Source organism: Dryobates pubescens, chromosome 16, assembly GCF_014839835.1.
Source record: "Dryobates pubescens isolate bDryPub1 chromosome 16, bDryPub1.pri, whole genome shotgun sequence".
In the NCBI taxonomy this organism is placed as follows: domain Eukaryota; kingdom Metazoa; phylum Chordata; class Aves; order Piciformes; family Picidae; genus Dryobates; species Dryobates pubescens.
In genome coordinates, this window is record NC_071627.1 from 9,597,505 (window position 1) to 10,615,120 (window position 1,017,616).

Consider the following 1,017,616-nt stretch of genomic DNA (forward strand, 5'->3'; position numbering starts at 1 on the left):
AACACCATAGTTTTCTTTTGTGTGCACTGCAGTTGCAGAGTGAATCTTCCTAGGGTTTGGGTCGGTGTTCTTGCCCCATCACAGACACTTCTTTGTTCTTTGAACTTAGTAGTGCTGTCAAAGGAAGTAGGAAAGTGATATGTTATTTAGTTTAAATCACATTTTTATTGCATGGATTTTTGTTTGAAATAATCTTAGTTCATATTTTAGGGTATTATGTAAAAATGGTTTGTTTATTATGACAATGTTCAACAGTACATTGTATTAATCATTGAGTGAATGAAATGCTACCCTCACAGTCCGCAGATGTTTACAGCTCTACATCTTTATTGAGTTTAGATCAATGTTTATGACTTGAGAATAATAAGATGGAAAATCATAAGCAATAATAACAGGAACTGAAATATTTGCTATTCTCAGTGAAGTTTCCTCACTGTAAAGGGGATTTTCAGAGGCAAGAAGGGCAGTTAAGCATCCAGTTGTGGTTGAAAGCATACTTTCACTTCCTTGTGCCTAGGAGAAGATTCTGGTTGACACCTTGCCAGGTATACTGGGAGCCACAACAGCTTTGAAGCCAGCTTCCTTTCTTAAAGGTGAACCCATGATGCTCATTTTGTCTCCCACTAAGATTGTGTGTTGACATGGGAGGGAAATGGGGAAGGACAGTGGTGCCCTGTCTCTGCTACATCAGGGTGGTTCACTTCTATTTCAATTCTGGCAACTGAGTCTGGAAGAATATCCTAAGGAAAAACTGATTTTGTTCTGTATTTGAAAAATTCTACAGTGTATAAAAAGGACCTTAGACTCTTGACTGGTTTGTGCATCTCTCCTGTCCTTAGGAAAGGCAGTATCATTTGAAAGTATCAATTGAAAGACAAACAGGTCTTTCCTAAAGGGCTATTACACTATCTGCTATGAAAAGAAATTATGCTTGTAGCAACCTGAATTCAGTTGAGCTGAGATGATGCTTCAGACAACCTGAGTTCAGCTACCTGCAGGGAAGATGCTACTGAGCTGGATATTGAAAGCACCTCAGGAAGCTCAGGTATGAAAGCTGGTCTGCGTATTAATCCAAGTTATTCTGAAAAGAAAGCCACAGCTAACATCTCCACTTCACTTTCTGCAGCCAATGGTAATTTTGAAATGCCTTAGAACAGGAGCTGCCCTTTTATTAATTTACTTTTTTGAGTTGTAATGGTAAACCAGATTTAGGCATAGTTATGAGCAAGTTTTATTGGAATAAGAAGTCTTGGGCTGGCTGGTATTTAAGTGGACTTATTTACATTTAGAGAGTTTTGGATAGACTTGGTGATAGGCACATTTGTTTCTCTTCATCCTGTTCTTACAGGCATTAGCTCATGTTAGTGAAGAAAGAAATAAAAAACAGGTTAACAAGACTCTTGTTTAAGAGACTGAAAACAGCAGAAGTATTGCAGAACTGATGAATACAGTAATGCCTGTCATCTGAGAGATACACATTGCTTCTACCCTGTTTTCCCACCCTGTTCATTCAGGGTGAGATTTTGTCTGGCACATATGCCTGTTTACTTAGTGAAACACTCACATGATATGCCTGCCTCTTTAGTATGCAGAGTTTAGAGTTTCCTGGCCTTTTCCCCAATAATTTCATGTTACAAAATCTGCTGTATGGATCTGCCTGTATACTATTCTGTTCTCAGAGATGCCATGCTCAGCAGAGTTACAGACTGCATCTGAGTAGAGCCTTGGCACATGGTGGCCCTTACAGGCTTGGGTAGTTAGGCATTAGTGCCATACCGAGTAAAAGATGGTGGCAGCCTGTCACTGGAATTAGCTGCAAATATTCACAATATATCTGTTTAATGATCTCATATCTTCTGTGGGATCTCTTACAATATTTTTTTTTAAGGAAAAGAGAGTAACAAATACAGTGCATCTCCCTATTAAGGACCCAAACTTCTCCAGCTTCCAGATTCTATTAGGAACTCCAGGTCTTTCAGTACTGTGTACAATCTGTTAAAGCGAACTTTTGAAATTTTCTGCTCAGGGCCAAATAAGCTCTTCTGGTAAAAAAATGAAGTAAGGGTGGTACTCCCTCGTTTCCACCCTTTGGGATCGAAGTGACTTTATATGCTGCATGCTGAGCTATTATAGTTGGGTCAGTGCAAGGTTAGATATCTTGCCGAGATTACCGACAGTGATTTTTCAGAAAGTGAATTTAACATGGCAGTCAAGAATAAAACAGCATGAAATATTGTAATTTGTCTCACCAAAACATGCAGTTAAATGGAAGAGAAATATATGTCATTAATTAAGTATAGTTGATTTAGCTGACAGTGGTAGAAATTTGAGAATACCTTTATTATGGTCTAATTATTTTATATTCATTCTTCAGTGCAAGTACTGTACATGGAACTAATTTTCATCTATTACACATTTCATAATACTATTAGTCTGATTAATTAATGCATAATACATCCTGGAGACTAATTTGTTTACTCCTAGCGGGCTCATTAGAACTTGCTGTATGAATGTGAGATTAGGTTTTCAAGTGAGGCACCTTCTAAAGATTGAATCATATGTCTGCTTTGCAGTAAAGCGGCAAATGAAAATCTGGTAATCTGCATCTCTTAGTGATATGCAGAAGAGTGTTAAAAGTTTACTGAAGCTAGCTGCCTAGCTAAAAAAAAATGTATTAACATAGGTATACCTTTATACATTTTGAACCAAAATGCTGATTTATTAGGACCACTTCCCACTACTGCAAACCTGAATGGTGTAGTACACAGAGACTTATTTGCATTCAGCTGCACACTGTAGTCTCATAGGGTTTCACCTTCATTATTTTCCTTTTTAGTGATGTTGTCTAACCAGAATGAATGGATAACTCTACACTGAAGCTAAATATCCACCAAATGCAGTCAAATCTGGAGGATTTTCTTGTGGGATGTTATCCTTTTGTGTCATTCCAGAGGCACCCAGGGAGATGTGCTGGAAATAGTCCCATTGTGCCAAGGAAGTGTAAGGAGTAGATTGATTGCCTAGTTATGCAATATGGCTCGAAATCTTGCGTTCGGAAAATCCCCTCACTGCCTCCAACCTCCAGATTCAGTGACAGAGAAATAAAACCCCACCTCTGCTCTGAGTTTTGAATTTGTACTTTGTAACTGTTGTACTATACAAATGATCTTGATAGGTTAAAAACCAAGCCTGGGACCAAGTTTCTGCACCTCTGATACAGTGGCAGCTGTCCAGCAAATACATCAAGAAGTGTGTTCACTCTTTTAGATGCCAGAGTAGGCGTTGCAGAGGGAAACACATTTCTCAGATGCTTCTCCTTGACAACACTGTCAGAAACACTTAGAGTTAATCTTGATCCCTGAATGCAGTACAATTTTGCTTTTGACTTCAGTGGGTAGTGAATGTGCCCCTGAAAGCAGTTAGTGGAGTACCCAGGGCAAGCTAATTTGGTTTGCTAACACGGCTCAGCTATGTTAGAAAACAATTTTCAGAAGGGATTAAACTTTCATCTGGTACGGACAGGACTAATGAAACTTCTTTCAGAGCCCATCAGCACCATTTGTTTATAATCAACCAGAGGGACTGCTGTCTAGTGACAGGAGTCACTGTCCAATCCTAATGGAAACCAGTAGCATATACTGTGTGGGTGAGTAAGCAAATATGACAAGTTAAGATGTCTTGAGGGCTCTTTTGCAGCAGCAGATATTTTCTGTGATCCAAAACAGGGTAGGCAAAGCTTCCCTTGATGAGTCTTCAGTGTCTGACCTTCTCTGTAGCTTGATGGGGCTGAGGAATCTCGCTTACCTCAAGCAGTACTGCTGCCTATATGTTAAGTAAGATGACTGGGAATATCTCGTGTGATAATTTTAAAGAAATTAATTGTTTAGTGTTAAGCATTTGTTTACAAACTCTCTGGAATTATGTAGAGGATAAGAAAAACACATAACTGTCCTTCAGCACTGTTGATTAAAGTTTAGATGATTTCAGCTGGTTAAAACTATTTGTCTTGCCATTGATATTCCTGTGGCAGAGACCAGAGCTTACATGCAGAAAGTGACTCTGACATCTTCCAGGTTATGTACTCAACACTTGGTACTCTGCTGGGCTCCCTGCAAGCCATCAGGAAAGAACAGGAAATTCAGCACTCTTCTATTTTACCAGTTTGCACTCCATTATTAAATTACATTGTATGGAATTATTGAGCAAGGAATGCTCTTGTTAAGTGGCTTCAGGAAGTACATATATGTGTCACCAGCAAACATGCTTTAGCAAGCTGCAGTTTTCTGCACAGATATATATGCCTTCATTGCCAGCCTTTGAGTGGAATATTTAGCACCAGTAAGAACAAACAGTGCATAGAGACTGGAGATGTGGAGTCACTGAGAAATGCACAATAGTTAGAATAAGTATAATTTACTGGGTCCTGGTAACTGACCTGGAAAATGGAAGGATCCATAAGCAAGTGAGTATACTGGGATGTAAAACACTTCTGGCAGTTGCTAACCCATTGTGTGGCTTAATGTCATATTGGTTCTGCTTCTCATTTTGTTGTGCTTAGATTTACCTCGGAGACATATAGTAGGAATAATAACTCATAATCTGCTTTTTCTTCTCAGTTATAATTAAAATGCACTCACTCACTGACAAATTCTTCAGCTTTTTCCATGATTCCAGCTAACAAAAAGGCATGAAACACAGATAAAGTTTAGCACTACAGGATTTTACTTTTTATTTTTGGTTAACATTGTAGATAGAAAGTTTACTCCACAGCTAATTATTTAGAAGCTTGTCCAGTATTATTTCCAGACTAGCAGAAGCTGGGAAGCTATATTCATCCTTTGGAAGAAGAATGCAGTGGTTAAGTGGGGTGACAAAGAATTTGAATATTTTTTTAAGTATATTTAACAAATCTGAGATTTGGATTTGATGCTATGGCAGTGGATGTCCACTATACTGATGGAAGCTGAAAGCTAACTGTCTCTTCTGGGATGGAGGTACTGAAGCAAAGGAAGGAAGGAGGAAAGGAAGTATGCATTGTAACATATGCAGTAGTGATGCTGGTTTAAGGACACTGTTGTATGTTCTTGGAATTCTAAATGGCACATTTGATTTAGACAACCACAGTCAGTAATCTGCTAACAGCAGTTCCTTTTTTTTTTTTTTCCTGGAAGATCACCTATGCACCTGGTCAAAGCATTTGCAAAGGGAAGTTACTCTTTGCTTTTTAAACACAGACTACAGAAAATTGTAATGAGCGCGGGCACGCTAAACAGTCAATTTAATTATGCTTCCATAAGCATAATGCAGGACGAGTTCAAGGATAGTCAGCATTACCTCTGGCTCATTTTGGATATGCTGCATAAGATTAAAAGGACTTGATGTTTTCAATAGCAAGATGTCTTAGGTCATGGTTTCAGCACTGCTACAGAAAAAGCATTATCTGGCCTCTCCTCTCTGTTTTCCAAGCTGGCCTTTTGTCTCAGTCTTTTGCTCTTTGCCACTACAAGCATCTGTGCAGCTGTTTCATGAAAGGGATAAGGGAGTTAATCTAGATAAAAAAAATAATCTGGCATCATCTAATTTCAGAAAGCTTTCTTTTATTCATTTATCTTCTTTAATGATAGCAAGACCTTAAAAAGACATTATCAAATGCAGGAGTACTCTTCCTGAGCAGAATCCTTTCTACATTCTAGATTATTTGTGTGATATTGTTAGAAAACCTGTTGTTTAAATCATCCTTTGACTTCCCATCCTAGTTTGCTTTGTGCCGTTAGTTTGTCAGCAGTTGCTTTTTTCTCTTACCAGAACTTCTAAAAGTTTCCATATATCAACTGCAAACTGCTCCAAATCATATTTCATAGCAGGCAGCTTGGTGTCCCTTGACACAGAGTCACAGTGCCCAGCCGTCAGTGTTGGTGCTGGATTCCTTCCAGGAGAAAGTGTGCAGTGTGCCTGGCTGTGCTGCTTGGTGTGATGTGCACTTCACAGCAAATGTGCTGTAGTTCACCTTTTGTCTGAGATCTGATAATCTCATAAGATTTTCTATAGAATTAGCATGGGTTTAATTAATGTGTTCTGAATTCTCTCAACTGCCTTACAGCAATTTCACCCAGAAAAGAAGGTAATGTGAGATGAATCCACCCAATATTGTCGCCACAGGGACAAGGTAATAGATGAAAGTAGCACCACAAAAAGATTCTTTAGATTCAAGCATGTTTTGTACAAACTTCCTGATAATGTCTGTGCCTTTTATGGATCAGACCTGCTGCCATGCAGATTGCTGCTCTCACTGTCTGTGTGTATAGTCTGATGAAAGACACTGCCTTTTTTTGCTAGTAGAAAGTAGTGAATGGTGTTGTTCATGTAATGGGTATTTCAGAAACACTGAACACCATCAATTTGCTCTGGGGGAATAGTGTGGTCATTTGAATAGCTGCCTTCCCCCAAACTGCAGAACCTGTAACAGGTGAATTGCTGTGGCAGTGAAGGCAAAATCTTTGGTTCGATGTTATAGTGAAGTCAGGTGTAACCCTGACTGACTAAAGCCACAGCAAACATGGCCATTTACACCAAGAAAAAGCAAGACTTTTCCTCTAATCTTTTAGTCCGCCTACATAATTAAGATGAACTCTAAATGGTGTAGCTGACAAGAAATCGAAGATACATGTTTCTTTTCATAAGAATAGTCAGCTGGATCTGCTTTATTGCTTGATTTGCATCCTTTAATTTGTACTGTAAATTAAAAACTTACTCTATTTTATTTTAAAACTATTGAAATCCTTTCTTGTTCCCTGTATTTAATACTTTTACCTTCTTCCCAGGCCACTTGATGTTTGTCATTGTGTGCTTTGCACAAGGACGGTTTCAGACAAACAATATTCCCAGGTTTAAACAAGAATCTGCTTTAAAATTCTCTTTGAGGAAAAAATATACATGGAACATCACCTTTCATAATCACATCAGTAAGAGACCAAAGTAATTTTTTATTGTCTTTGCAAATTAGGTTTTTGTTAGCATGCTTTTTATTTTCTCCAAAGTTTGTCTTACTGAATAAACGAATCTCAGTTAGTAAGGGAAAATGGTAGAAATGCTGTTAGAAGAATTTAATTACACTGAGCAGTAAGTATATGTGCTGACAATAAATTTAGGGGGTTTTGCAGATAAACAGTAGATCTTGAGGTCATGAGAAAAAAAAAAAAGTGATCCTGTTGAGAATGATTTTTTTTTTCTAAAGATTTTTGCACTTAGGAAATGTGAAAGTAGGCTGTAATTTTGCTTATCAACTGGATCAATAATCCATTGCTGAAATGATTTCCGATTTCCTTTACTGTGATGCTGATCTGGGGGGAAGTTGGCAGGAGTAGGGGAAGGGGAGGGAACAGGGGAAAACAAAGTAAATCATCTGTCTGCTGATAGGTACTGATCCCTGAATCTTCAGTGAAGCTGCAAAACTGGAAACATAACAGGGAATGTTCACATTTATTCATTTTGTCATGTACATGATTTGTACAAAATTGTTAGGATTTTTAAATAAACCTTCTACCCATTAGGTTGTGCGTCCTATCTGTGCCAGGAATGCCCTGGTAGGATATTTGACCACAGCTAAGCTTTTCCTCATTCTTCAGACATTGAAAATTAGATGCAAATTATCTTGAAGCCCCAAGACATGTATTTTCAGATTTTTCTTCCTTTTCCTCCCCCCAGTATGACAGTATCTCAGGAAGTTGCATGATAGTTTGCATAGCCAGATCTAGTTTCTTATGCTAGGTAAGAGGATTTATCAGCTGATTAATTTGGACACTGGTATCAATCTCCAGAACCATAGCTTTCCTTGCATTTGTGTGGGTCAAATCTGGCAGGACTAGATTCAGCTACAGTGCTTACAGTGAAAAGAGTGAATATAGAGCATGAACAGAGCTTCCCAGGCTCCTCACAAAAGTGCTTTGGGTTAATAACTCCCTATGTCTGGAGTTCTTGCTAGTTTAACAGTGATTCTCAGAAAGTGCTTCTTCCCAAATCTCCCATATTCCTACCTGCATTGTAGCTTGTGGAGCTATATGGGAAGAGCATCCTATTCCTCTCTAAATATTTTGGTAATGCTGAGTTTCCTCAAATACTCTTCTGAAGTGTTTAGCTAACCGGTTCTTAAGGATTGCTGCTTAGGTAGCATTAGGTCTCATTTTCTGTTGTTACTGCTTCTACTGATAAATCATTCTTATTACAGACTGAAATAAATGCATTTATTTATAAAAATTGAAGCTAAGTCATTGAAAAAATGCTGTTGACTAGGACTTGCAAGACATGCAGTTAAACTATGTTTATCCAGAGCCTGATTTTAAGATGCTTCTCTCTGTCTTTATCGTTCAGAGCACCCCTGTAGTCAGACCCCGTTGTGGTATATCCATACCATGCATCCGCTAGTTGTGTTCAGGGGATAAAATCACACTAGCTGAGGCATGCTCACCTTTGCATCCTCTTAATTTCTTAGTGTCTTTGTCATGTTTCACTTCACTGGTAAATATTTTCCCCTTTCTCCAATTTTTTTTAATCACTCAAAGATTTTCTTAATCTCTGTATCAGTCAAAAGGATTTGTTCCTTTTTCTTCTGTTGCCCCCTCCTGGAAGTGCTAACACCCCATGAGCATGTTCAGTTGCAGTATTGCATTTTAGCCAGATGTGAAACAGGATTAACAATTAATTGCTCATGGGCTAATAGGGCTTTGCAGTGGCTTAGCCAGCTGTGCAGCAGAGTGCCCTCTACACAAAATTGGGTAGTGCTGAATTCAAGTCAGGTCCTTTTGCATTCCATTTGTGCCAATAATTTCTTTATCACACTTTACACATTAACATCTTGAATTAACAGTAAATTGAGATCTGCTCTTACATATATTGTGTCGATGCAGATGTCTAAACAATGTGAAATGACGGGAGAATTGCTGGGACATCTGTATGATAAGAGCTTGTCTGGACAATACAGCCAGTAACAACATTTAGTTTTATGCGAAGGGAAAGTAGAAATCAAGTAAATGATCTCATACTATGAGTATTTTATCTGGAGCTTACCTCAGAGAAATATGGAAAGTCAAAATATAGACACTGCAACAATAATAGAAAAAAAAAAAAAAATAGATTTGGTGCTACAGCAGCATTCCATTGAGCAAAACCCTCTGTTTCCAAAATGGGAGCTTTGCTGAAAATCCAAGGTGAATGACAGACTGAAGCATGCAGCCTGCTGATCCAGTGCTTCAGTGAGAACAGATGGTATTCTGAAACAGTCCATTTGTGATCATTCCATAATAAAGATTAAAGTTGCATATTCCCCAACAGAGGTACTTTTGGCAGCCTGCCAATTCATGAGCAAGTTCTTGGCCTTCCTCTTCCAGCTTTTGACTTCTATATATATATATTAAAAAAAAATTACCCAAATCCTATATTTTTTCCAGTGATACTTTTTTTTATACAAAGTCAAGATAAAGAAAGGAATTTGTATTGCCATGTTTTCCTGTTACAATAGTCTATTAACTACAGTAGAAAATTGTTCTGTTGTTTTGTTGTTCCAGACCATAATCTTACAGTAATGTTTTTAGTCACACACATGTTAGAGCTGTACTCCACTTTCAAGGTATGTGAGGTTGATAATTACACAATGAATGCAGGGTATTCCCTTATTGAATTTGTCTTTGTGAGCTAAGAAGTGTGAGGGCGTTGTAACAAGGCAGCAGCTGAAAATTATATTCCAATCACAGGTGTGAGTCTGGTATAAATATCTTCCCTTTTCACCTCTTTCCCTGCTTCCCTTTTTCCCCTTTTTTCCTCCTTCTGAATTCCTTCCAAAATCCAAATTCCTTCCTTATTTTCTTCTGAAGGTCCCTGGCAGCTCTGTTGAATTGTATTCCTGGACCTGTTAGCACATGAGCTGTGTTAGGGAAGCAGTGTGTGCTGACATTTATGCAATATGCAGCTCTCTGTGCACACACACATTTTTATTGTTAGGTGGGAAACTGATTTTTCCATTCTAGAGCAAATTTTGCACATCTTCATATTTCCTTTCTGCTTTTCTTTCTTGTACTTTTAAACCACCATTAAACTAAATCGGGGGACCCTTAACTGCACTGGGGTCTGAGCAGCTGGAGAGCAGCCAGGCAGAGAGGGACCTGGGGGTACTGGTCGATGGTAGGCTGAACATGAGCCTGCAGTGTGCCCAGGCAGCCAAGAGGGCCAATGGCATCCTGGCCTGCATCAGGAACAGTGTGGCCAGCAGGAGCAGGGAGGTCATTCTGCCCCTGTACTCAGCACTGGTTAGGCCACACCTTGAGTACTGTGTCCAGTTCTGGGCCCCTCAGTCTAGGAAGGATGTTGAGTTGCTGGAACGTGTCCAGAGAAGGGCAACGAAGTTGGTGAGGGGTTTGGAAAACAAGCTTAGCCTGGAGAAGAGGAGCCTCAGGGGAGACCTTATTGCTGTCTACAACTACCTCAAGGGAGGTTGTAGACAGGCAGAAGTTGGTCTCATCTCCCAGGCAACCAGCACCAGAACATGAGGGCACAGTCTCAAGCTGCGCTAAGGGAGGTTTAGGCTGGAGGTTAGGAAGAAATTCTACACAGAGAGAGTGATTGCCCATTGGAATGCCCTGCCCAGGGAGATGGTGGAGTCACTATCGCTGGAGGTGTTCAGGAGGAGACTTGATAGGGTGCTTGGTTGCATGGTTTAGTTGATTAGGTGGTGTTGGATGATAGGTTGGACGCGATGATCTTGAAGGTCTCTTCCAACCTGGTTTATTCTATTCTACAGAAACAGAGAAAGCAGTACTGCAGGATCTTAAGTGTTATGCTTGCGTACAGCAGTGTTCCCAGTTTCTGGATTTAACATTCTACTTTTTTTCTCCATTTCTCTAGTAGAAAACATTTTCTTTTGGAGACAAATGTTGGTCCTGTTGGTATCACATAAAATTTTAAGTATGGCAATATTGTTACTGTAATTCCCAGAGGTGTGTGCTATTTCTAAAGCCAGCAGGGATCTAAACAACTCAAACCTGGATGGGAGCATGTCTTTGAAAATAGTATGTAAGGGTAAATAGTTGACACAGGCTCTCTGGTGAATGTAAAATCAGTTACAGAAAAAACACAGTATCATAGTATCAGTCAGGGTTGGAAGGGACCACAAGGATCATCTAGTTCCAGCCCCCCTACCATGGGCAGGGACACCCCACACTAGATCAGGCTGACCAGAGCCTCATCCAGCCTGCTCTTAAACACCTCCAGGAACAGCGCCCCAACCACCTCCCTGGACAACCCAATCCAGGGCTTCACCACTCTCATGGTGAAGAACTTCCTCCTCACATCCAGCCTGACTCTCCCCACCTCCAGCTTCATTCCATTCCCCCTAGTCCTATCACTACCTGACATCCTGAGAAGTCCCTCCCCAGCCACTGGAAGGCCACAATTAGGTCACCTGAGAGCCTTCTCTTCTCCAGACTGAACATCCCCAACTCCTTCAGTCTGTCCTCATAGGAGAGGTGCTCCAGCCCTCTGATCATCCTTGTGGCCCTTCTCTGGCCACATTCCAGCACGTCCATATCCCTCTTGTAACAGGGGCTCCAGAACTGGAGGCAGTACTGCAGGTGGGGTCTCACCAGAGCTGAGTAGAGGGGGAGAATCATCTCCCTTGACCTGCTGGCCACACTTCTCTTGCTGCAGCTCAGGATCTGATTGGCTTTCCGGGCTGCAAGTGCACACTGAGAGCCTCATGTTGAGCCTCTCGTCCACCAGCACCCCCAAGTCTCTCTCCTCAGGGCTGCTTTCCAGCCAGTCACTGTCCAGCCCGTATTTGTGCTTGGGATTGCCTTGACCCAGATGCAGGACCCTGCACTTGGTCTTGTTGAACCTCATGAGGTTGGCTTGTGCCCACCTCTCCAGCCTGTCAAGGTCCCTCTGGATGGCATCCCTTCCCTCCAGCATGTCTGCTGCACCACACAGTTTGGTGTCATCAGCAAACTTGCTGAGGGTGCACTCTATGCCACTGTCCATGTCACCCACAAAGATGTTGAACAAGACAGGTCCCAGGCCTGATCCCTGAGGGACTCCGCTTGTCACTGGCCTCCACTGGGACATGGACCCATGGACAGCCACTCTTTGGGTGTGGCCATCAAGCCAGTTCTTTATCCATCTAGTGGTCCAGCCATCAAACCCATGTGTCACCAGTTTGAAGACCAGGATGTGGTGTGGGACAGTGTCAAAGGTTCTTAACTATTTATTTGGTTTATTTAGTTAATCTTTATTTTACTCCCTTTCTTCGTACTTCACCTCGCTCCTTTTTTGACCAGTTCATAACTGGTGTAATTAATATCCCAGCTGACCTCATGGTGAGAATTTTTCTTTATGCCTACCTTTCAGTTGCTGAGGATAAGTAGATGTAAAAAATCTAGAACAGATAGAAACAATGGAAAGGGATGTTTCTGACTGGATTTAATATTAGGCAAATGTTTATATAAAGAATACCTGTGTTCCTTCTGGGTTTGCGGATCTATGTAAAATCAAGACTGGAATTTCTCAGGACCTTGAAGCAGAGACTGATTATCATAAACAGTGTTTGCTAGGAACTTGATGTGAAGCTTTGCCCTGTGTGCTTCTGTTCTTTGTATAACAAGCATGTGACTAACATTAAAGCAAAGTGCAATCACTGGGAAGGGCAGACCCAAGCTTACAGTGGGAGATGTCCTTCAGGCAGTCACCCAGAGCACTAAAGAGTAACTACAAGTAGATGGATTTGGTTGCCTTCGTGTTTTATGCTATTTGAGTGCTAGTTACTGCAAGATGAATGGCAGTAGAGACAAGACATTCCCTGCTGCCTCTTTCTTTTGAAAGCTGTTAAACAGCTTTTGAATGTGCCTGCATCATTCTTGGTTTGTTTCTTTTTAACCTGGGCTTGTTTCTCTCATTCTGTGAAAGCGTTAATGCTGTGCAAAGGCTGACTTAATACATGGAGGTAGATCTTCATCTGGCATAAATCTGCCTTTAATGTTCTTGGAGTTTGATTGATTTACATCAGATTATGAGCCAGTCTTTACCCTCCAGGCTTCAAATGTCTAAGCTAAATAATTTATATTACAACCATTTCACACTGGTTTAAATAACAAATATTTTCAATCCATTGTCTCCTTGAATGCTAGTTTTTGGTAAAGGTTTTAGTTATAGCCAGGCAAATGTCCAATGTGTTACTGATCATGTGCTTTTCCAGACAGATTTTAATTTGCAGAGTTCCATTAAACCAAAAAAGCATCATGTTGGCTGCTGCATGATGTTTGCATAAGGATCTTAGAAGAAACTTCTTCACTGAAATGGTTCTCAAACACTGGAACACACTCCTCAGGGAGGTGGTTGAATCCCCATCTCTGGAGGTATTTCAAAGATGCAGATATGTGGTGCTGAGGGATATGGTTTAGCACCAGAGAGTGTTTGGGCTCAGTGATCTTAAAGGTCTTTTGCAGTCAAAAGGATTCTATGATTCTGTGTCTCTGTGAGTCTTAATTTCTAGGTTTTATTTGAAGTTCTGGCTCTTGTGACAAAGTGGTGATGAGCAGTGCTACAGGTAGTTGTTTGGGAGAATATCTGTTAGGATAAAAATGTGGTTCAAGCTCCAAAAGTAACAAATGATAAAATCTCTGTGTCCAATTCCGTGCATGGTACTAGTGTATTATATTATACAGAATAAGAAAAAACAGCCTCAGAAAATAGAATGATAATTAGTTTCCCCAGCTGTGCAGGAGAATTCAGCATTTGTCAAGCAGGGGACATAGACTGGTCAATCAAAATCTCCCGATGATCAGTGTCCTTAGGATGTGCATTTTTACTACTGGATTCAGTCCCAGAATTATTTGGCTCTGTTTGGTGTAGCACAGAGAACTTCAGCTCCCTTGTCCTTGGTATAATAGAGCCGTACGGTTTCACAGCTTTAGCTGATTAACCGCTAGAGAAAGGGAAGGGGCACATTTCATGAGTATCTAATTGTATCAGACTTGGTGGAACTCAGTAAAATGCTCTGCAAATTAAGCCATCACTACTTTTTCTTGTATACTGGTACTGGTTTTGAGGGTGCAAAAGGAGATGATGAAAATAAGTCCAATCCGTAGTTCCTAGCATCTAGCTGGAGTTTTTCCAATATGTTCTGAGTTGTAGTGGGATGTGAAATGGGAGCTGCATAAGGGGAAAAGTAGAACAAAGGAGGATGCAGCAGGTCTTGAACAGCCAATACAGATTGATAGGAATACAAATTAGCTCAAAGTTAGAGCTGGGCAGGATCTTAAAAGCTATGTACACGAACTCCATAAAAATTCCTTCTGTGTTTCAGTAAGTTCCTTTGAAAATCATTCTGGCGTGAAGTATATACTTTTAACACGTCACAGTGAGAGCAAAATCAGAAATATACAGATTTATCACTAATTCTTTTAAGGTCACATTTACAAATGTTTCAGGCTCCTCAAATAATCACACATTTATTAGAAATCTATTTAAAACTTTCCATTGTTCTCCATAAATATTCATGTTTATTTTAATGAGTGCTTTACAGATTTAATTCCACCATTCCCCCCCCCCCCCCCCCCAAGTGACTAGAAAACTTCATATTCAAATCCAGGTGTATGCACAAATCTGGAAAGTATTTCTAAGATGTTAGAGCATAGCTATTAAGAATATTATTAATTACAGCTATTTTTGTTGTTGTTTTTGATTTCCACAAGAGAATAGAGAAGCTTGCAGCTGGGATTCTTTGAAGCAACATTCTATTCTTTAGGGAACTGTTATTTCAATAAAAACAATGAAATCAGTTAGCATAGGTAATAAAATAATTATAGTAATTTATTTTGGCTATTAAGTGTTGAATCCCCTTAGCTAATCATCCACTTAAAGCTGTTACTCAAAGTGCCCTGATTGCTTTTTCTTTAAACATCATGAATTCTTATTCACTGATAAATCCATTTTTAATAAATTCCTGCTGTGCTTTTCTACTCATGATAATCTGAACACTATAAATAATACAATGTATTGTTACCCAAAACTAGTAGAGGACATTTCCCACTGTCCTATCAATAAGAACAGTCATTCCTGGACTACTTTGTACCTGGTTACAACTGCACTTAAAGCTCACCTCCCTGCAGATAGAAAAGTCTCATTGCTTATGAACAAGAGCAGCACTAGGGGAATGTTTCTTTGTGGGGCATTCTTTGGCTGGGCATACTTCCTTCCAGCACATCCATTAACAGAAGCATCCATCTTGCAGTGCACAGGGAGCACAATAATTACTGCTATGAACCCAATATAAATTGCTGTCTTGAATTAAAGTTTGTTACATTTTACTTTGTTGCTTCTATAAAGTCCTTCAAATGTGAATGGTCCCAATGTGTAAAGCAGTCTTATTCCTTTTCCTTAAGTCAGAGCCTTATGAGCATATGACAAAATGAAAAATCCCTCAGTCAAAAGCTGTGTATCAGTGGCAACAATCTATGTTAAAGTTGGTACTTCAATGGTAGTTTTAACTACTTTACTACTATATTTTATCTCCCTGGCCCACCAAACCAAAAAGCTTCTACAGTAATGTCTACTCAGGCAATCTAGAATGTGATTTCTTAGATGTATGGGCTTCATGACGATCATAAAGGTTTAGAGAGTTTGGCATCTTGTAGAGAGGTATTTGGAATGGGTATTTTTTAATGTTTATTATGCTTTATAGTGGTGACTATTTCAGGTAGTTTTACTGCTTGGTACTCCTGAGAAATGCAGGGACAGTGCTTCCCTCATGAGGCCTCCAGAAGTGAAAAGAAAATATTGGCACAGCCTGAATGTTTTAAGGAAAAAGACAAGTTGTCCTCTTGTTAGGTACGGTGACTTTTCATAGAGTCACAGAGTGGTTTGGGTTGGAAAGGACCTTGAAGCTCACCTAGTTCCTACCTCCCTGGCATGGGCAGGGACACCTTCCACTAGATCATGTTCAAGGTCACATCCAACAGAGGGGGGAATCCATCACCTTCCTGGGCAACCTCTACCAGTGGCTCACCATCTTCACTGTATAGAATATCTTCCTAATCTCCAGTCTAAATCTTTCCTCCTCAAACTTTTACATCCCAATTATATTTTAAACAATCTTCCAAAGCTAAGCAAAACCTGTGTTAGGCTATGATGGAATAGATATGTAATTGAAACCATACCCTAGAACTCTGCTTTTTCTTACTGACTGACTTAAAACTCAGGATGTTGGGAAGGCTATTAGTGAGGGATTCAGAAATCCACATTTCTCTTGTTTTTGACGGAGTGCTTATTGTCTTCTCCTGGGAATTTCATTCAAGGTGTTAATAGGGGTGTAAACTCAGCATTCTGTCATTTTATTCTTTTAGGAATCACATGGTACTCATAGTGAAGTACCAAAATTTGCCATCTTTAATGAAAACATTAAATTTAGCTGTGCTGCGTAAGATACTTTGGCAATTCCTATCGAAGATTTTGGTAAATGTTGGAAATGAGAAAGGCAGTAGTACAAGGAACAGGAATTTTCAGGTCAGAGAGTGTGTTTCTGTGGTGGTCAGTTCAGGGATATCCCTGTATAAAATCTTACATTTGAAAAAAAATTAGAAGACAAGACACTTGAAGCTCACAGTCAAACAGTACAGTACGCACAGTCTTTTTCAGTCACCATGAAGCTTTTCCTCTCTTAAAATGCAACAAAATCTGTTCACTTAGAAGCAAGAAAAAAAATTCTCTAAGTGATGGATTTAACACACTGGATAACCTTTTCATTAGACAATTACGCGTTTCAGTCCATGGGATATAAAGTGTATATTTTTTGTAGTACGTTTTCAGATGTCAGTGACCCTATTTCATGGAATATAAGTCACACTGTGAGTTTAAAGATCTGAAGAAAATCAATAGATGAGACATTGAAGACTCTCGTATCAACTGAAAATATTTTCTTTTGCCATTTTTTTCTTGCTCTTTTTTAATCTTCTTGCTGAAAGCTGAACCCAAACATCAAAAAATCATTGAAAGACTTGGATAATAATTACTAGAGTCTTGGGTTTCACTGCAAAAAGCTTTTGTATCCTAGCAGTATTTGAAGTACTAATCCACTAGGTACAATACCTCTGGGTAAGACACAAGTAATGTAAAAGAGAGTTAATCCATTGAGCAATAGAAACTATTGCTCTACATCACTTTTGAAAATCTTCTCCTACCTTCACAATCAATAAAACCCAAATTGTACAGGCATAATTCACATTAAACTAATTAGAGTAATTAACATAATTACATTTACTATTACATATGCATGCATTTGGTGTTAATAGCACAGCAGACATTTTCACAAGCATACTTTTTGCTAGCACTTTAATCAAAATTAAAGAAAGTAGACTGTCCTTTAATGTGCTTTCCCCCTGTAATTCCCATAGATATTCCTGTTTATTTCTCACATTTCTCAGAAATTTGGAAGTTCAGTTTTGGACACTGGAAATGTTGAGAGTAAGCCTCGTTCTCAGAAATGCATGACTAGGAATCTGAAAACATGTTTCTCAGGGAAAAAGAGGCTGGATCTCCATATGCACTAATTCTATGGAATCCAACAGTTTTAATCCTGAAAAAAAGATGCCCTTTATGCATACTTCAGTGATGGTAGAGATACCGTTTTCCTTTCTTTTATTAAAGCTCTTTAGGATTTGCAAACAGGCAGAGCTTTGGCATTCTCTGCTTAATTGTCTTGTATGCATGAATAAAAACTATGAAAATCACGTTAATAGTGAAATATACAGCCCCAGTTTAACAATGACAAATTTCAGAGAGACATATCCTGCCACTTAGTCAGGGTTGATAATTATTTAAGCTTTTTGAATTTCAAAAAATAGCAGGAAATGGTAATTCTTAATGAAATACCACTTGAAATGGAAAATAGAACTAAAAACTGGTGCAGGAAACAGGGATTATTGGTAGGCTCTCAAAGACACACGTGGATAAATAATCATTTGTTTTTGTGGGAGAAAAAAAGAGACAGTTTATGGTGTTATTTAAAAAGTAATCACATTTATATAATAAAACCTCAAAAGTCATTGCTCATTTTCATCATTGCCTTTTTTTTTACTTTGTTTTTATGCTTTTATGCTTTGCTTCTAATGATGGTTAGTTTAAAGAAACTATTCCTAGTTGCCTTCCAGGTTTAATGCAGTATTGCAACAATTTGGTTCATTTCATAATTGTGCCATCCTGCTTTCAGGTACTTCAGACAATATCTTAGAGGCTGTGGGGTTTTTTTTGATGAAAGGTCACTAGAGTTACAGGTCATGGTGGGAACATTGTGGAGAATGTGGACTGATGCAAGACATACATCATTTAGTGCAGCAAATAAGAGATTCACTTTGAGATTCAAATTGCATACAGGTTAAAAAAAAAAAAAAAAAGTTGTCCTAGATTTCTACATGCCATGAGGAACAATTTCAGTATCATATAAAAGTGGGTAATACTAAGAATATCTTAAACATCTATGTGGGTGTGACAGCTGTAACCTAGGAAGATGCGACTTGCTGAAGGTCAGAGTAGCAATGGGATTGCTTGTACATCATTGTTACTTATATTTCTGTATTTCTCATACAGTTCCTAACTCTCATATGCCCACATGACCCACTTTTCACAGTATCACCAAGGTTGGAAGAGACCTCAAAGATCATCGAGTCCAACCTGGAGTTTTGCTTATTTGGCTGATCTAATGAAATCTGTGTACTTTCCGGTATCGATTGGTGTAAGTGTGGCTTAATGGTGGAATCATTACTTTTTTAATCTTGGAACCTCCAGCCCTTACCTTTAACTGAAATTCGGTGTCTTTGATTAAGGGCTGCCATTACTAATTGCTTTTAAATATTGCTTGGATGGTTCTGGTTCAGAAAGTTTAGTTCTTCAGCAATATCTTGTGGTTCTATGCTTCTGGTAATTTATTAAAACTTTATGCTCTGTGGCATGTCCAAAGCCAGGAAAGGGAAGCTGATAGAAAATCCTGGAACAAGAGCTAGAATTTAAATGATAGCTTTTGGAAAATCGGGGCTTAATAGCTTTCCTGCGCTGCATATGAGCTTCATCTTTATGTCCATTTATTCTTTGCATTAAACTGATGCATGTCTGGTGGCAACCATAACTGAGTTTGCCTACCTATCTCACATCTATCCATGCAGTTCTGAAGGAAAGGTCAGATAAGGATAATATGTCAAAAGGGTATAATTAAGATTCAGAAAGATTAATACCTGTGGTATTTAGTGAAATTGCCTTCTAGTGGAATGCTCATCTATTACTTTCATATTTAACATTTCTGCTGTTAAAATGTTAGTGCTTGTAAAAGTACAAAATTGGTGGCAGACATTTGTTTTATATACTCTTTTTATACCAAAAAAGAAGCCCATAGGAGAAGCAATCAGGTTGAAGTTTTTTTACCTTGAATTCTTATGTGTAATTATTTCCTTATTTCCACAATAAATTTGTCTTGAGTAAGGTTATTTAAGTTATGTCAATCAGTTTGACAGGTGGTGTCAATTTGAGAGGGTGAGAGAAAACATACTAGTAACAGTAGCTGAGATATGTGGAACAGTCTCTCGTGAAATTAAAATGATACATTTGTAGAATGAAGAGGAATAAATGTTATTTAATTCAACATTAAGAAGAAAAGATCTTTTTGACATGATTCAGCACATACTTAATACATAATTGAAAGCAGATGAGCAGCCTCTCTGGAGTTTGTGGTACATAGCTACTACAGCTCCTTCGACTTTTCCAGCTACTATGCAAACACATAAAGAATAGCACAGTTCCCAAAAAGTTCCATTAAGACGTGAAGCCTAGTGCAAACTGACACCCCCAAGCAGGGAAAGTTATAGTAGCCAAATAGGTATGAACATAATGAAGTCATGACTTCTTTTTCCTCACTCATTATAAAAATTGCAAATACTTTCTTTCTTATGCACCTTCCTTTCAAGTGTAAAACATTATGCCCAGGACGGTGTCAAAGTTATAGCCAAATAAATTTGAATGGAAATGTACACTGTTTTCCTGAATCTCATCCATTTTTTTAATCTTTCATTTCTAAAGTAAATGGAAATTTTGCTTTATTGAGAAATAGATCCTGCAAGACATTTGCATGAATCATCCTTCTACAGATGGAGTTGATAATTAAATGAGTCACAGGCAGAGAACTTCTAGATTTACTCAGTAAAACTTCTGCATGGCTTTGCCACAGATATAGCAAGTACCAGCATCCTGAGGTCTGCCACTACTAGATATGCTGTATTAAATGTAAGGCACAGCATGTGCTACCCCTAAATTTAAAAAAATTCCAATTAGTGTGACCATAGGACCTCAAACTGCATTCAAAGCAAGAAAGATCAGAGCTGACACCAGCATCACCACTGGTGAAAGTCACATAAGAGTTTATGACATGACACCCCAACATTTCTGCAGTTCTGAAGAGTGTAGTTGATTTAAGTGTAGGTTTACTTTTATATACAGAATTAGAAATACATTCACTTAATGTAATTAGAAGTGTGCATCTGTCTGTCTAGGCCTGGGCCTGACTGTACTTCCAGCTGAGCACAGAGGGAGGTGTGGAAGGTGCAGGATACTTGTGGTTTAACAGAGCTTTCACTAGTGGTCTCCCAAAGCTTTGGGAGTGACTTTACACTCAATTATCATGTAGGCAAATTCTGCATCTGTTCGTAGTGCCACAACAAAACATTTAGGAAAGAGCCAAGGTGGATATGGACTAGACAAGGTGCTGGAGGAGTTTAGGAGACCATATCTCTAGGAATTTTTAAACAAGTACCTGATTTAGCTTACTGAAGATTTCACTGTGTAAATCTGACAGTTGAGTGTTATGTGATAAGAAGTTCTTTTTCTGATCACTGGAAACAGATGTGAAATCAGGAACCAAAACAATTACTTTGATGGCTGTAAGACTCTGGCAAAGCTAATAACTTTATATTCATGTAAAGGGCAAGGTTGTCCTTCAGGCTATTTTGAGAAACACGCTGTTTGTTTAGAAGTGTGCTCAGGGTCCAGAAATGTGGGGAGTGTTTTTGTGCTTAAGTGTGTAGTCCTGCCGAGTCTAGTGGAATTGTGGGGTCACACAAGAGTTTGGGGGATCACACCCAAAGATCTTTGCCCTTTTGCGTAGTTGCAGTGCAGGTTAAATTCTAGGCTCTGCTTTATTCTCTGTCTAAAGATAGACCTTGATGTAATCTGCAAGTATTCTCCACATGTTAGGCGTTGCAATTTAACCTAAGAACTGCATTTGTTGTTACTGTGTAGGGCTGCACTTTAGAAAGTATAATAGTTTTAGAGCATCCTTCGGACCCACAGCTGCCACATTCACAGGAGTCAGTAACTGAGCCCCCAATCAACACATCTCATGTAAAAATACCCATTAAACAAGAGTATGTTGTTCTGTAACTACTAGACATTGCTTTGTTTAAAATGCATGGTAATTACTTATTTCTCTTTTATGGCTTACTGGAGGAAAGCAACAGGAAGGGAATGAGTATTAAGGGGTAAGAGAAGACTGAAAGGAAGGAGAGAGGGTAAGCTGAGAAAAAAGAGAGATGGAAATTTGGAATGAATGCAGGTGTGCTGTTCAGTATTCTTGCAGCTGGGTGTAATGGAGCATTGTGACTACAAGGGCTTAAATGGAGATCACAGCTGAGTGGCGGAGAAAAAGTAGGAAAATATTGGAGCTGGGGAGGCCGCCTATAGCTGGAAAGGGCCACGACAATCATTAGAGCTCAAAGTACAGCTGATTACAGGATGGCAGGGGTTATCCACCAGGATTCCCAGGTTCCCCTCCACAGGGCTGCTTTCCAGCAGATCACCTCCCAGTCTGTACTGGTGCCATTTATTATCCTCCCCAGATGCAGGACTCTGCACTTGTCCTTGTTGAACATCATTTGATTCCTCTCTGCCCAGCTCTCCAGTCTGTCCATGTCTTGCTGGATGGCCGCACAGCTTTCAACTGTATCAGCCAAGCCTCTCAGTTTGGTGTCATCAGTAAACTTGCTGAGCAGACACTCTGTTCCCTCATCAATGTCATTGATGCAGATGTTGAACAGCACTGGTCCTAGCACTGATCCCTGGGGGACTCCACTAGTTACAGCTCTCCAGCTGGACTTGGCACCACTGATCACCACTCTTCAAACTCTATCTTGTAACCAGTTCCTAATCCACCTCACTGTGCTCTTCCATCCCACACTTTTGAGCTTGCTCACCAGGATGTCATGGGAAACGGTGACAAAGGCCTTGCTAAGGTCAAGGTAGATCACATCCACTGGTCTCCCTGAATCTACCCATTTAGTTATGGCATCATAGAATGCTATCAGGCTATCATGATTTGCCCTTGGTGAATCCATGCTGACTACTCCTGATACCCTTCTTCTCTTCCAAGTGCCTTGAGATGCCCTCCAGAAGGAGTCACTCCATCATTTTTCCAGGGATGGAGGTGAGGCTGACTGGTCAATAGCTCCCTGGAACCTCTTTCTTGCCCTTTTTGAAGACTGGGGTGACATTGGCTCTCCTCCAGCCTTTCAGGCACCTCTCCTGTCTGCCACGATTTGGCAAAAATGATGGAGAGGGGCAGAGTGATAACATCAGCCAGCTCTCTCAGCACTCTTGGGTGCATCTCATCAGGGCCCATGAACTTGTGAGTATTTGATTTGTGTAACTGATCCTTAATTCAGTCTTAACTGACCAGTGGGGAGCATTCCCTCCTCCAGGCTTCCTCTCCTTCATCCAGAGTCTGGAGTGCATAAGGCAGTTCCGTCTTGGGTATAAAGCGACATTCAGCAACTCTGCCTTCTCTGCATCCTCAGCTACCAGGGCTGCCTCATCATTCAACAGTGGCCCCACACCTTCCCTATTCTTCCTTTTCCTACTGATATATTTGAAGAAGCCCTTCTTGTTCTCTCTTACTTCCTTTGACAGTTTCAGTTCCAAGAGGGCTTTGGCCTTGTTGCCTTCCTACATGCTCTGACAACTTCTCTATAGTTCTCCCAGGTGACAACCTCCTTCTTCCATAAATTGTAAGTTTCTTTCTTTCCTGAGATTTCCTTCAGGAGTTCCTTGCTCAGCCATGCAGGTCTCCTAGCACATCTACCCAATTTTCTACTCAAGGGAACACACCTAGCTTGGGCTTGGAGGAAGTGGTCTTCAAAAATTAACCAACCTTCCTGGGCTCCTTTACCCTCCAGGGTGTTAGCCCATGGGATTTCTGCAAGTATGTCTTTGAAGAGTACAAAGTTACTCTGCAGAAGTCCAGGGTTGTAATTCTACTTATTGGTCTGCTTCTACCTTGTGTAATACTGAACTCCACAATGTCATGATCACTGTCACCAAGGCTGTTCCTGACCTTAACGTCCTCAACCAGTTGTTCTTTATTAGTTAATATGTGGTCCAGCACTGCCCCTCTCCCTGTTGGTTCCTCCACTACCTGCATCAAGAAGTTATCACTGAGACACTGCAAGAGCCTTTTGGATTGACTGTGCCTGGCTATGTGAGCCTCCCAGCAAATACCAGGGTGATTGAAGTCACCCATGAGTATCAGGGAGTTGATGTGATGGGTACTGAAGATACAAGGAAGGTTAAAGGATTTGAAGGCTGCCGTGCTGCCATTTATGGTAGTAATTTTGGAACAGGAGGGAGATATGAGATGGGGTTATAGCCTGGAAGCTGTTCCTGGACTTTGTGTCACCCCCAGAGTATTAAAAAGGCCAGACATGCCCTTTTCTCTCTGCAGCTGGCCAGAAAATAATGCTGGAATTGAACCTTCTGCTTTACATTTAACACTATGCTTCTCTGGAACCGACAAATGCACAGTAACACAAATGATTAAACTCTCTGTTGGATTTTAATTTATCAGCATCTAGTGGGAAAACATAAATGTTCAGTGCCATAAATAGCTCATTTTTAAAGAAAAATAGACTGGACAAAACAACTGAAACAAAAAAGGTTTAAGATTCTTTCATTCAGTCTTTACTCAGGCAGAATATCCAATGAAGTGGGCAGTTTAGTGAGGACAGAGAGAAGTAAAAAAAGTATTTTAGTGAATGTGATCTCTGAAAAGCAGCTGAAGTAGAAACCCAAACTAAGTTCATAATTGAATGTTAAGCTCTATAAGTAAACCTCCCAGCATAATGTGGGCTTACCCCTCCCTTTGAAGCAGAAACAAGAAATAGGCATGTTGTCCCATGCATCTCATCCATTTCAAATCATATCTGCTTTACTTGCAGGGACTGAGAGTTTCCAAGTATGCAGCCATTGCTCTTTGAATTACTTGAGCCTTCCCACTGCCTCTATTATCTACTTAATTAACTAGTTGTGTCTCTCAACTTGCTATCAACTTTTTTATTTGGGGGGGGGGGGGGGGGGGGGGGGGTAGGGGGCAGGGAATTGGGGGGAGTGGGGAGGGCTCAACAAAAGCAATTACACTGAAGACTTAAGAAGCATGCAGAGGATTTTTGTAACTTATGAAGGCATGATTTGCCTTTGTAAACTGCAGGTATCAAAGCAGCTTTTCTATTCTGTTTGGACACACAGTGTAGTAACAGGGGGATGAGAGGCAGCTGTGCTTCAGACCACATGAGGTAATTTGCAGACACATTTTAATTGCCTTTTAGAGAGCATGAAGGAGTTCCAAATAGTCTAATGAGTTCCAGCAAACACCTGTGAAATGCTTTTAGACCACCATGTAAAACAGAAATTAAGAAAAAAATGCAGCCCGAATCTAGCATGTGTATTCTAATGGAAGTTAAAGAGGAAAAATACAATTTTTTTAGGTACTTACCACATTCTCCAAGACAAAAATGAAGAAAACAACAAATGATATTTTTGTACCAAGAGACAAATTTCAGCAAGTGGTCTTTCTGGAACACGTAATAAAGAAGCTTTAACAGCAGAGGCTTGTTTGAGATAGCACTATAAGTAGTCTCAATATATAAACTTATTTTTTATCATTATGTTGTAACTCTGTGGTCACTCTTAACTTTAAGTGCAAATCTCATTGCAGAGATCTTCAGTGAAGCTGCTCCTTGAGGTGGGGCCTTAGGTGGTGTGAGTTATTTATCCCTGTAATGCTTCAGCTCTATAAAATGCAACTTAGCTATCCTATCAAGAATGTCGTGAGATTTTGAATTTGCAAAGAAAAGAGCTCTTCTGAAGTTGGATTGCTCAGAGAAAATGTTCACAAATGCAGAAAAATTATTCCCAAGCCAATACAATTGTAAGCCCTGTAGAAGGTAGACACTGTGGACATTGTTGTATGGTGGCTTATTGTTTAAAGCCTATACCAGGACGATTTGCAGCAAGAAGTAGTTCTGCAAGTTCTTTCTTTTGCCTTTGAGAAATGCCTAACAGTAGCTGCCTTTTTGCCTTCAAGAAATACAGCAAGTTGATGGAAGTTATCTAAGTTGTACATTAAATACATGGTAGAAGAATATCAATTTGACAGGGAAAAGTGTATGTTTGACATTTTGCATTTCATCATTTGAACCTGCAAAACTGATTTGTGGCATGCAATAATGTTGTCTTAGGCCTCTTTGGAAATGTTACAGTTCTCAAATGATGAGAGTGCTGAATGTTTGGCTTTATAGAGAAAGGAAGGAAAGTTTGCTGTTTGAATGACATGAATGAAATGACAGTTCATCTCTAGAAGAAGACATTGTGCTGTGAGGCTGCTATATTATTACTTCCTTAGCAATGAAAAATTCCATTAAAAATCATCTCTATCGCACACTTTGTCGTGCTGTATATTCTTCCTCTCTGGCAAGGACAAAACTGTTCAGACTATATGAGTTGAAAGGGAAAGCTTTATATGCATGATGCATCCTGTGGCTTAGAAGAGATACAAAACTGAGGGAGAAATGTAGAGTGTCCATTCCTCACTTTGGACTATCTTTAAGGGTTAAGAATGTCCTCTTTTTTTCAGGTGAAGTTCAGACACGATTAAGGGATAGATGAATTAATTTTCTATTTCTGATGCAGTAGAGGCAGACTTGAGAAAAATACCAATATTATAATTTACAAATTATGCAATGTCTTAGGTCTGGTTTTTTTTTTTTCCTGGAACTATCCGAGTTCTCTCCTGTTGTGCAAGGACTAAAAGGACACAATAGATGACATCAAGGAAATAACAAAGTAGGATTAAATTAGCTTTATGACAGTCAGCATGTTACAGAATTTGCAGCACAGCGTAAAGAGCTGCCAGATAAAGTTGCTGGGTAATCCAAAAATATTGAGATGGCATGGCAGCATGTGGTGACATAGGGCTGAATTAAGGATATTACAACTTAACTACTGTCGCCTTCATTAGAATTGCTGTTAAACAGCAGCACACACTACAATATTGAGAATCCTCCTTCATGAAACCACAGAAACTAAAGGCGAGCCTCAACACATCAGGTATCAGTACATCCAGTAAAACTTAAAGAGCCTAGCAAGTGTGTGTATTACTTTCAAAAGTAAAATGGCATCTCCTCTTGTGAACATAAAAGAGTTCTGTATTTAAGAAAGAGAAATGTTGTTCATTTTTATTGACCATTGGAGATGATTAATAGTGTAGGAGCTATGTATTCATACAGAGATATTTAAAAACAAGAAGTTTTTCAATTATAAACCTCAAAGAATCCTCATGCATTAAAAAAAGAGTAAATGAAAGCTCAGTGTTTCACACTGAGCAATTATTTTGTGAGGTTTGGAAAAGGAACAATTAATCTGAATCACTTGCATTCTATTTAATTTCAGTGTTAAAACTCCTTATTTTATTTGATAATGTAATTATTTAATATTTTGTCTCCTGTTTCATATTATAATACTTCCAAGTTAATTCTGCTCAACATTTGAATCCTTTGATAAAGTTAATTTAAACCTGCTGGCAAAAATGCTGTTAATGATTTAGTCATAAAATCCAAACTGAGCAATATGGAAGTTGCAAATAAGAAAGTAACATAATAAAGGTCTGCTAAGAGTGTTGTAAGTCCTTGAAGTTAAGGCTTTGCAACGTATGTTCCAACTACTTTTAAAACAGTGAAAACTGGTGTAAACAATAATAGCTGGGATTAACTTTTATATACTCATTCTCTCCACATCTGCCTCAGGTTTTTGTTTAGTTTAGTTTTGTTTTTTCATTTTTTATCTACTTATTTTGTCTGTTCTTTTTTATCTCTCCTTCATTCCTTCTCTATGCTTTGAAACAATCTAGTGTATGAAGGCTGTTCTCTCTGTTACTGTTTGAGAATTGAGGAACTGTTATGCATGATTCCATTCTTTCATCCATACATTTCTTTTGTTTACCCCCTCCTTCTCTGGCATGTCTGAACATCTTTCACCATCTTTCCTCTACATTGTGTAAAGCATCACAGCAAACTTTGCTCAAGCCATGTCTCTATGTATCTTCAAGAATTTTCACCCTTTTGCTCTTATATACTTTTAAAAGGTAAGTACTGTGCAACCATTAAAGCTCAATAAAACCATTATTCAAAATTTCATTCTAAAATTATTCTGATTCCAAAGATGATGAAACCTGTTAACCCACATAAGGAAACTGAAGCACAGTGAGATAAATTCCAGGTTTAGAATTTCTGTCACTTTGCCCCTATAAGGCATTTTTGGTATGACTTTTAAAAATATTTAAGACTTACTCATCGTATTGATTTGTGCTAGAGATTTGCCTAATCATCAGCTCATGGAATTATGCTTTCACTTGTTGTCTCCCTGATATAGTTTTTGATCAAATTGATAAGCTGGAATATTGTAAAATATGAATATGATTTATTAAATATAAAAAAATCTTTTCAGAGCCAATTTGATTCAGGTTCATTTGCCTGGTCAATGATAGGTTAATTACACACAATAGGATGCTAATAAACCGTGGAATAACAGTCTAGAAAAATCAGAACTTGGAATACAGAGGAAACTGGAAACTCCTTATAAGCACAAAACAAACAGCAATGCTGCACCAGGCAGCAAGAATGGACCAGCTCAGGTTTACAATGGAGCTAACCAACAGGTAAACAAGCAATAAATCTCAGAAATAACCAGGTAAATTATGTAAGTTACTCAAGAACCACCAAGCTGTTAACTACCAAAACCTTTGCTGGATGAAGTGATGCTCTGAGTTTGTATTTGTAATCCATTGGGCCGGAATAATCCAAAAGGTAGTATCCAAAATTAGAGGAAGTGAGAGAGAGGGAGACAGCTGCTGTGGTGGAGACCTAAACACTATGCTGCTAGGACAAAAGAAGCTAATTGCCCTCATGACAGGAGCAAGAAGTAGGTGCTTGTCACCACCTTGAATCCCATTAACGAATGGGGTGGGGGGGAAGAAGACAAGAGATAAGAGACAGAGCAAAGATGTGGGCTCTGAAATCTTCCCCTATAAATTCCCTCTTGAAAACTGAACAGACAAATGGCACATTAGTTATTCATATCCCGCCAATCAGTTCAAAATGTTGTCTGGTGGGCAAAACTGCACATGCCTTCTCCCATAGCCTGTGACATGCAGTTGTCTCTCTGAAACGTGAGGCTCGGGGTTCAGCTTCCACCCCCTCCAGGCAGCGTTAACGGCGCCTGCCTAATGGCTCCTCGACCTCAAACCTGGACCTTGCAAACGGGGAGGGAGGAGAAAGGGCAGTGGCCCAAACAAGTTTAGCTGACTTGTTATTGCCTTCTCCAGGACACTCACAGAATCAACCCCCCTTTTTTTTTAAGAAGTGGTCTTTACAGTTCATAAAACATGGATAAAAACTGTTCTGTATATGCCAAGGTCTTCTGATAGGTTTTACTTTTATTCTGCAATTCTGTATGATTCTTCAGAAGGGGAAAAGACTGCAGGGGAAGACCTTAGAGCTGCCTTCCCATACCTGAAGGTATTGCTGCCCATAGCAGGGGTGTCAGAGTAGATGATCTCTGAGCTCACTTCCAACCTAAGCCACTCTATTATTCTTGCTTGCACATGATTGCTCATTATCTCACAAAGATCACAGAAGCATGATAGAGAGATAGAAAGATAAGGGGTCTGGCTCCAGGGTAATCCTGAGATTCTGTAGAAACTCATAAGATCTACAGGATTCACAGGCATGTCGGACATCTGTAGAGATCACGTGGTTACATTTGGATTTCAAAGATAACTGTTACCACTTCTAAGGTACTTGAGAATAGACAGTTTTCTGAGGTAGTTAGAGTCTGCTTGATGGCAATGAATTATTTAAATAAATACACTTTTGATTTTCTTTTTTCCTATAGTAGCTTTTAAAAATTAGTGGTTTCTCTCATTATTGTCATATGTACCCTGTGGCATTACAAAACACCGTTCAAAAAACATTACCTCCCCTTAATTCCATTTTTGAGAATAGCTTGAGGAGTTCCTTGAAGCCTGAATGTGATGGCATACTAGGGAAACTTTTGCTTTGGTCTGTGTTTGCCAGCAAATTCTCTGAGTATAGTGACTTGAATTATTTTTTTAGGCTGCCCATGCTTAGTGCGTGGACAGTCATAGAGAGATTTAAAGGATTCTCTTTTAAAAGTGGTTGATAACTCCTAGTCATGTTTGTGAATAAAAATAGGAAGTTTATTTTGAAACTTAAGCTTTCCCTTAGTTTTTCCTCTGAAATTACAGTAGAATCTCTGTCAAGTGATCCTTACTTGAACAGCTGCAAAAAGGCTAAATTTTACAGTACATGAAATATAAACACACATTGTGCTTGTTCTGGCCTTGCAAGGGACAGTTTAGGCTGTGCTCTTCAAACAAACAAGCAAAACACTAAACCAGAGCAATGTCATTTGGAGTAATTTCTTATGACAAGGATACTTTGAGTTTCTTAGTTAAGTCGATGTTCAAGTCTTGTTTACATTAGTTACTACTGTGTAACAGAAGGATGGTCCCCCTTTCAGGAAGATGTTGGCACTGATGGTTCCCTAAAGTACAGGGACTGTGAAATTCAGTCTGGGAAAAAATTCAAGCAAATACACATTTGATAGGTGTTGACCGTGCTCTTCACAGTTAAGCACTCAAGAATTGCTGTCTTGTACTGGAAGCCTGATTTAGCAAATCTCTCTGTTCCTGCTAACTGGCAAGTATATCTGTTCTGCTTCTCAGGTCTTCTGAAAAGTAGAGATGATTTGAGAGGATGGTGCTTTTCTGTTAAAGGAGGAGATGAAAAAAAGAAAAATTCACCACAGCCCAGTAAAGCCTTAAGTAAAGTATAACTAAGCAAAAAGCTTCAGGATACAGTACTTGACTGAAATTATACCAGTAAAGGACTTGTAGCATGAGGATCTTAAGAGTGTTCAACTCATAATGAGATGTAGAAAGTGGGCAAATAGATGGAAAAATATAACAAAAAGTAATAGCCTGGTTTTATTTTAAGTACTAACCTAGAATAGTGAAGGGTGCACCAGACCAGGGGTGAGTGAGTTGGATGAAGTGTAAAACCATAAGATAGTGAAGTTTAGGTTGATCTAGACACAACATTTTATATATATATATGCATGCTTAAATAGGATTGAAGTACCTGATGGTAGTGCACAAACCCAAACACAGTCTGGAGTTTTGCACAGCTCCAATGACAGTATAAGAAAAAGCATGTTAGAATCAAAGTTCTGTCATTCCTTAGCAGGCTGGTTTCAGGGATGAAATTTCTGTTTGTGGTAAACTCAGAAAAATCTGCATTAGGTGTTAGGAGCATGTCTCACTTTTCCATTTGTTTCTGTATTGTGGTCTAACTACTATGGAGTGGCCCAAAAAGAAATCTTAATGGACTATATGAGAGAAGAGGGGGGAAAAAAAATCCCTATTTGTTCCCCTTTTAAGATATGTTCTCTATTTGGCTCCCCTTTGGCTAGAATGGATTTTTCTCTGCAGGGTTAGAGCCTGGTGTAAAGAAGATCCCATGTCCATAGTAAAGAGTGAGCTGAGCAAATGACTGCTCGGGGTGTCAATGAAAAGCTGACAGTTTGCAAAGGCTTATAGCGCAAGAAAGGTAGAAAATTAAGCAGAAGCTATCTGTTTCTCTTTACCATTTATGAAACAAACCGATATAAGGTATAACCTTGTTTGCCTATTCATACCTTTCCACTCCCTACTTGACATTTTTGAGTATGAAGTAAATAATACGTTTTCCTGAAGATCCACATCACTGCAGACTTGTTGTAGACTCCTGGGAGGAAATCCTTGTGGATGCCAAAACCCAACTGAAACCTGTTGTCACAGACACTGTAGGGAGGTATCTATGGATGCCAAAACGCCAACCAAGATAGTGTCATTAACAAGCCTGGGAGCCAGACAGGTGTATTCCTGCACTGGAGGGCACTTGGATTACACAGACGTCTGCTGAGTATGGTATATGAAGCCAAGTGTCATTCCTCCACCGAAATGGAACCAGAGAGATGCAGTTTAGAGAGAAGCTGCTGTTACACAGTCAGTCTCCATTAGGAATAAGACAGAAATATGAATTAGTAATCATTCATCATCCTTACTAAAGAGTTCATTCACCTGTTTTTCTATGAACAGCCACTTCTGTCACACACAATGTTTATAGCAGTATATTTAGGAGGTGAATTCTCTCTAATTATTTTTGGGGGTGGTTGTTTTGTTTTGTTTTGGGGTGGTGTTTTTTTTTAAACATACTGTCATTCAGAAGACAAAGTAAATGGTAACAAATGTTCTTAGTGAGAGCAAAGTAAATGTGGAAAATTCTTAGCGTTATTTTACATTTTCATCACAAGGACTGCATGAAATGTTAAAAGCTGTAGCACAAGTAGAGCCAAACCACAAAGCAAGGTGAATTTTATTTTAATCCAAGTAGAAAATTTGAGCTTTTTAAATCACATGGGTAATATTGTAAAATCTTTGTGAAAACAGGTCACCAGTGTTTGAATTGGAGTCAGACCTCTGCTGCTGGCCTTCTACCTTCAGACTTGTGGAACATATTATCAAGAATTCACAAATAATTAAGTCAACCCAAAATATAGTCTTACATTGTGCAGAACATGAGCCTCTATGGTCTTTATTTCTATAAAATAAGCTGTCCACATATAGTCCTCTACCCACCATTGATTACCTAATTACACAATCACTCCATCAGTAAATCTGCACAACATCTGTGACCCTGCATGTCACTGCAGTAGCCCCCTCTGATTCCCCAGGAGCTGTGCTGAGGCGGTTCTGCTGACATAATGTATTCATCATCCATTAGATCTGGCACACGCTCTGCAGTGCTCAATTACAATACAATCGAGCGGAGGGCCCTGTGTCAGCCAATGTAATGACTTTCTGATTATCTGTCTTTAAATGATGAATGAAATGAAAATGTACTATTCAAACCAAATGTAAGATTGCTAAAGATGCTAAATGAAATTTTTACATAACACTTTATGGAAAGAGGAATGAGGTTAGAGGGTAAGGGTTTGCCTCATTCAAAAATAAAAAGGTAGAAATCTTTAAACCACAATGATACTGTTTGGTGGAACTATGCTGCCTTTTAAGTAAAGCACAAGTTTTGGTGTTGTGCCCCTACAGTTTCTAACCATCTCAGATCATAGAATCATTAAGGTTGGAAAAGACCTTTAAGATCATGAAGTCCAACCATGACTACCATGACCACTAAACCATATTCCAAAGCACCACATCTACAGCTTCTTGGACAGTTTCAGGGATGGCAGCCTCACCACCTCGCTGGGCAGCCTGTTCTAATGCCTCACCTCTCTCTCAGTAAAGAAGTTTTTCTTAGTGTCCAATCTAAACCTCTCCTGGCACAATTTAAACCCTTTTCCTCTCATCCTATTGCTGGTTACTTCACTCCAACCTCTTATCAGGTAGCTGTAGAGAGCAGTATCCCTTGAGGCTTCTCTTCTCCAGACTAAACAACCCCAACCCCCTCAGCAGCCTCATCGTTCTTCTCTGGATATGCTCCAGGACCTCAGTGTCTTTCAGTCTCCCAATAATTCATTCAAAGGAGTTACATTTCTATCATTTTTTTTCCCCAGTAATTTGCATCTTTTCTTTTTGTTGTTGGAGAGACCTAGATACACGAGCTCACTTTGTGTGTCACATTTCTTTAGACTGAAATTGTTTGTAATAATAACTCACTTCCATCTTATTTTTTTAATTTTATGAATTATGTAGGGGAAAAAATGCCCTACATGATCTCACTTTAAACCACATTTTTATGCAGAACTCTATTTCACAGCTTATTGTTAAAGAGGTGCTCGGGAGCAATAGTCATGGTCTCCATTTTATATTCATATAAAAAGATAGAAGATGTTTATGTTGTGCAATACCAATCTGTAAACCCTCGGATAAGGAATGATGTAGATGTGGTTTCTTACATCATTTCTTAAAATGACAGCTTTAAACAGCAGGTAACCAAGTCTCCAACAGCAGGTTATTATCTCATAGAATAAACACAACACATCAGTATGGGGAATGGTATTTTAACTGAACAGTATCCTTCTAAGTAGACTAAACCAAAATGAGAGATGTCAGTATATGCCAGGATTATAAATAGATGGGAAATTCATAATCATTCTGCTGTTCAAATAATTTTGAAGCAGATGTTTGATGGTACAGTGAATTCTGTCTCTGTTTACATATTCAGTTATTTTAGCTATAATTGAAAATCCCACAAAACCATGTGTTGGAGTGTTCTTTAACTCTTGCTTTAATTATAACTTCCCATTTTACACCCTTAAGGTGAATTTCTAAAAGCTTTTGAGTGGTGTGCAGCCTTTCTGGGAAATGTAGCTCTATTTTTTCCAACCACACTGTAACCAGACGCAGGGCTAATATTTTGCCAAAATACCATCATGGACCTTCTTTTAGATCGTTAGAATCCATCCTAGATTACTTTATCAGCATCCTGCTATCCCAGTTCTAGTACTGCTTTTAATACAAAATAATTTTGACCTGAAAAATGAATTTTGTTGCTTGTAAACCTTGTGTTCGTATTCTAAGTATGAATAAATACAATGGCAATACAGACATCTGTAGTGAATGAAAATGAAGAAAGGCAGTGGCAACCCTCTGGAATTTGTAAAAGTGTAGAATCACAATATGTTATGAGGCACAGCAGCTGAAATTAATTTGTTTTTACAGATGTTCTCCTGTTTGGGGAGCTTGAGGAAAGGAGTTGAAAGAAATGTGGGTATCTTACTGGTGCTTCTTGATTTATGACAAATTTGTGATTACACATTAGATCAAAATCTGAGCTGAAAGTGAGAGAATGTACGTGAGAATTCCTTCATTACAAGACATTTCTTTCTGTTCCTTTCTTTCTTCCTTTCCTTTTCACACTCGGGCTTTTCCTCCCTGGGACAAGGTGCTCCCCCAGGATCTCAACCCACCGACGCACATCCTCTGTGCCAGCGTACAGCCAGTGATACGTGTGATAGATGAATTCCATGGAGTGAAATTAGGAGATTTAGTGTACATGCTGATTTGACTGTAAAGCCCAAGGGGGTTGGCAGCTGTGGGGAATTAATGGAGTAAGCCTGAAGCAGTACTGCTCTGCACTCCAGGTCCTGACACTATATCCTCAAAAGAGTTCAAGCCCATGCCTTTGTTTTAAAGGAAGGTATCTGATGCCTGGTTTTATCCCAGCCTGGGATCAACTCCCCCTGGGTTTTGAATTACCTCAAGCGATTTACAGCTCATGCTGAAAGGTTCTATTATATTCCCAGGCTTTTTTAGTAGCATAGGCTGAATGATTTAAGATGGTGGTTATCAGAGGTTATTGTGTTATGGAGGAGCTTCCTGCTTGTGTTTCCCACTTAGATAGTTTTTTCAACCTTTTGTAAACAGGGCATATAGACTTAGCTTTCTAGGAAGGAAAAAACCAACCAAACAAACAAACAATGCAGACAGCATTGTGAAACCAAGTAGAAATGAGACTTATCTTTCCGTTGTCAGTTGATATTTCCCTCCTTTTGGTTTAATCACATGCATGTAGAAATGTACCACATAAATATATTATTTATTGCCTCATGACCATCTTCTGACATCTGACGGGCGATGCTGTGCAGACGGGCTGAGAGGTACAGTCTTGGACAGTCTGGAAAGCCTGCGGCATTTGCTTTCCATGATGTGGTTCTAGTCTCCCATGAGTAGCTTGAGCACTGTTTTGGTGCTGTTAGGGGTTGTCTGCTATCCCTGTTATTCTGCTTGCTAGTCGTACAAGAATATTTATGCAAGTAAAAGCTACATCTCTAAGGCCCTTCCCTGATCTTTGAGTGATGTGCACATTGCTGATCAATATGTGTGGGCATATCTCAGATACCCAGAAAAATGCACGGGTGCTTACCAAAGGAATTGTCAGTTTCTAGTGAAATGTGCTCTTAACTCTGGGATACAAACATGTTTCTAATGAGAAAACTTATATTGCTACTAACTGAAAATATAGTTTCAAGTCTCTTACCAAAAATAACAACTTACTCTCAAGCCTCTTAGAATACTGATCAGTAGTTTAAATACTTAATAACTGGAAGCCAAAGTTTCCCAAGTTTTGTGTTTGTTTTTTTTGTGTGTGCGCATAGTTAATAGCTGTTCTCAGCAATCAAAGCCACGTTTAAAACACTGTGGTTGTGAGTCTAACCTTTCCTCTCATCTTCATGTTTGATCACTGGCTTGCCTGAGATAAATTACTCAGACAAGTGGGCCAAATGAAGTCTTCTAGTTTCAGTACAGAGAGCACAACATATCTTGGTAGCTTACAAAATAAAGTTGTCTCTGTTTTCAAAGTAGCAGAGATTCCAGCCTTTCTCATTTCATTGTCAGGTTTTGATTGACAATGATTTTCCTACAGTTTTCCCCTGCTTCAAAATATCATGGGAAGGATATTATGCATTCCCAACCTGTCAGCTTTGGCTGCCTTACAGAGTGTTCAATTATGCTCTAATCGAATAGCTGCCCAGTGTAGGCCACATAATGACTTCCTGATTATCTGACTTTAAATGATGGATGAAATGAATATGTAACATTCTTTTCAAATACAGGATAGCCACCGAGCCAAATGAAAACTGATTTTTGTGCCCTTTTGTGTGAAATATAAAACAAAATTTTATTGTAATTCCATTCAACAATTACTCTGTTTCTTGGTTTGCCTTCATTAAGATAAACATGGAATGAGTTGTCTAGGAAAACATTAGTCTTCATTTTTGTTTTCAAAGAGTTGCCAAAGGTCTTAAACAGTGTTTAGATTTTTCTCCTTCCTCTCTTTGCATTGACTTGTTTAAAAATCAGTGTCAGATTTATGTGATCAGTTCCCATTGGGAATATTTCAATACATGCTCGCACTGCAACAAGTCTGTTTGGAGTAATGTAATATACAGGCAACATTAAGGTTTGAATAAAATATTTAGTGATGGTAGTGCTAGATGTTTTTCATTTCTAGTCTGCAGTAGTAGTACTAAGCAACCAATATGGCATTTGAAATTGAATATACCTCTACCTCCTCACTGGAATAGCATGCATTCTCTTATTCCAAAGTCAGAGGAGTATCTCATAATGCTCTTTGAAAGTCTTACCAGGGAGAATCTCCAATCTCCCTGCCCAACAGCATATGATAGGCATTCTTCTGAAGCCGGTTTTCTTGGGTTTAGATCTGATTGCTTGTGACAAAGTTATTTGTGAAAAGTTGCCTTGCTCTAAAGACTTCAGATAAAGCACCCCTTGATTTTTTGACACATAAACCAAATATTTGTGGTTTCTAAACCATTAGGAATATCAGGTGACATAATGGATAAAAGGAATACTTGTGGTGAAATTCAGCTCATTTTGATGATTGTTAATTGGCTAAAGCACGGGCGGTCCAGGACAGCTTCTACATGAAAGTTGTACTTTGACCCCATTGTGAGAAATCCATCCCTGGAGTCAATTAAGCAGCTAACTAGAGTCAAATGTGAAGATACAGTGGCCATGTAGAGGTCTCCAGACTGGCTGCAGCATAACTATCTTTTCGGTACATTCTTTCTGCCACTATCGTTCTTATGAGGCAGGTCATGGCTAGGAGTCTCAAAGTCCACTTAATTATTTCATGAAAATGCTGCAGTGATTGAAATGTATGAAACATCCCCTCTTCATAAGACAGCATTTTGGGAATGAACCCCTTCACTCAAGGTTAAATCCCTTACCTGAAGGAAGTTGATTAAAATTGTGTAATGGGAGATTAGTGATGATCCAGTCACAAATGATGTCAGAAGTCTGCATGCACACACACCTACACTCTGGCCACTCTTTCCTATTCCAGCTTCCAAGCATGAAAAAAATCAGACTGACCTGATCAGCAGATAATTTCTGCAAACCAGTGGGTCTGCTTTTGAAATCTCTCCTATATGCTTGGGTTGTCACCCCGAGTTTTGTCACCCACATTTTGTATTTCAGCAGGTAATGGATGCATTTTGGCTGCTATAAAATAGTGTAGTTATTGCGACATTGCATCTTTACATCATGAGGGGAGCTCTGACGAGGAGGAATGCAGTCTGGGAGAGAAAAGATTAGTGACCATTTCTGTTATGCTTTTGAGAGTAGGTAAAGGGGGGAGTGAGCCAGAAGAATTTGGTCAGCAGACAGAACAGCACTAAGAAGATATTTTAAAAAGCAGGCACAGTCTACAGATGTTGGCAACAACTTCATCAAGTCAACAACTTACCATTAGGAGACGACAGTCCAGCTCAGCTTAACTTGAAGGGGCAGGAGTGCCTTTCTGTGTAGTACAGGCCTGCCAGAGTGCTTAAAGTTATTGCAGCTTTAGACTTGGCTGTATTGCTGTCATTGTTTCCCAGTTACTCCCCCTATTCCTCTTCTAGTGGCTGGTAATGTGTTTTACCAAATCTATTTTATCAAAACCAAATTACTTCAAGAAAGTTATTTGAGGTTTGAAAACAAGGTATTCTCACGGCTCAGTAGATTGTGATTCTGGAGACCAAAACTCATGCTGTAATTTTTTTCTCTTGTGTGACAGAATGACTTCAAAGGAACTAAAATTAATTTTTAGACATGAAATAACGTGTTTTGAAATTAATTTTAAAAGTTCCCATGTTTTGGGAAGACATGGAGTTTCTAATTAAACTTCTGGGGGCTACATTTTAACAGACTTTCTAACTTCTATCTCAGAGCTTTAACATGCAACAGAACTAAAACTAAGGGTACCTGATCTCTGACACGGCTCAAGTACTTGCAGTTGTGCAGGTCTTCCTGATTTCATAATGCTGTGCTTGTGATTCTTGAAATTAGCTACAAGTGAGCTGGCTGTAGCTAATGGAGAATTGTGAGCCTGGTTATTTCCTTAGTAAATCTGAAAAGAGAAGGATGATATTTCTGTTTTCTGATGAGGTAAGGCAGTATTTATACCTAGAATGGGCAATTTTAATTAATTTTAAATGTCTCCTTTTTATTTTCTTTTTCCTCCTTCCTTTTTTTTTGTCTGCTGCAGTAATTGTTATTATGCCAAACTGAGGTAATTATGTCTGTACTGATGCAATGAAAATTCTTACACTTACAGTGCAGGCTTGCTAGGTCAGTGCTCCTAACCCCTTTTTCCACTCTGCACTTCAGTACACTCAACTACCTGAGCATTCAACACGGGCATTTTCTGGTTGCTTTCCTCCCTTTTCCCTTTCCCATTTCCCCTTTTCCCCTTACCTTTCCTTCCCTTCCAGATAAAGTGTGCTGCTATGTAGCTACTGTGTTAATTTTAGCAGTGCTTGAGCTGCCTACTTAGAAGTGATGTCTGTATGTCACAGTAAAGCAGATATGCCTTTTCTTAATCTCTGGAGTTTAAAAAAGAAGCAAGAAATATTTTCTCTGTGGTTTAAAATGTATTTTGAAAAACCTAAATAATGCAAAATTAAGAAGCAAGAAAGCTCATTCAGTTGGTTCTTAGTTCATCTCTTGTAAACACTTTTTCACTGAGAGCATTCTCAAAGCAAGGAGGACTGTAAATACCATTCTGATAAATATGTTTATTAAACAGATGAGGGGGAAGAGGAAATTGATCCAAAATGCACTCTGTCTCATTTCAAAATCTGCTGTGGCAACAATGTGCCAATATATTTGGCTATGCTTTATTGTTCCTACTTTTACCTCTCTTCAGCTTTCTTTCCTCCCCCTTTCTCTGGGGTCTACAAAAAGAAAAAAATGATGGTATGAGGGGCACTCTTAGATGGATCTGAGCATGAAGAAGTGCTCCTTAGTAAATACTAGCTGCTGCATGTTAATAGTGAACTCTGACAGAGAAGGAAGATAGACAAACAGAAAGTCAGGAGTGTGAAAGGGTCATGACTCTTCCTAGAATTCAGACAGAAAAAGAGGTATTTTGCCTGTTTGCTTCCTAGTAACATCTTTGCTATGAGCAACCAGGTGCAACTTGCCCATAGAGTGAAATTGGTAAAATATTTTTTATAGAAGGGAAAGTGTTAAAATGACCTTGCTGTGGAATACAGCGTTTGAAATCTGGGGTTTTTTTAATGTTAAATAAGTAGGAGGGGGAAAGGATAGGTCACCTACTGTACAATGGCAATTAAGATAATGGGTAAACTGTCATGTATATGAGTCTAAAAGGCTTTTAATCACTGGGCCTGCATGTAAAGGGATCTGAATTTATAACTATTTGTTATAAATGCATTAAGAATTAATATTGGGAAAGGGAAAACAACTATTTAATCTGAAGGAAAATGTTGGTAAAAGAACCAAAAGTTGCCATCTGACCATCATTGAACTGGTTTCTGTTCTACCTACTGGAATTTCTTGAGTCACCTTTGAATAGTTTAATGGACTCAGTGGAACTGACTTATTTTAAGGCAGAGTATAAAGACTATAGCAATGGGAGTAACAGCAAAGGATTCTCTTAGTTATCCCAAATTTCTTTTCTGTCTAAAAAGCTGGATCTCGATTGTGGCATCCCACCACCTTCTACAAGACAGAAGTGTAGCCTTGTAGTTGTGGGAGATTAATGGGCAGTGCTAGCTGGGAGCAGAGAGGGGCAATAAATGATCATGACTGTCATGTGAAGTGGAAAAGATTTAAGAAAGAATCACAGAATGGTGGAGGTTGGAAGGGACCTCTGGCTATCATCTAGTCCAACCACATGGCAAAAGCAGGATCACCCAGAGCCAGTTGCCCAGGACTGTGTCCCAGTGAGTTTTGAGAATCTCCAGAGAAGGAGAATCCATCACTTTTCTGTGCATCCTGTTCCAGTGTTCTGTTGCACTCAAAGGAAACAATTTTTTTCTTCTGTTTAGGAGGAATGTTGTGGTTCTAGTTTGTGTCCTGTATCCATTGTCCTGTTACTGGACACCACTGAAAAAAGACTGGCCCCATCCTTCTTGCACCAATTCTTTATTCCAATGTTCTGTGCTTCAAATAATTCATGAAAATTGTTCTACTCAGAACTGAAAGAGATGTGGCTGTTCTTATCTGGGATATGAAAATATCTGAGTAAGGTAGAATTAGTACAGAGATTTTTATTATTTTTTTTTTCTGAAAAATGTGTATTTTTTGAACCATTTCTGCTTCTCTTATCCTGGCTTAGCAAAGTTTAAGAGGACTCTGTTTCATTAAAAACTCCCATTTTGATTACTGGGAATGAAAATCAATTAAGGGAGGAAATGCAGCTGGGATATACATATTGAAGACTTTCTAGGCAACCCAAAGGAAATCTGCCAATGCTAAATATATGTATTCTGCCTTGAGACATTTCTTCAGAGAATGGGATGTTGTCTGCTAGTCCTTTGTAATATATACACATTGAGAAAAAGCCTGAGCGCCCAGACACATAGAAAAGAATTCCCAAATTACTGTGATTTCAGAATTTCAAATTAGTGGGAAAAGAAGAGTTAGCAAAGCCTTTTGATCTTATTTCCTGAAGAAAGTGGTAGCAATGCACAGGTAGCTGCTACTAGCGAAGTTTGAGCTTTGCACTGCTCAAACCTGGGCCCTGGCTCTGCTCCAAGACTCTGCCTGAGCTGTCTTTCAGCATCTGCCACCAGATTTGCCCCTGGATGAAGTAGAAAATCAAACTGGCATGTCCTGTTTGGTTACAGGGACTTGGAATCTAATTCTTATAAAATTTCTACAGATCTAAGAAAAGGATACATGATTTAACACTGAAACATTTGCATACCTCCTCCTTTTCCCCCCTTCTCTTTCCCCCACCCTTGCATCCCAGCTTTCCGGGTGTACGTGACAAATGGCAGATTCTCTCAGATAATATTCATGTGGTACTCCAAAATAATTCTGCAGACATGGTAAAAGCTTTTAGAGACTGTAAAACTGATTATCTCTTCTGTAGTTCTTTTCATCTTCAAAGCACTTACCAACATTAACTAATTAATCCTTGCCGTGTCCCTCTGAGTTAGATATCATTGCCATTATACAGATGAAGGAATTGAAGTAAACACTTTGTGACTACCTCATCAAGACAGTTGGTGACAGGGATAGAATTAGAATGCACAAGCCTCTACTTACAGGTAGAAACACCATGCTGTTCCTCTCCTGATAAATGTACATATAGATATCAGTACCCTCACTATGGCTGAGAGTCAAGTTTCTGTTAATGAAATCTTGTTAGGAATTGCTTTGATGGGAAATTTCTTTGTAGTCAGACAATTATCTTTTTAAACCTCTCTTATGCAACCTTTTCCTGAATGGTCCTGAGTACAAGCACAAATGGTTTGTCCCAGAAACATTTTTCTTTGGATATAGCTATAGCTAATTTTAAAATGCTTCAGGTATTTACTGGAAATATTAGACTCTCCAGAAAATAAAACTGGCATTTCTTGGAGGTGCACTCAAAAATTTAAGTGAGAAATAACATTTAGGATCTGTTTCTATTCAGCTGTCTATGCTGTATTATTATTAACATGATGCTTAGGCAAGAGGAAACTGAAAAATAAGCCTCAGCCAAAGAGTCTGACTGCAATGGCAAGTTTATGGCCAGAGTGAAGTCTTAAGACTTCTAGAAGTGTGGATCACAAAAGTTTCAGGTATGGTTGAAGACTCTCCTATCTCCTAAAGGGATTTGTTTTTTAACCATCTCTGAGGCTGATGAGCCTCATGAAGGCTCATGAAGTATTTGCCATTCGAGGAAACATTTGCTGTGAGAACACCTGTTGAGCTCTCTGTGAGGAGCAAATACAGGCACTGGGAAGCAGGTGTTGCAATGGCTGGTGCCATGACTTTTGCTCTTTCTGGTTGCCAGCTATTGAGTATGATGGCTGGGGCTATAGGTGGTTCCCACCAGAGTGGGTGGATCACTTTGCTTTTCTGTTGAGTATAGAAGGCTGCTCTGGGAAGGAGGGTGGAGTAGGGCTCAGGTGCTGTCCGTAAATAGTGTTTAAAGTTCAGCAGACATGCTCTTAAAAAATATAAGAAGTATAAAATTAATATTTAACCAGATTACTACATTTTATCTGCCACATTAATTTTTCATTCATTTATGAAAATGCTGTTGATGGATGTAATATTGACAGGATGTGTTGGTTTGGTTTGGTTGTTGGTTGATTTTAATATCTTCTGGTAAATGGAAACTTATCTTCTGTGTGAACATGAGCCATCTTATAAGCCATATTGGGCAAGTGCTCTAATAAGATGATAATTATTAGGGCTTGATGCATTAATATTTTATGTTGTTCATAACTCAGCTTTAAGAGATTAATAATGGAGATGTGAGGGGAATGCTGTCTTAAGTGTTTATGATTATGTTAACATTAAGAAATACTGTAGGAAAGGAAATTACTTTCAGGTAGTTAGGCTTTTTGTTTGTAGAGAGTCCTCTGAAGAAAATATCTTCCCATTTTCTTTCAATAATTCTTAAGAAGTTCTGCTGAAATTAAGTGATAGGAGCAACTCTCCTTGACTACAACTCCCTGTGAGCCTATTGCCACTGTACTGAAAGAATCAGAATTTGGAGGAAGTATTTAATTATAATTTCAGTGTGAGCATGTGTAGTAAGGAGCAAAAAAAGCATTCATTCATTGTGGAAATGAGCATACAGGAGAGTGGAGTTCTGTAAAACTCTTCAAGTATTTGTGGGCATGGCAAAATCATTCTGATTGCAGAGTTTTTTCCTGTCTCTTTTGCTTTGTTTTGGTTTTGTTTGTTTGGGGTTTTTATCTTAAGCAATTGCCAATTATCCTCCAGAAGTCACAGAAGTGCTTTTTATAGGAGATGAGAATTCTTTGAGGTGTATTAGAAACCAAAATGTCTTTTAATAGTGGTGTTGTGTCACTGTGACACTGTTGGTTGAATGAAAATATGGGTTTCATATTTTTATACTGTGTTTCTGTCTGGCCCTGTTTTGTCGCAGTGTATGTATCTATGCAGTCTTCACTTGACTCTCTTCTTCACTGTTCAATTTTTCCTCTCTACCCCTTCCTTTCATATCTTTATCATATTGTTTAATCAGAACCTGAACCCAGCAACAGCTGAGTTGAGCTTTTAAGACCATGAAATGAGATAGAAGTAACACAAGTTCACCTATGCAGGATTCTTACTACCACCATACCATGAGCTTGATCAAACTTGCAAATACATGTGTGTTTTTGTCCTGCTTTTAAGTGCCTGCATCCATACTGTTAATACTCATACCTAATGTGTGAAACACACGACTGTTTATCACAGCCCAGCAGGCAGGATACAGATATTTTCAAACAGCACTACTGTATCCTTATCTCAATAGTGCTAATATTATCCACTGTCAAAACAGGCATGATATATTGAAGTCTGTAAGCGTTACAGGATCTCTGCATATTCTTGAATTTAGCCTGCAGCAAGCCTGTCATCCATGGTGATCTTGATGTTGCAGCTGATGTTGCAAGAAGCAGCAGCTCAAAAATATTGTCAGAGCCTTCGTCCAGACCTGAAAGCAGTGTAGCCTCTACTGGCCTCAGAACTGAGACACGTTGGTTAAGCCAAACTGCCTGCTTTTCCACAATTACTACCTTTTCTTTATATTCTGGTAGTACTCCCCTTTTATGTTTGTAATCCTCTGCCTGATAGAGATGGGGCTGAGGTTGTAGCCATAAGCTAGCTGGAATCCTAGTTAGAGGCCAAACTCACCTAATTGTAAAGCTTAACAGTAGCTAATAAAATAGGTTCTGATCCACCAAAGTCTGAGTTTTGGGTGAAGTTTATTTCCTTTATTTTTGCTGACTGAATTAAACCTAACACCATAATGCAGGGAAAGGACGGGTCCAATACTGCAAACCATGTCCTGGTTCGTGGGGGTTTTTCACAATGTTTGCATACTGCAGCCATCAATTACACCACAATTGTGTGGATACCATCTCTGTGATGTAATGACTTCCCAATATCTGTCTTTAAATGATAAATAAAAAGAACATGCCACTTTCCTGATGCTTATATGGCAAAGCTTATTGCTACCTGAACCTATTCTTAGTTCCTTGGACAGATGGGAAGGTGGCAGAAGGAAGATGAAACATCCATGTTACAGTCTTTTCTAACCAATCTTCTTCTAGTTGTGTAATTTGGTTATATTTGGAGTCTTGTTCAACCTCCCTGAAATAAATCTGCCTAAAATTCAAAGGGGAAAAGTGGCTTTATGAGGTTAATCTCAGGATTTTACAGCAGAGTTTAGATCAAATCAAAACCCTTGGCTATTGGTGAACCACAGGTTCTTCTTGATCATGTAAGTCCTTCCATCACCCACTCCAGCATGGCACTTTTGAAATGTGGAAATCTGTCACTTCTGAGATAAACCCACTAATCCACTTCTCTCCTTGGCACATTCTCTGTTCAGTGGACAGATTTCTTATATGGATATTTTCTATCACTTTTGCCAGTGCTACCTCTGTCATAAGCTGATGGCTTTAACTAGTGATTTTCTGTTTTTCAGATTCAACGGAGGAATCCAAATATATCTCTGTGAAGTGTTTTTGGAGTTTATCCCCTGCTGAAAGTCTCCTCTAAGGTAATAGTTACGAATGACAGCAGGCATGTTGTAAACAAAATTTCTGAAAATTGTTTCTTGCCCATCCTAAGAGATTGGGAATTCTGCACTCTGCATAATTCCTCTCAGCACTAGCAGCAGACTCTCAGTCTTGCTGGATAAATAGCCATACAAGTCTTTGTTCTGGTTATTTTGGATGAAATTTTTGAAATCATAATTCCACTTTCCATGCTGTTGTCCAAATTTTGCACTTTCATACCTCTGCTTGTGCTATTTTTATCTTTTCTGCAGTTATCTGATCTCGGTATCCTGCTTGAATTTTTCTTGTTGTCCTCTCTGAGAATTCAACTTGACAAGTGTCTTCAACTCTTCTTACTCTTCTTGCCACATCAACTCAACTATTTAATTTCCTACTCTGTTAAGAATATTTTTGGTGTTCATTGTGTGTATAGTCATGCTAATGAGCTTGTGCGCTTTATCTCTGAACTAATACTCAGTGTAGTTACAGTGCTGTTTGTAGGGAAGCTCATTGCCTGTCTGAACTTTCAAAGGGTTTCCAGTCTAATGATTACTGCTCAGTTCTCTGGTGGAATGTTTGTATGTCCAAATACTCACAATTGTGTCTGTGTGTATACATTTGTATATACATTTATATATGCCCAAACTGCATCTGAGCAAGCAGGTACAGGCTACAGTCATGAAAAGTATTGAGTCTCTTCAGCCTGGAGAAGAGAAGGTTCCTGGGAGATCTTATAGTGACCTTCCAGCACCTAAAGGGGGCTACAGAAGGGCTGGGGAGGGACTTTTGACAAGGGCTTGTAGTGATAGGATGAGGGGTAATGGCTTTGAGCTGTAAGAGGAGAGATTCAGACTGGATAAATTCTTTCCAGTGAGGGTGGTGAAGAGCTGGAACAAGTTGCCCAGGGAGGTTGCAGATCCCCCTGCCCTGGAGGCGTTGAAGGCCGGGCTGGGTGAGGCTTTGAGCAACCTGGTCTACGGTCCCTGCCCATAGCAGGGACGGTTGGAACTAGATGATCCTTGAGGTCCCTTCCAGCTCAAACCATTCTATGTATACACACCTGCAGTATTCATTACCACACTTTATATAAATATGTGTATGTCTAAATCACTGAGTGAGATTCTGCTTTTGAGAAGAGAGGATGTTGTGATGACTTTAAGATCATTATAATCTATTGGTTTGCTTCTTGAGTGTGTTGATAGTTTTGTGCTTGACAGATTAAACAACATCTTTTGTGTTTTGTATTATAGCATGAGCAGTAATCACGGTGAGTTTAGATTCCTACTGACATTCTTGCAGCAGTCTGCTTCTCCCTTATGTGGCTGCTTTTATGAGGAAGTATTTGGGAAAATATAACTAGGTATGTTGTTCACAGTGCCTTGGCTTCTTGTTGAAAATTAAAGACGTAGGACATAATCATGAGTCTTTTCAAGTGCTTGTATTGATTACTATTACTGTGTTGTTTAAATTAGGATGCAGCTAGATTGTAAATTGCTAGCCATATATCACTGGTTCGTAGTTCACTGTTGTAAGGAATTATTGAGGAGGGTTTTCTCTGTTCTTCTGTGGTACCCTAGCACTTAAAAACCCCATTCTCTAGGTGTTTAATGGTGTGTTTTACAATATGGTTCTTTTTTGCAGGAAAAAAGATCTCGTCAGCAGAATATATGGCACATATAAATAGGTGATGTGAGGGGTTGTATCTTTCTATAGCTTCCCTTTGCACTTTAAAGAAAGACATTCACTTGAAGACTTATAGCATAAGGATGCTGCTTCCATGATTTCGCTCTTTGTTTGTGTTTGGGGAGACAAGTTTGGTAGTTACACTTCCTTATACACACGCATTATGTAGAACTGCCAGATGAAAAATGTGCAGCCTGTATATGGCACAGGCAGGCAAAACACTGTGTTGGAGGGCTGGAAAGTTGAGACAGTGATTATTCTAGAAAACTTGGTAGTAGTCAACTTAGAGCAAATTACTCTGGTTGTCAGGGAGATGGTATGGAGAAACACAGAGTTACACCAATTGGCAATTGAAAAAGATAATCCTTCTCTGTCAACTGACTTCTTTCTGTCCCCCAGTCATCTTTGCCTAGTGACTACCAAGCCTCTGGAATTTGTTATGCTAATACAGCATAACTCCTGAGCAAATTGTTGGATCTGATCTGTCACTTTCTTAGCAGTGACACCTGAAAGGTTATTGGGCTTTAAGCAGGTATCAGATATTCAAGTGCAGTTTTTATCTATGAACCCAGATTTTATGCATACATTAATTATTCAGCACTGGAAACTAGGGGAAAACAACAACTTGAAATTTGACATTTTGTATTGTAGGTCATGCCTTAAATTGTATTCATGACATTAATTCCTTCAAGTCCTTAAATGAATTGGTGAGTTTGCTCAAGAGGACAACAATTTGGAATAAATAGTTGTACAAACAGTTTTCAAATAGCTGTTTTAAAAGGAAGTGAATGCAATCCAGAGGGTACACCCCAAATAAGTGGATTAGAATATATAGTAGTGATCCATGGGGTACTTTTGCACCCTGGATATTGACTAGGTGTGTCAGTGCAGCTCTGGTGAGATGGTAAATACACTTCAGGAAAATGTAAGGTAAATTCCACCAACTTTTCCTGAGATTCAGGTAACTGAAAAGCTCCTGATTTATTCAAATTTCCTACCTTTCTTCTGCATGGGGATACTTTATTTGCATATTTAATATCCCCAGATCTAATCATCTTGGTTTGGAACCAATACCTTAGTTTCAATCCCAGAGTTATTTTTGTGGTCCACAACCAACCTTGGAGCACAAGTGAGGAAGGGAATGGGTAGATGGATTCTTTTGTCTCTAGAAGTTTCCGCTACTGCTGTCTCGCTTTGCTGCCTTGTATAATGCATCAAAGAACACTTCAGAAAGTTGCATATTTATGGCATTGCTTTAAAATTGAAACTATATTGTTTGGAAGCAGTTGTACAATAGAAGAAAATTTAAATACGAATGCAAATACCGAAGTCAGTATCTGGAGGGATTGTGAACCAGGATTTTGCTAGTCATTAGGCATAAGCAAAGCTGCTATAATGGTTGGTGTCCTGTGAAAACACTGGTTGGGAAGAATAAAGAATCACTGAAGTAATTCTGACTTCTCAGTGGCAATCAATATTTACTCATTAGTGGTGTTGGGACTCTTCGGGTTTTTTTGGTTTTGCAGGGGTTTGTCACAGCTTTATTGTAATGTTCAGCTAACAGCACTTCAGTTCTGTGGTAAAGCATCTGGTTGTATTTTCTCCTCAAAGCTGCTGCTTTTATTTCACACACACACACACCCCCCACCATGTATATAAGCCTTTGGGAAAATATCTTGGTTCTGTTTGACTCCTGCATGCATACTACCATTGGAGGAGGGCATCCACTTTCAAGAATTTTGATGAGAATACTTCACAGCCGGCTACAAATATTTATAACCTTGAGGTTGCCTTTGAGCCTAAATCCGCTTTCAATTTCCATTACTGGGAAAAAAAGAAAAAAAAAAAAACACAAAAAAAACCCCACCACCAGCACATTTTATCATTTCCAGAATATAGCAAACTCAGGCGGGTGCAGTTGTATTGAGGCTTCTATTAGTAATTATAGCTAACTTATTAGCATACATTGTGGCTGGCCTTCCAGAATGTCTGTTTATATGGAATTCATCAGCTACTGGATTAGTTTCCTGAAGTTTTACATTGACCATTGCACGAGGGTTGATACAGTCACAGTATTGTTTATTAGAAAATTGTGAATTATGTGTAAACTCTCTTCCTTTCTTACACAAGAGAGTGTGAATCCTAAGATATGTATTTTATGTTATACTGAATGTTAGATACAATTTTGTATTTGTTGTTTGGGTGGGGTTTTTTGTTTTGGTATGATTTTTTGGGGTTTTTTGGTGTGTGTTTCAGGATGACAATATGCCTTGAAATTCTCAAATGTGATTCTTAGCAGGAGTGTTTTGGGACCTCTGTAACCTCACTTGCACTGTCCATGTTAAATGCATCAAACAGTTCTGAGTGAATTAGGCAGGAAATTTTTGAAAGTGTGTCAGTGTGAATCTGTCATAAAAAAGACCTTCATCCACTCAATTTCTAGACTCATTTTGCTACTGTGATCTTGAAGAAAACCTTGTATGCATTAAAAGTAATGTATCTATTTTGACAAATAACTTAATGTCATTTTAATTCATTCTTTATCTGTGCATATTTATTGAAAACTTAAATGCAAACTGAAACTGAGGAACTAAGTGATCAGTGCCATCAATTTCTTAGGTATTTCTGTTTTTTAAATTGTTTTCCTTTTTGCTTTTTTTTTGTTGTTGTTCTTTCTCTTTTTAGTGTGTGTGTGTGTGTGTGTTTGTTTTGTGGGGGTTTTGTCCAACAAGTGTCTTCTGTGCTCTAATTTCATGCAAATTCAATTGATCCCCAAGATTCTCTTATTTACATTTTGGTAAAAAACCAAACAAAAAGGGATAAATCTTTCCTCTATGCAGTTGGCATCATTCCTAGGACTGCAAAGTGAAAAGCAGACAAGGGAGTTAGTATTATGCACACACATGTAAATTAATTGCAAGTTTCTTACTGAGGATAGAAAGGCATAGAAGAAAAGATTGATCTCTACTGACTCTAGTTCCTGCTCACCAGAAGCAGGCAAACTGTCGGTGTGATAGCAACTTGCAGACAGAATAGAATATTCTCCTTTTGGAGAAGGTTATCAGTCATGTCTGAATCTCTGTTTTGGGATTAGACAGCTATTGTTCTATTTGTTTTACCACTTAGCATGGTCTAGAATTGGTTCTTTCTTTAGTAATATATGACTTGAATTTGTGTTTGTGTTGTGCTTTTTAAAAATTCCTGCAGTTTGGCTATTGAATGCTGTCAGATACTCCTTTTGTAAATGTTAATTGAAGGCCAGGGGGGAAACTTGTGGTTTTTTCTTTAGCTGCCTTATGTTCCTGTTCCTCTGATAGTAAACAACACAAAAGGAATCCAGCTTGATGTTTTAACTTCCCCATATGATTAACCTTTTCATCAGATAAGTGCAGTGAAAATCTAAATGAAATAGTTGTTCTTCTCCCCAGTATAGTGTCCTATATTTAATGCCAAATCCATTCTTGTGCCAACATCTTTAACAAAATTGAAAGGTGGGGCTGCCAGTGTAGCTGTGGATTTAACACTGATAATAGCTTTTGCCATTTTGCCAGTGGACTACTTATGAAAGTTACTGCAGACTAGAATCTCTCTGATACCTGTGACAAAGTCTGCAATGGTTATTCTAAAAAGTACTCCATCAAGACACAGTGATGTTGTGTGAATTTGGAGCCTCCAAACTGTTTAATTCTCTCCCTGCATTGTCTTCTGGTGCAATAGTGCTTCAGTTGTGAGCACTTTGCATACAGTGTGCATGTGCATTCACAAACATGCACGTGTACAGAAGGGCATGGCCATGTGGATTTCTAAATTCAGCCATCAGTTTTCCAGTACCAGGAGAGTACATCTGTGTTAAAGAAGCAGGGGGAACACCCTACTATAATATTTAATATTATTTACATATTAGTTCTTCTTTTATACAAAGCTGGAAGTTTTCTCTAGTGACATTTAAGTATTCAGATAAAATTCTCTTTGTATGTAAAAACCTCTTCAGTTTCTTCACTTTGTAGGATAAACTCCACCTTGTAATTCTTTGCTCCAAAATCTCCTACACATAGCTTAGCTGCAACGTTGGTCATACCTCATCTTCTGTAGGGGTTGTTTACACAACCAGCTTACTCATTTACCTATTTATAAATATGGTTTGTGCAAATGATGAAATAAATATTTGTTCCATTTATAGTACTACTATTTCTATTTGCATTAGTGAAATAATTAATGCATAAATAACCTTCTGATGACACAGAATAAACTTTAGATTTGCAGAATTTCAGATTAATACCCTATAGTCAGTACAGGCTGATGTTTATTTTAGATGTCTAAAAACTATAGATTATTGCTGCTGGATAATAAAGAATGAAGAAGTGGCATATGACTGATACTCATGTGTACAGGTTATTATACTGCCAGTGAAAGAAACTGCTAGAAACAAGGAAATACACCCCAGAGATATAGCATATTCACTTTTTTGATGAAGATCTTGCAATTTATCCATTATTCAAGAGACACTGTATTGCAGTGCACTGGGTCTTTGAGAGACAGCTCATCATAATCTCTGGGGCTGTGACCTAACAGATTAAACAGTGAGTTTGTATGTCAGTGCAATTCTGTCTAGAGGACAAAACATTTTATTTAGGGTCCAGATTGATAGGATTAAAGCTTTAAATTGATTTACTTTACAGACACAAATTTACTATAAATTGTTTTTCATTAAACCAGCCACTGGATTGTTAAAGGAATTATTTTAGGACAGATGAGTCCATTTAAATCAAGAGCAAAAGCTCAGATCCCCAGAATTTATTAGTAAACTCAGTCCCTGCAAATTTTTTTGCTGAAAAGCAATATGATCTTTATTTTATGTTTATTTTAACTTGAAGACTATTTAGAAGAGCTGGAGGCATATAATTCTGTCTCTTTGTTCCTTTTCAACACTGAACAAACTTGGAATGTTACAAGGTAGCCAAATAATCAGGAATTCAAATAACAGATAAAATGAAGGGATGATGTCTGTTTTCTTTAACACTTCTCAAAAAATAGCATTAATAAATAGTATCTATTATTTGTGGTCCCTTGATTTGTTGTAGCTACACAACTCTCAAAGAATGAACAGAGAAATATGCTCTGAGGGCATATATGCTTTTCACAAATGCAATTCTTCACTCTAAGAATATCACGTAAATGTTGAAATAAACAGTTTACAGTGAGAGCCTTTTTGTTGTCTTCCCCCTTCCCTGTAATGCTCAGCAGGTGTTTGAATGTGATTTTTTTTCCACTTCAAACTATCAGTGTGAAGGAATACCAATAAACGTGTTAGTTTTAGATAATCCAAAATTCCCTTTGCTCAGCTTCTTAGTTTACAGTTATCTGTGTGAGTTAGAAATCTATTACCCTGTGCTCATCTTCCACCCAAATCTGTTCACCAAGCATTAAAACTCATCAGTGAGATGGAATAATGCCATTTAATTAGTCTTTGATATACAGTTAAATTAGGTCTTAATAAGGGGTAGTGCATCTAAAATCAATTATCTCGCTCTTCTTAATAAGAGCAAGTAATTAGTAGGTAAATCGCCACAGTTCCCCTTTTATCCTACAGATTTTACAGTCTTGTGGAGGAGATTAGGTTGAGAAAATTACTCCCCAATAGCTCAGAGAAATTTTAGGGAATACCTCAGAAAATGCCTTGCCAATCAAACTGTGGTACAGAAAAGAAACAACAACAACAATAATGACAATAAAAAAATAAAATCTCATCAAAATTGCTTGATTTCTGGATAGTTTTACCTGAATTCTTTGTTAGATCACCTCCTGATAAAAGCAAATGGTAACTAGATATTGACCTTCCTGCAGCTATCTGTAAATGTACAGTGAGTGTCTGTCCTAGGGTTCATTTCCACACAGTTGTCAATTAAGCAAAATATGTGGTTTATCATGGAAAATTGTGCAGCTGCAAACAAAGAATACCTTATGGGCCTTAAATACACTCTTTAGAAAATAGGGCTTTATGTGGAGAATGACTTCCTTTTACATGGAGAATCAGAATCCCCAAAAGGAAAATGATTGCCACGCTGTATGAAAGAAGAGCACAATGGACATAGAAGTCGTCAACATTTATTCAGAGGTAGCAGAATTGTTCCATGTTTTAAGGACATAGATATTTCATTTAAGATTTTTTTGTTCTTCTTCTTTAAATGGAAGGTTCTCCCATTTTTTACACTTGTATTTCCAGTACCACAAACTGCTGGACAAAGCTTGTGAGTACAAGGAGAGTATTAGGAAGGGTGCTCAGGATATCTTTACAAGTTGCACTGATTTCTAAATGCTGCTGACTTTGACAGCCCCTTATTTCATCCAGTCATATAGCCTAGTATACCATATATTGCCATATCTTTGTCAAATTTGACCACACCGTGTTGAGTTTTGGTTGTCACAAGATGGTGTCATCCTTTTTCATTGGATAGTCTTGAGGTTTGGTTTGTGGTGGGTTTTGTTGGTTGGGTGGTTTTTTGTTGGTTGGTTGGTTTGGTTGGGGTTTTTTAATCATGGTCAAATGTTTGATGGGAACTCAAGGACATGCTTGTTGATTAATCAACGAATGGGGAGGCTTTTTTTTCATTCTTTTTCTGCTACTACTACATCCTGCATATTCTAGTCCCTTCACACTAAACTCCCTTGCCAAGCATGTCAGAGAGATTTTATAACTGTGAAAATGTGATGTTATTGCTTCAGTTTCCCTTATGCTTGTTGCAGTTTTTCTAGACACTTTCTAGTGTTAGTCATTAATGACAACACAGTGCCCCCATTTAGAGAGTCTGAGGTTGCCGTCTGTTCTTTGTTTTTCCTCCCTGCTGCATTACTCATGCTTTTTGTGGAAGGAAACATTTCGAAGACAGCCATTCCTCCCTGAGGAAATGATGCATTCTTTGATATCTATTCACAATTCAAATGCTTCTCCCAGTAATTCAGTTCATGATCTTAACAGTACCAGAAGGCTGTGAGAAGCAGTCTGCCTGTTTGACTTTTAACTGGTCTGGGACAGGCAATTTTAGAAGTGAATATCTGAGTCTCCAGACAGCAATGCTCACATCAGTCTGCTCTGATAATATATCAGTGGTCTTTTTGTTGGTGGTTTCTTAAGCAGCAGAGAAAACCAAAGGTGCCATCCAGTTTCCTTGCATGTTCTGTAGCTGTACAGAACCAGTGCAGAATCTTCAGATTTCCCAATTTAGTGCAGACACCAGTAGCTGTGCTTTCTACACCTGCTCAAAATGAATCACCAACTTGCTGAATGTTTAGAGTAAATGCCTGTGATGGGCAGGGAAACCAACAAAAATCTAGTGATGTCAGTACTTTGGGCTTGCCCTCACTGCCTCAGATGTATTCTCAAGCTTCTAGTTCTCTAGCTTTTCTGACCCTCTCCTAAAGATGGGGAGAAAATTTTAGTAGTCCACAATCCATGCTCACTGCAGTTTAAGCATCTATGTTAAACCTGCTTCTGCCAATAACTTCACATATAACTGGACCAAAAGAAATTCAACTAATTGTATGGCTTCCTAATCGTTCTTTTTATACATGTGGGTATTAAGTTTCTGGATAGACATTAGTGGCAAGTTGTAATCTATTTTTAAAGCATATACATTATTTATTTTTCTTAATTGAATCTGGAATGGTGAATTAGACAAACTTGTAATTAGTAATGAAACACGGGGGGCCATTGGACAAAACCCATCAGGCGTGCTCCAAGCATTCTTGTTTGTATATTCAATTTCACATGCATGTAATTTCTTTTAAAAATACACCTTTCTGTTAAAAAAAATAAGCACAGTTGGAGAATGTAAAATATCAGGAATCCTAATGCTGATCTCTTCAGATTTTAGATCTGCTTCATAATAGTGACTAAAAGGTCATCATCTCCCAGTCTCCCTTTTGCCCAGCTGTACATCTTACATGAAATCCAAGTTGGAATCCAATGGGGTCACTACAGCTTAGCTGGGTTTTGGAAACAGCTGTGCCCCAATGACCCCAAAGAAACTTTGTATTTTAATATTTTTTGACTTGCAACACTAGATTTGGATTGAAGTGTTGCCCTAATAAGAGCTAACAAGCTACTTAAGAGGTAACAGAAGGTCATTTTACCAAGAAAAGACGAATATTGGTTACTGATTTTTTGGTTTGGGTTTGTTTGGGGTTGGGGTTTTTTTTTCATTTTTTTTAATGTAATCCTGACAAAATTATCACGCCAGTTTTGTGTTCTATTCCACATATCTCTTTGACTTTCACAGTTTGCAGTGGACCTCTGTGATGGGACAAGGGGTGATGGGAATAAACTACAGCACAGAAGGCTCCACCTCAACATGAGGAGGAACTTCTTCTCTGTGAGGTCACAGAGCACTGGAACAGGCTGCCCAGAGAGGCGGTGGAGTCTCCTTCTCTGGAGACCTTCAAGACTCATCCAGATGTGTTCCTGTCTGACCAGTGTTAGATCCTGTGGTTCTGCTCTGGCAGGGGGTTTGATGATCTTCAAAGGTCCCTTCCAACCCGTAACATCCTATGACTTGGTTCAGGTAGGAATCTGTGTTGCAAAATATTGACACGTTCATAGCATGTGAGTAGGTTAAATGAAGTTCACTTTTCTTTCATGAAGGACGGCTGAAGAGAAATGAAAACTACCTTTGTCTTCTTGTCTACTCCCTGTTGCAGTATCCCTTATCCCTGTTAAAGTCCCTGATGGACCCAGATCAAATCACCAAACAGGACAAAATTTGATCCACGGATGCCCTTTTACTTTATTCTTCCTCTGACAGTGTTTATTGTGTGATCCACAGTTGAGATGAGTTCTTTTCAGCAATATCCATCAATTATATTTATAGATCATTGGTGTGTGTTTTATTTAGAATTGAAAAAAAATATTGGCAAAAATTGGCAACTTGTATTCAGTGTCAAGGAATTAACAATTGAGCAGGCCTGTTCTATTCCCTGTCATCTTGTCTCCTCAAAAGAGCTTGGACACTTTGTTGCTGTCACCTTGCTGTGGTTATATCATGATTAACATCTGCAGCTTGTAAACAACACTGCAAGCAGTTTGACAAGTGGCAGTTTCGCTAGTAAACAAATCAGAGATGCACTTGGAGTGATTAAAAGGGATTGCCAGCATTGGAGATGGAGTTGGTACCTGAAACTGAATTACAGAGATTCCAGAACTGAAGACTGAGGGTGTCTCTGGAACAAGTTCTTTGTGAGGCAGGTAGATGTTCATTTTGATATGGAAAAGAAGATGTCAGCCTTGACTGAAGTTAAAGCACTGACTTGATGTACAAGATGGAAGAGCAGGCAACTTTCAAATTCTGTGACAAACTTGCCCACATGTATCTAGTTTTATTCTGCTTCTGATTATTTGTCATTTTGATTCTTTTCATACATTGGAAAGGTAACACTTCAGGCTTTTGTACATGTTATCTGCTGCTACCTGGAGGTAACCTTTCAGAGCCTCACCCCAGGTGTCAGAGACATGTTTAACAGAATGCTTTGACTTAAAGAAACATTCAGGCACTGAACAAAATTAAATTTGAATCATTAAAACAAAATCTCCCTGACCTCAGGTTTAAATGAGTACACCTGTAATGGCCTATGAAGTTGCTTATCATGAACTTTTCAGATTCCTACTCTTAACCTTATTACAATTCAAATTAAAATGTTATTTAAAACCACCAGACCTTTTTGCAGGCAAAGACCAGTGACTTTACTGTCCTTTTCCTGATATGACTGTTAAATCGTGCATCAGTGCAAAGTGAATATAAAACACTAATAAGGAAGGAAGACTATTCAAGTATTTAAAATTGACTTTTGTTGCTATAAAGGACTACACAGAGTAACTGGTGATAAAGATCAACTGTAGGGTGGCTGCATCCTTGTATTTAATATTATCAAAGTGTTGTTTCATGCAGAAATCTGCTTTGCTTGATTTGCCGCTTCCCCATACATACCTGTGTGATTCGTCTTCCCATTCCATATCTTCTCGTTAACAATGAGCTGTGCTGATCTAAATCTACAATTGCAATCAGAACGATGAGGTACAGCAGGTTGAATGTTTTTACTATACATCTTTTCAGCAGAAATTTGATTTCTCTCCTCTCTCTCTTCTTTAAGATAAAGTCTTATAGTCACTTCAGGAGTCTGGGGAAAAAAACAAAAATGTCAGCAGCTGTACAGCAAATTATAAATTTCACCTGCATTTAAAATTTAATTTAAAATAATCTAACCTTGTCTTATTTTAAATGCCAGCAAGTTTGATATTTCTTTTTACATGAACTTGAATTTACTTCCTGGAATGATAGATGGTTATAAATATTCCTTCCTCCATCAGCTGTTAATCATTTTATGCTTCGTCTCTGTGCTTTGGGCAAACAGAATCATATAAAACAGTAACTCAAGAGTAACTTTCTCATCTTGTTTGCTTTCTTGCTACTGCAAGTATTTAATTCCCTGGGATTTTTTTTTTTTTTACTCCTATCACCTATCTCTGTTTTGTCTTATTCCTTTCCATTTCTCTTCATCTTCTTCTTTTAGCTCTCAATTTCTTTGTAATTTTACTGCCCTCACTTCAAAACAGACCCTAATACTGGGAGCAAAATGGAGCAACATCCTTTCTTCTTCTGTTCCCCATTTCCTGCCTCAAGCTGGACATTTGCCTTTCTCCAGAGGCAAAACTCATAACCCCAGCTGACGGCAGCATGAAGCAGCTCTGGTAAATGCATCACTCTCCTCAGCCTTTGTGGCTCTAGCTCTAGGGAGAGGAAGCTTAGCAATACATTGCTTCACATGGCACAATTATAACAATCTGCCACCCTTCTAGAACTCATCTGCGCTGCAGAGGATCCTGAGGAGGTGTGGGGGGGGGACAAGGTGGAGGGTGGCACAGAGCAAAGCTGGGAATGGAGGTGGCTGCAGCGAGTTACCAGCTTAGTTTTCCACTCCAAACAGCCGTCTCCCCTTATGCAAGTGTGTGCTTCACCTACGAGCACAGCTGTCATACAGCTGGCTAAATGTGTTAAGTAGTAATTGACTTATTTTGACCCATTGTTCCATTTTAGAAAGAGGTTATTTAACAAATGAATGTCAAATGCCTTCCTCGATTTCTGAACTGCACTGCTACTGCATGGGAAGTGTTATGACTTCAAAGTTAGTGTTTAATAACAAAGGCATTATGTTTATGTTGCCATCCATTATCACCCCAATTAATTCTGTGTGAATACTACACTGCCACAGGGGAATCTTGGATTTTGCAGCTGGATTGTTTCTTCTTCTTCTGGACCATTGCTCTACATTGTCCAATCCTGCTGGATGTCATAAGGATTGCGAGAATACTCCATACAGTTGCCATTGCTATTTTAGTTTAAATGTTTCCTGTAGTATTGTGGAGCTTTAGACTTTCATTTGCAGAGAAACGCTTATCAGTGTAAGTGATTTATTCAGCATTTATCACTTCACATTACAATTATGTTCTCTGAAGACAGGGTTACATAATGCATTATCAGATATGAATATGGATTGTTTTGCTGCAAGTGGCAGATAGTATGTGTGTATGCTTTCTTCCATCTGATATGGGAAATTCAAAAACAAATGTAGAAGGGCAAAAGTACCAGATGTATAGCTTTTATCTTGTTAAGGAGTTCAGAAAAAAACAACCAAACAAACAATGATTAGTGTCCTTAGTCTGATATATTTCCATTTCTGTCAGTAGCCAATTTTATCCTCTGAGCTCTGAGACCAATTTGTGGAGACTTTTCAAAATAACATACTTTTAAAGCATATTGCTAATCTTTTGTTTCTTGAAGATCTCAGAAATGTTCCAAAGGAACAGGGGGGTTGGGTCTATTTTCATAGGAGGAAGTCTTCCATCAGAAGGTGCTACTTTTCCGTGGCCCATGGTGGCCTAGTGCTCAGTTGGGCTCATGCATCACTGGCAAGCTCTAATAAATATTGTGCATCCATTGATTTCATATTAATTGCATGACATTTCTGCTTTTAAGTTTTCCAGGTTTCTACTTTTTTAAAGAAAAAAAACCTTCTGAGTACAGATGCAGATTACACAGCTTTCCACTCTGTGCAGGTTCCTCTTTGTGCTTGCCAGCTTTGTGACAGCTCTTGTCGCAGGAAAGACCTTTTTAACCTGGCTGTACATATCCAAACTCAGTTCCAGTTCTGATGACTTTGAATCCTTTTTGCTGAAGCTCACCCTTTCTTGCCTTCTGCCTTGTTCTGCCTGTGCTGTTTTGTGGGCTTCCTGGTAACAAGCAATCTTTCCTAAGTAGTAATTAGTTTAATTGATATTTTTTAAAAATATTTTTTCCATTGATTAATTTGTCTTAAGGTGTGCCTATGAGGTAGGAAGATTATACAACACACAACTAAATACAGTGACAGAATTTTGTAGGCCAGTGAAAGACAGTCTCTCTTATGTTGCTGTAATGAAAAAAAAAAATAAATTCTACCTGCACCACTCAACTGGCTGCAATTACAGCATTTGCTGTAATTCATTTGAAGAAATGTGTTTTTCAGGTGATTTACCACTATAAATTATGACACAAATATTTATGAAGCTACTTAAATAGCTTGTCAGAAATTTGTCTCTTCTGATAACGGGAAAAAAACACATTATTACAGGGAAATTTATGCTGTGACTTTTAGAGTCTTCGTTTTTAGGATCTTTGTTCAGGAATTTTGTTTAAAAGGAGTGTTTGTTGCCTTGTCTCATTGACAGATTATCTTAGTAAAATCTTATAATGAACATAGAGAAGTTCATCAGGGGAAAATGAAAACTGATACAAGTGAGTGAAAATGACTGTGGAGAAATAGCTCTGAGAGACCTTGAGGTGATAGTGGGAAAACAAATTAGACATTAATCTGCATTAAGTCGTCAGTACTAGCAGAGGCAATATATACAGGCATCTCAGTTTTGGATGGGGAAGAAGGGTCCCTTTCAGTAAAGCTCATGAAATAATAAACTTAAGATACTCACCTTACCCACAAGTAAGATCAATTATAATCTGCTTAGAGATAAGCAAGATAGGTAAGGGCACTCGAGTCAGATCTGAAGAGAATTAATGCTTGAGAAATGCTTGGAAATTTGCAGTTTCATTTGACATTTTAAGGGATATATTGTTCATCTACGCAACTGCACTGTAACAAAACTTCAAGCTTTGTTATTTCAGCAAGAAGATGCTGAAGGTCACATTTTTAAAGCTTTAGAGTGCTATTTAACTGATGCTGAGTATTTAGGAGACATTGAGTTTCTTACAGTTGTGTAAGATGAATTATGTAGTTTATACTATTTTAATACCATGCCCTATGCACAATACCTTGACAGTTTTCCTTTCATGGACAAAACATATATTTGATGTTGACTGTCTGGGCCACTTCTGAACAAAACTAGGTAAGTAAAAATCAAAATGAAGGCAACTTAGATTCTAAACCCACACACACATATATTTTACAATGTGGAAAATAAACTCATGATCACTCTTTCTATATGCAATATCTTCTGCCCTTATTGGAATTCCAGGTCTTGGGAGTGCCAGATAACAAGAGAATGGAAAAAAACCAAGCTCTTAAACTTGAATCCATGAAAATCCTTCAATTTACAATAAGTATGTCACTAGGAGTATTTTAAATCTCCTAATAAAGAACTTAAAACATAGGGCAATAGGAGCAGTTGTTACCTATAAGAGACAAAATATTTCTGAAATTTTTTATCAGCTGTCTCTTGAAAATAACATTGATTTTTCTGTGTTATTAACAAGAAGATTTAATCTCTTGGCACTATCTCTGATAGCTTGCTAGGCATTTCATCATGTCTTCAATAGAAATAGAAGTGGATCTATTTAACCCTCAATTTGTCATATCCCATATTAGACACACAGTATTGGAGTTGCCTAGTATTGTGTTATTAATTATATTCATTGTAATCTAGCAATAGTAAACAGAAAGTGTATTCACAGGGGATTCAGCCTCAGTTGGAGTACCATAAAATGTTAGGTAAATGATCACAACAGAGAAGCTCTGGAAACAGTAGAAATGTAGCTATCAGTTCAGGTTCTGTTTGCCGTGAGAAAATGCAGGCTAATAAAACCAAGAGCAATTATAGCGAGTATGACATCCATTTTAGCAGCCATCCAGAAATGCTTCTGTTTGGATATCGGTTATTGTGAGGAGACCACATACACAATGTTCTGAAGATGAGCTAGGCCTTTACAGGAGATATTTTTCCCGCTGTATTTGGTTGTACCAAGAGTGAGACAAGAAATCTGTATAAACTTAAAAAATAACTACAGAAGCAAACAGGGTTTTTGTGTTTTTCTGTTTGAAAACTGAAGCGAATGCAGCATTTTCTCAGTCAGTGTTTCTGAAAAGTAAAAAGAAACAAAAACCCCAAGAAAAAGAAAGTATGAAAACCCCAGTATACAACGTGACTAAAAGCATGTATACAAAAACTTTCCATACAAGAGCAAACAAGTGCAGATTTCCCTTCTGTTTGCTGAAGTGATGTGTTAGGTAAACCAGTAAGCAGATTTTGTAGAAATCATTTGAGACGTAGCTGTTGTTTACTAAAATACTTCTCCAAAACAAGCTCGCATTATATAGAATGGACCTGTAAAGAACAGAGCAACTGTTCAACAGGCTCGATCAGAAGGTAAACAAGAGAGCAAATGAGCTTTGTGTTCATACTGTTCTAGAAGAACTTGTTCTGTCTAGACATTGAGTTTACAGGATTTTTTAAAAATGGATTCTGACAGTGTAGAAGAAAAAGTGAACACTGGGAATAAAGGTCTACACAGTACATTACAGTTTATCCTGGTGTTCTTCTTTCACCTGGTGTTTGTCTCTCTCCATCATGTTCCATTGACATTTTATTACAATGTTAATCTTTGCCAAAATGAGTGCAGCATTTAATCTTTCCAGCATTCCTCTTCCTCCTCTCCATTTTTGAGAAGACAATTCTGGTTCAGGTCTTCAAGCTACCAGGTCTTTTGGACTTCTTTTTGCTCATTACATCAAAATCTCATACTGTCTCTTTCAACAAAATGTTTGGTATCAAACTTAGTTGCCTCATCCTCATTGTCAACTTCTTTACTGATACAACAATTTTTTTGTCTAACCTGGCAATTTGTTGACGTTATCTCTGTTCTGCAGATCTTAAGCTGTATGACAGCAAACTCAGCCTTCTCAACTCTGTTACTATTCAGGTCATTTATTTTTCTTTCAAACCTACTAAATCTTGCCTCCTGACACTTTCTTCTTGTTTGCTCTTTTGTTCCTAAAACTTTTACTGTTATCTTTTCAAGCCATTCAGTATGAAGGACCACTTCTTTCTGAGTCTTTGGAAAATATTGGTCATACCACACAGGTTTAGCAGAGACAAACAGCCCTGGCTCGTCAACTTTCTGTTGCCTTTGCCAGTTTCAGATAGAAAAGCAAAGCAGCATGTTGTTTGCTTATGAACAGGTTCTATATTTTGTATCTGGAAGTGTTTTAGGATAGCAAATCATATCCCACTGAATTATAATTTTTTTCAGTGTAGCCATAATAGATCAACCCAAATTGATTGTTTGCACTCTTATCAAAAGGAAAGACCTAAGATTACTGCAGATTGAAATCATATAAATCAATTTCAGAATTTTAAAATGAAAACAAAGGAGTGGAAGCAGGCTGTGTGTAAGTATCATTCAGTAGAACTGAGGGATCACAAAGGAAAAGAACCTCATGAACAATACTCTTTTATCACATTTCATTGATCAAGAATTACACTAATAATATTTTTTTTTTTTTTAGAAAAGAAACCCATGAGCAAGTTAGTTCTAAACACCTTTTACTTTCTCCTAATTTTCATGTGCTATATCCATTTTGCTTACTTTTTCAGAGAGCTGAAGATAAGCTGGGCTGAAACAGGTAAAGCCTGGGTAACAGCCATAAAGGAGGTAGACCCAATTCAAATGTGTGACCTACAATCCTGTTTCACCCCAGTTTCTTTGAGGTTTTGGACATTCATGCTCCCTGTCATCTTCCACATCAATCCCAACTGGTCTTAAACAATAGTTTAGGTTGACATACTAGACATTTCATTTTCTATAGAGAAACCCAATTATGCTAGAAATTAATAATTAGAAATTATAAATAGAATAGAGAAGAAAACATGAATATTATATCCTACGGCTACATTTTTAGCATAGTGTGCAGGGAATTAGGTGCAAAAATCCCATTTATGTTAATGGAGCTTGCGCGTCTAATTCCTCATACACTACAGCGCAAATTTACCCCCTGGTGTCTTTGATGGTACAGAGGACCAACACAGAGAGGGAGAAGAGAGTGATTTATTTGATGATCTGTCAATCATAATGGCAACCAGAGAAAATTGCAAAGCTGATTTTAACCTCTGTAGAAACAGCTAGTTCAACCATATGCTTTTTTTCTCTTGCCAGATGTCATCATTCATCAATTTCTCATTAAGAAAATGGCACTTAGGAAAAAAAAAAGTTTGTCTTTTTTCTCTTCCTCCCCACCCCCCTTTTTTTTTGGACAAGTCCTTAAAATCAAACTGTAAACACCAGGATGAAGTTGCTTTATTCATAAAGGCAACTACTTTATGCTCTACTGCTACTACAGGTTCAGACTGTCACTATCTAGATTTTAAAGGGGATTTTACGTATTTACAATATTTTCATTAAAAAGAAATAAAAAATTCATTTACTCTAATGATCTTAATCCTGCAAAGCAATCCAGAAATTTAATGTGTCATCTGAAGTTTTAATTTTCCCTTTCTCTCTTAGAGCTGGAGGTCACATTTATCTACTTAAGTTCATTCAGTCTACATGCATTATAGTGGTCTTCTGGCTGCTGTTGTGTGGTATTTAAAGACAAAACCAACCAACAAACACAAAACACTGACAAGTAACGTAAATTTTAACTTCGGAATAAGGCATTATTTGTACTTATTTTGTTGAAGGCTGCCAGGCGTCAGTGTATGAAGAAAGCTTTTCAGCTAAGTTGTCATTTTGTTACTACACTGGTTAAATTTAAATATAGTTAAATAGTTCTTTTTTTCTTCTTTTTTTTTTTTTTTTCCTCTCTTTTCTGTCTTGCTTATTTTCTAATGTGTGTTCAAGACATCCTGGAGAACCGTAGGATATCATTTTCCAAATGTGACATACCCTCTCGTATAAATAGCATCAACACGTTGTAAGTGTTTGGTAGGCTGCTGTTAAACAGCTGTTTTGTTATTAATATTTTATTGCCTAACGTTTTCCAAGATATTTTGACACTTGCTATTATTTCAAATGCAGCTTTTCTTGGAGTTTTTAATGGTTTGTGTATATCTCTAGACAGTTTCAAGATCTTGAAGCTGTCACAACATGTTAAGTAGGCAAATCAGCTAACACAGTAGTTTCAAGAAAGATAATTTTCTTTGCATAACTTCAATCTGCATCATTTTGCATGACTTATTAACAGGAACTGACTCATTGACAAACAAGGCATATAGCTTATGGAGCAGAGAATGTTTCAGAGTAAATGTATTCAAAAACCTGATCAAAATTTTTGAATTTCCTGTTGCTGACAGATATTTCAAAATTTGCAGGGACTGCTTATGATTAAGATTGCATTGGAAACATTCTCTAGGTATTGATATGTATATCAAATGTTTAACTTTACAGCTGTCCGACTTCTAAGCGCTCAGCTTCACTCAGTAGTTAGTATCTAAATTTCTAAAGGGCATTTGTGGGACTTTAATTTTTTTAACATTTCTCCCCCCCCCCACCTTCATTTACTTTTTCCAGTCTGCGAATGAGCAGAGTAACAAGGTCAGAGTAATAGTGAAAATCTGACTTTTTACTACTATAACCAGATACTGTGCATCTGGTCAAAAACAGACATGCTAGCATTACACTGCATGGCTACTGACATCCACTCCTCCTAGGAGAAGAGATTATTCACAGCCTGTGCTAGCTTAGTGCTGTGTCTCTCTGCCAAAGACTGCTGATTGTTCTGAATCCTGTGATGATCAGTTTTCTGATATGAGCTGCTATCGCAAAGCAGAGCACCAAATTCTGTTTGTTTAGGAACCTGTGTTAGACAAAACAGCTGTCCGAAAGGTAAAAGGATTAGTGTTTTATCTACTAAAGCAGGCCTCCGTTCTACCTTTTTCTAAAACACATTATAAAGCCAGTAAAGATTGAATAGTGTTTTTACTTCTTGTGTTTTATAGCAAAACAAAAGTTTGAAAGGACTATCGCTGTTCTTTTCAATCTGGGTTATTTGTCATGTGCTGTGATAGCAACTTCAGAAGAGAGTCTGGCTCTTCTCTCCAATTCTTAGTGGATGATGGTTGTTTTGAACACTCATACAAAGCTTTAGAGACAGCTGTCCGAAGTGTGTTTTGAGATTTTTCATGAAGAGCAAAGAAAAAGCTGCCTGCATGCTTTAAAAGCAATCAAGAAGCTGGAAGTCAATGCTGAATCTTTGTCCTTTTTCAGGTAAAACTCTGTATTAATTTCAAAGACTGTGCCAGAGTGAAGTCTTTAGGATCAAACTTTTAGCAAATAAAGATGTTGATATGTAAATCTCTTTTTGTAACCATTATTTTGCTTAGTGGGAAGAAGGCAGCTCTTCTCACAAAATAAGATTTATCAGAAGGACTTTGAAGTTTAAAAACCATGAATGAATACGTTTGACTTTTTAAATATTTGAACAGTTAACATGACTTCAACTGCCTACATGATGACACTTTGACTAAAGAGAGGTTATCTTTTTCATATGTATGCATTCTAAGAACACACACAGAGTCCAATTTTTCATTGCTGTCTGGGTACAGTGTGCTGCCGCACTGACACACACAAAAAAGGTCCTTTGGATGTTGAGCAATTGAAGGTATTTTTGCTTTATAAAATGTCTCTGCAAGCCCCAGAGCAGAAAACATTCTTCAAATAGAAGAGTGTTTAAGGTACTACACCATTTATGCCAGAATGGTCACTTGCAGCTGTCAGTAGTTGCATTCCAGATGTGTAGCAGTGTGGGCTGGACTAGTTCTCAGCCCTCCTCAGGTTCATGCAGACCACACAGTCCAGAGCGTCCTCTGTCATCCCTGGTTTCTGACCCAGAGCCCAGCAAAGATGAGGGCTCAGGTGTGTGCTCATGAAGTGTGGAACACAAGAACAGTAAGAGAGTTTTCTGCAAATGAATTACTGTATTTCATCAGTTGAAAGTATTTAATCTCTTGCAGTTACTGAAAAGGGGAATTACAGAGCTCAGAAAATTGTGATGTGAAAGAGCATCTCACAAAAGTTTGTCGGATGTTTCCTTCCATCAAATACATGTCTAGAGTTCATGATGTAGCTGAGTGTACGCTAGTAGAGACAGATTTAACAATTGACTTGGTGGGATGATTTTACAAAGTATCAAGTACTGCTGGGCACCCACATTTGTGTTAATTTAGGAGTGGAGCACTACCTTACCACGTTTTATATTCAGGAATGTGCCCTCTTGGAACTAGCTCTGTATACTTGTAATGTTTTTGCTTATTCATCTTGAATCATAAAGTCATAGAATGGTAGGGATTGGAAGGGATCTCTGGAGATCATCTAGTCCAACTCCCTCTGATAACACAGGCATGCTTACATCAGGTACTCTTAGATCAGGAACGTGTCCAAGTGGGTATTGACACTCTCCAGAAAAAGCAGATCCACAACTTCTCAAGGCAGCTGTTTCAGGGCTCCATTACCCTCAAAGTAAAGAAATTGCTCCTTAAGTTCTAGTGAAATCTCCATGCTCTTCTCTTGTCTCAAGAGGCACTGCTACAAAAAAAAGCTGGTTCAAATAAGCCAGGTAAATATTCAGACGTATTCTGCTCCCTGGAGATTAAAGAGCAGAGGTAGTTACTGCTATAAATTTTGCAGGAGTTTTGCACCTCCTTGGTGCACTCATCTCTTCATCTTTCTCCGGCTTCCTCTGCTTCTTCAGAGGCCTATGTAGGCCAAATGGCTGCGGCAAAAAACTGCTGCTCAACTGCTCTCAAAACACTTCATGAAGGGTGAATTGGTCAAACTGTCTTTGTACATAACTAGACAGAGTGCTTCACCTAGCCAGAAAAAAGTGTGCTTTGAAACCTGTGACCTAAAAAGTAGGTGAACAGCTTCCTACCTATATAATTCTAGAGGGATGTAGGAAGAAAAGCTTTCTGCAGCATGAACAGAAGGGTGTGAACAGAAGGGTGTGAATAGAAGAGTGCACTTGCACTGCAGAATAGCTGGGGCTGGACTCTGGGCCTGTTGGTTTCAATGAGCTGAATCATAGCAATCAGCTGCTGTACATGATGAAGACCATACTTCTAGTCCAAATCTAGCAACTCATGCTAAAGAGTGATTCCTTAATTTAAGTTATGGGATGCATTTGTAGAAGATACTTCTATTCATTATTAGTAAAGATATTTTACATTTTCTGAAAAACACTGTTTGAGGTAAAAATGTGGCTGCAAGTACTATGAACTTTTTTGCCATTCCTTTTAGAGTTTAATAGAATTTCATCAGTCATATCTTGAATCTGTTCTGCAAAACAGTTACCAGGAAATGCATTTTGTTACAATAAAATCATGTCTGTTATTTGTAAAAGATGTGGATAGTGGTTACACAGCAATAAAAGGTATTGTGAAAACTTTATTCAGAATTAGAAAATGCTCCAGATGAATCCTATGAACTGAAAGAAAATACTAATATATTTTACAGAACTATTTTTCTATTTCCTAAGTAGCTATAATCATTTCTTACCAATCCAACACTTAAGGTTCAGAAGGTCTCTAAGAGAATTCCTAAATGGCAAGTTCAGGTACAAGATTCTTAGTGGTAGCACTGGTCCCATTGTCCAGGCATGGTCACAGCACCAATGGTATTGTGCTGAGCTCTGTGCCATGACCAGTAGGCTGATTATATCTATTGGCTCATCAAGGCTTTTGATTCAGAATATGATGTGGTATTGTGTCCTGTGGTGTGATTATTACCATGCTGCCTTTCTAGGATACCTATGGTTTGTCTGCCTTAAAATAACTGTCTGGCTTTTGTTTCTTTTTCCTGATTTTTTTATGGTATTTATTATGGGCAAGTAGGATTTTGTCTTTTTGATCCTTGAGGCTTTTTAAAATTAAATCATTATTACTAAGTGTAGGTAAGAAGAGAGGAAAGGGCAAGGAACACAGTTTACCTGAAAGTAATGTGACAGGCTCATAGAAACATTTATTAGACTTCTAATAATCAATTTATGGAAATGGCATGTTGGCTTAGTGCAGTAATTACAGGATCACAGGATGTTAGGTGTTGCAAAGGACCTTCAGAGATTATTGAGTCTAACCCCACTGCCAGACCAGGACCATAGAATCTAGCACAGGTCACACAGGACTGCATCCAGACAGGTATTGAAAGTCTCCAGAGGAGACTCCACAACCTCTCTGGGGAGCCTGTTCCAGTGCTCCGCAGTCCTTACAGTGAAGAATTTTCCTTTCATGTTAAGGTGGGACCTCCTGTCCTGCAGTTTATATCCATTGGCCCTTGTCCTACCATAGGGTGCAACTGAGAAGAGCCTGTTCCCTCCCTCTTGACCCCCAGCCCTCAGATATTTATAAACATTAAACCCCCTCTCAGTCTTCTCTTCTCCAGACAAAAAAGCCCCAGGTCTCTCAGCCTCTCTTCATAGGGCATGTGTTCCAGTCCCTTAATCATCCTCATAGCCCTCCATTGGACTCACTCCAGTAGATCTGTGTCCCTCTTGAATGGGGAAGCCCAAAATTGGATGCCATATTCCAGGTGAGGTTTCACCAGGGCAGAGTAGAGGGGGAGGAGATCTGCTGGCCACACTCCTGTTCATGCCTTGATAAAATGATTTCCAAAAATTGGAAGGAAAAAAGGTAGCAGCAGCATTATTGTCTTTTCCTGGAACTAGTTGTGCAGAGCAGATAAGCACCTCACAAATATACATAGAGCAGTTGTATAACAAAGAACAGTGGACTGTAAGTACTGTCATGTCATTTTGATGTCCCATTCATTCCACTTACTTGCTGTGCAAGAGATTAAAGCAGAATCAATACAGTGGAAATAGAATATTTTTTTTTTTATCTTTTATCCCAACTCTTTTTCATTCTCCACTATTTCCAGTGAATCACTTCCGAAATTATATTCTTGAAAACAAGAGAGATTTTCCCTCTCATATTATTTTGTGAAGGTCATTGTTCTTGGCAATTGGAAGATTCAGAATGCTATGAAGAAGAATATTACATAAGTTGTAGACAGAGATAATAAATTTGGCTCTATTTTATTTATTTTCTTTTAATGAATTTTGGGTAGCAACACTAGGACTTGGAGCATAAAGATTACTTGATTGTTTTTTTTTTCATCATCAGTGACTCTTGAGCAGCTGTGAACAAATGTGTATGTTCTTGCTATTCGTTAAGGCTGTTTTGTGATATGAATTATTTTTGACTGGAGTTTTCAGTTTTAAGAAGTCATTTGATGTGAGAAGAGCAGATGCCAAGAGTAATGAAGATACCTAATAAATAACAAAGATTTATTCAGGCTTTTTTGGGGGGGCTTTTTCATGCGGTAATAGGTGCTCATTCATTCTGGACATTGTATCTCATGATCCTGAGGGTCATGGCCACCACAAAGGGGTTATGAAGTATTAGCTGCAGTCAACAGCAATTCATTTCCTCTTAAGTCAGCAGTGGTTTAATTCCCTTAAGGAGAAGAGAGAAAACACACTGGAAATGTTTACTATTTTTAATTGCTCTTTACAGGTGAATTTCTTCTAAATGGAAAAGCGTAAATACTCAGCTGATGTAGAGCCATGTTTTGTTGCCCAGCACTGACGGAACTGGTTTCACATAAAGACAGACAAACCACTACCAAAAAAACCCAAACAAACAAAAAACCCCAAACAAAACAAAACAAAACAAGTAGCATGAGATATCTTTAATAGGATATATCACTGGTCCATGATTGGGGACACTTTCTGAACATCCGTCAGTATCATACTGGTATAGCTTTAGTACCATTCGCTGGTTTACTCTTCTTTTTCTGTGTTGGGGATTTGGCTTTGAACCTGTGCATGATGTTTTCTGATGGTCCACTTCCAGAACTGTCACACGCTGTGAAAGCCTTAAGGCTTGGCTTCCTTGTGAGAAGCTGAGTACTATCTCAAATGTTGTCTCAGGGTGTCAGTGCACACCATCTTAGATAAAGCCAGGTGATTCTTAAGGTGACCAGACCTAAAGCAGTCCTGCATTACTTCTTTCTGCCCTTATGCTGTTTTTCAACTTTCTTGTATAGTGACCTATGGTGCCTCTATAGGGTATGGAGGGAATTTAGAGAATGGGTGTAATGAAAAAACTAACGGAGGTGGAGAGGATGAACTAGGCCACTATGTGTTTCTGAAAGCACAAAACTAGCCCAAGGGGAGGACACAAAATGTCAGGGAAGGGTTGTCCAGTGGAATCCTTACTTGAAGTGACCAAACTCATTGTGTGATCTCGTGCTCTTAATGTCAGTCCTCATATGCATCAGTTCAGTTTTAGCTTGGTTCTCAAGGGTGATGCAAGGGCAGAGCTGAGGACTGCCCATTAAGAAGATGAATATCGTTTCACACTATACAATGTTTAATTGCCACCAACAGAATAACATGTTTCAATAAAAAACACAGAATTTAACTCCTCCAATACCGGCCCTGTACACAGTGCATTGCTTAAAGAAGCAAAGCTGTTAAGAGACAGAGAACAGGAATCCCCTGAGAAAATGAATCTCCAGCTAAACTGTAAGCTACAAGAATAAATCAGCAAAGCTGATTTGGATGAATGTTATAAATAAATATATAAATAAGTCCTCATTTCTAATTTGCATGAGGGATTAAAAAAAAAAATCCAAAGAGCACAGCTTTCAAAATATGAGGCATAGATGCAATTTTATATCTTGGGATTATAAAATGGAATACAGAAAGGAATGTCATCTAAAATATTTCTTTCATAAGGAGATTCAGTAATGTGCAATCCTTTCCAAACCACATCATCCTAGCTTTGGAAATATCATACTCACATGGCTAAGCTATTCATGCTAGCATTCTGAGCTCTTACCTGTGTTCTAATAATGCATTTGATTGAGAATAGTGTGGAGTACTCTTTTTTTATTTTCTTTTTTTTTTCCTTCTTTATTAAAAAAAAAAAAAAGGCAAGAAAACAGTCTTTGCAGAACTGGTGAATGAAAAGTAGAGTTTTAAATGGATTTACACTGAAACAGAGATGGTGCTCTTTTCAAGTACCTGGATTGATCTTTGAAGGACAATATGAAATATCTTATTTTTAAATGCTTTATTTTCATCCTAAATTAACATCTTTTTCTATACTCATCTGGACTATTGAATGAACCCAAGGGTAAAATGCAGATTCTGTTTTAATATTATTTTGCATAATACATTTGCACATAGTGAGTAATGGTACCCAGAAGGAAAAAAGCAGTCTTTAATTACATAACGCTGCAATTCTTTCTGTTACCTTTCATGTTTTCATACTATGTAACCTGTTAACAACAAAGCCATGTTTAGAAATATATTTGGGCTAATAGACAGTTCTACCTTTCAGGAACAGTCTTAAGTGTTGGTCTTCCAAAAATGCTGTGCAATTTTTGATTATCCTTTTTGCAGCCAGACAAGATCAATGACTACAAATATAGAGGTGTGTATCTTAAGCAAGCCTCTGCATGCATATACGTATTTGTTCTGTATGAGATTTCTGTAGGTAAGATTTTTTTGATACAGTTGGTGCAGATAGATTTTTGGATTGCTTGATCTGATTTTGGACGAGCACAAGAAAGTGTGAAGCTATATAAATGCCTCTCTTAAAAGCTTTCTGTATTTCTGAATGGCCAGTGCTAGTTATATGCTTTTGCTGGAATAAGTGGCTGCACGAGGTGCAGAATGTTGTCTCAGGCTGTGCTGTTGGCTGAGAGTGTCTGACACCTCATGCTCCCTCTTTGGTAGTGTAAATGCAAAGACTGATGTGATTGATGGGATTCTAGACTGTTGAGGCCAGTGGGACTTCATTACAATGTACTGCCTCTTGCAAAGCTGACTCAGAAAAAGGGGATGCCTTTGCCTAATAAGTAAGATTAGGGTTATTCATGCATCTATGTGCATAAATGTAAACATGCTACAGGCACTGAAACCAAAAATATCTTGATCTTTTTCTGTTTCTTTGTGACTTTCCTGAGTGGTCTGTATATGATTTAATCTTGCATATAATTGTGGGCAATTTTATCTAATGCAAGTTCCAAACCAGTTTGTCATTATTAATAATGGAAGTCATTGTGTCTAGAGTTCTGCATGCACACGTGTGTACACATACAATTTTAAAAGTTACCTTCTCAGTATGCTAGGTTTCTGTTCAGGAAGGACCTAAAGAGTTACTGTAGACTGATTTAATGTAGAAACTCCTAAAAGTGAAGTTTATATTGTCTTGAGCTGTTGCAGTGGTGTTGCTGCCATGACACTGCAATCCAAAGGACAGAATATCAATAAAGCTCGGATGTACAGGAATGTAAACAAGCTTTAGGAACAACATCCAACCGTTTGTTAAATAGACCACAACAAAACAAGTCCATTATCATTGCAAAAATAGCTCTGAACTTAGTATGTCTAATTAGCTGAATAGCTTGGAAAAACATAATTAATCTATCAGCAACATTCAGTATTGTAACTCTGATACTGGATGGTGAGTTTTGTTTATTTCTATCCTGTCAATACATTGGCATCTCCTAAAGATGGATAAACATGAGATTTGTTTTCTTCTTATATGATTTTTAGTCTGACTGAGTTTGGGAATGTAGTCCAAAACCCAATCTGTCTCTTTTTTTTTTTTATGCAAAATGATATTTTTATTTAATATTGAAGAAACATCTACTATTGTTACCGTTTCAGGAGGCCTTCCCAGCAAATTTTTTGCTGCCTCTCCAAACATAGTAACTTGCATTTGTGTGTTGAGTGTATAAAAGCAATATACTTTATTTAAATTTTGGACATGTTGTTCTTGTGTGAGCCCAGATGTGCTTGAGTGACTTTTACAGGATGGCACCATACACTGTTGATTTCTGTGAAATCTGGATTGCCTCATGGAGTCAGTTCAGAAAGTGACTGAGCGCAGGGTTCCCACCACCAGGAGTGCTCCTTTTCAAAGCAATGTTGGAACTCAGAATGATTAACCTGGTTCCAAGTTCTCTGTACGTATGCAGGCAGAGTAGTATTTGAGCTAAGTTCTGGAGTTACTGTGGTATCTGCAGTAGGAGCTGGGTGGATCAGTTTGGCACTCTCCTCCAGGTGGGGATATGCTACCAGGGTGGGATAAGCCCTGCTGTCACTCACTACAGCCTTACCAAGGGCCAGCAGAGGAACACCTGCAAATAGAAATCCATCTGTCATCTCATCCAAAACTTTTACTTTGGTCTTTTACTTAGTGTTGGCATAGGGCAGGATGAAGAAATGGGAATGTATGGTATCTTTTTGGAGGGAATATGTAATTTCCAGGAGCAGAAATTGTTTGCTAGCTTTATACATACTTATTGAGCCTCTTTATAGGTCTCTTTAGATCTAGTTTGTATTTGAGGCAGTACATTTTTTACTATTTGCTCTTTCTGTTTGCTAAGTTTTCATGGCGATAGTATTGAAATGCATTGATCTTTTAAAATATAAATAAATTACTTTGGAGTTTGTGAATCAAATAATATTTGGGAAGAAATCAATGGTTATGTTTCTCTGAGTCACAAAAAAAAAAAAGTGCAAATTAAACCAGTACATCTTAAACCTCTTCAAAAGTAGTTTGGGGTCCTTTCTTCATTTTCTAATACACCCACAGCTTTGCCTCTACTATATGCATGTTATTGAATCACACTGTTCTAATGACAGTAAATAAGCACGAGTAGAATTATTACAGAATATAAGTTTATTGTGTAAATTATCATTCACTTCACATTTGGTATTGATTACTTCAGTTTGGCTTACCAGCTATGTTTTTTCCATCTTCTGATATGATTGGCTCTGTTCTGTTTTCCCTGAGGTGTGTGAATTTCATAGCCCTCAGCACGGTAGGGTGTATAATGGATAGTTAGAAGAGAGAGCAGCTCAACAAGATGCAGCCTCTCCAAAATCAGCCAGCCATGGAACTGTGTGTGGTGATGACACTTCATCTTAACAAAGTGTTTTCCTAGTGGTTTACAACTCTCATATCTGTAGGAAGCTTATCTAATTGCTCTGCTCAGACTCATTGCATGTGTATCTATTTCTTTCACCCCAAATATCTTGGCTGATGGCTAATCCTTCTCTGCCTTCATAGTAGAAATGACTGCATATTTTTTTCCCTTTACTGCTTGTATGATGATTTGTTTTCCTGTGAACTTTCTCGCTGTTGCATGTATAATATCTTTAAATCACAAACCTCTGAGAGGCCTGTGAATTTGTGGAGGCCATCCAACATTAAAACAAGCTTTTGTGATTTTATGATTTTTGGGGATTTGTCCCTCTCCTTTTGCGTTTTGCCTCTCTTTGCCTCTCCTTTTGCAGTTTTCTTCTTCCTTTTTTGTAGTTGTTGTCTGTTTGGGGTTGGTTTTTGGGTTTACTTGGCAAAGAGGTGGTTTCTTTTATTTTGTTTTGGGGGTTTTGTTTGGTTGGTTTTTAGTTTGGTTTCTTTTGGTAGTCTTTTGGGGTTTTTATTCTGGATTCGTTGTTGACGTTTCTTCTTTTCTTATTATGTTTTTTCCTTTCCAGAAACTGTATCTCTCTTTGAGTGTGTGTCACACCTGTCCTTTTTAGTGTTGTTAATATAGTAAGAGTGATCATAGAATAAAAATCTATACCATGAATTGATTGGAAAAAAAAATAGCTACCTTCTTTATAATGAAGATAACCTTGCCATTTTTTTTAACCTACAGTCTGCTGTTAATAACTCACTTGAAGTTAGCTTTTCAAGGGGCAGATTTATTAATTATAGAAACCATACAGGTGTCTAAATGTAGGGATGAGGACTTGAAGTTTTGTAGAACGGCTGTAAAGTGGAAAAGCATCCCCACTTTGTCAAACTTTTGAAAAATAACGGTATGCACCAAAAATTATATGTGTCTTACCCTGTAGCCTGACCCCTTGCAGCAGTTTAATATTGTGGGAGTAAAGCTTTTAATCTAGATACTGGATTAATGATGAAAGTTTGATTTAATTTAATTTCACTTAAAATGATGACTCAGTAGGCCAACTCTGAAAGATCTTCAGGAGCTGTTGAGTCAGTAGGCCTACTCTAAAAGATCTTCAGGAGGTGTAATGAAACATGATCAAAATAATTCATTAACGTATTTATCTAACAGTTTAACATTTATATTTAATTGATTTTCCACTGAAATCATATTAATATGATAGCATGTCCAGCTTTTTCTTGACTTTCAAAACCAAAATAACAATGAGGAGGCAGTGCAATGGGTTATTTTTAATTATGACAAAGGAATGAAACAGTCTGTTAACAGTATATACTGTGTTATTTTATTAATGGTGACTGTTACAGAATTTGTCTACACATTATTTACATTGCAAGGTAAAGTTATGTTACCCTTGAGGACAACAGGAGTCTCTGTGTATTTCAGTGTTTGTGCAATCTTCCATGGAAGAAGTGTTTAGATTTTTCTTTTGCTGAAATCAAACAAAATTAAATTCACTAAATGTCATAGGAAAAATGCATCCATGCTATGGATTGTAGAGCTCACTATTTTGCATGTGTTTGCAGTTAACTGTTAAAATCTGATATCTCCAGGACTGGAAAGGGATGCTTATCAGTAGGGTTTTACACCTGTGGTGAACGTTGATAGAAGAGCTTTAGTCTTTTCTCCTCAGTTTAAATAAAATTAATCAGTAAAAAAGAATTGCAAAGTAAAGTGATGCAAAGGAAGAAAAACGAAGTGAAAAGACTGGACCACAGGTCCTTATATGATTAATTGTCTGAGGCATCTATCCCAAAGACCTGAATACATTTTAGTTTAATATAGTAGTGGAACCAGTTACATATAGTCTAGCCTTGTCTTGTCTTGTTAGGAGCTCATGTAGCCAGATGCACAGATGAACTGAAAAGTGGTTGGAATTTTCTAGTACTTTTTCTTCAGAGTAGACCTTTAAAGTACAGCCCTAGATAGAAGATGATTGTAAATCAAGACATTATTGTTCCACATGACATATATTCTGCTTTCTGCTGATCTTTGAATACAAACATTTTAGGATAATACCTGTTTTGTAAGAACTCATTGAAATCATCAGTAAAATTATATTTGATTTTAATTGTAACAGAGTTGCTCATAAGATGCTTGCATTGTTGTGCAAAGAGAAATCATAAGAGCATGGTGCTCGGATCTTTTGTTTTCACAACAGCCTGCTTCACTGTTTGGTTTTATACCAAAAAATTAGGAACAAACCATTCATTCAGTGAAACTGAAGAAAATGCTCAGCTTTGATTATCTGAGTATGGCCACATACACAGTGGAATGATCCTGCTGTACAGTAATGCACTTTTTACTAAGATTTTGCTTTTTTGCAGTTCACAAGTGGCTCTTGCTGGCTAGTGTGAGTTGTCCTGCAGGAAGATTTGAGCAGTCATCTGTTTCATAAATGCCATTCTCTCCTAAATCATCTGCATCTGGGCTAGAGAAATCCTCCTTCCCTCTAAATCTTCTGCAGGATGTGCGATTTAAAATCAGATATTGTCAGGTTAAAGTAGAAATACTCTCAAGTGAATAAGAGCATCAATTCACTCTCCACTTCATGGCCCATCACATAAGATTTACATAGCAAAAATCCAGGATTTCATGGAGCCTCCAAATTAAAAAATAAACAAAACATAAATTAAAGTATCCACCAGAAAACAAAGGAAGTGTCTGCATTATCCCTAATTATATGCCATGTACTGTGATAACCACCCATAAAAATATCACACTAGAATTATAACAGAAACAGTTCTCAATAGCTCTTTTATGGAAATGGAGAAATAGCAGTTTGCTCAAAAATGTACAGATTTTAAACATCAAAAAGGAAAAAGCCAACCAACTTTCATGTTGTGATATTCAGAAATTTAAGAAAATTGAGAAGAAATTATTTCCCTTTTTTGAAACTATGATTATTTTTCAAGTGACATGTGTATATATACAAAAGTAAAAATCTACGGTGTGTAAAGGGATGGTTAGTGGTTTCTCTGAAGTGCTCATATACTAAATTCATTTGAAACATAAGTAGTCTGCTTCTTCAGAACTACCTTTGAAAAGATCTGGTCTGTGAATCACAGAATCATAAAATGGTGGGGGTTAGAAGAGACCTCTGCAGATCATCTAGTGCAACTCCTGCTGAAACAAGGTCACCTGCAGCAGCTTGCCCAGCATCACAATGCTCACCCAGTTTTGCAATATCTCTGGAGATGGAGACTCCACAACCTCTCTGGGCAGTCAGTTCTGCTGGTCTGGAACTGTCGAAGTAAATAAGTTTCTCCTTAAGTTCAGGTGAAACATCCTGTGTTCTGTCTCGAACCTTACTGCTTAAGTCATTTAGGAGACAAGGGGAAGTGAATGCTTTTGATTTATTTCTCTGTGTCAATATGTACAGTCCTCAGATCTTCCTCGGCAATACAGTTTTTTTCTGACTTTCCCCCCCCCCCTATTTTATTGAGTCTTGTTCTCAAAAAAAAAGCAGCGTGGAAACTCTCTGTTTACTACTGGCCAAGCTGTCAGCTTGTGGCTTGGACAGCAACACTCAGCACTGGATTAGGAACTGGCTGGAGAGCCGAGCCCAGAGAGTGGTGGTGAATGGTGCTACATCCAGCTGGCAGCCAGTCACTACTGGTGTCCCCCAGGGATCATTTCTGTGCCCCATCCTCTTTAATATCTTCACTGATGATCTGGCTGAGGGGATTGAGTCAGTCATCAGCAAATTTGCAGATGACACCAAGCTGGAAGCAGATGTTGGTCAGTTAGAGGGTAGAAGGGCTCTCCAGAGGGACCTTGACTGGCTGGACAGATGGGCAGAGTCCAACAAGATGACATTTAACAAATCCAAGTGCCAGGTGCTGCACTTTGGCCACAACAACCCCATGCAGAGCTACAGGCTGGGGTCAGAGTAGCTGGAGAGCTACCAAGCAGAAAGGGACCTGGGGGTGCTGATTGACAGCCGGCTGAACATGAGCCAGCAGTGTGCCCAGGTGGCCAAGAAGGCCAATGTCATCCTGGCCTGCATCAAGAACAGTGTGGCCAGCAGGAGCAGGGAAGTCATAGTGCCCCCGTATACAGCAGTGGTTAGGCCACACCTTGAGTACTGTGTCCAGTTCTGGGCCCCTCAGTTTAGGAAAGATGTTGAGTTGATGGAATGTGTCCAGAGAAGGGCAACGAGGCTGGTGAGGGGTTTGGAGCATAAGCCCTATGAGGAGAGGCTGAGGGAGTTGGGGTTGCTTAGCCTGGAGAAGAGGAGGCTCAGGGAAGACCTTATTGCTGTCTACAACTACATGAAGGTTGGTTGTAGCCAGGAGGGAGTTGGTCTCTTCTCCCAGGCAAGCAGCACCAGAACAAGAGGACACAGTCTCAAGTTGTGCCAGGGGAAGTTTAGGCTCAAGGTGAGGAGAAAGTTCTTCACCGAGCGAGTCATTCGTCATTGGAATGTGCTGCCCAGGGAGGTGGTGGAGTCACCATCCCTGGAGGTGTTCAAGAGGGGACTGGACGTGGCACTTGGTGCCATGGTTTAGTCATGAGGTCTGTGGTGACAGGTTGGACTTGATGATTTTGAGGTCTCTTCCAACCTTGGTGATTCTGTGAAAACTGTATTCACGTTGCACAACAAACTTCACAGTGTAAGCCTAGATTGGAGCTCGGGAGCTTCAATAGCCAGCAGTAGAGCTTCTGACTTCTGTGTTCCTGACTATTCAGGAATTCATAGCCCCAAGATGTTTTAGGAAGTTCCCCACTCAGGGCCTGAAGAGTCAAACACCTTGGGAGGGGCATTACTGGGGACTCCTACACTAACTAAAAGGTGAGGATAAGATCAGCTGCTCTGTCGTCTAACAGAGTGACAGTGTGTATTAAAGCCAGTGTGATACGTGCCTGGTTTTGTGATGGGCCCGGGATGATGAACAGCACTTTTGGTGAAAGCGTTTTCTTCCTCTTCTCCTATGTCTATTTAACATAGAGAGTTGTTGTTTGCCTGCTCTTGGACTCAGGTGTAGCCAGGAGAATTAATGAAATAAAAACCTAGGAAAAAAGCTACAAGACTGAAAATGTAATAATTTAAATTAGAAGGAATGTTTAATTAGGACATTTTTATTATTATTCTCTTTGGCAACTCTTCTATAATTCTGATGCCCTGGAAATACTGAAGAATAGTTTCCCATTAAAATTCCCATTAAAATAATAAAAGAAATTCAGGTAGTTCTTCAGCAGAATTTTAAAAGCAGTGTATTCCGAGGAAACAAAATTAACCCTCCCAAACTACTTGTTGAGGAAAAAAAAGTAACAGCTTTATATGCCTTCTTTGTTAAACATAGGGAAGGGGGAACATTCATTTGACTCCATTACTTTATGGGCTGTTATTTAAAGACAATTTCAAGATTAAACTAATCTCATTTTCTCTGAAACTCATTACTGTTTTCAAGTATTTGTGGTTTTCTTTGCCATGACCTAATTCTCAGAAAGAAATCACTGTAAAGTCTCCTGTATTTTTTTCCAACTCGAATTGTGCTCCTGTTTGTTTATTCAAAGATGTAGTTGCTGAAGGTTGGCTCTTTCCATTGAATACCATGAGGCTTTCAGATAATTTAAAATAACAAGCTTATTCAAAATTTGAGCAAGTACTCCTGCAGTGTAATAAAGGATGTGCAAATAATGCAAGGGTGATTCAATATTCATTGATCTCTGACCATGACACTTAAGACTTTCTCTAGCCAGTCTGGCTTCAAGCATGCACATCTGTGAGTTTTAAATTTTCACCCTTTTTCCTTTCATTTTTTGTTCTTTTCTTTCCTCCTCCTTTCGTTCCATTAACAACTAAGATAGTGTAGAAAAGTCACCTTTCCTCTGGGCTCTCTGGGATTATCTGGTTATAAGAAGTAAGATTGCAATTTCTATTGAGGCTTTTTAGAACTGGTGAAAATTATCAACATGTCACACAGCTGCATTTCAGTTTTGTTTGTCAGAGCCCAGAACAGAGTTGATTTTATAAATAGATCCTAAATGTGAGTGCAGAATATGCATACTGATGAGTTCATGATAAGACTTTGTTTAGAAATACTTTTACAATTTACTCATGAAGAGGAAAAGGAATTATATGTTAAACAGAATAGTGTAAAGCAATTTTTTCCTGAAGTGATTTATGCAACTCCATATCCTTCACAAAATACACTACATAAGTGCTTTGTCCTTTATGCTTGTTGATGAGATAGAAGAAGGTTTCATGTGTGTTAGAAAGAAATCACGTGCTCTGGAAAATGGAACATCTTGTTTTGCTGTAGCACATATTCAATGAGTCTGACGGGTGTTTTAGATGAAGTTAATTAAAATCAAACTGATCTGAGATCCTTTTCCCTACTTGAGGCTTTCAGCAGTCATATTAGTGATGGTGAAGGAGGGGAAAACAAAGGGGAAAGAAGCTCTAGTAGGAGGTTGGGTGTTTCCTACATGCTAGGAACAGCTCCTTTTCTGCCAGTAACTTTCCTCAGCAGGGAGATGTTTCAGAGGCTAGTTCTGACCCCAGGGGTCGGGGCTGGGGCCACTACTAGATGAGTGATAGATGCTCTCTATTAACCCTTCTCCCTTCCCAGCAGGGGAAGAGAAAGAGAATAAGGGGGAGAAACATAAGGACTGGAAAAATAAAACATCCTTCAGGAAAATAGTAACACTAAACTGAAACATATATGAACAGATACAAAACCAATATCCAACCCAACTGTCTGACAGCAATCATCATCTCCAGGGATGCTGCAGGCAGGCACTGGTGAAGCATCAGACTGATCTCAGTGCTAGAAGGGAACCCACTTCAGGGGCTGAAATCTGGAACTGGCTTAAGGAACACATTAATCAATATTGAAAGCAGAACAGACACTGGCCTTTGAAGGAAACTTGACCCTCATGATCCCTCAGCTTTATTTTGGAATGGAATCCCTTGTTGGTCTGTTTAGGATCGCCTGTACTGTCTTCACCCCACAGATGCCACTCTATAGTTTCTGCACCCTCAATATAATACATGAGCTTTAGCAGTGACCGTAGTTTCCACAGGAGCAAGTATTAGCAAGAGCCTTTCTGCACACAACTCCTTGGCACTAAGTCTATAGACACCAAACATAATCACTACAAGAAGCAGTCTGTCTGCAATAACATGCTGTTAACTTCAGAAAGTGCAGCTACTTAGAAGAGACTGAGCTGAAAATTAAATCACTGAACAGAATTAGTTCTGTTCTAGCTCAGACTAGGACACATCTGAAGAGCAATTGCTCTGTGATGATTCAGGAGGCTGCTCAGCTAGTCAGGTAGCTTATGAAATGTTCCGGTCACACCCTCACGTAAGCCTTTTTTTCTCCATTTGCAAACTGCATTGAGCACTGAGACTTTTTCCTAGTAAACTGAACTCTGCAAGTTCAGAACTGACAAGCACTTTGCAGGTGTAAGTAACAAGTGGCTCAGAGGCTGGTGCCACCCACAGAATTTTGGGGTTTTCGCATCTTGGAGAACTTTCTATGGCAATGGGTCTGCTAGCAACAGATGGAGTACATCCAGCCCAGAGGGGGAGAAAAATCCTAGCACATGAGAACAGCCTATCCCACAGAGGGAAAAGGGTTCTAGGAAGGGAATTGGCAGGTCTCATTGACAGGGCTTTAAACTAGGTTTGAAGGGGGAAGGGGCTGAAACCAGTCTTCCCAGACAGGAGTCTGAGGGTGGTAAGCTGGAGTCAGGGGTGAAACCAGCAGCCCAGCTGAAGTGCATGTACACTAATGCACATGGTATGGATAACAAGAGGAACTGGAAGCCTTGTTACAGCAGGAAAGTTATGATGTAGTTTCCATCACAGAAATGCGGTGGGATGACTCACATGCCCGGAGCACTGTAATTGATGGCTACAGGCTCTTCAGGAGAGACAGGCAAGGGAGAAGGGGAAGGGGTGGAGGGGTGGCCCTGTACATCATGGAGGTTCTAGATGCCATGGAATTATAGATTGAGGATGATCAAGTTGAGCGCCTGTGGGTGAGAATTAGAGGGAAGGCCAACAGGGCTGACATCCTGGTTGGAATCTGTCATAGACCACCCAACCAGGATGAAGAGGTTGATGAATTATGTTATAGGCAGCTAGAGGCTGTTTCAAGATCACCAGACCTTGTTCTTATGGGTGACTTTAACCTGCCTGATATCTGTTGGGAACTTAACACAGCAGAGAGAAGGCAGTCTAGAAGGTTCTTGAGTGTATGGAACTGCTGAGTGAGCCTACTAGGGGTAAGGCTTTGCTTGATCTTTTTGCAAACAGAGAGAGGCTGGTGGGGGATGTGGTGTTTGGAGGCTGTCTGGGGTCCAGTGACCATGAGATAATTGAATTTTCAATTTGCAGACAAGATAAGAGGGGGCAGCAACAAAACCTCCACTCTGGAATTCCAGAGGGTGGACTTCAGATTACTTATGGAACTAACTCAGAAGCCCTTAAAAACAAAGGGGTCCGGGAGGTCTGGACCTACTTCAAGAAAGAAATCTTGAAGGTGCAGGAACAGGCTGTGCCAATGTGCCAGAAGACAAGCCGCTGGGGTAGACGGCCAGCCTGGACGGGCAATGAACTTCTGAATGGATTAAGGGAAAAAAAGACAGTGTATCATCTTCGGAAGGAAGGAGAGGTTACCCATGAAATGTTTAAGGATATTGCTAGGTCATGTAGGAAAAAAATTAGAGAGGCAAAAGGCCATTTAGAGCTTAGACTAGACACTGCTGTGAAGGACAACAAAAAATTCTTTTGCAAATATATTAATGGCAAGAGGAGGGGCAAGGACAACCTCCACTTCTTAGTGGACATGGAGGGGAATATTGTAACTAAAGATGAGAAAAAGGCACAAGTACTTAACACCTTCTTTGCCTCAATTTTCAATGGCAAGATAGATTGTCTTCCGGAAAACTGGCCCTCTGAGCTGGCAGATGGAGTCAGGGAGCAGTATAGTGCCCCTGTAATCCACTCAGACCTGCTCAGCCACTTGGATCCCCACAAGTCCATGGGACTGGATAGGATCCATCCTAGGGTGCTGAAAGAGCCAGCAGATGAGCTGGCCAAGCCACTCTCCATTATTTTTCAACAGTCCTGGCTCACTGGAGAGGTCTCAGATAACTGGAAGCTGGCCAACATGATGCCTATCCAGAAGAAGGGCCAGAAGGAGGAACCAGGGAATTACAGACCTGTCAGCCTGACCTCAGTGCCAGGCAAGATTAGGGAACAGGTTATCTTGAGTGCAATCACACAGCACTTCAGCACTTACAGGATGGCCAAGGGATCAGGCCCAGCCAGCATGGATTTAGGAAGGGTAGGTCCTGCCTCACCAACCTGATCTCCTCCTATGATCAGGTGACCCACCTGGTGGATGTAGGGTAGGCTGGGGATGTAGTCTACCTGGACTTCAGCAAGGCCTTTGACACCGTCCCCCACAGCACACTCCTGGCCAAGCTGTCAGTCCGTGGCTTGGACAGCAGCACTCTGTGCTGGGTTAGGAACTGGCTGGAGGGCCAAGCCCAGAGAGTGGTGGTGCATGATGCCACATCCAGCTGGCAGCCAGTCACTAGTGGTGTACCCCAGGGATCAGTGCTGGGCCCCATCCTGTTCAATATCTTTATCAATGATCTGAATGAGGGTATTGAGTCCATCATCAGTAAATTTGCTGACGACACCAAGCTGGGGGCAGGTGTTGATCTGTTAGAGGATAGGAGAGCTCTGCAGAGGGACCTTGACAGGCTGGACAGATGGGCAGAGTCCAAGGGCATGAGATTTAACACATCTAAGTGCCAGGTTCTACATGTTGGCCACAACAACCCCATGCAGAGCTACAGGCTGGGGTCAGAGTGGCTGGAGAGCAGCCAGGCAGAAAGGGACCTGGGGATACTGATTGGCAGTAGGCTGAACATGAGCCAGCAGTGTGCCCAGGTGGCCAAGAAGGCCAATAGCATCCTGGCCTGTACCAGGAACAGTGTGGCCAGCAGGAGCAGGGAAGTCATTGTGCCCCTGGACTCAGCAGTGGTTAGGCCACACCTTGAGTCCTGTGTCCAGTTCTGGGCCCCTCAGTTTAGGAAAGATGTTGAGTTGCTGGAACGTGTCCAGAGAAGGGCAATGAGGCTGGTGAGGGGTTTGGAGCACAAGCCCTATGAGGAGAGGTTGAGGGAGTTGGGGTTGCTTAGCCTGGAGAAGAGGAGGCCCAGGGGAGACCTTATTGCTGTCTAGAACTACCTGAAGGGAGGTTGTAGCCAGGAGGGAGTTGGTCTCTTCTCCCAGGCAAGCAGCACCAGAACAAGAGGACACTGTCTCAGTCTGCACCAGGGGATGGATGTTAGGAAGAAGTTCTTCATAGAAAGAGTTATTTGCCATTGGAATGTGCTGCCCAGGGAGGTGGTGGATTTACCATCACTGGAGGTGTTTAGGAAGAGACTGGATGAGGCACTAAGTGCCATGGTTTAGTTGATTAGATGGTGGTGGGTGATGGGTTGGACTTGATGATCTCAAAGGTCTTTTCCAAGCTAGTTAATTCTATTCTGTTCTGTTCTATTTTTGCCAACCACCAGCACTGCTAGCCTGGAGAAGAGGAGACTCAGGGGTGACATTATTGCCCTCTACAACTACCTTAAGGGAGGTTGTAGACAGGCGGATATTGGTCTCTTCTCCCAGGCAGCCAGCACCAGAACAAGAGGACACAGTCTCAGGCTGCACCAGGGGAGTTTTAGGCTGGATGTTAGGAAGAAGTTCTATACAGAGTGATTGCCCATTGGAATGGGCTGCCTGGGGAGGTGGTAGAGTCACCATCATTGGAGGTGTTCAGGAGGAGACTTGATGGGGTGCTTGGTGCCATGGTTTAGTTGATTAGGTGGTGTTGGATTGGTTGATGGGTTGGACGCAATGATCTTGAAGGTCTCTTCCAACCTGGTTTATTGTATTCTATTCTAATTCTGCTGAGTCTGGACATGGGGTGGCATTACAGCTTTTATGGTCATGTGATGCCCCTGCTCTTTGTATTGAAATATTCCTCTCAGGACAACATCACTATAAGCAGGACTTTATTTAATTTGCACTTGTAAGAAATTTGGCATGTTTATATACTAAGCCTGCAGAGGAGAGTAAAAAGAAACTGAACGTGCTTCCTGGTATTAAACCCCAGTTCCACTCTTCACATACCTGCACTCTTTTCTTTTTTTTTTTTTAAATTTTACATCTGGAGCAGATCTTCTCTTGAGACTTCCATCACATTTCTCTGCTCTTTGTTTCTATTATCATGGAGCCTGAAGCAGACTGTGTGTAGAGCCCTATTGTAGTCCACGGAGAAAAGTTCAGAACTCCCTGGGTTAGAGAATGATGTTTAGCTTTTACCAGAGCTGTGGAGATTTCTAAACTATTAGCTGGAGCTGTGCTTCCATTCTGAAGGAACTTTGCAAAGACAACAACCCCCATCATTCTGGGGCTTCAAAAGGCAAGATATTACGCACTGAAAAAATTGCTGCAAATGTAGAGGCTGTGAGTGTGTGTGTGTGTGTGTGTGTGTGTGTGTGTGTGTGTGTGTGTGTGTGTGTGTGTGTGTGTTCAATGTGTTGTGAAGAAGTTGTTCTTAGATTAGGGTGGTTTTGCTGGCACTCTATTACATTGATGAATGTGGCTGTAGTCTTTGCATTTACTTCTGGTGTTAGGTAGAAGTGTTACATGCAAGTGCTTCTAGGTTTTGTACTTGAATTCATTAAATCATTGCCCTCTGCAATATATTAAGTTAGATTTTGGCCGACTGGTCAGCCTCATTTGAGAAGCAGATTGGTATATCCAGCTCACCTTGGATCTAACTTTGTAACCTTCTTTAGTTTTTTTTCCAAACTAAATTATTCCATGGCTGGATAATTCCTAATGCTTGTTGAATTATTTAAATAATTCTAATTTTTAGTAAGTGGCAGAGGAAGATGAATACTGTTCTTCCAGAGCCTGGAATATGCTGGGGTCTCTGGTGCATTCTGCTCAAGGTTAATACACAGACTGCTACACTTTTTTTGGTATAACGTTGGGGGATGTTGTTAGGATTATCCAAATTCACTGCCTGCAATGATCAGGATGTATTTTCTTTCTAATTTCTTTATAATTATCAGATTACTTTGATCATGAAAATATGAAAGCTGTTTGGATCATGATAATTTGATACTGGTTATTAATGCCATTTGTATTGAATGAAAGCAAACAAAAAGGCTCGGATATGTAGCACACTTTCCATCAAGCTGAAATGTGCTTTGTTGTTTTGGGTCAGGTGTATCAAACAATTGTTAAGGTATGGCTTCACTGAATACATAAAATATTACTTTCAGGAAACTGCACATGATCAACCTAAAAATGGCATGGCAGCACAGGTGAAATCAGTGGGGTTGTTCTGAGGAATGTGTGCAATCCACCTGATGCTGAGTGGCTTCTAAAGCTTGATTGACATTAAAATATTGTTCTCTAAATCAGTGATTGTAATAACCATTTGGGGGGTTGATGTTCAGAAAATAACATATGTGCTATAGAACAATTGAGGATATAGCTGAAAAATCAACATTTGATCACTTAGGGGAAAATAAAATCCCCTGGTTAGGTTGCTAGGTATTGATTATTTGTGTTGAGCATACCCACTGTGGCTGATATTACTAGGAATTACATCAGGAGCCAAAAATTGAGGTATATGAAATATTTCAACAGAGCTGAAATAATGCTTTTAGCACGCATGACTGTTGCAATAAATAATTTTGCTGGGGAGGGGTTGTTTATTTTAAAAATTCAAACAGCTTCTTCTATTTTCCCACTACTTTCCATATTATCCTAGCAAGAAGAGTCGGTCATTTTCCATTAATTTGTCAACTGTAGTTCTCTACCAGATTATTTTATCGCTGTGGTGCTCCATACCCCTCTTAAAGTGATTTACCTTTTTAGTGAAAAAAAACAACCAAACAGACAAAAAAAGGCAGAAAAAATTTGATTCAGCCACTCTGCAGAAGTAAGCATCAGCCATGGCTTTGGTTTTGACAGATTAATACTTCTGCCTTCATGTCTCTAAATCTAGTGTTGACAACCTAGCTGATAGATTAGCCCTTCCCTTAATTATTTTCTGAAAATCTCTTTGCTAGCTATGAATTTTTGTGTTGTACAAAATTAATATATAGAACAAAGGCCTCCAGAGCACAGGTGCTGGCTAAAGACCTATGCTGGTCCTTTTACTTTAGCTTGGCCGGATAAAATGCATCTTTTATTTTTGAAGGAAAATTATTTGTAAGTGTTAATCTGCATTCCCTTATTTTAAGTATCTCATTCTTGGTAGCTTAGGCCTGGATGAGTGAGGGTAAATAGATGTACTGGTGCAAATCCATGGTTTGATTTCAAGTTGGATTGGACCTTGTAATTCTGTGCCACAAATTTAACAGAAGGTGCCTTATACAAATTACAGCTTGTTCAGAATATAGCTGCCAGAATATTAATTTGAACAAAATATTCACAACCCACATTTCTTCCAACTTCTGGATCTTTTGCTGAGTTTTCCAATCTGTTGATTCTGTGCTTCTGTGTGTTTCCTGATTAACTGGCAAGTTCTTGCAAAAAGCCATCTTAGAGATTCCTTGTGTTCCTCTGAAGCCAGGCTGATTTCTGGCTTCTTTGTCCTGCTCTTTTGAATGTCTGCTCATTAGTCCAGCACATAGAAATGAGTGGCTGGTATGACTGTGTTTATTTGTGAGTTATTTCATTCTGATACAGATTGAATCAATTCATTCTGGCTGCTATAGAAGACATCTTTCCAGTTTCACTTAACTAGACCTGATGGCCTGACTTTAGATTTTCCATGAAATTAAAATACTTTAAAGTGGCATACCGTGGAAGTAGATGCAACATTCATATCTGGGCTGTACACAGTTCCATGTTCTCTCAATTCCACATGTTCAGAAGTACATTTTCCTGCACAATTACTCCAAGCACAGACCAGGAACTGCTTCCTGCCTTCTTGTCTCCCCAGGTGTTCAGGTGAGAATCCTCTCTTGAGGAGGGCTCATACCAAGCCTGTTAGAGAGTAAACTGAAAGCATAAAGAGGTTAAAGATAAAGAATGATGTCTAAACATCCATCATAGCCTTGCAGAGGGATATGCCTGTCTTCCACAGCAAACTAACATAAGGTATACCAGAGCTGCCCTAGTGGGATGTGATGGATTGCTACTACCTCATGTCTGTGTCCAGTTTTGTAGTCGCTCACAAGATAGAGCTCTAAAACAGTTTCAAAGTTGAAGACTACCCTAGCAGACATTAATATACTGGTTTGATTGTATTTGGATTGCTTTCTAAAGAGAAAATGTTATTTATATGATAACTGTCAGAGAATGGAAGAAGAATTGCATTAACAAACGCATTACATCTATGTGTTTATAGATCCAGACTCCCATAGGGAATGCTGCCAAATATGATATTCCTCACATTTAGTTTGTAACTTGCATTTTACAGTAGAAAAATATATGCTGTAAATGCATTATTAGCCTCATAAATGCAGCCTTGATTAAATAGAAAACACATCTTTAAATCTCACTAAGGCCAAGGAGGCATTAAAATAAGCTGCAAGTTAAGTCTTTGTTCAATATCTTTAATGACTTGACTGTATTATGTGGACCCAGAATTTTAAGAAATGTATGTTTGAATATATTCTGATGTGGTATGGTATATTTGCATAGTAAACATATTTTTTCTTCTTTTTTTCACCTTTTTTTTTTTTCTCAAATACATTCATTTCACAGGATTTGTTCATAAAACTAAGTCTTTTGACTGTGCTTTAATAATGTCCCAGCTTTCAGTAAGAATAAGATAGGAAATAACTGCATAGAAGTCCTTTCTTTAGGCCCAAATCTGATATCATCATATGTCAAAATGTGACCTACTTTTAATAGCATCATATTAAATTTATCTTATTATCATGGTGAAATATTTCTCAGTGTCACCAAGGACAGAAAATATGATGTAAGCATTGGGAAAATAGTACATTCTTGGACAATTTCAGTTATTGTACTGTAGAAACGCAGGCTGGTTGAAGTGACCGTCTCAAGCCCCTAGTGCTGTGGATGCCAGTGTCAAGGTCCCTGGATTTAGTTTTGCTTTTCTTATTGCTGCCCTTTTAAAATTAATTTCTGTGAGGGATATTTCCAAAGAAGATATTTAGGGAATGGCAGCAGCTGCTAATGTTAAAGCTTTGTGTTGACAGCGTGAGTCTTAGTCTCATGAAATGTTGATGCAGTTTTCCAAGGTGCACTAAAATCCAATATTCAACTGAAGTAATTTTCCACTGTGAGGTGAATACCAAGCTAAGGAAATATACATCAAGAAATCTTTTTATAACATATAATTCAGAAATGTTCCTTACATAATTGATCTTTCCACATTGTTTAAATAAGGTTTTCATATGCTTAATTAAAATGAAGTCAAGTTTGAAGAAAAATTATTTCAAAAATGGAATGTGAGTTCAACACTAGCTTGAGTGAGAGAAAATCATATTGAAACTGAAACTAGAAATCCACTCTGATGTAAACCTGTATTCTACCTGAAATAAAAATCCACCCTTTACAGAAATTGCGGAAGCCTCTCTGCTGATTTTCGGTCTTTCATAGCCTGTGAAGTAATCTAACAGAATTAAACGTTAATCTAATGTGTATATTTGATATAAAAATAACTGTTTTAATCCTTGTCAGGAGCTGCATCTCTGGAGGATAAAATGTTTCTGAAAAAGAGCCCTGATCACTTGAAACAGGTTGCCCCAAGAGCAACAAAATAGTGAAACAGGATTTCTTCTGTGCTTCTGCTCTGGGTCCCCATGCCCTCCCTCACAGTAATTCCTGTCATCTCATTTGTCCGCATGTGCATCACACTGTTTCTCACTGGCCACACACCGTCTCCTTTGCTTGGCCACAGGCAATGGGCATGCCTACTGCCATGCAGCCATTCTCTCACAAAGCCACTCATGTACATTTTCCCCTTGGTGAGACATAAAACTTACAGAAACATGCTTTCATTTGAAGCTTCAAATTTAGTCAGGCTTGATTCAAGAGGCAAGAAATTTTTGAGGAGTAGCAGAAGTGGCTGGCAGCTTTCTGGAGCTTGGTCCCTATGCATTATTGCTTCAGCAACCGAGATTAAAGTAGTACTTTCCCACCCTTTAATTAGGAAGTTGTTATCTGTATCTGCATAAAAAAGAAGCAGCTCTCAAACTGTGTTCATCTACCCAAGTGCTCTCTTTCCTATTTCACCAAGGTTATCATCATAAATGTCCATACAAGTCATATGAAATCGTTTCTTAGGCCAACAGTGATGTATTACTGGAGACAACAGGTGAATTTTCATGCAGTGCTGGGTAGTTTAAGGTGGAAGGAAACTTTCCACAAAGCCCTGCAAGGAAAAAAGTACAGAGCCTTACAGCAGCCCTTGAATTTAGGAGTGGAAGATGTTGTTGGGAGCTCTAGTCTTTAGCAACAAGGCAGATGTCTTTTTTGTTTATGGTATGAAGTGTATTTCAAATCATGTGGCAAGTGTTAACTGATAAATATATAACTTTTACCAGAAGTTTTTAATGTGAAGTTTTGGATTCTTTATTACAAGCAATGAAAATTTCATAACACTGGAATGCAAAAAGCAATGTACCTTATAAGCTTTTGTGGAAAATAAACCATATTACATGTATTTACACTAATTGTATAATTAGACATTCAAATTACAGTATGTAAATACTTAGTAATCAGCTGAAATTTGCTTTGAAAAACAAGATAATTCCCTCAACACAGGCTACCTTAAAAGAATGCTAAGTTAGGAGAAACCCCATGAAAGTACAATGAGAAAATTAACCTGCAGTAACAAAAACCTCAATAACTTGTGAGCAATGTGTAATTCCATCATTTCCTTTTGTGCAGTTATATTTAGTGATTTGAAGCCTACTCAGGTGATGTGCTGAGCACAGCAAATTAAACAGGAGTTCTTAAGAGTCTGTAATGTTAGGGCCCAGCTCACTTTAATCATTTGCCTTACTATTCTAAAAAGGAGGGGATCTTGCTTCTCTCTTTAGAAGACCTCTTGCTCGTTGGAAGATCTCTTAGAAGATGCACAGGCTGAGAAGTTAAATGAGTCAATCAGCCACTTAGCAAAACTACAGCCAAACGCACTTAATAAGGCAGTACTAGGTCTGAGGAGTTTTGCTGAGTTCATAAACCCTTAGTATTTTTTATGGTTATTCCATTTCAGCTTAAACCTGTTCTAGATACAGTAAGTAAATAAAAACATTTCTCCCCATGGAACTTTACTCTTTCAGTTAAATAACTGAGTATTTTTTTTGTAAGTTGCTGGTGGTGGTTGTTGACTGACATGTTTACTCAGATAATGTAACAGTTTTTCTCCAAAAAAGCTACTTAGTGCCTAGATGACATAAACACGGGGTTTTTTGGTGTTCTTTACATTTCTGCCTAACTCTCTTTCAGGCTTATAACTTCATTTAATATTTTCTTTTCTTTAGTACTAGCTCAATTTCAGTCTGTATTTGCCTCTATCTGTAAAATGTGCATTTGGTGTCAGCTTAAGAAACATCTTCCTCCTGTGTAGACTGAACCTCATGAATTAATTATAGCCTGCACTGCTGCTGCTGTGCTGGTTTTGCTGGCTGGCATGAGTGGATGTGATAAGCCACACACTTTGCTTGACACTGATCTTCCCTAATGCTAGCTTGCATTGCTTTTGTAAATGGGGCCCTTGCGGTGGTGAAATGAGACATGAGGATCTGGAGTTGCATGGCACAAATTGGCATGGCTTTCATATGAGAAAGTGTTCTCCAGGGCTGGCAACTTGGGAAATGATGGTTAAATTCTGACCTGTGTGCTAGCACGTCTTCACTGCTGTGGTATGACACAAAATGTAAGGAGTGAAGGGCTGGGATAATGTGAAGACTTTGAGAGTTTTGGGAAAGAGAGGAGGCTACAAGACTGTCTGTGATGGGTTGTCCCCCCATGCCAGGTTTTCTTAGCAGATGGAGAGCTTGTAAAATGTAGTTCAGTATTACACTGAAATTTGAAGCACTAAAGCTGAGCCAGTGCAGTAAACAAAGAGTAGTAGTGCTTTACTAAAATGTTTCAACTGTTCTGAATTCATCCTTATAAATTTATACTAACATAACATCTAACCAGTTATTATAATTGTTTATATGTAAAACTTTTATCTTATTGGTTCCCAAGACCTAATTGGAGAGGTTTTGATTTTTATGAGGAAACTGTTTGTTCTCAGAGTATTTAAGAGGCAGGGAACAACTGTATATTCCTTCCTGGCTATTCACAGTAGGTAAGAGAGATAGGAGATAAGCTGTTCAGGTCTATCATCTTATTACTTGAATTACTGAGGAACCCCTGGCAGATACTGCAATGAAGTTGGGTTTTCAGCCACTGAAGGGCAGTGTGCCAGAGCATGGGTTTCTTTCTCAAACATAAAGTGTGCTGCTAAGGAAATTCAGCAGTTGATGAGAAGTGCTGCTTTACACAGAATTAGGATGGCAAGTTTGTCACAACCTGGAAATACACACAAGAAAGTACTCCAATAGCCATCAAAGGTTTCTTTTAAATTAACAACAGTTCAACATTACAGCAGCCAAAACTTGCTGTAGTGTTTTATTTCTGAGTAGGAAACAGGACCTAACAGAACAGTTTGGTGTTGTCTTATTGTGTCATTCAGGATAATGCTTCTGTGTTGTTTTCCCTTATCAGAGGGGATATATTTGATTAAAAAAAAAAAACAAACAAACTCTTTAAACATATTTTTTAATAGGATTTTTTTATTAACCCACATATATGGATGGTTATTGATGGGTTTCCCTTGAGCTTTGCTTATTTTTAACATAACAAAATGCTTTGAATGATAGTAATTTTAAAAATGCCTATTCTTTTTATTGTAATTTGAATTGTTTTCTTGTCACACATACACTTGGTCAAATACTGCTATGAATTTGGGTTCAGATAGGTTCTGTGAGAAGCAGGGTCTTTAAAATTTCTCCCAGCACTGTTGCTCCATTACCTATTGTGTGTTTCTTCATGTACATAGCTGTCAATGTGGCTGCTGCATGCTTCTTTAGAGAGACTTGATTAAAATCAATAAGTTATTGGGAAGTGCTCAATTAGCAGTCTTTCACTTCTGGTAGTGATCCCTGTTAAGCCTCCTGTGCTTTAAGCACAATATTTCTGCATGACTTTTCAGTGCAGATGCACACATTAATCAGATGAAGGAATAAAACAAGAAACCCTGAGTATATTCCTGTGTCTTGCAATTAGGACACCCAACTGGACTCTTGCAGGCACACAATGACAGGCACAGACGTACACCAAGGTGGCAGGCTGAAATGTTGTTAATAGAAGATACCAATCAGCTCAGTGGATCAGCAAGAAAAAAACAGATCCCCATAGCAAAATAAAAGAGAATGAAAGGAAACCAAGTGCTTTACTCCTCACTTCCAGTTCAGTCTTTATGCATCTCTCCATTACTTTTTCATCCTTGCTTGTCCTGATGATACCACAGAAGTTTTCGTATAGATCTAAATTGTTTTTCTTCCACTAGGATCAAATCCACTGTGAAATCCAGGGGTTTTCTTTCCTGCTAGATTAAGTTTTAGGATTTAATTTCCTTGGCCATAACCATAAGGTGATGCCACAAAAAATTCATGCCAGCTTTTTATGTTAATGAATAAGCCCCTTCTGTGTCACTGTGTGCCCATGTTGCAATGTAAAATATTCCTTCCCAGTTCCTCTTTATTAACCACACCCTAAATCTCACTCTGACTAAACAAAAAGGACGATGCAGTCTCTGTCAAACTGTTAAGCAGTTACAGGAAGACAGCAATTAAGAAAAGCTAGAAGCAATTTGAAGGCAGAATTTCAGATCAATAAGCAAAGGAACAATTGGCTTTCACAGACCTTTGGCTGGCCATGAGATGTTAACACTCTGCAAGGCAAGATCCTGCTTTACATTTTTAAGCACGCACTTTCCTTCCATACTTTTTGAAGATGTTCATCACCTGGTATCAGTTCTTCTATTTCATGAGATGCTTGGTTGATGCACTGTTATTTTTTCAAAATTTGAGATTATATAGTACATATATGAAGCTTGCCATACTTGAAGGGGAAAAACAGAGTATTCAGAATAGCTCCAGCTGTTTTTCACAGCACTGACTTTTTTCTCTTTTTTTGAGTATCTCTTCTTACCCCAGACACAGTGAGAGCCACTAACTACTGATTTGTTGGTGTGGTGCAGACTCACTTCAGTAGCATTTATTGCTAGAAAGTACATGGAGCTTAAAGAAAGACACCTTTTTGGGGCGCTATCAAAAATTTAATGAATAAAAACAAAGGCTTTCAAGCATCTACATGTACTTGTTTAGCTTGTCAGAATGTTAGCATTGCCCTGGGTTTGGCAATTTCTGAATACACTACTGTGAAACGTGTGCCATCTGCTCACTGTTTTGTGAAGTATTCCAGTGAAATGTTGAGATTGGTTGGTATGAAAGGTCTCAGCTTGACTTCCCCAGCACCACTGCACCCCAGCACTGCTTTTCTCTTAGTACTTCTCCAGATCTCCCTGCCAGCCTTGTGGCTTTCTAAGCCTATTAGCTTACCTGCTCTGCTACTTCTTGAGTGGTCTCATGACTGTGCTTGTAAATTTGGGTAAATTGGGGACTGAGTGAAAAGTGCCAGACTAATGAAGAGCAAGTGTCCATTATCCATTCTTTGACCCAATGTGGTTTATCCTGAAAGGCAGTAACAAGGACAGTGTACATATATTCTTCTTGGGGTCCCACGCCTAGGGTCTACAAACAGCATTCCAAGAAGTGTTCCTGATTGCACAATCTTGGCAAAACCCAGACCTCAAAGCCAAAGAAGAGATCACACATTTCAGAGTTGTTGTTGCAGCATAAAAAACATACAGATATGTTCTGGAAGGCTCAGGGCTATCCCCCAGGTTTTCTCATGGCTGGGGGAAAGTCACAGTTTTCTGTGACGATTTACATTTGCACTTCTCTATTTGGAAAATGTGAGATTATATGTAGAAAGAAATCTTCTGAGAATTTATGCTCAGTGGAAATGACTGATTAGGTAACATTGTGATTTTTCTTGGCCACTCCCTACTTCATTTCCCTGTCTTTCTCACTTAGATGTTGAACTTCCCTGTTAAAACTTTTAGGGTTTGTTCTCTGTTCTGTGATAACCTTCAAATATTCTGTCATTTTCTAAATTGATTTTTCTTTCTTCTTCGTTACAATGCAACACTGTTTCTTTGTTGACCTTATTTTTCGGTTTCTCACCATCCTTTTTTCCTTCACTTACCATGTCTATGCCAAATGTTCTGTAACATGCTCATGCTCACAAACACTCTCTCTGTCTCCCCTTGTTTAATTGCTGTTCCTTCTGAACTATTCCAATTCTCACCTCCCTATTCTGGGTCCCACATTTCATCTGTGCCAATTTTTATTACTGCCACTTTTATCTGTGTCTCCTTCAAGCTTCTATTACCCTTTGTGTTACCACAAACTAATGATCAAGTGGGAAGTGTATCTGCGACTTTATTCTTTCTTCTTTCAACACCAGTGTGATTAATCCTAGTCTTCCTGATTGGTCCATGCAATGATGATTGAGCTGTCGCTCATACTTTCACCCTGTCTTACTACTGGTATGAAATTGAGCTTCAAACCGTGAGAGCATTCAGCGCCATCAGAAAAATGTGAGTCAGTAATTTACAAAGTGGTTCAGTGTTTCATACGCTATCCCAACTCACAAATGCAGGAAAGACTCTGTAGGGCTTATTAATGAATCAGGATGCAGCAATGCCACTACATTACGTAATCCTGCATCCCCTGAGAGGAATGAATTATGGATGCAAAACCATTATGAGTCCCTTTTGGCAACATTTTCACTTTCTCTTGTACTGTATACCTGTGACTTGTTGGCAGTGCTTTATCTCCTCACTCCTCCAGTATGTTACAAAACTCCTGGAAGCTTTGTGGTTTTATTATTTTTGCAGAAATGCAATCTTTTTTTTTTCCCACTGAATTCCCTTTCCTGTTGCTATCATGCCATTAACCTCTTAAAGCTTACATTTGTTATTTTAGTCTTTCTAATAATTTCAGTTCAGTGAATGCAAGTTGTTTTCAAAATCACTGGCAAATAAAACTGATACCACTAAGGTTCTTCTGTATTTATATTGAATTTCTAATGTGAAAAATTCAGAGGTTCAGAGAGACCACGTGGAAAACTGCCTGTCTCAAAATTGTGGGTAACTAATCTGAAATACAAGCACATGGCCTAGGTCCCCTTTTAAATTCTGCTCATGGTACTTGAAGAAGACTCCTACAAGAATGAAACTTCCTTAATTAATAAGGGAACTAAATTTTTTCACGTCTTCAACTTAGACTTGAGACATTTCTTCTTTCAATGCAAATCTCCTCTTTTTCTGATCAGAAGGCCTATATACCCTCTTCATGTATGAAGTTCCTTTAATGGCATCTTTTCAAATGTATCATAGTGCATATTCAGTATAATTTATAAATAATGGTGTGTGTTAGGTCAAATCATCCTATAATATTACATCAAGAAATGGGCATGTGGCAACCTTTAAGGCAGAGCAGCTGTAGAGGCAGAGTACTGTATTAATCTCTTTTATCTTTTTGATTTCTGCTTGTCCTTCTCCTGCTTTACAATCTACTTTCACAAGTGGAGTAACTAAAATGAACAGAGAATGGGAATATAAAATCATAGAATTGTTAGGGTTGGAAGGGACTTCAAGGATCATCCAGTTCCAACCCCTCTGCCATGGGCAGGGACCCCTCACACTAGGGGTGTGAGGCTGCTCAGAGCCACATCCAGCCTGGCCTTCAAAACCTCCAGGGGTGAGGCTTCTACCACCTCCCTGGGCAACCTGTTCCAGTGTCTCACCTCTCTCATGGTGAAGAATGTCTTCCTAACATCCAATCTGAATCTACCCATTTCTAATGTTTTTTCCATTCTCCCTAGTCATATCACTACCTGCCTCCTTAAGATACCAGAAGGCCACAATTAGGTCTCCTTGGAGCCTTCTCTTCTCCAGACTGAACAGCCCCAACTTGCTTAGGCTGACCTCATCCTGCACCAGCTTAGAGACCAGCATGTGGTGCAGGACAGTGTCAAAGGCTTTGCTCAAGTCCAGGTAAATGACATCAGTTGCTCGGCCTTCATCTATTAATGTTGTGACCTTGTAATAGAAGGCCACCAGGATTGTCAGGCAGGATTTGCCCTTGGTGAAACTGTGCTGATTGTGCCCAATCACCTCTTGTTCTTCTGCCTCAGCAGTGCCTCCAAGAGGATCTTACTGGGCACAGAGGTGAGACTGACTGGCCTAGAGTTCCCTGGGTCATCCCTCTTTCCCTTCTTGAAAATGGGGGTTATGTTCCCCTTTTCCAGTCAGTGGGGACCTCCCCCCACTGCCATGACTTTTGGAACATAATATGAAGAGGTTTAGCAAGCTCATCTGCCATTTTCCTCAGCACCTGTGGGTGTATCCCATTGGGTCCCATGGATTTGAACACTTTCAGGTTCTTCAGGTGGCCACGAACCTGATCTTCACTCACAAATATACCATTCACTCACAATATACCGTTAAAAAGCACAGCGAACTGGTTTCTATTAAACCTCATTGCTTAAGAATGGGCCAGTGAAACTAGCACAAAGTCAGATGAGAGAGATTAATTCTTCTGTCACTTCTGAGAGCAGGGTTCAGACCAATTCAAGAGACAAAAAGGCCCTTTTGCATGTGTGCTTAATGTGTATAGTTGTCAGCAGTGAGGTACTTCAAACTCCTTTGCCCTACTTTCCAGTTTATTGAAGTATCACAATCCCAAGTGCAAGGCCATGGTTTTGGGAACAGCCCAGGGGCTTTTCTTGACAAGCTGGTACTTTGTTAGCAGCACATGGGTAAGCTAGAGGATTGTTGGAAGGGCCCAAATAAGGGATGCTATACCAGCAGATGCGCTTATTCTTTCCATCTCCAAAAGTGTTGTCTGGGAGATGGTTTGGATGTTCTGTATTGGGAGGATGTCTCTTTTATAGAAAGCTCAGAAGAAAAGCTAAAAGTGGTGTCAGACATTTTCTAACTGTCCACTTGGAGGCAATGAAACATAAATTTGGTCACAGACCATTTACAATTTCTGACCTCCATTGTGACTACAACCCATTGCTTTGGAGGAGTTAAGCAGAGGCTTAATGAGCCCAGAAGGGTCTCCTGTGGCACAGGGTGCCTGTGTCATCTACACTGGCTCTCAAAATGGAGCAGTGGGCAGCATGGCTCTCACTGCACCTATGGTTTTTTACATGCAAGACCAGCCTGGAGAAGTCAGTACTATTATCAGTGCTAGGCTAATGCAGGCTTGTGCACAGAGATTATTTCTGTTCTCAAAAAAAAGTTCTTGAATGTGTGTATATACAGAAAAGGTTACCTGTGTCCTCCAGCTTCCTTGGCTGCCAGACAAGATCAGGTACTGTCAGTACACACAGGAATTGCCTCAGCACTGCTGAAATTCAGTTTATTGCAGTTTTGTGATAGAGTCCTACAGAAATTAATATATCTTAACCAAGTAACATTTGATAAAGTGCATTTGGTAGTTTTCTGTAAACGTTTCTAACACCTATGGAGAACAATAGGAATATTATTTTAACCCTTTGAACCACAAGATATTGTAATATCACAAAAGCAATTTATTGAAAGTTTAGAAGTAACTCCTGTAGGTTTCATATTTTACCTTTTTTTCCCGTTGGCATTTGTTGAATGTTCTAATAAAGGCAGAGGGGGAGATGGCCACTATTTATATCACAGAATTGTGGAATGCCACGTTGGAAGAGTCCTCAAGGATCATCTGGTCCAGCCTTTCTAGGTATAACAGTAGTATGGCTGTTTAGAGGAAAAATAAAGTGGAGGATATGTCAGTAGAATTTCAGTGCACACCATGAGTAGCAGGTTAGCTTTTCTGCAGCAAAACAAAGGAAATGAGGCTGATTGTTTTGCTCTTCACTGAATTTCTGTAGCAATTTCTGATAACTGTTATTTTGGTTAAATCAAAAACCGAGCAAGAAAAATCAGATTTGCATAGTGAGCCAGACCAGTGGAGCTGGACTGACACAAAGCACCAGCACAGCTCTCATTAGTGGTATGCATGAAGATTGAATAATTGGTGTGCTAGCGGATACTGTTAGTCACAATTATCACCAATGGGTGATGATTTTCTTCTTTGTCCCTTCTGTTTGGGGTCAATGGAGGGTAAGTCTGCTAAGAGGGGCAAGAAATGCTGGATGAGAATCATTTTTCACACAGTCTATCTCCACTGATTTCACACAACTGCTCTTCATTTATATCACTGTAATTCAGAGAAAATCAGTCCTTTAAACTATACTCTCTGCGTGGTTCATTTTGTGTTTTGTCATCCTAGAATGTATATGTGGTGGGTTTGATATTAAGCTACGCATCTTGCTAATCACATTATATGTAAAGTCCTAACTACGCTTCTGTCTATCGCGATGTAGTGGTATTTCTTGATATTTTAGACCTTTGTATGATATGGTTAAAAAAAAATTATAGTCTTAATCTTTCTTGTTTTCTGTAAGGCTTGAGATTTTAAATACATATGTATATTTCTCATGCTCCTTCAGCAAACTATTTCATTCATTAGGCAATCTGACTGTGGAGAGCAGTTTGGGCCCTTAAAATGTGTGGTCTAATAGACTTGATAGTGTAGAATGTAATACAAATATTGTTAAATGAAAGTAGAAGTTCACTTTGCAGAAACAATAAGATTTCTAAGCAGCAAGAATATAAAGAGAGCTTCATGGAATTTTGTTAAGATTCTGTAATTGGTGAAAAACACGTAATCTGCATTTGTAGATGAGTAAGTAAACAATTGTTGCACACAGGACACAACCCCCCACACCACTCCCCTTTAGGTTTTACTCTAAAAGCAATTACAGAGGTTTGGGTGTGAACTTCAGCTATTGCAGAAAGCTTCAGAAATAAGAAGCTTGTGGAAAGTGTATTCAGCTTGCCTTTTTCAGTAGCATAGCAGGGTTTGCATAGGTGTTTCATTCACACATGACCTCGAAGTCCTGAAGATTCAGGTTACTTTATGTTGCACTTGAATTTAACCTTGAGTCTAGCTTTGCTTTCAGACAGGGTCTGGACGATGGTGATTTCAGAGGCTTTTCCAATTATTCCATATGATAATATGATGAATTATTCCATATGATAATATGATGCAGAGACTTCATAATCAGCCTCTGTTGCCAAATTCTACAGGCAACATAATTATTAAGGTGCAATGTCCTACTGAAGAGCTGAGTACATAATTAAAAACCTAATGATTAATTCACAAATTCTTTCTGAAATACAAATTGCAAAATACCACTGTGTGGCTGTTAATGTACAGATGTTCCCAAACACTTCTTGTGTTTGTTGAAAAGCGTGTCCTGATCCTAAAAGCACTAAATTTTAGCATAGTTAGAAAAATGAAAGTGTACACAAGCTTTGACCTTAGATTATTTATTTAATCGTGTGCTTATAAAACAACAAAAAAAAAGTCATATAAGAGAAGTGACTGGCTACTGAAACAGCAATTATCCTAGTTTGAAAAATCACAAGCAGCTTATGAGTGGTGAGGGATACATTTTGGAATCATCATCCAAAAGCATTTTGACAGCTCTAGTAACAGGAAGGAAGTTATATTAAGGATAAGAGTTACACTGAACCAGTGTACTATATTTAACCTGGGTTCCTTATTCTTTTTTTCACCAAAAACCCCCAAGCAAACCAACCAACCATCCAAACCAAAACAAACAGACAAAAAAACCTCAACCAACAAAACCCAAAACACCAACTAAAGAAAACAAAATTCTTCGGTATCTTTAGAAAACTAAAATTGTGCCTGCAAGAGAAGAGAGTAAAATTATAGGAGGGAGGATTGAGTGGCAGGGATGAATCTGAATAAAATGTCAGAATGGAAAAGGCTCCAAATGAGGTACCATTAGCAAACTATGTAAAAGCCAGAAAGAGCATGCTTTTAAAATGCATAAGAAGCCAGAGAATAATAAAAGGAATTGTGGTCCTCTGCTTAAGAGGATGAAAGAAAGAAAGAAAGGAAAAAAGTATGTAGAATATGTAGAAAGCTGAAAAGCTTAATAGCTACTTAGTGTTAGCCCTTCACTAAAAAGATAATAGTTACAGGCTTAATGCACTAACAGTGGTAATATAAAGACGTGATGGAATTGGGAAGGAACAGGTTAAAAAGTGCCTATGAATTTAAGATGGAACACATTAAAATAATCTCTGGAGAGCCAAGCAAAATTCTCCCTGTAGTGAGGTAGCATCAGTGGCAAAGCCATTGGCAATTTAATTAGTGAACTCATGGAGGGGAGGGAGTTTCACTGGGGCTGGAAATGAATACTACAGAATGAAATGTAGCAGGTGTAAGATGCTCATAGTCAAATTCTGCTTTTTCAGTTCAGATCTTTAGGCCTGAAGGAATATTCTGCTACTCTCAAAATCCATTGTTCAATAAGGTATATGGCCCTGACTGCACAGCCTGTGAACCTGGCTTGCTAATTAATACTTCTTATGGCAGTGGTCATTGTATGGTCAAAGGCCAGTGGGGACATGGACTTTGGGTGGCAAACATTGTATAATATAATTTCCTACAACAATAAGTCAACCTTCCAGTCTGCAGCAGAGTGCTGATTGATAAGTCACATTATGTTTTTTTCAAGTTGAGGGACTCAGCAATATTGTGCTAGATACACATGAAGAGGAAGCATGAAATCACTGCGGTTGCTGCCCGATCTTTTCTTTGTAATTATTTCGTAAGCTGCCATCTATAATTAAGTTCAAACTGTCAGCAGTTCCATAGCATAGTGTTGTCATTGATAACTTGTACAGAATTATATAATGGCAAGGAATATAGAATATTTTTTTCAAACAAGAGAGTAGATAAAACAGAAATTTCAATGGACTCTTGTAACCCCACATTCCTATTGTTATTCTTCCCTTTTGATCTCTGCAAACAGGATATTTTTGGATCTAGAATATTTCTACGTTTTCTTTGTTAAAAAATCATCCTCAGTTAAGTTCAGATTCCAGTTTTAGAATGGGAAAGCAACCACCAGCAGAATGCAGGTAGGATTTCCTTTCAGAGTATTACATGTCTTTTGTTCTGTGAAGTCACCTACATGCGCCCTTTCCCATTTTCCTGAAGGGGAGAAGCTATCAAAACTTGTCCCTCCTTTGGGGAAAGCTTATGTCACCAAGCACGTGGTTCTTATGACCCTTTAGGCTGTCTCTGTTAAAGTGTTCCATCAAAGCTGTGTATCAAGCAATGGCAGAAGCATAGCAGCAGCTCAGAAATGTTGTTGGCCCTCCTTAGACAGTAACGATTTTCTCCAGGCACTCCACACACTTGATGCCCCTGTGCGAAGTCTGCTATGCAAGAGTGGTTCTCCCTCTGAGGGCAAATCCCCCAGATGATCAGTAGAGCAGAAGTGGTAGGAAGTGCAATTTGCTTTGCTCTGTTTCTAGAAAATATGACTTAAACATCCTGATTTTAAAGCATCTGCATAACATGCACAGTAAACAATCTGTGGTCTGTATGGGTAGATATTAACCATATATTTGCACAGCGGCAGTGCTTGCAGTCTATTCAGTAGCTACTGAAACACCTCTATCTGACATGTGATACTTCCTGCTCCTTCCTGCCCTCTAAATTTCTGGCTAAAACTATTTGTATTCATCTCACCCAACTGGAAGGGCCACATATTGTCGTATCCCATAGTTGTGATTCTCCTTGTACATGGGAGAATTTATATTCCCTGGCCAAATAACAGGAGAGGAAAAAAAGACTCCTTCCAGGCTCTCTCTAGTGACATCTCAGTCTTGTGTCCTCTTCTCAGCAATCATTTCTGTCTGCCTGTCATTCTGTTTGTGAACCCAGCTGGGACTGTGCATTATGTTAACATAACACACAGTTATATGTGTTCCAAATCCTTTCCAATATTTCTGTAAGTGATACGATAGATTTTCAGCTGTACGGCAGCATCTTGGGACTAGATGAAATGCGGTCAAAGATGTGGAGGAGCTGGCTTGTGTCATTATGAGGCTGCTGCTCACTGTCCTTGAAAGGTCACGACAAATGGGTTCTTCTTTGCAGGGAAAAGCAAATGTTGTGCCCAACTTGGTAAAAGAAAAGGAGAAGGGTCCTCCAAGGAGGATCTGGGGTTCCCATTGGAAAGGAATTTGACTGTGAGACAATTCAGTTCTTTTAAAAGGAGATTTTGGCAGATGATGTCCAGGTGACCACTCCTAATATGTTTTTTCCTATGAGTTTTTGTTTTTCTCTGACTTTGACTTTGGTATGCGCAGAATTCCCAGCTCTGTCCTTTTATGACCTCATGAGTTCATCTGTCCTTTATGCCCTTGTCCAATAGCTTACAATTAGCAATCCCAGAGTCGTATGTGCTGCACAGAGGAGTCCTGCAATGGGTCGCTCAATTCGTTCCTTGCTGCCCAGCAAGGCTGCAGGGTTCAATGGAGATGGCATCAGCAAGTTGCCCGTGGTTTTGCTTCTTTGTACAGTTTTGCTGAAGGTGCTGGAAAAGCCTGTGGCATTTTTCTCTCAGCTGGGCGTGGAGGAACTGTCATCACCTGCAAATGGCCACTCAAATAGCAAGGTGGGGGAATGCTCAGTCATTTGTTGCTCTGACTGGATTCATCTGTTATTCACATTTGCCAGTACCATAAATCCAGGCTGCAGACATTCCACTCTTTACTGCTACTTGGATGAGCGCTTGTATTGCACAAGGGGAGTTGGGTTCCAGAAGAGAAAATGTTTGAAGTTGGTCTGTTTAGTGTTTGTCAATTTTTTCTGCCAGCAATATACCATTTTTGGCTAATTTCACTGAATATTTGTGGAGTCACTGTAGTAATGCTTAATGTTTTTTAAAAGAGGCAAAAGCAAGATTGTACATGGTACTAGGTATGTGAGTTACATGTTGCAGTGCAAATTGCAGTTTCTCTGAAGACAGAAGGGGTGACTGAGGGCAGAGTGGTCTGAAGATAAGAGCTATCTACTATCTTGCCATGAAATATTAGTAGCAAGCATTTAATGTGGTTTTGCTTTCCCACTTTATCTTGAAAGCAGAATTAAAAGGATTTTGTTGCATTAAAACAAAACCTTTTGTAAATTAGTAACCCTGTCAATGCTTGCACTTCACATAACTTTTGCAGTCTGACAGCAAATGATGACAATGAGGGCAGATAGTTTTTAGGAAGTTGCTTTAAAGAAAAAGCAGAAAAAGAAGCCTTTGTTATTATAAATCCTGATTATGTAAAGTAGCCAGATATGTTGTTTGATTGTTTGTTTGTTTGTTTTTTCTCAAGGTGTATATTTATCTTTTAAGGTGTCTTGTTTTGAAGTCCAAGTGCTAAAATGGAGATTTTTCACTTAACATTTAAAATTAAATCAAGTATCTGCTTCCTTATTGTGTAGCTCTCTGCTTCCAATCCTTAGTTAGCTTATTTTATTTTATAGCAGCATTCCTGTATGTTGTTTGGCTCTTTGAACCTCATTGCTCCCCCATCTTATTGTATTATCACGAAATTCAAAATACTTGACAAAGCAAAGATCTTCAGAGAGAACAGCACGGTCATAATTGCTTGACATCAAAGTGAAAAGACAGTGATATGAGCCATCTTGACCAACATGAAACAGGACTTAGACATTGTCAGGCATCAACATCCCTCTCATTTAGTTTGGGTTTTTGTTTTGTTTTTAATTTAGAAGAGTAAAAAGAGGATATCCTAAGACACTAAAGAGTTTCACAACCCATAAGTGAGCAAATGTGTTAAAAGCATCTGTAGCCCCACTTTGCTTTGAAAAGAGAATCTAATCTGCCAAACAATGTAAGGATTGTCTGACTGAATATCACATACAATGCTCAGTGCTCTGATGTTTCCTTGCTGGCCACACAATTATAAAATAAGAAATTGATTTATTATACCAGCTTAGCAGCAAATAGGCAGCACTCGATGCTCATAATACACTGGAACCTAAAAGCACACAAGCCGTAGGGTATAGCAAAAAACCTCTTTTTAAAAAAATCTCTTTTTAAAAAATACTTATAATAATCACAGGGGGGAAAAAAGGCAAAAAGAAAAACCCTGTTGTTTAGTACCCTAAACTCAACTTCTGTAAGCTAATGGCATTATTACTGAAAACTAGTTCCTTCGGTATGAGTTGGGAAATAGTTATTAGACTCATAGTGTCGTTATAGGAAAATCCAGTTATTCAGAAGTTGGGAAATACATGTTTGAAATGCAGTTTGTGGAAGGCATATATTTACACACTTAGGAAAACTGCTTGTAAAACAGGTAAGTGCTTTTGTACAGTACAGCTTGTAATTTCTTAGCCACTAGAAGTTTATCATAAGTGAAGTTTTGTGTTAGCCTGCCTGAGGACAAGAGCACTTTGCTATATTCAGAATTATTTGACCTACTGTGCTCAAATATATTTTGTTGTGATTATTCAATAGATTAATATGCAAAATTGATTTTTATCCTCAGTGTGACACTGATAAACAAACTATGTGCTGTATTTTGAAAGTGTCAAAGTATTTACTCTGTTCTGGTGAGAACCCACCTTGAATACTGCATCCAGTTCTGGTGTCACCATCATAAGGACACCAAGCTGTTGGAGCGAGTCCAGAGGAGGGGCACAAAGATGATCCAAGGGCTGGAACACCTCTGCATGAGGATAGGCTGAGTTCAGCCTAGAGAAGAAGAAGCTTCTGGGGGACCTTAGAGCTGCCTTCCAGTACCTGAAGGGATCCCTCAGGAGGGTGGGAGCAGGACTTTGCATAAGGGTGTCTAGAGGCAGGACAAGGGGAAATAGTTTTAGTCTGAGGGAGAGCAGGGTCAGACTGGACCTCAGGAAGACGTTCTACAGTTCAAGAGTGGTGAGACACTGGAACAGGTTACCCAGGGCAGTTGTGGATGCCTCCTCCCTGGGGATGTTCAAGGACAGGTTGGATGAGATCTTAGGCAGTTGAGTCTAGTTGAGAGGCATCTCTGCCCAAGGCAGGGAGGTTGGAGTAGGTAATTTCTGAGGTTCCTTACAACCTGTGATTGAAAGTAACAGTAAGTTTGAGGGGGAAAAAGGGTAAATAATTAAAAAAAAAAAAAATAGGCAAGCTGAAGTATGTTCCAATGCTGTCTGCATCTCACTGTGATGTGCTGTTACTTTTGGTAGGATTTGAGCAGAGCTCAAATGAAGCAAAAATGAAGTAGTTACATCCAAGGTAAAATTTTGTAAAAGCCAATAAATTTAGAATTATTGTAGCTTCAATGCTTGTACATGTTTTAACCCTTAAGAAATGTGTGTAATGAAAATCTGTCTCATTGATAGTGCATCTTTGAGCTAACATATGTATTTATAGACATAATTGTGTTTTCTGACCATTGGACTGAAGGCACTAAGGGACATCGTCTGATTGGTGTTTTAATTAGATTAATATGTTCTATTTCTCTTAGATTCCCAAGTATTTTCCTTTTCCTTTTCCTTTTCCTTTTCCTTTTCCTTTTCCTTTTCCTTTTCCTTTTCCTTTTCCTTTTCCTTTTCCTTTTCCTTTTCCTTTTCCTTTTCCTTTTCCTTTTCCTTTTCCTTTTTCCTTTTCCTTTTCCTTTTCCTTTTCCTTTTCCTTTTCCTTTTCCTTTTCCTTTTCCTTTTCCTTTTCCTTTTCCTTTTCCTTTTTCCTTTTCCTTTTCCTTTTCCTTTTCCTTGTCCTTTTCCTTTTCCTTGTCCTTTTCCTTTTCCTTTAAAAAGGCTATTTTTAATGACTGAAATGGAAAATTCTTTTTAAATAGTATATGGTGTGCTGTAAATTCAATATGAAGTAAAAAATATTCACAGTAAAATATGAATCCTTTAAATAAGAACATAAATAGCCATCTTAAGTCAGCTTTGAATGCAGAGCCCTTATATCAATATCTGAGGTGGGTTTTCCTCAATTGCTTTGTCTCTGGATGCATGAGGCCATTTCTCTAGCACTGTTATGATAAGTAATTATCTGTTGAATCCTTCAGAGCTGGTGCAGTGAAAGCAGCCCATACTGTACTTACCTGGCTAAGCTGATAGCAAATGCTTTATAAAAGACATTATGCAGATGTTTATATTATCCTGTGCTGTAACTGAGACACAATGCTGTACATGATGACAGGCTGGGAAAAAGAAAAAAAAAAAAAAAAAGGCATTATAAGGGTGTGAAATTAAGACAACGAAATATACTGAAAAGGAGAGCACACCTCCTGTTCTCTGTGATGTAGTCAGGAATCAGTAATTTCTGGTGTTTTTCTGAAATGGGTTGCCAGTGTGCATGGAGAGAAGACAGGCATGCTGCTGTATAGACAAGTGGTCACTGATTTTGCTTTACAAAGGAGTCAGAGCAAGCAAAAGAGGAAAGTCTTTTCCTGCAGTAATGCACTGAAGTCTGTTGTTGCTATGGTCTCAACTGGGTGCCTGGAAGCACTCATGTATGTGTGAAATGTTTTCATATCACAAACATATTAGCAACTTACTTGATATGAAGCACAGAAAAAGAAACCCATACTGTTTGTGCATATCCTTGTTTTCCTCCTTTTTTGTACTATAGTAAAGTGAGGATGTTGTTGGCAGCAAATTTGGTGTCAGGTCTTTCTGTGATTCTTTCTTAGTGCTCATCGGGGTGCCAGTAGACTAAAGCCATCCAGCATGAAGAGATTTTTCACATCACAGTTGCAGAAGCAAACTACTTCTTGCCAAGCACAGAAAATACCAATAAACATTACATATTCACATTTCCCTTTTGTTGTTTAATAAGGAAAAGGTGTTCTGGTGAATGCTTAGCCATCAAACAGGAAAAATTACAACTTCTTTTCTTCTCTTTTTGCTCTTTTGTCAATAGTCTCCTTTCCTCAGCCTTGCACTGTAGACTATAGAGAGCATATTGAGAGTCTCAATTGGAATCATAATAGGAAATATGAAATTGCACTGCTTGGTAGCCAGTTGCACAGGAAGACATCTCTCCTCTTGGCTGTATGTGGTTTTCTTTGTAAGCAGGAATTGTTTCCCTTATTTGCAGAGGCCTGTTTATATATTTGAGACACATCTGCTTTTTCCAAACACTCTCCTGTAATTTATTGACAGTTGTATGAGTGCAACTGAGATTTCCCCCTTTGTACCTCTCCTGTTGTTTCAGGTGGTGTATGGCTCTGCTCTGCAAAGCACTTCCCAAATACAGAGTACTCTGAGCGTTGCCTTTGAAATAACCAGTTAATACTCTCTGTGTGTAGATTAAATTATTTGCTTTCAAGTCTTGTTTCTTGATGTTAGTGCCATGAACAAGAACTGCCCTGCTGTCCTTCTCACTACTTACACTGGTTTTGCTCAGTGTAAGACATATATCTGCTCAAGATGGATTGTTGGGGTGTTTTTTTTGGTTGGTTTGATTGGTTTGTTGTTTGGGGTATTTTCTTCTTTTTCCCCTCAAAGATGACAGAACCCAGACTCTTGTGCAAAATAGCTGTGGAAATTCCTCCTTGGTAGGCTTGAAATATCTTTACTAATTGCTAAGTCTACTAATTTACTCTGTCTGCCAGCATGAATTTGGCACAGTTCCTTTACATAACACCAAACTAACTGACTACTAAACTACTACTGTTACTGTCTTAATCTTCCTTGTATAGTAATATCCCAACATGATTTTATTTTTTTTAAACTTTGTTCATAGTAACAGAGATGAAAACTGAAATAAATAAGTGAATCCTTCCTATTATTCTGAAATGTTGTGCTCTTTGCCTTTCTCTTTGCCTTTGTGGACATTCAGCCTTCTCTGTGGTAGGTGTGTACTTTACTGCCTACATACCTGACCTGAAGTGTGCTGTAAATATATAGACTTTGTCTTTGATTTAGATGGTGACTGCAGCTTGAATTGATGTGGTCCTTTGGTGCACCTGGTTTCTTTCATAGTACTTTGAGGTTAATCTATACCTTACAGATAACAAATTGTAGATGTACAAAATAAGACAATGTTCCAGCAGTGCTGTTCATGAACAGTATTCCAGGATTTTACTTAATGTGCTCTCCAATAGCTCCTTAAATGTGCAAGGCAGGCACCACACCACATCCATTCCTGTCAGACCCTTTGGAGAGTATTATAACATAATGCTTGTAAAAGTACTGACATACTTTTGAGGCTGTAGGAAATGCAATATATTGTACAGAAAATAAATAAAACGTAATGTTTGTCTTGTAACAGCTGTAACAAAAGTATCTTGGAAATAAGTAAAACACTTACAGATCAGCTCTCAGGGAGTAATCCAGTGTGCTGTATTTTCCTCAAAGTCCAGTTATTTCCCCAATAAATTCTGACAGTAATTTTAGTTTAGTATGCCTATTTAGAAAGTAATCATACAAAGATAGTATATAGTAGTTTATATTTAGAATACTGGGAAGGATCCTTATGTAGCTCTATATTAGACTACAGACTGATACCTCTTTTCATTCTGAGATATGAATTTATATGACTGGCTGCTCTGGGAAGTTCTGGTAAGAGTTTTTAATATATTGCTTGGCAAAATAATCTTACTGTATTGAATGAATTCATACATTAGCATGACTCACATACAAGGCTGAGCAGTTGCACAGTTAAGCCAGCTACTTCCCGTAAACAGAATTCAAAATCTCATGTTTATTTTAATTTTATTTACTGTATTGCATATGCATATTTTTTATGTTTGGGGTTTTTTTCCAAGAAACAAGATTTCTCCTCCCAGCCCTTGGACCAATCCCTAATTAGCAGATAGGAGTGACATCTCTCAGATGGCTAAAAAAATCCTAACTTTCAAATGCTGGAGTTGTAATTTTATGAAACTATGTATCTTGTGGAAAACAGGTTCCTGTGTGTAAAATGATAATGCTGAAAACCTGCCTGGTGGGAAACATTTAAAGCTGTTTGACCAGGAGAGCTTATCAAAATATTATTTTGATGTTACAGATTTGTGCATTAAAATAAATAAATAATAAAGTTAACTGGGGGGGGTGGGGAGAAAGAAATATTAAGAGAGAGAGCACATGAAATCACATTTAGAGTCTCTGAAACTGCCCTGATGTCTTTAGGAAATAGAGTCCTTTCATATCACTGTGTACAAAGAGGATTTGGATTTCAGGCACTGAATTAAAATTGAGATACAGATCTTGGTTTTCAAGATACACTTACATTGGATCTTTTTAGACTCATTTCTCACATCTTAAAATTTCTGATTTAGAAAATTATTTTAGAATTTGGCGTAAGCATTTTACTTTGTACATTTCTCCTTCCACTGAATTGGGCACGAAGGATTCTCCTCCAGCTTCAAAGACCCTTTTTTTTTCCCAGCTCATTATCCTGTACAAGGTGGGATATTTATCTTCTTGTCATTCACTCTTACCACCTGTCATGCTTGAAGGAGAGTTATGGGCCAGTAACTACCAGTTCACTAGATGCAGACTCAGGTAAAATTCTATATTTTGTCTTGGTAAGTATAGTTAGCGTGGGGGGGAATTAGGGTGAGGTGTATGTCATCAGACAGCACAGCATTGTTGCTGCTCTGTGATTACAGCCATGCAAATTTGTGTTTTGGTTTTCAATAGTTAAAGCCAAGAGTAGTCAGAAGGTGACCTTTAACCTTCTGTGATGTTTTCCATTGTACTCTGCTGGGATTTCTGCATGTCATTCTTCTAATGGACTTTTCCTGCTGTGCTAGAAAAGCAATCTTGTTAAATAAGATCATAGAGAAATACAGGACAAGTAGAAATTATTCTGTAATTCTTTTAATTGATGGGTAGGAAGAATCTTTCACTGTAACGCACTCTAGAACAACATTGTGGAGTTTATGACACAATTCCTAACTGATGAGGAGGTGCAAAATATCACTGGAGTAGGGGAATCTGTAAACGTCAGGGAAAGGAAGGCTTTCCTGGTATAAATGTCTCATTGTTGGGGATTAGAAACTTGGGGGTTAGTGTCCAGTCAAGCCTTGTTTTCAGTTCAGCTGCAGGAAAAAGTAATTTGGAGCAGTAAGTGCTAACAAAAACATTGATTTCTTAAGCCTGCATCTTTCACCATAATATCTGGCACCTCACAGGGGTTTTTGTGTCTATCTTCACAACACCAGATAATAGCATCATAGGATATTTTAGTCTGGAGGGGACCTCAGGAGGTTGTCAAGTCCAAACCTCCTGGTTAGAGCAAGGGTAGCTCTAAGGTCAGTGCAGGTTGCTCCGGGCTTTCTTCAGTCTGATCTTGAAAATCTCCAAGGACAAGGACTGTAACCTGTTCATGCAATCTGTTCAATGCCTGAACATCCTGTGACCCGCTGAGGTTCTGCTACTCCTGTTGAATAAGGGTGAACAGCAGAGTCTTTGCCGAAACTGACTCAAGTTACAGTGTTGCCTCTAACTGCAAACAAACCCATATTTAACAAAGCAGTTGCATCAGGGAACAGAAGATGTGGATCAGCTTAACAGAGTCCAGTAAAAATATACCATAGAGCAATCAAATCAGTTTCTGTAGGGTGTTAATTTACAGTGTGGCTGCTTCATTTGAACTTAACTGCACTGGAGTTATTTGGATTCCATCTGTGGTGAAGTTCTAGTTCAAATGAATAGTTCTGGATGATCTAGAAAACCAGGGACAGAAGGGAAAACACATTCTTCAGGAGTCTGGATTAGGCATTTTAGCCAATGAATCAACATACTTCTTCACAGTAGGAGCTCTGACGAGTTTTGTTGAGGTTTTTCCTGACATATTTCAAGCTTTCTCTTATCAGCAAAATTAGGAACAATCCAGTAATTCCTAAAGGAATTTGTACTATGAATTGATAAAAGTTGTAACGCATTAGGACAAGAGAGGAAAGAGGAAGAATAATAACTAGTAGCCTAAGAACTATGCAAATAAAAGGTATATGTGAGAAGTGGATTCCATGCTAAATCCATTAGAAATATTTAGGATATTCTTATAGCTGCATCCTTACAAATTATTTGTTTTTTTCCTATGTTTTAGTCTATTATTTTTTCATGCCAGGAACTCAAAATGGATGGACCACTTTCTTATAGCAGGGCCCACATCACTGTGTATTAGAAATTAACTAGCTGGAGGCATCCATCCTTGGCTCCAAGTCCCAAAATCCACCCAAGATGATTTATGAGCAGCCAGTTGATACAAACCCTTCAGTGGGTGCATCTCTGCTGTAGCACCGGGGCGTGAGTTATCTGCCAAGGTAGTTGTCCACACTTCACCTGTCAGCAGCTGGTGCTTCAGTATTTCTCTTTCATTTTCAGACATATTAAAAATTTATCACAAACATTTAAAGAAGAAAAATGCATTGACTTTTCTGAAAGCAATTTGTTAATTAACATCAAAGAGATGAAATTTGCCTTGCATTGCCTGGTGAGTGGCATTCTTCCATCGTCCTGGTTGCTATGGCAATGAAGGAAACTCGTTTGTTCCGGGTCACTCCTACATTTGCACATGAAAGCATTAGAGATTACTGCTGTCTAATCAAGTTATATGGAAAAGTTTAAAGGGAGGTACAATGTTTTACAGCCAGCAACCCTCAACAGAATAAAACACAATAGCTGAGAAAAAGGATTATCTCCTGCTTTTAAAAACATACTAGGCAAGTTCAAAATGGCATGAAAGCTTTTTTAGCCAAACATCTTGATTTTTTAATGCTATTTTCTAAATGAGGAATGTAGAATCACATTTCTAATAGAGAATTAGCGTATACATTGCCCAACTCCAGGACTGGATTCAGCATGATGAATAAGGCATGTGCTATGCATTCATTAAATGATTTTACTTTTGAACTCCAGGTTCTTTTGTGACACAGTCCTTGGTATCGTTGCATCGCTACTGAAGTACAAAACCAATTCTGAGTATGAATTAAATTCTCAAAAGCAACAAAGTCAGGACTGACAGCAAACCTCCAATAGGAAGCCTCAGCAGAAGCTCACATCTTGCTGCAGGTACTTCCTGGCAGCACATGTGGGCTATGTCTGTGCGTTTGAAGATATTCTGCAGTGCTTTGGGAAATACCAGGTGCATGCCATGGCAGAGATAACATTTTTGAATGAGCTCGTGTTGTTGTGTTTGGGTGAGGCTTATTCTCCTTTCTTGTGTATGTCCCTTATTTTTGTTGATTATTAGATTTTCATGACTTGCAGTTTCCAAATAATGTGTCAGTCATATTCAATGCTGCTTAAATGGAAGAGTCTAGAGCTTTAATAGCAGTTATGAAAGAGCTCCATTAAAGAACAGAACATTAGGTTACCTTAATTCTTAATATTTATGATTTAAGAGTACTATTCAGAGACCACAATTGAAGAAACTTAATGAGTTCTTTGAGTTATCTTTTAAATTCAATATTAAAAAAGCATATAATATCCTGCATATTAATTATTTATGAGGATATTCCTGCTATAAAATAGCATCGTTGTCATGGAAGCAATCAAGACTCAGCAACAAGGAAACGCTGTTTGATTGACCAAGGCTGTTTTGACAATACAAAGTAAAAATAAATAAATAAATCAAATCCATTTGAAACCAAACTACTGAAGGAATATATCTGCTTAAACGTTGATTTGTTTGTCAGCACTGAACAGGCACTTTTCACTAGTAAAGCAAATAATAAGATAGGTCTTGTGATGGTGCAAATCAGTACCATGAAAATGCAGAGGGATACTTTCTACATACGTGCTACTCGAGTAATGAACAATAGCAGCAGAACTTTGAGGTATACAGGCATGCTTGCCTATATATGCAGAAGGAACAATTAGGATTAATTGTTTTAATACACAGTAAGATATATTACATACATTTGTTAATCTGTATAATTTTATCCATCCCCTACTGCCAGGAGACTCATATCTATACCTCTCAGTGTTACTTCTTGACACTTTATTCTCAATTTGAGATTTTTAGGGTGTGATTTTCACTCCTCGCATTTTCCAGTGGATCAGAAATACACTTGTGCTATATACTAGTCTGTCTGATCTATGTGTCTAGGCCCTGATACCTGATGGTGTTTGAGGAACACATTCTATAAACATGAGGGAGAGTGTTAGTATGTGTGAGAGTCTGAAATTGATGAGTTTTTTTCATGTCTCAGGTGAAATAGAAGATTACAAAGCCTTAATCACATACTTTGTACTTACTTTATTATGTTTTGATCTGCTGTCTTCTACTTTCTACTAAAAGATTTGTCACTTCCTAAGTTTCTAGGTGCTAAGGGAAGTGTATGTATAAGAACTTATGCACGAATTATATAAATTCATGTAGGACTGCATGTGCTACATGGAAGTCTATGCTGATAACTGCCTTACAACCTGCAGGAAAGGCTGCTTGTTCTTGCCCTCTGCTTTGCAGCAGAGGCACGCAGGACAGTGGAGAACTTGTTGAACATTGGTGCTCTCTGTTACTTTTCAACTAGTCTAACTGTTAGTCAAAGATTTTTAGGTTCTAATATATGTCAAAAAGAGCATTTTACTCAAGTCAATAGTAACCTTTCCAGCAAAGTGATTAACCATGTGTTTAAGTGTCTCACTAGATCAGTATCTTCCATATCACTCCAGTGGAGCCACGATAATCCTCATGTGCTTATATTTATGTGGATGGGGACTTCAGATTCATAGTTGTTGAAAATCAAACTTGAGTTAATGAGAAAAAAAAAAAAAAACAATGTAAAAAGTAGGTTGGCTATATAAATTTTACTCTCCATGCTTAGTGGTGACATTAGCTATCACAGAATCACAGAATTGTTTTGGTTGGAAAAGACCTCTAAGATCATCAAGTCCAACCATAGACCTAACAACACCATGGCCATTACACCGCATCCCAGAGTGCCACGTCCACATGTTACCCTCAGGGACAGTGACACCACCACCTCTCTGGGTGGCCTGTTCCAATGCCTGACCATTCTTTCTGTAAATAAATTTCTTCTAATATTCAACCTAAACCTCCCCTGGCACAATTTCAGGCCATTTCCTCTTGTCCTATCACCTGATACCCAATAAATTTTCCTAAAGCAGTGACAGAAGGAAAGTTGGCGTGGGGAGAGGGGTGGAGGAAAAATGAAAAAGAGAGCTTGTGACAGAATGTCTAACAAAACCCCCCAAATGACACACATGATGTTACCCATTTTTTAGGACTCATTGTTATATAGAAAATCATAAATTAGGCTCATCAAATACTGAAAGAATTCAACAAATATGATTTGAGTTTGTGAGGGCTTTTTTATTCTTCACCTTATTGGCTATTTTTGCTGGTGGAATGACTGTTCTTCATATAAAAACAGCTCTAACCACTTACAAACAAAGATATTTACACATCAGTAGGCATATTTTCTATTCTTCCGATTAGAAGTGTTGTCTACACCATGAATAAAAGTGATACCATGATTTTAGCTGACCAATTGCACATCATGAATAATGCAGAGTAGAATGAATAACTCATCAGCAGCTCTGATGCTGAGATACGTTCTCATCGAGGGTCCACTAATTGTGATCTGATTCATAAAGTAGCCTGCTTATAAATGTGTGGTGAATGGAAAAAGGAATACATTCTGAACAAACAGTATTTTCAACTACTTTAACAGTTTCAGCCACAACTTTTCATTTCCACTCCAATTCCAGCTCCTTGTTTTGATCTAAAATGATAAAATTAAATTCTTTCCTTATTCAGCATTTTAAAAACATCCATTTCTAAATTCAGCTTAGCAGCAAATCTCTCTGTTGGTTATTTTTTAAGCATACAAGCAAAACAGTACTTTACGAAAATGAAGTTAGCATCGGAAGGACTAGACATTTGCTGTGATTGTGCACTCTTTCTCTAACTTATTGAAGGGAGGAAAAGAGAAAAAAGATAGTGTTCTTTTTAGCCCTTTTCAAGTCCTTTAAATATACAATTTTATATAATAAGCAATTGGCAGTTTTACAAAATTACTGTGGTTGTGGTTGATGAATAACCATGGCGTTATGTCATGTTTTCATTTTTATTTTAGAATTGTGATTCTACACTCAAAAGTGAGTATAGAGTGGACGTATTGATAATTTAATAGGGGATGAAAGTAGTGTTTTTCTTCTAAATCAGTGCAAGTAAGGAAGAGTTGTTACTTAACGAATGACTTTTAGGAGGTGCATTGTGAAGGATGGAACCTGAGCAGCTTCCTAAACAAAGAGAGAACAAAAGAAATAAAAAAGTTATTGAGAAGAAAGATGGGGTTTGAAATGTTAGGAAGAGGAAGCTGACAGCTGAGGGCCCAGGTTTTTCTTCGAAGAGCCTTCCACATGTGGCTTTTTGAAGACTCGCATGGGAGAATGAACGTGAGCTGAATGTCATCTCCCTTCTCTCTCCCTGTGCTATTTTCTGTTCACAGCAGGACATGGGGAGAATGTTGAGATGTGGGAGTGGTTTGGGGGTATCATTCACAGCACCTAATGGCAAGGGACCTTGCTGGTGAGTCTCCAGAGAGATTGGTCAAGCATCAATGGAATGAAGCAAATTCCTCCAGAGGTCATTCAGAGTATCAGTGCTTGGCTGATGCAGGCTCTTGCACTGAAAATGGGCAATCAAAATACATCTCTTTCCACAAAAATTTTAATCTCCTTTCATTTCCACTTGTCCATATTCAGAGCTGTTTTGACAATGTTGTTGTGGATATGTCAGTAGAACAAAGAATGAGAGAATGAGAGGATCTTGTTTCTGTGCTGAGCATCCTCTGCTGTCCTGTCTTTTCAACCCCTTTTGGCTGCCACAGCTGGAGAAGGTCAGAGTGTTTCATATAGATGGTAATGTTCCCCACACTTGTCCTGTTCTGAAAATAAAATTAAGTACAAGTAATGTTTAGAGATTTTGGTGACAAGTGACAGGTAGCAATGTAAGGACTTTTGTTTTAAAGCTGGTATTGTTTTAAAGCTGGTACAGGTTTGCAGCAATGTAAAATTCATTCCTAATAGGCAGGTGCTCACATCTCAAGCTTCAGGCTACAGTCAGATATAATTAGCACCCTTTGACAGTCTCAGAAGGGAGTACAAAGACCATGTAAACTGGGGAGGTTTTAAAATCCCAGTTTGGTTGCAACTGAGATCTTCAAGGCTGAAGCACTTTGCTGAGGGTAGCATAGAGATGTCAGCACTGCTGATGTCTGAGCTTTAGGTCTTCTGCTGATAGCTTGGATATTGGGGACTGTAACTGTGGAATCTTTCAGGAGCCTAAAAAAACCCCTTTGCCCTAATGTTAAGTGAAGTATTAGAAGAATAAAAATGTGGCATATAAAGTATCAAATGCATGAGAATGTTCACAGTTCTTATTTAAATTTGTTTTGATTCTCTTAAAAGAGAGAAAAAAAAAAAGGGCAGTAAAAATAGAAAGAGCCCTGTATTACAGCGTGAAATTTTTCTGGCATCAGTGGAACAGTCTGTTTTCCACCTCTCCCTGTACTCATTGTTTGTTCCAGATTCGTTATAGTAATATTGCTTTTTCCAGTGCTATATTGTTGTGATAAATGCATGCGTATTTTCTTCAGCCCTGAGTTTTGGCTTCAAGGAATTGATTCAGACTGTTATTATAAGCTATTATAAGAACTTCAGAGAGAGAAAATAATTCTAGCTTTCAAAATGAATTGACTGCTGAGATCAGGTGCTGAAAATGTCAGGTGTGGCACCTGTAGTTACCCTGGACTTATGGGGTTACGTGCAGGCATGGAAGTGAGAGGGGGCCTGACTTGCAAAGACACTGGAATTCCTGAGAGTCGTTAGCATTTCTGATTATTTTACCTGGTTTAGTTCTGGTGGTTATTTTAGCACTGAATTTTTATCTTTTGAAAATATTTTATGTTCAAATTAATTGTTGAAAATAGCATATAATTTAGTTGCTCGATTTCCTCTACATGTTAATGAATTTTGTGAGACATTACAAACATTCCTGAAATGCTCAGAACACAAAATAGTCTCCAGCAGCTTTTTAACCTTCTAAAACAGTCATTTACCTGCTGAAAATAGGTGGACTGTCCAGTTTTCTAAAGGCTTAATGGAATGTAATCATTAATGATTTGCCAATTTTTTTCTCTTAAGCATTTAGTTATACTTCAGGGTGTAAGAATAAAATCAAAGGCAAATGAAAATATAAGGGAGTGCTCTTAAGTAATAGCTGTCACTATACTGTACATGTTCATGTTGCACATGCTGAGTTCACTGTCTGTGGTTTCCCTGACTTAAGTTACAGATTTCAGTTAGTTTGGTTTCTGTTGTTTATTGGTCTGCAAAGTGGAAGTAAAGCATTGAGCTTTACACAGTGGGAACCATAATTCTAAGTTGCAACATACTGCACTAAGTTTTGCGTGAACTGTCACATATATATGCATCACGTCAGAGGCAGCCTGTATTTTTTTTTTTTCTCCAAACTCTTATGAACTCATTCCTAATGAAAATCACTAGAAGTACACTCATAAATGTTAATAAAATACAGTAGAGTGCTAAGAGATGATCCAGTTAAGTCTCCCCTAGAATCTATAATTCTGTTTGTCATTCACACGAAAGCAAATTTTACTGACGTATCTTTTTAAATGCCTCAGGTTCATTTTACACTCTTCTTTATCTTGTACCCTCAGAATAAAGAAGGAAAAGTGCTGGTGATGTAGACAGAAATTAAATGTGTTTGTTTCTTTCAGCTTTTTTCTGTACTGCGTGGCTCACAAACTGCTGTGTACTTGGCACTAAATCCACATGAGAAAGTAGAGTTATATTGTGAAATGGCAGCAGTTACTGCAGCATGGTTTCAGGACAAACTCACAGCTGTCAGCTTTTGGATCAGTCAAGTGTGGAGTTAGTGCAGGGAAAATGTTTAGCCTCAAGGGGGAGAAAGCCAGCTGCCATGTCCATTAGCACCCTTTGTTGACCATCCAAGAACACCGGCGGCATCCAAGGCAGCTTTGTCCCTGCTCCCCTTGCTGGGGGGAATCACTGAAAGATGCCCAATATGTGAGCAGACAACAGTGTAGGTAAAAATAAGGCAGAGGCTGAAATGCATTTAAGTTCTGAGGTATAGGTGGTTTGATTCTTTGGATGTCCTCAAGTAGATGCTTTATTTGCAACTGTCCTTTAGAAAAGAAAGGGATTAATGCAACCCGACAGAAGAGGAGAGAGTTAGCCTCTTTGCCTGCTATGGCCAACACAGAAAAACCAGGACACTCCAAAGGATAATCAATGGAATGCAGTAATATTTGAGCCAGCACTTTCAAAATCCTCAATTAATTTTAGGGCAGAGGATATTGGGTGCTCAATCTGAGCACTCCAGCTGCACTTGAATTATCTAAAAGTGTAGATGCTTGGGATCTCCTAAAATGAGATCTCAGCTGTTTCTGGTTGATAAGTCTAAAATTAGTAATCACTTTTGACAACTTTATTTTAAATTAAAAATTAAGTGCTGTCATTCATTACTTGTATTACATCACAGCACTTGGGAATCCAGTCACTAATCAGGACCCTGCATTATGCACTACACACAGACAAAAAGCAAAAGATTTTCCTTCTTCTGGAGATTTTACAGGTTTACTACAAAACTGTGTATAAAAACTGAAGGGTACAAAGGTACTACGAGATACTATCCATCAGTATTATCTCAATACAATCAGCAGCCTAAGCAGTGCAACTTGTTGCTTTATTTGTAAATGTTTGGGGTTTGGTTTTGGGTTTTGGTTTTTGTTTTTTTTTTAAGGGAGCAAAATTTTAAGGAAGGATTAAAAAGAAAGCTTTTGAGTTACCTGTCAAGCTGTGCACTTCACATCTACTGAACATATACTGCTGCAGTTGGTATGGAAAGTTACTCATATCTTCAAACGTTCCTGCTCTGAAATTATTGTTTCCTGTTGTTGTTATTGTTATTCTTCCTGGGACTACAATCAACAGATGAAGCATTATTTCTGTATAGATTATAGCTGCTGAATTGGATAATAACACATAATAAGGCAAGACAGAGAAAGTACTATTGATGTCCAGCTGGATATCACCCAATGAAAATTCTTGCCTTTAAGAGTTAACAGAAGTTAAGCACTAAGCAGAAAAAGGTACAGTTGACACTGCTGAGAAGTCACACAACAATGCAGTGCATTTGTATTTTATACTAATTTTCCCATCTAGGCTTTGTGTGTGTGTGTGCATACAGTTGTGTGTTTTCCTGTATTGCATGGATGGATGAAAATAAAACATAAAGGAGAAGCCTGAGTACTTTGTTCTCCTTTTGTATGTGCACTGCTATTATTCCCTCACTAATTCTCATGATAAGACTGAAGCATTGTATTTCAATCTGTGTAAAAATTGCCATTGTTCAAATAAACAATGGAGAGGCAGGAATTTGTTTGAGTCATTATAGAACGATGCATACACAAAGAACAAAATCTTTAGCAGGTAGCTTGAGCTTAGTTATGCCATGTCTCCCTAGCATGGGTGCGAGTACACAGTAGAGAGAGTATTTGAGTGTGTACTTAGCCATGGCAGAAGAAGAAATCATATTGGCAAAGCAGGCAAAGAATTTTTGAAGAGTGTTTGCGGTTTGCTGGAGTAAATGAATACTACAAACCCAACTATGGGATAGTAAACCCTTACACTCACCGCTTCTGTCAATAGTTTTGCTTTTTAGTTTTTTTTTAATGATGCTGAGCCAAAATTCTGAATCAAATCATCACATTTGGATGAGACTAGGAAACAGATGTGAATTTCAGCTTTCAGATATATCCTAGATATCTGACTGGCTGGCTGATGAGGTTTTTTTACAGCTTTAATCACTTCCTCAAGTATATGACATATTCTTGTTCTGGGCCATCAACATTCTTCCATCTTGACATTAAGCAATACAGAATTATTCCTCTGTATATGTAGAGGTGCAATGAAGAATTATCCTGACTGCTTATGGCTTTCTAATTGAAATGAGGTAATCATAGAAGGTTGTATAAATCCACTAACACCAAAAATATCCATGTAAGCATCTTACAAGGAATGGCCTCACATGGACCCCAAAAGAGATTTATTAAAATCAAGAAGTATTTTAGAAAGCACAATTAAAAATACTATATTTACCTCAAACTTTCTTGTCTTCTGCTGGGCCCTTTAGCCCTGCAAACCTTTCTTATCCTCCTACACTCCATATTCAGCTTGTTCTTGATTACAGTTATTTTACCACTGTAAGAATTCTACTTCCAAAAATACATATGAAAGCTTTTATTTCTGTGCTATTCAGCAGAAAATAACCACAGCATGGAGGCCACGGAAAATTGTGGATCTTGTTTCCTGCCTACTTGCATTAAACAGTAAAGAACTAAGACCACCAAACCATTTCCATCCATCTCTGTGTGTATCATCTCATCTGGAGACCTGGCGTTGAGCTTTCTGTTTGTGATAAGCCCTTCCGCTTGATTTACAAAGGCTGGTCATCTCCACTCTCCAGAATATTTTGTCTAGTTACTCAGGTGAAACCAGGCTGAATGTTTTTTTCACACTCACTTCCAGTGAGGCATTTGTCCTCTTAGAAGGAAAATTTTTTTTAAAAAAAAGGGCAAGCAGTTCTGGCTTTAAATTCCTTGGGTTTACAAGTAAGATGGTCACAAACATGTTAAAATCATTCTCTCATTCTCTTCTAGATTGTCAAGGCTTTTCTTGCAGTCATGGGTAGGGAACCTTAAGCCATTCTTAAACCATTTCTAGGAACATTTACCAATACTGTTTGTTTTGGTCAGTCCCCCAGAATTTCCAGCGGAGGTAATAATCCTGGCTGCTCTCCATTCTTGGACAAGGGGACAAGCATTGCATACAATATTGAACAGCCAAAAGGGCAGATTGATTTGATTATTTTTTTCCTTCAGGAATTAACATTTCCAGAAAGATCTTTAGCTGGTGAATCAAGAAGGAACACTCTTGCAGAGCCTCTTACTTGAGCTGAAGGAAACCATTCTGTGTCCTTGATTTCCAGGGAGTGGTGGTTATTGCTCAAAATAAAAGAAGTGTTAACAAGAGGACAATGTGTCAAAAGTTGGATATAATTCTAGTGATAATTATTTTCAGTGAGGTGATTGAACTGTTTTAAGTCTGGGTACACTTGAATGGAATTAGACTTGTGAAGGTGCTGAGGTGCTGATAATATAACAAATGAGAATGAATATGCTGCTATAGTTATAATAATTAATGTTTTTAGAAGGACAAGACATGGTTAGTAGGTATACTTCCTTTTCTTTTCTTTTTTTTTTTTTTTCTTTTGCCAACCAACCCTCAGAGCAAACCCAACTCTTTTAAACTTCTAAAAGGTATCAGCCTTATGCAGCAGGAAAATGAAAGTGGTGTTTTTCTCTGTGGAGTTTAATTTTCCGTGATTTTGTAATAGTGGATGGAAGTTCTCCCTCAGCATGGATCTTAAGCGTCACTGGAGCCCAGTTTTGAGTGCAAACATGATTTGTGACATTTACATTTCTTAATATGTACAGAAATTTTGCATAAAGATCATTTGCTGCTTCTACTTGCATCATTTTGGATGGAGCATGCTAAAGAATATTCCTTGTTCTACAACTGTTTGGCAGCATTTCCAGAGAGTTAATATTCTCACCAGCCTCACACCACTTCAGCAGCATCTCTCCAGCCATCAGAATCCTTTCAGAACACATTCACTGCTCTGTGTTTCACAAATTAATGTAGGTGCCACAACAACGCAGGGGGGATGCCAAGTGAGGCCTTTCCTGGACTTCACTTTTCTGTACGCTCTGTTCTCATCTTGTTGGCGTTAGAAATGTGAATTCATGGCAGACAGGTTATATAATCTGATTTCTAGATCTGCTCACAGAGCTCTTTAATTGCACCCATCTAAGAGGAATCACTTTTATGAGTAGAATATTTTGGAAATCCATACAGTCTGGTTCTAACAATCTTAGGAAATGAGAATATACAAATTCACTTGGTAGTTCTTTCAGTGGTTAATTGATGTTAATGCAACATGTCATGGCACTAGAAAAAGAGGAAAAAAGAGATTCTAACATGGCTATAAAAAGAAAATTCTCAGATTCAAAAATGAAAGATATTTCATTGTGTCTAATTTTCCTTTCATTTACAAGTTTCTGGAAATTTGCTGATAAACTGAATTGGAATAGTGTTGAATAGCTTAAGTATTTCAAGAATGCTAAAGTCTGTAGCTATTCTGTTTACTATCAAACATAAGAACAAGGCAGCTGTGGGTAGTTTTTTATTTTATTTCTGGGTTTAGACTTTTGGGTTGTGGGGTGGTTTTTTTTCATTTTATTCTGTATAATAGGAAAACTAAGTGATATCTGTGGGGGGGGCTCTGTATTTTCAATGCAAAGATGCACATATACAACAACACAAGATGTATATTTAGGAACCTCAGTTTCTGCAGACCCAAAGTCCTCTGAGATTTCAAAATCTAAGTCAGGTGTTTCAAGTAATGCTTAGTTTTGAATTAAGTCTTTGCATAAGATAAATTTCACTGTCAGAGATATGGAACTCCAGGTAGAACTCTGGTGTACATCTAGAAGTGTTTCATAAATAGCATAAAAATTGCTTATTGTGCCACTCATCATTTAGAGAACAACAACAACAAAAACCAAAGCAAAACAGCCCCACACCAAAAAAAAAAACCAACCCAAACCCCAAAATCTGTACTTTTAGGAGACTTTATTGCCTTAAATTTTATGATGCTTTCCTTACAGATTGTTGTTTTTTTCATTTGAATGAAAAAATATCATGTATTTTCCCAATTCAAAGCATGAGACTAAGCAATTTTGTGGATTTCCTTCATCGTCTCATCTTTTAATAATTTTCTTACTGCTGTAGAGAAGATGGTAATATAATGGGCAAAATATTAAGAGGAAAGCATATAAAATTTCAAATGCTGTTAGAAAACCCCTGAGGAAAAATATTTCCATCACAAAGTGTTCTCTTTTCAAGGGATCTTTGAAGTCTGTCACAGACTCCACATTGAAAAATCTTCTTGCTTTGTTTCTTTTTTAAATTAATCATTTGAATATTTTGGGGGCCTTCAAATGTTTTACTGTGTGGTTATTAAGTCACTGAAGTACTGAAGAAGGCTCATGAGGGTACATATTCACCCTCATAGCCTCTTTTTTTTTTTTTTTTTTTTGACAAATCATCAATTGGAATTTTAAATTTAAACTATTCTCAAATGTTACAGCATTTTTAAACAGTATATTATAAAAATCTCAGGTCCTTCGATAAGGGTAATTAAACATGCCAGGTTTGTTTCTCTACCCCTAAGTCTGCAATTGCTCAGTCTCTGGTTATGTGACATGACTTACTGCAGCTCACACTATTTACAGCAAGGCCAATGGCAGTGCTCCATCCATTTCTAAGGGGTGGTGTGTTCGTCATCAATGGTAGCTACAGCATAGTCTTTTGGAATATACAATAAAACTCTGGGCTTTAGAAAGTGTAGTCGCAGAGAAGTAAATGTCAGTTTTGCAATGACTGTTGACAGGAGTTTTGTACGTGTCCTTTGGGAAGGCAGAAAAAGAATTTAGCAGGGTATCCCTATTTCTCAGGGAAAAATGTTTTAATGGATTATATGAAATAATGTCTAAAGACAAAATAAATGTGGTTTGTGGATTTTAATGTAGTGTAGATGTAGGTGTGGCAGCCCATACCGTAGTAAGTGTCATGATTGTCATGTCCTAACCGAATCCGAAAATGCCACCCCAATGAATATACTTGCTTTTGCACCCTCTCCACTGCTGAAGCTGAAACATGTGGTCTTCCTGCATACAGCTTCTGTGACTGAATCTGACTTTGGAGAAAATTCACTTTTCAAGTGTTCTTCACTAATGGTTACAAGAATAAATCTCTTCTTTGCAAAACAAACAAACAAACAACAACAACCAAAAAAAAACCAAACAAAAACCTTTGAATTAGAAATCCAGTATTATGGTATTAAGATAATTTTCCCTGTCCTCAATTGGGCACCAAGTAAAGGTAGTTTTCTTCTTTCTCTAGACAGGGAATGAAGTGGAAGTATCTTCATATTCTGTAATTGTCTTGGTTTCCCAATACCTGCTTTGTGATGCACACACTGGCTGATCGTTTTTATTTCCTTTCTCTTTGTCTGAGAGTGCAAGAATTTCTGAATGTCAAACCTTTGATTTTGTCTTTGAAACGCATCCTAGCAGACATTTCAATTCACAGAGCTAGGTCCTTTTTCTTTTAGATTTGTGTAAAAGTTAACAAGTTACAAGCATTTTAATAAAGGCAGTAGTGAGAGCTTAGGAGTAAGATTTAGAATTAATGTCTGTGCCAGGGAGTACATTAACTAGTGAAAAATAAAAGCATGTGAAGTGGTATACTACTGACATGAGCTGATTATGATAATGCCTTAGTACAAATTTCTGAAAATCAGATACTACAAAAATATACCATTAACTTTATGTTAATAAAATATTTTGCTTGATGCCTTTTAAATTATTCATTTGAAGTAGTCTAAAAATATAAAAGAAGTCTTATTATCATTCAATTTACATGATTACTTTAAGTTCACTTTTTTGGTTTAACATAAACAGAGTATAAAATTCACATCAAGCTTTTGGATGTTTAAAATGTATCATTTTTATGCAAAAATTGGAGCCTGTTAGGATGTTAAGGTTGTCATTAGTATAAATATAACTTCAATTTCTGATTTGAAGCTATTTTACACATAGAAATTACTGCGTTTGCTGATTTAATTCATTATTTCTGCTTTGATTATTCATGTGTGCTTTTGAAAAACAGAGTTTTTTAAAAATGAAACTAAAAAGCTCTATAAATTGACTTAAAATCCTATTATGAGCATTTCTTGTAAGTCACGGAGAAATCAAGATAGCCATGGAATGGAGTGTGGCTTATTAAACATGAGAGTTGTTCTTTTTTAAGTCCACTGGGCTTTGTATGAACACTGGCGTTACTCTGGGTAAGGCACTTTAGGACTCTCCTGAGTGTATCACGTGAAGCAGGTCTTTTCCTGCCATGGAAACCTCCATCAGTCCTTGCAGGGAGGCTGAGCAACCTCTGTGTCATTTGCCAGTGACTGAGATTTGGAGAAGGTGTTCCCTGATCTTCTGCTGTCCTCAGTTGTGCGAGATGACAGATTTCATACAACTTTGTGACCTTTATGTTGTTTCCCAGAAGTAGTGGCAGCTTCTAGAACATCAGATGACTTCGTTTTCCCTCATCTCTTTTGATTTGACTGCAAAGTCTCTTTCCCTTAACTGTAAAGGCTGTTTTGACAGTGCAGACTTGTCATCAGACTTGTGAGCCTGGTTCAGCTGTCTTCTTGAACACATGGCCCAGACGGAGACTCCACCTCAGTGCCACATTTAAACATACACCTGAAATGAGCTGCCTGACTCAGCTATCTGCTACCCAGGGCTTCAAGTACACTGTGCCATGTGAATCTTAAAATGGTGGGAAGAGATGCTGGTTACAAGTCAACTCTCTGCCCATTTTGATGAAGGGAATTTTATTTGGGAGTTTCTATAAAGTTGTGGACACAAAGGATTGCAAGGCTGGGGAGAAAAAGCCAGCCTTTCAGTCATTCACAAGGGATGCAGCCTGAAATCAAGTCAGCCCTGGATCACCACCCACCAGCATATGCAGGGGATTCTCTGCTGCTGTGCTCAAGCCTTGTTTACTGTAGGAGGTCACAGAAAATATGTAGTTTCATTTCTTATTTCTAAGAGTCATCTCTGTTTTCTGTGCTATACACTTAATCCATACCAAAGCCACTGGCTGAGAAACACTAGACAATATTATTTCCCTCTGATTAGCACGTTTTCCCAAATGGTTGTTTAATCTCCATATCTGGGTTAATTTGAAATAGCAACTCAGAACACAGGGACTTCCAAGAAAGAAGGAAATGTTGTATGGCTTTGCTAAGAAGAGAGCTTGACAACATGAAAGCATGGGGATGTACTCTCTTTGCTATTAAAATGTGTTTTCCATACATGACAACATTTGCACAAGTGCCATACAGTCTTAAGCTCTCTTGTTAGAGTTGCTGCTAAAATGGAACAAAGTTAATATAATGGAAATTTTGCAGGTAGTCATTGAGTCTTATTTCAGGAATTCAGCTGATACTCCCAAGATAGGCAGCTTGTGTGGTTGGCTATCTGTATTGACAGGGGCAGGAGAGGAAGAAGAGTTTTGAAGCAGTTCAAGGAAGTCTAAGTAAAGTGAAATCACTAAGCTAAGGATTTTTGACCCTTTTCAATTGCTGTATAGGGGACCAATGGGTAATTTAGGTATTTCTCTTGGATGAAAGACTCGGGAGTGTAAGCACTTCCCCACCCCTTTGTTGCAGTTTAGCCACGAAACACAGTTAAAACGGCTGATTTTTTTTCAAGCTTTTGTTACCTTCAGGAGCTTGCAGAGTGCAGAACAAAGCCAATAAGCATTGCAGATTATCCTGTTTATTTTCTGTGTAATTATATCATTGTGTTTCTGTGTTGCTTAATGGCTGCTGGTTTTGATGACAGGCCATACCTCAGAGGCATCAGCTGCTACAATGCAACTTAATTTACAGTTGCAAGGTATTGAGAAAGTTTTTCCCCTAACTTGTAAATAGAGGGACCATAGTAAAGGGATGCTTTTTTCCTTCTAGGTACCATTATGTAGGCATCCAGGTAAGAAACTCTCAGTCAAGTACCTGAGAGTGGCTTTATTTCTTTTTTTTTTTTCATGTTCCCAAATTATGTAGCCCAAACCACACAGTATAAAAGCAATCCTCCTTGTCATCTCAACAAACAAACGTATTATACAAAAATATCTCTGAAACTTATTGTCTGTTTTAATATTTGAAGATTTAACATAACCCAAGTGTGGGGGATTTGAAAAGATTTGACTGAGGTATAACAGTCAATATTTTTTAACTAGTTAGCAGTTTGGCATGGTTAGATTTTTTGCTTTTTGAGATCCATAGCTTTGTATCCAGTGTAGACATCAGTGTGTCCCAGCAGCCAGAATGCAAAGTATGTTTGGTGCCTGAGACAGTAATTACTCATGAGAAGTTACAGATAGAGCAAGTGTAGCCTAAAACTTCTTTCAGGAAGGAATTCCTTACAGAAGGGGCAAAAGCAGGTTTGTGTAATATATGAGGCTCTGAAAGCGATAAGCCCATTGGGGATGTTTTCTTTCTTTAAACTTGTGAATCATCTTGTGCTGTGTAGTATCAGGTCACATCAAGCAAACAAAAGTAGTGGTACCGAGGTACTTTAAGTCTTTTATAAAGAACCAGACTCATTTTTGTGTAACAAAATTTACGATAAGTTTATTAGTAGCTTCCATAGTTGCAGAAATTGCTTGCAATGTAGCTGTGCTACTTGCAACCATAAAAAAGTACTTAGAGATTATTGATTAATAGATATGCAACAGGTGTCTGTTGAATCAGCTGAAGGAAATGCTGTGACGTACCAAGCACTTGTTAATATAATTCTCCTGACTCCTTTCCAAACATACACATCAGGAAGAGGAAACAAGTACAACTCTTTTGTCTCTTAAATCCATCTGTACTCTTCATTTACAAATGTCAGATTTTGGTGAAAGGTGTGCCACAGAACTCTTGCCTCTGAGTTCATTGGTGTCTGCTGTTGAGCTGATGTGTGCCCCTGGGACCTCCTGGGTAGCTTATGTCACTGTGGCGAGCATTTGTCCAAAGTACTTAACTTTTCTGGAGAACTCATGATGGGTCTTCGAGGCTTACAGAGTAGGCGCAATCTGGGCAGTCAGACATTTGATGCAGTGACAGACCCATCCACTAACAGCAGCTGGAGTGGAGCTCTTTCTAGAAGCAGTTCCTCCCTCCTCTTCAGAAGCATGGAAATTTGGGAGCTTTTACAGTTCTGACCCTATACAGGTTCATTATTCTCTGTGATACCAGTTTGTACCCATCAGAAATTCTTTAAAAAAAAAAAAAAAAAATTCTATCATTAGAAAAATAAGAAAACTTGAGCAAGGGAACTTCATACTTATTTCCACATTCCATTTTTATCTTGTATTGTACAAATGCTTTAGGTGAAAGCATGCGATGCTAAATTGCGCACTTGTGCACTTACTGCACGGTCTCTTCCAATATGTAACCTTAGTAGCTGGAGACAAAGCAGGTGTTATGCAACAAAAGTGTTTTTACTTAGTATGTTAGTCCCTAGCTTTAAGGGATTTAAAGCATTAGTTTAGTTTCCTTTTTTAGATCTACTTTCTGCATTACTTTATTCTCTGTTTCCTTTGGTCAGCTCTCGCAAGACTTATACACCAAGGTGTAAAACATTCTGGGTTTTTTTTTTCAGCAGCATTTTTCTCTCTGGAAGGAATCAGAGTTTGTTTCACTGGCAACTGTGAAATCACCACTGGGTCTGTCATGTGGTTATGCTGCAGATGGTTTGCATGAGTTGCTTGTTTCAGCTGCATGAAATGTCCCTCTGGATTCTGCTGTGATTCTGATATGCACTATCAGTCACATGAAAACAAAATCATGTTTTACTTTTCTGTGACATTAATTCTCACTAGCCATAAGTTTACTTATACAGTGCAGCTGCTTCTTCAGGTGAGAGATGGAAGGTGCACCGGTGGGATGCAGTAGTAAGCTATAACGAACCTTTCACAGGCATCACACAGCCTGGTTTAACCTCAGGAGATACCATTTCTCATAGTCAGGGATGGATGGGAAAGAAAATTCTCACCTAGAAGCTTATGTCAAATATTGTAGTAGAAAGGAAACTTTTTTCCCCTCAACCAATTGCCGATACAAAAAGGTTTCAAATAAATGTACTAAACAGTTTTCTTCTTTCCAGTAATTTCTAAAAGATACATTTTCTTTTTCAGGATTGTGTGTATAAAACAGAGACTGTGGCAGTCAAGCTACTCTCTCTTAACAACTGAACATTTTTATATGCAGCCATGCTTGATGTGAAAGCCACAGGCAATGCTGCAGCTTGTTGATGGTTTGTCACTCACCTAGTTTCCCTGGCACAATTTATGTATATGCAAATACAAAGTCTTGTCATGCCACTAGGTATTTTAAATGTCAAAAAACTCTGGTTACCCTGTACAAGAGTAGAGACTTGCAACAATTGTATGCTCATCATGGTTCAGAACGAGATTACAGATCAGCTGAAATTATAGTAACACTTCACATAGAAAATGCTGAATACCTTGAGAAGAGATTATTGTCTTCATGAATTTAAGGCTGTTCATGAAACCTGTTCATTATCACTTCTGAAGTTTCATATATAATTATTGTTAGTCCCAGACATTCAGAACATTGTGGTTAGAGCCAGCAGAGCAATGGTTTCTAAAATTTTGTTCCTCATTTAGATGCTGAAAGAAATGGCTGCACTGTCAATTATTCCTATTATGTGAGATACTGCCTGCCCTCAAATGTCTGGATAGAAATGGCACGGGGAGATCTCTTGAGTGCCGAATTCTTTGGAAAATCTCCCATTTACTCTCATGTCAAACTTAAAATGCCCTCAGTATTCCCTTTTTGTTACTGGGATTAGTTAGCACCCCGCAGATTTTAAAATTGAATATATTTTATACTATTTTTAAAATGCTGAATAATGTTTTATATTCCAGAGATTGACACTGTAATTGAATATTGGGAACTCATTAAAATGGGTTATTTATTTTGACATAACTTGCAAGGGTGGTCTGAACAGTAGGACAGAAGGCTAGACCAGTCAGCCTCTAGGAGAATAAGATAAGGAAACTATAAACATCTCTGAGGTTAATAGGACTTGGTTATGTCAATCTCAAGCTGTAGATGAGATGCAGAAGTCTATTACTAAAGAGTTTGGTTCATGAAAATGCAGCAGCTTTGGGGTGAGAAACTGGAAGCCAGCATTGTAATAACTGCTGGCTTTCCTGCCTTAAAATAATATCACTATCATCTTGTGGCACAAGAGGTTGAGAGTCACGTTCGCTCTTCATTCAAGCCCCAACCTGATGCCTTCAGCCTCAGGTATCAGTTGTCTGTATCAGAAGGCAAAGCTTGTCAGCTGTCAGACCTCTGTGATGTTCTGGTGAGAGCATAGAAGCCATAGGCTGTAACAAATTGTAAGATACAAGTGTTCCATCTTCTCTATTTCTTCTTTTTCTGCATTTTCTTGTTACTTTCCTGTCTTGGGCTCTTTAGTTTGTGAAAGGAGTGTGGGGTGTGGAAGTCACTTTGAAGTGTGAAGCTTTGTCTTCCTGGGGAGTAACTATATGTAAAAGCAGAGCTGTGATACTGGCTTGCCGAGTGTCAAGCCACCTGCTCTCCACGTTAAGTGACCTTGGGATTGTAACACAGTCACACAGTGGTAGTCTGACACTTCAGAGCGGGAAGTGTTTGCCGATGGCAGCTTTCTTGTAGTTGTGTGGAAATTGCTCAGCTCTGACATTCATAATGTGATTGTTGCTCTGCTCAGATCTTTCTCCAATCTATTGATCTGTGCTTTCATTTCTGCTGTCAAAGTATTCCATACTCACTTAGAAATCCTAGAAATTAGCAAAAGTCATCACCATATCTTTTTGTATAAATAGGACATTCATAAATTGCTGAGAGGTCATGATGCCAGTAGGAAAAAGATGTGTCCCAATCCCCAATCTTAGCAGCATTCATCCAAAAGCAGAAGTACCTTGGGTATAAGCATACAGTACTGGCTCACATCCTGCATTTTTGGTTTCACCTTTCATTAGCAGCATTGGAAAAGTGACCAAATTTATGAAAAAGCTGTCCAGTGCAGTGCTGGAGAATGTAATTTTTGATTCTATCCCTCAATCTCTGGATGTTAAGTATGAGAAGCTGATACACATTAGCTGTGTTCAGCTAGTAAGAGGCTCCTGTGCTGCACTGCCGCTAAGCTCAGCAAGTCTGTCCTGAGGAAGAGTCCCTGTACTTCTGACTTCTGCACCAGACAGAAATATAGAAAAGCAGATTATGAGGAATTAAACTAGCAGTTTGTCTGTCTATAATAGTTATACTGTTAAATATAACAGTAAATCCTAAATAAGTTTTTAATTGATAGAAGAATTGATCAACAAATGCTTGCAGAAGTTGTTAAATGCAGACCAAGCTGGCAGCGGCTAAAATGTTATCATTTGAGTGCTTTAAATGTTTAGTGGTAACTTGAAATTGTTTGGGGAGCTATTGTCAGTTATAGCTATGTTTCAGTTGATACAGGCCTATACTACTAATCATAATGAGACATAATTTTTCATATTGGCCAAGAATAGAACCAGAAAGGCACTCAAGAGTCAGAAAATTATTTCAATTCTAATGCACATACATTATCCTTTCACTTCATTTGGAGAAGAGAAATTTCTCACTCATAAGAGACCAGGCTGTTGGGACATAGAAAATCTGTGCTGATCGTGGTGATAACATACTGTGAGAAATATTTTGCTAAAAGCTAGGGAAAAAAGAGCTTTACTTCATTTATAAAGTTTCAGACCTAAGACACAACTAATGTTCTCTTAAGAGAAGAGATCGTGTTTGAAATCCAACACAGATTTCTTCAAACGACAGGAAGAGTTAAGATGGTAGGAAGAAAAAGAAGTTTTACAGGAACTATTTATTTATTAACTAAGGCACATAGCCTGACTCGTGTACTCTGGAAATAGATCAGACGTGCTGGCAAAAGATCAAGGATCATATAGAAGCCTAATATGATTTGCCATTTTTATATAGGATTCTGTCTCATAACTATTGAAAAGCAGTCATTGATTGTTTCCATAAAAGAAAAGAGCAGCCACTGCCCATGAAGCACAAATTAACAGTAATATGCACAAAATAGTGGAGTTCATGTTGGATGCCAGCAAGTAAGAATAACAAAAAAAGCGTGGCTGCATGAAAAAGAACTTCTTACTGTTCTTTAAAGAACACTTTCAGAGCAATTTGGAACTGAGTCAGTGGAATGAAAAATGCTTCCTGAAAATAGTCAAAACTATTAAGATTTCTGTGTTGCTGTTTAAAGATGTCTGAATTTTAAGGCTAGAATGTATATATGAAGAGATGAATAATTCAATAATTCACGTACAGAAAAAATTACCAAAAGGTTAAAATCAGTAAACTAGTGCTGAAGAGATAAAAACTTGTGAGAATTAGATTGAAAATGATCTTTAGCATTTACCATTTCTCCTAGGAACTTACCGTTGTTTCCAGCTGGTGTTTTTATTGAAGGCTTTGCATAATGCAAAACATTGGGGAAACTTGCCATGTATTTTACCACTCTTTGCTCCTCTTAATTTCATTGTTCCATCTTCAACAGAAACGAATGCATAAAATGTCTTCATACTTAAGATATAACAAAAAAAAAAATGATTGGGAAAATTGTCATAGAGTTTCCATCCTACATCCTCAATTCCAGAGGAAATACAAGAATCCAGTGGCTACTATAATTGGCCTTAAAAAGACTTTTCTGATTCTCTGTGACAGAACTTATTCATTGCCTCAGTGACTGTCAAGTGTCACGTGCAGAACAATTTTTCTGTTTTTCAGACTAGCATCCACTGCCAACAGTTGCTGTTTGTGGAAGGAATATAGTCTGCAGCTATGTCGTGAGTGTAGACATTCCTCATCTGGCTCTACAATTGCCACTAGATCTTAAAAACTCAAGTCCAGGATGAGCTTTCCCTGGTGCACCTCACTTTGGGGCATGCTGAGGGACACCAACTCTCTGCTTTCAGTGATAGCACAAACTTTTCCTCTGTTACATTGTAATGGCAGGTTTGGAACATAACTTGTCATGAATGAAATGGGTGGATTTCGTGAGTGATGAGTGTTATCTATTGCTTTGGAAAATCTGATTTGTCCTGCCACCCTGTCTCACACACCTGTGCATTGTTGTGATGCTGTTCTGTCTGCAGTCACTTCTGCTGTCATTGAATTAGATTTGTTTGGATGTAAAATAGTTTTAAAGGTGTTTTCATCACCTTGGACCAAATGGTCCATCATGGGTCAGAAAGGGAAGGCTTTTTATAAATAGCAGTAGAAGATGGAACTGTCACTTGAATAAATTCTTAAATCAAAATATTTTAAATTACACTTGGTGTTAGCTACAAAATACTTCCTCAGCTCTTAATGTTGAAGTTCAGCTACATATGGCATTGTCGTTTCCTCAGAGAAGATTCTCATTCCTCCAGAAAGAATATGTATTAATTTTTAAAGTCATATTTACAAGTAACCTACATAAGACCTGCTGATGTCTTGAATTTTCATGAGGCATTCTTTTATGAATTACAGATTCATAAAATGTCTCGGTAATTGTAGCCTGGGTGTTTGAATGTATCATGGCTACTCCTGGTGTGATGCACTTTCAATTATAAGTAAGATTCTGCTTATAAAGCCTGTCCCCAAGTAAACTGCAGAAAACCAGAGGTTGTCCCCATTTGAAAGACACTCAGCTTCAAAACAAAATGTATTATAGCGACCTGCTCACTCTGCTTTTGTTTTTATAACTGACAAAAAATTTTTATGCCCTGTTCCTCATCCACTCCTTGTGTACTCTACTATTTTAATTTATTTAAGCCTCCTAGAAATATTGAATAGCACAGTGTTCAGAATTTTTGGCTGAACACAGCGAGCAGAAGGCTGTATTTGATATATAACTGAATATATGCTGCTAAAACAGTAGCAGTCAGGTGAGTGTGACAACCAAAAATGACTTGTGCTGTTACAGGTCATAAAGTCTTAGTCATCTGTTAAGGAAATCTTGATCATTAACTTAATACAAGTGGAATGTAAGACATTGAACATTACTCATCCCTTAAATGCACTTTAAAGCATCTGCTCCTTTAACTGTCTTGTGTCCTGAATCAGAGTTGAACAGCCACGCTCACATATCTTCAGTTTCTGCTTAGCATTTTTACTCAGTATATCTGAATGTGGTCTATATATGTAGTAAATTAGGTCATAGTAGGCTGTTTATCATTTGTGATCCTATTGAAGGTTGGGGTTTTCTTTCTCAATTTGAAAGTCAAGTATGTTGAGGAAAGTCAGCTTACACCACATGAACACATTTACCTCCATGCTATTGACATCTACTTGCATGCAAGTTAATTTGCAAGAGTAGCGTTAATTTGCAGTAGCAGTTTGAACTTTTTTAACAGATTACATATGCTGTGTGTATGTCATAAAAAAAATGAAAATCCTCATTCCAGTTCTGGGGGAGCTGACTGTGACAATCTGATTCAGATGGCCCAGTTTCTCACATTTGTCAGAAACCTTATGAAATCCTCAAGTTTTTCTGTAAAACATCACAACGAAATTTTGGACTAGTAATTTTTACATGAAGAAATCAGAAGCCCAGGTCTTTGGCCTTAATAAAAGGACACTAACAAATTTGGGTTACTAAAATATGTGAGTTTATGAGGAAAAGCAGATGAGTTCTAAGTCTAAAAACAATCAAAAGGGACTTCAAGGCACTGGGAAACGTAGTTGAGGGATAGGGGGCACAGATAGTTTTTTCATCAGGTAGGAATGCTGAGAGGAACAGGAAATCATGCCTGATTAACAAAGGGCTCAGAGGCTGGCACCACCAACAAAATTTTGAGTTCTTTGATCTTGGGGAACTTTATACATCTCCGCGTCTGCTAGTGACAGATGTGGTACATCAGAAAGATTCTGGCGCATGAACTGGTGGGGCTTGTTGAAAGGGCTTTAAACTAGGTTTGAAGGGGGAGGGGGTTAAACACAGCAATACTATAGATGAACCAATGGAGGCTGAGGGTGGTAAGCCAGAGATAGGGGTGAAACCAGCAGCCCAGCTGAAGTGCATGTACAGTAATGCACGCAGTATGGGCAATAAGAGGAGCTGGAAGCCTTGGTATAAGAGGAAAACTACAATGCCATCACAGAAACGTGGTGGGATGACTCGCACAACTGAAGCGCTGAAATCAATGGGTACAGACTCTTCAGGAGACACAGGTGGAGGAGTGGCCCTGCATATTAGGGAGGTTCTGGATGTCACGGAAGTAGAGATTAAGGATGATCAGGTTGAGTCCCAATGGGTAAGAATTAGGGGGAAGGCCAAAAAGGCTGACATCATGGTTGGAGTCTGTTACAGACCACCCAACCAGGAAGAAGAGGTTGAGTCATTATTTTTTAAGCAGCTGGAGGCTGCCTCAAGATCACTTGCCCTTCTTCTTGTGGGCAACTTTAACCTGCCAGACATCTGCTGGGAATTCAACACTGCAGAGAAGAGGCAGTCTAGAAGGCTTCTAGAGTGTGTGGAGGATAGCTTCTTATCCCAGCTGGTGTGTGAGCCTGCCAGGGGTGTAGCCCTGCACTTAGTGCCATGGTTTAGTTGATTGGATAGGGCTAGGTGATAGGTTGGACTGGATGATCTTGGAGGTCACTTCCAACCTGGCTGATTCTTTGATTCTATGATTCACTGTCTCCATATTTATAGAATCCCTTTCTTAAGAAGTATCCTTCTCTGTTAAGATAGATCAGGCATAAGAAAGAGCAAATCATCCAAACCCTTCGTGGGTAGTTAGAGAGGAGAGATCAAATTCTGTGAGTTCCAGACTTGTTATTAAATTTGTTAATGTATTCTCTGTTTAGATGCTTATAAAATAAACAACATATAAAATTCTCTCTCTATATATATATATGTGTGTGTGTGATCTGATAAAAACTGTAGTCTTTATGCCAATTTTCTACACATTATTTCCACTTTTATAGTTATGCTCTGTTCTCCATTGTGAGAGGGACACAATAGGAACTCTGATGTTATTAAAAAAACCCTAAACTATAGAATTTGTAGAACAATGATTCACTATAGTTGCCTGCAATCTTCTGGAATCTTATTTTCTTTGTGTGTAGATACTCTCTTAAAAAATACATTAATAAAGAATAAATCTAAACAGGAGAAGAAGAGAAAATTGGAAGCCTTCTCAAAACATTTTTTTCCCATAGCAGGAATTGCAAAATAATTTTGTTTCTTTTTTCCAGCTCTTTGCTGTTGCCCAGCCAACACCTGAGGGATCACGAACAAACCTGGTAGTAAGTAATTAAAATTCAAAGCTTCAGTATTCAGCTACTTTTTACACTTTCTTTTGCTTCCAATTAGCAAGAATTTTTCCAGACAATCTTTTAATTAATAGGTGAATTTAACTGATATGTGAATTTCCTATAAATGGAAAGGACATCAGTGAGAAGTATGGGAGGACTCTTTCATACTCATGGTATTAGGATTAAGACTGTTAGTTTATTTGCACATTGATGTTTTTGTTGAAGCAATTTTCCTTAGTGACTAAATAAATGGAAGATATAATAACTTGAAAGAGCTGAGGAAGAGTCAACCAGAATGATGGCTAATTTTGATAGCACCTCCTAACACAAAAGTGTGCCTCAACTATAGCTGACAGAGATTAGCCTGTTATATCAATTAAAAACCCAAGAGTTATGGAAATTCATAGGCAGCATAAGCAATCTGCTGTGCTTAAATAAACTTGATGTGATTTCATTAGGTTGGGACTAATTTTACCTAGTTTTGCCATCAAAAATACAGGTGCTGGGCTTCTATTCCCATGAGTGGAGGGTCAGAAGCATTGCTTGAACTCGCCTTAAAATGAGAAGAGTCACCTTCTTTTGGTGGCTAAAAGGCCGTCTTCAAAACGCCTTAAATTAAATAAAAGAAATAATTTCCTAACATTTAAAAAGCATCTTTCTGACTGCAGTTTAAGACTGTTGGGGTTTTAGGTGGGTCTTGAGTTTTGGTTTTGTTTGTTTGGGTTGTTGGTTGGTTGGGTTGGGTTTTATTTGTTTTATTGGGGTTTGGGAGTTTTCTTTGTTTGGTTTGGGTTTTTTCCCTCATCAGGTATACAGAACTGTTCACGAGGGTTGGGATTTTGGGGGGCTTAAAAATGGTTAACTTCTGACAGCAGGTCAAAATACTGTGAAGTTTGATAATGTACTCTTTGTTCTGAAGTCAGCCATTTTAAGGGACTAAGCCATGCTGTGCACTGGAGGTATTTTATGAATTAGAGAAGCAACCAGACAAAGAGTTTCTTCTGATTGAGATAGCAGGAGGACAGCACTCACATTCCTTCATGGAAAAAAATGTATTTCCTCCTCCATCATTACTGCTCTGGGTCCATGTGAGCCTGGTGGGAGAGCTGGGAAGAAAACAGAAGTATACTGTAGTTAACATGCTCTTAACACTGAGTTCTATATTTTCACCTTCCTGCCACTCTTTTTGAGTATTGTCTTACTGATTTGACTCGGTATACTTGCAGGTATGAGCAAGTGATTCCTACCTTGAGAAAAAGTGACCTAATTGGGTATTCAGTATAAAAATTGTATTGTAATTGGATTGAGCTAGCTCCTACAAGAATATTTATGAATTCTTGCCTTCATATAAAGACAGCCTAGCCGTTCTCTGAGAGTATTTGCCATGTTTTTGTGAAATATGATCTTTCAAGGAAGAAAAATGTGGAACTTACTGGTTTTTTAAAATTCTGATTTTCGATGAGGCACATTCTCTGTAATAAACATTAAAATTACTCCAGCACTTCAAATAATTTTTAGAATTTCCCACCTCATGAGCATTATGTAATTCTTTACAGGTGGAGCTAAGGATATGATTACTGATAACATTTATGGTATTTGTAAGGAGAGACCAAGCAGTTTTCACCTGCAGAAACTACCAGGCATACATTTTAGGAAAAATGCCAAGCTGCCTTTCTAAAGCTGTTGGTGTCCCTTAGAAAATTCACCTGCCCTTTCTTACACAGGCAAAATTAAGAATCTTTCTTGGAGGATATTTGATATGTTGGAAACAAGAGAAAACTTTTCTCTGTGTGGTTTGCTTAGTAGAGGGCTCATATACAGGCTATGTAGGACCTCCTGGTATGAGATTCTGACTGTAAGACAGACTTCCTGTTGTTTGCACCTGGCAAACTGCAGCTTCACAAGTTATGTTTGACAGTGAGGCAGGGTTTGTGTTTCTTTTAGGTTAGGAAGGGGGGCAGGGGCTGGGGTTTGGGTTTTGTTTGTTATATTTATGGATAACTTTGAGTAAGCAAAAATGAAAAATATGTTCATTTCTATTTAAGTCTTCTGGAACAGAGGTTTAGGATGTTGCCTTTCTGCCTTGATGGCTTTCTTTTTTGAATTTTGATATCAATTACATTTCTTTTTTCCTATTCAACATGTATTACACACTGCTTAGAGGAAATGATTTTTAAGAAGCAATGAAATGTGGGAGGTGAATGGCTGCACAATGTAATGTGCTGATGATCCTTTACTCCATTTCTCAGCATATGCAAACCTGCCTGCTTCATGAAAAAACCCAACACATTTTATTAGGCTCCCATTTCCATGAATCCCAGAGTCCAAATGTATCCTCTTGTCAGATGATCTTGCCTTTATAACCTTGCAATATATCATGGCAATGTCAGAGGAAGGGAGTTTTACCTAAAGAATCATTTTGTTCTCCATTTCCTAGCCCCTATTAAACCAATTTCCATATTTTGCATTTGGTACATGTATTTATTTCTTCAGAACTGAAGAAGATCACTTATCCCTACAACAAAACAGTATGTGTATAATTCATCTTGTATTCAAGAACCTAAACTTACAAATCTGAGGTTCAAATAGGAACTCAAGAACTCAACTACCCAGCTAATTACCAAAACACTTGTCTCCATACACTGACCAGCTAGGGAACATGCCTCTTTTTTCTTCTACGACAGATGGTGCTTTCAGCATACTGTAAGGTCACCAAATTCAAGCTGTTACAAACCAAAAACCCATTCCAAAGTTTTGCAGCTCTTGCAGAGATGGCTGTGCCAAGCAACCCACTCTGTTGTAATGTGGAGGAACCAGTGCACTAGGCACAGTAGTGGCAGAATGTCACCGAGCATCCGGGAGGCTGATCTAAGTCACTCTTTGGGACTGATCCAAGGATCAGAGAGTAGAAGCTTAAAGCCACCTTTAACTTCCCAGGAGCTGAATTGGGCATTATAATACTAACCCAAAGAGCTGGCTCAAAGCTTTATGAAATTGTAGAATATGTGAAAGCAAGCTGTGAAGACTTAATCCAGATAATATCACAGTGGTATAACAATGGGCTGGGGCAGCAACTGGGAAATTTGGCAGGGGCTATGTTGCAAACCAGCCAGCATCTCCTTCTTCAGGGTTATTATTTCTTTGTTAAAATAAAAGATAGGTGGTTAAAACAAATATTTTCAAAGTATTTCACTGTATACTGAACAGTGAGCACTGGCTGTATACAGAGAAACAAATTAATGAATCAAACATTTCAGCATTATCCACAGGGGCTCGTTTAAAAGCAAATGCATGACAGAGCTGGATAGCAGCTTAAATGCAAATGAGGCAATGTGATGAAATCTGTAATGTTTGATTCATTAATTTGTCTCTCATTGTACAGTAGTGATCATTGTTTAGTGTGTGCTACTAATGAGAAGCCCTTAAATACAAGGATTTCCAACTTTCTAGATGAGCTTTACTTTAATAGGGAAGTTCTGACACAAAACCTTTTATGAGAGATTCTTGAAGCATCTGCACCAATTAGTTTCCTAAAAAGTATTATCTGATATATATTTTCATTTTCTCATGATGCAGGCTAGCAGATGGAAAGAGGGAGAGCCAGCATCATATGAACCACTAGCTTTCCAAAGGCCACCAGCAGCTAATATGGTATACTTAAAGGGAGAAATTAGTGGGGGAAAAAAACCATCTTGGCTATGTGATGAAACAGAAAAGCCACACACACACAGTCCTTAGATTCAGTTACTTTCCAGAAGATTTTAATCAACTGAAAAAAACCACAACTGAATGCCCCAAAAGGGAATGGGTGGTCAAATTAATTGTTTATGGTTTTTTAAAGTCAAATTATTAAATGTTAGATTTGATAGATATTCTGATATTCTCTACATCCTTGTAGAGCAGTGACATCGCCCTCTGCCATCTCCCTAACTCAGCCTATAGTTGTGTTTCTGTTTTCATTCACATGACCATAAAATTAGGTGAGAGAGGACAAAAAAAAAAAAAAAAGGATTATCAAATTAAATGGCATAAAATATAGCAACCTGGGCTCCAGTGACAAAGACAGTTCTGCCTCAGTCAACCTCAGCATTTACAGCCATAAATACAGAAATTTGCATACATTCGGTTCTGTTAGGATTCATCAATATGATGATGACTTTTAGTAAGGATCTCTTATTTTTGAGAGATGGGTGGCACTAATCACAGTGTATCAGAAAAAAAAAAAGGGAGAGAGGTCTCTTCTAGCTTATCAGCAGCACATAATAAAACATTGGCTCGGTTAGGATTTGCATTTTTAAGATTCGTGTTGCAGAGCCAAACACGCAGTAGGCCGATCTCTCTGTTTATTGCCATTCTGTATTTGCAGTGGGGAGACATTTGGCCAACCACAGTGCTAACTGCAAGGGCAGGTACCTCTAGGTGTTGACACAACAATTAATCACAAAGCAGGTACATTCTCAATTCAGACATACCAATTTCTATGACATCACCACAGAAACAGCAGATTCAAAAGCTTTTTCTTTTTTCTGATAGGACATTTTCTATTCCCATTGTTTTCTAAGATTGCAAACTGAGGTGTCAAATATTTGCTGCTGCAAATCAGATCAGTCTTGAGGGCAAGTAGAGAAGGTTGTAATGTCATTAGAAATTACACATAAAGGATCTTTGGGGGGAGGGGGGGGGGAATGACTATCTAAAATAAAATCTTAGAAAATCTGGCCCTGCCATAAACAAAATTCGGTTTTCACAGCATACTAAACACCAAACAAAAGTGATACACACTTTGCCAGTGTCTACAAAAATCACTTGAAAGTGGGGGCGAGGGATTGAAAGAGCTGTTTGGAAGTGTGCAATTCATGTTCTTAGATGTGGTGTAAGCTTCCAGGATGAGATTTTGGAAAAGCAGTCAACCAAAGAGAAGGAACTCATGTGCAAAGACATTAGAAAGTAAATTCCACTGAAGTTTTATTTTGATTTTGTCTTGCACTGTACATGTGTTAAACTTTGAATTTTTGCTTAAATCTCTTTTCCTATGCATAGTTTTCTGCGTGGCAGCCACTTAGTTTTCAGCTTCCCCACCATCATTTAAACTCAATTTCTGCCTACCATCCTATCTTACTGCAGATTAATGGTGTTATATATACCTTGTCGGGATTCAAATGTATTTTAAAATTTGCAGGAAGAAAATCACTACATTTTTTAGTTCTTTAAAGGCTAGTTCTGTTCTGTTCTGCTAAAGCCAGAAGTCATTTTTGTGGCTGTTTTTGAATTTAGTAAACAACTATCTCTTGTAATATCAGCATCTTCTACCCTAGAACCAGTAGGACATTTAATTACATATTCTGTGTCCCTCTTTTGAATCCTGTTCTCTGTGACTAGATATACAATATCAAATGGGCTTCCCACCCAGGGCACATTGATTTGTGTGGCTTCTTTCTGACAAGACAATTGTGCATTCTGTGTGTAGGCATGGGAGCAACAGAAAGAGCTGGGCAAGGTAGCTGTTGTGCCTTCCAGCCAAGAAGCAAGCTGCAGGTGTGCTTTTGAGATATATAGTGGGGTGAAACACAGGATGGAGGGTTGAAGAGGCAGGCTTTGGAAGGGAACTGTAAAGCTGATTTGAGACAGCTAACTGCTGTGATGTTGAAATACTGATTCTTTTTAATCACTAAACTGGTTCCACAGTTTTGGCACCAAAGGGTTGACAGAGTAATACCAGGACACTGTAAGTTGATCTTGGCCTTAGTATGTCGGTTTTTTGGTCTCTCTTCTGTTGTGTTTTGGGTTTTGTTTTGTTGAGGTTTTTTTTTTATTTTGTTATGGTTTTGTTTTTAATTCATTTCTATCTATTAGAACTTTTCTAATCTTTGAAGAGTTACACAGCTTGCTGTTTTTCTTCTTCAAACCCAATTTTTGCTTATCATGATATTCACAGCTTTGTTACGACTCTTACGTCAATGAAGCATCTTCCCACATTTATGTTTATTTCCATTCACAAAACATTGTGGGTCTATTGCTGCACTTTTGAATGTTATTCCATTTCTTATCAGCCTCTTTTCTCCATCTCTGTTTAGCATGTCTAATCCTTTACATCAGTCTTTTGAGTTAATTCCTCAGTTCTTTAACTGACATTATCAGACCTGTTTATGTTACTAGGCACAGGCAGAGAGTTCTCCCTTGTATGCGACGTTCTGCTTCATGCACATTTATTAGCAAGCGAGTAATGTTGTAAGAAGTTGCACTAGCCTTTGCCTGATGTAGTGTACCAAAATTACTGTAGAGTAATTCAAAATGTGTTATCTCCAAAGAAGTTTGTGCTTATGAACTTTCACTTTCTATTCAAGCTACAGCAGGTGGTTTTAGCTAGAGGAAACTCTGAAAACTTTCTCTCTCTGTAGGTTATTTTAAGGGATCTTGGAAGCTTTACAAATCAAAAGGTGTTGCTAAACAACTGAACTAAATACTTCACGAGCCACTAGAGATTTTATTTCAGCATTTTCCAAAGCATTTCCATTGAAAACAAAATGTTACTCCTTTCTCTTTACTCACATTCTAGTTTAATGATATGTAAAGTAGCTTTTGAAAGTGACAGTCACTGCTCCTTGTCCACATTCTATATCCAAGAATGGTTTTAGTTTTTCCCTTAAGTGTTTGAGAAATGATTTTGTAGTTTAAGTAGAGGCATGAGAAAACAAAAGAAAGTGGAGATAACAGAACAGATTCAAAATTAATTAAAAAGTTGCACTTGCTTAAAACTATTGCCAGGGTCACTGACTTGTATGTTTAAGATCTTGAAAGAGCAAACACTGGTGTGGTTTGAAGGCTCAGCTGTGGTCTGAATAGTGCTCCTACATTAGGAACAGGGTTCCTACATTACCCTGTAGATGGGGTCAGTCAGAGGAGTGCAGTGCAGGGATCTGTGAATTAACTGATTGGGTGTGGGTGACTACAAGACAGGGTGAGATTCCAGCTGGGGCTACAGCTGCCTATGTGCTGCGCTGTCTGAGTGTCACTGTGCCTCAACTTGGGTATAGAACACATTGTGTAAGCTAACACTGTTGCCCAGAGGTCCAAATGGAACAGAAATTCTTGTCACCCCTGTAAAGTATTGGGAAATTCTGCTATCATCGCCACCTTCTACATAGCCATAGACATTCCTTGACATAAATAGTCCTTGCCCTGAGGTCCATCCAGCACTGGAGCAGGTTGCTCAGAGAGGTTGTAGTCTTGATCCTTGTCTTTTTCAAGTGTGTTGAGCTCAGGGTTGGGAGAGAGGACTTCCTGAGGTCCCATCCAACCTCTGTTGTTATCTTCTTCTCTGCTTGTAAACCCCCTACGTTAACCATGCTGCCTTTTTCAGTAGTGAACTATTCAGAAACAATGATGCTGCTTAACTCTAAGCACATTTCCATGAATCAAAGTCTCTCTCAAGAGAGATAAAGGTGATTTGGGGGGGAACTGGGACAGGCTGAGCTGAAGCAACTTGTTAAACGTTACCCAGCCAGGCGGTTCTGCAGTTGATAGCTAACAATTCTCCTGCTTTCCAACACTCTTGCCTTTACACATTGCAGTTACATAATTGTAGAGATGTATGATCTGTCTGAAGACATATTCCTGACCCACATGGCATCATACGAGAGACCTACGAGGAGAGCAACATCTGACATATTATCCTGTGTCCGTGTTCACACACATTGCTTCTCAGCAGTGCTAATGGGTTTGGAGGCATCATCAAGCTGTCACAGGCAGATTGGTTCTGGGGCTGGCTACCTTGGTCTGGGGATAACATGGATCCACTGCACTGTACTCCTTTGTATGTCCTGGACTTGCCTGCTGCTTTTCTGACAAAGTAGTTTTGTATTTGTATCATACAGAGGTTATTCGATTTTTTGAAAAAAATATTTTTTACAGAAAGTTTTCTGAGAAAACATGGAAACTTGCTCCTGTCTGTCAGAAAAAGTAGAGCAGCTAGTACTGGCCTCTGAACCAGTCAGCTGAGAAGCTTAAGCTGCGTCAAGAGAACGCAAAGTGAAGTCTTCCATGAAGTTCATAAACCTAGGTGAGCTGTAGCACCCTATTGCGTTATTCTTGGTGCCTTCTTGATACTTCAGCACAGTCAGAGGAGCTGCCCTGTGACTATTACCAAACCAAGGAGGTGCTCATGGCATGTGAGGCTGTTAGGATCACTTCCGTTTGGTCACAGGGCTTCTTAAAAGCCAGTTCAACACTTACGTGTCTTACTAGCAGCCCAAATTGATCCCGTGAAAGAAGCATGACATAAATAGGTAAGTTCTGAAGACTCCTTACTGGGATAAGTGAATATCATGCATTATGTTTTGTAATGCATTCTTTTATTTCTAAGTACTGCAAAGCTGATTAATCAAAAAGCACTACTGCTGTCCATTTTACATAAAATTGGATTTCATTGCTGTGAATAATCTGTAAGGAATAACATCAGGAGCTGCAGTAAATGTTAAAAGGCATTGTACAGAAAAATCTCACAGATTTCCTAGTTAGTCAGCTGGTCTTTCTTTAGATCTGAGTTTCCCCTCTATGTTGTAAGACATATGACCAATTTGGTCTGTAATCCACAGAGCATGCTGTCATTCTCCCCTGTTTGTTTATGTGTCACTGCTTATTTGACTGTCATTACAGATGTGAAAAACTGAATAGTATTAAGTCTCACAGTTATATGAGATTTGTGGGTTTTTTATTTGATTTTTTATTTTGATTTACATGTTTTATGCTATTTCCACATATGCATTTGCTGAGAACTAGACTTTGTAATTACTTTTTATTTATCTAGACTTTCAAGTAATATTTCAATGATGGCTGAACAGAGACATTTTAACAGTTTCTGAACAGGGTCTGAAGAGACCTCTCAGTATTCTGCACCATGCCAAAGAACTCCTTCCCTCTGAAAGTTTTATTATGTAGGAGGCATGAGTAAATCCTGAGTCTTACTGATGATGTCATTATAGTGGTCAATAAAATACACACAAGCAAATGCTTTCCATGATACCAAGATCAACTAACCAAATCAGGATACATGAGCAATTAACTCTTTAATTAAGATGAATGGGTGACATTAGCCCTCCTTAAACCCTGCTCGTCAGCATTTGCAAATAGAAAAAGAGGGATGTCTCCTTCCCAAGAAATCTAGCTTTTATTTTTCATTCTTTGACAGCATCTCATTCTTTCCATTTTGTAAACAAATTCACTGAAGAACACTGCCAACCACAGAGATTTAAATAGCCCTGTTCAAGCAGTGCTGTTTCTCATTGCTCAGAGGTAATGTATATGAATTTATTTTCTGGGCAAGTTGCACTGAATCTATGTTTCTAATTAAGACAAATAAATGTCTTTTGACATCCAAATATATAAAATCATATGAATTCAATCAGCATGACATGTTAAGAGGCCGCTTAGTTAAGTACTATGAAACTTCTTGCCTTTGAATTAGGTTATTAGTTCTGACAAAGGTGTGTGTACATGGAATGAATAAAATCTCCCCGTTCTCTGCCCTTGCAAATCAGAATAATCTGTCTGGAAGCAGATAGATCATCTCTCCCTACATTTAATACACATATTGTGGTGACTGAGCTGTTAGTGCCCTTTTGTCGTCCTACAAAATTACAGGTTTATCAGTAATGAAGTCAAGTGATTGCGACTTTCTATTTTTAATGTTATATGGTACATACACAAATTCTGGAAAGGAGTAATTTGGTTTTCTGCTGCTTGTATTCAAATAGTATACACACGTGTAGGACACAGACTAGAATCAACCTAACTGGTAAAAACGGGAATTTAGTATTGTTTCCACTGCTAATTCTACAGTAATGTGTAATGTTTTGGGTACATCTTTTGTCTGTATTGATGTTATTGTTAGTAATTTGTGCAAAGCAGAATTTTTCAAGGTAATCTCAGGACATTGCTTTCTACTTCTTATTTCAAAGAGTCAGAAATGCAGAACATTGATTTAAAGCCTTTTCTCTGAAGGAGTCTGTATGATCTTTCCTCCTGCAGTTGCACTATCAACTAGGCTGCACCTATTATGTTCTTGGTACAGCAGTGTAGGGTTACAGTGAAGAAACAAATAAATTCGTCTTTGAACATAGATTTTTTTCATGGTCACTTTTTAAATGGCAGTTAAGAATAACAATGTGTTCAGCTTTCATGCACACTTACCCACACATTAAAAGCAGTCCAAACGTTTTCCTTAAACATGTTAGCTCTCTGTCCTGACCTACCCTGTCTATATCCTACTGGTTGTGGCAGGCATGTGAAATTATCCAGATAATTTTGTCATTCGTGTTGCACAATGTTCTGTTAAACACAAGCCCCACCCACAAGATGATCATTATGAGGTGCTTTGCCAAGCCTGTTTTGGTTTCATTTTATTGAAACTGTTAATAAAAAATAATTAAATAGGTTGACATATGTATAGGAATGAAGTGGAAAGTAGAAAAACTAAGGCCATAGCTAAGATTAAAATTATGATTGCACAATATATGTCTATGCCAGGTCATGGAGACAGTGATAGGAGTCAGTGTCCTGATGGCTTAATCGTTCGGGAAGTCCTTAATGGTTCAAATGCATCTAGAGAACTGGCTTTAACTTTGCTTAGCTATGCCCAGAGAAGGAGAATCAAAGTTCTGCCCCAATGTAACCAGCAGAAACAGAAAGGCGTGGTAGCAGTAGAATATTCTTGACTCCCTTTTCTAGGTCTGAAACCTGTGGAGCCTTTTATGAAGTCACATGGCTTTTTGACATGGTTACCTCTAGGGAAACTAGGCAGGACTTGGGGGAAGGACAAGACAAGGTGGGAAATCGTGTCATTTGCAAGGTGTAAACAGAAGTTTCAGTTCCCATCTCTTCCAGGGTGTTTGTTTCCCCAGCACTCTCCCCTGCAGTGCAGTCTCTAACCTGCAGGGGAGCAGATCCTTCTTTTCCTTGCTAGGTAAGCTGTGGCTCCGGCGTTTTTGCTTGCTTGCCTTGCACGACTGGGACATGGGGACATAATCTCTACAAGGTATTTTTGTCATGCTGTACTCATGGCAGAAAGCCCAGTGGTAACTGTGATATATATGACGTTGTTACCAGAGCCTGAGGCAATCACCCAGCATGTTATCCAGTGGTGCAGTCTTCAGTAAGACAGCCTCATATACAATCAAAACATCCTCACTTTGCAGTTTGTAGTCTGCTCACTCTTAAAGAGGAAGGTGCAAAAGCTGTGTGAAAACTGTTAGAAAGCATGAAGCTGAAATGGTGAGATTGGATGAGGAGCTAGATGATGACCAGGAAATAGCCATCTGTGTTTCAAGCAGATTTTTGGCTTCTTGACAGAAGATGGAATAATTCAGCTATTTGAACTGCACATGACTGCTTTACCCACAAGTCAAGTCAAATAAGATACTCCTTCAAAAGCTTCAGATGAAATCAATCTAAATGTATACAGAAAGATACAGGAATGTAATGTTTAAGGGCATAAGCCCAAACAACACAGATTTCATAAGCGAACTCTTGCAGTTATTAATATGTTTTGGCTTTGTAACAGAGTACAACTCTTCAGTTTTGCCGAAACCTAGATACAAGGGCTCTGTGGAGGTGATACTGTAACTTCTTAGAGCTTTGGGAGCAGTCTGGGATATGGGATGCCTGCCTGTCGCCCAGCTGATGTGGCTTCATTTGCATCAGAATGGTGTGGTTGGCAAGGGCACCTGGGGGCTCCAGTCAGTGCATACTCTGTGCTCTCTTCTGCTGTGCCATGCAGTACAGACTACTGACATTTCTAGCAAACTTTCTAAAAGGAGGAATGAAAACTATGTTTTATGAGTATTAGTCACACGGGTACTGAGGAGGAAACATAACAAAGGAGCCAGACAGGAGGTGGTTAGAGCATGCTGCAATCAGCAAGGCTGCCACGTGTACTAAATCAGCACATGCTGCTCTTCATGTTGCTCCAGCCGGAGCTGCTGCGTGTACCCAAGCAAGATAAAGTTGAGCTTCTCCTCTCTGTGCAGCCCTGCTGCTTTCTCTTTGATGCACCCTCAGAGCCTGAGCCAAGTCCCACAGACTCCAGTGCAGACTGGATCACTGGCTGCATAGGTGTGGGAAATCATGCCTTGAAAAGTACCTGCAGTGGAGAGGTGAAGGGGCAGGCCCTGCCACCACTGACCTAGGCTGGATGCTGCATGGCCACTAGGCTGCACAACCATGCTGGTGGCAGCCAAACTGCAACTTCCCAAACCCATGGTGGGAGCACCTGGGAGCCTTCACCCCTGCTTCTCTGCCCAGTACTGTGAGGTCAGTTCCTGTTCTCTGCTCCACTGCCACCAAGCAGGGCCATTTCCATGATAATAGGCCCCTCTGTGACCCTCAACTCCCTTGGAAGCTTACCCACTGCACAGGATGGTTGATGGCAAGTCTTTTACTTAGTCATTTTTTCTGGTGTAGATGTATCTTCACGGTGTGTTGGTGTGACAGCATTCCATATTTTTGCTGCTGATTTATTATTAAACTTTCCAGTAAGTTCCCATGTTTTGATTATAATTTTAGTCATTTTGGTTTTAGAAGGTTTGAGTGGATGCTTTTAGCCTCCAGGTCAGCCTTCTAGGGTGCCTCTTAACCTTCAAATCACTTCTGTGTTTGCAGGGGTTCTCCTTATCTGCTGGGACATGTTCACTTCTGTTGGAATGATAGGCTGCCCCACTTGCCACAGAGCTGTGCTTATCTGCATTGATATATTAGCTTTATTACTGATGGCTATAAATAATGCTGAAGGCACAGCAGCACAGGCTGCTGCAGAGCACAGGCTGGCTCCCCCAGCATGCAGCAAGGAGCCCTAGTTTAGGGGAACTGCTGCTAGCTCTGGGTGCCTCCAGGTGCTCAGCTTGTGCTGCCCACTTGCAGCATAAACATGGACCAAGGGCTGATTTGGTAAAATAATTCTCTGTCATTGTAGCTTTGCTTTGAATATGAAATACCAGTCACTGCTTTGAGCAAGGACCATACTTTCAAGATTAGTTTGCAACGTTGGGCCTCCTGTATCCACGTAGATATAGAATCATAAAATTGGTTTGGTAGAAAAAGACCTCTAAGATCATCAAGTCCAATCAGACTGCTAACTTCTAGGGACTGGGCCTAAAATTAGGGGTCTAAACATGAAATTAACTCTTTACTATTTGAATTTTAAGTCATTCTGTGCCTTAAAGTCTTAATAGAAAAGCTGTTGGAAAATTTTACATGGAAACCTTTAATAGAGTATCATTGCTGAAAAATAAGATGGAGATGAGACCGTCAAAGCCTAAGCCATTTAGGTCATAAAATCTGTTAAAAAAATGAACGTAACTTATGCATCTGCATCTTAATCAGATGTTGGCAATTCCATAAGCATATGTTGATATATAAAGGTGTGGATGCAAAATTATTTTCAAATACATATATATTTCTGTAGTTATGGTAGAAAAACCTGAACTTTTCAAATACTGCATCCAGCTGGCTGAGAAATTAGTGTTTATGAAAAGGCAGCACTCACCGCTTATACATTTGTGAGAAAAAAAAGGAAAGCAGTGCTATTTTAAAAGATAAGAGGACATTAAGATGAAAAACATGAAATAAATAAGAAGTTCACAGGGGAAACAGAGTATAATCAAAAAGAAAGTTGATTACTTCATTTTACAACTGACAGTTCAGTGAAGTTTCTGTTTTAATATTATGTGCAAGCCAAACTGCCAGGTTTTATTTATCATCTGATATAACTCTAGCTCTAGTCCAGGATACTGGAAAACCTCTCTTGTAGAGTTCTACCTCTTTAACCTCAAATGAAAACTGGCGTTCCATCTGGATAGTGTCCAATGTGTCACATTTTGGTAGTCATCAACCAGCTCGCCTTATAAATCAAGAGCACTGATTAAATAATCAAGATTTTTGAAATGCCTTGAGGGAGATGTACGGGTTTTGCATCAGTGATTAGTATTCACTGGTAATACTGAAATCTGTTTGAGCTGCAGATATAAAACTGCATTTTGCATACTAGGCATAATCAGAGAGATTATATTCAGAAAGTGTGCTTCCCCTAAGACAGCAGAAGGTTGTGACTTTTGCCATGGCTCCATTGTTAGTTTAAGTGAGCTTTGTCTTTGCTATTGTACAGCTCTTCCTTCACCAGAATAAAATCTTTTCTGCAGCTGTGTACTGGGAAAATGAAAACTCTAGGTGGTAACTTTCATAGGGCAGTTGGTTAACTAAAATTCTAGCCCCTGAATGGAAAGCAATTTTAATTAAAGATATTTTTCAGTTATTAAAGCTAAGCATATATTGTACCAGTTCTTTTTGTTCTTACAAGTAAGCATTTTGTCATTCCCCTAAAACAGATATTACTGGCAGTAAGGGGGCCTGAAGTTTGCAAAATAGACAAGTTACTGGTTGCAAAAGAGACTGGTTAAGTAATACATTATTGTTCACAACAAAAACTAGGGCATAAGACTCAAATGCAGTAATGAACTTTAAAGTGTAGGAATATAAATTGAAAACTGCTTTCCTGAAAACCCATGCTCAGATTATGCCAAACTTTGCAGGTTGTGACAGTTGGTCTTACCCTTCTCTCCCTTTTTGGTGTGTGGGTTCTGCATCTGGATACCTGCTTAGGTCTGAGTGGCAAGAGCAAACTGCACGAGGTATAGCAGTGCTTGAATGCTAAGCTACCCGCAGCATGTGAGCTCATGTGCATTCTCCACAGTCCTGCTGACAGCTGCTGAGTTCTCCTGGGCAACACTGAGCAGTGGGAGACTCTCCCCTTGCAGACTCATCTTCCTAACTCCCAGACTGGCAAGTTTTAGTTAAATGAAAGCGTATTGTGTCACCCTTTACACAGGCTCAAGAGAATGCCTTGGAGAGCACTACATTTCCCCAGGTTTGAAACCACTGCTTTGTTACAATGGCATGCCCTGATGTTTAGCAATTATATTTGAATTATCCTTGCCTCAAACAAACAAATAATCCTTGCAACTTTTGAAAGAATGCTTGAGCATTGATGTGGAATCTTGAATCTTTCCATAGATCAATCCATCTACTTCATACAACCTTGCAGTGTGATGTGTAATCATGCTTAATACTTTCTGCATAAGTGGGCTTAATGCATGCTCATTACTGGTCTGGAGGTGATTAGAGATGATGACGTATAATCATTTGGAAGGGGAAAAGGAATGATGATTTGGGGTTGATCTCTCCCTCTTCCTAGCCCTGTCCTTGAAGGGTGATGTGGTAGACTTCCATATCCTTTCATAGCCCAATGGAAGGCAGTGGTAGCAGTACAAATGCTCATCCTGCCTACCAAAAAACCTCCAGATTTGTTATAAGATGGAGGTTTGTCTCATTGAATCAGTTAGCCTTCAAAAAATAATTTTTCCTTCAAACTTTGCTTGTAGCTGTAGACTATCATGACTATAACAGTACTGTTGCTTTAATTGCTATCTCAGGTGCTTCTCTCCCAGGAAATGGAGGGCCTGAGTTCATGCTCTATTTTAACAGGGTATTTCCCTCTCATATTTATCACACACTCCAGCTGAAGTTCTGCTGTGATGCAGAAGGCAATTTGAGCTTTATTCTGATGGTGAGAAAGGGTACAAGATGTAGCACGGAGCCTAGCGCAGGAAACCATTCCCTTCAGCTTTCCTATCTCTGCACTGTTTATTTTAAATGGTTATTTATGCAGAATGGTTAATGGATAGATGTGCACTGAGTGGGGATAGGAGTTTGTACAGTACAGTAAATGGGGCAGGATCTGGAATGGCAGCAGCTAGATTTTCCTATGTCTATACCAGGCTGTGTGGGAGCAGTCTCTGGCCAGTGATATCACCATAGCTGTGTGTGGGAGAGACAGCCCATGCCTGGCACAAGTACAACCTCTACCCTCCTGTCCAGTGAAATCCTCACAAATTAGGTGTGTAGATCCTTTACTGAACTTAGCCTTAAGGCAGAAAGCACTACTGCACATACTTCTGTAGATGTGAGGCTAAATTAAAGTCCATGGAGTACTTTCAGATTCCTGGATGGAAGAAACTGTGTAACTGAAAGGTGGTGTTGCTGTGTTCAGATAGGCATAAACGCATAAAAACATTGATGTGGACACACACAAAATACTGCCTGAAACCAGAAAATGGCTAAAGAGAAAAGTGTGGCTCTTAATAGCCCTCCCTTCTCCTTGTTGCATGTTATGAGAGGCATTGTCTACTAAGCCTAGTCATGGTCAAAATCCTACAGTCACTGTGATCCAGTATCTACAGTGCTGAAGCAGAATTTGACATTAGGCAGCAAACAAACAAACAAAAACCAACACACAACTCTCCCCACCTCCCAAAAAAACCCCAAAACACACCAAACAACAAAACCAAAAACTTCATTTAAAAAAATATATAAATGTAGGTATTATGTAATTTTAAGCACATACTATTTTTTCCTGGGTCATATTCATAGCTAATTCCACTGACATTTAATGTGCTAGAGTATGTGGAATGTGATCTCTGCATGTTCCAAATGAATGCTTCTTCATTTCATACAGCAAATTGGAGATGAAAGATTTTTGAACCCATGCACTTATTCTGGTGTTCAATGAATACACTGTCCTTCAGTTATCTGTTAAGGACACAGGGTTTGTTTGTCTTACTTTTAAAGATGGCTACATTTTTGCCCTCTACTTCTAAATAGGAAACCTTGATAGTTCAGCTGCTTACTTTACAAGTTCACTACTATTCAACTCCTTGTAGGGTACTGCAATTACCAGGTTTCTACTGATACCTTCTAGTGTGGCTAAGTCTTCCTCACCTTTATTTTCATGAAAATAATACTGTAATTTGACCCTGGTTCCTTTAGTTCATTTCATCCTGTTGCACGCTGTTGGCATCAAGCAAAAGGTTGGGACCATTATCTCTGGAAGTATGTATTTTTTTCAGATATTTTTGGTCGGACTTCTGCAGACCTGTCTTTGAACTGGTCTGCAATGCCACTTTTCTTATATAGTGATTCCTTTCTGTTCCTCTTGGTCCAGTATATTCACAGTCTGCTTCACAAGCTTGCTGGTTGGTAGTCTGGAAGCGTGTCTTACTGGTTGCTTTATGGCTGTGACTAATTGTTTTTCAAGTGTTTCCACAGGCCTCTAAATTTCAGTCTTCTATTTCTCCTGAAATAGAAGCACTTCTTATTGGCTTTATTTGAGTCTCTTTATTAAAGGCTAAAGTTTTGCTTTGCCTTAAACTGTGATATTTTCTTTCTTTGGATTTAATAACTGTAGCTATGTCTTGGTATATATGGAGAGGTCGAGCACGTGGGCAGAAGAATCTTAGCAGAAGAAGGAGAGAAAGACAATTTTGTGATTTGGCAGACAAAAATCAACTGTAGAGATTTAAGGGCTCATTTGCAGGGCACAATACATTATTAGCTGATCTCCTCAGGAAAATTCCCTGCTGAGGTTTGTGAATGTTGGGGTGGAAGTGAGCAGGGAATACTGAACAGGGCCCATTGATGTGGGTATTTTAATCCATGTTCCTCTTAGCTTACTACAGAACATTAAATTACTCTGCTGAATAATTAGGCATTTGTCAAGGAAAATAGATACTTATTAATGGATGATTTGCCATTTTCATCTGCTCTACAGCAGACATGCTTACTATACTGTTATTTGGAGAGTGCAAAAAGTTCCCTGTAATCATCCACTCAGTTGCAAACATGAAATCTCCTTCCCTTCATTTAGTGATGTTTGTGTGCAGAAACTTCACTTTTATTTATTTTTTAAAACTGTATGTTCTCATAATTCTTTTACATTATGCTTTAGTTTATGTATTAATATGAATAAATGTTTCCCAGACTTGATCCTTGCAGTATCCGGATCACTGTGTCTGGTTCTGGGCTCTCTAGTATAAAAGAGAGCTATAGAAAAGAGTCCAGCAAAGGGCCACTAGGATGATGGACTGGAGCATCTCACACCTAAGGAAAGGCTGAGAGAGCCCAGGCTGTTCAGCCTGGTCAGCCTAGCAAAGAGAATTGCTGAAGAGAGGGTGGAAAGAAAATGGAGTCAGAATCTTTTCAGTGTTGCCCTGAGCCAACAGATACAAACTAAAGCACACAAGGCTTAGCTTTGTCATAACATCAAGAAATGCTTTACCGTGAGACTGAGCACTGAAGCAGTCTGCCTAGACAGGTTGTAGAGTCTCTATCCTTGGAGATATTCAGAAGCTGTGTGGTCATGGTCACGGTCCTGGACAAGCTGCTCTAGGTTGCTTTGTTTGGGCAGGGAACTTGGAAAAGACGAGCCCTAGAGATCCCTGCCAACCTCAGCCGTTCTGTGTGATTGTCATGTGATGATGGTCAAATTCACCAGACACAGACAAGCATAATAAAAAAAGCTGATGACACCTGTACATGGCCATGCATGACTATATTGGGTACCTGCAATTCTCAGTAAAATATGGCCACACTGCAGCTGTAATTTAATAAAATACCTGCTGCTTACATATAATTTTCTCCAATGAACAGAAAAGATGTGATGCACTGTAACTAAAAGCATGTGAAAGCCTTTCACAATGATATTATAAATATGTCTTGTTACAGAAAACAATTTTTTGCTGACGCTAGTGGTGTAGCAGAAGCAGGAGGCAATAATAAGACTTGAAGGAGTTGAAAAGGAAAACAACAAAAGTAACTGGTTTGAGGGTTTAGGATATTCTATGTATTGGTGGTTACATGTAAAGAATTATCTAAGAAGTAATATATTCAGCAAGTGACATAAGTAATTGAATTTTACAAGGATAAGTGTTCAGTTTCATCAAGGGTTGAACTCTGTGCCCACTGAATGCAATAGCCAGACTCTCATGGGGTTTAGATCAAACCTCAGATAAAACAGTTTTGAGTAGTGCTGTTTGACCAGTTTAATAGCAAGTCTGTCTGAATTTAGTCTCATGCTGTGTTTTTAGCGTATTTAAACTGATTATAACGTAATGACCACTGTGCTGTATGCCTTCAGTCTAATAAACTCAGTGTATGCCAGTTTTAATTAATGAAAAAGCCCTCTTGCACTTAATTATCAGTGGATGCTTGGAACTCCTTTTTTAATTCATATGTTATTAATTTATATCGCCTTGCACACCCATGTTCTCCATGATAACTTGTCAAGATAAATTGTGAATGTTGATATAATGGGAAGCTTGTCATACATGTAGCTGCTCAGGACACAGTTCCCAACTTGTTCAATCCCCTGGCAGAACTGGGAGAAAATTCTGCAGGTTCTGCCCAGATAATACAGTGACCACACATCTGAAGGGAGATCACCCAGAGTCATCACGCTTAAGATGGGAAGAAAACTACCCCAACAACTGATAATGTTTATCAAAAGGTTGCAATGATAAAAGACTAAACTTTATCAGTGTGCTCCAGACTGGCCAGTCATAAATCTGGCAATACTGCCATAAAAATAGTCTAATACATTTCTGTCTCTGGGAATCATTTCAGGAACAAAATACCATACCATTTTGTGCATTTCTGCTCACTTAGCTGCGTTGTTTCACCACATGGAGAGGAGGGATATCTCACCTCCCTCTTAGAACAACTGCACTCCAGCTGGCAGATACTGACCAAGCTGAACAATTCTGAGAAGTATTTATAATAAGCCACTGCAGCTGCTCCAACTCAGTCTTTGCTTTTGTATATCAGATTTTGCATTTAGTGTTTTCTTTTATGATTTTGTTTGTTATGCTAGCTAGCTCCCTCACAGATTCACTCCAAATAGTAGCAACCAATTACACTACCATTAATAGAATGGTATTATTTTTCTACTAATAATGAAATATTTTTTCACAATTTAAGCTATGTATGGTGGAATAAACAGATATTCTGCTTTTCCTTGGTGGTCTTGTTTCTGCTCTGCAGGAGGAAGGCAGCAAGTCTTTCATTTCAGCATGCTGTCCTCAAAGTTCATGCCATTTGGAGGCTAAGCTGTGGATGACAAACTGCAAAGCTGACAGGAAAACATGCAAGGTTGATATATACAACAAGCTATGCTGCTCATGCTTTGACTGCCACCACTGCTTTCAGAAAAATAAATAATACTCCCTCGCTTTGTGCAGTGCTCCTCAAGAGTTTCTTCAGCTTACAAAGGGAATACTGCAGAATTCTTTTCTATAAATTCAGAATCTAAAAACTGTAGTTTTCTTTTTAAAAAGGGAGGAAAAAATCAGATAAATATTATTTTTCAAACAAATTCATAAAACTAAAAAGGCTCATATGTCTTGTTCCCAAATTGAACAAAGCTAACAGAAGTGATAGTCCCTTTCATGAACTGTGAAAAATGCTGTTGGTATTTCTCTGGCTTAACAGCCAAATGAAAACGTTCTCTGCTCACTACTAGCTCTGCAAATTTTGCTGCAAGTACCAACAGCTTTACACCAAGAAGACCCAAAGGAATTTTCCATCAAAGCAGAAATGTGTACCACATGAGCAGGTGCAAATGTGATGGAGAAAGGTGTGATGTCTCTGTGTTCACTATAAGCTTAACCCATGCCAGCCTTCATCTAACATACGATATTTTGTTTTGTGTCCAGATTCCTGTGGATTTAGTAGTTGAACATAGTTCTTGTGAAAATTAATTGGCATTCATATGCATACTGATATGCTAATATATCATTGAAAAAAATATCAGAATTCATCTTGTGTATTAACACTCTGCAAAACATACATGTAACAGAAAGGGATATTTAAAACATCTTTATTTTATTATCTCATTTATTATGATGTAGGTTGGCAACTAATTAGTATAGATATTTGAAGTTACAGATTGAGAGAAAGTAAATTACTGTTCTATAATATAATTACTCATAGAAAACTTTTGTTGAGCAGCTAATCTTCTATTAGCTACTTCGCTTCTTGTTGGTACTCATAACTTTGATTAAGATTTTTGGTGCTGTATCTAGCATCATAGCTTATTAGTATGAGATTCAGTGAAGTATCTACTTCTTCTGGAATAACATTCCCAGAAAGATCTGGAATGAAATTCCTCTTGGCACTGGACTTCAACAGGAAATAATGTATATAAACTACAAAGGGTCACAGGATGTGAGCAGTCCATTGGAGAAGCATGCCTCCGGGTATCAGGCTTTCTTTGCATTTATGCCCCTCCCTCAAGTTAGTCTCCTGTTGTTTTAGTTATATAAATTTATTGTCTGGAAAGATGATAAAACATTAATATTATTTATGAAATATCAAAAATTGTTTTCCCAAGCCCGGTCGATGATAGGTTGATTACACAGGCTAACAGTAGAATAACAGTCTAGGACAATCAGAACTTGGAATACTGAAGAACAAACTGGAATCTCCCTATGTGCGCGAAATCAAACAGCAATACTGCCTCGAGTGGCGTAGATGAATCACCTCGAGTTCACAACAGAGTTAACCAAGAGGCAGCAAGCTATAAACCTCAGAAACAACCAGGTAAAATAGCGTAATTTACTCACGACCTACTGAGCTGCTAACTACCAAAACCTTTGCTGGATGAAGAGACGTTTTGAGTTTGTAGTTATAGTCCAATGGACAATATCCACAAATTTAGGGGAAATGAGAGAGCATGCTGCTATAGTGGAGGCCTAACTCGAGCATGATGCCGCTAAAACAAAAGAAACTAACTGCCCTGAAGAAAGGAGAAAGTAGGGTGCTTATCCCCACCTTGAATCCCATTAACGAATGGGGGAGAGAGGTAAGAGAGTAACGAGCATGCGAGGGATGAATGTAATGAGCAAAAAGTATAGGAGGTCCTCCCCTATAAATTCCCTTTTTGAAACTGGAACGGCCCAATGGCACATTAGCCATTCAAATCCTGCCTATGGATGACGGAGATTGGAATCAATACAGCTGATCAATATGATCTAGTATTGTTCCTTTATTGCTTCAGTGTTGTTCGATTATAATGCAAGCATTATACAGGGCGGACAGTAGAGCTGACAGGCTAGTAAGAAGTGCATAGAAGAAGTCCGTACTAAGAAAACCTTTACAACTTATATAAACTCGGAGGGCATTGCTGGCATGGCTTCATTGGTCCCTCACGAGTGACCACAGACTATACTACTATTGATTATTGGTTAAACTAGTAATAATACGTGAGGTTGTTGATGCACGTGTGCATCCTGTTACTCCAAGATAACTCTCTGTGTTTATAGCTACCAGTGCCCTGCTTTGGTTACACGGTGCAGGCACAGCACTATTCTGTATACTGCTAGCCACTTCCACACCCATGCTGGACACGGCCTACCACCACGGCTCTAGGCCTACACTGCCAGATTGCTCACACTGCTTATTGCACCCATTACCACACCTGCCAATCAATTCAAAATGTTTATGTGGCGAGTGCCTTCTCTCATGGCATCTGACATGTGCAGTCACCTCTCTGAAACATGACGTTTGGGGATCAGGTTCAACTTCCACCCCCCTCCAGGAGGAGAAAGGGGCAATGGCTCAAAACAGATTTAGCTGTCTTGTTAATGCCTCGTCCAGGACACCTGTGCTTTCAGATCTTCACACTATGAAATACAAAGCCACAGTTAGAAGTGATGGAAGGAAGTGGTAATCCAAGCCAAGACCAAGATTCTTGGAAACCTGTAACAGAGATACTGCAAGGGTGGAGGTCAGGGTCATTGCATGACTGTCTTTGAATGGTTCTCATGTACATGAGAGCAGGACTGAGTCTGCATACTCTACCTGATTCAGTAGGATTGCAGTACCTCATCTTAGATTACTCCTACAGTCGGCACACTTGTTCAGCACTGCATTCTATCCTTTCATTTACAAATTATCTCTGAGAAGCAGATCTGGTAGGATTTCAGAAAGGAACATAAATATTACAATTCAGTATCACTACCCTGTTGCGATGAAGGGAGGGAAGGAGAGAGGGAGGGAAGAGGGAAGGAAGGAACTGGGAAGGAAGGAATTAATTACCAAATATCATTATACTGGCATTAATTATAGTAAAAAGTAGGAAATGTTATATGAATAACAACTCTGTACTGGTGAATAGCTTCAGGTGTCTTTCAGGATTTTATTTTGAAAATTTGATGAGAAAAAGCTGTTAAAAACTAACACCCAAAATACTTGTAAGAGCAGAAGGATATACATAGCATAAATGCAAGATTTTTCCCTTCTATATATTCTGATGGATTTTTTAATTGCATTTTTTTCTTACCCCAAATGAAAACTTCGTGTTACAAGTTTGTGACACAGAGATTTCTTTAGACACCCTATGTCCCTACAAAATGAAATGCACAAGTGTAGAACACTGGACTCTCCTAAGCTGTAATACTTTCTGGTTAGTGCTCTACTGTATTTCTACAGTAATTTACTACGTTTCATGTTTTCTTAATGATGCTTGAAAACAAAAAGCCAGCTGCATCATTTCATGAAGTACAAAATAAATGTCCATTTGACAGAATCAGGAATCAGAAATCTGTGAGCTCTGAGTTGTGGTCATGCTGTTTTACATTGATTTCTTTTAAAAATATGTTTGATTTGCATGGAGATCATCTGTAAATCATTAGAAGGCAACACATTAATGGCCTTTTTCTTACCAAAATTCCCAGTGGTATCACCAATGCATGTCTAGGGAGAGGTATGATAGGAATTTTAACACATTGTCACAGTATTTGGTGCGAGTCTCTGGAGATATCCCCTTTTTGGGATATTACATAAGGAGAAACTTTTTCACTGCAAGGATCATGGAGCACTGGAACAGGCTGCCCAGAGAGGTTGTGGAGTCTCCTTCTCTGGAGCCATTCAAAACCCACCTAGATGTGTTCCTCTGTGACCTACTCTAGGTGATCCTGTTCTGGCAAGGGGGTTAGATTTGGATGATCTTTCAAGGTCTGTTCTAATCCTTTACATACTGTGGTTCTGTGTTACAGGGGCAGTACCTGGAACTCTTCTGTTCCAGCTTTCTGTGGTTACAGAGAAGATGCACTGATAATAACAAGAATGTGAAACAGTAAGCGAAACAAAACAAAAAAACCCTCATCACTTTATGCTTTCCCTTTAGGGGACTAATATACCTGTTCTCCTCCTTAGGCCTTGATCTCAGCATGAAATTGAAAATATGCAAGTCATACTTCTTCTTAAACACATTTTTGCTGACATAATTCATGGACAAATACCATGGATAATCAGGCACAGGTATTATTACTGTGTATGGTCTCTTATAAATAAATCAGTAGTAGTACATGAATTACAGACTTCCAGCAGGAGAAGGGTTTCATAGAATCACAGGCTTTAAGGCCAAAGGGGATCATTAGATTGTGTAACCTGACCTTCTCTATAGCATGTTGTATAATTTCATCCATTTGCTCTGTACTAAGTCCAATAACTTATGTTTGACTAACACCTCTCTTCTGTATTTGCCTTTATATTGAGTTTCTTGGCCAAAAATCCATTACCATTTTTATCAGGTCTACTATCACTTATGAGAACTTTTGAGGATTCCTTTTACTATATTAGAAACTTATCACTGGGAATGTGGTGCTGTTACTTTAAATGGCAGTGATTAGTCTAGAGTGTACAGTTTTGCATGATTGGTACTGTTTGTGTTGGGCTTTGGGATTCCTTTGAGTGAAATATGCATCAAAAATATACTGTTGCCTGTCCTAGTTTCTCATTTGCAGATTATCATTAGGAAACTTGAACAATTTTTTAAGAGACTGGTTACACTAGTAAAAAAACCCTAATACTTCTGCCATTTTTGAAAGAAACAGTGTGTACTAAAAATGCAATCTAACACCATCCAGACCCTTCTTCTCATTTTTATTTTTATTTAATCCTATATGATTCACAACAAACAGTATCTGATACCTTCCTGCTAATTTTGTAGCACAGATGATTAGAGAAGTATTTTTAAGCAGGGAAGTGAGATTTGGAAAAACATGCATTTGAATGGTGTGGCTGTTGCTCCCAAGGTGGACATTACCAGCACTCTTCAGCCTCCCAGATGTAAATTAGCTTGCTGAAATAACAGTACTGTATTTAAATCATCCATCTCCTCCAGGCTGTTAAAGATTTACATCCCCAGAATTTATTGTCTGTTTGTATTCAGCTATTTTTTTCAATAGATGTTTAAAGATATGGCTTTACATCATAGATTATTCTCAGTTTTTTTCCATGGGAATTTTAAGGCTAAACAAAAATTATTTTGAATCATCAATTTATAATGTAGTTCTGCAGAATTCTGTAGTATTTCCAAAGGCTGGAACACCTCTATTAGGAGGATAGGCTGAGGGAGCTGGGGTTGTTCCACCTAGAGAAGACTGTGGGAGGATCTTAGAGCTGCCTTCCAATACCTAAAGGGATCCTACAGGAAGGCTGAAGAGGGGCTTTTCATAAGGGTGTCTAGCAACAGGACAGGTGGGGAACAGTTTGAACCTGAGGGAGATTAGGTTTAGACTGGATCTTAGGAAGAAGTTCTTCAGTACGAGAATGGTGAGGTACTGGAACAAGTTGCCCAGGGAGACTGTAGATGCTAGGTGTTGAAGGCCAGGCTGGGTGAGGCCTTGAGCAACCGAGTCTAGTTGAGAGGTGTCCATGCCATGGTGGGGAGGTTTGAGTAGATGATCCCTTCCAACCCTGACTGATTCTATGATTCTATGATCTCTAAGGTCCCTTCCAACCTAAGCCATTCTATGTTTCTATTATTTGATTATTTTAGGATGTTCCTCAATATCTTCCTTATATTCCTTGTTAAAAAAACATAGCCACAACCCCAAACAAACATAAAACCTTCCTCAAAAAAAAACCCAAAAAGGCACAAATAATGGATATTCTTCTTGTAGATCTCCCTTTAACTGAAAAGAAGAGGCTTTTATCTGACTGGTTGTCTTAGAGCTCTAAGAGGACTCCCTATAAACATAACAAAGACTCAAAAATACAGTTGGGTCATTTAAATTAGGAGCCTTATTCTCTTCCTCAAAGTATAGTTCATATTTCCGCAGGTACTTCAGTCCAAGTCCAATGTTGTGAATAACCCTGACTGTTTCTGACCACATTCCGACATCACCCAGGCCCAGCTATATGAAATATACTGAAAGCATGAAGCCAAGTCCATGAACTAGCACTTTTGTTAGATTCTTTTTACCACCATTCAACAGCTGCATGATGTTTTCAACAGCAGGAAGGAAAGCAGTGGTAACTTTATGCACAGACAGTTTCATCTTCATAGATTAGTATGTGAGATTTAACTGTCTTGTAAAATTTAATTGGAGGGGAGCTAATGGTTTCTGAACAATTCTCATGTCCGCCATTGCTTCCAAGATTTTGTTTTGTTACTTATTTAAAGGTGATCATACCCTTTTTTGGCACACCTAGTACTTTCAGATATTTTTATTAAAAATTCACAGTACAAAGTGTCTGAAGTACAGAGATTTTATAATGAGCAGCAAAAGTGAGAGACACTTGATTAGGCTGTGTAACTACTGCTTGCCGATTACTTTTAATTGGTGAAATAACAAATCGATGTTTTATCTCTTTAAGCTTTTGACCTAATAACTGCACTGTTTTTCATGAGCCATCTCATTTGGATACAGCTCGAGGCTTTCTCAGTGGTTTTGTTCACAAACTTGTAAATAATTCTCTGGTCTTAGTTCATGGAGTCATAGAATGGTTTGGGTTGGAAGAGACCTTTAAAGGTCACCTAGTCCACCCCCCTGCAGTGAGCAAGGGGGTCTTCAGCTGGACCAGACTAGTTATTAGTTATTATACATTCCTAACAGGGTACTTAGGAATCTCTTGTAACATACTGCTGGTCTGGGGTTTTGTTTGTTTGTTCATTTTTGTTTTAATACAACACCTGAAGTTTTAGTCAAACAAAAGATTTTTCTCTATCCAGTCAATCTATGCAAGTGCTGTAGAAGTTCTGTGAATAGAGGGATTAGAAACAAAATTCAGGTGTCCTACTACTGAAGCACTAGCATCTGTTTTGTATTCAAGTGTTGCTGACCAATTAAAGGTAAATTATTTATTAATTAATTTATTTACCAGTCCTGGGAGAGCACTGTAGGATTTCCTTATGGAAGTGCTCATTCTGAGGGAGGTAATGCATGAATTTGTAATCTGTGTAGATATTAGTCTGCTGATATTTTGTCACTAGAAGAGAAATATTAGTACAAAATAAAAGGAATAGACAAAACATGCTGAACCCACGCCATCAACTCTTGCACTTGTAAAGAACAGAACAAACAGAAGAGAACAGATACCTATATATTTTGTTAATATTTATAAGGAATCAAGCTGCCTTTCAAATTTTTACTGAAGTAATGACTGGTTTAATGGATGTAAGAGTGAGTTTTAAATTATTTTTTTTGCTACCCCTTTCCTTGTGAATTTTAAAGAATAGAATGCTGTTTTGTCAGCATTCACTACTGATTGGGTATTCCTTGCATGGCCAAATTCAGCCCTTGGGTGATTGACATGGATTCTTCCAAATGAGGAGATTGCTCATGGATTTGTAGCTGCTGCCAGCTATGCTGACCTGTTTGCAGCTATATGTGATGTTCAAGCTAGAGACTAAAACATCTTGTTGAACAGTAATACAAACAGAAAGAATCATAAGAAAAATTCTTTCTAGTATCTGAGAAATACTTCTAGTAATGAAAGAGCAGGATATTATCATGCTAGATGCTTAATCTGATTTCCAGCAGCTCTTCAGATCACAATATATTTAGAAAGTTTTCCATTTACAAACAATGAGCAATCAAACATTAGCTAATTAAAATGCTTTCAGTGGTGAAGGAAAATATAAAAACACATAAAATTATCAAATAAAAAACCCCAAGTGACTAATTTGTCAGCCTCACCATCACTTTACATGTAGCAATGGCCAAGTTATCCCTACACTGCATATTAATCAATTTTACTTTTAACAGCTGATAAGATAGTCTCTAATTAAATTATGTTTTAATTGCCTTTGACTTCTAATGTAAGGAAAATGACAATATGCTTTCCATTAAAATACTCCCTTCTCATTTCTGTATACAGTGATTTTCATTATGCAGCTAAGAGTTGTTCCACAGTGGCATCAAGGCTCTGCATTTTCCCCTTAAACTACAGTTCTGAAACAAATGTGGGGTTATTGTCTGTATCCTAATATATCCTTTTAACTGTTGTCATTCTCAGAGTTATTCAAATAGCATCTTTAGAAACATTTGATTCCATGTGACTGCATTTACAATTAAAATGCCAGTCCTGGAAAACAACTCCCTTTTATTTTTTTTCCCTACACTGATTTGCTTACTAATTACTTTTCAAAGTATTTTTTTTAACAAGAGTATCATGAAGTTCATAGATAGAAGTTGTATTCCTGCTTTATGATAAGAAAATTAATCATAGCACAGAAAAATGTGCCAGAACTAGGACTGTAGATGCAGTTCAGCCTGTCAACATGGGTATGGTTGTCCTGTATGTGTTAACAAGCACACAAGGGCGGTACCGATAAACAGACCAGATACATGACATAAAAATCAAAAAGGACTCTTCTCTAAGTATCCCTTCTGCATCAGCAAAGTGAAGGGTGGGAAAGCAGCAGGTAATTTCTTGGTAGTTCCTTTTCTTCAAAATTCAGAAAATACAGGAATGTTTTGGGGACTGGTATTTCGGACGAGTTAAACCATACTTCACCTTAATTCAGCTCCAAAGTAAAGAAAGGTAAGCAAGCTATAAACAGACACTGCTGCAAGATAGGAAAGCAAAACCAGAAAAACAACAACAAAGAGACAACTTCTTTCTCTGGGCTTTGAGATAACCAGACTGGAGGAAAAACTAAGTGCAGCACTTAGTTTATTTTCTGACCCCAAAATTAATTTCTATAGCAGCTGCAAAGAAAACATCACCTCTGGGCTGTACACGAAGATTTCTGTCACACAATTACTCAATATTTAGCTTTCACTCAGTCCCCTGTGGACCTAATACTATGCCCCTTGCACCTGGTTTACAAATAAAGAAATGCAGGAGCCATTCCTTCAATGAACAGATAATGATACAGCCAATTCTGAGATATCTGATGTGAGTATTGGACATTTTAGTCCCTGCATGAGTCCTTAATCTCCATAGAATCCACAGGAAGAAAATTATTTGATATGAGAACCTTTGATATTACAAGTTGTATTTAACATTTCAAGGCTCATTTGAATCAGCTCAGCTCACTGAACTGTTAAAGCATACAGGACAACACATCCTGGAGAGAGGAAAAACCTATAGATGTGTTTTGTAGCCTAAAGGTATATTACCAAAAACAGTCATGAAAAAATTAGTTGCTGAAGAGAAGGCCCAAAATTTTATCAGTGCCATTCATTTCAGAAGTCATCTGACTTCTGTAAGGCCTGGTGCCTTACAGAACAGACGGGTGGATGGACCAGAGGCAAAAATACTGAGATTTTTGTGACACCCAAGGGAACTTCTTAAGGCAGAAATTCTCTTATTACACACCAATACCTGCAGAGTCAATTAAATTTTGTATAGATGCGAAATATCATAAAACTGCACCATGATTCCTTTTCCCCTGTTGTAATCATTAAGATTTTAGAACATCTGAGTTTTCAGTAGAGATGCACAGGCAATAACATCTACCTACTGTGCCTTGGCAATGTACTAATGGCTATTGCAAAACACTCTCTGTAAGCATTAAGCCAGGTTTCTGCCCGCCGCAGAAATAAATGAATGAATGTGCTTTTACCCAGTTGTGCTACCCACGTTAACACATTGTTTTGTAACCTCAGTATAAAATGGGAAAAAAAACCAACAAACCACCAACAAATAATTTCAGGGGTTATATATTTTGTGGTACATTGAAGACAGAATTCTGAACTGAAGGTTTTATGCCATTAGGAAAGTGTATCTTTGCGCCACTCAAAGTACTTGGCTTCTAAATATAGCAGTATAACAAGAGTGCTTTCTGCAGATCTGTCTTTTTAATTAAGTATATATGCTGATAACGAACACATCCTGAGGCTTCACTTAGGTGACATTCTCAGTGACCCAGTGGGACACAGTTGGCTGGGGATAGCATTTCTCTTAATAGGCCTTAAAGATTAAACTTGCATTTAGTTTCTAAGATCAGCACAGTTTTTGACAAGACGCATATTTCTATTGGTGGTATGAGGCTATGGCAAAGAAAAGGTATGATATAATGTGCACATTTTCTTCTCATGGTCAAAGAATCAAAAAGTCAGAAAATTCAGTGGAAACAAGGCATGTTTTAAGAGGAAACCAAACTACCTGATGATTAAGCTTGTATTTGTAGAAAGAATAATTATATACAACTGGAGTGGTACCTCCTAGGGAGCACAAAAGGATACAGGGATTACTATAGAGGAAAGTCTTGCACAGGGTCTCAAAAGCCAGTAAAATTCTGTGTTAATTCACATTGAGTGTGGGTCATGTCCTTGAAAGAACTGTGATTAAAACCAAACCTGAGCTTTTCAATAGGTATCAATACAGGGGGAATTAACACATACCTTACAAGATCTTTCACAAAGGCAGTCAATGTGCATGCTTTTAATGGTTCCTCATTTTTTTTCTTGCATTTTTTTTGATGCTAGGCGACACTCCAAATCTAGTGGAAGAGGTTGCAATCTACAGAAAGCTGGTAGGTCAAATTTCAAAATTATATAAACTCTGGTATAATTATACTGACAAAAAAAGACATAAGCGGTAAGGTAATGAAACTTGCATTTACTGGGTATTCAGAGAATATGCAAAATCACTTAAATTTACATATTGAGGGGGAGAAAATGTGGTTTAGCAGAGGCAATTAACATGAGAAAGTAAGACAGATGCTGTGCAAATAATTCATAATGAATAATTTCTTTGCTCCATTTTGTGTTTGCAAGTTTTCCAAACAAACCAGTTTTCTGATGTATATGTTCAAACTGTTTGCTGAATAATATCTGTGCATAATTTTTGGCTGTAATTCATTCATAAGCAGAGCTTTTTGAATATTCAAGCTTTTTTATTTTTTATTTTTTTGAATGGGTTTGTAGGTCGTACAACACATTTCTCTTTTCGAATTGCAGAAACATAACTTATAGGTTCTGCTATGAATAATCACAATATTTAACAATATTTGCATCATTATTTTACCAAGCATTCCTGCTGGTAAACTCATTTGTTAAAATAATCATGGAAAAGGAGATGCAAACAAAAGCAAATAAATTAGCCAGGCATCCTCCCTTTTGTTTCTCACTTGAGAAAAATAATTTGTGCTGTCCGTAATTCTGTTTGTCTTTAATTAAAATCTACGAGAAAGCTGAAAGCACAAACCCATGCTCTTGGAGACACTCATGTTTTATATGGCTGTAGCATAAAGTTACAGTTAAAGACACAGAGCTCCTTGACAGAATGGGTGCGCTCTAGCTTACTCCATATGTTCTTGTTTGCTGTTTTTCTGCCAGTTGTGCAGGTGCACAAATGACAAAGCAGTGTCTCAATTCAGGTCTGCTCTTTAGGATCACCTTTTGAGGAGCTGACATGATGGACAGTTTGTGCCTCCACTGATGTTTTGGCTGAATTTCTGTCCATTCTGTAGCCAGACGTCGTATCAGCTTCTGCTGCACAGCATAAAGGAGAGACTTACACGTAGGAAGATAATTAAGATAAATATACTATTTGCTGGCAGTCAAGGTGATTAATTGTGAGAAGCAAAGCTTCATTATGCCGGTAGTAATGCTTGGTATCATGGACGGACACCAAGTGTTTTTATGGCCTGTTGTTAGAGAAGTGTTGATTTGAATATGAACAAATTAATGAAAAAAGGCAAATTCTGTCTTCTCCCACGACAGGAATATATTCTTAATTATATTACAGTCATCTTTATTTGGAATGCAGGAAAAAATCAGTTTTTACTTCTTCTGTAAGTGTAGCAGGTTATCAAACCTGAGAGACTGCAGCATGCTTATGATAAATTTTGTATGATGAACTCAGTGATGAGCAAAGTCCATTTTTAGAATCTTATTAGCAATGGAAAAAATCCTTTGTATTTTTGTTTTATTTTGTACATATCTTTCTACTGAATAAGTTTCTTTTTCTATTTACTATTTCAATAGTGCTAATTAGAAAGTATTAGTAAGCAGAGTTTCACATTTCTAAGAAAGCAGTGGGAGAATTTTGAGTTCTCTTTTTGAGGTACCTTTATATCCCATTTATGCACTGGCACTGAGGATTTGACAGTCTCAGCTTACACTTTTTTTTCTTGGGATCAGAAATTAGCCTGGGAATAGCTTATGAAATGAGAAGTACAAAGTATCCTCCAAACTTTTCTAACACTAATAGGACAGGAGAATGCAGAGAACATATAAATACAGTTTCACAAATGTCAGTTTCAGTGTGAAAAGTTCTGCCATTCACAGTTTCAGTGTGAAAGTTCTGCAATTCTCCTGTTTCACACCGAATAATATGAGAGCAGCAAGAAATTATTTTAAATAACTTAAGTATATCTCTATGTCTTTGGAAGAGAATGGAAATGACAGAATAATTTGCTTAATAAGTCCTGGTGTAGCAGTGTGTTAACCAGCAATTAAAAGGTCCTTTGAATACAAAGAAAATATGTCTTTAATGAGCATGGCAGAGTAAACAATTGTTTGAAAATACTGAAGCATAGAAATGCAGTGACATGAAAACTAGAAGGAAATTGTATTTTACTAGTTTGATAGAATCTTTATAGTAAACATTACTTCATTTTTTTTTTTTAACTGAAATATGTAAATTAAAGTAAGAAACTAACAGAAAACATCCATTCAACTAAGTTAGCTGACTATATATTCTCATTTTCCCTCGGGTTGCTTGCCTTCTCCTACCACTTTAAATTCCAACGTTATAAAACATGCAGATATAGTAAACCTTACAGTTATAACGTTTTGTTGTCATCTTTCCTATTTATCTGCAGCTTAAAAGAACACGTTATTGAATATAGGTATTTTGGTAGAGACTGCTAGAATATGTTACTTTTCTAGGCATTCTAGATTATTCATCCTTGCACATATAATTCCAGCTTTAACTTCCCATTCTTCTGTGGCTGTCTTCATTTCTCTTTGCACTGCAGGAGTTCTTACTGGCAGGAGTGATAAATGAACATGTTTCTTTGCATTATACATATTTACCGCAAATAAACTGTGTATACCCTATCACTTTATAAATCTATTGCCCAGTGCTGTTACAGCCAATCCATTAAATATGGGGCTTCTCATGGACTGCTCACTGCAGTTTAACACAACAGATAATGGAAGGAGATCAGGCATGAAAACTTCTCCTGTATCTTGCGCCTTTTCTCACACAAAGTAACTGGTAACAGCTAAGCTGATCATCCTCATCCTTCTTTCATACAATATTCAGGACATAGGTATTTAAACCATGACCTTGGCAGGACTGGGCCATCTTATTTAGGCAGTAGCAAAAATGGGGCCCTGATCCTGAATCAAGTAGTTGGATTTTGTTGGAAGATAAATGAAGTGAATGCTTTTGTGTGATTGTGTAGAACTTTATTTCAAGGAAAATATTTTGCATTAAAAGGGGGAAGAAGAAGGCATATAGCATAAAAATGACTCAGGAAAGATGGAACTGAATTGTAGTTAAGCAAACGCAGATTAAAATTGTTTAACTAATAGCTTACTTAAAATAACACCAATAACATAGTCTCTATTATTTCAGTATTGGTAAAAATGCTGTGCAAAATCACAGAATTTAGGCTAGATTTTGGAAAAATGTTACTCGAATTGAGTGAAATTTATCTTGTTCTATTATTATTACCTATTCCTCAAAATTAAAACAAAATATTGTTCTACTATATATTCTAATGCCAAGTGACCCTATGAAAGTTAAAATATCCACTGATATATCATATTTTTAGGTAACAAATTCATTGAGGTAACTAATTCCTCCCCCAGTCCCCAGAGTGGGCTTATTTATAAAAGGCATAAGTGCTGTTAGTAAAGTTTGCAAGGGCATGTTATGTAAGGATAGAAGTGTATCAGCTAGAAAGAAGAATGTTGCAAATTTCATGTCCTATTTTGTATACTAGACACTTTTATTTTGACTGTTTTTTGGTCTTCATTACTCTTTCCCCAATCATTGGCTGTATTTTTGCTCACACCTTCCAGTAGATGATATATCTGCATCTGTTTACATGCCTATTGCTTAAGCATACCGCTAACCTAATACTGCTTTGGAGTCAGATTTTAAATCTTGTACTGACTGACACATTTCACTATTATGCAAATTTTCTACTGCAATCTTCACACTTTGATAGTTTCTTTTTTCTTCCCCCCCCCCCCCCCCCCCCCCCCCTCTCTTTCTCTGTGTATAATTCTAGATATATTATTTGACCCTATCTTGTGGGTAAACCAGTTAAACTGACTTTTTACCTTGACTAGATAACTAGAACTGTCTGTGAGTTGTTTCCATGGTCTAAACTTAGTCTCATTTACTGTTGTTCAGAGTATGCAGCTGTGGTATACCCCATCCATACCAATGCCACATCACAGAGGGCTGGAGAAAAGTATTCCTGATAGCAGAAGTAAATGTGGATTTTATCCTTAGCTCACTTAGTCAGTGAAATCATTGCTACTAACTGGAATGGTCCCTGACTTCCAGAGTTTTGAAAATAAGCGCCTTGTAGCATTTCCTCCCAGACCAAACATGCAAAGGTGTTTCTATATACAGACAACTACATAAAACATGTACTTTTTCTTTAATGTGATACAGCGTAACCTCTCAGTAATTGCTGCAGGAAGACAAGTGAAACTGTTTATCCTCTGGTGTCAGAGTCATTAAATTGGCTAAGAGAATTAACACTGTTATAGCTTGCAGTTGCACTCAGTAGTAGTCAGTAGCTTGCAAAACCAAACTGAAGACTAGTTAGCAACTGTATCTTCCATTTCTGTTACAACAGTAATGAGAGTACAGACTTCAGTGCTGGGGAACTGGAATCTAAAACATGCATTAGAATCAGGTGTGACTCTAGTAACTGGATGGGGCAGAAGAAAGTAAGACACCCACTTCCTGATTCAAATAAGTAGGAATCGTGCTGATGTTGGTGTATTTAGTTTGACATTTGTATTAGGGGGTTAGGATTATCATGTCAGCACTCTTAGCACAGTAACTGCAGTGCATCTCACAAACTCTTCATCAGTGATCACCAAGCGTTGTTTCCTGTGAGCTGGACAATTTGAATGTAGAAAATTCTTTTCAGAGCTCAATAAATTCTCCTCTTGATCTGCCAGATGAGCAAAGGCTCATCATTTTCTTAGAGATGCCACTTCAAGTTGGCAGCCAGATTCTTCATAATTCCTTTGGAATATTTGTGATGAGTAAAGATCTTGTAGGGAAAAGGGGCTTAGGTGTGTTAGTCTAGAGTTTCACATATGTAGAACATAGTGTAGGCATGCATCATAGCAGACAGCAGGTATTCTGCTGAATTGTGCATGGGGAGGGGGTTTCATTGGGGATGGCTGTGCACACCAAACAAGCTCATTGTTGGACAGCAATTTCTCTATAGAAAAATGATCCCTCTTTCAGCACAACAGTGCTTTGTTGCCTATAAAATTCTTCACATTTTCTTTACTTTCCACTGAGCGGGTATTACCCACAAAGACTTTCCATCTTCCCCCCCCCCACACCCCCCTACTTCTTCTCCTGGAACTGCAAACTTGTTGATGGCTTTGAATTGTTCGGAGCCATTCAAGCATATAGCAAGTAGCTTTCTACCTGCTCAGTACTTCCACTTGAGCCATTTCAAAGACAGGCTGTAATTCTTACAAGGTAGAAGGGCTGGCTGTAGAAGAAAAAATAATTGCTGAAGGGACTACCTGAAAATACTCATACAATCTCAACACCTTTCTCTTTTTCTTTGACAAATTACAGGCACCTTCAGGCAATATTTAAGAGGTCAAACATGCACCATGTTTACTGAATTACCAAAGATGATAATTGCAAAGTGTTAAAAATCTTGATCCTGCTGCTCCCTCTTTGTTGGTAGCTCAGTGCATGATACTCCTGTTCCATTGTGTGGTTACTTCCTTGGAACAGATGCTTCCATGCATGGGGTTTTTTCCTACTTTTTTTTTTTTTTTTTTTATAATCCAGACTAGTATTTGGAGGCTGTGTGTCTGCAATTGCAGCATAGGATTAAGAATGAAAATAGGGCATCTAAATGAGGTGCAGCTAATCATATTCCAGTACGTATAATGGGGGAAATTGTACCAATTAATTAAAATAATCCTCTTTAGAATGTGTTAAAGCATTTGAGAGGCATTTCTCAGTAAGATAAGCTCTCTGTTCTGAAGAGTTGAGTCCTGCATAGTTAGAGTGGATCATTGCATATCATGATTTACAGCTTACCCAGCTGCAAAAACTATGCCCATCATCTGGTGTGACCTCTTGTGTAATGGCAGCCCGTAAACATCACCTGAACTTCACCCAAGAAACCACTTTATCAATCCCATAACTTGTGTTTGAGAAACATTCAGAAACATTGACAGTTCTATTTAAAGACTCCAAGCCACACAGAATTCTCATTCCATAGGTAAAATGTTTCAGTCATTAATTAGTTGCAGTATTAAAACTTCACCTTCATTGTACAATGCATTTACAGAGCATCAGCTTCCAGAAATTGTCTTTAATTAGGCCGGTTTGGATCAAGTTATAGCAATGTGCACGGTGGAGCAACAACATACTAATAAAGGAATGATGATATATAAAGACGCATTGGAAAATCAACAGTTCCAGGTTATAAAATTCAAAGGCTTAAAAGGCAAAGGGACAAGCATCTAGCATTTTTCTCCAGAAAGCTGCAAACCTTTTTTATTGTCTCCTCTTTTCCTCTCCTTTCAAATCACACTGAAGGTCAGTTTTTCAAATAAATGTGGGAAAGAGAACCATAGCTCTTCTGAAAGTGGACAAGACATTCTTATGTCAGCAGGTGCTGTAACTGAGAAGGTGATACTGAGAGAAACTCCAAAGATACTAGGGACCACAGGTTCTAGGCTGTGCATCACAGTCCTACCTTTAAAGCACCTCAGGCATGGAGCAGTAACTAACATAGCCAGGAGGAAATAGGGCAGTGATACATCTGCAGTCCCATTCCTCAGTCACTAAAATCTGAAGAAATGCACTTATATTCACTTGGACATCACTGCTTGCAATTTGTTCTTGAAGACAGCCACTTCCATTATTTCCTCCAAAGAAATAAACAGAGCTAAAGGATTTGAAATATGCTAGAGGAGTAGCCTCCTGTGGTCACCATTTACTTACTAATCAGTGGTTAAAGAAGTCTAACCCAAAAAATCAGGTATTTAGTTTATCCTCTGCAGCCTCATGCATATTCTGCCTCATGTCTCCTATTCCCAGGAGAACAACCTTACCACCAGATGAAAGGGATGGGAACAAAACTCTCTCTCGTCAAAGCTGTAATACCACACCTAAAAGAATCCAAGATCAATTTAAATTGAGTATAAGAGGAAGGGAGAGCATGGTTCCTTGTCTTCTGTTATGACTCTTACTTTAGGGAGAAGACATGGTTATCCTTCTAAAACATTAATTGTCTCTCAGATATTCTCATTTTTATATAGTGTGGACACAAAGCCAGTATTCTCACACTGATCTTAGTAACAATGCCTAGACATCTAACTTCTGTTTATTTTGGCTTTGTTAGTCTCTCTGATACCCATCCACTCACACCTAATCCTCTTTACTAACCTCTGCCAGTGGAAGCATATATTCAGTTATTCACCAGGACATACTCTTTTCTGTAAACTGCCTTCCAGAAACAATCCCCTAACCTGAAAGGTAACCTGTGTTCTTTTTCACTAAATCGCTGACCTTGACTTCACCTGTTCTGTTGAACAGATGAGGCCCTCTTACCAAGGTGTCTGGGTTGGTCGGTGCCATTAACCTGTATCCATCATAACTGACCATCAACAAATCTTTGTTGCATGGTATTTAATGAGCCATTTGCTTATTCTCTCTCAGATCACTGATATATTAAGTAACTTTGTAGTAGTCTGTGTGTCACTGCTAGAAATACTCCAGAGAGATGAAGACTGTACAGGCTAAACATATTCTGGTTTTTGCTAATTTCTGTTTAACCATTATAAGCATCAAGCCACCTGCTTTATGGACTGCTATTATAGACCTTTTCCACTGAAACTTGCATTGCATCAAAATGCAGTTTAACGAGATTTGTTTTCCATCTGAGTGTAATTTCAGTCTTTCTTCCTAATACGGACGAGTCATTACTTAACTGCAACAATCTTTTTCATACATCTCTAACATCCATTTTTGCAGTCTACTTTATTTTCAAGCAGAGACATTATTTCCAGTAAAGAAGCCATCATAGCATCTCTACAGAAGTCTCACTGCAGAATCAAGACATCACTATGCATATTACATTAAAATTTAGACCATAGCATTTGAGACAAGAATGCATCTTGAAGTTTGTGAAATGCCACAGAAAAAGATGAGGCCAGAGAAAAGTGGCTACATAGATCTTCTTTACCCCTGTGAATAGATGCAGTCCTCAAGCTACAGCATTACATGCAATTTACCAAGTTCTAGTAGTATGCTCAGCTCTCCCCTCTTCTCAATTAACCTTGAAAAGCTGAGAGATACTTCCCTGCTGATATCTGGATTGCCCCTTAAAACTCCTGCTCTTTGTTGACAGTTACAAAACTACAGTTGCAGTTGGAAAATTAACTCTGCTGTAGTTTGTCTGTAATCAGACATTTACAGTACACTTCTCTCAGCTACAGGTAATCCAGAATGCTTTACTTTATTTATCCATACAGATTTCCTATTTTATGGAATACAGACATGAAGATTGTTACATTTGGGCAGCATTGCTAGCCCTGTTACTGTGCCTTACCCAAAGCTCTTACTACCACTGTTCTTTCTGTATATCCTGGTGAAAATAAGTTGCTATTTTCCTCTTGGCCTTGCCAAGAATCTATAGTTTTACAAGTTGACAGCTTGTCTCTAGCAGTTCACCGTTCTCTTGTTTCCTGATCTACTCTGCTGTAGTGCTCCTTTTCTTCGGGTTGCTTCCATAGATGTGTAGGCAAAAGGGAATACTTAAATATTAAGTCAACATTTAATCATACTTTGCAGAAGACGTAAGTCTTCTGCACAATATTTGGAAGTAACGTTATAGAGAATGTGCCGTCTGAGGCTGACCCACAGCCAGGTCATGAAGAAGAATATGAAAAGTAAAGTGATTCTGTTTTGAAGAAGTGTGAAACAGTTTGTAGAAACGTTTCTAAGTTGTGGCAAGAAGGTGGAAGCAATTTTCTGAATTTTTTCCCGTGGTGAGGTTTTGTGGATGTTTTGTTGCTGTTAGTTGCCCTTGCCCGCTCGCCGCGCAGGGCTCGGCCGCTCGCAGCAGTAGCCCTCACGCTGGGCTGGCGGCGCGGCAGGAGGTGCGGGACTGGCAGTGGGACCAGGCACCCTGCGCCCGCCGCTGCCTCCTCACGGCGGCTCTGCCGCCGCCTCCTCATGGCTCCAGCGGGAAAAGGCCGGCAGAAGCTGCGGCCCTCCACCAGGGTAGCCTCTGTCCTTCTCTTCCTAGTCCTCAGCTCCAGGCTGGGGCGAAGGGACAGGTGTCCTGACGCCAGCTTCGTCTGCCCGGCACCTGCCCCTATCCACAACCAGCGCCGTGAGCCTGGCTCACCCAGCGGAGGTGAGGGGCCTCCCTTGGTCCTGCGCCTCTGCGGCAGCTCTCGGCTGGGGCAGCCGCTCCGCTGGGGGCCGGGCGCGGAGCACTGACGCGCGCTATGCGCAGTGACGGTCAAGGCAACAAGGACACCCGGGCAGCGCTGCGGGAGATCGCGAACCCGAGCCCGCGGCGTAACGGTGGAAGGGCTACCGGGGCTCACGGAGGCGCTGCTCGTGGGCTGCCAGGGCACGCCGGGGCACTGGCGAAACGCTGCCGCTGCCGCCCTCAGAGCCGCGCCGACCCCGGCAGCGCGCAGGGGCCCCGAGCGCGCGCAGCCGGGTGCCGAGCGCCGGGATTGGCTGGCGCGGCCGGCCACGGCGCGTGCAGCCGGGTGCCGGCGGGGCTGCGGCCAGAACGCGGCTGGCGCGGGCGGCTGCCGGGGCCCGCGCTCCCGCCCGTCTTCAGTCGCCTCGCTCCCGCCCGCCGCCTAGCTCCCGCCCGCCGCGGCCGTTCCGCTGCTCGTCGCACCGCGCCGCTCCCTGGGGGCGGTGGGAGGCTGCTGCTGTTCCCGCTGCTCCGCTCCTCGGGGGAGGGACGGGACGGAAAGGGAGAGCAGAGCAGAGCAAAGCAAAGGAAGGGAAAGGAGAGGAGAGGGGTGTCCCTGCTCAGTGAAGGAATCCGCACCGGTGCTAAGTTATCTCCCAGAGACGGTGTGAGGCTCTCGGGCTGCTCAACCTGCTGCTGCTGGTAAATGCTCTTCACTTCTTACTTGTCTACATGCTCAGGGCTCTCCTTACTGCTCTCCATTCGGCAATAGCGCCTAAAGCTGCAGCATTTCTGTCTCTGTCGCTCCCTTCCTTTCTACCACCCCCCCCCACCCCCCCTCGCGCCCCCCTCTCCCCCTCCCCTCGCCTTTTCTGCAATTGCGTTAGCGGAGTTGACAACTTCTGGTGTGTGCCTTAAAACCAGGCAGTAAGTGTTTTCTTTCCTGAAGCCGTATATTTCAGCAGTTGGAGAGGTCATTAGTTGCATGAGTTCCAACGAAGGATTCTCTGTGCCTCTGCAATAAGTGCTGCTGCTTTTCTGCCCGTTCTCATCCCTAATCGCTGGTACTTCTTTTATTTTCGCGGTGTTTTAACGTTGTCTTTGTTTTTTTTTTAGCTACTTCATTATTTTATGTTTCTCTCGCTTCTTTTCAACATTTTTTTCTGGGATTGAAGTACGACGTCTCTTGCCCTCCTCCCCCCCTCCCCCCTCCCCCCGTTTTTGCAAACGGCATGGGAAGGTATCGCTGATTCAGAAACTATTGTCCACAGTGCGCCTTGGTTAGGAGCAGGGAGCGATAAGAGAAGGCAGGCATTTGTATTCCGAAAGGGAATTAAAAAAAAAAAAAAGGTTGCTTTGCATCATTGCTGTAGATATGCACGAAGCAGTAAAGGACAGTAATATGGTGTTGTTTGGAAAGGTAATAAATGTAGAAGAGCTTTAGTGTTTGATGGTGCAGCCCTGCGATTGAGCTGTTTCAGAATTGCACTTAATAATAAATTCATAGCTGTGGAGGAAGAGACTGCCGGCATGTATCGCGTACCTTGCTGAGACAATGTACCAACGTGTGCTAACACCAGACCAAGTCCCTGCTAGACCTCGTATGGAGTGGCAGTTTGACAAGATACTATTCTGCTTTTTGCGTGCGTTCAAACTGAAATTGAAATAAGGCAGCTTAATGCATGTGAATTGAGCTCTTAAATCTTTATCTCTGAACCAGACTCCTTTTTCAACACTTCTTGTTAGGATGTTTGTAAATTCTAGTGTAAGCATTTATCTTCTGTAGCAATTTCAGATGACTTGATACTTGTAACGTGCTTTTTCTGTCGTTCCCCCCCCCTTTTTTTTTTTTAATGTCCATGCTTAAGTGTCCTGTCTTCTTACAAGGCTCAAAATGTAATGGCAAGTATTGTCTGTCTCTGTGTGTATGTGTGTACATAAATACTCATATAATTATATATACAGTCTTTGACTTGTACTTGAAAGGTACCAAACTATGTATTACATAGTGAAAAGAGGCATTAGAGTTGAAATGCCAGAACAGAGTTAAAGGAGACTTTGTTTATAATCTTTAGTTGTATAGGTAAAGGATTATATAAGGGCAAAGAAATTCAAAATGTGTATTTTCTCTAAAGAAGTCAAGTCTAGAAGTAATAGTATTGCACTAATTTTAGAAAATAAAGTTTCACTGAAACAGTACTGAATGCAAGTTGTCAATAAGTATTTTTAGTTGTCTAATGTCCTCTCAGAGCACTGTGTTAATGCTGTTTGAAATGTGATGTGTTTAAAAATGTAGTCTGTTAAGTGCAGAGTTAATGGAAAAGTGCTTTTACCTGTTAGTACAGTTACTCTGTACATGTTAGTAGTCAACCTTGGTTGCAGAGTCTCAAAGTTTTCTTTCAAACTTCAGCAGAATTTAGAGAAAGGTGGTTCTTTGTTCAAGACATCTGCATTATCATTCAAATTATACTGATTTGAGAACCTGGTGAATCTCCACCATGCAGAAAGATGACAGGTGCTTTTCTAAGGGGCTTATGTAAGTGGTAGATAAAGTGGATTTTTACAGGGGGCTGACAAGCTCGAGATAGGTGGCATTGTCAAGGTTTAAAATATGTATAAAGTGTGATTGTGTTTGGGCATCATTCTTCTGTGTACTGGCAAATCAGTAACCAGGTTGACAATTAATTAGCTTGGCCCATGTGCTGAGGTTTCTAGTCACTGAGTAATAAAAACTATTCATTTCATATACTACACTGGTGTAGCTTGTGTGGTACTCAGAATGCCATCTGCGAGGTCTGAACTTTAATTCATTTTGAGAGGAAAACTTTTGTAGCTGACTCACAGAAGCAAATTCTCCCCAATTATTAATAGAGGTTCATCATATTTTTTTCCTACAAAAAGAAAAACAAAGTTTTGATCTAGATGTTTGAATTTTTATTCTGCTTCCTTTTAAACATGTCCTGCTAAGACAGTGCTTCTGTGATAATTTTCTACATACTTATTTTTTTATGTAGATAATAAAAATAAAAGAATCTTGTTTCTGTGTCATCAGATTTCAGCTGTTTCTGTAGCTTGGGGAAAATTAACACACGAGTACCGCTAGTGATGTTTTCCTCTAATTAAATTGGACTGTATTTTAATTTTTAGTATTTTGTAATAAAAATCACAGAGCTGCATAAGAAAATACAGGAGGCACTTTTCCTTGTTAGGTTACAGAGATTGACAGAAGCATTGATTTGAGGGGGCAAATAGTTAAATTGCTTTGCCCTTTAAAGACCCTTTTTTATTTCTGGGTAAACCAGCAGTGTATGTATATACACATATATCACCTTGTGATATATTTTGGTCATGGCTTTGACATTTTCCTGTCAAAGACTGTCATTTTGGATTTTGCAGGCAAAGAAGATTTATTGTGAACAGTATTACTGTTAGAATAAATAATGGTGTAAGCTGTTGTAGTGATCTTGTGCTTAGAATTATTTAGAACAATACAGAAAAGGGAAAATATTTGTTCAGTTCAGTCAAGGTCAATGTCTAGACTTTCTTGTCTGCGAGGTCAAACTAAGCTGAAGGTCGAATTAGATGGAGACAAAGCTCAAGCCACTGTGAGACCACTCAAGTCAATATACAGATGTTTGAAAAGCTGGTTTGTGTTTGTTTGCAGTTTACTGTGAATTTAATCCCTCAGTCCTTAATGTGTTTAGCAAAAGGCGCATGTAGGAGTAGCACCTCTGAAGTCCATGCTTAAAGATGCGACAAAATAATATTAATATTCTTTTATGTAAATGTATAGTTCTAAAGGGTTTGTCCTCCCCTGCCCCAGGTCCACAACAGTAAATGCAACCTTAGAATAGGCATTACATTAATTTCTACTAAAGAGATTAAGATAAGATCTTTCAGTCCCAATTTGGTTTTTCAGAAGGTTAGAATTTCATAGAAATAGCAAGTTTCCTCCAGGCTAATTTTTCTTTTCTTTTTAACTCTACTTTACTTAGAATTTTACATGGAAGGAAGAATATCAGGAAGAATAATTTTATATGATACTTACTGGGCTACAATAGACAAGGTATTTTTGCTGATACAAACATATGCAGAACTAGTCCACACTTTCTGACCTGAGGTGTCACATCCCAGAGCCTTCATACCAACTGATAGTATCTCATCTTTCTAATATCTTGCTGCACAAAACAGCTGCTCTTTGCTTTTTGTTTGTGTAGGAGGTAGAGTATGAGATGACTCTGCCTGCATCAGGCTGTTACAATGACAGATTGGATCAAATCTGTGTCCTGGTTGTCTCTCTAGCCTCAAAGAGCTCCTTGTCCTGATCGTTATTCAGTCACTTAGACGAGTGGCTACAGCAACATGTAAAGTGTTTTCTGCAGTACAGTCTCAGCTAATCCGTGTATGGATTTAAAAGGTAATTTGGGGCATTCTCTGGTAGCTGAACTATATCTCACAAATTTTGGTGTGCATTGGGATCTCATAACTCTGTTGACGTTCAAAACCATTGTTTTAAATCCACCTTCCTGACTAATTCACTATGATCAGATATAAGCAGAAAGTGCACTAAGCTTACTCTCCATTTATGTATTTATTTAATAGATTCTTTTTGGTGGAATTGATTGACATTCAGTACCAAATAGTAATACATTCTCTACTTTTATGTTTATTGCTGAATGTTAATAACACTAGTCATCCAAACAGGGATGTAGTCACAAGTTTTTCAGCAAGAAGCTGCACAACTGTGCATTATGAACTCATGTTTAGCTGAGCAGGTTGCAAGTGGATATGTGATGCATACACCAGTGGCAGCGTTCAGACAGGTTCTGGGGTCATAGTCAAAGAAACAACTGATCTTAATTCATCCTTCTTTCTTTAACTCAGAAGCAGGTTTCATAGAAAATATTTTTGTTTAATAAATGGAAAGTGAAGTTGCAATGAGGTGGGGAGTTGGCTTTGACTTTGGGGATTTTTCATTTGTCAAGTAGTGTGGGGAAATTAAGAACAAGGTATCACCCTCTTTGGGTAATAGTCTTCATTCTAGTTTTGTTCTTAAGGGACTTCTTTGGCATAGAACTATGTACATTTAGGCTGAACACTAACCGTAATCCTCCAGAACTATGGATGTGTATTAAAATTGTATAAAACATATGAGTAGCTGCTCTTGAAGGATTTTGACCATAGTTTGGAGCACACCATTTATGTCTTCATTAGGAACTTTAAAAGCTTTCGGTTGCTCTCAGTTCTCCAGATTTATATGGTTTTTTTCGCCCAACACAGGCAAGGGAAGCACCAGAGACCATTCTGAGGGGCATGTGAGTCTATCGAATTTGTTAATTAATATATCAGTGAAACACTGTATGGAAATAACTTCTATATACAGTCCTTCTGGAAGTTTCTGTGTTAAGTATGTGAAGAGACAGCAGTTGAAGCCCTGTACCGTGGCTGCGCATGCAGAGCAGGCACAGTAAGCAAGAACAACTTATGGTTTCATGCTGATGGGCTGTTTGAGGGAAGCAGTGGAAGTGACAGGAACAAAATGGTCTTCTCTTGCTCATCCTTATTCATGTAAGGCTTTTGTGAGCACAGGTAGGGCAAATTTTTTGAAGCACATTCTGAGCTATTCAGAGCAGCTTTTAGTGTGGATATGAGCTCAGGTCTGCCAAAATTTAGCACAGCACCTTAAACCATGCAAGTCATTGTTTTACCTCATTCTGCATATGTACAAGAACAAACAGCTTGTCTCCATGTGTGTACTTCTGTGGTTAGCTATGTAAGAATCGAGATGCCTCCTGAGGAGTTTTATGTGTGTTTTCTTTAGTCTGATCATAAAAGATCTATTTTACATTTCATTATTTTATTTAAGAAGAGAAAAATGAGAATGTTTAGGAAAGTCACTTTTCCTAAGCTAATGAGACTGGGAGTGTTGGTTCTGTTGTGGTTTTGAATGGCTCTGTAGAGTGCTACATGTAAACTGTATGGTGGATGATGTAAGTTCAGAGGTGCGGATAAATATATGTAAGTGGAAATGCATTCTGCTCTGAAGCCATTATTACAGAGTAGTATAGGGCTCATGTGTAAATACACATAAAACAGTAAAACCTAGAAAGTCCTATTAAATGGAAGTAACAGATTTTCCCAAATCTTTTTGCAAGTATAGATTGCCTAGTGGCTTTTCTAATCTCTTTGAAACACAGCTGTCGACAGCTCCAGTATTGTACTGCATACTAAAAAAATTGGTAAGAACCTATTTCAGATAAACAAACAAAGTAGTTGACTGTTGGACACTGAGATACTTGAACATGTCCAGAGAAGGGCAACAAGGGTGGTGAGAGGTCTTGAGCAGCAGCCCTATGAGGAGAGGCTGAGGGAGCTGGGGTTGTTTTGCCTGGAGAAGAAGAGGCTCAGGGGAGACCTTATTGCTCTCCACAACTATCTGAAAGGAGGTTGTAGACAGGTGGAGGTTGGTCTCTTCTCCCAGGCAACCAGCACCAGAACAAGAGGACACAGTCTTGAGCTGTGCCAGGGGAAGTTTAGACTCGAGGTGAGGAGAAAGAATAATTGGCCATTGGAATAGGCTGCCCAGGGAGGTGGTGGAGTCCCTGTTCAAAAAAAGGATTTGATGTGGCACTTGAAGCCATGGTTTAGTTAGTCATCAGGTGTTAGGTAATAGGTTGGACTCTGAGGTCTTTTCCAACCTGGTTGATTCTATGATTCTATGATTTAGAAAGGTGAAGTACTTGATGTTGAGATAGAACAGTGACACTAGAGACAAGACTTTTGGTCTTGAAAATTGCGTTCACTTTACTTGTTACCATGATCTTGCTACAAGATTGTCATGAGACTATGCAGGGAGAAAATTAGAAGGGCCAAAGCCCAACTGGAAATTAATTTATCTTTACACATTAAAGAGAACAAATAAAAACAAAAGGAGGACTTAGGAAAATCTCTGTTCCTTGTTGGATTCATGGGAGAACATAGTGGTTAAGGATGAGGAAAAATCCAAGGTTCTCAATATCTTCTTTGCCTTAGTCATTAATATTAAGACCCATTGTTCACTGGATACTCAGCCTCTTGAGCTGGAAGATAGGCATGGGGAGCAGAATGAAGCCCCCATAGTCCAAGAGAAGATGGTTAATTACCTACTGCACCTACATGTACTTAAGTCCAAGAGGCCAGATGGCAAACATCTGAGGATACTGAGGCGCTCTCCATCTTTGACCAGCAGTCCTGGCTAAATGGGAAGGTCCCAGCTGACTGGAGATTGGCAAACTTGATGCCCATCTACAAGAAGAGATGGGAAGAGGACAACCCAGGAAACCACAGGCCTGTCAGTCTGATCTTGGTGCTGGGGAAGGTCATGCAGCAGTTCATCATGCAGCTGTACCATTATGCAGCATGTGCAGGGCAACCAGATGATGAAGCCCAGACACCATGGCTTCATGAAGGTCAGGTCCTGCTTAGAGAACCTGATCTTCTACAAGATGACCCTCTTAGTGGATGAAGGCAAGGCTGTGGATGTTGTTTATCTGGCCTTTAGTAAAGCCTTTGACATCATTTCTCACAGCATACTCCTGGAGAAACTGGCTGTTCATGGTTTGGATAGGTGGATGATTTGCTGGGTTAAGAGCAGGCTGGATGGCTGGACTCAGAGTTGTGAGGGATGGAATTAAATCTAGTTGGTAGCCAGTCACAAATGGTGTTTCCCATGGCTCAGTATTGGGGCCAGTTCTCTTTAATATCTTCATCAATGATCTGGATGAGGGAATTGAGTGCACCTTCAGTAAGTTTGCAGACAACACTAAATTGTGTGGGAGTGTTGATCTCCATGAGGGTAGGAAAGCACTTCAAAGAGATCTGGACAGGCTGGATCAATGGGCTGAGGTCAACTGTACAAGGTTTAACAAAGCCAAGTGCTGGGTGCTGCACTAGGGTCACAGCAGCCCTATGCAACACTACAGGCTTGGGGAAGAGTGGCTGGAAAGCTGCCTAGTGGAAAAAGACTTGGGGGTATTGGTTGACAGCCACCTGAACATGAGCTATCAGTATGCCCAGGTGGCCAAGGCCCACAGCGTCCTGGCCTGTATCAGGAATTGTGTGACCAGCAGGAGCAAGGAAATGATTGTGCCCCTGTATTCGGTACTGCTGAGGTCACATCTTGAATACTGGGTTCAGTTTTGAGCCCCTCACTTTAAGAAGAGGTTTAGGTTGGATATTAAGAAAAATTTCTTTCCTGCAAGAGCAGTCAGGCACCAGAACAGGCTGCCCAGGGAGGTGGTAGAATGGAGGTGTTCAAGAAATGTGTGGACATAGCACTTTAGGATAAGGTTTAATGGCTATGGTGGTATTAGATCAGTGGTTGGACTTGATGATCTTAGAGGTCTTTTCCAACCAAAACAATTCTATGATTCCATGAAATAGTGAATCCTCAGTGGATCGCTGTTTGCTCTCTTCCTCCTGCTTCTTCGGAGCCATTCCCTACTAAGGTTCTATCTCCTGCTTCAGGAGTCTGGTTACAAACAGCAGTCAGTCTCTTTCTCTCTGACACATGAAGCAGGAGTAGCAGGAGAATAATGCCGGAAAAGTAACTGGAATATTCCTTCGCCTGCCCTGGGGTGTGTCTTTGCTCTTTCAGAAGTGTAGTCATGGCCTTTTGCTCCATCACTGTTACCAGGATGAGTGCCTGTGAGACCTCGAGCCCTCTGTTCTGTCTTGGAGCAGTAGCGGGAAGGGCTGGCAGCTCCTGTGGTACTGTGTGCCTTGTTGTATTACCAGTGAGGATTACTAACTAATGAGTTGAATGAGAGAGACCTTTCACAAGCAGCTGTCACCACTGAAGAGAAGTGGTGAGAGGTGAGAAGAACCTGTGGATTGCCTGTGAAGTATTTATTCTTCTATTGAAGCTCTAATTACCTAACTGAAACTCTTTTCCACCTCTCCAGCAATCCCAGGGGCCTCTGTAGGTTCTTATAGTTCAGCTGGCATTCTGTATCAGCTACCTCCAGGCTTAAATTGCCTTTCTTTTTCCTGCACTATTCCTTTAAAGGAGCAGTAATCATTCCCCACCCTGTATTTCTCGAACCATCCAAAATATAAGTCCTTAATAGATTGCTCTTTTACAGAGCAGCTTGTGAGTTTCCTCAGTGCCTGTCACTGTTTGCCAATAACTTTTTTTAGCTGCAAGTATGGGAATTATGTGTTACCAGTTCTGTAGGTCTTGAACTTAGCGTGTGTTGCAAGATTAAGATTTAATTGCACTCCAATTAGTTGCATCCCAGCTTCTGGGTGGCCTTTCCTCTTTGCACAGGAGAGCTGTTTCATTCTGTCTCTGCAGTCTACTTGGAGAAAGTCAGAATTCAGATTCTGTTGAGACTTCCAGCACAGGTGGTCATTGCCTTCTTCCTTGGTGATGCCATGTAAAGAAGAAAGCCACAATACTTTTCCATTCCCTTGCTCTAACAGACCAGAAGTGGTGTGAGGTGTGGGGTTTAGATCTTTTGAAAAGCTGCTGTGATTGCTGCCTTCTGCTGCCTCTTTGCCAAATGTTTTCCATCTAGTCTTGGATACCAAAGAGTCTCTTGCTATTAACAATTACCTGGTCCCTAGAAGGATGTGATATAAGTCCTGTAGGTTAGTCCTAGTAAGGCTGAAACCTGCTGGGTATTGAAAAATCTTTAGACATCTTCCATAAAACCAAATAATTAATCCCTGTGAATTGTGGAGTAGAGGTGTCTTTACATTTGCAACATAACAATACTTAGGTATAACTCAGTTAATCCTGAATTAGCTATGTTTGACTATTCGAGTCTGATCCTGTGAACAGTTACTGCTGTGTAAGAAAGGATCACTTCCTCAAGTCAAGCTCCACTAGAAAGTGGCTTTCCCACCGCTGTCCGTTTGCAATGAATTTCAATTGATGCTGTTGGAAGAAGGACACTTAAAAGATGTTTGGATGTCACTTTAATTGTGGTAATGAAATGCTGTGTAGTCCTTAGGAAGCCATAATATTGGGATTGATGAACCTATAATTTATAGCTAGCAAGTTTTGTTTTCCAAATAGGCAGCAGCAAGCATATACATGAGCTTGAATTTGTGGCAGATAAAGTTAATGGATGCTTCACCATGATTGTGGTGGCTTTGTATCAAACCTAGCATATGCAAGGGGAAAAAAAATATGGTCTGGCACCACACATTACACAAATAATGCCAGGTTAAAGAAAAACACTCCATATTTGGTTTAAGATTGCTCTTTATTTAGGCAGTGTGAAGAGGAGTAAAACTAGGCATTCTCCTGTTAGTTCAAGAGCAGTTATGTGTTACTCCATCAGTGTCCTACCTTGTTTGCACAAAATAATATTGAAAGGCATGGCAGGCTGGAAGAACTATGCCTAGTGTGCTGCTTCCTGGGTCCAGGTGGTGAGCTAGCAAAAATGTGGATTAAAATCTTTCTTGCTGTCTTCCTTCTGACTTCACTTATCTGCTCTAAAATTAACTTTGCACAGCTGTATTTTAAGCCGCAAGACATAAGCTCCATGACCAAGGGTTATTTGACTTGGTTCAGTCAGTTCATGAATATTTGGAGTATAATTCCCCAGATTTATTAGGAAGAGGTCTGTCAGTGTCAGAAGCCACAGTATGCATATCATTGAGAGTTTTAGAATAATGCTTTCTGTGGCAGGTTGGTGGGTGGTGAGTTCTTCACATTTATGCCATAACCCTTAGAAGAATCTCTTTGATAGGATGGTGGTACTTGTTGTCCCTTCCCCCTTCCTTCCTTCCCCTTCCCTACCCTGCTTCCATCAAGAATGACCTTGATGGGGTGAGATTTTATAGATACAGTTTTAGTGTTTGTAGTTGACCGATTACCTTATTGCTAGATACTGTACAAGTACTTAGTACCATTTCTTCTGTTGCATGTGAAATCTGTACTTGTGTCTATTACTAGTAGATTATAGCTAAATGCTGAATGTTACAAATGAGTGTTTATTTCCACTTGGATTACTTCAGAAGTCCATAGTGCTATTATTCATCTTCCCTACTTAGCAGCTATTCAACGTATTGGTTTGCTCACATAGTAAATCTATAATAGCTTTTTGTATTTTGGAAAACAATCCTTTCTTTAGTACAGAAGCAGTGGTGCAGGCTAAACTAATGCACTGAATAATAGGTTTATTTTCCAGTTAGAAAAGGAGCTGTTGCAGTCCCACAGGTAAGGGTATGGATCTGTTCCCTCTGAACAGCAGACACAATTCTGTTGATCACTTCACCCACTCATACAATCTAAACTTGCCTTCCAGACTTGCTGTAGGAGATTCATTTGGGAGGTGGATTTACTGCCTGGAAAGATGCATGTCTTTTAGGTTTGCTAATTGTGCACCTTTCGGCATCACAGTTTTATTTTTTTTCATTGCAAATGTTTCAGTTAGAGAAGTATTTTGGAAGATGATAGAAGTTGCATGAGGTTCCAGTAGCATAGGAGGGAAAGAAAAACTAATCCAATTTTTAATTTCAGATAAACAGCTTTATTATAGAAGCTATCTTCTCCTTTTGCGATTAGTCTGAACATGGACAAGAGAAAAGGCTGTGTTTTATTGGAAATATATGCTAGCTAGGTGGCTTATTTACTGATTGATTTTAGCACAGCATGGAACCATATTATTTTTCAATTACTGAGGCTGAGGTTCAGTAGAATGAGTGCCCAGTATGGCCCTTCTCTTCAAACTTTTACAAGATTGAAATCTTCTGGTGAGCAGGGCAGATGTACCTCACTGGTGACCATGACTAAGCATCTGCACTTCTGAATGGAAAGTGGGTGGCAGCACTGAAATCCAGCTGTCATCTTGTTTCCCATTTCCTTGTCATCTTTGAAGATCTGTGTTGACTAAAAGCTGACATTTTGGAATACAAGGGCTGAGCTGCTTTTACTCCTGTGACACACCTACAAGGACAGTTTCAGTCTTCTAGTCTAGTTTTGACTTCTCAGACCTTTTCATCTTCTTGGTTTTCCCAAGAATTCCAGCCTAGAAAGATTATTTGTTCTTTCATATGGTCTTGACTGTGCTTCACTTCAGGTACCCTTTGCACAACCCTGCTCTCACTTAGGACTTCCCTGAAGGTTGAATTGTTTTCACCAAGAGAGATTGAGGTTAGAAATCAGGGCAAACAAACTACATTGAAAGCCCAAATCCTCTTTCAAATGATAACAATAATAAAACATTGAAACAGTGTATCTGCAGGGGCTGTGAAATCCTTACTGTTAAAGATATGACAGCACAGAGTAGACAACCATCCATCTCGCCTGATTGCGTTACCAGTGATAGTGTCTTGCAGTTAGGGGACAAATCAGAGAGCTTTTCAGTGGACATACCTGCCAGCTGTATTTTTCTGCTGTGTGCTGGACTTGCACTTTAGAATAGAAATAGCCGGATCTAAACGCGTCTACTAAAAACCCTCCAACTTTTTCAAGCTATGTTTCTTAAAAATGTAATGTATATTTCAAGCTATTGAGCTGGAATTTTGATACAGGACAACTGAAAACTTGGATAATTTGAAAATGGGTTTTGGCAGTCAGTGGTATCTGAGATTAGATAGGTATGTGTATATATGGCTGTGCACGAGTGTGCAAGGGTTTGCAACTTGGGTGCAAAAATCCTTGTGACTACAAGGTGGAGACATTGCTTTGTATTTTGTTAAACTGTTTTCCCCTTTTGAGGCTTCCTGTCTAAGCAAGCTCTTCATGTATAGAAAGAGGCTAAGATCATGAGTAAGACAGATGATGTGCTGAGCTGTTCTGTAAGTGCTGTAACAACCTCCTAACTCCATAGTTGAAATTTCGCATCTAATGAGGCTGCAACAAATATGGTGTAAAGAAAATGGAAGTGTCCATATTTAGTAAATGAACCTGTCATGAAAGAGAAAAGCACCCAAAAGGAGATCATGCTTTAGATGATACGGAAAATCTGCGAGGAAAGGATAATAGGAGCAAAGTCCTCATGGTAGTCCCTAGAACACAAATGAAATAGAATGAGATGAAAGATTTAAGCTATAATAGCTTTGTGAAGGAATGCCCTGCCTCTCTCCTTGTTTCCCTGTATTGCATCAGCACTGATCTTTTAAAATGTGGAAATAGGTGCCCTCTGTGACTGCCACTGTATCAGCACTGCGGAACAGCTCCTTGAACTCTGAATTCCATGGAGCTATCCCCAGATGCCCTAGATACTATTGAGGCTTTCCCTAGAAACAAAATGGCTCAGAAAAAATGACCAATCATCTGGGCTGGCATAACCTCCCTGCATGCATTTGTAATATAAATTACAGTGGAATTAGCAAGTAAAATATTGAATATTGTCTCTTTTAATGCTATCTTTTGAAATTAATGGTAATGATGATTCCCCAGTTTGGGGAACATGGTAGTGGCTTTTTAGTGATTAATAGCTTCAGTCAGTAATGTAATAGATTTTTGCAACACGATAATGAAAAAAATTCTAATGAAGGGCAAATGGCAAGTGGCTACTGAATCGTTAGTTTTAAAAATCCCTCAAACTTGGCAATAATTTTTTTGAGGTTTTGTTATGAAGGCTTTTCCACCCCTGGTGACAGAGCTGTGATCCTTACAGATATTTCGGTGAATTAGCTGGGAGAACAGACCTAGTCTGCTAGGCTCTTGAAGAAGACAATTGATGTGTGATGTCAAAGCCCAGTTCAGCTTTCAGACATTTTAGGTGAGATGTCATTGTTGAGCCTGACAGTTAGAAAGGACAGTGCAAAGTCTCATTTGCTGTTTTGCTTAGTGCTTGAATAACCGTCACAGCCAACCTGGTGGCCTGATGCAAACAAACGTGTCACTGCGAAACCAGTAAAGGCTTTCCGCTATATGTCTTTGCTGTAGATGACTAAATCAGTAGCTCAGTGATGCAAGAATAGCTAAGTTTTAGTTTTAAGTTAAATTTTCTGAGTTAGTAGGGTTTTTGTTTGTGGCATCCTTAGCTCTTGCAGCACTGGTATTCTGCGGGGCACAGTGGTGGCTGTGTTGTTCTGGGTTAGCGGATAAGGCTTTCCGTGTTACAGGGCTAGAGGGCTTTTACAAGGGCATTGGAAGGAATGTGTTGTCTCTTAGAACATCTTGTAAACACATTTCTAAATTGTGTCTAAAATCAAATGTGTATTCTTTTTGTGGAACATTTTTTTTTTTCACATTTGTATTTCTGAATCATTCATCTGTTTTTTCATCAGCCAGTGATATTTCTGTAGGAAGTGAATTTCCATTAGCTACTCACAAAGTACTTTTTTCTTGTTTTTCCTTTTGCAGTATAGTGATTGTTATTTTGACCTAGTTAGATTAGCTACAAAACATTAATCTATGAAGCATTAGATAGCTGTGATTATTTTTCTAAGTAATAGAAAGTAAACAACAACCAAAAAGTCTCAGATCTATGAGTATTGAAAGAAAAATAACGCAGCTGTCTTTTCCTATGAGTCAATAGTTTAAAGTGATGGTAATACTACAAAAGTATAGTTCAGGTTAAGACTTGGCAAACAATCTCACATAAATTTCTAGCTGCTCAGAATCTATACTGGAGAAAGCACTACACCATGTAGGCTATTAGTTTGCTCCTGTGTTGAGAAAAGTGGGAGGATATGCATGTATACATAGCATTTCCTTCAGAAAATTAAGTGTGGGAAGTTAAGTTTCTGATTACTGGTTCCATGAAGTCTGAAATGAATTCTTAAGAGGAGGCATTTAACAATAATACCATTGAATTAAATAATTCCTGTACTATCTGTTGAGCTTTCTCATACCAAAATATTGTTTCCCAGTGTAAGATCTGTATGTGAAAATTGGAAAGAAGTACAGATACTGACTCCAAATCTTTGTTGGGTACTAAAAAGCTTCTAATGACTGATCTCTGACAGACTGAAAAGAAATTTTTTTTCAGAAGAGAGTTATGTGTTGTTATGAAACTCCAAACCAAAACACATTATAGTACAAAGTGCAATATAGTACTTGATTGTACTACACATGCATAATATAATTTTAATATTCAGTGGTTTAAAATTAAAAATAAAGCAGTTTAGAACTGCTGTGGAAAAAATATATCTGTGTGTACCTCATTAGGTTGCATTTAATTGCTCGGAAAAAACTCTAGGCATATAAATATATGCAGTCTGCAAGTCTTAAATTTACTGTGCCAGAGAATGTAAAATACCCCAACCTTTTAAAGCGTTCTTAATTTATTTTTGCATTTTCTAAACCATTTGTCTCTTTAATTTGCTTCTCTGTTACACTTTTACAATATGCATTTTTGGGGCAAAACCTATCCTAACAGGTTTCTTATACATCTTCAGCCTAGCGATTCTTTCTGTGCAATGACTGTTAAATCCTTGATTATCTTGTGGGAAAAATGTAATAAAGTTATCTAGCACCTCGTTTGAGAAGGAAGAGCTGTTGTGTTGTAAATACGTGCAGTGCAGTGCATATGGAGCTTTCTGAGGTAAGATGTTGTGGAGGAAATTTGTTTATTGTTCAGCTGCTGCACTGAAGGATACAAATTCATAGCTGATGCTAGCTTGCGGCCATGCAGAGTGTCAAGAGGGCAGCTTAGAGGGCAGAGTTAATGGTCCTGATGCCTCTGAACTGGTTGTCATCCTGAACTATATAATTTTTCTTCTCTGTGATGCAGAAAATCACGGAAATTGTTTTGTCTGTTGAGCAGTTCACACAGCTTCCTAATGACCAAGGCATGTCAAAACCAATTGCATAACATGATGTCATCATCTAATACTTACCTTTTGCTGGTGCAGCCTGAGCCAGGCATGGGTGTTGGCAGAGTTGCTGGAGTCAGTTATGCGCAACAGCAGGATTCACTTGGTTTTGGTATCTGTTGCCTTTATAAGACATGCCTGTCCTAAGAGAAATGGCTGCCATGCTGCAGCTGGGGTTCATTCCTCTAATGGAGCTCTGATGTGACATACTAAGTGAATGAATTACACTGATTCAGAAAGGTAGGAATTCTTAGATTTTGTTACTGGGGTGAGTTGTTTTGGCCTCTCACTTGATGCAGTATTACTGTCCATCATCCTTTTATTGGCATGGCACCCTGTTTGAGAAATTATAGTGGGTGTCTAATACCTGAGAAAAGATTTTTCATTTTGTAATCTGTGACAAGCTGACAGAACATGAGAAAACATGATGGCCTTTCTGCTTCAGACATATTTATTTGTCTGGGTGGGAGTACCTTGGGTGGGAGTACCTTGTCTTTGACAGCAGTGAGGAAAAAGAATGTGTGATGGCTAGGAATGGATGGATATGCCTCTGCGTCTCCAAATTAGATGTATAAAGTATTGTGGACAAACTTTCTGAACCTAAGTGTTGTCACAGGCCTTTTCTGAAGAGTTTGAGTTTTCATATTTGATCTCAGTCTTCTGGCACTTCAAATTCTGGGCTTTTCTAAGCTGTCAGGAATGGTGAAGCAGGATTTATTTCACGATTCTCACTTCCATATTCTATGGCAATGGGCTTTTTATTTATGTTCTTAGAAATGAAATGTTGAAGCCTAGATGGGTGTACTCTGTTACCCTTCCACAACTGAAAATGCAAGTTTCCTGTTGGCCATGGTTTCTCTCTCACAAAGGGTGTGGTAAATGTAGCAAATAGCATAAATGGACTTAAAAATCTAATCTTGCCTGCACCTAACTCTTCTGATAGATCTGAATAAAATGAGGTATTTCTTTATCCTAGTCACTTGCAAATGTCACCTTAAATTTGCATGGTAACGTAGCATTTCAGAGGAGTGTGGTCATCAAAGGTGGGTGGTTTATCACCTTTGTTAAAGGTGAAGTAGCTCAGAAAGAAGAAGTTACAAGACATAACAATTCTCTGTGTGATTCAGACTACAAGTGCTACAGATTTCTTTCATTCTTTTACAGTTCACATAAAATATATCCTCAAAGATACTATATTTCATAATACTTAAAAAAAAAAAAAAAAAAAGAGAGAGAGAGAAAGCCATGATGGCTATATTGGATTTTTAAGTCAGCTTTGATTCCTGCCCTGCTGAATAGAAATGAGCAGCCTAATGTGGAGTCTTCAGAATGCTTAGCAAGTGATGTTCAAACACCTGGTGTTACATTTAAATAGATGGCAAATAGCTCTGCCTCAGACTCAGGGAAAATGGATTAAATGCAGTATTACATAAAACTCTACAAGATTGGACTTTCTTGTTTGTGTATGATCAGTAAGGGCTGGATCTACTCCCTTCTTGTAAATTCTCTGTTGTTTTCTTCTCAGTTGTTTCTCTTACATTGTTTTCTTTTTTTTTGCAGCATTACCAGTGTATTGCACTTCTAACCAGTCTGTTGATTTAATAGAAGTAAGGCTGCATCTGGACCACTTCTTGGCAGCTTGTACCCCTTTGATAGCTAGGAACTGTGAACACTATGTTAAAGTGTTTTCTTTTATAGCCTGTGCTTTGTGGAGCTCCATTACTCCATGTGGTATATGTTGCTTCTGACTTCATCCACAGAGATCACCATTAACTGGAAGATGTCTTTACTTATGTGACTTGCATTCATACAATATCAATGCCTCAGTGTTTTTAAGTAATTTTATTATGTACAACCACATTTTATTTCTCTCTTTAATGGTAACAATTGGCTCTCTTCAGCTCTTTAATAGCACCAAGAAACAAAGCAGATGATGTCAGGATTTGCCATTCTGTTCTAGGTTATGTAGACTCAGGATTCCGGCAGATTTCTGCCATATAGTTCTGTGGGTAGGAACATTTCCTGGTATAACTTGGGAGGAACAGTTCTGCTTCAAGTCCATTAAGTTACAGCTTTGAGAGCAGGGTAAAATCACCCATCCTGATCATAGTTTTCATATTATATGGGATAAATTGATTTTTAAAATCTTTCTTGACCTGCACATGTCAACAGATGATAGCATTGTGCTCAGGAAAGTGGTGCTCTCACCACAGACAAGAAACTTCACAGTTTAATTTTAGAAAAGATAAAGGTTTTCTGAGTCACAAAAGAGAAAACAAACAAATACCTATTATTTGTTCAAAAAGGATATGTTTTGGTACAGTCTCTTATGTGTGACTTTGGAGAAATGTTTGAGAAGGTGTCCCTCTTCCAGATTTTCTTCCCAATGTTTACAAGACAGATGATGGAGAAACCGATGTTTCAGGGTCCTGCTACATTCACTATTGTAGAAGATTCGAGGGGTTGCATTTCCATCTGGTCATTTGAAGGAAACTTTTTGAAGCTTTAGCAGTCGATTTAGATTGTACAACACATCATAGCTTTGAGAGATCTTCCCCAGCATTATTGTGCTATTTGATTGAGTCTGCATTTACTAGAGATTACAGCTGTGATTATATAACCAAGAGATACAGGCAGATAGACAAAGATGAAAATCCTTTGTATTATTTGGCTTTGATTTTGTTTTGTTGTGGGTTGTTTTGATTTGTTTTTCCCTTTCAGATTCGAGTTGAATATAGAAATGTGAGAGAAAGAAGTAGAACACAGACTTGGGAAAAGACAACAGTAAATTGCAGTTAGAAACTGTATAAATGAGGCTTCTGGAGAAGATGTGTTGCCTTTCCCACATACATATATGTGTGTGTGTGTGTCTGTGTGTATGTGTCTGTACATACCTATGTGGAAAGGAAAACAATGCAGATGCCCTTCCTATGAAGTCAATAATAACAGTAAGAGTATGTTTTCTATGAAATGTAGGCTCCACTTTGTTTTATCTGATCATTTTTTATTTGGGTGAAGATGGTAGTGGTAAGTAGTTTTGTAGTGGAAGAATTCAAACTTCATTAGCAAAACGCAAAGCTATCTTCTTTGCCATCTTACTCTTTATGATAGTAGGATTTTATGCACAGCCACATTAATTACAATTAACTATAGCGTTTCAATTTGTTGACTTTATTTATTCAGAACGCTATTAGTGTTAAACAAATAATGGTAAGTTGGACTTCAAAGTGGATAAGAACATCATTCCAAGCTGTAATAGCTTAGTGGATGAGCATATTGTCCTAAATTGGCTTATCTGCATTGTTAAATGTTTGCTGTATACAGTGCATGTAATTATATGATGACTGAATGCTATGAAATGAATCATTCTTTAGGTGCACATCACATTATTGTAGCAACTAGTTGTAGACATTTAAGTTATGAAAAAAATGTTTCAAGCACTATCTTTAAGCGTTCACTGGATGAATTCTAGATCAATTTACAGAAACACACAGAACAGAGAATTTGACTTATCACCTACACCTGGTGTGTTTATTTTTTGGTAACATGGCTTTTTCTGTGTTGGTAGAAAACCAGCTTTAAACTTTGCTCTGTAGTTCACTGCTCTTTCCATGCATTTTCACATATAGAGGCTTTGCATTCACACCACATTTTTCCATTTAACATGCTTTACATTGTGATAGGAAGTGGAGAAGAGAAATTGGCAGGCTGTTTAAAAATTCAAATAAATGTTTGTTTGCCCTGTGAGTTACTTTTTGTTTCTGCGCTGCTCAGTGCAGTAAGGACACAATCCAAAAATGGAGTAACCGGTTTTCTGAAATAAAATTGTGCTAGCGTACACTTTAAAATAAATGTGTGTAGGAAGGGTATTTTCTCTTTGTTTCTGCATTAATGTATCTGGGAAGGGTATCTTCTCCTTACTTTTTCCCAGATACAGTAATGCATCTGGGAAGGGTATCTTCTCCTTACTTTTGCATTGCAACCAGCTGCGCACATGCACACAATCCCAACTCTTTATCTCTATTTATAAATACGGGCTTTTCTTTTCAAGCTGTAGTAAGGCAGCATTACACAGTGGGAGCAGTCCCAAGCAAAAACAGTGTGACTGAAAACAGCTGTTGCATCCTGGTTCCCGCACTTGCTCCCTGGAGAAATAATATGTTTTTTATCTCCAGACAGTAGTTGATTATTTTCTCCTACGCGTTCCTTGGCTGTTAGTGGGCTCATGGATGAGACAAGGCAGAATCACAGCACCACGTGTCTCTACTTAACCGGGGGAGAGGAAATAGTGTCCTTTGTAGTCTGTTCTTCCCCATCACAGAGTGAGCCCTGGCCTACATAGGAGAGTAAGTAATTCGTGCTCTCTGACCTTTGGCATGTAAGACAAGTGATACTATCATCCTCATTTGCACTCCTTTATTATTTACCATAATGATAAAATCAGAAGTCCGCAGACAGGTTTGAAATGCTGTTGTTTTGAGTTCTGCATACGTAGATACTGGTAGTGGTTACCAGGAGGACACTGAGCTTTCACCACTGATGTGACAAACTCGTGTGGCAGTCTGGAGCTCAGGTGTGCTCTCTGCTACCTTGCTTCAGGCCCCAGAGCTGTGGTGCTTCACCCCTGCTCTGGCTGCTCTCTTGTTCCCTGGGATGTCAGCTCCTTTCCTGGCCCACAGGGCTCCTGCACAGACACATTCAGCCTCCAATTTTGTGGATTACCCTGTGGAATATCATATAGTAGGGAGTTAATAGATGTCTTACCTCCTGCCTCATTTCAGAGACTGTCACAGTCTGGAGAGGGGATTATTTTGTGTTTAACCTGCTATCTTGAAATCACCCTTAGATGTGGTCAGCCAAAGGACAAAATGCCAGCTGAGAGTAGTCACAGCATCCAAACTAAACAACACAAATGTTGCTGCAAAGGGTGTAAGTCAGGAAAAAAACCCAACACCTTAATCAGGTTTTAATGAAATAAATTTGGGAAGTTTTCCCTTACCTTCTCACTGTCAGCTGACCTGGCAGTTTCTCCTTTTGCATCCAGTATGTCTTAAGATGTCTGTTGCCGAGAACAGCTTCTTGGTGAAATGTAGCATTTACTGCCAATTCTGTTGCAAAGTCCTTGGCCTCAAAGGAGAAAGCTGCTTTCTTTCTTTCCAAAAGTAGTTTATTTCTTATACCACAAAATAGTGCAGCTGTTCCTATAAATTAATGGGTTTTGTCACTTTCTTGAAGATCCCTTTCTGCTACTCTGTTTTGTTCCTTGTATGCACCTGGTGGTTGGTGACTCCTCCCTTCCCTTTTTGGTGATTCAGTGTTTGCTCCCCAGCATGAACTCTGTTGTTTGTTTGTTTTTTTCTGGACTTAATATTTCTGCATCTGTTTATCCTTAAACAAGCATAGTTGGCACAAATGTCAAAAGTATGTGAGTGGAAGTGGCTCATTACTGGTTCCAGACTGAGACTGAGTATCGTGGTAATCACCATTTTGTGGACACCAGTGGCTTGGAGCAATTGGCCTCTGTCATCTTGCTTTCAGAAGTACAGAAACACAAGGTTTGAGAGGCAAGCCAGAAGCACAAACCAATGGGTCTGATTTAATTGCCATTTCAAATGGCCTTTGAAAATTTTCATTTGAATCTGACCCTCCCTGGATTTTGTTAAGCATCTATCCAGAGTGCTCTGTCAGTGTGATTAATAACGTCAAATGTGATCTTTACCATTGTGATTAAATTGATTATTATGAACCTATTTGAACAGTTCACCCTAACTGAGTTCAGAGGTCTGGCAAGACCACCTTTAGTAAGCAACCTTTTTTGTCAGGGTTTTAGTGTGGGGTTTTGCTTGGCTGTTTACAAGTGCCACAAGGGCTCTGCCTGTAGCATACTGTGTAAAAAGAGATTCTTAAGGTTTGAGATCGACCTGGTTTTGTCACATTATAAGTATTTTGTGGTTGAAAATCAGTTTCTGTTGATCCCAAATCAGTCTGTGGGTTTCCTCCGTGGATGCAGTTTTGGAGGAAAAGGTTGGGACCATGACCCCACACTCCTTTATTGCATAAGAGGGAGAACTAAGCATGTGTGCTCGGAGGGAACAGATGTGGACAGTTAATTCTGTTGCCCTGACCAAGTGATTAAGGGAATTAAACCTGGCCCATTCCATTATGCTGAGTGTCCTTACACCCACTCCTGTTCAGAAGCAAAATGCTGCTTAAAGTGAAGAGTTATTGAAAAGCAGAGCACAAAACAAACAGTATCAATCACAGATGTGACATCTAACCTCTGTGCCTAAACACATGCCGTCATGAATATGAGATTCCATTGCTGTGATCAACTGAATTAGACTATTCAAAAAAAAAAGAATAGTGTGAGACACCCATTTGAGTTGTGTGTTGTGCTTAGATTGCATGAAACTTTCATCTACTGAAAAGGGTTAGGGTGATAAATGCACACAGAAAAATTACAGGGTATTTTCTCTATATTGTTGGGATCTATTTTGTTACTGGGTTTAAAGAGTCTTGTTCCACACTTTTCCATCAAGCTTTGCCCTGGGGTGATGGTTTAGAATTTCTAATTTACCTTTGTGTGTCATGATAAATGTAGAGAACCAGACAGCTGCGAAACAGTCAAAGTCAGTTTAAAAGGGAATCATCAAGTCCCTCCACTCCAGTGATTTAGCAAACCAAATATTACAAAAACACTATTGATTATGCTTGGCGAAGGAAGAGCACCGTCTTATTTGTAAAGTATGACTATGCTAATCATTACTAATTTTTCATAATTACAGGACCATAATGTTCCAGAACTGCTCTCTTCTAATATTAATAGAAGATTAAAGATGGGCTGCAACCTTCAACTTGAAGCTTCAGTGTTTTGGACTTTGTATAATGTGGTAAACAGAAAAGGAAAGGTTACTGAGAGCTTGATTGGGTTTTCAGGACCTGAAATGATACTAGTTAAACCCTAAATTGCAGTAAGTGCATAATGTATGAGGTGCTCTTATTAATTGGGATAGAAAATTGACATAGCCAGTCAAAAATGGATGAGAGAGGAAAAAGGTGAAAATGGATGGCAGGTAAGTTCAGAAGCAATGCTTTATAAAGAATTTCACCCACTCTCCCACCAGAAGAGAGCACACTGTGGTATTTCTACCATACTACACCCTTGGACATCTCTTGTACTGTCTGTAAAGTGAGAGTTCAACTTTTATACCTGCTTCAGGCAGGTAGGTGTTCAAAAAGTGTGATGGTTCAAGGAAAGCACAATGCCCTTTCCTACTTCATCTCAAGAACTGTGAGGATGCAAAACTACTGTTCTGTTGTTACCCTCTCCTTCAAAGTCTCCTGTCTATAGGTGAGGGCAAGAAAAGATGGATAGGCTGTTCTGTTACTCATACTCTCCGTTTCTCTCAAGGAAAATTTTGAGTCCAACCCTATGACTTTCTGAAGCTGTAGCTGCAGCATGAAAAATAAATCATAAAACCTCCCACATGTTTCTGAACAAGACCTATGAAACTAGTCTTTGCCAGTTAGTTCATTCTAGTGTTCATCAGTATCCCCAGCTACAGAACTGCTGGAACTGCCCACAGACTGAGGAAGGCAAAGCTGAACTGTTAACTAAGTGCTGTCATTGAAACTCTGTGGATAGAGGTGTTGGTGTTAGAATTTTACAGAAGCTGATAGTTTAGACTGTTCACTGACAGTTTACACTACTCACTAGGGAAGGATGTTCAAGTGTATTTTTCAAGTGTTGATATATCAGATTGCTTAATTTTATGGTCCTGTGACTGAATTTAATTAATATTTTAAAATCAATTTCAAGCAACCTCCTTAGCATTCTATATTAGTAGGAATTAAAGCTAGTACCTATTTTGGTTTCGTATGCCCAGAATATGTCTGTTTCTCAAAACTGGAAAAAGTTGTATGAGGATTTTTAAACAAAAACAGTATTTCAGCCTTAAGAAACTTCTTTTTTCCCCCCTTGCTTATGATGCACTACAGAATATTTAATTTCTACTGGTTGTTTTTTTCAAGTTTTTGAATGATTTTTGTTCTCTTTCACTATGACAGAGCCTACAGCTTCCTTCTTTAGGGCATATCTTAGACCTCTTGTTATTGCCATGTTAGAGAGCTGGTTTTCTTGCCTTTTGAGCTCTTGAAGGTACAATGTTATTTGTGAATCTTTGAACCAAAGTTTTAACTTTTATGTATCAGTTGCAAAGATAGATGGGTGCTTGCTGATTTTGGGACTCACTTCTCTTGGTTCTGGTTATCCTTTATTTCTGCAAGTTTTGCAGCAGCACATATGTTCTTACTTGAACTTTTGGCCTGCTGCTTGAAGAAAACCAGCTAGGGGGAAAACTGAATTAGATAATGACTGGAAATGCAATGGGCTGCTCCTCTCTGTTCTGAAACGGAGGATTTGCGAGACTGAATCAGTTCTTCTATGCTCTTCCTCTTCTTTCTCTTGCTGTACTTGTGTCTGGAATAAAACAGAGAAAACCTTGATTTTTCTCCCTTGGGACACACAGAATGAGCCATGACTACCGTTGGTTTCTGACACTGAAGCCATCTGAAAGTTGCATTTGTTACTGCTTCCAAATCAGCCGAATTTGCTGCAGCCAGTAGTCTGTGGTGGTGGTGTTAGTGAGAAGACCTGGGATGCTACCCAAATTCTCTCTCCTCTGTTGCTTGTGTGAGGACTGAAGAGCAGGCAGAAGAGTGGTGCAGGGGATAGATCCATGTTTTCCTTTCTCCTTGTGTAGTGTTTTAGATAATATTCTGGGATGTTTTCCAACAGAGTAGGATGACCCGGTAAGCCTGACGGTGGCCCAAGGGGCACATGCCTTCCAGTTTCTACATTCCCTGGGAACGTAGGAGTGTCAGTGAAGCTATATGTAATGGTTGATGTAGGAAGGATGGAAATACATGTAGGGCAGATTTGTTGTGTATCACAGTACTTTAGAGGTTGGAAGGGACCTCCAGAGTAAATGCATTTACTTCTGATAACATGAGTTGTCATGGAAAAGGTTTAAATTATCTAGTATAAATTCTAGGTGGTTTTGGTTTAATTGCCGTATTTATTTATTTTTTCTGATTTTCTTTGGCTTTGAATTACTTGTCCAGCTGATTTTACACAAGGATGGTCTTTCCCAACTTTAGTTGCTGTGTTTTGCCATAGGATTGTTGGTGTGTTCTATTAATCTTGCCCTTCTGACGGTGTGCTGTTTGATTTGTATCCTGAAGTCTGTTGGAAAAAATGATAGAAAGAAAAACAAAATGCAAAGTTGTAAGAACAAGATGAAAGGAGAATTTTGGATCAAATGCTGCAATAGCAAGCAGCATTTTCTTTTTATGTCATCTTGAGTCAAACACAGGATAGAAATAGCTGGGATGCTTCTTGTCTAATAAACTAAACCATGAAACCAGTGTGGATCTATTAATCTGCTGCAAAGAAACTTCTCTGCTGGTTATTGTTACTATAGTGGGAAAAGGAAGGAAAAAGAAAAGAGAAAATACTGCCTTTTTTTTTTTTTTCCTACTGCTGTCATCACTCATCCTAATGAGGACAAAGAAGGTTACCTCTACTAGGAGCGTGATGCTTTCATGTACTCTGAAACCCACCTGCTCACTTCTTAATGAGAATGTTAGGTTTGGAGATGCTGTGATCGTGTTAGGTTATTTCTGAAATACATTACACAAGAAATAACTGTCAGCTGCCTATTTGGGATTAGGGATGAATTTTTAAATTCAGGCATCTTATGAAATGCCTTTGAAATAAATGTTGGAATCCCTTCTTCCATCTGTTTTAGACCTTGTCAAGTGTCAGACATCAGCAGTATCTATGTCTTGGAGGCTGCATTTTGCATTAATATATTTCAGCATCTGCACATATAGCATGCAATATATATGTATGTATATGTAAATAAATATCCAGATCAGCACTGGGGCTTGAATTGAGAAAAGATCTGACAATGCCTATGAGCTTTCAGAGACTATTAGTAAGAGGAAATGGGTTTTCATAAGGTATTTTTGACATATCTGACCCATAAATTTCACCTACTGTTCTGCTTCTGACTTCGTCTGTGTACCTTGAAGTGTCATTGCCATCCTGTGCTTTACAGCTGGGGTGTAAAGGGGAGTCTAAAGTTATTAAGATGAGGAACGAGATGGTTTTATTTTGAGATAAAAAAATGCAGGTAAATTTAGAGGTGGGTTTTTTCCTTACCTTTGGAAATACCATATTTCATACACTAGAAGACATACAGCTTGCTTTTTCCTATACCTACTTGTTACTTTATTTGCTGCTAAGTGTATAAAATAAGAAGTGTATCTGCAAACTTCAGTGGTTAAAACCTCCTCGAAACTGATAGAAACAGGGTGTTACTGCTTCATTTGTGGTCACTTGAACAGAACAGAGAGAAGGCATCAGTTTTCAAGCTTTGTCAGTGATCATGAAGTTAAGCAGCTTTCTCAACTCCTGACAGAATATATTGAAGCACAGGATGTTTTGCTCCAGTCTCTCCATCTTGTTCATAGGAGTACTGCTGCTGTTAAAAGCTGTGCATAGGGGGAGAAACAGATCCTCTATCTCCAGCTGCCAAATAATGGCAATATTTCTGGGGGAAAAGCAACACTTGGACTTCCGTATGCATTTTTACTTGTAGGATTAAGTAAGTACAACTCACAGAACATGGGACTAATTAATATCTTTACATCTGTAGGTCATATAGATTAGGCAGTTCAGGGTTGCTTGAGTATTTATATTTCATTTAGTTTGTGCTTTATCATCTAACCTTCTGACTTTCACTAAGACAGAAATTTTGTTCTGCTTACTTGATACCAGATAGGCTTGGCTGTCCATAGGCAACATCTGGGGGTTCTGTTTGCTTGCCTTTTGGTTACTTGTATTGTTCATGAGAAGAAATCAGCTTGCCTGGGAGGCACAAGTTTACAGCAGCAATCAATTACTTCCTCTAACACAATACAGTTAAACTTGATGGAAGAATTGCTTAAGTTGATTTGTGCTCAATAGCTGTCCGTTGTCAAAAATTCATTATGGTCATTGGTCTGCTAATAAAAGTAGCTCATAGAGCAAAGTAATTTTGAATCAGAGGAACAGATGTAGGCTCATTAGTGTCAAGGAGTTCACCATCAGGAGTTCAAGCTGAGTAATGATTAGCCAATGGAAAATATGACTTAAAATCTTTAAAATTCTTTTAACCCTTACAAGTACAGATCTTTTGAGGACCAAACTGACTTGCTGTTGAGGAATATCAGACTCTACAAAGTGCAGGAGAGCTAGCAAGTGTGGTTAACAGATCCTTGAGGAGACTAAGTTAACACTCAGCAAGGAGGACAGTTTAGATAGCCAAAACCCTCAACCACTTATTGACTTGCCCTATTCTATCAGCCCTTTCGAACCCCTTCCCCTTTACTGGGAGGACTGATGAGAAGAGAGCATGTGCTCCCAAGTCCTTCACTGCTGCTCCCAGTGCTTTGTAGTCCCTCTTGATGCTCTGTGTCATTGCTGCCCACATGAAACACCAGCAGTGGACAAGAGTGGGACATAGGAGGTCAGGTGACTTCTCCCTTGCAACCCTGAGCAAGCCCCCAGTAAGCAGCACACCCTTCTGGCTTCTTGTTTGGGACAGCAAATGGATGCCTCTATCACCCAATGCTTTTCTTTGTTGCTACAGTAGTTATACAACAGGGAGCTGATCTGGCCATCTTGATTGCGTCTGTGGACCTACCAGATGCAGGCTTCTTGTCTTCCTGTCTGCAGAGCCATGAATTGATTCTGCAGGGTCACCTTGGACTTTGATGGAATTTCTTCCTCTTGCTAGTTGTAGCTCTTGCAGTTTGCAATTCCCCACCCTTGCTGGCATTCCCTGTTTCTGGCTGTGCTGGTGGGGGAGTTTGGGGCTGTTTGGCCACAGGCAGTGGGTTCAATGTAGATGGCACTTGAATCCTGTTGTTTGTCGCCATTTCTGCTTCCTTTATACCTCACAACCTTCTGATTGTCTCCTGCAGCTCAGCCACCTGCTGCAGGAGGTCCTCTACCCAAGCAGACCTTTTGCAGGCAAGCTTGCCCCCATCTCCACCCAAAGAGAGGTGTTGCCACAGCTCAGTGTCTGCTACCTTTGGCAGCTCAGTCTAGGTAGAGGCATCGGTCCTCACAGGGGTGTTCGGTGTGCACCCCCCTCGCTCTCCATCGAATGCTCTCCATGGTGCCCCAGGTGTCAGTCAGGAGCAACTGTCTGACCTATGTAGCTGAGATCTTGCCCTTCCTTCTCACATGACATTACCGCGCAAAGTGTCACCCTGTGTGTCAAAACAACCGCGCTGCATCCCAGCGCAGCCCCCTCACCGCCGCGTCAGCCACTCACGCCGGCAGCTGTGCTTCCCAACCCCTGCCTGTAATTAGCAGAAAAGGCCACAAATTACCTTGATCTGGCTTTGGATCTTTTCCCCCAATACTACCATTGTTGCTTTCCGACATCTTCATCTCGACCGCTCACAAACGGTGACGGTCTCCCTCCCCCCATTTTATCAAGAGTTGGGAGGGGGATTCATATTCCTTATCCCTTTAATATGAGCTAGCAGTGTGCCCAGGTGGCAAAGAAAGACAGTGGCATCCTGGAGTCTCTCAGAAATAGTGTAGGGGTAATGACTGTTCCCATTCACTCGGCATTGGTGAGGCTACACCTCAAGTATAGTGTTTGGTTTTAGGAACCTCAGTACACAAGGACATTTAAGAGCTGAAGTGGGTGCAAAGAGCAGCTAAGCTAGTGAAGGACCTAGAGAATGAGTCTGATGAATAGTGGCTAAGGGAACTAGGATGGTTTAGTTTGATGAAGAGGAGGCTGAGAGGAGACCTTGTCACGCTTTATAATTACCTGAAAGGACAATATAAAGAGGTAGATGCTGGTGTCTTCTCACAGGCAGTAGAACAAGAGGGGACAGCCTTAAGCTGCACCAGTGTAGGTTTAGGCTAGGCATTAGGAAAATATTTTTCACTGAAAGAGTGGTCAAGCATTGGAACAGGCTGCCCAGGGAGGTGGCTGAGTCATCATTCCTAGATGTGTTTAAAGGTCCTTTAGATGTGGTGCTTAGCAACATATGGTGAACTTGGTAGAGTAGGGTTAATGATTGGACCTGGTGTTCTCAGAGGTCTTTTCCAATCTTAATGATTCTATGAAAGGTGCTCAAGCAGCAGCTGTGTTCTTTGCCCAAACTCTTCAGGTAATCTGTCTGTGTGCTTTTGAATTTTCTGCTTTTTCATTTGAAGGCAATTGGAGAAAGCATGCTTACATGGCAAGAATTGAATTGTAAAGAGTTGAAAATATGTCCTTGTCATGGTTGCTATTATTTAACATCTTGTAGCCAGATATTCCAGATTCTTTATCTAATGTTTCTAGTACAAGAGCTCTTCTGTTGCCTCTTGAGCCTTTTACTATCTGTCCAGCATTTAGAAGGAAGCATGCCCTCAGTGATGGGGCTCCCATTGACTTACTGCTCCATGATGGTGTGACTTCAGGATAACAGTGAATGATGATACTACTGCCATAACCTGTGTCAGAGGGTGATGGCTTCTTCCAATAAAAAAAAATGTGCTCTTGGTCTCTGTAGGGGAAGCTGAAAAGGCATGGCATAGTGCCCATTAGTATTTTTTTATTATTGTTGTTATTTAACTCTGTTTAAACCAAGACATCATCTTTGAATTAGTGAATGAAGAAACAAATGACGATTTCTAGTATTATTACAGTATATTCCCTCGGGTCATAATAGAAAGATTAGCGTTACATAAAGACTTTCATCATGAAAATTCATACTCTGATGAAAAAGAGGTGATGTTAATGACATGAAACTACTGGGAGATAGTGCTACACAATCATGTGTTACAGAGATGTAATATTTTATCCTTCAAATTGTTTTCCTTCCCGTTGTATGTTGTTTGTTCACTTGCACACAAATATTTCCTGTAGGTAATGAATAAACTAAAACAAGATGTTTGATAGCTATTCATTGGACAAAAAAGCTTGAATTTCTGTAACATAAACATAACTCTATCTTCTCATCTGCCTTTTAGCTGTGGTTTAGTTGAGAGTTGAAGCGTTCTTGGTTCCATTAATCAACACTAAATCAAGTCTGTAAGCTTTATACTAAGATTTAAGCGTAAAATCCTTTATTTTAAAGCTTGCCAAACTCCACCCTTGAATTTTCTTGTAGGAACTGATAAAATCACTAGCACCTAAGCAGAATTGCAGCAGTATTTCTTGTGGTGTGATTTAAGTGATAGTGATAATCTCTCTTCTTACTAGAGAGAGAATGCTCTGAGCCTAGGTCTGCATGTAAAAATAAAAAGAATGTTTCATATACATAGTTTGGAAATACGAGATTTGTTTTAAATTTTTCTGGGTGAGGATTTAGTACAGTTTTTCTACTAATAGAAAGTTATTTTGGGTTATACAGGCTATAAACCAGTGATGGAGGGTGGCACAGCAATGGGAGGTTTATTTGGTACTTCCTGAAAATGGAAATTATTATGATTCCCATTATTAGAAAACTGCAAAATGAAGCAATAAGTATAGCGCAAAATGCATTTGCTAAAAACAATGCTGCTGACTGCAAAGTAGATAAATGTTGAGGGTAGTTGTAGGTAGAGTTTGACTTTGCTTTTTTGAGAAAAAGATTCCCTTTTACCTCAGAGATGTGACAAATGACATTATGATTTCCTCCTCTCCACTGAACTGGTACATCTGTATTTCTCTTTGTGAATGTGTCTGCAAATATCACCTTTCTTGAAAAAATGGGTTTGGGGCAGAAAATATAGAATGCTTTCTGCACACTTGTGTCCCAGTGTGGTCATCCACATATCTTTGGAAAGCGTTTGATGTTTCACGTCTGTAACACCCATCTATACTGATTTATCATCCAAAAAAGGTGATGGTTTCGTAAGAAGTGTCTGTTCTTAAGTCTGCTTTATCGGCATGGTACAAATTAATTTTACATTTCAAAAAAGGCCATTTGTTGGCCCAGAATAAAATTGTCATGAGCACAGATGGTGAAAAGCATCTTTGAAAAAATGAGGCAGATCTTGCTGTTTTCCACCTAGCCAATGAAAGCATCGCTCCATTCCATTCCACTCCACTGATCTCCAGGTCTTCTTTCTGGTTTCTGCTGTACGAGTATAACAGGATGGGAGGCTTATAGGACAGACACCTCATTTTCTATTTCACTCTGTTTTAACTTTTAGATATGCAATGGGGGAGATGTTAAGGAGAAGAAATTATGGGGGGCACTGGAGAAATTCCTGTGCTAGGATTGTCTGGTGTGAAGAAGTACAAACCCATCGTCTGCCAGGCATAACAAAACTCAGGAGATAAAATTGACTAGAAAGAAGTTGCTTTACTTTTATTCTTTTTTTAAATAATTTATCTTTTTTTTTTTTTTTTTTGTCCTAGGATCTTCTGGCTTACACATCATAAACTGTTTAACATGAAGAATAGCATTAATGCATAATATTATTAGAATGTTAAATAAATGGGTCTCAATAAATGAACTGTTACCTACTACTGTAGCTGTAAAAGACAAAAGCATTTTCACCTTCTGGTTTGTCTGAGGTGCTCCAGGATCACCGTGTCCAAGTTTTTAATTTTCTGTTTAGGGGTCTGAAATAATTTAAAAAGAAAGTGTGAGTACATTGATGTTTTAAAGCTATTTTTATAGAACAGAGCTTCAGCATAGTCAGGCTAACATTCTATAGTTACTTTTCCATTTTTATTAAAGCAGAGAGGACTGTGTAAGCCACAGTTAGATGCTCAATTTACCCCTGTAAGACCACTACATCACACTGAAGTGCACCTGAAATCCATATGCACTGTGCTTCCCTGCTGACGCTGTACTGCTATTTGTAATGTCTGTCTTGCCTGTGACATTTTATTTAGTTCTTATCCCTGCTATGCTCACCTTGGGGCTGCTGGGCAGATGGGAACTGACTCAATTTTCAAGGGCACACAGATACAAGAGAGCAATCCCGCTCACAGTTCTGGTCTTTGTGTGGAGGCCCAGCTTTTAAGGATCTTGCACTTTGTAGAACAGCCAGACTGCTCAGTGACTAAAAGGGCAGGCTGCAAAATAGCTTAGCTTTGGAAAGCTGGAGTTTTGTTCTTGAAAAAGGCTTTTTATTTGGTGATTGGCAGATCTAGTGAATAGATAGTGTCAGGAATATGCTTCTGGTCATCTAAAATCCATCTGTGCTTCATGAGTATTAATAAGCTTTTTGAAAAATTGTGCTGTGGAAGTACAAGCTTGAGATATAAAATTGTCAAGGATTTGCCAATCAATCCCACTTGACTTTCTTAGTCTTGGTAGCATTGTATATGTGCCATGTTCCTTGGGCTTGGACTGTGGCTGCTCTGAGGTGGCTGTTTCCAGGTGCTCTGGACTGATAGAGCCAGAGCTAAACCCCACTTCTTCTGCAGCTATGGATGCTGGAGATGACTGTGACTGCTGGCTGTAGTCGGGGAAGCAGTGGTGGGGCAGTATGGAGCTCCTTCAGGGTTACTTTCTGTTATTTCTTTGAGAAGGATGCTGTGCTGCTGTGCTTCAGAGCAACTAATAGCGGATTTAGATGATTTCAAGTTAGTATTAGCTACACTGCACTATAGGCAAACACTGCTGGAATTATTTCCTGCATTCCTGGTGTCAGACAAATGCCTGTTGTGGCTGCTTAGCCATCCACCATAAAGAAGCGATGGATTCTGAGAGAAGCTGTCATTTACAGACTGCATTGTTCTACATGGTGGACTCATTTGGGGTAATACATAATGCTTTCTTTTCCTTGGTTTCTTCCCTCTTTTAGCTGTCTCAGTAATACTTTCTGCATAATTTTATGCTTGTCAATTGTACTGTGCTGCTGTTTCACTAATACAGAAATGAATATTATTCTTGGTACAAAGAGAGCTGAAGTCTTATATGGGTCATAAATCCTGTTGCAGTTTCCAGAATTTAAACCTAGTTGTCAGATCAAAGCATTTAAATTCTACCAAGGTACTCCTCACCTCCTTAGCTTCCTGACTTTGTTTTTGCAAAGGCTGCATATATATACTAGAGTGTCATGCTGGACTATTTGGATATTCTTTCACTAAATGTTGGCAGGGATCCACATTAGCTGATACTCACATTTGTATTTAAATGTTGGTGATAATATGTCTTGTTCTCTCTTAATCATTCTACGAACTAAACTGAAAACTCTGTCTTAAAGTTAGTTTATTTACATCCTTTTGATCTTTTAATATTTATTTTAAACATTCTTTGCTCTAACAGCACAAAGGTATAGAAGTATAAAGCTAGTTAGGTTATCCCAGTGCAGTAAGCCGTGAAAATGTAAGTTCTCATTTTCTATTGCAACACTTTCTTTAAGCTGTTAATAAACAAGTAGTATTATGGTGTATTCAGTAGTGTCACAGATTCAATGGCACAGTTCAAAGTCCCTCTGGAAATGAGTAGGGATAAACACATTGGAAATATGAAATACTGGAAATCAATTGAAGTCAACTAGAAGGAAGTGTATGCTATTAAATTGTGTGTGTACATCTCTGTAACCTTGTTGATGGTTGTCATGTGAAGAAAGTATAGCTGTAGAACAAGTTTTTAAACATATTCTTGACTACTGTTTTTCTGAGAAGTTGTTTTTGTTAACTTTAGGAGAAGAATAGGCCTTTATCATGCCAACTTGATGATGATCTTCCTTATTGTGTGTGCTTTAGAAGAAGTTTAGTATTGCAAGCACTGAGTTTGCCATCTGATGGTATGTTGCCATCTAATGTAGGCTGTCATTGCATCTTTCTAGAATGGTTGTCTCATGATCAAGGGTTTGGGGCTTGATATGTGAATGTTAATATGTGATATGAAGCAATTTGACGCTTTTTAGGCTGGAAGTTAGGAAGAAATTCTACGGAGAGAGAGTGATTGCCCATTGGAGTGGGCTGCCCGGGGAGGTGGTGGAGTCACCGTCATTGGAGGTGTTTAGGAGGAGACTTGATAGGGTGCTTGGTTGCATGGTTTAGTTGATTAGGTGGTGTTGGATGATAGGTTGGACACGATGATCTCGAAGGCCTTTTCCAACCTGGTCTGGTCTATTCTATTCTATTCTGCTGCACTCAGTGCTGCTGGTGACTCTGTGTATAACTAAGAATTATACACAAAGGACAACAACATTCACAAAAACCCTTACAAATGGACCCTTGCCACTACATGCCAAAGACCTGTGGAATTTGATTCTTGCCACTGAAATGAAAGATGCCTCAAGGATGGTTTTTAAGGCAAAGCATATTTGTACTCTCCCTTCCTCCATTCAGATATCCTTGTGCACTAGTTTGGACAGTGCTTTCAGAGGAAAGAATGGCATTGTTAATATTATTCCTAGGGCTAATAGAAAATAATCATTTCATAATTACAATTTTTTGCTTTTTGACTTCAAATGCCATTTCCCGGGTAATAATAAAAGGTATGAGGTGATCTCTAAATGAAGCAAAAAATGTAATTTGAGGTTGATATTTGATTCACTTCACACTACTATGAATTGTTACTTTTCCCTTTTGTGTAATTGCAGTGTTTAATTACAGTTGGAATCAAGACTGACCTTTACCCCCACGATTCAAACACTGACCCCCATCATTCCTACCTGCCTCCATGGAATTGTTTTTCTTACTGACCAACGCAAAAAAGGCTTTAGTTGCTGTATGGTACTCAGGAGAGCAGCATGCTGGATTCTGAGGGAAGAGTTGTTAAGGATGTTGTTTGTTATTCAGACTTGCCTAGAAAGTTTGATTTTTAATTAAAAATTAAAATCCAGGGTTGATTGTTCATAATTCATTGTTCACCATCACAAGGAACAACTGAAGGAGGGTACTTTTTCAAGTCATGAAAATTTAGGTTATCTAGAGGAAGAAGATATTTCAGTAGCTTTGGCTTGAATAGAAACAGTTAGGATCTCAGCTACCTCCTAGCTTGCTCTTTGTGTGTTTCTTTAGCTGTGGAGGTGAAATTCTTAAAAAAACTTTCAACTGGTGGCAACTGAATTCCTTCATCTCTGTATTTTCCTTTGATCAAGAGTGCATACGGCTCAGAGTCTGCAAGCTCTTTCCTTCCCCTTAGTGACAGAGCTGGCTGTCCATTGGAAAGGAGGATGGAACTCAGTCAGGTTTTGGTATAAAATGATTTCTGTTTCTTAGCTAGTTTCTGAGCTATTTGTCTCTAATACTGTATTCACACAAGTATATTGAAGTTAACAGAAACAAATCTCAAAATTAAGTGTAGATTACTGATTAACAATTCTGCAATTTATGTTAATAGTTGAAGGCTGTAGGTGTCTAGGTAGCCAAGAAATAAATGATATAAATGAGCATAAAATGATTGATAGAGCTCTTTATCTGAATACTGTGGGAACATGTGTGTACATTTTTCAGAATGAAGTTTTTTTCCTGATGAGTTAAGTCACTAGATTTCTTTGGGATTGCAAATGAAGTATCTTACTATTGCTGCTAACACAATGTGCCGAATTCTGCTCTGACAATGTATTGTACACTTCTGCGGTGCTGAATATTTTTCTCAGTATTTTCACATCAGTTATGCTGTTATAAATTTCATCATAAATGGTTATGTAGACATTTCAGATATTCAGCAATGAAAAATCAAATTCTTGAAATGCCTCAAAAGTAGATTTAGCTCACATATGTATATTTTACATCTTTCTAGCGAATTAATACCTCTGTGCTAATGTGTTCATTAATGACATTAAAAATACATTTTATATGTGGATATTTTACACTCCTAGAGTTTTCCTTTGTATTGTTCTCTACATTAACCTTGTTAAAAGCAATTAATTATGCATAACAGTTCTATTACTGTAATGTATTGAGTAATAAGTACCTTTGTTTTAGAGCTGAACTACTAACTGTAGGTAGCTTTCCAGGGTGAAGTTGCCAGGGTACCTGTGTATATGGCAGCATACCAATATACAGTCCTCAGCCTCATAATCTTAGAATTCGGTGTGTTAATAGGATCAAATGGGTAATTACATACAGCTCAGTCTGATGCCTTCACTCACATTGAGTCACAGTCTACTGTAAGGTTGATTACAGGGGAGGAAGGTGCTAAGCAGCATTAAAAGGGATGGCATGTTTTGGGGGTCTTTGTTTAAAAATTCAACAGCAGGGGGTAATAAAAATGTGTTTGTAACGATTAGAATCAAATTAATCAAATATGGATAGTGTCATGGTATTATTTTTTTTTCTTTTCCTTATTAATGTTTTCACTGAAAGCTCTTTGTGCTGTTCCCTTGTTGAGCTGGAGGCATGTGTAGTTTTTTTGGGTGAGGTAGAAAGACAACAGCCTTAGCTCTGTCACAGAGCAGTTTGATTTGTAGATTGAGGGTGTGAATAGCCAAGTACCGTCATCAGGATCTCTACTGCTAACCTTGGCTACTACCTACAGTTTAAGACAGGGAACAGAGCTAAGTGTGCTTCTATTTATAGTTTTTAGTTTTAGGTGGAATGTTACTTGAGACACTTTGCTGGAGTTTTGGCACATGCCTGACACTTTGGATGGCCAATACCCGTAGGCAATGTATTTCGTTTGTGGCCTTTCTCTGAACATGTTCCTGCTTTATCTTTTATTCGTGACTTTTGCACAATTTAAGGTGTTTGCTTTGGCAATTGCTTCACTGGGATTGTCACAGCAGTATAGAGTGAAATACAGTGGCACAAAATGAGTGAATGAAAAATTATACTAAAAGGCAATATTTGGATGTTATTCAACATCTGAAGTTCAGATTCTTACAGATTTTATTGCTGAGTTACCACACTCTCCTTTTTAAAGGTACTGAAATCCTATAGCTGTCTCTGTATAAGGTTCAGAAAATTAAATCAGAAGGGCAAGGAAAACCTGTTTTGTTTACGGTAGGCATACAATGAAAGGCATTTTTGTGTATCCTAATATCGTACCAAAACCACAATGGCATTAACTGTATTAATGCATCAGCACTTGCGCCACAAACTATTCTTGCCATATCTATTTCTGCTCAGGAGAGGACATGATAAGAATGGTTAGTGGCAAGATCACATGTCTGTCTGTGTTCAGGAATCTTCTGTTCTGGAGATGAACATGGAGAGATTTGGAATAACTATGGATAGAACATCCCCAGTCCTGGGAAGGATTTTGAAGTCTTTCCAAAGTCTGATTTACAAAGAAATCAGCAATAGGGAGGCAATTTTTGGTTTGTGTAGCTTTACGGGAAATAAATCTGAGCGAGCTTAATTTCAGTATTTAAAGAAGTTCAGAGGTTTGGCTGATAAAGGTGAAGGTATAGCTGTAACAGCCCATTTAGAAAGACAGGTCCTTGCATTTCATGACATTCCAGTTTGAGAAATAGCACTGCTCTGTATCAGTGAAGCACAAGTTAAAAGGATTAAGAACTGGCCAACTGACAAACCTAAAAAATGAGTCATAATAATAGAGTGCAGCTTCATAGGGATCAGCACTGTGCTTGACACCATTTAACAGTTTCATCATTGATCTGGAGCACATGGAACTGTGATAAAATTTGCAAATGACACAAAGATTACCAAAATGGTAAATAATGAAGTCAGGGAGTAATACAGGATTAGCTATACTGATCCTGCCTTCATTCAAACATAATGGATTCCAATTCAGTCTGATGCTAAGCTTTACACTTAAGAAGTAAAAAGCATATTAAGTGAAGTTAGTAAGAAATGGAATAATGAGAAACTTCAGATCTCAAACTGACAAGTCGGCACTACTGTTCTGTGAATACCAGAGAGAACTCAAATAATCCTTACCTATGAGACAGACAGAGTGAGTAATGGACTGATCTGTAAGCATTAAGATCAAGTACCAAAGGAAATGGTGAATTATCCATCTCTGAACCTTTATATTAAGACTAGAAGTTCTGTCCTAGTTCAGCATAGATTATTGGGCTCAAACCAGAAGTAATCAAACGAAATGCCAAAGCATGCTGATGTACAGGAGGTCAGCCCTTATGAAATAGGGTTGCCCCTTGACCTGTATCTATGAGAAGTACTAAGTTGACTTGCAGAATCATTTGAGAGACTTCTCTGGAGAAGCAGTTGTGCTTCTTACGGGAAATGACTTGTTTCTTTAATTTGAGGTTGAAAGTATATTTTTAGGCTCCACCGAAACGTGCAGCTTCCCATATGCTAAATTTAGACAAATTAAATTGTCAATTTTTCTGGCACAATAACATGCCAGTATAGATTGTTTGGGATTTTCTTTGGTTTTGCTTTCAAGATTGAGGCAAAATGCATATAGCAATTAAAGGCTTCCCAGAAGGAGATATGTTTTTCATACTGCTTTTGTGATTTATGGTAAGAAGACCTTTAGGCCTAAGAATGAAGCTTATTTTTGGCATAGGGAGGGAGCTTCTTTCAATGCTTGGAAAGCAGGAATATTTGTTTTAACATATTTTAAGAGCAGATTGAGAGTTGAAACCTGAACACCTGTTGTCAGGCTTATACTAATTACCTGTGAACTTCTAAGTAGGGTGACACAGTGCTGTGTTGTTATGTTTATGTTATTAAAGAAGTGGTTAATGTCCACAGGGACTAAAATCCTGTTGTGGCAATGCTGGAAGTGTGAAGACTCTTTCCTAACATGTTTTGCTCCATGGTCCCTGCTCTTTCAGTATTTTATCTCTACCATGCACTTTCTGTGTACCAGTTCCTGTAAGGAGCCCTCATGGAGTTTGGGACTCAGCAGCATTGCTGAAGGACTGGTAAGTCCCAGGCAAGTGAATAACTTCCACAATGCTCACCATCTTTGCAAATGTAGAAATGCCTTCTGAGGAATACAGAGACAGGGTCTGTAGCCTTTCCACTCCTTTCCAGTTACTTTTCCTAGTGTCCTTCAGGCTTGTGATTCTCATTTTATTGTCATAGAATCATAGAATGGCTTAGGCTGGAAGGGACCTTATAGATCATCTACTTCAACCTCCCTGCCATGGGCAGGGACAGCTCTCAACTAGGCAAAGGAAAAAACCCTGTTGCTCCTTAATTCTTAGTACTGGGAGGCATTCCTAACAAGTCCCCTAATAAGAAGCTGCCAGCTTAAGTGCCCTAGCCTAAGAGATTGCCTTCTTTCCTGTAGTAGGTGAAATTTCAAGGGTGATTCAGACTTGGATGTAGGTTAAGGGGAAATATTCTTTAGAATTTTTAGAAAGTTTGAGTGTCTGCTAATGCTCCTGTTACCATTAAATACAGTAGAAAAAGTTTTCTGTTAAAGTAGGAGTTGTATTTTTAGATACAAAGATAAAATCATTTCATCTTGGGCTTGATTTTTTTTTTTTTTGTAGTCATTGAATAAAGCAAAAATACAAGCTGTTGCATTCACCTTTCTGCTTGTTTTGTTTTGTTGTGGGATTTTTTGAAGTGTGGCCTGGATTTCTGTTTTCCAGCCCTGCCATAATTTTAATTTCTTTTTTAAGTTAAATTGCAGTGTGCTTTCAAATCAACTTCCAAAAACGAGTTTAGCTACAAAGCAGCTCTTCAGAGAGTATCTGTGTGTGACAGTGGTGTTTGTGGAAGGAGGGAGAGGCAGGGTGGGGACAGACGTGTTCTATTTTTTAGGGAGTTCCTTTTAATTGTTGGTATAGGAAACATTCCATTAAATGTCATGAATTGAGCTGCTATGCAAAACAAAATGGTGTTTATGTATTGCAAGACTGTTAGCAGTAAGAGGGTATCCTCCTACTGAAAGCACAGGTGGGATACTGCAGAGATCATCACCTCAGTAGCCTTTAAGTGTACAGTAATAAGAGGTGCTTTGTTTTCTGTAGAAAGCATGGATGCACAAAAAAGTATTGGAAGCCCTAAGAGTGACATGACAAATACATGATGAGATTAGTATTATGTTCAGAAGAACAGCAAAAAAATAAATCCCCTCAGGAAAATTGGAGTTGCAGAGTGTGAGATTGTAATACAGGCATGAAAAAGCAGAGTCAAGCTGGAATTTTCTGCTTTCATGGAATAGGGCTGCACAGATCTTCTGTCTGGATTCAGGTTCAGGCATATGCTTATTCTGCTGACTCACTGGGTAGTCTGTGATGTGAGGCCTGTCAGTAGTAACCCTGATGGGTAAAAAATGTGAGGTTTTTTTAAGGTAAGGGGGACTTGGGACATAGAAGCTGGTAACAGCCAAGCACCAACTGTAGGATGAAGCTGTAGAATTGGGTGGGAGAGGCCAGAAGTGTGTTCTTGGTTCTTTTGTATGAGTTTGGGCAAAAAGATACAAAATCTTGGAAATAGGGCACTGGGAATTAGGGTTTTGAGAAGAGTGTTTTTAATGGTATTCCAGTTAAGATCATAGAGTAACACTGAGGTGTTTGGAGTGTAGTCTGAGAAATGTGTAGAATTTGTGCCCAAATTTGAAGGTCAAGTACACCTGACCATCTGAAAATAAAACACACAGCACAAGTGCTGATGATGAGACCACATGTAGAAACCACAGATTAAGAGAGCAAATGAACCTTGTATAGGAGGGCTGTACTACTGCAGCACTAGTTCCAAGTGGCTTGTCTCTAATTTCAGATATTACATAATTCTTGAAAGGCTGAGCGCAGTATTTCACTCCTGACTACTTGAAAACCAGAAATAAAGCAGAAACAAACCAACCAGTGATTCACACCCAGTGCTGTTGTATTTGCTGTTGCAAAGGCATGCAGTTGAAGAGAATGTAGCTGTGTGCTGGTGCACAACTGCCTTCACGTCCCTACATCAAGGGTGTGAGGAAGTGAGCTGCTATCGAGTTAAAGTTATAATGATTCTGGAAAGAATTAATAATATATTCTCCCACTGATTAAAGCTAAATACTTACAGTCAGTGGGAAACAATGTGTAGTTTTTATTGCTATAGTAGCTTCTTTTAACCTAGGGGCTTTCTGATGGAATAATCTGAATTGTGTGGTGGACCAGACCTCACGTGAGGTGGTCGAATACATTGGAGTAGACTGAATTCTTTACTAGGTGTGCTTGTAACTGAACTGATTTGATCTGAGACGCATCTTGCCAAAGCCTTCACCAGTGTAATACAAATCATTGCAGGAATTAAGGGAAACAAGGAGATTTTTCAAAAATACTATAAAAGATTCAGTCTCTGCAGGATTCCCTTCACAACAGAGAAATGTGATAAACCTTTGAACCTCCTGCCATGTGTATGCCCATACCACACTTGGAGATGGTATAAAATCCTCCTGCTGAACATGAGCATTTGGCTAGTCTCTAGATCAGAGCTGATCCAAAATGTGCGATAGTGTATTTTACCAGCCAGCACATTTCTCTGCGTTTTAGGATGTGGTGTTAGTGGGCTTTGGATTGGACTTTACCCATTAACCTCTCTCTGCATGAGGACTGCCGCTGGTTTATTAGGATTCAGGTCATGCTTGAGTGACACCAAAGGCATGAGACCCACTGTTGGGGGTAAGGATTCTAAGGGCAGTGAGTTGCAAGCACAACCAAATAATGCTTGCAGTTATAAGAGAGTCATGCAATGTTAGATAACATTTCAACCTCCAGCCAAGCAGAAGTGATAGGATCATACAAAAATAGGACTGGAGATGACTTTAAGAGGGACTCTGGTTAGTTTCTTGCCTGAGGACAAGATACAGTCTCTTTAATGTCATTCTTACCAGGTATTTGACTGAACCATTTTTGAAGTCTTTGAATGATGGCGAGTCTATCCCACCTACCTAAATCTGGCCTGCCTGCCAAACCCATTCTCTGTCTTTATCATTAAAAAGTATTTCATAATCTGAACCTTTAGTTTGGGTAGTGCAGTTAAATTTCTTACTTTTGTGAACTTAATGACCATATGATAGTAGTCCCTTTCCTTTTTCTTTCACATTATCTACAGTTGGAAAGTGTGTTGTCTTGTCCTATTCCCCTCCTCTATTGCGTCAACTCCACTTTAGACTAAAACCATCTAGTGTGTTTTTTTCAGTCTGGTTTTAAGTAGGTCATGTTTTCTCTGATTATCCTTGTGGCACTCTTCTGGACCTTCCTTATTCTTGAACCACAATGCCACAAACTATGTGCAGAACTGTGACGAAGCAGAGTTGCAAGGACTATTTGAGTCTGTTTTCTTGTTTATACAGCCATATATAAATACAAACATGATGTATACTTAGAGCGAGGAACAGAATGATGTTGTTGATTCATGTGCAGCTCGTGATCTGCCACAACCAACAGCTTTTGTGTTTTGCGTGTGTGTTTTTTTTTTTTTAACTGCAGAACTACTTGTATCTCATCTCTTTGTGTGCAGTTGAATACTGCATAAAGGAAAAATCCTGCCCTTTCCCTCACTGTCGTGAATGCTTTTTTTTTCCCTGAAACATTTTGCCCATATGTCAAACTGAATTTTAATTTGCAACCTGTCCGGTAGCACATTGCTTTCTCATCCTCATGTTGTTTCTAGATTTAAACACTCCAGATTTTAGTCTGAAAATGATAGAATAATTTAGTTTGGTAGGGAATTTGGGATATCCTTTGGTCCAACCCCTTGCTGCAGCTTCTCAATCAAGATGTTTGTTGCACTGAATCCAGCACACATCCCTACAGATCTCGACACAGTGCGTTCTTGTATTTTGACTGTGATCCCTTAAGAGTATTCTGAGATGGAGTACTCTAAAAATAGCTTTCTCCCTTTACTCTTTGCTTGTCTAGCTAGACTGTGCCTTTGCTACTTTGGTCAGCCTGTCCCTTCTGTTGTCAAATAGAAGGTCAAACTGTGAGATTTTCAAAAGGAAAAATTCCTTAGATTCTCAGTACTTCTTTACTTAATGCTTACAAGGACTACCTGAAGATTTTGTTTAACCCTTAACTGGTTCATAGTGGAGGTTATTGATTTGGTTTTTCCTTGAAGCGGTACCTTATTGTTAGTTGCATATTCTCAGGGCACGGTCTTACTATTTTGAGACACAAGGGAGTTTCAGCTGCAACTGCCTCTAAGCTGGGAGAAGCCAGTTCCTTCAGAATCCCAGGTTTGGAAAAAATGTATTATTGATGGTTGTTGCTGCTGAAAGTCTCTGTCTGTGGTGAGCTAAGCTTGGGAAAATACACAAATCTGCATTTTGATCAAATGTCTGTTAGAGGTAAATCAGGAGCTGCCTGATGACTTTGATGGAATTTGGCCTTTAAGAGGTTGATACCATGTTCTGCAGGAGGTATGTCAAAGAAGAAGAGAGAAGCACAGCTGCATTTAGATGTGTTTCAGCTAATGCAGCAAGGAGAGGCTTTGTAACTGCAGGAAAAATTGTCAAATGCAGTTAATGACTTGAGAAAAGATTTCACCACATCTGCAATGAGTCAGAGTCTGTGTCAGGATTTGGCCCTGAGGTTGTAGGAGACCATGTGACAGGTTTTGCTGGTGGTATTGGGCTAGGTAAGCAAATTCAGTTAAAATCAGGATTTCAAATTTCTTTAACATAGTCCAAGTGTTTTCAGCACTACTTAAAGGATTAAACCAATGTCTACTGATGTTTTTTTGGTTTGTTTTTCTTCTTTCCTTTTTTTTTTTTTTTTTTTTTGGTACAAGATGTTCTGTGTGCTAAGCATGCACAAGGAGCTTAATGGCAAGGTTTGACTCTTTTTTAATTTAGTTTTTTTAATAAGGTGTGATTCATCCTTGCTCTGCTCCAGTCTAATTAAAGATTAAAACTCTGTAACAGAATACAGAATTGTAACATCATTCTACAATTGCATAAATTTGTAGCAGCTTAAAAAGCAGCATTACCAGTTTTTACCCTGTAAGTAAAGTGTTTGGATGAGTAAGAACCTGTACTGCCCCATGATAAGGCCAGCCGTGCTCGTGCTTTTCTCAGGCCAAGTTCCCGGGTAATGTTGATGTCTGTTTAAGTCCAGTGAACTTGTTGGAGAAGGTTTTAATCACCCGGGGAAGTTTTGGGTCAGGTTCAAAAAGTGCAACCCTTAATTGTGCATGTTCCTGTGTGCTCAGAACAAATGAATGTTTGCATTTCTTAGAACTTGGAAAATTCTTGCCAATGCAGGGTGATAAATGCTGCCTCTGGGAAACTATGATTTTATCAGGTGATTTCACTGTGAAACAGGAGCATGACATACCAAGACCTTTAACAGTAATACCTGCAGATTTAGCAAAGCTCCCTATTGATGTGCATTCAGATTGGGGAGAAATGCTCAGAAGAGCAAAGCTTAAGTGTTCTAGTGAAATTATTAGTCTTTACAGCCTATATCTTTCTTTGAAAGACTGTTCTGAGAAACTTGGCTGTGTTGCGTATGCAGTGCTCTGTTCCAGCCTGGTCTTTTAAGGAGATCCTTTTCAGCTAATACTGAAATACTGAATTTCAGAGGAGGTCATCAGTCTTTGTCAGATAGAAGGGTTTTTTTGATGGCTGAATTGGGCAAAAATATTTTTTTCTTTTGTTTGCTTGCTTGCTTGTTGAGTTTGGTTTGTTTTTATGTCACAGATAGCAGTGTTATTCAGCCAACCAGAGTGCCTTTCTATAGACATCATAGCAAAAAGCCCTAATAATGTTTTAAAAGCAGATTAGAAATAATCTTCCTGTATGACCTTGCTTGAGTGACCTCCTGGTTTGTTGCTTTTCATTTGGGCACTGCATCATCAAAGCAAGGTTTTGCTGTTTAATATGGTGTACGTGAAGTGGCATTGTATCTTTATCTATACTTCATCACCAGGGAGAGAAGCAAGGCAGTGGAGCTCTGCACAAAGTCTGCCTGCTTTGTGTAAAACATCTTTCGAGAGCAATGTCACTCGGATAATGATATGCTCAATGACACTGCAGCAAACAGGAGCAAAAGAGAAAAATACAATACAGAGGATCTTTAAAACTTCTTTTACTTTAATTTAATAAGAACTCAATGTAGAATTATTTAGTATGGTTCCCTTGTTTACCAAGTAATTATAGCTTTAAAATCTGTTTGGGTTAGCATTTAGCTTCTCTCCATCCAAGGGGATCATAATATTGATGGAATATGTATTAGCCTGTTCTTGAGAGCAAAAGTAATTAAAAATATATCTTTATTATTCTCGGTCTGATAGTAACCTATAATAAATTTTTAAATGAGCTGTTCAAACAAAATATCAAAGTAATGTGCTTCTTTTCCTTTGCATATAGAAAATGAAGTCAAACCTGCTTAGTTTTACAAGGTTTTAATTAAATTAAGGGCTTCTGAAATGACATAAATTATGAAAGAGAAGCATGAGTGGTTTAGCATTGGGGAAAAAAAAGTCTTGACACCAAAATTTAAACAGTGTAACACAAACATTAAACTGGACTTCAACAATTACTTGAGGATTAGAACTATAGATGTCAAGAATTAAAGAATTTTAAAGGAGCAATCTTTCTATTTAGATTATTACAATCTAGTACTGATATATTTGACCTAAAGGAAAAGCTTTTTCCTTCAGCCATGTACCATCTAATAGCTTTCATTGTTGTTCTCATTATAAAGAGAATGTCTGTAAATGAGTGCTTGAACGTTTGCTGCTTTTCTGATTTGGCTGCAGCAACACTGGGAGATAAATACAGAAAAGTAATTATTATTCCAACTTAAAAGTACAAGCCTATTTTTAATGTACATACTTTCTTGATTTCAGTAGATGAAGATTGATACTCTGAATTGTAAATCATCTTTTAAGGCTTCAAACACAGTATGATGTGTAGACAAAATGGGAAACTATTTAATTGTGTTCTAACTTACATTGTAAGGAGCTGAAGTGATAAGGTAGGATCATAGATGTTCTTATCTTTCTAAGCTCCTATAATATATGGATTTGAGTTCCTAAACTGACAGTAATTGTTTTACAATAATGTTTATTTTAGGCTTTCTGAAGTGAGATATTTGATTACCCCACCTCTGGGTATTCAGAATTACTAGCATGCTGTAGGAGAAAATTCTAAATAGAAATGGTAATGAAAAAATGTTATAGAATGGAAAAACAGATGAAGTCAGTTTCTGGCCATTAAAACTGAATGAGAATTTGAGACTTGAGTTACAATTCTGCATATTTTGAGGAAAGGAGAGTGTGATGTGTGGCAGAAGTCATGCTAATTTGCCAAGTTTTTTTACAACTTCTATGGCAGTTCTAGGTTTCCTGTGTTGTTTGGTTTCATTCAGTTGTGGGTTTTTTTGTTGTTGCATTTGTTGGTGTGTTTTTTCTTAAAAAGAATTCACTGCTGTTGTTACTACATTTATACATGTGTTTTCTATAAAATATAGCCAGACAGAAATGTTTAAAGAGACAATGTTTTGTTGTATCAAGAGCATACTGAGTTCCCCGCTCCAGATGTACTTTGTTCAATCCTAATGTTTTGAAAAAATTGGATTATTGACAAATGAGTTTAGTGTCTCACAGTTCTGCAGATAAGTTAATTTGTATAATGCTTAAAAGACAAAAAAAAATTAGGAAGTGACATTGTACAAGGCTTTCTCTTTTCTGTTGTGTTCTTCATGTGGTGTCACACTCATGCATAAGAAATGCTTAAGCAGGTCCCAACTGTGAGCACAAGTTGTTCATGTTGGGAAGTTTGTATTGTATACAAAAAGTTGAATATTTTGGGTTGACATGTTACCTCTTGCTCTAAGACTGTATGACCTGATGCAGTAGAGATGCCTTCAGACAAGGGCACATGCTGGCCACATTGACCATCCAGCATTCAGTAAATACATGCGTCAGATGGGTCTCTGATGATGTAGAAGCTTGTGAAGATGAGACTGTCTGAAGGCGCCATGAACAGGTGAGAAGGATCTTCTTGGGGCAGCAGATGTTCTCCATGGTAACTGGGTAAAGGAGATGATGGAAATAGTTTCAGGTGGCGAAATGCAGGCAGAGTTGTGCTTCACTCCTTTAGTAGCCAGACCATGTTGTTGACAGCTGGCTGAACATGAGCCAGCAGTGTGCCCAGGTGGCCTGGAAGGCCAATGGCAATCCTGGCCTGCATCAGAAATAGTGTGGCCAGCACGAGCAGGGAAGTCATTCTGCCCCTGTACTCAACACTGATTAGGCCACACCTTGAGTGCTGTGTCCAGTTCTGGAACCCTCCAGAGAAAGGCAATGAGGCTGAGGAGAGGTCTTGAGCACAAGCCCTATGAGGAGAGGCTGAGGAGCTGGGATTGTTTAGCCTGGAGATGAGGAGGCTCACGGGAGACCTTATTGCTCTTTACCAACTACCTGAAAGGAGGTTGTAAACAGATGGGGGTTGGTCTCTTCTCCCAGGCAACCAGCACCAGAACAAGAGGACTTGGTCTCAAGCTGTGCTAGGGAAGGTTTGAGCTCGAGGTGAGGAGAAAGTTCTTCATAAAAAGAGTTATTGGAATGTGCTGCCCAAGGAGGTGGTGGAGTCACCGTCCCTGGATGTGTTCGAAAGAGGATTGGCCGCAGCACTTGAAGCCATGGTTTAGTTAGTCATGAGGTGTTGGGTGCTAGGTTCGACTCGATGATCTCTGAGGTCTTTTCCAACCTTATTGGTTCTATGATTCCATGTTTTTGGAAGGAGTGACCCAAGTGATTTTGAGTGGGTACATAATTGAGTCTTTGTGTTCTTTTTTTATTTTATTCTGGAAAGAGCTTTTCTCTTTTGCTTTTGTTGCCCATGATGAAGGTGGTTGTTGATTGGGGGGGGGGGGGGGGGGGAATAACTTCCATGTGAATGTCATAAGAATTAATAAAGTAATTACAGTTTCCAGTGAGGTGGCACTTAGCAAGTAACCTTAGCTTGCTGTTTTGGTTCTTTTTTAAAAATTATTATTTATTCAATTTTCTCCCATGGGGGGAGGTGGCAGACACATGGACATTCAACTGTTCTCTTTCATGATTATGCAGTACCCAGAGGAGTGCTCAATAACTCTCTTTTTTCTTCTTCTGTGGCTTCCCCCTCTTCCACATTCCATAATGATATTCAGGCTGCAAAGGGGTTGAAATATCCACCTCATATCTGAAGACAAATTTACATTTCACTCCAAACACCATAATTTAATGAAGGTTTTATGCTGTTGTGGATACTTAATTATGCTAGAGGCAGAACTGAAATTTAATACTGTTCCACATGCAAGGAAGATTTACTTGTAGCTTATTTTCAGAAGTCCTCTAAGAGAGTGTTACTTATGCAGTCTACTCTTGTTTTTTAAAACATACTGGAATAGCCCAAACTTTCAAAAATAAAATTTAATTTTAATTGCTTGGTGAAGATAGTCTGTGTATTTGTAGTTTATGGCTTTTTGAGGAGATACCTGCCTTTGCTGGCTTCGCAGCAATGATCAATGTAACATTTACTGCCCTTAGCAGCCAGACTTTGGTTTTGACATGTAAAGAAATGTAAACATTTAGGACTTGTAATGGTGTATGTGCTCATCTTGCACAGAAATCAAGATGACAATTTAAAAATAAGTATAGAGCACACCTGTTGGTCTGTCCAGTAACATGAACTTGCCTTTTCAATCTTAACCTACTGTATTCCTTGTAATAAAGGAGAGGACACTACTTTGAGACATGGCTTTCTCAGTGTTTACTCACAGCACTGTGAATCAGTGGCATAGCAGATGTTGAAGCTGTTGTTATTGGGAGACTGGGGAGTCACTGTGATGGGAGATTTCTGAGAGACTCAGACACCAAAGACATTTCCAGACTTCAAACAGGTGTGTGTTTATGTACAACTGCCAGGCACTCTATCCAGTAATAGTGAAGTTACAAATATTGGTTAGTAATTACAAATATTAGTCAAGCCTGAGCTGTATTAGACCTTGTTGTCTATGATGGGTTCAGAATGTCCAGGCTGGGAAGCCCTTGAAGAGTTCTGGAGCCAAGGTCAATGTCATTGCTCTGCTGCAGGCTTCACTGCTTGGCATAGCCATCTTCTGCAGATCGAGACCAGTCTTTCTCTTTTCATGAGTCAGAATCAGTCTGTTCATGGGTGTTACCTCCTGACCATCGATCAGTTCCACCTACTGCAGGTGAGCACTACCAGCTTGCGGACTGAGTGCCAGTCATCTGAGTCCTTTAAGTGGATGCAGACTGGATACTGCTGTAACAGGTTTCCTGTGTTTATACGCCTATGCCAAGGTTAATTTACTTCTGGCACCAAATGAAGCAATCTTGAGGTAGGTCTGGGGCCAGGGCAACCAGAAGGTGTTAGATTATGCTACAAAGACACAGATTAAACATACAAAGGATGGTACTGTGAAAATATGAACTGGAGCTGTAATAGTAAATGTATTTATTAGTGGGATTTATTGCTGGCATACAGGTGATGTAACTAAGAACTCATTGAATCAAAATTTTGATGTGATTAATGTCAGAAGTTAGTAATTTTATCTTAATTAAAAATAAGAATCTCCCCTGTGCATCAAGATATCATATGGAGTTGTTTGGGTTCTATGCTGCACACCTTGGATGCTGCTACTCTGTTAGCCAGACAGTGAGATGGCTGGAGTCTCTGCTTTCCTTTGTTCAGCTGATTATTTCCTTTGATCAGAACTGATTATTTCTGCAGGTCAGACTTTTTCTAATGATGTCTTTAAAACAAAATCTGCTACCCTCTTTTGGGGAAATTCTTATTATTTTTCTTCAAAGCTATCATCTCATTTAAATATGTGACGGTTTCATGCCCAATAACTTTTCTAGTAGTAATTCCTTATTACTCAGAACCTAAATATGACAGTTCCTGAGTCTTAGATGTCTGATTTCTTGTCACTGGGTAGAAGAATTAAACTGAGTGGCTTCAGCTGGGGGAACATCTGCTGTAGTTACGAGCTGATCGTTGGGTTTTGGCTAAGCTCTACTCTAAATCATTCTATAGTTAAACCATTCTGGTTATTTAGAATTGAAATCATTACATGGGTGTACCAAGTTATAAAGTGTGTGTTTGGTTTCTGTTTGTTGGTGGTTGTTTTGTTGTTTGTGGGTTGTTTTTTTTAATATATTTTGGAAGGTGAGAAAACTTCCTAGCAATTTCATATGTGTTTAATTATGATAGAAACTGTTGATATTTAAGAATTTTCTTGGTAGAAGGCATTTTTCAGCGCAGCAGAAACTTGTAGTCAATGTTTCTCAGCTCACTGTGAGAATCTCTGGGTTTGTTTACAGCCAGGGGAGGTGCTGTTTTATTTTAGCCACATACCCCCTACTTAAAACCATACTTTTGCCTTCTGCCAATTGGGGAAGCAAATAAGTTTTCTACTAAATGTTTGCTTGTTGCTCCCAGATGGGAAGTATATGCTATGTGTTTCAATTAAAAGAAGCCCTGTAGCAAAACGTGTTAGTCACAGGCAGAGGCCAAGTGTGTCATTATTCTGTAGGAACAGCAGTGAAGATAATGAACGGCTAAGGACAGTGGGCAATGGAAAGTGAAGCATGTCGTGTCAGTGCACTGTCAGTGGAGTCTGGGCATGCTTTGCATTAGAAAGTGCTGTGAAGTTGCAGGGATGCAGCTGGTCTGTGGAGAAAGAGTAAAAGGTTGCTTAATGGCATGTAGTCATTTTAAGACTGATTTACTGAACTGGGTTTGTTCAGCCTTGAGAAGGCTTGGGGGAGACCTTATTACCATGGACCAGTACATAAAGGGTGGTTACCAGAAGGGTGGAGACTCCCTTTTTACAAGGAGTCCCATGGAAAAGACAAGGGGTGAGGGCAACAAGTTCCTATTGAAGTCCAAAAGAACATTTTTCACAGTGAGAACAGATAGAGACTGGAATCATCTCCCAGGGGAAGCAATGGATTCCTACACATCGGACAGTTCTAAGACTCAGCTTGACAGGGCCATCTCGTTTTAATTACACTATCACCTACAACGGTTGTTTCGGATGATCCTTGGGGTCCCTTCCAACCTGGCATTCTCGGATTCTGTGATTAATGCTTTTGCCATCATAATCAAAAGACGTAAGAAAAGACTTTTGTGTTTGATTCTTCCCTTGCTTTGAGACAAACAGAAGCTTTTTTCTGAGCTTTCAATGCATTTTACATCCAAGACAATTATATAATCCTCTCCTATGAGGAATATCCCTTAGGTGAGAAGCATGCTATATTGGAGTTGGATCTTCAAAAACTAGACAGGAGAAGTGGCAAATCTCAAAAACATTATTATGTACATGAGCAGCCTCATAAATACTGGGCTCAGGATTCTGATTCTGTGTTGCAGCTGTTGAGCATCTTTTAAACTCAGTACTGCAGAGCCAACATACCACTAGTGGGAGAAGGGAGGAGGGCAGCATGTAAGGGGTGGATGTTGCACAGGGAATGAAACTGGTGAGTTTAGAAGAAAGAGTGAGATGGTCAAAAGCTGAAGGAAGAGAGTAGCAAAGTGCTTATTTTGAAAGCTAAGATGTGTTACTTGCCAACCATGTATATTATCTACAAATATGAAAAAACATGGAAAGTGAAGGAAAAAATAGGTCACAAGGAAGTAGCTGATAGTGCTGAAAGAATACCTATTTTAAAAGTGTAATTTTAATTTTTTTTAATATATTGTCATGCAGATTGCCAGAGCATGTGGTGTGTTTATCTGCTTGCCACTTGTCTAAAGTAGCATGCTTTTCAAAATAATAACAACAGATTTCTATTGAGTTTCTCACTGTTGTAAAGCTGTATTTGAGCATTGTTACAGTTTAAAACAGAAAGCAAAACAACTGTAAGATGTATTTTCTGTTCTGCTTAAGGAAAGCAGGAAGGAAAATAACATTCACCACAGTTCCCTGCAGATGTTCACTTGAATATAGGACAATGTGGTGCAAAATAGATACTTCTGAAATTGATACTTGACAGTGCCACCTATTGCTACAACAGCAGAACTAAAAGCAGTGTTTTGGGTATGTATATGTCTAAACTGCACAGAAAAATGAAGGGTACCTCTTCATCTTGTCATTATTTCAAGGTTGTTTAAGTGATGTGGAAGTGTAAAATTGACCTCGCTTTATGGCTGTGAAATGGGCTACACTTTAAAAAAAGAATTTACTGGATGGTAGCATCACAGATGTGTGGTAAGATTCTGTTCCAGAAAGCTTGGAACTATTGGCATGTGATTGAAAGCCAGCGTCTGTATTTTGGCTGAACTTACTCAGCTTGGCTGTCCACCTCCCCCTGCCTCCCCCCACCTTTACTGATGACATTAAAGTTCCTGTAATACAGTAGAAGAGTCATCCTAATAATCCTAAAACTGCTTTGGCAAACACTTTTTTTAGCAAAACACTGAAAGTTTTCTAGAGCTTGAGTTTTAAGTTAAATGTGAACAGAATAAAATGTTTTGTAGCAGAGATAAGTAACTGGTAATGATGAAAATTCTTCGTAGACAAAGACTTAATGATCTGGACGCATCTTAATACTTGGTGTCCTTTATCGGTTCCTTCAGTTAGGAAGCATAAAAGCAGATTTCTTCTCCTGCCCTTTGAGGGATGATATTTGTTTTATGATAGAGGTCAAACTAATGCTAATGGTAAGGATAACAAAAGATGTATAGGGGCAACCTGAGATCAATTTTAGGTTTTAATTGTGGTTCTTAGCATTACTGATCCTTCTTGCCGTCTCAGTCCTATTTTTGTTTCTACTAGTGAAACACCCTGCCCTAAAAGAATGCGCACTTTTTGCTCATAATCTTTAAGAGCAAGAAAACATGTGTTCCCTGCATTGTTTTCTTCATGAAGGATTTCCATGGTGAAGTAAGAGCAAGAAAAGATGGAGCAGCTTGCAAGTAATTTATTCTTTCTTAGGTCCAGGTAGGTATCTCTCAGGAGTTTGTTGTCACTTCACATAGGTAATATTCTTTGTCTGAAGCTGTTCTCTTTCCTCAAAGATAGACAGGTCTCCTGTTACCCTTGCTGAGCTTCTGAAGAGCTAGATTGCTGCAACACTTAAGGCAATCAAAGGAAGCAGCTATGGAGTGTGTAGATATCTCCAGGTTCAGAAGGAGAAATAAAGGGTGACTTCATCATCCTAGTTAAGTTCAGGGCTGAAATCTAATTTGGCTAAACACAAAGTCTTTGAAATTATTTTTTTCCTCCCTTCAAATGATACCTAACTTCCTTTTCTCCTAGTTGTGTTCTGGACCTCTATTTGTGGTTGCCTTCATTCTCTGTGCCTTTCTCCACTGATCCAAGGTATACTTACAGGTTGCAGATCAGGTTTAACATCTTTTTCCCAGTGTATTTGTTTTCAGTCCTTCTGTCTCTCTCCTTCTGAATGATGTGGCTGCCTGAAGCAGCACAAAGCCTTTAGTAACTACATTTTGCAGTATGGAGAAGAGGAAGGACGTAGCTGCCTAATGGTTTACTTCATGGTTGGATTTTGTTTGCTCTCTCTTGGGTCTCTATGCTGAGTCTCTTCTGCTTTGTTCCTATAGATTTAATCTTCTAGTTTGTGTTTGTAGCTACCTGCTCTCTTGGTGTTCCTTAGCATTGCTCCTGCTTCAGTTTTTCTTGTTTATTTCTCTGCCTGTCATCTAGCCACAGAAGTAAAACATCTGTGCAATGCCAACAAAGTTTCAATTTTTTGGCGCAAAGTTTAACCCCCCCTTTATAATTTTCCTTAATTCAGATAATCCTGGTGCAAAAAAGAAACTAATTTTCAACAGTTCAATTATTTGCCTTTGCAGCAGTCTGTTTGCCCTCTTCTAACGACCTTTCATGTTTAAAACCCGTTACCTATGAAATGTGTGAGCCAAGACACCTGCAATCGTGGCCAGCAGAGGGCCCTTCAGCTTGAAAGTCAGAGGGGTGCTGAAGGCTGTCCTCTAAATAGGTTTAAATGGGCTGTGCGAGAAGAGAACGTTCACGAGAATCATGTAGTCCAGAGTATTTGCATTGTGATTGGTGATTTGTTGGCATTGTGTTCTACAAATCTGCGTCAAATCACCATTGTACCATGGAAGAATTGGGGAACTGAAGGAGAAAACGTGTTCCCCTGTACTGTTTAAGGTGTGAATTTACTGAAAGAAATGATACCTTTGTTGTGACCTTTTATTATCTAATATGGAATGTAATGGTGTAAGTTAAAGCCATCCTTTACAAACATTTTCCCCAAAGTGAATGCTTCTGACTTCTTTTTAGCTGTGATTTGATTTATTCTTTTAATTAGAAAGTAACTGAAATTGGAGAACACTGCCACCTGTTAATTGATTTTTGTGAATGATGGTGTAAATGACTTCACTGGAAATAGTAATCTATCTCCCCTTTCAGTCCTGTGCCGATATTGTTATCATGTAACACGATGCTAACATATGATTATATCTGCCATTAATGTGTTTAACAGCAGATGACAAATTTTATTAATATAAGAAGGGCCTCATGCTCTTCTGTTTGCCCTGGTGTAAATCAGAAGTTACTGCCTTGAACTGAAAAGATTTATTCATGTGTGAGAACTTATTGGTGTAAATTAGGAAAGTCAAGCCTGACATGTGGTGATGTACCAAATTATATTACAGGATATTTAAATTCTGTCTCCCACTGTGAACAGCAGGATACTGTTTTTATCCTTCCTGTTGAATGCAGAATCACTTTTCCATTTATAAATTGAACCTGAACAGAGTGCTCTCAGTATTGGCTGTTCCTCTGTTACTCCACATACAGAATATATTAAGACACCTGTTCATCCTTGTAAGGCAAACAACAAACAAACTAAAACACTTTCCTGTAAACAAATTGGTCTGTGATTAGTGGGACTAATGAAGCTTCACTGCCTGCAGATTTTTGCCATTCATCCCTGATGTCAGCAACCATCACCAGAAGAATTATCACTTTCTGTCTGCCCGTATTTCCTATGATCTTTCTCTTGTCCTTTTTTCCCTGCAATAATGCCAGTTACCATGTTTCTCCATCCTTTAAATCTTCCTGCAATACCTTCTGCAGTTTCCTCCTGCCTTCTGTAGCCATCAGCAGTGCTTCTGCCTGGCCCTGGGTGACTCAGGTGCTGAGTTGCAGCTGGTCTGCTAGCAAACAGTTATTAGCCTCAGATTTCTCTTCTCAGAGGTAATGCTAATTCAAATCTCTTGTTTTACTGTCTGACAGGTTTTCTCGGTGCTCAAGGGAATTTAAGGTCTTCAGGAACACTGGCCTCTGTTAAGTTTCATAGAAATGGATCAACAGATATTAAAAGTGTGTCTTTATTCCGTCTTCCTTTTCCAGTGATTCTTTTTTGTTAGACTGATTTCAGTTTGGTTTTGGTAAACTGTTGCTCTTTTCTTATGTTGCTTTCTTGTTTCTCAATTCAAGTGCAGTGGTTGCCACCCTTGTAGTGATATTAAATGGATAGAAAGCAAGCACAACTCAGGAAAGGAGTTAGCCCCTTATTGTTTTCAAGGGCATATATGTAACTTTCATTAATAGTCTCCTAGATCAAGTGCTTGAGGACAGTGTGAAATGGTTGCCTTTAACATACCAAAAAGAGGAGAATGAATACAAAAAATCTTTAGCTTCCAAAAAAGAAAAATAGCAGATTGTGTTATTACAGCCTATAAAAGATACTGAGATTAAAATAATAATGGAATATATGAGGTTGAAAGGAACTTCTGGAGTTGTACCAGTTCCTCCTACTTTCCCAGTCCCTCTGGACTCCCTGCTTAAGCCAGGTCAAATAGAGCAGGTTGCTCAGAACTGTCTTCAGTTGAGTTTTTAGTATCTCCACTGCTGCTGACACCACAGCCTCTCTGAGCAGCCTGTTCCAGTGTTTGACCACCTGTGCTGGAAAGCAGCATCTAACTAGGATGTCCTGTACCTCAGTTTGTGCCCCTTTCTTCCTGTCCTGTTAGTGGGCTCTTCTCAGTTACACCTTGCCTTCTTGGATATGTGCATGTCGGTGAGGTCTCCCCTGAGCCTTCTCTGCTTCAGGCTGAGCAGTCCCAGCTCTCAGCCTCTTGTCATGTCGCAATCCACACAAGTGTGTGTGATGCACAAATGTGTCCTGAATACAATTTAGCCACCATAGTATTTAGCAGTAAATGTCGCAGAATAAAGATTCTTATTTGGGTAAGAAAAGTTCTGAATAATAGCCCACATGTGAACATTTCCTTCCTTTACACCAGGAAAAGGTATAAAAATCTGGGATGCTCAGCATTACTGTGTGAGAATAGAAGTTGGGTGACAGTCTGTCCTCAAGATGGTTTCTTGAGGATTCTTTGCAAGCAGCATGATAATGTAGAAAATATTTTAGAAACTTAAACCCAGCAGGCACTCAGACAGAATTTGTGAGTCACAGCTACAGAAGGTACCATGCAGCTTTTTTCTTTTTTTGGTTTCATGTTGCAAATGATTAGCCATTGTCTTTATATTTTGTACTTATTTTGGGGTTTTACATCAGCAATATTTGTTTGGGATGACTGAATGCCTAGGTGCAACTCCCGGTGCTCCTTTTTACAACACGTATCTTTCAGAAGGTCATTTGAAATTGTGTTCTCTGAAATTTAAATGCTAGTTATGTTTTCCAGAGATTTGCCACCTAAAAGTTGTCCTGCCAATGTGTGTGTGGATATTTGAGGTTACTCTTTTCATTGTAAAGGGGAAATCGTTCAAACCTCTTACCAATTGCTGTTAAGTTAGTAAAGCTAGGAGCAATCAGTGTCCATTTGAAGTTCTACTTCTATCAGTGGCTATGTATAACTTCACACTCTCTTAGCTCTTAATACCTGAAAATCCTTTCTAAGTGTGTTTATGCTCACTTAGGTGCTATCCAGTACCTGAAATCTGAATACCAGTACTCTCAGTTGAGGCCTTTAAGCTCACTTGTTGCATCGAGTCTTTTCTGTGCTTTGCAAAAATGAAAGCATGTACAGTGTATTTATCAATGTGTATGTAATGAAAATGTCTACAAGTTTGGAAATTGGCCCATTTGCTCAGTGCAGAGCATTGGCAATAGAAATATCTGGGAGCACAGTAATTATACTGTGCTTGGCAAGATGGCTTTTTGCTTAGCTTCACAGCACAGTATCTCCGGGTGAACATAAAGTTGCTTTCTCTATGCATTGCTTTCACAAGGGTGTGTTAAAAAAAACCCCACCACAAAACCACAACAAACCAAACAATTTGTTTGTTTTGTGGGGATTTTTGTTTGTTTGTTTATGTATTAGTAAATATATTTTAAAAAATTTTAGACTGTAATGATTACCATGTAAATAGACTGAGCAGACATCTTTTGTGAATGAATACACCACAGTCATTGAATCTTGTGCTGGCAAAGAATGTACACGTGGCTCTCCAGGAGCTAATGACCAAATCAAATTATTTCTGTTAATGAGGGACTAGTGATAAGGCATAAGCATTTCCAGATATACAAGCTATGTTGCTGCGTTGTGTCAAGGTCTTTGCTTAAGCCCTGAACTAAAGAGTTGACGGGTATTGAGAGAGGCAAGGGCTAGAAATAATAAACAGGACAGTCATTAAAAAAGCAAATCTGTATTTAAATTACAGTTTCTAAATGTAAATTGCCTTCAGTCCTGTGATAAATATAACTCTTACCTAAAAGGCAACTGGTAACCTGCTTCTGAATTGTCTGAATATTTGGTGCTGCTTACTTTGCAATTATTTTGGAAGCAACATCCAGTACATATGCCACATTTTTTTAGTATTGTTTTGTTGTTTGTGGTTTTTTAATGAAATGTGATGGCTCTTGCCTTTTCCGCTTTCATAGCTGAGAAATGATAGCAGTTGAAAAAATGTAATATTAAAATAGTGTATGATTTAGAAGTACTGTATTTTTATGTATTTATGTACATCATTCTGTAAAGGTAATTAGGTTTTAAAAAAAAGGACCAAATCAAAAGATGTATGAATTTCTCTAAAGTGCTTAATGAGGCCCAATACAAATCTGCATTTCGAATCACATTGCTGCTGTCATATGCCCTGATTTCAAATGACAGTTCTGGCTTGCCACTCAGCTGTCCTTTCATTTTGTGTCACAAATTAACCAACCATGTGGTTTTATGTCACTGTTTCATTAGAGCAGTGCTACACTTAGAGATGGGAAAATTTCATTACAGTAGTTTTGCTATAAAGCAACTCGCACTTCAGGAGGGTATCAAGGCCATATTTAGATATTTTCAATATGGATAAATATAGAGGAGTGAAATATTCCTTCCAGCTTTTCACACTTCCTAACAATACTGCTCAATGCAAAGCGGTTTATGCTCATTAGCAGCAATGTATCAGCACCAAGGTGCTACATTGCTCTCCCACAGCCATTGCTGCTCATGGATAACTAATACTGTATACAGCAGAGAAGGTATTTACAGGTGAAACCCTTCTTGGCAATGCGTGGTCTTTGTGCCATTTAGTAAACCAGAGTGGCTATTATCCATAATTAAAGAAAGAGGATCTACTGAAATCATGAAAGGGCAGAAAGGAACTGTGTGGGTTTTTGAATCTTCTGTTTGCTGAAGGGGTTTAGAATCTCATAATGCCTGTTTTTTAAGTTCTGTGGCTTGATTCTGTGTTTCTTAGTCATACCATCCTATGGGGCAAAATATGTAAGTTAACACATAGAGTTTGAGGCACTGATTTAGTATTCTGTAATTGGATTAACAATCTGGGGAACGGTGTAAATACAACTTTGTATTTGCCAGGGCAAAAGACATTATCAAGATGAACTGGTGGGTATCAAGCCAAATAATTATTTTCTATCTCTGGCCAGAGGTAAAGAGATGCTAGAAGGAACAAGAAATAGAATCTAGGCCATACTGGTTCAGATCGATGGCTGTAAGTGGATACCTGGGGACAGTAAAAGAGGCAATCATAATTGAAATGCCACTTACTCTTTCCCAGGCTTTCAGCCCTTTTGGTCCCTGGACCTCCTGAGCTGGATGTGGTCTCAGCTGCATGGGAAATCTCAGTGGGGTTCTCTTCTGTGGATCTTTCTTGTCTTTGCTTAGATCCATGTAAACCTGTGGCCTCCCCAGCAAATGTGCATTTGCTTTGTAAAAAATCACCTTTTCTAAGGAGGGGGGCAGGAAGAAAAAAACCAATGTTTTGAACCAGACTACTGCTAGTTCTATTTGATGTCCTCTCATTTTTGTATGGAAAGAGACAGGGAGGTCGGGATAACATACCTGGCAGCTTTCTCTGTGGTATCCTTTCCTCTGAGTGGTATGATTTTGTCAAAGCGGAATTCGTTGAGTGCAGGGCCCACTGTTTGCTGTATTGCTGTTTTCAGTGCTGTACACAGGGTGGGACGAGGAGACTGATGTGCCCTGTGGATTTGGGAGGGGATGTTTTCCTCCTGAGCACCCAGGCAGGTGAGGGGAAAATGATCACTACCATACTGCTTATTCTCTTCAGATCTGGCCAAAGCACATAGGGACTTAGACCATTTAATGTAAAGAGCTGTGAACCATGGTATTTTTGTTGTGGTCTAGACAGTTTATAGGAATGTATACCTGTGTGAGATGAGGTAAACAGAGGCATTCTTATCCTGTCTTTCAAGTGCACATGCCTTTAGCAACTCAGATTAGCTGCTTTTCATATATAGAGAGGTGTATGTGAGTATCCCTCTGAAAAAAAAATTATATATATATATATAATTTTATTTATTCACACATTTATGTCTCTGAGAGACTCTTCTGGAGTTACTTTATTCATCCCTTTTAAAGAGACAATATGTAGGGTAGCTCAGTAGGCATGTAAATAATAACTTATCCAAAGACACTTTGGAATTGCAATTACTATTGATTTTTCATAAAATACTGTTCTTCATTTATTGGAATGCTAAGTTTTTAATATGTATCCAGAGCAAATTATACTTGTACTTCTAGTAGTGCCTGGTGATAGTGCTGTGAATAGTTGTACTTTCCTTTATCCCACCACAAGAATGTTTCTCAATGCTTGAAGCTGATTTGAGTGTCCCTCTATTAGTGACTGGTGCAATGTAAAGACGAGGCCTTTATTTGCAGGGTGTGTTAGCAAGGCTGCAGATCTTTTCAGGTGTTGACCAGCCATAAATGTGAGCCAGCTGCTGCTCCTAGCAGCACTAAAAGGCTGACAGAAACGGGTCTTGTCCCTCCCCTGCTGATGTTTCCTTCACTTTCAGGTAGCCGCAGTTCCTTTCATCCTTAGGTGAGCTGTGTCCAGCCTAAAGGGATTATCCACCTCTTCCTTTCCCTCTCCCCTGATGTTTGTGGCTTCACCTAAATAACTCTCTACTCCTGTTTGAATCTGGTTACTATGATGCCAATCTTTGAACTTATGCAGTAGTTCTGAAAGTTAACAATTTTCTGGCATTTTCACTGTATGTTTTATTCTTTTCTTCACTTGATTTTATCCTTTGTAATTGGAAACTCTCAGTGCAAAGTAATGGTAAATACAGTCTTATATTTACTTTCATGCTTACAAGTGAAGCTCCTGATTCATTTGCTCTGGTTATTATCTATTTGGCTGTTTGTTTATATCATTTCTCTCAATCCCTTGGACTCAGTTGAGTCACACTGCTCATTGCGGTGTTTATGTCTGCATGTAGATATACCAGCACTGTACATTTTAGTAATTGCTCAGGTTTATGCTGCAGTCTGTACTCTACAGTGACACTGATGAGTGTTTTGCTTAGTTGAGCTGCTTCAAACAGAAAAACTAAACCAAAACTAAATATTAAGAGATAGTGATTTTTCTTGTTGCTCATGGAGAATTGAGGCTTTACTGAGTCACAGGCCATGGTGGGCATAGCCTACAATGTGTTTCTCACTGTCCTCTTGCACAACACCAGAGTGACTTCCTTGACTCTTTGCTTTCTCCTTCTAACCGCCCCCCCGCCTTTTTTTTTTTCCTTTCAAGAAATGAATGAATTCTTCACAACTGGCTTGTTTTTCTCTCTCCAAATTATTGAAAGACGTTATTTATCCCATTACCTGACATATTTTCAGAACTTAAATGCTTACTTGTTCCTTATTTACTGGTTACCTTAAGTAATAAAAATGTGTATAATTTTTAACTTACAGCTGAAGACACACAGAACCTGAAGTGTGCAAAGTGTTGTATAATGCTAAGTGGTATGAAAACTGGGCACGCAGTATTAGTTTTCCTATCTTCCAGTGCCAAGACCCTAGCCAATTAAATGGAAATAGTGGCCTCTCGGGTGCGGTGTGGTTAGTGCCGCGTGGCACTGGGCATGCCAGTGTGGTCATGCCAGGGGCCAGCAGTTTCAAAAATGAGCAGGAAAACAGAGAGTGATTGCCTTCCACTAAATGATCTAGTAATAAAGAAAAAAAATAAATTAATTAATACTAGACTGCAACATAAAGTATGTGCCAGCCAAGTCCAAATACAAATTGTCCGTTACGTAGATTTTGCAGTTCCCTGGCTTTTATGTGCTTGCAGCTGTGATACTCCCATTTCTGTCATTACTGCATGTGTAATCTATAACCTTCAGCTAAGAAACACAGCTCATTAATTAATCATTAACAAGGGCAAGGCATGCAACAGTGTGGAGTGTGCCAAATCGTCGCTCAAACTTTGTAAGCATATGACTGCTTGTAGGTCACATCTCAAAAGTACTGGCAGGGTGCTCTATAAGGACCAGGTTGTGCAGCATATAGTAAATGTATGGATTTTTGTATCAGTTACTTCAGTGGCTCTCAAAGTAATTTATGACTTTTCTTTATGTGTAATTAACTCCCTTTGTGCTCTGGTTAGGGGCGCTGTTACTGTGGTTACTGGCACTGCTGATAGTAGCTGAAAGTGAAGCAGCAGCATAGACTGTGGCCTGAATGTGTTGAGTATTTGTAACTGGAGTTACAGATCTTTCCATGTGCCTCATCTTCACTGAGGTTGAGAAAAGTTCTGAAAATAAGCAAACTGCGGTGATGAGGCTGTTGTCGAGCTGGCCGGAACTGGTTGGAACTGGTTGTGCCTGGCACCAGGCGGATTCGGCCTCTCCTCACACAGCCCACCCTGCAGCCTCTGCCAGCACTTGGGCACCTGCTGCAATTACCAACAACAAAACTGGCAAAATGACACTTTTTTTACTTTATTTTCAGTGCAGACTTATTTCTCATTAATCTTCCCTGATGAATTGACTGTTTGATGACAGTTTTATCTAGACGTGCAGTACGGCTGTGGAGCAAATAGCTGCTTTTCCAGGTATGAGAAAGGTGTTGCCCTGTTCCTCCTGCTGCTTAGGAAATAATCATCTCTTCTCATTAGATGTTAATAAATTAGAAGAGAGCCAGAATCTACAGAAATGCCAGGAGTCAGTGACAGGCCAGTAATGGGATATGACTTCTCTGAAAAAGATTTTACTCAGGTTTTCTGCCTGGTTGGGTAGTATCTGCTGAAGTTGTTTTTGAGGAATCTGGTATTATTTATTGTAAGAGAAGTCTGAAAGGAACGACTCCACCTGGTTTGGTTGTGCTTCTTGCTTAATTTTCTTTATTCATTTATGTTAGTAGATGTCTATAAAAGTTTTTCACCTGTGCTCTTGGAGAACCGAACATCAAAGTAAAAAATCACTCGTTAAAATTTAGAGAGACATTTGAATGTCTCAGATTGCATTTTGAGCTAGCCTTGGCAACAAGTGCCTTACTGGAAAGCCCTATAATGAAACATGGAGCTTGTTTTTATTTTTGCTAATTAATTTGCTACATGTGTTTAGGCTGGTTTTTTTTTATATATATTGTATTCAATTATAGCTAGACTCGTTCATCCTTCTTGGCTCTCTTACAGTAAAACAGGCCAAAGAGAAACTGAAAGCAGTAATTGTAGCACTACAGTATTTTTCACAGTGTCAAAGGAGGAAGAAAATTAAATACTTTTGAACCTCCACTGTCTCTGTAAAACTCAATGTTTACTTAAGGCTTTTAAAGTAATTTTTTCATCATCTTCTGTATCTTCCCTACTAATTGTTACGTGAGAAGACCTGTTAACAGCAGCACAAGAGTCAAAAAGAGGTGGTGTGCATGGTGAGACTCCTAGCAGTGGCTTCTTAGCAGTGCGGTGCGTGATGGGCTGAGGAGGAGTGCTGTCTGTTCCAGTTAGTTTACCTTTTGAAGTTGAAATACTTTCAGCTTTAGCTGGCAGTTGCCACATGTCTTTGGTGTTCAAGAGCTCCCCATAATTATGTTTTAAGAATCTGTATGAGATGATCCTTCTTGAGGATTAAAAGATGATCCTATACATCTGGTTACCACTGTCTGCATGAATCTGACTGGAGGCAGACTTTGGCTCTCACAAATTTCTTACTGTTACTTTTTTTTGGGTAGGTTATAAGCATTGGTGTCTCAGTGTAACCCAATGCCTCTTTTACCAGTATTTCTGTTCCAAATTCAGCAATTCCTGAAATAGTGATGCAAACAGGGAAGGTATAAAAGAATTGGCAACTTTGAGCAAAGAGAGTAAATGGCAGAGAATTGCCAAAGCAGGAGGTATGTAATCAAAGCTTAATTTGCATTGATTCATAGGTTGATAGGGTTGCACAAAAGACAGTAAGTGTAATAGTGAAAATAAGGAGATTTTGAAAGTAAAGACTACATTCCAACCCCTAATTAGTGAGGTTATCTGTGTTTCAGCTTTCATATTTGTGAATTATAAGTGCTGTTCTTTTTCACGTTGATTCATATTCTTAGAAGATCTTATGCCATGATTCTGGCCTTAAAGATTTTACATCATGCAAATGTACAGTGTGTATTGAATTCTTTGTCTTATTTAAATAATTGATGCTATATAGAAAGCTGTTGGCCTGAAATACAATTGCATCTATTCATTTCTAGGGAGACAGACCTCAGCAGTTAAGTAGTGCTAGTACATCAAGCTTCTTTTTGACCAGAAATAAGTACCATTAATTTAAGTTCACTAAAAGCAATAGATAAAGCTGACAGAATTAAATACTCTCAATGTTAAAAGAAAATTGCTTAAAAGTTTCATTTTTCATTTTGTTTGAAAATGGAAGACATTAGATTGTCTTTATAGGGGTTTTTATGTATTTATGAAACGTTTGGCTCTTGTGTTGATGGTTTGCTTGCCTGTTCCCACCTCCAGCCTGTGGTGTTTTTGTATTTTTTTGAGTAGGTGGCTATTAGCTGTGTGAATTTCTTTGGCAGCATGACCAATCACTTCTTCACTGCTTTTTCTTATTTTTCAGTTTCATAATGCAAGGTGAAACTTGGGTTTTTTTTTTCCAACTCATCTTAACAAGTAGTTATGGCTCTATCTAGATCACTTAATTGACCAGATGAAAAACAAGTCAGTTGGTGACTGTGGACATGTAAGGTCATTTTTCCTTTCCAAACCTACTTTAGAGGATAGTGAAAATTGTGAAGAAAATGTGGGAACCAACAGGTAGTATAAAGTATGGCACAGTGAGAAAGAGAAGAAAAATTGTCAGAGGAAGCAACAGGTGGTCTGTGAAGTGGTGACATCTGAGAGTACTTGAAAATAAACTTCTCACAATGAAGACACCTGGAGGAGCAAATGTCTTCATCAAAACAATTTGAGGAATTCTATCCAAGAATGCCATGTCTGTCTTTGGGAACTGAGTAGAGAGGACATCTCTGCTAATTTTAGTAGTGTAAAAATTAAGTGACATAGCAGTCTCATTGCTCGGTTTTCTACTTTCGATGCAGGGAGGAGGGAAAATGAGAGGTACAAGGAAAGATGTGTCTAGAAGATTGCTTTATCATCCTAGATTGGGTAGATTGTGTTACTGAAATACTTTTAAAGTCTTTGCCTGCTAGTATTTTACAGTTACTATTTTTCCTGAAAGTTATACTTTTTTTCCTTCCTGACAGATCCTTCTTCCTTTTCATTGCCCTGAGTATTAAGAATTCTCTCTCACCTGATGAGCTAAAGACACAACCCATAACGACTACAAAATAGAGCATTGCTGACCTCCACTTTCAGTGAGTAGTCACAACTTCAGTTTTGTATCTTGTTTTGCTCTGAGATGTATTTATACTGTCAACCGAAGTGCTTCATCTATGCTTGAAAAATGTCTAAAAAGATCTCTGCAGGAAAGTGTTTTTGTAGAGGAAAGCAATTTTTCTCAGCACTTTTCTTCAGAGAATCTACTCCAGGCTTTTCCAGCTCCGCTGAATTACTTTAGAATGCTTCACTGAAAGAAATATGCCTTTTTTCTAACTACCTGAATTTTCCTTTGCTGGAGTTGCCCATTCTGGCAAATTCAGGATCAAATAAGGAAGTCAGGAATTTACTGCCCCTGGCATCAAGGGAAAATTTTCCTTTGCTCAAGTGGGCTTTTTATTCAGGTTCTTAACAGAGCAAAAACTATGTAGCCAGTGTGAATGGCTATGTATCATAAAGTTCTAAATCCTAGAATCACAGGATGGTAGGGGTTGGAATGGACATCTGGAGATCATCTAGTCCAAGCCCCTGTTAATACAGGCCTAGATCAAGTTTCACAGCAACACATCTAAGTGGATTTTGAAAGTCCTCAGAGAAGGAGACTGCTCTGGGCAGCGGAGTAGAAGGGGAAGAGAAGATCCCTTGACCTGCTGTACAGAATACCTTTGGCTTTCTTGGCCACGGTCTCAGATTGTAAATCTGCATATCCTGTAATATATGCTGTGCAAAGAAAAGATGAAGAGAAGAGCCTATCAGGTTATCTGCACTTTCGTGGTTTCTCTCAATGCTCAGAAGACAGCCCATAATGTAAATAATGATATATGTAGACCCTGGGATTTCACATAATTGCATCCAGTGATACACTCACCCCAGTGTGTGTGGCAGAGGAAGGAGGCTGTCTTGCTTCAGAGTGGATCAAGAGTAAAGGAAATGGAACCTTTACTTGATCAATTCCCATTTAAAAAAAAAAAAAAAATCAGGTGTTAGAAAAATGCAATAAGTGAATCTTGACAATAGTTTTTACTATTACAAATGCATCTGTAAACGCTAATTCAAAAGTTCAGATGGGCAAGTACTTCTCATACCAAATTCCTGGAGAGCAAACATGAAGTGATAAAAGATACTGGTGCAGAAGCTCTCACTGGTGCTCTGTGTCTCAACTGCAGTTTGTCAGGAAAAGGTTGCAGAAGTTAGGTCCTCAGTGAAAATTTCAAAGCAACTGATAACTCAATCTCAAAACCCCCTAAGGTAGTCTTGGTTTGTTTGGTTTTACTGCCTGTTTTTATCACCAAAGAACCTGAATAACACCAAGTGATCTCTCAAGGTCAGACAGCAAGTCAGAAGTAAAGCCAAATGTGAAATCACGTTCATAATTCTCTGCAAATGTGGCCATTTACACTTTTCACAGTGGTGACTAGATCCTGAATCTTTTTGCACTGCTCTAAAAAAAAAATACTGAGGCCAGGAAGGATTTTCAAGTACAGGGAGGAAAAAAAAATAAATTCTTCCTACTGCTCCCCATTGTGTGGCTGTGGCAGTTTGCTGTGAGTCAAAACACATGCTGGGACAAGAGACCTTGATACTGTGGTGTTAGTCAGGAGTGGAGCCTTCCTTCACAGTGAAGTAGTTGCTTGAGAGGATTTCCACTAATTTGTCCAGCTTAGACACAAGTCTTAACAGACACCCAGGAGGCAAGTGAAGAACACAATAACCACAAAAAAAGTCACACACAGCACACATCTGATTTGGAGTTTTATTTTGGAGGCTTTGGGATTTTGGGAGGTGTTCTATCTTTGCGTGTCACAATAGATTTTCCTTACCTGTGGGTTTAGGGTTGGGAATTTGTCTGGGTTTCTGTCCCTAGCACTGGTGACTTGTTTTTAGCATGCTGTAGGCTCTGCTGTTGAGCTCGCAGTGGTGAACCAGTACTATCTCGATCTTTATATCCCTCATTAAATTTCTGTTCCTGTGGATTTGTTGGTGTGATAATTAGTGCTGGTAACTTCTCATTTACTTCCTTTTTGTGTTGTTTGCCCAGCCTCTGAACGCTGCCCATTTCTGCCTTTTGATTTGTTCTTCTTTATGCAACTGACAAAGACTCACCATCAGTTCCCAAACAAATTCTGAGACTCATTTGCCTCCATTGTGTCCTTCTCAAATGTCCACATTCAGAGGCCATTGCTATGACTTCTGTGTTTCGGTATATTTGTTAGGTTTGCTTTTTTTCTTGTGGCTTTATTTGTTTTCTTTTCAACAAAGTCTGCTGTCATTCTATCATGGTGGATCAAAGCCTTTAGAAACTACCTTAAAGAAAGAACAAGTTTAGGTTCTTGAACAAAACCTTCCTGGACTTATCCTCAAGGGAGAAATAATTTTCTTAGATTTATGCATCTTGACTGTAAATTCCTTTCTTCTGTGGGAGTGGGAAGCAAACAGCCTCTCAATCAGTGCTATCTTCAGTTCTCTTCTGAGTCCTGGGTCTGGAGGATGCAAGTCTTTTTGCACCTTTAGGGGTGCCACTCTGTCTGAAACGGTTTGAAAACCCTGTATGAATAATCAAAACTACCTAGAGGACATTGCTGCAGCAGTCCTCTGTTTATAACAAGGCTTAAATGCCTCTCCACCATGTTTGATTTGCTAGTTTCCAATGATTTCCCAAGAGAACAAAAGTGTACAAAATAATAGAAAAATGTTCATCAGTTTTCCAAATGGCAGCACCCATCACCAACACTAATAATCTGGTTTTGAGCCTATACTTCTTGTTGTCTTAATTTCTGCCAGATTCCAGGGCAGCTTCTGCCAGTCGCACACACTTTTGTGTCCACTAATAAGCTCCTGAGAGTTACGTTCAGTGAGGGTTAACAGTAATTACTTGTGCTTACCATTTTTCATAGCAGTTTAATTATCTGGCTTCTGTCCCTTTTCTAGTGTAGTTCTGTGCTCACAGTCTCACCTCCATCCCATCCTGTGACACCTCTGCCAAAAATCCTGATCTCATTTTTTACATTATTTGGAACCATATACCCAACTGAAGAAACAGGGAAATCACAAAATCAGCATTGTTTTAGAGCAGTACCCAAGAGACTTGTGACCTGACATTCATCATTGCCAGAGTTCCTGGTACAATGAAGACAGTTAGATTATAATTTTCATAGAATCATAGATCACTTTGGGTTGGAAACAACCTTTGAGGTCATCTAGTTTGACTTCACTGCAATGAGTCAGGACATCTTTAGCTAGGTCATGTTGCTCGGGGCCCAGTCCGACCTGGCCTGGAATGTTTCCAGGGTGGGACATCTACCATTTCTCTGGGCAACCTGTTGCAGTGTTTCACTGTCCTTATTGTGAAGGGTGTCTTCCTTATATCTAGTCTAAATCACAGGTCACAGAATGGTAGAGGTTGGAAGGGACCTCTGAAGATAATCAAGATTATCAGGAGCATTGGTTTTGTAAACCAGGGGTCACAAGTTCGGGGGAAACCTTATTGCTCTCTACGACTGCCTGAAGAGAGGTTGTAGACAGGAGGGGGTTGGTCTCTTCTCCCAGGTGACCAGCACCGGAATGGGAGGACACGGTCTCAGGCTGCACCAGGGGAAGTTTAGGCTCGAGGTGAGGAGAAAGTTCTTCACAGAAAAAGTAATTGGCCCTTGGAATGGGTTGCCCAGGGAGGTGGTCGAGTCACTATCCCTGGAGGTGTTCAAAAAAGGATTGGATGTGGCACTTGAAGCCATGGTTTAGTTGTCATGAGGTGTTAGGTAATAGGTTGGACTTGATGATCTCTGAGGTCTTTTCCAACCTGGTTGATTCTATGAAAATGCAGCCACCAAAACCCAACTCCTGCAAATGCCCAAAGTTCATTTCCATTTAATGGATTCTCTTCCATGAGATTGTGTAAACTTGCTTTGTATCTTTTATTGTTTTGCTGAAAGATCAGTCAACAGAGGTGAAGAAAAAGTCTGTATTCTCTAAAAAAGTAGTCTTGGAAACAATTTCATTTTTAAGCATGCTCTTATCCTTCCCTACAGCAAATTATTTCCTTTCCAGTGATTTTTGCACACTTGTTTTTGAATAGTGTGGCTTTGATTTCCTAAGCAGTAAACTCTCACTCAGAACTTGATAAATAAAATATTTGCACTCAGAAATGGAACCACTACACCAATGTAACTTCTGCTATTGATATTTATTTTTTTTCCCCCCTCCTGCATAACTGTTTTGGCAGCAAAGGCAGAGCACCATCTTGTGTAAGCATAAAACTTACTTAGAGTAAATTACTCTAAATTATAAACTAACCAATAAATCAGAATTGCTATGATGTTGTTCTAGCATTCCTCACCGCTCACCTAAAATCTGCATGCCAGATAAGAAACAATGCATCACAAAATTGTTCTGATTTTTTTAATGAATACACTAAAACATATGCTTCCTGGAATTATCAGCAATAGCTCAACCTTATGAAAGAACAAGGATACAGATTTGATTAAAGTGCATCAGTACAATATGAATGATGATTATAGAAGTAGAATCGGTTCCCACATTTTGGCAAATTATGTCTGTTGCCAATTACCTTTACTCCAACATATTCTGAGGAAGAAGAGGTATTCTTTCTTTACGTTTCTGTCTTTTTTCTTTTCTTTTCTCTTTTTTTTTTTTTTTTCCCAATGGAGGTTACTAGAACATCAATGGAGTTTAAGCTATTAAATTTTAGGGGTAGCTTTAAATTTATCAGGACATATGCCCACACGTTGGCCTTAGTATTGCAAAATATTTGTTAGGGAGACATTTATTTAGCAGCATTTCTTAAGACACAAGATTTGGTATTGGGAGACAGTTGGAGAACTGTCATTTCTCAAGTCCTGTATGGATATATGAGAAATGGAATCTTCTTTTGAATAAATTTAGGCCTCTGTCAGACATATGGAAGATGGGAGTATTCCATGCAGAACGCTATGTCTAGGATGATTTATGGGGTGGGGGGGAAAGGAAGGATGACTGTGTCTTAAAATATTTTTAGTGGACTGTAGTTATGACTGAGTGGCTATAATAAGAAAACTAGCTGTATAAAACCACAGAATTATCACAGAATGTACTGGCCAACATAATTAGATGTTTGAAATCCTGGAATTTTGACTGATTACTATGTAGCATGCAAAGGTGAGTGACGATGAACAGATACGATAGTATTCAGTAGTTTATAAAGATTCTCTTGAAGTTAGGTACAAATTTTAATAAAAACAATTGCCATTCTGTGCTGTGAAATTGTTTAATGTGTATATTTTTCATATACTTCAGTAAATAATGGGGCTTTGTATAAAATGTCTTTGTGGATAAAACACACACACACGGAGACACACACACAAATAAACCAACCAGCCAAAATCAAACAAAAAACCCTAAAGGAAACACTTTTTTTTTTTGGGATCTTGGACTTTTGTTCTAACTATATGTTGTAATTTTAAGAAGAGAGCTCTTCTTTGTGCCTCTATGAGAGTACGGGACTGTGGGTGGACGGATTGGGGGGAAAATGCTGTAGGCTGACCTAGAATGCAAACTTGAAAGAAATTTTAGGCTCACCATCTGACTGCTTCCCAAGGTGAGGTTGAAAGAGACAGATCTTTACTAGAAACACTGAGATGGCGAACCCTAAGAAAAGAGTTACAGCTCATCACAGATGATGGTCTATGAAAGACTGCCATGTAACCTGCTACAAGTACTGAATAAGGATATTTGACAGGAAGGAAAACATAAAATCCCGTCTGTGGTGCTCTTGGTAATCTATCCTTTATTTATGTTTTATCCATTCTTTTCTGTGATGAATACTCTGAACTGGCAATTTTAGATCTTTGTGGAACCGATTCTGAAGTTTTACTGGAAACTTGGTGTGATTTCAAAAGAAATTACATGTGCCCAAGACTGATGTAGCCCTTCACGTTTGATGATGAATCCTGAGCTGAACTATTTCAGAACTACTTCATGAAAAGGAAAAGGTTTGCAGTCAGCATCCTTCTTGGAAGGAGCCCTCTGTTAGTAATTACTTTGTGACTGGAGTTTGAGGTACTGTGACTGTGTAGGTGTTTGATAAATGTTTTTGGTGGAATAGAGAACACGTGAGGAATGAGTGGTTGAAGCTGCATTTCACTTCCAGTCATTCTAGTGCAAGTCAGTTCCTTTGCCCTCAAGAACAGCTTATTTTTGTGTATGTAAAGAAAATAAATCTTTAAGAAAAAGATTCTTGTGCAGGTAGACCTTTTTCTGCAGGTTTCCCCTTCACTTTTCATTGTGCTATTTGTATCTAGAGAAGTAGCAAGTATAAACTTGTTCATTAATCTTTGAATGCCTATTATAAAATATGCTCTAGTTCTGAATCAGTCTCAGATCAAATCACAAGTTAACTGTTAGTGACAAGCTATATCTTTTATAGATTGAAAATAGTAGATAGAGCTAATCTGCCATCACAGTGAGAAACCAAACTGTTCCGCACTCACAAACATTTTGGTATCACAAAGAGCTACCACCATAAGTACTCCACCTGACAGCTATATATATTTGCCTCTGAAGATGGGACATGAATCAGTTACAATAAGCCTGAAAGCAGGCTTAGATGTCATCCTGGAGATTGCTGCTTTTGACTGCAGGGAAGGCGATATTACAGTGAGCAAGATACCTTGCAAGAATAAATCAGTTTTGAGTAATAGGGAGTCCTCCAAAGGTGCTAATAATGCAGTAGAAAAACATGTCAGTAGGGCATTGGAGAGTGACAAGATTATGCTGCAGTGTAGCAGTGTTGCAATTCCAGTAGGTATATGAAGCAAGATGATTCACAGCATAAATAATGTTTGGTTTACACTTTTATTCTTCTTTTAAATTTGAAGTTGTATGCGGGGAGGGTTGTGGTTTGCCAGTTGTTTTCAACCTGTTATTTATTCTGTCTCCCTCTGCCTTATACAAGGCACAGTCAGTGATAAATTTGTCATTTACATAAACATTTTTCACAATGTTAGTGAGTCTGCAGTGACCTGAAGTGGAAAACCAGTAATGACTGCTATTGTCTTGCATGATCCACTATAGAAAACCCAAATATACCTAACTTTAAAAATACAGGTTTCAGCAGGCCAATTTAAAATTATACTTTTGGTTTGATAAACTTGATACAGCTGGATTTTTCATTTTTAAATTGTTTTTTAACCTAGCACCTGCTCACCTGTTTTAATGGCAGATGGATATAACCTTATCGTTTGGAACATGTGCAGCAGAAGCAGCTTTTTTCATACAGGCTTTTACTGACCTAGCGTTTATCCCCCCTGGCAGTCTGGTCTGCGCTTGTAGAACATGAGGTACATTAAAGCAATCTGCCTACTGGTAGAGATATTTTTTTTTTATTTTACAAAATTGCATCTTTCTTCTTCTTTATTTTTTTTTTTAAATATTTTTTTAATATTAGCTTTGTCATGACTGATGTGGTTCATCTCAGAAGCAGTTGAAGTTTCCCTCACTTTAGAGGAAATGGAGCTGCTAATGCAGATACTCGCTTTTGTCAAGGAGCATCTGCAGCTACTCAAGAATCAGGGATGCTGGTGTATGTGTTGAGACATCCTTGTTTGTTGTCCTGTGTTGTCTGAGAATAAATATGCAGAATATCTTGCAGTGGAGGAGAATTAGCACTGGTGTTTTGTTATATAGCTGTTTGTACTGTTGGTTGCAAAGCAAGTAGCTGAATCCAAGTGAAAGGAATTTTCCTTTTTTTTTTTTTTTTTTAAAAAAAAGTATTCTGAATATTTGCTTTATCTCATTTTTATCAGTCTCCTTAGCAACAGAAACATCTGTTTCTTTTCTCTTAGTCATTATGGTCAAAGAAAGTAGCTGCTTCAAAAATAATGAAAGCAATTTCTATGAATTGGGTAGCTATGAATTGTTGCCAAGATGGTTTAGTATGATAATAAGACATGCAACAGTTGGCTGTTTTCTTTAATTGAAATATGACTATCTGACTAACCTGTGCTGGTTAGGAGAGCTATAATCAATCAGCTCTTACAGCACATTTGTTGTATGATTTTCTGTATGACAGAAACAGGAGTGAGCTTGGCTATTTCTGGTTTATTTAAGAGATACTTAGTATCAATATGTGGATTGTTGTTGCACTGAATGTTGTATTAATTTGCAACTTCAAGTCAGTGAGGGTTTTGCCTTGAAGACAGATGACTAAATATACGTGCCCTTACAAATTGTCACAACCTGGCCTCAGAGGAGGGGTTTGCTGTAGGCTCTTTAGGGATACCTAAGGACTGAGTGAGGCAAATGGCTGAATGGTTTGCGATGTATTGATTACATGTTAGTGCAGATTACTTGGATCATACAGTGGTTCTTAACGCAGAGCAGGTGATTACCTAGTACATGCCAGAGAGAGAGAGAGAGAGTATGAGAGGCTGAGTGAGAAGACTGAAGTGAAAAGTGAGATGAGATCAGAGGTAAGAAGAGAAAAGTATCCTCACTCTAGGTGTCAGCAGCATCCTGTGTGGTCAGTGTGTTCTTGGTGGTGGGTGCGCAGCAACAGTTTGTGGTGGTGCCTTTTATTCCTAAGTTCCTCTTTATTCCCCACCTAGCTGCACATGGATGGAGCTGCATGAATACTAGGGCAAACTATGAAACTTGTTTCTTGAAAATGTTCACCAACTTAGTTAATCACATGATCAGTAACAGTCTTGTGGTGAAGCCAGACTGATAAAAGGCTAATTTCATGCCTTTCCGTACATGATGGCCAGCCTAACCCTGGAAAGATCATGATTGTATTTTGGAAATCTACCTGCAAACATGTCAATCATGAGAAGATAATCTGCAATGGTGAGGATTTAGTGAAAGGCTACTAGTGTTTTGCCAATTATATTATCTTCAACAGTGAAATGAATAGAAATGACAGTCATTTTACACATGACAGTATTGAATTCTTCTTTGAGTGTACCTGCACACTGAAGATGTGACAGATTTTCTTGGAAGTTTCTCCAGCGTGTGTATGCTTCTGTGTTTCAGTTGGCTTATTTTTGGGGGGGTGGGAGGGCATATTCTGTTATTGCTTGTAATCCTCTCTGACTTGCATAGCAGCAAAAAGAAAATAAATTGTTTGTGTTGCCTTTTACTCCAGGGATGAGCAAAACTTTGAATTGGAGAAAGAAATAGTAAGGATAATCACTATTATGCTACAACCTTTAATCATGTTTGTACTTTTCATGATGCTTTTTTTTCTCTTTCTCTAAACCTGAAAATAATACTTCTGTATGAGCGTGCTTCTGGCACATGTAGATGGCAAAAATGGTTTTGGGAAGCTTTAGCAAAGAACCATCTGAAGTGCATATGAAGGCCAAGAGTGCTGAAAACTTCTTCCGTAGAAGATCTTATGAGCTGGGTGGAGCAGTGAGCAGTAAACTATGGCTGTAATCCTTTTAAAACTGGCCAGCAGATCAGACAGATGGGCAGGCTGCCCAAATGCTATTTCCCTGGAGTTTTAGGTAACAGGCCGTAGTCCCCCTTAGACTTTGCTAAAACCATAGTGAGGTTCAGCTGCAAACATGGTAGATTTGCAGAGTAGCACAAAATGCAAACATTAAACCATTACTATTTCTTCAGTAAGTGCGTAATTTTTTGCATCCATTTTATGATGAAAGTGGGGCTTTCTGTTTGTGGGTGAAGAAAGATGGTTTTGGGAAGACTGAGAGGGGAGAGTAAATTTTAGTGAAGATGAGCACCATTGTCTATTTAACCTACTGTAACTTGTGGGTAAGAGAGGAGGAAAGGTAGCTATAGTAGGATTGCAGAAGGGAAGGCTTTTATCAGCTGTGGTGAGGGATAGCGTTAAAAAAATGACAGGTGCTAAACCTGGTGTCTTGCTGTGTGGGCAGGGTGACATCACAGGCTGCCACAATGGATGTCTGCTTCTTTGTAGGCGGAATCTTCTGCCTGGTGTTGGCTTCTATAGTAAGTAAATGGTTATTGCTGTTAAGGATTGAGTTTATTCAGTTTATGCAGGTGAAATAAATATTGAACTTATAAAAGAGGAGTATCTATAAAGAGTTGAAATCTTGCTGTCAGTGTCAGCTTCTCTAAATTTGATTAGAACAGGTGTATGAACTCTTTGGTAATGTTTCATGTGAGCTTGTATATACATTCATTAGGTTAGCTTCTGATTCCCTTTTTGTTGGATTGTTGGAATTTGAGGTCTTTTCTTGGAAGTAGGAGATGGTGTAAATTCTTTCTTTTAGGCTGCAACTTGGAAACCCTGTGTCCTACTTCTGTTGGAGTGCCTGAAAGTTTGTAACTGCAAAGCGCAAAAGAGTAAGTTGGTTTGAGGTAAGAGGAGCAGAAACTTCAGTTACCTGTATCCTCTGCTGACCATTTTGCCATTTCAAATATGAAAGAGATTTTTTTTATATTGCTTCTTCCCACTTTACTCTTCACTGAAAGGCAAAATTTCCCTTGGCTCTGTCTCATTGTTTCCTGGATTTTGGAAAATCACTGATTAACCCTTGCTGTGCTCTCTAAATAGCTGTAGATGATTCTTATGGAGTATTTCAGAGTAAACTGCACATTTTCTTTCAAGCTGTATGTGTGTTTAGATTTCATATGCAGGCTATCTGTTGCCATCCGTGGGTTTGTGCACTTGCTTAGGAAGGAAATGCTTAGAAGAAAATAGGTAACTCTTTAATCGTTAAAGTGGGGTGAAAAAGTGACACTGGGTGCTTGACGAAGACTGCACTCTCAGGAGCAGTGCTCCCACATGTGGTTAATGGATATAACTCTTCAAATGCTTCCACAGCAAATGGATGCCTTTTTAACCTTCTTGGTAAATTACCCCTAAAGGTAATAGCTGATAATTCTGCAGCTCTTTGCGATGTCTGTCTGGCAGTTATTTCTAAAGATAGACTTCTCGTGAAGGATACTTCCTTGATACTCAAAGAATGAGTCCCAGTCAATTTAATGTTAATATGAATAAGACACAATTATTCATGTTTCAGGTTGAACCCTGTTTTATCTTGAAATTACTACAGGTTGTAACAGAAGAAAATACACATTTAAATTCAGTATTTTTGAAGTAAGTGTTGCAATATAGTTAAAATGTGTACATCAATGGGACTGAATATTCAGAATCTTTTTCTGAAATGATGTCACAACTGCATGAAAAGTATGTAAATGTAATTCATTGCCATTCTCAAGGACTTTCATCTATGCTTTGTTTTGGTGGGTCTGGGAAGGGTTTGGTGTGTTTGGTGGTTGGGCCTTTTTTTTTTTTTTGATGATGGATTTTTCTTGTTTGTTAGTTGAAAACTTTCACAGTATCACTAAAGTTGGAAGAGACCTCAAGGATCATCGAGTCCAACCTGTCTCCACAGACCTCATGACTAGACCATGGCACCAAGTGCCACGTCCAATCTCCTCTTGAACACCTCCAGGGACGGTGACTCCTCCACCTCCCTGGGCAGCCCATTCCAATGACGAACGACTCGCTCACTGAAGAACTTTCTCCTCACTTCGAGTCTAAACCTCCCCTGGCGCAGCTTGAGACTGTGTCCCCTTGTTCTGTTGCTGGTTGCCTGGGAGAAGAGACCAACCCCTTCCTGGCTACAACTACCTTTCAGGTAGTTGTAGAGGGCAATGAGGTCACCCCTGATCCTTCTCCAGGCTAAACAATCCCAGCTCCCTCAGCCTCTCCTCATAGGGCTTGCACTCAAGGCCTCTCCCCAGCCTTGTTGCCCTTCTCTGGACATGTTCAAGTGTCTCGATGTCCTTCTTAAACTGAGGGGCCCAGAACTGGACACAATACTCAAGGTGCTCTACGCTCATCAGAGCCTAGAAAACTATGAACAATCTGAAGTAATTTCTAGTTTTTGTGACCGTGCTAGAACAGGTTCTTTGGTAAACTGACATTGTGCAACTGTGATAATCACAGAGCGGCTTAGGTTGCAAAGGATCTTAAAGATCATCTACTCCTACCTCCTTGCATGGGTAGGGATGCCTTTCAACTAGACTTGGCTGCATAATTTCAAACATAAACTTAGATACTGATTTTTTTATTTTTTTTTTTTAAACTGTACTAATGATTCTTCATTATAGTAGCAGGCACAGATCAGTCACACACATCTCAATACTAAAAGCGTTTTTGAAAATGATGTATTCCAGGTACAATCTTTAAAACTCAAGTCATGTTATTTTTAATGAGTGTATCATGCAAACACCGTCTCTGTGGAACGTACTGTTGTGTGGAATCCATTGTGCTCTCCAGAGAAGTTTAAAATCTGCGTAAAAATACTTTTCATCCACCAAAGGAAAATAGGGTATTCGACAACATGCATTTGTCTACAAAATGCGAAGCAATATCTGATGAAATACTCTTTGTCAATAAAATAAATTGCCAAGCAAAATGTAATCCTTTCTCAAAACACGTTTAGCCTACACAGTGAAATAAGCTACTTCCACAAAGTGCATTTTGTTGCTTGAATTATTTTGATTTGCTGTCTATCAGAATCTGTAGATAAAGTATTTTTTTTTTGTCAGACAGTGTATATCAACCTTATTTATTATATATAGATAAATTAAATTTAATTTGAAGTTAGATATAAGGGTACCTTAAACTGGTATTAGTTTAGCTGAAATTACAAACTGCAGACAAACACTGTTGGAGCTGTGAGAGCTTCACTTCTCTTACTAAATCTGCCTATAAAATAATGCCTCTCTGGTTTGTAATGCAGATTGTAATTCAGCTACTGTTCTTGTGACTTAGGTGTATTTAGTTTTCCCGTGGCTCATAGTTTCCATGAACTACTCTCTGTACTAAAGCAAAATATGTAACTGTTTGGCCAATGGATGCAAACATCAGCACTTGTCCAAGTTCTCATTCTGTATAGTTTGCATTACCCATATCCACATGGGAACTATAGGCCTTCAGGTAGGCCTTTCCCTGCATTTTATGAAACCGTAGCAGATTCTTCCCTGAGAGAGAATTTGCAGGATGAGGAGGGGGTATATCTAAGTTGAGGAATAGCTCTTCAATTTCTAATTAATTAAGGGATTTTGCATTATTGTACTTATGTTAGAAGATACAGGGAGTTGGTTTGTTTGTTTGTTTTTTCTTTTTCAGTGTGTCTATTCAAGGCTACTTTAGTCCTTATGTAGCTACTTGTAAAAGTAGTCAAGCAATGCTCCTGCTGATTTTTTGAGCATCCATGGATGTTGAAGTTTGTAGTTCAGGCTCTGGAATTCAGTTTTGTAACATAATGTTAAAAAAAAAAAAAAAAGGATTAGTTTCCTTGTTTTATTAAAATTAAAATCATGTATGAGGACTCCAAATTTTCACATAAAGAACAAAAGTTAAGGTACTTTGAGACTGGTTTTTTATGACTCTAAGATGCACTAGTTCTAGTGATAGATAAATGCAAATTGTTCAGTTATAATTTGAGAGTGCAGAAGCAAAGGTTGAAAGCAAAGTAAAAGTCTCCAACTTGGGTGAAGTCTGTCCTAAATTAGAGTGATTGAAGGTTGTCTTTATTCAGAAGTACTTGTCAAGATAATTCTTGTCATTGCTTACTTTCCTGATTGCAAGAGTCTTAAAAAAGTCTCAAGAGTGTAAAAGCTTTAGTTCAGCAGAAGAACCTGAGAACTCAAAAGTTGTTTGCACTAGAATGTTTTGAATGAGAATGGATTTACTTCTAAATTCAAAGAAAAGTTGAGGTCTGTTAAAAGTTAATTTATTTGGTTTGATAGAAATTAAATCTGTTTTGCTGCAAGTGAAAAGCACATTGCAGGTCTGCTTCCTTCACCTTCTGTAGACATTTCTGTTGTTTCAGGAGCAACTGCATGAATAGAAATATATTTATATTTATTATGTTGTCCTGAGTTAACACAGCCCACTTTCACAACCCTTCCCTTCCCCCCTACATGAGGGATAGCCATCTCCCCCTGTCCCTCATCCCTTCTGGTGGGGCCAATCAGTTTAAACCAATCCACATGTGTAACAAAGTAGAAATCGCTTTTGTTTGAAAATATTGTTGCATGTATAATAAATTAGAAGCTCTATGTCTATATGTAAAACTGGGCAAACTGGACTATTATGATTATCTGAACATTGTGTAGTGTTTAGGAAGCATGTCCCTCCTTCCCTTTACCTTCAGACCAATATGCTTCTGTTCTCATTATTTGTATGAAGTGTGTCAACCTGACTGAAATGATTGATCTGATACTCGTTCAGATTTTTTTACCTTAATTTGGAGGATATTATTTCTCTTGTCCCTTTCTCTGCCATATTTCTGAGCTAAAACAATAATCATACATTATAAAATACCTATAAGCTTGGGACATCAGAAATATTTGACAGAGAGCCCACTTGGCAAGAAGCACACTAATCTATATATGATGTATAGTAGCTGTTTTTCTCTGAACAACTTCATCACTGAAATGAGAGATGAGCCCAAGCACCTGAGGATTTCTTGGGTAAATGTCAGAGCTGTTGCATTTTTCTCTATTTTAATGTAAATCAGGATTACTCCATCTTCCCTCATGTGATTTAATGCAGTGAATCTTTATCGGAACTGTCTAAAGATTAATAGTTGCTGCAGAAGAGACTATGTAATGGACCTTTAAATTATGTTTTTGACTATGTAATATTTTAATTGCATAATTGTATATAGCACAAGTAATGAAATACCAATTAAAAAATTACAGTTGGTTTTAGAATATGCAGCTATTGAACATCAGTCCATTCATTTTGCTTCAGCTTGTTAGCATACCAGGTGTTGCAGAGCTGAAGTGTAGAAGTGGCCTATTTATTACAGCTTCTTTTCATTGCTTAAATTCTTGGTTGATCCTGTCATGTAGCTGCTTTTATTGAAGATACTTCTTTTGATGTAGGTTGAATATCTATCTCTTACTATTGTATGTGCCTGCGTGGACTTTGAAGACAAACTTCTTGCCGTTGCCCTTATGCAAAGTGATGCTGCACTTTCACATTTACATCTTGCCATGGATCTGAATCCAGGTTATTCATGGAGTGGTTTATGCTTTTTGAAAGGAAATGTCAATGGGGGGGTCAGTCACACATCTTCTTTCTAGCTCATTTCTGTTTAGGGGCAATAGTCAAAGGAAGGAGGATGTTTAAGAACTAAAAATCAGGCATGAGAAGTTAAAGAATTAGAGCTACTTCACTGGCAGAACTCAGCCTGTCATACCTGTAGGGAAACTGCTGCAATAATGAGCAGGTGTGAATGTGAGAAGAAAGAAGGTACTGTAAAAATGAGTAACTACTGATTAATATGCAAGTACTACCTTTAGTACATAGAACACTAGTTTGGTTCTTGTAAAACACACAGGAAATAGCTAAGTCTTTTAAAGCTACTGAAGAATGTTCTTTCTGTGTAACAAAAAAAGGAAGTAAAGCTGGATGAAAAGAGTGTAATAGTAGAAATAGTCTAAATTAGCTACTGCAGCCTGTTGCTCAACTGCATTGCTGAACCATCACACTGACAAAAGCCTAACTGTTAGACTTTGCCTTACGAAAGTTCTTAAAGAATGTGCAAAGTAGGCTCATTCTTGCTCATGGAGCCACTAGAAGTATGTGCACAAGTCTTAGTTATGCTCCTTTTTATTCTATTGAGTGTATAACCTTCAGTTCTCCAAACCTGATGATTTCAAAAAGCTACTCCTCAAGTGGTTTGAGGACAGGTGTACTTGCTGCTTAATATGCTAGGGTTTAAATCACCTGATTTGTGTTGTTTTGTGGGAGTTTGAGAGATGGGGACAGAGATTAGGACCGAAGAGTTGCTCTGGAGGCATTTTTAGCTTCTGTGTATGTTAACAAGGCTTATGAGATGGCGCCTTCTGCATCTCTGTCAACTTCTTCAACCTACTTTTTGAATGTTTTCCCCATGTCCACTGACTTTTAAAGGCTAAGAGATGTCAGAGAGAACTTATTTCCTGCTAGATGACTGAGAACTTTTAAACGCATTATGGGGAGGTCTCGGGAGAGAGAACAGATTTCGAAGTTCCTCAGTGAATACACCTTTGTCAATCAGCCACACACAACTGAATGTCATTAGTTCCATTGTTCACAGAATTAATAGATTTTGTTGAGAAATCAACCACACAAGGTTTCATGGAATCATAGAATGGTTTGGGTTGGAAGGGACCTCCAAAGGTTATCTAGTCCAACCCCCCTGGAGAAAACAGGGACGTTCTCCACTAGAGTAGAGTTTTGGAAAAAAGTGTATTGGGTTTTTACAGTTTACGTGTCTTATTGCTAGGCATTGTACTAGAAAACAACTCTCTTAAAATGATTGTTTTCTTTAAGTTAATACAAATACTGGGAAAACTAAGTGAAAATGTGTGCAGACCTGATAAAATTTGACGAGGTTGTAGTGTAACGGTAGATAACTCTTTATCCAGTCTCTGAAGTGTTTTCTTGTAGGCTGTGCTATATATTTGTACTGAGATGAAGAAATAAATTATCAAATTCTTTCTCCATATACTGACATTGATTAGAGTTAATTAGTTTTAAGGAAGCCTAATAATTGGGAGCTGAAAATGAATGATACTTCAGTCTGAGTGTTGAGAGTACACAGAAAATGCTGGAATTTTCCCCAGGTTACATTGCATACTTGCCATTTGAGCATCCTGTTTGTTTCACAGAGAGAGGAAATATGCACATTCAGCTGGGTGCATAGCTCAGTTGGCCTTACATACAGAAAGATGCACACACATACCTTGCATCCCTGTTTTGTAATTCATTTATGAAATCTTGAAATGGTGAATATTAAAGCAGATTTATACCCACTACTTTGGTGGGTTTTAGCAGCTGCCTAAAGTCATATAAACCAATGATTTTGCCTTTATGTTTTGTCTGATGATGTTCTGTGTTAGTGGCTGTCTCAAGTCTTTCAGTTGATTGCTTGTAGCAAGTTTCTTGCGTATAGATTATTTTCTTTGAAGGAAACCAACCAGCCTATTTATCAGTGATAATTAGCTATATCTTTTGTTGAACATTGATCACAAGTCCATGAACTGTGCTATGAAGAGTTGCTAGTCTTGATTGGCTTTGCTAAGAGAGAGTGAAAAGCAAGGAGCATTAGGTGTTTAGTCTCAGCCTCTTGCATTGTGCCATGCGCTCTCATAGTCCATTGCCATCCGGTGCAAAGTCTTTTCTTATCACTTCTAGCTAGGATGAGGAGAGTTTAACTTGCACATCTTGGAGCTTGCATTTGATGATGGAGAGAGACCACTGTTTTGGTTCAGTCTCAGTTCAAATGCACTGTCACCATTCTCTTTGCATGTCATTTTATTTGTTGTTGACCTGTCATCTTAATAGACTGCTTAGGATGTGGTAAACTGGTAATGCAATTTAGACTGAGGTGAGAACTGGAGTGAAGGAATTAGACATCTGCGTTTGGCTTGCATTTCTCTTCAATGCAAACTTGAATTACATTTACACAAGTAAGTTTTAAGGGCAAAGGTAATTCCTGCAGTTTCCTCACCCCATGTTTCTATATGGAAGTTTTTTGGAATTAAATATTATTTTACTCATGTTCATAGAATTATAATATAAAACATTTCCTTAATTATGTGCTTCTTGTCATTTATGGCACTTACAGAGATTACCTGATGGGAAAAGAATGAGATTCAAACATTCCTAGTTACCAACAAGGCATGAGACAGTATTTTGTGTATAAAAAAATAACTTGGATTTTTCAGGTATTTAGGGGAAAATCTATGGTTGTTGACCAAGTGAAGGTGTTTCTTGGAGCTGCCACTTAAGGATTAGCAAAAGTTCCTTATTTTCAATTACCAATTAGTCAGTTACTGAATTTAGTTTTGTTACTGTAAGAGTAATATAATTTCTTGATACACTTGCATCAAATTTTTCAGTTAGCATAGAAGTCTGTTCTTGATAATTTGGGTAGGATCCTCCCAGCATTTTGGCATCAAAAGATACCGTGTGCATACATCTGATTCTTTTTGGTGCATTTTTCATTACCTTAAGTGCCAGAGTCACTTCTGTCAGTTAAACAATTCTGTCACTTTTAGTTTTGAATAGTGTTTCTCTGTTCTTTAATGTATTGCTTATTCCTAAAGCCTGTAGTCAGCTCTTTTAATCTCAGCTTTTTACTGTGATGATTTTGCAACTCCTTTGGATGTTAACTGTTTTGACACGGACAAGTTGCCTTTGCAGTAGACACTCATACTTGCTCTGCAGTAATGATCAAGTAATTGCACAATATGGAAAGCACCTTCTGCTGTAATTGTTGGTATGAACTACTTCTTTCCTGTGACTGTGACATTTTTTGATCGCAAAAGTTGTCAGGGACCAGTGGTCCTTCAAGTGATGAAGCTTAGTGCTTTGTTTTGCTGTTCTGTCTGAACATCTTTCCAGTATCCATTGTGGATGCAGGAGTTATATGCCATCAAACCAGCACAGTCCTAATACTTGCCTTTGAAATTCTCTCTTTCTGTATTGTACGTGTCATGCTTCAGTTGCTGCAGCTCTGCAAAAAATTGTTCTGCGGTGTACTTACATGGCTGCTTCTTCAAATAGCTGTTTTGTTGGGTTTTTTTTCCTTTCTTGACTGTGTACGTGTAGGAAGGGGGCCTAGAGAGTTGTGTTTCACAGCAAAATGTATGGGAATTTCCCAGACTTCTTATTTCTCAACGTGAATTGTCAGAGCTTATTGAGAAAGAGCTGTCAAACCCAAGAATTATAGAAAAAAGAAATAAGAGAGATTGAAAATTTAACTCTCTGTCAGTCATGGGGTTCTGACTACATTGGAGTTATATTATTTCATAGTTTTCTTAGTAAGTCACTGCTGAAATTCTGAGGCAATTGGATTTGTTACTTTTGTGTAAATACCATTGATGTAAAATGAGTGCTTAAAAGTTGGGAAAATGTAAAATATTTGTAGGAATCAAATGAACCTTGATGGATCTGTGAGGATACAGTTCTTGGAAAGGGCAACTGCAGTTGTCATCTGAAACATAAAAAAAGAATAAACTGCAAGGGAAAGCCATAAGAAATGTTCACTGGATTATTTTTGCAGAGAAACAAAATATAGGAAAACAAAAAGATTTTAAAATTAAGCTCTAATGAGAATTGAAGTATTGATAAGTTGAACAAAAGCAGCTGTCTAAAGAGGATTCAAAACCAATGTGTACAATTTATCAGAATAAAATAACTTTATGCAAATGTGTTTTGACAAATTACTTCAAGCGAACATTAGTGAATGCTTTTCTTGAAGGAGTCATAAGCAGGCCTTCATTTAGGAGTTAATACATCACCTGGAAAAAGGACCCAATCATTTCCAGTGAGTTTTTGAAAATGTAAATACAACTGCAGAAAGACTACAATGTAACCTTAAAATTAAGCCACGGAGCTTACAGAAAAATTAAACAACCAGAAAATAAATGGATTAGCAGAAGGGAAAAACTTCAATACATAGGAATGTAAATAATTAATTTGGCTAACATGAGGTTCTCATTTTATCAATTTTATGTTAATATATTAGTATGCATTAATTTTTACTCGCTACATTGACCAATTAAGGGTATGTTCAGGTGGAGCATCTCAGATTGCATCTCTGTGTTACAAAGAAATTTTACCATCTCAAAATCAAAATTCATATAGTTAATTATTTTCATGGCTGCAGATGACAAACCCTCAACTGAAACAAGACATTTGTGAATATATCTGAAAGATGGCGTTTGGTAAATGAATCAATGCAACAATTGCTGTCCTGTGTAGCAGAAGAGAAGATAACTTGAACTCTTGAAAGCAGAATATACATGTAATAGTTATTGATGTGAATGAGTAATTGATTGATCAGGTAATAGCTGTCCTAATTTAAACCTGACAAGGTAGTTAATAGTTGATATTGTTAAATATCCTCGAATGATGCAGGAGAGGACAAAAGGAGTGTTAGAGTTGTATGACTATGGTATGAGAGTTGCATTGGTAAATAAATGCAATATGGAATGCCTAGGAAACAGTAAAAGATGATAAAAGGTACAATTTTCTAGTCATTTTTTCAGACTATAAGCGTTATGTCTAGCATGTACAATGGAGGAAAATGAGGGAAATTACTGAAACTAGGAAAACATGGCATTATCCTTTGTTTGCAGTGAGTTTGCATGTGCACTACATTGTTATTACAACCTAATTATTTTCAATGAGCTCTATAAAGGCCTTATGTCATTCCTGAATTTCTTGGGAATTTTAAGCATATGGGATCTGTGAATTTTTTTTGTTGTGTTTTCGTTTGTTTTTCTCACATCACGTACTTGGGACTTGCAAATAATTAATAGGTGTAACACATTTAACAATGTGTTTGTTATTTCCACTTGTAGCTAAGTTCTTGCATAGCTGCCACTGTGCATGAGGAAAAGGTAATAAAAAAAAGCCCACAGCAGACTGAATTAATATAGACTATTTTCTTTCACCTATATTGTTCTTGATGTGCTTCCAAGATAACTGATTGAAGGTGGAAGAAAAGAGGACTAAAGTTACTGCTTTTTGCAGTTGTCTAATATATGCCTGTAATTTGGTAATCTGCTCTCCTGGGCAATTGAAAAAGTACTTTATTTGCACAATTTGAAAGCAAAACATCAGAAATATGTTAGTGAAGGACTGAACTATGAGGTTTTGTCCCTAAGTATGGGGAAATACATTTGTGGCTTCTAATAACTGTGATAATCGTTCTACTCAAATTGCTAAGGGATTTTCTATTGATCATGTTAATTATTAGCAGCTACTGAAGATGCATTCTAGAAATGTCCACAAAATTGTCTATCATACCAAGTTTCTGTTTCTTAGATTTTAATTTTATTTTTTTCAACGAAAACAGTTTTGAAGAATGTTCAAGTTAGCCCAAATGTAATTTGAACTACTATATAAACAAAGTACTCTCTTGCATGACTTCAGGACTAAGGATTCTGTGCTACATCAGAATTTGTGCATAAATGGCAAAATGGAAAAGAATGGCAGGTCTAATTATGATCCCATGGGGGTGATATTTTTTTTTTTTCTTTCTTTTTTTTTTTTAATTCCAACATAAATTCTCCTTGCTTGGATTAAAGGCTTTTTGTGTTTCCAAAACAAATGAAAGCTAAACTATGATTTTCTAAGCTAGACTAGTTAGTGTGTTATCACTACAGTTTTATGTGACTGTTGCCTTGGAATAATGAGAATTTTGAGTGATTCTTTTAGGGGTGCTCCGCAAGGGCTTAATGTAATTAAGAACTATCACTGTGATACAGCTAACACTCTGTTATTATAGTGGCCATTGGAGGTAAAGTGTCCAAAAAACAAACTAGTTAAGCTGCAACCTTATGTTCATAGTAGAAAGATTAAATAGCATGGAGGTAGTAGTATACATAATATACTGAAAAATTATTTGTTATCATGAAAATGTGCTCTGGTGGCAAAGTTGCTGAAAATTTTTATGTCACAGAATTTTATAATTTGGAGTTTTACTATTTTTAGGGGGTTATTTCTGAAAGTGTGAGAATTTGCAATACATTTATGGGGACTCATTTCAACAGGTCTAAGTCTGATCCATAAAGCAGACTGATTGGACTGTAATTCCCCAGATCCTCCTTTTGGACCTTCTTGTAGATAGGTGTCACATTTGCTAAATCCCAGTGAACTGGGACCTCCCTACTTAGCCAGGAGTGATGGTAAAGGGTAGAAAGTGTTTTGATGACTTCCCTACCACCTCTCCTTCCTGTCCTTGCCGGAGAGTTTAAAGCCATCCATTACAGCACTCCAATTGTGCCCACTGTGTTTCTGTGATAGCAACTATATCAGTCTTCCTGCTGCACAATGGCAGGAAAGAACTAGTGGATTTTATTTATTTCTATGGTTAGACCACTACAGGAGTGGGTTTTGGCACCACTTCTTGAACTGAGCCATGAAAGTGGACAAGAAGGGTGTTATCGTAAAACAAATTGTGCTTACCTGAGTGGTAAACCACATATGTGAATTTGAACAGAAATACTCGGGCAAGAGAGGATGTTCTTAGCTAAGTGAAGCAAGCCACCTGATGAAAGACTTGCTCAAATATGCACATCACTGGGAATTCTATGAATGAGGGAAAAATTATGGTGATCTATCAGTTACTTCCGTCAGCTCTTGGTCTGAAATTATTTTCTTTTATCGATGCATTTTAGCAGGGATAATGACATCTCTTGAACCAATCAGTTCCTATTGCTATTAGAACTTAGCTCCTGTTAGCACTCTCTGGAACCATCACATCAGATCAAAGGATTAATCAGTGACATGCACAGTAAAGAAAAGCAGCATTTATCATCTCTAAGGTCATCCCTCACAGCAGCATTCTCAAAGCAGTAGTCCCTTCTCTTATCAGGACTTTTCACTAAATAAGTGACCTGGATGTCCTATATGTTCTTCCTTTATTTGTTTCAAATGTATAGCTTTCAGAGCATGTAGTAAAGGGGATTACACAGAAGCAGAAAAATTTTAAGGTAGTGATGACATAGTAGAACGGACTGCTGAGAATAACTAGGAGGTGTGGGGGGCTGGTATTTGGCTTCTATATTTGGAATGGGATGTCCTGTTGGAACATGACTCTTTGGAACCTGAGGTCAGAAAGTTCGTGCCACAGCTAAAACGGACCTATCTTCCAGAACTGCAACAGCAGACATTTAAAAAAAAAAAAAAAAAAAAAGATCCAAACAATATTTGGTGAATGTGGTAGAAAGCAGCATGGGTAGGTTAGCTGCCTCTGGGGGAAGCCAATATACTAGAATTCCTGAAAATAATGATAACTAGTTAAACAGGCAGAACTGACATTGGCTTGAAAAGAATGTAATTTCTCCATCCAACTAGGACAATTTCACATTCCTTTTGCTCAGCTTTGTAGCTGGGGAGCTTTTGACAGCAGAGTGAAGGATGTTTATTTCATTAAGGATATTTATCCTTGGGTCTTACTGCAGTAATGCTGCCAATCTATCCCTGTTTTCTCTGCTTCTGCCTCTCCCTTCCTGTCCTTGCTCAGTTTTAAACTTTAGACTGACTTCCAAATTTGACAAGAGTGAATATCAAGAGTGAATTCTGCTAGGCTATAGGACAGGTAATCCTGTAAACTTGAGGAGAGACTGGCATTATTTTCCCCATGGATAGAAAATGGAAAACATATCAGAACTTCCCTGGACATTCTCACTTTTTCCTTGTACAAATTTCTTTTGGGTGACTCTTCTAATGCATCCTTTCTGTGGTGGAGATTTCAGTCATGTGGTAGTGCTGCACCTCAAGTCACGATTGCCCGAAGCTGGCATCCTGTAGCCTCCTGACATGCACAGCCAGTTCAGAACCTGCACAAAGTGATCTGCAGAACTGGAGAACCTCACAGTTCTGAGGTGTCAGAACTGCGCGCACCAACAGTTTTAGTGAAAATGAAACAAAACAGTGTCAAGACTGGGCTACATCCTCTTCATGCGGTGTGTGTTTCCTTTTGATGATGTTGTGGTACAAATGCTCCCTTTTCTGCAGCAGCCCTGGAATGAAGCCTCTTTTGCAGGACTACAATCATTGGATTTTGGGTTTTGTTTTTTTTTTCCCCTTTGTTTATGGTTGGAGCATTTACAAACATTTCCCTCTCAAAAGAAAAACCTGATTTTTCTTAACTGGAGAAGAAGAATCAAGTCTAATGTGATTACCATCATAGGGAAATCTGTGATTATAAAATGCTCAGTACCATTTGTGCTTAACAATCTGCTTCTCTTAATGCTTTCCTTCAAGGAAAAAAAAAAAACCAAAACAACTAAAACCAAGAGAACAAAAAAGGTGCCTACATGAGTGTGCTAAGTTTCAAAGACAGAAATCACACCTCACTGTAATTCACATAGATCTCCTCTGTTGCAGAGAATTCAGTTGTAATGCAGCTATCCTATTAAAGATCTGCTTTTTAACAGAAATATTAACATTTTAAATATAATATCAGTAGATAAAAGATAGAAAAGCCTGAGGTAATGCTGTGTTGTTCTTGAGATTCTTTTTATGCTTGTGACTTGTTACAGCAGTGCTTTGGTACACTGTGAGTGTAATGGGCTTCTTCAGCATCTTTTACGCCTGTGCTTTTTCTTTACATCTCATGTACAGTGTCAGTATCTGTCTTTGTACCTCACATGGTTTATTTCAGTCTGGTGTTTAAAATAGGTGCTTAGTCTTTGTATGAATTTAGTTCTCCTTACTCAGCAAAAGTTTCTTTGTTTGTATAGTTGGGGCTTTTTGAAAGATGAATGAAATCTGCAGCTGTTACAGAGCTGCATCATATCTCATTGATTAACTTACATCTGTGAATGTAGGGGAGACTCACAGAGCTGATAACTCTCACAGAATGTTTGGGGTTGGAAGAGACCTCAAAAGATCATCTAGTCTAACACCCCTGCCAGAGCAGAATCACTTAGAGTAGGTCAGACTGGAATGCGTCAAGGCAGGTTTTGAATGTCTCCAGAGAAGGAGACTCAACAACCTCTCTGGATACCCTGTTCCAGGGCTCTGTCACCCTCACAGTGAAAAAGTTTTTCTTTATGTTCCTATAGAACCTCCTGTGCTCCAGCTTGCACCTGTTGCCCCTATCATTGGACATCACTGAGAAGAGCCTGGTTCAGTCCTCTCAATACTCACCCTACCTATCTTTATAAACATGAATGTAAGGTCACCCTTCAGTCTCCTCTTCTCCAAGCTAAAGAGATCCAGCTTCCTTAACCTTTCCTCATAAGGAAAATGTTCCACTCCCTTCAGCATGTTTGTGGCTCTGTGCTGCACTCTTTCAAGCAGTTCCCTGTCCTGTGGCCTAGGGTTGCTGTGCTCACCATGGTTATCCCAGCTTGGTGAGGGGGTTTGCTCTGCTCCCCACATGTCTCCTGGCTTCAGGGTAAAAAAAGAAGACTGTTCACTGAGCACTGCTGCTCTGCCCAGCTGCTGCGGGGACTATTCAAGTGTGGAGGCTGACCTCTGTGATTTCTTGACCAGGAATGATATCTCACATGGTTGTTTTCATAGGAACACCTACCTCTATAATGATTTCATTATGTTTTTGGTCAAGGTCTGTCAGTTAAGTGATTTGCCACTCTAGTGTGAAATATTTGAGTACTAGTTCAGTACCTTCTAAGTAGATAATGTCAAAGTAACAGACTTGTAATCAAGCCAAATTGAACAAATTATCAAAATCAAATGTCATTAAGTCACTCTGTCAAGGAACACTTACAATGCAGTTTAAAAAAACCACCTACAAAATTAGGCAGTCCCAATTCTGATGGCATAGCCTTTAAAGAGCACATTGCATTTTTATGTGCTTTGTTTGATCTCTGTCTTTGGGTGTGTTTGGGGGTTTTTGAGACAAACAATCTCTAGCATTTGTAAGCTTTATATCAGAGCTCTTAGCGGATTGATGGTAATTTGACTCCTTCCTTTTTCAGGCTTGTGTTTTCACCCTGAGTGGTCAAGTGCACAAAGATGAAAAATAATATAATAAGCGGTTCTTTCATTTGTGATTAGCTTTGGCTCAAGTATTTCAATGATTTGTGAAACACTGTGGCCTTTGGTATAGCTCTATCCTGAATTTAAGAAGTATTCAAGTAGGTGTGTTAAACCCGATGGATTTGCTTATATTCTGCCTATCCCTGGAATATGGTCTTAAGTTTGTTTGCAGCAGGACATTTCTCCCTTCATGAGTTAGCTGTTGTTCATATGCTGAATAGAGTTTGATATGAAGACTGGCAGCAATTGGATGTAACACGTGTACATGATTTTCAGTGGCCTGATGATCTATGGGTAAATATTAATGAAAACAGAGAGGGATGCAGTCAATGTCATAGCCAAAGGAGCAAAATGGAGCTCATTTATTTTGTGAGAATTTGTGAAGGGACTTGATTGCCCAAGTATTGACTTTCCCTACACTGATAATGCCAGTTGAAAAACCTTGCATTGAGGCATCTACATCCAAGTCCTTCGTTGGCTGAAATATGAACAGTGCAGGCATTTTAGTAAAACTAAAACTAATGATTTTTTGTTCATGAGCTTCCTACACCTTTATTACATGTAATTATGGTCTTTCTTCAGCAGTACAGATAGTTGGATTAGGCTCCCTGCCATGATGTTGAAAGGGACATTCATTTTGTGTGTAATGGCTTGCAGGTTGGTAGTGGTTCATTTCTCATGTGTCGTAACAAAGGAAATAATCTTAAACACTGTATATTGGTTTTAAAGTTGAATATTTTGAAGGTCTGTCTAAATCAAGGTATTTCATACTTTCTTATGTTTCCTAAGGCTTCCAGTCAGAGCTAAGTAGGGAGAGAGTGAAGACAGTAAATACTAATTCTGTATTCACAGGAGGATTTGCTTGGCCATAGCCTAGGGTTCCAAGCCAAGAGCATTTTAAAGGAAGCTTATACACCAGAGAATTTATTGGTGTAAAGGCAGGTCATACTTCAAAAAAATACAATAATTTAGAGTGTAAATGATATTGTACTTATGAGTTTGATGTTTCAGCCGTATAATCCATATTTTAAGCAATGTCAGAACCAATCAGTCCAAGATGAATAGACAAAAGAAAGGAGGCAAGTAGTGCCTAAAGAATTCTGTACTCTTCTGTCCACCAAAACTGGTGTTGTTGGGTAGTTGCTCCTATGGGTTAGTATTTTACCCTGTATGAGATTTGTCCGGTCTGCTTAGCATCACTTCTTGCTGAGCTTTGCACATAGATGTAATTGATTGTGCTCAGGCTGTTGCAATTAGATGTTAAGCTGTCACTGAGTATGACATGTCCGAGAGGCAGTGTTCAGTCAGTACCTGCCGTTGAAGCCAGCCACGTAATGGATCTGATACTTGGTTAGCGGACACAAAGACAACTGTGAATGAATGTGTTGTTCAATACTGTTGTTTAAATACCATGCCATTGGCATACAGAACAATTTGTATGACTTTACAATTGTGTTTGATTTTGTTTTGCTATCACTAGGTTCATTTGTATAGAGCCATTTCATCAAGCTATTTCATTTGGTCTCAGGAAGCTAAGTCTTCTATACCTTTTTTTCTTTTTTTTTTTTTTTTTTCCCCCTCCAACTAGGTCAAGGTTGGCCTTTAAGTAGTCCTTTTGGTTAGATTTTACTAAGTGACCAAACCAATCCTGAACTTAATTTAATTTGCAAACATGTTGAGGCAAATGCCCTTTCCCAGGAGGATTTAAGCAGGAAGGTAAGAAGACTACATAAAATAAAATAGCTTCTAGGAGCTACATGTAAAAGAATTCACCCTCATCGTTCTCATCAGTCATTTGCACCAGTTGCAGATGCAAAAGGACATGAAGTTCTCCATTCAGAGTAATACTTCTTTTTGTTGATGAAACTTCTGCTTTACAGAAAGACACTAGGTTCTCAATCTCCAGTGCTGGACGTGCATCATCATGGAATTGCAGGCACCCATGAGTGCCAGATTTCTAACTCTCATCTCTGAGAGCAGAATAGATAATCCACTTTGCTGTTTTTCCCAAGAAGAATATGCACAGCACAAAACTTGGAGCATTATATAATGGCCAGGGAAGCACAATGTCTTCACTGACTATGTGGCCCTCTGGGGACCTGACTTGATTCCTTTTGATTATGTATACTGCTACACTGTTTGTCACACCACAAATTAACCTAACTTTTCTGAAAGTCTCCCAACTGTATTTGTTCCTAGATTGGAAAAGAATTCCAGTAAGGATATATATTTTGTAATGCCTTCTTTCTTCCATGCTTCTGAGCTTACTGGCACTTCTTTAAAAGAAGGATCAAGTAGAAGCCCTCAGGCACATCCTGCCAAGCCTTTAATGCTACTGTCTGTCACAATCTGAAGAGCATACTGACATCCCTTTCAAGTGGGCCAGGAAGAGGATCCCACACTTTATCCCAGTGCTAGTCACTCTCATATAGTGACATGCTTCCTCCCTGCCAATGGTGGCCGCTGCTAGCATTAAAAATTTACCTGGGGCAGTTGCTCTGAATATCTGTGGTTGTTTGAACATGACTTTTGAAGCTTGTTTTACCTCATGACCCAAAAACCAAAGAACATCTCTGTTATTTTGAGATAAAGTGAAAGGTACTTAGACTGGCTTTTAGCCTGAGTCCAAAGCCAGTCAGTATATAGGTTATTCTTCTGGGTGTTTTTATTAATGAACTTTTTATTGCATCTCTTCCAATCTTGAGGACTATTGAGAGACACTCAGGTTGCCGCTTTGCTTGCCTGCAAATAGAATATATTTGGGTAATGAGCTGCCTACTGTAATTTCACTCTCTGAATGCCACTACTATTGATTTCTGTCACAAAACACAGTATAGGAGCCTGTGCCCAGGGAGTGGGAATGTCTGGATGGCATGAGGGGTCAAAGTCCTTGCAGTTTACTTGACATTATCTATTGGTGGCATCCTTTAGTCTCGGTTGGGTGATGCGTCACTTTCTATGTTGGGCCAGATCTCTCACTTGGATAAAAAAGTAAATCTTTAACATACAGCTGTAGATTTCAGAATGACCTGAATTAATCTGTGCTTTTAAAATATGAAGATCTACCAAAAAATCAAAATATTGTTGGAGGCTTAGTCTCTGAATTGCTAGTCTTCATTTCTGATACTCTTATTTGTTTTTCCCTGAGGCAATACCTGAAACTGACTTGCCATTCTCACTTGTCTCTCTAGGCCATTGGTGTCCCAGTTTCAGGCACTCTGCAACATGAACGTTGCACCACCTTGTCTGGTTCCTGGGGTGTGGTGGAGCAGAATGAGACTATTTGGCTCAGCCAGCTGTGGCTGCTGTCCCTGCCATTCACTCACTTGCCAAACTTGCACTAGACAGCTCTCTGGTGAAAACTCCAGCCATCCACTGCATAGGTCGCTGTGTTTGTCAGAGCTTAAAGAGCAATATTGCATATCCAAAGGAAAATGGGCACTTCTTTTTCTTTAAAGCGCTAATAACTAGGAGAATAACCTCTATTATGCTTGCTGTTGGGACATCGGATGAAGTGTAGCTATTGCTTGTCTGATAGAAACAGACAGCTCTTCTGGTGCTGTATTTTAAGTCTGCTTTACTTGAAGTCCAAATGAAAATAAAATTGAAGGATTTTACTACAGATATCCAAAATATCAAAAATACCCAAATTTCCTACAAATATGAAGATGAAACTCCAACTGAGTTTCGGTGGCCTCACATTTGAACATAGGTTGTTTTTTTCTTTGAAAGGGATGATTTGGTGCATTCTTTTGAATTAAAATTATTTTAAAGAAAAAAAGAAATCCTGCTTTAAAGAATTAGATTTCTGGGAAGCGCTAACATCTTGTTAGGAATCATAGAATGGCTTAGTTTGGAAGGGACCTTGGAGATCATCTGCTCCAACCTCCCTACCACCTCTCAACTAGGCTCAGGTGCCCAAAACCTCATTAAGCCTGGCCTTGGAACACCTCCAGAGAGGAGGCATCCACAACTTCCCTGGGCAACCTACTGCAGAGCTTCACCATCCTTTTACTGAAGAACTTATTGCTACGATCCAGTCTAAATCTGCTCTCCCTCAGCTTTAAACCTTCCCCCCTTGACCTATCACTGGATGCCCTTATGAAAAGTCCCTCTCCAGCCTTCCTATAGGATCCTGTCAGGTATTGGAAGGCAACTAACATCTTATATTGAAATAAATTGATGATCCTTGGGGTCTCTTCCAACCTTAGTTATACTGTGATACTGTTAATTTTTTTTTTTTTAAGGGCCATGAGATTTCTCATTAGCAATTAATTTATCATCTTTATTTCATCAGCCACTGCTCCATTGTGTCCTAATATTGTCTTGTTTCGTGAAAAAACTATCTGTGTATGTGAATATTTGCACACATACTGTGTTCATAGTCATCCAATCCTGGTAGTACTAATTTGTCATGGTACTGTTCAAGAGAATTTTCTGCATTTTTTCTGGAACATTGCAATCAAATGCACTCAGGTCTCATACCTGCAAAGGTTATTTCTGAGCTGATTATAGGGAACCTTGGTTCTCTATTTTAATAGAGAGAATTACCTTATTTTGGAGCTATCCATCTATGGAAAATAGTACAGATTAAGACAGGCACAACAAAGTTTCAATCCTGAGAACTCCTCACTCTATCTTCTGAATGAGGACTGACTAATATGGTTGTGCCTCTTTAAGGTTATTGTGAAGAGTAAGACTGTATGAAAAGGATTCACCGAGGCTGCCACTTGTCTCCAGGTTCCTGTAACAGGGAGATGATCTCAATCTGCTCTCACGCTGTTAAAACGATGCATAAACCAACCAATATTCTCAAATGATGGAGTATTATTGCAGCCTCTTAAAAGTTGGGCACTGAGATAATTTGGATGATGTTGGAGAAGGAATGTGCCATAACCCCTGTGGCTCAACTTTCATTGAATAAATATGGCATGCTGCTGCTTTTGTTCTCCTTGTGTATGGAAGAACAATAAACATGTCAAAAAAGAAGAATCACAGAATGTTCTGGTTCCTTTCTGCAAAAGTGGAGTTCCACACTGAGCTGTGTTTTTTGAAGTTATTGAGCAAGATTCAGGGTTTTATCTCTGAAATAGCAGAGTTGGTAAATCTTCTGTTTCTTATGGAAAGGTATGTTACTGAAGTTGGAGGAACTAGTGAATCCCATATTCCTTTAGCACCTGACATATGTTTTAAAGGTAGGATATATTTTTATTGCTGGATGTAAACAGGATCTGCAATATGACTACAGCAGTAGAGCTGCAAAAAAAATGGAGTTTTGTGTAGAGGTAGAAGATGGTTATGATCATAGTTTCCATTTAATTAAATAAAAATAAACTTCATCAATTGTCCACAGCAACTGGTTGTGGGGATTTGTTGATAAGCTGAGGATTTCCATTCTTTGGCTGTGGGAGTGGTGCTATGAGAGTATTAAAACATCTTTCAGGCTTGATTACAGATTTACATCTTTTCAGGCTCTTGGTAGTTATGACCTTAACTGATAATTTTAAGTAGGAAATTATCCCTTCTTTTTGCATCTTGTCTTGTTTGTTTGTTGGTTTGGTTTTTTTTCTTTGGTTGTTTTGGTTTGCTGTTTTTTGGGGGAGTTTGGTGTGTTGGTTTTTTGCCTACTTGTTCATTTTGTTTTGTTTCCTTTTAGCACTTTATCCTTTATTATTGAGGGAACTTTGCTTTTATGTCCTCGATGGAACTTTGCTTATGTGTCTAGTAGTATTACAAGCATTATGGTGAAATAGAGAAGTTTGATCAAACTAGATCAAACTGGAGAAGTTTGATCTTTCTAGTTCATAATCTGAAATTTGCATGAGAGAAACTATAAAGGGCATATAGAACAGGTGTTTCTACTGTTGCTAATTTTTGGGTGGATCTTTCTGATTGTGGAAGAGATGCTGCATTTCTGACCACAATGTGAAAACTTACTTTCAGTGTAGCCCCAAATCAGTAGAAAGCAACTTTTCTAACCCTTTAAGTAAGGATTGTTTGGATTTTATTCCATGTAAAATACAGATAATATCAAAAAGCTGATTGGAAGCTAAGTGGTAGCAGATGCAAAGCAAACTCCTATGTCATTTGAGAGTTCAAAGACAGTTTTCTGAAATACATTGCAAGGTTTTGTTACTTTTTTTCCTACTTGTATTTAACAGAAGAACTCCGAGAATCATAATTTCAATAAATCAGAACATATATTTTATCACCAACATGACTGCATCTCTTTAGAAAGATTTGATGTATCTTAAGGCTTTGAATCTATAAGTTTTATCTTGCTACTGGTACAGCTAAAGTGCTTTGTGCTTTGTGCTATAAGAAGAATGCTTTTAGTTTATATTGTGCTGTCACTGAAAAAAAACCCAAACAAGATAAATACAGTGCATATGCACTGTTAAGACAGTGTCAATAACATGTCAATAACAATCATTGACACAAAACAATGTCACTAATAATCTTTAACTTGACTACTATGATGATGTCATGGTAGGGTCAAACGGCCCCAGCACAAATACAGACAGACTATAAGGTGTCTAGATGTGGTCCCCCTCCCCCCGCTTTCTTCCTGCAGAAAGCCAGGGTAAAGGAGGAAAAGGAACAAAGGGGAAAGGACCATGCATGTCTGGTAAACAACCCCGTATCTATGTTATGGAAGTGTGCTCTGGCCACAGCCTGGCAGAACCCCTTCTTATTGGGTAGCTAAGTGCTGCTTTCAGTTGCCCCATTGGCCCAATCAATCTGGGGCAGGATTTATATACAGGCGGATTTCTAGTTGCCTGTGCCTTGCTTAAGCCTTGCTCTTTCCTTGCTCAAGTGTTGTCTGCTTGAACCTGCTTGGACCTTGTCTGGCATGAGGTTGCCTCAAGTTGCATAGCCTTGAGCTGATTGGTCCAGAGCCTGGGATATAGCCGTGAGCCTACACACCACAAGCTACAAGAGAAGCCATGAGATTAGGAGTCAGAGCAAAGCCTGCTTCCCCTTGTGACCAGGATTTTGCCATGCCTCAGTTTCCCCAGGACAAAGCAAGCGCCCATTGCGATAGTGTTGTTAACAGCCCGCCATCTGCTGAAGCCAGACCAGCCATCAACAACTGCATGGCATTCCTGACATCAACCTGTGGTATCTGGCACATGAAAGCTCCAAAGTCTATGATACACAGCAGCAGCACTCCCTACTTGGGTACAACCAGTTGTGAGTAATTAATTCATTGCCTCTTTGGCATAACAGTTCTTGTCGAGCCTTCCCCACCCGGCCCCCACCATGGTCGAGCACCATTTCGCTCCTGGAAAATTCCAGTTTGCATAAAATAGTTAAATTGTTAAAGTTGCCCAAATACTGTACATTCCCATTGTATATATATTCTAACCATACACTGAACCTTTTGATACATTTTGGCAATTTTCATATTAATAAAAGGTGGTTAATATTTTGATTAATATTGCCATATAATTTATAAATAAAGGAAATATTCTATCCTTCAACAGATGTATCCTGCTTATTCAGCCTCAGCCCTTCTCTGACTTGAGTGCAGTTCTGATGGAGTAATTCTGAATTCATGTTCTGTTCTGAGTTCTGTTTTGTGAGGAAATAGTTTCTGTTGTACCATGGTTCATTTTGAGGAATAACAGGAGATGATGCAGGCATACTGGCTAAACGTTACTTCATCTTCTTTTAGTCACTGCTTTCTGCATCATGTGCATGGTAAAATTCAAGTTCTTCAAAATACAGTGTTTGGAAATCCTGTGGCCAAACACTGCTGCACCTATCGCCCTGGATCCAGATGGGTGTACTTTAAGGCTGCAGTACAGTGCTTCAGAATAGCTTCATGTTTCTGCTGGATCTTGCTGTGATAATTATTTCTGTAGTTCACAGTGATCACATACTTTTCATTGGCCTGGCAGCTTTTGACAGTCCTGTAGGTTCATGCCACTTGTCCAAACTTACTCTGAAATGTAGCCTGAGAACACCCAGTGTGAGAAATGTGCCTCAAAGTGTTGTGCTTTGAAGAGTCATGGCTTTACCTGTTAGGAATATAGATTCCTAAGAGCTTATTCTAAAGTCTCATCACAAATTTCTGCCTCACTGGATCTCTTGACTTACATTTTTCCAACCCTTGATTGCTTGGAAGGCAAATCTTGCAGCTGCTGGCACTGTGATTGGCTTCTAAATATGGGGAAATCTTGTTGCAGAAAATTATGAGACATATGATAAATGGAAAGGTGAGAAACTCCTTTGTGTGATCAGAAAGTGGTAGCTGAAGGTCAGTTTTATGTAGATTTCCATAATTTATCTAGCTGCTACGACTTGGAAGAAAGATTTAATTTACACTTCTCTGTGCAGATCTCAAGTAATCAGTGTTTGGATGAGGAATTAGAACAGATTTGTAGAGTTAGTATTTATCACTCCACCTTTGATTAAGGTGGGCTGTTAGGTAGCATTGTAATTCCTCCATGATTCAAACAGTGTAAAGCTAGTGGTGATGCTGTGCCATTTTCCCCATAAGTTCTTGCACAGTTACTTGTCATGTAGCACTCACTTTTAGGGTGGGCACTGTGTCATCTGTTGTTCTTCACAAAGCTTTGACTCTGCATGAGTCAACTTACAATTTTTTCCTCAGCATGCTTTCCCCGCCTCTGTCAAAGTCCTTGCAGCAAATGTCCATGGGGTTAACATTGCAGAAATGTTTTGTTATGTGTGAAGTCATTACCTCAATGTGATAAACTGACAGTTTGTTGTGGCAGGAGTAAAATCTTCCGTGCTAGCCCCAGTGGCTATGTTAGGTCATGTGAAACACGGCCTTCGTACTGTGGCTGCTCCTCCATGTTTTGAGGTTTTGTTTTATGAGTGAGACAGGCACCATTGATTCACAAACAATAGACCAGAAATAAATTCAGATGGTTTATGTGTATGAAACCACAGCAATCAGGAGTTGCTTCAGCCATGTCACAGCTTAGAATCTTGATTACAGTTATTCTGTACTTGTCCATAAAACATCATCCCATTATTTTTCTTATGTGATGGAAAAATAAACACAGGAGTAACTGAATACAGGAGGACAGAAGAACACGTTCAAAATTAAGCCTATTGGATGAGGGCTAGAATCTGCACTTTCCTGGGCACAGGAGCTGTGGAAGCAATACTTCCACAGTTAACGTGCAGATTTTCAAACGCAAGGCTTTTTGAATGAGGAGGTTTGGAGCAGCTTGCTCTAGAGGATCAGTGCAAATTAACCGCTTTCTGGGGAGCACAACATAAAGCTTACTTTAAGGGTTTAGATTGTAGTATAGTCTGAATTGGTGCTCAGGACAGTTTTGCTGTGTGTGGCCTTATGAAAGGTACCCTTAACAGAAAGAGATGTTAATTCTCTGGATGATGTCAGAGATGAGAACAAGGAGATGGAGATGATGGTGAGCACTGAGGAGCTGCAGAATATCCAGACACAGGGTTGGTTTTTGTCTTGAATGTTACAGCTTGAAATTTGCTATCATGTGATTAAATCCCCCAAGTTTTAAAACCTCTAGTACCTGTGAGGTATGTGTTGGTAATGAGGAAAAGTAAAGCTGAGTTTTCACCAAAAAAAATACTGGAAGCTTTCATGAGACTGATGGAGAATATTCAAATGTGGTCCTTCACTAAATTGTTTGTTTCCTGACATTTAGATGTGATTTTCTTTTTGAAGGATAGAGCAATTTATTTCATGCTGCAGCTTAAGTGTTAATTCTTCTTCCTTTTCCCCCCTTTTCTTTATTCTTTATTTGCATGCCTTTTAAAAGTGCTTTCAGCCCCAAATACATTTATTGGAGAGTAAGGAACATTCTGTCTAAAAGTATAACACCCTCATAATTGAAATAATGATGCAGACTCATAGAAATGGTGCTATCAGGGAAGTTTTCTGCCACAAATGTCTGTATTTGTCAACTAATATTTTTATTTAGAAAAAACAAGCAACCAAAAAAAAAACCCAAAACCCACAAACAAAAACCAAACACCCCCAAAAAACCCAAAGGCTTCTCAGATTAAAGAAGAGGAGGAAAAATGGTATTTATGGTCTGTGTGACTATAAATATATATACATAAGACTCGGATAATCCAGTGACAAGAATTGTGAAGAACCTTCTAAGTAAAGCTTAAAAGCAGTCATGAATGTGCTGGGGTGAGCACAGCCTGCGCTCACAGGTTCCCCTCCCTCCCCCCACATTGACAAGGAGGAAAGTGGGGCCTGGAAGGAAGAGGTGTTAGTTGAGATAAGGACAATTTACTACTCTGTTGCAGAGGACACAAAATAAAAAAGCAGACTGGCATAACTCAACCCCCACTACCACTGCAGAATATCCAGACACAGGGTCTGGGTGCAAACCGAAACCAGAAGAAAAGGTCTGAAGTCTAGCCCAGAAACTGAGGAAAAAACACAAACCCCATAGAACAGGAAGATTTGCAAGCTATAGATTACAAATCCCATAAGCCCTGGCCAACCCCCTTCCTGTCATACAGTGACCATGAAATCAGCATGGTGTAGAATATACAATTTGGCTTGCCCTATTGCTCTGTGCCGTGGGTGGGCCCTCCTAGTAGGGCCAGTCAGCTTAAACCGGCGGAGTGTTACTGATATTCCCTTCACATTGTCTTGGATCTCCCTTTTTTTTTTCCTTTTTTTTTTTTTTTTTTTTTCTCCTCTGCCAGCAAGTCTTGGTACCTAATACCAGATCTTAGTGATTTATTATTAGATAAAACTCTTTAATGTTAATAATATTTAACAGTTTGTCATGTGTGTGGGGGAAGCAGCAACCATCTTTGATTTAGTCACAATTTTGATCTGCTTCCTTTCTGTAAATACTTCCTAAAATGTCATGTAGTCCTTTCTGTGCATTCTTTCACCCCCAGCAGCAAATGTTTCAGTGTTCCTTTTTCTGTTATGAAGATCAATGCCAGAAGCCTGGTGCTCATGAGCAATCCTATTAGAGCCAACCAGCATTCATATACACTGCAAGAAAACAGTTTAGTAAAGTAAGTTTAAAGCTTGCAGAGGATTACTACAAATAGCATAGAAAAATCATTTTTGAAAATAATTACAAGTATCATAGAATTATCCCTTTAATGTGATTTAAACATGCCTTTGTGTCTAATAAGTATACATTTCATTTTGATGAGCTACTTGCAAATAAATTTACAAATGCTAGAAATGAGGAAGTTTGTTTTCAGTCACTTGTGCCAATTGCAGGGTAATTGGCTAGTTCTTTAGAAGGCTTGTGGGGAAAGCACTGGGGTATTCTCAACATTTGACTATGCTTTTGTTATTTCCTTACTGTAAAGTACCCATAATTCAGCATAAGTTGCAGGTGCTAACCACAAAGATTGTTTTATGCTAAAGAGCCTCTAAAAGCAAGGTCAAAATGCTGTTGTGCAGACTAGGTAAAAATGTCAGCTACTACCTGGGTAGAGGCTGAAGAGAGAAAAAAAGAAATGTATGCTGAACAGGTCATCTTACTGCATGTAGCATGCTCATGTTGATAGAATGAGTGCATTAATCAGTGAGACTTTGTGTGTGTATATATATGAAATAAAATCAGCAGGAATTTTTGTCTCTAATTGTATTTGTCTAAAACAGACCATCAGTTGTTTTATTATAGTTTCTGTGGTTGAACACTGTGTTACAAATGCTAGTTGAAATGTGCTAGGATATAGCATACCCTGGTAGAATTTGGAATGGATGGATTCACTTGAGTACTCAGGAACAATTGTTCTTCCGTTCTGAGTTTGAGGAGAATGCTGTAAAATAAGGTCTTCACCAGCTCTTAATTAATTTGGGACAAAATAATGCACTTAATATTTAGTAAATGGAACCGAAGGTGTCTCATGCTGATTGATTTTGTTTCATACATTTTTCCCATTGCTCAATCTGTAGCATTTTTGATAGCAGCTAATTAGGTTCATTCAATGTAGATGGACAGCCAAAGTCACTCAGCAGGGCAGAGTTAAATTGCTTCTGTCCATCCTGCTATGCTTGTTAGCAAGTAATGAATATCCTGATATTGTTCTTTTTATTATTTGGTATGTTTTAGTATTTTATTCAGAGAAATTGTGAATCACAAGCAAGAATTAGCTTACAAGGAAGTCGTAGATATGTTGAAGGCGATGATCTTTTTCCTTGGAAATGCCCTGTAACCCAGTGTTTTGGAAATGCTTGCCATGTGAAGACCAGTAATATAATTAACTTGCCTTAGAATACATTCTGTATTTCCTGACTGTTTATAAACATTAGCTATTACTGATTTGTTAACACTGGAAAAATCCTTGAGAACTAGAATCTTTTGGAACCAGGAAAAGGTGTAAAAGCAGAGGAACACACAGGCTTTTTAAACTTTGTGTTGCATTTTTCTTCAGCTTTCATCTAAGGTACTTCTAATATCTTGGTCTTATAGAATCATAGAATTGTCTGGGTTGGAAGGGACCTCAAAGATCATCCAGTTCCAACCCCCTTGTCATGGGCCAGGACACCTTACGCTAGATCAGATTGCTCAGAGCCACATTCAGCCTGGCCTTAAAAACTTTCAGTGATGGGATTTCTACCACCTCCTTGGGCAACCTGTTTCAGTGTCTCACCACTGTCATGGTGAGGAACTTCTTCACAGAATCAACCAGGTTGGAAGAGACCTCCAAGATCATTAAGTCCAACCAATCACCCAACCCTATTTAATCAACTAGACCATGGCACTAAGTGCCTCATTCAGTCTCCAGGGACGTTGACCCCACCACCTCCCTGGGCAGCATATTCCAATGGCCAGTTTCTGTGAAGAACTTCTTTCTGAGATCCAGCCTAAACTTCCCCCTGCACAGCTTGAGACTGTGTCCTCTTGTTCTGTTGCTGGTTGCCCAGGAGAAGAGACCAACCCCCACTTGGCTCCAACCTCCCTTCAGGTAGTTGTAGAGAGCAATAAGGTCTCCCCTGCACCTCCTTCTCTCCAGGCTGATCAGGCCCCTCAGCCTCTCCTCAAGTCCAGATTTGGGGGAAGGGAGGGAAGCTTTTTATGACTCCTAACTTCCAATCTGAATCTACCCATTTCTAGTTTTGCTCCGTTCCCCCTAGTCCTGTCACCTGACACCCCAATAAAGTCCCTTACCAGCTTTCTTGTAGGCCCCCTTCAGATACTGGAAAGCCACAATAAGGTCTCCTCAGAGCCTTCTCTTCTCCAGACTGAATAACCCCAACTCTCTCAGTCTGTGTCCACGGCAGAGGTGCTCCAGCCCTGTGATCATCCTTGTGTCCTTTACTGGACATGCTCGAGCACAACTATATCTTTCCTGTAATAGGGGCTCCAGAACTGGATGCAGTACTCCAGGTTGGATCTTGACAGAGTGGTGTAGAGGAGGAGCATCGCCACCCTCAACCTGATGGCCACACTTCTCTTGATGCAGCCCTGATTGGTCACTAATTGTTCAAGAAGTAGCAGCTGTTCCAAATTAATAGCATTCCAAAAATGTTGCTTTATATTTTATTTGTCCGTGGGCTGTAGCAGCAGCGGTAGACTTCTGACTCCAAATTTCCTGTTCACTTCAGTTAGGCAGAGACGTGAGGTTAGCTGGTGCTAAATGAGTAAGCACTGGTCCTCATCATACAGCATCCTGTGAAAATCACACTCTTGCTGATGGGATCTTAGTCTACCAAAGAATTTTTCTTTTGAATTGAAATTACTCTGTTTTTTCAAGTATGAGTCAGTAAATTTTGAAAGCAGCTGTGTATAGTACAGACCTATCTGTTAACCAGCATTTGCATAATGTCTGTATGTTCAAGGCCTACTTGATGATCTCTTAAGATGATGAAGGGTTTTATTTTAAACTAAATATAAAGCCACCTTAAACTCTAAGCATAGAACATTTAATCAGGCTTAGATGCTTGGTATGCTAGATTCCACAGCATAAAACACATTTGCATGGATGCTAGGTTATGTCCAAAGCTAGAGAGTTCTTTTAAAACCAGTGTAAACTGGTTGCTTGAAAAGCTAATTTGGGTTTTGTGGTGAAGTTTTGTGTTTGTTTGTTCTTTAACTGTAGATTTTGAGAATTTCTTTCAGTGAAATGTTAACTATTTCCAGAACCTTAACTGAGAAACGTCTTAACTTAAAGAACCCTCAGTTAAAGTCTTTTTAAAACTGCCTCTAGCACACTGGTAGATGCTGTGAGTGCTCATCTGCTTCAAGAACCCCTGAATACATGAAACAGACTCTTTTCCTGCAAACTGCTCAGTGTTAATAATCTTAGGCTGTTAAACATCTTGCTTGGGCAGGGGTAGATATTTCTCCTGTTTTTTTAAGAGGAGATTGGGCAGAGCAAGAATTGTGCACACAGTTGTAAAGCATGTAAAGCTGTGGACAACATAACTGAGCTGCAGACAGAGAAATCGAAATGGCTGCTCTGCATTTTTCAGGAGTTTGGAAATATCTTTAGTAAATACTGAGCAAAATATTTAGAAAATATTAACAGAAAGAGAACAGCAATAATTGTGTAGGATTTTTCAGTTTACTTATCTCAGCTACATAAGGAACACTGAGTGTTTCCCCAGAATTTTCTTTGTTCCAGCAGGATTGATGAAATCTAATGAAATATTACTCAGCTGAATTTCAAGGACCAGCTTCTCAGTTACTAATACCTGACATGAATTCTTCATTTCCAAAATAGATTAGATAATCTAAGCATTTTGTTCCTTGTGGGCATTGAATTTTTCAGCTGATTTGAATGCTTCTGTAGCAGTGAATAAAGTTGGTTAAGCCAAAAACGATTTATATGACCATAAGGATATTTGAACCTTGGAGGGTTGTAGGTTTTTTGTAGTAGTGGTTGTTGTTGTTTGTTATGTTTTTAACTAAAAAAAAAATTATTTGGCTGTATCAGAAATGTCTGTTGGAGTTAATGGAGGAAAACTGAAGCCCTACTGTTTATCATATTAATACAGTTTTGGGTTTCCCAAGAGAGAATTTCTCATTTGTCTCAAGGTGATTTTTTTCTGTTGTACTTAAGTTGTCTGAATGATAAATAGTGCCCTAGGTAAGTTGCAGGCTGTATATGTAACACAAAATAATATTGCATTTGAAAGTTTTCTGATAAAGTGGAATCTAATTTTGCCTTGAAAAGCAAAGATGAATTTTAACCACTTTTTTTCTGAAATTTCATCAATCTGGGTTTATTAGAAATTATTTGTTTAAATCTCCAGTGATTATGAAGTGATGATTTTATTAGAATCACTTTTTTTTCAAGTAAAGGTCAAAATGATACGTATTTATTTACCCTGGTTTATAAACATCTGTATTTATATAAATATCTATTACATAAGGATATATACATAAAGCATATATATGCACACAACTATATACATAATTTTATATATATTTCTGCATTGTTCAGCACAAGAAGAACTTGAGATTAATTCTGGAGTCTAATTATTTCTGTCATCATGTTTTTAGGCAACTTCGTTATTTCAACTGGTTCTGTCCTTGTAACAAGACATACTGAACAGAGCTTTTACTAGTTGTCATGGTTTAATCTCAGCCAGCAACTAAGCAACATGCAACCACTCTCTCACTTCTTCTCTCTGCAGGTGGGATGGGGAGGAGAATTGTGGAAAAAGAAGTAAAACTCCTGGGTTGAAATAGGGGTGGTTTATTAAGTAAAATGTAAGCAATAATATCATGCTGGTGTTTTAGTTGTGCTTAAGGAGCATGGCCAGGAGAGCTGACCCAAACTAGCTAAAGGGATATGCCGTATCAGAGGATGTATGTACTCAGTATAGAATCTGGGCAAAGCTGGCTGTGGGGAATGAACTTGCATTGTGCATAATTTGGCTTTTTTGGGCATTTTATTTCTCTTTTTATTTCTGTTATATTCCTTTTCATTGCTGTTATTATATTTTTATAATAATATGGAGTGGATCCTACTATTCCATCCCATGTAATTGCCTGCAACTGGAGGGAGGGAAGAGAAAAGAACTTGTGCCCCAGACGCTTTCACCAACCATCCCAGGGCCTTGAAGTTTCTCTTCATTCCCCTCAGACGAAGAGATGCAGCTTCCTTCCCACCTGTCTGGGAGATCAGTAGTGGAGATTAGTCTGATGACTGGGGAGTTTCCTGGTGACATTCCTGATTTGGGCTTCAGGAAGACTACAGACTTCCCTATGATGAGGGTCAACCTGGCATATTGGGCCCTCTGTTCCATTTAGAAGTGAGTCTCCAATAATGACAATTCTTCTGTTCCTTGTGGTAGAGGTTGTCCTGTGGCTATCTGAGTATGGTAAGACCTCTGCTATAGGTTGCCTATCATCTACAACCCCATCAGACTGGCCACCTTCCAGCAGGGCCTCAGCTCTATTGCTCAGAGGCTCGTGGGGAGGCGAGGTGGGCAAGGAGGGCACTCTTCTTTTGCCACAGCCACGACCCTGCCTCTGCTCACAGCTTTCATTTGGGTTTCTGTATTGCACCTGATGGGCAGCATACACGGCCCCCTTGATCCTGGGTGCTCTCTGGCAGGTGCTCTCAGTTGTGTTACAGGGAGGGCAGAGCCTGACTCAACCAGCCTCAGACATGATACCTTTCTGACCAAACTCAGTGGGTTTAAGGCTTCTAGAGTTAATCAGTATTATTTCCATGCCTCCTTTCACACAAATAGCTTTGGCATTTGTCTCTGTCTCCATTTACTTTTTCCACCTGCTGTTATCACCTGTTTTTTAACTCTTCTGCTTTCAATTTAATACCTCCCTCCCTCCTACATTTCATTCTTTATTAGTTTGCACCATTTCAGAAAAACTCAGGAGAAGTTTCTTATCTCAAACTTGAAACGTCTGAATAAGAATATAGGACACACATAATGTGCCACTCTTCAAGGACACACTGTACAAGTGGCTTATTGTAATCTCTTCCTGAATGCTGAAGTTTTAAAGGGCACAAAGATTTTGGTAGCTGATTTTGTTTCTGTATGTGTGTATTTATATTTCTAGCACATTTGGCAAAGCACTATTACACAACTGCCTCCTGGCTCTGGTGTTAGGCTTTGTACCAGGATATTTTAATGATTTACAATGGGATTCTGTAGAGTCTGTATGTGTATTTAAAGGAGGCTCTCTTGCTGCTGTACCAGCTATGTCATCTCCACCTTTGCATCCTCTACCTGTAAGACCCTTCATGTCTGCCTCAAGTCTAAAACACTTGTCCTAATTTCTGAAACTTTTCATCTAAACTGTATTTAAAACTTTGTTTTTAGCATCCTCCTCTTTTCTTCTTCCAGTCTTCATCTTATGTCTGACCCACTTAAGTGCCTGTGACTTTTTCCATGCTACCACTTATAATTGAAGCTGTTTACTTTGCTTTGTGCCCAAAATACCCCTGTCTCTTCAGATCTTTTTTTCAGACAGCAAGAACCCTTTTACAAGTCAGATTCTCCTATAGAGAACTTGTCATCAATACAGCCTACTGGCCTCACTAAAATCACTCGCATATGATTTTTAAAAGCCCAGTTTGTGCTGAAACAGGAGCTCTTTCATGTTCTATGCTTCTGTAAAACCGAAGAAAGTTGCCATTCAGGAAGTTTCACAGTGGTAACATGAATTGTTATTAGTAATATCACATCTCTCTGGCACTGCATTTTTTGACTTGATGATCTCAAAGGTCTTCTCCAACCTGACTTATTCTATTCTATTCTATTCTTTTAAGTTATGCTGCCTAATCTGAAATTATAACCCAGGGCGTCTACACTGTGTGATGAAGCTAGGGCCTGTGTTCAGCAGGGCTAGTGAGTCTATTTTGTGTTAATGAACAAACCCTGTAACAGAGGTTTATTGGGGGGATTTTTCAAAATTTTAAAAATATTTTTTATTTTATTTTGTGGCACTTGGAGAAAGGTAGCAACTGTAGGGCTGGAGGGGAATTTTTACACACCTCTTCTTGTCTTGTTAGTCCATTACTATGTTTTAGCTCTTTCTCCCAGTGGGAAAGTGTGAAGTGTAAGTGCAGGCAACAGAGTTAAGCTGAAATGTCCTGCAGAGATTCACTATCACAAAGGGTAATACTACTTTATCGATCCTTTCCATACTCTCTCCCACGGTTGTGTTAAGCCTGTAGCAAGTACAACCTTTACAAAACAAGATCAAGTGATATGCCTTACCATTTAAGTTGAATACTGGCTTTAAAATAGGATAAAAGGATGTTTCTTAGGCTTGACATATTGTCGGCATTTTAGTATATACATGATAAAAAGTCCACAGAGTAGAAGCTTGCATTTCTTGGAGATATTTTTTTTTTGATGCTGTACCTGTGCATGCAAGTGATGGAGCCAACTCCAACTTGACTTTAAAGAAAAACATAACTTTATAAAAAAGTAATTTCAATTTTGACCAAACAGCTTTTCCAGAGAGTTGAAATTCCCGTTGCTCCCCATTTTCTGTGATACACAGTAATGACTTAGTCATTGTTTTGTTGTTTGTATTATTGAAGACTTGTATGACTTAACAAAAGACCATCAGACACCTTTTCATAAACACTTGTGTTATTCCCACTTCTCTGCCATACATAATTGCATTGCTGCAGCAGTTGCAAGACATGCTTATAACATTTTTCACTAGTGCCTACTTAGCGTGTTAGTACTTATGCTTCCAAAGAATGCAGAAGGGTTTTCAGTGTAGTAGTGCAGATTCTTGCCTCAAATGTTGCCTGTATGTATTGAGAAATATATTAATAAAGAAGATCTTAATTTCAATGTAGAAAATCACCAGAAAAACGTCAAGTGCTGTGGATCTGTCTGGATGCTGGTACCTGTTAGTCTGTGCCTTACTGAACAGCACATTATCTTCAGATGACAGAGAAGAGTTCAGGTCAGAAAAACACATACCTTGTTCAGGTGCTAATAATGTTTGTCATGTCCTCTCCCTGCAGCCCAAGTGCCTTATCTATAAAACCTAAGTACATTTGTTCTTTAATGCAATGCACAGGCCTTGAAGCTTTTCTTTGTATGCCACTTTGCAAGCCTTTATGTGTATCGAAGGACCGCTTCTACAGCTGTGCCTTGACTGCTCAGCCAGGCCTAAGCATCTTTTGCCTTAAGATAAACTTGTGTTTATCTTAAAGATCTCTGAGGTCTTTTCCAACCTTATTGATTCTATGATATTTCAGTGACTGACTTGAAGAGAATGATAGTTTAGAAAAATAAATTAAAAGAAAACCCAACCACCAAACCCTGCCAAAACCAACAGGATCAACGTAAAGAAAAACACTCTTTGAAAACAAACAAAAAACCCCACCAAATCCCATATTCTAAAGACCAATCTCTCTTTCTTCACTTGCTCATAACTGCTTGTGGTAGTATTGTTGTGCTAGCAAATAGGCAAAAAAGCTTGGTGGGATCTGTATTTTAAGAAGTTGTGGATTTTCTGTATTTATGATGTGGAAGCAAGAATAAAAAGACTGCTGGGAAAATAACAGGTTGAGAGAGTCGTTCACCATTGGAATGGGCTGCCCAGGGAGGTGGTGGAGTCACCATCCCTGGAGGGGTTCAAGAGGGGATTGGACGTGGCACTTGGTGCCATGGTCTAGTCACGAGGTCTGTGGTGACAGGTTGGACTTGATGATCTTTGAGGTCTCTTCCAACCTTGGTGATACTGTGATACTCTGAAAATAAAATTCTGATCACTTCAGTCAGTCCGGTGTCTTGTGATTAAGGCTTCTTGCCCCATAGCTGGTATGTCCAGATGAGAAATGCAGCAGTCAGTTGAAATGCTTTAGATAGGGGTAATAGGAAACACCTCTCAAGAAAAGGTATTCCAAACAACACTCTCCTACTCTGCTTTTCAGTATGGTTCAGTCTTAGACTCTGCTGCCTATAAGTTTTTATAATGAATAACATGAATAGACTTTGAAATCCCTTGTATTCAATTTTAGATGTAATGAAAATGGTGAAGCACATTGATTGTAGTGCAGTGATCCACTGAATACATTGTTTACATAGATTATTGTTCACTAGCAAAGCAATAGGTCTGCAAACAGGTAATTGACTGTCATTGAAGTCAGACTTAACACCGTACTCTGTTCTTGTTTCACATGGTATAGGTGTAGTTTTAGAAATAAAATATTCAAGATTAAATGAGTTGTTATAAAAATCAATTTTGAGCGCAAAACCCAGGTAATCGTATTTTTTTTCCATTATTTTGACAGTGAATAGATTAGAAAAGTTCTCTAGTATGCATGTGCCACATGACTGGAATTCACAGAGTTAGAAAATACAATGTGTGCCATGGAGGATCTGATAAATTCGAGCAGAACTCATTACTTCTGTTAGTAATTTCAACACAACATTAAAGCAACAGAGAGAAGTGCTTCGCTGTTTGAAAGATTCTTATTCTCTGGTGTTAACAACATGATTATTAAATCAGCACAAAAGCTTCTAGCTAACTCTTATTGTTGTTGTATAGTAGGAAAATAGTAATCTTAAACATATTTTATTTGTGTTTAATTAAAGACAATGGGCACCTCAATAAAGCTCTTTTTTGTTTTTTTTATGTTCTAGATTGTAGGTCTGATAATTTCAAGTATAATTAATTGAAAAATGAGGATCAACCCAGGCCTAAAAGGGTGGACTGAAAAAATACTGCCTTCATATGTCAAATGTAGTTCACAGATAAGTTTCTTGCTAATTTAGATAGTGGAAACTTCGTAGCGTGTGGCTTATAGCAAAATCAAAGCAGACTGCTAGCAGGTGTGGGTACTTACCTGAAGAATGTTTCTGAGAATGTGCTTATTTTCATGAGTGTTTATAAATAATTTTGTTTATTTACCAGTGAAATGTTTATGGAGACTATTTAGGGAGTGGGGAAGAAGGGGGATAGGACATTTGGGTTGGTAAATTTCAGCTGGAACAGTTGTTGCCTTTGCTACTGGTAAATTGAAAAGCTATGAGTAAAGCAGTTAGTAGGACTTTGCTTGAAAAGTAGAAACAAATGAAAATCCTGGATGCTTTTCAGAGTTACAAATCTATATTGAGACTTTGGATAAAAAGCCATTTTGTTGGAAATTTAACAAAAAACATTGAGTCACTGCCACTGCATTTAAAACAGGCACAGAATGTGGCACAGTCACAATATAGTACAGTTGCTCAAGTACAGGAAAACAAGTTTCAGGTATAAAATTTTACTCTGTCATTTGGTGTGTATTTGGTAATGCACAGTACTGTATGGTACTTTCTTGATCTCTTAGAAGCTTTGTACCAAGATGGTTTTTTTTTTTAATAGTGTTAAAGGAGAGCCACACAAGAGTTGTTTTGCTAATCCATGGCTGGAAGTTATTCCACCTTAAAGTGCTTGGTGTATGGTACTTGTGCATGCAGAATATACTGCACATTTCAGTTGCTTTATGAAGGACAGTAGTTGGGAGTTAATTAGCTGACACCAGAATTTTATCCACTTCATTCACAGGCACATTGTTTCCCAGAGGCTCGTTGCCGTCCCATGCCAAATTTGTAGAGGAGATGCTATGGTGAACGATGTCACTTGAGAATGGGCAAATACTAGTGACAGTCCATTATTCTGTACTTCTGAATTTCTCTGTCCTGAATAAAAGCTTTCCAAGTCAAGATCATGGTCTAAGATGAATAATTCCAACAGATGGAAGGCAGCATGTGTTCTACAAGTTAAGCACTTCTCTACAGCAGTTGTTGCATAGCCACTGACAGTGCTTCAGCTGTGTATTTAAGAAGTGGTGTGGTTTACATGGAGCTATGTTTAGGGTTTAGGACTTTACTGATTATTAATACTTATAATGTACAAAAGTATTAATGATTATCTGTTAAATTGAGATCTGGCACTCACTGGATGAATGGCATGCTTGTGTTTCAGAGAAGCATTCTGAATAATTATTCAACTCTGATACTCTGGTTAATTTCAGTTTGGTGTTTTTCCATCTGAATTATTTATAGCTAGCACAAGGCACATCCTTTTGAGATGTTCCAGTCTGCTGTTTATGTATTATGCTTTTCTATATGAAAGGCATGGTTACAGTAATAATCCTGTAAATTTCTGTAGAAGATATTCTGTAGTCATGATATATTGAAATAATATTCTGGGGTTTCTGGTGTGGTGACTTTCAGAGAAGTATGTGTACGTGTTTGGATGTCAAAGATTGCAAAATACATGTAAGGTAAAAGAACTGATGCATATGTACACTTGAAGCACATCCTCACCTGAGTCAAACTGCTTTTGAGATTTGGAGGATTAAAAAAAACTGTTCCCTATTATCATTTTTGCACGGCTTTGCTATTTCATTCCTTAAGGGATTGGAAATGTGGAAATACTATGGAATACTGGCTGTCAATCTGAGCAAAGCCTACTAGTGGTGGAAATCTCATTAGCCTGTCTATCAGGTGAGATCTAAAACTGAGGTCTTGACCATTTGTGGTCATTATAGAACTTGCTCACTGTTCACAGGAGTAAAGGTGTTAAATGCAGTGTCTTGGATAAATTCCAACTTGTGAAATTAGATTTGGTCTAAATTCCTTAGCAGTTTAATTCTTTGCTTTTTGTTCTTAACTACAGTACAATAATGCTTCGAGTTATTAAACAACTGCTGACTTGTTTCCTAAGCATGTCTGCTTTTCATCAATAGGAAAAGTTCTATAACTGTGTGTTTGTACCTTAATGAAGTAATACAGAAAAAAGTTATAGGCATTATTAAATGTAAAATACTGTGTTAAAGCTTTATCATGCATGAACTTGCTCATATATTGTAAAACATGTACGTGCTGTGTTCATTATGAGCTCAGGTTGGTGTTAAGCCATCCTAACACTGTAGTAAGGGTTGATGCAGAACCAGTCTGGCACATAATTCAATATTACTCTCCACACGCACCCTTCCAGTTTGTAGCATGTAAAATGCGTCATGGAAGGGTCCTTGTAACTCTAGAAGACATCTGTTTTCTGGTCAAGTTCACTTCCATATCCTGCATTCTCTCTAGGTCTGCCTACAGTGCCAAACCCTTGAGCACTAGAACTGTGTGCAGCTTGTAACTGTCTATACTCCTTGCTGAAGGGCATCTGCATATATTCTGTATCTGTAGAGATTAAAGATGTATTTGTTCATATCTATATTTCTCTCAAGCAGCAATTTTTTTCTATGTTTGTTGTCATTTAGCATAGCATAGGGCTCAGACCCAGCAATACCTAACCAAGACATGGAGGGCATGTAGGCATTCTCTTTGGGGAGGAGACTGAGGATTTTGCAGCAAATCTTGGTGTCTTGCTGTAACTTCACAGAAGCATGTTTTCAGTTCTTGGAATAAAGCAGTCATAGATTATCTTTTTGCCTCCTTCCAACTCCTTGACTGGTGGCAGTTAGCTGGATGTGGAAACTCCTAATTCTCAGCGAGCAATCTACACTCATTTGTTCGCATTTTATCAAGTGTTGAAGGATTTCAGCAGCTTTCATTGTGTAAGTGTTCTCTTCACATATTGATAACTTGGTTTTATTTAAGACATGGAGACTTAGCCTCCCATCTGCCAGGGACCAGGGGAATACAACTGTCTTGATTGCAGTTTATTCTGTTTTTTCTTATCACCAGGTAAGTTAGATCTATATGAAATACCAGAAGCAACATATAGTGAGATGATGGAAGAACAGAGTTCTTGTGTTCAGGACCGAGGGAGTGGCGTAACTGCCTTTCATTATGTATGTAATCAAAGGAAAGAGCTATGTGTGTTAAGTTTCTCCTTATATTTCATGCCCATGGTGAGCTTTTCTGACATGGGCACATTATCAGGTTATTGCAGAGTAAGTCAGGTGGTTTTCACAATTCATCTGTTCTTCAGGGAGTGACTAATCATGTTCTTAGACTGCATCAAGTATTTTGTCACTTATGGACAAACTACCTTTATCTCCATGGAGTACAGGCTGTATCAGACTGTTCATGCAGCATGCTTACACCAGAATTCACTTAGTTTGAGTGTTCCTTTCCATTAGTGAGATATTTATCCTTTTTTTTTTCTCTTACCCCCATTATCTTGTTTAAAAAATAACAATAATATCCTAATTTTTCTTATGGTGGCTATTTCCTACATCCATCCAAGTACTCTTTACTTTGAACTAGTTCTAGCCTCTGAATTATGCATACTCAGCTTGTCATTCAGTGCAGCACTTACAACATTTCAGTAGAAATTACATTTCTAAGCCCTTTCCTCTAAGATGTATTTCTGGAACATTAAAGTGTGCTTCAAAATCCAGTGAGAATACACTATAGAACCAGGAAGGAAAAACAGAGATAAGTAAAAATTATGTATGGGTATTTGTTGTTAATAGTAGTAATTTTGCAATACTCATAGGAATCTAACCTGTTGTTTCTCATGTTAGCAAAATTTAGTGTATTTCCTTCGTAATCTTTTTCCTTTAATCTTAAAAGGTATGCTTACAAACATACAGTTTGTAGAACATCTAGGTTCTACAAAATGTTATTGTTCTCCCCATCTCTTTGTATTTTAATAACACGGTAAAGCAGGTGAAAAATAAATCTCTACCATTAGGAGAGGTATAAAAATATGTGGGGGTTTTTTAACGTAATGAAGTTTTAAAGTTCATTTGTAATTACTCATATACTGCAGTTATCAAGTGGAAAAAATATGTATGCATAGTAACCCTACTCATATTTTGTCTTCCACTGATCAAGGTAGTACAAGGACTTTTGTACTGTGAATGATAAGGAGTGCCATTTAAGAGAACTACATGTCACAGTATAACTAAGGTTGGAAGAGACCTCGAGGATCATTGAGTCCAACCTTTTACCACAGACCTCATGACTAGACCATGGCACCAAGTGCCACGTCCAATCTCCTCTTGAACACTTCCAGGGATGGTGACTCCACCACCTCCCTGGGCAGCCCATTCCAATGACGAACGACTCGCTCAGTGAAGAACTTTCTCCTCACTTCGAGTCTAAACCTCCCCTGGCACAGCTTGAGACTGTGTCCCCTTGTTCTGGTGCTGGTTGCCTGGGAGAAGAGACCAACCCCTTCCCCTTCCAGAGTTTTGTCTAAGTCTTTGTGGGGTCAGCACATGCATACATCTCTTTGTCTCACTGGGGCAGATAACAGTCTGAAAACAACTTCTTGAACCCCAAGGATTTTCAAGCCCTATTAGGGAATGGAAAAAAAAAAAAAAAAAAAGGTCTGTTTTTTCAGTACTTTGCTTTTTAGTGCTAACTCAAGTATTTACCAGTTTTGTGATGTGGCTTACACTTTTTTTTGTCTCATTGGTGTGTTGTAATGCCTACCTCATGTTGGTATGGAATCATAGTATTGTTTGGATTGGAAGGGACCTCCAAAAGTCATCTAATCCAATCCCCCTGTGGTAAGCAAGGACATCCTCCACTGAATCAGGTTGCTCAGAGCCTTGTTGAGCCTGACCTTGAATGTCCCCAGCCATGGAGCTTCAACTACCTGCCTAGGCAACCTGTTCCAGTGTTCCCACCATCCTCATGATAAACAACTTGTGCCTAACATCCTGTTGAAATCTCCTCTTCTCTAATTTCAAACCATTGGCCCTCATCCTATCACTCCAGGCTTTTGTAAACAGTCCTGCTGCAGCCTTCTGGTAGGCCGCCTTCAGGTACTTGAAGGCTGCTATTAGGTCTCCCAGAGCCTTCTCTTCTCTAAGCTGAACAGCTCCAGCTCCCTCAGCCTGTTGATACAGTCCAGTAGGATGATAAATGGTTTATTTGAAAAGAAAACCACATAGAATAAGAGCTTGTTTCCTTTTCCTTGTTTTTTCTCCTGCCTGAGGAGGTGGTGGGGTCGCCGACACTGGGGGTGTTCAGGGCGAGGCTTGACAGGATGCTTGGTTGTATGGTTTAGTTGATTAGGTGGTGTCGGATGATAGGTTGGACATGATGATCTCGAAGGTCTCTTCCAACCTGGTTAATTCTATTCTATTCTCCAGCATTTTATAATTGATGGGAATCAAACAGAAGTGAATCCAGCAAATGTCTTTATATTGGTACAAATGGAGTGAATTCTGTAAAGGATTTGCATTCCTTTATATGGATGTCAACTTTCATTCCTCGTTTTGCATTGAAGTGTGAATTGCCTTTTAATTTTATTCTTAATTTAGTGTTTCAGACAAATGGAAGAATGAAGTAGTTTGGCTCCTTGGCATGGATAAACACTGCATACCATGATAGGTTCTGAGCCAGTTCACTAGTAAAAGTGAGAAGTAATTCCTGCACTTTTATTATACAGCCACCTGGCTACCTGGTATGCATCTCAAAGATGGAAACTAGCAAAACCATCAATTGGGTCTCCCTAAGTGCAGTGGGAATTTGCCTTTTCTGAGGGATGAAAAATATGCCCCCAAACCTCTGCCCAGTTAGGCACTAATCATGATGGATTTCCAAGGAGAATTGGTGTCTCCTCTCATAGGATCAGCTCAGACATTTTGCCCATATAAATCCAACATATTTTGTTGGATTTAAAACTGATTCATTGTCAGAAAAAAATATTTTCTTAGACATTCCCTTTTCTATTTGATAAGCAAACCAGCAAATACAGTGTAAGTTTGAGGGAGCTGTTGGATATGTAAATAAGTGAAAATATTTTTTGCTCAGGCATCCATTCATGACAGCCATGACTAGCTGTGCCAGGTTTGTCTGCAACTCAGAAAGCTTTAAATTTAGTAAAGGAGGTTTGGTTCTGTGCTTCCAAGAACTGCTCTAATACCACTGATGTAAATCATGTTGTCTACAGACAGGCAAATGAAAATGCTTGCACGTAGCATTTTAGGTACTCTGTCCAAAACAAGACTATTTTGTTTAATATATTATTGATTGATTGGTTTTTGATAACTGTCACCTGATATATTTTTGTCCAATTATCTGTTGCAAGAACAAATTATTTCTGTCATTTAAAATTCCAAACTATATCCAGAATTTCCTTGCTTGGTAAAACAATCTTAGTTAAGCTACAGTCTAGCTCATTTGCCATGTACCAGTTGAAATCATATTGTATTCCCTGATTTTGTGAATTTGTTGTAGATACTCACATATGAATTGCCAGCACCTGTAAAATCAGGGAGATACATTGGATGTTTACGGTAAGCTGCATTTCAAGTGAAAATTCCCTCCAAAACATAATAATAAAGTCCTCACTGTTTTTTCATCATGGAAATGCATGAAGGTGAGAAACAGCGGTGTTACAAAGTAAGAATAATTCCAGTATTTCCAGTACAAAACAATTCAAAGACTTTTTATTAGTTAAAATAAGTTGAATGTAATGTCCAATTCAGGGTATAATTGACCACATGTTTAATACCAAGAGTAGTCCTGCTAACTCAGTTGGACTATTAATTGATTTAAATTTCAAGAAATATGTTAATGTTACTGTCATTGCATCTCTAGGCACAAATAAGCTAGCTTGGCTAGTTGTCACTTCAAAATTATATAGGAATTGAATAGCTAAACAAATTTGTGAAAATCTAGGAACTAGCTTGTTAAGAGAAGAAAAGTGAGAGCAATGGCAGGCCTTCCTGAGTGTATTCACAGGACTGTACAGCTGGCAGACTCGGTGGGCTAGAAAACAGAACAGACAAGAGTTTTCTGGGCACCCTGAGAAGTGAGTTCTGTGAAACACAGCAGAGAAATTGCATTTCTCCTGCCTTCAAACCCATGTTTGAGTGACTAGATACCATGTGTTGATGCTTCCACATTTCTTCCATGTTTGGATTTAGAGCATGTCTTACTCCTGTGAGATGTTATAACACCTTCTCTTTATGTACATCAGGTATTAAAGGAAATATATTTGGATCTCTTTTTTTTAAGACTGTGTTTTTTACCCTTGTTTTCAGTGAGGAATATATTGGTTATAAACAGGTTGGAAGAACGCTTCAGTGGGAGCTGATTACTCATTAAGCTTGAGTCTCTGGAAATTGGGCTTCTGTTTTGCCTTTCTCGCAATTACTCTCTTGTGGTAATGTGTATGTTCTGGCTGCATGTGTCAAATCCAGTTGGTGATCTCTATTGTGCTCCTGCTTGTGCTCTAAACCTGCTCATGGTTCTGCTGTATAGAAAATTCATCATCATTGGTATTCAGTGTGTAGGCAGACTTGTGGTTAAATGCATAATAATATAACAGTGTCTATTGTCTATAAATAGGTAATCTCATTAGATTACCGATCTTCTGTGCTAGTGATGTTAGTATTCTTGCAATGTTTGCATTGCTTTGAGTTGCATACTTTGCTGTGCACATGTAGTCCGTGTTAGTGATTTCTGCTCTTAATGTTCTCTCTGTGAAAAGTGTCACCCAGATAGTACAGGGAGAACAACTCTAAACTCAGACCTTCATTTCTGTTAGCAAATGAAATTTGTTAAGTCCCTAACACTTGATTTGATTGTCTTGTATAGGAGATGATATTGACTATACTGCTGTAGCCTATACAGTGTAGTCTCAAATCTACTGAAATGAAAGCATTCCATAGTTTTTCCCTGAGGCAGAGATCTCGGAGCTCATGTAACTAGGAGGCTTGGCTAGATCTCCTCCCCACTTCAAATTTTTATGTGTGCATACAGTCAGTGACAAAGGTTATTTTATTTCACTTCTAGAAATACTGGAAATTGAAGGATAAAGGTTATGGCTTGCTTTTGTCAGCATCAGAGTAGTGAATCCCAAATCTTTTCATTTCTTGATTGCACAAATTAGGCATAAAGTAGGCTGACAGAATGATTTTAGCACAGAAGTGCCAGTAATGATAGGTTAATTTAAAACATATTAAATAATCATTAAAATATGGGCATTTCATCGTGCTTGCAATCAATGTTTCCTCATCAAAACCTGAAATGGAAGTTATGTCGGATGGAGTGTTCTTGATTGTCAACCTGTAGGACTGTAGCTAGGTTTTTGGACTGCGAATGGATGGACCAAGAAGGGTTTTAATATGGCTCAGCTGCAAAACTTCAAGGACCATGTGTGGCATTAAAGGTTAGTGCAGTTGCATTAGCATGGAGCTGCAGACCATCTCTGTCTTCTGCTTATTTTCCTGGATACTAAATCATTCCTCCTTCTATGTTTCTTATTTCCTTGCTGTTGTCTTCAGGGTGCTGACTCTGTTACCCAGTAATACTGACTGATAGCAAAGATGTTCTCCACAGCAAACTGACCACAACATTTTTCCCCCCAAGTCTAAGGTCCTTTTTGACCATGTCCTACAGTGGTAGCACTGTTCCATTTGATGATTAATTACTGCATGTTGTGTTTAGTTAAAAAAGTATGAGTACAGCAGAAAAGAAGGCCATGTCTTTACATTTTTCTAGGTGCTAAGAGGGAGGAAAAGACCTACCTCTGGAACACCCTCCAGAGGAGTAAGTGTGACTTTTTCCTCTGGCAAAATCAAGCCAACTTGTGTAACAGGGACTTACAGATCAGAGGGCACAGACAGTGTAAATCTGTTTTCTGTATTTGAAACCCCTTGCTCTCTTTGTCATAATACACAGCCTTTCTAGTGTGCTCAGAGAAGCTGCACAAAAATGTATTTCAGAGTGAAAAGCAATTTTGATCAGGCTCTTGGGAACTAAGTGGGGGGTACGTCTTCAAGCTGAAAACAACCATTGAGCAGATGCACTTTCTGCTCATCTGTTGGTCTTTGAGATGCTTGCTCCTTTTATTATTTTTATATTTTGTTCTCTTATTGCTTACCTGCTCAAAGGGTAGTTCATAAGCCCCATGGCAAACTAAACATACCCCCCACATACCTTTGCTGGCATGATTATAAAGTAGCTGTTGTGTTTGAGTTGGTTTGATTGCAATTACTGAAGTCCTCCATTGCACACTACTAACAGGTCATGTGTTCATTCAGGCTTGGTCCAGGGGCTTGATCTATCTTCAATCATACACAGTCACACTTGGAATTAGCAAAATATTAGATATAATAATGACTGATAGACACCTATAAAGGAGTGTCAGTGATCATGCAGTCTGGAGGGTGATAGCTGAGCCTTGCCTGTTTGTCAGGCTGTGTGGCATCTGTAATTCTCAGAAGTCTTTCTCAGGTTCTTTTAAACCTACCTTTAAATTTCATTAGGGTCTATAAAATACTTAGTGCTTATTATAAAGCTTGTGGTAGGAGGTATGCAGATAGAAGGATTCATTTGGTGATTTTCTTACTGTAGGCTTTTGTTTGTTGGTTTTTTTTATACTGTTCCTTGTACTGTTCTGCCTTGTGATGATTGGAACCAAACTCTGGTGTATCACCATCTGAAATGCAGTTTACAGCTTTAGCCTGTATCAGATCACTGTGATGATAATTTTTGTTAGGAAGCATTGTGCTGCAGAAAAGCACAATGATGAATGCTGAGTGAGCATTTCCCTCTTTTTTTTAAACAAACGAAAAAATCACTTCTATAAACAAGATGGCTATACAATATAAATTTTAAAGGTAAGAGATATGCTTCCCCTTCTCTTGTGACTTATGTATAGGCAGACATTTGGCCTCGTGTTGAAAAAGGCCCCAGAACATGTCAGAAAGTGTTTAATAGGTGATTGCTGGTGACCAGCTGCCAGTCAAATGTGCAAAACCCAAACCAAACAGGCAGACAAGAAGAGACTCGGTAGTTGTACCTACATCCTCTTAGATTGCACTGAGTCAAATACTAAATAGGAGATGAAAAAAAAGATGGGGTGGAGTGGAACTTCAAAACCAACAGTCACTTGTTTGAGGGAGTTTCTTATTGTTTCCTGTATGTCTCTGGATTGTGCAGCAGAGATCAAATCCTCATTCAGGATGTGTAGTTAGAATAGAATGTTGATTTTATTTTAACTGGAGTTTTGATGCCTGTGGAGTGAAAGTCCTGAAGGAATTGGCCGATGTAGTCACAAAGCCATGCTCCATGATATTTGAAAAGCTATGGCAGTCAGGTGAAGTCCCTGGTGACTGGAACAGCAGAAAAGAGGACCCCAGAACTACTGACCTGTCAGCCTCACCTCTGTGCCTGGGAAGATCATAGAACAGATCCTCCTAGAAGCTGTGCTAAAGCATATGGAGGATGTGGAGGTGATTCAAGACAGCCAGCATGGCTTCACTAAAGGCAAGTACTGCCTGACCAATCTAGTGACTTTCTGCAATGGAGTGACGACATCAGTGGACAAAGTGAAGACCAACAGATGTCATCTATCTGGACTTCTCTAAAGCATTTGACGCAGTCCCCAGTGTTCTATCCTATAGTGGATTTCAATCCAAATATCCCTGTTGACTTGTAAGGGAGGGTTGCATATTGCTGCCTTGGAGGCACAGTGAAAGGATGAAAGGAGAAAGTGGTCTGGGAAAGGATGGTCATCAATTGATGCCAGATGACATAGGGAAGGTATCTTCAAAAGACTGAGATTGGTGAGCCACTCCAAAAGAGACTTAAAAGTGCCAGAGTCTGGAAGCTGTAAACTCTGTGCTTTCAATGAGATGCATAAAACATAAAGTAATATTGCTTTGTATCGTCAGTGTTTTACAAGCTACTTTGTCATACCCACCCTGCGCTCCAAGAGAAAGCTTGTGGTCCCAGCTGTCTCATTGATCTTCTGCCACTAGTCGTAGCAGCACACACAATTGAATTGCTTTTCCCTCAGGGAAACAATGTCTCCAGGTGTGCTAATAATAAAATTAATAGCTTAGAGAAACTGCTTGCCACAGCATCCATGGCTCTGCAATGAGAGGATCGATTCCAGTGTTTAACTGTCCTAATTCCATAGTGGATACCCAACTCGGCCACTGCTGAGATACGCTCAGTCTCACAGTTAATCAATACAACCCTGATTTAAAACAAAGAACCAAGATTTGGGATTAGAAGTCTTTCTGAATAAAAGGATGTAGGTTAAAACTGTCAACACCCTTCAACTATTATCTTAACATAAAAGTTAAGAGTGCTGTGGCTAGTATCTCCACAGGAAGTAAACATGATATTACTGTATATATCCTACTCCTTTTATGAAATATTGCCTTGTAAATATTAGACTGTAAAATGGCACTTAAGTTGTCTTGATCTGGCATTTGGTTGAGCTTCATGACTTTTGACTATAATTGATATTATTACTTTGGTGTGGATAATGTATGTAGTCATACACTCTAGTTATTACTCTGTCACAGTGCTGCTGTCAGTGACCACACAAGTTTGACTGCTAGCAATGTGTCTTGAGAGGCACATGTGCTTTTTTTATTGGATTTTGAGGAGTTCTCAATACTTCATGTTTATAAATGTCAGGGTTTGGCTTGTGTATGAAAGAAAACACACATTCTTCTAGGTTGATAATGGGAAGTGAAAGAGCATTACACATTATTGTGTGGGACACAGAGATGAAAATTCAGCAACAGATTCTTAGTTTCAAGAGGAATGAGAAATCTGTTAGAAATCATACCTTGTTTGCTGAAGGTTGGGTTGTGTTTTTTAACCTACAGTTTGGTCTAATGACAGCCATTATTGTTACTTGTCTTGCTTGTATCCTTAGATGATTACAACCGCAACGCAGCTACCTTCCCAGCTTAGTGCAGTTAGTGAAGGAGGCAGCTGAAAAGGTCTGAGACATGTCTGTCAGCCACTAAGCATGGCAGTTCCCTGCAGAGCAGGGTCTGGAGACCCTGGCCTTTTTTTGCAGTAGTTGTTATGACAGACTGGGGAGAGGCCTGCGCTTCTGTTTTTATCAAGTGTGTTTTGGGGACTTTGCTTTGTAATAAAATTGCTTTCACGTTTTAGTTTCTGAATGAATGAAACAGCATCCAGAGATAAAATGTCTCAGGATAAAGAGTTTCAAGAGATTATCTAGGACCACAACTGGATTACTAATTAGTTGTTTCTTCTTTTCTCCTCTGTGTCCCAGTGTCACACACTTCGTACACAAAGGTCGAGGGCAGGAGGTAACAATAAATTTGTTAAGCAGCAACAAACTTTTTCATAAATGGGGAGCATGGCCTAGTAATGAGGGCATGCAAAGTCTGAGCATCAGGCTATATGGCACATTTCTGAGACAGTTAACTTTAAATGGTTTTAGGGAGCTATTGGTAGGAATGAAAGCAATCTTTTATGGTTTTGATTGTTTGAATGAGTAAATTTGTTAGGAAAGTTGTTCTTTGAGTTGCTCAGATACTCTGCTGGACACAGACTTCCAATTGGGAAGCTCTTAAAGGTGCAAATTAGAGTTTGGTCTGTTGCTTCAATGCATTTGCAAGCAGTAGGGCTGAGAGCCTGAGTAGCGTTAGGAGATCTGTAGGATTGTATTCTGGAAGAAGTCCAAGAAATTGGTTTTATCTGAAGAACAGAGTTCAGATGGGAGATTAAAGAAATCATGCTTCTCCTACCATATGAAGGTGTTGATCTGAATGAGAAGACAACATGAAAGGAGAAACGGAGAGGTCCCACTCACAGAGCCAATTCTTTGTTTCAGTGGGTGTCATTACAGGTGAAGTTTTACATTTTTCTAGGCAAAAATTTGGTTGCATTTCCAGTCTTTTCTTAACTGCTGCAAGCACTCAGTTATTTAGTAAAAAGGGGCATTTTCAGGAAACGAGCGTGTGCTGCAGTAGCACACCTCCTGTCTATTGTTCTGTGCTCTGATTTGTGCAGTGAGGCAGGAGTCCTACTGGCCGAACTGAGACATCACTGCATGTTTAGAAGTGTAATGTAAGGAAAGAAATGTCCTCATTCAATATCAGGAGCTACTTTGTCCTTGCTTATTTCCATTTTCATGAGTTCTCTTCAGAACATATGTATTCAGTGAAATGTTCTTTCAAACTTTGTCAGGTAAAGTTTATCCTTACAACATATGACAGCAGGTTGCTTGCTTACTCCGAGGTACATTGATTTTTATTAAACAGTAATATGCCTGTTAAACATCCTAGGTACATGAATGTAGGTTTTGTATCTGAAGTGTTTTAGAAGTGGTGTGGAAGTCACATAGCAGCAGAGCCTACCCATGGTTTTTGGTCTAACCATTGTTTGTTGCATCAGAAAATGGCATTGAGGCTTTTTTAGTGATTGAGGGTTTTTTTTGTTGTTGTTGGTTTTTGGCTTTATTGAGTATATGCAGCTTTAAGAGAACCACAGAGACCCATCACGAACTGAATAATAAAGAAACACCATTTAGTTTTCATGAATATTACACTTACTAGATTATAACAATGAATTTTTATTAAATAGACCCATAGAAGAAGTCATGTTGATTAAGATGCTGTCTTTTCATATAATGGATGTTGGTTCCATACAGAGTAACAGATGAAAATTGCCTCTAGAAATAAAAATAAAAATAAAAATGTGTACAGAGAGAGGGGAGCAAAGGCTTTTCTTCATAGCTTGCCAATACTCTCAAACATGATTTAGCAATTCTTTTGTCTGCTTTTCATTTTAGAGAATTAGTAGTTGGCTTAGTTTTGTGATCTATATTTAATTTGTTAAAGCACTTCTTTAGATGTTCTGCTTTATACCTAATCATTATTCTTATGTTTTTTGAAAATAAATGTCAACTAACTAGGGACTTGTTAATATTCTGGTGTAGTCTTGAAAGATGCTGCCAGTATGTTTAAAAGCACAGCAAAAAAACTAAAGAGTTGTATTGCTACATTAGGATTGAAAGTGCAAACAGGCAAGGAAAGGGAGAGAGCAGCGTGACTGTCAAGACCTGCAGGTCAGACAGAAAGGCAAGAAGGAGTTGCACAAGCAGTTCAAACAGGGACTTGGGAAGAATATAGGGATGGTGCCCAGTTGTTCAGGGATGAGGTCAGGAAGGGCAGGGCACAGCTGAAGCTGAACTTTGTGAGGGCTGCAAAGAATAACAAGAAGGGCTTCTACAGGTGTGTCAACCAAAATAGGAAAGTTGAAGAAAATATATATCCCCTCAACTCCCCAAAGAGCAAGAGTAGCAAGCTAGTAACAGTAGATGAGAAGGCGGCTGAGGTTCTCAAAACTGTTTTCAGCTCAGTCTTCACTAGCAGCCTCTTGTCACACCTCCCAAGTTGAAGAACCATAAGATGGGGGTCAGGGTGACCCTCCCACTGTAGGTGAAGTCAAGGTTTGTGGCTACCTCAGGAATCTGAACACATACACACACACACACCCACACACCACACACACACCTCCATTATGGGACCTGATGAGATACATCCCAGAGTTCCCATCATAAATTGAAACCTGAATGTTCTTTGCAGTTGAGCTGGACTTAGAATAGCTGGCATGGAAGGTTTGTGTGAGCTGGACAGCAAGAATAGTGTAGATGCCAAGTTCAGGAGCTATCTGGAGGGGTCCCTCTAGGTCTCAATTGCCTCATGGCAGTCTGGAAAGTGCTGCTTTGTGCCTTGAATGGAGTAGGAAGAGAGAACATCTGGTGCAGCTGCCAGTGCAAAACTGTGAGTTGAGTTCTTACATTTTAAATGTAGAGAAGGCGGCAGCTCTGTGGGAAGCTTTTTCCTACTCCCTCCATCTGTCTCTTTGTACCCCCTCTGCATTCACAGGGTCTTAGCTAGAGTGGCACAGAGGGAACCCATCTCAAGAAAATTCATGCTAAATTGTCATTATTCCTATTGTACTGACATCTTCTGTGTGCAGCCAAGGGAAAGGGGTGGAGAGGGAGAAGCAAAATTCTGTGCTAAAGCTCTGCTGAAACTAAATCAACTCTCACAAGGGGAAAAGGCATGTTTTCTTTAACCCTTAGGCTATCTCCTTGATAGATTTCAAAGGTTTGCTGTGAGCAACAGAGGTGTTAGTACTTCCTAAGTAGCTTGTAAAATGTGAGGCTAAGCCTTGAATTAAGATGTTAAGCTTTGTACAATTCTTCTTATCAATCCCTCCTGTAACATCCCAGTATTACCTCCCAAAATGCATAGTTTGTACTTGTGATGGTTATAAGAAGATAGTGCCACACAGGTGCAGAGATTCCTGTTTTCAGTTGTCTTTGATTGATTGATAGATTTGACATAATTTATTTAACAATAATGTAACTGGGTTTTTTGTGGTATGGAAGAACAAGTGTGTATAATGGAAAAGAGCATTTCCTTTCATTTGCAGACTCAGGCTGTAGTACAAAGAAGGTGATTTCAGGGATCAATTATAATCATATTCAAACTCTCAGCTTTTAAAAAAATGATTTCATTAGTCCAAGACATGCAATATTGTGAGTAATTTCTGTGTATTGTGTCTTTGTGTTACCATTCAAAGTATAAACAGCTATAAGCTACAGTTCTAGAACACAGGCATGGAAAAGAAACATAAATACAGAATGAAATGCTATATAATACATTTTGTGCTGGAATACTTGGAGGGCAAACAGCATTACAGACGTAGATCCATGCTGCCAAGTGTTGCTGTGCTGCGTTAGTAGGGAGAGTTTTATTTAGGAAATTTACAAAAAGAGAGGATTAGAAGAGTAATTTTCGGGGGGAAGGAGAGTGCTATTTATTAGATACTTAATATACAACAGATTAGGTTGACATTTCATTTCATAGCTGTGTTCCTAAGACTGTAGAATATCAGCATCTTAGGAAGGGAAAATCATTTATATAAGAGCTTTAGGTCATAAATGTGAAATAAACCCTCTCTGTCATTAATAGCAGGTGATGTCAATCACTTCTCTCATGCAAATAATCACTATAAATAGAGCAATTACTACATAAGCAGTCAATTATAAACTGTTGCATTGTGGAAAATAACCACAGTACATTGGCTTGTCATTTCCAGAAAGGGTTTAACCTTTTACTCAAAAATAAATAAGTGATTTTGATTCAGTGGGAAAGCTCTAGAAAGCTAATAAAAGGGAGGAACAAAATGGTGCTGGTTTTACTTGCCTAGGAGTTAGAAAGTTCAGCATTCCTCAGCTGAGTTAATTTCTTTCTAAGATTGTTTAGATTGAGATACTAGATTGGAATGAAGATCCTCTGTCGTTGCAGGGCCACAGGGGCCACAATTACTGTTTGACTAGTGAGAGGAAAAGAGTTTTTTGAGGAAAACGTTCACAGCTGTAGTTTAATTCCTCAAGTATTCATTCAGCAGGGTGGCACAACACCAGACATTACAGGACTGACTCAGCTCTTCAGCAGATGTGGATTGTTTACAAACTTCCGTTTTTTTCAGAGTTTCTGTTGTTGGTGGGTTTTGTCCATTAGTAACTTTCCTCCTGTTCCTTAGAAGAATTTGGGCATGCAATAGAGTTACCACAGTTGCATAAATAAGCATTTTATATGTAAGTGTTAATATGATACAGCAAAATGTAACCACCGTCTCCATTACTATTTCTGCAGACTATAATGTTGTTACAGATAGGCAGTGTCATGGTAAGGAGCTCCTGCTGTGTTCCAGTGACACAATTATTTTTTTCACTCTGTGTTGTAGAATTAGAAAGAGCTGTTGGAGTGAGTCCAGAGGAGGGGCACAGAGGTGATTCCAGGGCTGGAACACCTCTGCTATGAGGATAGGCTGGTGGAGCTGGGGTTGTTCAGCCTACATAAGAGAAAACTCTGAGGAGACCTTAGAGGTGCCTTCCAATACCTGAAGGAATCCTATATGAAGGCTGGAGAGGGACTTTTCAGAAGGCAGCAACAGGACAAGGACAAATGTTTTTAAGCTCAAGGAGTATGTTTAGACTGGATCATAGAAGGAAGTTCTTCAGTTTGATGGTGGTAAGGTGCTGGAACAAGCTGCCCAGGGAGGTTGTGGATGCCTACTCCCTGGAGGCATTAAAGGACAGATTGGAAGAGGCCTTGAGCAGCTGTGTCCAACTGAGAGGCATCCCTGCCCATGGTGGGGAGATTGGGGATGATGATCTCTGAGGTTCCTTCCAACCCAAGCCATTCTATGATATGTTTGGACACCAGAGTGTCCACATTCTACGCTAGAAAACCTTGCAATAAACAGGTTTTTCAAATAATATAGCATGGGACAATGGTCAAAACTGGAAAGAAAGAGAAAATTCATGTATGAGGAATAATGGTAAGGTCAGTCAGACAAGGCAAATATGTGAGCTGGCAATGGAAGCAATGAGATCAGATGTGTCTGTAACTAAACTCCAGAACTTTTGGATAAGTTTACTTCAGTTAGCAAGGGAGCAGCCACGTGTCCTTGGCTTTCATCTGTAAGTCTCAGTGCTGTTATTTTGAGGCCTGTTAATTGACTACTCTGCTTTTATATTGAGTTGGGACTCTGTACATCTCAGTTAATACTGTGTAATGAATGCAGTAAATGTATGTGCATCATTAGTAAAATCTGGGAAGAGAGATTTGATACTTCTTCGTACATAATCAGTGATTCTCTGGTCCTTAACAGTCTGTTTCACAGTAAAAACAAATATGTTGTTCTTGTATTAATATTACAGGAAGAGCTCCTCTGTATCCCCATTTGGATGTGTGTTTAAATGAGGAAGAAATCCTCACTGTATTATTTACATACACTGCATAATATATTAGCAGTACTCACTGTTGAATAAGCTGCATTTAACTGGCATTGTCTGTTACTGTGATTAGTGAGGTTGTAGCAGTGCTGAAACGTTTACCAGCAGCTTTCTGTCGTTGGTGCTTTCTGAACAGGCTGTGTTACCTGGCTTGGGAAAGCCTTCTTGAATTGTAATTGAGGTGATTGTGTGAACTGAATAGGTTGTCTTTCTCAAAATAAACATTGTGAGACACATCCCCAAAAGTCAGTATAGAAAAATATGCTAACTCTTGATCATCTGTGATAGCTAAAAGTACTTGTAACTACTCTGTGGTGAACATGTAACTTGTTAAAGGCAGTAGCATTTAAAGAGAGCAAATGATTAGAAGTGAGCTCTTCAATCAAATGCAACTTGAGACTAAAACAGTATTTTGAAGTACATCCCTCAAACAGTAGGTAATTCTGAGATGCAAAGAAAAGCAAGGTCAGAACCTACACAGAAGTTACACATTGTGTAGCACCAAAAAAACAGGGGTGGAAACAAAGTCTGGCTTTTGTTTCGTGAGCAGCTGTTTTATATAGTGCTGCTATGCTAGAACACAGGTTTATGGAGAGGAAATTTCATTCTGAGACCTTTTATACATAAGGAATATAGTTCTCAAGAGGCAAAACTAAAGGGGGGAAAATAGAGCACTTTGTTGTTTAAATTATTATTCAAAATGTTCGAGTTAGTGGTTTTGAAAAATGCCCGAAGTGAATGAGATGGAGGGAAGGAATCTTTGGTGTTTAATTACACAGTACTGCCACCTAGCATCAGCTCCCAGGTTTGTATGTGTGTTTGTAGATCTACAGCTGCATCTCTCTGAGGCTTTCATTTACATTTATTTTTCTGTTGAACCTTGTTAGGAGCTGTATAAGTATAAATGTCTATGTTGGAAAAAGACATTTCTTACATGATAAACCTCAAATATTAATGTGGAAAGCTTTTCAATTCAGACAAACGGAAACAGGAGTAGTAAATGTTTTTTTTTTTGTTAAACAGATTTAATATTATAGCTAATATTAATGGTTCCCAAGCTTGTTTTGGTAAATGCCACGTTTATAAATATTACTCAGTTTAGGAAAGATGTTGAGTTGTTGGAACGTGTCCAGAGAAGGACAACAAAGCTGGTGAGGGGTTTGGAGTACAAGCCCTATGAGGAAAGGCTGAGGGAGCTGGGGTTGCTTAGCCTGGAGAAGAGGAGGCTCAGGGCAGACCTTATTGCTGTCTACAACTCCCTGAAGGGAGGTTGTAGCCAGGTGGGGTTTGGTCTCTTCTCCCAAGCAACCAGCACCAGAACAAGAGAACAGTTTCAAGCTGCACCAGGGGAGTTTTAGGCTGGATGTTAGGAAGAAGTTCTTCATTTAAAGAGTGATTTGCCATTGGAATGGGCTGCCGAGGGAGGTGGTGGAGTCGCTGTCACTGGAGCTGTTTAAGAAGAGCCTGGATGAGGCTGGATGAGGCATATGGTGCCATAGTTTAGTGGATTAGATGGTGTTGGGTGATGGGTTGTACTTGATGATCTTGAAGGTCTTCTCCAACCTGGTTTATTCTAGTCTAGTCTAGTCCTATTCTATGCTATTCTACTGTTTCCACAGCTCTCAAAATAAAATGATGCATTTTCAGTTAGTGATGTCCTTCCAAAATAAAGCAGAAAATAGAAAATGAAGATGTGTTCTCAGGTTTTTAGTGCACATACCCTAGGTTAGAATAGAATGGAATAGAATAAACCAGGTTGGTTCACATGTTCACAGTATCCAGTACATGACTGATTCTGTATGTGGTAACAACTAGATATTTTGTTTGTGGAAATCTGTGAGATTTGTTGAGAAACTTCATGCTGACATCCAAAGGATGTGCAAGCTTTCTTCAGTCCTTTTAGTATAGCAGTGAGAAGTCTTCCATCGTATTAGGCCCAAATATGGTGTGAAGTTAACACATTTGATCAAAAAACTGTTTTACCTTAATAATCTTGTAGTGCCTTGTTCTCTTTTGTTTCATATTACAGTAAGTAAAAAAAAAAAAAAAGGAAAAAAAAAAGAAATACCAAAATACTAAGTTTAGATTGATGCTGTATTTAATGAGTCCTTTACAGAATGTAATAGCAAGTGTTAATCGATAGACAGGCCAGAATAACTTCCAATACAACCTTGTAGAGTTTTCAAAATTAATTCTTATTAAAATTATTGACTTGTTTTGACTTACTGGGGTTGCAACTAGAGAAGTTTTTCATCCTAATTGGGAGGTTAGGTTCCACTGCTCAAACTGCAGATAATAGTGTAATGATTGTCGTCTGGAAACATAAAAATCAATGTGAGATACTATCCAAATCTGTCAACTGTCACAAATTATGGAAATTATTCAGGGTTTTTAAACCACAGCTAAACAGCGGTTCCTTTTATTCTTTATAACATATTCAAGCACAGCTACTCAAGAAAATGTCTGCTAACATGAAGCAAATACCAAGTGGTGGTCAGATATCTTATTACCAATGATGTAGTGGGATTATATTGTAGTTAACGTGGTTTTCTGGGCGGTTTTGTTTCTTTATACAATAAAGTAACTGGAATGTGAATGTAAAGACCATACACATCCCTGTACATTTCCTTCACTAGTAACTTCAGGAGTACTGGAAAATTTTAGGTCATTCTATAGATACATATTCCATCTTTTACTGTTTTCACACTGCAGTGTCAAGGGGCAAAAATGAGAGAAAAAGAAAAAAAATGTTGGTTGTCACAGGGGCTGTGCTTCAGTTAGAGGTTATTTATAGTGAGCTTGGTTTTAATATTTGATGTACACAGACCTTTCCATCTCAGTCAGGTGTAAATCTGAAAAACTCTGCCTTTGGAGGTCTCTAGGAGGTTTTAAAGCCTCCCATAGATTCTGAAAATAATCTGAAGAGAGTATTTTCTATCGTATTTTCTATCTATTCAGATTAAAAGTTCATCAAATAATACCAGCCTTGAAGGGTTTTTACTGAAACTATGTGGAATCTTTGCTTATAAAATAAATTAGTCCAAATGCATGACATGCACAGATACAGAAGTGACCAAGATAGATGCTGTTTTACTAGTCCATTATAAACAACTTTTTAGTTTCCCAATCAGGCTGTCCTCTCCATAGAATTTATTCTCCCATCTTCCTGTGTGCCATAATGTAAAAAGAATGTTCTGCATTTGAATGTTTGTGTGCGTCATGTGTAAGGGGAAATAAGGAGCAAACCCTTTGGGTTCAAAAGAAAACTAAGCTAAAGCTTGTATGTGAATATTCACTAGGTTGCTTCCATGTTGGTGCTTTTCTTCTTGCGAGTACCTTAAGCAACTAATTACTAGTTCTATAATGATGCACTACAAGTTCTGAGTCCAAATCTTACATTTTATTTCCTCTTCATCACCAGGGAATTGCTGACAGTTCTTCATGATGGTCTTCTTTTCAAAGAACATACGATTCCGGGGATAAAATACACAGAATCACAGAGTGCTTGAGGTTAGAAGAGATCTTTGAAGGTCATTTTTCCAAACCTCCCAGATTATGTAAGACTTCTCAGGTTTCTTCTTTTTCCTTTTTTCTTTTTTTTTTTTTTTAAGGCTTTCTATTAAAAACAAAAGCCCTTGTCAGTTTCACACATTTTCAGTCTTCACATGACCCAGTGTGGGTTCCAGTTTGAGTAAAAATGAACAAAAGAAAGTGGTTCTTCATATAGCAGGTGGCCTGGGCTTGTGAGCCTCCATGCCAGTATATACTGTGGCTGCAAAAAAATTGACATAAGTTGCAGAAGAGGCTGAAAAGTACTTCAAGTCTGACTTAACTTATGTGACTTGGAGCAAATCCGGAGCCAAAGAGATCCTGAGTTTGGACATACTAGACCCATATCCTCCTTCCTTTTCCCTGGATTTCTAGATTTCTGCTGCCACAGCTGCAACCACCATGCTGGGTGGGATGGACCCCTTGTCAGAAACAGTTCTGTGCCTCCTCAGGTACTTACTGGGAGATGCTAACTGTGGGGAAGAGGAATAGACCTGTGTGTGAGAACTGCAGGTTTCAGACCTTGGTAGAATTACCAGCTGCCTGAATTTTAAAATTCTATTCTCTGTGCTCTAGCAGGGTCCCACAGAGAGAGAATTTGCCAAACTTGCTGATGGTAGATAGCAGCATGATTTTGATGTGCTTGAACTAATTTTGAAGTTTAAGAAGTAGAGGGGCGTCTTACAGAATTGTAATCTGGGATGTGATACAGATCTCCTCTTTCCTGAGAAGTATATATTTTCTGAGATTATTATGTAAGACAGTTCATAACGCTCCACTTTACAAATTTTAAAAGCTGTTGGGGCAAGTCTAGAGGAGAGCCACAAAGATGATCCAAGGGCTGGAACAGCTCTGCTGTGAGGATAAGATGATGGAGCTGGGGTTTTCAGCCTGGAGAACAGAAGACTTTGGGGGGACTTCAGACCTGCCTTCCAATACCTGAAGGGATCCTACAGGAAGGCTGGAAAGGGACTTTTCATAAAGTAGAGTAGAGTAGAGTAGAATAGAATAGAATAGAATTAACCAGGTTGGAAAAGACCTTTGAGATTGAATCCAATCTATCATCCAACACTATCTAATCAACTAAACCATGGCACCAATTGCCCCATCCAGTCTCTTCTTAAACACCTCCAGTGATGGTGACTCCACCACCTCCCTGGGCAGCCCATTCCAATGGCCAATAACTCTTTATGAAGAGCTTCTTCCTAATATCCAGCCTAAACCTCCCCTGGTGCAGCTTAAGACTGTGTCCTCTTGTTCTGGTGCTGGTTGCCTGGGAGAAGAGACCAGCCTCCACCTGGCTACAACCTCCCTTCAGGTAGTTGTAGACAGCAATAAGGTCTCCTCTGACCCTCCTCTTCTCCAGGCTAAGCTGCCCCAGCTCTGCCAGCCTCTCCTCATAGGGCTTGTGTTCCAAACCCCTCCCCAGCTTTGTAGACCTTCTCTGGACACTTTCCAGCAAGTCAACATCTTTCCTAAGCTGAGGGGCACAGAACTGGACATAGTACTCAAAGTGTGGCCTAACCAGTGCTGAGTACAGGGGCACAAGGACTTCCCTGCTCCTGCTGGCCACACGATTTCTGATACAGGCCAGGATGCCCTTAGCCTTCTTGGCCACCTGGGCACACTGCTGGCTCATGTTCAGCCTACTATTGACCACTACCCCCAGGTTCCTTTCTGCCTGGCTGCTCTCCAGGTACTCTGACCCCAGCCTGTAGCGCTGCATGAGGTTGTTGTGGCCAATGTGCAGAACCCGGCACTTGGATGTGTTAAATCTCATGTCCTTGGACTCTGCCCATCTGTCCAGCCTGTCAAGGTCCTTCTGCAGAGTTCTCCTACCCTCTAACAGAAAAATACCTGCCCCCAGCTTGGTGTCACCTGCAAATTTACTGATGATGGACTCAATCCCCTCATCCAGATTATTGATAAAGATATTACAGAGCATGGGGCCCAGCACTGATCCCTGGGGAACACCACTAGTGACTGGCCGCCAGCTGGATGTGGCATCATTCACCACCACTCTCTGGGCTTGGCCCTCCAGCCAGTTCCTAATCCAGTGCAGAGTGCTGCTGTCCAAGCCATGAGCTAACAGCTTGGTCAGGAGTTTGCTGTGGGGGATGGTATCAAAGGCCTTGCTGAAGTCCAGGTAGACTACATCCCCAGCCTGCCCCACATCCACCAGGCGGGTCACCTGATCATAGAAGGCGATCAAGTTGGTGAGGCAGGACCTGCCCTTCCTGAATCCATGCTGGCTGGGCCTGATCCCTTGGCCATCCTGTAAGTGCTGTGTGATTGCACTCAAGATGACCTGTTCCATAATGTTGCCTGGCACTGAGGTCAGGCTGACAAGTCTGTAATTCCCTGGCTCATCCAACTAGCCCTTTGTGTGGATGGGCATCACGTTGGCCAGCTTCCAGTCATCTGGGACCTCTCCGGTGAGCCAGGACCATTGAAAACTGATGGAGAGTGGCTTGGCCAGCTCATCTGCCAGCTCTCTCAGCACCCTAGGATGGATCCCATCCGGTCCCATGGACTTGTGGGGATCCAAGCAGCTAAGCAGGTCTCTACTTCCTCCTGGATGACAGGTGAACTATACTGTTCCTCACTCCATCTGCCAGCTCAGGAGGCCAGTTGTCCTGCAGAGAACCTATCCTGCTATTAAAAACTGAGGCAAAGGTGTTAAGTACCTCTACCTTTTCCTCATTCGTTGTTACTATGTTCCTCTCTGTGTCCACCAAGGAGTGGAGGTTGTCCTTGCCCCTCCTTTTGCTATTAATATCTTTGTAGAAGGATTTTTTGTTGTCTTTCACAGCAGTGGCCAGTCTAAGCTCTAAATGGGCTTTTGCCTCTCTAATTGTTTTCCTGCATTGAAAGGGTGCATGAAAAGTGTGTCTAGAGACAGAACAAGAGGGAATGGTTTTGATCTGAGGGAGAGTAGTTTTAGTCTGGATATTAGGAAGGAGATCTTCAGTATGAGGATGATGATGCACTGGAATAGGCTGCCCAAAGAGGCAGTTCTTTGGATTGCTCGGATGATGGGACAGAATTTGTTGGAAGAAGGCCTCTTGTATAAGCATTAATGCCACATTCCAAAAACTAGGTCTCATTAAATTCATTCTAATACAAGACAAGGAGAATTGTGACTACAGAAATGAAAATCACATTAACTAGCACAGGCTGCTTTTCTCTATTATAGTGTCAAATTCAATCCTTAGTGTGAAAACAAAGCAAAACATAGTTTTAGTTAAATGTTTGTTGAATAAGAAATATTTTCCTTTTGTAGGCTCTTTAGAAACAACTAAGAATTAGCTCTGTCAAACACTGAATTAGAAGTGAATTCAGTTTAGAGTATGTGAACCATATATTCTTTGAAATTTCCTGAAAAGACTCACTGTAAAACTAATGCCATGAAAAATCTCTGCTTTGCAGACTGGCTGATGCACCTGAATACTTTTGGTTAAGTGGCTGCACATGTTTTGAAAACGTTCTAGTAATGCCTAAAAACCATCCAAAGTACCTTTCAACCAGCAAATTTCATATTCAGCACATCTGTGTTCCTACAAGGCTTGCAGTAATAATCAGATTGGTTAACTATATGTATGTTGGTGTTTTTGAAGACTGATTTTAATGCTTTTATCGATTTGAGGCAGATAAACTTAATTGTGCATGAAATCTTATTTATTTTGGGACGAGAGGGAATTGAGTCTTGGTAGAGAAACTTACCTTCCAGGGAGAAAAAAGGCTTTAGACTTCACTTTTTTTAAGGCATGTTCAGCATACTTAAAAATTCATGATTGTGGTCAGCATTTACTTGTCAGATACGGAGTTTGGGCTGTTGGTGCAGCTTGAATACAGGACAATAATTGGAGGTATTACTGAATGATACTGCAGCTACAAGGAGAGTGTATTAGTTTATTTGGTTTTATGAACCTGTTTTTCCAAGTGACTTTTACTGGCTAGTAATGATTACTTCAAAGAGCTGCATATAAATACACACAGTAGAAACTCATTAATTTTCAGTCATTTTTGAAATGCACATGAGGAATAGCTGAATTCTGCAAATCTGTGCTGTTGTCCCATGCCGTACTCATTGGAGATTGTTTCACATTTCCTGATAAATTATTTTACCTAGCAAAGTGAGGATTAGCCAGGTTCCTCACAGATAAGTAGACTTATCCATAGACTTGCCTGATTTTTGGAATTCTTGGGAAGCATGGATGAGTCTCTCTACATAAAGAAATAACATTTAAAAGCATTTTTATTCTTTATTTTAAAGAATCTAATTACCTGATACGTCCAAATTTCACGTTGCATTACAGCTTCAAGATCAGCGCCATTTGAAGCACTGATGTGCCCATCTGTCTGGTGGTGTACTTTGTTTAAAATTGATATTAGTGCAGCCTAAGTGGAGTCCTGGAAACATGGAGCAATTTGTATTTCCTTCTTATCACTCAAAACTCAATTTCTAAATGGAACATTTCCTAATTCTCTAGCCTTGATTATTGGAAATTATTCCAGTGGCCTCATGGAAGTTTTTTTAATACTGAATATAGAAACATTTTAGATGGCTAAGTGACATTCTTTCACCACTGCAAAACAGAGGGGGAAATTTGCTTGTTCAGGCCAGAATTACTAAGAACTATATTAGTTCTGAAAATCCAACTGGAAGACTGAGGGTTTCTGTCAAGATATTCTGAAAGTATATAGCCACCCTGGAAGATATTTATAGGAAATAAGGTAACTACATTTATTTTATGCTGAAGAATTGCTATTTTCAAACAAAAGTTATTCTACCTACATAAATTCAGTTGCAGATTGCTACAGGTTTTTCTTTGGGGGACTTACCTAGGTCTTAGGCTTTGAGATTTCTGTGTTAAGGAATCTCTCCTCTGCAGGTCTTGTAATATATAAATGTAACCACCGGTTCTAAACTGCAGACAGCTCTGCAAGCTATTCTTAAGGTTGTGGGGGGTTTTGTTGTTGTCGTCCCTTTTTTATTTATATATATACACATATATATGTAGATACAAAATAGAATAGAATTAACCAGGTTGGAAAAGACCTTCAAGATCATTGATTCCAACCTATCATCACACACTATCTAATCAACTAAACCAAGCACCCCATCCAGTCTCTTCCTAAACACCTCCAGTGATGGTGACTCCACCACCTCCCTGGGCAGCCCATTCCAATCACTCTTTCTATGAAGAACTTCTTCCTAACATCTAGCATAAACGTCCGCTGGTGCGGGTTTAGACTGTGTCCTCTTGTTCTGGTGCTGGGTTTATATTTTTATATATATATATAAAATCAGTTGTGTTTGTGACCATGCTATTACACTACTTTAAAAAAATAAAAATGGAGCTGAGAATAGACTTGTAGCTTAACAGTAAAATTGAATAATTGCTAAAAAAATTAAACTCAAGGAACAAGGGTTCATGCAGGCTGCTTTGTCCTTGATGATATTTTTATAGCAATGAGGAATGGGACTTGCAGCTGAAGTAACTAAGTATCTTTTTTATTTATTTGGATCAATACTTTATGCAAAAATTCAAGCAAGGAAGTGTAGAAGTTGTGTTTGTACATCAGATCTTGACTAAAACGTAATTTTCAGTCAGAATTGTGGAGTCAGACAGTCTTGTTAAATTGCTGAGGCTCAATTTCTGTTGCTCCTCTTCTTTGTTGTTAGCTCTTAGCATGCTTGCTCAGTCTGGTGGTTGTCATTCTTTTAGCTTGCCCTTTAGGAAATGGGGATGAAACAGGGGTTAGCCTAGTGACCTAAATGGAACACAACTAAATGGAAAACCTTTGTGTTCCTGGTACCTGAAATAATAATAATAAATGATGGTATCATTAATGGTATTAGAATTGAAACCAGTTTGGTGGTTTATACACAGATTCTTGGTTTGTTTGGCTTTTCATCCACTTGCATACGATAGAGCATATACTTTTTTTCTTCCTCTTTTGAATTCTAGAAGCTTGTATAGGTACAACACTCTTGTCCACAGAAAGCTGGCTGTGTGGTTCAGAGAGCAGCTTTTCCTAGAGACAATTACTAATGCTGGAGGTATTCTTGCTGCCTAGTACATGATGTTCAGATATAGTCTTCTGTGTCACCTGGTAGTCTGTGCTGCTGGAAAGGCAGAACTAGGGATGCCTAGAATCAATCACTTCTGTCTCCATGGCATCTTTACAGTAGTGCTCTAAGAGATGTCACTCTGTTTTGTGCCACTTCCAAATTGCTAAAACATTTACTTTTTAATCTGGTCTTTCTTTTTGGGTAGGATACTCTGGTTCTGGAGAGTATGAGGTGTCCCAGGTTTGTAAGAAGGTATTTAATTCTGAGTTACCTGGAGTTCTTTTGTCAATACCTGAGTGCTACTATATTACATGGCCATGGACTGAGCTCAGAGGTCTGATATCTGTGGGAGTTAGCTGGCAGCCCCAGCCTCAACCACCGCTTGTGCCCGATTTACTTTTGAAGAGTGACGTGTACATACCACTGCAAATGGCATCAAGGATGAGATTGCTTTTCTGTCCTTTACCTTTTGCTTTTTTGCTTTTTATTTTAATAATTCATAGAGGATTTCATGCAAGGTAGAAATTGCTGAAGTAACTTGAACAACTGATTGAAGTGATAATGGTATAGGGGTCATTCACCTGTAGGTCGTTTGGTGTCTTGTTACTGACCAAAACTTACAATCTGTTGGCTCTTAATGTGTACAAAAAGATGTCAGATATCTTTCCAGTTCTGTTTCCTGGTAAATTAGGTTAAAATTGTTTATAGTTTATTGATTTCTGTTCAGGATAATAAAGCATTTATAGTATTTGTTTTCAGTTTCCTTCCTGCTCTGAGAAGTAGAGAGATAGGAGACTGTTTTTCCTCTAAGGCACAACACGTACTTAGAGGTGTGCACACTGCCTCTAAGGCACAACAACCTACTGAAGCTGAGGGAGGCTTTGAATACCAGAGAGTCTCAGTGTCTGTGGTTTCCATTACTAGGACCCTGGCTTCCTCCTCTCTGTAGTCTTTTTAGTGCAGGGAAGCTACTGCAAGGTTCTGCTTAGCCGTCGCTTCATGAGGTTAAACAAGCCCAGTTCAGATTACGTGCTCCAGTTTCTTGAGACATTGGCATCCTTCCCTGGACTCATGCCAATTCATGGACATCTCTGTTGTGTTGGGAGATGGGGGGAGAACTCGGTGCAATAGTGTTGCCATCTGTAAAGTACTGCTAAAATTAATAGTAGGAAGAAATCACTTACCTAGGTAGAAAATACAGTGTTGGAACAAAGTGCATTTTAAGGATTGTTGGTTATGACTGTAGAGAATTATAGTATCACAATGCAATTTTTGTTCATCTGTGTTATTTCTTTTTGCTCTCTCTAAATAACATCTTGTCCTTAGTTGAAGGATCAACTAATTGTTAGAGCTGTAGTTCTGTAGTTACTTTTCTGAAAGCAAACCTATAAACTTTATCACTTCCAGTATCGTTAGTGGATAAATAATTTTAATAACACTTTTAAAATACTTTAAATTCCGTATACTGTGTATGTAAAAATAGGATGTCTGTGCAATACAGATACAATAGATGCTTAGTTTAAATCAAATATCCTCATTGAAGTTACAAATTCTATTTTGCAAGGGTCAGTGGTACAGTTGAATGTGGCAGGTGAAGCAATGTTTGGTTTAAATTTGTCTTAAATCTTCCTTGCCAGCTTCCTGTAGGTTTGATCTCTGTCCTTATCAAAAAGTACTGATGCTTTTGCCTGGAAAGTTTGACCATGGCAGTTGAAGAATGTGGACACCTCTGTTCTGGCTACACAGCAATCTAGGCACCAGATGGCAAATTTGTGGGGGCTGGCTTGAATGCATTGAGCTTAGTCAAGAAGAAATTAGACACTGCAGCTTAGTTACTGTTCTTTTTGTGAAATGGCAATGGAAAGAAAGGACAAAATGGATTTTGTAATGATTCCTTGCAGTTTCAAGACTGTTTTTTAGGTGTTTACATCCCTGTTGCTGTTCTTGCCACACATTGTGAACAGGAGATAGCTCTATGTATTTCTCATGCAGTAGCTAAGTAGCTGAGAATATCTTCATGTGAGCTTCCATCTTCTGTGCTGCTACAGCTTAAGACCTTGCTGTCTCCAGGTGCCTTCAGGAATCTCCTGCTAGTGTTGGATGAATATCATATACAGGATTGAGAACAGTGGCAGCTGAGGAGCCTGGATGGACTTGCCTCTGACAGCTCAGCTACATAAGCAATGTCTGCTAAGTGACACAGATGAAAACTCTTATCCACCATCAAATACCTGACTTTCTTTGGACATACCCACAGAGAACGGACAGTAAGCGAAATGATGCTGTCCTAGAAGTCTGCAGAAGGTAGTTGTAGTGTGAGAGTACACATTGGATTGCCTGTACTATCCTAAATTACTCCATACTGTCTTGAAGTATGTGACCTTTTCTCTAGGCTGATTTTCCTCCACAATGATGAGGCCTTTTTCTTCATGATTTGGAGATAGAACAGAGAATTGTGGTCATGTCTGCAGAGTGACTGTAAAATGTTATGAGGTATTTGCAGGTTCTTGTAGTCTTGGCCTGGTTTGTTTCCTAGAAGCCTATTTTTCCTGCCCAAGCTTCTTAAGAAGATTTACATTAATCAAGTTAAGCCAGTTCTCTCCCTGGCAACCTCTTGCTCCATGGACGCTGTGTCTATGTTCCTTAATACACTGGAAATTCACATCGGAGGTTCTGAGTTACAGCTGGTCATGTTCTATAATAGCTATGTTAGTTTTCCCAGTTAGCAATTCATTTTCCTGTGTCTGGAACAAAAGTTATAGAATCATAGAATCACTAAGGCTGGAAAAAAACCCGCTTTAAAATCATTGAGTCCAACCATAATCCAACCCCCACAACCACTAAACCATATCCTGAATCACCACATCTACAGCTTCTTGAACACCCCCAGGGATGGCAACTCCACCACCTCCCTGGGCAGCCTCTTCCAAGGCCTCACAACTCTCTCAGTAAAGAATTTTCCCCTAACATCCAATCTAAACATCCCCTGGCACAAGTTGAATCCATTTCCTCTCATCCCTTTTCTAGTTACTTGGGAGAAGAGACCAATACCAGCTTCATTCCAGCCTCCTTTCAGGAAGCTGTGAAGTTCAGCAAGATCTACCCTCAACCTCCTCTTTGCCAGATTAAACAACCCCGGTTCCCTCAGTTGCTCCTCATACAACATGGCCGCCATAATCCCTCATCAGCCTCATTGCTCTTCTACATTTGGACACTGTGTGGTGTATTAAAGCAACCTCATTTTCCACTGAAAAATCTTTGGCTTTTTTTGTATTCTTTTTTTCTCTATATATCCTGACTTTTCCTTTTAGCTACTCTGCATATTGAACTGAAAAATAGACGTATTTATTATGGCATGTGAAATAGCTATTTCAGAACAGTTTTGATGACTGATTCAAATTTAAGTACTGGAAGATACAGTGCTTATAGGCATTCTGTGCTATGCTTTATTGCAGGGAAAAACAGCTTTTTCCTCCTTTTTTTTTTTTTTTTATTTCCTTTCAGTAAATAAAAGGAAGTATGTTCAGACTAAGGGCAGTCAAAATTCTAAACACAACAACAAAATCAAACACTGTGCCAAATATTTATATCACATATGTATTTTTATCTACTTAAACATACATATTTTCATTTCAAGACTATCTTCTGAGATTTCTGTACTCCAGGAACTCCTTACAAATCCCAGAACTGTTTAAATCTATTATGAAAATAACATCCCATTAAGAAAATAACATGCCATCGAGAAATGATGAAAAGCCCAGGAGCTAGGGGACAGCTTTCTAACAGTCTTTAGTCTCACATCATTCACTTACTGCTAAGGATTAACCCCTTATTTTCCTCTGAGTGATGGGCAGTGAAGGCTGATACATGTGAGCACAGCCTCTCCTCTGTACTAGCAGGCTTCAGAATCGTAACTGACCAGTTGATATTGAGTTTCTTAAATGTACTTTGTGTCAGCTGAAAAAGCAGATAGACAAACTGAGATATAAATTCCTAAACATTATTGAATGTGTCCTCTGTTTTGTGAACCTCACGAGCTGGGGATCACCAGCGAACTGGAAACTGTACCAGTAAAATTTTCATGATAGCTAAGCATCTGCTAGTATCTGAGGCAGGGTGTAGCACATATGAACCGACCAATTCTTCATTTTCATTTCATCTGCTGCAAACTGCATGCTCTTCACCCACTGAGCGCAACATGAAAAATAGCAGTCTTCACAAACACGTGACAGTTGCCAGAGCAGGGAAAAAAACAGTGGCCTTTAAGGCTCCATCACGCAAAACTGATTTAGTGCCTTGATTAGCTCACATGCCATATTTACATGTTATTTCTTGAAAAGCTATTTTAAACTCACTCAAATATTACCTGCATCCTAAATATTTCTGCAGCTGGTCATCAAAAGATATGGCAAGTATCGTGTTGATTCCCATTGTAGATAGCACTGCAGCAATTAGAAGAAGACTGCATCACACTGACTCAGAAAGATGGCCACATTTTGTAAAAACATGTGACACATGTAAAGATTTTACCTACTTTTTCAGAGAAGAGCTTACAAACCAGCCCAAAAAAACTACTAAGCAGAACACTGCTAGTTATAGAAGTGAGGCTGAAATGATATCTGCTTTTCTTCCTAGATGCACAAAGGTAAAAGAGTAGAAAGAGTGTGAAGGAGAAGTAAAGAAAGTAACAGTAAAAATTTTTGTCTATCCTGGACTATCTCAATTGTGGGAAATTTTCAAGATTTTCCTTTTGGAAGGTGTTTTTCCTTTACATATATTTATTAGGCTTTCGGAAAGCCATGAGAGCTAAATCTGTATTGCCCCTACTCTGCAGAAAAAGTTAAACACCAAAAGGCTCAGTATCCCCCCTGGCATCGCACAATGAGTCTGCTGAACCCATGTTCCAGTTCTTGGTTTCCTGCTCACAAGTATAACTGTGTATCATTCTATGGAGTCAGATAAAAGAAACAATTCAAATCACCATAGAACAACACAAGCCAACTTCTCAATTAATGTAATTACTTAAAATTAGTATACCTGAACAAGCTCACAAAAGGGATTTAAAGATCAGATATGAACTGGCTACTTCAAAAGACTAAGTTTGCTAAAAGTAATTGCTTAAAGAACAGTATTACTCTTCTATTGTCTAGAAAGAACAAACAATACTATTATCTCCTACTAAAATGCTATTAATTTTTAAAGGTGGAACAATTTATCACTGCATAATTCGTACAATGCTGGTAAGCATGCTTGAAGGATTCTGTAGAATAGTTTCCTAACGCTAGAGAATAATTTAGAATCAGGAAATAATTGTTTAAATACTTTTTATTAGGTCTTTGATCAAATTGATCGTGGTGTGGCTCAGTTGGTAGCACATAAGACCTTTAATGGGGAAGGTCATGAGTTCAAGCCTGCAGTGGGCACTAGTGTCCTCCCTACTCTAGTCATGAGGTCTGTGGTGACAGGTTGGACTCGATGATCTTTGAGGTCTCTTCCAACCTTAGTGATACTGATACTGATACTGATTTATAGAAGTGAGGTAGATCTAAGTGTGCATGCAGTGAATGACAACTTTCTTTATTTAACTGACCATGGGTGATGGTCTTTTTCCTTCCTAATCCTAGGGTAGAATGCTGTCTTTAATTGAAGTTAATGAGATTTTTAGCCTAACTAGCAATGGAGCCTAGGCAGCAGAAGTTGTGCTCTAGACATTCTCCCTTTTTTTTTTTTTTTCTTTTCTTTTTTTGCTTTCAGGGACACTTAGTCACTGGTTTGTTATTTTTTTTTATAAGCATTTTCCAGTGTTCTGCCTCTTGTAAGGCATCTCATTTTCTCAAAAACCTGTATTTATCCTCATAGTTTCAGGTATGGATTTGAATGCAGACTTCTTCTCTCACACCCAGACTAATCCATCAGCCATCTCTGAGAACTCCTGGGCACTGTGCTGCCATGCTACACTCAGGAGTTTCCATTTTAAACTTATGCTTGTGCTATAAAGTAGGAGAAACATAACTGACATGAAAGGACTTGTACGGTTCTCAAGTACATCCAATGCCAAGAATTTTAAGACAGTTCCTTCCCAATTCTTATGTTCAAACATTCTTTAATTCTACATCTGTTGGGCACTTTCACTCCTGCTGACAATAGCAGAAGCTGTACCACTGGGTAAAAGATCAGCCAGAAAAAAAACTTTAGGAATGCACCATTCAGTTCTTGTTTACCCTTAATAGACAAATACACTGTTAAATGGAAACTTTGACAGAATCTGAGTTCAGGCAGAGCTCCTATATACACCTCATCAGAGGATGCTACTGTAGGATCAGTAGCGAAAGAGGTTTCTCAGTGATTTTCAAACCTCTCAAGACTATTCTCAGAACTCACCAATGTAGTAATCATGCAGACATTTATGAGTTTAGGTATTTATCATATCTGTCAAGAACACCACCTGCTATTGACTCTAAATTTACATCATTTGCTCTCATTCTGTCCAAGAAATACTCCCCTTCTTTCTTTAAAAGCCTCCACAGAATCTCTCTCACTTCAATTTAATACTGTAAACTTTCACATGGAAAAAAAAAAATGAAAGAAAAAAAAAAGGGGGAAAAAAATGTCCTTCTGTTTGGGTAAACTATTAACCTTACTCTTTGGGAGTTCACTGCCTTTCTAAATACAGAGATTTGATCAGAAGTAAAAACTTTCTAAAGTGATCATTTGTTTTAAAGGTTCAAGGTAAGCTAAGAAAAAAATAAAGGGAAAAATGAAAATGTAAACAGAAGACAACAGAACATCATGTTAAGGTACACAAAATGGATGACCTCAAATCTCAACAGCTTCCATAAACGTACTTTCTGAAGCATTTTAAATTCTAGGATGCCTCAGACTCCGCATAATGAAGTAAGAAAGTTGCAATATAAGCCTCTCAGCTAAAAGCAACAAACCAGGCGCTGTTCCGTCTTAGATGCTCGTCAAAATTTTACTGGTACAGTTTCCAATTTGCTGGTGATCCCCAGCTCGTGAGGCTCACAAAACAGAAGACACATTTGATAATGTTTAGGAATTTGTATCTGAGTTTGTCTATCTGCTTTTTCAGCTGACACAAAGTACATTTAAGAAACTCAGTATCAACTGGTCAGTTACGATTCTGAAGCCTGCTAGTACAGAGAAGAGGCTGTGCTCACATGTATCAGCCTTCACTGCCCAACACTCAGAGGAAAATAAGGGGTTAATCCTTAGCAGTAAGTGAATGATGTGAGACTAAAGACTGTTAGAAAGCTGTCCCCTAGCTCCTGGGCTTTTCATCATTTCTCGATGGCATGTTATTTTCTTAATGGGATGTTATTTTCATAATAGATTTAAACAGTTCTGGGATTTGTAAGGAGTTCCTAGAGTACAGAAATCTCAGAAGATAGTCTTGAAATGAAAATATGTATGTTTAAGTAGATAAAAATACATATGTGATATAAATATTTGGCATATTCAGGATATGGAGAGAAAAAAAGAAAAAAGAATACCAAAAAAGCCAAAGATTTTTCAGTGGAAAATGAGGTTGCTTTAATACACCAAACAGAGTGTCCAACTGTAGAAGAGCAATGAGGCTGATGAGGGATTATCGAGGCCATGGTGTATGAGGAGCAACTGAGGGAACCGGGGTTGTTTAATCTGGCAAAGAGGAGGCTGAGGGTAGATCTTGCTGAACTTCACAACTTCCTGAAAGGAAGCTGGAATGAAGCTGGAATTGGTCTCTTCTCCCAAGTAACTAGAAAAGGGATGAGAGGAAATGGATTCAACTTGTGCCAGGGGACGTTTAGATTGGATGTTAGGGGAAAATTCTTTACTGAGAGAGTTGTGAGGCCTTGGAAGAGGCTGCCCAGGGAGGTGGTGGAGTTGCCATCCCTGGGGGTGTTCAAGAAGCTGTAGATGTGGTGATTCAGGATATGGTTTAGTGGTTGTGGGGGTTGGATAATGGTTGGACTCAATGATTTTAAAGGCTTTTTTTCCAGCCTTAGTGATTCTATGATTCTATAATTTTTGTCCCAGATCAAAACCAGCATACTTGTCATCAACATTATTTCATCTAACAATGTGTGTATACTGTGGTAGTGTTTCATATAAAACTGCAATTTATTAAAGCTGCAGGATTTTATTTCTAAAAGCAGAGGTGATCCAGCAGTAGAGATGTACTTTTTCTCTAATGTTAAAATAATCCAAAAATACAGCAGTTAAATAACCTTTTTCCTTATTCCCTGAAAATGTATACTCTAATACAGCTGAAATATTGAATTTTCTCATTTCAAAAATAGTCTTTGCATAAAGTAATGAACAGCATTTGAATCTCTAAATCACAAGCTTATTTCCAATTGTTGATGATGAAAAGAAGTACAGGCTTTTAGTAGATTTGCTTTTTAATGAATGGACTGGTACATAGCGTACTCCTGGTTTTTGTTAGCCTTTTTCTTTAAAGACTGTTTCTAATATTGTATGCACTATTGTAATGTTTTGAGGTAGTTGTGCTAGGTTATTTAGGGGCACAAAGTAAATGTGAAGTACTTTATTTTCTCTGGAAATTCCAAGTGATTACTGCATTCTGTCTGTTGAGAGTGGCAGATCTAATGGCCATGTAGGCTGTAAGCGAGAGTAAGGGATCATTAGAAATGCAAGAAACAAGCACACAACTTAAGTAATATCAGTGTAAAAATCAACTTAGCCATTAGAATTCTTCTTGAGTCCTTCCTCCAAACCTCCTATTGATTTGAATTTGCTAACACAAAGTGTCATAATTTTTTTAAATGCTAAAAAAAAAAAAGTTTTCACTTTTCAGTTCCCCAGCTTTTTCTTCTTTCTCCCCTCTCTCTCTTCTTATCTCTCCCTTCTCCCTCCCATCTGTCTTTAGGACATACAGTGTTTTAATGCCCTTGGACCACCCCACAGTTAGCATTTACAGTCTTGTCAGCACTATTGTAGTGATCAGATAAAATGGCTGCTGAACATGAACATAAAGATTTATCTATTGAGTGAAGAGTGTGTCCAAACTTCATTAGACTCATGGAACTCAGACACACATGGCATGTACCCTATGTCATCAGCAAATGTATCCTATTTATTGCTTTAGATATACTCTCTGTGGTGGGCCTGGATCAGCTGAGACTATACACCTCTGAAACTCTATCAACCCTTTTACAGGTCATAAAGAGCTTATTCAGAAAGTGAGATGGGAAACTATTAGTGCTTCATGGATAATTAAAATAATGAAAAACAGATGAAATCAGTTGTTAGTGGTCGTAATACTCTGTAGTGTAAGTGGGTCAATATGAGCAGTCTTAGTCAAATCCTGTGAAACAAAAAACGTTATTAAATCAGCTACTATTTAGGTCGATTACTCAAAATAAACCACTTATAGAGTGCCCTTGAGACAGGCAAGTCAAAGAGTATAAGGAATTTTGAACTCAAATTGAATCTCACCATTTTTCTTGCTTAACCAAAGTTATCACATTTTACCTTTCCAGGAATACGTTACATACAGATTTGACTATCTAAGAGGGAAAGCAATTAGCATTGAATTGAAACAGTATTTCATCCATTTTAGTACGAGAAAAATGTGAAACAAGTTTTCTAAGAGTGTGTTACATCTTACTTTGGTCATATTTTAAACTGTATAGCATGGTATGTCTGCATTTTAAGAGTAGGTTGTTGATGATGCTGTGGAACTGCTTATTGCCGGTTTTGTTCATAGAAATGCTCAAAAAAAAGCAGAGATGAGGATAAGAGCAGAACCTATGAGAATGGTTTGGGTTTTTTTTTGCATTTAGGCAGATGTTTAATATTAATAGGAAAATCAGGAAAAAATAATTAAAGTACTGCAATAAATATGCACATGTCATTGAGTAAAAGCATGACTAAGAATGTTTTTCAAATTATCTAGAATGTTTCAAGCATTTCTTAAAATTTAGTACAGTTAAAGATGTTTTTGAACAGCTTAGTGTTATGAAGATCAATTTATTCACCAAGTTGTTATGACACCTGATTTATTTAACAAGGTTTTCCTAACAAAAGATTGAAGTAAACCTTCCGGGACCTACCGTTCCTATTTCTAGATTTATTTCCTGTGATAGTCTATTGAACTTGCATGGTGTTGACAGGGCAGATGTTGAGTCTTGCATTCTGCACGTGAGCATGACTTAGGAGTATGTCTTGGCATTATCAATCATAGAATGTTGTTTTACTGATTCCTTTTATTTTAGTATTTCTGGCCTGCATTAGGAATAGTGTGGCCAGCAGGAGCAGGGAAGTCATTGTGCCCCTGTATTCTGCATTGGTTAGGCCGCACCTTGAGTAGTGTGTCCAGTTCTGGGCCCCTCAGTTTAAGAAGGACATAGAGACACTTGAACGTGTCCAGAGAAGGGCAACAAGGCTGCTGAGAGGCCTTGAGCACAAGCCCTGTGAGGAGAGGCTGAGGGAGCTGGGTTTGTTTAGCCTGGAGAAGAGGAGGCTCAGGGGTGACCTCATTGCCCTCTACAATTACCTGAAAGGTGGTTGTAGCCAGGAAAGGGTTGGTCTCTTCTCCCAGGCAACCGACACCAGAACAAGGGGACACAGTCTCAAGCTGTGCCAGGGGAGGTTTAGGCTGGAGGTGAGGAGAAAGTTCTTCACTGAGAGAGTCATTTGTCATTGGAATGGGCTGCCCAGGGAGGTGGTGGAGTTGCCATCCCTGGAGGTGTTCAAGAGGGGACTGGACGTGGCACTTGGTGCCGTGATCTAGTCATGAGGACTGTGGTGACAGATTGGATTTGATGATCTTTGAGGTCTCTTCCAACCTTAGTGATACTGTGCTATTTGTAGGGTGATTGCATAAAACTCTACCACCACCACCCTACCACCCCCCATGTTTATTGAGGGAGCAATTTAGAAAAATCTTGTCTGCCTGAGAAGATGCTTTAAAGACACAAATATCATGGAAATACGCAGAAGCTTTATCTGAGTCATAGTAAATCCTTCTTTTAACCATAGTAACAAGGAATTAAATATTCTTGCAGAAACAATAGAAATCAAGGCTAACAGCTTAAAGTTTGGCAGTCATAAAAACAAAAAGCTGTTTGTTTTTCTGAACTGACAGACAATACCTTCATATAGAATAATAGGCTTTTGTATTGAACAGGAGTGTGAAGATATCCAGAGAGTATTTGACAGATTTTGCTCATACTGTATCGTGTTTATCTGTTTACTTGTTTTATAATTGTGATATATTAGTATTTGAATTTGATGAGATAGGATTGAACTGGGATCAAAGAGGCCAGGTATTGTTAATCTAAACTATCGTCTCTCTCCTCAAACTTCAACCAACTGTGCCATCAGTGTCAATGTGCTTTACAGTTAATGTGGTGTACAGCTTAAGAAATATTACAGGGCCAAGGAATTGAGCAGAATAGTTAAGATATACCAGGTGTTCAGTGAGGTGCAAAACAGGAAATGTGTACACAGTCTTCCTTTCTCTTTAAAATTATAAAACTAACCCTTCCAGTTTTAAGTGCTGAATGTCTTCTGATTTTGGTTTTCCTGTGTGCATTGTTTTGTGGGTTGTGGGTTTTTTAGCCACTGAAATGTACCATCATAATTAGAAATAAGGAAAAAAGGAGAAAAAAATTAGCATGTTTACACTTTTTTTATCACTCACAGATTGTGGAGTACCTGTGGGTGGCTTAAAGCTGCTGTTTCTACTGGTTACCTAACTTTCTTCTTTAAAATACAGAAAGAAAGGGGAAAGAAAAATAAAAGCCCCAATCCACAAGTCTAAAGTGAAGCCAAGAAACCTTTCTCAAATTCACTAGCTCCTCTGGCCAAGTGCATCTATTCTCTGTTAAGGACATAATCTATTTCAGGCACAACCCAATGATTTAGGCAATACTTCTGCCAGTGTTTATGACCTCTTCTCCTTCAGGTGCAACCTACAACAATGACAGACATGACTGACTTCTCTGGTTGTGTCAGTTTTCACTGGAGTTTATTGTTGGCATAAATGTCTGAAGGATTCATACTCCTGAAGTGCTTTGGTAGCTTTAAGTAAAGACTTTGGCCTCAGCCTGAGTGTAGATGGTGTGCAGGCACCATTCCTGTTCTTCTGAGTGGGCTGTTGCATAGACACCTGAACTGAGAGGGGACAGCGGGAAAGAAAACATCCTCAAATGTCCCATCTAAATTTGTCAAAATTGTTTTTTCACCTCCTTAGCTATGTATAGAAGAACAGTCTTTGTTCCAATTTTTGCTTGTTAGCAAATCTAATTTTTATGTGGGAAGATTTCATTTCCAAGCAAAAGGTTTTGTCATGAGGATTTCTCAGGTCTAGTACAGACCTGGGCATAAGAAGCCATGAGAGAAAGACTCGCCTACAAATACCAGCTCAAAATAATTAGTACCCCAGTGGTTCGGGTGTTCATACTTAGTGTCTTTCTTGCTTTATACAGTATCTTTCGTTTTGCAGCTTATGCATGATAACTGTGCATATATTAAAGTATATATGCCAGAGTAAGAGTGTTCTAATTAAGAAGACTGTATGAATCTGCCTCTTTCTGGTCCAGTGAGCAAGATATTTACACAGTTTTAAAGAATTCCAACTACTGAGATGGATAAACTGGTCATCTTGAGGGATCTAGTCATGGCACTTGATGCACAAGAGCAGCCAATTCGCTAAGATTCTGTAGAGAATCATAAAAATGCAGAAATGTCAAGGATGGAAAGGACCTATGGAGATAGCTGGTTCAACTTTTTGTTGAGAGTGGAGACTTGGATTATGTTATCCAGAGGCAATAAAATCAGTTGCTGCAACTTGTGAACTCCTTGTTAAAGGATAATGTACAAGTTTGAGCTGTGTTAATGCTGAATAGGAATCATCTCTATGCAACACTCCTGCATGCTTCATTCTTAATTGCACACTGCAGGAAGAACGGAAATCATTAAAGCTGGTTTGAATCTGCTTTTCATGTAATGTTGTATAACAGGAACAAATATTATGCTGTCAGTTCCGTGTTGTTATCAGTGCTTATTCAAAAATCAAAAGATAAGTTTTTGTTTCATCATTATTTTATTTTTTACACTCTTCAATGAGATGGTAATTTAGATAGAATGCAATGCTCTTACAACATTTGGTTCCCCTGTGCCCAGCCATTCAGGTGAATTATTTAAATTTCTAAGGGTGCATCCTGTGGGTCTTCTTTTTCTTCTCAGTCTGTGCCGCATTGTTTTTTAAGAGTTGGAGAGAGTAGAATAAAGCAAAACGTAGCAGCAACATTGCTCACTCTTTTCTTAACCTTTCCTGTTTTTAGGTGAGAGTGACTGACCCCAGGTATAAGAGTGACTTGTCCAAAAACGTCCTGCCTAGCTCAGAATAATGGATATAAAAGATAGAAGGCATCGTTCTCTGACAAGGGGCCGGTGTGGGAAGGAATGTCGCTATACAAGTTCTTCGCTGGACAGTGAAGACTGCAGAGTACCAACTCAGAAGTCTTACAGCTCAAGTGAGACACTGAAGGCATATGATCATGACACCAGGATGCACTACGGAAACCGAGTTTCGGACCTGGTTCACAGGGAGTCTGATGAATTTCCAAGACAAGGTATGTTTAAAGCCACAGCTGCTTTATTTAACCGTAATCTTTGGTAGACAATCCCTGTTTCTCATTAAGGTAGATCAGTAGATATGGAGCTTGAGTGAAGGCTTTTTTTCAACTTACTTTTTAATGAAAGCATTATTTCTTTGTGTTCCATCTCCTAGGTTCATTTTATAAATAATAACGGCATATATTGAAGCACTATTATGGTAAACCCACATATGTATATTCATTATTCATCAGGGGCATTGGAATTTCTTTCCTATTCTTAACTGCTGTGTAACTGGAAGGTGGGAATGGGGCTACTATTTCCTCTGGCTTCATTTTGTCACTGCTTACCTTTACCTCATAAAAACTGGTAGGAGGAAACCCATGTAATTGCTTTTTTATCTAGTGCATTATCACAGCATTGAGATCCTAGAACTAATATTGGAAATAACTTGCCTGTGTGATCATGGAAACAAGGTGATGAAATCTCTTCTTTTATAAAACATTCCTTGCTTCCAGTACCTGTTATGTCCAATGAATTAAGGAATGGGTGATGGAACAGGCTGCCCAGGGGGGCTTGTGAATTCTCCCTCTCTGGAGATATTCAAAACCCACCTGGATGCATTCCTGTGTGGTCTGGTATAGGTGATCCTGCTCTGGTAGGGGGTTTGGACTACATGATCTTTCGAGGTCCCTTCCAACCCCTAACATTCTATATTCTGTGAATTAGCAATCCAAATGTTTTTTGTTGAAAAACCTATGGATGCTAACTTTGCCATGCACACATGCATAGTTTTACTCTCATTCACGTATTTGCTTGTCTCAGTAAACACTAAGTCTGTGTGTTGAAACCATTAGCGGGCATTGCTTCATGGTAATAGTGTTTAATCAGCTGCTTAACTTCATGTCATGGTTTAACCCCAGCCAGCAACTAAGCACCACAGAGCCACTTGCTCACTCCTCCCAACTCCCACTGGGATAAAGAAGAGAGTCAAGGGAAAAAAAGCAAAACTTATGGGTTGAGATAAGAACAGCTTAATAACTGAAATGGAATAAAATAATAACAGTAACAGCCATAATAAAATATCATAATAGTAATGGGACCAATGCTTCTACAGCAGTTTGCATCACTCCCCAGTGAGGTCCCTCCAGTTTCTATACTGAGCATGGTGTCCTGCGGTATGGAATATCCCTTTGGCTAGTTTGGGTCAGCTCTCCTGGCCATGCTTCTAGCCTCTTGAGCACCTCCTTGATGGCAGAGCATGGGAAACTGAAAATCCTTAACTTAGGCTAAACACTACTTAGCAACAACTAAAACAGCCGTGTGTTATTAGTGTTATCATCAAACTAACTCCTAACCACAGAACTGTACCAGCTATGAGGAAGGACATGAACTCTGTGCAAGGCAAAATAAGGACGCCTGACTAAACAGCCACTTGCTTAAATTGTCACTCAGTCAACAATTAGATATGATTTTTAAAATAAATTACTTCATTTGGTTTCAGTTGAGGAACCAGATATGGTTCACATCAAGCAGTTTTGAGGCATAAATGTATAGCCCTCTGTGCCTATCGATGAAAGGTAAATTTTCTAGCAATCTTTAGTTGCTGAAACACTGCTGTTTTCTACATGTGCTTGTTAATGTTGTATGACAGTCCTGTGCTAACTTTCGTAATATGGTATGTCAGGAAATGCTAAGTTATCACACCTCTCTGTGGAGATCATTCAATAAAAGGTCATTTTTTAGACTTGCTATCATGTCATGCAACTCGTTTAAAGCATTGTGCCAGTAGTCAGTGTCTGTTTGCACCTTTAAATCAAAACATCTATCAATTAGCATTGCTAATTACACCCTTGCCTGATCCTGGTTTGTCTATTTTCTGAGGTAATGCCTATTCATGTAGTGTCTTTCTTTGCTTATAGGTATTTATTTGCCTAAAGGTAATGCTTCAAACTACAACTAAATCATGCAAGTTCCTAGAGCCACTTTCATTGTGGTTTGTTCAGTCTTTGTGTACAGGAGTCATCTAAATATTACTTTTCCCTATCTGGATGATTGATGCTTCAGCTCAAGTGCCTCATTTTAGTTTCCAGGTCATTATTCAGCATTTCATGAGGGTGTTCTTTTTCTCTTGATTACTGATTTGACAACTGTTTATCCTCCTCCTGCTCTTAATGTGTTCCTGTCTGCCCTCTTTATGAGGGGGAGTGCAAATTGTTGGTAACTGAATTGAAATGCTCAGATTTCATTCTGGTTGGTTTTTGTTTGTTTGTTTATTATTATTATTTTATCCATTACACCCCCACCCCCTGCTAGTCTATATTGTTATGTCTAGATGAATAAAGTTGATTTTAGAGAGCCAATAGTGAGGTTTTTTGCAAGTGATATGAGCAGTAACTCCTTATTTCTTGGCTTTTGTGAAGTTTAGAAAGCAAATTTCTTTAGAAAATAAGTCTGTAAGATGATTGTTTGGCAGCTCATTATATTTCCAATTGTCCAGTTCCTTTGCTAACATGAAATTTAAGACAATGCAGTAAGGAGATCAGATTAGGACTTGGTACGCATTCTCAATTTCTACATCAATATTATATGGATAAAAAGGTGGTTGATACAGGAGGAAATACTGTTCATTACATCCTATGCATGTGGTTTCCAGCTGCAGACATCTAGGAATTTATACATGTAAATTTATTCCAAATTTGAGTGGATGTTTTGATGGGATTAAATTCTGTAGGAAATAAACATGCTTAAAATAAATAGTCTTTAGAGAATTTTTTATTCTTCTATTCTATAAAAGCTTGACATACTTTTTTTTTTTTTTAAAGCAGTTTTAGATATTTCCTTCAATATTTTGTCCTTTCTGCTACTAAAGCTGCATGCATTTGACTTACTGAAAAAGCATTTGGTTTAACCACAGCAGTGGAACTGCTCAAAGCAGTCGTTTTTAGCTGCTGCCTGGTCTTACAGTTGTCTGTTTCAAAAATCTGTTAAGCGTAAGACCAATTTGTACCTTTTTGTTTATGACAGTTCAACAGTGAAATGCTAATAACAAAAACTAGATTCAAAGCTCAGAACTCTGAAACAAATCTTCCTGGTTTTCTTAGAATTTCATTGTCCTGTTCTGACTTACTTGTCTCATTCCTCATCAAAAAATCATATCTCCACAGTATAAATACCTCTCTAAGCTAGTGTGAATAAAGCATTTGAAAGAAACAATGAATGTACGTTAAAGTTTAGCTCCCAGAGTACAACTTAAAAATTTTATCATCATTTGCATGTTTTAAAATAAAGGGGGGGTTTTGTGCTAATTGTTGACAAATGTGCCTACCAAAGAAGGTTCCTCTTTGCCTAAATGCTGCTTTCTAGAACGATGTTTGGAAGACAGTGAAGGTGGCATGCCTGGATACTACCTGAAGCACCTTAGTCTGACATTACTTCTACTGTGCTTTTCCTACAATATTTACCTGAAATTTTTCTGAGTAATAAAATTCCCCTTTTATAGTCTGCTTTTAACATATCAGTAATAATACCTGTACAAAGTAGTTCAGAATAGGTTTAGGTTTTTTCTGTTGAACTTATTTTCCAATCATCTTCAGAACAGGTGTTCAGATTGACTAAAATGACAGGTCCAGTACATACCTGAGCTAATTAATTTGTCTTTGATTTTACCTGTACTGGATACTGGTAAGATCTGAAACAGACAGTCTTTATGTGGACCTGAGAAAGCATTGCTATATTACAAGATTTATTTAAAGTTGAGGAGTCCTTTATGAATGCTCTATTTTAAAATCATTAGAATTTTTTGTACTTTCAACTAGGATATTTCAAAAGCTTAACAATAGTGCTGACACCTCTGTATATTTGGAATATTTTACAATCTTATGGTAATACTTGAGTTTCTCTCTATGCAATGTATTTTTCCAACAAAGAGAACTAATTATCAATCTTCTTCCCCCTTACTCCCAAGAAAATACCTTCATTGTGATTCCTGTGCTGGTACAGCATGGTGAAGGCTAATGCACTTTAAGGCAAAACCCAAGGATTTTGGAAACCCTTTCTTTAAAGAGGCTGCTTTTGAGAGGCAATTTTGCTTTAAGTATACTTTGTAGACAAATTGGGCCTAGAAGAGCACTCTGCTAAGTTGTTAGAGTTTTAAACGGGGTTTTTGAATGGGTGTTTGCAAACCTTGCTATTCCAGAGTTCTTCACTTGGCATTCATAGCTCATGAGTTTTGTGTTTCTCCCTGAGCCAAATGCCAGGCTTCAGCTGATGCAAAATTTATTAGCCAATAGTTACAGTGAGTTGACTGCTTTCTCATTCTCAGGTCACATCTAGTCTAGCAGTAAATCTCTGCTGTGAAATGTTAGAGCAGCTAGAGTATATGACTAAAGTTACCAAAAATAAGTCTAAAAAAATATAATCAAAGTGAAACCAGACCAAACAGCCTTCTGAAATACTTAGGGGTTTTTTTATTATCATGGCTGACTTCCTTGTATGTGTCACAGCATCTCTTCTTGTATGGCAAGATAATTTCACTAAAAAGCAACACCCAATACCTTTCTGGATGTCAGCTCATATTCCATTTTGTTAGTCTTTTTTACTTAAAAACATGCACTTTTTGTATCATGTTTAACACTAGAGGCATGTTAACAGGAGTTTGAAAAAGCTAGTGACAATGATTATAATAAATCCTTTATAATGTCCCTTAAGGTTGTCCAGGATTTTTATTAACTTCAAATAGAAAATCAAGTTATTGCAGCAGAATTCTCAGAGAGGGGCACTTGGGAAGTATAATACACTTGGTTTTCTTTCACATGATATTGTGCTAGTATGCTATACTACTCACATCTTTTGGGTATTGCATACTGCATCTTTTTTCCATATATACTGAACAGATTTCTTGAAGAAAAAAAGAGGACTCTAAAAATATAAGAACAGCAGCAACACAACACAAACTCCAAATGAAACTAAACAAAACCAACAATCAAACAAACACAACCACAGAAAAACTACACAACAAGAACAAGAAACCAATGCCATCTTCAGGAAAATAAGGAATGGATTGGACATTTGTATGTTTTTGGACTATGTGGAAGATGGCTTTAACACTGGAGTGTATGTACTGCTCCAATGTACTACTCAGGTTTCAGCTTAAATGCATGAGGAACAAGTTTTAGGTGTTTTTTCTCTAATTGTCTTTTACACCTTCCTGCTCCACCCCCACCCATGTTCTTTTGAATTACCTTACTATTGTTGGGGGCTAAATTCTAGGCTCAATGGACAGCTGGTTGGTCTGTGGTGATTATTACTATGTTTATATTTGTTTTCCTGCTCCTGTTTGTTCTTCTAATACCTCAATGGATTATGTGATTTTGAGAAGCTTTTCAAATATTGTGATTGGACTCAAATAGACAGTTTACTTAATAAGAAGAACATAAGGAGACTTTGAAACAAACAAATAAACCAACCAACCACCCAAACCTCATTTTCTTCCTTAGAGAATCATGGATGAATTGGAGTTGAGTCAAAGTCCTGATGAAAATTCAGCTAAAGCCTGTAAATGGGAATCCAAATTAGTAGAAAAGAAAACAAGAAGCAAGTATAATTGGATAAGCAGGGTCCAGCACTTTTTTGTTTGTTCTTCTTGGATTTTATTATTTCTCTCTGCATTCAGAGTTTAAGGTCAGAAAGACTACCAGCTATCTTGTTTGGCCTTTTACCCACTTGCTCATTAACATTCATCAGATTATTTCTCCATTGATTCCAATAATCTGTCTTGAATACAGCACATTCTGGAGTCTTGAAAACATCAACAAGCAGAAAATCCATCGTTTCCACTGATAGGCAGCATCTGTAGGAGGTCAGCCTCCATCTTAAAAGCAGATGCCAGCTTCTCCTTGGATTTTGGAAACTGAGTTCAGTTGTGAGCCGTTAGGTCTAGTGATGCCCTTTTCTGTTTTATTGGAATGCACATAATACCCAACATTTTTTTTCTTTATAGTTCACTCAGTGTCTTTTCCATGGGTTCTGTCTATCTAGGTAGAGCTCTTCAAGCATCTGCATGCATAGTAGCATCTTCTGTCATGAATTCAGATTTGTTGCTCATTTCCAAACCCAAATGAAGGAAAAAGTACCATAGCAATCACATATTTGCCTCAGCGATGTGGATAAAACCATGTTGAAGGGACAGTGACATGTATAAAGACAGGTCTTTCACATTACTTTCATGTCAGTAAATCCAAGTTTCAGATGAGCTTTTTCTGGGTAGCTGTTAGGTCCTGTTGAACTGCTGGTCCTTTAAGGTTCCTAAATTTTTCTAGGCTGGATAGCTGACGAGACAAAATAGCATGGAGATATTTTTATATATTGCAATTTTTTAATACAAGTGCTTAGCTGGAAGTGTCTTACAGTGAATGTAAAAGTACATGTCTGTGAATGCAGAGCATATTGGAAACAGAGATTTACTGTCCCAAAGTGTAATGCTTACTCAGCCATCTGATGAGATTTGAGCACTGAACAGTTTGAGAGGGATGCATAAAGCTGTTTTATTACAAGATGCTGTTATGAATTGTAGCAGCTTTCCTTATGGTATAATGCTGTTGCCAAACAAGCTGCAGGAATGTAAGTGGTTTTATTTGTAATTACTTGCTTACATTTCCTTGGAATATTTGGGTTATAGCTTTTTGTGATTCCTACTCCTCTGCTGGTGGCAGTCCATACTTCCTCTTGAAATCCAAATGAAAAGGTATCTTTTAAAACTGTCTGTAGAAAAGCCTCTCTGAGGAATGCTGTTTCTTATACCCAGTGTAGAATGGGTCGCAGATGTTTGCATGTGTGTGTGATAGAACCATGTTAAAATGGGCACAGAAAGCTTATACAGGAAAAGTTAAAAAAAAAAAAGTTCTCTGTTCTTAATGCAGAGAAAAGTTGAGATTTTGTTGTAGCTGATTTCGAGCAGGACCAGAGAAAGGAGAGAGGAAAGGAGAAAAATGTTATAGAAAGCGTACTAGGCTATTTTCTAAACTTTGGTCAAAACCTGGGTGCTACAAACAAGATTTGACACTTGAAGTGTTCTTGACATAACACTTCTGTGCTTGTTGTCTTCCTTATGATTCTGTTCTCTGGGCTGTGTAACCGCCATTGTGTTTCATGATGCTGGTTAGCTCTGCTTTCCAAATGTTTCCACAATTGTTGCTTCCACAAAGTACAATACTTGTTGAAATAGACTGCAAGAGAAGAACAACTCAATTGTTCATACAGTGTCATTTGTCCAGTGTAATTTTGAAGGTGAAGCCTTGGTCTTATGTTTATTGTCACACAATATGCTTCTTCAGATTAATACAAATTTTGCTTGGAAGATTGTGCCAATATCCATCTTGTTCTATTCCTTACACTGATTCCTTTATCCAAGATGTCATTCTGGGAATGCTTTGACACTCCCAATATTGTAAATGTCTTTCAGCTGTGTGCATGTCACTGTCAGAATCCTTCTTTCTTCATCAGCCGATTTATCCACTCTTAAGTTCTGAATCTTGGTAGTTGCTGCCACTGTCTTTCTTCTCTTAGCTCATCTTTTCCATGTATTCATAAACCTCATGGAAAGCTTCATGTATGGTGGGGATTACACTGAGAGCTACAAGTGGAAGTTTTTAGCTTGGTAGTTCCACTGGCAGTTGTAAAATGTAAAGAAATGTCTAATATTAAGAAAAATTAAACATATTCAACATCAGTAGTTTTTTTTTTTTTCCTGCATTCCATGTAAAAAAGTGAAAATTATATGCTGGCTGGAAGCAAGTTTGCATTTCAGATGTACAAAATAGTAAATGCTCCATTGCAGGATGACTTAGTTCAGCAGAACTTGGCCTTCTCGAATACATCAAAATCAAGTCAGTTTAAGTATGCCCATCATGGAATAATGGGTCTAGCAGAGTATTCTAGCTTTTTGATTACTTCAAGTAGAATGCTGTGTTTTAAAGATGGCAGTTTAAGGCAACATATTAGCTGTCGTAATATTAATATTTCAAACGATGTAGTTACAGAACCACAAAAACTTTTTATAAGTGATATTCCATTTGATTTTGTAGTGATATCCAATTGTGTCTTGGAGTTTTTCTGTCCTTAAGATGGGCATTTGAACAGTATTGAAGCAAAGCTAAAATAGTGCTTAATCTCTGTGGGAAACCATTACCTTTTTTAAAAATACTCACAATATGCTAAAAGTTTAATGCACAAAAAGTGATCATCTGGATGACATTCCTCCTTAAATATAATCTTACCACATGGCTTAAGAGGTGGGGAGGTTACTATTAGTCAGAAAGCTGCTTCTTTGGGAGGGTTGAGATTTTAATATGCAGGGAGATAGGGAGGAGTACCAACAGAACCTTCACCTTGGACTTCCGGAGGGCAAACTTCAGCCTCTTTAAGAAACTTATTTGTAAAGTTCCCTGGGTACCAACCCTCATGAACCGAGGGGTCCAGGAGGGTTGGACCTACTTCAAACAGGAGCTCTTGAAGGCACAGGAACTGGCGGTTCCCATGTGCCGAAAGATGAGCCGGCGGGGAAGGCGACCGGCCTGGATGGACAAGCAGCTCCTGAAGGATTTAAGGGAAAAAAAGAGGCTGTATCACCTTTGGAAGGAGGGGAAGGCTTCTCGAGGTATGTTTAAGGAAGTGGTTAGATTATGTAGGAATAAAATTAGAGAGGCAAAGGCCCAGTTGGAACTGAAGCTGGCCACCTCTGTGAAAGATAATAAAAAGCAATTTTACAAATATATCAATGCTAAAAAGAAGGGCAAGAAGAACCTCCACTCCTTACTGGACCTGGAGGGGAACATGGTGACCAAAGACGAGGAAAAGGCTGAGGTCCTGAACGCCTTCTTTGCCTCAATGTTTAACAGCAAGGTAGGAGTCCAGGATGAGTGGCCTCCTGAGCTGGGTAATAGGGTCGGGGAGCAGTGTAATGCCCCAGAAATCCATGAGGAATTAGTCTGGGACCTGCTGAGCCACTTGGACACCCATAAGTCCATGGGACCGGATGGGATCCATCCTAGGGTGCTGAGAGAGCTGGCAGATGAGCTGGCCAAGCCGCTCTCCATCATTTTCCTCCAGTCCTGGCTCACTGGGGAGGTCCCAGGTGACTGGAAACTGGCCAATGTGGTCCCCATCCACAAGAAGGGACGGATGGAGGAACCTGGAAACTACAGACCAGTCAGCCTGACCTCAGTGCCAGGGAAAGTGATGGAGCAGATTATCCTGGCGGCAATAACTGCGCACCTGAAGGATGGCCAAGGGCTCAGGTCCAGCCAACATGGATTTAGGAAGGGCAGGTCCTGCCTCTCCAACCTGATCTCCTTCTATGATCAGGTGACCCGTCTGGTGGATGTGGGGAGGCCTGTGGATGTAGTCTATCTGGACTTCAGCAAGGCCTTTGACACCGTCCCCCACAGTAAACTGCTGGCTAAGCTGTCAGCTCGTGGTTTGGACCACAACACTCTGTGCTGGGTTAGGAACTGGCTGGAGGGCCGAGCCCAGAGAGTGGTGGTGAATGGTGCCACATCCGGCTGGCGGCCAGTCACCAGTGGCGTCCCCCAGGGATCAGTGCTGGGCCCCATCCTCTTTAACATCTTCATTGATGATCTGGATGAGGGGGTTGAGTCAGTCATCAGCAAGTTTGCAGATGACACCAAGTTGGGAACAGATGTTAGTCAGTTAGAGGGTAGAAAGGCTCTGCAGAGGGACCTTGACCGACTGGACAGATGGGCAGAGTCCAATGGGATGGCATTTAATAAGTCTAAGTGCCGGGTGCTGCACTTTGGCCACGGCAACCCCATGCAGAGCTACAGGCTGGGGTCAGAGTGGCTGGAGAGCTGCCAAACGGAGAGGGACCTGGGGGTGCTGATTGACACCCGCCTAAACATGAGCCAGCAGTGTGCCCAGGTGGCCAAGAAGGCCAATGGCATCCTGGCCTGTATTAGGAATAGTGTGGCCAGCAGGAGCAGGGAGGTCATTGTGCCCCTGTACTCTGCATTGGTTAGGCCACACCTTGAGTACTGTGTCCAGTTCTGGGCCCCTCAGTTTAGGAAGGACATCGAGACACTTGAACGTGTCCAGAGAAGGGCAACAAGGCTGGTGAGAGGCCTTGAGCACAAGCCCTATGAGGAGAGGCTGAGGGAGCTGGGATTGTTTAGCCTGGAGAAGAGAAGGATCAGAGGCGACCTCATTGCCCTCTACAACTACCTGAAGGGTGGTTGTAGCCAGGTGGGGGTTGGTCTCTTCTCCCAGGCAACCAGCACCAGAACAAGGGGACACAGTCTCAAGTTGTGTCAGGGGAGGTTTAGACTCGAGGTGAGGAAAAAGTTCTTCACTGAGCGAGTCATTCGTCATTGGAATGGGCTGCCCAGGGAGGTGGTGGAGTCGCCGTCCCTGGAGGTGTTCAAGGGGAGATTGGACGTGGCGCTTGGTGCTATGATCTAGTTGTGAGGTCTGTTGGAACAGGTTGGACTTGATGATCCTTGGGGTCTCTTCCAACCTTAGTTAGTTACTGTGATACTGTGATACTGTGATTAATGGTTCTGCTAACGTTGATGCAATTCTATTTTGTCAGTAATTTTAAAATCAAGATGGTAAATATTGTTTTTGTAAGGATAGTCAACTATGTGTTTAAATTCTTACAAACACAAAACTGAAGTATATAAGACATTATTATCAATGTCTGCTTCAAGCACTGAATTCGTAAAGTAGGTTCTTAATAATATGAGGAAAGATCTATCACAGCCATAATGCTGTGTCTTCCAAAGTTAATGAACAGTTACAATTTTCATAATGAAAAATTAAAATAAGGTTAAAGTGGTTTATAAGACTGCCTACAGATGTAACAGCAGTCTCATTAGAAGAAAGAACATTAAATTTGAGGAACTTGGAAATGTATATTATCTAGTATTGATAGAGGACTAAAATCCTGTACTTGTATTCGAATGTGAATGATTCAACCGGAACACAGCAGAGAAAAATGAAATGTTATTTGCTCTCTGGAATCACTGTGTACACAACAGATTGTGGGTTTAGATGTCCTCAGTACTTGAGTTATTTGAGTCTCTCTTGTTGATTCAGTGCAACAATCTCTCATCTGTGTTTGCCTGGTTCTTTACCATTTCTTAAGTAAAATGAACCTTTGTGCTTATTTTTTACTGTTAACAAACTGTAGCGAAGCATTGGTTACTGTGCCTTGGCTCTTTTGGGCTAATTGCAACAAAGTGAAAAAGGTGAGGTGCTGGCTTAATGTATTAAGATCTTTTTGAAAGTCTGCTACCCACATCTGTTTGCTTTTGAGAGGCTATTGCACAAGTAAGGCTTAACTTGAGCTGTGGAATTGATCCTTAAGAAAAATGTCTAACTGCTCTGATGATGGTCAGCTTCAAACCACAAGAAGCTGCTGTGACGTGTTCTCCCTGTCCTTGCAGTGCCTGGAATGTCAGTGCAGGGGTGGGATGTGTGTTGCACGGTTGCAAGCTGTGAAACTGCCTTCTCTTCCCACAAGGGTTTGCCCAGGTGGGTGGTTGTGTAGACTCTGTTGCATGTAGGGAAGCTTTAAGAGGTTGACAGCATCGAAACTGAGATGAGTGCTGTAATGCTGCAGTTCCCTGAACTCGTTTTTTCATTTTGTGTAATCCAGAATGACTGTAATTGAGAGTGTATTTGGAATAAGCAGGCTTTGTGGTTATCAAATATGTCAGCTTTGCTTTTTGTGTTTATATGTCGGCTTTGTAACTCTTATAAGCTGTTATTGCATGACAGACTCCTTCATCTTCAATTCAGTCTCTCAAATTCATCTTCTTCCTTCAGTTTTTGACAGCGTAACAATGTTTTACCTTGATCCGAGTATATCTATCCCACACAGGGGACTTTCTGTGTGGCATTTTCTTTCTGGACATCACTGCAGTAGGCAGAACAGTCCTTGTTAATAAAAGTCCTCTGAAGTATTGGTTTAGAGGGAATTTTCTGTTATCTGTGTGTTTACTCATTATTTCTACAGCTTGCACAGTAACAGGATAGGATTAATCCAGTTTTTATCTAGTATCTGGTTTAATGCTGAGGATCTTAAAATCCTGTTTAAGAAAATGTGTACCAAAAAGAAAATTAATTCACAAGTGTGGCAATCTATCTTCTTACCATGCAGATGTGGTGTTTGTAAAACAGAAACTTTGGCATTCCAAAACATGATGATTACTGTAGAACAAGATGGAGTATGTGCGCGTAGAAGCAACTTAGTATAAACAAAATGACTTGGCAATTAAAGAAACCCAAAATTAAGAGGTGATTTTCACAGTTGTAATACTGTGTTGTAAAATATACCAATATGGTTTAATGGTACTGATTCAGTTATCAAATCTAAAGTATGAATTTGCTCAGCTATGGAATAGTACATTGGGAGAATAGGAATTTAATGTGGATTCCAGTTTGTTTTCCTGAAAATTGTAATTGCCCTAACATGTAGCGATTTTGAGTGCTGTTCTAAGAACATGTTATTAGCCCAGCATCACTACTTTTGTGTTGTAGGTTCTCCAGCCCTCTGATCACCTTTGTGGCCCTCCTCTGGACCCGTTCCAGCAGTTCCACGTCCCTTTTATGCTGGGGACACCAGAGCTGGATGCACTGGGGGTCTCCAGGTGGGGTCTCACCAAAACAGCTCACGCTGTTTTTGATGCAGCTCAGGACATGGTTGCCTTCTGGGCTGCCAGTGGCCATTGTTGGCTCATGGTGAGTTTCTCGTCAACTAACAGCCAGAGCTCTCAAGCCACTCCTTGCCCAGCCTATATTTGTGCTTGTGATTGTCCTGATGCAGGTGTGGTACCTTGCACTTGGTGATGGAGTCACCATCCCAGAAAGTGTTTAAATGGTGTGTGGATCTGGTGGTTAATGACATGGCTTAGTGGTGACTGTGCAATGCTTGGTGAAAGGTTGGACTACATAATCTTGAAGTTTCCCTCCAACCAAAGATATTCCGTGACATATCTGAAAGACCTTGATCACTTCAGCTTTCAAGAAAGAGGGTGAAGCTGAGATAAATCTCTGCATAAACTTTACCTTCCTATAGACTTTTAATAACATGGTATTTTTCTGTTGTCAGCAGCTGTAAGAAGAGAGTATTGTGGTTTAATTCTGCTTATGATCTTTGGCAGCTATAAACCTCCCCCCAAAACTAAAGGAAATCTGTTAGCTGTTGGAGCAGCTGAAGTAATAAGTAGACCCTGTTGCGTAGGAGGACAAACTGTGTAACCTTATCTTTTAACTTCCTCCTGTTCCACTTAAAAACATCTCTGCATGGACTATCTTAAATTTCTGATGACACAAGGTTGTCAATTAACATACAGCAAAATCTGAAATGCAGATGAGGGGAGAGAGGGCACTTGTGGAAAGTGGCTTCTTGTCTTACTGTCAAGGAGACTGTTATGCGTGAAGCTCTATATTTCTGCTGGAATCTGGATATTTTTGGATATGCAGGTGGTAGAGTGTGTCTGACAAATTTTCTAGTTCTTTTTTCTCTCAAGGAATTCTTTGCAAGTACCTTTAGATTTTTGGAAAAGTATTTTGAATACATTTGTGGGTTTTTTCTTTTTTCTCTGCATTCACCAATAAATTACATGGTTTTGTCACATTGATTGTCCTTTCTTAACAGCTCCTAACCTGTGCAGAATGATACTGGTAAATAAATCCCAGGAAAAACAAAATTCTAATGAAGCTGAGTGAAGTGGCAGTACCTTCAGTGTTGAAAAGACCAAGTAAATTTTGAGATGTGAGGATTGATACAGATAAGACAAAAGAAGATGAATATGGCTAGGCAGGTGTAATGCTGGAAGAGGGATAAAGAACGTATCAGTATGGGCTTTAGGGTGATAACTCTGGATTGAAGCAGCAAGAAAAGAAAGCTTTAGCAGAAGTTTTGGAGCTAGCTCTTATCTGGAAGGTCTTGGCAATAAAGTGGCCATCCCAGCCATGGAGAGAACTGTAAATATGGCTTTGCAAAATGGCCTTCAAGAGAATATGAAAGGAAAAGCATGTGTAGAATAGTATCAATTGACATTGCTTTGTGCAGCTTGGGAGCATCATCTGCTAGGGATGTTAGCAGACTGGGTCTTGCTTCTTGCCTCCACAGTTGAATTGCTGTGGACAACATCAAAACAGATCTGTGGGGAGCCAATGGCATGGCTGTAGATGGAGGCAGTATCCTGAAGCTCATCAGCTTCCATGTACTTTCAGTACCATAGGCAGTTCCTGCTTTAACCTTGCTTACCTTCACACTCCTGTTGGGTCCTCTTCTTCCATTATCTGCAGTGTGTTTCCATTTTGGGAAATGGAAGCCAGGAAAACAGTTTGTGTGTTCTACAACCTGGGAAGCATTGTCTGACAATGTCAGAAGGATGGAAAGGGAAGCTGTGTTCCTCAAGGTTTACATTGACCAAGCCCCCAAGAAGTAATGAGCTGTGGTGGCAGCAAACATAATGGATGTTCATACTTGTAATTTTTTTCTTTGCTGTTGTTGCTTAGTGCATATGGTACAGCTGATACTTAAAGATGGCTGAAATATATGTGGTTGGCTTTATTTATCTGAAAGTGATGTGACTGAACTGCATTTAGCATTCCATCCTTTCTTCTTCAGCTTGTGAGTTTAATTTAAAAAAAGATCATGAGCTTTTCCAAATAATCTTACTGCCAGCTCTCTTAAATTGCCATTTGTCTTTTTGTATTCATTTGGTAAAAATAGTGCAAAATACCTTTCCTAAAACCTCAAGAAGTTTTCTCCTGACACAGAGCCTTTTTAGTAATTCCTGAGGTCAGTGTTGTAGCCTAGATACTTCTTAAAGGACAAATATAAATCAAGGCTTGAGGGGAAAAAACCTGTTAAATTCATATTGCCATGTTGTTGTTTAATGTTTCAAACCCACAGACTGACTGAAGTGGTGCAACTGTCTTGCTCTGAAATGCAGCAATGGTCATGTCCATATCTATATGGAATTCCTAATGTGCAAGATTTCAAAATAACCTTATGTTACACATACAATTGTCAGAATAAAACATGGTTTTTACCATGGCAGGCCTATAAGTGAAAGAGTGCTCTAACAGATAATAGCTAGAGAAAGCATTTTCTGGGCGAGGAGGGATGCCAATGGCTTGCTCAGAATCCACAGCCTGTGCAGTGGCATGTTGAGACCAGTTTTGCAGGTGTGAATGGCAGGGTGCCTTGATGTGGGCTGTGGGACAGGCATCCTGGAAAGCTGTTCCACCTAAGTAGAGCTGAGGAAAAAAGCTTTCCTTATTTAGATTATTAAGAATGTAGGAGGAATGTTGAACTTTGAACAGAATCAAATGTTTTCCTAGCAATGTGTTTTTTCCAGTTTTTGTTAAGCAGCAATATAGAATATTGAGGAATTTAACTGTTACAACAGTTTGAAGTAGGTGTGATGATTCCACCTTCCAAAGTCACTGTGTGTTTATTTTTGTTGCGTAGCCATAACTAAGAGTGCAAGGCTCATAAGTGGCATGCTGAGATGCTAATGCATGAAAATGGTCTGAATGGACAAGTAGATCTAAAGTCGCCCACTGGGGCAACATCAGTTTGAAAACAAGTTTGTTGGTTTTGTAGCCAGATGAAGTTTTGGTGCATCCTCCTGAGAGGTGAAAACCCCATGGTATTTATATTATTTGAGGAGTTTCCAGAACAAATCACAGTAAGACTTTTAAAATCAATTTGGATCAAAAAGTAAGTTGGAGAGTGAGAAAACAAAACAAAACAAACACCATATATAAAGCAATAGATCACAAACCAATGAACACTCAAAACGCTGGAACGTGTGCAGAGAAGGGCACGCAGAGAAGGGCACACAGAGAAGGGTGAGGGGTTTGGAACACAAGCCCTATGAGGAGAGGCTGGGAGAGCTGGGGTTGCTTAGCCTGGAGAGGAGGAGACTCAGGGGTGACCTTATTGCTGTCTACAACTACCTGAAGGGAGGTTGTAGACTGGTGGAGGCTGGTCTCTTCTCCCAGGCAACCAGCACCAGAACAAGAGGACACAGTCTCAAGCTGCACCAGGGGAGGTTTAGGCTGGATGTTAGGAAGAAGTTCTACACAGAGAGAGTGATTGCCCGTTGGAATGGGCTGTCCAGGGAGGTGGTGGAGTCACCATCGTTGGAGGTGTTCAGGAGGAGACTTGATAGGGTGCTTGGTTGCATGGATTAATTGATTACGTGGGTTACATGATAGGTTGGACACGATGATCTTGAAGGTCTCTTCCAACCTGGTCTGGTCTGGTCTGGTCTATTCTATTCTATAATTTTACATCAATATTTTCTCAAAGGTTCAGTCTCTTTTATTTCAATTTATGATCTAGAAGCGTGTTGTTCTTTAGCAGGATAAGGATTTCCATGATCACCTTGCATACTTGACAGAGTTTAAGGTTTGTATTTATTGGCTTAATTTCCAAGTGTGTTTAAAATTCAGTGTGAATTTACATATAGTGGTAAAATTAATTTTCATGTTGCCTACTGCTGGGAGTAGAGAATTGTATGGGTTAGGGGACAAATTTGGGTTTTTATCCCCCCCAAAAATGTAATTTATGAAGAACATGTTTAAGGATATTTTCTGGAGAGCTTCTGTTGCAGATCTAAATTAATACAGCGGTAAGAATGAAAAAAATGTTGAGGTACCTGAGTTTGAGGCAGTGAGTTTGAGGGTAATTATTAGGTGCTCTTCTTGGGTAATGCTGAGCTCAACAAGTGACTTATACTGATTTGGAGTTTTTTTTTGTCGTGTCATCTTTCCCTGCGTAAATTTTTCCCCCCCACAATCCATATTTTGCATTTTTGTGACTGAACTCAGTGAAAATTCAGAGCTTGAGGTACCCTGCTGCTGCAGGGCCTGCAGCTAAACTGCTGCCTTTCATATATATATATTTTTTTTATATATTTTCTTCTTTTTATAACCTTTAATAATCAGACGTGGTATATCTGAGTTAACTTTAAAAAGCAGCCATTTTAATTTGTACAGTTTTCATTATTCCATCATTAATGCTTGCTTAGGGTTTTGTGACTGCTTGGCCTCTGCTATTTGTCATGTATTTAAATGTTCTCTTCACTTTATCGTTCTCCTGTGCTGGGCAACTGAGTGTAGAGCAACTGTCACTTTGCTCATAGGAAGTGAAATTTCATGTCAGCAGGGCAGTCATGTGCTAAGCTTGGTTTAAGTCGTTCTAGACAAATGCAGTATATTATTGTCCTAGGTAGTATGCAAACTTATTAATTGAACTTATTAATAATGGAACTGTAAGATGCAGAGAATGTTTTTTTTATCTGAATTGAGATTCTTACATGCTAAGAGGAATTTTTCATTTACAGGTTCTCAAAGTATTGCATTATAAAGCAACAAAATGTATTCATATCATAACTTTATTTCTATAATTGTGTGTTTGCTTTTTTTCCTTTTGAAAGTAAATAGGATGGTACTTTTCAACAATAAGCATTTATTTACTTAGAATATAAATTTTACTTTCAGTTCTTTGATTGGAAAAGAGAAAGGCAAACCTATTATTATGAATGATAAAATTATTCAGTACTGCTTTTATTAAGCAGTAGATAATCCAGGGCACCTCAGTGCAATTCTTTTAACAGGCCTCTAAATGGTAATATCTTGATGCGCATGTTTATAGTGAAAGGTGGTAAATGAGAAGAGTTACTCAAGATTGAAAGTCTAAGGAAAACAACTTGAAATGCATCTACTTCATCTTTTATGGAGCTGAAAGCAATATAGCATGGAAGAAGACAAAGACTCAGCTGAATGCTTAGAAGTGAAAAATGTATACATTTTAACTAATTCATAGGCTTTTTCTTGAAGAGAACAGAAGCTCAGATTATGTATGTCACTCTGATCTACCAAATCCTATTGAAATAATTATGAGATGGTTGGATGTTGTTATTTTTTGCTCTTACTCTAACTCACGTATTACACTAGTGCAATAAATTATGTTGGATCATTCCCATTTTACAGACAAAGTGTGTGGAAAAAAAGAGTAAATGAATTGCTTAGTGGCATGAATAACATTGTGAACAGAAAAAGGAGCAAAAAATATTTGCACTTCAATTAGTAATACATTTTTATTTATATTTCTTAATATTTACACTGTACTTTTTTTGCCTCACTTATCTATTGACTATGTAGCCTATACTCTTAATTAATCAAAAATTATTTTGATTCTGATTAGTTACTTTGATTCTCTGATCAGTGAAACTTCAAATGATCCCTAACAAGAGACAATTTCGCTTGAGCTAATTCCATGTGTCTTACCTTCTCCAATTTTCTGGTGTTTCTGGCAAGTACTTGCTGCTCTTATCCATTACAGAAATGTAATAAGCATTTAGAAAACAAATAAAGCTTAGGGTGCTTTATTTGTTGTTACAAAATAGAATTGAAAAATATGAAGATGAAGTCAAAGACATGCTTTTACTAGGCTTTATTAAGTTATGCTCATGCTCAAGCAGTTTGACAGCTTGATTCACATCAGGTTTTTTAATAAAGATGCCTGATGCTGCTGGACTGAGGAGAACAAAAGATAGTCAAAGAGAGAGGAAAGGTAGGCTTCAAGAGAGACAATAGCACAGCCTGAGTGAAGACTATCACACCTTAGAGATGAATGGTAATATTGAAGGTAAAAATTAAAGGAAGAATATTGTTGTATAGATGTTCAATTCACCCCGAGCACAGCTTCCAGGACAAGATGTAAGCAGGCAAAGAAGTTTATTATGTTATACAGCAAAGTTATGTAACCTATCAGAAGGCACATGTGTCACATCTTAATTGTTATTTTCTACTGCCATGTGTGTAATTAAGGCACACAATAGGCTAAAATAAAAAAACAACATTTTAACACATTCAACCAAATTCTGCCTAATTTCTCTCCTTCAGTTGCAAGATGTTTACATTCTTTTCTGAGTCAAAGACTAAACATAACCTTCTCTAACTCGAACAAAGGCAAATATTCCCCATAGCCTTCCAACCTAACCAAAACCAGCCTTCTCCTACTTCCCCTTTTTCTAATAGTGATTGACCTTTCTAACATTCTTTGCATACATGGAAGCAAGCAAAGCAAAATTAACTATATAGCAAAAGCAAAAGTTCTATAACGTAGCGTGTCTAACAGACTGATGTAATCCATAAAAGATACAATACTCAGAGCCGTACCGATTAACTCATTCTAACACAACTGTCATAATATATGGTTAAAGATATATGAAAACAGCCTTCTCCTACAGAAGAAGAGAAAAAAAAAAGAAGAAAAAAAAAAGAGCTGAATTTGCCAAAATTTTTAGAAGTTGTCTCATTCTGACTAGTAAGTGGGAATAAGGTCTCAGAAGTCGGTGTTAACCATGTCATGCATCATGAATCAAAGTTCCTTTTTTTCACTGTGTTGACTCTTCAAAAAATGCAAATACTGCTTTTTTTAAGACTACTTTCACCTTGATGGATAAACCCAGTATTCACTTTGCAGGATCTTTTTGAGAGATAAGTGTGGTTTTTTTGCTGCTTCTCACAGTGGTACTCTAAATTAGACTTGACCACAGTCTCCATTTTTGTAATACTTTCTTATTTATTAGTGCCCTGTGGTGTGAGGAGATCTAATAAAGAATCAGTTTTCCATTGGGAAGAACCAGCAGACAAAATGCAGCCCCTGAACTCTGAGCATGGACGTCCTTGCATCACAAGAAAAAAGACAATGCTTAGCATGGCATGGATGTCACCTCTCACATTTGAAAGCACAAGTATTTCAGTCACTTTCTTGCTCTAAACCTGAGGGATTTTTGTTATTCTAGCAAATGAGTGCTTTTGTTTTGATGTTCAGAAGGAAAATTGGATTTTGAGTATGTTGTTGTGGTCACTTGATTCTTTGCAATACTGTTGCTGATAACAACTTATATTGCTTGTGCCAATATAGTTTGCGGTCATGTGCAATATTTAGCATTTATCAAAAAAATGAAGAAGCTAAGGCTTCCAGACTGCCTTATTCAGATTATCCTATCCTTCTAAGTAATGCATTGCATTCATTAAAATTCTGGAACGTGGTGAGTTTCTGTTTTTTTGAAATTCTGGATACATCTTGCTGTCAAAAATAAAGACTACTTTTAGAGAATTATCTAGCCAGACTTGACTTAAACTAGAAAGTTAAAATGCAGGGTTTGAGTTGTTGCTGTTGTACTTGGCCAATAATATTTCTAAGTATTCAACCAGATGCTGGTTTAAGAGCTCTCTTTTCCTATTTGTAACATGGTGGGTAATGGTATAAGTCCTCTATATGATGTTTCAGTACATTTGCAAAGCATGATGTAGCTTTAATATTGGCAGTTCTAAACAGAAATGTATAGATTGTATGTGTGGTGGCAACCCTCATCTGTCCATGGAGAACAGGACTTTCTTTATCCACCCATTTATATTGTGAAAGGAAGAAAATATGAGTTACCATCTGATAACTGTAAAGTGCATAGTTAATCTGAGTAAAAACTAACCTAATGGACTAGGTGTGGGTTTGATTTGTTGTTGTTGTTGGTTTTATATGCCAAGGTTTATTTTCATTCTAAAGCAGGTGGACAGGTTTACACATTACTTGGTAATGTTCCTCCCCAACTTGAGAAAATTGCAGGTAAGTGGCAATAGAAATTACTTCAGATTTTGTTTTGGTTTTGTATGAGTGTAATTCACATTGCTAAGTCCCTGTAAAATCCTATTATATTTTGAGGTCTAATTTTATGTAGATGCTGATGCATAGACCAATACTAGCCTCCATTTTTTTCATAATGGAAAAGCGTTTGGGGAGATAAAACTATAAGCTGGAACAGATCAAGCAATGGCAAATGAGGATTTTGTTTCCTAGCTGTTTCACCTCCCTTTCCCCTTCTAAGCCTCATCAATCAGTTAGAGGTGGCTTGAAAGTAGAATATGGTTCATTGATAGGGAGGTTTTTGTGGAATTTATGGTGGGAAACTGAAAATGTGCTCCAGTAAGGGAGAAAGAACAAGGGAAGTAAGGGCAGAAGACAGAATTGTAGGAGTAGACATATACATACATAGAATACATGCATAGAATAAACCAGGTTGGAAGAGACCTTCAAGATCATCACGTCCAGCCCATCAACCAATCCAATACCACCTAAACAACTAACCCACGGCACCAAGCACCCCATCAAGTCTTCTCCTGAAAACCTCCAATGATGGCGACTTCACCATCTCCCCACGCAGCCCATTCCAATGGGCAATCACTCTTTCTGTATAGAACTTTTTCCTAACATCTAGCCTGATCTAGGGGAGCCTGGCGCAGCCTGAGACTGTGTCCTCTTGTCCTGGTACTGGCTGCCTGGGAGAAGAGACCAATATCTGTCTGTCTACAACCTCCCTTCAGGTAGTTGTAGAGAGTAATAAGGTCACCTCTGAGTCTCCTCTTCTCCAGGCTAAGCAATCCCAGCTCCCTCAGCCTCTCCTCGTAGGGCTTGTGTTCCAAACCCCTCACTAACTTTGTTGCTCTTCTCTGGACTCGTTCCAGCAAGTCAACATCCTTCCTAAAGGACATGTCTTTACTTGGAGATTTCAATTCTACTGCACATGAATTAGTAGCTCTTTGCCATGTAAACTAGACTTACCAAACAAGTGGGTAACAACTCCAAAGGCAAAAGATCTAATCTGACAGATATACTCTCTCTAGGCATACAGAGAAATATGTGCATTACTGTAAGGAATAGAACTAATTCATGGTCTGCCTTGGTAAGCCAACAGTCTATTGGGGTTAATTTTTGATGCTCAAAATTAATGCTGTGCTGTCAGCACTGTTGCTTATTGTACTGCAGTCACAAGGCTTATTTCCAAATAGAATTCAACTTAAAAATAAGAAAGCCATTCTTGAGGTCAGCTTAATGAAACGAAGCAGCTATCATGCTCTTGAATTCCATAGTATTACCTATAGTTCTACTAGAAAAAACTCCTAGAATCCAAATAATTTCATATTGGTGAAACCTCTACCACTGAAGCTTGACTAGTAAACTCATAACACTTTAATTTTTTTACCTATGGTGTGCTGGTTGCCTGGCTTTATAGCTAAAGTAAGGCAAGAGTCCAGGTAATCTATATTGACTATAACTGAATCATGCAAATGAGATGAGGGCAATTTACCCCTATATGCTTGTTCTTTTTAATTATTCTATTAAGAAATTGCATGGTGTATTTTCTCTTTGTACTTTCTTTTTGCAGCGTGTTTTCCCTGTGCCTTTTCATATTTAGAACATGTTTGAGTTTGAAATGGGAGCCTAAAGGTTTTTCTGACGAATTGCTGAGGCCTATTAATTTGTATGGTTGGTAATTTGTATGGTTGGTTTGTGCTCTCCCTACGAAAGCTGAATGTGCTGGTGCATGCTTTGGTTGTGTTGGAAATGCAGTTATATTTTAAAGTGATACCTAGTCCCTGTAATATTTTTTCTCTCTGTGTCAATGTCTTTGGAAGATTGAGTCTCTGTAAGGTTGAGAGGAGTCACTTCAGGAAATAAAAATAAATTGTATGTAAGAAGTTTGCAAGGGGAAGCTTCAATGACTGGCAAAGGCTGCTCCAGGAGTACTGAGGGGAGGAGAGGAGCTCTTTAATACTGACTTTTCCTGTAGCCTGTCAATTTATTCATGCAGTGGACCTTGCAAGCCCAATTCACAGATGCTATTTTCTGCTCCTCACTGAATAAAACTCAGTGCTGGGCCCTGAGTGTAAAGATTAATTAGTCAGTGAGTGTTAAAGGTCTGTTAGAGCCATTATGGTGAATGTCCACAGAGACAAATAGGGGCTATAAAACATTGTGTTTGAAACCTAATTTTACATGTGTATTTTTCATTAATAATAATGATGGTAGTAATAACTATAGTCTTTTCATCCTGAGAGCTCTCAAAGGACTAAGTGCATAGTGCAGTGCATACTGTGTAGGAAGGATCGTGCTTTCCATCACTTGAAATGCAGTCTTTTGGAAGGCGTCCTTCAAGTTATGCTGAGCTCAGGCTATTGCTGGCCATTGCAGAGACAGCTGTGTGCTGCAGGTCATCCAAGCAAGCTTTTTTCATCCCAAAGTAATTATTTCCTGGGTTGAGGGTACCAGAATATATACATGTCACTGCTGAAAATATCAACCAGAGAAGTGTATGTATTTACATATATGTTTTAAATTGTTTGGTTTGAATTCACAAATGTATTCTTCCAATTGGTTGCCAGCTTTCAAATAAGGTCTAAGTTACAAGAGTGATGAATTTTCAACTATTTATCAGAATTTTTTAGCTGATTGACATTTTTTTGCATAAATGAGAATTCGTTGTAAATATAAACATATGCCCAGGCTGAAAATATTTTTGCTCCGTTCTCTGTACTGAGCTGCAGCTATTCTGTGTGCACTGAAAATGAATCTCTGCATTACCAGCAGCTTGGAAGTGATGCTTTTTGCACATTTTACAGACTTCTTTGAGGTTTTGTGGTATTCTTGTGTATGGTTTTTGTTGTGTTTTGTGTTTTGAAAACTGGTGAAGCTTAAGCAGGGCGGATAAGTGCCTAGCTGACACAGCCTCCTTCTTACTGTTCCAGTATGTCAGCTTAGCGCAGACTATTACACATGTAAAAGTATACTTTCTTTTCTTTCCACAATTTGTTGTAGATTCATTTACTCTAGTATATCCAGCTATCTGGAGCCTGTTTGGTTAACGTAAGCTTCATTTACAAAACTTACTAGATAGAATCAGAACTGACTTTATCTATTCTCTATGTGGGTGCAAATGAGGAAAAAAAAAAAGAAAAACCACCAATGAAAAGCAATGTGATTGGAAGGGTATTTCCTCTTCTAGGCTGGACACTTGCATTGTCTAGTACTTTAATCACAGTGCCATACTTGGGTTAGAAGATGCCAAGATATGTCTTAAATATGGAAGAAAAAGATGGCATTTTTTATGTCAAAGCAATGGACTGTCAGGTCACATTCCCAGATATTGATGCCAGAATGCTTTCCAGACTCCTTGTTATGTATTGATATCTTGTGTAATTTGAAATATTTGTTGGTTGTTTCCTGTAGTAGAGGGAAAGGCTTGCATTGTACAGTACTTGCATAAGTCTTCTGGATTTGTTTTTTTTCTGTTTCAAATTGACTCCTTCAATTTTTAATGGATGTCTCGTTCCTTTAGAACAGCAAGCTACTGTTTAAGCTGCTGCATTGATGTTGAACCTGCAGAGGACAGACAAGAAATGGAAAGATGAGTGGCTAACCAGGCTTCCAGTGCAAAGAACTAAAAAAAGAATAGATAGAGATGGTAGTTAGTTTATTGTCTCTGTTAAATGATACCATGGTGCAGTAAGGAAAGGGTACTCTTGCAAGGAAGAGGAAGAAATTGAAAATTTTCGTGGCCCTTATCAGATCTCTAACTGCAACTCCTTGATTGTATGAATATTTTTAACTCTATGTATTATGTTTTTGAACTATATATATTATATGAGCTAATTATATGAATGTTTTGGAGCCCCTGTGGATAGGCATACGAGAGGTTTCAGAAGTTTAGCACTGTCTAAAGAAATTAAATTAATTACTCTCTTTAGCAGTGTGTTTAATGTTAGCTAGTGAATGAATGAAGTCAAAGGGCTAATAGATCTAGCGAGTGAAGCACTTGCTTTTCAGCTGTAGGTCAAGCGGCAACTGCAGATCTCCAAGGAGCACTTGTCCTGGAGACAACTTGGTTTCAGTGTGCTGAAGTGACTGACAGAGCCAAGCATATGACTGACAGCTGTGTTTCTTGGACCTCATCAGAATACCTAATGTTGCTTCAAGCCCTATCACAATATCTCACATCTCACAATGAAAGCAAGAAGTACACAGAGGTGTAGTCTCTTGAAATAACATTAGTTTATAGAAATACACTTTAATTCTATCAGTTATCATCAAAGAGGATTGTTTATTTTAGGGTCTAGTTCTTTTTTTGAAGTATCTAATTTTACTCGTGTCTGGTATTAATTAAATTACATGGGAATTGTAAGTGCTGCAGAAGATGTTGTGGAGACTTTTAGTAAACCAGAACATTTCAGATGCCTCATTTGCTTTTCAGTGTGGCAAACTACCAAGAGTACACTGGAATAATATGTATGTTAAAATTAATACTTGTGCATGACAGTTTTTTCAGATCCATGCTGAGATGCACGCCCACAATTTCTCAGTTGTGTGTATGAGAATAATTCCTCACAAATGTTACAGATAGTTGCAAATGGTTGCAATTTGGACCAGACATTTTTAATTTACACAGGAATTGCAATCTACGATAAAAAAATACAGAATTAGAGAATATCTGTTTATAGTCATAAGCTTTGATTTGTTATTTTTCTTTTTCAGCACTTCCTGCTTTTGCTCAGTATTTGTTGCAGTTCATGTATTGAATTTCGATGCAAATATCTGTTGCTTATTAGTGATTAGAAAAGCCAGTACAGACTAATGTCTCCTAAGATGTGAATGATCACATGCAGTAGGGAAGGAAGAGCACTCACAATATATAGGGCAGGGTCAAAATGTGTTTGCAGTTCAAAAACAATAAGTAACAACAGTAAAAGTTTTTGACAATAAATGTGTCAGAGGGAAAAATAATGCCTGAGTCACTGAGGACTGAGAAGAGGCGGCAGTGTTCTTTGTAAATGGATGATGATACTACATTGTGGCTTTTTCATCATCATAAGCTTCTAAATCTTCCTTTCAGCCTTTTGCTGCAAAACTAGGCTTGAGTGTTTCATTATTTACATGTAATATGAATTCATTAGTCTTCTCACCATTTCATTGTTTCACTGGATGCTTTTTGTATAGATAAGTAGCCTTTATTTTTAGTGGCAAAAGAAAAGTACTTTGGAGTGCATTTTGAACACCACAAATTAAGCTTTTTTTTAAACTGTTGCTTCTTAATGTTGTATGTATGACTGTATAAATGATGTGGACGGCTCACATCTAATGTTAGTAGTAGCACTACAAAAGAAAACAAAGCTTTGAGTGATAGATCTTGGATACTTTATATAGTTATTTCATATGGGGAGTAGAGACTAGCAAGAGCCAGTGACAATGTATAATTTAAAGCATACTGTATGGCCAGCAATTAAAGTGCTAGAAGTTGCATCTCAGGCAGATATTTGCTAGATTCATTCTGTAAACCTCCACAAATACTACAAGTGCAGGTTGTGAATATAACATTTTAAGGTAGCAATTTATTACACCATAATTTTGTTTGTGGTGCTACTGATTAGCAGTTTGTGCTGGCTTAAAGCTTGATGGAATAGCAGTAGCCAACAATTACATGTCTCATAGTTGTTGTCATTTTCATGTGGGTATCTTTTATTAACGGCAATACCTAAATTAGAATTTCAGATGTTTTACAGGCTAGATGATTTTTAACTGTTCCATCTCACATTAAAGTCTTAAGCTTTATAGCAGAGACCTGTGAAGTACAGGAAATGACTTTTGGGGGTCTGTACCTGAGCAATATGCCTCCTAATGAGGGTTGTAGCAATGTGCACTTCCTCAGGACGATAGCATCACCTGGCCACCCTCTTTTCCCTCTCCCCCCAAGGTGAGACATGTCTAGCAGGTAGAGCCAGGCAGTAGAGGGTTCTGTGCAGCAAATGTATGAGATGCAGCTTTGCAGTCAGGAGCTGCTTGTGCAAACATCAGAGGGAACATAGGTGGCTTGGTAGTGAACTAGCCCAAGCCAAAAAGGCTCACCTGTCTCTTTTTGAAGCTCTGGTAGCCATGGCTGTCCCTGAATGGGTGAGAATGGAGCTCTTGCTTCCCAGGCTGGCAAAGGGTCAGTGTGGGTATGTAGACACCTCCCTACAGCAGCAGGGCACAGTACCCCAGCTCAGCCCTTTCTAGCTCTGAGTCTTCCTTTGTTTGCAACCCAAGGCCTGCCTTGCCATGCCAGTGATAGCTCAAATACACCGTACATCTTGGCTTTGGCCTCCTTAAAAAGGTTTAGATGCTGGGGTCTGTTTGTGGCTTTGGAATCAGTCTTTGATATATGCCACAGTTGTTAAAGTAGGTATTAATATGAAATAATGAATTTGTGTAGCATTCAACTTTTCTGTAGCTGTCTATCACAAAGTTCTGAAGTGGATTTCTTTAAAGACTCCATGTCTCCTGAGGAAAAGGGGATAAGGCAGTGTGTCCCTGGACAGGATCTATGACTCATTATGTCAATCAAACTCCACTTCAGAGGGGAATAAAGAGATTTGTATCTCAAAGCTGTGCATAACGACTTCTCGGCTTTTCATTTCATATTTATGAGCGGTTTACTTTGAAGTGTTTATCAGGCAATACGCAGAAACATGAGAGAGCATTGCCTGAAACCATGTTCAAGTGTCTAATCTGTTAAATGCTTGCTGAGCAGGCTGGTTCATCAGTGCATGCAATGCAAAAAAGAGAGGAAAAAAAATAAACTTTCTGAGTTTTTGAGGGTTTGAAGCAGAATCTTTATATTAACAATATAAAAAGGATTAATAGTGCCAAGCATTTCGAAATAAATGTAATATGTGAAACTTACAAAAGTTGGTTATGTTCTGTGTTAAGTAGATAAATAATTCTTTGCTTGAAAGGAAGTTTCACAGTACTTAATACTAAAACTATACAGTGCCACATCTGCTCTCAAGACAGGCGTATGCAGTGACCACAAGATTCTCACTGTTAATTTTGAAGGCTTGAGGCATTCTTTAAAGCAAGCTTCTGTAAGGTTCTTTCTCCCCCACCAAAAAGGGCAATTTGCAGATAACAGAAGTGTTAAAAGCTGATAAAAGAATAGCAGTGGCATTCTCTTGCAATGGAAACACATTTTTGTCAGTATTTCCCATTTGCTGTGTGCTGTTCCTGCAGTGGAGCTCTGAAGAGGCAAGTGTGGTTAAATAGGTCAAAGGTAAAAACGCCAAAACTTTAGGTAAAGTAGAAACAAAATGGCAGTGGTTTTCTCATTTAAATATGTCTCTAAGGGGTTAACTAGAAGAGAGCATCTCTTTGATGACCATTGATTCAGTTCCATGGTCACAGATTGCTACCATCCGTCTGAAGTCAGGCTTTGCTAATTCTGGCTAGATGTGACTGGTCAAGCCAGTCCTATGAGATGGAGGACATAGAGACTGCTGGGCTAACTAAGGGCTCCATAAAACCACCTTGGGAAATTTTGCTATCTGTGTGGTCAGTGCACAATATTTATTTGGGTGAGTAGTTCCTAAGGGTGTGTGCTACATGCTGTCCATGCACTTCGTCTTGCATTTAATTTTAAAAGCAACTCTACTTTATGTCTCCTTTTCAAAGGTATTCTGAATAGCCAGTAATTATGATTAGTTCAGTGCTTGATTTTCACCAGGCCATCTTTCATGCCATTTTATGATTTTGTGCAGATCATTTCTGCTTTTAAAAGAAGTAGTCTATCTTCCCCAGCTATGGAGAGCATATTTGACTCTGAACAGCTTGATTTGTGAGTCCCCAGTCTTGGACTTCTTCCAGTTATCCCTAAAATGACTTAGAGAAACGCAGCCGACCAGTGCTGTACGTGTCTGATTATCTAGCTGTAGATTTCTCTCTTGACTTTCCAGATCAGAAATCCTTGGGAACTCTGGGGTTGTTCACTATTTTGGGTTGAGGGTTCTTTCTTTTGGATTTCCCATTGAAGAGTGAAATGGCTTTCTTCTTGGTTATACATCCATGCATTGTTTACCAAATTCCCAGTTTAAAATACAGAAAAAAATCTTATATTTTTTTAAAAGGGTATGAAATGCAGGCTGTGTTGTTTCCCTGACAAAAAAAGTTGTAGGAGAGCTTAAATCAAGGGTAGTTTCCCAATGTGTATGCCTGTTTCCTGTCCTGAAGCTGCTAAAGAGATGACTAAGAAGAAAGGAGAGGAACCAAATGCCTTTGAGAACCACAAATTTGAAATTTAAAAAGATGTGCTTGCAAGTTTTAATATAGTTAGCTGAATCAGAGGTTTGTCAGTCTGAAAGTGATGGTTAAATCTGTGAAGTATCCAGAGCCTGTCACGGTAGCTACTGGCTTAGCTCATGTGCTCTATTATGCCGGTAATTAAGAAAAGAGTTTGTTTAGATAAGACAGTGACTGAAAGGCCACAGGCAAGAGCTGTACCACACAGAGTGGTTCTGCCAGCATTCACCTAATGGGACAGAAGCTGGGAGCAGAATGGGCAAGCTCTCTCATCCATCGTATTTGGCAAGCAGGGGATTTATTTCCGTTTCTGGTCTTCAAGTGCTGTCTGTACCTGCTCAGTACTGCCTTGATTTTAGGGTGAAAACTGCCCATGACTCCCACCTAACCAAAATGGAAATACCTGAACTAACCTACAATGGTTGGTTAAAAAAAGGTGTGAATTAGTGTGAGGATTAATTAATAACTCAATCCAGTTTCTCTCATTGATGATACCTGAGTATACTTGATGCTGCTCTCCAACATGTCAGTCCTCAGCCTGTACTGGTTCATGGGGTTGTTCTTTCCCAGATGCAAGACTCTACACTTGTCCCTACTGGATTTAAGTCAGTTTCTCCCTGCTCAACTCTGCAGCCTGTCCAGGACTAGCTGAATGGCAGCAGCCTGAGGGGTTGTCAGCCACTCCTTCCAGTTTGGTGTCATCAGCAAATCTGCTGTCAGTGCCCTGTGTTCCCTCCTCCAGGCTGTTGATGAATATATTGAACAGCATTGGTCCCAGTACCAACCTCTGAGGTACTCCAATAGATACAGACCTTCAAGTAGACTCTGTCCTATTGACCACAATTTTTCTTCATCCAGTTCACATCCATCTCAGTACCCACTTCAGACCACAGTTGCTCAGCCTTGCTAGCTGATTATGATACCTTTTTCTTCAAAATTGTTGTTCTCAAGTGATTTTAATTTCATTATTCTCAGTTTGGTATAGAATTTTGCCCTTTTTTTTTTTACCCACGTGGTGCTTGATTTAAATGATTGAGTTTTGGAGGAAACTCTTCTTTCCACTTCATATTAATGCCTTCTCCAGTCCTCAGAGTCATTCATATTGATCTACTGATTGTTCTAGCAGGATTAGAAATGCAGAGTTAAAGGCTGGAAACTCTGGCATTTCTAAAATCTGTTATGAGCAACATCTTTCAGACTGTAAATACAGAAGTTCTGAGCCAGATAATGGTTTAAACTTCTTTTATTCTGCTGTGCAGGATTCAGTTTACATTACCATTATTTCTGGGGGAAACGTCAACACACCACAGCGACGCGATGTTTACAGTGAGGAAGCACCTTGTGACTTAACAGCTGACAGCTTTATGTGTGCCTGGGGACCTTCATAAAATGTAGAATATCCACGTTTCTAACTTGTGAAGCAAGGTATAAAAGAAAACAAATAAGCTTTTGTCTGTGCTGACAGCTGATTCAGGTTTTTTTTTTTTTAGGAGTTCCCAATTAAACAATTACAAAAGTACGAAAGCTTCTTCCTGTGACTTCTACTCTTTCTTGAGAGCACAGTTTATTTACCGAGTCCGGAACACTGGCTCACTTTTTACTGTTTTTAAAATCTTGATTTCATCATATAAAAATAAGAAAAGACTTTTTGTGATTCAGTAAATTTTCACCAACTAATTTATCCCTTGGTAGTTTCCTACAGATTTTCTTATCAATCTTTCTTAATAATTGAACTCAGGTTTGTGTATGAGCAGATTAGTAGCTCTACGGTGATTTTATCTAAAAGTGCCCGTATCTGTATATTTAAGGTCAACTGACATGTTGGATTTTATTTTTTTTTTCCTGTAGATGAAGATAATTCACTGTCCCTGTCTGGCATAACTAGAATGCTGCTAGATCAGAGGACCAACATCTTGATGATCTTGGACTAGAATGCAAAAGACTCAAAGAATTTTTTAGTGGTGGAAATGTAGATTTAGATTCTGTGGGTGTTTGTGCCAAATGAGCTTAAGTGTGCGTTGCAGGCATGGACAGTAAATAAAGATACTAAATGCCAGCTCTTATCTTTTGGGATGCCACTTCATTCTCTCATTATGTTGTCTTGAAAAGTGACTTCTCTTCAAAGTTTACATGTTCCATGGTGTTGTAGTTGGTATTCCTTCATAAGAAGATACTGTGCTAGTGTGGCAGGAGGTATTACCAGGTGTTGAGCAGGTTGTTTAACACAAAAAACCCCAACAATTTAAAAAGTAATTTTTTCTGTGTTCTTCTATGGTAGCTATTGCTTTGTTTATGCAAATGCAGTGTATTTAAAATCCTTTTTTGTGTTTCTTTGGTGAATTTTATTTAGAAACTCACGATCTCTGAAAGATAAATAGGCATATAACAATACTTTTCCATAGTTTGAGTCATTTTGGACTAGAAAACATTCATTCTTAACTCCTTTTCATAAGTTTCCATCCTAAAAAAAACACAAATCAAAACCCTATCCATAAACCACAGTGTTTGGACTGGAGCTGGGAAGTTTACAGCAAGAACCTTATTACTTGCAACATAGCCTTATGTTCTGTTCTTTCTCTTCTACCTCCGAAAGAAAAAAATATTAGAAACTGAAATGTAGTCATTAATAGCCACATTCTTGTTGGAGTGTACATAGCTGGGAACTGGTGCAGGTTTTATCCCAAAAATGCATGGTGTTGCTATCTACACTTTACAGAAGAACAGAACAAAATTTGTGGCTGTCACTGTCAGTCTTTGTAATACATGAAAGTTAGTTTCTGCTAGTTCCCAGTCCTGCATAACAGCCTGGTTGTTAACTGTACTATCGTGCATGCATTTTGGCATGAGTAATGTTAACACAAGTGCTTTCAAAATGCTAAGATGTCTGCTGTGATATCTGCAGAAGCATTTCTAGTCTCACTCACATAGGGGAAAAAGTGTATTGCTGTAGTTTTAGGTATAAAACATGTCTCATGTTTTCATGTCATTTGTCTAGCTTTTACTGGTCATGCTTGTCTCATTGGACACAAAGTAGCCCTAAAAAGAGCAGACGTTTTTCCCTTGTGCAGGAGGTTGCCCAGCAAACCATTATCAATGTGGGATACACTTATGCAGATTCAGGCACGCATTGTGCATGTTTTGCTCATAAAACCTTGTGGAGTTTCCATTTGCTTTGAGAAAGGAAGTTCTTATTTGCATGTTAATATGTCACATATAGCTGTACAGCTGTTTTGCTGGAATGTGTCTAGAGAAAAGCAATGAAGCTGCTAAAGGGTCTGGAGAACAAGTCTAATGAGGATAAACTGAGGGAACTGGGGTTGTTCAGTCTGGAGAAGAGGAGGTGGAGGGGAGACTTCATTGCCCTCTACAACTACCCAAAAGGAGGTTGGAGTGAGGTAAGGGTTGGTCTCTTCTCTCTAGTATCAAGTGATAGGGCAAGAGGTAACAGCCTTAAATTGTGCCAGGGGAGGTTTAGATTGGATATTAGGAAAATTTTCTTTGCTGAAAGGGTTGTCAGGCATTGGAACAGGCTGCCCAGGGAGGTGGTGGAGTCACCATCCCTGGAGATGTTCAAGAAACGTGCGGACATGGCACTTTGTGACATCATTTAATGGCCGTGGTGGTGTCTGGTTGATGGTTGGATTCTGTGATCTTAGAAGCCTTTTCCAATCAAAACAAATATAAGATTCTGCATACAAAACTTTGATAGATTGAACCACTCCAGGTGAACTTTGGCTTCAATTCTATCTACTTTGTGTTGATTTGTTTGGAAATCGATGGGAATTGGTTCAGAGAATGATGCAGGAGAAAATACACTATTTTGCATGCAATGAAAACATCAGGTGACCATTGTGTTGGTTAAACTAAAGTATCTCTATCCTTTGAATCTGAGATGCCAAGTTTGGGAGATCTCTCCCTGGTATCTATCTATGTATCTCTTCAGAAATGTAGTAAAGATACTGCAGCAGGATTGCTGAACCAATGAAAGCCTGCACCTGTTCTGAGGAGCAGCTGGCAACATGCAGGGTCAGGTCTGAGCAGGACTTCCCCATAGCTGTTCTTTCTGCACTGTTGCCCAGCATTGGCTTGTGGAGTAGGCTAGAGAACTGAGCCCTAAATTTGCTTTCTGTGGGCGCTTAAATCAGTGAGGAGGAGAAGAAATGCAACTGGTCAGGACACAGAGGGACAAAGCAGCAGAGGAGATCAGAACTGCACAGGTTTCAGAATGGACAGGTCAGTAGCAATAGTGCATCCCTTTGGAATTGCTCCATTGCCTGGAGCTTGGAAGAGTTGGAAAGGTTACAATAAATGAAAGACTGCCTAAGAAAGTAAAATGTTAGCCTGAAGAATTACATTTAACCTGGGGTGTGTTGGGTAGATAATAAATAATAACCATGTTTGCCACTTAACCTTCATCATCTTGTCCTCCCAAATCTGATTTTGTCCTTAATCAAAATCATCATTTGAGGAGAAAAACTTTGCCCTAAACCAGCATGTCATTTAAAAGAAGTTAAGGTTATGCTAGAAATACAATTTTTCAGATGGTACTTGTTCTGCCAAAATTAGTGTGTGCTCTGGAAAGAGGCTGTCCTATTCTCTCCTTCCATAGTTAAAAGCTATAAAATAGGGATGGTCAAAGCTCACCTTGCAAGAAGGTGAATATAAATAAAGAAGTGTTTGGGATGTTCTCAGAGACTACATTCAGCACAGCCTTAGAAAATACGTATGAAGTAATTAAAAATACTGTATTCTCTATTTGGTGTGCAAAAAACAAGAGAGAGTAGTTCCACAGGCTCTTCACTGAAGGAGGAAATTGTAGTGAAAAATAGAATCTGGTCACATAATTGAAGATTATATAATATTGTTGGTTAGACTGAAATCTCTTTAGATGCCTGCTTTTAGAAACCTTATTTTTTTAAGTGGAGATGAACCTACTGTATTAGTGCTGTCAACAGATTTACTGTCAAAAACAGAAACATCTGTATTCTGGTATTAGGCTTGGAGATCTCCAAGTCAGAAAGAAGCAAGGCAGAAAGAGGATTAGAAAAAAAAAAAAAAAACAATTAAAGGATTTTGCTGTCATTGATGAGGGAAGCTAGCTAATACATTTTGCATTCAAAGCATGTGTTGTAATGTGTGTATGGATTTCCATTTGCTGCTTCTAGTCAGTTTGCAACAGAAAGGGCCAAGGCTGCTAGAGCTTCACTTTGAAGAGAACCATTGTGCTTCTGTTGTATTTTAAAAATTGCTGTCTGCATACTGCTGTGTTAGTGTTTGTAATGAAATCTCATGAGGTTTGTGGATTTTCTAAGTCATAGTAAGTATTACTGGAGTGGAGTGTGTATGAATGTACCCACACGTTAGCTGGATGACAGCACATCAGAGGTGAGCATCAAGACCCCTGTGGTGTTCTCATACTTCTTGCTAACATTGCTCAAACACATCACATCTGTGCTCTATGAAGTAAGATTTATCATCATTAAATAGTTAAAGTTCACTTTTGCTTACTTATATAGCTTTTGTGACTAGCAATACCTGGGATTTAATAATGTTAAATGAAATGTGCCACCTGCAAATCTTTTTAGTCGGCAACAGCAGAAATGTTTAGGAGGCCCTGCCGTTGTTAACCAAAGCTACAGATTTTAAAGCTTGGAAGAAGATAAAGCTTGTTCATTGGTGGTCTTTTCTAATTTCTAAGATATCCAGTATTTGTTGTGTTTCATCAGAGGAAGTTTGTTATTTTGGAGCTTACACAGCTGCTTCTAAAGGGGAAAATGGCTAGAGTTAGGAGTTCATGCAAGAATGTTTGTGAACGTTACAAAAGGGAAGAAAAACCATCTAGGATGCCTGTCCTAGGTTGGTGAGTCATATGGCTAGAGTTCACTCTGCTTGAAGGAATCACAGTGAAAGGGTAGCTTGTCTTTTCCTTCTGCTTTTCTTCTTGAATTTGTGCTCTTTTCAGAAATGGAATATTACAGTCATTGTAATATTAATGATCTTAAGTGAGAGAATCTTCCAAGCATATTTCATGTTAATATTAAGTTTGCCACAGAGGCTGCTTATTGTGATTACGTAGTTAAAATTCCTGCATATTGCACAGAAAGGTACTTCTGATTTAGGTATATTTAAACCAGAATAGAATGGAATAAACCAGGTTGGAAGAGACCTTTGAGATCATCGTGTCCAACCTATCATCCAACACCACCTAATCAACTAAACCATGCAACCAAGCACCCTATCAAGTCTCCTCCTGAACACCTCCAGTGATGGTGACTCCACCACCTCCTTGGGCAGCCCATTCCAATGGGCAATCACTCTCTCTGTGTAATACAGAAAGGTGCAATATATTGTATAATGATGCATCAAAGGGGAGAGGGAAGGAGACATTGATGAAAGAAAGGGCTTACATTAATGTAATTTTTTTCAAAAATAGTAAACTGTGGTAAACTGTTGGAGTCTCAGTTTGGAACATCCGATTGTATAGAGTTAGAAACAAAATTGTCAAACACTCTGTAGAACAGAATCCTTAACCATGGAAAAAGAATAGTATTGAAACAGGTGAAATACAGGAGAGGATTAAAAAGACAGTAGTTGTTTATCAGATAAGGAAGACAAATAGAAAGGGTGAATGTTAAAAATGTGTATGGTAAACTAATGAGATTATAATAATCTGTTCTCCCTGTCATTATAATAAATTAATGCATAAAGAATTGAGGAATTTGTTAAAAAGCATGACCTCTTCATATACCACAGATTGGAACTAAATAGTGGTGCTTGTGCCAGCAAAAATCATTAAGGCTAGGAACATTATAAAAAACCCCAAAACTTGAGAAAGGATGGAATGTCTTAAATAGATGTGTTCTTGATAGCCTTACAAGTGATTATAGTAGCAAAGAAGGTAAGCGGTATTTATCCTTTTGATTTTAGACCTAGTCCACAGGCAAATTTATCATATCTGTGCATTGCTGGTCTCAGGTATCTTCCTCTGAGGCATCTTGTAGCTATCACAGCTGGATTAAATTAGTCAGACGGGCAACTCCTGCGACATGCAATTACCCAAATGAGACCGCTGCCTAGAGGTCAGGCGAGAATAACCTTTGCTTGGGTGGGAATGCTTTCTACTCTTAGATGATGTAATGAGTAGAATTGTACACTGCTGAATTAAACACACTTTTAGTAAGTATTTGTATACTAAGTAACTTTGGTAGTAAATTTATGTAATAGGAAATGTACTTCAAAATTAATAGAAGTAACGTAGCAATGAGAAGGAAGATACCTTTTCTACTCTACTGAGAGACCGTTCACAGTGTGTAGATTATAGACAGTGATGATCAAGAACTTAACATTCTATTATACTTTAAACTAGTCTAGTTTTGTGTGAGAGATTGCAAACACTGTAAGTGAGCAGCTGGTAGTAAGTGCTTTTCTTCAATGACAATGGATTTTTCAGGTGGGGATGAAGGGAGCGAGGCCTGTAAATTCTGTTGCATGTGAAAAAGCAAAAAACCCCCACCTTGTGTCTTTTTTTTTTTTCCTTCTTCTTCCTCTCTGGTGTATTCTTCAGGAGAAAGCAGTTTCTTTATTTTCTCTCAAAAAGGATCTGCTGTTACTTATCTCATTTCATTTAGTATCACCAGCAATGCTACAAGATGGTGCAAGAATCTGGAAGGAAATGTGCAAGAGTGGATTCTGCCTGCACATTTCAGTTCTACTTTGCAAATGAATTTTTAGTAAAAGGCAGTAATACTTTGCAGAAGCAAACACTGAAAATTAATAAAAGAAACTATTCCAGAATCTGCCAAAGTAAAACATGTTAGTTCTGGGAAGGAAATCTCTAGAATTTTCATGTCTATCACCAGGATGCTTGAGATTGTCTGCTGTAAGACTGTAAGGAGATTTGTGAGAAGGAGCATAGAAAATCCTACCCTAGAGGTTCAGAGGCTGATTTCCTTTGCATCCTTGAGTTGATCTGATCAACTTCTCAATTTATTTATTTTTAATTTGATCAGTTTTCAAATCTTTTTCTCCATGTTCATGTGAGATACCAGGCTCCCAGATAATTTAACTCAAATGGATGAATGATTTTTGTGAATACTCTATTTTCCTTCCATTATCAGTGCCTTTACCACTTTCCTTGGTCAAATCAAAGAAGAATTTCTCTGAAGATTTCTTTTCTCATCACATGTTATAGTCAGATTTTGATGTCAATACAGGATGCTAATCAGAGTGAAATCATCTGGGCTTGTAATGGCTGTTAAAATCCACAGAATATCATTAAAATGTTTTACCATGTATGTAAACCTGCCTAATTAAGCTAATATAGTCATAATTGCTGTGTATTTGTAGGCACTTGTGCCACCAGCAAACAAAAAAACCTTGAAAAACCTCACTTCCATGATGACTTCAGTGTTTTTAATATGTAGCTAACGTCAGTATGCACTCTGCCTGTGTAGCTCAGAAAGTATGGGGACAGTAGGCTTCAGTTTGGGATCTTGAAAGAATATCCAGTCCAACGCCCTTGCCAGAGCAGGGGCACGTAGGGCAGCTTGCACAGGAATGCATCCAGGAGGGTTTTGAATGTCTCTAGAGAAGGAGACTCCACAACCTCTCTGGGCAACCTGTTCCAGGGCTCTGTCAACTTCACAGTGAAAATTTTTTTCCTTATGCTCCTGTGGAACCTCCTATGCTCCAGCTTGCACCCATTGCCTTTTATCCTGTCAGAGGACATCACTGAGCAGAGTCTAGCTCCATCCTCCTGACACCCTTCACATTTTTATGAACATGAATGTATGGTCATCCCTCAGTCTCCTCCAAGCTATAGAGATCCAGCTGCCTCGGCCTTTCCTTGTAAGGGAGATGTTCCACTCCCTTCAGCATCTTTGTGGCTCTGTGCTGGACTCTTCCAACATGCATTGTTCTGTGATTTTTGTACACATATTTTGGCTTAATTTTGGCTTAATTTGGACCCTTTTTTATTTTTTTTTTTTGGTCTTGAATGACTTTAAGGTTACTTTGTTCATATGGCTAAACCAAAATAAATCTATCATGCTGGTTTTGTTAAATATCTTCTACTGTAATTTCACATGATTTAGATTTACCCTTTTTTTAAAAGTGACTTTATTTCATCTGTGACTATAGAGCTATTATTTATTAAAAAAAAGGGGGGTGAGTGGGACAAAAAATTGCTGGACTGAAGTGTACCTGAGGAGCTAATGTTTAGGACTGTTCACTGCTTTTGACTAAATCAGAAAATTTCTGATTATTTTTCAGAATAAATATTAGAAGGCAAGTTAAAATATACTCTTAACTCAGAGGGGTTGGGTTAATTTGGTGTTGATGAAAGCTGTCTTTCAATGTCAGCCTTCTTAAACATTGCCACTAAGTGCTTCATTTCTTTTGAAGCATGCAGTAGAGGGTACTTTAGTACTTGGTGTTGTTGGCCATTGCCTTGCTGCTAGCTCGTTTACTGGTTAACCTAGGGGTGAAAGAGAGCATGTCTCTTCCCTCTTCTCCTGCTTGATGCTTCTGTCTAGGCGTTGCTGGGTGAAGACACAGCTCGGTCTTTGAGAAGAAATTGATCACCATACATTAATTGACGAGCTCTAAGAATAAATTTTAAGGCCTGGTTTTACTTTCTATAGATGTATGCACATATTCCATATCCAAATACCACTTAACAGCTGGAGAGGTATATTTTGTATTTGTATTTTGAAAGAAGTTGTAATAGATTAAAAAAACCTCAAACATCTGGATAATGTCTTTATTAACACAAGACACTTAGTTGGGTTTTTTATTTAGGGCATGAACTTCCACTGTGTATCTTCATTTTGATAAAGGCATAGAGGAAGGGGAGAAAAGAGAAACTGGTTTTGGACAAACTAAACCAACCATGTTAGAAGCACAGACCACACATCTAACTTCCCTGTGATTTAAGAAATTAATTAAATAATTAGCAGTTACACTGCCACCAGCTTCAGTCTTTGTTCTTCATTTTTAACCCAATGTAGTGAAGCCAAAATGATTTTGTTTTCCAAAAAACCTTTGAAAGCCTAAGAGACCAATGAATATTTCCCTAGATTTTTTACCTTTGTTCATTACTGTAGGAAAGAAATGCCTAAACAGATATCAGCCAGCATGTCTGTACTTTCTGATATCCCTGGGGAACTCCATGTGCTTTAAAAATGTATGAGACTTTGTCCATGGAGTTGTTACTCACTGGTAAAGGTCACATGTTTTGACATTGTTCCTGAAAATATCACCTTTAAACCAAATAACCTCCTGATTTTGGTGTTGATGCACTTTCTTCTTCAATACGGTGAAAAAAAGATAGAAAACAATTACAGTGATGCTGGAATCTGTCTGGATTTCTGTAGCAGATATTGAACTACCAACCCCACCAAGTGTGAAAGTGTAAAGCTTATGACCAGATTTTCTGTTGCATCACTGCTAAGTTAGCGTTCTTTCAAGTGATCCTGACCTTTAAAATCTGTTTTCCCAAATAATTGTTTAGTTTCTGTAAAATAAGAAATTATAACACAATTTAAATTAACAATCCTATCTCTGTGAAAAACTTGTGTGTGAGAAAAATCAACTCCATAATCAGAAAATTCCTCTTTTCAAGTAATCAAGGGTTCTGTTTCAAAGCCTGTGCTCTGTTCCTACAGATTTAAGGTTAGATACCTAATAAAGCATGTTGTGTCATTAGCATTTGTCAGGGGTTTTATGTTAATCACATACCAAAGTGATTAATTCATTGTGTCTTTGCTATCTTTTGTGTATTTAATGCATTTAAACTACATTCACTGTGTTTTAGTTAAGTCTTGCTGGATCAGAGCACCAGAGATCTCTGTGTATAATTCACTACAAAGGCTTGCTATATAGCTTGGTATATAGTAAAAAGAAATGTAGAAGGTCAGTTTTCAAACTTAAAATAAATCCCCTAGTTTTTATATGATTTAACTTTATTTTTTTTTCAATTATCCTTTTAGGAACAAACTTCACCCTTGCAGAACTAGGAATCTGTGAGCCCTCTCCCCATCGAAGTGGCTACTGCTCAGATATAGGAATACTGCATCAAGGCTATTCCTTGAGCACCGGCTCTGACGCTGACTCGGACACGGAGGGAGGAATGTCTCCGGAGCATGCCATCAGGCTGTGGGGAAGAGGGATCAAATCCAGGCGAAGTTCCGGTCTGTCAAGTCGTGAAAACTCAGCTCTCACACTTACCGACTCTGACAACGAAAATAAGTCAGATGAGGAAAATGGTAGGCCTTTTTCTCAGTTTATTCTTAATGCACTTGTCGGAGAATGTGATCACATTTAAAGATAAACTCACTCTTCACAGGGCGAATTTTTCACTTTTGTTTCTCAGTTTGACTAAAGCTGCTTTTGAATGTTGGTTTAATTTTAGCATCAATATTGGGAAACTCTATTACATCTGTGCCATAGAATCTGATATATATTGGAGTTTATTTTACAATTTACTTTCCACACCGTAATCTTTCAGTGAAGTTTGTGCTTAGAGTACATTAAATTAAACTTAATGAGGAGAGCCAGAAAGGAATTTTGTAAGAGCACTCATTTCTCATCTGTGATTTTTTACACACAGCTTGACATAATATTAATAATCTACAGTATGCTTGTAGCTGTGACAATGGTGCTAATTTGTAACAATCAGGTTTAATTCTGTGTGCTTTTTCATGTATTTGAAGTAGTTTAAAAATGCAATTAATTTGCCGTTTGGTTATTGGTAAGTATTGGGGGACTTTTAGAATACAAACCTGTGCATCAGACTGAAGCAGAGCACTTCTCATTAGTGTAGTTTGTTATGCTCATAGAAATGAGAATTTACAGTGTACAACAATCATTGGTGACAGACACTGAGTTGTTGGCTGATCCCCAGAGTCAATTGCACGAAGCCAGCTCTCCTTGAAAATGTGGGTAACCCCAGCTCGTGCTTTTCACATCTATCATTACAAACTTTTACTTGGGGAATTTTCAATACTCACATATTTTTAAATTAAACTAAAGCAGAAAAGTAGTAAAAATGGGTTTGCAGGAGTTTGTCCTTCATCCTATGAAGAACTGAAGGTGCAAATTCATCTTAGTTCAAATATGAAGTAAGGGTTTTGGTACTTGCCGTTCTGAGAAGGTAAAGAGGAATCTCCCTACCTTTACACTCACAGAGCAGCTATTCAGGCAGCTGATAGCAGCTAATGAATCCAGTTCTTTGCTAGGCATAGTACTTGTAATGAAATTTAATCTGGAACATGTTAGGTGCTTCTCAGAAGAGGATATTTTATGGATGTTTAATTTAGGCTCCTCCTTATACTTACTGACAGCAGTATTTGTTTCAACAAAACCCATGTGCCAGGCACTAGAAACACAAGCAACTGCTTGTCAACGCAAAGAAGGCAAAACTGAATTGCAATTTTTATACTGAGAGAAATAAAGTTCAGAAAAGTACAGCTGATTTTGTTTGTAATAGCAGTCTTTTCTTTTTGATTTAAATTGAATCTTCAGGTAATATCTCCTCTCTGTAGGCACAGCAGGATACATTTCCAAAGAGGAAATGTATATTTGCTAATAATGGTGTATAGAAGGAAGCCAGTATTTTAAAAAGAATCAGTGATTGATTAATTGATTTTTTTCCTTTCCCCCCCCACCTAATACTATTCACAGAAAATATGACAACTTCTATTGACTACTGTGGCTACGGTGCATTATTTCAGATAAAAGCCCAACTAATGAATTTCTGGCATTATGGAACAATAGGGATTCATTTGTATAGCATGAATTCACTTCTGTGAAGGAGATTGCTCTGTTTCATTGGAAGCACCATGCCACACCTTATGTCTGAGAAAATTTAATCTTCAGCACCTACTTTCATACATACTATTGCAGACATTGATAAAAGAATGAATTTGCTTGTGTTTGCTTGCATTTTCCTCCTTATAATACCTGAATTAAGTAATTGGAAATACAGTGCAGTGAATCCATTTTGAATAGGTAATTTTTCTAACAGTGTTGCTATTAAGAGAAAGAAGGACAGGATCAAAGAGCATGTAAGATACAAACCAGTATGTGGAATTCATTTTAACTTTGAAAGGCTTTTATGATTAGAGTTTCTCTGTGTTTGGTTGTTTAAAAAAAAAAGTCAGGCAAGTATGAAGCAACTGTTATATACACAGAGGTGTTAGCTTCAGGAAACTTCTTAGTCTTACTCTCTCACATATCCTGGTTAGCTGAAAAATCAATGCTGATTCACATCACTGATTTTATGAAGTTTTGGGATGCATTATCATATAGATTGACAGTTGCCCCACTGGTTCAGCACCACAGTGTGGACACTTACAAAACCATCATTAATTTCTCATGCTTGTGCCCAGCAGTGGTTTCCTACATAATAAACACTGTCCTTCAGAAGCAGATCAATAGCCTGCTAGGTATTCATCTTGAAGAGGAAGTAACAAGGATCTATACTTCAAGAGAAATTCGCTCTCTGATATGGTTTCAGATTTGCAGGATACCAGCATAATACTGGACATCTCTTGGTATGTGATTTTAATCCATTTATGCCTAGCAGTGTTAGAAAGAACTCATGATGCATAGACTACAGAATTTATTTAAAATACCAGTGAAGCTTTTTCCCCTGATACGGTTCAAATGTTGTGTTACAAAGCAGTAGTTATAATCCAAAAGGCTTTTTAAAGTTCTTGTTATTTGTTTTGTTTCTTTTTTAATGGTGAGATACTAGCACAATTTACATCATCACACTTAATAAAAGCCCAACTACAAACCGAACTTCTCCCTTTTCTTATAACATTAAATCTATTTTGTTAATTTTAGTACATCTCTATGTAGCATGAAAAAGATTTCATTTCTAAAAACTGCACTAACAATATGATTTTGTTCACATAAAAATCCAGTCACAAAGCCTATGACCATTTTCTGCACTTCTAGATTTAGTATCTTAATTTTACCATGAATTAGAATTCTGTGAGCCTCAGAATATTAATAAGTTTGAAATGCTTGTAGGTGAAGTAATGCAAACTCAATTTTATATATATATATGTAGTGTTTTACTATATAAATATAGTGTTTTACTTGATAAATAAAATTCTTCCTAAATAAACACCTTTTTGATGATCTACTTTGAAAAACAACACTTTGATTTTCACATGATTGATAAGGCTCTAAGTCCTTGTAACTCTCAGTTTTTGCTACTGTCTGCATCTGAGCATTTCGTCTTTAGACATGGCAGTGTCTGTAACCACCTCATTATTCATCATAATGTATTGAGTTGTAAGATTTAAGTAAATTACTTTTGTTGTGATGCAAATACAAAATTCCTTGCTCCTCTGATTTCATGTTCCAGCTTTGTAGACAGAATTCTTCTGAGGGACCCACAGGTACAGAGTATAGGGCGTATACCAGAGTTCCTGAATGCTTATTTTTCCTTTCCTTTTATTGAATCCTGTAACTATTTATTCCAAACATCATGGAAGGCTTTTTGAAGGTAGTGTTTGCCATCAGTTGTCATGTGTTCTTTCCTAAGCCTACAATATTCCTATTTGCAGAGTAAAGCCTAGGAGCTGATTGTGTTTAGGTAGTGACCTTGAGGCACTTTTTAATATCTTTTTGTAAAGGATACTGGTTGGAGGTACTTTGTTTTCTGTTATGTGGTTTGTTGGGTGTTTTTTGTGGTGGTTGTGGTTTGTTTGGGTTTTTTTTTGGTGGTGTTTTTTTGTTGTTTTGTTGGGGTTTGTGTGTATGTGTTTTGTGTTGGTTTGTTGTTGGTTTTAGTTTTTTGTTTGTTGGTTTGGGTGTTTGGGTTTTTCAGTTTGAGATGAAACTTATGTTCTTCTCAAAAACATAAAACATGTTTTAAAGTAAAGTAATTTTCACTTTTAAAATCCATGCAAACAGAACAGTCATAATTAAGGAGGATTGTTGTAGAGAATGCAATTCCAATGGCTCTTCAATCTTCTTTTTTCCTGGCTTCACTGTTATTGAATGACCAGTTAGGGGCTGTTAGGGAGGTGATTAAATTCAACCAGCATTAGGCAGATGAAAGTGAAAAGCCGAACAAACCAGCAATAAAGAGAAAGCATAATGCTAGGTAGAAGAAAAGAGAAAGCAAAAGTAGCATGTCAGCTCAAAGCAAATCTCAGCAATATTTCAGAGTGCTGAAATCATAGAGCCATATAAATCATAGAACTGTTTCTACAATTCTGTGATTTCAGCGCTCTGAAATATTACTGAGATCTGCTTTGGGTTTGCAGAACAGAACTAATGAACTACTAGACCCAAAGAGAATCCACAGGGACATCTTTAAGTTAAGTGTCAATCTAGATGGTGTTAATTCTCCTAAGAGAGAAAACATCTGAAATAGTGGTGGTGACTTTTTTTTTTTCCTGTAGAAGGTTTTTATATTGACACTTCTTATATTAGTACCATAATTGTGTATAATGGATAATATCACTGGTAGAATGGGTCATAGCATAAAATGTTTATCATGAAATTTCTACTCTGTTACTATAATATCAAACACTTGATATGTTTCTGGTTTACATTTGTGTGTCAGAAAAGAAAAAGCAGTGTGTCTTGGAAGGGAGGAGAACTTCTGGGGCTGAAACCAAATCATTAAAGTAATGTCAGACCGAAAAAAAAGATGACCAAGGAATGCTTTTATCTTACTAGTAGTGATTTTGGATTGAACATCAAGACAAAAATAAGTGGGGATAAAATAAAGCTATCTCAAACTTCAACAAAACAGAGGAAGTTGTTCAAGGTTGTACTGTAGTAATTCATGTGTGTCTTTTCCTCACTTCATCTCCTTATCCTCCTGGAGAAGTTGTTTCCTACTTCACTGGAGCCAGCCTGTCTGCAGCATCAGGTTTGAAGATTCAGCCCACATGGAAAGGTGTTGTACAATGCTTCACAGATTCAATATCCATCAATATTTGCTATGCTAGATATATTGGTCACAATAGGTTATATTATTTTGCTGCTTTACTTTGGTGATGGTTCTTACTGTAGCAATTGAAAGTACGAATACCAGGCAATACCATATGTACGTATCACTTATTACGAAAAACTTTAGATTGCCATGCAGTAAAATAAAGTCAGGAAAACTGTAAGATAAAGTATGAAAAACCTCTATCTCTGTTGTAATGTGGATGAATGTCTTGAAAACAATAAGGAAATTATATTTTGTTTTCTTTTTTTCTCTGTGATGAAGGTTTTTGTTGTTGATTTCATATAGCAATTTCTCAAATGCATAGAGAATTTTATGAGCAATGAAATCTGGCCTTTTCCTGGGATGTCGTTGAATAACAGACTTCGATTTGCAGTAGAAAAGGTATTAGTGCATCAGAGGCACTTACAAAGAAGCACCAGACAGATGACAGCTGAGGTGTTTATGTTCTTATTTTCACTGCTGTAGTTTTGACATGTTGTTCTCAATATTTTATTACTTTAATTTTTATTCATCTTTCTATTTCACACTTCATAGTTGCAGAAAAGGTTATGGTGAAGCTGTGATTCTACTCATGACAAGAATTTGGTTTTGTTACATGCATGCTAGTGTCTCTGAGTGGTAAGACAATTGAAAGTAGGTTCTAACATTTCTGGTGACAGAATTCTGTTCAGGTTATAAGACTGGGTGGTTAGGCTTTCTTCTTAAATATTCCCAGTAAGAAATGTTCACTTTTGCCTATGGAAAATACTTCCCTTGTTTAAATGGGAATTTTAAACAGTGGTGATGCAGGTGGAGCAAATCTATGTAATGTTTAACTGGAGGGAAAGATAATATAGCCTTACGATTTTGATATAGTGTCTGTGTTAGGAACAAGAAGGTGGGTGGCTGCAGACTACTGTGTAGTGCATAGTGGAGTTCTGCTAGGGCTGTTGGTGCTGTCTGGGAACACTGCACCCATTTCGCTCCAGATCCACCCAGGTAGCTTGGAAACAGCAGGAGGGACAGATATGAAGAGAGGAAGAGCTGCCACAGTTGTACAATCTGTTCATAGCTGAGAAAGCATCCAGATGGTCCCAAGGAAATGAAGAGATTGAAATAAAATGTCATATACTCAGAAAATGGAATTGCATACGTCATACATCAACTAGACTTCTTAAGAAGGAGTGTTAGGGAGGTTAGCTTGTGCACAGGCATACTTCATCTCTTCTTTAGGAAGGCTTGTAAAGCACTTTGTAAATGACAAATTTAGAAAGTCATTAAGCACTCTATCAAAGCTTGGTTGCTTAAGTGGATCCAATTTTGATGTGCTTTCAAAACCTGAGGGCACTTCTGATAGGAAGTGGTTTCCTAATGAGGGAATTGACTAGCACGAATGACTTTTGAAGACTTAACTAGACATCAACTACAATTTTGTCCCGGGAAGTGGCTTAGGCATTCAGTACAGAAGGAGGCTAGAAGATGGGGTTAAGCACAAAAAATGGGTGTGTAGTACTAGTATGCTTTAAAGCCTTGTGGAAGACAAGATTCTGAAATGACAATATATAAAATCTTAAACATTTATTACAAAGTTAGTACAACCCAGTAATGGACAGCGTAGGTCAGCAGGCTGATGCAGTGAAATTAGTACTAAAATACAGGTATATTGAAAGAGCTAAATAAATGATATCTGGAGCACAGTTTTTGGTGATATTCTGGAGTGTGAGGAAGATGTGGCAAGTGACAGCTCTTTTTAGGTTACTGAGCCTTGACAGCTGTGGCTTTGGTTCATACAGCATCCAAGGATCTGGCTGAAGCTGTACCCCATTTTGCAGTCTCTCATTCAAAGTGACTTTCCTGGGTAACTGTATGAACCAAGGCAAGCAGAAACTGAGACCTGGGAAATGGAATCCAGTCTTTAGCCAGGAAACTGAGGAAAACAGAAATAGAGACTGGTAAATAAAGGCTACTTGGAAAATGCTGCAGCAGCTGGTTTCATAAACTGCTGAGGCTTGCTGTGATCTTCCTTTTTCCTGAATTCACTGGGAAGGAGCTTTTGCATGCAGCTGTATCTACATCATTGTGTGAAGGTCATAACATGGAGAGCTTTTATATAAAAAAAAAAAAAAAAACCACAAAACCAAAATGGCCACAAGATTTTTTCAATTACTATTTTAATTATGAGCCTTTCCATCTACTAGAAGGAAATGATGACACTATGCCTAACAAGAACTCCATTATGGTACATCTTTCAGTTTGTCAATTATTAGTTTTGGTAAAGCAAACTTACATGATATAGGTCACTTAGGGAAGCAAGCAGCAGCACCTTTGTTCAAAGTGTAGCTCAGTTAGAATAATGCCTTTTCATACTTTTCTATAGCAGAGATGTGTACCTGATAAAGTTTATCCCGCTTGGTAATAAATGTATTGTGAGTGGCTGATGAGTGATAAAACCTTTGCAGGAAGGTTTGCCTGTGTATGGTGTTTAACAAAATGTATCATGGTGAAATGAAATTGCTCTTGTAAACTGGAGCACACGTCACAGGAAACCACACACTGAATTTATTTTCTGTCCTCTGTTTCAAAAGAGTGGGAAATTTTATCAAGAGCCTCCTCTAAATTTGTCAAGGCACATTTGTTCATGTAGCATATCCCGCTATTAGGAATCTTACTAATTACAAAACCTTGCAAGGCCAATGGCATCCTGGAATGTATCAAAACCAGTGTGTCCAGCAGGAGTGTGGAAATGATTGTAACTCTGTACTGGGCCCTGGTGAGGCCGCAGTCGAGTACTGGGTTCAGTTCTGGGTGCCACAGTATAGGAAAGAAATTGAGGTGCTGGAGTGTGTCCAGAGAAGAGCAACAAGGCCGGTGGTGGTTTCGGAGGGTGTCTTAGAAGGAGTGGCTGAGGGAGAAGAGAAGGCTGAGTGGTGATCTTACTGCTTTCTACAGCTACCTGAAAGGAGGTCAGAGTGAAACTGGTGTTGGTCTCTTCTCCCAGGTAACCAGCAATAGGACGAGATAATGGGCTTAAATTGTGCTGGAGAACATTTAGGTTGGAAATTAGGAAAAAATTCTTTTCTGAGAGAATGGTGAGGCATTGGAATAGGCTGCCCAGGGAGGTGGTGGAGTCACCATTGCTGGAGTATTAAAGAAGCTGTAGATATGGCGCTTCAGGACATGGTTTAGTGGTCATGAGAGTTGAGTTATGGTTGGACTAGATGATCTTAAAGGTCTTTTTCAGCCTTAGTGATTCAGTAATTCCATAATTAGGTCAAGGTACATACTGATTTTTCTAATTAACCCTTCATTTACGAAGCATGGCCGGAGTATGACCAGTGACCTCTGTTTGGTAGTACAGTGAATGAGTAGTTGCCATATACACATAGAACTGCACATGTGTGGTTGTTTCAATATTAGTACTGTTTCCAAGTATTCTCTTTCATACACTTTGCATTCTGTTCTTTTTCAATTAATCTAGCAGCTCATCCAAGACTATGTACTTGAATTGAGTGTTAGCACAATGTTGAAAAGTAACATTTTATTCAGGGAGAAGAGATGTCATCTTCAGTTAGAAAATGGGTAGGAAACTACACCTTTAAGTGCCAGTGTTTTAATATGTATATATCTGAGTGAACAGAACTTGCTGAAAACTAAACAATCCCACTATTACTGAATTTCATGACTATTATTGCTTTACTCTTTCACTAAAAAGGTTTTTTTTTTTAAATTTAGTTCTTAAGTAGTATATTATAAACATCTGCCCTAAGTTCCGTTCCTTAGATCAGAGAAGGTTCATGAGCCCAAGTTTGACTTTTTAACATGTAAAGGTTTTCTTGTGAATTGTTGGAAACCAGATACATTCTTCACTTTTAATTTCAGTGTATTTCACATGGATTAAAGACAGCTTTATGCTTAATTTGAGGTTTTACACAGTCTATCACATTCTTCTTGACATTGATAAGGGAAATACTTTTTTATATTATTTTTTTTTTCAGTTTTTCTTTTGAAATTGCTGACCGTCTGACATTCTTGCTTTGAGAAGCTAAGGGGATGACTGGCAAGGCTTCATAAAGGCTGAAGTGCTACCTCAGATCAAGTGAAAGATTTCTTGTGAGAACCTGTTTGTCCCCTTCCAAAGCACTCACCTGTTCAGTCTTTGACTCATGCACCGCTCATCAATATTCTTCAACATCTCAAAATCTATTGGTAGTATTACAGAGGCCATGATTAAACCTCAACCGTATGTGAACATGAAATACTGTGATAAAAAGAGGACCATTTATTTTCAAATGGTTTAAGAACATCAGATTAAGCTAGAGCCCATAAAAAGAAGCTAGGATGGTACTGGAGAGTTAGAAGTTATTTTGAAGAACTTCCTTGCTATTGAGGACTAATTACCATTGTTCTTAAAACTAACCCCCTACATTTGCAACTTACTGTAAGAATTCCTTCCCTGTAATAGGCTTACAAGAAGCAGTAGCTTTTAATGTTTTTTTTTCAGGCTGAATAATATATCTCATTATAGCGTGTTACTGTTTGTCACCAGAGGGTGCCATTGCTGTGATCTTCCACATTCTCGTGCTAAAGCCCACTGAATTTTGGAAGAGGTGCTACTTCTAAATGGTGCCTTTTCCTTTAGTTCTGTGAAGCCATGGCAAGAAAAAAGCAGCCTTCTGGAGAATAATTTGCACAGCTGGCAGCAGAGCTGTGTGTAGATTCAATTCTTCAAGTGCTGTTGCTTTCAGAAAATCAAGCAGTAGTTGGAGCAACCAAATACTAAAAAACCAAAACACCCAAAACCTTGTTACCCACTTGGCTTTGTTATGTAAAAACATTCAACTAACCCTACTCACACTGTAGATGCTACAAACTCTACATCACTCATTTCTTACAGAGAAAATCACCTCAAGTTCTTAGACATTTAGTACTGTGCAGCAGAACAATGGTGGTGTCAGAAGAGGAAGCAAGTGTATTTGTGAAACAGCTGGCAGGGAGAGGTACAGTTACTACAAAAAAAAAGCTGTTAGTATGCCCTGTGCTTGCTCTCCAAGGCATCCAGTTCAAGATCCCTTTCCTAATATAAAAAATGTGTAACAGTCTTAGACTTGTAGGTCCTATCTGTCCACCTAGATTTCTGATTGCACAGTAGTTACCCGTCTGTGGTCAGAGAGTTGGCTCCAAGAGAGAGAATGACACAAGCTGGACTCTTAAGAAACTTAGTTTATACATTCAGTGTTTCACAGGTACAATTTATTCAGAACATATTGGACTGTATTTAGATGCAATATGAACTCCTACTTGTATGTTCTATACTGTGATATTCTCTCTGTGCTCCCAAGTACACAATGCAGTTATCCAGTTAAATGAAATAAAACTTCTTTTCCCAGAGACTAAGATGGAAGAGGAAATTTTGGTAAGCTTTCTAATTTTGACTTGAGAACCATACTGGTGATGTTGAGGGCCTTCAAATAACACCTTTCTGGGACAGATTTTATAGCTGAGCAGCAATTCAGTGGAAAGGATGGCTTTTGTGATTTCTGAAGTTGTTAAAAGTACCTCAGAAGCTGCTGAATGTTCAAGTCATTCTGAGCGTTTCCAGTAGTGTGTGGATGATCTGGAGAGGAAGACCATTCAGCTGATGAAATTGTATTTGTCAGGAAGTTCAAGACACCTATGGAAACTGATACTTCCTTGCCATGTTTGTGCTATTGAAACTGAGATACCATCTTGTAAGAAGGCATAATATCACTGAATTATAACAACATGCCTGTAGGCAAGGCACAATATGTGAGCATCATTTGTTTGCTTACAGCCATGACTGTCATTCAGAAATACTGAAAGGTAGCAGTTTGGTTTTTTTTCACACAAATGGTTAAGGGACTTTTGTCAACATCAAATTGGCATTCAAGAGTGAGAATATAGCTTCTCTTTCTTCAAATTTTGAGCTGTAAGAATGAATAATAATGATGGCGGGGGGGGGGAATGTTTTGTTTTGTTGTGGGTTTTGGTGGGTTGTTTGGTTTAGTTTGTGGTTTTGTTTGGTTTGCTGTTTTGTTTTGTTTTTAAATCCTGGAGTGGTACTAAATAAGAAATGAGTTTTATCAGTTTTCCATGAAACACTTCTGTGTAGTAAACTTGAAATAAGATGAATTTCAGTGAAATTGCTCCTCTTTTCAGTTTTCTTTCAAAAGAGGAAAATTATTTTTAAAAAGTTTTATGCTGGTTTTGTACCTCCCACATAATGCTGTGGCTTTAAGCTATATTACAGTGTTCAAAAGAAGAGAATGGATATAATTGCTTAACAGAGTGGAGTTTGTGTTTTGTAGCTTTTTGGTTTGTTTTCCCTTTTCAAACTTATTTTTGCTAAGTAAAACACATCATCCCTAACACTTGTACTGAACAGATTTCTACAATGCATAGGAAAAAAAGTGTGGGGTAGGAAGAACCAGTTAAAGGCTGAGACACTCATCTGCAGTATGAAAAGATGAGTGGGTGAGGACAAGTAGTGGAACGTGAGGTGTAAAGGTGCAGAGGACTCATCAAATGCTTAGTTTTAAGAAAGGTAATGATACAACATACCTCTCCAAGGAAGCAGTAATCTTCCTTCCAAAAGGCTTTTACAAACTATGGGTGGATGCTGAGGTGATGCAGAGAAAATGGGTTTCATCTGTATGTAAATATTGATGTTCACTTCAGTAACCTCTTTTACTACAGCAAACCTTCTAAGCTGTTGGCCTTGAAGTGTTACTGTGGCAGTAAATGCTACAAGCCTGCGAGGAATTGAATACTTGTGTTGTAAGTTTGTGAATGAGATACAAATATTTGGAGTTTTATTTTCTTTCTCATTTTAGTAATAGTGGAAATAATCAATCTTATCTGCCCAGACCTGTCAATATATCCCTGAGTAGCTGCTCAGACTCCTTGGGTCTTGATCATCTAGATAATTTTTCAGCTCTAATTTTCAGGACAATTACTACATACTTCAAGAGCACTTCTATTGTGATACTACTTAGCCACATTTTATTCTTGAAGGTACTTTCTTGTATGATTTATAATTTTGCTTCCCAAAGAGTATCCAAAGATGGGTCCCCATATTCAGTTTAATCCTAAATTTTGAAATAGGATCATATTCCAAGCCTGTCCTCTGTCTTGATCAGGACTCATTCTCCTCTTCCTGTGGACTATTATTTGTGCATTTGATGTCTTTACCCACAAATAAGGACATTCTATATATAATGGAGCACTGTATAGGCTCTCTTAGGTGACAGAATGCCATCTGATCTTTTCAGATGAGCATTTCTGTTAATTTAGAAGTAGAATTTATCTTACAATTTCATATTTTGTGATAGTTTGAATTAATTAATTACATTTTGTTGCCATAGATATCAGGAAAGATGAAGGCAGCCTGGTGAGATTGCAATTATGATATTTTGTGTGGCACCTTTTTTGGTTTGTTTCTCTGACAGAAAGATAAATCAAAGACCTATGATAAATGTTAGAAGCCTGACCTATAACCACAGCAGGCAGACATAAATAATCAGTGTTTTCTATCTCATCCTCAGTCCAGCTGTTTTGCTAGAGATCCTGAGAAAACACTCCAGGAGCAATCAGTGCTGCAGCACTTTAACATCAAGGATGCTGTTGGAGAGGGGGAGTTTGAATGTAATTCTGAGGACTTCACAACATCATTGTGCTTGGTGCCATGGTTTAGTTGATTAGATAGTGTTGGATGATAGGTTGGACTCAATGATCTCAAAGGTCTCTTCCAACCTGGTTTATTCTAGTCTAGTCTAGTCTATTCTAAGAAATAATTGTAGATGGTGAAATGTAAGGGGATAAACCAGGTTCTGTACACTTCCTGGGGCTGTGGTTAATCCCCTAGTAATTTATATTTTTATTACTGGTTGGTTGGTTTGTTTGGTTTGGTTTTCTTTTTTTTTTTCCCCTCACCATATTTTTCTTCCATCACTTTCAGTCTTGGTGAAAATATTATGGCATTTGTTAATCTTTGTCTGCAAGCCCATTTATTCCCACTTTATGCATTTTCTTTTTAATATAACATAGTGCCTTGGGCTTAAGACTTTAATATGGTTCCAGATAATCTCCTAGTTTTGCGTGACACGTGGGGGCTTAAAAGCACTCTCCATAAAGCAGAATATTACCGAGGAAATGTGCAAAGTGAGGCTTTGTGGGTTTTTTTCCCCTACATATGATGAATTATCTGTACGGCTTAAAAAAACCTGGAGGAACAGATCATCTTACAGAAATAATGATCATCTCAGAAAACAGTCTGAAGAAATCAATATTTTTCTTTTCTTTACTTTTGTCCCTCCTTATTTGAGTCTAGTTCACGAAATAACTGTGTGTTAGAAATGGTTCAAAGCACTTCTGCAGTGATACATTTTGACACTCTTTCAAATATTGGTTTTACGTATTTCCTCTTTGTCTTCTTGTGCCATATGTATTGCAGTAGTACTCTCATTTTTCTAAACATGAAAGAAATGAGATTTTTAAACAAACAAAAACTTTTCAAACAATTTTCAATGTGAATTGGAACTCTTAAATTCTTACCTGAGCTCTGCCGTTATATCTCTGAGGAGCAGAACATACATGGCAACTTCTCCAGAAAGATCCTCTCAAAAGAACATATTAAAGATGAAATATAAGGATTTTTAGATCAAAAGGATAATGATTTTTTTAAACCTTTACTATGTGATAAATTAATCAGAAGGTATTATAAAGATGCACAAACTTGTACAAGGAGAGAGAAGAGAATGTAGACAGTGACTTTGAAATTAGTTTAGACATAGACCTAAAGAGATACTTTCAGAAGTTTGTTATAAACCACCAGACAAGTACTGCAGTGTAGGCTCTTGTTAGAACCCTGAGCTGTGTCAGGGTAAGTGTGAGGGAAAGAATCATCGATATGAGCTCAAACACTTTATTTTATCATGTGTTTTATTGCATGTACAGAGATGCCAGAGTGCTCTGACATGGAATAATCAGGAGTAATGCAATGACTGTTCAAGCCCAGCATTAACTTTTGGTGTCACTCAAGCCTTCCAGTGCAGTATAAGCTTTATATCAAGCAGCATGAATAAAATCTTACCTTCTTGTTAAATCTTTAAGGGGAAAGGAGAGGAAAAAGAGAAAGGGAAAAACAAAAGTGATTCCTAAAACTGAAAGTAATTAGTTAACATATATTAGAGTGGATATAAACTGTATATGTCTGACAGCAGAATTTTTTCATCATTAGAAAGTCCAGTCTGTTGGCTATAATACCTGCATGATAAAAGCCCAAATGACTTTCACAGCAATAAGACATATGTATCCAAAGGCAGATTCTGGACCAAAACTCCTACTACAACTAATACTTTCTGTTTCATTTTTCTTATGTGAGTACATACATTACTTGCTCATGCTTAAAATGCATATGTGAATGGAACTTATCGTTTGGCTATGTAAAAATGTTTGCATCAGAACACAAACGTAGTGAACCCCATTCTCGCAGATCAGCTGCAACAAAAGCTAGCAGCAGGAAAGGAGAGTTGCTGTTGTAGCTTTCTGTAGATAGGCCTATCTGCCCAAAAGGAAAGATACACTGTAATGAAATTTATAGTCTTCATTGCAATGTATCTAATTTTTTAAGATCTATTATACTTACTTATGGAAGGCAAGGTAAATTCCACAACTCTGCGAGCTGTTATGATGCTTATGTAAGCACAATATGTTATAATAAAGCTTGGTAAGTCACAACAGTCAAAGGAAATTTACAGTAATTAGAAAGAAAAGGCTTGGATCTGTAAGTTCATTTAAGTTCATATAAATAATGGTAATAGTGTTTTAAGAGGGATTTTTAGAAATAATCAGAGAGTAACTTTATTATCATGATTTATCAATACTAATGAAGGAAGGTTCTGTGCTGCATGCATGCGAATTTATGGCAAGGCAACAAAAATGCGATGATGATATATATGGAACCTAGAATAAACACACAGTGTTGGTGTACTAATGCATAGTCAGTGCTCTGTTCATTTGCGCTCAGAAAAAAACTAATTCATCAGCCTGGGAAATGGATGCAAATCTGATGAAATTATTCGTGTATGCTGATGGTCTCCAAATACTGGATGCATCTTCTAAGGAGTTTCTGAATTCTAATGAATTGAAATTACACTGACAGTGTTTTTTACACATTATTTTTTTCTTGTGCTGTTGAAACATAAAGTTCAGTAAGTGAATTCTGATAAATTTGTACAAGAGTTTTTGTGGAAGATCTGTCCGGGGGTTTATTTTTGAGGTTTTGCCACTTGAGCTTTTCCACCATGCTTTTGACTATACATAGGATTTCTTTTTGTTCAGTGCTGTAATTGTGTTGGACATAACATGCCCCAGAGTCCCAATTGAAGCTTCATGTGATTTAAATGAACAGTGTATTCACCTTCAAAGCCAGGGCCAAACCATCCCGTGCTTCTGCTGTAGCAATGGCTGTGTTACCTTATTGGGCCTGATGACTGATCAGGGGCCAATTTCCCATTGATTGCTGCTCCTGGGCTTCTCTTCCACTTCATGCTGGATTTGAAAGAGACACTTGGTGGCTTAAGAAGTAGACACATAATCTATACATTTGTCAGGGGGAATGAGAGGATCGGTTTCATCCAGACACAGGTGAGTTCCTGCTTGTGTTGGCTCCAAGGCTACTAGCAAAAAAGAATTTCCTATAAAATAACTAGACAGGAGAAATTAGTTGGATTTTTGAGAATTTGAAGTTTAAAAAAAATATGCAAATTACAAGAATTTGGCATACTGTCAGTCTTACACTTTTCCCCTCAATATACAGATTTTGAGTCACCAGCTCAGTCCAGAATCTTATTTGTGATATATTTCTACAATTACATTTGTAAGTGACTTCCTTTTTTTCATTTCCTTTTTTAATGTGAGTATTTCATGACAGAAATTCTAGGTCCGGTTTAGAGTGTTATGCTTTAGACATCTGTCTCCTTAAAACTTGAGTGAAAATACAAGATGCCTATTTGAATAACACAGTGTCACCAGCAGTGCTTGGAAGTGATGCAAGAGGTGGTGGTGCTTGCTTATGGTTCTCTTATTGCATATCGTGTAGTACATTTGTGCATGCGAGTAGTTCATTGAAGAAGAAGAATAAACCGGTCCAGGATGTGATGTCAGTTCTAGTTAATCAGTGGACTAGAAATACATTATCCTAAACTGTGGTTTGGAAAATAGTAATCAAAGTCTTGAGTTTCTTTCTGTTGGAGGAGACAGATGGCATCGCTGCTTAACGGCAAATATCCAAAAGATATTTTTTTTTCTAAATCCTATCTTTCAAAACATGGCAATCAGAATCATCTTGGAAAGGAACTATTAAATTTAATAAGCCATATGTTCAGTGAATTTACTTATTTTGCTCTGAGATGTAGACATAAGATTCACCTCCGTGTCCTTTTGTGTAAATTAGCTGCCTTATTCTCTATTACACAATTAAGGTATTTAGCAGTGTTCCAAACATGCAGTGTGTTATTAGCCAAATGCAGCCGCTAGTTTCCACGTTTGCTAAAACAAATGCGTTTAGGTGAACAGTTTGCAGTTTACCGGAGTTGCCTCTGTGGAGTTCAGCATGTTTGAAGATCGGATTGACTGACAGCTTCCTTGGTATACATAAAACAGATCTAAAATTATTTCAAATAGAAATTCTCTGAGGATTGTATCATCTTTGCCATTCTGTTGTACTGAAGATGCAGATGTGCCAGACTATTCTGCAGGATTATAAATGCATTAGCGAAACCCTAATACACTCTCCAACAAATATATGCAGTGCAAGAGGCTTTCTTAGCCATCTTGTACCCACTCATTTTATTTATTTCATGTAATTGGCATGTTGTTCCGCTTTTATAGCTTGTTAAAATGAGATGTGAAAATGGCTGTAGCTAATGGCTGCTGGAAAATCTTTTCCCTTGGTAGGCAGGAAGAACATTTCAGAAAAAAATACACTGCAGATTTTAAAGCACAGTGCTCTCCCAGTGAGAAGCAGAGATTAGAAAGATGCATGTAATGCAGTCGTATGTGTAGTAGAAGCAAGTTTTAATGACCTTGGGCGTATAAATGAAGTGCTGAGAAAATGTCTTGTTGTAGGTGCAAGGATACTGGTTTAAGCCAAGGCTCCTTTGCACAGTGGTACTAATACTGAAGCATAGAAGTAGTGTGAAGAGTATGGTGGTAGCAGAAGGGGTTTTTGCTTTCCTTCTTCAGAGAAAATGATAAAAACAATACCTGTAATGAGGTTTCTTGAGCATCTTTCAGCTCTCCCATTCTGTCAAACAGATCATGTTTTTTGATTGCATTTTTCTTACCTCTCCTTACTGGATGCAAAGTCTCTGTTGCCAGATGTTTCCTTAAAAGCTGGTCCTTGTTGCCAGCTGCTGGGCAGGTAAGATCTAGAGTGCGGAGGGGTCATTCCTCTTGACTTTTCTAGGTAGTCTGACCTGTATTCCCTTGATCCATGAAAGTCACTGTGTTGATCTGTTCTGTACCTACACTTTCTTGGAGAGCTTGTTTTCATGGTTTGCCAAGGGCTAAATTACTCAGCAAAGTTTGTTGTTCAGAAAGGGAATTTTTGTCATTGCTGCTCTTTTGTTTGGGGCTTTTTCCCCTGCCAGTGTAACAAAATTGGAAACATGCTGTATAATTAGTTGGGGGGGTTTTAATCCTATAAGAGTTTGCTGCCTTTTAATCTCTGCTTGGGTCATTAAAACATGGGCTGATGGTGTGTCAATGAAACCTACCTGGAAACTTTTTTTCTGAAAGAATCTGAGAGAAATGGACCTTGTAGGTTAATGTTTTTAGTAAAGTTATGTTTCCGTCTTATAGTCTCTTCCCCCTCTTGCCCTCTCTCTCGTTTGTGGGTCTCTATGAAATTACTTTTATCTGGATGCTGACCTGAGCTGTTAATATAAAATGAAGTGTTCCTTCAAAGGAAAGTTGTCACAGTCCTCATGAAGCTGTGGGCTTTAGTCAACCAGCAAGTTTCAGTTTTTGAGAACCCTTTCCATAAATTACTGTGGCAGTAAACTTGTTCTACTTACCAGATACATTGAATAATAACTTTGCTCATTTAAAATAAGATAATAATTATGTAATACACTTTGCAACACTCTCTCTTTTTCCCTTCTCTTTATCTATAAATATTTCCCACTGGCCACTATTGAAATGTAAATCTGTATGTAGTTTGTGTAAAGAAAATCAGGACTCAGGATTATAGTAAAAATTGGAAGATAAGAGCATGAATTTTGCTTGCCAGCATGATGTTGTGTAAAATTTTGTAAAAGAATAGAAGTTCCACTGTACAACAGCTAATTTGAGCATGATGATGTTTCTTACCAGTCATTTGTAATTTCCTTGCAATTGTTACTTTTATTTCTCTCTGTGTGCAGTACTCTTAATAATCTTTGATGACTGTTCTAAAGGAAAAGAAGGACCTATGGGCCTCCAAAATATGCAGCTGAAAAGGCAAATCACGTCCTAGGCTGCATCAAGAGGAGTGTGGCCAGGAGGTGAAGAGAGGTGATTCTGCCCCTTTACTCTGCTCTTCTGAGACCCCACCTTGAATACTGTGTTGAGTTCTGGTGTTCCTATCATAAGAAGGACTCAGAGCTGTTGGAGTGAATCCATAGGAGGGTCACAAAGATGATCCAAGGGCTGGAACACCTCTGCTATCAGGATAGGCTGAGGGAACTGGGGTTGTTCAGCCTAGAGAAGAGAAGACTCTGCGAGGACCTTAACAGAATCACAGGATGTTATGGGCTAGAAGGGATCTCCAAAGATCTAGTCCAACCCCCCTGCCAGAGCAGGATCACCTGTACCACATCACACTGGAATGCATCCAGGCAGGTCTTGAATATTTCCAAAGAGGGAGAATTCACAACCTCCTTGGACAGCCTGCTCCAACATTCTGTTACCCTCACAGTGATTTTTTCCCTCTCATGTTTACATGGAACTTCCTATGTCTGTATTTCACTGTAGGTGCTGTCAGATTGTTTTCTGTGATTTGAACAGCTATCAGGAGAAACACACAATCTATCCTGTGATTCTTAACCATTTAGTTTTTTAGCTATGATGACATTAGAAAGGTTACAGTGCTGCACACCCTGAAATGGTCTTCTCACTTTTAACATCCCTCAGAAAATGAAAGAATATTTTAGTTTCAGGATTTCACCTGAGGAAGCAAAGGACAATAGACAAAGTCTGGTGTGACCGTGGTGTCCTCTGTTACTAAGAGCATTACACAGTCTCAGTGCTGGCTCATCAGTTTGGAGATTTGCCAGACTGGGAAAATCTGTTGGTGCTGGTCATTTCAGTGGTATGATGGGCTCTTTTGTACCTGTCTGAGGAATGAGCCACTCACTCCTTGCCCTCAGATGGGATGGGAAGAGAGTCAGAAGGGGAAATGTGAGGAAACTTATGGACTGACATAAAGACAGTTTAACAGGTAAAGCCAAGGCTGCATGCACAAGCAAATCAAATGAAGGACATTGGTCCCCATTTCCCATCGGCAGGCAGGTGGGTGTTCAGCCATCTCCAGGAACACAGGACTTCATCATGCCTCATGGGACTTGGGAAGACAAATGCCATATCTGCAAACATCTCATCCTTTGTTCTTCTTCCCCCAGCTGAGCATGATGTCATATGGTATGGAATATCCCCTTTGGTTAGTTTGGGTCAGCTGTCCCAGCTGTGTCCCCTCCCAGCTTATATTCACCCCCAGCCTGCTACTCACTGGAGCAGAAAAGGCCTTGACTCTGTAAGTGCTGCTCAGCAATCTCTATAACATCCCTGGGTTATCAACATTGTTTAGGCCACAGATCTGGAACATATGATGTGTTATGAGCAAAATTAACTCCATCCCAGACAAAACCATCACAGTGATGAGGGGAAAACCAATTCTTAAATTAATTACAGATGAAAATTAGTTTTAAATATATTGAATAAGGAGTGACATTACTATGGTATGAAAAAAACAAACCAAACTATCTAAATGTTGAAGAGAAGCTCTACTTAATGAAGCTAGCAAAAAATCTTTATATTGCTATGTGGTCTGGGAACCTATGGTTTGTTTCATGGCAAGGAATTAAACTGCAAACAGACACCTAAACATGAGCCAGCAGTGTGCCCAGGTGGCCAAAAAGGCCAGTGGCATCCTGGCCTGTATCAGGAACAGTGTGGCCAGCAGGTGCAGGGAAGTCATTGTACCCCTGTACTCTGCACTGGTAAGGCCACACCTTGAGTCCTGTGTCCAGTTCTGGGCCCCTCAGTTTAAGAAGGACATTGAGACACTTGAACATGTTCAGAGAAGGGCAGCGAGGCTGGGGAGAGGCCCTGAGCACAAGCCCTACAAGGAGAAGCTGAGGGAGCTGGGATTGTTTAGCCTGGAGAAGAGGAGGCTCAGGGGAGACCTCATTGCTCTCTACAACTACCTGAAGGGGGTTTGTAGCCAGGAGGGAGTTGGTCTTTTTTCTCAGGCAACCAGCACCAGAACGAGAGGATACAGTCTCAAGCTGCACCAGGGGAAATTTAGGCTCAAGGTGAGGAGAAAGTTCTTCACTGAGCAAGTCGTTCATCATTGGAATGGGCTGCCCAGGGAGGTGGTGGAGTCACTGTCCCTGAAGGGGTTCAAGAGGGGAGTGGACATGGCACTTGGTGCCATGGTCTAATCATGAGGTATGTGGCGACAGGTTGGACTTGATGATCTTTGAGGTCTCTTCCAACCTTGTTGATGCTGTGATACCCTTTTACCTTGCGGAGAGCTGAGTGTCTGGCTTCTTGCACAAGAGAAAGTTTGTAGGTGCATGGAAAAAATAAAAAAATGGAAAAGTTTTTTCCATTACTAAAACATCTTAGAAGTTTCTGCAGAAGGGCTTGGGTTTTATTCTGTATATCAATTTCAATTTTTAAGAAAAAAAATATAGTGTAGCATTTGATTTTTAGACAACAGCACAGCACCTGCTAGATATGTTACAAAGAATGATCAACTGTTGTGTGCTTCTTCCAGTGTGAAATATTGGTAAGATGAAGTATATCAAACACATTTATCTGCTGCAAATCAGTTTGTCCCAGAAAAGACTCAGTTAAATTTTATGGAGCCTCATTTTGTTACTGATACACCTTCTGAAATTTATCTGATATACTGTATTTTTTCTTCCCGATAGGTCACATGAATCATCTTTTTCTTTCTCTTCCAGAATGGACAGTAAAAATAAAGCCACCCTATGCCATTTGTGTATAACTGGCATGATTTACTGCATGCCTCAATATAAAATCATAAAACTTACAGGACATGGTTAATACATAACCATCAAAATAACAGAGTGCAATTCTAAATTTATGAGGCTGAACTTAACACTGAATATCAAATAAGAACCACATTGATTTCTGTAGCGCATGGCTTAAAAACACATTAGGTGGCATAACTGCAAGACAGTGCATTGATTTAAGTGTAAAATGCATAGCACTCAATACTTCACCACCTAACGTTTCCCAGTAATGAACAAAGCTGTTGTATATTGATGAAAGGAAAATTATTTGTTTTGTTAGATTATGGTACTCAAGCAGATGCCTTGCTTTTAGACTAGGGAGGCATAATTTGAATCATGCTTAGTAACAAGTGATGTTGGCCACCTTAAAGAGAGAGTACAGGGTGATCTTTGCATAATGTGTGTTAAGAAATATGTATTTAGTCTGGCCTTAATATAAGTCTGAATTCAGGCAGCCTCGTTTCAGAGAAAGCGCTCTGGCAGGTACAGAAGATTCATTGCGGTTTGGAGGTCTCTAATCGCTTTTAAAATGTTAAACATTTGCTTTCCTGAATCATGGCCAGAGAGTAAGTCTATAAATCTCTATCACCCTTGCTCACTGAGATTTGCCAAAATTAACTGTTTACATCAGGAAACACACTTTTGCCTTGTTTTAGGCCCCAATACACAAAATGCCTCGGCAAGTGAAGAGATTCATTGACTTTAGTCTGAGCTCCCCAAAAGATTAATTGGATTGACATTGGCAATTCATCTAGGTTTAATCTTAAGTAGAAAATTCTATGTGGGGGTTTAAATCAAGTCTGTTGAGCGTGATTTCCTTACAGTACACCATATCCAGAGTAGCATCCTTGTCCTTTTCAACACTCCAACAGTGCAAACAGGACTTGAAGCAGCTCAGTCCAAGGCTTCAGGTGAGAGCAGTCCTTGGTCACTACCAGAACTGGGGAACAGCCACCCCTGCAGGTAATGCTGTTCTCCATGTGGTCCTGGGTTAGAGCTCTGCTCCTCACCTTGTGAGAACAGCAAAGCAAAACCAGGTGAGTGATGAAAGATGCAGCTGCTTTGAACATACACATATGTGTGCTAGATACACCTGCACACATGGAAAAGGATCTATGTATCTCTAAATTGCCACATGGACTATGAAGTGTGCCTGCCTCTGCATTAGCTCTGTGGCATCTTGCAGGACGTGCCCCTCAGATTGTGTAGATTTTGCAGCTGAAGTAAGCCAATATCAGATCAGATCAGAGTGTTGCATACCCAGAAGTTCCACAGAATGCTGCTTGGATTGTCAGTTTCAGCAGCAAAAATTGGATGCAGTCTGCATTTCAATTTTGTGTACGTATTTGGTGTTTTCTTAGGGTTTTTTTGGGAGGGTTTTTTGTTGGTTTTGGTGTTTTGGTTTTTTTTTTATATTATGCAAAGTTTAAGTATTCATCTTTATGACAAGTGAAATGGGCTGAGATGTTAGAGAATAATGTTTTTAATCATCATTGACATTTTCAGAGAAGATTAAAACTTAATAAAATTAATTGTCCGTTTTGGAATGGTTCACTTTGCAGTTCATCTTACACCTTTAGTTTCCATTACAGATACGTATTTCTTTCCTGCAGTGGTATTTTTGCCTTGAAACTCACTGGCTGTAATTATGATCAGTACAATGTAATGACACTGAGTCATGCTTAGTATGAAATAAACTGAATTTTTAATCTTTTCTAAGCATCTACAAATAGTTTTTTTTCTTTTCCTTTTAAAGGAAAATGTCCAATTTACTAGAAGAATATAACTCACTGGGGCTATATATAATGACAAATACAGAATATGCTTCTTTCACTGCTGTGCATCTCTAGTAATATAATTTGAAGTGCTAGGGCCCTTTGCATCCATTTCTGAATCTATTATTAGTTGATTAAATTAACTGGCTGGATCAGTACAGTGAGAAGAGACACAGTAATGATATTACAGAATTAGTATGCTATGATGAATTGTCAAGAAAAGTAACTGTGACAGCCCTGTGGCCATATGCACTTAGCCATGCAATTTATAGTCATTTGAAAAGCCAAGGACTTTTCAGTTTTGGTTAGGAAATTTGTTCCTGCTTTTGACAGAAGTTGAGGGATATGTGTGTATTGAACAAGAGGGGATTTACAGTGCCAACATGAAAAGAAATCAAAGGCTCTCTTCAAGTGCAAGCATTTGGGTGATTTGCAAAGAACAAGATACAGAAAAGGATGGCTTCTATTGTAGCTATGCCAGTTCTTTTAAATAGATTATGATGTGATAGTGCATAGTATATGATAGTGCCGCTCGTTTACAGTTGTAGAAAATAGTATGGCTTAGGGTAGGATAAAAGTGAATGCAATCTTGTATCAACATTTCAGTAGTTACAGAGCACCACAAATGTTGGTACAGCAGCAGGGCCTTTTTAGTAGGACAGTAAATACAGCTGGTTTTTATTCTTACAACTGATACGAGGCTGTTTAAAATGCCTTATTTTTCCTTTATTCAAATAAAAGTAAAATAAAGATTGCCAAACACCATCAGAATCAGTGGTAGTTAGAGTAGGCAATCAGCATGTATGAACTGACTCCCAGCCAACGTTGTAGCAATTCCCACTCTTTTTAGCTTGCAGTTCTTAGCTGCTGGACACTTGGAATTTAAATTTAAATCTTGCCTCTTTACCATTTACCATATTGTGGGTTGGCTCTGTCTGTCATATTTCTAATCATTAAGGCAATTCTACATATATTTTCAAAGTAGAAACAGGCAGAGCCTGAATATAAATGCAAGCAGACTATACAGAAGGAGGGCAGATTCTAGAGCTGACTCATTCTCTGTGTGAGCCTAATAAATCGTGTATTGGTAGTACCATGGATATATAGTCTTAACATCAGACAAAAATTCTTACTGAGCTTTATAAAGTGGAATGTTAAGTCATTTTTGTTAATGTTGATCATGCCAGTTAAAGCAGTTGTACAGAAAAGGAAAAGCATGAAATACTTTCTTATATTTTTACTAGCTATATGATGAGCTGTAAAAGGAACTCTTCATTTTGTGGGTAACCACTACATAAATTTTGATCCCTCCTGGGATCTTTCTGATACATAGGTACATTCTTGAGACTTCCCTATTTGCTGTGTGGTGCCTTGATATCCGAACTGTTTTTGTCCTCGTGCCTACTCCAGCAGATTTAACTTCTGAAATAGCTCAAATACTCATACACTTAAAGGTTAGTCACATAAGTATGTGTTTTTGTAGAGTAAATATTTGCCAACCAACAAAGTGAATTCTTAAGGATGTGTACCTTTTTTAGGACTGACCTGGACAAAATCTTCCTTGAAGTTGTGCCTTAATAATGGTTGCTGCTGTGTTTTGTTTCTGTTTTGTGTTTTGCCTTTGTCACAGATATATTAAAAAAATACAGTCTGGTAAGCCAGTGTTTCTGTAATTATTGCATCTATTTAGCTCTTCAGATGCCAATCAGTCTGTGTTTCAATGAGATTTTGGCTTGGTTTTATGCTTTATTCCTGCAGTATTGTGAACTCTGTATTGCTACCTGCGTGCAGTCTAGGTAATGAACACTACAGTCACACAGCAATTTCCTAATCTCCCTGATCTATGTACTGATAACAATTAGTATTAAATTACTTGCATGCTTATTTGCAACAGTAAATTGTGAATGTGTTAAAAAAAAAAAAAAGCCTAACCAAATAAACAGCAAAAAAAAAACCTCACACACAAATTATAACTGACAACATAATATTTAATTTCACTTGTTCTTTCTGACATATTTGTGGCATCACTACTTAATTTTTTATTTTTTTTTTGGTATTACAGTAGAAGTTTCTTGTGAAAAGAGATGAACAGAAACCACCTTTGTGAAATAAAGCAAACTTCAGTTGATTTCAGTATTAGTGAGTGTAGGACTAGAGCCGACATTTCAGCTAAGTAAAACTGAAGAGACACGCAAGAGAAAATGATTATCTTTTTTATTTGCCTTGCTGTATGTGGTAGGGGACTTCTATGATTTGGTTGTTTGATCTGGAGAGATGCTACACTTGGGTGAACTGGAGCGATTAAACTTTGGTTCTGATCTCTGAGTCACCCAATACAAAAGAAGATAAGCATTTAAGACCTTGCTCATAAATTTGTATATAAAAGTACTTGGTGCCTTTTGTAGCATGCAGTTGGACTTGTGAATATTTGTGTTTGGCAGCAACTTTTCATAGACAGTGATCACCAGCTGGAATAAGCAAAATGTTATTTTGTTTAAAAAGAAAACAAAAAAAAAAGTTTTGTTGACCAAAGCTGGTAGGAACTTGGACAGTAAAAAATATAAAGCTGTGGTTCTTTAACAAGCATCTTTTCCTTATTGATGGATAATTTGTACCTTGGCCCAGGGAAGAACCTCTCAGCTCTCCATTGCCTGCACCACTATGCTAAATACTCCTCAGAAATAATGGCAAGTCAGAACGATCTGAAAAATATTGCCCAGAATATTTTGTCACCATATTCTCTATTTGGAATCTAAAGAGCACTTAAACCTGAGCAGGATAACGATGGTTGCGCTGAAGAGTCCACTCTTGCTACTCGTGGAAATGAATGCCTTTGATGTCCGTTCACTGCAGAGCAACGCAGTAAGCAGCTAAATGCCTTAATGCATTCTGCCACTGAGCGATCTAAAAGCTTCCATGTGCATCGTGGAGCTTGTGCAGTAAGGTTTTCACTGTCAGCAAAAGAAAATGAATGCCTTTAGCTTTAAAGTTTAAATGCCTTGCTCAGCAGGGAGCCCAGAGAGATTTGCTCAGCTGAAATGAGCTTATAATAAGGCTTTCATCCTAAGATAAGTAAGGACAACATTCAGTAGTTCTGTACTCCTGCACCAGAAAATACAAATAGCTCTCTCTGTGTGCTATGATGCTGTTATTGTCTTTCATGTGATATGTTGCAATTCATGCTAATAGACATTTTCCTTTGTAGGCAGCAGTAAGGCCGTGTTGTAACTACAGGATATTTAGAAATTCAGGGGAAAAAAAAAATAGAGTTGCAGATTCCATAATAATTTATTCCACCCCCCCAAAAAAATATCAGCATTAGGATACTGTCTACAGAAAATTTTGCAATAATGATATATTTTAAACCATTTTATTGTGCTTAAACTTTTACAAAGGTTCAAAATGCATTTAGAGAGATTCATATTAAAGAAAATCCATCCCTGGCTATTAAACATGAAACACCGCTCCTGGCTTAGCCGCTCCCAGGTCTGCATATTGCTTGTGCTTGAGAGACTCTGTGGAAGCTATCATTGTGCTTCCTGCTGTTGGAGACGGGAGACTACACTGGATGGATCACTTGTCTAACCTGGTGTGGCTGTGCTCCTATTCTTACTGCTATATCTGCTGATTTTCTAGTCCCACCCCAATTATAATTATTTCTTATGCAATCAAGATGCAGGTTTTGACCTGCAGGTTTCAACTGGGATTTTTATAATTGAATTTCTGAGTGGAGTCCCTGTCCACTCTGTTGTTTTGTGTGTGGTTTTTGTTGGAGGGTTTCAGAGTTCCTAATAAACTGTTAACAAGCTGTCAATTATAGTGCTCATGCAAATTAGTGAAACAGACAGTGAGGGACTGATGTGTGCAGTATGCTAGCTGAGAGGATGTAAACTAAACCCTTCCAGGTTTCATCATTGTCCTTGCTGATGCTGTTGTCTTAATGTCTATAAAGCATTTGTCTTGTCTTTTCCTTTATATAGCATTTACAAATTGAATAGAGTATTGGAATATCAATTAGTACAGGTCATATTTTGTGCTAAATACCAGGTGTCTAAAAATAGAACTATGACATTTAGATAGGAAAAAGACCTCAATGAATCTATCTTTGTGGTGGTTTAAATGTGTTACATACAAATTTCTGGTTTTCTGTAGTTCACTGGAATGATCTTGTTTTCATTTCTACCACCCCTCTTTGCATTTTCTATTCATTTGTTTTCAGTGTATCTTATTTTTGCTTGGAAATCCATTATTTCTTGGACTGTCTTTCTAAACTGTTCCCCGAGGGTTGCAATGCAGGTATAAGTCTCCATACACCAGTCATCAAAACTTTTGTGGCTGCTTATTTATTTATTTTTTAAGTAATTCTCAGAAATGAAGTCTCATAGCTTATACTTCTTATCTTTGTCATGGTTCCCTCAGGAGCGTGCTATGAACCTAATCTCTTTCAAATTCTCCATCAAAATATCAACATAAATTTATTTGTGTCCCCCTTGGTATTCATTAACTCTTGGAATACTCACCCAATGTCATTTCATACCCCATGTTACTGGACTTGGCTGCGTAAGCACAGATCATTTTGACCTTACTAGTTCCAGTTAAAATTCAAATGCTGCTTCTTTGTGCTTACCACTGCAATATTTTTCTCATCTGTTTTGAGGAAGAGGAACAAAGTAGCAATTGGTTGACTTTGCTGTTTGACCATTGAAAGTGAAATTACTGGTAGAGTACAAGTATCTCAACACCTGACTGGGGTGTTTAGCAAGATTTCCATTCAGTAAAAATGTCTAGGAGGTTTTGAAGGGACTCATGTAGAAGAAAAGCTACTTTCTGTTTAAAGCTAAAATGATCATCAAAAGCCTTTCAACTTACGAGTCTCTCTTAAGTATGTAAACAGTTTTAACTGAGGAGAGGAAAAGGTAGGCAACCTGTGATACAGCTGTGAGCGGGATTAGTCCATTCCTGATTGTTCACATCTTTATTTACCTTTGAAAAGACAAAACTGATGTCCTGTGCTCAAATCTGCGTTAGCAAAGCACTGAACATTTTAGGTCGGAAGGAATGGCTGGAGATTATCTAGAATTCACTAGCTCTCATAAAGTGTTTTATTTATCCTGCCTTGTGTTCCCTCACATTGTACAAAGTCTGTCCACTCTCTGAAGTGGGGTGATTGCAGGGAAAGGTCCTAGACACTTCACTAAGTATAATGGTCTGATATCCTTGACTCAGGCCTGCCAAAAGTTGTCGGATAGCTGGGATCCAAAGGAAGTGATCATTCACCATGTAATATTTGGCTCTTGAATTTCAAATATTTAAACCCATTTTTACAAGTGCATAGGCATCTATTTAACCAGAGTTAAATATTCTTAACTGAATATTCTGTAGAAATTGAGTGGGTTACGTGCCTACTGACTTGATTCTGCTGCATTAATATCAAGGACTGTTTTTCTTCTGTGAGCTGAATGGAATCAGGATCAAGTGCTGAGTAAAGTTAAACAGGCATTCATATTCATTCAGGAGCAGTACAAAGTATGCATTCAACTTGGTGCAATAATTTTCTTGTGATATCTGGTAAGCTTATTACTTAGCAAGAGCTATTAGATGAAGTTAGTCTCACAATTACAAGGAGACCCAATCATGCTTTTGCTTCACAGAGCATGTGTGACTGTAGGAAGCTGATTAGGATATTCGTAGGATATTAGTGGGAGGCTGAGGACTTGTCATTCCTTTTTCTGAAAAGATAGATTTATTCAAAATGCTATCTAATTGGATAGATAATTGATTATCTCAGAAATTATATTTTCAACAAAAAGCTTTCACTAGTCCCATAAAAAGCTTGTCATTTCCAGATTTTTTGGAACATAAGATACAAGGACAGATGTCTTCCAGTTATAATTTCCCAGCTGGAATTCTACAAGAAACATGAGAGTTGTAATAGAGCATCATACTGTCAGGTTGTGCTCAAATTTACTTTTTTTTTTTACTTTTAGTAGTCAACAACAACTGGCTGCAGCATCTGGCATTACTGTACATTTTTAGAAGTGGTAATTCTACCAACTTTGGGAATACTGACTCACATTTACAGACAAGATATTGTTTGATTTTTAAGACCCTCTTTAATCCAAGCATTGCCATTAAGGTAATGCTTTTGGATTTATTGTTTTTCCATAAAGCAAAGTGAAGAACAAGCAGATCAGCTTCAAAGGTAAATAAGTTAAGGTTATTTTAATACCATGTAGGTTAACCACATCAAATTATAGAAATAGTATTACAGACTAAAACCAATATCGCTTCTCATTGCTTCTCTTTTGTCCTGCAAATTTACTTTGTTTTTATTGGTTCAAAGATGAATGGTACCTTTTGGGGACATTCTGCTTCTCTTTTGAGTAATCCAGTCCCCAGTCTTGCTTATGATGGGTCTGTGGGATATAGTGCTGCATATTCTTATATCCTGTATTACTGTGTTACCTGGCTACTTCTTATGCATATTTTCAGACTCAGCTGTCAAATATGTATATAGTTGAAGGGACAAACTAAAAGGCTGGATCTGAAAGGTTTCCCTTTTTTCCCTTTTCCTGTTCAGCCATCACAAGTGATTTAAACTTTCACATATGAAGTCTCATTGCCTTGCTATACATCAAAAGTGGCAGCATTCACCTGAATGAAATTGTGAATGGGATTTATGGCAAGTAGCAGAAATCATTAAGAATATCCTTAAGAAATTAATATTGCAGGGTCTGCTTCTAATTTTGTGTAGAATTCCACTTATTGATTGACACATGAAAAAAAGAGTATATGTAAGGTTAACAACTACATTGGGGAGTTTGCCTGTTTTACACTTCATGCACATGGACTAAATCAGCTGTGCTAAGCATACTTATTAGTATTGAATTTATTTCTCAGTCTGTCTGAAGAAACCATGCAAATATTTGGGCTTCTTATTTTGTTTTGATTTTGTAATGGAAAATTGTATCCATATAAGTAAGCATGCACTGAAGAGAAATAAATCATCATTTCTCAGATGACCAATATCAGCAGGAATCTCATACACTTCACTGCTGGGGCTGATTTCTAAATTAATTGAATAATTATTGGTGCCGCTTTTTATATGTGACAAACATTCTTCTCTCTCTGATTCTTTTAAGTCTCACAATGATTTTCACACACAACCAAACCCAACATGGAAGGGTTGTAATGTTTGGGATGTGGAAAAAGGAACAACTTACAGTATATGGGCAACTTTGTACTATGTAGTTTAAGAAAAGAAAAAAAAAAAAAGTTACTTCAGTTTATTTTAATAGCTTTTAAAATTTTGGAGTTTATCTTGTCAAAATTGCAGATATTTTATTGCAGTGTTAATATTCATGTAATATGAGCTATTTCTGTCATGAAGAATAATGTTGTCAATTTAGAATTATCATAACAAAAATGCAGAGGAGCAGGATAAAGTGCCTATGCTGAATACAAAATTTGGTGAAGCTCCCAAGGTTTTAGCAATAATTATGCAGACAGTACTGATCAGTGGTTGCATGAAATGTTATCTTATGCTGTAGATAACACCAGTTGTGTCTGGATTTTGGAGAACAGCAATTGTTTGTGTCGTTTCTGGATCAGGAAAGCAGTCTGGATTCCTGGAGATCTGCTCTAGCCACAAAAATTGTGCTGTGTGTCAATGGAATTATTTACACAAAGCAAGCAGATCAAGAGGGAGTGAATGGCGTTTGTGCTGAGAAGGGTCTGAGGGGTATTAATTCACTGTAGTTGAAGTTATTGACACCTGATCAGAACCATTAATGCAACATCAGGCAAAATGGCAGGGAAAATTATTGATTCACAATATAAAACTGGAAGGAAAGTTCTTTACAATTTTTTTAAATAGATCTGTTGTATGTGTTGGTTAAAACACCTTTGCTTGTCACAGCAGTACGACAAATTCCTGTTTCATTCATCAAAGAGTTAATTGAATTTTTAAACAAAACTTTAGAAATTCTCTACAGCAGCAAGACATTAGTTTGTTAGAGGAGAGAAATCCATTAATAACTTGAATAGTTCACCACCAAAATTAATCTATTGGGTATTGATTGGCTCCCAACTCAGTTTTAATATCAATTAAATATTACTGCTTCATTTCAACTCCCCTGCTAGCTTTTTGCCTTTTTTCTCCCCCTTTTCTTCTTTTGTTTTCTTTTCTCACATAGAAACCTAGGTAATTGGAGTACATTAATTTTAGAAGTTTAGGATAACACAGGTGCAGTGAGAAATGCCAGTCTGTTTGCAATGACTTTCTTTTCTTGCTTGTGAAATATTGTTCCCTTCTTAGCCCGTGGCTCATGCCTTCCAACCAGAGATAGAAATTTCCATTTCTAGGAGCTGCAGCACTTAAAATAGTCCATATTTTTCCATTTATTTACCATATTACTTTTTGCTAGTATCAAAACCAAATCTTTTGAAATCAAAGCAAAGTTTGATTTTCTCAAAGCTAAAAAATGTTTTGGACATTTCAGACTTCTAAATTGACTTCCGTAAACTGAAATGTTCTGGAATTGGTGTATCATCAGTTAATGTGTCACCCTCCTGAGTGATAAAGCTGAAATGTTTCAGCAAATGCTGGTCCCTAGGTTTTATTATTCCTCACTCAGCAGAGCAACTTGTGTTGCTGCAATCACTAGTCTACATGCAACTAATTTATTACATGGCAACTGTAAATCTTATTTTACTTCTTGGATTATTTATGGACTTTCCAATTTTCTTTGGGAAGAAAAAGAGAAAAGAGATTGTATATACATATGTACCTAGGTAATACATCCACACCAATGCATGCCTTCCAACTTCAGGCCAGTTGTATCAGTTAACAAAGTTGAAACTAACTTACCCATTGTATCTTCTAAAGCACTAAAACCTATGATGTCAAAAAGGTGAGAATTAGTCTCCAGACCACACAGCTGGTAATACAGAAACTGGAAACCTTCTCTTGATCTGAGCAATGAAAGCATAATGCATCTCAATATTCATGGGGATTGATCTTAATAAGAAATATGATAAACTGGATTGAGGTGAAATTCTGCAGGTTTTGTAAGGCTGGTTAATAATCCTGTCTACTTACAGTACATGTCTTTGTTTCTTCAAACTTTCCTTGTGTGAATGCATCCTCATTGTTTTCACAAACTTACAAGAAGGCTGCAGAGAGACTGTTTCCAAAGGCCTGTAGTGATAGGACAGGGGGCAGTGGTTTGAAATTAGAGAAGAGGAGATTTAGGTTAGATGTTAGTGACAAGTTCTGCACCATGAGAGTGGTGAAACACTGCAACAGGTTGCCCAAGGAGGTAGTTGAGGTTCCATCCCGGGAGATATTCAAGGTCAGGCTCAACAAGGCTCTGAGCAACCTGATCTAGTGGAGGATGTCACTGCTTACTGTGGGGAAATGAGACTAGAGGAGCTTTGGAGGTCCCTTCTAACACAAACTGTTCTATGATTCTACTTTACTGAAAAGAAGTAAGTTCATCAAAATGGAACTGAGCTTTTTTTTTCTTTCTTCCCCCCCCCCCCCCCTTCCTCTGTTTATTAAGAAAAGCTGTAATTGTTAAAACATTAATTGAATCATACTTTAGATTATTTGCATTTTATGGTCTGTTAGGTTAATAATGACACAAAATGAATGTTGTTTGTTCCTTGAGAATTCAGTATAATGTGAATATAATTCTTTTCTGCAGCTGCTCAGGCTTCAGGACACACTGTTAGTGTTAGTGGGTGTTTAGAGTGCTTCTGATACAGGTAAAATAACTCATCAACTTCCTTACTTTAGGAGAGGGAAAGGGGAGCAATGTGACTTAAAATTTGTTCTTTTTTGTCTATAAGTGATTGAACCTATCACCCTGCCTCAGAGCTGCACTCACTTCAATAGGTGGCTGTGCACAGATAGATGGGTTATTGTTACCAACATCAGCTCGCTGAACCTGCTAAGAAGCTATATGAGGCGGCTAACAAAGTTGAGAGCTAAATAGTCATGATTGAAAGGTTCAGATTTAATGCTTGGATGTGGTGAACAGCAATGTTTTACATCTTTAAGTGCTGTCATTCTGGGTGACTGTATTCAACAAAATGTTCTTGCATCTGGATAAGATGTGAAAGGTTAGAACTTCTGGTTGTGAGCACAAAGTTATTAAACTTTTTATACAGTTATTCAGGAAATTGTTCAAATTCTTCAGTTCTATGTAATGTGTCTGCTTCTGCCCACAGTACATTGGCAACCTCATGCTGTGAGAAACTTCTGTTTAATTTTTATTAAGTATAATTAAATTATTAGCAATTCAAATAGTCTTACTTTCTACAGTCTATATGTATGCATTTTTTGTTGCTTTTGCCTCCATTTATATGACTCTGCATTTCCATTATACATTTAATCCATTACACCTAAATAATACATTGGGAGCTCTGAAATAAAAGGTTGACATAACTTTCAGCACCCTACAAGGTTCCTAGGTCTGTTTCTACTTCTTCTGTTGGCCTCACAGTGGTTCTTAGAAAGCTGTGTTTAGTTGCTTGTTTAGTTTTTGTCAATGAGGGAATATCTACACTTTCCTTTATGTCATGCAGGCAGATAAACATTTCTGATGGCATTGCTTATTCTCATTACACACAGCCATACTGCAGACTCTCAGTGTTCCTGGGATGTTCAGGTTTGTGATACTTTTGGAAATAAGTTTGGCAGCATCTCTTCATACATCTTTTCCAGTAACAGCTGCAGTTTCTTTGCCTGTTGTGTTTTCCTTCTGTGATGGGTTGCAGTCAAGTGTAGTTATGGGAGAAGACTGCTTCCTCTTGCAAGTGTGTAAGCCAAGCAAGTTTGGCTGAGTTTAAGTTTTTGCTGCTCTTTCTCTTTCCTTCTCATTCTTTCATCTCTTGTCTTTTTGGCAGTGTGCTGTGGGAGCAATAGCTGTAGCAAAGAGGAAAAACAGGGGGAATGGCAGAAGCCACCATTACTGAGTATTACGTAGTTAAGACATATGTACTATTTTGTGACAGTAAGTGAGCATTTCAGATGTCAGATCTGTCCTGCAGTTCTAAAAATACTTGTGGGTTTGAATGGATGCTCAGGGTCTTTTTCATATTCTCTGAGAGTAGGACTAGATGCTCCATAGTGGACGCAGAACATAGGACCTGTTGGATTAGTATGTTTTGCAGGCTCCTTTCTTCACCGAGTTCCTCGTTCCATAGAAAGGGAGTCAGGAGTACCTGTGGCTGTGCTGAAGGGCTGCAGATGTAGCCCAGCTTACCAAAGGATGTGGTGGGAACAGGGGTTTCCTCAGCCAGAAAGCTGTGCTGAATGTCTGAGCTCAGACTGGAGGATGTGAGAGCAGTGACTTTCAGAAGAGTGCAGGGATTTGATGGCTGGGTGGTAGTGTCTGACATTTAGGGCATTGTCAAGGTTGAAGGAAGGCATTGTTGCAGAGGGTGATTTGCAGTCCCTGCTAGAAAGGATGCTTAACTCAGAATTTAATATCTGATGTTTTTAGCTCTGGAGATGAGTAATTCAGCCATGTGTGTAAAGCAGCATGATGACCTTCACAAAACCCTAAGCCATTAGTTAATTCAAACAAATGTAAACATTTGACCAGTCATAAATACCACAAAGGTTGAATGGGTGAAAAGGCACAAAAGGAAATTAGAAGCTTTTATATATATATATAGATAGATACACACACACACATATATATATGCACACACCAAGTTTAGACTCTTCATGGTATTTAAATTTACATACAGATGGAAAGGTATTTATTTTTATTCATGATTATAAAGTAACTGAAAAATACCAATTTATACCTGCAGGCACAGGTCTTACAGGCAGTGCCAGGTTCATGGTGTTTATCATTGCTAGATGCTGGTTTGATTTTTGCCTTTTTTTAATCTCAAATACAAATAATAAAATAATATGTACAGAAGTCTTTATAAGTGGCTAACAAGTGTCTTAATGATGCTACAGTTTTTAATTCAAGGATTAAGAAATCCCATTGCATTCTTTTTGTTACTTTCATAGTAAGACAAAAATATATTTAAATATACTGTACCAGATGATGTAATCAAACCCACCTTCTGGTTCAGATTTAATGGTTTACACCAAGGTAGAATTTTCACAGGACTTAAGTGAGATTTTTACATAACATCAGATGCAGACAAGAATTTTAGACTCCCACTAAAATTGATCTGTTTCCAAAATGAAGATTGCCAAGTCCTGTAGGTGCTTCAGAGTATTTTACCCTGTTCCTTCCCATACTTTAATTGTTCATGCGCAGTGACTTGCTTGAATAAATCATTTTTTGTGCATTGTCCCTTTTCCCAGAAATATCCCTGTCGGAGGGCTGTCTCTTGTCCAGTACCATTACTCCAGAGCAGCTTCTGTCTTTTGTGCATAGCACAAATGGACTATCTCCCTAAAACATTGCCTCCAAAGCAGTTTGGATCTATATGAGTAGCCCACCTTCCCTGTGTAAGCTCTGCCCTATTTTACCCAGCTCATCAGCAGGACAAAACCAGCAGAGCCCCTTTTTAACTCCTCCGCACACAGGCACTCAGCTCCCAGTCTTTCACTAGTGACGGCTCAACTGAGCCAGTAGTTCTGCATCTGACCTGTTGGCAGTGAGCCCTCACGCCCAGTGAGCCCTTGAAGCATCACAATCCCTGACTTGCTTCTTGGTGTGGCATCTCCTCTGAGGTAGTGGATCAGACAGTGGAAGAGAAGGAGATCTGCACAGAGATCTTCACAGCAAACCTCATAGTATGGGAACTCATAAGGCAGAGTTTTAGAATAACTAGTCTTTTCTCGGTGCCATTTGAAGGTGGGCAGATACTACTGTGATCAGTGACTGGGAAAAGGCAGCACAGTTACAGTGACGGTGATGAAAACCTCTGGAAATTTAACACAACAGCCACATTTTACCTGCATTACTCTTGAAGATTCTGGCAGTGTTGAAGCTGTGATGAGATAAAGGCTTGTGGAATTATTTTTTTTTCTAATGCTTGGCTTAGTGTTAAAAATATGTCCCCGATGTTCTCTAAATTCTGTCATTTTTATGCTAGTAATTCAATTAATTAAATAATTTGTGCCTCTTAAAATAATCTTTTACATATTAACATTCCTTTGCAACTGAATTTTGCTTAAAATTAAATATTTTCTGACATTGCAAAGCTAGGAGCCCTAGTGATAACAAAATATTTTGAAAAGCCTCACGGTAGTTAGAAGTCCTTACATTTTAGCAAGCTATTTTCACTATAATTTGTAAGCTACATTCTACTGTTGTTTTACTTTCTCTAAGTACATTGATTTCTCTAGCCTAATTTATATTTAATTAGTAGAGATTTGATTGCAACTAATACTATAGAACTTGTAAAGGACAATAAATTCCAGAGTGTGTTTCACAGATTTTTTTTTTTTGTAATTATTATTTTTTTCTACTCCAAATATTTTAACCACTGAGGAAGGTGTAATTTGTCTTCTTGTTAGACTTACGTTCGTTGTCATAAATGGTAACTCAGATTGAATCGAGGTTGAGTGTTGTGTTCACATCTTCCAGAATGCATCCCAACATTGTCCTCTGTCGGTAAACTGCTACCTAATTTACAAACTAATTTGTAAGGTGAAAGGTTGTCTTCCCTTGACATTCAGGCTGACACACGGCTCATAAAACCCTGCGTAGTTCAGTTATGTCCAGACGTTTGGAATGTATAGCTAACATGACCTGTCCTTGAGGGGAAAGAGAGGAAAACTGCAGATAGTTGAAAAAAAAAATTGTCCTTTCGGTTGATGTTTGAGATGTCGCCTACAAAGAGGAGTTTATTCCCAAATCTAAAGAATGGTCAGAAAAAAGGCAAGTGTTAAACTACACTACCCAAGACATCTGTAACTTGCGTGGGTGTCCAAGGTCATGCCATAAGGACAGCAGGGAAAGTTACTGCTTTGAAGAAGGGACTCCGCAGACAGGCTCTGAGACCATTTCAGTGTACAGTGCTTTATTTCTTCAGGAATGGTGGTAGATAAGTGATTAACCTTTTTCTATCCACACCTGCTTGTTGTAATATGGGTGTAGGTGTTTGATCACCCAGGAGCACAGCTTCCAGGCCAAGATGTTAGTAGGCAAAGATGTTTATTATGTTACACAGCAAAGTTATATACTCTATCAGAAGGCACATTTGTCACATTTAATCGGTTATTTTCTACTGACGTGCATGTAATTAAGGCACACAATAGGGTAAAATAACAAAACAATATTCTAACGCATCCAACCACATTCTGCCAATTTCTCCCTTTAGTTACAAGATGTTTGCATTCTTTTCTAAGTCAGAGACCAAACATAGCTGTTCCAAAGCTATCCGAAAATAACCCTTCTTCTACACCTGCTCTCAAATGACCAGGCAAGTACACCCAGGGCTTACAAGAATACCCTTTCCATGTCGCTGGGGCATTTATTGCTGTCCACAGCTGTCTGGCAGAATGTTATTGAGAAAATGAAGCCATCCTGTTCTTCGAGATGCACAGCTACAGGATGAGGTGCAACAGACACAGGTTGAAACACAAGACATTTCAGTTAATGCAGGATCAATTTTGTTCAATATGGTCAAACCCTGAAATAAGGGCCCCAGAGAGGATATCAGGACTTCATGTTTGAAAATATTCAGAAGTTAGTTGGGCAGTGTCCTGATTGGTCAGGTCTTACTGGATCTGCTTTGAACCTGGGATTTGGACTAGTTGAGCTACAGAAGTCTCATCCCATATAAATTATTGTATGAATTGAGGGTAGCTTTTGTACCAACCTACCTGTTTTGCTTAGTTGCAGAACATGGTTTCAGTTACCTTAGTTATCTTTAGCTATGACTATTCATGCTGTGGGGGATTTAAGAAATATGGTGAGTATGGCAGAGTATAATTTCATAGCATTGTACTGAATTTTGCATTTGGTAATTCACTTGTTTTACCAATAAAATAATGTGTGCCTTAGATTGGAGATTCCCATTGTGCACTGTTTTGTAGCTATGTTGATAAATGGTGTTGATGTAGGCTGAATCCTTCCCTCTTAAATTCTGAAGAAAGGATAACCAAAAGAGAGTTAAATGCCCCTATCTGATTGCCAGAGAGAATCCCTAGCCAAAGGAATGTGGAGCTTTGAAAGAGGAGGTTTGCAATTTATCATGGCTAATTTGGAATTATGGAAAGATGAACAAGTCTAAGCAGAGTGGCTGCACATGGCAAACATGCTAGATCAGGTATTGCCAAGTATGGTAGAGGTAAGTGAAGAAAAGAGGAAAAAGTGGCTTAGAAATTTCCAGTCTCTGTTTATCAACATGAAACATCTGCTTCAGCTGCACTGGCTCCCACTGACAGTCAGCATTACTGATAGAGTGCAGTTCCTGCTTACATGCAACACAACACCATTATGGTTCCCTGAGCTGCATTGTAATAATTTCTTATTGTATGCATGCAATGTAGGCACATTGCAGGTTAAAATGTAAATGGTGCCAGTGCACTTGGATGAGCATCACATATGGAAATTAGCATTGGCACAATTAATTTTTGTTTGTTATAGTCTTAATGTTGCTAAGCTACAGAAGGAAATGGATCATGCTGAGGAAATCTACAAGTTGCTGACTGTTTGCACAGAATCTTTTAAAATGTTACACTAATCATGTGCTATAGCTTAGCTTTTATTTAGTGTAAATAAAAGGGGTACTTTCTTTCAAATCACCATCTTAGTTTTAAAGTATTCCTGTCTTGTTATGACAATACTTGTACGTATAAATAGCAAACCAGCTATGCTCAGATTTTCTTCTTTGTCAAAGAAGTTCTTTAGTGAAGCGTGTACAGACGTAAATATTATCAGCTCCTGTGTGGTGTGAAAGAACAATACATTTTTATTTAAGAATTGCAGTTACTTCCATTTATAGCTAAATAAAATTGTTCACAGCCTGCACAGGCCATGTTTGTATTCACAAATAAGTACAAGCTGAAATATCTCATGTTAATAACATTTTTTCCTAAGTTCAAGTGCTTAACTTATTCCCCCCATGAATTCCCAGGGCAGCCATGGATTATTAGAGCTTGGAATGTAAAAGTTAAGTGCGTATGGTTTCATAGGCTGATGAAGTGGCTAACAGTGTTCAAAAGAAGAAAGGTGACCTCAAGATGGAATAGGAGCAGTCAAATAAGTTGCAATGCATGTCCAAGAGTAGTAGTAAATGCACCAATTGTGTGAAATATTTTTGTTGTTCATACTTCGAAAACAAGTCAAGATTTGAGCCCCAAAGTATAGTGCTTGTTCTGAAAATCTCTCACTGTTCTCAGGTCAACATTTACAGCTTTCTCACCCTGCAGTCACATGTATCTTTGTATTTTCCTATTGCTTCAGCTTACTTGGCAGTGCATTACTTTAGAGGACATGGAATATTTTGGGTATGGACAGACTTTTCACCTGCATTTTCTGAAGGAAAGTTTAATTCTCTGACAGTTCTAATCCAAGGAGTAAAGTCTAATGAAATAGTTACAATTGTGTTAAATTCTACAAAAGTATCATTATCAGACTTCAATTTTATATGTTGTGTAAAATATATGGGTTTCGTTTTACGGTGTATTAAAGGAGCTACTTGGTGTCTTCTCCAGATGTAATTAAACTTAAACTTTATACTAAAATCATATAGTAATTATTTCTAGGCAAGGTTACTTTATTCTAAAATGGATGCTTTCTTTTGAGCACTAGAAAGCTATTACTCAGCAAATAATGATTTGCAGTAAATGGAGTGTTTATCATACCCAAGTATATATATTATAGTAAAGCCTTATGAATCAATTATTTAAATAGTTGTTAAATTTGAAGTCTATGAATACAGCATCTTCACAGATGATTTATTTTACAGATCCTTAAACATGCCATTCAGTATTGTATAGGGGTTGGACTCAGAAATCAATCTGTGGCTCTTAAATACTGGACAGTTTTAATTTCCTAGAAGGAGTAAGAACCTGTATGTGGTAACAAATGCATAGGTGAAGCATTCTTGACCCTAAGGATGCAAAAAATCAGTACATGGTTAGCACATGAGACAACTCAGTCAGATCCAGTAATGAACCCACTACACACACCGCATGGTTTCAATTACAGTTTTATATGACTAGACGGCGTGGTGCCAGAAACAAAAGATTGAAGCAATTTAAATGATTCTCCTCTTCATGGTTCAGATACTTGAGCCTCTGGTTTCTGTTCCCTTATTAATGTTCACTTTTATCTGTGCAGAACTCAGACTTGGAAAATAGAAGTTCAGAGCCTGCATATGTAGAATGTCATCTTGTTAAAGGACGCTATAGTATGATCCAGTAATATATCACTTAGCTAATTATTTGGTGTGCAATAGTTGCCTTCGAGGTTTATGTGCTGAAGGTCAAGAACTATTTCTGGAAATTGTCTAATTTGACCCAGTCAAAATTAGAGAAGCTCTTCTAATAGACAGTTAGCAAAATAAAGGTCGTAGTCCCCTCTTCATATAATTACTTAGCAGTTAAATAATTTACACCTCCAGCAGTGTCATCTCTTCACCACTTCACAAAAGGAGAGAGGCAAACACTTGTGTTCATTTGTAGAATACTGTAGTCTCTATTGCTCTTGCTGAAGATGTCTCACTGTCCACTGCCCCTCTGAGAAATGAAATAATCATTGTTTTAGCACGTGGAGATCCACTGTCCACTTGTTTCAGGATTCCTTGCTGCTTGCTTGCCAGACTGCCAGCTGACACACAGGGTTCAGGTTCACCTTAGTTCAGGTCAGCAGGCAAGTTGCCATGGGGTTCCATTTCAGCTACTGCAGATTACTTTGACGATGACCTATGGGAAAACCTGGAATCGTACCATCTTTGCAGGCTCTTTACCCTAAACAAGTAGCTTTTTCAAGCTTTTACATCACCTACTTCTGTTGGTGTGAAGGGATACTGAAGTTGCATAGCAACTGATTTTTTGGCATTGATATACACTTTATGAAAGAGGCTGTTTGCAGAGCCATCTGTCCTAGGATGCCCAACAAAGAGGGACATCGTGGCATTCAGAGTATGCAGACCCATCCTAGAGACCTCTTCTATAGAGATTCATTTCTAGTTCAGAGCCAATGGCTGTCGAATGGAAAGAGAATGAATCACCATTAAATATTTTCTAAAGCCTTTGAGCACACTTTTAAAAGAAGGAATGCTTTCTAATAGCCTCTGATTTTTCTCCTTTTTTTCCCTTTTCTTCCCCTTTTTTTAATACAGGCTGTTTAGGCATAATAGATTTCCATTTGTAAGGCTTATTAAAATGGAAGAATAATATAGTCAGGTTTCCAATTGCAACTGAACTGAATTATTGTTGTAATGATTAAGCAAAGTAGGAAATGTTGAGTATTTAGTATTTTTCTTAAAATGAGACCATCTAATGTAATTGTAGGTATGCAGATGTAAGCAGAAGGTATGCCTTGATGTGTAGGTTGCTAGGTTTTGCTTTACATAAAGCTTATTTTCTTTGTACAGTTGGAGCAAATGAATAAAAAAACGTTGAAGTGTTAATTCCCTCCCTGCCTACCTGTATTAGCATTTTACACCATTTTGCTTTATACAATAAGGTGCATTGATGCTTATTAAATTCCTGTGATACATATTTGCTTTTAAAAAAAAATGATATTCAATTCTGTTTCATGGAACTCTTTTTGTCAGTCACATAGAGGTGCTTTTGTTTAATTGCCACCTTCATAGGGATTGCGTCTTTTAAGGATTTTATAGGAACAAACGAAAAAGGACTGTGTAGGAAACAATGCCAAAAAAGACTTAACAGTAAAATCTTGCCACTGCATGTGCAACTTGGAGGCACTGCAGACAGGTTGGGAGAAAGCTATTCCCTATATCTAGTCTGATGTTGCCTTTGTCTTGTGCAGGAAGTAGAGATTTATGCCCTTTAATTTCATACTGATTTTTTAAAAGAGTTAGAAATGCTTTGTTATTATAGCTAAAAACTTCTGAATAACAACATTTTTCTCCCAAAAAAACCTTCCAGAGTTCTTTTTCTCTTTACCAACTCTTTGCTTTCTTAAAACCGTGATTTTTTTTATTTTTTTCAGTATTTCCAAAGCCCTTCTCAACATACATTCTATTACTACTCTTGCACTAGATTGTCTTCTCCTCCTGAGTGGTTTGCCAGTCTGCCTAGCATAGCTGTTTGTTATGTTTTTCAGCTAGACCTTTTTGACCAATATGCATCTTAACTCCGTAGAAAATGGTTCTTCTTTGCTCCCAGAAAGTCTTTGTTCTTTAAAATACTCCTTTCCTCCCTGCAAACAGGAGTAAAATACCATAAATACCTGGATGTATAAGAGCCTGGGGATTCAGTCCATTGTAAATTGTTGATGCTGCCAAAAAGTAATCTAATCTTTTCACTATCTGATTTCTCTTTGACTAACCTTGCAACAGCCTGCCTTCTCTGCAATAATGTTGCCTTCATCATTTTATTTTTCTTTTTGGTAAGATCAGACCATCACCCAACCTAAATTTTTCCAGTATTGGTTTCTTCTTCTTTTCAGTTCTTTGGTTACAATTATTTTTCAGTTGCTTGAATTCAAATAATGAGAATTCATTCCTTAAGTTTATTCAGCCTGGTTCTTAAATGGACATCCATCATTTTAAAGTACTCTTAAATTCAATTTTAGGTGAATTTTCATGTCTGGAAATATGGGATCAGAATGAGAAATCTGGTTCATCTTTGTTAATTTAAACTAGAAAAACTGCTTTTTTCCCCTTGTTCTTCTGTGTTCAACATAAAACAAGCCATTTGATGCTGTGGTTCCTTCCTTTCTGTAAAGTAGTTCTGACTTCTGGAAGAGATTGAGAGTAAAAAAATGTAAGGTGAACTGACTGGCAGGTCCTCATGGAATATGAAGGACTTTTGGATTTAAGACTAAAATCTTCCTGTCAGACTTCTGTCTATACTTTCTACAGTAAGCTTCCTTTAACAGCATTTATCAGTCAGGCAAAAAAAAAAAGTTCTACATAAAATACTTAATTCTCAGCTTATCTATAACTCTGGGGGGAAAAGTGACATTTTAAAAAAACTTTATAAAATAAATAATCAGTGTAATTTTTACTAGAAATATCACATTGAGATAAAATGGATTCATCTGTACTTCCTAAAACAAAAGAGAAGAAAATAACAGAGAAACAAGTCTCTTTGTTCTGTGTGAAAGAGAATACTTAATCACACATCAGCAGAGAATTAAAAAACATAGCAATACATGAAAGTATTCTTTTTTCCTTCACTGATCAAATTAATTGCCAGTAATGGAAAAAACTACAAAGTACTGTTGAGAAATAAAAAATACATATCTTAAATTTAATAAACAGGAGCTAACGCAGCTAAAAGGAAGCTCCAAAAAATCAACTCGCAACTGGCAGTTGGTTTTGGGTCTCATCAGCTTGCAATACATATCAAACAGCTTTCTTACAAAACACAATTTAAAGAGCAATTCTACATGCATGATTTTCCGAGACAAACTTATCAAAGAAGCCTCTGTGTAAATGTCAAATGGACACTCTCTCCAGTTCATCTCATAGCTGAACTCTGGCTAGATGTGATGGTCTTAAAGCACCTATTAAAATTCCTCATAATGTTCCTCATGATGCTGTTGTTATCTTTCTGTAAAACAGGTAGGAGCGATATTCAGCATTACCCAGAAGCAGTATTTGTCTATTACTAGATATGCTGGCGTGCAGAAGGGGATACAGGGAAGAAATTATTACTAAGTGGGTGAGAAGAATGCAGGGTAATTACCTTCTTATCCCCTTATATTGACCTACAATAGGGCAACATGTTGCAGAAAGACAAGGGATATAAGCTTATCTTGCAGCTGGAGGTCTCTGAGAAATTTTTACATTTATGCTGTGTAGTCATGCACTTCTTCCTTTCTGGGGGCACAATGACCTTAAACATAATGCTCAGTCACTGTATATTATCTGAACAATCACTGAAATTAATTCTGTACTGCAGACAGGTTAATTCAAATCCATTTTTAAAAAAATACAGTCTTGGGTTTGTTTTCCAAGATTGTAAAGATACCCAAAGCCAAAATGAACCAAAAAATCATTTTTTTTTTCATAAAATGCAGAAGCGTGGACTGATCTGAAAAGTCCTTCCAAATTTTTGGTGAACATGTTGCTGGTATATACTGAATGCCTCCTGCTTCCTAAAAGTGGGACAGTAATGAGGAAGGAGGTATAGCTGGGGCACGGCTGGCCTCAGAGGCATTGACTGTATAATAACCCAAGGGAGAAATATTACCAACCCACCCAAGCAAGGAGCTAGTCTGCAATTTATAGAGATGAAAATTAGAGATGAGTATTGAAATGTTCTAGAATTCATCCTCATTTCTGTATCTTACTGATTCTGTTGAGTTCTCAGTCACATTTGTCTGCTGATTTTATTCAAATGCAGAGAACATCTTGCAGTAATGTTGCCTTGTAATGTCTGAGATGTACATAACAAAGAATTTGTGAATTTTCCTTAAAACACAAGAAACAGAGAAAAGCAGGTTTTATTAAGTGTCTCCTCTTTTGTTGCTTTGTGTGGCTTAAATGCTTCTATCTAACCTGCTACTGGTATTTTTAGCAGCATAGTAGGGAGATTTTTTTTACTCATTTTCATACTACACATGGTTCATCAGACTGAAACAGTTCAGAATAGATCAGATCTAGCTGCATGACTGAAATTTTGTGCCAACTTAGCCTATCTGAGATGGCAGCTTAATTGTCCTGAACCACCTTATTACTTGAAGATAGTAGTTTATTTAATAAAAAAAAAAATAAGGCAAAATGGAGCTTTGTGTGTTGTTCACAGGCTGGATGACTAATGTGGATTCACCTGAGTATTTTAATCCGTTTCTCTTCACTGAGCAACACCCATCTGGTTCCCAAGGTGGGTTTTTGTGGTCTTTTGTCAATATTGTTTGTAGTGATTCAAACTTTTGTTGTGTGGTTTAGTTTCAGGTATTTATTTTAAGCCAGGAAGTGGAATGGTTTTGACTTCAACTAGTCAGGGCTGGTAGCAATTGATAACAAACAAACAAACAAAAATATTAGATTACTGCTTAGTGATGACGTCTTCAAAAGCCCTGGAGTGACTGAGGAAGATAAGTCCCGTGGAAAATCAATGAAACTTGAGGCTCCAAAGACGGTTAGGTGAGTAGAAAATCTTGCTCTAATGGTTTAAATGGTCGTTGGCTCTCATGCTCTCTCAGTTGCAATATACAAGAGAGAATAGTCTGTGTAAAAATATCTGACATCTCTGAACATTTTTAGGCTGTTAAAAATGTGAGGGCTAGATCTTTATCTGATTACTATCTCCTGTTCTTACCTAACTTAGGCAGCAATGAGCCAAAGCATTTCTAATACAGAATGTACCAAAGAAACCTCTAAAAAATCTAAACCAAAATGAAATACACCCCTTTAAAGGAAGTAGTGGCTATTCAGACAGCAAAGAAAAAGTCTGTGTTTTAAATCATTCACATTATTAGCTAGTTGTAGTCTTTAAGTTCCTGGGCTTATCATCCCTGAAAGGTTGCTTATTAGTACTGTTGCTCATCTCATACATGCATGTGATGTCTGTTCACATCATACAAAGATCACAAGATTTTCTGTTACAAATTTCCAGGCATTACAGATTTCCAATTTCTAGGTAGTGGGTTTTAGTTCAATGCCCTTAGTCATTTATGTGCTTATTAGGTTGCTATTCTTTGAGCCCTTTAAGGAGATATTGCTCTCCTTTCTGGCCTCTTACATGTCAAGAATGTGTTTGCTGCTGCTGGTCCAATGTCACAGCTTTCAATTAATGAGGAAGAGGAAGGAGAAGGAGCTGGATTTCAGAAGCTGGTAAAGTTTTTCAAGAGAGAAATGATCAGTGATATGTACAAAGCTGGACACAATACAACAGTTGTGTTACCTTGTTGTTTATCTCTGTCCCACGAGGTGTTTCTCGAGTGATACTCCGGTGTTACACAAGCTGATCAAAGAATGGCTTAGAGCCTTTTTTCTGCCCTGTTATCATGTGGTACAGCACAGGAACTGTTGCAGAAGTTGTTCCATGTTCTGCCAATTTCTGCTTTTTTTTTTTGTTTGTTTGTTTGTTTGTTTTAAAAAGATATTACATTTTTGGATCATGTTGAGTTCCTATCATAACTAGTGGATATTTGAGAGCACATCAGCCAATGATTTACTTGATAGGTGGCTGTGACAAATCTGAAGGAGAAACTTAGTATCAGAGATGTAGGAACAACAGCTACCCGTTTTAAAGATGCATAATCCTTTTGTTAGCTGGCCTTGGAGCAATTGCTGGGATTCAGTGCTGGAGTCATTCAGCTGCAACTCTACTTTGGTCAGATTCTGTTTAGGGCAGAAGACGATGGACAGACTGGGGAAGTCTCACAGGTCTGATCACTATTCATGTAACTGAGATGCTCTCTATAACCAAGGGATATGTGCACACAGTAGCTGCATTTAGTGCAAGTCTGGAGGACATGACATGAGAGAAGAGACTGTTAAGAAGGCCTTATTTCTGTTCACTTCTACCTAATGGAGGAGTGAGAGGGATAAGCATCTTCTTAGAGGTATAAAGTCATAGAACAAGAGATAATAGATGCAAACTGCAACATGGGAAATTGCAGTTCAATACAAAGAAAAGGTTTTTATCATGGCGGTGCCCAGAGAGGTACCTCATTATCTATCTTTGAAGAAACTTCACTGGATAGTGTTCTGAGCAACCTGCTGTATTTGGAGTTGCTTTGAGCAGCAGGTTGGATTAGATGACCTCTGAAGTTCTTTTCCAGTCTGTAGGATTCTGTGAATCTTTGCTATATCCATGTATTTGAGGAAAGATAAAGTCTAGATTTGCTTAGACTAGGCAGTGTGATCTTTTTTTGCTTTAGGTTAGATTTTTTTAAGCCTTTATTTGAACTCACACTGTGTACTTTTCTTCTGCTACAATGACACAGGAAAGAAGAAGTGCCTGTACATTGAGTGATAGCCCCCATTGTAGAGTAATTGAATAGCATCAACATTAATTAATGTATTTTTTTTTCTGTAGTATCATTTTGGTGCTATTATTGTGAACACTTGCATCATAGACTGGTGAGAGCAACAGAATGGGAGATTTGTCCAAGTCTGCAGAAGGTTGTCATTGAGCTGGGAAATAAAGCTCGGAGTCTTGAACTCCAGCTGAGGGTACTGCTGCTCAGACTGTCCTCTCTATCCTTGGTTCAGACCGGCTCTGTGACAGAAGGGAATGACTGTTATCTTCTGAGCATGTTTTATGTATTTTTATACTGAACAGTCTGAAATGATGCTTCAAACAACAGAGGAAAGTTTGTGCAGCTACACAGATCAAACTCAAGGGCTTGACGCACACAAAGTAAATCTTGTATTAATTCTAGCTTGCTTGTCAAGGATGGGTGCTTGAAATAGAATATTCAATGTCTGTTCAGGCAGTGTCTTTTTATATAGCTTTGTCTACCAGTGTCTGGTAGATTGACCTTTTTATCTCTTTTGTTATGAATTCAAATTGAACTAGGTTATGAATTATAGTGAAGATTGCAATGAATTTCAGGATCTTAACAGTAGGAATCCTTCTGTGTCATTACCAAGAGATGAAGCATCATGACTCATAATTTTAATCCATTTTTTGAGTTCTCTTGCTACTCAAGTACTAACTACAATTAACTTGCTGCTATTGCATTCTTGCCTTTCTGTAAAGTTTTACATGTGCTTGTAATAAAGATAGAAAACTAGCTACAAAAGTGGGCACAAAATGGAAGAGAATTTTAGAGTTGTTTTGTTGGGGTTTTTTTAGGAGAACACTTGAGACTTTTCTGGGTTCAAATTACCTTGTTATCTAAGTCTGTGAGAACAAATTTCTTTGAGGGGAGTAACTGAGGTCTGTTGTTTTAGGAAAGAAGGCAACTCTGGGCAAATACTTCTGATAGAAGTAGGAATTCCTCTTAAAATGAGGAACACCAAAGCTAACATTTGCTGAAATGTAATGATTCATTTGAATGACCAATTTTCTTAATAGTGGGGGTTTTTTCTGGGTTGTTTTTTTTTTTTTAGCCAAGTTCACAAAATTATTAATAGGTTGATCTGGCCTGCTTTTATATTACATTCTAATTCCACATTATATATTCTCCAGTGTCAAAGAGTTAAAAGTTCAAATTGGACTCTTTGTCATTATCAAGTTAGAGGTGGGGAACTGTAAATTATTCACCTCCATTGAGGAGACCAGATTTATAAATGTGTTCTAAGGAAAGTGAAGAAAGATTCTCAGTGTGCCTTGAAGACCCTAATTTGTATAATAATTTCAGTATGTGGCGTTTACAACCAATAGCTGTTTTCAGATGCAGGCTGGATATCCTTTCATCATTCATATTCTTTTCACTGGTATTAGCAAGAGACTAAATTCTTTCAAAGTAAATTCTCTTAAAATGTTTATAACTACTTTTGCTGGGAATATGAAAACCTAGTTAACTTTAATAAACAAATCAGTATGGATGCTGTGGGTGAGGGAGAGTACTGTAATCCATTCAGTGGTCCTCTGTAGTTGCATTCCTTACAGTTCTCATATCTAATGTTAATAAAGCATCTTTTTGGGATTTCATGTAGATATAAAAATCTGTGCTCTGAAAGTAATATGTGGATGAGCCTTATTTTGGCAGCTCCGAAGTCCTTTTGAGAACACCTGATATGTTTGTGGAAGAGGAGGGATGATTAAAAGCAGTTTGCATGTGTTGTCCTTCATTTCCCTTGAAACATTTATCCTATGTTTTCATAATTAACATGAGTCAAATGCTCTGTATTCTTGAAAATCAAATGTGTGGCATGCAAGTTTGGTTTTCACCATGTATGTTTTCTGACCAGCATCATTAACAGATTTAAATTGCACTTCATGTTGGATTGAGTTGGAGCTTGTATTCCTACGTAACAATCAGAGCGGTTAGGCCAGCTTCTGAGCTCATTTTTTCATAACACTTTGAATAGTTCTGTTGATGTAATGCAGAAGACACTGAGAAAAGCTGGTCAGTTTATTTTAAACCACAAGTGGATATTGCAGAATCATCTGAAGCTGTAAGTTCTAAACTAAAAACAAATCAAAAAAGACCTTTTTTTTTTTTTTTTCTAAGAAAAGGTGAGCTATGAATTCATTCTCATATACATGATATTCTAAATACCTGTCTATTCAGCTTTCTGACTCACTTAACTGTTCTGTTCTGGCTTTGAATATCAATAATGACATGTTTCCTGACACCTGGGTTAAGGTGAAGCTATTGTACCTGTCAGTTAACCTCTTTTGTCAGCCTGCCAGGATGATAATTATGTGTCTGTGTATTCTCTGTCCTTTGGCAGAATGAAAATTTAGATTTCCCTTTCGGTATGAAGACTTTTTTTATATTTTTTTACACAAATATCTACACTAGAACACTTCTAAAGTGTAATCAGTATCCCAAGATTTCTGATGGAGGCGGTGCCAGTGTAGATAGCATACTTTTCTTGCAAGTAACGTAATTTTTTCAGACTTTATCAGTAGGTACAGAAACTGCTATTTATTTAGCAGATATTATCTTCCAAAATTCATGAGAGTGACAGTGTTCATGAGAAGGGAATGCTCTGAGTATGTTGTGAGGTATTTCATAAATATTGAAAATACTTGTGTTGCTTTAGGAAGGATGTTGACTTGCTGGAACGAGTCCAGAGAAGAGCAACAAAGTTGGTGAGGGGTTTGGAACACAAGCCCTACGAGGAGAGGCTGAGGGAGCTGGGGTTGCTTAGCCTGGAGAAGAGGAGACTGAGGGGTGACCTTATTACTCTCCACAAGTACCTGAAGGGAGGTTGTAGACAGATGGATGTTGGTCTCTTCTCCCAGGCAGCCAGTACCAGAACAAGAGGACACAGTCTCAGGCTGCGCCAGGGGAGGTTCAGGCTGGATGTTAGGAAAAAGTTCTATACAGAAAGAGTGATTGCACATTGGAATGGGCTGCCTGGGGAGGTGGTGGAGTCGCCATCACTGGAGGTTTTCAGGAGGAGACTTGATGGGGTGCTTGGTGCTGTGGGTTAGTTGTTTGGGTGGTGTTTGATTGGTTGATGGGTTGGACGCGATGATCTTGAAGGTCTCTTCCAACCTGGTTTATTCTATGTATTCTATTCTATGTATTCTATGCTATATAGTTGTTTTCAACACATTTCACTTCTTTACAACTCAAATATTAAATTAGTGACACTTGAAGCCTATTGTCCCATAGCTTGTGGCATCTCATAGATTACTTTATTTAAGGTAATTGTGCTTCAGCACAGATTTCTGTTCCAGTCAGGGATTCCAACATTATTGAGCTCTACAGTATATGAATGTCTGCAGATTTTCAAGAGAGAGTTTTTGAAGGTGTCTGTGTGTTAAGTTAAATTTTTGAATTAATAGGAACATCAAAGTTATAGCATCTGGTTCAGAGAAGTACCTCAGCAGAACTTCTGTTGGAAGCCTTTCATTCTTGACCTCCAGGACTGTAATAAACTTTTAAATAATTTTCAAGGGCACTTCAGATACTCTGTCAATTAAACTGCCAGGCAAGCCCTTTTCCTGTTGGCCTGTAGCCATTATTTAACACAGTCACTACAATGTACTTTTAGGATATACTGTATGGGGCATGAAGGTTTTTATCAAATGGCTTTCCCTACTTACAAACAAATCAAACAAAGCAACCAATCAAACAACATCAAACAACAGAATCAACGAAACATTTAGGAGAAGTAAAATATTTATGAAGGAAAAAAAAAATACTGTGATTGTTTAGAGGAGCATTTTGAGAGAATATACCTCAGCTATGCTGTGGCTTTGTATTCAGGTGCTTAAGCTGTCAAGGTCAGGTGTGATGAAAGCACATCATGAGGATGTGTAATACCTAAAGAACCCCAAACCCAAAAAATTGAAAAACTAATAGTGGATTCTTTCACAGTTCTGGAGATCTTCATGTAGAGCATGCAATGCCATAGACACAGTCTAAGCTAGGCTTTTTGAAGGCTCAATTATTTTGAGATATATTTCCAATATTATAAAATTGGAATATTGTGTTGAAACCAGAATTTTCTCTTTTGAAAAAAGCATTTTGGAGTCATGTATGCAGTAGTAAAGGGTAGCTGGAAGCATTGTCTTAGAGGGTGCTGTTGTGAGCAACGATGATGCCCAAAGAAGAGGAGGACCTGAGTTCTGTTCCTTATTTGTGATATTGGGAATATTTTTCAGTCTTTTTATTTAAATTTTTCCCTTTCATGAACTGTAGGATGGCAGTAGTAGCAGTGGTATCTACTAGTAGTAGCAGTGATGTCTGCTAACCACAAGAATACTTTGAGCTGTGTGTAAATCTGTTCCGTGTCCTTAGTGGAGTGTGCTATATATATCTGCACAACATTGTTGTTGGTGGACATAGCTCGGGGGCTTCAAATGCCATTTGCCAAAGGAGGGTTGATGTGCTGGTTCCATCCATAAACCTGTAGTAGTTTTCTATGATTTTGTAACTAAATCTGCAGTTCACCTTTGTCAGTAGGTAAGATTACTTCATCTTAACTTCAAACATTGCTAACGCTATCCAAATAAAGAGCTGTGAGCATTTGATACCAGACCAGTAATGGTAGTTGTGCTCCACTTACAGCAGAAATTGGGTTGAATGAGGCTTCATGTTGCTTGGCCAGATAGCTCTATCTAAATAGTGATAGAGGTTATATGGTCCTGAAGAGTGTAAGTGGTAGTATACGACCCACAACTGAAATACATACTTCAGCATCTCTACCTTTTGGGGGAAAAAAACCAAACAGACAATAAACCAACCAACAACATCCCCCCTGCCAACACTGGCATTGTCTTGCTCAAATTTAGCCTTAATTTCTGGCCACAATTCATTTATATGAATTAATTTATATGAATTGTGCACAAGCTCGCACTCTGCCTTGGGATCTTGATATAGTTCTTCTCTTGAACATAATGTTTATGTGTTTATCAAGGCTACCATCTCTGAACTTTAAAATCAGTAAAGCTACTTCCATTGTTCTGAAATAGCAACAGCTGATATTTTGTTTATTTGGGAATGGAAATATTGCCTCCTATTTAGCTTTAATGGCGCTTTAAGGAATTCAAACTCTGAACACAAGTGCACTGCATTCCTTAGGCCGGCTCCCAAGTTTAAGCCCCTGTACCTTACACTTCAATTTATTGTGCAGGATTGCAGAGGATATACAGTCAAAATACAACATTTTGCATCATATTGTTGGGCTTTGCTTCTTTTACTCTCTCTCTTCATATACACAGAGACTCAGATACTTAGATCCTATCTTCTGGAATAAGTTTAACCTTCAGATATTTGCTACACAACAGAAAACCTGCTTAATGTTGGATACTCCAGAATGCGTTTTTGTTGTTTGCTATTCAGTCACTTAATTGGTTGATTTTCTAAGCAAGAATATGAAGTGCCACTTTGTCCATCTTTCTATATTTATTACTGCAGGCATTAATATATTGCTTTGTTTAATCTAGTTCACAATAGTCTGTCACTCCATGAAGTTATCTTTCCTTAAGCAATTAGGTTCTGCAATCTGCTGTTTACTGCATCTCAAAAAGCCTGATAGAAAATCTACTCAGGGACATTGTACTCTAGTTAAGGGACTGAGAGGATCATAAAGAAAAATGAGAGGTATAGCAAAAGTGTTTCCAGTCTCTGTAGTACACATAATAGAAGGTTTTATTCTACAATTGTCAGAGAGGATCTCATTAGAGTTCAGGCTTTCCTGTTCCTGAAAAAGTTCTCATGTTGGGTACTATAAAGGAAAGAGTTCACAGAGTTAAGGGCATAGGCTCCCTTCTAATACAGGGAACTGTGTTCACAATGGACTAAAAGTTCATAAGCTGTTTTGAAGACAGTAGTAATATGTACAATTTGCTTTATTCAGAAGCTCCTTCATGATGCAAGTGCACCTGCAGAGCTGCAGAAGGAAAGGAATTTTCCATTCTGTTGTCATCCACTGGCCTCCAAAGGTAGCTGACTAAAAATAATGGACTGAATCGGCTTTAACTGATTGTTATTTTTTTAATAAGAAACCTATTCAGGGCAGGCTAAGGAACTTAGGAGCACAAAAACTTCCATCTGAGTAACCCAGTTGCAGGGAGTTTTAGTCATTGGTGAGTTAGTTGTTCAGAGCTCTCTGTGAACAACTGTCAACACTCATGTGATCTATGTTACAGCCCCTTGCCCATTGTGCTGGGAAACTCCTCTCGTCCATATGCCTGCAGCCCCAGAGAAGTCTTCCACAGCCTTCCTCTGCTTTTGGTAACTGTACGCACCAATAATATTAATAAAGACATTGTTACATGATTTAGAAAACCAGGAAAAACTAACAGAGAAATTGGAGAAGTCTGCACTTCAATTTCTTGTTCTAAGCCTGACAATTGGATAAATTAATTGTCCCTTGGAATCTATCACTTTTGCTTAGGCCCACCTGATGCCCCCACTTGAGGCATAAATGGAAAGGAAAATGGTGGCTGCTTGCAATCAGTCAAAGGCAGTGCATACTTAGTGGCTCTGTCTCTTTCCCCTAATTAATTAGAAATGTTGGGGGGAAATTTTCCACTGCTTTTTTTTCTTTCCCTCACATTGATGTCAGAGGTACTGGATTCACACTTATGGATTGATCCACAAAACGATGGAGATCCCTCTTTTCTAAATTTATCATCTGGAATTAGTTCAGTTCATAACACAGCAAAACACTGCTGAGCAAGTTGAGGAGCTGGAGCTTTTCCTTTAGTTCTGTTCTTCCAAAAAACCTTTAAAACATCCTTTTTCTCCCAGGAGCCTTTTATCGGTACGGTGTTTATTCTTTTGGAAGCGGAACATTAAAAAACCCTCAAAACGTACTTTTCTGATCTGCATTTAAAAAGAAACCTTATTAAATTGCTTATTCATATCCTACACATTTTCCCATTGAACTAATTAAACTTTTGTAACAGGTTAGAATGAAGAAAGCAAACACACAAACCAAAAACATGATATGGGGAGAAGCCCAGCCACTGGGGAAATCAGCTTGAGCCTGACATATTGAACACTTAACATATGTTTGATTTTAAGGAACATTTTGATGGTTTCCTAAATGTATTTATTTTAATTCACAGATGGGGATCATTTATAGCCAGTATGAGAATAATCTTTGAAAAAAAAAATACAATGTTTTTAAAATTGAATTCTGAATTTGAAATATGCTGACAAGACATTAGACAGAATTCTGGAAGCTGTTCCTGGTAGATTAGATCATCCTGGTTTAATATGGAAAATACTTTCTCAATTCCTAATCCAGTGTAGTTTGGGGTAATTATTAGATGCTTCTTAGGCTTATAGTGGTGTATCTGGCTGTTTACTTAGAGATCTCTTGGACAGTCTTCCTGACTGCAGGGTGATTGTCTAAAAAGCCATTATTTCATTGATTTCTGAAATTCTAAAAGCAAATTTTCACTTTTTTACTCATTTGTTTTGGTTAATAATACAAGAAAAACAACAAAATGCCTACTGGAGGAATGAGCTAAGCTGGGGGGTATTACGGTGATAGGCATAGCTACTGAGGTGATTTTTCCCAACTATGCAGAAAAATTGAAATATGACAAGCTTAACTTGTGCTGGAAAGCAAATAATTGCTTCTACCTTCTAGATGGCATGAAAGATGGAGATTTCACAGTATCACAGAATGCCAAGTTGGAAGGGACTTCAAGGATCCAACCTTTCTAGGTACTAATATAGTCCAAATGAGCTGGCACAGCGCCCTGTCAAGCTGAGTCTTAAAACTGTCCAGTGTAGGGTAATCCACTGCTTCCCTTGGGAGATGATTCCAATGTCTGACTGTTTTCATGGTGAAACATTTTCTTCTGGAGTCCAACAGGACTTGACCTGTCCATTTCTAATAAACACATGGGAGTCTAGTAGAATATGTGGCTTGTCTTGATCACAGGTGGGACAAATGGCAGCATAAACTGGGCAGCTTGGAGAGTTTTCCCTATGTATGTATGTGTATCTATCATTTACCTGCAAAGACAAGTAATATAAAGATCTTCCTAGCTCCACATTTTCCAATTCTGCAAATTAATCTTGAGTAAATATATCCTTTTAGTTAAAGGAACGAAGTCTCAGAATGCTACTGTAAACACTGTATTGGCCAGCAAGTGTCAAACTCATTGCTATTGGAAATTACTTCTGTTGGTAATTACTAAATACAGAGAGGAGTCTGGACTGAAACCAAGATTGACGTTTGAGCTTAATAATATAATGAGGCTTTAATAAACCAGTAATAGGCAGCCTCACAAAATGAAATGAGCAAAGATTACAAACACACAGATCAGTTTCTTGGATATTAAATACATAAATGGTATTAATCTGTATTGATAAAAAAATTAATTGCTTATTTTATATGGTCCAGATGTAATTATAGATCAAGATAACATTTCTTCATAAGGCAACATAGCCTTTCAAATGTTGAGCCTTATGAGCTATGCAGCCATGACTACAGAGGACCTGGAGCACAAGTTCTATTTGCTTCTTTACTCTGGCTTTTTATTCCTGCCTCTCTCCCTTCTTGTGCAATGCCTATGCCCCTTCTGCTTCCACTCACTTTGTTCTGACTAGTTGTACTCCCTCTGGTATCATTACTTTTAGTCCTGAGTTTGAAAGTCTTGCTGCGTTGAAGGTTTATGTCACAGTGATGTAATGTCCATCTCAGGTCTCCAGAAACTCTGATTTTTAAATTTAAGTTTAGTCCAACTGACTTTGCTGAAAGAAGTGAATAAGTCTGTGCAGGCTTATGGTTTGAAATCTGCTCTACAGTCTTGAGTTTACTGCAGTCCCATCAAAGACAGTGATATGGGAATCCTCCCACACAACAAATCAGTGTGACAGTCTTAAAGAAAATAAGAATGTGAAATGTTTGTTGGAATCTACTGATTCTTACCTATTAATTTCTGAAGGTCATCTGTCAGATTTTATTAATATTCCTTTATCATACTGGTTTTAGTGTGAAAAAATGTAGGAGAACTATAGTGTGAGGTTTTAATTATTCTTTTGAAATAATGCTTAATTTTTAATGTCCACGAACCCAGTCTTCCAGTTCAGGTCTTGACTGCTCTGTAGGTTTTGGTTTGGCTGGGTGACCACTGATGGGATTGCAGATAGATTATTGTGTAAGCACAGCTTTTGAAAAAATATTTCATTTTTTAAAAAACAGTCCAAAGTTTAAGTATTACTTTATACCAAATAGGTCTAAGCAAAGCCACAAACAGAAGCCATACATGGGTTACTGAAGATCCTTTTTCCTCTGTGTTGCTCAGCTTCAATTTTCTGTGAAGTCACTGTTACATTTCTTTTCTGATTGTTGTAATATTTTAAGCTTTCTGCCAAAATAGGTGCTAAAGATCTTTTGTAGAGCAGAATGTGAGAGAAAAACCACACTTAGACATACACTAAAGAAGAAAAAAAAAAGATCATAGCCAATACTCTTCCTTGTGTTGGTCTTGAAAAAAACACACCTTTTTTATGGTTCACACAACCTCAGTGCTCACAGGCTGTGCAACGCATGTGAGCTGCTATGGGCAGGTGGCATTTTTTTATAAGGCTCTGTGTGGGGGGTTAGGCAGGATATATTTATATGTAGCATTCTTAAGTCGGTGTGCTTCCTACCCATGTAAAAGCTGAAAAACAACAATGATATATTCTACACCAAAACAAACAAACAAACAACACTTCCCCCCTGACACCCCCCCCCCCCCCCCCAAAACAAAAAGCACAACAACAAAACCCACATGTAAAATTCGTGGTTAATTTAGTTTACAACATGTTAGTTCAAAATGAATGTAATAACTACATCTTAGTCACATGTTTATCTGACTGTCTTGTTAGGACTTTTTCATTCTGAAAGAGTAAAGATATGTAACAAGTGAAAAGAGGCATTTTGAACGTGCCCTGTATTTTTTACATTTGTAGTCTTAAGGTATACTTTTTTCTTTTCCCTAAAATCTTGTCAGACTTCTCTAACTTCATGAAATAAATTGAGAGCCATGTCCTGGGGAAAAGAAAAGCTTATGAAGAAAAATGTGACTGGACACATGAATGTTACTAGTGAGAGAAGAGCAATTACAAATCTCTGGTTTCAGGGAGGCTTTTTGCTTTTTTTTACTTGCCTATATATATAGTTGGGTTTTTTTCCAGTATTGTATCTAGCAACCTCTAGCATGCTAAAGCTGGTATGGTGGGTTGGAGGCAAGACTAATGGTAAGATGGACTTATTTTAATGATGCTGGGAATACATAAAACTGAATATATTGTTTGCTCTGGTCACAAGTGCATCTTGTTGCTGATTTCCTTACTTTTCTTTGGTTCTGTTGAAAACTCTGCATTGTTTCTTCTCATTAATATCAGATAACTGGAATAAGTTTCATATCACCATTCACCATTCCCACTTGGCTTGACATTTTCGTAGTTCAGATGAGTCTTTAATAACCTTTCTGAGCTCTGCTCACTCTAATGATGTCCATTCAATGAGATTTGAGCACTGCTGCCATGGTAAATAGTATACTTGTACCTAATTACAAAAAACCCACAAAAAAAAACCAGAAGCTGCCATGAGAAAGAGTATTTAGCATTTTAGAGGGGGAAAAAAACCACAATTGAAAGTAGTTTTTGTGGTGTTTTGGGGTTTTGGGGTTTTTTTTCCACTTTCGGAACTTGATTCTTTTGCCTTTCATCCCTATTTGTCCCTGTGTCTTAAAGTCATAGTGATCCAGAAGATTTGCTAATGTTTCCTGTTGAAATTGCCTTTGGCTTCCACAGAAGGAAATGGCGTCAGGAGTTGTTTTGAGGTTTACTCTGGCATAGTTTATAACTTCAGAGCACAGCAGAAAGGATGGTGAGAAAGGTTTACATCTGCCAGTTTTACTTGTAGGGACCATAGCTAATGGCATGTGTCAACTCTAAGGGTGTAAATAGTCAAAAAGGGGAGAGAACCAGAAAGAAATGAAAACTTCCCAGTGGTCAGTTGAAGAAAGACAGGGTTTCCTGAATGTGTGCTTTCCTCAGTGCTGCAGCTGTTGCCTCTTCACGTACCTGTCCCACACGGACAGTATAATTCACATCAGCCATCCTTCTGCCCATTCCTGGTTAAGATGCCCTTACTAGTTGTAGGGTGTGATATGACATGGGCAGGTGGCACACACCATCTGGCTTTCTGCAGACTTATTATTGGGCCATGTTTATTGCCAACTTAAAAGACTATGGTTTACCTTGTTATTCTTTTCTTCTTTTCCTCTAAAGAGCAAGAAGCTACAAAACAAGGGGTAGGAAAAAGGGGAGAAAAGAAGTAGAGGTTTTCATGCTGTGAGGATCCCTACATAACAATATAGGGATTCACAGCTGCAACACCATGAGAATAACAGGACAGAAAGATCAGTGTAGGAGCAGGGGGAAAAAATCATAGAATGGTTAAGGGTTGGAAGGGACCTCTGAAGATCATCTAGCCAAGCCCACCTGAGAATGGTTAAGGCTCTGCCCCACACATGAGGGGTCAAGTCACAGAACTGCAAAAGGTAGGCCCTTAGCATTGCACCAGTTAAGAGTCCATCAGGCCTGTGGAAAAAGAGACTAAAATTTTATAATAGCCATGACAAGCAAAATAGTCTAAAGGAAAATCTAGTGGTCCTGCACGATCATTATTTTTTCCTTCTTTTTCAGTAATGTTTATATTTTTGTTTCAGTCTTTTTCCACACTTTACTAAATGATGGCTTGAGGAAGGACAGCAAAGGATACTTTTACTGTACAACCACAGGGGTGAAGAATCTAAATGGTGAAGAATACTCCTGGAGAGAAAATGAGTGATTAGCTAGTCCATCTGTGAGGCGCATCTTGTTTGCCACAGCACTCTCTTGAGCCTTTTTATTTCTGATATTCTGTGTTTGGCAGCTGGAAACTTTTTGCAAATTGTTCAGCTGAAGCTAAGAACCCTTTAGCTAATATTTGTTGCCAAGCACTGAAAGCTGGTGGTGAGCATGGAAAAGCATAAACTGAGTGTACACTGAGTAGTAAAGACACTGTGTAATATCCTTGGAGTACATAGAGTAAGTTTTAAAGCATGAGCTCCAAGCAGCTGAGCTGTAAGACACCTACAGTGATGGTGGTTTCTAGTCCTTATGATATTGTTGTAACGAGAGTGAAATGCAGGAAAACTGTTACTTAGAGTGAGCAGAAGAAACTCCACTGTTGTATAGGAAATGCCCCCTTGCCCCCGTTGCCCTCTTTGGCAGACTGATGAAAAAGACTTTCACTGTGCATGAGCGGTATGGGGACACGTGCGCAATCCAGCAGACCAGCCACACTATCCTCTGCCTCAGGTTCCTGGTGTGAGACAGTACATTTAGATGTTCTGGGAGCCCCAGCAGTTATGGAAAGATGTTCTCATTGTGTTCTCCAAACATACAAAATGCCCACCTGGTGACTTCTAGAGCTGTTTTCTTTTCAGCTTCTCACAACACTGTATTGATCACATGATAAGAGAATAGGAGTCCTCCTGTCCCTGCAGTCATAACTGCTGTAAATGCTCAGTTTCTTCAGATCACAAGATAAGAGAAACCAGAATTCTACTCAAAATTGGGATAAAAAAACCCACTAAAGACCACATTCCGTTTCTGACGCCCGGCCATATTAGTGAACCACAAATGGAGAGTGAAAACACCTAGCTGGATGTAGGTTTTCTCCATACATGTGGCTGCATGTGGAGATTTTGCCTCTGAATGGCTCAGTTTACACCTTAGAGGAAGAGTTTGATTATATGTACGCTGTGAGTAAACAAACTAGATCTTATGTCATCAGAATCAATGGCAAAGGCTGCTTTAAATGGGTACCTCCAGCCTGAGGAAGAGCATCAGCATGTGGAGAACCTGGCCTAGAAACATGCTGGAAATGTTACCCTCTGCTTGAGATGGAAACTGTGTGAGTTCTAGGGGTTGAGGGTTTTGGGGGGAACTTCAAATCACAAAGGTGGTTTTAATTTTTTTGTGTGGAAATAACTACTGTAGGCATCCTGGAGGGTAAACCCAAACTTGTTACCCTTTCTATCTACAACAGCACTGTGAATTTTAGTGCAATTAGTTAATCTGGGGTTGAATGACTCTGTTTGGATAGAATTGGGGTACCAATTGGCATCTAGCTATTAGAGCATCTCTAAAGCTTGAAATGGTACATGGTGTTTCTTTGCAAAGAGAAAGACTCAGAGGTAATGTTTAAGAGAAAGAATGAGGCATTTTTAACACAGAGTGAATTAGTATCCTGTTTAGAACACTACTGTTTTTTACATCCTCTGGCCTGACGTGGCAGCAGCTTCTTCCACCAATATTTATATGTTAATAAAATAGTGACATAATAAAACAAAGCCAAGAGTGCGTTTTTAACTTTTATTGCTGGGTTTAGATCCTGCTTACAGACAGACGATGGGTTTTTCCCCCTCCTGCTTTACACAATGAAAAATAGTTGTAACAATAGTAAGAAAGCTTCCTCAAATTTGTTTTCAGTAAGTTATGTTCACCTTTTAAAAATCTACTGTATAATTTGTTAATCTGTTTTCGCTGCCAAACTGGTTGTCTTATTCAACAATAAATTGAATACAAAGCTTCCCCCAGGCAGAGACACAGAATACCAACCCCTGAAACTCTGGCAGCTTAATTGACATTTGGTGGTAGCCTCAGGCAGAAGTTAATTTCTACCCTGTTTCTATATACACATATACTTTTTATAAAGCATGCAGGCAGCACTGCAGATAAATTAAGACTAATTCATATTGTAGTTCCCAGGTATACACTTGTTGAAATGACATGAAGCCATTTCATTTTATGAGCGAAGGAGTTCCTCACAATTAACCAAATCTGTCAGCCTTGTGGGAACAGTGTGTTTCCAGGCAGCTGCATGAGGCTTCCAGAGCGTTATTTTTATTCAATTGCCATCCAGTGAATACAGCAGTCTCAAGAACTCAAACTAAGGGTTTCAGACCGTATTCCCAGAAGATGTCCCACCTACCTGAATGCTGCTATTCATAACTAATAGTTACTAGACAGGCTGTTAGGGCAAGTGTAAACTTTATTCATTACAGCAGTGCTGTGTACACTAAACTCAGGGTTTTACTAAGTGCCAGTCAAGTCTCCTTCATAATGCATGACCCACAACCAGGTAATAACAGAAATGTTGTTAAAAGGTAAATGGTTTATTTAAATTATTTCATTTAAATTGCATTTTTAATTGTGATCTACTTCCTTTGTGTACACAGAAGTCAGTGAATGAAGTGCAAGCTCCAGCAGTAAAACTTCTGACTTTGTGAAGGAATAAAACCATGCCTTCAGCTCTGTGCCTGCTGTGGAGTTGGTCCATTTCTCTTCTTGTGCAAGTCCTTCATATATGTTGTGATGAAAGTTCTGGCTTTGTAAGCTAATCCATTAGAGCTATTTGATTATATCTATCAGTGCCATAGGCAGAGAAGATATTTATGAAACTAACAATCTAAAGTGCAGTGATGTGTGTGATTATAAAAACAGTGCCAGGTAGGGATGGTAGGGGAAAGTCTGTAAATCAAAGCTCTGAGTGGTTTTCTGTAGTCAGTGAGACTCTGTATGCCTCTGAGTATGGGAACAATGAGAGGAAAAAAACCCAGTAGTTTTTTTTCAAGTACTTCAATGTGCATACCATTGAATATCACATTCCTAAGTGACAAGCAAGCTACTGCTTTGAATTGCCCTAGTTCTTGAAGTGAACTTAGTTTTCCTTTGATATAACAATACATATTGTCTTGTTTTGAATAAATTCTATGGGGAAAAACTGTTTTGATGATACAAATCATCAGCTATGACAAAAATCTTTATAATAGAGTCATCATAGTGTTTGGGCTTTTTTGAACTGTTCAGGAATGACAAAAGGCAGGTGTTACAGGAACTCAGTAGGAGCATTGCTTTTACCCAGACACAAGTCATGGAGTTTAAAATCTGGTTGATGATCAGAGACTCAATAGTAGCAGCTGATTTCTAGCAACTTGCCCATAGGTAGAGTCACAGGAAGTTGAGATATGCTTAAAGCATATTTGGCAGCATTAGGGGTTTGAGAGTCTCCCACTGAAGACAGTTGAATGAGGTGTCATTCCACATGTAGCATCAGGATCTCAGGTACAAAGTGCTGACTCCATCATTACAATAAATCACTACAAGTTCTTCAGTTCTTGCTTTGTTTAACATATACGCTGATTATCATAGGATTTTCCAGCATATATTTGACCAGTCTTGATAAAAGATGCAAAAGAAAAACCATTCTCTGAAGGTGGCATATGATCAAAAAATATGTTGGACGGATACCTACAACTGATGCTGTGTATGAGGTCTCACTGTATTCAGCCCTTTTCTACATATATAAAACAGTGTGGCACAAATAGGTTACTCTCCTGAGTTAACTTCACAACAATGTTGTCAGTAGGTTTTAGTTGCTCATCACTAAAGCTGTTCATCAAGGAAACATGCCAGCAGTGCATATGATAGCATGTCAGATATACAGAGAACTACCATAGCAAATCACCTGCAGGTAATCTGCAAACCCCTTCTAGTCTCTGTTTCTAAAATTAAGTTTATGGATAATTTATCACCTACTTGTCTCTTGAATAAATTACACATACAAATGAAGACAGAAAAACTGTAACAAGTGTTGCTTTTGGCTCTGGCAAATAGGCATGTGAGAGTCTCTTATCAAATATCTCCCAGACTGTTCTATTTAGCAGCTCATGGTTGTGAACAAGTGATTCTTTCTTGTAGCTATTGTTTTTGCAGTGCAAACATTAAATAGTCTTTCACTTTCATGACAAATTATCTACTACATTTGATGTCTCAAAGCAAACTTTTATTTATAATGAAAAATAAATCAGAATTTAGTTTCAGTGAAACTGTGGCTGTGCTTAAAACTTTCACAGTTATTTTGCTTTCAGATGCTGTCATTTGCAACTTTCTAATGTATCTTTAACATGAAGATTTTGCCTCATATTGTAAATATGAAGGCTGTTTCATAGGGTGATCCCCCTCCCCCCCATTTTATTCTCAACTTAGGATAGTTTTGTGATCTTTTTCTTGTCACAAATACTGTTGTAGGTTTCTTAAACAGGATTAATGGCTAAGGAACCAAATGGAATGAACCTGGGCAACCATCATTTCAATAAATGCTCCATTGCATTTGTATTTAACTGCACACCTACTGCATTGAGCAATAAGACTTTTTGTAAATTTTGCTTTTATAGAAAAATCTTACTGTTCCTAGATATTTCTGTCACCCTTAAGGCTTTTCTTTAATTCCTTGTCCTAATTCCTGCACTAGGTCTATTTTCTATGTTAAAAGGCTAGTCAGAGGATGAGAACCACAAAAGGAAAGCCCACAACTCTGTGATTTTAGATAGAAAATTGGATCCTTTTCTTTAATGAAAACTTGAGATGCTTGTCTTCAATTTTAAGATTGTAAATGTGTGATGTGGGGTTTTGGGGGGTTTTTGTTTGTTTGTTTGTTTTAATGTAATTGCCTTTGGCCGGCTGAGGCATTTGAGCTCGTTTCTCAAGTCGGGCAGGTGGACTGATGCTGCTGCCCCCTGCAGCGCAGCTCCGCAGTTGTGCTCCTTGCTAACCTCGTGCGCAGCGCTACTGACTATTGTAAAGCTCTCAGCGAAGTTAATACAGCTGCTCACATGCACATTAACCCTCCCACTCACTCATTTCATTCCAAAATGTCAAAAATCACAGGGAGCTTTCAAAAAAACCTTAAATATAATGGACTCAGATTCTTGCTGTGACAAATAACACAACGTTAATGATTAGTTTCCACAAATAATTGTACTGTTAATGGAGCAGAGAGAAAAAGCAGCTCATACAACTGGAGCAAATGACCTTACTTTTTAGAATATTGATGTTCCTGAAGTGCTTCATATATTTTTTTGGTTTTTTGAGGGGGGGAAAAACCCCCCACAACACAAAACCCCACCAACTATTAGCCAAATTCAGATGTTTGTGATTAACACTTAGGTTTTTAGGTAATTAATTATATTTTTCTGTATGTGATTTTTGTTTTCATTTTGTGTTTCACTCTCTTTGACTTGTAAAATAAGATAAATTTGCTTTTTAGCTCTAATCCTTAATTTCCTTGAGCTACCAGAATGGTACTACATCCGGGTTTGCAGTAAAGCAAGGGAATCCCACCTAAAGTGATTCTTTGCATTAGGCAAATCAATAAAAATAAAAAATATTAATTATTCAAAGAGAGATTCTAATAATTCTCTTCACTTCATAAAACCAAGTTGCTGTAACAAGAGTTGATGTCTTTCGTTTTCCAAACAAGGTCTTCTACACAAGACTTCTCCTTGGATGATTCTGTCTGCCCAGTGCCATAATGTAAATATGTTCTGCTGATGGTTATGAACAACTGTAGGAGCTGTTTCCCTTCCCATGATGGTGGTTAGAAGATTGGTCCCACTTTTTACAAATAATCTTCTTATAGCACTTTAAGCAGACTGTAAGGCTAGGTAAAATTAGAACTGTTTGCATCAGATTTGATGACTCAGTTTTCTGTTAGACAGAAATAGAAAAGTCAGGATATTAATGCTTTAGACAAGCTATTTCATAGAATTCTTCCTAAATTAAAAAGTACATTTTTATTTTGAGTTTGTCATTTTGATACAGATTTTATAATTTAGCTGAATTTACAAGTGGATGAGCAGACAGAATGGAATAAATAATCATGATTATTTGAAGGAAATATTCTTACCAAAAAGGCATTGCAACATCTGTGAGAACTTTTGTTATATTTTCATGTCTGAGAAATCTAAAATGTTAACTTTTTATCATAAACCATATTTAAAAGGAATCTTAAGACAAACTTTTCCAAAAGTGAGAAAATTTTCTGCAATATTTATAGTAAAAACTTGTGTTTTGAACATCTCACTTTGAACATCTCTATGTTCAAAGTGAAATAATGTAGTTAGATATTCAATATATCATTCTCTTCTAACACACTCTCAAGTATTGTGAATGTTACAAGATGTTCTGAGACAGCAATGTGCCCTTGTGGCTAAGAGGGCCAGCAGTGTCCAGAAAAGTGTGTCCAGCAGGTCTGGGGAGGTTCTTCTTCCCCCATACTCTGCCTTCATGAGTCCACACCTGGAATACTGTGTCCAGTTTTAGGCTCTCCAGGTCAAGAGAGACAGGAATCTACTGGAGACAGTCCAATGGAGGCTACAAGGATGACTGGGGAACATCTCTCCTATGAAGAGAGGTTGCAGCCAGGTGGGGGTTGGTGTCTTCTCTCAGGCAACCACCAACAAAACAAGAGGACGCAGTCTCAAGCTGCACCAGGGAGGTTTAGGCTGAATGTTAGGAAGAAGTTCTTCACAGAAAGAGAGATTGGCCATTGGAATGGGCTGCCCAGGGAGGTATTGGAGTGTTTAAGAAGAGACTGGATGAGGCACTTGGTGCTAAGGTTTAGTTGATTAGATGGTGTTGGGTGATAGGTTGGACTTGATGATCTCAAAGGTCTTTTCCAACCTGGTCCATTCCATTCCATTCCATTCCATTCCATTCCATTCCATTCCATTCCTATTCTATTCTATTCTATTCTATTCTATTCTATTCTATTCTATTCTATTCTATTCTAAAGACCTGGTGCTGTTTAGTCTGGAGAAGAGATAGCTGAGAGGGGATCTTATCAATTTCTATAAACATCTGAGGGGTGGATGTCAAGATGAAGGTGCCAGGCTCTTTTTTATGGTGCCCAGTGATAGGACAAGGAACAATGTGTACAAGCTAGAACACAGAAGGTTCCACCTCAACATGAGGAGACACTTCCTTATGGTGAGGGTGACAGCCATGGAACAGGCTTCCCAGAGAGGTTGTGGAGTCTCCTTCTCTGGAGACTTTCAAAATCCACTTGGATGCATTCCTGTGTGTCTTGCCTTAGGTGATCCTGCTTTGGCAGGGAGGGCAGACTAGGTGGTCTCTGAAGGTCCTTTCCAACCCCTGGCATTCTGTCATTCTGAGATTCTCTAAATATATACTATTTCTTCTGAGTATTACTAGGAGTTTTGTGAAGCTTTGCTATATAGTATAATTTGCTATATAGTATCCTGTGTGTATTGTAACTTGATAAAGGAACAGGAAAAAGAAGTTTAAAAAATGGAAGATTTTAATAATGAAAATTTCCCCATGTGCTCAGCTGGAGGAGTGGGGAGGGAAGAGCAGTAGTTTAAAAGAAAATATCCACTTATGTGTCAGTTGTATCATTGCCAATATAACTGCTATGAGTAGGATTTGAAGCTGAGCCCATGCAGCATGCAGCAGTAAAATTCAGCTAATATATTTATGTGAGAAAAGTATTCAGACAGTTTAAACTGTGCTGACATTGATAATCATAAAGTTTCTAATAAAAGAGGGTTCAGTGTAATAAGATTTCCTGAGCAGGAGCTAGTATAATACTCAGAAGCAAGGATTTGTCTGCTGAGGAGTTCATGAAGCTTCTTCTACAATGTAGCTGTACTTCTGTAAATCGCAGTAATCCACAAGTGTAGAACCATCTTGGATTTTAATAAGAAACGTAATACCAGGATTAAATTTTGCTTAATTCTTCAAGCAATGCATTTTCAAAAGCAATTCAAAGGTAACCACCTGGCAAAAGTACAAGTCAACACAACTGTGAGCTTTAAAACTGAATCTTGGTGTGTTGTATTGTTTGTGTTGTTTTTTTTTTTCATTGACATTTGAAGGTAACCACCAAAGTAAATTATGTTCTTGTAAGGAGGAGGATTTCTGTTACCATTTATGGGGAAGGTATCCATCCTGTCCCTAAAAAATTTCCTCCTGCAAACCTAGATGGTTTTAGAGCCCTCTAAAGGGCTCTAAGTGCTTTGACTTCCCTTAGGAAGCTTTACAAAATCAAAGTGTCTTATACTAGGTGCAAAAGCTACCTATGAGTTATGCAGTTTAGGGTTAAGAAATCAAGCAGGCCAGTGTTGGAGAATTCCAAGCTATGATATTCAGCCTGTATCAGAGGCACCAGGCATACAATTCTGTCGTGAGTATCTCTACAATGCGTTTATCAAGTGTCCACATTTGAGATAGAATCATAAAATGGCTTAGGTTGGAAGGGACCTCAGAGATCACCTACTCCAACCTCCCTGCCATGGGCCAGGATGCCTCTCAACTAGACTTGGTTGCCCAAGGCCTCAAATTAAATATTTATGTTGCTTCCTTCTTACTGTTACAGTAGGTGAGAAAGCTTTGTGATGTATGTCTTATTTGCTGAGTCTGGTCAAACAAGGCCAAGGATTATGCCCAGTTTTCAGACAAATACACTGAGGCATTTGTCTTGAATCAGTGTGAGGCATGGTATCTCTTTTCTGTATGTACCATTTCTACCAGTCATGGTAACTAGGGGCTGGAGCAGTCTGGGCAAGGCAAAACTGTAAATTTTGAACTTGGGTTCTTTGCCTAAAATTCTCTTTGCTCACTTTTCTTCTTAAATATAGTAAAAACTCCCACTGAAAAGTCTTGACTGCAGAATGCTTGAGCTGAGATAACTCTTTAGGTAGGAGTCACTAGGCTGCATACATTGACATCCTTACTTGCTGTATGTAGACAGTTCTACACACATAAGCCTCACAATTTCTGCTCAAACTCTTCATAATCTGTGGGCATGAAACTCATTTTCTCTTTAGATTTGGTTAGTATTTTCTTCTTTGTTGAAAAGACTCAGGAAAAGATTTCCCCAAAAAAGGCTGGGGAAATGTCTATCCCTGTAGATCCTTAAGAAGTAACTGCAGGAAGCCCTGTGCACCCTGGTCTCTAGTCTGTGTTTAACCTGATCTGAGCAGCACTACAGAGCAGATCATCTCTGGAGGACCTTTCTAACGTGCGTAGTTCTTTTATTTTGGTTCTGTCAATGGGAATGGAAGAAAAAGGAGCACTGAATAATCAACAATAAAATAAATCAGAACCCAAATCAACTGGAAACTTTTCAGTTCTTTTGCATTACCATTATAATATGCTAATTGGCATGTACCTAGTGAGATCTGCTCTGTTCTGTCAATTGTAGTCTAAAGTAATTACTCTTCTAGGTGATTCTCAAACATCTTGATGAATAAAATTTGTTATCTGTAGTTCTGATACTTTTTATGAGGATAGATCTGTATTTCTATAGTTCGTATTTTGGTTATACTTGCAGATACCTTCCTTGTTTTGTACATTTCTTTCTCTTTCTTTTTTTTTTTTTTTTTTTTTTTTTTACACCATAAAGCTTTCTATAGCTTGAATAATATTTCTCTGCAATTCCTAGTCATGTGTCCTTATTTTACCTTTTAAAGGCTATTCCAACCTACAAAATAACAATGCTAGGTATTCTTGTAGCCTGCAGAGTCTGAGCTGGGGAACCATATTGCTAGAGATTCTGGAGTGTCTTCTGACTCTTTAGACTCTACAAAGTCTGAAGAAAATAGATTTGCATGCAACTTAACCCTGTACTCTCTTTTTCCAGTTTGAAAGGAAACTTAATTTCCTTTACCAAAAGAAATCAAAGAAATAAATCTCAAAAGGAAGAGAAGTACGGTCTGCTTTTACTAACAGCTGACTGGGGTTTTGAGTTTTGAGGGTTTTTTTTACTCTTGAGTACACCAAGTATGTTCCATCTACTGCAACCCTCCAAAAGGCTTTCCCAGTCCCTCTGGCCTGTCCGAGGCCATGCTCTTTACTGCCCAGGAGGAATCGGGATACTTTAGCCACTTGCAGCCGTGCCTTTGTAACTAAACGTCCTTGGGGTTTTGCCACTCAGGACCCTGATGACAGCTGATCAGTGTGGGCTCTCATTGAGAAGCACTGAGAGTTCAGCCAGCTTTCCTAGATATCTTACCTCCATTTCATACAGTTACTCTTCACATTGAGTCACAAACTCTGTGATACTGAGTTTGCATGCTGGATGGTGTTACCTACCACATCTTGGTGTGAAATGAATTCATTACAAATCACTTAAGTGTATAAACCATATAATTTGTTTTCTATTCTTGTTGTCAGTTCAGGGAAAAAGGACTCAAGCAAAAATGTCACAGAAAATGTGCTATTCTTAATGACATTGCTGTCTACTTAGGGGAAGTGTGGAACCTGGAACATCGCTGACACTGGTGAATTTACTTCAGTCTCTTGTGCCTAAGGTCTGAAATGATGTAAGACAGGCATGTTAGAAATGGAACATCAAGTATACAAGCACTATTTTCTAGAGTTGTTCTTAACAGTTACCATTTTCATGCATCTTGTAACACACTCCCCCATCTCCAAAATAAAGCTAAAATATGGACAAGCAGGAATGGTAATAGGAGGAAAGTGAAGGTAAAGGATTTAGAAGACTGGCAGGGAAAACAGTGGTCTGAATTAGCCACAGAACAGAGCTAGGAGATGAGGCAGAAAAGGAACATGGTTATGAGACAGCTCAAGGAAGGATTTATCTCCCGAAAAGCAATGATTTTTGCCAGTCCCTGTATTTGCTAAATCTAATTCAGTATTTATGATGATATATGGAAATAATAGTAGAGGGAAGAGCAATATTTAGAACATGATAGTTTTCCTTTCAGCTGTGTTTATTTAAATGGATGGGAAACCCTGCCATGTGGTAGACTTCTCAGATGAGCTGCTCACAAATTACTTAGTACTCCATAACTTAGTACTGATTAAGAAATACTTTCTTTAAAAGCAATTATTTGTGTGTACGAAAGTGTCAGCAGCTTGTGCTGTACTATAGGCAAATTTAGGGTGCTGCTAATAGAAGTTAGCATACTAATTTACTTAGAGCTGGTGTGACCTATTGCTACATTTCATGTGGGAATTAAAACAGATGAAGAGTTGTAAGAAAAATTTTGACCCTGGCATTGCTTTCATAGTCAGCTCCCAAGTATCAGGATAGGGAAAATACCAGCTCATAAAGAAAGAGAACTGTAAACAAGATTTGTGTCTGTCACTTGTAACCATAGCTTTCAGGAATAGTGTTTCATATTTAATTTCTGCTTCTCATTTTCAAGAGATTAAGTTGTTGTTAATATGGTGCTATCCGATGCTTTATTTTACTTCAGTGTTTCAGCTACAAAGTTCATGTCTCCTTCATTGTGTTGTCTAGAGTGAAAGCTATATGTTATGAGACCTTTTTGTTGTGTAATGCATTACTATATGAATTCCAGGACAGATGATTGAAAAAGTATCAGTTTGCATACTGTAGAGTCTTTCATTGGTGGAAACCAAGGTAATAATTAGCTATAAGCTAAAAATACTGCTACTGTTCTAGTTTCTAAAAGGTGTTGATTTAAGTTGCAGAATTCTACTGAAGTGTAGTGCTATTGGAGGTTTACAGATTTTAAAATAAGAAAGGAGCTAGAGACAGTGGAATTGTGCAGCAGATTGTATCTTGCTTTTTTTTCTGTAATTTTGTGAAGACTGATTTCTTCCCTTTTCCTGTCGCAGGCTTCAGAGTACTGATTGCTGTAGGTGGAGGTCTGTTGGTGCATCTCTGACAACCTTCACACGTTTCCTGTGCTTGATGGGAGCAGGAAAATAGATTGGGATAGAGCAAACTCTTTGGCATTATTATAAGATGTAAATAGAGTTGAAAAACATTTTAAGCATCTCTTAAATTAATCAAGACCACAAAAATAGCTGATGAAAATGCCTTCCAATCTCCACATGTGATTAAATAATCCCTAATGAGAAGTAGGTCCTTCGTTAGACACTGTATCTAGCTAATTGAAGAAATAATTTCTGACGAAACTCCGAGCACATGAATGAGCAAACATGGCCTGTACATGAAGCTGTTTATTACTTACTGATAAAGTTGCTAACTTATTTAACTGACTGTGTATGGGCTGAGCAGTGTTATGGTAATGGCACTGTATAACTTGAGGGGATTCTTTGCTTCAGCATAAAATTTGGAAGTTCAACGTATTCCTTGATATTATTTTCCTGCAGTTCATTGTTGCCGTGATTAATTCATCACGGCTGCTCAGATATGCAGAATCTAAACATACAGGATTGATTTGTGTTTGTTTGTTTCCTGAATGTGAAGCTTTATCTTAAAACCATAGTAGGAAATATCATGTACATCCGGCAAGAGAAAATACTTTTTTCATCTTGCCAGTGTGCAGCAGTTACTCCAATGTGCTGCAGTACAGCACAGGATTATAGAAATACTGAAGTTAAACAAATCTTTGAAATGCTGCTCCCATGTCCTTGCCCTAGTTAAAACTCAGATGTTATTTTTTTATCCATCTCCATGCTTTTGGTCAGAAAAAAAGTTGCCTTTGGCTTTCCTTTCCCCCTTGGTTGTTTTGTTTAATTGAATTCCATTTCCTTATTTCTTCTCACAACGCATGGTTTGAAAACCCAGTATGTACTGAAGTTCAGAGTTGGGTGTGCTGTGGTCATTTTTGTGTTCATGTGGTTGTGGTTTCACCAATAGCCAAACCCCCATGGCTGTGGGGGAGGTGATGACTGGGCCAGCAAATCCTAAGCAAATCATGACATGAGAAAAACATGCTCTATTTGTTGGACTGTGTGTGCTTGTCATTTGACCAGTAGTTTTCACTGGGAAGAGCCTTTGGAGTCCTGATATGAAAATACAAGGTTAAAGAGCCAAGAGGAAAAAACAGTTGAGGTTTTCTTATCTCCTGCTTGACCAGTGGCTGAGGAATGCATACAGAGAGACACAGAGTAATACCTGCCTCTGAATTTGGTGGCTGCCTTGAATACACTGCTGAACCGAGGTGGCACCAGCTGTTTGTTAGGAAAAAACTTGCCTGCCTGGTCTGCTAAGAGTAGCTGGAATGATGATTTAGAGAAATCTGTAAATTTCTCAACCCTTACTTACAATTGGTTTATTTTCTGTGTTTGTATTGAGCAAGATACTTTTTCTTTTCTGAAATCAAGGAGGAGTGAAGAAGCCCTGAGCCAAGAGACCTATCTGTGCCTCTAGGCTTCATGGTGCAGCCCATGTACTCTCCCTAGCTTTCCCATCCCCAGAGGGGACCTATGTGAAGTGGGTGAGCAAGGGTTGAAGAGGCTGTTGCTGACTGCATTTACACAAAGGTCTGCAACATGGCAGAAGTGCCTCAGTGCTGTAACCTGAGCATGGGCGCCTTCATCACATACTTTCAGCATCAAGAAGAGAGGAGTGGAGCTGGGTGACTTACCTACAAGCTCTTCTGTAAGAAATGGTGGGATCTCAGCACACCTGACTATCATCTCCCATCTACTTCAGCATGCTTTATACAGAGCCAGTGGTTTCTGACTAGCAGTCTGTGCAAGGTGAATTCCTCACACCAAAGTTTTGAGGGCTGGGTCAATTGTTGAGACCATTGCAGATTCTATATGCAGAACACTTGCAGATATAGTTAGTAATAATTAAGATATACTGGGAAAACTATCACAAAGTAAAAATCATGACTACCACAGGCAGGCTGAAATTCCCCCTGTTGAAAAAACCAATGCAGAGATGAGGTTGAGAGTTTAATCTCATACAAGCAGAGGTTAAACCAAGATGCTTATTAAAATAGAATATAATTAACCTGCTGCAACAATGCTAGTATCTAGCCTTATTGAAAAGCAAACCACCATACCACAAAACAATGCAAAATGAGAAAAACAAGCCCTTGTTTATCCATGGAAATGAAGTGACTGTGTTTGCTCACACAGGGAAATTGGGTGGTGTAAGCATTTTGCTTTTCTTCCTGAGTGATTGGTACTAGAGGTCACGTTCAAGAGTAGTGCCTGCATGGGGATGAGGAGCAGAGCAATGAGCAGCCTCACCTGCTTGCTGCTCCTTTCCCTGCCCTGGAGGGGAATAAGCAGCTGGTGTTAATAATCTATTAATGTGAAAAGATTCTTCATAGAAGGGAGAATTGCTAGGCCAGGGTGACACCTTCTTGCTTCCATTTGTCATGCAGCATGACGAACCCTCCTTATCTGGAGCAGCTGAGAAGGTGTCCAAACCAAGGAACTTTTGCCATTGAAGGAGTATTTCTGAGGTTCTGAAGGGGGCTCTCTCTGCCCTGCAGCTAATTGACTGTCAGTTCTAGCTGGCTCCTTTCCTGCCCTCATTATCTTGGCTTCCTTCTAGCCTTGCCTTGGTCTCTTAATGCTGCTACTTTTCAGAGTTTCTCTCCTTTGACTTTTCATGGCTATTTCCCTCTTAAGTAAACCTTTGCACTTTGCCAAAAAAAGAGGTCAGAGCAGAGCGTGGAGACCAGTGCTGTGTCTTGCTCTATCTTTTCTCATGTACTGTGCTTCTTCATCCAGCAGCAATGTGACTCCAGAAGTGCTGTGGTGGACATTTTGGGGTCCTGTTACAGGGAGGCTGCTTGTTATGATGCTTTTTAATTTAGTTTCTGCATGTACAAATGTTGGGTGCTCTTCTGAAATGAGTATCCCTTAGCAAAGAAGATGGTTATTTACTTTTTTACTTTGTCTATCCTTTGTACAGCCAGTGGGTTTTGATGTTACTGGGTCTTAAGAAAATATCCTGGTGAGCATCAATAGCATTTGAAACAACTGGTAATGTACTAATTTTTTGGTAATTGTATTGTCTGTGAATCCTCTCATCCACAGACTCTACCTGCAGATTCAAGGTACCATTTTTCTGTCACTCAAACACATGAGAGTATAAGCATGCACAAAGCTTTGTGAGTATGGGGAAATATTTCCCTTCTGAGATCACAGATCAATAGGGGCAGTCAGTGTCTCCCAGTCTTTATCTGAATGCAGTTTCTGAAAGTGTATTATTTTGGAAAGTCCTTGCTGATGTTGTGGAATTAAACATGGACCCTCTGACCAGGTTTTTCTGGTACTGGTTGCTCAGATCACTAAGAATAAACCTGACACTTTACATCAACTGAGGATTAGAAGAAGCTTGAACCAACTCGTAATTTCACAAATAAGCTGTTTTCAAATCTGAAGTGGTTTGGAAAATACTAATTTAGTTTGGAAAATAAATAAACAAAAATAATCAAGCGAATGATTTTCTGATACCAGAATTGCTTCATAGAACAAGAGTCAAGGATTCTCTTGAATACAAGGGATTTTAATAGTGCCTGGCTTGGTATTAAGATAAGTGTTTATATTTGAAAGCGAAAAGAAGAGTTGCTCTCAAAGCTGCCAGTTTAACTGTTTCATCTAATTGAATTCTTGTTTAGTTCTTAGGAGGAGGAAGTGGCTGGCTTAGATTAATTCAGAAATCGTGCGAAATGTTACTTTATTTCAACATGTCTAATTAGCATTTTGAAAGTTATATATGCTCTTGATTGTGAATTAGGTAAAATAATGCCAAGTTAAATTTGTTTACGTTTGGGCCTGCACCTGTTTAATCATTCAGTCAGAGGATGTTTATACTTTTTGTTACATTTAAAATCACTACTTTTAAATAGTATAAATAATGTTATTAAAACATAGCACTCTCCTAGTTTTGACTTAACTGGTTGCTTTGTGCCACTTGAGGCAGGGGAAGGAGGGGCAGCCCCATTCCCACCACTCCTAGTGGGGTCAGTCAGCTTAAACCAATACAAGCACATTGCTAGAAGCCCTTTCAAAAGGTATTATTGGATCTTTTAAAAAATGGGATAAGTAATAGGTGTGAGGATTGTGCTCTGCTCATTTCATTTCAGTGTAGTGAAGCCTGATACTGCTTTCAAGTAGGAAAATTGCTACTCATCTTTGTAAAAGTTTCTAATACTATAGGAAGATCAGTGGTGATAATGTTCCACTATCTACAATTTCTACTACAGTACCAAGCACAAGGGAAGGACAGTAAGGTGGTGATTTTAATTATCTGTATAAATTAAACTGTTTGCTAGAATCCTGTGATTGAAAGTCATTCCTCTATTGTTTGATTGTGAGTTTAAACCCAGTTAATTAGAAAGGATGACTTGATCAATGGTCACAATCTGAGAATTTCAGAAGGGAAAGAACCTGTCAGGCAGTTCAAGATGATCTATTTTGGCTGTGCTTTTTGTGTGTGTGTCCAAAACGTACTATTGGATTAAAAATTTGCAGCAGGAAGAAGGAATTCTGTGTTGCATGGGATGTAATGTGCTGAAACCTTCAAGCAAGTAGATGGTCTCATTTTTTTTCTGTCTGCATGGAATTGTGCTGTGTCTTTTCTTATGAGTTTGGATATGACCTTCCTGAATAGGTACAAATAATGAGTCATCTGGGATACTTCCTATTGGTCAACATCAGGCCTTTTTGTAGCGCAGGAGCAGGAAGCTCTGACACGCACCTGTATCTTATAGCCAGTAGGACTGGCCAGCCCATTCTTAGCTACTTTGTGTTGGTTGTTTTGGGGTGGGGGTTTTTTTGTTTGTTTGTTTGTGTTATTTTTTCTTTTGGTCTTGTTTTTCTTTTTTGTTTGTTTTATTTTTGGTTTTGTTTGTTTGCTTGTTTAAATATAAGGACTACAGAGTGGTGCTGGCTTTGCTATTGGCATATTCCATAAACCACTACTGAACAGGTTCCCCTGGCTCCAGGGGCACGTTACACATTGGTAAGGATGTACATGTTTTAAAGTACTCAAGGCACATGACTATTAAAAAAACCTACAGAGCTGCTTCTGCAAAGCAAAGCCGTAAACCAGCCTGGTAGCCCTAACAATCTGTGGCAGTGTAGTCCCTTGTTCAGCTGGGAAGTGTTTCACTAATTTCACTTGCCTAAGGAAATGATGTGTCTGTCATTGCTGTCCAGCATGGTAGTTTCACTGTAAGCATGAAGAAGTCATTTATTTGTAGGGTACAGTTTGAGAACTTTTGTGAGGTCCTTGTTTGCGCATGATTGTGCTGTGGATAAATTGCCTGCTATATACAGCTTTGTAGATACAATATGGGATTTAAACAGAGTGAGCGCCTTGTCTCCTTTCTTTCTCAAAGCTGTGTCTTTGCCGACACCAAACTTTTTGGCTCATTGGTGTTTAGCATTAAGGCTGGTGGAGAATCATTTAAGAACAAAACAAACCAAATCTGATTAATTTATCAAATCCACTTCTAGTCTTCTGCTGGAGGCTAGTGCCAATCCATGTTATGGTTCTAAATGTGTTTTGACCACAGATTTCCTTCTTTTTAGTGTTAAGTGTTGATAATATGTGGCTGCACTCAGGGTTAAGTTCATATGGGTTTCATCTGAAAGTTATGTCTTTATTAATATGTGATGTCCATATTTTAACTTTGTGTCAACTCAGAATACTGATCAAAAAAACTTGCAGAAAACTTCTCTAGTTTTAGCACCCCAACAGTAATTGAAAAATATGATTTGCCACTCTCCCAAAGAACTTCAATACACCAAGCAGATGTCCTGCATGTGATTTTAATTTGTAGTGGCTTGGACAATGTATTTATTTACCTGCAAAATAAGTAGTTCAAAAATAATGAACTCCAAATACTTGTAGAATTAAGAAGTACTTGTTTGTTTATGAACACTATTAGGTTAAATGTTTTTTCCAGTCTGTAAACTTTCAAACAACTTTTTTTTCTTTCCCAATCATAAGCATCTCTGCTTCCTCAGTGGGTTCATTTCTAGATCTCATCATCTGAAGTAATTCTATTTCAGCAGGATTTTAGAGTATGCACTTATCCCAAACTTATGGGCAGGTTTGCAAACACCATCTCAGTCATATTCTAAACCCCCTCTGTTACCCACTGCATATTTTAAGGAATTGATTTCTCCTATGTGGATCTGTTCATTTAAGGTAGAGTTGGATATCTAGTTAGAAGAAGTGGTGTCTAGAAATGACAGGAATTCATAGCATCAGGGAACCATAAATAGCTCACTTCTGCTATTGTACATCCAAGAAACCAGAGAAAGAAACTAATGTTGTCAGTGCAAGTCCTGTTTATGGCATTGCAGGAATGATGGCAATAATTGCAGCAAAGAAAAAGATTAGAACCTATCGTAGTTATAAAAGAGTTGCAGCACGAGTGATAGTAACGTGTGCAAGGTGATACTTTTGTGAACATAGCATCAAGTTTCAGTTTGATTTTTAAGATTTTGTGACTGATGATAATAGAAGCTAGTTTCAAGGAAAAGACTGTGTCAACAAATCTGTTACCTTGAAAACATTTATATTCTTCAGTAGACCTGCTTAGCTCCAGTAAGTGCAGTCAAATACAAGTATTGTTTGCAGTAGGGTTGCCAGATGTTCAATAATCAGGCCTCAAGTCTAGTAAGAAATTAACCATGCATTTTATTCAAGTGTTTCTACTGTCCATTCATAGTCCATTGTACATATTAAAGCTGAAGAACATTAACTTTCATGATAAAGTTTATGCCTATTTGGGGATAGTTACCTTAGCTACTGTTTCATTTGCCCTGGCATAAGAAAAGATTGGTGCATGATTTTTGTTTGAAAATGAAAAGCATGTGCTATTTTGTTGGTTTTTTTTTTGTTTGGGTGTGTTAGCCATCTGAACAGCAAGTTTAGGTCTGTCCTGCATATTTTGGTGGAAATATAAAGTAGGGCGCATCTGACATTTAGCAGAAGAAAATAAAATCTGAACTTTAAAATGCTAGCATCCATTGAGAAAAGGCAGAGCTGATCTCTCTGTAAATAATTTGAAAACATTGTAATATTTAAAATGTATTACTTTGAGTTTCTTCCTGCATGCTGCTTTTCTGAGCTTTATAGGGCTGAGAAATTGTACATTCAAAGTCAATACATGGAGCACATGCTCGTGTATGCCCTACAGACCTTGTGGAGTTATTGTAACCCAAGTGAGAACTCGGGGTTGTCACTAAATACACAGCGTGCTCTAATTAATGTGCTGCAAAGTCACTTACTTTCTCAATTGACAGTTTTCCAGGAGAAAGGATAGAAGGTAAGGAGAGGCCCATTTTTACTAGATACTAGTTGTACACAGCAGTCACAGATAAGTCCTGACTCTACCCATTGCATTCGTGAGTCTCCTCTTCCTTTTACATTCTCGCAGTATTATTTTCATTATTCTTTTGTGCATACTTTTTAGAGTGCTGAAAAATAATGAAGTTGTTCCTAATTTCTGTGCTGTGTGAGTGCTCTGTCTAATCATGAAGCTGGTCCATCTTAATCTCAATTCTAGAGAGGCTTTTCTTTTTAACAGCTACCCAAGGAAGATCTACATACAATCTCTGTTGGAAGCTTTCACATCGTTCCATTGCTTCATGAAGAATTTATTAATTTTATAAAGTGTGTCTAAGCAATGCATCAGTAATTTATGAAGCTTCCATCATCATTTTTGTAGACTCAGGGCATGTGGGAAATATCATTTGTGCCACTGGAATGATGCTCAGAAACAAAAATTAATATATCTAACAGGCAGCATTACAGCTGTTTCCTGAAGTACCATTTTTTTGGCTGTACTTCAAATATGGAAATCCTCTGAAAGTTATTTGTGCTTGTAAAAAAAAAAATCTCTGGGTGAAAAAAAAAAAGAGGGGTGGTTTTACATCTTACTGTATGTGTTCCTTCATTTTAGGGCAAAGTTTGCACATCATTTAGTGCATTTGTCACTGGAATAGGGAACTTTGTATGTTTACTAGTCTGCAGCCACTGTTACATATTTTGTCTTAGCCTCTTTTTTCTAACTCATTGAAATCTAGAGAAGCCCTACATGGCCAGGTGAGGCAGTCATGTGCCTCTCTGTGGTCCAAGGGGAGATGGGTGGTATTTCTTTTTCCCAGCTGAAGGGTACAGCTCCCTCCTGCAGCAGGGCTAGCAGGAAATTCTTTTATGTGAATGAAGGAAGGACAGTCAGTTCTGACATGAATTGTAAAATGATCTCTCTGTATTTCACAAGACCAGCAACTGTTAAATTTGATATTGGAAGCTAGGTGTGTATTTGTGCAATTTTTTGTTTTTATCATAGTGAGGAAGGGAAGAAAAGCTGCTGATTCCTTTGGCATTTTTAAACACTTCTGTTTAGTTAGGATTTATAGACATGCTCATGCATGGTTATATCCAAGGAATCAACTTGGAAACAAAGAAACAAGAATATAGATTAGAAATCAAATTTATATAGTCCTTTTGCTTTGATTCTTCTTTTGCATGCTATGGAAGACATTACAGAATGAAATGGAAATGCTATAACAAGATTATTTTCCTTGAAGATCTGAGCTTTCTGAACTGAATTAGGGAATAGTGCAAACTGTTCCTCATGCATTTTAATTGTAAAGGGCCATTGCACTGGTATTGTTACTTAAATATTTGAAATGTTTTATTCCCAGACCTAGCAGGCTAACTTTCAGCTACTGATTATTAGGTGTTTGCCACAAAAAACCCTGTAACTTACCTACAATAATGAAAAGTGTTGTTCTCCAACTAAAAATTTAGGTACTGAGTTTTCAGTTATGGGCATTTCTTTAGCAACACTGTCAAACTTCTCCTACCTGTTCTCTGTAGGCAACTGATTAATATGCAATGGTTACAATAGAGTTATTTTGAAATGTAACTTGAATGGTATCTGTGCCACACTAAAGCTAAAACTTTAGAACATTTTACTTGCTCCAAGCCTGGACATTACTACTGGTGATTTATTTATTTATTTATTCTGAAATCTGTAAAAATGTCATCACAGAATCCTAGAATGGTCTGGGTTGGAAAGGGACTTAAAGACCCTTGAGTTCCAACTTCCCTGCCATGACCAGGTTGCTGAAGGCCTCATCCAATCTGGCCTTGAACCAAGGAGGTGACATCCACAGCCTCCCTGGGCAACTTGTTCCAGTGTCTCGCCACCCTTACTGTAAAGAATCAAATAGCCATTTTCTATTAGGCTGGTGTTAGGACTTCCTTACTGGCAGTGGCCCCACACCTTAGCTAGATTATACTAGCAGAGATTTGGAGAGAACAGGGAGTTAGGTGAAGAAGGTCTGGAAGCAGATGTTTATTCTTTTAAGGAAAGGTTCTAAAATTTCCATTTTCATAAATCATTTTACAACTTGAAATAAGAGATACTAGTGACAACTAAAGGTTGAGATAGAAAAATATCTATGCAGCTTCTTTTATTTTATTAAAAATAAGGTGAAGTACTAGTGCCTATGTTTTTTGTTTGGGGGCTTATAAATAGATGCCTTGAAAATGTCTAGTATCCACAGAAATATCCAGATACGAGCTGATGCTGAGATTCCCAGCATATCCTTTCAGCCTGTGATTTATTTTTTGATCAAATTGATAACCCAGAAACATGTAAAATATGAATATGATTTGTTAAATAGAAAAAAATATTTTTCCAAGCCAACTTGATTTAGGTTCATTTGCCTGGTTGATGATAGGTTAATTACACACAATAGGATGCTAATAAACAGTGGAATAACAGTCTAGAAAAATCAGAACCTGGAATCCAGAGGAACAAACTGGAAATTTCGTATAAGTGCAACACAAACAGCAATGCTGCCCGGGTGGCAAGGCGGATCACCTTGGGTTCACAACAGAGCTAACCAACAGGTAAACAAGCTATAAACCTTAGAAATAACCAGGTACATTAGCATAAGTTACTCACAAACTGCCGAGCTGTTAACTACCAAAACCTCTGCTGCATGAAGCCATGGTCTGAGTTTGTATTCATAATAGAAAGGGCAGGAATAATCCAAAATGTAGTATCCAAAATGAGAGGAAGAGAGAGAGAGGGAGACAGCTGCTGTGGTGGAGACCTAAACACTTAGCTGCTTGGACAAAAGAAGCTAATTGCCCTGAACACAGGAGCAAGTAGGTGCTTGTTGCTGCCTTGAATCCCATTAAACAGGGGGAGAAGACAGGAGATAAGAGAGAAAAAGAGCAAGAGATGCTCTGAATCTTCCCCTATAAATTCCCTCTTGAAAACTGAACGGCCGAATGGCACATTTGCTATTCACACCCCGCCAATCAGTTCCAAATGTTGTGTGGCGGGCAAAACCACACACGCCTTCTCCCATAGCCTCTGACACGCACAGTAGCCTTTCTGAAACGTGAGGCTCAGGGTCCATCTTCCACCCTTTCCGGGCAGCCTTAACGGTGCCTGCCTATTGGCTCCCTGACCTCAAACCTGGACCCTGCAAACAGGGAGGGAGGAGAAAGGGCAGTGGCTCAAACAGGTTTAGCTGGCTTGTTGATGCCTCTTCCAGGACAGGCCATTCTTTAATCTTTTTAGAAGATTGTAAAGAGCTAGCAAGTATTCACTTGGTGTACAAATCCCTAACTATACATTAAAAAGCTTCTTAAGAGAAAGATTCTGTAAAGTGCTTAGAGATGATCTTGTGTTCATGGCTGAATGAATATCCTTGGCACCACTGATCTTCAGTTGCCTGAAGGGGAAAATCGGGAGCTAAAGAATCAGCTAAATGTGCTTGGCAGTTTATAGATTGGATACTTGTGATACAGATGTACCCACTGTATGTGTTGTATTGTTCATGAGAATTGAAAATAGGTCATATAAATTGTATTTTTAGTGCTGCAAGTGTGTTCAGGTCACAGGTTTTCTGCATCATGAATTGTTTTGAATGTGATTGGAAGAGGTGGGTGTGTGGATTAATTTAGAGGTATTCATCCTGATGTGTTCTTGTTTTTCCAGTTGCTGTGTTGGCTTTTTTCTTTTGAAGAAAGACCAGGGACAAGGAAAATGAAACTCATAGTCACCTTTCACACCACCTACATGTGTGCTTTAAGCTATAATAATAGAGGTACTTTATGTGTGGGCTTGCACTTCAGTACAAGTTGGTGTAGTTTCATTCTAATTGTACCTACTAAGGCATTGGTGCATACATTTTAGTTGTAGGCCCTTGCTCTGCTTACTTAGGAGACAACCCAGAATTTCAGTGTACATTCTCTTTCAAGTACTCATTTTCTTTCTTTTATACACTTTTTTCAGCTTCAGAATGTTCTTATTAGGCTTTACCAAGTTGTTTTTTGATTTTGGTTTTGTTTTGTTTTTTATGTTTTGTTTTGGGGGGGGTATGGGCAGCTTTTTTGTGGTGTAGGGTTTGTTTCTTGTTGTTGTTTTGTGGTCTTTTTTTTCAAAGCTATAATAGCAGGCAGAATAGAATTAACCAGGTTGGAAGAAGAATGAAAGCGAGTAAGAAACATCCTCAAAGTTTTTGTAAGATTATCTTTATATTGAGCAATTTAATTTGGCATTGTTCTAAAAATATATAAATCTATCCAGCAAAACAACAGAACTAAAACAACTGTGACAGAAAATAACACCAAATATACAGTATGAAGGTTAAAGGCTTAATGAAAGGATTAAACCATTCCTGGGAGTATTCTGTTTGCACCTGCCCTGTGATTTATGAGTTCTGCTCTTGAGAGATGGCACTCCAGGTTTCCCTCGCTAAAGGATATTTTGTACTGAAGTTGGCATTTACATATCCATAGGCTACATACTCTCACAGACATAGAATATATGTTCTCACACAGATACAAATGTACACACACACACACACGCGCACGCTCTTCGATACATCCGTATAGCCACAAAGACACCAGAAGAGCACAGTTCTCTGTACCCCTCTTTCCCCTCCTCCATCCCCCTACTCCCCCCTCTCCAATAACATCTGACCACATTTTCTAAGCAACTTCTGACATTTGGATTTGAAACCTTCTCCTGGCATTCTGGATTTTTACACTTTCTAAATCTCTTGAAGGTGACAGCCAGCCAAGGCACTAAAGCTGGCAGCAGGCTGGCAGCCTGCTTTTCCCAGGCTTTCCTCTTATTCAGGCTTCCTGAAATTTCTCACATGGATTTTCGGTTCCTTTTCTGAGATATTCCCATTGCTTGGCCATTTTACCTTCTCTGCTTCAGGAAAACAGTCAAAACTTTGTTCCTCTATACTGAAAAATAGTACACCCCAGCTGATTGGACTCTTCTGCATTTGTATTCAAGGATGTGAACCCTCATTCCATGCTAAAAGTCATGCCTCCAGTGTCATCCAAAATGATTGTCCACTGGTGTTATAATGAACTTTTTTCCCTGTTCTGGCTTCTATACATGATTTTTTTAATTTCTTTTTTTTCCCTGAATATAGGTCTTGCAATAATGAATAGCTCCCTCCCTCTGCTGTTAATGCAATGTCATTTTTCATTAGCTTCTGACGTCAGAAACCAAAGTGGATGCTTCTTCTAAGGCTGAGCTAAAGAAATCCTCTCTGTGTAAAAGTAATTTTCTATGCTCACTTTTTGGAGTTTAAAAAGTAAACAGCATATGTCCAAGAGTGTGTGGGAGGCAAAAAATGCATACACTTAACAACGTGGGTGCTTCACAAAGCATGTGCTAGATAGCTGCAGAAACACAGTACTGCTACTGATAGTATGTGCTTGACAGAAATTTGTAGGGAGAGAATAATCTTAATAAAGTGTGTGCTTAATTAACAGTCTAATGGAATTAGACTAACATAGATAATTCATATAAAGTGAATGTCATATTTTTGCTCAAAATATTTTTTTCTCTATCCTTTGCTCACAGATTTGTATCCAATTCAGTCCTTACCATTCCATTCATGCTTACCTTTGAGCCCAGAGACAGCACAACCAAGTATATTTACCAATGCTCATTTAAACTCTGTCCAGAGATGCTTTTTTACTTTTTTTCCCCCTTCCTTTTTTTTGGTTTAACAACATCAGTAAAACTATCTCGAAGGCACTTGGTGTGAAGTCAGTTTGAAAGCCCACTTTCATTCACACCCACCCAGATGTACTCATTTTAGTATAGCCCAGGTTTGATTTTCAGGCAGCAATTTTGTTACTGGTCAGAAAAAGCTTTCCTGAGATATTAGGCTTGCAGGAATTATTTAAGTTTTCAAAATTACTTTATTCCTAAATGTCAATCACAGAATGTCTTTGTTCATAATCTTTTAAAACTGTTGGAGAGACTCTGTGTGAATGCAATGATAGGAGTGATTTGAATGGTTATCAGATGTGATAAGGATTATTTTAGCTCTTGTTTTGGGAAGGTCTCGGAGTTAGCGTCAGCATGCCCACACAGAGGCTCTGTGCCATCTGCTGCTAGTACAGGAGAAAATGGAGAATGGAGGCTGGAGTAGATGCTCAGTGAAGATGTTTCTGCTGTTGTTGCTCTAACATCAGAGTGGATCGTCATATAGCCGAGCAAATCATTAAGAAATTTGCATGTGTTAGCAGCAGGAGTAGGACGGACGATAAATCCCCCTTTAAACCAGTCAACCCCGCCTCCGAGGGGTTTGTCCGGAGCATCTGACTCTTCCACCGCGGACCTTGCGGTAATCAGCTCCACCAGGACCTTACAAAACCTGACTTAATGACTTTCTAGATCACATTCACTCAGAGCACGTTAATGAGGATTTTTTAGTTGTGTGCCTGCTATTTGTCTCTTTTAAGAATACTTTCAGTGTTTTAGCATCATGTTCAAAAGGCTAGTCAGACTTATGTGCTCGCAGCCTCATTAAAATTCTGTTCTGCACATCCTCTGACTCACACTTTATAATCTATCAGAACACCTGTTTTCTTTACAATGGCCACAAGGCAGCTCAAAACACTGTGGTATTTAGCATTTAATAATGAGCACAAGATATGTATTTTTTGACACTTAAAATTTCCTTTAGAAAAGTGTATGGAAAAAATCCAGTTTTGAATGAATTATCTGAATCCTCTCATTTCAGTATCTGAGTTTTTACAAAACTCAATAATTTTGCAGCAAATGGTGAAATCCTGCATAGTATTAGGCAATGGTCATGACTTGAACTGCAGTAGAATCCACATAGCAATCGCTTTACCCACAATAAAAGCAGTTTTAAAATGTGTTAGGGCAGGAAGTGATTGAGATTTGTATCTACATTTAAATAAGAGCCCTTCACAAGCAGTTCATTGTAACTCTACCCCTACGAGGATGCTTGGAAGCTTAAGTATATTGTTAACTTCTGTCTCTTTATCATTCCATTACTTAAATCAATAGTGGGCATTACTTGCGATTTTTCTTTTAGTTGAGCTCTCTTAGAATTGTAGTATTTAGCTTAATGTTAGCCATTTGATACAGAAGCAGTTTGAGGACTCAGCATGGGGTGAAAAATGTGATCTCAAAGGGTGAATGGCTGTCAGCGTTATGTAAGGGAAGAACGTTTCCCGGTGGATATGAAATGCCATATCTTTAGTGCCCTAATAGAGGACATACTGCAAGTTGATTATTGTAATCCTACAGTGTTATCTCATCAGTGAGTGGATTAAGGGAGTTCTTTCTGCTGAGGGGTCAGAATAAACATTTTCATTTACTCCCTGCTGTGTCCCAGACAAATAGAGGTGTTATCTAAGAAGGTTTTACAACACATGGTAAACAAAACTCTAGTAGTGTACCAGTGTATCTGCCAGCTTTCCACTGTGTTTCTTATAACAACACATGCTGAAACTAAAATCAAGAAATTGTCACTAAAAGGGAAAAAATAATTATTCTACTTAATGAAGAAGCTTGTGTTTCTCTCTGATGAATTTATCTCTCCTTGTTTCAGGTTAGTAAAGTTTCAGGTGCAGGATATGGATGTCATTTCTAATGGGGAAAAGGGTTTGCTGTCTGAGTTGGTGCAAGACTCAGGGAGGTCATAAAGTATTTCAAAGGCAAGTTGAAAAGATAAGGAAATAAATGTGCAAATGGAGGAGATATGAAACAGACTTCACATTCTGTCTATTGGAGAAAAAAAATTCCAAGGAATTCTGTGCATACAAAAGCATTGTGCTGTAGTTGCTTACCCCATATACTCTTCAAGGGAATTTTTGTCAAACAGCATAAAGGCACAGCAATATTTCTTTTCCTGCTAAATGTTATTATTTTTGAACGCTGCTGCTCCCAGGATGACACCTCCTCTGAATGAAGTGATTCCAGGGCACATTTTATTACAAGAACTGTTCTTGGTAAGCCAGCAGCCAAATCGTGTGTGGCATCAGAGCACTGGGAGGATCAAGGGTGGTAGCAAATGCAAAAGGAGATTCAGTATCACATTAAAGTAAAAGACCTGGAGATGCCTAATGCCGAGGGCTCCTGCATCTTGCAAAACAGGTGTCAGCTTAGCCCTGTGGGCTGAATCACTCGGTAGATACTGCAGGGGCTTTATAAAGGGAAGAACCTTCCTCTTAGACGACTGTGGAGATGGTAAGTTCTGATAATTCTTAGAATATACTTCATTCCTACATGGTGTATAGGTCTAATAGTTATTTGAAAAATAATGTGTAATATTCCTGGAGAACACATGGGGGGAAATTATCAAAATGCAAAACTGCCACCGAATAGTTCACAAATTCTGTCGACGCAGTGCGCAGCCATATTTCTTCAAGCACAATAGAAAATAATGGATGGATGTCCTGATATGTACTGAACAAAATGTATAAAGGAAAGGGAGCTCAAAGTGGAAATTGTCTCCCTATAAAGGAAGAAATCTTTCGCATAATTATCTTCTTTGGGAAATGTACAGGATCATGACCTTTCACTTCTAAGATGCGTGTTGTCCCCCATCATCTTCCTGCCCTCCAGGCAGAGGTCTACACTAATGATCTCTTCCAGCAAGGCTGATTTAAGAAGCACCTGCCTGGTTTCTGCTCAGCTTCCTACTCCTGCCCTCTGACAGTTCCTGTAGTTGTGCAGGTGAAATTGCACAGGTGAAATTTCCAGATCAGTTTATAAATGACATCTGGTTTGGGAGTTTTGTGGGGTTTTTGTTTGGGTTTTGTTTGGTTGCTTTGGGGCTTTTTTTGAGGATAGAGCAGTTAGTCTAAATTAGATCCTCTGCTAATATGTTTGCAGTTGTCTCCCCTTCTCCTGCCACTTCCATCGGCATAAATAGCTGAGCATGCCAAGCGGGGGAGAGCTGGCAGGATGGGCAGAAATGAGTGAGTGCAAGAGGAGGAGGGCAGGATCTGTTTACACTGGGTTCACTAGCAGCAAAAATTACAGCATGAATCTGCACTCTCAGCAGACAATTTGATTACTGAGGCAGTGCTCCAAATACATGATTTATCCGTGTAGCTTCAAAACAGATATGAAGAGAGCCAGTGTGCTAATGCAAAGTAAGAGTTTCAAACAGAGGTTAATCAGACGTGACAAAATAGAATAAAATATAGACAGAATTAAACAAAATAGGAGTGTTGTAGAAAAGAGTGAACTCTAAACACTGAACAGAATAAAGCCTTCTTTGCCTCAGTCTTTACTCCTAAAACCAGCCCTCAGGAACCTCAGTCTCTTGAAGCAAGGGAACAGAACTGGAGGGAAGAGGACACTCCACTCTAGAGAGATCTCTTATACCATCTGAAGACACACAGATCCATGGGCCCTGATAGGGTGCATCCATAAGTGTTGAGAGATGTGGCTGATACTGTTGCTGAACCTCTCTCCATCATCTTTGACAAGTCATGGAGAACAAGAGAGATGTGTGATGACTGGAAGAAAGCAAATGTCACTCCAGTCTTCAAAAAAAAGGCAAGGAGGAGGACCCAGGAAACTGCAGACCAGTCAGTTTCACCCCCATTCCTGGAAAGATGATAGAGCAGCTCATCCTGGAGGTCATCTGTAACCACATGGAAGAAAAGAAGGTTATCAGGAGTAGCCGACATGAATTTACCAAGGGGAGATCCTACCTGGCTTATCTGATAGTCTTCTGTGAAACCATGACCAAATGGGTAGACGAGGGAAGAGCAGTGGATTTCATACACCTTGACTTCAATAAGGCTTTTGCTACTGTCTCCCATAGTATCCTCGTAGAAAAGCTCAAGAAAAGCTGGTCAGTGGAGGTGGATTGAAAACTGGCTTGACGACATAGTTCAGAGGGTTGTCATCAGTGGCGGAGTCAGCTTGGAGGCCTGTGGCCAGTGGTGTTCCCCAGAGATTGGTACTGGGTCCAGTTTTGTTCAGTATCTTTATCAACAACATGGCTGAGGGTACACTCAATCCCCTCAGCCAAGTTTGCTGATGATAGAAAAGGGGGGGGAGGGCGGGGCAGGGGGGAATGCTGGCACCTGTCAGGTTGTGCTGCCTTCCAGCAAGATCTGGACAGAGTGGAGAGCTGGGTGCATGCAAACCACATGGAGTTCAATGAGGACAAGTGCAGGGTCTTGCATTTGGGGAGGAGTAACAGCAGGCACCAGTACAGATTAGGATCTGCCCTGCTGGAAAGCAGCTCTATGGAGAAAGACCTTGGATTCCTAGTGGACAACAAGTTCTCCACGGGACAACAATGTGCCCTTGAGGCCAAGAAAGCCAATGGTATTCTGAGATGCATGAAGAAAAGCATGTCCAGCAGATCTAGGGAGGTTATTCTCCCCCTCTACTCTGCCCTGGTGAGACCACACCTGCAATACTGTGTCCAGTTTTGGGCTCCCCAGTTCAAGAGAGACAGGGACCTGATGGAGAGAATCCAATGGAGAGCTGCAAGGATGATTAGGGGACTTGAGCACCTCCCCTGTGAAGACAGACTGAGACACCTGGGGCTGTTTTAGTCTTGAGAAGACTGTTAGGGGATCTGATCAATGTCTATCAGTATCTGAGGGGTGGGTGTCAAGTGGAGAGGGGGACAATCTCTTTTTGATGGTGTACAATAAGACAAGAAGTGATGGGTGCAATCTTGAACACAGAAGCTTTCACCTCAACATGAGGAGAGACTTCTTTACAGTGAGGGTGACAGAGTGCTGGAACAGGCTGCCCAGAGAGGTTGTGGAGTCTCCTCTGGACACATTCAAAACCCATCTGGAAGCATTCCTGTGCAGACTACCCTAGGTGATCCTGCTTTGGCAGGGGGGTTGGACCTGATGATCTCTGGAGGTCCCTTCCAACTTACATTGTACTGTGATAAAATGCTAGTTACATGACATACTGAGATCTGTTTGAATGTGGCTTGCCACATGACAGGTTTCATTATATCATTCATTTGACAAAACCAAAGAAGTTTTCTCCAGAGCCTAAAAGCAGAAGTATTACCAAGGTCAATGTGTATTAGATTTGCCGGTGCAGCAGAGCATAGCCGTGACTGCTCAGGCTGTTGAAGCTCTCAGGACATCACACTCAAGTTACTAGGTGAGTGCTAAGGCTCCAGCAACAACTGGCACAGTAGTTTGCTGGGTTGCTTCCATGTCGGATGTAGGAATCAGAACTGCACCTAAGCTGATCTAGCTGCCAGCTCTTGGTCTTCCCAGTTCCCATCAGAGCAATGCTTATGGAGTACTTGTGTTGGCATAAAACAAACCTTGTCAAGATATCTCTGTGTGAGATTTATGCAGAGTGAAATAAAAGTGTGACATGGACACCTGATGCGTGAGTCTTCTGTATGAAGCATGACATTTGGCAACAAAGCCAGTGCTGAGCTCTGCAGACCTGCCAATTCGCACTCATTTGGAGTGACTCAGTCATTTTTTCCTGTTGGTTCTGCACAAATATCTAGCTAAATAGCTCCTGAAGTTGGGGGAGTTTATGCAATGAAACACTTTTCTGAAGTATTTTTTTAACAGTGCTTCTTTAGACATATGTTTTCCTTCTGTTCTTTAATCACACTGTTAGCCTTTCAAATCAAAATCTATATGGATTTTGAACATGAATGAGGAAAAGAATACACTCTGCTTTTGTTGCCTTCTCGTAGAGAAGCATAAGATGGTTTCTATCTCCTGTTTTTATTGAAGCTCACCGTTCCACTGGAGAACTGTGGTTCTAGCCTCACCTGCACATTAGCTCCTTATTTTTATCACCCAAGTCTTTGTTACGGGCAAAAAAAAGAATCACAGCCATATGTAAAGTCAAGAATTTATTGTTAATGTAATTGAAATCATAGCAGGCTAACCAAAAATTACTGTTAGGCCAGATGTAGCTATTACAGAAAACTAAGGAAATGGAGACGAGAGAAAGCTGTTACAGGAAAAATCTCAATAAAAAAGCCATTACATAATACCATTCTCAATAATAATAATAGAATTTAAAATGTTGTGCATGCTACCTAGGCTCTGCCCCTTCCTTTCTCACATTTTGCTACATTGCATTGCCCTGGGTGCCTCAGCTGTGGATTTCACTGTGAGAGGTTTTGGTGAGTCACTCCTGTGGCAGGAGGGTATGACACTGCTGGTGAGGAGTTCATCTTTCTCTTCTGCTAGGAAGAGCAAGATGTTGGCGTCAGTGGTTTTTTTGTGCTCCTCACTCTAGGGAACACTTGAGGCTCCTGTTAATGTTCTGACATGCTTTTGCATTTTGCAGCTTTGTGTAACTTCTGAATTTACTGTATATGCAGCATCTTGTGTGGTGTAAACTTGTTCAGTGTTTGCTTTGTTACTCTGAAAAGCAACTTTCCTCACCTTCCAGGTCTGTTTTGCTTTAACTGCCCCCTGGAGTGGTTCCCCATGTCACCTGTGCCCATGTCTTTGCAGTCATACTTGTGCTGCAGTCCCTCAGTCAGCATGCTAGGGTCGGAAATACTAAATGCTGCCTTGGCTAACCACCTGTCATTACAATTACTTTAAATTTATGGTTATCTCACACAAGCAGACAAAGCTAAGGAAAAGTAAAACAAATCAAACACTAGCTACTTGCTTATTAAAACCCCTGTAGTTAGAGCTCAAAGCAAAGCTTCAGCAAGGCCAGGACAAGTCCAAACAAAGGCTGGCATGACCAGAGCCTGTGCTGTTGGGTAGCATAAAGCCTGGTGCCTTCATCGGCACTGGCAGTGCCTCTTCTACTGGCATCCACTATGACACTATTAAACAAGTCAGCAAGAGCTCTGCTGTCTGATTCTAATAGGATTGTCTATGGCTTCTGTCTTGCCTACAAACATTTATTTATACAGGTGATATCATCAATGTTCATATGAATTATAACAGTGCAATAAGAATATTTCTCACAGATTTTTATGGAGATGGGAAATGAATGTATATATTTTCTTAAATTGAAATAATTTGTGAAAGGAGACATATTAATCCTTTGGGTGTAGTGAATATAAAAACAGTTAAAAAAACCCATTTGAAATAGCAAAAATGCCATTGAGAATTGGTATTGATCATCTGTGTGGCTCTTTTTAGATCTGGCATGTTGAAGTTACATAATGAAAATCAGTCATGTTACATGAAGTATTATGCCAATATGGTTGTATTTTATAACCCTGGTGCTGACACAACTCCTTTGCACCATTTGTAGTTAGTATCATAGCCATGCTTACACAGCTGGTTTAGGTCTTTGACAACTTAATTACCATGGGAGTTTTGCTGTTGGGTTAGGAGTTCGGTGCAACCAGTCAAGCTTCTGTTTCTACTGCATGAAAGCAATGATGTCATAGTGATGTTTAACACAGTCCTGTATGTATATGAGAACTATAAATATATTAATTATTAAATGGAAAAATCTGATCCTTAGCAAGGGATTGGTGGTAGCCTGAGAATTTATGCAGTTTAACAATTTTATTCTTTGTAATATGATTGTGATTATGTTGTTGTGTGGCAGGGAGTTCCACGGGGTAACAGAACAGTAATTGTCATTGTTCAGCACCTACCTGACAGTTTACTTAAGCGTCCCGGTTTCCTGGGCTGGGTAAGTGCGCAAGCAGGAGCATGCAGCTGAGCTCTCCATCTCCTTTGCCCTTGCATTTCCTGTTAGTAAGTACTGAACTGTACTTTTGCCTGGGCACCCTGGCAGCACATCTATACAGTGAGTTGTATGGGATCCATGTACACTGCTACCCCCTCCTCCTCCCCAGGAGTTCAGTCTCCCTCTAGCAAATATTACTGTGTATAAAAGGATAATCAAAGACCAGAAAAAGTGAAAATAAATATGAAAACCATGAGTCCTATATGTACTTTAAGACTCTATTTAGTAAACCTTCTGAACTCCTTACATCAATACCTACTTTTAATGAATTACAATTGGAATATTTAAACATTTTTATGCTCTGTATACTCATGTGTATAGTATATGAATGTGTGAGATTTTTATTTAGTTTCTCTTTCCCCAGCACAGTTCTTGCTATTGACCTTCCATGAAATATCTACGAGTATGATAGAAATTTCACAGAGCCAGAGAGTTAAACTGGTTGAGATCAGTCTTAGAAACAATTGTGGTCATAAGGGGAACACAGACATTTGCTTAATTTCCTGAACCTTTTTGCTACTAACTTTTAGGACTGGTGGAAGAGTGCATGTGGATATTAGCTCTGTGGGATTTGGTGATGATTGTACCACACAGCTTATCAGCCAGATCTTATGTGTCATTTGTGGAGTATTTTAGGGTTTAGATTTGGCTGAATTTTGTCAAGGATTGGGGGAATTTGTATTTGGTTGGGTTTTTTTGTTTGTTCTGTAAGACACTTCCCATTTCATCCATTAGGAGGAACACTAAAGCATAATGTTTGGCTCATTAGGTTTCAGTCATGCAAGACTTTCATTCTTGGAATAAAAGCTCATGCACTTGGAAATATTTGTGGGGAAAAAAGAGGAGAATGTAGAAACTTGAACAGATCCAAAGTACGATGGAGTTGTGTGAAATACCTGAATTAATCTGATAAAAGATAGCAGGTTCCATGTGCCAGGAAACAATAGGAAAGCATGCAAATGTAGCTGGGTTTTCTACAGCAATGTGTAGAAAGATCTGCAGCTACATGAATTCAAGGCAATTAAATGCTTTTAATACCTACTAAGAATGTGTTCCTGTATAAACACTTTAAACAACTGTATAAAATCAGTCTTGTGACAAATTCTTCTTCTCTGTTTTTTGTTTAGATAAAAAGTTCAATAATTAAACTTTGCCAATGAAAGCAAAATTTTGTTACTGAGAAAATGCAGAAACAATCATTTATTACATGATATAATACCATTTCATTTTCATAGAAAGCGAGTTTCATTATCTTGAAACTTAAGCTATTACTCTTTTTCTAGACAATTACATGAATAAATGGTTGGTCATTACAGAAATACTTTCAGATTTTTTTCTTTTATTTTAAATAAAGGGTGGATTTTTTTTCCTGCTCTGACTTTCTCTGTACTCTTTAGGAAAAAAAAAAATCCCCTGATAGAGAAGTGAACCATAAGAAAGTGGCCTTTCTGGAGATTCAGTTAATTCTGTATTTCACAAAGAAATGGCAGACATAGCATAGGAAGTGGTGAGCTGCCATGAGTTACTGGACAAGTATCTTCCTAAACATTTAGATGATGTTTAGGGAAAAGCAAAATAAGTCCTATCCAAGTGGATTGTTTTTTTAAAAGCCATAAAGTGAAGGTGATTAGCTCTACACTGCAATCACATACATTTGTGCTGCAGGATTGTCAAGAAAGCAGTTGAAATTAAAATCATTAGATACTGAATATTAAATATTTTTTAATACAGTAATGATAGATCTTTAACAGGTTGATGCAGATATTTAGTATTCTACATGTCAATGATGTAGATTTTCTTTGACACTACCATAGGTGAATTTTAGCAGTGAGTTTATGATTGGATGTTTTAGGACACTATACCAGAAATAGCAATTCCTGCTTACTTCAGATTTCACACTTTTTTGACTTCAGTTCTCATTGAGGCAGCTGCATAACCTACCTGAGCTCTACAAATATTGGTAAAACTTTCATCAAAAATATGCTAGCACAGACTTTTTTTCTATTATTTTATAATACTTCAGAATACTCAGGGATTCCTTTCACTCTTGGAAGTGGTATGCCTGAACCAGAATCAGTTTCTGCATTTCATTGGACAGATAGCCTCATTGTATCCAGAGCAGTGAAAGATCAGATTATAGGTGTTCTTGATATCAGTTTGTAGTTCCCTGAATACTGAAACTTGTTAAACCTGTGAGTGGCTTTTATAGCCAGTATCAGGTCTTCCTCAGCCACACAAGTCTTCAATCTAGAAGTACCTAATAGACCTTGTGTTTATTGGCAAAGGTACTCAATGGTCTTCTCAGTGGAGTTGCCTTTAGTGATTTCTGTCATGGACTTGGAAGGAGAATGATTCCTAAGGCAAAGTTGAGGAAGGTTTGATGTGTATAACTGTTTAAGGGAGTATGTCATAGGAACCTGGAAACTCTTGAATTTGCTGTACCAAAATGCAAAAACAAATCAACCAACCCAAAGAAAACCATTCAGATGTGCTGTATCATGTCATATACATCCCTCTCAATTGGTTCTTCCTTAGCTGTGTAATCACAGAAAAAGTAGTCATCTATCTTAGATATCTGTCCACCTCAGTGTACCCGTCTCTCTGGGTGTAAGCAGAACTGTATTGTGTCCTTTGTATCTTTTTCACTGTCTGTTACAGACTTTAGGGTTGGAAATGGCAAACTATTTCAGTAGGTTCTACAAGATGACCCATAGTGTCTGTTAAGGAAGGAACTGTATTTAAGGATAGAAAGCAGAGCTATTGTAGTGCACATTAATACATTTACATTATTAAGCAAACAAATTAAGTGAAGTCAGGATTTGCCCTGAATATCAGTGTGAAGAATGTTGTGATGTTTCGATTATGAAAGTTAGATAGAAGTATCAAAATAATAGGAGGTATAAATTACTTCCTCAGGATAAATACATGTTGAAGAATGTAGAATACATGGAAAACGCAAAACACATTGCACTAATAGAAGAGTCAGTATCTATTTCAGAAACTCTTTTGGAGCTAATGAACAGCCTAACTTCTACCTGAAATGAAGAAATGTCATTGAAAAAGTGTAATGCAAAACTGTAGCTTCACTTGCCATATATTACCTTGCCTGTGTCTGTATTATTCTGCTTCTTAGAACTTGCCTTTTATTATCATTTTAATCATCTTGATTGGTATTATTATAATCACAAAATGTCAGCCTGAGGAAAGTGATAATCTAGTGATTATTATGTTTCAATGTCACCTTTGTCAATTCATACTTAGCTACTTAAATTTTGGGTATCAATCCTGTGATTAGATATCATTTGTGATACGGCCAGTATTTACAGGTGAGGAGTTAAAGCAGCACTTCAGTACTCCTTTGGAATTAACTTCCTCATCTGAAGTTATTCATATGAGGTTAATGATTTTTTTTTTTCTTTGAAACTCATTCTTGGTTATAAATATTAATATTCTGATAGATAAATAGTTTTGTATCATTAAATGCTGCTGGTAACTCTGGTAGTTTGAAACAATTTTCTATGCATGATCAAAGATCAGTATTGTTCGAACATCTGTAGTATGAATGTCTAGGTTACTTTTTGAGACACAATGCATTTTAACTATTGTAACATTCCAAAACCCTTTCTGGAAATGACAAGCAGAGATGCTAATTTGATTTTCTCAGCATCTGCTTAAGAAAAAAATAATTTCATCATTTATATTTTGTTCCAGATACATTTGAAATGAGATACGTTAAGCAAGATTATTCAGAAATGTAAAGGATTATTCAATACTGTTTGCATTATTAGTTTCAGTGCAATAGAGATAAACTCTTAAAAAGAGGGATCAGTTAATGCAGGACAAAAATGATGCATGAAATGTGACATCTAACATTGAGAGAAAACACTTCCCTCCATTGAGTGCTTTACACCGAATGCAAAATATTGACACAGCCCTATTATACCAAACAATAGACTTCTTTCAGAACGATAATTTTAGAGAAGGGGTAGTATCATGTGATCTCATTAATATTTATGAAATATGATAACAGAAAAAAGGGAATTGGGATAGTGCTGCTATCTTTCTAGACCCTATCCATTTCGGCTTCAAAATGTTTTTCATTTCACACATCAGACACTAATTAGCAAATATCTAATTAGTGTTAGAAGAGTAATCGCTCATGGGAGTTGTTGAGGCTTTGAGCTTTCATGCATGCAGAAGTAGTGCCACTTTAGGTGCATTTGTTAAGGTACAGTAACTCTAACTTTTATTTTTCTCTGAACCCTATGAATTAAAACAAAAAGCAAAATTAACTTTCAATAATTGGGGGTGAGAAAATGGCTGTATTGATAAACATCAAAGCAAGCTCCAGAAAACTTATAAGTATCTTGAAAATTCTGCAGATGCTGGTAAATTCATGAGACACAAGAGTTCTGGGCCCCTCAATTTAAGAAGGATATTGAGACACTTGAATGTGTCCAGAGAAGGGCAACAAGGATGGTGAGAGGGCTTGAGCACAAGCCCTATAAGGAGAGGCTGAGGGAGCTGGGGTTGTTTAGCCTAGAGAAGAGGAGGCTCAGGGGAGACCTTATTACAACTACCTGAAGGAAGGTTGTAGCCAGGTGGGGGTTGGTATCTTCTCCCAGGCAACCAGCACCAGAACAAGAGGACACAGTCTCAAGCTGCACCTGGGGAAATATGGCTGGAGGTGAGGAGAAAGCTCTTCACAGAAAGAGTTATTAGCCAACATGATGCCCATCCACAAGAAGACCAAGCTGTCAGCCTGTGGCTTGGACAGCAGCACTCTGCACTGGGTTAGGAAGTGGCTGAAGGGCCAAGCCCAGAGAGTGGTGGTGAATGGTGCCACATCCAGCTGGCAGCCAGTCACTGTAGTGTTCCGCATCAGTAGAGTCCATCATCAGTAAGTTTGCAGATGACACGAAGCTGGGGGCAGCTGTTGATCTGTTAGAGGGTAGGAGAGCTCTGCAGAGGGACCTTGACAGGCTGGACAGATGGGCAGAGTCCAAGGGCATGAGATTTAACACATCGAAGTGCCAGGTTCTACACATTGGCCACAACAACCCCATGCAGGCTGGGATCAGAGTGGCTGGAGAGCAGCCAGGCAGAAAGGGACCTGGGGGTACTGGTTGATAGTAGGCTGAACATGAGCCAGCAGTGTGCCCAGGTGGCCAACAAGGCCAATGGCATCCTGGCCTGTATCAGGAACAGTGTGGCCAGCAGGAGCAGGGAAGTCATTGTGCCCCTGGACTCAGCACTGGTAAGGCCACGCCTTGAGTACTGTGTCCAGTTCTGGGCCCCTCAGTTTAAGAAGGATGTTGACTTGCTAGAACATGTCCAGAGAAGGGTATCAAAGCTGGTGAGGCATTTGGAGCACAGCCCTATGAGGAGCGGCTGAGAGAGTTGGGGTTTCTTAGCCTAGAGGAGAGGAGGCTCAGGGGAGACCTTATTGCCATCTACAACTACCTGAAGGGAGGTTGTAGCCAGGTGGGTTTCTTTGGTCTCTTCTCCCAGGCAACCAGCACCAGAACAAGAGGACACAGTCTCAAGCTGCACCAGGGGAGGTTTAGGCTAGAAATTAGGAAGAAGTTCTTCATAGAAAGAGTTATTTGCCATTGAAATGTGCTGCCCAGGGATATGGTGGAGTCACCATCACTGGAGGTGTTTAGGAAGAGACTTGATAGGGTGCTTGGTGCCATGGTTTAGTTGATTAGATGGTGTTGGATGATAGGTTGGACTCAGTGATCTCAAAGGTCTCTTCCAACCTGGTCTGGTCTGGTCTGGTCTGGTCTATGCTATGCTATGCTATGCTATGCTATGCTATGCTATGCTATGCTATGCTATGCTAATTTTGTCACACAGCAGATTGGATGCATTTTAACTAGAAACATAGGTAGTGCTCTGTGCATAGCATTTTGCTTCTGTCAGCATCAAAATTACAAATGTGAAGGAGGAAATAAAACCAGCTATTTGTCATTCCTGGATTTGGCAACACTTCCAAATTCACTCTAAAACAGTATACAAAGGAGCCTGATTTTGAAAATAACCATACTGTAGGAAATGTATGAGAATAATGTTAACAATACAATACTTGTATACTGTTGAAATATGCAACAGAATCTTATAAAGTGCAGAGGACTGAACAATTAGTCTGTTTTGTGGCTATTGAATTTGATAATGCAACCATTGTTGTTCAAGTTTCTGAAAAGGAAATGTCTATTGAATTAAGCTGCCTTCTAATTCATATTCATAAACATTTTTCAATAACTGATTGCTATCAGTTTAATTTTAAAGATAATGTCATTCAAAATGTAACTTTAAGATGGATAGACAAAAAAGCAATTCATCTGTGATCTCCACTAAACTGATTTCTCTTTCAGTGGAAATGGCTTGTACCCAATTTTCAACTGTCCACAGCAGAATGTTTCTTCCAAATGAGGCAATATTTGCCCAGTATCAACTTGTCATACTGTCCAGAATCTGGCTTCTAAATACAACAGAAATTGAGTAGTGTGTCCAGTTGAAGGAACTGAATGGAAAGCAGATATAAATAGCGTTAGGTATGCTTAATGTTTGAGGGTTTTTTCCTGTTCAGGCATTCAGATCTGCAGAGGGTTTGTACCTATATCCCAGGTTTATTAATAAACCCTTCAATAGGTCCAACTCATCTGCCGTAGAGCAGGAGAACTGAGTATCAAGTGTTTGATCAAGTGTCCGCTTCTTAAATATCGTATCTGTTAGACTGCTGAGGAAAGCATTTATTCCCCATAGCCAGTCCCAGTGAACTCTTAATTTCAAAGGTTTATTTTCTGTTGCTTTCTGCCTGAGCCTCTTTCTAAACCCACTGCATACTCCTAAATTGTGGGTCTCTGTGTACAGCTGAAATTTTTAAACACACAGATGAAAATAAAAGTGTGAAAAACAGCACTTAGATTGTAAAGACTCTGTGAGGACTTAATTAAAATGTTGGGGGAAAAATGAAAGTGTAGAAGGAGACTTCTGTAAAATGAAGCCTGTTTAGGAGATGGTATTTCTCTGCATTCAATCTGTGAAAATGGAAAAATGAATGTGTTTTAGGGAAGGTTGCATGCATGGCTTAACAGCATTATTGGAAATAGACTGATTTACAGTGGTATGGTCTGCTGATGTTCTTTAGAACTTAGGGGGGCATATCAGCACATCTTTTTCATCATCAAAATGCTGCACAAACAGTTTGCATAATGGAAGTTTTCCATATATTGTGACTTTTCTAATTTCAACTACTGTTTACGATGATGATACTTAGCTATTGCATGCAGCTTGTAATCAGTCAGTTGCAAAGTGTTTCTATAGAAAAGGTTACTGTCATTATCTCCATTTACAGATGAGAACATTGGGGAAGAAGGAGGCAAATGACCTGAAGCAAATTTCAGAGTATGACTTGCTTTTCCAAACGCCAGTTTGTTTCTCTAGTCACTTGGCCTCAGAACCGTATTATCTGTACTAGAAATGAGAGTTTCTAAACCTCACTAAAATATTCAAGTGGGGTTTAGGTAAACAATCTTGCTTTGCAGGGTTTACCTTGTTTTTAAGGCTGTAATTGGTCAGGAATTGCTGCACAACAGAATACAAAATGCATTTTAGCATTTTGAACTATTGGGGTTTAATATAAGTGTATTTAGTTTAAATTCAGTAGATGTACAGAAAAAAATCAACACAGGAGAGTTTTCTTGTGTTCAGTAATACTTTTTGTTTTGTTTTGTGCTTGTTTAAACTTGGATGGAGTCTTTTAGTTCTCTTGAATTCGTAATGTTTGTCAGAGCAGGACAGTTTTGTCAGGACAAGAACTTTGTCATACTTTTGCAGAACGTCTTAAAACACCATTCAGAGGTGAAAAAAGAATCAGTTGATAGAGGGTATTCTACAGAACTCTATCTTTCTTCCTTCCTCAAAAACTGAGCTAATCTCTTTGTCAACTCAAGTGTCCTAATTTATAACTCAGCACCCTTAGGCTTTTTTCCTGCTCCCCTTCCAAGTAATTGACATGTCAATGAAAATGCAAGAGCAACCCCCCCATGGGTAATACGGTTACCAAGACACTGCTGTTATCTTCTCTTCAAAGGATCTCTAGAAATGCCTTCAATTGATCCACTCCTGTATGCCAGCTTTTCATATGTGTCAGTCCAGGAGTAAGCAGGGTTGTTTTAATTTAAACCCTATTTCTTTTTGTGATCAAGATGAGATTTATATGAAGATTTATTGTTCTGTATTGATTTTATGTAGTAAAATAATATCCAAAATTAAAAGTCAGTATTAATGAATAATTATACCAATCAAACCAAGAATAATACTAAAGAATACCTTCATTAGTAAGGGTTTTCACTATTTGTGAGAAGATTTCTCTTAAGTTAAGCAGATGGAACCAAGCTTGTAAGCATCAGCTTATAGTAGGTTTTGCAGGTGTTTGGCATCTGTCTCAAACATACGATGGTTCTTCCACACAGCCTCATTAGCAAGGTCAGATGGGTATATAAACAACCAAGATCACATCGTAAGGGTGAATCATAAACAGATTCTCAACATCCCATGATGATTTACTATTTGTAAAAAACTTAAGCTCCACATTTAATTTCACGTTTTTCTCCTTCATATTGCAAAGATACAAAGATACGCTGAAAAACAAAAAGAAAAGAAAAAAGTAAAAGGATATTTTGTGCTTGGTATAGTGACGTAACATATTTAAGACATGTAGGCAAAAAACCTTCTTTTGGATTCTTTATTTACTGTAGTTTCTACTTTTATGCTTATAAGCTCCTGGTTTTAATCTTTCTCTGTTGTAAAAAGTGACTCTGGAAAAGCATCTACATAAATTTCAAAACTTTTTTTTAAGTCACTCTTCACTAGAGGAAGAAACTTTATTCCTTTAATAAACTCAACTTTTCAGGTTTGATTCTTAAGAAAGTTGATTTTGAATAATCAGAGAGTACTTAGGATTTTTCTACTCAATTTTCATAAAAACATTAAAATCTTAGATTATTTTGTCTCCCAGAATTCTTTGGGTTATCATTAATGTTATTCAGCTTGTAGGTGTGTTGCCATATTGTTTCTTAATTTAAAAATAAAAGAAAAAAAAAGACAAACATTAGAAAAAAATGAAAAGATCCATCCCAAACAATCCCTTAAGAGTTAAAACTGAATCAGGGTTATGAAGTAACAGGTTTCTACTTAGTATAAGGTGAAAAACTTTATAAGGAATCTGGAGCAGCTGAATGTTTTTCCTGAGGAAGCAGGTTTTCCATTTTCAAAACTGCAGATTTTAAGTCTGAGTTCAATTTCAGTAATATATTGGCTTGTCACAACATGTAGACCATGGCTAGAATAGGTAAATGCAATTCATACAAGCATGTAAATCAGAGAGTGTAATTTTTAAGTATCCTTTCATGAATTAGAATTGTCTCATAGTATTCCTGTTAAGCAGGTAAATATCGTTGATCCTCATTATTTAGAGATCAGGCAGCACTAGTGAACACACATATTTCAGGAACAGATTTTCCAGATTGTGGGTTGAAAGCTAGGATCTTTTCTAAATCAGTAGTAAGTAGTTCCTCATCTCCCATGTAATGTAATCTTTTGGTTTCTGTTGCCTTTTCTGTAAAATGGGAACAACAATACTATATGCAAATCCAAAACAAAAATGCACAGAACTGTATTTACCACCAGTGAGACCCAAAATAGTTATAGACAACTGTGTTGTACTGGTTTTAGGAAATCATCTCACTGTAGTAAATTCCTTTCATGCAGTATAACTCTCTGAAGCCATGAAACCATCAAAATGGGTTTTTTGATAATGATTGAATCCCAAAGCTTTCCAAAACTGTAGGTAACTGTGCTAGCAACAGCATCTGTAGTAAAGTGATAGTTCAGTTTCTTCTACAACAAATACAAAACCAGGATTTAACTTTTCTGCAGGAGAAGGAAAAAAAAGGTCTTATGTCCATGTCTATCCATATGATAATTAGATTTGCAGGCGTCTTGATGTGGTTTAGGAGACCATCTAATTTCTTCCGCTCATGTAAATTAATGCTTTTAACATATAGTCTCAAATACTGTTCTTTTGTTCCAGACTGCCATGTGAATGATAGTGTATCAGTTTTATTATCCCTGGATGTGTTTACTTGCTTGATCAGAAGTACAACCAGGTGGTACCATCTTCTCACAACAATTTTACTTCCCTTTGAATGAGAATGGCTCATTTGAAGTTTGTGAAAGGCATATCCGTATGGAATTCATACGATTTCATGTTGTGATACAGCAAGAAGACTTGCTGGAAATTGCCTGTTTCAGGCTGATGATGCAAAACTAGACATCTGCTAAATTAACATCTATCTAACATTTTTGCCTTTCAGTCAAACGTATTCAAAAAAATTAAATCTTTTTTAGCTGTCAAAACAATCTGTCACAAGATATTTATTTTTTTGTATAATGGGTTACTTAAGGAAAGCAGCATATGGCTGAGTGAGTTGCACCTATGCTGCAGCTTTTCCTGATCTGGACTACCTGTGAACTACTGGAAAATGTGAATACCTAAATGACTACTTCTGAAAATTTACATAAATTAAATAGGACTCAAGAATTTTTAACCTGTTGGATATTTTTCTAAGTCGTGTTTCAAACAAAAAAGCAACAAAGATGGCCCAAGGGCTGGAACACCTCTGCTGAGAGAATAGGCTGAAGGAGCTGGGGTTGTTCAGCCTATAGAAGAGAAGACTGGCAGGGGGGACCTTAGAGCTGCCTTCCAATACCTGAAGGAATCCTATAGGAAGGCTGAAGAGGGACTTTTAGTAAGGGTGTCTAGCAATAGGAAAAGGGGGGATGGTTTTAAGTTGAGGGAGAGTTAGGTTTAGACTGGATCTTAGGAAGAAGTTCTTCAGTATGAACATGGTGGGACTCTTGGAATAGGTTGCCCAGGGAGGTTGTGGATGCTTCCTCCATGGGGGTGTTCAAAGCCAGGTTGGATGAGAGGCATCCCTGCCCATGGCAGGGAGATTGGAGTAGATGATCTCTAAGGTCCCTTCTAACATAAGGCATTCTATGATTCTAATGTTGGTAAAAAAAGCATAGAAAATGCTACCCTGCTTTTTTGTCCTGAAACAGTCCATAGGATGATAAATACTTCTCTGTGATAAATCACAACCTGCACAAGCCTGCATTCACCTACAAGTTTGTTTCCTTGCTTAATTAAGGACATTCATTACACTCACATAAAGGAGGATATAATAACATATTATCAATTACAATTATGTATAATTTTAATAAAAACCTGTAATAATCCTAATCATGACTACAGCCAAAAAAAAAAGCCTTCAATGCAGTATATAGCACTGCATTGTGCTGGATTCTCATTCCTTCAAAATATGGCTTGTGTGTCTTGGTGACATAGTCAGTATGCTTCTGTGCCTCCCTTTCAATCATGTAGCAGACTGCCCTGCCCTGCCCTGCCCTGTCCTATAAGAATACTGCTGTGATTTTCCCAGATTAAATTTGCAGTGAAATCCTGGCCTCATTAAAGTCAATGGGCCTGCTGCCTCCCAAGTCAGTGAAACCCAAGTTGACTGCTTGCCTCACTGTATTTTCTGATAGATAGACACACTAGAAGCCTAATGTTAGAGCTGCTTAAATTATTTCTTTCAGATGAATTTATTTGTGTATGTTTCTTCGACTTTTAGGTTTTGATTTATGTGTGCCTGAAAAATGGGGGTTTGGTTTGCTTTGTGTTTGTTAGTCCCATAGCACATAAAAAGCATGTGTGAATCTGAAATATTTTGCTCTGGGAATAGTCAGTAGCTTTGCAGACGGGTGAGATTGGAAATACTGAGGATGTGACATACTTCACCTCTGGGGAGACAAGAAATATATCACCCACACCACTGAGCCCTTATGTTGTTCATTCATGGTGTAGTTTTGGATTTAGTTTCAAAGCAGGAAGAGCATTGTATAAACATACTGCAATAAATCACTATATTTTGTTAATAGAAAACTTTTAAGTGCCCCGGAAGGAATCTCTGTGGGCTTCAATGTCAGTGTGATAGTATCAGAGAGACAGCATTTGAACATTGAGAACATATGGGGACACAGACTATGGAAATCATTCACTTAAATGTCACTTTTATCTTAGATTTGTCATCTAATTTTAATATGTTGTATGCCATGAATATGTTTAATTGTAGTTTGCTTTTCAGTAAGTTGTATTTCTTACTGTTGACTTCAGCCAGAATACAGGCATCTTAATGATTTTTTTTAAGCTACTTTATTTTTACTTTGAGAAATATGTTATGTGTATAACAGGCTGCAGAAACTAGTTTAGGGGTTTGAGTAGAGTTTTTACATAATTTACTTTAGTAAAGACTTAGTTACAGCCAGATAAATCACAGAATCACAGAATATGTCTGGTTGGAAGAGATCTTCAAGATCATCCAGTCCAACCTTCAACCCAGAACTGAAGGGTCAACACTAAACCATGTCCCTAAGTGCCAAGTCCACACACTGCTTGAACACCTCCTGGAATGGTGACTCCACCACTGCCCTAGGCAGATCATTCCAGTGCTTGGTAACACTTTTCAGTGAAGAAATATTTCCAAATATCCGGACTAAACCTCCTCTGGTGCAGCTTGTAACCATATTCTCTAGTCCTGTCACTTGTCATCAATAGGAAGAGGCTGGTTCCCTCCTTGTTCCAACCACCCTTCAGGCAGTTGTAGAGAATGTTAAGGTCTCTCCTCAGCCTCCTCTTCTCTGGACTGAACAACAAGGGTGCTAGTATGAGAGAAAGAAAAATGAAAACTTTCCAGATCACATTGTAAACCAGTGCACATTGCTACAGCCCTCTTCACTTTAGCAAAGCATTTAGCATTTTAGGATTTTAGCACATAATGAACAAACAAACCCAAACCAGCCCAAATCTGAGATTACCAGACAGCAGTTCTTGCCATCCCACTGCACCTCTTCCCAGTAATTTTCCTTTCCCACCTTCCTTCTCTTGTCCACAGTCTGCTGGCAGGATGTAGGCAGGGGCTTCAGTTTGGAGGAGGTTGTGTTCAGGTTTGTACATGTGTGCCTATGTACCAGGTCTGATAGAACAGGCAACACTTGGATAGTGTCAGAAATCTTCTGTCAGCAGGGACAACTTTGGTGCTTGTTCTGTAACTTGAGGAATTTCAGATGCACACAAATTTGTGTGTACCTTCCTGACTCTCTATTTCAAGGGAGAACTGACAGAGAAGCAGATTTTCTCAGGGAGAGAAAGTAAAAATGAAGTGTTAATGTTTGATTTCTGAAGCCATTGGTTGTCATTACAGAAACTAGAATTTCCTTTTTCCTCTTTTTTATTGCTCCTGTGTCTATTTTCTTAGAGTCACAAAATGCTTCAAATGTATGATAATTTTGAAGAGCTGATATTCTTAGGTGCAGTAGACTGACAAGCTGAAGCCTGAGCTGTATATTTTCTAGGCAGAGGTAGATTGGCAATAATCTTCAGTAAAGGTGACAATAATTGCTATAGCCTCAGGGCTATACTGAAAGTCCAGTTTAGGAGCAGGAAGTGTAGCTATTAACAGCTTTTTTTCTACATTACTTGATAAAACAAAACCTGTGCTTTTGTTTGATATGCTAATAGCAATCTATTTTTGTTTGTTAGGGAAATCCTTAATATGTTGAAACTTCATTCTGATCTGACACAACCATAAGCTAATCGGGAACGCTGATCCTAATATCCTATGATGCAAGCACTGCCAGTCAGTCCCTGTAAGACTGAAGACCACTGAAACCTCTATCTTACCCATGCTCCTACCCTGGTCTGCTGCTGCCATCCTGTCTTTCTGTTGCCCTTCTTTCATAAGCTTCCTGTCTCTAGTTTCCTCTTCACATTCCTCCCACCTTTGCAGAAGGTACTGCTGGCCAGAGGCCGATAGCTGGCTTTTCTGGAGACTCCTCTGGGAAACGGATGGTGTGGGTTTTTGCCAACTTGAAACTGAGAACATATCACTCCTTACTGCAGCTGAACACTTATTGTTACCTACAGGTGGAATTACATGTGTTCTGAAGCAGTGAGCGGCACCTAAGAGGTTTTTTTGTTGTTTGTTTGGGTTTTTTTTATGGTTGGTTGCCCGTAAGCACCAGGGCAGACCATAAAGGATGTGTTGACCTTTAGCCACTGGAAGGGCAAACAATGCAAATTATTTTTTTTGCTGACTACAAAATTGTTCTGGCCCTGTTATGAAATGCTCTTTCAGTTTGGGTAATAAACATGCAAACAGTAAAACCCAAGAACCGCCAGCATTTACAAGTGTGGGCACTGTACCTCCAGGCATAGGTACAAAAACTTGGAAAAGTCAGGAGTTATTTTAAAGAGGTTTTTTCCTTAAAATGGATTCTTGGCTTTATTTTTTTTTCTTTCTTTTTTTTTCTTTCTTAAATGAATACTGTTCTAAAGAAGCAGATTTCAGGAGCATTGTGCTGGGAACAAAAGGATTCTTTCAACAACTTGTTGCTCAATCTTGTTTACAGGGTTTTTCTTTTCCCAGAGCCTTCCAAAGTCTTCTTAATTATTCACTTCCCTGATGTATTCATGTTTGCTAGAATAGAGCCTTGCTCTATTTCAAGGACTGTACCAAGTGCAGTGGTTCCCAGTCTTTTCTGGGTGAAACATTACCTGAGAAAACTGGCAATGGCATTTCTTTCCCTAGATCTCTCTCTGTGCCCCCTTATTCTCATCAGGACTTCTGCTACTTCCCCACTTCTTCCTCTGTCTCAGGACTGCTTATGCTGTTTCTGTGGTTGCCCGTGATGGGGCTCCTTTATTCTTGACCTCACCAGCTCTGTTGCTGGCCCACAGCATAGATAGTAACTCACTAAATCTGAATGATTCAGACTGACTCTAAATGGGTTTTTATATGGCATTTCAGAGGGTACTTGCTAGCATATTTTCCTTTCAAGTATTTCCTCTTCAAGTATAGTTTCTATGCATGATGACTTTCAGAGTGCTGTGCTACACCTTTGCTGTCAGGTACTCCTAATGTCCTACAAATATCATGCCTTGGCTGGGGAGGAACAGTTGCACTTGTGCATGTGGTATTAATAATAATTATCATCCTAATCATCTTTGGGAATACATTAATATTGTTTTCTTACATATGTATTAGATTAACACTTAGCTAAATAATCCATCCACAAGAAGGGCCGTTTGGACGAGCCAAGGAATTACCTCAGTGCCAGGCAAGATTATGGAACCAAGGGATCAGACCCAGCCAGCATGGATTTAGGAAGGGCAGGTCCTGCCTGACCAACCTGATCTTGTATGATCAGGTGACTGGCCTGGTGAATGTGGGGAAGGCTGGGGATGTAGTCTACCTGTACTTACTTCAGCAAGGCCTTTGATACCATCTCCCACAGCAAACTCCTGGCCAACCTGTCAGCTTGTGGCTTGGACAGCAGCACTCTGTGCTGGGATAGGAACTGGTTGGTGGGCCAAGCCCAGAGAGTGGTGGTGAATGGTGCCACATCCAACTGGCAGCCAGTCACTAGTGGTGTTCCCCAGGGATCAGTGCTGGGCCCCATGCTCTTTAATATCTTGATTGATGATCTGGATGAGGGGATTGAGTCCATCATCAGTAAGTTTGCAGATGACACCAACTGGGGGCAGGTGTTTTTCTGTTAGAGGGTCGGAGAGCTCTGCAGAGGGACCTTGCCAGGCTGGGCAGATGGGCAGAGTCCAACAGCATGAGATTTAACACATCTAAGTGCTGGGTTCTGCACAGTGGCCACAACAACCCCATGCAGCGCTACAGGCTGGAGAGCAGCCAGGCAGAAAGGGACCTGGGGGTACTGGTTGATAGTAGGCTGAACATGAGCCAGCAGTGTGCCCAGGTGGCCAAAAAGGCCAATAGCATCCTGGCCTGTATCAGGAACAGGGTGGCCAGCAGGAGCAGGGAAGTCCTTGTGCCCCTGTCCTCAGCACTGGTTAGGCCATAGTTTAGGAAGGATGTTGACTTGCTGGAACATGTCTAGAGAAGGGCAACAAAGCTGGTGAGGGGTTTGGAGCACAAGCCTTGTGAGGAGAGGCTGAGGGAGCTGGGGTAGCTTAGCCTAGAGAAGAGGAGGCTCAGAGGAGACTTTATTGCTGTCTACAGCTAAGGGGGGTTGTAGCCAGGTAGGATTTGGTCTCTTCTCCCAGGCAACCAGCACCAGAACAAGAGGACACAGTCTCAAGCTGCACCAGGGGAGGTTTAGGCTGGATCTTAGGAAGAAGTTCTTCATAGAAAGCATGATTGGCCATTGGAATGTGCTGCCCAGGGAGGTGGTGGAGTCACCATCACTGGAGGTGTTTAGGAAGAGACTTGATGGGTGCTTGGTGCCATGGTTTAGTTGATTAGATAGTGTTGGATGATAGGTTTGACTCAATGATCTCAAAGGTCTGTTCCAACCTGGTTAATGCTATCCTATCCTATCCTATCCTATCCTATCCTATCCTATCCTATCCTATCCTATCCTATCCTATTCTGTTCTATTCTATTCTATAATTAGCAACGTGGGAATTTTGTGTGCACATTAGTTATTAAATCCTTAAATGAGTCCTATGAGGTATCATCACCACCATTATATAAACATAAAAAAATGACCACATCAAAGATAATTGTCTTTCCCAAATTCCAGCACTGAATCACAAATGGAGATGTGATTTGTTCTCCAAAGCTCTTTTTCAGTCATGGATTTTGCATGCCTTAACACACTGACTCCCAGGAGTTTAATGTAACTTGTCTGAACAACAAAAAATATTACTGTTTACATTCTATTTTCCAGTCATCACACAAGAAATAAGTTGTCAGTATTAGCCCAGTGGTTTTGGGGGGAGTTCCTATTGGAATTTTATTTTTTTCTTGTCTTTGGGCTGACTTCTATAACTCTATTAGTAATTGTGACCTCAGGTGTTGTTTTCTACTTTGAAATAAAATTACTGGAGCAAGGTATTACCTGAAAAATGAAAAGCTGTGTTAGAATGCTGTTGAAAGTTAACCCAAATGGCACAGAAATGTCATACATAGTTGATTATAATCACGCTTCTGTGTAGAATGTTATTTTTATATATTGCTCTGGCCTGTTTATAACCATTAAGAAGGGAATTATGCATAGTTATGTGTCTAGATTCCAAGGAAGTTATTTGGCCTGTACACTATAATTTTTACTTGTTGTTTGGCTGCAGGACAGCATATGGAGTCATTATCCACTTAATAAATGAAATAGATGCAACCTCCCTTTCTGCCCGGTGAGTGTTGGTGTGGGAGTAGGCAGCATCTGTCACCCGTGCAGACAGACTGAGAGGTGGAAGTTCACACAGGGTGCTCATTTCTGCCTTTTGCAAGAAAGGTTGTTCAGTTGTTTCGGTTTGGTTTGGTTTTAATTTTTAATTTCACTACTTAGGATAACAGTCCTTTCCTAGGAACGTGTGGGTGATGCTATGGCAGTGTCCCTCTGCACTGGTACAGACAGCACTCTCCTGTGCCTTACAGCCCCTACACCAAAGACTAAGCAGCAGCCAATGCATGGGATGTAGCATGTTTAGAACCTGGGAAATGCACATGTGAAAGTATCAAAGATACTAACAAGGAGGTGAGTTCAGGGTGCTTTAAGGCCATAAGGGAACTAGCTGAGGTAAGATTCGAAGTGGTTGCTTTGCTTAAAGAAACAAATAGTCAAATATTGAGTGAGGTCTTTGTAGCTAGAGAAGAAACATTTCCATGTTTGCATACTGCTCTTTGGAATATGTACCAGTTCTGTGTGTCCCTGTCTCCCTCTGTTGTTCAATTTCCTGCCTTTTTTTTTTTTTTCCTTGTACTTCATCTATTTTGATTTTTATCTTGCTAAATTGTAATCAAGTGGCTCACAGGAAACTAAATTTGAATAAGGCTTTATTTGATGGCAACTTAATGTAAACCTTTCAGTTTTGATCGGACTCATGCAAAAAGATACTTATTTTCATTCAGCAGTGATGTAGTTAAAAATTCACCGGATCCCTATGTTTAAAATTGTTAATATAAAGTGAAAACTATGCTCTTTAATTGTTCACATTACTAGCAGCTGTCATCACTTGTGCTAATTCTGGTCTTTATGCAAAAGCAGAGCCCATAGTCTATACCTGGCTCTGGAAGAAAATGAAAGATCTGTTCCTTCAGGCACCCACAGCATCAGCCTTGTCATGCTGAAGGCTGTGTCGAGACAGAACTGCCATTAGTGTTGTCCCTTTGGCATCTCTTTTTGATCAGTGAGCCCAGCCGAGCTGTTCAGGTATTCATCACACATCACAGCCTCAACTGGTGTCCAAAGGATCTCTCTGCTTTCTTCTTCCTGGAGCTCTTTCTCCGTTCAGACGTTGTCAGTTCTGGTTTGTATCAAATACTGTTCTCCTCTCTCCTGACCTTTCCTCAGAAGGGCCGCCCTCCGAGGTGCACACACTGCCAGTGTTTTTCAGGCCCAGCACCAAGCATTTGCTGGTGCCCAAACTTGAGTTTATCTGACTAACTGCTGCACAGGGGCCTCGGCGCTGGACCCCCCTTCAGGTGCGTGCAGACCTGGGGGTCAGCAGCCTGTGACACCTGCCGCGTGCCAGCCTGGCTTTCCCCGCGGCGCGGGCGGGCTGTCCGGTGAGTGCCATCGCCGCGCGGCGCTCCGCAGGTGTCACCTCTCAGGAGGCTCTTGGCGGTCGCCGCCCCTCCGCGCGCCCACCCGCAGCTGCTCCGGCCGCGAGCCGGCTGCGGAGCGCGGCAGACGCTGCCCAGCGCAGAGGAGAACGCCGGCAGCAGCGGCGGCAGCAGCAGCAGCAGCAGCGCACGTTGGTCTCCCGCCCCGTCCGCATGTTTTTGCCCCTGCCGAAGGTGAGCGCGGAGGGCCCGTCCTAGGGTCGGGTATGGCTCAGCGCGGCTGGAGAGCTGATTAAAGCAGCTTCAGTTTGGCAGATTCATCCATTCTGTTACTTGTCTCTAGAGGTAGGTCACTGCATTTCGTCTAACAGTGTAACTCATCTGAGTGAGAAGTGGTTGCTCAGCGTGACATCGCAGAGCGCTTTGGTGTTTGTGGACTTTGGTGAACTCCAAATGAGACCTTAGGGCATGGAGCTCTTGTGTAGTTCTGCCCCCGGAGCAGAGTACTGCCAGGCCAGCACAGGTGGCACTTGCAGAGCAGGGCGGGTGATGATTCCCTGAGCAGGTGTCCCTGCAATTGAGGCGGGTAATAGCTCTGGCTCGAGACAGTTTTCTCCCACAGCTGAGGGAAGGAAGGTTGATAGTGGGCTGGTGTTGCTCGACTGCACACCAAGCCTGTAGTCTAGGTCTCACCAGCGATGCTTTGTGCAGCCTGAACATGGGTAGGTCACTTCATGGCATTTAGCGCTACCTGAGGGTGGCACTTAGCTTCATAAATGTAGGGTTGCAAATGGATTTTGTGTGGATGTTATTTCAATAGCGTATGTAAGAGAAATGCATATGTGTCTTTAGTGTGAAGTGGCTTATTCTGGACAAGCATTCTCTTCTTGGTACCTTTTTGGTAAACTTTGTCTTGTGAGCTTTAAACATCAGCAAATGTCAAAAGTATTTTGATAACACTTTATATGCCCTTAAAGGATTTCTTGACGAGCATAAAGAGACGTTTCTATTCTGGTGAATAGCAGAAACTACTTAGACTTTGAATCAGGTACTTCCTATGATGATGGATTGGGTTTGACTAATTCTGATCAAACTGAGAAGTGTTTTTAAAATTAAATTCACAGTACTATATCTTAATTCACACTTCTCCTCCCCTCCATTGTCATGAACCTTTATCAGCTGACGTCAATTAAAACTCTGAATTTGGTTAAAAAAAATCTGTTGAATTTCAAACGAAACCTAGGTGATATGAAAGAGATAAGCTGTGCAACAGAATGCATAAAACATCCTTTATGACTTATGAATTGCATGGCTGCAGTCATGTCCTTTATACTCAAAAACATCACAACAGCATACTCTTACTTTACATTATTATAGTAACTTTGAAACCTCAATAAACAGAAATCTGCCAGGACTAAAGAGTAAGGTTATATAAAGTACCATCAGGGATCCAAATGCTTTCCCTCTGAGGTCAGCAAGCACAGTTTTAATGGAATAAAACAGTTATTTGGGGAAGAAAATATAAAACAGAAAAAAACCACCACCTATAACAAACAAACATCCACCTCCAAACGAACAGAAAACACAAACAAAACTCCCTACAACAGTAGAGAAAGTGTATTTCTAAAAGTTCAGGGAAAGAGGAAATGGAGGTTATTGGATTATTTGAGCATGGATAAGAGAGTTTCTTTGGGATTTTTGCAAGATTTGGCCCTTTAAATATCATGCTTTTGGTATTGTGCATTAAGGCAAGCACTTTCCAAGAAATGTGTGCAGTGATTCTGTGGTATTGTGTAGTGTAGCTCATATCTATTCCTGGTGGCTTCCAGACAGGTTTTAAGGTATTCTGCATCTGAAATTGTACTGGTTTATTCCAGATTTCATAAGGATTGGATTATTGTAAAAGAGAGGCTTGAGCAACCTGGTGTCCCTGGTGGGGAGGTTGGAACTAGGTGATCTCTAAGGTTGCTTCCAACCCAAACCGTTCCTTTGATTCTACCAGAGTTGGCTGATAAGTAAAGTTTTTTATTGCTACTGTGAAGAGAGAGAATGTCAAAAAATGATGGCTGTAGTAAACTGGTTGGCTGAAAAGTATTAAGAGTAAAGATAGTTAACACTTCTTTTTTCGTTAGCTACTTTTTCACTTTGTCAGAACTGTTGTCTAGAAAGCTTTTGCTCTAATGTCACTCTGACTTCATAAGGTTGAAGAACATTTCAAATGACAGCCAAATAGTTCACCAGTGTTTTTAGTCAGCTGAGTGGAAAAAACAACACAGTCTTGGTTGAGTTTCCATAGAATCCAAACCTGCATATTCTTTAAAAAAAAAAAAAAAAGAGAGAAAGAAAGAAAAATTATTATTTCTTCTTATTTTACAATACAGTGAGTTACTTATGGATATGCTTAAGAGAATGAACACACCTAAGAGCTTCATCTTGCTATTTATAATATGATCTGGTTGCATTTCGGAGCCGTGAAACGGTTGTCTTAAAACCAAAGCTGAAATGTGCATTTAAATAACTTTTTATGTTTTAATCATTTCTAATGTAATGTCATCTTTGCTTTTTATAGAACTTTTTAATGTACATATGCTTTTTAAAATATTTTTGTCACTTTTTCAGAATTAACTTAAAGTGCTATGTCTTAAAGTTCTCAAGAGTCAATCACATCTCAAGTTCTTGCTGTTCTAAACATTCCAATCAGTCCTCTACATTTACCCTTTTTTTCCAGTCTTTTGCTTCACTATGTGTTCTCTGCTAGTGGTTTGACAGGGATAAAGACAGGAACAGCTGTTCTGGTTTATACCAAAGGTTCATCAGAACCAATATCCTGTGTGTGATGAGAGCTGATGGCATGCCAAGGAAAGTTCTTTGAGGGTGCTTTTATATACCATGTTAAGCCTTCTTGGTGGAATTTTACTCTATTCTGAACCACAGCAGAAAACAAAGTAGACCAGACTGTCTTGAGAATACCACCCTTTTTCTTACCTACTCATTTGCTTGAGTCATAGTATAGATACAGCACAAAACTGTGTCATAAAAATCCTATTGACTCATGTAAGTAGAACTCTGCACATATGCAGGCGGCAAGTAGGGGTTGTACAGCTGCTTTTACATCCTGCTGTTATGGCATTGCTTATAGAGCAGCCTCTTAGATCATTGCTACTGTGGTAACTGTTGGTGTAAAGTTCATCAGGAGTCTGTTATAAATGTGCCAAAATGGAAGTCTTTGGAATGCTATAGGGATCTTTCAACTGACCTGGTAGACTCAGAGAGCTTTACAAATGTGTTTCATGAGATATACGGAGTTGTACACGTCCTATTATAGTATATGATTATTCCACTAGATCATTACGTGACTTTGAAGCATTTAGTGAATTGTCAAGATGGTAGTAGTAGAGTAGGGCCTAATTCTGTAAGACCTTCGTACTAAAGACTTGAAAACTGGTGTTTTGATGCAAAAATTGCAAATCAGGACACAAGAAAACAGGAGAGTGTTAAAAAGGAAGACATTTGTGCCTGTTTTCCATTTCCTTTAACATGCCTTATATGAGGAATGGAAAGCTGTCTGGTTTTGTCTTGAAACTTTGTTCTGTAATAACTTCCCCCCCATCCCTTCACTTTTCAGTCATCTCTTGCAGGCTTGTTTTCCCTTTTTAGGCAAGCCGTCCCCATCTGAAAGCATTTTAGGCATCCTTGGCACATGGCACAGATCAAGCTCAGCTCCAGGCAAGTCAGCAGGTCTTTGGACTCTGGCATAACAACAAATAATTTAAGGAGCTTTCTAGATTTCATTCTGTGCTTCCACATTATCAGGGCAATACACTTGTGCCAAGATCAGCTCACAAAAAAGCATGAGTTTTGATGAGCCATGGTTATGAGGGAAAGACAGCAGTGTTCTTTTAATCTGTTGACATCCTCCTGCTTTTTGGGATCTCTGTCACAGGTATAGCAAAGCAGTGTATTTGGCATCTGGAATTGGATTCACAGCAGAAATAATCTCAGAATAGAAGTCAGCCTGAATATAGGTCAAGTTAATGCATAGGAAACCAACGCATCTTCAAAGCTGTGGCTCAGAGAAGTACTAAATGCTCAAGGGTATACTTAAGGTTTGAATGCTGCATGTTAATTCAGAGGACTGGGCAGTAAAACTAGGCTTTATTCAGTTTTTAAGTGTGTTGCCCAATACTCTAAAATAAATTGTACGCTGTGAAGCCCTGTACTCTTACTGACTCAGTGTAGGTTTTTACTTCATGTAGAGAACTTAAATTACCTCGTAGTGAAGAAAATCCTTTACAAGCCTTACAGCACTCTCCTGGTAGCTGGTCTTTGTCTTTGCAAGCAGAACATATCTTACGCGGTGTGAAGGAGCTTTCAGCCTATTTTATAGGAAGAAATCATGGCAGGCAAACCCATACCTTGCAGGTAAGTTGTTCCTTCCATCCCTAATGTTAGTTTGAGGCACAGGAGTTTCTCATGAACTGGCTGCTATTTAGGCACTGATGAGGATGATCAGTTTAATGATGTTATAAAAAATGTACACTTCTGTGGGAGGTACTTAAGGAATTATTGTTTGATGTACTGATGACAGTCTTAAACGCCTCAGCTTCTGTGATTGTGTTCAGTCACTGGAACAAAAATTCTAAGCAAGACTGTACCAAGCAGTCAGTAGTGCAAGTTGGTGCCACACAAGTTTTAATTCTGAAGTGTCATTTTAATGCATATTCCTCTTATGATTTTACAAGTAAAAATTTGGAGGGGGGTGAAGGGAAGGAAAAAGGGAGAAGGAATTACATATACTTTGAAATCAGTATTCCCCAATAACCATGGATAGACTAATTATCTCCTGTTTTAGTTCTGTCAAGCACAATTTAAAAAAAAGTACTGATTTAATTTATTAAATGACTGCTTTTACAACCTGTTAACACTTATTTGATGAAATAGATAAAACTAAAAATTAGCTATATACACAAATAACTTAGTTATTAGTTATCATCACTTACTGAGTTGACAATGATAAGAATCAAAGATTATTTTCAGTAGCTGTTAAGAAATCCATATGAGTCAGAGCCAAATTGCAAGCTGCTTCTACTAAAGAAGCTTCTGCTGGTGTTTTCTTTTTGTTGCCTTTGCATGATGCTTGGCTATTTTTTCTATCGTCTAACACCAGCAGCCATAGATAAATTTGCTTAACCATGCATGTAGTGAGTAAAGTAGTGTTTGGAACAAATGGAGGTCATAAGCAATTTTTAATTTATAATGATGCTATCACATGTATTAGTTATGCTTAAAAAGCAGTATTTAGGTACTTCTATAATTCATGCCAGCAATGGCATTGCATGTTTTCCTTCAACCTGCCAGGATGCTACATGTAGCTCATACTTGGGGAATGTCTTAAACTTTTGCCTCTCACCAATAAAATTATGTCTGATTGTGACACATCTTTTACAACACCCATTTCATTTCTTGTTTTCAGCTGGGCACTAGGAAGGTAAATATAGATAACATAAGACTGTATGCTCTGCCTCTATTCTTGTGCTACTCTTGTATTTCCTCTGAGCAATGCACAGATCACAGTGCAGGGAATGGTGGTTGGGGAGGGATGAAGGGCCTTACGTTGCCATTCTACTTTTAGAGTGGTTGTGGTGTAAGAGAAAGATTCAAAGGTGGTATTGAAACAAGGTTTGGGGGGGAAAGGATGGTATATTTTATTAAACAGATCGATATAACTGAAAAAAGATGCTTTCAGACACAGTCTTTCTGAAGGTCTGAAACAGGAGAAACAAAACCACAGTGCTGGGAAAATTAGCTCTGTATTCATGCCATCCAACTGGATAATTGGCAAAGGTCCTTGCTAGATGGTAAATACAGAAGGATATTGGTAAGAGAAAGTGATCATTAGCTGTTTTGCATAACTAGAGGCTTTAATTTATCTCCAAAGGGTATGTAATCAATGGGTTTTTCTGGTCAGTAGTCCCTTTGATAGGCATGAGTACTTCTGTAGTCAATGGCCACTTGGTTTCTCCATAATTTGCTGTCCTGACACTCCACATTCTAGATGAGCACTAATGTGTTTTCTGGGTATGGGGTTGTTGGGATGGGGGATTTAGCATCATTAAAACAATGCAATGATGAAATTTGTTGAGTGTTATTCACTGTTCTATTACTAATGTAACTTTTAAGTCCGAGTCATACAATATGTGGTTGCACACAGGTGGAAGAATGATCCAGGTTTCTAATAGAGAAGTAAGGAATCAAGAGGTTTTCTGTGATTAAACTTGGCTTCCTTAGGTAAGACTGAGGAAAAGCTCTGATTAGTTGTTTCCAGCCCATTTTTCTACCCTTTCATCATTACAGAGAAAACAAGTTATTTATATCTCTGCACAAAATGACATTACTAGTACTTTTCCTTGTGTAGTTACTTTATGTTCTATGGTGTGGTTCCTGCGTGCAGCTGGAGTACTGTTTGAGGAAGCTTAAGTGGGAGCACACTTTCTGCATTCATGTTACTCAAAGGCCTAGCCTGTCTTATGGAAATGTGGCCAAATCACAGAGAGTAACTTCCATAGGAGAATAACTTGCTTTGTTTTCTGGAGTTGTCAGGACTCAAGCAGTTCACTATCCAAACACTTTTTAGTTCACTTCCCTAGGCTGCCTGTTCCAGAGCTTGACAAGCCTTTCAGTGAAGAAATTTTTCCTAATACCCAATCTAAGCCTTCCCCAGTATAACTTAAGGCCAATTTCTCTTGTCCTGTCTCTTGTTATTAGGGAGAGGAGATTAACTGCCACCTCTCTACAACTTCCTTTCAGGCAGTTGTAGAGTGAGGAGGTCTCCCCTGATCTTCTTTCAGGCTAAACAACTCAGTTCCCTCAACTGCTCCTCACAGGACCTATGCTCTAGACCCTTCATCAGGTGTGTTGCCCTTCTCTGGACACACCCCAGCACCTCAATACCCTTCTTGGAGAGAGTGTTCCAAAACTGAACCCAGTATTTGAGGGGTCACCTCAGCATACAGGGAGATAACCCTGTCCTGCTCCATCTGGCCATACTATTCCTGAGACAAGCCAGGATGATGGTGGCCTTCTTGGCCTACTCAAGTTCGGCCAACTGTCAACCAGCACTCCCAGGTCCTTTTCTTCTAAGCATCTTTCCAGCCACTCTTCCCCATGCCTTTAGTGTTGTAGGGAGTTGCTGTGACCCAAGTCCTGCCTTGTCTATCCTTTCTGGAGAATTTGGAGCTGCTTCAGTAGGGCTACTGACCCCACCACTTTTTTGGAAGGAGATATCTGAATTCATATGTGACCATTCTCAGGTGCTTCCATGGTTTCTAACACATCAAAACCCCTTGTGTCTGCTGCTGCATGGACCTCCAACCCCTACCTCCATCAAGATGGTATCCCACAGAACCTCACTAACACATAGTCTCTCTAACATTGGCAGCCCACCTCCAGGCTTATGTCTTGCAAACCTCATTTTATGCCTTTCCCCCTTCAAATCTAGTTTAAAGTTTTTTCAGTGAGCTCTCCTAACTCCTGTTCAAAGTTCCTGAAGCCAGGCTGGGTGTGGCTCTGAGCAACCTGATCTAGTGTGAGGGGTCTCTGCCCATGGTAGGGGGGTTGGAACTAGATGGAACTTGAGGTCCCTTCCAACCCTAACAATTCCGTCATTCTAAGTCTCTCTAGGTTGCCCTGAAATTTGTTGTTGCAACTTCATTATTGCCTACCTGTTGTACCATGGTAGGAAGTTCTCTCTTCATACTTTTTACCTGGGAGATAGCTGTCTTCCCTAAAGAGTGGGTCTGGTCTGCATATCTGGGCCTTCTGTTTGCTTCAGAGTCTCCTATGCAAGTGACCCATCTTAATTTCTTTATGGAAACAGTTTTGATGCAAAGTGTGGACTGATAGAACCTTGGTGACACCACCAGGCTAGATGAACCGTTGTGCTTGTTATTGTTCAGTTCCACTTGCAGAATCTCATACCTGTTGTGCAAGGGCACCTGGGGCAGCATGGCAGTCACACAGGGCACATGCCTGCTGTGCCAGGCAGGAACTTGTTGCCACCACTTGCATCATTTCAATCACTTCATCTGACCAGGCAGAGAGGGAACAGAGAATCAGGGAAGGTAGGGTGTGATTCCAGTCATCTGTCTCTCTCTCTCTACTCCCACTCACCTCCTCTTAGAGCTCTCTCACTAAGCAGTTCAAGCACAAGGTCAGTATATAAACTTATGCTTAGTTTTAGCCACACAATCTTACATCTTCCATGAAAACAAACAAACAAACTGCATGCATGTTTTCGAGTGTTTTCTTGACCTTGGCTGTAAACACAAGGTTTTGATTGATTTGTGAATTTGTAGATAAGCCTGTGAGAATGAGTAAGTACTTCCAGGAGTATATATATTTATATGTGTTTGTGTGTTTTGAAAATTGTAAGATATGTGGAAACTCCTTATCAAGTATTCCATGAGAACAGCAATTTACCAGAAGGGTGAGAAAATAGAGAATGAGATGGGAAATGCCAGGAAAAGTCTCTTCCCTAATTGTTACTGTTACACATGTTAAGTAATGCATAGCAGAGTAAGCTTCTTATAGGAACTTGGGACTTCCTTTTGTTTTTTCTCCTTTTTAAAAGGTAGCTAGATACTTCCATTAGAGTATTCATTAGTAATGCTCCGGATTGCTATTTCTTCTTTCTTCTTCTGTCCTCCTGAATCTTCAGATGCTGTTTATTTCCTTCATGTCTGGAAGAGAAAACAGGAGGCCTTAAAAGCAGCTACACTGCTTCAATTCCACCAACAGAGTAAGGAGAAATACTTTGTGTAAGCCATCACACAAAATACTCTGTTGCCAGGTCAGGCTAATGCTGTATTGATACACATATTGAGAGAGGTTTAAAAGCCCAATATTCTTTGTAATATTTTTCTCCTCATGGTAAATTTTACTCAACGCTCAAGTTATTACACTTGCTCAAAAAGATGAGTGTGAATCTGATTTTAACGGATCCGTATTTATGTAAGAATTGCCAATCCTTTCAGGGAGATGAAAACTAAGAGGTGAAACACTGAAGAAAGCACAAATTTAGCAGTAGGCCTGCAGTCTGGGTCAGTTTGCAAGCATAAAGAATTGTTTTTCAAGTTTTACTTTAAAAATATTAAAACTGGATTCCATCTGCCCAGAGCTTAGTATGGCAGCTTGTGGTGAGGTTCTGGAGGTTAACATTAACAGAAAAACATCAGCTCTTGTAAAACGTGTGGTACAATAATGATATTTAAGTAGTCAGAGCTGAAATTCACCACTGATTCCCTTATAATAATTTGTAAACTCTTCTTCATAGCCTCCTTCCTGTACTTGGAATTGTTGCCAAAGAAGATGCCAATTTGTGTAGAGCTGTTAAAATGTTTTTTCAAACTAGCTGGGTACCTGAAGAGACAGATGCCTGGATGTAGCACTATGTGACTTGCAGAAGCTAGCACAGAAGTATGCTGTACAGTTGAGATCTAGATTCAAATTTCCAGAATCCTTTCACTGACATAGTCCTTCCTTTTACCTAGAAGAATTGAGATGTAGGATCCTTAGGGAGGCCTGAGTAGGATGCTGCAGCAAAGGCAAAAATGCTATGTTCTTGTCTAGGTTTGTTTACATTTTGGCTGCCCTCTTAACCTTGCATCCCCACAGCCAGGTCTGACTGTGGACTTGTTTTGATTCTGCTGAGAAGTGGTATGCCTTTTGGCCACTTGGCTAAAAGCTTAATTTGCCTTTACCTTAAACAGGTAAAAGGGATAAACAAATCAGATTACAGACCTGTCCTGATGTTGCAAATGGTGTACATATAGCTAGGAAAAAAAACCCATTGACCAAACAACTCCAACACACACCCCACCCTCATCTGGCATGAAAATGAGCTCTACTTGTATGAGAGCTTAGTGTGGACCTTTCCCCTAAAAGAGTAGGAACTCATAATTAAAAATCTAGCTTTTATCTCATAATGGTTTTTTTTTAATTAATTTGAAATCTGATCATTTGTCTGATTAATTCTTTTAAAAAAAAACACCTTAGTTCTACATCACATCTTTTTTCTGCTACTACTATTTAGTGCAACTTCATATAGAAACAACAAGACAAATAGAAGACTAAGTGTCAGTGATACCTCTTTTTTTTAAACACAGATTTACCAATGCTAATATATTTTTTTGCTACGAGAACTCAGTTATCAACATTAAACATTTGTTCAGTCATTTGTTTATCAGTCACAGTTTGTTAGTAGTTATAAGTAGAATTCCATCTGCCAGTTAAAGTATATTGTAAATTGAAATAGAAATTAGCAGCTCCTGGGTTTTGGGGGTGGGGGGAGGTGTTTTTCCTAATGAATATATGAACTTAATTGCATGTAAATGCATCTCTAGAAGATGTTTGAGGGGAATCTCAGGTGTACCACACACAAGTATGCCAGTCAGGCAAAAACAGGCACACATTGTGATTATCTCAGTTTTCAAACCTGGAAGAGACAAGAATGTGTTGCTAAATGAGAGAGGCAGTATGTCATGCTCACTGAGATGAAAACAGAAGCTGCCAGACACTTTGGCTTTATTCTGCAAATTCTTTGCTTCAGAACTCTCCTATCTTTTCTTCATGCTTATTCTCCCTCACATTCTCATTCTTTCTCTTTCTCTCCTTGCTGCCTCGATCTCTCTCGTATTGTTCTCTCCCTCTTTTCTTTTCTTTGATGCACATACGTTGTCACATTTCATTGACTCTCCCCTCTTCTCTGTTCTTACACTTACGCCTAGTGGTGCTTTAGCCAGAGCTTGCAGCCTCTCAGGCGAGTTTTAGTCATGTGTGAAGCTCAGTTTGATCGAGCGCTCCTTTTCTGCCTTTTCACTCTTGCAAAAGATTAAAAGGTGGCGTCACATCGCTCCCCTGCTCTTTCCCGCAGGACGGACTTAAAAGGGACAACAAAAACTAATCACTTTCAATAAGCGGGCTTTTTTTTTTTTTTTGCAAAAAAAGGACTTAGCTGTGCAATTTGAGGCTGGTGGTGAGGATTGGGAAGGCTAGAGGATGCTTCATACTGCTAACAAGGGAAGGAAGCCTTCAACTGAGGCAGGTAAGAAGTGCCTGATTCCGAATGTTTTATGGAGTGGCTTGGGCAGAGCAGTAGATTTTCAGCGTTTTGTAACTGAGGCAAGCAACTGCAGCAAGAGGCAGCATCGGTAGTGTATCAGATTCCTTTTGTTTAACATGTAAAGTATGTGCTATAAATTGAATTGGAAATGGGTTTGTGAATGTGCTGTATTCACACTGAATGGTTGCTCCCCCCCCCCCCCCCCCCCCCCCCCCCCTTTCTGTATGTATCAAAATAAATCAGAGAAGCAGCTTTTGTTCAAGCTGGACTTTGCTTAAGGTTAAATTCGGTGCATAAATCTCGGTACAAGAAAAGCTTCTGAGTCTTACAATTGGCATTCTGCAATTTTGATTGCTACAGCTAAAATTTAATTGTACTTATTTATTATTTGTTTTGTAAGGTAAAATCTGGCATTGAGTTCGGGTCTAGGTGAATCTCATCTGTTTGCCTGGAATTTCATCAGATGAATAGCTGTACCCTTTTAGACATACTGTAGAACCTATTTCATGTTTATGTTTTGTAAATTGAGATTAACTAGCATCCTGAATGAAATACGTGACTAAAACTCATAAACTGCATCTGTATTTAGTAAGGCATTCACCAAATTAGAATAATGGATTTATGTCAGTTGTCAAATGGAGTTAACTCTGAAAGTGCTGTCCACAAGTGCACTTGGATTACAATAAAGGGCTTTCTGTTTAACAGTTATTGAGAGAAGCCAATTTATCAGGCAGAGCCTATGAGCTTAAGTCTTGTGATAATAGGAAATCTTATAGCTGAAACTGTTTGTGGGTTTTGGGAAACGTGCACTCCTATGCTCTACAAAAATACATTGAGCCTCTGTAGAGATTCCAAATGCAAGAATAATTTCAATTACTTTAAAAATGTTACATGCTGGTAAGTGCCTTTTATTCACAACTGGAATGTGTAGCTGTTGGGGACCTGGTTTTGGTTTTCACTGTCTTTGGTGCCTTGTTTTGTGTTTGTTTTTTTTTTCCTCCTTATATTTCTGCACTTCTATTTTACATTTGCTCTCTCTGAGCAAACTAAGACTCCAAATTGAAGGAAGGGATTCTGAGCAGTGGTGGTGTTCTGAATTTCATTGTCATATTGAAAAGTGAGCATGCAGTTAAGGATAGTTAGACCATTACTGAGGATTTAAAAGATAACAAATAATGTTGCAGTGATCAGAGTTATTTGTAAAAGTAGAGTACTAATTAACTGACTGAGAGCAGAACTGTGAAAAGCTAGCTCTAGAAGCTGTCATAGAGTAAATGCTGATGGGTAGATTTTAGTGTTGCAGACCTCCAAATGAGCATACTGCAGATAGAAATTAATCTGTTTACTTGAGAACTTTTGTCTTTATGCAAGTTTGCCCTAATGACTCACTCCCGCCTGCAGACCTACAAATGCGCAGTGCTCTGTACCCGGCAAAATCCAGTGGCAGTGCTTTCTGTGTACACTTGCAGGAGCTGATTTTACAAGATAGGCAGTGACAAGCCACCACACAGTTGAATGGGATCAAGTCCCCAGGGAAGCCTGGTCTCCCATCAGTGCAGAGGGACTTCACAGGTTCTTATTTTATCTTCAGTGGTAGTTATTACGCTTATTCATTCTCCTAAAGGGGTAGGATTTTTTCGTCTGAGGACTTAAACAAAAGAACTTGCAACATTTCACTGATCTGTAGTAGACATTTTTAATTTTAGCTATAGTTTTGCTGAACTTGTTTATTATTTTTGCGTGGAATAGCCACTATACCTCTCTTTACCCTTTCAAAATGTTTCTATACGTTCTTTCAAGGTCTTTTTACATCTCAGGTCTGTTTAAGCACTTGTGGAATGAAACTAAAATTCACTTGTCTGACAAAAATGGAAGTCCCTGGATATGATGTGGCATTTTAAATGGTATTTTGTGACTTAAATAAAGTGCATCTACGTGTAAATAGTAGATGACTCTTGATATGTATTAGTCATAAGGAATTTGTTCCTTATGAAATGGCAGAAAAACAGAAGGCTGAAGACAAGCTAACTTGATCTGCTTGAGCCCTGAGTGAGGGTCTGAATTGCAGATAATTTGTCTCCTTTTGGCATTTGCTAACTCTGCCCTGCTAGATGTTAAATGGGTGATTAATAGCAATAGCAGCATTTTACTGATATTCCAGTAGATGTTGCTGGAGAGCAAAGTAAAGATTGCTTCATAGAGAAAAAGAAATGCAGTGAGATTACAAAAGCCAAAGAAAAATCTCAAGGCAAATGGTTGAACAGGCTGTTAGTAGTGTAATAATATGAGAATAATTTTTTTACATCATCATCAACCAAGGTTCTATTCAATCTGAAAATACAATGAGGTGTATGTGCGAAAATGAAGTACATGTAGAGGCAACTGTTCTCTTACAAGGTTTTCATGTTTTTAATTTGCCACTTTCAATGTTTTATCAGTAGTATTAAGATGGTTTCACATGCATGTTTCTTAGAGGAAAGGCTGAAAGAGTGTCCTTAGAAGTTTGTGGGCTTTTAAAAAACACATTTATGAAATGCAAATGCTTGATTAGAAATTTAGAAGTGAAATGCATGCAACCTCAACATTAGAATTCCAGTATATTGAAGTTGCTTTCTTTTGAGAACAGTAAGAGCTTAGCTAGTCAAGGCATAACATAATTTTAAAATTAAAAAAGCCCACACCCTCTTTCTTAATTTATATGTTTGAGATTTTTTATATTTCTACATTCTTACTCTTTTTTTTTTAACTGTGAACAATTGTGAGTTACCATCTTCTTATATACTTCATTTCTGAGAGTAGTCCTGTGATAAGTCTCAAATCAGTAAATTGTGAAGTAACTAATAGGAAATGTGTGAATGGTGAACTATGATGTCCTGTGCTAAAAGTGCAATTTTATTAATTAATCTGATAAAATAATAAAGCAGTCCCAAAGGAGTGGAGGATTCTAGTATACAGCTGCTAACTGATGCAATTTCAGGCAACCACTGACCTCTATCTGTGGGAATATTTATTTTTGGAGGTGATCAACCCTAACTGATTTCAAATTCAAAGCAGTAATGTGAGTTGTGGTGGTTTTTTTAAATTGTAGCTTTTCATGACAAATAGGATAAATATGCAAAACTTTGGCTAGTCAGAATAGAAATGTGATCTCTCTGTACTTAGCTGGTTTGTACCTAATATGTCTTAAATAAAAACTGAAAAATATGAACTATTTGGAGATCTTTTTAGAGAAGAGATTTCAGTTATCAGAATTATGACAGCCGTTTCACTGAACTTTATAATACATACTAGTGTAGCTTTATTTAGTTTGCTACTTAACTGCACAAGGAAATTTCAGCTTTTGCTTATAATTGGGGAAAAATACGCAGATAGAAGAATGTGTGGCAGCTCCCATGTCATTTAAGTTGTAGGTGGTTTATTGTAGGTTCAGGCTGGTTATTGTGGGTTTTTGCAGATGTGTGCTCCAAAAATTCTTTCATCTGACAGGGTGATGGCTTTTTATTGTGCAGATTTGCTATCATCAGGAGGGTGTTTCTGTACTGTTCTGCTTCTTTAATTTATTGTTGAATTCGGGCATGCATACAACGGAGTACATACTAAGGTCATTCCTTACCCTTCAGAAAACAGTTTGCATACTTGATACCTGGAAGAGTTGAAATCTTGTGTTTTATGAATGTGGTTTAGTAAACATCAGTGCTATGTATATTTATTAAATAGTCAGGTGTAGTTTTTTGAAGGTATTCTTCTCTAATTTAGGAGTTCCTAGGGCTGCAGAGACAATTAGCGACTGGCATTGAACATTATGCATCTCAACTGGGCATGGCAAGAAGCTCATGAGCACTTTCACATTTTCACAGTTGCATCACTCAGAAGAAGCCGCCTGACTGTTACCAGTTAGATAATATTACTAGAGCTATGTTCTTGTACCTTCCCTACTTCAGTTTACTTTCAGACTTGTCAGCTCAAGGAAATGGTACATAGTTTAGTTTAAAAGATCGTAATATGTCATCAGCTTCTAAAGAGAATTCCCTGTTGAAAACATTGGCAAATTCAGTTTAAAGGCTTATGACACAATATAGCCCTAAGGAATAAACTTTTATCTTTGTATTTCTCAGTTCTCAAAGTCATGAAGAGAAAAGCAGGCCCACTTGTATAGTGGGACTCTACTTATGAGTACAATATGAAAAGCTCAAGAGTGTCTGAGCAGGGTAAATAATTCTGGTCACAATTGAGTCTAGTGCCAGGTTTCTCAGTAACAACAATATAGCATTATTAGGTTTGTCTGTGCATGCTTATGTAGGTATAAACAAACACACAAATCAGATTCTCTGTATTTTAATTTAAGTCCATTTCAAATTTAAAAATATATCCCTAATCTCATGTTATTGGAATACAGCAGGAATGGATGTCTAGGTGTTTGCAGTATCTTATTGAAATATAAAGCCACAATGTGTACATAGGAAAATGTACTGCCAGTAACAGTAATTTAATGACTTATTTGGGAAGCTTGTTTCAAATGCAGCTGTGTAATTTGTTCCATCACTGTGATACTTTCATTAAAGTTTGATATAAGGTGAATAAAAATAATTTAAAGGAAAAGATGCAGGATTTGGCGATGAAGCTATCTTAAGAAAGTTATTTCTAAAGGAAAAGACGTGGATGTATGTCTTTTCCTCATTTGTGCTGAAGTAACTCTTGAGTAACTTGAAGTAGAGGCTGTAAGTCCTTTCAGCTATACTGTGTAAAATATATTTAGCTAATGTAGTTCTTACTCTATCTTTATTCATGCTTTTTTTTTTTAAAGATAGACTTCAGTTGCTATCTATAGCTTATATTGATTTCATAAAATTCAACCTGTAGATCATAGCTGGTTCCAAATCAAGTGTTTATTCTGTTACCATGTGCAATATGATTATAGCAGTGTAAAATGCTGCATTAAAAAGCTTTATCTTCCCAGTCCTCAAAGTAAACAAAATATAAAACTAAAAAAGTTGTTTTGCTAAAGGTTTTTGTAGCATGACTTTTTTTTTCCCAAATCATTCTCCTAAACTTACCTTTGTCTGAGGTGCCAGGGGATAAAGGCATTATGGATATATCTTATGTGTAGCCCTTCTCTGTAAAACATTAGCAGTATATTTTCTCTATTTTCTGAGCATTTTGATGCAAAACTTAGTACACCATATTTTAAGTTTGAAAGTATGCCTTTGAAATTTCACTTGTTAAAATCTTTGTGGTCATGTTTTTACTGTACTTGCCCATGCAGTATTCCTAAGTGATGGCTCCTAACCACGTCAGTTATACTAACATTATTATAAAGGAATATAATCATTTCTGTTCCTCTCGTTTCTCTTTATCATTGGATTAATGTCTATTTTGAATTGGGTTAGTTGACAAACTCAACTCCTTCAGCCCTTTCTGTTTAGTCTAAATGTCAAACATTTTTTTTTCCTGGCAGCAAAATGGAGACCAGGAAGCTGCTGCAAGATGCTATCATTTATTGGGGGGCAGAAGAGTCGATTCTAAGTTTTACATGCGCATTTTACAATAACTGGGAGCTTCCTTTGTGGCACTCCCTCCTCGGTGGTTATTTATGCTTAATTGAAACCTGGATTATCTCAATATTTATATTGATATTTATACTTGCAGTTTAATTCTGTGCAGAACAGATAAAGAAGGCTATGGTGTGTTTGGGTTGGAAGGGCACAGAGAGCAAAAGGAAAATGAAAACTAGCAAGGATTCTTCATGCCTAGAAAACACAGGGAAGAAAATTCTTTGAAGAACAATTTGTGATTGGAGTAAAAACTGTAACATCAAATGCTGCATACAGTTTTCTCTAAACTCAATCTATTGTGACATTTTTGTAGGATGTGTACATGCACATATACATTATTTATGTGCTATACATATATACATACAGTCTCTAGAGGTCAGTAGAATGTAAGGAATGGGCAGATGTTCAGTTTTCTAATAGGAGACTTTGAGATTCAGCGTATCAGTTGTTGCTACCTAGAAAAGATGAATATGTTTCTAATGAAATTTGGAAGTGAAGTAATTAATCAGAGTTAACAAAGGGCTGAATGAAAGAGAATCATGTCTGTCTTGTTGCGGAAATGAGTGTAAATTAGTTGTTTGGGGCAAATTCTTGATAAATGCTCATTTATGTTCTAAGAAATTTGACAGAAATCCAAACCATGATTATTGTATTATAACTCATTATGTTGCATCTCCTGCCTACCTCTTTTTTGGGGTGTATTTTTTCCAATGACTGAAATACAAATTCAAATGGTCTTTTGAGGCAGCTTATGTCAAATGCTAAGCAAAACAGGACTGCAGTGCCGGCAACACGTTGCTTTTCATGTTCCCCCAGTTAGCCTTGGCCAGCCTTAACAAATTAATTGTTTTATCCTTGTTCACCACCTTCTAAAAATGAAGTCTTTTGAATGAACTGGTCACTTGTGGTAGAATGTTCTATTTTATTTTTAAAACCTCTTTTTGATATTTTCTTATTACAGGCTTCAAGTTTGGAGTGTTGTAGGGGTTTCTGGGCTTTGGGGGAGTTGCTTGTTTGTTTGTTTTGATATTCCATGGCTTAGTTTTGTTTTCTGGGAAACTACCCAGATGTAGAGCTTTTATTCCTGAAGGAGTTGATTCAAACTCTACATTATTCTGTAAGGGAAAATAAATGTTGTATTTCTAGCAGTGTTTTACAGATCTAACATCAAAATTTAAAACAGCTATAATTCTGTGCTAAAGAATAGTTGAGAAAGGTAGGAAAGTGTCTTGTAGATGAAGTGTAAGTTAACACTGATATGGTCCTTTCAAGGATACCTGCACTAGAGCAGGCAAGCAGGGTATGCAAAGGTTTTAATTTACTCTGAGTCACAATTATTGTGGTTTGGGTGCAGAATTTCAGAGTATATATTGAAAAAAAAAAAATCAACTTAGACTGTTCTGAACCAAATGTATGTGAGTTAGCTGAGTGAAAGAGTAGATATTTCCATAGCTTTACTGATTATGAAACACAGATACACTGGCTTATACTTCCATCCTTTCTGCAGGAGAATGATAAAACTCATTCATTAAGTTCATGGAACTAATTTTTTCAGTGAGTGTTAAACCAAAATTATACTGGAGACTAAGTCTGCTGTAGTCAACACAGAAATAATAAGCTTTATTAATCTGATGGTGTTGTGCTAGCAACAACTCAGTTTTGTGTTGATTCACAGAAATGATTCCACGATGGCATGTGCTGGGCATGTTTGGTTTCAGTAACAGCTGGAAGCATGGGGTTTATTTCTGTTTTTACTAAGATCATATTTTCCCTCTTTTTTTTTTTTTTTTGTAAGAAACCTCAGAAAAGTAAATAGAACACTTGTAAACCTTACTCATACTCACCACCAGTGTTTTGCAACTTTAGTCCAAAAAGGATACAAAATAGTTCTTTAAAAGTGAACTGGATAGCATGTATCCACAGCACACAAGTTACTATTCAATTGGTTGTGCCGTACCATAGGCCACTTTAAGGCATACTGGCATGGGAAAATGTACTAATGTAGCTTTCTGATTCTTTACACCGCTGTGGCTAGATAAGGCTTGTAGTGTCTTTGAAGCTGCTTGCACCTGCTGCCTAACCCCACACCACCTAAACTCAAAAGAAAAGAATCTGATTCTGTAGTCAAGCTATTAAAGTGACACACAGATGATGTTGTATAGACAGCATAGTTAGGTTGTTAAATGTATCCATATACACAGGTCTTTAGAAATGAATTGTTTGTATTCTCTATTTTTCTCCTCGAGGAAGCTATTTGTGCAGCGTTTGATATCTTTTTTCTCTTCATGCTGTACCTGTGTTTTGTATTGTCAAATACTTACAGGACAATTCCTGTCCTAGAGCTACGTAGGTCATCATTTCCCTTTTTGCTTGGCTTCTGGTTATTTCTGTTAGTTTGCCTGGAAGCTATGCTTCAAAAATCTCTGTGATGTCCCTAGATACTCTGGAAGGCATCTTTCAAAGTAGTGTATGGAATCTTTTTTAGTAGTGAGCTAAACAGAGTTAATTGCTGCAGAAATCAGTATGGTTTTCTTCCCCACTGCTCTTTGGGTGGACTGAAAACTTTCTTTAAGTATTAGTTGTGGCAAAGCAAAGAAAATGTGGAAGTGGAGCTCAAAGTTGTCTATTTTTGGAGGAGAGGAAGCATGTATCAAGTCTAAATTTTCATTAAATGTATGCTTTTAACATAAACTGTGGAGGCATGCTATTGGAGAACGGCAGGTTCCTTTGAATCCACAATGTTGTAGACAACCATTTATGGGTAATCATAATAATTTGTCTGCGTGATTATCTATGATTGTGGAGAACTTGATTTCATGACTTAATTGGTCTCTTGTAGTTCTGTGTTCACCGTTTTATTTCTTTGTGACAAGGCGTATGCTTAGAAAATAGGAGAGCGGTGCTCACCTGTTAAAGCAAACGATGCAGAGCTCTGAGACAATTGTGTGCAAACTTGAGTAACCAGGACACTTGGATGTAAAGAAATCTGAGATGACAGTAATAACCAGTATCACTGTGAAATAACAAATTATTTCAGTTTAAGTGGTTTCATTTTTCTACTGACTTCATCTTGAATGCTTTCTGCAGTCTTGACAGTTGTTGTGGATTTGTTAATACTAAATCAGTAATTGTTGGCTTTGAAGAGGGATCCAGCATCTTCAGCAAAGGCTTATTAAAGTATAAAATATGGATTGTCTTTACCCTAATGGCCTCTGAATCCTATTACCATCCCATTAGAGAGTGTGGGATTTTAGTAATTCTGTTGTTGTTTCCAGTGGGCAGCAAGTACAATGGGAAGGGCAGGGGTTAATGCAATTCATCTCCTGTAATAGTGTAACAGTGAGTGCTTTATCATTCAATGGGAGTCTTTTCCTTAATACAAGGAGAGTGGCTTCAGATAAAACTACCCCCATCTCCCCCAAAACACCAAAAAGCTCTTGAGATTTCCTCCACTTGATAAACAGAACAGAAATTAATAAGTTAATAAATAAGCAAGTGCCAAGTATGCTGCATTCTAGAAGGGTTTTAAATTTCTATCATTATGCCAAGGGGTATATTGAAATACCTCGTAAGTCAAGATCATTATAATTGAAATTATTTAATTGTGTTGATACCATAATATTCTGATTGGTGCAGAAGGCCATTTGGTTTGCACCAGAGATGGCTGGGCAATCAGTTAAAATGGACTTCTCAAACAGTGTTTGGGAGGTTTCCCATTTTGTACCCGAGCACTGCAGGTGGATGTGTTGTGGCTGAGCAACTGGCTGAGAAAGGTCTTGTGGTTTTCAGTGCCTGATGAGCAGGTGTAAAGGTGGTAGATTGTAGACTTGGAGAAGTGTCTTGTGTGTTGTGACCCCCAAAATAGCCCTCTTGGCACTCTGAACCTGAACCAAACTGGCCTGTGCCCACCCCCACTGACACCACTCCCACCATGCATAAGCAGGAAGTTTCTAGGAACTGAGTGGGGATTTTGGGACTCAAACTGTTTGGAGCTAGAAAAGAAGAATCCTCTCTGTGGAACTCTCTCCCACCACAAAGTCATCAGGAGCAATGGAGGAGGACCCCCTCCCCACACAATAGAGAAGGACCTTTTCACACCACCCCATTGGAAATGCTGGGCCCACAAGGCACTGCTGCATCCTCCATGGTGGTAACTTTTCTTGCAATCTATAAAGATACCTTCACTTATACTTCTATACCTATTCTGTCATTCCTCCTTTCCTATCTTGTTCCTCTCTTTTCATAGAGAGGGCAGGAGCTCAAGGGGTGTTCTGCTCAGTTCCCTCAGTGGCCGGGGTGTACACTGAGAGGAACGGGAGAACCCATACCATCAACCGTTGGCTCAGTGGATGGTGCCAGCAGTGGACTTTTGGTTTCTTTGATCATGGGGCAACTTTTACTGCACCCTACCTGCTGGGTCCTGATGAAGTGCAATTATCTAGAAAGAGTGATAGTAATAAACAGTTGGACAGCATTTGACTCATTTGTGTCTTAATCTCACTGCAGGTGAAACACGACTAACCCTGCAAGCAAATCAGAAGGGTACAATTGATTTCCAAAAACAGGAAAGCACCTTACTCTTTTCCTCATGAATGTACAGTGTGACAAGTGTAAACAAAAATGTAAAGCAAACAAGAGGAAAACAAAAGGTGCAAGTGGTAAGAGTGAAACATTTGTACATAGAATGATGGCTGTTTATTTTGATCTGTATAAATTACCTTCAGTGGTAACACACCTTAGGAGAGGAATGATTTCTTAAAACTTCACATCAGAAAGGAATGTGAAGCATTAATAGTTATCAGCTGGTGGTAGAAAAAGTCACATATCAAGGTTCTGTTCCCTTCAGCAGTGAATGAGGCCAGGATGTAACTTTTTTCAGCACCTGTTACGATTTATTTTTTTTAAGTGTTTCATGGAGATTTGACAGCTAAATTCCAAATGCTTGAGGCAACTTCCTTCTGATTTCAGAACAGGATCAAAAAGGGGAAGATTTCAAACAGATATTGCAAGATACGTTGAGAGTTACTTGTCAGTGTAACTTTTCAGATAAACAAGATCTGATATACCAATGTGCATACCATATTGAGTTGGGATTCGTTTGATTCATGAAGTGTTTCTAGCTACTACTTTTCTTTTTAAATAAAGACAAAAGGGGTTATTATTCAAGGCAGTTACTTTACCATTATTTATTTTTAAAATGAGAAAATACTTCTAAGGATTGGAGTCATCATAACTGATACTACTTTTTCTTCAGTATTTGTATTTGATTCTACCATAGCATTGCCTATAAATACAACTGTCTGTTTCACTGTGAGTAGCGAAGATTCTGTGTGTGAGTAATGAGAAGGGCTAGAAAAGGCTGTGGCCAAAATGGATGGCTACTTCTTAAGGCACAATCATTAATGGTTGTGCAGTAACTTCTTAACTTCCTACTTGTATTTATTTAGCCACCAGTGTGTTTGATAACAGGACCTCAGAAAGCCAGAGGTATCTTTAGAGAAGTACTATAAATATTAATTAATTTATCTTTGCAGTATTCCCATGGTTAAGTTTGTGGGGTCTTGCAGTTGTTACACACACATGCTTGTTCACATGTGGACAGGCACTTAGATCTGTTTTCTGTCACTTGGAGACTCCTCCTTTTTATGCATTCATTACTTCCCAGAAGGGAATACCACAATTGCTCATCCTTTCTATGAATGCTGGGAAGAGAAAGCCTGAATTCAAATCCTATCAGAATTCCACCTAGACAATCTGCTCCATTAAAATGTAAAATCAGGAACCAGGAACCTAGTTTCTGCATTGTTGAGTGGATAGACTGTCTTCTCTTTCACAAATAGTAGTGAATTTTAAATGCCTTACACTATCTTATAGAAGTAGGTCAGTGTTATAGCTGGAACCAAATCAAATGATGTGTCAGCAAACTCTTCTCTGTTGAAACCGCACTGTTCTTGATTTACTTTGGACAGAGGCTGTGTGTCTTACTTGATCAAAGTCTAGTTGTATTAAGTGCTGAACAAATGTGTAGGAAGGTATGATCCTTGCATTGTTGAGTTAATCTAATTATAACCTACTTACATAAAATGGTAGTGTCTAAATATTTTAAGGTTTTCCTTCTTGTTTGTGAGCAATCTGAAGGGCATACTAATAGAAATGTGCTTACTTTAGAAAAGTTCTGATAAATCTCAGAATCTTCATTCTAATCAGCAGGACCTAGATGATAATGGTAGAATGAAGGAGTATAGAATATTACATTCCTTCATTGTAGTTTTGTATTAGTATCAGAATTTTGCTACATCCTTTCAGAGAATACATAATAGAAGAAAAATTCAGTCAGTAGCAGTACTGGTACAATTCCTAATTGATTTGGGTGCTCTCAAGTAAACAAATGATAGCAGTGGGTAAACAAGGTGTGGCAATACAGGTGTTGCAAAAAAAATAATGAATCACAAAATTGTAACAGTGGGCAACACGTTACAGGACTTTTGCTCACACTTTTTGTGTGAAGATGTGCACGTGACCATCACAGGAGTAAGGAGGGTTGATTCTGCATTGTGTAGGTACAAAGCATAATGCACGTACAAGAGAGTAAGTAGAGCACAATGTGACCATGTGAAAGCTAAAGCTTTTTTAGGGAGGTAATGATCAGTAAATACACGGATTTCCTAACTGATGTTATTTTGGGACCCTTTAGCCTTACTCCTTTTGGTTAATGCTATTTTGTGTGGTTTGGTCACCATGCTCGCTTGTAATGATTACAGTTTGGTTACTTCCTGTGATACAACAAAGTTTTAATTTAAAACCCTTATTTCATAGTGGATTATATTTTGTAGAGCTACAGATGTTAGGAATATAACTAGCAGAAGGAATTTTGCAGAAGGCTTGTCATTACAACTTTTCTTGCTTCCGACTACACTCTTCTGCTGGTTTAGAGTGCACTGTCATCTGGAAAGTGATGGCATAGATTTCAGCTTCTGGGGTTTTGTTTGTTTTGTGCAGTTTTTTGTCTTTAATGTGAGTTTTAGTTTAAAAAGATTGTGATTAAACTATTAAAAAAAAAAAACACACCAAAACTTTAAAACAATTACATTTCCTCAGTTCACTTCTTGCATTGGACAGCTGACCTTGGATATTAAATACTAACATTAATCTGCCATCAAGATCATGCTTTTTGAAACATTTGATGTGTGTCAGAGAGGTAGAGGTGGAAACAAGTAGTAAATAAAACATTTGTGCCAAAGAGCTGCATTTTACACTGACAAACAGCATTGGTCGCTGAGCCCAAATGTAATTACAGGATAGCTGAACCTAATAAAGCATGCAGTATTTTCATTTTAAACTGTAAAACAAAAATGCAGTGCTTAAGGGAAACATTCAGGCAAGCTTGAAATAGCTAGACATAGAGGTAAAGAATTGCGTAGTCATGAATGTACACGTAGTGGCCAGTTGTTAAATCCTGAGCCTGCTGATTTCAACTTAGGAGAAAGGCTGCAGTAAAATAGTGTGTCTGAATACTGAATATCATTGAGTCCACACAGTAATTGTTCTTTTGCAGTAAAACTTGATCCAATTTGGACTCAGTAGCACTTCTATTTCACTTGAATTTGGCCCAACAAGAAGATTGAAGTATAAAAAACGTAGTCTGGCCCCTTCAAACCAAAACACATTTTGACTACTGGAATGAGCCTTTCTACAGCTAACAGTTCCCCCCCTTCAGCCCCCCCACCCCATTCTTCTGTTACTGAACAGCTGCTTTTTTTGCATGGGAAAAAACATCTTTCCAAATATGGTTGTAGTTGTGCAGGTTTGAATGAAGAACTAAGAATTAAAATGTATGAATTCTGTGCCTAGAGGACTGTAACCTGCAGCATCCATATTTAGAGAGACAGATGATATACTTTCGTGGGTCCTTGGTTATCACATTTTGTCTGCATAGGACATGCAAGCTAGGCAAGATGATCTCTTCTGATTTGGGTCACAGGTTTTGTCTAGGTCACATGTGAAATAACTTCCTTAGAAAAACTAATTTGGGAAGAAGAGAGCCTTGATACAGGAAGGCAAGCAACTTCAAAGGTTGAGCTTAAGATCTAAAAATAGCTGTAAATTAATTCATTTTTTTCTTGCGATTTTCTGCTACTAGCAGACCACATGGGGGAAAAGGCAAGAAGCTAATTGAGTCAGGATTAACTTTGTTCTCACTGTAATCCAGCAGATACTTCTGTTATTTGTCAGAAAACGTCTGCTAAGCAAATGTCAGGAGGCCTAGCAGTTTGAAAGGTGTCTTTCTCCTCCTATCTCCCACCCACCACTGTATCAAACATCAGGAACAGCGGTTTCCAACTGATCACTTGAAAAGTCCATCCTGAAAAGTTCAAGAGATGTTTTTCCAGGGATGTTTATTGGAAAGGCATATGTCTTGAGCCCTGCATAAAAAAAAATCCATTATTAAATAAGAAGTAGTGAGTACCTATTTCTGTGTGCTGGTGTCTGGCTCAGCATCCTTTCACAGTGATGTACAAGTTGCAGGCCTGCTGATTTCAAATTAGTTCAATGGTACCTTTTCGATCCTGAAGGCTGGCATGGCAAAGGGCAACTGTCTCTGTTCCTGTTTCTTCCCTGTCAGACTCCAATAATTTTTACCATAATATCACATTTTTCATTATGGAACTGTAGCACTGGTACCTTTACTAGCCATACTTGCCTCAGGTGCAACTTGCTGTGTTTCTTGCTAAAATGTTCAGTGGTATTTGTGAGAGACGCAAGTGACAATGGTTGAAGCAACCACTGTTCTGACCCTGTAAAAGACAGACGTTACACATGGGTTTGATACGCTTGGTGGCAATGTTCTACCCACCAGAATGCAGGAAGTGGAAGAGTCACACTGTTGCTTCCCCCACTCCCCTCTAGAATCTTTTTCCTTACTCCTCCAAAATCCCTTAAGCAGTATTGCTGTAATGAATGCGTCATTGTAAAACAATATTCTGATATGTTCCATTTATTTCCTAACAAAAATGTCAGCACTTTATATTAACCACTTGCAAAATGATTCTGTGTATATGGGAGAGTGGTACATGCAGATTAGAAACCAGATTTATAAAATGAGAATTGAGGGAAGTGACATTTCTTTTCACACTGAAGTCTGCTAATTCAGAGTGATTATCCCACTCAGCATTATATAGAGTTAAATCTCTCATGTTAGTGTTTGCAATATAGTATTTTCATTCTTCGTTGACATTTCAAATGAGTCTTTCAGATACTACAGAATTAGTTTGTCTTTTATGTGTATAGGCTTTGGGATGATAGATGGTCTATCTTTCCTCTCTGTCCTGTTTGCTGACTACAACAGAACATAATGTATCAGTGGCTGGTTTGACACTATGAAAAAGAAAACCTGTAGTTTTATGGGCACTGAGTTCAATTTGAAGGGAAGATGCTTTTTGCACCTTGACCTACATGGCTTGGTAGTAGTTTCTTCTGCTATATGTTGTCGCTGCTGTCCATAATGGTACTTGGTCTTCAGGAGTTAGTCCCGTGTTGCACTAGCTCTTTATAGAAAGTCTAGTTTGAAAGTTCAGAGCAGTACCGTAGTCACTGCAGTATATTTCCTTTGTCCGGCTACCTGTTTTTGTGCGCTTGCCTTGTGTATTAGATTACTGATATAATCCTGGTAGTGTCCCTTTTCTCCTGGACAGAGCTTAGGGAAGTGGGGGGAAACAGGAAAAAGAGCAAGCAAGTAAACCCCAAGCATGGGCACTATTAGACAAGACAGCAGAGCTGTGGATTTCTGTGTTGTGGTCATACAGAAAAGCTTTGTCACATGCCTGAAGCCTGAATCTAAAAGGACTTGAAGAACTTCAGAATTTTTTTTCCCTCTGACTTTTCTGTGAGCTGTCTGTCTTTCCACCAATGAGTTGAGAATGCTTTCACATGTATCCAGCTGCTAACTGTAGGACATTGTGTTTGTCATATAATTAAAGTAGATTTCACCTTGAGGTATTCAACTCAGTCGCTTTTTTTATTTGCCTATTTACAAAATTGGATGCTTCTAGGATTTTGTTGTGGGTTTGTTTTTTGTTTTGGTTTTGGTTTTTTTTTTTTAATTCAACTTCATTAACAAGAATTTTTTTTAAAAAAAAAAGGTATTAAAATCGTTAGAGTTCCTGCTTTTACGTGAGCTCAATTTTCTCCTGTGTTAAGTCTCCTGAGATCTGTAGACAGTCGGTGCCAAGATAACATTGGCACCGTTTTCTTATTGCCATGGTGATCTTCAGCTCTGCTGAATACTCAAGGGAGACTATGGTATTTTAAATCAAGTAGAATTTTGGTAATTAAAAAGGCTGGAAGGAATAATCTTTCTAAATTTTTGCCAGCTTGGGTAAATAAGGATAATGAATTATGTCAGAATAGGAAAGTTATTAGACTGCTTTACTCGATTAGTATGGAATAACAGTCATCCAAAAAGACACTGAGAGTCAAGGTGGGGGAGGGGGTAGGTGGTATCTCCAATGTACCATCAACAGTCAGAGCCTCTGAACTGAGATCTTCAGAGATTTTCCCCACAAGAGCAGCGGGGAGCAGCTGTGGCTGCCTGCACAGAAACAAGGCTGGCCAGAGGGCTGCCGCCCCGTTTCTCTTGTCTGTTCCCTGCACCAGGACCTAGCAAAGGGAATACGTTCCAGAAGATTTTCCAATTAAGGCTATTACTTGCAAGTTGGACTTTTTCTTTGTATGCTGTTTTATCAAATACAAATTTCTCACCTTACTGAAGGCAGTGAAGTTTTCAAGCTTTCCATCGCGTTCTCTGCGGTGGCCTAGTTTTCAGCTTTGTATGGTTACAGCGTGAGTCAGCACTTCAGGTGGGTTTCTGATATTCTCAGATAGTGCCCCCGCTCTTTTCTTTGTCCTTTCTCTTTTATGGCTTTTTCAAGCACACCAATCAGTGCACAAAGGCAGTGAAAAGCATGCTGACAGGAAGGATAGTGAGACACCTGCTATGCTAATGTGTGGGGTGAAAAAAAAAAAAGTTATGAAATCTTTGTGCTGACATGATTTCAACCTGGTATTTCAGGCCAAAATTAGCCCTTCAACCATAATAGCTGTGTATTGTCTTCACTGTTTGTGTAAAATATGCTTTTGACAAGCGTTAAACTTCTTAGATATTTTTGTCCAAAAGTTCAAATGATCGTGTCAGTTCCTTTGAACTGCATTTATCCATATGTCTTTGTTCATTCTTATCTGTCATAAGTTAGCTGTTAACATTTCTTGCAATTGGGCAGGGGACATTTTTAAATACTTTGCTCACAATATCTGAAATTAAAGTTTGTTACATTGCAAAGTTGAAAAAGAAATTCTCCCTCAGTGTGCACTTAATCATGTCACATCTGAAAGACTCCTGTTATGCTTATTAAGTGTTAAAAGAGGTTTGGTCTATTTTGTATACTAAAATCCAGTTTCCTGATCAACCTTGATTTAAGGCTTGCTGAAGCAGAGCTCCCACTGCCAAGGTGGCTTTAGGAACATACAACTGTGATTACTTCAGAATGGGGTCACAGTGTGTATCACTTTTCATAGTAGTTTAAAAACTTGAGGTGATCCTAACTGGAGTGGTACACACTGACTTTCTATAAAGATTTGAGCATGTGGAACAGGGAACAGAGAGACACATGAGCACATCATTGCTGGGAACACTCTTTGAGACAACACTTGTGTCTCCCCTCCGTTCAGTTCAATATTGAATTGATACTGTGAGGTAGATGGTGAAGAAAACAGATTTCATAGAATGTCTTGAGTTGGAAAAGACCTTAAAGATCAACTAGTTCTAACGTCCCTGCCATGGGCAGGGTCACCTCCTAGATTTGGTATTAAACAGGAAATTTGTGTTTGGTGTCAGATTGGCACATGGATATTTGCTGGTTTCCTTTTCTGTATCTGTTGATAAAAGTAGAGAGAAAGACTATTAGTTCCTTCATTGATCTGCCTATTAGATCTACGGAATGGCATTGCTACTGTGGAAGCAAAGATTTGGCAGCTTTGCACACTCTCCAGCACAGTCAGCTAATGAAGAAAAATATTGCCTTTCTGGGGGGAATACAAAGCAGGTGTTATTCATGTGTACATACACCCACCCTTTATCCCCCAGTTCATCTGTAAACCTCCTGATTTGCATTGGATGCTTTTGCTTCATCTTATTCTGTGCCAGTATGTGTAACAACACAATTTCACTTTTGGAGAGGTAGGTGGATTTGGACAGCTCTGTATCAATTCCTGAGGACACAGAGTAACTTTCCCCAAATGGTTCAGTCTCTAATTAGTGGGCACAGAGCCTTGCCAAGAAATGTATTTCTGGCAGAGCTCCACTTTCACTGGGTGTATCAGGATTTTCCTGATTAGTATTGCTGTACTTGATATGTGATTGATTTTGTTCAGCTGAATGTAATCCTCTATTTTGCTGTTTGGTTTTTGTTGTTGTTTTGATTTTTGTTTATTTATTTATTTTATTAGTGTAGGTAAAATTAATCTTTGGTGGGGTAATCTTTTCTGCCTTTGTTTTTTTTTCCTATGGTGGATTTTTTTGGTTGTGTTTTTTTTTTTTTTGTTGTTTTGTGTTTGTTTTTTTCATTTGTGGTTTTCTTCTTTTGTTTTAAGGGACTGGAAAATGGTTTAATGAAAGCATCCATTTAGGCATGCTATCTCTTTTGGTTATTTGTATCAGTTTTTAATTATTTAAAGACTGTAGTCTAACTATGCTCTCAATTTACCTTCCTTATAGAAGCATAAACCTGTTACTTACCTGGTTCTGAGCAAGGATTAGAGTAAATAAATAAGCCAAAGTCTCTGTCTAGTTATTTTTAGCTTAACTATACTTCTTTTCTTCTTATTTCTGTTGAAGATGAGAGCTGCAAATAGCCTAAATTACTCTGTAGCATTTATATCTTGTTAGGTTTCCTGCTTTGGAAAATGATTATACATGGTATTCATCTAGAGGATGATGAGTTTGTTATAATTATGAAGGTAGATGTAATGAGATGAAAACATCTCTTTCTTTAGGCTCTCTGAGGAATTCCTTCTCTCCATGTTGCTGTTTGGTTAACTGTTTTCTAACCAAAGAGTTCTTCAGCATTCACTCTGATATTTTGGGGAGTTTCTATTACTCTGTAGGAAATTGATTGGCAGCTCTGGTATTAGCATTTATAGGTGATAACTAATTAAATTCTACAGACACATGAGTGAATAATAAAGACCCCTTTTCATCTCATTTATTGAGATAAATCTCCAGTGTAATTATCATTTTACCGTTATTTATTGCGGTTAATAACTCTTCCTTGTCTAAGTAGTTTTCTAGTTCCTTCTAAAGTATGTATATAATGTCACAGTAAGAGCAGATTAGAAGTTGTTGTGGGATTTTTGTTTGTTTGATGATGATTTTTTGTGTTGTCATATTTTTTTTTCAACTCTCCTGTTCTTTATTCAGTGTAATTAGGTATTAATTTTGCTGGCTGATGTTATATGCATCCATGAATCTTACATTATTTTAGGATTGCTCCCAAGTACAGTTTCAGTTTAATTTTTAGACCTCAAATCGCTGCTTTTCTGTCTACAAAGACTTCCTTCTCCAGATGATTCTATCTGTGTTTTCTTCCCTGTGTGTGTGTTTATGTGTTTTAAAAAATTTATGTTTATATGCAACTGTCCAAATGTAATCTGTGCAAGTGCTTATGTTTGAAAACTGGTTATGATACCCTGCTTTCGGTGTGAGATCTGGACAGTTGAGACTGAGACTTGAAAAAGCTTTCTATCATGGCAACTGATCAACTTGAAACATTTTTTTATGGTAGGGTTTTCTTATATGTATTTCTAAACAAGTCTTTTCATTCAAGCTCAGATGCTTGCTCTATTTTTTTCTGAGCAGCCACAATGTAAAGTACAGCTGAAGAGATATTCTTCCTTTCTGGACCTTGCCTGTTGTTACTGTAGTTTCACAAAGGTTTGGCAGATTTTTATGTGATGACACCAGTTTCTTAAGGAACACTAACTTTGGGTATATCTTTCTAATGTTCTTTACTGTACCTGTAGAAGTGCTAATTTTTGGAATCTCAGACTATTTTGGTATGAACTTTTGTAACAGAAGCAGTTCCACCCACGGCTGCAGGATGACTCTCTCTTTGTCTAGTGTGGAGGCATTCAAGATTTCAGCAGAAGAAACAGCACGAGTTCCTCCTCCGCAAGAAATTGTGTTTTCTCTTAACTGTAATCCTAGATGCTGCTGTCATGTTTTTCTGAAGCTTCCCAGAAATTTGACCTACAGCAGGGTGGTTTTGACAGCCTTAACTATATAGATATTTAGTCATTATTTACATTCTATGCGTACAGTAATGCCAAGCCACAGCCTGCAGCCAAACGGAAGCCTTCTGTCTGAGAAAATTGTGTTTAGATTTTTCACAGCAAGTTAATCACTACCTGATCCAAATTTTTATTAAAGAACTGGTCAGAAGAAAAGCAGGAGACCTTTAAAGAGAGTCTAGTCAAATATTCTATTGGGTTTTTAACATGTTTTATTGCAAACAGCCATTCTTACATCAGTTTTGTTTAGAAACATAAGCAAGGTCTACCTTTTTGTTGTTGTTGTTTCCTGACTTTCCAACACCCCTTTTCCATAATTCTTGAATCTCACTCTATGTGGTGATGAAAGGCCTTAGAAAAAGGGGAGAGTAGTTTTTCAGTGATCCCTGAAACAGAAGCAAATACATATTCACTAAGTCATGGAATGAATGTCCACTCAAGTTAGAGACTGCAAAAGCATTATATGTGAAGATTTCTCAAACAACTCAGCACTGCTTGGAGTTTAGGATGTAAGAGCACTGAGAGTGACTGCAGCAGCAGAGGTTTTTCTCAGCTGTTGCCAGTTCATCTGAGGCTCTGGAGGAATCCACAGCAGAAAATGATGTAGCATCAATGTTTGTGAACTAGTCTCTTTTGCTCTTTCATCTTCGCAACCCCTGAAAACAAAAAATAATTGATTGAGGTGGCTGTAGCTGTGAGAGTAACTGTGCAGGGCTGCCCACTTCATGCAGGGGTTAATAATAGGTGAAAGATTGGTGTGGTTTGATTTATCTCATTTTCTGCTATTACAGCAACTTTCTTCTGATGTATCTTACGACTTTTTACTTTGAATGATATTTTCTTACAGGTTTTGGGTTTTGTCAGTAAATATTTGGGATTAAGGATGGAGTTGTAGGCAAGTGTGTGTGCTGATTTATATTCTGCCTGATGGATAAGCTTGTAATATGTTTCTTGCCTTGATAGGACTGATATGACTTACCTATCGTGTTCTGGGTTCATCTGCAAAAGACCTTTTTTTTCAAAAGATGCCTTTGGTATAACTCTCCTCTCATGTTTTGCATAGAGATCCCCTGCTAATTTCTTTAAGTTACTTAGTTGATGAAGACTATGTTTTTATTTATGTGACTGAAGGTCTAGATAACTTTGTAAAATGCAGAAACATCTAAACATTATTGGTGTGTGTATGTTTTTCGGTGTTGGCCTAAAAAATGGCGGGGCAAAGCATTTATTTAAAAAGCATGCATAAGAACTGGAGGCAGCAAAAAAGCTTGTAATATGCTCCTGGATTCCTGGATGACAATCGGTGCAGAAACATTTGCTCTTTGCACTTTATATGGCAGGGATTAAAGGTTCTACTTTTCTCTGGTTTACTGTAGCTCTTTTTGTTTTGTTGTTTTTTTTCAAAGACTCCAGTTTTCTCAGAACTTCATGATGGTGCACACACATTTTGTAGACTTCTCATTTTAATCTTTTAATTATTGTTCCATGCTGTGTTCTTTTCATTTTAAGGTGGTCTGGTGGCAGAAGTCCTTAAATTTTTGAACAGTTCTTAAATCTGTATAGTGAGACCATGACAAGCATGGATTTACAATATGTCTGCATTTCTGAAACTCCAAATTTGTGTTGTTAGCCAGCTGTGCAACTTTTGCTTCAAGGTACTGTTATTTTTGTGTTTCAAATGACGTTTGATAACAAGGATGTTTTTGCAAGAGCTTCTAAAGACTGCTTAAACTAAACTAAACACCATGAAGATCAAGCCATTTACATAGCCAGTAAAGATGAAAATATCATTGGAGAGTTCTCCTGTCCCTGCCAAAGTGACCTTGGTTGGTGGAAAGATGACAGAGTGCTTTCCTGGCTGTGCCTGACAGCAGCGCGATAGCAACACATTTGACAAATCGCTCACATTAAAATGGGGGGCACTTTCGGCAGCACTGGCGTCCCTATCCATCAGTCCTGATTACTACACAAACGTCAGCCGTGGCACAGAGCACATTTGTCAGAGGGAGTAAAAAGCAGTTGTTAGTAAGAGCACTACCTGTCATACTAATGGACTAAAGCTTGCTACGTTCTGACTTGCAGGAGCCAGCAGATTTGCAAAATGGCTTGACCGGGACTTTGAGAAAACACTTGCTGTTTGCAGAGTGCCATGGGATAATTAAACAGGGAGAATTGCAAACTTTGGATATGGATGACTGAAAAGTTTCTTGAGTGTTTTCCTGAAGCATATTTGAGGGACTGTATTCTATAGAATGCTTCATGAAATATGGAATTAATGCATACCATAAAAAAGACTGAAAATGTCTAGTTAGGAGATTTGTGCAGTTTGGTTTTTGTTGGGTTTGGGTTTGTTTGTTGGGTTTTTTTTAATGATAATTGAGAAACTGTCAAATATTAATTAATTCACAAATATGAGTAATTGGAGAATTTGATTTGGATGGATGCTTTCAGTCATAACTACTTATTGTTGGATCTTTCACTCATGTTTCTTGATGGTTGTATCTGTACCTCCAACCATTTGAATATTAGAGACTTTATCATAAAAAGCAGATTTCTTTGTCATAAAAGATGAAGTAAATATAGAGATGATTTATTTCATTGGAAAATAGATGTTCCTTAACTTGCAGTGCCTATTTAATTTTGTCAAGAAAAATGTTTTGCATACTTGCTTACATAATTCAGCTTCAGATGTTAGTCTGTCTTCATTCAGTCTTCTTCAAAAGCGAAATTACTCTTCCTCAATACAAGTAGAATAATTCTTAGCAAAAATGAGTGTATGTGCAACTGAACATACATATATAGTGAATGCATCAAACTTTAAATGCAGATTGAGAGAGTTTGTGAATCCATTTTTTGTCTGTAAGACAGTACAAGCATGAGTGAACAATGATTGACTTGTCTGATTGACTTGTCTTGACTATGAAGCTGCCCATAATCCATAAGTAGATTTATGAATGCCTTTAGACCAGATGTGCAGTGTAGTGATTTCTTTGTGTCTTGGTCGTGTGCATAGTTCTTAGTCTGAGAAACAGACTAGGAAAACATTCACTGAAAATTTCTTCTATCATACTAATTATTCTATTCTAAGTAGAAAAGATTTTGTGGGGCTTGATGTGACTGTGCTTTGCATTTATTGGTTTTTACTGTTCTGTATAATGCAGAAAAGATAAAGCCTGTGAAGATTTCTGTGTCATACTTAAGGAATTCTACAGAAATATCATTTTCCAGTAAATTAAATCCATGTAAATAGTAGTTTCAGTGCAGACCAATGGATTTTATCCTTACTGAAGGGAGTAGGACTACCCCATAAAGAAACAGCAGAACTTTGGTATGACTTCTGTGTTACAAAACTGCTATTCCTAAGTGCTCATTAGAAACAGAAGCATTTCACTCACTCATTAGTCAGTATTCACTGGTTAATAGATTTAATAAGCCTCTAAATAATTATGCTAGAAAGAGTGAGTCATTTAAGTTCGAATGTGCTCACATTGGAACTGTTTGGGAGGGCTGGGGGAATCAGTGCTTTATATTTTTGGTAATGCTAATGTCACAGGTTGGCTGGTTGTTGGGTTTTTTTTCTGTAGAATTTATGCTTCATGTTCTAAACCTTTTGTCTTGACTTGAAAAAGAATGCAAAATGCATGACAGAATACCTCACAGTGAATCACTAAAGTAATATTGCAACTAAGAAGTCTTAAAAGCTATCAATTTCTAATTTATTTGCCCACATGGGGTTTTTGTGATCTCCTTTCCACCACCCCCACCCCCCCACCCCCCAGAAGTTTCACCGCATAGTTGTCCTGCCCTAATTATTACCAATTTAAACAACAAAGCCTTTTTCCAAACACTGGAGATGGTAACAAAAAGGTAGCCTGAGGGAAAGCGTAATTTGATTTTGCAGTTGCACATAAATTTTTGTGTGGGAAATTTTCTTGGGTATTAGTTTACGTTTTGTGGCTCGTTAAACTTGCATTCATCAGAAAAGAATAGAGGAGACTCCTCTCAAGTGGGAAAGAGATTAATATTTCTGTGTTTCTCCTTGAGATACTTTTGACTTTGTAGTGTGGCTTAGAAGCTCAGTATACTGAAGTCATTATTTACATTGGTCTAGCCAAGTGATGTCTTCAAATGAATAGTCACGCATAATTGACTGTTGTGTATGTTGTTTATGTTGAGTTTAAACTTCTGCTAAACAGTTTCTTACATGACACAAACTGGGAGATCTCTCACCCCTCCTCCACGAAAATGAATTACATTCAGAGCATTTGAAGGAGCACAGCATTTGCAAACGAGTTGTAACAGCAGAAGAGTTTGAAATGTGGGCGTTATTCTTTGGGATCTATGTTTTCAGAAAAAACAGAATCAAAACACCTCCTGGATTATTAGTAAATGTATCAGGTCTATTCTCTGGATACATCAATCTTATTTCTTTATAATCTTCCTGCTTTGGGAAGTGTTAGCATGTTTGTTTTCACTGTCTTAATGAAATTAAGGATGGATTACTAAAATCAAATCTTTTCTTGCAAAAGGTCATTGTAGTGTTTCCAAACATAATGCTAACTCTGGTTTTATTTACTGAAATTCCATTAACACACACTGTTGTAAGCCTTTCTTAAAGCTACATGTGGTAGTAGTTATGTACCAAAACCTCGAAACAGCTTTTTTTGTGTATTTGCTTTACTATAAAGATCCTCTTAAAATTAGATCTTACTGGTAGAAGTGATTACCAAAGTTAATTTTGAACCTATGAAATTAACAGATGTGATATACTTATCACTTTATTATATCCTGCTATGCATGGAAATGTCAATTTCAATGCATCTGTATTGATGAAGCAGTGGCTTGAGGAGATAAACATTCCTTCCATTCTCATGGCTTTATTGCTCTGTCCTTTTTTTTTCCATCTGAGCAGACATAATCAGTTTTGTCCATATTTCCATTAACAAATTTGGGTCGTCCTTAGTTCACCAACTGTGATAAAGAATGTCTCTAAATGTTACTGATTATTGGAATTTGCACAGAACCAAGAGCACAGGACATGGAATGGTCACTGACCTAATCAAAACCTGCAGTTAGCTCTTTGAACTTGATCTGCTTGCAACACAAAATGAAAAGTCAGGGTGTTTTTAAGTTTTCTGGAAAAATGGAAATTTCCATAACATTTTTTCAGCCCAAAACATGCTGCTTTAGGGAAGAAATTAAATTTTCACTGATTTCAAGACTACTCAGCATGAGCTCTGAGCCGTCTGTCAGGTTCTCAGATCAGCTGGTGCCTTAGGAAGCTAAGGTGGAGTTTGCAACCTGTAGGCATTTTCTGCAGTTTTTCCTCTCTTAAGTCAGTGTGGAACAATTTGTAAGGCAAATTCTGGCAGGCTGTCATGGAATCTGTTGAAAATAATGAACTGCGACAGCTGGGTTCTCCAACTAACTCTGATCTTCACCACTGAACTCCTCTAACAGTATTTTTACTGAATTCCAAGGCATACATACAATTCCAGAGATGTCTGAGGAATGGCTAGCTTAATGATTGTAATGTGGTCTGTTCAAGACACCCTGAGGTTTATCCATGATAGCATTGGTATGTCTCAGAATCAGTAAGGGAGGGGTGTGGCCAGTAAGCCATTGGGAGGCTTTTGAAGTAAGTTGGCGATGCAGCTAAGAGACAGTTGTGGTAGTCTTCAGTTTGAGTTTTGCTGATGTATCAGGAGAGCAGTAGTGAACTGCTAAAGAGGAATGCTGTGTGAAATAGGTACTTAACACTTTCCTGCTGTAGTAGTGAGAGGAATCTTCAGGTACAAACCTTTGTCTTAATGAAGTTGTACTTCAGCTTATTGATTTTTATTATTTATTTATTTTTCTTTATACATACTTTAAGGATATTTTTTTCTTGCATACTTTATCCCAGTTTTGCATGTGCTTTACGTATCTGGATACTCTTTGGAACACAAATAGGATCATCCATTTGGACATGGTTTATATGCATGTCCTTTCATTGGAATTGTCTCAGGCACAACCAGTGATAGTGTGCTTAAACATGACAGACTCCATTCATTCAAATATCCAAGCTGGAGAATTAGGCTTTAGCTGCCCTTCCTTACTCTAAATCCATACATGTGTCTGCTTTTTCATACTTTTCCATTTATATTAAAATTTCAGGGAGACAAGAAGATATTGAATGTGTCAGAGGTCACTGCTAAAAATCGATATTTTTGTAGAGGACAAGGCCTTTTTTCAATAGACTGCTTTCAACAAACACTAGCAGAATCATAAAAATTTGCACGCTTCTGTTTGTAAATAACTTTGTTGTATCCTTGAAAGGAAGGTCTCTTTCTTGGAGGTCTCACTGTTTAGTTTAATCCTTTACCTTGCTGGTGTGCTTCTCTTCTTAAAAATAGTCATCCTGTCACTCTAGCTGTCCCTGTAACAGTTCAAGTCCTCTTTGGGTTTTGATGAAAAATACTGCTTGCTTGCGTAGAGTTTCATGTTGCATTCACAATATTCCATAAAGGATTAGTAAAACAGATAAAGACCATGAGACATTCCAACCAATGAGTATATTCCCTAAACTATTTACATACTTGTCCTTGATCATATTACATTAGTTTGTCATTTCTTACAAGTTTAAGTTTATGCTTCATGAACATGATGAGTTAAGGAAGCTGACAACACCTTTTCTTGTACAGGTTGACCCACCTGATTAGAGAATAGTAAGGTATTACTTCAAGGGGGTAAAACAGTAAATGTTTTCTTCATTTTAAAATGCATGTGTGTGAAGGATCTTTTCCAATAAATTTAGGAGCCAGTGCCAAGGTGGTTTTTTTATGTTATACTGTTCTCATTCAAGCTTTATAGACCATTTTGTTCAAGGGTAGGGGAGGCGCGAAGAAATCTTCAGATGTGACAATTGCCTCAAGTGGTGTTTGCAGTGATGGAAAAGACAGCAGTTCCCCAAGGAAAGGAAAACAGCCTAGCAGTCATTTTATTCTCTGTATGTACACCTGTGATCAGCTGGAGAGGAACTTGGGTTGGGAATCATCGCTTTTGTGGGTGATTGTTTTGTATTTTATTTATTTCTGTGTGTATTTTGAAGCTGCTGCTAACTTGCCAATATATTCTTAGTTTGTTGGTTGGGGGGTTTTGAGATAGAAATTTATTTTATTTTCACACGATAAAAGACTATTTTGGACAAAGTGAAATTAAATTTCATTTGAATAATGACTTCTTAAATATTCAGAATTATTTTTTTTTTCATCATTCCTCTGATGTGACTTTGATGGACTTTCAGAAATTTGATAAGATGTATACTGCTGTGCTGAGATACTGCCAGCTACTGTATCTTTAACACTTGTCCTTTCTGAATCTCTGCTGAAAAAAACTTTTCAGCTATTCAGAAAGAAGTTTCAAGCAATAATTCCAGAGAAGAGATAATTGTAATCTTGTATTTAATATAGGAATATTATTTTGATAGGCTGCCTGTTATTAAATTTATAAGAACTCTTTGGTGCACAGATTATCTCTCTGCATAATGAAAAAAAAAAAAAAAACACAAACCCAAAACTATTTCCTCCTTCTTTCTGGTCAGTTTTTTCTTTTGTTTTGGCTTGTTTTTTTCCTGCTGTGATGGGGGTTTTGTCACAAGTGCTTCTATTCTGGTGAAATTAAATGCATTTGTCCATCACAAAGACTCCATATTTGTATTTTGGTCTGTCTACTTTATATTTATTCTGCAGATAAATATTGTTTTCTGAAAACAATAAGGAAATCAAATGTGATTGTAAGCTCAATAGAGTAATACTCTGGTAAGGCTGCAGAATTGCCTCTATGCTGGTTTCTCTTCCCTTCTTTACTCTTGAGTTCTTCTCCTGATTGTGTCTTAAGTTACATGTGTAAAAATTTAAAAGAAAAAAAAAACCAAACACCTATAATATTTCACACTGCCAGAGGTGCATAGCAGTAGTAGTCCTCAGTCACAGAGCTTTCTGACCATTCCTTAAGATGAGGAATCTGGTGGATGAGGTCAGTTTTCCACTTAATTACATTACAAACTTTTCCTTCAGCAATTGAGACTTTGCACTTTCTCAGGTTAGTTACTATCCTCCAGGTCTACACTCAAAATAATTTCTTGCCAGCAAATTCTCTTAGCTGCTGTTTGCATTTGGCAGAGAGCGCTTGTAATGGAAAGGTGCCGGGGTGCAATGTGGAGTAATGGAAGAGCCTGGAAATGTGGCCAAAAATGGGAGGGTTTTTTGCAAAGCTCATTGTAGCCCTTTCTGCTGCACATACCTGCTATGGAAATTGCTCCAACAGAACCTATTGCTCCTGCCTTACCTGGAATAGCAAATGTTATTCTGAGCAAGGAATCCCATTTGAATTAAAGGAGTCTTTGCATCTGGATGAGCAAACTATGACCAAAAGACTGCTTACACTAAATATATTCCTCCTCTGTCCCTCTCCTCCTCTGTCCCTCTCCTCCTCTGTCCCTCTCCTCCTCTGTCCCTCTCCTCCTCTGTCCCTCTCCTCCTCTGTCCCTCTCCTCCTCTGTCCCTCTCCTCCTCTGTCCCTCTCCTCCTCTGTCCCTCTCCTCCTCTGTCCCTCTCCTCCTCTGTCCCTCTCCTCCTCTGTCCCTCTCCTCCTCTGTCCCTCCTTCTAATTTCACCAAAATACATCTCAAGAAATGGCAGATACTTCAACTGAAAGTAAGGGAATTGATTGGCTTCAGTTTTGTTTTACATTTGATGAACTAGTAAGAAATGAGGCCTAAGGAATGAAATAGTTAAGCACAAGTGTCTGAATGAGGATTAACAATGCAGAGTGACAGAAATTTTTGCAGAGGCAGAGAATTTTGTTGGGTTAACAAACAACTATCTGTAACAATATCAAAAATAATTTTTTCTGAACTCTTACTGAAAACTGCAATGTCTAATCTGAATATCAATTGGATGATATTTTACTACTAAAATATTGTGGTGCCGGGTTTAAAAATGAGCTTTCATGGTTTAACTTTGGCCACAGCACGCAGTGGAAGCTACCAGCAATGATTACTTTGCCTAAGGTCTTGGAATAGGGCAAGAAGACTAAAGATTGACTCGTCTGAGACTCTTGATGCTGAAATGACACACTTAATCCCTATGGATAGGGTACTTGGCAGTGCAGTTTACATACTCTCTCCTAGTAATCTGAAAAGTAGCCATGACATTGGCTCCAGAGGGAGTTGCTTGGCAGCTTTCCCTGTGTGTGTGTATGAGAGAGAGAAGGTGCTGTAATTAGTGACAATAGAACGTGTAGCAGGAATGCAGATGAAAGGGCTGAACTTTATTACATTAAATGTTTTCATCAGTAGCTATTGGTGAAGCCACAAACCACATGTAACACTGTGAATTAATTATGGAAATATTTGTTTTGCTGTAGCATGCTTCCTATGTAAATATCACAACAACAGGGGAGAGAGTACTATGTTATGTATGATACTGCTGTGAGATCAAGGTAGATGAAAACAAGATACTGTTCAGTATATTTATCTCCTCAAGACTTTTCCTTTCTCTTTGAAAGGGAGAAAATAAGGTTGAGGCTCTTGGCATTTCGAGCATGCACATGACAGATAGTTGCTCTGTGTACTAGATATGTAAGTGATAAAAGGGGTTTGGGTTTTTTGGGGTTGTTTTGTTTTGGAATCTTTTGTTGTTTTGTTTTGGTTTTTTTATTTTACTGTAGCAGTTTGGGCTAGGTGCCCTATGCTATGTGGGGTGCTTCCTGTGTCCAGAAGTCCAGCCCAGTGGGCAAGCACAGGAAATTAGGTATTTCATACCATAATTCTCTGCACCACTATAAGATCCAGCACAGGATCTTGCACTTCCTCTTTCTTCCCCTCACCGTCACCCGGTAACTGGGGAGAAGTCTCCCGGCCATGGGCCTGCCTAGGCCCAAGGCCATGGGGGGATGGGCAGTCTCACATCTGGCCAGCTGAGACTAGCCTAGCAGTGGCGGGGGGGGTGGAAGAAGGAGCCCTGGGGGTCCTGGGTGTACCCTCAGGTGGGGATGGGATGTTCCTGGGTTTGCTTTGGGATCTCTTTTGTCACTGTGCTTCTGGCTCTCTGTATACACTCACCACTTTCCATTTAAACTTTCCATCACTTTTGCAATCCGTTTGTCTGAGTCCTTATTTTTTGCCCGTGGTGGGGAGGGGGTCTGCCTCAACCCATTACATTTACTTTAGGCATGCTAAACAGTACATAAGTGTTTGTAAATAATGCTTCCACCTGACAGAAGTCCTAAAAACAGTGTAATTGATGACAAAGGATGGCAATGATTTTCAAGGTAGAAAACAGAAATTATTTCTAAGCTAATTTAGCTCTTAAATACATTTGAGATTTGAGGACTATCAAAGCTGTGGTAGCGATGTTATTGCATGTATACTCAAATAGTCTTCATCTCTTTTTTTCTGATTTTTAAATACAGAGTTCATTTTGTAAAAGTAACATCTGCACGGCAGGCCGTGTATTTTTATGATGATTATTTCACTTCCCAGGCTATGTAATGCTACCCAAAGGCATGCTGGGCTAACCTAGAGAGTCACTTTTTATGTCTTGCGGTTTCTGAATTACTAGATGAACTAATAATAGCCTCTAAGTATATCAAAAGTGTGCTTAGGTTGAGCAAGTAGTGGTATCTATATTTTGCTTGAAAATTTTAATCTGTGAATTAAGCAAATAAATAATAGCTAGGCTGTTTTCTAGCAGGAATTATGCAAGCTTCTAATGTGCATCTGGGTGCACAGCACAGTAGGAGAAAGGTGCTTTACATCTGCTAGCCATCTTCCCAGTGCAATAAAGAAATGGGGTTCTCATCCTTCAATGAAAGCATCGGGTCTTTATCTTTGAAAATAACTCGAAAATTAGGCTTCTGTAGGGGAAAAATAAGTATCATTGAGTACCTAATTGTTTTTAGTGTGTGTTCTGAGATCAGAAAACATTACTTGCCCGGTGCTACACTGCAAATGGAGACTGACACACTTCTGCATGTCCAGAAGATCATAGACTCATGGAATGCACTGGGTTGGAAGGGACGTCTAGAGGTCATCTACTCCAGCCCCCCTGCAGTCAGTAGGGACATACCCAACTAGGTTGGGCTGCTCAGAACCCCATCAAACCTGATCTTGAATGTCACCAGGGATGGGGTCTCCAACATCTCCCTGGGCAACCTGTTCTACTGTTCCACCACCCTCATAGTAAAGAACTTCTTCCTAATGCTCAATCTAAATCTAACTCTTCTCTAGTTTAAAACCACTGTTCCTTGTCCTGTTGCTTCATGCACTTGGAAACAGTCTATCCCCAGCTGTCTTGTAAGTCCCTTAACAAAAAGCCAACTTATGGTCAACACCACTGTGTATTAAAAGCCTAGATTGGGCTTTGTGAAGACAGGGCTTGCAACAACTGCATGATATTGCTGTTTTGCCCATTGAGAATTAGCTTACTCTACAGACAGTCACTTCATCCCTTCCCGAGAAAGCAGAGAAGGTGTAAAGCGTAAGGAACATCTGAGTGGCTCAGTTCTGACGGTTTGGTTCCTGGCATCTCCCATCCAGGCCAAACTTTACCATCACAACAAGGTCTCCCCAGATTTGTGACAAATAGTATAATACAAAATAAATCTTCAATACTGCTCTCTGAGTGTACTTGGGAATGTGAAGGGAAGCTTCTGTCACGAATTCCTGCTTGCTGTCTGTGGCTGTTGGGAGGATGAATCCCTCTTCACCTGGTCTGTTTGATAACAATTGAAAAAAACTCATAGCACGTCATCTGTTTCGCCATCCCTTCAAAATAAGTTTGAGAGATATGGGTGAGTGGGGATTGCTTTCTTTCTATGGCTTCTCTAGCAAGACTCATTTTTCTTTATGATTTCCTGAAACAGTTTTTCTTCTTTTCCCTTGAAAATCTCTACTTTAAAAAACTGTCATAAATAATATTTATATCATAATCTTTTTAAAGGCTGTGTGTTTGCAGCATGCATGATTGAAATGTACATCTGGATTTTATTCCATTTCTTTGAGTTGGGTCAGATGTTTATGTGTTAATTTACTCAGCAATTTCTGAAAGACTTACTGTCAATTTATTTCAACGTACAAAATGTCAGTACTGCAGTCTCTTAGTATACCCAGCTCTACAGTTTGTAGTCCTTAAAGATTAGAAACACTCTGCAGTATCTTTCAGGAGCGACTTGTTAGTCCTTCCTTTGTCCAGGTATATTTTCACTGAGAAGATAAAATTGCTATGAAACACATCAGATGGTACACTATGTTGAAATTCTTTTCAAAAGGACTACATCACTTTTCGCTGAAGAAACACATTTATATTGGTCCTTAATTGACTCCTAACAAATCTATGTTGACTATCCTTATCTTCATATAATTCTTGTTTATCAATTGGTTCTATATCATTTGATATCAGAGTTAAGCCAACAGGGCTATTAATTTCTTTTCCCTCCTCTACCCCTCACTTTCTAAAGGCAGATATTGCTTTCTCTTCCTCTGGGACACTTCATCCTCTCTGACTGTTCTGAGATGATCGCTAATTGGTTAGAGGTTTCTTCTTATCGCGTATTTCACTGAAAACTGTAGGCTCAGCTCTCATTCTTTGTGAATATGCCTGAGATACTGAAATACTCTAACTCATCAATTTAAAAAAATTGTGTACAGTGTTTATTTTGTTTTAGTCATAATGTATTCCTTTTTGGAAAATAAAAGCTAAATTAGTGGTTCATAATTAATCTAGTTTTAGCGTAACTTTGCTTCTCATATTTAAGGTTGGTTTTTCCTCTCCCTTGCAGTTTCTGGCTCATGTTGTGGTTTCCACTTCAAATTATCAGGAATGAAAGTACAATGTATACTTTTACACTGCCATTAACAGAAACAGCACACAAAACCCAAAGAAATCCAGTACAAATTAATATATAACTTGTCAAGATTGAAAAGAGGTTCCAATAATTAGAGTTCATAATGCACAGCATGAACGTATCAATTGTTCTGTTATGGCAGCTGACTTTATTTGATGTATATACAATTAAAACCCTAAAAAGAAAAAAATTAAACATTCTTTACATTTGTAGACTACTGTGCTATCCACAGTGCTTTTGTTTATACTCTCTACAAACTCTCTTTTACAGTAAGAATAACTTTAATGGAAAGAGTATAAGCTAGAAAAGTGTATCTATAAATTATGGGGTTTTTAGTCAAGTACAGGACATGGACATTGAATTCCCTTGTGATTAAAACACTAAAACATGCACTTGTCTTTGAGTATTCACATTCTCTGAAATGAAGCTTCTTATGCTTGAAACCTTTAGCAAGACCAAAGTTTTGTCCATTGTTACCTACACAGAACTGTCAACTCTGTTGAAATGAATATGCATGAAATATCTTCAAATTTATGTCCTTCTTTCTCCCATTTATGAAATTTAAAATATTTCAACAAAGGTAAAGCTCTCTGCAGCCTTTAGAGTAAAGCAAAAGAAAAGAAGCTTCTCATCATAAATATGATTACTTCAACTGTATTTTCCCATCCAGCTGGGTAAGACATAATGTGCCCTTGTGGCCAAGAAGGCAAATGATATCCTGGGATGAATTAAGAGGAGGGTATCCAGCAAGTCAAGGGAGGTTCTCCCTGCCCCCTCTACTTTGCCCTGGTGAGACCACATCAGGAGTACTGTGTCCAATTCTGGGTTCTCCAGTTCGAGAGAGACAGGAAAATACTAAAGGGATTCCAATGGAGGGCCTGAGTATAATTGTGGGACTGGAACATCTCTCATATGAGGAAAGGCTGAGAACCCTGGGGCTATTGAGTCTGGAGAAGACTGAGAGGTGACCTTATCAATGTTTATAAATATCTGAGAGGTGGGTGTCGAGAAGGGGCCAATCTCTCACAGTGCCTTGTAATAGGATGAGGGGCAATGGGCACCAACTAAAATACAAGAAGTTCCACCTCAACGTCATGAAAATATTTTGTCTTCTAAGAGTGATGGAGCACTGGAACAAGCTACCCAGAAAGGTTGTGGAGTCTCCTTCTCTAGAGACTTCCAAAAACTGCTTAGACATGTTCCTGTGTGGCCTGCCCTATGTGATCCTGCTTTGGCAATGGTGGTCCACAGGTCCCTACCAACAGCTAGAATTCTATGATTCTACAATATAGCTCATGCAAAGGAGCAGAAGTAAAAATAACCCCACACTTGGTCTGTTGTGCTAGCCACACAATACTAGTTTTAGGGTCATACCTACTCACTGGTTTTTAAAAGATTACATTTTTATAATAAGCTTTACATGCAGCTGCAATGAGGTGTTGCCTGGGTCAGTTGTCTTTCATACTGGATCTAGTACCGGTTGAGAGTTTTGAGCTTTCTTTACCTTTTTTGTGAGAGTATTGACACTGTGTTGTTTTAAAATATTCTCAGTAGTGCTCAAATACTCATTGAGTGCCAGCTAGGCTTTAAAACAGGAGATCTGGTACCTGTAAGTAACATAAATTGCCATCAGGTCTTATCAGAAAAATACGTAGCCTTTATTATGTCTTCAGAATATTTACAAGGGAAGTGTAAATCACTTGTGCTCATTTCTGGCAGCCTGACTAGGCTTTTTTCTAAATTGGTTCACTTGGAAAGTTTTTGGATTAAGTTTTTAAGTGTTTTTAAGTATTTCAATCCATGTGCAAGCTTATAAAAGCACTCTTCTGCATTAACAACACAGTCTGAATCTGTTAGTAATTCCTATGTGGATTTCCCCTTAATTTTTATTATTTTTTGTTGTTGTTAGTCATGTTTATAATAATTAGTAAGGGTCTTGAAGTACCAGTGGCAAGAGCAGACTCTGAGTAGATTAAACTAGTATTTTATCACCTGCCTTCCTGCAACTCCTTAAGCCATGCTTTGGAAGTTTCTGTTCTCACCCTATTTTACTTTCTTAGAAAGTCTAGAGTTTTACCTCAGCCATCCCAACAACACTGCACTTGGCCACACTGTAAAGCTGAAGGACTCAACTGTTGATTTCTATAGCTCTTTGCTAAAATTGGCTGGATGGTGGCTTCATAATAACCATTTAATTATGCGAGGAAGACAAGAGATCTTAGCACTAATTTGAGAATGTTACTCTTGTGCCAAAAAGTTGTTTCATAACTTTTCTTTTTAAGAAATTGCCATATGTTTAAATGTGCAGCAAAGATACCTAGAGAGTAAGATTTTTGTGCTTACTTTCCTTGTCTGCTGTATGTGCCTATAGCATCTCTGCATCACGATGGATTTTTCAGTATACTGAGGCTCATAAGCATCAGAAGCAGCAGTGGATTCAGTTCATACCACTTCATTTCCTACATAAGATTGGACTAACAGTGATGGTGTGGGCAAGAGAGCAGAGTTTAGTCTATATGCCATTCATGCACCAGATTGCTTCTGGAAACATAGTCCAAGAGATGACGATATATAGCCAACAATATCACTGTTAGAAACCTTTTGAGTCATTCTCTTGTTTTACCATCTGAAATGTAGAAGCATACTCTCAGTACTTAGGCATTCCAATTTCCAGCAGCTTGAGGCTAATAGTTCATCCCATGTTCCTATCCCAAGCTTTACATGTTTTCCATGATAGTTTTGATTAGGGCATGGAAGCAGACAATCCATGGAGGTCTTTTCCAGCACAAGCCATTCTGTGGCTAGCTGTCTGAAATGAGATTCTTCTATTGTCAATCCGCATCTTGTTTCTGTCAGAAAAGCATGAGGAACTTTGTCAGGAAACTGCAGAGCAAGCAAAATAACTTCACTCTCTTAAAACAGAGTTCCTCCCTTATTTTTGGGTGTCAACAGTAGGAAATTCTTACACACCTAGCAAGAATCACCTGGATGAAAGAAGAGCACCATTGTTGCCATAAGATTTTAATCCCAGGTGATAACATCCTAAATGATATACAATTCACACACATACTGAAATGACCACAAAGTTGTATAGACTTCTGTAAATCCTGTTAGTTTTTCATGGCCATGACAGATGCTCAGTCGGGAAGTCACTTGTCACGCCTGCTGAATTTCAGAATCAGTGTGTCATTTGGAAGAGCTCAAATGTCATTGTAAGGAAATAAACAGGAAGATGTAGTACAGAGGAGCAATATCAAATGAAAATTGGCTAAGAGGATATAAATGTAATTAGCGAAACACATTTTCATGACTAGTAAAATTAGCACCCATTTATACATGTTATACACTTGAACCCTTGTTGACACCTGAGGCTGGGAAAATATATCTGCTAATCAAAACATGTAATTATATCCTATGAAGCTGAAGTAACGCAGTGAATCCTGGCTCTTCATGGTGTTAATGATTTGAGAAACTCATTTACCCAATCACCTCAGTTTGTCCTTTCTTGCTGTATTTCTGTTCCCAAAAATAGTAAGGTCAGGGACATGTGAAAGTGATTAAAAATCAGATCTATGGAAGAGTGAACATCACATAGATTGTTAGATAGTATTGATATCATTAAAGAGGATGCTCTCAACAGCAGGGAAAAAAATCCCCCTAGTTGTAAAATAAGCATGGCAAGATAAATGAAGTATTAACTTGCTGGAGAATTAAAATTCCTACAGACCTTTAGTAAGCTGGGGAGTTGATAACTTGTAGTTTCACACTGGCTTGACCTTAAGCAGCTCTTTTCAGAGTCCATATCTACATATAATTTAGAAAGGTGATGGTCTGACACACAAAAAAAAGCATAAAGGGGGGAGGAGGGAATATAAATTATTGGTTTTGTAGGGATTTGGGCCTATACAGGAGAATAACCCAGGAAAACTGGGATATAAAAATACTTACTAAGCTTAATGATACAAGAACAGATTTATTTTGGTTTACAGCCCAGTTCTAAAGTAGCATTCTGGAGATGTGTGAGATGAATAACCCTAATGTAGAAAAACAATGATTTAGTCTGCAAATAGTAAAGTATGTCACTGTCAGTGCGAGGCTTGCTGCCACAGCTATCAGTACAGTTCTCTCAGCTTTTGTTTTGTGTGTGCAGTTAGCAGAAACTAGGTGGGGAGGGGGCAAGGAAGGTTGTAGATATAATTGTTTGAGGATGAAAAGCAGAACCAGAAATTAACTCGTTCACAGCACTATTAAAATAAATTTTATCATAGCCCTTTCCGTCCAACAGAGTCTTCAGACTGGCTAAATTGTGCAGGTGATTGTACAAAGGAGAGATGCTTCTGCTGCAAGATAGATGTTACCCATCTTGATGTGCAGCTCTGGCAGGTACATCTGAATAACCAGTCACAAATACTCTTTTTCGTTCCTCTCTTAGATGAACCAAACAAAAAGTGAGGAGAGTTTAACAATACTACTTTTCCATCACTCACTTGTATAATTTCTAAACTAAGTGACATTCAATGAGAACATTTCCTTTTTCTGAAAGCCAAGGTAATTAAAATTTAAAACCCAATAAACATAGTATACATAATGCTTATTAGCCACAAGGGCCTGGGAAGAACACTGTAGTATAAAAAGGCATTTATTACAGATACATTGACATAATTAGTAATAAGATGATTCTTGAAAGGCTGGAAATGAGCAAAAAATTTATACCTTCTAATATTTGAAGGTAAATTAATACAATATCTCATCATTCTGTTGATATAATCTGCCTTTGTACCCTAATTTCATGTAAGGGAGACTGTGACAATATTTACATATTGTGGAATATAGTTACTGTCCTGAATTTCCCACTTAGATCCACTAATCTCATATTTTTAGGTGAAGATTCATGGAACATCATAGATGTTCTGGTAAAATCCACAATGTAGATCCTCAATAATTATGTTAAAAACTTCCTGTGTGTACCTTGAAATAAAATTGGGCAGCCTAATGTGATAATTTGTAATACTGCACTGGATCTGCACATGAATGTTCTGTTACTTCCTACTATTTATCTGCTGATGTTGTATTAGATGGTAAGTCCTGTAAGTTGTCACAATGACTCAAAAAATCAGTGTGTTATTTCAATATCAACATTCCATTTCTCCATTAAAGAGGCATTAGGTGTGAATATAAAATTTTGTAGCACTTTATATGCTTGTTTCCTTAAAGTGGTGATTTGTTATGCAATAACAATGCTTGTGCAATGAGTGGACTTTCCTGGACATTCAGAATCCAGGAACAAAGCAATAGCAATTTGGTGAAAAGTAGTGGGAGTGGCTCTCTAGATTCTTCTGACAGTAGAAAGGTAGGCTCAGGCCTTGAGTTCTTTTCACAGTGAAGTGTTGCCTGGGCTGAACAACTCACACCTTAATGCAGCCACGAATTGTTCATGCTTAGTGACATTTAAATTTAACATTTTTCCTTGCTGTATCAATTTATATTACCCAGTCATGCAAGAACGTGGTTCTTAGCAAGGCTGGTTTTACAGTCTGTTCTGCAGATTAAAAGAACAAAGTGTCCAAAGCACAAGTTTAATCCACATAATTCTGAGCATAGCTTGTGCTTAATGAAGCAAGTTTGCAGCTAAAGCACTTGGTTTCCTTATAGAATCAGTAGAGAATGGTAGATGCTTTTGGATGTTTGCCAGAGTCAGATCCTTCTGAACATGTTCCTAGAGCGCTTATTTCTCTCCACCTACTGTAGAGAATAGGAAGTTTGGCTTCACTTGTAAAAATTTGGCATGGTCTGGATTGGGTAAACGGGTATCTAACCAGATTTTTTTATTTTCTTTTTTCAATGTTTTTTTTTTAGTAATGCATGCAGGAGACACTGACTAGTAACAGCTTAAAAGGGTTTTGTCAGTATCCATTTGTAAAAAGAGAGATAAATTTTGACAATTTGGTTTTGAAAAGTCTACTTCAGCTGTGGCATTACTTCTGAAAAGTGCAAGCAAGCAATGTGTTCCACTCTGTACTTGTACCTGTTACGAAGCACTGTTATTATAGGTGTGACTTTCCTGATGATCTCTATGTATCCAACTATTATCTAGGATCTGTTATTATTGAAAAATAGGCTTGGCTATTTGGAAACTTAAATAGTTGTAAATGCTTGTAATGAAATAATGACTGAGTCTAAAAAAAGCTAGGGCAAAAAAGACCTTTCAATGATGAAAGACTGGTTAAAATGTCTGGGTGTCATTGGCTGGTTCATCAATCCATAATTGAATTGTATCATGCTATGTTACTTTGTAAAATTCTTATGTCCAGAAGTAAATTAGTATATTTGCAACTTCCTCTGTAAAGCACAGATCCTGCTCTGTCACACTCTTCACTCCCTATTTTGGAAGAGTGCTAGTTTTACAACTGTCAGTTTCTCAGTTTTGGAACACAGCAGCTGTATAGACTTTATGGATGATGAACATCTTTGCACACAGGTAAGGTTTAGGTTTAAGTCCTGTTTTCTAATATATACCTTTACTCCCAGGTGACTAAATACCTTCAATGTACCACACAACAGTCCAACTTGTTTTATAGCTCATGGGCCACAAGTGTCTGGTGAAATATTTAATATCCCAGTTTAGATGACTGATCAGTCTCTAGCTAGACACAGCAGAAATATTGTGGTAAAAGAAGTAAAAAAATGACAATTGGGGGAGTAGTACTGGGCTGAAGCACTGCTGAGAAAACAGGTTTCTAGGGTCCCATTCACTCATTTGAATTGTCTTCCATCTGTATACTTGTATCTCCATGTAGCTTTCTAGGAAGTCTGGAATACATTTCTATTACCTTTGTCTTATCTTTCCTTCAAAGCTAAAAAGGAATTAGTGGTCAGCTTGCTGGCAGTGCTTAAATAACTTTTCTCTTTGGAAGAGTCCTGTTACTGCATCTTTTCATTCTGCTTTCTTGACAATTATATAAGAATGTCTCTTATGCAGTCCACATTGATCCCTTTGTTAATTTTATTGCACCATAGCCAGAAAATACATTGTGTTTTTTAGTATCTTTTCTTATTTGGGAGATATCACAGACATTGAATGCTGAAAATTATTTTATTAGAGCAACCCTTCCTTTTTTTCAGACTGACTTAAATTGGTCCCATAGCTAGGACTTAAAATCTTATTAAAAAATTACTGGCATGTGGAAGTTTGTGGGGTTTTTAATGATGTTCTTAAATTTATCTCTTGGTATATTGTTACATTAGCTGTTGAATTAGAAGTTCCTAGAGTATTTTTTCCCTAAAGTAGGCTTTCTGTCCTAATGCACTCTTTGGATCCACTGAAAAATAGTGCCATGTTCAGTATTTGTGCCCAGCACAAAAATAATGTAGAAGTTTACTCTGAGCCTTGTGCTGAGAGTGCTGTGCCAGCAGCCTCAGGGAGAGGAAATCCAGCCTCTGCATGAGGCCAGCCCCTTCCTCTGCCTCATTCTAAATAGAGTCTTAAGTGCTTGGATGATGTCTCATTCTTTATTTGAAAGAATGTCTGAGGTGGCCCCGAAATGGACACAGGACTCAAGGTGTGTCCTTGGAAGAATAAAATGTTCAGCCACACCTAGTACAATCTGAACGTAGTTTTTTGGGACAGTCATTTCTGACTCTTGGTCCTTGGGACTTTTGAGTTCTTGGTTTTGTAGATCGAACAGAATTGTGACTGGTTATGTTGCATGTTTGTTTTCTTGCCTACATAGCTGTGTTTCCAAGTAGGCTGACTCTTACTCCAATTCTTTCTGCAGGTTTTTTTTTTTAGTTTAGTGCTTCTTAATTTGTCAGCATAAAGAGTGCAGTGAACAGGCAAAAACTGCCTGTGTAGTTTCTTTGCTAGCATTCTTTCACCAGGAAAACTATCTGTGAACATGAGGTATAGTTTCTCTATGAACATCTAAACTAACATATATATAGGATAAAAAGGAGGACAAGGAACAGGAGCTGTCCTTAAAGGTTTTGCTGAAGTTCTGTCACTCTGATGGCTAAAGGATTAAAATATTTAAAATAAACAAACTGAACCCTGTTTTTTGCATTCAGTCCTAGAAACAGAGTTGGAAGGGATATGCTGGCTCAAATCCATGAAAGAATTTGTATACACATGCTGTGCTGTGTGCTGTTTCTATTATTCTTTGCTTCTGGAGTAGGATTTGCAGCCTGGAGTAAAGTGATTAAATTCCTCATGCAGCGGCCAAACAACAGTCAGAAGATTAGAAAGTTTTGCAGATCACTGTCCTGAGCAACAATTTGTTCAATATTTGGAATAACTTGGGACTTAGGTTTGTGTTTACACCTAAGGTCATCCACGTGTGTATTTGTTGGTTGGGTTTTCTCTCATGGGTTTTAGGCCAATCATCCTCCATCCTAGGAATGGCTCTACTTTGGCTATTTCCCTGACCTAATCGTAAAAGTATTCAGTCACATTGACTACTTGATTGCAGCCCTCATTTTAGTCTTTCAGTAAGGTTAGCTACCATCATTTTGCCTTCAGACTTTCACAGTTCTGGGAATAACCTGTTACATTATGATCTCTGGATATCATCTGCATTATGTTCATAGACATCTAAATTCTTACTGCAGTTATGTGATGCAATGAAGTGCACCATGTAATTAATAGGTGGAAGAGATTCCTTTTAAAATAGCAAAAGCTTCTACTCACCTGTTCCAATATTTTTATCCAAGCTAGATTATAGAATCAGTAAGGTTGGAAAAGACCTCAAAGATCATCAAGTCCAACCTGTCACCCAAGACCTCATGACTACTAAACCATGGCTTCAAGTGCCACATCCAATCCCTTTTTGAACACCTCCCTGGGCAGCCTATTCCAACGGCTAACAACTCTCTCCATGAAGAATTTTCTCCTCATCTTTGAGCCTAGGCTTCCCTGGAACAGCTTGAGATGGCCTCCTCTTGTTCTGGTGCTGGTTGCCTGGGTGAAGAGACCAAGCCCCACCTAGCTACAACCTCCCTTTTGGTAAGTGTAAAGAGCAATAAGGTCTCCCCTGAGCCTCCTCTTCTCCAGGCTGAACACCCCCAGTTCCCTCAGCCTCTTCTCCTAGGGCTTGTGCTCAAGGCCTCTCACCAGCCTTGTTGCCCTTCTCTGGACACATTTAAGTGTCCCAATATCCTTCTTAAATTGAGGGGCCCCGAAATGGACACAGGACTCAAGGTGTGTCCTAACCAGTGCTGAGTACAGGGACACAATGACTTCCCTGCTCCTGAATATAGAATATAGATGACAATATTTGGTATAAATGGAGAGAATTTATGCTTCATGTATACCAAATATCCTCAACTTGCTTGATGGTTTCCTTTATGTGGGACCTTAAGAATACAGAAATATCTGCTCAAAGAGAGAGTTTGGGAGCGTTGTGAAGATGCAAGAGCGTACATCTTATTTCAGTTTGTCACAAAACCAATCTACAGTACTATGACGCAGCACCAGACCAGCTATTCCCACACTGCTCACTGCGATCTTATCTCTGACGTATTCTTCCATTCTTATTCCCACCTCTAGCTCTGTTTCTACCCTTCTCTCGTGCTAGAGTTGACAAGGAGGCATTGTTTTAAGGTACTTTCACGTCCCCTGTTCATATCCTAACAATTTTTTCCCTTAATTTTTGAAACTACTATTGCCCATTCGTTGCTTTATCCCTTTCTATATGCTATAAATGGGCAATGATGGATACTTAAAAGGTGGACAATAATTGAAAATTTTGTAAGAAGTTCATGTAATTTCTGTTTTAAAATGCCAACCTGTTTCATTTTTTGTTAACAGCACCCTGTGCAAGACATACTCAGCACTTCTAAAATTGAAGTCATTACTTCATGTTTTTTCCTCTTTAATAAAGACTGAAATTTGTTCATTCTGTTCTCTTTAAAGCAGAAGAGTTTAATGTAAATTATCACCAGATCTAGTTTTCAAACTCCCTTCTTCAACCCACAGCAGACTGTGTATAGGATCAGCTGAAGTATTTGGACAAAGATTTCTATGTACTGTCTTATGATGATGACAATGCCACGATGATAACTGAGAAAGAGGGGGAAAACCAATCATGATTTGTCATTCCAAGTGAGTGTTCTTCTTTAATGCTAAAAGGCTAGCGTGGCACAATCCCAATTTTGTCTTTATGACATACCATTTGTAACATTTATACAGTGTAAGATGTCACGAAGTTGATAATTGCCAGGATTTGTAAGAAAAGACTAAAGTAAGCACTGATCTTTCACTATCAACAAAACCAATCATGGACTCTGCCATCATTTTGTGTGTGTATAGCAGAGGCCTGAATTTTGTCAGAAATGTGTTGTGGGGAATGTGGTGGTACTGTGTACTAGTACTGTCTTTTACTATGGTTTAGATGGCTTTTACCTATTCACTAGAGGCTGTTTCATGATAAATTGACAACCTGAAGTATATCTATTTTACTCAATCACTTCTATGTACAGAGAGAGAGTAGTATTTTCAGAGTAGCACTTATGATAAGGAAAAAGCAGGCATAAATGGGCTGCTGAGGATTTATTGGTACTCCTAGTTCTGTTGATCAGGAGCTTTGCCAACATAGTGACTCAACTGCCTGTTCAATGAACAGGTAGAGCCTTTTCTAGCCAGACTGTTTCTCCTCCTCAGGGCTAAAAATAAGAGTTGGTTACTTAAGGATAGAATGAACAGGAGTTAAGACAGCTTGTCATTGCCAAGTCTTGTCCTGACAGCTGCCTTAGCAGAATGCATTTCATAAACTGTGATTGAGAAAATACTTGAAAACTGCAGCTTAAAACTGAATTTGTGGGGCATGCAAAAGTAGGCAAGGATAAAGTAAGAATAGTCTTAGGAGCACACAGAGCTGTCAACATGCACATAGCTCTCTTTAAATTTGAAAAATAGAGAGCTGTAGGGAAACCTTGACTGTCCTAATATAATTATCAACAGCATTACTGTAATTATGCAATATTTTGTGCTTGTTTATTATACAGAAGTTAATGTTGTAGCTTAATTCAGTGGTAGAGAAGAGGCAAAACAAAAAAAAAAAAATAAAAGCAGCTTCTAACTGCTGTGAACACTTAAGAGTCTGTACACAAACTTGAAGTTTCATGGTCCATTTTGATACTAAAATAAAGAAATTTTCAACAGTGGACCTTGGTTCAGTGACTTCACATTTTTGGTTTGAGAACAATTAGAAGTTTCTACTTATTGCAGATTAATCTCAGAAATCCCCCCGAATGCATCCTCTGCATGATGGGAGTCACTAAGAGGGCTTTTTTCTTAGGTGGATTGTCTTGTCTTATTCCAATCAATATGGTCTCCTTAATTGCCTGCATAAAATGTTATATGCCTTTCCAAAAGGTCATGAAAATGAATTATACTACTTTTATATAAATGCTGGGATGAGTTTCAAGACTAAGATACCCAAGGCACAGTGAGTATTGCCAACTTTAGCATGCTGTGGCAGTAAGCAGAGAGAATAGTATTCTTTCTTATGTTGATTGTAGGCATTAGGCTGCACTAGCAGCTGATGCACTTGATGTTCATTGTATTTTACATTTGCGTTTCAGTTCCTGTGAAGCAAAGATAAGATAGAGGTAAACAAATGATGGTTATTTGCTCTTCAATTGAGGTCCTGTTAGAGTTATGACTTTAAAAGAGAGAGAACACTGGGGAGAATGCCTAGGCATTCTTTACAAAGCATCCTATGTCCATTCAGTCTCCAGAAGACTTCAAAGGGACATACCCCTGAGGTTTTAATGAAAACATAGATCAACAGGCAATAACTAAAAGTACTCTTAAAATAAAAACTGGGTCATTCATCACATGACTCAGCATCTGTAGCATAGATAGAATATATTACAGTGCTTTTCACATCATAGAGACCTCTCTGGTACACATACAACATACTTTCTGTGTTTATTTACTCCACAGTGTTATCCCACTTGACTCATTGTGTCTAATGCTTTCTCTAAACAGTGCATGCCATGAACTTGTGATGTGTTTGTGTATGTATGTCTTGTCCAGACAATTCTTCTGGCTGTTCTATAAACTGCTTGGTTTGTGGAAACCTGGCAGAGTCCTTCAGGCTAGATTCTGTTCATCAGAACACAGATGAGTATTTTTACTGCTAGCCTGTGTTGTATGCAGACAGAAGCACCTACCATGATGTGTAAAGTAAATGCACATTGTTACATAAAAGAGATGAATTTGTCTGGTATTTTGAGTGTTACACTCACGTTTTTCCATTCATGAGGCAAATTTAGTTTTGTTGTTGTTGGGTTTGTTGTTGGTTTTGTTTGGGGGTTTTTGTTGGTTTTGTTTTTCATTTGTTTTGTTTGGGTTTTGGGGTTTGGGTTTTTGTTTGTTTGTTTTTGTTAATGAGCTGGGAAATGGTATGTGCTGAGGTGATCATTCAGTTTGCCAGGTGTTATCCAGGGTAGCTTAGTGAATAATTTCCTGAAGAATCTACTAATGCTGAATGGGTGGGAGAGAAAACAGCAGAAGAAATCTATAATTGTTGAGGAACTATGATGGGCTCTGAATTATCTGTTATTACTCAGGAAAGTTATGTTAGTGTGACAGTGGAAAATCCTGTGAAAGGCTATCCATATGATATTAGAGTAGTGTAAACAGACCCTTGCTAAAAACAAACAAGGAACCAGTGAAAACTTTATGTAAATAACAAATCCGAAAATATTGATAGTGCCATTGGATAAAGATGTGGGATTGTCTATACATTGAACAATATGTTCTCATTCTTCCATTTAGAGCGTGATATACTGAATCTGCAGAACGTAAGAACCGTTGAGATTGGTTGCCCAAAATATGGCATTGTTTCTTTGTGCAGAATGACTCAAAAGTTCATTGGTGTAAAAAGCCACAGTGAATGGTGACTTGATTGGAGTCTGTGCAGTTGTGAGTGACAGAATGTGAATTAGGAATGATTCTTCGCTGCTTCTTCCCCATATGAGAACTACACAACATCAAATCAGTACATGGTAGATCTAAAATGAGGAAAAGTCTACATCATATAGCATTCAGGGAAATTGTTAGACATCTTGACCCTGGACTTTGTAAATACTAACAATTTATACTAGCTCGAAGTCAGATGTGAGAAACTGATTGAAGGCAAATCCAACCATGGCTGCTGAATAAAAATCTTAGGATATCTGACAGACAAAGGCCTGGAGTTTCAGTGGCTATTCTGAAGGATTATCTTCCTATGTTTAGTTTTATACTTTTCCTTAGGATAGAGATACTATAAAAAAATCTTTGAGCTGACTTGCTACAGGTTGCACTTGCATTTTTTGTTAAAGAGTACTGAGAATAATGTTGTTTCAAAACTATAGGTGATCTCATTATAGGGGCTGAAGAGATAGCTGGCAAAATTGAAGACTGAAATCTTGTCCTTTGTAATTTCTTTCTCCAGCAAATAACACAGTAAGACAGTATGTTTGTCTGCTTGTCTTTGTGTGAATTGTCTGTCAGTTCTTAGTTCTTCAAAAGTGTTTATAAGCACAGATGACAAATCTGATTTTAACAACTAAATTACTTGAAAACTGTAATTTGATTATTCTTTTTCACTAATAGAACTTGCTGTAGAAAGAGAAAAGAGATCAGTAAGTAAAAGGAGGTCTAAATGTGGTTGAAGCTCATCAATCAATTAACTTGCCATAACAATTTAAAAACAAACAATATTTCTTAACAGCAGAGAACATAACTGTATAATGAGGAAGTCAGATGCTGAAGTTAAGACTTCCTTTGTTTTGTTTTGTTTTGCAAGGCATTATTATTGCCAGAACATTGATCTCAATTAGCAGCTCCATAGGGACACAACTGTATATTTGTTTTAATGTTTCTTTATCATTTTAGAGGCTTGCTTGATTTTGCATGAGCAGTGTTAAAAGCATAGAGGATGTTGTAAGGACTCAGGAGGTTATTAAAAGAAATGACCGATATGTCAGTAGGAGGAACATTGTACCTTTGTCCTTCTGTTACGAGCTGCTGTCCCAAGCCAACTCTGGTCAGTGGGGAACACCATGCTAAGATTCAAAAAGTCCCTTGTAGTAAATTAAAGTGAACCAACACCAAAAAAGCTGATGATTTTGTTTTGTTGGAGCCTGTGTAAACTCTTGGTAATGGACTGCAAATGAGGAGAAAAACAGAGAGAGAGGGAAAAAAAAAAAAAAGAGCAAGTTAAGAAAATTGAGAGAAAAATATAGATATCACCACTCCTTGGATCCAGTGAGGATCTCAGAGGAATAGTCCAAGTTCTTGGTGGTGGGTGTACATTCCAATAGGGTCTTCCATAGTAAGGAGGGTGTATCGCATTTGGAAAGGCGAGGAGGCAACTCGTGATACATATAAGGATGTTGTTAGATCATGTAGGAGAAAAATTAGAGAGGCATAAGCCCAGTTAGAACTTAAGCTGGCCACTTCTGTGAAAGACAATAAGAAGCATTTTTATAAATATGTTAATGCTAAAAAGAGGGACAAGAAGAACCTCCACTCTTTATTGGACTTGGAGGAGAACATTGTAACTAAAGATGAGGGAAAAGCTGAGGTACTGCATACCTTCTTTGCCTCCATTTTCAACAGTAAGGCAGGATAACTGGCCTCCTGAACTGGTAGATGGGGTCAGAGAGCAGTGTAGTACCCCTAAAATCCATGAGGAATTAGTTTGGGACTTGCTGAGCCACCTGGATCCCCACAAGTCCATGGGACCAGATGGGATCTATCCTAGGATGCTGAGAGAGCTGGCAGATGAGCTTGCCAAGCCACTCTACATCATTTACCACCAGTTCTGGTTCACCGGAGAGGTCCCAGATGACTGGAAACTGGCCAATGTGATGCCCATCCACAAGAAGGACTTGTGGATGGATAAACCAGAGAGTGGTGGTGAATGGTGCCACATCCAGCTGGCAGCCAGTCACTAGTGGTGCTCCCCAGGGATCAGTGTTGGGCCCTATCCTATTCAATATCTTCACTGATGATCTAGATGAGGGGATTCAGTCCACCATTAGTAAGTTCGCAGATGACACCAAGTTGGGAGCGGGTGTTGGTCTGTTAGAAGAAAGGAGGGCTCTCCAGAGGGACCTTGACTGGCTGGACAGATGGGTGGAGTCCAACATGATGGCATTCAACAAGTCCAAGTGCTGGGTGCTGCACTTTGGCCACAACAACCCCATGCAGCACTACGGAATGGGGTCAGAGTGGCTGGAAAGTGGCCAAGCAGAAAGGGACCTAGGAGTAGTGGTTGACAGCTGGCTGAACATGAGCCAGCAGTGTGCCCAGGTGGCCAAGAGGGCCAATGGTATCCTGGCCTGCATCAGAAATTGTGTGGCCAGCAGGAGCAGGGAAGTCATTGTGCCCCTGTACTCAGCACTGGTCAGGCCACACCTCCAGTTCTGGGCCCTTCAATTTGAGACATTTGAATGTGTCCAGAGAAGGGCAATGAGGCTGGGGAGAGGTCTCGAGCACAAGCCCTATGAGGAGAGGCTGAGGGAGCTGGTGGTGTTCAGCCTGGAGAAGAGGAGGCTCAGGGGAGACCTTATTGCTCTCTGCAACTACCTGAAAGGAGGTTGTAGCCAGGTGGGGGTTGGTCTCCCAGGCAACCAGCACCAGAACAAGAGGACACAGTCAAGCTGTGCCAGGGGAAACTTAGGCTTGAGGTGAGGAGAAGGTTCTTCACAGAAAGAGTTATTGAATGTGCTGCCCAAGGAGGTGTTGGATTCAGTATCCCTGGAAGTGTTCAAAAGGGGATTGGACATGGCACTTGAAGCCATGGTTTAGTTAGTCATGAGGTGCTGGGTGATAGGTTGGACTTAATGATCTCTAAGGTCTTTTCCAACCTGGTTAATTCTATAGTTCTGTGAAATGCAACAGGTGGTATGTCACATCTTGTTTGAGACACTGGAGTCATTAGGGGCTATCAGCTCTGCCCTGCTCCACACGTTGTTTTGAGATAAGAGCATTGGGCTATCACACCTTCTTACCTACAATTGTCCATATGTCTTAGCTTTACACTGTGCTTTTTAGGGAAGAAATCATGTTTTGATCATTCTTGTTTCTACTCATTTTGGAAAAGGTATAGGGTGACATAATGCACAATGTGGTTATAATCCACTCTATTAGAATTGCATGCTTGAACTGGAAAACTTTACATTGTTTTGTGAATCCCTTAATGTTTATTTCACAGCTGTCACAGTGCTCCATTGCACTGATGCTAGCTGATAAATTAAAACAAGTGCTGTCTTATCAAGAGCAGTTCACTTTGGTTTACTCCTTTACTCATAAAAGCAGCAGCAAAGCAGAACATGACAGATAATTTTTAGTATATGGCAGATAATTTTTGCTGTAGCATTTTGTTTGACTTATGCTGTCTTTACACTGCAAAGATGAAAAAGTGCAGAGTTTCAATATGTATCTCACAATAAGGAAAATAATTCCTTTTCAGAAATCCTTTTTAGCATTTATATTCTATTTAGCCTTCTCTATACAGTTTTTATTTATGTGGGTTTTTTGTGCTGCCAAAAGTGACAGGGTGCTACAGTGCATATCGTCCCATCTAAATATAAACTTTTTACCTGGCCATATTCCTTGTAAAACTTGGTTAATGTTAATTTTCTTACCATATTTATGTTAAGGTACTAGGTTTAGTGGGGTTTTAGTGGGTATTTTATTGTTTTGGGGTTTTTTTTTCAAACAACTAGGATTTTTAAAACGATACTTTCACCAAGAATTGTCTAGGTTGTACTTAACTCATTTATATTTTCCCCATTAGATTAATAATTCAGATCCTGATCTTTCTTGGCATTGCATTTTTTGATCTAAAAATGCAGTTGTTAGAACAGAGGCTGGTAAAATTTTATTTGGGATAGCACAGAGCAGTTATTGAACAAATAGAAAGCAGCCTATACCTGCAGTTGTTGTTTGAGACTGAAGGTTTTTGTAATCTCTAGTAAATCGCTCCCACGATAACTGTGGCTTATGGCTTTGTAAATTATTGAGACATTCCCCCATAGCTGAGGCACTGATCTGTATGGGCACACTAAGCCATTCCAAACAGCATCAAGTAATAGTTTTTAAATTGACCCTTACTTGAAAAAGCAAAGCAAAGCCAGACATAAGCAGCATGAGGAAGAGGAAAACTGTGATGAACTCAAGAGTTTTTATCTTATGGAATCAGTGGCCATGTTGGGGTAAGAGGCAATTATGAATATTATCAGAGTTAGGTCTTGACAGTTCAGGGGCATTTGACATTCATTTGAATCACCAGTGATTCGGTGACATAATTTTATTTAAAGTAGTAATGTGAAATGGATGGAAACTCCTATGTAGAAATATTGATCTGAGTCTTGTATTACTAGTAGAACTGATTTAATTTCACTTAAATAAATCCACATGAAATTTAGCTTCAGTTCTCTTTAAGTTCAGAAGTGTGGACAGACTTCTGGACAAAGAGATAGACACATCTATGCACTAATTGTTGATCTGAATCATGGATGCCCCTGTGGTTCTTACAGAACCACATTAGTACATCCTAATGCTTTTATTAGTTCACAGGAAATAAAAAATACACAATGAAGGTATTTGTTATTTGAAGTCCTGTAGTGTTGGCTCTAATGTAGCTAATTGCTTAGTTGATTCTGTATAAAAGACATGGGCAATGCCCTTGGAAAATCCAGTTCTTGGTACAGTAGATCATGTTTGGTACAGCTGGTCATGTTTGGTACTATCTAGCAACATGAGTCAAAAATTCTTCTGATTCCCATTTTATAACCTTACTTTTGATAGACAGAGGAGAGAGAAAATCTTATATTTGCTGTTGAATTCACTGACCTTTAATAAGTTTCCAAATGTACTTGAATTAATATTAGAGCATTTTCTTTGTAGTGTTCATCTTTCTTACATGAATGGTGGTGTGTTAACATGCTTAAATGTATACCTTCAAAATAAGAAATATATCTTGTGGATATTTTGCATTGGAGAATAGTTTTGCTTTAGAGCTGTCATTATACTCTGCAGGTAAAGCTTTTGGAAGTTTAATTGGCTTGGTGAATGTGCCTCAGAGAAGAGAAAATTGAATACAACTTTTGTAAGAGATCAAAGAAAACATTGGGTATAAAATGTGGAAGAGACAGCAAATAGCAATTCCATCAAGACACTATAGCAAAAGAAAAAAGGTGTGGCTGTTCTCTTGCAGAACAGTTTGTATTCCCACAGTCCTGTGTATGATTCTTGCATTAGTGACTTTATTCTAACTTCTTCATAATCTTCGTTCACCTCCAGAAATGGTATCTCTATAGTTTGGATGCTTCAATTTCTGCTGCAGGAAGGGCAGAGCCTGACTCCTCCAGTCTATCTCCCTCTCACACTCCTTTATAGTTCTCAGCCTTTTGACTACCTCTTTCAAAATATCCGCTATTGCAAGTGCAAGGCCTTGGACACCTACCTGTTTATGTGACACCACTGTCTGGGTCACCACATTTCTTCTGCTAGCAGCTCTTGCGCCCAGGTTGCAACCATCTCTGTTCCTGCCCGTGTGTCAGATGGAAACATTCAAGAGGAATAAACAGCTGGCGATGGTGGGGGTGGATAGAGAAGAGATAGGAGTGGTACTTGTTGCTGGGTAGGTAACAGTTACAAGTTATTGTTAGGCCAGCCCAAAAGAAAAGATGGGAAAGATGTGTTGTCTGTGGCCTAAGAATGCTCTGCAAGTGGGATCCTGGTGATCGGGAGTGTGTGGTATTCAGAGGAGCCTCCTGATTGCTTGTTCCATAGCAGAGCAATAGAGAGGGAGTGAAAATGGGGAGAGTAATTACAACCTTCCTTGTTGACCTTTCTGTTGGACAGCAAGAAGACATTGTGTAGGTCTCATCACGGTGCTAGGCCTCATGGGAGACTGTTGGGGTATGAGGGAAATGAGATAAATGTTAAAAAATAATGGAATGATGGAAGTAGAGTGTCAGTTTCTGAAGAGGCTGCTGTGAGGAAAGGAGAAGAAAATTAGAATAATGTGCAGAAGACAGGCAGCTAGTTTGAACACTATACCTCGCAGGAGAGCAGTTTGGAAATTGCAGTATTTGCTTTCTCAATTTTCAGAAAGTGTTGCTGATATTTATACCATTATTTAAAATTAGCTCTATCAGCACTGATTTTTAACTGAGACTGAGACTTGAGACAGCAAGCTGAAAACTGTTACTCTCTGCCAGTTACTATAGGAGCAAATGGACCTGTGGGCATTGGTGGGTTGTGGTTTTGAGGAATATATAAGACAAAAGAATAGTAAATTCACACAGGTTCCACTTTTTCCAGCTGTGAAGTGTAATGTCCAATGGGGACTAAACTTAATGATCTAAAGATTTACTTACAAAAGATTTATTTTTTTTACCTAATTTTTGGTAAGGCCAAAGATTGTAGGTCACAGTCTATTCTTTCCTGTCTGCTAATTGCAAAATCCATTAGTACCCCTTTGAGATATTTTTTCTAAAAGATTGTACTGAATCTGAATAAAAGCCTAATAAGTAGATTAGTTAGAACAATAGTCCTCATGAGGATGTTTGATTCTGAGTGTAGCTGCTAGAGATAACCCTAAATGCAATTAGGTTTAACTCCCTGTGAGTGTCAAAGGAAGGTAATACCCATGGAGACTTCCCTTCAGATGACACTATTTTTAAAGTGTCTTAACATTTAAATTATTCTTTCCTTCAGGCTTTGGCAACAAACTTTTTTTTTTCCCCCCTTTCTTTTTGTTAAATTGTCAGAGAAACAGAGCTTGGGAACTTATGCTTTAGCCATTAGTTTTAGATGTTTCACATCAAAAAGAGGGATGGCTCAGCTTCCTTGGGGAAACAGTTTGTTCACTTTGTAATTGTAAGAAGCAAATGTCCCAAGGTGGCCGCAGAGAGGTAAAATAGAGAAAACATCAGATTCAGTAACATACACAAGCTTAAAGGGTAATGTGATAAAATGTCAATAGATAAACTACTGATAGATTAAATCTGGGTGTTTTGTTGTGCTGGATTTGTGGGAGGTTTTTTTTAAGTAAACTATCTGTTTTTTATTATTTCTAAAAGTGCAACTTGCAATTAAAATTACTTTTTAACCCCAAAGACAGCAGTGTAGAACTTAGAGGCTGTAAAGTCTTTCAACTTATTTCTGTGGTGTGAATTTTAGCTCCAAAATATTTGTGCTTCTATGAAATAGCTGAATTGTTGTCTTCTGCCTTTCGCAAGCAAATTGGTTTCTTTTCTGTTGTTCTGGTCAGCTGTTTTTCTCTTTAAAGGTCAGTGTGCTGCCTTTTTTCATATTATTTTTTCATGTGATAAATTGCTGTGGTATACAGAACACATTTTTATTGCTGATTTTGGTGATTAATTATTATCTTTTAAAAATTATTAAAGAATTGAACCTGAGATGTACCAAGCAGAGTAATTGCCCAATGAAACCTTAAAGACAGTGAAGGACAAGATTTGAAATGATCATCCAGAAATTATGCTTCTTGTCTTAGTGCTTTGTGCAAGGAAATTAATGAAAATCATTTTTTTTAAACTGCATATTTTGTTTCTTGTTTACTGCATCTGAAAACTCACCTGTTGCTGCTACAAAATTCAATTAAGAAAATCAAAAGTATTTTGTGCTTTTCAAATGTAAGAAGACTTTCAAATATACCTGGATTTTGAAATGAAGTAATTAGGATTAGCTGTACTATTTAAAAAAAAAAAAAAGTCAACCTCTTTTTAGACAAAGGGAAAGGGAATATTAGTGGGGTATATGTTAAAATCTGTCTTCATGGTTCATGTGTCTTTGAGATGCAGCCTGATTATGCTGATAGTAAATGTAAAAGTCATCATGTTGTTGCAGTAAACATGTAAGAAGTGATTTATTGCAGCTGGAAGTGTCCATTATCCAAGTGTATCTTAAAAGTCTGGGTTTTGATAATAAAAATTATCTTTTAGGAAGATGAAATGAGACATAGTTAGCTATAGAAGTAATAGATAATACACTGAAAATAAGTTAGTATGATCTTAAATACCTACTGTAGGGAAACTCGTGAACTTCAGGTTAAATCCTAATGTGTGCCAGATGTTAATGTACTCTGTCCTTTTGGTGGTTGATACCAAGAGATGGTATACGTACCTCCTGCAAAGCAAGATTTCACTGCTACTCAATGTGCCCTTTTTTGTGCAATTGATAACAAAAGTGTTTTCTAATGCTATATAATAACAAGTAATGCATTTTTTTATAATTCATGCATGCTTTGGGTGGGAGGTGGTGAAACGTTCTGTTGGCTGTTTTACGCCAAAAGCGAATGGAATGGAAGAAAAGAAGGAAAAGAGCCATCTCTAAAATTTATTTGTTTTGTTTCATTTAGATTTTCACACACACCTTTCTGAGAAATTGAAAGACAGACAGACAAGCTGGCAGCAGCTGGCTGAGGCAAAGAACTCTCTAATACGTAAGGTTTTTATCTTGCTTAAAATGTAATACTTGTAGACTTAGAACCTAGTTTAGAATTCGTGTGTTTTACAATGATTACTCTAGTTCTGTTTATTATTTATTGTTTGGTTTTCCTCCTAGTTTTGATACCATGTTGAATAAACCTGATTTTTCTTTACTACTTATATCTATTTCCTGATGTAGTGGAACTAAGTAAGAGTGGGACTTTTACTGTGAGTCTTCACTGGGTGGTGAGGCAGCTGCATGTTCTGTGAGCTGATGTTGCTCCACAGAATGGGGCTCATTAGATGGAAAGAGAGCTTACACATATAAGAGATGCCAGATCTGAGTACATACAGGCGTAGTTTAAAAACTGGTGCCTATGTCTAGCAGTATTTTCACAGAGGCAATTACACCTGGTTTATCCCATTTTTTAAAGCCTGCATGTGATACAAATTTCTTCAGCTATTCTTAACTCTGACTTTCTGAAGACTTAGTGATCATTCTGTTCACCTTTAGACTTGTTTTGACCTACTCTTTTGAGTTACAGGATCAGTCACACATCAAGGAAATTTTGTATCATAGGGGCTGCACAAAAGTATCAGGGGGATTTATTTTGCTTTGTTTTGTAGACAATCTCATCATTGATAGACTTTTTTTTTTTTTTTTTAAATTTCCAAGTGCCACTTCTCACACAGACACCCCCAAACACACCCCTGATCTTCTGTTTCCCTGAGAGCAATTCTCATTTGGGAGGAGGAGGATGTTTGGGAAAAAAAGTATACAATGCACTTTTTTAGCAAAAGAGAACCATAACTGCATAAATCCAAAGGCATGTTAAGGAATTAGATACAAAGATAAATGATTCAGTGACATCTTCCTCTTGACATGGAACTGGTTTTCATTCCTTGTATGTATACTTATACTGACTATAGTATCAATATGCACCCAAACTAATTTAGCAGGAGCCTTTTTTTGTGAAGTTGTCCTTTTCACTGCAATTTTTGCCTTGTATTTGACTGCCTAATGAGATGAAACAAATACATTGGTGTTTCATTCTTTTCTCCCATTGCAGCAATGACCTAGTACAAACATGAAGATGCCTTTCCATTAGGGCTTTTCATTTAAGGACTTACGTAAATGCTTTGCAAAATTAGGAACCTAACCAGGAATAATATTCTGCTTGCTTAATATTTTAATGATATATAAACCAAGGTTTTCATATTACTCCAGATTTGCTTTTCTAATATGCTTCTTTCCATAATAACTTGACTGTTGGTAAAAACTAGTGAATGACATTAAGCTTTGAATCTCCAACAGTGTCTGAGCAAATACTATGGGACAGTTTCTTAAATTAAACTCTGGCAAGTACTGTGCATCTGTGACCATTTCATAGTTAATGCAGCCCAAGAATGGTCATTGTGTTTTCAACCTGGAGATATGGATTCTTCCTTGTGTTTACATGCTTCTTTGAAGAGTGGGAGCCAGAACAATTAATTTCCATAACACTGGTGTATAATACTAAATATTGCCCCAGGTAGCATGTATATGGTTGGTAATAAAGATGAAATTAATAAAGAACTGAAATGATCTTGCATATATGTCTGCATTGCTGAAGCAATCATGATAATTGCTGTTACAGAAGGGATTTTGGCACAGGTAAAATGAACGGGCTATGTTATTTGGACTATCCTGAATCTCAAAGAATAATAGAAAGGTTTTGCCCGACACATTACATCAATCCAAACACTGTCTTTTATCATTTCAAGCTTTGAGGCTTTTCATCAAATATTGTTTCTCTTTGGTTTCTTTTTATTTCCCTGACAACCTGATACCTTTCCCAATTAGAAGAAAATAGTATTTTTATGTTGCTTTTAATTTTTGGTATTGTGTTTGTTCAAGGCTCTAGAAATCATGAACAACATGAGAACGTATTAATAGCTATATAGCAAATAAAAATATTTTATGGTGGTATTAATTCTCATCTCTGGCTTGAAAGTAGCATGCATTTAAGAAAAATAAATTAACTGAGAGAAGCAATAGAAAAACTAAGTACTTTTTAAGACTTCTACCAGTCTAATTACTCAGACATGCTAAATCAGATATGCTTAGTAAAATAGTTCATTGCATGCTATAAATGTGGTAAGAAAGGTGCCGTGAACTTATAAATACAGATGTGCTAACTGGCATTGGTGTCAGCCAAATCTGTTATGCTAAAAATTCAAGGGAATTGACCAAAACTAAGCTTTACCTCTCTGCCATTTAAAAATTGCCATAGGACTTTTTATATCAATCTGAATGCTGCCAAAAGCAGACAGATGGTACTAACCTTGGTTTAAAGCCTCAGCTGGCTGAGAATGCACCCAAATAGTATTGTAAAGCTTTCAGTGTGCATGTTGTGTCAACCGAAGAGGACTCTGTATCGTCATAAGTAGAGCCCTCAGACTTTTCATTTTAAAGGTACCCAGTTATTGAATGTGCTCATTTAGTGGGTATATTGCTTTACTGTGTTTTAATAAAATGTTAGGTTTCTTGAAGTATTCAGCCTTTGGTTTGCTACTGAGAAAGATTCCACTGGTGCAGACCAAGAGATAATGTGGGGAAAGGAGGTTAAGTGCTGAATGGTGGTACTGTAATGGCCAGTGCTTCAGAAGTGCAGGCAGAGAGATTGTTGTCAGATCCATGTTCAGAGCACAGGAAGAAAAAGAATGAAAGCATCTTATAGGAAAATATCTCCTTTATCTAGTGTGTGGAGTAGTCCTAAATCTCACCTTTTCTGACTTCTGGTTTTCTGGGAGAATTCTTAATGGATTGAAAAACCAACAACAAAACAAAAAACAAACAATCAGAGAATGCAAAACAAAAAACCAAAAATGTGTGATAAAATAATGAGAACGAAGGAAATGCTAAGGGGGAAGTCAAACTCTCTTGCATGTTGTGTCCTGAAAGCCAACTAGCTGACAGTTCTACCAGGTGCCTCTCCTAGGAGCAAACTTAACATTTATTACAGAATTTGTCTTGAACACACTGGTATTTGAACTAAAGAATTTGCAAATTTGCTTGAGAAACAAAACAGATTGTGTGTTGAAAGAGTGAGCAGCTAGCAAAATGCTTGATCATGTCAGATTTATACAAACCAATCTCCTGTGTATTGCACCATGTCCTAGAAAACTGGAAACCATGAATACAAGAACTTATCGTTTAAGGAATTTTGTGACAGCTTATAAAAAATAGCTTTTCCGGATTTTATGTGATGCTTCTACCTTAAAGAAACTGATTACATAGGTGGTAATTTTTAACACGAGCAGTGACAAAATAAACACCATCTGCTAGTATTGACTTATTCCATAGTATTCTCATGCTGGGTGATTTTATTTCACTGTTTTTTGTGGGTTTCTTTCCAGAAATGGTTAATGACACATCTGCTGTGTGGTGAAAGTGCATTTTTGGTGATTAAATGTGGACATAAGTTTAGGGAAAACAATAATGAAAGTATGAAGGAAATACTAAGCTACTAAAAGTAACTTACAAAATACATAGCTATGTTGATGCCTTTTTTGTATTTTGAGCCAATTTATTATTGGCTAGGGAAACATTAACAGAAATGTAGTTAAGAATAAACATCTGTACTACTACTTATTTTAATGTGTTTTTTCAAATTTAATTCAATTTATTCTTTTAGTAATGAATGTGTAGAGAAGCAGTGCCTGTGGACTAATATCAATGTTAATTGTTCTGGTGAAAGAAAAAAGAGCAGTCTGACTTAGAGGAGTTTTGTCTTTACAGACTGCATAGTAATTAAAAATTGGAATGAGAATTCATGCGAATTGCACCAAATGTGCGTGTATTAGATAGTGAGCATCTGAAGTCATCCCCTGTTCCTTAGCAGTGATAAACAGATTTACATAAGTTAAATACTTTTATTACAAACCTTTTGACTTGACCTGATCTGTGTAAACATTGCATTTATGAATTATCAACCATCTCTGAAAGACAGCCTTATGTATGTGCAGTATCAGTTATGTTAATCTGAAATGTTTCTCAAGCTGCTGTGCATGGAGTTAGGGTGAAGAGTCCCTTACTTATTCATGCCCATATGTATGCTGTGAAACTTGAATGAGGAGGGAGACAAAGAAAAGGGATTTAAAAAATAAATAAATTATATCCTTTGTTTTTTATACTAAGTGCCATGATTCTCTAGTTCAGGTTTACTTAGATCCACTTTTAGGGTAAAAGTGGAGGGAGCCTGACTAGTGCTTTCTCTTTGAATCTCTGTAGTTTGCTTTTACTGTGCCTCAAATCCCACATGGCTTGAACTACCTGGTCCTGATAAATTAAAATATTGAATGTGGTTTGTAATGCCAGGAGGCCCCCAAAAGGACTTACTGAAACTTACTCACATAATGTTGTTGGGTTTTTTAATAAAGCATTAATTTTATTTGATTAAATAGGATATGGAAGTGGGAGACTGAGTGCAGTTTGGAAATCTAAATGATCTTCAAGTAGGGAAAAAGGAATCAGATGGCCTCTTTCTATTTAGATGCCAGAGATCTTCATCTCTTACCTATCTAGCTTGAAATATTGTCACCCTTTTTTTGAGTGCTGTGATATATTAAATGTTAGGGCAGAATTGGACTTCTGCCCTCCCTTGTCTTCCCACTCAAAGAACACTTGGCAATGCTCAGGATAAGTTGATGTTGCCCCTGAATTTTGATTCTGAAATTTGATTGTCATGTTGTAATATCATCTGGGGGAACATATATTAGTACTTCTTTTCGGTAGTAAAACCAGCTTGTGCAACCAGCTTGTGCAACCTTCCTGGCAGCTTCTGACACTGCATTGACTGAACAACCACATGTTCTAATTTACCAAGTGCCTGCTTTTGACTCTAGTCACCAGTGGCATCCCCCAGGGATCAGTGCTAGGCCCCATCCTCTTTAATATCTTCATTGATGATCTGGATGAGGGGATTGAGTCAGTCATCAGCAAATTTGCAGATGACACCAAGTTGGGAGCAGATGTTGATCAGTTAGAGGGTAGAAGGGCTCTGCAGAGGGACCTCTACCGACTGGACAAATGGACAGAGTCCAATGGGATGGCATTCAACAAGTCCAAGTGCCAGGTGCTGCACTTTGGCAACCCCGTGCAGAGCTGCAGGCTGCGGTCAGAGTGGCTGGAGAGCGGCCAGGCAGAAAGGGACCTGGGGGTACTGGTTGATGGCAGGCTGAAAATGAGCCTGCAGTGTGCCCAGGTGGCCAAGAGGGCCAATGGCATCCTGGCCTGCATCAGGAACAGTAGGGTCAGCAGGAGCAGGGAAGTCATTGTGCCCCTGGACTCAGCACTGGTTAGGCCACACCTTGAGTACTGGGTCCAGTTCTGGGCCCCTCAGTTTAAGAAGGACATCAAGACACCTGAACATGTCCAGAGAAGGGCAACAAGGCTGGTGAGTGGCCTTGAGCACAAGCCCTATAAGGAGAGGCTGAGGGAGCTGGGATTGTTTAGCCTGGAGAAGAGGAGGCTCAGGGGTGACCTCATTGCCCTCAACAAATATCTGAAGGGTGGTTGTAGCCAGGAAGGGGTTGGTCTCTTCTCTCTAGCAACCAGCACCAGAACAAGGGGACACAGTCTCAAGCTGTGCCAAGGGAAGTTTAGGCTCAAGGTGAGGAGAAAGTTCTTCACTGAGCGAGTCGTTTGTCATTGGAATGGGCTGCCCATGGAGGTGATGGAGTCACCATCCCTGGAGGTGTTCAAGAGGGGATTGGATGTGGCACTTGGTGCCATGGTCTAGTCCTGAGGTCTGTGGAGACAGGTTGGACTTGATGATCTTTGAGGTCTCTTCCAACCTTAGTGATACTGTGAATTGGCATATTCAGAGTAATAAAAAGCATCTCTTCCCTTAGCCACTGTCAGGCCTCATTCTCTTTATGGGAAGATTTGTCAAAAGTAACAGAACTGCACTTGCAGTCAAACTTCTTGTTGTCTTCTACTCCAAACATTGAAGTTTGTATCATTAATTGCATAGGTCAAACTCAAAATTAACTTTGTGGTAGGTAGGCTTCTGAACATTGACTGAATAGCAGTTAGTTTTGTAAGAAATTATGAGCTTCACATCCTAAAGGCAGTATTCACTGCACCTGCACTTTGTAGCTCCAATCTCTTGAATACAATAAAAACTAAAACTACATCAGGACTAGAGCTGCCATGACTGTGCAATGCAGTTACATGGAATAAAGGCCAAAGCATCCAATTTCTGCAAACAGAAGCAGAACTGAAATAAGGAAAGTATGTTTCAGCCAGATTTAGGTAAATCTAAGGAAGATAAAGAGGACTGACATGTATTGTATTGATTTCTTCATTTTCTGAGCCACTTCTGTGGTTTGCATTATTGCTATTCCTTATAAGGTGGCTCAGAGTTGATCAAGGCTGCAGTGTTAAGAAGCAATGTGATTACAGGCATGTGTATTGGCAGTGTGATTAATACTGCTAGTTAAAGTAGTATTAATATGAGAGAAGTACTGCAAATATTAATAATTTAAAAATTTTAAATGTGCTTGCTTTCCCCTGCTGTGCTTATTCAGATGTCCTTAAATCTGTGGTGGTAGCAGAAATCAAGTGATCTCAAAGTTAAATGTGAAGTAATGAGAAAGGGCAGAAATATCTCTTTGTGAGTCCAGAGAGATACTAAATACCTATGGAGATTTATACAGACAAAAGGCAACACTATTAAAACCTAAGCACTTGAGCTGCTTTATATGGATTAAGAAATGTCTTTTAAAATAATTACAGGAGTGTGTGTATTTGTAATGTGTCAGGGAGATGACATGAGTAGCTGTGGTTTTGTGGGATACATATAAATATATCTTTGAATTATATTTCTACCCAAATTTGGTAATATAGTGGAATGCCATCTCTGTGTCCCTAAACTGTGTGGCACAGTTCCTGTTGCCTTCTGCCACACCATCCATTCAGCTGGTGTCTGTGGAAGGTGACGTTGCAGCAGTATTTCATAGTTGCCTTGCAGGACAGAGCTCAGAGGTACTTGTGAAGCAAGACTCAAGGCACAGTCAAGAGGCTTCTAACAAATGATACTCAGTTGCTTATTGTGTAGTAGACAAAAGGATGTCTTTAAACCTTTCTGTCTGTGTGCTGCTTAAATCTCCAGCCATTACTAAGCTACAGGAACATAGCATATCAATGTTTTGTGTGGTTGAAAGATTAGAGATCATGTATATACAGAAGACAAAGGTTATTGAAATGCAAAATGTAATAATAATAATAATTAGCATTCAGTAAAATGAATCTTTTCAGAGTAGCATCTAGATCCATTTATTTTTCTTAGAAGTCATATGCAGAGGAGCTTTTTGTCTTGCTTACTGTAATGTACAGGACTTGAACAGCTCCATCTCTATTGCACTCTTTCTGAGCTGCCTTTACATTCACAGTGAAGTCAGATTGTATGAACAGCATAGCATAAGTTGTGGTTTGTGATTTTTTAAACACTTCTCTAGTTGGTATTCAGATGTGCTGTGTGGATCTGTGGCTAGAAAAACTCTTCTTGTTGTACCTGCTTAGAGTAGAGAACGCAGTGGCTGCTCTTGAAGTGGTGTCACTTAATCAGTGTGACAGATGAGTGCTTATTTCTGTTGTGTAATATAATTTTAACTTTGTTTTATAGATTCACATACAGCGAGTTCCTTTCTTCTATTATTTTTGCTAGAAAGCATACAGAAGTTAACTTTCTGAGTTCCTAGAATGATTCCTAGAATGATTCCTAGAACGATTCCTAGAACTTCTGAGCTCAGCTTTTTCTTTTTATTCCAAAGTAACGGTTTATCTCTTTTTCCTCTGTCTCTCATATGTGGCAACGATTATTGTCTGTGACATATGGTAATTAAGTTACATTTTGTTTTGAGGGATATTGTCTGAAAATGAAATACAATTTGGTTTCACAATCCATGTCTTGGTAAACTCCACTTGCCGAGTAGTCTTAGAGTTGGCTGTTCCCTTACAAAGTTTGCCTGCCTACTCTTCTGCAGGTTGTGCATCTCACAAGCAATCCCTGCCTAGTGTCAGCAAACACATTTCTGTGGGTCACTGCGTGACCAATTCTTAATCATTGATTTGTTGAAGTGATGTTTGAACCTATCAATTTAAAGGTGAACCACTTCTTAAGTATGTTCCTTCAGGAAGTGTAATTAAAGAGGCAGTAAAACTATACATTGGTTTTACACTCTTGTTTCTTTATAACTTAAAGCTACAAACCCAAAGTTTTTCTTTTGTTATGGAAAAAGGTTACATGTGCAGAAACTGGAGGGAAATACACTGGGGAGTGTTACCCTGTAGCAATGGGCTAGATGGGCATGCTTCACATGTACCTGTCCATCTTCTATGTGATACTGATGGACAGCTGGCTACTGAGAACCTAGGGAGCAACACAAGCTGAGCTTCTTCCAAATGAGGACAGAGCAGTTAAAATAGCTTTTCAGGATTTTAACATTCCTGATGTGTTCTTTGAGTCCTTCAGTGAAGACTGAAAAAATTGTAGGTTTCAAGTAAACTGTGCTGTGGTAAGATCATGCCACCCTATCTTTAATAGATTGCCAGTCATATGTGGGCACCTTTTTTTGTTAGTTGAAATCCTACATCAACTTAGTATCCAAAAGAGTGGAAAACACACTGAAAAGTAAATGCTAATAAAGGAAAATTTAGATTTTTCTTCTAGCTAATTTATATTTTTAAATAATAAAGATGTGCATGTACTTTATGAATTGTTTATCTATACCTCACAAAATCCGCTGCCTTCGCTGTGTTTTGTTGTAGGTTCAGATGATAGCGAAGTTCCTGAGTGGTAGTGTAAGCAGATGTTTACTGTTCCAAAATACACATGCAAGTGAAGACAAAGGATTGTAACTCTGAACTGCAACACAAGTTGTGCTTCCCTGAGTGACCATGCTAAGAGGCATAGTGTATAATTAATCTGTGCTAAACAGGCACAACACACACAAGACGTAGATGAGTAAACTAAGTGCTAAACATACTCTAGCAGCTGTTTCAACATCATTTCTTTTTCAATAAGCTGAAGAGTTTATTGAAAAGGAGTCTAGGGTGTGCTTTGTATTGGATTCTAATCAGCCAGTTAAGAGACTCAGCAATTAGTACAATAGAGGTGAAAATTAATCAGTAGCTTACAGAACTCTGTTGAAAGAAAACAGTTCATACATTGAATGAAACAGTACTTAGGGTTTGGTTTGTTTTTCGTTTTAGCTGTGAATACAATATGTATGTTTCTTTTAGTTCAGTGTAAAAGCAAAAGACATAAATCAGCAGGATTCTCCTGGATGCATTTACAGATAGCATCTGCCCTTCCTGTAGAATGCTGCCTAATATAGTTTTATCTGCACTGTTTTTCTGCTGTTCAGAACCCTCTGAAGCATGTGATATTTGAGTCCCATGAGTCCCATGGGTCTTAACTGTCTGCCAGATCATAAGTTATCCCAAGGTGTCTTTGTTTCTGCAGCTGGGTCAGGGTATGGTTTTCCTTGGCAGAATGTTTTTGCTGGGTTTGTTGTGTTGTTTTGGTTTTGGGGTTTTTTTTGGGGGTGTGTGTTTGTTTGTTCTTATTAAATTTTGTTAGTCAGTTAAGCCTTGACAGCTGGAGACATCTTTAAAATAAATTTAAGTGTATCTTTGTAAGGCATGAAAATTGTTTAATCAATGGTTAAAAGCTTCAAGGTACTTAATTACAAGTAGGAGATTTGTATTTTATATGGTCAGAGGATATCATGTTTGCTTAATTAAAAGCAAACTCTGAATTTAAGACCTGTATTTCCTGATGGTAAGAATTCAGTAGATTTACTTTTTGAAGTGAGTTGGTTTATTTTTCTGACTGTTTGAAATTTTTTCCACAAGAGTCTTAAGCCTGGTCAGTATGATCGTAAATGTTAACAGTTTGATCAGGTTTATTTTGGGAGAGATCTCAGTTGTGTCACAGTAGGTACATGCAGAGGACAACACAGTGATGCTTTTGAAATTCTCTTGTTTGTGATGTAAGTTCGTTTGACTTAGTCCTTGGGTTAAAGTATTCTTATATACAGCATCACCTTTGGCTTTTCTTATACATCTGGAATAAATGCTATTGAAGATTCAGTAAAGGAGATTTTGTGCATGTGTGCGACATGATACTAATTATATTTGAGTTTAGAGTTTTTAGATTAAATCTTTGCCTTAAATTTATCTCCAACATTAGTTTGTACTTCTTCAAACTCTTGATTTGCTCACAGCTGGGATTTCCAATGGCGCACTGAAATAATTATACACTAAGTTATGTTGGTGATTTTGTGTGCCATATCCTAGGGCAGTATTTTGAATAATTTTGTACTAGAATGTTACTATCTAAAAAAATCCTATGAGGTTGTGTCAGTTGACTTTTGCCAGATTAATATGCCCTGTATAAATGCAACTTTACAGAATCACAGAATCACCAGGGTTGGAAGAGATCTCAAAGATCATCAAGTCCAACCTATCACCACAGACCTCATGACTAAACCATAGCACCAAGTGCCACGTCCAGTCCCTTCTTGAACATCTCCAGGGATGGTGACTCCACCAATGATGAACGACTCTCTCCATGAAGAACTTTCTCCTCACCTCGAGCATAAACTTCCCCTGGTGCAGCTTGAGACTGTGTCCTCTTGTTCTGGTGCTGGTTGCTAGAGAGAAGAGACCGAGCCCCTCCTGTCTACAACCACCCTTCAGGTAGTTGTAGACAGCAATAAGGTCTCCCCTGAGCCTCCTCTTCTCCAGGCTAAACAATCCCAGCTCCCTCAGCCTCTCCTCATAGGGCTTGTGCTCATGGCCACTCCCCAGCCTCATTGCCCTTCTCTGGACATGTTCAAGTGTCTTGATGTCCTTCTTAAACTGAGGGGCCCAGAACTGGACCCAGTACTCAAGGTGTGGCCTAACCAGTGCTGAGTCCAGGGGCACAATGATTTCCCTGCTCCTGCTGGCCACACTATTCTTGATGCAGGCCAGGATGCCATTGGCCCTCTTGGCCACCTGGGCACACTGCAGGCTCATTTTCAGCCTGCCATCAACCAGTACCCCCAGGTCCCTTTCTGCCTGGCCGCTCTCCAGCCACTCCGACCCCAGCCTGTAGCTCTGCATGGGGTTGTTGTGGCCAAAGTGCAGCACCCGGCTGCATCATCATCATCTTTCTTCTAAATGTGTCTTTACTTAAACATCTGCAGCCCTGGAGTTCCATAGCTTGGTAGGGCTGTTCAATTCCACTTTTAATTTTCATCTTGATGTATTATACATTTTACCTTGCAAGTAATAGCAGGAGGGAGCACTTCATGCAGCAGTGCACCTGCTGATCTGTGTTGGTGTAAGTCACTTTTAGTCAAGTGATGTGACAAATTACTTTATTACTGTTTCATCAGTTCTTTCTAAAGAATTAAAAAACCCTGACCTCTTATGTAACTTGCTATTCATAAGTCACCTTGAAAAACACAAGACTTGCATTTAGATATCAATAAAAAATTGAAGGCAGAATTTTAGTTAACATATAAGAGTTGCTGAAAACGTAAGAGATGGAGAAGAGAGCTTCTTATTTTTAAATTGTAGTGTTTGAAGTTATTTTATTCTCTGAAAATGATAACTTTCTTTAATATATTCTCATATTCATATATGTTCACATTTCTTCCCTCATTCCCTCACCCATCTGTATCACAAGTAGATTGGGAGAGCCAGCAATACTAGCAGATTTCTTGTTAATGAAAAGTGGTGACACTTGCTTTATTGTTCATTGAAGGCTTTCTTCTGACAGAGATAAATGACATGCTTGGGGTTACCGGGAAAATGTGATTTCATCATTGAATAGGGGAGCTTTGAAGCAGCCTTTTCGCTTTACAAGTAAGTTATGACTGTGCCAGATCTGACAAAGAGAAACATTTATTCTAATGCCTAAAGCTCTGACACTGGAGCCATTTGAACATTGTGTCTTGCTGTCATCTGTTTTATATAGATTTTGGTAAATAGCTAAGTTTTAAGGTCTAGATATAATCTCCATTATGCATATTGCATAATTCGTCTAAACATAGAACCATAGTGCACACAGTCAAGAGGAGGAGACTGCTTTTTGGTTAAGTCTGCATGTGTGAGAGGATCTCTTATGTTTGTGCCAACAACATTTAGACACCTGATGTAGTCTGTAGCAAAAGTAAAGGCTGTAAGTTCATGTCTTCCTCTTTCTGCTACTATTTGAGGAATCAAAAATAGGTATCTGATGTTACAAAATGTGGATAATCTTAGCAAGAATAAAAAGAGCAAGGACCTGACTTTATCTAACTTGGAAATTTGACTTTTGAAGTTGGCATGTTGGGCTTCATGGCCTTAAGATGTCCCTTTTAACCTTAGTTGTTCTACAAGTCCATATAAATATATATATGTGGCATAGAAGGAAGATAATTAACTTGTGTAAGCCCTGTAATATTTCCTTAAATCATAATAATTTTGACCAAAGTATAGGCATTTCTGCTATGGAGCCTTTTGGAGTTGTGTGTGAAACTTACCTGTGCGGAACCCGGGACATTGTTTGGTCTGCTGTGTCACTGAGAGTTGTTCCAGTGATGTGAATAACAAAGAAATAGAAAGCCACCATTCTGAAGTGACACCTATATCCCAAACTGCTGATATTTCCCAGAACTGATCTTGTAACAGATCATCAAAAAATCTTATGTGATCATAGAGTTCTCCATTGCACATAAAACAGCAGGAGTTCAACTTCTGCCTTAGTTATAATTAAATTCCATGAGAATGCCAGATGATAAACAATTGCTTCTTTCTAGGCTTGCATTCTGCAAAGGCAGGCCTGTCATGGGGCCCTGTTGTTCGTAACCGAAAGTTCATTGCCTCGTAACCTGATGTTGGTTCCATACTTAAATAAGAATTAAAATGCTAGAAATTACCCTGTAAGTAATCAACAAGTTCTAAATCCTCCTGTACCTCCCATGTTGTAGTTGAGAAAATTGGCTGATCTTTTCCTGCATGGCATATATTTAGTAACGGTACAAGGTGGGAGGGAAGGTCAGCAGTAACAATTGCTTTACACACTGGCAGACTGCCTGCACTGGGTACACATTTTAGTCTCAGAACGTTCTGAGTAAATTTGCAATGAGGAGTCTGGTGCTGTGCTAGGTTTCACAAGACAGTAAGAAACGGTTTTCTTCATTCCCTTCACATTAAGTTCTCTACAAGAGATGTTACTTTGCATACTTTAGTGTAACAGGATTATGACAGACAATTGCACATTTCTTGTTATTTATCAGACACCAATGCACAGCTGGTAAATTCTTCTGCTTGTGTCCTGCCCAAAAGTGTCAAAATGAATACCTGCATATATTTCTTGAATATGCTACCGGAGAGGTAAATATGTCAGTTGAAAATCAAAGCAAAAAGCTGGCTGTTTTTTTGCTCTTAAGGTTTTCTTTCCTTTTAGGATTTGGTATGGCTCTTTGTAATGTGTTTTATCATTTCATTGTTATTCATTGCTATTCCTTTTCATTTCCATTGAAACAAGTAGCTATGGTTACTGTATGGCTACTGCAGTCCCATGCAGTGAGGTTCCAAGGGGTTTTAATTGTTGTGTGATGTATGTTTTCAGATTCTAGTAGGAATTCTTCAGCTTCCAGCCCTAACTGTTATTTCATGGGAGAACAAAATATGATCATAGAAGTTTCTGCCTGAAACAGGGGAATATGGTAAAAGGTGATGTTTGAATAATGTTGTTAAGCCTTTTGAAAAGCATGTATTCTTATTGTCAAAGGAATAGAATATGGAGAGAGAAACTTTTGTAGTGAATACTGCCATAGTTGCAGGTTACTGTGATAAATTGAAAACTTGGTGGAGGTTGATACTGTAGTGGTTACACTACAAAGGGGCAGCATGTTTGGGAGAGCTACGATGGCACCTGAAGGGGGAAGAGAAAACTGAAGTAAAAACACCCAATAGACATTTCTCAGTGCTGGATGAGTTTACTAGAGATTCACCAAGATAAAACTAAAGAGAAATTGTTGCACATACATTCACCGTGATCTAAAGCAAATCAACTGTTATGCATACTATATGCAGAGGGCTTGGGATACTTTGTGTGAGCTTCTTTACCTGTTGTTTACAGAGCTACGAGATTTATTTTTAAAGAAAATCAGGAATATTACTTAAACCACAAGGGTTCCTCAGCGTTGCTTTGTGAGCAAAGCAGAAGCAAACATCTGTATGAGGTGCCTGATAACACTGGATATTTCCCTAACGAGTCAGGTTCTTCCCTGGTGAGTGTAAGGCTACCTTTGTGTGCCACACCATTTTATGCTTCTGTTGCTTCTGACATAAGGTGGCATGGCATGGGAACACAAGGTTTGTCTGAGACTTGACAGTGTTGTGTTGGAGTCTGGCTGCCAGAGCAACTTGTTTGAGCCACGGGAGTCTACATTTAAATCAAGAGAAGTCATTAAGCTACTTCACATTAGAAGAGGAGCTAAAGTAAAATTTCAGCTAAAGTAATTTCAGTGAGTTTTATAATATTTTCACACTGTGCTTGTATGCTCATACAAAACTCTCATTAATTCACTCACTCTTATGTTATTTTTATACTCCTGATTTTTATTGAGAAAACCACCTGAGTAACTGGTATACATAATTTCTTGTTCATTTGATCAGTAGCTAAAAAATAGCAAAAGTAGACAAAGAGATTAACATTCTTCTTTCAGGTAATGGTTATTTTTTGATGTACTGTGTCTCAGTCTGGAGAGGGAAAGAGGCTCAGTTATTTTGTACATTCCTGTGTTATGAAATTAGAGGCACAAACAAGGCCAAAATATCAACAGCGAGGCTTTTTATTAACAGAATAAAGTGGATAAAATAGAAGAATGGAGAGAGAGGGGAAAAAATAGAGAAAGAGAGGGAGAAGAGGGAGACAGAAGAGGAAAGGAATTATATTACTGCATCCCCCACCCCCCAAGACAGTTTGAGTCTGTGGAGGAGAGGGTGCTGCCGCTTTGGAGGAGATGTTATCCTTATTGGCTGTGCTGTCCTCCACTGGAGGAGGGGAGGGAGAGATCCCAAAGTCCAAGTCCTCTGAGCAGCCTCTTCAGCTCTCTGAGTTGCAGCAGGCAGAACTTAGGACACGGAGAGTGGGTTCCTACTGGTCTGCTGCTTCCAGGCTGCATGGCGATGTCTTTTCTCCTGTGTCTGTTCTTTTCTCTCCTTGTATTTTCTTCTCTGTTTTTCTTCTCCTGAGCAGGCATTGTTCTGGTCTTTTATACAGTTTTTTAGGTATGTCCAGGTGGTGAATCCATTGTCCTTTTCACCATCCTCCCTTTCCAGGTTAGCTGATGGGTAGTGATGATCTTGTCTACACGCATTCCAGAGAGTTGTTATCCAGTGGCATCTTCCTAATACACATCAGCTGTTGTCTGGGCAAGGGGCAAAGGTGCTTTTATCTTTGTTGATTCACATCAAGAAAGGCAAGATTGAGTCTCTTATATATTGATAATCAGCAAATCACATATTTAAAAGTATGATTGTTGATGAATTAGCCTACCTTTGATACATAGTTCACTTAGTGCTTTGCTGCAGGCTGCCTGATCAGTGCCTTCACTACACATTCGGGGTTTGTTTTTTTAAAACACGTGCAATACAATGAGAAAGTGAAAAACTCAGGAAAGAAGATACACATACTGAAGAGACATAAATAAGCTCGAGTTCATGGGAGGGATCACTATTCAGAAGCAGAATATGTTGAATGTGAGGCATTTTATCAAAGGTAGTGGTTACAGTACCTATTGAAAAGAACACAAAACATGCTACAAAACCAGTATTTTTATAGTGTTAGAAAATCTTCCTGTTACTGAACACAGTATGCAGGAGCAAAGATATGGATTGGTCTCATTAATAACAAAGACAGTTGTTTGAGGTGAACCTCAAAGGAAGAAGAGAAGTGGCATTTCAGTTCTGGGAAGACAAAAGAGTAATGGGGTTAAATTAGAGTAAAATCATATGATCACACTGGTGGGGTTTAGACAAAGACTGAGTACAATAGTCAAGCTTGCTTTATGTGGGGAAAAAAATAACAAAAGGATTGAGTCTGATAGAGGCACAATAAAGTTTTGCTTGGTTTTTACTGTTTTGGTGTTAGAGAGCTCTTTCTAGTTTGTTCTGTGGTATAGTTCTGGGCAGTTTTAACAGTGTAGGTTTGAGGTTCTTATGGACAGAAGTGACTAGACCATGCTATCTGTGAGTTGCAAAGCTTCTGGACCAGCACCAGAACAAGGGGACACAGTCTCAAGCTGCGCCAGGGGAGGTTTAGACTCAAAGTGAGGAAAAAGTTCTTCACTGAGCGAGTCATTCGTCATTGGAATGGGCTGCCCGGGAAGGTGGTGGAGTCACCGTCCCTGGAGGTATTCAAGGGGAGATTGGATGTGGCACTTGGTGCCATGGTCTAGTCGTGAGGTCTACCGAGACAGGTTGGACTCGATGATCCTTGGGGTCTCTTCCAACCTTAGTTATACTGTGATACTGTGATGGATGTGGCTGTCACAGCATATCCAGAAGAAACCCTCCACACAGAGCATAATGTACCTTTTGCTTTCCTATGTATTTGCTTTTCCTTTTTTGAACATAATGGTTGCTAAAACCTTTAGATAACCTTTGGTCCTGATTCCCCAAGCTGAATGCCTAGATTTTAATTGATGGACTGCAGGCATTCAGCTGTCTTGCTTGCTCTGCTTTTTAGTTACAATAGCTTAGAGATGTTGGTAACCTCTATGCTGAAATGTATTAGCTGTTCTTGTTCAAACTCATATTGCTGTGCCTGACTGATGGCACTTCACTATACAGTACATGTACTTCCTGTGTCAGGGACATGATTGCCTGGAGCATTCTTTAAATGGTACCTTGAACATAAGGCACAGAAAAGCCCATTTACAGGTTAGCATCTGAATTTCTCCTGATGCCTGCTCTGTACTAATTATCTGGAAGTTAGCAAATAAAACAGGGAGACAGAATTATAAAGTGAGAGTACTGAAGAAGTTTCTGTGGCATCTTGTTGTCTCCTTCAACAGGTCTGTGAATGCTGTTAGATATTTGTAGGGGCACAGCAAGACAGATTTGCTACATCTGTAAGACAGAATTTCTCAGACAGGTAGGCTTGTGTTTTTCACATTGATCCCTAAATCAGGCAGACAGGTACTCTTTATCATCATCTGGTTAAAGTAAATAAATTGGTCACAGCCTTTTCTTCACCATGCTTTTGAGCTCCCTTGTCAACAAGTCTGGTCATCTTGTTCTTTGTGTTCCTTTTGTTTTGTTGAATCCACTAGCTCACGTCTATTCTTTCTCTCCGACTACTCCACAGTTGTATGCCCCTGCGTGTTAAATAGTTCATTTAAGAAGCAGCAGACTTCTAGAGGAATTCTGTTATGATCTCCCATTATGGAGATTTCAATCTGTTACATAATCGTGATTAAATCTGTTAGCTAGATAAGAGTTGAAGACCTTTTTTAGGCTTTACGAACTTTGTAACAAAATGAAGCAATTTAATCTGCAGTTAACAATACAGTATAATATTTACAGTGCTGTTTTCATAAAAATGCAGTTACATGCCAAGGAAAGATATTACAAAAACTGAGAAAGATAAAGGACCCAAAGATAAAACTTATAAATTGCTAACAATCAGTTATATCTAAGGCACGTATTTCTTACAAGGCTTAATATTAAAAAGAAGGAATAGGGGAAGAGAAACCCATTTTTTTAGCTACTGAGAATCCTGTGATGTGCAATATCACCCTTCTGTGGGTGTGATATCTGTTGTAAATTTATACTCCCAAGTGCTGCAGTATCATGCTGCATGCAGTATGACTGGACTGTGCAAAATTAGGCTAAAATGACAGCTGTACACAATTATTTATACCACTAACATAGACTCTAATACCTGCCCTGACATTACATTATGGCCATTAGAAACAACAAAACCAATTGAAAAATAAATAAATTCTTAATTAACAAAAAATTTATTTTTTTCTTTTAATGTTAAGTACAGTAGGAGACTAATGAAGTCAGATTTTAGCAAAAAGGTCTCTTTTCATTTTATGCATGTAGAATACAGTTCACATAATGGTAGTATGTGAATGTCTTCAGTGTGTTAAGAGATTAACATTTGATCATTTGATGTCTTAACAGTTAATTGGTTACATGCTTACATAGTCCCTATCACATGGGAACAACCATGTATTTAGTTAGATAAATAAACTTTGTTAACCTTGTCTCAGAGTCAGGGGCATTCACAGTCAGAGCCTGAAACAGTCAGATTTCAAAGTTTTGTTTAAAATTGTAAGCCAGGTTAAAGCAGAATACATTTCTGATGAAAGAAAGCAGGAACAGAATATATCCATAATGAAGGCCAAGTTCTACATGTAGCTAAGAGTAATGGGTGGAGTTTAGCTTGTAGAGTGGTAGTCTAGAAGGTGTGCAGTTCAGAACAGGGTAGATCCTGATGGGGGAATAAAGGAGTTCCACTCTTGAAGTGCCTGTCCTCAATGTAGTACTATCTTGGGCCAGACTGGCACGAGGCCAGTCTGAAGTTACTCTGTCCTCTCTCATGTTGCCCTCATCACTATATTTGCCTGCTGTGTCTGGCATAATGAAATGAGCCTTTGCAGAGGTTTATTGGAGAATTTTGTCTTTACAAAAACTACACAGAGAATTGTAAAAAGATGCAAGGAAGCACTGAAGGCCCAATTTAGGGAATAAATACACATTTTTTGGTCAGTTTAAGAAGGTATGGTTTCAGATGAGTTGTAACGCTCTGTTGCTTTCAATGTATTTCAGCAAATGACATGACATAGCTATCTTGTGTCTAAATGTGTCAAAGTTCACTTTCCCAAGTTTGCTCTGTACCTGCAACTGTTTTCCTGCACCAGAGGTAGAGCTGTTCTGCATATGGGCATCAAGCTTGATTACCTTTTGCTAAGTAAAATGCTAAGCTTCATTTCCTTTGTTGATTCATGAGAGATATGTTGAAATATTGTGATTTCAGATGAAGTGAAAAATATTATGATGACAGTGTTTGCCATCCTCCTTATAACTGTCAGGATATATTGTGAGTTGGAAGGAAAATTGAGTAGTTGTGGCTGGGTCAGACAGCAGGAATTTACAGCAAACTCTGTGTTCTGTGTTGCATCTAACAGGGTCTGTCTTCCTTTGAAATGGGATTGACCTCTCTGACTGAATTCCATGGAAGTCCAAAACCCTCTAATTTTTCTTGAAATCTATTTTTATCACGATCAGAGGTGGCTATAGTTTAAAAAGTACAAGACTGTGACCGTGGAGAAAGTTAAAAATGCTTTTACTCAGCGGTACTAATATTCTGTAGCAGAGTTTAAAATGTCTCTATTTTTTGGGCTTCATAATTTTTGTGGTGTGCAGCATGCTACTGAAGAATGCCTAATTATTCAATTCAATATCTGAAAGAAATTATAGTAATTTATGAATCTCACTGTGAAATCGTAAAGTTCAATTAGCATCAGTGACTGTTACTGTCATTGGCAGTACTATTAGCATTGAGAGAAAAAGATCAGGAGAAAATATTTCAGATGTGATTTCAAAAGCATATATAAAACATTACAAAAAATGTGTAGATGTATATAAGTGTGCTATGATTATTTTATAGGAAGGCAGATGTCTAACCAAGTGTCTTTTTCGAAGACTTGAAGTCACTTTTTATGTTCCACATTTTAAAGTTGAGGCCTGACTGACTGTCCAGAGGCATCTTAGAAGTTCTGAGAAAAATTAATGTCATGTCCATTACATATAATGCCATAAAGCTTTTTGGATGGTGTGCACAGAATCTGTTAGGTACAGTTTTAGTACTGCACTTCTGCAAATATTACATGTTTTTCCCTAGGAAAAATGTTTGTAATGACAATCACAAAAAGAATTGGTGCACCAATTCTGTGTCTATTCCAGATTCCTCTTCAGTTTGTAGAAGGTCTCTACTAGGAATTTGCACTTTTATGGGGACAAAATAGAAGTAGGGAAGAAATTGCTTTGACACTTGAAAATTTTGCAGATTTTCCCAAGGTCTCCTACTGCAAAGAATAACAACTTGAAAGAAGGTAGGGTGTTATAACATTTTCATTGCTGCCCCTGTTAAATCTGTCAATCATGTTGATTCTTTTCCGTTTTTAACAGTTCTGTTGTATATGAAGAAGGTAGTATTTGCACATTTTTACCATCCGTCAACTGAAATGGACCCATCGATTCCAAAGAGGTATTTGACCCTCAAAAAGCAATTCTACTTAAATCAAAAGACAAACATGGAGGTGTCTCCATGAGTAAAATAACACTTTAAAACATTATAAAGTGGAGATAGGAAGGCAGCAATAAACACACATTTTAGAAGACATATATTTTTAAGCACTTGTCAGAAACGCTAACCTGGTGAGATGTGGAAATGTCAGACACATTACATGTGCAGGACGTGCATTTGGCATTTTGCTGTCAGCAGGGGAGTTCTTCTACAACTAATTCCTCAGGAACCACACGCTGAGTCTGTCTGCAGGGTGGAAGAAGGGCTAGGGGTAGAAGCATATATTGTTTATTTTGTGGAGGTGTATCACAGGATTTTTTTTCTCTTTAAGGGAAGACCTTGAGTTATGTCAGTCATGCTGTATGAATATTTTCTGGGGTTGGAATAAAATCTGGTTTATGCAAGACATGAATCAAACTGTGCAGCTCACTAGTCTTACAGGTACAAAGGGGCAAATACTAGTATGCTATATATTAAATTGCTTAAAAATCTGTTCTCTTGCAAACCAGATGTGTGTAATAAATTTTATCTGCTGCTGAGTTATGACTGTTGTAGGAGTTTTATTGGACTCCCTTTACAGGCATAAAAACAGAAGGGGGAGGATTGATTCCCTGATTTAGCCATATTAGTTACTTTGCCTCCTCTCCCCACACTTCTGGTAGATAATAAAAACTCCTATTTGTTGTACTATTGAATTTAAATGGAAATGTTGGCCTCTGTAACATGCACTATCCCAGCAGTACTGCTGATGATGTTACAGCTGCTTATTTCAGCTGAGTATGTTTCATTTGACACTTGATTTAGTAAGCAGACTAAAGAGCATGGTAGGGAAATAGAATTTACGTATCGCTGTAAGCTCAGACCCAAATCTTCTTCAGGATGGTATCATATAAAATCAATATATTAATGAATACACAGAATATAGTGGGTAGTTATAATTTTCCAGCAATATTTCCCATAGAGAGCTTCATAGATACACCATAAACGCAAAGAGTTATGATTTTTAACTTCTTTTAGAGTATAAACTCTAAACATTGGAATCAATATTATCCAAATGTAACATTATTAAGGAGAGGAGCAACACTGACTAGAAAGTCAAATTCATAGCAAATAGTTTCCTCTCCCTATTGCATTTATTTTTCAAAGATTTTTAATGTTTATTATGGTTATTTGATATACCCTTGGTTTCCACTTTAATATCATATGGTCAGAAAGCAGTTAAAAAAAAAAAAAAAAAGAGTTCATGTTTAGATCAGGTATTGAAAAGCAGCTCTAAGGTCCCTCCAGAGTGTTGTCTTCTGTAGGCTGAACAACCCCAGCTCCCTCAGCCTGTCCTCCAGCCCTTGCATCATCTTTGTGGCCCTCTTAGAATAGCATAGAATAAACCAGGTTGGAAGAGACCTTCGAGATCATCGTGTCCAACCTATCATCCAACACTACCCAATCAACTAAACCATGCAACCAAGCATCCTGTCAAGCCTCGCCCTGAACACCCCCAGCGACAGCGACCCCACCACCTCCTCAGGCAGCCCATTCCAGTGGGCAATCACTCTCTCTGTGTAAAACTTCCTCCTAACCTCCAGCCTAAACCTCCCCTGACGCAGCCTGAGACTGTGCCCTCTTGTTCTGGTACTGGTTGCCTGGGAGAAGAGACCAACCTCCGCCTCACTACAACCCCTCTTCAGGTAGTTGTAGAGAGCAATAAGGTCACCCCCGAGTCTCCTCCTCTCCAGATTAAGCAATCCCAGCTCCCTCAATCTCTCTAGGCCACTCCAACAGCTCTGTGTCCTTCTTGTGATGGTGACACCAGAACTAGATGCAGTATCCAAGGTGGGGTCTCACAAGAGCAGAGTGAATGGGCAGAATCACCTCTTTTGCCCTGCTGGCCATGCTCCTCATGATGTAGCCTAGGATACAATTTGCCTTCTGTGAGGACTGACTGCTGTCACTCAACCTGAAGGAAAATTAACTTTTTACTATGTGAATAGGAAAAGTATATTTAATATCAGTGTTATTAAGTGAAAACAAACCTAATTTTCTATATAATGCAATAATTATTTGTAGCCTTACTGGTAAAATAGAATTTAATTAACAGAATAGCTTGAAAAATATCAGAAATATCCTTTGGCTTATTCTGCATGTTTTCTTTAATGGCAAACAGTAATAACTATTAATACCTCTCATTGTTTTGTGACACGGAGATGTGTGATTCAAGCACACTCATGTAAACACTGGATTAAATGTAAAGCTAAAGATTTGACTCATTTTTTTCACTGCCTTTGAGCAGAGAATGATATCCAGTGACATGTGAGAGGATGTGGGGAAAAGATCTGGTAATCCCATTTGATTTGTAAAATTGTGGTTTCATGCATACATTTTTATTTTTAGAAAGAAACCCTGAAGCTGTACAATTTTACTTTGGTTTTTAGTCTTTTTCCAATGAAACCTAAGCACAACTGTTACTAGTGTGCTTATCAAGGAAAAAAAAATTCAACAGCTGTAGTTCTTCAGTGTGCTTGGGGCTAGCCTGAGGACCTTCTGTTCCTCTGAACCATACTTTGATTCCCACCCTGTCTGTTGGGTTGGGAAATGAAAGTCATTTTGACCATTTAAACTTCTGGATAGAGGAAAGTCTTTATTCTTCGGTGTTGTGAAAAAAAAAAAAAGGATGAGAGTTGGATAGCTTTGGGATGCTTGCAGAGAGTTTCTGTGACTCCCCTAGATCCTTTCATCGTTTTTATCTTGGTGTTGAAATTTTTCATTGTAATCTTAGTATTTGTTATAATGTGTAAATATACTTCCAAGTTATGTTAAGGTACAAATGGTAATGGGTAGGACTCCACTACTTTTTCAGTCATTAGATCTAGTTGGTTTGGTTTCTTGTATTTGAGAAAAATCTCTAGCACTCCATTTGAAGGCAAAAGGCTGTTCTAGCTTGTAGGTGGGGTAGCTTGGAGGTATGTTTTGCCTATGAGTGCATTTAGTAGATGATTTAGTAGATGTCTGCTGCTTCTGCTCCTTTTGTATTTTCCTCATCAGAAATATTTCAACATTCCTGATGGAACTTTATGCCTCTGTGGTACCAGGGGTATCTGCATTAAGTTTTCACTTTGACTGAAGTTTGAAACACCCGATAATGATGCTTAATAAAACATCAGTGATACTTTTCTGGCAGTCCATGTATTTCATGTTCATTACCAAGTGATTTATTAGACCACTGTAAAGCCCTCATCATTCTCTTTAAAGAACCATTACCATACATGGGCAAAGTTATGGAATGTCGCAACTTCTGTTCAAACTCACTATGATAAAAGCTCACAGTTTTACATGATTCTATTGGTTTTCCTTCCACAAGGAATTATTCAAATATCTTGGCTTAAGAAGACAACTACTTCCACTTTAGGGTTTTTCCTCTTCTTTAGTCTGATTAACAAAATGTTAGCCCCCAGACTGGAATCGGGCATATCCTGGAAAACTATGCAAAATCTCTAAAGTTCCTTATTACCATTTCTGAACTCCCATGCTGATGGTGTAAGTGCTGAAATGTACCCATGGCTACATGCTAGTAATGGAAACTGAACACCACTGAGCAGAAGAAACAAATGGAAAAGTGTTTTGAATCCTTTAATGTTTTAAAATAATGTCATTCCCATGGAGCTTTCTGTAGCTGTTTCCGACTGATGGTCTGAGTCAGCGTTAATGGGATTTGGAGATGTGATTCCATGGTGCTCTAATTCTTTTAATCCTGATTTTCAGACAATGTTTTATTAATGGCATTGTGTTAAAAGCCCGGTAAGTTGCTCTTAAGTGTGGCAGGAAGAGGGCCCTAATTAAAGTAAGAGAAGGGGAATGATTGTTTACACTGAGAATTTCATGGAGGTTTTTTAAGTGGGAAACATTACCGTGTAAGACTTTCAGTGAGTGCAACTTAGCCCTAGTGCTTGATCCTTCACTTTCTCATGCTTACATGTAGACTTGTCTCAAGTCAGTTAATAGAACACTAGCCTAGCTTCTCTGTTCCATCAGCCTCATGGTGCTGGTAATTATTTTTCCCTTGCTTAGCTTTGTCTTTCTGCAATGTAGAATTTGCAGCGTTCAGTTTACCAGATGATCAGTAAATGTCAAACAAATCAAGGTATCGCTGCCGGCAGAGCTGTTGGAAGTGATGCATTCTGAGTATGACTTTGATTCCTGAGAGGTCAAAGTAGAAAGTGCCGGTGCATTAGTATCAGGGATTTATAGCAACAGGACCTGAGCATTCCAGGTCTTATTTCCCATGTACTTATCTGTGCCCTCCTTACTATGTGTGAGCACCTGCTTATGCTCATATATATAAAATTGCTCTGGGAGCCATCGGAGTTTTGCTGAGAATTAGCTTTTTTTACACCTGGGAAGACATTTCAGGAAAGCATATCCTAAAACTGAGGAGACCTATTTTCTTCCTCTTTTCAATATGTGTGTGTGGTTTTGATAGTCCAACTGTCAAGTAGGTACTATTGAACTTAGTGATGCTTGTGTGTTCCAGCCAGTAGATGGCAAACACAGTCCCATCAGCTCTGCCCAGATAAGAGGCTTGTAGTGTGGGTCAACCTGCTCTGCTTTCCAGTTCTGTGAAATGTGACATCATTGACTCAACAGAGAAACAGGGAGAAGAATAGGTAGCACTTACTATTCTTTACATATAATGTCCGTTGAATTAATCGTAAATGGCTTCTTGGTTTCTTTCTGGACTAATTTCAAGATTATTTTTTTTTCCTGTCCCCCCTGACCCTCTCAGTTCTTTTTTCTCTTTCAGTTTGTGTGTAATTTTGCTTTCCCCATGATCGCAACCATCCTAGCTCTAGAAAGCCTTAGTGTAAAGAGGGTTTTACCCACCTTGCAAAACATGGTTTGTATGCTTTACATCTCCACTTTGCCAACCTCTCTGTAGAGCAACAGATGAACATAAACTTAATCACAGCTTCCTTACTAAAAAGTTGTTCAAATCACTTTAAGTTAAAATACAACTTTCACTACTATACTGTGCCGCTTCCTACTCTCATTTATCAGAATAGTTGCATTTACATGTCAGATGCAGAAAGAAGATGATCCCCAAAATCAGGCTTGCTCATCTGTATAATCATTTTTGAGCATTTTCTAATCAGAGATGCCTTCTGCATTAGCATTGATGATTTTCAGTGGCACTGGTATGTTTGTTCTGTATTTGTGATTAATAAGCTACTTGGAATATTTTTCCACTTGACTGTGTGAATGTGTTTTCACCTGTACAAATCTAGCATTTTTACAGAGGTTCCAGAGAATGGCCTGCCTTTGTCTGATCTTAGTGATTTCAAGTTCCTGGAAAATACTTGGAAACCATGGGTTTCTGAAGGTCTGTTTCACTCCTCTTTTCTATTCTGGTCTCCAGCATGCATACTGGCATGGAAGAATGTTGTCAGAATGCATATTTATGATTGCTGGATAAATGTTCATGCTCGGTGTGTCAATCGAAAGCTCTACCAATCCTATTCTCTTCTATTTTTTTCTGCAGCTGACTGATATGCACATGCAAATAGGTATGTAGATGAACTCTTCAGCTCTCACAGTAAACATCCACAGTGAGTTTATCTAGTACAGACATAGAATGATAAAGCTTTGGGAGATACATTTTACCCACAGCCTGAGATTAACATCTTGGCATTTGTGCAATATCGTGTATATGCCCAAACTCTAAAGGTGATGATGAAAGAATCTGGTTTCCTATTTGCTGTTAGCTGTTCCATCCTTCCATACATCCACAATGTATTCAGTATTGCAGTAAAGTGAAGCAAGTGAATGGGACTGTCTTCCACACACAGGAAAGAAATTGAATGGAAAAAAATTACCTAAAAATATCCTGTAAAGTCACTAATATGATATTATACTAGCAGGGAAGTTACTGGGGAGAAACAACTTTCAATGTATAGTACTAGTAACCATGCAAATGAGATGTTGATGTTTTGTCTAGATGATTACGTGGATGTCATCTTTCTATCAAAAAGGTTAAAATATATGTATAGTTAAATAACAGGTCTAAAAATAAGGAGAATTTCAAAGTGCAGGTTATGAAATAAGTCTGACAATATTATGAGCTTGTTTTCTACAAATGGGAGGGTTTTTTAAGGTCTTTTTATTTAAAATCATTAGGCTACACCCACATCCTTTTTCAAAAAAGTCTTTTCCTTGAAGCTAGGAGGATTGTAGTGCTGAGACTTCCAAATAATCATTTCCTCCTAGGAGTGAGAGCTTGAAGCAAAATACCAAATAAGGAGGTTCTTCACCTTTATCAGAATATATGTCTCAGTAGTCATAAAGAGCACCAAATTCAGCAGGGTAATAGAGCAGCATATGCTAATACGCTGGAAATTAAAGGGAGGTGGCTCAGATGACATGCTGAGGCAAATTACATTGTTCTGTCATTCTTTAGGCACCAAATCACCTCTGACCTGTGGGCTCAAGATTGTCACTGCTTGAGAATAAAATACAGAACAAATTGTGCTAATATAAAATTCTGCCACTCAGCTCTGGTAAGACTTCACCTGGAGTACTGTGTCCAGCTCTGGACAGCACAGGAAGGATGTGGGCCTGATGGAGCGGGTCCAGAGGAGGGCCACAAAGATGATCAGGTGGCTGAAGTACCTCTCATATGAGGATAGGCTGAGGGAACCGGGGTTATTCAGCCTGGAGAAGAGAAGGCTCTGGGAAACCTAATAGCAGCCTTCCAGTACCTGGAGGGGCAGTACAAGAAGGCTGCAGAGGGACTGTTTTCAAAGGGGCAATGGTTTGAAATTAGAGAAGAGAAGATGTTAGGAACAAGTTCTTTACTATGAGGGTGGTAGAACCCTGCAACAGGTTAGCCCAGGGTCGTAGCTGAGGCCCTATCCCTGGAGATATTCAAGGTCAGGCTCAAATAAGGCTCTGAGCAAGCTGATCTAGTGGAGGATGTCCCTGCTGACTGCAGGGGGATTGAACTAGATCACCTTTAGAGGTCCCTTCCAATCCAAACCATTCTATGATTTCCAACTGCTGCTCTGGAGTGCTTTAGAACATACAAGACTTATATCCTTGGGAATTAAGTTTTGAAAGTCCAAAGGAGAAATTGTATTTTATCTGAAAATCTGTCATTGCTGAAGAGTCTGGAATAATTCTTTGCAGTTCAATAAAAAAGAAATATCTCTGTGTTATAAACTTACTTCAGGGGGTTTTTGTTTGGTTTCTTTTTCCTGAACATTCCCTTTGAAGCTTACCACTTGATAGATTAGCCCAGTGCTAAATAAAATGCCATTTTTCATGTGCAGAAGCTTGGTAAATGCTGCAAAAAGATTCTTAGTGGCTCATAATATACATATAATCAGATTAGTTTTGAATTCTCTCTCAGCTGAGAATGTAGGAGTAATCCAATTCATGATTGTTTACCTCTGCTTTTTCTGATGCCTCAAAGGGTGCAAGCAAGGCCACATCAGTAAGGATGGCAGCTAGTTTTGTATTGCAGAGAAGTAGATTTAAGCCTCTGTGGTGGGTTGAAATTATGCCCCCCCATTTAATTTGGAGAAAGTACCCCCAAAATAAATGGAAGCAAATGAAGCTATATTTACAAGCAAACTAAAATATAGAAATATGAAATGCAATTAATATGTACAAAATGTACAATATATGTGCAATATATATGTATTTACAATTTATAAACAACACAGAAACTCCATAGACCCCCCCTGGATGGATCCAGGGGACTCATTCTCCTCCCCTACTCACTCCCTCCTTTCCATTACCTCACACAATAATCAAAACAGAGATACCCCGTCAAGGTCCACGAGAGAGAGAGAAAAGTTGCAAGCAGAAGTGACAGAAGAAAAGAGACAGAGAATTGTTTATGCCTCTGCTCTATATTCCCATTAGCAATCCAATGAATTATACAGACCTTAACATTATTTTTCTTTTACATCCAATGGTAATTTATTTTCAGTCTTTGCTGTCAGGGACTAGGCTAAATTTCCGCCTTCAAACTGTTACGGCTTCTCAAGAAGACATGTTTGAAACTATTGAGACTAATCAGTGATTTTGGTTATATACTACTTAAAACTCAAAAGCCTGGTCGTTCAATTAAACTCTCGAGTCTGATAGTGAGAACGCTTTTCCAAAGCCGTTAAGTGTACGGCTATCTCTGATGCTTCAATAAATTCCATAATGTAGGACTTCTAAACACTGCTCTTCTAGACAACTGTCATGCAGTTGAAGAGTGTGCATTTCAAAGACACTTAATGAGAGATTAAGCTACTGGAGTTTCTGGACATTGCATATAATACTGAAGCTTGGGTAAAGACCCAAACCACGGGTTCTCTGGGTCTTTGAGTAACACTTTTTTTCTTCTAATTTTACATTTAATGGAATGAGATTTGAGGGAACTCAAAGGTCAGTTACAGCTTTTAAAGTATTTTATTCTCCAGCTTCTTCAGATGAGTCCCAGACTTCATTGTAGCTGAAACAATTTAATGATTCTTTTATGAGTCATTCTCTCACACCTTGTCCAAGCAGTCGTTCATTGTGTTTTTTACTGTGTCAGCTTCATCTGCTGTAGCACAATGGGAGAGCTGATTGAATCAGTTGATGATCTTTAAATTGAATTATGTTTAGAGCATACCTATAAAATGGCTGAGTGATACTGTGTATGTATAATAGTTCCACATTCATTTAATATTCTAAGTATCTTGGATTTTTTCTGCCTTCAGTAATAATCAAATATATTTATTAATTGTAGTATGTGTGAATTAGTATGTGTTACCACAGATAGACAGTAATGTTTAATACCTTTTGAAACTTACATATTGGGAAACCATTTCCACAAGGAATATATTTATAAACTTTAGGTGTCTTTGTAACTTTCAATAATACAGTTACTAAAAGAACAGCTCTCTTCTTCTCAGTCTGTAACTGTGACATAATCTGCTTGAGACAGGTTATATTGTCCTGTCCACAAACCGAGTACAGGTGTATACATACAAAGCTTGGAATACATGATCTAAAAGATTTTTTAGAGAAGCAAATATTTTCATATTCTTTGTATTATATCTATTTGTTAAAGTGCCAACAGGTCTTTTATTTCTAAGCTTCACCCTATAAACTGTGAAATTTTCTATTTTTTTTCTTGAAGGATAAGTTTGAAAGCATTTAAAATTTGTGTTGCTACCAAGTGTTTTGCAGTGTAGGAAGTAAAATCACCAAAGAAACCACCCAGAATTAAAATGTCATGGTAAAGATCTGCCTCTTTGTGTTTAGTGTTCATTAAGAGATCAAAGAGGTGTTGTTCATAAAGGTAAAGGGATTAATTGTTTCCATTTTCTTGTTATGTCAACAAAAAGAAGTTAGGAGATACTTAAAACATTCTTTATAATGCACTGGGAGGGAGGATGTGTTTTCTGTAGCAGAGATCTTATTTTGAAGGTTGGTTAGACTGCTTGGATAATTTAAAGTTATTTAAATTGCATTTTTAAAAAATACAGAAACTGGTGTTCTGCCTCCTTGGACTATATTTTAAAGTTACTGGCACTTCAAAGAAATTACTGAAAGGAACCAATCTGTATTAAGCCTTGCAAAATTAGTTCAAGCTATCCTGGGGTAATGCAAAATTAAAATGGTGTTTGTGGTGTCAGAGCTCACACAAATAACATTAGAGTGTTCTTCCTTTGTCAGAATGGAAGGAAAGATGTAAAGGTATTTTCTCATGCGTGGGAAGATGACTGTAAATAGTGCAACTTGGCAAATATTTCGTTAGGATATTTGGTGGAAAATCTCTTCTCCTCACTGACTAAAGGCATACTCTGGCTTCTCAGTCTGCTGGAATTGCTGTGTCTGACAAAGGGGGTGTCTCTTAATCCAATATCTCTTTCCTTACTGCAGGATAAATTAGATCTTGGAAACAGTGATGTGGGAAGCATTTTGAGGTGACAGGGGAGGAATAAGGTTTTGTGGTGGTTTTTTTTTAATGAAGCCAGAGAGATGGAATGATCTGCTTGATAATAAAGCTTAACTTCAATGCCAGCTCCATGCTGTTACAGCATATTACTAAACAGCAAGAAATGTGGCACAGATGTTGTGGCAGCCATATTTTACACCCTCCAAAAGGTCATGTCGCTTGTTATTACATTCAGAATCAATATTAAGTGAGCGTTCCAAATTTCAGCTGTCAGTTGAATTTATTGCTGCAAACCAAGGCTGAAAGGTTTTCAACTGTGATTCAAGCAAGCTAACAAATTAATAACGCAGAAGTGTGCATGGTGGAGCAGGTGATCCATGTTCCAATGGAAAAGGAAGTTAAATTGAAAATCACAGAAATCAGAGCTGGGGTGTTTAGTCCATTCCCTCTACCATGGTGGACTTGTAGAGTCTGCACCAGTTCATTGTATTGGTCACTGCTAGGGAAGGCTTGCACTCATTAGATTGTCTGCAGTACAGCCAGGTACGAAATATGTGTTTGTGGTTATTCTGAGTGTCTATTTGGTAAACTACTCAGATCTCTGATATTCAAAAGATATCTGACTTTCTGTCCATGTATGACAGTTCTGCTTTTTTTGACATTGTTTGTGGTACCATTTTCACTTTCTCCAGGGTAAAGTTGAATTGCAACATCAAAACAGGTTTTGGATCAGAAAAGTTAGTGTAGTTCAGTGAGGCTGGTCTTCTAGGAAGAGGTCTTGTGTTTTTCAGTAGCCACAGTTCAAATATTTCTAGTTTTGGAAGGTGTGGGAATTTCTCAAAGTGTCTAGGTGTTTGTATTTTTGATGATGCTTATAGCATCAGGTCACTCAGAATGAAGGAAAACCCTTGCAAGGTTGGAGTTTGTTTTGTTTTCAGTAGGTATTAAAATGACTTCAGCTAGACGAAAAGCATGGTTTTAAGTCTGAGCTGTATATCTCGTGTTTTGTTCTTTCTTCCCTAGATCCAGATTCTGCCAGATTTGCATTTGCTTAAAGGCTTTTCCACAACAACTGCAGTATCTTTGTGGCATGCTTTATTGCTTTTCCTCCTTCTGCTCCAGAAATGGTGGATTTTGCTTCTGACATTTTTGTGAAGGATTTTTTTCCATTTTAGAGCGAGCTGATTGAAATTTCAGCTAATCTGTGGAATTTCTCTGATTCTTTTTAGGTTTTGCTTAAATTTGACATTTTTCATCCTATTTAATGTAAATTTTTAAGATAGACATTTCTGGCTCTTGATGCTTAAACATGAAAATAAAGAAAAATTACAAAAGAGCAGTCAAACAGAAATGAGAGCAAGAATTATAAAATGGCTTAAGTTGTAGGGCACCTTAGAGATCATCTACTCCGACCCCCAACCCTGCCATTGTCAGTGGTGCCTCTCAACAAGACTCATGTCTCCACATCTGTCTTTTGTGCACTTTTTACTGAGGTTGTGGGTTGGGTTTTTTTCAGATCTCAATTTTAGATTCCCTTCTCATTTGTGCTAGCACCAAGAGAAAAGCAACAATGCCAAAGTGTAAATCCTGTTGTACCCTGCTGGCTTCAGTGGGCATCCAACTGACAAAAATATAATAAAATATCCTTTCCTTAAAAACTGTTGACAGGTATAGGGAAAATGTACTGTCAGTTTATTCAATAGAGATTTTGAAGAAATAAGGGGCTAATATGAAGGGGATTAAAGATTAAATGAGGGAGAAAGGGAGTGACTGTATTAATATGCCAAAGGTATTTTGCTGCACCATTGTGTACTACTTCTGGATAAAGCATAAATCATGGTTGCTTAATATAGACTGTGAGGTTTATAGAGGTGATTGAAGTTATCCTCAGTCTACCACATGACTTATTATTGCAAAACAGTGCTAGATTCCAGTTTTCCTGCTGCAAGGAAGATAATTTCTGTCACTTATCTTGTTTGTTGTCCTCACCTACTGCCATTCTTATTCTTCTCATTGTTTCTGTTTCCTCAGTAACAACTAAAGCTATTTGCATTTGCAATGGTCTTTTGAGACTACAAGCCCTGAAAAGATCAGACATTTGTATGTAGTTTCAGTCTTAGTGAAATGGCATTTTCAAGGCCATTGTAAAACTGGTTTATTCTAAAATACAGAAAGGAAGCCATGGAGACATCAAGACAATCAGTACTTTTTTTTTTTTTCCATGAGAACATCTCTATACGGATGAGAAATGTACTTCAGTGCTTACATTTAAATGGCCAAGCTGTAGCATAAACTGATTTTATCTAGCACTGCCAACTAAATCTAGATAAAAACTTCTTATATCCTTTTTTCTTTCTGTGTACCTCAGTGAAGTAAATGCTTTAGGTTGCATGGCAGCCAAAATCTGGCACATAACAATTTACAGATGGTAAAAGGCATGTCTTTTCATCTGCCAATGTGTGATTCAGATAGCACAAGCAGACTTCAATCCACTTGACCTCAATAGAGCTGGCACAGCCTTCTTTTCCACTCTATTCCCAGGCTTATTTGATAAAGCAAAGGCAGTGGTGCTTCGTGTAAAGAGGAAATGTAGTTTTTAGATCTAAGGTAATTAAAAAGTACTTACAAAAGATTTCTAGAAAATTTTAATTTTTGTGTATATGCAGTTGAATTCTGAGGATGCGAGGAAGTGTGTGTTGACCAGTTTGAAGCACTCTTAGAAGACAATGCTAACTTCAGAACTGCAGAACTAAATCTGTAATGATACTGAATTATTTAATTTGTGTCACCAGGTTATAGGAAGTATATTTACCCCTAGAAGAGTAAGCAGACTCCTGTGACATCCTATTATGAAGCTACAAAAAGAGAAGTTTCTGACAGGATTTTTTTCTTGGCTTTTTGTAAAGAAATTATTTTGATAGCAGTTTACTGGCAAACTTTCACTCTGTTGGTGGCGAAGGACATGGGGCTGTTTGTATGTTTTGAAAACAGTGCTCTTAAGTGGTAGAGGGTAAGTAGATTATTGTAGTTTCAAGGACTCTGCATGCTGTAATACATTCATCATAGAAGGACTTAGCTTGGAAGGGACCACAGAGATCATCTATTCCAACCTCCCCACCATGGGCAGGGACACCATTCAACTAGGCTCAGCTGCTCAAGACCTCATCCAACCTGGCCTTGAACTTCTGCACCAAGGAAGCATCCACAACCACCCTGGGCAACCTGGTGCAGAATCTCACAACCCTCGTACTGCAGAACTTCTTCCTAAGATCCAGTCTAAACCTGCTGTCTCTAAGCTTAAAACCATTCCTCCTTGTCCTATTGCTAGACAACCTTATGAAAAGTCTCTCTCCAGCCTTCCTGTAGGATCCTTTCAGGTATTGGAAAGCAGCTCTAAGGCCACCCCAGAGTCCTCTCTAGGCTGAACAACCCCAGCTCCCTCAGCCTGTCCTCAAAGCAGAGGTGTTCCAGATCTTGGATTATCTTTGTGGCCCTCCTCTGGACTCACTCCAACAGTCCTGTGTCCTTCTTATGATGGAAATACCAGAGCTAGACACAGTATTCAAGGCCTTGAGTTCTTTGACAGAGGGCAATTCTTCATCCAGCAACACAAATCAGTCTCTGTAGTCTGACATCCAGACCTGTGTCAAGGAATTGAGATTTCTGCAATGTAGATTTTTATTTGATGGAGCCCAATAGGGTGCTTATATCATGTAGAGCTGTAGTTCTCAAAATTTAAGAATCAGCATGCCACATCAAAAATTCAGGAGTATTTATTATACTGCCAGTAAGATTTTGATTACTTTAATTATAAACCTTTCTTGTTCTGATTCTTACTAACTTGCACGTAGCCTGATTGCAGCTCACCAGTAGTGTGTGCGCTACACTAATATATTGTATTCCAGAATTTGACAACTACTTTTGCCAAACGATCTGTCTGTCATTGACAGACAGCTGTGGACTGAGCTCACGGTGACTTTACCCCAAGGGAGTAGGTGAACACACTCACATAGAATTGGAGGTTAAACAGAAATTCTGTTTACAAAAGTAAGCCAAATACAAAAGGTACAAAGGCATAAAAGATAGGCAGGGGATGGTCTGGTTTTGAGCAGCTTTGAGGAGGCTATGTCCTGTCCTCAAGTTAGGAATGTACACCTGTCAGGAGCTGAGGAAGACCAGACAGGGTTTGGCTTTGGCTGCACATGTTGCTAGCATTGTTGGTTAGCATTAGACAATGGTATGCCTTGCTTGAGCGCGTGTCAGTAAAAAGGTAACCAGTTGGAATGTGACAGCGCTGCATTGGGTTTGTGTAGGGACACGTGTAAGTTAAGTGTGTAACACAAGAAACGTCTTCTCCTGGAGCTGTGTTGCAGAGGCCATGCCCGCAGCACCACAAGGATGGATGGACGCACAACCAGGCCCAGCTCTCTGGCTGGGCCCACCAGGCTTCAACCAGGCCAAGACCTTCCCCACAGCACTAGGTCTCAGTAGGCCAAACTGCCCCGCTCCGAGACAAGCCTGCCAGGCCTCACTGCCCCCCCAGCACTAGCTGGCACATTAGGCCCACCTAGGCGTCAAGAAAGCAGCCTGTCCCCGAGGCTGCACGACCCCCACACCGCAGAGGTCACAGCAGCCACACAGGCCAGCAGCAGAGAGGAGGCAGAAAGAGAGAAGAGGCTGTGAGGTCTGCTTATATAGGGACGGCAGGATTATAGGGTGGAATAACAAAATTGCACTTTCCTATGTCTGCCCCCTGGGATGTGCTGTCTAGACCCTTGGGCCCTATCTCTGTGGTAGGTCAGCTGGTCTCTAACCTACAACATTGTGCTTTGCACAATTACTCATGTTGCTTTTGCTGTTTCTTTTCTCATTGTTACTTAAGTATCTCTGTAATAACAATGCTACTTTACTAGCTCCAGAGATGTACTGAAGTGGTAGTAGGATCGTGAGTGGGAAATCTGGAAAAAATGAGACTAAAGTGAAATTCAAAGACAGATAACAAGAGGTCTGTCATGCCCACAGTCTTGGTCATGTTGAATCTAGGAGCAGGGACCAGAGATCAGGTTGCTTCCTCCATTTATAGAGGTACTGAGGCAAAAGTTTACTCCTTCCTTATGCCAACCAACATTTGCCTTCGTGCATCTTCTCTTATTGCAGATCTGTTTTTATTAATCATTCCCTCTGTGCTTTCTATGCTAAGCACTTATTTCCACCTGTTTCCACATAGTACAGAGGCTAATAACTCTACTCTTCATAACAGGGTTTCACAGAGGTTAGTCTGTGCTTTAGTCAAACCGTTCTGGCACAGGATGGAGTAAACACTGCTAAGACTGAAGTAGTGTCATTTTAATAGTTGCTGGGCTTCAGTCAGGAATTGTGCATCAACGCTTGGTTGTTCTGTTGTTTTGTTGCCTTTCTCTTTAAAGAAAAGTTTGAAGAGGGAAGAATCAACTGCAACTTGCAGCTGAGCTGTTCAGGTATATTCTGGATGCAGTTTCTGGGTTTAGAGGTTTTTCTGAGAGCTAAGACTTTTAACAGAGGAGCCTGTTGTTCACAATAGCAGAGACAGCATTTTGTTGCTGTTGGTTTTTGTGTCATTATTAGAGTAGGTGGTTAAGAGAGATCATCAATACATGTGAACTTGTGAACTTTCTGAATTGTCCTGTAGTTGATACGTGTGAACGAGATAAAAAAAATTAACTGGAATTCTGGGGGAAGGGGTGGCAGGGGTGGTGATGGTGAAGTGGAGAGCACCACAGAAAGGTTCCATTCTTGTAGCAGCATATATATGAATTTCCATTATTTCCTCTCTTCCATAAGCCATGTGATTTCTGTCATTGTTCAAATTCATTCTGCTGATATGCTTTTCTTTCCCCTTCTGCCTACAAAAGTCTGTCATAACTACTTCAAGATGTTTCATTTGGTGAATACTGGAGGAATTTTAGGAGGAATCCTAAGTATATACTTGTCTTATTGGTAACACGATTTTGTAGGCATACTTGTTGCTGTTGAGGACGAGATACAGTGTGGTGATGTAGTGTTCTGGAAGTTCCTGTGTTTGTGTTCTCCTGTGCTAATTTTGAATATTCTGTGAGGGTTTTTTAAATTTGTTTTGTTTTGGTTTCTGTTTTCTCAAATTCACTTTTCTCAACTAAATGATGCAAACAGTCTGATCTTGATAATTCAGCACTAGTCATTCACCTCACTTGTTGAGGTGTTCTTAAGTGACATTCAAAGCTAAGCCTCTAGCAGCCTGTTCTGGCAGTAGTAGCTTAGTTGCAAAAAAAATACACCACTGTCAGGAGATTGCTCATGGTTCCATGTCTCTAGGAAAGCCAAAGTTCAAATACCACCAAGAGGATTTGGAAGGAGAAATTGTAATTTCACAAAACAGGGTGGTAAGCAAGAGAGAGGAGACAGGGTTTTTTACTAGAAACAAGAAACTGATTGAGAATATAGTTGTCTCTTCATGAGGTACATAAATCTAGTGATGGCTACATGGAAAATGGTCATTGCCTATTGGCTGCAATTAAATAGAAAATCTAATAGTGTGGTGGTAAAAATATACAGGAAGAAGGGAAGAGAATCTATCAAAGCCTCTAAGAAATGTCTGGGGCAAAAAGGAAACAAAAAAATCAAGCTTACTGCCAGTAATGTTATTATTCAGAGACAATCCAAAATTCTTTCTGTCCCCAGATTACATTAAAAGACTCATAAAAGCAATTAACACGTGGACCGTTTTTCTAAGTCAGTAGAAGTTTCAGCATCTAATTAGCCACTATGTAATAGCTGTAAGCCAGCAGATAAACTGCAAATTGTTGATGCCCTAGGATAATTTAAAATACTTCAATAGTAGCTGTGTTTGAAATAAAACACATTTTTTCCAAAAGTTTTAAAAATATATGGACATCCCTTTAGCGTAGATGTGTTCACTTCAAATTATTTAGTCTCAGACTGAACATAAATGATTCAGCTAACCATGGTGTTACTGTTTTGTTGGGGTTTTTTAAAAAAGCATCTGGTAAATTAGAACTAATTCAATGACAAAATGGACAGCTTCTAGAAAAGAAACAGGAGAAAAAAGTGAGTTTGTTAAACTGATATCAATAACTGCATTTCATCAGTTTCTGTTTAGTTGGGTAAAAATTAATTCTGCCTGGTGCAATCTCTTTGCTACCTGAAACAGGGTAATAGATTTGAGTAGTGTTGGTCCGTGTTTAAATTTTAGATCAGTTGTCACCATTACATGGTAGGCTTAAACTCACTACAGACTGAAAAGAGAAAGAATTGATCTAGTGGGAAACACTAAATAAAAGGGTAACTAAAATGATTAAATTAATTTTGTAATTTTTTTTTTTAATATATTCATAATCCTATTTTCATAGAATCGTAGAATCGATAAGGTTGGAAAAGACCTCAGAGATCATCAAGGGCTGAAGGGGGAAGGGGCTGATACCAGTCTCCCCAGACAGGAGTCTGAGGGTGGTAAGCTGGAGTCAGGGGTGGAGGGGTGACCTTGTACATCAGGGAGGCTATAGATGCCATGGAACTAGAGATTAAGGATGATCAAGTTGAGTGCCTGTGGGTGAGAATCAGAGCGAAGGTCAACAGAGCTGACATCCTGTTTGGAGCCTGTTCTAGACCACCCAACCAGGATGAAGAGGTTGATGAATTATTTTATAGGCAGCTAGAGGCTGTCTCAAGATTGCCAGACCTTGTTCTTATGGGTGATTTTAACCTGCTTGATATCTGCTGGGAACATAACACAGCAGAGAGGAGGCAGTCTAGAAGGTTCTTAGAGTGTAGGGAGGACAGCTTCTTATCCCAGCTGCTGAGTGAGCCTACCAGGGGTAAGGCTTTGCTTGATCTTTTTACAAACAGAGAAGGGCTGGTGGGACATGTGGTGGTTGGAGGCTGTCTAGGGTCCAGTGACCATGAAATAATTGAGTTTTCAATATGCAGTCAAGCTAAGAGGGGTATCAACAAAACCTCCACTCTGGACTTCCGGAGGGCAGACTTCAGGTTATTTAAGGAACTAACTCAGAAGGTACCTTGGGAAACTGCCCTTAAAAGCAAAGGGGTCCAGGAGGGCTGAACCTACTTCAAGAAAGGCACAGGAAAAGGATGTGCTGATGTGCCAGAAGATGAGCCATCAGGGTAGACAGCCAGCCTGGATGGGCAATGAAATTCTGAATGGATTAAGGGGAAAAAAGAGGGTGTATCATCTTTGGAAGGAAGGAGAGGTTACCCGTTGTTATAATATAGATGCTAGATTCACCTTGAGCAATTCTTCCAGGACAAGATGTAAGCAGGCGAAGACCTTTATTACATTATACAGCAAAATTATATACTCTATCAGAAGGCACATGTGTCACATCTTAATTAGTCATTTTCTACTGGCATGAGTGTAATTAAAGCATACAATAGGTAAAAACAATATTTTAACACATCCAACCAAATTCTGCCTAATTATGACCCTAACCCTAACACCTCATTACTAACTAAACCATGGCTTCAAGTGCCATGTCCAGTCCCCTGTTGAACACCTCCAGGGACAGTGACTCAACCACCTCCCTGGGCAGCACATTCCAATGGCCAGTAACTCTCTCTGTGAAGAACTTTCTCCTCACCTCAAGCCTAAACCTCCCCTGGTGCAGCTTGAGACTGTGTCCTCTTGTTCTGGTGCTCATTGCCTGGGAAAAGAGACCAACCTCCACCTGTCTACAACCTCCTTTCAAGTAGTTGTAGAGAGCCATAGGGTCTCCTGTGATCCTCCTCTTCTCCAGGCCAAGCGACCCCAGCTCACTCAGCCTCTTCTCATAGGGCTTGTGCTCAAGACTTTTCACCAGCCTTGTTGCCCTTGTCTGGAGGCATTCAAGGAATAGACTAGACTAGACTAGACCAGGTTGGAAAACACTTTTGAGATCATCTAATCAACTAAACCATGGCACCAAGTGCCTCATCCAGTCTCCTCTTAAACACTTCCAGTGATGGTGACTCCACCACCTCCCTGGGCAGCCTATTCCAATGGCAAATCCCTCTTTCTGTGAAGAACTTCTTCCTAACATCCAGCCTAAACCTCCCCTGGTGCAGCTTGATACTGTGTCCTCTTGTTGTGTTGGTGGTTGCCTGGTCTCAATGTCCATCTTAACTTGAGGGGCCCAGAACTGGACAGAGTACTCAAGGTGCAGCCTTACCAGTGCTGAGTCCAGGGGCACAATGACTTCCCTGCTCCTGCTGGCCACACTATTCCTGATACAGGCCAGGATGCCATTGGCCTTCTTGGCCACCTGGACACACTGCTGGCGCATGTTCAGCCTACTGTCAACCAGTACCCCCAGGTCCCTTTCTACCTGGCTTCTCTCCAGCCGCTCTGACCCCAGCCTGCAGCACCGCATGGGGTTATTGTGGCCAATGTGCAGAACCCAGCACTTAGATGTGTTAAATCTCATGCTATTGGACTCTGCCCATCTGTTCAGCCTGTCAAGATCCCTCTGCAGAGCTCTCCCACCCTCTAAAAGACCAACACCTACCCCCAGCTTGGTGTCATCTGCAAACTTACTAATGGTGTACTCAATGCCCTCTTCCAGATCATCAATAAAGGTATTGATTAGGATGGGGTCCAGCACTGATCCCTAGGGGACACCACTAGTGACTGGCTGCCAGCTGGAAGTGACACCATTCACTACCACTCTCTGGGCTTGGCCCTCCAGCCAGTTCCTAACCCAGCAGCAAAGTGTCCAAGCTGCATCCAAGTTTTCCCTAGCAGCTGTCCAAGCCGTGTCCAAGCTTTCCTTAGCATACGTTTGTTATGAAACTACTACTCTCCTTAATAGATGAAACACACAGATGTTGAAAGAACTCCTCCCAAACTCAAAAGAACTGAGCTCTATTGCCTTTCTTTCTTTGTCCTTCTGTTTTGTGTTTTTTTTTTAACTTTTAGCCTTTTTTGGGGGGGGTTGGAGGGGGGGATTGGATTGTATACTGTAGGTCAGTTCATTAAATCAGTTGATTACTTCTGCTTCTTATTTTTCATGCATCTTCACATGATTGAACTTCCAAATGGCAGAATGCTGATGGAAGATTCCCACTTAGCGTTCTAAAATGTGTATTGTCTTACATGTCTGATAGCATAGGAAAAAGAGATCCAGAAATCTTGCTTCCTTAGGTTTTAAGGACTATCTTCAACTTTCCTAAACTAAGTATGTATTGATTTACTTGTCAGTCCTGTGATGTGCTCATGGCAGTTGTGCAGAGCAGTACCAGCATACAATTTCTGCTGAGAAATACAGCATGAAGTAGACACTTACTAGAAGGAAAAAGTAGTTGGGGAATGAGGTATATTTGAGAAGTAGCTCAGAAAGGCTTAAATGAATCATGGAATCATTACAGTTTCAAGAGCTAAGGGGTAGGAATTAGTGTAAATATTGGTTTGGGTTTTTTTAATAATTATTATTTGGTTTATTTATTTTTAAATTCTATTTTTGTACACTAGTCCTGGAAGTTGTCCCTACTTGCACAACTTACACCTTGACTCTCTGTTATTTCACCATCTCTACTTCATAAGAGCAAGTAAGACACAAGTTCATGTTAATGTTCCCAGCAATGTCTTGTTTTCACCTTATGACCTTGAGAGTTGTTGCATTATTTATTCATCATCTATACAGTGTTAAGTGTTTTTTAGTGGTTGATCCTTGTCCTGATGGGCTTGTGGGCTAGGTTAGACATGGGAACAGCAAGGAAGAGGACAGGTTTCCTAACCACCAAGGAGCATATATAATTTATTATCAATTTCATAACAGATTGATCAAAGGAGTTGTTTAATTTGTTTCTCCAGTTCTTTGATTTTGATGGCTGCTTTTCTGAAACAGTTGTCTTAGTGTCTAGAATAGAATTCAGGAGCAAAGGTTTAAAAGAAAATATTTTCCTCTTGCCACTGTATGTGGCTTGTTTATTTCATAAAGGTGCAGGATTTTTTTTTTCTACCTCAGTGCTGTTCAGCAGCATACAACATGAGTTATGCATACTAAATTCTGTGCAAACTAGACAGTCTCACATGGCACCTACCAAACAAATGTCTGAACAGCGTAAACAAGACAGTGTTCCAAACATGAGGAATAACTTGTTTTCGGTGGGAGCAGAAATGGAAGAACAGAGTGAGAGATCATTTAAAAAAACCCTAAAAAACCAAAAAACCAAAACCAACCCACAAAACCCAAAGCCAGTGGTTGCAAATCATTAAGATCTAATAGAAAAAATTACTTCAGTCTTCTGCCAAAGCATGAATCTGTGAAGCAGGGTAATACCAGGTTTTTTAAGCTAAACTGCAGTTACAATATTGACAAAGTGGAGCCATGTTCCTCATTTGAAACATTCTGTTATGAATATTGTCATAGTTCCAACACTGTAATATCGAACTGCTTGAGCTGGACTGCTTCAAAGTTATTGTAATGGTTTGTGTTTTCAGGGGGTTGAGAGCGGCAGATGAATTCAGCTTAGCATTTGCTACTGACAGTAAGTTCCAAATACGATTTCATTAGGACTAAAATAAAATTATATCCTAATTATTAATTTTTAAGCCTAGAACAGTAAGCTTTATTTAATTAACAGTCAAAACAGAGATTAAATAAATCCTGGTATTTAAAATACAGGAGTATAGCCAACTGCCAACATAATGCCGTTGTCCTGTGTCTTCCCAGGGCTGCATGGCACTAGTATAGGTCAGTATATCTCAGTCACACACTTTCATACAGACTATGATGTTATGCTCAAAGGTGTGTACATAGAAGCAATCTGTGACCTGTTCAGGGAATAGGATGCTACTCTCAGCCAAAAATAAAATAACATAAAATAAAATTACCAGAGCGAGAAACATGCAAGGAGAAGTTTGAGACTAAATTTTGCATTGGTTGCAATATGAAGGCAGAAAACTTTCCCAGACATAAGATGAGAAAGATGCAAAAGAACAGAGTAAGTCTCTAGAAGCAAAGTAAAATGCATATTTGAGAAGGCCAGGAACTACTACTTTAGTTATACTGAGGGCTACGTTGACGAGTTTCTCTTCTATACGTAAGGAAGGGATGAAGGCATGCAGATTAGATGTTTGGCAGACAGCGACTCTCAGAAGCCCAGGAATCCTCTGTCACTCTTCTCTAAACACTATTGTTCATCTAAACCAAAATGGTGCTGAACTACATGCTGCTGGCATTAAAAATGTAAAGATTATCAAAGATCTTAAGCTAAAGACTGTAAAAGATTGACAAGTGCAAAAGCACACATCATTCAGGATTCATTCCTCCAGGCGTTCAATCATAAACTATATGCTATTAAAAGAATGAAACATAATCCTATGAACATGGATAAACAAAACCAACGAACTCCAAATTACAAAGGTAACACACATACGAATAGTGAGATCAGTATTTCACACACACATAGCCCTTAGTAATTTTTGAAGCCTTCTTATGCACGGTATGAGAAAGCACTGCTTAGGTCAGCAGAGCAGCAGCCTCATCGGTGGTGAGAATCTGAGTAATTGCTGGATGTGTTTATAAAACCTGTTTCTGTTTGCAGGTCTTCTGGCAGATATTTATTGGCCTTTTTACATTTTGACTATTAAAATGGCAGGTAAATTACAGTTAATGAGAAAAGTAGAAACAATATGGAAATAATAATACCAAAAGAAGTAGGTGTTGTAGCATAGCTCTGTTAGTGCTATTGTATAGTGTCCTTGAACCATAGATCAGCACCACAGAAAGCAGATCTGACATATATGACTTTGAGTTGCCAAATAGCTGTCATCTTCCAACACATACTTGTCTTTCAAATATTTGTGTTTTACATTTCTTTGTGCTTTCTGGCTCGTGGAAAAGAAGGCAGTATATATAGGTGTGATATGGAAAGGTATCCATGTGACTCTTTTCAGTTTAGATGAGAGATGCATGGAAGAAGGAAGAAAAGAAATAAATCAAGCTCTGTCTTCCCTGTTACAGTGAGAATCGAATAGCAGTGAAACTAACCCAGCATTCTTCCTTCATTTGAAATAACATGTTTGTAGGATAGAGCTACTCTGGCCTTGAGATGAGAAGGAATTCCCTGGTGCCCTATGTTGTGTATGGAGTCCACTGCCATTTTGGGTAGGAATCACAATGAGAATTGTGCCTCATCTCTATTCTTTTTGATGAAAGATAAAATGTAATGTAAATGTTTCTTCAAAGGGTATCTCAAGCTTTGTTGCTTTCAGGAAGGAAAAACACTGGGTTTGAATCTAATATACCTTCCTTTTGAAATCATGGCAGTGTAACTGGGGAGATACTTTTTTTTCTTGATAATTGTAATTGGAAAAATGCCTCTGACGTGCAGAATTCTGAAAATTGATATTGCTGAGACTTGCAGCAGGTGGCTCCTGCACCTTCTGCTGAACCTAGCTAGAATGTGCTGTCAGTTGGGGTGTGTTTTCTATTTGATATGCTCTTTAGAGCATACCCCTCTCTCCATTGTGGTCTGGCATTCTCTAAATTCATGTGAGATCAGATGGATGTATTTTCTGGGATAAGTCATGAAGGCAGTGCAACCAGACTTAAGTCAGAAGTTGCATCATAAATGTATGTCTCACAGACAAGCTGTGTTTCAGTGCAGTCCATCTTGGAAGAATATGCCTAGACTTTCCAGTCATTCCTGCCTTACTGATACAGACAGAGGATGCTTTTATTACACAGAAAAACTACACATGATATCCTGTAATGGAAGCTTATTGTAAAGGTTAACTGTAAGTTATTGAGGTGAGGGCAACAACCAACACCAAAGTAAGGTAGTGTATGGATTCACAGTCTTTTCTTGCCTAGTCATGCCATTAGTCTTGGATTTTTGAGTGGCATTAGCAAGATTCTAAGTTATGCAGACACCACAGCAATCAGCTTAAAAACCACTTTTTAAAAAAAAATATTTTTTAATAGTTGTTTTTTCTTTCTTGAAGACCAGATTTGAAGCATTCTTTATGAGAATGGCTATTGTTATGCCTTCATTCCCCTTTCAAAAGTACAGGAGGAATTTTGGGTGAGCAAAGTGCAGTCATTGTGGTATCACTTTAATTTGCTGCAGTCAGCCTTACAGATATAGAATGAGATATCTAAGTCTCAGGGGTTGTAAATAGCTGCAGAAATGTTGCAAAGATAATTTATTGTTGTATCTTAATTAAAATTATAATTAACAAATAAACATTTTGCTAATAACATGCTAACAAATTTTCTGAAACATAATATAATCAGAGACTTGATTCTTACTTTTCCTACCCTTTACAGTGGTGTTATTCCATTGACATAGATGAAAAACCTTGTAGGTTTAGGGGTTTTTAATAGATTATCATAATTGGAACCAGGACCAGAATTTTTAATTAGACATTTGAAAGTTAGTTTCTTGGACCTGGAGCAACTATTTGCTTTATAGAATACAGTCTTTTAATGTACTTTTAACAGAAGTAAAAGGTCTAAATGTCTGTCCTGTGCTAGTAATAGTAAACTATTTCAAGGTGGCTTAGTCAACTGGCAGCTAGAAATTAGCAGTTCTTACTAAAAGGACAGGTGTTGATTTCTAAAATATTTTTACTTTTATTATGCTTTGAAACTGCTGAAGACTTTGAGAACAAAATGCATTTGTATGGCTGCTGCAGACACAAATTGTTAACACAGATTTTCTCACAGATTTCTGATTTTCACGGATATTTGGGGCTAAAAATACCATTGCTCAATGAAACCTCTTCTAGGTGTTTATTTCTAATATCTTTTACACTTGGAAATTTTACACCTGCAGCACTGAGTGCAGATTTGGTCCCCACTGTAGAAAACAAAAGATGTGGACAGACTGGAAACTGTCCAGACAAGGGCCATGAGAGTGATCAGAGTTCTGGAAGCCCTACCATGTGAGGAAAGGCTGACAGAACTGGGATTGCTCAGCCTGTAGATGAGAAGACTTAGGTTAGGTATTATTGCTATGGACCAGTCCACAAAGGCTGGCTACCAGGAGGATGGAGACTCCCTTTTTATAAGGCATCCCATGGAAAAGACAAGGGGTAACAAGGGCAAGTTACTGCTAGGGAGATTCCCGTTGGACTAGAACATGTTTCCTCATCTGAACAGTGAGACATGGGAAGGGAAGTGGGGACATCCCCTACACTGGATGTTTTTAAGACTCAGCTTGGCAGGGTGCTGGGCCACCTCATTCCAATTTTACCGTTACCTCAAAAGGTTGGACCAGATGATCCTTGTAGTCCCTTCCAACCTGGCATTCTGTGATTCTGTGAAATTGCTTTGTGATTCTCAGCAAATTGGATCTTTGGGAGTGCAAACCATGTTTATTAAGTGGTTTTGCCTGCAAAATCTTTTTTTTTTTTTTTTTTTCTAAAGACTTTGTTCACCACAGCATTCTGAAAATATATACCAATCAAGAGCATCATCTTCTGACTGCATGCAACTAAGTTCTTTAGCAAAAGAAGTGACCTGCAAGAATTAGAAGTGGTGACAGAAGGACAGATTTTGGCTGGCAAAGTCAGAACTTCATGTTTAATTAAAAAAAATAAATAAACTTTTCATGTTTAATTTAAAGAATCAGTAGAATGTTGGGATTTATGATCCTGATGATGCTGTGTCAGTGCTACATGATGTTAGTCTCATGCCTGCTATACAGGCTGCAGATGTATAGAAACAGTTTACTAAAAATGTCTTTCCTTTTGTTATTGAGAGAAAAAGGAGAAAACAGCTAAGGCAGCAATGACAAAAACAAGACATTAGGCATGCACCGCTAGTCTAGCTAATTCTAGGGGTGCTATTAGCAGACATTTAGGCAAATCCATTAACATTTAGCATCAGCACAAATGCAATTGCATTCCTACCTTTCATGTTTCTGGCAAAATATGCAGGGCCATTCAAGGGAGGAAAAGGACGTTGAAGCCATTTGTTAGGTAGTACAGCCTCAATGGGGACAGACTTTTTAGGGAAATTGTTACATTTGGAAAAAAAAAAACAAACCTTGATTCCAAAAACGTTATTTTAAAGGGGGGCTGATTTCTTAAAGAACAATACTGATCAAATGTTTGGTTGACATTTTGTGTGCATCACAACTGATCTTAAAGGCTTAAAACACTTTTCTGTTTAACTCTTTTCTTGGAATCTGGGAATACCATTTCGAAAAGGTATATTAGGGAGTCTTTTTGAAGTGCATCCATTGTGCAGACAAGTCAAAAAATAACCCGACAACTCTACAACAGAACAGACTGAAGAGGTAGCTACAGTAATTGTCTTGGTTTTGACAGTGACAAAGGGCAAATGCTTTATTATAGGTCTTAAAATATCAATAGTGTACACACATTGTAATGTGATGCTGTAAAAGGGAGAATTCTCCATAATTCTAGCCTAGGTTTACTCTGGTTTGACGGACACCATAAATTGCACAATAGAAAATTCCTCTTCAACTTCACAATTAAAGTAAAATATTTGGGGGTGGGGGGCAGAACTGTCATAGATTCAAATTATTATGATTATTTTTTAAAGCACTGAAGTTTGTTGTGTACTTTTTACTCAAGAGCTCAACATTTTTAAATGTCTAACTGCATATTCTTTATAGGTTTACCATCACTGATATTACAGCCATTCTGTGTTTAAGAAAAGAAAACAAACAAATCAACATTGTGCAGCTGTTTCTACTTTTGAAAATTTCAGTTTGTATTTTGTTGGTCATCTTGGTTTTTCAGCTACCCACTTTGCAATGTGATATCAAGAAGGAGAATTTATGAACCAAAAAAAGGAGTCCCTGCATGCACTTAATTGTTATACATAGATCTGTTACTTGCTCTGCCTGATCCTCTCCTCAGTTCCTCTAAATGGTGTAAATTTATTGTGGTCTGTTGGTCCTTTGGAGCTCCCAGAGGGATTCATAACGCTTGTTGCCTGTTCAGGCTCTTCTGTTTTCTGACTGTGTGAAGCTGTGTGGAGAAAAGATTTCTGACAAAATGTGGCATTAATCATTTTTCTATATTGAGAGTTGTCTGTATTAACTTTTTGTCTCCTACAGCAGTGGGTAGGCCTGACTTTGGTCTCCATTTCAGTACAGTATATTGAGTTTAATCATACTGAATCAATGGAGTTATGGCAAATTAAATACTAAGTCTTCTCTGGGGTTTTCATTGTGTTGGTTTGGAAACTCCAGGGTTACGCTGTTAGAATGTCCAAGATCTATTACAGTAGAGAATCATGGGGTTTGACTGATTTTACAACTCCAGCTTTTGGTCTGTCCTTTTCAACTTTACCGCTGTGTTTTGCACCTCTTTCCCAGCCCCCGCGCCCCTTGCGCCTTTCTATCCACTTGTTTTCTAATTCAAAATAAACTAATTTTCAAGAGCTCTTACCTGGAATGGCACATGGCCAGGATATGGGGGAAGCCTGTTTACCTCTCTGTCTCCTCAATAAGCTCTGGCACTTTGGCACTTTCTCACACCTGTGTGGTGTCAGCTTAAGGGTATGGCTGTGGGGGAAGAGGTGACACCTGACATGGGGAATGTGGAGAAACTCAAAGGTGTGCTTGTGATCCCTGGTGGGCCTTCTTCCCTAGAGGCACTGAAGGATACAGGGTTGTGGACAGCCGCAGGAAGAGATGAGGAATAGGAGTTTCTGTACTGAAGTGATGGGCTATGCATACCTTGCACCTTCTTTCATCAGGAACTTCTCCAGATAAGCACCTTCTTTAGCTGCGTTTATTCACCTCTTCTAAGCTTTCTTCTTTCCTACTAAAATTCTGTAGAGCTTCCAGGTTGAAAATTTCTGTAGGCATTTGAAGATTTTTTCTGTAAATATACTGCACTTGTTTGTTTAGTTACTTAATTCCTCAAGCAGTTGCTTTGTTTTCTGCTGCTAGTTGTTTTTTTTTAAATTTTAATAATTTTTTCTCTTTCAATGAGAAGGGTGAGAATCCCATTTGTATAAACTGGATACTTTGTTATGCTAACACATGTTTTGTGCTTAACATGTACAGATTTGAGTGATTATTTATATAAAATGTGTGAGAATAAATTCTTCCTCTACTTGTCTGTAGAGACTTTAAATTCAAGATTCTGACTTTTTCTACATGCAGCAGCTAATGATTTAATTTGTATTGGTGGCAGCTTTAATCCTGTCACTTCTCAAATGGCATTGACTGCTGCTACAAAAATACCCAACCATTAAATAAATCACAGATTGTTACTTGAAAGCAAAAAAAGGATACCATCTTTAAATACTTCATTTCTCAATTAGATATTAATCTTGTAAAGAGAACTGCTTAAATATAAGAGTAAATAAACTATTCTTCCAGAATCCTTCGGTCTGTCTCTCAAAACTTAAATTTCTCCTGTAACTAAGGTTACATTTGAGGGTTTCAGAGGAGTTGGGTCCTTTTGACCTGGCTTTTAAAATCTTTATTCCCTCTTTTGGCATGTTTTAGGAAGACATAATGAACTTCTGTTCAAGGAAGCAGAAATTGAAAGTATTCAGAAGTATCAAGGATGATGCCAGAGTGAATGCAAGGCTTTTTTAAGTGCTCATAATAAAAGTTGATCTGTAAGCCCCCCAGTGTTTTAAATACTTCTTTTTCTGGTGCATATTTCACATAGGAGCTGGTTTTCTTCCAGCACATCATAATGCATTTCAAGGCTAGTGCTGTCAGCATGATAGAGACCCTCCAACATTGAAACCCACCTTAGAGCATGACACTGAAGTGGTTGCTAATTTTTTATAAAACGTGAGAAGATTCTTTGAGGAAAAACAGTGATTATAATGAGAACCCAATCCATCCAGTTTTCATCATACTGCTGAATCACAGCACCCAGTTGAACCTCTACACGTGGGTTAATTGTTTACAGCAATCTGAATTATCACAATGTCATAATGACTTTCAGCTTCTTGCCTGAACCTGATTGTTGTCTACAGGCAATTAAAAAAAATGTTCAAACAATAATTTTCCTTTGTGGGAACTCAATGTATGAAAATTTAACCACACAGAGAGTTTGAAATGTCAACTTGATTCTGTTGTTTAGATCACTTGGGATCTGGGCAGACACAAAGGTGGTGGTGTTACTCGGTGTTGGAGCTGCATTGTTTACTGAAGGTTGTCAGGCCCAGGAACAGGCTTCCTGGAGGGGTGGCCCCAATCCTGTTGGTGTGGAACAGGCACTTAGACAACACCCTTAACAACATGCTTGAGCTCAGTCAGCCTGGATTGCTTAGTGGTTGTACTAGGTGATGACTGTAGGTCCTTTCCACCTGACATGCTCCATTGTATTCACTTAAAACAAAAACCCAAACTTTGTGGTAAATTCTCCAAATGCCTATTCTCTTATCATTATCCTGAGAACTCTAGGTCTAGGAAGAGGGAACTATAATCTCCATATAATAACACAGATGAAAAATTCATTGTTAAATGAAAATGGGCTGCCCAGGGAGGTGGTGGAGTCACCGTCCCTGGAGGTGTTTAAGAGGAGATTGGACATGAGGTTTGTGGTGTCAGGTTGGACTCGATGATCCTCGAGGTCTCTTCCAACCTTGGCGATGCTGTGATACTGTGAAAATGTTGAATTTATGGAGCACAGCAATAATTTCTGCTAAGACTGGGGGTTTGGTTTTTGAAACCAGATCTGAGTTTTAACAGAGTCAGTAGCATGCATATCAACATACCAACAAAGCAGATAGCCAGTGTCCCTGCATGTCCAGAGGGCAAAGCACAGCAAAGCTGAAAGCTTTGCTCAGCCTGTGTAATGGGTCACTCAGCAGTGTCTTTGAAACAGATGGAGTGTGCCTTCATTTTGGGTCACCCTCCTAACAGTGACAAAACAATGTATGCTATGTTTAGTACATAATGCTGTAAATAACTGACAAGGCTAATGCAGGAAAGACATTCCTTCATTACTTGTAGCTTGCAGAAAAAGCTGTAAATGGGCTTGTTCCAGAAAAGATTGTCAGTTTTCACTTGTATTTTAATGTTGATTTGTTAGAGGCTGTTCAAGTTGATGAAACAAACTAGGATTTAACTTAAATTACAGAGGAAAACTCTTGCCTATTTTTATCAATCTAAATATCCTAATATGTGTGACAACTAATGTCAGCTTCTCCTCAGAGATGTACCTGTAGTATTGAACATATTTTAATAACTGAGCCTCTTTTCTGCTTGTTATCTTTGATCTAGCTGCTGCATGGACTTAAGTCTGTGGTAGTGGCAGAAGATAAAAGTGAATGGATAATTTCTATTAATACTGGGCAAAGAATGGAATGGACATTATAAACATTTTCAGTCCTAGTAATTTCCATAGGAAGGATAAAACAATTTATATAGCTGCTCATTACTTTGGGGGTTTTTAAACCATTCTCAGGGGTATCGTTACTCTAACAAAATTTTAATCAAGTTTTTCAGTGGCAATATTGAATTTTCAAAGTTAGTAGTTACTGGTTACAGCATGACTTCGTTAGTATATGGGGAAAGTAATTCTGTGGTGATTAACATCTATTTGCGTCTTGGAATGCATTATGGGCTCTAAATTATCATAGAAATTAATGCAATCTTCTTAAAAGGTCTTAAAATATGGTAATAGATACAGCAAACTAGCACCTGCAGCTCTAGGTACTAAAGTTATTAAAGTTGGATATAATTATGTTTATTTTGCAAGCATCTAAATGAGGGGGAGAATGAGAAACAAAGTTTAATAAAAACTAAAAAGATAGGCACTCAATTTGAAGTCAATTTAGATTTTTGAAGTTTTATTTGGCAAGTATATTGCTAATTCTCCTGCATATGAAATAGTTTGTCCATGTTATAGTTCAAAACCTGTGGCAGCATTGTGTCACTGACTTCATAATAGTGCCTTCAGTCAATTGGATGCTTGTGATTTACATCAGTAAACCAAGGACGGAAAGTTGTTACACAAGTTTAGTTTTTCAAGGCTGCTGCGTTTATATTGTGCTGTGCTTGTATATTTTATTTTTTTAGGGGTCACTTGCTGATTAATTTTCCAGTAGTCTAACAGAACAGAAAATACAAAAGCCAAAATACAGTGGCTGCTTGCAACTCAATTTCTGGTTGACATCCATGCAGGTATCCATGCAGGAATAGTCTCACAGAGAGCAAATCACTGTACCTGAAAATGAGCAGGTACCATTCATCTGGGTTTGATGTACCCCTGTACTTCCCTCATTTAGATATATCATCCACTGATAGATAAATATTTGATCTGAACTTGACTGCAGCTCCCACCCTGAAATTAAATTAATAGAGCTAGCCAAGAAACAAGTGCTTTTTATGTAATAGGCTATGATTATTTCCCCAATGTAAAGAAAATAAATATTTCTGTTTAATATCTTTGACATAAGCAAATATCTCCTTATTCCTTATCTTCTTATGCTGTAGATATTTCATTGGATAAATCCCTGCCTATCTTTAAGGTAACAAGAAGACATGCTGGTATTTGGTGCAAGTGTTCACTGTGCAGAAAGTGAAGCACGTACAGCACGTTAAGTGCAGAGTTAGAATGCCAAGAGAGATTTACAGATAACAGAAATTAGCAGAAAATGCTTCTTATTATTGGTAGAGAAAAGCTGTATTTTAAGTGACAGCCAGATGCTTGTTTACTGTGATTATAATGTTAATGGTAATACTCTGTTCACAGTTCTGTGTGCATAGCAGCAATGGGGTCATTGGGAATTCTGGGAGACTTCAACCTCTACCTTATTTCCTCACTTTTCTTTTCCCTTTCCTCCCCTCTCCCTTTCCTCCCCTCTCCCTTTCCTCCCCTCTCCCTTTCCTCCCCTCTCCCTTTCCTCCCCTCTCCCTTTCCTCCCCTCTCCCTTTCCTCCCCTCTCCCTTTCCTCCCCTCTCCCTTTCCTCCCCTCTCCCTTTCCTCCCCTCTCCCTTTCCTCCCCTCTCCCTTTCCTCCCCTCTCCCTTTCCTCCCCTCTCCCTTTCCTCCCCTCTCCCTTTCCTCCCCTCTCCCTTTCCTCCCCTCTCCCTTTCCTCCCCTCTCCCTTTCCTCCCCTCTCCCTTTCCTCCCCTCTCCCTTTCCTCCCCTCTCCCTTTCCTCCCCTCTCCCTTTCCTCCCCTCTCCCTTTCCTCCCCTCTCCCTTTCCTCCCCTCTCCCTTTCCTCCCCTCTCCCTTTCCTCCCCTCTCCCTTTCCTCCCCTCTCCCTTTCCTCCCCTCTCCCTTTCCTCCCCTCTCCCTTTCCTCCCCTCTCCCTTTCCTCCCCTCTCCCTTTCCTCCCCTCTCCCTTTCCTCCCCTCTCCCTTTCCTCCCCTCTCCCTTTCCTCCCCTCTCCCTTTCCTCCCCTCTCCCTTTCCTCCCCTCTCCCTTTCCTCCCCTCTCCCTTTCCTCCCCTCTCCCTTTCCTCCCCTCTCCCTTTCCTCCCCTCTCCCTTTCCTCCCCTCTCCCTTTCCTCCCCTCTCCCTTTCCTCCCCTCTCCCTTTCCTCCCCTCTCCCTTTCCTCCCCTCTCCCTTTCCTCCCCTCTCCCTTTCCTCCCCTCTCCCTTTCCTCCCCTCTCCCTTTCCTCCCCTCTCCCTTTCCTCCCCTCTCCCTTTCCTCCCCTCTCCCTTTCCTCCCCTCTCCCTTTCCTCCCCTCTCCCTTTCCTCCCCTCTCCCTTTTCCCTTCCTGTAAAATGATGATTGCAGCTCACAGTGCCAAACAGCATGTAGCAGTTTAAAGATGGTGACTGTTTCATGAAGATATTTTTGTTTGGCTTTAGGGGTATTCTGCATGTGTGTTAGGTTCTGTGTGTGTGTTTTGCTAGATGTGGTATAGGGAGGCGAAATCTTTGCAGTATCATTAGATTATCATTCAGTACTTCTGTTTCAATTTTCTCAACAGTTCCTTCATCATTAGATGCTTTTAAGCATCTGTTGGTATTGTATGATGATCTTAATGAGATAGAAATTCAAGTTCTTACTGCAGAGGAATGAGTTCAGAATCTTTTAGTCCCATTTGGAATGAAGTTACAATTACATACTTAGTCCTTGGGTAGATATCCTTATCCAGCTGTAGCATTTGAGATTTACTTTAGCTTTTAGAGTAAAAGTAAGTAGTGAAGGAGAAAACAGAATAAAAATAAAGGGTTTAAACAGAATACCAACACAGCACACCCCCCAAGAAAACAGAAAGCCCCAAGCAAAGTCAGTAAGCAGTCTAATTAATAATTTGCTCAGAAATGGGAGTAATGGTTTTCTAAAGTGAAATGACAAAATCCAGTAATAAAAATAATTGTATTTGTATCTCTTTTAATTGGCTTTAACCTTTCCCTTTCTATGGAACTATTAAAAAATTAAAGAGGAAAGTATTTAGAGAGACAGATTTATGTTAGCTCATGGTTTGCACCATTTTAATGAGGTCAAAGCAATAAAGACTCTCAACAGATCCTAAGATCTGGATGATGAATGACTGTCTTCCACTGCTGATTCACAGTGTTGTGTTCAAGTCTTCAAGTTCCTGTTTAAATAGGAAAATATAAACTTCTATGGCTAGGAATAATTCTTGAATGATTTACTTACTCTTTCTCAGAAATATGTATGCAAATGTATTTGAATAAAAATGAAAGAAACTGTCTTGGCAGGAGGAAAATTGAAGTGGTTGGGTAAGAGAAAATGTTCTTAAGGTGCAACTGAATTTTTTAAAATAGATAAATAAAATACACATGCATATATGTGTGTTTAAGTATGTCTGCCTCAGGGATTCAGGCAAGTCTCCAGTGAACTGATCATTAATCATATGTAGGAAAGTTTAAAATGTGAACTTAGCAATTGCTAAAGGTGCCAGTTTCCTAATGCAAGGTTACACAAGTGGTGGATAAGTAAGTGGTAGTTTTAGTAGAACCGTAGATAGTAATTACTGCTTATTGATCTTTTCTTAAGAGCTTCATTATTAAAGGGGTTTGTTTTCTTGGTTTGGTGGAAATACACAATGCATCAATCTTATAACTGAAAGATGATCCTTAGGATTTCTTAGTCTTATGTTAAGTCTTAAATTTTCCATTTTTGCTTTTGATGTCGGAAGTTAAAATCTGGTAGTAGGCAAGCAACATGCCTCCTGGTTGATATCCACATATTCATTAACATTTATGTAGTGAGCTGCAGTATCTACAACCAGAGTTGGTGAAGACATGCATTGTTGCTGACTGTATTACTAAGGGAAACTGAAGTTGCTTAAGAAAGAAATACAGTTCCTCTTGTGCCTAGGAGCACTGTGAGAAATAAATCCCATACAGTTACCTGCCTTTCATTAAAAATGTCTTCACGTATCATTCATAAGTGAAAAACCACTACAAGAATAAACCAGGTCTTGCTTTCCGTGAGAAACAGCCACACTGTTGGTCTGAAAGTTTTATTAACAGCTCACATTTATATATTTTTATGATACTTTTAAAATAGTGAATTATGAACAATTGAAAATACCCTCCAGCTTAATTGAGAACCATTATGTCTAGTAATTGCCAGTGATTTCAGAAACAGCCGTTGTTCTCTGGCCTATTAACATAATTTGAATTTTTTATTGTACTTCATAATTATCTGTTGGAGTTAACAAACAGGCCATTTACTGAAGCGTTTAAGAACAAAAGCCCCAAATGGACTGGATTGTGATGGATTATTTCTATTCACCGACCTTACTGGAACAGTTTTGTACATTAGTTTTTGATGGGATCATGACTTCTGATAGAAGAGGAGTGTGGATTTTCTAGTTTTCATTTCATTAAGTGTAGGCAAAATCGCATCTTTTAAAACTGTCTTTGACTCTTTCTTATGTATCTACTCCATTTACTCCTCAGTACCACTTTAACATGATCTCCATGATAGCTAGAGAGAAACAGTTTTTCAGCCTTGTATATTTAACAAAGTTCATCTGTTCACCATGGCATGTTAGTAGAAAAAAACAGAACAAAAACTTGACCCCTGCTTAGATTATAATATTTTTAGGTTAAGACTCCTTTCTAGTTCTGTGATGTGTGTTGAAAAAAGCTCTTTATCTATCACTTAGATTTCTATGTACTGCAATAAAAGTGATCACTGACACTCACTGTTATTATTACTGGTTTTCCCAGCACATGATCACATACAGTGTGCTGTCATTTGAAATATAAAAGCCTCCAGTGACAGAAAGATCTCCTAGTTAAGTTCCTATTTCTGTCATTCTTCTTTGTAGGAATCGTTTTAAACAGGGTTGTTGGTTTTTTTCCCTTCCCTTGAGAGTTTAGACCCTGAGCCTTCAGGTATTCTTCTCAATTAGTCCCTGGGGCTGTAGAGAGGAAGGAAAGTGTAATTCTCTTAGCAGCTGAAATTGCAGGTTTGGGTTAAAATCAAGGTTTTAAGCCATCTGTGGTGGGGGTGGGGGAAAGAAAGAGGGTAGGAACACATGGAAATCCTGGACTTTCGGGTAATAGTGAAGATAGTGAAACATATGATCAACTTTTCAGAGAGAATTGTAACTAACTCTTCCTTTGTAACCCTCTGGCAGGTCAGATGTCAGACTCTGTGCACAGCTTCTCTATATCGATCCACTCTGTCCTACTAACTTTGTCTGCATTCCCCTAAAATCCATCAAATCTTGTGTTCAGTCACTGTAGGGCTCTAATGGAAAGTCTGAGAAGATTTAGGGGACAGAGGATCTAGGTGGGGTTGAGCAGGAAAGACAGTCTTTGAATCATTCTGACCTAAGCCAATTGCTTGTTTAGAGCTTTCAGCTTTGAAATAACTTCACCCATCATTTATGACTTCTTTCTGTGGCAGGAACATTTTACATATCCTTTTGCATTCATAATCAGAAAGCATATATCAAGAAAATGGTGGAATTGTTAGGGAAAATATGTCAGTGCTGAAAAGACAATCTCTGCTGTGAGCAAAGAGAAATGGTTCCCAATCAAGTGTGGGGTTTGTTGTTTGCTGTGTTGTTTTTGTTTTGGAGGAACTGCCTTTCCAATTAACTGACAGGGCTCAGCTGTAAACCTACATTCCAGAAATGAGCTTTCTGAAAGCTCTGAGTTGAAAGGACTGTAAAAAATACCATGCATGCCTTGACCAGTGGCAGAGTTTAGATTTGAATAGGCCCAGAGCATTCTGAGGATTAAAATGGTGCTTTTGTTTTGTTTTTATCTTTTTTTCTTCAGGGATGTTTTAGATATGTGAGATGGAATAAATGGAAAATTTCTTAATATGGAAGTGTTTGCCTTTCATTGCAAATGACAAAATCAATGTGACATAACTGTGATTCTTTGTGATTTAGTGTAGCAGACATTGCTCTGAAGACTAGGCAAGGAAATCACTTGATTTATTTTGTCTTTAGTGGAGCCTAACTGGGAATCTGAAATTGTTACACTACCTCTATGGGAACTTTTCCTGTGGGCCAATGGCTGTCATTACTTCATCATAGACTTCCAACATGCTTGCATGAATCAGGGTAACTGATTTGGCCACACCTTACTCTCATATAATATGTGGAGATTTTTTTGCCTATTACTTGCAGCAGTGTAAAGGAACTTACTTATACTTGAGACTGCCTCAGTAACCTCCCATAGTAAGGATACAGGACAGGAGGGTTTTGCTTCTTTATGTGACTAATGTTCTATGATGTTTAACATTTGTTTATATTAAACCGGTGCATTCATAGAATCATCCAGTCTGGAAAGGACCTCCAGGATCATCAAGTCCAGCCATTTTGCCCACTCCACCGAGTTTGTCACTGTACCATGTCCCCAAGCACCAGATCTATAAGACTTTTAAACGTGTCCAGAGATGATGATGCAAACATCTCCCTGGGCAGCCCCTTCCAGTGCCTGACAACACTTTCCCTGATTTTTTTTTTTCCCTAATGTCCTTTATCCAAATGACAGTGAAATAAAACCCATTTGATTTGTATCATGCATTATGAAGGCATTATGTAAGGATGTTTAAATACCACACAGAAGAGTGGTGATTGCATACAACCTATAACAGGCTTGCTGCATTTTTTAGTCTTTGACTCTGTCACAAGTGTTTTTTGTATTTTATAATGTGCTATAGATTGAGGAGATATTAAGTCTCATATTTAAGTAGTGCTATGGATGTCCCTATCATAAAATTCTGTAAGGTGTTTAGTGCAAGCATATTTGACAGACTTGCATCAGGCATCCTTTTAAATTACGTGAGCTCTTTTTATGCTTTATTGTAGCAGTAAATTGCTGACCAGTGAAGGAACTGATCATTTTCAAAAACTATTAATTTTTTACCACATGTATATAGAATAAACCAGGTTGGAAGAGACCTTCAAGATCATCGTGTCCAACCCATCCAACACCATCTAATCAACTAAACCATGGCACCAAGTACCCCATCAAGTCTCCTCCTAAACACCTCCAGTGATGACGACTCCACCACCTCCCCGGGTAGCCTATTCCAATGGGCAATCACTCTCTCTATGAAGAATTTCTTCCTAACATCCAGTCTAAACCTCCTCTGGCACAGCTTGAGATGGTGTCCTCTTGTTCTGGTGCTGGTTACCTGGGAGAAGAGACCAGCCCCCACCTGGCTACAACCTCTCTTCAGGTAGTTCTAGGCAGCAATAAGGTCACCCCTGAGTCTCCTCTTCTCCAGGCTAAGCAACCCCAGCTCCCTCCGCCTCTCCTCATAGGGCTTGTGCTCCAAACCCCTCACCAGCTTTGCTGCCCTTCTCTGGACATGTTCCAGCAAGTCAACATCTTTCCTAAACTGAGGGGCCCAGAACTGGACTCAGTACTCAAGGTGTGGCCTAACCAGTGTGGTGTGCAGGGGGAGAATAACTTCCCTGCTTCTGCTGACCACACTGTTCCTGATACAGGCCAGGATGTCCTTGGTCTTCTTGACTACCTGGACACACTGTTGGCTCACATCCAGCCTACTGTCAACCAGTACCCCCGGGTCCCTTTCTGCCTGGCTGCTCTCCAGCCACTCTGCCCCAGCCTGTAGCTCTGCATGGGGTTGTTGTGGCCAATGTGCAGAACCCGGTACTTGTGTTAAGTCTCATGTGCTTGGACTCTGCCCATCTGTCCAGCCTGTTAGGGTCCCTCTGCAGAGCTCTCCCACCCTCTAACAGATCAACACCTGCCCCCAGCTTGGTGTTGTCTGAAAATTTACTGATGATGGACTCAATCCCCTCATCCAGCTCATCGATAAAGACATTACAGAGCATGGGGCCCAGCAATGATCCCTGGGGCACACCACTAGTGACTGGCTGCCAGCTGGATGTGGCACCATTCACCATCACTCTCTGGGCTCAGCCCTCCAGCCAGTTCCTAACCCAATGCAGAGTGCTGCTGTCCAAGCCATGGGCTGATAGCTTGGTCAGGAGTTTGCTGTGGGGAATGGTATCAAAGGCCTTGCTGAAGTCTAGGTAAACTACATCCCCAGCCTTCCTCACATCCACTAGGTGGGTCACCTGATCATAGAAGGAGATCAGGTTGGTTAGGCAGGACCTGCCCTTCCTAAATCCATGCTGTCTGGGCCTGATCCCTTGGCCATCCTGTAAGTGCTGTGTGATTGCACTCAAGATGACCTGTTCCATAATCTTGCCTGGCACTGAGGTCAGGCTGACAGGCCTATAATTCCCTGGCTCATCCAACCGGCCCTTCTTGTGAGTGGGCATCGCTTTGGCCAGCTTCCAGTCTTCTGGGGCCTCTCCATTGAGCCAGGACTGTTGAAAAATGATGGAGAGTGGCTTGACCAGCTCATCTGCCAGCTCTCTCAGCACCCTAGGATGGATCCCATCCTGTGCCATGGACTTGTGGGGATCCAAGCGGCTAAGGAGATCTCTAACTACTTCCTCCTGGATCACAGGGGAACTATACTGCTCCCTGCCTCCATCTGCCAGCTCTGTCAAGAAGACAATCTGTCCTGCTATTAAAATTTGAGGCAAAGAAGGTGTTAAGTACCTCTGCATTTTCTTCATCTTTTGTTACCATGTTTCCATCTAAGAAGTGTCCACTAAGAAGTGGAGGTTGTGCTTGCCCCTCCTCTTGCCATTAATACAGTTGCAAAAGGATTTTTTGTTGTCCTTCACAGCAGAGGCCAGTCTAAGCTCTAAATGGGCTTTTGTCTCTAATTTTTTCCCTACATGACCTAGCAACATCCTTTAACATCCTTAAATTCTATGGGTTGCCTCACCTTTCTTCCAAAGGTGATACACCCTCTTTTTTTCCCTTAATTCCTTTAGAAGCTCATTGCCCAACCAGGCTGGCCGTCTGCCCCGATGGCTCATTGTCCAGCACATAGGGACAGCCTGTTCCTGTGCCTTCAAGAGTTCTTTCTTGAAGTAGGTCCAGCCCTCCTGGACCCCTTTGTTTTTAAGAGCTGTTTCCCAAGGTACCTTCTGAGCTAGTTTCTTGAGTAACCTGAATTCTGCCTTCCAGAAGTCCAGAGTGGAGGTTTTGTTGCTGCCCCTCTTAGCTTGACTGTGTATTGAAAATTCAATTATGTCATGGTCACTGGACCCTAGACAGCCTCCAACCACTACACCTCCCACCAGCCCTTCCCTATTTGTAAACAGGAGGTCAAGCAGAGCCTTACCCCTCATAGGCTCATGCAGCACCTGGGATAAGAAGCCGTCCTCCATACACTCTAAGAACCTCCTAGACTGCCTCCTCTCTGCTGTGTTGAGTTCCCAGCAGATATCAGGCAGGTTAAAATGGCCCATGAGAATATGATGACTTAGTTTCTGTCATATATATATATATATAGTCTTGAAAACAATACATATTACATATGTGCTAGGTAAATATATATATATATGTCTTTGATCTTGTGTGATACCTTTATGTAATTTAAAATTAAAAAAGGGAGGAATAGATAATCTCCTTTATAAGAACAATAACATATCTCCTTTTCTTGTGTCCATTTTTAAAGGAATATGTCCTCTGTACTCTTACAAGACTGTTACTTGTGAGGTCTTTGATCTAATTTTAATTTTCTTTTATTCCATGTTGTAGGTTATTGGATCAATTTTTTAGCTGAGAGAACTGATCTTCTTCATACTTGTATTTGTGACATGCAGCTATGAATACAGTGGTTAGTTATCTCCTTACCTTATAATTGCTATGTAAATGAGTATTTGAAATTAATATTCTGAATATAGTTCAGACAAGTCAGAAGTTGCTTTATGTTTTGGACACCTGACTTCAAGCAAGAGTGAAAAAGAAATAATCCCAGATTACTTAAGTACTTTTTAATGTTCTCTCTCTCCACTGATAGACCAAATGTGTGACAGTTGTACAGTTATATTCAGTTCATCTTCCCTGGCTGTTTTCTCCTTAAGTCTTTGGCTGAGTTTAGTTATGACTTAGAGCTTGAACATGGCATTTGGGAAAAGCAGAAAAAGTAGTATAAATGTAAATGTGAAAAGCTACAGCTCATTCTGTTTTTGAAATTGTTGGTGTGAAAAGAACTCAACAGTGTTTTATTTAAACAAGGTCTGCTTCAACCTTGATTGACTTGCAGTAAATTGCCTTGTACAAGAGGCAAAAGGAAGTGGATAGAAAAATGGCAATCAGTACCAAATGTTTCACATATTGATTGACAAGCACCAGAGATGTGCTAGAGTAAGATAAATTGGCTAACAGAACCCATCTTGACAGCTCCTGAGATGGGAAAATTGTTCCTGTTAATTTGCTGCTAGGACCTTGTCATTTATGGGGATATATATTTGAGTGCCTTCTAATGGTGTAAACAAACTTTGGATTCCTAAATAGCATATTTCAGCTTCAGTTGCTTTAATTCTTCTCCAACCATGTTCTGAGCTGTAGTTACAAAGTGTTTGAAGATTGAAAAGATGGGAGAAACTGTCATTATTTTAAAGATACAGTTCATGCTGAAATACACATTGGTTCAAGCTATCCCATAGCCTGCAGGAGTTTTAGGTAGCAGTCAGTAATCCTGGAGGTGTTCAAAAAATATGTAGACACAGCACTTTAGGACATGGTGTAGTGGGCATGGTGCTGTTGAGTTGACAGATGGACTCAGTACTCTGAGAGGTCTTTTCCAACCTTAATGATGCTATGATTTTTTTTCAGTGGGGTTTTTGTTTTACTAAGAGGAGGGGAACAGAACCCATTTGTTTTAGAGGGAGAAGAAGTGCCTTTATTCCTTCATTCTGGCAACTTAAACTGTAACTATAATGAAAAGATTTCTTACCTTTTTAACATATCTAATTTTGTGCTTTCAAATGCCCTTTAATCAGGTTATAAGTTTTCTTAGTACTGCAGAGTGAAGCTTCCTTTCCCATCTAATAGTCTTTTATGTCTGTGACTTCTTTTCATTAAAAGGAAATTTTATCTTTTTAATTTCCTGAGCTGCTCTCCCAGAGTGCCATTAATTATAGTGATGTGCAGCAATGGTGAAATAGTTAATGGTCTGATAGCTGTTATGTTGCAATCTGCCACTCAGAAAGGTTTTATTTTGGCTAAATCTTTTCACATAAAGTGAAATTTGACGTAAACCTTCTCAAGAAATCAATTTTTTAACTTTCATGTAAGCAGAATCCATTATTCATATAAGGTGTGGTCCACAAGCAATGAATGCTATTTTCCTTTCTTTCATAATTTATATTATTTATTTGAGTCTACTTCATAGATTCTGAACTGGAAATCGGCTTTACAAAGACACAGTATTTCAAACTTTATTTGATACTGGAGGTGAATAAAATTTTATCTACACTTGAATCTCTTATCGGTGGTTTGATAGGCTGTCTGTAGTCTTGTATTTTCATACTTCCTGTATTCCATGTCTTCTTCAGGGAGTAGTCAGCTCTACCAGAAGATGCCAGAGAGATTTTTCAAGGGCTAAATGGGCCTGCTCTGTATTAGTGATGGTATTTTGTGTTCCCCTTGGATTTGGAACTGCAGTTTAGCTCCAAGCTGTATTCCTAGATCTGAGTGCAGTGGACCATCCTGAATTGAATGTGCAGCAGCAGTCTGGTATTTCAGTCAGGAAAAGACTGCTCTTGGGAGAACTTTTCTCCATGCAAAAGCTTTTTAGTACTCCAGAGTGAAATCCTGTCTCTGGCAAAGTCAAAAGCAGAATTTGTATTGACTTGGAGCTGAGCTTTTGCTGTGGTTTGCTGTTAAAAGGTGGATTGATCATTCTTGACACAGGATCTGTTATGGGGCATGGTAATTTCCTGTCAGGGCACACAAATGTTAAATATCATAACAGTCTTCAGCATATGTAGCATCCAGTTAAATGTTTAAGGAGAAGAAAAGATGCTGTCTGAAGATGCAGTAAGACACCAGAAAGTTAAGTGCTTACGTGATTTTCTGCTTTGGAAAATCACACCAGTGACATAAGTGACTGAAAGTCAAGCCTTTGGTTTCCATGTACACCCAAAACTTTTGCTAATGTCAGAACAGGTTGTGTTAGAAATGCAAGGCTGGATCTTGAGAGAAGAAACCAGATAAAGCAAGAAAAATGTAAATGTCAAGATAATATCATGTAAATGTAAGTATTGGTATCAAGAGTAATGGAAGATTAATTCCCATCATACTGATACTTTTCTTACTACACCTTAGAGTTTCCCAGCACTACAATAAAAATATCTCTAGAGTATATCATGGCAGATGTTTAGCACTAGTTCTGAAGTGCATTCTGCACACCTTTAGAAAACAAATAGCAGCACCATATTCTAACTCTAGGTGTAACTAAGAGGAGGATATTTTAATAGGTTAAAGCACAACTTGACAGAACGTAGCACTGGCACTGCACTATATGATAGAGCAGATTCTAAGCATATCATTTATTTATCCATTTGCATAATACTCATGTGAAGCCTTGTGTTCATTTCCCATTTGCTCATCAGAAATTAGAGCTACTTTCTTTTTAGTAGGTTGCAAAGAGTTAACACAAACTTTCTAATCACTATTCAACTCCCACCAGTTAGTACTGTCTATGTTTGACTTTCACAGTTTGTTAAATAATTACAGGTCGGAGTTTTCTCATGTTTGTTCAAGATAGTGTTATTTTTCCCACCTATTAGTGACTCTTGGCTCTTGAATCACTAAAGTGTTGCAGTGTTCCTGGAAATAAATTTCTCTAATAGAAATAAAGCCAACATCATTCAGGAGGATGTGTTGTGGAGACAGCATGAGTGGTTGTTTAACAGTATTTCAATAAAATAAGGTGAAGGTAAACAGGAGGTGTTTGAACAGTGAAAACGAGTTTGTAGCACAGCATAGCCTGGACTGTCTGTGTCACTAGAGAAAAAAAAAAAAAAAGATGGAATCAAGTACTTGTAAGGTGTAGATTTCATAGGGTATCTGGTAGTTACCTACCTAGGGCCTTGTATTAGTGGAATTTCCTGGCATGAATGCTTAGCTGATAAAATTGATAATTAGAGGACTTTTATCTTCTCAATTTTTAAAAGCTGCACAGATTAAGTTACTATAAAAGTGGAAGGTCAGGTCACATATGTTGATGGTTGTGGATTTTCCAGTAGGTTTCTTCTAAACCCAACATGTTGGTTTTGTCCCACAAGGAAGAGGCAATTGTTGAGTTGTTATAATTTAGTGTTACAGTTCGATCAGTACAACGTGTTTTAGGGATGCTAAGTTAATTCAAGTTCATATGAATTACACTTGTGTGGATTTGTCTGTGTCTTCCTGCTTTGGTTTTGCTAGCCAAATCAGAGGTACAGTAAGAGTAGAAAAGACATTTTGGCTTTATGAGTGATGGAAAAAATCACTGAAACAAATTGCTGTTTTCCAGCTATGAAGGTATCAAACATATGCCAAGTAATCAGCTTGCCAGTGTAATAGGTTCATGAAAGAAAAGAGTTTTCTAATCTTATTCACTGATGTTTTTCCCAAGACAGCAACAGCTTTTATAAAATGAGGCTTATAACTTCTCATTACAGAATCTAATCTGCCCAAAAGACATTGAACAGCTGCAAAACCCTAACATCTTCTAGCTGTAAATTGTTTTTATTATTTATCTTTGTTTAACTAAAAGAGAAAGGGGCATCAAATGATTTAACAAGACAAGAATTAAGTGACATTAGCTTTTGACAGCAGCAAATTATTCCTTTACATACTGAATTGGTTCAGATAATTTTTAAGTCATGACTGTCTACTTATTTTTAACACCCAAATTCCATAAAACTGATATATTTTGTAGATGGATTGCTTGGGAAAATTAATTTAACTTTATCACTGAAAGTCAGAAGAGAAGTGATTGATTTCCAAGTTAGTCTTATTCTTCTGCAGAGATTTTTGTAATGATACTATCTTTCGTTGCTACAGTGATTTTCATATTCCAGAATTACACATGCGCAGTACTTCAGGAAATAATAACCACATACTGAGGTCAGATGGTTTAAGGAAGATAACAAAACATGAACAAGCTTACACAATGCATCTGTAATAAAAAAACAGAGAGCAGGACTTGCTGGTGGTTCTTCATTCATCCGTTTTCTATTATCTGCATTTCTCAAGCTGTATTCCTAGATGAGCGGCAAATGGTTCTACTTCAGAGGACAGGGAAGAGAAACATATTAAATATGAATCTAGTTTTACACTGGATTTTAATTTTTTTTTTATTTTCTAACAGAAACTGGTTGCCTTTTTCCCCCCTTGTATCACATATAATGCCTTATAAACAATTTTTGTCTGATGACAAAAATCTAACTACAGCACTGCTAAGCCAAAGAGACTTTATGCATTACTATCACAAGGAATATGGGATTATTTTGTTTTATTCAGAATTTTCTTAATTTATCCCTACATCCACCCCTAGTAGAATTGCTTGGAAATGGAAAGATGAATTATAAGATGTACCTAAGAGGAAATGTCCTTGAGTTTTAGGATAATTTTATTTCAACAACATTTTAATGTCTGGACTATGAAAATGCTGTACCTACACAGGGGAGATCATGCTTTCTAAACAAACGCACTGTTTGGCTTGTACCATGTGATTTCAAAAAGCTGTCAAAACCATATTTTATGCTGCAGCTGATCATCTTATGTTACTGGTTTACTATTCTCATAAAGGAGGTGGAGGTTTTGGCAAGTATCTGTTAATTTCTTCAGTGCCCTTTTCCTGCGTGCTTTTGGTGCCCTTAGAGTTGATTTTGCATTTTGAGGTTTGAAAGAAAGGGTCTAAGAAACCTGGGTGGGGTTGAGAGAAGAGGTAGTTTCACTACCTGCTTGAGGGGAGAGGGAATGAGTATTTCCTATACTGTTTGACTTTAGTGTTATCTTTGGAGATTTTGCCAACAGAAATGCTTTCACTCCCTGAATACAACTGAAGTGGATGTGCTGATGATGTGATGGAGCTGTGTCTTGGCAGCACTGATGCTAACTCCTCCTCCTAACAAGCCAAAAACCAAACGACCAAACAAACATACATCAAAAGAGTGGGATTCAAGGGCCCAAGTGAAGTTCTGATAGAACATAGCTCCAGGTAGCCTCATGGAGCAGAGTAGACAGTACCCAAGTCATCATACATGCAGTCTACAAGGACATGGCCTCATGGAGCAGAGTAGACTGTACCCAAGCCATCATACATGCAGTCTACAAGGACATAGCTGCAGACATAGTGAGTGCACTCCACAAACAGCTGCACCATTTCTTCCTTGGCAGAGCAGAATCTATAGTGTGTCGGTGCAAACAGTGTCACTGGGCTCTGCATGCCATGCAGGGCTCTGTAGCCCTGCTCCCCGAGATGCTATGGACAAAAGGTACAAGCCTGTCTTTGCACAATGATAGAAATTGCCTGTCAGAGCATATTCTTGCCTCTGCTGCAGTTACATAATTGTTTTGGTGGTTTTTTTATAGTCTTCATGCTGTTCTTGAATTTTCTGCTATTTTTACAGAATGGAAGTTTTGAGAAAAACTGAAGTGGGGCAGGTAGGGTGCTCTAATTTTGTTAAATGGGAGACACAAACCTGTAGCGCTGATTTGTCTTCACTGTGCATTGTTATGGAAGTCAGAGGTGATGACTTACTGTGTCTAGATCTCTTTTGTGGCAATTACTTTTTAATTGTTTTAAAACCACCTTCTCTCTTTCCCTGGTATGATAGGATGGTATCAGCTTCATCCTTAGTTGCCCTGACTATCTGTATTGATGCAGAGAAATAGCTAAAACCATCAATAAACAGACATGTGCAGGAATGTCAGCCCCATGCTTTTAGGAAGACCTTATTTTCTCCTTCAGCTCTTGTGAAATAGCCTCTGTGAAAACCTTTTTCTTAGCTTGGCTGGTTTTGTTCATTTGTTGCTTTCAGAGAGATAGGAGCTTCAGAAGCACTGGAAGTAACCTTTCCTCAGTGATAACTCTCTGTCATCCAAATCCTGATTTATATCTCTCTTTCCCCCCCCCCCCCCCCCCCCCCCCTGTTTTGAACCTTGTTTGCCTTAGAGGAAAAAATGCAGCAGGAGTTTAGGCAAAAGAAAGGAACTTGCTGCTGAAGAAAATTACCACAGATGGTTAGATTTCTTTCCCTCTTTTGTGTATTTCATTTGAGGCTTTTTGTCTTGTCAGCTTGAAGTGCAGTCTGATGAATAAAGGGTTAACTGAGTCCTTTCTACAAATAGATCAGCATTATCGCTTGCTGCATGAGGTAACTGTTCAATGGTCTGTCTTGTCTTTCCCCTGAGAGCAGCCAGCACAGGCTGCTTAGCTCTGGGGGAAAATGACTTTGTCCCCTGAGAAAAGCTTTGCGTGCTGGGGCTTCACACTGGCCTTCAGGGTGCTGAAGTACAAATACTATTTCAGCTACAAAAATAATAGATGCTGTTACTGTACAGAAAATGGATGATTTTTTCCTCTTGTCAGTTAACTGCAGTCATTTTATCAAATACAAAATATTTCTATGCCAGTTATGACAATATGTATTTGATGTATTAAATAGGACTCTGCTTGAGAGTGCCCAGCCCACTGGCAGGACATGCTTTGCACAAGTATTTGAAGGACAGAGTTTTTACCTTGCAGAAAACAATTATTCTGGGGAGGAACAGGAGACTGCTGAATGTGCTGTACCACAGGAATGTTTCCCCATCATCAGCTGCTTGCTTTATTTATGGTGCTGTGCACTGCAAATACATGCATCTTATATTATCTGGTTGTTTCCCTACACACTTAGCAACATTTCTCACTCTTTAAAGAGAACATTGCTGACAGTGTAGGTGCTGCAGTTAGGCTGTCTTGGATATGCAGCAAGAACATGCCTGTGCTGGAAGAGGAGGGTGGTGGGTGTGCTACCCATGAATGCCTATGTCCCTTGCTTTGCCTCCATTGGCTGTCCAGATCCATTTCCTGAACTAACAGACAAAAGGAAGATAACATCTGACCAGCTCTTTTGTCATCTCTGGGTCATGTCCAGCCAAAGCCATTACTGGACAACTTGCTCTGTGTATGGCAACAGCATTTACTATATAATTAAGTAATATAATAGTTTAACATGTATTAAGTAAAAGACAGTAGATGGGGTTTATTGTGGAGTAGCTTGAACCTATTTCTGTCATATGATATTTTGATCATGTAGTCTATCAGTGTATCTAGTGCTAAAAATAAAAGATAAGCATAGCAGGTATTTATTTTATTTTAGACTTTTTGAAGGTTACAAAGTAGTTCATGTTTAGTACCATGCAGGGAAAGATTATTATTTCTTTTTTGTATCTATGGTTACCTTTTGTTAGTTGCTGCTCCCTAAGCATAAATTATGTTGATGGCCAGAATTATTTTTTTATTTCCTTGATATTTTTTGCCCTCCAGAATTTGATATGTGAGTCTAGAAGATTATCTAAAAGATTATGGAACAATATTCAGTGTAATTCATCTAAACTGTGGTGTTCTTGATACCAAAACTAAAGCTGTAACTAAGGAGAAAGCCAGTGTGTATTTGCTCTGCTACTGTTTCTTTAAGAATGACAGAAATTGGGATGCACTATTTTATGTAGTTTTGCTGCATTTAAACATTTGTTGCTAGCATGCAGCAGATCTCTCCTTGCCTCACAGACTTTGGCAGTATCACAGAGGTCATATTTTCCTATGTATAAATTATTCATGAACAATTTCTCCAATGCACTAGATAAACTTGCAGAGATCAGAATGCATGTTTCTTTTCTTCTCATTCCTATAACTGGTCATATTCTAATAGACAGTGTCAAAGAAAACCCCCAAACCTGTCTTAATCTGTGTGTATTTGATGGAATGGGTTGATAAAAAGTTAGGAGAGTAAAGTTCACAAAAGCAAAGAATAAATAAATATAAGCATTTTATTGACTGGAGACCATGAGTTTAGTTGACCAAAAATATGTTGTTACAGTGGGCTGAGGTATATGGTACTCATTAAGGACTGGGTTTCAGAGTTTAAATTAATATATCTGGTGAACTAGGCAGGAAATTCTGCCTTTATAATGCCGGTGCAGAAAGAAATCAAAGGGCAGGAAAGCTTCAAGTTTCCAACCTGTATTCCAGCTTAGCCTATCTCTACTAATGGAATTAATTCCCTTTCAGTCCTGCTGCCTCCTATGCTTCCTGTCACATTTGTCAGTGGCTTGTGGAAAGATCTACAACACAGGGAGACCATTAGTTTACAGATAACCTTCATCTGGTCCTTGTTACTTGCCTCCAATAGATTCCTGGACTAGAGCAATTTCCCTGGTAAAAAATAAATCAGAACGCATCATTGTTTAAACAGGTTATTACAGACTTGTAATACCAGGAATCAATTCATTATAATCTTCTTTTTCACAGATCTTATTTAGGGAAAAAAAAAAAATCTGTGAAAATTATTTTGGTGAAATGTATAGCTGATGTGCTTGCATTTTGCAACATCTGGCCATGCAGCTTGGGTCCTGTCAGCATTTGGCTGCTGTGTGTGGTGCCCATGCAGAACAGGCTGCTTCTGATCCAGAGGTGGGCAGCTGCTCTCATTCACCCAGCGTCTGTTCACCTGATGAGTTACAAGCTGATGCTGTGAAGACATTTTTGGAATGAGTCCACAACATAGCTGCTCACAATGCCTTGAATATGATACAAAGGGACAAGTTTGCACCCGCATAGAGATTGTGTGGCTCTGCACAGCAGCAATCGTGTGTAACGATGGACACTTACAGTGCAATTACTTGACTGTTTGGATTTTTTTCATTACATTCATTACTGATCTTTGATCCCTGTGTCCTCTTTCCCAGGTCGTCCCATTCCACCTACATCCTCGTCTAGCCTTCTCCCATCTGCTCAGCTGCCCAGTTCTCATAATCCTCCACCAGTTAGCTGCCAGATGCCATTGCTAGACAGCAATACGTCCCATCAAATCATGGACACCAATCCTGATGAGGAGTTCTCTCCTAATTCATATCTGCTAAGAGCGTGTTCAGGGCCACAGCAGGCTTCCAGCAGTGGTAAGAAAATTGCAAACATATGGAGTTTGTTTGTGACGTGTATGTGCCAGTTTGATGCCTTTTTCTTGCAAATGTGTTCTTGCGTCACTGCAAAGTTGAGAGCATCAATGGAAATGAGGCAAACAAAACCTGACAGCTTTATTTTGTGGAAACCTTTCTGGAAACACCATACCTCGTATATGCTTTTCCTTCATTTTACTATAGAGAGCTTTTTAGTTTTAGGAATGTTATAAACAGTGAAAAAAGTATTACTGAATTCTTGTCATCAGAGGTATTTCTTTTTCGGGGGTGACCTCCTCCTCCTCTGTGCATCTTGTAAAAGAGATGCCTGCACGCAGTGGTTCTTTGTTCTGTATGCACTAGTCCAGTATCTCATGTAGGTGATGGGGGTTTGTATCTAAAATGTGTGTTGCTTCTGTCATTCTGTGTCTGTTCTTGTTTCAGAAGCTGTCTGCTTCTCTACTCCCAATGTCACTTTTAACTAAGATACTGCTATTTTTCAGCAAATTAGTTCCTGTCTTTCGGGCTACTGTTTTAAAACATTTGCAGCTCTGCTATCAGTCATATAATCTATAGTGGTTAGGGTTTGTTTTGTTGGCTGTTGGTTTTTTATTAACAGATACTGACTTTTCATTTTGACAGACAGAAATGGAGGAACAAAGATGCAATCTGCTTGTAGAAATACAGGCAAAACAAAAGAAGGCTTCTGATTTTTTTGCCTTTTCTTTGTTTGAACATAAATACCTGTTGTGCGGTTCTTGTCTATTTAGCTAAGCACTGTAGGTTTGTATCTTACATGCAGTTTGTGATCTGCTCGAGGATGCTCTTTCCTCTAACAATGCAGACCTGAAGAGTATTGCAAATGCTACGTGGTGTGGAACTTCTGGCCTTTGTGGGTGCACATGGTACACTTGGACCATGCCCTTTAACAGAGACCAGGGATGCATGGTGGGAGGATGAAACAATGAACAGAAGTTGAAACATAAATATTCAGAGTGGATATAAGGTAAAACTTTTCCCCTAAGCCTTGGATTGGAGCATGCTGCCCCGAGACCCTCTGCAATCGCTATCCTTGGAGCTTTTCGAGAGCAGGTTGATTAAAATTATGAACTACTTGATCTGACCTCAGAGCTGCCCTTGCTTCACAGGAAGCTGGACTGGGGACCTCCTGGGGTTCCTTTCATCCTGAATTATCCTTTAACCCTATGATCCATTCACATATGTTAAAACATAATTACACAAAGAAATAATAATTCAGAGATTGACCATGCTTCCTTGCTACTTAAGGTTTGAAGTTACCAGTTTTGAGTGAGGATTGGTTTTTTTAAGAGGTTCAGGGATATTTGGGGAGCTGCAGACCTCAATATCTGTAAAGGGCAACTAAGTAGAAATCATAGAAATGGGGGAGAGGAAAGTGGATATGATCTATTTTTGACAAGTCACTTTAGTTTTTGTAAAGGGTAGACCTGCCATGGAAACATTGAAGAGTTCTTTGAGAGTCAGCCATTTCTGATCAAGGACGATCTAGTTGGTGAAGGATATTTTTATTTTCTCTGCAAAATCTATTACTATGTGCTTTTAAGGGAACTAACACAGGGTGAGAGGGAAGGTCCTTGTATGATAAGCAATTATTTAAAAGATAAGTAGAAGCTGGAGTTCTCTACAGAGTTTTCCTGCACATGAAGATACTTGGAGGAGATGGTGAGTTGTGGGATAAGAAAGGCAGCTGACAGCAGGGTGCTAAGGACAAGACTACTATGAAGAGTCACAGAAAGACCTTGTGAGACCAGGCAATAGGGCAATAAAACAGGAGAGGAAATTGAGGGAAGATAAATGTTAAGTGATGTTCATGGAAAAAGCAGCCCTGGTTCAACAGTTACTAATAGACCAGTGCCAGTCAGGAGTGAATTGTTGGAGGCATGCATCTTGGAGCTGAGGAACAAGTGAATGTTGACAGCTGAAGAAAGGAACAAAGAACAAAAGAGAGACTATTGTCTAAAGGATGTGGTGGATCAAACATTTTACAAGGGGAATGGGAAAAATAAATGGGAGAGAGATGCAGGGAGGGTTGCTACGTAGAAGAAAGTCAAAGTTAGGGAATATGAACAAAAGAAACTTGGAGGATACTTGGATACTTGGTACATGGCATTTATAGCTGCTGAGGGAACCAGCATGGCTTTTCTTGTGAGGTCAAATAAAGGCAGTTGCACTAAAACAACATCTGAAAATTTGATGGAAGAGTTGTTTATGTTTCATTTTAAATAATAATAATTGTCTCTGCATATCCTTCAAGCTTAGTGTTTCACACTTGTTTACTGAAGACTGACCCAAGGAACCTTTTTGGCATGCTCAGATGTGCTTTGATTTGTTTGTGAATGTCTGTTTTGTTCATTCTGTGTTTGAACATTTTTTCCCCAAAATATCCCATCTCTCTCATAAACTGTGATAGAATGTTGATTTTCTTTTTGGTTTGGTGGTTGGTTTGGTTTTTTTTCTTGACCATAGAAACAGGCATAGTTGTTTGATCACCAGTAAGAGTGTGATATTATAGCATCAGCTCTTCTGGACTTAACATATCCTCTGGAAATGAATAAGCATTTTCTAGTCATGACATTCTTCTCTCTATTCTCACAATATTCCCTTTAGAGAGTTTATAAGAAAATAGCACAGATAGTGAAACATACCTTACACTTGAAAACATCACCTTATTTTTGTGATTCTGGAAAGCTTGTCAGAGCAGCTTTTACCATCTGTATATAGAAAGACTCTGCTTTGATTTGTATTTTTTTAAAATACTATTTTATTTTAAGAAATAGTTTTTAAAATATGTTGTAGCTCTAATGGAAACTTACCATAGATTCAGGCATCCAGGAGAGAGTAAATAAATTTGAATATTTTATTTAAATTTGAGGTTGGGTTAAAAAGGGAGATTTGAAGATACTTAGATTCCAGACAACCTTTGATCATTAGAAATTATTTGTTAGCGGTTTCTAGGTTCTTCTTTAAACATTACTATCACGGTCTTCAAAGCACAGGCTGAAGATGAAATATTTGCAGAAGTCTCATGCTGATTACATTATAGAAGTTTCCTCTTGTTTGTCTGATTGTACACTTAGGCTTGCTTCAACCTCTACAATTACAGGGTAGCTCCTCAACAAGTTTAAGATGAGTCTTCTTGTCTGCGAGGTTATAGTCATCCACTTGTACTACCCTGTGCCCTTCACAATAGCTGTTCTTGATATATCTGAAAAAATCATTTGCCTAAAAAAATTACCTAATCAAATCTTCCATCAAATGAGCAATCTATTGTTGATATTATGAAGGTCTTTAATCTACAATAAATCTTTGTTAGAACTCATCAGAGCTTCCAGTTTGAGAGAAATGTGATTATAGCACTCTTAAAATGACATTACATCATTGGGGTGATTGGTTTATCATTTGGAGAAGCGACATCAATCATAACTAGCATAACCACACAGTAAATGAATTCAACCTTTCTGCTGCAGAACAATGACACAATAATTGCTCAAAATCAGACTTAAAATGAAATCAGAAAACGCACTTTCTTTAAGTATGATGTTAACCTAATGGAATATATTATTAAAAATCATGTTTGAGGAAATTCTGTGTAATTAAAAACATGCGAAAATGTATTCCTTTTTTCTCTCATTAGAACCTGATTTCAGTTGCAGAATCATTTTCTATGCAACAGATATTATGCTGCTTTTAATTGAACTCCCATCACTTACATTCTGCTGCTTGTATTTCTTAATATTATATGCAGCACAATTATACATGATGAAGGACAAGAGGTTTTTTCAAATGTGGTGCACCTGCTGGTAGTATTTTGAAACCCACAAATATTGTAGAAGGAAATGAGCCCTTTTATCCATGAGAAGTTAGTGATTTTTTTTGCCCCCCCTCTTTTAAAAGAAGGTCAGTTTCTGTCACAGAGTTTTTTATGATTGCTTCTTACAGCTAGCAGTAGGAATAGGTTTACTTCTTCATCCTGTATATGTTGTACACATTTCCTTACTGGCGGTATAAGCTGGCTCACTTTAATGCCTTTTATCATAATACAATGCAACAGGCTGTTACTCAATCCTGTATGAGAAGAAAGATTTAGGGGTTTTGTTGCCAGCACCTTTGCCTTTACTTTTTAATACTGGATTTATTCCTATTAAACCAAGTTTTGAGATCTCAACAGAAAAACTGTTTTTCAACCTGAGTAAACACTTAGGATGACAGGTTTTGGTGTAATGGGTCCATAATTGGATCTACACTCTGCAATCATTCTAACAAAAAGAAAGTAGATGCAGAATTACTTTTTTAAGATTTGGATTTGGGGAAAATTCTAAACTGTGAGTTAGATATTGTCATGATTCCTAAAGTAGTTACTGAAGCTTAATTGGAAGGGGGGTCATGCCTGATTTCTCAGTGTTAACATGTCTTTTTGGCAGAGAGACAATAGTAAAAGCATTTGGCTCTGTGTAACCATTTGCCCACGCAGAACACAGGGTTTGCTTAGAGTTCTTCAGTTATTGGCAGGAAGGAAAGAGAAATTAAATTAAATAATTCTTGTTGTTTGATGTTGTTTGTGAGTTAGAGCTGAAATAAAGAATGGGTCCTTGTGCTTATGTCAATTATCTAGTAATGGTATGTCAAATATCTGTATTTAGTATATTCAGTCTAAAAGGATCTCCTGTGTTCATCAGCTGTTGCCTGTCCCTAGGACCTCATTATTATTCATGCATAAGTACCACCACCTCCTTGTAGTTAATCCAGAGAGACAGGCTCTTCTCAGTGGTGTCCTCTGACAGAACAAGAAACAATGGACTGAAGTTAAAAAAAAAAAAAAAAAAGGCAGTTTAAATATAAGAAGAAACTTTTTTTTTTTTTTTTTTTTCTTTTACTGTGAAGGAGATCAAGCTTTGGAACAGTTTGCCCACAGAGTCTGCATCCTTGGAAATACTCAAAACCACTTATTGTCTTTTAGAGGTATGGAAGACCTCCAGATTCTTTATATAGCACAAGGCTGGCCAGGACTTAATGAGAGGTTCATGTTAGATACATGTGCAGCCTCATCAGAAGGTACAGATCACTCTGTTCCATACTCTGCACTCTCAGACACTTTGTAGTTTCCCAGTGTTGACTATTAAAATGGTGAATTTAATTCTGCTCGTAGTAAAAACTGCTTTCTCAGAATGCTTTCTCAAAATCCATTGGTGTTCTTTCTCAATGCACTCATTATGGTGCAATCAAACTTATCTTGCTCATGTGCTGTCATTGCAAGTAGTAGAGGTCTTGCCCCCACACTTGCACAGAAAATAAGCAACAATTCTTCATCAATATTTATTTTTCATTTTGCAGAAAGATGATTCCCTGCCCCCCCCCCCCCCATTTGGAAATCCTCATTCTAAACCACTTCACTGGAATTGAAACTTTCCTTTCCTTGTCCATATTACACTTGGGACGGGGCAAAAAAGTGTTCCACTTTAGTGTTTGTTGTTTGTTCCTGTCTTTGTTTAGGTTGCCAGTTCTTTATTTAGGTCTCTGTGTATGGCTTTTGAGGTCATGTGGGGAAGGAACAGTAGTCAGAAAGAAGAGCTTTGGCCCTCTCCACCTTTACTTTTCTGTCCCAACTGCTGTATGTATTTGTTAAGATTCCAGTGGCATCTCTTTCTGAAATCTTTCTTAGGCTTTACTAAGTTACACTTAGAGAAGCAACATTTAAAATCAGTTACGGTTCCAGGGTAGGTTTTTTTTTTTTTCTAAATTACTTTATATGCTTTCCAGTATCTGCCTCTGAGCAGCAGCCCCGGAGTACATCTGGCTGTAAAATTCCCTGAATTCAATATATCCACAGGGAAATACCATAAGCAACTTTGTTTTTCTGTTGACATTTTACAACAATGAACAAAGAGAGTTGCAAATTGATCTTTTTAATTTCTATTTCCAAAGTAAGAGTAAATTATGTATGTTTATTTCTGAGTCCATTTTTTTCTTCTTACTGAGCATTTCAGTGCTACAGGCTTTTTGTCCCTTGGTACCCATCCCTTTTAAGCACTGCCCCAGAAGCAGAAGAAGGCAATACTGATTTGAAGAGCATAAACCATCCCATATTTCCTAAAGACCTCTCTTCAGCAAAGAGAATGTGTCCAGTAGTTTCTGCTGTTACAATAGATAAGATTGAATAGAAGCTGAGACCTGTTGATTTTCATGAAGCCTGGCCTACTTCGAGGTTTTAAGCAATAGTCTCTTTCTGCATTGTTTTAAACAATGCATGTCTTTAGCAATCTGTTTTTAATACTTAAGTTCTCTAAATCTGTAATGGCCAGTCCAAGGTGACCCTGCTTTGTGGACCAGGTGACCTTCAGAGGTCCCCTCCAACCCCTCCCATTCTGCAATTCTAATTCTGATGCATGTTTTGAGCACTAGGTCTAATTTTAGAGCTTTGGGGTGGAATTGGAAATGGAGAGAACAGTGTTGACAATGTTTTCCCATTGAAAATGAAGGGTGTGCTTTTTCTTAAGTATTAGCTCCATGTTGCTACAACTGTTACTGAAATTATTGCTGCTGCTAATCTGTGTAGCATATGTTGATGATGCCAGCAGATGCCTGCATTTCAGCCAGAAGATGTGATTCTTAAAATTAAGACATTGCAGAACCATTGTATTTATTAATTTATGAATTCATAATCATAACAGACAAACAAATGTCAAACAGAGGGTTCTGTGGTAATAAAAATCATAATACATTATAAAAAGCTGTACAATTAAAAATGGATTCTAATTCTCTTGCTTCTGTTTTTCTTCAGCTCACCATAGTTTTGAGAGCTGGAGAGATTTTTTTGGCTACTTTTATATCATTTTAGCTTAGGCTTGTAAATGTGTTGAACTGAAAGCCTCTGTAGCAATGAAAGCAGTGGAGAAAAGCAGCTGCACTACTAGTATTGGAAGATTTCATTTCTCCAGCTGCTGTTATGCTGAAGTTTTCTGATATCTACCATCAGGGTTGGGAAACAACCTAGTTACTATGGCCAGGCAGACCGTGGTTTTAATCCTTACTTATCCTTATTTTTTTCTTTTCTAGCAGCTAGTTGGCGATCCTAAATAAATGTCATGCTTATGAAACTTAAAGACTAAATATTATCACTCTGTGCTGTTGTGCCAAGAAAAGGGAAGATTCCTAGACTTGGTACCTTGCTTGAAAATTGGAAGACACTGGGGGGATATTATAAGCAGAATTTATTATTATTTTTTTCCTATGCTGAGACCATATGCTGATTGTCTGCTCTTTGTGCATAGGAAAGCCTAAAACTGGTCTTGCAAATTCTCTTTCCTGTAAGTTATGGAAAGAATTTTTCAGTCTTCCTATTAATTTTGTCTTTTGATACAGAGTTTTTAATCTTCTGAATCTCCTTTTTTGTTGTCACTGACACAGTCTTCACACTTTCCATAGTGGATTCTGCTGCTGTTTACATGAAAAAGGCAACATTTAGAAAATATTGTATGTTTTTTGACTGTTACAAATACAATTTGGTAGCTGATTCAAAGTGAAGAGTCAAGCATATGTAAGCCACATGCACTTCACAGACTATAAAACTGAGAACAAAAAGTTTAGACTGTAAGTCTTTTTCATAATTCTTTGCTGTATTTGTATACAAGAGGTTGTGTGGGTTGATAGTTTAGTTTGTAATACCAGAGAGCTTAATAACTTCATTCTTCCTTTTGATAAATACAAATAAGTGCTGTTACAAACACTTGAAGGCGAGGAGACCCTTTTCTTCTGAGTCAATATCATGTCTTATGGATTTCCTGATTTTGATAAAACCAAAGCCATAGATTTCTGCTTTATTTAAATGATAAATTATGCATTATGGTGCTTATTATTCCTGGTTATAGATTTCCTTAAATTATTTACAGTTCTATAACACCTATTTCTAATATGCTTGTAAATATTAGGATCTTATCAGGCTGATCTGTAAATATATCATCTATTGATCACACTAGCACCTCTAAAAACTGAGTTCATCTTGTTATAAGGCATGTTTCAATCAATAGAAATTAGGACTTTTTTTTTTCCTTCAGAAGATGGTAAATCTTATACTAAAAAATACAGGAGATGGAGGACTCGCCATATTGCTGGAGAAACTGCTCAGTGGTTGTTAATGCTTCTCACTCATGCCTGACTCTTTGCCTGGCAGTTCTGCCATGAATGTATTTTATATCCCTTCAGGGGGAAAAAAAAAAAAAAAAAGGAATTTGACCTCTGTCACTTTACTCTGAGTATTTTTCCCATCAAGTTGCCTGCAACACCCCTGTTGCCCCCTGGGACTATGTAAACTAAAAAGGTTTGCACTTTCTGATGAAACCCTCCCCTGAAAATACAGCTCATCCAACCAAAATGTGCACTCCTGTTACTTTGTGCCTTTCTAATCCAATTCCTCAAATGTGTTAAACCGTATTGTAAAGAGGACTCTTTTGCTTGCCTCACTGCATCTTCTGCTGGGTTTTGCTGATGCAAAAATCTCGTAGACCAAGATTTTTTCTTTCTCACAATTTCAACTTTAGCAGCTGCTTTGTGCAGGCACTGTTACAGTGGAAAAGTGATAAATGTGGTTCCTCTGTTAACCAGCTGCTTTACTACAGTGCAGATTTATGGATGTTTCCTGTTGAGTGGACATGATGGAGGGTGCACTCCATGGGCTGTATGTTGAGAAGCTGAGCAAATGTTTAGGGGCTTTGATATTATGGGGGTCATTCTGAGCTAAGCATGGCATTTCAGCTTTTGACTGTGGTGGTGATCTGTACTTGAGCCATGTCTGTCCTGCTGTCTGGGTATGGCTGACACTAATCGTTCTAAAAACATTTGGGAACTGAAGGAGTTTGAGTGCAGTTCCTGAGCTGGCCAGTTCCTTTGTTGTTTGCAATAATTACATACTAAAACTATAGCCGAGGGGTTGTTTGTCTCATGTAAGCTAATCACCCAAAGAATGTTTCCTTCTTTACTACATTACAAATTTATGTAAATTATTTTTCTGTCAGATTCGTGCACAGAAAAGCTCAGGACTTTGAATGTTTATAAAAGTTTTTTAATTGCTCTGAGTAAATACTTACTTTTTTCAGGAACTTTGGCGTCGTGGCTGTTGCATTTTGTAAGCTCCCCAGATGTTCCACAGCCGAGTCTGTGGCGTTCCCACGTGAATGAGACCATGTCTCTCATTCTGTTCTGTTTGTTTGGATTTTGTGTTTTCTTAAAGTGTGTAACAGTGCTGCACTTGCTTCCAGTTCCCTAGGTTGCTTTCATGGCAGTGACCTTTTCCATCTACATGGGGTTCTATTTGTCATTCAGCGCTCCTTCAGTCCCTGCCTCACCTCATCAAGGTATTGCCTCACAAGTCACTCCATTACAATAGCTCCTTAATGCATGTGTGTTGGATATTGTAGGGCTGTAGCCGTGTGATTTTCAGTAACTGAGCTCTTCATTCTTTTTATTCCAGTCAGGCCTGATGGAAGGTCTCTGTGAAGTAAATACATAAATAAATACATACAAAAAGAAACAGAACAAATCCTTATGATTATAGTGATAGCTGTTACTTACTTTGCTTAGCTGGGATCTTAAAAAAATGACAAAAAACTCCATGATGTTTCCACATTTTCCACCTCTCTTCTCTTTTGCTCCCCTATGTTTTCCAGCTAAAAATTAATTAGATATTCATGAATTGTTTGTCTTTTTGTGATATGTGGCAGGCACCAGGCAGAAATAAGATAAAGAATAACTGTTTATTCCAAAACCCATGAATTTGGTAGATGTGGCAAGGTTTGTGAGTGCTCTGTGTACCTGGGCAAGAGGACACAGAGGAAACCAAACTGCCTTGAACAAAAGGAAGAATTTCCAAGACCCTGTATTTGCAGTTTGAGGCTGTGACTTGAAAGCATGATGAGATTATGGAGACTGATGTGTCTGAACAGACTGAGAGCTAGTGGTTTTGGTAATGCAGAAAGACTGGTCAGAGACTGCACTTATAAAACTAATCTGAGGAAAAGGCACAGGAGAATGTCTAGAAACCAAATGTTTAAAAGCATACTGTCAGCAGCTAAAGCCCTGGCCATCTACACAGGGTACACAGCAGTTTCTTCCAAATCACTTACAGAAAGAAGTCGTGGAATACAAATCACTGGAAATCAGCATGCAAAAGTACATAGATGGCCACACAACTTATTTCTTCACTTGTATTTCCAACCGCATACCAGCTTCTCTAAATACTTTCTTGTTCATTCTTTCCTCTTTTTTTATTTGTTGTCATCTGGAAAAATTCCACATTCTTCAGTTCCTCTGAGATCATGCCAAAAATGGAAATACATTATATATCTTGTTTCATTTTCTTTTTTTGGAATAATTTCCATTAATGTTCTGCTGTCACAAAGCAACTGGTACTGTTTCACAGTTCTTTATCATGGCAGTTTTATTCTGGGGAGCCACATCAAATTGTTCCTTGAGATCCAGAACCCTAACAGGGTAGCTGACTCTTCTGGCTAGTGTGGAAGTTAGACTGTTCAATCAAGGTTAGCTCAGATAATACTGGCTTCTTAATGTTTAGCATTTGGATTTCTTTGAGGAAATCCATACCGGTGGATCCTGCTGTTGCTTTGCAGGCAAGTTTCTTTATAGGATAGTATAGGTTGGTTTATAGAACAGTGTTTTCGTTACAGGATAGGCAGATTCAATTAACACTTCCAAATTCTTGTAGAATCTACAGGCCCAAACACAGTTTCTGGATAGCTAGCTTGCTGTCTGTTTTTTCTAGGTGGCTGGGTTTTGTTTGGTTTGGGGAAGAAGGGAGGATGCATATAGTTTGGGGTTTGGTTGGTTTTACCTAGAAGTTTATATATATTAAATTGATACATACATTAAATGGAATTGGTTTTTAATAACCTACCTATTAGGTTCATTTGATTAACAAAAAAATACATTGCAGTAGCTTGTTTTCAGGATTTAATGCTCTGTCATCCTGACTTATATTAAAAGGATTGACAGAAATATCACCAGGTTTCAGTCTGTGCAAAAATTCTGCGATTTAATTATTTCTAATTCCCTGAAAATGCTCTCAGGTGGTTTTATGAGAAATCATCTTAAAAGTTTGAGAAAAGTGTAGTGAAATTGCATAATTTCAGTGTTTGGTTTAAGTATAGTGTTCTCAAAGAACAGGGAAAGAAAAGGAAAAAAAAGACAGTTTTCTTCTCTATAGTTTTGGTTTTTTTTTCTTGTATGTTTCCCAATACCAAAACTCTCTGTGTCTTCTCCCACTATTTTTCACCCTGAGCAACTGTTTAAATTCTCTTCTGTTCTCAAATTCTGAGAGACCTGGGGCTGTTTAGTCTGGAGAAGAGAAGGCCGAGAGGAGATCTTATCAATATCTATAAATACCTGATGAGTGGGTGTCAAGATGAAGGTGCCAGGCTCTTTTTGGTATTGCCCAGTGATAGGACATGTAACAATGGGTACAAGCTAGAACACAGGAGGTTCCACCTCAATATGAGGAGATGCTTCTTTACAGTGATGGTGACAGAGCCCTGGAACAGGCTGCCCGGAGAGGCTGTGGAGTCTCCTTCTCTGGAGACTTTCAAAGCCCCCCCGGATGCATTCCTGTGTGGCCTGTCCTGGGTGATCCTGCTTGGGCAGGGGGCTTGGACTCAATGATCTCTGAAGGTCCCTTCCAACTCCTAACATTCTGTGGTTGTCATTGCTAAGCAATTTGAAGTGAGAATATTAAATGTAAAAATAGTTTACAAGTGATCCATATCAGAATACACATAGTTGTTATGTTGTCTATTTGCAAACCTTAGGATTTTTGCAGAAACTTTAATGCCAAGATTGTTCAGCTGAAAGTGTTAAAAAGCTTATTTGCAGCATTGAAAAGCAATAATAGATAATCAAACTTAAAATTGTAGTGACTTGTTGGTTGGTCCACTGCAAACATTATATATTTAGTCAAGACACAGAGGCAACACTGTGAAGGAGTTTTTTTACTTTAGAATCAGTCTTCATGTTCCTGCTCTTCCATTTATCTCTGTTGAATCCTTTTCATGAGATATTTGAGATTTACTATTGATAAAAATGAAATCACTACAAAAAATAAAATAAATTGAATTTTCACAAAGACAAGACAAGCAGAAAATACAATGCTATTGTTTTTAATCATAATAAAGTCAGGTTTTGGTTTTCTGAGTACTGGAAGAGCTCCAGAAAAAGCTATTGGTGCTCATTTTGGAAGTACTTTAATATCAGTGGCTTGGACTGCCATATAGCTTTGTTCTGTCATTATAAAGGATTGTTGTGCTTCGCATAGGCATCATTAGGCTAATCAATTCATTGGGAATTTGCACAGAATTAAAAATGCATAGTCAAGATTTCAGGAAATAAAATTGCTAATCCATTTATGAACACAATACACATCTGATTAAAAAAAAAACCACTCCCTAATGAAGCAACCTAAAATAGCAGTGGATTTCTAATTGAATTTGGAATATCCATATTTCTTGCACAATAATGGAATTTCACAAGTAAAATTTACACACATTTTATGGTGGCACTGTGCTGAAATATTACATTCCCCAATGTGTCACAGGTTGAACTGTGCATTTTGTATCCTCTGCAGATCTTAATGGAGTATTCTGGCAGCTGTCAGTAAAGCAAATATTCTTGTCCAATGGAAAAAGGGATCATTATGAAGAGCAGGGTAATTAACACCTATGCTTACACGCTTCACTGCTCCAGAAAATTGATCCAATAGACATGATACATATGCAGGGGATGAGCTAGCAATTAAATAGATGCATGTAAATACCATCTTTGTTTTATAAATCTTTAAACTCATAGAGTCCTTACTTTGTAAGGTGATAGAACAAATGTCCAGAAAGAACTGGACTGGATTATTCTGTAGAAAACAAACAAACAAACAAAATTAAGGTGCCATGTAAAGTGGTTACTGTGTTAAAATGTTTTTACTGCTGAATTTGCCAGTTAAGGATATTATGATGAATCTTTGAAGATTAATTTATTCTCAGACATGATGGACTTATAGCTGCCTTCCAATATCTGAAGGTATCCTACAGGAGGGCTGGAGAGGGTCTTTTCATAAGAGCATCTAGCAATAGGACAAGCAGAAATCGCTTTAGGCTGAGGGAGAATAGGTTTACACTGGATCTTAGGAGGAAGTTCTTCTCAGTACGAGAGTGGTGGGACTCTGGAATAGGCTGCCCAGGGGGGTTGTGGATGCCTCTTCCCTGGGGCCCTCAAGGCCAGGTTGGGTAAGGGCTTGAGCAGCTGAGTCTGGTTCAGAGGTGTTCCTGCCCACAGCTGGGTGGTTGGAGTAGATGATCTCTGAGGTCTGTTCCTGCTTAAGCCGTTCTATCATTCTGTGACTTTATAGTACTGATCTTACATGTGACCATTATCTTAGGGGGAGAAAAAACTATTTATGTGGAATGTTTACTATTTTTATCATGAGGGAAACAATTCAATTTTGGATTTTAAACCACTAACAGCTATTTCTAACCCTACTGTTAAACTGTTTCAAGTCTATTACAGTATTTTGCTGTTAGGCACAGTTTAGTAGATTATATTTAGTAGGTATTGATGTTGATAGATGTGTTTGGTTATTAGCCATATGCAGTCTGGAGACCTATATAATTTGTGGGCGATTTTCATATTGAACATGCACACAACAGAAATGCATATAGATCCCTTGTGTCATGCCCTGTTCCCATTTGTACAGGTGCTTAAATGGTGTTACCCAGAGTGGGAAAAGTACGCTCTACTGCTCTGTTCACTTGTCCTACATTTTGTCAGTGCTCAGCAGATGGTGGGAGACCGTACATCTAAGTGATCAGAAACAGAAATTGCCTGAAAAACACCATGGCCAGAAAAGTCAAGTCATATAAACTTAAAAAAAAAAAAATAAAAAGCAGCTAATACAAGCCAAGAAATGATGGAAAGGTGGGTGATGCTGAGACATCAGTGATGGCAGGACTTAAAAACTGTATTCTGTGCCAGGTTTCTCAGGACTTCCAGCTGTCATTTAATCACTCAAATCAGCTTTTAGAGTTTCAGTGGGTCAGAGGGGATAAGAGTAGCACTTCATTTCTGAAAATGTGCTCATTGTTCAGATTACTCTTAAAAAACCTTACTCCACAACATTGAATAAGCTGAGATGTGCAGTTTTCAGATTTCTGCCTGAAATAATCTTTGGTAGAGTTCTGATTTAATCTTTTATTGTTCTATATCAAGGGGAATAAGGCATCACATAAACTCATTGCTAGATTTTTTCATGCCAGAAACGATCTGACATCTTATACACATTTTGTTTCTGTTGTCTGATGTTGGCTAGAGATTGTATCTTACACTTGATAATATAACCTTGAAATTCATTAGGCTGGTAGCTGGGAAATGTACAGATGGCGGGGTTTGGCAAGCCAGTGTTTTTGGTAAAGGTCTTCTCTGTTTGAAGTCAGTGATTTGATCATTGATTTATTTATCACTGGTTTATTGTAATTTAAATAAAAACTTAATTAAGCAAGCTTTGATTAAAATTCCATATGACGAACATAAATGTTGGTACATGGTAATTACTCTCTGAATTGCTGAAGTATTAAAAACTTAAAATGGCTCTTATTACCTGTCTGGCTGCTTTATTATAGCAGTTCCTTTCTGAGCCCTTCCCTGCATTTCTGAGAGTGGACTGCTGTGTAATAGTGTTTTGTCTTACCAGGCTATACAATGCCTTAATTACCAACAGCCTCTTCAATAGCTTGGAGTGAACAGCAAAATCTAGCAATTACATAGATTAGTTCTTAGAAATTTCCATCGTTGTCATTTATCAAGTGCCCGAGCTTGTTCAGTATCAATAAACATAGAATCAGGGTTGTGAATCTGGGCAGCAGTGGCGGGGGGGAGGGCATGATGTTTAGGTTTAATGATGGAAAGGAGAGCTAGAGGCTTAAGGAAAGAGTTTATTAAAGAGGAAGACTGAGCAGCAATAAGGAAATGTGTGGAGTGCTTTTGTAGTGCATTTGAAGTTAGCTCCAAGGATCAGTCCATGAGTAAAATTCTTACACAGTACAACTTTTTGGGTGGGTTTTTTTATAGCTATCATTGACTGAACCTGCATCAACTACACATCGTCTCTGTACAGTTGATGTGCTTATCCACATGTGTCCGTGCTCACATCTTTTATAAATCTATGGCATGCAGCACCCGTAATTCCCAGAGGGAAGGGATGCCATCCAGAGGGACCTTGACAGGCTGGAGAGGTGGGCACAAGCCAACCTCGTGAGGTTCAACAAGACCAAGTGCAGGGTCCTGCATCTGTGTTGAGGCAATCCCAGGCACAAATACAGGCTGGGCAGTGACTGGCTGGAAAGCAGCTCGGAGGAGAGAGACTTGGGGGTGCTGGTGGACAAGAAGCTCAACAGGAGTTCTCAATGTGCACTTGCAGCACAGAAAGCCAATCAGATCCTGGGCTGCATCAAGAGAAGTGTGGCCAGCAGGTCAAGGGAGATGATTCTCCCCCTCTACTCAGCTCTGGTGAGACCCCACCTGGAGTACCGAGTCCAGTTCTGGAGCCCCTATTACAAGAGGGATATGGACATGCTGGAAGGTGTCCAGAGAAGGGCCATGAGGATGATCAGAGGGCTGGAACACCTCTCCTATGAGGACAGACTGAAGGAGTTGGGGCTGTTCAGTCTGGAGAAGAAAAAGCTCTGAGGTGACCTAATTGTGGCCTTCCAGTATCTGAAGGGGCCCTGCAAGAAGGCTGGGGAGGGACTTCTCAGGATCTCAGGTAGTGATAGGACTAGGGGGAATGGAATGAAGCTGGAGGTGGGGAGAGTCAGGCTGGATGTGAGGAGAAAGTTCTTCACCATGAGAGTGGTGAAACCCTGGAATGGGTTGTCCAGGGAGGTGGTTGAGGCCCCATCCCTGGAGGTGTTTAAGAGCAGGCTGGATGAGGCTCTGGCCAGCCTAATCTAGTGTGGGGTGTCCCTGCCCATGGCAGGGGGGTTGGAACTAGATGATCCATATGGTCCCTTCCAACCCTGACTGACACTATGATAAACATGTTGTATAAGAGTATATGTATTGAGAAAAATGAAGGTGGAGAAATTGGTTAGTTGTATTTTTTTAAAAAATTAGGAGGACTGTGGGTATTTGAGAAATTCTTCTGGACAAAAGCAAGGAAAAGGGCATTATCTGTAATTAGAAATAATAATGTATAATTGGTTCATTTGCCATATTTCTACAGTTCTGATTTAGTTGAACAATGTGATCATTATGCCACCAGTTTTCGATAGAGGTGTCACAATGAAAAATAATTGCAATATTCCACAATATTAACTGTACCCTAATTGCAAAAGTTTTGAAATATAATTACCATGAAAGCTAATGCGACAGGGAACATTAAGCATAATTAGTGTATTTTAAAGAAGGGGAAAACTGTTAGAAGCTTGTTATTGTCTCGTAAGGTAGCTTCAAATTATGTGGATGCAGAGCACTTTCATCTAGCTTTTCTATAATTTTTGTTATTAGCACAGACTGCAATAAATTTATTTGACATAGCCTCCACCTGCTAACCCTGCAGGAAAGAGAATTTCCAATGTGCACCGGTCCCAGGTTTCTCACAGAATCTGTCACAGTTTCCTGGGAGACAGCAGTGGGGAAGATGTAGGTGTGGGTTGGTTGGGGTGGTATTTTGGTTTGGGTTTTTTAAATGGTCAGTCATGCTGCTTTGCTCAAATTGCACCGTGCTTTAATAAAGATACACAAAAATTGTATTAGCAAGCACTGCAAAGCATTCATTAAACATAACCATGCTCTGAAAAAAACACATTCTTCATTTCCTTTACAGAACAACTACATGCTTTCACATTGAGCTTGGAATTTCACCCATACGATCCGAATTTTTCTGTAGCGAAAAATGGATCTCACCACTTACGTGTTTCTGATCCCATATAGCAGGGGATAGGATACAAGGCAGAAAAGGAGTTCTGATTTCCTATACAATCCATTTTTCGGGAAGAAACATACAAGAGATTTTTCTGGGACTTTTTTTTTTTTTTCCTGGAGATGCTTTGCAAATAGAAAGTAGCATTGTCTACCTTTGCCTTGTTTCACAGTATCACAGTATCACCAAGGTTGGAAGAGAACTCAAAGATCCTCGAGTATAACCTGTCAAAAATTAGAATTTGGAATAAGCTAGATCCAAACATAAATATACAGAGGAACACCATTAGTTTGAGTATCATGAGTGGGCAGAGTTTTAAGGAAAGTTTCTCTTGCTTGGTCTTAAATTGCTAACCCTATTTTCAATAAATTTGTATTTTGCAAGGGATGAATCAAGTTTTTAAAATCCCATGAAACTGTAGACCTGGGAATGTCTTTATATAATCTTTCTGGGTACTTATGTTTTGAAGTGCTACAGTAATCTGAAATACCTGCAGATATTTCTGATCAGCCATTGGTATCTGTGTTCTAGAGGTGGTCACATCTTACTAGCATACTTCCAGTTATGAAAAAGCACTGAAGAGCTGTTGAGTTATGGGGGATATGGGATGCAAGCAAGATGTGGGAGTGTGTGATGTAACCCTCCAAACCAATGGCCAGCACAAAGGAAAATGAAGTTAGATAATGCTAGGAATCATACATTGTCCTCACTTCTGTCCATGACACTTGATGAACAGTCTGTAATCTGTTCTCTTTATCTATTTTATTTGAAAAAAATCAGCCACTCTGATTTTTAACTTAGTGACAGCAAAAATCATTACACCTGAGGTACAGAAGTTCTCTAAAGTGAAGAACATGAGCTCTTACGTGTAGGTCTGAATCCCTTTATTCCTTCATTTAATTCGATATATTCCTGGTTTATGTTATTAGTGTGGCCCTTATACTGTTTCCTTTAGCATGCAGAAATACAAACCTCATTCAAAGGGTAGGTCTGCACAGTTCCTGCCACTCTGCTCTGCCCCTATTCCTGCCTGACCAAGAGCTGTGGGCTGCAGCATGGAGATACATTCAGGTTAATCAGCATTACTGACAAGCTTCTCTCAGTGCAGCAAGCCTCAGACCCAGGCCCTTGTTTCCTGTAATGATGCCAGTATTGAGAGCCTTTTCTTTTGATTATTCACCAGTGCTGAGACTTATGGGCAAAATACTGCCTTCATTTGGCAGCATAAGTCAGCTCTGGTCTTGGCTCAAACTGAGCTGATTGCTGTGAGCAGCTACAGCTGAACATACAGAGCTGAACTTCTCTGCCCATCTAGAACAGGAGCTGACTGATGTCACTTCTGCAGCAGATTGACACCTTTTTCTTAAAATGCTTCAGTGTTTCTAAAGTACCTAATTTTCATCCAAGTGATATACGGCTCCATGGCATCGTAAGTGCAGCCTGCCTACGTCTCCTGTTTAAGTGCAGTACAGCGCTGGCCAAATAACCTCTTTGGTAAAGTCAAGAGAGTCTTTAGAATGACTTAAAGAGAGTGCGGTAGTCAGCTGTGAAAGATTTCACTTATAAAGGTTATTTCAGTCATAGTTTATTGCCTTAACAAAACCACACATTATCATCCAACTCTTTTGCAACTAAAATAGGTAGTTCACAGGTGACATAAATTTCAGTTATGAAAAATCCTATTATTAAATAGGGATTCATCTACATAGTGAAATAAACTCTAATATTAAATCAGAATTAAAATTTGATCTTTTTTAGCAAGCTAAACTACTCAGGAATAAGTAAAACTACTCTGAGTGTGTGCACACATGCATGTGTCTGCATATACCATTGTGCCACAATTTTTTTACCTGCTGGTAAAAATGCCTTATGTCACTGGAGTGACATATGTAGATTATATCTGCTTCAGTCATGAGACTGCTGGCAATATCTTTATCTTTCAACATGTGTTAAATACATATGTATAACTTTTATTAAAATACTTTTTTCTTCCCTCATTTCTCTTAAACTATGATTAAGATGACTCATAGTGGTCTTTGGGGGGATGCAGACAAGATTTTTATTTTTGGCTAATGATTTTCGTAAAGCCTAGATCTTCTGTAAGTAGTGCTTAATAGAGCCAAGTGAAGTAACTGTACATGTAATGAGTTCTACAGAACCTCTCGCACTAAGTGCTTCTCCACACACCTCTGAGTGGCCCGAGAGCTCCTTACTTGGTTCCCTCTGGCTTTGGCAAGGTGTCAGGATGTGCTTTGAGAGCACATGCTTCCTAGTGGGCTGTTCATTCCTGTTGCAATCCCCACCTTGTCTCATCACCATAATTCCCATGAAAGGGCTGACCCTTCTAGCTAATAGGGAAATTAATCTCACCCTCAGGGAAATAATCAGTGCTTAGTGCACAAGCTGGTAGCTCCTGGCATCATGTTCCCCCACAGATACACAAGCATTAAGTATGATGCAGGAGAGGATAGAGTTTGGTAACAATCCAAAGTTAATCAGCTATTGGCCAGGGAATCCCATTGCTGGTCCGTACCTTGGGGTACATTTTCATCATTGGTTTCCAACAGTTAAGACTGTGCTGCTGTCGAAAGTCTCAGCCCTGTTTTTCCCAGTCCCTGACTTCACGATGCTGCTGGTGCTGCTCTCCCTTCCTTTATGCCAATTCTGGAAAATTCCTGGTTAGTTGGATCATCAAAGTGGTCTGACTGGCACCTAGGCCAATCTGGGTAGCAAGATTTGTTTTCAGCTGGATTACCAGGCTGGTTTGACTCGAAGCATGCTGATGGAACCACTTGCCAACAGAAAGGAAAGAGGCTGGGACCAAATGGTCTTTTTTGGCAGTGGTCTGGACTTTGTCAAAACCAGCTGGAATGCTGCACTCTTAGAGATATTTGTGCAGAGATGAGCTCGTAATTATCTCTGCTTTGGGTCCTCTGTCAATGACTCCTCTGGAGTATGTCCTACCATGATGAAAGGTGCTGCTCCTTGTTTGTCTTTTCGCCTGTGAGTCTAAACCGATTCTCATTGCTAAGCTCTCTGTACCATGTGTCAGAAACATGCCATACCTTTTACTAGTCCTTTCTCTGATAGGACTCTCTATTTTATTCTGTCTTTTCTGGGTTTTATGCTTTTCTGTGCTGGTTTTGGTTTTCTCTTTCTTCTTGTGTTCTATTATTTTCCCTTCTAGTTATCAGTGAACAGTTCAGTTTCTCCTTATTGCCAGCACGTACAAAACAGGGGCGATCACCTTCCTTGAGCAACTGTGGGTGCTGCTTCATTTTAAAAACTTATATATATATGTTGTTTTACAAACAACTTAAAGCTATGTGCTTTGCAAGACTTGCACTGATTCATTATCTAATGGTTACTGTTAAATTTAGGGCTTCATTCTCCTTTTATTTTTTATGTGGAACATTATTTTATTAACTAGATTGAAATAGATGAGAGTGGAGATCAGAGCTCTGACAGGCAAATTTAAATTTGTGTTCAATATCCAAAAAATCAAGCTTTAGATTTTCAGGAATTAATCTCCATTTGGGCTCCTGTATGAAAAAGAAGGATTTCTTTCTTTTTTTCCTTCATTCTTAAACATGTATGCAGCTACTCAGGCATACTGAAAAGCAAGTTAACACTGAAAAGTGTAGATTTCCTTTTTTTAATAGAGTGCATCTAGCATAGAAATTGTGCCTCTCATTATCACCATGCCAAATATTTTTTTCTTACTATTGTTCAGCATGTCTAGAAATGAGACTTGCATGTTCTTGACTATTGAAATTGTCTCTGAAAGTGTACATTACCAGTTGTGGTGCTAAGAGCTTGTATTTTCAAGAAGATTGCTTTGGTGGGAGCAGCAGCCCTGATGGATGCAGTGCTTGCAGAAATGCTCATAGCACTCTTGCTGCTTTCTTGCATTCTCTGTTGATCACACTTCTGGACAAAGTGAAAAGAATGCTCAAAAGTATGTTTTGTTCTTGCTATATCGGGGAGAGGGGTGTGGCTTTTAAACTCAGCTTTCTCAATGGTTTGAAACAAAAGAACAGGCTGGGGGGAAATCAGCACATTAGATCTGAGTCAGTCACCTACAACTGATCACAGTATCACAGTATGACTAAGGTTCGAAGAGACCCCAAGGATCATCGAGTCCAACCTGTCTCCACAGACCTCATGACTAGACCATGGCACCAAGTGCCACATCCAATCTCCTCTTGAACACCTCCAGGGACGGTGACTCCACCACCTCCCTGGGCAGCCCATTCCAAGACGAACGACTCACTCAGTGAAGAACTTTCTCCTCACTTCGAGTCTAAACCTCCCCTGGCGCAGCTTGAGACTGTGTCCCCTTGTTCTGGTGCTGGGTGCCTGGGGATGTTCCCCACAAAACCCCTGGTCACTGAAATTATCAGTGCATAGGGGTGTTTTGTCTTCCATTCCTTGCTGAACTAGCTGTGTGTTCCTACTACTTACAGCAAACCAAAAATTAGACCTCCAAATCTTCAATCTCCCCCTTCTTTTGTTCCTTTGCTGCATAGTTCACATTGAGAGGATACTGAATTAAGATGCCAAGCCCAGCTTGCTTCCCTCTCTTTGCTGAACGAAACACCTTTGTTAGGTACCTTTGTTAATTAACACGAAAATTGGTTTAGTCATAGTAACCCTTACAATTCAGAGATCTCTTAGCCCATAAAATATATAGATACAAGGGGACGTATCAGTATCTAATTTGTGTTTTGTGCTTCACAGCATCTAGGAATGCGTGTTCCTCTTCTCATTAAGACTTTATTTTTCATGTATGTTTAAAGTCAGAGGTTTCCTGTTGGGATTTACTGCTGTAAATAGCTGTCCATTTTTCATTCCCACCAGCTGTGTGTTTGAGTAGCACACAGCAAAGTTCATGAATCACTTCTCCTTGACAGACCGTAACAACCACAATATTCTGCCACACAGCCAACAGCAGCAAGTGAATGATATTAGCACTTAACTCTCCAGAAAACTCTGTTCAGTAATTAAACATTACACCTCTGACGCCAATCATCATTCAGTGCCAAGACCCTTTACAATACAGGTTTGCTATATTCAGGTAACGATATTAGAAATGATAATTTATTCTGGAAATGTATCTCTCTGAGAAGAAAGAAGTTATTGAAATCAGAATTTCATTTATGAGCTGGCTTTTCAGGACTTGTCTCCTAATTCCAACTTTCACCATGCAGCAATACTTATTTATTTAAAAAGTCCTCTAAATGTAGGATAATTGACAAAGAGCGTTGGAAAAAATCCCAATGTTTAAAACCAGGGCAGAGTAGCAGTGTGTAATATAATGCAGAAATCTGCCTTCATTCAATAACGACAAACGATCCAGCAGCACTTGAAGCTTTGCGCATCGCTTCCAAGTTCATCTGCTCTGCTTTGGTGTCAGTGTAAAATTGAGATCGACTCACTAGTTAACAAAGAAGCTCAGGAAACTTCAAATAACAATTCAAACTTATAACAATTACAGCAATGCTGACAGAAACCATGAAGTCTGTTTTCCATCAGTGTCTCTACACAGCTTATTGAATATTATTATGATGGGGAATAATAAGGATAACCCTCAAATAAATTAATAGCTGCATGATATTTGGTAGCAGCTGCAGCTCCTGCTCGCTGCTGAAGCGATTGTGCTCTGTTCACTAATTTTTTGTTTTACAGCAAAATGGCCAAAGAAGGATAAAATATACAGAACCTTAAAAGATCTTAAGCTTGAAGTTGTGAAATCAAGCACGTAGAAGGCTGCTAATTCTCAGAAGTAAGGCTGTCTGCTCAGTCTGAAATTGCTCAGTTCTACTGCTCAGGGTACAGAAAGCTGGAGCATCATTATGGTCCCCTCAACCATGGCAGCTTTGTGGCCAGCCCCAGTGCCACACCCCAGAGGAGCAGGATACTCTTCCCACCAGTCTCGTGGTGATCTTTTCCCAGCTCTTCTATTCATTTAGCTCAGAGCCTGATTGTCTATCCAGTCCTAGTTCTCATTTCCTTTGCTCATCTACTAGTGTTTCTTAAGAACTGACTTTCAGTCTTTCCTTGTCTGGCTTCATTGCGGGGTTGTCCCAGGTTGAGGCAGATCCTCCCTTGCCTCCCACTGGGGGGCAGGAAAAAATGAGACTTGGACAAATGTATTGCAGAAGTGATGGAAAGTTTAAATGGAAAAGCAGTAAAGTGTTTTACAGAGAGCTACAAGCACAGTGACAAAGGAGATCCCAAAGCATACCCAGAAGCCTCCCAGCACTCCCCTTCTCCCTACCTGAGGGTACACCCAAAAACCCCCAGGCTCCTTCTTTCCCACCCCTCCACTGTTAGGCTAATCTTAGCCGGCCAGATCTGAAATTGTCCTTCCCCCTTCTCCTCCTGGCACAGGAGCCATGAGGGAAGAAAGAGGAAGTGTGTGACCTTGTTGATAGATTTATAGGGAGCAGGACATTATGGGTATGAAATACAGAGCTTCCCGTGTACACCCACTGGGCTGGACACCCAGGGCACCAGAGGTTCACCCTGTGTGGCAGCAGCAGGAGGCACCCAGCTCAAACTGCCACATGGGTATTTGTTTGTTTTGCTTTGTTGTTTGTTGGTTGATTTGGTTTTGGTTTTCTTTTCCCCACTTTTCTCCATAGTTTTGAATTCCTCTTTTCTTTACTGGGATCTTCCCAGGTGTCTCTCTTTGCTAGGTATGTCTTTCTGTCTTCTCCCAGCACCTGAATGTGATGTTTTCTTGTTGCTTCCATCACCCTCGCTGATACCTTTCCCTTTACCAACTCCTCAATCCACTTAATCTTTTCTAGCACTCAGTCCTAGGCTTCCTGTTCTCTGACTAATCAGTCACAGACAAGTCCCACCCCTGAGTGGGCTAATTTCAGTGTCCTGTCCCACAGTCTGGCATCCCTTGGTGGCTTCTTTTGCATGTCTGGTTCTCAGCTCTGTATTGAATTGATCAGTAGAATCCTTTGCCTCTGCCCATCAAAAAGTGCTTTAGATAGTGCACAGTGTGCAACAGCATCTTCTGCAGGAAATGTTTTGCATCACCATGATGCCATTGGACAGGGGCTCATTGTGCATGGAGGACCTCTTCTCTATTACTCTCCTTTCCATAATCCCCAGGCCTCCCAATATGCTCTGTAGGTGAAGTGCAGCAGCACTTGAATACAGGGAGCTTCTCCCCATGGTGGAGACTGCAGTGTAAGATAGAAGTGGGAAGTACTCATGTCACCACTCTGAGATGGGCTTGTCTCTACCCCAGCACCACCCTCAAGATCCTCAGTTTCTGTGGATTGAACACATTCAGGTGCCTCTACTGGCTACAGCTGTTGCCCGGAGAAGAAGGAGTGCTGCTCTTTGAGCAAGTGGCAGAAAAAGGTTAGCTGTGTCTGGTCCCTATATGTGCCATCACTGCTGCAGAGATGCTTTGCTGGTAATTTCATCACCAGCCTGTGTAAGCAGAGACTCTTGAAGTCAAGACAGTGCAGAGGAGGGTATGAGGCTGCCACCAGTTCCTAATAATTTTGGTGGCCTTTGTTGTCACATACATTGAAAAATGTGATATCAGTATGATGCTGTTGTATCACCTGTCATAAATGCCTGGTGTGCAGTAGCCTGCAGCCCCAGTTGCAGGGGGAAGAGGAAAAGCCTTTCTTTGATCCAGGCAGGCAACTGACTGCAGGCAGAGGCTTTGAAAAAAATGATATTTTTGAAGTGAAAAAAAAAACCAAACCCTGTTGTGTACCTAGACAGAGCAATGGCAGGAAGCGTTTCCCTGACACAGAGTCACTGCACTTCCACATGCCTTATCTCTACTGCAGAAAACAGGGTGTTCTAGCTGTTCAAACAAAACCTTCCTTGCTTTAATACAGGCAAAATATTCCTATTGTTTGTTTTCCAGAAAAAGTGACCAATATATTTTTTGTGGAACAATGACCAGGCAGTTTAGGACTGTTATGAGGAAGAAAACCAGAATATTCAGGTCAAGATTGATTGGTGGAGTTTATAGTGCATAGGATGTATGTACAGATAGGAAATAGTCAGAAATGTTGAGGACATGTAAACTTATTTATTGCCTTTTTATCATTGAAATTCTTGTATCAGTTTTATTAATCTCGGCATATGAGCAGCTACATTGGAATTAATCTTTAAGAATAAGATAAATATTAAAAAACCACTGTGCAGAAAATGACAGAATGTTTGCAAAATAAATATCCATTTTTGCCTGGAATAACAATGAACAGATGCAGTATTTGAAACAGCGGTATCGCATACTGAGATTTCCTTTTAATGTATTTGTAGGATACAGTCAAAATTAAACTACTGAAAATACAAAGTATCAGTGCTGTTTGGTTGTAAACAAAAAGGAAGCTTGCATTAATGGAATACAGAGTAGTTGTGATTGGAAACCTTTATCCTGTAAATATGAGCAGAAGCTCATATTTCTAAAAAGAACATTTGAAAGAAAAATATTGCATCTTTTAGAATGTGATTTTATTACAGGTCCTTCTTAATAACCAAAAGCGAGTGTGGCTTTGAAGGTGCTAGCTAATAGAATTGCTTAATAGCTGAATTTTGAAACACAGTAACTTAACTAGTTTTGAGAGCCTTCTGAAGCACTCAAATGCAACAGCAGTAACATTATAATGGATTATTCTGTGTTTTTTCACCTCATATTCATACAGTCATAGAATGGTTTGGGTTGGAAGGACCTCAAAAGATCATCTAGTCCAAACCCCACCTACAGTGAAGCATGGACATCCTCCACTAGATCAGGTTACTCAGAGGTTTGTCAAGCCTGACCCAGAATATTTAGAGACTATGTTTCAAAAAGGAATTGCATTTCCAACTTGGAGAAAAAAAGAGCATGCGTGTTTTCATTCTTACCCACCTCCTCTCATCTTTACACATTTGAAGGCAAGAGTCTGAAAGGTTAAACTATGGAGAGTTGAGTAAAGAGATAGCCACTGTTGTCATCTGGTATTGCAGTGTGCAGCATGGCACTACTGCCAGGCACCTGGAATGGTGATTATTTAAATGCACAGCTCAATCTAGCGGCAATTCTTATGCAGCTATCATGTGTAATTACACTGGCTGAATGCGTTTGTGTGGAGTTGCATATGTCTATATATGCACATTTTTTGCTTAATTTGGTTTACTGTGGATGTTTGTTCACATCAAAAAATTGATCTTGACAGCTCAATGTGTGTCTGCAGACAACCTCAACCACGGGTCAAATTCATAAATGGGATGTTTCCCAGTCTGGTGGCACTGCAGCAACTTTTGTTGCAGTACTGTGCTTTAGAAACTGATTTGTAATGTGTAACACTTAATAATTTCATTTGTATTTATGAACTTTTTTGTATTTAGTTAAATTTAGCCTTCTTAGGTGTCTTATGTTTTCATAACAAAAGAAAGTTTTTGGATCATCCAACAGTAGCAATGTAATACCAAGAATGATTGTGGTAAGTGAATTTTGGATAGGTCTTTTGTGTGACTGCTTGTTAGGCCATAGTCTGGATGAAATTATGTTATTTTTTGCTAAGGCTAGAATAAGTGTAAGGTTATTTAAATGAGCTTCTAAACCTTAATTCATCTGGCAACCTACTATAGGGTCCTAGAAACTGTTAAGGGGAAGAGGAGAGGAAATTGTGAAAGCAATTAGAGAAACCTTTTGACAGCTCTTTTCAGCAGATAAAAAGCCAGCTTCTTGTGAGGAAGAATCTCCTGGCATTGGTTTCTGTGTCTTGTGGACATCAATATGCAAATGCAGGAGGTAGGGGAAGGCACACTGAGGTACGTGTAGATTATTCAAAACTAAAACAAAATTATCAAGAGCATGAATAAGATTTTCCCCTTCAAATATAGCAGTCAATATTTTTTGCAATTGTTCTGTAATTTACTTGGAAATATAGTTTTGTGAGCAATCCATCCTGTAATCTGAATTTTTCCGTATGCATATTCATGTGTGTGTTTACATATTTGTTTGTTTATTGCATCTGGTACTTCAGTAATGTGTAATTTCTATTTCTTCCTTTTGTCTGGAGGCCTCTCATATTACATTTAGATTGTATCCTTTATCATCGCAAATTGACATTTATGCTTTTACTGCTATTGTTTGCCTAGCTCCTCTCTGGTATGGATCAACAATTTGTTTTAATCTCTGTCACTTCTCTTATCTCCCTCTACACAGAGATGCAGTCATTCTGCACTCTCATCCGCCTACAGAGATTGTGTTAGCAACAGCGCGCTGCTGCCCCCTCCCCTCTCCCGAGCGCCGCCGAATCTTAATTGCTTTTCCAGTTCATTTATAAGAACGCAGAAACAACAGAGTGAGACCAGTTTTGACAAAAGCAATGGTATGCCAATGCCTCTGAATGAATAAATCCCATTTACATAGAGGCACACTGTGGCAAAAGAAAGGAAGTCACAGAATGGAAGCAGATGATGGCTTAAAGACATTATTCCTTGTTCTTAGCAGGGGGCTGGTAATGTCCAGAGTGCTGCAGAACCTAGGCTGCTTTACAGGTGTGGTTTGGTTTTGCAAACGGTATTTTTTGTTTTAGTTTTCTCATATTACTTGCTTGAAATCTCAAAGGCTTAAATGAGAATTAAACAAGAAATGTTTGCATTTCCAGAAGCCTCAGGAAGCTGTTGTGCTTCCTGTGAATTTTTTGCTTTATAATAATCATTCTAACAGTTTGTGTTCAATTTCTTCCATAAATCTGTTTGGTTAAAAGCTGACATGTGAAATAGTTCAGTAAGTAGGAAATACCAGTATCATCTGTGTGTAGTGACACATTTGGAGCTATAAGCAAAGGATTCAACCAGTCTGATTTATGTACTGAGTAATGAATATTTCTCTGTTGGAAAGAAGGAATAATGAGAGCAATCAGATCAGCCTAGAAGAGAGCAGACATGGAAAAAGTGTTCTACAATACTCAATCAGTTTAGGCATGAAGGCTGATAATGGAACCCAATTAAATAATCAGAGGTGAGCAGGGATATAGGAGTAAGATAGCTAAGACATCTGCCTGCTCCCTTTTCATGTCTATAGATTTACACCCATGACCCACTATAGATCCTTCAAGTGCCTCTGTGACCCTTCTGTTTTGCTTGGGGTAAATTTCATGCACCGTGATTTCACCATTAGTTACATACTACAATGGTGGCATACAAAGCCTTGTTGGGAGGAAAACATGCTGCACCGTACTGTGGAACATGATCTGGAAGGGAAAGGTGGTTTGCATTTGTGTAGAGCCTGGGATAAATACCAACTGATTTGTAGCTGATGATCACCAGCTTGATAGGAAACATACTGATGAACATGTTTAGGAAAGAAAGCCTCTGTGTCAAAATTTGATAGATAGGAATGTGATAAGGAAGTGTAATGTGCATTTAAACTGTTTATTACTTGGTAATAGCAGCAATATATATGTCTCTACATATATATAAAGACAAACAAAGATAGTGTTCACCTGCCTCATTCAAGTCTGGAAGCTCTACCTCTATGAAACATCAAAGTGAATACATTTTGTACATTTCCCCCAGCAGCATCCTTGTCAGTGACAGCATTTAACAATTCTAATTCTTTTTTTTTTTAATTTTTAATTTATTTTGTTGAATTTATTTATTTTCTTCTCTCACTCATGCAACAGTTATTGTTGGGTTTACTTCAAGAAAGTAATCCAGTGTTGGAAAGTACATGATGTTTAGAAAGAAAAAACGAAAAGGAAAATAGATTTTCTTTTTTCAGAGGTCTCCAGTTCTGTGGGATGGGAGTGAAAGCAGCCCAGCAGTATGCCTGTGCAAGCCTGACAAGTGACAGTGCCAGATAGATAATTCAGAGACCACAAATAAAGATTGAGCTATTTCTAGCTTTTATGACTCGTGAGATACTTTTTTTTCCCCCACATCCCCCATAACATTGAGGCAGACAACACGCCTGTCTCTTACAGTCTTATCAAATGTTAATAAATACAGCCTGCAGCATTGTAGCTCTTTAATTTATGGTCTTGAGAAGCTTTATTCTGCTTTTGCTATGCAACATCTCCTTGACCAGCAGCTTTGTTTGCGGTTGCACTGGATTTCTAATTGCTTGGAGGTAGAAAATCAGAGGTGTAACCTAATAATATCTAAAGAACAAATGTATTATAGCTGCATCTGAGCTGGTTAGTATGAGTCTTGTGAATTACTGAAAAATGAGAGCAGAAGAGGATTGCCTCTTTCATTGAAGAATTATGAAATGTTAGAAACTTGAAGACAATGTATTATTGTGTATCATTTATGGCACTAATAGAAGTACTTAGCCTGTGCCTAAGCAATGCCTTTGTCTTTATTTCGCTCAGTTGAGGCTCCAGTTCATTTCAGCAATATATACCAATGAATGGCTTGATTTGCAAGTGAAAAGAATAATATATATACATACTTATATACATATGGGCACAGGAGTCCTCCATTTGCTGTTGGGGATGCATCAGTCCCTTTGACAAGTTAGGACTGTTTTGTGGTGAACCAGGGGGACACCAAACTACCAGATGTCTGCCACTCAGAGCTTGACATGCCCCAGCTTGGCCTCTGACCTCCCACTGGGCACTGGATCTTGATCATACTGCCTGCACTGGAAAAGCCATGAGGCGTAGGTGCTGCACAGCCATAGCTTTCAAGATACGGTACTCCTGAGGCGTGTGTAGAGATAGTTCAGTTCAACAATATCCAGCCAGGAACCCACACAGATGGTTATGCAACCTCCTTTAAACAGCTCTGCATGTTTATGAAACTGGTCATGATCTAACTGCTACTGTAACCTGGTATTTGAGTTTCCCACATAACTGATTCATATATGTCAGTAGAGAAATACCTTGTTGCATCTGTTTGGGCAGTGTAGGTGATCTCTCCACAGAAATCGTCAGCCAAAGAATGCCTGTCCTTTGTAATAGCAGGATACGTGATGGTCATGTCTGAAACTGTGATTGCATTCATGGCTTCCTGCTATATCCAGGGAGTCAATTGCAAGCCACCTTTTGGCTATCTGAGCCTTTGGGTAAGTTCCTTTCCTTTATTAGTCCAAGACATAGCGCTTCACCAAGCCAAATCCTGTGCTTGTCACCTGAGGGTGACATTACAGTAAGTGCCTGTTCTCAGCCACCGTATTTGGATGTGCACACACATCACACTAAAATACTAATGTAAAACTCACTGGAAGAGATTACTGACTGGCTTTTAAATACTGGCTTCACTCAGCTAAGACTGAAGTGTCAAAAATAGGCATCTGTGCACTTTGTAGCGTTTCCAAATCTTAGGTAAGAAATCCCACAGATTCTGTAAGAGAACTGAGTCCACACTATATAAATAGAACAAACTTTCTAGGGACATAGCCTGTAAATAAATGATGGGTTTGTGTTCAGTAATACACAGATGCAAATGAAGAGAGCTTGAGGAGACTGTTGGAACCCATTTGGCACTGTGACCGCAGATACCAGCATCCTGCTTGCCAGTCAGGGGAATGCATTAGGGTCCTTAGTATTCCTGAGTTCTCTCTGCTCCCAGTGCACATGGATCAGCTCTGTCTGCAACAGAGAATGTTGAGGGCTGGGGGGGGGGTTGTTGTCACATTCCAAACGCGGATCTAATTTTACAGAGAACAATTTTGGTAAATAGACTTTTTGAATCTTTTTTTTCTTTCTCTTCACAATGCTCAGCATGACTGAGGCAAGCTTGTTGTAGAATAACACATAACACCTTCCATGCAGTGTGAGGATTCTGTTTCCTAACTTGGCATATTGGTGCAGGTTACCACAAGGTATGTTGTAAGTCCCCTGTGATGGTCTTTCACTTCCATAACAAGGTTGCAGCATGTAGCCAACTGATGTTAGAGCTCAGAAAATACACTGCATTCTGATTTTCTTCCATTGTTATGCATTTACAATTTTATCCTGAAATGTCTACTGTAGTATAGTTGTTTTCATTGGTCTGTTTACAAAAATTCATCCCTCCACACCTCTTTCTTCTTGGAGTTCACTTAGGTAGCTTATAATCAATAGAAGAAATTCAAATTGCTCTTGCATTTGTTAACAAAGAATTGAATCTCCTGTCCCACCAGCTGTTACATACATTTACTTCCCTTTGAAGCACAGCCCTAGTGTATTGTTTTGTGGGTTTTTTTTAAAACAAAATATGATAGCTTTTAGACTTAGAAAGCTTTGCTCCCTATATATATTCTCAGTTTTCAAGTAAGTACTCTCTACCAGAGTTTTTCTACTCCACAAACATTTTCCAAATAGTGAAAATACTTAACTCTCTACCCAATTACCTTTTTTCTAACAACTATCTATTGCTATCATAAATTCCTGATTTACATGTTTAAGTCTAATTTTAGTTGGCATTACAACACCTATTTTGATATAGAAGGGCTCCTTGATCTCCAAAATTCCCACTTTATCATTTTTTATATGCTAATGGATGGGGTATCACAGTATCACCAAGGTTGGAAAAGACCTCAAAGATTATCAAGTCCAACCTGTCACCACAGACCTCATGACTAAACCATGGCACCAAGTGCCATGTCCAGTCCCCTCTTGAACACCTCCAGGGATGGTGACTCCGCCACCTCCCTGGGCAGCACATTCCAATGGCTAACAACTCGCTCAGTGAAGAACTTTCTCCTCACCTCGAGGCTAAACTCCCTGGCGCAGCTTGAGACTGTGTCCTCTTGTTCTGGTGCTGGTTGCTTGAGAGAGGAGACCAACTCCCTCCTGGCTACAACCACCCTTCAGAAAGTTGTAGAGAGCAATGAGGTCTCCCCTGAGCCTCCTCTTCTCCAGGCTAAGCAACACCAGCTCCCTCAGCCTCTCCTCGTAGGGCTTGTGCTCAAGGCCTCTCCCCAGCTTTGTTGCCCTTCTCTGGACACATTCAAGTGTCTCAATGTCCTTTTTGAACTGAGGGGCCCAGAACTGGACACAGTATATCTCTGCCCTGTGATACTATAGCTGATTTTAATTAAGCAGTCCTTAATTCTTATGCTTTGAGCAGCTTAACCACTTTGTTCTCAGACTTGTTCAATATCCTCAGGTTTAAGACTGTGTAGTCCCTTTGACATGCCTCTCAAATTGTAGGCAGTGTGTACTGTAGTTCCATTTCTAATGTATCTTAAATTTCTGACTTCTGTTGAGTGCTAATCAAAAAAATATATAAAAAATTTAAGAGTTAAGTTGCTGAATTCTGAATCTTGGCATTTAGGAATTAATGTAACGCCTAATGTTTTCTGAAAGTGTTAGCACTGAGAGTGCATATCAATAACTGCAGCTAGTGGCTTTCTTGCTTCCCTGTTAGTAGGCTTTGGGGAGAAGTAACATTTGAGCAAGTCATTGAAGTTAGTGAATGCAACTGGCATTACTTGATCACCATATTGTTTCCTTATGATTATATCCATTAGCTTGCTCGTGTCTGTCAAGTATATAAATTTACAAACCTTGCATTGTTTGGCTTTTTAATACAAAACCTGTTTTGGAACCTGGAGTTCCTGCTAGATTTCTTCTCCATAATATTTAACCTGATTTATTTGTCATGTGGAACAATCTCGTGGTGTTCCTTGCAAGCTTGACCTGCCATTTAGAACTGCCGTATCACCAGCACAAGCAAAATCTGCTATTAACTCAGACCATGAAATATTTCTGTTGTTCCAGTCTACAATTTCTTCTCATAATGAAACAATGGCAGTGACAAACAAGAGAAGAGATTGCATTCTCAGTTTGACACCGGCAGCTATATTAGATTCTTTGCTTAAGTTTGCATTTCATTTAACTGTAGAAACCCTACCTTGAAATACAGTTTGGTAAACTTAATTATTTTTGCTTGCTTCCTGTAATATTTCAAGATATGTGAAAATGAATCACAATGGGGGTTTTCATATGCTTTCCTAAAAGCTGTAAAGTTTATAATAGGTAGATATTGCTTTGCTGCATTACACCATTTATTATCCCCTGTTTGTGCCATAAGTCCTTTTATTTTTTTCATTTTGATTTTAAGAGCTCTGCCTACCTCCAATTACTTTATTTAAACCTTAATTTGTTTCCTTCATCAGAATTATTATTAATCTTTCAGTTTGTTGAGAACTTTGGATTATATGCAGCTTCATGCCACCCATTTTGGGGATACAGGAACACACAGCTGAAATAAAACCTCATATAGGGAATCCCCTTTGCTGTTCGGTACAGCTCAGAAAGCTGAAATGGCAATAAAACTATCTGCTGACAGCTATGCTTTCACCAATGCACACTTTCACACTGAGTTTTGCTTTCAAACCAGTTCTTCTTCCTCCCCAGCCTGCCTGTCCCTTGTTATATGCACCATTCACAGAGCAGCAGCTGTCTCAGACCACCCTTTGAGACCAGGGACTCTCCCTTCTGGGGGGAAAAGGGTCAATTTCTGGCTGCTTCCCACTTTTCCTTGCAACAGAGCCTGAGCCCATCCCCACTCAGCAGCCACAGAATGGCTGGAGACTCCAGTCAGAAAAGAAAGAATGGGGTAGTGAATGCTGCTGGAAAGGAAAAGTTGGGGGTAAGGGATGGAGTCATGAAATGGTGGATTTGCAGAATACAGCAGTGAGTAAGATAGATGTTCCAAATGGTCCCGATAGCTACCATGAACTTCATGGGAAATAATGTTCAAATGTCTTAAAGTCAAAATAGAAGATCTGTATGTGCAACTTATGTGGGTATGTAGCTTCTGGAGACAAGAACAGGGAAGGAGAAATATGCTTTTACAGTAGAAAATTGTTTATAATGTCATAAAATCTGGAAGGAATCTTTGAGCCTACAGAGTGGAGTTCTCCCTGGTGGGAACGCAGGGAGGGAACACAGATTGCGCACTGGGAAAGGAGGAAACCAAGATGATGTTAATTTTCATGCAGTCATGACCAAGTAAACTGTTACAGGCCTATATGGTATTCATAGTTTGTCCCTTCAATGCAGTTTTTGCATTCAGCCCTCAAGAAAATTTCTTTTACTATCCAATTAGGTTTTATTTTATTTCTAGTGAAGATTCATAATATTAATTACCAACATAAAAACAAAGATGCAGTGCACTGAAATAAATGGATGCATTTTTATGCTTAGATTAAAACATTACTTGTAATTGTTTACAGTGAAATCTCCTTGCTGTCACAGTGGTCTTAACAGGGTTATAAACTTTCAAGTTCTTAAAAGGAAACAAAACAGTATATTATCTTCTAGCTATCATGTAATCTACCATTAGTTACCCAAATATTGCTGCTTTTATACTGTATCATGCACTTATCAAACATCTACATGACTCCTTAACTATTTCCAAAACAAAAGAGTCATTATTTACCCACTGTGAAAATAGCCTTGTGCTAGTGGTATTAGAAGTCATTAGCTCTATTAAGTCTGTTATCAGCTATGCTAGCAGCTGGAAATATCCTGCAGCTCAGGAGGGCTCCAAAATGTTCCCCAGTCATTATATTCTAGATCACTTTGTTTTCTTACACGGTGAAAACAGATTATAATCACATTCAGCCACAGGCAAAAATAGTAGCTGACAACACTGGTAGAAAAAAAGATTTATGAAACTTTTCATTGCTTGGGGCAGTATTTTGTAACAAGATAAAAGTGTTGTCCCTCAGATAGGAGCATGAGTGAACATCTCAGTTATGTCTTTCTATCATCATGGTACACCGTGTCTCAAAATGATAGTTATCACACCATAAATACAGCCCAAAGCATTGCAGATGCTTATAAGCAGGATCCATATTAATTGTTAATGCATAGGGAAGAGGCAGATCTCTTCATGTTAGTTTAGAGAATAACAATCGCATTTTTTCCGGAGTATAGAACTTACAGGAGGAGCATCAGTTTTGCCTTGTGGTTGCTTGCTTTGAATAGGACTGGCTCTAAAGAAGATGTCTTGAAGTGTTGGGGTTAAAGTAGTTCCTTTATCAATCATTTTTCTGGGTGAGATTGACCCTTCAAACAGTATTGCCTAAGTGGGAGGACTGAAATAGTTTCTTTAACATGGATTAAGATGATGGTTGTTTGGGTGTTGGGTTATGGGGTTTTGTTGGGTTTTTGTTGTTGGTTTTGTTTGTGGGGTTTTGTTTTGTTTGGGGTTTTTTGTTGTTGGTTTGGGTTGGGTTTTAGTGGGTTGGGGTTTTTTTGTTTGTTTTGCCTTAGCAGAAGCTTCTTTTGTAAAACCTGCACTTTCTGGAGAAATAAAAATAATTTAGTTTTCCCAAAGCTACAGTGTTGAAAGAATAATGATCTATCCATAAAAGTACCATTTTAATTTGTGCTCTATAGCTGTATAGCTATTGGCTCACTATTTTTTAAACCCTCTGATATAGTACTGAGGTTTAAGAACTGTATGCATAGGACTGCCCAGTAATGTCTCCGAATTTGTAAATGAAATAATACTGCTAGGATTAAGAGAAAAGGTATGAATCCATTACACAAATTGATGCACCTCTGTGGCAGTGATTAAAAAAAAAGATGAGTGTGTATTTATAAGTAATTACAGGTATAGCTCTGTCTGCAGCGTGTGATATAGCTCAGCATGATACAGCTATAGAGATACACCTTCAGTGTACACTTCACCCTGTTCAGTGCTGCTTTCCTCCCTTGTCCTGTTCTTGACAGCTCTCCTGGTTGTGTCCCTTTACTTTCTTTCACCCTGCATCTTGCCTGAGGAGAAATGCAAACTGTCTTGGAGGAGCTTTTCCTTTCTTTTTCCCTTTTTTAACAACCTCCTTGCTCTGCTCTCCTGGTCCTGTCTCCTTGTAGCTCCCACTTACCTGCGCAAAGTGCAGCCATCAGCACCTCAGCAAGGCAGCTCCTCCACTGCCTTTGCTACTCCTCCCCCTTAGAATAGAATAGAATAGAATAGAATAGACCAGGTTGGAAGAGACCTTCAAGATCATCGCGTCCAACCTATCATCCAACACCACCCAATCAACTAAACCATGCAACCAAGCATCCTGTCAAGCCTCGTCCTGAACACCCCCAGCAACAGCAACCCCACCACCTCCTCAGGCAGCCCATTCCAATGGGCAATCACTCTCTCTGTGTAAAACTTCCTCCTAACCTCCAGCCTAAACCTCCCCTGGTGCAGCCTGAGACTGTGTCCTCTTGTTCTGGTACTGGTTGCCTGGGAGAAGAGACCAACCTCTGCCTGACTACAACCCCCCTTCAGGTAGTTGTAGAGAGCAATAAGGTCACCCCTGAGTCTCCTCTTCTCCAGGCTAAGCAACCCCAGCTCCCTCAGTCTCTCCTCATAGGGCTTGTGTTCCAAGCCCCTCGCCAACTTTGTTGCCCTTCTCTGGACACGCTCCAGCAAGTCAACATCCTGCCTAAACTGAGGAGCCCAGAACTGGACACAGTACTTGAGGTGTGCTCCTCTCCCTTCCTCTCTTCCCCTCCTTGCAATGTTCCTGCCAGCTCCCTCTTTCTCCCCCATTGCTTCTGGGCTTTGGGCCTTTGGGGTGTAGTCCAGGTGTTTATGCCTGTCCCAGCAGCATAGTTGCTGCAGCACAGCATCACAGCACTGGCAGAAGCTGGCTCAGGACCAGCAGGATTGGGCTGCTTCCCCTGCTCAGCCATGGTACCAGGGCAGTGAGACCACTGCTGTGTAGCAGAGATCCTTTCTCTATGTTGGCATGTTGTCCTGTGTACTCCAGAGCCTGTATAAGCCCAGATCACTCTGTGTACCTGATACATTGTTAACACGGTATGTATAAATTCCATCACTTCACAAATTCTACTTTGTGTATGCCTCCTTTTTCTTTGATCAACTCAGGTGAATTAGCATAGAGCAATCCAGCTGAATCTGTAACTCTTCTTGTGCATGTGATGAGCTGAAATCTTCATCACCTGAATACCTGTCTACAGCATCATCTGAAGTATTTATAACTTAGGCCCTAAAACCATAGCAAATATAGTAGCATGCCATTTCTTTTTATGCAAAACCCACTTTGTATGACAGATCTGGAGCAGTAGGAAAGGCTGAAGCATGTATTTTGCCAGCTGACCCAAGTGAATGGATACAGAAAGACTGGAGTGGAAATTGTTAGATTTTGTATGATGAATCAGGTTTGGAAAGAGTCTGAGACTAATTTGGTGCTATATAGGGATTCCTGCCAGTTATGCAAGATGTTTAAATCTTAGGTGACAATGGGAGTAACAATTTTAAACAGAACTATTTGATTAGGAAAAAAAATTGTGTGGTGTTTCTATTTCCATCTGTAAAGACACTCCACACACATAGAGTAATATGGGAAAGAAGACAATGACATTCTTAGCAGTATTTTATCTAAATAAGAAGTAAAATTTGGGGAAATTAAGATGAAGTATCTAATTTTGCATTTCTGTGTCACAAAAATAATAATTATGGACCTTTATGTTATTTGAAAAGGTTTCTCAAATGTGTAGAACAAAGTGCATGACATTGAATGGGAATTTTATGGGTGGTACAGCAATTGGTTTATTTATTTTGCTCTAGTCATGTTTAAGGATACTGTCTTTAACATAAATCACACTTGTCACTAATTATATATTTTGGCAAGGGAATTGCACAAATTAGTAAGTCCTTTGTGGTGCTGTGAGTGATTGTTGGTTGGTTGTTGGTTTGTTTTTGTTGTTTTTTTTACTAGGAGTCTCACATGGATTATATGGGTGGATAAATTGTAAGCGATGATGAGCCAAGGGATAAATCTTCTGAGCTTGTAGAAATGGCAAGATAGGAAAAGAAATAAAATCCACAAAAGGAAGGTGTGAAAAACACTCTACAAGCTAAAGATTGTAGATAACAGTAAAAGGGGATGAGAAGGAAAGGAGCGGTGGTTCTGACTCTATGAACCAGCTAGAGCTGGGTGGATCTGTATTTGTGTGTGCTGCTTCACTCTGTAAAAGACACTGCACCAAAGTTCTTCTGTTTTGTTGGGGGAGAATCCTAGGCCAGCCGTAGACTGCCAGGTTTCAGCAGTTTAGAATCAGCCAGGAGTTTAATTAAGCTGGGAGGGGCAAAAGCCAGGGCAGCTGATCTGAGCTGGCTCACAGGTGGATCCCAGACCATAATCTTCACACTCACTCTAATGGGGACAGTTTGCTGAGGACACAGGCTTCTTCTCTTCCTGTTTCTCTCCATCCTGCTCCCAAGGACTGCTCTCCTGTTTGTTGTGACCACTGTAAGTTCACTGGACTAAATATAACTTTATATACTTTATGTTGTGTTCCGCTAAATCCATTTTTGTTTCAGCCCATGAATCTTCTCTCCTTTTCTCAATCCTCCTTCTCAGCTGGGGAGGGTTCCTTGGGTGAGAGAACAGCTGCTATGGTTTACCCTCAGATATTGGCTGAATACAGACACTTTTCTTATTCCTTTTCCTTCCCTTTTCCACCTCTGAAAGGCTTTCAGTGACATCTGACATCATACAGTTCCTTTTTCTTTCCAGTAGCACCTGCACTGCAGCATTGCAAATCTAGAATATTCTTACCTGACCATGGGTGGACAGTGCTTTTATCTTGCATGTACATGGTACCAGCTTCTGAGAAGACCTTGGGCTGCTCATGAAACTTTACTGTATCTACCAATCCAATATCCTGTCTTGTATTTGTGTGTGCGTGCCTGTCCTCGGGACTGCAGTGTGCTTTTCTGTTTGATAAATAAGGAGTCTGAAGCAGGGGTACAGGGTCATGCAGTGACTCAGGCACTGTCCTTGCTGCTAGATTCTGTGCTCAGATAAGGGCTTATTCAGTACAAATAACATTGTCATGCATTTTAAGGTAATTTCCATGTAGTTTGGCACAGCAGCACAAAGTTGCCCAGTGGCTGAGGCAGCTGCCTTCTCATCTTGTGGCTCCAAAGTGCAATAAAGTCAGGGCACCGTTTTGCCAAAAGTGGGGCTTATGCGGCTTGCACCAGCCACAGTGATAGCAGAGTATACTCATCTCACTCCTCACATGAGTCTTTGTCAGTTGCTCCTAAATTTGACTCTAAGGCTGTTTTAGCAGCAGGTTCCCTCTGTTCAGAGGCTATTTTGCTGCCAAAATGCACTTCTAATGAGAGGACCAGCTGTTTTCCCTCAGGACCAAGATTCCACTTGGTCCTTAGTTTGCTTCTTAATTGTCTTATCACTGATGAATAATTTAATAATTTTTTTCTTGTGTATTTTATAAATCTAGAGTTTGGTGGAGTCTCAATTAATAAAAAGAGACACCATACAGCTTCAGAGAACACTCTGTTCATGGCACAGCTTGCCATATTTCCCTGAGCTTGTATCAAACAATATGCAAGTAAATTGAAATAGTGACACCCTATCAAAATGTCTGTCAGCATCCTACACAGATGTGTAGTTTGGGTTTAATTCCAGACTCCTCCTTTTATGATGCAGAAAATACACATGGAAGAGTCTTTAAGCTTTAACAATTATTGACTTGCATGCCCTGTAGAAGATAGCTTGTGCTTTTACATTTCTTTCAAAATGTGCTAATTAGACATTAACTTAAAAGTGTAATCCTCTCCAACAGCTAGGACTTGTGTGATGTATCATTTGGAAAATCTGTGATTAGGTGGGGGAGTTTTAGTGTGGGTTTCTTTGTTGTTTTTTAATAGTTAACTAAACAGACTGATTCTAGATCTTTATCCAATGTGGAAGTTGCTCCATTTGTTTCTTCTTGCTGAAATACACACAACAAAAACCAAACCTATTGGAAATAATGATTAACTCTAAACATAGGATTTAGTTTAGTTTAGTGCCCACTGGATTTAGTTTTTATGTATTTTAATTTGTTGTGACTGAAGCAACCTGTGCCAGATAAGGAAAGCCTTGTAAGTGGAAAAAGACCAGCATGAAACCAGGGTTCAGCCACTGGATTTCCGTTTATAAGCCTATAAAATTCTGCTAACATCTTCCCATGTGAGGCTTAATTTGTAAAAGTGCCCTAAAAAGAACACACAGCCAGTATTTTAGAGAACACTAAGTATTATCATTGTTATTATTATATCATAGTTGGTATTGATAATTCAGCATGTGTAACATTGACTATAAGTAGTTTTGAGAGATAAAAACTTCACAGTCTATATTACCAGAGTGTGTTTTATGGGTTTTCTGATCCCTGTCTATACCATGGCTTACTCTTCAGTTTTACATCTCTTCTGCCATCCTATATTTGTAAACACTTTCTCTAAAACCACTTATTTCTAATAAAATCTTTGCTATATGGGCATCCCTATGCCTTTGTGACTCAGAATGGCTTAGGTTGGAAGAGCTCTTAGAGATCATCTACTCCAACCTCCCCACCATGGGCAGGAACACCTCTCAACTAGATTCAGCTGTTCAAGGCTTCATTCAACCTGGCCTTGAACACACCCAGGGAGGAGGCATCTGCAGCCTCCCTGGGCAGCCTGTTACAGAGTCCCACCACTCTAGTATTGATCCAGTCTAAACCTACTCTCCCTCAGCTTGAAACAATTCCCCCTCATCCTATTGCCTTATGAAAAGTACCTCTCCAGCCTTCCAGTAGGATCCCTTCAGGTATTGGAAGGAAGCTCTAAGGTTGTCCCAGAGTCTTCTCTTTTCTAGGCCGAACAACTCCAGCACCATCAACCTATCTTCATAAGAGAGGGGTTGCAGCCCTTGGATCATCTTTGTGGCCCTTTGATGAAACACTTATTTGTAGTTATTCCTGATCCAGGTGCCATATGGATGTATCCAATTGTGAAAACTTCCAAAGATGCACTTGGTTGGTTTTTTTTCTTATATTATTATTTTTGTTAGCAGAATAAGTGTCTCCATTACTGAAGTTTTCTGGGTTGATAAGTGAGTGTAAATGAAAATTCTTCACGTATACCAATAGCAAGAAAATCACTAAAAATGAATGGATATCTTTTTATATATATATAGTAGGACAGCTGTTATTGTCATGGAGAGGCACAGCTACTTAACAGCAACATGTTAACTAGGTAAGGTCTATTTTTAAAAGCTATTTCATTTTGGTTCATTCCATATTAAGTAGGGACACGTAAGTATCCTACTCCCTAATACAACAGATAACTGTAATGTACAGGTAATAATATAATGTCAATAAGTTTCACCTAAAATACTAGAATGCGTAGGAAAAAACTGTCCTTGACTTAAAAGTTTCTTAAGCTTGACTTCTGTGTTTCTGAAAGTTCCTTGGAAAATGTGTATAAAAAGTCCTTTCAGAAAAGTCTTTGTGTCTTGAGCATGTCTCTATAATACCTATGACGACTTAGCACAGATTTTTTTTGCACGTTAGAGAGAGAAAGGTTGCGTGTTGTCATTCTGTGTCCTAGTTGTGGCATCAAACCAAACTAATCTTACTGGATTTTTCAAGTACAGAATTGCAACTTAATATCTGCTAAATTATTAGTATTTTGTCAAATTGATGCAAATGGATTCCCTCTTTTAGAGAGGGCATGAGGTGGAAACAGTGACCGATACATGAGACTGCCTCAGAGTACACTGGTGTTGGGGACTCTTGATGCAGTCCAGGTTTACTGCCCTGCACTATCCAAACCACATATAGTATAGAAGAGAGGGAATCTGGGGCCTTCTTCTGTGATCTACCAATCTTTATATTGTGCCAAGTTACTTTCTGATCTCCATATAACCTATGCAATCAATACATTCACGAAGAAGCTTCCTTTCTGTGTCACGCTACTTTAAGAGCTTGTAGGACATACCTATTTAGGTTTTCCCTTGGTACCTGCTGACTTTCCTTGCCCCCATGTCTCAAAGAAGCAGAATTCTTTGACATCAGAACACTCTTTATCTTCGTTTCTTGTCTGTCATGGTTTCATAAGTCTGCTTCAGTGTCAAAAAGTTTTGCCACTTGGTCTGGGGGTTTTCTGAAATTCATCTATCACATTATGGTTTTAACTGCCCTGAACTTTTTCTGTCCAAAGGATTCCAGTGGCCCACATAAATTTTAAAGCAGAGATTTCAAACTTAACTTTTGATTATGTCTCCTCATTACAAAAAGTGGTTAGCAATATTTGCAAGGTAGATGTTTATCCAGAGGTTTCAGCCAAACTACAATCTTGGTATTTAACCCCCTAGTTTCTGATTAGTTTTGTTGGATAAATACACCATTTTTAAGTTCCTCTTCAGTATTGGAACTATCATTATTGCATATGCAGTGTTTCACCTGAGAGCTGTTTTCTTTCTCTTCTTTTCACAGTACTAACCTCCATTTAGTACTGTTATGGTCTCAGACATTCTAGAGGATTATTCACTAATCATAGTTACTTTTATGCCTTAAATACAAAATGTAATCTGTTCCTTCGTTGTTCAATTCATACCATGTTTCTATGGCTCTTTACCTGAGTGTCTTTGCATTGATGGTCTCCTCAATAAAATCATGGCCTTGAGACAAAGAAGGACAGGTAAAGAGGATGTTGATCCAAGTACCTGGGGTGAAGCTGAGTTGTTAAAAATGTATGCCACATAGATAATGGTATGACTGTGATATTCGTTCTCCCCTTGACACTGGAAACAAGAAGCATTGACACTGGGAACAAGCAGCATTGCCAAAAGACTTTACAGTTCCCTGTGTTCTGTTTGTTCTGGTAATGTGAAAGCACTTCAGAGTTTGGTGTCTGCCAGGATGATTACACAGTCTCTTCAGGTTGTAAATTCAATTGCCTTCTCCATGCTGGAAAAGTAAGAACAATGCATAATTAAAGTGGCAGCCAAAAGCTTATGGTTGCATTGCAGTTATGGTATCAGAGGCAAGCTGGATGAACTGAGCAGAGGATGTCAGATAAGTAAGCAGCAGTCTCAGGGGATGAGTAGTGATGGTCTTTACTTTTTCAGTGATTTTAAGTGATTTTTTTTTTTCTTTAAGCCCTTGTTCTGAAAGCCTCTTCAAGCTCACATAATAGCATTGCACTGAGCGTTAATGTCTCAATGAGCCAAGTTTCTGCATGCTGGTAATGTTGTTTAGGTAAGGCAACACTTGGTCTTCTCCAGCTAGTTAAAGTTTTCAGTGGGATGCTTTATTTCTTCTTTGTTAGAGAGTTTTTCTAACTTGCAGTGAATTGGTTCATGGTACATGCAGCAGTGAAATATTTGATGTGGTCCTGCTGAGAGGGTTGCTGGGCGGCGTAAGCTCTGTGAGTGCCTCATCGCGAGAGTGTTAGGCAGTCGGATTTCCTGGTCTCTGAGCAGGTGGAAAGCCAGCTGCCATCTGAAAGCTATTCCTGTACTGGCATGGAGCTGTGCCCAGAGCACCACAACTTGCCCCTCCAGCACCAGTGGAACACAGTGTAGGTTCAGTGCAGGGAGTGGATCCCAGACCAGTGCTGATGTTCCCCATACTGGGCTGGCCTTGGCTTGGCTGTGCTGGTGACTGTTCTGCCGCACACTCAAGTCCTTGGATCCCTGGGCAGTGCCTGCTGGCTTCCACTGCGGCTTGGCTATCCCTTAAGTTTGCCACATTACGGGTCAAGGACAATTGTTTGCCAGGCACCTACAGCACCAAACTGTAGGTGATGGAGACTGGGATCAGCACCTGAAAGCCAGTCACATCAGATATTATTTTGAGAAATTCTAGCCCAGCTTCACCACCCAGTGTCAAAGGCTCATTATTTTCATGGCTGAAATTCTCCTGTACTTACTTTCCTTTTTTATCACATATGACTGTTAGGGTATGGTTGGGATTTTTTTTTTCTTCTTTAACACACTGGAAACTCTAATAAAAAACTCAGGGACACCTCCCACTGGACCAAGTTGCACAAGGCCTCTTCCAGCCTGGCCTTGAACACGTCCAGGGTGGGGGCATCCATAAACCTCCCTGTACAACCTGTCCCAGTGTCTCACCAGCCTCACTGTAAATAATTTTTTCCTGATTTCTAGCCTAAATATTCTCTCCTCAAGCTTCAATCCATTCCCTCTCATCCTATCACTACAAGCCTTTGTAAAAAGTCCTTTCCCAACTTTCTTGTAGGCCCACTTCAGGTACTGGAAGACTGGTATAAGGTCTCCCCAGAGCCTTCTTTTCTCAAAGCTAAACAGCCCCAACTCTCTCAGCCTGTCCCCATAAGAAAGGTTCTGCAGCCCTTTGGTTATCTCCGTGGCCTCCTCTGGACCCAGTCCAGCAGTTCCATGTCTTTCTTGCACTGGGGGTTCCAGAACTGGCTGCAGTACTCCAGGTGGGGTCCACTGATACAATCCCAGATATAATCCTCATGAAGGGTTCTACTTCTTTGCCTTCACTTGCTTGCATATACACAGTCCTTCATAACCAAACCACCCATCCAGCAATGAGACCAAATCTGCTATTTCTTTGGCTCCTGCAGTGTTGAGAACAAGCAAATGTTCCAAGCAAGCTGATTACCTCTAGATGAACTTGGATGTCAGCATCTCAGTACCTCTGTTTTTTGGGAGCGTGATGGAGCAGCAGTTGTGCTGTCTGTGCATGGCAACAGCTCGAGTCTGACAGAATTAATTCAGTTGCTTCTGCTTTCCATGTGCTGAACTCCTGGCCTGCAGGCTGGGAGTTGCAGACGCAAAGCATTTGACAGTCTCTGCTGCAGCAGTATCTGATTGCCTTGTAAGTGGGAAGGTAATTTACCTTCAGCTGTCCTGCAGAGGATAGGGCTAAGGACACTTACAGGTAAATGGTTTGTCCATGATCGCTCGAGGGTTGGCTCAGAGTAGGATACAGAAACTGTGACAAAGTCTCAGACTTAATCCAGTAAACCACCTTTCCCCTTTCCTACAATTATCTGGACATTGTGGGTAAGCAATGGTGAAGGGGGTTTTGTTTGGTTGTTTTTTTGGTGGTGTTTTTTTTGCTACAACATTTAATTTTCTGCTCTAGTATTGTGCTGAGGAGATGGCTTCAGTATACTGGCAGCGACTGATAAGTGACTTACAGTTTTGTACCCAATGTTTACTGAATTTTCAGTTTGAAAGGTACAGTCTGGGACGACAGTCATTCAACCTATTCTTGCCTCAAACACTGTACAAACATGCAGACGAAAGAAGGAACACCTGGCAAATGTTTTGAGGTTACAAGAGAGAGAGTTAGTGATATCCATGGTTATGAGTGAGATAACTTGCTGCTTTACAGCATCTGCTGAAAATGTTTTCAGAACATTTAGATTCCATTGCACTATGGCCTTGTGCAAAATAATGTGAGAGAATTGAAACAAACCATCAAAAGAACTGAAGCAGACATGGCATAAAACAGAGTCGATATTGCTGCAAAGGAACCCACGTCCCACCCCACCAAACTCAAACGAAGGCTGAAATCCCAGGGTGACAGCTGGCCATGGAGGCGGCTGCTCCTTGTGATACTGGACTATATTCCTGAGTGTTTCAATGTTTTCTTTTCTTTCTGACTGAGTAATGGGATCTGCCTTTGATGATAAATTTAACTTGGAAGGTGGCCCTGTGGTTCTGTGAAAACCTGTTACTCATTGTGATAGCAGATGATGTGGTTTCCTTGAGAAAACAGCGTGATAGAGTTATTTGAATAAAGCACTAGGAATACTGAAGATTTGGTTTCTTATTCTAACTAACAAGACTTTTCTGTGGATTTACTTAATTCATTTTTTCTTTCAATGCATCAGCTTTTTTATTTCTGCTCAGTATTTGTATTGTTTAGAAGTATAAGGAAACAGCTGCATCATTGTTCATTTCAGGAAAATAATAGATGTTCGGTTTTGTTTGTTTTTTCTTGTAGCTGTTTTGTGAATATGGTTGGTGAGGAGGTGTTTACATCTCTAGCATTTAATCATGGCACAAAGGATAATTCAGCACAACTAAGATACAATCTATATTACTTTTTCAAGGTGGGATTGATGAAGAACTGGGATGCAGAGAAGCGATTGCTTTGCTTAGATTAGGGATGATACTGGTTCTGCTTTGAATTTAATCTCTGAGGTGGGAGATTAATTTGTTCTCCTCAGATCGCTGTGCTTGGATTTAGTGCATGTGTTAAGTGAAAGTACCAAAGCCTTGGAAGAACTTTGAAAAATAATTTGACTATGTTAAATCAGATCTGAACTTTCATGCTGTGAACTGCAAAACCAGCTGAGAAGTGTACTTGAGAGCACACAGCCATCACTGTTGTACCTGTAATGCTGTGAGATCCAGTGGCTCTCCCTGATCCCTGAGGTTGCCTGGCTCATGCCAAAATGAGACTGTAAGGATGCAGCTGCACAGGCTCCCGAAGGACCTGCAGTGGCTGCCCAGTCCTCCCCCTGACACTTCTGCTTTCACCCTGCGCTGTGCACAGCAGGGCCATCGCCCTGGGGTTGTGCTTCGGGCTGCAGATCCATTACTCTCTCTGCTGGATGCAGAAGGGAAGATCATAGTGACAGAGTTTTGCTCAGAGTTGGGATTTTTTCGTGGGTTTTTTTCAGTTTGAAGGAGACAAGTGCTATTTTGCATCTTGTTTTAGCTAAATGTTACCTCTGTACTAGCATGATCGGTTTAATTGTTTCACCAGATAAAAGGATGAACTGAGCAAAACATTGGTTTTCACTTTTTTTTTTTTAAACATATTGGTTCTGATTGCATCCAAATAAGTCAATTGGATAGCTTATGATTGCTGATCAAAGATATGTTGATCAGACTTTGTATTCTCATATTACTTAATTAGAACACAATTTAGCCTCACTCAGCTTCTAATTTGAAATGAGTGCTACTGATAGTCTTGACCGCAGCAAGATCTCTTGAAGAATTGGCTGTTGATTATATGGTTATCAGGTCCTGATTTTTCAGAAGCACAATCAGCGTGTTCTAAATTTAATTAGAACTACGTATGTTTGTCTGTTTGTGAATTTAAATCAGAAATGGGAAGGGGGGGGAAAAAAGATGACCAAAATGAGGAGGGCACCAGTATTTTAGATTCCCAGTTCTCTGGTTTTCATTGCAGGTTTAAAGGACTTCTCCCTAAATCTTAAATGTTTGAGATGTTCTAGTGCATTCTTGTGAATTCCCTAGTAATTGACAGAAGATGTAATTTCCTCAGTATTTTTCCCCAAACTAGTACTGGTCACTGCTATATCAAAACCCGAATCTCCTTCCTGATGTAAAATGCCAGGTCTACTCCATCAAGACACTTAACTGTGTTAAGCTTCCAAACAATAAAGCAATTTGCAAGAGGCTGCAGAGCATGTCATGTTGTAAGGAATGTTGTGCCAGTCCTTTAGGCTGCTGATCTTTTATTACACGACAAGTGATTTACCTCTCTGAACTTAAGAGCTCAGCAGATTTGCAGGTACTGCCGTTGAAGTTTTAATTTAGGCAAAGATGCTCATAAAGAAGTGCTCAGATGTTCAGATGTGAATCCAATTTTATATCCCTGGCAAGTTCAATAGTGTTCAGGTTCTGCTTTTGATTCATTTAAACAAGTTTATGAAGCAGCAGCATATTAAGCTTCCATCTCATATATACACAAATGTGTGTGCATGCTCCCTAGTCAGTACTGTTAATATATATGTACACGGTTTTATATGTTTTAATATAAATGCTATACTGTCCATATAATGTTAATATTGGTGTTTAGTTTATTACTCTGTATTAAAAGTGGCATTCATCTTATGCCAGGTTTCTGAGGCTTTGCAGTTGCAGTATATGTTCAGTTGCTTCTGCACAGCTTATATTGCACACTACATTTTATTTACTGTGCGGTAACTGAGTCTTGGGGCAGATTAAATTAATTTGTGGTAACTTGAATTCAGTTCTTGCTTCCTTAATCTTACAGAAATTCTATTCGTCCTTATTGATGTGCAGTTGGCTCACTTATAAGAATAGCCTCTATGATTTTGTGGTTGCAAGATTCAGAGTCTTTATTTAGCTGGCACTACTGTATCTCCCAGAGCAAAACTTTTTGGTTTTGTGGGTAAGATTATTCCATGGTTACATTCCAGAAGGAAAAGCTGCATCCAAGGTTGAGAAAATATGAAGCACGTGAATCTTCTGAAATATTTTTTAACACGAGGGCGCTCGTTTGTATTTTATCACCCATAAATAGCCACTTATTAAAATCCCAAAATGCTTTGCTTAAAGCCAAAACACAGACTAGGAGGTAATTCCACTTAAGCTACTGTGCATGTGGATATTGTCCAAACACATTTTCTTCCTGCTGTGTCTTACTCCACATGCTGTTGGGGAATGGCACAGGGCTGGTGTAGATTAGACATTTGATGTTCAGGAAGAGCCACAGGAAGGATTCAAACAAAATTTTCTGGGCAAAACAGTCTCTTTCAAGGTTAGGTGACACATAGCTGAGGCAAGGATAGCAAGGAGAGCAGCGTATGTAATTGCCTTAAAATTTAGGATACCTTCATGGCAGGTGACCTTATATATAAAGCAATTGACACTGCCATAGGGTCAGCATTCAGGCAGCAGACATCCAAGTAAGATAAAGAATCTGCACAGAAGTTTAGCAGCACGTAGAGGATGCAGAATTCCTTATTATTTACTTATATTTCCTAGTCACAGGACACTTTCTACTAGTCTTTCTGCACAAGTCCCAGTAAACCTGTCTGTCTCTTCCCAGGCCCACACAGATGCTTAGGAGAATTAATGATCTCTCTCCAAAAAGCTTATTTTTCTCTCATTGCTTTTCCCTGGGACACGCGGTTGGCATAGCAGTGCTAGAAGAGGAACTGATCCCTCAGAGAGGAACTGATCCCAGGGCTGGTGCACAGAATCACAAAAACTTTTAAGAAAAGTCCCTTAAGATCAGTGAGTCCAATGATTAACCCAGCACTGTGAAGTCCACTGCTAAACCTTATTCCTCATCACCATGTGTACACATGTAGGGAGAGCCCAGGCAGGCACCCAGGACCAGGCAGGACATGGTCACCATTAGAGTTTGGTATGCTGTGCCACTTTGCCCCTCAGGTTGTCAGGGCTGCAGCTGCAGTATCGTGTGGGTTTCCCCATACAAAAGAAATCAGACCAGTTACTTCTCTCCTGGACAGGTTACTGTGTGTGTTTTAGTCAGATCTGCAGCATCCAACAGCCTGAAATGATGCACCACTTTCAGTTTCTGGCCTGGCTTCAGTTGGCATTAACCCCCACCTTGAATGGTTTGGTGTTCTGAGGGTTGTTTTGGGGTTTTTTGGGGGGTTGGTTGGTTTGTTTTTTTTAATATATTTGCCTTAATTAAATCAGTTCAGCAGTTTTTCTGTACTTCATTGTTTCATGTAAAAATAACTGAGTCTAGCTGCAAATGTTTCCCCTTGTGATGTTTGCTTTTGTTGATTCGTTAAACACAAAATGTGCTTCATTTTCTAAAAACAAATCTTCATCATTATAACTATCATTTTGCTAATAATACTTTTTTTCTGATTATTATTTACTAGAAAACTGCAACTTGATAATGTCAAAAGCATGCAGCCCATGGCAGTCTCGGGTTTTTTTGTCACTAGTTTTGAGAAGTAAATAATTGCAACATGTGGAATTGCACTTAAACTTATTTACCATTCTGCATTTATGTTTCGAAAAGTGACTGCTAGAATGACACTTGCTTATTCTATTTACTCTTCATGTGCTTTTTTATTTTAATCCACTTGTGTATTGATTAGAAAAACCTATTTCCATTATCCATGCAAATGTGTCAGCACTAAAAGAATGAGAGATGTTTAGATTCTTACTTATCTCTAAAAAACATCATCTATCATTTTCAATGGAAGATGCTGTGAAAGAGTAGCACAATGTTCAGATCCTAGTGTATGCTTGTGGCATTGCTAAATAGAAAAGGACAGACCAAATCCTGATCACGGGGAAGAGTGTGAGAGACCACCAGTGCAGGATTGCTCTCTTTTTATGTGTGGAAAACAAACAGGTTTGAAGCTGATAGGTAAAATAAGAGTGACTGAAAGCATATGGAGATCTGTGATTAAGTTTTATAGAATCTTAAAGACCATATTCACGAAAGCTGGTTTTAATCCATCAAGGTTCTTCTCCTGAAAGCCCCTCGTAGAAATGAGGAGGGAAAAGTTCCTCTCAGCCAGTGTACAGAATGGTCAGGCTAGTCTGCTGTCCTGGCTTCTCCACAGAGGAACCTTGCTCCAGGGAGAATCCATGCAGTATTTTAAAATCTAAAAATAGTCTTCATGAACATGCCAATTGTGCAACCTCAAAACGCTGCTTTATAGCTCTCATCTCTAATGATCACTGATCTGACTTTAACCATCTTTTAATGCCTACAGGTCCAAAAGGCACACAGACTTAGTTTTCTGTTGTAGGGTTTGGCTTTTTTCCAGGTCCCCTGAAAATCCCAAGGAGAATAGCATCATCAACACACATTTGTGATTGATTTTTCTTTTCTGTTTTAGGCCCTTCAAATCATCACAGCCAGTCAACACTGAGACCACCTCTCCCTCCTCCTCACAACCATTCACTGTCCCATCATCATTCTTCCGCCAACTCCCTCAACAGGAACTCGCTCACAAATCGCCGGAACCAGATCCACGCTCCCCCTCCTGCGCCCAACGACCTGGCCACCACTCCCGAGTCCGTGCAGCTCCAGGACAGCTGGGTGCTCAACAGCAACGTCCCACTCGAAACCAGGTGGGTCTAGTGGAGGGACGCCCTGGGGAGATGCCACTGCATGGGTCTCTGAAGTGCACAGAGAGAACTGTTTGGCTCATACCTTGTGTCAGTAATGGATTTGTCTGACACAGCATTGGGAGTTAGTTGCATTAGAATGTCCACCAGTGTCTCATTTGCTTTGTATTAGAAGGTAGACAGGTGAACATCTCCCTGTTTATGTATCCTGTTTTAAAGCCTTTTGCTATGATTCATCTGCACCATCCCTGCCTGCACAGCTCATGGTATTAGTACAGGATATTTTACTCACAGGCTTAGGGATAACTCACTTATAATTCATATTGAATATGTTGTGGGAAAAACTAGACATTTTGCCTTTCATAAAGCAACAAAGAGAGGCTCGTTTGAAATTATGCATTTTGGGAGACCTTGAGAAACAATCCCAGATTCAAAACTGACAGTGCTATAATTTTAATTTATATTTCATCCAGCATGCAAGCTCATTTTAATCTCTTCTGTACGTGTTAACAGCTTGATGCCCCTGGGGCAAACAGCTGCATATAAATGAAAAGGTGCAGCACTTAGGCATGCCAGATAAATAAATAAATAAACCCCTGACATGCTGCTGTTCTAAATATTCTGGTTTGTTGTCATTTGGGGTGTGGAATGTCAAACATATTTAACTTGCACTTAAAATAGCAGAGCTGGCAGAGCTGATCTCTTAGAATTTAAAATTAGCCACTGTGGTGCAGAAGAAAAGTGGCTCGACTAGTAGGGTGTTCTTGCTTGCCCAGATAGCTATAAACAGCATACAGGTGGAGGAGCAAGAGTGCTTGTGACACCCTGGTTCCAGCTGATGGATTGCCAAAGTTTCTGAAATGTTACATTTGGTTTATGTCCTTTTGGGAGTGTAATGCCACTCTGCTGCATTACGCCTGGAGTAGCTAAGTATGGTATAGTTAAGGTCACCATGAAGTCTCAGCCCAATCCCTCTTAGAGTCTGAATAATGAGTGACTTCAGGTTTGGAGCTCTGGGAGGAGTTGGTGTAGATGGATTGAGACTTGTAACACCTAGACCATTGTTGTTGTGCTGTTAATCAGTGGTTGTAGCACCACAGGGAAGAAATGTGACTGAAAAGAGCAGGGAATCTGTGCCTGGTCTGTGCTCCTGTGCTGTTCAGGAACACTCACATGGGGTTTCATTCACACTGCCCTACTTTGCTAAAATGGTAGCAGGGGTGCCGTGAACAAATGGGGGGAGCTGAAAGGGAACTGCAATGAGTTCCTTATTTAGTGAAGGTTTGAAGTTAACTTTGACACACCTTCCTCCCACCCCTCCCCCCCCCCCCCCAAAAAAAAAAACAGTATAGGTCAGCTCTTAATTGCAGCTTCTGTGAGAATATCTGCCACTATTTAGAACATGGCATCCTGAATTTGGTGATTATTGCTCCTATTCAGCCAGGGTGAGTTGTTGCTGTGTGGTTCGTTGCCCAGGACTGTAACATACTTTTAAGTCTAGTGTAGAGTGAACCCCCTATTGTTCCTTTTCTATCTGTTTTCATATGACATTGTTCTTGTACCAGAAATAAGTAATTTCTGATAGCTTAAGATGCTCCTTATATGGAGGGAATTCCTGGAGATATTCACAAAAGGATTTTTTTGTCTTAATACTGTCATCCCTGAGAAACATAGGTGGGCATTTTATCTGGCTGTTTTTCTTTTACCATCTGATTTTTATGCCTATTCCCTGTCAGTGGAGACCATAAATTCCACTTTGGTGCAGTGTTTTGCTGGGGTGTTTGGGTTTTTTTGTTGGGTTTTTTATGGTTTTTTTTGGTCATGAAAGCTCTAGGAATGTGTGTATTTGTTGATGACAAAAGGTTACCTTGTGAATACTGTGATTTTTGGGGGAGTTGCAGGATACCCAGCAGTTAATCGGAGCTTTTCCGTAGATAGGTTTGTCATAGGCAAGCATTAAGATATTAGAAAACATCCTGGCAGGATTGCTGTGTTCTGAGACTATTCCTGAGTTGCTTCAGGATCGATTTTTCTTCTTTTCTCAAATTACACACCTGACAGGACTTGATGACTAGTTTCATCACAAGAATATTAACTCAGATGATGCTAGGGTTTTCTCTTCTGTTTCACAGTGATGTTTGCTGACATTGATGCCTGCAGAATCATTGGAGATGTTCAGAATCAGCTTGTAATTCTTTCACTTTAAAACTGGTGTCTCATCTACTTTCATACCATTAGCCACAACAACAAAACTCCACCTTTGTTGGTAACTGTTTTGTTCACCTTTTACTTCATGGCTTTAGCTTGTTGTGAAACACTGACCTCTCTTTATACTGACTCTTCATAGTGCACTACTCTAATTTTTTCCTCCTTCTGTCAGTTTATTAATCTCAGTAGTGCAGTGCGCAGGTGGCAGAGCCAGCACTGATGGTACCTGCTTTTTCAGGAAAGTGTTTCACAACTTTTTGTTTTCAACCTTTTAGTTACCAGTAGTAAATTCTGCTCTCAATTGGAGATCATGTGCAAGTGGTCACAGTTACTGAGTATGAAAGAAGCAGCAGTATCCGAGCTGGCTGATGGGGGATGCTTTATGGCAGCACTAGAAAACTCAGCTTACATTTTGGATCCCAGATCTAACAGTGCTGAAATCACTGAGTAATACAACCTGTGTCTGTGTGTTGATTTTGGTGCTTTGTGTTTTGGTTTGTGTTTGTTTTTTCTGGTAAGAATGTTTTTCCTTCTTTTCTTTGCTCTCAGGCAGTTTGGGCTACGTTCAGACTGTTTGGGAAAAGGATGCACTTGGAAAATGTGCTTTCTCCACCTCCTGATTTAAAACTTTTATTTGTGGTGTAAAATAAACTTCTACTGCTTGCACATGTTTTTGTGTACCTTCTTTAGGCAACTACACCCCACGTACCCTGTGTGCTTCTGTGGTTTTTACATAACTGTGCTGAGCTGTATTGCAGTAGCTTGTTGCTTGTAGAGGAGTGAGGAGATTGCAAAATGTACAGAGTTGCTAATTTTCATGTTTGGGGTTTTTTTTTAATCACAGAATCATAGAGTGGTTTGGGTCAGAAAGGAACTTTAGAGATCACCTAGTTGGAACCCTCCTGCGATGGGCTGGGACTTTTTTCCCTAGATTGGGTTGCTCAAAGCCCTGACCAGCTTGACCTTGAACACTTCCAGTGACATGTGTTGAATGTTAGTGTGCTTGTTTCTGGTTCAAGGCAAACAAAGATGGACTGATTCTTCCCTAGACTGCCCCTGCTTTATGGCTGCGACACACCCCCCAGGCTGGCAATGTGATTGTTCTGTTTTCTTTTAAATAAGGGTGTGTAATAGAAGGCTTGAAATCTCTTTAACTAAGGATGGAGTAATGCATTGCCCTAGCATTTTTATGGTGCTATTTTTATGGTTCATTTCTGCGGTACTTAGCTGCTTTACCTTTAGGCTCGGAGCTGCTGTTTAATGCTCTTTAACTTTTATTGTCCTCTTGCAGCCTGTTTCAAACCATCTCCTCCTCCTCCTTTCCAAAGTGCTGGTTTCTACGTTTTCCAGTTAAGAGGTGTTCCTTTATTGCTTCCTTAATCATTGCTTTCGAAGAGGATGAATGATGAAAATACTGCCTTTGAACATCCCAGTGTGGGTCTCATTACTTCGAAACAGCTAGAGAGGCAGTGCTCTGCTTTAAAGTTTGAAATGCTTTTAAAGCACAGGGTGAAAAGTATGGCTTTGCAAGGAAAGTCTGCATCACTCTTTGCACTGTCAGAGTCCTCAATGGTGTGAGAACCTCACACAGGGCCATCTGCAGGAGCTGGTCAAAGATTGAATGACTCATAAGTGAGGATAAGAGAACAGCTCTCATGGATGGATGTATGACTTAGATTGCCCAATGGACTATGCCTATTTTGGTACTTCGTCTTGATATTAATTTACTTGGTACCATTACAATTAATAACATTTAATTCAGGAAGAAAAAAAAACCCACAAAATTAAATAGAAATTAGTCTTATTCTTTAGTCTCATAATTTAAAATATTTTCAGTCCAAGTCTTTAGTTATGGCACAGTTTTGTCTGTATATCTATTATTTCATTAGGTTTGTTCCCAAGGGAGAGTGTAAAATGCTGATGTTACTCCCAGATTTCAGGAGAGGATGATGGTCACTTTGATGATGATTACAAAATCAATTTTTTAAGGTCTTGTGGGCTGTAATATAAGAGCAGTAGTCCAAATTTGTGGCCATTTAACCAAAGTTTGACAAGACAAAGGGTAATGGGTTTAAAGTAAAAGAGGGGAGATTTAGACTAGATACAAGAAATTATTTTTTTTTTACACTGAGGGTGAGAGTGGTGGGTAGAAGCCTCCTCCCTGGAAACACTCAAGGTCAGGTTGGTGTAGGGGCTCAGAGCAGCCTGCTCTACTTGAAGATGTCCCTGCTGACCACAGTGGGGTTGGACTGCATGACCTTTAACAGTCCCTTCTAACCTAAGTCATTCTGTGGTTCTGTGAAAGTTCAGTTTAAATCTTGAGCAATCTGAAAATTAGCCTGAAAAGAAATCCCCATGTTGCTCTTCAAAATTTCTGCCTGTTCCTGGGGTCAGAGCTGTATTTCTTTTTTGGCCAGTCACTCTGGGTGAGCCAGAGAAAGGCCTGGAACAAAAGTGGGAGATCAATGGATGGAGTAACAGTGTGAGTGATATTTTGGCCTACACCAATGAGGGCATGAGCTCAAAATCCTGGGTGACCATAGCAGGGAAACATCTGTGCTCAGCATTTGTGTAGCTGCAGCCTTCCAGGCAGTGAGTGACTGGCTATGAAGAGTAGGATTTAGTGCTGAGGAGGTTGGTTTGTTGATTATGGGTTTAAATTTATGTTTTGGTTTTTTACAGAAAGCAGTTGAATATCTGCAATATTATTGATACTGTGTTTGGATGCTCTATCATGGCAGGTGTCAGGATGAGCTGTAAAACTTATGAAATGAATATGTAAACTGGAAGTTTCTGCCTTGGTAGAAGTTCCAAGTTAAGCCACTCCCCACAATTATCTACCTGTTTTCAGTGATGCCTCAGTATTTTGATATCCATATACACAGAATCATAGAATGGTTTGGGTTAGAAGGGTCCTCCAAAGATCATCTAGTCCACCCCCCCAGCAGTCAGCAAGGACATCCTCCACTAGATCAGGTTGTTCATAGCCTTCTTGAGCCTGACCTTGAATATCTCCAAGGATGGAGCCTCAGCTACTTCCCTGAGCAACCTGTTAGAGTGTTCCACCACCCTCACAGTAAAAAACTTCTTCCTAACATCGAATCTAAACCTCCTCTTCTCTCATTTCAAACCATTGGCCCTCATCCTATTACTCCAGGCCTTTGGAAAATCCCTCTGCAGCCTTCTTGTAGCCCCCTTCAGACACTTGAAGGCTGCTATTAGGTCTCCCCAGAGCCTTCTCTTCTTCAGGCTGAACAGCCCCAGTTCTCTCAGTCTGTCCTCATAGCAGAGGTGTTTGAACCCCCTGAACATTTTTATGACCCTTCTCTGGACCCTCTCCATCAGGTCCATGATGCAAAATGTTCCAGAACAGAATACTGAAATTTCCTTTCCTTTTGCTGTTGTAAATTTCTGGTATATATTCCACAAAATAAACAGCTGCTTGGAACAGTGAATGAACTCCTCACTCCAATTTTGCTTTGTCTTATGAGGCTGTCTTCTGTGCTGTAAACTGTACACTTCAGCACATTAGTCCTCTGAGTCTGAGGGCTGGGACAAGAACCAATTCCTTCATTCTTTTGTTCATGCATTTGAAGGTTACAGGAAGGTTGGATGGACATCCCAAATAAATCAGATCTGCCTAGACAGATTCTGGATTTATCTGAAAGTCAAAAGCATTTAAAGAGTTGAACAAAGCACAGTCAAAACCATCTCCAAAGACTGCATGCAAATTTAGGCTGTATACTTGATTGGAGGCGTTCCAAAAGCATGGTAGAATGATCATTTTTTTGCAGGCTACTGCAGTATTCTTTTCATAACAAATGTAAATTGTGACCAGAGAGTAAAAAGGGTTATGTTATGATGAATCAGAAAATCAGTCCAGATGTAGTCCCACTCACACATAAGTGCAGCAGTTTATTTTCAATTATGTGTTTGCATGATCTTGCTGGTTTGCATTTTAAGTTTTGGGTTGTGCAGTGAGTACAGCAAGAGGCAGGAACTTTTAGGGTACCTCAAATTGCACCTTAAGTGATGTGAGTTAGGTTTCTGGTTTTGTAAGTTTAGATGTAGACCAGCGACAAAATTATTTTAGTGATTGGAGTTTATTATTCTAATCTGTTACTTATAGACTTGAAATAGCACTGTTACTACTTTTTGTTGAGTCGTTGAATTAAGAGATAGTGAAGAGCTTCCATGCATGCTGTTTAAAATAGGCGTGTTTTGAAATGATGTTCATTAATTGATGTAGTAAGCTAAAACTGAGTGGACCTATTGAAATGCAAAATACCACTGTCATTATCATCAACATTACTGAAATAACAAATGTAGGCATTATTGGATTTCACTATGCAGTATATTACTTGGAACTTTCTAGCAGAAAAGACACTTTTTTCCACTTCAGAAGGGAAAGGTCCTTAGTTTGAGCTGATTTAGAGCTTCCTAAATCTTCCTATATCTGCATTATTGATCCTGCTCCCATTTAATGGAAGTATGTAAGCAAAGTAACTGATTTTGTGTGTGTGTGTTTGTAGTTAATCCTGTTACTCTCTACTAGGTGTTGAGCAGCTTCATTGCTGGATTCCTGGAGAATAAACAATAGTGCAAGACAGACATGCATGCATTTCAAGGGTGAAGCACTTCTTCACTGGCTAACTGGGATGTAAGCTGGCAGGCAAAGGCATTGTAGTCACCGCCCATTACAGGGTAGCCAGAATCAATTTTGGCGCACAAACACCAGTCCGGAAGGCAAGAGCTCCCTGGAGCTCCCCAGCAATGCTCAGCTGTCATGTGTCACCACCTCCATCAACACCAGCCATTCAACTCAGTGCATCCTTGCTAGCCTTCCTGAATTTTCCCTGTTCAGGCTTTATGCCTTTTTATGTTTGTGGTGTCTCTCTGGAAATTCTTGAGCTGCCAATGATCCTGTCTCAGTGGTCCTTCCTCTCTCCATAATTTTCACCTTACCTTTCTGCATTGTCTCAGCTCTTTGTCATGACTTGGCAGGTTTGTGAGGAGCCTGAGCCCAGGTTATGGCACGGGGAAAGTACCAGAGCCAGGCCTGGTGTGCCGCAGCAAGAGCCCCAGGAGAGTATTCCAGGGAAGAGAGAAGGGTATCAAAGTTTATTCATCTTCTAGATGAAAAGCAGATCTGGTGCAGAGCTAATGCTGCAGCTGTGGTATGTTACAGATGTTTTGCCTTTTCTTAGCTACTCTCTTTTCAGTTGCAGCTTTGTGGACGCTCCTTGTTTGTTTTTGTTTAATAATATGATGGATCAGGGTGCCCCAACACTGGCACCTGCCTTTTTGTACAACATCTTAACCTCCCTGACAGGCAGCTTTCAATTACTACGCTTTGGTGTGTCCAGCTGTGCCTTTGTTAAGAGTGGGAAGAGGGTAGTGACGAGCTAGTCTGGTACTTAAGGCAACATCAGTGACACTCTGCTTAATATTCTGCATTTTTTAGAAGACTTTGCCTGGGGATGTGAAGAACCCAGCTTCTACCAAGTCATGAAGCTTTCAGGAGCTGGAAAGGTAGTTTTAGAGCTGTGCTGGAAGCTGTGTGGCTGCTGCCAGGTTCGGGTTTATGTTACAGTAGGTGGAAGTGTTCCATTGCTATTGATGTGTTCATTCTGAATTATGGTTTCTGTGCCTAATAGTGTCCTTTGTTCCTGCACCATGCACAGTTAGTTACAAATTGATTATCTGCAGCATGCCGAAAACCACTTGACTAGTGTGTTGTCAAGAGGGCTGTTCCCTGTTTGCACCAGGCATTTGGGTGTGAGGGTGCACATAAACACCCTTGGGTAAAAAGGCTGGTTCATTTGCTGAAGTGCATTAGAAATAGCTTTCCTCTGAAAAACCTGTCTTACTGAGCATAGTCAGCAGATCCTATGCAGCTGAGCCAATTTCTTGTCATTACATAATTTTAAACCTTTATTGCTACCTTTACTGCATTTGAGGAATACCCAAGTCCCCGTGTCCGAGATGCTAAAAAGGGTAGAAACTTCTGTACTCGGAGAGCCTGAAAGATGTGTAAACCTGGCTGATAACCCCATGTTTCTTTGCAAGAACTTGAGAACAAGAACATGCAATTAAATCTCCCTTAGGGAAAGCCTGAGAGATCCCTATACAGGTAACAAAGGCATGCACCAGTCTAACAACTGGAGTTCATTTTAGTATAAAAGACATGAGAACAGCTTGTAGTTTTCTTCAGTCTTGGGTTCTTTCTGTGTGGAAGTTAGAAAATTGCTATAAAACTTTTCTGTCTGAATTTGGCAACCACTTTGAGGCATCCACTGACAGAAAGTGACTCATGGCTGGTTTTTTGAGGACTTCAGCTACAGAATTTGTTAAATATTTTTTTTCCTCCAGTAAAAGCCAGCTTGTTGCAGTCTATATTTCACTGGGATTTTTTCCTACTAAGAATAAATGTCTGATAAAATTGAGACCAGCCCTGCAGAAAAGAACTCAGGGGTGCTGGTGGATGAGAAGCTGGACATGAGCAGAGTGTGTGCACTTGCAGCCTAGAAGGCCAGTGGCATCCTGGGCTGTATTAAAAGAAGTGTGGCCCACAGGTTGAAAGAGGTGATTCTGTCCACCGTACTCTGCTCTTATAAGACCTCACCTACAGTAGAATGTTGAGCTCTGGAGCACTCAGCACAGGAAGGACATGGACCAGATGGAGCAGGTCTAGAGCAGGGCCCTGAAAATGATCAGGGGCTGGAACACCTCTGCTATGAGGACAGGCTGAGAGAACTGGGGTTGTTCAGCCTCAAGAAGAGAAAGCTCTGGGAAGACCTAATAGCAGCCTTGTAGCATCTGTAGGGGGCTACAAGAGTGCTGCAGAGCGACTGTTTCCAAAGGCCTGGAATGATAGGCTGAGGGCCTATGGTTTCAAATGAGAGAAGAGGATAATTAAATTGGACATTAGGAACAGGTTCTTTACCATGAGGGAGGTGGAACACTGTAGCGGGTTGCCCAGGGACATAGCTGAGGCTCCATCCCTAGAGATATTCAAAGTCAGACTTGAGAAGGCTCTGAGCAACCTGATCCAGTGGAGGATGTCCCTGATGACTGCTGGGGGATTGGACTAGATGACCTTTGGAGGTCCCTTCCAATCCAAACTATTTTATGATTATAGACAGATGTGATTTTACCACAGCTTGAACATATTTTTAATGTTTTGGAATCAGTAAATTGAGCTGTTACTACTTTCTTGGTATGCATCTTTTCTAGTTGTTAATTGCTATTAAAAACCTTCAAAAAACAAATTTTAAAAGACAATTTGAGCATTTCAGCTCTCTGTATTTCTTTTTTCATACAGAATAAGCATAGGATAATATAAGGAGGCAAAGAAGCAATTTGTGTTAGAAAGTATCATGTTCTTCCTTTCTATTACAGTTTTTCATCACAAAAACCAGTTTGGGTTTTTTTCTCAGTTGATTTGTTCAATGAGCTGCTACAACAATCTGGCCAGAAAGGAGGGGGTAGAAGGAAATTGTTCTCTCAAAGACTGTGAAGTTAATACAGTGTCTGTCAGGCCACAATTCCCTGAGCACCAGCGGTCCTTTTGACCTGTGGGAAAATAAATGTTATAGAGAGCTCTGAATAAATGAATAAAGCAAAATATAGCTTTTCCCATTAGTCCACAGAAGTGTGAACAAATGTCTCTTTGCTCAACTTTCATAGACATCACCTTTCTTCTGGCATTGGAGATGAGGTCCCTATCTGTGATCCAGCACGTCGGCAGCACACACGGCTGGGAGGGGCGTTGTAAAGCTCCAAAAGCTACAGAGCACTGAGCAAACTCCAGGATTAACCTGCTGTCTGTGAGCAGCATGCAGGCTCCTTCCATGGGCACTTACATTATTAGATCTTTGTATGCTGACAGCCATATTTCATAGTGTTCTTATATGGGAATGTCTTCATGATGCACAGGAATTAAGGAGACTGGGCTAGGACTCAGCAAATGTGCCCTTGTGTTTTCCAAACATATTTAGCCCACATCTAAATCAGATTATTAATGCTAGTTGGAAGGTAGAAAATGTGGTTTTCTTAATAGTCTGTGATAAGTGAACAGAGAAGACAGAAAGTATACAGTTTTTTTTAAAGTTTTTATATGGGTTGTATTTGAAATTAAGTGAAAGGGTACAAATAAGATCATTTCTTTTCATAAACTGTCTTTGTACAATCCCTCCTAGTCGTACCGCTGTGAGACTGTAATTAATGTTGATAAATGCTCATGTTCTCTCTGTGCAGCTTGGGCCCACAGACAATTGGTTGTACCGGAGCATGTCAAATCCCACATATAGATATAGTTATAGATCATTGGGTTTAGGGATAGAGTTGAGACAAGTCCATTTATTTCCATTAGTAGCTGAATCTAGACTTAAAACTCCGGGGGTCCAAGTATTCCGCCCATTATGTTCTCAGTGTTTGTGATGTGCTTTGCTGTAACTCGAGGTATTTCTGCTAGTCCAGGCTCCAGCTTCTGAATGCAGTGCCTGTTTTCCAAAACAGCTTGGTGGAGATTTAATATATCTTCAGCTAAATGTTTTTTTAAAACATTTGAGGGCAGAATTTCTGTACTTAAAGATAAGGCGGTATCTTTTAATCATTTCCACCTTGTCAGAAATCCTTCTATGGAGACAATAAACTTTCAGCATACATGGGATAAACCTTCAGCACACATGGGTAAGAATCACTGGGGTGACACAATTAAGTTTGCCCAATGATATTTTTCTTTCTTTCCTTTTTTTTTTTTTTCTCTGAGAATGGCACCATTCCATGTATCCATTTCAGTCAGCCTTTTTGCTTCTAGTTCTGATCAGCTTTAACAATTATTACAGGTCAATTTTACATTGGTAAGTATTTTGGTCTTATGTAACTCAAAGCAGATCACAGTGGACCTGTTTTTCTTCTACTTTTTTTGCCTGCTCACATGAAACAGTATATGATTGATATGTTCTGTTAAAACATATCTAGATATTCATTAATTCACTTTTAATGGGAGAAGAATTTCATTACATATCCGAGTTTACTTTAACAAGGCTCTATATTAAAATTTCTATTGGTACTGCAGCTGCCTTCTCGGCTAGAGAGGACATCAAGTTCCTGGATTTAAAAACCTTGACTTTTCAGATAAAGACATTTCCTAGACTGCAGTTTCCATTTTGATTCTGTGAGATCTGCTTTTGGGAAGGAAGAAGGGAAGAACTGTAAGAACTGTCTGCTGTATGCCCTCAGGGCCAAACCTGAAAGGACCGCTCCTGCCATGAGGATTTAGGAGGAGATTAGTATCATGGACTGAGGCAGATGCAGAGTCAGCCTGAATGAGAGAGCTAGGCCTTCCTACATGCCTTTGTCTTACCAGATCTCTCTCTCTTTCTTCCTCCTGTCCTTCCCTCCTTCTTTTCTCATGCTCTAAGTCACTTCAATCCCTGGTGCCTGTCACAGTATTATATTTCTCAAACCCAAGAACATGCAGAAAGGACTAAAGCTGCTCCTGCAAACAAGCATTAATTAGGTTTTAACCAGACAAAAGGAACAGAAGTGTTAATAGTTCTACACTAACACAACCAGCCTGATAACATCATCTTTTCCAACAGTTTAACTCCAAGTATTGCAAAGTAAAGAAAGATATAAAATGAAATGTTCATAAAACCAGGCTTTCATTATGTTGTGCTTTCTTGTCACTGGAAGGTGTGTTTTTTTAATTTAAGGAGCTAGGTAATTTGAGGAAGAAACCCTTTTAGCATTTGCCTTGACTGTGTTTTCTTATAGTGTGCAGAAAAGAAGCAGTTCTAACATCTGATGAGCCACAATCTAAGGAAAAAAAGAATGGCTACTTAAAAAAAATTACAGAATGTTTCTATTAAGTAACTGGTTAGAATACTCCCTTTGTATTCTATTTCCTTTTTTGTTTACTACATTTTAAAATTCCACCCCAAAACACAGAATTAATCTGTCCGAGATAGGCTCTGAAAGCTACTTCTGATTATGTGCTTGTCACAGATTCACAGAGTATTACAGCTTGGAAGGGACCTCCAGAGACCACAGCAGTGTCATCTAGGGCAGGTCACACAGTATCACAGTATCACTAAGGTTGGAAGAGACCCCAAGGATCATCAAGTCCAACTTGTCACCACAGACCTCATGACTAGACCATGGCACCAAGTGCCACATCCAGTCTCCTCTTGAACACCTCCAGGGACGGTGACTCCACCACCTCCCTGGGCAGCCCATTCCAATGACGAACGACTCGCTCAGTGAAGAACTTTCTCCTCACCTCGAGTCTAAACCTCCCCTGGCGCAGCTTGAGACTGTGTCCCCTTGTTCTAGTGCTGGTTGCCTGGGAGAAGAGACCAGCCCCTTCCTGGCTACAACCACCTTTCAGGTAGCTGTAGAGGGCAATGATGTCACCCCTGAGCCTCCTCTTCTCCAGGCTAAACAATCCCAGCTCCCTCAGCCTCTCCTCACAGGGCTTGTGCTCAAGGCCTCTCCCCAGCCTTCTTGCCCTTCTCTGGACATGTTCAAGTCTCGATGTCCTTCTTAAACTGAGGGGCCCAGAACTGGACACAGTACTCAAGGTATGGCCTAACCAATGCAGAGTACAAGGGCACAATGACTTCCCTGCTCCTGCTGGCCACACTATTCCTATTGCAGGCCAGGATGCCATTGGCCCTCTTGGTCACCTGGGCACACTGCTGGGTCCTGTTTAGGCAGCTGTCAATCAGCACCCCCCAGGTCCCTCTCTGGGAGCTCTCCAGCCACTCTGACCCCAGCCTGTAGCTCTGCATGGGGTTGCAGCACCCGGAACACATTCACAGGAACACATTCTGGTGGGATTTGAAAGTCTCCAGAGAAGGAGACTCCACAGCCTTTCTGGGCAGCCTGTTCCAGGGCTCCATCACCCTTACCATAAAGGAGGTGTCTGCTTGTGTTGAGATGGAACCTTCTCTGTACTAGCTTGTACCCATTGTTCCTTGTCCTGTCACTGAGCACCACCAAAAAGAGACTGGCACTTTCATCTTGACACCCACCCCTCAGATATTTGTAGACATGAATAAGATCTCCCATCCCAGACTTCTCTTAAGACTAAACAGCCCCAGGTCTCTCAGTCTTTCCTCATAGGAGTATTTCCTATGAAGGTCTTTCTTTAGTGTCTCTAAAGCACAAAGGAAAAGTTACAACAGTCAATGCTAACTGAAATATTTTCTGAAAGAAACTCAGTTTCAATCTCTATTGTAAGTGATGTACAAGGTCATTTGGGGTTTCAAAAAAAACCTGACAAAACAAGGGCACCATCAAACTAATTGATTTTTCATGTTCATTAAAAGAGTTCATTAATTACTGCATTTAAAAAGACCATGCTTTCAGAAACCGTCTTGAAATATGAATGCTTAATCAAAAAACTGGAAGCCTATCCAGCCTACCTTTTACTGTCTCTTACCAGCAGGCAAATTCTGTGCAATTTATTATGCTCTGGGTTTCATTTCAAAACAAATGCTGCTTTAATGCTCTTTAAAATCACTTCAGTTCATCGGTATAATAAGTATATAGTAAACTCTCTGCTCGGAAGTATGCACATGCATGATGATGGCTTGGGAATGGTACTTGAACACATTTCAGTTTCAAACTTCCAAATCATTGTTGTAATAAACAGTGACTGAAATAGATTTTTAAAGTTCTAACAGGTGGTTTCAGAGTGGCATGCTGGATTGTGATCTGAATACAAATGTTCAACATTGTTACATTTGAAGTAAGACTTGGGTTATTTTAAGATGTGGGTTCGATTTTTTTGATTTTTTTTTTTTTAAGATTACGGAGTGTTTTCATTCTCATCAGATGCAAGAAGAACTTGTTTTTCAGAGCTGTGAAGGGATAGGCTATGGAGCAAATCTTCAAACTTCTTTTGTCTCAAAAGAAGTGATCTTTTTCAAGACCACTGCCGCCTTTCTTTGCTTCTCTTTTTTATCATCTACTGGGAATGTGCTTGTAGTCAGTTCCTCTCCCTATGTGAGAAGTTAATCTAGAGAGGCCAGTCTCTAGTTTGTTTTCTCCATTTCTTATCTGGAATGTGTTGGCAGCATTTTCAGAGGTTTTGTTGGGTTATATATTTTGTCCCTCATTTTCTTCTTTAAAAATGTATGGGAGTTGAAGTCCTCTTTTCTTCTGCCAAGTCATATGCTTTTGGCGATTATCTTACTTTTCTTAGGTGTCCAGACCAGACCTGTGCACTATTAAGATAATAAAATGGCTAATTCTAATCCTGGCAAATTGGTTTTTTTCTTGCAGGACTATGGGTTTTGCTCAACGTGTTCTTAATTACTTTTGCTGGCAGCTTTTGCCAGGATGGTTAATGAGACTCATAATTGGGTTTTGTCTTAGAATATTTATTGAGTAGTGGAATTCATAGGGAAATAATGTACATCTGTGAACTTGGGATGTTTTCTCATGAGTTGTGTTCTGTCATCCTAACAAAAGTTACAGTGATTTTGTAGCAAAATCAGTGATTTTGTGGCTTTGTCCTAATTAAAGTCACCCAAAAAGAACTGATAGTGATGTCAATTCTTCACATGAGCTTTGTTTGTTATGAAACTGCTCACACTTTTTCCAGGTGCAGTTTCAACTGGTACTCAAAAGGCACTTCACTGGTCATGCTGGTGTTTTGTTCTGGTATCTGGTCAAGTTGCATCTAATCACAGAAAGGATTGAGCAAATGTGCTGACACAGTGTTTTAGTGACAGTTACTAAGGTCTTATAGGAAAAAAAAATAGAGGATTTTTCATCTCCCTATTTCTTCATACAAAATCCCTTTTCATATTCAATTGAATTTAATACATTATGGCAGCTGGAATGGAATAGGAATAGGAGATATCCTTTCTTAACTACAGGACTTGCCATTTTCAATTATGTTCCATTTTATGTTTTTCAGGCATTTCTTGTTTAAGACATCTTCTGGAACTACTCCGTTGTTCAGTAGTTCTTCCCCTGGTTACCCGTTGACCTCAGGAACAGTTTATACTCCACCTCCCAGACTGTTACCTAGAAATACATTCTCCAGGAATGCATTCAAGCTGAAAAAACCCTCCAAGTATTGTAGCTGGAAATGCGCTGCTTTATCTGCAATTGCTGCTGCAGTCCTGCTTGCCATCCTGCTAGCATATTTCATAGGTAAGGCTGTGTTTTCTCTTGTCAAATCACATGGCTATGTTAGCAAATGACAATTCAGTCAGTCTGTTTCACAAATTTGTGTTCTTAACAAGCAGAGAAAATAATTGTTTTTTTCTACCCTGATTAATGAGAACAAAACACAATGTTCAAATCCAAATCACTGCCATGTAAGAGCAGTGTAAGGAAAAAATCAGTTCAGGATTGTTGGTGTACAGTGTTTACTTCAGATGATGGATGTGCATCTCTCCTAGATAGTGATGTAATGGGTTCTCTTTGGACTACCTTATGTTTAAGAAATTTGGAAAGAAAATATGGTAGGTGTTGAATCACATACTGCTGTTACATGCTGTCTTTAGATAAAAAAAAAACAAAAAAACACAAAACCAATTTGATAAGACTCAGTCTGTATTTGCATCTACCAGTGCCCCTCATTCCTGATGGTGTTCATCTACCTAACTAGATCCTTTTTCTGTATTCCACACATAGCTAGTATTTTGTAAGTGAATACATAGAAATGAAACTACCCAGTGATGGGATGAGGGGCAAGGGACATAAACTCAATCACAGGAAGTTCCATCTTACCATGAGAAAAAAACTTCTTCACTGGGAGGGTAACAGAGTACTGGAGCAGGCTGGCTGGAGAAGTGGTGGATTCTCCTTCTCTAGAGATCTTCAAAACCCACCTAGACATGTTGCTATGTGACCTGCTCTAGGTGCTCCTGCTTTTCAGGGAGGTTGGACTTGATCTCTGGAGGTCCATTCCAACCCATAGAATTGTACGATTGTATGAAACTACATATTGTGCTTATTTCCTGTGATGAATATATTATCAGTGAGCACACCATGTGCAAATGCTTTCTGCTAATATTAATATCTTTTGAGATTATTAACATCCTTCTATTATTTTGTCTTTTTAATTCATATCTGATATTTTCTCCTCATTGCCTATTGATTTGTTGGGTTTTTTTGTCCTAAGGGTCTACATCAACTAGCTGTGCGCTTTTACAGTGCTTTTAACAATATACTGATGACAATGATATGCTGCACAAATTCTCTGAGTAAACAGCAAAACTATGGTAGCTTGTCAATGTTTTCAGTTAACACTTTCCAGACGACTCTGCGTGGGTTTACATTCATGTCTGAAACTATTCTCATATATAGTGCTTGAAAGACAGAAACAGATATAACTAATTTCCTCCCTATTATGTCCATTATTTTTGAGGGGGTGCCATATAATCTGACTCAACAGCATAGACATTATCTAAGGAAACCCCATTTTTCATACTAATGAGCTTCCATATGTAATTAATACATATAATAATAAGAGAGAGCTGACTGGCTATTGCTGCTGTCTCTTTAGGCCAGGCCTACGTCCCAGCATACTCAATTCTACAGAGCTACCCATCTTTCTATATTTCTGCAGAAAACCTCAAAAGAATAACAGGCTTAGTTTGATATATAAATAAAAAGATTGGAAAGCACATGGTTTATTGAACTTGACATTTATACAGCAGCTCTCTGTTTGAGTGATTATGCACATGGGAAGTGAAGTCGAATATTTTAATCATGTGCATAACTTTGAAGTGATGGATTATCAAATGTATTTTTCCTTGGTATTTAGGTTATTGTAATCTGAAGCAAAGCATTTCAAACATGGTTATTGCTTTATATACTTTCAAACACTGTCTCAGACGAGAGAATGTAAGGTTATGCATTGACTCTTAATAATAGATGAATAATCTATCATTTCAGGTAATGATGTAAGTGATCTGTTTTGACAGAAGTTTTTGAGGTCATCTTTCCTAACTAAAGAATGAGTGCAGTAGGGTTGTCTAGTGAACACAACAAAGCAGGTTTTAGAGAGTGTTTGAGAGGCTTCATGCCATACCCAGTAAAGTATAATGAATTGTAGCTGTTCTAAAAACCAGAAAATAGCTGAAGTTAATCCTGTAAATAAATTTGATAGATCCACTCACTGTGATCATAATTTAAAATAATGGTGAAAAGCAAAGAAAATTAAGCAAAAGAAGGTGCATTGCTCTAGGTGCACACAAACAACAGAAAAGTAAAAATTTGCTGTAGTTACGCTGTGGGTTAATTTGACAATCTCTCAGTGAAGTTCATTATTATTCATTCTGAGTTATTAAGAGCAAGCACAAGACCAGATTGCTTAGCCTTGCTGCCATCCAATAGCATGATTTAAGGTGCTCGGTACTTGCACCAGGGGAGGTTTAGGCTGGAGGTTAGGAGGAAGTTTTACACAGAGAGAGTGATTGCCCATTGGAATGGGCTGCCCGAGGAGGTGGTAAGGTCACCATCGCTGGGGGTGTTCAGGACGAGGCTTGACAGGATGCTTGGTTGCATGGTTTAGTTGATTAGGTGGTGCTGGATGATAGGTTGGACACGATGATCTTGAAGGTCTCTTCCAACCTGGTCTGGTCTATTCTGTTCTGTTCTATTCTATTCTACTTAAGGTGCTAAATCATCTCCTTACTTAAAAACCACAACCTTAAGGATAGAACCTTGTTCTGCAGTTCTCTGGAGGATTACCTTCTCCTCAGTATGTGCAGAAATTGAGTCCTTAGAGAACTAAACATCCTTTTTCCTGAGAAAAGAGCAGCAACGTGACATACCAGCTGTCCAGCTCTTTTGGAGCTCCTAACCTACTAATCCCTGAACTGCTGTGAACACAAAATAACTGTCTCATTTTATCAGTAGGAAAAATGTTTTTTCTGTGTTCAAAACAGGTGACCAGAATAGTATTCAGATCAGACCAAAACCCCACTTCTGTCCTAATCAATTGAGAGAGTGTTAATCTACCAGGAGAGCTGGCAGTCTTGAAATGAGGAAATATGTTGAGTTTTCCAAGAAATGCAGGAGGAAGGGCAGTATTCTGTATTGCAGTAACTCCTCTTGATGCACCTTGCTATCAGAACTTCAAGCTTTGAAGTTGCTGATAATGTTTTTCTGCCATATATGTCCACAAAGACAATTTCTTGCTCTCTGCCGTAGCAGAGGTTATGTCACTGGGGTTACATTAGCTAAAAGTAATAGTTACGGAAAATGTCATCAAAATGTGCAGCAGATGGTTCTGCTGCTGAGGTTTGTCAATATAGCTAGGCTGTGTGAAGATGATCGTATCAATGCTAATCAAGACCATTGCAGGACTAAATGAAAAAGGCAGAGCTGGCAAATATGAGGTAAATGATATTGAAAGAATACTTTGAAGTTCTCATATTCTTCAGGATTTCTAAATGAATTGTCCTATAAAAGAAGAAATCAGGGAATTGATCTAGGTAGATCATTGAAAAGATGCCGCCTACATGTTTAAATGTGGGACTTCCAGAGGCTTGCCAAAGATCATAGGTAGCATGAAAAATTTCTAATGAGGTGTGATTCAAAGCAATAAGCAAAAAAACCAACAACAACAAAAACCCACACACACAAAAAAACCCACACCAAAAAAACCCAACCACAATTATGAAGGATCAAATACTAAAATAATTATTTAGGCATTCCTATTGCCTTTTTGATAACACACAACTAAAACTGCAATGAATGAAATGGCAATATGTTTAGAGCTTAAAAAATAAATTCATAGTGCATAATAATAACCTTTGGAACTTTTTACAACACTACATAATTGATATCAAATAAAGATACTACTGAGATTTGCTCCAGCCAGCACTTTACTTTCGAAGCTGGCATTGATGGCAGCATGATATTGAATATCAGCAGCAGATTCAGCTCAACAGAAAGAAAATTCGTGGTTTCTTTTCTCTTTGAAGATACAGATAGGCCAATGATAAAAATCATAAAATGCCATTTTGATAGACTCTATAAGGCAGTAATTGCCATCATTATCTGATGTTTCCTAAATCTTCTTCTGAAACATCCTGACTGCCTGGGACAAAATCCCTGCAAATCTGCATGGCACAGGTCTATCGTGATACAGGATGTCTTTGTGCAAAATATGTTTGGGTTCATAGACACAGAGCTTGCCATCTTCAACATACTGTTCTGTACATGAATTTCTGTAGAAATGCACTTCATCAAGTTGCAAATAAATCAAGCAGCTCTTGGGGAGGCGGGGGTGGGGGTCAGTATTAAAGGAATAGGCAGAAGCAAAAAAAAAATTAGATTGTTTACACACACACACAAAAAAAGTTATAGGATGTCTCTCTGGGTGAGTGGTTTACTGTTTTAATAGCAGAGAATAGGAAAAATTCGCTTAACTTTTTCCTTACATGGTATAAACATTGTCCTGTTTAAAGCCAGGCTTATCACTTCTCCCTGGCTCTTTTGTAGTCAGATGTAAATTAAATGCAGAGTGGAAGTTGGTCATGTTGTACAATGTTTTGGTGAATTCCAGCATGAAATATGTAAGTAAAGTTGTCCTACAGTTGAGACATTTCACAAAGCCCAGGAGTTATTCCTATTATCCTGGGGTGACAGATGAAGAATGTGGAACCTGCCATTCATATTAGGACATCCTGAAGATATTGGCCTGGTGGTAAAACCCAGTTACAAGAACATAATTTATACAGTGTCAAAAGGAAAGCATATACCACACATATTGTCTTTGTCAAAGTGTTCACTTCAGAGGTTATGGGAGTGATGAAAGCATTTGTCACGTTAAATTAGTTTTCAGCTCTTCAGATTCATGCCAAACTTGGAGGGAAAATTAAAAAAAAAAACCAAACACCAACATAAAGAAAGTAGGAGAGGAAAAAGAGAGTCACCTTGTGTTTTTCACAAAGTTGGTGTTGCCAAACATAAATACCAGATTTTTGTAAGCCCCTACACTGCTCTGGTTTCTGCCAATCTAACTTTGAGCATCAAAGAACATCTGACCATCAACATGTCAGCACATTAAAATGTGGTAATTTAAAGTAACTACACTTTCCTTTGCTGGGGGAGGAAACAAACCAACAAAAACTTTCCTGTGGAAATTCAAAGCCTTTCCCACATACTATTGTTAGGTCTGGTGTCTTATAAAAGTAGCCATGATCAAAGCCCTGTCTGTAGCATAAGTCTTGGGGTCATGTATTTACTGACTGGATCCTTCTATTCTGTCTGATGTCATTGCCCGCAATTGGAAGGAGGGAAGAGAAAAGATCTTGCACCCCAGACTCTTTCACCAACTGTCCCAAGGCCTTGAAGTTTCTCTTGTGAAGTTTCTGTCTGAAAGATCAGTAGTGCAGAATAGTCTGACGACCATAACAGGTTGGGGAATTTCCTGGTGACATCCCTGATTTGAGCTCCAGGAAGGCTACAAACTTCCCTAGGATGAGAGTCAACTTGGCATATAGAGCCCTCTGTTCCCTTTAGAAGTGAGTCTCCGCAACTACAACTCTTCCTTGTGGCAGAGATTGTTCTATGGCTGGCAAGCCTATCTGAGCATGGTAAAACCTCTGCTGTAGGTTGCTTGTTGTCCATAACCCCATCAGACTGGCTGCCTTCCAGCAGGACCTGAGATCTATTGCTCAGATGCACCTGAGGAGGGGAGGTGGGCAAGGAGGGCCATGAAGTTCCCTCTCCTCACCCCTTTCATTTGGGCTTCTGTTTTGCACCTGACAGGGGTGGAATACAGGGGCCTGTTGATCCTGGGTGCTCTCTGGCAGGTGCTCTCATTTCTGTTGCAGGGAGGGCAGAGCCTGACTCCACCCTTTGACATTCCTTTATAGTCCTCAGCCTTTCAACCTTCTCTTGCAGCTCAGCTACCAGGCTGAGTAGATCATTTCCCTGCTCACTGCCAACACTGTCTCTGCAGTCCACCATTGCGAGTGTGAGGCTTTGGCATTTCCTGCAGCCAGGGGCCTGGAGACCTATCTGTTTACCTGGCACCACTGTCTGGGTCACCACATTTCTTTTGCTAACAGCTTTTGCCTGAGCTGCAACCACCGATGTTCTGCCCAGTTTGTGACCCCACAAACTGTTGCAGCATGCCTGGAAGAATCCCCATGGCCCCTTCTGTCAAACCTTGGTCCTGAGGTGTTATTTGGGCTTGAAATATTTAAGAAAATACAGAAGGGGCTGAATTGCCAAATGGTCTGGCAGCTAATTAAGCAAAAGGAACTATCTTTTTTATAATTTCCTGTATGAGCCTGAAAAATAGCGATGCACGGAACAAACTTTGCTAAATTTCTTGCTATTAGAAAGCATATAGCCAGAAAAATGGTTTATTTTGTTATCCCTCTTGTATTCAAAAGGTATTCATTTGTTTCTGTGATAGACAACATTTAAGGGGTTTCTGAGAAGAATTAGACTTGGAAGTAGATGTCTCATTCTGCACCAGATAGGTGTGCATGCCACAGCTTGCATTAAAAGGTATTCTGCAAGTGTTGATATCAACTTGAATTATTTTCTTCCCACAAATGAGTCAAGTATTTGCTAACGTATGTGCTTGTGTAGAGTTTCTTGTTCATTCATATTTGTATTTCTTCCACCCAAGTCCAGTTATCTTTTTGACCCTGATTCCACAGCTCAGGATTCATCAGGTTTGCTCAAGTGCTATCTTATGTATCAATTGATTACATTTTTTTTCTTTCTCAGCTGTTTTTTGACAAATGTCAGCCTATGTTTCATTTGATTTCTTATGCTGCATTTGTTGTTTTTTCACTTGTAGAGTCAAAACACTACTGACTTTGTCTTGTCCAGACTTCACTGAAATTAAGCATGCTAGACATTTTGGATACCAAGACTGAAAAATGAGAAAGTCATCCAAAGATGGAGCCTCTGAGAGGCAGAGGTCGTCTGGCTGCCAATCACTGCTATCAGATTCAATAGAAATCAATGTAAACCAAGGGAGCTCTGCATCTTGCAAGATTAGCTGATGACAGAAGGTTCTGTTCTTAAATTTGCATTGAAAATAGATGTCAGTGAAGGGGCAATAATTAAATTTTAGAATATGCCTGTCATATTTGAAATGTCACACATTCAGTGATTGTTATTGACTGATATCAGTCAGTCTGAGAGACAAAAGAGTAGTAGTAGTGCTGTAAGCTTGTCTGATGCTACCTATGAGAAGAGGGGTTTTGAGCTTTTCAGGGAAAAGCGTCTGGCCCCATTCCATATGAGAAATATGCTTGGCTATAGGAACTTTACATATGACTTTCCAGCTTAGAAAGGCCTCTACTCCACAGTCCAAAGGTGAGAGAGATTCATTAGGTGAAGGAGATTGTTTTCCTAGAGACAAAATGCTCCAGCTGCTGTCTCTGTCTAATGCCACAAGGATTTTTATGTGAAATTATTCGGGCATAGTTTACCTGTGCTTTTCTGGAGTTGAAAATAAAAGCTTGATCTACAGATTTGTTCCAAGAAAAGCCAACATAGCTATTGTTTTGCCTAGCAGAGATCTCAGAGATAATGGAAATAGCTACCTTTCAGTGTGAAGGGGCATTCTTATCAGCCTGTTCAATTCTCTTTGTCTTTGTTGAGGATTTTCATACAGTAAACCTTAGCACTTGAAACTAGAGTGAGACTAATGTTTCCATAACTCACAAAGTGCCATCACATGCTTAGCACTGGAAATTGAAAACCATTTGTGCTTAGCTACCGAGTGGAACAAGCGCACTCTGAAACCATGGCAAGGAACAGGGAGACTAAAAGGATGTTTTCTTTTGTGTGTTACTGGGGTTGTGATTTGGGGACATGTTTTTGTTTGGCTTTTAATGCGTATTGCACAGGACTATCTAGGATGGGGATGAGAAAACATTTTTCACAGATGCTGGTAGTGCTGCCCAGAAGCTGTTAGAACGTGCTGCTGTAAACTTAAGTAACTGCCTAGCAGATGCCAACTGCATTAGCTGATGCTGCACTGCTCCAAACTTGGTGTGGTAGAAGTTAGTAGCACAAAAATGAGCAATGTGATGTAATGGGATAGCAACAGCTGACCTAGACATTTTAATAAGATAGTGTTTTGAACTAGCAGGTTTTAGTAGTATTTCTACAGTACAGGTTTGGTCTTTTTTGTAATCAAAGCTGCAAGAGTGTGCTCACTCAGAGGTAGTTGCTTGTTTTCTTTGGTCTGTTTTTCTGCTGTGAAGTGCATGCTGTGCTTCATATGCACTGTTGTTGCCCTACCATGCACAAACTAGAAAATATCCTGGATTTCGTGATGGCGATGTCACAGACAGTGTTCTTTCTTTCATCAGTGAAAATATCGAGTATTATGATATTTCTTTTTTGGTTGGTTGTTTTGTTGTTGTGGTGGGTTTTTTCAGTTTGGTTGTTGTTTTGGTTTTTGGTGTTTGGGGTTTTTTTTTTGGGGGGGGGGTATGGGGTTTGCTGTTTTGGGGGGGTTTTTTGGTTGGTTTTTTTCAGTAATCTAGGATTTAATTCCAGAATCACAGGTACCAATTCTTGTCAGGGCAAAGTGATAGCAGGGATAAGTAAATGCAAAACAAGTATTGCAGAGTCAGGGAAAAATGATGAAGCATCTTCAAGGTACTTCAGTAAGCCATGCTTTTTAACCTAGCCAAACGTACTTCCCCTTTTTTCAGGGGAAGGGTCAGGATAAGGGATTTAATATAATGCCAAGTCAGAGACACCTGTCAAATAACCCTGTGGTCATTCTCTCTGAAAAGTCAATGCTCAATACCAGTGTTAAATGTCTCATTTCTCCCTGAGGAAGCATTGCTCTCTTAGCAGCTGTTTATATTGAGATCACCAGTTGATCTTTTATGGTTTAGTTTTTATTGATTATTTGTTGCTGTGCTTCTCTGTTATAACTCATGTTGTTCTGCACTTAGTGTACTTACAGATTTAATTCATTTAAGTGTAGAGGTCCATGTTTGCTTTTAGGAATAGAACAGTAGGGTAATAGATTTAATGACGTGGTGTGGTTTCATTTGTGTGGCTTGCATAGTTCTTACAACTCTCTTATGAAAGCCATGAAAAATAAACACAAAAAATACTGAAGTGTACTAAAAAGACAAGAGAATACTCAAGAAATATTCAAGGAACTTGCAGTAAGACAAAATATAGAAATAGAATTTAACTTTAAGTTGCGAAAATAATAAGACAAGGTAACAGACTATGGAAATTATGGAGCAAAAAGAGTTGAACAGTGGGAAAAGAAATGACACATTGCTATGAAATGACAGAAAATTTTCCTCACCAGATAATGTGGTGAAATTAGCTCTTTTCAATAATATAAAAACTGTTGAAGAAAAAGTGCTCTGCTTTGTTTCAGGTTTTGCTTATTCAGGGTTTAATTCTGTGTAGTCTTGCAGCATCATACTTTGAGCTACCTTCTTACCTCACTACTCAGATACAGAAAGAAGAGCCAGCCATCTTATGTTCTATACGTTCATGAGGAAGCCATTGGCTTGCCATGGTCATTGAGTTTGATTACCTAACAAGTCATGGTGTGCCTAGTTATTAGTTCTTTATATGATTGCCTCATAATCTGGAAAAATAGCATCTTCTATCACAACCTGTCTCATTTTTCACTTCAGATTTAGGTTTATCAAGGTTATGGAATAATTCAGATTGGAAGGGTCCTGTGGAAGTCTCTGCTCCAATCCTTCCGCTCAAACTTGCGTCATCGCTCAAGTCCAGTCTAGCCTTTGAGATCTCCAAGGACAGATAGTACATGACCTTCCAGGGCAACCTGTTTCACTGCTTGACTGTCCTCACAGGGGGGAAAAGTATTTCCTTATATCCAGCTTGGACCTTGATTCAATGTATTTACCCTTTGTCTCTCATCCTCCTGCCACAAACCAGTGTGAAGAGCCTGGCTTTCTCCTCTTGATGACCTGTAGCTAACAGCAGGCTGCTTTTAAACCCCCGTAGTCATCTCTGCCCCATGCTAGATAAACTCAGCTTCTTCACCCCCTCTTCCCAGGGCAAGTGCTCCAGCCTCACATATTCACTTGATGTCTTTTGGACTTGCTCTGGTTTATTGATGTCTTTGTCGTATTGGAAAGCCTCAAACTGGATGCAGTTACCCAGGAAGCAGATTGATGAGTTCAGAGCAGATGGGGATAATCATCTTCCCCAGTCTCCTGGCTGTGCTTTTGTTCCCACAGCCCAGATACTGCTGGCTTTCTTTCCATGATGCTAGCTCATGTCCAGGTTCAGTGGGGCCCCTGAGCCTTCCGCAAAGATCTGCTCCTCAGCCAGTCAGTCCCCACTTTGCACCAGTGCATGTAGTTCTCCCCATTTCTAGTGATTTGAAGCATTTCTGCCTGATAAGTGCTAAATTTTTCAGACATGCAGTCCTTTCTCTGAGTATGACTGAATGAATGAATGTTTGTTTTCCACAACAGAATTTTACCATGATGGGTCTAGTTAAGCCAAAGGCTATTTTATTTAATAGAGTAAGGGATGTAGGGAGGAGAGGCTCCTTTTTTGAATCATGCATCTGTACTTTCTTAATATTGAGGGAATCCTTTCCTGCTTCATTTCTCATAATCATGTCTGACATCAGAAGCTTGAATTACAATGCCAAAGTGAAGAATGTAGATAGTTAGAAAAATTGTGGTTTGACTTATGTTGAGCAGATTGGATAATGACAGAATCACTCTTAAGCCCCACTGTGTGATTATTAGACACTATTAATGTCTTTATCTTGGCTATTCCAAAATAATTATTAGAAAAGCATTTGTATTAATATAGTTCCTGAATGGAAAAACAATTTCATTCTCTTCTGTTCATCTTACAGAACCTTATCTAAAACTTTAGGTATGCTCTGGGTTCGGTTTGTTTTCTTCCCTGGGATGTCCAGATTTATCCCCCTCTGTTGTGTTGAATTTTTAAAAGGTAATATACATAATGCATAGCAGCACTGCAGTTAATTGAATTTTAAGCTTCTATTAATTTGCTGGTTGGTTGATCAGCTGATTTCTACCCAACATTTTTCTTACTAAATACTTTTTGAGAAGAGGCAGAGAATGGCTGATGTGTTCACGTACTCATAGCAGCACAGCACCCTATTTGCTGGATGAGAAGCATGCTCTGTTTCTGTGGTCCTTCATTGGCCATGACCTGACTTAGACAAGGTTCTTGGAAAGGTCAGTCGCTCTGCTGTACATGTGCTGCTTTCTACCTGTGTGCTAACACCTGTTTTGTTTAAATCTGAGTGTGGTGCACTATTCTTTTGGGTACATTTAATATTTTGTATATTTGCATCTTCTTTCAGTTTTCTCCTTTCTCCTGCAGCTTTTGTGAACTGCACATGACTAATGTAGTAATCAGAGGCTCAAGAATCCTGAGCAAGGCAGGAGTTTATCAGAAAGCCCTGTCCATGCATGCTTCATTCAGCAGGAGGCATGAACTGCTGCTTCTGTGTGTCCCAGTTTGGCTGCATAATGCAACTTCAGTGGAATTGTACCAACAGCAAGCGTGAAGCCAACCTGCAACTATCAAAAGATTTGGCAACATACCTGAAATAATTCTGAGCAGTCAGAAGAACAAAATTACAAATTTTCAGTTTTAATTTAGGAACTTTGTGCTATGCTTATGCTTCCTGAATATGGAAGCAAAGAAACCTCTGTGTAATTCTAGGGAAGCTCGTTTGAGCCAAGGCATGTGGTTTATCAGCAAACTCAGGTTTTGCTCCTGACAGCTGAAATCTTAATTGAATTGGAGTTGTGAGGATACAGTGTTTTCTTGTGCAGTAAAAAGGAGAGACTTCTGTAAGAATGGACTGCTGCTAGAGGATTTCTGTGATTAGTTATAAAAAGTCTTTAAAAGAGAGGAAAATGTGGTTGATATGCTGAGAAAATTAATAGATGCTGGGAAAATGTCAGGAGTAAATAGCAAGTATCCCAAGGTAAATAAGCATAGATATGAACTTGTGAGATTTTTGCTGCTCTGTGATAAATGCAAAATACTGTAAAGTGAAGTGAAACAGTTTCACGGCAGACAAAGTCAGAGTGACCAGAGAAAGGCAGTGTAACATCGTAGTCCCGTTTACCTCCCAGTAATGGGTCGGTATGCCTGTATCATATAAGGTCTTTCTGAGGAGAGAACTGTGCATTTTTATAAGAATATGAGTGCAGAGCTGGGACCTAAAAATAGAGAATTGGGTTAAAACTGGCCACAAGGCAGCAGAAAGCATAAAGGGAAAAGGGATGCAATTTATGCCCATAAGATTTATTGAGCCAAAAGTTTATTTCACCTGTTGTTTCTTTTCTTCATATATATCTCTCGCTGCACCTTGAGACTCCATTAATCACTGAAATGTAAACCACATGAGAAAAGAGAAAGAGGAGCCTTTAATGGAGTCTGCTCATTAAAAAAAAAAAAGAGCACAGGGATCTGATCAGTCTTACTCTAACATTAGTCTTACTCTTACATGGGCAGGTTTAACTTTTTTTTTAAAACATTTTAATGTCATTTCAACTCTTCAAATAATGTTATTGTCTTTATAGTTAGAATTTATTTTGACCCTTAAAAACATCAAAGTTCTTGGAAATGGGTCAGGGATTTGGGGCTTGATTCATTAACAGCATTAGGGTCGTCTTCAACCAGAAGAATTTTTCTGCACCTCTAGAGGCGTTCTGAAAATCCTAAAATAAATAATAGAAAAATAGTGATTTAAAACCTAATTTCTAATACAAACCAGACCCGGCTGTCTAGATGAAGAATAAGCTTCAATAAATGGAAGACAGATGCAAGCCTCTTCAGTATGAAGAGTAGCGAGGATGCAGAAATAGAAATAGGTTTTTCATTACATGAGGGATTATGCTTGGGCCAGAAATGCCAAATATTCTGTGGACCGCAGCTGCACTTTCTGTCTGCTCTTGTATTAGCTGGTAATAGTAAAACAATGATGTGATAGTAGAGACAGCTATTTTGTTCTCGGAAATACAGAAAAGCTGTTTTCCTTTCCTTTGCTCGGATTGCCATATTGTACTCCATGGCATATCTTAAACTTCTGTCCTTCTGCAGAAAATGGGCTACAAATTAAAATATAAATTCTCCTTGAGCATCACCTGAGGATGCACATACAGCTGCCGAGGTGCTCCCTTAGCCAATTTTTTCTTCTGTCATTCTGACACTCCTTAGTCAATTCAGGGCCTCGTTATTTGCTTGCACAACCTGGGTCATTGCAATTGCTGAAGCAGCCATGGGCAAGTGCTACCAATTAGGCCTGTAACTAAGGAAGGATGTTTCTGTTACTGGAACCAGTGAACTTCGAGACATTTGAGGAAACAGCAAGATGCATCTTGCTACTTGATGGGTTTTCTGTCATTTGATCACTATTCCCCAGTCTCATATTAACAGAGAAACTGGAAATAGTATTGGTTTTCAGGATACAGTTTGTTGGAGGGTTTCACTCAGTCTCATCCTAGGATATTTATAAAGGGAAAATATTGAAGTTGAAAAAGTGCTTTTAATCCCTTGTATTTTTTACAGATCTTTAAGTTAGCAAGTTTTATCTCCTGTTTTAGGACCAAAAAAAAAAGGTTTGACAATATCAAATACACACAGTTCTTGTCATCTTCATATTCTTTTTTCTTTTTTTCCTGTCAAAAATCTATGCATGTTCTTTTTATAAATATCACTGTGAAAACAGTCTGCTTAACTCTATTTTACCGTGCTGTGAAGTATGGGTTTAATATGTTGTTTGACTTTTTAAAGAGAGTGTTCATAAATCTCTCATCTTTTTTTCCTATATTTACCACTAGAAAACTGTAAACAGCTAGAACAGAAAAAAAAAAACTTTTAAAGACAGGGCAATTTGCCTAACATTGCTTAGAAACTTCTGGATTACAAACACATGACAAGTAAACTGAAAGAGAGTGATTTCCGTACTTGAGGGACACATATTTGATGTGTAATTCACTGTTTTGGAATTCCAGGATACCAGTTTCAAAGCTATCTCCATGCCAACCTGCATTTCAACCTGCCTATGAAGCACAGATTCACATATTGCATTGGGTTAGAAGGAACACTCGAAGGTCATCCTGTCCAACCGCCCTGCAGTCAGCAGGAACACCTTCCAGCTTCATCAGGCTGTCCAGGGTCCCCATCAAATCTGATATTGAATGATTCCAGGAACCAGGCCTCAACCACATGTCTGGGCATCCTGTTCCTGTATTTCACCGCTCTCATTGCGGAGCTCTTCCTCCTAATGTCCAACCTAAATCTACCCTACTCCAGTTTAAAAGAATTGGCCCTCATCCTACCGCTACAAGCCCTTTTCAGCAATCCCTCCCCAGCCTTCCTCTTGGTCCCCTTCAGATATCGAAATGTAGTTTTATGAGGTCTCCCTGGAGCCTTTTCTTCTTCAGGCTGGACAGCCCCAATTCTTTCAGCCTGTCTCCAAAGTAGAGTTTTACTCATGACTATTCCCCAGGACAGCACAGTGGAGTGGTTTAAGTCACTGGGCAGGTGTAGCTCGCTAGAACAACTCATGCAGTCCCTGGGCTCATTCTGGCCCTTTTTCAAGGGCCCCTGACAAACAGGGAAAAAAGTGAACTGCAGGTGATGAATTGTGCTACAGGTCCTCCCTGGCAAGCACTGGCAGCTCTATGGCCAGGACCTTGGACTGTCAGTTCATGTGGAGGATGCAGTGTCCTCTACCTGGCACTAATGTGCACTCAGTCATTTCCAAGGATTGCCAGCACATGGCCTTGGCCTCACTTGTTGAGGCCCATCCTATTTTTTTTATCTTCTGAGGATAGAGCCTCATCTGGAGCACAGATCTTAGCTTTTCCTAATAAAAATGTCCAAGTTAAAGATGGAAGACCAAAGCCTAGGAATTCTAGTTCTCTAAAGTCCTAGAGGAATATTTTTTTTCCAATTGTCAGCTATCCCTTGCTGCAGATTTTGTTTTAAATGCTCGATTAACATCATCTGCTTGCACCTCTATACTCTGGCAATCCCAGAGCAGTTTTCAGATGACATAATAGCTGCAAATACTGCATACTTTGCTTTTTTCTTTGGCATAGTCATGACTCCAGAGCTATATCTTATTTTTACAGTTGTACAAAGTGGTTTCCCAAATTTACCATTCAGGGGTTTGACACAAGAGTAAATTACTGAACACAGCAGATCACCAGGGAGTTTTTGTGTGGATCCTTTTAGCCAAAATGTGTGAATTTTCTTAATGTTACTGTGTCACCCCAAATCTTTCTGTTTTCAGACACAAAAAGCTTGTTTTGTGGGTTTGGAGGTGACAGTAATTCAGTCTTTTATTTAGCTCTGTAAGGTTTCTCATTAAAATCTTCAGATGAAAGATTTACTGGTTTGATCAGAGAGCAGGAGAAAGGCTTGGAAAGTAAGGTGATTCTTTTAAGCAGTCACTGTTTAGGTAGTCTGAACATAATGGTTGGGCACATGAGTATGTGCAGATAAAGGTGAAGGCATACAATTGTGTTAAAGATAACAGGAAATCTTTGTTTCTCTTGGATGGAAATGTAAACACAATCATGTCCTTTCTTGGCTGAAGAAAAATACAACATTCTAGAAGCTTTCTCATCACTTAAAGGCTCTGAAGGGCTGTGGGGCTTCTTCTTACCTTCTTTCATTGGGAAATCTTTTGTTAAATATGACTTACATCAATACACGTGCACTGTGCAACCTGTGTTCAGTCTTTCATATGTCATGCTATTTCTCAGTGCCAGCTGTGGGCCAGAAGAGACCTTTGAAACCCATTATGTGTCACTTTCATGAAAATATTCCTGTTGTCAGTCCTGGTAATCCAGAAACTGGAAATCCTGCAGTCGGTATCCTGCTTTTATCAGTAATAGAGATGCCCTGTGTGCCATTTACAGATTGAGATGGTATTGCTTAATATAAAATGCTGTTTCATTTTGAGCTCTCTAACTAGTCTGGTAAGATAAAGGTAATATTACTCTGTGATAGTTTTACTTTTTAGGTTTTTTTTCTAAATATAAGGAGTGTTTTCCCCTAAAACCTTTTTGTGGAAGTCAAGACTGAAATGGCAAGCATAAAATTATATAATAGAGTTTGGGCTGCAGATAAGGAGAAGGCCAAATTTGTAGTGGGTAGAATTATATTATACATGTGTCTAGTTTGCTTATTGTTTGTGTGTAAATATCTCTAAATTCAGCTCATTTCTATATGTACATTATACTGATTTTTTTTTTCACTGCTTTTTGCTGTGTGTTACTAGATGCAGTGAAGTAATATGTAGCTCATTTTCTGTGCTATACAACAAGTAAACATTACTGTAAATTGACAGAAATGATGAAAATATTTCTTCTATTTTTTAGCTTTCTTACTTTATGTATGTCAGATTTTACCCTAGGTCCACTCTTGAGAATATTCCATGGTTTATTAAAAATGCACAGTTACATACTGTTAGGGGTTGAAAGGGACATCAAAAGATCATTGGGTCCAACCCCCCTGCCAGATCAGGATCACTTAGAGCAGGTCACACAGGAATGCATTCAGGCAGGTTTTGAATGTCTCCAGAGGAGAACTCCACAACCTCTCTGGGCAGCCTGTTCAGGGCTCTGTCATGCTCCAAGTGAAAGAGTTTTTCCTCATGTTCATGTGGAAACCTCCTATGCTCCAGCTTGCACCCATTGCTGCTTGTCCTATTATTGGACATCACTGAGCAGAGCCTGGTTCTGTCCTCCCAAGAGTCGCCCTTCACATCTTTATAAACGTAAATGAGGTCAGCCCGTCCGTCTCATTTTCTCCAAGCCAAAGATTCCCGTATCCCTCAGCCTTTCCTCATAAGGGAGATGCTCCACTCCCTTCAGCATCTTTGTGGCTCTGCGCTGGACTCTCTCAAGCAGTTTCCTGATGTACTTCTTGAACAAGGGGCTCAGAAGTCAGGAATGAGCAAATGAACCATAGTTTGTTTAGGCTTTTCTGTAGCAGGGGAGAAGTTCACAATAATAGTTGAAACTCCCAGTATCCTGAAGTCTTTAATCTTTTGGAATTACCTAGTACATATTGGCCCCCAATACTTACTGGTGATGAATTATAGAATTGTAGTATTACAATGAGAAATGTGACTTAGACCCATTGATGCTACAGGGTTGGCTGAAGTTTCAGTGTAGAGTTTTGTGTTACTTTTAGCATAGCATACAAAAAATTTGCTGAACACTAAATGTAGATTCTTCTGACAGTTTTACGTACAGATCACCTGGGTTTGCAGAAAACTGCCATTTCTTCTGTACATTTTTGTGAAAGAGACCACTAGAGACAAATCTTTATGCAGAAGCCATTTAGGACAAAGCAGTTTATCCCAGTTACAAAGTTGGAGAAAATTGTCCTAACTCTCATTTTTGACAGGATGGATTTAAAACCAGCCCATAGCTGGGCAAAACTGGAGCTGAAAGTGTTCTTGGGCACCTCTAAAGCTTTGAAGCAAAGTTGTCTCTGTCTTTCATGGGCTGAAGGTTAGATGCAGTCTCCTGTGAGCATGGCGGGAGAAGAGGACGGCACAGATTTTTCACTTCCTCCTCTCTTAATGTAAGATCATCTGGATTTGGCCATCCGTTTCTTTTCTGCCCTTGGCAGTGGTGCAGGCACCACTTCACAGTGTCTCTCTGGCACCATCAATCTGTTGTATGAGCTTGCAAGTCAGAAATGAGCTGGGATGCCATGCTAGGAAAACAAATAGCACTAGTGTCCTAGCCAAGGACTAACAGATGGGGCTAAGTTCTGCTATCCTCCTAGTAAATGTAGCTAGAAAATTGATAACCAGCTTTTTCAACTTAAACTGAAATAAAGTCTCAGGTCTACTAAAGGAATTCCATGTACTACCCTATGGTATTTGCTTCTGTGGTTGAAGTTAGAGTTGATAGATGTCTTTTAATCATAACTTCCTTCCCACCTTCCTCCCTCCTCCCCCATCCCACCCCCCCCAAGCTGTATTTGCTTGTGGGCATTTTGATTCTTGACATCTGGATATATGCAGAATGACCCAGATATTGCAGGTGCCTTTCAGGAAAATACAGATTCAAATATGTACTTAGGTTTTATTAAGGGAAAACACATTTTATGTGGGGCTCTCAAAATTTAAAAAAAAAGAAAAAAAAAAGTTGAAGTCAATATTGTAAATATTATTTCCCTTCAGAAAAAAGGCAAGTATCATATGCAGGAGCAATAAAATTTTTGTAAGTTTTATTTATTTGTAAAACAATAGCTGCTGTGATTGAAATTAAACATGGAATCATGCTGCTTCTGATTAATTCTAGCATAGAGAAGCCAAAAAAAAAAAAGGACTTGATTTTTCTGTAAGTAGGCTAAATTAGCTTCTGGTAAATAATGATACTTGGAGGGATTGAAAAGAAAGGCAAAAAGTTTTATTTTCTGCTCAGTGAAATTACTTATTTAAAAATAATACTGCTTGAAATTAAGGCTATGATTCACTGTTTTGTAGAATTGTGATTAATAATAGTTCATGCTAATGTAGCTTATAAGCACTTTACTGTTGGGGAAAAGTAAATGTTATTATTCCTGCATTCCAGACAGCTAAATTGAGTTTCAGTTATGTATATATTTTACATTACTGTAAAAAGTGGATCTTGGATCTGCTGGGTTTGAGTGTCTGTTTTGACTAGCATGAGGCCTTGTATTCTGGTATTTGAAAAGAGTGAAAAAACTCCATCTGATGAAGAGCATCGGGTTTCAAGAAGGACATCATAGCACGAGGTGGTAAAGTCTGATAGTCAGGTAATGCCTATTAAGAGAGCAAAGCATGACAGAGAGTTCATGCCTATTTTTCAGGTAGTTCAGAAAGAGAGATCCATCTGTGTGAATGTTTGTGTCTGCTGATAATGAAGCATCTTTTTCATCAAGTGTTGGAATGATAACATGAGATTCACTTTCCAAACAATCCTAGATGTTCACATCAGTCTTCATCACACCTTTACAGTGAAGGTGGGGAGACACTGAAACAGGTTGCCCAGGGAGGTTTGTGTATGCCCCCACTGTGGAGACCTGGCTCCGGGCCAGGTTGGATGAAGCCTTGAGCAGCCTGGTGTAGTGGAAGGTGCCCCACAGCAGGGGGTTGGAACTAGATGATCTTTAAGTTCCTTTCCAAAACATTCTGTGGATCTGTGAATCACATCTGAAGCAATATTTTAACATTGTTTTCCATTACAGTAGGCAAAATTATTTGCTGTAGCTAATGTCTCAACACTTTTGTTTGTAACTAACATTTTGCTGGTTCTGATACTCTGTTAAAACTTAATGCAAGGGTCAGATGAGCCGTGGGTATCTGTCCATCTGAATATTTTTCACTGTCATGTGCCACCTAACCAGTTGTTCCTCCTCTAGTTTGATTTTTTCCTGGGTAACTGTATGTAAGGAGAGGGCTGTAGCCTTGGGTGCTAACAAAGTGATTGAAATCTTCCTCTGGTCTTTCAGGATGAAGCATGTGCTTTTCCAGCACGACCTTATCTATATGTTGTTTAGTTTTAGACACCAAATTACTGTCCCTGTGAGGCAAAGTATTGCTTTTCAGGCAACAGAAATTGCTGGGGATATGCTGCTTTTGGGGGGAGGGCAGCTATTTCTGCACATTTTTTTCTCTTCTGTACGCTGAGCAGAAGGACAATAGAAATCAGCACTGCCCAGCTCTCAGAAGACTCTATTGAGGGGAACCAGCCCTTATTGAATTATGTGAATGCACTGGCTGTTGGCAGGATCTCAGATATGACAGCCATTGCTCACACTCACTGTTAAGTCAGCGTTTACCTTTATTTTATCTGAGCTATATTATTTTTCCAAACTAGACAACAATAATGAAGCCATTTCTTCAGAATAGGAGTGAAGCTGGGCCATTTGGGGAATCTTTCAGTGCTGCTCCTATTCTGCGAATAAATGGCAAACACTGGATTCCGGGGATATCAGTTGAAAGGTTTTTATTAACAGTATATCCACAGCAAAAAATTAAATGAGGTAAAGTACAATCTAATGTGGTGGAAGCTATAGCAACAATAATTAAATATTTTACACTCATGCTTTGTTCTGAAGGGAAGAAGATAAGTTTTCTATTTCCCATGCAACGGGATGAAAAAGAGCTGTACTAAACAAGGCAAAAGAGCAGCATGTTCTTTCTGCTTTCTGGTTGATTTTCATTTGGAGGGAGCAGACCCCACTCCCCTAGTGAATTACTCTGCTTGCACAATAATCTGTCTTTTCCCACCTCTGGTTTACTCATCCATCTTCTAATGCTGATACTACACACTCATTTCAGTGCTGTTACATGTAGAAGCAGTTCTGGTTTGTTTGTGTTGCTGTTAGTGGTGATACTGTGTTTTCTCATTTAAGAATCTGCAGGAATGTTGAGTTTGATTCCAAGGACAGTAATTTATATGTTATTTATAAAGAAAAAAATTATAAGGCCTTGCAAAAGGAAGATAAAATATAAGAAGATGTGAATGTTTGCAGTACTTGTTTGTTTGGAATGTTGACAACTGTTTGACAACTTTCACAAATTGCTTTAAAAATTTTTAATAGTTCTTTTGTGGAGAAGACAGGGAATATTTTCATCCTGACAGTAAGTTCATGATTTCATCCAAATAATGTGATAGAGATTAATTAGTGGAGATGTTGCAAAGCTGCTTTAAATCATTTGTCTTTCAATGATAGATTAGTAAAACTAGATTTATTGTTCTTGATTGTGTAAGTTTGATTCTGCAGTATTTTGCTGTGTTTCTTGGATAGCTTTTTGTGCTTCGTTTTCCCTGTGTAATCAGTATAGAGAAGTGCAAGTTTTCTTGATGATGTATATGAACTGAAACAGTCAGGTATGTCTTATTTTACTCCTTTGAAGATTGTTCTTTAAGTGCTTATATTCTGGTGTAGCAGCAATAGTATGCTGTGTGTTGTGCTGCTAGAAAGTGCAATAGCTTCAATCTGCAGCCTTCATATGTCACTGCTTGAGCATTTCTGTCAACAGCTCACATGTGCATAGACAGTCAGACTTCCTTCTTGCTGTCTTTTCCTTGTTCTCTCCTCATGTTTCATATATTTTTGTCAGTTATCACCACAGCAGGTGTCTTACATCAGACAGAGGCAAAAAAATGTGAATTAAGTAGCACATAATTTAGAGATTGCTTTACAAAGCAGACTCTGAAGGGAAAAGTGCTTCGCTCTGTTCTCAGTGGGCAAGGACATGATTGCGCAGCACAGCCATCCACAAGGAAATTTTAAGGTAAACTAAGCAGCATGCTGTGGCTAGCAGCTGAAAGTTGTCAAAGAAGGATGACCACCAGAGCCTGTCTCTGTAGTGGAGTCAGTCCCGGGGACTGAGTCAAGGACTGCATGCTTCTCTCCTGGCAGCTCCCAGGCAGGCATACGCAAGTTGGTTTTGCATCCCTGTCACAGCTAGTTGTCTTTTGCCATGTTTATGGCAAGAAAACATTTCAGTAATGATAAATTTGTCTTCTAGGAAAAAAAGGAGGAAAAGCAGCAGTATTATGCTTTATCATCCAACTTTTTGCCAGCTTAGTCTTCAGGATGCCAGTGCACATTCTTCCCTCCACCTGACTTTGGGGGCTGCTACAAACCATAAAACATGCGACAAGTGGCCATGAACCACTTCAGCTATTTAGAGATACTTTTATCAATATTATACTATATATACAATTTATAAACAACACAGAAACTCCTCAGAACCCCCTGGACAGATCCAGGGTACCCATTCACTTCCTTCCCAACTCCCTCCCTCCCTCCTTCCCATTACCTCACACAGTAGTCAAAACAAAGACACCCTGACAAGGCCACAAGAGAGCGGGAAAAGTTGTAAGCAGAAACAACAGAAGAAGAGAAAGAACTGTTTATGCCTCTGCTCTGTATTCCCAATAGCAATCCAATGAAATATATAGACCTTATCATTATTTTCCTTTTTCATTCAATGATAATTTATTTAACTTCTTTGCAGTCAGGGACTAGGCTAAAGTTCCCCCTTCAAACCACAGTGTGCAAAATCTTCTTGCTTAATCATGGCTATCGGTGCAAGCAGAGCTGTTCTCAAAAGTAAAGTATGCATTTGTAGGTAAGATTTTGGATGCTTGCTTCCAGTGTTCTGATACTTTAAGGGTTGCTAAGATACAGATAAAAAAGGCAAGTTTATTTAATACACTTTATTGAATACATTTGATAAAATATTTCTGTGCTCTGTGGTTCACTAGGTTTTATCTAAGGCTTTGCTGAAGTGGAATTGTCATGAAAAGCAGTATGGACTTGATTCATGATTGCATTATTCCTTTTTCACACTGATACAGCTACATTGAAAATAATTGTCTTCCACCAATGGGGCATGAAGAAGATGCAGGGATGAATATGACTCTGTATCTTGATGTATGTGCCATTTTCTATTCATCATTTGCTGTACCTTAAGGAAAACCATTAAAAAAAGCCCACCACAATTTCTTGTTCTGTGTGGTAGAACTCATTTGAAACATTTATGTCTTCAGAATTTTCTCAAAAGCACACTTTTTTCTTGTCCTGTATTTAAAAATTTATAACCAAAGGGAAAAGACTGTTGAGTTATAGAAACAGGATTTGGTGCTTGTGTTGTGGGTTTGTTTGGGTTTTTTTTTCCTTTCTTGTAATTGTGTCACCTACTGGTAAAACATAATTGAACTTAAGGTTTGCATTTGCAAATGACTTTGACTAAAGTTTTGCTATTTGAAGAATTCATTTAATAACTTAGACTATCTGGAACACCAGAACCAGTTTGTGGCCTGTGTATCTCCCACTGAGGACCTTATATTTGGCAAAGACGAAAAGTAACTCTTTCTGCCTCTTTTGGGATGATTTTAGGCTCTGTTTACAAAGAAAATCAGTGTGAGGCAGCAGTTCAGAGTGAAGCTAAATGATCTTATGAGTCTTGTTCTTGCCTATGGCTCAAAGAACCAGCTTGTAAACTCTCTAGAGGTACCTGGCTTGACAGTCTCCTGGAACCAGTAGCCCTTTATTGGCCTCAGCTTTGGGAATAATGCCCACTCCATTGCTTTCTGCACATGGAGGCACGTTTATGTCACAAGGATAACATTTCTGGGTGGTGCTTGATGCATCTTCCAAGCACTGAAATAGTTCTTCCAAGGGCAAAGATGACTGTAGCATGTGTGCTTGGTGGATGTAATTCCCTGGCTCACACTGCTATGCTATATTGGTTATGGAAAGAGTAAATAATGTATTTCTGTCTGTCAGTGCCCTTTGCTCACTCCTCTCTTCTTCCTCCCCCAGGGGAGCCTGCAAGCTCAGGTTTTTAACTTGTTTCAAGTTTTCATACTTTATCAGATATTTCTGAGTGCAAGAGAAGGGAAAAGAACAAAAGAATGATTACATTCCTTTCAGTGCCTGAAGATGAAAATCCTTAGTCTTAATTTGTCACCTTTAAGCCACTATTCATTTTCTTCTTGGGTAAATACTTCCCCAGAAGTGTTTGTGACAAAAGCAGTTGTCTGCATGGATGTCCCCCTTGTAAGCATGTCTTAGGTTTGATCCCAGTGGTGCTTACCCAGATTTGCATCATGTGCTGAGTATACCATAAAGCACTTTAAAGAGTGGTTATTCATCACAGATGTGAAGTATAGCTATAAATTGATTGGAAGATATATGTTGTTCTTTCCAGCAAATTCTTTATCTTGAGGGATCTTTTAAAAGGCATAAGGCTAATTGCTAATCAGAGTAAGCTCCCCAGTTGTATCCGATGATTCCCTTCCCCAGGTTCTCCATTTCTGCTTCTAGCTCCCTCACCAAGCTGTGTCTGAGGTGTCACATTATGGGTAAAATCCTGATGTCTGCCTGCTGTTACTGGAACTATTTGACTAAATTAACATGTGTCTCTCTTTTCCAGTGCCCCAGTAAGGACTTACCTGACACAGGTTCAAAAAGTTAAAACAATCAAATTGTTTCATTTATTCTGGTGGCAGATATAACAGTTTGGGGATTGCTGGTGATAAATGTACTAACCACAAGAGGATCTCAGTTTAATAAATCCTGGGTAACATCCAAGGAAGTGAGAGATACAAACCTCTGTAGTAGCTCAAATATACCATAAAAATGGAGAAAAAGTTAAGCCATATATAGAAGGTGTAATTTTTTTACCAAGAAGGGTGTCCCTGTTTTGAGTGAAGGAAAAGCACAGCCTGTCACCATCCTTGTCTCTGTCATTGCATCCCAGCTACTAATTCTGGTGGTGGTGCTGGTCAGCTGTTCAACCTCTAATCTGTACAAGTGCATTGTGTTGTTCCTCCAGGTGCAGGACACTCCACTTATTGTTGTTGAAACTCATTAGGTTCCCCTTTTCCCAGCTCTCCAGTCTGTCTAGGTCTTGCTGAACAACCTTCTGATGTATCAGCCAGGGTGTGGACAACTGCTAGATAGGAAATTTAATCCTTTGCCTCTGCTTGATCAAAGAAGAATTGGATGGCCTTATGAGTAGATAAACATTAGTGATTTCCTGGCTAGCAGATCTGGCTTACAGTGGGAGTGAAGAATCTGTAGGAGTCTCAGCTCAGTGTAATTCCACATCTCCCTGGCATGAAGGTATCTCTCTCTCTTTTAAAAAAAAATAAATAAATAATTCTGACCTTTCTGGATATTTACAGTTCTGTTGTTATGTAAAAGCAGAGTTCTAAGCAAGGGATGTGGTAAAATCTAGTATGTGTTTACTGTAGTCTTGCTGTTAGTCTTTGTGTCCCTGCAGGATTTAAACAATACCATGTATGCATAGACTTCAGCTTCATCTGGAGTGTTTAAAGTTATTAAATATGATTAAGCAATGGACATTATTAAAAACGTTACTTGAAGGGCAGGATGGTATAATCATACCTTTGGATTTCCTCCTTTAGGCTAGCCCATGTTTTAATGACCTCATTGGACTTTCATGAACTTGAAAGAAGCCTAAAGCTGCCAGATGTTAGTTTGTGGATTTCCTAATACACCCTTTTGTTAAGAGTTTCTGTTCATGGTACTCTGCTCTTTATCTCCACTCATAAAGATGCTTTAAAATAGATGAAACTCGGTGATCAAATAAATGCTTCTTTTTTAACCTGGAAAAATATACATGATTTAAAAAATAATTTCAAATGGAACTTCCCTTTATTACTAGTGCTATTGTGAGAACTGGGCTGCATGCCATACAGTTCCTTCCTTGCCAAAACTGGGCACAACCAAGTTTGTTTAGCAGGCTTTTCATGAGTGTCAGTCTTTACATTGAAAGCTCCTATCCTGTCACCTGTTTTTAAATGCTTCAAATTTAGGAAGCTGCAGATGGTATCAGGAATTTTACTGATCTGAGGCCTTGGGCAAATTCATTTGGATTGCTTTGAAACCGCATATTCAAAATTCAATAAAATAAGAGGGTCTGATGGTGCAGCTGCAGCATATCCCCTCCAGCTGGGTAAGCTGAGATGTTTCAAGGCTCTGGACTAGCAAAGCCTGGGTGTGATGTACAGATTATACAGAGAGCTGCCAGGGAAGAGGTTTTGGCAGACTGGGTGCAGCAATACCCCCTGCCAGCAGACTTGGGAGTAACAGTGGCTTTCATGCTACATGCCATCTTTTGCTGGCTTTCCTAGACAGAAATTTGTTGGTGCAATAGTGGCGGCAGGCCAGTGGGAGGGGATCGCCTCAAGGGTAAGGGGATGGAATGTAGGAAAAACAATAAAATCAAAACGCTCCACTTGTTTTGAAAGTGATTGGCTACCCTGAACACCTTGGTAGGGATCCAAAATGATCTGCTCCATGGGCGGGTTTCGTTAAATTGTATTCAGAAATCATATTTGCCCTTGGGCAAATACTCTTGCTTTTATGCATACTAGGCAAGTCACGTGCACCAAAATAGAATTCATATGGTGCTGTAGTCAAAAAGCTAATGTCAGTCATCGTACCCTTTATGCATATCCAGTCCCTTGGTTCTTTATGCCCATTTAAGTATGCAGAAGTGCTTTTTATCATTACCTTGCCTGTAAAGGACTGATATATGTATAGGCCATGTAATTTATTGCAGTATAGACCCTTCTCTGCATACGTATTCAGCACTTACAAATATAAATTAAAATCTTGAAGCATAAAATATTTTGGTGGTTGGGTTATGATTTTCTGAGATTTCTGCTGTTAAGCTGTAGAGGTAATTCCTTTATGTGCCGTGCGTCCATGCTTTCCAAAGAACCACTTCAGTGACAGTATAGGAGCTTATCTTTGTAGCATTGTGGAGCCTTGCATCCTTGTGAGCTCCACAGTCTGGCACCACCAGCACAGTGCCTAAAGGTGAGATAATCAGAGAATACATGCAGGGACGTTATTTGAGCACCATATCATTGGGCTGCACAGTATGTCCCTAGTTACTGACAGGGCTACCATGAAATTTAATTTAGAATTTTACAGACACATTTTGAATTGGAAATCTCTGTAATAACTTTCCCTTTGCTCAGCCTTTTAACTGTGAAATTCAATTGGGGAGTTTTGAAGCAGCAGGTAGTGTCGCAGCACTCTAGAGGGATTTTGCCAGAATTCAGCTAAAGTGCTTGCAAGTGTCATTTCCATATTTAACTAATTTCAGTTTTTAATTAGCTCCGTGTGAAAAATGAGAGTTCCCGCTGAGCTAAGCTGTCAGCATAGAGTCTTGTTTCCTTTCTAGCCTCTCAGGACAATTATTGCAGCATCCTCTGTTTTTTTCAATAAGAGTGCTTAGCCAGTGCACACCAGTCGCTCTCATTGTTCCATTACAGGGAGTGTGTTGTGTCTGGCTTGCTAAAATGGTGAAGATAAGTTCTGAAAATATTTCAAACACAAAACTGGCTTAGTAATGGTTCAAAAGAACTTCACAGGTCTGATCCAGGAATTTGGAGCAGAACATAGTGCTTTCCTTACTCAGACCTCACTGGTACTGTGCAGTCAGTTACATTGCTCAGAACAGTAGCTGATCATTTCAGCTTCATTACTTACTGGATTGGGTAATACTATGTTTTTGAAAGCTCAGTGTGAAAGCAGGTTGGTTTGTTAGTGGTTTTTTTTTCCTGGTGCTTTCTGCAACCCGAATGCTAACAATGCAATGCTCCAGAGACTTCTTTCATCCCAAAGGCCTGTGGTCCTCTCTAAAAAGAGAACTGCTTTTGCATAAAATTCCGCAATGTAGCACAGGGTTGGAAATTTGTTAATCCTGCCTCTGAACTGAAATTTTTCCTCTGAGGATGTGAATGTAAATGTTAAAATATTTTTCAAGAATGAAAGGAGGGCTGCAGTTGATGTAAAATCTGCAAAGACATGGGATGTGAGCAGATTTCCAACATCATTTTATGAACCGATAGCAATCCTGAGTTACATTTACATGACAGTCATATAATGCCATTGTTATTTTTGAAAGAATGCAGTCATTAAATTGTCAAAAGCACATTTACATGGAAAATTGGTGAAATAACTCTGTAGGTGTTATCACAGAGCTTTAGTTTTTTTAAACCTGTCCTAAAAGGTGAGCTTTATTAAGATTCATGAATTGGTTTGGCAGTATCTTCATTCTAATTCCTGTTCATATCCTAGTAAAATAAAAGTTGTGTTTATTGTATTTCTCATTAATTGGTTTGGACAGCCACTTCCAGTAGACAGAAGCAGCTTTTCTTTATTAGACCATAAAAAGCAGATGCATCTTTTTTTCAAATTAATATGGATGGGGTAAAAAAATCTCAGATGTAGCACCTTCTTGGCACTCAAATATTACTAATGTTGTGAGAGAAGGAGGTAAATACATTGCAGAAGCTTGTCAGATACAGTGACAATGAGGAGTTTGTAGTAATTTTTCTTTTAAGTTATCAAGGAGCAGCTTTGATACCTGCTTCCAAGATGAAGCAAATTCTTGAAAGAGAAGGGGAGGTGAGGAGGAAAGAAAAATAAGTTCCATAGTGAAGGGTGAGGCTGCAATGCTAGATGGATTTTGAGTATAGTTTAGGGACTCTTTGTTTTGATTTCAAATACTGTGTTTAGTCTTGATCCATCAAAGACAAAAGATGTATAATTCTAGTTTGATTGCTGGTCAAACAATGTTACAGACATGAAGAAACAGTACTTGAATGTTAGCTCTGAAGTACTAATGTGTAGTTTAGCTGCTATAGATTGCTTTTTGCCACTTACAGTGTTAGCTGTCTTCTCTTTGAAGGCTAACTCCTGGTTATTTTAATAGTATTATTAAGTAACATTGCTACATATGTTATATTTATTGTGTTAATCATTTAATGTAATTCAGATGTGCCTTATGAGTTGCATGTAATTGAAGACAAAGGTTTTTGAGGGTATGTAATCTACCTCATCTTTTATTCTAAGATTCATTAATTAATTGTGTACAGCAATGCATATGCCAATGCATTACCGCACATAGCCAATTCACCCTGCAATTTAAAATGGTGAATTTGGAGGATAAAGTGGTTTATGGGTTGCATTGCAGTTGTTTTTAGATACCTATCCTTTTGGGCACTGTTATGATATTCAGAGTCTCAAGTACTTAAAACAAATAGACAAGTTCTGAAGTGAAGCTTGCTTCACTGAAGTCAGAGACAAGTTTGACCTTGATTACAACGGGCCGTGATTTTAAGCAGGTCTAAACTGACAGACGTTGAGCATGTTGCATTGCTGACCTCAGACAGTGGAACTGGCTTCTGTGCCATTTTTTATGCAATATGGAAAGTTTCATTTAAGTGGTCAGGTATCAGATGCCCTGTACAGTAAGATGGCTCCATTTTACTGTTGTGGATAGCAGCTTGGATAGCAGCTTCATCTGTAACAGTGATTTCTACTGTCTCTGCTGTGAATTTTGTAATATCAAGAAGGTCAGACCTGCGTTATAAAAGGCATTTTAAGACATAATATATAAAGTAATGCAAATATTAGTGTTTGATTAAGTGTATATTATGATGTTCCTTAGATGAATTGGGATGTAGGTACCCAAATGAAATATTATTGTTTTCCTCTATGCATGGTGCACAGGGCTTGAAATGCTTTTGTGTACACTGGTGTGCTATCATGATCTTTCTTGGGAATTCAAATGCAAGCTTTTCTTCATTCCTGTAGTGGCAGTTAAACTGCTAATCATATGTGAGCACACACAAAAAAATTCCTTGCAACATGTATATTGCTGCAGTCTGAAAATTTGCAACTCTGACACTTTGAAATAAAGCAGTGGTCTGAAACTGAAATCCTGGCAACCATGTAAACCCTTCATTGATTTCTCTGCTTGCTGATGTTCTTCCCTATTGGTGTGATCACACCGAAATCATGTCCTCACTTGCAGCTTACACTTCTTTACCTGCTCTGGAATCCTAGATGGGAAGATGAGAAGGCATGGTTGTAGGAGGGCAAGCTCTCATTTCAGTCCCTGCTCTGTTAGAAAACTTTTTTCCTGTGAAGGCAAAATAAGCAAACTTCAAACTTAGAAACATGCCAAGGATAAGAAAAGTCTGAGGTTAGAAGCATAATATAGAAGGTTTTGGGTTGGAAGGGACCTCCACGGTCATCTAGTCCAACCCTCCTGCAGTGAGCAGGGACATCCTCCGCTAGATCAGGTTGCTCAGAGCCTTGTTGGGCCTGACCTTGAATATCTCCAGGGATGGGGCCTCAGCTACTTCTCTGGGAAACCTGTTGCAGTGTTCTACCACCCTCATGGGAAAGAACTTGTTCCTAACATCCAATTTTAATCTCTTCTAATTTCAAACCATTGCCCCTCATTCTGTCACTACAGCCTCTGAGCAACCTGATCTAGTGGGGAATGTCCCTACTCACTTCAGGGGGGTTGGACTAGATGACTGTGGAGGTCCCTTCCAACCCAAACCATTCTGTGATTCTATGAATGGGAATCTTTGAGAGCAGAAATATTTACTCTCATCTTTGAATTTATTTCCTCTTTTTAATGAACTTTTAACTCAAATAATTACTTTGTGTTAAGAGTCAAACGATATATTTTTCATTCATGCAAGGTTTTACAGTGAGGTGATTAGTCTGCATAATTTCTATTAAAAGAAGAATATAGTCTGTGATTAGAAATTACAAAATTATACTTTTTTTTTTTTTAAACTGTGGATGGAAATTGGACTATTCCTCATCTTGCAGTTCTACTTCATTTAGTGCATGCAAGGAAGTAATAAAAGGAAAAAAAAATCTTATCAATATGGTTAACAATTAGAGTTGGTCAGGGTCTGAAGGCTTTGGAACTGTTAGGTTATAGAAAGTTTTTTCAATTTGTTTGTAGAGATTAGGGCAGTTGCAGGTTCAGAAGATGAATGTAGTCAAATAAATGATATCCCTTAGGGTTTTGATCAGTGTTAAAAGTAAAGCGGTTACGCTAAGTCTTCTAAGTTCAGGCATCAGTAATTTAAGAGCGGTGACCTTATTGATGTCTTAAGGGAGGTTGTAGCTAGGTGGGGGTTGGTCTCTTCTCCCAGGTGACCATCAACAGAACAAGAGGACACAGTCTCAAGCTGCACCAGGGGAGGTTTAGGCTGGATGTTAGCAAGAAGTTCTTCACAGAAAGAGTAATTGGCCATCGGAATGGGCTGCCTAGGGAGGTGGTGGAGTCACCATCACTGGAAATGTTTAAGAAGAGACTGGATGAGGCACTTGGTGCCATGGTTTAGTTGATTAGATGGTGTTGGGTGATAGGTTGGACTTGATGATCTCGAAGGTCTTTTTCAGTCCCTTCCCAAACCTTCCCTTCCCAAACCTTCCCTTCCCAAACCTTCCCTTCCCAAACCTTCCCTTCCCAAACCTTCCCTTCCCAAACCTTCCCTTCCCTTCCCTTCCCTATTCCTTGAAATGCCAGTTTCAAGTCTTCTGCTAGGTTCTTCCTCCTCTTGGAAACAAATTAAAGACAAGCTGAGTACTTTGTTCATGGTAATGATGTCTTTTAGGTATGAAATTAAAATTGGACTCGATTTGTTTTGTATTAACATTACAGGCAGAGGTTGGTCTCTTCTCCCAGGCAACCAGTACCAGAACAAGAGGACACAGTCTCAGGCTGCACCAAGGGAGGTTTAGGCTGGAGGTTAGGAGGAAGTTTTACACAGAGAGAGTGATTGCCCCTTGGAATGGGCTGCCCAAAGAGGTGGTAGAGTCGCCATCACTGGAGGTGTTCAGGAGGAGACTTGACAGGATGCTTGGTTGCATGGTTTAGTTGATTAGGTGGTGCTGGATGATAGGTTGGACACGATGATCTTGAAGGTCTCTTCCAACCTGGTTTATTCTATTCTAAGAAAATGCTGACAATTTTGTGCCCGTGCCCCGCCCCCAACACCCCACCCCCGTTTTAGTCAGGAATATTCCTTTCTGCTATTCTAAGCCTATTTTAAAAGTGGCAGTATTTTGGTAAGGCTGGTAAAGCAGTTATCTTGCAACATGCAGGCTGAAAGATGCTGTATTAGGTAAATGAAAATATAAACATTTTTCTTATTAGTACAGCCTCTAGTTCAAATGCAAGAGCAGAATGATTGCAGCCTCAACTCTTAAAATTGCTGTAAGATGTGAGTTCATTTTCTACAGTCTCAGGAACTGATTGATCCTGTGCCACTTTTCTATGCACTGTACAATCTAGGGCCTGTCATGAGAATAAATGGATAGTGCACTGTATTCTGCTTCTCTTTTAAGGTCTTTGTCATGAGATTCCATATTCTGCAGGTAGCATGCAATGCTGTAACCCTTCCTGTGAGAAAAAGATTGCTCAAAGTGTCACAAAATGAAAACATTTCAATAAAGAGCAGTGGAATAAGAAAAGTCTAAAACCAGGTGTGGTGGGTCGAAGTTTCACGCTCCCCACCTTAACTTTGCCAGACCAACTCAGAAGCAAATGAAGCTGTATTTACAAGCAAAATCTACACTCTACAATGGACTGCAATGAATATATACAAAATATACAGTATTTATAATATTTACAGGTATTTACAATTAATAGACAGTACAAGGACCCCCCCTGGCCAAGGACCAGGGGAAGCTACTAGCTTCTCCCTCCCTGCATCCCCCTCCCTGCCCCCCGGTACAAAAGGGACAAGAGAAAGGTGTAGAGAAGTTAGACTTGGCTAAGGCCAGCCAAAACCACGTTATCGCTCTCAAGCAAAGCAACAACAGCCAGAGATCAGAAAGGAAGAGAAAAAGGAAGAATTGTTATGGTACAGATCCTCTTATTCTAGATATTTACCCAATGAATTTGTTTAGAATAATCTTTTGTTTTCCTTTTTTTACACCCAGTAGTGATTTATTTATATTTTTCTACTTTTCTGCTCAAAACCTGTAACTAATTTTAAAGGCATAGCCTAAAACCACCACACCAGGGATTCTTTCCCTGTCCCAGTCAAGATGGTGACTGGAGAGCTGACAACCACCCCAAGGTACCACTCTTGTTCCTCAAGGCTGAAGCTCTGCTTCACTGTTATCTGTGGAGATGGGAGCCAGGTTTTCACATCCTCCAGTTTTCCACACCCCCAAAGTAACTGCAGGTGTGTAAGCTTTTCAAGTATTTTTGAAAGTAGAAAGATGGGAATTAGACTTTGAGGAACAGACTTGAAAAGCATTGCATGGCAGATAAGCACACAAATCACATTACAGCTAATGGGATTTGTGGGTATATCTTTCATGCTGTGTTTTGAAATTTCATTCCATTCAGTTATTGACATGCACAGGGAAAGAAATCGGTCAGATTGGAGGGGGGAAGTGTGACCAGTTTAAAAATAAAAATTAAAATTAATGCCTTTTTGGCTTCTCTTATTTCTTCTGTATGAACACAGTGACGACCATCTTACAGTTCTCCTCATATCTCCTTTCTCATCCTTAGTAACATTTATTTTTAAAAAAATCAATTAGTAACCCCCAGCAGAAGTTTTGCTGCTGACTATAGCAATGCACTCATTCATGTGTCCTCAATGGTATTTCTATGAAATGGCTTTGCTTTAAAGGCAAAGCCCTGATTTAAACAGTGTACTGTCTTAAAAGAGTTCATATACCAAGGTTGAAATTATGGCTAATCCTGTCTTTTGGACATGCTCAGGAAGATTCTGTCATCCTTCTCCCAGTCATTAGGTAACCCAGAGTAGAAAGTTCTAGCAGTTAGTCCTGAATTTTAGGAGTGACATCATTGTTTTGCCAGCAAGGAAGAGTGTTACTTGTTCACATGGTTTAAGACTGCCTTTTTAATGAAGACTCATATTCTTTGGAAGTTATTTTCTAAGCACTTAAATTAGAGGAATCAGAGATTAGAATGTCTGTAAGACACTGTCCCTTTCTGCCAGTAAGAATGTGAAGGGGCATTAGTATAATTGTGAGGCCAGGTCCTTGGATGCAGCAGCTTTCTTTGAGACAACGCCATGGCGTGAGACAAGAAGTCACATAACCCAGTCTAGCTGCATACTGACAGTGCCTGTATTTCTCCTGCAGCTGAAGGCCAGCCAACAAAATTATCACGTAAAGGATGGTGTCAGCTTCTGTAAAACATTTATGACTTCCTGAAATCTGACTTTGTCAGGTCAAGTCCAAATTCTGTGGCAGAGGACATGTAATGAATGTCTCCAGTGAGATAAAGGACAAAAAAGCTTGCAAAGTTGTCCCTCTGACAAGCCTGGCTGTCCACTACATTGTTTCTGTTAATTGTGAGACATGGGAGCAAAATGGGGATTTCAACCAAGGTGTAGTTCAGCAAATTCTGATTGTGTGTGTTTGAACTGCCTGGTAACCTTTCCAGTTCTGAGAGGACCTAGGGAAGGTGTCTTACTTTTCTTATAGCTACCCAATAATCCATGCTCCTCAGTGAGGGAAGAGACCCAAGAGCAGTTCTTAGAATCAAGTGAAGTACTTTCAGGCACTATGCAAGTTTTTCTGTGGCATTCCTCCACTGCTCTTTTCTGGCTTTCAGACCCCTGTCTCAGGCATCTCTTGGGAAGAGGTTGTCAGTTGTGATGAATTGTGCATTCATTTTGTAACAGGGGCAAGTAATCACTAGGGAATGGGCCTAACACACTCATTGCACTTGTGACTTGGGTTGAACTTGTACCTCTTTCTCCAGAGGAATGGTAGTAGAATGTTAAACTACTATGTTTCTAGTCTTTTAAGTAACTGTTATTTTATGAACAACAATTGAGGTGAATGAGATAAATTTTTGGTATTCCTGGAGTTCTGCAGTGTGATCAAGAAGTAGTAACCAGTAAAGAACCACGAGTTTAACTGTGTTTTAATTTGGGAGGGTACATTTATTCCAGTTACCTGAAAGTTACCCAAGAGCATTAAAGGCTAAACTTCTTTTGCTTCATGCAAACATTACATTGGTTTAAGGCACCACAAAGACCATATGAAATTAAAAAATAAATATGGATGTGCAGATAGTTCTCTGACTATGTACACTATAAAATTACATGCTACTAAGATTTATTAGGTACCTTTTGTTTCCTTATGTCTGTGATTCATTGGGTCTGATTTGGATATCATGCTGCTGTTGCTCAAGACTAAGTATATAGGAATACAAGAGTCACATCATTGTTCATCGCATGAGCAGATGGAAAGGAAGATTCTAGTGTTCCCTTTCCCCTATAATAGAATAGTCTACATATAGCAAATGTACTTTTAGTGTTTAGTTGCTAATGTTCATCATATAATGGAGCTATTTCTTTTACACATGGAAAGAGATTGGTCTGCTACAGTTAAATATAACATGACTAGATATATCCTGATAAAGTGAGATCATAGTTTGATGAGTTAATTTTGGATGAGAGTATTTTAGGGCTTAGTAAGCATGACAACTTGGAAAACTAATACATGGAAACATTCTCATTTCTGTTCATTTTTATCATCTCCTCATCTTTCTAAATTGCTTAGGGAATACTGAGTTTTCTGATGAACAAGTGGCACATATCATCCAGACCTCAATGGGTAAGATGCAGTAGGAAAGGGGAAACTGGTGAATCATCAATCTTCCTATTTTTCCCTTTAAAAGAGAATACCACAGAGTACAGGATTAAGGGCAAAACTCTACTGTCCTGCCTACTGGTAGGCACAGAGTTGTACTACAGGGAGATCGCTAACACATGAAGACATAAGAGGTCTTTCATTTAAAAAACAGATGGTCAAGAGTAACAGGAGAGCACAAAGGGAAGACAAGGAGCTTCCTGAGCTTGGAAATCATGGTGCATTTGAACTCTGAAATGAGGGAGCACTAGGTTTATGTCCAGAGCAAGAGGAGACTGAGTGAACCACTCAGTCTTAGAGAATGTTCAAGAAAGTTTTGCATGCAAGTTCTGTCAATTTTCTGTGGATTTGTCTACCTTTGGGGATTTCTTAAAATAATATGTGATTCACTCTAGCAAACTTTATCTTATGTAAGTCAGCTTATGTCAGCTCTACCACCTGGAGTGAAGAACTACTTCTCTGATTTTGTTCTTGATGGGCGTGTAGGTTCAGCTTCCATGTGCTTTCACTTTGTGTGTGTGTTGTTAGGGTGGGAGTGAGAGGTTGCTTATTACTTTTTATCTAAACCTCAAAGGTTTTACTTCAAAATTTATTGTTTATATATTCTCTCTCTCTTTTTTTTTTTTAGAAGCTATAAATACAAAATTTGTTATCCTGTGTTACTAGATCTTAGTGTTAAATGAACCAAATAAATGTTTGAAAACCAGATGCCAGAGACCAGAAAATATGCTTGCATGTTGAGGGGAAAAAGAGGAAACAAACCTAAATAATACTACAAAATATACAGAAGTGCCTGTAAAATACAATTTATGAATACATCATCTATGTAATAGATAAAACAACACTTTTTTTCTGTTTTAGACCATCAGAGATGTGGTTGTCTCTGAAGGTTTAGTCTACAAACCAAATGTGGAGCTGTGGAAAAGCATTTGAGTAAATGGACTGTTCTGGAGAATCAGTGTTCATCTCAATGATGAGCTTTGGATCTAGCCGGGTATCTCATCTCAGCTGTCTGGTGAATATCATTTGAAGGCAATGTGGCAAGTAGTGTAATACCTGGTGGAAGTGTGTTGTTGGGTAAGAAGGCAAAATCAGAGCACCACAGCTTATTTAGTTGGAATTTATAAAAAGCAAAATAGGAAAAAAAAAGGAAACGGGCACAAATTCACTACCCCAAATGTCTCTTCTGACATATGCATTTAACTGCTGAATTTCTAATTAAATGGGCTTCTACTTATTCCTTTGCTGGAGGCATTTTTTGTTTGATTAACAGAGCAAAAGGTTAATCATATAAATTTGCTCTCTCATCGTCTTCACAAGCAGGCAAGAATAGGTAGCTCCATGTTCTCCCTGCTGGTTGCCAGTCAGGTTTACTGTATGTAATACAAACACAGAGCTTTCCCCTCCGGTCCCTCTGACACACTTTTCTTGATATATTTTTGCTGGAATGTGAACACTCCTTGTGTCTGTGACTTCAGCTGTCTTCGTGGAAGTTTGTAGATCACATAAGCTGTGCAGGAGACTAATTTTTTTTTTTCTCTCTGTAAGGGACTATAGCAGATGTGCAAATTCCTGCCCCGTTAGGAAGGAGCCCTAATTGCTCCTATCTAATGTGCATCTATGATTAAAACACAGAGCAATGGAGTTATTAATGAATTCATGCTATACTTGGAAGCAGATGGATCAAAGTTTTTCTTAATACCATGTTAATAAAATCTTTTATAATTCCTTGTCTGAATTTACCTGGCAATTATAAGGTGGCAACTACAATTCTCTTGGACAGACTGTTAGTTGTGATTTCCCTATCTCTTTGTTGTAAGGAATGGCTCACACTTGAAGCAGCAGACTTTCATCTCTGCAAGTGACCTACATTTATGGTTACGCTTGCAATAAAAAAGGGAAAAAAACACACCACCACCACCACAAACCCTACAACTTTGAATAGATGCTGGGAGTATAACACACAGAAGTCTAATTCTCCTCTATGCCTTGTTTTCCTTTTGGGGCTCTGAGATTCACTGAATCTTTATACACTGTTTATGGAGGTGGTCCAGCTGAACTCTGTCTTTGGATTTGTGGTGTGTGGGCATCAAGTGGGAAGTGCTGACAGCACAAACACGCCACAAGCTGCTCTGCTACCAGTGTCCCCTGGCCCTCTCACATCTCCAGCAGAGATGATGTCTCTCACTCGATGGGGAGAGTCTGTATAAGCTAACAACCTGTTTGCTGTTTGAGATTTATGAGTAATTTTTCAGTTTCCTTGCCATACCGAAAAGTAGTTTCTGGAGGTTAGACTGAAAAGCCTTTAAAAATGTTCATTGTGGCAAAACAACAAAATTGCATTTGAATAAAACATTGGATCCCACATAAAATTTTTCTATATTTTCTGGACATTCTAAAATGTTTTTTAGAAACAGATATTGAGTATTTTTTCAGCAAAACATCGTTGTCAGATTCATACTCGGTATTTTGTAAAACACCAGATGCTTGAGTGTAGTTTCAAATTGTTTTTTTCCCCTAATAATTAAAATTTTGCAAATTCAGCATGAATGCAAAATCTGGCACTGGCCCTCTTCACACGACGTCTCCTGATGTTAGTTACTGTTTTCAGGCAGCTGCTTGGTCTGCAGGTATGTCTAGGGGAAGATGATGTTATGAAAGCGATCTTGCTTCTTAGCTGCTTTTGTCAGAAACGGGGAGGTTAAACCCTGCAGACCTTGTGTGCTGAGATTTCCAGGAGCTGGGACAGACCTAATTGTGGCCTTCCAGTATCTGAAGGGGGCCTACAAGAAGGCTGGGGAGGGACTTCTCAGGATATCAGGTAGTGATAGGACTAGGGGGACTGGAATGAAGCTGGAGGTGGGGAGAGTCAGGCTGGATGTGAGGAGGAAGTTCTTCACCATGAGAGTGGTGAAGCCCTGGAATGTGTTGTCCGGGGAGGTGGTTGAGGCCCCATCCCTGGAGGTGTTTAAGAGCAGGCTGGATGAGGCTCTGGCCAGCCTGATCTAGTGTGGGGTGTCCCTGCCCATGGCAGGGGGGTTGGAACTAGATGATCCTTGTGGTCCCTTCCAACCCTGACTGATACTACAATACTATAATCCTATGAGGGTGAGGTGTGCTTTTGTTTCTTGGGTTTTAGAAATATGTGTATGAATAGGTCACATCTAAATGGCTACCCTGTATTCAGAGATTATCGAAGTGATGCCTGAAGCACTGTAAATAGCAGCTTCTATGAGAAGTCTTTTGCCCTACCTATCCCTGACATCTCTCTGAACACTTGGCTGTGTGGCCACTTCTGGTCCATTTGGGAGCACATCGCTTCTTCTACATTGCTTGTGACTAGATGACAAGTATCTGCAAAACTTACATGGATCTGCCACTGCAGAATTGAACAGTTATAAGGGGACCTGTAGTTACATGTATTTTTCTGCCTCCAAACTGGCAGTGATTGCTCTCAAACACCATCTTGGTCTATAATTGAAAAGTTTGTTCTTTGTGGTAGGTAGGTTTGCATACATCTTGTGTAAACAGGAAGAGTGCTGATGGTGAGCATAAAGAAAATTAATAAAACCAGCTTTGTGGCTTTGTCTATCCCTCACTATTCCTTTACAGTGGGAGGAAGCCATAGGCATAGTATGCAAGTGTGGAGATGTGTTCAGGTAGTTTCTGTTTATACAAGGTGAAGATGCACATAAATCCACTAGGAGAATGATTCAGACTTGCCAAGGCTCCTGCAATATCATAGAAACATAGAATGCATTGGGTTGGAAGAGACCTTTATATGTCCTCTAACCTTTGACAGAGCCTGGGCAGGTTGTCTCCGGCTGGACACGGTGGTTTGTGGCTCGCTGCTGTGTGTCAGTAATGCAGATGATGTGGTAACAATGTATGCGAATCACCAGGGCTTTGCCTTTTCTTTTTGCGTATTACCACTCCTCGGAGACAAGTCTCTTTACCGTGTTTTCCAAAAGCTGTTTCAGTGAGCCGAGCCTCCGCCAAGGTTCTCACCGTCTCGCTTTGTGTCTCCCCGGCAGCGATGCACCTCCTGGGGCTGAACTGGCAGCTGCGCCCGGCCGACGGACACACCTTCAGCAACGGGCTGCGGCCCGCGCTGCCCGCCCAGGACGGGCCGCCTGCGACCCCTGGCGGTAGAGGTGAGGCCTTCCGGGCAGCGCGCTGGGCTGGGCTGGGCTGGGCTGGGCTAGGGGCGCGGCGTTGCCAGCGGGTGGTCAGCGAGGAGGCTGTCTGCTGCCCTCTGCTGCTTTCGCCGCTGCGCTGCCCTTGCTTACTCTGCACAACATCATGGCATCGTGGCACCTCACCTGTTAATCAGCAAGAGTGTAACCAGCAGGATCAGGGCAGGGATTGTCACTCCGTACTCATCAGTGGTGACGGCACACATTGAGTACTGGGTTCCGTCTTGGTGCCCTCAATACAAGAAGGACATTGAGGTGCTGGAGCGGGTCCAGAGGAGGGCAATGAAGCTGGTAAAGGGTCTAGTAAAAGGTCTTTGGAAGGAACAGCTGAGAGAACTGGGGTTCTTTAGCCTGGAGGAGGGGAGGCTGAGTGAAGGCTTTCTTCCTCTCTTTACCTACCTGAAATATGGTTGAAGTGAGGTGGGGGTCAGTCTCATCTCCGTAGTAAGAATTCTAGGATGAGAGGAAATAGTCTCAAGTTGCTGCAGGAGAGGTTTAGATTAGATTGCATCTTAAGAAGAAAATTCTTCACCAAAAGGGTTCTCACACACTGGCCAAGCTCCCCAGGGAGGTCATTGAATCCCCATCTCTAAAAGTGTTTGAAAGATATAGAGATGTGGTGCTAAGGGCCATGGTTTAGCACCATACTTGGTAGACTTAGATAATGGTTGGACTTGATGATCTTAGAGGTCTTTTCCAACCATGGTGATTCTGTGAAGAAGTGCTTGGTCATAAAAAAAATGTGTGTTTGACTGGCTATATGTCTTGTTTCCAGGTATAGGTTAGATATCTCAGAGAAAAATCTTGACTTTAGAAGTATATTGGACTACTTGAGAGAAGCCAAGAACTTTGGCTTCTAGCCAGGACCGAATCCCTGGTTTCTTTCTTCTTTCTTAGACAAGAATTACTTCTAATAATAGAAAACATCAAGGACAGCAGAATTTGACCTATAGTAAATAATCTTCTGTGGTATTAGTATGAGCAATGTCTTCCAGTGGAGAATGACAGATACAGGGCAACAAGAAGCCTGGGTGAAAAATCTAGGAAGATAAATATTTTCTGAAGTGGACAAAATATATCATAAAAATACAGAAAAATTACATGTTGTGAAAAGAATTATAGTACTTTAAATGGGATGCTTTTATAGGTGAGGTTCAGGTGTTTGCTACATCCTGATAAAGCTTTCCCTGGTTGTTACAAAAATGGTGGTAAGACAACAAAACACTGTTTCAAGTAGTCGAAGCACCTCATAGGCTTTAGCGTGTACTGTGAAGGTGGGATGCAATAATTGAAATGGTTCAGAGCTGAACATAACCTCACTCTCAGGACCTGTGGCTCACACTAAACATACTGATTGCCAAAGCAAGAGTTAGAAACAAATGTTAATGCAAGATACTTGTGTTGGATATATTGGGTGGGGGGGAGGAGGGAGGAATCTTTAATACGGAGCTGGGAAAGGAAGCTCAGTTGTTCTTTGGTGTGTTTGATCATTCCTTGATTTTTCTTGTGTTTTCAATAAATCATGCTGCTGTACCTCAGCTTCTTCATGTCTTACGTGGAGGAACTAATTTTGGCTTCCTCCTTTTCAAGAAATCCTGCATCTTAGTTTTATTGGCTTGGCTTTCATTTCTGACTCGCTGTAGGTCAAACTGGACGAACAGCACATCCCTAAGTACAAGGCAGAATGTTTATATTCTGCTGAACTTCTTCCAGATTGTGCACAGGTGAGAGACCCTATGGTTTCAGTCAGAAACCTGAAGAGCTCAGGTCTGCAATTATGGTCACTTAGCAGACAACTGCAGTGTTTAACACGTTTCCAAATTCCCTCCCCTGCAGCTTTTTGTTGCCATCTATGTGCAAATACGGGGCAGCAGGATTGCTGAATTGGAATGTGCTCATCTGCCTGGGGCACTTCAGTGCAAATTCTGGCAGTTTATCCCAGCCCCACTCTAATTAGCTTTGCACATTTGAAGGGTCTGAGATGCCGGCTGTTTGGGGAGTGGTAACCTCCTGTAGAGGAGACAAGGAGACAGAACTGCTAGTTATGCCTTAAATTGCTGCAAGTTTAGCTTTCCTCAGAGCGTGTTGGAAAAGTTTACTTGTTCTTCTGACATTTTCTAGAAGGTTGCTGAGATGTTGATAATCTGGGGGAAGAGGAGAGAACAACATTTAGACAAGTAATGTTCCACAGAGGAATAATATGAGTGACAGGTTTGGATGAACGCAAGGAATATCTAAAACACAGTTCTTACAACAAGGAAGGGTGAAAAGTTTTCCCATCTCACCTTTCCTTTTATTATGTTCAAGTTAATATTGCTGTTCCAGCAGTTTTTAGGAAAGCCTCTGACAGCTTTTAACACAACAACTATTTCAGGGCTCAGGACTCTGGCTGTGGAGAGTGACCTTTCTATAATTGACACAACTCAGGATGAAGCCATTCTTTTCAAAACATGGGTCTCCCAAAGAAACCTTTAACCCCTAGACTGAGAACGGCCACTTAAACACAAGCTGTGCCTACTCAGCAAGCAAGGCATTTGAAAGTAGAGCAATTTGAAAGGGGCGGGGGGGGGGGGAGGGGGAAGAAAAGGAAAAAAGAGGAGGCAAGTATTTCAATTTGATCTGCTTGTTCCTTATTAAGAGGCTAAATTCTGCTATGAAATAATAAAACTGCAGTTTAAGAGGAATGTAAATTACTTTATTATTGCATTTTCCTATCTGAATGAAAACAAAATTCACTATTAAGATAACACAGTTGCAGGGGTTTTGTAATTACACAGTACATCTCACTAATACTGGGGCTGTCTGAAAGGAGTAGGCAAGTGAAATGGGTAGAAAATTCCTCAGTGCTGTGTAAAACTGCAAGTGAAGCCAACCATACCTTGGCAAGAAGTAATTTTTTTGCTTTTGGTCTCTGGAAGTTGTACCGTACTAGGAATTTAGATTATGAGTCAAAAGTAAAGAAAAAATCTGTTCTTAATACAAATGATAAGGTAGGACCCCTTCATAGTGTGTTAAAACCAAAAAGCTGACATAGCCATGGCACTGTGGACTTGCTGAAGGGATGAGGTATATAGTGATGGCATTCAAAAAACCTTTCTGAGGGTGAAGCCCACTTGTGTGGGCATGAGGTGCATGAGGATAATGTACCTAGATTCTGTTAATCTATGCAAAAAGTATATTATACATTTAATATTATGTAGTAGGCTAGACACATATACATAAAATATGTGACTGTCAATGTGCTGTTTCCTTTCTAATTGGCAGATACTCTATGAAAGTCAACTTTAATAATTTCTGAGGGCAGCTAAGATTAAACTACCCTTTATGTAGAAATATCCAAAATATCTCCAGTTGCAGATCTGAGTAGAGAATGCTTCAGTGTAGAGTTTCTCATTTATGATATATTGCCTTTGAAGTGCTCACATTTTAGCAGCTTTCATGCTCATTCAAATTGACAGATTTTTGATCTTACTTAGTATAGTAAGGTTCAATAAAGCTGAAAAACACAGTAAAAGATTCTGGTGTCTGATCCTGGGAAGCCCCCATTTTAAAGGAAACAGAAGATAATTACCAGGCAAGGATTGTAGACCTGAAAGATCAGTTCCATTACTCTTAAATATGCTGACTAATTGGAAAAGGTATCTTTGAATTTGTGTTCTTATATTCATATAATCCAAGGTTTGTCTGTCTTTGGATCAACCAGCTTGATCCAGGTTCATGCTCACTTTTTGAGATACTTCACTAAGGCTACCACAATCTCTGGATTTCAAAAAGACAATTACAGTCAATGAAATAGTAAACTATTGAAGTGTCATGAAAAATACTTGTCTCCAGTTCTCAAAATCAGCTTGTTTCTGGTTCTGAGAATCAGCATTGTAATTATTCAGCAACAATGAAATTAAGTCAGTTAAATTTGCTATTAAATTTGACACCATCTTACTTGCTTGAGATGAGAGAGGGGCTAAACACATTTCTACTAATCTAGCAGCAAGCTGACTTGAACAGATGTGGAAAGCTAAACTCAGCAGTCATTGTGAAGCTGTATTGGTTGTCTTCATCTCTCTCCAAATGATGTCGAGACCTCTGCCAGATGCTGCAGCTCTGAGTCGTGTTTTGATGGACACACAGAAATGGCTATTTTCTAATAGCCAAAATGCAATGCAGCAATGCAGCAGACAGGCAGCATGAAAGAAATAAATAAAACTATTAAATGGGAATATTTTCCACCCTTGCATATTGATAATTTATTGTTCATATGCAGATAGAGCAGGCCCTGATTTGACTGCCTGAGACACTGGTTCCTAAGTTCCTACTAAAGCTTAATGCTATTCACCAGACTGTATAAGGGGTAGGGAACAACTGAAGGCATCTCTTTGTTGTGTTGCAAAAAGATAAAATATGGAAACCTCATACCTCATTAACAATGTAAACAGCATAAATCTTTGGGTTTCTACTACTTCCTTTCAGACACTTTGAAACAGATGATCAGAATGTAATAACAATCAATGTATCTTAAATGTCACTTCCGTTCCCTTCCTTCAATTTAATCAAGACACACCATCATTTTCCAGGTGGATTAATCTTATTAAGTAGTTATGTGGGTAATGTAATGTAAATCTTAATTAACACATTAGGAAGCAGAAGCATTAATATGGACACTCTGAAGGCTTGCAGATGCGGTCTTCTGAAAATATACTAAGCTCTAGGGCTGCTGCAGCAGAAGCAAAGTATTTGACTAACTTCAACAAAACAAAAGAAAAGTTTTAATCTTGTGATTGTGTTGATGGTGATAGTATGAGCTTCTGTTAGCTGATGAAGTGTATTGTACATAGAGGTGATTGTTATGTTGATGTAGAAATTCAAGCTAGCATTTTTTTGTTCTTTGTGAAACTGAAGATCTTAATTTCATTTCAGTGATAATTTGGTTTTATTTCTGCAAACAGTGAATCTTGTGAAACCATGCCCACATGAATGTGAAGATATATCTAAGTTTTAATGTGTATCAGGGTATTAAGGCATGTTTCTTAATTCCACCTGTAAGGACAGACTGACTGCAGCTGAGCCAGAGCAGTGGTCTTCAACAGACACTCTGCAGAATTTCTCTCCTTCTACCACAACTAAAATATGGGGTACTGACCAGGAGCTTCCTTCCTCTTCACTTGACAAAGCAGAACTCATTAGTACCTCAGGATCTCCAGCATAACTTAAGTTCAAGAATGTATCATAGCAGCTTCTCCAGGCAAACTCTCATTTCCTGGCTTTTGACTTTATTGTAGTTGTTGGCATCTGTTTTGCAACACCAGTCAGTCTGTTGTACACATAGAATCTCTTCTCACCTAGGGCACTTAGATACTAGGAGTAGGTGTTTTTGAAGTCTAAGTTCATATGGGAAGTGATCAGCCTGTAAAGAGTGCATAGCACTGATTTTTTCCATGGAAGAAATCTGTACAGAAAAGACACTTTCTACTTCTTGTTGTTGCGTTTTGGTTGGTTTTATTGTGGTTTTTTGTTTGTTTGTTTCTGACACAGTAACAAGTGTTTGGACATATAGGTAGCAGGTGACCTGAGGGAAAAATCAAGCTGTCACTGAAAACAATAGTAATTCCTATCCATTCTCTTTTAGAAAAAATAAATAAATCAGTGGCATGTATTTTTAGATGGATACATTTCCATTACACAGCTGTCCCATAAATTTCTTTGGAATTCTGAGTGATCTCCTAAAAATCCCTAGCTAAATAACAAACAAGAAGTTTCATGAAGGTAAGGAAAGCCATGTCTGCAGCAGTGAGGTGTAATAAATGCAGAGGTACAACAAGAGAAGTGAATGAGGATTCTCTTTAACCAACGTTGGTGATATTTATTCCTTGTATTTAATTTGAAATTCTTCAGATCGTCTTGGTAGTTCATTATGGATCTGTTGCAATGGTTACTCTGCCAGCTATTTTTCGAGAGTTATCAAGATGTAATTTACAGTCATCAGTGTTCTAAAGGCACACAGTCAAAGCACTGGAGTTAATTGCTATTTAAATGCGATGTCTGTAGCGTGACACGGCTGGTAGACAAATTTCATTTTTCTTTTTTTAATTTTAACTACAGTACAGGAGGAGGTGTAATAAATAGTCTACTTTCAGTGTAGTTACAGTTCTGCCTCTATAGCTGACGCTGCTTGACATCAGTTAAATTAAAGGCCTACTGGGCATGTCCTATCAGCTGCCACTTTGCAGCTGACCTCCAGCTCAAAGATGAGGCCTGCCGACAAGTTAGCAGGAGGAGTTTGCATTGCTGTTGTCACATATTGCCTATTTGATAACTTCAAAGGCAAATATGCATGAGTGTTAAAACAGTCTTTTCAAATGTATATGCCAAAATAGTAATTCAACTGGGTAAATAACACAGCAGTTTAAATGAATAAGTGTTATTTAGTTTATAAATATATGTTTGGCTGAGTGATTGAAATGGCTCCCCTGGGTAAGATGAAGAAGTATGCTTTTAAAACTCTATTTACTTGTTTATATAGAGGAAATCACAGGAGAAACAAAAAAAAATCAAGTATCCATGGGGTTATGACATAAACAGACTAAACTCTAAAACAGTGTCACCCACAGCAGCGATATGATGGGATTTATCTATTCACAGTAGTCCAAGTTGTTTGTGTTAGTCTTTTTTCCCAGATTTGTGAGTGTGTCATGTGTGTAACTTTACTTAAATGCAGTTGATGTTCTTTGAATGCGATCTGCAGTGGTCCATTACAAAAGAAAAGCTTCTAAAAATAGCTGGAGGGGAGTGAGTCAGCCAGCAAGATACATTCTGTGCATGGTGAAGGTGAAGACTGAAGGGAGCAATAAGAAAAAGTGAGTCTCTAGAGACAGAATTTATAAGTGAAGCTGTTAGTACAGGAAAAGACATTGCAAATATAAAGCTAGAACAACGTTCTGCTTTTCAGGTTAAAAAATAATAGAATTCAGCCTGTTAACTAAGAAAAGAGGTTCAGTGGTCATATCTACTTTGCATTTTGTTTCTATATTTGTAACTTGAGGAGGAAGGAACATGAGGAGGCTAATACTGAGCCATCTCCTGTAGTATTTTTATGTGACTGCTCTGCATTACTCATCTTCAAGGTGAGAATTTTTAATAGGTTTTTGTTAGCATTTCTGCTTTTGAAGTAGTCATCCTAGAATGTTAAGATCATGACCAACTCAGATGCGTTGGCTGTGTCAAAGCAAGGAGCTGAGCCAAATGCTGCCACTATTTTTTTTTTTCTCATACCAACAAGAGTAACTCAGCGGGAATTTATGAGAATATGATTCAATTTGGCATAATCTGTAGAGGTCTAATAGCTTGGTGGACTTAGAGCTTTATAAGTCATTACTTAAATTTGCACATATAAAAATTATATTTTAGTGTAGCTTCAATTATTTCTCCAATGCGTGATTTCAGCATTGTAACACAGAGCCATAAAAACGGAAGGTTGTATATTAAATACTTGAAAGGAAACATAAGGATCTATTTCAGCGTGCTGAAGGTGAGGCAGCAGCAATTTCTCCCAAGCATGGGTCAGGCTGTATATAGAGCAGAAACACTGCATGCTCAAGAAACAAAGACTTGAAAATAAGGGATCATCTATCTGTGCTATTCTTTGTTGTAGATTATGTCTTGATCACTGGTGTTAGTTGCTTACCTGACCTGCCTTTAAAATCCTCTGCTGTGTTGAACCCATACAACTATCACAGTTCTATCCCTAGGTGGAATTTCCTGAGCCACTGAAATGTTCCAGGAGTGGTTTGAAGAATTAGAAACCAGGTCATTAATGTTGTGGGGCTGATATAGAGTATCTATGAGGAAGGAGGTGCTTCCAAAGATAATGCCAAACTGAACCGAATCATTTCGGTATTACAAATCTGGATAGTGTCTCTAGGCTGATTGACAATTACAAATTCAACTGTCCTATCTGCAGTTTTCACCAATTTTTAAGCTAACAAGTTCAAAATGTCCACAAGTGATTTAAAGGAATGGTCTTTTCCTAGTGACTTCTTGTTGGGAAGGTGTGATATCCAGTGTTTTTGATTTCTGCTTTTTTTTCCCTGTATGGTGCATGATGATGTACTGGGCATGTAACTCTGGTTCTCCTGAAGTCTGGAATATTCTCTTTTTAATTTAATTATGTATTTGAGGAATCCTGATTCACAAAGAAATGTCCTTTCCCAGGTAGAAATACAAACCAGAATTTTTGAAAACTAAATTAGGCTTATTTTTTAGCTAACTGGAACATTTGATTTGTGCTCTAATACAAATCATATCTCTGAATATACATGACCATTGCTCCACTCAATTCTATGTATGTACTGTATTAAGAACTATAAAGATAAAACTTTACTTACAAAGGTAAACTAAAATATTCCAGCATTGGGAAGGCTATAACTCCAGATTCCTCATTTTACACATGGATTTCAGAAATAGATTGCACTTATTTAGTATTCGTTATGCCAAAGATATGCACTAAATTCCGTGGTCTGGAGAAGTTTTGTTATAGACAGGAAACTAAGCAAACCAAAAAACCCCAAACCATATAATAGAGATAATTCATTGAGTATTATCCTGGTTTTAACTCAGCTGACAGCTGAGTACCAGCAGTCCAGTTACAACAGAGGTTTTCTTCTTCACTCCTCCTACCCTCTGGGTGGGCAAGGAGGAAAGGAACCAGGAAAGCCAAAATGTCAGTTGAGAAAAGGACAATTCACTACTCTATTGCAGGGATGTCAAATTACACAGAGGAAGAGGAAAAAGAAGAAAAACAAACAAACAGGAGAAAAGGTAGCAACTTGCACAGCAGATAAAGCCATGAATACCACCACCGCACACAAACCAGAATCAGAACAAAAAAAAAGGCAAACCCCAGGCCGGAAACCAGGGAAGACACACATACACAGAGAAACAAACAAGCAAAACCCCCAAACAACAGCAAAAACAACACAAACAAAAAACCAGAACAGGAACCTTTACAAACTAAAGAACATATTATAAGTCCCATAAACCTTGGCAAAATCCTTTCCTGTCGTACAGTGAGCATAATGTCAGCATGGTGTAGAATATATGATCCAGCTTGCACTGTTGCTTTCTGCCACTGTCCCTTGTGCCTCCTAGTAAGGCCAGTCATCTTAAACCATTATAAGTATAATGAGTCTGGACAGAGTATACTGGAAGAGGCAGTGGCCTGTTAATCATCCTGCCTTTATTACTTACACACCTTTTATCATCATCATAATAATGCCTACTGTAATACTGTCTGCAAATAGATTTTTCTTTGTTTCACTTTGGCTGCGGATATATTGATGGTGAAGAACAAAGTTCTTTAGAGTATGTCAAGGAATCTGCTCGTAGATTAGATACAGCTGATGTCCATTTAAGTATTCAATCTGCTTCCAAAGAAATAATCTACAGCACACCATTTTAAGAATGTTGAAAAAAATTCAGTTGTACTCAAAAGAGATCAAGGAGCCCTCAGTCGTCCTAGCTCTACCAGTGATCCCAGTATCGCCCTGAACAGGTGATTTTATGTGCTCTATACTTGGTTTTCCTATCCACGTGGGTAAGGACTGATTTAAATTCTAGTGAGATGTTACTGGGCCCCACTGAGATAGGAACTTTGAGATATTCTCTGCTGCAGTAATACATTAGAAGTGAAATCATGTTTTTATGAAACATTGCATGTTCTCAAGCTGTGCCAGGGGAGGTTTAGGCTGGATGTTAGGAAGTTCTTCACAGAATGAGTGATTTGCCATTGGAATGGGCTGCCCAGGGAGGTGCTGGAGTCACCATCACTGAAAGTGTTTAAGAACAGACTGGATGAGGCACTTGGTGCCATGGTTTAGTTGATTAGATGGTGTTGGATGATGGGTTGGACTTGATGATCTTGAAGGTGTTTTCCAACCTGGTTAATTCTATTCTATTCTACTCTGTTCTAAAAAGATGTTTGAATCTTGTTGCTATCTGTGTTCTTGAGCAGCTCTAAAGGTGCACTACTTGACATTATCAGCCACTTTTCCTTTCTTTGCATCCTGCCTGCATATTCTTCTGCTTTCGGCTTTGCTTAGTGCTGTGATGTTATTGTAGGCCCATTAACATAGAAAATAAAATAAAATTTAAAAAAACAACCCAAGTTGCCAAAAACTGAATAGCAGTTGGTATTCAGAACATTCTTTTACCATTTCAAAACACTGCCAACATAATATCTGTTTCATTATGTACAAGTGTAAGTGCTGCTAACATAGATAATTTGGAATCTGTAATTGAAACCATGCTATTGCAGCTCTCTCAATTAAAGATAGTCAAGACAGAAAAGCTGTTATGTACTTACCTGCTGGAATTATATGTCATTCTCTGCCATCCTGTTACATTCCTACAGTACTGGAATGTATTTTAAAAATAACTTGTCGCTTATTGACAATACCATTGCATCATGAAAAAAAACCAACATTAAATAAACATTGAGCTTTTAACAAATATTGTTAGGTTCTGTTGGAGGTATCACTGCCATCCAGCTTCTGTTAATAGTGATATTAATGATACCTTTAATTTTCTGTGATTGTAACAGACATCTTCTGTGTTGGTTTTGGTCTTTATAGTGTCTGTTGGAATAATTTTTAAATGGATTTCTCACCATGTTGTTTGAGAATATGGAACACAGAACTGCACAATGCTGCATACTGTAGCTTGAAAGCCCTGCTGACTCTTCACGTACTGCACTCCATGTTTAAAATATGTGTAGCTTCAGAACCATCTTGTTCAGCTGAGAACAGGAGGGATTGTACAGTGTTTTAAAGGTTGACTATTGCATGGGCTGGAAGCCAGAGCACTCAAGCAGAAAGGTCTTGTGTCTTGTCTTTGGTAATGCATACTGAAGAACCACCAGATGATGGATTTTAACTAAGCATAGCACAAGGGAAAAAGACTTACAGACAGTCCCTGCTTCAGGCAGCGTGAACTTAAAAGGCAACTAACTTTCTTTCAAGGAGATGATGCATGTTAGAATACAGAAACTGTCCTCTAAACACTTTTTCTGCATTTCATTTGTTCCATCAATTCTCTTGTCTATGACCTGGAGTTTGTTGCACTACTTTACATCCGTTCATTTAGATTGGAGTTAACCCTTTAGTTTTCCTTTCTGATACTTTTTTAATACCCTGGCTGTGTACAAGAGGCAAGTGAAAAGAGCACAGAGACATTCATATGTACTTAATTGACTCTCTATTGCTACTATATTTGATCAGTAAAGAGCTATTTCAGAATTAAAGGGATGGAGGAATTAGAGTATTGCAGATGCTTCACACAGAAAAGGTTCACAGCCTTCCTACTTCAAACATAGGGTCCAAATTCTTACATACTAGTTGAAACCCCAGGCAGATTTAATCAGAATAAGAAAGGGAAGTTACAGTATGATTTAAAAGGTGGAATTGCCATAGATATTCATATTGAATGAATAAAAACCTCAGTATAAAACCCAGTTATCTAATTTGATTTGTATTTGCTGTTGTTTTCTAGGACCATGGGTCACCAGGAATAGCAGCATAGACAGTGGAGAAACAGAAGTCGGCCGCAGAGTTACCCAGGAAGTGCCTCCCGGCGTTTTTTGGCGGTCTCAGATCCATGTCAGCCAGCCACAGTTCCTGAAATTCAACATATCCTTAGGGAAGGATGCTCTTTTTGGTGTTTACATAAGAAGAGGACTCCCACCATCACATGCACAGGTACTTTATCAATGTATTTGTTGGCTTTAAATGTCAGAATTTAGAAAATCAGAATTTAGATGTCAGAATTTAGAAAATCTATGTTCAATTTATGTTGGAGCTTATAGACCTTAAGTATAGGGTTTCCTGGAAATTAATTTGTGATATTTGACTGAACACCTTGATATTAAGATTTCTAGGTTATTATATAACTCAACAGCACATTGATAAAAGATCTAATCAATAATGTTCTTGCCATTCAGGTTTTTTAAATAACTTGCAGTTTAGTACTCGAGTTTTTAAATCCCAGACAAAATCTTGGTACCATTTGTGATAAACCTATCCAGTTATTCACCAGTCAGAAATGATGAGTGGTGTTGGTCAAACTCACAGTACTGAAATATAGACTGCATGCACAATTAGATGTGTTAACTTCAGAGTTTTATTCTTAACAATGTTTTTGGAGTGGTGTCACTTTGGTATGCAGCAGAGTTTGACATCACTACTACCCAGACATACTAGAGAATATAAAGCAGTGATCGTGTGTCTGAGAGCTTTAACTTTACTCTTTTTCCCTCAAGGACATTATTTAGGTTTAATACCTGGCTCAGACACAGGGCAAGTCGTGCAGCTGGGAAACCAAATTCTTCTTGATTTCTAACCAGCCTCAGAGATGAAAACTTGGTAACACTGTATTTTGACAGTGACCCTGTAGTACAGAGCAGAGGGCTGTAGGTAAAGGTAGTTTTGAAGTTAATGAGACCAAATTTAAGTATCTCTCTCTTCTAGGTTGTGCAGTGGGTGTTTTAATTTCTCTGCAGTGAGAAGATGTAGCTATTTTTTCTGTAACAGAGAGAAATGTTTTTATAATATTGAAACCTCATTAATGTGAATGGAAGGATTCCCATTTACTTAGATTAGAACTGTAATGAGAAATAATATATTTGCAGTTACCCATACTAAAAGGAAAGAGACTTTAGAGCACAAGGGAAGCAGAAATAGCAACTATCTTTTGAAAAGGACCCCTTCCTTCATGCATATCCTTGCTCATAAAAATCAGTTCTTCATTCATAAATTATCACTTAAACTTAAAATGCTTTATTTAGTATATGATTTCAAAAAAGCAAATGCAAAAGTCCATGATCTCATTTAACATTTCCAGATGCCTTGCACTGATTTACAAAGAATTGTTACTATTTTTAATGTGTGGGTTTTTTTCTTTCATCAAGCAAACTGCATTTACATAAATAGATAAAATGCATGATCTAACCTAAGAGCCCAGAGACTTGAACCAAATGTAGTTGCTACATGTTGCCATGGAGGGAAAGTAAATTCATATTTCCTGCAAGAAGGTATCTAGCCTAAGTTAACTGTGTCCATGTGCATGCACAAACTCATGCTATAGACAGTGAAGCAATTAATTTAAAATCTTTAAACAGAGTTGGGAAGAAAGGAGAAAAGAGTTTCACATGAGTTTATGACATCTGCTTTTCTGAATTTGTGAACAAGGAGCTTTGACTATCCATCAGCTTCCTGCAGAGCACTGTTCTAAAATGCTCTGTAAGTTATTGAATGTTTGAATGGATATATTTGAATGGCAAGAAGTAAGGATCAACAGTCCCCAACCTAAGGAGGGAAGGGCAAGTGGTCAGTTTTTTTATATAACTAGAAGTGGGCATGCAGCATCCTGAAATTCTGTACAAAGACTTGATAAATTGGGGAAACTTGAGATGTTGACTAATTTTCAGCCATTTCCAGGCATCCGTGCAGCCCAGAGGACACCCACAGAGAATATTAGACTATGTTCCAGGGTGGGAGCCCTTCTTAAGAGTGTTTTGATTTGGGCTGTAATATTTCAATATGTTGTCTTGAGGGCAAAATTTCCCCTGTGGATCTTTGTTACAGTGACAGAATGGCATCATTCATTGAGCACATCTTATATATTTCAGAATTTTGGCACTTGCTTCCCCTATTATTCCATCATGAAAAACAAACAAACTATCCAAAGAAACAAACAACCAAAAAAACCCACCCAGCTGAAGAAAATTTAGCTGAAGAAAACAAACAGAAGTGTATAAATCATGAAATGAAAACTATTTAGGGCAACAAAAGCTCTTAAGCAATCAGAAGGGTTCTCTATAAATAATTATAATTGCCTGGTTATGACACAATGGAGGTGTGCCTGTATCTTTTACAAGAAAACCAGTTGGATGTAACTGGTGGTATAAAATAGTTTTTTAATTCAAGCTGAACTTTAATTTCTATTTCACTGTGATCAAATGTATTTGTTCTAGGTTTCATTATGATGTTCTCATCTAGGAAGGCTATGATCAGGCAAAGTTTCTCTTTCTTTCCCTGCACCTTACGTGGATAGGATATAAATTCCATGACCTTTCTGTTAAATTAAATAATGAGAAAGATCAACTGTGTTTCCTATTGAGCTGGATTCCTCCTCAGAGAACCTGTTTTCTAGTCTTCAGAGGAAGCAATTCCAACTGTCTTCTGTAACTGGAGTTAATGAAATTCATCAGTAAAATCTGTAGAATTATTTTCCCATATTCTTGCAGGGTCCTGGTGCTTGTCAACAGAGTGATACAGCAGAAGATTGCTTGGCATTTTTGCCCAGCAATCAAAATTCAGCCAAGCTGCTACCTCGAGAAATAATTTTAGAAAAAGAAAGGCAAGCTGTTACAGACCTGGGTTAGTGAAAAGAAGCCTTGTTCTGACAGAAAGGAGCAGAATGGGTTTGTATTAATGAAAACAGTCTGAAGTTGACACCAGACAATATTTTAGCATTGAAATTTAAAATCCTTGTTTCTGCAGGTTAGGGACATGAACTGTAAAGCAGTGAACAGCTACACTTGACAGTTCATCACTAATCAATGCTGATATGTCAAACCAAGTAAAATCCTTTGTGGGAGCAAGTCAATAATCAGCACATTAGATACATGATTAACCTGAGACAACAAAATGCAGTTCCTGTCTGAGAGCCCTGCTGAGATTTAACCTTCACAGTATTACTGTTTAGCAAATATTCCAAATGCCTGGTTTAGACAGTCAAACTGATCTAGCTGTAAACTTGCCTAGAAGCATCCTCATGTACCATGTACAGAGGGAAAGGAGGTCTAGAGAAGAGGTAAAAATGCAGTTTTGAGTGTCAAGCAGACTCCAACCAGGGGTGTATTGCTTTCAAGCAAAATTCTTCCAGCCTGTGTAGGTTGGACTAAGAATAACAGAAATAACAAAGTGAACACTGCAGGCTTGAATGATCAATAGGAAATTAGTAGAAGGCAGTCATATTAATGCAATTGGTAATGTATAGAAAATGAACTGTAGATGTCAAATAATGCATGAAGCAACTCTACAGAGATTACAGCAATTAGGATATTGCTACACCTTGGTAGAACATTCCAAATGACGCGTGAAATAAGGTAGCCTTATAGAAACATCACTGTAATCTTTGCCGACAGCAGTGCATGGAGTTGTCCTGTTTTCATTTCCAACAGAGTGTTCCATACTCAGAAACTTTTCATGTCAGAATGAAAACTGTTTTCATTTAGAACAGAAGCTGGCTTTATTTGAAACAAGGGGAATAGCTGGGAAACTTCAGTGTTGCCTTGGCTTTTAGTCAGTGCTAAAAACATTCAAACATGTAGTGATTTTGTGGAGGCATGCAAAGAGTTTCAAATCTATGAGGAACCTAATGTGTTTACATTCAGAGCTCTGTCCACTTTAAAGTTATCTGGTGGCAGCTGTGCTGTTAGCTGAATGCTGTGCTGCATTGTAGTGGTTGTGTTGGGTCGCATTCAGATGCTGAAACAAACTGGTTGGCCATCGCTGTGGGTATCAGATGTTTCATGGGTGTATTTTAATGAATAATTACTGACAGGATTTTAGGAAGAACTAATTTTAAAGCACTTTGCAAACAACTTTCCCTGACATATGTTTTCTTGATGACTTAGGTCTTTAGAGAGCTTTGGCATAGAAATGAATGCTAGCCACAATGCCAAATGTGGGTTCTTTCCCCTTTTGCCCCCTCTCCATTAGGACAAGAGCTCTCAGACAAGAGCTCTAAGGAAGCTTTCTTTTAAATTCCTGATTTCAGACACTTAATGGATTTTGTGGAGGCATGCAAATAGTTTCAAATCTAAGAAAAAAACAAAAGCCAAAGATTATCAGGTTCTCTGTGTTTTCAGTCATGACCCTTGCAAGTTAAGCTCTCTTTCATTTGCTGTGCTTACATAACCACTTCCTGTATGCAACTAGGCTCAGCTGATCTGTGCTATATGGATGGCACTGTGCAGAGCAGTCACTACCATAGAGAAGTCCCCAAACTGTTTTGCTCGTTCTCCGTGGTTACTGGACAAAGAATGTTTTTATTAGCCTATGAATAAAATGCATCAGAGCCTAGAAAGCACTGAATGGAGAAACTACGAAACCAAATTGCCCAGAAAGAACTTCATATGAGATTTAGGTTTGTAAATAAAAGGATGCAGTAGTGTTTTGGAGTGCTGTGTAGTAAAAATAAACAAACTCACTGAGAATGTGAATTTGGAATTTGTTTAGAGAAGTAGGCTGGCAAGTTCCTCAGATATATGGAGCTTTAATCATAGTAAGTATTCTCCCCTGAAAAATTGAACTGTGAAGATGTAGTCATTTGGGGTGTCTGAGATGTTTTTTGCCATTTTTGTGTAATTTTCAGTATGAAAAAAATCAATTAAACTTCCAAATTTCTTCAGAGATTTAGTTTTGTTTGGCAAAACACGTGACAGAGCTGAGTCTTCCTTAGCAGCTCTGTGTGTTAGATGAGAAATTTCACAGTTGCTTCTGGATGATCCTGAAAGTACATCTGTCCTTTTCCTAGATGGGTCTTGTAATCTATGCATATTTGTCAGTAAGTAGCTTTAAAGCAAGAGGAACATCTTCAGCATAACATGCTAGAAAAATAGTCATGTGGTAGGCAGAAAATCAACACAGCCACAAGAAGCAAAATGAAGATTCTGCCAACCACGTGAAGAAATCTTACCTGGCTATGAATTCACAGTATCATCTTGGTGACCCTTCAGTCAGGGATTTCAGATTCTGGTGTACGTATACCTACTACTGGTGGACATGTGAAGTTTTGTACACCCAGGGAACCATCAGCAGATATATGTTTTCTTTCTTTTTACCTCAATTCTGAGGAATCCAGAGATAAAAATGCATCATTCTGTGTCAATTTACACCAGTACTTCATCATTCATAAGTTTATTTAGGTTTAGTCCATTTGCTTTTGCCTGAGCTTGGAATAGTTCTTCATAGTTTGATTAAAGAAGGGCAATGCTAATCTTAAGTTAGTTACAACTGTGGCCTTATGGGGAGTCATGCCAAGGGACCTGCTCTCGCTAGGTCACACTCCATCATTGTGAGACAAGATTCTGCAGCTAAAACTACTTCAAGCAGTTTCAGCCTGAATACTCTTCCCCTTCGATCTTGCCAACTGCTGAGCCTTCTATACTGTATGAGGTAGAATCAGCATCAAACAGAGGGGAGGCAGAGGAACCTGCCAGCACAAGCAGAGATGAACAGCATGTTGCCAGTGAGAAATGTCAGCTTTTATTGCTACTTCCTTAGTTGACCCTTTGTGAATGATTGTTCTGAAGAGCAAGATTTCTTTTTCCCAAGATGTTGCCCGAGTAATAACATTTCCCAAGGAGGTGATGAGTCTCTCCTTAACCTCTGACTGTTTGACGATAGGTTTTAGCAATATTTCCAAATGTCATTGATTTGAGAGACAGACGTATGTGTGCTTGTCACCTCTGATACCCTGAAAGTTACTGACATGCCAGAACTCTCTACATCTCTGGTGTGCATTGGCTTAAATGTACTAATTTACCTGATTTAGGTTCTCCTGCAAAAATCCAGTGTAAAAAAAAAAGGCTCAGGTGAATGGCAATCTGATATTAACAGTACAGTGACAATTTTTATTCCCTTTCTGCTACTCTTTCTCATGATTAAAGGCATAGGAAAGAGTGGATAATGGACTTACTGTGACAGCAGCTTTCAACATGAGTAGACCTGGGCTTGAATTCCTACCCTACCATGGATTTCCTTTGTGGATGCCTATCATTGTCAGATCCGTGTGTTTAACAGGAAGGGAATAGTGCTTCCATACTTTTCCCTTTGTTGTAAGGCAAAGGTGTTATCAAGGACTCTATATTACTCCTGTATAACTGTTAAAAAATTTCAAATAGTAAGGTCACCTTTTACACCCTAGTTTTAGACAGCATGGCACTGAAGTGTTAAATCAGTTCACAGGATCGCAGAATGTTTCAGGTTGTAAGGGACCCCAAAAGATCATTGAGTCAAATCCCCCTGCCAGAGCAGAAAACCTAGAGCAGGTCACACAGGAATGCATCCAGGGTGTTTTGAATATCTCCAGAGAAGGAGACTCCACAACCTCTTGGACAGGCTGCTCCAGGGCTCTGACACCCTGACAGTGAAAAGGTTTCTCCTTATGTTCCTGTGGAACCTCTTATGCTCCAGCTTGCACCCATTGCCCCTTCTCCAATCATTGGACATCACTGAGAAAAGCCTAGCTCCATCCTCCTGACACTCACTAGTCACATCTTTAGAAACATGAATGATGTCTCTCCTTAGTCTCCTCTTGCCCAAGCTAAAGATTCCCAGCTGCCTCAGCCTTTCCTCATAAGGGAGATGTTCCACTCCATCATCTTAGTGGCTCTGCACTGGATTCTTTCAAGCAGCTCCTCTGTCTCTTCTGCTAGAAGGGAAAATTGCATATTGTGTATTACTTGCTAGAACTCAGTTAAGGAGTGGGATATAGTGTGCAAGACAGCCCTGTGGGGATGTTTACTCTGTTCAGGATGCAAGATTACAGTTTTCTATTTAAACCCAAAGCAAGTGAAGGTGTGTGTTTCCTCATAGCTGCTGCAAGTACAAACTGTATGTGCTAGAGAGAACAGAGGGAAGCGCAATGAAACTCCTGGCAAGCAAGCACAAACTGTTACTGTGTATTATTGAACACATATATCTTTCTTTAGACACGTCTATCTATCTCAGTCTACTCCTATGTAGGTAAGTGTGTCTAAAACAAGATGTGTTTTCATAGGGGACTTGTTATACTACTATCAAAAGATTGGATATATTATTTTTGTTGTTTCTTAAGGGCTTCCCTTAGACAGGGACTGAGAGCTAGTAAGCTGGGCAAAACAGCAGCTTGAGAGCTCCAGAATCACAGATGTTAAAGACAGAAAAATAGCCTACTAGGGACAGTTAGTCCAGCTGCTTTGTTATGCAGAGTTATTCCCTGTTGTAGATTAACCAATATTTCTTGCAGTCCTGTTTAATTGTGTGATGAAGTGGCATCTCCACTGGGAGGCTATTACTGAGCTTAATAGATGGGAAGCTTATCTGACATTCATCTTAAATTTCATTCTTCCTTTTTTTAGTTTCATGCCATTAATGGTGCCATCCCTCTTACACTCTAAATAATCACTTGCTCTGTTTGATCCCTTTTCCAAAGATTAATGTAATGTCCTACCTTACTTGGAAACCATCCAACCAGAAATTTTCACTTTTCCTTAATAAAAGTTCAATTCCTTCAGCCACTTGATTTGTGTTATTCCTTTCCATGCTTCCTCTGGGTTTTGTTTCCTACTTGCCTTTGATTGTTCCACATACAAACCCAGGTAAGCAACTCCGATGTAAAACTTGTATATTTTTCTCAGATGCCGATTTACCTAAGATTAAACACTTTTCCTGTTTGTGCTGTTCCTGTTTGTATTCACATTCTGGGGGCTTCTATTCAGTTACATATGTTTGGAACCACATGTGAGATTTATTTTGCTCCTGCAGCAAGAATTTTTTGTAGGGCATTTTACAGAACAACTTGTGTCTCTCACAGGGTGAGGTTTTCAGCTTAGCTGTGTAGGAACCTAAATTTTGATGGGTTGAGTCATTGATTTCAACTTTTTTCTCAAGCCCAGCCTGTCAAGAAATACCATTTGTACATTTTTTCATCCCCTATACTGACCAAAGATGCATAATTCTATGTCATTGTTTAATGAAGGATAAGTGTCACAGAATCTGTGTTTCATGGGTGACTAGTAAATATTAGTTTCACATTGACATATCTTCCTGAAATACAATTTTATGACAAAGTAGAAGAGAAAGTAGTGTCAGGTTTTGAGTTGAAATACCATTCTGTATTCAGGTCTGTTTGGGATTTTGTTTGTGTTCTTTTTTTGTTTTCTTTTTTGTTTGTTGGTTTGGGGTTTTTCCCCCTGTTCTTTTAACCCTGCAGTATGATTTTATGGAACGCTTGGATGGGAAAGAGAAATGGAGTGTGGTGGAGTCCCCACGGGAACGTCGAAGTATTCAGACCCTTGTTCAGAACGAGGCTGTGTTTGTTCAATACTTGGATGTGGGCTTGTGGCACCTGGCATTTTACAATGATGGCAAGGACAAAGAGCTGGTCTCTTTCACTACAGTTATCTTGGGTAAGTATCTCACTGTCTTTATGCCTCCCTCTAATTAATATCATGGAATCATAGAATTAAAGCCATAGTACTTTTCTTGCAGTCTTCAGTATTCAGTGTATTTTCCCTTTGTGGTTTGTTTTGTTTTGTTGGGTTTTTTTTGGCACTGCTCTGTCAGAATATCTGTAACAGGGTACTCATTTTAAGTTGATGATTTATCTTTTAAGATTTTGGCATTACCATACATCTTGAGTTCAGTGCAAGGTCCTGCATCTGAGTCTGGCCAATACCAGGCACAAATCCAGGCCAGGGGCTGAGTAGGCTGAGAATAGCTTTGAAGAAAGGGACCTGGGTATATTGACTGATGAGAAGCTCACCATGAGCTGTTAGTACCTTCATGCAACCCAGAGGGCAATCATGTGCTGGGCTCCACCAAGTAGAGTGTGGCCAGAAGGGCATGAGAGGGGATTCTCTCCCCTTACTCTGACACCACCTCGAATATGCATCCAGTTCTGGTGTCCCCATCATAGGAAGGACACAGAGCTGTTGGAGCGAGTTGATAGAAGGGCCACAAATATGATCTTCTGCTATGAGGATAGTGTAAGAAAGCTGGAGTTGTTCATCCTAGAGAGGAGAATACTCCAGGGAGGACCTTAGATCTGCCTTTCAATACCTGAAGGAATTCTGCAGGAAGGCTGGAGAGGGGCCTTTCATAAGGGTGTCTAGCAATAGGACAAGAGGGAATTGTTTGAGGCTGAGGGAGAGTAGATTTAGATTGCATCACAGAAAGAAGTTCTTCAGTTTGAAGGTGGTGAGACTGGAATAGGCTGCCCAGGCAGGCTGTGAATGCCTCCTTCGTGTGAGTGTTCAAGGCCAGGTTGGGTGAGGCCTTGAGGAGCTGAGTCTAGTTGAGAGGCATCCCTGGCCGTGGTATAGATGATGTCTGAAGTGCCTCGCAGCCTAAGCCATTCTATGATATATATTTGCTATTACCCCGTAAGAATGCTTTTTCTGCTTCTCCAAAACCAAGAATGTTTGTGCTTGTATCTTGTTATGTGTGGATTGTACTTGGAAAACCTTCAGATATTATAAACTGTCCTTGAAAGATTTGTCTGGTCTAGCTTAGAGCTTTCAGGAGCATCAAAAGTCTAATAGTCAGGTAGGCTATTTGATAGTGCAAAAATAGTAATTGGACTGAAGCACAGAGAAAAATATAGTGTTTTATCCAGTTCAGAGGTTCTTCTACACACACCTAGTATCAGATGTTTCATATCCAAAGGATCTGAGACAAATGAAAGTTTCTCTGATGTGGAAAAGGAGAAAGAATAACAGAAATTATGTTAACTCCCAGACAATACTAAATTTGCCATGATTTTGAATACACAGAAAATGCTTTTGGTTGCCATGAAGCAAAATAATGAAAAAGTCTATAGACAACCTTCTTCATGAGACAAAGTCATACCTTTGAGTATCATGTTTCAATTTTTCTTTCGTTGTTTACATGAAACATTTCAGGAGGTCAAACTAATGACAACTCTTCAACAATTTGCTTTAGAGTTTTTTTTATTTAGTGTCCTACAACTGTGAAATTAGATTTAAAGTTGTGCTTGAATCTTTTTCCTTTTCTTTGGTTTAATATGATAGAAAAGTACTCTGTAGGGTTCTGCTAGTTCTAAATCCAAAGTTAATTTTCTGTGTTGCACAGCTGCTATTTGTTTGTTGTTGTTTGTTGAGCCATTAAGTTTGAAACCTCAGGTCCCACAACCACAGGGATTAATGGCAGAGAGTAACAACATTCCAATGAGATATTTTTTTCCCCCTATAATTCTGTGTTGGAAATATGTTCCACTGAAATCTAACATCTTTCAAATGGAAGTAGTTTTAAGAATGAATTTCAAATTTGGAATGTTATTCCTAGGATGTTACTATGCAAAATAGCATATAAATTATCATGCAGCCCTGAAGGCAAATCCTGTGCTGGGCTGCATCAAGAGAAGTGCAGCTGGCAGGTCAAGAGAGGTGATTCTGCCCTTTTACTCTTCTCTTGTGAGACCCGCACCTTGAATACTGCCTCCAGTTCTGGTGTCCCCATCATAAGGACACAGAGCTGTTGGAGCGAGTCCAGAGGAGGGCCACACTTCTGCTGTGTGGATAGCATGAGGGAGCTGGGGTTCAGCCTGGAGAAGAGAAGACTCCAGGGGGACCTTAGAGCTGCCTTCCAATACCTGAAGGGATCCTCCAGGAAGGCTGGAGAGGGACTTTCCACAAGGGTGTCTAGCAACAGGACGAGGGGAAATTGTTTGAGGCTGAGGGAGAGTAGGCTTAGGAAGAAGTACTTCAGTGTGAGCGTGGTGAGACTCTGGAATGGGTTGTCCAGGGAGGTTGTGGATGCCTCCTTAGTGCGGGTGTTCAAGGCCAGGCTGGATGAAGTGTTGAGCAGCCAAGTCTGGTTGAGAAATGTCCCTGCCCATGGTGGGGAGGTTGGAGAAGATGATCTCTGAGGTCTCTTCCAACCTAAGCCCTTCTGTCATTCTATGATGATCCAAGTAATAACAGAAATTGTGAAAAATAAGTATTCTGGTGCAGCTGAAATGTTATCATTAGGCTGGTATGCTTACTGTTCTCAGATTATCAAAGTCATCAACACTTCAGTCAGTCACTTAAACTCTGGTGTTAAACCTCATCCTCTGTTTTCACAGACCTCTTTTCATCCTCTTACATAGCTGCTTGCACCTTTCTTGTTAGAATTTTTTTTTCTTTGGTATAAAGATTATTTGCTGGAGCAGAAGAGCTCCATTTTGTCTTGTTCAGCTCATACTTCTGTCAGCTTAATTAATGAGTCTTTACATGTCTGTAAAAGTAAAAGAAGTTACAGTCCTTATGATACTCAGTTTTACATGGAAGAGACCTTGTATAAGATCAAATTCTCATTGCAAAAGGGATATTGGCAATTTTCCTGATGAAGCATTATGTCTGCTGCATAATATGAGTTCAAATATAGCTGAAGAGGTCTTAAGAGGCAGTCCTGTCTACTTGTGGAGGTAGAGGACGTGAGCGCTGTCAAAAGACCTTAAGTTGTAGTGGTGTCGTTTCTACACTTACCCATTCTGCTTCACCTTAACATTGTGGTGTTAATATTATCAGGGATTGCTCTTCTATATATTAAATACAAAGCAAACTGAATGAAAATTCAGCAAAGAATTTGTAACTTAAATGGGAACCAGCTAATGTGCCTGTGATGCTTGTATTTCAGATTCAGTGCAAGACTGCCCACGTAATTGCCATGGGAATGGCGAGTGTGTATCAGGTGTTTGCCACTGTTTTCCAGGATTCCATGGAGCAGATTGTGCTAAAGGTATCATTTTCCCTATGTTTACAAATAACCCCAGTGTGTGCTTGTGATGTATGGATCTACAGTGCCTGCTAGTTAGCATGGGTCCAAGCTAGATTCAAATAAATCAATATGCAGTTTTTTTCTTAGATCTCTTAGTTGAATACAATGAGGTGGAAGCACTTCTACATTAGCTATGAGCTTGCATAACTACATATTTTTGTGTGTCAAAGGTAGTAGGCAGAAATGGCAGAAAATATTTATTTTCTCTAAAGGTGGATGAAATATCCAATAATCGTTTCTGATTAACTGGTCTGCAACAGAAGACTAATTCTCTTCATCAACAGCATGTAATGTATATTCTGGCTCAGCTGAGCCTTGCTTCTAGTACAGAGCATCTTTCTTGTATGTACAATTACTCTTTGACCAAAGGAAACATGCCTTTTTGTTTTTAGGAAAAGCAGCAGAACATGCTGATGTCTTAAACGAACCCTTTTCTTACATGTTGAGTGTAAATTTCAGCAACTCAAGCTGGGAAGTGCATGATTATCAAGAATTAAACAACAATCTAAAAGATGTCTATGGATTGATAGTATGAGTTTACAAAGCTTTTCTGAGAGTTGGGGATAGTGGTCATAGGGAAAAGATTCATAAAGGAGGACCTCTTTAGTGTATACAGCTAGTAGCACATATAATGTCTAAAATCAATGACTTGCTTGTATTCCCTGCTGTTCCTGAGCAGTCATAACATTCTAGTTTGCTTCTTTCTCAGTTTGTGTGAGGTTTAGGCACACTGTCAGTATCATATGTTTACAATTTTGGGTTGTTAGCTGTTCAAAGGAGGAAAGCCTGATGTTTGAAAGCTTTTTGAAATACCTTGAAGGGGTGCAGAAATGTGCTCATTTCTTTTTAGACTCCTGATGCAGTGCTGAGGACAGTTTGTGCTCCACCTTTCACTGGTGTAGCAGGGTGGCAGCCAGCATACCGATGCATGTCTATGAAACACTCCTTGAATAGCAGTTATAGTTGTACTAGAGTGCGTAATTTCCATTTTGTGTCTCCATATTTGGCTCTTCAAGGTGCCCCACAACAATAACAACAACAAAAAATTACCCCAGTGGCCTTCAAACGCTAATGATATTATTTCAGCAGTAGCCCTACTCATTTGAAAGAATACTTCAAAATACAGCATGCATGTTGTTTGATTACCTGAGAAATTAAGACACTTCACAAATACACAGAAGAGTTATCTGTATATTACCAAGTAAATGGTGTGATAATGTGTGCTATAAACCCACATTGACAGTTGTATGCGTTTCTGTGGTGTTAACCTGTGAAAGTATGCATGCAGTGACCATGTGCTTCACTGCCCCTCTTCGCACATACACAGCCATTAAATCAACTCATTTGCATTTAGAGTTGTGGAGCAATGCTACATTTTGTACTGAACCTCTGTGTAACACTGCAGTCTGTGTTAATGCTAGAAAACACTTTCTTTGGGCTATGTCAGGTAAAGAGCTTTTTTTTATAGGGTACTTGTCAAACTCTGTCAGGCTTCTCCTGTCCGTCAGTACATTCCTTTTCCTTCCTGCTTTGTCCTTTCTGTGTTGTCTCTTCCTTCTCAAAAGCAGAAATGGTTTCTCAGAAGCTTCTTTCAACTCACTTACTGTTTTCTTGTCACACATCATGGTATTTCTAAAGAAGAGAGCAGCTTGAAAAATGACCTAAAATGACAAAATGGGTGTATTGACAGAATCTTCATGTTTCTGTACGAGCACAGAGCTGCACATCTTTATGCTCTGACACAGACCCAGAAGTGTTACGCTGGGTTAGGGTGTAAGGAGTGTATGCCTCGCCCATTGCACAGGCATTGGGAGATGCCCCTTCTCATGTCCACAGATTTTTTTCTGCTTACTTGAGTACTGATTATATGTGAGAGCAGTTTCAGAAGATAGAAATCAAATTTGGGATTGTATGCATGGTGAAACAGAGTAAAACGAGTTTTTGTGAATATATGTATGGACACATGTTTAATATACATATAGTGTAATTTTAAATTTATATTTAAGTGTGGAAATAGATTTGTTTTCTATGTGATTAAAAAAAATATTTCCCTAGCAACACATCTTTCAATGTCTCAGTTCTCCACTATAAAATAAATTGAGGCAAGACTCAAACAGAGAATTGTGGAAAAAAGGCGAACAAGCTCCTCCAATGGCTTTTAGAGTTTGATTTGTGGAATAACATGGAAGTCTAAGAACTTCACATTGGCTGAAACGCAAGTTTGATAGATATGAGGTGTGCTTCTTTGTAGCAAGCCTGATCTTGAGGGCATCAGAGACAACGAATCTTGAGAGGAGTGATCTGCAAACTATTTGCAGACAGAGCAGACGTACTCCCTCTTTTATTGTACTCCATCCATGGACTTCTAAGAGATAAAAACGAAGGAAAATCTATGAGAGGTGACACATACTTGACTTCAAACTCATTACCTCCAGGAAAATACCATGAAAATTATTAGAGACAAGCTGTTGTCCCAACCCACAGGCTTAAATACACTTTCATGGCCTGATTGAAGTGGAGGAAATTTCACCCTGTGAAACTCTTACAAAAAAAAATGATGGGGGAAGGGGGAAAGTGGGGGGTGTTATTTTCTATTTCTCAACTGTATCTACTCAAATAACTTAGGTAGCCAGTATCAACAGATTTAATCCATCCTTGGTCAAGCAAAATTCCATTTGGAGTTTAACCTGATTAAGAATTCCATCTAACACACAACAAAGGTAATGGTACAGTTTAATCTCAAGTGGATAAAGTCTGTATCCTGATAAAGAAAATGTGTATGGTAAAAGGCAGTGGAAGAATTGCTGTAAATTGAACTTCACTGTGAGGTTCTTTCTGTCCACAGTTATCTGTAGGAATTATTGGCAAGAAGTGATGCTATGGCCAAGGATCAATTAAAGAATCAATCATGCAGCTGTGATTGTTAGTTTGGTGTGTTGTCACTTTTTTATATTCATCTCTATTTTTCTGTAACCTCTGTGACATGACCACCCAAGTATATCAAGATGTCCTTCTTACTTAGTGTTCCCACTGTTAATGTCTGATAATAGTTTGGTCTTTCAGCTGCCAAGTTCTGTGGTAAATCTGCAAGGAGGCATCCTTCATCGTGTTCTGCTTTTCACCCTTTGTAGAGTTCAGTGTTGCAATGAGCTGAGTTCCTAGAAAAGACTCAGATGTTGCTATAAATTTGTTTAATCTCATCATATATTTCAAGGGCACGCAGGTCTTCCACTTGTTTAAAAGAAATACTCCCAAAGACACTGTCATGCACTGTTTTGCAAATGTGCTCAGAGCCTCCTTTAATTTTGTGTTACGACACTAGGATTCGCCTCAGAAGCACATTCAGTTATTCTGAAAAGTTGAAGTGAGGTACCATCACGTGGGATTTCTGCTGATGTGATGAGAATAGCCCATAAAGAGATAATGTCCAGTTTGCAAAAGAAGGAAAAAAATCGTGTCAGATAGCCCATGTTAGCTGCCATCATGTTGCCATTTAGCAGATACTTGTAGCTGATTGTTCAATGTATTAGAAACATGTTAATATTTTAGCGCAAATGATTTGAAGGCTTTGGGATTTTTTCAAACCAAAACTTTGTACCATGTTTGATCAGTTAATTTTTTTAATATGGTTTTAAGAACTCTAATAATTCAGATTTATGTTATTGGCAATTTCTTTTGCTGTTCTCCTTGTGTGGGTTTTTCATTATTTTATTTTCATTCTGTTTGTTTTTGGCTTACTGGCAAAGGACGGCGCCACTTTAATAAGTATAAAAAGAAGGGTAGGTTTTTTTAACATTTCTTTTCATTTCTTTTGCAAAATCTATTTAGTTTAAAACAGTTACTGAGATGTAAGGTGTAGTCTATCTCTTTTGAAATTTATTCTAATGGATTTGCTGTTTCTCATGATTGCCTGCACCTCAATATGAGTTCCTGCCACTGCCATTTTCTTTGTTATGTGTGTGCTGTTAATCTCTGCATAAAAATGTAAAAAGCTGTCACTTATTAGGTAAGTAAGGTATAATTGCTAGGAGTAGCAACTCCTGCTTTTTCTCAGATGTTATTCAAATCTCAGCTGTTTGGAACTCTTCTTGCTCTGAGGTTATTCAGAGGCTTATTGCTTGGGCAATAGTGCACAAAGAAGTGGGGCTTTGTCCATTGAATGCTCTGCTTGAAACTATTCTCTTAGTGCCATGTGGAGGATACTCCCAGTGACATAAGAGGTTCTGGGGGTGATTGCAGTGGGGAAAACATGAATTTTGGAGTGCATCTTGCTGAATAATTCAGTACTCAGGTTCATCACTGTAGAGCACATGGCCCACATAAATGTATGGTGTCCAGCTGGCCATGTATAGGAGCTAGTATTTCCTCTCTCTGTAAGGAAAACATTTACCTTCGTAACTCTGCTACAAACATTAGGAATTCAAAGTAGTGTGAATGGAATGGAGATAAATGGGGGGGGGAAATATGATAGGCAGTGTTGCAAAGGCACTAGCAGTGTGACTGTTGTCAGTTTAGGGTAACACAGTAGTAAAAGAAAGTTTTGGAAAGGGTCAGACAGGTGATATCATGTGGACAACAGAGGACAAGTAGGGCTTCCAAAGAAGACAGAGTATGGGAAAGAGCTAAAAATAGTCTTCTAAAAATTTTCCTTTTTTAAAAAAGCAATATGAGTCACAGAGAGATTGAAGTCAGAATTCTAGCAGTGAGCAGTCTGGGGTTAAGTGGTCTGCAAAAGTTCACGTTCCATGTGATAAGAGGAAGGGTCCTGCAACAGGACTGGGAAAGAAGGGCAACAGTGCTGAAGCTGGGTTATCAGGTTAACAACACGATTTTTGTATCACCATTGCATGCAGACATGACTGAAGAAGACTGAATTTATCAATACCGGAGGAAAAGGTGTTGATTTCATGTACATTTTAGTTGCTGAAAGCTAGGGTAAGAATTCTGACAGAGAGATGTAATGCATAACAAATCTGAGTCCAGGAAATGCATGAGTCAAAAATAACATCCAATTTTGAACATTAATGACGGATTGAATGATGGTATTGTCCACTGTGATAGAGCAGGAACGGGGGGGAGGGCTGAGAAGTAGTGGGTTAGGGAGAAAAAAACCCTTTGTTGGCAAATATTTTATGAATTCATAATCCTAGCATGTCTCATCACTTACATCATACTCATAAGAAAGTAAGTTAAAAATAAAAAATTAAGAGGTGTTCTTTTCTTTGGAAGTGCTGCATTCATGACTTGTCACCCACACATATCTCACTTCCTTTTTTGCAGTTCACAAAATTTATCATGTACAGTTTCTCTCTTAGTATCTCTTCCTGGGTGAGTTTGGTTTTGGGGTTTCTGTGTTTATAGGTGTATGTGTGCCAACTTATCTATGTGCTGCTGCAGCAGCACAGCCCTGCCTTGTCACTCAAATCTTTCACAGTGGGTGGAAGCATCATTTTGATACTTGAACAGACAAGGCAGTCTTTGGCAGTCTTCCACTCCAGCAGCTCTCACCTCTCTAACTCAGTACCTTAAAATGCCTTTGTTATAAATGTTCTTCTCATTTTCCAACTCTCATCTTTTATTGCAGACTTTTTGCATTTCTGACAAACTGATCATGTCCTCACTTGCCTTCCAAGGAGTTATGTGTACAGGGCAGTGCTTTGCTGTCTGCCCTCAGTTTTCTTAGTTTTATAGAACTTCACTGAAATCTGACAATGGTTTTGTGCTATCCACTGTGCCTAAATAATTGCAGAATAAATAAATGGGCATGAAACCTATTTTGTCTATGGTTGACAGTCATTACCATGTATCAGCTGCTACCTTGCCTGCATGGAATGAGGTAGTAGCCTTGATCTAGTGTCAAGTAGACAAGTAAAGCCAACACAAAATCCACCACTCTTAGCTCTTTCTAATGGGCAATTTAAACATGAGCCAAGAACTGAAAGGGTCACAGGCTGAATTCTTTGTGATTGTTAGTGGTCATGGCTCCAAAATAGGTTCAAGGTGTGCAGTCAGTGATGTGCAAAGGAACTGAATTCAGGAACCATTGTTTCTAGTCTGCAGCTTTCCTCATCAATCCTCATGAACTCTGTTGGAGATTAGAGGTAAACAATAGCACTGGAGAGTCTGGATTCCAGAATTCTACAACAGATACTTTGTTAAATTTCTTTTACAACACAAGTCATTTAGCATCCTAACATTTCATTAGTCTTTAAAACTATGAACCTCTCCCTGTAGTACATTGTTGATTAAATGTGAGGATTAGCAGATGTTGGCAAGATGTACTGAGGTTACTCCCTAGCCTGTGCTGGTCTAGAATTGGAGCTTCAGGTGTTTTGTGTTCATTGTAAACAATGGTGACAAAGTTGAAATGGGATGCAGGAGCTACTTTTGGCACTGTAAATATTTGGGAAAACAATCTTTAAAATGTGGCTTTCAACAAGCAAGCTAGTAACTTCTCGTTGTTCTTAGAAATCTTAATGGTTTCTGCTGATTCCAGTGTTGAATTGAGGGTTATAGAGAAATTATCTGCAGGAGAGCTTATCCCAAATAATTTCAAGCGGAGATGCTCCTGTTGTTTAAAAGCACGTCTTGCTTTCTGTTTGTTCTAATAGTGCCTTTACAGGCCAGCAAAGAAAGCTTTACATTTTTAAAAGGTATTTATTTATCATTGTTAAATGTGCTCAATACTTGCACATAGTATAGCAATTTAATTAGCTTTTGTTTCCTGTATTAAGCTGCCAGTAAGCATACAGCCAAATTTGTGCCTATGGGTTGCATTACCCTCTCTCATGTTTCTAAATTCGTGTTGCAGCCTATGAACTTGAAATTATGTATGACTCCTTTTCCCAAATTGCTTGCAGGATGGTGGTACAGCTTAAAGGTGGACTTGTTTCTGTAGGAGAAAATTTCTTAGGCAAAGCTAAGAGGATTAAGAAACAAATGGGGAGTGCTGAGGAATTCAGTAATGAAGGAAGTGACTCACTGAGACAAGTTGCCAATGCCACTGTTGGACAAAATGCTAGGTAAAAAGAAAAAGAGGGCATGTAATAATTCTGATTCCCCGATCGCAGTGAACAGTGGTGCATCTTGATCTGATCACTTATTACGCAGCCTGGGGAAATTCCACAGGCAAAGCCACAGGCAGTATGGCTGCTGAGGCCCACAAACTGCAACCAAGTTTTACTTGCTTTGTATGATAAGGAAGTTTGCTTTGCTTATGTCCAAGATGGAAAGCATATGGAAGAACAGTAAAATCATATTAATGGATTTTTCTTCAAGAGCAGTATAGTAGTGTTTTCATACTTAATAAAAGCTGAGCACATTCCCTTGATCTGTCACAGCTGCTTTTTCATTTTATCTCCCATTCTTACACATGTGCAACAGCAACATATCTATTGCCACAAATATTTTGTGTTCCAATGGGATTCCAACAAATTAAGTATTTCAAAAGGTTCCCAGTGCAGCAAGGAGATAGACATGCATACAAATACATGCACAGCACAAACTGTTGTGCAGATTAGTTTCTGGCTGGCCAAAAATCTCGTCTTACAATGCTTCCAGTGGTGGCTAAGAATCGCTCCACTCTATACTCTGCTGAGCTGAATTGTGCTTGCAGTGATGCATGCTTTGTAATTTGTTTTTGTATTTAATTGGTTAGGTTATTTAATTGTGTTGCAATCTATATTTTGTTGTTAGATTGCATTGTCTCTGCGGAATTCTACTGGCATTTGTTTATTTCATTAAGTTCTATGAGTCTGTCTTTGCAGTAGTGTTGGGATCATCTTGGAGTCCTTGCAATGATGGCAAATGTCATTGAAGCAACTAATATTAAGTAGTATTGTAAATCATTTTGTACAAATGCAGCTGTTAAGAGATCCTTCGACATTTGCCATCCCTGAATAACAGAAACAGCTTTAAATCACAGCTTCAGATTTCAGCATGCAGTGCTATTTTCATATCCGCATTGTATCTAGATTTGAATCTGTAATTTAGATCTTCTCCTGTATTTAGACCCTAGTTGGGTGATATTAAATTCAGTTAGCTGTCATCCCCCCTTATTTTCTCAAACAGAAAGATTTCTAATTCAAATATAGAAAAGTGTTTAAATATCTGTAGCTAATGTGGAAATGTGCAATTAATCATGTTGTGATTTAAATATTTTCTGATAAATTTAACAAGGCAAATAGTATTAACTAAAATGAGACCAGAGCAGCCTGTAGGTGCAATCCGACACCTACTGCATTGCTATTTAGCTAGACACAAACTATTAACAGAGAAGTAACAGTTTCTACCTCATTCCCTGGGAAGGGTGCAAAAGCTTTCCAAAAATATTTGAAGAAATATTCCATATTTTCGTTTCTTTTTCTAGATGAAGAAATGACTCATGCTGTTAGTGCTTCCCTGTTGTGAATCACAACACATATGTTGGGGAGGATAATTGTGGTGTTTGGGTTTTGTGAACTTGAAGCTTCACATCTTTGATTTCTCTCTGGCTCTTTTCATGGAGGTAGCTACTGAAACCTCTAAAATGATTTAGTTTTCCCTTCTTTCTCAGTTTTGCTAGTGCTGAAGTTATCAAGACATACAAATAAAGATCTACTTGCTGGTCTATGACAGTAGACTATTTCAACATCCATTTATTTCCATCCTATCTGTTGGTTGAAAGGAAAATTTATTTCTCAGCATGTTCTTGTAGTTGTACCAACTTCACTACTTATATCTAAAGCAGGAATTTCACAGATCTGATTCCATGTTACTGCTTCCCACAGAAAAAGAGTTTTAGATTGCAAGGAAATGTTTTCAGGACATTTATATCCACCACCTACATCTTCTTCCAATCTCATGTATCATACAGAGAATTGAAAAGAATTCTTCCCTCTCTTTTTTACCCCTGTTTTCAAAAGCATAAATATGTGGCAAACTGATCAGTCACATTCCCCTGTGGGAAACTAGGATCAGGGCAGGGTAGCTTCCATTTCCTTGAGTACATTGATGCATATGAAAAAGAAACTGAACTGTGCTGCTCTTTAATGATGTGGTAAATAGGAAGGACTGCTATAATTGGACTGACTGTAAATCTACTATCTGTAAACCATCTTCATGTACTGCATGGAAGACCGCAGTCTTTAATTTAGGTAGAGATAGTTGGAGAGTTACTGCAGTAGTGGAGGGGGAACAAACAGGCTGGTGAAGTTTTGAATCTAGAATGTACTGACAAGAGAAAGTCCTCAAGACATTTCAACCCTGGCACCGTTGGCTGGTTTTACAAGTGTCTAGCTCAACTCATCCAATCTATAGTTTGTTTTATACCACTTGAAATATCTATTTTATGTTCTGCTATGGCTTTTCCAGGGGAACAGGGACACATTCATCTTTCTTCCTTAGGTATTTTTGGTAGCAGTTTTAAGCAAAGCACTTATCTAATGGCAATACATGCTTTGTAGCAGAGTAAAGGAGGGAACAGCGAGTGTAGTCTTATTGAGATATAAGGTCACACTGAAGGTAAGGATAAAAGCTATGAGCTTTTTGATAAATTTTGGCTAGAGCAAAAGTTTGCTGAGTGTTCAGAAGGATGTAAATATTCATTGTGCAATTAATGATGTTCAGTCACTTCTATAAAAATCCTGCCATTTTTTCCTGTAGAACAGCTTAAGTACTTATTGATTGAGAACTTCTGTAACTCCCAAAATGGAGGCATCCCCATATCTCTACAGGTATTTTAAATGAATTGAATTAATCATAGGCTTAAAAGTCTCTAGTGATCTCCGTTAACTTTCCTGGGTTTAATTAAAACATCTGTGCACTTTTAATTTATCGATTCATCCAACTCATATGTCATGTTTTTAACACACCCCAGCATGCTCTGCATCATTTTTAACCCAATTTCCACTTAACTAAAGCAATTAAATTCACCCCGGATTAATTAAAGCATCCATACTTTAGTGCTTAAGTCAGCGTGTGCTGCTTTCCCCAAATGGTTTCTGAATGTCAGAGATTTGACACACCTGATGGGTTTTTTGTCCTTCTAGAAATTCTTCTGTGAATCTCTTTCTTGCTTACTAATGTGCAGTTTGACAGAGCTAGACAAGGGAGCTTGGTAAGGCTCAGGTTGAGCAACTGAACTAACGGTTGCAGAGCATGAGTACTAAGGATTGCAGGGCTATAAAGGGCTGTACACTTCATCCTAGCACTAACTTGGTGCTCACAAGCATAGAATAACGCTACTATTAAATCATTTAAATTATTTGAGTACTCTTTAGTCAAAGTCAACAATTTTATGGAGTAACTAATAAAGCATATAATGCCAGTACCAGCTAGTCACACTTGACATTCTTCTGCTACTACATGAATTTCTACAAGATGGTTTCTGCTTGAAGAGCATGAGGTCTTCAATATTCTAGAGTTTCCTGTTCTTGACAATATTTCATCCTGATGGAAGTTAGTGATCTTGAAGAGCAGGCAGTCTAGCCAAACACCTTTCTTCCCACCCTTGCAAATATCTGTTTGTGAAACATAAAGAACAAACGAGTGAAGACATTCCTTGATTCATTCACTCTCCCGTGCCAAAATTATTTTCTTGGGGCCCAAGTTTGCTTAGGAGTGGGGCAACTTCTTACCAGGAAAGTAGCATAAAAACAGCATAAGCAAGTAAAAGTGAAACAGCATAAGCCATTGAGTGGTCTTAGAAGTCATTTCAGATTTTCATATATCCATAAAAGAACTCCAGTTACTAGACATGCAGATAATAAGTGAAAGTTGCATCCAACTGATTAAAATAGGTTTAACCAGCAAACATGAAGGAAAGTGTTGTCAGACAAAACAATTGCATTTTGAAACTACAAATGAAACACTCATATGTTTCATGTCTCCGAATGTTTTGAAATATGGGCAGACACTTGATGTGGCAAGGGACGTGATAATATGCTAGGTTTCAGTACTTTTTTTTTTTTTTTTTCCCAGATAATAATAATGTAAAGCCTAGAGTCAACATTTTGGATCAGGTTGTCAGCAATTTCTTAAATAACTGGGATGATTTTCTAAAATGTTTGCAGTTCCTGTAGTTTTAGTGGTTTTGTAGAGTTAAGATTGTTTATATGTAAATAGGTATAAGTTCACTTTAGGAAGTTCTAGGCAAGAACTTGGCTTTTGGAGTGTATCTAAAATTATTCACGGCTTTGGTATACCATTGTAGCAGAATTCAGCTCTAGCATCAGTAAAATACATCTTCACTTGCTTACATATTGATCTAATTTATCCATTGAAGAGAAATTACCATTTACAGACTAAATGTTATATGTATGCCACCAAGATAAAGACATCAAAGAGAAAAACACAAGTACAATGCAAACCTATTTGTATTTTTTAGGTATTCAGAACTAGATGGTTGTAGAAGACACTGGGTTTGGATTTTTCCTTTATTTCTGCTTCAGTTTGGAGCTGACCTGGAATGCATTTATTTGCTTTAGATTAGACTGTCATAAGCAGTAATCCATCTTCTTTATATACTGGCAAAATCATGCAGAATCCCTCAGCAATAGGCACTTAATCTCCGCTAAATGGAACTCCAAGTGTGAGCTATTACAGAGTCTCAATTAATTATCCTCTAGAGGAACCACACCCAGAAGGTTCACCAGTAAGGTTCTTTGGTAAGAAATTTGACCTCTGTCTGTCTTCAGTAGCATTCCCAGTCGTCGGTGAAACAAAGAGCGGCTTGATTTCTATTATGCTACTGTGTGTATTTCATTTTTTTATATAACTAAGACTTTGTGCAAGTCTGTCCAAAGAGAATATTCAAATTGCCCAGTCTGTAGGTCAAGATGACTTTTGAGATACATCTGTAGCATGTTAATATGGTTGTATTGAAGACTTGAAAAACATTTACTCTGTTTGGTGATACATAATCACTTCCCCTAAGCTTAGAGACATTGGGATGACTCTAATGAGCATAGGGAAGAATTCTTGGGGCAAAACCAGACTGAAAAAAAAAAAAATAAGTAAAGGAAATTCTTTTTGATGAGAAGACTCAAATTGTCCCTGCATGTTTGGAAGTAGAACCAAATTTTTGTCTAGCTCCAAGCAAATTTTGAATCAACCTCAACAGGTGCTGTGCATGCTAATATTAGTGAATATCCTCCACTGCTGGGTCATAATAGTTACACTAGACCAGTATGTGACCACACAGAGAGGTGATCCTTCTGCGGTTTTGAAAGTGCATATGCTGTCAGGCACACTTCTTTTCATCTGTGAGATTCAGCAAATGTTTCAGGACTGAAACTCGCTCCTCCTAAACAGGAACATCTGCAGATAAAAATAGTCTTTATTTCTCTTAGGTCTGACAAAGCTTTGTACAGTTCAAAAAGAGTTGAACATACCTTCCATAGGAGTATAAATAGTGTTTCTTCAGAATGGTTTCTTTTTGTGAACATGTTTGTACAAAGGTTGTATTACAGAAGTAAAGCTCTAATGGCTCAGACCATAATTCCATTTTACCCAGCATTTCAGATCTAATGGTGTCATACAACAGATAGATGAGGAAGACTAATAAATTCTACCTGCCTTTGATGCTTCTTCAGTAAATTCTTTTAGTTCTAGAGATAACTTGTGTTAGGGCTTCCTACTGCAGATGGTGTCTTTTTTTTTTATAGTAGCCTTTGTAGATTTTCATTCAATAGATTTGTCTAACTATGTGTTCAGTCAGAGAGTATTCTAGGATTTTTAAGTTTTCAGATTGTCTTGTTAAAATCAGTTGATGGAACGGTTAGTAGCGCACAGGGTGTAAGGGCACTTTAGATGGTGTCTAAGTGCTCTATTACTGCAGCCTTTAACTTGCACTTCAACATGTGGTCCTAATTTTCCTTACTGCTTGCACTGTGGAGAAGCTACCAAATGTGTGTTTTACGTACACCAAGTGGTAGTGAGACTAGGGCATGCAAGCATGATGGATACAACTGTGCTGGTCCTTACTCAAGCAATACCCATCAGGCTTGATACAGTTTACTTCACCTAGAGCAGTGACTTCTCATACCAACCTGCCTCCAGCATCTCGCCATAAAATTCTGTGGGAATATTTTTCTGTTGAAAAATGGTGTCTTGATGTGGAATGACTTTTGCCAGCTTCCCTGAGCTCTGAATAAGCCTGTAGATGGCACAAAGGGAGCTAACCTTCTATGCCCCATCAGAAGATTTACATTTGGATGCAAAACTGAGCTGCCTGCAAAATAAGGCAATATAAGGACAGGGAAGCATTGAGATGTGAGTTCAAAAACCTTTCAAGTCTGCATATTTTTATGCCTGGAAAGTCAAATAAAATTCAAGAGAAGTATACCATTTTTTGTTTCATGAGGACAAACTGAAAAAAGTCTGCAGTAGAGAAATGACAGTCCAGATTCTAGTGGTATAGGACTCTCTCTGCACCAGGAACTAAGACAGAAATCTGCCTTCAAATCCTGTTTGGAACTTCGAGTAGCAGGGGAAGGCCTCTCAATCAAGCAGCTGTGTAACTAAACCAAGTTCTGCAACAGCCTCCAAGAGTTTGACTCCTCAGACACCCTTTAATGGTTTCTTGCTATGCTGTAGAAGCATGTGCACACCTCTGGTGAGTATGTCCATGTAAATACCATAAGGATGGGTGAAAGGCATGTGTACACGGGCTGTAGCTGGGACACCTATGTGTTAATTGTCACTGGTCAAAACAATGGCCTTTAATGCCACACCATTTGGGCATTACCTGTTACCATCTCCCTTCCTAGTCCATGTGTCCAAGCTCTTATCAAATGGTCTTCCCTCATGCATCAAGGAAAGTTAACATTATTCCAAAATACCTATCCAAAGATAACCTTTATAGAGACAACTCTTAGTGGGATGTTTGGCCAGTCTTTCGTGCTCAATTAATGCTTTTAAATGTGTGCAGCCTACAAGACTCAAAGGTCTGTAATATCCATTGAGTAGCTGAGCCCCATGTTAAGAATTTTGCCTGCTTTTGTTCAAGTGAGGTGAAAGTTCTTCACAGAGAGAGTTGTGGAGTCACTGTCCCTGGAGGTGTTCAAGAGGGGATTGCACTTGGTGCCATGGTCTAGTAGTCATGAGGTCTTGGGTGACAGATTGGACTTGAAGATCTTTGAAGTCTTTTCCCTTTTCCAACCTTGTTGATTCTATGATTCTAAGTACTTGCTAATGGGCAGAATCTCATCACCAAAACTGTTTTTAGGGTTAATACCTGTTATTCGAACTTCACTCAGGACATATACCTTTGTGCTTAGTTTTCTTGTGTGTGGCCATAACTACTCTTCAAGATCTCTGTCTGCTTTTCTGACAGTGCTGCTGTGCAATACACAGTTGTCTTTATGTGATTTACCTGTCCATAGAAATGAGGCGGAGCTTGATTGTTTCATTAAATAAACCAGCCTTCCTTCTCAGTCCTTCAGCAGACTTTGAACAGTCAGCTCCCTCCTGGAATGGGAGCCCTCCACTTCACATAGACTAATTCAGTAGTCCTAGATTGCAAGAACTCCAGATGACTCTCTAGTTATTTGCATGTGAATTGAAGATACCTGGATGTAAAAGTAGAGTGGACTATTTTGCCCTGCAGCTATATGGTTTAGTAATTATGTATGGCAGACCTCGTTAGACTGCTTGCTTCTGTTTTCTGTGGAGAAGCAGCTTGATTCTCTCTGTTTCTCTCACACAGGACACCCTATGAGCTCATAGCAGAAGTATTAATGAAGAACTATTTATTGCAACATTTACAAACCAGCATCTTATAACCTACACTTGCTTGCATTTTTGCTTACATGTTTTTTCTGCTATCTTAGTGGCATAACAGTGTTGGAAATGCCAACCAAGAACCTCTGTCATTTTTCTTACTCTCAAAGTGATATTCCTGTTACAGGGTTTGTAGAATAACCCAAGAGGGGGATATAGATTAAACTTTGTAGCTTTGGATTGCAAGTGTCTTAATCTTCATTTCATCCCTAAGGTTAAATTCCTGAAGCACCAAAGCAGAGTAATGAAATACTGAAAAACTAATGTGGAAGCTCTTTATCTCAAGACTCAGCATCAGCTAATAGTTTTCCCTGTGCTGTGACAGTCTCTGGTGTCCCAGATGTTGAATTTTGAATATTCAGATCAAAACTGGGAGCTAAGAATATCCTTCCCATAGGAAGTTACAAATAGCAGATATACCTCTTTTAGCTGGACGATAATAGTCCATTTCTTGATGATACATAGGGACAAGGAGAGGGGAGAAGTAATCTTACAGCAGGTGAGAGGCACAATATTATCTTACAGGGCACTGTGTTGTTCAAATAGAGTTAATGCCTTTATTTGAGCTTTGAATCCAGAGGAGAGGTTTGCAGAGCACAAGTCATTTCAGGGGCTGAATGCCATGTTGACCTGAAAAAGAACAAAGCAAAAAAAGCTGTTCCTCACTCATATCCAGCTTATAAGCCAACTCTAACATTTTGTATTTAGAACTACTTGAACAAAAGTGATTTGTCTGAAGAAACTCTCTACTGCTTACTGATTCATTTATCTTCCCTGGGACACTTTCTTTCTATGTAGCTTTATCACACCATAGTGAGCAGGTTGAAGGGCAAAAACAACCCCTGTGCTAGCGTGTCCCCGTGCAGCTGGAGAATTCACATTGAGCGTAATGATAATGTTGAGTGTCTTCAATGGCTTGGAAGGATGTGGAGTTTGTATCTAACAATATTACTCCATTCTGTGGTGGACTTGAACAAAGGGACTGACAGCTTAATTACAACATAGAGGACCTAATAGGTGTCTCAGTCTAGAGATGAGGCCCAGATAAAGGGCAGCATCTCTACAATGTGTCAGGGTGTGGAGGGTGTCATCAAGAAACTTGCCACTCATGATTACTCCAGGTCTTCAGGATAAGCTGCCTTCTGTTCACTTACCACCAGGTCCACTACACCATGACAAGTAAAGAGAGCAGGACTGAAGTGATTACCTTTCTCACAGTGACTTGGGAAAACATGTGAATGTCAGCCCAAGCAAGACTTTTAAGTGCAGTGGAATGGAGAGTTATGGACAAAGGAATTGTTCCTGTCCTCATATCCTCATACCCAAAGGGTGGAAGTGGTCCTAGTTTGATCCCTTTCTTTATGGCTCACCTCTATGAGTTGCAGCAGCAGCAGCAGTTCACTTATTTAAGCAGTGAACAGCAGTGCATGCCAGGAAACTGAGACAGATCCTGTGGTATAGCTCATTCAGAAAAAAGGAATAGTCATATAGTATTTCAGGTGCTCTAGTTCAGTGTGTTGTATATTATAGGAGGACATATGATGATGATGTGCAAAAAGACGTAGAACAGACTGTCCCAGAGTGCAGTATGGGCATAGTGAATATTTGTCTGGTTTGTAAGTCAGTCTTACGGTTCAGTAGTGCTAATTCTGAAACCAGCTGCAAAAAACAAAACAGGTAGCACTTGAGCATAAACTTTTTCCCTGAACTCAGTAAAGCACTTGTGAACATCTATCACATATGAAATTAGAAAGTTGCTGTAGTATTAATTGAAATCATTCTCAGCACTCTAAATTTTAGCTACCGTCTCAGGTTACAAATCTGAGTGTGTTTTTTCTGATCTTTTCTTTTTCTTATTTCAACTAAGAAAAGTCTTGGGAAAAGTCTATCCTGAAATGTGGTTTTGCAGCAGATCAATGGGACAGCTAAGATTAATAAGGGTTACAGGACTGAGCAGTGAAGAAGTTGTATAACTGGACAATTACACATTTCTTTGTAAGAAATCAATTACTTGGGTTCTTCTTGATCATTTGGGTTAAAGGGGTAATAGAAGCAAGAAGACATTAGGACCTTTTTGTGATTAATAGTGGCTTTTGAGTATATTTTTGGCAGTGTAAAACTAGCTGTTAGTTTCTAATTACTTTGAAGGGTGAAAAGAGAGGGAAACCCTTTTCGGTCTTTATCAAACTTTGTCAGTGAAAGAGCACCTTTTTTCAAAGATCCACTTCATTACTCCCATTTTCTGTTATTCCTCTGTTATTTTTTCCATTTCTCTGACTGATGACCACACGCTCAGTCTTTGGCAGGCTTGTAAGCTCACAGATTGCCGTGATCACATGGGAGATACAGCCATACAGGAGTGTGAATATGCCTTAGTGTAACATTTATATGCAGCTGGCTTTTAATAAACTACTTGTTTCTTTCCATTGCTGTGCATATAGACAGCATCCTATTCCTGGCATCTAAGACAGGCTGACTACCTTTATTATTCACAGTCTTCACTTCATTTGCATAAATGAATATTTGCTCAGAATGTGTCTTACCTCCTTAATAATACAAGAGTGAGGGATAAGGGTTAATGGCGCATTCTTGCCAACGCACACAGGGTAATAGTAGTCACTCTGGGATCTGGGAAAACAAGGTTCAACAGAGATGTTGGTGGCAAGGTGCATTTGTTGTAGATGAAAGCTTGTGTTATTCCTGTGTTGAACATTCTTACATTGAAATAAATAAGTCAAAGGGCTTAAAAACTTTGGGGGGGTATTACATTAAATTGTTATGGAAGAAGAAAGATGCTGTACAATAAAATGTTCTGAGGACTGAACGTTTTGTGTTCTGCTGTCTGTGAAAATTGTGTTACCTAGTTAGAAGAAAGCAGAGTAATGTCAGACTCAAAACTGTTCGTGTTACTCCATTAGTTATCCCAAACATCATCAACAGTCTGTGAAGAGTAGCAGTTGTGTTCAGAATGCCCAACACTCCTTGTTTTATTAAATAACCAAATTATTTATTTGGGAGATGAAGAGCTGTACTACAAGTTATCTTAGATCTTTTTCCCCTAGAAAATGAACTGCTTAAATACATGTATCAATATTTGGTAGTGGGTTTTTAATGCACTTGTAGATAAATACATGTATGACCCTGCTTGTTTTTCTTTCATTGAATTTTCCAGCCGCCTGCCCAGTTCTGTGCAGTGGCAACGGTCAGTACTCTAAAGGCACCTGCTTATGCTACAGTGGCTGGAAAGGTCCAGAATGTGACGTACCCATCAGCCAGTGTATCGATCCCTCATGTGGAGGTCACGGTTCCTGCATCGAAGGGAACTGTGTCTGTTCTGTTGGCTATAAAGGAGAAAACTGTGAAGAAGGTAGGACTTTTTTTTTCTCTGTTGTGAATTCGGTGACTGGATTTTGGAGTTATTTAATGGATAGGGGAGCAGGAAAAGAAAGAACAGGATAAAAATTTAAATGTAAAACTGCTGTATCAGATAATTGTAAAGTGGGGTCAAAATGTAGTCCATTGCGATTTTACTAACAGCACAGTTTGGACAAAATTTGTGGTCCTCTGTATGCATTGTTGTGCAGTATGAATAGTAAACCTGAATAGTTCCTTTGTTGAAGAGTGAAGTCTTTTCTTATGGATTGTATTTATTGAACAATTTGGATGTGAAATACAGAGGATAAAGGAGTAGTGGTAGACAAAGTTGTATAGCTACAGCTTCACACAAAGCAAACGTATCAGTCACTATTAAGACAGGGGTTGATGAAACAAATTTGAAAGACTTAGGTATCCATGTTACCTACAGACTTAATGCTGGGCAAATTACTCCTGTTAAGCTGCAATCATATGGGATTAAAGAAGGGTAGATGGCGCACACAAACAATAACTTTCCTTGGGATGCAGAAAAGCTCGTCATGCTGAAAGCATCCAATTCCTTGTGTATGCAGAATAAGCAAATTTAACAAAATAACCTATGCAAAGTGTGGTCATGGATTAAGCTCAATATTGGTTTTATTCGGTGTTTTCTCTTAGCATGCATAAGATAAATTGGACTGCTGCTCTTTTAGAATATATTAGTATGGTTAAAAAAAGGAATTTAACTCTCCAAATCATTGCTAGATAGACAACTCAGCATACTTTGCACATCCTCAGAGCAGTGAAAATTCAAGCTACTATATGATGACATTCCAGAGCTTATTAGTCTTCCAAAGGTAGAAGCAGTTTGGGGACTAAAGTGCTGGGACTGGAGCTTTGTGGGTTTAGGACTAAAGAGTCTCTGTGCAGTATTTTGAGTGAGATGCAGAGCTGTCCACTACACATATCAGTTTTTATCTTACCCTGCAGCAAACAGCTGTTTCTCCCATCAGAGAACAAAGGGAAGAAAACTACAGGGACCTAGACCACTAAGGGGTTTATTTTTCTGGTATGAAGCGCAGTCATTGCCTTTAGGTCAAGATTTTACAGCAGTCTGAATGAACTTATTTACTAAAATTAAAAACAAACAAACAAGGATTCTTGCTAGTGGGTCTGCCAACGCTACAACTGTTTGTTCAATTTGTCCCTGTCATCTGCTTCCAAGAAAATTTCACAGCACTGGTTATTGAAGCTCTAATCTAGAGCTCAGTTGAAGTCAGTCGAAGTTTTCCATTGGTTTTAAACAGGTTATGTTTTAAGCGACACTCACAAAATTCTATAATGTCCTTTTTGTTTGCTGGAATTGATAGGTCTCAGTTCACCCTGAGTGTATGATTACAGGAAATGTGCAAAAATTATCTGAAATGCCTTGCTAGCATTCTCACTGAAATCAAAGAAGGGAAAAAAATGTCCTTAATGTACTCTACAACATCCAGTCCGTTCCCCAGGACTGCAGACAGATCTCTTTCTGGTACTAACCACAATCATTTTCTTGGTCTTACTAAGTTATGTAAATTCCATCATGTTTTGTGTTGTAGAAATGCTCCTGTTTTCAGACTGTAGTAGATGGCCAAAAATGAGGTTTCTTTCATTAGATTCTATAAATTTTAGACAGTGAGTGTTCCTCCCTCATCTTAATTGTAATTTCCAGCTACTTGCAAGGAACTCTCTACTATCAGTTGATTAGAATGGTGCAGTGTATTTGGGCTAGACATCTGGAACTCTCTAGCACTCCTATAAGGGAAATGGACTCTTGGGGTGCTTAACTCAGCTTAACGTAAGGAGAATGTTTGAAATGGGTGAAACAAACACGTCACTAACTCCAGAGTAGTTGACAGAACAAGCTAGTGTGTATCTTTTTGCAGAGATGTTCATGTTAACACCATTCAGGATTGGAAACTCTGCAAAATGCTGTCAGTCTACACAGCTTTGGGGGAGGTGAATTACTGTATGAGGTGAAAGGACATATGGATGAGGCTCTGGCCAGCCTGATCTAGTGTGGTGTGTCCCTGCCCATGGCAGTGGGCTTGGAACCAGATGATCCTTGTGGTCCCTTCCAACCCTGACTGATACTATGATACAATGATCTGATTGTATCTAAAGTTTTTGCGCTAATTCAAAATCTGCCATTCTGATGGTAGAATGATGCAAATAAATCTACCTGTATTTATATATAACAGATGAACTCTCCTCTAGTGATTTGAGCATCCAAAAGGAGTGGCAAAGGTTGATTCATTTGCTATCTCCCAACTAGACTATTGAATTGGAGCAAGTGGGTCAGCAATTTTTTTAGTTTCCCTTGGCTTATTTTTTTCTAATATTTATCATGGTCATATTGTTCAAATTACCTGAAATGAAAGTGGCATCAAAATCAATATTTGTGATTCACAATTTTTGCAGCATAAACATTGTTCTATTAACAAATTTGCACACAAGATGAAGTGGCATATTTGTCAGGTTTCATTCAATCTGGTTTGGGGGGAGACAAGTGAAATTGCCAAATTCGGTTAAGTTAAGGGTGGTTTTCTTGTCAGCTTCATGGTCGAGTCATTTTTCAATGGCATTTAACTTCGTAAGTGTAATTCATGGCTCTTCGGGGGCTTTATGATACATATTGTTCAGAAAACTCCTTGACCTCCTTTTTTGTCCTTAGGGATATAAATTGCTTTCAGTACCTTTTTTATCAAATCTACAGAGAGCCCAATACTAAATGAGCTCTAATGATCTGAGCTGCCGAGGGGCTGTGAGTTCTAAGTCTGGTGTACTAGCTTGCTAAGGTGCATTTGCCTTTGTTTAAACACCAAAGAAGCTCTGTTTATAAATCCTTATTAAATACCATTGTAAACCCTTACAAAGTCCTGGGACCAGAACCTTGGCAGCCTAAGTCAGTGCAATCATGTTACACTAATTTTAGCAGCTGATGATCTGGCCCGAGATGATAACTCCTCAGAGCATATATTAAAATAGACAAGATTTGAGTTCAAAGTAAAAGCTCTCTTCAAATTAAACTCTGAAAGTTATTACTTACCCATAAGATAGAACAAAAAAACAAACAAAAATAAAGGAGAAAGGCGGTTAGTATGTTACTCTATACAGCAAGGGAGAATGAGAGCTTAAAGGTAGGCTTATTCTGTAGAAATAGGTCTCAGCTGCATGAATACTGTAATTCAGGATAGAGGGAAGACAGTTTATGTAGCAGAAGGTGGTGCTTTTCATATGCTCTACATTGCTTTCATTGCACTGGAGAAGGAAGATGATACATTTCTGACATGGAGAGTGTGTTAGGACTCATCAATATCACCTAAAGTTAGCAACCCTGCCACATACAATGTGTTTATTGAGTTCAACAGAAATAGTAAGAAAGACATATTCTCAACTTTGGGTAGTTTCTAATTTTGTTACACACCAAGAAGGTACAACAGGACAGGACAGGCATTCTGGCTAGTTTAAAACCAATTATGAGTTTATCAAATCTTAACTGAACTGAACCACAAAACAGTCTTGCTTTATCTATAAATACAATCTTGGTTTACCTATAAATATGAAATTGCATTATTATAGTTTCATGTCCAATTAACTAAGCATTAAATCTTACTGGGGAAAAAAAGAAAGGAAAAGGAAAACCCTATGGCCAGTAATAATTACAATGAAAGCCTTATAAGAAATTTTACACTAATTTATTCCTATAACCTGAACTAAGATCAAAACTACTCTGATAACTCATGGTATTGCATCTCTACATAGGCCTGCCTCAATCATCTCTGTTGTATCTAATCTTCATACTTTAAATGTTCTGCAACTACATATAATAATTTGACAAGACTCCCTGTTTATACAAAAGTTGGGATTTGAAAGATCAAGTATTGTTCACGTGAGGCAGAGTGAAAATGTCTCTACCTTATTTTAGAAGGATCGATTTAGAAAAGATGAGAGACAAATCACTTTCATTATACGCTCAGATCTTCCTGGAGCTGCAGAAGAGAATGCCAATCATTCTTGGTCCTTTGTCTTGAGCTAATACATACCAGGGATGAGATGAATTCATTTTATTTGGGACATAAATTTGACCTTGACCCTCAATTCCACAGCAAAAGGCAGTAGGTAGAAGCTCTATGATAGTATTTGAGGTAGAGCAGAGTATACTTAAAACAAATTCATAATAGAAGATGAAAATTTGGAAAATGGTAATGTTACTGAGAGAGTTTATTTGAAAGAGAGCTGATAACATTCCTTTATTTATTAGGACTAAAATAACAATGGGAGTTTCATTGCAGGATTTTCCATCGCAACTGTTTTCACTTTCTGATTCTGGTTCAGGATTGAGAAAAGATGAAATCCACCTCTATGCTGTTTTTAAGTGATTTCTCGAAGAGAAATTATGTAGCGGTTAGAATCAGGGTTGAAGTAACTAGGAGGCTCAGTTTCACACCTCAGCTACTAGTGGGCCATGAATCCAGTGTTCAGAAGTGCCTGAATAATTTAGGAGTCTAAACAAATCTGAAAGCCACTGATATTTTGCCTTCTAGGTACTTAGAGTAGATTTCCTGATGTTATTCTCACAATGCTCCAGCATCTGAGCAGTAATAACAGCAGTGTTGATGAAGATATTCCATATAAAATGGCCATTTTAAAGTGCAGTTCATTCAGATTCTTCTTATTATTATTTGTTTATTTAAATATAGTACAGGAGTCACTGAAACTTCAGTGCATTTCAGAAGAAATGTCCCCAGGTGTAGGCTTATATGTGGAATTCTTCTTTATACATATCTCTAAGTATTAAATAAGTCTTTGTATTTCTTCACTACAGCATTCCTGCAGCAAGCGCTCATTGTTCAGTCACACCCTGCTTTATTTAAGGCTAAAATAAAACACAAATCACTTCACACTTTCTCATTCTCGGACTAGATGTTAATGTGTTTTGAAGGACTACATCAATTAGCTTTATGCAGCACAGTGATATAAACTTTTCAGAGCATGCACCTACCTGTTTTCCAAACATCCTATTGTGTGCATTGGTTTTGTTTTCTTCTGTAGTTGATTGCTTAGATCCTACATGTTCCAACCATGGAGTCTGTGTGAATGGAGAATGTCTCTGCAGCCCAGGTTGGGGTGGAATAAACTGTGAGCTTCCCAGAGCCCAGTGTCCAGACCAGTGTAGTGGGCATGGTACCTACCTGTCAGACACAGGTCTTTGTAGCTGTGATCCCAACTGGATGGGTCCCGACTGCTCCGTTGGTAAGAAAACTATTTTTTCCTGATTTTACAATTAGGTTCCTATTTTGTTAAAATGGTAACATCTGTGACAAGTTTGAAATGAAAATTGTTTAGAAAACTCTCTTTGGAATGTGTTTTGTCCTGTTTAGTCATTCTGGGAAGACATCTGCATGTATCTTACATACTATTTTTTGTGATACTCATTATGTGGGGGACGAGGAGAGTGCAGTCAGGAGTTTTTATTTCCTTCTAAAACTGATCCTCATTTGGACTGAGAAAGTAACTTGAGTACTTCACATCTGTTTCCCTACTGTAAATGAAAACTTTCAGCATTTGTAAATTTATTTCTAACATTTGAGGAATGGAAAACACTACAATTAAGTACATTTGGGGGGCTTGCTTTACTGCACATCAAGAAACTGCTCATTTATGAAGAACAAAAGACAGAAAAATCTCTGTGCAAATAAAGAATATTTGTCTCTTTTCAGTTGGACTATTAGAAAAAAAGGCAGAAGACATTGAAATATAGGCACATACTTGGTTATTCTAACAGAAGGAGATAAAAGGGGGGGGGGGGGGTGGACCAGTTTTGACAAGACAGCAAATGTTCAATTTCTGGGAAAAAAATACTGGGAATTTTGCATTTATAATGTAAGCTGAAACTTGAGATGGAGCTGCGGGCCATAAGCAAGTCTCTCAAAATAATCTTTACAGTTTTCATACTTATTCAGTTATTTCTTTAATGACTTAGAATACCCCACCAGTGAAGCTGTGTATCAGGATGGGGTTTTTGTGCTTAATGCATCAGCAGCCAGGAAAATTCATGAATGAGTTTCACTGTCAGTCTCTTTGATAATGTACAAGGCAAGATCCCTCTGCTTTTCTACAACTTCCACTGGCAGAGAGCTGTAGAAGAATTTTTGGACTGAGACACCGGATAACTGACCATGTTGGTAATAGGATTCCAAAATCTCTCTCTTGAAAGTGTCTTTTAACTGTCACTCCTAGACTTTAAGTGACCCTGAATTGTCACCATGCTCTGCCGAATGAGTTTTAGGTGAGTTTTTGTCTCATTTTTAGCAAATCGGTGTCTGTATCAAAATCACCAGGGGTCCAGATTTGAGCTGCTTCTTCTCCTTCTTCACTGCTGACCGGTATTGAGGAAGCTATCTCAGAAACTTGTTCATAGCTGCATGGAGGATGCAGGTCTACAGCGGTCTGTCCAGCCTACATTAGCAGGTTTTTTAAACAACTTCTTAATGTAATTTTGTTTGGTTTTAAGCAAAAATTAGAGGCTGGACTTAGTCAGAATAGGCACAGGCCAGCTTTTGGCAGCATACAATTTTCAGCCACAGCATACCTGTCCTGCTCACTTTTCCCGTCATGATATGGTTGCTGCTTCTGCTCACTGCCATAAGCTAGCTGTGACCTTTCTTCTTTTCTTCTTCTAGAAGTGTGCTCTGTAGACTGTGGCACTCACGGGGTATGCATTGGCGGAGCGTGTCGCTGTGAAGAAGGGTGGACAGGAGTGGCCTGTGACCAGCGTGTGTGTCACCCCCGTTGTACGGAGCACGGAACTTGTAAAGATGGGAAATGTGAATGCAGAGAGGGCTGGAATGGGGAGCACTGCACCATTGGTAGGCAAACGACAGGCACCGAAACAGGCACATATTGCTTTCTTTTCATAAATCGTAGAAACATAGTTACTGTTGTGTGTTGCAATAGGCTGTTCCTTTAAGGACCCAATGCCTCCAACCATTTCTGACTCCAGATATCTTGGGGGAAATGCAGATGAGATCTTAGAATTATTTTCAATCGCTAATGAACTGGTCTGGAGAGGGGAAAACAAACAAACAGACAATAACAAATTCCGCAGCAAATCAACGTTAGTAAGTAAAGATGTAACAAATGGTCCATCACGGTATCATCTGAGCCAGGGAATTCAAACTTAACTAAACATTCCTTTGTGTGAATGGCATCTTTTTTAATTTCCTGGTCTGATGCATCAGTGCCCTCCTGCTATTATACATCACATCTGCAACACATCACCATCATCACCACACAGAGCCGGGGTCAAGTTGTGGAGAAATAAGTGTTCCTGGTGTTACAGAAATAGCTCCCTAGCATTCTCCTGTGTTGTGCTGTGACAGTGGGCATGGTGTTTGCATATAGACAATCCCAGCATGGGACGGCCCTGCCAGCAGTGCGGCATGCTGCTGTACCCTTTCCTAATAGCCTGCTGCTCAGTACAGCATTGGTATCATGCAGAGTGCCCTGACTAACACGATTGCATCTCAGCTGTGATGTGTCAGCCTGGGAAGTTCAAAAAGGTTATCCTTACACAAAGCAATGATGTTCTATCCTCTCAGTTACCATGCATGGAAATATATTGTGAAGAGAAATTAATTGTTCCTAAATGATGCTTGCTCTTTGGTCTCTATAAGCCCTCAGGTACTGGAAACAAAGATAAATGTTATTTTCTCTATGCTGTAATCAAAAATGGGAAATTGTGAGTGATCACATCTCTTCTGAGAAGTCTGAGCAAAATTATTGGGAACAAGAATGTGAGATTTAGGCAAGTGTGCTGTTCTCCAAAGGATTTTTGGAGGACTGCAAGGATACCTTGAAAGAAACCTGAGTCCAAATGCCAGGCCATGTGGTTTTAATTATCTTAAAGCAATAAATTTAACCAAAACAAAAAAAGGCATAGGCCATTTGGGACTTTCATGGCAATCAGGGACCCTAATGGGACAGTCCTATTACAAGTGAATTGTTATTTCTTTACTTAAGAGTATGGCGAGATTCTTGCATCCCTCAAGATGGCTTTTTGTTTTTATGTTTGTTTGGTTTTTTCATTCCCCTCTGATTTCTTCTTGGATATGCAAACCATTTCCAATACACACATAAGTTGGAAACTAGAAGTATACTTTTATCGGAAAGAAGAAAAGAAAAAAAAATGTAGGGACATATCTTCTGATGTTGTGGTACTGCATGCTTCCACCACACTACGCTAATATGATTTAAATCAAAGCTTTATGTCACTTTGTGATCAGAGTGGTTTTTTCGTAGTTTCTTTCTGACTTCCATCGTATCAAGCTCTCTCTGCTAAATGAATCCGGGCATTTTGTTTTCATATTAAATACTTCCCAGAGCTCTACAAAATGCCTACTATGTAATTTTATTTTTACTTTTGTTTTATTTTGGTTTTGGTTTGGGTTTTGGTTGGTTTGTTTGTTTGTTTCATTTAATTGTGTACTAATTGCTTATTTTGAAAGTTTCTGCTTTGTGCAAAAAATTGGTTTGCTTTACAGTCTTTTTAGTAATATGCCTGTTTAGAGGTAATTAGTGTATTTAAAGGCTTTGTTACTGTGCAGACAAAAAGGTGCTTTGCACTGATATCTTGAACTCTGAAAATTACAGCTGAGCTAGTGAACTCTGACATGAGATTGTAGTCTAATTTTCAGAGTTGTTGAATTAAGTATTTTCCCTATTATTGATAGGTATAATCAGTTCTTTTAGGAGTATGAGTGATTCTGCTGAAGTGATTAAATACAGCAGGATTTTTTGTTTGGCATGCTTTAGAAAGTTTTCCTTGAAGTTTACTGTGGGTCTGCCTGTGGCAAAGATGAAACTGGGGGGGGAGGGAGGGGAAGGGTTTGTATTTCTAGTTACCATAGATTTAATTTGTGCGGTTATAAGTTGTCTGTTCTGTGCAGCTGTGTATATTCTCGTGACAGGCCTGTATGAGTTCCCACGTGCTTGTACCATGAAAGCCATTTACAAAAGCACAAAGCATGATGCCAGAAATGGAGTCCAGCTCAGAGGGACAGCTCAGCTTGATCACACAGGTTCATGTTACCTGGGGCAGAAAGATAGAGAGTTTGGAGGTTAAGGATGGGTGAAGTAGTTTTCGTCAGTATTTGTGGTGGGGGGAAAAGTTGGTCTAACGCTGACTTAGAACAAATTAATCTTTTATGTGAGCAAAAACACCCATAAACCGATATAAAATCAAAACACATCTCCTTTTGCATGTCTTATCCATTTTCATGTGCTGCATTCACACGGCAGTAAAAAAGAAACCCTGCAGATATCCAGGTTCATTCAGGATAATTGATTCTATTTAATATCAAATTAAGCCTTTTAGACAGTTGACAGAATGCACACTGTTTTGCATTTGGGCATTGAGCAGCTGAGCAGAAGAAATTTCAGAAAAATGAGGTTTCTCTCAGCATTTTAAGAAAAGCACTCTAAAAAGTCTCCCGGAATGCCACTGTTAGCTCAGTGTTAACAACCTGTTCATGTAAAGCAGCTTTTACCTGCGTGCAGCAATAGCACAACAGATAAAAACCTGCAAATGCAAATTTCAAGTTCCACAGATTTTTATAAATCTCTATCCAAACAATGTAAAAATGAAATGAGTGGTGTCTGGGCTTGCTTAAAAGCTGTGTGTAGCAGAGCAGAACTCTACACCAGGCACTACATTTCGCTTTACTGCTTCAGGTAAGAAGAAAAATTGCTTACTGGAGTGATGATAAAGAAAATTAATCTTTTCCCAGTGCAAAAATAGACACGTCAGGATATGTTTATTAAGTGATTACTATTCATTGATTGCAATTATGGAGGAAGTTATAACTAAATAATAGAGGGTAATCTAGATCAGGAAAAAAAAAAATATTGGAAAACTAATAACAAGATGAAAGACCAAGTTGCTAAATCTTGAACCAATTTCATGCCAGAATTTTAAGATGGAGGATTTAGCTTTTCCTTGAATCATCAGTGCTGTTGAAGTGTGCTGTTATAAAATAGATCTGTTACTTTCACTGAAAATAATCTTTTTGCAACTGTTGTGGAGGGTGCTTTTCGTGTAAACTGTCAGGGGAGTGTTCTAAGGACAGCGTGATATATACAGCGATCTTAGCAGTCAAAAATATAATGTAAAAAGTGTAATTCCATCTGTAATTCATGTCCCTGCAGCATAAAATACAACTGCTAAGTCATTGGTAAAAATCTCACTGTGAGACTGCTGAAACCAAGATTTAATCCAAAATATTTACAAGCCAAATTTAAAAGTCTACAAATGTGTCTTGTAGGGTGAGCTCTCACCAGGTTGTCTGTCATATTCCCAAAGCCTTGCTCTTATCTGCCTGTGTCCTACATTAGATGTAGGTTAAGCACTCCTGCCTTCAGACAGAAAGTGGCAAGAGATTGTAGTCAAGGTGATTTGATAATACAGATACTCGACTGTAGATTATGATCTAGACTATTCTTATCTCTTTTGTTCCTTTTTTAATTTTTCAATGCAAATGAGCTATACACCTTTGACAGCCATAAAAGCTAAACCTCCAACTATCCATCTGCTAGGCAAAATACAAGTAAGGGCAATGTGTGCCTCTTTGCAGGTCTGCTTAGAATCACTTAGGCTCAAAAAAGACCCCAAAGATTGAGTCCAGCCATAAATGTAACATTGCTTCCTGTGTCCTTGGTATTGCTTTTGGGAATCTTAACTCCAGAGGTGGATCTCTTTCCCCCACTGAATCCTTGTCCTCTGTACTGAAAATGCCAAATGGTAGGGCATGTTCCTTAGTAAATAAGGAATCTGTGTTAGTCCTAGACCTTGTCTTCTATATTTCCAGGGCCTTAAATAAGAAAGATTTGAAAGAACCTATGTGGTGGGAAATAACCTAAAATTTTCAGACACACAAAGAATATTCTTATTTTCCTGCACATCTTCATGCCCAGGGTGATGAAGGTAAGAAGTTTAAGTTCAGTACAGAAGATTTGGGTTATTTTTTAGGAGAAACCTTGTAACACTAAATTAAAAACTGAGGTAGACTAAGCAAGTTGTGGAATCCTCATTAGTGAAGATTTTAACCATTTAAACAAGTGTCTGTCAGGAGCAGCAAAAAGGTAATTCGTCCTGCCGTGGAGCAGCAATCTGACTAGAAAGTCATTGAACTGCATGAGCTCTCTTCCAGTCTGATTTTTAAATGAGCTTCAAAGGAAGCATTCCTTCAAAGTGCTTTGTTTCATAATGGCTTATGTTAAGAGTTGTATTGTCATAATCTCCTTTAAGAATCTGATGCTCTTAGATGTGGAATTGATCATTTATCCAACCATAGAGACTAATCTGTGTGTTCTATATTTACAGGACAATGGTTTGTCAATTTATATATTGAGCCACTCTGAAACATCCAAACAAAGTGCAAATACTAATCCAGTAGATAAATAATTCAGATCCTCTCCCTTTAGAGCTCTGAGACTCATCCAACTGAACACTACATGGATAGTGTATTCCTTCTGGTTTTGCTTTCAAAAATGTTTACAGACATTTTCTTTCTACTGAGTGTTTGGGGGTAACCATGCCCTTTCCAGCTTTTAGACACATTTATGGGTTCTGTTGACCAGCAGGAAAAACACATACAACAGTAAAGATTTAGACTTTTACCTTACCATGAAGTCAATAATCAAGAGAAACGTTAATAATGCAGCATTGTGTTATCTTTGGGTACAGCAGGATATTTTTGTCCCATGATAATGCTCTCTGTGTCAAAGATTTTTTTTTTCTTCTACTACTGATTTTTCTGGTTGTAATTACAATGGTAATGATTCAAAGATGAGGCAATTTTCAGGAGAGATGGAAAGTGTGTGGGAGGAGACAGTGGAAAGCCATCATATCTGACAAAGAGCAATTTAGAAGGAGCTAGATATATTAGTCTTCTCCAATGCACTTCTAACTTAAAATTAATCTGTAACAGTTTATAACCTATCAAGGCATAAAAAATCCTCTAATGATGATGACAGAAATTTAGATTGCTTGCTTGGTAGAGGGGGGAGCACATTTTTTCATTTCATTTGAAAAATGAGTAGAATATTTGGGTCATGACCACTTTTCATTACTGATGATCTAGAAATATGTTGGTAATATATATGATGACATGACCAGAAATGTTAGACTGGCTGCTTCTGTGTCTGCTGACTCGGGCTCATCACCTGTGTGATAGTTATCCTATTGCCTTTACACCTGGGAGCAGGTTTCTTGATAAGCACATCAGTGATGCAGTCTTTTAGGTATGTGGTGTCAAGCTTTCATTTGGAGTGTGATAGTTTCCCCACAACAGGTCTCTTTGGCAAAACTGGAGAGTAGCAGATACCTCATGAAATTATCTGAGAGAGTCTCAACCATTTCTGTCATTTTCTGTGTGTATTTTACATGGATTTTGGTTGTTTTGTTTTGTTTTTCTGATTGGTAACTTTGTAAATGTCTTCTGATTTGTAAATTTCTCTCCCAATAACTAAAACGTGCTGTGAGCAAGCCTTCTAAACATTTTCTCTAGCACTAAGGAATTCAGAAATGCCATGTGTTCTTTTTCTTTATAGCTGAGCAAGACAGCTGATTATATGTATTTGGAAGGACAAATTCTATGTAGAGATTTGTATACAGTGAGAGGAGTTTGACTTTCTAAACAGGAGTTTAGAAACAGAATTACTTTTGATTTGCAGCATTTACACAGGGCAGCTGGGGATCTTTTTTGGCTGAAAGGCAAGATCATTCATGAGGAAGAACTTTCCTGTTTGCGTTCTTTGCTGAGGGCTTCCTGTAAATGATTGAAATATGTCATAGTGCAGTGTCAGAACACTCAAGTGGCTTTTTTTCTTCTTCTTTATATAGAATATTTGCAGAACATGACCTTATTTCTCTTTCTAGCCAAAAAAATTTAATGAGTGTGTTTTCAGCAAAGCTTCCTGCGTTTTGTCTGGTGCTTCAAAGATGCACCCAGCAGATACTGGTGAATAGTTTCCCAAACTAAAATCACATTTCTTTTTTTCTCCTTTTGGAGGGGCTTCTCCATGAGTTATATTGTATATTTTCTGGCCAATTGTTGAACCCTTAAAAGACCACAAAAAGAGGGGGAGGGGAATCAATCAGGCAGCTGATCTAACTTTTGAAAGGGCAGAGTTGATTTTGCTGTTCAGAGTATTCCTAGCATCAGGCAATCTTCTCTCATTCCACAGATAATGTTTTCTGTGTTATTTTGTACCCTGTGGTGTCAAGCACAGCTTCAGCAAGTGACTGAATTACATGGCATTGCTGAATACAGAACAACAAAGACACAGAAATGCTTGTGAGAGGTCAATGGCATAGTACCACATCTCAAGAAACATATATGTATAGCCATACAGGTAGCACTTACACTTCAATACCAATACAGAAGAGAACAGTGTCTGCCCATACTTTTGAGACCCTTTTCCTTACTCACTTGCATCCTGGCTTACACATTCTCCAGGTGTAATTCTTGCATCTTCGATATCAGTTTCACATAATCTTTCATGCTTGAAGATGCAAATAAAGCTTGATGTGTTTTGCCTGACTGCTGCGAACTCTGTGGAATAACAATTCAGACACAAGGCTTTACCTTTTCAGCTTCTTGTTAATTTAGTATCAGATCAACAGTAGGATACACTGGGAGTTAAAGGCTTGTCTTCCAAAGGTATTTGAAGTTTTTGAAATTCTCTACTTAATGTTTTCTTAGTTTAATGTTGTATTAAAAATACTAATGTCAGAAAGAAAAAGGCAAAAATGGTCTCTGTAGCATCTCTGAAGTGTCAGCTCAGGATTTTGCTTTGTGATGTATTTAGGGCATTGGGGGGAAAAAAATGAAACTATTGAAAGGTTTCTCTTTAAACTGTCAGTTATCTACTCACTGAGGATGAAATAGAGAGTGATGTTGAATATTGATATGTCCTTCTTTCACTAAAAGCCCTTACTTAGGCAATTTTTTAAAAGATCTTAAGGACTGAATATGGGAACTTGTTCCGGGTACCAGATGTGAGGGATCTTGAGCCATTCTTACCCAACAGAGCTTTTACAAAATTTATGTTATTCAGCTCTTTTCTCTTATTCTTTCTTTTCATTCCTATTCTGACCTGCTTACAAAAAGCTAGGATAACCTCACTTCTGGAGATGATCCCTCTAGGTAGCATCAGTTCATTTCCTTTTAGTTTTTCTATACATATAAAAAGAAGCCAAGATTTCTGGCCATCAGAAATTATCATGTAATGTAGTGTATCTCATTTGCCCAAAGACTTACAAACATCATTTAGGTAACTGAAATGTAGGAGCTCAATACAAATTTGAGTGTTCTTGATGGTGTTCAGCTTTGAGGTTATTGTCTGTGTTCATCTCTGTAAGTTGAAAATGCAGATAGTTGGAATAATATTTGAGTCATTATTACCTGATTTAAAGCTGCCATAAAAAGTGTAACTGTGTAGGTTTCTGCAACATCCAGCACATACTCCTGTGGTGTTTTCAATGACAGAGTGTTGACTGACATAGAACTGTCCATCTTACTCTGTCAGTTGTATTCAAAGCACATCTGTTTTGGGATAGAGATAAAGCAATACCGGAGAGGCAAAGCAGTACTGGTGTCTCATTAATTTAGCAGCAGTTCACAGTCATAGTACTAAAAGCCAAAAGTGAAGTGGGCCATGAGAAATTAATGTGACATGGATCATAACATTACCCCTAATGCAAATTTTGGTAGAATAGGCATGGCTGTCTGCTTACCCATGTAAAGCTTTCCTCCCTCTCATTGTACAAAACTTAAAAGTATTTTTACTCCCACCTTAATGTAATCTGCTAGTTCTAGGGCCCATGACTGATACCCAACATTTGGGATTTGTTGCCTCTTCTAGTGCTGTCTCGTTGGTTATTGGGAGCTATGCAGTAAGTCCCAGATGTTCATGTGTGAAGTGTCTCAAACATGGTTTGCATAATGTCACCCAAGTCCTACCCAACTCATTTGTGTCTTCATTCTTCTACTAAGCCTTTTAAAAGGCTGTGGGTTTCCTGCATTCTGTAAACATGGAGCCATAGTTTTGACAAACTGCCAGTCAATGTCAAGGTCTATTTTTTTTTTTCCCTAATCCCACTCTATTTTTAGTTTCTGTTCACAGTTTCTAGCAGTCCAGTGCAGAGCAGGGTGACCAAGTTGGCAACTGCAAAATAAGATACCATTAATAATAGCTGCAAGGGCAGGTTTAAGTATTTCTTCTTAAGTGTTCTGGAGTGATTAGGGTAGACAACAAGAGCTGATAGTTAATCTTTCATGTAATTGAAAAGTATATACAGTTTTACCATTTTAGTATGATTTTATAGCAGCCCATATAAAGATGAATCTCTTCTGTATTCATTTCAGTTAATTATAAAATTGCAGATGAGAATTTTTTTAGGTAGATGTTGAAAGACTGAAGTTATTCATGAGTGTGACAAATGAGTAAGATTCATACTGCATCTAGACCACATATGTCTTAATTTGCCTTCAAATAGCTTTTCAGAGCATTGAACAATTGAACTAAAGTGTGCATCAAGATGCAGTCCCTGTTCTGAAGAGGAGTAGCAGTGACAATAGCTTTATTATCTAATAAATAAACACAATGGTATAATCGTGATTAAAACCCATTGTTTTTAATTAAAAGCTAAATCAGTTTGTAGTGAAAAATATTACAGGGTTGTGATTTTTAGGTGAGAAATGAGACTAAGAGGGCAACTGTCCAAAAGTATAAATTACAAAACAAAAAAGGTAATTTTAGGAATAACGTGTTTACCCAGAGCACAGTCATTTATTGACCTTGGAAGCAGTACTGCTTCAAATACTGTGATATTCCAGTCATTAGGAATCTAAAGGGATTGCTGAGCTTCTTCTGGGATGAGCTCCTCACAAATAGCACGGAAGTTATTTTTGTAAGTTCAGTGTGCACAAACACAAACCCTTGAATGTCCCAGAAGATGATTCTCCTCAAACCAGAGACACATTAGTACAGATGAGAGAACACTTTTCATTTTAACCACTGGGAATACCAGAGTAGAACTCAGTTCCTAATGCAGCATGTTGCCATCCTTTTTCAGCACATTTTAAATACAAACTGATCTGACCTCTTTGCTTTCCGTTTAACAAAGCAAGGCAAAATGTGTATGTACCGGGTTACAGATCACTTTGCTCAGAAATTAATAGAGGAATTACATTATAGCAGACAGCTTTACAGTGGAAGATAATGTGCCCAGAATTAAGCAGATAAAGAAAAAGATGGGTATATCTCTTTCTCTTCCCTGTTTTCTTTTAGTTTGAAATTGCAGAATCACTTGCAATTGAACAAGAAAAGTATCACTGAAAGTAAGAAGCCATGGATCATTATTAACTGCTAAAAAGTTTCAGCACTGTATGAATCTGTTAAAATGTTAACAGATTCTGATTAATTCTACTCCTTACGGGGAGGGGGGGGGTGTTCAATTTGATAACAGCACAGAAAAAAGAGTGGCAATGTGCCTTTTCTTATTTCTATATATATATAAAGGATGTTTTAGACTTAAGACAGAAAATCACTGCATAGGAGTTTGTTAGGAATATGAAATGAAGGTTGACACATCTCACCATGCAGCATTGATAATAGAAGTGGAATCTTAGGGGGGTGGAAAGTGTAGAGACTCATTTTTTGATCAAATTCATCTTTTTGTTGGCTGCTTTGGAAACTAGGGGTAAAATTGCTTTTCATTATTGCCTCCCTTGGATCATTATTAATTGATTCTTTATCATGAAACCAATCCATATATATCTTCATTGTGTCCTGGGAGTGTTTGAAACATCAGGTTTCTTGTGGTGTTTTTGGTGTTTTGTTTTTCCACACCCCCCCCCCAAGAAATATTGATTTAGAATGGAGAAAGCCTTCCATATTTAGAGAACAGGTAGTTAGAGTCAAGGTTACTTTGTTTGTGAAAGCAGAGAGGGCAGCAGTTGCTTCAAGGAAATACTAGGTGAGTGTTACACCGTAGAAAGTGTTGGCTTGTGTAAACAGGTCTGCAGTCACTATTTCTGCATTATTCCTCTGCAGAGATGGTTCAGAATCAGAAGCCCAATCTGTATACTATGTTACTCTTGTATATGTAGCTAGATGGCTGACGGGGAAATAAAAGAATGTAGATTCCTAAGCTTTAGCTTGCAGTTGCAGCTTGCCTTAATTCAGATCCTTTGGTGCCTGTGGAGATTATCAGATTTATGATTTTTCATTGGAATCTTTTGTTGTATACGCTATAACAATTTTGCTTATATGCAGAAGAAAAAAGTGAAGCAAAATTGGTCAGGCCCCCTTAATTTCAGACAGTAGTTCTTATACTTTATTAAAAGACCTTGATAAAGTCTTTGATAAATATCACTCAGCAAACTTTTAGGGTACACAGAAGTGTCTCCTGAAATTGTTAGTAAGTTCATACCACATGAAATTTTGTTAAAATACAGAGAATGCTTGTTACAACCCAACAATTTCCCCATTCCTTTCAATCTTTAAATCTTACACACAGAGAATTTAGTAAGCAAAGTCTTATCTTCTTTGACCAGTATTTGCATTTCTATTTACTATGAGATTCCTAAAATCCTTATTATCTGCTTTAAAAGTGTTACTACACAGAAGGTCTAAATAAGAGATGCTTTGTAAAGAGAAATCTTTATTCAGCAGAATTGGAGTAATTTAGCATATTTACCTTCCTTTTAAGACCACATCTGTTTATTCAACCTTTATACTTTCTTTTTCCCCTGCTATGCTAAGGATTTTTGTCAGCATTTCTGAGCTAAAACCCCATCTTTTAAAAACTTTCCAGCAAGGTTTGTATGATGCATCTCATTTTTTAAGAGTAATGTTTCTATTGCTATTAAATGGGTCGAGTGGATGGTTCTGGAAGTCCTCTGCACTTAGGGCACTACTTACAGAATCATAGAACAGTTTGGGTTGGAAGGGACCACCAAAGGTCATCTAGTCCTTCCCCCCAGCAGTCAGCAGGGACATCCTCCACTAGATCAGGTTGCTCAGAGCCTTCTGGAGCCTGACCTTGAATATCTCCCGGGATGGAGCCTCAACTACCTCCCTGCACAATCTATTCCAGTGTTCCACTACACCCATGGTAAAGAACTTGTTCCTAACATGCATTCTAAATATTCTCTACTCTAATTTCAAACCATTGCCCTTCATCCTATCACTCCAGGCCTTTGGAAACAGTCCCTCTGCCGCCTTCTTGTAGGCCCCCTTCTGTACTGGTATGCCTCTATTAGGTCTCCCCAGGGCCTTCTCTGCTTCAGGCTGAATAACCCCAGCTCCCTCAGCCCATCCCTATAGCAGAGGTGCTCCATCCCCTTGATTATCTTCATGTCCCGCCTCTGGATCCACTCCATCAGGTCCATGTCCTCACTTTCTCACTTTCTGCTTTGGACTGATGAAATATTGCTATGCAGTGGGAAAAGATTGCTAGATACTGCTTGGTTTCACAGCTCTGAACAGATTGTTATTTTCTATGTTTCTAACATGTTCCTTAGAACCTGGTAACATTACCTCTGTGTATAAGAAATGGAAATGATACTTCACCCCATTGAAAATATGGGAAACAGGCAGAGTAGAATAACTGAAGTTATAGTTTTAGTTGAACACTGAGGGTAAATAAATAATGTCAGTCTTCAGAGTGATCTTACCTTTTGGTAATCTTCCCTTGATCTTTTCTAATAGAGTTAATAACCTAGATAGAAAACAGAAAAGTGACATTTCTTTGGCATCATTTGATGTATCTAGAGATAGTATTAGCAAGTTCAGCTGTGTTTTCAGTGTTGCAAAGGAAGAGCAAAGTGCATAAAACAGCAGCAAATTGTCCTTTAGATGTCCTGTGAGTGGTGCTTACTTTTATTGTTTGTTACTGGAAATTCCTTCTGGATGGTTTTTGTTTCTAATAGCATTGCCTGCTTTTCCTTGTTTGTTTTATATTTAAACTAATGCAAATATCAAGACACTAGATAGTTGTGCACCTTACTGGAATCAGTGACTAAAGTGTATTAATCCAACGTATTGATCATACAATCCTATCACAGCCAGGGTGAAGTGATCTCTGGATTTCTTGGCTGCACCTCCAACTCACTTAGATACTGTGTTTGTCTTCCTGAGAGAAGTGGTCCCAGCAAACAGTCCCGTTTACAACTAACAACATCCTGACTGTCCCAGCATGGCTTTAAAAACTGTCAAATACAGATGTAAGGCAACCAAGTAAGCCTAGCTGGTGTTTCTGATGGCTTCAGCAGTGAAATGGAAAAGAAATACTCTGTAAGCAGAAAATCTTAAGTTTGTGTTTCAGAGAGTGAAGGCATTTGCAGTGGGGCTCAGCCAGGAGCAGAGCTATCATTTGCCTGATAGTAAATATTTAAATGTGAAGAAAGCAGAGCTTACTTTCAGATTTCAGATTCCTTCCAAGTGCTGATTAAATACTCTTGGCTTTCTTGGGGGTTAAATGGTGAAGATGATCTCCCTAGCAGATCAAAATCGGTTTTCTTGATTTATGTACTGTTTAAATATCAAGACAACTGGCTATTTTGAAAGAATTACAAGGTGATTGCTTGGATTTTTTTCTGCTTTTCCAGTTTGGCAGGTGAAGAGAATAAAGAGAGAGCTATCTTATGCTTTGTCTGTGCGTGCAGGATTAAACCCAGCTTGTTTGTGAATACGACATTTTGATTTCTTTGGCTTTTATTAGTTATTTGTGCAGTTGGTAGATATAAAAATTGGAAAAATGCATGATATTCATGAGGCTTATGTATATTGAGGAGGGATGCAGAATGGATGCCTAGCACTTTAGAATTAAAGGCATGTTTAGAAAATATACTTTGTGTAGTGAAATATTCATCTTCTGTCCTACATCTGCCAAACAAGTCAGCCTACACAAATACTCACATAACTCAGAGAGCATTGTTTATGTATTTTAATTTGTTTTGCAAACAATGCCTGTGTGGCAGAATACTACTCCTGTGGCGTGGGAATTATCCTTTACATTTCTTCATATTTAAACTCCATAAATTCTAGCTTTAACTAACATGTGAGATATATTTATTTCAATAATCAAATATCCTTTCTTTTTTGTCACTTCTAATCGTATTGTACTGTTATGAAGATTTAGGATTACTGCAAGCCAGAAGGGGTATCAAGGCTTTTAAAATTCTGAGCTATCCCACAATGCTGCTGAAAAACTTCTCTTTTATTTTCTACAGCATTTCCTTTTGATTTTCCTTTGGGACAGCTGAAATATTTGGACTCTGTAGTCTGAAACCACACAGTGTGCAGCCATTTATTGGAATCCGTGTAATTAATACTTTAAGAAGATCAGCTGCAGAATAGAATACACCTGCCTATGTTGCACTTTTCATCCTGAAGAGATTCCAGAGTTCTGTACTGAATTTCAGGAATAGGTGCTCGCAAAGCATGCTAATCTGTTACACAGTAATGGAGGAAAATGTGTACTTGGGTTAAGGCTCATATTTATTCTGCTGCTACAGATAACCTGCACGCTTATACAGGATCTGCATTTGCATACTTGCAAGTTAATTGCTAAATTATAAATTCTATGCAGGCATTAATATCTGATGAATAGCAAGTAATTATATTTTAATAATGCCAGAGAAAACTGGGATTCCCTGCCCTGAGAATTATAAAGCTCTGAAACTGAAGGGATCATCGATAATTCCATTTGGAAGGGGTGTCAGGAGGTCATCTAGTCCAACTTCTTCCTCAAAGCAGGGCTAGTTATGAGGTCAGACATTGGACTCAGGCCCACAGTTTTTAAGGCAGACTTTCTACCACCCTCTTTATTGTATGTTGGACAGGCTGTTACTCACCGCTTGGTGTCCTAGCTAAGGATCCTGTATAGCATGTAAAACCACGGAAGTAGTGTGTGATATCTGCACCACAATGTATGCATACTTGTGTGTGTCTGTATACGCACACATTCCACTCCTTACATGAGGATTACAAATTCTTGTAAGCTTTTGTTAAATAGTTCTGATATAAGGGAAACAGTTCTGTCAGGTCACTGTAAAAAATGCTGGCTTTGCCTACTAGAGCAAATATCCCTTTGCCAGATACAGATACCAGTTAATATAAGAACTACACTGTGATTTTTCCTCATTGTTTAACCTATGACACAAAGAGGGTAGAAGGGGTAAGGAGTATGGAAATGTGACACAACTTTGTGCATCAGTGTACACTGGTGAGATTCTTGAAGCTTTGTACTTAATAAGTACATTTATTCAAAGCAGTTCAAATGCGTGCTTTTTAAAAGCTGTGATTGCCACATTCCACATAATAAAAAAGCAAAGTGCATTGTGTGCAAGGAGCTTCAATAACAATTATCATGCACATCCTAATTTTTATGAACAAATAACTGAAATTGTCTGCCATAACACTGTGGCTAATGTAAGGATTTTTAGTTATTACCTTGTAATTAGGTTATATGTTCTTTTAACCATGAGGTCAGTGCTTTGCTTGTTGCTCTGCAACTGACTGAATTTACACAACCTATCTGCTAGGTCACTTTATCTTTGCACTGTCACTAAACTATTTATGTAGACATTACTCTAGAGATAAAACCAACTTGAGAAGGTTTCTCTCTCAGAATTATATTGCATATTACAAAGGGTGATGCCAGTACTTGTTTCCCATATTGGAAACATTAATACAAGAAAAGATTGTGGTTGTGGTACTGGTTTATGAATGCAATTTCACCCAGAATTGGATCCTAAATGGATTTTATTACAGTAAGATTAATTTGAAAGAACCAGCTATCTTAAATACAAATTTTACTGCATCTTTCATGTTTCTTTTTATTGGGTCTATGAATATGAGGTGAATGAGAGTCTTGTTGGAGAAGAATGCACTGTGTAACTCAAATGTGCTGCAAGGGTCAAATTTTAGCTTTTGCTTAAAATCTCAGTAAATAATCTGCTTAGCCTATAGGAGAAAGTGTAGGTGTACTGTAGTTTTTGGGCTGCAGTAATGTCACTGCTTCTGTCCATCTGTTTCATGTAACTACTCTATTTACAAGGCTACGCATCCAAAATGATGGTCACCCGATCACTGATAAAGGCACTGTGCACTGATTTGGATTCTGTGCGGGACATGATGTGTCCTCATGTTAGGATTAGCTGTCACCTAATCACCTGTCAGCGGCCTGCACACCACACTTAGTCCATCTCTTACCCCTGCATGCAGTCTGAGAATGATAGTGGGATTGAGTGGACATCCCATATCAGTAGGACTGGATCTGGCCTCCTCGCTACAAAATAGCACATGATCTCTTAGCATCACAGAAGCTTCTCAGTCTTATGACTAATATTCCCATCAATGCAGTCTCCCCTCCTTCTTGAAGCTATCTTTTATATATAAATACAAACATTATACACAGCCCAAATTCTTGGGCTCAGTTGAAGCCTTTTGTGTAGCAGACATGGATTTGTTGATTATTGATCTGCTTGGTTTGCTCAAGTCTCAGGACAGTGTAGCACAAACTGTCACCCTCTTTGCCCTGCCCAGCTGTTGACAGCTGGAAGGGAGGTGACACTAAAATCTGCTGATAGCTAGAAAACTCTGTTGCGTGTGTACAAGAGGGAGACCTTGAGGATATCTTCCCCCCCAAAAGAAGAATGGGGAGTCCATCTGCTTGAGTCATTTCAAATGAAGTTGGGTAGAATGGAATGCACTGCTGGGAACAGGCCCTTGTAAATGAGGTCTGATGCTCTGACAGCCAAGGGAGAGTGGTGCAGTCTCAGACCTGTACTGCAACACGAGTTTGCCTCCTTTTCTTTTTTTTTTTCCCTTTTTTCCTCAGAAAGCTGAAGTGACCTTCTTGAGAATTCTTTTTTAACAACAGCAGTTCCCCTTTGTGTGAGGCTTCCTTCTCTTCTAAAGACATGCATAATTTCTTACATTTTCCTGTTTTGTTTGGAAAGCTGGATGCTCTCGGAGTTCCTCTCTTTCCATGTGAAAGACAGAACTTGCATAGATAGAATTTAAAGGGAAATTCTGTTGTGACATGCCTGTCGCAGACAACTTAAGGAACCTTACTTTCCATTCATAATTGTGTGTCTGCCCAGAAGGTATTAGAGTGGAGGAATTCAGGATTCTTAACACTTACTTCTCGACCTCTCCATTTTTTTCCAGCCTGTTCATAGAATGAAATTGTAGTAGGTCATTCTTTAGTTGAAACTCGAGCACACATTCATCTCCCCTCACGCATCTGCAAATAGTTATTTCATACATTCCTCTGCTTGATGCGTAGCTTAAAAAAATATTTAGGATGTTGCCTACTTTTTTAAAAAAAAAATTGTTCTAGATTACAAAAAGGGGGGGAGGAAAGGTAAAAAAAAAAAAAGGAAGCCAGTCATAGCATCTTGGTGACAAATGCCTCAAAGTTCCTGCTCTGCGTGAGCACTCCCTGGAAACAAGCAGCACAGCTGTAGTAGTTGAGCAGCGAAACTGGGCTTTATTACACTGAAAGGCTGGGTTAATTCTTATCAATTTGTCAATCTGTGTAACTATTCTGCTTTGACAACCTGAGCTAGTGCTTCTGCATGGCTTCTCCACCTGTTCTGGAGCTGTCCTCTCACTCAGAATCACAGAATCAACCAGGTTGGAAGAGACCTCCAAGCTCATCAAGTCCAACCAGTACCATATTGCTTTGACATATAATTAGTTATATATTTTGGATTTGAGTTTATTTGAGTTGAAATATTACTCTGTAGAAAATAGCTTGTGTGTGCCTACTTCAATACTGTGTGTCATTTTTATTTGTGTGCCCTTTCTTCGGCTTTAACTAAGCCCTGCAGGCTTTGGAATTGAAGGATTAAAAAAATAACAATAGTAAATAAAAAGCATAATTTTATTTTCAATGTTGCTAGGTACCTCATTCCATGTACCTCATCTATTATTTACTAGATAGCCGTAGGCATAGCAGCAGCTCACTGAAGGAATGAACACAAAATATGAAAGCAGTGTTTGTCCTCTAAAATCCAAATTAAACACGCTGTTATCATTACTACTTTTATTCTATGTCTCTGTATTCTGTAGGTACTGTCCTTTCCCAGACTATTTTTATTTGCCAGAGTTCTGTAGTTAAGAGCTGTAATGAGAATAGAAGGATTTAAATATAATTTCAGTGTTGCCCTTGAAACTCATTTGTGTCCTGTGAGTGAAAAAACCCACAGCACTGTGGAACATACTCCATACCGCAGGGCATCTTCACTCATAGGACTACCTGGTCCAACGTCAATTCAAGTCAGTGAAAAAAATCCACTGACTCCCAGCAGGCTTCGGATGAGGATATGTCAAATGAGGTCAGGCATAAAGAGATACATTCCAGACTATGGCTGCACTACATGTGTATGAAAGGGGAAGAGGTGCTGCGAATTCATTCTGTCTTCTTGAAGATACTGTTTGGAGGATAGGTATAGCTTTGGAGCAGAAGGACTCATATATAACCTCTTGCTTTACATCTAATTGTCTGAGTACAGACTGAGTAGAGGCTAAAAATGTCTGCTTCTCTAAGTGGTAGCAAGACAACACATGGAGAGGTTTTACTTTTTTTTTCACCCATCTATTCTGTTCCCCTTTGTCCTTTAATTGCCCTAAAAGGCTACCCACACCTTCAAAGTTTGAAAACTTAAAAAAAAAATCAAATCTGTGAACTTCTCTTTCTCTAGCTACCCTTTCTCTTCCTTCCTTCCCAGAATAATCTGCCCTACCATACATGGAATTTCTGATGAGTGTTAAGGTTTAGAGTGAAATCATAAATTCATTGGACAGCATATATTTATATTTTGAGTTATTTAAAATGTTTGATTTGGAATTCTAAAGTCATTTATGCCAAGGAAATCTCCATATAGGGCTGAGTAGCTGGGTACTTGTGTATTTGTCTATCTGGAGTTTGTGAGTATAAGTCAAATGAAAAGGAACTCTGTGCAGAATTTACCCCAAAATTGGATTAGAACTTTTGATGTGCTGCCCAGATACTAGCAACTAATTTACTGAGTTCAAAAATTAATTTATTGCATTACAATTTAGTCTCAGAACACTTTGATGGTAGATGAAACCTACAAGTATTCTCCCATAAATCTATCCAGAGCTATCACTTTCTTAGAAACAAGCACCCTGCATACTGATCTTGTTTACTATTTCTAGTGATTCTGCAGACTTTCTTTTTAAATTTAGCTGTTCATAATTATAAGTTTTTTTAATGATTATGAAAGATTGTATAGGCCTGGAGGAAGCAGTAGACAATTTTGCTCACAATGACCTCGGTAACAGCACTGTTTGTTGTTTTCAAGGCTATTTATTTTTCTAGTCTTGCTATGGAGAACACTTTAATTGATATTGTCATGGCATCTTCTGGACCCTGTCATGGGCTCTGGCAATAGTGCAGCTCTACAAGCAAATAACAAAATCAAGTAATTTAAACTCATTTTGCCTTTTGGATTTTAATCCTTTACAAGTCAGTTCCTTTAAAGTAAGGAACTTTGGGTTTGTTTTGTTTCTAACCAAAGGTCTCAAACCTTGTTGGTTCCTTTTCTTCATGAATATTAATAATGTGAAATAGGATTAATGTCAGAATTGTGTGTGTGTGTGTGTATATCATAGCATGGCTTAGGTTGAAAGAGACCTCAGAGATTATCTACTCCAACCTCCCTGCCAGGGGCAGAGATGCCTCTCCACTACATCCAGCTAATCAAGGCCTCATCCAGCCTGGCCTTGAAAATCCCCAGGGAGGAAACATCCACAATGAATGATGGGCATTTTGTCTGTCTGTGGTATAGAGAGGAATGAATTTAAGCATTTTGATTTTGAAACTCCCTCTAACTCACGATCTCTCTCACAACGTTAGTCACAGATTCCTGACAGTACATTGCAAAAAGTACTGCTCTCTGCCTTGCTGTGTTAATTGTAAATGCCTATGTACCTGTATTAAAGCTCTCAGTTACTAGTCCCACTGGCACGTTGGAGGCTGCAGAAGGAAGGCTGCATTAGTGTTTCACCTCTAGCAGCAGCAGCAGGCTGTGCAGAGACATCGCTAGAAAAGTGTGAGACACTTGAACTGCTGTTGCCTGTACTCTGCCCGTTCTGTGAATAAATAGGTTGTCAATCCAGCATTTTAAGCAAGCACTTTCTTCTTTTTTAACCCAGCTTTTTGTCATTTTCCATTAAGTATAATGTAATAGAAAAGATGAGTGGAATTTCCCTACACACCAGGAACAGCAACCTGTCTGCTTAGCATGAAAGGCCCTTTTCTCTGCTGTGACTGAGAGCTTCATACCGTGGTGAATTACTTCTTGAGGCTAGATGTTGATAGGCCTTCCTTCTGTGGCTGCCTTTCTCTCTCTTTGACTTCCTCACTCTGTGAAGGAATTCATAAGACAGCCAGGGGGGAACACACTGCTTGGTGTGAACTAGGAGTGTGGAATGAAAGCTGTTTGAACACCGCATTTAGTGTCAGGATCTGCTTTATACAGTGTTTCCAGCAAAGACCTTGTGTCCAGCTGTGAGCACTGAGTATTTGCTGAGATTCTGGAGGCTTCTCAAGTTAGCCACTTTGTGACCTTGTCCACTGTCAAAACCCATTGAAGGGCATCAAAGGCCAATGCTGCAAGTGCAGGGGATGTTCACCAGTACTAATAATTGTGCACACATAGGAAGATCGAAAGAGATATTTGGCACACTGCTAAATATAAACTCTTTTAGAAGAGAACTTGTTATTAATAGATGATAATGGATCTCTGGTGTGTGCCTCGTTGGTCAACAGGCTGTTGGGAAGAATGCTACGTAACTATTTGCTTGAAGAAAAACAAGCGTACATGGACAACACACGTATGGAAGTACGTGGGTGTGCAAAATATCTGAATAGTTGTCCATTACTTAAAGCTGTTTTGAAAGCTAATACATCAGTAATTTAATCTTCCAACGAGGTCATTATTGTCCAAGCACTTGGAGCTTACCGGAGTTTCCTGATGATTGTTCTGTTTCCTTCTCATATTTGTTATTGGAATGCAAAGTCTGTCTTTGGAAGGCCACTGGAAAATAAACTCTATACAGGTATCATAGTGTTTCCTAGCAACATCATGTCTATACCAGTGATGCCTACTTCTCTCTTTAAGCCAAATACAAAGTCATGTCCATTAATCTCCAGCTGCACATAAAACTTCTCAAAGACTTTGCTAGCTCCCTACTGTTCCTGTTTTCATCTTGCTCATATGCTGCAAAGCAAACTGCTTCTGTGATTTAATTCTCTCTGGTGCCTCAATATAAAGCCAAGTCTGTGTGTATATTCACAATTACTGTTTGTTTTTCATTTAAAACAAATAACTTGTCCTACAGTATGATGTCTCCCCTCAAATGTTATCATCATGGTTATTCAAAAAACATAACAAGTGAAAGAGATCAAATAAATGCCTGGGAAATATACTGTAGGTGCTGCAAAAGTAAGTGCAATTCTTTTAATTACTGTTTCATATAAGTGAAAGGGGCATTGTATTTTTTTAATACACAGCAGCAGCAAACTAAAAGTTCTAGGACTTGATTCTCCCTGCTGATGGATTTCTGTGTAAAATAAACTGGATTGTCTTGGCCATTCACAGAGATCTGGTGTCTTACTCCCCAGAGTGTTGGTGGAGAGCAATCTGCTGTGTCAATGCTAGAAATTATGCAGGTTTAGGCACTTGTGTAGGACAAACCACAAACACTTTGGTTGCTATTATCTATAGAGAACTTTTTCTTTGGGACAGCTGAGGTCTCAGCCCAGCACCTTCCCACCAGCCCAGCATTCATCTTAAAAAAAAAAACAAACAAACAAACAAAAAAAACCCCACATAACCAACCAAAAAAAGCAGTAAAGAAAACTTTCAGAATCACATTGAAAATTACTGTGGCTGTGGACTATTTAGTCCTATTAAAATTTAATTTATCACTGTCAATATATTAGGCAACAACCTAATGAGGAAAAGTAAAAGAGATTGTGAAACCAGTTGTGTGAGTATCTGGATGCAAAGCAGCTCTCTTTCCCACATGGGAAACTTGTGCAGCTGTGTGGAAAACCACTGTGGGGTCAGAGGAGCTTCTCTCTAGCATCACCTGGATACAGCAAAGACAGCTGGGAGGAGTAGGAAGAGACACACACTCAGAGCTGTGGCTGTCTGACAGGTTTATAGAAACACACAGGCAGTCTAAATTGGTGACTTCTGGAAGACTGTTCAACCTTTCAGCACTAGCAGGAAAAGCTGTTCTAGTTTGACAGCTGCTCCTATTCCTGGTCACCTGCAGAGGCCAAGAGGCACAAAGTTGGTGTGCTGTCATTTTAGTCTTGTGCTGCACATCTGGAGTGATGCTGCTCAGACAAAGAAATGACGCTTGCTTTCAGAATGTTTCCCACTGCTGCCTTCCTCACTCATAGCTGGTGAAAGGAGCATCCACGTTCTGGTGGAGTGCCCATTAGTTCCTTGGTGCTCTCCAAATTCCTGGGGAAGTGAGTGGAGTGCTTTCTTAGTAGTCACAGCTTGGGTTCATGGTGACAAATGCAAAGGACTTAACCCATCCGCTCAGACCTGAGAGGGCTGCAACAGGACCCTGCATATCTTGATGCCAACAGTGAGCCATCATTGCTGGTGGAGGGAAAAATGAGAAAGCACAAAGCTTTATGAACTGTTTGAAGAGTAAACAGCAGTAAGATTAACTATTCCACGTTCTCTGGTGGTTGTGGAGATGGCAGAATTAGACTGTGTTTCCAACCTAAACGAGAGAGCTTGTGAACTGTTGGGATCCAGCGTCTATTGTCAGTATGGCAACAAAGCCTTCTGCTCCTGCTCAGACTAATGAAATGTGTTATATGAGATGTCTGCTGCAGGACTCCCAGATCTTCTGCCACTTCCACAGACAAATACACATGCAGAGGCTGAGGTTTAGTTTCCCAACCCTCTTTCATAATGAATATTCAGTAAGATACAGTAGTGCCTCCTGAGACTCATTTAGTTTCCAGAAGTAGCCAAAGTTTTCTATTATCTATGGACATTTTGTTAGAACATATAAGCACCTTAGCTAATTAATATTTTTGTTCCAAATTAAACTCTCATTATACAAGAAGTCACATCACATCCATAGCCGATTCAAAACATACATCTTTTGTGGGGTATCTCTTCTAAGGTGTCTTTCAGAAGACATAAAATGCTGCATCATTATATAAGTAAGATTAGCATTAAACAAATAGGCCTTTTAAAATGACTGTTAAAGAAGGAAAATATCTTCAAAACTATTTATTTAAACATTTTCTTTTGAGAAGCTCTGGAGAATTATGCAATGCATGTCATAAAGGGCGCTCCGAACATTGATGTGCTTGTTGAAGACATTCTCCCCGAGATGTACGTACACATGTGTACAGTGGGAATAATAAGCGGCTGTGATTTTCTGTCAGCAGACTGTAATTTCTATTAACTCATGATCTGAACGTTTACAGGGTTCTTTGGAATGTGGTAGGGCTGATGGTAGGACTCCTCCTGCCTTTTGGCTTGAGTTAAATCCCCCATTTCTCTGAGGTATCGCACTTCTGTACCCTCCTTCTGTACCTCAGAGCTGTGTGGCTCTTGGCCAGAAGAGCTTTTGTCCCACCTGCAGGAACAAGCCTTTTTGTCTGCACAGTAATATTGTCAGCAGTCTGAGTGGCAGTGTGAATGAGTGTGTCTTGTATTTACCTTCTCCATTTCTTCAACCAGATGGCTGCCCTGATTTGTGCAATGGCAACGGGAGATGCACACTGGGTCAGAACAGCTGGCAGTGTGTCTGCCAGACCGGCTGGAGGGGGCCTGGATGCAACGTTGCCATGGAAACCGCCTGTGCTGATAACAAGGATAATGAGGGAGGTGAGCACAAGTCTTTCAATTCCCAGTCCCTAAAGAACAAAGGGTTATACACACTTTTTTCATGAGTCCTCTTCCTTCAGAAAGACTTTGGCTGTCATTGTTATCAAGTGTTGCTGTTACGTTTCTTTTGAAACATATGAGTCTAGTGAGCTGTGGCCTTTTGGAGAGATGTGGTGACCCACAACACACACACCAGGAGCAGACAGGCAGGCTCAGTCCCACCCCACATCCCACTGAAGCCCATAGTGGAAAGCATGGCCCAGTAGTCCAGAACTTTCTCCTGTGGCGTCTTGGCCCATATGAATTGTGAAACAAGTCACAGTGCTTGTGTGCACAACCATAGCAGCTGATTGAGCAGAATCTTTAGCAGCAGTTACTGAGGTCTGTGCTAGAGTCCAGGGTCATGCACATAACCTGTGTAAGTGGTTGTAGCTTGCTGTCACACTGCACAGCTCACATCCTAGACTTCAAAGGGCTGAGCAAGGTGTGTGGAGCAGTCCTATATGAAAAGGCTCTGGCATTCCTGTTCAATTTCTCCTCTTCTTTGTAAGGTATATTCCTATTAAATAGAGAGTTTGTGTTCTGCATTTACTTTCAAAGATTACTTCAGTTTTGTAGAACCTTCCATGGTGTATTAGACTAAGGTAGACTGGAAGCAGTTCTGAGAAGGTGTGCTGTCTAAACAAGATAGATTAATCTAACTTCTTCATTGGAACTGGATCTTTTATTCCCTTCACTGCATTGTCTTCAGTAAGTCATGTAGACTCACTCACACTCATTCATTTTCACATGCTTCATGAAAAATCAAACATCAGACACAGGTTTCTTCCTTGAGACAGCTTTGCTTTGTTCTGGCCAGTAATTAATCTGAAGACCACATCTGTTGTTTGTGGGTTATTCAGAACTTTACAGTAGTTCCTAAAGCTGACTTATTTGAATGGCTACTGCTAAGGTAAAACTGTCACTAAAGTGAGTGCTTCAAGTTAATGTAAGATTTTGGAGTGTAGAAACTGTAAATTCTAAACTGAGGAAGAGGTATACTAGAGTTTGACTACATTTTCAGCCACACTTCAATATTGTCTGTTAATTTTAATGTGTAAATCCTCTGTTAAGTCTTTGGTTTTGCATGTGATCAGTTCTTACAGAAATATTTTTGAAGCGTGAGAGCTGATTCAATTTCAGGAAACTGGAACTTGCTTTAGAGCTGTTACTGAATTGTAAAGAGCAGAATTTAACTGCCAGATTACATGAGCTGGCATTTAACAGTACAACAAAACCCGCTAAATTTGCGTTAACGTGCAGCGTGAGAACCTAAAAGGTGAACTGCGTAGGGTTGCAAGTCTTACAAGCTTTGAAAAACTTGAGGCAGGTTTTCAAATGGATGTGTCATCAAATTTCCCTCAAACAAGGGATACATTTGGAAAACATTATTTGGAAATACGGAAATAAGATGTTCACTTACCTATGCAAGACCCTGCTCTGCACTTGGAAAACAGCCAGCCAAACGGGGAGGAGATGACCACTGAGACAATTCAGTTGTTCATCACAATTTAAAACTGCAGAATTACAAAACTTAGTTTATAGAAGACAAGTAATAGATCCTCGGAGGCAAAGAATACAGGAAATAAATACGCCATGCAATGGGCACTGTTCATCAGCACTGCCAGGCAAAATGCCTGGTTTCTGCTTTGCCATAGCTGAACATCAAAGAGAATAGTTTGGTTTGGCTGAAGGCTAGAAAGCTTCAGGGGAGAACTCTTCAGATGTTCTCAACATTTGTAGGTTGAAGTCATTTTTTTCTAGAGGCTCATTGATTCTTCTAGGAGTGGAAAACGTTGAAAAACTATGCCTCTTCCAAGGTCCAAACAACCTGAAAACTTGATTTGAACCACACAGTTTCACATGAGGATTTTGTGATAGAGGCAGAAATTAATCTCTCATCTTCTGACCGTTAGCTCAGGACCTTAATCCAGTGAACATTCCTGTTCTCCAACAGTTGTGTCCTTATTACATTTCTGTAGAGTTTCTCTGTAGGGCAGCTCAGGTGATGTTCATAGCGCTCTCTCCAGGGAACTGCAAGGTAAACCTGAAACACCAAGCAGACAAAACCTTTGCTTCAGTCACGCTGTGGTCTGTGCACAGGGTAGGTGGTGCAGGTTGAGGGGCACCCACAGCAAGGGTTACTGCTGCTAATTGTTTTAGTTTGTTTGATTATATTCTGAGTTTCAGATGTCTTTCAGCTTCATGAAGTTCTTTCCAATAGATGCCGTAAGGACAGAGTTATTGTCATTGCCGTCAGTTCATCAAATTGTCTGTCACAAGAGCCACGAAAATATCCAAAACTGATTATAAAGATAATCATTCAATACTTAGTATCTTCAAGTGTAGTTCTGTCTTGCCTTAAGCTGTACTACTCTTTGTATGTCTTGCCAGAAACACATCCTATAACCTCTGTGTTTATTAATGCTAACACAGAGGTAACCACCGGAGTCTGCAAGATGGAGAGAGCTTCACATAAAGTGCAAGATTACTGGAAGTTAAAGAAACTGTCCCTTCTCCCAGTCACTCTTTTCACTTGAAAGTTAACAGTTCATTTGCAGCAAAGTGTTGAACTCATCAGCTGCTCCATCATCAACACTGCTCTGTTAACAAAAGCAAGTACTTTTGGAACAGTACCTAAGGTGCAAGCTGTTCTTTCAAAAGGCAGTAGGGTAGCTAAAGATACAGTCTTTCACCTCAATGATAGCTGGACAGCTGAATCTCCTTTTTTTCCACCCATCTATTCATGTTGTTAAAGTACAGTTCTTTCACTGAGATGGAAGTATCATTATCTGTCCGCCTTCCTTCCCTGTGGCAACAGGTTTAGCATATTTTGGAGCTCATCCACCGCTCAGCCATTCTTACTGCAATTGTATCTCACAATCAGATTCAAAGGCCTTGGGCCAAGTCTTCATTTCATGGATGTCAAGAAGAGCATTGCCACTGCCTCCAAAGAGATTCCCATTCATCCTATTTTGTCTTATTATCTGCCACAATGCAAACTCTTTACCATAGTTCAAAAAGAGAAAAATGAAAGATTATACTTAATATTTTCTTTCCATTTTAGATTAATGTCCTTTAGTTGGTTTATTCCTAGAAGCAGCAGATGTGTCCCTGTCTCACTGAGACTTACAAATCTTCATTTCCAATGAGATGTCAGTGTGTATTACTCACAAAAATAAAAGGAGATTCCAGAGCAGAGAGAGGAGCATCCAGCTGTTTTCTCCCCTTAGAGCTGTTCAGGTAGAGCTGTGCATGGTCCAAGACAGCACTGGGAAATTGGCCTGTATTTGTCCTTACAAGCACATGTCAAATCTAGGCCTAGGTTTAACTGGATCTTCATTATGAGCCTGGGTAGGGTCACTACATTCAGTAGGCGACTGCTGAAAGGAACTTTAATGGCTCTTATTTATCTGTTTGTTTCTCTTTATGGAGGAAGCCTAACTGAAATTTATGGGCTTCCTGGCATTGACTCACTTTTAAAATATTTTTAAACTGGAAAATGGTTGTTTTCCAAAACATGTCTGGAGTGCATAATTTACTTACTGTGGCCACTTCTAAATCTAATCCCTTTCCTTAATCAGTCCCTCTAATAGTTATTAAGCATCTTTTGGAGGGATTAGAAATAGCTTTATTTTAAGACCTAGAATTGTGATTACAATGTATAATCCCCCCAATAGACATGTATAACCCATTTAATTCACCGTGGATTTAGTTTAGAAATTAAGGTATTAGAAATGATATTTTGAGAATGGGAGAAGGAAGGTTACTTCTTAGGTTCATATTTCTTTTGACATATTCCATAAGGAAATCACTACAGTGCCTGGTTCATAAACCGAATTTGTTTTTATTTATATCTTAGAGCAGTCTTCATAAATTGTGTATCATAGAATCCTAGAATGGCTCAGGTTGGAAGGGACCTTTGAGATATCTGCTCCAACCTCCCCACCATGGGCAGGGTCACCTCTCAAATAGACTCAGCTGCTCAAGGCCTCATCCAGCCTGGCCTTCAACACCACCAGGGAGGAGGCATCCACAGTCTCCCTGGGCAACCTATTGCAGAGTATCACAGCCCTTGTACTGAAGAACTTTTTCCCAAGATCCAGTCTAAACCAACTCTCTCTAAGCTTAAAACCCTTTCTCCTTGTCCTATTGCTAGACACCCTTATGAAAAGTCTCTCTCCAGCCTTCCTGTACAATCCTTTCAGGTATTGGAAGGCAGCTCTAAGGTCCACACAGAGTATTCTCTTCTCCAGGCTGAACAGCCCCAGCTCCCTCAGCCTATCCTCATAGCAGAGATGCTCTGGCCTTTGGATCATCTTTGTGGCCCTCCTCTGGACTTGTTTCAGCAGCTCTGTGTCCTCCTTATGAGTGGGACTCCAGAACTGGATGAATACTTGAGATGGGGTCTCACAAGAGCAGAGAAATGGGGCAGAATTCCCTCTTTCCCTGCTGGACACAGTCCTCTTGATGCAGCCTAGGTCATGGTTTGCCTTCTGGGCTTCATGAGGTCACTACCAGATCATGGTGAGATTCTCATCAATCAGTGCACCCAAGTCTCTTTCTTCTGAATTTACTCTGCACCTCACCTGGATCTGTGCCTGGGACAGGCCTGAGTCAGATGCTGGACCTTACACTTGGACTTCTTGAATCTCATGCAGTTGGCCCTGGCACTCTTAAGTCTGTATGTTTAACTAGATTTCATCTTAGACCTTGCAGTATCTCCCACGTAAAACGTACAATGTCATGCCTAGCAAAAGTCTTTTGTTGTTTTCTGAAGTATAGTTTCACTACATGCTGAATGCAGTTGATACCAGGAGTTCATGTTTGCGGTGCCTCTGTCCTGAGCTCAAGGGATAATTTGGGAGGGATAATTAAGAACTCTCACCTCTGCAGCCCTGCCAGGGGCTCATGTTGCCCACTGGAGATGCTCATTTTAGTGTTTGTTTTTTTCTCTTCTATCTCTTCTCTCACCTTTTGCATCCATTCAAAATTACACATTTTTAATTTTTATTGTCAAGACAGTTAAATTTTGTAATCTTGGGTTAAAAAACCCCAAAGACATAGTAATCCAAATTTTTGTTCAACTGGTTTGTTTCAGACTTCAACAGGGTGGAAAGGACAGGTGCAGGCATGTTACAAAAAAGAAAAAGAATAAGAAGCTTAAATGCAGCCACTGCTTGTATCACTGTACAGACCACATTTTCCTCTGAAAATGTAATTTTTTCTGGAGTAAAATTGGGAAGGAAAGGAAGCAATCCATAGCAGTATAGATATTAAGCTCAACAGAGTGAGGAATTCCTTGTTTGTTATGCCAAGTGGGATATTCTTTTTAAAATGTATTTTAATTTATTTCCACTTGGCTTTCCAAGGAGAGTTGTATATCTCTCAGAAGGCAAATCTTGCCTTTCAGTTTGTTACAATATTGCTGTAACCCCACCAAGAAGTACAGTTGGTGGTAATTCTGTTTGGCACAATACATTAAAGATAATGAATGAGAGAAAGCCAGCTATCCAGTCTGAATTCTCTTCAGTTCACAAGAAAAATAATATTTCTGGAGAAGTTCACTGTCAGGACAGCGCACCTGACTGATTGAAGGGCTGTTTATTTGAGTTGTCTTAGAAAACTCATCTCTGAAATTAGACAGAAAGAAAATAGAAAGCAAAGAGAAGTGTCTTCCTGCAATAAACATTTAGAAAAAAATTGCTTTTAGAACATTACAAATTCTGTGACTTGATACTGCATCAGGTTTGTGACATTTAAGATAATACAAGTATTTCACAGCACAAAGGCAAATCGTGTAATTTAGCTTGCCTCAACAAGCATTGCCTCAGCAGGGGTCTCTAATTCAGCACAGACAAAAGATTTTTATGAAGTTCTCAATATAAATACCCAGAATTCTCTTGGCGCAGAAAATACCTTCCCAGAGCCCGCACAATAGTCAGTTTTAGAACACTGAATGTAATGAGCACTCGAAATCTGTTGTGGATGGGGCCCAGAATGTATCATGAAGACAGAAGTATAAAATCTATATGAAAAGTAGAGGCTGTGTAAGTTTGACAGGAGCTAATGAGTGTGCTTGTGTGCGGTGTGGTTAAAACCTCATGTCAGGCTTTAATCGCCTTGCTGCACATGAGCCAGCTTATCCTGGCACCATCCCTCACGGGATGTGTCACTGCAGTAACGTGCTCTTACAACCCATGGAGAAGCAAGAGTATGGAATTCAGTGACTGCACAGTCCAGGATTTGGGGAGCTCTGGTTCCTGCTTAGTTATCCATATGTACATGGGAACTGAGTGAAGATATTTGGATGATCCAAGGGGTGGAACACCTCTGCTGTGAGGACAGGCTGAGGGAGCTGGGGGTGTTCAGCCTAGAGAAGAGAAGACTCAGAGGGGACCTTAGAGCTGCCTTCCAATACCTGAAAGGATCCTACAGGAAGGCTGGAGAGAGACTTTTCATAAGGGTGTCCAGTGACAGGACAAGGGGAATGGTTTTAAGCTGGGGGAGACTAGGTTTAGACTGGATCTTGGGAAGAAGTTCTTCAGTACAAGGGTGGTGAGACTCTGGAGCAGGCTGCCCAGGGAGGCTGCAGATGCCTCCTCCCTGGTGGTGTTGAAGGCAAGGCTGGATGAGGCCTCGAGCAGCTGAGCCTATTTGGGAGGCATCCCTGCCCATGGTGGGGAGCTTGGAGTAAATGATCTCTGGGGTCCCTTCCAAATGAAGCCATTCTAGGATTCTGTGATTTTTTTCAAGCTTATTTTAATCTTGGAACTCTCTTGGTAAGCTCAAAGTGATGTGTGGTTTGATACTGGAGCATCAACAATCCACCAGTATTCACAGGTTCTGAAGGACCACCAAGCACTGAGTGCATATCTTGAGCTACACCTGCTGCAGTTTCTTCCAGCTGGTGCTTTTAGGGATGAGGGTTTATTCAACTGCCAGAACTCTGGGCAGCACAGGGATCCTGAGTGGACAGGGAAAGCAGGGCCATTGTTCTCCCAAAGCCCTATTCCAGGGGACTTTAAAACCTTCTTTGGAATTTTGGGGAGGGCAGTCAAACACACATGCATCTTATGTTGATGCCAGGTTTATTCTGCCTCACCTCATCTTGGGATTTACAATCCAGCTATTTCTGAAAGGTAGTTTGGGTTTAGCTTTACAGTTCTGAAAGCACTCTGGTCCTCAGAATTTGTTATAAAAGTCAGTAGAGTAATGGATATCCTGACACCTTGCAGAGAGTTTGACTAATTGAGGAACAGGTCTAGAAAAGGATTAGAAGCATTTCCTTGTTTATTAGCACCAGGAACTTCTGAGGAATTATTTTGAATGATATATGCCAATATAGCTAACAGTAATTAGACTGAGCTACAGAAATAAAAATTCGGGTTTAATACTAGATAAACTTTTCTGGTAATCAGATATCCTGGGCTGTGGACTAGCCTGTCTGTGGAAACACTCCTGTGTGCGCTTTTAGAGTTAATTTGAAATATTCCTGTGTTGGCAGAGGGAAGGCTTACTCTTTTGATAATCTGGTAGAGCATCTCTAATTCTTTCACTTTGGGTATATTAATACTACACATAATTAAAATCGAATCATGATAAATTAACTAATTTGCCCTTAGAGTGATCAAAGGCCCTTTTGCCCTCAGGGTTCATAGTAGCTGCTCTTCCCTCCCTCCTCACCTCCATTTTAATCATCAGACTGAAATGTTTATTGGAAAAAGAAAAATTTCCAGGAATTACACTCTGAAAGCCACCAGCTCCTGAAGCTAGTGAAGTGTAAGGATGCCCTCTACTGAGCATGTGCTCAGAAGCTTGGCTTTGGAAACAAAATTGTCACCTGCTGGGTACAGAAAGCATTTTCCCAAGCAGCTGGGTGTCAGGCCAAAGTTGACTCATTTTCACATTCATCATAACTTGAACATGAAGCATAATGTGAAAGTATCAGATGCAGAGACAACTAATGATAGTACAAGAGTTTGAAATGCCCACAACAGCCCAAGTGTCAACTTTCCAAAGAAAGGTGTGGCACAATTCTGAAATCCAGGCACCTGTGTCTGATGAGAAGGAAAACTGGTGATGAGAGGCTCTAAGTACAATAGCAGTAAAATGTATCACTGTTTCTACAGAGAGCTTTTTAGGCCTTACAGTGATGTTCAAGAGGAGCACAATTATAAGGTCATCTTAAACATGCCATGCACAAGTAGGTTATTCTACTTACATGTAATACTGTAACATTTTCTTCAGCTGTGTAGTTAATTCTGCCATGAAGTTTGTGATGTGGTTCACATAAAAGGAAATGTGTGTATCCAGTAGCATAAGTGAAGACTTGAGGAGGAATGCCATCTCACTTGCTTTGTTCCTGAAAAAAATTGGGACTGCAGAACAACTATGAGCAGCAGTGGATAGCTAATCCTGTGCTGCCAGTTTAAATCAGATCAAAATTTCCTACTTTGTTCTTTTCAATGAAGGCCAAGCCAGGACTTCTTTTGGTCTCAAATTGTTGAAGGAGGTTTAGCACCGTCTTAACTCCCTCTACAGTTTCTTCCCTTTAGCACACAGTAGCTAACTGGCTACTTTAAAGTCAGATGTGTATGCTATGAAAAGCAGCACAATCTTGGTCAGGCTAATGGTGAGGGTTTTGTCATTGAATTAACCATATAAATAATTCAGTGTGCCTGAGGAAATCTGGAAGATGACAAGCTCTGAAATATATATTAAAAAACAAAGTACTGAATTCTAATTAAAATTCATGCTTATGGCAGAGTTTTCTCTTACAGAAGGTTCATTTTCTCTAGCCCTTGTTTTAATCAACTGAGTCTAATGCAACTAAATGATTCTGTAACAATTTACTTCGTATGTAATGGCACAATGTGGCTGGAGAAATGGGCTGATAGGAACCTCATGAAGTGCAAAGTCCTGCATCTGGGGAGGAACAGCCCCAGGCACAAATGTACCCTGGGAAATACATTTTCATGGTGGAGGTGACTGAACCCTTGAGCAGATTGCCCAGAGAGCTTTTGGAACATCCATCTTTGGAGATATTCAAAAGCTGTGTGGTGGGCATGGTCCTGGGCAACCACTCTTGGTAGTCTTGTTTGAGCAGGGAGTTTGGACCAAATGATCTCTAGAGGTCTCTGTTAATCTCAGCCATTTCATGATAATACATCCAGATAGCACATCAGGCAAACGTGACCTACAAACAAATACTTTCTGACAGTAATCAATGCTCTTTTATACATGGAGTCAGGAATTGCAGAGTAACAAAGTAAATATAGCAGCATTGCAACTGAATGCAAGCAGTGCAGTGGTATATGAGCCTTGGACACCAAAGAGCAGTGCCCAGGTTCTGGCTCATGTGCTGAAGAGATCCATACCTCAGTCCTGCCATTGCAACTAGATGGATCAGCTAGTTGGCATAAGGTGAAAATACATTAACTCCCAAATCCTGGCATCAGGGAATAAATTAGTATGGGGGAATATAGCCATATATTTTAAGTACTAATGTTCCAAACAAGTAAATCCTGTGTATATTCATGTCAGGGTTATATTCTTGTCTTTTCTAACTATTCTTGCAAGCCTCTGAGAATATTTAAGTCAGAATTCACAAAACTGCATAAAAATCTTCCTACATGAAAGGAATCATATACAGGTTTCTTCTTGGTATTGAATGGAGATGTTTCTAGCCTCCCAGGTCCTGAACTGGCAATTCAGAGCAGTTTGATTGCCTGCTCGATTGTTTGTGAGATAAGGGTGAGATTGGCAGTGACAGGGTAATTTACTGAAGATTGCAATGTCAGACTATTTCCAGGGGGGCCTGTGAGCATCGAGATGTGAATTGCATGACTGACAGGAGGCTGAGAGAATGATATGCCAATTGAAAGTTCATGGTGTCATCAGAAGTGTTGGGTCACAGTATCCCATAATCTGCTGCATGATGAGGTCATTACAGGCATAACATCTGCTTACCTCTAATAACAGGTATAGCAAAATTATGATGCAGCTTGAACAGGTAAATGTAAATTTATCCAAAGGCATCATCTATATCTTGTGTTTTGCTTCGGTTATTTCTAATTTATTGAAAGGGTTCTCGTGACAGAGCTGAACAGACTAAACAGTGGCATCTGTAAGCTCATAGTTGTAGAGGTGTCATAAACCAAGAAAGAATGCAGGATGCTCAGAAAAAGTTCTCAGAGTGTAACAGGATAGCTGCTTTGAGTTATAATCTGAAGCTAATGTCCTTACCATGATTATATAAAGTGAGTTGAAAATGGACCATAGCAAAAAAACCCACAATTCCTTCCTCCACGTCGGAAAGGATTTCAAGATGAATGGAGCTCTTAATGCGACTAGGCGACTGACCTTAGAGCAATGTATAGCTCTCACAACAAGGTAGTTTGTCTAACTTAAATTTCCTTAGAGGGCTGAATGAAACATTGTCATCATACCTTGGCAATTTTGGTTTTAAATCAGAACCATTCATTTCAGGCACACCTAATCCACTTGAAGTAGAAGGCTAATTAAAAGATCACAGCTGTGGGTTGGGTTTTCTTTTGCTTTTGTTTGTTGTTGTTTTTCTGGTTATCACTGCATAGGACAATGCTAGTCTGTTGTGCATTTGAAAATCTTGAAAATACATGAGTCAGGATCTTACTCAAAGGTGCTTTTGTCACCTAACCTACTGGAATGTTCTTTCTTGTGTATGATGTTCAGTACCTGCCCAGGCCATATTTTCATCAGATGAATATGCTTTGGGGAGTCTCTGAAAGTTTACAGACCTCAGTAATGATTCTTGCCAAAGCAGATGAACAAATGTTTCTAAGTTGTTAAAGGTGATAATATTTTTAAGTAAATGGTTATTAATTTCTCAATTGCAGTAGAACTCCATTGAGAGAACACATTTCAGTTAAATGATAACACTGAAGGAAAGGATGATGGTAGACGTTGTTACTCTATGTACTAAAATAGTCTGTTGTGGTTTATCTAATTGTACAGATCGGTCTCCCCATTGAGGACTTTCATTCCTGGTGTTTAAATTCTAATTTTTCTTCTAAATGCTTCTTAAGAACTATCCTTACTGGATAACCTAATATATAATATGATGACTGAACCCAGCGACTCTTTTTCCTTATCCAAGCATGCAAACAAGTCCTGATTCAGGTATCTGCGGGAGGTGGGAGTTCCAGCAGCACTTCCCTATGAATTGCCAAAATGGGTACAATGTAATTTTTATTATACTTAAGTAATAACTTCCTTTGTCACCCCCATCTCCTTCCCTCATCTCCCCAGATGGAACAAATTAAATGAAACAGCATAATTCTCAAGACTTTTACAGCCCAGCCAGGAAATCTAAAAGATTTGTGAAACAAACAGTTGGAAAGATTTAGGGGGAATAAAAAAAACCAACCAAACAAGAAAAGCCTAAACAAAATGTCCTGTACTCCTTCCACTGCTCCTTCTTTTAGTTTCAACCCCTAAACATTTAATTCTGGATTGTTTCTCATCTAACAGTGGTTTAAATGAATTGTAGCAGTAATGGTGTTTAACCAGTGCACTTCAGAAAGTCTCATCCTTATTGCATTATTGGTTCAATTACTGATTTTATGGTGTAGAGATGTTATAGCATTAATGGTTTTTCCCAGTGCCTTATGATTTCTATTAGATGTTATTGCTTGATAGCACTGTGCAGCCGGCTGCATCTTGATGATTCTTCCCTTTCAGATGGCTTGGTTGACTGCCTAGATCCAGACTGCTGCCTCCAGACTACTTGTCAAAACAGCCTGCTGTGCCGGGGTTCACGTGATCCTCTTGACATCATACAGCAGAGCCATTCTGGTTCACCAGCTGTGAAGTCATTCTATGATCGAATCAAGCTCTTAGTGGGGAAGGACAGCACTCATATCATCCCAGGAGAAAATCCCTTCAACAGCAGGTAGCAGCTATAAATATGATGCTGTATCTGTGCAGTTGCATTGTATGGGGAAAATTCTCCCAGAGATTTTATTCATGTTTTAACATGAGATGCTTCTCTCAAGTGCTTCACGTATTTGAATCACAGCCATCAGTCTCACTGGGGGCACTCTCTTGCAGTTTACGATGCAGCCTTTATTATGTAACACTGAGTTTCATTAGTATTTTAACTTACTGCAACACTGAGAATAATGTTCCTTCCAATGAGCAGGAGCTTATGAGGTTTATATTTTATGAAGAACAAAGGAAAATGCAAACTAGTTTCCAGTTACAAAGACACTAGATTCTATTTAGTGTCATTAACACAAATTTCAATAATGGAAAACCATTTCTCTTTCAAAGACAAATTAACTTCAAGTCTATTGTTAAGTTTATTATTTAATCCTTACATCAAAACTGATTTACTTGCTAGTTGACTTGCATCATCAATACATCTGACTAGGTTTTCTTTTTTTTCTTAGTTTTCATTCTCTGTGTCTGTTCTTCCTGTAGTTGTTAATTATATATTTCTATGGAATCTAAAAGCCAGCACCTCATTAAGTAATATTTGAGGCCATTGTATACTTACAGGAAGAGTGGTGTTCCTATTTATCAATATTATTTAAATATGTCTCCATGGAAATATGCTAAGAAATTGATGCAAATGTTAATTATGTTCACATTGCCAAAGTTAAAACTTAAGAACTTCATTTCAAATAACACCCAAAAGATTGGATCTCATTACAGGAAAGTCTTTTCAGTCAGGATTTCATTATATGCTACCAGGTTATGTAGAAAGTCACTAAATATTTGTCTGTAAAACAAGGATCATATGTTTGGGATACACCAGGCAGGTCTCCATTGTGTTCATCCCTGTGAAGCTCCAGGAGCACAGTGATTTTACATATTCACAGATTACATTGGGTTGAAAGGGACTCTCAAAGGTCATCTTGTCCAACCCCACTGCAGTCAGCAGAGACACCTCCAACTAGACCAAGCTGCCCAGGGCCACATCAAGTCTCACCTTGAATGTCTTCAGGGACAGAGCCTCAACCACACCCCCGGACAACCCATTCCAGTATTTTACCATTCTCACCATAAAGAACTTCCTCCTGCTGTCCAACCTGTATCTACCCTGCTCCAATTTAAAACCATTTCTGGATTCCAGTCTTTATTCTATAAAATACTGTGTGTGTACACACATGGAGTTAGCTGGAAAACGTGGAAAAATTGTTCTGCTTTCATCCAAATTTGCTGTGATTTTTTTCCCATCAGCTCCCTAAAAATAAAATGGGGGAATTCTTGCAGTTTTCTGAAGTGTTGCAGGAAAAGGAAAATAAGAAAGAAGCTTACTAATTCATGAGGCTGAGTAATTTGTCCATAAAGGATTACAGACTACAGCATAAAAAGCACATAGTCCACAGCCTGGTTGGTACATGCTGCTTTATAGATATGTTACAGATAGCAAAATTTCCTTGAGTAAAAAGAAGCAGGCAGTTTCCTGTTACATACTGTAAGTACACGAGTCCTTGAGCTGCTTCTTTATTAGGCCACTCAGAATAAAAACTAGTGTATTCCCTGTTTCTGTATTTCACTATTAGCTGATAAAGTTTTGTTGTTACTAACAACTAACCTGGCCTTGAAAACCCCCTGGGGAGGAGGCATCCACAATCTCCCTCAGCAGCCTTTTCTAGTGTCTCACTACCCTCATGCTGAAGAACTTCTTCCTAAGATCCAGTCTAAACCTACTTTCCCTCAGTTTAAAACCATTCCCCATTGTGCTATTGCTAGACAGGTTTGTGAAAAGTCCCTCTCCAACCCAATCAAGCTGTTCACATATATATATGGTTGGTTTGCAGTCTTCAAAACAGCTCAAGAAATACAGCTCTAGACTAAGTGGGAGCTGGGTACCTCAATCCTGCAGCTCCTTTGAAAAAGTCTCTTTTGAAATTTTAGTGTTTTTTTTTTGTTTTAAACTATATTTTCTAGAGTTCCTAGTGGCAGCAGTCTTAGTTCTGTTTTATTCATCTGAAGTACGTCAATGCATTTTAACATACCTTTGCAAATGGCATATTAATGACATTGTAAAATTGGCCTTAGCCTCTAAGTTGTGAAGGTGCTTTTGAGAACTCTACAGCTCAGCTGTTATTTTTGGTACCAATTTAGGCAAATCTAATGTATACTGTCAAACTGGGAGTTTTAAAAGTATGCTTTTAGACTTTTTAAAAGTGCCACAGGGTTAAACTCCAAGTTTCACATATCCTGAAGCTGCCACACTCTTGAGAAGTAGCTCCATGAAATGTAATGACTTCCTAATGAGAACTCAACCTCTCTTTCCATTGAAAGAGGCAGAGAAGTGGGACAAAATAATGGCTATGATTTTTTTTCCAGAGCTATCATAAAACCAAAGCAAAACAAAACCAGAAGTTGTTTCCTACCTTGGTAAAGCAATAAATAACAAAATATATTGATTGCAAAATTATTTCAATCTCGCTGATCATTACCAAGATTAAATGTTTTCAGGAAAAAAAAATAGCTACGTGTTTTTACACATTTAACTGCCATGTAAAAAAAGGCTTAAGGTATCCAATTCATTTGTCAGATACAGCATTAAAAGATTACCAAAGAAAAGGCTCTCCTATGTGTCAAGATATGTCTTATATAGATTTTAGCGACAAAGTTCAAAATCCATTGCCTTCCATATTTTGGCATTTTAGAAAAAGGAAGACTAGCGTCCAAAGCATTCTTATTCAGATGATTTCCTTAAATGTTAAAATTGAAGGTAGAAATAATTAGCCATGAACATCAATAGCTCTGTTATGACGCTGGGCGACAGCCTTGAGAATTGGGCCAGTGCCAGATTCATGAGGTTCAAGAAGTCCGAGTGCAAGGTCCTGCATCTGGATCTGGCCAATACCAGGCACAAATCCAAGCTCGGTGTAGAGTGAATTGAAAGTGGCTCTGAAGAAAGAGACTTGGGTGCATTGATTGATGAGAAGCTTATTATAAGCTGGCAGTCAGCTCATGCAGCCCAGAAGGCAAATCGTGTGCTGGGCTGCATCAAGAGGAGTGTGGCCAGCAGGGCAAGAGAGGGAATTCTGCCCCATTTCTCTGCTCTGGTGAAACCCTACCTCAAATACTGCATCCAGCTCTGGTGTCTCCATCATAAGAAGGACACAGAGCTGTTGGAGTGAGTCCAGAGGTGGGCCACATAGATAATCCAAGGTCTGGCATACCTTTGCTATGAGGATAAGCTGAGGGAGCTGGGGTTGTTCAGCCTGGAGAAGAGAAGACTGTGCAGACCTTAGAGCTACCTTCTAATACCTGAAGGGATGCTACAGGAAGGCTGGAGAAGGACTTCTCATAAGGATGTGTAGTGACAGGACAAGGGGGAATGGTTTAAAGCTGAGGGAGAGTAGGTTTAGACTGGATCTTAGGAAGAAGTTCTTCAGTATGAACATGGTAGACCCTGGAATATGTTGCCCAGGGAGGTTGTGGATGCCTCTTCAGTGCAGATGTTCAAGGCCACGTTAGATGAGGCCTTGAGCAGCCGAGTCCTGTTGTGAAGTATCCCTGCCTATGGCAGGGAGGTTGGAGTACATGATGTCTAATGTCCCTTCCAACCTAAGCCATTCTATGATTCTAAATCTGCTTTCTGCACTGTTCCTCTATAGAAGCTTGATTGCCTACCTTCCAGCACTATTTCTGTGTGTTTGTAACACAAAATCATTCAAGCAAAATGAGTAATACCAAGATGATTCTCTTGGTCCAATTTGTTCCCAAGCAGATTTTTCCAAGACATACCAATTACTATTAAATTCTGTGCTCTGTTACAAAATGCTTATTTCACAAATTAAAATTTGACCTAGAGCGTCAAGAAATTATTGAAATTTCTAAAAGAAAAGCAACAAAAATGGCTCATTTTCATTGATAAGTTTCATTGATAAGCTTCTTTTATGTGATAGTGAAAAAAATAATACACCTTGTTTGGAATAAAATTCTGAGGAAGTAGTTGTTAAATAGCCAGTATCATACAGTTGGAAATCTACATCAGAGCACCTTGAGCATTTCAGAGTCAAACACCTGAAAACAGTCCCTGATACTTGTAATGAAAAGAGATGGGCTTTGCTGTGGGGATGATGCCAGTGTTTAGCTGTCCCATGATTCAACTGTGTTTTGTCTGTTTTCAGCAAAACACAGCTCAGTTTAATCCCCTTGTCCTACAGCTCAGACTGAGTCCAGAAATCTGTGGTGTCAGGACACTGTGCCTGTTGATGTGCCCAAAGCCTGCTGAGGTTCAGGGCTAGCTCCAGTCCTGCCAGCACAGAGCCAGCTCAGAAAAAGAGCTTCTCATTTTCTATCTCTGTAGCTGCAGATGAGAGTCAGTGGCTCATGCTAAAATACATGTAGTGCTGAAATAGAAATCTTTTCACCTAGGACTCCAGCAACACACGATCCTTGAGATTATTATGGGTTGCAGCAGGATGTAACTCTCCCTGTTTCCCAGTACTGCCTTCTTTTTTCATGTTTGCAGTGTAGAAGTGGAATCCTCAAGGAGCTTCTCATTTTCCATCTCCCTGTTACTATGTAGCTTCTCCCACTCACCAGTCTACCTCTCTCAAGGTACAGGGAAGGTGGAAGGAAAAGGAGCCAAGGGATGGAGAGAAGGGCAGGGACAACCTGGACATGCCAAAGAGCAGAGCAGCAGGGAGAAGTGGGTTTTGGTGCTCTGGAGTCTGAGAGCACAGCCCGCCAGGCAGCAGCAGCTTAGCAGCAGCAAAGAACTCCCCATGTCCCTGACAGGAATAGCCCATCTTCATCTCCTTTGGGTCAGGCAAAGTTGCTTGCCTGTGCATAAAGCTGGTTTTAAAGCCAAATCCTTTGTCCTTTTGACAAAGTGAAAAGCAATGCTTGCAAATCAGAACCGACTGCAGTGTACAAACATCAGTCACTGCAGGAGATGGAAGAACGTGACCCTTAATTTGGAAAATTGCTTGTGTGAAAAAGATGTATGGCATTACACCACAATTTTCAAGTGTTAGGCATGCATAGCCTCACTGTGGGACTCAGGGAGACTTTTGAGAAGTGCCCAATCATTGTTTCAGCAGTGCTTCAGGGTCACAATTCTGCCTTGGCTGAACGTGAGGTAGCTTTCTACTCTGCATAGCCTCACTGGACAATAAGGCAAAACCATGTTAGACAAGGAAGGCACCAACTGCCATTCTGTGTACCCAGATCTCGCTGTATGGATCAGCATTTTCTTCCTGTAAGTAGTAGAGGAGCTGGGCAATGTTGCGGTATCTTCAGTAGTCTAAAAGTCTGTGTAGTTAAATTGGATTTAAAGTAAATGAGGCACAGGTGTTCCACTACTCAGTTTATAAACAACATAACTTTGCTTTTGTAACTTTAATACCTTTAATTATCTTTCTTTTTCAGTCTTGTGTCTCTCATAAGAGGCCAAGTGGTGACTACAGATGGAACTCCTCTAGTTGGGGTCAATGTGTCATTTGTCAAGTATCCAAAGTATGGCTATACCATCACTCGTCAGGATGGCACGTGAGTGTGCTTGCTTCATTGATTCCCTATTTTGTGTGTAGTGTCTTTGCTGATCAACAGATGGTGAGATCTAATAGAACCATGTGGTATCATGCATTGCTTTCCTCCCAGGGCAAAGAGCTATTAAGTAAACACAGAAGTAATTTTTCACGTGGCATTTTGAATACTAACTGCAAGTAAATATGAAAAGGCTGACTTCTGATAATAACGTGTTAGCAGGCAGACTCCTTTCAAATAAATTGCTCTATTTCTATGAAAATATTTGTGGACTACAGTAGCATCCAGCTGAGATCAGAAATATTTTATTTTAAAATGCAAGGCAGGCTAACACTGCTAGAAAACCCCCGAAGTGTCGTTATAGAGTAGTATATTTTGTTAGAAGTTACCTTCTGCCTCTCTTTCTTTTTGAAGATCAACTGTCTTTGGAGTTTCTTCAGGGTAGAATGTAATCAAAATATTTTAATTGAATATATTTAGACAATCTCCTGCTGTGCAAGAAAAAAAACCAGTGCTTTTCCCCCCCCTTGTATCAGCTGATTTGAAATGCACACAAATTCAGATAAACAAAAATCAATGTGTCAGGATTTATCTGGTTTGCTGGTTGTAGTAGCTAAACTAGTGTATCTGTGACACATGCATTGTAAACATTTGCCATTTTATCTCCATCTTGCATGCAAACAAGTGAATTGAAATAATTAATACGAGTCAGCTCAACTATAGGGAGTATTTAATTTCCCTGTTTCCCAGATTATTACTCTGTTGTAATAAAAGTATAATGTCATTGGATTAATAAAACAGTAAATGGTGAGCTGTACTATATTTGGATCTGCACAGATTACTGAAATCATGAAGTAATTTGTTACATTGCCAGCACTTACATGAAACAACTGATGCCTGCTTCTGTTGTCAGAACAACCTGGAAGTGTTGTACTCATTGGGGACAGATTTCATAATGCCTGTGCAGATCCATGTTACTGCTATGATGATTTGATGTAGGAGGCTGGGAGTAAATACCTAATCTCTCTGAAAAATGATAGACCAATTGTCCTGGGGACAGGAATCCTTGCTTGATTTGTAGAACATAAAGAGTAAAACTTTTCATTCCTATTCTCTTATTGTCACATGTCCCATTCTGTGCTGGATGGAGAGCATCTTTTAAGAAAGGGATAATTCAGTGTCCAGCTCACAATGAACTTGGCTTCTCTACTTGTTCTGTATATAAAGGTGACTTGTAATACTAAAAGTGGAGGGGTATTTTTTTAATTATTTAATGCATATTTTATAACATATAGGAATGAGGTTTGTCTGGGTGACTTCAGATAATTGCTTGTCTTGGCTGGATGTCAGCAGTTTAAGCTGCCAGAAGCTCATATCCCATTTGAAGCATGACACTTAAAATATACCTATTGCTTTAGGCATACCTGTATACCTTTTTCATTAGCCAGGAATGTTATTACTGGAATTATTCAGTCTTGTTGCTTCTGAAGCCCACATTTTTCTAGGTTTGACTTGGTTGCAAATGGTGGAGCATCCCTAACCTTGCACTTTGAACGGGCCCCATTTATGAGTCAGGAGAGGACAGTATGGTTGCCATGGAATAGCTTCTATGCCATGGACACACTTATGATGAAGACAGAGGAGAACTCTATTCCCAGCTGTGATCTAAGTGGTTTTGTCCGTCCTGACCCAGTTATCATTTCATCACCACTTTCAACTTTCTTCAGTGATGCTCCTGGCCGGAATCCCATTGTACCAGAAACTCAGGTAAGAACAGTGTGAGCAAGAGGGATCTACAAGTCAGTGGTCAGATGCTAGTGCTGTCTGGAGTCACCATTTGTCCCCTGGAATTGCTGTAACAAATGCCTCTGTAGAGCTGCACTCATCCTGACAGATACCAAGGTTTCTAATGAGGTCTGCAGGAGATATCGTAGGTGTAAGTCACCCAGACACATTTATCTTCGACTACCTTGCACCTTCTCATTATCATACAATATATCAAGTGTATCTGTGTATCTCAGTTGACAGCTTAGGTGTTTCAAGACAGTTTTGCAAAAGCTTGGCATGTGGTGCTAACCACAGGGTGTTTTCTTGTGTGCTATTTAGGACAAAGGAAAACTCTGCTGGTGCCATTCTTTCATTATTTGGTTAGTATTTATACTATTAGTGGAAGCTGCAGGTTTCTATGAGTGTATTTCTTAGGATCTCCTTGCATATAACTTGCAGTACAACTAGCTGTACTCCTTACAGCAGTGGGCTCTTAAAAATAAGATAATTAGATAGTTTTTTGTCCAGAAATGTCAACTGAACTGCATCACTGCACTCATTTGAGGATAACCACTGCAGTAGTAGAAAGAAGTAAGTTCATTAGAACATGCAAGGTGTGGGCTTTGTTCTAAAAAATAATAACTCACTATTACGAAATGTTTGATCTTTTTCCTATTCAGGTTCTTCACGAAGAAATTGAGATCCCTGGCTCTAGTATAAAGCTCAGCTACCTGAGTTCCCGTGCTCCTGGATACAAATCCTTACTTAAGATCACCATGACCCAGTCACTTGTGCCTCTGAATCTAATCAAAGTTCATTTGATGGTAGCAGTAGAAGGACATTTGTTTCAAAAATCATTTCAGGCATCTCCCAACTTGGCATATACATTTATCTGGGACAAAACAGATGCATATGGACAGAAGGTTTATGGATTGTCAGATGCTGTAGGTAAGTCATCGTTACAGCTCTAAAACTTTCCAAGTAACACTTGCAATTTATAGTAAGAAAACTGGAAAGGTTTCTTATGGAGAAGCACATACAGATGAAACAATTCTTGTGTTCCTGACACAATTTATCTTTGTATTATGTTTCTATTACACATGAAAGATCACATTCACGTGGTGAAAGCTCGCTCAACATGCCTGTGGTTCCTGACTGGTAGCTGATTTAGAAGGTTAGGACCAGACAACAGGAAAAACTGGCTGTAGGAACTTAGATGAAAGCTAGTCCATCACCGTGTTCTTATTTTGTTTCAGTTTACAAATGAATCTCATCCTGGACTGGCTGGCATTCTTCAGTGCACTTAGATTTTCATGCATGCTTTTGTGATAGCCTCTTGTGGTGTAATGGTGAAAATGATGTTTTTCTGACACTGTTCAGTTTTGTAGTTCTATAGTTATTTTTGGTTCACTTGATTCTCATGGTGGGAAGAAGAGTGATGATCAAAATATTTTTAAGTTTTCATTTTGATTTGAGTATCAGAATAATTTTGGTACAACACAGCTGAAAATGGGCATCAGAGCTGTCACAACGTGGGGGGAAAAAAAGACTTTCTAAAATCTTGTTTGCTGTAGCTTTTCTTTCTTACATTGTTGCATAGAATATTGCTTTCCTGAGTAATGCTTAGAGAGCATCTGTGCTTAAAGGCACGTAAAGCTTGCACTGCTGCTTGGTATATGGTATATAAACCGAACACACTAAATAAATGCTGTGAGCATCTGGCAAATTAAGATTTTGATCTTGTCTTCTTATCTGATAGAATAATTCTATTTTTTAAATAGCCCTTCTCAAATCTCAACAATGCAGTCACTTCCCAACACCAGCTATTTAAAGAGTCATAGAATGACTTAGATTGGAAGGGACCTCAGAGATTATGTACTCCAACCTCCCTTCCACAGGCAGGATGCCTGATGACTAGACTCAGCTGCTCAAGGCCTCGTACAGCCTGGCCTTCAACACCCTCAAGGAGAAGGCATCCACAACCTCCCTGAGCAACCTGTTCTGGAGTCTCTCCACCCTTGTACTGAAGAACGTCTTCTGAAGACCCAATCTAAACCTGCTCTCCCCCAGCTTCAAATCATTGCCCTTTGTCCTATTGCTAGATACCCTTATGAAAAGTCCCTCTCCAGCCTTCCTGTAGGATCTCTTCAGGTGTTGGAAGGCAGTCATAAGGCACCGCCAGAGTCTTCTCTTCTCTAGGCTGAACAGCCCCAGCTCCCTTAGCCCAATCCCTGCAGAGTTGTGTTTAGTCAAATATCAGACTTTAATATTGTAGAATGAATAAATGAGAGGAACATAATCACTCTATCTTCTGGAAGGGGCTGCAGAACTGGAATGCTGTATAATTTGAATGTGTTCTGGACATTTAATTTAGTGTTTGTTCAGCAAGTATATTAGATTTTATTTTATTTCAGTTTCTGTGGGTTTTGAATATGAAACTTGCCCCAGTCTCATTTTATGGGAGAAGAGGACAGCACTGCTGCAAGGATTTGAACTAGAGCCTTCAAATTTAGGAGGATGGTCTTTGGATAAACATCATGTACTTAACGTCAAGAGTGGTGAGTTAGTTGATTCCATGTGTTTTCTGTGCTGTGTGGTGTCTTGTCTGTGAACACTTACATACATAATATTTACACTTTTGAAAAACATGCAATTTCCCCACTCTGTGTTTCATCTTTAGCTCACTAAAGCATGGGATGTTTCAGATATATGAAATTTTTGCCAGAATTTCATCAAGTTTTGTCTCTTCTGCACAGCATGACATTCTTAAAGCCCTAATCTGTATTCTCTGCTCTGCTGTTTCTTTCCCTCTTCATTTTCTGTATTGCTGACGTTTCTCACACTTGTTCCTGCTTCCTTTTGTCTGCCCTTTTTTCCTCTCTAATCTGGTGTGGGGCTAAAAAGGAAGTATGGGTCTGTGGCAAGACACCAAGTTTAATTTCTCTCCTCCTTGTGTCACCTGTTTGTTTTTCCTCACTTCTCTTTGTCTCTACAAATCCTAAGCTGAATGTTCCTGTTCTTGGTATTCTACCAGACTCAGAGAGAGCTCAAAGCTTAGCCTATCTTTCATGTGATCCCTGTAAGCTGTGTTCTACAGCTTTGCACTGTGATCCCCAAATTAACAAAGCACAAAGTATATTGTTGCTCAAGAAATCTAAAATCATTGGCACAATAGGCAAGATCAAGCTATTTAAACACACTTGAATTGCTGTGCAGCAGATCAAAGGCTACCAAGATGGCCATTTGTACAGTGAATGATAGTCACTGTTGCCACTCAGGTGGAGGTAGTTACATTAGGGTCATACAACTGTTTTTCCAAAAGAACATGAGGCTAAAAGTTTCCAGATGGCTTTCTACAATCTTGGATGACACTGAATATGGTCACTCTGTTAGAGAATCCGCTCCCTTCCTGGAGCAGTGGTCTTCTCTTCAAACAAATGTTTTGGAAAGAAATCCTATCGTAAAGATATTTCTTGAAGCCTAATAAAGATCCTTACTACTAGCTTCCCTCTTGTCTTTTTATCCCTGTCCTATTAGGAGTTTCATATTTCTCCTGTATTTTCAGTTTCTGTGCTATTGTCTTCTCTGGCATCTTCTTTCTTCATTTTTCATTTTGCATGAAAATATTGTGAAAGACTGAGAGGTAGAAAGAGAACAGTAAGATTAGCACAAAAATCCAAACAAAGCATGGCATAGTAAACTGGAGAAGAAGACTGAGTGGCACAAAAAGGAAACGCATCTCCTCTGCTGTTTGTCTTCTCACTTCCCACTTAGTAAAACAGTCTAAACTGTTGTGCCAGGCAACCCAGTAGTATAGCATTGGTTTCTTTCATAATGAGTACCAGAGGACTCTGGGGTCAGGTTTGGGTCTGTGATTGTGTATACATGTGATTTTCCACAGAAAGCCTTCATTACACCTTCTATTTTCACTACTGCAAAGCTTTCACTCTTTTTGCCCCATTGAAGAACCAAATGCTGTAGTCATTTCAGTGTAGAGTCCTTAACAGCAGCTGTTGAAAAGGGAACCACCTATAGTCCCCTGCAATGAATGATGGTAATAACCACTTCTTGTCCTCTTTGTTATTAGGTATATTGCACAAAGGCAATGGAGAAAATCAGTTTCTAACTCAGCAGCCAGCTGTGATAACCAGCATCATGGGGAATGGGCGCCGAAGAAGCATATCCTGTCCTAGCTGCAATGGTCTGGCAGAAGGAAACAAGCTTTTGGCCCCTGTAGCACTGGCAGTGGGTATTGATGGAAGTCTCTTTGTTGGGGATTTTAACTACATTCGGCGCATCTTCCCATCCAGGAATGTCACCAGTATACTGGAGCTGAGGTAAGGTGTTCATTTTAGCACTTCATTTCTGTAGCCTGTGCTCAAATCAGCCTTTGCCATTACTTTTTATAATTTTGTAAAACATTGTCACTTTCAACCTATTTAAATTCCAGTGGAGAAATGGGGCACAGAAATGCATTGTTCAAAGTCTGTAGTTTACCAAAACAATGACTACAGAGAAGGTTAAAGAGTACAAACCAACCAGCACAAAAAGCACAAGCCATCTTCTTTTGTCTTGTCAGTGATCATCTGATGCAATCTCTTCTCAGTACCATACATCATTTAGTTTTGTTTGAAATCTACACCACTGCCTGCCCTTACGTACTGAGCCACAGCAATAGGCAAAGGTATAAGTAACAGTTGTAGGAGGCTAAAAAGAAAGTTTTCCTTCTTCTTTCCCATACTCATAGGTCTGTTTCTGTTGACAAGTGCAGTTAAGATCAACATGCAGAGTCACTTTGCATCATCAGAACTCTTTTTGAGCTGGTACCTCTGTTCCCCTGTCCCACATCCCCTGCCCCAAACATTTATATTTGTTCACTTAGTAGGGAAGGCATGAGTGTAGACTGTACCACTTCACCCATTTCTGTTCCATCTCCTTCTTTCATTCTTCTAGGAGAGAGGAGAGCTATTGCTTCAAACTGTAACTCATATAACTGGACATCATAGTTACAGTACCATTGAGTAGAAAAATGAGGAAAAATGGCTTGTTTTGGCTGTCTTCTGCAGCCCACTCAGCCATTAGTGGTAGTGCTCTTGGAATTTGAGTATAGCTGCTAAGTACAGAGACTGAATTTAGGTCATTAGCCTTTTTTTAATGATATGGCTGATAACCAGTTCCTCTGCTTCCAGTGTAGTTTTAGCTTTTAATTAATGGGGGAAAGTGCAAAATGCTTGCACTATTTGAGAATAGGAGTCCTGGCTCTCTTTTACACTTCTCTTTTGTTCATGTCATTCTGTTGATGTCACTATTGTGGATTCTAATTTTACATAAAAGGAATTAGGTCCAATTCAGGCCAATTCCAGTCTGAAATCACTCTCTGACACTTTCCTCAGTATATTAAAAAAGAAAAAAGAAAAAAAAAAGAAGAAGAAGCTACAGACCAGGATTTTAAAAAGTTGTCTCCAAGTTTACAACAGTGTTGGTCTCATTACTTTGCTTTCTCTTGACACAAGACAGAATTTGGGCTTTTCAGCACATGTGAGGGAAAATAGGAAAGGACATTAGCAAGGAAACAGAAGATGGACTTCTTAAGGTGTCTTTGTCTGCTTTTTTGACAACTGGTTTTCCATAGCATAGTTTCTTTAGCTTCTGCTGTAACTGTTAGCAGTGAACAATAAAGCTATTGTATTTTGAGTGCTGGTGGACAGCTGAAAATCATTTGACGCACAGATTTTTAGGATTTGCAGTGATGTCTTTTGCCCCCTGTGTAAGGGGAAGTAAGGTCCATTCCAGCAAACATCATCTACAGCAGTAATTGTGGTTTGGTGGTCACCTTAAAATCTGTAGGAGTTACACAGGTACAAGTTTGAAGATTTGAGCCATGTAAGTGTGGAGAAGAGCAGTCTTCAGCTAGTACCAAGCAGCTTGACTAATGTTACAAACAGTATGTCCCATAAGTATTCCAAACCAAATACATCCCTTTATTTAGATTTCACAGCAGATGTAATTTTGGTTTTACATAAGCCAATATAAATCTCCAGTAACTTTATAAGTCAGAATATCCCAGTGTGCATATTTGCTTTACACTGGCCTTCATGAAGGCGCCTGAGCTACGTGACTTGTAGGAATTCTGACTCGAGTGCTGCATGTCATACTTAATGGTGGGATTGCAAGTTTGGGGCTGTGTATTGAGTGCTGCAGCTTGGAAGTCATGCACCTGTTCATTTCACTCAGTGAATATCCCTAAATGAAAATTGCATAAACAAAATGTATCCCTGTGATATGGAGAATAGAGTCATTTGCTTCTGGGAAGTAAAGGACGCTTTTTCTTTTGACTTTGGGTCTAGACAGTAAAGTAGGGGTCAATTATTTTTATTAATTCAATTATTATTATTATTACATTTCTCAATGTACAGTATCTAACTGATCCCTTAGAAGGATTTTTTTCACCCTGAGATTTGCTTCAATAAGCTTAAATAGATAATAGATAGCATCCAAATTTACTTTAAGCAATTATTTTAGAGAACAGGAGGAGAGGAAAATGAACTGTCTAGCAGAAATTTGTTATAAATTCTAGAAATAGCCTGTTGGAAAACTATTTTGATTAAAGAGTTTGCCTCCAGCTGGCAGACAATATCCTAAGCCCTGTGCTTCCACTTTCCCAGTTCTGTATTCAGAAAACTGTCAGTTTCTCTCTCTCCTAGCCCACAAGCTACACATATTTCCATGTGGAAACTCTTTCAATAGTCCAGAAATTTTCCTGTGAAAATACATGGGGGTTGGGGGCTGGGGGCAGGGGTATCCTCCTAGGGAACTAGCTAGCAAATCTATCACTCCCAGTCGTTCTTCATCTGTAAAACAAGCTAAGGCTAGTGCTGAAAAGAGATATATCTTCTCCTGTGTCCTTTTGTAAAATAAAACAAATACTATGTTTGCTTTACCATCTATTCTTCAGCTAACTGTTTGTTCTTTTTTTCCTTCTGTTCCCTTTCTATAAAGAAATAAAGAGTTTAAACATAGGTAAGACACGAGCTCTTTCCCATATAATTTGATATGGTTTGTTTGCTTCATTGTGTTTGCTTTTTGTGTTGTGCTTCTTGTGTACTGTTATGTTCTTCATGTACCATATATAGAAACATTTTTATGTGCTAATTGTGTGTTATGAATATGATGAGCGTTAGCAATTATGATATGCAGTCAAAAAGCAACCAAATAAGTTCTGACAGTAATTAGAAATTTCTAGTAGAATGCAAGTATAATGAACCCCAAACTAACTTCTATATAAACACTTCTATAATTGGGCTAAATGGTTGAGGTAAACCACAGCAGTAGTTTCATGAATGCCAGGAAGGTTCACAAAAGTACTAATGACTACAAATAGGTCAAAACTTAATTTTCCAGTCATTAATGATTTTCTGAACCCTCTGTCCTTTTCCATAATTCAGTTTCTATTTTCTTTCATCAAAAACATTTAACAGTCAGTCAACCTGTGGGGCTGGTTTGCACCCACTAGATGCAGTCACTGTGAGATTCATAAGGGAGGCAGAACCCTTCCAGACATTAGGAGAATAGATTTCTCATCATCTCACCTGAGCAGTAGGCCTTCTGCGTGGCAGCAGCATAGGAAATGCTTCTACCTTCTTCCATGCCACACCTGGGACAGGGAGGATGTTCACCCTGGAGAACATCAAGGGCAAGAACAAGAAGAGCTGTTGTAAACAATTCAATAGCGTCCTGTGCATCACCCTTCTGAAACCATACTTTCCATTTCTGCAATACAAGTCAGATGCAACAGATGGTCTGGACTGAACCATGTGATTCCCCTTTGTGACATATTTTGGTACAGCAAATGTAACACTCTAGATTTTCTTATCTAGATGAATTCTTTCACAATTTGGTGATGCTGGAGGCCCCTCATTTGCATTAATAAAGCTCATAATTTTTCAGGTGCGTAAGGGACTTACTCTGGCTGCCTTAGGCTTTTGGTTACATTTAAGGCAAAGCTGTTGTTACACTGTTGTGAATTTGCTGCACAACTGAGAGTAATAGGGAGGAGAAGCTGATCCTGCCTGCACTGGCTGTCAGGCACCAGGCTCCCTCACAGTAAGGCTTCTCTAGGTGGTACCCGCTGCATTCACCAGGGAGGGCTTAATATAGGGATATTAGCAGAAACCTCTGAGCAATACCAAATGTTATGGGAAATCTTTTAAAACAAAGTATACTTCTTGGCTGATCACTGACTCCCTTGGAAAACTGCCCTGAGGGAGATGCCAGGAGCAAAGGGCAAGGGTGAGCTTCACAGACACACCAATGACTGCAGGTGAAGAGAGGGGAATAAGCCCACGTCCTGCCAAGTCTCTTTACCTTGATTCATATCTTATCCCATCTTGTAACAGTGGGACACGCCTGAGGCTAGGTGTGGACAGAAAGGAAGCAGGGATGTGCTTCTTTCCTTAGAGGGTTGCAGAGCACTGGAACACATTGCCCAGAGAGGTTGTGGTGTCTCCTTCTCTGGAGAGATTCCAAACCCACCTGGACATTGTACTGCCTGTCCCCTGGGCAACTTTTCCAGAGGTGCCTTCCAACCCCCACTATTCTGTGATTTGGTACTCACTCAGGAAGGTAGGCACAAGCTGGCAAAATCATGTCTGAAAAGTCAAGAGACCCTTCCAGTGTCACGGAGTGGCTGCTGTTCCCTGTCAGAGGGTAGCTCCCCTAGGTGCCGCTATGAGCAGCTCCCACCACTGAGACCAATTTAAGTACCTGCACCTGGCAGCAAGCAGCCATGTCTGTGCCCAGCTCTGGTTTGTACCTGCTTCAGGTTCTTCTTGTTTGACCAAGATGGAAACACCACATGTTTGAAAAGAACCAGGCTTTTAAAAGACACTCTGGGCTGGAGGGAGGAGCAGCAGCAGCAAGCCTGCAGCTGCACCACTCAGTTGTTGGCTCATCCCCTGCTGTTGCAAAGCCCTGAGCTGAGTTTGGGTGTATTTGTGAAATGTGGCACAACACTAGTGTCACAGCAAAGTTGGTTTGTCAGTGTAAGGGGAGAGCATGGTGGAAGTAGGGAGCAGAACTTCAAAATAATGACAAATGTGCAGGAGTTTGTATGGTTCAGGTACTCAGGAGGAGAAATCTTGTAAGTGGAAGGGAATCTGTGGGGCAAAGAATATTAGGCTTTGTATTGGAGAGATGAGAAGGAATGTGATAAGGGCCTAGTGAAGAGGTGCAGTCTGCTGCTAAAGATAAGACAAGGAACTTGGGAAATAAAGATTGTTCTCTACTCGCAAGCATGTCACTAGTCTCCCTACATAACTTTGTCTATACCACTTAACCTCTCTGTGCCTCAGTTTCCTCCTCTGTAAAATGGGTGTAATACCCATCTTTTTAAAGTACTTTGAGATCCATGCATGAAATAAATCTGCCAAGTATTTTTTTTGTTTATTGTATTTTTTCATCTCTAATTTCTACACTCCTAGACTTCAGCGGATGGTATTATCTCTGCCTAGTGAATTCTGATCAAACCGATGTCCTTCCAACTTTCTACAGTTTTAGAACAAACCATTATTGGCCTAAAATCATGACATGTCAAAGACTGGCATAGAGGAAGATAACTGTAGAAAGTGATATTTTGAGGCCTCCTTCTTCCTCCAGTTCTGGTCATGGCCACATGAAGGCAGTTGTCTTTGCACTGGCAATAAGCCATCTGCCAAAAGTGGCCTTATTATAGCTTCAGCAAGTTTGATCAAGAAATGGCTTTTGTCCATCATAACTTGACCTCTGTGTATCCTCACTCTTGGAGATGGGCACTTTTGCCACATGAAACTAGGAGTGTGGATATTTGGAGGCAAATATCTCTGGTTACTGGTAAGTAACCTTCATTTTTTCTTCTTCCTGTCTTCATTTGTCTTCTATGCATTCAAACCACCATTGACCTTATTTACACTCACCCATAGGCTCCAAAGGCTGGAAAATTCACATCGTGCTTAAAATCCAACTAAACTGAGTTAAAGTAGCCAGGCAGAATTTGAAAATATTTCTGCACTGCAGCTTTGTATGTGTGAATGTATATATATCGTAAAGAGTGACATTTCTCAATTTGCAGATGATTTGCTAAAGTAGTTCCAAAATGTGACAAGCTGTCAAAAACCATATATTACAGAAGAGAAGCGACTTTGCATATGAGCACTCATTCTAATCACAAACTGAGGACCAGTTTTTCAATAACAGAAGGTTTGGAGTTAAAGTCAGACACTTGGGGTCTCTGGTTTTAGTTCTATAACCAACTTCATCTGCTGTAAATGAGATTCTTGATAAGAATGAATGAGAGCAAATTTGCTTGAGGAATAAATTCATTATGCCTCTGCCTCCTGTTTGTACAAGACCTCACAAATCTTGTGGCATAATACAACTCAAAAGCTGATTCTTTGATCTTACTCCTGTGACTTCTGCTTTCAAAGGAAGTTAAACAAGGTGGCGTGGAGGAGGGGCAACACGTAGAGCGTGGTAAGCCAAAGAGAATTGACCTGGAGCAGATCTAAGGGCTAAAGAGATCAAGAGGAAAGTCTGCCGTGCAGCTTTGGCTTATTGGGCTCTGCTGTGCAAGGTTTAGTGTAGTAGGATGAATGAGATTTGAAATGACAATCCTGAAAGACTGACCAGACCCTAATCACATTAGATGCTCAGATAGTAGTCCTTTAAGACCCCATAACTGTATGAAGGTGTCAGACTTTCTTTCCAGATCTCTCTGTGCCTGATGAGTATCCAAGCCTGTGAAGTTTCTAGACTGCTCAGCTGTTTCTATTTTATGCTTTCTTTTTCTCTAAAGCAACAATCCCGCTCATAAATACTATCTGGCCGTGGACCCTGTTTCAGGCTCTCTGTATGTATCGGACACCAATAGCCGGCGGATATACAAAGTCAAGTCCCTCACTGGCACAAAAGACCTAGCTGGTAACTCTGAAGTGGTAGCAGGGACTGGAGAGCAATGCCTGCCCTTTGATGAAGCAAGATGTGGGGATGGAGGGAAGGCAGTGGACGCAACCCTAATGAGCCCTCGAGGTAAAGTAGGAAAAGAAGCTGGAGAAAATGACTGTGTGAGGCTAAGCTGGATGTGGAAATAATTATCTGGCAATTAAATCACTCCTTGCTCAGTAATTTTTATTCTGGGCTTTAATTACAGTGGATTGGCAAGTGTTCGTGCTTTGTTTAGTTAAAGCAAACTTTATTACCCCAACAGTGAACACTGCAAAAGGAGAACAGAACACAAATTAGCAGGATACCACTCACTCCGAGAAGCAAGCATGTAAACTGGGAAACAAATTACTGTTTGAGATGCTGTCTTTGGGGAGAAAAACTGCCTGCTGTGGCTTTTTTCTCAGTTTTTATTCTGTGTATCCCCTTTTTCTTCAGAGGCAGAGGAAAAATGAAAGGATTTTTGTCCTTTCCAGTTTCTGATTTTAAACAAAATGTTTTCAAGACGATGGTAGGTATTTTGGGATGCATTTCTTTTCAAGATTAGTTTTTTCCCATTGTTTCATCTTAATTGTAAGGATTAATTAATCAGGTGTATTGCCACGTGTTTCAACATCTTTGGATTTTGTTTCAGTGTTGAAAGTAACTAGATGATAGTAAAAGCAAATACAGAGTATGTTAACAGGACAGAGCTGTTTGTGTGTTTCAAGCCTCTACACAGAAGTTAGGCAGGTAAAGTTGTATCTACTCTCACTGCCCAATAGCACGAGCACTGCAACCATTGGGAAACAGAATTTTTAGATCAATATTTTATTTTCAGCCCAAGAAACAGACAAGGCAGTGTGCCAAATCAAAGCAGGAAAGGCAAGTGAGAAGAAGCCTGCCCCTCCTCACAACAGGCAGCAGCATCCTTCTGTTCCTCCAAGGGAGGACCCTTTCATTCTGCGTCTTTCCTCTCTAAGGACTCCCAGTGTGAGAGACATTGAACCTTTCATTTTGTTCTAGGCTGGAAACCCTTGTCTCTTCATCTGGAAACACCAGATGTTCTTCTCATGTTCCTTGCTTCAACGGGTCAAAGAATTAAAAAACATCCTGAAAGAATGTAATGGCCTTTTAATGATTTGAAATTTTTAAAGCCATTTGAAAAGATTTCTAAAACTTCTTCATGAGATTCTTCAGATAAATATGTTTGTGTGTGTATGGTTTATGCAGTATCTTATACAGAGCTTGAATTTAGAAAAAGGTAGAAATAAGCTGATGCATTCTGTTGGCTCTTCAGCATGTTGGGTTTTTTCAGATTTTGGTGGGTTTCTTTTCATTAAAGCCCCCCAAAAGAAGAGATCTGCCTGATGCTATTTATTGAGCAGAACTACAGGCATTTGGAGGGTTCCAGGACCTGTGCTCAGGTTGGAAGGGAGGAAAGAACAGGGGAAGTAAATAAATGTCACCATCTTGTAAACTTGTTAATAAGCTGAAGCATGCCTGGAAGTAGGAACCTCACTGATGCCTGGGGCTTATTATGTTTGCAGGAATTGCAGTGGATAAGTATGGACTCATGTATTTTGTTGATGCCACAATGATTAGAAAAGTGGATCAGAATGGAATCATATCGACCCTGCTGGGCTCCAACGACCTAACTGCTGTGCGACCTCTCAGCTGTGATTCCAGCATGGATGTCACCCAGGTAGAATCTTACTGCATTTCTTTTCTTCTCTACCTTAGAAAAATTAGGCATCTGTTTTGGATGACTGCCTGGCCACTTAAGAAATGCATTATGCAGCACAAGATGATGGCATATTTGATTCATTACTGAAATGAGCGAACCATCCTTTTACTGTGGCTAACAGGTTATTTATGCAACTGTAGAGAAATAAGGTTGCGCTAATGGGAGTTATTGTCTTAATTGCCTGTTTTTCTGTAATTATTGTAGAGCTTACACAATGTAGCATTCATTCTTTGCACAGAAACACAATTAGCCAAAGTTACCACTGCGCATAGCTTTAATATCTCCAAAAAACAAAGTCATTGTTTGAACTAGTTGCCATTCATGACTCGGTTTCATGATTTATGCTGATAAACCCCTCACTAATTTGCTGTTGTTACACATGGAATTTTAAACACTAGAAGTGTTCTTTTCAGTTATGAGTTTTACAGTAATAATTTGTGCAACTCATAGGTACGGCTGGAGTGGCCTACTGATCTCGCTGTCAATCCCATGGACAACTCACTTTATGTCCTAGAGAACAATGTTATTTTACGGATCACAGAAAATCATCAAGTTAGCATTATTGCTGGACGCCCCATGCACTGCCAGGTTCCTGGTATAGACTACTCTCTTAGCAAACTGGCTATTCATTCTGCACTTGAATCAGCCAGTGCCATTGCCATCTCACACACAGGAGTTCTTTACATCAGTGAGACAGATGAAAAAAAAATTAATCGGCTACGCCAGGTAACTACCAATGGAGAAATATGCCTTCTTGCAGGGGCAGCTTCAGACTGTGATTGCAAAAATGATGTCAACTGTAATTGCTATTCTGGGGATGATGGGTATGCCACTGATGCCATCTTAAATTCACCATCTTCCTTAGCTGTGGCCCCAGACGGTACCATCTACATAGCTGATCTTGGAAATATCCGCATTAGGGCTGTCAGTAAAAACAGGCCCATTCTTAATTCTTTTAACCAATATGAAGCTGCATCTCCAAGAGAACAGGAGCTGTATGTCTTCAATGCTGATGGGATTCACCAGTACACTCTCAGCCTCGTTACTGGGGAGTACTTGTACAATTTCACCTATAGCAGCGATAACGATGTCACAGAGGTGATGGACAACAATGGCAACTCCTTGAAGGTCCGTCGGGATGCCAGTGGGATGCCCCGCCACTTACTGATGCCGGATAATCAGATTGTCACGCTGGCTGTTGGCACTAATGGTGGACTCAAGCTAGTCTCAACACAGACCCTGGAGCTTGGATTAATGACATATAATGGAAACAGTGGTCTCTTAGCAACGAAGAGTGATGAAACAGGATGGACAACATTTTATGAGTAAGAATGTTTTTGGATATATTAAGCATATATTTATTTTTCAAATGGTAGTGAGTAGGCCCTAAACTGACCCTGCTGAAATTTGTTGTAGGCTTTTCACTGATACTGCGTAAGGCCATTATGTCTCAGTCTAGTGTGATACTGGAAATTATTAAGTGGCTTCTTGGTTTCATCAGTTTTGCTGCATCCTTTGGTTGGCTACTGAACCACCTAAAGTCCCACCTGCAGTGTGAGGCCAGTGGGGAACCTCACCCCCTCCAGCACAAAGGACCACGTACCACACTGAGACGCCCATATTTGATTTCCCAGATTGAGCCCCTGCTCTTAGCAGTCAGCAGGGCTGTAGGTAGTTCACATCCAGACCAGCCCCCAGCAATCAATGGCTCCTACTGAGCTGCTTCTCTTTAGGAACCCTAATGCTGCACTTTCTTTTGGAATTCAAATTGTAGGTCTTTCTGTTCAGACTCATGTATTGCTCATAGTTGTTAAAATGTTGATTAACTTCACTGATTGTTCATTCTTTAGACAGTGAGGAAATGAGATCCCTGGCTAGGCTGTCAGACCCTTGATGTCACTTGCGTTATTTGTAGATAACCCAAAAGCACATTGCTGTTCTTGAGCATATAGATTAAAAAAGACAGAACTACTTCTTTAAATGAAAGCCACAAAGTTCACAAATATATTAAAAATCTGTAAGTAGCAACTAGATTTTTACTAATAGTTCTCCTATTCTTAGTGGTCTTATTGCCATTTATTGATCAAAACAATCTTTAAAATGGGAGCTAAACAATAGATTGAAAAATATATTTTGTTTTGAATAATTAATGATTGCTAAATACCATTTCTAAAATGAGTGGGTAGAAAGAATGGGTAAAGCTTTGTTTAATTTTAAATGGTAGCCTTGTTAAGGTTATGACAAACAATGACATACCTCTTTTAGCTGCTGAATGTGTTCAGCTTGGCCATCACTTCCTTTCTCTTTAGAGATAGCATAAGCAATGCGGGAATAAAAAGGGCTGTGCTCAGTCTGTTCAAAATGTTACTTAAATCAGCATCGCACATCAGTGTTTTCTCCACTGTGCGCTTTGTTTCCGTAAAAAGGAAAGCAGTGCCCTCTCGTGGTCGCTTTCGGATGTGGCCCTGGAAATTGAACGGCTGCGCTTTTTCATCTAGGTCATGGGTAGCGATGTGGAGAGTTGTGGGGTTTTTTGCCTCCCTCGTATTTTGCCAAGATTATTTCTTTAGCACACATTAGTTACAAAAATAATCCAATTATGTGAATGCGTGAAGGTATTACCTGATGATTACACGATCAAATAAAAGCTTACTGTACTAGACAGTAGTAAAATCTCACATTATTGCTGATGAGAGGTGAATGCCCCTCTAGGCAGGCTTTTTGTTGTTTTCCCCACAATAGCTAGCTCAAGATTCAGATAAGAATTCATATAAAATAGCTATTTCTCAAAACACTAGTAACTAATTGTAGAAAATTAAATGGCAAAGTAATTTTAAACTCTACATGAGTAATCTAATTGCTCATTACTCAATTGAGTAATTTCAGTAATTTAAAACTTTACATACTAATTACAAAATACCAGAAAAAATAAATGCATCTCCTTTAGGTTTATCCTAAGCAGCTGACTTGCAGTAACTCCTTAATATGCCTTGTCATCTCATGCACCCCCCACAGTTCAGGGATTTATTAATAAGATTATAAGGATAATTTAAATCAAATGTACAAACCTAAGCAATCACAGTCCATAAGTCACTCAACACTGGTTTTTGGTTCCTATTCATTCTTTGAAGCAGCTCTAAGTGGAGCAGTATTCATTGTTATGCAGTTTATTTTGGCAGCTGTAAGTTAATATCAACTGAAGATTAAATAAATACCTAGCCCAAAAAAATGGTACATTTCTGTGCCATTACATTCATACAGAGATAATCAATACCCCAAACTGTTAATATGGCAGCAGAACTGGAAAAGAACAAGTATCTTTGAAGTAGTAAAATACTACATGAACTAGAGTTCTTATGAAAAATGTATTGTAGTGCATTTTTATCAACCAGGTGTTGAAGTGCCACGCTAGCTTACTGGGTCTATTCCATTCTTTTGTCTGAAACTGTGCCTTGGAATTGCTCATGCAATTAACTTGGTGCAGTATACCCAGGCACACATGTGTATGCAGAGAAATGCATGCACAAACTCTTCTGTGTGGGTGTGGATATACACTCCATAGGTATATTCGTTATATACTGATTATACTGTTTGTATACACACAGTTTATTTGCAGCAGGAGCAGGCTTAAGTAATGTAACAACTACCAGCAGGCTCACATAGGGCAATTTAAGCTTGGTTTTGGGCATGAAGCACAGGTCTTTGAAGTGGTCCTCAGTGGTATTCCACTTGGTCTTGGGAGCATCCTAAGAGAATGCTGCAGTTTTCTTCTTGAATTTGCGTGGTTTTTATAAGGCAGAGAATACAGGGATATATGTAAATGTCTGCACTGTGCCCGGCTCTGTGGTTAGCCAAAAGCTGCTGTTGCCCCTTCCTGCAGTACTGTACATGACACAAATCTCAAACCTGAAAGGTGTCTGGGATGCTAACAATAAAAAACTGCATCATAGAATCATAGAGTTGTCAGGGTTGGAAGAGACCTCAAGAATCATCTAGTTCCAACCACCCTGCCACAGGCAAGGACACCTCACACTGGATCAGGTTGCTCAGAGCCACATCCAGCCTGGTCTTAAAAACTTCCAGGGATGGGGCTTCTATCACCTCCCTGGGCAACCTGTTCCAGTGCCTCACCACCCTCACCTGCTTTGGTGATACTTTCTCAAGTGATACAAGCAGATGAAGAGGTGCCATAATACTGGTTACGGGAGTGCAGCCTTGTAGAAGCCCTCTAAAGGCCTACACAGGTCAGACATTTGTAGCTATCTGGGAAAATGACAGATAAGTGTTCAGCTGTGTCTTATGGTTGAGCTACTGTAGCTGCATTTGGTGGCCCAGCACATGCAAGCCGGCTGTGGTGGGATCAGTGTCACTGGGCTGTCAGGCCCCATCTCCAGGCTGCAGGCAGAACCAGCCCACAGCTTTTGTCTACTGGTGGCTGGCATCACCCAGAGGTGTCCTGGCAATCACAGCCTTGGAAACCATTACCTGCTTGGCAGACTTGGTCCCAATTAGCAATATGTTAGTGAGTTAGTGGGCACAATGTTACACTGTTGTTTTTTTAAGGTACTAGGATTAACAGATCTCTCCCCTTCTAATTTTATTAGTAGAAAAGCCTGTGACAGAGGCTTACTCTAGCTGAAGTCAGTAACCAAAGCTCAAAAATTTCAGTGTATCCAAAACCCACCTCAGCTGAAGATCTGAAGATTGGCTTATCAGATCTGACCCCTCTAGCCTGATGCTGTGTCACAGACTGTGACATGTAGTGGCTGCTTCTGAAGGACATCAGGTTGTCCCTGGTCAATCCATTTATTTTCCATTGCAATTTTTATTTTTATTTTTTTACTTCATTAGACCTGAGTTCACGTCACGAAGGCGAAAGGTGAAACTATTTAATTCCTATATAGCTTTATTCCTTTTATTCAGATCAATGTCTAGGTGGTGTGTTCTTCTAAGCAATTGCTCTCACATAATGCTTACATCTTTTAGAAGTAAATCCCTTCAATAATGTGTCACTTCTAAATTTTCTAGTGCATAAAAGTTTTTATTAATTTTACCTTTTTTTGCTGTCAAGGTACTTTTTAAAAATAGGATAATATTGATGTAACAGGTAAAGTAGAAATGGCAGGTTTACGCATTTGTATTGCAGTGTGTATAGCCATCTTTTTATATGTCTAGCTAAATGACCTGCAGATCTTCAGAGTGTACTTTTGTACATGTCACTTTAAGTGTGTCTTTCCTTTGCTTATAAAGCCTTTTAATTCTCTGCCATTGCTGATTTCAGAAATTGTTCCCAGCACTGGGATGTAGGCTCCTTGGAGGAGGGCAAAACACCAATTTCTAGAAATATCATTAGAATATTTTCTTTTTTCTGTTACAGTCTCTATGTCCTCATCCATATTTACTTTTTAAACTGCCCTTGCACTGTGAACAGAGATTTGCAGTGGGTAGCCCACAGCAATCCCCGGGAATTTTTTCTGCATTAATTAAAACCCCAGCAATGTGGATGAAGAGTTTAATGTCTCATTTGCATTGCCTAAAATATATTTGCTGATGGGGCATTTTTCCACCCATTTCTCTTGTATGTTCACCAGGCCCTGCATAGTCATGCTAAAGCCACTCATGGACTTTCCTAGTTTCTCCTAAATAACATTGTCTCTTCTGTAATATTTGACAGCTACATATTCTCTTAATCACTCTGCTAATGGCAAATGTACCAAAGTAGTCCACATACAGACATTGGTGACCTTGAGATTTTTGAAACTGTCCATTTTTTGGACTTTTTTTTTTTTTTCTTTGCTAGATGGATGCTTGACCTGATCAAATACTTCCCTCACCTCTGCTTTACAAGTGCTTTGCAGTATTTTTTTGTGAAGACTTATATATAGACTTAACCAATCCCTTTTCATAGATTATCTCAACACATTTTCTTTTATCCAGCATCTTGTCAATATGGTTAATATATGTATGAATTATATATCTATGTGTGTGTGCGTGTGTGAGACTTTTATTAGGAAAAATCATGCTCCTTAATCTTCATTTGATCATGACTTGCTTAAAAGAACAGATATTATTATTGACTCCTTTTAATAATACATTTTACAATCCTTACACTATATTATTGCTTCCATCATGCTTTGTGTTAATGGTTTTGCTCTTTGCCTAATATTCTGTTGGGTCTGGTACGACTTGGTGCTCCACAGGTGATTTTTTTTTCTTTTTCTTTTTCTTTTTTTTTTTTTTCCTTCCTCTTAAATATTCAGTTGAATAGGTGCAACAATTTGCAACGGATTTCAAAATTGTATTTCACATTTGTATTCACTGAGGAGACAATCTGTGTATTAATTTTGGAGATGTGCTGTACAGTTCACGTGACCTACTTCAAGGTTTCTAAATGATTTAATTGTAAAAAGTCATGTTGAAAGCATTGATTTTTTTTTTTTTTTTTCATCTTTACAGCTAACCACAACATACAAAGAACTCAGCTAGCTCCGTGATACTAAATGTGCTCCTCTTCTCTTCTGTTACTCTCAGGCAGTGCAATGGATTTACCAGTTCTCTTCCAGGCTTCCCGCTCCCTGGATTTCTTCATTCGAAGGATGACCAGTTGGTTTCAATCTCTACCTAAACTTTTTCCTTTATCTACACAGGACATTTTTTCTTGCCTTTCTGCTGTTTTAGAAGTATGTGCACTTTGGTAGCGGCTGGGTGAGAGACTCTTGCACAAGCAGAGAATTGCAGCAAGCAGAGTGTCAGACTGGAATACTGATTTTGTTTCAGGTCCACATTTCTTGCCCTTAAGATCCAAGAGATTGCTTCTTTAGCATACATATGTAGCATACTAAAGGAAAGGGAGGAACAGTATCATTTGATTTCGGGCAGCTTTTTTCTTTCCCTTCTCTTCCCCCCTCCTTTATACCTCTAAATAAATTTAACTCAATAAAGTCATGGAGAGCCCTTTTTCTTCTTTTCTTTGTTTTTGTTTGTTTGTTAGATTGGTTTTGGTTGGTTGGGGTTTTTTGGTTTGGGTTGGTTTTGGTTTGTTTTGGGGTTTTTTTTGGTGGGTTTTTTTTATGTGTGTTTGTTTTCATGGTGGTTTTCTTTGTTCTGTGTGGGTTGGTTTTTTTCCTTTTTTTTGCATCTTCAAAGGTATATTCTGAGTGCTGACTGCTGCCCTTTGTACAGCTCCAACCTATCCTGTGCTTTGACCTCTCATCATTCATCTTTATGAGCCAAAAGACTGACCCCAAAATACAGTTCAATATGACAGATTAGATCTAAATTAAACAATTATGTTCTCAAGCTGATGTCTTTTTTAATCTCTTATGGCAAGTTTGCTCCTTGATATGTCATTTAAGACCATACTTAATAGTTTCCACTAAGTAATCAAATGCAAGTGTGCCATGTATGCAATTGTGTAAGTCCACCTCCTTAGAGTGAAAGGCAACAACTGAAATACAGATTAATTTAGAAATTGTAATTGTTTGAGCCAAGTATCAGTCTGTAGAACTGTAATAATTCAATGAATTTCATAATTTCAAATATGCTGGCCTAGATTTACACTCGTGCAGTTGAAAGCAGTATCTCTAAAAATTATTATTTCATCATTAGAGACTCTTTCAAGAACAGAGAAATAGGTATGGCCAGGATGTTCTTGAAAAGCTGTTTCACTTGGGGTTTTTTTGCACAAATGTGGTGCATTATTAATACATTGGGTACTGAACATATATCCTCATGCTTTTTTTGCTCTCACTAACTTTTCCGTTAGCTATGATCATGAAGGGCGTCTGACCAATGTAACACGTCCCACTGGAGTGGTAACTAGCCTTCATCGAGAGATGGAAAAGTCTATTACCATCGACATTGAGAATTCTAATCGGGATGACGATGTCACAGTCATCACAAATCTCTCCTCTGTGGAGGCTTCCTATACAGTTGTTCAAGGTACCAAAGCACACTTCTCGGCACATCTCCTAACCACACACACAACTTGAGAAATCAATTTACAAAAGATTTGTGTCATTAGTACGCTCATGAGCAGGGGAAAAAAATGTAAGTTTTGCAAGAGAGACTCCCATAAAACCCTAAAATGACAGGTCTTCAGGACAGGTAAGAGTCATGCTTTGTGTCAAATACATCATTATATGCTGGTCTAAGTTAGTCCTGCTGCTGCCTCTTGAATCAGTTTTGCTTTACCCACTGGCATAGTTTCTGTACTTCACTGCAAAATTGGTTCTGACTTCAGTGCCGCAGAGATGCAGTCTGACTGCCGAATGTTGGCTGCTTGGGCAGAGATCCTTCTAGAGAGAGGCGCAGCAGCCCTTCTACCTTTAGAAAGGAAATCTTCCAAATTTGTGCACTAACATTGAGTAAAACATAGAACAGTCAGGGCAGTGGATGATCCTGCACCATAGCTGGCACTTCCAAGAACAGTGTTACAGCCCAAGAATTGCAGGAGTGATCAGCAACAAAGTGGTTAAATGTTTATATAGAGCTTTCCAGCACCAGCCAGGCATTGTGTCTGATGAAATGGGAATAGTTACCAAAGATAGACTGAAAGAAATTTGGTGAGTGATGGGGTTTTTTAGTTGAGATACAGTGTCACTGGAATAAAGAATATCATCATCGACCAATAGTCTTCTCCTGACATAAATGTCAGCATTTATAGACTGTTGTACCATGACATGTCTGTTTATAAAGGCTTTATTTCTCTTATACCAGATGATTAATTAGGTAGATGCTGTCCTTCTGTCAGACAAATATTGATGCTTTGGGGACAGTTGCACACTGTAGCTCTCCATCTTGGCAGAGAATGGGCTTGGCTGTGTCAAGCAGCTGGTGAACTACATAGCCATAAACTGCTTGGGATTACTTTGGTAACTCTTCTCTGACAGCCAAGAGGTTGGGTGTGCACATCAGGCCAGTGCACTTCTGGTGGGGTGGCAGGAAGGCAGGCAGCTGTGTTGCTGGAGTTTCATACCTTGGGGTTTTTTTAAAGCCAAACAGCAATTCTGTACAAAGCCTCTGCATGGAGATAGCTTTTAAACAGAGGAAAATAACAAGAAGAGGTGCTTACTTCTTCCCAACCCCTAGAGTCCAGCAGTGTTTGCTTTTGGTTTTTTTGTCCTGAAGTTGAGTGCTTTGTTGTTCACCCAGCAATTCTGTTTTCAGGAGTTTTTATTCATTTTAGAAAGAAATTATGTGGTTGAACACGTATCACTATGCATTTTGATTCACAATTAAGGCTGAGGGGGAAACACAATGAAATAAACACAGTATCTCTATGCAGGCTCACTGTTACACTACTATTCTTTACGTGACTCAGTAACATCTGTAATTTCCACCATAGTACCACATAAGTGGTAATTGCAGGGTGACTTCATTTAACATCAACAGGAGTGCAATAAAAACCCAATCAAATTAAGCTATATGTTTTCTTTATGACAGGAGCAGCTAAGTTATTTTCTTTTCATTATTGCTGTAGATCAAGTGAGGAACAGCTACCAGCTCTGTAATAATGGTACTCTGAGAGTGATGTATGCCAATGGCATGAGCATTAGCTTTCACAGCGAACCTCATGTCCTGGCTGGGACTGTGACTCCCACCATAGGACGATGTAATATTTCTCTACCAATGGAAAATGGTTTAAACTCAATTGAATGGCGTCTGAGGAAGGAACAGATTAAAGGCAAAGTGACTGTGTTTGGAAGAAAGCTCAGGGTAAGTAGACTCTGATCTTTTCTTCTGTGGACAGAAAATTAATTTTCCATTTTAAATGGCATATATTTCCTACTTTGGGTTGTTAAAAATGTACAACTCCGAGATTGTCTTTGATATGGCAGTCTTTCCTTTATTTGAGAGGTCAGTTAAGTGCATGGGATCATCTGCTGCAATCAGCTATAGAAGCTTCATTATTAAAACTTTTCTAAAAGAGGCTGGTAAAAATACCCAGAATATTGCTGCATGTCACTCTGCTTCTGAAGGTGAGGGGGAAAAATATATCTGACCACTCACTATTTGTAAAAATGCTATGGCACGCTTCCCACAGCTAGTCCCAGGGAGCAAACACAATTACAGCTTGCACAGTTACATTCTGCTTCTGTAAAATCCCCCTACAGATTCACTGAGATGGGCATATTGTGTTTATTCCCTTTCCCAAATGGCACCATTGGAAAATAATTGCCATAATTACAAAGTCAGAAGCATAGGATAAGAAAGACACTCAGGTCATGTAATCCATCCCCTGCCAAATTAAAGATCTGCTGCAGCCAGATTAATCCCATTCTGCTTAGTTGGCCTGGTTTTCACCCCTTAAGTATCTAAAGTTTCACTGATGCTTCAGTGTGCACGGGTTTGGAAGGGCTTTGAGATACTGAGCAGAAAGCAAAGGTAACACTGAGCCAGACCATAGGTCTTTAAATGATTCTTTCAGCATCACTGGACATAAGATACAGTTCTCTGTGTTAAAGATAGTATGTTAAATGCAATATATGTAAACAGTTATGTAGTAATGTACCAAAAAAAAAGTAAGACTCAAGATGTTAAATGCTGGCATTTTCCTATTGCTTAACATCTAATTCACAATGCCAAATTAACAAGCCTTTCATTTTTCTCACAAATGCTTAGGATGCACCTACTGGGGAGAGGGGGATGGTTGGACAAGAAATGGAATGAGATTAGCAGCTAATCCTTAATGACTAAATTTCATGGATGTATAATTGATTTTTGATGTGTTGACCTGCAGAATTTGATTAGAAGTAGAAAATAGATCAGCACTGTGTTTTGACTGAGTGTTCAAAATAAAAATAAATAGGGTCCTGAAATGAAATTGCTGAAATCCTAACTCTCAATACTATAAATTTAATAGAGGTACTTGTGGTAATTAGCTGAAGTTAAACACGTCTTAGAACTGAAGCCTTGCCTGAGATGGGTTTTCTTGCATCATGTTTATGCAAATCAAAACACTGCTTTATCTAGCAACACCTCAACATTTAATTGTCTGGTGCTAGTTCCTGTAACAATAATCACATATCCATTTAGCTCTTTTAAATGAAAATCACTAAGAGATTATAACAGGTTGAGTGGACTGGAAATGAAATTTGAAAATGAGGGAGAAAACAGAGAATTTATTTGCATCTCATTTATTCTAATTCATCTTTATAAATTGTTTAGTGAATGAAATAGAGCAAGAGAGTTGGAACATTGTGGGGAGCAGGTGGCAGGCAGGGTGGGTGTGGCAGCTGGGACAGCTAGGGTACAAAGCAGTACAGACAGGGTACACTGGTGCAGAAGTACCCAGAGCGTGTGCAGCCATCTCCTAAATCCCCAGTTCAGAGTCAAATGTTACTGAAAGGGCTTGATAGTACAGGGGACTCACCTCTTACAAGTACTTACTGGAGCCCAGAGCCCTTTTGTTCAGGACTAAAAGCATACTTGTAAGAAAGATGGGGACAGATATTTCAGTAGGGCGTGTAGTGATAGGACAAGGGGTGATAGTTTTAAACTAAAAGAGGGAGATTTAGACTAGATATAAGGAAGACATTTTTTACAGTGAGGGTGGCGACACACTGGCACAGATTGCCCAGGAAAGTGATAGGTGGCCCATCCCTGGAAATTTCCAGGTCAGGTTGTTTGAGGCTCTGAGCAACCTGCTGTAGTTGCAGATGTCCCTGCTCACTGCAGGGTGGTCAAACTAGATGACTTTTAAAGGCCCCTTCCAGCATGAACCATAGGTAGTGCTGCTACCCATGCCCCCTGCCTCTGCTTATGCGTGATGTAGGCACATCACAGCAGTACCTGCTGATCTCTACACACGTACCTGGGCAGACTTCATCAATCTGAGAAAGGAAGACCTGCACTTCACCTTTGTATTGTCCCTCACTTACTGTCTGTTGCTATTTTATGCACCACACATTCAGTGTCTTGTGGTGGTTTCAGGTAAAGTCTTGGTAGCATTCTCTTCTGAAGAATTTTTGTTGCAGTGCAACATCACGTAAGTTGCAAGACCTTTACTCAAGGCACAAAGGGCTTGTTCCAATGGCCACTTGTACAGCAGCAGCCAAGGAAAAAACAGATGCACATGTAGGTAGCAGAACAAAGGCAGACCTTTTTAGGTAATAGTGTTCATAGTATTCCCAGGAAGAGTGGGAATTACTCATCTGCTTGGATTTCCATACCATTAATGTGACACTACAATTACACTGTCTGGTTTTGCTCATTTTACAAATGAAAATGAAGTTATTGATTTACCTAAGCAGATGCTTCTTTATCTCTAAGTGAGATGTTTGTGTGCCTGTGCAGCTCTTGTCTCAGTAAGCATGAGAACAACCCTAGTACTTTAGTGTTCTATGGCAAGAAGACTGATAAAACCTTTACCATGTTTTAGAGAAAAGGGAGGATACCTGGACCTCCTGTATGCAGATTACAGTCGCAGCTGCTGTAATGGAGGCTAAAATTCAGTTTGTAATCTTTTTTAAGTTTTCTTTTCTTTCTAGAAAATCTGTGTGTCCTTAAGAAACTAAGATCTTTCAGCTGTACAGCAACCCTTTAATGTCATAGCTAAATGTCTTTGAGAAGTGAAAGATCTCTTCTGCTTCCTCAAGAGCTCTATGAAGGAAAGGGTTCTGATACCTTTCTGTTACCAGGACTGATCCTACTAGCGTAGGACCTAGAGTAACCAGTTGAGAAAGTACTGCTGTGAAGTTTGGCTCCCTTGGCTTTGTTTCCTTTACAACAGGGGACAGAATATTATTTATTTCGCTAATGTGTTCTAAAAAAACAAACAAATAAACTGTCTTTTCTTTGAATCATAGGAGACAGTGTTGCTGGGTTGACCTTTGGGAAAACTACAGAAAAGAGCTTTTTCTAATAATTGCTCACCGAGGAAATACAAACAATTCAAGAGCTAAATTTTATTAATGGGGGGAAAAATAGGATAATGAGAGATAATTTGAAATAATAATTTTTTTTTTGCAAACACAAAATCATATTAATTGAAAATTTGCTTTCTGTACAACTGAATTCCTAGAGAGTTGGTTGGGATGGGAATTTGGTCTACCCCTGCCAGTGAAAATATCTCAGAATAACTTTTATGTCCTGAAAAAAGGCTCAGGGTTAATTTACATGTTGTTTGATGTGCAGTTTAATTTTGGATAAGAGAAAACATTTCTTAATCAAAGTGACTGTAAAATATAAGCTGAAGACCAAGTTTCCAGAAACTGATGAATACTTTTTAAGTAGTCATTGCTCTCAAATTATATCTAATTTAAAGACTTCTACTTTATTAATGGTACATCTACAATTAAATTACTTAAGAAGCTTAACAGATTACAGCATTAGCCTGAATTCTGTGGCTTAGCCTCCAGTGAATATATTTATGCATCTCTCATTATAGCACTCTCACTAGAAGCCTCTCCATTTAGCATTCTTAATGCTCCTTTGTTTTTGTTTTGCTCTTTTATTAAAAAAAAAAATAAAAATCTAGGACTGAAACACTTCCTGCTGTACTTGCATTTGAAAATTGTGACTGAAAAACGGGAGGAGGCAGGGGGGAGAAAAAGAAAAAAAACTAATTATTTAACACTTTTGTTTCTCAAAACGAAAAGTCCAACTTTCCCAGCCTGTATGATCAGGATTTTCAGTCAGAAGAAATAAAACCTATCTCAAGTGATCAGATTGCTGAGGGATCTATTGAATATTTGTAAAGTACATTAAGAAAACATTACATGAATTCATTCATAAGCAAAGTGTTGCAGCTACAGAACCTAAGTGGCTAAATCTCAATGAAGGCACAACATTTTAGTATCTTCTGTTGTTCTTGGAGTCACTGTAGGGAAAAAGGCTAAGAACTGCTGATGGCAGCAGTGGAAAAAATCCTTCTATGCCAAATAATTAATTTCTTTGCTAATAAGTCATTTCTCTGCTAAGTGCCAATGCTTGGCACTTTAAGACCTAGGTGTACAGCATGTCTGTCTGTTCTGACACAAGGGAAGGCTTTCTCTATTAGATGCTCCCTTGCTGCAGGGAAATGGGATATAGCCCAATAAAACACTCCAGGTTACACATCTGAATATACAGAGAAGCAGAAAGCAAAAGCCAGTTAATAGGAAGACATCCTGTGGGGAGATTGAGTTCTCTTTTGTGCATGCTCTTTTCACACTGAAAATCCACAGAGGCAGTACCCACTGCTCACTGAGTGCAACCTTCTTTCATTCCATAGGTGCATGGAAGAAATTTACTGTCCATTGATTACGACCGGAACATACGCACAGAAAAAATCTATGATGATCACCGGAAATTTACACTGAGGATAATTTATGACCAGCTAGGACGACCTTTCCTTTGGCTGCCTAGCAGTGGCCTGGCTGCTGTCAACGTCTCTTATTTCTTCAACGGGCGCCTGGCTGGGCTGCAGCGTGGTGCCATGAGCGAAAGGACAGACATCGATAAGCAGGGCAGGATCATATCACGCATGTTTGCAGATGGCAAAGTCTGGAGCTACACCTATCTAGAAAAAGTAGGTGGTATTCTGACAACAGCTACAAAGAGGCAAAGTACTATTTGGCTTCATTTTCGGCTCTGTACATGATAAACATACACAGCTATCTAAAATGTGACGTATTCCAGCTGTTAAGAATCCCTCTGTCCTTGGTATCAGACTTCCTTATTTTTCAATTAGTCAACTAAATTTGACTAATTTCTAATGGGAAATACTTCATTCATGTTTGTGTCTTGTGGTATTTTCCTGAAAGTGGTTATGCTGCCATATAATGGCATAAACTAACACAATGAATTGTGCTTAATTAAGACCAAAAATGCATGAGTAAACCTGACAGAAGGTTCATGTAGAAACAGGTAATTCATCTCTAATTATTATTAAATGAAAGTATTGTAATGCATTTTCATTTAGCCTAATTAAGACACCTTAATCATGACATTGTCTTTAATAATTTAAAACTGCATATTGTTTTCCCTTTCCCTTCTTTGAATCCGTTGTTTTAAGCAAACCAGAGCTGATGTTCTCTGCTTAGTTGCTTGCATGTTTCACAGTAACAGCTGTGAATCACAACTGCTAGCAGAAAGATAAATCATGTCATTTATCTAACTCTGCATCTCTCAGGGAAAAAAAAAATCCTACTAAAGGGAGGGTAGATAACAGGTTCTGAACTTTCACTGTCTCTGGAGTGACAGCATATTGATTTCCAAGAAGCAGATCCCAACATCTGGCAACCTGACAATATTCCTGAGCAGTTTTGTGTCCCCAACTCACGTATTTAATTCTCTCTTTATTCAGTTAGAATTAGAGCCTCTTCAGTAAACTTTTCTGTTCTTTCATTCCCTGAGAGCTCATGTGCTGAAAACTAGTAACTGTGTATTAAATGTCTTCCCTATAGTCGATGGTGCTGCTGCTTCAGAGTCAACGCCAGTACATCTTTGAGTATGATTCTTCAGACCGCCTTCACGCTGTCACCATGCCCAGCGTTGCTCGGCACAGCATGTCAACTCACACCTCTGTTGGCTACATCAGGAACATTTATAACCCTCCTGAAAGCAATGCCTCCATCATTTTTGATTACAGTGATGATGGGAGGATTTTGAAAACACTGTTTTTAGGTACTGGCCGGCAAGTCTTCTACAAGTATGGAAAACTATCTAAATTGTCTGAAATAGTTTATGACAGCACTGCTGTTACTTTTGGATATGATGAAACTGCTGGTGTTCTAAAAATGGTGAACTTGCAAAGTGGAGGGTTTTCTTGTACAATTCGCTATCGTAAAATTGGTCCTCTCGTGGACAAACAAATCTACAGGTTCTCTGAAGAAGGTATGGTCAATGCAAGGTTTGACTATACCTATCATGATAACAGCTTTCGAATCGCAAGCATCAAACCCATAATAAGTGAGACACCTCTGCCAGTGGATCTTTACCGTTATGATGAGATTTCTGGCAAAGTAGAGCATTTTGGCAAATTTGGAGTTATTTATTATGATATAAATCAAATTATTACTACAGCAGTTATGACACTGAGCAAACACTTTGATACCCATGGACGCATTAAGGAGGTTCAGTATGAAATGTTCAGATCCCTGATGTACTGGATGACTGTACAATATGACAGCATGGGAAGGGTCACCAAAAGAGAACTGAAACTTGGTCCCTATGCCAACACAACCAAGTACACCTATGACTACGATGGAGATGGGCAGCTGCAAAGTGTAGCAGTAAATGATAGGCCAACCTGGCGTTACAGTTATGATCTGAATGGAAACCTTCATCTCCTGAATCCTGGAAACAGTGTCCGGCTGATGCCTCTGCGCTATGACCTGAGAGACAGGATTACGCGCCTAGGTGACATACCCTACAAAATTGATGATGATGGATTCCTGTGTCAGAGAGGCTCAGATGTGTTCGAGTACAACTCCAAAGGACTCTTAACAAGAGCTTACAACAAAGCAAATGGGTGGAGTGTTCAATACCGTTATGATGGACTTGGACGAAGGGCTTCCTGTAAGACTAACCTGGGGCATCATTTACAATACTTTTACGCTGATCTTCACAATCCAACAAGGGTAACTCATGTCTACAATCATTCCAATTCAGAAATTACCTCTTTGTACTACGATCTGCAAGGCCACCTCTTTGCAATGGAGAGTAGCAGCGGAGAAGAATATTATGTGGCGTCGGATAACACCGGCACTCCATTAGCTGTCTTTAGCATTAATGGCCTCATGATCAAACAGCTTCAATACACTGCGTATGGGGAGATTTATTACGACTCTAACCCTGATTTCCAGCTGGTTATTGGTTTCCACGGCGGGCTGTATGATCCTTTAACCAAACTTGTCCATTTCACCCAAAGGGACTATGATGTCCTAGCTGGACGCTGGACATCTCCTGATTACACCATGTGGAAAAACATTGGCAAAGAACCTGCTCCTTTCAATCTCTACATGTTCAAGAGTAACAACCCTCTCAGCAATGAACTGGATCTAAAGAATTATGTAACAGGTGAGACTTTGTTACATGTCTTACAAGTAGCACTACAGTTTTGGAAGCTGATTTGGGAGAGAAATCAGACTTCCTTCCTTACCTACCTGTCTGCTGAGCCTCCCGTAAAGGTTGGGCCTTTTTCCTTTTTGAGCTATGAACAGGGCTGGCCAGCCCTGCTTCATTTATACTGCTCCCTCCTGAATGAAGGCCACCAAATGAGAAGTCACAATAAGTCATGGAGAAATAAAAAATAAAAAATGCCCAACTATTTATTTGCAGCACTGCCTTAGTGCTGCTATGCTAATTGAACTAATGCAGTACAATTGTCTGTTCACTCCAACTCTATGTAAAGAAAAGTGAAGTCACCTACAAGAATCACTGGCAGGTTAGTTGCAAAATCAGGAACCAGAACTGCTCAGCATCCCTTACCTTCACAGCTACTTTAAAAGTAAACCGCTGACTGAACCCACAGGCACACTATGAATTAGCACAAAGCATGGATCTAATTTTCCCATTTAACTTTTAATATGCAAATAATCTTTAGTCTTTAAACCAAAAGTCTTGCTTTTTAAAAAAGTATTTCCTTTTTAAAGACTATGGGATGTTAGAGCTGAGAAAGAAAACCAGTAATGAGGTTTTGATCGCATAGGTTGGAACTGGGTAAATCTTAGTAACCTTCATAATTAGTTATAACTTTTCACTTAGATCACACAGTGCTTGAACTAGCTGCTGGCAATTTCTAAAAAGAAAAGTAATTAATGTCTTCAGGAAAGCCTTTATTTTTTTTTCCCCAGAATTGAATATGCAGTGTACAATCATTAGAGCAGGGATATAACTTTTTAAAAGGAGCTGTCTTAATTTTAGGATTCCTTTGAATATCAAGAAAAGTGTGTGTTTCTCCCAAGGAAAATCATGGCCAGCTTCATAAGAAAATAGGAGCCTAACTGTATGTAGAACACACCATAGGTTTTACTCTAGCTACTTTGCAACTGGAAGATTGTATATGATTTTTATATGATAGTGTGAAAATACTGAAATTACCTTGGCTTGAAATTCTGTTGCCCTAAATAAATAAAAAAAAAAATTCCTATTTTTATCCACTACTGTTTGATTTAGATTTTCAGTGTCATCTTATGATATTTTCCTATGTTCTGAAATTGTGTTAATTTAATTTACTTATCCGTTGGATGAAATCTAGGGAGATATATTGCATTTTATTGTAACACACACATTCTAGTCTATAAAAATATTTCACTGGTGATGAAAATAGTTGTTGGTGTATGGACTAAACAGGCTGCCTTGCAGAAGAAGTGATTATGGTGGCACCTTACGTGTCACAGTTTAAAACAAACCCACACAGGAAACCAAAATACATTTCCCCAGACCATTCTTACTGTTAACCCCCTGGTTTTTGCTGAAAGAGGATTTCTGTAGCAAGTGCAGTGCTGCAAAGCAAAATATTAATTTCTTTGTATGTAGGTCCTCCTCTTTTGTGTTGTTTTTGTTTGTTGGTTTGGGGGTTTTGCTGTTGTTGTGGTGGGTTTTTTTGATCGGTGAGGGTTTTTTATTTATTTATTTACTTGGTTGGTTTGGGGGTATTTTGTGGAATTAGGGCAGCTGAAGCGAGTTGTTCAGGAGATTCCTTATACCATACAATAAACTGAAGCCTTAAAAATGAGCAGTAACCCTGTTCTGCCCAAAGCTAGAGGAAAATATGGTAGGCACTGTGTGGTGGGAGGTACATTCACATACTTTCATAGAAGCAGATCATTTTACTACTTATTTAGTGTCAGTACACCTAAGAAAAGATGACTGGTGCAGACAGATGTCTATAGGATGTAACATTACCTGTGCTAAAAATTTTGGCCAAAGAGGCTTTGCCTGAGCAAGCAGGTGCCATGGTGTGGCTGAGCACACCCCAGAGGCCTGTACGCACAGGCATGTGCTCTGCATGTGGGCGGGCAGCAAGCAGAGACCACTGGGCACCTACCTGCTGCAGACACCATGCTTGGAGCAGTCTACATTCAGCCAGTACCCCTTGCATCAAGAGTACCTTGACACAGTCATTCCTCTTCAAACATGGAGTTTGGCATTATATAAAAGAGCAGTAGTAGCAGCATCAGAAGTCATTGTAGGCCAGTGAGGAGAGTAGGCCATTGGGAAAGACAGGAGAGAGATTTTTAAACAAAAATTACCATGAGTGTGGGTCCAAATCAAATGAGAAGTGCCCATGCTACCACACTGCTTCTTATCTCCATGACAGCCAGAGAAGAGAAGCAGCAGGAAAGAGAAATTTAAAACAGATTCATGGTGATTTTTTTTGGTTAAAAACATTATTTTGATAACTGAAATACATAATTAGCTCTTAATACCTGCTGAGTGAGAATTACTGTCATTAATTTAGTTACTTAGTTTTTTCATCTATATGTGAAGATGATGTTTCAGTGGTTGAGCCCAGAGCTGGAAATTCCCGAGACTCACCCCCAAGCTGAGCTGTAACCTTCCCATGCAGCTTCAGGAAAGTACTATACTGGGCCTGGAGGGACGAGGTGGATGTTCATAGGGCCTAAATTTAGACATCTGAATTACAAGTCTAGCTTCTCACTGCGTTTAACAGAGCCTCCCGAGACCTGACGACAGCTAATAGAAGTAGGGCATAGAAGAGGAGCCATATGTCCCCCCAGAGGAGTTTGCAGATGTTTTAAGGAGTGCTATCCTACTAGACCAGCATTTTACAGTACACGTCATAGGTTACAGTGGCCAGTAAAATGTTTGGGTAATCCTTGTGGTGTAATGGAAAAAGAATGACAGAGTATCTCTGTGATGAACTATTTAGGGTACATTTAAAGCACTACTTCCTGAACCCATCCATAGTGAGTTGCTACAATTCTGTAAAGTGCCATAGAAATTATAAGTTCCATTGCTACTTGAATTTAAGGAGGTCAAAGGGTGGAGTTCCTAAATTCTTGCATTTATCACGCATAATTATTTCTTGTTTGTCTGCTTACAGATGTCAAAAGCTGGCTGGTGATGTTTGGATTTCAGCTTAGCAACATTATTCCTGGTTTTCCTAGAGCAAAAATGTACTTTGTGTCACCACCGTACGAGTTGTCTGAGAGTCAGGCATGTGAAAATGGACAGGTAGGCAGAAATATTAAATGATTTTTCTCAACAAATTTGCCTCTCTCTATGAACAGAACTGCTGGCTTTTCTGTAGTTCCAGAAGGCGGCCAAGTATTTATTTCAGTGTAAAATGAAGCGAGTATAGCTAGATTTTATACTAATGAACATATGTCTTTCTTGCCAGCCTTCGTTGTTATCATAATTACAATGTCATTAGTTTGTCTTTTATTGAGTTCTTCCTTGGTTTACAAGTTGTAACTCGATTAACTTGATTAGCAATGACAAAGGGAGACTTTGTCAGGGTAATTTATCATCTGTTGTACCTTGGGTAAAACCATCCTAATAACATATGTATTGCAATAAACTTAGGTCTTTACCTGCAGCAGTGCTAAGAAATGCTCCTCTCGCCCTCTAACAGGATTTCTCATCATGTTTTGACTGACACTTTTCATAGATAGTGCTGGTCTCTGAAATGAGTATTTGCAGATCTATATCATCTTTGGTGTTTTCTTGTTTTGTTTTGCTTTCCCCAGCTAATTACAGGAGTTCAGCAGACGACTGAAAGACACAACCAAGCTTTCATGGCTCTGGAGGGACAGGTGATATCTAAAAGATTACATGCGAGTATTAGAGAAAAAGCAGGTCACTGGTTTGCAACAACCACTCCTATCATTGGGAAAGGAATCATGTTTGCTGTGAAGGAAGGCCGTGTAACCACTGGCATTTCCAGCATAGCCACAGACGATAGCAGAAAGATTGCCTCTGTCCTTAACAGTGCTCACTATCTGGAAAAAATGCACTACAGCATCGAGGGGAAGGATACCCACTACTTTGTCAAGATAGGCTCGGCTGACAGTGACCTTGTCACCCTCGCCATGACCAGTGGGCGGAAGGTCCTGGACAGCGGAGTCAACGTCACTGTCTCGCAGCCCACTCTCCTGGTCAATGGGAGGACTCGAAGGTTTACAAATATTGAATTTCAGCATTCCACCCTGCTGATCAACATCCGCTACGGACTGACCCCCGACACGCTGGATGAGGAGAAGGCGAGAGTGTTAGACCAGGCTCGGCAGCGAGCCCTGGGATCAGCCTGGGCCAAAGAGCAGCAGAAGGCACGGGATGGCCGGGAAGGCAGCCGTGTATGGACAGACGGAGAGAAGCAGCAGCTTCTGAACACAGGAAGGGTTCAAGGTTATGAGGGATATTATGTCCTGCCTGTGGAGCAGTACCCAGAGCTAGCAGACAGTAGCAGCAACATCCAGTTTTTAAGACAGAATGAAATGGGAAAGAGGTAACAAATTAACCTGCTGTCATCCTTTGCTGGATGAATCAGTAGTCATAACTGTTATCTCCTCTCCTAAGGAGATGAAGACCTAAATGGGGGCACTAGGCTGAGCTACTCTGGGATAGTAAGTGGCAAAAAAGCTCATATTTTTTGAGTTAGATGCTACTGTTCAAGTGATTAAAAACCACATCCTGAAGTGGACTAAAGCCAGACTGAAAACTCTAACCATACAAATTAAAAAGTACCCCTGAAATATTACCCACTTGTTCTGGGTCTAAAGAAAAACAAAAAGGAGGCCTCGTATTGTATTACCTCACTCCATTCACACGTGAGCAAACTAAGAAATCCAAGTGGGCCACTTTCACTAACCAGCTGATGAAACACAGATGATTCAGACTGCTTGTTTGATAAATATCCAAGAGGTTTTCATTTAAAGAAAAATACAGGTGCATTTAAAACATGACTTTGGGGTGATTTGTGTGCAGCAACTGGAGGACAATGAGAATGCAAGTGAGAGCGCACTGGAATAGTAAAGAAAAAATATATTTAAAAGTAACAAAACCACACTTGCACTCTGACCCTCCACTTGTCTGGCCTGAGGCTTAACTTATTCAAAGAGGGCAGAGTGTAAAGTTACATTCAAAATGGTGGCTATAAATCACTACAAATAAATCTCATACTCTGTTTGTCTTTGAAGATTTCCATTGTGGACAGTATAACACAGTTACAGGGTGTAGTCTGTTTAGATTCAGTAGTTTGTTGGTATCAGTTCCAGTAGAGCTGTGGGCATTGTGTTACACTATTGCAAATGGGCACCACGTCAGATCACCCTGTACATACATCAGCCAGAAGGCACAATCACTGTTTCAGATTTAAAAATTATTAGTGTGTTTGTTTGGTCGAGAAACTGAGACAATCACATTACAGTCACCACAAAAGGAAAACAAAAAAAGAAAAAAAAAAGAAAAAAAAAAAGTCTAATAAGAACTTTGGTACAAGAACTTTTTTGTAATATACATGTATGAATTGTTCATTGAGTTTTTATATTAATTTTAATTTGCTGCTAAGCAAAGACTAGAGACAGGCAAAGATAATTTATGGCAAAGTGTTTAAATTGTTTATACATAAATAAAGTCTCTAAAACTCCTGTGAATGACTTGTCTGCCATTGTGAAATCTTTTAACGATGAAAAACTGTTAGTGTCTCACTGTCATAGCACCTTATACAGCATTTGTTGCTGCAGTACCATGGATTATACAGAAGGCTGGTCCTTTGATCTCTAAGTGAGCAAAGTCCTACGTATACATCACCCAAAACTCTGTTTAGAACACAGCAGAAAGCTGATAAATGCTTTAGAAATTCCCTCCCTGCACCTCATGAGTAGCAACCCTCAAACTGATATGTTTTAATCTTGGAATTAGTTTAGTTGCACTAAAGTAACATCCAAACAGTTGGAAAATGCAGTAACATGATATTAACTGGCACATGGGAGGTTGTGCTATGAGCTAGGAAGTCTCCATGAGATCTGTCTTCTTTGGGAGATTGCTTATTTCTACCACATTTAAAAGTTGGAGGTAAGATCAAAGAGCCTCTCTTAAGCAAACACTCTTGATGATGTTAAAAGGGAACCATCCATCAACCAGAGTCCTGCTGCTTTTATCTCATTTAAGTATGTAGCTAGGGAGCTCCACTTAATTTTGAGAACAGTTTTGCTTTTGGGGTTACAAATGAGGGTTTTAATGATTCATGATATCGACAGAGATGCTTGAGTTGATTATGGGCATTAATTCACTCTGAGACATTTTTAAAGCAGAACAGTTCAGTGCCTGTGTTGTGTAACACCTCTAGCACTCAGAAAGTGCATCAAATTTTTGCTGCACAAATGGTCCTGTTCTGACCAGAGGCATAGAAATTTGTTTGCCCTGTGCAGCACACACACTGGAACCCCAAGCCCTGTTTTTTATCCTGGGTACATTTTCAGATGAAGTCCTATATGGCCATCACTGCAGATGTTTTTCTGTGCTGCTGGACTTGAAGTGTTGTTTGTTACAGTATCACAGTATCACCAAGGTTGGAAGAGACCTCGAGGATCATCGAGTCCAACCTGTCTCCACAGACCTCATAACTAGACCATGGCACCAAGTGCCACGTCCAGTCCCGTCCTGAACACTTCCAGGGACAGTGACTCCACCACCTCCCTGGGCAGCACATCCCAATGACGAACGACTCACTCGGTGAAGAACTTTCTCCTCACCTCGAGTCTAAACCTCCCCTGGCACAGCTTGAGACTGTGGCCCCTTGTTCTGGTGCTGGTTGCCTGGGAGAAGAGACCAACCCCTTCCTGGCTACAACCACCCTTCAGGTAGTTGTAGAGGGCAATGAGGTCACCCCTGAGCCTCCTCTTCTCCAGGCTAAACAATCCCAGCTCCCTCAGCCTCTCTTCATAGGGCTTGTGCTCAAGACCTCTCACCAGCCTTGTTGCCCTTCTCTGGACACGTTCAAGTGTCTTGATGTCCTTCTTAAACTGAGGGGCCCAGAACTGGACACGGCACTCAAGGTACGGCCTAACCAGTGCAGAGTACAGGGGCACAATGACTTCCCTGCTCCTGCTGGCCACACTATTCCTAATGCAGGCCAGGATGCCATTGGCCCTCTTGGTCACCTGGGCACACTGCTGGCTCATGTTTGGGCAGCTGTCCCAGGTCCCTCTCTGGGAGCTCTCCAGCCACTCTGAGCCCAGCCTGTAGCTTTGCATGGGGTTGCCGTGGCCAAAGTGCAGCACCCGGCACTTGGACTTGTTGAATGCCATCCCATTGGACTCTGCCCATCTGTCCAGTCGGTCGAGGTCCCTCTGCAGAGCCTTTCTACCCTCTAACTGACCAACATCTGCTCCTAACTTGGTGTCATCTGCAAATTTGCTGATGACTGACTCAATCCCCTCACCCAGATCATCAGTGAAGATGTTAAAGAGGATAGGGCCCAGTACTGATCCCTGGGGGACGCCACTGGTGACTGGCTGCCAGCTGGATGTGGCCTGAGAAGCACTTCTCATTGTGGGAAGGTGCAGTGCATGAGGAGCCTGGCTCAGCCCAGGAGCTTCAAATGTAGGTTTGCCTTTCTAACTCAAGCACAAGCTGTGGTGTCTGCAAAGCAAATGCAAATCCAAAACTAGGCTTCTGTTTGAAGCTAAAACCAGATGGAGGATCAGCATTAGAGTACTTTTCTTTTTTTCCTATTGGATAGCTTTAACTAAAGGAATTTGATAATTATAACTCTGTACTTCTCCTTGAAAATACTGGTTTGCTTCCTGCCTTAGTCCAAAGCTTAGGTAGGACTTGGCTGTCAGCATAGGCATGTGTCTCAGTACACCTCACCACTGGTGTTTTGCCTCTCGAGGTTGCGCACCATGGCATTTTGGCCACATGATGGCTTTTGCCTCTTCACAGTGCCCTGTCCATGTCAGTCCCCCACCAATGCTGTGTTAGCCTTCCTTAGTGGCCTTATGTGTCCCAAATAAAGGCACCAACAAAAGCTTCTCCTGAAGCTGAGCCAGGCCAAAGGCTCCACAATACCCTCATGGGAACAAATGTGAGCAACAAAACATTTAGGAGGTGGTTTTGTGGTGGTGGTTGTTGTTGTTTTCAATTTGCTACATGGAGTTCAAGGGCTGACACAAGCATACACACTGGGCTCTGAGAATGCTCAAAGCCAGTCTGAAACCTGCATAGGAGCCTGGCTCTGGTAGTGTTAGTTTTCATCTCACATCCCTTGGGTAATGCAGTCTCAAAGTCATTTCCTGCCAGAAATTAATGTACTAATAGCATTCTGCTTCTGTAATATTACCCTGTAAGCTCCTGACCTTCATGTAGCCCAGGCTCATTGTTGCTGCAAGAGCAGAAGAGCTAGATACTCCTCATCTGCCCCAGACATGACTGTAGCACCTCCTACCAAGGTTCTCTCATGTTTGTTGGTCAGAAGTTTCCTCAGCAAACAAGTATCAGCCATCCCTGAGTATCCAAGAACATCAGAACTGAGGGCTGCATGCTCACAGAAGTGCTACAGTACAGTTGCTGAGGCAGCTGCAAAAGACATTTTACTCTCCAGAACTCTGAATCAGCAGAGAGAACTTAGAGCCTTACAATTACTTTCAGCCCATGGAAAAGAATGAAGGTGGTCTGGCTCTGGCAGGTGGCTCCATTGAGACCAAGTTGTCACAAGAGGCTCCTGGTGCTGGCAGGTCCCAGTAATACAGATAATAACATATGCTGTCAGTGCTTATTTAGGTCCATAATATCCAAATAATTCTCTCTCCCTTGCCATGTATGTCTGCCATCACCCTAATAAGCATATATTTATGCAAAGCTTTAACAGGACCAAGATATCTAGAGGTAAATACTAGTGCACAAACTCTCCTGTATTGATAAAGCCTTTTCTGCATTTGCCTAACCCAACACAGTGGTGCTGGGCAGTTGCAGTCACAAACCATGTGTGTCTACAGCAGTATCAACAGCCATGGGTGATTACCTGAGCTAGAAAGCAGAGCAAGTGGTATTTAACAAGCAGCCCAGACTGGGTCACATGACAATCATCACAACATGCTTTGCAGGCCCTCACAGCTGGACCTATCACACTAATGGGCCAGGCTGGTAATTTTAATCTCAGCCTCACCACCATCATGAAAAATAAATAACCAAGAAGTGGAAACACTACTGTGACATGCTCAGGGACCTGTGTCAGGCATTCAGCCAGATGACCCAAGCAAGGAAACAGCTTGGCACAAAAGGCAGGGACTCAACCCTGCCAGCCTCTCCCACACATTGTTTGGGTGGCTGCCTGTGAGCACCCTGTGTGCTGCATGCCAGTCAGCCTCTGCAACAACTGGCCCCAAGAGCCACTTCTTAACCTGGGGAATGTGAAGTTTGCATCAAGGCGAGAGTCAGAGCCCCAGCAGATGCCTTGCACCTACTGACATGCAGCTCAGCAGGTGCCACCAACCCTTCCCAGACTTCCCCACACCTCTTGTGGCACAAGTGGGGTATTCCTTTTCCCCAGAAGTTCTGCAGTATCTCTTAAAAATAAATATGTAATGTAACAGGTTATGCTTGCTCTTATTTTTTTGTTAAAGTATCTGTGGAATGTCTTAGCCTCTACTGAGGATTTAATGGTTCTGGGGTTACAGTCAGGCTACATCTGTGGTACTTCTGAGCCAAGGTGGAGAAAGGGGGAAAAAAAAAGGACAGAATGAAAAAAGCAAGTAATACAGCAAAATGTGGTAAAAAAAACACCATGGGAGAGAGCTGTGTGCCAGCTTTCCAAGAGAAGCGAGTGAATGCAGCCAATTTATAAATCCTTAACAAATAGGATTTACAATGGAAGTGGCAGTTAAAAGCCACCATGAGTACAGAAGGTGGCAGACAGTATACTGTGGCGCTGTCTGTACTGGGCTATAGCAGCTCAACAGCATTACTGTTGGAGAAATTATATTTACAGAAGTTTTACATCTTTAGATGACAGCTTCTGGCAGGCTTTAGTCTAATTTTGTGGCTGTGTATACAAAGTTGCCAGCAGAGTTGTGTTGGCTGTATTACTGATTATTCTGCCTGAGCCCAGGCCTTGTGACTGGTTCAAATACCTCTCCCTTCCCAAACTTTATTAACTGAAGCAATCATGTAAATAAAATATGAAGAAACAGTGGTATAAATCAGTAATCCAACTATCTTCATTTTTAGTGATCAGCAATAGACATGAGTTAATAGTCTCTTCTTCATGAGCCAGACTTACTCATCTATCAAAAGTTCTTCCTAGAGATAAAAAACAGATTCTTGTTTCTGTAGTGATATTTCTGAAGATATCCTTATCTTCATGCTTTGGTAGGCATGCTGGGTGGGCAAGCCAAGCCATTAAACAGCCTGTCACAAAGCATCTGAGACAAGTGTTCACATGTGACACAGCACAGGGCCCTTATTAAAAAGCAGGTGGTACTGAGAGTGGAAGCTGACAGAGAGCTTGGAATTCATCCCCTTTCTTTATGTTTTACCAAATTACAAGTCAGGTGAAGGTAAACTCACTGCTAAGAGCTCCTCAGAACCATCTCCAACTGGGTTTTAAATATTTTGAAGCATGGAGAACACAACTTCTCTGGGCAACCCGTTCCAGTGCTCAGTCACTCTTACAGTAAAATTAGTATTTCTTACATTTAACCAGAATTTTCTTTATTTCTGCCTGTGCCTGTTTCCTCTTGTCCTATCATAGAGCACTACTGGGATGACCCTGTCTCCTTCTTTGTTATTCCTCCACTCAGATATTCTTACTGATAAGATCCCCACTTAGCCACCTCCTCTCCAAGCCAAACAGTCCAAGCTCTCTCAGCCTTTCCCCCTACATCAGATGCTCCAGTCCTTTCATCATCTTCATGACCATTTGCTGGACTCTCTCCAGCATATCCGTATCTGTCTTGTACAGGGTCACCCACAGCCAGATCCAGCACTCCAGTCAGAGCAGCTGGGAAGGATCACCTCCTCAACCTGTTGCTGATGCTCTGCTAATGCAACCCAAGATGTCATTGGCCTGCTTTTCACAATAAAGCATTGCTGCCTCATGGTCAACTTGTTGTTCCTCAGGTCCTTTTGTGGAAAGTTGTTTTCCAGCTGAGTAGGCCTTAGCTTGTACTAGTGCTTGGTGTTCCTTCCCAGATGAAGGACTCTGCACTTCCCTGTCCTGATGTTCAGGAGATTCCTATCAGCCCCTTTCTCCAACCTGTGCCCCTGGACAGCAGAAGACACTCTGGTTTATCAACCACTCTGACCAGAAACTCCCTCAATTGCCATGACCCTTGAACGACGGCCTGGTAGTGCCATCTGCCCGGTCCCTCAGCTATTCTGCGGAGCCAGCCATATCCCATTTGCTGCTCTCTTACCTGATCCTTCTCCACCGAGGGTAAGTCCTCCCTGCTCCCTGGGCAAGCTGAAGGCAGATCCTACCACGAAAGAGCAGAGGCCACAAAGGCATTCAGTATCTCAGCCTCTTCTGTGTCCCCAAGTCCCCTGTGCAGCCGGACAGGGAGCTCTCACCGCCATGCTGATCTCTACAGAAACATCAAATGTCTGTTGTGCTGCCCTGTGCTAAACCCCACAGAAAATTACACAAAGTAGCTTCAGCTGTGTGGGTGGCCAGGGCACCCCCCACACACACTCAGCATCCCTGTGCTCAGCACCTGTGTGCTCAGACCACCTGCAGCCTTCTCTGCTCCCAGACAGGCTCAGAACAGAGGCCTCAAGCACTGCCAGGCAGCACTGGGCACTGCTGCGCAAGATGGCCGCTGCAGCTTGCCCCTTCCTGGTTAGCAGGACACCAGGCTGCTGCACTGCTGTGCTCTCCTCAGCCCCAGGACTCTTCACAAGGTTTCACACAGGTAAAGGAAAACAATTCTTCTTGTCTACTTGGATGTTGGGTATGCCACTGCAGAACTGCTCACAATGTAAGGTGTCTGACTGTATGCCCAAGAATTTGGCCTAGTTTGTCAGGTTTGCAGTTTGTGCCTCCAGTTCCCTCCCACCCACTGCTCCCACCAGCCCTGGCAGCAGATCTTCCTACTGCTGCACCCAGGGCCGGGTCTGAGATGTGAGAGGTACAGAAGATAAATGCTGCTGTCCCTGTGGTCACAGGCCTCACCTGGCATCACAAGAAGTCTCTTGTGCAATGCTACCAGGTCTCTGAGAGGAAAGCAGTTCCATGATGCCTTTAGTTGGATGAGGCTGAGCAGCAGCGACAGACCAGCGTTTGGATTACTAAATCCTGGAATAACTGGTCCTTAGAGTTCTAGCCACTTGTTTAGTGTTTTCTAAGTGACACTAGGCTCCTTTAAGTGGACAGTTTTTTCTTCAGTGTCTGATTTATGTAGCGAAGTAACTAGGTGGGGTTGGTTGGATGGTTTTCGTTCTTTCTTTGCTGCTGAACTGTGAGGCTGATGCATGCTGGACAGGAATATACCTCTGACTGCAGCAGGGCTGCAGGCTCTCATTCATCCAGCAGCACCATTGCTGCTGCTCTGCCATGCAGCCATTCAGACTGTCACCCCTGCCCTGTGTAGTACAGGGGATAATTGCAAGCTGCAAGTACCAGTACCATCTCACCAGCCTCTGGTTGTCATGTCTGACCAAAACAGTGTGCTGCTGAGAAAGAGATGCATGTAGGTAGGAAGGGAAAGCATTGAAGAACTTGCTTCTGCCCTCATGGTACTTTGCCTTTCACTGGTGCATGTGGTCTTGTCCCCTCTGGGACCTGCCATGCCACAGACAGCAACAGCACTTCATGGCAAGCATGTCCCTCTGCTGTTCCTGCACTTGACAGTTGCAGACATGCTGCTGGACAGATTGCCAAGGCAGCAGGACACACTGCTGAGCTTCTTGGCTCTCGTCCCACTCCTACCTTGATGAGCAGCAGCTGGCTAATGAGAGCAGCCTTGGTGTCCCTCACCCAGCTGCATCCTACTTGGAGAGACTACAGCACCTGTCCCTTCACCATGCGCTGCTATGAGCTGCTGCCCCCAGCTCCTGCAAAACTGTTTGTTAAGGCTAATGGAAGACAGAAGTTTTGCACAGCACCTCATGCTAGACACAGAAATCCCACCTGCAGTGCTCTGCTGTTGCTGTCCTGGTGTCAAATTAAGCCCAACAGAAAAATCAAATCTGCAGATTAGAAACATAGTGCATGTTGGCAAAACTAAATATATTTTGCTCCCCTTGCCCTGGATGTTGCCATCCCAGTGGTTCTTGGTTAGCACATTTTGATGTGGCATGATGATGGCACTGTGGTGTTCTTACAGCTCAAGAATGATTACTGGTATTGGTTCACATGGACAAGTTTCCTTTTACAAGCCTGTGCACATGCAGGTTTGTCCTTCCTTGTGCACAGTGGAAGGCACACACCACACTTGATAAGGACAAGCTCTAGCCTTGATGTGTCCTATGCACATCCCACCACTCCACTCCCATGGGACACTCACATAAGATTAGGTGACTGGGTTTGGGAGTCACAAGCCATGCTGGCAGTAACGCAGAAGATCATATCTTCTGGTCAGAGAGGTTGAGTACTGTGGCAGCTCTGTGGCTGGTGGGCTGACACATGATCAAGAGCAATATGCTTATGAGAAGAGGTCTCTCTAACCTTTGAAAAAAATAATAGGCTGGTAAAAATAGCAATTGGTACCAAACCAGTTGATTTTTCTGTCATACATGTTCTCCATGACAGGTTGATTGAAATTTAAGAACTTTTTAATAACTAAGAGTGACTTACTCCTTACTCCTAACTCCTACCGACAGCTCCAGATCTAGCTGGTGAGGGCAGACCTGCTTCCATCTTAGCTGAAGGACCTGAGCACTGGTGCCATGGCCTTGGCTCCCACCAAGTTCAGCAAAGCCCCATGCTGAGTGGCTGGGTGGGCAGATGGCAGCAGCTCCAAGAGCTGCTAATGCCCCACAGAGACAGCCAAGAACCTGGGGATTGGCACAGGAGCCTATGCTGAGATTGGAGACTCTCACCACTATTAGAGCAGCTGCAGGTTCACTGAGGTGGTTTTCCATTTAGGTTAAGCAGCTCCCAATTATTGCAAGGTAGAAAACACATATTCATCTCCTAGTGTACATTACAGAGGATGTCCACACACTCAGAGAACACAGAGACCCAGCAATGTCAAGGGAAAATTGCAGTACAGTGCTTCCAGTGTGCACACAAGAGTCTAATAAAACAAGAGATAAAAGTTGTTGGGGGAAAAAAAATAATAAAATCCTAGTTTGTTTGTAGGTTAAAAAAGTCTCAGCACACTCAAAGGTCACAGGTAGGAATTTATTCCCTTGCTGCAGGTTTGTTTGCTGAAAGATAAACATAATTGGTGCAAGCGTACAAAGTGCCAGGGACAGGAAAAGCAACACAGAGTAAATCTGTGGCTCAGTGAAGTGCTGGTGGTAGACCCAGACAGCCCCAGCCATCTCGAGGTGTGTCCCTGTCACAAGTGTCCTACAGTATATACCATTGTTCCCAGGCAGATCTCAGGTGACAGGTTTTCCTGCCTTTGGTGTTAACAATGCTGCTACATTAGCGGCAGCCTTGCCTGTGGCAGTGGATGGCCTGAACATTTGTGCTGGTGTAAATATTGACCCTGATTCAGCAGTGGATGGGGACTGTCCTAAGCCCACAGTATCTCACTCTGTTTCATAAACAGCCCTGTGTAACTACCCCCTCCACACACACTCTCAGCAAGCTACTTCTGAACAGTCACTGAAAAAAAAAAATCCACAGAACAAAGGACTAGAAAAAGATTGTTTCACACCTGGCACGCTGTTCAAGTGTTCAGTCACGAACACTAGCTCAAAGAACATCTGCTCGGGGAAGCCTGAGAACTCCTGTGTCCTCCTGTGTCATACCAGGCAGTCACGGTGTGAAGGTTGGGGAGGGGTCAACTTGGACAGAGGCCTGCAGACTTGGTGCTGAAAATTCGCTTGTATTTGCACAAGGCTTGCAGTGGCTGAGGCTTCTTAAGGCTGTAGCCTCCAGACTCAGCCTTAGGTCTCTTGCCTTTATTTTTTGTTCTTATTTCAGCTGTTTTGTGACATATTCTTCACTTTTCCCTTAGATATACAATTTTATCCTATGAGCTTACAAAAGCAAGTAATGTATTTACCACTTAATAAATAAATGTGAAGAATTCTGCTAGGTGTTTTTCAGTGCTTGGGGCAGCGTAAAGAACTGCAGTATATTTACTAATGTTGTTCATGATAAACAGTGACAAAGGTAGCTTGAAATGTAACCATTTTCTGCTGTCATTACAGACACCTAAGAATGTATGAAACAAATCAGGAAAAAGAAATATTAGTGACAAAAAGTGGGTTTGGTTTTAACACAGCAGGATGGATATATGCTGTCCCAAAACACTTTGGGAGACTACTGAAATCCCAACTTTGCTCCTTACTAATGTGAAGTGGGAAACAGGAGGAAAAAAAAACCAGCCTTGTGCTCCTGCAGCAAACCTGACCAGAGCAGCATTTCCCTGCATAGATGCACTTTGTGGGAAGTGATCAGCACATTTCCTAAAGAGCAAGTCCCAGGTGAAATTATTTCTTCCACACAGTGCCCAGTCAGGGCATAGTTAAACAGGGACACGGTGGTGAACTAGGCAGTACTGGGTTAAAGGTCAGACTTTATGATCTTAAAGGTCTTTTCAACCTAACTGGTTCTATGATTCCACAGCATCTTATTTCACAAACTAGTCAGAGACCTTTTACGACCCTCTTGTGAGAGGCCAAAATGCTGCAAAAGTCTATCCAGAAGACTTTCCAGGGTAGTGAGAAATTCAGCTTGCTGCATGGGTCCTATTTAATAGTCACCTTGCCAGAGGAACCTGAAACTTTCACCATTCTTTGCATCTCATCTAGGCTACACAACATGGTGTGTGAGGAAGGATTGTACCAAATACAGCATGCATACAGAATGAAAGAACAGCTGCTTCCTCTGGAACAAGGGGTGCAGAGATACGGGCAAGATGCAGCCAATACCTGCCAGAGCAACTGGACAGCTTTGCAGATGGCAGCTACTTTATTTTTCTTGAAGGCCTCCAGCAATGGGTCTTTCAAGGAGTATGAAAGAAAACAATGAAACAGCTTTGCCAATGTTTACAGAAAGTTCCTTTCATGTCGGGACTGGAAAATACACCAGGTTGTGTGAGTTCTTTGTGGCATCTCTGCTCTTTCCACTGGACTGGAAATGGCTTCTGAAAGTAGGAAGGCTTTGGATTACTTCCAAAATTAGATGTTGCATTTTTCCAAACCTAGGTCTTGACTTGAAAAAAAAACCCCAAACCAAACCAACCAACCAAACAAAACACAAAAAACCGAAAAAACCCAACAACAAACAGCCAAACAAAACCCAACCACACTAAAATAACAATTGGAAACTGAAAAAAATTTATATACATTTTGGGGTTCAGCAGAGTGGAGAAGGGGCTTTCTGAGAGGATAAGGTAACCTTCCACAGAAACAATATGACTCCTTCAAGTTGGAAAATGCTGGAGGTTTTAACTAAAATGGGGTATTTCAAAATGTAATTGCTCTCTGGCACTTCAGTTTAAACCAAATTTCCCTTCTACTTCAGGTCAGACACCTGAAGATACTGGCTAAGAGCTCAATATTGTGCACTAGTAGCATTTTACATTTGTGGTTTTGTTATTCACAGTCAGTTAAGAATAGAGCTTTAAGTGCTGAGTACAAAAATATAGACTGCTTTTCTTTGGGAAAAAAAAAACAACAGTCGTGAGCAGCAGGCAACTAGCTTCTCTGAAACAGAAATCACCAACAGAAAATGGCTGCTCTTGTTACTGAATGATTCGTGAATTCTACAAAGCTGAATGTGTCTGTGGTGTGCAGCACATGAGGTCGTGCTGGAGACATTGACCCCAGGGCAAAAAAACCCAAAACAAACCAACAACCAGAAGAGGTTTCTGCAGACTTTGTTCTCTGTTCTGTTTTTCCTTTTCACATAGGTAAGAGCTTACCTAGGAACCAAACCTTCCCTTTCTTTGCTCATGAGAAAACAATCACCTCTTTGTTTATTGCTTTAAAGTTCAAACAGACTCTGATAACGCTGAATTCTTTTGTTGTGAGTGTAAGTGGTAACAGGGAGTAAGTTACCATATGCACATTCCTGATTACATTCATGAATTCATATGGTTCAATGAGAGTGTTTGGGTTTTCTTTTTTCCTGAGGTAAAAAATAAAGAGGAGAAGAAAAATATGATCTTTTGACTTGAGTCAGAGCTACCTGCAAATATTTTCTGAAGTATTTATTTCAAAACCAATTATCTTAAAAAAAAGCAACAAACAAACCACAACAAAACAAACAAAAAAACCCCCAAACCCACAATTACTTTCTTCCTAATCACAGCCGGTATCATCTGGAAAAGGAAAGGTATTTGGTCAGTTTCTTCATGTACAGCCTTTTTCTGTATGATCTACACATGCTCTGGAAACTGGAAAAATTGCTTTAAAATGAAACATGTCTTTTAGAAGTATCTCTGTGCTTAAACATAAGACCACCAGAATATGAAAACACATTAATTTATCTCTTTGTTATTCACATCTTCTCTTGAAATATTTCTAAACATTAGTTGTTGCTGATTTCTTTTTCCTGTTATTACAGTTCTCCCTTTTAAATATCTTAAGTACTTTGCTGAGTGTTTTACAAAGAGAAAAACACCATTATACACGAGATTAAAAGCAGTAAAGAGAAATCAAGGGCCACAGCGACTAGCCCAGTGCCCCACAGAAATTCTCTGCACACCACTGGCATCAGCCCAGACTCCCGGCGGTCCTGGTGTCTGCTCGCTGGAGCGGCACTGCTCCCTGTACTCCAAGCCTTTGCTTCCAAAAGAAACCATAAGCTTAGTTTAGAGTTGTGGACAGATACAGTGCTTATTCCAGTACTGCTTTATTAATAATTTAAAAGTCTTGTGTATGGCCTTGGTCATAAAAGAAACATGTTTAGTATCCCACTCCAAGTTTGGCTTCAGACAAAATGGGGTTAAATCGGGCTATTTTCCAAATGCCTCACTTTCAGTGTTACTTGTCTTCATTTTCTTCTCTGCTCAACCACTTCATCGGCCAACTGCTACTGCATTCTGCTTTGGCCTCCAGTGAATTAGCAGTTCTGCCTCCCAGCAGGTTGTCAGAAAACCTGAAAGAAGTTATCTTACCCTCAAAATCTGGCATAAAAATAAGATGTTATTTCTAATTGTCTTTCTTGCTCTTACTTTTCCTCTCCAGTGCTTTCAGGGCTCCCCTCTTCCCATCCTCCAGTTTCCTTTTCCACCCTTGTGCTTGGCAGGAATCCCTGCACCATTCTGCCGTTTCAATAGCTGGAGCGCTACAAAACCCTTTTGGTTTTCCCCCACTCTTTACAGCAGGAAACAAGTCAGCTGGTGCTCCCTGGGGAAAGTGCTACCTCATGCAAAACTCCATCACCATGCTGTGCAGGGCACCCATATTAGCTCATGCCCTGATCACACACTGTTACATGAGCTTTTATTGTGACAGTTTGTTGTGGGCAGTCTCTTCAAGTCTAAATTACTGAAATGTGGGGAGAAAAGACTGGGGAGTGTATGTCCTCGTAGCTCCTTCCATACTTTGCTGCAGCTCTGCCAGAGCTCTGCTCAGGTACTGGTCACAGCCATGGCGGCAGCTGCTCTGGGAAGGGTAATGAGCCGTGCAGCGTGGACGGCATTACTCCCCTTCTGGCTTACAGCTTGTACCTAGGACTTGTTTGTGCTACCCTTACTTATTTTCATAATCCTGCCCTCTGGTAATGGTCTTACTGTAGGTACACACCCAGCGGCAAAGGGCTTACATTCTTCACGCTGCATAAATGCAAAAGTCACCGATATCACCCCGTGGAGACCTCAGCCTCGTAGCCTCGTAACCTCGCCCCTTCCCCAGGCTCCCCGCGCCGGGCCGGTCAACCCCTCGCCCCACGCCTGCTCAGGTGCCCCATCCTCCCTGCCGGCAGGGGGCGCTCTGGTGCACGCGGCGGCGGGGCGGGGCGAGCGGAGCCTTCAGGAACCGGCATCCCCGGGCCCGGGGCGGAGTCGCCCCGGGACTTGCCGGGTCGCCGTCGGAGCAGGAAATGGAGGCGTGAGGGGCTGGCCGCGCCGGGCTTCCCGCGCCGCAAAGCTGACCGAGGGCTCGACAGCTGCCCTTCTCGGCCCGCCCCCCGCAGCGACGTGGGGCCGCGCGCCTCGGCCCGGCCCGCCTCGACTCAGCCGGCTCCGCGCTCCGCCCCCGTCGTGGGGCCGGCATGTGAGGCTGCCCGGCGGCGCTGCCTCCCTGCGCGGCTGGGCCGGCGCGGCCCCAGCACCGCTCCTCGCTGCCCGCGGGAGGGGAGGCCCGGCCCGGCCCTGCCCCGGGGCCGGCCTCCGCTGCCGCCGCCGCCGCCCTGAGAGGAGCGGTGAATGGGGCAGCGCGGCCGGCGGTGGGAGCGATGCCGCGGAAGGAGCTGCCGCTGCCCGAGGGCTGGGAGGAGGCGCGGGACTACGACGGGAAGGTGTACTACATCGATCACGGCAGCCGTACCACTAGCTGGGTCGACCCCCGCGACAGGTGGGCGGTGGCAGCGTCGGGACTGGGGGGCAGGCAGGGCGGGCAGCTCCGATCCAGGGTCCTCTTCTTCCTTTCCCGGATCGGGGAGCAGCTGCGGTCAGAGGTGTGCAGCCCCGGCGCGGCATCTCGACGCGTCCTCGGCTTGCTCCCGCGTTGCCCGGTCGGTGATGGCTGCTGTCCCCGGCTCCAGCCTGGTTCCGCGGGAGGGGAGGGCAGGACGGTCATTTCTATACCCGCATCCCTAGCAGGGCTCTGGGCTCCGGGCTCCAGCAGAGAGTTTTGTTGTTGCTGCTTTTTCGTCTCATTTGCCTACCCACTTGCTCTCCCCTCTCGGACGGCTTGCAGACCCGCACTGCACGCTGCCCGTCGCCGCGCCTGTGCGTGCTGCAGCGGGCACCAGCGCAGCCATCGGAGCCGTGGCGGGACTGGGCAGAGCCTCTTCACCCCACGACGGCAGCCGTGGCTCTTGTGGAGAGGCCAGCAAAGGAGGGACACAGAGGTGGCGGTGGGTCGTATCCTGCCTCGTGGTCCACCTCTGCAAGCAGCTCTGCGGCCGTGGTGAGCGTGGTTATGACGGAGGTCGCTGACTTCAGGGTGTGTTTCTGATCTCCCCTGTCTGGCTCAGGCTTCCCAGCAGTCACCTCTTGCTCTTGCTTGCTCTGATGAGCTTTCTCCCTGTATTGCTCACTTGAAACAAACGGGTGTACAGTTCAAGACCCAGGTCATTTTCAAAGCAGTGCTGTGGCTTAGCATGGTCCGCTTCCATCCTGAAGGCTGTTATGGTAAGGCAAGGAGTTTGAGCATACAGGGAGCTCAACTACTGGATCGCTGTTGAATCCAGAAGTTCCTAAATTCCACGTGTAGTGCTCTGTTAGTTGAACTTCCCTGACACAGCAACTCAAAAATCCCATCTTGATAAGATGGAAATTCTGACAGTCGGGAACTGTGGTCTGATAAATTTTACGTGCTTCCCCCATCTGACAGTGAATGTTCCCCTTGTTACAGGGCAGCTGGTGTAATTCCTGAATTTTGTTTTAATTTCTTCCCCTTGCCCCAGCGGTCAGTTCTTGAAGGGGCTTCCATTGTTGGTGGGCTATCAGTACTTTGCCGTCTTTCCAGTTCAACTTAGATGCTGGGTTTTTTTGTCAAGCATGGTTGTGAATGATTGTCCAGTTTTACAAGATTACAAGAGTGTTCTGCATTCCAGGAATAATCCTTTTGTGTACTGTACATAAATGTAACCTCCTGCCAGCCAGGGGTTTGAAATTTGTTTTGGGGCTTCTGTTTCAGTAATGTGGTTGAGAAAACCTAGTTACACAGTTGTTTCAAGGTGTGTTTTTAAAACGTCATAAAAGTCAATACAAGCTTAAGTGAGGAATGCTTTCCTGGCATCTTCATTTTCTTAACAGAGGATGAAGACCAGTGAGGAATCTAATAGGCCTAATACTAGCTTATAAACACTTTTTAGAGTCCTGGATTAGTGATTCAAAATGACAGAAAGGACTAAATGGGTGCCTTATTTACACATGTACTGAGCTGCTGCAGAACCATTACCTAGTCACCACTGTTAACAGAGAACATTCAAACACCTCCTGATAACTCTATCACATGACATATTTGTTGTGCACATAGAAATACACCTGAACACACAGGGCCCTGACGAGCTTTGCATCTGAGTCATCTTCCAGTAGTACTACCAAGAAAGTTAAATTGGACACTCCTCCTGTAAATCCTTATAGCTTTGAAGAGTTTATTGGTCCAATGCTGGAATAACTGTGATAGGTAACTTACCCATCATCTTGTACGACTTGAAACCCTGCTCTGACATACAGAAAGGAAATTACTCTTCCAACTAATGGCCACTGTCTGTGAAAACTAGCTGGCAGGCAATCTCTGATCAGCTCAAGTCATAACTACTCCTTTCAGCAGTGGTGTTAGATTTATACACTGATCATTGAACTTTTATTCGTGCATTTTAAGTTTAAATATTTGTAAGCCTAGCCTTTTACAAGTAATCTTGAAAACTGCTGCAGCTGAGAGGCTGATTTGTGTATTTGCTGCTGTGCTGTCTGTATGCTGTGCTTACCGTCGTGCCTTTTACCCAGCAAAAAGCAAGAGATACTATGAAACATGGCTGTAAAGCTGCAAGTCAAATGGATGTGGAGGAAGACGTATGTGTTAGGGCTCATTCTGAACCCAACTGCTTGTCAGTTGGATTCAGGGAGCAACAACTGGTAGCTGAAGATAAGGGACAGGTTTTTAAACCTTCCCTGAATCTTTCATTGTGGCTTAATTTAATGGAAATAAACATGAGCAGGGATACTGGATGAGGCACTTAGTGCAATGGTCTAGTTGATTGGATAGGGCTGGGTGGTAGGTTGGACTGGATGATCTTGGAGGTCTCTTCCAACCTGGTTGATTCTATGATCTATTTTCAGGGCATGAGCTCACCCATTGTCTTTGTCACAACAGTTCGTTTGTAGTCCTGCTATCTGAGGTTGGTTTCGTAGGCTGCTAGGGAAGCTGGCCTAGCTGTGGGTGTATAGCAGGGTGAGTGTCAGCAGCAGGGAAGGGGAGGCAGGAGGGATAACGTAGGGCCTCACCTGGCTTTGAACATATGAAATCAAAAGTTGGGCTGGTGGTTTTCCAGCTCTCATGTAATGCAAGATTTTTGCCAGTAGAAAATCACTGGAACCTGGTGGCGTTCCACTATTCTGTAACGCTATGTTGTGTGATGCTCAGATACCTGAAGTCTTGAAGCAGCTGCTTTTCAGAACACTTCTACCATGTACCTTTTGTGAGCATACTAGATTTCAGGGCAGTCCTGGGAAGCCTGTAGATGTTAGAGCATTCTGGGAAATCATCTAAGAATGTTGTGACCCAAACATTACTGTATCTGTGTTGAGGTGTATCAGAGAAGAATGAAGGTACTTTGTAACAAGTTCCAGGGTAAAAACTATAAGGCTGTTCTAGTGACTAGGTGGGGAAAACCCCAAACCCTTCTGTGTCCTTCCTTATGTAGAAGGAGGCTTACATACATTTGTTTGAAGTTAGATTATTCAGGACTTGGATACAGTGTAATGGGATATCAAACCTTAGTGAGCTAAGGGAAGAAATTTGTCGTTCTTAGTTTAAAAAGCAGGCATGTGTCTTTTAAGTACGCACCAGTATGTAATGTTGGGGAACACGTGCCAGGGAGCTATCCCACTTGCTTTCTCAGCACAGAGAGTGCATCTGCAGTGTAAGCTGCTGTGCTGATGGGCAAACAGAGAAGAATGATGGTGCCTCCAAATGTTAGCGCTAGCTGCTGCTTGTTCTTAAATTTCAGTGTGAATCAGGAATTGCAGCGAGTGTCCCAGAGGAGACGTCTGCTTTCATCAGATGCGAGGGTTAGAGGTGGATGTCTGAGTTCTGGTGGGTGTGCTGTCCTTGGGTTCTTTACAGTGGATCTAGGAGAACCTCTACTCTCCCTCAAACTGTCTTGGAAGAGGAGAGGATTTTTATTTTTATTTTTCTTCTCCTTGCCTTTCAACCCAAAAGATTTGGAAATGCCTGATAACCTGTCCCACTCCCCAGTATTTGTGGTTTTGTGTTCTTCCTGCTGGCATGGTGTTATAAGCAGGGTTTTTTTGAAGTTGTTTTAGGTGGAATTCACTGAATTTATTGTACCCTAGTCACCGAACTCCTGTTGAGAGTGAAAGCTAGTGAAATAGGAGCACTTCCACCTTGAATCTGAAGCTAAGAGCAGCAGGTGTTTTCGGTTTTTGGAAGCAGCAATACCTCACCTTGTGGCCCTTCATTGCTTGAAGGTTCTTATTGATATAAAGGGTTGGAGATGTTTATTAAATGAAAGCCTAGATTCTGCAGTTGCTCACTGAAATCCTTTCCTTCTTCATATCATAGTTTTTCCAGTCTGAACCTCTAAAGCAGAGCTTTGGGAAAGAGAATTAGGGAAGAAACTTGCCAAGATTCAGGGCCAGTATGTACCAATGTGTGCTGTCACACATAGAACATTGTGTGAATTTTGAATAGTTAGGGCCACCTGTTTTCTAAGGAAGATTTGGGTTTGCTGAGCCTGAGGATCCTCTTGAAGAAAAGCTAGGGATGCTGTGCAGAAAGCACAACCACCTAGCCATGCCCCTTCAGGTCTGCCTTCTAGGCTTCATATGAAAGCCTGCAGAATATTTTGTCTCCCCTGTATTACTCTGATCTTGAAGCTTTTCATCCCATGCTTCTCTCCACACTTTGTCTCTGAACTTCCTGCATTAAAGGTACAGAGATGTGAGCATCATGCTAAAATTTCATATGTAAGTGTCCACTACTTGGATTATTTGCCTGTAGCATAACTAGAATTAATGGAATAAAGCTAAATATAGCCAACAAATGTTGGAGTTAAATAATAAAAAGACTTGAAGAAAGGAGGGCAATGAAAAGGAGCAAGAACAAAAGGAGCTGTGTCTTTCTGTAGATGAAAATCAGTAAGCATAAAGAGAAGAGAGAAAAGTTCCCAAAGATAGAACATTTATTTTCCCTAGGTTTGTTTCATCACTGGCAACAGCATAGAGCGTGCAGCTGAAGGCTGCTAGTTTGATGCTTGCTGTTGCCATTCTTTACTGATAACTAGCCAAACACCCTGTCATGTGTGTGTGAATCTGCTGCTTTTTCATGCTTACATTCCCCAAAATAGCTGATTATTGTATAAAGAACAGGCAGTTCAGTGTGTGCCCATGGATGCCATTGATAACTATTTTCCAGGAGTACGGAAGTGAGTGACAGAACTGCAGTCTTCATAGTCATCTCGGTGCCATCTCTGGGAACAGTTGTCTTAATGTGTAGGACTTGTGCTATTCTTACCATTTCTTTTCCACAGTACATGAAAATTAATTGGTTTATGTAAGTGCTAACATATAGGGAGACAAAGATGGCAAGCTAGATTATTGTGACACTTGAAATGTTTTAAATTTATTAATATCAAAAGTCTTCCAAGATGAATTAACACAGGCTGAACTTGGAAAAAATGAATTGGAGCTGAAATCAGACTTCTTCAGCTTTGAAAATTCAAACTTTGTTCTGTTGTGTTTGGTTGGTTTGTTGTTTTGTTGGGTTTTTTTGCCTTCTGAGACTCTCCCCAACAAACCCTGATGTAGCATGTGTTGATCTCTCTGAAGGCTGCCGGGACTGCCTTTGTGGTCAGTGTGCTCCCTCATGTGTGTAAACTTGCTTCAAACTGGGGAGGGTAACTGGAAACAGCAGGTATGGTGCCTTTTAACAAGGGCATCACTGCTAAGTGGTGTGGTATGCACACATGTATAGTGACAGAGGATGTTGGCAGTGACTGTGTAATTTCTCTACAGAAGATGGAAAAAAATGTGACGCTTTGTTCACCTCAACAACTTTTGAATGCATCTTGGCAAGTTCTGCACCTTAAAAGATCAAAATTGCTTTTGAAGAAGTCTCTGTAAATCACTTTTCGAAATATGTAGGTTGAGCTTCATTTTCTGCTCTGGCAAGGTCATCTTGCTCACAAGATCAGTCTTTAATTTTGCTTCAAAGACTGGTAGCTTGTAAAGTTAGTGACACTGCTGTGGACTGGAAACTATTTTGCAAGAGGATCAACAAATTCATCCCTATGTAGGTCATGTATTTTCATATCAAAGTAGCTGTCTTTGTCTCTATCCCCTGGAATGGCAGAAAATTGGTTGGTAGATCCCTGAAGATGTGGGTATGGCAGTTGAGAAGTGACGTCTGTGTTGGCTACCTGGGGTGGGTGCTTGGTGGTGTTGCTGATGGGGCACCTTAAGCCGCTGCTGCTGCTAGAGTAAAATTCCATATCAGTGCAGGGAGCGAGGTCCAGAAGCTGGTCTGGCTGAAAAATGGGTTTTTACAGTTTGGGTTTATTTTATGGAAGGAACTGATCCAGGTTGTATGTGCTTGTGCAGGAGCTTGTGCTGGCACAGCTGGGACTGAGCGGGAGGCTGGGAGGTGTGGGAGTGGCATTTGCTCTGGTGGCAACCCAGGAATGCTGCTGAGGGTGCACTTCTGAAACTATCTCTAGGCACTTGACCTGGTTGGGCCCTTGGCCAGCCAAACCAAGGAGGTGTTCCCAGAGCTGGAGGTGCTTAGCTTTAGCCTCTGATTTCTGACTTGAGTTTTATGGGCAGAGTGGCTTTTCACTTGCTGGAGCCCAGATGAAACCTGTGGTTGGACAGAGCGTCTCCCAAAGCTGTAATTTGCACTGGTGCCTTCATAGCTAGCACAGTTATGGGAAGTTGAGTTTGCAGAAAACCTTTCTGTGTCTGAATGCGATATAAATTCCTCTAGCTTATGCCAGAAAATGTATTGGAAAACATGGGAAGATTTGTCAAAAAAAGGGTTTAATCAAATGACTTGGACATTAAAAAATGATGTGTGCTAGGTGGCTGATTCCTCTCACTGACCTGCCACGCTACCTTTCCAGACTGGTCTCTTATCTCAGTTACTGGAGGAATCTATTAGTAAATGATTGATTACTATTCTGTGCTCCTGAAGGTGACTTTACACTGCCAAGGCTAGCCTTGCCCTCTGCTCAGCATGCCAAGGAGCATTGCCACCCCATACACATTCCTGCAAGTGTTATAGAGGCTGCTGATCTCACTGTCTGAAATGTTCTGGGCTTGATGCTCAGCTGTGTCAAGTATGGGAGAACTTCACGTCGTTCTCAAAGAAAGGGAGAGATCATACAGCTGCCTTAGGAAAGCCTTACTGATGATGTCCCTGTGCAGGGCCTGGCTGCCAGAACTTGGTGACTTTGGGTGCCCCATCAGCAGGGCAAATGTTAGCTGAAAAGATAAATGAATAAAGGGTGATGGAAGCAGTTAGGCAAGGTCAGGTGGATGTATGTAGACTAGTGCTAATAAATATACATATAAGAGCTACGTAGATCAGCCACTTCCTTGGAGAGTAATACTTTTCACATTGGTTGGTTGCCATTCATGGGACCCCTTTAGTAAGGTTCTGTGCTTTGCTTGTGGTAATGAAGACTTAGCTTTAACTGCTCAAATAAAACCCAAAGTTCTTGTTCACAGAGCCTAAGGTTACCGCTCCCCCTCCCTTTTAAACTACATGCATAAATAATTGGCTGAACAAACAACAGACAGAACTGCTCCCAATAGAATAATAGCTGCTTTTCACTGCTACTCATCCAGTCAAGTGACATCTGGAAGACTCTCTGGATAGTCACAGGAGGCTTGGTGTGTAACAGGAAGATGCAAAGAAGCCAAGTCCTACAGCTGTCAGTGTTCTCTGGTTTTTCATGCTTTTGGATGGGTACTGCTGGCTTGGTTTATTCTCTGTTTAGGCTGGTACTTATAGCTTCCACCCCAGACATGATGCTATGCAGCATCAATACCCAACACATTTAAAAAGCAGAGGAATTGCTTTCTTAGTCTTATCGAGGTGTTGTGGGGGATTAATTAGTTGTGACAAAGTGCTTTCTGGCTGGGATGTCAAGGTGGTGGTTTAGGACTGATGATATTGTTCACAGAAACTGTTATAGAAGAATTTAGGCTGTGGGGCAAGCTTTATTGATTTAAAGCATGCAATAAACAGTATTGATTTGCAAGAGGCAACTGTTCATATCTGCTCTCTGCAGAGTAGGGATGTAAGGTAGTCACGTAAGTATTCTGAACTAAAATATAAGTGAAGCTATTGCTCAAATGACCCTGCAACAACTTGCAAGTTTCTCATACATGCCTTAGTAGCCTTGTACCGGGAACAAGGGCAGTCCTCTGCTCAGGAGAGGGCTCTCTGCTATTTTATCCCTCACAACTCTACCACAGGATGACGGCCTGCAGAGGGAGAGCAATGGCCAAAATAATCATCTGGACCCTTAGAGCAGCACAGGAGATTGTAGGTAGCCCCAGAGCTGCTCTTACATAACTGTGCTGTGGGTAACTTTGCAGTTTATTTTGCTTGTGTCAGGCACAGCTTTGGATTCCACATGGCAGCTGCTAGAAGGCATGCTGGTGGTCCAGCAATGCAGGCTGTTCTTTTGCTTGTGCAGCCTCCAAGCCATCCAGTGCACAAATCTTGGTGGTGTGGGACATCCTTTGAGGGGGTCAGGAAGGTTGGCACCATGGGCTGGCAGCAGCTACCTGTTGGACCATGACATCTAACTCCTGTGTGAATGAAAAGAATTTTCTCACTGACAGCTTCCTACTGAACACTTGATGTTCTCATAGGTGGACTGTTTCAAAGATTGAGTATGTCCTTGAGCTGCTTATCCAAATGATCTCAAAGGGAATTTGGGTGGGGATGATAATTGAGAGTATTTGACTGGCACATGTGATGCAGCTCTGCAAATTATCCAGTCTGTTTCCTGTGAAATATCTTGGGTTGGTGGCCTGTTTTGGGTGTTGCTGGGTCAGTCAGCCTGGTGCTCGCTACAGTGAAGCTTGTAACTTCTTTGTGAGGTGGGGTTTATCATACTAATTTGGTAGAACTGGCTTGCTCTGCAGCTGCTGAAATGCAAGGAGGAGGTGTGTGGGTGTGAATGGGGAAGCAGGCAGCACCCCAGGAATGGGGCAGGTCTTGTCTTGAGCTGACAGGGACTTAGTCAGGTGAGAGTGGGCTGCTTGCTGCTCTTGTTGCAGTAGCTTACCTGGGTGTTCCACGGTGCTGTGGAGCTGACACCTCTGCTCACCCAGTGCTGCATTTCCTGAGGAGAAACCTTCAGCCTGTATGCTCCACTGTCTGTTCACTAGGGGTTTATTTGGGTTTCTGAGGCAGCATGTGTGTACTGTGCTGCTGCATCTTATGTCACTGATCGGGGAGATGTGACAGTTTTGCTGCAACAGTGTGCACAGGATAAGGTCCATGCCCCATTAGTGATGCTGCTATAGTTTTTAACAGCTGTTAGATTGTTGCAGTGCTCTTTAGACAGGGTTTCGCTGTTCCGACCCAACCTTTGTTCATAATGGTGCCTGCTGGTGCTGTTCCTCAGCATCTGATGTGACTCTGGTTCCTTCTTGTGACTTCTGCAAATTTGGTGGGACAAGAGGGGCTCAGCTAGCCATAGAACTTCCCTTTTTGGAAGGTCTTTGCTGCTGCAGCAGCTTCTGTGCTCTTAGGATTTTCCAGGTGCTCCCTATGACTAGTGGAGTGCTGCTGATGGTGCAGCTTCATTGACTGCCAGTGCTCTGGATGAATTCCTGCACAGCAGGAGTGGAAACTTTTCTCGAGGGAGAACTTTGTATGGAGAGGAAGTATTTTTAAGATAAAAGTGTAAGGCTTATCTAAATTAGGATGACCTGTACTGTATATAGTGTTTGAGATGAGCTTTTCATATTGAATTATGTTTTAATATTATAAAAATATTGCTCATGTTACAGATTCATTCCTTTTTACTACTACAGGGTTTTGGCATGGCTAAACTTGAAATCAACTCAGCACTTTGAGCAGACTTTTTTGTTGGAGCTTGTGTATGGTGATGCTTGGGTGTATTTGAGTAGTGTGTATTAACCTTGCAGAGGATAAGGAGATTGAACTTCTCTGTTCAGTATATTATTCAACATTCCTCAACATCTGAGCCCTGTCTACTTCAGTTGTCAGTTCACCCACTTGTTTTTCTGAAATTCTTTGAAGTTATCCCTACATCCAGTTAACCTAAACAGCTTGTCAGCCAGCAAGGCGGTGAGCCAGACTTGCAGTTTGTCTTTTCTTATGTCACTGCTAAGTATTTCACACGAAGATCTAAGCATCAAAGTTCAGCAGTCTCTAGCCTTGGTGGGGCACTGACTGTTTCATTCTTACACAGACACATATATAGAAGGCTTTAGGCCATTTAGCAGCTAGTTCTTGAAAAGTAAGATTCCCTATATTATAGATGCAGGTGGACTTGTCTGGTAAAGAGATGTCCTTGCAGTCCTCACTGTTAGTCTTTTGTGTTTTAACCCATACATGCAGGAAAGTGAAATGTCATGGCTGCTACCATGTCTGATGGCTTTCTGTGGCACCAAGGTTTTGCAAGATATTTTAGACTTCCTTACTGTATTTTTTTTTTCTTCTTAAATTTGAATGTAGAAGCTTCCAGATGTATCTTAAATCCCATCTAAAACAGCAATGTGACGTCTTTCCATTTGAGCTGGTCTGTAATTCTGAATAAAGGTGAAGATGTTGTCATATGTCATAATTATTCATAGACTGTTGTATGGCATTGCTAGTTTCTCATGCAACTGGTTCACTAGTGATTCAGTTTAGAAGGTACCTGCCATTGTAATCCTTGGCTGATGCAAAGGGAAGCATAACCTCAATGAAAATGCTTTCTTAAAGCACATTTTTGCTTGCTTGATCTCTTATACTCCTTGGACACTACTCCTCACTTCCTTTTTAAGATTTCTTTTAAGGAGAAGAATGTGTGGATGGAGGAGGTGGGGTATGTGGCTGAGGACCCTGGCTTGCTCATTTTCCAAAGGGTTGCATGGATAAAAATCTGTTTGCGAAGACACATTTGCAACTGGTCACACCGACCTCCGCTCAGGCTTGTTTTCATGCATCCTTTGATAATTCCACTCTTATCCCTAAAGCAAATGTTCTGTGTTGAGTTTTCTCATCTTTCTTCTCTATTTGTCCAGCAGTCTGTACCTAATGCCCCATAGTGCTTCCTGTTTTATTTTCTATCTGCCTCCCAGCCATAGGTTCCTGCAATTTTGCATGGTAGTTCTGATGAGTTGTGTTGCATCTTCAGGAGCGTAGAAGGACTTGTGGCCCTTACTAGTGTGGTCTCACTATAGATTTTTGGTCAGGTGTTTCTTTCTTCCCACCAGGAGAGATGCCTCAGTTATTGGAGGAAGACATGACTGCAGCTCATAGCCTGGTTTTGATGCATGAACAATTGGTAACTATTTGGGGGTAGGGGGACTTGGTCTTGTGTCAGACTATTTCTCATTGTGTGTGTGTGTGGTTGTTGCCATAGCCCTTGGGCTCTCTACTGTGAAGCAGCAAGGTGGAGAGTGGGACTCAATGCCTGCTCCTGTTTTCTGAACAGAGCAAATTGATACCGCATCTTGGAAAGAGGAAGACAGCTGGTGCAGTTAACTTCTTGGTGTTTAAAGTTTTGCTGTGTAGTAAAAAACTGAGAATGGTCCAAGTGGTAATTCACACCTGTGAATGTTCTACTTGGAAATCTGCTGGTGACACTTGACTCTGGTGGAATGCTCATGTTGGTAGGTTTCTCCATAGTGGTGTTTATTGCAGGATAGATTTGCAGTGAAATAGCCTAAATTAAATAATTTTAACAATGACCTTTAAAGGCATTCTTGTTTGAATTACTTCCCTGGAGTAGCTGAACAGATGTGTGGCAACACCTTCCTGACTGACAGTAGTGCCTCTTGCCAAATAGAGCGTTGAAGACATGCCGAAGTGCTACTGTGATCCAGCTGCTTCCTGACCAGTCTAGATACCTGGTGAAAGGTGTAGGGAATAATGGAGTCAGCATGAATTCAGGATTTTATAGGAAGAGGTTTTTTATTTAGGTTGCTTCCTACATGCTTGTGGAGAGTTTACTTCCCCCTTGCTAGTGTCTCTGCAGTTGAAGGTAAGCTGTTGACCTGTCATTTCATGCCTTTGTTTCCTCTGATGCTCTGGGCGCTCCTTGTTGCAGCAATTGCTGCTTCTGCTTTCTCTCTCAAACTGTATAACACAGTCGTTTAGTTCTCTTATGGCCATGCTCACAGAGTCTTTTAAGCCTTTCATAGAGTAAGCATTTTGCCTGTTGGGAGAAGGAGGTTTATAGAGTTTTTTTTTTAAAAAAAAAAAGGTAAGAAATACACTGTAGATAATAGATTCCAAAAATGCAAATTTGTTTAAGCAACTCCTTAAAAAGAAGGGAGGGAGGAAGGAAGGAATTGAAGATTAAACCCGGTGTTTATATACATGTAGAAGCTGGAGGCAAAGCAATCCATTCATAAATATACAATAGGATTTATGTCGTGGTGAGAAGTGCTACATGCATATTCATGTGTAAATTGCAAATCCTTTAGTGATTAAATACTTCACTCCAAACTCTAGAACTAAATAACCTTCTTGTTGAAATGAGATATCCAAAGGCGCTAATGCTTCTGTGGTGGAGGGGAAAGGCTGGGTGGTGTAATAGATCTGATACTCTAATTTTCACTCTATTGAAAGATTTTTGGTGTGCTTTGGGCATTATTTTATGAGGATGATCTGTAAGTCTTGAATAAAATAGATGAAGCTGGGACTTGTAAGAAGTACTGTAAAGCTTATCATGCTAAAACAGCACATAGACCTTGTAAGGATGTTTTTCTCAATGGATTTTCATGTCAAATACCTTTGTCTAAATTTTTGACCCTGCAGGTAAGGAACAAGGCAGATGAGTGACAGAGCTTGGAGTGTCAGTGTCTGAAGGAAGTAGCCTTTGTCATGCACTTGTGTTACGTGCTTCCTGCCTGCCCTTGGTGTCCCTGGGATCCTTTTGCAGCTAGAAGCAGCAGGTCTGCGTCTCCTCTAGATTCACCAGCCACTTTTCTGGCACAGCAGGCATTGGACTTTTGTGATGACAGGTGTTCAAGTATTGCTGTGATCAGTTAAGAAGGACCATATTTTCCTGGGACTAAAGTTCTGCTCAGTTCTTAAAACTGGACCTCTCTCTGGTCTCTTCTCTCTAGCAACCAGCACCAGAACAAGAGGACACAGTCTCAAGCCGCATCAGGGGAAGTTTAGGCTCGAGGTGAGGTGAAAGCTCTTCACTGAGAGTCGTTCGCAATTGGAATGGACTGCCCAGGGAGGTGGTGGAGTCACCATCCCTGGAGGTGTTCAAGAGGGGATTGGACGTGGCACTTGGTGCCATGGTTTAGTCCTGAGGTCTGTGGAGACAGGTTGGACTTGATGATCTTTGAGGTCTCTTCCAACTTGGTGACACTCTGATACCTAAGCAGATTCAGTTACATCAGCATAAATCTTCAGTTTGCCCTTTGTGAAAGCTGTGATTTGTATCTGGACTGTCACGGAATGTTGCTTACTGTCCTCTCTTCTGGTGTTCCTGATGGCTTATTTTGGAATTGCTCCTTTTTTGTTGCTATGTGAGGTCTTTATCCTTTGTGCATCGGTTTTGCACTGGGAAGAATATGGAGTGCATCCATGCTGGATGGGAAAAGCCAGCAAAGTTCTTGTGTTCCTTCCTTCCCACTTTGGTTAGTCCCCCTTGGAAAATCACATTGTCTGATTTAGCTTTTGCTCCTCCTGTTTTGTAACAGCCCGTTTCTGGGATGCTTTGATTCAACTGAACAAGAGAACAGGGCAATGCACTCAATTCACTGAGGACTAGATATGCATTTTTCAGCTGGCACAAGTGTAAAAAATTGCCCTTTTAGTCCTGTTTACTTGTTTTTCTCATTGGGTCACATGTAGGTTCTGTTCCTTGGTGATCAGAGAAGAGCCCTGGATTCCCTGTTGCTGTTTTGCGTTGTGATCAGGGAAGCATGTGGCAGAGGTGATGTCCCTTTGGTGCTCTGGGGCTCTGCTGTTCAAAGCTGTACTTGGGTTGATTTGAAAGAATGTTTCCAGGTAACCAAAAAGTTGCTGTTTTTACAATCAGCTCTGAGGATTTGTTATTGTCTGCCATGTCAGAGCATCAGTGTGTCTAACCTGCTGGCTATTCACATAAGGGGACGAAAATGCAGCACTGGGTACTTGAAGAATATGAATTGGTTTTGTTATGTAGAATAGACAAATTTGGGGCAAATAAACCCAGTCCTTAAAATGAATCCTAAGTGGGTGACTTCTTGGCTTTGTATGGTGGATGCTGCCCTTCAGGCAGTTCATGTGCAGACAGGGGAATGGCTGATATATGAGACATGATGTTTCTATTACTGTAAGGCTGTATGACTTGGGTTTATAGCAATATTTTGCAGCAAGGCTGGTGAGAGGCCTTGAGCACAAGCCCTATGAAGAGAGGCTGAGGGAGCTGGGATTGTGTAGCCTGGAGAAGAGGAGGCTCAGGGGTGACCTCGTCGCCTTCTACAACTACCTGAAGGGTGGTTGTAGCCAGGAAGGGGTTGGTCTCTTCTCCCAGGCAACCAGCACCAGAACAAGGGGACACAGTCTCAAGCTGTGTCAGGGGAGGTTTAGACTCGAAGTGAGGTGAAAGTTCTTCACCGAGCGAGTCGTTCGTCATTGGAATGGGCTGCCCAGGGAGGTGGTGGAGTCACCGTCCCTGGAGGTGTTCAAGAAGGGGATTGGACGTGGCACTTGGTGCCATGGTCTAGTTATGAGGTCTGTGGAGACAGGTTGGACTCGATGATCCTTGGGGTCTCTTCCAACCTTAGTTATACTGTGATATGTTAACGGGGAAAAATGGAAGGGATTAATTTATTAACAAACCTCACCTTTGAAATGACTGTGCTCAGGCAGAGGCTGGATAGGATGTGAATTTGATTCTGTCCTATTTTCCCCCATTTCAGCCACCATAAGTGATTGCCTCTTTCTTCATTTCTGAAGAGTGCAGGGACCCCTTGCCTCCAATATTATAACCACTTGTACATTTGCTGGTGGAAAAGGCAAAATGCTTTGCCCTAGAGCTTGGTTGCAACTGGAGTGCATTGTTTAATCTTGCTCTCTCATGCTGCTGGCAGTCTGTCTTTGGGCCTGAGCACAAGCTCCGTGGCAGTCCTGGAGCAGGCTGAGAAGCAACTAAGGGAGGCTGTTCCTTCAGCCCTGATGCACATCCACCTCCTCACTAAAATAACTGGCACACGGAAAACTGCTCCTTCTTTTTCTGGGCACAGTTTTTGTTGCTGCAGTAAGTTGAAGTGGCCCAAGGATTTATTTTTTGCAGCAGTGACCTGCTGGGTGAGAATGACCTTCCTGCAAAATGTGGTTTCCCCAGCATCCATGGCTTGCTCCTGAGCCGCAGGTGATGCAGTTGTGCTGTGCTCACTTGGCACTGTGGGTGGTGAGCATGAGTTAAGTGAGGCAGCCTTGTCACTTATAGTTTGTCTTTCAAAGCAGACAGCTTAAATATCAGATTGCTGCTTTCTTAGTGCTGCACTGTGGGCTGTAATTCCATCTGCTGCGACACTGTGAAGGTGACACCTAAAAAGGTATGTGCCTCTTTCTGGATGTTCTCCCCATATCTTCTGCATGCATAACTGCAGGCACCATTTTATCTGCATCTTGGCTTGTGGTTGCTCAGGAGCCTACCAAAACACTCAATGTTTTTTCTCTGACGTGTTTTTAAAGAGAATTACCATGTCATATTTAATTCATCCCCAGCTTTTCAGCTTCTGCAGTATTGCTGTCCTTTGTCTTCTCTGGTCTGGAAGAGTGAAAGCATCTGTTTATGCCATTAATTTGGCAATTCTTAGAAGGACATTGAATAAAGGACATTATTAATGGAAAGGAGGAATGTTCAAAGACCTCTGCCAGTAAGATCTGTGGTTTTTAATAGTTATGTGGATTGATCAGAGATTTTGGAACTTGGTAGTAGGTTGGTTCTCTCAATCAGTCTATAGGTTACCTTCAAGATACTGGACAAGAGCAACAGGAGTATTTTGTTCACAAGAGGATTTCAGCTTGATCTTTGCAGATGAGCTGAGCTGTGGCTAATGATTTGTTCAGCTGAGCTAATAGGAGGAACTTATTATCCAGGTTGGGAATTCTGCAGTGATGGTGTGGATCAGTGTTTGTGTAGAAATAAATAAAATAGATAATGCAGTAAAATTATTACCTGAAAAAAATTACTAGCGTGGGAGTTCAAGTGCTGATGGTGAAGTGGTAGTCAGTAAAGTAGCGAATCTCAAACCTGCAAGCTCTTGTGATGGCTTGCTTAAGACCAGATGTACAGTGCTATAAGGCACAATGTCAGAGCCATTAAACACAACTTTGACTTGAAGGGAAGGATGAAAATGAGTAGCTGAGATATTTTAGGTAATTGCCTTGAGCAGCAGTGATGGTTGTACTCTAACAGCTTCAGTAAGTTATAAACTAGCTACAGCTGAGTCTAGATCAGGCAACTGATAATCTGCAGTGCCTGGCATATTTTCATTGGAGAGCAGCACACATGGTGTACACAGGCTGTACTCCTTGGTGTCTGCCCTGAGCTCCATACAGGAGATGTGTGTACCCACAGAGGTCTGGTTCTGGCAACACTTCCCACCTCCCCAGCTGCTTTAGCTTTACCACCATCATTTTTTCTTGGTTATATCCCTTATATTGCAAAGTGAAAATACCCTGTTATAGATGAGCAGGTGCTGGGGCTTGGTATGGCATAAAGAAAGATGTGATTTCCTACTGTACATTGCTAGAGTTGTGTGATCTCTGCTAGATTTTTAGGAGCTTATTTTGACTCATATTCTCCAAGACAAACTTGAAAATCTTACAGAGTTAATGCCTTCTGTTACTTCCCCTAACATCCATGGAAGAGAAATGTGTGAAAATGGAGGTGGTTTGGCTTGACTTGTTATGAAGCTTCTAAATAATATTTTGTGCCTTATGCACCAAATGCTTTAAATTCTTCTATTTTAGAGCTCCTGTTAAATAATCAGGCTAAATGGCAATACATAAGAGGTAAAAATGGAAAATCTGGTGTGGAGTGCATCCCTTTGAAAGCACAGCATAAGTTATAGTTATATGATTCCTTAGGGTAGGGCTTTCCATAGGATGGAGCCTTGCTATGGGGATGAAGCCAATTGAATTGGGGGAGCAGAGCTCACATGCAGGTAATGTTGGATAATTTGGAGATCTGGGAAGCCAAAGTGAAATACTCAGCAGAATGAATTCCTTTAAAAATCAGAAATACCAGAAATACCATATAACTCATGAGAAACATAGCTGGTTTTTGCCACTCCTTTTTTTTTTTTAACATAAGAAGTGCCCAAAGGCTTTGTTAATGGGAAGAGGAATAAAAGGAGCAGCTAAGGGAAGCACAGAGCACAGGTAGACAGATCCCCTCTGCTGGCAGCCGTGTGGTTTTGTGCTGTACCACTCATTGTTGGCCGTGCCAGCCACTGCTGTGTGTGGACATGTGGAAGGGCTGGAGAGGAGCTGCAGCCCTGGGGTGCTGGGTGCTCACCCAGGGTGGTCTGGAGAGAGATGTTCTACCTGAAATCAGTGGGAGCAAAACTGGGCACTAGTAAATGAAGAAAAAATGGCTAAAAGGAAGAGACAGCATCTCTGATGTGCCATGGTGTTATCTGTCTGGCAGACACCTAGGACACAGATCTCTGTCTGGCGTGGGTTGGGCTGTGGAGGAGTGGCTGCTGCCATAGGAACTGAGGTCACTGCATGCCAGAGTGCCAGGGCCCTTCTGCCCCAATAAAACCCAGGATGGCTGCATTGTGGCAGGCAGAGCTGCTAGGTCCAATGCTGAGCTCTGTCTTTGCAACCCATCACCTGCACTGACACTTTTTCCTCACGAATGTCTTTCTTACAGCTTCAGAATACAGCTTAAACGTTGTGCTGTACTCTGCTTTCAGATGCTCAGAGTGGTAAAAAAAAGGCATAGAGATTTTAAACATGATTAGGGGAGCAGTATGTGCAACTGGGGTCACACACAGGCAGCCACTCAGGCAGGCTCAGCTTTGTATTCAGATGCGCTGGCCGGCGAGCCGCAGACATTCCAGATACTTGTGTTCGTTTTGGCTGTATCCAGGCACGCACTCACAAAGAGCAAGATGCGTGCAGTGAAGTATAAATCCCGTCCTCTAATGACTCAAGGCACTGTTGTGTGCGCATACATGCTTAACAGATTGAATAATTAGCTGGCTTTGTAAGCAGGCAGCATGTATGATTCTTCAGTTGTGATCTGGAAATCTTGTGCGGGGTGAGGAGTGTCTGAAGGTCTTTAAGCTTGTTGTATCTGTGCAGCAATGGCTGCTGGTCGGAGGAGAGGGGGCTGCATCCTGTGTCCAGAGAAGGGCTTCCCAGGCCCAGCACCATCACCACTGCCTTTTCCCTGAGCCCAGGGTTGACAGGCACTGCTTCTCCCTTGCCTGCTGATGCTGGGCTGGTTTGGCTGGCTGCTCTGTGGATGTGGGGACAGGGTGACAGGAACTGTCCCAAATGGCAGCCTCCCTGCAGTACCCTTGAAGATAGCTCACCAGATGATGTAGCCGTGTGCGTTAGTGTGTGCAATGCAAGCTGTTCTCTTGATCCATGAGCTTGATACAGGCTTTGGCCCAGGCTGCATCCTGGTTTTATATGAAATACTTAATTCAGAAATATTAATCCTGGAGGTCACAAGTCTCATTGTTAAGTTATGCTGGCCCTGCAGCACAGGAATGGCAGGCTGCTGGCAAGGCAGCTGCTGCTGCAGTGCTGTGCCTGCTTGCTCTTGAGGAGAGGGGAGCTGCTAACCCCAGGGAGCTGGCTGTGAGCAAGCCGGAAGGCTGAGGTTTGCTGCCGCAGAGGAATGCGACAGGTTGTGCTGGTGTCCAGGAGACGTGGAGGGTGGGAACGCGCACCAGGGCCCAGGGCTGCGTGCTTGGGATTGCACTGGAGCTGGGGAGGAGCCGGCAGGGAAGCGAACATGACCTTGAAAATCGTTCTCGAGATGAAAAGGTGCAGTCGGGGAGCACATTCCTTCGCCATCCACGCTGCACACAGTGTGCTGCCCAGCTGGGCTGACAGTGGGTGCTGTGGCTGCACAGCTCCAACAAACAGCTCCTTGGACATCTTCAGCAGATCCCTTTCCACAGACACGGCCATGCGGCAGGGCTGGCCTGATCGGGGTGCACATCAGTCTGAGAGAGCAGCCTCTACAGCTGACCATTTCTGTGCACTTCATTTATAAGTAATGCTGAGTCTGAAGGCAGTAGCAAGGCAGTCTGGCAGCTGGAGAAGATGGGCTGCTCCAGAGGACTGTGTCTAATTACGATTCCATGGCAGATGCAGTTCATCTACGAGTTTGCTGCCCAGAAATCTGGTGAGCAGCCAGGCAGCTCATCACAACCGGCAAGGAGGGTTGTGGCTTTCCCCAGTGCTGCTTCTGTTCCTGACACACTGTCACTGGCATGCTATCAACTGCTGAGTCCCACTAACCCAACTGTAAATGCCCTCAGAAAAGTCTCGGTACTCTGCTGTGGTGTTACTGAATGGAAGCAGTTTGTGGGAGGGCTTGGAGGCTGTGACAGGCAAGAAAAGAGTTGCTGAACTGGGAAGAGAAGCAAGGAAAGGGTGCATAGGGCAGAAGGTGAGAGAGATGCTTTTTGTGGAAGCAAGAAACCATTGGACTGGCTCAGTTGCCGATGCCTTTGTGCTGTGGATCTGACAGAATTCTCTCTCCCTTCTCTGTCCTTGCACAGTCACATGCTGATTCAGGGTAAGAAACTGCACTGCCTAGAAGCTGATCCTTTAAAAAAAAAAAAATAAAAAAAATCGAGTGCATTTAATCCTGAAGCACATTCCAGGAAAGTGTCATGATAGCAAAAAAGCAACCTTTGTAGTGCAACAAAGAAATCAACGCTAACTATTACGACTGTGAAGATGCACTGCAAAACTGCTGCATTCCTGAAGAAATCTGAGTGCCATTGCAGACTGACTCTGACTGTGGCATTTCTACTGCTGAGACTGCACTACAGCTTTGGGAGCAGCTGCTTAAAATTCATTGTTGTTTTCCCTTGGCAAGGATAGAATAAAAACTTCTCTCTCCACAGCTTACTGTTGTGTGCTGTATAGTTTTTGTTAGAGGAATTCAGGTATTTGACAGTGTCTTTCTAAATATTTAGTTTGGAGTGTTTAAGCAAAATTCTTGTCGCACTTATCAAATTCTTATCTTTTTTTTTTTTAGTTGTAGAGGCTCTAGGTGTGTGTTGGGAATTTGGATGCATGCTTGTGATCTGGGGAAGACTGGTTTTAGCTACTGTGAAATGGTGTGGCTTCTGCTTGGAGAGATGGAGCTGGACCGGGGGCACTCAGTTTGCTCTAGTATGTGAAGACTTGTGTCCCAGTTGAATGAGCTGAATGTACTTGCTGAGAAGTGCAATGAGTAGTCTTGCTATCACCTCTGCTCATGTGGAAGAGTATTTGTTCTTACTGAATGACAGAGCTGCCAGGATCAGTAGGCTGTATGTGCTATATCTAGTTTGGTTACAGACATATGCTGCATGCCCATAGCCTGCTTCTGGGCAGGAAATGAAATTATGTAAACACCATTTCTCTCACAACTGGTGGACTTGCTAGTCAGCTTCATTGTTGGTCTGAGCACGATTCCATAACCCCAGCTTTCACATGCTATGGAAATTGAGAGGAGTGGATTGCTAAATGCTGTCCCACCCTACAGAGTTTGTGACCTGGCTTTCTGGGAAGTGAACTACCTACAGGACCACCAGATTGCTTTCAACTTAGTAGAATGCTAATTGTTTTCTCATAAGGACCTGTATGTCAGGCACTTAACGTGGGCATAGGAGGTCATGTATAGTCTCATTAGCTCTGTGACTTCTGGTGGCGAGTGGCCAGTACTGTGGCAGTGATCACACTGATACCAGTAATGTCATAATCAAACTCAGAATTCAGTCTTCAGGGCCTGCTCTGATTTTGTTTTATTTTCTTAGCAGTATTCTTTCCTGAGAGGGAGTGCTGTAAATCCAGCCTTTTATTAAAATCTGGAAGAACAAGAAACTGACTATGGCAAAAGATGAATTTGATAACGGTGCAAAGAAGCTTCAGCACACCAAAGCAAAGATAATATGCTAAGACCATTGACAATTGATTTCTTTTGTGTAGAATATTTGTCGTGCGAGAAATGTTTCAAGGAGTGTTATGTTGCTTCCAAAGAGAGTTAGAGTAGTTGATTTACCTTTACTTTCTGGAGTTTATCATCTTTCAAGGTCTAAAGGAGTTTTGCACATCTGTTGTCTGAGGAACAAGTAAGGATGGGAGAGGCAGGAATACAGTGATTTAAAAAGACACAGTCTAAGGTGCTTTTAGTTGCCTTCGAAGTACACTGAAAAACAGAAGTTTATTCCATTTTCAAGGAGGTTTCTGTGCTCTTTTCTCAAACACTGAAGTTATATAGTAGCTGAATATTAAGACTATGTAAGGTGTGTCTTTGTCATGTACCTAGACCGTAATGTGTGAGCGGTGGTGATGAAGCACTACCTATGCTGAGTCTTTGCTTAGTGGAAAGAAATGCTTAGTATTAAGAGCTGAGGAACAACTAAATGCTTTTGATACCTGGTCCTTCTTTAAAGGTCTGTTGGACACTTAAATGAAAAAATAAATATATATATATACACCACATTAGTTAGAAACTAATGATTAACTGCTTCAGGCCAAAATATGCAGGAGTCTTTCCTCACAAAGTAACTGTCAGTGACCCCCCGCCCCGGCTAAAGATGACACCTTCACGCACATGCATATTCATGTTTAACAATGCTACCTTGCTTTTTTGTCATCCAGTTATAATTTATGATCAGAATATCATTTATTGCTTGTACTTAAACTGTTGAGCCCTTGTACTTATATCTTCTTTGAACACTTGATATCGATTGCATCCATGAGCTTGTGTTCAGAGATCCTCAGATAATACTCCCTGCAATAATATTTGAGTTGCAAACAGTCTTGGGAAATGAATTTTTCATAGTGAGTTTTCCCTTGATTTCTGGAAAACTACACAGTAGTTCTGGGATTTGTCTAATTTTTTTGAATTTTGAGTAAGACTAGAGTATTTCTCCTGGTCAGGAGACAATGCAAATCAGCATGATGATGCTTGTGCTAAGTTTAACAGTTACTGTCCCCTTTCTCAGTCTCATACACCAATCTAAGATGCTTTAGGCGAAGTCGTTTGTTTTTCCTGGAGTGTTGTAAATTCTGTGCAAAGAAGAGTAAAGCAGCCTCCCTTGAGCATTGTGTCCATGGCCGTGTACTGATGTTTTGAGGGGGAAGGGGCAGCTCTCTTGGTGTCACCCACAAGCTATGGAGACTCCCTGTGCACAAGGATCTCCCTCACCGCTGGGAAATGCAAGGGGTACTACCAGCAGTATCCTAGTTGCAAGATACTATGGTGCTGATACGTTTGGCTTTGCTTCTGATGAAATGAGTGTCCTGAATCTGAAGAAGGCTTTCACCTTAGTGGCATTTTTCCATGTTCTTGGAAGTAGCAGTACCAGAACTGTAATCCTTCTCCCAGTTTGATCTGCACTGTGAGACCTGAGTATCTGGCCTGCACCCCTCTGCAGATGGACTTTTTCTCTTTCTTCCTGAGCTGAATGTAGGGCATGCAGATCTTCAGCAGGCTGCTTGCACCACTCCATAGCTGGCAGAAGGACTACAAACGGGCTTTAAGCTGTGTGAGATAGGTGGGGAGGGGGAATGCAAAGAGCAAGTGCTGTCATAACTTTTGTGTCAACGCAAATTTACTCTGTTGACAAAACAATATTGATAGTGGGTCATTCAAAATAAATGATCTTTGTAATTGTAAATCAATTAAACTTACTTGGTGATGCAAATCTCATTTTTGCTGTCCTCAAATGAGTGAAGAAACTTCAATAGTTCTTGATCTGTATTGACTCCCTTCCAATGTGTGACATACTGAGCTGTGTTTTGTTCTATGTACAATTCTGGCTATAGAAGCAGGTTTGTTTTTTTGTGTGGCTTAACTACATAATACATCAAGGCTTTGTTATCTTGGATAAAAAATGTACTAAACCTATTAGGTTTTATCTTATGCTTCTAACTCTGCACATCTCCTAAAGCTTTGCTCTCCTGAGATTATTCTGGACATCTGTTCTTGTTTTGACATTTCTCTTTACTTTTATACAGTATGACTTTTCAGGATCTGAGAAGGCATTGCATTGTCAGTAATAGAAACAGCAAGAGATAGTAATTAAGGCTCTTCTGGGGTTCACTTGACTTGGTAGCTTCCTATGTGTAGCTGGTTTCAGCTCTGCCTGGACAAGATTTCCAGCTGACAGGCCGCTGTCAGTTCAGAGAGTGGTGAATGTTTCTAGAACTGATCTAGACCTCACACAAAAGCTAAGTGGCTGCAGCTTCTATATTTTAAGGCAGAGAGCAAAGGATGTGACGATGCCCTGCTGCTTGCCTAGACTCTGGTTTGCGAGTGATGCAGGGCAAAGAGCCTGCTAAGGTAGCTGTTTGGGATCAGGAATATCAAATACCTCTGTAACTCAGTAAGTACATTTAGAATGCAGAAATAGCAAGCAGGCAGTCTTATTAAGGGTGCAGTAATATGCATTGCTTCTCAAAGAAGCCTGGGGTTTATTCCCCATACATAAAGTGTAACTTCAGTAACCAGTGAAGTCTGTCTGTGGGGTGACCCCCACATCTGTTCCCCTTGGTAGACATCTAGTCAGCCCAGAGCTGATTTTGCTGTCACTACCTATCTTTGTATGCTGTGGCCCATGGGATAGCAGGTTCCTGAACACTGAGGTACAGCAAATGTTCAGGACTTACCTTGTTGCCAAAATCTCAACTATTTATCTTTTTCTGACAGTAGTTATTGGTTCCCTGCTCTAGGAGCTGGATTGCAGGGGAGGGAGTCTGTCCTATACACCTCTTTATCTTGAGGCATCTTGCCAATGTAAACTACTGCCACCCACACTATAGTCAGCCTTTCAGAGAAGTAGGAGTGCAGGCTGTAAGAACATAGACAAGCCTTCCAGTTCATAATCTTCCAAATATGTCAAGAAACTAGTCTGACTACTCTGGATGTTTGGTAGACAATTTATCCCTTCTTACATAGTGACCAGTCCTTTTCTTCAAGAACAGTGAAGCCTCTGAGTGAAGAGAGCTGACTTGGGTTTAGTCTGTTCAGGATATGCAGGTGGCAAGGCTGCTTCTCTTTCTAGAAGAACTGAAGGCAAACTTAAACCCCAAAAAAACCAAACCCCAACTTCAATAATTTAAAACTAAAGATGTTTGAATTACTTGCATGGGTAAATTCCAACTCTTGCATGCTTTTAGCTTAGTAGTATGGCACTGTTCTCATGAAGTTGTCCCTTACTCTTTATATCTTTCCTGCTTAATCAATTCAGGAGAGCATGCAGGATATGCAGGCTGGCAGGCAAGTTAATGTTGTGAGAAGCCTCAACTCCCATTTCCTGACTTTTTAACCTTGAACTATCCCAGGAATTTTACATTTGAGTGATTAAGAAGGTATGACTGACCTCCTGCCTCTCTCCTGCTAGCAGAACCAGTTTGTTAATCTCTGGGAATGATCGAAAATCTGTACATGGTTTCTGATAGTCTTCTCCTTGAAAACAACTTAGTAGTTCTTTGCTTCCAGGAGTAAATGATCTGTACTGAAAAGAATACACAGGCAGACCAACTGTCAGTGTATGCAAAGTAGAGTTTGTGAACATGCAAGCCTTTTCAGAAGTGGATAGAACAAGCAAGCAGCTGTTAGCCTGAGAGTTACTAGGCATGCTCATTGTGGCTGGTGGAGATGTAACTTGTGTATTATATAGCTCAATGCTTCCATGAATCCAAGTATTAGAAAAGTATTAATATTAAAGGTATTAAATGTATTTGTCTCTGGAATGCTTGAAGTACAGGCTGTTTCCTGACTTCAGGTGTCCTGGTTGTCTCCTGATCCACTTTGTGTAGAACCTGCTTGGGTAGCATGTGAACAATTTCTGAAGAAAAAAAAATTTTCCTGCTCATGCAAAAGTAGTAGAGGGTCTGAATTGGCAAATTACATAAAAGTCAAGATGTCCTGGCCAAAGAGCAGTAGAGGGCATCTCTGATGTCTTCATTAACAATAAGACTGTTCAGAATTACCATAGTTTAGAAAATCAGCACTGAGGGTAGATGCTGGGCCTGCTTATTATAGAGATGGCCCAATACATGAAGCATCAGGGGCAGGGGGAGAGGCAAGATGAGAGATTGTTGGGAGACTGCAAAGATTCTTAATAACCATGGCAACAAAGGAAAAGAGAACTGCTCTGCAGTCTGGGTTTCTTGAGATGAGTTGGGGTTTTAGGGTGTTGCTGTTGATGATCTTATGCTATACTTTAAGCAGATCTGTGGTTTACAGCAGCAACTTCAAATAAGCTGTTTTTCTTAGGCTTGACCCCATTTTTTTCTAAGGGGTAGCAATACCAGGTCCAGGCTGTAATGCTGTACATGCTGGCAGTCTTTGAAATGACATCTCTTTGGTAACTAGAAGTTTATGGTGGCTGCACCTTTCTGTGAGTCTTGAAGTACTGTCTGGTTTCCAAAACTTTCAAATGTCATATTTCATCTCTCATCGGACTCCTTGCAGCATAGTCAAGAACCTTCTCAAATTTATGATTACTTCTTAAAGGTTACTTCTTGTTATCTGGGAAGCACTTTGCTGTTCATAGTTCTTACCTGATTATTTGGTTCTCAATTCCTCCTTTTGCTCCCCTTGTTGTGGAGGTCCCCTCTTCTAGACCCCATTGTAGCTGTTGAGGTTTTGGTGCAATTGAGGGTGCCGTTTGGCCCAGAGCTGCCTATTGTGTCACTGCTGAGGATACTGGCTGTTAGTGATGAGCTATTCTCATTGCCTTTTCCCTAAATTGCAGTTGGAGTGGGAATACAAGGGAGTGTTTCATCATGCCCAGGTGTATGGTGACAGGGTGAGGAAAGCTTTGCCAGCAAGATGGTAAAACAGGGCCTCTTTGCTGCCACACCTCCACCCTCCAAAGGCAATTCTTCCTGCAGCCAGAGAAGATGCTCCAAGGGAAAAACAGTTACTATAGTGACAAATAGCCCTGGTGTGTTTGAGGGCTGGATCATCAACTTGAGTAATAAATGTGTAGGAGTCTATTTTTAAAAGCTTTTGTGAGGAGAGAGAAGATTGCTGTAGCCCTAGAAAATAAGTCTGCAAAGTGAGAGGTTTTTCTATGCTGAAGTTTAAAAATAATCGGCATCTGTCTTGAGAATGGGAATGACCTCATTAAAAACAAAGAAGCTTGTATGTCATTGTGTCGAGCCTCCTGGCAGAGATTCTTGCAGCAGCCTTCTGACTTACAGTAGGAGCTCTTCTCATTAACAGGTTCCTCAGAACTCAGATCCACAGGAATTCTGAGTACAGCTACCCAATGTCACAGCTGGAATTGAGGTGCTTACAGCCTGTTCTCTGTCCTGGTCTGTTTAGCACATCCTGGCACATAATGAGCAGTAAGTTGTATTTAAATGAGAAATTAATTCAAACAAACAAAGACAAAACAAACAAGCCCCAAACAATGCAGTAGAAGACATTAAAAATAAAGCCTGACTCTAGGCTATTTTCACAAAAGGCTAGGTCTAAAATCTATTTGGTTTTGTAAGAGAAATGGTATAAGTGGAGGTATCTGCTAGAACTTATAATAATAATTATGATTTTAAATAATTTAAACCCATTATTAAATAATAATAATAATAATTTAAATCATGTATAGCTGCCTTCCAGTTCCTGAAGGGATCTTACAGGAAGGCTGGAGAGGGACTTTTTCATAAGGGTGTCTAGCAATAGGACAAGGGGCAATGGTTTGAACCTGAAGAAAAGTAGGTTTAGGCTGGATTGTCGGAAGAAGGTCTTCAGTACAAGGGTGGTGAGGCTCTGGAACAGCCTGCCCAGGCAGGTTGTGGATGCTTCCTCCCTGGAGGTGTTCCACGCCAAGTTGAATGAGGCCTCGAGCAGCTGAGTCTAGTTGAAAAGCATCACTGCCCATGGTGGGGAGGTTGGAGCAGATGATCTCTAAGGTCCCTCCCAACCTAAGCCGTTCTATGATTTGGTTATCTTGCTTTACATCTTTCCCACAAAACCTGTATGCCTCATACCCTCACTGTGTGCCTGTGAGTACAAGAGGGTAGTGGAGAAACAGAAGGAGCTGTTGAGCTGTTAGAGGTTAGCTCTAAGAGAATCTGACAGTGAAGGCCCTGAGTGATCCAGGTGCCACCTTTGTGCCTTGTGCAGTGAGCTGTTGCTGTCAGTACAGTAAACTGTAGGAAATTCCCTGGTCTATAGTTTCACCCATATAGAGTCATGAAGGCTTTTGTGTGAGGCCATGTGATCTCTACTGAACTGATTAAAATAAGGCTCTACTCTTTAAATGGCTTTGCTGTGTTATGTGGGTTTGAGGAACCCTGCAAACACAGGGATTAGGTGGGTTTATGTACAGCACAAACTTGGCAATGCCCTGGTGGTTTCTAAATGTTCCCCATTGCAGTGAGCCAAGCACACGGCATGCGCTCTACACATACACGCACATGTATCCAGCCACCAGCCTACCTAAAAAGCTGCATGGGACTTTCCTCAGTTTGCTGTAGGTCACCAATAAACACTGAAATCAAGTACTTACAAAAAGAACACTTCCTGCTTCAAGAAGTTTAGAATTTATTTCTGTTACCTGTGCTGTATTAACTCCAGATTTGTAAGTGGCAATTCACCCATCTCCTGTTTCTGTCAGGAACCTCTATGATCTTACAGCCATGTTTAACAAACCTTCTGTCAATCAAAAACTTGTTATACAAGGATTATTTGCCTTGAGTTTCTCATGTAATGAGGGTTTTGATTGACAACAGTAGACCCAAAGACTATAGAAAGGCTTTCTGAATCTGATGGGCAAGTTTCTATTTAACAGTGTTTGTGGATGATAACATTGGTTTTCAGTTTTCTGTGGAAGAAGCTGAAGGCGATAGATCAAAAATAAGGAAAGTAGAAACACTCCTCATTTAAAACTGTGACTTAGAAACTAGAGCTAGGAAACTGACTTTCTATTTCTAGCGGTGGGAGCAGGATTCAAACCTCATTGGTTGTACAAATACACAAGCTATTTGGGGCATGCATTTTGTAAAATGCCTCGGGATGTTCACTGGCACTGGCCAGTGGACAATGGCTTTCCCCTCAGCCTGTGCCTATTACAGGTAGGATGAAGGTGATAATCAGGTGAGTTGATATGTGATGAATGTGTAGGTGACTTTTTGCTGAGCTCAAATGCTAGTTAGGCTGTGATTTACAAGTATCTTCTCTAGCTCAGGCTGGTTTCTTTTGTAGGAATCCCACACCAAGTTTAGCCTGCAGCTTAGAAGCAGATGAAGTGCTTCAGGAGTAATTCTGGTCTAACTGATGCTCTAAAGGGCATTGGAGCTAAGTGAGCGTGACTGGAAGATGCAGACAAAGTCATGTGTCTGAAAATGTCATCTCTTTCAACTGGACTACTTGGAGTTTAATAAAAAATGCTATACATACTAACTTGGATGTTTTCCCCTTGGTTCCCTCTTTGTGACTGGAGACCAGAAGTCGAAGTCACAAAAGTCAGGGGTTTCTGAACTTTTAGATGCCCTGCTTTCTTTTGAAAGCTGGGTGAATATACCTGGAGGGTAAGGAATGCATAGATGGTTTTGTGGGTTTCCTTCCTTCTAAAGCACAGTGGGTGAAAGGGGTCCATTTTTCTAGATGGCTGCTTTGAGCCTAGCTACAGAGAGAACCTATTATATGGTAATGTGGTTTGACCAAGTTGATGAGATTTTTTCCAAGGCTGCTAGGAAGCTTTGTGAATTACAAAGGAGATGTTTCAAAGGAAATAGTTCTGCAGATGTGCCCTAGCTTTAACTTCCCAAATGCAGAAACAGTCCTGTTTTATGCAGAAATAATACACTAACTGAATCATGTCGTGCTGTGAGAAAGAGGCTTTACCTTTTGCTCATTTTATCAGTCATGCCGCATTGTCAGCGTGCTTGGGGAGATGCTTCATTTTCGACTCCTTTTGGAAAATTGGTTTATTTTGGTCTCATAACAACCCCTAAAATCATATCTTTAAACAAAGAAATGTTTTTTTCTTTTTATGCTTTATTAATGGTCTGACTACACAACATATTGTGTGTCTTTCATCTGTAATTGTAGCACTGCTGCTTTGCTTTGTGCCAGTTTTTTTTTCCCACAACAGCAAGGAAAAGGAGTTTAGAAGAGCAAGTAATTTGGTTATGAAGCTGCAGTTATTTGGGGAAACAGCTATATGACATATGTTGTCTGTAATAAATGGAATTACTCTCTTAATTCTAAAACTAATTAGTCTTCTGTTTGCTGTTTGAATGACAGTTTTCTCCTTTAATGAATACTTGCCCCTCAGTGCAAATGGGATAATTGCAAGCTTGCAGTCAGCCAGGGAGGACAGCACTAGTCTGTGCTTGGTGGTGGGTGCTCCTTGTGAGATATGCTGAAAACAGGAATCTCAAAGGTGAAATTATTGTCTGTTTCTGAGCCCTAGTAACTGGCAAGTCTCCAGCTGGCTTGTGTCATTGCTACAGCACACTGATCCTGCCTTGCTTTTCCCCCTCTCTTTTTCTAAAACTCCAGCTGAAAGAGCTGACTGGATGTATGTAGTTCATGCATTGCACTTCATATGGAAAACAGGAATAAGCAACCTTCAGTTGCTTGGTTCTGGCTTCCTGTGCAGTCTATCAGTTCCTGAGCATATCTAGAAGAAATTCAGCTGCTTCTAGCAAAGTAGGAATGGATAAAAGCTAAGCAGAAGCTTTATGAGTTTGGTATTAAACTTCGGAGTATTGAAGTTGGCACTACAGTGCCTGATGAAAATAGTCTTAAGTCCTGGGGCTGATGATGCAGTTCAAGGCTGGAGGGTTTGGTCATGAGCAGAATTCTACTGCAGAAAATTCCACTCATTGTGTAATACAAATTAATCTATCAAGGTACACCCTCACCTGTACAAGTTTAATTACTGCTACCCCATGGCTGCTTTTTGACCCAGTTTCTCTTAGTATGCACATTGTAAGTGCTAGATAGGGGCTGTAGTGTTGTATGGTGTGTTCTGTGCTTTCTGCCCAAAGGACCCTTCTGGCAGGTCAGACTCACAGACCCTCCTTCCACATATGCCATGTGGGCTTGTGATGAATCTGTAGGCCAGTGGCATGTGCTTTTGGCAGCTGGGTGCGTGAGATATCTGCAAGCTTAGTTCTTCCTGCCTTGTGTCTCACTGCAATGGTATCTTTGGTTAGTGGTTTGGGGTTTTTTTGGTGTAAGCTGAACATCAGTATCTCAGTCAAAGTGGAAGGAGCTTGTTTTTAGTGACTAGTATCTGTGGGATCACTCTAGGAGTGGGTTCTCCAAGCTTTGTTTTTAGCCATTGAAGCCTTCAGGCTGTTGCTGAAGGTAGTTTCTAATAGAAAAACTTCTCTGAGCAATACTGTGGAAATACTTCCTCATTTGGACAGAGTGGATTACACATTTTTGTGATACTGAGAAACTAATCTAGTTTGTCATTAATGAAACTGAACATATTGCAATGCAAATGAGTGGAGTTGCATGACAAGTGGTCCCACAGTCTTCAGCACTTGCTATTGATTGTGCAGTCTTAATTATTCATGCTATGCAAATTGCATTTCTCATCTTGCTCCTTCTTGTCTACATACTTATGATACAGGACTTGCCTGCAAACAGCCTTGTTTCACTTAAGAAACAGGGATTGTTTCTGGCAAAGTTCTTAATGTTCCTCTGCTGAGTGAGTGCTGGCTGAGCTGAGCAAGGCTCAGGAGCTCTGTCAGAATGAAGTCATCGTGTTGCAACTTCAGATGAAGAAAGGGAAGAGTTCATGCAGTATTAAAAGCCTAAAATATTTTTCAACTCTGTGTTGGTTTCTATACTGAAGCTCTTGTGGCACTTTTCTGTTCACTTGTTTGGAACAGACATGTGGAATTGTTCTTCTATTAATCCTAAATATTATTTTACATTTCAGGTACACTAAACCACTAACCTTTGCAGACTGCATTAGTGATGAATTGCCATTGGGATGGGAAGAAGCTTATGACCCTCAGGTCGGCGTTTATTACATAGACCACAACACCAGTAAGTGTCACCTTACTATAATTGTGCTATGCTGAACTATATTTTACTGTACTGAACACAACCCCCCCCCAAAAAAAAAGAGAGCTAACAGCATGTTTTGGAGCAGATGAAATCTGCAGCTTGTGAAATCAAATCCTGTCCTTCTCCATTGTACAAGTTAACTGCCCTCTCTAAAACAGGAATTTGATACCTTTTGCTTCGTGGTCTTCAAATCGGCAGTCACATTCAAGCTGATATTATGGACACACCTGTAAGATTTGGCTCCAGTGAGGAGTCTGACTAGGTAGTAGTGATCTGGAGTTTGTTCTTAGCCTGGAATTTGTCCTTGTGGCAAGACCATTGGAAACAGTGCAAAGGTCTCGTGTTGATTCCCCAGGCAGGGCTAAACTCAATGATTTCCCTGAGCTCCCTTTGCTGCAGATGCTACCTGTATGGCAGAGGAAACGCTCACATAGGCTTGGGATATCCTGAGAGTTGTGCAAGCTGGAAAAGACTTCAGTTCAGGCATGTGGCATGTTTATTCTGTGTCTATCCTCAAACTAAGCTAATGCTTATTGTCTTTGCTAGATTCCTTGATAGACCAGAAGTGTTAAGCTTTATAAGCTCATTTGAATTATAAGAAAATAGAGAATTTGATATATCATTGCAGGCATCATTAGGAAATATGTATTGGGTTTTGATAGAGCAACTGCCCTGAAAAAAGTAATACAATCAATCATTGACTTTGGTTCTCTTCACAGAACAGGTCCTATTGCAGTCCAGAAGTTCACAGCAGAACCATGCCTAGGCCCTTTTGCAGGTGCTTGTAAATCATGCAAAGAAGAAAAACTGTTAAAAGACAAAAGTGCCTTGAAGTTGTGTTGTTTTTTTGTTTGGTTCGTTTTTTATTTTAAATCTTTTAGGACTTCAACTGAGAACTTCAACTTTTTATCAACAAGTTACAAAATCCTTTTTTAACTAAAAATGCAGAAGTCAGGGGGTGTTTAGTTGTTTTTTCTTGGTTTTCTTCACTCTCTTCCCTTTCTCAGAAAAGCCACATTTTCACTTGGCTCCCCCAGGTTTTGGGAACTTTTCTTGGATATTAAAGATGCAGAATGGAAAAAACCCTATTCTCAAAAAGTCCAAACTGCCCTTTGTAATGCAAAGCTTAAATGTCTCTAGATGTGGTGACATATAAAATATAATTAGGCTAAAGCCATGGAAATACTGTACTAATGGAATGATAAAAGCTCTAAATAAAAATAGTTTTAAGGCAGGGGATGTTGATTTATTTTCCTTTTACAAGAAAAGATAGTGGGGGAGAAAGGTAGACAAGCCTACAGGGTCATACACAGGAGATCTGCGGGGGAGAAAAGTAGACAAGCCTACAGGGTCACACACGGGAGATCTGCGGGGGAGAGGGCTGGGTGAGCTTTGCTTGAAAGGCTGCTAAATTGAAAGATATAAATTGGAATCCCCTATAGGTCTGTGAGACCTGTATCTTGTGTCCATTTCAGTTCCACAAGGAATCACTCTGCAGAGTTAAGGATGAGGTTGCTTTTTAAAGACATTTTGAATGTAAATGCTTTTTCTGGTCTCACTTGGGTTTGGGTTATTCATGTAATGACCACAGCAGGAGTAAGAGCTGAGTTTAGAATTCTGGTTAAGACTTCTTTTTACTTCCTTCTGAATGATTTAATGTTTTCATGACTGTGTACAACCAAGAAGAGAGAAGAGTCTGGGCAAGATCTCCAGAGGAGTAAAAAATGTGGTTAGACTTATATTCTCTTGTAGTTGGAGGTTCACTTTATCAGGTGCTGGCATGTCAGAGATGCCTACTAGGGTGCTCCAGACCGCAAGCAGCCCAGAGACAGGGAAATGCTACCTTCCAGTGATGGTGAAGAGCTCTGCTGTGTTTAGGCAGCAGTGTTGGATTAAGAGGGTCCTGCCAATTCAGTTTTACCTGTACAGCGCTTTTGGGGAAGGGTATTTATTCTTCTTCCTAACCAGTGGAGCATCTGTGGGGCTGTGGGGTTTTTTCCTTTGGGTCAGTTCCATCCGTTGGTATATCAGGCAGTGACATGGACTGTTGGAGTAGATGCAGGCCTCTGTAGGTTCTATGGCAACTGGCATTGCCCTGAAGGAAATCATACTCAGCACACTTCTGATGTGAACATCAGGGTCGCTTCTGACCACAGGGAAAAGCTTGGCTCAATTTAAATGAGAGGATGTTTCCAAGTCTTTTTCCTTGTCTCCTCTCAATTTTCTTTCTGATTTGAGATGTATTTTTTTCTTTTCATTGCTCTTCCTCTCCTGTCTACACCACAGGAACCTGAGTGCTTGTTGTCACAGTGGCCCACCCTAGCCAAAACTTCCTCCTCTGTGTTTGCCAAGGATGGCTAGCTGTAGTCTTGGGGGCATGCAGTTCAGGTACAGGAAAGTAACCTTGATCTGAAGCCTGCTGTGGGATGTGGAAGGTTGTCAGACTTCCCGAGTGTTTCAGCTAGCAAAAACTGCAGCATCTAGGTGGGACAAACAAAACATGATCTTAACTATACATTTGAGCTTGCCCAGGGTGAATGAACAAGTATCTGGTTGCAGGTCTGAGCTCTTTGTGGTCCACTTAGCCCTGATCAGTGCCACTCAAAAGCACCACAGGCTTCAAGAGCATGCAGAGAAAGGTTCAAACCATGCTGACACCTACAGTTTCACTTCTGTGTGATGCCAGAAGCTACAAGACTTGACATGGGATTTCAATTAAGAGGTTAAAAAGAAACAAAATCATAATGCTGTTCTTATGCCAGCTCTAATCCAAATCATGATGAAGAAAACCATATCCACTTACTTTCAGGTAATCAAGAGGTTCATCTTTGTGGTTTATGTTGATGTATCCTCTGGAGAGTGTCCAAAACCACCTTCCTCTCCAAGGTTTCTTGCAAATTCCCTGTGCAGGAAGGAACTGTCTTCAGAGGGTGTGAAGGGGATGGAGGCATGTTGGTTCTTGCTGCACACTAATTATCAGAAAAAAGCCCAAGGACAGACCTAAATTAAATCTAAAGCCAGGAGCCATTAAGAAACAAGTAAAATGGAGAGCATTTCTAACCTTCTCTCTGAGGCAAAATAAATACAATTGAATTGGATACCCAGAATGTTCCTAGTACAGTATTAATGCATAGCCCTGAGTGTCTGTTTCTGGGAGAACTTCTTTGGAATTTGATTTGCAGAAAGAAATGATGACTTTTCTTGCCAGATGCTGATGCAAGCACAGTAAGGCTACATTCTTCAATCATGAAACAATCAGATTTATTTGACAAGCTCAACATTCAATTAAAAATTCACAAGACAACAAAGGATGTGGTAGCCTGCATTTCTGTAGTCCTTTTCATCTAACTTTTGAATGTTTTTTTGCATTTCTCAGTATTTGGGGCAGATCGAGAGCCCTTAGCCGACATTTTCATTGATTGTTATTACATGTTTGAAAATCAAAACTCAAAGCTGCAATCAGGGAGACAGAGTTAGTGCTGTGATTACTGAAAGGATTGGGGTGAATAGTTAGAAAAATGAGACCAAAACAGTTTTGGTACGTGTGTTTCTCCTCTCCATGAGCTGTCTGCTAAGTGTTCTCTTTGTTACCTGGTGTGTGTGTTTGGGGCAGTGTCAGTGTTTCAGCACTTCATAAAGGTGTTCAGGGTTTAGATTTTCATAATGCTTCTCCTGGTTGCTTATAATGGAGGGATTACCCTGCAGCAGCTTCCACTGCCCTTCTTGGGATTATGGGGAAAATAGGTTGCTAGTTTAAAGGAAGACTGGAATAACCAAGCTTGAGGAAGCCATAGCTACAGGTACACTTAGGACCCAGTGTCCTGAACTAGGACTAGCAGGACCTATAAAGGACTTTTTGTTAAAATGCTTCTGCAAACTTTACTGTTAGTGTCTTAAAATGTTTTTTTAATTATCTTTTGAAGTTTCTCTAAAGTTTTGTTATGTAACTTGAAATGCCATGTGTTCTTTCAAGTCTTGAGATTGTTATAACAAGTTATTGCTGGAGTATCTTGTTAATTTTCTCCTCAGCATGATCGTGGACAACTCGTGAAAATGGTTGAGTGTCTATCCCTTGTGTAAAATCATTTATTTCTAGTTTGACTCCTAGGATTATTATCAAGCTGTTCTCTTCCCTCCATCCTGTGTATTGCAGTGTTAGTCTTATGCCTGACTCGCTTAAGAGCTGCTCATACCTTCCACTGTGGCAGCTTTTACTAAATATTTAAAGAGGCTCTTAAGAAATGCAGATTAGATTCCCACTGATAGTTTCAAACAGCTCCTTTTTATTAATTATTCATTGTCTGGTAACTAGGGATCCTTATTCAAGCATGCTAGTTTAGACAGTTTAGAGCACTTAGTCAACTGAATATTGGAACCTGTTCCAAGCAAGAACATAGAATAGCCTTTAAAAAAAAAAATAAAAAATTTTGGACACTTTTTCACAAAACTGAGGAAAATACTGACAATAAATGTGCCTAATTAGTATTAGGACTAGCTGCATGTCTCTGACCTTATGCCTTTTTCATGATTAGAAACCTGGAAAGCTACATATTGGTTGTGCTGGGGTGAGGGAGATGGAAATGGTGTAACTGCTCCTCACTCTGTTGCCTGTGTTACCAAAAAAATATTTTTCTTAAACTCCACCTCCTGTATTCTGCAGTGATTTGCTGCTGTGTCTGCTTTCAGTGAAGGAAGTGTTTACTCCCCTTCTGAGATGCTGTTTATATAATGGCATTGTAGATGTTTTCATGAATACACTCTGTGACTTAATGAGATTTTATTTTTACTTACCTATGGAATCTGAGTGAAAAGGTTCTTTCCCCTTTTTAATAAAAGCCACTTGGCAGCCAAAGAGGGTGGGCGGAATTATAATTGCTTTCATGTTGTCAGATGCAGTATAATGCAGTCACATGGCAATGATGTTTTCTGAAACTTGTTTTTTTTATCAGTGAAATAGAAGTACTTTATTAGTAATGTTATAAAGCAGTTGCAATAAAGATAAGTTGTAACAGTCAGTGTCAGTATCTTAGAGCTTGTGGGTGCATGCATTTGTGTGGATGTTTTAAGAGGCAGAATGGCTTCAGCAGCAGAGGAGTTGAAGAGCTGTAAAATGATTTCACCATGAGTATTTCCATACAGCGATTCAGCCTAGCAGAGCTAATTGGAGTTCATTGTGGAGCAATGGTCACCTCCTAAGGAAAAAAGGAAGATGGCCATATTCCACTTTTTTATTATGGGACGGTATTAAGGGTGTGTAAAAGGTGGAGCTTCTCCAGGCAGCAGCCCAAAGCTTGCAACCATTTGATCTTGTCTCCTTATCTTTTGTCTCTAAGAAACAACACAGATAGAAGACCCTCGTGTGCAATGGCGGCGGGAGCAGGAGCATATGCTGAAAGACTACCTTGTCCTGGCCCAGGAGGCAATTGCTGCACAGAAGGAGATCTATCAAGTGAAACAGCAGAGGCTTGAGTTGGCCCAGCAAGAATACCGGCAGCTGCATGATGTTTGGGAGCACAAACTAGGCTCTCAGACCAGCTGTGAGTAGATAGTGAACTCTTATCCAGTATCCATTAGTCATGGATCTACTAGGGCAGTAGAATGCTCGAAGCTAGTCCTCTGATAGAATGCTGGGATGTGTTATGCTGTGTCACTCTCCACATCTGCCCACTTTGTCTCGAAAGCAACAGCTGCCTCTTTGGTAAAGACAATTACTAGGAAACACCACTGCAGTTGGCTCAGTCCCTGGAGTCAGTGTGCAGACGTTCAGCATGAGCTTCAACAAAGGTGAAAGGATGTGGTCATTGGCTCAGCAGGAAAACAAGAAGTTAGGTAGTATTATCCTTAATTCCTCTGTCCAAAGAAACAAGGCAAGGAGGGCCGTTTCAAATTTCATTCCCAAGGCCCGTTGGAGTTTGACGTCCCAGGTAGCTGAGTGACTGTCTCAGGGAGCTAAGGGTCTGTGCTTTCTGCCATGTAAATCTAACATTGGTGGACTGTCTCTTTGTGTGTGAAGAACATTGTTTTGTGCTCCATATTCTTTGTCACACAGAAAGCATCAATACCAGTTGCTTCAAAAGTTATAGAAGGCCAAATTTCTTCCTTATTGTTACTGGTTATGAGCTGGAAAATCTGCAGAGGAGGACTTACTTCCTGCAAGTCTTCCAGAATTTTTTTGTTTTCTAATGCTTCATGCTGAAGACTTTTAATGTTCTTACTATAGCCATATCAGTGGGCTGACCTCCCCTCACTTCAGTCTTGCTGAGTTATGTCTTATGGTGGTGAATTCCACTGGCTAATCCTGTACCTGATGATAAAGGCATTTAGGTTATTTTCTGTCAACTTACTCGACTAGTCCCTGAAGTGCAGGTTTTGGTCTTTTCTTAAGTGCCTAAGTCTTGGTATACCAGACCAGTGCACTAAGAACACCATGAACATAAATTGCAGTGGTGTGATGTGATCTGTCTTTAGAAGCACAACCAGACAGAAAGAAGTAGAAATGCTTTCCTATGTTTTATAGGGCATAAACTGATGGCTGCAAGGATCAAAGTATCTCCCTTGCTTACAGCTACCTCTTAACAAGGTTGCACATTGGGGAGCTTCTGTACCTTCTGAAGCAGAAGGGTTTTAACTGCTGCTGAGAAGAAAATTCTGCTCTTAATGTGACCGTGATTTAATCCAGTGTGACATGTTGTGTGATTGATCATGTCCTCAAGGCTGTGAGAAGGCTTGCATCATATTTTTCAGTTTCTTCTTCTTTGAATGTTTAGAAACAAAGGAAAGCAGTGGATTGTTTACTCAACAAGAAAGTCTAAAGAGAAAGAAAGTAAACCTTTATGCAATGCCTGTCCCTTCAGTTCTGTTAAATGCCTTTGGAAATGCAGGAAGCGGCAGTGTTGAATGCAGTGAACATATCTGGGAGTTTTGAGTTAAGTGTGTTAACCTGGAAGCCAGGCTTTGGAGGTGAAGGACGTGCTCTGGCCTCTTTAGTGTACACTGCACTGTTGCCTTTTCCTTGCTTTTAAGAGGTGAAATCTGGCAAATAATCAAAAGGCCTATACTAGCAATGTGTAGAGAGCTAGATGTGCTGTAGTGATGGGACATCGTAATTTGTGATGAGGCTGGTGGAAGAGCAGGGAGGAAGTTAAAGCTCCTAAACTGAGTGTTGTCTTTGTTGTAGTGCTCTCTGGCTCATCGTCAAGTTCCAAGTATGACCCCGAGATCCTCAAGGCGGAGATTGCCACTACAAAATCCAGGGTAAGTACGAATGGACCTTTGCTTGCCACAAGTAATCTGCAGATATTTCCAAACCTCTTGGCACATACTGAAAGGAGATGCCAAAGCAGTTGAAAAAGCTAATGCTGCCATTCCTAATCTACAAGATAATTTATCAGAATTCTCAAATGTTGCCTTCTTAAGGACTTGAAACACATTTTTTCCTTTAGACTTCCTTGGAAGCTGGCAGCACATCCTGCCACAGAGATATGCTGTGGGGTGTTGAACTGCATGCTGGGTCGCTGGTGTGCTGCAGCACTGGAGAGCGGCGAGCTCTCTCCAGAGACTGGCAGCTGTTTTGTCCTGGGCTTAGTGCGGGTTGTTAGCAGCGGCAGTGTACGCTCTCATGCAGAGCTCGGTTTGGGAAGAAGAAAGGACTAAAGTAAAGTAGGTCAGTCTGGCCTCTGTGGAGGAATATAAAACAGCAAGCTGTAGGGTCAGTGGAATTACAATATGTATTACCATCCTGTTGTGTTCCTCATACAGTGGGGCCTTTTAGTTTGGTATCTTGGAGGATGGTTTCTGTCTCTGCCTTGTAACTCCTGTACTGATGCTTAATGTTTGTTTTAATGACTGGAAAGGTTTAAATGTTTCTGTGTCAAACTGACATGTGGTTTGTTCCTGTCTCTCTTGAGTTTTTTCTCAGCTTTTCTGCTTACAAGGTTGGACCTTCCCATGAGCCTTTTATGAACTGGTGTAGTAATCTATGTACTGGGTAAAGCCCCAGTGGTAATGTTCTGATGAGGAGGCAGCCAGGGCTGTTAGCTGCTGTTGAGATGAACTGATTATCTGGAAATCTTGTCTAGAGTGCTGTTTACACTGAATAACTTTTGAATGGGTAGTGCTGTACTTAAATATTCATACTAAAGATCATTCTAAAAACACCTTGTTTTGCTGCAGGTTAATAAACTCAAGAGAGAAGTAGCTCACATGAAGCAAGAGCTTCAGTACAAAGAGCATGGATTTCAAACACTGAAGAAGTATGTTTGTTCTCAAGATCTTATTTTCAGTGTAGAATATCTCTGGCTTGTAGTCCACCCCCTTCTACATTTATAAATAGCTGCCTAAACGCAAGCTGAAATATGTTGCTGCTGCTATCTTTAGGCATATGCAACTGAAAGCAATACACAACCAGGGGGGTAGCTCTCTCAAATCAGTGCCTGTATGCAATTGACCACATCAGAGCTGGTTTCATGGCAAAAAGATTTTGAACCAGAATCTTGTCAATTAAATGGTACTCTGTTTTACTCAATATTGCTCAATGCAAATGGCACAGTACAGCCTCTTGTCTTAATTACTAGAGCCATTGTTTTAGGGCACTGATAAAAAATACGGGGTGGAGTGGAAGGGGAGGAAAGTTTCAGGTGCATATCTTTGTATGATTAGACATCTGTCATATTTTAAATAATTTCACTGGTTAAGATCTCATTTGTTACAAACATCAACTGTAGCAGAATTCCTTCAGGAAGAGGTGGGATGAGGCAGCTTGTAATTGGGTCGTGCAAGCAAATACATCCATGCATGGCAGGTCCTTGCCTGGTTTTTGAAATTATGACTGAAAACAAGGGAATTCTCATAGATGGCAACATTGATCCTCTTTAGAAACAGGATAACCAGCAGCAATCTGCCCAAACCTACTGTTCTGGGTGTTTTGCATGAGTCTTTGTGCTCCCTAAGGAGCCAAAGAGAATGCATGGCTAAAATCAGATCTCTGAAGATTAATGTACTTCTGAGTGGAGAAACTTAGCTAGTGTGGGGGTGGGGTTCCTTGTTCCTTCTGTTGTCATTGTTACACTTGAAAGTGTGTTCTTAAAAATTAGGGTCAAGATGCATGTATGTAGGATGATGAAATTAACTAGACTATATAAATTGTTAGCTTACTACATTTTTTTGTGTCTGTTTTTTAAACTTCCATACAGAATCGACATGAAAATGTCTGATACTCAAGGTGGCTACAAACTTGATGAGGCACAAGCCATTTTAAGTGAAATGAAAGCTCTCAAGAAGGCCATCACATCAGGAGAGAAGGAAAAACAAGACCTCATACAAGTATAGTAAAAGGATGACTTTATAGTGTTTTGTGTCACCATAGCTATCAGATTGAATTTCTGAGAACTAATTTCAGTACTTTGTATTTCAGATATGTAAGTGAGAATTTCATTAACATAAATTAGTTCTGTATTTTGGTTGGATGGCAGCCTTGTTCTTCCTCAGATCCTGGAAATAAGGAAGTGTAAAATACAGGAACTAATGTTAGGAAGCACTTGCTTAGTGATGAGTGTTTGTCTCAGGGTTTCTAAGTGAAGATTGAACCAGTGTGACAGTGCTGTCCCAAAGCTGGCCTGGAGAAGCTGTGACCTGCTTGGTCTGCTGTCTCTGGCAGAGAACCTGTCTGTGCAGGCCAGACAGTGTGCTAAAACCTGTGGGCTCCTCTGTCCTGTGTAAGGTGCAGTCTAGCCGTGGCCCCACGTTTGCAGAGTCTGAGTGCACACAGCAAACATGGGCAGATCTTAAGGCTAAAGCTATGCAACTGCTGAGATACTTTGTGCAGAAGTGAGCTCACCTCATGACTTTTTATGGTTTTAGAGCTTAGCCAAGTTAAAAGAAAGCTTTGTGAATGACAGAGGATCCCAGTCAGACCTGTGGGCCAGCAGCATGTCTGTGGAAAGCTCCAGCCCTTTGTTACCCCGACAGTACCTGGATGTCAGCTCCCAAACTGATGTTTCAGGAAATGTGAGTAATGTGTGAGAAACCAAGTGCACGTGGAGCCATTCCTCTGAACTGCATGTAGTGTACTGCCTTACTACAAACTTCCAAGCATGCGCAGGAAATGGTAGTTTCTCCTGGTTTGAACTTCTGTGTAGCATCGTTTTTGTGTTAATGTGTCTCTAAAGGCAAGCTGCTGTTTCCCTACACTATTAGAACAGCTCAGGTGGGGATAAGAAGGAAGTTAGTTTTATTTTACCTGTAGGTATAGCTTCTTGTGATACAAATATTCCCTCAGCTCTTCATAGCAATAATATGCTGCTAGGCAAGAAATATTCAGCAGCTATATATGGGCTCAGCTCTAATGAGGACTCTTCCTTTAAGAGCATGTTTGGCTTTTAGTGTGTTATGAGTGGGAATGATGACATATGTTCTAATATTTTGATGCCATCAAACACACTCATAAACCACTTGTGTAAGAAGATTATAACTGTCAGGCTGGTGCCAGTCTCAGCAAGGACTCAGTCAATGCTGTGGGTACATCCTGTGTCTCACAGGGCATCACAAACGCCTCTCCTGTGAACGTAAAACATTTGCAGCCCCTTTTGGTCAGGGCCACACATGTGATTAAAGAACTTCAGAACTAGGCACGATGGGATGTTCCTTGCCTTTAAGGCTTTACCACCAAAGCAAGATGTCATGCAAAACAAAATGCAAGGCATCATTTAAAGATTGCAAATGGCATGCAAGAAGAAAAATTACAAAGCTATTTGTATATGCATAAAAATAGAAGCCTGAAATAGATGTGGTACATTTTCTGGTAAACTAAGCCAAAAGGAGCTTCCAAATCCTGTAGGTTTTTAAATATTTAAAGAAATAATTATTTTTTTTAATAATCAAATGTCATATTTTCCTGTTCTGTGACTGGATTAACTAATAGACTTGCTTCTGTCAAGCTCGTTTAACGTGTAACATTATCAATTGCAGTGGGGAATATCAAAAGAACAGTGGTTACCAAGTTGCTGATTTTATATATTTTCTGTTTCAGTTTATTACCAGCAGCAATAACCAGTTGGCTGAGAAAGTGAGATTACGCCTTCAATATGAAGAAGCAAAGAGAAGGTAATTCTTCAAGCTGTTGTGAGCTTCAGCTGTCACACAGCTTATTATGAAGCTATGTTTCACTAGGTCATGTGTCACTCAGATTGAAGTCCAGCATTACTGATAAACATGGTAATTTTTGAGCCAGTGAGGCTGCAGGCTTTTTGGGCCAGTACTATCATTCAAGAAATAAATAACCATCCTAGAAATTACTAAGGAGTGACTAATACATGAAGAATTCCATCTGACCACACCTGTGGGGACATAAGTGGTTTTGAAACCTGCTGCCAATGCTTCCCCATTCCTAATAAGGACACTGAATTGCAAGGCATTTCCTTACCTTATTCAAAATGAAATGAATGTTTGCATGCCTTTAAGTCTGATAAGAAGCAATGTATATTGTGTTAACACCTATCATGGTGTGGTCAGTGGCTACGGTTCCAGAACTTATCTGCCTATCAGTAAGAATGTGAGTGCTCACCCTTGTTCTCTTATCCCAGATGAATGAAGAACAGATTTTAAAATTTTGTAGCTACTTAACAGGCCAATTTAGCAAAAATTTTCTCTATTTTAATAGATAACAGCTAAATCAACTATTTAAAGAAAAAAACACCAGGCATGATAATTTGGACATTGACTGGCCTGGTCCTTGTTCAAGGACATAACCATCAATGGCAGTGACTTCAATTTTAACTGATATAAAGAGACTGCAATTCTGGAATAACAAACTTCAGATGTATGCTGCAAGCTGCACTTGAGGTATAGGAGAAGAGAAGGATTTTTCTCCAGTCTCTGCTTAGAGGTAGGATGGCTTAGCGTGGAAGGAACCTCAGAGATAATCTACTCCAACCTCCCTGCCACAAGCAGGAAAGTCTCACAACTAGACTTGGCTGCTCAAGGCCTCATCTAACCTGGCTTTGAACACCCACAGGAAGGAGGCATCCACAACCTCCTTGGAACCTCCTGTTCCAGAGCCTTACCAGCCTCATACTGAAGAATTTCTTTGTAAGATTCAGTCAAAATTCACATTCCCTCAGCTTCAAACCATTCCCCCTTGTCCTGTTGCTAGACACCCTTATGAAAAGTTTCTCTTCAGCCTTCCTGTAGGATCCCTTCAGGTACTGGAAGGCAGCTCTAAGGTCCCCCCAGAGTCTTCTCTTCTCTAGGCTGAACAACCCCAGCTCCCTCAGCCTATCCTTGTAGCTGAGCTGTTTCAGCCCTCAGATCATCTTTGTGACGCTTCTCTGGACTCGCTTCAACAGCTCTGTGCCATTCTTACAATGGGTGCAGCAGAACTGGATGCAGTTTTCAAGGTGGGGTCTCAGGAGAGCAGAGTGGAGGATTGTCTATTTTATCAATGAGAGATTTACCAAACTATCTTGACATTCAAATAATTCTGTGGCTTTTAAAAATAAAATTATTAATCTTCCAGATACAGTAGTTAATTTTTCAGAGTTAAAATTACTTTTCACTTCTAAGCTTTGCTGAAGACTGCAATTTAATTCTGACTGACTTTATATCTTCAAACTGAAGTGGAACACTTTTACTTTAGCCTGTAGCTTTTCCAAGGAGGACTGAGTGAATAATGACAAACCTGAGAAGATAATTAATATACTCTTTGAAATGAGACAGAACTCTATAAAGGCAGCACAGTAGTTCATTTGAAGTCAAGGTAAAGGGCATACAACACAGTCTTGCAGTTAAAGAAGGTTTGATATTTCATATCTGTCTTAGATTATCTGTAGATTTTCTTAAGAGTTTATATAACATTATCATGGTGAAAGATGGATCTGAATGGGCATGGATAATTGATGCTAAAATGAAAAGTTCTTGAACTATCAAAGCACTGTGGTTTGGTGTGGTCTTTAGCAGGAGCTGCAGAAGCAAATACCTCGACTTGTTTTAAGCTGGAATAATATGGATATAGTGATGCACAAGGAACCTTCTGGTCCTGTAAAAAATGCTCCTTGCAGTGTTAGAATTGTTCCCTATCCCTACAGCATCATATTAGTAAGTTCTGGAAGCGCAATAGAAAAGCAAGTACTTTGCCCATGGATATATTATGAAGGGAGGCAAATGGTCAAAATACATCTCGCTAGCTCTGCATTATCTGGAAGGGTAAAAGGCCTGAAATCAAGATAATACCATATTAATGACTAGATTTATAAGGGGCTGATGATGTTGAAAGTGGATGGTAGCAGATAGGATTTGCATCGTTGTTGTGACCAGACTAAAGGCATAGATGTAGGTGATTGTCTTGCTGAATTCAGCACACCAGATCTGTCAGGGTACAATTCTGTGTATTCCCTTACCCACCACTCACCTTTAGCTTCATTGCATTGGAAACTGGTAAGTGGACACATGTCAAAAGATGTCACTGCCACTTCTCACACAGAAATGACTACTGCAGCATAAATGCAATCAGAGATGCAACTAAATTAAGCTGCACCATTTCAGTCATATCGCAATACCTCAGTTATGTGGCACTTGCACTCTGTGCGCTGGTTTAGTTCCTTTGACAGTTAAACTTCCCTCTTGGATTTTGTGTGACTTCAGGGATTGTAAAAGCAGGTTGTATAATCTCTTAAAACGGAATATTTTACTGTCGCATTCATCAGCATTGAAACAATGGTGGGTATTTGGTCAGGTTTTAGATCACACCTCCCACTTTTATTATTTTTGGTTCTGAAGAACAGAGGCTGATCTGATAGAGGATTATTAATTCCTGTTTGTGGATACAAACGTTAAGGTACAGTTTTGTGGAGGTGCGTATGTTCTGAACTGTCTCCAAAGAGACTACAAATTTTCATGTTATGCCTGTGTCACAGGTAAGTACCACCTGTCCCTCATGACTAAAAGACCTGCTATGACAATACATAAATCACCCTACTGCCTTTTCTAGATGAAATGAAAACAGCTCAATAAAGCTTGAGCTTGCTGTTCTATATTTTGTTCAGAGCCCAGTATTGCTGGTTTCTTTGCAGTGCAAACCCAGCGTGGCTCAGCAGTGATGTAGTTCAGGCTCTGTCAGTGAATGCTGAAGGGCTGGAGTTTTCAGCCAAATACCAGGCAGTCTGCAAAGCATTTCTTTCGTAATGGTGCTGTTTTATTTGAAAAATAAACCTCCTTTTAACTGAGAAGAGGGATAACAGTGGTCATTCATGAAGTGTAAAACTCGAGGTTAGTTTAACAAAGCTGTTGGACTCGGAAATGCATAGAGAACAAATTCCAGTGGAAAAGCCATATCCATGCAAATGTATGCCAAAAGTGATCAAATTAATGCCAACCAATCCTCTTAAACGCATATCCCTTCAAAATGCACAGAGGAATTCTTGGATTATGAATTAATGCCACTGTTAATTCTTCTTTGGAGCACAGTATTGCACTTAATCGAGCACTCAAAAACAAAACCACTCCTAAGACGACCTAAAAATAGTTGAGCTGAATATCTATCAATTAGGGAACTTTAATTAGACTAGGCAACCTGCTGTGGGAAATGGGTTTACAGAAAGTGAGCCTCCTCCTCAGAAAGGTGATCTCTAGTCTTACCTCCTGTGATGGGGGAGGCAGGTCAGTCTGCGTGAGCCTTCACAGGCTCTCTTGGGGCTTGAGTTCCTGTTGGCCTCCAGAGCTTGGAAGACAAAGCTTTATTCTTCAAGGCCATTCCGCAGTCATGTAGCTGCTGCTGCCGCCCAGATCTGCATCTTACTGCGTGCTCCGCACACTTTGATTTTGCTAGTTGGTGTTGAATTTGTTGTGTGCCTGTATATGTGGTGGTTTTCTGGAGGAGTTTGCAGCATCCTGTGCACTTCTGTAGCATAAAACAGGTTCTAGAAAGTGATGAATCCAGATTAATAGCTGTAACTATTTGTTGTGCCCAATTTAAGCCCAGTAATTCTGCCATCAGATCACAAAGCCCTTTTCAAAGGGAGATGAATATTGGACTCATTTTACACATGGAGCATTTCACTTCCATTTCTTATGTACTTACTACACCTGAGTGAGCAATTAACCTGAGTTAATCATGTTAAGGGGCCTGTGTGCCTTGACTCTCTGGTCTTCAGTCAGTTTAATTATTTTTGCAAATATCTTGCCTTATACTGCAAGTTACTGCCCTTTTGCCTTCTAAGATGTTGCAATTTCTGCCCCCCAGCACATTCTGCCCTCCCAATTCCCTGCTCCCTTCTCAACCATTTTCAATATGAGTTCCAGAAATGCAAGTCCTTGGTAACTCTTACTAAACTTTATCTGTGCTATTGATCACTACTATGATTGTCCTGGCCTCCTGCTGGCTTTTTTGATCCCCTCTGTATGCTGCATTGCAAAGCTGACCATTTGTGAAGCTGACCAAGCAGCTCAGATAGTGGGCAAATTGGGAATGGGCAGATAGCTGGCATGAGCAGCCTCCTTACCTGCTGTGAGCTGCGTCCTGCTGTCAATCAAAGCTCTTGCTAAATTCTAGATCCCTATTGCTGTTTTCAGTAATCATCTTTCCTCCCTGAGATAATGTGGTATGGTGCTGAAGAATTAGTGATACAGATTTGAAATCTGGAATGATGCCTCTAATGAAAGCAGACTGTCATGCAAATAAGCAGCTCTGGATTTAGGTAGGATCGTGTTGCCTGTGCGCATCCTCGGGTGCATGCTGCACCAGTAGCCACGTAGCTCTGTAGAGTGTCCAAAAGGCTTTGTGTTGAGTCAATAGTTGGATTCTTCCAGTAGCAGTATGCATAGTTATCTTCCTCACTGTAAAGGCAAATCTAGTTACTTTGAGTAACCACTGGTCTCTCAGCTTATCTGAATCGTATACGAACAGTATCTGGTTTTTTCCATAAAAGTGATTAAAGATCAAATATTTAACACATGATATTCTCCACACCAAGTGCTGTGAGGCATATGGAACTCCTTATAGTATATCTGACAGCTTCTTTAGAGATCCAGAATTTCTGTTACACTGTTCCCTGACTGGTAGACACTGCAGGTTAGCTAGAAACTTGACCAAAGTTCAAATCTCTTTTTACATCTCAACCTCCCAGCATGGCCATCACTTGACAGTGCCCTGGTAAACAGAGTGTGAGACTGAGGGTAATTGTCCCAGAGCTGAGAGCCTTCTTCAGGGCAAGATATTGTTGGTCCTAGTGCACCTTTGTGTGTCTGGAGCAGTAACTCAGACACTCTTCATGGAATAAGTGCTTTTTCTCATTGTTTTGTTTTTGTTTTGTTTTTTTTTCAGAATAGCAAACCTGAAAATACAACTGGCAAAGCTTGACAGCGAGGCCTGGCCTGGCGTGCTGGACTCTGAGCGAGATCGTCTGATACTAATTAATGAGAAGGAGGAACTCTTAAAAGAAATGCGATTTATTAGTCCTAGAAAATGGACTCGAGGAGAGGTGGAAAAACTGGAGACGGAGAGAAGGCGCCTGGAGGAAGATCTTCAGGCTGCTAGAGACACTCAGAGTAAAGCTCTAACTGAGAGGTAGGTTACTGGGGGTAGGATAGGTCTTGCTTCTTGGGCAAGAGCTAATCAAGGGCAAGCAGCAGCATCCCCTGACTGAATGCTGGTAGCAGTGTGCTCTCAGATTTCAGGACACTTTCTCCTTATAAGGTTTCTGAAGTCATGTCCTATAGGAACCTCCTGCAAGTCTTACTCCCCATGTGAGAAAGGTTGTTATTCTACAAATGGATCTTCTATGAGAATGAAATAAATGCTCCAAATAGCTCAGTGTCATGTTAGTATACTATACTGTTTCTGTATGCAGCCAGCACCTTGCAGCAGCTCCTACAGTTCCTGTGCAGTCTGGAGCTTGGTAAATGTCAACAGATGGAATTTTAAATTTTTAAAATTTGTTTGTTCTGAACATCCTTGTATGTGATTCCTGTAGGAACTGGTATTTGACAGGGCTGTGGGAGTTGCATCGCATATCCTATGAATCTAAACTATCTGCAGAAATGCCAACTATCCTCCCTAATTTCAGTTGTGTAGCAGGGGATGATCTCGCGGGAATGTACCGTGAGGATGAATACAGCATTAGGCATTGCCTGCAAGTGCTTTACAATCTGGATGCATTGGCGTGGGTGGCTATGGCAGTCCTGCTTTTAGCTGCAGTCTCTTTAATATGTATGGAATAGGCATGTTGCATTCACTCTCTCCTTGGCTGCATATTTTCATTTCTTCTACATGCTCAGTGTCTGGAGCACAGATTCTTCAGTTTTCTCATGCTGGGAAAAAAACCTATAGAATCACTAAGGTTGGAAAAGGCTTTTAAGATTGAGTCCAACTGTAATCCAACTACCGTGGCCACTAAACTATATCCTGAAGCATCATCTACATGTTTCTTGAACACCTCCAAGGACAGTGATTCCACCACCTCCCTGGGCAGCCTGTTCCAACATTTCACCACTCTCTTAGTAAAGAAGGTTTTTGTAATGTCCAGTCTAAACCTCCCCTGGCACAACTTAAACCCATTTTCTCTCATCCTATCACTTGTTACTTGGGGGAAGAGACTTCACTCTAACTTCCTTTCGAGTAGCTGTAGAGAGCAATAAGATCTCTTCTTAGCCTTCTCTTCTCCAGCTCCCTCAGCCATTCCTCACATGACACATCCTCCAAACCATTCACTGGCATCTCAGGTGTTTCAACTGCAGGACTTTTACCAGCCTGGAAAAAATCTGTGGTTCCACAAAAGTTTCTGGTGTCACACTTTCATATGTGATTTTTAGGAACGCGTGCCTGTTCTAGTATGCCAAAGAAATACCTTGGCTATGGCAAAGGATTTCTGGTCCAGAGGCCTGTTAAGTTAGGGTATGAGTACCCAAGTGCACTTGTTTCTGTCTCAAACTAGTTCAGGTGTGAAATAAAACTGAGATGTTGCTGAAGTCCATAATTCATGTAAAGATGTAACAAGATAGTTAATAACTATATTGTGTAAACCTTGGTCATCCTTAGACCTTACTGAAAGCAAATGAAAGCATTTACTCTTAATAGCACAATAGTAAAAGAATGCAATAGTGTACAGTGAGCAAAATCTGCCGGCCATTTTCGAGGCCTGATCCTAGAAACATTAACTTTTGTAGTACTAGCTGCAATTATTTTCCTTTTTGTGAATGCTAGTTCCATGTTTTAAAAGTATTGGACGCTGGTAAACACCTACACGTCTTGACTAAATTCTCTCCTATTGTGTATTCTTACTAACTTTTGTCAGATTTCTTAAGGGGAAAAAAAGCACCTTTCCTCTACTCCTGTTTTTACATAGTAAATGCTGCTTTAGCTCATCTTTTTCTTCTGCCTCCTCTTAGATTGAAGTTGAGTAGCAAAAGAAATCAGCTAGTCCGAGAACTGGAAGAAACAACACGATTAGTTGCCATGCTGCACACCCAGCTGAAAAGGTAAGTAACCTTTGACAGAAGTCATAGGTGTTTTAACTGCACAATGTGTAACTGCCTTTCTCTGGTAACAATTTCATCTGCCAGCTGGGAGGTTCGAAAGTCTTCTCAGTTGGTGACCTAAGTCTCAAAGATTATGTCCCACCTTGTGGTGATGCTTCTAACCAGGAGGAATTGGTACAATCCCTTCTACTTGTGACATGAAACATTTAGATGACTAAGGATATCTGAGATACTTCTTTATCCTTTTTTTTTGTTGTTAACCTACTAATATTTGAAATACTGAAATATTCTATTAAAATGTGTTAAAGACAGCTTACCACACACAGCAAGTGAAATGAATCTTAGTAATGCAACTACATGTTAATGTATGTCATGACACTGCTTCTCTAAATTAATTGCAAGTGTGCTGTTGGTTGCAATGTAGACAATATATTGAGAAATCCCTGAATCTCCTCTAGTTTGTCGAGTATCTAAAAATGTTTCTGCAGTCATAATGTCTGGTTGTTTGGACTGCAGTTTTGGGAGAGCATAGGATTATTGTTTGCAGACAAATGCATGACTGCAGGCAGTAAGGCCAGATAACCATTCTGGTTTTATCTTTTTGATTAGGAAGAGAGTTTGGTGGGAGTTTTGTTTGGTTGAGGTTTCTCCTGTCAGTGTGTACTGAATTTACTCTGTTTGTAGCCTCTGCTGCACTTGGATTCTGTTTCATTTTGTGAAGATGACACCGAAAAGACTGGAAAAAACCCATAGTGCAAGACTGACATGTAAATAAGCCACCGTGGAGAATAGCTATCTGTGATGCTCTTATGAGATGGAAATGCATCATATTTTCATGTCATCTAGCTGATTAGGGATATTCTGAGGTGACCAAGAAGCATGTGAAACTAATTTCTTCCTGACTATGCGCCCAGTGTCCTTGGCATGCTCCTTCAAAAGAATAAGCATTTGTTAATAACCCCATAATGCAAAATGTCTGGCATTCAAAGGTATGCACAAAATGAAGTTGAGGCCAGTTTGCTGACAGGGAAAGGATTAATTAACACACACGCACACCCTTTCATAGTGAAATATACCGAAAAGTTGTAAATGTATTAGTCCTTGCCTAAAAACCAAAAACATACAGCATGTTTCAGTTATGTTTCACCCAAAAGATTTTTTGTACTAATGTGGTACAGTCCACATCTGTCATAAAAATTCTGAAAACGTTTTGTGCCCAAAATTCTACTAAATTCTGCATATTTGCCTTTTCCTCATAAGGTCGTAGACATACTATACAAATGCAGCTTCTCGGTTTTAATCCATAAATAATAAGGGATTATTAGGCATAGTGACATCCTCACTGTTTTCAGTGGGGCAACTTAAACAACTCTATACATGTGCAGAAATTTTTCAGTGGCTAATCCATATCCAAAGTGAGGGACGAGGGTCTTGAAACAGTCAGTAAGGAGCAAGGTATTAAATATCTGGAGCAGGAGTGTTGGTTTAAATGGAACTTCTGGGAATGGTCTGTGTCACAGTCAGTAACGGAGTATTTGCTGCATCTTAGTTTGTGACCATAAAACAGTGTGATGTGGTGTCTGGGCTTTCTCATCTGGACAGACTTCTTTTCAGCACCTGCTTAAAATTAATTTTGCTGTCAGTTATATTCTAAACCCAGACCTCTAGGGATAAAGAATTTGTGCAAAGTGTTTTCACAGCCCAGCCCCAACTCTTTCCCTTGTTCTACTGGCCCTGAATTCCATATAGCAGTCTTTCACATAGGTAAATCCTGCCAGTTTCCTGGTAACTACTGGCTGTTGTGATCTCTGAGGGCCAGTTCCAGGCAGCTATGATCTTGTCTTTTGGCTGCAGGTCTGAGATTGAGGCAAATGGAAGAAAATTTCCATATGGTCAGACAGTTCAATGCAATAACTTCATTGTCTTGCATGAGCCTTGCTAGTTGTGGTCTGCTTTAGAAATTAACAGGACCCACTGAAAAAAATTTTCCAGATAGATGTGGGAGGAGAATGCTGTAATTAATTTTAATTTATTTGAAACTATTCATTAGAGTTGTTTTGGACTAAATAAGGACTCTTACTAGGTTGACATGGTAAGTGGGGAAAAAAAAGTATAGGAGCTGTTTGATTTGATTGAAAAGTGACCCAACTGTTCCATTGGTTAGACTGTGGTTCTGGATTGTTGTGGGGACTAACGCGTATGGCCTGAGCTAACAAAGCACAAAGTACTGCATGGGCTTAGAGATCTGTTGACATTGCAGCATTTTGCTGACAATTAGGAGATACAGTATGATGATTTTCTGACCTTTTTCCTCAGTCTCTCCACCAGCATGCTTTCCCTCTCTTCGAGCAGCAGCCCTGGTTCTCTTGCATCTAGCAGAGGATCTCTTGCCACCTCCAGCCAGGATTCATCCACCTCAGCCAGTTTCACTGATCTCTACTATGAGCAGTTGGAGCAGTTGGACTCAGACTATCAAAACAAGCTGGACTTGCTCCTAGAAGGAGCCACAGGATTTCGACCCTCAGGCTGTATCACCACTATTCACGAAAATGAAGTGGCAAAACCACACAAAGCAGATACCACCAGTCGTGTACAGGCTCTGAGATCTTTCTCTGGTACTCCAAAATCCATGACATCGCTATCTCCAAGGTCATCTCTCTCTTCTCCATCTCCACCTTGCTCTCCACTGGTGATAGACCCACTCCTAACTGGTGATGCCTTTTCAAGCCATATGGATTTTGATGATGCAGAGATAAGTACAAATCTCTCAGAACTCACCCTAAACAGTGGGAGTGGCAACAGTAGACTGGAAGAGCATAGAGCAGGAGATAAACGTCTAGGTCAAGGTATGATAACAAGCTGTTTGCATGCACATGCATGCATTTGGTTTTGATGTTGCTTCTAAAACATTGCGAAGGGAGTACTTCAAAAGCTGTCTGTTATCTTGATGTCTTTGTGCTGAAAAGTGTGTTCAACTGTGTGTTCAGTTTTGCTTGGGACAAAGGGGTTAAATTTGTACATGAAAATCCTGCTGAACTGATGAGACTTGCAGGGGACAGGATCTAGGTGTGGGTTTAGTCTACTTATATGCATGTGTACACAAACTGCAGGGATTTCATGTGCAAATATAAATGGTTGTGGTAGGAGTCCTGGTTTAATTTAGCTCTAAAATATTCTGAATGTCAACTAGTGTTTTAGGTCTGGGAGGCACATTGACACAAACTTTTTGGGCATGCATTTGAGGAAAGCTGGGGAAGCCATTTAGCTTAACAGTTAACAAATGGTAATAAAAACCCTTCCCCGTCACCTCAGGAAGCACAATGTCCTGCTCTGGTTCCCAGTAAATCAGTAGCAGTGAATTTATTAACTTCAGTTGAGCAGCCATGTCAAGGCTGTCTTGAATTTCTGCTGGTTTGAGGGGGATGGTCTCTTAGCAACAAAAACGTGTTTAGATTGTGAGCATGATAAAGTAAGACATTTCAAGATAGTGGATGTTCTCATACGTGCATATGGCTTACTGGTGGGTGGGAAGGGTTCATCCTTTGTTAGGACAATGGCTGGGCTGAGGTGGATGGGAAGCAGCAGACAGCAGTCAGGGCACTTGTGCTAGGGCCTGCCTGAAGCCCTTGTGACAGTAGTTGGGTTAAATCCAATAGAGATGAGTGAAATGCCTGGCTTTGTAATTGCACTGAAGAAAAAGCTTTAGAGGCAGTATAAACTTGCACAAGCAATGCAGTTTGGTTTTCATCGGATTATAAACCAGCCTATGTGAATATCGGGAACTAGCACCATGTTATCACTTCTGCCTTAAGGAAGCTGGCACTATTTGAAATACAATCAAAGACACAAATATAGATCTTCCCTCTTGAGCCCCCATTTTTCTATAAGCAAGAGGTTATTATACATTTGAGTAGGAAACGCTAATTATTCCTATTAGAACTGGGCACTAATTAGTTTTAACCTTTTTAGCTCTTTGAGATTTGTCAAGGCCATTAAAGTGAAAGCTCAGGTGTTAAGCAGATTAAGTGATTATTGCTGTTAGCCAGTCAGCAGACAAAATAATCACTATAAGTAGTTTATTTCAGGGCAATAATGAGATGAGATTTTACTCCTCAGGCATTTTGGGGGGAGTTGGTGTCACACCCGAAACACAGTGACTGGATCTGGGTGGTCAATACTTGGCCTCATGGGCAAAGCATGCTCACGTGTTCCTGTAAGTAGAGCTGAATAACATATATCTGAGGGATTTGGAGGCTGTTTCTCTTGGAACAGAACCTCTGCTACCTTTGAGGCTGAAATAAGGTTTCTGCCCCCACCCAAATGATGCCTGAATGATTTAGGTGAAACTAAGCAAAACCTGGAATCTGGCAGTGTTTGGCTTTCTCTGAGGAAGTGGTGCGGATATAAAAACAGTGCATGAGGTGGCTCTCCGCATCCAGGTCACAGTGTGTCCAGGAGAGGCCATGGGAGGCAGGATGGCAGGAAGTGAAGGGCAAACATTAAGTTCTTGACATGAGTGGGAAAAACGGTGAAAAAACTTAGGAAGTGTTATCTGCACTACTCGGAAATACAGAAGAGAGTTGAGTTGGTTCTGAACTCTTCCATAAAGTTTCTTTTAGTCTGGTACCTCTTTAGAAACTTAAGGCTTCAAACAAAAAATCCAAATTTTGTGTTAATTAGCCAGATTCAGTGAGTGAGAGACTCACAGGGCTGAGCTTCCAAAGCTTTTGCAAAAAGAAGGAAGGAACGTGATGGCTGCACAGTGAACCTTTTCAGGGAACCATTCCCTCTAGCATTCTGCTATATTAACTGATACCCACTTAACTGCTGGGGTTTGTGCACCCTCTGTATTTGCCTCACTTGGCTACAAGGTGCTCAGGTGATGGGGCCAAAAATGAAAGCTTTCTGGGTTGAAATGACAAGAGGGCATTGATAATCAAAGGATGAAAAGAGGTTACATATGTGGAAACCAAACAGTGGTGTCCTTCCCAGTAAGCAAACCTCATGCAAATGAATTCCTGGAGTGGCATTTCTGGGACTGGTGAGTAAAAATCAAACAACATGATCTGGAAATCCAACCAGCAGGGAAGAAATGAGTTTCATATTAAAACCATGGAAACGGGAGGTACAAGGAGCACTGAGGGAATGAGAAACATAGCTTTGGCACATACCTCCAGCACAGGCTGTGATCAGGAATGCAGCAGGGGCCAGGCCTTTGCACATACCAGGAGGGAGGATGGATTAAACTGTGAGTGCCTGTGTTAAATGGAGCCGTTTATTTTAGTTAATGACTGATATACTGCCTTGGAAATGCTAACTTTTATTCATCTGGTTTGGTCTATGGGGAAAAGGTCTGGACATTTATTTCTACCATAGGAACACCAAGAGGAAAACCACCATTAGTAGTGTCAAAAACCAGATGGACACGTGCACTCAATAAATTGGTGCTACCTGGAGCACCCTCTACTGTTGATTGTAGAACAAGTCCTTATATTATTCCCTGGCTGGAGCTTGCACACATTTTGCACCAATACCTTTTCAAAGCTGTTTTTACTTCTTTAAATGGCTTTGGAGACATGCTTTCCTAAAGGTACAGGAAAGATCAAAGAGCCTTGGGAAGGAACACATTGCCTCATTTCTGCTATGGGGTTACAGCTGCTCCCAGTGTGACAAAGTGGCTCCTCCTCACTCTTGGAGCATGTCTCCCAAAGCCCTGACAGTGAGAGGGAGCTAAGAGCTAAGTACACCCCTGTGTCATTAGCTACCTTGGCAGACATTCTACAGACTCTTGGCTGAAGCTTATCTCAGCACAAATGTGATGGTTCAAGTGAAAAGGTACAGAATTTGCAGAAGTTTCCTAGGCGTATCTTTGGTTGGTAGCACAAGACATCTACATGAGATAACACCTCTGGGTGAAACATCTTGCTTTAGCTACCTTGCTTTCTCTTCCTTATCTCCTTTTCATTGCATTCCTTCCTGTGGCTGCTATTCTCAGTCCTAGAGTCTCTCTTTTTTCTCCATGTTGAACTAGTTAACCTGGTCTTCCTGAACCTGTCTTCTACATGCTAACCTTCTGGGTTTAGGGGTAGACAGGTGGTTGGATTTTGTTATTCTGCCCCTTATATCCAGACAGGATATACCCATCCACATAATCCATACTCGACCAGAGCTTGGTCAGAAGCATTTGACCAATTGCTGCTCTGTGGGTAGCAAAGACCAGAAAGTCTGTTGCCTGCTTAAGGGTGACTTCCAGTAGGAGCTGTTTTATTGGTTCATATTTATAATTTCACTGGAACTTCTGCTTCTGTACATTTTTCTTCTTGTCATGGGTCCCTCCCTGCCTTTCTAAAATTCACATTGCCTGTGAGGGACCTGTCCCCATGGATGTACCAGGGGTAGCCAGCTGCAATGCACTTGATGCAACCAATGCATAGCCTCAGACTGCGGTTGCTGCAGGACCCAAATATGAAGTGGGCATTGACTGTGCAATGAGGCCCTGCTCTCACCAGCACCACATAGGCTGTTCCTCTGGTTGTCCAGGGGCTTTGTGTTCTCTAGGGTAAGTGGGCACTTGTTGAGCTCAGCTCTCCCTATCATGGTCCTCTCCGTTTTCAGAAATGTGCTACATGGTTGGGGCAAAAGGGTGGGGGGAAAAGTGCAGTTTGAGGGGAGGATAAGGAAAAAAAGCTGCTCCTGATCCAGACACTTTGGTTTCATTAATACTTGTTTTTTTATTTTCCTGTGTGCTTCTCTTGATAGGTTTAAATACAGCTGGAGGGACAGCACTGAAGGTGGCGTGTGTGTCAGCTGCAGTGTCTGATGAATCTGTCGCTGGAGACAGCGGGGTGTACGAGGCATCTGTGCAAAGGTAGACATCAGATCTCTTTCTAGGAAAAAGCCAATGACTCAGCCTGACACAGGACTCGGCTGGAATACTGCTGGTTATGATCTTTTTTGTAATTTGATATCTCAAGTTCTCAGTCCCAGATTTCATAATACTTCTGAACATACTGTGAGCAGGTTGAATTTGCTTATCAAAATGGCCCATGCTTCCCATAAGAGGAGCAGCTGAAAGCAAGCTCCCGGAGAACTGGTTGATCAGCTGTTTTGTTTGTGAAGATGTTGGTAAGCTGTGATTGCTGCCTTGACAGGAGTAGCAGAGCCATCTGGCAGGTGTAAAGTTCTCCTTCTGTCAGTCAGCCCTTCTGGTGACTATGACAGCCCTCAGTCAGCCTGAGAGGACTTTGGAATGTTTAAGGAAGATAGCAGAAGCACCTTGAGCTGCCTCATGGATGTGTATGTGCTGCGATGCACTTCCTGAGCTCTTGGATTCAGGATGTGGTGATTTCTGCAGGAGTCTCCCTTTAAGTGCTTATAGCCTGAGCCGAGTGTCACAGCTATTCAGTTTCTGGACCTTTGTCATTGCTTGGTTAAGCTGCCTGGAGTGGTTTGACACAAGTTTCACTATAAGCTACTGATCATCTTGATACCTGCTTTGGCTGCATCAAACATGGGTTTTCCCTACTGTTTTTTATTGGTTCTGAGATGAATTACGGGGTCATTTGTTGCAAGACATGACTCTAGAGGTGAAAAATTGCTCATCTTATATTTCTCAGGATCATTGATTGATTATCTTCATTAATTCTCTGGATAAATGAGGATTTTTTGTTGTTGTTGTTTACAGCACAATTTACCAAGACAAAAAAATGGAATTAGACCCAGTGGGTTCATGCCAGGCAGACAACTGGGTGTCTTGGGGCCCCTGTGTCCCCCTAACAGGGCAGTCAGGACAATTACAGGAAACATCCCCTGCCCGCTTATGTGACTGATGTCACTCAATGTTGTTTGGATTGTTGACTTACCCACCTTTGTAATGACTGCAGTATCATTTTGATGCCTGTAATAAATGGTGAGGGCAGGGTGAGCAATAGATTTGTCCTTTGTATCTGAAATCTAACAACATGCAAGAGAGTGCTAAGTAATGTGGAAAATACTTAGACAAGAAGAATGCTGATCCTGTTTTCATGTGCTATAGCATAGTTTCTGAGTTAAAGAATTAATGTAGTTTTGGGCACTTGCAGTGCATAAAACTTTGGAGAAGTACACTAGGAGGGAAATGATGCAGGTAGCTGTTTCAAGAAAGACCAGTCAGTGTGCTCTGTCACTTTTAATGTGCTTTGGGAGCTTTTATTTCATAAAGAAATAAAGGAAAGACTTAAATCTAATCAAACTTGAGATTTTTTTGCTGTCACGAAGCAGAACAGGATTGTAGTTCTTAAGTCTTATTTCTGTTGCTGGGCAGTCAGCTGTCTTTGCTAAAATCCAGTCAAGGGAACCCTTTAAAAATCCCCTACTGCCTTATTTTTGCAGTCTTTTGTGTGGCATTTTTTGGCAGTGAAGGGGAAAGGCATATGACTTTCTGCTGATAAGCACTGTAATGCATACCTCTAAGGATGATTGCACTTACTTCTTAAATGGGCTTTCTTTTAGCTGCTGATTTTACAAAATCCATATACCCAGCCCCTGAATGGAAGGGAAAAGATCCTGTATCACTGAAATGCTAGCACTTCAGTGAGAGGGGAATCATGTCCTTAACTGTCTTTGATTTCTTTCAGACCATGTGTGTCAGAAGTGATGGTGTTTGACAATGATGATACAGAAGCAGTTGGGACGGCTAAAGTGCAAATTGCAATGAGGTAAGTGCTACACACTTTTACAGGATTTGCCTTCCAATGGGAAGAATGATACCTGGGATTTAAAATACAGTGCTTTCTGTTCTGCTTTCTTATCCTGTTATCCTCTTCTGTTAGTACTAACTAATGACTGCCATCTTCTTAGTGTGATTTGAGAACTACCCTTCACTCCGTGAGGTCCTTCACCCAGTTATCCTCTTTCATGTCAGTGGTAATCAGCTGGTGATAGTGTGGTATGAGAATGTAAGCCAGAAATGGGAGCACTGACAGTCCTGGGCTAGAGAAAGACTTGCTGCCTGGCAGTGTCCTTTAGTGTGCAAGGTGGGGAAAAACTGCTGAGAGTAAATGGCAGTCATAATCTCTGACTGCACTTGAGTCCCACAAGTAATGGGCAAGGCTTCGCTGTTCTTCAAGTAATTCTACTTGTAACTTTGTTAGATTACGTAGGGCCTTCCAAAAGGTTTCAGTTACAATAGAGCAACTGAGCTAGACCCCAGGAAAAGCCATGTGTGTTAGGTCAAATCTGTAGTTCCTTGTATCTGAATCTTTAAGCTCTGGATGTTCTGGACTCGTATAAATTCTGGATGTTCTGGTAACAAAACTCAATGTAATATGAAACTAGTTTTGTTCAGAACTGTAGGTGAGCCATGGGCGCATTACAGTTTTACTTGTTTGTAAATTTGCTTATGTTGTTTGGGTTAGTGAAACAAGTGGAATACTCATTCATAGAGTCCAAGGCAGACTTCTCTAACAATAATGGGGTTTTGTGTCTTTCCAATTCAGATATGATGACAAAAACAAACAATTTGCTATACTGGTCATCCAGCTGAGTAATGTTCCAGCACTGCTGTTACAAGAAGATCAAAAAGTGTAAGTGGGTGAAATAAACACACTTGAAGTATTTGGATTGAATGCCAGTGGGAATTAAACAGATGTTGGAGTCTGGTTTTTCACACTCTTAAAAACTTATCCTTTCTGCAACACTTTGCTATGTCTAGCAACATGTATGAGCTAATAAACACCCAGACTGAAATAAGGTGCTGGTTTTATCTCAAAGGTCTCTTAACTGCTAGGAAAATGCCTGCCTGGAATTAGCACTAACCAGAAAGGTTCTTAACTGTTACAGTTAAGATATAACTCTTTAGTTGCGACTGCATCAAGTGGAGGGGGATAATATTCTGCTGTGGAACTCATCTTTGGACACCTGCAAAGGTACATGGGTGGGAAGTGCACAGCTTCTACTGCACTTGTTCTAGGCACAGGTGTTTTAAATTCAGCTGTGTGGTGAATGAATAAGCTGACAAAAATATGATTCATCTTTGCATAGCTGTTTCTGCCCACAAAAGGCTACACTAGCAGTGTCACAAGTTGCACAGACATAAACAGCCATGTAAAACACAATGTCATGATGCTCAATTACAAGATTCAGAAGGATGGTGAAATCTGTGACAACTCATGCCACTTCATGTCTCTAATGTTGTGATGAGATGTTCCTTTCCCCTCAGCTGACTGATAGGCCAAAGAATAGGACAGGGCAGTAATGTCCACAGTGCATAGGATGAGTTTCACTTACAGATTTATGAAGCTGTTGCAACAGAGGGAGCTGCAAACCTGTGGGGTAGTGCTGATCACCATGTTTTTCCAACAGAAACATCCGTGTGGCTGTCCTGCCCTGTTCAGAAAGCACAAGCTGCTTGTTTCGCACAAGACCAGTGGAAGCTTCGGACAATCTGGTGTACAATGAAGTGTTTTGGGTTTCTATCTCTTACCCAGCTCTACGTCAGAAGACATTAAGGGTTGATGTTTGCACTGTAGATAAGTCACACCTTGAAGAGTGCTTGGTCAGTGTTAATCTCTACTTTAATATCTTTGTGTCCTCTTTTGAATTAGACAAAATTTTAAACTCTGAAGTATTGCAATTCCCATGAAAGCGTTCTTAATAACCCTTAGCTATGTGATCTCTCCCAGACAGTGTTCTTTGCAATAGCAATTTTGATCAGAAAAAAACCAATCTGTGTACTGAATGTTTGGTCTGACAAAGTCACTAATAATTATGTAACCAGTGGATTCCTCTTCTTGTGTGATTTTATATGAAACCCTATTTTTATTACTTTTGGAAACAATTGTTGTCATGTAATTGGGAATGGACTTACAGGAATGTGCCAGTGTAGAATAAAGGGGTCTAAAGGAGTTGTTAAAAACTGCTATTAATCTACATTATTAAAATCCATATGAGGATAGTTTTTTTTTCAATGCTAGCATCACGATAGTGCCCTTCTGTTATTAGAAGGCCTTTTTTGCTGTTCAGTATTACCTGAACAAGTTGACTTCAATAGAATTGTTTCAGGAATATTGTACTCCAGAACATGAGTAAGGTGTGTTGAGATAGGACATAAGCAATTGTAAAGCAAAAGTTACAGAAAAGTTGATGCCTTCCATTCCCTTGGTGGGAGAGGTACACGAGCTGTCAGGGCGCTCATGCAGCCCAGAAGGCAAACCCTGACCTAGGCTGCATCGAGAGGAGTGTGGCCAACAGGACAAGAGAGGTGATTCTGCCCCTTTATTCTGCTCTTTTGAGACCCCGTCTTGAATACTGTGTCCAGTCCCAGTGTCCCCATCATTAGAAGGACATGCAACTGCTGGAATGAGTCCAGAGGAGGGCCACAAAGATGATCCAAGGACTGGAACACCACTGCTGTGAGGACAAACTGAAGGCACTGACTGGGATTGCTCAGTCCAGAGAAGAGAAGACTCCAGGGGGACCTTAGAGCTGCCTTCTAATACCTGAAGGGAACCTACAGGAAGGCTGGAGAGGTGTCTAAGGGTGTCTAGCAACAGGACAAGGGGGAATGGTTTGAAGCTGAGGGAGAGTAGGTTTATATTTGATCTTAGGAAGAAGTTCTTCAGTACGAGGGTTGTGAGACTCTGAGTAGGCTGCCGAGGGAGGTTATTCAAGGCCAGGTTGCATGAGGCCTTGAGCAGCCAAGTCTAGTTAAGAGGCATCCCTGCTCATGGTGGAGAGTTTGGAGTACATGATCTCTGAGGTCCCTTCCAACCTAAGCCGTTCTGTGATTCTATGTTTTATGGTGCTTCTGCATTTCTTCCTCTACTTGCTTCACAAATCAGACTTTGGTTCAGGAAAGGATCTGTTTTCCAAAGGGGTTTTTCATTCCTTATAGTGTGTACAGTCCTGCAGTAGCTGAGCTCCGGGTGGGACCATGCTAACTTGTAAGAGGTCTGCTCAGTTTGTGGTCTGTTGGATTGGGCAGGCACGGTGGAGTCCACTTGGATTTGGATTACAGAAACCACAAATCAGGTTTACTTGGGTTTTATATGTGTCAGGCTGGGTACTAAATGTAACTCAGTAAAAAAATAAGGCAGAAGAATGGAACACAAAAAGCTAAAGCATCGTGGTCTGAGGAAGCGATTTCTGGAAGCCTTACACATTTCATGAATGGGAGTTCTCCTCTCCTGCTCCTTCCTCTTTGATGGAATCTCTGGCTGCAATTTATCCTGGCTACAGTAGCACTGTTCACACTTCTGGATTCTTGTACACAGAAGCTGTAGGGAAATGCTTGCTGCTTGGATTGGAAGCCAAAGATAATCTTAAAAATAATTAAACATAAAGCATTGCTAGTGCTGTTGAAATAGGGGTAAACAAGCCAATTTTGCTTTTGGTACAGAAGTGCTGAAATCAAGTAGTCCTGGATTTTTAGTCTGTCTTCTTCTTTCTGATGTGGTAGTTGCTCATTTTAGTATTACACTAAGACTGTGTTTTTGCTCTCAATAGGGTGGAGCACAAATTAGCCTTGCTGAAATTTGTAGATCCGGAGAGAAATCAACTCGTTGGTACAACCTCCTTAGTTACAAGTATCTGCAGAAGCAAAACAGGAAAAGTAAACAAGGAAACATTCACTCTGAAGTACCCTGCACTGAAAAAACAGTAAGAACAACATCTTAAATCAACGAAATCTCTTCTACACAGTAATAATGAGAGGGTTTATATGGCTGAAGGACTATTAGAATAGAGAAATGAAGGCTGGTGTGTTTATATTTAGAACTTGGAAATGTAAAGTGCAGCAAAATAATTACCATGTCAATTACAGATATGCCCTTGTCCTAGGCTAAATACTTACTGAAATCTGCTCCTTATGAACCTGAGAAGTGTGGTATGTGTGAGATGGTGTGAGATCTGAGCTTTCTTCCCACTAGACAGTTCACCTTGCTGTGGTCAACTTGCTGAACAAGTCAAGACAGGGACTTAGTTTGCATACACACAGCATGCAATGCACTCAGCCTGTAGCTGCACATGTGCATAAGCTGGTGTAACTGGGGGAAGTGGATCTGCTGTACTCACACAGGCTGCACTGAGCACTGTACCTGCACCAGGCTGCTTGAACACACCGGTCTAGATGCTACCACTCCCTCTTGCCTCCAGAGGAAAGCTGGTTGGGGCTGTTCTGACCAGAAAGGCTGGGTGCCTTGCAGTTTGAGAGTCACATCTTCACAAGAAGCCTCTTGCTCTCCTCAGGACTCTGTCTCAGCTCTCTTAGAGCAGACAGCTGTTGAACTGGAAGCTGTGGAGAAGAAGCTGGAGGAAAGCAGAAGCACTTTAACTAGTGGAGAGAGCTGGTAGGTAGCATCTTAGCATTGTGATTGGTGTATTTGAGGATTTATGAGCAAATTAAAAACCAGGTGATACAGAGCTGCAGGATGCTGCTTCTGTCTCTTTCTGGTTTGGTGGAAAACTCTGTTTCTTCTGTTCTGGAGGCTGTGCTTGAGAAATGGAGAACAAAGCTGATAACTATTGGAAATAGTGAATAGCATTATGCTAATGTTGTTATTTCTACAATGTTCTATAGAAGTCTGTGAAAGCTCCACTGTATGGTGCAAGGTGTTGCTTGGGTATTAATTTTGGCTGTTGTTTGTGTGGTTCAGAATCAGATTTTATTAATGAACCTTAACATTTAAAATGAAAGGGAAACCTGACCAATAAGCTTGATGGAGAAGCCATCTGTGAGTTCAAAAGAGCTGAAAAGGATATTAAAACAATGCTTCAATTATGTCCTAGCATCACTTTTTAAGCTAAGATTAATGGCATTCTGAGAGCTCTTGTTGAGGTGCACCCACCTTAAGCTCAGACCACATGGCTGAACCCTCAGCTTGCCTCTTATGAAGCAAGATCAGTACAAAGTTCATGGCTGTAATGGCTGCCTAATAGTTCAGCTCAGCTCTGGCTTTAGTTATTCCTTTAAAAGCCTGTTTGTGTAATCTCAGTGGCAACAGGACCTGCCAGGTACAACTTGGCTGCCTTGGGGACATGTTCCTGTCCAGCAGCTTACAGGAGATAACTCCTGCTGTAGCACAGGAGTGGTGTGCACAATAACATCATTGTTCAATAACAAAGCTGTTCTTAAAAGGCAAGACGAAGAAGTCCCTGATCAGGAAGAACAGGATGAGATCAGTGAAAATGAAGCGGAGGAGGAGGAGGAGGAAGAATTCTGTGCTGGAAAATCGCTGTGGGAAACAGAAGAAAGTCTGAATTCCCAGCTGCACATGGAAATAGCAGTGAAGGTAAAGTCAAAGGCCTTTTGAACAGAAAGAAAAGTTAAGCTTCCCATTGCTCAGCTGAGAAAAGCTGCAGAAGTTTTTTGAAGGTTCATCATTGATGTTTAAATGTTTATCTGCCTGAAATCTTTTAAAATAACTCCACATGGCCATTTTTGTCCCACATTTAACAAAGCATTGTTTCATGCCTTCTTTTTGCTGCTTGTGAAAACTGTTTCCAATAATGTGCCAGTGGCTTTGACCTTGTTTAATTCAGAACATAGCAGCAGTCTATCAAACGTGCGCTGCACACGTGCTCTCTGTGCATGTACATACAGGGATTTGGATCTTTGCTGCAGATGCACAAGTAGTAAGGGAACAGTCTTTAAAATCATAGCTCTATCTATGTGGAACTGCCAGGTCACACAGGCAAAGCTCGTTGGAATCAATTGTGTTGTACGGCAATCAATGGATGTGGAGCCCTTAGGGAGCGATACAGTTAATGTAGCAGCTCCCGAGTTCAAAGAGTGAAATGTCAAGATGCCCTGCATGAAAAGGGCTAAAGAATATCTGCTTTTGAATGCAGTGCCTCTGGGACTGGAAGGGGAGATGTATCACAGGTGGCTGTCAGACAGCCCTGGATACGTGTCATCGGTAAGATAGCAAGCTGGCATTTACACAGCAGTATCTGTCTTTCAGGTGGATAAAGAGACAAACACAGAGAGCCTTGCACAGGCTTCCACTGTCGTTCGTCCGAAAGACAAGAGAGCAGCAAATCCACCCCAAGCCCAGTTTGTCAGAGGCAGCACCATCATCCGCTCAAAAACCTTTTCACCAGGACCACAAAGTCAGTACGTGTGTCGGGTAAGGAAAATGAAGCCCTGAGGTTATAGAGGCTGGATCGTGTTAATGACTACATGATATCAATGTTCACTTGGTCTGAACATTTTACAGAGACCTAACACTGCTATCTTCTCTCCTACTTGACTTGAGAAGTTGCTCAAGACAGTATCTTTCCTCAGAACTAAGAGTGTTAAACACAAATTTGTACACGTGCACATACTTTGAGATACGTGCAGCCAGCTACCCTGGAAGGGCTGCTGATAGTGATGAAGAAGCCACATATCAAACCCATTCCTGTGTTAACTAGAACTGAGTTAGCTGTGTTCACCTGCCATTAGATAAGGTGAATGTGAAAGTTTCGTAGATATAGAAAAGGTAAGTACCTGATAATGTTATCAAGAAACGTGGAAGCTTGAAAGTCCTCAGAGTGCCTTCTCTAAAGGTTGCTCAGTGGGCCAAGTACCAGGTCAGGATGTTACTTCCAGTGCTTTGAAATGTTCATTCACAATTACTTCCTTGATTGAGGGTCAGCCTAAACTATAAAGAACTCGTCTTTGAAATTGAATTGGTACCCAAGCATGCACTGTGTTCTGTGCCCACTCAGGACAGGTCATGTATGATACTCCTAATACAGCTGAGCCAGATTTGATGTGCAGGTTTTCTCTAATTCAGCAGCAGGTGCTTCTGTACAAGCAAACCTTATTTAATTTGCAGCAGTGGCCTCTGCTCGGGTGGAAGAGGCACTGTGCCCAGCACGTGCAGAATCCACACACCTGTCCACTTTCCGCCCTCAGCTTTGAGAGGAAACATGAGAAGGATATTAAACCTTACTTGAGTTGAGCTCTTTTGAAGGGTCTGGAGACAATGACAAAAGAAAGCAGGCTGTATGTGTGTAACATGACAACTCTTAAGTTGAAAAACCCAAAGGGATACCTTACAGGTAAACCTACCTCTTGCAGCACTAGCTTAAAGTACTGGTGACTGGAGAAAAGAGAAATCTCTGACAAAATAGTCCCATATTTTACAGATGCTAGAAGAGCAACTTGTTTGGAGGTTTCTAGGCTGTTTTGCCTGGTCCAGTTACCTGCACAGAAGGGCAATCTCATATTATACCCTAACTTAGTGGCTCTCTTTCTGTGCAGCTTGTTCCCAAAAGGGGAACAAGTTCAAAACTTGTGGCCATGCCAAATGGATTGTATGTTGTGCACTCAGCTGGGGATGCCAGCTGTCCATTGTGGCCTTTCACAAAGCTTCGTAGTTCTGCTTACATCACTGCCTGTAGTCACTTACAGAACCCTCTGATCTTGCTAATAATGTGTGTATGCACTGTTTGTATTTTGTTCATGAAAAAGATGTGGTTTTCATTTTCAGCTGAACCGCAGCGACAGTGACAGTTCAACGCTATCCAAAAAGCCTCCCTTTGTTCGCAATGCAATGGAGAGACGGAGTGTCAGAGTGAAACGGGTAAAAACATCACCTCCTTTTTTTTTCTCCTGCACACAGACACTTGCAAAATCCATGGAACTGTTTTAAAGGAAGCATTTGCAAACATAAATCAGTTGCCATGTGCTTTCATTCACAACCTTTTCTTTTTGTGTGAGAAGTCTCTCAAGGCTGCTTTCATATGTCAGAATATGACAGGAGTGTTTCAGCTGCAAGTCATTTAGAACAATCAGTTTAGGAAGATGCTTCCTTCTATTTTCCATCTTGTCAGAGAAGCAACACAAACAGCTTTGTTGTGTATATTGTTGTGAGAGTCTTACAATGAAGGTGAGGACTTGGGGAGAGGACAGTGAGGAAAATGTCGTCTCAGATACATAGGTGATCGTATTGTAGTAACTTCATGTCACACAAAGAACTTCTGTGCCCATCATGATGGCAATCACTGAAATTCCCCTGGGATGCTGATGCTGAGCTCTTAACAAGGTATTTTCCTTGTGTTTGAAGCTAGCTTGAAACTGGAAAAAGCAAACACAGTTTTTTCTGCAACATCATGAACTCATCTGAAGATGAGACATTAAACTTAGGGGCAAGGTGTGCAAGCCAGACTGGTTTGATTGGGAGAAACTGCCCAGGAAGAAGTGTAGTGGAAACACTGAAGTGAAAAAGCTCATCTGTAAGACTTGCTTGTGTTTGTGATGTCTCTCTTGAGAGGGATTGGGAAGCAGGATCAGCAGAGACGCTTTGTGTGGGGGGGAAAAAAAGTGTGGGGAAAATGGGTCTTATGATGTATGTGGCCCTTCATGGGTCAGTGGTTGGGACATCACTGTGTTCATACACCCCTTCTATTCTAGCCTTCAGTCAAGTCCTGTGGTCCAGAGCGCCTCATCCGCACTTCATTAGACCTGGAGCTGGACCTGCAAGCTTCAAAAACCTGGCACGATCGGCTGGTGCAGGAGATCTCGGTGCTGAGGGAATTGAAGGAACAGCTGGAACAAGCTCAAAGTCAGGGTGAAAAAGAGTTACCACAGTGGGTGAAGGAGGATGAAAGATTTCGACTGCTGCTGAGGCTAGTGGAAAAACGAGTGAGTAATACCTGCCCTTGCATTTTATTCAACATGTTTAAGAAGTGGGATTTGAGAAACTGGGGCCTTTAGACAGCTAGGAAATGAAGCCTGAGCACTACAGCCACTTCTGTGTTCCTGTCGTGGCTCCATCGAGTAAGCAATAATGGAAGCTGCAGCCCTTGAGTGTCTGGCTGTTCTCAGGTGTGGTATTTATAATATCACAGAATGGTTTGGGTTGGAAAGGGCCTTTAAAAGTCATCCAGTCCAACCCCCAGATCAGGTTGCTCACCACCCTCAGTGTAAAAAACTTCTTTTTTTCTACCTACTCTCAATCTCCCCTCTTTTAGCTTTAAATCATCATCCCTTGTCCTGTCACAACAGGCCCTGCTAAAAGGGCCTTCTTAAAGTATTGAAAGGCCCCAATAAGGTGTCCCCCCCAAGCCTTCTCTTCTTCAGAGATAACCCAAACTCAAACAGCCCGCCCAACACAGCACAGGAATTCCAGCCCTCGCATCATTTTTGTGGCCTCCTTTGGACCCATTCCAAATTGCAGCCTGTGCCTGCCAGATACAAGGGTTAGGAAGGTGGCAGTTGTCTTTTGCCTCTTTTAAGAGAAATAATGGCTGCATAAAACTTGTGCATGGATGACACTTGGCTTTAGAATAGGATCCTTATGCATATGAAGTGGTAAGTCAGATGGTAGCAGACTTCCTGACTTTAAGAGCTTAATGGCATCTATCTTTCTGCTTACGAAGGGTGGGCTGCAGGGCAGTGATGGAGAGGAGATAGAACTGATTACTAAGAGTGTCAACCAACAGTTCATTAAAGAATTCTGTTTGCTTCTATGAAATCTGTCTTTCATCGCGCTGTCACTTTCCTGGAGAGGGTTGAAATAAAAATCATTAGCTTCAACAGGAATGTATTTATAGGAAAGGTAGGTGATGCTTCAGAGATGTCTGAAAAGCCTGGGTAGGTGATGCACCAAGAGGGCAGCCTTGTCACGTGTGGGGCTTTTGTCACTGGGGTTTTTTTAAAGTCTTATTCTGCAGGTGATTGTCTTCATCTCTTAGAGGCTTGATGTTGTTGTTGTTGTTTGTTTGTTCTTCACTGAAGTTTGTCCTCTCTAACTTCTGTGGAGTTCTGTTAGTCCCAAACCTGTGCATTTTTCAGCACAGAGATTTCCTGCCTTAGCACAGGCACAAATAGGAGAAGCCAAGTGCGGTCTCCCAGTCCATAGTAGGTGTGGTGTGCCATGGTTAGCACTTGCCTTGTTCTGTCTACATCATGCCATCCCTTCTGTACAAGGCTCCTTCTCAACTTCTGATTTATTGGGGCACCTCTGCTGACATGAGGCAGGAACTACGTTGGAGCAGTGAGTTGGTACAAGGTGCTCTGTGGGGCACAGATGGAACATGGCTTGCCACGTTCCTGTGTGTGCTGATATGCTGGCAGGAAAGTGCAGAGTGCACCCGTCATTCTTGAACAAAGGGCTGGAAAAAGACCTTACAAAAAGCTCTCTCCATTACATGGTTAGCTGACAAGCCTTTAGGTTAGCTTCTTTAGCTCATGAGTTCCAGAGCTGACAGCTTCCAAACCCCTGAGATTTGCATCTGCAATTCTGCTGTATTTGGAGATGAGTTGGGATAAAATTATTCCTTCTGGAAACACAAACAGATCTCTTTCATTATTTGTATAGGTGGAAAAAACAGAACACAAGTGTGAGCTTAAGGCTGATAAAATGATGAGAGCTGCTGCCAAGGATGTCTACAGGCTGCGAGGGCAGAGCCGGAAGGAGCCTTTGGAAGTACAGTCATTCAGGTAACTACAGGTCACTGGTAAGGGGAGGAGAAACTGAGTGCCACCATGATGTATCTGTGGATGACCAAGATGCTGATGAAGAAAGTTAACCTTTGTAGAAGTAGTTCTGCTTGAACAAAGAGCTGTCTTTTTATATGTGTAAGGTCTGAGAGGGAAAATAGGTGCAGCACTGCACACAATCTCAAAGGAGCCAGCAGTACTCCTGATCATTCCCCTGCCTCCCAACAGTTTCACAAATCCTTTGTTTTGCACAGAATCAGCCATTTGCTTCCCTAAGTAACATACCTAGAAACCCAAAAAACACTGAGCCTTTCTGAGTTGGCTTTTTGATAAGGTCAGTGTGGTGAGTTTCACGGGAAGGATGCCCCATGTCTGACGTTTAACTAAGAGGTGTAGGTTGTGGGAGGACATGCTGCTGCTCCTTGTGGTGACAGCTGGTGGGATAAATTCTAATGTGGGTGATGGATGCTTCTGGCAAGACTTGGGCTGCATTAACAACTGCTCATCTTTTTTTAGAGAGAAAATGGCGTTTTTCACGCGGCCGAGGATCAACATTCCAACGCTCTCTGCGGACGATGTGTGATCACCATAAAGTATTTGCTTTCTGGACAATGCTACGAATGCAGTTTGGGTTTTGAAGTTATTTATGTGGTATTATGAAGGTACCGAGGCATTTGTATATTAGAGCTTTTGTCAGTACGTGGATGTTTTGAAGATTTTTAGGTTAAAGTTCTATCACCACAGAAACCAGCATTAAAGTGACAAGATTGTATAGTTTGTATATTTAGGAATGTATTTTTGGGAAATAGAATTTTAAATAAGAACAAATGCAGCAGAAGGTGCTGTTATTCTTAAATAATGCTGTTTAGACTTTTTGTACAGCTCTACCTTTTAGAGGTTTTACTGCAATAAAATAAAAAAAAAAAATAAAAATTTGAAGGAACCTCACCCCTACCTTCGATGATGTTCTGCATCAGACTCTGCTCTGAGTGGTGTATGTTGTACCCTGTGGGGAATGCAGGGAGCCAGTCTCGACTCCCACGTGCTGTGAACAAATTCTCTGTGAGCTGTGAAGCGTTTGTGTTTCCTGCCAGGTCATAAAAGTGGGTGTGAAGTTCGGAATACTTGCACTTTTAACGTTTGTACTGCAGCTCATGTCTGTAATGGGTCTGTTAAGGTAACGTGGGGAGCCCATTGAAACCACTGCTGTGGAAGGAGGGCTGCAGGTTTTAAGTCCATTTTAGGTTTTTCCAATAAAGTGACCTTTCTGGACAAACCTGTCCTCTTGCTTCTTTTCTTATGTGAATCCTCATCAACTGGCATCTAATTTGTTGTTCAGCTGTTTGGTTTTTGGGGTCTTTTTCTGTCACTAGCTGAGAGTATATAGCTTTTGCTCTGTCCTTCATACCAGGCATTTTTGAGAGGAAGTGGTGAATATACACTAGAGTAATCTTGGTGCTCCTGGAGGCTTCCCCCTTTCTTCTAAATAGAGATTTTTATTAAAGGTGATAGAGATGTAACTCACCTCCTCCCTAATTTGGTACAGAAAAGATGTTATTTTGCACAGAGTTGGGTAAGAACTGCTTCATTGCTAGCCCCAGCATCTTTGTGCCAAGCTTCTCGCTGTGCTTGGGCTGCTCACAAGGAACATTACTCACCACCATCACCTGAAGTGCAACTTCTGTGTCTCATGAGATGCTGTAACTGACAGAATTAGTTGGTTTTCCTCCCTGCCTCTGTACATTTACTTCCTTTTCCTAGGTGTTCACTTGCCCATACTAGAATCACAGAATCCTAGGCTGGAAGGGACCTCAAAGGCTATCTGGGGCAACCTTTTGTTGACAAAAGCACGATCTACATAAGGTGGTCCATAAGGTGAGTCTTAAGTGTTGGGTGCTGGGGAGGTCACAACTTCCCTGGGGAGATTATTGCAGTGGCTGGTTCTCGTGAAGAGTTTTCTTCATGTCCAATACTCTCCCCAGGAGTAACTACCCATGTAAAGGTGGTGGTTACTGTGCTTTGGGCCTCTATTAAGTGGGTGCCCTGTTGCTCAGAGAAGGCAGGGGCAGCCCTCACCGTGGAGACACTGGGCTGCTGTAAGGTAGTCATAGAACTAGAATGTTTTGGGGTGGGGAGGGAGCTTTGAAAACCATCCCTCCAGTCAGCAGGGACATGAAATAAATGGGGCTGCTCACAGTCCTGCCCAGCTTCATCTGGATGTGTTTCTGAGAATGGGCCATCTACCACCCCTCTGGGCAACACCCCTCAGCCTTTTATCAGGTTTAAATGTTATGCGTGTTTTGCCTTTGAAAATTCCAATTCGTCAACTGAGAAGTTGAGTTGTAGTTAATTTGTGTGAGTTTTCCCTTCCAAAAAGCGGTAATGAAGCACAAAACTGCTTCAGCCTTCTTCGCTTAGAAGTGAGCAAGCACCGAGTGGCACCGTTACACCACCTCGATGTTTAGTAAAGGATTTCTGAGGCTTGTGGAGGCAGTCCTCCAGCCCCACCGCCCCAGCGCCGCCATGCCCGCTGGGGAGGAGGAGACGCCAGCCGCAGGGCGCTGCCCGGGCCCTCCCTGCCGCCCGGGGGCGCTGCCCCCGCGACAGAGCTTTGCCGCCCCCCGCGCTTTCCGCTTCCGCTCTCCCCACGTCCGCTTCCGGCCGCTCGAGGATGGAGGCGCGGGTGGCGCAGTCCGCAGCTCGATTGGCGCGGCAGGTGCGGGTGGCGCCGGGACCAGGGCCGAAGGGTGCGGGCCAAGGGTGCGCGGCACAGTCTGGGACAGCCCGGGGTCGGGTCCTGCCCCGCCGTCTCATTGGCGGGACCGGCTCCGTGCAGGCCGCCCTGCCCAGGGACAGAATGGGGCCCTGGCGGCGTGGCTCGCAGGCCTCCGTCGGGGAGAGTGGCGAAGGTCTCAGGGGTCTGAGGGGCACAGGCGGTGGGCAGGCCCGCGGGCACGAGAGTGCCGGTGGAAGGCTCAGCAGCATATGGAGCCCGGGGTGGCTTCTGTGTCCTGCCGTGCTGTCAGGGTTGCGGGGAAGGCGAGGGACTGGTCTTGGACGAAAAGACGGCAAGCTGGCGGGGGCTGAGGCACCTTCCTCAGCTTCTTTCATTCATCTTGAGACAAAAGAGTAGTGCGGGTCTTGTTGCAGAGACCCTCTGTCGTTAGGTTAGAGCACGCTGTTCAGCTCCTGGCACTTCCCAGCGAGGGTGACGGCTTAAGAATAAATTCTGACAAGAACTTCGAAAAAGCAACCGGAAGCTGTCAAACGCGGTTTCTGTTACCGCCCTCTTTTGTGCTGTTAGTTTGGCTGGCCTCTGGCAGTGGTAGCCGTGCAAGGCTCACCCTGCTGCCAGGCGAGGTGATGGGTAGGAAGGCGTCTTGCTCTCAGGAGGGATAGCACCGGGGCTGCTGTCTCCTGGGAGCCCATAGCAGCCAGAGAAGCACTTTCAGAGGACCTGGTGGAGAGCAAGTACGCTAGAGGCAGTCCTGCCTTTCAAACAGGATTATTCCTGCTGTAAGGTGCTTTCGGTTGGGAAGGAAAGACAGTGACAGCTCTTTTGCTTTCCAGTAGATTTTTTGCTTGCCATATGCACGTTCTTGAGTGACTTTTCAGCGTGTTCACATGTTCAGTAAGCACTGCCATAAAATACTGAGGTAGTAAGTCTGGCTGTTGAATCTCTGTATCTCCTATTGACGTTGTTTTTGCAGTTCTCCTTTATAGCGGCTAGGAGAGGAATGGCATCTTGGGTGTTCTGGCAAGCTGACTCTTCCTTTGCTATCACTGCTAACTGATCTTTAGTCCATAAACAAATGCCAGTCACTCAGGCAAAACAAAAAGGACTGTGTTCAGTTCTTTAACTCTAGGAAGCTGAAGGAGGCCACGTGGAATTACTAAGCCAGTCTACCTGTTGTCTCACTCCCAGCTGTGTGCTTCCTGCAGCAGAGAACAGGGTGTGCCAAGTTTCTGCACTGAGCCAGCTCACCAAAGGCAGAGTAGGAATAGAGATAAAACTGTGCAGGCCAGTAGGAGGGAAAGCAGAAGAGGTGATCTGCTCCCTTCACCACGCTTTCTCAGGCCATTTTCTCTTTTCTGGTGGCTTGTTTTGGTTTCTAATGTAGTAGAGAAAAACTCCATCACATTAAAGCCCAGATACAGAAGCCCATGCAAGTTTAGCATTAACTCGGTGGGGTCTTTGAAAGACATTACCATGTGCTAAGGGAAGATGTAAGGGTGATTTTGGTCCTATTGAAAAAGCTATAGTTCTTTTGTATTCACAGGTGAGGGGAAGATTTCTAATACTCAGCTGACCAAAAGAGCCCTTGGAGATGTCAGCAAGGCCTCATGTAATTCCCGCAGCTTCTCTTGAGGTGGTCATCAGGTATGACCGTTTACTGACAACTTGTGATATGTTCAGGGCTGTGCAGGGAGAATAACCAAGGAGTGATTCTTTGTGTCTTGAACAGCAGCTTTTGCCTGCCTTTTCTCAGTCACATGTTTTGAAGATCAGAGGTGTGTTGGCATTATCACCTTTCCCCATTTGGATGGGACTATGAGAGAGGAGTTTAAAGAGTATTTGTAGTTTAATGTAGTAATTTGTTTAGGAAGAGTGTAGAATTTATATCTCTTTAGTAGCATCTAATGTTCATAGGTGGTTTGCTAGAGAATTAGCTTTATAACAGGTTGCTGTAATACGGAGAATGTGTGACCTTCTAAAGACCTTTTTCCAGGTGAGCTTGGCAACACAGTTACGGGTGCATGGGTCATAGAATCATAGCATATCTCAAGTTGAAGGGGATCCATAAAGATCATCAGGTCCAATTCCCTGCTTCCTGCAGGAGTACCTAAAACTAAACCATACGACTGAGCGTGTCATCCAGACGCATCTTGGACTTGACAGACTTGGTGCCATGACCACTTCCCTGGGGCACCTGCTCCAGTGACTTGCCATCCTCTCAGTCAGAAGCCTTTTCCTAATGTCCAGTCTGAACTTGCCCTGGTGCAGCTTCCTCCTTTGTTCTCGTGTCTTGCTGCTGGTCACCAGAGAGAGGAGGGTCATGGGTGGCATTCTCTTCCTGACTGGCCCATGAATGAGGATTCCTTTGTTGCTGTTTTTGGAGCTGTTAGCTGTGTCCAGCTGTGCAGCTGCACCAGCCCAGCTATTGTGATCTTAACCCCATTAATTCTGGAGCTCAGTGGAGTTCAGCTTTTTCTGCTGGGATGTTTGAAATAAAAAGTTCATTTCCTCACCTGTCTTAGCTGTTGGTGTGCGCAAAAAAGGACGACGTGCATGGCAGCAGCAGTTTTGGGGTAGACAACTAGGGTACCGCTGCTTCTAGGCTCAGATATGTAGTCATTTTAATTTCAGAAGCAGAGTGTGAATTTTTGGATCTGAACAATATTTGTCCTCAGTGCAAAAACTCACCTAAGGGTCTTGCTGACTTGTCCAGATTCTGTGACTTTGCTAGGCAGTAGGTAATACTGAGTGGACACGGAATGTACAGGTGCTGCAAGAAGAAGCTATTCCTGTGTGCTTTTTCTTAAAGCACATTCTTGGATTGAGGGAGGGTAAGTTCTATGTGTCACTGCTCTGATGTTGCTGTGAGTCATGTTGTGGCAACAATGTTTTCTTAAGCTTACAGTGGAAAGCCTGTAAAGCAATGCAATGAAATCTCATACGCTATTTTAAACATAAAGTTCAGTTTGCAATACTTTCAAATAGGTTTGTAAGTTGTATGCAATGCCAGCAGTTCAGAACAGTAAGAAAAGCCAAATGTAAACTCCTGCTGGCTTCTGTGGGTTATATGGGAGAAGGTTTATGTATGTATGTGAGAGAAAATCTGAGCTGGGGGGTGCTGCCTTGGTTTAAAACAAGAAGCAGTAGCCTGCAAAAGGAAAAGCTGCAATGGACTATTGAGTTATTTTTGAGGTACAGCTGTGCTGTTCATACTTTTTAGTTGGCTAAATGCCAAATCAGAGATTTTTGCATAACTTTTTTTTTCCCCTCGTCACATCTGAGTCTGCAGGAAGCATCCTGTTCTGTAGGAGAGGAGACCTTGAGGCTGTAAAAGAAGTGCTGGAAGCTGAGGCACAAATGCAGAATGACCTCAAGAGTACTAATTTTCAGTTTGCTCCACAAATAGGCCAATCTTAAGATTGTTTTGACTCAGTTTTGGGTTTTGTAGCATCTGTGGTTTGCTATAGTGACGTTTGTGGGAGCTGTTGTTCAGATGAACATACAAGATGAGAACATTTGATGGACTGTTTTTGTTTTCCTTAATTAAATATTCTAATTGTTTCAAAAGCAACAAAGTAACTGAACCATTTTTTATAAGGTCTGGTGGTCTGTTTCACTACAGTAGTAACCTGAGATGCCACGCCTCCCACTGTGGGAGTTCTGGTAGAGGAGAAGCTGAAGGAGTCAGATGAGGGGCTGGTGAGCTGAGGTGGGAAGTTCTTGCACCTTCTAGATGCCTTTTCCTCAGCAGTGGCACCAAGTCACTGAAATTTTCAGTAGCCTTCAGACTTCTATTTGTGAGCCAGGTTTGTGGCTGATGGGCACAAAGCTTGTTACAAGAGCTGGACAGCAGGGCAGATGTTTCAGTTACTTGGTTTCTTTAGGGGATGGGGGTGAGGACAGTTACATTGCTGTGTGCAGCAGCTTCCAACCATTGAGCCGAGACTGCCTTCTGAAGCATTTGCCTGTGTCCTGGGCTGTGAAATCTGAAGGGGAATGAGGAATCCTAGAGAAGTTTGTTTATTTGGGAGCATAGAGGTCTACCTCAAATTTCTGATTGCTCTGGAGTGACTTTTGTCAGGTTTAAGGGAGAAGCCATGCTGGAGCTAGGGAAGGAAAGGTGTTGTGGTGAGGTGGCAGTGAATGCATGCTGCAGAGGTGGCCCTATGAATTGCCCTGTGAAGCAGCACGCTGTACAGCTGGTGTTTGATCTTTCTGGGGGTTTGTGAATAATTGTAGTTTCAACCTCTGGAATAGAAACTGTGAGATGGTAAGACTGGCCAAAGGCTTTAGGGAATTTCAAGTCAAATCATTTGACATTTTACTAGACTAAAAAAAAGTGGGAAAAGTGTTCATTTTTTGAGTATGCTCTATCAGCATGAGCTGTTCTGGCACTTCTGTCATGATGTTAAGGAGCTGATTGTCTCACTGACTCGTTTTGGCACAAAGAGAAACCAGCTTTAAACATAAATTGATTGGAATTGCACAACTTACTTATCATTGCCTTTATGAGGCAAACCTGTATCTGAGATCTTGCAGCTCCTCACCCTCTGTCCCCCCACTCCAAGAACTGCTGTGTCACAGCTTAATTTGCTTTTCAGGAAAACGAGATCAAGTTGCTAACTGCAGAAATCGAGCGTCTGAAGAACTTTGGATGCTTGGGAGTCTCCCCAAGTTTGGAAGGGCTGCGAGACGAAAACGCGAAGCTTAAGTACCGCTTAAACTTCCTTCGAAAGGTAGGGGGGTGGAGAATTCACGCTGTAGCCTGTGGGCTTTCTTCTCGTTAAGACAAGCTAAATAAATGATGTCAGTTTGCTACAGCTAGTGATGTGTGACAGCATGCTCAGTCAGCATTCTGATGCCTTAATTGTTGGTGGCACATCAGATATTTCCTGGTTCCTTTAACAGAAACCTACTTGATGAAAAATGTCAGTAGATGAGTAAGTGCGCACCGTACAGTCTTGGCTGTTCAGCTGAGCTCTCTGCCAGCACCACTGACAAAGGTGTGAGAAGTAATGCAGCCCTGCGTTCAGGGGGAAGGTTGAAAGGCAGAAGCAGTGCTTGAATATGTGATTTTTTATGTTGTATGTGTTGCTGCTGTGCCTGGAAGTGTCAGCCAAATCTGTCAGCTATGCTTTGCCAGACAGCCAAGGAAAAATGTGGGATGTAATGGCTCCTCAGATGTAGTGAATTTAGCCTTCTGGATTTTGATTTTTTTCAGAGCCTTCAAGAGGAAAGAAGCAAAACAGCCAAAAGCATGATTAATATCAACAGCTGTCTTCAGGAGATCTTTGGAGCTGCTATTCAGGCTGCCTACCCAGATTTAGAAAACCCTCCACTAGTGGTGACACCCAGTCAGCAGCCCAAATTTGGGGATTACCAGTGTAACAGCGCCATGGGCATAACACAGGTAAATCTGAACCATCTTACAAAGAGAAGAAAAAATGGGCATGTTGTCTGTTGGAAGCTGAGGGACAGGCAGCACAGTGAGAGGTTGCAGTATTGGACCTGTTGCAGGCCTTTGGGCTGAGAATTCAGTGAGTATCTTAAGAGCATTTTAGGGAAAGCACCATCAGCCTTCAGAGAGAAGAGCTTTAAACCCATTGAGATGACTGATGGGAGAGATTGCCACGTTTCACAGGAAAGCTGTTCGGTTCATGGGATCTAAATCAAATCAGGCTTTAAGCGCTGCATTGATTTACTAATGATGTGCAATTAGGTACCAGTTAGTGAGTTGTATGTTTGTAACTAATATCATCAAAACAATACATCACAATTCTGAACAGTTACAAACTGTTAATAAACACCTAATAATGTCTAAATGCTCTTGTGTAACACCAGGAAAGTACAGTGTCCCCACACACATTGGCACAGAGTTCTGTGCACACAGTCCCCTTCTCAAAGGGCAGGTGGGTTACAAACATTCTAGCCCTTGTTGCACACATCTTCTGGTGTGACAGCTGAGCTTTCTACTGGCCCCCCAACACCTGCAGCAGTGAGGAAGGGCCTAGGCACTGCCCTGTGTGCCTGGGTGGGTTATGGGTCCCTGTATGCCCCGTCCTGAACTGCTCTTCATGAGCACAGGCCATTTAAGGCACCTGCTGGTGCAGGTCATTGCTGGGCCTGTACACAGGCTGTGGTACCTGTGAAGCACCTTCTAACAATGTCCAGTCAGGTGTAGACTGTTGCTCAGGAACTGACCTTCAGCTCACTCCTTGGTTTCAAAAGCCTTTCTTTAATTCCCAGGTTACAGCTGAATTTGGCTGATGATTGTTGTGTCCCTTTAAGCATTTTCAGTTTTGTGACGAACGGATGGATGTGTGTACACTTGCATGTGATTGGTAGCATCTGGATTTCTTTTAATAGAGCAAAAGGCAGGAAACTTGGAGGGATTGTTAGGATATTCTCATCTCAGAGGTTTTCGGGCAACAGTAAGAATGGTTCCACTTTCCAGAACACCTGTTAAGCCTGTCCAAAGGAAGGAGTGGGCTTTTTTCAGCTGTTGGCTGGTATCAGCAGTTACTTTGGAAATTATGGCATTGATGCTTCCTGGAAGATATTTGGCCGAAGAGGACCCAAACAGAATTGGAGACACTTCACAAGTTGCTCAGTGGACCAGGACTGTGCTTAAGGAAATGCCGAAGGTGGGGGAGAAGGAAGGTGGTGCATTCTAGCTTAGGTGCTAAAGGACCCAAACTTCCAGTGCATTAATGCCTCTGAATGAACAGGCTGACTTTTTGTGATTGCAGAGCTTTTATTTTACAGTCAACAACAGAAGCAACATTTTTAAATGTTCTGCTGCCATTTCACCTTTAGTAATCTATTGGACTTGTAGTTTTGACATTGAACTTGCCCGACCCTCATGGAATTCTGCTGTCCCAGGTTGTCATCTGCAATGCCTGTTGTCCTGCTGCAATGTGTTGGACTCCCCAGGCAGCACTGATACGTGCCAGCCAGCAGGCTCCTGCCCTGGAGCGCCAAGGCGGAAGCAGCCCTCAAATACGTGTCGTCCTGCCTTGGTCTTGTTAGCACATTGTGGCTGGGCTCCAGCCAGAGGAGCACCCTGGGTGACTGCACTGGCATGGCCTCTCAGGGCTTTACCATCTTCCTGACCGCTGCGTCACCCCAATTAAGTCGCTGTTGGATTCTCCAGCAGTTCTGACTTCGCACCGTCAATGTCGTTCACATAACTCTGTCTCAACCGTCCCTTTCCAGCCAGGGTTTCAAGTTCCAGGCTATCAGCTGTACTGGTGAACTGGGGTTCCTGACATTGGGCAGGCTATAGAGTTTATTCCCTGGAAAGACATGCTGTGTGAGCTGGGCCTGAGCTTGGCAGTACTGACACATGCAGCACACTCAGAGCATGCCAACACAGCAGGTAGGGGATGGAGTGCAGTCACTTCCCTCTGAGAGCAGCAGGTTATGGATTTTCCATCAACTTAAGTTTTTGGGACTTGGCTGTGATGCACATCTCCTCAGGGTGTGCCCTGCACAGAGCTGGACAGCAGTCACAGCGGCTGCCAAGGAGCAGGAGATGCCCTGACTTGGGCAGCAGTAGTACGTGCCAGGCAGCAGCCTCTCCCTGCAGTGCACTGATGTGGAAGCAGCCCTCACAAATGCATATTGTTTTCCCGGGAGCTCGTTAGCATATTAATGCCTGGGGTTTGAGCCAGGACCTCTGCTTGCTCCTTGGAGTAATGGAGTATGGTGACTGTTTCTGGAATGATTCCAGCAATATGCTTTTAAACTGGTGTGCAGTGCCCCTAATTTGGTTTTGCAGTTATTTTTCCTGTAGTTTGGCTTTCACTGAAAGCTACAGAGTTTTGCTTTTCTTACCTATTCTACACTTTTACTCTCTTAGAAGGGTCCTGTTACAATCAGCTATGTGACAGGTTAAACAGGCAGCTGAAACTTCAGTAGAAGTCACCCTTTGCAGCAGACTGCGAGGCAGCAAATAGAAGCAGTAGTGAGTGTAAATGCTGAGTTAACAGAGGTACATGCACCTTGTGGCCCTGATGGTAGTGAGGGGATAGATTACTTCAAACACACCAGAGTAAGAATGGGAAATTGTCCTCAGAAACAAAGAGTTGTGGGAATTTTATAGTGAGAGTGTTGTGTTTTGCAAGGGTGGGTTGGGCTAGCTCACAGAATCCTCCTAAAAGGTGATTTTGTGACATCTACAAAAAGCAATGTGAGAAGATGCTCTTGAGAAATTGTGGAGTTGGACTAGATCTTTGAAGGTCCCTTCCAACCCAAACCATACTCATGCTAACATTGTATGTTATTGTTGCTTGAGCTCCTCAATGGGGCACTTAGGTCTGGAGGGAAAAGAGCTAGACTTGCCCTTTGAAGAAATTTGGGCAGTGTTAGGATTATTGTTTGGTTGGGTTATTGGGTTTTATCTATTCATTTATTGATTGTTTGAGTCTAAGGTAGGACTCAGGGCAGTTTACTTTAGCTTCTTTTAATCAAAAATCAGGAGACTTGCTCTGAAACCACACTTGGCATCAAAACTTCCAACGTGAATGTTGGCAGAGCTGAAGATACCCATGAGCATGAGGAACAGGAGTGGGAAGCCATGTGCTTGAGTTTCAAAGAGCTTGTCCCTATTTGCTGACTTCCCAAACCACTTAATGGATGTTGAGCAATAGCATGGAAGATTTTCTTCTAATGTGGGGACTACCCTTCAGTTATCCTTAGCAGAAGGGAATGAATGTGTTTGGTCTAGTTAGATTTATACTGAGCAGAGAGAGATGGCCTAACCCATAAAATTTGCTAGAAATGTTTTCCCTTTGTGTGGCTCTCTATTACGAAGCTAAAGAATTATGAGCATCTTTCAGTGAGCAGTGTCTGTGTTTTCTCTTTCACTCTGTAGAATGGTTCGTAGGATTGAATTCTCCTTCATCTTCTTGTGTTTCAGATTCTGCTCAAAACCAAGGAGCAGAAGGTTAGCCCAAGAGAAATTGCAGAGAAAATATCAAAAAACATTCCTGCCAACGAATGCATTGAGAAGGTTGAAATCGCCGGTCCTGGTAAGATGGATTCATGTTACACACTGTGTGTCTTCTAAAGCAGATAGGGAGATTTTATACTGGATGGTGAGCTGGGAAGATGAGTTCAACTGTTTTGTGATTTTAAACTGCACTTACAGGGTGGATTGCCTTCTGGTTTAGTGAGCTTCTGTAGCCCTCAGAAAATCTACCTCTGTATTAGAACTGGCAAGTGCAACCCTGAGCTCTTTAATTAGCATTTTTTTCCCTGATCCTTAAGGTATCAGCATTTCACCTTCAAATATTGGTGATGGGTATCAGGCCACGGTCATGAAATCACAGCAAAAATCAATACGCCCTTCCGGCTGATGCTTGCACGGTGAGGAGACCTTGTCCTCTCAGGCCTGAGATGCTAGAGTAGCATGGAGGTTATTAATTGCTGTCTGTTTTGTCCTTGTGACCCAGGAATAAACTCAAGGGCTGATATTCCTTAGGGCTCCAACATGAACGCAAAAATACATGGCACAGCCCTTTGAGTGCTTGGGCAGAAGGTTGTGCATTAGCTCTGTGAAGCTGGATAAATAAAGTAGTGCCACCCCCCAAGCCTGGATTATCCCAGGTGAAGATGTTTGTTTGAGGATATGAATTTTTTAAAAGGAGACAAAAGAGGGTTTGGATTTGCATTCCACAAACCCTGGCATTAGAAATGTTTTTATAAATTCACCTTCGAGTGACAGTGTGCAAGGAGTTATGTCAGAGGAGTAGCTTGCAGCATGTAGCTCCTGCACTAAAGGCTATAGTGCTGTGAAACAGATGCTTGTAATCTGGGAACAGAAATTCTCTTCCAGTGACAGCTTTGTCCTGTTGCTGGAAAATTCTGTTTTCTCAGGCTGGCTTCATGTGCTTTTGTCCTTGATGCAGGGAAGCAGAAATCCAGAGGGAGGGAATCAAAAATTGGTTTGAGGCACTTTTGCAGCCCCAGCACTCAATGCTGGTTTTCTCCTCTAAAGGTTTTATCAATGTCCACCTGAGAAAGGATTTTGTGTCAAAGCAGCTGAGCAGTTTATTGATGAATGGAGTTCAGCCACCAGCTGTTGGCAAAAGGAAAAAGGTATGGCAGGAAGGAAAGGGTCATCCTGTCCCCATAGGGATGAAATGGGCTGCAGGGACCTCTACAGTTCCCCCTGTAGGGATTCACTGAGCAGATGGCCATGTCAGCTGGTTGTTACATCAGAGAAATGGGCTGTGACTCTAGGGGCTGGGGACTGCAGAGTAGGCCATGTGTACCTGGTGTGGTCTCTGGTGGGTGAGGGGCAGGACTCCCTGAGGACTGCATGTTCTGTTGCGATCAGTCTGAGAGCGATCTCTGACGCTGCACTGGGTGGGTGCGGCAGAGCCTCAGGCTGGAAGCCTGCTCTGATCTCCCCCTTCTCTTTTGCTGTGTGCTGCTGGCAGCAAAGGATGTGAAGGGCAGCAGAGGTGAGCCTCTTTCCTCCCATTCCACCTGCCAGCAAAACCCAGATGAAACACATAGGGTGTGGTAATGACTGCTGGGTATTATGCTTTTTACCTTTGATACTGTCTAAGGTGGTGGTGGATTTCTCATCCCCCAACATTGCAAAGGAGATGCATGTTGGCCACCTGCGCTCTACTATCATTGGAGAAAGTATGTGCCGGCTCTTCGAATTCGCAGGTTATGATGTTTTGAGGTGAGTCAATTTCTGGGTATGGTGTCCTTGTTGGGCTAATTTATGCAATACCCATTTCTGTGCTTTGGTCTCTATTGGTCTTTGTCTATAAGCAGATGACAAATAATCCTTTATGTGTTGTAACGTACTACACATAAGCTGAGCAAGCGTAGCAGGGCTAGGAGCCACGGTGGGCAGTGGGCTAATTGCAGCAAAACTGGGAGGCTTGCATGGTTTTGGTTTCTGATATTATGTGTATTTCTTCTTCTAGAACATACATTTTTTAAACACATGTATTTTAAAACATATGTTTGAGAAATCATTATTATTGTCCTCTTTGATTGCTTCAAGGTTAAACCATTTAGGAGATTGGGGCACCCAGTTTGGAATGCTCATTGCTCACCTCCAAGACAAATTTCCAGATTACCTGACTGTTTCTCCTCCCATCGGGGACCTCCAGGCTTTTTACAAGGTATCTCTCACAAAAAAGGGTGTGATATATATGTCAGCATCTGAAAAGCAGATCGAGGAACTTTACAAATTGCAGCGTAGTTTGGGGGACTGGAGAATTGAATCACTGCTGAAAGACTATTGCAGTGACCTGCCACTGGGTAATGAATTGTGGTATCTGGTGTTGAGTTGTCCGTGTGGGGCATGACCAGAGGACTTTGTAAGGATGCCGCCTCCCTGCTTTTTGAGATGACTGCTTGGAGAGCTTGTTAATGAATGTTAGGTTGGTTGAGGGCAGAGAGCAGTGCTTTTCATGTGGTGTGTTCTATCCTAGGAATCCAAGAGGAGGTTTGACACAGAAGAGGAGTTCAAGAAACGTGCATACCAATGTGTGGTGCTGCTGCAGAGCAAAAACCCAGACTTCATTAAGGCGTGGGAACTGATCTGTGACGTGTCGCGGAAAGGTGACTTGCCCAGATTCAGGAACGTATCTCAGCAGTACGACAGTGTTGCTTTCCTCACCTTTATGTCTGAGTCCGTCCTCTAGTTTCTTTTGAAAAGCACTGCTGTACTGCTGTGAGCAGCTTAGAGTAAATGACCAGTGCAGCCAAAGCATGGGACTGTCTCTGGAGGCTTTCGGCCAGATCTTGTGTCTCTAGAATCTAGTCTCGGTCCTAGTCTGATGGAACTTGCTATCTACCTCTTGGTAAATGTATGCCACTGCTCCCTGTTGCATACATGTAATGGAAGCATTTTGTTCTGTTCCCTTCCTCAAGAGTTCCAGAAAATCTACAAGTGCTTGGACATCACACTCATAGAGAGAGGAGAATCATTCTACCATGACATGATGAAAGACATTGTGAAAGAATTTGAAGATAAAGGTGAGGCTTTTGGTCTCAGTCTGAAGTTCTGCAGCAGTCACAGTGAGTGAGGTAACCTCACCCCTGTCCAGTGAGGCTTAGGACTGAAGTTTGTGAAGCTGTGTGTTCCCTACCCTTGTTCTTTTTCTCATTCCCTACCCTTGTTCTTTTTCTCATTCCCTACCCTTGTTCTTTTTCTCATTCCCTACCCTTGTTCTTTTTCTCATTCCCTACCCTTGTTCTTTTTCTCATTCCCTACCCTTGTTCTTTTTCTCAGCCATATTTCCTAAGTGGATCTTTGGTGGCTTTTCCTCATAGAGAAGCATTAGCAGAATTTATTCTTAGATATATTTCATTCCATAAAACTTGAATCTTTCTTGCTGATGCCAAAAGCAGTTCATCTGTGATATTTGCAGGCTATAGCATGAGGTAGTAATGTAATTTATTGTATCCTTAGTAAATAGTGAAGGAGCAATATGACAGACTTCCTGATCTTAGTGTTGTGACTGTATGAGAACTTGGAGACAGCTCTGTGAAGGCAGTGGCATTTTTGGATCATGTTGACTTTGAGCCTGGCAAGAAGCTTAGGGGAGCATAATAGGTCTCTGGTTTTATATGTTCCTGTCTGTATTTGGTAGTTCTTTAGTCACAGCATCTGAAGTGTTCAGATGTTTTGTTGCTAGAACATGTCCAGAGAAGGGCAACAAAGCTCATGAGGGGTTTGGAGCACAAGCCCTATGAGGAGAGGCTGAGGGAACTGGGGTTGCTTAGCCTGGAGAAGAGGAGGCTCAGAGGAGACCTTATTGCAGTCCACAACTACCTGAAGGGAGGTTGTAGCCAGGTGGGGGTTGGTCTCTTCTCCCAGGTAACCACCAGCAGAACAAGAGGATACAGTTTCAAGCTGCTCCAGGGGAGGTTTAGGCTGGATGTTAGGAAGAAGTTCTTCACAGAAAGAGTTATTGGCCATTGGAATGTGCTGCCCAGGGAGATGGTGGAGTCACCATCACTGGAGATGTTTAAAAAGAGACTGGATGAGGCACTTGGTGCCATGGTTTAGTTGATTAGAAGGTGTTGGGTGATAGGTTGGACTCGATGATCTCGAAGTTCTTTCCCAACCTGGTTAATTCTGTATTTTGTATTCTATTACATGTATCTGCAATGTTGACTAGGCTTCTCTCTGAAAAACTTGGTACTCAGTTCTCATGACACCTCCACAGAGTTTCTGTTGCCTTTCATTCCGTACTTCATGACGCTCTTTTTGTGGCTCTAAAGGTGGATCTGGATCTGGACCAATTAGGTCCTTTCTGGTAAGGCCAGATCGGTACAGATTCACTTCCTTATGCATGCTCTTGAGTTCTGAAGTACAGTTCAGAATATGGCAAGGGAATTCTCATTGAGGTTTCTGTATTTGGAGCCATGAATTACTTGATAACATGAGTGCATGGCCTTTTCTTGCAGGTAGCATCTGGAAAGGGGAATATTTCTGCCTGTCCTGACCCCCACCTCCCCCCGCCCCATGCAGTCCAACACAGGATGTTTTCCATTGCTCTTCCAGGATTTGTCCAGGTTGATGATGGCCGGAAGATCGTCTTTGTCCCAGGCTTCCCTGTGCCGTTGACAATCATGAAGTCAGATGGAGGTTACACCTATGACACGTCTGACTTGGCTGCTCTTAAACACAGGCTGTATGAAGAGAAGGCTGACATCCTTATTTACGTTGTTGACAGTGGCCAGGTGAGCATGCCAAGCTCTGCTGGCACAGAGCATCAGAAAGTCTGCTAACCAGTGAGTTACTGCCAACAGTAATGTAGGTAGGGGTTTAGTGTGGTTGGTATGTTTACTTATGCCCTTGTTGATGTAGCAGGGAATCTGGTTTGGGGACTGGCAGTCTTCTTAAGAGCCCCTTAAACTGATTGATTAGAAAGAGACCTAATTACCACTGGAGGTGGGTGAAGCCTAAATCTCAGTAGATGAATCTGGAATAAGATTTGGGTTTCTCCTTATGTAAGGAAATGCAAAATTGTCAGCTCTGTCTCTGAGCAGTGATGGGAATTTGCCAGATTGAAGTGGAATTTGTCTGGGGACATTTTAACTCTCACTGTGAAGGCAGTAAAGATGGGAAGAAAACTGTACATGGAGGAGTAGATTGAGAACCAGTTGTTGGTATTTGTTCCTGGCAGTCGGTGCATTTACAAACAGTGTTTGCAGCTGGACAGATGATCGGCTGGTACGATCCCAAAGTAACCAGAGTGGCCCATGCTGCCTTTGGAGTGGTGCTGGGAGAAGACAAGTAAGTCTTTGGATATAGCTTTTCCTCTGGATATGCTCTGGAAGATGTTTGAGTGAATGGAGAAGACTTCTTGTTTGTAACTGTCATTTCATTGTGTCATGGTCCTTGATCTACATAGTCACTGGTCCTGTGGTCATGTTCACTCTTGGGCCTAGCTTCTGCTGCCTGGCATTTGGGGAGGGGCACTGGGAATGGCTGGTGGAAGTGCAATGCAAGCTAATGTGAAAATATGTCAAAGCAAAGGCCTTGTGGTAGAGGAAAGTTGGTAAAAGAACCTCTTGTGTCCTAGTCTGCAGGGCAGGCCCATGTGCTCCAGGGTTGTTCCTGTGACAGCCACACCTCTTGAAGTTGTGGCTAGATCAGTGCACTCTGACAGTTGCCTGTCATTGCAGACTGGGTGCGTGTGCTGTGGGTCTGTCACAAAATGAAAGGTGTCTTGCTGGTCTGGGCAAGAGTCTGGGATAATTCTGACTGTTGGAGGCTTCCTGGTCACCCCTCTGGGCCACCCCATAGTGTTTTCTCAGAACTGTAGCTCTGTGTGAAGTCAGTTTCTTTAATATGAGGGCATTGTGGCCAGGTGCCTTTTTAATAAGGCAGAAGGAATGAGCAGTGGAAATTCCTGTAAGAAGTTCTGATGTATATCCTAGATCTGCCTGGGCACACATAGTGCCTAGACAGGGAGTGGAAGTGTTTTGCCTCTTAGCAGGTGGTGATTTTGGCTGTGTGCTTTCAGGAAGAAGTTCAAAACTCGCTCAGGGGATACGGTGCGTCTCATAGACCTGCTGGAAGAAGGGCTGAAACGAGCTATGGACAAGCTGAAGGACAAGGAACGGGACAAGGTAGCTGTGAAAAACTGCTTCTCTTTCCTGAGGACTTTACAGATCTGTTCAGACTTGTGGTTCCCACATTCTGGGTGTGAGCTAATATGGATGCTGTAGGTGGTGTACAGTCGGTGTTACTGTTTGGTAGCAGTTTGGGCAGGAAGCTGTCATGGGAAAAGAAGGACATGTGAGCTGCAGGCAGCACACTGGCCTCTGGCTGGTACTGCAGAGCTTTCTAGGGTGGGAGGGGAGGGATGTACCTGGCAGGTGGTGGTAGAATGTAAAGTTACAACTTTGGCCTGCTGGGCTAGCAGGGACTTCTAGTGATGGTTAGGGATCTGCAGGAAGCAGAGCACAGAATGAGTGTCCAGCATGTGTGGCAGACAGTATGTGATGGGGCACAGAGGTCCTGGGGGCCTTCAGAGGGACTCAGCCTTAATCTGGGCAGGGCTACAGTGCTGTTTGATTGCAGGAGGAGGGAGGAATGAATGTGGGGTTGTCTGATGCCCTGAGGTGGAAAGGTGGGTGTGACCCTTTCACCTGGGTAAAATCCCCTCAGCAGCATGGGTTCCCTTGTGAGCCATGCCGAGTGGCCAAGGCTGCCTTCTGGTTTGTGATGCCAACACAGCATTCTTCCTCTTGACTGTGGCCTGCTTTGGAATGGCAACAGGTCCTCACAGCAGAAGAGCTGAAGGCTGCCCAGACATCAGTCGCTTTTGGGTGCATTAAATATGCAGACCTGTCCCACAACAGACTGAACGACTACGTGTTCTCCTTTGACAAGATGCTGGACGACCGAGGAAACACAGCTGCCTACTTGCTGTACGCCTTCACACGGATCAGGTAGGGGCAGCGTGCAGGGAGTGTCTGCATCGTTATCACAAAGGAAGGTGTGGGGAAAGGAGTGACTTAGTTATGTCAGTGGTGTTGGGGGCAGTTGGTAAGAGAAGCCAGCTACATCTGGTACGTGCCACAGGCAAGATTTTATTTGTCATCAGAAATGGTGTTCTCTGCTATCTGAGACAGGGCTCCTCTGTGTAGTGTGTTCTGGGCTTTTGGCTGGCAGGGAGGGGAGCTCTTGCTCATTCCATCAGAGCACTGAGGTGGTTGGAAAAGCATGAGCAAATGCTCACCTCAGGTGTCACTGTTCCCCACCCCTAGCTTTTCTGGCACCCTGAGCCCTGGTTTGCTTGTCAGCAGCAGCTGTACTTGTCAGTGCATGTGCCCAGAGCACATCTCTCCCTGTTCCCCTGCAGTGCCCTGTTCGGTTGCTTGGAGGGTAGCACCCCTCCTGTACCTTCCAAGGGCTCACTGCTATCTTCTGGCCTGGAAACCCAGGGCTGGGTGAAGGAGGAGATCAGCGGGGGGCCAGTGCTAGCCCAGAGACAGACCAGCTAGGTGCTGAGCTGCAGGCTGGCCCTGTGGCAGGTGGAGCAGTGGGGCCCTCACAAGCAGGCTGTGTTCTGGACCGTTTCAGGGCTATTGCTCGCCTGGCCAATATTGATGAGCAAATGCTGCGGAAAGCAGCCAGGGAGGAGGTGCTCATCCTTGACCACGAGAAGGAATGGAAACTGGGCAAGTGCATCCTGAGGTTCCCTGAGATCCTGCAGAAGATCCTGGAGGACTTGTTATTGCACACACTTTGTGACTACCTTTATGAGCTGGCCACCACCTTCACCGAGTTCTATGACAACTGCTACTGCGTTGAGAAGGACAGACAGAGTGGTGAGTGCCGGCCTAGGGGTGCTCTGTGTGCCTGCGTCACATACCGTGGTACAGGAAACGTGTGGGGTGTTTCCCTGTGCTGGGAAGGCTGTTGTCACACTACCTGCTGCTGCAGAGCAAGTGCTGTCCATGTGGGAGAACTGACATGGCTGGAGCAGCCTGGGAGCAGGAAGGTTGAGTACAGAATTGTGAGCAGCCAGGAATCTAGAAACACGAGGGCTGGCCAAGTCTGCCTGGCTGAGGGAGAACAGGAAGGGGGTTGATTTGCCCAGCCAAGGTTGTGGATGAATGGGGTTGCCCTGGGGAAGGCTTTCTGTGGCTTTTCTGAGCCACTGTTCTAGCTCCTGTGTTGGTGTTTTGCAGGTCAGATCGTGAAGGTGAACATGTGGAGGCTGCTGCTGTGCGAAGCCACTGCCACCGTCATGGCCAAGGGATTCGACATCCTGGGTATTAAGCCTGTGCAGAGGATGTAACTGTGCCCTGTGGGGTGACAATAAAGGGACTAAAGAGCTGGAGGTATCTGTGTCTGTGGGGTGGGGAATGTGTGCTAGGGAAGCAGCACCCCTTAGAGAAAGAAGGGAAAGAATGAAAGGCAAGAAGGAAGGGAAGAATGAAAGGCAAGAGGGGGGAAGTGAATAAGGAAGGAAAGTAAGAGAGGGCCATGGGCACAGCTCAGAGCAATTCTCCGTGCAGGAGCCAAGCTCCACAAGCACATGCTTGGGGCTACTCTGCTTCAGGCTGCTGAGTTAAAGGACTGAGAACTTGGAACCCCCAAGTCACCTCCTTGAAACCTTCCAAGCACAGTGACAGTCACCCACAGTCCCAGAGCTGCTTTCTGTAATAACCCCAGCCATCCTCTTTACTTCACATGCCAGGTGTGAGCAGCTCAGCCAGCTTGTGATGTCATCTCCGGCATCCCCCAGCAGAGCACTGAGCTCAGCCCGGCTGGTCTCAGCCCGGCCCTCAGTGTGAGGCCCTGGTGCTCAGAATGTTTGTCTCACGGAAGTTGTAAGTGAGCTGACCAAGGCAGCACTCAGGTACCTGCAGAAGAGATCAAACATGACAGTCAGGACTGAAATTTAACATAACGCACAAGGGAGGTGTGAAACAACACACAGCAGGTCCGTGGAGTCCAGGCTGGAGTGTACCACTACAGGCAAACACACATCACTGCCCTGTGCAGATGGCCAGATAAGGGATGGTGGCTTCCTGAGTGCCTCTGAGCACAGCACTGTGAGGTTGCACACTGTGGGAGCAGCACCACCAGCTGCCAGCAGTGCTGGTGCAGGCAGGCAGGCAGGCACCAGTTTCACCTGGAGGAGCAGGAGGCCCATGGGAGGAGCAGATGGATTAACTAGATTCCCTCAGAGGATGACACAAGGGAATTTTCTTTCCCCACACAGCGATGTTTTGAATCCCTGCAGAGTCAGCAAACCTCTGCTGGGTGCATTTTGATCACTGGTAACCACAAGGCCAACTGCAAGGCAGAGGGCCATGGCTCCTGCCTTTGCCTTGGGATTTGTTGGAAGCTCTGCTGTGTGCAGTAAAGCAGCACCAACCTGAGGCTTTGCTACCTATAAAGCGTAGGTGTAGCATTTGATTTAGGTGCTTACTGATGTGTGTGTGTGTGTACACATATCTCTGTACAGATCAGTATCTGGATACGAAAGAAAGCTGTATCTTATCTACCTGCTGGCCCAGGGTCTCTCTCTATGCAGGCAGTCATAGGGAAGGGCTCAGCTGTGGCAGCTAGACAGGGCCTGGCACCTCATGTCCACAGGTCTGGCACTTAAGCCAGCACACAGCTCTGAAAACACATACTCCTGATGGCTGACTGAGGAATGCCCACAAACAAAACCAGAGCTTGCTCTGGTGCCATGCTGGCAGCAGTGCGACAGCCATATGTGCTGGGGGCTTCACCAGCTGCCCAAGCTGTTGTGCTCCCTGGCCATCTCCTGTTCACAAACCCCTACTCCTGCCATAGCCATGCTCTTCCTCCTCCCAGGGCTAGGCTGGGCACAGGCAGGAGTCCAGGCCCTTCTGGAACACCCACTATGGAGTCTGGCAGCAGCAGCATTGCTGGCTGCTTGGGGGACCAAGGTGCTGAGCAGAGTACCATGTGGTAGGACTGAGCAGCACCTCACCAGCCCATACCCTGTCCCAACACACCTGAGGGAGATGCATGACAGGCCTGGGGATGGCAGTGGTGAGCAGTTGAGTCTGGTTGCAGGTGCAGTGCATCCATCAGCGCTGAGGACCAGCCAGGCAGTCAGGTTCGGTGGTGGTAGCATCAGCTGCAGTCCAGCAATGGCCAAATAGCTGAGCATCAGGATCAAGGTTCAGGGCAGCAGGTGTGTGTCCAGGCACAGGCATGGCTGAGGCTGCCCTGTGCAGCTGCCTGCAGGCTCTCCTCGAGGTCATCAGCAGAAGGGGACATCTCTCTCCAGACAGTTTCTGGGTGCTGGCACCAAACCTCTCCCCGACAGGGCATAGCACACCAGCAGCTCCCTGTCACCCCTCAACAGCTCCACAGCTCACAGGCCTGGTGTCCTTGGTCATGGCAGGAGCTTGCTGGATGTCTGTGGGTCCGAGGGCAGCTCAGAGTCCCTGCAGGGCCATTTTGGGGAGCCATGCAGCCAAGGATGAAGCCAGCTCCCGTGTCACTGGGGCTGATTGTAGGGTGCAGGGCAGGCACCAGGTGTCAGAGCATCAGGCATCAGGGCATCAGGGCTGGGAAGAGGCATTGAGGCCACCACGGAGAAACTGAAACCCATGATTTGGCTGGGGACAGAGGGGAACACTTAGGAGCCTTGGCCTGGTTGGGGACCATTATGGAAAGACTGGACCCCAGGCTGGGCTAGGGAGGAGTAGGTGCCACTCAGAAGCCAGGAGCTGGTTGTGGGGAAATCAGTGCTGGGGTAGGAACCCTAGGGTGGGGCCATGTCTCATTTCAGAGGCACCATGGTGCATCAGCTCCTGCCCAGTTGTGCTGGAGCAGAGCACAAGAAGGCCCAAGCTGTCAGTGTGCACCACAAGGGGTGGTGGACCCCCAAGGGAAATGAGCCAGGAGTCAAGTGGGGTATAACAGGGTTGGCAGGGCAGCTGCCAGGTCCCACAGTACCTGAGCCAGGCCAGAGGTGGCAACCAGGGTCAGCCAAGAGTCCAGCTCTTCAGGCACATCCATGGTGATGAGGTCCAAGGGTGAGCCAGGAAGGTGAGTTAGCAAGGGATGTCAGGATCAGGTCCAGTGACAACAGCCTAGTGATCACCAGGCAAGTCCATGTTGATGTGGAAAGGCCAAGGTCAAGCCGGGAAGTCAGTCTGTGGGTCAATGTCCAGGTCCAGATTACTGGGGTTCACAGCCAGGCACAGGCATGGCTCTTGCTCTGGCCAAGCCCCAGCAGCAAAACCTCAGCTTCCACCCACTCCCACAAAGAGGGATGGTTGGCCTTGGCCAGGGCCTCCCTCCAAGAGCCTATGGCAGCCTCTGCCCCACAGGTACTCTCTAAACTGGCCCTGAGCTCAGGGAGTCAAAGAACCGTCGTAGATGGATGATGGAGGAGGAAGTGGAGTAATGTTCTCACAGCCCTCACTAACAGTTGTGGGTAAATCTGCACTGACATATTTTCTGTTCCCTGGAGTCAGCAGGACTCACACCTGCCACAGGCTGAGAGAAGCAGCTGGGCTGGCAAGGGACCTCTGTGGGGCTCTGGCCCTGACAGCTGCTCAAAGCAGGCCACCCACATCAGGCTGCTTAGGGCTTTTGCTTTGCTCCAGCAAGTGACATACCTGGAACAGTCTGTTGCACTCCATTATCATGTGGGCCAAGCCCTGCGTTGCTGCCAGGTTCTCACTCAGCTCCCTCTGGTCTGGCTTCCCCAGGCTGCATTTCCTCTGACTAGATCTGTGGAGAGGAGAAGGTGAAAAGAAGGCTGTGTGAGCAAGATATGTGACCCACAAGCAGCATATGCCTACTCAGGCTGGTTTCCAGCCTCAGGACTGAAGTGGTAATGCATGCCCAAGAAAGGCAAATCAGGGCTTTTTATTCCCCAAACATCATCACACTCTCAGCCAAAGACAGCACTGACTTCAAGCTGGTTTGTGTGTAACCTTCAAATATCAAGCCCCTTTGATACCCTGCAAAACCCATGTTAAACCCATGTTAAATCCTTTGGCCCAAACCAAACAATCATTACATGACATCATTAATCCTGGAATCTAATGCTCTTACCTATGTGCATTCCTACCAAATGGCTTGAAAATTGGGTGGAAGGTAAGAGTCCTCAGGGCTGCTCCTCAAAGTCAAACTTGTCAGCTTCTACCTTTTGAAGCCAAAACCCTGCATTATGGCATTAATGCCCAGTGACAAAAAGGCCAAAGCTTCAAAGCATCACAGCTGCTAAAGAGAGACAACAAAGAGGAAACACCTCTCCAGTTTGGGGTCCTAGTATTCCAGAGAAATGTTCATGCAAACTAAGGAGGCACAACTCCTAGGAGCTCAAACACAACTACCAGGAGCTCAAACACAACCACAATCCAGGAAGGACCTGCTGCCACTGCACTGCCCACTCCAACACAACCCCAGCCACCCTCACAATGACTACACAGCTCCCATGTGCCAGCTCAGCCCGGGGGGGGGGGGGCAGCCCCAGGCTCTGGCCATGCTTTGACATGCTCAGATGTCATGTACCACTTGAAAGAAAAACTCTTAGTGTATTCTTCCCCCTCTGGTGTCCAAAGCCTGTTGTTAGCCCAAAGGATGCCACTTGCACAGCTGACAGCTTCTGCTTTGAACAGAATCAGATTAGAATAGAATAGAATAGACCAGAGCAGGTTGGAAAAGACCTTCGAGATCGTCAAGTCCAACCTATCACCCAACACCATCTAAGCAACTAAACCATGGCACCAAGTGCCTCATCCAGTCTCTTCCTAAACACCTCCAGTGATGGTGACTCCACCACGGCCCTGGGCAAACCATTCCAATGGCCAATCACTCCTGTGAAGAACATCCAGCCTAAACCTCCCCTGGCACAGCTTGAGACTGTGTCCTCTTGTTCTGTTGGGGGTTGCCCAGGAGAAGAACCAGTCCTCATCTTCAGCTCCCCAAGTGAGGTGATTAGCTTGCTCTGTCGATGGGTGCACAATGTTTCCATCCAAGTCAGCTGTCCTCTCCTACCCTGATACGTGTCTGTCTGTACACAGGAGCACAGAGCAAAGCAAACAGCCCTGCTCAAGAGGCCAGATAAGGCATGAAAGCTCCCCGAGAGTATTATTTGTCTACTTTGGCCCAAGGGCACCTTCCTCTCTGCACGTACTAACAGGGGATGTTATGCAACTCAGATACTTTTACTTATTAAGATAAATTTACAGAATCCCTGTGGCTTGGTTTGGCAGGAGTGATCCACTTATCACCCAGCAGAACCAGTGCCAGCAACTGCTACCATCTGCCAGGTATCTGCAGGGCCTTAGAGCTGCACATGAGCTTAGACTGCTAGTGCAGAGGCTACATTTTCAACGGCCAGCAAACAGTGGCCATATGCTGGATTTCTGGGCAGCTGCAAAGAGCACAGAAGCCATGAAGAAGGCAGGCTAGGAGCCTGAAAATGGGGCCTTACCACTGCTGTGGTCAGCTCCTGCTAGACCTGAACAACTATGTTTGAGACAAACCCCAAGACACAAACACTATTTCCCCCTTAAAAGCAGACACTGATCCTAGGATAGCTATGGACAGCAGTGTTCCAGGAAAGACACTATGGACAGCACTGGGATGCTAATACCTAGTAGAGGAGGAGGAACTGTCCCGTCTGAGGGTGTTGAGGTGAAACAAAGAAGGTGCAAGGCAGACAGCAATGTTGGTTGGGGTCATCTGGTTTTCCTCAACAAAAGCAACCACATCTCGCAGAAAGAACAGGAGTATTTTCAAAGCTTCTCGGTTTTCCTTTGGGAGAAGGAGAATAGCAGCCTGGACAGCCTGAAACTGCTGATCCTTGGGCACATCTGAAAACAGAAACAACAATGAAAATCACACACGACTTGCAGAGGAAGCATCCATCAAAAGAGATCCAAGCAGGGCACTGAACCTGCAGGTTCATCCATTTTTCTGTCACTCTAGGTCACAGCAGACAAGGCAAAGGCCATTATCAGGGTCACATCAACAAGTACAGTTTTCTCCTATTGCCTGTCAAAGAGGCACATTTACACAGAGTGATGCTGGTGTTTGACTTCCAGTTTATCTTGCAGGCTATGCTAATGATCTTCTCCTGAGCAGGTTTCAGTTACACTCCAAATAAGGGCTTGTCTCCCCATAAAATATTGCTCTGGAATGATACTTTGGAGCAGATGGCTACTCTACTGTCTTTTCCTTTCAGCTTCAGGCATGAAGATAACAGATGGTCTCAGTTAACTCAAGTGAGAGATCAGTGGCTTTGCCAACAGATTTTAATTCACACTGGAAGCCAGTGAGACTGTGTGCCTAAACAGCTCCTGCAGGAGAGCAGGTATGGCTCATCTTGCCATGCATGAGGACGTCTCCAACTAACAGCACTACAAAGGGCAGAGGCCACTCCTCTTTCCCTTCAGGTGTATGCACAAATGCAGACCACACAAAACATGCTTAGTGAAAACACCACAGTAATTTAATCTGGATGCTTGCTCAAGTCACATGTGACACAAGATGGGTGAGTTCAGTCATTTGCTGTTTCTATCCCAAAACAAGAGATGGGAGGTGGACAGTGGTAAGATTACAAGAAATAGAAGAAAATGATTCCATATCCATTGAACATGGGATAAAGGATATGTGGATGCAAGAAGAAAACTTGCTTCAAGCAAACAAACCAACCAACTGTTTCCAGACAAAACTGTAGAATTCTGACAGGTTAAAAAAGCAAAACCTACATCATACGCAGGACTGCAGCAGCCCATGTACTCATGTCAATAAAAGTCACTTTAAAAAGGCTGGAAAACAGCTCAGAAATCTCTGGTTTTCAAAACCTTTTATCAAAGGAAGAGGAATCTTCCTGTACCAACATCATCATGAGTCCCTCCAAGTTCCATCCCCTGCCCAGCAGCTTTTTGAAAGGTCATTGCTTGAGGGTAAAGTACTGGAGATGGAACCTGCTTAAGACTGTGTTCAACGCTAGATTGCAGCTTCACATTTCCTTCTTTTTCAGGTTGAGTCTCTAGGATGGAAACAGTGAAAGCATAGGCAGGAAGTATCTAGGGTTTCCAGGCAAAGAGCTGTTTCACAGCAGCTATGCTTGGTTACTTTAATAAAGACATTTCACCAGTATGACTTCTGCACAAGGAACTGCTTCATGCTGTGAACAAGGGGACTAATTTCTTTCTTAATTTTGCATAAGGAAATGACTGTTTAAAACCATAGTTTAAGAGGGCTGCTGCAGCATCTGCTGTTCTTCTATGACCAGAAAAGACACTTCAGAAAACAACTAATGTGAGGCTCTTAAGTGTAGAGCCACACTGAACTCATCTTTTCAGACACATCCTGCCTGACTTATCTGCTCTGACTACAAGGGCGCATGGCACTAGTCCCAGTCTGCCACTGCCTTGTACAGCCGAATACGAAGCTATTCAAGTAACTGGAAAACCATAGCTTTTGTTACCCACATTGGTAGATGTGCAGGAAGGACTCACAGAGCCTGCTGGTAAATATAGGCTCGGGAAGGTCTCGGAAATACTGCTTCACCATGTCTGCCACATCGAAGGCTGACTGCCCTTCGTAACATACATTGTCTGGGCTGGTTTCATTCATTTCTCTCAATGACAGAATCCTGGATTTAACACCAGATTTTCTGAACAGGCCAACCTGCAGGTAAAAGAGAATATTAAAGGCAAAGAGAGGAGTCATCAGGGATCAAATCGCTGACAAATAATTGATCCTTCACTTTTGATAGCAAAGACCCTGTGGCAGTGGGATCTAACGCCAAACTGCCTGTGTGGCATTAGAAGCAGCACAGTTATTCCTTCCAGGCAACCAGCTTGTCCCTTTGCTTGCTTTTTATTGAATGCAAAATTACTCTTTTTTTCACTTTTAAGATCATTACTACTACCATATCACAGAATCACAGAATCCCAGTTTGCTTGAACAGGCTGTGTTCACACATTAGAACTGCAAGTTTCCAGTGCACTACTGTGTGCCCCCAAAAGCAGATGTACACTGACGCCCTTGCTGGAGCAAACAATCTCAGACTGTGAGGTCCACAAGGCTCAGATTTAACATCTGATACATCTGATAGGTCTACAGGTTGGCAAAGGACAAACTGTTATTCTGAGAGAAGCTATGACTTTATTTTTAACATGAATGTCAGTCCAGTTTCAGACAAAACTAGATTTATGTGTTTCCCATGACTTTGAATTCACCAAAGCTCCTGCTGAATGTTTCACTGTGTGCCACTGAGGCAGTATTTACATTCACAGGATGTCAGGGGTTGGACAGAACCTTTAAAAGATCATCAAGTCCAGCCCCCACTGAACACCAGGACCTTACAATGGAACACGCTGCCTGCCTGCACTCCAGTATGTGCCTCCAAACTGCAATGGAACTTCACAGCACGCACACACTTCTCTACTTCAGCATGATATTGCACACCTAGACAACTGCCAAGCATAGAAAACACAAACAAAACAAACAAACAAACAAAAACACAAAGCAACAACAAAAAAAGCCCTTTCTTTGACTCCAATGTCTCATGGCACAGGCCTCTGTTTCCTATAGAAATAGCCCATGGAACACCCATTTTCACCACCATGCACACATCTCCACTTAGTGGATAAATACAGATTTAAGAACCAGAAAAAGATGTTACAGACACTGCTCTAACATGTTTTATCTCTGCTTAGTGGCACATTTCAGCTGAAATGAGATTCACTGTGACATTAGCTCTGGCACTAACAGCAGGACAGAGGCAGGAGTGACATCGTACAGTAGCCTTGTGTCCTAAGGGAGCAAGAGACAATGCCACCTCAGCAGAAGACAGATTGAGTGCCTGCACCAAGAGTATTGCTGCAGATGATGTCAGTGTGGCAAGGCACAGACACACAATACAGGACTAAAGGTATACTCCCAGGTAACAGCATTGGTAACTCCTTGCCGGCCACCTGCTCAGCCCTACACCTTTCTACTATTCAGAGCCTTGGGAGGCATGCAAGTAAAGTACAAAAGCTGGAAGCAGAGACTGGTTTCCTGGAGGAGATCTGTTCAAGGCACAGAGCTGATCTGGGCTTCTTCAAGTTCATACCTGGTCAAGAAAATGGCTTCTTAAATAGTCCAGGGCTTGCAGTATGCCATTGGGCAGTGGATGGCTTGTTCGCTGGACGTTCAGAAGGAGAGGAACCCCAAACACATTTTTGTCCTTGTAGTCAGAGGCTTTTACTTTTTTAATGAACTTTGGTATAGTCCTGAAAACAAAAACCAGTGCGTGCAACTCATTAGCTCTCCAGCACAATCCTGCCTGCCACTTCCATTACCTGCATGGGTTACACTTGCCACGCCCCCACATCCTGCCACATACCTCTACACACAGCATCATGAGAGAGAACCATGAAGGGCAATCACCAGGATGACTTCCTCACTTCACACCCAAAATTAGCTTTAATAAAGCACTCTCATGTGAAATATGTTCCATCCCTTTAGGACACTGCAGGCTTTTCTCACTTCATTCTATATTCATCATCAGATCCCTATCCTAAGATGCTAACTGATATTTCTAAGTTTTCTGAGTGACAGACTTTATTGTTTTCATTCAAACAGGGACTTGATGCTGAAGAGGTGGATTCTCAGCACAGCCAGCTTTCACCTCAGGTCCTTCAGTTTTTGTGAAGGACCTCAGAGAGAGACCTAAAAGTAGGCAGATTTACAGAGGTAACTGTTACATGCTTTAAAATCAGCAACAACATGACCACATCACCAGTGGGGAGCAAAAGTCCAGTCCATAGCAGAGGAAATCCTGGAGCCATTGAAATAACCATGCAACTGCCAATGATTTAAGAAGTGACATTCCTCATCTTGAATAAGACAAAAGGAAATGGCCTCAAGCTGTGCCAGGGGAAGTTTAGTTAGCATATTAGGAAAAACTTCTTCACCATGAAGCATTGGAACAGTCTGCCCAGGGAAGAGGTCAAGTCTCCATCCCTGGAGGGATTTAAAATGACCTGTAGATGTGGTGCTTGAGGGATGTGGTTTAGTGGTAGACCTGCCAGTGCTAGGTGAAGATCCTCCAGGATCTTAAAGGTCTCTTCCAACAAAAAACAATTCTGTGATTCTATGAACACATGTAACCTAGGCAGACACAGGAATTCACCTGCTTACTTCAAGCCCTCTTTCCAACACAAATTGCTTTATGATTGGACAACTTACCAGTTCCAGCCGTGCTTACTGGAAGGGGAGTATCTGTCCATCAAAGCAGTGAGCTTCAACAAAGCCATCTTTTGTGTCCGGGCCAGCTGGGCAGCTGTCTGGCTATCCGTCTGGACGGAAAGGCTTTCCAAGCTCATGCTCTCTTCCACAGACCAGTGTTGCTTCTCATGCCTACAGGAGAAATATTAAGCTTAGGACTGCTCCCACTGTCCCTGTAAGTTTTCTGCCTGCATCTGTGAGGCACCTACAGGCCTAAATGACTCCTAGACACCACATGGTTAGTTCCCTCTAAACAAGGCACTTCTCATCCAGGAGGTACTCTGGCAATACAAAATATCCAATGAGAAACCCTGCAGCCAGCCACAACATCTGATTCCAAATGTCTAAGTGCTTGTGCAGATTATGAGTGACCGACTTGCAAGAGAGGTCAGAGGAGGCATAGATACCTGAGTGCCTACAGACCAATGGTACCTGGCACAAGTAGTGCAGACCCTGATATCCAGAACAGACTTACTTAAGAATACATTGTTCTGGAGAAGCAATTACACTTTGAGGGGGGGGAATCAATGGGGAAAGGTTCCCAAGGGGCAATCTACTAGGGAAACCCAAGGATGGCTGACCTGTTGGTGTTTTTAGAGTTTGTTATGTGTGCCAAGTCTGCAGAACTGATCTTGCTGAGCTCACAGCTGCTTTGTCCCTCGGTGGATGGGAGCTCTGCTGTCTTCTCTTCTGAGCCCTCTGTTTCAAGACAGATTTCTTTAGGTGAAGATGGATATAAAGAGGTCAAGTCACTGGCAAAGTCCAAATCCCCATCATCTGAGAACTTCTCTGTCCACTGATCAACCAACTTTTTGAGACCATTGACATCTTCTATAACATTATTCAGTTCTGAAAACACATCATCATCACCAACCTCTGCTGCCTCCAAATTATCGAGTTCAATACTGGGCATGTTGTCATAGATACTTAGTCTGTTATCTGTGCATGAAAGTGGACTTCTGGGGGCTTTGGAGTCCTTGGAACTACTTCTGTTTCTGTTCCTCCTGCACCCATGAAAACTCCCAGCTCTCCAGCTGATGGAAGAGTTTTCTGCTGGAGACAGGGAGCTGTTTGTAAGCGCTATAGGGAAAGTGCCAGGTTTATGGCCTTGTGGTATGTGAAACATCTGGGTCATTTGTAACTCCATGTCATTTTTCAGATTTTGCTGAGATAGATCATTCCACAGAAAAAGCTTGTTAGAATCCAAGTCCTCTGCATACATGACCCTTCCTTCATCATGGCTTTGGGGTTTCATAGCAGGACTTGGAGTGCTCGCTGTGCCATTGTTTTCAGGCTGGTTGCTGCTATTGTAAGTCTGGGGACAAAAGGAAGAACTGTTCTTTATTTGGATGCCAGAGAGGTCAGAAATATTTACACAGTTCAGCATCTTCATCTTTTCTTCATTAAGTCCTTCCAGAAGAACAGGTTCACTTATTATGGGTTTGGCCTTTGACTGACCACTCCTTAAGCTGCAGCTCCTGAAGTGCAACTTCTCCATTTTCTTTAGAAGGCTATTCCTCTTTTTGTATGGTGACTTAGCCGCAAGCTTCTCCTCGTTGGTAATACTTAAAAATTCACTGGGAGGAGGAGAGCAACTAAAAGCAGAGTCCAGTGAAGTCACCTTAACTGAGGAACATCTTGAAGAATTCGTGCTGGTTATCACATCCTCAAAAGGTTTTGGGAAGGTGTCACTGTCACCACTGCTAGTGCTGTGAATTGAGGACGCATCATGTTTCTCTCCATGATCCAGAAAGACATCATCCTTGTTGCTGATGCTCTTCAGTATTGGACTGCCTGGGAGTGATGTACCAGCACCTTCCTCTCCTGGGAAAATTTCCAGGCTCTCAATACGAGACCATCTCTGACTACACCTCTCATAAGCCCATTTGTTACTTATTGCACAAGGTTCATCATCTTCAGATTCATCACTCTTAGAAGGGAAGGGGAAAAAAAAGAAAGAAAGAAAAGTACAGGTCAAGAGCAGTTTGGCAAACTTTTAATTACCAAAAAATGTAAGGGAGACAAATTTTTTGCCTACCTCCAGTCCCCCAAGGCAAACATATGGATATGCAACCATTCAGTTACTGAAGGTCTGCCCTGAGCTCTGTTCTGTTAGCTGAAAAACCTGATGACAAATTACTCCTAAGCACGCTGACCAATCTGGTAAGTTCATCATAGGAAAAGGTGACAGCTTTGAGCTGAGGAGGAAAAATTCTGATCTCTGGCAAATCCAAAGGTTTTGAAAGTCAACTGCATTCAGTTTGCATGGCCTTCCCTTAAGCCAAACAAATCAAACACTCTTTCACTATTCTCTGACCAAAACTCACCCATTTTGCAGCAAAGAATCATTTGGCTGTGGGACTGTGGTCTGGCATGCCCGTTGGAGACCTCAGCCTCATTGTCCGTTTGTGTCAGGTGCTCCATTGGCTAGCTATCTGGTCCCCATGCCACATGAGCACCTGGCTAGCAAACTGTTAGAGACAGGAATTACCTGTCTCTTCTCTGTGGACCCTCTCTTGCCCCATTCTTCCTGAAGGCAGAGTGGAACTTTCCAAAAACTAGACATTTTCCCAAAAGATGTTTTCTTGCTAGTCCTGCAGGTAATCCATGGCACCTAGGAGGCTTTACAATCCTGGCTGAGCATCCAAGATGTGGCTATAACTGTTTTAGCTACAGTACATTTGTTGCAGGAGAGACAACTACAGCAAGGCTAACGCATATCCAGCTTGCACTGGCTGGGCATTTGGCAGTGGCTGACACTGTGTGGATTATCCATTTTTAGGGGTTTTTATAATTTGTTTAGTCAAGAAGAGTTAAATTTCACTTTCAGGTTCTTAAATAAGACATGAAACTACTTAGGAAAGCAATAAAACACATGCTGAGGTGGGGCCCTGGTGCAAGTACTGGACAGTAATGTGTGTCAAAATACTTTTACAAACCACTTCAAAACCTGCCCTTAACCTACTTTACCAAGTTTCAAACTGAACATTACATAAGTTCAATCTCCACCACCATGTTTTTCAGTGGAAAATGCAAAGGTAGCAGCTTTGCACGATGGAGTTGGAACAGCAACAAGTTCAGAATAGCTAATCCTTCATACACCTTTTAAAACCAGGCTTTTTTTATAAATGTAAACCACAGTTAAGCATGTTTTTAATGAGAAAACTAACTACATTTAACAAGCAGACCTGTTTCCTCTGACGGCTTATTTCCACTCTCATTGACGCACACTCGTTCAATGTGTTCAACCGTCTAGAGTGTGAGAAAAAAAAGACAGAAGTTTTAAACTATTTTATTTCTGGAATGCAAACAGGCTCCAAAGTAGCTGCGAATGTCTGCCACAGAGTCCTCATTACTGGGGTCAAAGGCTGACAGGCTTGGGGGTTCCCCATCCATTTTGCCAAAACTAGCACCAACTAACCACCCCACGATGGTCCCAGTTCCAGTTCTGCCGTCTTAACGTTAGTTAATTAAAAACCATATGATGAGCTTTAACAGTTGTGAAAAACTGTATAGACTGAGCTAAGACTCTGAAAATGAAAGAAACTTGCAAGGTGGCTTCTTAAAAAGACAAAAAACCAAAAAGATGTTAACCTGTATCCCCATAAGGACTTCATTATGCAGCTTTTTAATGACAATTTAGGGAATCAATAAGGCCCCAAACTACCCAGACACTTAACTGTCAAACAAATGTGTGGCACCAACAGGGAGGCACACTGGGAGTAGACAGGAGACACTCAGGACAGATGTCGTATCAAGAAACAAAATATATGCAAAGTTCTTTAATATCTGCTGTATGTTATTGATGTAGATGCTTCCAGCTCCTGTTGGTGATCTTAGTACAAACAGAGTTTGGATTCGGGTCACCTCGCAACACAGAAAAGGAACAAACTGCTTTGCTGGAAATGAAACTTTACAGTCCTGTAGGAGGTCTTATTGCATCCCTTAGATTGGCCCAGTGGAATGGTATGGATAGTCTGGAGTTCACCTCCTAAACCATCTCATAATGGGAAGGCTTCAATAACTGCAGTAAATAGTAAAGAAGAACACCCTCTACACCATGCTGGCATTCTTAGATGGGGAAAGAGTTTGTGCACTGATGCAATTTCACTTCTGTGCCACAAGCAGCTATTGCAGCTTTTGCTGTTTATCTGATGGAACAGCTCTGGGGAATCTCACAGTCAGAGGAAATCCCTGTGCTCTCTAATAGGCATTTCTAGAGAGCACACTGTCATGCTACCACATGCTTGCAGGGAATTGATTATACTTCCTCAGCCTGCAGACATTTCACATGAGAGCAAAGACAGATGTGATGCTTAGGATAATGTCACCGAGACCTTGGATGAAGATGTACACACACATGCTCACTCTACCTTTAAATTCTTAAAACACCAGCTTCAGCAGTATTAAAATATGTGCCTAAGTGATTTCCTTCAGTCACAGCATCGGTGACTTGGTTAGTCTCTGACAAAAACTAAGACATAAAAAGATGAATGACAAATAACTTTGGAGCTTGGAGGTATTAAGGATGAATCATAATTAATATTTACCTGAACAGTGATTCAATTGCATCTCCATCTAAAAATTCATGATCTTTCCTCACAGTTTTTAGATCAATAGGAAACTGCCTATCTGTGAATGAAAAAGGTGAATCTGAAATATGAGTTGTAACTGCAAAGACTTTGAATCATGCAACGTATTTATCACAGGTGAGATAAATCTACATCTTTTTCTATAGCTATATATTCACACAAATATATAGAGAGCAAGAGGGAGAACACATCAGTCTCTGCTTACTGGCATTGGTTAGAGATACACAAGCATTTGCTGCATTTCTAGAAGCCTGAAGTGACTAAGTACTATAGCCGAGAAATACAGGAAATAAAGCTCTGCTTTGGTTAGGTTCTCTGCACTTCTGCCTTCAAGCACAGTATAATGCCAGGAGTTTTTCCATAGGCTTTTGCTGATGGTAAGGTACCATGCAGCACATGACAGATGCTCTTTGAGGCATAGTGACCCTGAGAAATCACGCTCTGCTTGAAGATAATCAATACACCAGCTGAAGACATCAGTGTTTCAGCTGAAATTTAGCCTTGCAGATGATGGAGCCAGCAAGATCCATATCTTGGCTTACTTTTTAAACTTAATTCACCTAGTCAGGTCAGGACAATGCATGAACAGCAAGGTAACACAGGGGACTCAAGATCCAGAAGCAAGACAATGTATACTGGCTGCCCAAGGAGGTGGTGGAGTCACCATCATTGGAGGTGTTCAGGAGGAGACTTGATGGGGTGCTTGGTGCCATGGTTTAATTGATTAGGTGGGTTGGATTGGTTGATAGGTTGGACGCAATGATCTTGAAGGTCTCTTCCAACCTGGTTTACAGAATCAGAATCACAGAATCACCAAGGTTGGAAGAGACCTCAAAGATCATCATGTCCAACCTGCCACCACAGACCTCATGACTAAACCACGGCACCAAGTGCCACGACCAATTGTATTCTATTCTAAGCTATTTTAACTGCCAGATTAGATAATAAAATCTGCTTTAGTCAAACAGGAAGCATTTCCATGAGATACCGTGTTTCACAGCTATGTTTCACATTTGGCTATACTGCTTAACTTTCAGGTTTTGATTTTGCAGTGAACAGGGGAAGTGGGAATGAGAGCTGACAGAAGTCACTCTTTGGTATTGTAACTGTTGTGCTTCAATAAAATCTCTCTCAAAAATAGATTAGCTTTTGTTACATTCAGTGTTCTTAAACATATTTTAAAGAACATTTTTAAGGTATAAGCACAAGTTTTGCCTGAAAATTATACCAGTTCTCAACAAACCCCTATCTCCCCCACAATTAACAAGCACTCTTTGCAGCTTTAACAGCATGAAAACATACTGAAACCGTGTTTGTTTGTTTTTTACGGTGGCTGGCTACTACTCAGCATGTTTTTAAAAACTTGTGACTTCTAGAGGACTCTTCCAACATTCTTTTTTTAAATAAAACAGTCTTGCTCAAGAACACAGGCTGAAGAGCCTTATATGAGTTTTGGTTGCAATCAGTGAGTTGGAAAAAAACCTGAACACTCCAAGGAAAAGAGCCTGAGAAAAATTCAAGCAACTAAAAGTTACAAAAGCAGAAGCATGACTGAGTTGCAGTCTAATAATAACCAGGAAAGATCTGGTCCTCTACAGAATTCTCCTTAGTCCATGGTAACCTACTATCACTTCTGCCAGACAGCACACTAGGTTGTTGGCTTTTTGCAGGTTTGCATGAAGACATTACAGACATTACAGAACTTGGAAGTGCTTCCATCAAATGTTTCACGTTCTGAAAGATTATTTATGTAAACTGAATTCAGTGTCAGCTGCTTGACAAGTCCTTAGTATCATACCTTCAAAGAGCTGAGCATACTGGGGAAACCCAGCAGCTCTCAGCCAGTTGCAGGCTTCTCTGGCTTCAATTTCTGCAATGAGAACATAAAACTGTTCACTTAACAGCACTCACAAGAGTTAGTGCTTTCATAATACAGGCAAGCTTGTTTTATCATCTAGTGGATTCTTGTACATGAATGTTTTGTTAGTATATTACTAAAACCCCTCTAGGTTCTTGCATCAGATGCACTTACATGTACATAACTCTGGAGTAGTCATTCCAACATGGGATAGACATCAAACATACAAGGGTCTAGATATGAGCACATACCTGAGATGATTCTATGTCATGCATCCATTCACATCAACTACCCTTGAGATTTGTGCAGTGAAGCATCTTTTATATGTTGCAATGAATCACCAGAGAAGGCTATGTGATACACATGTCTATGCCTTTGCACAGCAAAGCCCATTTATGCATTCCAGTTCTGGGAGATGGTGATAAGACACAAACAAATCCTATAAATAAACTCCAAATGCTATCACAACATTAGCAACACTGGACACAGCACAAGTATTCCCAGAATAAGAGTTCTCAGGAGTACCTGTTGCTAGGATCTATCAATATTTATCTCCTTGCCAACTACCCACGCATCTTGGCAGTCACTTCAGCACAGCAGATGTCAAGAATTAACTGCTCATTCTGTGACAACTCATAAAGCCCTATGGCCAGCACTGTAACATTCCCACAGGAGCAGGAACAGCAAATAACTTCACAGAATCACAGAATGCTCACCCAATGCCTCAAAAACATAAACATATTTAGCATGAGTAGATGCCAGCAGGCTCTGAACTCTGTAAGTACCACGAATGAGTGGGTTTATTGAGGAGAGGATTCCCTTTCCCTCTTTGTATGGCCATGGGTTCTCCAGCACGTTACAATATACACCAACCAAAAGGAAAAGATTGCTTTGAAAGAAGTGTTCTAAAAGTTCCCTAAAATCAAACATGCTCAGCTGAGAGATTTTTAAAGCACTTTAAAATGTAGCATGCTAGCCTAAAGAAACAGCCTTGTTTCTTCAAAGTGTTTCCTTTACATCTGCACTAAAACCTGGGGATTCCAAGGTACTTCACATACACACCCATTCAAATTCATTGCTTGCTTTGCTCTAACTTCTCAGTTTTAAGTTATCAGTGCAACAAGCTGGAAAAAAAAACCAAAAAAAAAACACCTTACAGAATTTCCATTATTTTATTATTCTGCTTCCACACTTCAAATTATTTCCATTATCATTTGATTCATTTGGACAATTCCATCCATGACAATGGCTTTCCTGCACAAAACTCTATGGCTTTTCCATCTGAGAATAGTGCTACCACAGGATGATAAAGGTATTTCAATATACAACAGATTTATGACTCTTCTTTTTTTTCCCAAGCTGCAGAGCAGAAGCTCATTTCTTCCACAACATCCTATAGACACTTTGCCTACACTTATTACTATGCTCAGTGCCATAATTGATCATAAACTTTATCACAGCATTTACTGAATATGATAAAACACTAGCATTGTACTCAGAACAAAACAGGAAAGAAAAAACATCTGTAGAAAAGAGCCAGGAGGATGACCAGTTGAACACTGAGTGTTCACAAAGACAAAGGCATTTTCTCTTAGGAAAATACAGTAGACTCAACCAGCTCAGATGTGGAGAAGCTATAGCTGTCCTCATTTCAGGCCTGCGCACAGCGTTGCTGAGCTCAGAAGAATGAAAGTGGAGGGGCTGAAGCTTGTGCCAGGATGTTGAAAGTACAGCTCTATCTTTAGAGCAAACCAAGCCATAAGCAGTGATGCAAATAAGAACAATCTAGAAAATATTTTGCAGCTGGTGAGGACATTTTCAATGCCTGAAATACAGTGGCACTCTCGCACTTAGAGGCGGCCTCTTCTGTAAGACAAGGACACAGGAGCTGGGGGAATTTCCTTTGATGATGTAAATCTTCAGACCTTGTAACACGCCTTGCATGGTCCCACGTTGCAATGCCACTGATCCATTAGAATCATAGAATCAGTCAGGGTTGGAAGGGACCACAAGGACCATCTAGTTCCAGCCCCCCTGCCATGGGCAGGGACACCTCACACTAGATCAGGCTGACCAGAGCCTCATCCAGCCTGGTCTTAAACACCTCCAGGGATGGCGCCCCAACCACCTCCCTGGACAACCCATTCCAGGGCTTCACTGCTCTCACGGTGAAGAACTTCTTCCTCACATCCAGACTGAACTAGGAGTCTGAATTAGGAGACACCAAACAAAACACTAACAAGTTCTTGCCTTTCATGTCTACAATTACCCACCATTAGACATGCTGTGATTATTTCACTGTTCAAACAACTACCCAAAGGGTTCTACTGATAGCTCTGTATTTCAGCCTCCCCCCAGTGCTACTGGAAACTGAATTCATAAATGGACAATGAATGGCTAGGATTTCTATTCTGGTGGAAGGAAATTCCCAGATGAGCCTGTGTTACTATGAAAATGATCAATATAAGAGAAGAAAATAAAAAGGAAATAAGAAATGGCTGCTCAAAAGGAAGTAACTGCTTCTCACAGGGTTGCACTCAATACTGACATGCAAGGCTGCTTTGCTTTTATGGCACTTGCAGCCTGGAGGACAAGTGAAAACTCATTGTTAATGGCAGAACACAGATGAAGCACTCCAACAGTGCCCTCCATCAGGAACCCTGGAGAGTTCTTAAACTCCCGGAGTAAAAGTCAGAGAGATTTGTAAAAAGAGCAATGATCGTGGGTGGCAATAATGGCTAACACTAACATACCCACCTTGGGCAGCAGCTGCTAACAAATGGGCAACAGATACTTAATAACACTGCCCCAAAGGAGGTGCTAAAGCAACGATCACAGTCCCAGCATCTTGAATCATGCTTTATACCTGCCAAAGCTCAGTTTCCTATGTCAGCTCCCTTCATGAAAAGCAGAGATAATATTCTTGAAGACTCTTTGGGCTATTGAAAGGACTCTCATACTATTTTTCACCAAGACAAATAGTACAGATGTGACATTTGTGCAGGAGATCCATTTGTGGCTTCTAGCACTAGTTTAGCTTCACAGCCTGTTGACTCTACCTCACCCTTTATGACATGAATCCCAGCCAGCACACAGTTCAGGGGTGACCTTATTGCCTGAAGGGAAGCTGTAGACAGGCGGATGTTGGTCTTTTCTCCCAGGCAGCCAGCACCAGAACAAGAGGACACAGTCTCAGGCTGCGCCAGGGGAGGTTTAGGCTGGATGTTAGGAAGAAGTTCTATACAGAGAGAGTGAGTGCCCATTGGAATGGGCTGCCTGGGGAGGTGGTGGAGTCACCATCATTGGAGGTGTTCAGGAGGAGACTTGATGGGGTGCTTGGTGCCATGGGTTAGTTGTTTAGGTGGTGTTGGATTGGTTGATGGGTTGGACGCGATGATTTTGAAGGTCTCTTCCAACCTGGTTTATTCTATTCTATTCTATACAGTTGCTACAAAAGGGGGGTGGGGGGGTGAATTTCCTACAAAACTGAATTCTACCTTAGATTGGAGACTGCCAGCAAAATTTCTATGCCAGGCTGTTTCCCCATGGGCTGTGGAGATATGTTACTAACAGATAGTTATGGGTAACAATACACAAGTACCTGACTGTCGTAGTTTGGGCTGGGTGCCCTCTGCTACAGGGGTGGTTCCTGCATCCAGAAGTCCATCCCAGTGGATGGATGCAGGAAATTAGGTATTTCTACCATAATCCCTTGCACCACTATAAATTTTGTGGTGGGGTCTGGCACTTCCTCTTTCCTTCCCTCTCCGAGACTTGGTAACTGGGGGAGAGATCTCCCGGCCATGGGCCTGATTGGGCCCAAGGCCACTGGGGGATGTGCAGGCTCAGATCTGGCCAGCTGAGACCAGCCTAATAGTAGTGGGGGTAAGGAGGAGCCCTGGGGGTTTTGGGTGCACCCTCAGGTGGGGTTTGGGGTCTTTCTGGGTTTACTTTGTTTTTTTCCTTGTCACCATGTTTCCTTTTGTGCACACTCGCTGTTCTCTATTTAAACTCTCCACTACCTTTGCAATCAGTTTGTCTGAGTCATTTCTGTGCGTGGTGGGGAGGGGGTCTGCCCCAACCCATTACACTGACCTGTGCCATCCTTTGGCTGTCCTATGTTACAAAGGTCCATTTTGTGATGAAGATGATTCAGTTTAGTCTCACTGAAAAGAGTACTCCAAATGATGGCTGTGCCACAGTCTGCCTGTCCCACAGTCTGCCTGTCCCAACCACCCCAGCAAACCCTGCCCTCCATGGCTGCTGCCCCTCTTTCCCCAGTGTGATGACATTGTGTGCTCCCCTGCCTTCTTCTCTTCAGAGCCCCAGTATCTACATCTGATTGTCTGACTCTTCCTCTCCTCCATCCAGTTTGGCTTAAGACCTGAAAAACTGCATTGCCCCAGCTGAGCATGGTTCTTTTTGTGGAGTGGAGGGCAAACTCAGACTCATCAGGTACTTAGAAATCAGGTGCTACATGTACTAAACCTGTATCAGAATGAATATCAATGTTAACAAGAAGGCTTGTAAAGACACCTGTGCTGAGATTTAGGCTTTCTAGGAGATATTTTCCCCACATGAAGAAACAGTTTTCTAACAAGGGAGAGGCAGCAACTGAAACCACTGAGAAGATGTATATGAAACAGACCAGTCTCACTACAAGATGATCACAAAGTTCAGCTTAAGAAGAGTGCCAAATTTTACCTCACATTTTCAGAAATACCTATTCTAAATAAAATAAGAGGATACAAATTTCTGTGTGGAAGTATAAAAGTACACTGAACCTTATTCTCAGGATGCAGCATGACTTTCCAGTTGCGCAGATTTGCTTCCAAAGCTGGAGTCCTGTTTCTCTCCTCTCCAATGAATGCATGTTCCTACCCCACCCACTGCCACCCTGCAGCCTGTGAGGGCAGGTCTGGCCAACCAAATGGGCAGGGAATTATTCACTTTGCTTAGCAGATCAGATTTGCAGTGCTTTAGCTTTCTGAGCTACCACACATCCAATGAACATGAGTGACAAGGTGAGGGTAGCGGTAGGCGCATGCAGGAGAGGCATGGGGAAGTGCAACTGCCCGCCAGTGCCCAGCAGCCTAACTTGGGGCAGGTGAATCAGGTATGGAACCTCAGCCTGTGTATTGCTTTTCACAGAGATCTCATTGCAGCTCTCCAATTTAAAAGTTTGGGGGTGTTTTTTAGTATTTCAAAAACCCCTGAGAGATGCATTACTCTCTCATCTATCTTCATACAAAATAGTTTTTCAGTAAAAACCATTTGGTGATCAGGTGTTAACGAGTTAAGGAGATTTGTGGTCAGACCTGAACATCTTCCAAAACCATGCCAGTAAGCAGTTTGACAGGTCTTCTTGCTGTTTGCAGCACCTCTACACATTATGTACTCTAAGACCTACCAGTCCACTTTTCTGTAGCACACAAGGGCAGTGATTGCCAAAAGGAACAGATTTCCTCAACAAGGAGGCACTCACATGGCCTCTCCTCCCCCTGGCATATGAGTACAGACAGGAGAACAGAAAAGAGGGTAGAAGTGACTCTGACTTTCTTTGAATACATATTACACCTACCTGGAAGCTAATCAGAAAAGAATCCTAAGAATTTTATTCTTTCCCAATCTCTCATTATATACCAAGACTTTTTTCTCCACATGGCCGTAATCCTCCTAAAACAGCAGCAGACAAGCAGCCAGCCAGAGCCTTGAAACCTGCTTGATCTGGCACAGCACAGCCAACTGCTCCAGCACAGCGAGATGCTGCTGCCTCCTCTCCTCACCAACATTCCCAAAGAGGCATCCCTCTCAAACTCCTCCAGAACTAATGTCAACAAGCATTGAGGACACTTGGCAGCCACGTGTCACACTCTGCAATGCATTCTTCCTACAGTTCACGAGCCATCAGCCGTAAGCTGCCAGGTCCTTTATGCAGTGACTTAGATGCTGTCACTTTTGGTTGTGCTGGCAGTGGTAGAAGCAACAGGGTTTTGTCAGGATCCATTTGAAGACAAAATTATGAGCTTCCCATCACATCTTACAGATCTGTTTTTCTTCCTGGAGCTATAAAAATTGGTATTACTTCCCTATGAGTTAGAGCTGCTAATAAAACATTCCATTTTATGTGTTTGCAGCACTAGAACCATGATTTCCTGAGGATGGTCAAGACTGCATTATACCTATGGCAGAATGTTTAAGAATGTATTTTTTTCCTTATCTCCTCTTACTTAGAGTCTGAACATGCTGACTACTCAGTGCTGAAGGCTCTAATATGATGCTTCCAAAGGAGGGCATTTGTGCTGACCAGGGTAAGCAGTAAGGGACTTGTAAAATAGTCACTCTCCACAAGCTGAGATGGATCATAAATAAGTGGAAATATTTATTCTGTTGTCCCTTGTGTAATGCAATATAGCAAAGCCTAATTGTACTTAACCAACCCACTTGAGGAAGAGGAAAGTAAAGAAGACTTATTGCTTGGAATTTTGCCAGGATAATTTAGGCTCTATGCAGATAGTAAATATAAATGTCTGGAAAATAAAAAGGCCAAGATATTTGTTCTCTCATTCCTTCTTTACTACCATGCTGGTGTTTTGGAACCGCAGCCAACACTTCAGTTATCACAGCTGGGAACTGCAATGTATCCCAGTACTTTGTAGCAAACTTAATTGCATCTTTATCCAGCTCTTTGGCATTAGCTTCCCAAGCCGATTACTAGGACTCCCAGGCTGACATTAGGATCTTTACTCAGGTCCTTGTCATTAGCCTCCAGTGTCAGTGACTGGGACCTAGACAAGTTTAAAGGCATTTTCTCTGCAGACCACATTAATTAGCTTGTCAGTGCTGGATGACCTTTTAATTGCTTCAATTTAACTTGGAGAAGGTGGTGTCTGCTCTACAAGAATTTCAAAGTGCTCAGGAGAATTAGGTGTCTAACTCCTACAGACTTCAGGAGAAGTAAGAGTGTAACTCCCTAATTTCCACATCCACACTAGAAAACTCTTGTCCAGGTAATTGGGGTAAGAGATAGGGGATTAATTTCCCTGCAGTCGAATCCCAGATACATTGCTCCTCTGTGCTTTGGTCCTGCTGGCTGTAAAGCAAGAACAGCTATATTTCTCTGCTTGCAGATGCTCCTTATGGCTCTTATTCTCCAGGACCCTTTTATGTGACTGAGGAACATTTGAGGTAAAAGTCTGTGAAGGAACCATAACAGGGTGGGTAACTGCTTATTTCAGTAAACCTACAGCAAGGTAGCAAACCCCCAAACCAGTGCAGTGTCCTTGCTCTTTCATCACATAGCACTAATTTTTCCATAATTCTACAAAATGCCAATAATGCCACTGCATGTGATGCAGGCTCAGCCCACATGTTAGGAACTATTTAACCAATTCGAAGCTGGCCAGTGAGTAAATCATATTTAGAAGAAAACTAGTGCAAGAGCCTGCTGCAGGTATGAACTGAGCCTGCTAGTAGCTGCCTAGTTCAGGTCAATGGACAGCCCATTACTTGCTCAATACGCCCGCTTGATAGTCAAAAATACTCACCACTGTCAGAAAACGCGCTAAGCATTCCCTGAACGCAGTCGGCTATGAAGCAGAAGCAGCAGCTGCTAGAAGAGCACAGTTAAAGTGCGGACAGCCCGCGTGTGAGGGCAGCGTGGCCGCGGCAGACTGGGAGAGCAGCAGCAGAAAGAGCAGAGGAGGGCGGGAGGTCCCGCAGCACCCACCTGGCCTCTCACCCAGGGATGTCATCTGTCGCAGCACTGCTGCCCGAGCCACCATGGGCCGCTCCTCTGGGTGCAGGACGGCTTCGCCGCGACTTCCCTTGCAGAACACCGCCGCCACCCCGGCTTCCTCCGCTCCGGGCCGCGCCTGCCTGGGGCCACGCCCTGCCCCGCCCCGCTGCCCCGTTGCTCCGCTGCCCCGCTGTTCTGTCGTCGCTTTGCCCCGCGGTCCCGCTGTCCCGACCCGCGGGGCCCGAAGCGATGGCTGATGCGGTGGCTTCGGGCCCGGTAGCACCTCCCGTGCTGCGCCCCGCGTACACTGCTGCCCTGCCTGTGCTGTATCGCGCTGCCTTGTCTATGCCACGCTGTCTGTGCTGCAGGACAGACGGACCCTATAGAGTCTCCCCCAGACAGGATATGTGGCTGTACAGAATCCCAGCACGGTGGGAGTTGGATGGGACCTCTGCGGATCGTAAAGTCCGATACCCCTGCTAAAGAATGGACACCTACAGCAGGCTGCCCAGGATCACAATGTCCAGGTGGATTTGGAATCTCTCCAGAGGAAGCTCCACAACCTCCACGGGCACACTGAGCCAGAGCTCCTGCACCCTGTAAGAGTGGGATGCTGGGTTCATTTACAGAGGTCAAAATATAATTCAAACTCTATGAGCCACTCCAGATAAACAGATCAGGCTCTACATTTCTGTAGACAACTTCTTGTGATGTTTAGACTCTTACAATGTGGAGATTAAAACACTTGTTTGTTGATTCCATTTACTCCAGTTTCTTTTAGGATCATCATACCCTAATGAAGATGCAATTTATGGGTGTGTTTCATTGGCATTAGATCTGTTTTGAGTATGACAACCAAATGCAACATTTACACAGTTCTGATTGCTTTTTTCATGTATTTAGTTTCTAAACTGGCATTTTTCATGGCACAATAGAAAAGATGTTTGATCTTTGCTCTCCCTGAGCTGCACAATACAAAAGAAATTACAGTGGTGTGATATATGGCATCTAGCTATGATTAGCTAAGAAAATGCTTTTTGCCAGACCCACCCAAGCAATATAAAAAAAGTACACACCCTGCACTGATTAAATTCTTAGCTATGTGCTTGGGTGAGGGAGACAGAATGTGTAATATAAATCTTGGGATAACATCAGGGGACTGCTTCCATATGATAGAAATGCTCAAATGCTCCAGCTCTCTCACTCTTCTTTCGTTTTTGTTTTTTGGGAGCATTTGCCATAAGGTGACAATGCAGAGCCCTGCAATGCTGCTTTTGTCTCTCTTTCTTATGACAACTTATGACAAGTTTCCTAGTGTTGTATGGGTAAGTGATCAAGAAAGACCCTACAGAAAGTCTTAGGGACAACTGCTGCAGTACAACATAGCAGGAAATGAGGCATTTCTGAAAGCTCGCATTCCCCTCTCTTCATCATTTTGTGCCCTCTGTAGTACAATAAACCCGGGGAAACCTTGCATCAGACCCTGACTAGAGGAGGTTCAGCCCACATAGTAAGTTTGCACTCTACAGGAGCTGCACTTAGCACCTACATCTGAAGTAGGAATTACTGTTTTCAGAAGGGTGTCTGGAAAAATGATGTCTCAGCTTCCGAAAAGGCATTAGGGTATTTTTGCAGGGTGTCAAACCATCAATGCACAGCTGCCTAGCAGTGGACTTGTCATCTTTCCCTCTGGCATGGGAACCTCCACTGGCAGCCCCACAAGAAAATCTACCTCCTGCTCATCTGGGATTTTCTCTTCTCAGCTCTGCAGCAAACCAACGACCACCCAATAGCATTACTAAAAGGCTAAAGCTTATGCCATTGTTTGGGACCGAAGCCTGGAAAATGGGATCTTTTTCCCAAATTGTCATTAGTACTCGATCTCCTCATTTCTGAAACCACTTACACTCACTGGAGACTCTCCAGAGTCTGTCTGAAGGATTGTGTTCCAAGCTGACTTGACCCAAACCCCAGCCATCAGCCCACTGTAGGTCAGCACACGTAGACATTCTGCACACCAATTACATTCCACCTTGCTCAATTATAGAGGAAGGCAACTCCAGAGTGGGTCATTTTAAACAACTTCAAAAAATACTTCATGGACAAAATTAATAATTTTTATTAACTGCCACATCTAAATCCCTTACTCATACATAACCAAAACTGTATGAAAGCCCCAAGTTATTGAAATTGTTTGACAGGCACTGTGCCAAGAAATGGAATCACAGTTCATTAAAGCCAAGCTTCTCGCATATTTTCATTCTGATGTCACTGGAATATTTCCCATGCAAATAAATTTAGCAGAGATCACTTCTCACTTCTCTTTTTTTCTCCATCACTCCTTTTCACTGCCTTCTCCCACAACACACACTGCTGAGGAATCAGAGCTGAATGGAATTCCATTTCTAACTTTCTCTTAGCAAAGTCCCAAAGTAATTGTTTTCTGCTTTTTCTTGCTTGATGATCTGGAGTTAATAGAAGAGATCAAGAAATCTAACTTCAGCATCTAGTAGGCATCAAGAAAACTATTTCTATGGCAACAAGTTGTTCAGAGAAAAGCTGTGTGATTAATTAAGGAGCTAGACCAATTGGGAGGAAAAACAACAAAATATAGGCAATATATTAACATGGAGTTAAAAGGGATGAATATTAAAAGTATCAGGTAAGAATTGTCAGTTACAAAGATGAAAATTAATAAGCTCAATGGGAAAGGACTTAAAATAGGAAATAATCAGATAAAATTAAGAAAAAAAAATAACTCAAGCACAACCTTCCCTACAGGGAAAACCATTGACTGAAAAGTGTTTTCTGAAGGACAAACACTGAAGCTTTTATCATTTATGAGGTAAGGCAGATCAAAGTGCTGGTATGTGTATTTCAGAGAGCAAGATGGATGAGTGAAAGCCTAGACTGCATGGCTATTTTTCTTCTCTTGTGCAAGAGCAAGCTGAATAAAGTCTTTAACCTTGCTTACAAGAATATAAGAATATTGTTAAAAAAATAGATTCTTGGATACACTAAAGTGATGTTGAGGCAAAGACAAAACAGTAACCCATCACACTGTAAAAGCAGCATCGAGTTATCATTCTGGCCCTCCTGTCAGAAAGCATCTGTGAGAACAGAAGTAGGAGAAAACAAGCACATTCAATGGCTCTCTGTAATTAACAGCAGATTATTCCCCTGAAAATCAAGAGTAAATGGTGTGGCTCCAAGTCATATCCTCATGGTTTTTCCTGGCTGTAGTCATTCTAAACCACTCAGGCCTCATTTTCACAGCCTGCACCATCTAAATCTTACTACACGATAAAAATATTTTAAATCATGTTCATTGTACTTTCTCTATCTCCCCATGAACTTTGCTGGGACCTTCTAGTGAAACCCGAAGCAGATAAAGCTCTCCTATTTTCCAAGTTCACCCTGGAAACACAGACCTGAAATCTAGAAACAGTCCTGCTATGGATTTTGGTCCATGACAGGGTCAGGTAATCATTAATTCTTTTTATGTCTCCTTTCGAAACTCAGCCTTTGCCAATTTGGTCATAACTACCCACAATGGTAGGAAATGTATCTCTTGCCTCTTCTAGAAATCCCTGCAAAATAAAAACCAGGGAGAATTCCCCTTCTAGTAGCAGGTACCAGGACTTAGAATAAAACACAGCCCCTTTTTTAAAGGGAAGGGTAAAGCATCCTTGATATTCCCATATTCCTTAGAAGAAGCTGGTCCTTCATATATGGCTGTTTACCTGCTGCTACAATACCCACAACTCCCCTGTGTTGTTATGAAAGCAAATATTGTGGAATTGCTGATCCTGGAAAACAGCATAGAGTGTTGTCTTGTTCAGCAGGTGATAATGACTTTGTTTGATCTTCACGCCTTTAAATCCCTGTACCCCTGCTTCCATTACAATTGTGCAATCTGCCTCTCTTCAGAGCAGGTGAAATCTCAATCTGGAACTTAGCTTTTGTCTAGTGTTGTTAGAAAGTCAAGCAGTGGAAAACACAATCACAATGAATTCCAGGGATTTTCTCAAGGAACTTTTATGGTCAGACTAAAATTAAAGAATCAAGAACCAGTAAAGTTCCTAAAATGTGAGGGAGATAATGTAGCAACAAAGAATGTAATATCTTGTTTTGAAGATTCATCAAGAGCATTTACCTTGGAAAAGCTCAGAAGAGGCATGTGGAGTTCCTTGAGGTGTCTCCCCTCCAGGAATATGTATCCCTGTCAAACCTTCCTGCCTAGGAACAGTGAATAGAAGAGTTTAACTGCTTGGTGCAGCAAACAGGGCATCCAGAGCAAACTCACAGCTCTGACCTGCTGCCAGTGGAGAAAACTGAGCAAAGTAAACACTGATTTCTCAGTCACTTATCTTTTTCTCCTATCTCAAGAGTCAATCACAACGGCAAAGTTGACAGTAAAGGCAAAGCCACCAGCTCTTCTTAAGTTTTTACATAAAAGCATTCACACAATGCTTGAGGGACACAGCTCTGCAGAATCTGTCTTCACAGACAGAAGTATCTGAGGAAAGAAAGCACTTAGCTACCTGGTAACACATCCTTGAAGGATTAACTTCAGTCCTTTCCACTAAAATGTAGTTGATGTTTTGGATAAATAGAACTGGTTCCAAAGCACTCTGAATTCATATGAACAAGCTGTTGAACCTCAAAAAAAAAAAAAAAAAAAGTAATTTTGCATAGGTTGCAGGGGGGGAAAAATGGGGTTTGCTGCAATGTCTTACTTTTCCTACTTGCTGTCAAGTATCCTCTCTGAAAGGTTTTGCCATCTCTGTTATTAAGAGGCATTTCTAGAACCATAAGAATACTTGTGCTTGGTTTATTTATGCTCCAGCTAGGGGATGAATAAGCTGCTGATATGGTCCTGAGGAAGCTTTTAGATCACATACAGATATTTGGACCTGAGATATTTGGAAATAGATGACTCAGTTCTTTTCACATGCACCACACATGGGCCCTTGCAGATTCATTCTCATTAATGCATGTTTTTTTATGCAGAGCAGTATTATTTCATACATGACAAAATGTTTTTCCCAGCAAAGGGACCAGGCTGCCGTCTGCTACTCTCCAGCATGAACTTTTGAAGCCATAATATGTTCCCTAGAAGGGAAACCCAGAGGGGTTTCAAGCGAGAAACAAATCTCATGGCACAGGCTTGGAGCTGTGTGCCAGGTCCTGCTCCAGTGTTAGCCAACACAGTGTCCTGCCTTTGACAGTGGTGATCACTGCCAAAGACTACATAAAATGGAGGAGCCAGATGATCCCATGGAATGAAATAAAACATTGTGAAGCAACTCTATTTAATGCGTGTGGAACTCTTCCCTCATAAAAGGCCAACAGATGATTGTAATTAGCCTTGAATCCCAAAGTCTTCTTTCACTACTACCCTGCCCACCACTAACCACTTCCTTGGATGCATTATCTGCCTCTGGCAGGTAAGCCTGTAGGACTCTGGCATGGCAATGGTGAGGAGTGATTTGCCAGATACCTGGGCATGCCAGATCTGAACAGAGATGGGGATTGTTGTAATTCCCTGGCATGACTGCTCAGTTGTCAATGTGATGTCCCACTGCTTGTGAAAATGTGGTGTGTTGGTTATGAGTGAGTCCACCAGGCACTAGTTCAAAAAAATAAAATGGAAGGAAGAAAATCAAAAAATGCAGCAGCAAGGTCATTCCTGCCTAGATTACCTAATTCACTTTGATTACCTAATATATACACACTGCTGCAAATGGTACTTACCTGAGAAGGGGGAATAATAAAGCAAATCAGAGCTTCTGGTGCACTAGATGGAGTTCAAAACAGCAGTCATCTGCCACTGTTCAAGGTATGAATCTTACATGAGGGAAGCAGTTGGGCAAAGAAGCAGATCACCTTTGTCTTGTCTCTGAGGTGCAGCCTATACTCTGCAATGTTCCATGTCTTCTGAAATGATACTGAAATTTACCCTCCCACCAGCACTTCCCAGGAGCACACAGCCATCAACCCTGGTTTTTTTCAGGGTGGAGTGACTGTCAGTCCAGCAGCACATAGAGAGAACAGACTCACCAGGGCATTTTCAACTATTTAAATAAATAAAACCAATCTGCCTGCTCTAACCAACATGCGTCCAAAATGGCTGAGACTCCAGCATGAAGAGGATCTATTCAAGAAACGACACCTTTGGTATAAAATAGTCAACAAGGATCACTTCCATGCTGCAATGTCCTGCTGCCAGATAGACCAAGGCTGAAGGTGTAAACTTGTTGGTGAGTCCATTCTAGCCTGGTTTTTGCCCATGCTAGAAGCAGTGGAAGCTGCCTGCCTCCATCATGATGCCACACTGACACTGTCCCTTCAGCTGGCAGCACAGCCACTGCACTGGGCGTTGAGGTTGGTACACAGGAAACTGTGTCACAGGTGGGAATTCCTCTGGGCATTGCAGCATGCCACTGTCCTGTGTTAAGCTGGTGATGTAACATGCAGACTGACAGACAACCAAGGCTTTCCCTCTGGAGGTTCAGACGTTGCTGTGAGCCAAGACCAGGTTAAACAGGACCTATATCCAAAGTCTGGATCATCTTTCAGTCATAGTTCTTGAAAAACAACTGTTTCTTGCCTGACTAGAAAAGCAGGAAAAAAGCTTATTTTTCTTCCTATCTTCATTATATCTCAGACATTGAACAAAGAAGCTGGACAGAAGATTCATTAAAGATCCAGAGGATGCTTGTTCCAGCAACAAAACAAAGCAGCTGGACAGGTCAATCTCTGCCAATCAGCCAAAGCCAGTACCTCCTAATTTTAGCAGAATGATGTTACACATGAAAAGACAGTTGCTGATTCTAACAATATTCTAACAAGCTAAGGAAGTGGCAATAAGCAAGTGCCAGACTAGATCAAAGACTATCCCAAGCTTATCTAGGCATGAGGTCAGATCTGCTTGGTTGGAAATCTCCTGGGAACAGATTTGTTTGTGAGATCTCCAGGAACTTTTTGCCTTTGAGCTAAATAAAAGGCACAGAATTAAAGAATTTCAGGGAGAAGTAGAAAAGTGTGGTGGTTAGTTGGAACCAAATCTATTATTAGAGATTATGGACTAGTTTTCAGTATTCTCTTGGATCAAGTTTATTATCAACAGATAAGTCTTTGAAAAGTTTGAGCCTTTTCCATCCATCCAAACACCATAATTCTTTTTTTTTTTTTAATTCCTTTTTCTTTTCTTTTTTTTTTTTTTTCCTGTGTACTCTTTGCTTAAACTTTTCATTTGAACCACTAATTTGAAGCCCATGGTATATTCTGAAAATGCAATTGCTAGTTGAAAGAAATAATAGCCAAAAGATTTCAATGAATAGCCTCAATATATTCCATAAGCAGACATAGCATTTTCATCTGAAAAGCAGAACAGCTTGTATCTGGACCTCAGAGAAGTTGAGACTCATTTCGGCTTTTCACTTTGGCACTTTAAGTAAGAAGAAGCTGTCAAAGTGAACAAGAAGGCAGCAACTGATGAGAAAAAGAAAAGAGACTACAGATCAGAATCTGGAAGGCGAAGTGTGAAATTGCAGCAGTCACTTGTAAATCCATTTTCCAAATGCACAAAATGTGTTGTCTAGACAGCTAACTACAGAGAATCTCCCATTGCAACCACTATATGGATTGTGACAAGAGCCAAGAAACAGGTCAATATTCTGAACACTTTAAAAATAATTTCCTCTGCAGCAAGCCTAGAAAGTGGAAGAACCCTGGAAAGCTGACAGCGGTGCTCTAATCACATATCTCGTTTTTACAGTAGGTCTGGAATTGGTGTCAAATCAATCTAAATGCAACATAAAGCTAGATTCAAATGTAATAGTAGGCTCAGCCTCTCTAACAAACTATGATGTATCTCAGCAATACCTGGTAGATTATTTTAATGTCTACATGATAATTGTTTACTGAAAGAAAAGAATGCACTTCACATATGAAAGCAGCTTTTACAGCATTCCATGAATATTTTAAAGCTCATAAAATAAATATTTAATATAATTAATAGATCATGTCCAGCTCTTACATCTATCACAGGAATCCTATTTCCCCTCTGTCCAGCACCCATCTGTCCTGACCTAAAATATTCTGTCTAATAATACTGAGAAAAAACTGCGTAATGATGGTTAGATTGCAAATTCATTCTCTCAAGCTTCTGAAAACTTAGTTTCCTAAAAATGTAGATGGGTACCAAGCAGGGAAAATATTGAGAGAACCCTAAATAGCCCAAAATTGAAGGCAAGGAGGCCTGGCAGTCTCCAGAGAGACTCCATGTCTCAAGAGAGCGTGCACATCCACACTTCTTGGCCACCAAGCCCACGGCACACAAAAATGCCAAGCAGACACTCCCCAACTATGGACCTGCCAGAAGATGGGCAGCATCCCTCCAGCCACACTTGAGTCCAGCTGCCACTGCTCAGCCCATGTGCAAGGGGGCTTTCCAAAGGGGCACTGCTTTTGTTCTGTGTTTGATGGATCCAGCATGTCTCTCATCAGCATTTAGGCTGTGTACATAACTCATGCTGACCTCTTCCCTCTCCTCCGAAGCATTCGTCTGAGCCAGATATCTGTCGGGCGTCACAAGGCTGCTGATTTGACGCACTATTTTTAAATAACTCACAAATATTTAAACATTATTTCTATCAGCACTACATGTTTAGAAGACATCCAGAGATGTCAAGTGTACCCAAGCTGGTCAGCCCAAAGCAAGCACAACTCTTTTGGAGTGGCCTGTGACTCACAACAGCTTATGCAAAGTCCCCTGGCAAGCACCTCCGAGGCTCTTAGCATCCAGCAAAAAGTCCTTGGTGAGACAAGCTAGGTACTCACAGTGCAACTGTCTGAGACACCAAGCATTAGTCCTGGTTTAGTCATGATTTATGTTTTAGGTGACAAAAAAAGAGCCCAAAGTCATTACTGAAGACATCAACAGCCACTTTTGGGTCTGTGTTCTCTGTCAGGTTGTTCAGCCTCGTCCAGCTCCTGTTCTACAGAAGTGAAAGCATCCATTCTAGCTAGGAAACCTTTCCAGTTCTAAGAAGGGCTGTAAGCCAATGGTCCTACCACACAGCAGTCTGAAATGAAGACAAAAGCTCAGCTGGATTTTCATTCTGATTTACTATACCTTTAAGATAACTGTCTGTATTTTCCATAACATGTTTAGCTGGCCACAAATTCTCCACTTGGAGATGAGTGTAACAGGCATCTGCTAACCAGGCACTACTGCAAAAGAATTTTACAATGTTTCTTTTCTGGAAACACAGCAAGGACAGTAAAGCTTAGTTTTAAGACCTAAAAGTCTTTAGGTTGGTTATTGAACTACTTTGCTATAAAAGACTTAAGAGTTTTCAAAAGAAGAGTATTTCACAAATTTGGTATTCCAAGAAGATTGCTGTCAAAGAGTTCAAAAAAGAAATGCTGACACTAAACCGCCCAAAGCACTAAAAGCGCTTCAGATCAACAGACCTTGATTTGCCTTAGTTCACTTCAGCTTTCAGCAGTGCCCAGTCCTTGCCTAAGACTGAAGTTTGGCGCCAGCCTGCTTACGATGGGAGGCTGTGTGCGTTGTTGTTTGTATCCAGGCATAACATAACTCCTACCTTATTGAGCCAAACCATTTTTCCTTCAACGTTATAGGCTGCGGAGTTGACAGGTCACAACAACACGTGTTGCCCAGAGAGAGCGCTGTCAGGAAATACGAAGCAGGCTGCAATCCTACACCTTCTTTTTTAAGCAATAAGGCAGATAAAGGTGACCCAGTCAGAATAGTACCATTTAGTATAGAATAGTACCATACCATTTCCTCTGCTTGCCTAGTATCCACACAATGGTTTGAGCCAAATGTGGCTGGTGCAGGGTTAGATCTGGAAAGTATGAAGTACACATTAGCCACCTAGGAAAGGTAACAAGTCAAGTATGCATTCCATACATAAAAGACTCAAAATTATGATAGGATCAAGAAAAAAAAGTACATTTTCCTGTCGATATTAGCATGTCAGCACATGCAATCATCTTGTAAACTGTGCCCTGCAGAAGAGCTCAGTTTCTCCCTCTCTGCAAAACATCTTGACCTAATATTTAGATAATATAAGCCTTTTACATATTTCATAAATCTCAATCTGTTTTGCAGAGGAGGTATCATCTCTATGCCTACCACTGGTTTCAGGCTGCCTGATTCCAAATGTCTTTTCCAGCACATTGCCCTTATACACAAAGTAGGAACCGAGATTTCAGCCAAGGTCAGTTTTCTGATGCGCTGCTTTCTGTAGGTGTAAACCCACCAAGAAAGAATGGTTAGCAAAGTGTGCACTGCAGTTTATGTGTTGCTAAAAGTTTAGGGGCATTTATCTTTGCCTACAAAGCACTGCCACATATTTCAGTGACAGGAGGATTTGTGTTGTCTTCCCACATTTAAGAATAACTACTGCTGTCAGGTTCCAGCTGAACCCAGGGAATGCTGCGCAGTTTCTGGCCATGGCTTTCAGATAGTCCTTACCTCTGATAACAGAGTGAGGGAGTGTCTGGGCTGATAGAACCTAATGGGTAGGTTTACATCATTATCACTTATTCAACTATCATTTTTTGCAATTCAGACAAAGGAGACAACGTAGTCCTACAAAGTCTTCATACAGCCCCTCTTTTCTCCTCTCCAGAATCACTCCACTTCATCTTTAAGCAGTAAAAACAACAAAAGAAAAAAAAAATAAATGGGTATTGCTCTCTTGCAACATCATAAGCCAGCATAAGCAGTGACAGCAGCCACATGAAATATTTTACCATTAATGGCTCCACCAGAAAGCTTTCTGGATGATCTATGGAAGCCCTGCAATCAGAAACATTATAAGCTTTGCTCAGCCCCATTTCAAATTGATGGTTCTCTGATGAGGGGGGAGTTGCCCTCACTTGTACCATCCAATTTAGAAATCCATTTAAGTCCTTTTGCTGCTATTTGAATGATCACTTCTGAAAGGTTATAAAAAATGCAGCTAAGCCACATTTGTTTTTTCTGCAATGTTTGGAAAGTGTAAACACTTAAATCATCAACCAAGTGCATAGCATTCATATTCACCATACCTTTTAAAAGCATACTTAGCATACCACTGAGAAAGATTACTCTGCTGACAGAAATCAAGCATCTGGATTAATTCAAAGGAGTGCATTTCACAATCCATCATTCCAGAACAGGAGAACAAGGAACTGCTCAGTTAAATTAAATGGTGAGTTACTCTGGAACGAATTAGAGGAAATTCATCTCTGCAGTGTCTAGTCCAGACATGTAACTCGGGGCTGATGCTACTAAAAGCCAAGCATTCTAGCTGGATTTCGTAAAGGCCGAATCAATTTACAGCCAATATTTATCTGCACTCTCGCACAACATGGGAAGTAGCAGAATTTGTGGCTTGTCACACAAATCTGGCAGATTCAGGACAGCCCTCCTCAAGGACTTTTTGAAGGAGAAAAGGTACGGGAAACCAGCCTGAGAATGGTGGGCCAGAAGCAAAACTCTCCCAAACCAAGTGGAGAGCAAATAGAGAGGCTGCTTGCTGCTCCTGCTGCAGGGTGTTTGGAAAGGCAGCAGGACCTTGTGACAACAGGGCTTTTTTCTGGGATGCTTCAGTGGCCACCACTAGCTGGATTTGGTCCACGCTGATCAGCTAAAGGACTCCCCATTAGACCTTTCCCAGTCTGTGTCCAGCTCATTCAATGGGGATATTCTGGAATGAAGTTGTTTTTTCCTTTGAGAAAAGTGCTCACATGCAGAGACAACTGGGCTCAGCAGAACATATGAACTGTGGAGAACACAAACAACAGAAAGAATGAAGAAACTTGATGTAAGTGTAATAAGGAATAAACATCTGTGTAAAATTCCTTGCTGTACCAGTTTCCTCTAGCTTTGCAGATATTACCCAAAGCCTACACTTATCTTTTTCTTCCTTTTGTTTTTTAATCTCTAAATAACAGTTTTCTAGCAACTATCTCTTTAATTTTCACTTTACATTTTCTACTTTTCCCCCCAGTATCTATATAGATCTGTTTTACCCAAATTTCTCACAGCAGAAGAATCACAGAATCACCAAGGTTGGAAAAGACCTCAAAGATCATCAAGTCCAACCTGTCACCACAGACTTCATGACACCAAGTGCCACGTCCAATCCACTCTTGAACACCTCCAGGGATGGTGACTCCACCACCTCCCTGGGCAGTCCATTCCAATTGCAAACGACTCTCAGTGAAGAACTTTCTCCTCACCTCGAGCCTAAACTTCCCCTGGCACAGCTTGAGACTGTGTCCTCTTGTTCTGGTGGTGGTTTCTTGAGAGAAGAGACCAACTCCCTCCTGGCTACAACCACCCTTCAGGTAGTTGTAGAGAGCAATAAGGTCTCCCCTGAGCCTCTTCTTCTCCAGGCTAAACAATCCCAGCTCCCTCAGCCTCTCCTCATAGGGCTTGTGCTCAAGGCCTCTCATCAGCCTTGTTGCCCTTCTCTGGACACATTCAAGTGTCTCAGTGTCCTTCTTAAACTCAGGGGCCCAGAACTGGACACAGTACTCAAGGTGTGGCCTAAAACAGTCACACCAAGAAACAGCAGTTCGAAAAAAGAAAGCTTCAGTGACATACAAACTCCTTTATAACCATTTACTCTTCAACAGTAAATCAGAACATTATCCTCATAGTGCTATACCTGACAACATTCCAGGCAAGGCATTAGCATATTTCATTTACATTCATTTCCCTAACTAGGTCTCATTTAGGCAGTGAACAGCAGAGCCATAATAGTACAACTGATCATACAGAAAGACAAATTGGCTCTCCACACTTGAAGACCTTGAAACCTTGGGATAAGAAATGCTTTTAAATAGAGAGGAGCTTATCACCTCCCAGAACCCACAGGTACCAGTGAAGGGGATCTCTCTGGTACAATGGGATGAGTGGTTTCCACATGGCTTTGGCTTGCAAGCCAGCACCTCTCAGCTCACTAGGTAAGAGTGCCATAGTATCCCACCTCCTGATTCTGCATCCCCTCCTTGTCACCTTTGTCTGTTCTGAGCTGCCCACTCCCACCAGCAGCTGGGTCTGAAGCCCCAAGGGAGGAGTCCTTCTATTTTCCCAACTGCTTTGCACTTCTGTTTCCTGTGTCTCACCACATAAAGCCAAAGAGCAATAGGGAGAGCAAGCAAGAGAATAAACTCTCTCTCTCTCACACACACACACATCCGGGTGCAAAGGCAGAATCTCACACTCCCACGCCTTCCATGTCAGCCTACAGGCAAAAAGTGACCGTGGCTGGTGAAGGAACCTGCAGAGGCACAAGAACATGCACATCTACCCATTAGTGACCTTAATGGTGTAATGGAGAGCAAGATTTCTGACAGCTTGAAACATTAGAGAAACCATCGGAGCATAAAAGCTTCCTTTTTCCAAGTGAGGCAGACACTGATAGAAGCATGACAGTGCCCTTTGGATTGGCAGAGGGACTAGTCTGAGGGAACAGCCAGAGATGAAGTGACTTGCTCAGAGGAAACCTGCAGGAGAGTCAGTAGCACTGCTCTGGCTTCTCTTCCTGAAGATGGAGGTTGCACAACTTTTCTCCCTAGAAAGGTATGCCTACAGGCTGGGATGCTTTTGAAAGGCTGTGTCTTTAGGCTGAGAAATCAGGCTATGAGTCAGTCCTCCTACAACCCTGCAAGGATGAAACTGCAGCCATGAGCTATTACCTGAAGCTTGTCCAGATGCTGCAGTTAGCAAACATGCCAAGCAGCTCTCACGTTTGGCAGCAACAGCTTACTCCTCTACCTGCTTCCAACCTGATGTGTTTAGACATATCTCATAAACCTCATACACTAGTCAGCTTGAGAGTTAATGTTTCTGTAAGCTCTGATTTCCTAAGTGTGCTTCACCACAGCAAAAGAGACCCCTCAGTTGCCCAGGTCCTAACGACATACTGTAAAAAGGACCAAAACACGGAGGCAAGCTGTTGCTTTGAAAAGCTACACCAGACTGGAGAGGGCAGATCAATACAGGAAATATACTGCCACTGTACAGGTTACACAGCAGATGGATGGGCAATGATGAGTACAAAACCTCCTTAAAAACCTCACCTTTTATGGCTAGCTTGCTGTGCATGCTGTCTTCTCTGAAATCCTCATGGGGTATCATCCCCATCATCTTAGTAGAATGAATCCTTCTCTATCATAAATGGGAGCTCCTGCTAAATACCAGCCATTTGTTTCTATGTGTTTGGCAAAACACCTTTTCCTTTCATTGTCTTGGCCAAAATCAGCCCAATTTTTCAGGCTCATTGGGCATTTGGCAGTAATGTGCCTAAATGGCTTTCTACTGCTGTATGATGACTAAGCTTTGGCACAGAAAGATTTATAGCAGGGAGCCCCAGGTAAGGATGCTCCATTTTCCTGCAGACTGATTAGCACTGTCTATTCCAGTGATTTAAGTGTTTTTTTCAAAGAACACATTTGAAGAGCTGAAATGGATACATATTGTCAGCTTCTGGCAGTTTAAGTGCAAACAGCTGCCCTGAAAGCTCTGTGCAGTACCACAAAGAGATGAGCCTCTATGAAAGCCAGTCAATCAAAGAAGATAAATCTCAGTGTCAGTTCCAATTATTGAGATACTCCAGTTAACTCAGGGAATCATAGACATTACACTGGCTTTAAATGCCCACATGGTTGGGACTATACCATTGCTCTTGGGAGGCAATTTCACTGTCTGACAGATCAAGAGGCTTTTCTCAGCTAGTTAATTCCAATTAAGTTTTTCCTCTCAATTTCATCCTACCATCCATTATCCTCAGTCAGCTACCCTTAGCAGTTCCTCTCCTGCCATGCTGCTTGTGCTAAGTGTCCTAGAAATCACAGAATGCTAGGGGTTGGAAGGGACATTCAGAGACCAAACCCCTCCTGCCAAAGCAGGAATCACCTAGAGTAGGATACACAGGAACGCATCCAGGAAGGTTTTGAAGGTCTCCAGAGACAGAGGCTCCACAACCTCTCTGGGCAGCCTGTTCCAGTGCTCCATCATCCTTACTGTAAAGAAGTTTCTCCTCATGTTGAGGAGTTATTCTTTATAATGCATATTTTTTCTAGGCACAAGGTGAAGCCATCACAGAGGAATGAATGAGTTGTACTGCAAACTGCGTGGCCTGGTCACTTTCTGGTTCCCTGGTGTAGGGAATGCCTTCCTCACACAGACACACCCCCATCAAAACAGACTGAAGAGATGAGTTTTTAAAAACAGAGTCAGGCTTGCCCAAACCCTAGAAAACTGTCAATGGAGAATGTGTTATATCAGAAAAGTCTCTGAAAACTGATGTTTCCTCTGACTGCACTTGGGGGAAAAGACTGGTGGGCTACCAGAACGGCAGCCTCAAGTCCAGCTTCATGTCATGGTTATCCAAGGGCATCCCAGCCCTGGTATGCCAGGCAGCTTTCAGGGTAGCGGGGAAAAGGCAGCTTGGCCTCCTCAGCCTGGCCACACTTTGACCCATAATGTGGACCTCAACACAGCCCTCAACCACCAAGAAGTTCATTCCTGCTGCCAGTCTTCTAAGCCAGCCAGTCCTCTTTCAAGTGCATTTTTAGCATCTTCATTTAACCATCAGGAGAATTTGAAACTGGCCATTGCATGACAGTATCACATCTCCAGTCTGCTCCTGCTGCATCTTAAACATACACTAGTCTTCCATGAATCATGGGGGCAAGGGCTTGGAAAAAGGAGTTCATGTAAGAAGGAGATAAGTATTTAACCCATCTGCAAAACTTTCAGCATCTACTTTAGCCATTCAAAATACATTATGAGTCCAGCAGCAGAATAAACCAGTTATGAAACCTCCAGGTATCTTCTCTGGCAGGACAGAGAGACATACTGCTCTTGGTTAGAATCTCCACAGTGAGAACAGCAGAATGTACTAACCCCAATTCAGCCTGTGTTGCACCAGCTAAAGTCCAGAGGAACTGCACTGAGGTCATCTGAAGCCAAAGTCACAGAACTGGGCAGAAGTCCTGCATAGATTTACACCCATGATTAATTGCATACCACAAGCTATCCTGCTGAGATCCCAGGGATAAAGTGTGTGCATGGTCAAGTCCAGGTCTGAGCTCCAACCTAGATTTACACCAGTGGAAAGGAAAGTATTACCAGCCCAGTATTTGCATTATTCAGGCCAAAGAAAAAAAATGTAGTGGCAGCTGTGAACAGTCTGAAAATCAAAACCCTGATGGGAGGACCTTCACACAGAGGTTTGGGTTGTTGTTGCAGCTGATTCTCTGCATCCCCTTTATCTAATTTTTTTTTCCCCTTTCAGAGATGTTTGACCTTAAATGCAAAGGGATAACATGGGTCAGGAAGGGTGTTTATTATGTATGAGCTATTTTTCTTTCATGTTAGCAAAATCCTTTTGGAAAAGTTGGCAGAAGTCCTTGTTACAGCTAAATTTCAGACCCGTGGGTGATCTGGAATTTAACATTATTTATGCCTCAGTATTTAAAAAAAAAAAAAAAAAAAGGCAACAAAAAGGAAGCAAATTCAAAGAAAATAATCAGAACACAGCTGACGTCTGATAGCTTTACTTTTTTTAACCATTCAAGTCTATCGCTGCCCCCGTCTGCATTGATGTTGCAGAACTATTTCAGGGGTTAAAGGGCTTCATCTGCAGAAACTGGAGTATCTGGAGGAATTACACATCATGCTCATTTCTATGTTGTTTCTCAGGCAAGGAGAATTCAGATTCAAAGAACCAGCTTGCACAGCAGAGCTCCTGTTTGCAGAGGTGCCGGCACTGCCTGTTCACAGCACCAATGCATTCTGCAGTTTAAATCCTTTTCAGTACAGGTATGAAGATGAACGCTAAGTGGGGATTAAATCCTACTGCCACAGTATCTGAGGTCCCACTCCAAACTCTTGTCCCCAGCCCATGGCTTTTCATTGGCTTGGGATGACAAGCAGCCAGGCACTGCAGTTCTCTCTCACTCTGCATGGTTTCCCCAAAATTCGCCTCCTAGTTTCAGGGAGCTATTTGTACCGTAAGAGTAGCTGCCAAGATGAACAAGAGCTGAAGTTCAGACATCATCTGCCAGTGCTGCCCAGACTTACATGATGGCAGAGATCACTCCCAAAGGGTGAATGCAGGGAACAGTTTTAGGAAAGTGTTATTTGCGTTCTCTGATTCCCAGAATGGCCTCAGGGTCAAACCCAACTGCCTGCTTTCCCAAGCCTTGTTTACTTCCAGTCAACATACAAAAATAAAACAAAAAACCAACTAAGGTCCAAGTTCTAGAATATTCAGAAAACAGGTTTGCTTCTTGTCCTTGTTGTTTCACTTCTTCCAGAGTTAAAGAAAACCACAGTTGCTTCTTATACAAACATGCCCAAGAGAAAGCACTCTCAAAGGCCTTGCTATTGTCACAGGCAGGGGCTAATCCTAGTGACAGTGCACACTCTACCCACACAGCTCCCTTGGCCACTCACTCTTCCAGAAGACCTCTCTTAAGACACCACACCTTGATTCAATAGCTCAGCTTTCCAATGCACAGAACGTAGAAGTGACTAAAATAGGAAAGCAAGCAACACCAGACAGCCCCTCGGCTTGGGGTTGAGATGAGCTTTGAAGAAGACATTTAAATGCACAGTAGTTTTCACTTTGAGGCCTCCTCCCCCTCCAGCATTAGCAGACATTAAATATGTGCATACTTGATGCTTTGCAAGCTCCAAAGCAATCAGGTTGGATCAGCAAAGGGAACTTGCCTTAGTAATTCAGGTGTCTGGGTAATGTCAGACCCTGGAGGTACAGCAAGGGTGACATTTTTAGAAGTATCTAAATTTCTTAGACTCTTCAAGCTCCACTGAAACTTGCTTGAGGTGCATTTGAATGGAACTTAAGCTCCCAGATCTCTTTTGTATTTCAGAAGAGGTTAGCTCCTGTCTTTAAATTTCACAATAAATAACAAGCAGACTCAGCCTGGAAAGTTTGGTATAGAGTAGGAGTTTGGATAGCATGATCATGAGTATAAATGAGCACCAGTTCTTTGAATATTAAAGGTGTATTTAATGTGGTGCTCAAGGTCACACAGCAAATCAATAGGCAAAGCTGAGTCATAGCTTTGGGGTTGTATTACTTGCAATCAGGTGCAGGAGTAATTCAGTAATTGCACAGGCTTAAAAACATTACATCTATTTTACGTACGGCTAGGAGGGGGCTTGGGGAGTTTCAGTGATTTGCTGAAGGGGAGAAAGGATCAAGAGAAGGGCTGACATTAGCTGTGAATAGCTAATTTCATTACACAGGTAACCTGGCACTGGAAAGTCTGCTTCTAATGTATACTCCATAAAACTTCTGATTTTAATATCATAGCTTTCAGTATCCACTGCTGGAAATACTAAGAGTTCCCCACTTGAAGGGCACATCTTACTGACTGCTGGCACCATGATGGGAGAACCCAAGATTAAAGACAATCAGTGACCTGGCTCTGACAGCCAAGCTGGCTGAACACTAGTGATGACTGCTGGGTAGGTATGTCCCTGTGTGTGGCAGGGAGAACACACTTCCTGACTGCTGAGCTTCAGCACGAGCAGCCGGCACAACACTGTCCTTACCAGCCCTACCTGATAACCACTTGTCTTTCATTTCAGCTGTCAAACTTATATTTATGCCAGTGCAGTATTTCCTGTTGCTGAATTTGGATGGTTCCCTCAGTCATTTTTCCACTAAAATGCTCAAGCATTTATTCAAAACATCTAAACAGGAAGAGACCTGACCTCTCCTCCCTGAACATCCTGTGCTCTCTTCTCCTGGCAACAGAACATCACTCCTGTGCCAACTGCTGCAGTGACTCCAGGACAAACTGAGGGGTGGATCCCATACCTTGGGACTTCATGTGTGTTCTGCTTGTGCACGCTCAAGAGTGTGCACAGTTTGTCTTGAAACATGCAGCAGTCCTGGGATTTCAAAGTTCTTCTTATTCATGCCCAGCATGCTCCCATCATTCCAGCTCACTGCCATGCCTGACTGTGTGATGGACCCCAAAGTCTGGTCAGCATGTTGTGGAGGAATTACACTACACCTCTGAAATCAAAGAAAATAACTTGATGATCTTTGAGGTCTTTTCCAAGCTTGTTGATTCTATGATTCTATGAAATAGACCAGTTGAGTCAGTAGGCCTGTTACTGAATCAGATACTTAATTTAGGTAAATAATGAGCAGCTTGGCTCCTGTGTATTTTCACTGGACAGAGAATGGTTTTGGGGGTGGTTTCCACTTGAAGGTATGCTGTCTCTGGGGCATCAGCACTAACTCTTCACCTGAAAAGAGGCATCACATTCCCTTCAATGCTTCCAGTAAAGGCCCCTGAGAGGAATTTCTCTTTCCCAGAGATGGGCAAGTTCTACACCTCAGGAGCCTGATGTGTGTTTGCAGTACCTTTCCATTGAGATGGTGGATGCAGCAGATGCAGCAGCTGTACCTGTACAAGCCCAGCCCCACCAGGCTGCAGGACCCATGGTGGGTGCATGGGGTGCCAAGAGGGGGGCTCAGGAGCATTGCCCACCAGTGGGTTCCAGTTCCTTTCCTTGCCACTGCATTAAGACATTAAAAAGTTGGGGAGCTCTGAAGGTAGAGCCTAGAAGCAAACTGAAAAGGCAGCTTCCTTAGACCTACAGAGTGCAGACTGTCCTGGCTCCAGCAGATCACAGCTCCAAGAGCACTGCACTTAGTCACAAGGAAACCAGCACAAGTCTGTATGGATCCAGCTGATGTGGGAGCATGATGAACTGGAAAAAGTCAGGTTCTAACTTCAGGAGGAAGAGGAGCTAGCGCATTTCACTTCCAGAAGTATTCGGGTAGTCATAGACAAGGAGTGAAGCAGTGCTAAAGCCTCTGCCAGACTCTGTCTGCATGACTGCTCAGGACAAGCTGCTGGAACAGTGAGTTACCTACCTTGCAGCCCCAGTGACAGGCTCTCACCTCATTGCTCTCCTCCCATCATCTGCTCTGGAGCTAGACTAACATCACAGAGTCAAAGAATCTTTCAGGTTGGAAAGGACGTTTAAGATCACTGAATCCAGCCTTTAATCCAGCACTGCCAAGTCCAGCCACGCTGCTCTTCAATATACCCTAGGCTTTCCTTGGGGAGTTTTAATTGCTAGACTCTGGGCTCAGTTCTTTTGCTGGTGTAGATCAAATGCTGACACATCTGAGGGTAACAGAACAGCACAGGAGTGGAAAAAAAAACAGCAAGTGACAGGAAACTCAGAGCCTGGCATGTTTCTGTGCCCACACATTCCTCCTGCAGAGCACTCAGGACCACTGCCTGCCAGCCCACACCTTATCTATGTCCTTCTTGAGAAGCCAAATGTGTCTGGAAATCACATTTAATATACTCACCAGTACCAGCAGTTTGGTCATGCTGCAGAATTCACCTGAGATTGATAACTACAGAAAATTAGATTTATTTTAATTTAAGCATTAGGTTTTGGGGGTTTTATTTGTTTTATTGTTTGTTTGAGGGTTTTTGTTTGTTTGGGCTTTTTTTGCCAGAGTTGCTGTTCTAAGTCCCAGAACCATCCTACAGCAGTAAACTTGACAAATAACACCACCATCTGATGCTACCAGTATCTCCACACAGTAGAAGGCTTTTTTTCCCCCCTCACACTCCAGCAATAACTGAGGCTCAGGCAGAAGGGATCACCTGGCTTTGGCTGTTCCAGCATGAGCCAGGCAGTGGCTGTCGCCCTGCAGGCTGGTGCTGGTTTCCTGGCTGCCAGCTCCCACTTCTGCCCATCTCACAGACCCAGGTGAGAACATGGAGCTGGCATTGGGCTGCTCCCATACCATGTGAGGATGCTGTGTTCACACAACTGGAGTAATTCCCCCCTGGCAAGGGGAGAATGGCCTGGACCAACCGGGGAACTGCTGAGAGGCCATGAAAGATGCACCAGTGCTGCCTGTAGGGACCTCACTCAGCCCTAAGACCCAGGCAGAACAGTCAAGAGAAGCTTTTGCTGCTGTTCTTGGTTCCTCTGTGCATTTCAGTTTCTCCCCTCCAGATGGATCCTGAGCATCCATCCCATCACCTCTATGAAAACAGCAAATGCCACGAGGCTGCACCATTTCCCCAGAGCTGGAAACAGGCTCCAGCCTCACAGCACCAAGGTCTGGCTCCCAACCCAAAAACCCTTCTTCTCCAGAGTAGCAACCTGCTCTGCTCAAAGTGCCTTCAGCTGTGACAGTTACTGTAGATGGACAGGAATGATAGAGTTGCTCAAGTAATTTCTTTAAGGAGAAAGCAGCATAGTAAGAATTTTCTGAGACTCCAAGTATCAAGGCACAGTCCCTAACTGTGGCTAAATGAGATTTGTACGTATTCTGGACTGGTGCCATGAGGGCAAAACAACCAACAAGGCAATGCCAGACAAGCAACACGATAACGTGCCATTGGTCAGAAAGATTCATGTGGTGAAAATTAATAGCAGCAAGTAGTCTGCAGCTATAGCCCATCCATCTTGTCAGCTCCTCAATGCATGTGCAGCACCACATCTGACATCCAGGTCACAAGATGTAATTTAAATTTCTCTAAGTTCTTCTTTGTTTAAAGTCCTATTCATTTGGAAACAGTTGAAGGAAAATCCCTGTGATTTCTCCTTTCAGCTGCTTTAAACAACTCTCTAGCTTCTGTAGTTAGTAACCAAATGAGTGAAAGCATTGAACTTACAGAGCCCTCTGCTATGCTGCTCTGATGAGGCACTGGGTTCACAGCCTCGGTGGTTCAAAATGAGTTTTCTTTCCAGATAGCTTTTGAAAACTACAAACCATTTAGCAATGTTTTTTATGTAACTGTGGACCCTTTTGTAAACCCCTTACACCCTATGAGAGCATCTTCACATGCTGACATAGCAGGCAGGCAGCCAGAGCCAGCATGAGTACAGCCCTACTTCTGGACATGGGGAGAAGAAAAGAATTGGATACACGCTTGATAAACGGTGTGACTTATAAAGTAAAGCATTGCTTTGCATTTTCCCTCTTTGGCAGGGGTGTCTGACAGGCCATGGCCAGCCTGGGAGTAGTCTCTTGATCTTTCAGGGTCACTTGTAGGGCACCTCCTGTGACACAGAAGTATGTGAGCTGGGGTTGACATGCAGCTGCTGTGCAGAAAGATAAGTCAACTGCTCAGCTGTATAGACTACCCGAAGTAGCTGCCCACAGACTCCAGGGCATCTAGACTAGTAAGTGCTTACTGAGTGTGAAGGTCCCCAGATTTGTCCTGAGGAAAGGACCTCAAGGACACTCACTCATGCATGCCAGAGATCACGAATGTTAGCTCCTTTCCATATGCAGGTCCTGCCTCTCCTCACAGCATGCCTCACTCAGGCCAATATTCCCCCATGCAAGAAGGGAGCAGTGTCTTGTCTGTGGAACTGCCCTCCAGTTTGAAGACCAGTGTTCAGAGCATGAGATCCCTGCTCTGGCTGAGCAGATCCTAGTCTCAGGATCAGTGATGCTACTCAACACAGGGAAGGAATACCACTGTCCATCACAGATGTCATTTGTTCAATGTAAGACTGTCCAAAACATGCTCATTCTTGATGGCAGTTGAATGTAGTAGAGTGATGCCACCATTACTCCAACAGTTGCACCTCACCAAAGAACTGCCTGTATATGGGTGATGATGAGGTCTCACCAGTCTGACTCTGTACATAAATCACATCCACCACAAGGTTTTCAATGCTGCCATTCATTGATTTATTCAGCAAGTGCATCACACATCTTTTAACAACGTGCCCACTTTTTAATGAAACTGTAATAAATTAGAAGATGACTTGCCTATCTGGTCCCCAGCCTGCCCAGACCCAACTACACAGATCTAGCACTGCTCAGCTCAGTGTTCAATGCAAAAGCACACAAAGCTGACTAAAGACGCAGCTCAGAGCAGAGCGGAAGCACAGGGCCCAGCACGGTTTCCTGTGTGCCTATAAATAGCTGTTTGATATGGTTTAGGCAGAGGTCAGCACCAGACAGCTGCACGAGAACTGGCCTCCACTTGCCTTGTGCTGGTGGGAGTGGGACTGATGATAAAATGTGTGCCCCTTACAGCAAGAGCTTTTGAAACACTTCATGTGCTCCGGCTAATGTAGGTGATGCTAAAGAGGTTGCTGTCTGCTGCAGTGGAGGGGGGGGCACTGCATATTGGACAGGGGAGGGGAGCCATCGAGGTCATCCCTGCAGCAGGCAAGCTTCCTTATTCACCTGGTGGTCTCTCAGACCTTGCTCAATGACATATGAGATCTCAGAATGTTTCAAAAATGCTCTAAAAGAAAAGAACACATAAAGAGGGTATTTATTTGCATCAGTCCAACACAGGGGCTTTAGGGAACAGCTTCAGCACTGCTCTCGGGGGTCCGGTGCAGGTCTCCAGTACCAGTGACACTTCCTGGTCCCCCATCACAAACTCAAGCATGCTGTGACATCTAGTGGCAAGTTACCCCAAGAGGCCAGAGAAATCTGTGTTTGAAGGGTCTTTCACACAGTCCCTGGACAACCAGATCCAGACGTGCTGCTCTGTTACACACTGTTCAGATGCATCTTTATGTATAAATACATATTTATGTGTAACAGCAAGTATGGCAGCTATTTCTCCTTAGGCTAAGGTGTGCTGCTGAAAGGGACAGTATATCCACCTCAGCAGACAGCTCTCACCTTCCTTACAGTAGGAGGTCCCATCCTCTTCCTGTCCCAGCTAGCTATCTGCTAGCCTGCACCACCCTCAGAGCCACAGCTGTGGCTGTACAGTGGCTAGCTGGGGTTGGGTATTAGCCTGGCCATTCACTATTTGACATAGCTTTTGATCCATGTACCCCAGCAGCAACCAGTGCTGGTGTCTGACCAGCCTGGGTGGTCCTGTCAACACCTCCCAGAAACTGAAGGTGTTAACAGCCTGCATGCAGCTGGAAGTTAGAGCAACAGCCATGTCATGGCACCATGTAAACATATTGCACATTCACCTCCACCTCTTTCCTGTCCTCTGGCAAAGTGTGTTTAATATTTCACCCTTTTATTCAGACTCTGCTCGATTTCATGCACCATCATCAGTGACATATTCCCATATTAGCTTGAATAACAATACAGAAATCAAATCAATCAGCTTTGCCTAACAAATAGAAAGGTCCCATCATGCAAGGCTGGTTAGCACAAGTCAGAGACATCATCTGGTTATCGTGCTGCTTTGTGAAGGAAAGAAAGGACTGTTACCAAATATGAGGATCAAAACAGAAAAAAAAATAAGGTCAGATTTCAAGAGGATGCTCATTCTTGTGTGAGAGTTTAGAGCTGGGAAGGAAAGCAGGAAGCTGCTGTGCAGCACATGAGCATTGGTCTCTTCACATAACCACTGGCCTCTTCACATAACGATTTTCTGTGCACCCACCACAAAATTGTGTTCACTGCAAACACCCCACTCCTGCCCCATTTCTGCAAGATGATGGAAGCAGCAGCAAGCTCTGCAGTACAGTACCACAGCACTGGAAATCTGAAACCAGGACAGCCAGCACTAATCCTACTTCAGATGCTTGAGGTCACTGAATCGTGCTGAGACCCACAAGTAGCCTCCAGGTTCCAGCAGCCAGAATTCATCAGGCACCACAGTACAACCTAGAGAGCTGTCAGCAGGGCCTTTCTTTTGTATTTGCCTTTCACAAAGCTGTTTTAATGCATAAACCAGCTACTACTTTTTCACCAGAGAAACCAAGTTCCCTTCCCACACAAGCATGCCTTTCAACAGCTCAAGCTCCTGCCTTTTCCCAGGAGCACTGAAGGAAATGCAAAGAGGTGGAAAAGGGATTGGTTCATTGGGAAGTGTGTGTGCTCAGTCCCCCTTCCATGGGTCTTGTCAGACCACAAGCAACAGGTTTTGGCAGGTGTCAGATAATGTTAATCCTAAAAGTGTTACTGAATGGTGGAGTTTACAAACTGTAATGGCAAATTTATACCAAAAAAGACCAAAAATCCACCTGAAAACAGCCCCAGAACCAATTCCCTGACTCTTGACAGCTCTCCAACCACAGGACAAGACCCTTCCAGAACCCCAGCAAGTTTCCCTACCACCACACACCCCAAACAGGTACTGCCTGGCTCAGGCTTCTGCTTCATGATGGGCACCTCTACAGGCTTTACAGGCAGCTCTCACCAGTGAATGCAGTGCACAGAGAGCATAGGTCATGGCTTTGCCCTGGCCAGCATCCATCTGCCACAGCAGCCATGGGGCAAGGTAGATCCTTCCCTGCCACTGGGCAAGGCATGGCCTCCTGTCTCTCTTACCCTCCAACCAGCAACCCTCTGGGTCACTTCCACTGCATCTGTTGTATCAGCACTCAAGAAAATAATGTTCATATGGCAAATATCTGGCATAACCCATACTCCTTTTATGACTTCTAGCTTATGTCAACAATGTATTCATTTCCAAAAGACAAGCAATTTTCTACCTTACAAAACACACCTTTTCCACTGCCTAGAAGACCTGTGTGTACCAATGAATGGATGCACAGCCCTGGCCTCAAATGCAGCAAACTAATTGTGTTTCTTCTCAGTGATGTGTTCTGCACATCACCAGGGTGACACAAAGTAATGAGAAATAAATTGACTCAAAACTTGGCTGGAGAGCATCAGCAAACAGAGGGTTGAAAACTCAGCTTGATGTATTTTACTGAGAGGCAAAGGACAAGAAATGCAATGTTATTCCCAATTGTGGTCTTGGCAAATAGTCCTCAAAGCCCTTGTAAGAGTAGAACTGCCGGTGAGGCTGGGCAGCCGCAGCCCCAGTGGCCGTCTGTCAGGAGAGTGTTGCTGGGAAGGGACAACATGACACCAATTAATTTTCTGAAAACATTCACTGTAACACTTCCACCTCCTGCTCAGAGAATACAAAATGTTTTGCACAGAGTGATAAAGCAAAAGCCACCATCTGACATGTTGACTCTGAACACCCTCACAGAGGTCTGTCAGTTACTGCACGATTTCTCCAGCATTACAAAGCAAGCCTTTGACAAAGGCAGAAGCTGAGGCTGGCCTAGCTGATGGTCAGAGCAATGCCAGGATTACCCCAGCATGGGAGAATCAGCTCCGGCAGGCTAGGGGTGCTGCTGAGGGTCTCTAGCCCTCATGTGTAAGAAGTAGAGTAGCAGCAGGAGTGAAGTGGGAGAAAATTGAGGGTCAAGCCAATCGAGACAACAAACACATTCAGCCCATATCTATAAATTTCCTCCCACTCTAGGGAGGATGGAGAGGACTTCAGATCACAGTTGAGCACTGAAGCCTAGAGCAGCACTCACTGCCCCTCTCCAGTCCCTGCTTGTGCTGGGACAGGCATCCCACTGCTACAGGTTCAGGGAATCCACCCCAAAGGTCCGCCTCTCGGCTTCTTTCCTCTCAGTAAACAGGTCACCTTTTCCATTACTCTACAATGCTCAGCGCCTCCTCCAATGGTGATAGGCTGACATGCTTTCCCTACCGAGAACGTGCTGTTGCTGCTTGCCTGGCTCCCCTACTGCCCTCTACCCTACTCCAGTCCCCGCGGGAAGCCTTCTCCTGCCTTTGCTGCACATACACGGCAGGGACGAGACTTCAGTGGCGAGCACTGAGGGTCCTAGCGATCCCTCAAAGGAGAATCCATTGTCCTCTCCTGATGCCCTCCTCGCCCTCAGCTGATACTGGGACACATGGAATTTTTTATCTAACAAACGAAACCCTACATTTCTTGGCCAGCACGAGGAATTTAATGAGTAAGAACCTAGTGAGAGGTAGAGCAAAATAAACTACACCCATGTGCCTGTATTCACGCACATCCCCCCAGAAAAACACTCTCCGGTCCTCCTCGGGGGTGTCCTGCGCCGGGACGGCACAGCAGCCGGGAGCCGGACCGCGCAGAGCCGCTGCTCCCGCACAGCGCATGGAGCTGCTACCCTCTAGAGGAGAAAACTGCTGAGCACCAAACCTGCACATTGCGCTGCAGCAATCAGGCTTTGCTGTATCATTAGACGCCCTGTGTATGACTTTCAGACGCTAGAGCATTAGATTCCAAAATTCCCAAGAGCTACATTTTGCTTCTAAATCCTGGACAAAACCCGTCGTTGTAAAACTTTCTGTCTAAACCATCCCAAAGAGAAGCAGTACATCCCCAGCACGGAACAGCCAGACCCACACGTTTGTAATCCCAGTCCCCAAACTGGCTCATGCTCTGTTTTCTGCTAATAACATTCCTGGGGAAAAAAAATTATCAAGGAAATAAAATAAACCTCCTACCTTCCATGGGGAGAGTGAACCGCAATGTACCACCGTCCTATGCAGAAGTTATTCCCGTGTCCTTTCAAGCGAGCAAGTCCTGCCTGGGGCAGCTAAACTCCAACACTGACTGCTCGGCTTTAAGCAAGACTCTAAAGATCCCACCCAGGATGGGGTGGAGAATCCTCCCTGGGAAAGAGTAGCTCGGTCACAGCTCCCTCCAGCAACTCTTTGCATCTCGCCGAGTTTCTGCCATGCTTCTTCCTCTCCCTTTCCTTCGGTATTCAGCAGCAGCCCCTTTGGCTGCCATCTCACATCAGCATCTACAACCGACTTTGCAACAAGGATTGAGTTTGACAGAGCCAAGGTGTGGGTGGCACGGGCCCCAGCAAGAAACACTGTCAAGACGCAAAGGCAAGATGCATACAGTTTACATCAGCTGTGTGAACATGCAGGGTTACTTGAAGCGCGGGAGCTACAAGAGTGAGAAATCCTCGATCAGCTGGAGCGTGGCCCAGCGGAATGAGCTCAGTGCAAAGCAGACTGCCGAGGGCTGTAATGCGGACACCACCCTTCACACTCTGCTCGGGCTTTGCCAGAGGCAATGACAAAAGTGTGCTAAGTGCAGCTCTGTTACGCTGAACCTCTCACGCAACAAAGCTGATTGCCTTTAAAACAATCTCTCTATTGAATTCCTTCTGGCTGCAGAAGAGGCAGCTGATCAAGATTTGAGTTTACCTTGCAGTGCAAGGTCTTCGTGGTGCAAAGTACGAAACCCTGCAAACCCTGCAGAGCAAACAGCAAGGGCTCCTGATGGGCTTTCTAGATGGAATGTGCCTCTGTATCATTTGTGGAGACATCCAGACTTGGGTCCTGGTTACCCTCGCTGGGATGTGGGTAGCACAGTCACATACTTTAACACTGTGCACTGGCGTGATGAGAACAGAAATTAGCTTTTAATTGCTTCTGAAAGAGGGTGTCTGAAAGAACAATCTTTTCTGGCTTCAGAAATCAGAGGAAATGGTGACATGAACCTCACATAATACACCCTTCAGAAAAGGAGCTCAGAAGACAGTGTTACCCCAGCTGGCATTCTGCAGCACACTAGTACCCGCACCACCTAATACATGCAACGACATGGAAAAAGAGAACAACTGCTCTACAGAAGAGGAGCAGAACCAAACCCAAACTTTATCCCATCACCCCAGGCTGCTCCCCACTGCCTCTCTGGGCTTCAAACACACCTTTGGGGCTTTCCAAGTCACAACTGGAACTAACCCAAGCAGGCCTGGCACCACTGACATGGCAGGACGAGGGTGGCAGCACACCGATGCGGTGTCTGATTTGTTTGGTCTCTTCTAGTCAGCCCCCATTGCTACAGAGCTGGACGGGATCATCCGATGGCTCCATGCCTATGTGTGATGCCTGCTCCCCCGAGGCAGGCTGACCCCGTCTTCCTTCCCAGCCTCCCTGAACTCCTGGGCCCTCGGTATTTTTAGCCTGTTTACAAAGCACATTTCTGTGCAGCTTGCAGTGAGAAAGCAGACATTGTGCAGTTGGTGGGCCATCTGGGCAGCAATGTGGAGGTGGTTTTTCAGGGTAGGTGCTGGCATCAGAAAAGAGAACCAGAAAGAGCACCAGGAGAACATGACCATTTTGCCTTTTCTTTAATAACTCTTCTTCTGAGGCTCCTCCGAATGCAGAGTTTCAGCCTCCCTGTGACAGCAGCTAGGCAGTGCAGGAGCCACCACAGTCTCGTGCTGCTCCCCTCTGTCATTGCTGCAGACCATGAAGCTAGAAGGAACCACAGGGATCCAGTAGCTGGATCTCCTACATAGTATCCAGTGAAATCATTATCCACCTTAACAGTTTCTTCCTTAAACCATGATGCTTAGACTAAGCACAGGAGCAATGGCAACCAAGCTTCTGCAGCTCCTTTAAGTCCCCTGAAGTTTGTGAGCACAGGTCATATTCGCATTTTGGCCATTCTGTCACATGCAAAGCAGGCTATTGCCTTCCCCCTTCTTTGCACACCTTTTCAGGGTTACTCCTTAACTGGAGCAGTATATATTTCATAAAGCCAAAATAATCCAGAATAAAGAGTCAGGATATTCCCATAGAGGAACTAAAATACCTCCTGTTGTCTCCCAGACATAACCTATAAATGTAAGGCAAGCTAAAAATAAAGCTGTGGTTAGAAAAAAAACAGTAAAGTCAATCCACATTCCTAGAAACTCTTCACATCCATCTCTCTGCCTTGGGACTCCTGCAAGGGCTGAAACATTTCCCAAAACATCAGGCTGTTTTGAGGTGAAGCAAACATCCTTGCTCAGTGGATGTGTTTAGGCAACACTGGGATTTTTAAAAACATCCATAATACTAAACCAAGATATTTGAACAAAAGAAAAAGCCTACAACTGGTCACAACCTGAGCCTGTCCGTCATGTTAAAGGCCAAGATACAACTTTTTCTATGTATTCCTTAGCACCTCCTTTGTGGAGAACTTGAGCATTTGTGCAGCTGAATTTCATCTGCTCCCCAATGAGGCCATGGGTGTGATGTTTTAGTTTGAGCTGGATGCAGCTGGTAACCACGTGCTGGGTATTGTCACTCTCTTACAGAAATATTTAAATGGGGGTGTGAGCACGTGCATACTGTTAAAAAAGAGAATTAATGACTTAACAGCTAAGGTAAACTTGAGTCACTTTTTTGCCCGAAGAGTTTTATGAGTCAGCAGAGGGGAGTATTTATTCACAGTTAAATAAGCAAAATATAGTTTGAAGCTAAATGGCTTATCATTTAGCTAAAGACCTCTTACAGTACTCAAGGAGTGGTGCCAGAGCAAGCTAAGCAATGTCCTGTGTCTGCATGTAGTGGGCAAGCAAGCACAGAGGACTAGGCATTGGCATGAAAACATGCTGAGAGTCTCAAGAGGGATGTCTGATTTCTCTTTACATGCAAAATAGGCCATCTCATCTGCTAGATACCAACTTAAGAAATTTCCTTTGACTAAAGCTGTCATTTACCAAGGGAGATATTTCAGTAGCAGCAGAAGGTTATAACTAGATCAGATACCCCTAGTTAATGTTCTCACTCAGAGCAGAGAGCAAACCTGCTGTCATCCATAAGGTTATTTACAAATGCCATGTTGGTAAAAGCGGACAACATCTCTCTCGCCTCCAGTCCTATTCCTCTGTTACAAGCAGTAGCACAGCTTCTTTCCTCCTGAAGAGGAGTGTTCACCAGTGTTTTGTCTGGGATTAAACTGACGAGGCGGGAATTACACAAATATAGTTATCGTTATTTTCCTCAAAAACCCCACCCCAAAATTACGTACCAAACTGATTATTTACAGGTTCTATTCGGTCGCAAGTTCTAGCAGGATGCTTACGGCAAGTGTAGTACAATCTGGAGAATTCAGGAAAAATGGTAAAGGCTAAGCCACAAAATAGCTTCACCCCACTTATAAAATCAGAGGCAAGCCAGGACCTTAGGGGGGAAATGAGAATTCCGGTGGTACTCACGAGGACGGAGCAGGAATTTGGAGACAGTCCCTAGGTCTTTCTTCGGTGGCAGGGTTTATAATCCAATTCCTGGATAACGTGACACAAATCCAAAGGAAAAGCGACCCGCCAGAATCGAAGTGTCCTCAGCCACGGCTTCCACGAGGGAAAACTCGTGCAGCAGCACTGAGCAGTGCAAGGAAGGCCGCAGGTTTACGGCGGGCAGGGTCAATCCAGCGGCAGGCAGGGAGCAGAACCCCAGGGCAGGGAGGTACAGGGAGAAGCCAGGTCCGAGTGCTGGTTTCTCCAATTTCGCCACAAGTCCAGACCGAGTCCAAAATGAGCGCAAACATGAGAGAGCCCAGAATGAGAGAGGCCCGACCGCTTCCTGCTCATTCCATTTAAGACCTTCCTAGACAATGTGTCCAGTGCCAATGTATACTGGGCGTGAAGCACCCAGCCAATCGCAGTTCCAAATCCCAGCGGGCTCCCCCCACGGGTAAATACCTGTGAGGGACCTCCCCGGCGGGAAGAATGGGCGCCTTTTACCCTGTCCCCAGGGGGAGGGGAAGGCAATTTCGCGCCCTTGTCTTCCCCCCTTCAGACCACTGCTGGTGGAGGCGAGGTAGTGGGGTTTGGAGCACCCTGTAACAACCAGGATTCTAAGATTCATTATATAAGGCAGGGACAAACAGCACTGCGTTACAGAACAGAGACAGATATACAGGCAAATGTGTTTTCTTGGCAGCTCTGCAGGGACGAGATGTTTCACAGGAGAGAAAAGGCAGACCTACATTAGCTTTACTCTAGGAAGCACACAGCCAGGAGCATCGATGCCTGGAAAGATGGGGTCCTGAGAAGGTCCAGGGCCAGAGGTGCTAAAATAAGGAACAGGCCTAACCTATCCATGTGGAAAGATTTGCTAGCTTGATGAACTTGTAATGGTTTGTTTCCCTGCACCAGGATGAGCTGTTCCCACAGCTGAGCTGCCCTCAGGATCAAACTTCACCCTCTTCCCAGTTCCCTCCGCCTTTACTCAGAAATTTTTTTATTACGCATTACATTCCCAATAAAAAGAACCTGGAAATAATGAAGTTATTTGTCGTTTTTTAGGAACAAAGTTTTATTTAATACCTCTGTGGAAAAATTCTGGAAATCCATGGAGCTGCTGTAATGGAGCCCACAGAAGGCTGGGTACTCAGGTGATGGACAGCTGCTCGATCATCAATTCTTACTTTTCAGTCAGCTTCCTTTTCTGACACCCTGAAGTTATGAACTATCATATAGGTTTGGTTATTTAAAATTTTGCTTTGCCATAATTGTTCTGGGGAAACTATGAAACTTATATGCCAGGAGAACAGCAGACAGCCTTCCAATAAGGCTGAGAGTCTGTGCCAGCACAGGGATTTTCACACTATTTTAAGCATTTACAAGTTGTCTCAAGCCTTAAATGATAAAAACATCAAGTAGTGAGAGTGCACTGAACTCAATATTTTGCTATTCAGCTAGCCTAGTGGGAACATGCTAGTGCAAACATTTAAATGTAAGCACCAGCTGGAGGTATTTCCTTCAGCTGCTGCCATGAGGCATTAACTGGGTGTTAACCAGCACCGCTGGATGTGCAGGAAGGGAGACCCTGGAACTGCTGCCCTAGAAGGAAAGGTATTAGCTCAAGCCAGGGTGTTGTTACGGTGAAGGAACACAGATCCATTTCAGTAATAGCACCAGGGCTGAAGGTGACAACAGATGACTCAAAAAGACCAATGTTAGGTTTTACAGAAACCACTTAGAGGCTTAAGGAAGATTTTATTCAGCCTAAGTCATTAAAGAAAACTTGTTTGAACAATTTCACTTCATCACCTTGTCACAGACAGGGTTTGTGTGGAAAAGAGGTACATATTGCCCAGGGTTACAGAAGAGTCAATCACACATCTGTGACACCTCCCACTGCTCGCTCTTTCAGCCTATTAATGTGTGTCACATCATGCTTGCAAGTGCTTTTTCTGGACAAATAATTATTTTGTACGTGATAGAAATACAGAAATGCCAAACGCATGGAGCACCAGAGGGCCTTTAGTCCTGGCTGGATCAACTCAGTCACCTACCAGCCATGTTTGCACCATCTCAGCACACCCCAGGCCTGGCTGCAGTTCCTGTGAGAAGTGCTGAGCTCCAGCTGGGTCAGATCAGAACTCAGCAAAATGCTTATGGCTTGCATGTGCTGCCGGAGCCAAGCCAAAAATGCAGCACTGCCGGCTTTCAGAAATATCTGCAGGTAGGAATGACACTGGATCAGATGTAGTGTTCACCAGAGCCACAGCAGCAATTCTGCACACTGAGGAATGACTAGCGATGCAGCGGAGGAAGAGGCTGTGCCTTGCAGAGCTGCTTCATGGGGGCTCTGGAGAGTCATCTGGTTAAAAAAAAAAATACCCAAACAACATCTTTTTTAAAAAATAGAGATTGAAAAATAATGGTTAAAAATAAAGGCATATTTTCCATCAATCTAGCCACAGATGATCCACAGCCAAACATCAGGGAAAGCAGAGTCCAGAGCTAAAGGAATTAGTTCTTTAATTTATTTAAAAATAAGATTCTTTCAGTTTCCCATGAAATTCTCTGAAAGGAAAATATTGTGCCAAACCCCTTCCGTTTTAGTTCTCATTGTCTCAGAACAATATAGTTACAAGTTTGCACCAGGCTTAAACCTGACAGCTGAAGAGGATCACTGCATCTCTCAAGACAGAGGCGAGAAGCTGGTTATTAGAGCCTGAAAATTATATTCACTTTGAATAAAATACTGTTGGTACGTGAGTGGGAGCAAGACAGGGTACCAGCCTTGTATTTCTTGAGAGAACACAGGTGTTTGAATACAATTGTGAATGATACTATAAACTAGAATCATATTTCAAACAAACACGCCAGTGACAAGATGTGTTATTTCAACATGTCTAGTTTCATATCTGTTGAAAGTGCTGTTAAGGCTCTTCAAAAGCACTGGATTTTTAATTTTTTTTCCCCCCCTCCAGCAACACTTTCCATCAGTGTGAGCTGCAGTGACTGGGCAGAAGGCTTCTAAGTGTGACATTTCTTTTAGTATTTTGTTAACACCCTCTAATTCAGAAAAAATGTGTTCAAGATCCTACAACCCAGTGACTAGAGACCAGCAATGTGTTGATCAGCTGTTACCAGGAGAGACCAAAAGCGCTACTGTGCCATCAAAGCACAACGTAACATGCTTGGAGTTTTTTTTTATGCTAAACTGCATGTCCCAAACATCAGAGACCATGATGCTCCACATTGCATCTGCTCATGAAAGGTAAGCAAAGGCTTAACATTTCCTCTCGAGCGTCCCCAGTTTATACTCCCATTGTGCAGAACTTGCTGGCAGCAGGAACACAGCACCTCACACCACACTAACCTATGTGTCCTGCAGCAGCTGCATGGGCCTTCTCTGAAGAGAAGTTATGCATATTTCTTTAAGTCACTTCAGGTTTCAGATCATCCACTCATGAGAAGCATCACAAATGAGCATGAGCTGCTGCTCTCCATGGTAGAGGTTCCCCAGGGCCAGCTCTAGGGTGCAGCACCTCTATCCCCTCAACTGCAGCATGCTGTGGGATGAGGGTACACTCCAGGGATGCCCCAAACCCCAGTGGCCATGGCAACACTCAGATCAAGCAGGTGTCCCAGAGTACAGATTAACAAAACTTAGTTCTAAAGTTATTTTCAAGCGTATTTACTAAGCTGACACAGGTTCACATCCTTGGTGATTTCAGCTTCCCAGTGAAGCCCAGCCGGAACCAACCACCACTTCTAGGGGAAAGAGTTGCAGAAGCCAACATAAACTAACAGTTGATCACTATCACAGTGATTTCCTTGCTCCAAAAGAGCTCAGTTGAGCTCTGCAGGAACTGATACGGGACTTGCAAATTCTCAGGGAGAAGCTCTGGAACGGGGGTTATGGCTGTGACTCCTACAGCAAACACATTGCTTGTAAAACAATTGATTAAACAAACACTTGCTCATCAGGAAACTTATGTAAACATTCTTTCTGTGCAAGGTGTTTAATAATTTCCCCTAAAAGCTACCAAACACACTTACAAAAAAGCCTGTAACTCAAAGGATGTGTGCTGCAGGGACCAGAAGCTGGAGTACCAGAGCAGACCAGGGTCTGCTCTGAAAGCAGAAGTGGCCATGCAAGCATCACAACGGGCAGCTCACTTCTGAAAACGAGTGACTGACGTGGAGTGCACAGTTCCTCTTGGAACTGACAAGAGTCATACAGATTTACCAGGCCAGTTAAAAAACCCTGCAGTTTTCATGTGAATGTTTGCTTTCAAAAATATCTTTTGATCAACGTTTGAATGCTTCAGATGGTTGACATATAATGTAAACATGGAGATGATGATAAGGAGATACAGACTTGAAATAAGACAATTTAGGTATCACACAAATTATCAATAATCATAGTAGGCCGTTTTAAAAAATGAAGTTTAGGTTTCTTAAAATAATCACTAGAGGCAGCTAATACACAATTCATGTAGGGGGATGCTTCTGCCTTTTACACAGTGTTCATACTGTAGCGTCATGAAGGCTTCTGCTCTGTACACAGCCCAGCATCTTCCGAGGAGCAGGGGGGGGCCCAGCTCTGGCAGGGGAGCCCCTCGGCACCCCAGGAGGCATCATTACCCAGCCAGCACTCTGCTCTTGCTGCCGATGGTGCGACTCGCTTCCACATGAGCTACCCAGAGACTCATGGACTGGCTTGGGCTGGGAGGTACCGTTAGAGCTCGTCAAGTCCAGTCCCCGCCGTCAGCACGGACATCTGCAACTAGAGCACTTCGCTCACGGCCCCGTCCAGCCTGCCCTGGAACCGTTCCAGGGATGCGATAGCCACCACCTCTCCGGGCATAAATCCAATCCCTGTCTTCTGGCGACACGTCCCCGCCGCCTCTCACCGCCCCCAACAAGGCAGCACCGCTCCCCAGACTACAGCTTCTTCAGAACCCAGGTCCGTTACCGGACGAGCAGGAGGGCAAACAAAAACGAACGCAGTGAGCTAGGGTAAAACTATGCTTTGTCTCCCCGTCGGGGAATCGAACCCCGGTCTCCCGCGTGACAGGCGGGGATACTCACCACTATACTAACGAGGAGTTACGCTACGCCTTGTCTCCTCGGTACTTGAGTTAACAAAAGGAAGACCCACCTGGGCAATTTGTACTGTCTGATTTCTCCTGTCAGTGATCCTTTAATGGTGACCCGCGGAAGGAGGCGGTTTCCTGTTCTGCCCCCAACCCTGTTTCTCCCGCAGGTCACTGTAGTTGCTCTGGCTGGAGCTGATGATCCCTGAGGTCCTTTCCAACATGGCATTCTGTGACCCTCCGCACCCTGGCACACAGAGGTGGCTCTAACGGCGGTGTGGTGACCGCGGGCCCTGTCCAGGCCTCTGCTGCGTGTGCAAACTATGCCCACGCCAGCCGGGGCAGGAGTTCACCACAAACCTTCCAAGGGTTCCAAGGGCCAAGCTCGGGGTTCAGTGTTTCCTTTGCATACACACCCTCTCATGTATATGCATAACATGGTGTCCTGGGGTGCATTTGTAAGAGTGAGGTTGAGGGAGGTTCTCCTCTCACGCTTCTCTGCCGGGGTGAGGCTGCACCTGGAGTACAGTGTCCAGTTCTGGACTCTCCAGCTCAAGAAGGACAGGGAATTACTAGAGAAGGTTCATCAGAGGTCCGCTAAAATTCTGAGGGGACTGATACATCTGCATTCTGAAGAGAGGCTATGACACCTGGGGCTGTTTAGCCTGGAGAAGAGCAGACTGAGAGGGGATCACAGGCAAGAGGGGACTCCCACTCATCCTCATCAATCATATCCAACTGCAGGCAGGGGAAACCACCACACAGAAGCTTAAAGAGCCAAGGGATGGAAACGAGCAGCTATTTTTGTGTCAAGATTAATTTTGGGTTTGTTAGTTGATATTGAGGAAATGGACACAGAGCTGAAGTACAACCACAGCTAGTGAGCTGTCACCAAACAGCTTTAAATTAATACTGCTTTAATATGCCAGGATGGAGTGTGCTGTGGAGTGTTTTTAAACTGTATCTGTGTGCTAAAGGAGCCTCTGACATACTGGAGTGTTTGCCTAACGCTTCTCTTTGGTCTGGCAGTGGAGCTGTTTGCATTGGCACCTCTCTGCCCTGCTTCCCTATGCTGGGTTCCAGTATGAAGGAGAAGAGCACATGAAAATGGAGAACTTGAAATCACACACACCTTTGATGAGATCTCTAGAGGTTCCACTCCCACCCCATATAAGCAAAGAGCAGCAGTACTTGGTGTGAAAGATGCTTGTAACATCTGCAATATGTTCCTGGTGGAAGCTAGAACTAACCTTTTAAAACTATGCCACAGCAGAACTTAGTATCTGTTTGTCTGAAGGGTTTTTTTTACTCCATCCTTCTTCATGTCATGAATTTTCCTGTGGTAATGCTCAAGGCAGGTGAGGACCAAGGGAATGCCAATGAAGTGATAAGCTAGATTAATTTCATCACAGGACAATGATAAGGGGCTATAAACTCAAAGTCAAATAGTGCAGATGACGTAATCCTGAACAGCTAGTGCAGCTTCCAGCTCTATGACACTGACTTAAGAGTACTTTTTAAAAGAAGCAAACTTAATTTTCTGCAGCCAGTGCCTCCAGTGACACCTCTCCCCTATGTCTGTAATGCCACCGATTTGGGTGTTAGCTCTTCACATTTACTGTGCAAAGCAAGTCTCCTTACCTGCTACCAGGTTAGCATTCCTTTGCTGCCACCAGCCTCTAATAACCAGTCCCTGGTCAAAACTCAGGGCCATTGCCTTGATATGCCTTATCATGGAGCAGATCCTCCTGGTAACTGTGTTAAGGCACATGGAAGATAATGAGGTGATGGGTGACAGCCAGCATGGCTTCACAAAGGTCAAATCTTGCCCAACCAATCTGGTAGCCTGCTACAACATTTACAGTTCTGGTACATATGGAAAGAGCAACTGACATCATCTACCTGGACTTGTGCACAACATCCTTGTCTCCAAGATGGAGAGGCATGGACTCCATTGATGGATCATCTGATGGATAAGGAACTGGCTAGATGGATGGACTGAAAAGGTTGTGATCAACAGCTCCATGTCCAGGTGGAGACCAGTGACAATTAGAGCTCCTCAGGGATCTGTACTGGGTCCAATGCTGTTGAACATCTTTGTCAGCAACACAAGCAGTAGTATAGTGAGTGCACCTTCAGCAAGTTTGCTGATGACACTAAGCTGTATGGTGCACTGGACTCACCTGAGGATGGCATCCAAAAGGATCTTGACAGGCTTGAGAAGTGGGCCACTGCCAGCTGCATGAGGTTCAACAAGTCAAATTGCAAGCTCTGGGTCATGCCAATCCCAGGCACAAATCCAGACTGGGTGCAGTGTGGAATAGGTTGCTGAGGGAGGTTGTGGCTGCCTCTCCCTGGGTGGATGAGGCCTTGGGCAACCAAATCTAGTTGAGAGGCTTCTCTGCCCATTGTGGGGAGTTTGGAGTAGATGATCGCTAAGGTCTCTTCCAGCTTAGGCCATGATTCTATGAACACAACCACCCCATTTTGTTAAGCCCCACAACCCCTAGTAACAAGCCACCTGGGGAAAGTCTACAGTAGTCAGTACCTTCTTTGCCTCTGTTTCTCACTTCCAAGGTTTGCCCTCAGAAGTGGTGGGAATGAGGCTTTCCCCACTAGAGAGGAAAACAGTTCAGGAGCCCTGGAACTGGATGGGCACACGACGCCATGGGATTAGACAGGAGGCCAAGGATGGAGGTGACCACAGGCAGGTTATGGCTACCAAGGAAGATTCCTCGTGGTGGAAGAAAGGCAAATGCCACACCAGTCCTCAGCAAGATGTATGTGGGGCTGGTCAGCCTCATTCCAGTGCCCCAAAAGAGCACAGAACAAGACACATCCAGGCAGATGAAGGACAAGGCAGCGACTAGGAACAGTGTGGTGCTACCAAGGGCAAATTGTGACTGACAGCTTTCTGTGATGACTGCCTCTGTATCTAATGGCAGGAGTACTGGATGTTGTTTATCCCACTTTTAGCAAGGCCTTTGACATCACGTCTCATAGTTAACTCAAAGCCAAATTGGTGAAGTACAGAGTGAATAGGTGGGCAACAGGGTAGTTGGAAAATTGGCTGAACCAGACTCAAAGGGTGCTAACAAGTGGTAGAGAAAATACTCAAAATTTGATTTCTTAGGTGCTTGCTCTGCCTTACAGTCATATGGGCTGCAGGCACTTTACCTTTCAGGACTTGGGGTGTCTGGAGTTTGACTATGGATCTTTACTCTTTGTATTTCTTCCCCATCAGCTGATGAAATACATTTAATCATCTGCTTGAAATATGCTGTCATTTTGTCTCCCTATTCCTTTCAGATTTCCTCATACAAGAATCTGCTAGAACACTTTCTCCAGTCATTGCTCAATGCATGAGCTGGTTTAGGGCAAAGCAGTAGTATTTAAATCTCCTTTATAATTACATAAAGGAAAATAATACAACTGCTGCAATGGCCAACAGCTTCTTTTATTCAACACTACTCAGAATCTACCAGAGGCATGTGTCCCCACATATTGAAAAAAATGCCAGGTTGCTCCTCAACTCAAGCACATTTCTGAGCCCTTAAGAACTCCTGGTGCACTTCCTTTCAGTATGTCCTTCCCAAGAAAAGCGCCTTCAAGAAGTGAAGAGCTGTGTTATGACCTTGGAATAGAAATTTGTAGCCAAAGAAAGTTGATATTGCTTCTTCAGAAATGACCTCTGATCTAACAGAGCTATTCCCATAGTTTCCCTTCCTGCACCCAGCTGCACAGGCCCACACTAGGTGCCTGCAGGCTCCTGGAGGCAGTTTGTCCTGTGATCTTGTAAGGTTAAAAAGGAGCCACCACTGCCAGATCCCTTCTCTGAACTACATGCCTCCAGGCTGCACAAAAATTCTCTCACCATTCTGGCCTGTGGACATGGAGCCACACTGATTGTTCTGTAGCCACAAGGATGAATATCCTCGAAGCACAGAGATGCTTGTGGGGCAGCAGATGCCTGCTGAGGCCCCAGGGCGTGGTGTTCTGCCTGCTCCCTGCTAACTGCCATGTGCTGTGCACAAGATGAGTGCTACCATGTTTTTATACTGTAGCCTGAAGTGGCAGAAAGTGGCTATACTAACTGAGCACCTGATGGACTGAAATGCCTTCAGAGCAAGGGGGTTTTACTCTGGGACAAAAAGCAAACTTATTTTTTAATCCAAAGTTACAACAAGAGGGAACCTGCAAGTGTTATTAAATTAGGTTTGGATTTCTGAGTCCAGTAAAAATTCAAATGGAGCTGCTGAATAGTGTTACAGGAAGAGGAAGTCACATATTTCACATAATTATTAATTTTTTCCATTCAATCCACAGATAAGATAGAACTAAATAAAGCTCACACAGCTCATACCCTCCCCTGAACTTGCACACAGGCTGCACCAGGAAGCAGTTAAGGACCCTAGCTGAAATGCAAACCAGCTGCCACAAAAGGCTACTACAGTTCACTCACAGAAAAAAGGAAGGTTTCTGCATTAAAACACTAAAAGGCAGACTAAATATCACCACTCCAAACCCTTGTAAAGGAATCTGTACTTCCAACCTCACTTTTCCTAAGTAGAAAGAATGGCAACATGACATACAATGGAATTTCCAGGCTTGCATTTCCGTCAGTTTGGATGGCTAAAATGCATATACAAACCCTGAAGAGCAGTGTCTGACACAGCAAGCACGTCACAAGATGCATCGCCAGCATGCTGTTGTGCCATGGACTTCAGTCCTGACAACTTCTTGCCTGTTACACATCCAGTCAGAACATCAGGATCGTGTCCTTTGACTTTCAAAAACCATAAGCAAAGAACTACTCCACCAAAGGACTAATTGCAGTTTATAGACCACGTGGGGTTTATACCTGAAGCATTTTATTCCACAGGAAAATAACACTGAGTCACCTGTGTGCAAGAATCAGCATGTGCTCTCAAGTTAATATGAAAGTAAAAGCTTGTTGTAGCTTCCTGGCATGCTTTCCACTTCAAGACTCCAAAACTAACATTCTTTAGGACATCAAATGTTTACAAACAGGAACTGAATCTAAGGACTGTCAAGTATAGGCTTTTAAAGGAGAGAAAAAAACAAACATGAAAACCATAGCAGTCAAGTTTCCTCAGTATAAAGTGCTACACAACAATCCCCAGTACTGAGTAGCACAATGACTTACGATGCTAAAGGGAAAAAAAAACCCACACCACCAAGAAATCCTTTCCTCAAAACCCACAAATGTAGGCAAACAGTGAACAATCTCAAGTTATTTATTAGGAAAAGACAAAGTACTGTTTTAACATTCATACAGAACAAATGGTAATAAAGCCAGGAAAACAAATTGTATAAAGTAGGCCCATCACAGCAGAGCTGGGTTATGCCAAAGTAAACAAAATCCAAACGTCATTCATGCAAACAAGCAGCAAAGAATTATTTACAGTTTCGATGGGATGAATTACAGCATTGGCCATAGTTGCGCCCCCAGTCAAATTACTCAGTGACATATTAAAGGGTTCTAATCTGTACATTCAATAATGAGAATCTATAAAAGGAAAAAATAATTTAAACAATTTACAAGAGCTGTATTACAGATGGCATAAAGATTATAATTTACAAGACCTGTATTAACAGGTATTCATCAGTAATTTAGGAATAAAAATTTGTAGCATGTATTTTTACATCACATCTTCAGTGTCTGAACAGTAAACAAGAAAGTGGAGAAATAAGATGAGTGCAATGTAATAGAATAAGGCAACGTAACCAAATGGCTCTTCAGAGAATTTCCATCCTACAAGGGTTTACAATTTATAAAGCTGCCTGTCCGTTTCACTAAGAAAGACAAATAACTGAAGACAGCGATTGGTGATTAGAAGGCCTGCAGACAAGGAGACAGTAGATAGAAAATTAAACACTCGCTTGCTAAAATGCCAAAATTCAGGAATATAAAGAAGTGCAGATTACCCAAAGCACTCTATATCCTATTCGCTATAGCATCAACACACTAATTATGATGACTTCCAGATGTAATTTATTTCAAACTACTAATTTACTAGTCTTACAACTGAATTCTTTTGTAATGCACAACCTGAAACTAATATAGCTCCTCCCAAAGCTTGTATGTACAAGGTTCTGAAATGGATGCTAGAGGAACTGGGAAATGCTATTTATAGCAAAGGTTAGCAATCAACACACTATATTCCAGTTTATTTTAGAGGCAAGAATTAGCACATTTAGCTTTTAAAGTAATTCTTTTTTCTCATTTTCCACAGCTTCCCAAATGCTTACAGTAATGGCTGATTTTTTTAAGATTTAGCAGAAAACAAATGCAACTGTGTTCTACTTGACACTATTTTTATGACAAAACAAAATGAAGGATAGCATTGCAATCCAGCAATGAATTTTACCTGTACCATAATGCAGAACGGGAATGTTACGGGCCTTACAGGAAGCCAAACTTGTCAATGACTTGCGACATTAACAAACAATGTTCACATACAGAAAACAAAAGGGAAACTTGAAATGAAGGCCAAAAAAATATTTGCAAATGACACATTTGAAGTCTCTCAGAAGGATCAGGCCATATATATTTTATTTACAATTTCTAATTAGAATCTTTATTTTCAACAAATGATTTAGCACCAGCAGGAATATGTGAAGTAGCACTACTGTGTTCCCCAGGCAGAGGACCTTGAGGCCAAATCTTGCTCCTCAGTTTAAAACAGTCCCCATTTAAGAGAATCACCTACTCAAGTAACTGAAGAAAGCATGATTTGGCACTCAGTTATGCAAACCTAGACTGCTCAAACATATTCCATTAGCACATTAATAATTACAAATATATTACAGCATCTTTTGAGATGTTTTCAGAAGTGTTTTCAAGAATACTTTGTATGAATTATGTATGTGAAGCAAACAAAACTACTGAAACAGGCTTCTTGGCAGACCTTTTAAACTAGAAGAATTAGTAATTTTATCACAAACGACAGAATAGAGATGGTCTAGTTTCGAACAGATCAGTAAAACTTAAAAGAATGTAAGCAGGGAACTATCCCTTTATACTGTGATAAAACCATTTATCTCCCATGGTCACATCCAAGGGCTTAATTCATCCATTTTGTCCATGATTGTGGAGTCTGCCCCCCTCTCACTGTGTGTTAGTGGGAAATGGAAAAATTAATACAACCAGAGCAGTAACTGTTAGCAGCGTGTTCCTAGCTCTGCATCGTGACCTACAGGTCTTCTCATCTGACCCACAGGTATTTGTTCACTTTTTAACCTAAGCAAAGCTCTATTACATACTGCTGTTTTTTTAAGCTGGCACCATCCAAAAGGATGCAGAAAGCCCTATTGCTAGGAAAACACTGACAAGGAGACCAACTAGTCTTACAACATATGCAAATGGACTCAGGATAAAAAGCTGACCACAACTAGCTCAAAAGACCCACACTGTCTTTTGTCTCTGCTTTGAACTCAGCTTTTCCTCAGGATTGTAGCCACCTAGCATCCAGAATGTGAATAGTGAAAGTGGTATTTTAAAATAGATTGAATGTAAATTTAGGCATTAATGTAAATTAATGCCTGAATGCCTATGACACCATTTAGTCTTTAAGAAGCACAGATTTCCTCTAGATTTAACACTTTAATTAGGTCCTAATATTAAAATCATACTGACAGTATGAAACATTTAGAAATAAGTTATTTCAACTTATCTGGAAGTAGACCTACACTGGATAGTGACAAAGAGTTAGTATTGCAGTCCTTAAAGGCAATATAATCACCTTGCACATATACTACCAACAGCTTAGATGCAAGCAGGAATCTCACAGTACTGCTGAAAGAATATTAGGAGAAGCCAGAACAGAACTCGTGTCCTTAATATACAGGCTGAGAGTAAATGGGACAGTGTGATCTCATTGTCTCCATGCTCTAAGTCTTAAATGGAGGAGTTGGTAAAATCACACAAGTACTTGTTTGCAAAACACTATAGAAAGATCTTCAAAAGGCAGGTTAGACTTCTGCTCACTCTTTGAAAATCTTGACCAAACTATAAGACAAAATGTATCAGTGCTGCTTCTCTGAACTGTTAAAATTTATTGCTCCTTTACAAAAAAAAAAGTTTATACTTAAACCTCTGCTAGCTTCAGTGCAGATTGCTGAAGATGTGTTCATTCAAGCATGCTAAATATTCAAAATGTATTGTAGAAGTTCCAATCTCATTCAAAAAAATTGCAGTTAAAAATTGCTAAGCAAAAATAGATAGAAAGGTGGAAGTGGTTAAGTTTAATAGCTGAATCAACTTGGAATAGCTTCACCTAAAAATTGACTTCTTTGCCCAGAAATCTATACCTTTGTGACCAAAAAAATCTGCAGGATTTTCATGGAGATACTGAAACAGTAGAACTGTGCATAATACATTAAAAGACCAAGCTGGAGGGATGAGACCAAAGAAATGCTATAGCATTACCTCCAGGTAAGGGCTGCAGGGATTAGGAATCTAGGAACCTGATATTGTTTTCTCTACCTACACTGAAGGGATCATCTCCATGACCAATAAAATTATCTGCTGTTTCTCTGGAAAGAAACACTGGTTTAGGAAACCTCATGGGTGAAGTCCCAGTACCATCAAAACTGGCATTATATAAAAAAATTAAAAGGCACTCAGATGGCTGATTGAACTGGAAAAGATTACACAGTCAAAAGGAGTTTTGTGTTTCACTGAAGAAGAAATATCATAAAACTTTCCTCTAGAGAAGTGCTTCCACTTGAGAAGACAACAGTAGCCCTGAGAAAACCCCACATTTTCTCTGTTGTAGTACATCACATTGAATCAATTCACTCTGAAGCTGCTTCAGTAAGTTAGCTTTGAGGAAAAGAAGTGACAAGGGTGAAAGTAAAGCCAGTTACTTAAGTGATTTGTGTAAAAGAAACAAGTTTTTCCAACTTAAAAAATTTATAAGAAAATGTTGATGAGAACACTTTAAGGCTTATCTTGCAACTATTTGTGATGCCTGTCATTTCTACTGGTGGTAGAGTCCATCTCTGGAGACTCTAGGAGCAAGTTCTAGCTTGAGAGAAAATTAGGTGAAACCCAAAGATGTGGCTTAAATAGAAGACACCATGGTTTAACAATTGGGTTTGAAAAGTTCTCCAGTTGCTCTTGTACGAAGTAACAATTGTGCTGATAAAACCAGCAAAAGGAAGCCAATTGTAGAAGCGCAAGGGAAGTAAAATAGAGGTAGGGCAGACATTTTGATTTTCACAGTAGTTTGTCTACAGTACAGCTGTTCAAGAATTACTCAGTTTATTCTGTAACTCTCTTTCCTTTCAAAAAGTATTCATCTTCAAATTCAAATGTTTAAATGAACCATGGTGATTAGGCCATCATCTTCTACATGATTCTGCTTAAATACAGAAGCTGCTTCTAACAGCTGCTTCTTTTAGTATCAAATAAAGGGAGAAGTGAAGTAGTAATAAATATGATCTGAAGTAATTAGAATAGTTTCTAATCAAGCTGTAATCAGTTTTTGAAGGACCTCACTTTGCAAGAAATA

At 39.9% G+C, this 1,017,616-nt stretch overlaps 4 protein-coding genes and 1 non-coding gene across 21 annotated transcripts; 3 read left to right on the forward strand and 2 right to left on the reverse strand.

The window, feature by feature from the left end:
* The first annotated feature begins 177,245 nt into the window (after positions 1 to 177,245).
* Positions 177,246 to 845,326, forward strand: TENM2 (teneurin transmembrane protein 2). Of its 16 annotated transcripts, XM_054168532.1 has the most exons (33): positions 177,246 to 177,577; positions 241,406 to 241,516; positions 328,344 to 328,634; positions 368,599 to 368,874; positions 544,335 to 544,418; positions 613,858 to 614,067; positions 664,412 to 664,646; positions 679,789 to 680,027; positions 718,886 to 719,005; positions 730,586 to 730,791; positions 739,076 to 739,271; positions 742,504 to 742,605; positions 746,391 to 746,423; positions 760,577 to 760,771; positions 765,853 to 766,053; positions 767,484 to 767,696; positions 790,632 to 790,778; positions 802,542 to 802,752; positions 808,206 to 808,325; positions 809,828 to 810,089; positions 810,770 to 811,037; positions 812,504 to 812,647; positions 814,177 to 814,426; positions 817,089 to 817,109; positions 820,918 to 821,150; positions 822,593 to 822,747; positions 823,240 to 824,114; positions 830,555 to 830,730; positions 832,271 to 832,506; positions 837,005 to 837,301; positions 838,179 to 839,793; positions 842,786 to 842,916; positions 843,432 to 845,326. In XM_054168532.1, exons 3-33 carry the CDS (start codon positions 328,409 to 328,411, stop codon positions 844,191 to 844,193), a joined length of 8,439 nt encoding a protein of 2,812 aa, XP_054024507.1. In that variant the 5' UTR covers positions 177,246 to 177,577; positions 241,406 to 241,516; positions 328,344 to 328,408; the 3' UTR covers positions 844,194 to 845,326. The 16 variants fall into 16 exon arrangements, with proteins under 16 accessions (XP_054024507.1, XP_054024493.1, XP_054024491.1 ...); XM_054168516.1 differs by lacking the exon at positions 746,391 to 746,423 and having other exon boundaries at positions 177,247 to 177,577; positions 809,813 to 810,089; XM_054168517.1 differs by lacking the exon at positions 746,391 to 746,423 and having other exon boundaries at positions 177,247 to 177,577.
* Positions 845,327 to 859,013: 13,687 nt separating this feature from the next.
* Positions 859,014 to 928,901, forward strand: WWC1 (WW and C2 domain containing 1). Its single transcript, XM_054168249.1, has 23 exons — positions 859,014 to 859,323; positions 889,974 to 890,083; positions 895,438 to 895,641; positions 897,282 to 897,358; positions 898,277 to 898,356; positions 899,296 to 899,425; positions 899,963 to 900,109; positions 901,131 to 901,204; positions 906,417 to 906,659; positions 908,480 to 908,569; positions 910,886 to 911,415; positions 915,329 to 915,437; positions 917,185 to 917,265; positions 918,046 to 918,132; positions 918,911 to 919,103; positions 921,053 to 921,205; positions 921,794 to 921,894; positions 922,683 to 922,836; positions 923,509 to 923,673; positions 925,024 to 925,116; positions 925,947 to 926,177; positions 927,856 to 927,977; positions 928,494 to 928,901. The coding sequence occupies exons 1-23, from the start codon at positions 859,205 to 859,207 to the stop codon at positions 928,558 to 928,560; spliced, it is 3,360 nt and encodes a 1,119-aa protein (XP_054024224.1). The 5' UTR covers positions 859,014 to 859,204; the 3' UTR covers positions 928,561 to 928,901.
* Positions 928,902 to 930,625: 1,724 nt separating this feature from the next.
* RARS1 (arginyl-tRNA synthetase 1) lies at positions 930,626 to 948,134 on the forward strand. 2 transcript variants are annotated; one of them, XM_054168302.1, is made up of 15 exons: positions 930,626 to 930,693; positions 935,316 to 935,450; positions 935,936 to 936,124; positions 939,635 to 939,746; positions 940,715 to 940,815; positions 941,292 to 941,413; positions 941,744 to 941,864; positions 942,177 to 942,306; positions 942,619 to 942,723; positions 944,258 to 944,436; positions 944,883 to 944,992; positions 945,726 to 945,831; positions 946,484 to 946,656; positions 947,291 to 947,538; positions 947,902 to 948,134. In XM_054168302.1, exons 1-15 carry the CDS (start codon positions 930,649 to 930,651, stop codon positions 948,009 to 948,011), a joined length of 1,986 nt encoding a protein of 661 aa, XP_054024277.1. In that variant the 5' UTR covers positions 930,626 to 930,648; the 3' UTR covers positions 948,012 to 948,134. The 2 variants fall into 2 exon arrangements, with proteins under 2 accessions (XP_054024277.1, XP_054024278.1); XM_054168303.1 differs by lacking the exon at positions 930,626 to 930,693 and adding an exon at positions 932,245 to 932,358 and having other exon boundaries at positions 947,902 to 948,132.
* Positions 948,135 to 950,264: 2,130 nt separating this feature from the next.
* LOC104299053 (rho GTPase-activating protein 7-like) lies at positions 950,265 to 972,236 on the reverse strand. The gene is made up of 10 exons (XM_054168485.1): positions 972,129 to 972,236; positions 964,340 to 964,411; positions 962,500 to 962,581; positions 961,138 to 961,201; positions 958,531 to 959,879; positions 957,911 to 958,081; positions 956,793 to 956,952; positions 955,162 to 955,360; positions 953,316 to 953,535; positions 950,265 to 951,442 (listed from the first exon to the last, which is right to left on the reverse strand). The coding sequence occupies exons 1-10, from the start codon at positions 972,181 to 972,183 to the stop codon at positions 951,265 to 951,267; spliced, it is 2,550 nt and encodes an 849-aa protein (XP_054024460.1). The 5' UTR covers positions 972,184 to 972,236; the 3' UTR covers positions 950,265 to 951,264.
* A 35,781-nt stretch (positions 972,237 to 1,008,017) lies between these two features.
* Positions 1,008,018 to 1,008,089, reverse strand: TRNAD-GUC (transfer RNA aspartic acid (anticodon GUC)). The gene has a single exon. It is a non-coding gene; the product is annotated as a tRNA-Asp (tRNA).
* Positions 1,008,090 to 1,017,616: the final 9,527 nt, after the last annotated feature.

Bases quoted from the DNA above. Each gene is read 5' to 3' on its own strand.
- TENM2 (XM_054168532.1), top strand. From the start codon at position 328,409: ATGGATATAAAAGATAGAAGGCATCGTTCTCTGACAAGGGGCCGGTGT. The intron at 808,326-809,827 runs GTGAGTGTGCTT...ACATTTTTCTAG, and splicing joins ATCACTCGTCAGGATGGCAC to GTTTGACTTGGTTGCAAATG. The intron at 824,115-830,554 runs GTAAGAATGTTT...CTTTTCCGTTAG, and splicing joins GGATGGACAACATTTTATGA to CTATGATCATGAAGGGCGTC.
- WWC1 (XM_054168249.1), top strand. From the start codon at position 859,205: ATGCCGCGGAAGGAGCTGCCGCTGCCCGAGGGCTGGGAGGAGGCGCGG. The intron at 859,324-889,973 runs GTGGGCGGTGGC...TTTACATTTCAG, and splicing joins TGGGTCGACCCCCGCGACAG to GTACACTAAACCACTAACCT. The intron at 918,133-918,910 runs GTAAGTGGGTGA...TTTTTCCAACAG, and splicing joins TTACAAGAAGATCAAAAAGT to AAACATCCGTGTGGCTGTCC.
- RARS1 (XM_054168302.1), top strand. From the start codon at position 930,649: ATGGAGGCGCGGGTGGCGCAGTCCGCAGCTCGATTGGCGCGGCAG. The intron at 930,694-935,315 runs GTGCGGGTGGCG...TTTGCTTTTCAG, and splicing joins CAGCTCGATTGGCGCGGCAG to GAAAACGAGATCAAGTTGCT. The intron at 942,724-944,257 runs GTGAGGCTTTTG...TTGCTCTTCCAG, and splicing joins GAAAGAATTTGAAGATAAAG to GATTTGTCCAGGTTGATGAT.
- LOC104299053 (XM_054168485.1), bottom strand. From the start codon at position 972,183: ATGGTGGCTCGGGCAGCAGTGCTGCGACAGATGACATCCCTGGGTGAG. The intron at 959,880-961,137 runs GTCTGCTTGTTA...TTCCCTTCTAAG, and splicing joins TAAGCCGTCAGAGGAAACAG to AGTGATGAATCTGAAGATGA. The intron at 958,082-958,530 runs GTCAGCCATCCT...TTTCTCCTGTAG, and splicing joins AACTCTAAAAACACCAACAG to GCATGAGAAGCAACACTGGT.